This window comes from Cavia porcellus, unplaced genomic scaffold (assembly GCF_034190915.1).
Source record: "Cavia porcellus strain 051 isolate PalLab524CR breed Dunkin Hartley unplaced genomic scaffold, mCavPor4.1 scaffold_6, whole genome shotgun sequence".
NCBI lineage: Eukaryota > Metazoa > Chordata > Mammalia > Rodentia > Caviidae > Cavia > Cavia porcellus.
Window position 1 is genome coordinate 64,526,529 of NW_026947489.1, and position 970,272 is coordinate 65,496,800.

At 40.6% G+C, this 970,272-nt stretch overlaps 6 protein-coding genes, 3 long non-coding RNA genes, 4 other non-coding genes and 1 pseudogene across 29 annotated transcripts; 5 read left to right on the top strand and 9 right to left on the bottom strand.

Moving 5' to 3' along the window:
• Window positions 1-38,092: 38,092 nt before the first annotated feature.
• LOC100730080 (small ribosomal subunit protein eS1-like) lies at window positions 38,093-47,594 on the bottom strand (annotated as a pseudogene).
• Window positions 47,595-135,129: 87,535 nt separating this feature from the next.
• Window positions 135,130-165,293, bottom strand: Tbx4 (T-box transcription factor 4). 3 transcript variants are annotated; one of them, XM_063250883.1, is made up of 9 exons: window positions 165,069-165,293; window positions 161,223-161,411; window positions 160,381-160,475; window positions 152,360-152,479; window positions 150,998-151,145; window positions 140,832-140,984; window positions 139,881-139,969; window positions 139,543-139,778; window positions 135,130-137,261 (listed from the first exon to the last, which is right to left on the bottom strand). In XM_063250883.1, the coding sequence occupies exons 2-9, from the start codon at window positions 161,406-161,408 to the stop codon at window positions 136,642-136,644; spliced, it is 1,647 nt and encodes a 548-aa protein (XP_063106953.1). In that variant the 5' UTR covers window positions 161,409-161,411; window positions 165,069-165,293; the 3' UTR covers window positions 135,130-136,641. The 3 variants fall into 3 exon arrangements, with proteins under 3 accessions (XP_063106953.1, XP_063106954.1, XP_003469622.3); XM_063250884.1 differs by lacking the exon at window positions 165,069-165,293 and adding an exon at window positions 162,395-163,115; XM_003469574.4 differs by lacking the exon at window positions 165,069-165,293 and having other exon boundaries at window positions 135,130-137,258; window positions 161,223-163,113.
• A 10,368-nt stretch (window positions 165,294-175,661) lies between these two features.
• Window positions 175,662-175,768, top strand: LOC111756832 (U6 spliceosomal RNA). Its single transcript, XR_002791239.1, has one exon. It is a non-coding gene; the product is annotated as a U6 spliceosomal RNA (small nuclear RNA).
• A 22,066-nt stretch (window positions 175,769-197,834) lies between these two features.
• Window positions 197,835-206,937, bottom strand: Tbx2 (T-box transcription factor 2). Its single transcript, XM_003469575.5, has 7 exons — window positions 206,220-206,937; window positions 204,921-205,188; window positions 203,877-204,023; window positions 202,749-202,825; window positions 202,485-202,648; window positions 201,390-202,021; window positions 197,835-199,222 (listed from the first exon to the last, which is right to left on the bottom strand). The coding sequence occupies exons 1-7, from the start codon at window positions 206,612-206,614 to the stop codon at window positions 198,770-198,772; spliced, it is 2,136 nt and encodes a 711-aa protein (XP_003469623.2). The 5' UTR covers window positions 206,615-206,937; the 3' UTR covers window positions 197,835-198,769.
• Window positions 206,938-213,447: 6,510 nt separating this feature from the next.
• Bcas3 (BCAS3 microtubule associated cell migration factor) lies at window positions 213,448-739,851 on the bottom strand. Of its 11 annotated transcripts, XM_013152075.3 has the most exons (27): window positions 739,754-739,851; window positions 738,243-738,331; window positions 732,622-732,676; window positions 720,717-720,792; window positions 716,154-716,260; window positions 693,521-693,602; window positions 659,340-659,412; window positions 621,599-621,706; window positions 616,561-616,637; window positions 607,781-607,857; window positions 602,923-603,006; window positions 594,759-594,929; window positions 588,245-588,338; window positions 572,241-572,374; window positions 551,802-552,066; window positions 531,561-531,711; window positions 520,711-520,755; window positions 512,590-512,714; window positions 510,189-510,354; window positions 508,309-508,409; window positions 481,321-481,421; window positions 477,635-477,831; window positions 471,824-471,921; window positions 234,755-234,922; window positions 225,452-225,517; window positions 217,413-217,503; window positions 213,448-214,278 (listed from the first exon to the last, which is right to left on the bottom strand). In XM_013152075.3, the coding sequence occupies exons 2-27, from the start codon at window positions 738,323-738,325 to the stop codon at window positions 214,242-214,244; spliced, it is 2,832 nt and encodes a 943-aa protein (XP_013007529.1). In that variant the 5' UTR covers window positions 738,326-738,331; window positions 739,754-739,851; the 3' UTR covers window positions 213,448-214,241. The 11 variants fall into 11 exon arrangements, with proteins under 11 accessions (XP_013007529.1, XP_023420754.1, XP_013007532.1 ...); XM_023564986.2 differs by lacking the exon at window positions 520,711-520,755; XM_013152078.3 differs by lacking the exon at window positions 225,452-225,517.
• LOC134476472 (uncharacterized) lies at window positions 640,992-657,841 on the bottom strand. Its single transcript, XR_010048157.1, has 3 exons — window positions 651,988-657,841; window positions 650,751-650,907; window positions 640,992-643,966 (listed from the first exon to the last, which is right to left on the bottom strand). It is a non-coding gene; the product is annotated as an uncharacterized LOC134476472 (long non-coding RNA).
• A 15,488-nt stretch (window positions 739,852-755,339) lies between the features above and the next one.
• Ppm1d (protein phosphatase, Mg2+/Mn2+ dependent 1D) lies at window positions 755,340-800,066 on the bottom strand. 2 transcript variants are annotated; one of them, XM_013152350.3, is made up of 6 exons: window positions 799,438-800,066; window positions 784,350-784,575; window positions 778,407-778,531; window positions 760,091-760,281; window positions 758,893-759,135; window positions 755,340-756,898 (listed from the first exon to the last, which is right to left on the bottom strand). In XM_013152350.3, the coding sequence occupies exons 1-6, from the start codon at window positions 799,895-799,897 to the stop codon at window positions 756,341-756,343; spliced, it is 1,803 nt and encodes a 600-aa protein (XP_013007804.2). In that variant the 5' UTR covers window positions 799,898-800,066; the 3' UTR covers window positions 755,340-756,340. The 2 variants fall into 2 exon arrangements, with proteins under 2 accessions (XP_013007804.2, XP_003469626.2); XM_003469578.5 differs by having other exon boundaries at window positions 784,350-784,578; window positions 799,438-800,057.
• Window positions 800,067-867,243: 67,177 nt separating this feature from the next.
• On the top strand, window positions 867,244-867,362 carry LOC134476604 (5S ribosomal RNA). Its single transcript, XR_010048450.1, has one exon. It is a non-coding gene; the product is annotated as a 5S ribosomal RNA (ribosomal RNA).
• An 841-nt stretch (window positions 867,363-868,203) lies between these two features.
• LOC106027662 (uncharacterized) lies at window positions 868,204-872,808 on the bottom strand. Its single transcript, XR_001201231.3, has 2 exons — window positions 872,604-872,808; window positions 868,204-868,615 (listed from the first exon to the last, which is right to left on the bottom strand). It is a non-coding gene; the product is annotated as an uncharacterized LOC106027662 (long non-coding RNA).
• Window positions 868,757-868,893, bottom strand: LOC111756785 (small nucleolar RNA SNORA2/SNORA34 family). Its single transcript, XR_002791203.1, has one exon. It is a non-coding gene; the product is annotated as a small nucleolar RNA SNORA2/SNORA34 family (small nucleolar RNA).
• Window positions 872,809-872,863: 55 nt separating the features above from the next.
• Appbp2 (amyloid beta precursor protein binding protein 2) lies at window positions 872,864-933,403 on the top strand. Its single transcript, XM_003469579.5, has 13 exons — window positions 872,864-873,278; window positions 886,426-886,514; window positions 890,390-890,541; window positions 894,765-894,888; window positions 912,051-912,219; window positions 916,339-916,428; window positions 919,091-919,158; window positions 919,243-919,348; window positions 919,982-920,106; window positions 922,542-922,627; window positions 924,786-924,976; window positions 926,124-926,289; window positions 928,709-933,403. The coding sequence occupies exons 1-13, from the start codon at window positions 873,141-873,143 to the stop codon at window positions 928,960-928,962; spliced, it is 1,758 nt and encodes a 585-aa protein (XP_003469627.1). The 5' UTR covers window positions 872,864-873,140; the 3' UTR covers window positions 928,963-933,403.
• On the top strand, window positions 888,706-888,812 carry LOC111756828 (U6 spliceosomal RNA). The gene has a single exon (XR_002791237.1). It is a non-coding gene; the product is annotated as a U6 spliceosomal RNA (small nuclear RNA).
• Window positions 933,404-946,636: 13,233 nt separating the features above from the next.
• Window positions 946,637-965,342, bottom strand: Chct1 (CHD1 helical C-terminal domain containing 1). 4 transcript variants are annotated; one of them, XM_063250902.1, is made up of 6 exons: window positions 965,172-965,342; window positions 954,356-954,457; window positions 953,941-954,116; window positions 953,377-953,476; window positions 949,742-949,925; window positions 946,637-946,876 (listed from the first exon to the last, which is right to left on the bottom strand). In XM_063250902.1, the coding sequence occupies exons 1-6, from the start codon at window positions 965,340-965,342 to the stop codon at window positions 946,755-946,757; spliced, it is 855 nt and encodes a 284-aa protein (XP_063106972.1). In that variant the 3' UTR covers window positions 946,637-946,754. The 4 variants fall into 4 exon arrangements, with proteins under 4 accessions (XP_063106972.1, XP_063106969.1, XP_063106968.1 ...); XM_063250899.1 differs by having other exon boundaries at window positions 953,392-953,476; window positions 965,067-965,342; XM_063250898.1 differs by having other exon boundaries at window positions 965,067-965,342.
• Window positions 948,621-952,019, top strand: LOC134476473 (uncharacterized). The gene is made up of 2 exons (XR_010048158.1): window positions 948,621-948,757; window positions 949,601-952,019. It is a non-coding gene; the product is annotated as an uncharacterized LOC134476473 (long non-coding RNA).
• Window positions 965,343-970,272: the final 4,930 nt, after the last annotated feature.

Below are 970,272 nucleotides of genomic sequence, written 5' to 3' on the forward strand. Positions count from 1 at the left end.
TGTTTTAATTGAAGTAGAAATTAAGACAGTCTTACACAAGAGCAAAGAACGCATTACTAGCAAATCTCCCTTTTAAAAGTTGTGCTAGAGCCAGGCTTTGGGGCTGTAATGCCAGTTTGTCGGAGGCAGAAGCAGGAGGATTACTGCCAGTCTGAGGCCAGTCTGGCTTACATAGTGGCTCCAGTGCATCCTGAATTACGTAATGGGACCCTGTCTCAAAAGCAAACAAGACAATAATACTAAAAGTGGTCCTGCGGGCTGAAGTAAAAATATACCAGATGAAAACTAAATTCACATGAAGGAGTAAAGGTAACTACCGAAATAACATTAAAGACCACAGAGGTCTGCTTGTGTTCATAATCCCTTTTTCTATCTTTTTAGAAAGACAACTACATAAGTCAATAATTATCAACTCACGTTGATGAGTTTATATTAAAGAGCAATTTAAATGAATAGTACAGGGGAAGAGAGAATAAAAATATTAGAAAAGTTTGAATATATTATTGAAATTGGTATTAGTCTGAACTAGGTTATTAAAGTCAATATAATTATAATCTCTAGAGCAAATACCAAGAAAATAGAAACAAGAAAATTAACAGGGTACACTAGAAAATATCTGTCATGAAAGAAGATGATAACTGAAGAATGGATGATTAAAGAATGGAGGAGCAGGGGCTGGGGATTTAGCTCAGCAGCATAAGCGCCTGCCTTGCAAGCAGGCAGTCGTGAGTTCGATCCCCGGTACCGATAAAAAGGAAAAAGTCCAAAAAAAAAAAAAAAAGAATGGAGGAGCAAATGATACATAAGATACAGATAATTAGAAAATAGACAATAATTAGAAAAACTGCATGCAAAAATTCCTGTCTTGTCAGTAATTAAATTTAAATGGGATAAATATCAAAAACCACAGATATTGGAAGAATTCTCTCTCTCTCCTTTTTTTTTTCTTTCTTTCTTTCTCTCTTCTTTCTTTCTTGAGACAGGGTCTCAATATGCAGTTCAGACTGGCCTTGAACTCACATGTAACCCAGCCTGGTCCCAAACTTCAGGGAATCTTCCTGCCTCTGCCTCCTGAGTGTTGGAATTACAGGTGAGCACCACTGCCAAAAGGAAAATTGGTTTTTAAAAGCAAACATGATCTGTAAATTTGTACAAAAAGGCGGGGGGGAGGGGAGAATCAAGAGATGGGGGAAGGAAAGGTAAAGGCGATGAAAAAAGGAATTAAGACGTGTCACATACACATACCGACTCCACACAAGGAATTCCAACATGATGCACTACACACATTACTAATAAACTGAAATGAAAAAAACACGCTGTCTATATGCTTTCCACGAATGACTTAGTGTGGATTCAAACACACAGAATGAAAGTAAGATGGGCAAAGATAAGCCATGCGAACAGTAGTCTGAGACTTCTTTGAAAACTGAAACAAAATTGACATGAAGCTATCTTGATTTAAAAAAAGATAAAGTCAAATTCCTACTGACGTTAAAGAAGTAAAAATAGGGGCTGGGGATTTAGCTCAGCGGCATAAGCGCCTGCCTTGCAAGCAGGCAGTCGTGAGTTCCATCCCTGGTAACGATAAAAACGAAAAAGACAAAAAAAAAAAAAAAAAAAAAAAAAAAGAAAGAAAGAAAACTAGATATGGTATATTAGACAAAAGAGCTAAATAAATAACTCTATTACAAAGTTATTATGTTTGTGTAGCTAGGGATCATTGATACTTTTTGGTTGCTATACTTGTGTCTTAGTTACTTTTCTCATTGCTGAGACAAAATATCCGAAATCCAAAGTTAAAGGAGGAAAAGTTTATTTAGCTCACAGTCTGTAGAGGTTTCAGTCCATAATCGGCTGGCTCCAGGGCAGGATGGCTTTGCAGATGAGAACAGTTCATGCTGGGCAAAAGGCAGAAAAGGCCACAAGGGCCCTTAACAGCATCTTTCTGCCCCTCTTTTACTCTATCTGGGATACCAGCATTAGGTAGTCCAAAATCAGTCAGTGCACTGGTCACATACTTTTTTTTTGTTTTTTGTTTTTGAAAAGAATAAAACCAAACAAAATAAAACAGAACAAAGCCAGTCAAAACAAAACAGTGAATATGATATTGGATTTCAAAACAAGATAATTGAAAATCAATGATGGCTACCATAATGCCTTGTTATGTTCAAAGGATCTGCCTATACCATCAGACATAATAAAATCAAACAGAACAGAACAGAATAAAATCAATAAAAACAATGAAAGCAATACAGGGATTCAAAATAAGATAATAGGAAATCAACAAGGGCTACTATATATATCCTGATATCTTCAAAATAGCTCCCTGTCCCATCAGATATAATAAAATCAAACAAAACAGAACCATGAGAATGATACAGGGCTTCAAAACAAGATAATAAGAAATTAACAATGGCTACCACCTTCCCTTTTTAGACTTTTACAATATCTATTGTAAATTTTGGATCCCACTAACCCCTTCAGGTTTTTGTCATCCTGTTGTCTAGGGAAAAACCATGATGTTTACCCATGTGAGTCTGAACCATTTCACCCATGAGCATGACCTCCAGTTGCATCCATTTACCTAAAAGAGCCTTGAGGTTATCTTTCTCTATAGCTGAGTAGCTTTTGATGGTATAAAAATGCCACATCTTTCTTATCCATTCTGCAGTTGATGGGAAGCTAGCCCTGCTTTTTTCTGGTTCCCTATCACCTGGAGTAGTGTTTTCTCTCCTTTGACTTTCAGTCTATGAATTTCCTTTTGAGTTAAATGTTTCTTGTAAACTACATATTGATGGATCTTGTTTCTTGATCCACTCTGCCTGTGTTTCTTTTTATTGGTGAACTGAGGCCATCTACATTAATGGTTATGGCCAAATGCACTGGCTCAGCTCTGCCTTGCTACTTTCCTGCCATTGGCTCCCTACTTTTTCCCTCCATTCAGTTGTCTGCTCCACGTGGAATCCCCCTCTGGAGTCGTGGTCATTTTTATCTCTTTCTAGAATGTCCGTCAGTATTCTTTGTAGAGTTGTTTTGGTGGTCATGTATTCTTTCAGTCGTTTTTTGTCATGGAAATATCTCGTTTCTCCATTAATTTTGAAAGATAGTTTTGCAGGGTATAGTAATCTGGATTGGAAGATGTTTTCTTTCAGGACTTGAAATACTTCACTCCAAGCTCTTCTTGACTTGATGGTTTGTGTTGAGAAGTCTATTGTGATTCTGATGGGTTTTCCAAGTGAGCTATTTTTTTTCTCTAGTAGCTTCTAATATTTTGTTGTTGTGCTGAATTATTGGGATCATGATTATTATATGTCTGGGTATAGATTTATTTTGGTTAAGGCTGGTTGGAGTTCTATATGCCTCATTTATCTGCATGTCAGGTCCTTTTCCCATGCTTGGGAAGTTCTCTGCTATTGCTTCTGTAAGTAGTCTTTTTATGTCATTTGTATTGACCTCTGCTTTTTTTGCAGATATATATCATTCTTAAATTATTTTTCTTTGTATTGTCTTGCAGTCATTGAATGGTTATTCCCTAGTTCTTTGTCATTTTAAAGAGATCTTTCCTTTTGCAATCGCCAAATGCCAACCTGTTTCTTTTAAGCAGTTTCGCCAGCTTTCAATGGAGTTTTTCTTTTTCTTTTTTTTAAATTTTGCTTTAAAGAAAATAGAACCCAACAAAGCAAAACACAATAATGTTAATCAACTCAAAGCAATGAAGGTGATACAGAAATTTAAAATATGATGATAGGAAATCAATAATGACTACCATAATATCTTCTGCTATCTTCACAATAGTTCTCCATACCATTGGACATATCAAAATCAAACAAACAAAACAGAAAAAAACCAATCAAAATGTAACATCAAATAAAACAAAACAATAAATTGGAACAAAACAATACTGCCTATTGTTGTCTTTAAAATAGATGCTCAGGTTACCAGATGCAGGGATAAAACAAAACAGTAAAATGGAACAAAACATTGGATTCCGAAACAATATAGGAGGAAATCCCCACAGCTGAATCAATACACACTGCCCCCCCCCAAGTAGATGCCCAGACCCCAGCCCCAGGCCTGCAGAGCCGACCAAACAACACAAGCATCAAGCTATTCCCTTCCCCCAGCTGCTATCATCCCACCCCCAGTCCTCCAAACCAGTGTGTGTGGGGAATACCCTTCTGGTTTTTCAGCCTGTGCACTGGCTGGCTCACCGGAAGATGTGATTTCTCTTCTAGTTGAGGCTCCTACTAATCAGCACAGTGGGACTTGCTTCACGAGAATGTAGGGAGTCGTTGAAGCTGGAGACTGATCACATGTGTGGGGCTAAAGCAAGACTATCCCTGAAAACCCAGAGAGCCCAAAGCAAGCCACATAAACAAGCTTTCCCAGCCCCAAGAAGGCGAGGGGGCCAGGCCAGCCAAGCAAACAAGCTGGTAGGCAGCCCGGTTGAAACTGACATTCTTCTTTGGAATGTATAAATAAATGTGCTACAGTTGTTGAGCAGTTCCTTCTCTCCGGTCAGGAGAGTAAGGGCTCCCCCTGACCCATTTTGTCTCTTCTCTATGTTCTCATCCTCTCACTGTCCTTCCCCTGGGATCACCTAGAGCTGCAGGAGGCAGCAATGGGAAGGCATGGCTTCTTGTCTGCTGAGTCTGTCTGGCGGAGCCTGCTTCACAGGAAAGTGTGGTTTCTCTTCTGGCTGAGGCTCTTACCCATCAGCACGGCAGAGGCTTCAGTGCAGTTTTTAATTTCCTAGTTATATCTTTGAATCTGTTTCCCGCATTCTAAATCTTTCCTGTGTTGTTCATTCAAGGTTTCCATCACTGTCCTATGCGCCTCTATTTTTAAAATCCATGTCTTTAGATATGCTCAGAAGTTTTTCTTATGTTTTTTATTTCTTCTTTTACCTGAGATATTATTTCTGACCCGATTTCTTTTATAGCCTCATAAAATTGTTTCTTTACTTCAGATGTCAGTGCTTCAGAAACTTCAGGTGTGCAGCTTGCAGGCTCTTCCACGTCTACCTCTCCTCTGTGCAGACTGGAGGCCAGAGACTGCCTTTTTGTTCCTTTGTCTTGACATTTTCCTGGGTTCTACCAGACAAGCAGGTTGTGGCGTCCCAGTCACTTCCTATATTAGCCCCAATTTCTCAGAGGCATGACCGGCTTGCTCTCTGACCTATGCTGTCTGTGGGTACCTAATGGTGGCTGCGGGGTGTGCAGGGGCAGGGCTGGCTGCTGCTTCTCCCAGCCTGCACTGGTTACCCTGATCACACATTCTTAATCCCAGCATCGCACACTCCTGATTCAGCCACGTCTGAAAACAACCCTACAACCACATGAGGCTCTGAGGGGCCATCTAGACACAAGCCATAGCCACTTGGATATGTCAAGAGGCTAAAGTTTTCTCTCCTGTGCTTCTCTTTGGCTCTCCTCTCTTTAGATTTCCCTGTAGGCTTCCTTTTAAACAAGGTTGGAGGCATGTAATCCCACCACTTGTGTTTTCCAGTTATTGTGATTGGGTCTCACTCTGTTTATAAGCCTGTGTCCTGAGACGTGATTGTCACAAATGCTTTTTATTTGTATTCTGTTTTCCTTATAGAGTGAGCCAGGAAGGCCACAGGAAGCTACTTCATACAGCCCAAAATTTCCCTTTCCCCTGTGGAAGGGTTGGGTTGAATTTGGATATGTCCCCTCCCTGACATGGAAGACTAGGGTGGCCTGAGTTAGGTATTTTCTTTTCCACAAATCAGTTGGGCTCTAATAAAACCCCATTTGGTTGGGTTCTGACTTTTTTTTAGTGTATGTTTATATGTTTAATTCTCTGTGTCTGAAAAACTTCACTTAACATTATGGTCTCAATTTCTATCCAATTTTTTGCAAGTGACAAAACTTTATCTTAGGAAAGGTAAGATTAACATGATTGAATAGAATTCCATTGTGTAAATATGCAATATTGTTTGTCCATTCGTCTGGTGATGGGCATCTGGGCTGTTTCCAGAGCTTAGTTATTGTGAGTTGTACTGCTATAAACATGAATATGCATGTATCACCACAGCAGCTGTCTTTACCTCTGTCAGGAACATATCCAGGAGGGATATGGCTAAATCAAATGGAATATCTATTTTTAGAGGGTTTTTTTTTTTTTTTTTAGGAATTTCTATACTGGTTTCCATACTGTTCTTACTAGTTTGCATTCCTACCAACAGTATACAAGTGTCCCTTTCCCCCACAGATTGATCAATGTTTGTTGTTTTTTGTGTTGATGATACCCATTCTTTCTGGAGTTAGATGGAGTGTTTTGATTTGCATTTCTTCGGTATCTAAAGATGAATTTTTTTCATGTATTTATTATTCATTTGGGGTTTTTCCATTTAAGAAGTGTCTATTCTGTTCTTTATCCATGAAGAGAGAGAAAATGAACAGGAAAATAATTCAAAGAAATACTACCATTCTTCAAAAAATGATTGGGTCATTTGTTTTTTAAGTGTTAATTTTTTGAGTTCTTTATATACTCTAGGTGTTAATCCTCTATCAGAAGAGTGGCTGGTAAATATTTTTACCATTCTGTAAGTTGTCTCTTTGCTCTATTGATTGTTTTCTGGGCTGTACAGAAGCTTTTTAATTTGATGAAATTTCAACTTTTGATTCTTAGTATTGTTTTCTGCACTACTGGAATTCAAGGGGACTGAGGAAGTCTTTTCCTGTGGCTTCAATGGTTTCTTCTTTGTTATCTTCCAGTAATTTCACTGCTTTTATTTTAATATATAGGTCTTTGATGCATTTTGATTTGACTTTAGTACCAAATCAGAGAAATGGATCTAGCTTCAATCTTCTGCATGTGGATAACAAGTTTTCCCAGCACCATTTGTTAAGGAGACTATCTTTTTTCCAAAGTATTTTTTTGGCCCCTTTATAAAAAATCAGATGACTGGATGTGCATGGGGTTATTTCTACATCTTGGTTCTATTCTAATGGTCCACATGTTTCTTTTGGTTGCTAGTACCATGCTGTACTGGTTATTGTACTTTTGTAGTATAACTTGAAATCTGGGAATGTGATATACCCCACTTTGCTCTTTTTTGCTTAGGATTGCTTCAGCTATTCTGGGTCTCTTTTGCTTCTGTGTAAATTTTGAGCTTTTTCTCTCCTAGCTTAGTATAGATGTTGCTGATATTTTTTAAAAAGGGTTTGTGTTAAATCTATGGATTTCTTTTGATAATATGATCATTTTAACTATATTAATTCTGCCTTCCCAGGAAACAAAGATGTTTCCCCATTGTCTTACATCCTCTTCAATCTTCCTTCAGAGTTTTATAGTTTTCATCGTAAAGGTCTTGTTCTTCCTTAGGTTGATTAGTAGGTATGTAGTTTTTTTGAAGCTATCAGAAATAGAATTACTTTCCTAATTTCTCCCTCAGTAGGTTAATTAATGGTATACAGGAGTGTTATTGATGTTATTTTGAATCCTGTCTAGTCATTTTTATTTTTGCAATGTTATTTGCCTTTTTACCCTTGCGGATTGTAAGATCTTCTCTTTATCTCTAGTCTTCATAAGTTTGTCTATGATGTTTTTAGGTATGATTTTATTTTATTTTTGGGGGGGTCTTTTTTTCATTTTTATCAGTACCAGGGATCGAACTCACGACTGCCTGCTTGCAAGGCAGGTGCTTACGCTGCTGAGCTAAATCCCCAGCCCCTCTAGGTATGATTTTCTTTGCCCTTATCTTTTGTGGAGTTGGCTGAGCTTCTTAGGTCTTAAGGTATCTTTTGAATTAAATTTGGAACAGGTATCCTCCAATATTTCTTTGAATTGTTTTTCTGTTCATTTTTTCTCTCTTCACTTTTTGGTACTTTAGTTATGCCAGACCACTTGACTGTGTTGTACAGGACATTGAAGTTCTGCTCCTTGTTCCTCAGTGTTTGTGCTCCCTGCGTCTCAGCTGGGATAGTTTCCATTACTATGTTTCACACTCACTGACTTCAGTGTTTAATATGCTGTCAAGCTCATCCAGTAAGATTCTCACTTTATTAGTCAGTGTATTAAACTTTCTCTGTATGATTTATATGTATTATTCAGGTCTCTGAGTTCTACTTTTCCCCAGTTTTCAAATATCTTTTAAAATTCCCCATCTTTTTACCCATTATCTCCATCCTTTCCTGTGAAATCTTTAATACGTTTACGGTGCCATAGTTAATTTAAAGTTTTTGTCTGTCTTTTGCTTGTCCACATTTGCTTGTCTTAAGATCTCTTTTAATTGATTTTTTTGATTCAGGGTCTCACTATGTCATTCAGGCTGGACTTGAAATCACTTATGTAGCCTAAGCTGGCCTCCGTCTCACTGTGATTCTCCTGTCTCAGCCTCCCAAGTGCTGGGATCAAGGCGTGCACCACCACAACGTGTCAATTGATTTTTTGAAATTTTGAGTCTCATTTTCATGTTTGCTTGTTTTAATCTGATTTTTACTATATACTAAAAGACTCGGTCATCTTCCTCTGAAGAATGTTTACTTTATTCTGAAAGGCAGCTAAATTTATGCAGGATAACTAATCTGTGGCAGCTTGGTTCCCCACTTTGTTAGGATGCTCCTGGTTTGAGTTTCCTCTTCATCCTGTGATTTGGTCCTTATGTGTGAGAGGGATCCTTTCTGGGGTTTAAAAAAAAATGCCAGGTGTCTTTCCACTTTAGTGAGGCTTGAAGCCCAAACTGTTTTCCCAGCGTCAAGGGGCAACTGGACCTGTCCTAAGTCCACCTAGGACTTTCACAGAGCAGCTGGAGATACGTCTCAAGCATGCACAGTAGTTCAAGAGTCAGCCAAGGGTTTGAGCGATATTTGCCTATTTTGGGTATTTTCTCTCTTTTGTCATTTTCTGTTTTGTTTTTTTCTGAGACAGGGTCTCGCTATGGAGCTTATGCTGATCTTGAACTCACTCTGTAGTCCAGGCTGGCCTCAAACTCCCAGCAATCCTCCTGCCTCAGCCTCCTGAGTGCTGGGATTATGGGCGTGATCCACACTTGGCTTGATGCTCGATTTCTAAAGTCACTTACTCACTAAGGTTTACAAAGTAGTGATATTGTAATTCTATCACCCCGCATTCAATTACTAGACAGAGTTCTTTTAGAAGGAATGTCTCTATCTGCTATGAAATGTGTACACATGGGTGTATTTAAATCTCTATCGAATTTCTAAAATAGAATAAAATGTCAAATTTTATTTACTTACTGCTTAATATAACTTTATTCGAGAGACATTATGGCTTACCTTGGGACACAAAATAGGAGCCAAAAATAATATTCAAAAGGCCAATAAACTTGTAGGAACAAGTGCTCAACCTCAGTCATGAGGGAAATACAAATTAAAAGCACAATACAACACCACCAAATACTAAAGAGTCACCAGGGTGTAGAGAGCCGGAATGCTCACTGCGCTGCTAGTGGTAATGTAAATTGATATAGCCACGATGGAACACTGGGAACGCTAAAACTGGACACAGATAGCTCCTCTGCCCCAGCAGTATTCCTGGATATACATCGAACAGGAACACATTCACACTTCCTCAGGAGCTGTGCAAATTGTTTGTAGGTACACAATTCACAGTAGCTATAAAGCATAATCCACAGTCTAACATCCGCCCACCAGGTATATAGACGATTGTATATTTCACAAAGAAAATGAATAATTACGACACTGAAAACTTGGTGAATTTCACAGTATCGAGGAACAGGTGACGTTCATCAAGAGACAAGCTTGCAGGCAGGTTAGTGAGCTGGTGACTGGGTGGGCTTCAGGGGAGCATTTCTTGATGTTCTTTTTTGTCTGACTATGAGCTAATAGATACGCCCACTTTGTGAGACTCCATTGAGTTCTTAATTTATTACTAGCATACTTTTCTCAGTGTTGACTATATCTCGATAAAAAAAGTATTTAAAATACCGTATATAATGTTTTTGCCTTACTGCTTCCATACTTTATTAATCAGTGCTTGTTTTTATAAGGGCCAAAGGGCCGCTGGTAGAAAACCTTAAGGGACAGAGCTGCTAGACTGTGGCTCATTTTATCAAGCCCTCAGTGTTTGGAGATGAAATCAAATTAATTTGAGGCCACTGTAAAAATTAAATGCATGTAACCTATGAAAATGTTTGATTTGTTATTTTCATAACTGATCAGGCAAGCTAGCTGTTGAAAGGGAACCTTTGTAGCACAGGGATTTTGTTGAGTTTTTAGGTGGCTCCACGGTAACACGTTTGATAAACTTTTATCTTTAATGCGCCTTTCTGGAATACCAGTCTGACCTCAATCTGAACAAAGCCTCAGTTGTTGATGTTTGCAGGAGGTTAGCTTGTTCATTTTCCCAGCCTGTATGTTTATTATTGAATGTTAATCAGATTCATTATTAAAGATTTCATCTGCCACACAAATGCGTAATTGGCTATGTCTGGGTGGCTACCTTTTATCATGAGCAGATTGCTAAAACTGCTTTAAGCATCATTAGACCAAAATGGTGACCTTATTAAATTGTCCTTTGCTTGTTTTCCAAAAGATTAGGCCTTATTAGTATGCAAACACTATAAAGGATGCTCTCAGAGAAGGCTCATGAATTTCTCTTACAACAAATCTTATGCTGAAGGAAGTATGAAATAATTGTTAATTCATTTATGAAACTAGTTCCTTTTGTGCATATTGTAGCCGGCCATTCAGAAATTGGAAATTAAAAACAGTGCAAAACTGAGACACTTCTAAATTTGCACTGATCTATTTTATCATCTACTTTTATAGATGAAATAGCAGGAAGGGAAAGAAAGATTAAATATATTCCTTCAACATGAATGCTGATTTTCCTCTAAAAAGGCACCAGTAAGATATAGATAAACGGGAAAGAATCATGAAAGTATAATTTTAGTTGTTAAATCCACATTTTCACTCAACACATTTTTCTTAAAACCACACTTGATTGAGCTTCTTCACATATGACCCACAGAATTTTGTTTGTAAAGTATCCATCAATGGCTTAAACTTAGCAGAGGAATGATATATAATGTCACCTCTCTTATGCCATTTCTGTCATTGTGGTTAGGTAAGTTTGGAGGAGGAAAAGAAATGTGTGGAATTGGCTGTCATTTGCAATCTGACAATTTCAGCGTAATTGGTTTAAGTGGGACGTGCTTCCTACTGATCTCCGGGGTATCTTTGGTAATCTGTCTGCTCCTAAAGCTGAGACTTGGCCACAAATGAAGTTATTGCGGTCTTCGAAATGAAATCCTCATCCATTAAGGGTTCAGGTGGGCATAGCTTTGTAATCTGGTTTAGAAGTTTTGAGGAGGCAGATTTAGAAGGTTATCCTTCATCTTTCCTGACCTATGAGTTTTAGGGAAGGATATTTATGACTTTATATTTTATCTTGGAACTTAATCCTCTCAGATTTATTTATTATACATTACACGAGAGATAAGCTGTTGTTTGACTGGCATGGTGCTACTTTCCTTGAGATACAGTCTTTAGGAACACTCTGGAATGGACAGAGGGCGGATAAATGGATAACCCAAAGCACATCAATCAAAATGAATTGTATAGCCTCTTTGTTGTCCTCAACGTCTTTAAATTAGCCATGGCTGTAGCCACACCTGTCATTTCTGGTCCAGTTTTTTCTTCCTATTTGTTTTGTTTTGAGATAGGGCTTTACCATGTTGCCTGTGCTAGGTTTGAACTCTTGGGCTCAAGCCACTCTCCTGCCTCAGCCTCTGAAGTCACTGGGGCTACAGGCAAACAAAACTGTGTCTCGCTTCCACTTTTAGAAATTATTTTTCCTAAGCACAAACGCCCATCAGGTGTAGGTGGGGCTTGCATGCCCTGTGCACGAGTGTGGTCGCATCAATTTCAAGTGGAATTAGTGAGTTCTACTTCACCCTAGCTCAAGGATGTGGCAGAATATGCAGCATCAGTGTACTCTGTTTCAGTGTACCCTGAGTGTGTACGACTGTACATTTTCAAGCAGATATAAAATGTGTTCAAATTAAAGTGACTAAGCAGAGTTTGCCTATTAAAAAAAGAATTTCTTTGCAAAGCACTGACTTCTCTGACTTGTTAAAGTCAGCCAGTGGAGACTAACGCATGTTTATCTGAGGCATGAAGATTACAGGAAACGAAAATCTAGCAACACTACAAGGAAAAAGGAGAAACCTAATTATAGCAGCATCTAAGAGTTGAGTAACCGTGATGCATTTGAATATGATGACTACATAGAATCAGAAACTCTGGCCAGAATGTGGAAAGAAGTCAGTGAAGCTAAAGGGGGGACCTGTTGCTTAGCGTTAGCTATGTAAAATTGGCATAGTTCAGGGTTTTTTTTTTTAACGAATAGCAATTTTATATAGTTATGTCTAAGATCAATATGTTGATTTATATAGTAAGGTTCCATCAAGAGCTGCCTCTGTACTCCACCGAGGTGGAGATGCAGGTTAACACAGCCGAGACTGTGCTCAGAAACTGCAATCTCAGCACTCAGATGGCAGAGGCAGGGGGATCTCTGTGAGTTCAAGGTCACCCCGGGCTACATGGTGACACTTTTGCTTTCTTTTATCTTTAGAACCTATCAATGTGTTGCATTATTTTAATCATTAGTGCATCACATTATTCTTTACAACATCTTTTAAATCGTCTAGGACTTCGGTCGCCATACGTTAATATTCCTGTAGTAGCCATAGTTAATATTCCTGTTCAGCTTTAGAAAAAACCCTGGATGCGGGAGTTTAAAAACCAGGTGATCGCTTTGGATCTAACGCTGAGAACAGCTTGTGGAAGACTAATTCCATTACCCAAGGTTTCTGTGGCTCCAGAGGGTGGGGTGGGTATGTTCTCTTTTTAACAATAAATCCAAGCTCCACTTCTGCTGAACTTGTTCAGTTACCGATTACCCTTCCTTTACCTGTTCCCTGTCTTTTACTGTGCTGATCCCCGCTACAGCAGAGAACCTTGATCCTAAATAGTATTTTAAACGTAGGAGGGAAAAGGTGGGGGGGAGGGGGAAGGAGGGAAAAGAGAAGAAAGGAAAAATTTTAAAAGCCAAGTAAAAGAACCTTATTTTAAGGAATTCATGTACATATGGTTTGAAAAGAAGGACATTTAAATTGAAAGAATAGCTATTCTTTTTTAATTTTTATTTTAAAAAGATTAAGACAAAACAGGATATAACAACACAGATCAGAACAGAACAATGTAAGTAACACAGTATTTCACCACAAGACCACCCATAATTAACAGTAACTACCATAATGTCTCTTTATTTGAAATAGTTGACTGTAACTTCATATTCAATAGTATCAAACATAACAAAACAGTGTAAAACCATTCAAGAGAATGAAATCATTACAGGACTTTCAGAACCAAATAACAGAGAATGAACAATGGCTATTATATTTTCTCATTTTCCATAGAAAATTTGTTTATACTATCACACATAATAAAATCCAATAAGATGCAATATGATAGAACCAATGGAAACAGAAGAACAAAAGCATGGTAGGACTTCAAAGTAAGATGATACTAAATCAGCCCTGGCTATTATAATATCTTGTTTTCTTCAAAGTAGCTCTTCATATTATCACAGATAATAAAATCAAACAAACCGGGATATAACGATTCCAACTAGTGAATACAACCATTGTAAAGCTTCAAAGCAATGTAATGGAGAATCATCATTACCATAAACTCCTATGTTTTCTTATCATTTCTTACACGAGGGAGACTATACAGTATTCATACATGTGAGTTTGATTTATTTCACTTATGAATATGGTCTCAAGTAGTGTCCATTTATTTATAAATGTCTCAATGTGATCTTTCTTTATAGCTGAGTAGTACTCCATTGTATAAAAACACCGCATCTTTTTTATCCATTCCTCAGTTGATGGACACTTAAGCTGTTCGCAAGCCCTGGTTATTACAAATTGTACTGCTATAAACTGGGTGCACATATATCACTGTGGTATGATGTTTTCAGTTCTTCTGGGAATATGCCCAGAAGTGGAATAGCTGGGTCAAATGAGACTTCCAATCCCAGTTTTTTGAGAAATCTCCAGACTGACCTCCACAATGGTTGCACCAGTCTACACTCCCACCAGCAGTGCAGGAGAGTTCCTTTTTCCCCACAGCCTCTCCAGCATTTGTTGTTGGTGGTTTTCTTGATCCTGGCCAAAGAATAGACATTCTTTAAAGGTGCTTCACATACCCCAAAATTGCTAAGATTCCCTTCCCTTTTTCTTTCTTATCTTTTCTTCTACACTACCCTAATCACAAAATCCCTGCTTATTTCTAATATAGAACAGTTTAGCTGTCACTTGCTTCCTAGTGTCCAGCTACCCAATGTTCTCAAATCTCATTTTTTCCTTTTTGTTTTTTAACTTGGGATCAAACACAGGACCTCACATTTGCCAGGCAGGTGCTGTGCTGCTGAGGTAAATCCTTGGCCAGAATTTCACTTTTTATTCTCCAATGTCATATCAAAGTATTTCTTAAGCAAAAACAATTACCTCCCTAAAGGAAATTATTCTTTTAATAATAAAGACAATGATTTTGTCACTTTACTACAACAAAATTTGGGCAAATGTCTGAATTTCATTTTTTTCCTGTAAATTGGAGGTGTTCTATCTGGTTTGCCTGTGTCTCAAAATAGCATAAGGTTATATATGTACATATATGTGTATGTGACTGTACCCTAGCAGATTTAATAAATATATGAGATTGCGTCATGTAATACCTGAAGTTTTTTTTAAATTTTATTCAAAGAAAGACTAAACAAAACAGAAAATAGGTAGAAATAATACATATGTTCAGAGAAAAAAATAAACAATAATAAATCACTAGATGATGTTTACATATTGTTGTTTTACAAATAGTTGTTCAAGGTACAAGAGTGGAATATGTAAAGTGGGAATTCAAACAGCAAACAGTTCTGTTCAACTATCCATCAAAACTTAGTAACATGGTTGTCAATCCTATACACTTAAACATACATGCAGTTACCCATATCTTCACTTATGTTTAGATTCAACAGACTAAAGCAGGTTAAAATTATTCTGAACAAAGAATAATAGTATTGCTGGATTTCACATCATGACACTCCGTGATCAGCACTGGGTACGGTAGTGTCTTTTTTAAAAATTTAACTTAAAGAAAGACTAACCAAAACAGAAAATGGATAGAAATAATACATAATTTCAAAGAAAAAAAATAAACAGTAAGAAATCACTAGTTGATGATTACAGACTGTCTTCTTATAAATAGTTATTCAAGATACTAAAGTGGAGCATATAAAGTGGGGATTCAAACAGTGAGATTGCAACCAGTTCTGTTCAACTATCCAACAAAAACTTAGAAATATGGTTATCAATCCTATACACTTAAACATACATGCAGTTATCCACATCTTGAATTATGTTGAGATTGAATAAACCCAAGCAGGCTAATATCACTCTGAACAAAGAATAATACTATTGCTGGGTTTCACATTATGACACTCCAGGATCAGCACTCAGTATTTTAGTGTCTCTTTTTCTTCAAAGTATCTGTTCATTTCATCATGTGTCATAAGATCAATTCTCATAAACTGTTTATAGATTCTACACATGCATGAGTCTTAACATGTATTTCTATCCTTTCTATATTAGAGGGAGAAACAAAACAAAGCAAGGCAAAACAAAACATATTCCTATAAACACATGAAATGAAATAAACATATAAAACCATTGTACAAAGAGTTCTACCATGGTTCCTGTGTTGTCTCTTATTATCTCCAACAGAATTGGCTTTATCATCAGACATAGTATAACTGAATATGTCAGTGCATAAAAACACAACTTTGTATATAGTATAGAACTTCAAAAACCAGCAGTTATCAAACCAGAATGTGTATCGAAGTCATCTTCAGTGTAGTTGCCTATACTCTCAGACTTGATACTATCAATCATATCAGTTTTGAATAAAATTTTCTCTGCCTCATTTCTGTTATGCTCTTTTTTTGCCATCAGTGGTCTGCTTATCTTCTTCATTCTGTTTTCTGCTCCATGCAGTGAGGCCTCTCTGCCACTGTTCCTGGAATCCCATTACTTTTCTCTCTCTCTAGAATGCCTGGAGTATTCTCTGTAGAGTTGGATTGGGGTTGCGAATTTCCCAAGTTCCTCTTTGTCTTGGAAGCATCTTGTTTCTCCATTAATTTCTAGAGACAGTTTATCAGAGTATATCAATTTGGGATGGAGGTTATTTTCTTTCAGGGCTTGGAATATTTCACTCCAGGCTCTTCTTGACTTGATGGTTTGTGTCGAGAAGTCTGCCGTTATTCTGATGGGCCTTCCTCTGTAGGTTATCTGTTTCTTGTCTCTAACAGCTTTTAATATTCTGTTCTTATATTGAATTTCTGGGATTTTGATTATTATACGCCTGGGTGTAGCTCTGTTTTGTTTGTAGGTGCTGGAGTTCTGTATGCCTCATATATCAGAATATCATTTCCTTTTCCTATGTTTGGGAAGTTTTCCTGAATTATATCTATGAATAGCTTTTGTAGTTCCTTTGTTTGTACCCCTGCTTCTTCATTTACACTCTTTATTCTCAACTTGTAGATCCTCTTGTTGTCTTCTAGCCTTTGTATTGTTACTGTTTCTTTTGTTATTTTTAAAAAGCTTTTTCTTTCATAATCCCACATTGCAAAACTGTCCTCCAGTTTGGACAATCTATCCTTAGTTTCTTTCAAGCTGATTTGCCATCTTTCCATAGAGTTTTTAATTTCCTGGTGATCTCTTTGAATCTGCTCTTTGAATCTGTATTCTATATTTTTTTTATATTCTTCATCAAATGGTTCTCTCCTTTGTTTGAGTTCCTCCCTTCTGTCTGTGTCTGCTTGAGTGGTGCTTAATATCTCTTTTATTAATCTTCTTATATCTTGATTTATTTGGCTAAATATCTCACTTTTGAACTCATCTATGAGGTCCTGAATATATCTCTTTATGTCCACTGGCACCATGTCTGATATTGCATGTTTGCTGTTCTCATTCTCCTTTGTATTTACCTGTCCTGGGTCAATGTTCTCAGGGTTGGGTCCTGGGGACTTTTTGTTGTTGCTTCCTCTTCCCATCTTTTTTTGCTTCTTCCAAGAGGCCCCAGTTTCTTTCTTTGTTGGTTACAATTCTTCTGAAGCACGCTGGCTAGGTGACCCTTCACACTGCAGTGTGCTAGTCAGTTGCAGACAGGGACAGCCTATGCTGGACCCTCCCCTCCAGGCGGTGGCAACAGTGGCAGGGTCGATGGGGGCAGGGGCGGGCGCAGCCGGCGGGTGCCGAGTCACTGGGCTCCTCCAGCCTCCTGTGGGCCCATGGCAATGTCTTGCCAATAGCCCGGAGGCACTGGAGGTGGCAGCGTGGGGATCAGTCAAGTTGCTGTGGCCTGCACTGTCAGTCAAACTTCTCAATACCTGAAGTTTTATGTACATTTAAGAGCTTTAATGTGGGAAGGAATACAATATAAATAACTGCATTTCCATTGGGAAGGATGTGTGCTTCCTCTGTGCTTTATTTAACTTATTCCTCACAATGATCAGTTTCATCAAGAGATTTATGTGTGACAAAATGGAGACACTGAAATCCCAAGTGCCCAGTTCCAGATAATTATTAGGTGGGAGAACCCGGGCTTAAATCCAGTCTAACAGCCGCAAAGCCTGTGGATCTGTTTATTGGTTTGTTTTCCACTTAGCAAGACTCTGACTGAAAAACAAAATAATATAAAATAAAATAAGGCCTGAGAATATAGCTCAGTGCAAAGATTTTGAGTTCAATACCCACTACCACAAAAAACAAAACAAAACAAAACGAAAAGAAGTTTTTAAGAATCTACTGCAATATTTTAGAGAACCTTCTAATTTAAGTAACAATTCATTGAGAAGTCAGTGGAAACAAAGTGAAAGTAGATGCACATATTTAGGTGGGAAAATGTAGGATTCAAATGATATTCCGATTTTTGAGAGTAAAAAGTGCCGTACATACTTCTACTGACGACTCCAAAGAACGCCTTTGCAGACCTGCGGTCAGTGTCCCTGGAACAATGCAGGCACACGCTCTACACATCTCTTTCATGAGAAACAAATCATAAGAAATCAAAATACTGTGTAAGTTTAGTTAAGAAAGTCAGTTCTAGCCTATATGACAGAGTCCACACTGATTCAGCTCAGTGTCCTGAGTCATCTAAGGTCATTGTCTTGAGTCATCAGAAACTGTAAGTGACGCTAAGCCAGGTGTGATGGTGCTGGTAAGCCTGTGATCTCAGCCCTGGGAGGCTGAGGCGGGAGAACTGCGGTGCGTTTGAGGCCAGCCTAAGTTACACAGTGAGTTCAAGGCCAAAGGGGACTACATGGCGAGACCCCGGTGAGACGCTGTCTCAAAACACAACACAAAACAGAACAAAAGTAGATGTTAAGTGTGGTTAACTTACCAAGTCAGGAAAGTGTATCATAGGTATTTATATCAAAAATATTTAAGGCACAGATTTTAGAATATTTTAAAAACCAACTTTTATACTCTCAATTCTAGTTTTGATATCAACTACTTGGGAGGCTGAGGTAGCAGAACTGCAAGTCCAAGGCCAGTCTGTGTCCCCAAGTGACACCCCACCTCAAAATAAAGCAGAGAGAGGGCCGGAGTCATCGCTCAGTGATATTGCATTCTCGTGTCCAATCCACAGGACCACTAAAAAATAATCAATTTGTGCAGGGGCTACACCAGTCAGCTAAGTATTTTTCTTTATTTATTTTCTTTTGCAGATGGTTTATTTATTTATTTTTTTTGCCTTGTAAGAGACTTAGAGATTTAGAGTTTGTCCAAATTGAGAAAAGCATGTCTCTCATGATGTAGGTACTGACAACTGGTCAAAAAGATTAAAATTATTGATGTAGCAAGTTATTACAGTCCTTAATGTCTAAAAATGCACATTTTTCATTCTGTACATCAATCATTTTATCCACAAATTCTAGCAAGGTCTTTTAAACCCTAAATCAGTTTTGATTACATATAATCAAGTCTGGGGACTCTAGTTAACTAGGTGAATAGTAAATGAATTTTACAAACATGAATGTGCATGCAATTTTTTGATTTTTGTATTTTGACTAAAAAACACTACAAAAGAATATACATTTTTGTTAATGAATGATAGTTGTAATTTAAGGCCATCTGGCTTCAGTCTTTATAAATCCACTTATGAATGAAATTTCTATAAATTATACGATGAGAATAAAACTGATTAATTTTGCTATATATACTCTTAAGTTACTGTATAAGGTGACTTTTAAGGAAGAAAACTCATTTTGTTTTAAAAGCATCATGTGGAATTTGAAAGGTCATGTGTACCTTGCAACAAGTGTGCTTAAAGAATTGTCTGCATATTGTCATCTTATAAACTAATGCAGCTCTGCTTTCTAAGCTGAAACTTAAGGTTATGTAGTCTAAGCAAGAAATCAGGATCTATTTAAAATCTACAATAATAGTTAGTAAAATTAGCACTAAGGGTTAGACTGTGGCATATTCTAAAAGTCATTCCTGCGGGGTTGAATTTTGGGCGACTGTCTGGCGTCCCTCCTGTAGGAGTGACCAAACACTACTTTTTTGTTATTGGCATGCTATTTGACTTTGTAGGTGTGAATTCAACACATCAATAAACAACAACAAAAAGAAAGGATTGTTTGCAACATTATATAGCTTTTATAAATGCTGTAATTGTGTTGATTTTTCTATGATCTATTTTTAATTTTAAAATTTTATTTATTTATTTACTTATTTATTTATTGTGATTTTTTGAGACAGAGTTTCACTCTGCAGTTCAGGCTGGCCTTGAACTCACTTGTGGCCCAGGCTGGCCTTGAACTTCCATCCACCCTCCTGCCTCAGCCTCCCAATGCTGGGATTACAGGCATACGCCACCACGCCTGACAATTTTTTAAAAATTTTTGTCCAGTTATTTATTTCTCTTATTTGTTCCAAGGCTTGGGAGAGGGATCCAGAGAGCTTAAAAGCTGCCCAGTGGCTGGAGGAATGTGTGCTCTGGCAGAAGCCTTGGAGCTCGGAGATTCAGAAGAACCCAGCTGCGCTCCTGCAGCCTCCAGTGGTGCTTGCTGGGAGCCTCCTGAAGAGACCAGAACTCAGCGCAGCAGCCTGGGGACCGGCCAGCCTACGGATTTAGTCAGACAGTCACCGCATTCTGAATGAGTTTCACCTCTTCCTCTAGGAAGGCACAGAGGTAATAGTCTACACAGGCAGAACCCAGGAAGATGCAAAACAGCTTAGTTCAGCTTCGTCTTCTGGGTTGTAGCAGCTTCCGTGGCACACAGGGTTTGAGCCCCATGCATTTTTAAGAAGGCTTCTGCATGTTCTCAGGGAAGGTACAGTCACCACACTGGTTTTATGTCTTAAAAAGATAATGGACATCCTCACATTTCTCCCCATCCAACCCACGCTCCCTAGAGCTACATCACTGTGATGGAAATAGAAGCCCAAGGACAGGTACGCATGCATAGGAGCCCTACAGGTGCAAACTGACTAGGTGACTGATGGTGGTGTCCACTTTGGTGAACCACATAAAACTGTGCTGGCTGGCCCTGGAAGTAAAGCACGCGGAGTAGTGATCCCCGAGGAGCGTGGAAGGCAGCTGGAGGCTGGATGATAGTCTGTTCCAACACCACTGAAGTGAGACACAAATTCACAGAACCTCTGCGAGTGTTGCTCTATTTTGATTTTAACTGACTCATAATTTTGACTTGTGCTACCATAAAATGTCTCTAGACAGAAGAAATTAAGAATTGCTTTATGTATGTGAGGTGATGAATATGTTAATTAACTTCATTGGAGTAATCATTTTACAATGTATGTGCCGTAAACACTACAACATTGTGCTGTAAACCAGGCATGGTGGCGTGTACCTGTAATCCCAGCACTCAGGAGGCTGAGGCAGGAGGATTGCAGTGAGGTCAAGACCAGCCAGAGTTCTAGGTCAGCCTGAACAGCATAGCCAGACCCTGTCACAAAAAAACCAAAATAAAATAAAATAAAATAAGACATTATGCTGTATACCTCAAATGCATGTAATTTTATTTGTCAAATATACTCAGTAAAAAAGAAAAATTGACACAATAATAGATGTAGATCATCAGTTTTTCTTAAATATCAGGGAAATTAAATGAGGTTTTAAATGTTTAATGTTGCAAATAAATTTGTTCCAAGACTGTTAATTTCGTAGTATGGTAGAAAAACAAATAGCTTTTAACAAACAATTTGAAGGCTATACCAAGTAAAACTTAACTGTGTAATATATACTGATACGTTAGAGTTATAAAGGATTGTGGAACTTGCTTTTTAAAAAGTTAAATCATTTGACCAGGAGTTACGAGTGCCCTCTGTGCCGGGCACTGGAAACGAACAGGGCGCAAAGGCAGAAATCCAGGGACCTTCGTCTGGGAAGAGGGGCAGGCGGACTTGAAAATTATGCAAATCATGAGCTAAATAATGAGTAAGTGTAGCCAAAGAGATGACATATGTGCTTACTAAAGACTAAAACACTGATGAAAGAAATCAAAGACAACACAAGTAAATGGAAAGTTCCCATGTTCATGGATCAGAACAATTAACAGCAAAATTTCCATGCTACTAAAAGCAGTCTACACATTCAGTGCAACTCCTATAGAAATTCTGGTGACTGCTTTCACAGAAATAGGAAAAACAATTCTAAAATTTGTAGAAAACCATACACAGAAAAAAAAACCCCACCAAAAACAAAAACCAGGAATAGCCAACGCAGTTTTCAGGAGGGAAAACAAACACACAAACAAGCAAACAAACCAAAAGACCCCAAAACAAAAGCCAGCCTGGACACATCACACTTTCTGATTCAAAATGTATTATAAACGAAGCTGTGTGGTACTGGCATAAAACTGACACGGTAAGCAATGAGACAGGACATTTAGGGGCAACTGATTTTTGGCAAAAATGCTAGGAATGCACAACTGGGAGGAGCAGTCCTTTGACTAAACAACCTTTGGAAAATGAACATTCACATGAGTGGAATGAAATTAAATCCTCATCTCATAATTTTTCCAAAAGTCAATTCAAGAGCTGAAAATGTTGCATATTTGAAGTCCCGGGCCCTGGTTTTGTCTCTGACACACACGCACACAGTCACACAAATCAGTTTAAAATGGATAGAAGACTTCAGCCTAATACTGTAAAACTACTAGAAGCAAGCAGGAGGAAGTCCCATTCTGTCTGGGTAAGATTTTTTTGGATATGACTTCAAGGCACAGACAACTAAGGATAAAACAGATAAACGGAATTACATCAAACTAAAAAGTTTCTGCCTAGCAAAGGAAATAATCAATAGAGCAAGAACAGTGAAACAGTAACAAAACAACCTGATTTTAATATAGGCAAAAGTCTCAGATAGGTATTTCTCAAAAGGAACATGAAAATTGTTAACAGATGTTATGGTTTGCGTCTAGATGTGCCCCCAAAGCCTCATGCCGTTTTAGATGGGGCTTTTTCCAGGTAGCTGAATCTAGAATGTGGGACTGATTCATTGTGGATGCCGGGACTAAGGGTGTGAGCACTACACTTGCCCTAGGGGTCCTGTTCCCTCTCCCTCTTCCTCTCCCCTCCCCACTCCATCCCACCCCTCTCCCCTCACCTCTACAGTTGGGGCTTTTGCTCTCTTCCACCGCCATGAACTGTTTCCCTTCTGGGATACCCCTCTGCCAAGTCACTGGGCCTTGGATACAGCCAATTATGGACTGAAACCTCAGGCATGAGGGTCCCTCAGTCACCTTTGCTGGTGTGTCTTAAATGACCCGGAGACTTCCTGTTATGCTTGACCTCCTAAAAACTCCAAGCACCTCTCAAAAAGTTGGGGCAAAGTCTTTACTACAGGAATTTTTGTGGGCATTCCAGATTCAAACAATAGCAATACTGTGCCATGATTATTTGAGTGTCACCAATAGAAGAAACTGGGGCACACGGGATCTCTGTATATTAATTTTGTAATTTTCTTAAATCCAATTATTTTCTAAGTTTCAAAAATTCAAGAAAAAAGAAAAATCATGGTTTTATAGTAGGTACGGAAAAAATGTTTGGAAAATGCACCCCTCCATTTATTTTCCACAAACAAGCTGAGAAAGAACATCTGTGAAAAGCTACAGTCAACAACATGCTTAATTATAATAAAAAATTACATGCTTTCTCCTGATATCAGAAACAAAATACAGACATTTACTATCATCATTTCTATTCAACAATGTATTACAAATCCAGGGCAATGAGGAGAAAAAATTAAGACATATAAGTAAGCAGTAAGTAAAATTGTTTTCATTCAGACATGATTACTTATATAGAAAATCGTAATCTATCAGAAAAGTTATTAAAACTTATTGGTGTGTTTAACAAGGCTTTGGCAAATATCAATGTGTAAAAATAAATATTTTATGTAACAATATTTCTTTTAGTATTGGTCCTCTGGTAATGAGTTCTTTCTATGTTTAATTGTCAAAAAGTTCTTTCACATTCATTTTTGAAAGCTATTTTCAGTAAGTATAGAAGTCTAGGTTGAAGTTTCTTTAACAACTTTGAAAATAATCTCCTATCTCCTGACTTCCTTCTCTCTCTCTCTCTCTCTCTTTCTCTTGGTCTTTTTTGAGACCGGGTCTCACTATGCAGTCCAGCTGGCCTTGAGCTCACTTTGTAGCCCAGACTGGTCTCGAACTCACAATGATCCTCCCGCCTCAGCCTCCCGAGCGCTGAGATTACAGGTATGAGCTACCACGCCCAGCTACTTCCCTCATTTTCATTGAAATATCATGTGTCCTTTCTTCTGGTGAATTGTAAGCTTTTGCCTTGTTTTTCAGACTTTTTATCATGGTGTCCTAGTGTACTTTTCTTTTTATTTATTTTTCCTGGATATGTGGCCTTTTTTGAATATGTGACTTGACATTTTTTGTCAGCTTCAGAAAATTCTTAGGCATCATCTCTTCAAATACTGCTTCTGTATATTCACGTTCTCCTCTCCTTCTGGGACTCTAAAGTGAATCTCAAAATTTTGCACAACTTCTTTTATGTTCAATGGAAAAACTAACTCAACATATCCTTGTGTTTCTGCAGTTATATTTCTGGACTATTATGGCATCAGTGTGTTGCACACAAATAATTCCCACCAGACTCGGTGGTAACTGTCTGTATATGTCTCAGTCACTGCAAGTTCGATACCAGCAAGGGCAACTTGCAAGATCTTGTTTCAAAATAAAATTTTTAAGAAGAGATAGGGATGTAGTTTCCTGCCTAGAGCACTTGCTTAGCATGTGTGAGGTCCTGGGTTTGATCCCAGTACTGCAAATGAAAAAATAATTAAGTAAGAAAATAAATAAATAAGTAAACAAATAAATGCACTATAATTTCTAAACAGCTTTCAAAGAATAATATTTCATTTTTTAATTCTTACCATCTTATGTATTAAACTGATGCTTTTGCTTTAAAAAAAAGACAGCATCAATCTCAAACACTGCTTGGGTACTTTCACTGTATTTTATAAGCATTTACTTCTATTCGCCCACACTTATGGAAAAAGTCTGTATCCTTCATTTATTACTAACAGCCAGGGATATATGGTTGTGAATGCATATTTCTGTTTCAGCTTTTGTTTGAGCAGCTTCCAAAACATCATCCTATAGGTTTTTGGAATCTGTGCCAAGTTCAGCTCAGATTAAGTTTCTTTGTTAGGATTGCTTTTTAAAGCATCTGGATCAGAAATCATATACTTCTGCTGCATAGCAAAGAAACATTTGGAAATCATCAGAGACATCATAATAAAGGATGAATACTATTATATGATTTTCTTAGCATAGGTAAAGGCTACAGCAAAAAATAATTTTGTTAAGAATTTAAAAATGCTAGGCTGACATTGTTAAAACACTTTAAACAGGCAGTGGCTTACTTTGAAAATGATATTATTCTACATTTTGTAGTTCCTAAAGCTATCATAAAATATTTGAGTCAAACTAGAGATTTTTTCCTTTTACCTATTTACACACACACACACACTGGTTTAAAAGGCAGGCAAAATTAAAAACTTCTGGCTTAGCATCATCATTTTATTTTCACGTTGGCCTCAAATTTGAAGCAGAAACTTAAATGATTCTTCATAGCATTTAACAAATGACACTCATTTGAGTAGAAAGGTTGCCTTAAGTTTATCTTGGATGTCACTGGACAAAAACAAGCCATTGACTTTCTTAAAGAAAAATTTCCACTTTTTTAATCTCCAAAGAAAGCCTTTGTTTCTAATAGAAGACACTGTCACATTCGTAAGTGGACCAGAATTTCAATATGAGTCTTAGAACTTTTGTGCCTGTGGACCAAACCCACACCTATGGATTTCAGTCTTCTCAGTAGGCTCCAGAAGGCTGATGGGTTCTGAAGTGATCATCCGAGGTCCTGTACTTAGCCATGAGAAGGCACCTTTAGACCACAGTCCAGAATCTCAGTGGTTTGCAGGACAAGCTCTGAACTGTGGAACCAAAAGCAAATAATTCTTTTTCTGGGTGTCATTTTCCCTTCTGTTTTACAGTTAAATTTAGAAATAATTTTCTCCTTTGTGTTCTTTCCAAAAGGTTGGTGTAAGCCTATGAAATCAACCTAAATGTACCTTTTCATGGCCATAGAAGGGTAACTGAGTGACGTTTTCAAAATGCTGTCCATCATGAAATCATCCATTGATGTTTGGGTGCTAATTAAAATGCCTAGAAAGGTAGATTGTGTGTGTGTGTGTGTGTGTGTGTGTGTGTGTGTGTGTGAATCAAATCATTCATCGTGGTGGGACTCTTTTTCTAAAATTGCTGTTTATAAAACTAAAAACTAAACTAAAACTGCTACCTATTTTTCTTCATCTAACAAGGCAATCTTCAAAAAAAGAAAGGTGGAAAGACCCTTCAGGAAGAAGGAAATGTGCTTTTGCTCCTTTACAGCCTATCTTATCTCCACCTTAAAGAATAGCTGAAACGTGATGTCGGAGATATATGTAGCAATGAAGTTTTTATTGATTGATATAAATATGTATGGCTTTGTTCACTTGAGTACTGCTGGTAGGCGTTACTGGCGTATGTAATACATTATCTTATTACACTCATTTTATGGAAGCTGGTCCTGATGGGACAGTGGGAGGAGAGCTTACTCCAGCTCTCTGGAAAAGCAATTAATCCTGCTGCTTATGTAGCAGCCACGTCTTGGACCCTAGCGCTGCGCTGGCACCCTCCTCCTTTTATTAAAACAAAAATGCAGCTGCTGACCAGAAGTACAGCTCGACAAGTGGGCCTTTCATCATGTTGGGAAGAGATTCATATCCAGGGTTGACATCATTTCAGTTATGGCCTTTTCATTATTAAAGTTTGGAATTTCGAGTTTGTTTATTAAAGATTTAAAGCTACAGGTTAAATCACCAAATTGAAATCCACTTATTTTCCTATATGACCATAAGTGGATAAGGTGTGCTGGAAAATGTATTTTTCAGATTTTGCCACCAGATGAATTATTTTAATTGTGAAACGCATTTTATGGAAAGGACACTGATGTTTGTTTTTTTCCTTGAATCTTTAGAATTCTTCTTTGTCAGTAACTTTCACATCCCTCAGTTTTTAATACCTTCGTCTACAAAGTGTTTAGAGCCGTTGACTATTAAATGTGAGCAAAAGTAGTGATCAAGACTCTTAGTCCTCGTGGCAGCTTTACTGTATATTTCATCTGTTTTTCATAGGTCTCTAAAATTGGTAAGTTTTTAAAACACAGGGCATTCATCAGCATTTACAAAGATTTTTAACTCTCAGTATAGTCCTGTGTTCAGGGACTCTCTGTATTTATAATCCAATGTTTTTCATGATAGTGCATCATTGATTGCAAACACAAAAATTATCAGAATTCTTTTATATCTATGCTTTAATGTAAATTCTATTTTAAGTAGCAGAATTAACATTGTATATTTAATATAAACCTTTATAAGATATTAGCAGAATAAAAAGTTCATAGTGTAACCTTTCTAGGGTTTGGGACATTTTAGTTCTTGTTTTTCCATTAATCCGTAGTCTATCGGGCTTCACTTTTCACCTCCAGAAAGTTACTGTAATAAAGATCATTGAGTGTACACAGCGGCCTTTATTTTCATGGTCAGTGCATTCTCCAGATGTATTAGTAGGCAATAATTGAATTTTTATTAACAATTATTTTGTTATTAAAAGACGATGCCACTGGGTACTCTCCAATTTAATTCAGTTCAATTCTGATGTCGAGTAGACAGAGTTAGCCCCAGACTCCTGGGGTTCAGAGCAGAGTCCTTGGTTGCCCTCACTGGGCTCACCAGTCAGAAATTTGGGATGTTACCCCTCAACTACAAACTGGGGCTTTCCATAACTCCTTTATGCTCCATAGTTTGCCATGTGACTCACGGAACTCAGGAAAGCACTATATTTAAAGATGCTATTTTCTTATCAGTGTAGCAAGTGAGCAGTCAGATGAAGAGCTGTGTGTGACAAGGACAGGAAGGGCCCTGAGCACAGGAACTTTCATCGCTGTGTGGTCAGGATGTGCCATTGCTGGTCTGTATTCAGCACCCAGGAAGCTGAGCTTACGACCCTGAGTTCCGGTGCTGATAGTGGACATGACTGGATAAATCACTGGCCTGTTGACTGAACTCTCCAGCTCCCTCCCCTCCCTGAGCTTGGGCTGGTCCAGAACTTGAAGTCTGTAATCAAATGGTTAGTCTTTCTGGTGACCGGCCCTCCCGCTGAGCTGCAGAGGGACTTCTATCCCAAGAAATTCCGTGAAACTACCGTTGTCTCTGATGATGATTCTAGTTACAAATACCTGCTGTCATCTGGGGGGAGGGACAAACAAAGACTATTTAGACAGGTAATGTAGTGGGATTTTACATGCAGTGATAATCGGCAAATTAATGGTGGTTACACAGGAAAGTCGCTTGTCATTGTTGCAAATTTTTCTTTCTATATCTACATTTCAAGTAGAAAGGCCCATAATAACTACTTACTTCTTTTTAGGCAAAAATAATGTTCTGACTCCCAATTTATATTTTTAAAAATTGTAGACTTAAAGAAAATATCAAACACCATTTAGAATACTTGAAATGCAGCTTCTACTCATTGAAATGGGTATTTAGCATTTGCCATCTTGTGCTTCTGATGTCTGTGTCCCTGAAGTTTGCTCTCACAGAGGTCAGTGTATTTCTCAGCCACGTCTTGCTAGCGCTAGACTTAGGTAGGATCTGAATGGTCCCCAAAGCCCACGCCCTAAAGGCTTTGTCTCCAGGGCTGTGCGACCTGCAGGTGGAGGTACTTTTGAGAGAGCTGGTCCTAGTGGGAGGTCCTGAGGTCCTAGGCTGTGCTCCTCAGGGAGACTGTGGGCTCCGGCCCATCCCTTTTTGTTTGCCTCCTGGGTTGATATGAACAGTTTTAGCCCCTCACATTGTTCTGCCATGACACGAGCCCCACCTCAGGCCCAAAGGAAAAGGGCCAATCGATCATAGCCTGGAAACTCCAACACTGTGAGCCAAAATAACCCTTTCTCTTTATAGGTAGTTATCTCAGGTATTTTGTTACAGTGAAAGAAAGCTGACTAACAAAGCCAGCAATGCAAATCTAAATACTGATTTTCTACCAGTCCATGGTCAAAGTGTTGATCAATAATATAATTAAAATAGCAGAAATGTGGGGCTGGGGATGTAGCTCAGTGGTAAAGTTCTAGGTTAGTATGCCTGAGGCACTAGGTTCAGTCTCCAGCACCACACACACACACACACACACACACACACACACACACAAATTACAGAAATAAAAACTTCTTTAAACATTTTGATGTTCAAATTGTATGTGTCACATTTCCAGATTTTATTTCCTTTTTGTTAATGTTGCTCTAAGTAGCACAACAGATTTCCAAATTACTCAATAAAGGAGATTGTACAAATCGTATATACACAAAAATTAAGTAATCATATTATCCTTCATTACTAATCAACTAATAATATTGAAAAAAATTAAATAGAAAATGTGAACCTGTGAAATTATTGTTGTATTTTGAAATAATATGGACCAATATTTGAAGACAACCTATGATTATAGTGGGGGAAAATCAATTTAAGATAACTTAAAAATGTTAAATTTTCTAGGTATCTTTTTTTTGTTTTGTTTTGATACTGGGGATCAAACTCTTGACCTCATGCTTGCCAGGCAGGCACTTATTAGATATCTTTTAAAACAGTAAGAATCTTGGAACAAAACAGTTAACATTCATAGGATTAGATCAATTTGTTTGTTGATATCTGGTAATCTGAATATTTCTTTTGAAGATAACTATGCAAAATAACAACCTTACTTCTGTTCCTACCACCTTGTTTTGAAAGCCTATATTGTTGTTGTTATGGGGTCTTTGTTATTGTTATTTACTTGTCTCTTTCTTTGCTTGTTTTTCTCATAACTTGTTTTGTTTTTTTCCCCTCTAAACAGAAAGGTTACATGTACATGTACAGGCTTATACATGCCTAGAAATTCTCCTAAAGAGTTTACAAAAATTGATTACATGCAGTGGTATGAACAGCTACTTTGAAGGAAACAAGACATTATGGTAGCCATTGCTGATTTCTTATCATCTTGTTGCGAAGTTCAGTAATGCTTTTATTCTTTGTTTTGATTGGTTTTAGTCTGTTTTGTACTATTTAATTTCAATATGCATGAGGGTATGGACAACTATTTTGAAGAGAACAAGAGACAATATGGTAGCCGTTGTTGATTTTCCTATTGTCTGGCTTTTGAAGGCCTGTAATGCTTTTATTCTTTGTTTTGCATGGTTTTAAACTATTTGGTCTTGTTTGAATTCATAATGTGTGAAGATATGAACAATTATTTTCTCTCCTTTTTTTTTTTTTTTTGTACTGGGGATTAAACTTACAACCGCATACTTGCAAGGCAGGTACTTATGTCACTGAGCTAAATCCCTGGCCCTGGACAACTACTTTGAAGAAAACAAGAGCCACTATGGTAACCACTGTCAATTTCCTGTTGTCTTGTTTTGAAGTCCTGTGTTGATTGCGTTGTTTTGTTCTGATCTGATTTGTTCTGTTTTGTTTTATTCTTTAAACTATAAATTTAAAAAACAGAAAAATTATATTCATTATTTATATATAAAACTGCCAATCATAAATTATATAAAATTATATAACCTTAAAAATGCTATAACACCATACTTGGTGTTATGATTGTGTGTGTGTTTATATACATATGTACTTTGATATGTGTGTGTGTGTGTGTGTGTGTGTGAGTGTGTACTTAGGAGTAGAAAAGAAGGAAAAAAGAAGAATGAAGGAAAAATGTGATTTAGTCATAAGCAGCAAAACTGACTTACATAATAAATTGGATTTTGACAGTAAAAAGTTTTACGACATAAATATCACTAGAATTTTGCAATCAGTTATTTATTGACTACATACTATGTGCTTAGCATTATACCAATAAGGGAACATCAGCCTTGCTTTCAAAGAATGTAACATCCAGTAGTAGTGACCAAATACATAGGAAAGTAGAAAAATAAGTCACCTGGTATTGGTAGGAAATTAATTAAATTTTCAAAAGAGAGAGAATCTGCATAGGATAGCTCCCGAAATCGGTCTCCACTGTTTGCACTGGGAAGCTGCACCGTCTTTGCTAACACTGTAGTGTACCTCAGTACAGAGAAGCAGGTCTATCTAATGCTACAGCATCACACCGTTACACTTTTTTAGAATGCAACTTCTGAAGATGTAAGATTATATTGTGGAACCTTCCCTGGAGCTGCCTCAAGAACAGATAGCGGCGTGCTTTAATTCAGACCTTCCCATGAGGCCGGGCCGGCTCCTTTCCCTTCTTCTCTTGCCCCTTGTGCTTCAAAGAAAAAATATCAACAAAGATGCCTTATAGCACGTCTTAAATAATCAAGGAAGATAAATTTACAGGAAATAATTTTCTCATTTTATTCCTGTTTGATTAGATAACAGCAAATTTTGTTATGAAGACTAAAATAACATCTACTTGGTGAGTGGCGCCGTTCCTTAAAATTGTGTAGATCAAGATCGTTTTACAATAGAGAAGTCATTTGTGGTCAATACGGTATAAAATGTGGCTTTAGATGCCAAAGTGCAATGAAATTAAATTTATGTCACTCTCTTTTTGCTTTCTGTTCTATGAACTAATCATGAATCGACTATGTCACTCGAGTCTGCGTAACAGCCGGCGTTGCTGAAAAGACACTGGTCTTAATATATAGACAGGACGGAGATAATAAACCCAGGACAATATGCTGAAAATTTTTATGGTCAGTTCATAACATACATGCAAACTTGTCAAAAAAATCAATAGTTTAGTGGAGGATAAATTTGAGTTTTTATGAAGACAGTTTTTAGATTACTCCACCATTTGTTTTAGAAAAACAGCTATTTTTCAATCACATTTAGATTAGATTGATAAACAAATATAAAATTTATTACTAGGCATCTTTTCCATGGTTTGATAATGTTTAGATGTTTAAAAATGATGTGTGATGATATTAGTTTTCCGGTGACTAATGTTATACATGGCTAGATGACAGTCCACTTGTCAAATGAACGTCGAGACATCCCACGTGTTATTTTAATATGTTATGAGGACGAATGTGGCTTTAGATATGTTTTACATTTGCACTAAGTCATAGAAAGTACAATGTATTATGTGCCTGTGCCCTGAGGAAAGTTTTTAACGAAAATAATTGAAGGTAATAAATCTTTCTGCCTTTCCTGTGTCTTGGCCCTCCCGGGTTTACCTTCTCAGCTGAATCCTCTACCCTTAGCCAGCCTCCTAGTCGTGCTAAAGGGTGAGCACTATCTGTGCATTCTAGAAGGAAGCCCGCCGTCCCTGCCCAAATGTGCTTCACCCCGAAACGTTGACTTACTAAGCATTGTCTATGATCATTTTTATGGCGGTTTGATTCTCTTGCCTAAGGTTGGAGTGTGCTGTTGAATGATGCTGCTATTGAATGTAAGACAAGTGTGTCAAATAATTAGGAACATCTACAAGCTAATAAATCTCTCCTCCAGGTTTAATTTGATTGTATATTCGCTTAGCGTTTTGCTTCAGAGAGTGTAGAGGGGGTGTGTGATTTATAATGTGTTTGGGTTTTTGTTTAAATTGTCATAGGCAGCAATGATAAAATTTGGTGCAGAGAAATAGTGCAGTTCGTGTTTAATACATAACTTATTGTATTTAATTATGCCTTCAATAATTTGAAGATGATTTGCTCTGAGACACATTAACAACTGTGCTCCTTGCGGCGCTTTGTTTTGTGGGTAAACACACCTGAAGTTGCCTATTAGATAGTATCTGTTCAAACTGATTGCAAGGTTTTCTATTTTTTGTGTAACATTATCCAGAACATTTCCAAGTCTGTGTTTAAATGTGACAATATATTGTGAAAGTGAATTTTTAAACTACTTAAATGGAATACTTTTCAACAAGAAATGATGTGAATGTAAGCTAATCCGATATATATGAATATGGCCTGGGCTTGCAATATTGGTTTATCCATTAATTTTCTTAGCCCAGGTGTTTGTTTAGTGGGAAGTCATCTCGCAGAGTGATGACAGCTGTATTTTACTCAGAGCTGGTTATACAAGCCCAGGTCTTGTATTTTCCAGGCTCGAACTGCTGGGTTAGGAACTGTTGCCTGTAAAGCTTAAAAGTCACCATTCAAGGAAAATTATCCATGATCTTTCAGTGGACGAAATATTTTCTAAAGCTTTCAATGAACAAACTGGAACATTAAGAAATCTAGATAGAAAGGAATTTTATTATAAAATTCTTATAGAATAGTTTTAGACTAGACTTTTTTCTAAAATGGAAACCTTTTACTGACTTTTCACACTTAAAATTAAGACTTTTTCATAAAAATTTAAAAACTTCTTTATTTTATTTTTAAAAAATTTTTTATTTTGGCTTTTTTGAGACAGGGTCTCTCTATGCAGTTCAGGCTGGCCTTGAGCTCAGCTCACTTTTGTAGTCCAGGCTGGTCTCGAACTTGCAACCATCCTCCCACCTCAGCTTCCTGAGTGCTGGGATTATAGGCATGAGCCACCACACCTGGCTAGTCTTTTTTATTTTTGAAAAGTAAAACAGAAAAAGAATGCAAATAACACAGAATTTCAAGAAATAACAGTAAGAAAGCAACACTACAAAATCTAAGCATAAAAAATGGACAAACAATGAGAGCATAAACTATTCTTTTTGATAAACTAACAAAATTAGTAGTATGCTTATCTATCATGCATACATACATACAGTTATATGTGGTTACTTACAAGTTGTTCTTTCCTTTTGAGTACTTTCCCTTTCATTATTATAATATCTATTGTAAATTTTAGATCTTATTACTCCTTTAGTTCATTATTATTCTTTATTTTTACACTAGGGAGACACTACAACATTTACAAATGTGACTCTGTTTTATTCCATTTATGAGGATAGTCTCAAAGTGCCTCCATTTACCTATAAAAGCCTCAAGATCATCCTTTTTATAGCTGAGTAATATTCCATTATAGAAAAATACCACATCTTTTTCATCCACTCTGTGGTTGATGGGCATTTTGGTTTTTTCCAAGATTTAGCTATTACAAATTGTGCTGCTATAAACATGGGTGCAAATATATCACTGTGACATGACATTTTCAATTTTTCTGGGAATAAAGAACTCTTAAAAGTGGAAATTTCGACTACAATCCATCTTTCAGAGAAAAAAACATTGTCACTATCCTGTGTATCCTTTAAAGATTTTTTATGAAATACTTTTCACCTTTGATCATACTTAAGTGTGGTACTTTGCAAACCATCTTTTTTTGATTTGAGTATTTTTCTGTGTTTCCATGTCAACATATGAAGATCACAATAATTTTTAATGATGACATAATGTTCTGATCATAGTTAAGCCTTGTGATAGGTAACCATAATTTATTTTATTAATTGTTTATTAAATGTTTATCTCTATTGATGAACATTTAGGTCTTTTCAAATTTGGAATTATTACTTTTAAAACCTATTCTATTTGTTTAATGAATTTCTAAAAATTCAAACCACTGGATGTAAGTGTTCAACTATTTAAATTTTTTGTATGTCTTACCAAATTGCCCTTTGAGTTAATATGAGTCAACATACAAATTTACAGTGCCTTCCACAGTGTATGAGATACTTTATCCTGTATATATCTGTTTTACTCTTTCTGCAGTAGTTTAAAAATTACATTTCACTGGTTTAAATTGCAGATCTATTATTGATAGACTAACACATCTTAAATACATATTGATAATTTTAGCTTTTTTCATTTGTGAAATTACCAGGAAATGCATGCCTTTTTCCTATTTTTGTACTTAAGTATTTATAATTTTTCTTATTAATTTCTAAGAGCCCTTTTATATATTAAAATATTCAACTTCATGTATCATACTTTGAAGTTTACCTTTTTAATGTAGTTTATATTATATGGTTAATTTTTCTTTAATCGTTACCAGGGATCAAACTCATGACCGCCAGCTTGCAAGCAAGTGCTTATGCCACTAAGCTAAATCCTCAGCCCCTATATGGTTAATTTTAAATCAGTTATGCAGAACATTTTTGAGTCTGTTTATTGATAGTTTCTAGTTTTAGTGCATGCCAAGAAATGTCTTCCTCATGCAAAATTATGATAATAATATTATTTTGATCTACTGCTTTGATAATTTTCCTCTATTATTTCTTTTTATTTATTTTAACTGATACATAACATACAACAAATGGCACATATTTAAAGTATGTAATTGAACAGATTTTGACATATTTATGAACCTATGACAAAATCAAGATGTTAAACACATCTGTTACCGTAAAGTCATCTTGTGCCTCTTTGTAGCCCTCTGTCACAACTTCTTCCAAAATAACCTCCAATCATCCTGCTTTCACTGTAGATTAGTTTACATTTTCTAGACTTTTATATGAATAGAATAAGCAGTCTCACAGGAGGCTGAGACAGGAGAATTACAAGTGGAGCGCAGCGTGGCCAATTCAGCAAGACCGTCTTAGAAACATAATAAGATGGAGCAGGATGTATTTCAGCGCTCCCTGAGATCAGTTCCCAGTACTTCCAAGAAACAAAATGTATCCATATGTCTGTGGTCTATTTCTGAACTCTATATGTTGGTTTTGCTTTTATTAAAATACTACATGTTCACTACTGAGGCATTTTTAGTCTCGAGTTCAGAGTGTTCTTTATCAAAGTTGTACTGACCATTCTAAGTTCTTTATATTTCCTTATGGCTTTTAGGATCAGCATTTCTACTTGGACTTTAAAAAAGCATAAGGATTCTTATTAAGATCACACTGAGAAGAACTAACATTTTAAGTATATTGAGTTATCTAATATATGAACTCTCTCCATTGTTTGGGTATTTAATTTCTCATAACATTTTACTGTTTTCATTTTTCAGGCTTTGCACCATTTATCCCTAAATATTTCATATTTTTCACTGTTGTAAAATATGTTGATTTCACTTCAATTTCTCATTGTTTGTTATGGGTTGTATTAGTCAGCTTTCCCTCTGCTGAACACAACACCCAACACCTATAACTAAAGAGAGGCTTAATTTGGCTCACGTGTTAAGGGGGTTCAGTCCATGGTCAGCAGGCTCCAAAACAGAAATATCACAGTGGAAAGGCATGGAGAGCAGAGCTGCTTAGTTCATAGTGCCCAGGAAACAGAGCAAGGGAACAGTGCCAAAAAGAAAGGGGCAAAAAACCGGCCATACAGCCCAAGGCTACACCTCCATGACCCCACAGATACACCCAGAAGTGTGCTTCACCAATCCCCTGGGTAGATCTCTAAGCCAATCAAATTGACACTCTGTCCTATTTGCCACATTGGTATAAAGAAATACAATGGATTTTTATATATTGCTTTTGTGTCCTATAACCTTGAGAAACTACTTCACTTATTAGGTTTAATATGGCTGTGTATATTATGTTGGATGTGCTACATATGTGACCACGTCATTTGTGAATATTTATTTCTAACTGTATGCTTTTAAATTTCTTTGTGTTTTATTGCAACATCTAAAATCACCAGTACAATGTCGAATAAGCATGTTTAGAGGAAACACTCTTACTTTATTTTTGATCCAGACATAAATAATACAGTCCGTCATCATTATGATGTTAGATGTACATTTTCAGTAATCAACTTGACATTTTCTTCTATTCTTATTTTCTCAGATTTTTAAAATCAGAAGCATATGTTGGATTTTTGTTAGTTACTTTTTTCTGTCTATGAGATGATCATATAATTCTTTTTCAGTTTGTTAACATGATGATTCACACTGATTGTGTGTGTGCATGTGCATGTACGTGTGCATGTGTGTGTGATGTTAGGGATCAAACCCAGGGCTCTGTGAATGCAAGGAAAGAACTCTACCAACTGAGCCACATTCCCAACTCCCTAATTTATTTTTGAATGTTAAACCAACCTGAAATAAACAATTCTGGAATAAACTCAACTGATGTGATAGTCTTTCCACATGCTGTTGGATTTGATTTTTGTTTTGAAGTTTTACATCTATGTTCATGAGGAATATTGATTTATAATTTTCTTTTCTTATGATGTCTTTGATGGCACTGGTGCCAAGGCAACGCCGTTTTCATAGAAGAACTTGGAAATTACTCCTCTATACTTTTCTGAAAGAATGTATGTAAATTTGATATTATTTTTTTCTTCAAATGTTAGGTTGAATTCACAGGGCAGTTTGCACTGTCGGATTGTTTTTAACAGTTTTAATTTCATCTGTAGACACATGGATATTCAGGTTATCTTATTTCTTCTCTTTTTCCTCTTCCTCTCCTACATCTCCTGCTTCTTTCCCTGTTCTCTTCTTCCTCCTCCTCTTCCCCCTTGTTCTTCTTATAATACTGGAGGTTGAACACAAAACTTTTGCACTGAGTTACATCCCCCAGCCATTTTATTTTGTTTTACTTTCTATTTTGAGCCAAGGTCTTGCTAAGTTGCTAAATTACCCAGGCTTAGAATCTTCCTGCCTCACCCTCCCAGAGTGCTGGGATTACAGGTGTGCACTGCTACACCTGGATTTCTAGTTTCTTAAGGTACAAGTTGAGTCTTTCTTCTTTCCTAATACTGGCTATTAAAATGTAAAATGTCTTCCCAGCCAAAATACTTTCTAATTTTCTTCATGTTTTCTTCTTTGACCCATAGGTTATTTAGAAGTACATTGTTAGTTTCTAAATATCTGGAGATTTTAAAATATATCTTTCTTTTACTGATATCTAATTAAATTACACTATTGTCCAGAAAACATACTTTGAATGACAAATCACTTTGAATTTATCAAGACTTGTTTTTATAACTCAGAATGTGATCTATCTTGATAAACGGTCCATGAACATTCAAATGGAGCATGCATCCAGCTGATGTTAGCTGGCCCGTCCCAGGCTGGTTGATACGTTATTCAAGACTTATGTAATCATGCTGCTTTTCTGTCATTTTGTTATATTAGTTATTGAGAGAGGTCTTGAAATCTCTGTATAATTATGACTTATTTTCTACTTTCAGGTTCATCAGTTTTTACTTCACATAGTATGAGGCTGTTATTAGATGTGTAAACATTTAGGATTGCTACAGCCTCTTGGTGAACTGAAACAATTTGAACCTTGAAGAACAAAAAGTCAGATAAGCAGAAGAAAATCTGATCTCATTGCAATTAGGCTGGTTCAGCCAGACTTGCATTTTTTTATTTCATTCTAGAAAGACCTGAGGCTATACATTTATTTCGCATTCTTATGCTTAAGATACTAGAGTGGTGTTTTGAAAAAATCTTTACTGCAGTCTTATGACAAGAAGTCCATCGCACACAGGGACCTCATGCAAAGATTTATTTGCACATATTTTATATACTATATGTGTGTCTTTAAAAATTTCACACACGTAAAAATTACTCTATTATTTCCTCTTCCGTGTCATTTTTTTCACAAATAGAATTTTATTTATCACTATTAATAATCTGGATCTAAACAGACTGTCGGCCTGGTGCTTACACCCATCAGCTCGTTCAGCTTTAGCCCTGGTCTTATCTCCAGTAACTTTTTCAGCTACTGCCCTCTTCATGGGGCTCCATGAGTTTTCCCAATTCAAACTTGGGCTTTTCAGCACTTTTGCTTTTCAAAAAGGCATCATGAGAAGACAAATAGACTGGCGAGACTTTGCTATGTCTTTCCCAGTGCTGTCTGGGATCAGTTCATCGACCGCTTCTGTCAGGTCATGTAATGTATCTGCACCTCTCTGGTCGTGATCTCTGTCACCCCTTCTGGCTTTGGTGACCCGTTGGTGCTGATCGGCAAGAGATCTTCTGTGTTCTGTACCTGATTGTTGAGTTTTTCAGTAAAACCAACACAGAACAAACAGAGCAGACAACCATCAGCAGTCTTAACATCAACATGAGCTGCCAGTTTTTGAAATTGGAACACATTTTGTTTGATCTACGAGTCTCTTATTTCACATTTATTTTGGCATCGGGATGTGTGCCCCTCCTTCCCTCCCAGCTGCCTGTGTTTTTAGTTGATTTCCTCTGAGTAGCTCCAAGGTGGCTCCTCCTCTATTCAGCCACGTGGAATCTCCTCTGGAACACATTTTGTCACGGGTGAGAGCCATGCCGTGGTTAGTCAGGCAGTTTTTGTCTTGAATATCTTCAGTAAGTAGCCTAAATTTTCTAACGAAATGTCATTCTCCAGCTCACCAAGGCTCACTTTGAACACATAATCTTTGAGCCCATCAGATGCAATTTTTCGAATCCTGGTGCTTTGTGTTTTCCAGTTTTTTTTATATTGAACATATTGGGTGCCTTCGTGTCATACCAATCTTTCTTAGAAAATGGATCAACCACTTTCTTCTTGGCTTTGCTTTGCTGCCTTTCATAAGATGTTTGTTCTTATGAAAACTTGTGCCGTGGTGCTGCTCAGAGAGTCAAAAGGGCCGTTCATTTGTCATTTGTTTGTTTGTTTGAGGCAGGGTCTTGTTCTATACAGTGTCTTGTTCTGTAGCTCACGCTGGCTTTGAACTCACTCAGTAGCCCAGGCTGGCCTCAAATTGCTGACGACCTGTGTGCCTCAGCCTCCCGAGTGCCGGGATTACAGGTGTGCACCACAGGGTCTGGCTTCAGTGTCAGTTTTAAAGGAATACTAATCATAACCCCTTAAATTGATTTAGTGACCAAGTGATGGAGGGCAACTTCAGGCTGAAACAAGACCCTGCGAGGGTAATAGAAATGTGCATAGCGTGGTTATGTCTTAAAGGAGCTCACATTTAATAGTGGAGGCGAGCACATAAACAGAACCCAGTACACTGAGGACGCGGACACTGAAGGCAGTGGGGCCGGTAAAGGGAAAGGGAGCCACAGGTGTCGGAGCCAAGGAAAGCACAAGAGCTCGAAGTTAGAAGCAGAGAGTGGTGGGGAGACGAAGCTGGAGAGCCAGGAACCGAGTCGTTAGGGCTTTCCGGAGGAAGCTGTCTTCATCCTGCAGGCGATGAGAAGCCATCCAACAGATGAGCAGGTTGGTGTTTTGAAGAGATCCCTCTGGCTGCTGAATGAAAGATAGCTAAGAGTGGGACGAGACTGGGGGCAAAGTGTGGGGCAAGAACCCACAAAATCAGCAACGGTGATAACTTAGACATGCAGTGGAGGCGTTCGTGGTTGAGTCACTGGTTTGGGGTAGGAAAGAATAGGGAGGATGGGAGAGGAGCTTGCGAGGTGATCGCTCCATCTGTTCACTCAGCTTTCTGATTCAAAGCAAACTCCTAAGAAGACGCCAGGCCCTGGAGACCCAAAGATGGGCACGACAAGCAGCCGCCCTGACCTTCATGCTGCTGACTAGCTCGGGGACATCACTACACATTGTCATGTACAAGACGGATGTGAAGAATTCCACAAACACACACATAATACCATGCTAACTGCTGCAAAGGAAAGGAACAGAGTCCTCTGAATAGAGTCCCTAGTCTAGATTGTTTTGAGAACAATCTAGAGTAGCTCTCAGAAGATAACGAGAGGCATTCAGAGTTTAGCCCAGGATAAGGGGTGCCAGGCAGGCAGCTCATGGGGGAGGCTTAGGTGATGCAGGAGGAGTGGTGAGTTTGCCGTCTGAGATGTAGAGAGCTTAATGTGTCCAGAATGAAGAGGAAGCCAGAATCTCTGGAGCTCAATGACAAGTGGGGAAAGTGTGAGAAACGAGTTGGCAAGGCATCAGGACCAGATTGTGAAAGGTATTAAAGACCTGTCAGGATTTTTAACTTTCTTCTAAGAGCAATGGAGAGCAACTGAAGTGTTTTAAAGCAGAGGATCATTAAATTTGAACTTTAAAATAGCAATGTGGCTGCCATTTGGAGAACAGAGTAGATCGAAGGACAACCACAGTAGAGGTATGGGAGCACTTGCAATGGTTAAAAAACGAGATGAGTCCAGCATGATGGCTGTACTCTCAGGACTTTGGGAGGCTGAGGCAGGAGGATGGCAACTTCGAGTCCCAACTGGGCAACTTAGCAAAATTGTGTCTCAAAAAATAAAAAAGGATAGGGATGTAGCTTGGCATGAGAGCCCTGGATTCAACCCCAGGACCACAAAATATACACACACACATACATACATGGCCTGGGGGCTAGGGATGAAGGTCAGTGGTAGAGTGCTTAGCTGTGTCTGTGAGGCCTTAAGTTGAATCCCTAGTAACACGCATAAGAAAACAATAATAATTTTAAATAATAATAAACATTGGATTAGAAGTGATATTAGAATAGCTGTCTAGACGTGAATAAGGCCAATATCTGTTTGGGAAATAGAATTAACAGGACTTAATGGTGAATAAAATGTGTGGAAAAACTAGAAGAATTAGATTCTTTGGTTGCCAGATATAAAAGTCAAGTCTGTCTGACTTAAAAACATGAATTTAAAAATATGAATATACTCAAAAAATTGAAAGTTTAAATAGCAAGGCTTAGAAAAACGGGATCCAGGTCCCGTGGGACTGCCGATCTGGAACGGAGGGGAAGGGAGGGAGGATGCTCTGTAGGAGGGAGAGAAGTTTTCTAATGAGTCGATCGTGGAGGGCGGAGCATGGGAAATGCTGCCTAGACTTAACTGTCTAGGCTAAGGTAGTAGTTTTGGTGCTAGAAGAACCAGAGAGAGCACTTCAACTAGCTGAGTTTAAACCCTTTGGTTGGCTCTTAATATATCAAATTGTAAAAGTCCTGTACTATGGAAGGAGCTTGTATTTGCTCCTGGGAATGCCATCAACTTTCATAAAGACAGGGTAAGCTTGGCTTAGAGTCCTCAAGTGCACAAAATTTAGTTAAGGAAATTTCTTCCTTCCCCAAAGTTAAGGCAGTGTTAGGATGGGAGATTGAGTTTGCCCCCATCGGGCAAAGATTCCTCAGCCACACATTACACGGGAGGCCAGGGACCGCTCCCTTTCACAGACAACAGAGCCCTCACACTTGAAATCACAAATATTTGAGCCAGGAGCAGGGGCACACACCTATCATCGCAGCTTCTTGGGAAGCAGGAGGATCAGGAGATGAGGGCCAGCCTGGGCAATTTACCAAAACCCTGTCTCCAAATAAAAACTAAAAAGGGCCCCTGGGTGCAATCCCCAGAACAAGGAAAGAGGGCAAGTATTTGGTAACCTTCAAGAATTAAGAGGGTCTAAATGATGGAAACATTTGCTCAAGGACTTCTACTCCTTGAAGGCTTTCTAGTCTAAAAGCAATTAAATTGTCAGGGCACATTTTGGCACATGGAAAAGAAGTTCGTTCTTTCTTCTTCTTCTTCTTTTTTTTTTTTTTTTTTTTTTTTTTTGGTGCTGGGAACCAAACCCACACTTTGCACATGAGCCAAGTACTCTATCGCTGACTGATGTCCCCAGTCCCTGGGAGCCAAACACTTTTACACATTTGCGTTTACAGTTCTCTTTAACTCTCTTAAAATCTGAAAAACAGTGTCTTTAGCTCTCCTGCTATCAAAACCATGAGCTGCAGCTTCCAGTGACCTCTTAGTCCAGACAGTGTTTTTCTGTTCTCTGCTCCACCAAATTCAATATTAAACTTCTACGCAATTTCCTCTCTGTCTCTGTCTCTGTCTCTGTTTCTGTCTCTGGTTCTCTCTTTCTCTCTCTCTCTCTCTCTCTCTCTCTCTCTCTCTCTCTCTCTCTCTTCGCTTGCTCTCTTTCTCTCCCCTTCCTTCTCTGATTCCAGTAAGCAGTGCTGTGGAACCTGAGGTCTGAACCGTTTGGTACTTTCTGGGGATATTCTATTGTGAAAGGATGATTTTCACACCTGCCATCTGCAGTTAGAAATGTGTGAATCTGGTTATCGACTCAGTGATGGAGGAGGGGGACTGGCATTAGTGTTCAGGTCGATGATCCAGCTATTACAATTTCTAGAAAACAAATTCTGTGTGGGAAACTCTGTAGTCTTTAGGAAATTGGAATTTGTGTCTAATGAATTGATGACTATATCTTTGATTCTTTCTGAAGAAATAGCACTGCTCTCTGGCTACAGCTCCAGCAGGGACATTCATGCAGGAGATAAGTCTGGGTAAATGAAAGCCACTCTAATAAACTGAGATTGTTTAACAAACTTATCAGGGACAGAACCAGTGTAGAAATACGTACCCTTCTTGCTTACGAGATCATAATTTTTTTATCTTCCTATTTGCAGCCACCTATCAATGTGACACTTGGAAGCTACCTCAGTTGCTTTCTTAAGATTGCAGCTTCTCTTCCTATCTGCAGATGGACTCCAGCCGTACTCTGACCTGTCCTCTTTCCTTACTTACTGTGGATTCTTGTCCTTGACCACAGCTCAGAGGCCTGCTAGCGTAGACCGGAGCTCTACCGTTCATCCGGTTCCTGTGCTTGCTGTTTCTGTTGCTCTGGTCACTGTCCTTCGACCGTGCCGTTTGCATAATCTTACAGGAACCTCAGTTTGTCCACACCATAATGAAACTAACCTGGTGTCTATCAGCACTGGCGGCCGGCAGAAGAGCAAAGTCTACACTGGTTGATAACTTCCCACTGGTTTTGGAGGTTATGATTGCAATTGAACCAATGAATGCTTTGTAAAGGCTGTAATGCCTAAAAAATAAGGCAAACTCTGGGCCAGAAAGCAATGAGATGAAAAAATCTTGGTTCTGGCCTTCTGTGTAGTTTACTGTATAGGGAAGAGGAAATACGTATGATTAAATACAATACAAAGGAGTTGAACCTAAACAAGAGAATTGCAAGTTCGAGTCCAGCCTGAGTAATTCAGTGATTTATCAAGGCCTTGTTAGAAAATAAAAAAATAAAAAAAGAACCTGGAGATGCAGGACAATGTGAAGGGTTCAGTCCTCAGTACTGGACAACAACAACAAAAGCGAACATTCATATATTACTGTATATCAGGTGCTTTACCTTTAAAAATGTATCAGCAAAGCTTCCATCTGTAACTGTGAAGGTCAGAGCGTAAAGTCAAAGCACAAAAGCTTAACTTGTAAATTCTTTCGCACCTGTAAAAAGGAAAGCTTGAACTAACATTATCTCATTCCCAAAGTGACCAGAAAAAGATCTAAGCTACACTGATTGGAAAAGTGGGTCCTGCGACTTCGCGGAGGTGCCTATAGACACCGTCTTTGATGTGTATTCTCTGTGCTACGCATTTGTTCACAGTTATTTTACCTGCCTGCCTTTATCAGTCTATACTTGTATCTTTTTAAATCTCAACAAGTAATAAAAGACTTTCTCCCATTCAAAGAAGATCAGCATTTTGAAAGCAGGTTGCTGCAGGCACCAAGCGGAGGACAAAGGACAGGAAGTTGTTCTAGAATTCAGCTAATATATTGGGTCAGACGCAAACAGAATGATCCTGCATGTACATAAAGAAGCAAAAGGTAGAGTGTATGGCGCCATGAGTCTTGGTTACTTTCAAATTATTGTCTCCTGCCTATAACTGTAAGCAAACTGTCATTTTATGACCAAGGCTAACCTTCCATTTGCAGTGCTGTGAATCTCTGCGGTACATAAATTAAAGCCGGCCAGTTTGCAAAGATCTCTTTGGGACCACTTACATGAAATGACTAATAGGGTTAAATTTTAAAAAATTAAGTCCAAAGAATTTTCCCAGAAGTTATGTAGAAACCTTCATTAGGTACACTTTCCATTCCGAATTCTTGTGTTTGAGCCAGTCGCTTGGTGAAGCCAGCATCACATACGGTAATATTCGCAGTACTTAAAAGGTTGGTATTGGAATAATTCATATTTGTGCTGGGTATAAAGCAATATCTTTCAAGCCAAGTGAGGAGAATGAAAGAGAGAACGCTTTTGGAATTAAAGCCAACTTTAAGGAGATATTTGAATCAGGTGATGCTTTGACACCTATCTCTAATTTTTTTATTGCAGGTAAAGATTTATTTATCTTTAATGGATTTTTGAAAGTCTTCAGATCTAAGCAGAGAGACAATTTTTTTTTTTTTTTTTTTTTAGTCTTTTTCCTTTTTATCGGTATTGGGGATTGAACTCACGACTGCCTGCTTGCAAGGCAGGCGCTTATGCCGCTGAGCTAAACCCCCAGCCCCTAGAGAGACAATATTAACACACCCTGGGAACACTAACTGGAAAGCCGGTTTGGACAGGGTGGTTTGCATTAGAGCAAACAGAAGCCCGAGGCACATCTGCCCATTTGCTCTGCTTTTGCCATTCTGGGAAAGCAGTGCGTGTATGATGTCTTCGGAAGGGTGATGCACTGAGAAAAGCATTTTCTGGTAAAGTCCTGAATTTCAGTGTAATCATGCTGGGGCCCACTATCAGGAAAGACACTTAGTTCCTTAGGGTGGAGATCCAGGAGACCAGAGCAGAGAAAAGGCCGGATGCTTGTAGATGCCGGCTGCTTCTGTCCAGCCCCTGTTTACGTTCTCGCTCACTGGTTCCATTGAAGGGAAAATAAATCGACACCAGTGGAGAATAAAACCCTCAAAACCTCCATAAGTGTAGACCTTCTAAAACGAGGCAGCGATTTCAGAGCAGCGACAAGAGTTTTAATAAAGGAAAGCAGATCACCAAACCAGAAAATTTTAAATAGAAAAAAAATGCTCGGTGTTGACAAAAGTTATGGCTGTGGAGATTTAAGAGGCTGACTTCCCGAGGAGTCTCAGTCAGCTCTGCAGCACTCTCTCCCTGTGAATACTATTCGTTTTTTTCTTTTCCTGAAATACCTGGCCTAATTTCAGATTTGGCAATTGGGACTAATTATACTTTCTTGTTCACCGCAATTAGAAAACTTTGTTTCATTTTAAAACACAAAATTTATGTTTATTCAGAATTACTATATTCCTAGTAGGAGCCAATTTGCTGTCATTGGGTTTAAATCAAAATCTATGAGTCATATAATTTTAGTTTGAACACAAATTCCATGACTAAAGCTTAATTTCTCAAAAGATGGTGATGCCAATCAGTCTTCAGCTCCTAGAATTTAAGAAACAGAAAATTCACTAGATCTGGCTGCAGCTTGCTTGAAAACAGTTGAGAATTTCAATTCATTTTGTTTTACGTTTACATTTGTCCAGGTGACTATAACTTGAATGAAGAAAAGGAGAAACAGACAGATAAACACAAGTTCTCATCCAGAGTTTGTCACTTACTATTAGCCAAGTGGCACTGGGTAAATGATTTAACCTTACTAAGCCTCAATTATTGTTTGCTTGTTTGTTGTTTGGTGCGGGGTTGGAACCAGGTCCTGGCACAGGCTAAGCCCTGCTGTGCCGTGGAGCTACGTCCTCAGCCCCGGCCTCGGTTTCCAAGTTCGTATGACAGGGATGATTAGACCCGTGCCCTCTCCCTCATAGGCTAATGTGAACCCAAGGCAAATAAAGCCATGAATGTTCTGTGTGAGGAATAAACAGGAGCCCAGAGGCAAAGGATTTCTCGCAGGTACAGAAGTTTATTAAATAATTAGAGTCAGAATTTTAAAACATAAATGTGATAGTGCTGCTTTGCAATTTCTAGTGATTCTCTGTTGGCCGTTCAAACACTGTATCACGGCATTAAGGGACGAAACCAGTGAACTTTACCGTTCACCTTTCACCTCATCTGCCACCCCACACACCCATCAGCCACGCTGACCGCAGTGTGCTGCAGCCTGCAGATCACACGCTTTCTCATTGCCGACACTTGGCTCGTGACCGTCCCTGTTTGCCTGCGAGGTGTGTTCTCTTTACCCGTCCAGATTCAAAGGGAAGGTCAGAGACAGTAGTGTTTAAGGGTGGTTGGGAGCCAGGTCGGCGATGGATGCTTGTTATCCTAGAAAGATCTCAACTTAGAGGCCAGCCTGGCTGGTACAGGGAAACACTATCTCAAAAAAAAAAAAAAAAAAAAAAAAAGAGTGGTTGGAGTAAAACAGGTTAGTTTAATTATCGTGCTGTTTCTTGCTAGCTCATGTGGCACTTGCAAAGTGAATTTCTCTGTATTTCTGTCTTATGGGAAAAATGGGAAGCATAAGATTTAGCTCATAAGCTGTAAGAAAAAATAGATGCTCATGTCTGATATGCAGTGAGCAGTCTGAGAGGCAGCTATTCTTACTCCGTTTTAAGATATTTCCTTTTCTGGGAAAACCTTCCTGCTACCTCAGACCGAGTTGTTCCTTTAGGGTCACAGCACGTTTCCCCCACCCTAGCAGCTCTATGGGGACGCGCACGAGGGGTCTGAAAGGACCCATCTGTTCACTTTACTGGGTGCTTCTTTAGTGCACTGCATAGGGACTTTCGGGAAGCATGAAGCCAAACTAAACTAAGTTTAGTTTCACGTGACACCTTCATCGGAAACCCCTGCTGCTCCTCAAACACGGCACAGCTCAAAGTGCACTCAGCATCTCTTCCCCTCTGGGTGAGGACAGCACCTTTGCCTGTGTCCCCAGCTCAGCAGTGGTCTCTGTCACACCCCTAATGTCCAAACTAATGTGATCATCCTTCCTAAGGCTTCCCGGTTCTTTGTCCCTCACTTGTGGTAAACCTTCGGGTCCTGTGGCGTCTAGCTCCTGAGCACTTCTCAAATCCATGTTCACCTACCTAGAATTTTTTTTTGGTACCGGGGATCGAACTCACAACCTTGCACTCAACAGGCAAGCGCTTGAGCTGCTGAGCTAAATCCCACGCATGTTCCCCCATCTAAAAGACCATCATCGTCTCCTTGATTTTTGTAATGATTTTATTAACAGTCTCCCTATCTCCAGCCTCTTCTTCCTAATCCCTTCTGCAGCCAGAGCGGCATATCTCTTCATCAGCATTTGCACAACCGGGTGAGTCTGAATTCTTTAACACGACTTACTCCGCCTTCCATGGTCTGCCCGCTGCCAAGCTCCCACGTTCCCTAAACCCTGAGCCATACTGAACTTCATTCTGCTCCTGTTCCTTGTCCTGTTTCTGTAACATCCCTGTATTCATCTCTCAAATCTCAGCCTTAGAATAGATTCCTCAGCAATGTTTACCGTCATTGCTACACTAGCTCTCTGAACTGTGTCTCTATTACAGCCCTCTTCACTACAATTTCTTGTTTACTATTTGACTTCCTAACTGGATGAAGTTTCTCAGAAAGCCTGTCCCATTCAGTGTTAGATCCCCAGGTTAAAGCCTCTGAAGTAGGCGAGACTAACAAATACATAGAGCAAATGAGTGAAAAGAACAGGTGCACAGTAGTTCGCTCACAGTAGCTGTTGTGGGATGGACAGGCTCAAACACAACACATTACACCTAGAGGAGAGTTGCCCTTGGCAAGGTCTTTGCCAAGGGGGTGTTATTCCAGTGCTTGAAATTCTTTTGGGTCACCTGTGGAGCATGTCGTATGTTCTTCTAAATACCTCCGTCAGTGACCGACACATTTTGCATTTAGTTCTTAGTTTGGAAGCAGCGAAATCATTCAGAGCCAAGATGGGTGATCAAGTTGGTATTACTATCAGAGGTGAAAAATTATGTGTGGCTACAAATTAATAAGTCTGGCTTTTTTGTATGCCTCATAAACTGGGTCAGAGGGCAATCGCAATAGAGAAGTTCCAAAAACGCTCGGCCACGCTGTGATTGTTAGAATTGTATGCACAACTTCCCAAGGGATTTCTCCACGGAGGGCACCGGTCATTCAGATGTGTGCGGTCAGGAACTGCTTCAAAAATTCTTGTTTCATTTAGATGCACTTTCTACATAAATGTGAACTTCAAGAATAGCACAATGCAGCAGACAGAGCCCACAAGTTAGAAGTGTTATTATTTATTGTCATCAGTGTTAAAACGTAATGTGCAAACCATTTACAAATTCATTCCCATAATTTGGCTACACATCTCCACAAAGTTACGTTAGCCCACCTACTTCAAAACACCTTCCTAACCAAAAATGTCATGAAATATAGACTAATTCTTTAGCCTACCAAGATCGCCCTCCAGGGGCACCCACCACCACGAGGTTGAGTTGGCGCAGTTTATTGAAGTTAAGGAGCTAGTCCAAGGCTCCCTCCACAGATGCTACCTTCAGACTCTGGTCAGACACCTCAAAACATGCATTGTCAGTCACAAGGGAAATTACGGTCAAGAACAGAACTGCAGAAACAAATCTCTCTTCCCTAGTGAGAGTAACAATAGTAGATCTCATTCAGATGGCCTGCTATGTGCCAGAAACCATACTAAGCACAGCACTTCACAGGCAAATGTTCCTGCTCTATTCTGGACCAAAGCGAAGGGAACTTAACTGGTTGGCTAGTCACACAGCTAGCAATCGAGACTGAGAACTCACGGTCCACACGCTTTGACGTTCTTTCTGCTTCACTCATAGAGCTGGATGAGCCGGAGCTGAGCACCTGCATACTGTAAAAGTGGTAAACTTCGGATCCCACCGCTGTCACTGGTTCGTTTCCCAGCTCTTCCTCTCCACGGTGTCTCGGTCTTCCTGCAGCTTTGTCTTCTTCAAAATGAGCAGCAGAATTTCGTTACTGTTGAATGCTTTCTGGCTGCCTTCTAACCTCCCTTGAGACTGCCTCCTACATGCCTCAAAGGTGTCGCTGAGGCTCATCTCCCCCCTGGGCCGTGATGACCTGTCCTGTGGAGACTAATCAGTGTCTCTTGCAGAATTGCACCACACCAAGATTTCCTTATGGGGATTTTTTTTTCTTGCTGCTTGACAACCAAGCCTGAAATGGTGAAGGACGAGGTGGTGGCAGGGGTGTAGGAGAGGACTGACAGATATTTTCAGTTGCTAAGTCTGATATCTACACCTTGCCCAAGTATAGACTCCAATTAGGGTCAAGACCTTGCAGGAGACCATTAAATCCCAGAAAGGAGCCAGGCATTGAAGTGTGTTACCTGTAATGCCAGCTATTCAGGAGCCTGAGGCAGGAAGAATACAAATTTGAAGCCAGCCTGGGAAAATTAGCAATGTCCTGTCTCAGAATCAAAGGGACTGGGATGTGGATGTAGCTCGGGAATAGATCGCTTGCCTAGCATGTGGGAGCGTCTCACTTCAATCCCAAAATGAGAACAAAACAAAAAAACTCCCAGGGAATATACCCATCTCTCTGTCTGTTATGTGTGTGCATAAAATAAATAAAACTTACCTAGAGGAGCATTTTCAAGGATATAAGGATCAGAAAGAAAATATGTAATGAAGAGAATTAGTAGAAGTTTTAAACTGCAACTCTAGTTGATCGCCCTCCATCTATAATATTTATCCCATATCTCACTTAGAATAGAATATACAATATTATTAGTCTGCTAGTACTAATTTTCAAAGGGTTCTAGAAAGCAACTTAGCAGCAAGAAGTATTATTTCCATCCAACAAACTATGTAAATAACTTGTAACAGGACTTGTGCAATGATATTTAGATGTCTTGACTCCTAATTTGTTATTTACTAAAAATAAATAGGTCTCTAGGAAAGTTTGTTATCTGATACATATTTTTTTTCCTAAAACTTTAAGCATATAAAATAAACTTCAGGACATGACAATTAGTGATTTTAAAAAAAATTAAGAGTTACCAAAAAGGAAACCAAAAGAAGAGAAAATGCACAAAGTGTTGAAGATAATCAGTAATATTTATAATTGTATTACTCTTATGTCAGGACCTTTCAATCTTAATCATGGCTTTTAGTAAAAAGTACATCTTATCTGTAAGAGTTATCTGCATTGTATATAATGTACCCTTGATATTTTATGTGAGGGCCCAATAAATGGATCAAAATTCACAATTTGAAAATCTCTGCTGTAAATTGTTCACAGCTTAAAAAAGTATAAGTTAATGGTGACACAGGCTAGACCAAGCCAACTTTAGTGAGAGAGATAATGTAACACATCCTTTTTTCTCACTAACAAATATATACATTTTTTGTAAGAAATCTAATGTGCTTGGATTAATATTTTATTATAATTATAAAATACTCATCTGGGAATGTAGAACATTTTGTTTACCAGATGAATCATTTAAGAAGTATCTTTTCTGAATTTTATTTCCATTTTTAAACAAAGGCAGTGGTACAAATGGCATTGTAATTCCATTAAAAAAACTTTTTCAAAAGAAGGAAGTTACACGTGCTCAATATGTTAGGATGCCAAAGAGTGTTTATGCAGGTTCTTTCAGTGTAATAATATAAAACCAAAGATATATTTGTTGTTTGTTTTAAAATCAACTACTGTGAGTTTCAAACAGCAGATTTGCTTCTCAAATGAAGCATTCATATCAGTGTCATCTGATCTTTTTTACATGGTACATCACAAGTGGGCTGCAGCTGGCTGCTTCACAAACAAGTATTTGGATTCTATTAATGGCATCAGTGAAGGATTCTTCACCACCATCCAGGCTTAGTCCTTGTGCTACACGCTGAACGTGGTTTTAGAGCAATTACTTAAAGCTCTCTCAATTAGTAATTGCAAGATAGCTGTCATCAGACTTATGTACTGTGGACCTGCCAAGTATCTGGCAGAAATGGAATGTGCAGCAGATTAAATACAAACATTGTTTTCTCATCTTGAAGGAAACACATCGCTGTTATAGCTAATGGAAAAATCAGAAATGTTTTTGTGGCTTTAAAAACATACATGCAACACAGCAAAGCTCAAAGTAAAATACATGTTTTCAAAATATCCTATTTAGGGGCTGGGGATTTAGCTCAGCGGCATAAGCACCTGCCTTGCAAGCAGGCAGTCATGAGTTCAATCCCTGGTACCGATAAAAACCAAAAAAAAAAAAAAAACAAAAAAAACAAAAAAAACAAAAAAAACAAAAAACAAAATATCCTATTTAGGAGATGGATAAAATAGCTTTATTTTTATCAGAGCGAAATGTTAGCATTGGTTTTAAGACTTGAAATACAAAAATCACAAGGGACTGATAGCCTTTGAACAATAGCGTAGTTGGTAGGCATGATGAATTTTACTGTCTGGAAAGCCCATTTAAAATTCACTCTTCTTTTTAGCAATATTGTGTCATATATTAGAAAATGCACTTGGAGGTGTGGAAGACCTGGGATTTGGTTTTAGCTCAGCTGTTAACTGATAGTGTAACTTTAGGTGATTCTTTAACTTTTCTAGGCCTCAATTTCCTAATTTTAAAAATGAAGGTGTTGAACCACATGGTTTCTAAATCCCTAAATATCCTGGGAATAGTTTTAAAATAGTTATTTAGTACACAAAGGTTAACAAAGAAGAATTATCCACTCTCCTTTCCATATTAATTAGTGGGAATCTAGGGACAAACAAGTATAAGATAAACAATATCTTTGAATACCAGAAAGTTTTATAAACATTTAAAAAAAAATCTTCGGCTTTCTTAGAAACAAATGGAAAAAAGATTTTTAAAAGTCCTGTTTTCAGGGCTGGGGATTTAGCTCAGCGGCATAAGCCTTGCAAGCAGGCAGTCGTGAGTTCGATCCCTGGTACCGATAAAAAGTTAAAAAAAAAAAAGCCCTGTTATCTAGGAAAAGCTTGCAATCATTATTCTACAAGAATAAATCATGCAGCAGAACATATTAACGAAGACTGAAGAGAGTAATAAAATAGAACAGTGTGCTCATCTACCCCTATCGGTGAAAAAAGGCAATCTGCTTTGGTACAATTGAATTGAACAAAAATTATATTTACCTCTAAATACTGGAGCTACCAGAGGGAAGGAATGGTCACCATCTGGAGCTGAAAAGTTCCTTCTGTAATCACAAAGATGACATCACCCACAAGACGCAGACTGCCGTAAAGCACTTATCTTTCAGTCCACAAGGTGGTGTGTTTTATGTAGAAACTAGAAATTAGTTGGGGTAGTGATTGTATTCTGAATCTAATGATGTGCTTTCTAAATGCTTTTCTTATTTCTGCATTGTTTGTACACCCACTTTACCTCAGGATTTAACAAACTGTCCAGTGCTGATATATATATTCCCAAATTGGTAACACATACATACCAAGATTTTCTGTGTCACCCTCCCCAAAAGCACTTCTGGGTGTATTCTTGACCCTGGTCCCAAGGAAAACTCCAAATATGTTCCCTTTCAGCAAGACCAGATCCTTTTGGGGTTTCCCCGCTGTGATTATGGTTTGAAAATTTAAATAGACTTCAGAGAAATGATATCCCTTACCTAGCATAATATTTGCATGTGATATAGAACTGAATAAGGTCTGTGACAAAAATATGAGAAGTTATTTAAAACAGACTTGAAGAACAATTTGTAAAAATTCACTAGTTTTAACCTCCAAGATTTTACGTAGGACTTGCCAAGTAACTAGGATTCCGTTTTTTCTTCTCTTCTGTGTAACACATTCACTGAGCCCCCTCTCAAATAATTATTCTCAAATGCATTCCAAGATCAGTTTCAAAGAATCTCGGTTAATGGTGTTTGACTCCTAACTCTTTATGTTCCCCTATACGTTCCTTTTGGGTGCATCTGTAAGCTGAGCATCAGCGATGAAGCATATTGGCCATTCATTCCCACTCACTTGTCAAAGCTCTTATTGAACAGCTTTATTGTTAAGGCATCCTGTTAAGCACCAAGGATGCAAAAAGTGGAACATTCTGCCTCTCAAGAGGAATAATTTTATTATGCTTCTTGCAGTGCTGGGGATTGAACCCAGGACCTCATGCATGCTAGGCAAGTGCTCTGCCACTGAGCTGTACCTACAGCCCTGCTTCAGGGCCATAGTAGTGATAGTAACATAGTTCATGCACAGCACAGTAAATAAAATTAACTTTTTATTTAAAAATAATTTCTTTTTTTAAAATTTTATTTAAGGAGAAAAAGGAAAAAAAAAGCAGAAAAAGGGTACAAGTTATACAGAATTTCAGAAAAAATAAACAGTAGGAATCACCAGTTAGTAGATTACATATTGTCATCTTAGAAATAGTTGTTCAAGTTACAAAATTAAAGCATATAAAGTGGACAAACAGTGAGATTGCGAACAGTTCTGTTCAATGATCCAACAAAACTCACTAATATGGTCATCTATCTTATACACTTAAATATACATGCAGTTATATCCTTTAGAGCACTTTCTTTTGCTCTCTTTTGTACAATGACAATTACACATTTTGGGTTTTATTACTCCACAGTTCTTATTACTTTTTTTGAAGAGAATAAAACCAAATGTGGCATAACAAAACACAGTCAGTCAAATCAAAAGGATGGACATAATACACTGTAAAAACAAAATACAAGGTGATCAACGTTGGTTACCATAATGCCTCTTGCTATCTTAAATAGAACTGCCCATATCATCAGTATAATAAAATTGAACAAAACAGTAAAGAACAAAACCAATAAAACCAAAACACTGGCAACACTGCAGGACTTCAAAAGAAGATAATAGTCAAACAAGAATGGGTGTCATAATGAATCTTATTGTCTTCACAGTTATTAAAAATAATTTGTTTATTTAGAATTATTTTCTCTACTATTTCCTATTGTTGATTTGAAGTTATTGTTTCATTTATTTTCTGCTTTGCTATCTTCAGGTTTTTTCTTTTTTTTTTTTTTACCGGGGATTGAACTCACAACCATGCGCTTGCAAGGCAGGTGCTTATGCCGCTGAGCTGAATTTCTGGCCCACTATTTTCAATATAGTGGGGATTTTTGTTTTTTGGTACCAAAGATTGAACTGATGATCCCATGCCTACCAGGTAGGCACTCATGCCACTGAGCTAAACTCCTGGCTCTCTTCAATATAGTTTAAACTAGAAATTATTTATAATTTAAATACCACATCTTGACAGAAAAAAGTTCAGTAAGTACATTTAAGCATTTTACAAGTTTTTTTTTAATTTTAAAAAGCAAAACAGAAAAAAAGGATAGAAATGATGCAAAATTTCCCAAAAAGAGAGTAGAAAATTACCACTAGTTACATTTTACAAGTTTTAATTGTTATTTCATTCTAAGTTTTGCTTTAAAATAACTTTATGTTTTCCTTGTTTGCTTGGGTCCTAGAGTGCTAGTAAAATGCAAGAAAATGGTCTCTTGTCAGTAGGTCTTTGGGGGAACATTATTTATTTAGAGAGGATCATAATAAGATGACTCAGAGACCAGGGACAGTGCACACTGCAAAAGCAAATATAATTATGAGCAGGACACCTAATGGAGGGCTTAACTGGACATACAACAGAACCGAGAGCCCGGTTCCACTCCGGGAGGGCCTGCTGGTTTCTTAGCGGTCCTGTTGAAGCACAAAGCAAAAGCAGTGATAAATGCTTTCTTAATCTGGAGATTAGCTCAGGTGTTTACCTTTAACAGGCTTCCTACTCAGGACATAAAAATGGCACATTACCATGAAGAAAACCATTCTGCGTGCGGAGAGAAAATGGTATTGCTAAATGGAAAGGTAATTCTTATTCAAACTAAAAATCTCTCTCTCTTTCACTGAAATTGAGTCATCAAACTTTCATTATTATGCTTAAGCCAGTAAAAGGAAGAAAGAATACAATATTCAGAAGTAAAACATGTCCATACTTAGGAAGTTTCAAGTTGGAGATGGTTGGTTATCTTTTTTATAGACATATTTTTATTTTTTTATAGTTGATTAGTGTGCATTTGTGATACAAGTAGTTACATTTGATTTGGGGAACTGGTATATTTGTATATTTTTCTCTTTTCTTGATCATTTTTGATCTCTAATGCCGCTCTCCCCTCCCTTCCCTTTTCCTGCCCCTGTAATTATCTTATTACGCTGCTATTTACCACAATGTTTAGTACTTTAAATTTCTCAGTACTACAAAAATTAACACATTGACTTTAACTACACTTTTTATAGTTTGTTAGTGCTGTTCCTCAGGCTTCTAACACTGAGGAGAAATTTCAAATGATTACAAGGGGCTGGAGGGACTAAGATGTTCTAGCTAAGACATTCCTATTCTGTAGGCAAGGTACACACTTCTGAAACAAAAGGACTAGTTCAAGATTGACCAGGGTTATATCTCAAAATAGGTAATAGATGCTATAGATCAGAGCAGAGAGCAGATAGATAGGCAGTCTATCTTTGAGTAAAGGGATATTTTGCTACTTAAGGAATGGGAAGTGGCCTCTTTGGAGTTCAGTATAGAGGGTTCAGGCCCCACACACAAAGCAAAATAAAACAACACGGAATCCAAAGTGTTAACTGTGGTTTTGTATTACACCTATCTCAGCCATTCCAGGAAGGTAAAACAATTACTCTTCTTCTTCCACTGACTCTGAACACATAGTTAACACACTATGCTTGTGCTCAAAGGCAGTTACTTTAATAAATACACCAGGTGTGGGCTGTGGATATGGCTCAGGGGCACAGCACCTGCCTGGCAAGTGTGAGGTTGTGAGTTCAATTCCCAGTACCACGAAAAAAACAAAACACAGGGCACAACACTGTGTGCCATATTTTCTGCAAACAAGAGATTTTAAGAAACAAAGAAACCTTCCATTCCCCAGGGAAGGATCTTAAAACTTAGAGAAATGCCTGGAAGTTCTGTGGGCGTGTGTGTGGGTGGGGAGCTAGAGGAAAGAGCTCCGGAGCAGAGGCTGTGCAGATTTCTACAGAAAGGCCCCTCCCTTCAACGTCTTTTTTTTAAAAAACGAATTAACTCATTCATGAATTTCCAGTGCATTCTTTTGACATATGGTAAGGGTATAAACACACTGAATTTATTTAGTGAAGAAGTAACTGATTGATTCAAACACTACCTCAGAATTTATTCAGTAATGTCAAAAGTCACAACTTCTTTTTATCACTTTGGAATCACAAAATTGCGTCAGAAGATACACGCTTGCGGGTGATTGCTCCCAGACATGCATTTTTCTTCCATCAAGGATCTGAAATAATACTAAAAAGGAAGCTTGTATTCTTGTGGGTTTTAGTGGCAGCCTTCCAGGGTGATTTCCCAGCTGGAGATTACGCTGAACCTGTGAAGCACTACGAATCTAGCCCAATGCCAGTCTCCCTGTCTGGGGGCATCTGTCTCCCCGGCAGCTGAAACTCCAGTGCGGCTGCTGATGTAACAAGTGCAATCAGACAGTTCGGTGGCCTTTCCTGGGTGGGATGGGGGCGGCGAGTGGGCAATGATGGGGATGAAGCTGTGAAAAATCATCAGAACAGGGGAACCTGCTGAGTAACAGGGGAGTCCTAACACGGGAGAATGCTGTTCTGACACTTCAGAGTACATTTCACTGGGACGGAGTCCAGTCCTGCCAGACTGAGGTTTTCATTCCTTCTGGCTGGGACAGGTCCCCGTGTGCATGGGTGGCCGCGTGAGTGGGCAGCAGGACACTGTGTCTCTGTGCTTCCTGCCCAGCCTGAGAGGCCCGGGGATGAAATCAGAGATCATCTGCTTGGGAAGATGGGGAAAGAACCCGTTTCTAATGCACGGATTTAATGTGATGTTGATGGTAAGTGACATGATCACTGAAAACAGATGCCATCTGGAGTCGCCTTGATTGATGTGCAAATCTCTGACAGCAGAAACCCGGCTTGTCAGTTTGCCTTCATGGTTGTCTTACTGAGACCCAGTCAGGAAAGGATCCTCTTCATCTCAAATGTTGAAACGTGAATCACCCTGACAGAGGAATAAAGCGTTCTTCTAGCCGGCCTTATTGTTGCAATGTAAGCAACAGGGAGAGTTTCTCTAGAGGTGAGACTCAGGAATTTTGAAGTCCCCTTAACAAAGTCACTCCTCAAGTGAAGCACATTTTTTTCTGTTGTCCTCTTAGATGGTTGCTGTGACCTTCAAAGTACTGTTGTTCTTTCAGAGGTGTGTGACAACTTAGGTTAATTTGGGATTTTTGTGGAATGAGGGGTCGTGGTTCTGCACGCTCTTGTGTGAGTTTAGCTGCTGCCACAGTCCAAGGGAGACACACGCCTCTACCACATGCGCTCACAGAGGGACAGACTTAAGTCAAGAGACCCTTCAAGAAGCAGCCAAAGAAGTCCCAGCACCTGAACTAAGTTTGGAAGATTTGTGCAGTTTGGTTTTCATTGGTGTGATGTGATCAAGCAAATCAAAGGAATGAAGTATTTATAAACTCTACAGAGAGTGGTATTCCTTAGACTCTCAAAGGACCATATATTATGCTACATATTAATCATATAGGATTCTTTAAAGAAAAGCACTTGGCAACAACATGAGAATGGAGGGCGCTGGTTATGTGGGGTGACAGAAAGCCATCTGCATCCAAAGTCTGTATAGAATTCATCTCAATGGTGTGGTAGATTCTAATTATATCTTCTGGATTTGTTTTACATTGATTGGCTCATTTATATTTGTGTTAATAACATTTATTAGATATTTCCCTACTCTAAGAACCATATACATTTTCCGTTAATAATTTCAAAAATACAAGAAAAACTCTGCCAGTCAGGCATGATGGCACATGCCTGTAATCACAGCCACTCAGGAGGCTGAGACAGGAGGATCTTGAGTTCAAGGATAGACTGGGTAATATAACAAGACCTACTTAAAAAAAAAAAAAAGCAAAAGCAAAAAAAAAAAAAAACTACTCCTATTTTGGTGCATAGAGACAACCACTATATTTTTCTATGCAGAAATATTTTGTATATAAATATTTTATAAAATATGCCATGCATATAATTTTGCATTCTGCTTCTTAAACTTTACAGTATAATCACATAAAATACATTTTGCATTCTAAAATTTTTCTTAGCTATGATAATTATCATCACATTAACACACCGTGGTATTTTTTTGTTGTTGTTGGTACCAGGGATCAAACTCATGACCTCATACTTGCCAGGCAGTCACTTGTGTCATTGAGCTAACCCCAGCATCCACATGGTCTTCTTGACTGTTTCCTGACCAATGTTTACCACTTCTATCATAATAAATACCACGATGAACACTTCTCTGCAAAATTTTATATCTAAGTTGCAGTTTGTTGATCTAATTGACTCCCAGACATCGGATTTTTAGATTAAACTCTAAAAGACATTTAAAAGATCTGAGATAAAGCACATAAAACTGTTTTCCGGGAGGGTCGCTGCGGCTACACTTTCCAACGCGGTATGATAGGGATTACTTTACATCTCCTTTGCTTGGCTGAGTTTTGCAATTCTTGAGTTCTCATGAACACAGTGAACTTTGGGAGCAGATGAGGTTGCCAAGTGGCCCTTTCCTTAACCCCACCAACAATGCCACCCAGTCCAATTTCTCTGTTATAATATTAATTATAAAAAACTATGAAAAAAAGTAAAGGTAATGGAAAGTAATTAGTACCTAACAAATTTTTATTTTTCCCAAATGATAGTATAGCAGTGTAGATCCTGAGAGGGTGAAAAGCTTTGGTTAGGGAATCAGGAGACACCTTCCCTCCTGACTCTCTCACTGACTTGCTGTTTGACCTTGAGCAAATGACCTCACCTGTTTGGAGCTCTATTTCTTTGTCAAGGAGGTGCGCTGGATTAAACTAGATTATTTCTGAAGTGATTCTCACTCTAGGATTCTTTGATGCTATCAGAACCATATTTTCCAGAAAAGAATCACTCTTCTAACTACTTCTTTCAAAATCCAAGTGGTGAGTGCCTGCAATATTTATTTCCAAAAATTGTCAGTGAGTTCAACTCTACATTGCTGCGCTGGGGTAACGGTCATGTTTCTATTTGGAATTACTTGAAAGAAATAGCGTGATGAGAGCATGACCTTTACCTGATCCTTTTGTCAGCGAAACAAAAGCAGATGAAAGTTATAACAAGAAATCCTTTAAAACTATGAACGCACTGCAGAATATGTCAAATTATATCCTACGCTTTGAACTATAATGTTATTGGTTTCAGTGGGAATTTCATACAGATCTTTGAAATCAGAATTTGAGTCTTGTAATTACAGCATGAAAGTATCCTGCCCTAAACAGACAGGATTGCCTTTTGGTTTGTTTCCCTTTTGTATTATGCTCTTAAATGTGGTGCTAGCGAGGAAAAAGGCGTATGTTATTTGTAGGAGGATTTTCTTGTTGAATATTTAGTTAAATGTGTTTTGTAAAATGATAGCTTTCCTGAGCTGGAACTCACCTAACATGGAATTCACCCCTTTGTCATGTACAGTGGAGTGACTCTTATTAGAGCTGTATAACCATCAGCATGAGTGTAGTTTTAAAAGATAGAATGAAGATGTGTAGCCAGTACAACAAGTTCTTGCTTCCGTTTGTTGGATTTAGTTTTATGTGCAGGTATTTTTTTCCTATTCAGGATCTTGCTTGATTCTAAGAATTTAAACAGGGCTGGGAGTGAAGCCTGGTGGTAGCGCACGGGCCTAATAGGCACAAGGCTCTGGCTCAGTCTCCAGGACAACTTAAAAAGCAAAACAAAACAAAAACAAAAACATGTCCAGAGAAAAATATCTGAAGACGGCAGAGGGACAGGGATAGTAGCTGCGTTTTCTCCTTAAACTGAAAAAACAGAAACAAGCAAGATGGGCTTACATGTCAAGAAAGGATAAGTATGAGATATCCCCATGCTATCCTAAGTATTTTGTCAGATCAATAATGAAAGAAATCATTAGAATTTTTCTGCCTATGCCTTTGCTTTGTAATAGGATAAATAGCAGTTTTCTTTCTTGACTCCTATAAACAAGTTGAGTAATTCTATCCTGATCATCTTTCTAGTAATATATACTGCCACAAAAGCTATAAAAACATGCTGTTAGCATTTAAAATTAGGTAAGACTTTCCATTTTGCACAGTCAGTACATTTCCTAATGTGGCGTTTTTCCCTTCTCTAATCGTCTCATAGGAATTGGATGGCTGATTTTCACACCGTCCAGTCTGAGAAATTGTTATCCATTTTGCAGAGGAGAAATTTGAAGTAAATCTGCTAGAGAAAGAGAGGTCTTGTGTTCTTGTGAGGATCTCAGCACAGGGCCGAGTGACAAGAATCTCTATCACTTGAGGTGACCTTGACTGGACAATTTAACCCTTACATGCCTTATTTATTTTTCTCATCTGCCAAATGACAGTAAAGACGGTTTAGTTACATGGTTGCTTATAACAGCTAAAAGTATTTGTATAACACCAAATAATTGTGTTATGTTCTGTCACTCAGAAAGACATCAACAAACTTGTATTTTTAATATGACCACTAAATGTTCTCTCTTTCCACATGTGGAAAATTATTTGAACTCTTAATTTAAACTGTAAAGAAACATTAAGAAGGTACAGATCACTGAACTCAAACTGTGATATAAAGATTGAAAACATTGACTTTTATCATTTTGTTCAAGCATCTAGATACATGAGAAACAAATTTATCCTGAGGAAAATAAAATGACTCATAAGACGTAAGAGAAATTTTTGAGACATAAAGAGACATTTTTAAAAAATGAGACAGTAGCAGAGGTCAAACATTTAGCTGATAGAGAAAAAAATACCAAGTTAAACACTGGAAATGTTAGGCATGATTTTTACTTTTGTGAAACTGGTTGATCATCTCTGGAAATGTGTGTTTTATCAATGCAATGTATACGTTATTTGGATGCTAATTAAGCAGCCAACATCATCCTGTAGAAAACCACTTTCTATGGTCTTCTTATTTCCTTCCACCTGCTGCCAAGACAGGAGAGGCAGAGTGAGACCCAGGCAGAGTGGACAGGAGCCACTTGGCCACACCTGTTCTAGCACCAGTGTGGGCCAAGTCCCCTCTGGTCTGCGTAGCTGTCTCACAGCTTGCACCCAGTTTAACTCTGCAAGGAGTTCACATCCTCACTCGAGCACATAAACACGAGCCTTGGAAGACTTTTTCGTTTTGTCAGTACAGCTACTCTTTTAATGACCTGCTGAACGGCCAGCCGTTCGCACTGACGACCTGCCTGTTTCCCCCTCATCAGGGCGCACGGCGCCTGGGCTGCAGGCGGCAGCACCGCACCGAGGCATCCTCCTACGGCCTGCGCGGCTGATTGCTGGGAGACCTAACAGCCGTCTGCTGCCTGGAGGACCGATCACTGCAGGACAAAAGTGCGGCTTGTTGTTGTTGAGGATAAAATCTCTCCTTGGCTCTGCAGACAGCCCTCCCTGCAACCTACAGTCACGGCCATCAGACTTATCCCAAAGCTTTGCCGTGGTCCCCTCCTGAGAGGAGGCTTGGGGGACACAGGGAATGTGCATTTTATTAGAGCTTCTGAGAACACCAATTGTACGGCCTTTGAAAACACAGATTTGTCAGCATTTCACATTAATGGGCCTTTTATTTGTTTGTTTTTCTTCCTGATTTATAGACAGCACCCCATTATAGAGGCAATATATCTTCATTTAAATAACTTCCAAGTTATTTATGACTGGCAATGACTTTGTGGCTGGGGTATTTTGCTTTGTTTTATTTTTGTTAACAGGTTCATTCTGGTGCTAGTGACATCAGGGGAGCCTAAAATAAGAGCAGTTTAACTGAGTTCTTGGAGGGTTAAAATGATCTAGGTCAATTTTGCATGACAGATTCCAATTTTTCAGAAAAAGCCTCTTTTCATTTTCTAGCTATATTCTAATGCCAATTGATAAGAAAAGAAAATAATCCATAATCAATAAATGTTGAAAAGCTGTTTTACTTTATGTCTTATTTTATTTAATCCCTGCTACAACCCAGCCTTCCTACTTTGCTCCTGAAGAAGTGAGAACAGAGACATTCAGGGACTTCCTCAAGCCATCATGTTTAGCAGGAGTGGAAGCAGGGTGAGGCGCAGCGTTCTACAGCTGTGAGATGCTGTGAGATTCTTCAGGTTGGTGATAGCTGCTTCTCTGAGGAGACAGGCGAGTGGGCCAGTCAGGAATGCTGCCAGACTGGGACGGGTGACGTGCAAACATTCGGAATTATAAAATGTTTCTTCATTCAGTCGATATCGATTGTGTTTCCTGAATGTACGTAGTATGTTCTCTTTCCCTAAAATATCTGACAAGCTCCAACAAAACCCAACTCATCTTTCAAGGCCCAGTTTCAATGTTACCTTCCTCGGTGAACTCTTCCTCGGTCTCCTCCTTTGGTGAACTTCATATTTCCTTCCTTATACTCCCACAAAACCTTTCCTTCCTTTATTTATGCATTTATCATCTTTTAAAATGCCACGTGTGAGCTTTATTTAACAAAGGTTATAGGCAGATTGGCACTTAGGTGAGGAGAAAAAGTGACCAGAGAAACACTGTGCAAAGCACCTGACAACAACCTCCTTGAGTCCCATTTCACAGAGCTCTGCCTCAGTGAAGCTTGCAGTTCTTGCCCAGGATGGGTGAAGGTGTGTGTGTTTTTCAGGTACTCATTGGCCCCTGTATCATAATACACACATGCATTGATTTGATGCTCTCCAGGTGAACTTCATTTTTGTTGATCCTTGGAAGAAGACGTCTAAAGCGGAGACCATGTGAGTCGGCTCATAAGTCATGCAGTAAAGCCAGTCTAGACGCTAATGGGCGCCGGCCCTCCTCCACTCCTCTTCTGACATTTGATGGGCTTCCGGTACTCTGTTGGAAAGTTGTCTGGGTAACACGACATGCTGATACTATTCGTTTTGTCATTTCTGTCGAGGTGCTTGTCCAGCTAGTAGATCTGATGGTTGGGCCATTCCACCACATGCCAACAGCATAGGAAGAAGGTAAACTCTAAGAGCAGCAAACATCAGACTCCAGCTGGGGCCAGGGCTCCACTGAAAACGTCATTTTGTTTACTTATTTATTTTTAACTGTGTATATTTATGCTTGCTAAATTGAAAGTTTCTTCATTTTCATTTTAGGATATGAATGTTCCTAGCAGTTCCTTATGCAGCTCTGCTATCTGAATTTACACAGACATCAAAAATAATAAATTTGAGCCAGATGTAGCAGCACACACCTGTAGCCCCAGCACTTGGGAGGCTTAGGCAGGAGGATTGCAAGCTCAAGTCTAGCATGGGCAATCTTTTGAGACACTGTCTCAAAATTTTAAAAGGGCTGGAGATTTAACTCAAAAATGGAGGGAGGGTAAGGAGGAGTGAAATTACTAGTGGTGACAAGCATGGTGATTATAGTAAAAATGATAGTTCTCAGCAACAGAAGGTCAGAAAAGCATAAAACATAAACATCTAAAACACCGGCCTGGAATTATTTGCTATAGAGTCAAACATCCCATTTATTTTAGCAGACATTATGGCAGCACTGTTATTAATAAAACATTACAATTATACTAGGAGAAATGATCCTGTATTATTATGAAAAATTTACAGTTTGTTCTATATAACCTGTACATCATTATGCATAGTGGCATAAAGACAGACAGATAGATCAACTGTGTAGACTTGGGAGTCCAGAAGCAAACTTACGTGTTGGGAAAGCTAGATATCCACATGTGAAGGAATAAAATTAGGCCCCTACCTCACGCCGTATACAGAAATTACCTCAGCGGGATCAGAGACTTAAATGTGAGAATTAAAAGTAGAAAACTTAGGCACGAATCTATGATATTAGATGTATCGATAGATTCTTAGATATGACACAAAAAGTACAACAAAAGGAAAATACAGATAAATCAGTCTTTACCAAGTCAAGAAGTTTGTACATCAGACAATACTATTAAAAATATGGGAGAAAACTAAAGAAAGGGAGAAAATACTTGCAAACGATGTATCTGATAAGGGTCCAGTATCCAGAATATATAAAGAAATCTTACAACTCAACAACAAAAAGACAACCGAAGATAAAAATGGGCAAAGGGCTTGGACAGACAACGGTCAAAAAGAATGCAAAATGATGCCCAACATTAGTGCTCCAGGAAACGCAAAGACAAGCCATAATCAAAACAATAAATAAATAAAATTTTTAAAAATTTGAAACCACAGTGAGATCCTACAGATCCACTGGGATGCCTCTAGTATAAAAAGAATCAATCACAAGTGTTGGCAAGAGCATAAATACATTGAAACTCTTACAATTTTTCCTTGCAGGCAACATTGTTAGAGTGAAAACAATCTAAATTTTGCTCAGTGAGGGATTTAACAAGTGTTAAAATTTTTCTATTTTGGCTTTAGTTTTGCATCGCAAGAAGTAAAATATTCTAGGTACAAACGCAAAGCTCTTTTCTATACCTCCTGATTCCATGTCTTTCCCTTCTCTTCTCAGAGGCAGCCACTATCTTGAACTTGGTATATGTACATCTGCTTATTTATTTCATGTTTAAATCTATAAACAATATATGGTATTGTTTTGTGTGGTTTTAAAATGGTATATAGAAAATACCATACCTATGCTACTGCATTTTGCTTCTTCAGTCAGTATTTTAAGTGTCTTGTAAAATTTGTTATGTAATTTTAAGACATTAAAAGCCTCTCATAAATGTCTTCTAACTTGGTCTCTCTCCAGTTAGTATGTTACTCTCTTCTAGTGTAGCCTCATTTAACTATGTCAGCAGTGGAAAGCTGTAATAATCAAGACAATATATGACATAAAAGATAATTCTGTAGTTCAAAAGTGAAGTCCATCTTCTGTATATTTTTCTGTTACAGCTAGGACTGCAGAATTTAAACTACGAGACACAAAACATTCAAAGAAAATCGCAGTTTAAAGGAACAGGTTAAAAGGTACTCAAGAATCTTGGCTTAATTACATTTCAATTTCTGGAGAATATTGACCATTTGTGTAACCAAGCATTCAGAGTAACACTACTGAGAGATACAAGTACATTCAGACTGTTTAAACGGCGTGGGAATACAAGTAGGTAGCTAACTTCATTGCAGCTGTGTCATCAGGATCACAAGCATATCCGGTGTCTACACACGGCTGTGTACTTGTGCCTTCCGATCAGAACTTGCAACATTTGCATTCACAGAATAATCGCTAGCCTTACCAATATTTACTTGAGAAACTGTTTTTATGAGGAAGGTCAGTGTTTGATGATTTGTATGTTTGTTTGATCATTTTATACATTCTGTAAGTGCCCTATGCCCAATCCCAGCCTAGCTACTTTTTATGACCCGATGCTTAATGAAGGCAACCTCTCTTCTGACTCAAGATACGTGTTTGTTTTGACCTGATGTGTGATGCATATCTCTGATCCTCTTCTTCCCTCTCTTACTCTTTCTCTCTCTCTTTTTTTTTTTTTTATGCTCACCTTGTCAGCTACAGGGACTCAAAGAAAAGCATTTGGCTGGAGTAAGAATCCTCTGGCACCTGAGCCATTGCACTGGCAGTTCATTTGTGCGTCTTTCTGACTAAATGTTCTTTGTGATCTCACTCAATAACAGCATTTTCTTGGGTGGTATTTTTTTGTTGTTGATCTTATGCTTAAACGTGGGATCTTATTTTTCTCCGTGAATCACTAAATCAACATAGGTGTGGTTGGTTATTAGGTAAACACAGAGGATATAAAGAAGTTAAACCTGAACCTGTAGAAACAATTTATTTTCAGTGCTTCTCATAATGACTTGCACATTTGTAGCATCTCTTTGTTATTTCTTTTCATGGGGGGGGGGTTGAGACTAGAAAAACACACATATAAAAATATTGAAATACGTAAAGGTAGGTGGGGAATGCTTCTTACCAACAACTCAAGACATCAAAAATAAAAGTTTGCCTTTGAGAAACAAAAATGCACACAAAATACTCAAAAAGAAAACCAAGATACCTAGCAGGTCTCAGATAGAGTTAGTCACCATGACTTTGTGATACCTTACAAAATGTGCCTCTTCTTTGAACTTTTAATGGAAATCAAACCTGGGTTAATTAGCAGGCAGCTTCTTGTCAGACCAACACATTTAAAAATCTGGGTGGAGAAATTAATTTCAATATTAGTCTAGGGTGTTTGAAACATCTTTCAGCTTTAAAGAGGTCAAATACACCCAACCTCCCAGCTCTGGAAAAATAGCCATTTGTTAAGGAACTTTTTTGGCTTGTTTTCACTTGGTTTTCTTTGTCAATTTCACACAGATAATAGTTCCCAGAATAATTGTTTCCGTGAAAAGAACTTCAAGGGAATTGTATTTTTGAATAAGCTTAGTGTACAATTTATATAGAATGTATTACTATTCATTCTGTACTCTCTTACTCATAAGTAACATTGTTTGATCATTGTTAACATGTTAAGCACAAGATCAATGATTTTGCTGGGTAATACCTTGCACTTTCAACTGAATTCAGTGTTTGCTTTCTCATCAGGTTTTAATGTGGTAGAGTCATAATACATAAAAGAGAAGATTCTCCAGGCCCGTCTTTTGGGACACACCCAGTAACACAAAAGTTGTAATGTTTTCTAAAATGCCTTCATTTAATTACCAGTTATGCTGAACTTTTCACAAGTTGCATCAATAGTGAGTCACTTAAATAAAAACCCCGCAGCTGTACCATAGAACAAAGAGGGGAGAGAAAGAAGTTTCAGCCTGTAGGACAGATGGAGACTTTTCAAAAGAAGAGCTGTAAGAAAACACTACAGAGGTCAGTACCAATGTAGACGTCCACAGAAAACAAACATTTCAGCAGGTGTGTGTGTTGCTTTTCACATTGAACACAGTAGTCCTTTGATCACATCTCTGAAAAGGTTTGCTTTCTCAATGTGTTGCAGTAACTTTTCTTAAAGCACAGCTTCCTTTTCTGGAAATTAGTGATGCCCAAGAAAGAGAGAAAGACAGAGAGAGAGAGAGAGAGATTTCCATAAATGCAAATGCAATTTGGAAAGTAATTATTGACTGTGAGAATATTTATTTTGCTTTTAGAATTTTCCCTATTTAGATCTATTTACTAACTTCTATTATTAATCATCTCATAAACTACTATTAAGCTTTACTATCATCAAAGTTGTACTTTTGCTACAAGGTCATACTATATAAATGTAGCAATTAAGCATCTCTAATCAGCAAGTCGTAGTATGCCTACTATATGTCCAAGACTGGCCTAGCCGCTGTGTATCACTGTAAGGAAGGGTGCTGCTCACAGGAGCTCACAGTTTAGTTGAGTGTAGACAATAGTGTATATTAGTGTACTATTATAGGATTAAAGATACAGGTGACCCAATATAACAATAAATTGTCAAAACTGGAAATATAAAATTAAAAAACCCCAATTTATCAAATTGTAAGTATAACACTGTATTTTATTTTTGTCTTTTTGAGACAGGGTCTCACTATGCAGTTAGGCTGGCTTTCAGCCCACTTGGTAGTTCAGGCTGGTCTCGAACTCTCAATGACCCTCCTGCCTCAGCCTCCTAAGTGCTGGGATTACAGGCATGTGCCACCATGCCCAGCTTTAGTACCCTGTTTTGAAGGTACCCCCACTGCAAAATACGTTTGTTTTATTTGGCACTGGGGGTGGAACCCAGGGCCTCACATGTCCTAAGTATGTGGTTTGCCACTAAGCTACCCCACAGCCCCTAACAGGTTTTGACCAGTTTTGCCTTTTCTGGAAGAGCTGCCCTCTCCTGAAGACCTGCAGCTAGCTCCATTCAAAGCCGCTTCCCTCTTCCCTGTCCTCTGGCCTTGGCCCTCTCTGCCCTGCACTGAGAGCTCTGCCTGCGCCTCCTCTGCGAGTCCCCCTGGCTGCCTGAATAAAGCCCAAGCCCCTTCACAGAGCACCCACGGCCCTCGCTCCTCGGATCCTCAGCGCTCTCTGTCTAGAACTGCGGGCCCTACAATCCTGGGGTTTTCTTTACTCTTCCATGTGCACAACGCGCTGCTTCGTCCCTGTACCCTTGGCTCCCTTTCCCAGGCTTTTCCTTCCTTGAAATCTTTGCTTAGCTAATTCTTACCATCTTTTAGTCCATTCAGGACTCAGCTTCTCCTCAGGCCAAGGGTTGAACTTAAAAACCTTTTTCTCCACTACCCCTTAACAGCCTCTGCAAATCTCTACTCAGTACTCTTCATGATATTGAAGTCATTTGTGTATGTCTGGAGGACATATCTTTATATTTGTATCATTAGTGATGTGAACAGAATGCACACTTGCAGATTTGCTGTAGAAAACATAATAGTTTGATAGCTGGTTTCCCCTTCCTGTGTATAGCTTTACTGTCTTTTTTTTTTTTTTTTTCAAGTTAAAGGGCTCTTTGGCAAGTTTTTTTCAAAATAGAGGTAACAAGACTAGGTCACATTTTTAGGCACCTGCTATGTTAACAAGTATCATTCTAAGTACTTTCCATATGTTCATAACAATTCGAGGCAGGAAGGTATTGTTATCAATCATCCATATTGTACACGTAAGAAACTGGAGCATGAGAAAAAAATGTAACATTTCCCAGAATTGGTAGTTTTAACAGATTGGCTAAACTCAGATACAGTTGTGATCTCTACTAACAGTAAGACAATGAAGACAAGAAGACATTTGTACAGCAGAAGGTGGCTCAGCCTGGATCCAAACACAGCAGAAGAGCTTTGCAGACAGCACAGCTTTTTCCAGTATTACGTTTCATAAGCACGGTCACCAGACCCTTCCTAGAGGTGAATTTGTTCACAAAAGTCTTCCCATTTACACAGTGTCTGAAACATGGGCTTTAATCCAAGTGAGCTTATTTTACTTGGTATCCAGAAAAAAAAGTGTTATAGTGCAAAATACGCCTTTCACACGGGGAGGGACTTCCAGGACAGCCACCTCCAGGGACCTGCCTGCCTCTGCTATACACATCTGCTCTCATTGGACTTACACACGCACTGCTGTCAGCACAAGGAGCCAACGGGAAATTCAATTGTGAATTAGATGTCAAAATGATCTAGCCCATTACTTCTTAAATACTAAATACCAGAAGTGCACACTCTTTGGAAACATTGCAGAGTATGATACAGACAGAACTATTTTTTGAAATCCTAAAATAATGATCTCCTCATGAAGGGAAATGGGGAGATACACATTCCAAAGGTGCCACCTCAGAGGAGTTAGCTGAGAAAATGGGTGTCTTTATAGTGCTGGTTTTTAACGTTTAATTTCCTTTTATGAAAGTAGTGTGACCCGCATGGAACCTGGGAAATGTACAAGGACTGACAAAAATGTTGAAAACCAGGCTTCTCTCTCACCCTTCCAAAACTGTCTTCTCCAGAGGTCTTAGAAGCCACCTGTTTCAGTATTATTCAGCTTTCTTCAAGTGGACGGGGTTGAATCTTCTAAAAGCAAAAATGCTAAATAAAATGCCCTGCACGAGAGGCTCACAGTATGAGATTCTCCTTAACAGTTAGATACTTGGCTTAAGATGGCGTGTTTACCTAACAGCTTGCTCTGTGCTTAAAATGTGAAGTTTCTTTTCATGGATGTTTGTTTCTGTTAGATTGTATGTGTTAAAAATAATATAAGGTCAAATTCCATAGAAAAGCATGGTTCTGATTGAATTTCCAGGCCCCGAACCTGGAGCGAAGCCAGGGAGATCTGGGAATGTGGCAGGGATAGTATGCCTTACACTGCGGCTCTCCAAAGTGACTGCTTCAGTTGATTGACTAGTGGTGAGGATAGTTTGGAAAGGTATTTCAACCACACTAATTAGCAAGCAGTCAGATGTGACAGAAAAGTGGGTAAAATACATGCTACCTCTGGAAGGGAGCTAAAGGAAGACACGGGGAGAAGACGGAAATTGGTGGGCTGTGTGCTGGGACTCCAGTACATGGAGTCAGCGTCCCTGTATGTGTCATGCAGTTTAAAAATAGAAATAAGGGCTCTTAAACTGGTTTGAGTTTCAACTAAAAAAATCCAAACCTTAAATACATGGTTTTTTAGCTACGTGATCTTTTGTGCAATTTATTACAGACATACTGCCTTTAAGCCCATTTTAGAGTACAAATTAAGACATGAGAACTGTTTTTCTTTCTTTAAAAGTAACGAATGTCTGATGTTCCCAAATTGTATTAGTCTAAGCTCATGCTACAAAAGGATCAGTTTCCTATCTTTTAAATTTCCGTTGTAAAATACCCCAAAAACACATGCATTCATGCAGACCCTTTTGGAGTTAGGAATGCAGCTATATAAACAGTCTGCCTGAGAAGACCAACCTTGTCAAAGGGACTGTGACCCAGACAGTGATTAGGAAGAGGGTGACCCCTGTTACACGATTCGAACAGTTTCGATTTTAACCATTCAATTTTTGTCTGCAGGATTTTTGTCCTATTTCGGTCATCTGTCTGGAAAGTTTTTATTGACTTTTTTTAGCTTAACAAAATGGTATTTCTTACAAGGTACAGATTAAATATTATCTCCTTCATTCTCTACCCACCATCGGCCCCAAACTGAATTATTTCCACCACGCTGTGGCTCCCTAGGACCTACTGCTCTTCTGTTAATGTACTTAGCAAATCTATTGCCAATAGTATGCATTCGTTAGTCTCTCAAATTCATTGTAAGCTGCTTGAGGGCAGGAACTGTCTTTACTCCTGAACACCTACTCCCCATGCTCAAGAAATTAATACGGTTAGCTCTCGAATGTTCTTTGAAATCCACAGATCTTCAAATTAGAAATTTTTCTCTAGGGAGGTGGTGAAGCGGGGAAGCATCTTTCCAAATATTGTGCTTTGTTGAGGAACTGTCTGCCTACACTCTTCGCAAGGTGGGTGTGAGCCCCTCTGCCCCTTATGTCCGCAATCTGCTTATCCAGAAATCTGCTTATTCAGAAAATGTGGCTTAGTCCTGTCCTATGGCATTGCTGAAATTTTCATCAAATTAATTCATCATTTTTCTAAAATGCTGCTAAATAGTTATGTCTACTACTATCATCATTTTATAGCATTTAATAGATTCTAAAACATGTTCAAAGCCATCATTTCAATAACTTTTTCCAAAATACGTGAAATGGATGTCATCTTTTTATCCCAACTTCTGGGCCTTCCTTAGACTTCAGCTACCTCCTCTGAAGAATGTTTTGGCTTAGTGGTGTCGAGCAATAACATTTAAGAGGGCAAGGGGACAGTGTAGCTCATGAAGTCCCATCCCTTCCTCTGTTAGCTGAGTAACCAGGACGGTCTCATATTGCAGCTGACAAAAACTGTGATTCAGACAGATGAAGTGACTTCTCTGTCACATATGCTTCAAAAACAGTGGAGTCCACACTGGGATAGAATTTGCCTACTGAGCCCGAGTTTAAACTACAGTAGTGCTTCTACAACACAACGTTTGAGCACGTCACTCATTTTTGAGAATTTTATTTATTCATTCTTCAGAAGGTTCAGTTTTACAAAACTCTATTCCTGCCACAGTCATCTTCCTGATTTGCATTTTTTCTCTCCTTCTTTGTCTGTTTTCACCATGTAAAATGGAAACTGCCTGCCTACACCAAGTACAGCATAACATTTTTCTGTGCAATTTTGTCTCTCTGTGAGATTTTTATGTGTCTGGTTCATTAATTGCATTTTTAAAATGATTTCCTAATTGCTTAGCCTTCAAATTTTTGTTTTTAGTACTGAGAAAGTTAGTTTTATAACTTTTGCCAAAGGTCTGAGGACATCCTCGGTAATGTGATTGTGTGGGCTCCATTGGCCGTGCTCAGTCCGTGCCAGGACCTCAGAGCATGTTCAACTGGAATGAATTCCTAGAGATACCCGGTAGTTGCTTTGTTTTGCAGAGGAAAGTGAACTCCAGTGAAAAGCTGCTTGCCTAAAGTTATACAGCCTGGCTCCAAATCCAGGATGCCAATTATGGTTTTTCCTGCTGTACTGTGCCGCGTGTTGTCTGGAATCGGAGAATCAGAGAGCTGGGTCCTGGCTGAGTGGATCGAGGGGGAAGCCAGGGTGTAAGGGGATGGGGTCTCTGAATCGGATAATTCTAACTGGCTGAAATGGTTTAAAATTGAGAAAGCTGCAAAGTAAACCTTTTAGAAGTCTTCTGAAGATCCTGAAAAACCTTTCTATTCCAAGTTATCAAATTATTTACAAATGTAGAGGTGTTTTTCTTAAGGAGCATTCCTTTTATGTGACCGTTTTCTAGTGCTTTGTGCAATTGTAATGTTAAATTCAAGACCTATTATTCTTTTCTTGGCACATTCTAGAGAAATACTGATAGTCCTCAGCTGAAACTAGCTGAACTCAACATACCATGTGAACCCTTTGTAATTTTTTAACAAAATTTGAGCACAGAGCTTAATTTTTGTAAAATTTGGTTGTGCGAGACAGAGTCTTTGCCTTGATTTAGGATACCTAGCTTCAGACTGAAACTTTCCAGACTTGAGAGTGTTCACGTTTTCCTAGTTTAATTGTAAATCATCTTTCATTTAGAAGATTTAAAGACAGGCTAACGCCCTAAATCTTTTCAGTCACCTTCCTAACTAGGAAAAAGTCTCTCGATGAACCTTATTACGGTTTTTCCTAATGGATTAGAACAAACAGTTTGATAATGTTCAAATAGAACAAATACTAGCATAAGAAAAACAACATTTTCCTCCAAGAGTTAAATGTAAAATTAGATGTCATTACAGGGCATTTGGAAGACGTTTGAAAGCGTCTGGCCCAAGCAGGCCAAACCGCTCAACTGTAATGGGCAGCAAATCAAAACCAGAGTGGGAGGCTTGTTGTTCCCTTATTTGTTTTGCTTCATTCTGCTTGATTATTTTGGCAAAGCCAAGCTGAACCAGCAATGCTCTGAAGTTCTGTAAATTTAAGCTTTTAATTAGGTAAAAGACTCTTTTGCAGCTTTTGTCAAATGCTCATTTTGCACTTGGAATGCTTTATTCCGTACACTGGTATGTTTTGGAAAGAGCTGTGGTACTCCAGGCTGCTCCCCCACCCCCGTAGCCATGGAAACCCTCCGCGGACCTCTTCTGAGTTTTGTCTGCCTGGATGTGGCTCTGTGGTGGGTACTGGACGCCTCCAAACATCTCTGGGATTTTCTGTGCATGCATACTGCTAAGTGGTCACGCTGATAAAAAAAACTTTCTATTTAAAAATTCTTTGTAATTTTAAAAAGTTTTGAAATCAGCATTACCTGTACACAGTAGGTTTTTCTCAAAGGAGGATATTTCCTACTTTTTCATTAACATTTTCTCAATACGTTCATCTGATGTGCACAACTTTTTACACCTGTGGCTTTAACTAAAAAATGGAACAGAGGAGAAAAAAGTTATCAAATGATGGGACACAGACTGGGGCTCCAGCGTGTTTCAGAAGTTATGTGGTCTTTAAATAGATTTTTTTTGGTTGTTTGGCTAAAACAATCTCTAACTAATATTCTCATATATTAGGACTTGAGAAAGTTAAAATCATAAAGAATATAAGGCTTATGAAAGAAATCTTCATTAGAATCAAATGGATTGTGTGTGAACATAAATCACTTGTACGTTTGTTGTTATAAAAGCAAATCTTCAAGTCACCTTTCTTCTTAGAATCTGGTGTGCTTTTTACCTGGAATATAATATTTATCTACATTGTGTGAAATATGTGAATGGATCCATATATATATTCAAGTAGTAAACTACAGAAAATGATTGCCACTCGCAGACCATCTCACTGAGCTTATTCTTGGCAAACTGTTTGCTGAGCTGATTTGTGAGCTTTGGTGTTATCTTTGTCAGTTTTTAATTTCCTGCCACGCAGATGCACTTGGGCTATGAGATTTACGTGATTAAGTGTGTGAGATGACGAGGCAGTGATTGTCTGGCGCTCATCTTCCCTCTTTAGCCAACTAATCACCTTTGGATTCGGGCTCGGTCAGTGAGTCCCTTATACCAGTAAGCCGCATTTATCAATCTCAACATTTGACCTGCACAGGCCCACGTCAGAGATGAGGTTAAAGTAAAAAGCACAGTTCGGATGTAAGATCCCATTTTACAATCACAGGTTGCCAGCAGCTTTCCTTGGTTGACACCAGCACCTTTCCTTTGGCGTCGAGGCCACCGTCCAGCACGTGCTCTCCCAACAGTGTGGCCAAGATTTAAAGCCAAGGGAGGCAAGCCGGTCTGGACTGTATTTTGTTATGGCTACGAGGTGGCTTAGAATTCACAGTCTCTTATTCTTGGAAGCACAATGTCCACAGCACACAATGGAGGCCACTATAAAATCATCCCGACGCCAGAGCTGCAGTGTGTGTATCTTTTGCTTGCCTTGATGCACTGGAGGGATTTGAGGTGATTAATAGCCCAAGCTCTGCAAGGGGGTGCTGGCCCCTGCCCCGCCCCTGGCAGGTACGATCTTCGTATTAGTGGCAGTAATGACTGGGATTTACGTGACACTGTCTGAAAGAAGAGTCCAATGTGTTTTGTGCTTATTACCTCCCACCTCTGGGACACAAAGCAGAATTGTTATTTAGAGCACTCTCAGGGGGAAACTGAAGCCTTGCATTTAGAGAGCTTGTCCTGGGTCCAGCGGACACACAGTCCTTCAGTCAGAGAGCTGCCCCCTCTTCACTGTCCACAAGAGTAGGAGTCCTCAGCTTTCACCCTGCACTCGGGTATCCAACAGCACGACCTCCTGGCAGTGTGAAAATACACGTATGCATTAGCTTCAATTTGTAACAGAACATGCGGGTCTCAGTGTGGGGCTGGCCACGCCTTTTAAACAATAAAACAGCAACGTATCTGTAACAGGAAGACCGAACTGAGTCCTCGAAGGTGAGGCACAGGAGCTGTTGGACTTCTCATCCTGAGGGCCCTGAGAAACACACATGCTGTGAATGTTGAGGCACAAATCTCCTGTATATTTGGGGCTTCGGTTTGCTTGTTTTCAACCTTTGCATTCATCAACCCAAATTCAAAACCTCACAACTCACACACAATCGTAGGAGCTGACAAAGCTCCCGTGTAATTCCACAGAGCTCCTCACAGGACACGGATTTGCCTTTTGGTACTTGTGTATAGCTGAGCCTTCAGACACCCAATGCCTTTTATCAGCATCTGCACTAATTCGAGAGTCTGCCTTTGTTAAAACACAATGTGATGAAGACGTGAATTTGGTTTGACTCGCATTTGGCTTGAATATAGGTTGTTGATAAAGGACCCTGCATGAGCATTTTTTCAAAACACAAATATTTCTCATTTTGAATTGATTACTTAATGTTCTTTATAAAGAGAGAGGCAAAACAGATAATTCTGTGCCAGTCTCTGTCTCCCATGTTTTCACAAATCTCCCTAATTTAATCCTCACAAAACCTTTAAAATAAATATTATTTTTCTCCATTTGTATAGAGAAGAAAATCGAGAGTCATATCTATTAAGTAACTTGAGTAAGTCTCTTAGTAATAAACTAATAAATAGCAGGAACCAAATTCAAGTCCTAGTGTGTCTGATAGTTATTAGCCAAAATGGAGCTGAGTCCCGTCGGTGATCTAACTGCTGTTCACCAGTATCACGAAGACTAGATTTTAGTCTCCCGCGAGGAGCATGGCACTATGAAGGGACCTCGACCTCGCAGATTCTGACCTAAGCACAATATATGTCCCTTCCGACCCCGAAGCCCTGACACAGAGGAAGACCGCTCCTGGGCCTCGCCCTGAAGTAGCCTTACGGCTTTGACATTCAAGATAGCCGTGAGTGTGTGTCCTTAGCTGGGGGCATGGCTGAATCAAACAACTTTTGGACTCAGATTTTGTGGAGAGTAAATTGTAGGAGAATCTGGTGCTTTTAGTCAACATTTCAGGGTCTGGGTTAGGCTGAAAAAATTATCTGGAAAGGGAAATATTTCTATTGGCCATTTTACGTTTCTGACCACTAACCGCTTTAGAGGCAGTGATGAAAAGAGAAATACTCCCTTTTCCACAGAACTCGCAACATAGATGAGGGGATATTAAACAACAGATTACCTGCAATTCACCATCAGTGGACTGGACCCTGCAAGCATTCCATCGCTTTGCAGTTGTGTGTCAAAAACCCTCAGAAAAGCTGCAGTAAGCAGACTCAGATCACAGGACAGCTACAGGGCACTGGTCACCTGCAGGAGGCGAGAGGAGACCTCAGTTCCACCTTCCCGACGTTTCTGTGGGGCTCTGGGGACACAGCTACTCCCCGTGCTCTGAGAACGATGCTGAACTTCGGGAAGCCTGCATGCAGATCGCTTGTGTCTGCCTGGTGCTTTTGAGAGTTCAATCCTAACAATGGAGCCATTCATATTCTCACCGGTAGGGGTCCTCAGTGCCACAGTTCTTCAACTGAGAAGCTAAAAATTCTTCCACCCTTGACTCACTTGACATTGAAGGCCGCTTACGGATTTTAAGTCATTTTATGGGCACAATTGTCTCTTTTTAAGTCATTAATAAATGAAAAAAAGTTAGTCCTCATTGTCTGATCTTGGCCTAAAAAATCTCACAGTCGTTTGTAACAGCTGAAATAATGTGTCGAAAATGAGTTAACAGCGGAACATTTGAAAAAACATATAAACTATTCTCTTAAAATATAGGAATAAAAAGATCATGAGGAAACATTTAGAGAAGATATTAAAGTTTCTCATGATGGAGAAAAATATTGACTTGGGAGGAAGGAGGAGTCAGTTCTGGTTTTCTGAAAAGCGCCTGTGTGCTTATTGTTGATTGCACTAAAAACTACGAAGCTACAAGATACTTCATGGGGTTTTGTTTCATATTTACTGTCTTTTTCTTTTTTGAGACAGGGTCTCACTATGCAGTTCAGGCTGGCTTTGAGCTCACTATGTAGCCCAGGCTGATCTCAAACTGGATCCTCCTGCCTCAGCCTCCCGAGTGCTGGGATTATGGCTATGCATCACCATGGCTGCCTCTGTCCCAATAGTTTTAATTTAAATGTTTTGCCTAGAAACACAATTTACTATGAAAATCTCCATTTACTTTTTCACCAGAATTTGAGATTGAATTTAACTCCCTCCAATTTCTTACTTTTTTTTTTTTTTTTGTCTTTTTCCTTTTTATCGGTACCAGGGATCGAACTCACGACCGCCTGCTTGTAAGGCAGGCAAATTTCTTACTTTTTATATAAACAATCATCAGATTTTATCCATTCTACCTCCTGTCTGTTGTTTGTACCGTTCTTCAACACTAGCATCCACTACTAACACTGGCTCTTAACGTGGCTACTGTGACGTCTTCTAACCAGTCTTCCTGTCTAGGTGTGGTCTCCACCGATGGCTCTCATTGCAGGTTTACAGAAACCCCTGTCTAAAATGCCATTTCCCTGCCTAATAACACCACTTTCTTTGTCATTACAACTGAACGAAGCACAAACTTCTTAGCACAGTAGACTGTGTATTCCTTTACGATCTTGTCCTTGATTACTTTTCTAGCTTTATTGTTTTCTTCTGCTTTAACCATAGCCCTCAAATCTATGGTCCAACCAGACAGCAAACTATCAACGCATCAAACTACATCAGCCTCTCCTCTTGTTTTTCTCTGTAATATGGCTGTTCTGTTTCTCTCATTTCTTGTTTACCTGGAAACACCTGTTCTTTGAAGATACAGGCCGGGTGGCCAGGCATGGTGCCACAGCGCTGGAGCACCAGCAGCTCCTGGGCAGTGGGTAGCTGAGGTCAGGGGACTGCGACTTCAATTCCAGCCTGGGCAACTTAGCAAGAGTGTGTCTCAAAATTAAATAAAGAGGGCTGGGTATGTAGCTCAGTGGTCCCTGTGTTAAATCTCCACCACTAACAAAGAAAAAGATGTGTGTGTGTGTATGTGTCTGTGCAGGTCAGGTGTCATTTGCTCTGTGAAGCCTGTAACCCCAGTAAGGCTTAAGCATTGCTTTCTTTGTGCCGATACTATTTTGTATATATCCTTCCACTGTCATACTGCTTACATTTATACTAGTTATTTCTCCTATACTAAAAGTAAAAGAATGTATATGCAGGGGGAAATGAGAGCACAATTTTGCCATCTAGGGACTTATGGCAACGTTTGGTTATGTTTTTTTGTCACAGAGAAGGGGGTGTTATTATCATTTATTGGGGAAAGGACAGGCAGGCTGATAGTATACTATCAGACCCAAGACAATCTCCCCTAACAAGAAGTATCCTCTCAAACTGTCAGTAGCACTGAAATTAAGAAACTCTGGGCAAAATCGTAAACTTATGTCTTTCTTAAACCTATAAGGCTCTTTCTTGGATCCATAGCTGCCAGAATGATGTCAAGTAAAACTTAGGTGCCAAATATTGATTGAATGAGTGCGAAATTCCACAGGATTCTCTGAGGGGAATTTATCAAAAGATAGAAAAATAAGAGTGCATGGGAAAATAACCAGAAGTCAAATTCAACCACATTCAAATAGTAATTTGAAACTTATTTTAAAATTTCCTTAATAATGGATAGAGATTTTGGACTAAAACTGTGATCTAGTTATAAGCCTCCCAAATTTATAAAATGTCACAAAACATAACACCAACTACAATAAAAAGTTCATCAGATTAGATACTTTAAGAACTGGTCACGTGAAGAATATAGCTCAGTGGCACAAGTGCCTACCTGGCAAGTGCAAGGTCGTGAATTTGACTCCTAGTACCAAAAAACAAAACAAAAAAAAAACTGTTTAAAGAGAACACGAAGGATGGAGGGAAGAAATACTTAAAGAAATAATAAAAGAAAATTTCCCAAATCTAAAGGAAGGCAGAAGCCTTCATTTTCGAAGGACCCACATTGTGGGCTCACATCAGAGTACCAAGGATAAAGAGAGGAAAAAACATATAATGTACACATTAATTCATAACACATTGATATTATATGACTCATTACTAAGATTAGATACCAAAATTATATTGAGATGAAATAATGCCTCAGTGTAATGAGGAAAAGTTATTTTAAAGCTAAAATCTTATCCCCAGGAATGTAGCGAGACAAAGTTAAGACATTTTCAGATACATGAAGTTTATTATACATGAGGTTTGTCTTTAGAGAAATACTGAAAGATGTAACCCAACTCTTCCTCTCTACCCTGAAGGAATTTGCAGAAAGACAAGCGATAAGAAACAAATGAGCAGAGAAAAAAACCTAGAATTAGTGTAACTCTTTTCACAAATAATGAAAACTCCAGGAATTCAAATGCTGGATGATCTTTGGGAGGAGAGGAAGAGAACGGGAGTAGAAAGAAATGAATGCAAGCTGTCTACGTCTTTTGTGTTGACAGAGAAATGTATATATATATATATATATATATATATATATATATGCCAGAGAAAAGATAGAAAACTTTAAAAAATGAATGTTAAAAATGTAAGAGTAGGGCTGAAGGTATAGCTCAGTGGTAGGGAACTTGCCAAGGATTGATAAGGCCCCGGGTTCAACTGTTAGCACTGAAAAATAGTATAACAGTCACCATTAGAAAAACAGAACATGTTGTTTCCAAGACAGTAAATGAGAGGGGAAAGACATCTGAATTAACAATAGATGCTAATAAATGAAAAAGGAAGAAACAAATAAATAAATATAAAGTAAAAAGAAGACGGTGAGATCAAGCCTGAATGCAGTCGTAGTTACAATAGATGTCAGTGCGTATAGGTTAGATTCTCCAGTTAAAGCACAAAAACCCAACTGAGTTGTTTTCAAAATGTTTATCATATGCAGGACACATTTTTAATACAAAAGGATGAAGAAGTTTGAAGTGGAAAAATAGATCCCATGTAAATGCTTTTAAAAAGAGAGAAAGGAGAGCATACATAGTGGTGCTAATTTCAGACAAGGGGAGGAGCAATAGAAAGGACAAACAAGTATGTTTCATCTTGCTAGAAGATACAGTCCACTAAGAAGAAATAAGAATTTGGAAATTTATGAGCTCGAACATAGTTTTGAAATACATATTATATAATATATAATAAAAATGTATACAAATACAAAAATTGTTAAGTCCACAATTAAGAGCAGAAAATTTCTCCCTGAAATCAGATAACCAAGCACACACACACACACACACACACAAATATAGAAGATTTAAATTACCAATCAAGCAAACCTGATCTAAAAGATACACATAAAACCCTACACCCAACAAAGGTGGAAGGTATTTATTATCAGCCAGCCATGGACGATACTATGTATCAAGTCACAAGGGAAATTTTAAGTAATAAGCAAAAACAGAAGTTTTGTGTGACGTGAATATCTGACCACAGTGCAATAAAATTAGTGGCTAGTTGACAGTAAAAGCACAAAAACCTCTTTGCAAGGAAAATAATTAAACATACGTAATGCTATTATATAAAACTGCAAACTACTTGAAAGTGTAAACTAATAAAAGGAGCATATCAAACCCTAGTAGATGCAGACAAAGCGATTATTTGAAGCAAACTTTAGAATTTTATTAGAAAAAAAGATTTTAGAAAGATTAAAATTGAACTGATAAAGCATTTGACTGAGAGAACTAGAAAAAAAAAACACAATAATGTTTCAAAATGAAGAATTAACCAATCAAGATGAAATTTTAGAAAAGATGAAATCGAGATGAAGGCAGCGATTAATGGAAAAGCTAACAATTAGATCTAATCAATAAAACCAAAACTCAGGTTTTTAAAAAACACCAATATATTACACAAAGCTCCTGAAAATCTGATCAAGAAAAAAGAAAGGACAAATAAACAAATGAGAATGGATCAGCACGTGCATACAGCAATTTGAAGATAACAAGAGGCATTATAGTAGCCATTGTTGATTTCCTATTATCCTGTTTTGAAGTCTTATATCACTTTCACTGTTCTGTTTTGATCAGCAAGAATAAATAAATAAACAAACAAAATATAAACCTTAACAAAATCTATTCCACAAAATAAGCAACTTAGTATAAAAATAATAAAAGAAATTTAAGAGTGAGAAGAAATCTTTCTCTAAGAAGACACCAAGCCTAACTTTTTACAGATGAATTCGATACACTCTTGAAGAATAACTTTGTATTGAGAGAAAAATATACCAGATCATAAAGAGTAAATTAAAACTTTTTAATCCAGCATCATGGGCTGAAATCAAATTAGAGAATGACAACCTAGACTTAGATATAAATATTATTGACAAAAACGTTCAAAGTATTCACATATAATTTACAGTGTCCCTTAGCATGTAGCTCAGGGATAAGAGCCAGCTAGCATTCAAAAAGACCTAAATTCCATCCTTAGCAGCAGAAAAAAATTAAAGATTAAAAAATATAAATGGCAAATGTTACAAACCAAATTCAAGAGATGTACTAACAAATGCATTATATCCAACTGTGATATATGTCAGGAATACAAAGATATTCTGTAAATTATCAGATTACTGGAGAAAATATAAATTTAATAGTACCCACTTCTGAAAATAAAACTGAATAAAATTCAGCACCCATTCTTCATTAAACAAGCAAACAGAAACCAAACCATTTTCCATAAATTGTGAAAAGCAAGTTTCCGTAACTTGGGAAAGCATATTAGAAGCCTACAGCAAATGTGTACACATGCCCTTCAAACTCTGCAAGGAGAGGTGCCCGCTTCACTGCTCAGTGTTGTAATGAAAGTCAGTGCAATACAAAGAGGGAAAGAGATGAAGATAACGAATATTGGAAACAGGCACAAGTGTTATTGTTCACGCCATGTGATGGCATAATTATAAAAATCAATATCTCTAAGAACTAATAAGAGAATTTTGCAAGGGACTTGCGGTGGCTTTGGTCCCCAAAGTTCGTATGGTGGACACTCAGCCCCCAGTGCATCAGTGGGAGGTACTGGAGCAGGAGGATGCTGCCCCTACAAGTGGATTAGTGCCATTGTTGTAGGAGTGGGTTCTTTTTGAAAGATGGATTCGTCCTCAATTCCCCTCTCTCTTACCCGTAAGATGCCCCATTCAAGTTATGACTCAGCAAGAAGGGCTCCACCAGAACTGGCCTCTGATCTTGGACTTTCCTCCTCCAAGGACTCGAGTCAAATATGTATTTGTTCACTATAAATTATCTAATCTGTGGTAATCTACTCTCAGTAGTAGAAAACAGACCCCAAGTCAATGGCTAACTTTAAATCAATGCAGAAAAATCAATACATTTCTCATAACCTAGTGATTACATGAAATATATACATCTCTAGAAATACACCCAACAAGAAATGTGCGTTTCCTAAATGAAGTAAACTGCTGAACTTCAGCAGAAGTCGTAAAAGAAGAAGAGAAAAATGCCATGTTTTCATACTAGAAGACCCAACATTGTAAAGATATCAGTTTGCAAATTACTCCTAAGTCTAATGCAATCTCAAAGAAAATACCAGTATTTCCATGGATTTAAAAGTTGATTCTTAATCACTTAATGAAAAGACTGAACGAGAACATAAAAGAGTATTGTGATAAAGAGTATTGAGGGGAAATTGTCTTACCAGATCTAAAAACTTACCATAAAGCTATGATAATAAAAACATCAAATAAAAGAATAAAAATTTTATAATATCTACTCTCAGGGCACAACGGAATTAAACTAGAATCAGTAACAGAAAGATAGCTGGAAAACACCCAACTACTTGGAGATTAAACAACACATTTCTAAATAATAAAAAGTCAAAGAGGACATCTGAAGAGAAAGTTTAAAATATGTTTCACTAACTGCCCTGGGACAGTGGCAGACTGCTACCCCAGAGGCAGAGGCAGTAGGGTCACAAGTTCAAGTCAGCCCAGTAAACCAGCCAGTCTGAAAACAACAACAACAAAGGGCTTGGGTGTGCTCCAGGGGTAGAGTCCGTCTGGGTTGGAGAGAGACTGACAGACAGACAGACAGACAGACAGAAAAGATCAATAAAAATTGAAAGTAGGAAGGCAATGGAAGAAATCAATGAAATGAAAAGTAAATCTGGCCAGACTGACCAAGGAAAAAAAGAAAAGACACAGATTACTGGTATCAGGAATAAAACACAAATACAGACATTGTGGACATTACAAAGGAATACTATGAATACTTTTAAGATAATAGATTGGGTACCCTAGACAAAATTCTTTGAAAAACACAATTTGAAAAAGCTCATACAAGAAATGGACAATCCAAATAGACCTGTATCTATTAAAGAAACTGAATCAATGACTCTCCAAAATACAAAACAGTGAGGCTCAAAGGGGTTCATGGGTGAATTCTTCTAAACAGTCACTACATTGCTCAGATTTCCATTAGTGTAAAAAATACCCAAGGTAAACCACCTAAAAGAAGGAAAGAGTTATTTTGGTCCGCAAATCTGGAGCTTTCTGTCCACTGCCGGTTGGCCCATTGCTTCTGGGACTGTGGCTGGGCCGTAAGATAATCGTGGAAGTGTGTGGCAAAGGAAAACCTTTATCTCAAGACCAGGAATGAAAGACAGGAAGAGGAGGGAGCTGGAGTCTCCCACGAAGCTCCAGTGTTTAGAGATTCCACCAGCTCCCAACAACACTACCATGCTTGCTCACCCTTCTCTGGGGAGCACTTATCCAAAACCATAACATTTTCAGAAGGTAGCAGCGTAGGAGCTGTTTCCTGTGTGACTCCACGAGGCCAGTATATCCTAATATCAACACCTCAGCAGGACATTGCAAGGAAAGAAAAAAATACAGAGCAGTATCTCTTATGAACATGATGCAAAAGTCCTCAACAAAATATTAGCAAATTGAATCCAACAATGTATAAGAAAAATTATATACCATAATTAAGTGGGACTTATTCCAGGTATTCAAGGCCCAGAATCCACATGTGTATAATCTATCGCATCAATAAGCTATAGAAGAAAAATTACATGATCATCCATAGACTCAGGAAAAGCTTTTTTATTTTTATTTTTATTTTTTTAGGGTTAGGGTCAGCAGGCCTGGTTGGATGGGAGGAAAAACTTTTTTTTTTTTTTTTTTGTCTTTTTCCTTTTTATCGGTACTGGGGATCGAACTCACGACTGCCTGCTTGCAAGGCAGGCGCTTATGACACTGAGCTAAGTCCCCAGCCCCCGAGGAAAAACATTTTTTAAAAAAATATAATTTCTCTTCATTTCTCTCAGTAAATTAGGCATAATGGAAAATTTCTTCAACTAATAAAGAAATATACACAAAATTCTCCAGCTGACATTGTATTAAGAGGGAGAAATTCAGCTTTCCCACTAAGACTGGACTAAGAATGTCTTCTCTTCCCGCTGCTTTTCAGTACCAGACTGGAAGTCCTGGATGATGCAGTAAGGAAAGGAGAAAATGTATAAAGATTGAGAAGAAAAGCAACTATCTTTGTTCATAAAGAAAATTTATAGATGATAAATAAGCAATGATTCTCCCCGTAGAAAGTCTGAAAGAATCAACAAAAAAATCCAGGCCCTAACAAGAATTTACAGTAAGGTTGTAGATTTAAAGGTAGTATACAAAAGTTAATTGCTTTCCTGTATACTAGCAATGAACAAGAGGTATTTGAATTTACAATGCAATATCATTTGTAGTAGCATTCCTCAAAACTGAATACTTTTGCATATGCCTAACAAAAAGTATCAGATGTACAAAACTCTAATGAAAGAAGTCAAAGGACTGAAATGGAGAGATATTTTATGCTCATGGATAGGAGAGTCGTCTTGTCAAGATGTGGGTTCTCTGCACAGTCTGTACTTTTGGTGCAATACTGATTAGATTCCCAGCAAATTATTTTGTTCATATTTGCAAACTGACTCTGAAGTTTTTATTGAGGGGCGAGCCCACACACCATTGAAAGGGAAAAACAAAGTCAGGTGGCTGACACTGTTCGAGTTCAAGACATGTTATGAAGTTATATAATCAAGACAACGCAGTACTGACAAAGAATAGACAAATTGGAAAATGGATCAGAATGATCAGAAACAGACCCACACAGATACAGTCAACGGATCTTTGATGAAGGAGGAAAAGCAACAGAATGCAAAATGCATCTTTTCAACACATGGTGCAGAACAACTGGACAGAAACATCTTAATATAGGTGGAAATCTAGAGGATCTCGGGTTTAGCAATTTTTAAAATATGAAACTACAATGGAGTCTTACTCTGTCATACACAAAGATAAACTTAAAGCATTTGTAGGTAAATGGATGCAACTTGAAAATGTAATGTTAAGTAAATAATGTTAGATACCCCAGCTTTAAGTATCACATGGTTTCTCTAAATATCACTCTGTCTGTCTCGCTCTTGCAAAATGGAGGATAAATAGCGAGTAGAGAGAAGTTCAAATAACTCCTCAAATTACCTATTCTTCTGTTTAAAAATATTTTAATGTATATGTTAATTTGTTTCATTTATACTACTAGTTTCTCTTAGGTCATTGCAAAGAAAGTTCTTTTTGTTTTGTCTTTGGAAGAGAGAGTTTTTTTGAACTCTGAGTAAGCACTTTAAAGATGATACATAGTATACTGACTATTGCTGTTCTCTTAATTACTATTTTGTTGGGAAATTTTGTTTTAGTTTTCATAAAATAAAAATATTTTAAAATACAAAATTAAATGGTACTAAAAGCATCATCAATGGAAAAACAAGCTGGTTTTTGTTAAAATTAATTTCTGTTCTGTAAAATACACTGGCAAGAGAAAAAACTCAAGCCATAGAGAAAATACTTGCCAAAGACATATTGGATAAACGGCTTTAATCCAAAGTATATAAGAACTTTTAAAATTCAATATTAGTAAAATGAACAACACCATTTTAAAAATAATCCATAGACCTTAAAAGACACCTCATCAAAGAAGATATCCCGATGACAAATAAGCCTTGAAAAGATGTTTCATGTAGCACATCATCAAAAAAATGTAAACTAAACAGCAAGGAGGTAAGTTCCTCGCTGAAGACTAAAGTCCAGACGCTGAATAGCAGATGCTAGTGAACACGTAGAGACCCAGGAACTATTTTCACTGCTGGTAGGACCGCAGAGCAATACCTCCACTGTGAAGACACTTTGGTAGTTATTACAAAACTAAATGAATTCTGACCATGAGCTCTTTGATATTTGCTCAAATGAGTTGAAAACTTATGTCCGCACAAAATCTACATGTGGACATTTGTAACAGCTTTTTTTTCAATCTTGAAAGCAATCATGATATCCTTCAGGAGCTGAACAGCTAAACTGTTGCCTATCTATACCAGGAAATATTAATTGGTGCTTAAAAAAATAGTAAGCTGTCGATCCATGAATGGTCACAAGTAAATTGAAATGCAGGTTATTATGTGAAAGAAGCCAATCCGCCTCCAACTACATGACATTCTGGGAAAGACGAAACTGTAATTAATGGAGTGGGATAGGTCAAAAGGTTCAGGACAGGTGATTTTAGGACAATAAAACTACTCTGTTATGATTCTGTAATGGTCCCTATGCATTTGTCCAAAACTTACGGAATGTCCAGTACTGACAGTACAGTACCTTACAGCAGCTCACTGCAGGAACCTGTGGCCTGTGACAGTGACAGTGACAGAGCTGTGTCAGTGTAGGTTCATCAACTGGACAAAGGTAGCATGGTGTGTACGTGGGGTGTGTGTGACTTTGTACTTCAATCTATTTCTTCTGCTCCTTGAGATGCATTCTGGATAAATTCTTACACTTGTATGTGTTACTGTGCAACATTGCTTACTATACTGGTAGCAGAAGCTAGAGAAAATAGTACAAATATTTATGAAGCTAAGTCTACTAGGACTCTGGAGATTCATACAATGCAGTCCCACTTATGAGCAAAACTAATCAAGAAATATACATAGATGTAAGATAATTATGGAGAGAACTGGTCAGGGAGAATATACCAAACTACTAGTATAGTATACCATACTGAGAAGGGGACAGAACTGGGGATAGGGTCAGGGAAGGACTTTCAATATTTGTGCTACCTACTTAGGTATTTTTATTTTTACAATTTTGAAGATTATAATTCCTTTATACATGTTTGAAATATTCCCCTTATTATGAAAGCAGCACATATTATTTTGGAAAATCACAGAAGGAAAATAAGGAAATAAAAATAAGCCTTTAACCTAAAAATAGCCACATTAACATTCTGGTGCCTAGCTTACCATGTTTTACATGCATGCATTTTTAAAATAAAAATTAAATGGGATTATATATTGTGATCATCTTCTTCTCTCATATGAAAATATTCATGTGCAACATCCTTTGGAAAGGGTATGTAGGCCTGAGGGTGTAGCCCCATGGGAAAGCACTTCCCTAGCATGCCCTAAGTTTGATATAGGAATGCACACACGCGCGTGCACACGCGTGCATGCACACACACACACACAAAGAAAGGAAAGAGGAAAGAAATATATCTATTCATTTGTTTACTAAGTGCTAGGAATACAATTGAGAGTAAAAGTATAACATTTAACCAGTCTTGTTATTATACTTTTATGTACTTTCCACTATTTCTCTATTAGATGCAGTATAAAAATGCCTTTGTAACTAAATTCTTATTGTGATTATTTCCCTAGATTCTTAAATTGCTAGATTTGTTGTTTCTTCACCAGAGACAATGTGCATTTTTTAGACATTTGACATTTATTTCTAAAAGCCAAAAACTACTCCTTAATATCCATTACAGTGTGTGAGTACCAGTTTGACAATGCCCCGAGCAATATTGGATATTAAATTTTTTAAACTTGAATTTGATAAGTAAAATCTGGCACTTTCATTCACATTTATTAATTCTTTGATTATGCATGAAGTTTAAATTAGAAATATTAACACTTTGACAGTGAATGACAAATTCACATAAACTTTCCAGCCCTTAAAGTAGAAGCTTAGATTACATTTGACTATTTTAAGGATTATTGTTATATTAGTTGCTTAAACATGCTAATAAGCAGGTACCTGTACTATATATTTTGTGTGTGAATACGAAATATGTTGCTATATGCACCAAAAATAACATTAATATTTTGGCTTGGGATTTGCTCATGTATTTTCTTATAGAAAAATTAATTTATTTTCATTCAGTTAATGATGTTTAAAAAATTAAAATGTTCTCTGGAAAACCCCATTCTTTGAGAGAAAGCTTTCATTATGAGAGATTAAAATCTGTTTTAGAGTTTTACATGGATTAAGTTTTAAATTAACATAGAAGAATAACAATATGAATCAATTTGATCAAAGAAAAAGTGTCACTAATTATTTAAACAAGACACTTACAACAGGGATTTAAAGGCAAAGAAGCGGATTTCCCTTGCATGTGGATCAAATCAGAAGTATCCCATAATTGACTCTTTACAAGATCCTGCTTTAGTATAATGGACTAGATATTAAAGCTCTAAGTATTTAAAGCTAGTTTCCGTCTTTCTCTAAATGGAGGCCCGCACTAAGAGCTATTTTACAAGTCTGACACATTAGTTGCATTGCAGGGGAAATACACAGGCCTTGCTTCTAGGCTCCGGAATTTCAAGTGCTTTCAATAGTTAAATGGTGTGAAATGGGTTACATTGAACCTGTGAGAAGCAATGAGCGTCTTAAAAAATAAATTCCAGATGGGAAAGTTGATGGGAAGAGATATAGATACTGTAATGGCCCTTTTCAATAAATTAATTCCAAAAAGAGCTCATATGCCTTTTTTTATTTTTAGTCAATTTATTTGTGTGTGACTTTGAAAAAATGGACCTTTTCCCCCCCCTCCTGGTATTTGACATGGTTTGGGAACAAAGGAGGTTTTGTAAACTATTGCTGTCACATCAAACACAGGAATAGAATAAGAGGAGCCACATAAGGAGTATTTTATAACTTTCTTACAGCAGTAAAGTCAGAAGGGTCAAGTCAAGAGCGCAGATCTCCTTAGTGCTGGAGTAGACTGCATAAGCTCCTATTCAGCAGGCACGACACAGCAGGGGGTTCTGACGCCACCTCCCAGGTAATCATGAATCCTAGTGCACCCAAATGCTGTGATCTCATTTAGTAGTTCGCAGACAAAGCAACCCTGAAGAAGCATTACAGTGCAGTGAAAAGAGTTTGAATGTTTGGCAAGATGTTGCTTCACACCCAGATCTGCCCTCAGTACACGCGGAACCTGGATCAGGTTACTGAGCCTCTCGGGGCCTCTGTTTCCTCATCTGAGAGCTGACTTGTAAGCCTTCAGCAATCCTAGCTATCACTGGTCATGACACATCCTTGTGAAATGAAGTTTCTGGCCATTTCTCTTCCCGACAATCATATTTACTAAGCGGTATCCCCCCAAAAGAGGTCCTATTCTGATACCCCAAACCTAGCTGTTGCATGGAAGACAAAATACTGGAAAATATGTATCTGCGTCCACCCTCAACTAGAACAAAGAGCATGGAGCCGCGCACACCCTCGAGTGTGTGTGTGAAGTGGCACTGTCCTGTTACCGGCGGGCACCCAACCAACATCTCCAGTGGCAGGGAAAGCGCCCTGCACAGCCCCTGCTCCCTCTGGCAGGAGCTCCTCACAAGTGAAGGTGCTGAACAGTCCGGGGAGCAATCTGGCCCTGACTCCAGTTAAAATTCTGTGTTTTCATTACCAACTCCATTTTTACGGTTTAGGTCTTGGCTTCAGTAAACTCCAGGTTGAATAGACGCCTCAAATGTACATCTGAAACCAGCATTTAACCTTAAATAGCAGTCAAGTTGCCTGCAGATGCATTTTTTTGAAATAGGGTATAGAGAGAGTTTTTTTTTTTTTTTTTAATGTCAGGCGTCAAGCAGCCTCACAAATCATTTTTACGTGGCTTCCTGAACCTTTGTTTTTAGCAAATCCCTTAACGGGGGATTGACTCATTTGTGTATTTCTTCAAAGGAAGGGTTTTGCAGGTAGCTCTTCATGTGGCCTGCTGCCTTCTAGGATTTGGGAGAGAGTTTTAAAAGCATAGGTATGTTTATTTTGGGGAGGTCAGTGTTTGGTACCTGCAGCCATTAGCTCTGTAACTGCTGGCAATCTCAGGGGGAAAGTGTCTGTCTGTGTCGCCCTGTAAACCGAGCACTGCAGGTTTGGATGTCAGGACCGAGCTGCAGGCAACACTGTGACAGTTCAGGATCCCACAGCACTATTAATAAAGGGACTTGGCCCTGCATTAACCTAAGAACTAATTGTGTCCTACTTTACAAACAGGAATTCCACCATACAGCGTCTCCTTTGAAAGCAAAACCATTTAAACACCACGAGATTATTTTTTGTCCTTTCATGTTGTGCTTTTGGAATTAAAATATGTATGAAATTTAGATGGCATGTGCCTCGAAGTTAAAACATAAGCAAATCTACTTAGCCAAAAAACTAAATTTATTCTCATTTTATTAGGCAGGTGGTGTACATATTAGATGATTTCCCTCTCGGGTTTTACATTTATTTCATATGTTTTTCTCCAAAGAACAGGAGTTATTCTGTCAAAAGTGGGGAGGTGAACCCTTGGTTAAGGGAATACTGCAAATTCTACCCTTTCAGCAGAAGTAATTTATAGTTTCATAATATTCCAGAGTTTCTCTTTGTCTTTTATATGACAATTTATGGCCGAGGTATTTTCGTGTTTCCCTTACTCCTCGCTACAAGCCTGAACAAATAAACTGTGTGCGCAGAGGGTCTGCTATTTTCCAGCTATCCTTAGTTTTTTTCTTCCCTTGACCTCACGTGACATGAGTTGAATTTCTGCATTGCATTATTTTAATCCAGAAGGTGCACGGGAAACCAAACTGGTGAGAATGAGCTTTTGTGTTAGTTTGTCTGAAACTATGCCTTAAAGTAATCCAACTGCTAAAATCTAATACTTGAACTATAGAAAAAAATATTCGTGGCTGCTCAGAGAAAATGTATGTCTTTGGTGCACCTAAAGAACAACTTTGGTTTAGACATTTGCCCTTGAGTTTTAAAACATGCATTATGATACGCATGACACTGTTTTAAAAATAGTGTAGCCAACATTTCACCCACTGTGAAACTTGAAAAGTTAGTGCGGCATTAGTGGTGTAGAGGAGAGCATAGCTGCGATCCAAACTTAAAATGTTAAACATTAACAAGAAATTGAGGCCCCTCTCATCGTCCCCACAGTCGCTTTCTTTCTTCCCAATCTGCTGTTTATTATTTCCAGGGATTTGTGTATGTTTTATTATATCTATGTATATCCCTAAATAACGATGGTTTTCATAGCCATTTTCCAGACTGTATACAAATGTTATACCATGTGCATTGTTGGAAAACGTGCTCCCCCTATCCTGAATAGTTTGCGTCTGAGATTTGCTCACATTAATACTTGTAGCTCTGACTCATTAACTAATGGGTGAGCCACTACCTTCCTACATTTCCTGTGGGTGACCTTTAGATTGTCTACTACTTTTTGCTATTTTATCGTTGCCACTATGAAAGTTCTTGTGCCTGTCTCAGCACATGTACAAGAAGTGGAGCTGGTATGAGTTATATCATAAGTGCATATTCACTTTTTCTATTTATTGTCAATTTAGTCTCCAAGGTGGCTGAACTAAATTGCACACCACCCCCAAGTACTGCTTCCTTATCTCCACCAACACTTGGCATACAAAGCTCTCCAATTTTCGTTAACCTGATTGTTGTAAAATGCCCGTTTATGCAGGGAGGTTTAATATCTGTTTACCCATTGATCAGTACTATTTAATTTCCTATACAATAAAAGTTTGTATTTTTTGTGCCTTTAGAAGATTACGTTTTTCATATACAAATAGTTTTAGAAATTCTTGTATATCCAGCACTTTGCCTTTGTTAGTTTTCAAATGTTTTTCGGATTCCTTCCACCTTTTCTATGGTATGTCATGTGATAAACTTTCAAAATTATCAAGTTTATCCATCCTTTTATTTGTGATCTGTGCTTTAAATTTTTATTTTAAAGAGGAAAAATCAAGGAAAACAAAATAGAATAAAATCAATCAAAACAAACCAGTGTAAGTGATACAGGACTTCAAAATAATACAAGATCAACAATAGTTATCATAATGCTTCTTGTTGTCTTCAAAATAGCTGCAGATACTATCAGACATAGTAAAAATCAAACAGAACAAAACAGAATAGAATCAATAAAAACAAAATAATGAATGCAATAAAGGACTTCAAAACAAGACAATAGTAAATCCAAAATGGCTACCATAGAATATCTTACTATCTTTGAAATAGCTGCTCATGCTATCAGATATAATAAAATGAAACAAAACAAAATGGAACAAAACTCAACCCAACAAAACAATGAAGGCAATGATACAGAACTTCAAAACAAAACAATAGGGAATCAACAATGGCTATCACCCTCAGAAGGAAGTCCCCCTAGTTGCCACACTATGTGCCACTGAATAGATGTACTGTGTCCTCTGAACAGACGATCAGACCACTGGCCCTCGACCTGCAAGGTCAGTGAAACACCAAAACACCACAAGCATCAAATTGCCTTTCACCTCGATAGCTATCATTGCAGGTCAGGCGGTCACTTACAGGCGGCAGGGGTGGACTGGCTCTTTTCGTTTGCCAGCCCGTGCACTGGAAGGGGCTGGGTCTGGCTGTCCCTCTGCAGCAGTGGCTCACACATGGTGCTGACTTGCAGGGAGGGCTCGCTTCCTGGTGAATCTTTGTTCTCTAAATATTTGGTATCTTGAAATATAGTAGGCACTTAATGTAATCACCACTGCCACCCCCAGGTTTGACCATGATGCTATAGAAATAGTCTTAGGAGATTTGAGAAACTTTCCAGAAGTTGAAAGTTGAAGATTATATAACACTTAGGAGTAGAGAAGGGCCAAGGCACGTTCTAGGACAGGAACAGCGTGTGTCTGGGAACAGGGTCTAGGATACTCTACGCTGGATCAGTGACGAAACACACTTCTTGCAGGTTCTGCACTGCAGTGACGAGAAAGAACAGAGAGGCTGTCTTTCCTTCCTTGCTGATCTGACCTCAGCCCCCTGACCCTGCATGTCTCCCGCAGTTGTACCTCACCCCGTCACTGTGGGATTTCAACACGGGGAGCCTTGAGGTGCAGCCAACCCACAACTGCTCTGAGTTCTAGGTTCAGTCGGCCCCTCCCCAAAGTGGTGTCTGTCCAAGTACCCATTTCAGGGGACACAGGATGCCCTGGACTGGAGTCGCTCACCAGCTGTTGTAGCTAACAGCGTTTACTGGTCCATCCCACTGGTGCATTTCTCCCGGGAGGCCTCTGGAGTCACTTGCCCTCAGTGTCTCTCTGTAGATTTGATCCTGCCACGTGCCAGAGCTGGGGTGGGCTGCAGCTTGCCGCCTCCTTTCTCTGCACTGTGTTCTGTCTCTTCGGTTTCCTAGTGGGCTCCAATCTTCCCTTCAGATCCTTCCTGGGGCCCAGGGATTCACTTCCTCCTTTTCTTCCCAAGTTGTTATTCTGAATTTTGGACTCCAAATTTTGGAGATGTTAATTTGCTGTTGTTTACTGTTCTTTCATCTTCCTGGAAGCCCGGGGCTGTCTTTCTTACTGAGTTTTGGACTGGAATTTCTTGTTATATCCCAGTTGGTTGTGGGTGTCTAACATCGTAAGTAATATGAAGCAGTGAATCTCAAAGTATGGACCACCGACCCCTGAACATTTCCAAGTCCTTTCAGGGGGATCCCCAAACCCAAAGCTAGTTTCTTACTACTGTGAAAACACTTTATTGTTTGTTTGTTAGCCTCTCGCTTGACATTTGGGTTAATAGTTGAAAAGTAATGATAGGTAAAACTGCTGTCTCCAAACTGCATGAGAAGCCCCTGCATTCCACACCACAGACTCACAGGAAAAGCAAAAAGGAAACAACTAATAAAAACGGCCAATTGCACTGATGAATATCCTGGATGAAGAAGTAACAGTTATTTGTTTTATTAAATCTCAATCCTTAGTATGGGCTTTCTAATGGTCAGTGTCATCAAAGCGAGACATGCACTCACAGCATTTGCATTGTACACCAAAGTGCCATGCTGTCTCCGGGGGGAGCAGAGCGCAGGCCCTTGGGTTGTGAGCTGACCTGGCTGCTTGCTTGCTTCTTCCTTCTTTCCTTCTCTCTGTCTCTCTCTCTCTCTCTTTTTTAAATTGTTGGAGATCAAACCCAAGACCTGGTATACGGTAGGCAGACACCTCCCACTAAATTATACCTCAGACCTTCTTGTTTGCTTATTTGTTTAATTTTACTTTAAGACAAGACCTTGCCAAGTTGCACAAGTTGGCCTGGAATCCTCCTGCTTCAGGCTACTTAATGACTGTGATTACCAGCATATTCCACCATGCAGCCAACAGAGCAGTCTTCTTGACAGAACCTTATTTTTACTTGAAAAATGACTGACAACTGAGATTCTACTCAACCTGGAAAGAATGGCTATTGTCAAGAAACCAAGTAGTAATAAATGCTGGAGGAGCTGTGGGGGGAAAGGAACAACTGTTGTTGTGGGAGTGTAGACTAGTGCAGGCACTGTGGAAATCAGCACGGAGATTGCTCAAAAAACTAGGTCTAGAGGTTCCATTCGATCCAGCTATTCTTCTTCTGGGTATCTTCCCAAAAGAATTAAATGTGTCATACAACAATGATATATATGCACCCATGTTTATAGCAGCACAATTTGTAGATCTTGGAAACAATCTAAATGCCCATTGACTGAGGAACGGATAAAAAAAGTGTAATATTTTATACAATGGAGTACTACTCAGCCATAAAGAAGGATAAACTGGAGACTTTTATAAATAAATGGATGCAATTTGAGACCATACCCATAAGTGAAATAAATCAGACACACATGTATAAACACCATATTGTCTCACTAGTGTGAGAAGATGAGAGAAACAACATGTGTGTATGCATACATGTATGTATATATAAAATAGTTAAGATAATTATACTACTGATTTCTCTGAGTTCACTGAAGAGAAAGATCTGTGCTGGTGTTGTTCAGATAACTGAATGCAGATGTACTCTGGGAGAATGATTTGGGGGTGACAATGTGCAATGTATGTACCATCATTGCTCCCTAACTGATGTATTTCAAAGAAAAAAAGAAGGAAAACTAAAACTTAATTTCAAAACACGTCAATCAGGGGGCAACATATAACTAATATGTTATTTGTTTCCAATGATAAAATTGAACCTCCATGCAAAAATAGAATTTTGGAAACTTTAAGACATTTTTTTATCACATCAGTGGTAGTATTAACAAACATACAATGTTTTATATCATACACTAAAATGTGTCAACATTTGGAAGATCTGCATAAATTAGTGAATCCATATTTCAAATTACCAGTAAATGATGTCAAAAGAGATTCATGGGTAGATAATCTACTCAAAGATACATGAAAGACCAATAATTTTCATGTGAAAGAGAATAAAAGTTCATTAATTAGACCAGATTATACACTGCAACTTACCTTTAAGAAGACCTTTAAGAGATCGAACTCATGACCTTGCACTTGCCAATTTTCAGTGTGGAATTTTAAAAATAGCCATAAGTATCCAAAAAAAAAAAAAAAAAAACAGCAAAGAACCAAACAAACATCTCACAACAGATCTAATGCAAGAACAGATACAAAATTCTAGTAAGCCAAACATTAAGGAAATTTGCAAAACTAAATAATATCTGTTTCCACAAAACATTTTTGTTTTTTAAATATGGTTTTTAAATTTTTATTAGTGTGGAACATATTTGCAGCACATTATGGATACATTACTCATGGAGAGCTGGTGCACGTATGTAACACACTCAATTCTCTATCTGCTTCCTCTTCTTCCCTCTAAGGGTCCCTTTCTCATTTGAAGATCAATTTCCCTATTTCCTATAATATACCTTTTATTTTGATTTTTGTTTATATTTTGTTTCTCATGTAAGAGAAATCAAGCAAGTTTTAAGCTTATGTCTGATTTGTTTCACTTATTATGATCTCAAGGTGCATCCATTTCCCTACAAAGGACACAAGTTTATTCTCCTTTCTGGCAGAGTAGTACTCCACAGCACCTCAGTGCCGCATTTTCTGTATGTGTTCATCTGTTGGTGGACACACAGGCAGCTTCCAAGACAGCTATTGTGAACTGTGCTTCAGTAATCGATGTGCGTAGATTGCCATAAGGTGACATCTTTAACCCTTTCGGGAAGATGCATAGATAGCTGAATTGCATGGAATTTCTAGCTTTAGTTTTTTGGTTTTTGTTTGTTGTTTTTTTGTGTACCAGGGATCGAACTCATAACCTTGTGCTTGCCAAGGTCCCATGACCTTGCTTAAGCCACTGAGCTAAAAATCCTGGGCCCTAGCTTTAGTTTTTTAAAGATTCTCTATACCGATTTCCACCGTGGTTGTACTAATTTAAATAAATATGTGGAAGCTTACTGTTAGAGTTTGTTATTTTTAAATGACCAAGTATATGTTTAATTTCCTTCTCAATTTTAGTGTCCAGTATAGCAAACACTGAAAGACGCAATTCACGTACATGAGAACTCTTTGGAGCCCTTAATATTTTTTAAGAGTAAATTTCCTGAGACTAACACTTTTGCTAGTGCTGGTACGGAGGAAGAAGAAATTTTAGGATCTGAAGAAGAAAGTAATAGAATGAAGAACAGCGGGATTAGAATTAGACACAGGGGAAGACAGCGGACACCTGAGCTGTGAGTTACTGTGGTTGGCAGATTGCACTGAGTTACAGCGCGGCTGTGATGCTTTAAAAGGGAGCACAGTGCAGAGAAAAACCTGGCGTCAGACCTGATTTCTCCCTCTAATTCTATCATTAAGCCACAGTTACTTCAAGTCAAGTAACTAGAAGTCACTTCCTTTTAGAGTTGCCAGATTTAGCAAATAAAAATGTAGGACACCCATTAAATTTGAATTCCAGATAAACAACGCATTATTAGTTAGTATAGGTATGTCTCAAATATTGCATGGGATTCAAATTTAACTAGGTGTCCTGTATTTTATCTGGCAGCCTTACTTCCTTTTCTAAGTCTTAATTTTCTCTTAAGTAAAGTAAAGGTGTAGGCGAAACTCCTATATGTTTACCCCTGCTCTGCTGCTGGTTAGGAATGGTAACAGAGAGACATTAAGAAAACCCAGGGTGTTCGTGTGTGTGCGCGCTGACATAAAGTTGCAAATGGTCCATTTTAAGAAGGATTATCATTTACTTTGAGGTTACTCATCTACATCTTTGGCATAATATTCCTTCCTTCATGATGATGATAAGTCGTATTTTTCCGGTGCCTTTGAAAGCAAAATTCACAGTCAAGCCTTAAAATTGTTATGAAATTTTATTTGTGCATTAGATCCAAAAGACCAGGAACCGGTGCACCTGGTGGTATCCAGCTTGCGTCTCAGCTTTCAGTTCCCTTGCAGATCAGAAGACGTGAAGGGTATGCAGGCCCTCTCACCTGATGCTCTCTGGGACTCTAGCATGATTTTTTTTCGGCCGTTGACCCTCCATCTGTGACACAGAGAGAAAGCTCCTGCTCTCCGCTGCACTGCCAGTTACAAGGAGAGCAAATGAAGTCATGTCTGGAAAGTGCCTCCAGCTCTTTAGAGAAGGAGTTAGAGGAGGAAGGTGCAGTTGCCCTGATTTTCGGGTAACAGTTGTGATTTTAGGATGAACTGAAAAGCTGAAAGTATGTTTAAAGTATTGTTTCTGATTTGCACATCTTCAGCTTGATCCTTAACAACATGTGTGCTATGAGGCCAGGAATTTTGTGATCTGAGTTCAGTGTTGACATTTTACATCCTTCCCAGGACTCTAAGTACTCTTTAAGGAATGTGTGGTTAATGTAGTAGAGAGAAAAATCCAAAATTGCGCTGCATCCGAGCGCCAAAAAGTCCAGCCTTTTTTTTTTTTTTTTTTTTTTTTATGACCTTCCAGTACTGGCCTTAAATAAGCATGATTTGTTCTTCTGGAAACACCTGTCAATTTAAAACACACAAGCACAAAACCAGAGTCATCCATGTTGATCGAATAGCTCTGTCAGACATCATTTCTATTCTTCAAAAGATTGTAATTGTGCATTTATTTTTCCACAAAATTTCCTAGACCAACGTTTTACCAAAACTCAAAGCTAAATATGAGGCAGAGAAGTCTTGGTCCAAAGCCCCAAAGATTACCTGACTTGATTATTCCACATAGTCTATTCTCTACCAAAATAGACTTCTTTTTAAAGAGAATCCAATTTCCAATGGGTTTAATCTAGAAAAACAGCAAAACGCTAATAAAAGCTCGAAGGCTGGTCCAAGCAAAGCATTGTGGCTGCTACATGTTCGGAATCCTGGTCCAGTGGAGAGGTTTGGGACAGCTGCCAATTCCGCCAGTGAGTTTTCTGTTTTCTGGGCTGTGCGATGGGGCACCTGGTAGATTCCTCGTGGACTCTCAGCCAAGAATAAATTATCCATGACTGCTCTCCTGTATTGCCAAAACTTGGGCTGACTGAGATCCTGGAGTTGTCCAGCGTCTTTATCTTTGGAAAGAAATGGTGTGAATTCGGAGAAAACTTCTCCAGCTTCCTCTGGCTCACTCTTCTTCACCCCAGTTAGGCTTGGGTTCGTATTTTGTGGCACATCTGAGACAGTTGGAATGCTTGGCGCGGTGCCCGCCACTGCACCATTCATTCCCCACCGTAGTATCCGCAGTGTTTCATACCAGGGTTTCCGAGCAGCTTACCCAAGAGACACAACTGCCAGTCACCATTCAGTTGCTTCCGGTTGCTCAGGTGATTCTTCTGGTATCAAAAGCTGAGTATTTTATTTTATTTCTTAATGTTGCAGAGGATTAAACCTGTCACCTTGAACATGTTAAACTGTAATCCCTCTGCTTAAATCCTTTTGCCAGGTTTGGCCCTCATTTCTACATATGTTGTACAGTAGATTTTGAATCTTATTTATTTGTATATTGAATAACCTGATCGGGGATTTCTTCTTTCTTGCTTGCTGTGTTTCAAAATCCACCTCATTATCCTTCTGCTGAGCTACATTCACTAAATACAAGGAGTTCCTACAAAATTGGCTGTCAGAACAATTAAAATGAGAAAGGTTTTGAGGGGGCTGAATTTAGGGCCTGGTATGTCCCAGAACTTCATGGAGTACCAGGTTTCTTTGGTTGTTTCTCCACATTTTAGAAAAGCTGATTATATTACTGCTAGGTGAGAAGTTCCCCCTGGTAAGGGGTTATAAAGCCAACAATTACAAAGCATCGTGAACTGCAAGGAGCAAAATGGGTAGCAAGTGGGAAATAATAAATATCACTGGGTAAAAAGCTTCCCTGAGGCTCAGATCCACGCTATCGTGAGATGTCTCACTTCTAGTATGTCGTATGTGCAGGATCCCAAGATCAGTTAGGAGCTGTGGGAGCCAAGGGCCAACCCGGGAAGTTTTGCTTGATAAACTCAGTCTATTGGGTTATGGTGGTTCTGAATCACTCAAAAAACCCAAGCATTTCCAAACCCACTCTCAAACTGCTTCAGAGAACCTGCTTCTGCTGCCGCCTACATGAACTTACCAGAACTCTCCTGTGGACCACAGATCAAACCGGCAATCATCATCATTTAAAACCAGAAAAAGAAGAAAGCCAGGCTTGGTGGCCCAGACCTATGATCCAGGCTACTCAGGAGCCTGGACAGGAAGACCACAGGTTTGAGACCAGCTTCAACAATTTAGTGAGATCTAGTCTCAGAATAAAACTTAGAAAGGCCTGGGGATGTAGCTCAATATTCCCTGGGTTCAATCACTAGTACCTCAAACCAAACAAAACAACAAACATATTTCACATTTGCTGGGAGATACAGTGTGATGGTAATTATGTGTATGCTAGTCTATTATTTTTTTAAGTGGGTAAAATGCACCTTATTCATGATGGCCCTTTTCTTCCATTTTCCTAATCTCACAACACAGTTCAGTCCTTTCCTGTTCTGAATATCTGTGGCATCTCATTTGCTCTTCTCTGATGACATTTACTAGATCATGTTCTACAGCAACAAACACGGGCCATCACAGCCTGGCTGGACCTGCTAAACTGTAAACTCTTTGAAGGTACAGTTAGTGTTTGAACAAACTTCTTTCCTCCACCAAGTTTTGCAAGTTTGTTGAATGAGTAAATTAATGAATAAAAACAGACACAGGTAGAGTGATAGAAACACAACCAAACCAAAGTCTTGTTTGAAAAAGCATTGATTCCAAAAATTTGTCCTTGACCACCTGAAGAAATTTCATCACAATGCTTGAGACATTAGAGCGTGATAAAATTTGCTCATCATGGGATTATTCCTAAAGCAAGGCCGGAGATGAGCAGGAGATCACCCCTTCCTTATGCCGTTTTAGTGTGTTTGGCTCTGGGGAGAACGGGATGAAAAGGCAAAGCGTGGTTTGGGGATTGATAAGAGCTCACCCGCTGGGACTCCTCGCAGTTGGAAACTGAGTCAGTCCTGCCCAGACTCCTCGTTTTATAGATGGGGAAACTCAAAGTCAAGGGGCTGTCTGGGCCAAAACCACGGAGCCGAATGGTGGTGGAGCTCCCGGCCTGCAGGGCTGGCAAATAAAGCAGTAAATGAGATGATGTGTGAAAACCTTTCTGAAGAGAACTTGGGTTGGAATCCCAGCTCTCAGACCACTGGTGAGTCGGTGTCGCCTGGAGGAGATAAATGGAGGCTGCTAAACGCATCTACGACAAAGTCAGCACCAAAACAAAACAAACTCAGACCATTAGGCTGTGTTTTCTATTCTTTAAAAAGCTCTGCAAATTATTATATGTGTCTCTGTCTTAAAGATAAGGAAACTTATCTTCAGAGAAATTAAGGCACTTATTCAAGTTAATGAGAAAAGTTGGAGTGTAAAGTCAGTCCAACAGCCTTAGAAGTCTCCTAATCTAACTGGTTCTCTGTATACAAAGAGGGACACTGGATTCCAGGAAGGAAATAGACCTGCGAAGGCCACATTGTTAGCCGCGGAGAAGTTCAATCAGGATCCACTGGGATGGTGCTTTTTTTTCCCCCTTTCATATTGGCATTCTATATGATGCAAGGAATCTTAGCTACAACTAAAGAAAAAATGACCAAGATGGACTTTATGCTATACAACATCTCAGCAGGGGTAGGAGGGTGACAACAACACAAGCATGTTCTAGCACAACTTGAACGAAATTGTAACTCAATAATGCAAAGAAATTTAGGGAACTTACAAACATGAGGGGATTAAGGTACTGCTAAATAACCAGTGAACCGAAAAGAAAGAAAAAAAGAAACAAAAATGGAAGTTAGAAAATACCTTAAGTTGAATGAACATAAAGATACAATATACTAAATCCTATGGATTGTAGACAAAACAATTCTTAGAAATATACACTTATAAATGTCTATAATAAAAAAACTCAGAGTCATAACTAAACCTTTTACTGGAGAAATGAAGAGCAAACTAAATCTAAAGCAAGCAGAAGGAAATAAGGATTAGAATAAAATTCATAGTATAAATTGAAAAATAGAACTAAGGGGAAAAGTGGATTTTTAAAAAGTCCAATGAAATTAGCAAAATTGTAGCTAGATTGGCCAAGAAAAAGAGAGATAATTCAAATTACTAAGATCAGAAATGAGGTTATAAAAGGATACTATGGAGAACTGTATTAGATAATCTAAATGAATTTTAGATAGATAATCTAAATGAAATTAGATAATCTAAATGAAATTTAAAAATTCCTAGAAACACACAAGTTAGCAAAACTGACTCGAGGGCCTAGGGATTTAGCTCAGCGGCATAAGCGCCTGCCTTGCAAGCGCACGGTCGTGAGTTCAATCCCTGGAACCGATAAAAAAAAAAAAAAAAAAAAGCGGAAATTCCAAAACTGACTCAAGAAGAAATAGACAATCTAAATAAACCTTAGCAAACAAAGATTTAATTAGTAATCAAAACACTACCTAGAACCAGAGGTCTTCACTGGAGAATTGAAACCAACTATTCATCAATTTTTCTTGAAGAGAAGGAGGAGAAAGAGGATGAGGACAAGGAGGAGGAGGAGGAGAAGTGGACAGAAGTAAACCTGTCCCTCTAAGTTAATGACATGATCACTGTACAAAATTCTAAAACATGCGCTAAGAAATTTTTGGAACCAATAAATGAGTTCAGTAAGGTTTCACAATATACAACATGCAAAGTCAATTATACTTCCAAACACTTACAGTAAACAATTTGAACATAAAAGCATTTAGAAGTCCTATTTAAGATAAAAATTCACAGGGGCTGGAGGTGCAGCTCAGTGGTACAATGCTTTTCTAGCACAGATAGGGCTTGGTTTGATTCCTAGAATCACAAAAGAAGAAAAAGGAAGAGGGGGAGGGGAAGAAGAAGAGAAGAAAGGAGGAGGAGGAGGAGAAGGAGAAAGAGAAGAAGAAGAAGAAGAAGAAGAAGAAGAAGAAGAAGAAAGAAACAGTAATTCAAAAATGATGAAATATGTAGGAATGAATTTAACAAAAAAAATCATAAAACTTATACTCTGGAAGCTACAAAAGTATTGAAAGAAATTTAAAAGATCCAGATATGTGGAAAAATATGTCATGTTCGAGAACCAGAAGACATATTGTAATGCTGAGATAGCAACATACCCCAAAATTTGCCCCATCAGAATCCACAACGCAGTCCCTATCAGACTCTTATCTGGCTCCTTGGTAGAAATCAACAAATTGATTATAAATGCATGCCACAATTTGTTTGAATCTGAAATGGCCAAGATAATTGTGAAAAAGAAAAACAAAACTGAAGGACTCACACTTTCCAATTCTAAGACTTACTAAAAAAACACCATTAATCAACGCAGTGTGGCCCGGCATAGGGTAGACTTATAGACTAATGGAAGAGAATTGAAAGTCCAGAAATAAATTCTTATCAACTAAGTTTTGCCAGAGGTGGCAGGACCATTCAATGGAGAAAGAACTGTCCTTCAGCAAACGGAGATGAGACAGCTGGAGAGCCATACACAAAAAAATAAAGGTGGGCTTCTGTCGCCCCACACCATACACACAAATTAACTCAGTTTAGATCAAAACCAAAATGTAGGCTCTAAAGCTGTAGAACTCGCTGGGGATTTAGCTCAGTGGCATAAATGCTTGCCTGGCAGGCGCAAGGTCATGAGTTCAATCCCCAGCACCAAAAAAGAAAGAAAGAAAGAAAGAAAAAAGAAAGAAAGAAAGAAAGCTGTAGAACTTTTAGAAGAAAGCATAGAATAAGTTTTCATGGCCTCAGATCTGGCAATGGATTCTTAGCTATGACATCAAAAGCACACGCTACCAAAGGAAAAAATAGGTTACCGGACATCATCAAAACTAAAAGCTTTTGTGCTTCAAAGAATGCTGCCAAAAAGTGAAAAGATAACATACAGGGTGGGAGAGTATATTTGCAATCGTATTTCTGATAAGGGATTTGTATGTAGAATACATAAAGAATTCTAATAACTCGGTAATGAAAAGATAAATACCCAATTTTAAAGTGAGTAAATGATCTGAAGGGAGGTTTGACAAAGAAGATACACAAGTGGCCAACAAGCACACAAGATGTTCTTCAGCATCATTAGTCACCAGGGAAATGCAAATCAGATCGTGGCGAGATTCCACTTCATGCCCTACTAGATGGCTTGGCTCAAAAAAGCAGGAGGAAAGCAAGTGTTAGGCTGCTGTGGCTGTGGCTGAGTTGATGCGTTCGTTCGTACACTGCTGGTGGAAATGGGAAATGGTGCTGCCACCTGGGCAAACCGGGGGACCTTCAGTTACCCACCAGTTGCATTGTTAGGCACATACACAAGAGGAACAAAAGCCTGAGTCCACACACAATGCGTACTTGGCTGAGGAGAATGCTTGGTGAGAGAGTGCTTATTTTGCATGCACAAGGCCCTGAGTTCCATTTCCAGAACAAAAAAATTTAATTTTTAAAAAAATGTATAAAGTCATACTTGACTGTTTATAATATTCATCAGAGTTAAAATATAGAAACAACCCGGGGTCCATTAACTGATAAGTAGCTAAACAAAGGTAGTACATGCTTAGAACTGAATGTCATTTGACTATAAAAAGGATGAAGCACTAATTATGTATTGCAACATCAATGACCCTAGAAAACATATACTGAAGACTATGTATTATATGATTTCATTTCCATGAGATGCCCAGGTAGGCAAATTTATAGAAATAAGAAAGCAGATTCGTGGTCACCCATGGTTAGAAAGGAACAAGAGGGTGATAACCAAGGGGTAAGGGGCTTATTTCTGAGGTATCAAAATTTCTAAAACCATGAGGATTGCCGCATAGTTCTGTGAAGATCCTAAAAAGCATTGCTTTGTACATTTTAAATGGTGAGTTGTATGGCAGGTGAATTATATCTCAGTGACTCTGTTAGAAATACAGGTGACAGCCAGTGTTACAGCTAGAGCACCTAGGTATCACAAAGCCAGAACATAGAATATAAAAAGGAAGCAGTAGCAACAAAATATCTCCAAAGACAGAGACCCAGGGAAGGGAGAGATCGGGAGGAAAACAGGCAGGATAGGAGGAAGGAGGAAAAGAGGGAAGGAAGGAAGGGAGGGAGGGAGGAGGAGAGAAGAGGAAGGGCTGACTGACTGATTTAAATCTTGGGGGAGAAGCTGAGTGGCAAAGCCCCTGGATGGGCGGCTGGAATCACATCACCCACCTGAGGGTCCCACCCCCTGTTAAGGCCCTGTCTGTATCACAAGAACATCCTTCCTCAGTCTTCTATCCTGTGGTTTCTTCCTACTTCAATTAAAATGTGGGGATTTAGGTAGTGTTAAGGATGAGAGAAGAAAGCAAAGGCCTTCCTGGGGAGTGGAGGGTGGGTTATTTTGAGCCCAGGGTGTGCTTTTTGTGTCAGGCTCTGAAGAGAGAGCAAAGGTGAGTAAATGTCAACTGTCTTGCAAGGCATGGGGGGTCACAGACTCCAGAGAAACTTGGGTGAGCAGGTGAGCAATACATGGCTGGACAGATGAGGGGGAGAGATCGTCCAGGCCAGGGTCTCCTGCAAAGTTTCCATGTTTCACAAGGTTAAAAAATTGGAAAGCTCGAATCCAAAAGTTGCGTTCATTGCGTGGTGTGACTCCTCTTCCCTGTCGGTCTAAGCATCCATACGGGAGCCTGCCGACAAAGGCAGAGGTCTGCCCAGCCGCCCTGGCTTCTTCCTGCCTCCCCCCACTGTTTATCTTCGTCTTGTGTTGATCTCCCCACATCTAAATGGAGGCTCAGAGCAGAGTTCTTCCTGACCCTGATGCTATCTAGCCCTGTCTGCAAGCACAATCACAGGCCACCCCTTGGAGCCACAAATTGGCTACTTGTTGCATACAAGGTTTCTCCCCCACCCCTTCCGCCCCTTTTTTAATAGAGTCAGTAATGTTCTGGCTGACTCTGCGGTTAACTCTGGGCTGACCCTGAACCTCAGTAGTTTTATTAGCTGTATGTTTGGTTCTGGGATCCTCTCCCCAGCTATTGTCGTTATTAAGATTATTTGTGTCTCCAGTGAATCTCTTCCCAAATCCCCGCTGTTATCTGGCCTGGGTATGTGTGTCTACAAAGTGAGTACATTCTTGTCTGAAGTATGTCCCGACTGTCTCTGATAGTAGCCATTGCTGACCTAACTTTACTAGGTACTCAGATTGATATGATTAAGATTAATGAGGTCTACGCTCAGTCATGAACCTCCTCAAGGATAAACTTATAAATCCAATGAGTTCTGAAGATGACTAGTTATTACTTACCTTTCAGCCTTTATGGGATTTGAGGGATGATTTATAACTGCTTTCCCTTCCTACAATATCATTAGGAAGATTTCAGGAAAGATCATGTTTTTGCAACCCACAGATTATTATTCATAAAGGTATAATTATTCATGAGTGAGATTTATGTGTATGCTGAGGTTCTCCTAATGAACCCTGGGTCAGTAAAGGCATTAGCATGAAGACAAAGAATACGTACTCAGGTTAAAAATGCTGCCATTCTCTTGGTTACTATGAGAAAATCCTCCCAGTATTTTCTTCAGTGTCCACTAAGACGGTCCCTTAATAACACTGACAAGAAACAGAAAATTATACTAATGTAGGGATAAAGTTGGGAAAGGTTTGTAAGGGTTTGAGTTATTTAGCAGCAGCTCCCTACTATTTATCTGGTCATTCCAAATAGCCAAGTAAGTACATTTTCCCTACCAGTTTAATCAGTGCAATTTCCCTGGCTTCTTCAGCAGTGATAAGTTAGTCTTCTTTTAATGAGCCGGATCTATCACCATCAATAAGACGGCTGCACGACAGTAGAGAGAACACAGGTCCTGGAGTCAGCGGAACGGAGCATGATTCTGGCTCCTCCGCTGATAGTTTCGTGATCTTGAACAAATTTCTCCATTTTCAGAGCTCCAGTTTCTTATTTGTAAAACGGGCATGGTAGAGTCAAACTTAATGTGTTAGGGATTATGTGATACAATGCAGTTGTTTTTACAGTACTTTTCACCCCCAAATTCTTTTTACAATGCAATCTTTTGTACAGCCTCATCATGAACAAATAAAAGTGGAAATCTCGAGTTTTAAAAATCATTGTATCTAGCCCAGAGCCTGACATTTAGCAAATACTATTTAAATTATAGTAGCTATTTGTGCTGCTGTCTCATCGTGTGATGCTTTATTCCCTGTTGTTCTTATATCTGCTTTTTCTTTTCTTGGGAATTGAACCCAGGGCTTCCCACATGCTAGGCAAGTGCTCTGCCCTGAGGTGCATCTCAAAACTTTTGATTATTTTGAGATAGGATCTCAATAAGTTGCCCAGCCTGGCCACAAAACTGCAATTCTCCTGCTTCAGCCTCTTGAGTAGCTGGGATTACAAGCAAGCAGCACCAGGCCCAGATCTTACATTTACTTTTTAATGTGGTTTTTCTGTCTTACTACCAAACTGTCATCTGTTTCTCTTCAGTATAATCAGTGTCCTGGCTCACAAAAATCCTCCTATGTTTTAATTTGCTGTTTCTCTTTAATGCTCTCTGGGTTTAGAAAACAGACAACCATGATTTAGGATTATGTGTAAAATAAGAGCAAGCAAGTTCTATAAGAGTTTTACTCACTGTGTGAATAAAATAGTCAATTACAGTTTTTTAACTTTACAATGGTACAATACACTCTTACTAGAAACTCTGCTTCAAATGTGAACTTTGATCTTCTCCCCAAGCTGCTAATAAGCTCTGTGTTGCTGACTTGTGACCCGGGCTGTCGCTGTGGGCTACGAGTCTGTCAGCCACATAATCGTGAAGGGAGAGAAATGGTAATCTACAGAGTGATGGGTTGCCAGGGTTCTTAGGATCCAAGCAGTCAGTACATCACATGCGTATTCCACACTGTATTATAAAACAGGCTTTGTTAGATAATTCTGCCAAACCGTCAGCTAATGCGAATATTCCGAGTACTTTAAGGTCAGCTCGGTTAACTGTAATGTTCAGCAGGCTGGTATATTAAATGCATTTTCAACCTAAGATATTTTCAACTTATAGTGGGTTTATCGGGACATAACTTTGGTGTTAAGAAACATCTCTGCACCGTCACATAATTTGGACTCAGAATTTGGAGCACCACCATTTATTTGGAGATCCTTTTAGAAAGCAGCACAGTGCAGTGGAAGAATATAAATTTTGATATGAAACCTCTAAGCTGGGATCTTAACTCTCCTACTTGTTAACTTTGTGACATTGGGCAAGCTATCTAATGTGTCTGAACCCCGCATTCGTCATCTGTAAAAATGATAAAATAAATCTATATCATTGAATTACAGTGATTAAATGAAGAAATAAATATAAAAGATGTCACGAAATCTTAGGCACATAGCAGGTGACAGGAAGAAGCTGCAAAGCGTGGTCTTGTTCTGAGCTTTTCATTCTGTTCGACAATTTTTGACATCAAAATCTTGACTGTTGTTCTGAACCAGAGTCCGTTTGGTTCAAGAATCATGAGTTAAAAGAGTTTTGTCTGTTTGAACTCAAGCTGTCATAAAGACTTTTTAAAGGATCTGACTAATCCTTTTAATGGGGAGCTGAGATGTGCAATGATTAATTGTGTATTACAGAATAAACTATTTTATCAAACGGTTCACTTAAAGAAAGACATCTATAAACACAACTAGTATAATAAACAAAGCCGTTCTGATATTTGCTGCCCATCATTTGATGCTGAGGTACCGGCGGGACGTCTCTCTCCCCGCCCTGTTCAAGTCCTTCTCTTCTTGTTTGGCAGACACTGCTGACCTTCTGTGTCCCCCGCCATCTTACACTCCTCACTGGTCCTCTTTGTCCAAATGCTTTCCGCTAATCGCAGAAAACTGTCGGCTTCTCTGTTCACAGGCTCCAGGTTTCGCCTCCATTGACTGTCCTTTCAAACTGCATTTCCGTAGCGTGAGCCGCACTGCTGGCCACCACTCCTAAACCGGGCCATGCAGCTCTGAGCCACTCCAAGGCTCCCCCTGCCTCGGCCCTGCAGAGCGCAGGCTGCGGCTGCCCACAATCCATCTTGGACAGCTTTGATATCTCTTGCTCTCATCCACTTGTTTGTGTTCACTCCCTTTTGCTGATTATTTTTTTTTTTTAAGGCAAAGAATAATTTCTAGGTTGGAACAGCACGCACAAGTCTGCTCCGCTGTGCAGAAGAATGGTGGATGTTATGTCACACCACCTTCTTTTGAGACAATACAAATGAGTTTTACTGTTTAACTGTTTCACATCTAAGCGGGTTGTACCGAGTATGGAAGAGTGTTGCTTTGTTTGTTTTTATCTTGTTTTGTGCTGCTGTTTTCCCGTTAAATTCTGATCATGGACCCAGAAGTTTTATAAATAATGTCTGAGGAAAAAAAATACTAACGTTAAACTTGGACAAAGTATAAAAGAAAGAGAAATTAAGTAGAAATCTCAGTTTAATTCCATTTTCAGATCCGTGCTGCACAGGAGGTGTAGCTGTGTGGTACAGAGTTTGCATAGCTGGCACAGGGCCTGGGTTTGAGTCCCAGCACCGCAAAACAACACCAGTAGAGACAAAGTTCAAAATGTTCCTCCGAGCCTTGAACCAATACCAACCTACTTTTGGGGTTCACAGGGGTAATAAATAGTATATAATTCCTTACAATAATGAACCATTTTTTAAAAAGGTATCATAGCAGTCTTTGAGATTAAGAATTTATAAGATGAGAACTCCTCAATCACCAGTAGCCAGTTCTAGCACTGCAAATTCTATGAACCAGTGAAAAGACCATCAAACTTAGAATTTTAGGACATGGTTCAAGCCTTGACTTCAGCTATGACCTTGGCTAAAGCACATAACTAACGTCTCGGAGCTACATAGGGGAGCTGTGGTTAAATGATGGGAACATAAACTACAAAGCACGTTGTAAATAAAGTTTTATTTAGAAGTCATTAACGTCTCTTCTTCTCTCCCCTGAGTACCCTAGGATATGAGCCCGCAGAGCCGGCCCTCGGTGTTCCTGCCTCTCACTCCAAGCCGGCAGAGCACCACCATCACTTAACACTCATCTAGCAGGTTATCAAGCACTCCGAAATACTAACTCATTTTTTAAAATCCTGGAAGGATTTGATCCAGGCTGCCTGACCCAACATCTGTGCATCTGGGCGCTTTGAGCCACGTCAGTTAGAGGTAAGCAATCAATACTAGTCATTTTGCTGCCACAGAGGAAAAGGCTTTCAATGGGGCTGCTTAGGAGGATGCAAACTCAGCTCTAGTAGAAAACCATTCCCCAGCCCAAGTGAAACCCTGGATGCCTCCTCCCACGGGGTCCCTTTCTACAGTCACAGGGGTGGGGCTCAGAAGATAGTGGCTGGTCCTAGAAGCACTGTAGCTCCCTGCAGTGAGTGCATCTCAGGGCCACTTGGAAGCCTTGAGGTTCTTGGAGCCTGGAGATAGCCCAGGCATAGTGGAGCCAGGGCAGCACTAGAGAGCTCTGAACGCAGCCAGGCCTCAGCAGGTTGGCTTTGCAGCCAGTCCAGGCCCAACTCTGAATGTCTCCAGATGGGTCTGTGTCTGAGCTGCCTTTTCTAACCAAGGCAGATCAAGGCTTGGGGAGGTTGGAGAGGAGAACCAGAGGCCCCAAAGCAAAGAAAGCTGGACAGGAAGTTTCCTTGCACAGCAGGGGCCAGGAGCAGCAAACCGAAAGCACTACCCCCACCAGCACTTGACATTCTACGAAGTGCAAAGATTGTGTCAGCATTTCCATTTTAAACCCCTAATTTCATAGGTTTACAGCTCAGGTCATAAAAATTCACTCTGGGCTGAAGTTTGGCATCCAGTCTCTTAGTAGTTTTTAAGCTGCGCGCTCAAAAAATAGAAAGACGTTTCTAGTTTCAGATGTTTTTTGGAGACTTCCATTCCCAGCCCCCCAGCTCTGTTTGGTGTGATGGTGCAGCGCTTGCCTTTGCCTCAGTGAACTCTTGGAAAAGGTGTTTTGAAAAAACAATGTTGTTCCACCAGAAATATGGATCCCTTCTACTCTGAACGGGGGCAGGAAAAGGGAGCTGAATGTGATGTTACTGCGCATTCAGAGGGAGCAGCACACTCACGTGACCCTCCGTGCTCACCACCAGGGCCTGGAGCTACTCTCCTCCTAAAACACATCTGGATTTCCAACCAGAGGCAGCCTGGAGGGAGCCGCAGTCAGCAGCAGACTCGGGTTTTTACAGGTTATCTGACTTGGACCACTATGGACTTGAAGCTCCACTTCCTTTGTTTATAAAGAGGATAAGGAAACTTCTCTTGCAGGTTTGGTGTAAACAGAAAAAATCATCTATGGCAAGAGCGCCTGACATGCAATAGGCTGAACTTCTTTGGTAGCAACTTACAGGTATCTCAGAGGAGCAAAGGTATCTATGGAGCTTGTCAGTGGGGAAGTCTTGAAGATTCTTGCTCCTTCTGTATTTCTGTGGCCCACACAGACATTCACAAATCAGGTTGGTTGAAAGTAACTCCTGGGAGAAACTCCCAAAAGTGGTGTTACAATCCCAATGGATAAGAAATCAGACAAGTGACCTCAGGAGTGCTTGTCACTTGGCAGGGATCCCCGGGAGGCAGAAAGCCAGTGAGATGACTTTGCTCTGGTGACCATCCTTGGGAGACCCAGCGTCCTAACCTGGCCATCCTGGTCATGGTGAAGTTTGCAGAGTCTCAAGAACTGTAGTGTTAGGGCCTGGGGATTTAGCTCAGTGGCATAAGTGCCTGCCTTGCAAGCAGGCAGTCGTCAGTTCGATTCCCTGTACCGATAAAAAGGAAAAAGACAAAAAAAAAAAAAAAAAAAGAACCATAGTGTCAGCAACTCCAGGGAAAGAAGCAGTGGCCTTAACTCAGGCCCCTCATCACGCGGGGCCTTCCCATCCCCTGCAGGAGATGCCTCTGGTCCCCAGGCTAGGATACTTGGAGTGGGGGTGGGGTGGGGGGGTGTCAAGGCTGATCTCAGGGGAGGAAAGATTCATCTGCCTGGAATGCCTAGTTTGGGGTCAGGGAGGGAAATCTAGGGCTGCAAGCCCAACCTCAAGCCACCAACATGATTTCTATCCCTGGAGACTAGGATTGTCAGCAAAGGATTTTCAGAAACTTCTTCATTGACGGAGGTACCACTGAAATGCCCAAGGAACATTCAGAGTCCAGTCAAACCTGAACTTTAACTTCTGAAATGTCAACAGCAAACTGCAGATCTACCAGCAGTTCATTCCACCTACTGCTGTCTAATCCTTTCATCCACTGCAAATTCTATGCCAACGAGTCAATAAGGCGAAGTGAAAGTGTTTGATGGGTGCTTACTGATTAGGCAGGAAGTTAGGAAGGTTTCTATTAAAATTAGTGCCTTTCTAAACCCTTAGTACTATTTTTATTGATGTTTTAAAATCTTGCATTCAAAGAAATGCGTAAATGTATATGTTAGGTGAAAGACTAATAATATAAGACACCTTTATACTCAAAACATAAGCTAAGGATAAATATCACCCAGAGCCCTGTGCCTTAATCCTCATTCCAAATTCTCCTCTGCTTCTCCAGAGAGAACTCTATTCTGAACATCATGTTCATTATTCTTGTTCTTTAGCCTGTGGCTCCCCTGTGTGATTACCTATCCCTAACCTCTACTGCTCAGGCTTTTTGTGTGAGCTTCATTCAGATGGTTTGCTACGTGTACACTTCTACATTTTCCATCTTCCATTCAACGTGTTTATAATAATCAGTCACGTTGACATGCCCAGCTATAATTCATTCATTTTCATGGATACACATCCTCTTGTTTGACCATACTAAAATTTATTTAAACATTGTATTCTTGATAGATATTTGCATTCATTCTGGTCTTTTGTTATTGTAAACAATACTGCTTTGAATGTCACCCGTGTTCCCCTTCAGGGAGTATACAAAAATTTCTCTAGAGGTTTCTTTCTGCTGAATCATAGAGTTCAAACATCTTCATCCCCAGGTAATGCCAAATTTTTTCCCAAGTGATTATTTACAATCACTACCAGTATATGCTGTGTTTATTGTAGTTTTTCCATATCTCTTTTAATTCTTGAACTTGACACTTTGAATTCTGGCAATCTAATTAATATGAAATGGTAGCTATGATCTTGATTTGCATTTTCTTGATTTACAATGAGGTTGAACATTTTTTAAAAATATATATTTATCAGTAAATTCTGTTTGTTTTTTGTGAAGTACATTTTCAAGACTTTTGCCTGGTGGTTGGAGGTGTGTGTGTGTGCATGTTTTGTTTGTTTTGAACTAGAGATTAAACTCAGAGCTTTTGACTTGAGTTACATCCCAGTCCTTTTTAAAAGGTTTAATGAATTTATTTTTTAAGACAGTGTCTCACAGAGTTGCTTAATTGCATACAGTGGATTTGACCTTGCAATCCTCCTGCCTCAGCCTCCCAGAATGAATTTACCTCGTTTTTATATAACTGTGTTTTGTTAACTTGTGCAGTTCCTTATAAATGAATTATCTTTATCAGTGAATGAGTTACATTTATATTACTGACTTGCCTTTTCCCTTATTTATGCTGAATTTTGACAAGCAGGAGTCTTACTGTAGCTTGTTATTACTCTTTCCTTTCTTTTCTTACATAATTGTTTCACATCGGCAGAAAAACAAGGTCGGATTTACTTCACTCTTAGTAAGTGGCTCCCCTAGTCCCTCTCCAATAGTGTTAGCTGGGAGGAATCTGGAGTTGATTCAGTTTATTTTACACATATTTTTTTTCCAAAGCAGGAGGTCTCCAGAGGCCCCCCAAAAAGTCCAGGCTTTTGTTGATAACTTTCACCTGTTCTGGGGACTTCTGCTTAGTATCAACAGCCTTCAGAGTCTCAAAAAGACTTTTTGTTCCCAAGAGTCAGTAAAAATTGTGAAAAGGAATCCTTAGCCTTACTTAGGGGTTCACGGTCATGTGAAAACATGAAACTGAACAAAGCTGGCATCCAAACTAATCCCAATCCCGATCTGCTGTGCAAGTCCTCAGACCTTCAGTCTCTTTGTCCATTAAGTGAAAATAACTGCACCTGCTTTTCTCCTTCGTGAAAATCAGTCAGATGATGCAGGTGAGGTCCCACACGGCCACGGCTCTCGGCAAGTGTCTGTTCCCTTCTCCCTGAAAGGGGTCGTCCCTGTGCACAGTCAGGCAGTTGGGCCCCTGCTCTCTCTTGCCCCACCCCCACCTTACAGGTGTATGCTTGGCCTGTGCGAAGCCACAGACAGTGGAGGAGTAGTTTCTGGACAGGACTTATGATTCTTTTCCCTAAATCCTCAGAAGTTTACACACTATATGCTTAGTCATCCTAACTCAACTCATTCAACCTGTTCTGTATATTTGTCAAATGAAAAGCTAATGTTATGTGTTATTTGTTTTGGTTTTGGTATGTGGGAGTCAAACTCAGGACCTGACACTGGCCAGGCAGGTGCTGTGCTGCTGAGCTGGATCCCTGACCCCCAATACTATGTTTTACAAGCACACAGTCTTAAGGAGAACCACTTAGGACAAAATACAATTGGGCATTCTGATTTTCATGGTTGATCACAAAATTTCAGTCACAAATGCCACCTAGACACTCCCTCCTTCTCTCCCTAAGACAGCGTACAACAAACAAAACACCCTGATTGCGCAGGTGTTTGTTACTTAGCACGGTCTGATCCGAGGAGCCAGCTATGATCAGGATGAGGCAGGAGGCGTTTGAGTGGCGTTTTGCTTCAGAGCCCCCCACTCCATCCTCAGTGCTTTATTGCAGGTTTAAGATTTGAAGTACCTTTCTGCTTGGTCCTTCTTTCATCAATTGACCTCAAACTGTCTGGCTCTGGGATTCCTGCTCTTGACAAAGTAATTGACTCCCTGATTTCTATGCCACTCATTCTTTCTTTAGCCAAATTTACTTTTCAGTAAACATCCCAACTTAGAGATCTCAAATACTCCTTGTAAGCCATTCATTTCTTTCTTCCTTCCTTTCTTTCTTTCTTTCCTTCTTTCTTTCCTTGTACCAGGGATCGAACTCAGGACCTTGCACTTGCCAGGCAGGTGCTTAGGTTACTGAGCTAAATCCCTGGCCCCGCCATTCGTTTCTCTATAAGGAAAGATTCCTTATATTCCTTCCCACTTGATCGGTTACATGGGCTCATTTATCAGTTTCACACCCTGAATCACTTTTAACAAATTTTTCATTCATTCATTTAATCAGCAAATGTTGAATGCTAAGGTTTACTTTATAAAAGTACTCTTATTGGGCATCTGCCTAGCACGGGTGAGGTCTTGGGTTTGATCCCAGCACCACAAATGAAATGAAATGGTGTTCTTAAACTTGCTAGGCCTAAGTCGCTGTTGCAACTTCCGGTAACTCAGGGCGTGTTGATCTGTGTTCATGCTGGTGCGCACGGCGCTGGTATTTTATAGATGGATGGGTAGACAGATAATCAGATGAGTCTATCTCTTTCTACTTTCAGTCCTACCCTGCCTACACTGCCGACAATTATGATTTTACTTGTGTTCCCCTCCCTGAGGCTCTGCCTGTCGCCTTTCCAAGGTCACTTTGGAGGAAAGAGTGCCGTCTGGAGCTGTTCTTCTTCTGCTCTTGGCTGCTCCCAGCCACACTGGCCTCAGGGAGGGCAGGCACACTGCACTTTATTGCCTTCACCCTTCATTTCCTCTGTCACCATTCACACAAGGCAGTTATGGACAGTATACTTTTATGGGAGGCCTAGGAGGGCGAACTTCACAGCATGGCAAACAACACAGAATCAAATGTGACACATCACTGTTCTAAAGTCCCTAGGCCATCTGTGCATTACAGAGAATTTTCTCCCAGAAAGCAAGGCACTTTCCTCTGGTTCTGGCTGTCATCCTCCCTGGTCCCTTCTCTGATGGCCTGGCCCATCCATCTGGGGGACACCCATCTCTTTCACACCCAATGTCAGCACAAACTCAAGTCTTATGTGGCGCTTCACTGAGAAATCCAGCTGTCTGCCGTCCAGGTTGTCTTTCTCAGCCAAGAAGCTCCACCAGAGAATTTTCCTGAGCAATGTTATCCACCTTGAAAATCCACTTTCCAACTTCCCTATAATCGGAAGGCCTAAAATCAGCTTACTTTTGAACAGCATTTTTGCTCTTCTTACCAGTATACACGTGGGAACCATAGCTCATTTCATATCTTTCATAGTGACTTACACAGCAGAGGGTCTACTTTGCTTTTCCAGTCTTTTGGTCATAAGAAAAACTCTCGCACTTTGGGAGTATGCAGAAAGGAGGGGAAAGGGAAGGAAGGAGGCAGCAGACCACAAGGAGGTGAAATCATCAGGCCTGCCTGGAACACAGAAGAGGCGCCTTCCCTGACGGGAAAGGGTTGAGTTTGGAATGCATCAAGCTTGAGGTGTCCGCGGGACATCAGAAAGCGATGCCAGAAAATAACGGGAATGCAGATGTTGGGGCTTGAGAGAAAATCGTTTCTCTTGGAGTTGGGCATCGCCGGCGAGGCTGTAAGGCAAGCCCCGCAGACTGCGGCGGGAGAGACAAAAGCAATGGCGAGAGATGAGATGGTAGACGTGAGACCGAGTGTGCCTGGAGGTAACAGACCAAACGGGGACAGACGCAGCAATCAATGAATAAAACCCTAGACAGATTTCGGTAAAAGTCAGAGTCACCACAAGAAGGTCTATTATTACACTTATCGTTGTGGCTAAAGTTTTATTCAACCCGTAATAGAAAGTAACCAAATAACAAAGGGAAGGAGAAAGGACAGGTGTTCAGATACTATCGATATCTGCAAATGATAAAACTGTCTAACCAGAAAATCCAAGAGAACCAGATGAAAAGTTCTGGAGCCCAGAGGGTCAGAGTTGCCATTTACAAAATGAAAACTGTTTTGGTACTACACTCAGAAACAACCACTTTGAAAGCATAATGGAAATGTATGAAAATAAATACCACACACAATAAAGACACGAACAAGTAGGGAGGCGCTGAGCTTGGAGATGCCCGGGAAGGGACTGAAGGAAACTGCTTTCCCGTGGCCCACGGGCAGAGCGGGGCTGTATCACAGTTCCGCTGTGGCTACTGAGTTCCTCACTGACCAGTGAGCTTCTAGACTGCAGGACATTGTCTTCCCTCTGCCCCTCATGCAAAATCTACTGGACAGTGAAGTACATGGAAGAGGGCTGATAGGACCTCATTCTGTATTGTACACTTTTCTCAATTTGCCTAAAACGTAAGAGACTTAAACAAAGGAAACAATCCCTTTGTGAACTAATGAGAAAATATCCCTACGTGCAAATCTTAAATATAATGTTCTTCCCCCAGCCAGAGGCCTAACAGTTCTACAGCCAAGATCTGACTCGACTAAGCACACTTTTTTTTTTTTTATCGGTACCGGGGATTGAACTCACGGCTGCCTGCTTTCAAGGCAGGTGCTTATGTCACTGAGCTAAATCCCCAGCCTGACCAAGCACATTTTATAATCTCAGCACTTAGGAGGCTGAAGCAAGAAGACTGCTCTGAGTTTGAGGCCAGCCTGGGCTACATGGTGGGTTTCAGGCCAGCCTGAACTATACATGAGATTCTGTCTCAAAAACAAACACAAAGTCTATAAACATGAATCAAAAGAACCAAAATTCTGTGCTCCTTTGGCAGCGCATATATTAAAATTGGAATGATGCAGAATCAAATTCTTAGACTAGAGTCAAGGGCAAGAGAAAGCAAACTCCCTGTAACCAATTACTTCTCTCCTGTCGTATCTCTCTCTTTATCTTCTTCCTAGCAGAATAGAGAATATATGAGTACATGTCTGAATCCAAGGTGGTGTATAATCACTTGAATTTAATGCTAAGCTAAATCACCAGTGTCTTCTGCCTTAGGTTGACTCAGCCTGGATCCCTGTCTCGTTTAGAATAGAGGTATTTGAGAAGTAAAAGTGTGTAAGGAAACTCAAATAAACTGGGATATAGTAGAATGTGTGGTGGTGACAGTTTGCATTTCTCCGAGGACAATTAAAGTGAAGCACCTCTTCACAGAAGACCTCTAAGTGACAATATTCTGACTTCAGTAGGTCAAAACCTACTAAAATGAGTAAAATAAAGCAACTGTCTTTTAAATATGCAAAAGTGAGAGAAACTCTTAAAGACCAAAAGAACTACCTGGGATTAGAAAATTTGTATTATCAAGAGGCTGAAGCCAGGTGTGGTGGTGCATGGCTATAATCCCAGTCATTTGGGAAGCTGAAGCAGGAGGATCGAGAATTTGAGCCCAGCCTGAACAACTTAGCAATTTAGGAAGAATTTGTCTCAAAAAAAAAAAAAAATGTAAAAAGGCCTGGAGATGTAGCTTAGTAAGAAAGTCCTGAGTTCACAAAATTAATAAAGTTTGTCAAAATAGTATCCTTTTCAAAGTGTGGCATGCACATGACAATGTACTCAAATCATAGGAGTTTGGTTTGATGAATTTTCATAAAATTCACACCTCTGTTTCTCCTATACTCTCTCCACAAGCTTCTCTGCTGACCCATTCAGTCCCTTCCCCCACCTCCAAGGGAGTCCTGTCCCTCTATCCCAGCTTTAAAAAGTATCGTTATTTTTTGTGCAGCTAGAAACACAGGGTGTGCCCTTATTTATGTCTGCTTCTTTTATTAACATTCTGTTTGTAAGGTTAATCTATGCTTTTGCATTTAGTGGTAATTCATTCATTCATTCTCTTTGTTGTACAGCAAACCAGTGTGTGATTATACCACGGTTTTCCTATCCTTTCTATTGCAGGTGGACATTTGGGTTGTCCCCACTTTGGGGACTAAATAATGCTACCTTTTGTTGGCATATGTATGAATTTGGTAGTGGTGGTTATGTACCTTAGAGGCAAGTTGCCTGGACATAGGGCATGTTCCCATATTCCTATTAAATTGTAGTTGTAAAGAATGCACATTTTAATCAGCAGTATATGGAACTTTTTCCAAAATAGAACATATCTTATGCCATAGGGCATGCTTAAATAAATACAAAAACATTGAAATAATGCCCTACATACTGTTGGGTCATAGGAAATGAAGCTAGAAATGAACATCAAAGGAAGCCATGGAAACCACACAAACACATCCGTATTGCAGGATAATTACTGAATAATCAACAGATCACAGAAGAAACCAAAAGAGAAATTAAAATGTTCCTTGAATCAAATAGTGACAGCACAATGTAACAAAACTGATGAGACACAGTGAAGCATTTGTAAGAGGGAGGCTTCTGGTTGTGAATGCCCTCATAGAATGATGAGCGTGACCCTCAGTAATCAACCTTATGATGCATCTCAACGTCCAAAAACATCTGAAACTGGTAGAAGGAATGAAATTAGAAAGAATGGAGCAGAGATTAATACTGAAAAAAAGGATCCATGAATCAAAGAGTTGGTTCTCTGGAAGGACAGAAAGGGGACCCAGGAGTCGATGGAGAGGAGGGAGGGGAGGGATTGAGATGTGATGTGTGCATAGACCAGTCTTCCCACAGTGCATGTGTTTACTGTGCACCTCAAACTTATACTGGTAAAAAAGAGAAAAAATATTTATAGTTGTAAAATACTTACAATTTAGTTGATGCTGCCAGACAGTTTTCTGAAGTGGTTGATCCCAATTTGTATTTTTTGCAGGCTGTTGAAGTTGAGTGTCTTTTCATGTTTCTGACAAGTTAAGTATCCTCTGATGCAAACAGCCCATGGGAGTCATTTCCTCTGTTTTGTATTCAGTTGCCCACCGTTTTCTTTGTTTTTTTGAGACAGGATCTCACTAGCCTTGAACTCAATATGTAGTCCAGGATGGTCCTGAATTCATAGCAATTTTCCTGCCTCTGCTTCCCAAGCACTGGGATTGCAGGCAGGTGCCACCATACTCCACTCACATTTTTGAAATTAATTCATTCATTCTAGATTCAAGTCCGCACGTTACAAAAAACCACTAATATCTTCTGTTCTGTACTTGGCTTTTCATTATCTTATTGGTATTTCTTGATACATATAAGTTTATAATTCTTTAGAGACCAACATATCCATTTGCCTTAGTTACTTTTCTTGTTGCTAACACAAGATACCCTACAAGGTAAAGGAGGAAAGATTTATTCCAGCTGACAGTTTACAGAGGTTTCAGTCCACAGTTGGCTGACTCCAAGTCAGAGTGGCATCGCAGAGGGCAGCAGAGAGGAAAAACAGCTCATGGTGTAGCAGGCAGAAGGCGGTGGGCAGTGAGAAGGAAGCAGCCTGCTTGCCCCCGCCCTTTTTGAGGCAGGCTCTCACTATGTAGTTCAGGCTAGCTTTGAACTCACCATGTAACCCAAATAGACCTTGAACTCTTGGTGATCCTCCTGCCTCAGCCTCCTAAATGCCGGGATTATAGGTGTGTGCCACCATGACCAGCTCTGCCTTTCCCTTTTATCCCATCCAAACTATAAACTTTTGGGTGAGGCTAATTCTAATCAATGGACTAATTTAGTACTATACATGCTGAATCCCTAGATCCAGCCAGCTCTGGAAAGTGCCACTGATTAGCACATGAGGCTTTGGGGGTACACCTGGATATGAACCATACACCATTCCTTACATTATGCCTACTGTGTTTTGTGTCTCTGCTTAGCCCAAGGCCATGGAGAGACTCTTCCAAATTTTCTTCTAGACAGTCTATTGTTTTGTGTTTCTTATTTAAGTAACAGTCCATCTGGAATTTATCTTTGGATGTGGTGTGAGTCAGGCATCAAACTTCATGTGTGAACACTGACTGGCCTGGCACCGTCCTCTGCCCCTGAAGCACCACCTGGTACTTGGGAGTCCAGGTCTGCTCTCTGTTCTGCTCTCTGTTCTGCTCACCTACCCTGCACTAGTGCCACGCTGCTGAAGTTGCTATAGATCTACAATACGTCTTTTTGTGCAAATCCTCTAGTTTTATTCTTCTCTAGGATTGCCAGGGGCTTGAGTTTTAAGGAATTTACAAAGATAGGAAAGTAGAGGAGTTGAATCTGAGGTTCAGGAATGGCTGAAACTTATCCTCCCAAAACAAAAACCTCCTAGATAAAGACAAAAAAAACTTTGTCTTCTACTGGGTTTGTGGTCTAAATTTATACTTTTTAGATAGTCTAATCTCCAAGCTAAGAAAGTCACTATAAAAGCTGGGTATGGTGCCACATGCCTATTATTCCAGCACTCTGGGGGCCTCAGTCAAAAGGATTCAAATTTGAATCCTGCCTGGACAATTTAGTGATTTAGCAAGACTTGTCCCAAAATAGAAAGTGTGAAGGCCCTAGGTTCGGTTCTCAGGACCATGAAATAAATAAAAGAAAGCAAATAAGTAATATAAAGTTAATGTTTAAAGCAAATAAAACTGTTCTGAAGGAATCTAAAATGAGAGCTTCCAAAATTATAAAATAATAAAAACAAAAATCTGTCATGAATTCTATAAATGGAAGACTGTCACCCTCTCCCAAGAATCTCAGATAAAAGAAGTATCATCTAGAGATTATTTTAAAGTACATTTAAGGTAATTAAATCTGTAAAAAGAAAAAAATCATGAACATCAGAGAAAGTAATTTTTTTAAAGACTAAACCAACCTAAAAAGGAGTCAAATAGAATTGTAAGAATGAAATAATTGAAAGTAATCATTGATTCCATAAAAGTGGAAAGGCTTAGTTAAATAAATGGTGGGCTTTACCCCTAGAGGCACAACCCTAACCCTAATAGATGCTTGCTGGGGCCAGGGATGTAGCTTAAAGGTACAAGTGCCTGCCTGGCAAGTGCAAGGTCCTGAGTTTGATTCCTGGTACCAAAAAAAAAAAAAAAAAAAAAATTTAACCCGAGCTTCTGCAGCAGGTATCAAGCAACTGACTGTCTTTGGTTGTGGCATGCTTAGTACCAGCAGACATGAAATAAGCAGGCAATGTTTGATGGGCTGAACCTCCCCTCCAACAATTCTGTAGGATCTTTGTCTCCTAAAGGTTACAGGTCGCATTTTAGTTAAAAAGAAAAAATCCGCAGAACAGGTAATGCTCAAGAGTGACCCAGCAAAATAAAAATTCAGAGAGCTTCCTCATGACTAGGCATTTAGCATCAGAGAGGTTTCCAACGCCACCTATGCAAAAGGAGCCCCATCCTGCCTGGTTGGGGATTAGCTTACATTGCAGGCAACTGACATGATTCTCCATATTTAATTTTAGCACTTTTCCCCATCTGGTTCGTGGAATCAGCACAGGTTTTGGAGTCTGATCTGAGGTCACACTCCGGTTCTGTCACTTCCCACTGTGTCAGGCCCAGAATCGGCTCTCGGCCCAGAGCCTGGCTTCTCCTTCCACCTCCAGAACCCTCGCGGGGCTCTGACAGGAGACAGCTGTCCTTCTGCCCCTCCGAGCCTTGAGGCCCCTGTGAAAGAACGAACAAGGCCAGGCTCTGCACTAGACGCACCCCTGAGCTCTCAATAACCACCCTGAGGTAGCTACGCGTGTATAACTCACCCCAAAGTGAACAAACTGAGACTGTTTTTGTTTTCTGTTTTTGCCCAAGATCATACGCTAAGTTGTGCCAGAATTGAGATGTAAACTCCTATCTGTTCTCGGTTCTTTCCATTATGCCATTGCCTGCCCCATGATTTAGTAAGTATTTTTAAAGCTTATCTCTCTTTTGAAAAGAAAATTCATTTTTATAAAATTTCAGACACTGGCGAATGAAGCCAAGGGCTCAGCTGCCTTCCTTCTCAGTGGCTCTGTGGCCGTTGTGACAGCCGGGTTTCTGTGGCAGGTCCCGCTGCTCCCACAGGCTTGGTGGCTCTGGTGAGTTGCAGCCTGCTCTTCGCCGGGACAGGCATTATGGATGCTGCCTTCGAAGCCAAGGCGGCCATCCAAGAGGATGGAAGAAACCAGTAAAAGATGGAACTGAGGGGAGCCATCCCAGGTAGAGTTGTGTTTTTATGGACCTGCGCATTTGCGGAGTAAGCTGGGTGTGCTCCGAAGGGCAGTGACCAAGCACAAGTGAAGTTCAGTTCTTTGTGTAAACAAGGGAGACAGCGTGTGTCTGAATGTAATTCTGACTGCATCAAGGTCATTTCAGAGCTGGTGGAGCTCTATTTGTCTTAGGAAATCTCAAAAACTTTTATAGGGAATTCGGAAAATATTTTCGGCCAGCAGGAAAGATAAAATCCCTGCACACAAAGTACAGGCGTGGGCCCAGAGACTGAACAGACAGACTGCTGTAAAACCCCTGTTTAATAAGGCATTAAAATGCCATCGACCTGGACACATTTAAAAAAAAAAAAAGGAGCTATGAAAACAAATACCATTCAAATAATTAGGATCTTATGCCTGAGGCCAGCCTTGATGCCAAGCAGGGACTTCCCTGCAGGAATCAGAGCTGAGCCAGGTCCCAAAAGGAGGAATCAGCTAAGACAAAGGCAGCTCTGGGCTGGGGCTTTCCCTGGCCCCTGCTCCCCGTACCTCTCGGGGCTGTTGGCAGTGCATTTGAAATGTAACTCTCACCAATGTTTTCGGTCACTGCACTGTGCAGCGACTTGAGTGGGGGTTTGGGGCTCCAGAGGCGACTGGCCTGCCTGCTTCAGGAAGAACAGAGGGCACCGATTATAAGGGTGGGCACTTGTACAGTGCACAAGGAGGCATTTGAAAGCTTACTCTGCTGAGTAAATAGGTGCCGAATTGGGGTGAGGGTTGGAAAGTGAATATTTGTTTATGAACAGTTTCGAGGGGGAAAAAGGTGTCTTTTCACTAGCTGCTGCAAACACGGAAGCTGCTGCAGAGCCATTTCCTGCCACCGTAGCTTCTGAAGAGTGGAGCCAGGTGCACGGAGGCACATTTCTCCGCCTCTCTCGCCGCCCCAGGCTAGTTTCCAAAGGCTCAGCCCCAGAAGTTTGAAAAAGAAAGAACTTGTCCTCTTATTATTTCTGGAATGATAATTTGTGGCCACCAGTATTGTGCCTGGTGGTTGTTTAACAGGTCTAATTGATAGAGTTTTCATAGTGAATTTTAAGCCAGGTTGTATCTCAGGTGCAGTTTCAGAGGACCTTCTGTTTTTTGTTTTGAGAATTCTGTCTTTTTAAAATTTTCATATGAATTTGTGTCGGTGCTCAGGAACTTTCCTTAAGGAATCCTGTACAGAAAGGTGTGACTGTCTGAATGTATTTCTCATATCCCAATTCTGCTTCCTCTTGTGCACTTCCTTCTCTTCCAAGAGATCATACCAGCAAAATTTTTGAAATGAGACCGTAGAGAAAGACAGAAGGAGAATGAAAGAAGAGAAAAAAGAACGAGAAACATAATTAAAATCTATGCACTTTCAGGACTTAATGTGAATTGGACCAGTTGGTTTCATTTTGCAATACAAAAGAAAAATTCAGGCCGTAGGGCCTGAGACTTTCATTAAATTCAGCTGAGTTTAGTAGTACAGCGGTTTATTAAAAGCGTGAAAAATGTCATTGCCGAGGCCTTCCCCAAGCAGCAGCCTCACCTCTGGGCTGTGACTCACGCTTCCCCCATGGCTGCCTGGGCTGTAAAGTTGTGGGGAGGATATTTAAGGTCCAGTGAACAGGCTCCTTGAGGTTTTCTTGCCATTTGGCTGGGATCATGTCCCAATTAGCGGTCTTGCCGTACAGAGCAGTAGCTGGACAGCAAAAAGGAAAAGAGGGGCTGGGTGCTGAGGACTGTTGTAAATGATTAGTCCAGAGGAGTAGTGCGCAGCATAGAACTCAGTCCCCGGCAGGAGTCTGCCGGAGGAAATGAAAGGATCAACAGTGCAAGAGGAGCACTGTGGCCGATTGTTCCCAAGCTCAACCGCGGGCTTTTCTGTGTGCACCGGAAATTGACCTCCTCAAAAGCCAAGGATGCAGGCGGTGCGAGGATAATGATAAGGCAAGCGACGACGCTAAATCATCTGCTTCTCGGGGCTGCTGAGATTGGTCAGCACCTTGGCAACTGCTCCCCTCCTTCGCTTTAAGCACAAGGATGTTTTTCAGGAAAATGCAGACATGATCATGGACTGGTACTAACTGGACCGGAAGTTCAGTAGCTGTGATCCCTCTCATTTCTTACTGTATTTATTAAACATCAATTTGGGCCTCTGAACAAGCCTAGAAAACACAGGATTGTTTATACTCAGGAACCCTAGGCCAAAAAAGACTGAGGGAATTGCCCAAGGCCTCTGTCAAGATAGTGGCAAAACTGCACCTTTCTTTCAACAATAGGTTTAGTTCCAGGACCACTGGAGCTTGGGAGTGGACTTTGAATGAAAGAGCAAAGCCTCAAACTCACCCTTCCTCAAGCTGCTCCCTCTGTGTCTTTGAATATTGCCCTGTATCCTGGATGAGCCCCAAACCCCTAGAAATGTGAGGTTCAGGGACTGGACCGACCAAGCAGGAGTCTCCCCTGCGCAGTCCGCCTGCCGCCTGCAGTTGGCATTGTCCACACAACCGCGCTGATCCAGACTTTGGCATCTGGCGAAGGGGGCTTAACTGTGAGACAGGAGAAGCAATAAAGTCCTGAAAAGCAATAAATAGAATTTCTCAGGAAAAAGAAAGTCTCATATCTTTGAAGCATTGAAAATGAAGCCCGTGCAGGGTGGGATCCCACGGCGAGGGAGGGTGACAGCCTGAATTGAGCACACGTTTTATCTGCATTATTTCATTTCTGTAGGCTTGGGGGGGGGCAGTATTTTATGAGCCCTAATTAACATGCAGGGAGATGGAGGTCACCGAGGTTTGGTGGACGTCTCCATAGTGGTAGGTTCCCCAGCCTGTTCTCTGTCCACTACCTGACCAGGCCTCTCCACCCATCTTTGGCTGGGTGGAGCCAAGGACAGAGCCTGGTCCTTGCCTGCAAGTGGAACCCCTTGGTGACTTGTTTATCATTCATTCAGAGCCTCGCAGTTTTTTTAAATTTCAACTCCCTTTAGCAAAACACTTTAAAACATATACTACCAATATATTATTCAAAGTTTAACTATTAATTATTCATATGTACTACTGCACTAACATAGACATTAGCTATTGGAAAAGGATGAGATTAACATACAGAAAGAAATTCTAGTATTTCCCTCCCTTACTTTACTTGGAGAGTCCTGGAGCCTGTATTCAGACAGAGCCTCTTTATAGCTATGAAATTCACGGTTGCAGACATTATCATGCAATCAATCTCTGCAGTGCCCAGAGAGCTGTGAGGAGCTGTGTGGAGAAGGGCAAGGGAAGCTCCGAGGGAGGGCAGGTCACACAGCCAGCGTGTGGCAGCCCTGTGCCTGGCCGATAGCATTTTTCACCCAGCCCCAACTAGTTCCACTGTTCTACACTGATGCAACAGAAGCCAAACATTCATTTTCTTGGGCCAGAAAGTTACCTTTGGATCTCCAATGTGACAGCCAAGGCTTAATGTCCAAGCCCACCATGCTGTGTCTGGAGAGCACTCGCATCCATCCGCTGCCCTGAGGAGACCCCTACGACTTCTCAGTGCAGGCCACCGAGCCTACGGGCCAGGCCACCAGCACACCGGGGCTAGGAAAGAGGAAGGCTGTGCTGGGCTGCATTTAAACGCTATTAAAAGTGGCTCACATAGTTTCCATTGTCCCTAATACAGCCACATCACTTAGCACACCCAGCTCTTGCTTCAGGCATCCCAGCAAGGGACTGTGCATATTAGAGAACAGTGACTCCCAAACAAGGCTCTTCCAGGTCATTCCAAGAAAGCATGTGGTGGCCAGGAGTTGGAAACACAAGGAAAGTAAACCCTCCCTGTGCTACCCAAGCCGAGTGGGGCTTAGGCCCGCCCCAGCCGCACCCCCAAACAAAATAGTTGTTTAGAGGTACCTGAGTTCTTTACTGGCTTGGACCAATCTGCTTCACCCACATGGGGTGAGTGAGACCCAATACAATGGCATCCCCTCTTTTGACAGCCATCTCTGTGAAGCGCAGGGCAACAGATGGCCCAAGTTCATAGCTGCATGGGGGTGGCCGATTGGGGTTGCTGGGTATGACTGGAGTCATCACACTCTGGAAAGATAATGATCTTCTGCCGTTTTGTATCCTTCAAGTTATAAAATTACTTTATAAGCATGTTTGTTTTCTTTTTAATAAACAAAATCACTGAAACTACATACTTTTTGTGTCCAAGAAAAGGGAGCAAAGTGAGACAAATGACGGAATGTACAATGATGGCGATGGTGACGGCTTGGAGAGAGAGCAAATGCTTTGAATTAGAGGGAGCAGGGTAGGAAGCCCACTGTGACCCTTATCCTAGAGCCCAGAGCGAGGTCCCCTTGACCTCTGTCTCCTCCTCTGTCTGGTAATGGTGATAAACCACTCTCCTACCAAGTTAGGAGGACGAGAGATAATGCATTTTAGAGCACCAAGCCCAGAGCTCTATGACTTATTGTTAACAAAGTAGAAATTTTTCCTTTTCTCCTTTTTCAGATAAGAAAACTAAAATTCAGAGAGCTCAGATTCACCCTCAGTGCCTCTGAAATCTGAAGCGATACTCTTCCTTTAGAGGGGACTGTAAAAAGGGGAGCTAGCATTTACTGAGTGACTACTTGGCGTGAAAACATCAGGGGCAGAGACTGCACCAGACCCTGTCACACAGGTGAAATTTCCACCATCCCAGGAAGCAGATGCATCCAGCATTCTCCTTGCCAATTTAGTGCCACACACAGAACTGATGGCCAAAGAGAACAACCCAGACAGTGACAGGGCTCTGTTTTGGATGCAGAATTTCTGACTCAAGACCGGCAGATACTGAAACACTATGTCTGTGAGCCATAGTGTTTAGTGGTAAAGGTGTGTTATGATTTGTGTCTAGATGTCCCTCCAAAGCCTCATGCAGTTATGGGGGGCAGATTTTGTAAAGGTGGCTGAATCTGGAGTCTGGAATTGATTCACAGTCCAAAGCTGGTATTAAGGGTGTCAGTGTTTCACTCGCCCTGGACAGGGAGGCTGCATACAATATGAGGGACAGAAAGAGGCTTGCAGAGCCCTCCCTTGTTGCTTTGCTCCATTCTGTCCTCCCCTGCGGAGCCACCCTGCATTGGAGCTAACTGATTATCAACTAAAACCTCTACAAAGTATGAGCTAAATAAATCTTTCCTCCTTTCACTTAGGTGTTGGGTGTTTTGTCTCAGTAATAAGAAAAGTAACTAAGACGGTGTGCAAAAGCAGCAACCATTGTTGGTAGAAGGCTAGAAAAGACATAGAGCCAGGCGGAGTATCAGGCCTTAACTAAAAGGCAGAAAACAGGCTTAAAACAGCCCGAGGCCCCATTTTTCTAAGTCTAGGGATATTTGAAGCTTCACTGAAGCTCCCAAAGACCGTCTGGCATTTGAATCCTTGTTCTTGGTCAGTTCCAAGGAACCTTACTGGACTCTCAGCCTGGCCCCACAAAGGGAGACACAGCTCTACATCAGAGCTAGAAGGCCCCCGCCAGCTCTTCCTGTGCTGAGCCTTTCCCCCTGCTGGCTGTGTTTCTACACTGGAAAGTAAGCCTTCCGGACAAGGGGTGGAAAGGAGCCTTGCTGGTCCCCGTCATAAACAAGAGTAAGACTTTCCACCTTCCAAATTAGAGTGGCGCTCTTACTGTTGCAAACTTTCACTAGAGTTTGACTGGGACAGTCTGCTGATTTCTTGGATTCCAAGTGAAAAGTTTAGACGATGACACGCTGAGGAGCGTCTAGCTCGTACCTGTCTGCTGGTGTGGTGGCAAGTGACTGCTGCTGCTTTCCCCTGGGCACTGCTGGGAGAAAAGTCAGACAGGGAAGGAAGGAGGAACGAGGAGTGCTACGGTTTCCTGCGCACACGACCTCTGCCAGGCCCCGGGCCAGCTCCTGTACACAGGCAGCCTTTCACAACTTCTGTCTGGTCTGTCCGTAGGTTTGCGTTTACCTCATTCAGAGTGAGAAGAGGCCCGTCCCATGGGTGTGTAGGGTGAGTGTGGTCCTCATAGAAGGAGACCATTTGGGATCTCTGAGGGAGAGACAGGTATCAGGGCTTGGAAGGAAGATGCCAGAAAGAGCCCTGATCTTGAGCCCACTTGTCCCCAAGAAGCAACCGAATAAAAGAGAGATGCTAGTGTGGGTGTCACACTTTGAGTTCAAGCTTGTACAGCTGAGGGTGCCTGGAGAGCCAGTGCTGCTAGGGACAGCCCGGGACCCAGAAGCTGAGCTGTGGAAGAGACCTACTTCCTCACCACACCCATGGTGGCAGCCACAGTCACAGTGAAAGCAATACTCCTATCCTTCAGTAGCATCGTTTCTTCTGCTGGCAGGTGCCACATGTCTGAACCGCCATCACTCTGTGTGGGACATGCCAGTGATATTCACACAGCCCAAAGCTCCAACCAAAGGCAGTGGGCAGCGGAGTCCCACAGACTGGCTGCCATGGCAGACACCGCCAGGCCTGATGGAAGAGGGAAGCGCACAGATGGAAGACGGCTTTATCAGTGGGATCGGCATCATTTGATGAGTGCTTGGGCTGAGTTAGCAGAGAGTTTAAGGAGTTAGAACCAAGCCCAGCTTCCTGACTGGAGCAACTGGATGTAGGACAGTGACGCTATTTAACAAAAACAGAGGACAGGAAGGAGGCATAGAGGGAGACTCTGGGTTGGAGTTTGAACAGGGGGAGGGAGAGGGCCTAACATGGCTGAGTCAAAGTGTCCAGGAGGCGGCGTCAAGGGCAAGAAGTGAGATTGGAGTTGGCGTTCATGGGCCGGAGTTGGTGAGAAGAGCTTTGGGAGCAGATGGCGTCACAGGGAAAGCGCCGAGTGAGAGAAGGTGAGGGTCCGGCCATACCCAACAGCTGCACAGACGGTCTGGGCAGAAGAGGAGGTGCCTGGGAGGGCACTGGTGAGTCGGGAAGGAAATATACAGGACACAGAGGCCTGGCACCTGACCTCTGTCTATGTCAGCCCCCTGCAGCAGCACCAGCTGCCTCCTGCAGCTACTGCTGTCAACTTTGGGCACAGTTTCTTCTAGACTTTCTTCTTCTTTTTCTTTAGAGACTTCTAAAGTTATAATTTATTTTTCTTTTTGTTTAATAATATCTTTTAATTACAGAAGTAATACATACTTAGCCTAACAAAATAAACAAAACAAGTGTGTGAGGGAACAACCATAAATGGTTCCTTCTAAATCATCTTCCTCTAACACACACACACACACACACACACACACACACACACCTCACATATACACTGTACCATACACACCTAAACATGGCCTTTTGTTTTGTACTGTACACGAATGGAATATCATATTAAGACATTTTTTACATAAAATACATCATAGATACATATATATTATAATTGTTATTTAATTAATTTTTTTCCATTTCAAATGTTCTTGAAATGGCATTCTATATTATGGTTCTCTTTTTCACTTAATTTTAAATCAGCTCCCATGTCATTAAAGACTCTTCAAACATAATTTAAGTGACTGCATTGTATTCCAGACTATGAGTGTATCATAATTTATCAGTTTCTTTTCTGTCAATTTGGGATATCTCAACAGCAGAAAAGCTAATACAGAAAATTGGTACCAGGAGTTGGGTTGTTGCTGTGAACTGTATCTGACCAGGTAGTTTAGAAGCCTTTGGAACTGGTTTCCTGGAAGAATTTGAAAGATTTGGAGATGTGGGTTAGAGAAGCCTTAGAATTCTGTAAGCTGAGCCTATCTTGCCTCAGCCTCCTGAGTGCTGGGCTTATAGGTGTGCACCACCACACCTGGCCTACCACTAGTTTTAACTAGCTTTATAATGAGAATCAGGGGCAAAGAGCAGAGCAGAAAAATTTGAAAAACTTCAATTTTAACTCAGAGGGAAACACATATAAAGCTGAGACCAAAGGAAATATGACTACTAAAAAGATTAGTACCATTAAGAAGAAAACAAGTGAGCCAGGGATTTAGCTCAGCAGCCCAGCACCTGCCTGACAGGTGCGAGGTCATGAGTTCGATCCCCAGTACCAAATAAAATAAAATAAAAAACAAGTGTTTTTAATAGGGGCAAGAAAAAAAGATGACTTGACATCTCAGGAACCAGCAAGACCCACACATAGGCTAAAAGAAGAGAGTCCCTGGGACCTCTGCTTGAAAAGGGTATCCTAGGGATCTGTTTCACTACACTCAGCCATCCAGTACTCAGAAGCCACTGCAGGCTCAAAGGGACTCAAGGGGGCCTGGCTACTGCTTCCACTGACAACAAACCTTGACATGGTCCACATGCTGCTGCTTTTAATGGCATCCAGGAATCAAGAGACTTGTAAACACTGCAAAAAATTATTGAGACTTTGGGGAAGGGATTATATCCCAGTTGTACATAGGATAGTTATATTATGTCAGATGGAATTATGAACTTATTATTATGTTTATTTGGAGATAATTATGATTTAAGAAGATGCTTTAGGATGTGAAGTTGTCAAGGGATACACTGTGACCATTCTCCCTGAATGTAGGTTTAAGAAGAAACTAGCAGATTAGTAGAGCATACTGCTGGGTATGTCTGGGTGGCTCCTGGGGTGTGGCTCTGGGGACTGTACGTGGCCTCTCACCCATTCCTCTCCGGCATTCTTTCCCTGCTCTGCTTCCCGGTTGTCCTGACCTGAACGGCTATGCGCTGCCTTCCATCATAACCCTCCTACGCTGGAGCTGAACCAGGAACTGAATCTCCTGAAGTGTGAGCCAAATTATACCTTTTTTCCTTTAAGTTATGGGAATTGGGCATTGTGTCCCAACAAGAGGAAAGCTGACTCATGCAGAGCATTAAACTATGTCCATATTTCTGGTTATTTTCTTTGGGATATGAACACTTTTAAAGTCTTCGTCTATGTTACCAAATCACTTTTTCCGGAAAAGTTGATGCTCCCACCAGCCGTGACTGAGGGAGGATCCCACATCTTTTGTTCTTCCTCCACTAATCAGTTGGATAAATGTTGTATGTTCTCACTTTAATTTGCATTTGAGATTATCAGTGAGTTTAGTTTTGTGTGATTATGTTCTGGTTGATCATCCATTCCTACTTCCTCCTTTAAGAACTTCCTGGTCACATGTGTCACCTCTGTGCCCCGTCCCTCATCCCTGGTCCTTCAGGCTCAGTCCTCCACATCAGCGCTCACTCACCGCCAGCCAGCCTCTTCCTGCGCCCACCCACCCTGGGTGTTTATGCTCCATGCTTGGCTCCCGACTGGCCCCTTCCCTTGTGATTCTGCAGCCCCTGTCATTGCTTACAAGCCTCTTCCTTTCCCTTCACTTCCCTGACAGATCTCTCACGGCTTCTGTACCCTGGGAATCCCTTGCTCTGCCTCCCTGAAGCCCCCACACCAAAGGGCAGAATACCAAGTAGGAATCTAGAATTTTCTAGCAGGCTGCCAGAGGCTGTCATCTGTCTGTCCAGTGCTGACACTGGGTTGAGTGAAAATCGGGCGGCCACTGAGAGGACGTTATCTGCTGAGACTGCACGACCCTCTCATCTTCCCTTTCCCATTTTTCCTTTTCTCCCCATTATTTTAACTGGGGCTTTAATGATACAATTTGGTGGTTTGGGGTTTCTGCAGGAGAATTTCTGTGATCCTCTGAACCCAGAGGCCTGTTTGCCCTTGTTGGAGAAGAGGGACGCTGGATGCTCTGCAGGCCCTGTCAGGTTGTGGTAATAGGCAGGGGCTGTGTGAGCCGCACACTGCAAACCTGGTCCTCCTTAGTGAGATTTCACAGAAATCCCACTGGAGGTTTTTTAGCCCCTGCCCTGTCTACTTTCCTTCATAATGATGAATGGCTGAAAAGAAAACTATCTAATCTCCAAACTGCTAGCTGTTTTTTTTTTTTTTTTCCCTATTCTTTCTTCAAGGAGAGAAGGAAGAACACAGTCACATAAAACAGAGTCCTTCATCGCCTGCTTCTCAAGAGACGGTTCTTTCCCTTTTCATCCTAGGCCTGTTTCTGATCTGTGATGGGCTTGCACTGAAAGCTCCAACCCAGTCCCCTCTAATCAGCTGCGACAGACGCCGCAGTTGCTAGGGCTGCCCATCCGAATTGAATTGATTACCCGGCCCCTCTGCCATTTTGTTCTGTGCACAATTGCTTAATAGCTGTCACCTTGGCTTTCAGTCCTGGCTGGCTTGGGCTGACTGGTTCCCATTACTCAGGATGGCCAGTGCAAGTTCATCACCTTTACAGGATGTCCCTGATTAATTCCGTATGCCTTGGAGACCCACAGTACATTTGCATAGGGGCAGCCGGGCGGGCGTGGAACAGAAAGCTCGTGACTGGAGGACCCGCCAGGTTTTCCCACAGGGCCTGCCGTGTTTGAATCATTACCAGGAGTCTGGCCTCTGCTGACATAACTGCTAATGAATTTGTAAATTTGTTTAAAAATACAAAACAATCCGGGCTGCTCTAACCTTTCCTGTCGCCACCTGCCGCCTGGGTGGGAGCAGTGAGCAGAAACCGCACTTTTTCCAGCTTGAGTTTGTGCAGGTCTTTCAAAGACGGCCTCTCCCACCCTCACCCCCTTCCCAGGTCCCAGAAGCAGGGGAACCAGGCTTGGAGGGAGACATCTTTCAAGTGAAATCCTTTGCACTGGGAACTACTTCAATTAGACAGCAGGGGGAATGTTAACATGCCCTCCGGCCTTTTAAGTGGGGTTTAATTTTATGTTGTAAGATAAGACACTGCAGGGCTGGGCGGCTGCTCCTCCAGCAGGCTCCATTAGTGGGGCGAGCCGAGGCCTCTTGACCCTCTGAGGCCCAGCTGAGCCTGGAAGTTGGTTTGGTTTTTTAACAATTTGTCAGTCTGACCCAGCTTTGCTTCTCCTTCTCTTTTTGTTATTTCAGGCTCTTCTGTTGCTGCGGGCTGTTGGGCTGGGTAGCCGAGCTGCCCCGAGAGGCCTGTCCCTGAGCTGGGAGCAGAGCCCTGGAGACTGCCTGCCCATGGCTGTGCAGCTGAATGGTGTTCGGCTCTTTTCCTCTTCTCAGGCAGGGCACAGCAGCGGCAGACACTTGTCACGTGGCAGGCTTCTGGGCTGATGATGTATGACCTGCTGGTGCTACTGAATGGTGCCCTTTGTTCCAGGAGATCCCCTGTGCCCCCGTTTTATTAAGTTGTTCATTCAGAGGGGCAGGAAAGTTCCACAAATCCCACTGCAGGCCCAGCCCTCGCCATGCCCAGGTGGGGCAGCCCAGGGACCTCATGCTTTCCAGAAAGCTGGTGGGAAGCCCTGGGCTCCCTCGTGACATACCCTCCTTCAGGAGCAACTTGCTTTACCTTTGACTCAGCCAGCTATCTGGTGAGGGCCTGGAAAAAGACATCTAATCCTTTGCCTGAGTTCTAGAAGGTCTCCCAGACAGGACACTTAAGGTATGCAGTATCCCCGGCACGATACTTGCTGCAAAAACGAAGGACCAAGAAGCCCAAGGTGGGGAGCCAGAGGCTCAGTGAGGAAGGAGCTTGGCCTTCTGCAGGGCAAAAGCCAGCCAGAGAGCACCTTAGAGCCACATGGGAAGGACTCTGAAAACTGGAGAGCGGGTTGACTTCTTCGCCAGCAGGAAACTTCTGAGTCCTGCCAGGGCGAGGGTTGCCAGGGACCCCTCCTCTTCTTTGGTTGAACACTTGGGGAAGGAGCCCATGAGGACAACGGCAATAGGAAAAGGCTGTAAGCAAGGCGCACTGGCAGCCCCTGTCTCTACCTGCCGCTCTTCTAACCCAGCGGGGTGAATCCAGGCTGGATTTCACCTTGTTCTTTCTCTCTTCATCTTGTGCCCAAGCTTCAGGGACCTGGCAGCGGGGTGGATAGGAGGAGAGCTTTGCCAGGTCTTGACTCGTCCTCTCTGGCTTGGAGACAGCTGAGGAATTCTCATATCTAAGCGCTCCAGGAAGCCCCAACCCAGGAAGCTGGCTCTGGTTCTGACCTGCTCTTAAATTCCTTCTCCCTTGGTGGGCACAAATCCCACCAAGAATTCTCTACTTATGGGACTGCTTCCTCCCCAGAACTGCTGGGTTGTGTGTTGACTACTACAAGGTAACAGATTCTTATCACCTGTTCTGCCTTTCTTGGGCTTGCAGTCTGCCCTCATCACCTGGGCAGTACCCTCTTTCTCTGAAAATAAGACCTAGCCAGGAAATAATCAACTTTGAAACTAGAGATCAAAAACACCACCCCCATCAGCCTGTCTTTGCCTACCTGCCTTACGGAGTAGCCACTGAGCAAGCACAGGGACAGTAGCATGAGATCAAAGGTACCCGCTCTGCTGGTCCTAAATCGTTCTGAACTCAGCGGCTCCATGGCACAAATGTTCAGAGACACTGAGGGTCTCCCCAGCACTTGCAAAAAAATACAACCAACGGGTGAGAAGACACCATCGCTGGGCCAAGAAATGACAAGCCAGTAATAAAAAGCATCCACACACTTCACAGTTGTAAGGTGGCTTTATGTTCCAATATGTAAAATAAAATGTCCATGCTATATAACAAAACACTTGATGTTCCATATCACTTGTCAGCTAATGTGTTTTCTAATAAAGCTTTATTTCTTGTGTGTGTTAATATAATATATATATGCTTTATCTAAACCATTCTTAGTTTTTCATATCAAACATGTAATAAAAATTTAAATAGATGGCTTTCCAAATATCCCCACCAGTATTCATTTTTATTAAGTTTATTCATTTGTATAAAGCAAAGCTGAATTTGACATGTGGCCCGCATTTGTGAGATATATATATATTTACTCATTTATTTATTTATTTATTTATATAATATATAAATAGCTATTCAGCATGCAAAGAGTTTAGTGATTTCCCAAATTTAATTTAAGAGTTCACACCAGCCTCCCAGTCGGTCTGGTGATGTCCAGCGCTAAAGGACAGGGCTGAGAACTATGAGGTCACTCCCTAGAGAAAAGTTATCTTTGCTCCTCTGAGCACATGGGCAGAATTTACAGGAGGAAATTGATTTGTCTCAGTTTTGTTTTGCATGTCTCATACCAGAGGCATGAGATTTCTGAGGCAGAACAGGCCCAGGAGAAATGCTTGACATCAGCTCTGGCCGGGTTCTGAGGGTGCTACCAGCTAGGTGTCATCAGAACTGCTGCCTGTGGGAGGCAGAGGGTACCTGAAAGGCCAGTTGTATACCCCAGAGAGAAACTGCGTGTTGGGGATCTGGAGGGAAGAGCTCTATACTTTACCACAAACCCTGAAAAATGACTGAGATGCTACCGATTGGTTTTTCCCTACTTTTGAAGGAAAAACAAGAAAACATTTAAAAATACCCATGAGGTGGCATCTGGCACAGAACCCCCTTTGAAAATCACCCCTCAGACCTTAGAGCTCCAGGGATTGATCTCTAGGACACCAACTGAGCTGATAGTTTTACTCTGAAAGCACACCTGGAGGCTTCGGGCCTCTCCAGAAGCCAAAGGAAGGCCCTGTGCACCCCTTGAAGGTGGAAGGCCAGACCCCAAGGTATGTAGAAAGAAGCTCTCCCTGCAGCAGAGAGAGATCTCAGCTCCCAGCCCCTGGCTGACTCCAATTATATTATAGAAACCTCTAAAGAACTCAGACGAATCCTCCACTCCTGTCCCTCACCTAGGCAGGTCAAGGGATGGCAGGTAAGAGCGGTCGCAGATCCTGCAGCCCAAATCGCCTCTTAGATAACTGGGGTTTCTCTTCTCTTGTCCTGGCCTCAGCTATGGGTCAGAAGATAGATGCTCTCCCTACATATATGAAGCACACACACACACGCACACACATACACACACACATATGCATACACGCATACGCACACACATGCATTCGCACACATACACCCTCTGAAATACCTTCCTGGGTTTCTTGGTAGTGCGGGCCACCCACAGAGGTTAACACTGATTGACAGGGTCCTGGGGCTGTCCAGGACACAGGCAGTCATCCGTCAGTCCAGTTCTCCACAGTCCCCATTCCCGAATGGTACTGTAAGGAAGATTCCCGGGTCAAAGAGAAGCTCTGAGAGTAGAGAAATTCATTGGCAGCATTCAGGTGTGGCGAGGGTGGCTTTCTCTCACAGCCAGGGGGGAGGCCGCGCTCTCTTGGGAAGGATGCCGTGGGACCCCGCTCCCGGACCTGAGATTGTGACAGCTGATTGTAGACACTGAAGTGGGCGTTTCCTGGTGCCTGGGAGCTCTGAGCAGAGAGAGTGGGCAGCCGAGGCATCATAGTGGTGGCCGTGAAGTGTGTGGGGAAGGGCTGGTAGGGCACAGTCTCCATGGTCTGAACACTGTAGCTGGTATACGGTGACACCGATGTCCACATGTTACAGCTCAGCGGGGGCGGGGGCAAGTCGTCCACCCCAGACACCCCAGCAATCTCAGGCCCTGAACCTGAGTACATACAGGCTTCTCTGGGAGTCACCTCACTGCAGTAGGAAGGGCTCAGCATCTGTTGGTCATAGGGAGGGGGAGAACGGAAGTAGTGATCCTCTGCCACGGAAGAGGGCGCTTCCAGATAGGATCGCTTGCAGGGCAGCTCCAGGTGGCGGGCGCTGTCTGCTGGAAGACAGGAAATATTCAGGAAGAGTCATTTTCACAGCCCTGGGCCCAGAGCACCCCAAAGGACAGCCTGCCCTTGTCAGTCAGTGCCTGCCCCACCCTGTGCTGCCAGGTTGCTCCCAGAACCATTTTAATCAGCTACCACTTTTAGAGATGACAGCAGTGAAGAAGTGGTCACATTATGGACCCTACTCTCAGACCAGGGGGCACACCATATCACCAGATACCGAGTGATGTGCTGAGCCGGGCTGCACACAGCTCTGATCCTTTGTCAGCCTGACTTGGGGTGGTAAGAAGCCCCCCAGGAACACTGGATTCTCAGGCTAAGCTGGCTCTAGCCAATGAAAGTGTAGGCAATTTCCAGGCCCAGCCAGGCCAGGAAATCACAAGTGTCTGAAGCAGCCAGACTGTGAAAGCCATGATGTCTCTGCCTCAATCTTTGCTCCTGAGGAGCACTGAGATTAGCTGTTCGCAAGTTCTGTTGTTTTTGAAACAAGAAGTTAGCCCTACCATGCTCGAAGAAGACTCATCATATGGTTATTACACTGATTCCAACCCAACTGTGTCAAATAATTAGGAAACAGAGCTGAGTTGGACTGTAATCTCGGCACTCAGGACGCTCGGGCAGGACGATTATAGGTTTGAGGCCAGCCTGGGCAATTTAAAAGAGTCTGTTTTAAAAAGAGAAAGAAAAAAGGTTGTGGGGAGGCTAAGGATAGAGCTCAATATGAAGGCCCTGGGTTCAGTCCCCCCAGTATAGCAAAAAGAACAACAATAACAACAACAAAAGAAATGGAGCTGATACATGAAAAAGAGGGTGACGTCTATTTTTTTAGGCTAAGCTGACAGTCTGGGAAAGATGACATCAAATGCCACAAATCATGTCTGCATTTTTCAACATTCTCAATCATGAGGGCTTAACTCTGGAGTGACACACCCTCCCCTGGGATCCGGGATGGCTGGTCCTCCGGCTGGAGCAGTGGCCCATTCAACAAATTAAAGAACACTTCTCCGTGGCTTATCTTGGCCCCCTGCCTTCTGTTTCCCCCCGGATTCATTCTGAGAGCTGTGTGTACACAGGGCAGGGTAGCCCAGGGGAGACGAGGGCCAAGTTCAAAGCCTGTACTTGCAGCTGCCCCTTGGGTTCTGCAGGGCCTCTCACCTGCCTGGGGAACTGTGCCCTCCATCCCTCCCCTCCTCCCTGCAGTCCTTTCTCCAGCTCTCAGCTCTTGTGCTTGGCAGGTGACCTAGTCCCTCTAGGTCAGGAATGAGCAAAGGGCCAGAGAGTAAATATTTTAGGCTTTGCAGGCCACACAGTCTGTGTCACAGGTCCTCTGCTCTGCTGTGGGCCCAGGAAAGCAATATGTAAATAAATACATGACGTGCTTACGTTCCAATGAAACTTATTTATGGATGCTAACATTTGAAATTTCACATAGTGTTCACATATTGTCAGCTACTCTTGGTTTTTTCAGCTATTTAAAAATGGGAAAACCATTTTGATCAGGCAGCAGGCTGGCTTTGGTCCAAGGGCCACAGTGTGCTGCTCCCTGCTCAGGGTCACTGAGTTCTAATGGGGCTTGGAGGATACTTGGAGCTCTGCCCGTGCAGTTCCTAGGAACAGACTCAAAGAACATTCTGGATTACAAGGAAAGGTCTCCAGACTCGTTCCCAAGAGAACGTCAGTTAAAAGGTCTAGTGAGGCCTTCCGGCAGGGCAGCATTGATCATTCCCATTCCACCCAAGGAGAAAGCTGGGCTTTTGCTGCAGAGCATGGGTGTGACAGTTCCAGGGGGCCAGGGCTCTTCACCAAGCAGCCCAGCATGCAAGGTGCTGTTGCTCATCTTCCTGGCCCCCAGTCTGCTTCTTCAGTAGCTCACTGTGGCTTCCAAACATCCCATGCAGTTAGGCAAAGGTGGAGAGTGCTGTACACAGGCTACCTTGGTAAACAAAGCCCCAATCCAAGAGCCTGTGGCCCTGGAAGCCCCAGCTTCCTCCTGAGCTTCTAGGCGGAGCCTAGCTGGTTTTGTGTCTTCTTCCTGCCCCAAGGCAGCTCCCAAAGCAGTGCCTGCAAAGCAACACCTGGACCCCGTCAGGGAACCAGCATGGAGACAGGGGACACCAAGGCCCCAAGCTGTCTGTGCAGATCCCAAACACCACATAACGACCAGCATTCCTGCATGGGAGAAGGTGGCCCTGAGCCTGGCCATGGCCACCAACCCACAGACTGGCTCCCCTGTGGAGCCCCAGCCCTTGAGGGCTCCTGGACCAGGCATGCTACCTCGTCTCTTCAGGCAGTGGTAGAAGAGGCTGGAGTCCCGCTGGGGTGGGAAGGCGTTCAGACCCAGGTCCTGTGGCTCCGCAGCAGCGAACTGCATGTGGGCCCCATTTTCGTACTGATAGTGCTGCAGGGCCTGGTGGGCTCCGTGCAGGGGGCTGACGTCAGGCTTGGCCGAGAGTTGGCTGGAGACGAGCCTCTGCCTCATGATGCTTTTGGAAATCACAGGATACTCTTTGCTGGAGGGGTGAAGAGGACAGGTGCAGAGACAGGAAGAGAGTGAAGATGCCGTGAGAGTGACCCATGCTACCCACCCTACCCCTGGGCTGGGGCAGCCCCACCTCTGCAGCCGGGCCACACGTAGGTCACTGTCATCACTGCCCCGGAACCCCTTGGCAAAAGGATTGTTCTCGATTTTCAGCTGTGTGATCTGTTGGGAGAGGATACACAGTGGAGTCGCTGGAAAGAGAGAGGCCGGGCTGCCTTCGGACTCAGGAAAGGTCTGGGGAGGGGGCGCCCTAGGACAGCTGGCCCTCACTGGGTCCTCCTCCGCCTCTTCCCTTGCCTGGTTTGTTCCTGGCTGCCCCCCTTGTTATGTTCCTCCAGTCCCCTGAGTCTTCTTCCTGCACCCTGCATCTCTTCCTGCTGTGTCAGCCCATTTCTTGTGACTACCATCAAGTTGGGGGGGAATCTTTCAAATGCAAATTTGACTTTGTTACTCTTCGGCCTAAGATCTACCTAACCAGTCCCAAGGGGAATAATGTGTGAAGGCCCTGAGAAAGGGGGCAAGAGGGAGGTGGAGAGGCAGGAGAGCTCCTCAGGACCCCAAGGGGATGCCCGGGGCTGCAGAGGGGTGGACAGAGGGGTAGGGCTGGGTGGACAGAGGGGTAGGGCTGGGTGGACATCCAGGGGTGTCCCGGCTGACCATATCAGGGACTCCTCTCCTCCTTTACTGCCCCTCTCCAGGCCTGCACCTGCACCTGGAGGAAGCGTGCAGAAGAAAGGGGCCAAACCCTCAAACAACACGGCAGGCGGGCGCCATGCTCCTGGGGTTCACAGCTGCTGGCGGTGGGCTTTGGTCTTCCCTGGGCTTTGCAGTTCAGCTCCATGGCTCCAGGAACCAAGAACCGGCCTGCCTGCCTTCTGTGCCTTACCTACCCCCACACCCCAGACTGTTTCTGGCTCCCGTTTGTCACTTAGAGGGCCGCTGCTCTGGGTTTCGAAGCCCTACTATGTCCCTCTGGTAGTGGCAGGCACAACAGGTGGTTTCTGTGGTGGAGCCATGCTTATACCTTGTGATTCTGGTAGGAGGTCACAGAGATGAATGAGGTCTCTGGGAACACATGAGTGCAGAAGGCTGTGTTTTTGGAGCCAAAAGCATTGTTCTCATCAGCTTTAACGATGTGCAGCCGTGGCTGGTACTTGTGCATGGAGTTGAGGATGATCTGGAAAAGAAGGGTGTTGTTTTGCGCTCCAGGTCCCCACCCTCTGCTCCTTGACCAAGTGCAGCTGGCTCAGGGCTAGTTTTCTCCTAAAAGCTTAGGGCCCCGGCCTAACCACCAGGCTGGAACTCTGGAAAGGTCCTGAAGCTCCCAACCCAAGTGGAGAACCAGGCTCCTGGATCTCAACTCTGTCCCAACAATGCATTAAGCCTCCAGTGCTCCAGCACTGACACCCGGCCCCAGGGCCTAGGACCTCCCTGCTGTGACAGAGTTCACTGAGGCCATGGAGCCCTCAAGAAAAAGCCTTCGAAGCTTAAAAACCTGGTGAGTTCAGCATCACATAGCAGCAGGACTTCTGAGTTGCAGGCAGAAGTTCAGGATGCTGCTGATTCACTTTATGACCCTCTGTCAAGTCATTCAACCTCCTTGAGCCTCATTCTCAGGTAGTTAAAATGTGATCACACTTTGTAACTTACCTCCCTCAAGTGACGCCCTCCAGCCTGACTTGCCTTTCCTAGAAATGCCAGCCCCAGCACTGGGCTGCTTCCTCTCACATCTGTCAGCCAGGAAGGCAGCTTCAGAGCCCATGGCTTTGTGGGAGGGGGAGTGGACAAGCAGAGAGAAAGGTCCAGCCCCGTTTTCAGGGTGTCCCTCATTTGGACAAGCACTTCTCAGTCCTGGGTGCAAGGAAACCAGCTGCAGCTGCTCTGGGAGCAACCAAGCAGCTCCAGCCTGCAGGGAGGGTCGGCAGGGGTACACACAAAAGTGGGAGACCAATGAAGTGTTGAAAATAATGCCAGAGAAGGCTGGATGCCCTGGGCACCCCAGGGCCATGGGCTGGGGGAAGCACATAACCCCAGCTGGATAAAGTTTAGCAAAGCACCCAGGAGGTTCACTGGAGCCCTGGAAGTAACACATAGCAGTGTTGCTCCAAACCTGCTTGGTTTCTTTTGCTGTGCCCCACGGTAGCGGCTCCATCATGTGCCATTAAAATGTATTTTTTATCATTGACATTTACCAGACGCCCTCCCTTTTGGAGGCAGGACCAGGAATGTGGGGCATTTTATCAGCACTGCTGCATCTGTTAACCCTTTGGTTTCTGCCCTGGCCAGGCCTGCCCTTGCCCTTGGGTTCCTTGATCCTCCTCCCTGCCTGGGGGGGTGCCCCCTCCTTGGGTTGCCCCTATAGGCTCCCACTCTTCCTGGTTCCCAGGGGCCAGGCCCACTGCTACAGCCCAGGGAAAGATTGAACCCTTTGGTGACCAGAATGCAAGACAGCCCAGGGAGGTGCTGGTCTCCCTACATCCTGGGAGTTGGCTGTGGGCTCTGCCCTTCTGCAGGCTGCTCTGTTGGCTGAATGGCTCCAGCCAGCAACAGGCAGTCTCTGTCTTCTGCACTAGCCACCACCCCTCAGTGACGAGCTCTGAAGCAGATAAAGAGCTTCCCAATCCCCGGAGCCAGGTCCTGCATCGGAGGGCCACTCCCCACACTGGGGTCGCTCAGCAGAAACAGTGAGACAGAGTCCTATTCTGGAAGGTGTATATTTCCCAGAATCCAGGAACGGTCCCATGGAGAGAAGCTCATCTTGGGAAGCACCTCCTAACCTCACTAAGTCCTTGGTCACCCGGTAGGGTTCATCAAGCCACAGGAGCCCACAAAAACCTCAATTCCCTGAAGACCCAGCAATTACATACCCCAGAGGGCCCCAGATCTCGGCCTCCTTGCTTTGGCACGTGCTACTGTCCTGAGTTTCTTTCCCCATTCTCTCACCTTCCAGGCCCGTCCCCTCTTCCAGGAAGGCCCAGCCCCTCTGGGAAACTTTCCCAGGCCCAAGGGCCGGCTCGGAACTCTCAGTTCTGAAACTTCCTCCCTGGGCACTGTCTAGTTGGCTGTTTCTCATTTTGTCTTCTTCTTTTTTTGTTTTTTCAATTTTTTTCTTTCAATTCTTATTTTTTTAAATTAGTGCTCATTTGTGGTACATATATCGTATTCTCTGTGGGGAGCTGGTACATATACACAACCCATCCCAGCCCTTTTATTTCTCCTTTCCTTCAGTTAAACGATAAACTCCTCCGGAAAAAGCTCCTGACCTTTCATTCTTTTTGCAACTCCAGGCTCGATCACCCTGAGACAGGATCTACCAAGGGCAGGGGTGGGATGTGAGAGTCAGGACCACCAACCCTCTGTGGGAACCTCCATGAGCTCCTCCCCTCTGGTCTCTGCTTTCCTCACTAGAGACATGATAATCTCTGAGGCAGCTTTCAAACCAAAGACTGAGATTAAACACATCCGCAGGGAATCCTTCTGTGGTCACTCATGCTGCCCTTCTCTAATGCAGGATCAGCCCCTGGGCACTCTGGCTCTCCTAGAGTGGCAGCACAGAAGGAGGACAGAGCAGGGGGCTGACAGGACCTCAGGCCACAGGCACCGACACCCAGTAAGGTTGTGTAGGATCCTTGGGACTGATAGCAGCAGCTACCCTGCTTCTGTGACAGCTGGCCAGTCACAGCTAGTCCTAGTTTGGTCAAAGCACAGGGCGCCACTGCCAGCTCTCCTTCTCCTCACTGTCACCTGCCTCCCGGGACAGCCAGCAGCCATCCATCACTTTGTCTATGAACAAAAGCTCTGCATTCCCTCTGAGCATCTGGGTCCAGGTCCCCACCTCCAGCTACTCCTCCCTCAGGCTCACCTGCTGTACCTCCTATCAGGCCCTGCTTAGAACTTTTGGGGCACCCAGAAAATGGCACATGCCTTGAGAGCAGACCTTTGTCCTCTCCCCTCTTGCCCCCATGTCTTCCCATGCTGCCCCAACCACCAGTACTCAGTAAGTGCTTTATATTCAGAATGCCACCCTTAATGTTTTCCTCCAGCCCCTTGGCATAGGCCAAGAGCCCTTGAGGCAGAGTCAGTGATGACTGAGAGGGAAACTTGGGAAGGGAGAAATTGCCAGAAGGAACCATGAGGAGAGTGCAGGGTCAGGCACAGAGAAGGGAAGAAGAGTCCAGGGCCTCTGTGTATCTCTGTTCACCAGCTCCAAGCCCTGACCACACTCCTTGCCTCCAGCCACAGAGGTCCCCACTGTAAAATGGGGCCTCTGACTAAGCGATCCCTGCAGTGCGCCCAACCCCGAGAGTCAGGAGCCAGGACAGGTGTCTAGAAGAAAGTCTCGCCCGCTGAACCAGTGCAAATATAAACTTGAACATCAGTCCCATCAGTGCAGGAGAACATAAAACCAACCGGGCGACTGGCTTTTCTCCAAAGTTCCTCAGACGCCACAACCAACTGCTCTGCCAGAGCTTTGCATATATATTTGCTGCAGAGAATCCTGGGCCAAAGCGGCCCGCCACGTCAGCAACTCTGCTACATGACTGGTCCCGTCATCATCATTGTTGTACAGAAATGGGATTCATTATCTTCTGGCCACAATTCAGAAGCCTGTTCTATTTTAACAATCTAAATAGCACCAAATATCCAACTCCTCAAGTGCTCGCCATAGCGTGCTTAGCCACGGAGGCCAGGATTCATCTCCATTAGCAACACAGAACATTGGGGCACGGGAAGGCAGACCATAAAGACGCTGAGTCCAGCCCTTGACTTACAGATGCGGAGCAGAAGGCTTCGAGTGGGAATGTGACTTGCCCAAGGAGGCACAGCTGATGGGACATAGTCTGAGCGGAGTCCAGATGGCCTTTGCAAGGAGCAGGAGGGACTGTGTGGGGCGTGCACCCAACAGACCCTAAGGTCCTCCACAGAACACGGCCTATCCGGATGCCAGCCACATAACAGCAGGGCTGATGCCCCAAGTGGGCGAATGTGCATTTTGGTATATATGAAAACCAGATTTACCCTGCATCACAATTTTATATTCTAAAGACTCTCTATCATCGTTTTTAACCTTGCTACAAAGAGCTTTGGTCAGAGACAAGATCTGTAGCTTACAGAAAAAAGAAAAAAAAAAATGCTGAAACCCAGAGAGGTACAGCAATGGTCTAAGGAAAACCTAAACTACAATCGAGCCAGGGAACACTAGCCCACCCTGGGCCAGACAGGTCTTAGGTCCCATTCCCAGGGCAGCAACCCAGGGTTCTTCATGAGGCCGGAAACCTTCCTGGCTTTTCCCACAGCAAATGCAACACCAGTCAGGGTTCACTGAGTACATACTACGTGCCAGGCTCTGGGCTAGGTATTTTACATACATCATCGTAATTAATCTTTCTAACAACCTTACAAAGTAAGCGTCATTATTATCCTCATTTTAACAGACAAGGGACTGAACACCAGGAAGGAGACAGTGTTTGCTCAGTATCAGACAGAGGGTTTGAGGCTGGGCTAGAATCAGTACTAATTTCTAAGCCTGTGCTCTTCCCTTTACCTGGCTGGGAGAGCAGGCCTGATTTGGATTTCTGGAGCATCTGTAGCTCACCCCAAAACCAGCAAGGGCTTCAAGGGCTTAGCACATTGTCAGGGCCCAGCAAATGTGAAGGGAAAAAAAAGAGAGAAAAGCAGAAATACCCTGTCGTGAGCCACCCCGACAAGTCAGTAGCACAAGGCTTGGAGGAGCATCTGCCCCGGCAGAAAGAGGGCCACCCCCTGAGGCGGCTCATTTAGTCACTTGCTGTCCACCCGCATCCACTGGTTTTCAGACACGGTGCTGGCCATCATCCATGCTGCACCATCTAGTGAGGAAGGCCACAGTCATCCAGAAAATCAAGCAAAAAGAAGTGGTGAGAAAGCAGTTGGGAGAAAGACCACACTCACAAGGGCAATGCACAAGATGACGACTAGACAGGAAATAGGCAGGGCCTTAAGAAAGATGCCCGGATACACTCTGATGGACAAAAAGATGGCTGCAGCACAGAGGAGGGAGGTCCTCTCAGTCCTCCGAGGTAAATTGTAAAGGAAGTCTAATAAAAATACAAGTAAGTTTTTTTTTAAACACCATAAGCTGATTCTAAAGTTCATGTGAAAAGTAGACTAAATAGCCATGAAAAAACTGAGGAAGAAGAGCACATAGGATGAGGCCTGCCGAATGCTATCATAAAGTGTCCACGTGAGGGACAGGCACGTGAACAGACACAAGTTCACACGGGGTCATCTGTATAGAAATACGGGATCCTACGCCGGGATCAGACTCTTCAATTACTAGAGAGCTCTCTAGAAAAGAGAAAGGAGTTGACTTCCTATATCAAATGCCAGAGTGGTTTCCAAAAGGATCAATTATTTAAATATAAAAATAAATCCACAAAGTACTAGAAGAAAATTATCTTCTAGGAAAAGAACAGATACAGACTTTTGGTTATTCAGCATCAGAATGTAAGAAATGAGTAAATTCAGTCAGAAATTTCTGCATGGCAGCATCACTTAAAGTTAAACTGAATGATGAACCGGGAACACGCACAACTCTTACACATAAGGAGCCACATTTTCCTAGTTTATAAAAGCCTCCAAAGTTATGAGATCAAAACTCCAAGAGGAAAATGAGCAAAGCACAGCAGCAATTGGCAAAAGAGGAAATACACAGGAAAAGATGCTTAACCATGTTCGTGTTACAGGAAATACAACACTGATATCTACGTTTCCCTATCAAACTGCAAAAATCTACAGGTCCGCTCCCGTGCTCTGTGGTGAGTGCACAGCTTGCTGGGAATCAGTACATCAGTAAAACTGCTATTGGGGGACAATCTGGTGATGTTTTCAAATTCTCAAATCCAAATACATTTGAATAGCTATTGCACCAATAACCCTTGCATGGTGCAAAATGATATATCAAGTTTAATCAAAGGAGGAAAAAATTTAACAAAACACCTTATTCCTTTGATCAGAACTAGCTACATAATTTATAGAACAATTATGTGATATATTGTATGCAGCTATACAAAAGGGGCCAGACCCAGGTGTGAGCAGGGACTGTGGCCATCGTGGTGAAGTCAAGAACCACTTTGAGTCTTGTGGTATCATGCTGTCTATGAATGGAATGATCTCCAAGATATGGCAGGTTTGCAAAACAAGGTACAAAATGCATTTATATAATACTTTGTAAAAGAGGGAATTTGAGATTATGCATTCTGCCTTGTACATGCAAAAAAATGCTGAGAACTAACAGTGGTTACCTGTGGTGAGGGCTGCAGAGAAAACGGGTGGATGGGAATTGAGTAGAGAGAATGGTCACACTGAAGACAGTTTTTATTTATTCAATGATTTATTTTCAAGCCATGTGACTGTATTTCCTATTCAAAAATTAATTTTAGCTGGGCACAGAGGTGTACATCTATGATCTCAGCTACTTGTGAGGCTGAGGTAGGATTGTAAGTTCAAGACCAGTCTGGGCATCTTAGTGAGACATTGCCTCAAGCAAAATTTTTAAAAGTAGGCACGTGTGAGGGCTGGGGATACAGCTCAGCAGCACAAGCACCTGCCTGGCAAGTGCAAGGTCCTGAGTATTCCCAGTACAAGAAAGATAGAAAGAAGGAAGGAAGGAAGGAAGAAAGGAAGGAAGGAAGGAAGGAAAGAAGGAAGGAAGGAAGGAAGGAAGAAAGAAAGAAAGAAAGAAAGAAAGAAAGAAAGAAAGAAAGAAAGAAAGAAAGAAAGAAAAGCAGACTTGTGTCTGTGCGTGTGGTAAAGCACTTGCTTAGCATGCTTGAGGCCAAGGGTTCAATCCCAGTAAAACACACATACACACACACACACACACACACACACACACTCAGGAAGAAAAGTTAAGAAAAAAATTAAAGATACACACAAATAAGCATTGAATTACAACCTTGTAAAAGCACTGGGATGAGAAAGTGCATAGTTGCTGGGCACAGTGGCATATGTCTGTGATCCCAGCACTCGGGAGACCAAGGCGGGAAGATTGTTGTGAGTTCAAAGCCAGCCTGGGCTACAACGTGAGCTCAAGCCGGCCTGAACTACATAAGTGAACTGACCACAGTCCTGATTCACACCTGTCTCAAAAACACAAAGCAAAACAGAGAGAGAGAGAGAGAGAGAGAGAGAGCATATAGTACTCTGACAGCTAAGAATGGAGACCCTGCATTTTCTCCCTATGAAGTTGCATCTGAACTTGTAGCTGATCTCAGGAGTGATCACCCCAGACCTATGGGCAGGAGCAGTCTGGTGAGAACCCAGCCTGTCTGTTAGGAGCATATGGCTGCATGGTCTGAGGGGCTCCTGTTCTGGGGCTTCAGCTGCCACACAGGAGCAGCTGCCAGGGCCAGTCTTTGCCTGGACCCTGGTCAATGAAGAAAAGCAGCACCGTGAGGGAGGAAGTCTGGGAAGTTAGGGAAACTAGGAAAACCCTCACAACTCCTAACAGGCTGCTCTGGCCCTCCAACACCCGGGTTTTCTCCTGGAGGCTTTCTGTGCAGGTGAACATGTGGCTTCTAAGCTGGGAGGACATTGAGTCCAGCTGGTAAACCTCAGGATGATACCACAAGCACTCAAAGTGGTTCTTGACTTCACCACGATGGCCACAGTCCCTGCTCACACCTGGGTCTGGCCCCTTTCCCAAGAAGAGATCCCAGCCCTTTGGTGAGGGCAGAGTAGGCTGCCAAAGGGCGACAGGGAAGAGTCCAAAATCTGCCTGGCCACAGCAAGTTCCTTGTGAACAGGAAGCTTTTAGAGAAAATTGAAAATGAGGAAGGTGGGGGCTGGGGATTTAGCTCAGCGGCATAAGCACCTGCCTTGCAAGCAGGCGGTCCTGAGTTCGATCCCCGGTACCGATAAAAATGAAAAAGACAAAAAAAAAAAAAAAAAAAGAAAAGAAAATGAGGCAGGTGACTTCTTCCCCCTTTCCTATGGCCTCACCTTCCTCACTGGCACAATTTAAAATGCAAAACGCTAAGGTTTCAATGAGCTGCTTTGCCCTGGTTTGGCTAGGAAATCAGTTCACTCTCCAAAGCTCAGAAAGTAAGGAAGTGGGGCCACAAGAGTGCGTTGCTAAGAGACAGGAAACACAGGTTGGGTCAGGGCTGGAGCACCTGCTCCTCACTGTCAGCTCCTGAGACAGTCTCCTCCTCTCCCTGAACTCTGCAGCACAGCGGGTGTGACAGCCAATAAACTACAAGTGCTAAGAGAAGCAAGCCTCCTACATCTCATCCTCAGGGGAGGAAACTGAAATAGACAAAATCCCTGAGCCGAGGAGAGGTGAACCCAGGCAGGCAGGCAAGTGTAGCCTGGGGCATCCCCAGCCTCCTCAGCCTGTCAGGCAGTCCCACCGGCACAGATTGAAGACCACACGCAGGTTTATTACAAACCCCTCATAGAGCCACCAAAGAGGCACGGAAGCTGGGAAACCCTCCTGCAGGGCAGGGAAGCCCCGAGAGCTCCCCCATTTCCTAAAGAAAGCTCAGCCTTTCAACCCCTGGCCCTACCACTACCATTTCCACAAGGGTGGAGGTGACAGAGGAGTCCTCTGAGGTATCACTGTGGCTCAGAACCCTGACAACAAATCGAAGCATCCAGAAGCACTCAGAACCTTGATCTCTAGGTATTTCTGGCCACCCAAAGAGGCAGCTGCTGCTAACCTCCAGACTCAGCCCGCAGTCTGTCATGTGTGGTCTGTGGGTGTCTGATTTTAAGTGTATTTAGGTTTCCCACTGCCACCACAGAGGCCCTCCCTACACTTTCAAGACTGGGGCCACAGCATGGCCAAACAGAGAAAGTCCAGCAGGAGTCAATGGCGCACAGTCTTGGCCAAGTGGTACCTAGGAAGACCCAGGAGACCGCTCTCCTCTCAGGCCTTGGTGTGCTGCGGGGGGACCTGGCTCACCCTTCCCACTGTGCATCTGCTGCCCTGCATGGGAAACCCCATACAAGGACCTGCAAAATGTAAGGCCCTAGGTTTGATTGTCATCGTACACACACACACACACACACACACACACACACACACAGACACACACAGTAATTAATTAATTAATTAAATTTTTAAAAAATTTCAGAATAAGTCAGAAGTTAATTAGGTTGAATATCTCCTCAATGCTTATTTATACTTCAGCAGTGACTGACAGCTGACCACTATGAGAAATTAAAACCAGGGAGCTGCTGCTTACCAGTTACCTACCGATTAATTAGAAATGAAGCATTTTTTTCTGGCATTTTCTAAGAGGAACTATTGTTCCCAGAACCTCTCTTTGCACTTCTGCAGCTACTGGAAGCAGAACTGAAGGGGGACCTGCACACGCCCCGCCATCCACACCCTGAGCACGGTACGTGCAGCGGAGAGCAGCACCCAGCAGCCCTCACTGCCCCTTATTCCACTGCTCCCCTGACAGGGCTTCCACAGTCACCACCACCCCACAGGAGTCCAGAGAGGCAGGACTGGGTCCTGGCAAAAAAGAAAATACCAGCTCCCAGGCTTCTGTTTGCCATGCATTTGAACTAAAACTTTCCACATAAAAGCTGGGCCTGCCAAGGCCAGATGGAGAAGGAATGAGCTTGGGGCATCAGCAGCAGCATCCCGGGGCATTCAGAATCCCTTTCCTGAGAGCCAGATCCTGAGGATGGCCAGGCAGGGGCTGACCCAGGAGCCAGAGCAAGGCTCGGCCCCCAGAGGCTGTGCAGCTGTCAGGCCAGCAGCTGGTACACACCACAGAGGGGCTCCCCACACATTCTCAGGAAGCTTACTCTAGCAAGAACAAATTTTGGAAAACAAGCTGAGAGATTTGGTCCATCAAATCATAATAATCATTCTAGTTACCATTTATTTAGAGCCACCTATCTGTAAGGCGCTTCCTGAATAATCTCTCATTTAAGTCTTACTACCATGAAAATACTTATGGTCACTTCCTCACTCCAGATAATAAAGTGAAAGCTCAAAGGGACTGAGATGCCGGTGCCCAGGAGGTGGGAATGGAGGGTAACAGCTGTCTGTGGGATCAGGGCTGTGTTCTTCCACAACCTGGCCCCCAAGTGCCAAGACCTGTGGAGGGGCAACAAGAGTGGATCCTCCCATCTTGGTCCACCTGTTCCAGCCCTACCATCGCCCCAGAGCTTGCTTCCCCACATTCTTACGTGGCCAAAGGGGTCCAGGTGGTTGTTCGTCAACTTTAGCTTCTGGAAAGAGACCAGCTGTCGCATCCAGTGGGCCCCGGTGGCAGGAGAATCCGGATGGACATATAGCCTTCCTGGCATGGCCGGCTCGGCCTTTCCAGCCACCATCCTGCCAACAGAGCAAACAGAGCAGCAGCAGTTGATTACACTGGGGTCTGGGAAGCCCTAAATCTCTGTCTCCTCTAAGAGCAAATCCCAAATGACCAGGAGGACAAAAACAGCTGCTGCCCTCACACCTTCAATCCAGGACTCAGGGTAGGAAGGAGGACAGGGGACAGAGTCCTGGGGGAAGGCGGCAGTGCGGGACCTCTTCTACTGCACTGCAGGAGAAAAATGGGAGGTTATGGGAGAAACGTGAACGTTTATTTGAAGGACTATGGCTATTCACAGACACTGGGGGATTTGGGCACCCTTGTGTTTCATTGATTGATTGATGGGTTCTGGTAAAACCCAGGGCCTCATACATGCTAGGCAAGCACTCTACCACTGAGCTACATCCTTGGCCCATAAATTTCTAACTTTCTTTCTTTCTTTCTTTCTTTTTTTTTTATCGGTACCAGGGATCGAACTCATGACTCTGTGCTTGCAAGGCAGGCACTTATGCCACTGAGCTAAATCCCCAGCCCCAGATTTCTAACTTTCAAATGTTATAAATTGGGTTAGTTAGAAGGAGCTTCTCAAAGGACTTAGAACACTTGTAAACTGGTTGCCCCCAAAATGTAGTCTGAAATTAACTGGTAGCTGATCCCTCAGCCAGAGCCTGCTCTGAGTTCTAATTTGACTTAGAAGGAGAAGAAACAGAAACATGGATCTTGCCAGGGACCGACCACCAAATCCTGCCTCCTCAGCCCCATCTCTGAGCTGGGAGCTCTGGCCTGCTAGTCCTCTAGTCCGTGCTAGAGGGTTCTGTCACCACCACCCCTCAGAAGCAGCCTTATTTGGTCTGAAAATGGGCACACAGCCTGAGAGGGGTGCACTCTGCAGCCAGGTGAAGAGGACATGAGCCAGTAGACAAGAGAGCCACCACAGGTCCCGTATCAATCCAAGCTATGAAAGACCTCTCAGAGAACGCATCCTTTTCCCTAGTGAAGCACTCACAGAGCCCAAATCTGCCAGGCATTAGTGCTTTTTTCAGCATGTAATAGCATGGGCACCAAGTCTCAGCTGTCTAGCAGACTCTGGCCGCCCCTCTCCCTCTGCAGACCTGGCACAAGCAGTGGATCCGAGGCTGCGGATCTGGGCAGTCACTCAGGCTAGCTGGGGGTCCCTGCACTTAACTTGGGGGGGGGGCATTTGAGGAAAACCGGGTCCCAAGCCTCTTACCATTTATTGTCACAGAACTTGTACCGATGGTCATCTGCAGGGACGATGTCAATCAGCAGGATGTACTTAGTCTTGGGGTTCATGCCGGTGACTTTTACCTTGTAGCTGGGGAACATCCTCCTGGTGGAGCCAAGGGATTGGGCAGAGCATGGACAGCACCGGGAGAGATGGTACATAGTGAGCAAGGGACAGACAGTGGACTCTTAGCAAGAGATCCTGGTCTTCTTGGGAGCTGCGTGACTTTTCCCTTTGCACTGGCTGCCCTGCAGGGGGCTTGCCTAGCTACTTTCTCCAAGCCCTGCCATCATCAGTATGGAAAGACACTACCAAAAAATCTTCATCTGCTACCTGTGAAGCCTGGAGACCTTGGTCAGGATTTAGAGATGAGATCTCAACACCAACCTAGCGGCCTGAATTTCCCTCCTGCCCTTTGCTGGTCCATACACAGCTCAAACTCTAGGGTGCCATTATAGGATGCCAGAGCAGATGACTGGAAGCCCCCATCAGCTGCCTCCATAAACAGTGGGATGTCCCCTCTGGGTCAGGTCTGCTGGAAACCTTCAAGCTTAAACCAACATCAGGAGACAGGAGGGTGCTCTGAAAACCCTGACAGGTCTAGACTCTCCCAGTGTGAACAGCGGTCCTTCCCACCGTGAAGTTTGTGCGCCCAAACTGGGAATCAGGAGAGTTAGTGCAGGAGCTTCATGTACAACAGCATGGATTCTGAAGCCACCCTTCCATGAACCCAGCCCTGCCTACCACTGACGCCCCTGAGGCCTTAGGCAACTTGCTTGGGTCTCTTCACACCTTGGTTTCCTTATCTTAAAGTTAGGATAAAATTACTACCTATCTCCTTGATATCTGGGTGGACTACCCGAGTCAGTTTATGACTATTACCACCAAACCCTGTTCCATTTCACTTCCACAAGTATCGCCTACTTCTATGGAAATGGATTCACAGAAAACAAAGAAATGTTCTCCACTTTTTACAGCTTATACTGAGGCTGTCCAGGACCCTGAGGCTCAAGGAACATTCTAGAGAAGGACCTCCACAGAACCCCTCAGTGCACACACAGCAGCCCCTACACATGCTGCAGGGCCACGGCTCCCTCCCCTGGTCACCGGTCCCTGACACTGGGCTTCACCAGAACAGATCAGGCAGAACCTCCCCACATGGCCTCTCCAGGATCCCCGCTCCTTCCTCACATTCCACAGAAGTGATTCTCGGAGAGAAGCAGGATCCAAACCTAACTGAAGACACTTAGGAAACCACTGCCCAACCAGACCACTCCAGGGGTAGGTGGGTCCCCTGCCTCTCCAACCCAAGACAGAACGGGGAGCCTCCTGAGAAGCTGCCCTGGACATCTCCAACAGATTAGCATCCCCGCTTTGTAGACAAAGGGTACTAGCTTACCTGGTAGGGCAGGGTTTCCAGAAAGGATCAAGCCACCCCCCCAGGACCCTGAGCGGGAGGGCTGCATTCCACCCCAGCATTGCCCTGTCCAGCCTGTGCCCGGCTCCAGCTGCAGGGGAGGCGCAGCATACTGCTGGGACATGTGTGCCCGCCTGGGCGCATGTGCATGAGGGTGAGGTGCAAGTGCGCATGTGTGCATGTGTGTGCCTGCCGGGTGCGGGCAGTTCCAGCCGCAAGTCTAGGGACTTATAAACCGTATGGAAGAATTTGTCTCAGATGTCAACTGAAAGCATTTTCAAATGTCCACCCCACCCCCTCTTCAAGGATGGGGGAAGTGAGAGGGCTCAGGAACCCAATCCTGCCTACCTCACACCAGGCCCCTGCCCGGCCTAGGGGTACAGCTGGAGCTTGCACCACCCTCCATACTGGCCCTGCCTCTGACTTGGTGGATCTAAAGCTGACGGGCCAGGCAGCAGCTGCCTGTCTCCCTCCTTCCTCAGGGAAGGCCAAGAATCTTGCCCCCTCTTGGTCACCATTTTGTAACTGCTACAGAATCAGCTGCAAAATGGGGTTAGTATTGATTATGCTTTGGCTGGCTTGGCACCAGAGGCCTGCTTTTAGGCTAGTTCTCCTGTAATCACCCCAGAGAGCCACCTCCACAGCCACAGCAGAGAGCAGCCATTGCTTCCCTCCAGAGTCAGGACCTACACAAAAGGCCAGGAGGAAACGCCTGGCTGTCACCTCACCCATTTTAAAACCTGGCGAAGGAGGCTGAAGGCCTCTCTGCCCTTCTCCTTCCCCTCTCTATTGTACCTTGCCTCAGCAGCTCCGAGCATGGGCAGATGCTGACTGAGTGCTTTTTAGAAGCCCCTGAGGAGCCTGTGCTCTGGCTGGAGGAGGGTATCCAGGGATCTGGCCCTTCCTGGAAGCTGACCATGAACCAGATCGATGATGGATGACAGCCTCCGAGGGGCCCTGAGGCTAGGATGGCAGCTCCTGCCCTCTGCTCCTCTGCCCACCAATCCCCCTCTTCCTAAGGCAGCAGCTGGTATTTTATAAGGAAGGGTAGCTGGGTATCTGGTCTGAATGGCTAGCTCCAAAAGGCAAGCTAGGGTGGTATCCTGTAATCCCAGTACTCTGGAGGCTGAGACAGGAGGATCACTTCGAGTTTTAAACCAGTCTGGGCTACATGGCAAATTTAGAGCCAGCCTGAATTATACAGCCAGGAGCCTGTCTCAACAAAATAAAACAAAACAGCACACACACCCCTGCTGCAGGCTGACCTGGCTGGCTCGAGCTCCATTGCCTTCATGGACGCACATGAGCAGGTCTCTAGCAGGGTTCAGTTTGGGGACTGTTTCTGGACTGCATGGAACAACACCGGGGTGTGGCATGGGGAGACTAAGCACTATCATTTCCCCATCTAGATGGCTCCAGCAGGGTGAAGGGCCGGCCCAGGGTGGAGGAAAAGCAGTGTGTGAAGGCGAAGTGCATTTCCGTCCATGCCATGAACATCTGCCCTTGGTCACCCAGAGGGCCAAAAGCTTAGGTTGGGGATAGTCATCGGTCCACATGACTCTGGCCACCAAGACTGGGCTATGCTTGCTGGTTGTGACTTCCTCTGGGCTCTCCTGGCAACGTAAAGGTCTTCACTAATGAAACATATGAAACCATGGAATGAGCCCTAAGTTATGGCTCTGATTTATGACATAAAATGTACCTGAAAACCAACACCCTGTGTGGAAAGGACCGCCCCCCTGTGCTGGGGAGGGGGCTAAGAAGCCAGCGCACACCAGGCTGTCTCCCTCGCAGGCTGTCACTGGCCCGCACTGGCCCGGCTCTGTCCCCGGTCCCGCACTGCCCTGAGTCTCCCCAGCGCCTTCTCGCCGCCACGTGCCCAACCCCAGACAAATGGGAGCTCCCCCACAGCACCCCATCCACCAGGGGGATAAACAAGCTGCCTGAGCCGCGCCCCCCGGCAGCAGATGAAAGCCCGTGTCTCTGTGATCCTGAAACCGGCTCCCAAGGAGTGCGGGGGCCAAAGCCTTTATCAGCCTCAAATGCGGAAACGGTTTTAGAATGAATTGCTAAGCTTCCTCCGGGGTCAGAGCTCCCAGGGCTGGGGTGAGGGTTTAGGGGCATCCTGATGGGGGCCACAAATCTGCAAATGCAAATGCAAAGTTACAGCCCAGAGGAAACCAGCCGCCTGGGCTGGGCTGGAGAGCCACCGGCTCTGGGTGGAGGCCTCTGTCAAACTCAAGGTGCTGACCTTCTTGGCCCCCTGCCCAGGCCGGGGGAGCCGGCAGAGAGCAGCAGACGTAGGGGCTCCAACCCCAGCTCCATGAACCCCGATTTCCCTCAGAGCCTCCAGGAGCTGCTCCGTGTGCCTTCACCTAAATGAGGCACAAAACCAAAGGCTGAGGAGCCCCGAGAGTGGTTTCCAGACCATCAGCAGTCACGGTGGTGGGGAGGGCCCCCAGGAGGCCTTCTGGGGGCTCCCGAGGTTTTCTTCCTTTATCTGCATGTGTGTTCGTTTTGAAAAAAATCTACAGACTTCAGAAATATTCCACTTCAATAAAATCGGCATTAAAAATCACATATGCTTATACCCACATGTTTTGGAGCCCAGCATCTAAAGGAAAAATAAAAGTCCTGCAGGGAACATGCAGGGGTCTCCTGGAAACCCCACCCATCTTGGGTGACTAGGGGTCTTCCGGAGGCCAGAGCCAGGCACAAGGCTGAGGTTAGGGTGGGACTTGTGGGTGCTGCTTATCCTGGAGCCAGATGATTTCCGAGATTCCCGCTTCACACATGCAAGAGTCTTCTAATTCACCCGGAGCATTTTTAAGACATATTTTCCCTGAGGGGAGGGGCAGGCTGAGGGTGTGTGAAATGGATGTTGTTTGGGAAGGTCAGTTGCTTCTCTTAGATTTTTTAAAAGGCACTTCCTTCTGATGGACTTTTGCTTTCAGAAAATACTTTAAGACGAGATCAAAGCTCTCTCTCCCCAGCCCACTTTCCCAGTGTCTTCAGCCCTTATTTCTCTTATCATCCGCGCCACTGGGCTCTGACGCTCTGTATACAGATGGAGGGCAATTGGCTTTGAAGCCCCGGATCAAGCCAGGCCAAATCCTTGCCTCAGAATAACAAACAATACAGGTTCAACAGGAGTTCTCATCGGTAGTTCATTTTTCAAACGCAAATTCACTGTCACTAACACAAGCAACATTGAACTCAACAGGCTCTGAAGGCTGATAGCGGAGATTTATCTGGTGGCAGAGCCATGACCTGGGAGGAGGGCAGTCAGACAGTTAGGAAATTTTCATATTTGCGAGGTTTATATTTGAATTTTTGTGGCGCTCACTTTTATCTGTGTTTGGGAGAAAATGCACTTTCTCATATGCATCAAGCCTGGCAGGGATACACAAAGTCTGCTCTGGGTATGGAGGCCTGGGAGGCGGGGGAGGGGGGAGAGCCTGGCTGGGGAGGGGCTTGGCCCTGTTTCACGCCTGACATAGGGGGTCCTGAGTGGTTAGAAACTGGTATTTTGTCCTGTGGTTGGCATTTTATTCATCAGATGCAACTGATAATTTAATCACTGTCCAATAAAGGGCTGCTTCTGTCTTTAGCCTTCAGTCTTTCAAGGTTGCTGTGGGCATGGGCAGGAGGCTTCTTATAACCCAGGAACTCAAACTGGCTTGATAACATTCTAGGACCCCTTTCTGCAGAGCCCCATCCTCCTACAGCCAGACAGCAATAATCACATCCCCAACTACCCAGACAGGCAGGACAATAACTCCACATGAAACAGGGCCCTGTAAAAACTTAGGGTCTTGAGCTGGGTGTTGTGGCTCGTGCCTGTAATCCCAGCACTTGGGAGGCTGAGGCAGGAGGATTGCTACAAGTTTGAGCCCAGCCTGGGCTGCATAGCAAAACTTTGCCTAAAAAAGGGGGCTTTTGTTCTGGGGGTGAGGTGCATCATCTGCTTGGCTTGTGTGGACTTGGCAACTGCCTGACTTCCCTTCTCTGGGGTTTGGTTTATGTTCTCTTGGTTCCCTTCCAGTCCTTGTAGTCAAGGAATCTATGATTCAAGGTTCAGCGGAGAGGTTCAAGCTATCTGCTGAGAAATGAAAGTCTCCAAGGAGGAGAGAAGCCGGAAAGCGCTTAGATAGATGCTGAGGAGCCACAGGCCTACATAAAGCAAGCTGCAAAGCCCTCGCTCACTCACTCAGCGATCAGAATAATGAAAGTGGGTTCCAAAGACAGACACAGTAGTGTACACCTGTATGCTCAACTACACAGGAGGCTGAGGCTGGAGGACTGCAAATTCAAGGTCAGACTAAGGAATTTAGGAAGACTCTGTCTCCAAATAAACAAACAAGCAAACAAAGAATATGGCTAAGTGGTAGCTTGTTCCTGGGTTCACTATCCAGTACAGAAAAAGAAGAAAGTGGCCTGTAAAGGACAGAGAAGAACCAAAGTGGTGGTGCATGCTTGTAATCTCAGCATTTTTGGAGGCTGAGGCAGGAAAATTGCAAGTTAGAGCCCAGCTTGGACAATTTAGCCACTTAGGAATACCCTGATTAGAAATGAAAAGGCCTGGGAATGTACCTCAATGAGAAGGCTCTGGGTTCAATCCCCAGTGACACACACACACACACACACACACACACAGAGTAAGCAACTATGCAAGCGAACTACAAGGGTTTGGGATGGGATGAGGGTAGCAGCTCTAAGAACCAGACCTGTGTGAGGATAACTTCCTCCCAGAAAAATGAAAGAGCTGCACCTGGCCAGCACCATCACAGGAGGTTTTAAACTATGAACGTCACTAGCTGAGGCCCAGCTCTGAGCTTCCCCCAGGACCAGGCACAAGCATCCAGCCTGAAGCTGCCCTCCTCTGAAGTACAAGAGGATGCACTGGGAGTAAGGAGAAAAGAGGACCCACCAGGCAGAGGAAAACCCCCGGGGAGAGCCACAAATGCCTTTTGCTTAAAATGGACCAGCCAGCCACACCCAGAGAACCTAGGGACATTTATTTTCAAGAGACAAGGTTGTTTCTGCTGCCTAAAAATGGAAATGCTGGAATTTCTATTTCTTCTTTCCTCTTTCCATCTGACATAAAACAAGAAAAACAGTTGCCGCTATGCACCTGTAACCTACTTGACAATTTACGCAGCACCATTCACAGGATTCCCTGTTTTGAGTCTCACAATCACCAGGAAGGAAGGCGAGTGGCACATCCACACTCATCTGGTGCGGTGGAGTTAGAGTTACCAGCTTGCTGAGCGGACTCGGTCAGGACACCTGGACCTCTTCCTCAGCAGCTGCTCCTTGCTGACCCACTCACTGCCAAGCCCTGCTGCATCCTCCTTCCTCTTCCCCCAAACCAGCTTCTCAGCCCTGAAATCAACCTGCCTGCCGCCTCGATGGGGGCCGGGTGAATGACCTTACCGGCTCCCTGCCCAGACTCTTCCCTCCACAAATAGAGAAACTTTAGGGCTCACCCTGTGAGCACAGACAGGAAGAACCACACCACCCTTGAGGCATCCAGCAAACCACACCTTTTGCTTCTTTTTAATGGTGCTACGCTAAGCAGATGGAGTGGGGAGGAGGCAGAGACCTTTGTGTCCCTGGTCTGCAGGTCTCCGCACATGCAAGTAGCTGAGTTGGAATTGGAACACTGTCACTGTCCCCACTGCGGTCAGACCATGGAGAGTTCACCATCTTCCTCCCGGGAAACCTCAATTATGGACCCACAGCCAAGCAGAGGGACAATCTCACATCTCAGCTGTCCCCAGGGACCAAACTCAAGCGTGCGTATGTGGAAGGGGCACAGGCAGAGGGCAGATTCCTAAACCTGGACCTGCCATGTCTAAGGCAGCCTCCCTTCACCTGACAGCGGCCTCCTGGCTGTCCCTGCCCCACCCCGTGAATCTCTGTCAGCCCCGGCGGCCTCTTCCTCCTCTCTCCTCCCTATTCTCTCCCACAGACACCGGCACATTTTAAAGATGTTTCCACTTTATAAATCACTCCTCTCTGGCAGCCACCCCACGGCTGCTCCCCCAGCAACACGAACTTCATGCCCAACGGTACCTTCCCTTTGCAAGGAGCTGGAAACAGGAGCAGCACCTCAAGGAGAAATTTGGGGTTTGCCCTATTGAGGGAGGTAGGCTACTGGGAATAAAAAAAAGCATACTTGTATCCTTCCCTGTTTACCGTTTTCTGAGGACTATCTCCTAGTCCCCAACTCAAGCAATAGGAGAGCCCCCTCCTGCTCCCCACTACTTCCCTAAAGAGAGGACAAAGCAACCCTACAGGGGGCCAAAAGTGCTGGCTGCCATGCTACTGGGGGTCACATTTGTTTGCATATCATTTGCATATTACTTCCCCTCCCCTCGAGCGTCTGGGCTGCGACCCCCAGAGAAATACGCAGCTTCTTCGGGTTTTAGCAGCCCGATCCCGAGCCACTTCGAGGTGTGGATTTGAGACCCAAGTGGCAGATAAACTCCCGCAGGCCCCCCGGGTCCGAAACATAGAGGACTTCTCGGAGTCCCCGGGTCTGATCCACCTCGCTCTCCGCCCCCAAGTAATCTCCAGCGCTAACCTGCCCGCCTTGGTGATGATCATCTCCGTGCCCGCCTCGTGGAACTTCTTCCAGAGCTCCTTCTCGTGCAGCCCCACCTTGATGTTCTCGATGGTCTGGGGACAGGAGGGAGGGAGAGGGGCTCGCGGCTGACTGGCCGGCTCCGAGTGGAGCTTGCGGAGGAGAGCGCGGCCCGACCCGGAGAAGCGCGCAGACCCCGCAGCGCAGGACCCCGCGCCTCCTGATTTCGTTTCGCAAAATGATTTTGAACCAATGGTGACTTTTAAATTTTTAATCAGTGGTTCAAACTCCCTCCTTCGGGGTGCAGCTCAGGTGGGCCCGCAGAGGACCCACAGTGACCGCGCCATCGTGGACCGCACGCCCCTGCACAAACTTCGAGCCTCCGCTGGCCGTGGCCACAGGCCTGGGGCGACCCGCGGACGGGGGAGAGGCCAGGGCGAACCCCCCGACGGGCGCCGCTCGTCACGGGGATCGTCCGCGCGACAGGGTTGTCGCAGGAGGCCTCGCAGCCTGCGCCGCCCCTGCACGCACCGGCGAAGTGGCTCACCGCGAGGTTCCGGGCCGTCGCCTCTGCCCTCGGGGCCCTCGGAGCTGGTGCTTGGCTCCGCTGGCTCTGCGGCTGCAGGGTGTCCCGCCCGCCCGCCCGCCCGCGCCCCAGCAGCCCCGACGTGTCCAGGTGGAGAACGGCCCTGAGAGCAGGGGGCGCCAGCTGCGCCCCGCAGAGGGGCACAGGCAGCGCGTGGACGCAGCCGCCCCGGAACGCGGTGCAGCCTGCACAGCCGGTGACTCGCGCGGGCCGACAAACCGACGCCAGTGTGCACCGCGGGATGGTGCAGCCCTACCTGCTCGGCGGCGGCGGCGGCGGCGGCGTCGGTGCCCGGGCCCCGGGGGCTACCGAGCGCGGCTCCGCTGAGGCCGGGCGCTACCAGCGCGGGCTCCGGGGCGGTGGCGGCACTGCCCTCGCCGAGCGCTGGGCCGGGGGCCCGGAAGGCCTCCTCGCTCTCCGACAGGCCCTTGTCCTGCAGCATCTCCTGCGGGCACAGCACGCACACGTTACTCGCCCGGGTCCGCACTGGCCAGAGGCCCCACGGCCCTCCCGATCGGAGCTGAGGGCTTGGTGCGTGCGGGGTGTGGAGGCGCCCTGGGCACGTGGACCCCGCCCCCTTCTGAGTCTGGGGGTGGGGTGCTGCATGCGGGAGGGCAGGACCCTCACCTCCTCCCTACGGATTCTGGACCTGGGAGGGTCTGCCTGCCCCTGGGTGTGGGGCTGCGTGATGAGTGGGCCTGGGGGAAGGACCGCCCTGTTAGCACAGCCCCAGCTATACTCCCAGTCCCTCCCTCCTGCTGGGCTGCAGTGGCCTGGGTCTTCCTGGTCCTTCCGGGATAACTGGGCTTCAGGCCTCACTTTTGGCCCACAGCAGTGAGGACCCTTTGGGGCTGGAGCAGAGGAGAGGCAGGCACAGAGGGAGGGCCTGGGCTTTCGCAGTTGCACACCTACAGAGGGTGAGAGCTGGGGAGCCCCTGAGTCTCTGCTTACTCTGTGTCCTCCTCACCCATGGCCTCAGATGGCACCTCAGGTGGACACTTCCTGACCAAAGGCTTGGCTCCTACATTCCCACTGGGGTTCACATCCTCACAGGAGGACACAGCACCCCAAAGAGGCCACCTCCTCTTGGCCTCACCTAGAGCCCCTCTGGTCCAGGCCCTGAACCTTGCCAGGGCCTTCCCCAGCCTGTCGGCACATTCATACCCACTGGCTCACCCACTCACACTCTAGTACCAGGGGGCTCTGCTTGGGGCCAAAGGACCCAGACCCTTCCTAGCTGAGGACCAGGCGAGTAATATGGCTCCAGCTCATAGGCACAGCCTAGTGTAGGCCTATTTACCCACCCACCCTTGTAACTGCTCCTTGCCTGCAGCTGGTCCTGGGACACCAGGAGAAAAATCCAGCTTGCAAGGACCAGCATCCCCTAGGAGGGGTGCAACCCTGCACCATCTCTGCTGCTCTCCCTACCTCCCTGGTTGTCTACCGTCCGGATCTGGCCAAGTTCAGGTGGGCTTTCTGTGTGTCTGACTGCCTGTCTGCTTTGAGGCACAGTGTCTCTCTCTTCTCCTGCTGTTTCGGTTCTCCCCTGGATCTCCCAGCCTCCCCATCCTGAGTTTAGAGTCAGGCTCCCAGGGCCGGCAAAGTAAACAAGCCAAGTGCAACCAGGAGATAAAAAGGGGCCGGGGCCGCTGGGGCTGGGAAAAGCCCATAAAGATAAGCCTGACAGCCAGGCGTCCTCAGCCACTGCCAGCGGGAACGGGGCTCCCGCCGGGACAAGGCGGTCCCCTGACACCCACCTTAGGCCACATGCGGTTGCGGCCCAAGCCCGCAAACCAGGGCGGAGGGCGGAGGGGAGGGAGGCCAGGGACAGGGTGTTGCACGAAGAGGGTAGGGTAGCGCCCCTCACGCCAAAGCTCCCCCTCAATCTGGACCCTGGCCCGGATGGGCTCCCCCATGGGCGGCTCCTAGGCGCGGCGGTGCTCGGTGCGGGTCGGTCGGGAACCTGGCTACCAGTTCCTGTGCGGGGCACTTGCCACATCCAGAGCCGCACACCCTTAACCCCGCCGAGTGCAGGGCACAACCGCGGACCCGGGTCCCCTGCGCTGCGCTCTCCTTCCCTTCCTCGGGCTCACCTCCTCATTTTCGGGACTACCGAGCCACAGCTCACCCTCTCCGGAGCGCCCAGCCAGTGTCCTTCCCCCCACCCCTACCCCGAGCCGCGGTCTCCAAACTCCCCTGGACCCCGAGTCCTCCACCCCTCATAGGGCGCGTTCGGGTCCCCGCACCCCGTCGCGGTCTGCGGCCGGAGCCCAGCGCTTTGCCCTGCACGTCGGGCGCGGGCGCGGCCAGCCCTGCTCCCTCGGTGCCCGGTGCTCGGTGCCCGGTGCTCGGTGCCCGGTGCTCGGGCGTGTGGCCGTCGGCTGCCTGCTCTCCCGAGGACGACAGGCAGCACGTTTCTTTCCACTTTTAGTCCTATTTTTCTAACTAGGAAAAATGTTACTATTTTGTACTACTTTTAACATTTTAATTGTCCCAACTTTCAGAGTAATATGAGTTCAGTAACGTTAAGTGTATTTACCCTAGCATGTGAACTGTCGACACTTTTTAATAACGCGTGGTTAAAGCACCGGTTAGATTCATTAGTTTATCAGTATTACATACCTTGTCGTTGCTTTCCTGTCACGGTTTCAGCATTCCAGGGAACCCTCCCACATTAGTAATACTGTTGCCAATATCCAGGTAATTGGATTCCAATAGGTCATGTTAATCTCTCATTTAATTTTACTCTGTATCCCAAAATGTTTCCATTTCTAGCTCTTCATTTTGTTAGATTTTGTCATGCCTTTTGAATAACATTTTATTTCCACAATTTGCAATAACATTGTTCTCAATATTCATGTTAATTCTGTTAATCCTTAGAGTATTTCTCATTATCTAACCATAATTTGTTTTATTAGGATTGCTCCTACTATTCTAGGTAATATTCTTCATCACGCCGTTATGATTTCTTGTTACTTTGTCATTATTTGTAATGTTACAGATCTTAATTCGCTTGTTATTTTTCATCACATCATTACTTCTTGCTACTTTGTCATAACTTGTAATATTGCTGTAGTTCTTAGTACTCTGATTATTTTTCATCACGTTGTTATAATACTGCTTGTTACTCAACCATTATTTATAATGTTATTTATAATACCTTGATCATAAATTGTTATATTACTCCAGCAATTCTTATTATTGTGTATTTATATTGTTATTGCTCTTGAGATTTTGCTATTTATTTTGATATTTCACTATGGTGTCAATAATACATTATTCGATAGTATTCTATCAATGCTATTTCCCTCAACAGTAATTTTAATTGTTCATCTTTTCCTACAGTTTACTTCTTACAGTTACCTGTAGTTTAGTACTTTGTTACATCATTGTTACATATTATACAATTGCTATTGATTGTAATTCACTAGTTCTTACATTGTTTCTATATCTGGAGTTACTTTGCTTTTTAATCCTTATAAATTATGATTACTATTTTCACTTAATTTTTAAAGTAACTATTATTGCATTATTTTGAAGTGCAAATGTTGTATCAGGAAGGCAGTTTAACCTTGTTTCTTTGGTAATTGCTCACATTCTGATAATTTTTGATCGTCGATCATTTTTAAGCATAAAGTTCCTTGATTTAATTTTAACAAGTCTTTTGTGTCAAAGGCTCTGAAATCCAGTGCTCCGACCGCTCACACTTCTTCATCTTTTTTCACTGCCAGTGCCCCGGCCATTTTCCTTTTCTTATTCTGCAAATACCAATTTTAAGGACACCGCTGCTCCGGCCGCAGTTTAACCTTGTTTCTGTGGTGCTGGCTCTGTCCTCCCTGTACTCTGCAGTCCCTAGACCCAATTAGTCCGGTTAACGGAAAGGAGGACTCGCGCCTCAACCTCCGGGCGTCCCGCGCGGCTCCCGCGACCCGAGGGCTCTCGCGCCTGCCCTCCCGCAGCCTTGGCCGCGGGTGTCCTCACCCCGGTCGCTCGCAGCACTCGCCCCTTTGCAGCCCCTCTTCCTCAGCCCACCCTGCAACCCCGGAGTCCAGGTGCCCCAGCACCACCCCGCTCACCCCAGCCCACTGGAACCGGCACTCACCCTAACTGAGCTGCCACATGCAAAGACGCCTGCGGCCCGAGGTCCGCCGCGGCGCGGGCAGGAGAGCGCGGCTCCGACTCCGGCCGGGCTCAGGGTCTCTGTGGCCGCCGCGCCCTCGGGGCCCGGCGCATCCCCGCTCCGAGCGGGCCCTTGATCTCCGGGGCTGCACTTGGGGCCTCAGCTCCCTGCTCCTGCTCCCTCCTTCCCGCCCCCCCCTCTGACGTCGCCGCTGTCAATCAGCCCGCGCCCGCCGCCCCCCGGGGAGGGGGCTCCGGGGTCCCCGGGGCCCCAAACCCCGAGCGGGCCGCCAGGTCCTGCACCGCGCGGCCTGGTCCCCTCCCTGCGGCCCCGGCACCCCGCCGCCCGGGTAGGGGCCGGCTCATGGTTTAGATTAGGGAGGAGGCGAGGGCGCGTGGCCCGGCCGCCACCGGGGTGCACGGTGAGGACCGCTCCCGGCCGGGCCCGGCCCGCCGCGGACCCCGATCCGCCAACCGCTTGCTGCCCCAAGCACCGCGGATTCAGCCCATTTCCTCGGGGTCGCAGACGCACGAGCACCTCGCAGCCCCATGCGCCCCATCCTCCAGGCCCACCCCAGTCCTCACACCTGCAGGCTCGGCCACTGGGCACGGCCCCGCTGTCCCCTTCCCCTGCTTTTCCCAGCCCAGGGTGCGGACGCCGGCTCGGCCTGGCGCGCCTTGGAGCCGGCGGGCTGAGGTCACCGAGGAGGGCAGGGAGGAGGCCCGGTGGCCGGGCCTGGAGCAGCGGCGCCGGCGAGGTGCTGGGCCAGCCTCTGAGTCCAGGCCCAGGCCCGGCTTGAAGGCGGCTCGAAGGTGCCAGGCTTGGCAGAGCCTTTGGGGGAAACTGCATCGAGGGCCAGGACTCTGCCAGCAGGTCCGTGGTCCTGCGGAGCTGAAGAGAAGCCCAGGGCCTGCTACTGCAGTCCAGAAAGCTGAAAAGGAAGACGAGCCCTGCTTGGAGCCTGTGACCCCCGTCCCTCAGAAAAACAGCCCAGCTCAGTCGCCTGGATCTCTGTGCCCCAGCATGCTGCCCTCTGGTTCCACTTACCTCCACTACCTACTGCTTTGTCTGTCTGTCTGTACCACCCCACAGGCCCTGAGGATCCACAGGCAGGCAGATCCATGGTGACCTCCATGGTGCCTGGCCTCACAGCCTGTCAGATGCTCAGAGCACTGAGGCTGTGGCACACCTGCCCACCCATCCTCAAAGGCCCCTGAATCAACCTGGATTCCTAGATTGTCCCTCAGTTCTCAGCATGTGCTATATCCCTCCCTCCACTAGGGTCCCCAAGCTCCCAGTCAGCCACTTCTCCAGATTCCGATCACAAAATCAGATTGAAGGTGCGGGCAGAGGTCTGTACCTTTTCTAACACCAGGATCAAGGCAGCCGGCATCTACACCTCCCTCCCTGGTCTGCACCCAAAGGAGAAAGAAAAACAGAGGCTCAGAAAAGCCAGCTTCTGCCCTCAGGGGCCTGTGACCCAGCCCGTGGCTCCAGAATCTCTACCACCTCCAGCCACCAGATCTCTGGACCCCATCTTCCCTTCCCTGACTCTGCTGGCTCCCAGAGTGCAGAAGCTTAATCCTGCCCCAATCCTGCCTTCTCCTGGAATGGAGAAAGGAAGCCCCAGTGTTTCAGAAGATGACTTGGGAGTCGGGGCCTGTGTCAGGGAGAACTGGATGACAGGCCTCAGCTTCTTCTCCCTCGCCTCCTCCTGTGCCCTCCAACAGCTTGGAGGAAATTCCTGGAAACGAAAAGTGGATGGGCCAGCTACCAACTGCAGTGGAGAACTGGTGAGCAGCGAAGGCTGTAATCACCAGGTACTGGCGGAAGACTAGAGTGAGGCCAGACTCTGGAAAGAATTGGTTGACAGTCATTGGAGGAAGTTCATATGGGGACCATGCAACATCGCTCTTAAAAATAATACTAGACTAGAGCTTCTCTGTAAGTGCTAGTCTTCCTGGAGACCCGCAGGAGACAGTTTAAATCACTATCTACCGATTCATTATGATGTGGAGGAGAGAGATCTGGAGGGGCAGACAAAATTTTGGCAATGAAAAGGAAGTGGCAGAGCAGCCAGGAAGTAAAAGAGAGGATGAATACAGATTCTCCATCACGAGAGAGAAGGGAATACCTCGTCTTATTAACTCTGACACACTTCTCACATTTTGACATCGCTGAATTTTGTTTTTGTTTTTGAGACAGCGTCTCACTATATAGCTCAAGGTAGTTTTAAACTCACTATGTAGCCCAGGCTGGCCTCAAACTTGCAGTGATCCTCCTGCCTCAGCCTGCTGAGTGCTGGGATTACAGGCACGTGCCACCACACCCAGCTTCACCTCTGAAATTACAGTGCATTTTATAACCAACAGTTCAACTAGCAGTGTTTTCTTTTTAGTGGTCCTTATATAAAGCAATAGAGTAGCTTATCATTGGTGAAGTATAGTATTTCTGATACATGGCCAGTTTAGAAAAGTAAAAGATCCCACCCACAAAACTGCCTCAAGAAGTTTTAAATACAAAAACCACCTCAACTAGCTAAGCAAATAATGCAGTATCCCAGTGTCTAGCACAATGATTTGGGGTGGCTTAGGGGAAAGTCCTTAGGTTTGGCATCAGATTAACCTTGGTTTTGGAACCAGCCTTTGAATCCTGGATCACTGTTTAGCAGCTGTATGACCTTAGGCAAGTCCCTTAACATCTACATCAAATGAGGACAGTCCCATGAACCAGCTTTCCCGTACTGTGAGGACTGACTAAATGGCATGTAAATGCCTGGCATGTGCTGGGTAGTTAATGAAGGCATTAACCAAGCCCCAACTATATTTAATTTGATTTCCCTCCCTCCTAAAAAGGCTCGAGATGCTTCATAATGAAAGTAAGTTAATAATAATAGAAAAGCCAGAAAGACAAATTAGGTTCAGGGTAAAGGAGAAAGCATACATGCTATCACCAAGTGTCGACAACACTGCTATAATTGAGAGCAAATCTGGCCTGCCAGCAGCAGGGGAAATGGTGTTTCTCCATTTTGGAAATGTGGAAGCAGTAATTCTTTGGTGAAGGGTTGGGGAATAAACTTTCCCTGGCACTTAATTTGAAAGTAGTTTGTTGTGTAAATTTTTATTCTTATATCTATGTCTATGGTTTTTTCATGTACAAAGTAGTCTTGCAACTTCCATCTCATTTGATGCTGCATTAACTCTACTTTAGAATACCATGGACTTAGGATACTATGGATTTCTCATCCAAAGAAATATTTATCAAGTGCTTATTACATTCCAGACACATAAATAAGAGGAAAGACCAGGTAACCATTCTATTAGCCAACTGATTGGCTATCTGCAAATTCAATAACAAATAATCTTCGAGCTCAGTGATTGAGCACCTCAATAATGACTCCCGAGGGACCAGGGCTACAGGATTGAGGAAGCCCAGCCAGCTCAGCAAGGCGACTCACCCAGAGCCCAGCATGCATGTGACTAAGGATGCCACCTGAGCTGCCACCATAGCATAGTGAGAAGCAATTACAATATTTTTTAAAATAGAATTTTGGATCATTTAATAAGTGCCAATGCCAAACCCCAACCCAGATCAACTGAGTCAGAATCTCTAAGAGCAGAGCCAAGGTGGGGACCACTGTTCTGTGCCAAGCATGGAAATCCTGTGCTCTGCCCCTCCGGTCTCCCCACAGCCAGGGCTTCTCACGTGACCCAGTGCTGGCCAGTGATGCCTCAGTGGAACACCGCAGGGAGAAAGGCTGAGGGAACGATTCTGCTTTTTTTGATGAAGCAGAGGATGCAGGGTTCTGTCTTACTGAGGATGAAATCCTCAGAGGTATGCTAAGGACAGCAGAAAGAACCAAGATTCCTTGTGGCACCAGTGAGCCAGTGCTGGCTGTTTTTTTAGTGTGAGAAAATTCGGGGGTGGGTACTGGGGATTGAACTCATGACTGCGCTTTCAAGGCAGGTGCTTATGCCACTGAGCTAAATCCCCGGCCCCTAGTGTGAGAAAAATTAACCCTGTTCTTTTACATCCTTGTAGTCTGGATCTCTTGCTTACTGAAAAATACTCCTAAAACACACAGGCTTAGATGATCTTACTATGAGGATCTGTGTGTCCATCAAAAGAGGAAACAATTCCCCACCCCGACCTCTCCCCAGCTATCTTTATTCTGCGTGTGCTGTGTCTAAAGCCTGGCATCCTTGAGTCCCCAGAAAGGAAAGGATGGCTAAGGCTGCAGGGAATTCCCTATACCCTGTGGCTTTATTGTCACCCAGTAGCCCCACATCTTGATTCCGGATTCCCCAGCCCATATCCCATTGGGATTAGTGAGCTCAGGCATCTGGGGCTGGGGCTGGGGCTGCGGCTGGGCAGGACGGACTCCCAGCCACTCTGGGAGGGAGGCCGAGGCTGAAGCAAGGGTTGGTGGAGCTGCCGCAGCTGCTCCTGCAGGTACTTCCCCTCAGTCTGCAGAAGAGGGCCGCTCCCCTGACCTCTCCCCACAGCCTCCCCGGCCTTCTCCCACCAGAGAGAATTAGGAAAGTTCCATCTTGAAATCTCTGAGGACCAGGCTGCCCAGATGTCTGGACAAGATAGGCCGGACTGGGCCCTGTTGGGATTGAGGGCATGGTGACTCCAACGTTCCTCCAGCAAGAATCCGGAGAGGATTCTCAAACTGGGGTGTGCATATCTAGCCAGCCATGGAGATCTCCCCGTCCGGAGTCCTCTCCTAGAGGTGGGACAACCCGTTTACCCCCATTCTATGTGCTCTCAAACCCCCACTTCCTTCCATGTCCTCCAGAAAGCCATCTCTGAAACTCACGCTTGTCCTACCTGTTGGAGATGAGTTAGATGGACACACCTGTAATCCCAGCATGGAGGAGGCTGAGGCAGGAGGAGTGCAGATTTGAGTCATGCCTGAGCAACATGAGAGAGCTTGTCTCAGGAAAATGAAAGAATGATCGAATGAATAAATACATAGATAAATAAACAAACTGGGGATAGAGCCTGGTGGTAGAGTGTCCCTAGGTTCCATTCCCAGTACAGAGGGGAAAAAATCCTAAATGAGCAAAATTACTCAATTACCCAACTCCTCCTCTCTTTTTTTCCTCCTAGACATTCCTCCTAACCATGAATAATCCAAAATTGGTTTTTAATGTGGCTCCTCAGGGATATTCCTGGATGAGGGGCTGAAACAAATTAGAATCTGAGAACAAGAAAACATGAAGGCTCTAAGCCTTTGGGTTCAGATTTTGAAATCTGAATTGAGCCAGGTGTCATGGTTTTCATTTATTGTCTCAGCCTAGAAAAGGTAAGGTGGGAGGGTTGCTTGAGCTCAGGAGTTCAAGGCAAGCCAGGGTCATACATCGAGACCCCATCTCAAAAAAGAAAAAAAAATCAAGGTCTTACAGACAAACTTCAAGGCAAGAACAGTTTATGCCTGTTTCCTCATCTGTCAAGTGAAGTTAATCATGATACCACGTCACAGGGTAGCAGAAAGGATGACATTTCATAGACAGAAGTGCTTCAGGGGCTCACCAATAGCTATCATTATTGAGTAACTACAATGTACCTGGGAGGACTCTGTAAGAACCTTACTGCTTTATCCCATTTCAACTTCATCACCCTGTCAAGTGGGTACTACCATACACCCAATTTACAGATAAAGAAACTGAGGTCAGATAATTTTTCAAAGGTCACACAACCAGGAAATGTGTCAGGGTTTGAGCCCAATTTGTCTGGATCTTCAGCATCCATACTTTTAAATCTACTGCCTGGTGTTCAGATGACTTACATGGATTTTATTAAAGCCCACTCAAGAGTATAAGCAAGGATTGCTAGCTCAAAACCAGTCTGAGCAACACGCCAAGACTCTGTCTAAATAAATAAACAATGCTTGGTGTGGTGGTGCACACCTGTAATCCCAGCATTTGGGGAGGCTGAGGATCACAAATTTAGGCCCAGTCTCGACAATTTAGCAACCTAGCAAGATCCTGTCTCAAAATTAAAAAGGAATGGAAATGTAACTCAGTGTGAAAGCCCTGGGTTCAATTCCCAGAACCACAGAAAACCAAGAAAGATCAATAGATAAGTAAATAACAGTACCTCCTTCACAGCCTCGTTTTAAGAGTAATAGAGTGCCTAGCCAGTCACAGTGATACATGCCTGTAGTCCCTGCTACTCAGGAAGCTGAGGCAGGAAGATCACTTGAGCCTATGTTCTGGGCCCAGCCTGAACAGCATACTGAGACCATATCTTGAAAGAGAGACGTAACACAGTACCTGACACATGGTGATGCTGCAAGACTAGTATCATTATTACAAATAGGACTTGCTCATGGTCTCACAGTAAGAAAAGAGGTCATTAAACCCATAGGACTCTAGAGCCCCAGATTTTTAATCTACTGGCTACATTTTTAAAGTGCTATGGATCGAACTCAAGGCACAAAACATGCTAAATTTTTTTTAAGAGACAAATACAAAATATCTACACAGAGACCAAAGATTTAATGATCTCTGTCTTCAGATTCCCAAAAGACAGTCACCTCTAGCATCCTTCATCGTCTCCTGCTGCCTGGGCCCAGCCCCACTCGTTACCCGCGTCCCACGGGCTGCAGACAGGAGGGCAGCACTGCACACGCACTCCATTGCTGCAAGCGTTTCATGTGTAGTGATGGGACTGATGGCCTGTTCTAGCTGGGAACACAACCTGGGCCAAAAACTACAAATTCTCGACTGTACCAAATACAAATGAAGATGAAGCAAAATAAGCTTTCATCTGGAATAAGATCTTCTGTAACAGGCCACCAGCAAACAATCCACCACTTACTTTTGCTGCATAGCCCATACCCTTGGGCAAGGTTCCACTCACCTAGAGCAGGTTTCTTTGCCTCATTTGAGCTCGTTGCAACCCCTGACTCTAAGAGGCAAGTAGAGTGGAAAAGAGAAAGAGGTTTTACGTGGAATCAGTGGGAAGATTGGGAAGAAATTGGAGAAAGGGTCTTGCTCAGTGCTCAGTGCCCAAAAGCTTTCTGTAGCAGATTTCATTATGGAAAGATGCTGAACTGGCAGCCTGAGGCAAACTGTCCTTGCCTCCAAGATCCATAAACATTCACCATCTGGTAATGTTTGGAAAGTGCCTCCTAACATCCAGCTTCAAACCTGCTTGCTGCATTTGGTCCTCTCTCTAAGGATCAGAGCTTGCTAAGGGTCTCTTAACTTCACAGACCTCCACAGTAAGATCTTCCATCCCCTGATTCAGTCCCCCACATTGGGTAGATAAAGTTGTCCAAGGGTTGCTGTGCCCTGGAGCTAGGCCAACTCTGGCACGGTGAGGGGTGCCAGACCCAAGTCTGTGCATTCTTGGGAGGCAGGCCCAGGGCTGTGGCTTCTCCAGAAGAGTCAACAGTCCTAGTAAGAGCAAGCAGGAAGAAGTCCCTGGTCAAACTCCATCTCCTTGCATTTTCTGCAGTTTGTATTTTGAACACATTCCTATATTTACTAGGCCCCATTTAAACTCCGCCATGTCGTGGACCCATTTATTTGGTAACTGTTAGTCATACTGCTCTGGCATTAACCTCACAACCCTACTGATTTCCTTCAAGCTAATTGGTGGTTTTCCTGTCTTTTCTCCCGGGCTAGTGAAGGCTGATTTTCAATTTTGTTCTAAGGATTCCTTCTTCCCACCCTGTCAGCCAAAGATGGATTTGTAACCCTGCTTTTGATGGTTAAACGAGAGGTAAAATGGCTGAGCACCCGCCATACAACCAGGTGCGCCCTGAGTGGCTACTGGTGCTGTCTTTCAGTTCAAAGGAGCTACCCTCCACCAATCATAGCTCCGATCTACCTGGAACTCCGCCCCCTCCCCGCCATCTTCCATTTGGAGGGGGCAAGACCCCAAATCACTGATGGGGAAAGGGCTAGGCTCGGCCGAAACCACGTGGCCACCAGGCCAGCGCCTTCCCGCCACCTGCGCCTGGTAGCCTGGCCCCTGTCGAGCTGCAGCTGCAGCTTCCAGACACCACCCCTGCCCGTCGCCAGGGGATTAGTGTCCGTCTGTCGGTTGGGGCAGCCTCTGTGGGGGTTGTCCGACCCAGACAAGGGCTTCCACTTCATCTGTCCCCAGGACTCCCTCCCTTAGAGACCAGCATGGGCAGGGGGATTGTTTTGGGGGATCTGACTGCCTGGGGTGCTGATCTCTCCCAGAGCTGAGGTGTGGGGTGACCAGAATCCCCCTCCCTGCCAAGCCTGAGCCACATGTGCTGGGAAGTTCATTTCCCCTTGTTTTGCAGAACGGGCTCTAGGATTGACCCCAGGAGTGACCCCAGTGTCAGGAGGCATTAATGATCTCCATACGGGCAATAAACAGGCAGACCGGCTGGCTTGGTGTGGAGGTGCCCTGGAATGGGGCCGCCTTATTAGCCTCACGTTCACTCATGGGTAGAGGCTTAATTAGCAAGGACTCCCCCTCCCCCAAGCGTCCTTGAGCTCCAGGGAACATGACTGGAGGCTCCTGGCTGGTTCCTCTTCTCTTTGTGGGCTTCAAGAGGCAGCCTTTTCAGAAGGCAACTCAGCCGTTTGCCCACCTCTAATCCAATCCTGATAAAGTTTATCTTGTTTTTAAAGCCTCTGAAGGCCAAGTCCAGTAGCATTCTAAGTCAGCCCACCTTTTTTGTCTCTCAGACACAGGAGCAAGATGATCTTCCTGTTACTTAAGTTAAATCCCTCCTGACCATTCAGGTTTGAGCTGTTTGATCCCTGTTTTCCCAAAGAGCAGAGGAAGATAACTGGTTTCCACCATGTGCCCTCAAAACAGGCATTAGCAATTGCCTAGACTATTAAAGCACAGTCTGGTTTATCACAGCTCTTTCTCTAAACCCATTTCCTTTCAGAAAGGTACTCTCATTTTTAAGCACATGATTTGACCTTTTTATGGTTTCAGTTTCCTTATCTGTATGATTCATTTAGCCAAACAGTACTGCTAGGTACCGGTGCTAAGCACTAGGAGAAATCAGGTCCCACTTTAGGGGAGTTCTCAGACTAGTATAGGAGGCAGACTTGTAAACAAGTGCAGTAATAAAACATGCTCCAGGCTACAATGTAGGCCCATACTGAGTGTGATGAGAGTATAAAACAGGGTTTCACCAACTTATTCTGGCTTGTTGAGGAAGGTTCCACGAGCGATGTCTGAGTCTGTCTTTCAGAGATTAATATGCAGAAACTGTGGGAAACGCCTCTGTTATGGTTTACACGTAGAAGGCCTCCAAGAGCCTCATGACTCATGTGCAGGGTTTGGGGGAGCCCATAGCTGACATGCTGTTAGGAGGTGGGGTCTGGTAGCAGAGGACAGTACCTCAGGGTGTGACCTGGAAGGATTTCTCTCCCTTCCCAGCTCCTTCCTCTCGGTGCGTCCCGTTCGCCATGCCCTGAGCAGCCCTCCTCTGACTTGAGCCTCTGTCCTGTGGTGGAAACAGCTGACTATGGAATGAAAATGAGCTGAAATAAACCTTTCCTCCTTTAAGTCGTGGTTTCCAGTAGTACATCTCAGCCATGAGAAAAGAGATTAAGACAGCTTCCTAGGGAAAAGAAAGCATGAATAGAGAGACATATTGAGGAGCAGGGCACTGGAGTGGTAGAAAATGAAGCCCATGGAGAGAGAAGGTTTGGGAGGGGCCTTGTAAACAGTGCTAAGAATTTTAAGGGAACCGGGAGCCATCAGAGGTTTTTAGCCAGGGAGAAGAGGTTGGGACTGAACATATCCATATTTTAAAAGATAACGTGGCACAGTGGGTATATTTCTGGATGGTGACTATCAAGGAGGAATTATGAGGGCAGGGAAATTATCAGAAAGATAGTTAAAATGTGGAAAATATAGATATTTAGAACATGTGGAAAATATAGACATTTAGAATAGTTAAAATGTGGAAAATATAGATATTTAGAACAAGGCAGCAGTTAATGATGTTTTTGGATGGGAGTGTGCTGGATATTTGTAACTTTTCGCACAGCCAGAGTCCATTTCCCTTTTTCAGGTTCAGAACCCCAGTTTAGTTTTAGGGGAAAGGATCATTCCCAATGGATACAGTTTGGTGGGACCGTATGATAGTTAACTTTGAGTGTCAACTTGATTAGTTTGAAAAAAACCTAGCAAATTAATAAAGAACTCTTCTGGGAGTGTCTGTGTTTCCAGAGATGATTGGCATGTATGACAGCAAATTGATGGAGAAACCTGCCTTAACTGTGGGTGGCACCCTCGCACACAGTGGGGCCCCCAAATGGGACCAAAATAGAAGGAGGAAGCCAGCAGGCACAGGCAGTCACTCTGCTTCTGCGGCCCTGCACCAACCTTGTCCTGCCATGCCCTCTGCATTGGAGCCTGCTGGCCACGGATTGAAACCTCTGAAACCATGAGCCAATATAAAAAGTTCCCCCTTTAAATTATTATGCCACAGCAACAAACAGCTGCCTAACAGGCCATCAGTGAAGGAATTCTTCCACCCCAGTCACGGCTGTGTGACTAGTTAGTCTATTCAGATGTTCTCTTCCTAGAATTCTAATCTTGAAGACAATGACAAGAGTGCTCGCTTCGGCAGCACATATACTAAAAATTGGAACGATACAGAGAAGATTAGCATGGCCCCTGCGCAAGACAATGACAAGAAAAATGAAAAAGTCAAGTCTCTCAGCTTGCTTACCTGTGCAAACAGCTTAGGTAACAAACACTACTTGGGTGGTAGTGCTGCTGGAAAGACTGGATATCTAGAAAAAAGAATGGCCTTGGGCCACACGTGAAGGTGCACACCTGTAACCCCAGCTGCTTGGGAGGCTGATGCAGGGGAATCACATGTTAGTCCTAGAGGACATAATGTACGTGCAATAAGCCAGGCACAGAAAGATTCTCTATGATCTCATTTACTTGTAAAATCTAAACTGCTCGCATGCATAGAAACAGAGGGGAGAGGGACTGGGGATTTAGCTCAGCGGCATAAACGCCTGTCTTGCAAGCGTGTGATCGTGAGTTCAATCCCCGGTACCAAAAAAAAGAAACAGAGGGGGGAATAGCGGTTACCAGGAGCTGGAGGAGACAGAAAGTAGGGAGATGCAGCTTGAGGGGTTAGAAAGGCTCAGTTATGCAAAAACGAGTAAGTCCTAGAAATCAAGTGTAAAATAGGATTTTTACATTTTTACAAAGTAGGAACAGTACTCTGTCTGCACTGGGACTCTGCTAAGAAAGTAGATTCCAAGTATCTGTCACATGCACACAAAGTAACTGTGTAAAGTGATAATGCTAATTAGCTTTACTATGTGATATTTCACAACAATATATATAAAATCATCAAGTCATGTACCTTTAATATATTCAATTTAAAAAGAATAGGAAAACATAAAGAGAAAATAGGCCAGGCATGGTGGTGTACACTTGTAATCCAGCTATTCAAGAGACTGAGGCAGGAGGATTCCAAGTTCCAGGCCAGCCTCGGCAACATAGCAAGACTCTGTCTCAAAATAAGACCAGAGATGTAGCTCTGCATTTCCTAGGTTCCATCTCCAGTACCCAGTGAAATATACACATATATACGTACATACGTGAACTTTTACTCCTTCTGGACCCAACTGAGCACAATGTGCTATCACTGAAGTCGACAACATCTACAGGGACCAAAAGGTTAGGACAAGCAGGCAAGAGCCAGCTCATCGCTCTAAAGTTGCTGATCAAGCTGTACAGGTTTCTGGCCAGCAAACCGACTCTACCTTCAACCAGCTTATGCAGGAGGTTGCTTATGAGCTATGCAAACTGGCGGCCTCTCTTCCCTTCTGATGGTCCAGAAGATGGGCTTCCTTGCCAGCAAGGTCCTGGGGACCAGATGGCTCAGGTAGTGCCAGCCAGAGAAGTGTGTTATGTGTCCCGCGTCCTTTGTCCTGCTCTCTGGTCTCACAAGGCTGAGAGGTGACTGGCACTTTAGCAAAGTCTGAACCCCAGAGCACACATCAACCCCAATGCGTCCACCAGTCGGCAGTTGGAGTATACCAGAGGACACCAACCAGGAGCAGCTATAAAAATTAACCCTGGATTTGACCCTGGTATTAAAAGATTTTGGATGCTGGAAAAATAGTAAAACAAACTTGTAATTTTAGAATAAATGTATAGGAAATATGCAAAGATAGCACATAGATCCATATACTGACACCCCATTTCTCCTTCTCTTAACATCTTATATTAACATATATCATTATGACTCAGGTCCATATTTTTTTCAAACTTCCTGCATTTTTTGCTCCTTTTTTGCTCCAGGATCCCATCCGGTTACCACACCGTATTAAGTCCTCATGTCTCCTGAGTTTCTCTGCCTGTGACAGTTTCTTGGACTCTTGGGTTTGACGATCCTGACAGCGTTAAGCAGAGCTGGCTAGATATTTTGTAGAATGTCTGCCAGCTGGGTTGGCCTGATGCTTTCCTGGTGACTAAACTGGGGATTTGGGTTTAGGGGAACAAAGCCACAGAAGTGAAGCATCCTCCTCGCCACGTGGCATCAAAGGTCTGAGGTTAACCTTCATCACCTGACTGAGGTCGAGCTTGCCAGGTTTCCACCACAAAGTCATCCTCCTGCTCCTTTTGATTCTTCGGTAGGAGTTGGAAGGAAATCACTCTACACAGCTCACGTAGGAAAGGGAGTTGTTTTCCTCCTCCTGAGCACGGTGTCTGCATAAATGTTTGAAATTCTTTCTCACAGATTTGTCTCGTCTCCCCCATTAATTAGTGTATGTGTTTTGTCATTTATATCAGTATAACCTCATGCATGTTTATTTTATATTTTGAGTTAAAGCCAATATTATATTATTTATTTTGTTATTCAAATGGTTCCAACTTTGGGTTTTAAGAGCTCTTTCACCGGCTCCTGTCACTCTGATGTAATATTATCACCCACTGGCTACAGAAACAGGCAACACTGAAGGGAGATAAGTCAAATGACAACCCAAAGGTTAACCACTGCTAGCAAATGGAGTCTCTCTTTAACTCCTGGGCAGCAAATGTGACCACTGTACTCTACTACCTCCTCTTTTAAAAGTACACACACACACACACACACACATACACACACGTGCTATTATGGCCAAAGATCATAGATTAAAATAAATTAGACAGATTCTAAACTCCTAAGATCCTGAAAAAGTATGAGCATCTGATTTGTCGCACAGAGATTTCCTGTGTTCCAATAAATCCCTCATCGTTGAACACTTTGATGATTCCAAATTTTTGTTAGTTTGTATAATACAGAGAAGAATAATTAGCTACCAAAAAATTAGAAAATAATTGTATTTCAAACAGAGGGGCAGACATGCTTAAGGACACCCAAAATCGCTTTACAGGGAGCTACAAATACGAACACTTTCAAAACAGCAGCTGCAAATACTAATCTTCATCACTGCACAGTCCATGCTGGAACCGGACTGCTGGTGGCCAGGTGTAGGCGCCAAGCTGCAGCCCCTCTCCCTGCTCGGTGACCCCCTCCTACCCCTGCCACCTGGGAGCCACAAAACAAAGCAGCATCCCCTCTAGGCTCCGTGCAACACTCTGCTAGTCTCCCTGCTGTGCGCAGCTCCCTGGAGCTACAGCCTGAGCTCCACGTGTGACATACTCTGTTCTCACAGTTCAGAGTCCCTTTTCTCCCACTCCCAGCCTGCCCCAGGGGACTCCTGTGTCCACACACACATGACACTGCAATGGTGGGTGCTGCCTGACCTTCATAGCTTCTGTCCCTTATCCCAACCTCCATCTCCTCAGACGCCTACAATTACCTGTGAAGGAATCAAGGAACCTGTGCCCAATGCACAGGGAGGAAAACTGAGGCACAGAGGCTAAGTGAGCAACTTAGAAGCAGAGTTAGCTTCTCCCTCTAAACCCAGCACTTCTTCCTACACACTGGCTGCTTCTGGTCCCTGCTCTGCCCTCCTCCATGGAGTCACTCACTTGAGACCTCACCAGTCTCTCCAGGCTCAGTGTGTATGTGGAGCACTGCTTGGCTCTGCCAACAAAGAAGGAAGCACGAGAGAACTGAGAGGACCCAAGCTTCTCCCCTCTGACAGCAACATCAAGGCCAGGAGCAGAGCAGGTAGGGAGAAAAATCAGTGACTGATACTTGGGGCCCACAGTGACAGCCCGTGAGAGTGAAACGGTGGGCTTCTCAAGCTTGATGCCTTCCGGGCACTTTGGGGCGCAGATTCTGTGCTGTCAGGGCCATCCTGTGCCTTGTGGGATGTTCAGAGTATCCCTGGCCCTCTACCCCCACTAGATGCCACAAACAACCCCATCCCAACTTGTGAAGACCAGAAGTGTCTTGGAACCCTGCCACGTGTCTTTGGGGACCAAAATCACCCCTGTTAGAACCATTGCCAGGACAGTGTGCCTGCATCGTGCTCTTCTGCAGAAACCCAGGGTATTTACTATGCACGGTGTCTGCTCCGCTGTGTGTAAAAGACTTGAGCTTCTGTAGATTTTGCCATCCTTGGGGACCCTGGAACCGATTCCCGCGGATACCATCGGACAGCTCTGCATGGGTCAGATCTCCATTTTCTCATATACTGCAGTCAGGTCTAAATTCCTAATCCCTAACACAACATGCCATGCCAACTGTTGTTATACTGTGTTGGTTAGAGAATAATAAGGGGGAGTCTATTGATTTAACACAGATTCAATTTTTTTCCAAATATTTTTAATTTACTGTTAGTCCCATGGGTGAGAAACTCATGGATACAGATAACTCACTCAACCTGTGAAAAAATTCTTCATATGGATCAATTCACAAATGTTTTATGCAAAAAGAAAATGTTCAAGTAAGAAAGGCAACAAGGGAGGGGAGAGGGAGAAAGGAAGCGATGGAACAAGGAAAAAAGAGTAGAAGGAAAAAATGGATTCAAAGCTTTTGTAAATAAGGAAGGGAAGAGGGAGAAGAAAGGAATGGGAAAGAAAAGAAGCAAGATATTTCATGTAGAGGTACAAATTCCCTATGATGAATGTTATCATTATGTACATCTAAAATATACCAATAAAATGAATAATAAAAATATATGACCCCATGGCATATGCACAGAAAGGGAGGGGTTTTTTTCTAAAAGAAAAGACAGCAGCAAACGTCTGCCCTCTGCCGTCCTCCACCAGCCTTAGGAAGGAGTCCAACTGCTGTCACTGAGGTAGCAGGTGACCTCTGGCTGAGACACAATCTTCACACAGCCAGCCACATCTTCCTGGTGCCTGAGTTTGCCTATGAAAACAAAATGGCCACCTGCAGAGTAGCAGGTGCCATGCTGACCACATCTCCCTGGTTCCCCGGGAGCAGACACAGATTCTGCCCATTCGCCCTCACGGTCCCATACTCTGCCTGAGGAATGTGTCCACGAGGGTTTCTTGGTTAGCATTTCAAGGGTTTCAGGTCAGAAGGAGCGCAAAACGCAGGCTACTCAGAGGATTTGTATCTGTGCCCAAGTTACAGAACCCATAAGGCTTTGACAGATGGTGGGATGGGAAAAGAGGAAGCTGGTGTTCTCTTTGTCTCAGGATGAACTCAAGGTCAGAAACTTCTAAGAAGGAAAGGCTTCACTAGCCTGGACAACTTCTGGTAGCCAGCAATAGAGAGGAAGGAACTGGGGGAGCCTTACTGGCCGGAGCTGGTAGGTGGGAGGATGAACCATCACTCTCTGCTGTTCCGAGTCCCTCTTTGGCTGTGGATGGCGATTCTCACCCAAACCCGAGATGAGCATCCTGCCAAACACTTCCTGGTTCCGTAGGTCCAGAAGGGCCCAGCGAACACCGTGGGCGAGCTGTGAAACACCGAGGAGGCAAATTCATAGTCTTTGCCTTTGGCATAATCTTTTCATCCCAGTTGCCCGTCTCTTTGAGAATTTGGCAAATTCTGCTACAGCCCTGGGCCACCCGAGGGCACATCTGCATTAACATCCCACCCCCAGGGCCAACGTGTTCCGAATTGGTGCTCAATTCATATTTATTGACAAAGAAGTTTCCAGCGGACCCGGAGGCCATGCTGCCCTGAAGCTCAGTTCTCCTCCCTCAGCCTTCCAAGGACCCATTACAGGTGTGCGCCGTGTCGGCCTGCAAAACATTATTTTTAATCCTTTTAGAATTCATTCATGATTTAGAGCACTGGGTTTCATTTTGACATTTTCCTACATGTCAGTGAAAAACCTTTATTCTTTAGAGTAGTTTTAGGTTGATAGCAAATTGAGAGAAAGTTACAAAGATTTCTCTTAAACTTCCTGCCCCCGGCCAAAACCAAAGCCTCCAACTACCCATGTCTTCCACCAGAGCAATGCATTCATTCCACGGATACCCTGTACTTATTGAAGGATAGAATGGGCTATTTAGGCTTCACGGTTTTAGAAATTTTTCTTCTTTTTCATTAACTTTACATATCATTATTGGCATCCATTTATAGTATCGCTTGGAGGAGTCCTGACGAATGTCAGTGTAACCACAACCACAGTCAAGATGTGGACGGTTTCCATCACCCTCAAGTGTCCCCTCCAGTCCCACTGGAGCCAAGCTGCAGTCTCCAAAGCCCCAAGCAACTGCCACGGTGGACTAAGTTGCGTGTTCTACAATTACATGTAGGTGGAACCATGCACCATGTATTCTTCTGTGTTCAGCTTCTTGTTTTGTTTTGGTACTGGGAGTGGAACTCAGGACCTTGCACTTACCAGGGAGCTATATCCTCCACCCTGTGTCTGGCTTCTTTCAGTCAACATAAAGATTTTGAGATTTATTTATACTCTTAGGTAAACCAGTCCTCCTTACTGCTGAGTAATATTCCATTATGTGGATATACCATGGCAAATGTTCATTCACTTACCTGTCGGTGGGGATTTAGGTAATTTCCAGGTTTTGGCTACTGTGAATAAAGCCTCTATACACATTCATGTACAAGTCTCTGTGTGGTCATATGTTTTAATTTCTCACAGAATCATCTAGCACTGGGGTGGAGGTAGTCATGACTGGGGACATCAGAAAAACCCTTCCCTCATCTATCATGGCAATAAACATTTATTAGGACTACAGCCTGCCAGGCTTGCGCCGCTGGGCTGGCGGGGGAAAGCCAGAACAAAGAGGGCTGTCAGGCCCCAGCCTGGCCGAGGGTCCCAGCCAGCCAGGGTGGCTGCAAGGCCTCAGCAGCCTCAGCCTGTGCTTCACCACGCTGGCCTCCTTTCCACTGCAGGTGTGTGAGGGAAGCTTTTTAATGGCTCCAAGGGAAAGGCTTTTAAACTTAATTATCATATTTTTTCCACTTAACACCAAAGTAAATTTCCCTCAAAGTGGGAGTTTCCATTGGGAGGAGAAAGGAATGTGGGTCACAGACAAATCTTTTCAAGGAGGGAAGGCTGATCCAGCCTCCAACAAACAGGAAGAAAGGTGTATTCAGTTCCGAGGACTGCGGTAATGAGTTGTCACAAACTTGGTGACTTAGAACGAGAGAATGTGTTCTCACTGTGCTGCAGACTTGCAGTCCAGGTGCCAGCAGTGTCACATCTCTGAAGAATTTGGAGAAGAATTCTCCCTTGCCTGTGCAGCTTCTGGTGGTTCCAGGAGTTCTTTGCTTGCATCAGCGTATCGCTCATCTCTGCCTCAGTTTCCCCATGGCCTTCCTGGAGTGTGTATGTATCTTTTTTTTTGAGACAGGGCCTCGCTGAGTTGCCTGGGCTGGGCTTGAACTTGCTTCTGCTTCAGTCTCCCAGTAGCTGGGATCACAGATATGCATCACCACACCTGGCCATGTCATTTATTAAGGACACCACGTATTTTATGATGTCATCTTGAGGTCCTTAACCAATTGCCTGTACAAAGTCTCTATCTCCAAATAAGGTCTCATTCACAGGTGGCAGGAGACTCAGTTCAACCCACTGCAGAAGATAAATTACTATATGTGGGAAAACCCGGGCTGGAGGTTAACAAAATCCAATATTGGGGTTGGGGAGGTAGCTTAGCGGGAAAGTGTTGCCTAGCATGCAAAGGCTCTGGGACTCTCTCCCAGCACCATAAAAAAGTAGAGAGAGTCCACCTGAAGAGTTTGCTCTGTGCCAGGATCTGCCCTAAACACCAGACACAGATAGCCCATTTCACCTCTTAGCGGTTCTGAGGTCAGATTAACAAAGCCAGAAAGTGTGGCCCCAGAGCCCCATCCTGTGTCTTGTGGCCCAGCTGCTCTGCTGGGTGTGGTTGGATGTTGTTCATGAACTGGGGCTTGGACCCCACTAATGATGGGCTTGAGGCAGAGTGTGACTTTAAAAAAAAAAAAATACTAAGGGTTGAAACTCAGAGCCTTCACACTGAGCTACAATTTCAATATAGGGTCTCACTAAATTGCTAAATTGCCTAGATTGGGCTCGAACTTGTGATCCTCTTGTTTCAGCCTCACAGAGTGCTGTGAGCAGAATACTCACTAATTGTGTAGACTGTTTACAGACGTGGGATCAAGGGGAAGGTCCTTGGGCAGGGATTAAAGCATGTCTGGGAGATTCTGGTTAGTTCTCTGGGTAGTTACACAAACCTGAGTCCAGCCCACCCAGCCCCTTTCCAGCTTCCTGTTTGGAGGTGTGACCTGTCCCTTTTGGGTGTGCCCCTGCTGGCTGCACGGCCCTCACCAGAGCTGAGCCAGTGCCATGGCATGCCCTTGAACCTCCAAACCTGAGCTAAATAAATCTCCATTCTTTAGGAAGTGAGCCTACCTCAGGTATTTCATTACAGTCATAATAATATTATAAAAATTCATACACAGCCAACAAATACGAAGGCCAATGCCAAAACCATGCATTATTATTCCTGCTGCAGGTGTGGAAGAGAAGGGATCCTAGAGCAGATGTTAGCCCTAAATTACTCCTGAGCTCTCGGAGGCTTTGGATGACTTTCCAGGGGTGGGATGGAGCCCTCAGGGCCTAGGGCTTGGGCAGTCCTGAAGAAGAAGTTCTGGGGTACCAGCAGGGTCCAAGACAGTCTTGAGAAGCTGAGGCAACATCTCGAGTGCAGATACACTTCAGGAGGCCTGGCAGCTGAGGAACTGTGGGAAGGAGCAGCCCCCTCTGTCTGGGCCAAGCACCCATCTGACTGGCCGGAATCTTAAGGATGGGCTGTGCAAAGCACAGTTCTGACACCACCACAAAAGACCAATAAAAGGTCAAGAGGCTCAGTGCAGTGGCGCACACCTGTGATCCCAGCTGTTTGGGAGGCTGAGGCGGGAGCCTCAAATTAGGGCCTGGCTGGGGTGACTTAGCAAGACTCTGCTGCAAAATAAACTTGAAGAAAGGCCAGAGCCCTGTAATGCAGAGCTCCCTGGGTTCCATCCCAGTCCTACTACTGTACCTCCAAGAAAATAAAAGAAAGAAATGGTGGGAGAGGCCCCCCCACCCGTTTAGCTGGTCCTCCCTCCTCCTGCCTGAAGGATTTATCCTCTTCCTCCTGTTCTTAGTCAATCATTCATTCTCTCAGGGTAATCAGTGTTGAAGCCTATCCTTTAACCATGAATCCAAGAAAAGCTGAGGTCTGCACCTGTCTGGCCCCTTCTTCTCTATGGGTGGAGGATTTCAACTCAAGAGCAAGGGTGGTGGACTAAAAGGCATCGTTGTATCAGAAAGGACATTTGAGCTGTGGATGTGACACAGGGGACAGCAGTCCTAAGAAAGAGCCTGTACTGACTGATCACTTAAAGCTAGGCCCCAAGCTAAGTGGGATTTTTTTTTTTTAAAGGAGCTGCCTTTTAAATTTCAGCTGCTGTAGGTGGTGGGCTTATTATCTCTGTTTTGAAGTAAGGTCAAGGTCTATCTGCCTCTTATTTCCAACCCTCAGTCCTGAGGGGGGAAAAAAATTAAGTGAGGCCTAAGTCATACATTTTCACTTTGCAATAGGGAACGAAGGCTGGCAGGGGAAGTATATCTCTCTGGAACTCAGTACAGATCTTGGTCGTGTTCTATTGAAATCTCTGTAAATAATGTGGGAAACAGTCACCAAGAGAGAGCCCAGCACACGCCCCTCTGCAGCCTTTTCACTGTCCAAATGCACGTCAGGGCAAGAGACCAAGTAGGAACTGAAATTCAGCCTGTTCACCACACACTTTCACCCCATGGACTAGGAGCCTTTTAGAAATTCTCACTGATGGGCTGGGGATTTAGTTCAGTGGATTAAGTGCCTGCCTGGCAAGTGCAAGGTCATGTGTTCAAACCCCAATACAAAAAAAAAAAGAAATTCTCATGAATATATTTTATGAATTTTTATCAATGTCCTTCTATAACTTTTTAAAAATTGAAGAAAAATGCATATAACAAAATGTGTCACTAGCTGGGTGTGATGGCACACTCCTGTAATCCCAGCTGAGGCAGGAGGACCATGGCAAGTTCGAGACCAGCCTGGGCTACAAAGTGAGCCCAAGCTCAGCCTAAACTGTATAGTGAGATCTTGTCTCAAAATAAATAAATAAATAAATAAATAAATAAATAAATAAATATAAAATGCATCACTGTGACTATTTTTAAATGTGTACTATAGTGACATGAAGTACAGTCACTTTCTGTGCAAGCATCACACCAATGTGCTGTGATACCATCAGTGTATCTATGTGTCCCCCAAATCATCAGAAACAGGAACTCTGTGCCCACTACTTACTTCTAATCTACTTCCTGTCCAGTGTAAATATTTCCTATGAGGCAAATCCTGCAATAGTTGTTCCTTTATGCCTAGCTTATTTCATTTAGAATTCGGTGCCTGAGTTTTATTCCTATGGCGGCACGTTTCAGGTCTTCATGCCTTTGGGGTGAATCGTCCTCCACTGTGGGTGTGAACTACTTTTGATTCATTCACTCACCTGTTGAGGGGCCCTTGGAGTTACTGAGAGAAATGCTACAGTGAGTGCTAGTGTGCAGGGCTGGGGACATGTAGCTCATGGCAAAGCACGAGGTCATGAATTCAATCCCCCGTAACCCCCCGGGACCCCCCAAAAAGTGTCTGTTGAGGGAGTAAACAGACGAGTGGAATTTCTGGGTTACGTTGTAGCCTTTGAAGAACTGACAAACTATTTTCTGTGATTTTTACAGTTCTAACAGAATGTTTGGAAGCTCTAAGCTCTGTGTCCTTGCTAATATTAGCAGAGATTTTCCCTTTTATTAAAAATTGGAGCCACCTCAGTGGAATGAAGGGGCATCTTACTGTATGTAGTTTTGATTTGTGTTTCCTCAATTACTGATGATAGCAGATCATTCAAAATCTTTGCATAAGTGTCTTTTAAAGGTCCTTTTCCCATTTGTAGTGATCTTTCGCTATTGTGTTGTAAGAGCATTTCTAAAATATATTTTGGATATTAACCCTTCATCAGATATAGGATTTGAAAACTTTTCTGTTCTGTGGGCTTTTTATTAACAGTGTCTTTTGATGCACAGCAGAATTGGATTATTTGAAGTCCAATGTTTCTATTTTTTTCTTTTGTAACCCATGCTGTAGGTATCATAGTTAAGAAACCAATGCCAAATTCAAGGTGAGGCAGTTTCTTCTATCATTTCTTTAAGACATTTTAATAGCCTCAGTTCTGAAGTTTTGGCCTCTGACTCATTTTTGGTTAATTTTTTTATATCATCTGAGATAAGGGGCCAACTTCATCCATCCATCTTTCTTTCTTTCTTTCTTTCTTTCTTTCTTTCTTTCTTTCTTTCTCTTCTTCTGCTCCTCCTCCTGCTCCTGCTCCTCCTCCTCCATCTTCTTGCATTAGGAATTGAACTCAGGACCTTGTGTTTGCCAGACAGGTGCTTGTATCACTGAGCTATATCCTCAGCCCCCAACTTCATTTTTCTGCTTGCAGTTTTGCCAGTATCATTGAATGGCCTTAGAAATTGTTCAAAAGGAAAAAAAAAACTTGTTTGGATCATTGATTTAGTGTGGCAACTGGATAACTGCAGTAAATGGCTTCAAAGACTTTCGCCCGTGGAGAAGCTATAATAAAGGGTCTTGTCCAGCAGTACAGCCCCCCTCTCCTTCCAAGGTATCATCTAACAGCCTCTGCAAAGGATGCTGGGAAGATTATGATACGCAAAAGCAATCTACTTCCTCAAGTGATACTTGAATGAAAAACTTCAGGACGAGGCAGGGTGATGATCTGGGATGAGATGCTGGACCCAGGTCTGCATCCTACTCCTATCTCCAGCCCTATGGCCCTCGCAAATTAATTACCTTCTTTTTCTGAGCCATGGTTTACTAGTCTGTATGATGGGGAAGCCATGCCAGTTATAGCAGGCCATGTGCTATCTGTCTGTGCCATCCCTGTCCTAGCAGTTACGTACTGCAGCTCTGTCCCATCCTCTTGGCAAGGGTGGGCACAAGATCTGACCTGGGAATTCAGCTCTGGCTATATGACCTTCCGAGGGGCCGAGCAGTCCCCCAGGTCGTCTGCACTATGCATGCAGGCAGGCCTCTCTCTTCCCCTGGGATTCTGTTTGGACCTAAGATGCTTGGATTTTTTTCCTTATGTGTGGGGAAAAGTGTGTCTGAGAATTGAGCCAATATGAAAGGAATTCAGGTTAAGAGGTGGAGGTAACGAGAGGCATCCCAGATTTATTTAGTTCCCTGGATCTAGCTGTGCCTAAAGCCTACTCCTGCTTTCATCATCTACACAAAGAAATATGCTGCCTTTTCGGCTTAACCTAGTAGAGCTGGCCTTCTACTGTTAGGAACCCAGAGAACCCTGACCAGCATCTCTTTCCGCAGGGCAACTGTGTGCATTAAAAGATGTGCTGATACTTAGCAGCATTTCCAAAGGGTGGGTGGTGGCAGGCCGAAGGTGGGTGGGTGCATGAGGGAGGTGGACCTGTGACCCCAGGGGGCTGGTCAGAGTGTGACGGGTGGTCCCTGGGATTGCTCTAAGGAAAGCAGCAGAGACTCTCTGTCTCTCTGTCCTCTCTCTGTCTCTCTCTCTCTCTGTGTCTCTGTCTCTCTCTGTGTGTCTCTCTGTCTGTGTCTCTGTCTCTCTCTCTCTGTCTCTCTCCCTGCCTCTCTGTCTCTGTCTGTCTGTCTCTCTGTCTTTCTCTCTCTCTCTCTCTCTCTCTCCCTCTCCCTCTCTCCCTTTCTCTCTCTCTCTCCCTCTCCCTCTCTCCCTCTCTCTCCCCCCCTCCCCCCCTCTCCCCCCCTCTCCCCCCCTCTCTCCCTCTCTCTCCCTCTCTCCCTCTCTCTTTCTCTCTCTCTGCCCAGCCTGGTCCTGAACTACTGTGACCCTCCTCCCCGTCCCTGCAGTACCGGGATCACCGGCAGGGGGCGTCACCACGTCTGGCGTCTCCTTTCCTCTGGGCCGCTCAGCTGATTCTCTGTAACCCACGGCTGCCTGCAGCCAGGCCGCCTGTGCTATTTTGAGGCCCACCTGTGCTAGGAGAGCCTGGGAGAGAAGAAGAGAAGGAGGTAGCGCGCCAGCAGGGTGCGGGCTCTGGCCTGCTGGCCCCGCCGTCCTTCCCGGGCGCTGCGAGCCCGGGCGCTGCTCTCTGCTTCCTGTATTTTTCCTTTTCCCTCCTCTCCGCCCACCGCCGCCCCGCCTTTTTCCTCTTTATCCTCCCCCGCACCCCTCACCCGCATTCCAGGACTGAACCCAGAGCCTCCTTTCTCAGCTACACCCCCTGTGCTTTTTATTTTTTCTTGGACCGAGGTTCGCCCTAAGACGCGCCCTCCCGCAGTCACTAAATCGCCGGCTGCGCTCGGACTTCTCATCCTGCCTCATCCTGCCTCAGCCTCCCGGGGCGCCGGGACTGCAGGTGTGCATCGCCGTGCGCCGCTCGGAACCGCTCTTCTTGCTCGGCCCGAGCTGGACGTCTGTGGCCATCACCGGAGGACTCCCGTGTCCGTGTCCGGAGGCCGGCTGAGGTGGACCCGGCAAGGACCCTGGCCCAGCGCACGGCCGGAACAGTGTGGGGACCGGCCGGCGTCCCTTCCGGTGGAGCAGCTCCCACTCAGGTGTCTGCGGCAGCCTGAGGCTCGACAGGGGAGGACATTAGGGAGACGGGAGATGAGGGCAGAGGGGCATTGCCGCCGGTGCCCTCCCGCACCCGCTTTTGGAGGATGACTGCCCAAAGCCCGCCCTTCCTGCCTCGCTGAGGGCCCTTGGGTGCTGAGTAGTTTACCTGGGATGTGCAGGTGGGAGACGGGATCCGCCCGAGCTCGGTTCTCCAGTTCTCCACGAGAGATCAGAGGACCCAGGGCGCTGCCACACCCCCGCTTTGGGGGCCACCAGAGCTGTCCTATTTCTCCTTGCCCTCTGCAGACTGAGTAGACAGGAATCTACTCACAGATAAGCAAACATGCGGCTCCAGGGGACAAAGCCACAGAGCTAAGGTGCAGCTGGGATCTGAACCCAGGTCCCTGTGCTGCACAAAGTCCACGCTCGTGTTCATTTCCCTCAGCGTACAGCCAGGCAGCAGGACCCCAGCTCCGGAGGTTGCAGCCAAGGAGACGCGAACCCCTGGCCGCGGCCCCTGCGGCGAAAGGGAGCCGAGGCTCCAAGTCTGGACGACTCCAGAGCCCCACCTGGCGGTGGGAGGGAGCCACTGCCCACCTGGCTCCTTTAGCTCTCAGGCGACAGGATCCAACCAGGTCACCAGCAACCCCCTTCCAGCAGGACGCCGGGGTTTGGGCAGGGCTTCCTAGGACAGGGAGGGGGCTCACTCGCGCGTGTGCACTGACGTGCGGGGGCTTCGATTCCTCTGCAGCAGATGAGAGGCTCGGGGTTCACACAAACCTAGGCCAGGGGGACTTGGTAGCCTGTCATCCAAGAAGACAGTGTCCCAGTGGCCTCTGCCTGGCCCTAGGTCCTCAGCCTCAGGCTGCCTCGGCTCCTCCCAAGGGACCGGGGCTCCTCAGGAGGGACAAGACTAATGGGGAGCCGATACTGTCCCCTCCATTTTGAACAAGTGCTGGGTGGGAGCAGGGCAAAGTGACTTGTCCAGGGTCCCACAGTCATGACTGCTAACTGCAAAACAGTGTGTGTCTGCACTAGTTCACAAGGGAGTCCCCGCCAGGAGGAGCTTCCCGAAGGAGCCAGGGCGCTGCTTTTGAAGGAAGCCAGAAAAAGCCTCGTAGGGGAGGGAAGAGAGATCTGCGAGATTCTCCTGGCGCAGGACGGCGGGTGCAGCCTGGGCTGGGGGTCAGGTGTCCAGCATTTACCCGGGCCCACTCCCAGGCTAAGGAGGCTGGACTCCACCCTGCCACCATGGGGCACTTCTGGAGCGCTTTAAAAAAGGCAGCCTCGGTGTTCCAGTGGCACTTCAGGTGCCTGGCTGCAGGGAAGGCAGGAAGGCAGTCATTCCGGGAGGTGCCCAAGGTGCCCAACGGTGCCCTAAGCGAGGCTTATCCTGGTCTGGGGTGGAAGCAAAGGAGCTGCCAGAGGAGTGCAGATCCCTAGGGAGCAGAGCATCCTCCTTACACCGCTGGGGAGCAGGGTGGGTGGGCTGCACCCCTGGGCACGGGAGGACAGAAACTCTGGAAGCCTGAAAGAGACACACACTCCCTGAGCCTCTGGAGAGGAGGAGGGCCACCTGCTGGGACTAAGCCCCGCCCTCAGGAGCGCTATGCAGCCCACAGACTCCAAATGAACTAGGAGAGGAGCCTCTAGCTCAGAGCTTGGGCAGAGATTTCCCGGGAGGGAACAAGTGTGGACCCTGCTTCTGGAAGGTGCAGTTCATTCATTCAGTCAGTCAGTCAGTCAGCAAATACTTTCAGTATGCTGCCTTGTGTTAGGCAGTTTCAGGTCTGGGGACCCAGTAATGAGCAAAACAGACACCAGCTCCATCCCTACTCCATGAGGTAACTGGAGATCTTAAAGAAAACAGAGACATGAAATAAATACATCCTCTCCCAACAGGCACACTGCGGTACACAGGAGTGGAAAGGCAAAAATTCAGCCCCAGCATGCTAAGGGGGTGAGAGAGCCTCAGCCCCCAGAGGAGCCAGGAGCTGTAACTGGCTGGGTTTCTCCCTGGCACACACCTCTCCACCAGGCGTCTTCCTGCAGGCAAATCTCCATGAGCACACATCTCTATGTGTCTGGCTGTACACATATTCGTGTTTGCTTGTGGTTAGGCGTGTGCATCTCTGGCGGGTCTCTGCCTGCGTGCATGTTTGCGTGTCTGGCAGACAGCTGTTGGCATTCCCAAAGGCCCCCAAGGGGCATCTGTGGGGAAGCGTGAGGTGGGTAGGGTGACCTAGAGGGCCACCTCTTGCTTAGAATACAGGGTATCTGTGTTAAAAGCAGAACAGTCACAGGCAAACTGTGGGGCAGCTGTGGGAGAACCAAGCAAGGAAGGGTAGACACCCCAAGAAAGGACTAAGGTGCGGCAGGAAGAAGGAGCAGAGCAGCCAGGGACAGCTAGGCAGCACAGTGGTAGGGGCAGAGGCAGGGGAAGGGACTCAGCTGTAGAGCAGGAGCAGTTGGGACTCTGGGAGATCACAGGCTTGGGGCCAGCCAGATGTTGGTGTGACCCTGTGATCTGATTTTTTAAAAGTAATTTTATGCCAGGTGTGGTGGCCCAACCCTGTAATCCCAGCACTCAGGAGGCTGAGGCAGGAGGATCTTGTGAGTTCAGGGCCAGCCTGGGCTACAAAGTGAGTTCAAGGCCAGCCTGCACTGCATAGTGCGGCCCTGTTTCAAAAAGACAAATAAATAAATAAATTGTATTAGTACATATTTGCAATACAGAAGAAGGGCTTCCTTGACCAGGAGTCAAACCCGGGCATGGTAGTGAGGATGAAATCCCAACCATTAGACCACCAAGGAATTAATGTTGAATGGGCCCAAGTCTTGCTTTTCCTCCTCTGTGAAACAGAAATGACCATGCCAAGTGCCGAGGGCTGAGAATTACACCAGAAGATGAAATGCAGCTCAGTAGCAAGGTGCTTGCCCAGCATGCACCAGGCCCTGGGTTCCATCCACACACAGGGGGAAGAAGGAGGAAGAGAAGAGGGGCATGTCTGGCACACAGGGTGCTCCAGAGCTCCTCCGCAGCGGCATAGACATCATGGGGCCAGAGGACATCTTGTTCTTGATGCAGACATGATCAGAGACCAACCATGGGGATGGAGGACAGGCTGGCTCCTGGGCCCTCTGCCTGCTACAAATTAAAAGCACCATTTCTGTTTTCTCCTGGGATGGCAGGGTCTGAAAGCCAGTTTCCCTAAAAACCATGACTCTTTATCCCATCCTGTAATACAAATGTCACAAAGATACTAAAAGTATCTTGATCTTTATTTTTTATTTATTTTTTTGGTACTGGGGATCAAACTCACAATCTTGAGTTTGCCAGGTAGGCGCTTGTACCACTGAGCTAAACCCCCAGCATATCTTGATCTTAATGGTTTTCTCTGTGACTGTAAATCTCCCTCAGCTCCGGCGACTGAATATTTTGATCATTTAGGGAGTGCTCATCTAAAAGCTGGAAACACAAGCTTGTTACATCCTGTATCTACCAGATCAAGCCCCTTCCAGAGCAAGGTTAAGGGATTTCCAGGGACCTCCAACTACAGCCAGAAGTCTCAGTCATCCTCCTAGGCCTGTGAGCATCTGAATTCCAGGAAAAACAGAGCTCCCCAATGACTGGCATGACTGAAATCACAGTCATTATATGAGAATGGAACCGCCCTTAGGAGCCTGAGAATTCCAGGACTGTGAAACCAGGCCTGAGATAATGATCAGCTGGACCCAGGACCCAGCCCAGCAGCAAACCCTTAGGGAGCCAGTCTGACCCCCTCTGGGGATGTGCCCCTCTGGCTGCTCAAGCTGCAGCCCTCTCCTGCTTTTCTCACTCTCCTGTGTTAAGGGTCTGCCTAATCTTCCTTAGCCCCCCTAAAGAGAGCCATTCACTGGGAAACTAAGCCACCAGCCCCCACCCACCCCTTAAGCGGCTGAGCTGAGCTGAGGCATACTGCCGCTGCCCCAGGGCAAGAACCACCACTGACTCCTGAGATCTGTGCCATGTTGGAACTTAGGGCGCTGGGAAACCAAGCATTTTTAGAAACTTTCATGCACGTTGTAAAAGAAATTTGTCTATTTCTGTGGAGAAAAAAAGAGAACCATTTACTATTTTCTCTTACTTTCTAATGAAAGCTTTCTCCTGTAAATTTGTGATTTAGTTTTAATTCCCACTATTACAAAAGCAAGGGTCCACATTTCTGGAGAAAGAAATAATGTTGGGAACCTGGGCTGTGCCTGAGCTAAGCCTGAGCCTGTACTATCTCAGGGAATCTCCTGGCTGTCCACTGCTCCCAGAAGCCCTGGGCGGTCCCTTGAGGTTGCCCTCCCCCCTGGTCTCCTGGACCCAGTTCTGGTCTGCTGCTTCTCCCATGGACACAACTTCTGGCTACAGATGGCCCCACTCAGCCCCTTTGCCCTCTCCCCTCCGCAGGCCACACTGCCTCCCACCCAGCATCACTTCATCAGCTCTGGATGCCAAGGGCAGGACAGAGATGGTGAAAGCGCTCTGTCCTTTACTGACTGGCTGACCCTGGGCACCTCGATTCATCTGCCTGAGGCTCAGCATCTGTGAAATGGGGATCCTGATCTCTGCTGGCCCTAAGAGCCCACGGAAGAAAGTGCTTTGCAGGCTGCTCAGACAAGGACTTAGCCTACAGAATACCCCAGTTCTGGGGGCTACCCTTAAAGAGGGGAGCCTGGGCTCACTGGCCAGTCACCAGAGGGTGGGGTCTCTCCCAGGTGGAAGGCCAGCTGTAAGCAGCCACATCCCAAGGGAGCCAAGCAGTTCAGGATCTGGAATGCAGTTTCCTAATTGGGAGTTCATCCAGGCAACCAGCTCTGTCCCTATCTAAAGAATCTTAGGGACTACCAAGACCCCCAAGGTCTATGGTTTGGGCTCAGGCACCTCACTATTAAACAGGAGCATAGTCCTTATCTCCTGTCACAAGTAGTCGAGACTGAGGGTCACTGGAAACTAGATCCAGCCAACTGGTCATTAATAAATCAGTTTAATTTTAGTCCACACTACTTTTTTTTTCCAGAGGAGGATTCTGGGCCCAGAGAAGAAAGTCACATTTGTCCAAGGCCTCACAGCTAGAGGCAGAGTTTGACCTGCACTCATCTCCTGCCCAGTTTTCCTTCTAAGCAGCTTTTAAAGCACTAGACGGACATACAGATAAAAATTAAACTGAAGTTTTGGTCCGACCCTCTGTTACAGTGGAAGAGAGAAAATGCTGACAGCATAGTGCAAGGGAGACACCTGACTGGGGTCACACAAGCTGGTGTGTGTCCAGGAGGAAGTGACCCTAGTGTCAACCCGGCTGCTTTCTAGCTGAGTGTCCTTAGCAAATGCGTTGTAGAGTTCATTTCTGGGGTGGCAGAGCTCGTCAGGGCACTGCAAGGTCCTCTGGAATCCGCGTCCAAGCTCCGCCCTCCACTCCAACTCCAACTTTCATTCCCTCACAGCCCCACCCCAGGCCCCCAAAGGACTTGGAACCTTGGCAGTTTTAATTCAGAGATGTTCTCGGGCAGACCCTGAGACCCTTTCTTTCCCAGCACTTTCCGCGGCCTCCATCCTGAAGCCTCGAGTGTGGCTGGCGAGGGGATGGAGTGGGAGCAAGGCGGAGAAGCATAGGTGCAGCCTCGGCCTCTCAGCACGCCCCGAGCCGTTCGTCCGGCGCCCGCGGATCGCAGCCTGCAGCCGGCTCCCGAGAGACCAGGCCGGCGAGAAAGGAATCGCGAGCGCCCGGCCTCATCAGGCGCACGGAAGCGCCGTCTGCCGCCAGCCTCGCAGGCAGGGAGAACGCATTGCACCGCGGTCCCAAGGACAGGGCCCGTCCCGAGTCTCGGAGCGCCTGGTCCAGGGTCTGCAGCCTGGTGCGGTCTCTGGGTCTGGATCTCCGTCAGTCGCCGGCTAGCTCGGTGCTCATCTAGACTGTCCGGCGTCCACCGCCCCTCCGGCGGCATGGCCCTTGGTCTGGAGCGCCATCTCGCGGGCATGCGAGGAGTTACCGAAACCGGCCGAAACCGGAGCCCCGCGTGGGCAGGCCAGCAGCAGCCGGCCGCGAGCTGAGGGCGGCGCCAGAGGAGCGACAGAAAAGGCCTGTGGCCGGGAACCAGGCGCTTCGCGAGTAGGCTCGAGGGCCCGACCCCAACAAACGGGGTGGATTAGGGGGCCCAAGAGGAACCCGAGGGCAAAACGGCCTTAGCGCGCCCACCCCTGCCAGCCTGCTCTCCGAGGCAGGCCCCCGAGAGTGCCGACGGAACCCGAGCTCGGGCGCCCTTCCCTTTGCCCTTCTCCCCGTCGCTGCCCATTCCTTAAAGCACTGAGCTCTCGGGCCCTTGCCCTAACGGGCTGAGGCTCCGAACTTGAGGTTAAGGACCACGAAGGGGCTGGGGAAAGCGAAATTGGATTGGGGAGCCTCTCCCAAGACAGGCGCCGAGTCTAAACCTACCTCCCCCTCGGAGCTGCGCTGCACCTGGGAGGTCGGGGGGTCGTCGCCCCAGCGTGTTCTGCGCGGCTGTGCCTGGGCGGGGGCAGGGGCAGGCTGCGCCCTTGGCCAGGGCCGGGCCGGCGGCTGACGCTCGCTTCCTCCGCGAGCAAGGAGGAAACGAGGTTCCTTAGCTCTGGGATCCCAGCAGGTAAGCCCTAGGCGACTCAGCGCCCGCGCCCACACCCCAAGTCTTCGAGTGTCCCGAGGCACGTTCACAGGTGCGCACCGCCAGGCACCCTTCTGACCCCACGCTGCCAGCCTAGAGTCCCGGGGCGCCGTGTCAGGTCACCAGGGGGCCTCAGCGACCCTTGGGTCCCCACGGCGCTCACCACTTGGCGTCCAAGGGCCCTGAAGGGTTAAGAAGACCTCAGGGCACCGGAGGGAGCAGCGGGTAAGCGAGGCGTCCGGACTAATTGGCGACCCTAGGGACAAAGGGGGCTGGGAGGCCGGGCAGGCCGGTGGCTTAATTGGGCCTGGGAGTGGCCTGGCCTTTGTCTGCGAGCAGGCGCTGCCGCCGGCCACAGGCTCCCGAGTCGCGCTCAGGCAGCAGTTGGGGCCCCACGGAGCGCTGGTGCGCGACTCGGAGAGGGGACACGGGCGGTGGGAGGCAGAGGACACAGCCCCACTCGAGCTGCTGCAGCAACGACCCGAAAGCAGCTGCCACCGGACCGCGCCGCCAGCGGCGGCCCCGCCCCCGGTTTGCTGGCAGCTCTCCCCCACCCCGCGTCGGCGGCCACGCCCAGGCCACCGCGGACAAGCGGTCGGCTCCTGCGCCTCCCCGGTTCCGCGGAAAGTGAGAAGCCACAGGAAGCCGGCTCTACGAGTTCCGAGGCGCTTTAGCCCAAAGCGACCTCCAGTAATTACACACACTCGAGGGATTCTACAGGAGCTGAGAAGGGCTTCCCGGTCCCCGCCGGGCTCCCGGGCCACCTTTTCCTTGACCTTGTCGCAGGTCAGAGACTGGGAAGCCGGAACCCATCTTAGGGTTTAGGAAAGCCTCTTGAGCCCAGTCTGGGCCACCGGCCGATCCCCTCTCTGCTGCCACACACCTCGCCAAATTCACTGTGGCCTGGGGCAATTCCCTTCCCGGAAGAGGTGGTCGTGCTTGGGTCTCTTTCCTTGCAAGTGTGTCCTTGTCGGTCCACAAGGGAGGCCTCAACTGTCAATCCCACCTCCCACTTTCACTCTTATGGCACTAACCTCGATGTCCACGGGCGAGCAGGAAAGCAACGCCCTCCCACCCCCACCCCAGGTGGGTGCCCTGCTCGGCTAGGGCGTCAAGGATCCCTAAGGCTTAAAGAGGAAAGAACTGGAAGGAGATGGGGCATTAAGTGACAGGGAAGCCCAGGGGATGCAGAAGGAGTGACTGCATAGACCCCAACCCTCTCCACCTACTATCCCTAGGATTTCGGCTTTGCGACACCTGCCGGCTGGGAGAGGGGGAGAAGTGAAGATGCCGCTCGCCGGAGCTCACAGGATGGGGACGGGTTGTCTTTGCAGGACTGGGTCTCAGGGAATAATCAGCCTAATAAGGAGACTGACACAGCGGGACTCCGCACAGAGGAAACTGAGGCCGAAAGAGATAGTGTTGCTGCTGCAGGGTTGGAAATAGAACCCAGAGCCTCACTCATGACAGGCAAGCTCTGCACCACTGAGCTACATCCCCAAGGGAAAGGGTGTTGCCCCACACTGCTCACACTCTACGAGGAATTCAGATGTGTTACAAGGAAGACTTTGCCACTCCATTCAACCGCCTTGACACGGACAGTTTCCTTTTGAGATCCAGAAAGCAGAGAGGGGAACAGAGGGCCCAGAGACCAAGGAGCACCCATTTTCGCAGCTCACCCACCCAAAAGCGTTGAAAAGGGTGCATTTCTTCTATGGCGCCGCAGAACCGGAGTGGGAGTAAAGAGGGCCCCTTCGCACTTCGCCTGGCTCCAGCGCGAGAGTCCAGACGCCGAACGGCAGGAGCGGCGGCGAGTGGCCAGCAGGGGGCGCCGCGGCCCAGCCTGGACGCGGCTGGAGCTGGGGGCTCGAGGGGCGCGCGGGGCGTGGGACGCGGGGCGCTGGGCGTCTCGGCGCCTCCTGGGCCAACCTGCGCCCCGGGCCGGCGCTGTGGGGCCTTGCGGCCCCGCCCGTGGCTAGCGGAGCCCCATCCGCGGGACGCAGCTGCCGCCCCCAGAGGCGCCCAGCCTCCGTCCCTGCCTCTTGTCCCACCTCATGCGCGTGCCGCGCCCCAGCTCAGTACAACCCACAGAGCGCACGGCGCCGTTCACTTCGCATGGTAGCGTTTTATTGTTTTCTCGATTTTTTGTCGTTGCGTTCTCGCTTCGGAGCGAAAAGTGAAAACCTGAGGTGGAGCCCGCGGGCTGGGCCGAGGAGCCGGCAGGGTGGCTCCTCCTGGCGGGCTGGGGGTGGGAGCGACTCCCTCAGCCAAGGATGCCCACCCTCGCCCTGTACAATATAGATGCTCATGGAGAATGAAAAAAAATTAAATGCTATGAGTTGATCTCTAAATATATGTACACAGCAATGTACACCTTTGAATAAATTAATACCAATTTGCATATTCTGGGAACCTTAAAGCTTATTTACACAAATTACCATTTATTTCATAAATATCTTTTTCCCCTGGGGACTCAAGGCAGAAGTGCCACTCCCTCGCGGCCGGGAGCGGGAGAGGTGCCTGTCTGCGGGATGGACGAGGTGGGGGAGCTAAAAGCCCGGGGCCCTTCCCAGCTCCTGTCTCCACCGCTTTCTGTCCTCCTGGCTCCAGCACCCCACCCCGACCCCAATTTCTCACGAGGTCCGGATCCAGTGCTAGGTCCCGGACTCACTCTGAAGCTCCCACCTCTGGCCTGTGCACCTTCTGCCTTCTGAAAGGACCTGGGACCAGGGGTGAGGCCTTCCTGACAGAACTGGAAGACTAGAGACCCCACCGATGTCACCTTGACTGATGGCGGAGCAGATCTGGACCGAGTCCAGTGGCTCCAAAGCAACTGTGTTCCCTGGCGGCCTGGTTCCTGGTTGAGGCTCAGGGAGGCACCCCAGAGCCCGGCTTGCCAGATGAGGCTCTATTCTGGTTGCTGCAGCCCGCTGTTGTCCTTTATTTAAATAAATACCCATTCTGTGCTGTACACGTTCCAAGCAGTAGGGGCAGGCAGCCCTGGAGGCCTGCGTGGCAGCGCGAAGAACCGGGCAGCCCCTCACTTGGGTGACTCCCTGCCGGGCGAGAGGGCTCGCTGGCTCTCCAGCCCGCTCACCAGTCTCTGGATGTTCTGCAGTTCACTGGCCACCTCCTTGGCAGAGCCGCCAGGGGACAAGCCTCCTCGGGATGAACCCCCTACTTTTCGGAGAGCCAGCTCGGGCAGGGGGCTGGGTTCCCGGCTGTTGCCACCTGCAGCCTTGGAGCCCTCTGCTGCCAGCCCAGTAGTGAGGAGGCCAGTGCTAGGTGGGATGGCGACTGGAATCTGGTAGGGGCTGAAGCGCAGGCGGGGCCGGGCACTGCCCAGGAAGGGGCTCCGGGATAGGGAGCCTGCGGCGGCTGCGGCTGCAGCTGCAGCACTGGTGGCCGGCAAAGCTGAGGCGGCTGCGGCTGCTGCTGCCATGTAGGTGTAGGGGTAGGGGAAGAGGCCTCCGAAGGTGGGCATTGGGATTCCCTGGAAGGAACAGAGCAAACCGAGAGTTAGATATCCTGTTGGAAGTGTTCCTGAGGGTGGCCTGCAGGCTACAACTGATAAACCCTGTCCCACTGTTTCAAGATAAAAACCAGAACTTGCATAACTAAAACCACGGCAGCACAGGTAGACACGAGCCAGAGTGCCCACAGCCAAACCCAGTGAGGGCACACATCACCGAGGTCATGATGCAAAGGCTGGGTGCCATCAAGTTCTGTGCTGGCTGTCACATCAGGGGTGAAGGGAAGATGGCAGGTGTCTAAACTAGCTCAGGCAAAGGAGGAAGTCTGGTGGGCAAAATGCCAGGTGGCCAGCAGGCAGCTGCTGTCTTAGGAGGTGCTGGTCATTTGGAACTACTGCTCCCTAGGGCTGGGGGAGCTGGGTAAACTCTCCCGCCTGCTCACCTATCCATGAGTCTCTTGCTTGGGCAAGGACCAGGGCACAAGAGCCAGCAGGTTATAAGCTGGTCTGAATGTTCCACAAGTAACTGGCAGGTTAGGGGAAAATGCAAAGTCTTTGCCTGTGGACAGCAGAGCTGGCCAGGAAACCCTGGACAAACATCCCTGAACTCCGGAGGCCAGCCGACTTTTGGATGATCTGACCTTTGAGATAATGACTCACTCCCCAGAGTGTGCATGTGGGGGGTACCTGGGTCAGGAGGGGGAAAGCACCCTTCCTGAGAGGGTCAAGGCCCACAGGGCATTTTAGATCTGGCATCTCAAGTTGGGAGAAGGCTTCAGATCCCTAAGGATCTGCTCTGCCTGCTAGCCTCGGCCTGGAAACTTACCCACGGCCAGTTCTCCCAGTGGGTGCCTCCTGAGCTGGCTACTCTCACCCTGGCCTTGCACCTGTAGACTAGGCCCTGTGCAGGAGCCCTGACTTCCCTGTGACCTCTATAATGCCCATAAACAGCACCAGAAATTTGTTTATGAAGGAGGCATTTCCACGCATGAAGTCTAGGGTACAGATTAACCTTCCAGACCCGGGACCGACTCTCCAGGGACTTCCACAGGCTGTTGGTGCCTCAAATCCTCCACACACCCAGGTGCTGAGTGTTGAAAACTCATTTCAGAGCCCCGCCCCCACCCCCTTCAGAACCAAAGGAGCTTTCTCAGACCTGAACTCTTATTTTCCTTCCCCTCAGATAAGATCTCAAGGGTTCAATTTGCCAGAAACCTCAGAGGGAAGAAAATGAATGAAGAGATTCCAAATCTTTCCACAAGGAATATTCCACCCAAGTAACCAAAGAGGCTGCCCCCTCCGTCGGATCTCCTTATTGTGCCGCTGGCCACATTTTCATAAACTCTCCCCCGAGAGCTCAGCATATCAAGGGGGCCCTAGGGAACTGCGCCCCCTCCTTTTCATGAGATGTGGTTGGGAGTATTGGGGGGATTCATGGTAGGGGAAAGACTGGTCCCATCCTTTGTCAGGAGAGGGGACTCCCTAGAGAGCTTGAAATAGGCTAGAGATGTCCAGGAGATGGACCATATTTGTTGTTAAATATCCAGAAAATAATGCAAAATTTCCTTTTCTAGGACAAGCCTAGGCTACTCTTGCCTCTCAGAATGGTGAGACAAGAGGTCTTCTTTCCCAAGACAAATGTCCTGACGCCAGAAGCACAGATTATACAAAAGCCAGGGGCAACCCCCCAAATCCTCCCAACACACACACTTAGGGTTGAACCCTGGTCCCGATGGATGCTCTCTCACCGAGTCACATTGCTAGTCCTTTTTAATTTTTGTTTTGAGATAAGGTCATGCTAAGTCGTTAAAGTGCACAGGCTGGGCTCAAACTTATCCTCCTGCCTCCACCTCTGGAGTAGCTGAGCATGCAGGAGTGCACCACCTTTTCTGGCTTAATGGTCCCTCACTTTTTGCTGGGGTTATAGAGAGAGAAACAGGCCCAGAGAGGCTCAGGGACTTCGCCAAGGTCACCCGGTAGCTAGAACCTAGGCCCGTGGTTTTAATCTCTCAGAACCTAGCTGTCATAGTGAGTGACCAGATCAGGGTCCGTGGGTTAGCCCAGAACTGTGATCTGACCTCCTGGGGGGTACAAGTGCCTATGGCAGCCCTCAAGGCCTCCACCCACCTCAGCCCCCCGGAGGGGCTTTGCTTCCCTCTTGCCAGCTGCTGCCTGCTACGGATCTTACCTGAGATGCCAGCATGTGCTGGGAGAGGTGGAACGGGAAGGGTGCTGCAGTGCTTGCTGCGCTGGCCGCGGGACCCAGCCCGCCTGCGTCCAGCCCCGCGGCAGTTGCGGGCCCAGCGCCTCCTCCATTGCCGCCTCCTCCTGCCACCGAGGCCAGCAGGTGACCCATGCCCATGGCAGAGAAGGCGCCGGGACCCATAGCAAACTGTCCTGGGTGTAGGAAGAGCGGCTGGCCGGCTCCCAGGGGCCCAAAGAACTGCTGCCCGTGCAGGTGGCTGGAGAAGGCCAGGCCCGGCAGGTGTCCTGCGCCCAGCGGGGATGAACTGTCTGTCTGCACCACCAGCGGCGCCATGCCGTGCTCCTTGCCCTCGCCAGCCTCCTTGCGCCCTTCGTCCTTCCGCCGGGCTTCCGCGCGCTCCTTCTCCAGGCTCCGCAGGCCAAACGGACCGTCCCCGCCGCTCTCCCCGTGTTCCTTGCCTCTCTCTGGACTGCGCCGCTCCCGGGCGCGCTCGGGGTCGGTCAAGCGATGGGGGCTGGCGCTGTCCCGAGCCGGACTGCGACCGAGGGCCACCACGGCGCGCTCCTCGCCCAGCCGCTCAGGCTCAGGGTCGCTGTCTGCGGGGCACTTCTCCGCTGTAGGGAAAGGACGAATGCGGGGTTACAGGGGCCCAGACAGAGACAGATGAGAAACCCTCTCGGGGTGTCCGGGCCCAGTCGGCCGGGAAGACTTGAGAAAGGCCACTCTTGGGGAGGCCGAGTCCGACGTGTCTCTAGAATCCGGGGAGGGGCAGCTGCTGGTCAGCTAGTTCAAGGCCCGGTATTTACAGTGGAAGCAATTCAGAAAAACCGTGTTGCCAGCGAGAGGAAACCTAATTGCCAGAGTTGCGCTCTCCGCAAGCCTAGCTCGGAATCCAGATGCGCTGGTCACCAGGAATGGATCCCACAGCGAGGGCCCAAGTTGGAAGCCCTTCCCCAGACACCGGGTCACCCTTTAAAATTAGCCAGGTTGAGCAAAAGTCCAGTTTGGCGCCCTAAGGGGATGCTCCCGGGCACCCCTGCTCCCTCCCCTTAGCCCCACCAACAATCGGACCCTCACCGCGGGCCCGGTGCAGGCGCAGGGGACTGGGCGCTGCGCCGGGGGAAGGCGGCGGTTCCCGCGCAGGGGGAGGGTCGCAAGAGGAGGCGTCCGACTCAGCGCCGTCGCGCTCGGGCTTGCAGTGCTCCTCATACAAGCGCAGAGTGGGCAGTGTCAGCTGCTTCCTGGAAAGGAGCAGAGGGAGCCGGTCAGCAGAGAGCACACCCCTCCTCGGGCTTCCTGCAGCCCGCCACACCCGCCACAGGCCGTCTGGATTTCGCTCACCTTTTCTCCCGACGGCCGTTCCCCGTGTCCCGGAAGCCCTTGGCAAATGGGTTGTTGTCGATCTTCAGCTGTGTAATCTGCGGGGACCGAGCAGGGGGCACTAGGTCAGGACCTAGCTCTTCCAGCCGGCTGGGGGCACCCTGAGGTCAGCAGCTGCCGGCTGTAGCGTGGGGACCCGAGATTTGGTGACTGCCTGCTTAGTATGGGACGCCTTGAGGTGAGGCCAGCGGCAGGTACGGAGGAAAGTGACAGTTCAACCAATAATCCCTCAACACGCAGCCACAGGCCCAAAGCTGTGCACAGAGTCCAAATTGGCCCAACCAAGCAAACAAGCCTGTGTGGTCTGTCGCACAGGTTAAACCACTCCGTACCTAGAAGCATGCACGGATGCAGCAGTGCACACACCAGTTGGCAGGTACAGGCAAAGCCGAACCTCACACCCACGGGACACGCACACACACACAGAAAACACACACACAGAGAACCAGATGACTTCACAGGCTTCCACCCAGATCCAAGACACCCTAAAAGGAGCACGCCTGCCAGGAAACATCTTGGTTCGAAGAGACGAAGGACTCGCACAGACCCCTTTTCATGTGAGGACAGCAGTGCTCCGGGCCACAGAAGGCTTAGTGGGGAGGACGCACTGCTCCACTAGGAGACGGTAGAAAAGCAGCAAGTAGAAAAAGCCCTCGAAATGGAAGGAAAATTCTCCCAGCATCTCCCGTTGACCCAGAGTACTACTCAAGGGGTTCTTTGGGGGGCCAAGTACTCCGTCCCACCCTCTGGCTTCCTCCAGGGCTTTGAGTTCTTAGCAGTGGCAGAGCTTGGGCAGATTGCCTGGGCATCCTCTTTTCATTTAAATTCCCATCCCAGAATCAGGAAACTAACGAATAAAACGTAAAAATGTCAGCGCTGGTTGGAGTCCCTGCTAATTGCTAGGTAAACATCACAGAATTGTTCCAGTGCCCCAGGGAGAGTAGGTCCCCGTGAGCCCAAGAGAGTCTGGGGTTTTTCTGAGTGAAAGATCTGGAGCTCCAGACCAGACAGAGAGCACTCAGAGCTGCGGGCAGGGGTACACATATTGGGTCAAACCTTGGGCCATCTGGGGGTACTGAGCCCACACACCTTGTCATTCTGGTAGGCAGTGACAGCGATGAAGTCGGTCTCCGGGAACACATAGGTGCGGAAGGTGCTGTAGGGCAGCTTCAGAATGTCGTTGGCTCGCACGATGTGAAAGCGCGGCTGGTACTTGTGCATGGAGTTCAGGATGGTCTGTGGGGAGGAGGAGGTCAGCCAGTGGCCCCCAGCCCTCGATGGAGGTCAGATCAGGCCTGCCACCCCCCCACACCTTCTGTCTGTCTCAGTTCTGACTTTCTCTCCTCTTTTCTGGTTTTTCTCATTTGTATTTTTCTTTTATTTTCTCACACTTTTCTTTCTTATAGCTTCTCATTCTCCATTATAGTTTTCCCCAGTTGGAAACAGAAATTTAAAAAAGCAGAAAAAGAACTCAAGTCCACTCTTCACCTTGCTTCCTCTTGGCATTGCAAAGCCCCAGAAATCCGCGGAGAGGATATCAGAGGGAGGGCACCAACTGTCCTACTCAGACCTGGCAGCCCTCTTTACCCAATCCAACCCACCTCCTCCCATCATTTTCTGGGCCCTTGGCTCAGGCAGAAATAGAGAGACCCCCACATCTCCTCCCGGTTAGGCAGCTGCCTGTGAGGGGAGGGAAAGATCTCAGGGAGGCTGTAGGGGGTTAATTTCATTTTTAAATCCCCAAGCTTTGGGAAAGGGTAAGGGTCACAGTGGGTCATAGGCAGGTCTTTCAAGCTTAGCCCCCTCCAGGCCAATATAGGGGTGACTTCCCCAGGACCAATGTTGCCCAACCCAGTCCCCATCACACCTGCCTCCGGCTTGATTCTGGACAGAGGGGCATTCAAGACCTAACTGGAATTGAGATTGCTACCCGCCACCAGTCAGCCCTTCCCTAGACTGGCAGAGCAGAGCCTGGAGGCCCAGGCCCGGCCAACCCCGTGACCTGGGCAGAGTATCCTGGGGGTTTGGCTGTACTTCCAGGTGAACAAGGACTCCTGCCACTCCCCTGTATCCACCTAGCTGCAGAGTGACCGTTCAGCATCTTTACCCTCTCCCTACTATGCCCGCACTCACGAAGCCATGCTTGTCGGAGATGTTGTTGGTCAGCTTTAGCTTATGGAAGGCCACAGGCTTGGCCATCCACTGCTCCCCAGTGGCTGGGCTATCCGGGTGGATGTACATGCGTTTGGGCATCTCCGGGTCAGCCTTGCCTGCCACCATCCAGCGGGAGTTGTGGAATTTATAGCGGCAATCATCAGCGGCCACAATGTCCATCAGCAGGATGTACTTGGCCTTCTTGTCCAGGCCACTGACTCGCACCTTGAAGGGGGGGAACATCCGCCTCGGAGGGAGGGAAGCGGGAGATGCCATTGGGACCAGGCTCTTGGTTGTTGGAGGACCCCTGTTTCACTGACCTCTACCCCATCTGTAGATACAGCAGCCTGGAGGGTCTTTATTTTCCTTTCCTGCTGTCTGGCAGCTCTACCTTCCTCCCACTGCTCAGGAGACCCCAACCTACAGCTGCTACTCCAGGGAGATGCCATTTTTGCCTCTTGAATCCCTTCTTCTAAGGTCTCCCCTTGGCCTTGGGCTCAGACCTGGGGACTCACTTTCTGACCTGAGATGAAGACCCCTTTCAACAAAGAAATCTAGGCTTTCTAGAAATACATTGATTTCTACTAAATCTCCCTGAAATTCGTTGAGAGAAATTACACACCAGGTACAGAAACTACCAGAAATAAGTTTAGAAGGGACTGGCTTTGGGCACCAGGCTGCAGTCCCGGTCAGGGGCCCTGACCCTGCAGTTCGGGAGAAGAGGGTACGACTGAGGCCTGATTCTTAGCGGCTGAGGGGAAAGGTGGAAAGGCTGAGAACAAGGGCTTTTTTCTGGCTCCAAGGCCTGGGGCAACGAGTGGATACCTAGGGAGGAGCTCCCCGGCAGGACAAGACTCCCAGCCGGTCAGCCTGAGGCTTACTCCATGGCTGCTGGGATCGCGGCTTGGGCCTGAGGCTAGTGGACTCCCAACGTCGGGGCAGGGAGTCAAAACACGCTGCTCCCCTGGAGCTACGAGACGACCCGGAGGCAGAGAGGCCAGACCGCTGAGCTGAGCGACCGGCAGGCCGGGCCTCGGGCGCCTCTTTGGCTTTGAGTCCTAGAACGTCTGGAACTGTTCTTTAGGAATAGGTTTTCGTTTTATTTCACGGGGAAGGCGGAGTTGCGTTATTATTTTTTTCTTTCGAAGTTCACCCCAGTACCAAACAAGAAAAGCTACTTGGTTGTCTGGGGAGCGCCGCGTGGCGCAGGCTCGGCGGGTGAGTGCTGTCGGGTCCCCGGTTCAGCCGCCACCCCCGGCCCCGGCCCGGCCGCCCTACCTCCCGGACTTGGTGATGACCATCTCCGTGCCCAGTTTGTGGAACTGGTCCCACAGCTCCTTGGCCTCCAGCGTCACCTTGGGGTCGTCCTCCACCTCGTCCTCGGGCTCCAGACTCTTGAGCGAGCGCAGATGCGCGGCGGGCGGATGCGGGCCGAGCGCCGAGACGTGCAGCCCCGCCTCGGCCGCCGCTGCTGCAGCCGCCGCCGCGGCCGCTGCCCCCGCCAGGCTCGGGTCGGGCAGAGGCTTGGCCAGCGCGCCGGGCGGCAGAGCGAGCGCCGGGAAGAAGGAGGGCTGCGCCGCCGCCAGGAAGGCGGACATGGGGAAGTCGGCCGGCCGCGGCGCGTGGAACGGGTGGTAAGCCATGGCGCTGGCTGCCAGCGCCGGCTCTCTCATCGGGACATCCGGCCCAGGCGCCCGGGGGCCGGGGCCGGGGGCGCGCGGCTCGGACCCCCGGCCCGGGCGGCGGCGCGCGCGGAGGACGGACGGCCGGGCGGCTGGCGCGGCGGCGGCTCCTCCCGGCTCCCTGTCCGCGCTCCGCACCCGGCGCGGGGCTCCGGGCGCGGGGGAGGAGGGGGCTCTGCGCTGGGCTGGGCTGGGCAGGGCTGGCCGGCTCCGGCGCCGGGGACCACGCGCGACTGGTTAGATCTTGTCGTGATCTCTGGAAAACTGTGACTATCTCACATGCCCTGCCCTGCTCGGATCCCCTGCGCTAACGAGCCAGGCCCCCCTTGATTGCTGATTTTACGCTTTTTGGACCAATTGTGGGTCTCCGGGGGCGGGGTTTTGACAGCTCAGGCCAAGCTCCGGCCGGGAGGGGGGGCCGGGGAGAAGGTGTCGGAAGCCTCAGCAGTAAGAAAACATGTCAACGGAATAAAATATTAACCAATGACGGCCCGGCGGGCCCGAGACCCCTCCCCCTGGCCGGGCCCCCACCCCGCGCCCGCGCCCGCGGCTGCCTGCGCCAGGACCGGGAAGCGTGGAAGGCCGACCTGACCCGCCGAAAGGGCCGAGGCGGGGGGCAGCGGGCCGAAGGCCTCAGGGAAGGACCCCTAACCGCGTGCCGGCCCCAAGTGCAAAGCATTGACACGTCCCCGAGAGGAGAGGGGGCGCCCTCCTTCTCGCGCGTCCGGAAGCCCGGCCGCTCGGGCCAGCGCCCCAGCCTGGCCTCCGACTTGGCTCCTGGTTGCAGCCCGGGTCCCCGAGCTCCAAGGGAGGCTGCGGGCGCTGGAAAGCGAGGCCAGTGGGCGGGCGAGACGGGAGGCTCGGGCGGCCGAGGCCCCGGAGCGGAACCCAGGTGGCGGGAGCCGGTGAGTGGAGCCACAGCGCAGCTCTTATGGGGCCCGCGAGGGCGGGAGGGACGCGGCCTTTCGCCAGGCAAACGCGGGGTCCCCTGACCCTCGCCTCGCCACACAGGAAGACCCCGGAGGGATCTGGCCAGGTCGGTCCTTGTCAGCCCCCGGCGCCCGCAAAACGGGTGCTCCAGGCGGGGCCGGTGAGCGCACCTTTGCCTGTGCCCAGGGCGGCCCCGCGTGGGCTGACCCTACACTCCGGCCCTCCCCCGCGACCAAACGATTTTTCGCCGCATCCGGTACTGGGGTCTCAAGGTTTTCTTTTACTAAACTCTGGCATCCTGTCTCGGCTTCCAGTCACTTTTCTATAGTTTGTTTCCGTCTCTGAGGAGCGCAAGTCTCCCAAATTCGGGAGTGCGGGATTCGAGGCGTCTGAACACCTGTAGTTGAAACCCCCCCCCCCGCATCAGTGCGCTTTCCTTCTGTTTTCTAGGAGCCCCAGTACCCCGCCCCACGCCGCGGCTGAGCGTGTGTGTGTGTGTGTGTGTGTGTGTGTGTGTGTTTTGCGCCCAGTGTGGCGTCCTCTGTGCATAACGAAAGCCACAACTCCAGGTGTGTCCTGAGAGAATAAAGCCATCATACACCTGCCCCACATCGGTCTCGGACGGACTCTTGGGCAGACCCCTTGGGATCGTGTTCCGAAGGACCTTTCCAGCCCACACTGGCCACGGGTGACACTCCCACCCGCGCAGCCAATCCGTGCGTGCAGCTCCCCTGGGCCGGGAGCCTGCATAGTGGGCACACACTCCCACGTCCGGCGGTGACCCGCGCAGCCGACTGCGCTCTGCGCAGCTTGGTGTGGGGACCCAGTTTCTGGGCGCCCACTCTGGCGAGTAAAGGCCCATCGTTCCCAGCGGTGCGGGGTTGGAATCTGCAGGAGCTGATTGGCCTCTTCGACCTTTTTTTCTCCCTACTTTTCTTATCCAGTTCCAGAGTCCTCGTAATTCCTTACCGCCCCGTACCGTGGGCGCCAGCCCCGTGGGGTTGTCTTCGCTGCTTTTAGTACCTTGACTGCTCAGAGTGAATCTCCACTCCACGCAGCACAGTCTAGCAACCGGGAAGTGATCCGCTGTAGCTCTGCGTAGTCTCCACCTCAGACGAGATGTGGCCCCACAGGGAGGGAGGTGTGTGCCCACGCTTGCCCGGTCGGTGATACTCAGGGTAGCTTTCCTGAGCCTATATTCAGTTGTGGCCGGGCTGGGAGTGTGTGTGCATTTTACATTTTCTTGGGTAGAGTTCGTAGCTGGTCCTGGAGTCCGAGGACTCAGGTGTTAGAAATACGCAGAGCTGGGTTGTTTGCCCAAGAAACCTAGAGGCAACGGTGCGGTAGCTGCATTTGGGATCCACCACCCCACCTACAAAACCACGGCCCTGCCCAGCGGTGGTCACAAGCTGCGTCTCAGCCTGTGATCCCACCATCTATCCTGCCCCACCAAAATCACCCCAGGTCCCGCAGTGGCCGCTCTCAAGGTTCAGTACCCACATCCCGCAGCCCCCCATCTCCAGCTTGGAGATTCAAGGCAGCCCTGGAGTGGAGCCGTGAGGCTCCCAGCTCCCGCCCCGCCCCTCCCCCGCCTGAGTCCACCCCCACCTCCTTCCCAGGAATTGGCGCCCCTGGGGGAGTCCCTGGGGCCGAGTGTGCGTGTCTCTTTAAGAGGCCCCGGGGGGCGCCTCGCCGGCCGCCCGGGGCTAGAGGGGGAGGACACGGGCAGGGGCGGCTGGCGCCAGGCGGCCGAGGCTCCACAACAAAGCTCCGGCCCCTGTCACTTCGCATCGCCCGGGCCCCGCAGACGGGCGGGGGACGCGCGCAGCCGCCCCTCCCTCTCGAGGCGGCCGGGCCTGGGCGTCGGAGCGGCGCGGCCTGCGGCTCGGGCCCATTGCGCGTGGTCCTTGCGCGCCGCGTTTCCCGCAACCGCTAAGTCAGGCGCAGACGACCTGGGCGGATGGGGCTGCGGTCCTGAGCCTGCCCGTCGGTCCTTTGGCGCTGTAATCTCTTGCAGGGCCGAGGGACATGCTGGGACCTCCTCTGGGTTGATCTTCAGAGTGGCAGCGTCCGCGCCGGCGTCTTCGCATGTGACTGGCGTGGGTCCGCGTGGCGTGGATGGCGGTGCGCTCGGCGTGTGTGGCCTGCGGCCGACGTGCCTGCGAGTGACCTGGCGCCGGCCTGCGTCCGGCACTGAGGGAAACGAATGTGCGGGAGCTGAGCTCGGTGACTCTTGTGGCCCTGGGCGGGTGACCATCTGTGGATGCCACTGGGCGCGACTCAACGCGGGGGACACTCCCGCGACAGAGCTACTTCCCACCGGGCTTCTCTGCTGGACCCGCGTCTCCCAGATCCTTGGCGCCAGCCAGCCCTGTTCAGCAGCCCGGCTGGGCTCCCCTGCGGTCCAGGGTCTGGCCAGGGTGTGGGCCGCGGCCTCGGTGACCCCAGCCCGCAGTGGCCTAGCCTGTCCCGTCCACTTACACAAATTGCGGCTGACAGGCGCGCAGTCTCTCTGGAGCCGCCGCCCGCCGGTCGCCTCCCTCCCGCCCCAATTACCCCCGCGCAATGTCGGACCAATGGGCTGGGACGGGCGGGGGGACGCAGCAGAGCGGGCGGTCCGACCCCCTCCTGGCCGAGGTCTTGGTCCAAGACTGGCGGCCAGACGGCTTCCTCCACTTAGATCTGGCCGTTGTCTCCCAAGATGATGCGAAGGCGAGGTCCAGCTTAGTTGTGCTGGGCCAGGACAGACCTGGCTCTCAGGGGCGTCGCTCTGCTCCTGAGAGGTCCTGCGGTGGCCTATGAAACCAGGCTATGCCTGTCTGCCCGACTTTGGGCGACTTCCCAGAGTTTGGGGTCCCCGTAACCCTAGGACCTGCAGATTACTCACTGCTGCCAGCCATGGCTTCGCAGGTCGCAGTTGTCCGCTTGGGAGGCAGGGGTCGGTAAAAATGAGGTGCTAATCTTGAACCTGCGTGTGCATGGACATGCTAGCAGGAGATAGTGGTGCAGGTGTCTGGGGTGGCAGCACCATGAACTGGCATTCTGCTGAGTGGCTAGAAAGAGGGGGTAAAGCTCAGGAAAGACCCTTTAGCACCGGCCCACCTGCGACAGAGGGGCGGGGCTGGCCGGCCAGCTGCTCACTAGGAAGTTGATTTGCCTTGGGATTCTCTTGATCGGCTTTGGGGTGGGAGGTGTATGGTTTGGACGCCAGCTGAGCTGCCCCAGACACTCCCATGCTCCTGCCCAATGACCACCTGGCCCAGGCTTTCATCCTTGGCACCTCCCAAACACCTTTTGCTTTCCTGACCTGCAGCTTCCCCTTAGCCTAAACTGTTGTTCTGTCCCTGTTCCCTACTCCTCTCTTTTAGTGTCCTTTTTGTTTTTTTTGTATCATGGATCAAACTCATTACCTTGCACTTGCCAAGTAGGCGCTGTGCCACTGAGCTCTATTCTGCCCTACTCTGTTTTTACAGACGGGACTCTGAAGCCCCGCAGTCTATTCTTTCACCCAAGGTCACATGGCTACTGGTGACAAACCTGAAACTGGGCCTGGAACCTTGAAAGAGGCACAGCACACCCAGCTTCACTCCTTGGAAGGCGGTGATGCCATAGCTGCTGAGCTACAGAGCTAAGGAGGGAGGTGACATTCCAGAGCCTCCACACTTCTGCGGGCTCTTGCACTGAATAGAAGATACACCGGAAGCTCTCTTGCTTTGTTTCTAGGGCATACATGTGTTGCAAGAGGGGCTGCTTCCCAGATATAGGGCAACAGGGCAACAGCTTCAAAGTTAGCCAGGGACTTAGGCTGGGAGCTTGAGTCCTGTGGCGGCCCAGAAAGGACAGGTCAGCTTGGATCTAGGCCCCTCTGAGGGAACCTGTCCAGGCATGTGGAGCAGCAAGGGGTAGGCCGGGGCCAGCTGGCCGTGGTGCTCCATGACCTTGGGCGAGGCACTGCTGTGCTCTGGGATTCAGACTTATCACCTGCATACCAGCGACCCAGAGCATTCTTAGGTACCTTCAAGTTTTAGAAAGTCTCTGATCTTCCAAAATGAAAAACTAACCCAGAGAAACAGCCCCATCTGTGGCTGTTGGCCGGGCCTCTGCCTGCAGAAGCGCTGGCCCTGTGAGGTACTTGTGTGTCTAAACCTGCGTTGGAACGCAGGGCCTCTTTTCACATCAGGCACCAGACAGAGTGTCTCTCTTGAGTTGCCAGTCCAGCTTCCATCAGCCTCTCTGCAGATCATGAAGATACTTTTCCTCCCTCAGACTTGGGCAGGCCACAGTACTTTGCCCAGTGAGCAGGTAGTGCTTTGTGAACCAGGGAGGCCACGTGGCTTGCTCAAGGTTACCAGGGTTGGCCACAATTAGATTCATGTTCTGATACCCTTTAGGTAATGCTATCATGAGGTCTGCTTGGATTGTGGGGGGAGGTGGCTATTGTCCTGGATTTTATCTGTGGAGGACAGGAGGCTGGCTGCTCCAGAGCCGGTGGGCAGTGAGGTCTCCTGCCCTGGGGCCCAGCTCTCACTTCCAGCTGATTACAGGTTATGGCAGGGTCTATAACCTTCCCAATTAGCCCGGGGCCAGGCCCAGGGCCTTTCTGATAACCCAGTTCTAGTGGCAGCCGCCCTGGGGCCAGCTTATCTGGGCTCTCTGATCCTCACCCTTCCCCCACATACTCAAAGAAGTGCCCTGACTGCGAGCAGATGAATAACCAGATTGTCCTGCAAGCTCAGCCAGCAAGTCCAGCCCTACACCCACCACTTTCCCTGACTGGAGGAGGCCACAGCTGTTTTGCCCCCACTGGAGTGGAAAGCCAGGCCAGGGAGGACTCCTGACTCCAAGCTGCCGGTTGGTTCCCTGTGTGGGCGCAGAGGGGCCCATCCCCAGGAGCCAGACCCTGTACTAGAGGAGGGTGCAGCCTGGTGGCACCCTCCCCCTTGTCCCTTTTTGATTGAAATGTTGCTCTAGCTGCTGGTGGGAGTAGTGCCAGGCACAGTGTTTTCAATGCAGCAAAAATGGAGACAAACTGCTGCTCCTAAGGCCACTGTCACCAGCTGGTCCACCTTGTGTTTCCAGCACTCTCAGTGTGGCCTGGGGTTCTCAGCCTGCAAAGTGTAACTCGGGTCCCTTCGCCCCACATACCCACCCGACCTGGTGGAGAGGGCTGAAGATTAAATCTCTCCTGGGCGCCAGGAGTGGGAGGCAGTGTGTGAAGGGGCAGGGCCCAGCTGGACACTTGAGTGCAAGGCCTGCTCACCTGTGAACGCAAGCCCTCTTCTGCTGTCTCATTAAACTTCACCCCAAACCACAGCTTGCTAAGTGGGTTTCCTTCAATCCTCCACACCCCCTGGGGTATCTGGAGTATGGGTCAGAGAAGGGGAGACTAGGACCAGCATAACCTCCTTTCTGTTGAACACACCCATTAGCTGTCATTCACTTAGCTCCAGATGGAGAGGAGGGAGGAACAAAATCAGGAACTTGTTATGGGGCGCTGGCCAGGTTCCACGACAAACCCACCTTCACCTGACTGCCTACATGTCTTCAGACCTCAAAAAGAGGCAATTCCAAGGTGCCCTGAAGATGAGGCCCGGGCTTTGGTCAAGTTCTTTTCCCACAGCCACCCACCAAACGTCAGGGCTGGATTTGATGGCTCCCAGCAGGCAGAGTCCAAGCCCAGCACCTCCAGACTTCATCTGCTCTATCAGGCAAGCGCTTGGCAAATGGATTTAAATCAGGACACTCCCAAATTGGAGAGCAAAGATTCTCCTCCCCAGCAGGTCTCCCCTCAGGTGTCACACATGTTGGGGTGTGCTGGGAGCTAGGTCCCATGGTCAGGCCCACAGGACTTTGCTTGGTATTTGGAAAGGACCTTGACCCCAGCAACTCAGGGATGGACACCAATTGCAGCATGATTTATTGGACAAGACGTGCACTTTTCAACAGGGCCTCAGTAACCACAGTTTCCTTCACTGAACAGTACAGGACCGGAGTAAGAGGGTTTAAAGGTAAGAATGACACATTCTTCCCATGAGCCACTGGGGAAAGCAAGGAAGAAGGGGAGGATCCCTTTCCTCTTCTCTCCTTCCATGTTACTCTGGGCCTCAGTTCACCCCATGCTGGGTGGGGGCTGAGTAAGGGAAGCTGGGGGCAGTGTGTATCACAGCCTGGAGAGGGCTGGGCTGAGGCCCAGTCAGGGTCAAAACACCTGACCAGGCCATCCACCCTGTCCCCATCCAAGCTCTAAGATCTGGTCACTGTTCTGGGCCCCCTGTGGGTATGGTTAGAAAATACAAAAGCAGGTACGATGCTAGACATCATGTGCAAATGGAGAAGGGGACTGAGCTGCTGCAGTCTCTCTTGGCCACAGCCCCCAAGGACAGCAGCAGAGGTCAGGGTACATCGAGGTCAGGTGCTTTGGAGAAGGGCCTCTTCTCGATCCAGGTAGGATGGGTGGCTGTTGTCACTAAGCTTGGGGAGGGTGGTTGATGTAACAGGAGCAGACACTGAGGAGGGGGCTCCTCCCCCTCCACCCAGCAGGTGTGGGCCAGCCAGTCGGAAGCAGGCAGCTGGCACCTACGGGAAGCTGGTGGGGAAGAGGCTGAGGGGCTGGCTCTCGTTGGTGGGGAGCGGAGATCGGTAGCTGTCGAAGTTTCTTGGTATGCTGCCGCTGGTGGAGCCTGAGCTATTACTCAAAGTCTCGATGCTTCCCTCTCGCTGAAGTTCTGCAAGATAGAAGAGAGGGCCAGACCTGGTCAGAGAGGGCTGGAGGGTGGAGGTACACCCTGGGCCAGGCTGCTCGCTGTAAGACACCATTCTGGGTCCATTTACATCCTTCTGTGGGGGGCTCCCACCAGCTCCCCAGATTGGCCAGGTGGCAGCTCAGGTCAAAGGGCAACTCAAGAGGCCCCTGTGGCTGGCAGACTTGAGTGTTAGATGGTGGTCTTTCCCTCACTGTGTGGAAACCCTTCAACATGGAAGTACGGCCCCCTTGACAATCTGTCCGGAGACACAGATGTCATGGGGCACAGTGCCTACATACCTAGCATGTTCAGCCAGCAGGTTCCCCTAACTCCAGCGTCTGCTATTGAGGATCTATGGGTGAGGCAGATGGGGAGAAGCCAGGACAGGATAAGGCCAGGCCTCCCTGACCGACCAGCCTCCAGCCTCCTCTTCTGCCCCGTCTGGCCCTGGTGTAGCTACTCGCTCACTAGCTCACTCTCACCCATGCGATCAGTGTGCTGGCTGAGACCAGCTTACCCTTGGAATACTGGAAAGTATCTTCTGTTTTGTGTGGTGTCTACTCCAAAGGGAGAGGGTCCCTACTTGCCAGAGTGCTTCCTTTCTCCCTTCTTCTTTGCCCCCAAGTATCCTGGAGCCCCTCAGAATGGGCAAGTTTACACTCAACATGTAAGGCAAGCATGAAGCATCTCTCTCCTCTCCTTCCCTGGGCTGTGCACATCTGTACCGCCATTTTGGATATGGCCGCCGGACCCATCTTATTCAGCGATGGGTACCTTAACTGCCCAGTGTCTCTTTACTCAAGGCAGGAATGGGGCAGGGGGTTGGAACAGGATTCTCTGCCTGCTGAACAGAAGGAGGAAGGAAGTACTTCTTAGCTTTATGAAGGTGACCAGGTCCCATTCCTATCAGCCCCTCACTACGGCTCTGAGATGTAGATGCACATGTGCCTGGCAGTCTCGGCCCAAGCCAAGATGAGACCTGCAGTGTAGTCTTCCCTAAGGTATTTCTGTGACTCTGGCAGGGTAGTGGTGGGGCAGGGGGTGTCCCATCTTCCTTAAGAGTGCAGGACCTCAGAACTGTCACTTGAAACAGCTAGGTGTGTAACACTCGGCTGGTCTGGCTTGAGATGCTGATCTCCCGCTCACACCAGCCTCAGGCCCTGCTACCATACATATGCTGCCTAGCTGGCTTTGGTTACAGAAAAAATGGGTCATGGTCTTCACTCCTGGACTGGCTGTCACCAGCCAGCCAGGAACAAACCACTGACCCCTACACCCTGCAGGCCACCCCCCAAGCACTAAGGCTGTTTAGCAGCTGTGCCACATAATGGAGCAGGGCGAAAAGAAGGTGCCTGGGCCAGGTGTGAGGGGCCCTTGGGCTGGAATGGTCACATCCACAGATGGCTCAGGCTAGACAAGCATGCAGGGACACCAGAGGCTCAAAGCAGATAGCAGGCAGTGGGAAAAGGGACGCTGGACACAGGCTGAAGGCCTGGCTGTGGTCCCTGATCTCCAAGAGACTCTGGCTTCTCTGTGGGCATCAGTCCTGGGGAAATCAAGCGATCTAGGTATGCTCAGAAAACAGAGCAGGAGACTGCCGCCAGGGTTCTCTTCTTCCTGCTCATTCTTCAGTGTCACTCTAATTTGGGGGTGCAGCCATTGAGCTGTGAGAGAGAGAAGATGAGAAAGCAAAGAGTAGACCCTGGGTGTTCGGTATGGAAACTTCAGATGCTGGGAGAGCCTCCACCCCCTACCATACCCCCAACCAAGCACGCCAAGGAGTTTGGGGGAGAGCAGAGGCCCTTCCCTTCCTGCACAGCCGTCCTGGCACTAGGGGGCGCTGACAGTAGGGCGAGGAGGGCAGGAAAGGAGCACTGCAGAAGCTAGAAAAGCAGGGGCTTCTCAGGATCTGGACACCAGGCCTGAGTGAGAAAGCCCCGGATGGAGGAGCAGGAAGGGCCACCAGTACGGGGAAGGGTGACTGCTTTCCAGAGCAGAGGGTCAGTCCCAACAGTCTTGATGCAAAATGCGACACATCCACTCTGCCAAAGAAGCTGAGGAAACCAGAGCTGGAACCAAGCATGGCATCCCACTGCCCCTTGACACAGCCCCCAGCAAGACCCCCCAGCAGCCTCAGTGACCCTAGCACGCGACTCCGAGTGGACACCCCCATTTCAGCGCAGGGGATGCTTCGCAAGGGGGCTTACAGGGTGAATGTGCTGCTCCCGGGGCCAGCGCCATGCAGCCCGAGCTGCCTTGCTTCTGCTCTTCACTGGGTAGGCCTGCTAAGCTGGGAGGCTGGCAGGCTTCTCCTTGCCCCCAGCTCCCATGATTACCAAGGCCCTGCTGACTAGCCTCTCCATCTCCCACTGCCTGCTGGGCCTGCTGACCTCCAGTCCCCACCCTCCCTCCGTTCCCACCCCCAGCAGGACAGAACCCTCTTTCCACAGCACACACCTCATCTTGCTTTTCCTCTCCTTAAAGACTGTCAACGACTCCGCAGGCCCACAGATAAGGTCTAACAGCCCAGGCAGCAAACAGCCTTCCACAGCCTACCTCCCAGGCCTGAATCAGCAGTCCCTACCGCTCTGTCCCAGGAACCCACGTAAGGAACAGATGGCTTCCGGTTCTCGGCCCCAGAGTGCCGCTGACCGCGCGCAGTGTCTGTGCCTCCACAGCTCATCCTCTCCCCTTGCAGAGCCTGCCTGGCCCCACCAAGCTCATGCTGACGCCCCGCCAGGCCCTCGTAACTCCCCCGTGTGCCTCTTCCTCCACACCTGGAGAGGCCCTGATTCTTTCAGTGGGGGGCAATCTGCGCCTTATCTCTGTATCTCCAGTGGCAATCAGAGGTCCTGGAAATCAGCTGGTGCTCAGAACTCACTTCTGGAATGATGAATGAATGATGTGGGAAAGGATACCAAGTAATAGAAAAAGAGCCAGGAGCCCCCTTTTGTGTGTGCCTTCTGTGAAGCCCCTCCTCTCCTCTTCCCCCTAAAGATGAAGAGTGAGAATGTGTGGAAGTAGCCGTGGAGGAGGGGTGCACGCAGGATCCCCCCTCAAGTCCTCCCAGTGCCCAGCCCTAGGAGCAAGCGGCAAATGGAAATGTGTGGCCTTACCTTCCTCCATCCCGAACGCATGCTTTGTTACTGTTGGGTTGCTCACGGACGCTGGGCTGTTGGCATTGTTTTTTTTTTCCTTTTTTTTTCCCTTTTGGAAAGAAAAGCATTGAGGAATCTTTTTGGAAAAGGTATGGACAATGATTGAGAAGTATACTGATCTCTGCAAGCAGGTGGAGGGGTGTGAGGAGGCATTGGGGGTGTCGCACCGGGACGAGGGGGAGCTCGCAGCAGGACTCTGCAGTCCAGGAAGACGGTAACATGCATGTGTAGGTGGTTGGAGACTGATGGGTCTTGGGGGTCCCGGAAACAGAACCACTGATCCCCTTCAGTGGGGCTGGGGGAGGAAAAGTCACACACTGAACATGAGAACAGCTTTGGGAGGGGGACAGATGGGGACCTCTGGTCCATGCAGTGCAGATAGGGCCCCATGCAGGTGGGTGGCTGGGAGAGGAGACAGGCGACATGGTTTTCAGGGACACCTGGGACCTTCTGCCTCAGTGCCCCCGCTCTGGCTGCCATCCTCCTCCCCATCACTCCCAATCCCCCAGCTCTGAGAAGCTCTCCTGCAGTGGAGCTGGCCTTGTGGGGAAGGCCCACTGGGAGCCTACCAGAGTCTAGGAGGGAACCCCGCGGGCTCTGTCCCTGGAGAGGGTTCCCAGGAACCTCGCCTTAGAGGTCCCAAGATCCGGCAGTGGAGAAAAGTTAGCTCTAAGAGACCCTGTTCTTGGGGGCCACTGAGTGGGGCAGGGAATGAGGAGCTGGAAGTCCGAGAAGTGGCTGGACCTAGTCATGAGAAAATCTGATGTGACCCCACATTCTCCAGGGACTTGGTGCTCAAAGCCAACGATGAAGCAGCACGCTGGCCCTGGGTTCCACACCGCTGAAGGGGGAAGTGTGCTGGCACACGCCGCAAGATCCCAGCAACCCCGGCACCCTGAAGCCCGGCCCCGATGCCCACCACTGGCTGTGTCCACCTGCTCCCTCTGGCTCTGCCCTTCCATGCCAGAGGCTGTGCTGGGCAGGCCACAGGGCCTAGGGCAGCAGCCAAAGAGAGGAGCCTCTGCTTTTCTAAAATAAAAAGGATTAAAAGGTTTGATCCTCATGTTGTCTCCACTCAACCAGAGACAGGTGGCTGGCCTTGTCAGGGAGAAGTGACTCTGGGTACTTCACAGGCAGGGAGGGCTCTGTGTGAGGAGGCCAGGCATGACTGTCCACAGCACAGACCCTGCCCCTCATCCCATGGTAGTCACAGTGTGAGCAGCACAGACTGGCTCCTGGGAACTGACGAATGGAGTTGTGGTCGGGACACATGGACAGAGGCCTCTTTCCCACACCAGCCACTTTACTGAACAGACGTGGTCTCTGGTTCCCATTCCCTGGGGAGGGCGGTGTGAGCCCCTGAGGACACGGGGCCTGAGAATCGGGGCAAGTTGGGAAGTTCAAGTGGGTGGGTGACTCCAGCAGGGGACCGGAAGTGAAGCCCCCCCCTTGGGCTGGCTGTTCTTTGGGTCTGGCCAGTCTGGGACCTGAGGGGGCTCTTTTGGCTTCTGGTAGAGAACCCAAGGCTTGTGGAAAGCCCATCTCAGGGACCAAGGGGAGGCAGGTCTGTATCTGGGTCCCAGTAGAGTCAGTGAGGGCAGCACCTCGTATATTTGGGAAAAGGGTGCCTGGGGCACCAGCTCAGCCTCAGGGTGGCCCTGGCACTTCCGCCACCGCCACCACCTATGGAGCAGCATCTACTGCCTGGCCCCTCTGGTTTCCTCCAAGGCTCCAGCCAGCCTTGCTCTGTACAGGAGCGGCAAGATGCTGCTCATTAAAAGGATTAGCCCTCGCTTTTATTGGGCCCTGGTTACAGCCACACGCTCTAGTCCTAAGCAAACCACCCAAGCAGCCCTGTGGGAGTGGGATTAGATCTGGTGGGGGAGGGGTCTTCCTTTGCCCATGGCTCCACCCATTTCCGGGGGTGGGGGGAACTGCACCAGCCTCAGCCTGAGAAGGCAGGTGGGCAGCAGGCCTGTCCAGGTTGGAGGAGGCAGCCTCGGGAAGCAGCTGAGAGCACAAGCTTTGGCCACCTGCTTTCTGGAAGACTTTGGGCAAATTACTCAAATCTCTGTGCCTCAGGTTCCTGAATGTGACGATAACAGTGTCTGTTTCATAGCCTGGTTGTAAGAATGAAATTAAATAATGCATGTAGAGCGCATCACAAAGTGCTTAAAGCTTCCAGTCAGCAAATGCGAGTTACTATTATTGTTGCAATTGAATTAGTCATTGTGATCATCCACAGAACTTCTGGGTCCCTCCCCAGCCTCCCTCCCCAGCAGGTGCCTCGTCATCCGGACCCCTGCCAGCTCCACCTCCACTGGAACCTGAGATTCTTTTTTTAATCAAGAAATGGTTCAGGGAGGGAGATGGCAGATATGTGTTTACAGCTTTTCATTTCCCTCCTCGCCTGTTTGCTAACACCCTCTTCCAAGATGGAAAATAAATTTCCAGCCCTGTTGACATGCATCGATTTTTGCCTCCAGCACCCACCTCCTAGTTCTCCCACATTAGCAGGGGCTGTGGTTAGGACCCTTGCCTGGGGTGGGCTTGATGGAAGCCCAGGGAAGTAAATGGCCACACAGCACACAGCAGCCAGCCACACCGTCCTGCTTTGCCCAGCGCCTGGCTCAGAGGAGCTTTGCAACAAAAAGAACAGCTTTGGTTCCCTTCTGCTTGAGGGTGCCTGGGTGGGGAGACTGACCGGTGTGTGTTTGGTGTGTGTGGGGGTCCTCTCACTAAGAGGTTAGAATGTTTCGTATTTTCCCTTACTGGGATATGTGAAGAGATGACGGGATGGCAGGATTGTTACGAGTTCAATAAACGGGCTGAAATAGAGTCTGTCTCCGGCAAGTAATTTTGTCAGCAAGAGGCCTGCAAACAAGGCCAGGGAACAGCTATGCAGAATGGCATTTAGAGAGGCTAGCGGATGGGGAAGGCCGAAGGTGTCTCGTGGGGCTCAGGAGGGCTGGCAGCTTCCTGAGGTTGGAAGCTGGAGAGCTGGCCCAGATGCCAACTAGGAGGTGGCCTTGGCAGACATGGCCAGGGGCTACTTGTCTTACAAGTAGGCTGGAAACTGCTAACTCTCTTCCAGTGTGGCTGGGGAGGTGGGACCCATTCAGAGAGATGGAGCTGGCTGAGATTACAGCTGAAACCTGACAGCACTTTCAAGACCACACTCTGGGCAGGAGCCAACCTCAGCCCCCAGGGCACTTTTTAGGAGGTTAAAAGTGCAGCCGTTAAGGAAGGGAGCCTCCAGGAACGCTGGCTTCTCTCCACACTCAGCACACCCATCGCCTGCCGCCTGGCTCCCTACCCCTTCCCCGGCTGCCCTCTCTGGGTTCCCTGTCTGGCACCTCTCAGGCTCCACAGCTCACAGGGTTGCCAAGACCAGGGCTCCTTTTGCCCACCCCAGTGAGGTCCTGAGGCCGAGGCTGAGGCCAGTGGAGACAGGTATCACTTTTTTTCTCTTCCAGGAGCTCTTGTCCCTTTGCCAGGCATGCTTGAGGAAAGGGGAGTGGGGAGAAGCTTCTGGAAGCTGAGAGGCCGAGGATGAAAAGGTTCTTCCTATTTAGATCACAGGAATCCTGCTTTGGGCAGCTGGAGCCAGGCCACAGATGAGAGGCAAGGCTATCTCTGGCCTGCTCTTATCTCTGGGGCTTAACACCTATGTCTGAGTCCAGACCCCTGGCTGGCTGACGCCACAGACTCTGGTGTCTTACCACATACACAGACTGGTGCTCCCCAGCCCTCTGGCCTGGGGGCAGCAAGTAACTCCTTCCTGGCCAGTCTCTTTCAGCCCACAGGGCTCTCACATATTCTTTTTCTCCTCCTTGCCGAGGTTTTGTTCCTGACTCCCTCATGTACAGAGACCAGCATATCATAACAGAAGGAGGCCAAGCCCCCATGGCCCATCCTGTCTGCCCTGCCTCCACTCTCAGCTGCCAAAAGTGATGGTAAATCTTGGTGCTCTGATCAGGAAGCCTGGAACTGCTTCCCTTGGCCAAGGGGCCATGCACATTTGCCTAAGAGCCTCATCGGGGCTTTGAGGGGGACCTGAGCCTAGGAGAACCCAGATGCTCCCAGGTGTCCATAGCCCCTCAAAGGCAAAAGTGGTGACCAATACCTGGAAAGGACAATGGGCAAGCAGGAAGCCTCTGGTGCCTTCACTTCCAACCAGAGAAATGGGGCAAGAGGGGCCTTCCTTTCATCCCCTCTACCCCCTGGCAGCCAAAAGGGAAAGATTCGCAGGCCTCTGGGAGCCGCAGCCAAGGTGGCATCAACAACACGAGGCTGGCTAGCTGTCTGAATCCCTGGTGGGCCCAGTAGGGAAGAGGGGTGATGCCAGGAGTCGTGCATATTGGAATATAGGAGGATGAAGAGGCCTGAGGAGCGAGGAGGACACAGGCGGGTCCTCTCTCAAGAGTCGTATTCCCCATTCACCAGGCTTGTCCTTATGGCCTGCACCCCTACAACTCTGTGTGTGTGTGTGTGATGTAGTGGGGGGCAGGCTTACAGCACAGCCTAGATTCTCCTTTACAATCTAAAGAGCAGTGACAGTGAGTGGGGTCTGAGTCTGAGGGGGACACTGGCTTCGCTGGGAACTGGAGCCTTTTGCCAGGTCCCCACAGCAACAGCAGTAACAAACCCAGGCAGGAAGGGTTTGAACCCAAGGGCTGCTACATCTCACTTCCAGGAAACCCATGCCAGTCTCAAAGACGGCAGCAGGATTACCCACCCAAGCCACCTCGACTGGTAGCCCAAGCCCAGTGACCCTGTCAGTGTCCATCACGTGAGTATAACCCTAAATGCTGACCAAGGCAGAGTATCCTGTCACAGCACAGTAGATATGTGAGCGGAAAGGCTGACCTGACCAGTTTACTCTTTCTGATCTGAGGTATTTGATGAGTAGGCCTCAGTTCAGCCCTGTCAGAGCTTGCTGTAGACAGCCTGGAGGAAGAGGAGGAGGAGGAGGAGGAGGAGGAAGAGGAGGAGGAGGAGGAGGAGGGGGACTGTTGTGGACCTAGCCCAGTCACAGACGTGCTGAAGAACCTGGGTAAGTCACTTTGCTTTTCATCTGTTTTTTCAGAAGGGAAGTGTGTTTTCTAGAGACTTCACTGGGTATGTGAGATTGTCATGAGGGAAAAGAGCACCTAAGAAGCTGAACACCGGCCAGAGACCACCGCTGAAGACTCTGGTGTCCTCAGCTGGCTGAGGCCTGGGCAACACATGTTGAGAGAGTGGGAAGGGGTGGGGCTGAGGTGCCCTTTCTAGCTCCAGGTCCTTGACACAACCCTGGGGCCAGAGCCTCAGCAGATCTATTTACAGTCCACTTAGAGCTAAGAGGCATGGCAGACATGACTTGGGGTCAGAGAAGGCCTGGGCAGGAGGCGCAACATGACTTCTTCGTGTGTGGGTGCTACGACAAGCCAGAGGAGTCTCAGGCACTCGCACTGGTGTCCGTTTGGCATGGCTCTGCGGAGGAGACAGGGCTTGGAAACATGCCCTGGGAACCAGGTGCCGATAGCTGGCCTGGCCCGTCCCATCTCCTGAAGCCCAGCCACGAGGCTTGGAAGCCCCTGCCCCAGCTCACAGGCAGGGGACTTCCCGAGCTGGCCTCTAGCCCTATGAGATAACACAGGGCTGCAGACCACAGGACAGACGCTGTACTTTGAACACTGCTGGCCGGCGGGGCCAGAGCCACATCTGGTTCTCATTCAAATGTCCAAATGTAATTAAATTCTCTGCGACGCAGCGGAAGAGTTTGCTAAGATGTGGCACTCCCCCTGCTCCATCAAGGTTAAGAAATCACAGTCCCTCATTCCACCAGCAGGCTCACTCTTCCCTGCCACTGGTCTGTCCAGGTCTGGGAGGTAAATGCCTATGCTCTCATCTGTTTTCTACAGCTTTGAAGGCTGGGCCAGTGTGGGAGATGCAGCTCCCCACCCTGTCCCACTAACCCCACCCGAGAGGACTTGCACCTGAGGCCAAGCAAGTCAGTACCCTGGGGGCTGGGTGACCACTTCTCCTCCCCAGCACTGATGAGACAGCCATGGTGCCCAGGCTCACCTCAGATTTGTGTCCTAGTGCTGTGGCATGGGGTGTCCTGTAGTACCCTGCCAAAGATATCCCTTCCTTCCAGCTCCTCACAATATGAAGCAATTGAGAGTTGAATCTGGAAGCTTTGGGGCCAGAAGCCTCCACAGCCCTGGCCCTATAGCCAGGAGGTGAGGTGAGGAAATTCTCCCAAGTCTTCTCTCCCAGTGTGGCCCCAGAACCTCTGCACGGGGCTTCCTATTCCCTGTCCCCCCAATGGAGGACTCAGTGTAACAGACAAGGACAAGAGTGGCATCTGAGCCCTCGCAAGGACTCCCTCAGGACTTCTTGGAGTCTCCCAGGACTGCTCATCATCGTGACCTGCAAGGGCTCTACACAGGTTAAGGGACAGCAGGGCCCAGGGGGTGCCTGCTTAAGGCAGGGGACACGGGCTTACCTTACCGCAGGCTTCAGGGCCTCCCCCACTTGGCCTCCTGCTAAGACTTCCCTACAGTCCACATTCCAAAGATGGGCTGCTGTTCCCGGTTTCCCTTCCCACCTGAGTCTCTTCAGTTTATGGTTTCTTTTTACTTAGGGATTTATGACTTTCATGGTAATGGGTTCCATTCTATTTCCTCTATGTCTATTTTCCTAATCATTGTGGTACGGAGTTTATGAGAGTTTCTTAATAAGTGAGGGTATTTTTCCTTTTGAAATAAACCATTCTGTTTGTTAATGACTTAATGTGGGTGTAGATGCTACCCAGAGACAAATGGGGCTGGGGAGGAGCCAGCCAAGGGGGAGTGCGGGCAGAATATTCTAGACTTCACAAGGTTATACGGAAGTCCTTGTATAAGCTGTAAGACAGTTGGCGGGCTCCTGTGTTAAGGTCTCACTGCTCACAAACATCCCAACCAGAGAACGAGAGAGAGCGGGCGCACACACGAAGTTGGTATGAGCCAAGCAATCATACTACATCAATAAGCTTTTAAGGGAACTAAGCCAGCTCTTGGTCCAGTTGCCTTGAGCAGTTACAGCAAAGGGAACGGTATTGGGGTGAGGTCTCTGTGTGCCCCTGGAGGGTCCCCACCTGTGCTTCCGAGCCCAGTGCTGTGGTAGGGCGGGGATGGGATGGCAGTGTCGGTGAACTGCTGTGTGTCACTGTCCACATGAGACAGGAGGGGCTGCTGCGGCTGTGCGCAGACTAGCTGCTGGTGCCGGGCCGCTATTCATTATTCAATGCAGCCAGCTCAGACGAGCCTTTCCATTTGCTCCTCCAGGAGGAATAACAAATCTAGAAATGCAATTCTACTTTGGTGTATTAAGATATTGATTTGCCTGTCGAGGAGAAGTGCATTTGTTCTGTCAGCTCTCCCATGGGGAGGAAGGGGTTAACCAAATGTTTATCACAAGGCTGGCTTCAGAGTTGAAAGTAATGTGATCAGTAATGAATTTTGTGTTACATTAGGTTGTATAAATGGACAGACAAGCGCAGACAACAAGTGGCCAGGAGTCGGGGCTAATCTAATGATGTAAAAATAGAGACAGCACCAATTATACTAGGGGCCAGCTCCAGGCTCCTGCAGGGACTGCAAATGAATAGGTACAAATCAAATTACTCACTAATAGACGCACTACAAGAGGGGCAGTCAATGGTAAATGCATTAGAGCCTAGTGACCTCTCTGCTCTGCACAGCACAGTCCGAAAATTTGACTTCCATCTTCAGAGTGGGGGGCAGGGAGTGGCGTCCTGAAAGAAACTCTTGTTGGTGAAGGATGGCCACTGTTCCCCATCCCAAACCAGCGCCTGGCAGAAGGGACTTCCTGTCTGAGCTAACCTCTTGCCCTTACTCCATTGGCTCTTGTGGCCGGAGCACCACGGGGTAGGAGGGTACCCATTAAAGGGACAAAAAGAGCCCCGGGACGCAGCCTTCGGTGTAGGCAGACAGGAGGTTACATACCCAAGCCCTTCACAGCCATGTGTCTCTCAGGGGCGATGTGTTCTACTGCTACTTCAAGGGCTGTGTCTGCATTGAAAACAAAACATTTCTTTAAGGAGAATCACACAATGGACCTTTGAGTGCAGCAAGAACCGAGATCAAGCTCAGTAGGTATCAAAATCTGGTTTGACCGCTGAGTGCGTGGCAGGGGGTGATTCTGATCTGTTCCAAGGCACAGTTAGTTCATCTAGCTTGACAGACCTGCCACAGGGCTACCTGGTGTCATCCTCCCCTCTCCTACTCTTCCCCGTCGTTGACTGAGTTCTTGTGTTCCTGTCTGCAGCATGGGGCTATGGCAGGGAAGGATGTGGGGGAAAAGCCAGTCTTTTGGGGAGCCCCTCAGCATTTCTTCCTCCTCTTGGATTCAAAGCTGCTTGGCAGTGGGGCTGCGCTGCTTTGGGCAGGGTCATAAAGATGTGCTCAATGCACTAACTGTGCGTGCACAGGCAGCTCTTGGCGGCTTGCAAATGAATAAAGTATGAAACCAAGGACGCTCCAAACCTTCCAGGGACCAGCCCATGCTCCACAGAGGTGGGACCCAGCGGGGCCTGGCCCACACCCCCCCAATCCACCCTAAGGCCAGCACCAAGCTGTCCTAGACATCGAAGTGGAGATGGTGCATGGGTCTTGGCCAACTGGGCTTGGAGATGATGGGAACATGCCAGCACAATGAGCATGGAGGTGGGGACAGAGAATGGAAACAGCCTCCCGAGTAAGTGAAGCAACCGGATGGTGACTTTCCCCAAACCCAGTTAAGTACACAGAGCGCTGGGACTGCAAGCTATTGAGCTACACTAAAACATATGCTGGAGGAAAACGGGAAGGTCTGGTGCTGAGGGGTTCTGCCAGCAAACTCAAAACATCTTAGGGAGTGGGCTGCAGGTCCCTGGGGGTAAGGGGAGGGCACCCGAGGCGTGGGCCAGAAGAAATCTCCTAAAACCCTTCCAACATCCTAACAGGGATTGGGCAGCTGTTTCTGGTGTGGGCATTCATTCCCAAATGTCTCCTCCACTAAAAACAAACAGATCGGCATGGCTTGGCTTTCTTGCTCTCTTTGGTATCTAAGATCTAAGATTCTAGTTCCTAACTAGTCAGAGAGTCATTTCCAACTTCCTGTGTGTGTGTGTGTATGTGTGTTTCCCCTCCTTCCAAACACCACATCCAGAGCGGGTCTGCACACTTCTCACTGGCTTCTAAGAAGGCGAGGCACAGGGGAAAGGTGGGAATTTAACCACCCATGACTGGGCCCTATGCTGGTCAGGCCGCTCACCTCACAGAAGGGCCAGTGATTAAAGGTGAATTCTCTGGCAGAGGAGGAGGCACCCAGAACCATCCTCCCTTGGGTTAACCATTCACCTGTGGTAAAGCTCCCAGAGGACAGTGGGCCTGGCTGCAGGGTCCCACAGCCTCCCCCACCCTCCAGCCAAGCCTGTACACTTTCCACAGTTACTCTTACTCCCACTTTGGGGGACATCTGGAGAGGGACGCTGCAGGGTCCCAGGGCCAAGGAAGTCGCACTGGCATTTCCTCCTGGCTGATAAGATGGTTGCAGCTTGGCTACAGAGTTCAAAGTAGACCTTAGGCAACTAGAGTTTCTCAGGCTTAAACTCCCATTAGCGCTCTGCCTCTGTGGGGGTCTTCCAGAGGGGAGAAGCGGGGAGGGGGTGAGGTGAAAGAAAAAGCAATTTATCTAGAATCAGATCTGAGACCACCTGGCCCAAAACTAACAAATATGTCTTTTAAGCATAACAATGATTCTCGTTGCTTTGACTGGTTTTCATTTACTTTTCAGAGGTCACAAAAACCCCAATTAGTCATTCAACAAATGGCTCCAGTGGCAAGCTGGGGCTAGAAGTCCGAGAAGAGAGATGCACCATTCCAGAACCGCGGCTTGTCTGTTCTTCCCCAGCCTGGGGTGGGATGTGGCAGATGCCTACAGACAGCCTGGCACTATGCGACCAGGCAGAGTGCATGTGGCCACAGAGCAGGAAGTCATTGGGAGAAGACACGAAAGGCATTTTGTCAATGTTGTAGGAGAAAAAAATCCTGCCTCCATTTCCTGGCAGAAAAGCCTGGTCTTGAGGGGACAGGGGATATTTAAGGGGCAGGAGGCAAACAGGTAAGCCCAGAGTCTTTGACAAGAAAGCCAGCCCAAGCCAGAAACTCTGCCTTGCGAAAGTGAGAGTACAGTCAGATGAGCACCCTCTCCCATCTGCAGAGGAGGAAGCCTGAGAGGTGAGGCTTGGGAAACACAGTAAGACTAAAGCTGGGTCTCATGCATTGCATCATGGAGAAGAAAGAGAATTGCACTCAGCAGCTACAAGACAGCAACCTTTCTCAGGGTGCCTGGAGTGAACACACTGCAACTCAGCAAGGAGGGGGAAGAGAACATGAGAAGATGCCACAAACAGATCGGGGTGGCTTGGTGGCTGTACCTGCAGGTCTTGGAGCTATGTGTCACACGGCCCTGGGGAAGCAGCATCTTCGCCTGCGAGCTCTGGCTTTGCTTAGACAGGAGCAGTGTGACTGACCCAGTACCGAGTGGAGCCCACCTCTCACTTACGTAACCTCAGTGTTGGGACAGGGACTTCTGGCTGCCCCGAATGGGCCTTGCAAGGAAACACACCTCCAGATGCAAGTGGACAGGGCGAAGCGCTCTCCGGGTTGCAAACTTCTCATCTGTGAGATGGGAAACTGTAACGACTGTCGCAGCCCGGACATGTCTGTGAGTCCAAAGTGGCCAAAGAGCTCTGGGGTGGACACTGACAATGTGATCATCTGCTTTGAACGTGCGGACAGGCAGTGAGGAGAGATGGCCGAGACATCAGAGAATTAGCTCACCCCTGGGGGCCTGCAATCATGATCACCTGATTGTGTGGCACCTTGTGATGGGAGGAGGCTATATAGAACCTACTACAAATGCATGAAAATGTTTCTCGTCCTTAGCAGTGGGACAAGCAGTTCTGAGGCCCACTGAAGTTGCTACTAATCCTGGAGGTAAGGCAGGGTGGCCAGTACACTGAGTTATTTGGTTTAGGGTGCACATCTGATCAACTGCTGCTACAAAAGCTACTGAGATTTTAATCCCTGCAGTCCCAAAATGAAGGGTATTAGTAATGTGCACGCACGGAGAGTGCTGGAGGATCATCTTTTGCAAAAGCACCAACACTGAACAGGTAGTTGTTAACCTAACTTACTAAACCTTGTATAACCATTTCAAACTGTGTTTAATGCTCAAAATATGCTCTTCATGTTAAAAAGGGAAAAAAAGGCACAGTCCTTTCAATAAATAAAAGTAGTTTCTAATAGAAGTCTTTGGAAGAGCTTTAGTTGGAAACAACTGTAAAGCTATTTCAGCTGAGTAATTAACATACAGACAGGAAAACTCAGAGGATTTAACAGAATAAGCCAGAGCACTTGCTTTTAAACTACAGATCACAATTCATCAAAGTATTATAAAATCAATTTAGTGGGTCATGACCACATTTTTAAAAAATAAAATAGTATTAGAATGCTCTGCCTGGAATAGTTGGTAAAGGTCTGAATATCTGGGTGCGCTGAATTAGGAGCATGTATTTATGAGAGGAGAGGTGAAGATCGAGGCTGCAGTGTGGCAGCCAGGAAGAAGTGCCCTGGTCTAGGGCAGGGACTGGTAAGGACAGGGCGGGCAGGAAACGATGGGCCTTCCAAGCCTGGCCACCTTTAAAACCAACAGGGAGCAGGAAGGAGTGAGGCGGTCTGAGCCCAGGACGGCGGGGAGCAGCAGTGGCGGAAGACACAGCCCCTTGCCTCGAGAGCTGACTGCACAGACCCCGGCGGAGTCCAAAGCGGCCAGAGCAGCAGGCTGCCACTGAGATGTGTCCAGCATGCTGGGGCCAGGCGATCGGGACCGTGCGTGAGGCCTGGGCTTTTGATATGACATATTGGAGAAGCCAAAAAGGAGAGATAAGGTTTAATAAGTGATGGAAACAGTTAAAGTTTAGAGAAGATGTACTTAATGTGTACCCAGGTGTTTATCTGAAAACCTTTTTTTTTTGGTATTAAGTCCTTCTTTACCTAGACAGAAAACTGGAATGTCAATGTTTTGTTTATGTTTTAAAACTCCATTTTTCTAGGAGAAGTAATATTGAAAGGAATGTCTGCTAAGCAGGAATTAGTCAAGTTATTTTATGGGGGATGGTGGGGAGGGAGGGGCTGGGGAGACAGCATTCCAGGCCTAAGGAAAAGTGCACACAGAGAGACAGGCTGCAGGGACTCGGGGCCCGAGGGTCAGATAGGCTGGCGCTGGCAGGGAGCAGCGAGAGGTGGGCCCGGGGAGAGGACCTGGACTGTTTATGAAGGGCTCTGTATATACAGAAAGGAGAATTAAGGGTTAGAGGACTTCTCTTTTTGGAAATATGGACTTAACCAGTACGGAACTAGCTAGGTGATTTTGGAGATCAGGAGAGACGTAAACACGAAATTTACTGATTGATCAGTTGTCTTTTTGAGACAGGGTCTTGCTATGCAGTTCAGGCTGACCTTGGGCTTACTTTGTAGCCCTGGCTGGTTTCAAACTTGCAACAATCCTCCTGCCTCAGCCCCCTGATTTCCTGGGATTACAAGAGTGCGCCACCAAACCCAGCAATATGAAAATTATTTAGAAACCATGAGGTCAGGGATAGTAGTTGGAGCCAGTGGGTGGAGGCTGCTATATACTGAGAGAGAAGAGAAGAGGGTGAGATAGGATCTTGAGAAAGGATGACACAGAAGGGAAACCCAGGAAGGGGACTGAAAAGTAGCCAGAGGCAGAAGAAAACTCAGCAGGCGCCACAGGAAGAGCACTTCCAGACACAGGGAGGGGCTGACAGGGCCAGGGTGGAGGTGACCCAATGTCCAGTGACGACTCCGGGCAGAACAGCTGTGGCTGGATGAGCTGGGGCAGAGACTGCCCCTCCTCTGCCACAGGAGACCAGGGGACAGTTGACACAGGAACATTTAGAGTCTGAGTGGCCGGAAGCGGAGAGATTTCTCCAATGAGGACCACTGTCTCTCTCTGAGAGCAGGAGACGGGATAGTGGGTAAGTGAGGAGAATGGGGAAGTCTGGAATGCTGCCTGTGCAGAGAAAAGTGACCCGCTGTGGGATGAGGGGCCAAGCCAGGGGACATACTAAAACAGCAAAAGCAGAAAAAAAGTATCAAAAATAAGACATGCACTCCTGATGGACCAGAGATCGGGAGAATCCCTCCAAGAACGGAAATACAGTAGGCTGGATGACAGAGCAGTGAGCAGGAGCCTCGGCAGCACCGCCAGCCCCAGGTGGAGCTCAAGGAATGGTTGCCAGCATCTGCCATGGCTCCACTCTGTCCTAGGCACTGGTTTCTCTGCAAAGATGGGTGCAAAGTGAGGGCGGGAGAGGGAGTTCTGGGAAGCAGGCAGCAGGGCTCAGTGGCAGGCGGCCCCCTAGTCACAGAGGCACTAAACTCAACAATTTGTGATTTTTTTTTTTTTCCAGTAACCAGGTGTACGGCAGAGCTGGACTGACCTCAAACTGGAGTCCTGCTGAATGAGATGGTGGAAGCATGACAGGGCAAGGGGTGGAAGGACGTGAACGAGAAGCAGAGCTAGACTTGCAAAACACATATGTGAGCTCATCAGACTGCCTGTGCAGCAGCCATCACAGAGAACTAAACCAGCACCTGCTTTATAGGCTAAACAAGTTTTAAAATAGACCTCACATTTTATCAGGCATGGGGCAAGGTGTGGCTCAGTGGTGGAATGCTTGCCTAGCATGCCCAGGGTCCTGGGTTCATTCCCCAGCACAGAGAGACAGAAGAGAGAGAGAGAGAGAGAGAGAGAGAGAGAGAGAGAGAGAGAGAGAGAGAATGAATCAAAATCCTGATGCTGATAGTATAGGCCTTGATGGGCCTGAGACCTGAGACACTGAATTTTTCTCTCCTCTCTCTCTTGCTATGCTGGAGATGGAATCCAGGGTTTCACACAAGTCAAGCATATGGTCTACTACTGAGTTATCCCCCTAATCAATTCTGTATTTCTAATCACTTGAGTAATGATGGTGTTGCTGGTCTGCAGATTGCTATTAACAAATAAAGATTATATGCATTCATTGTGCACTACATGATGTTTTGAAGTATGCACACATTGTAGAATGGCTAAATTGGGCTAATTAACACATGAATTACCTCATATAGCTTTTTTTGTGGTGAGAACACTTATAATCTACTGGCTTAGCCATTTCCAAGACTATGATACATTGTCACTAACTACTGTCACTTTGCTATAGTGCAGAAGTTGAATCTATTCAACTTCTTTTATCTGATCTAAGCAACATCTTTCCCCCCCCTTCTCCTGTCTGGAAAGTAGGTTTTTAGAGATTTTTGCTTTTTACTTCGGGAGAGCTCATTTGCCCTATGGTATGGGTTACCAGTGAGGCCCCAGTAGACTGACAGCTACCATTTCAGGAACTCTGCTAGCTGCCTGGCATGTCCATAGCTTGAGACTGGCAATAATAGGACTTTTCACACTCCAGAAATCCACAAATCAGGGCTTTCCCACTTCCCTTCGGAGAGCTGCTTGTTAAACATTTAGCGACAGAGTACCTGCCAACCCTGTAGGACAGTGAGCCATGCATACAATGGACTTTGGTGGCAGGGGTTATGAAGCCAGTGTGTGCCAGCCTCACTTAGGTACAGTGACATCAGGCAGGCTGCTTTGTCACATGAGATGCCTGCCGGGAGACATTCGGAACTGACCCATCTCTGGCGCATCCGAATACCTGACAGCGGCAGACACTCTGCATCACTCTGCCTGTTTGTCTTGTGAGCCACCCAGAGAGACAGGATCGTGGGAAGAAAGACAGGGACAGAAGTTGGATGGGCAGAGGGTGACTTGCTGCCCCTCCCATCCTCATGGCCCTGAATTTCCCTGGCCATCCCTGGCAGGGCTGCCTTTGTCACAGGTGAGCTGTGCTGTGCCACCAGCCTGATGCTTTACCTCTGATTAGAAACAGGGAAACAGGGCCAGGGATTTAGCTCAGTGGCGTAAGTGCCTGCCTTGCAAGTGTGTGGTCGTGAGTTTGATTCCTGGTACCAAACAAAAAAAAAAAGAGAGAAAAGAAAAAAAGAAATGTGGAAAGTGATTCTCAGCAACAGAGAAGGAAACTGATTAACTTCTGTAACTGGTCTTTAAAGATGGAGGCAGATTTTTGGGGGAAGAAAAAACATTTAATATGGTCAAAGACCATATGAATCCCTTTTGGTGACAAAAAGTTTGAGGGAGGAAAATGAAATGCCTTTGCTGAAAAAAAGGGAGTCTACTATTTTCTGACCCCTTGGTTTTAATTTCTTTTTTTGATTCTTTTTAATTTCACAACCTCCTAAGGCCAACAAAGACTCTCCTGAGCCTCTTAGCTGTCTGGCAGATGAATGGCCGCCAGTTATGCTCAGGTTACTACTATCTGTGCCAGGCTGGAGCTCCACCACTTGACTGAATGCACTTTTAGAACTGCCTGCAGGACAATGCAGAGGTGACCCGGGGGCACCTGAGTAGGTGCTGCAGAGGAAGCCGATCCAGGGCCTCCCTGGCCTTTGGAAGAGGAAGGCCTGGGAGTGAGTCCAGCAATGCCAGGCTTCGATTCTTGGGAGCTGTGGCTGACCAGGGCCCCCACCATGCAGGGAAAGCTGTGCCACGGGCAAGGTTCAGAGAGGGAGAAGCTTCGGCCTTGGGTCAGCCCCTAAGGAGACTGGGCTCACAGTCAGGGAGGTGGCCTTGCTGCGCCTCATCTGTGCATCCTCATCTGTGCAGCAATGATTTGAAGATGTGTTATCCTCGACTTTGGCGGGGGCAGGGCTGGTGTGGTCCTGCCATCTATCCACGTGTGAGCACAGTGGTGTGGGACATAAGCTTCTTACCACTTCTGACACACACATCTTTCTTTCCAAGAAGAAGGGAATTTAGAAAGGGCCAGTTCTCAGTGACAGCCATCTCCACCCAGGGCCTGATAAAGTGCTGCCCTGTATCTAGCCAAACTCTTCTCTTCCTGCCTTCAATCCATCTATTCCACTCCGTCCATCTGCCGGTGACACACAGACACTCTGGGTAGGCCAAGCAGCCAACTGACAGCAGCATGGCCCGGGATGGGAAAGCGGAAGGGAAAGGCTGAGCGCTGGGCCTGAACACCTAAAACCTCCACGCATCCACACTCAGTGAGTTTAAGCCCAAACCCAAACGCTCTCACTCCAAATCTTACTGGTTCTGGTTAGGATCTGTTCCAGGGCTTTAAGTTCCTCCTTACTGGGCTCCTCTTTCCAAGCAGGCATGTAGGGCAGGGATGCAGCAATTCATAGCAAAGACTAAGTCTCAAAAGGACTCAGTCAAGCAAGAGAGGAAAGGCTGTTAGCCAAGGACTACTCGACACAATAAAAAGTTTCTATTGACCTCAGAGAGCTGGGACATGGCTTGTTGGGGCAGGCAGAAACACAGGGCTGAAGTAGTGAGCACCAGCACAGATGGAGGGTGCAGAAGTGTTTGAAGGGAGAGGCAGTCTGTATTACAATCATGTGGAGAGGGATGGATTCTAGTTTCTCCTGAGTGCAGTAGAGTGTGTGTGCCTGTGTTTTTGTTTGCTTGGCACAAGGCTCATTCCTCATCTAAGAATGCTTTCTGATTGTCCTAAGCACGCAAAGAGCCACTCCAGACCCCAGATGCTTGACTCTCTCAGGGGCAGGACTCTGGGGCAAAGTGCAGCACAGGAAAAAGGCACCTGGGGACTGAGCCAGCCCTGTCTGCTCCATCCCTGCTCTCTCGGAGGCTGGTGCGTGCACTGACACTTGCCCATTCGGAAAGCCTCGAGCAAGACTGAGGACTGTGTGCTGTCTTACACGTAGTGCCCAGCACTGCTGGAGAACCTTGATCCGCCTTCCCCTGGAGGTGTCCTTCTAGGAGAGACTTACACGACATAACCACATTTCTCACTGCATTTTTGTATGCACTGTTCCATGTGGGAGGGGATGGTTCCCCTGGGTTTCCCAATACTACACACTTCTAAAATGGACCACAATCAGAACACTAAGGAACAGATGCTAGAAGACACACCCGTGCACACACACACACACCCCTGTGCACGCATGCGCAAGCGTGTGCACGCGCATGTGCGCATGTGCACACACACACACATGCACATGCCTCTCACCCTGCCAAAGAAGCTGCAAACCAACAGGTGCCAGTCACAACCGAGTCAGGCTAGGAGTCCAGTGACATTTTACCTGTCCCTGATCCCACGACGTCCCGGCTTGGTGACTCAGCCATGGCGTCAGCAAGCCGCTCCCGGAGGCCCTCCTCTGTGTGCTCCAGTGAGGACATGTGTCGCAGCCCGAAGCCCTCAGGCCAGCTCCCACACACCTCCAGCAGGGTCACGCTCCGGTCAAAGGTACCTGTGGCACACACAGGAGAGCTGGCATTGAGTCCGCGCCTGTAGAGGGCAGGCTGTTCTGCCCACCACCGATGCCCTCCTGTGCACAGGGCACCAGGAAACAGGAATGTGCGGCGCAGAGCCGACCAGCACGTGCTGCCTGATGTGAGCATGCAGGCCTCTCAGAGTGACCCCAGGCCACCGAGGCAAGTGCACTGACAACTGCTTCTAGGAGTGATGGGTCTTTAGGGACTCCATCGAGAAATGGGCCGAGGGCCGGGGTGCAGTTCAGTGATACAAGCACCTGCCTGGCAAGCACAAGGTCTTGAGTTCAACTCCTGGTACTAACAAATAAAAAAGAAAAGAACTGGGGCGAGCGCTCACTTTGTCATTGCAACTACTAAAAAAGAACTAGGAGGAGGGAAGGGGACCCAAACCCGTCTACTTTCTCCTATTTAATACTATGGGTCTCACCTAAAATTTCATTTACAGAAGGGGTTTGTCGTATGGCTTAAATTTTAAAAACACAACTTTGAAACCACTGTATCCTATAGCCTATGCCTAATCTTCTCACTTTACAGATGAAACTCTAAGAGGTTACAGTTCAAGAATAAACAAGGTTTGCAGCAGACTTAGAGCAAGAACTCAGACCTGCTGCTACCTTTGTCTAACCCGTGTTGCCAGCTGCCCAGGGGCACAGGCACCATTTCGGGGACTCCAGCAATGCAGCTGGATAACTGCATCTCTAACAAGGACCCTTCCTTAGTCCAAAGCTGTGCCCCAATTCCAAAAGTACATGGTGCTCCGCTCAATGCAGATGTTAAATTTCACATTTGAGATCACTTCAAAGCTCAAAATTTAAATTATTCTACTTTATTCTATAGCAAGTCTGCTGTGGAAGCTTATTTCATCCACTCTCTCGGAAGGAGATTACAGTCATGCTCTGTTGCTTTAAGCACATACCATTTCCCCAGTGATTAGGTAACTGAATCCACTACATTTATTGGACTTGGTTCCTGCCAGCACCAGGAAGATGAGGAAAAAATGCAAATGCCAATGTTTCCCAAAGTTAAAAGTACACGAGACACACACTCTTTATCAGGCCTTGCTTCTCCTCTTTGATCAGCCGTCAGAAACTATCTTCCCTCAGCGGGCAGGACTGGAGAGTGTCAGCACACACTCTCTGCCACTGACAGGTGGTAATAGAGAGGGTGCGAGCCCCAGCCCCGGCAGGCGGCCCTGCCTCTGATAATGGCCAAAGCATCGCGGTGATGACCGTTAGTAAACACGCAGACAGCCAGTGCCTCCATACATCAGCAAAGTGGCCCAGATAATCCTAAACTCTCCTAACCAGACAAAGGCCCTCGGCCAGCCTGCTGGGATTTATATATGTAGCAAGGGTCGCTACCGGCTCCTGAATTTCATCAGGCAAGCTGGGCTTTGATTTATCCTTACCTAATTGTAGGCTAGGTTCCTGGCACTGGCAGATGGGCAGCATCCATAAGAGCATTTCCCTAAGAGAGTGTTCACCTTAGGTGTGCGTATTTGGGGACATGCTTGTCAGGGAGGACTCCAGCTCGGGGAGCTACCCGTCTCATCTTCTCTCTCCAATGAGGGTGAGGGTTGGGATGGGGGTCTGGGAGCAAGCTGCAGGGGATTGAGGCGGTGGGGGGGGGCCTAAGTGTTAGCTGATTGGACTGGAGCTCAGCTAGAGTCACACACTGAAAACGTAAAGCCCAGAGCCGACACTCAACCAACATTAGTGAAAAGTGCTGGGGGCCTGGCTCCCTGACGACACAGGCTGAGGGCAGAGCTTAGGCTTTCTGTTCTATGCCTAATCATACACAAGTCCTTCCATCTCCTTTTTCCATTTCCAAAGGGGAACAAACAACTCTTGTCCTGTCTCAAAGGAGCAAGAGACCGAGCAAGGTTTGCCAGCAGTCTGTGCTTCCAGCCGGTGTCCCCACAGTCAGACCTGACGAGACAGAGAGCTACAGCCTTGTGTTCCCCAAGGCTCTGCCTGGGACACACACAGCAACATCACAGAGAGGATGACAAGAACACAGGGGTCCCTCCTCTCCGTAAACTCAGCTTCCTTACACGCACTCAGGTTTCTGAGTCTGGAAAGCAGCGAGGGAGCGGGCGGCCTCTCCCTGCACCAGCAGGTCGCCTGCCTCTGAGCGGAGCCTGGCTGATGTTTCATGTGCCCTGGTTAGAGGTCAGGGCAGGCAGCTGGCAGCAGGGCAAAGAGAAGTACGGGAAACCAAATGAGGAAGAAAGGAGGAAGCTTTAGCAAATATTACCGCAGGTAGGATTCTGGTACACGGGCAGGCCCAGTCAATGACAGATGGTACAGGCCAGACAGTGTGTAATATTCTGGACAGAACAACAGTACAGAGGAGAAAAGGATTGTGAGCTGGTGTGATAGCTGAGAATGGAAACAGATCTGAGCTTAAAGATACTCTGACGTCTATTACCTGCCTGACTCGACACAGGAACTGAACATGGAGACACAGTGCAACCTCAGAGGGCTGCTGCACGGACCGCGTTAGATAAACATAAAAGCACCTACACGTGGTAAGTGCTGTGGACAGAAGAGCACGCACGTCCCACTTAATCATAACAAGTGGGCCCGTCTTTCCCTCACCTGAGACCACAGGCCACATCTGGACTCGCACGGTGAGCCCAAGTGGTGGTGCAGGTACCACCTAAGTTTAGCTCCTCTATCTTATTTATGGGGGAGGAGCTGGGATTTCAGGGAGATTAAGTGACAGGTTCAGAGTCTCTCAGTGACAGATCTGGAGCACAGGCTCCTGGTTCTTAGCTTGGAGTCCACTCTCTCAGCTCCCATACCATGTCCCTTAGGAGCACCCACGGTGAACTATTCCATGGAGAAATTGCCCCTTTCTTCCCTGACCTGTTCTGAGAACTCCTGTCACCTTCAACCAGTGCCTTTCAAACATCTCCCCTCTCTCACCCAGCCCAAGTCCTTTGCAGCACCATGGTCTCCATGACGAGGCATCCTGTCTCCTGAATGGTACACAGGAGAAAACATATTGATAGGTCTGGCCTCTCTGCACGGGCACGGCTAGGAGGTGGAAAAAAAACCAAAGGCGATCGATCAGCCAAGGGTAACTTGGCCATTTCTGTCCTGAGAAGCCACAGAGATGGGAGAGTCAGTGGTCCCATGGCCCATGGAGGCTCTGCACCACCCCCTTCCTGTCTTCCCTTCCACACATGACAGCCCTCAGAAAGGGAGAGCATGGCCTGCTGGGGTCTCCCCTGCTGCAGTGAGCGCAGGGCTGCAGGTGCACGTGGACCAGCAGGCACTTCGGCGAAGAGGCCAAGCCCTTGGGAGCTGAGGTCACCTCCGGGCTTTTAGGAAACTGCACATCTTGTCAGCGCTGACAGCACAGCCATCGTTCATTTGGCTGGGCCACAGAAGCCCCCGCAGATGGGGGACCCTTTGCATCCGCTGCAGGGGAAGAAGGTGCTCAGCTCCCACGAGCTGTTTGCAGAGCACAGGGTCCACACGCTTAGCAACAAGGATCTTTCGCTGCAGCAACACCGCTGTTTATAAAGCCTTCTCACGTTTACTGTTTCAGTTAACGCACACATTCATCAAATATTGATTAGTGTCCACTCTGATATGAGTCAAGCACTGTACTGAGGAATAGGGAAACTGAGGGAGAGAAGGGAAGGGGGAGGAGAGAAAGAGGAGGAAGGGGAAGGGGGGAGAGCCAGAGAGACAGACAGAGACAGAGACAGAGACAGAGAGAGATCCTGGGCTTTCACAAAACTCCAGGAAGACTTGAGGAGCAATTATCACCATTTACAGACTTGCACTTTATTGAGTTGAAGAGAGGAAGGGGCTGTTTCTCACTGTGGCAGTCTTTGCGTGAAACCTCCAGGAAATCCTTCCTTCAGGGCTGCCTCCGACATGCTGTTCTCTGAATACCGTTTTCCAAGAGCCGGTTCAAGTCTGACCTGCTCGGTGGAGCCTCGAGCTACCAACTACCCCGAGTGAGGCTGACACCGTGCCACCCTCTGACAGACAGCAGGCTCCTCACCTTCTGGAAGGAGGCTGGGGAAAGCTACGAATTTACCCACGAGAACGTGTGCTGTGCCCATACAAAATGACACAAATAATTTCAGGGTGCTTAGGGACACCCCTGAAGTCCACCTGTGGGTGCAGGTTAATCTGAGGACCCCTCAGGTCACCCTTATGGTCTCGCTCCCCATACCGCCTCACAGTGTTTCCATGACGCGCTTTCCCCACGAGCTGAAGGCTTGGATTTCTTCATAATGGCAAGAAGCATAGGACTCTCCACATCACAACTGCTCAAAGCAGATTTTTTTTTTATTCATCATGACTGTCTGAGAAAATAGACAGTCACTTTGGAGTCGACATAATTTTTGTGGGGTACCAGAGACTGGACATCCAGGGCCAGAGTAGGTAGAAAATGGAATTAAAATTAAATAAAAGGGACAAAGAAGATGGTAAGTGAGCAGGAAACAAATTCATAGTTTCACTCTGCTGCTGCCTGTGTATTTATTTTAGGTCTGAGATCCTGGGAGCCGGATAAAACAGCCTGCCTGGAATGGCACAGAGGGCTGGTCTGTCTCAGGTGAGCGTCCCGACCCCTGCTTCCCAGCTTGGCAGCTCCCCAGAGGAGGGATGGGTCAGGTTCTTGGGTTTCACAGCCCCATTAAAGGCATGCTGCGACAGCTGGTGAGCTGGCAGCTGCGGGGCAGGCATGGGGAGCACACGCTCTGCCTTTATGCAGTGTTGTCAGAGGGGCCAGGAAGCTGCGGGTGGCAGTGGGGTGGACAGGTGGGATGCTCCTCTGTGCTGATAGCGTCTAATCACACCTTTGCTAGGTCGGAGTCTGTGCCACAGCCCCTGCTTTGCGTCAATTACATCCCCACAGCATTTGGACCCTGCTTAGACCTGTTGATCAGATTTCCAGCCACCAAGGAGGCCGGATACTAAAGCAAAGGCTACAGTAAACTGTGCACTTCAAAACATAAGCTCTTCTAGGTGAGAGCTTGTTGTAATAACGATGTCAACGACAACTAAGTGAAGACTTCAGGCACCATAATGGCAGCCACTGGAGAACTTCCTTGCGTAGCTTACCCAACTATTAATACCAAACTGAGCTAAAGACTGGTGCCGTGGGAACATGGCCTTTCTCTACCGCAGGCTGGCTACAAGAGCAAGGCTGAGAACGTTAGCTTTACTGGAAGCGGTGGTCAGTTTTGTATGTTTACTTACTGGTTTAAGGGATGCCCAGATAGTTATCAAAACATTATTTCTGGATATGTCAGTAGGATGACTCTAGAGGAGATTACTACTTGAATTAGCAGACTGAGTAGAGATGATCTTCCCTCACTAATATCAGGGCCTGAACACAACAAAAAGGTGGGAGAAGGGAAAACTTGGTCTTTCTCTTTGATCTGGGACATTATCTCCTATGGCCTTGCTGCTTTGGGGTCTTAGGATTTTGGGCTCACATTGTGAATCTATTTAGCATCCCTGGTCCTCAGGCCTGTGGACTTGGACCAGGACTTCCTCTACCAGCAGCCCTGGTTACCTGGTTGTTAGACTCTAAGGGCTACAACAGTGGTTTTCCTGTTGCTCCAGCTTGTGGGTGGGAAGCAGAGGACTTTGCAGCTTCCATAATTAGGTGAGCCAATTCCCATAATCAATCAGTACATCTTTGTGTCTCTCTCGCCCTCCACTGCCGCATCTCCTATTGGTTCTGTTTCTCTGAAGAGCCCTGACTAATATGCGCCATCACTGGCTATGTCTGCAAGCAAATTTCATTACATCGACCTACACAATGTCATGATTAACAGACTGGGTCACAATCAGTTAGGAAAGCAGGTGAGGTGAGAGGATATGAGGACACCATCTTTTTCTCTCAATCTTTTAGGTTGGTTCCCAAAATAACTACAGGCATGGGCTGGGGAATGGTATTTTGGTGTGTGATGGACTGTATATGAGATGGTAGTCCCATGAAATTAAAATGGAGCTGAGAAATCTATCATCTGTGATATCAGCCACCATAACATCACAGTGCAGCTTACACAGTTGTGATGCAGGGTATAAACAAACCTATGGCACTGCCACTTGCACAAAAGTATAGCAATACATTTATGTATGATACATAATACTGATGAGACAAATGATTGCTATTGGCTTATGCAGTCATGCTTTATCATGTTAGGGTGTGCTCCTACTTTAAAAAAAGCATACTACAACACAGTATGTCATGCTGGGCACACAGTGGGCACACACAGTTCATGCTTACTGTGTCCACTGACTGACCCGTGCCATATAGGTTTGTGGAAGCACACTGACGTTCACACAACAAATTCCCCAACAATGTATTGCTCAGAATATTTTCCCATTGTAGTGACAACGGGAAAATACAATTCTGTGTTCGCTGTGTGGCAAAAGGTCAGGGACTCCAGTTTTCCAAACTTGTGTCAATCAGTAAACCACACGTGTCTCACGTGTCTCATATTCATCCATTTGGCTGTGAACTTACGTTTGGATACTGGCCTGTTTTGCAAGGTTAGTCTACTCCGGTTTGGAAGGGAACTAAGCAAAGAGAAGGGAAAAGGTACCAGCACAGAGCAAGGAAATGCCTTCGCCAATGCAGACATGCCAGGAGACGCCGATGCACCAGGTGTGGTGCTGGCATGCACATCTGTCCTCACAGGCCTCCACGGCCCTAGTGAGAAGGGGTGATCACTGGGCAGAGGCCTGCGAACAGGCTGCCACACGTGGCCGCCAAACCAAGTGGTCCTGAGCCAGGGAAGAGAAGTTTAAGAGTGACTGAAACACTAAGAATTTCTTTGCAATCTGACACAGTCACTTTGACAAGGAAGCCACTGTTAAAATTGTAATATAGGATCGTAATGCATGCTTTGAAGGTTAGCAAATAGACTGCAAATGAAGACACGAAATTATAACTGGAATCCTCCCTTAACTTTTCTTGGTTGTATGGGCCAATCACTAATCCCTTCTGGGCCTTCCACCTGGAAAATAAATGAATGACTCCCCTGGTTTCAATGTGATTAACAATAATACACTAACAGAGTAATGGCAAAATGATGTTTGAGGTATCCTAGGGTAAAAGCTACCAAATTTCATTTTCTATACACCAGATAACAAAATCAAGCTCTAATACCATAAGGGTCTTGTTTTTACCTAATTAAAGGCATATGATAAGCAGAAAACTGGGTTCAAATACCAATCCCTGTTATTTTCTCGTTGTACGACTTGGGGGGAGTCACATCCCTGCTCTAGATTGCAGTGGTTGAATGGTGTCCCCCTGCCAAATATGTCAACCTGTAGACTCCAAATGGGACCTTTTCTGAAACAGGGTCTTTGCAGGTATGATTAAGGATCCGGAGATGAGGCCATTCTGAATTTAATACAGGCCCTAGTTCCAATGACTGTGTTCTTATAAGAGAAAGAGGAAGGGTGAGCACTGACCAAAGATGGAAGGCTGTGTGAAGACAGAGACCACAGAGTGACACCAAGAGCCGCCAGGAGATAGAAGTGTTCTTTCCTCCCTCTGCAGGGATGTGACGCTGCTAACACTGTGCTCTTGAATTTTTAGCCTCTAGAAATATGAGAGAATACATTTCTTATTTTAAATCACCAACTTCATGGTATTTTGTTATAGCCACCCTTGGAAAAGTAAGAAACTTGTAAAACGGGGAAATGAATATTTGTCTTCTGGGGTTATTGAGTATCAGATTATATAGTATATGTGAGAGTATGTTAAATACAAATTGGAGGAGGCCATTGCTTTGGATTGAATTCTTGCATTAGGCCTCAAGAAATCTGACCAAATTAAAATGGAGTCCCTCATGCTAAATGTCACATAATCAAACCAAAATGTTAAGGAGGCAGGCAGATCTCATAACAGGAGATTTCAGTCTTCTGAGTCAGTTTGGTAAGGTAGCTCCTCTTCATGCCTTACAGAAAAGCAACTAGATATTAATCAATCAGTACCCCACCATTAGTTTCCTTGTTCCCACCTTACAATCTCACTGTTTGCTCTTTCCCAGTGGCGATTCTCAGTCTATTTTGTAGCCTGGAAACTGTCCCCCATTCATAAATTATAAATAAAAGGCAGTTACATCAAAATAAATTTGTTACAGTTTTGTGTATTGACAGTTGTCAAACACACAGGAGTACACCCTGGGCTCTGTCCGTAGTTCTTTGGGGTTGGGAAGTTCTATGAAAAGGTTTGAGTGATGAACAAAACATCGGACCAGAAAAAAAGCAGCCAGAGGAGCAAAGTTGGGGCAGGGAACAGCCACATCACCCCTGAGTGCCACTGAGATTGGCTGGTTACTGTCAACTGCACAACAAGCACCTTCAGCAGGAGTCAAAGCACCCTACTTCTCTAAGGATGTCTTCAGGGAGCCCTGTGGAGGAGGAATTACCTCTTACCTCTGATGAAGACCCTTACATCCTAATGCTTTTCCTGATTCTGAGCATGGGGAAAGGACTTTTTAGCTCCCTAAATTCTTTAACAGAGAAACAGGATCATATTCAACATGGAAAACCCAGAATGATAGAGACCACGGTTGACAAGAGTATCACTGATGTCCACCATCTGAAGGGCCATTTGGCAAATACATATTAAGAGTTAAAAATACACCCAACTAGCCAGGCATGGTGGTGCACGCCTGTGATCCCAGCACTCAGGAGCTGAGGCAGGAGGATCACTATGAGATTGAGACCAGCCTGGACTACACATGAGAACCTGTCTCAAAAAACCAAAAATAAACAAAACAAAAACACCTGACCACTGACATAAGAATGCCATTTCTAGAAATTTAGCTCAAGAAAATCATATAGGAAACCAAGAAACCTTCATGCATAAAGATGCTTAATGCTACTGAACATAGATAGCTTAAAAAAGGTACCTGTTAATTAAATTTTATGTCATGCCAGCAATAGAGTATTAGGTAGTCAGAAACAATGATGCTTACAAAAGAAGAACTTCTTTTATTGTTACCATTTTTTGGGGGTTTTAACCCTGGCCCTTGCATATGCTAAGCATTCAATCTACAGGGAAAATTCTTTACACAATGCTAAATTTTTAAAAAGACGAAAATATATAGTTAGTATTATTGAGTAATATAAAAATGCATAGAAAATCATTTTAATGATTCGTGAAAAAATGTTAACCATGGTTGCTTCTAGATAACTTGGTTACAGGGGACCCTTCTGTTACTCAGTACTTTTCTATACATTTCCTATAATGTCTATAATCAATAAAAAGAGAAGAGAAAGCAGCCAGACATGGTGGCACACGCCTGTAATCTCACTGCTCAGGAGGCTGAGGCAGGAGGATTGCCATGAGTTCAAGGCCAGCCTAGGATACATAGTGAGTTTAAGGTCAGCCTGAGCTACATAGTGAGACCTTGTCCAAAAAACAGAACAAAACAAAAATAAAATAAAAACCAAAAAGGTAAAAACAAAAAACAGAAAGTTGAGAAAGATGAAGGAAAGGTAAAGTTAAAGTTGCCCTTGAGAGTAACAGCATGCTGGGAGGAGGCTGGCAGGCGGCACGGGGTGGAGGCCCGGCCCGGCTGAGCGGCTGCCCCGTCCAGCCACGGGTGTGGCCTGACTCACAGGGGCAGGTGAGCCTACAGTTCTGTGGCCCGGGTCCTGCTTTTCTCCCCGTGGCCGGGGCTGGCTGCACGCCGCGTTGACTCGGCCCTGTGTACATGCGATATACCTCTCTCCAGTCTGCACTGAGAACGTGCACCAACTTGCATGTGAAAACGGCAGAAACAACAGCCTCTGTACAAATTTCATGCTTCATACCGAAAGTGCTAGAGGGACAGCTTTAGAGTTGATTTGTAAAGTCCTGTACTTGACTCTTTTGTCCCCCACTGCCTACTGTCCCTCGGATAATCAGGACACAGCTCCGTAGAAGGCTCCCTTTCCTGATGGTCGAGGAACGCCTGAGTCCTTCACACGCCATGAGGTCACTGAGCAGGGACCCAGCTGTCTGCCTCAGAGCGCAGACCTCAGTCACCACTGTCCCCCTGAAGGAGAACTGTGACACTACACGCTGGGACCCAGAGCAGTGTCAGAGGACGAGGGTGAGTCCCAGGATGGGCAGGCACTTGGGTTTCCCAGGCTCCATCACAGCACCCTTTATTTCTTTGTTCCGGAGCCCGCACAATGATGGTTTGGTTTCTATCCGTGTGAGCGGGAAGAGATCGTTCTGCAGTAGAAGGCCATGAAAACGTCCCCTTCAGGATGCGCCAACTTGCTTCCGAGGATGAAAGGAAAACATCAGACCACCACCACGTGGTCGCATTCCTGTAGCGAGGCTCACAATAAACTGCAGGAAAACCGTGTCTTCGGAAACCTAAGGGTTCCTTCAATGGAAAAACTTCATGGAATTCTATCTCTCAAGACAGCAAGCATACAAACCAGCCTCCCCAGGTCGGTGCTGACTCCTCCGCGTAATTAGGTCTGGGGTTAGATCAGATAGCAGGAAAGATAAAAGAGCCAGCATTTGCCGAGCATCAGTTGTGCTCCACGAGGCTGATGCTATCATTCCCAATTTACAGATCAAAAACACTGAGGCAGAGAGATGTAAAACATCTGCTCAAGATGACATCAAAGGCAGCCAGGATTCGGACTGTAGGTTCATCTGGTTCCAAAGTCTGTACATTCCCCACTAAAACTCATCCAAAAATTTGATTTTGAAGTATGGTGCAGGACCAGTGAGGAACTTGTCAGCCGTCTTCCTATGCCAGCATCCCACCCCAGCCCAGTGCTGGGATTGAACCCAGGGCCTTGGGCATGCCAGGCAAACAGCCTACCACAGAGCCACAGCCTGGCCCAGTTCCCAAGGGTAACGGGTTCTGGGAGAGGGAAGCAGCCGAACTAAAACCTTGTGACTCTCATGCTCCCCAAACAAGTCAAATACAACACTCTCAACTGAGGAGAACCTAGAAGTCTGAAACCTGGGGCCAAGAAGTCGTCTGCTCTTATTAATCAAAGATGTTTCAAAAGCATCAGACTGATCATGACTGGATTCAGATGTGAAACCCAGTCTATACACAGACACGAGTGGCTTGTCCTTTAGGATTATTTTTTGTCCTTTCTTCTCTTCTCTGAAAATCTGCACTTCCTCAGCGTGAGACTCTGCTTCCTGCAGGCTGAGGTGCTTGGGAGGAGTCGGTGTTATCTGCTCCTCTAAGATCCTGGGACAGCAGCTCTGGGAAAGGGCACAGAGGAACCAATCTTGCACCAAAGGAGACATCCCAGATGTGCCGAGGGGAGGTGCTACAGCAGGCTGGTTTGATGGCTGGCCCTTTCTCGGTTGTGTTAGACTACAGGCCAGCATTTCCGTTTGTCGTGTGGCCAGCCCTCCACATCCTCCTGCCATCTAAAGCTATCAGCTCTCACTCCGAGGGGTAAATCTGAACCAGATTTTCAGCAGCAGGGGGCCTTGTGATGAACAGCTGGGCCCGGCCTGCCATTGTGACACGGGAAGAGTGGGTAGCTTTCCAGGCCCTTCCACCAAAGCTGAGCAGCAAATATGAGATCTTGGGGTGGTGGAGGCAGCATGGTTTGGGCAGCGGAAAGAGTGCTCTCGGAGCCTCGGGTGGCTGAGACAGGGACAGTGTGACCACGTCCCCTCTCAGGTAGTGAGGAGACTCCACAGGAGTGGAGGCTGCTCAGAACATCTCACAAATTATTTTGTTTCAATGACAGGATCCCAGGGACTTTTATCACAGGTAGAACACATGCTGTCAATGCAGTTTTATAGACAAAGACACTGAGGTTATGGGGGGTGTCCAATAACCTGCCTTATTTTCTCACCTCATGGGAGTGTCGGAAGCACCCGTGAGGCCTCAGTGGACAAAATTACATGCTACAGAAAGGTACCATGGCGCCCGAGGGGGGCGCAGAGGTAGAATCACGGGGTGGCCTGGCGCTTGCCCAGATCCTTGTTTCACAGGGGCTCCCTTGATCTGCAGCCTCATTTCCTGGTCTCGCAGTTTGTGGGGATGGCGTGGGGCTCACCTCACTGTCACCTGGATTTATCACACCTCAGACAGCAGGGGCCTGGGAACTGTCATTTCCTGCCTTCACCTGTCAGAGCATTTTGGCTGGTCACACTGACTCAGCTACTCAGGCGTGGCAACCAGGAAGGACGGAGGGGGGGGAAGCTGAGAAGCTGCAGGAACACACAGCCCGGGTGGGTGACGAGGCGAGGCGTAGAAATCTTAACAATGACAATAAATGCTTCACCCTCTCCAGGGGCTTTCACAGGCATTTGCTCCCTTAAGTCTCACAACACCCTAGGGAGGGAGAAAAGGCAACTGTTACCAGTCCCCTGCCACAGCAGGGAAGTGAGGGGAGGGCAGAGCCCCTTTGGGGAACCAGTCTTGTGCTCTCCATCTCTGCTAATCAGATTGCATCAGAAACCAGCCGCAGGCCCGCCCAGCCCTGGAATCTGCAGTTCTTAGGATGCCCGGACCCCATGCACTCACTCAAGCTGGAGAATCATATACTGCATCTCCCCTACTTGGTCTGTCCCTTAAAATCTTTGTTAGCTGTCGGTCCCTTAGACATATCTGGCCCTATCTACTCTGGTTAAAAAAAGAAAAAAGGAAATGAAGGCCCCGGGAGGGGATGGGACTTGGCCTGTGACAGAAGCAGGAGCAGATAGCACCCTGGTCTTGCAAATCACTCTTGGGTCCATCAGCTCTGCTTATTTATCTAGGGGACATTCACCTGGCATCTCCCTTTGCTTCCTCCTTCCCCTCCACCAATTGAGTTCAAGTCTCAAGCTGCCCACAGCTGCCCTCACTTCCAGCCTTGTGCTAAGTGTTAATACAAGTTCCAGGCACAGAGTTAACACTCTGTTAAGGCAGATTTTTCTAGAGAAATTCATACATCTTCCTAATGATGTAGGAGTCAAGTGGGAGTGTGGGGGCACCCAGGGGCCTCTTCTGCACCGCTGCAGAAGGACAGGCCAAGGCCTTACTCCCTCAAGAGAGGGCTGGAGAATCCTAGCTCCTCTCTACAGGAGGCTCCACAGAGGGCTTGTAAAAAGCCCACTTCATTAGTAAGTGTGAAAACTGCCCCAGTAACTGGGTTAACCTGGTTATTATTTCCTTTCAGCTCACTGCTCTCGCTGTGTGCCAAGCATGGTGCCTGTGGGTAAGGAGATTCCTAGTCCATGGCTGGAGCTCGGGGCCAGCATCCCTCTCTTTCTCCTCACTCCTATTCCACGGAGGCCAGGATGTTATTCATTTCCCTGGCTAAGAAGCAAGTTCAGAAAGGCCAGCAGGGCCTCCTCTTAGGCTTTTTTTGTGTAAGAAATGCCAATTCTTCCCATGAGGAGGAAGCAACATATTTTGTTTCTGCTACACTCAGGCAAAGAGAGACTTACAGAGTTAAGTCCAGAATGCCTGTGTTTGCACATGCACAGAAACTTAGCTTTTTTTTGAGATGGGGTCTCATTGGGTGCTCTAGGCTGGTCATGAACTCATGATGATCCTCCTGCCTCAGGCTCCCAAGTGCTGGGATTATAGATGTGCACTACACACCCACCTATCTTTTTGTCTTTGGACATAAAACACATAATGGAAGGAAGAGAAAAAATGAATAAAAATCAAGACACCAAGGGGTCCCTAGAAGGGGACCTGGAGATCTCATGTCACTATATCAGAGAGACATAAACCTGTCATTTACATAAACCTGTCATTTAACCTTGAAGTAGGGCAATAGCTGAACAAAGGAATAAACTCACTCTGGTTCATTTGAGTTGTAGAAATGTCTTGCGAGTTGAAAAGCTACAAAAACAGCCTTCTCATATTCCTTAAACTTTTTTTTTTTAATAAAAAGTCAGTAAGTAAAAGCAGTGTGTGTTGTAGAAATAGCTACCAACCAGCTCAATGAGCTTACAAATTCACCAGAATGTTCCTAGGCAAGTCATTGTCCCCAGGAGGCTTCCCTTTAAAATGAAAGGGCCTGGAATCGAGATCTAGCATCCTCTGATATAGGAAGCAGCGTTCCTGGCTTCCAAATCCAGAACAGGCAACTTCACATTGCCAGTGGTAGCATCCTGAACCACGTGGACATTCACTCTGCCCCACAAAGCCAGCAGCCCGGGCCTAATTCACACATCTCCAAGGATCCGGACTCGAGGGTGAATGCACCAGCCCACCACACATCACATCACCCACCATGCCTGCCCTTTGTGGGTACCATCAGGGCCAGTAGTAGCTGCTGGTACCCTTTGACTCTACCTGTAATCCTTCTCCTTTGGTACCTTGTTATACCTTATTCTTTTTTATGGAGACAGTCTTACTATGTAGCCCTAGCTAGCCTATCTTACAAACCTCCTGCCTCTGACACTGAAAGATGGGTGAAGGCAGAGCCTCTGAAGCAATGAGTTGATCACAAGGCCACCGAGCCTTGTAACCTGATGGTAGCAGGAGCACTGGGTAAAAAGTAGCAATCAGTGCTGGTCCTAGCTCTGTGAGGATCTAGCCAGGCAACCTTGTGCAAATCACCTAATCTCATGGAATCTCTGTTTTCTCTTCTGTGTAAGAGGGATAGCAATGTGAGCTATTCAAGCAATAATGTGTATGGCAGAACCTTTAAGGTTATCTGTATAATCCCAGATTTCAAGTTATACTACAAAGCTACACTGATAAAAGCAGCATGGTACAGGCACAAAAACAGACATGAAGATCAATGGAACAGAATAGAAGATGAAAAAACAACCCCAAGCACATTAGTCATCTGGTCTTTGACAAGGGCCAAAAATAAACACCAGAGGAAAGACAGCCTCTTTAACAAAAGATGCTGGGAAAACTGGTTATACACATGCAGCAGATTGAATCCAGACCCATGTGCATCACCATGCACCAAAAAATTAAATCAAAGTAAGTCAAAGGCAGAAATATTAAAATGCTTCCATATAGCAAAAGAAACCTAATAGAGTGAATATAACACCTACAGAATGAGAAAAAGATTTTCCCAGCTACTCTTTAGACAGAGAACTAGTATCTAGAATTTACAAAGAACTAAAAAAATCAGATCTTCAAAATAAAAAACCTAATAAAAACTGGGCAGCCCCTTCGGAAGTACAAACGGCCAATAAATACATGGAAAAGTGCTCAGCATCTCTGGCCATCAGTACAAACAGTAACAAATGCTGGTGAGGCCGCAGGGGGAAGGCGCCCTTCTACATTATTGGTGGGAAAATGGACTGTGCAACCATTATGCAGATCCCTCCAGAACCTAAAACTACAAATTCCATCCAACTGTGCTATTTCCCTGGCTTCTTCGAAAAGAATTGAAGACATCATACCATAGAGATACATGCATACCCATGTTTATAGCAATTAAACTCATAATAACTAAAGTTTGGAAGTAGACTGTATATCCATCAACAGCTAAGTCGGTAAAGGAAACAAGGTATTTGTACATAATGGAATACTACACTGCTATAAAGCATGATAAGTTTGATCATTTGTAGGAAAATGGATACACCTTGTGATCAAAAGTTGCATGAAATAAATCGACACACAAGCTTACGTATTATATAACTTCTCTTATATGAGAAATCCAAAATATAAATAATTTCAAAAATTAAAGATAGATTGTAGGAAATTGACAGCTATCTCTTTGCAAATGAGAAGATGGAGAAGGAATAAAAAGAATTAAGATAGATTAAGTAATGTACCCAGGCCCTAAGAGGGATGTAAACTGTGTACTGCAAACATATACCACTAGAACAAGTTTTTAAAAATACTCTCTGTGTAACCCGAATGTAAAGGATTGGTTTTACTCCAATGAGCCAGGCAGCCTTTGGCTGGCGCATTCACCCTGGAGTCGGGATCCTTGGAGATGTGTGAGTTAGGCCCGGGCTGCTGGCTTTGTGGGGCAGAGTGAATGTCCACGTGGTTCAGGATGCTACCACACTGGGAATGTGAATTCGCCAGCTTTAACAACGGACAAGACACTCAATTCCTGTCCTTTTGAATCAGAGCGAGCTAACCCTGAAGTTATTCTGATGTCCCAAAGATATTTAAGGGCCAAGAACAGAAATGGCCACAACGCAGCTGTGCAGTAAGTGTTTACTGAGTGGATGAAACAGCCCTTCACTGTACAGCACGTTAATCAGAAGAGCTCGCGGGGCTAACAAGGAACTGGCAAGAGCATTTGTGAGCCACCCTCCTCCCTCCAGGCGGCAGTACCCTTAAACACCTTATTCTAAAGTGAGCCCAGCTCTCCTTTCTTCTCCTGTTTTGTTTGTTTGTTTGTTTGTTTTTGGTACCAGGGATTGAACTCACAACCTCGAGCCTGCCAGGCAGGTGCTGACGCCACTGGGCTAAAGCCCCGGCTCAGCTCTCCTTTCTTATGGCCACTTTACTACCTCTGTCTCACGGTTTATTTGTCCACCAACATAGTTTGTTTCCATATCTTGGGGCGACTGTGAACACCACTGCAATGGACATGGGAGTGTAGATACCACAAGATACGACGTTTTTATTTTGTTAGGATCTATCTTAATCTTAAATATACACAATAAGATTTCTTCTTCTTCTTTTTTTTTTTTTTTAATCAGTACCAGGGATCGAACTCACGACTGCCTGCTTGCGAGGCAGGCACTTATGCCGCTGAGCTAAATCTCCAGCCCAATAAGATTTATTCTTAAAACAAGATAAAACAACCCCTCAAAGAAGTTATATGCGGCCTAGGAGCACATTCTTGACTCGTCTGTCCAGTAGGTCCCTTCACTCTGACATCTTATTAATCTTTTTTTTTTTTCTGAGACCAGGTCTTGGTGTGTGGTTCAGGCTGGCCTTGAATTCACTATGCAGCCCAGGCTGGTCTCAACTCTCAGTGATCTTCCTGCCTTAGTCTCCTAAGTGCTGGGATTCCAAGGGCACATCATCATGCCTGGCTCCACTATGCAACTTTAAAGTATAACTTATTTTGCATTTAATCTTAAAAAGACTATGTCCAAACAACTAATTTAGGAAAGATCATTTATACTGACCACTATAAGTGCTAATACTTGAATTTCACAAAATCACCATTTCACACAATGGGAAACACCTTCTGAACCACTGCTCTGCCTAGGAAGTACTTTTAGTAGGGATAAAAGCCTTAAATACAAAGTTACTCCTGACAGGAGATGTATGAGCAGACTTTATTTCACTGACTGCTGGTACCCTCAGCAGTGTTAGGTCGTCAACATATAAGCAAGTTGAGTCAGTTCTTTCCATGGCAAAACTCCAAAAATCTCCTCTTTGTTGTCTACATGTAGGACCTCTCCCACACTTCTTCGGCAGTCAGCTTCTACAGTTTTTTGTTAAATGCTGAATTACATTCAGGTACCGTTCACAAAATGGTGAGGGCCATCAGACCGTCTATCCTGGCGGCGCCAGTCCAAATGCTTTCAGAGAATCAGAGCAGGACCGCACTGGTCTCCAGGCAGGGTCTCCACTGCATTCCCGTTACTCGGCTCTCAGAACTTGGGCCATCAGTTTAGCATTTCCATCCCAACACGTGAGGGACTCAGGCATGGCACAGCACCCGAGGACCTCAGGTTGGAAGTGTCTGTGTGTGGAGTGGGCAGTGGGACCCACGTGGATGCTGAGAACCCCAGGCCATTACAAAATGAGCTCTGGTCTGGGGCATCATTACCAGGCTTCCCAAAGGGAAGAGTCACTCAAGTTGCGTTTTGAACAAGTAAACCCTGGGGCCTTTTCCCGGGCAGTCCGAGGCAGTAGTTCTGATACAGTCAGATTCTTACTGAGGACTTTGGAGATCCCATCCTCTAGGGCAGCCAGTCATCAAATTCAGTCTTAAGAATCTCTGTCTGAGATTAGAAAAGCATGTGCCTGTCCCCTCAGGATCACAGCAGCTGAGGTATGAAAGCATGGTCCCTGTGAGCCACCCAGTGTTACAAAGGAAAGTTCCCAGCTGGGTGCGGTGCAGCACTCTTGTAATCCCAGCTGCCTGTGAGGCTGAGGCAGAAAGAGCACAAGCTCAAGGCCAATCTGGCAACTCCCTGAGACCCTGACTAATCTGACTAGCACGTACAAGGCCCTGGGGTCAACCACCAATACCTGCAGAAAAGAATTAAGAGAAAAGCTGATTTCACTGGGAAACTGCTGACTACTCCATCCTCCCTGTTTCCTAGTTCCCTCGGAGTCCTTCCTCTCCCCTTCTCTGACCATCCCAAGGCCTCACTGTTCTCCATCTATGCCAAATTTTGGTGCTTCCAAGGGCTCCACCCTTAGTCCTCTTCTCTTCTGCTCAGCACACTTTTCCTGGGTGAACTCATCTACTCCAGTAGGTACAAGTACCACGCCCAATGCGAATCACTTCCAAAACTGTATCTCTAATTCAGTTTCCTCCTGGGCTCCAAAAGCACTTGAGTACCTCTAAATGCCTTCACGGGGCTGTCCAACAGGCTCATCCAACTGAAGAGCTCCAACATAAACTCATTACCGTACTTCTCCAAAACTCATTACCTTCCTTCCCTGTTCCCTGCCTAGTGGCAGTAAGTCTTCTCCAGTTGGATCCTGCCATTCCTCCCCAGGACATCAGCTGATGAGTAAGGACAGTGGACTTTCACTTCCTAAACCCTCTTGAATCTGCCTCCTACTCTGCTTAGCCCCTGGGCTCAGACTCTCACCAGTTCTTGCTGGGATCATTCCAACAATCTCTACACTGGCTTTCCAGTCACTTAATAAACAGGTTCCCTGCAGTTCATTCCTCCCTCTGCCCCCAAACTGGCCTTTTCTACAATGCAAATCTGAAAACCATCCTCAGCCTCCTCAGAACGAAGCCCAGCCTTCCTCCAACTGTCTATCCCCTGACCCCTTCCAGCTCTCTCAAATCTGCCCCCCACGGGGGCCTTGCCACCCTCACTTTGCACATGCAAGGCTCCTCCCAGGCTGGGGCCTACTCACCCTTAAGGATGAGGTCACCTGGAGAAGTCTGCCACTGTGGGTCTGACCTGGGCCTTCAAACAGCCCTCAAGACCCTGGGCTCACCTTCCACTTTGAACCACAGTTTAATTGACTGGACAACAGATTCCTACACCGCTCCAGCCACTATACTGGCTGTTCGGGCTTTTGGTAAATGGAAAACCAGAGGAACAAGGGCAATAAAAGACTTCCTGGTCTATCCTTCCCATGTGATTGTGAGTTCCTGCTGCTTCTTCGTTTTTTAAATCTCTGTGTACTCAAAGTACAGTCCGTGCCTTACTTCCTGGTCCTCAGAAGGAAGACGTGAACGTTGTTTAATCTGGAGAAAAGAGTACGAGAACTATGATGCCTGCATTCAAATATTCAGAGTTATTTTATGGAAACTACGTGTGTGTGTGTGTGTGTGTGTGTGTGTGTGTGTGTGCGTGTGCATATGACTTTGAGGGACAAGACAAGACATGGCAGGAAAAGACAAGGAACTGGCATATTCCGGGCCAGTGTGAGAAGTGGCACCACGTGACCGACAAGCTGCCCACTGCCAACTTGGGACTCATCCCAAGCTCCAGCTCCACTGTGGGTCTTCCTGGGGCCTCTAGGAGTGTGTGTCCCAACTGCTCTGCCCACCCCACCATGGTGCCTGCACGCCCCTGCCCTGAACATGTACATACAGGTTTGTGGCATCTACACCACTGTCACCTACTCAACTACTCCTGCCAAATGCTAGGAAAGTGTGACCATCAGACATGACCGATCAGCATCATTGGCCTTCACACTCACTGCCCCTACACACACAGATGACCTTCACCTCTGCTCCAGCAGCCCACTGATCTGGATCTTGACAAGGTACAATTGGTATACCTAGTATTTTAAGCTTAGAAATTCCCAATTTTTACCATAAAACTTCTTATTAGTCTCACTTACTTATTCTTATCAATAATGTTCTATGTCCTCAATGAGCCTGCCAGCCCCTGGAGTCCTCTAGATCTACTGGATGCTTCTTCATGCCCACCCCAGAATTTGAGATGTTTACGTCCAATCAACCTCTTACTGATCGGCCATCCAGGAGCTTCCATCCAACTGTCTACCTCCTCTGCTTCTGCTCCTGGGATGCCAAGTTCTGCTGGAGAAAACCTTGCACTGGCATCAGCTGGCACTATGACAGATTTATCGGCCAGACCCCTCATGCTCCCCCAGCTTTGTTCCGTTCTGCTCTTTGTTGCTGTCAGTTCCCTCCTGTATTTCCCTCTTCTCCAGCTCCCCAAATCTGTCACTCCTCTTTCCTCATTCTTGGCAGGTGACCTGCCAACTCACCGCCCCTGGGATTTCTTTTCTGGTTCTCTCTTTTAAAGATTCAGAAGTCGATGCATCTTAAAAGTGACCCAGTGTAGGAGTGACAAGCACAGAACACAGCCCCTGAAGACTTGCCCAGCAGCCAGTGAGGCATAGCAGGATGGAGTCTGCGCTGAGGAGAAAGCAGGAGTGGCAGGGTGGCTGGGAACAAGAGAGCGGCTCTTCCCGTCTTTCATTTCCCACTGAACACATTCTGCAGTGTTTTTGATTTTGCCCTTGTCACTTCTGCTCTTCATCAGAGAGCTGGTGCTGTGTGAGGCCCAGTGACATCCTGAGATGGAAGGAGATGCAGTGGGCAAGCCCCCGCTCCAAGGCGGAAGGGTAATAAGCCACGTTACCCTGTGCTTCCTGCAAGTGGGGAGGGACACAGCAGCTATCATTCCCACTAACTCTGAGGTGTGTGTGTGTATGCTTCACAGCCACCCAGAGATCAGAAAATGCCAGCCTGCAGTGGCAAAGGGGGCTACAGTGACGCTGCAATCCTTTACCATGGCTGCCAAGCTCCTTGCTGACCCAAGCCCTGCCAGTTTCTCCTGTCTCATCTTCATTCTTGGCAAACCGTATCGATCCCTGTTCTGTTAGTCCAAAGTACTGTGCTCCTTCAACCTCTGGGCCTTCCCACAGCTTTGGCTTGCTTATCTGTGATCACAGCTTAAAGAGAATTTCTTCTGGGAAGCCATCTCTGACCTTCTCCTAGTTTGGGTTAGTGCCCCCGAACCTGCCCAGTTCAGCACATGGAACCCTCCACTGTTGCTGCTGGTGTGTCTGCTTCCTCTTCTAGGATATAAGTTCCTCGAGGGCAGACAGGTCATGTGCTCTGTTCTCTACGGCAGCCTCAAAACTTGGGACCCACTTTCTTTAAAGTCTACTTATTGATCCCAGAGAATGAAGGATATCTGAATGCTCAGATGGAAGAAGACCCAGAGACAATGCAGCTGGACCTAAGAGAGAATCCACCCTGGATCACCTGCCACAGGTTGGCAATGCGTGGCTCTAGCCCTTGGTACAGGTCCTTCTGTCGACAGGCCCATGTGTCTGGCAAAGGAGAAGCAACTGGCAAGAAGCTGTCACTAAAGGCCAAGGGACTTAATGTCAGGATGACTTGAGAAGCGCCCTCTAAACAAAGAGGGTTTGCATGCTGCAGCTCATTAAGGGTCCAGTGAGGTCCAGTAAGTGCCAGTCTGCCTGCATCCTCTCCCTGCTCCCCAGCCCCTGGTTCCAGTCCCCCTACTCTCTGACCTTCCCACTGACTCTGAGATGACTCCTGCCTGTCATTGTCCACCCAGAACTTTTTTTTTTTTTATTGGTACCCGAACTCACGCCCATGTGCTTGCAAGGCAGGCGCTTATGCCGCTAAGCTAAATCCCCAGCCCCTCACCCAGAACTTCTTGCCAGCTGCATTTCACCTGGCTGACATGCAAGCCCATATCCAGCCAGGCTGGACATCCAGGTACCACACTCAGTCCTGGGCTATGTGGGAGGAGGATGCAGGGGCGGGGAGGGCAGTAGAGGATGCCCACGGAGGCTGAATTGAGCACAGAGCACTGACATGGATTTGCTTTTCTCTTTCTAGGCAAAATGCCCAACTGGCACTGTTTTTAGAGAAATTAAGCTGCTTTCGACTTAGAGGATAATCACAAGTTCCTGGAGGATAATACTGAGGAGGGAATCCGTCAGGAGAGCATCTGATCATACTCAGACTTTGGAGGGGATGGCGTGGGACGTTAGTTATCTTGGCATCCAGTTGTTGGGCACAAAGCTTTGCTTATATGAGTGGAACCTCAGTTCACAAACTTAACTTGTCTTAGGATTTTATGGAACACGGCTGCATTTGCTTATAAGGGGAAGATGGCTGTGGCTGTGTTTGTCACCCAGTGTGGAATCTGTGAACAGAAGCAAAATTCTTTCAAATGCTTTTGTTTGAGAACCAAATTATTTGCCAACAGAAGCACTTGTGAACCGAGGTACCACTGTACCTCCTAGACCAGTGCTGCTGCTTTTTTATTTTAAATCGATACCAGGATCAAACTCACAACCGCAGGCTTACAAGGCAGACACTTATGCTACTGAGCTAAATCCCCAGCCTTTGCCAGTACATCACTTGGGAGCTTTTCAAATATATGGAGCTGTGGCACCTACTCTGGCCATGCTCAATCTCTGGGGCCTGGGTAGCTGGCTGTGCTCAGGAAGCATCGTGGCAGAGAGGCCTGCTTCAGGCATTTGGCATCAACCTTCCATGAACTGATCCTTTTTGATTTGGCCCAACACCCTAAATTCATGACTTCCATCATGGCCAACTGTGTACATATGTGGTTATTGTTTTTCTGTAAATTGTTGCTGTGACCTAAGCATATTCTTAGACCCATAAATTCCTTAAAGCCAAAATGTCAGCCAGGTGTGGTGGTACATGCTTGTAATATCAGCATGGGGAAGGAGAATCCTCAGAAATTTGAGGCCAGCCTGGGATATTCTGTCTCATAAACAAACGAAGAAAACAAAACTGCCATACTATTTCCATTTAAAACTTGCTATCAAAATCATCTCTGAAAAAGAATGTCCATTTATGTCCTATTACTAGTCACAAATATTAAGCTTCTTTGTAGAGTCACAAAAAATGACTTTATATCTAGATGGGTCTCAGAGGGCTGAGAATGGGTAAACAATCATCGCACCTCTAAACCTGTCCTGGGGAGCTGGGTCTCTTGTTTGGAGAGATCACAATGACCAGCTGTGACTCCGAGTCAAACACATTTGTCACTGCAACTCTGCAATAGTGTGCTTCACGGGTTCTAGGGAAGGGCGGCCGCGCCCCAGTGGAAGGCAGCGTGATGCTGTGGGCAAAGGACTGGACTTGGGCTCAGAAGACCTGAATCCATCATCAGCGAGCTGAGTGTCACTGCACAAATGCCCTGCCTCTTCAGAAGTGTCCTCCTGTGCAAAATGGGCAGAGTGGTATTGACCTCCCTTAAAAGGCTGTTCGGAAAACAAAATAAAATGCAAAGTGTAGATGCACTCAGTCTCTGTGTGAATTCTAGAGTGACGCACTTTTGAGAAATATGAGGTCCTCTCCCGAGGGCACTGCCTGCCCAGCAGAGGCCGACCTCTCTCCCTCACCCTCCAGGCCCTGCCGTGGAGTCAGTGCTCTTCTCGGTTCTCACAGAGGCAGGCTCTTCTTCTTTAGTTCTTAGAACCCCCAACTCTATCCCTTTTGTCCTAAGATCACAGTCCCACTACCCTCCCTGTTACGGTCCAGTTCCTATGCCTGCTCACACACCCTCAGCCCACCCTCACCCCATGTCTTAAAGACTTGAGGACCTGGTCACTGCCACTCTGTGATAGTGTCACGACACTAATCCTGCCAGAATCCCTATGAACGGCAGCCTGGCCTCTCCCTCCCTGAATCCCTCACTTCGCTGTTGTTCCCCGTTACCTAAAGCTCCACTCACCGCCACAGCCGTGTCCTTGATATTATTAACAGGACGGCCAACACCAAGTCTCAAGCACCCCACACTTGCTATCGCCTCTTGCCTTGCTGGTTCTCCACAGCATTCAACCTCACCAGCCTTGAAGGGATGAATAATCCACTGATCCTGCCCCCTCTCACTGGACCTTCCCCCTGCGTCCTCCCTTCCTACTTTACTCAAATGTAACCCTCAGTCCCTCCCACACACTCTCAACCCTTCTCTCTTTCCTCAGGCTATGCCTGTTGGTGAACCACACCCTTGATAAATCCAACTCTCCACCCGTGCCCTGTCCCTATGCGACACTCATGGCTGGTGGGAAAAAAGTACACTACGCTAACTGGTTTTACCTTAGAACTCATGAGCAATATCTCTAGGCCATTCTTAGGTGATTATTTCCCATTTTCTCCTCTATTCTCCAACTCCCAATAGCTTCTTCACCTTCTTCACTTTCAGCTAAGGGCTTAGAATATTGTACACTTTGCTAAGAAGAGGAAGCAGTCAGAAGGGGATTTAAAGTCCTCTTCACTCACATCTGAGTGCGGACGTTGATATTCTCCCTTCCTTCTGCGAAGGTCAATTCTCCATCTATGCTCTAGACTCTCTCTTGCTATCAACATGCTGATATTTTTTCCACTGATGAAAGAAAGAAAGAGGCAGGTATAATGGTGCATGTCTCTAATCCCAGTGCTCTGGGAGGTTGAGGCAGAAGGATTGTAAGTTTGAGCCCAGTCTGGCCAATTCAGTGAGAACCTATTTTAATACTAAAAAAAGGGGCTGGGGTGGGAATGTGGCTCAGTGCCAAGGCACTGGGTTCAATTCCCACTAGCGCTGAAAGAAAGAACCTTTTTGACCCATTTCTTCCTTCTGTTAACTACTATCCCATTTCTTCTCTCCACTTAATCAAAAATCCTTGAAAATGTTTGGATTTGTCAATTACCATTTCTTTCTTTAAATCCCTTCCAATCAGATTTCTGTCCTCACTCTCTTCTGAAACTGCTATTTTACCGTTGATGACCTCCTCATTATTACCCTCGCCCCAATTTCTCATTTATTGCCCGACTTGATCGTCAACAGATCATGCTTAGCTTCTAAGATCAGACAAGATCAAGCACATTTGGGGTGGTACGGCCATAGACTCAATCTGTAAATGCTGAGATTCTCAAGTTTCCATGCCAAGAATTAGTCTGGGCAAGTAAGAATTACACTGTCACGGCAAGGAAGGCACTTTGAGCTCCTTTAGCCTCCCTCCCATTTACATTTACCCCTGAATCCAAAGTGAGAAAGTGCCTGGTGTTCTCACTCACTGAACCAAAACTCTTCCTTCGCTGGCTTTTCAGGGGTCCCCTGGGCATGAGGGAGAGGCGGACTCAAGGGAGGAGGCAGTAAAACAGACCAAGGTCAAGGGCCAAATGCCACTGTCAGATCAGTATTCCAGCTGAGACCCGAGGAAGATGGCTTGCCTTCTGCCCCTGCCGCAGAGCGACCCTCCCAGGAGGTCACACATCACCAGTTATGTAACAGAGTCCAAGAAGAACCTGAGAAAATGGGAAAATCAGATGGGGTTTTGCAACTTTTTTTTGAAATGAAGATGTTAGGTTTTGTTTTACTGAGAAATGAAGTATGAAGAGGGATGTGCCTACCACGAAGAGAAAGAAGAGTTCTTTTTATTATTTTTACATTCTTTTTATTTTTGGTAAGGGCACCAGACAGACTTCTCATTTTGAGGATTGATAATATTTGTCTAGAGACGCTGAAAAAATAAGTCCTCAGTGTCACAGGGGAAAAATGTGTTCTTTCTGGGAAGCAGAAGGCTGAGGACAGCAGGAGCTGCTGCTGTCCTTCAGGCCTGACTTGCCAGGCCCGGACATGATGGTGACTCCTGCCCTGGGAAGGGCCTTCCTTCCAGGCTGGGCTTAGCCTGAGTCACAATAGCTCCCAAAGCTTCTACCTCGACTCTGCAAACAATGTCAGAAAACATCTGCTACCCCTAACCCTCCACTTCCCCAAAAGAAATGATTAAAAAGTTAAAGAAACACTTCCATATGGAAGAATCCAGTCCCAACAGGTCACCACAAAGATACTTCAAACACAATAAAACAGGAAGAGCTAAAAAAAGCAGAGAAGTTCACAGAACCCACACAATCTTTTTATATAAGGGGTAGGGGGGTTGAGAGAAAGAAAAAAGCCACCCCGGTTAACTTTACACAGCTCAGAACACCATTTGGCAGTTAAGTATGCCCTTAATCTGCTCAATTTGCTTATTACAGTAAAGGTTCAGAAGAATTTGAGACTGGTGGCCAAAAATACTGCAATAATCTCTTACTAAAGTGAACTTACAAAATGAATTAACTTCTTCAACCGAAATATTTCAAAGTTGAACTGAAAGTGTTTTCGTCCCCAGCCAGAGGCTGGCCGCAGGGAAGACATGGCCATTTACAATCAGAACCACCTGAGTGGATTTATGGTTATCTACCCAACAAACATTGAATGGGCACCTTCAATAATCTGGATCCAGTCCTAATCACAGAGATACAACATTAAAATCACCTTTGAGGTCTTTACAACATAGGATAAGGGTGGAAGGGTGACAACAATGTACTTCCCAGGTCAGAGGTCAGACCTAATATGGCAGGAGAGGCACACACTAATCCAGAAGCTTCAGATCCCAAAGCTTCAGTCTTAGATCTGCTGCTGGTGCGTGCTACTGGGCAAGGTACCTTACCTCACTCAGCCTCAGTTTCCTCAACTATAAGATGGGGCTAGGACTCGCTCCTTTGCTTGGTGTAAGGATTCATGGAAATATTTATAGGTGTGCCACAAATTGTTGGTCCCTAAGAGACTTTGTCTCTCAAGCACCATATAGCGCTATAAAGTTTTTAGCTATGAACCTTGAGATTTTAAGGACAAATGAGAGAGTGGACAAAAAAGGAGACCTGTACGGAGAGTAAAGGAAAAAGCAACACCAGCTAAAGTATTCCATTATTCAGTTTCAGTGTACTAGCAAGGGTCGTTTTCTTTGGAGAGCAACAAAAACAGAGGCGGCTCACATGGAGCCAGGCAAATGAAAGGCTGAGGAAGCCTGTCAGGCGCTTGGCAGATACATGACTGGGAGTACTTTGTTGCTCTAAGGGGGAAGCCCTGTGGGCATAGCTGAGCCTCCCGTCCAGGAGGCTGCAGGCTGACTCTCCAGCTACCTCCCTTGGGCCTTAAATTGCTTCCTGAGGCGAGGACCCCAGCTAATGGTTTATTTACAACAGGAAGAAGCAATTACCTTGGAGAACACTGAGTCATATACCCAAGCATTAGCCAGCATACCAGCACTCTCTACCAATAACCCCAAAATATATGAACCAGCAACTGCTTCATCTAAAGACGCTGCCATCGCTTCCTTCCCCGTCTCACTAAGGTGAGGGATTTGAAATAAACTATCAGAAGGTGAGGCCGGGCAGCCAGGCCGGGCAGCCAGGCTGGGCTTTGAGTTCAGTGAGTTTAACAAACTTGTCTTTGGTTCTGTGTGTGCAATTTGGGCAAGACCCTTGTCCTCTCTGAGCAAAACAACATGGTATATTCATACCCTCAAATCTAGCTTTCCCAAAAGAATGTTGTCGGTGACATGAATACACAAAAATGGACCCAGAAACCCTCTGGGGATGAATGAAACAGCGCTAGCACAGAGCACAAAGGACTGTGAGGGTGGGAAGGGGCACTCAGAATGAACCTGTGCACCTTCCCAAAGAGCAGGTCAGATGGCCTGCACATAAACATGTGAAGGCTGATGCCACGGTGGCTGGATTATGGTCAGAGGAGGCTTAGATGTCTGGAAAGATGCATGGCGAATAGGAGAAAAACTGGATGCTCCACAGGAGCAAGATGACAAAGACAATGAGAAAGAAGCCTAAGAAAATGCAGGCTGTCTGTTCTGATGCTTAATATCTAGCAACTAAAGGCAGAAGAGGTGCAAAAAGCTTAATAGTATTTGTAGTTCAAATTAGAGTGTTCAAAGTGCTGTTATAGAGCAGGGTAATGTATGCAATGACATCTGGGACTGTAATCAGCAAAGCACTTTCAAGAGCTGCCAAAGCAAACAGCCAAATAACAAATCCACTTTACAGATCATCAATCCGGTCCTGGACTTGCCAAGGTAAATAGTAAAAGGCTGAAGTTTGCTTTGCAAACCAGGGAGTTGGAGTTTAGCGAGGCCTTGATCTAGAGCAGCACCACTGGGGCAGGGCCTCTAGAGCATCGGGAGCGATCGATCGGGAAGCTGACAGGCCTGTATCTAGGCAGAAGCCCAGAGGGGGCCAGCAGTGAGGGCTCCCTGAGGTGGGGAGTCCTGGCAGCCGTGGGGTGGGGTTTGAAGACAGCCATCCATCATGCAAGCAGCCATAGCTATCAGCTAGGCGGGGCCCTGGCAGGTGCCTACCCACGAGCCCAGACTCTGGTACTTTGCCTTCTTGGCCAGACTGAAATTTGTGGATTTCTGAGAAGAAAATAAAACCCAAACTTGCTTTTTCTCCTTGCTTCCAGTCTCTGTGAAACGCAGTTCATCCTCCAGGCCGGAAAGGCATTCATCAGAGAAGGCAGTCAGCATCTTGAGGAGAAGATGCAGCCCTGGGGACTGGACGCTCTCCAGGAACATTAGCCTCACAAGGACTGACCCCCTGCTGCTTCTGAGTTTGTGGTTCCCCTGAAGGAGCAGCGGCCAAGAAGCCTCTACTGTCACTGCCGAGAGTCCTAGGACTGGTGAAAGAGTGTCAGATCCTTCGCTCGGATCTGGCAGTCAGCAAATGGTGCTTTGCACTGACAGAGGAGGAGGTAGTCTTGGGAGCTCAGGTGCCTTGGCTGAGGATGCCTGTGAATCAGCTGGCCAGAGTGGGATGTCCTGCTCCCCAGCCCTGTGAGGAATCACTGCTTTGACTTTGCAGAGCATACACAAGGCCTTAGGACAGCAACAGAAACGGACTTGACTCAAACAGGGCCCCCTAAAGGGAAGTTTGCATAGGTCAGCTTGGAGAGGAAAAGGAAAGGGCAGGAAAAGCTGCCATGCTCAAAGCAGGGCAGTGAGGGACAGACCATGAGGGACTTTCCCACCTGCTCCCACACCCAGTGCCCTCAGAGCTTTCCCGTTGGTGGCCGAGGTCCTGTGTTGGATGCAGGTCCAGGTTCGCTCCACCCCATGCTGGTTCTGAGGTTCTGCTAGCCCTGAAGGAGCAGTGGCCAAGAGGCACCCTAGGGTCACTGCTGAGAGTCCTAGGCCCAGAGAAAGGGTGTCAGACCCCTCACTCAGATCCAGCAGCCAGAAAATGGTGGCTTGTGATGACCGGAAGAGGCAGTCTTGGAGATCCGTTGCCACATAGATACCAGCGGCTGCTCACAGGGCCCAGTCTGCTGTGCAGTGCCCTGGGCTGGGGCCCTTAAATGGGGAAGGCATTTTCTGGGCACTAATACCTGCTAGCTTCCGTTACCATGAGCAGTGTCTGTGATACTTCATTTTTCCAAAAACTATAATTCACTACTTCATGTGGTTCCTTTGCTCTCTTGTGACTTACTGTGTCTGAGGTGGGGGCTCAGTGACTAAAATACAATAGAATACAATAGAATTCTGCATCACAGGTTTCTATTGGTCTATTTTAAAGATAGGGAAAGTGAGATTCAGAGAAGTCACGTAACTTGTCTGAAGTCATCCGGCTCACCCTTCTCCCTACAAGCTTGTGTGTTACCTCTGTGGAGTGACATATCCTTTTTCTCCCAATGGCTTTCAAGGGAGACAGTGTTGACGTGGGCTGGGAAGCTCTTTGTTGATGTTCCTACTGTACCATGATCCTCTGTTTACACATCTGACTCCCTCACTCCATTGTGAACATCTGGAGAGTGACACCCGTCCGCTTACCTTTTTAAATCTTTAGGGCTTCTACTGAAGGCTCACCAAATTGTATGTTGAATGAATATAAATGAATGAATGAACACATGAACTGATGTGTATGCAAGCTGACTCATCTCTCAATCAGGGAAATAAAGGACAGGAAAGGTCTAAGAACAGCAGACAAGCCAGATACTCATGGCGGCAGGAGGGGCTGGCATGCGCTGTGTACATACATAGTACACAGCTGGGATGCCAGGGTGTGGGCTGAGAGAGAGGTATCTATTGGTGACAATGAAGCCATGGCCTTCCTGCCTTACAAAACACCCCATTTTGCCCTGGACCTACCATGAGGTCACAGTCAGCTAGCTCCTGATGAAAATGGGCACCATCTGAAGATCACAGGTAGAGATCAGCCACTGGCCCCAAATCAGTCTGAAGGTGCATGTTTCCAAGGCCAACGACCACAGACACGGTGGCTGGCACGCCCTGAGGCTCAGCTGCTCCCTGGGGAGTAACTGCTCCGTTCCTGCCATGAGCTTCCCTTCTGTCCCTTATGCCATGAAGTCTCTGGAGGTAGGCATGAGGTGCCACTAGAGCCAGGGCTGGCTCCTGGAAGGGATCTATGGAAAAATGCTTGTGGAGCAATAGGGCGGCGGCTGTAACAACACTGGAGGGACAGGATTCTAGGAAGAGCACTGAGCTTGGGGTCAGGAAACAGGACACAACCCTGGTTCTGCCCCTTATATGCAGCAGGACTTCTCCTAGACTTTAGCATAAGCGTAGTAGTTTTTACTTCACAGAGATTAATAGAAGAATGAATTTGGAAGAACTTTGTAAAACTGTTTCTCCTTACATGAGATGTCTATCTGTTGTTGGGTTGTTTCTCTCAGTATGGAGCCATAAAACTCGCCGGTGAACTACTAGAACCTCACGAACATGGTGCGAGGGGCTCCTGTGGGGAAGCAAGGCATTCTCTAGGATGGGGAGGGGAGGAGAGAGGGTGCTGGTGTCAGAACAGGAAGTCACGGCCTAGAGGACTCTGTGTCTAGGAGCTGGACATACCTCAGGCCCACCGTCCTGGTGAGACTCTGTTCTAGGAGACTCACACACAGGATCTGCTCAAAGGCCGCCACCTTCTCTCACCCCACCAAGCCCCAAAGTGAACCCACCTGGGAGTTCGTCCACACGGCCTCCCCAAGACAGGAGGGTTACAGGGCAGCCTTCGCTTTTGGGGAGCAGCCCGTGGCTCAGCTCGAGAATCTGGTGGGCTGGGCCGCAACTGGGAGGCAGCCTCACCCTGCTCATGGGAGGTCAGGACCCACATGCCAAACCAGACACACATATGGCAAAGATTACTCCAAACACGCCAAAGAGACAGACCAGCACAGGGTGATACACGGAAAAGGCTGGCTTGATGCAAACCAAGGAAAACAAAAGGGCGCCACCCAAACCCATCACAGGTTCAGCAGAGGCAATGAAGCTCTCGCCAGCCCCGGTGATGGGCTGAGCATTCCGAAGGGCAGTCACTTCAGGCTGTGAAGCTCAAGTCATCCACCTGCCACATGGCCATACATCCACAGTGACGAGCCCGCTGCAGACTAAAATGACACTAGCACACGCCCTTTAAGAATTCATTTCACAAAAATTCTCTTGCTATTACCCTGAGGTGTGGAATGTATGAAAGACCTTTTACCTGAGGCTCATATTGCCCTAAGCCAGTCTGTGCTTACATCAGGTGACTTTTTCCTCTGTCGGGAGGACAGTCAGTGGATGCTAGCATAAAAGGACAAAACCTCTGCTTGCTTTCTAACACTCTCCAAATGCCCACGGAAATTCCATGAGCTCCTGTGCTCATTCCCTATTTGAAAGTGGTTCACAGAATGGGATATCCTGGCTGAAACAGGGCCTCAGGGCTGCCCTATGCCCTAAAAAAAAGGGTGAATTCTCTGAAGACTGGCAGGAACTCTTGGAACTGCCCAAACAAAAAGCCCACCTCTTAACTAGCCCTCAACCTCCCCCATCCACCCTGTGTGAAGGTGCTAGAGCTGCTACCATCTCCTGTATGTTGCTCTTGCCTTTTCAAGAAAATTGGAAGCTCTGAAGGCAGGAAAGGGCCTCCTATGCTTCTCTTGCCTCTACCCCATGCAGCCCCTGCAGCAGGTGTTCAACACAGAGTTGTATTTTGCCCAATAATCAACAGGTGCTAAACACAGGCTGTGGCTGGCTTTGTGCTAAGCGACTCTGTCAGGACTCAGAATGCAGCCCGAACCCAGCCAGGCCCTGAGGCTGCCCCTGACTCATCAGGGAAATGACAGAATTGTCTCACCATGATTATAGGAGGTCAAAGCTGACTGAGACTATATAGCACTGTCTTTTGATCTTGCAAAGGAGGAAACTGAGTCTCAGAAACAGAAAGAAAGTAACTCATCCCAGGCCAGACTATGAGTAGAGGAAGGTGCTGGGATTGAAACTCAGGCCTCCTTTCTCCCAGACCTATGCTGCCCAAACCCTCTGTGAGCTCCTGTGTGCTCTGCGGCGTTCACTGCTGAAGGATGGCCAGGCAGGCGGGAGGATGCTCACGGGCTTGAGGCTGTGCAGTCTACGATGCTGTCCAGTCTTGGGGGGAGTGGCCACAGATCACATATTGGTTTCCCCCACAAAACCTTCCTCTGGAACAACAGCTGGCTGCTCAGCAGATGTGCAGACTCTGGCCAATTCAGGAGTGAATACACAAAAAGAACGCAACCAGAGCCTTGTTCCCAGCCTGTGAAAAGAAACTAGAAATTTCAGGAACATGGGGCTGGGGATTTAGCTCAGTGGCATAAGCGCCTGCCTCAAAAGCAGGCAGTAGTGAGTTCGATCCTTGGTACCGGTAAAAAAAAAAAAAAAAAAAAAAAGCCAAAAAAAAGAAATTTCAGGAACATTGTTCACTGAATTAACAGCTTTTCTTTCAACTTGGAAGAGACCACAAGGCATCTGACTAAATTCTGTACTGCACTAATTTGTTTACATGGCAATTTTTCCCACTTAACTTAAAAATCAGGGATAACTTCCTGGAGAGTTAACAAGGGTCTCTTGGTCACAGAAGTGAGTGTGGAAAAGGAGGAGAGGCGTGTCCTCCTCCAAAGTGTCCAGAAGAACCAGTCCACAGTCAGTAGCTATTTCTGCCTCTTTTCTTTGGTTCCATTTCTGATTAGAAAAGTGACGTTAGGCCCTTGAATACTGATGTTTTAGTATTTGGTGGTGGAATCTTTGTAGTGACTGGGGTCGAGGGTGAATCCTCCTGATAGGGGTAGCACCCTTACAAGTGGAGAGCCTGCTTCCTCCTTCCTGCTCTCTGGGATGTGATGACACAGTACAAGTCACAGCCACCTGTAACCCAGGAAGCAGTTCCTCACCAGACCCCAGGGCTGCTGGCACCTTGATCTTGGCCCTCCAGCCTTCAGAATCATGAGAAGTAAATTGCTGTTGTTTTAAGTCACCCGCTCCATGAAGTTCTGTTACAATGGCTTCAATTGACTATGACAAGGGTAATTTTGTTGTTTTGTTGTTTTTGTTGTTTTTGGTACCAGGGATCAGACTCACGACCTCGCATTTACCAAGCAAGTGCTTGAGCTGCTGAGCTAAATCCCTGGAGCTTAACAAGGATAATTATAAAATATTTACTTGTTGTCAACTGAGTTTTGAGTTTTATGTTTATACTAGCATTCAGATTTTCTCCCCTGAGTGTCAAATCATAGACACTGCTTTTCTACTGTTTTTCCTAACCCTTAAAAATGTTCTTAAATGTAATTTTTAATAGTTACATGCTATTCCATAATATGTACATACCAAAGTTTATTGTTGTCCTTCCTCTAAAGATTGACAATTGGGTTCTTTCTTTCTTTTTCCCTTTTGTCATTGGAAGTAGAATGTCCTTTATCTGAAATGCTTGAGAAGTAAACTGTTTCAGATTTTAAAGCTTTCTGAATAGTGAAATATCTGCATTAGCTTCACCTATTGGGCACCCTTATCTACTAATCTGAAATCTGAAACTTTCAAAGCATCAGCAGATTTTGGAGCATTTCTGATTTCAGACTCATAGATTAGGGATGGACAATCTTCACAATACTGTTTTTATTTACCTTAATACTTTGATCTCTATTTCTGTGGAATAAATTCCTAGGGAATAAACTGGTGGGTCAAAAAGAATGAACTATTCATAAAAAATCGTTAGTACAAAATGCCTTCTAAAAATTGCATGCCAATTTATGCTCTCACCAGTAGTATCCCAACAAAAAAAAACAATAAAGTTTAAATAAAGTCACGTCTACTCCTGACATGCTGTGAAATGAATGTGTCCTTTGCAAGGATTCTTTGGTCAAATCTGCCTCATTTTATACCTACTCCACTAACCTCACCTCTAAATCATGCACATCTGTCTGTCATTTAACTTGCAAGACAATCTCATCAGATTTCTATGAAATCATGAAGGTGTATACTTAATACATACTTTTTCCTGTACTAGAAATTGAACCCAGGACCTTTGCACTGAGCTATGTTTCTGACCTTTTAAATTTTTTTTTGTTTTTGAGATAGGGTCTCCCGAGGTCAGTAAATTGCCCAGGCTGGTCTTAAACTCACAATCTTTCTGCTCAGCCTCTAATCTCAGCCCAAAGTGCTGCAATCACTGTAAGTGTAAGAGCCACCACACTTGGCTCTTAATATATTAATTTGTAAATGTTTCCTTAAATCTACAGTCCCCTTAAAGAGCACCTAATATTTTTAACATCCCCCCTTCATCCTACTCCACCTCGAGTACCATGGAAACACCTGGCCTAAACATCTTCCAGGTTGATCTACAGGATCAATGTCTTGACATCTCTACTGGAAACACAATGTGTGCACGCCTCTTTCTGCATACAACTGGCAACTTCCAGTGACTGAAATAAAATGAATACAGTGAGTCGGAAAACCGGGGACCATCTTTAACATCTCTAGCTGATCACAAAGCTCTACCGAATCCACCTCCTAATATCACTTCTCTCCGTCCACTTCTGTTTGGTACTGATACCGCCACCATGATCCATTGGATTTCTGAAACAGCCTCTTGTTGGTCACACTGTCACCAGAGTGACCTTTTTAAAACTCAGATACCATCCTTTGCAGAAAACATGCTCCCCCTGCTTTTGCTTGAGACTAAGATCCAGTGAGCAGTGAGGCGCCAGTCCCAGCCCAGTCGATTCCCCTTTGTGGTCCCAAGCTCCAGCCACACAAGCCTCTCTCAACTTCTTGACCACTTCTTTTACCTCCCTCACTCCTGTCCCCTTTGCTGACTTAACTCACCCATTAGGAACTCAGCTGACAGGTGACCTCTGTAGGGAAACTCCCCAAACAGCAACCCTTTTCAGATGCTCTCAGATCACACAGAATTTTTTCCTTCATAATCTTCACATAAAATGTAATTATGCTTATTGAAGTCTTTTCTCCTCCTTAGACCATAAACTCCACACACTCCACTGCATCCAAGCAGAGTGCATATATAGTATTCACAGTAGAATTTAATAGATGTTTGATGGACGCTGAACTCATGAATGCTGAGTGTTTAGGAATGCACAACAATATGATTTTCCTTCTTTTTTTCCCCCCAAGGCTTCTTTGGTGGACATTTTAGCCAGATTTAATCTGCATCCAGAGCTTCTGGTGGGAGAGGCATTCAGTGTGACCGGGTCGAGACGATAGTCCTAGGGACCACCCTATCCTGTTTATTCTGTCACAGGAGAAATGGAGACATGCTTTTCAAAAACACCTCCTTAAAAGAGGCCCTCCTTTGGGAAGCTGGCCCATCTTTCTCTTTCGAGTCATCGGCAGGCTTGTTACTCCTGGAATCCAGCCAATCATTCTTTGAAAAGGAACCCCTCTGTCACTTTAAGATTTGAGTCCTTGCTTGGGCTGTATATCAATGTTCCCTGCTGCAGGGGCAATGCTGCCTGCTGCTCAAATTTGTCCAATTAGACACAGCCCCATGGGGTGGAATTCAGGGTGAAATGTGCCTGCCACTGCCCTGGAGTGCACTGGTGTGGAAAGCCCCTAGGGAGAGCCATCACAGGTCTCCCTGAGAAGGCTCAGCACCCTCTGGCAGCACCTGTCCCCCTGAAGCACAAGGTCACCTGTGCAATTGCCTCAAGGCCTGAGAATGCTCAGGTTAGGGCACCAAGTGTGCATGGGATAGGCTGGAATTTGCAAGTCAGTCCCACAGATAGGTAAAAGTCAAGGTACTACTTGGATGGTGGATCCCTACAGCCATGTAAGTGCTTCCCAAATGTTGACTGTGATGCAGCCAGTGGCTTGTGCTGCGATTCACTGCGACAGTCAGACGTTCAGCAGCTGCCAGCCAGTAAACTCATTGGCAGTGTGGGTGGTAGAGGGGGCTTTGAAAGTACAGGCAAAGTTGGGACGTAGTGGAAATGGATTCTAAGATAGGCTGTTTTGGCATCTCTAACAAAAATTTTCCTTTGCAATAACTCTCTTACGCTTTAAATATTTTTTATTTCTCCTTGAGCAGCTCAAGGTTTCTTCCAGAAACTCTCGAAATTCTTGACTATCAGACTTCTGAACACAAAGAAACACAATCTATACTCTGACAGCCTACACTCTCATTTCAAACAAAGAGCAAAGGAGAAGAGATGGGGCCATGATTGGGTCAAGATCAAACAACAGGAACTGTCCGGGTTAGACTTCAAGGCTGGCTCTTGTCTTCCTTCTGGGGTCTTCTTCAGTTTGATTTCTTAACACACAGTCAACTCTGAGTCAAGACAGATAAGTACTCGGAGTCAGAATAATCTAGAACTGGGAGACAGATCTCTTTTCTAGTCTTGCCTGTGTGATCAATTCACATTTCAGCCATGGGCTTCAGCCTTGCCCCTGTGTACAATGAAGATGGGTTACTTCCATCTGTATCCATCATTGATTCAAACATTTATTGAGCATGTGTGCGGCACTGGGAATACACAGAAAAAGAAAGAATTTGTGCCCTAGCAGGGTTCTCAGTCTGGCAGGAGGGAGCCCATGTCACCCTGCATGCCGAGTGTTCCAGCAGAGGTCCCGAGAAGGCAGAGGAAGGCACAGCATGGAGAATTCCAGCTGGAAGTTAGGGTGCATGACCCCCCTCCCCCCCACCACCACCTCACAGACCCCAGCAGCTCCCATCCTGCCTCTTCCCGAACTTTTATGAGCCGTCATTTTCCCCCAGGAAGAATGTGTAAATAAGAAGGGAAAGAAGTCTGGGAAAGAGGAGAATCAACAAGCCAGAACGCCTCAAGAGGCCTGGAGCAAAGTGGGGGTTGCCCAGTCTGCTGGACAGCACGTGCCCGGAGCTCCTGTCAGGCCCCTGGATTCTTGGAGATCAGTGATGAAAAGTCTCCAGGCCCTTGCGGGAAGAGGGGCCCACTGAGGAAACGCAGACCCACATTTTGACTGAGAAGCCAGAGGGGGGACTGAGCTGGGGAGCCTGGTCACCAGTCCCCACTCCACTGCGTCACCTGTGCACACCTCCAAGGTTACACCTTTAAGAACATCTAAGCTACTTCTCAAAATAGTTTTTAGTTATCAACTAACTTTCTCTTTCAAACCAATCCTCCCCAGAACGAAGGATTAATGTTACTGCTTCATTTTACGAGGGAGAACAAAACCCTGGCAGGCCAGGGCCCCGCCTGGGACGGTGCGGCTCTCTAAGCAGGCTCAGCACTGAGACGGACCCTGGGCTCGAAGCCCTGCACGCCCATCGCCCACTGCACCGCTTAGCTCCGGTGTCGCTGAGTGTGCGGGTATAAATTCATATTTAACTACCAAGATTCAAGAGGAAAAGAATAATCAGAGCGGGTTATAAATGAGTCTTTCCCCCAGGGAGGTTCAGGCTCTAGACAAAAGTCTTCTCATTTTTAAAAGACTCCCCTTTGTGAAATGAACAATCTGGCCCATGGTCATCAGCTGTCTGAAAGACTGCGGGTTACAGTGAATTTCCCCATGTGATGCTGAGTCCATGTGACTATTATCCTTTCTCTTTCTTTTTTCGCTTTTTGTCAAAGCCGACTTGTTAGCAGCTCAATCAAATTAATTGTGGTGCTTTCAAAAGGCATCAAAATAGCCACAACTCTCCTTGAAAAGAAGGCAGGCGCCTTGTTTTCAGAAGAAAGATATAAAGTCCTCACCCTAGGGTCCTCAAACTGATATTCATTCCATGACAAATTCCCCCCTTTCTCTCAGAGCTGCCTTTAAAAGGGGGGGGGGGCTTAAAAATATCAATGACAATAACAATGAGACTATACTTGTAGCTTACTTCTGAGCAAATTTTATTTCAGTTTCAAGTAACTACAAGTTCTCTATGGTCAAGGAAAACAAAAAAACACCTCACAAAAACAAGAGGCTGGAAAAACCTCGTTAAAAAATCAGCTAACACAACTCAGTTGTTCAAAACGGAGTGAAGGCAGGAGAAAGGGACAAAAAGGGACAAAAAGGAAAGCAGAGTGGGAGGACAGCGAGGCCATGCAGCGCTCAGGGCACACCACGGCTGCGAAACGGTCTGGCTACAGTCTCACTGCAAGAGGACGGCCCGGGTTTGGTAAGACGGGCACAACCCGAGTAGGCAACGCTGCTCCTCACCAAGCGGATGAGAGGGAAGAATCTCGCCTGTGCAAACTGCTCAGTTTGGAGCTCCTCCAGAGTCTTCTCAACTAGCGCCTTCCACAAAGTGAGCAGCTCACACACGATCTCACCTCTGTTACTCACTGAGTAAGAAACCAAGAGAGAGCAAAAAACCTGCCTAAGGTCACAGACTGCCAGGTCTCTATTCCGGCCCTCCGGGGCCTCATGGCTTCTCCTCCTTGTCTCCCAGCCAAAGCATGGAGAGCGCTAGGCCAGGCTGATTCTCAGAATCTAGAGCCGCCACAGGACCAATATTCCTAGGGCTTGCTCCAGTGTGAAGAATCCCTGATGACCAAACGTCATCCTGAGTGACAGTCAAAAGAGCAAGGCTTCCTAAAGGTAAAGGAATGGAGCGTAAGATTCCTAGTGGCCTTCAGGGCTACCCGGATGGCCCACAGAAGGCAAGCGCTTCCAGGCTCCAGCCTCCTGTCCCCTAGGCTTAATGGCCTTTTTTCAGGGGTTGTCGGCCACCCATCACCCCTGCTTTTACTCACATCTTTCTTCCTGGCCCAGGACCACAACCAAACCCCATGGTCAGGAGTGCCCCCAAGAGTGCAGAGAGGATGAATGGCTCAAGAAGGTGAAGTGGGGGGCTGCGAGCCCACCTCTTAGGCACATATAACAGGGCACCTTTCTCCTGCCACCACCACGTCTTTCCTTGGATTAACAAGGTGCTGCTCTATTCACGCTGTGTCTATCTTAAACAAATGAGGAGCAGGGATGATGGCACATGCTTGGGATCCCAGCACGTGTGGGGGTGAGGCAGGAGGATCACCACGAGTTAGACATCAGCCTGGGCTACACAGTGAGAGTTCAAGGCCAACCTGGGCCACACGGGAGACTTTGCCTTAAATTAGAGAGCAAGTGAGTGAGCAAGGGAGAGACAGAAAGTTGGAGGCACATTTTAAATGATGTTTGTAATGTTCAGAATAAAAGGATGAGATGCAAAAGCAAAAGATTAAAGGTTCAAGAGGCATGACTTTTAGTCTCAGCTTTACTATTTATTAATTGCATGATATAAAAATGTAAATCTTCTAGCTCACATTTTTTTTAAAATCTGAAAAATGAACTAATAGTTATAACCCCTGCCTAAATCACAGAATGCTTTGAGGATCATCTGAGATAAGGTAAGGAAAGCCCTTTGTAAATGTTTCAGCATTATACATGTGTGATATATTATTATGACTGAAGAGCTGATTACATATGTTTCAAGCAGATTGAAGAAGCCCTTTTTGCCAACTAAGAAAACATATGAAACATCCAAAGCAAATATTAAACAAGTCTAATTGTACCCTCTGGGTCCAGCTACTAACGGAGGTAAATGTTCTGTAACTTAAAAAAAGCAGAAGAGAAATGTGCTGGAAAATTTTGTAGTTAAATAGACTTTTCGCCAATGTTCCCAGCTAAGAGGCAAGAGAACAAACAAGGAACTCATGTCTTTTTGGTTCATAGTAAAGCTGTCTAGGAACAGAAGGAAAAGCAGGAGTAAAGACCTGAGTTCAAATTCCATTGGAAACTTGCATAATAAGTGAATAGCAAAAAAATGAGTGTTCTCTGAAAAACTGAATTTATGAAGAAGTGGAACTTTGAAGTCCACCTTCAGGGATGAATAGTTTTTTCCCTTCTATTGTCATTGTAGCTATGTAGTCCGACTAAAGACTAAAAGAGATATAGCGCTGTACTAGAGAGGAAAAAGAGGTTACTCTGGCCAATGTCAAAATGATAAGCCATCAAGAAACTGCGGTTTATTCAGAAAAAAATCTCTTAAACAGACTTAGATGGCCTGGCAAACTTTTGAATTTAATCTTGTGATATACTCTAATAACAAAAGGCCTCTATAGCATATCAAGCAATTTATAAGAATGTGATCAATACATTTGACATATTATTTAATTATAATCTCTAGTGACACAGACAATATGAAAACCTAGCATCAACATTCTGACAGTAGAATAAATAAATAGATATAATTATTTCTTATACTAATCCCAGTAGAATTGTAAATTATCAAGGTAGACTACAGATCTGAATTCTATGATTTCCTTAATATGACAGTTTGATGTAATGGGTGTCATTTTTCGAATATCATGCCCTTTTATTTTATTAGAATATTTATTTATTAGAATATTAGCATATTTATTTATTAGAATAAAAAGCTCTCTGAGGATTTCAAGTTCAAACGTCCTGAATGACCCTGGGCTCTCCATCACTGGTATCCCCAAAGCCTGGCTTGATACTGGTACTTAGAGGCCTTGAGCCAAAGCCGAGGGAGAAGCGGAAGTGGGAAGAGTTGCACATCCTCTGAATCGTGGGGTCACAGACTTAGCTGTGGAAAGGCTTTAGATATCTAGTCCTTACCCAGCATTTTAGAGAGCAGGAAAATGTGGATCAGAGGAGAGAGGACATGCACAAGGTCACATGGCTTCCTGGCAGACACGGGTCAGACCCAAGTTTCGCGATGCTCAGTACAAAGCTCTTTCTGTGTCACTACGGGAGCGAGAGCAATTGCTGAGGTGGCCAGCTAGAATATAGCCAATATAACTGTAGCTATTATCATGCCAACAGGAAGGAATGCACTCTCCAGCAAAGGCCAAGAGAAATTATAGTTAACGTTTAACATTACGGGACGAACTTCAAAGACACTGCAGCTGGACTCTAACAGCGGGAGATGAAACTGCTAACACTAGCAGAAAGTTGCAGGTGGACAACTCTGGCTGGAAATAGCAGGAGGACTCTTCAGAAACCTCGGCACCAGGCTGACATCGCACCACAGGGTGGGGAGAAACGTGGAGATTAGCCTGCAGTCTGCCGCCCAACACATTAAACTGTACTGCCCTTGTTCACGCTGTAGAACACTTACAGAGGTCCAAACTCGCCATTTGGAGGAGGGTGTGGCTGCACACGACAATTGGGAAGATGGTACTGTTTGGGGGCTTCAGAAAAGCCTGATAATGGCAGGAAGATGTGGAACAGAGGCCTCTCTCTTCAAAGCCTAGCAACACAATGAATAAATCACTCAAATACAGGGAAAAACAGCTAAATGTAACAGGTATAATATGCAGTTGCCCCGCAGTATCCACGGGGTGTCAGTGCCAGATCCGCCTGCAGATAACAAAACCCACGATGCTCAAGGCCTTACATAAAACAGGACAGCACTCCATTACCCGATGCAATTCTCTCATATACTTTTAATCACCTCTAGCAATTTCTAGTACCCAACATAATGCGAATGCTATGTAAATAGTCATTAAAATGTATTGATTTGGGAATAACTAAAAGAAAAAGAATATAACCTCTACATGTTTTATACAGATGCCATTTTTCATCTATCTATCTACCTCTCTCTCTCTCTCACTCTCTCTCTCTCTCTCTATATATATATATATATATATATATTTTTTTTTTTTGGTACTGGGGATTGAACTCATGACCTCACATTTGCCAGGCAGGTGCTTATGCCACTGCACTAAATCCCCGGCCCCTTTCCTGTATATTTTTGATCTGCAGTTGAGTGAATCCATAGATGGGGAACCAGCTGATGCGGAAGGCCAACTGCACACACATATGAAACCTGGAGAAGACACTACTCTGTAGAAACCTAAACTTTTTAAGAAAACAAGCAGTGAAAGCCACACCTACCCCAGAACTGCACAGGCATTTCTCACACTCAACCGTGTCACCAGCGTCTGAAGTGAAAAGGGATTTCAGACCATACAGTGGCAGTTTCACAAATGGACTGGCAAAAGCTGGAGCACCTCTGACAAACTGATTGAACACATGAGGAATTCCTTAGAGAGAAAATAGTTAAACATAATTTAAGTTGAAACTGTTAATTTAATAGACCTAAATGGCAGAATTGCTGTACATCACTCACAGGAACCCGGCAGAGCAGGGTGCTGCCTGTCGGCCGGAGCGGACACCTCCTACGACGGGCCACACCATTCTGGCAGCGAGGCTTAGTCCTTCTTTCTCTTTATTTCTACCTCTTCCCTCTTACAAGTTCACATACAAATGTCACACAGTCTTATAAGCTGCTGAATGATGATTCTTTCTGCTGGTCTCAGAACAACATCTTCAAAATACAGCTCCTATTCAGAATAGCAAGTATTTACAGAGCCCGGGCTCTATATTAGACCTATTCTATAATGGAAACTTCTAGAAGAATCCCAGTGAAAGGGATAGCAGGTAGACAGGGAAGGTAGATTAGGTATTAGCCACGAGATCCTACCAAGGGGTGAAGAATGTGGTGCAAAGGTGACCCTACTTGAAGGAGAAGCTAGTAGCATCTGTCAGAGGGAGGGCAGAAGAGATGAGGTGAAGGGCACAGCTGGGGACATCTCAGGGACTAGTATAAGCAAAGGCACTGGGGCATAAAATAGGGGCCCAGTCAGACTCAGGGCCCAAGGTGGTTGGTCTGAAGGTTGAAACCGCTGTGTTTTCAAGGTCAGGGAGAAGGCTGCATGAACATCTGTTGGCCTGCAGTCCTGCTCTATCATTAGCCGGTGACACCACGCTGTCTTTTCCATAGGCTTTGCTCTCTGGGAAGCCACATCTTGAGATTAGGGCACGGCCTGAAACTGACAGTTCAACATGCTCCACACAGGGTATATACACTGAGCTCTGAGTGGTGGGGAGTGCAGAAGGGCAGCCACTGGAATGCTTGGGAGAGGATTAAAGGCGTCTTTTGAGCAAACCAATCTTCAGATGGGGGAAGAAGAGTTCCAACAACATTAGACAAATGCAGTTACTGCTAATAGCATTCAAATTTGGAATTCCCTCTGGTGACTCAAATCAGCATTTCTTACAAAGGAAACCTGGACAAGTATGATCTGCAAAGAGCATTATCCACTCCTTGTGTACAATTTATTGGCCCAGAATATCAGGTTAGCAAGCTAAAATAATTAAACATCAGGCCAGCTGTTTCAGGCAATTAGGTAACATTTTTTATGTAGGAGACCACACAACAGAGAGGAGAGAATAGGGAGATAAGACCTGTGTTTTGATTTACTAAGTCGCTGCTGCAGATAAAGCCCAGCTTTTTGGAACCCTTCAGGCAATTACTATTTCAGGCTTGGCAAGAACTCGAGTCCGAAAGTAACTATTGGGCTTGTCTTGGCAAGACTCAAAGTCACTGTAGTTGTGAGGTTGTCCCAGGCGGCGGTAAAGGGGAGAGTCAGTGGCAAGAGGAAGCCAGGCACTGCAGAGCCATTAGCTGCAGGCTTGGGCTCAAAAGAGACCAAATCTGTTCTTAGAGAGGGAGTGTGGTCAGATGGCGAAGGCCCAGGCCTGCTCGCCGGGATCCTGTGGTTCCTTTCCTGGCATCTGTTCTCCTCAGTCCTGTGGGGCCTGCTCACCCTCCCTGCCTTAACATCGCTTCCTGCAGAAAAAGGGGAGCAGAAGAAGAAAGTGATACTGGCAGGGGGCCACATGGTGTTGGCCTAGTGTAACAGTGGGATGGCGGAGGAGGACCTCAGAAGACGGTGACTTTAATCTCCTGCCTCTACATGACAAGACCTCTTGGCTCCAGTCACTCACCCTGAGTGGGCCTCAGTTTCCAGAGCATTAAACCCCAGTTGGACTAGACTGGAAGATCTCTAAGGACCCTTTCAGTTCTGATGGTCTCCTATTCTATGACACCAAACAGGGCAACGTTTTCTTTGACTGGGAAAGAGAACAAGCTGTGTGCTGTCAGCTGACTTCCTTCACACGATTCTGGAGCCAGCACTAAGTATGGGGCTGGGTGAGCGGGGGCCATGAAGGCGACAGTGGGCCCGCGTGTGGTCACGGGCTACCCTGTCTTGCAACTTCTCTTGCCTGAGCTCTTCCACTTAATTGGGAGCTTGCCTTCCCAGCTGTGTATTTTTATCCTGTGCTCTGGAACCCAAACCATAGGTTCGTAGCCAGAGCCCGCTTCTTGTTTTATCGTTAACTGCCTCAGTACTGGGGTACACTGCCCCAGCCGGCAGGAAGTCCTCACCCAGATGCAAGCGGGACTCCAGGGAGGACACCGAGCCGCACCATCCTCCAACTTTGGAAATAAATCCCACACATTGTCTGGCCCACACAAATCCCAGCTCAGGCAGGCCTCTCCTGTGGGGTTATTCTGGTAACAAAATGCTTGAGATCAGCAATTCTTTTCTACTCTTACCCACTCTCAGAAAGGAGCCAACTGGGCTATTCCTTAGGCTCCACTTTCGATGTCTGAAATGTGGTTGAAAACTAATATTCCAGATGTTTCCTCGTATTTTAAGCAGAACCGCAGATTAAGCTTCCTATAGGAAGACGGTAGGGCACCGTAGGAGGAGGACAGTCTCTGCAGTCAGAGGGGAGCTGAAGTTGACTCAGCCTCACCAGTCCTTAGGAAGAGTCCTTCGGCCTTGAGACAGCACTAATTGTTTTGGCTGACTTTTCTCTCCTAGCGAAATCACACATCCGCTTTTCTACCTGAAACCAGACTGTTTTGTTCGCCACTATGTAGTATAAGCCTAATACAGAGCAGGCTTCTGAATCAGTGCTACAGACTCACTGGTTATACAGCTCTCAGGATTTTAAGGTGAAAAAACAAAGCTACCATGAAATGTCTAACCTTGCATGTGGCACTTGCAAAGTGCTCATTCACTAGTCTGCAGTGCTTGGAGATATATTTTTTCTATCTGCTTGAAGTAGGTGCTCACAGAAAAAGATAAGTCCTTTGTTACGCCCATCTGAGTTAGGAAGAGGCCGCCTTGTGGGAGAAGATGGGCACTTGGAAGGCACTTTGATTTGGGGGTATTTTCTAAAATACTCAGTGCTAAGCCTGAAGCTATTACTAAGGCTCATTCTCTAGCAATGGAAAAAGGAGCTAATCAGACACAAAACCACGATGTCACTGGTGGTGGCAGGAGGTCCTTCAGTAATGCCAATGACTTCCTGGCCGGAGGGTCTTCCACACTCTGTCTCAGCCAAGAGGCCAACCAGTGATCTGAGAGTCTTCCAAAGACAGTCACAAAACTGGATGCGGGCACGGAAACCCGATTCTCGAGGGCCCCTGGTACACTAGACTATTGTTCCAGGACAGAAGCAACTCAGATCAAAATGGTGAGTGGGATTTTCCTTGCATTGGCCACAATACATATGTTTGTTCAAGAAAAAAAAGTTGGAGCAAGAAGGCATGAACGTCTGCTGCTAAAGAAAAGCCTGTTTGTGCCAGCCACAGTGGAGAGATTGTTCAAAGAGTTCATCCTCAAGTCCCATTACCCCAACAGCACGGCCAAGGTCAGTGTCAATTTGCGGTGTGCCAACTGCTCTGGCCACTTCAGTCCCAGATGTGCGCTACGCAGGGCATCACTCGTCTGGGAGAACTGGCACCCACTAGACTTGCTAGGCCTTCCGGACCAACACCACCTTTCTCCTTGCTCTCTCCCTCTTCCCTGGACAGACCTGTCTAACGGGCTCCTCCGCTGACTCCAATAACCACAACACACAGCTCCCGGACACACTTCATTGACAGCTGGCTTCTCTGTTACTTCTGGGGTGAACCAGGGAGAACAGTGTGATTTGGCGAGCGCGAGCACTTCTCAATGATGCCCCAGGAGGAAGAGATCACAAGGTTCCCTCCCCTGCTTTGTTTCTGACAGCACACCCACAAACCACAACAGCCAGCACAAGCTCCAACTTACCAGGCTGAGATGTAAAGTGACCTGTTTGCCTTACACTTGACTTAAAAATGTGTCTTTTAAACACAGGATATCAAATTCTCCCTGTCATACATTTTAGGAAGATTTAAAAGCAATAATTTATCCTACAAGTTCTTCAAGCAGCCTAGAAATTAGTACATATTATTTACTTCAAACAGTGAATAACGTCCTAACTTGGATTTTGAAAACAAGTATCTAAAAATTTAACAGACCAAACAGCTGGTATAGAGACTGCAATTTGGACTGCTGTTTTGTTTTATTTTTAAGACAGGGTCTTGTTATGTATTCAAGCTAACTTTGAACTCACTATGTAGCCCAGGCTGCCCTCTGGTTCACAGAGATTCTCCTGCCTCAGCCCCCCGAATGTTGGGATTACAGGTGCCCGTCACCATGCCTGGCTGCAATTCTGGACTGTGAAAGATGTAACTCTCTCAACTATAGCAGGATCCAGCCTTGGAGAGTTGCCACCATATACAATTTCTAATCTCTGTTGGGGTTATTACAATTTTCAGTAAAAGTTAATCTGTAGGGTAAATCTACATGTGCTCATATGAAAAGCAAGTTAAGCTCTCTGTATATTATGACTCCAAGGACAGTACAATTACATGCATTGATAAATATATGTGAAGATAATTCCTAATACTTATATAGTGTTTACTGCCAGCCACAATTTTTTATGAGGTGGGCAGGCAATATTTTAAGTGTTCTACACACATTAAGTCATTGAATTCTTACAACAACCCTTAGCTGAACTTACAGAGTTAAATAACTTGTCTAGGGTGACACAGCTATTAAGAGGCAGAGCTGGTGATGATCCAGACTATGTAAGTAACTCAAAACCTGAAAAGCAAAAATGAAAACAAAATGCAAATTATAAAAATGGGCTAATGATCTGAGTAGATGTGTCTCAAAAACATACAAATGACCAAAAAGTACATGAAAAATACTCACAATTGCTAATCATCAGGGAAATGCAAATCAAAACCACAAGGACATTATCAATCTTACCATAGTTTGAATGGCTATTCAAAAGATTTTTTTAAAATGCTGGTGAGGACACAAAAAAGAGAATGTCATACATGCTGTGGGGATGTAAATTAGTGCAGCCATTATGGAAAACAGTACGAAAGCCCCGCAGAAACCAAACCTCGGCAAACCTATGATCCAGCAATCCTATGACATGTAGCCGTAGGAAATGGAATCATTGTATCAAAGAGATATCTGCCCGCTCATGTTTACTGCAGTATTGTTCACAGTAACCAAGTTAAAGGGTTAACCAAGTTGTCCACTGCTGATGAATGGATAAAGAAAATGTGAGGTACATCCATAATAGAGAGAGGGAATAGAAAGGGGTTGAGAACAGATTACCACAATTAGGAAAAAGTAGTTCTAAGGTTCTATGGCACAAGAAGGCAGTAAGTCTATAACTCATGAAATGCCTCAGAATAACTAGGCCAAAGGCTCCCAATGGAAATTACAAATATTTCATGAGATGGGATTAACCTGGTTTGGTCATTACACATTGTATACATGTATCCAATTATCATATTTTACCCCATAAATATGAACAAATATTGTACATCAATTAAAAAAAAGGGGCAGAGCTAGCATTTTTTTCCCTTGGGGACAGGGTCTCACTATGTATTTCAGGCTGGCCTTGAATGCAAAGCAATCCTCCTGCTTCAGCCTCCCAAGGGCTGGGATTACAGGTCTGGCCCACTATGCCCGGTCAGAGTTAGGATTTAAAATCAAAGTGGGTTGCTGCGAGGTCCAGCTGTTATCCACTGAGTTAACCTATGAGTCGTGCCCTAGGAGACACAGGCCACTTAGAGCATAGCACTGCCCCTTCTACAGTCCACCCATCTCCCAGCTGCCTCTCCCCAGACACACAGGGTAATGGGCATGGCAGCCATTTCACAGACTTCTCCACCCTAGTGGTCTGTGAACATTCCAGTCTCTGCACCTGGACTGTGAGCTCCTGCTGGGCGAAGCATGCAGCCCTTTTCCTCCTCTAATTTTTGGCTCATATTAACACCTGGGCTCAGGGGGAAATATCAGGTCCTGAGAGGTGATTCACATGCAGGCCAGGGAGACTGAGAGTTCTTAGATGGTCTCATTCCAGTTTATTCAAAGAATCCTTCCAAAGAGGGTAGTGAAATGGAAACTCATAGGTATGACAGTCTAGTAGGGAAAAGAGATTGGAAAGGGTGGAAGAGATGTGATCTCCTTTGCTCCAACCACCTGGCAAAGCCATGCCAATTGCCGCTGATTCATGAAGCTCTAAAATCTTATATTCATTATTGATAAGATTATATCCAAAAGATGAGATGTATAAAACAAAAGAGGCCTTTATTCTGAGAAGGCGGAGAGAGAAAACCAAAACACCCCCTACCACTGGAGTCCGGCTTTCTCTCTGGCGGACACGTGGCGTGGGGGGGTATATAAGTAGCCTGGGTTTGGGGTGGAACCTAAGGGGAGGGATGCACGGGTAACCCATGGGTGCCATAGGTAAATTCCTAGGGGTGGGGGAGATAGAGCTCCTTGGTTCTGTCTCTAAGGCTTCACCAGCTACAGTGTCCTGTCTGGGCCAAAACTCTTTCAATTATTACTAACCACATGGAAGAAAGTGACTACTTCCTGATACATGGCTGGGATACAGCCTCCATATTAAAGAAACACAAAGTGATAACCTCAATGCTGTAGCTTTTAAAAGAAAAACTGTTTTAAGCATAAGCCTTCCCCTTAAGTGATGCCCTTAGCTCTAACCAATGAGCTCCTCCTTAGCTAATGTCAAGGCTTCCTTTACACATTGCGTGTGACTCCTCTTCTCGCAGAGATGTGTACATGCACCAGCAGCTCCTGGTCGCCATTTTGTCTGGAAATTCCTCCTCAACCCACAGACCTTCGAACAGAGCACCATTTTCCCAGTGTCTGCTTCATAGTCCCTAAGCAACCGGCATCACCGCTTCAGCTCAGGCCTTTAAGAGCACTTTACACATGCGTATTTTCTCCCAGGGCAAAAGGACACATTTTTGGGATGGAGGTAGTGCCTGTGTGTTCCTCAGAAAGGCAAAGGAATCAAAATGGTTCTTTCAGACATGACGATGCTGGGAAGCAGAAGGTAAGAGGAACAGGAAGGCCAGCGCGGTACTGTCAACAGTTTTTCCAGTTCCTGTGTCAAGCTCATAGTTCCGTCTCTCTGAGCGGTTCCCTGCCATCTTATCTACAAAGCCACAGTGGTACTCGGGCGCTCTCCTGTGCCTGTACTGTGCCTCCAAGCCATCTGCACTACCCCGGCCCCACCCCTCATTTTCTTGGAATGAATGGGAGGAAGGAGGAGATTCTGGGTATCTTCCACCTTGAAACTTTTGAGACATGTAGAAAATGATCTAATTCCCTTATAAACATCCTCACACAGTAGAGAGGTCCCACCCTCCACCAAACTCAAGGCTGAAAAAAGCATTACTCCTGTGACAGGGGTGGGGAGGGATTAGCTCTTGTTTTGACTCAAGAATCAGGAGCTCTAAAGGAAATAGGATTCCAGGCCGAAAATACATGGGGATGGGACAGACAGGTCCTCAGAGTCCGCCTGAGGCCACAGGGCTGGATGGAGGAGACAAACCTAATACTTTCCCAACCTACTTATACTTTGGTACATAAACTTTATAAGTATAATGTTGGCAAATTCCAGTGCATAAAAAAGTAGCTGAAAAAACTCAAACCATAAATAATGCCAAGTAATAAAGGAGGTGAATGTTTCTGTTATTAGATTCTTTCATTGTATAAATCTGTTTAATAAGCTGGCTCGGAATCACTGATAGAAAACAGACTTAGTATGGTGTTACAGACCAATCCGTTCTAAAGGGCCAGCATGGGAACTCGTGCCAAGTTATGTTTCTCTGTTCTTAACCAATGCAACTTAAAATGTAATTGTTGTTTCCTTGTTCAGAACTGGAAACTGTCTGAGGAGGCTGTTTGGAGAGAGAAAGCACACCCCTCTCACACAGCAGCCCCGCCCCCGCCCACTGCAAACTCACCCTTTCAAGGCACTTTACTGTATTTATAGATCATGGTGCCTTTTGTCTTACTCACCGAGAGGGGCTCGGGTTTGTTGGAGTGCTGTTTCTCAACATTTCTATGTGTGTGTTTAGAAAAATCCCTCCAAATATCCTCCTTTGACCCAAGACCCAAGGCCCGTAGCAACCACTTGGGTTAGATCAAGACGCATAGCAACCATTTGGCTACAGAAACTCACTCACGGGGTGGGGGTGGGGTGGGGGCGGGTGCAGCCAGGGGAGTGTGGTGGGATGGGGGGATGGTGAGGGTCTCTGGGGTCACATTCATTTTTCCAACACTATGGTTTCTAACGGCTTGTTGATGTTTGCCGGAGTTGGTTGCTAGCATCATGATGGGCTGTAAAATGAAATGCTATAAACGAGAGGAAGGCTTGAGTAGAAATATTTGCCAAATGGCATAAACAACAACACCAGGAGTCCCCACATTATCAGTCACACTTCCAGGCTTGTCCAGTTGTACCCACACTGTTGTTTACAGCACAGTGAAGCATGAACTCGCTCCACTTCCAGGCCAGTCTAGTTTCTGATCCAAATTCCCAGGTCCCTTTTTAGGAGGCCCACCCACGGCTCTCTTATAAGGGAAGGCTTGGTAAACAGATAAAAGGGAATTCGATGAAATAGCTTATTTATCTGCTCAACTTAATGCATGCTTGGAAAATTTAAAGCTCAACAATATAAAGGTACATTCTTTGGTGTGGCTCATATAACATTATTTGTTTCACATCTGTAAGTAAATACTAGATATTTTTCTATGCTATACATTTTATATTAACACATGAATTTACCTATAAAGAAGGTATTGCAAAAATTAGCTGAAAGCTTGAATTAAATATTTTTAATTTGGTCATTTCTGAGTTGGCTGTTACGTTCTTATTCAAGAATTCTTGGGAAAAAGTAATCTTGGAACATTTGGACTTGAAATTAGTTGGATGCCCCCCACTCCCCACTCAGACTCTCAGAATTAGTTTATTTCTACTAAATACATACTAATTTATTTTGGCAAAATAAGATTGAGGAAGATCATGATTATTTCTATTTTATACAAGTAGATGGATACCAAACATAGAAGATCAAGTTTAAAAGGAGTCGCTTACTTCTTAGTCGGGGCCTAAAGAGAGGTAACTCCACACTTACTAGACTTCCAGCTGTGGGAAAGCGGGAAGGAAGAAAGGAAGCCTTAGAGTCTGCTCTGAGACTACTCTTGAGGAACTTAAGTAAAATCCTAGTGAAAGTAGATGGAAAATGGGAATACTTGCAGACAGTGCTCTCTGTTTTCCAAAACAGTAAATGCAAAACTGGCAGCAACATTTCCTTCTGGGGGGTGGTCCCAGAGGAACCCCAGGGCTGAAGCAGAACCACAGGGACCCTCACTACTAACAGTACAAACATTCATTTGGTAGGTGCCAGCTCGAGCCTGGCACTGTGCTGGTGCTTACCTCCTTTCTAATTCACTGAGGTGTTGGGAGATGGAGACAAAAAGTACAGGATAATGACTCTGATTAATTCTGACAGATCTTTGACATAATCACAGAAGCCAGAGACACACTAGCATGTAGGCTCTCAGTGCAAACTGACCAAGAAATTCAGAGCTGTTCCTAGAAAGATCTGACTCCAGGAAAACCAGAATAATAATAATAGTGAAGATAAAAGTACCTCAGGGCTTATTTTTAAGGAAATAATAGAGCTTCTTGAATTATGCATTTTAAATTAATATTTGTTGATATTTAGTATGTCTTTTATTTTTTTTCTCTTGAGACTGGGTTTTGCTATGTTGCCCCAGGCTGGTCTTGAACTCTTGGTGATCCTCCTGCCTCAGTCTCCCAAGTGCTAGGATTACAGGCGTGCACCACCACACCTGGCTTATTCCACTTCCTTACATGAATTTTTATTTCATTTAAAAACAAAGTCTGCCATCCTCTAACAGCTGTATTTAAACCTAAAGTCTGGCTTAAAAATAGTTATAACTTAAGCCACTTCTATAGTGCTGAAGTACTTTAACTGTAAACAAGGTGTCCATAGGAGAGAATGAAGGATAAGCCTCAGTGCCAGATCGAGCCTGGAAGGATTAGCTTGTGTTTCACTGCATGATGATGTCCAACCAGAGGATCAAGACACGGACAAGAACAATAAATGCAGCCATCAGTAATTGGTGGCCTTCCTTGTGGCAGTGACTCTTCTAAGCAGTTGATAACATATACAACCTCCTTTAAACTTGTCCCTAATTCAGTGGATCAGACAGCATGCATATTCAACACATGAAGAGGAGCCCAAGAAACACGCTCAAGTTCACAGAGGAAAGTAGCAAAAAATGACTGAATTCAGATTTTCCAATCTTTCAAAGCCCCTGCCACAAAACCGGTAAGTGGAGGCCTTAGTGATGATAGGAAGACCAGATAATTGCAATAATGAGCCAATGAACCAGGGAGTGGTACTAGGTGAAAGAACAAATCTGAGAGGGGCTTGGAGGGAGAAAAATCAGAAAGGTGATGATTTACTCATACGGAAAAGTGATGGAGGAGGAAGCCGTGGTGGTGGTAGCAGTAGGATGGCTCCTACACTTCTAACTCTGTTGGCAGGTAGGCAGTGGTGTTACCAGTTTAAACAGGGATTCAGACCATAGTAACAAAGGACACTGCTGAGAGCAGGTGATGCTTAGAATGGGTTAGGCCAAAGGCCAGGCACAGAACGTGGTGCTGCGGGCACAGAGGAGAATTTTCAGCCTCTGCTTTCCAGGCGCTTTCAATCCGGAAGAAGGCCAGAGAGGTTAACAGAAAGCTACAGCACAGTGTGCTAAGTGCCCAACACACAGGGAACACCACTGCTGCCTGAAGCTGTGCAGAGCCCGAGACGGGCACGGAAGCAAGCGCACACTGACTTGTACCCGTGCCCTCTTCCTGTGGCTGGCCACTGCCCACTGTACCCACACCCCTAAAAGAAGTCAGGAGCAGTAATGAGAAATGACAGCAGGAGGAGAAAGCACCAAAGTCCAATTAACAACAGGTGGTAAGGCTGTCAGTTCAAATCACCGTCCTGCAGGCTGAGCAGAGATGGAGCCGGAGCTGGATCAGTACGCGGCCTCCACTCACCCACAGTGCTAATTGCTCCATGGAAGGCCCCATGTGTTCCTTCTCACCCGCTGGATGTTTCTTTGGCAGTTCAGATGCTCCAGACTGCTGCTATGTCCCCAAACACAGCCCTTGTTTACATTCTTCCCCCACTCTCTTACTTTAGGCAGCTCAGAAGATGCCCACAGACTTGGCCTCCTGCAGCTGCGTGCAGAGCTGGCTCCCCACCAACGCTCTTTTTGTCTCAGTAAGATGACATTCAAATATTATCTGAGGAATCAATACTCTCCCCAGCTCTGCTGTATCAGCAAGCTTCTCAGCGTACAGTGCAATGGCTGCTGTGTTTGCAGATCCATCTCAGAGGTCTCCGTGTCAGGTGCGCCTCTGCCTGCAAAGGCCCATCTGCAAGGCGGGCTGAGGGATGCACCACACGTTGGGCTAGTTCACTTCCTCTGCTTTGAATGGATGCTCCTAGAATCATGGGTGCTCAGATGATGCCAGACGGAGCCTTCCACACAGTCCTTTCTCTTGAAGTCCTTATTTCACAGAAGAGCAAATTAGGAAGTGATCTAGGCCCTGGATCCCTTAAGTCTGTGGCAAGGACAAATCCATTTCATTGCCTTTTTTTATAAATCTGGAACCACTATTGGATTCTCCTAAGGGAAAACACACACATGCACACACAGAGGTCATAGCTAATCCTACAAAAGAAGGATCAGATGGAGCAAGATGGTCTTTTCTCCAAAAAGTGGGGAAAAAAACCCCAAGAATTCTACAATCCTGCTATTTATCAAGCTAATATAAACTGTCTATATCTTAATTTTCTTAGCAACAAAGTGGGAATAATTATAAGAACCTTGCAGATGAAATGAGATCACTTAGGTTTCCAGATAAGGAGATTATATGCTACAGCCTGGATGCTGAATGTCCCCAAAGCCATGGTCCCCAGCGTAGTGCTACTTGGAGCCGACAGAGCCTTCCGGGGGAGGAAAGCACTGTAATTCTTCAGTCCTGGGAGCTTAACTGTGAAGAGCAGTGTGAACCTCAAGTTCCTTCTCTTCCCCTTCACTTCCTGGCCCCTGAGGTAATCAGTTTGCTCCACATGCATTCCCACCATGATGGGCTGCCGCGAATCCTAAGCAACACGGTTGACATGAGCATGGATTGGAAGGAAAGCTATACAACTGTGATTCAGAATAAATCTTTTCTCTGAATAAGTCAATTACCTCAGGTTTTGTTATAGTGATGGAGAGCTGACTAATGGTCTAAGATTATTGTAAAAATTTCTGTCTCTTAATTTCCAATTCTTGACTCATATTCTATTACTCAAGAGCCCAAAAATGACTAAAAAAGCAGAGAAATTTGCATTTCATTATTGGTATGGTGTGGTTAGCATGTTGAAGATTCTATTAGATGGTACTAATTTTCGCAGTAAGTGGACATGAGTTACTGCTGAGTACTGGAAGCTGTCTCTGGAGAATAAGACATCACAGCCACGTAAATGGCAAAGTCAGGTTCAGTGATGTGATGTTAAGCGAGAAGATGAAAACGTCAAGAGAGCACAGGAGGGGCCTGGGAATGGGGGAGGGAATTCTGGCTCTTTCTCCCAACAAACTAAAGGTGGGATGTGGCAATGGTAATGAGCTGGCTGAGAATCTGAAGTTTTGTTTTGTTTTGAGCACTGGCTTACAGAACCGGGCCTTCAGCCAGGTGTGGCGGTCCACACCTGTAATTCCAGCACTCTGGGAGGCTGAAGAAGGAGACACAATTTTGGTCCTAGCCTAAGCAACTTAGTGGCTTAGCAGGACCCTGGATCAACATAAAAAATAAAAGAGCTGGAGATGATACAGTGCAGTGCAAAGCCTCAGGTTCAACTGCTATATCAAAGAAAAAAAAAGGACTTTCTCTATCAAGACATGGGGTCTCTGCAAACGGAACAAGAGTCCAAAAGTGGCTCTGAGTCACCTAATTGAGGGATGATCTGACTTCTTTTTCATTTATTACCTAAAAATCCCTTACATTGAAGGCATGCATAAATTTGTTAAAAGGCTGGAAAGGGTGCAGATTTTTCTTCACACTGCAAAGAAATTATTTCCTTCTGCTGAAAGGGTCTTTAAATTGTAATCCCATTCAAAGGTTACTAACCTGGATTCCACAGGTCTCCAAGGGATGCATGAATAGAATTCAGGTGGTCTGTGGATTTGGATGGAAAACAAATCACACCTCTATTTCCACTAACTTCTATCTGAAATTTAGCATTTATATCAATAGTAAATATAGGAAAAAACCAGTAGCTAGCATCCTTTGTGACTGTTATCAGTAGAACCCTGTATGTTGATTGCAATCATTATTACAACTATTATTGCTGCAATTTAAACCAGTGATCATGAAGTTTTCTCATAAGGAGCCACATGGAAAGTATTTTAGACTGAGAGCCATAGGATCTCAAGCTAACTATTTACCCAGCTCTTGCAGTGTGAAAGCATTTATAGACAATATATAAATGAATAAGCATTGTTGTTTTCCAATAAAGCTTTATTTATAAAACCAGTCTGTGGGCTTTAGTTTGCTGATTCTTGGTGTACACACATTAGGACTTTGAAAGTATAGTAGTGACCAGTTCTGGTTATTAAATACATTAAAAATATGTATACAATTCCTATATTAAAATGTGTGGGTAATTAAAATATTTTAATAATTGTGTTCCTATACATTTTTTGTGTGTGTGTTTTTCATTTTTTATCGGTACCAGGGATCGAACTCACGACTGCCTGCTTGCAAGGCAGGCGCTTATGCCGCTGAGCTAAATCCCCAGCCCCGTTCCTATACATTTTATGTTACTCATTTCTAAGTATGAGAAATGGGTTTCGTGAGATTGCCAGTAGTTCAATGTACAAAGAAAAAGATATCTTGTTGTAGAAGTGTATTTGTTTATAAGTGACTTTTGGGCAGAGACTAGAAGTGATGAGGAAAAGGAAAGCTGAAGAAAAAAATCGAGTAGTAAAACATATTGTCCACTGAAGCTAATCAGATATAAAATAAAATTTTCTCTGGACTTTTTATGGCAGTTGGCAGAAAATGAAGTGGAAAAAAGTAAAGCAAAAAAGAAAACGAAGCCAAAAAAATTCTTTCCTCCATTTTCAGCAGCTTCATCAATGCAGCAAATTCTACATTTTGTACATTTGTTTTTTCATTTTTTAGATCAGCATTCAATTATCCTTATCTTGCTCTCCCGTGCCATCACTTCTTGGTGCCACATATTTTTCCAAAACGTTTACAATGAAACCTGTTACGTAAACATCATCAATATGCGTATACAGCCCATGTTACAAGTCGCCACACTGCGGACATCTGTCCCCAGCACTACCTGAATAATCCCCGCTGGGAGTGAGCGTGGAGGAAAAGTTCTCTCTTTGAAGGGGTAGAGAAGAGGTGCAGGGAAAGAGGGTGAGCATGGGGACCACAGCTTTTGTGTCCTCAGTCAAGGTCAAGGTGATAAAATATATCCTCAAGGAAGGTCTTGGAGAGTAAAACCAACTGGGACTCTGTGCAACAAATCACATCCTTTTCATTCATAGAAGACTGGCTGTTTTGTCCTCTAAGTATAGCTGTCTTTACTTCCAATACTGTAAAAGCAAAATATAATGTGAAGAGAAAAGCACTTCTGCCTAGTACTGTGCTAAACAGCTCTGGGTTACATTTACAATTTTAATAAACTGATTTGTCAAAACTGTCAGAATCAAGGGAGATCATCTGGATACCAGATGAACAAAAATATCCGTAATTATAAGTTGTCCATTTTCCCCTTTCATCTTCTATGTATGTATCTGTGAGCAGCCGCATATTTTCATGCACGTACATACACATAAATTTTAAAACACTTTAAAAAAACCTGTCATAGGAGAATTCAGGCAAGTAAAAATACAGTTCTCCTGAGATAGCAAGAGGGCTTGAAGGCTATGCCGCACTTCCCATCTTAGGACCGACAGCCCTTCCTCAACTACGCTGTCAGGGCTGAAGCATTTCAGTTTCATCACTACCTGTATTGTCCCTAAATCCTCGCTGACCTCGTGCTATGTGACCACAGGAAAATAACGCACCCTCTCTGGATCTTTTATGTCTATGTGCAAAATGAACCTTTTGATACATATTAAGTGCCTGACACATTTGACATATGTTAACTGCTATACATAAGTGGCAACTAATGAGATTGATGAATGTTATAGAACTGCCATTCGTTGTCATAAATTAATTCAAATACCTTATCCCACACTTACTCAGAATCTCATCTTTTACAATGTAAGCTTTCAATTACAACATGGGACTACTTTCAACTGGAAAGCAGCTCGCATTTGGGGGTACTGAACTCTGTTGCCAGAGACACAGTGAGAAGGACAGACGGAAAGTGCAGCCTGAGACGTAGAAACCTCACTGGTTAGTACCTGGGGAGGGGAGCTAGGGGAGCCTCTTTTGGAAGCACTTAAGAACTGCTGGCCTGGTCATCCATGATCATTTCCATCCTTCATAGGGTAGAAATTCTGAGCCACATAGTGACCACACACACAATGAAGATGCTGCAGATGACTGGTATTTGCACGGACACAAAGATTGTGGCATTTGGAACACTTTGCCCACACTGTTCATTTTATTTCCTATTTATCTTAAGACCAGTAAGAAATGGAGTCTCCAGATGAAGTTATCTAGGGAGCTGGCGGGGTGTGGCGTGTGTGAAAGAGGGATTGCTGATTCTAAACCCGATATTCTAAATGACCACTGCTGGGCTAAGGGCTGCAGTGAGTGTCTCTCTGGAAATGTTCCAGCCTTGCTGCATACCCAGGCATGATGGGTGCTGGGAAGCACCATTTACTCAAGTATTTTGCTGATGTCCAGGCCTGTGTCTTTGGTGAGAAGTATCTGCCATTCTAAGCCAGACTTGTGGCCTTTCCAAACCAGAAATGGACACAGATACAGAAGGAACAAGAAAGCTAATAGTGACCTTAGAAGCCTGCTAGAATCGGTCTTTTAACTTTCTTGAGAAGAAAGTTAAGGTCCAAAGAAGATGGTAACTTGTTCAAGCTGAGAGAGAGAGAACAAGAGAGCATGAGCTATGGGTAAGGCTGAAAGGGGAACCCAGTCAGCCTCTCAACTGCTGGTGCATTTCGCTCTGACAAAGTGTTCATCAATGATCCTTCTCTGATACTTACTATTCTCCCTAGATAACTGTGAAAGTCTTTAAAGGAAGAAATCCCTTAAAAGTAGAATGCACCTCTAAAATGGGTGGAATAAGAGTATTCTGAGAGCCTCGCCACGAGGCAGAAGTTATTCTCAGGGCAGACACAAGCATCTGCACTGTTTCTAGATCCTCTGTTCCACCCTCTCCCCCAGCCCGGGCTTGGCGTTAACTCTGCCCACACGCCCTGCTGACCACAGCACACCATGCGCCTCCTTTCTAGCAGGAACACCTGGGCTACACCCACTGGCTCTTAGCTTTTCCTCCTTTGCTAATCCCCACAGGGGCCCAGGTCTCTGCTGACTGCCGCTTTAATCATTTGCTAATTTACTTAAACATCTGGTCAAATTTTGGAAATAATCTCAATGGGAGGGGTTATGCTAAGGTTTTTTGAATGTTGAGAGTTCCCACATGCCCTTCTCTGTGCCACCTGCCTCCAAAAAAGAATCACTAGGAAATCTAAGTCAACAAAGAAAAAACCAGGAAGTATGACTTTGGCCTCTATTTCTTGCAGTTCTTTAAATTCCTTCAACTGACTGTATTCCAAAGTAAACACATCTTGTCTCTTCTATTCTACCTTATTTCTCTACAAATGATTCTGCTTTCCACTCAGCTGTCAAGCTAGAGCTTGCGGATAACCCCGGACTCCTAGTTGCATCATGCTCTGGATCCCATATGCTGACCCTCATGGAGCTGCAAGTTTGCTTTCATGCTTTTCTACCTCTCTGTATTTCCACTACCACCTTCGTACCTCGAGGACTTAGTACCTGATGGTTTTCCTGGACTCAGCCTTCCTTTATTCGGTCCACTTTCTACACTGTAGCCCAAGTGCTTTTTCTGAAACACGTATCTGTCATATTACTTTGATTAAAATTCCAAGAAGTCCTCCAAAGCCTTTGGACTCTACCACAACAGCTAAACTCCTCACGATCAGCCTATGATTTCTGCTGTCTCATCTCTTCCGACCCCACGCATGTACGCCCTGATCCACGGACTTCCTAAGCTAAATTAAGCTCCTATTAATGTCCTGTCCCCTCCTGTCCATGCATTTGTGCATGCTGTCTCCTCTTCATGGCTGCCTGGCTCTTCTAACTTGTTATTCAAGACTTGATTCAAGACATGGTTTCTCCAAGAAGCCTCCCTGGCATGTTCAGCACTCACTATATTTCTGCTGAATGAATAAACAACAGCAACAACAAAAAGGCAGACATACACTCTAGTAAATGCATCTCCTTTCCACAGACACAAAGTGACTACAGAAGAAAGGGAAAGAAGGCAGGCTGGGGAATGGAAACCTGGCCTGGATATGATGGACGTCAATGTCCTGGCTTCAGCACAGACACACTGTTTCACCAACACTGTCAGAATCATCTTTCTTCAAAAGAGGGGTAGGGTGCTGAAGGACAGTCTCTCCCTAGAGGACCTGATGCTTGGAACAGAAATTTTAAGTCACTACAGGGACCATCATTAGACCAATCTTGTGCCCTGAGTGTATTAGAAACAGTCTTTATCATAAAAGTGTAAAGAATTGGGCACAAGAGACTTCATCTGGAAGGTACCATCTCGGCTTATGGTGGCAGAAAGTTCTAGAAAGGACCTCTCTTCCAGAGAGATAGCTACTCGTCTGGTAGAACTCTCTCGACCTGCACTTTGCCTAGGGGATAATGCTGAGCATGGTTAGTCTCAGAGGCGGAGGTTCTCTGCCCATTCCTCCCCTCAGGAGCCAGATTGCTTTTTGGCAGAAGTCTCCATCACCAACACTTCCTTGCCACCATCCCCTGCTCCTTATAAACACATGGCTTTAGAATTCTAGGAGAGGAGAAAAGGGTAGCTGGTTATGTTGCTTAGAAATCTAGCACTGTCATTCCAGAGGTTGTGACCCACTGAAACACAGTTCCTTGTCTGGACTGCCCACCGCAGGCAGCTTATTAGGGAGCACAGTTTCCAAAGGTTTATAGGTAAGTCACAGGGGAAGCACATTTCCCAGCCAAGACTTCATCACCTGACAGGGGCTGTTTAGAAGGTGGAATTCTCAGCCCGTCTCTCCTGAAAAGCGACTCTAAGACCTTCCTGTCAGCCATTGTCTTGGGCAATGATGCCTCAAAGGCTTTGGTTATGTGGATGCAGGCAGTCTTTACAGTCTGATTTACTGACACAGCTGAGTGCTTAACTGGCCTGCCATCCTGTAGCACCAGAGCATCAGACAGTCCTGGCATAGGAGCAAAGGTCTCGAAACTCAGCAATGGACCGGGAATACCAAGAGATGTTTAGGAAAGACTGATCTTATTCCAAAGACGAGCTGCATCAAAGTAAACTAAAAAACTGAGACCAGAATTGGATGATGACCCCTATCTTACTGTGTGTCAATACTACTTTAAGAATCCTGAGAGATAAAGGAAATAGAACAGAACAGTGCTCAATGGAATCCGCCATTGGTGCCACCCAGAATGCACCCAGAATCATCCTGTTATTCAAGGCCTTTCAAAACCAGTTTGCCCACCAACACCTGAAGCAGTTCATTAAAACAGCACTAGACAAAAGCTCTCCTTCTTATCCCTCCTCAGGCTTCCTGAACCCAAAAGACCAGTGTGGAATTTTTTAATAACAAAAGGAATTCCAAATACCATGCTGTGGCTAGCATAACTCTGCTTGTGCCTTGTATGGCTTATTCAAATGTTTAAAGATATTTAGGATGGGTGAGTCTTGTCAGGCTGGTGGGAAGTTCCTTGGCCTTCTAATAAACAGTTAAAGGACTGAGAACATGGGGACATCACAGTACTATGACATATTCACAGGGCCAGAAAAAACATGTTCCATAATAGGTTTTCTTTTCAAATATGATGACCAACTATTATGAATTTAATAGGATTAGTTGGGACCGCTCTGTATACTTATTGTCTTTTAGAATAAGAACTTACTTTTGGTGACTGGGGAAGACACGACAGTGCAGTGCTCTAATGTGTCACTTAACTATGTTCACCCCAGACAGAACAAATTACTTTGAAGTAAAATGAGGTCCTACTTCTAGCAGGTCTCTTGGGTCCCGCTGTACATGGAGAACTGAATCAAGTGACCATACGCTGTCCCTCACCTCACCATCAGTGTCATTGTCTTTTCTCTTTGGACTTGACTGTTGTTGATTCTTATTCACACGCAACGGCACAAAAGTCGTATGTAACGTCTTAAAAATGCCTGTTTGCATATAGCTTCCAAGTGACAGAATGAGACCTTTTTCAGCCTTCCTCTGCAGGAGCTTTCTGGCCTCTAGTTTTCTCATCTTAACAATGAGCATGGAAGGTGAAATACACAATTCTTTTTTCCTCCCTCATTTCAACACATGTGAGAGATACACAGCAAAGAGACGGAATGATTTTTAAACTGAGGCCAGAGAGGTAAGAAATGAGAGAAGTTATCAAAATCTCCTGGCAGGGGCGGGGGCACCGGCAGAAGAGTTTCTTCAGGCTATAAACGTGATTTCCAACCTACAGGGTTTCTAATGTTCCTTTTAAAGACAAAACTACAACTTTCACCACACTCCTATCCTATCTTCCCCGTTTGCTCCCCAGTAAAGTTAGGGCCACGTCTCTTTCACGATTACATTAGTAATTTTTACTGACATGCTGCTGGTTTATGAGCTTGCTCGCAGAGTTCATAGAAACTTTTCCAGTTACCAATTTTCAGCAGTCACTGGCATTTATGCTTTGAGAAAAAATCTTATACACACATCAAATAATACATTTGTCAAGAATAGCTCCCCCACAAGTAACCTTTCTTTCGGCTTAATGAACACTGGTTGTTCCTTAAGTTTATGTGATTTAATTGGAGATTTTTAAAGTTGAAGGGTTCAACTTTCAAATGTTCTATGTGACTGATGAAAAACAGACATCCCAGGTAGATTTTGTAAAAATGAAATTCACATACTTTGTTACTTGTATGACATCATATAAAGGATAGTTTCCAAGCTATGGCAACTTGTTCATCAAGTACAAACACAGGATGGGGCAAGTCTGGGGACCCTCTGTGTTCTTCCAACCTGGTGTTACCTGCCCAGACACCTAGAATACATGACCCCTCACTTTTCTTCAAGTCAAACAAGGAGACTGTGCTCTCTTAATTCTTTGCAAACCCATCTGAAAAAGAGAAAAATACAAGAACTACTGTGAAAACATTTAGTGGCAAGGAAGGAAAATGGGGGTGGGATTGGAACTTACCTAAAGAAAACAGGGGTGATCCTAAAGTCCTATCCCTGCAGGAGTGGGTGGGTGCCAAGTTGTGCATTTCTCTAAAATGATCCCAGCAGCTGCAGCACGTTATATGTGGCAACTCCTCTAGGATCTCAAAGGGTTTTCAAAGTCACGCTGGCAGCTGCCTCCTGTCGCCTCACTCTATAATGATTGAACCGCTTGTTCCTTTTATAGAGTTGTTCTCTCCTAATAAAACACTAAATGCTGGTCTGAGCAACTGTTCCAGGATCACTAGATGCAATCTGCCTCCCTCTTACTCCTCGCTCTACATGCCTGATATTTTCTACCACAATGGACCCCTGTGTCACTGACTCTGTCACTGACACAGTGGCCCCGGCATGCGTACAGGCTTGAAAGTGTGCACACACATACACCACACACAAGTTCCACCAAGGCCCTTTTAACCAAACCTGAACTCCACATCCATTTCCAGCTATTTTAAGAGCTGCTACTTTAAAACTGGGCAACCGTCCTAAACACATGAAAGCATACACGAAGCACAAACTGCCATAAATGAAGAACCGCAATTCATTGTGTCAGGAGTCTGCAGAGGTGATACCTTCAAGCTGTTTGTCAGAATAAAAAGCTGTGACTTGTCAGCTTTTGGATGGGAAGCACTGCAAAACAAGCCATCTTTTCCTGGCAAATATGAACCACATTTGTAAGGTGTGAACTCTTTTCAAACTTCAAAATGCAGATGGAAATACCACACCACTGCAGGAATAGGCTCAAAAAGGGTTCCTAGCTTATCTCCAACCTCACCATCCTTTTCCAAGTCATAATCTGGGAGCTACAGCAAGAAAGCCAATGTCCTTTCCTCTATCAAGTACAGCAACACTGAAAAATGATCCTTATTTTTAAGAGTTCATGCTTAGTTTATGCCTAATCTATCTTCTTATAATGCCATTTAAGACTATAAGCGTCTCAAGAGTGGGGAGCTTGGGTTACTCAGCTTTTTTACTACTGGCAGTTAGTAAAGTGCCCGGTAGGCCAGTAGTTGCTGGTTAAATGTTTGCCAAATAAATAAATGGAACCCTATAAACAAAATGGACTTGGTTTGTGGGTACTTGGCTAAAACAGGCAAACTGGAAAAGGCCCTTAAACACATTTGTTCCTCAGATTTTGAAGGCTTTTTGCTGAGCTTTTCGTGAATCCAACTCTCTCAAAATAATTCTGTTTTTAGAAATTGCCATTTGACTGTGAAGAAAAAACACAGAAGTTTCAGACTCTAATGAATTAGGAGCACCAAAATTCTCTGCAGCATTTATCTGAAGATCATGCAGAAAGTATAAATTGATATACTATAATTGGTGATTTAGTATTTTAGCTCATATTATTTTTACGAGTGGTAAGCAGTTGTTTGAACTGATTTATTTTTCTATTATTAAATTTTAAAAACACATAAGCAGAAAGAAAATGGTATAAAGAACCCCACACACTCATCATTAGCTTCAATAATTATCAATTCATAGCCACTCTGATTTCAAGTATATAAACTCTTTTACGTTTACTGATAGACTCTTGCGTAGTGCTCCCCAATTAGCTTATAATTACTACCAACTTTTTAGTTTTGAGAAACCTCCCACTCAGAGGGTGGAAGTTTTGAGCCAAAATATGACACCTGACATGGATGCAGCTGCTTAAAATATGTCTTCATTAAAGTCAGATGAAGGAGATAACGCTCAGTCTCGGCCTCCAAAAGAACACAAAGTTTGCATTTTTCTTTTAAGCATAAGGGTAGAACTTTTTCAGTCACCACACTCCTCCTCTGCTCTCCACACACATGTGCACACACACACACACAACGCTCACACACACACATGCACCCACACAGAGGCAAGCAGAGTAAATAATTTCTGAAAAGTTTGATGAAGAGTATGTTCCCACTCCTTGGTCACTGGCACTCACATGGATTTCCCAGTTTCTCTGACATTTGAAAGCAAAGACAAGGGGCAAAATAAACACTCAAACAAATTGATTCTAAGGAACAGACCTTATACCTCTTTTTGTTTTTTTATGGCTTAAGGTGGTGCAAAAATGTTACTTACTCCCTAAACAGTTATTAGTCTCTGTAATGCAACATAGCAGATACTTTCTAAATCCTTTTAGCCTTCTCCCCCTTACTGGAAAGATCATCATTTTTTTTTTTTATTTCAAAGTGGATTTAATAAAGAAAAGGAGTGCTGTTAAAGTAATACGTGAGGCTTTGACATTAAGCAGTGCAACCCTGCGGAGTCGGCAAGAACAGGGTCTCTAATCTCCAGTGATTTATAGAGGCTCTTCCTTCATCTCTGTACTTGGGGAGGGCCAAAAAGTTTAGAGACAGCCTGGCGTCCTTCTTACTCCACACCACTAACTCCTGCTGGCCAGTCTGCCTGCTAAGACTTTTAACCCTGTCGCTGCCACTCAACAGCACACACATTAAAGCCCGTTTATTTGCTTTCCGAAGACAGAGTGGTTTCATATTGCGGTAATGCACGGGGAGGTAAACATCTATGTCTGCTGTCGAGACACTGTAAGCAAAGAGCAGAAAAAGGAAGCTAAACATCATACTGGGCTCAGTTGAAGACGTCTGGAAATGCTGGGAAGAGAAGCCCTTTTTCAGCAGTGAGCTTTTACGGGTTCGGCACCCCGCTGCACCCTCACTCCTTTGAGTGGGCCAGCTGAGTCACAGCAGTGCATTCTCTCCTGCTCGGAAATAGAAAGGAAGGTCAAAGTCAAAGCTGCACAATTGGATTAGAGGGATCAGACAACATGGAGAATCGGAAACAAGTTGTTCTAACAAGTGAACTAAGGGACAGGAAGGAAGATACACTTAGACTGGCCCTGCCAGGGAGGACATGTGCACAGTCAGGGCAGCTGGGCCTGCGTGGTCACTCTGGGACAGGAGGGACTAAAGGGCTGATGCCATGAAGCTGAGATTAGTCATTTTAAATATTTTTTGGTTGACAGATAAATATTATGAACATGTATCTCACATTTCACCTGTATCTTCCAAAATTACAATCTTCTTGGACAGGGCTCCCTTTAACACCAGTGTACTAGGGTCCAAACAAGATGTGATGGTTCCCTCAAAGCTGCGTACAATGCCTTTTGTGAGAGCTGGTCCTTGGAATCATAACTTTCTATGAGGCAGGTCTGTGTTAAACTCTGTTAGACCTGGTTTTCTGGTTGACTGTATTTTGTGGTTGCTGCAGACTTGGCTCCTGATCTGTTAGTCGTACAACGAAGGACCATCCTAAGCCACCTGAAATGCAAAACCTACCTCAGTTGAGGTCTTGGGCTGACCCATATCTTTTAAAAGATCAGAGCACCACGTCTGCCAACAATCTAATGTAGGATGTACATGTCTATCGAAGGCCAGGACAATCTGTACCAGAAATGGCCCTGGGAAAAAGTTCATATACTCCATAAACTTGGGCCTTGTTGCCCAGTCTGTTGCCAACAGAGGAAGATACAGAGTCCTTCTTTATGGACTTTCTGGGTTCAAGCACACAAATCCAGACAACTGACCAAGATTGATACTGTGTACCTTAGGCGGCACATGGCAAGCCAATGTCATAAAATTCACAGCTGATAAGTAACAATAGCAGGCAGGGTCTTTTTGGCTGTCCACAGCGCATGCAATTTTTTTACGAAGCTAGCTGAGTGCCTCATTTGATGATGGGCCTAGGAAGGAAACCAAGTCAGAGACAGAAAGCAACTTGCTCAAGATCCACAGCCAGCTGATGGAGTCCAGTCGGCCCCAGAGGCCAGAGCTGTGATTCAGGCCATTACTGCTGGATGAAGGATAACAGTGGTTACCAGGTAGGGCTGCAGGGATATCAGACTCAACTTCCCCCACACCTGTAAGATCTCTGCTGAAGCACTCAGTCTTTCTAAGCATCAGCTTACTACAGTACTTCTCTCAAAACAGGAGGAACAATTGTACTACCTAATGCTGTGAAGATTACATGGGAGACGAACAAAAGCACTAAGAACAGTACTGGACAGTGCAGAGTGAACACATGTTGGTATTTTATTGTTTTTATGACTCTCTTCTGCAGAGATTCATGTGCTGGTCCAAGTTGAGCGAAGGAACTAACACACAGCCCTCGAGCTGACTGAGCTGCTCTTGGTACTGCCTGGCAAAGTCCGCCCTGTGGCAGCCAGCACCATATGCTTCCTGATTTCTGCCCCGACGTACACCACACTTGCTTTGTAATTTATCTCTCCAGATATGTGCTCTTCCACAAGACAGAGCTCTTTAAGGCTCAAGACCAGAACACAGTCCTAGCTGCGTGTTGAGTGTCTGGCTCAGGAGGTGGCCCCTAAACACCCACTCAGTGAATAAGTGAATGAATGTAGTTTAAGGGCCCAGGCAGCATTCTTTGTCTTCACTGGCTGTGGCCAGGATCTGTAGCGTGACTTGTCTAAATATGTGCCTTCTCACTCTGGTAAGCCCAGGGAAGAGCTTAGAGACCAAACATATTTATAGTCTAACATTCTCTGAAGGCTACACACTCAGGGAGCCCTCTGGCTGCTCTGGGAGACATTTTCACAAGGATGTGCACTGAGTAGTTAACTCACTCTCCTCACAGCATTCCCCCACATCCTGGCACACTGTTAGCACTCTCTGTTGTGTGAAAATCCCTATTAAGTCATGTTGTTTTGTTCCACATCAGGCAGCAGCATGCCAATGTGAGAAAATCTGGAGAAACCCCATCTAGGTCCAATTATCAATGGCTTTCAGGGTCATAAACACTAAGTCACTTTGTTACCCTGCTGCCATTTTCCAGGTTCCATTACTAACAGGCCTTTCCATGAGTCAGCCTTCCCCAGTACAGGAAGTAGGCAGCACCAAGACGCGGACATACAGACAGACAGAGAGACATACAATATTGCTATTTCATCTGGTCACAGTGACTTTCAAGTGCAAATTTAGAGAATTTACAGGCAGGAGGAAATGGTCATACCCCCTCCTATGCAGGCCTACCAAGGGCTAATTACAAAGACTCATCCTCTGCATAGGAAAGCAAGCTGGGAGAAAGATGTGTGCGGAGTCCAAATGCTTTGCAACCGTTTGTAGATTCACACCATACACAGGGACTCCTCATTAGTTGTTTCCTTTCCGAAATGTTTCTGGTTATCAGTAACAAAGGTGTTAGGACACTCTACGCATCACAAGGCAAGACTCACTTAGTGTTTTTAATTTATTTTCAAGACCAGCTTTCCAAATTTCAATGTCAAAAAGCAATTGATGCAGGCCGAGGACTTACTGTAGTGAAGCAAATTCACTCTAAGAAGGAACCAGAAGTAGGTGGCGTGCCATCAGTGGCCACTTTTGCTGCAGGCTCTTTATGTTTAGGAACTGCAGAGACCAGCTCCTAACTCCTAGCCTCTTCTCTCCTGGATAAACAAGCCTTATCGGCCACCCACAGTACTTCAGTTAGTAAAAGGCTTAGGAATGTAAATCACACTGGAGTGAAGTGTGATCCTAATTTGCACTTAATCAAAGCCAATTAGAGGTACATTATTTACACAAAGCCCATGTATCTCAATTATGCCCAGCACAGCCCAAGACAGTTTTGAGTTCAGACCTTAATTCTGCTTAATTAGAGAAGTAAACATTTTCACTGAGTCAATCCTCTATGTAGTCTAGGCTAGAGCCTATGGGTAAACTGAACCAAACATGCAGAGCTTTTCACTTTAGGGCCAAGAAACTGTAACTGACACCTGTTGAAAATGTGCAGAAAACAAAGATAACTATTCAGACCTGGGGACTGCCCTTGGCTGGCCAATTAGCCAGCCCTCCTCTCTTTTATACACCCTTATTAGCACCTACTGTGTCATGCACCAAATTTTACTATTTATTCCTTCTTCCTTTTCTACATTTTAGCAAGCAGTAACAGCACAGTCTAGGAGGATGGACAAAACAAAGGACCCCAATTCAGCTCTCTCCTGCACTGGAATTTTAGGGTAGCTGGTGTGGATCACTAGGGGGCAGAAGAGGCTCTGAGTCACCTGTCTGTAGGTAGACCGAGAGACAGGAGCCAAATCCGAGTAGAGACGGAGGACAGGAATTTAGCACAAGAGGAGCCTAAGATGCCTGAGAACTTTACTTACCCATCCACTGAACATTAGGGGCCAGGAGTTAGCTAGGCTTCTGCAGTCCCTTCTGAGATGGCCTTGGGTCACTGTGTGATGCCCTGCCTGTCTGGGCAAATCCCACTTAGTGATGAGTGAGCGCTCTCCCAGCAGAGACCCCCACTGAGGATTCTTCCTTCCTATCTTTGCAACAACTAGCATGGCCTCAGACGAAGGGAGAAAAAAGGCCCTGGCTGATTGAAAGCCCAGTTGGAGTGAAGCCCAAACACTGCTAATTGCAGGGAGCCCTGAAGCAGCAGTAGAGGTCAACAAGTCTTCAGATCCTAATACCAAAGGTGCAATTAAAGCTGTCCAGGGAGTCAGTTCAAGTTCTCACTGCTTAAAACTCAATTTACTCTCCCAACCACATGGTGGGAAATGCCCTCTAAATTCACTTGGCCAGACCTTCGTCACCTCTGCCTCCTCTTAAGTAAGGACAGAGAGAGAGAATGAAAATATACAAACTTCCTGCCATGAGGTGGGTGCTTACGAGTCTGGTGAGTAACAATTCATGGGTACCTCACAGGTACCTGTGCAACATGAACGAAATTTATATTAAAACATAAACAAAATGGTAAAGAAGTAAGGAACTGACAGGACCATTGACTGGATATCTCACTGCCTGACAGCTTTCAAAACATAAAGGAACAAAATGGAGTCAAATAGCCTTTACCACTTCTGGTATTACAACATCACAGGATCTTAGTACAACCTAGATACAGAATGCCACGTGGTACTTTTAATTTTAACAAGGAAGAATAACATATATTTCTACTTGTTAAGTCATAGATCTGTGCATTTCACTATATGAAAAATTTACCTCAGTAAAAGTATCTAAAATGTATATTCTAGGTAAAGCAATGCCATAATTTGACCAACCCATTATACTAGGGCAGAAATTAACACTCTCCAATTTTCCCAAAGTAAGATCCAGAGTGCTCAGGAAGGGTTTGGCCCACTGCACCCCCTGTAGACAGCCTTCTTTTCTTCTCACCCAAGCTACCCTGATTTTACTATCACGACCAGTCCGAACGTAGCTGTGACTTGGGCATTCACCATTACCGTGGAGCCTCTAGGTCAAGCTAAGGACTTTCCCTCACTGACACAGGAAGTCACATCTGCTGAGGAGTAAACCAATTTCCTAAAAGACTCTGCCTTTCAACTCTTTCAGCACAATAAAAAATGAACCGGGGTCTCTGTCCACGAATCATATATTACCCAAATGTCCTGCACACTTTCCCAGACATCCAGCTCTTAAAAGCCGCTAGTCCAGACCTTTCAGGAGAATTCTTCGCTGGCCCAGTTTTCCCTCGTCCATCAGCTCCCGATCAAGGCTTAGGAAAGCCTTTTCACTGGCACAATATTCCCAAAGAAGCAATAAAAGAAATTTCACATTTATGAGGTTGGCTTTTTCCTACAGAAATTATCTAAACCCGAGACCAATAATGGAGAAAAATGACAAAACATGTATGAGTATATTTGCTAAAAAATGATCTCAAATTATTCCAACACTTAAAAAAGCACTTTTCTGTTTGTTTGCTTTATTTTTTGTACTGGGGATTGAACTCATGATTTCACATGTGCCAGGCAGGTGCTTGTGCCACTGAGCTAAACACCTGGCCCTGCTTTTTGTTCTTTTGAGATAGGGTCTTCCCATGCACTTTAGGCTGGCCTTGAACTTGCAATGATCCTCCTGTCTCAGTTTTTTGTTTAAAAACCACTTGTTCATGTATGAGTTAATTTGAGTTAGATATGAACAAAAATTCAAGAGGAAGGTACATAGCAACTAATGGATTTGAACAGGTTATGGTAGTCAATCAGATTGTCCAAACTAAAATTCTGTTTTCCATTCACTACATGAGACATCCCAAACTGAATTAGTTGAGGGAAAAAGTTTTTGTGCATTTATTATATGCACGACATTCTTGTAAAAAAGGAAGCAATAGAAAAGAAGGTAGAGGCATATTATGAAAATATTTTTAAGCAATAGAAAAGTGGAGAAAGCCAGTTTAAGTATTACATAAATCCCAGAAATCATTAAAATTACTGATAGATACAACATTCTAAAATACTATATGGCAAAAATACCACAAACATATTAGCAGATATTGACAAACTTGAAAAAATAAACCTATCAAATAAGGAGGAGGTTTCCCCAATTATAGAAAGCTCCTCAAAATCAATGAAGAAGACCAATAATCCAATAAAAAAAACAGGCAAAGGAACATAAACAGAGAATGGAATAAGTAAATGGAATAAATACAGCATTTAAGTGTCAACCTAAGAGAAATGCAAATTAAAACAACAATGAAATGAAACACTGAATTTATTGACTGGCAACAACCAAAAAATCTGATAGAACACTATACTGGCAAACTGTAGAGAAATAAGTACCGTAATAAATTGTTTATGTGAGTAAAATTTAGTGTAGCAACTGTGATGGGAAATCTGATAATATATAATGAAATTCTAACACTGAGGACACTTATCTTTTGACTTGGGGATGTTACTTCTAGAATTAATTGTACAATTGTATAATTGTGTTCAATTATGTTATTATAAAATTAAACAAATGTCCAAAGATGTAAAATATTTATTTTAGCACTGTTTATGACAACAAGAGATTAAAAATCATCCACATGCCTAGCAATAGGCAATTCCTAAGTAAATTTTGTGCCAGGGATTTAGCTCAGTGGCACAAGCACCTGCCTGGCAAACATAAAGTTATGAGTTTGATCCCTAATATTCCTCCCAAAAAATTTTTGTTTTAAATTTGGAAAAGTATACAATTTCTAAAAATACAAACAAAATTCTATAAACGTTAAAAACAGGAGAAATGTCCAAAAGACAACATATGGAAAGAACATGCATAGTAAGGTGTCCTTTTGAAGTAAAGAAAAAGGATGTACAAGATACTTGGAGAATGATATGCAGGAAACAATGACTGGGACAGAGATGGGGACGCAGGTGTCTTGTCACTATATGGCACTTTATGCCTGATTTTGTTTTTAAGAATATGGTATATAACATTATCCAAATGTCAAAAAGCTGAGACTCCACGGGAATATGGTAATCCTCGTTGAGGTTGCTTGATAAAAGCTCCAACATGTTAAAGGACCAGGTAAGGCCAACGGCTCCACCTCTGCTGCCCAAATGAGCAGGCATGGAGTAAATGTTAGCAGCTCTCAGCTCCGATGGTATCTGCTGAAGAACTAATCTCTCATGAGAATATACTTGAAAGGATTACTTTTTTCTGGGCACACACCTGCATACCAGTACTATTTTTGCATGTGAATATGCTTTTTGTTTCAAATAACAAGAAGTCTTATGCCCATAATTTTCATCAAAGCTGTGCAATCACATTCTAATGTAAGTGCCAGTATTCTTTCCTGTTACACAGATGTACACACCGAGGTTCAGAAAACTGAAGTTACTTACCCAAGACATAAAATCTTTATGTGACAGATTTGTGACTCAAATATAGACCGTGACTCCTAATTAGATATTTTTTCTACATGCTTCCCATTTCATTCCTTTTTAGAGACGAATCTGCTAATTCCTCTGCAAGCTGGATCCAGGGCACCCGAGAGCCCCTTGGTCTTAAAGAAAGTATACAACTATCTTTGAGATACACTATTGCCTATTCTCTGTGCACCTATGACACAGAAAATTTCAAGTGGTTGGAGCATGCTAAAAATCCCACTCTTTTTAATTCAATACATATCTTTCTCATTTAGAAATGGAAAGTGTGGTAGAGTGTATATTTAGCATTCCTGAAGCCTTGGGTTCAATCCCCAGGACCACATTAGAATAAGGTAAGATAAAATTAAACAAAGAGAAATCACTTACATATGTAGTGGTGGGGTGGTGGAAAGAGCATTGAACCAAAAATAGGGAAATAATGGTACTACTAACTTTGGCATAATATTTCCCCTCTTTGGATATCAGGGTCCTCAAGTGCAAAGTGTATGTGTGTTGGGGGTGGGATGTAGGACTATAAGGGCTTTGAGGTCGTTAACAACTCTAGTTTTTCTTCGTTTATCTATTTCTTTTCTTTTCTGAGACAGGGTCTTGCTATTGGCCTTGAACTCACAATATAGCCCAGGCTGGCCTCAAACTCATGCTGATCCCCTTGCCTCGGCCTCCAGAGTAGTAGAATCACAGGCATGTACTGCCACCCCAGGCCTTTTACTCTTTATTTAACAAGAGGGTTTCCTGTGTTTCGCATTCAGTGGGGAGCTAACGGAGGGATGAACATCTAACTGGAGGAAAGTACTCAGCTCTGGAGGCAAGCTTCATAAAGGGTTAATGTAGAGAGACACTGAGAGGGAGAAAGTGAGCCAAAGGAGGCTTAGCAAAGCTTGTACTGCCACAGTCATCAAGGGAGCCTGGGCAGCCAAGCCCGCTTGGCTTGTGGTTACCTGCCTGGCTTTTCGTTTTCACTCAAGGAGAGGGACCAGCGCCACCTCACCAAGGAGGCCCCATGGTTTGGCTGGCTATTTTAAACATGGTTTGTGGTCTGCACCAGGATGAGCTGAACAACTCTGTGTCCTCCAAGAGATTAAGACTGCATGTAACATATGCTTATCCCAATGGCATTGATGGGACCTAATGACCAGACACTGAGCCACATCAAAATTAGACCCACAGTTTTTCTAAAAATATTCCCTGCTAAGATCCCGGGGAAAAGTTTGCAAAACACAAAGTGGCTTGTGAACCTCTTTGCCACTAAGGCTAGGCAGAAGTGGCCGCTGGAAAAGAACTGGAATGGTAAGGAATGGAATGTAACTCCTGCCTGCTCACAAACCTTCCCACGAAGGCAACAAATCAATGAGGAAAAGCGAAGAAATAATCGAGTTCTTTTAGGTATGTCAATCTTAGGATGCCTTAATAAAACATCCACAGATTTATTGAACTGGTCTCTCATACATTTTACTCACTTAAAGGGAAATCCATTAGCTTTCAATGTATAACAGAACTGTGTAACCACCTATTTTAGAACATTTTGATTACTTTTTAAAAAGTATCCCTTAATTATCACTTCCCAAACTCCCTATACTAGTAGCCCCAGGCAGTCACTAATCTACTTTTTGTCTCTATAGACTTGCGCATTCTCAAATAAATGGCACCATCCAGTATGTGGCTCTTTCCGAATGGTTTGCAAAAAGTTTTGCCTATTCTATTGGCATATTTATTTTCTAGTTGCTGGGGTTTAAAATCCAAAAGTTTTCAATGTTGGTGATGCCCGGTTTATTTTGTTCTTTTTTGTTTGTGTTTTTGTCACACATAAGGGAATAGTCACAAAGATTTATACCTATATTTTCATGAGAGTTCTGTAGTTTTAGCTGTTACATTTAGGTCTTCAGTCAATTAATGTGTGTGTGTGTGTGTGTGTGTGTGCGCGTACATTGAGGATAGCACACACACATTAAGTATGCATTCTACCTAGGTTATGCACAAAGTTCTGCACTAATTTTTGTACATGGTGTGAGGTAGGATTAATCTTCATCCTTTTGTGAGTGGATATACACTTGCTCTATCACCATAGTTGAAAAGACAAGGGAAAGAGCAAACCAAAGCCCATGCAACCAAAATGGAATTCACGTGCATTTCTCAATGCCACAGCCTGGAGGTGATGCTGTGCAGCACAAAGTGGCACTGATTTTCATGGGTTCCAGTTTGTCTAGTTTTCCCCCAAATAATTGTCTTTAACCATGTTAAGGTCTTCAACTTTTCTCCTTTTCAAGATGTTCTGTTTATTCTGCATTCCTTAAATTCGCGTAAGAATTTTAGGATGCTGGGAAACCAAGCAAGCAGCTGGCCTCCCTGATAAGTGGCTGTGGTGTGGCAGGCTACGGCCTCTCCAGGGGGAGAACCACCAGTGACTCCTGAGATCCGCACCATATTGGAATTTAGGATGCTGGGAAACCAAGCAATCAGCCTGCCTCCCTGTTAAGCAATAGTGAGCCTACTGGTGCACGGGCTTAGAGTCAAACATTCCACTTCCCCTGCCCCCCTTTAGCAAATGGGAACCAGAGATCTGAGCATCTCTTGGGAGGTTGACCATATGCAATATATCAAATATTGAAGGCAAATATTTTTACTACTGTTTTGTTTTATTTTGATTAATGGTACTGTTCTATTCAATATTCTGTTTTGATAAGCTCTATAATGTTCTGTACTTCATTTTGTTTTGCTATACTTGATTCAAAGAACAACTATTGTGAAATAACGAGATATACTGTGATACCTATTGCTGCTATCCCAGTAACCTGCTGTGAAGTTCTGTACCAATTTCACTACACTGTCTCAATTGGCTTTGTTCTGGCTTGTTCTGTTGTATTTTACTACCTTCAAAATAATAGTAATGAAAGAATTTTAGGATGAATTTCCTAATTTTTTGCAACGAAGTCAGCTTGGACTTTGATAGGAATAATGCAGAAGGTGTAAATCAGTTTGGGGAGTACTGTCATTTTAACAAGTGTCTTCTGATTTGTGAACAGAGAATATCTTTCCATTTTATTAAGGTCTCTTACAATTTCTTCTGTTTTGTAGTCTTTCCCTTCCACCCCTTACTGCCATGCTTGGGATCAAACCCAGGGTCTTGCACATGCCAGGCAGGCACTCTATCACTGAATATATCCCTGCCCTTTTATTGTTGTTGTTTATTTTGACACAGGCCCTTGATAAATTGCCCAGGCTGGCCTTGACTTTGCAGTCCTTCTGTTTCGGTCTTACAAGTAACTGGGCTCACAGGCACATACCACTACACTGAGCTTGTTTTGTACTTTTAATGTTATTCTTAAGTATTTTATCCTTTTGATTCTATTGCAAATGGAACTTTCTCTTAGTTCAACTTTTTATTTGCTCATTGATACTGTATAGAAATACATGTGATTTTTGTAGAATACATATATACATGTATTATATCTTGCAACCTTGCAGAGTGAGTTCTTTTACAAAATAATCTACTTGAGGCTATGAAGAACAACTAAGTATTATGGTAGTTTTCTTTTCTTTTTTTTTTTTTTTTTTACTATGGTAGTTTTCTACAGTACCACCAACTGAGCTCAGAAGGAACTACATTTCTGAGAATTCTCTTCTCTGAATGATTATGATTTGGGGTTGGCAATAAGAAAATATGGTGTGAGATTTGGAAGACAGAGGTACAGCAGAAATGACTGTATTATGAAGGTTTAATGGAGTCCACACAGCTCTGTTGCAGCTTGTGCATACGATGCTGATGTGCTAGCTGACCTGTCTCGTCTGCAACTTTCTCTGGCTGTTACCAGAGAGCCTTTTTCAGTCTCTGAGTCCTGAACCAGGTGCATGTGCAACTCTGTAGTAAACAGCAGTCTGCTGCAGGTCTGTCTCCTATTTTATCAATGTTAATGGCATGGGAAATACAAGGGTTCTCATGAGTACCAGCCTGTCCTTTCCTTCTGCTTCACAGTGAACTTTCTTCCTATCTTTAGGCCTGATCTACATTAAGAACCAATGAAAGACTCAAAGGCAACAGATTTTTTTTTTCTTCAGCACTAGGGATTGAACCCAAGGACTCACACATGTAATGCTAACAGTCTCTGAATACATTTCAGCCCAAAGGAATTGATAGCTTCCACAATCACATAATGTCATGTATAGTTCTACTGCATACAATCAGTTGTTTATTCTATAAACACTGATAAAAGCCTAAGTTTTTATGGAATTGCTTTTTAAATTTCAACTTTAGATGTTGCTAGCATATTTTTACATACTGATTTCTTGTTCTCTTTACAGTAGGTTTTTTTTTTTTTTTTTTTTTGGTACCAGGAACTGAACTCAGGGCCTCACACTTAGCAGGTGGGTACTGTGCCGCTGAGCTACAGACCTGGCCCTTACAGTGTAAAGTAGATTTCACAACACATTCTTGAGTGCACAGTGCCTCAACAGTAAAATAAAACGGACCATCAATGTAGATTAACAATAGAGTACATGCCTAGCATGCACAGGGCCCTGGGTTTCATCCCCAGCACTGCAAAGTATTCAAACTGAAACAGGGTGAGAAATAAAACTTAGAAAAATAAGAACAGAGCCACAGTGAACTGGGAATAGTATTAGTGATCTAAAGCATGAAACTTGAGCCTTAGAGAAAATGTTAGGCATAACAAATATTTGAAAAAATGGCTATAAAAATTCAAATTTGATGAAAATTATAAACTTACAAACCCAAGAAGTTTAACAAGCTATAAAATAGGGTAGATATAAATAAGACCATTTCAAAGCACAGCATCATCCAAATGTTGAATAATAGATGAGAGAGATCTTAAAGGAAGTCACAGGTAAAAAGACATGTTACATATACATAAAAAATAACTGCTGACTTCTTGTCATAGTAAATACAAGCCAGAATGCCATCTGTAAACTGCTATACATTTTAAAAAGTGTTATATACTTTAAAATAAAGGCAAAATAGACATTTTTGTATATGAGGTGCCAAAGTGAGCACAAAATAGACATTTTGGGAGGCATAAAAGCTGACAGAACTCTCGCTAGCATACTGGCATTTCAAACAATATTAAAGGAAATCCTGAGGCAAAAGGAAAATTAGGAAAAGTTGAGACTCAGATGTATACAAAGGAATAAAGAACACTAGGAAGAAAGTTCCAGAAGCTTCCATAAGAGTGAGCCCAAAGGACTCCCTAGCATGATAATAAAGGGAAAAAATTGAAATTAATTAAATATTTTATGGATTGTAATGAATTCAGGGCCTTTTACTGAGTTACACTATATTCCATAAAAAAATTAAGTTTTGAGACAGGTTCTATAAGTCACTAAAATGTCCTGATTGGGCTCACATTTGCAGCCCTCCTGCCTCAGGCTCCCAGCGGGCGGCTTGGAATAGAGATATGTGTCACCATTCTTGATTGTGAAGGGAGATCTTTAATGATGGTTTGTTTTAGGTATATAAAAAAACCCCACCAAGTCTAGATTGGCACAGATATTAAGAGATACGGCAAAATTGATTCAAATCCTAATCACAACATTCTGAAAAATAGTATTTTTTTAAATTAACTTCCCAACAAGACTCTATAGTTATTTTTTCCTATATTTTTGGCTGTATGTTTACTGATTAACTTGGTATATAATATAAATCTCAAACTATAAAACTACTAGAAGAAAATATAGCAGAGAACCTTCATGACATTGGATTTAGGGATGATTTCTTAGTATGACATGAAAAGCAGTCAAAAAAGTAAAAATAGGGGCAGGGGGCAGAGCTCAGCAGCACAGAAGCCTGCTTGGTAAGTGCAAGGTCATGAGTTTGATTCCTAGTACAAAATAAAAGAATAAAATATACACATAGGTCTACATGGAAATAACAGTCAAAGGGTAACCTTTCACTACTAAAAGTATTTCAATGGGAGAAAGTACTTGTAAACTTTATATCTGGTAAGAAGCTAGCATCCAAAATATATAAAGAATTATTACTACTCAACAACAACCTAAAAACCAAATAAATTTATTTTAAAATAAATAAATAATCTGAATAGATACTTATGCAAATAACATAAGTAACTGGCCAACAGATATATGTAAAGGTGCTCATCATCACGAATTATCAAGAAAATGCAAGTCAAAGCCACAATTAATTCCTAATCATTAGGACAGCCAATACAGAAAGTGCTGTGCTAACAAGAATGCATAGAAGTAGTCATATTTGGGCACTGTTGCCAGGTAGTTAAAATGATGCAACTTTCATGGAAAACAATATGAGGACTTCCAAAAATTAAAAATAGAACTACTTATAATTCAGCAATCCCACTTTTGGATATATAGCCAAAAGAACTGAAAACAGAATTTTAAAGAGCTATTTACATATCCATTTCAGCATTAATTCACAACAGCCAAGATACAGAAACAACCTAAATGTCCACTCATGGATAAGTATCTTAAAAATATCATACATACACAAAGTGGAATAGCTTTATAAAAGAAAGAGATCTTGTCACAAGCTGCAGTATGGATGAACCTTGAGGACATCATGCTAATGATGAAATTAGCCAGCTGCAAAAAAGACAAATACAGCATCATCCCACTTATATATGGTATATGTAGTCAAGTTCATAGAAACTCAAAGTAGAACATGATTACCGGGGACTGGGGACGAGGGGAGAAGCCGAGAGCTGCTGTTCACTGATTATACAGTTTCAGTTTTATAAGATGAAAGCATTCTGGGGATGTGTCACACAACAGTATGTACACCTACTATTGTACATGTAAAAAGAGTTAAGATGGAAAATTTCGGTGAAAGTGGTTTTTAAGTTTTTTTTCTTTCATTTTTTGGTACCAGGGATTGAACTCATGATCTCATGTTTGCCTGGCAAGGTGCTTATGCCACTAAGCTAAATCTCCAGCTCTGGGAAATTATATATTATGTATTTTTATACAATAAAAATACTTTCCACCTGGTAAAGGGAAGGCAAAAGAAAGGTAAAAGTATGGTTGTGGCAGGAGCTGGTGATGATACAAATAAAGGAAGAGCAGAAACTATCCTTTACCATATAAATTTCTGCCTTTCCCACCAGATTGAGGGCTACACCTTAAGAATCTGTGTCATATTCATTTCCAAGTCTGAGTAGTCAAGAAAATCCCTGGGTCACAGCAAATACTGAAGGAGTAAACAAATAAGAAATGTGTAACAGAAGAAGCAGAGGTACAAAGATAGGAAGGGTGTTTAAGGTCAAATGCGACCATGGATGATGAACCTTCAGTGAATGACGGCCTATCTGTGGCCGGAATGACATCTACAAATGAGTCACAATTTCTCTCGAGGCATAAAATGTAGGACATGATATTAAATATTCAGGAGATACATGACCCAGTTTTTTTTTTAGGGGACAGGGTCAGGGTATGGATTTTCAGTTAGCTCTGACCACAGGCAGATCTAGATAGGACAGATTCTTCGACATTAGAGCACAGAGGAGAATAAAACAAAAGAGAGCCAAGTGTTTTTTTACCTGATGGTCATGTTTCAGGTCAGATGGTCCTTTCTCACATAGCCCTTCCTGGCTGTGTTCTGGAAAATTCCATGTATTGCCTCCTCGCCACCTTCCCAAGTCCTGAATAAGACCGTAACTGTGGGCACTCGTGCCTCTCGCCAAGGATCACACTTTTTGTCTACACAGCATTCATTTATCATTCATTCACCTAATTGTGGCTAATTAGAAATTAAAGGATAAATAAAATGGGGTCCAACACTGCAGTCATCAGTAAAGCATCTGAGTATTTTTGGGGATCAGACAATAACTTATTTCCAAAGCCCCTTAATTACCAATCACACTGGCAATGTGAAAATTAACTTTCTGATCCTCATAAAAATGGACAGAGGGAAGAACCTTGCACTTGGAATTCTGTAGGAAAACACAGAGGGTTCCCTCTTGGATGCATCTCTGGCTGGAGATAATTCCTCTTTGGCAGTGGATGAGTGTGCGTGTGTGCGGTCACTGTTTATTCCAGCCCTTGTGCAATTTACAAAATGAAACAAATAATAGTGGAGACATTTGCAACTATGGAAAAAGGGTGTTTACAAAGTGAGAGAAAATAGACTAAATAGGCTTAGCTTACAGAAAATTTCGACCACAGCATGGGATGGCCTACACAACAGAAGAAGGTGCAAAGGGCGATGAGTCAGCCTTACTGGAGCAATTAGATCTTTCTGAAGATTTCCTAACTATGTCAGCTTCAGAAAACAGCATCTACATGTAAGGTCAGCTTGGTAAGCCCTGAGGACAGGAGACAGGAAAGTTTTCCTAGGCCTCTTGTTTCATCTCTCCACTCCTAGATATAGCTTCTCAGATACCAAGTCTTAACTGGATGTTAAATCATTCAAGCCTGAGGTGCTTCTCACACTTTCCTTTGGAAAGTCACTCTCCTCTCCTGAATCTTTTCTTGGGTGAAACTGCTCAGGTGAGCTTTCTTGTGAGAAGTATGCTGGAAAGAAGATCACCCTGCAAATATCCACACATCAGGCATTTTCTCTGTCCACTCATGGGGTGTGTGTGTGGGGGGTCCTCTTTAAAGCCACCTGTCTCCTTTACCTACTGCACAGGCTTCTCTTCCTAACACAGAATGTCATATCTAACTCCCCAAGAATATAAAGGAGGTCAAATACTAAAACACAAGCCTGGATCTAACATGGTTGTTACGGAAGTATTTACACGAAAAGCACCACATGGCTTGTTAATGATCAAGACAGGTGTGCCTAGAATAAGTATCATTTTAATGAAAGTGTAGAAATGGATCTTGACTATAAGACTTATGAATGGGTTTCATATTTTTATGAAAACAATAATCAAATAGCCACTTTTGTTACTGATGAGGAAGTGAAAAATTTTAGCATCTGCAAAACATGACACTGGGCTTTTACAAGATAAAGACCCTTGTCTCTTTTTAGAGCGAAAAGAATATCCCCAACCTCATTTAGCAAGAGAAGGTGTACATGTACAAGTGTGTAATACAAAAAGGGTATAGTCAAAGATTTTTTCAGATAAAGGTAAAGACTGTGTTTGTTTAACTTTTCTTACACAGACGCCAGGACAACATCCCACATCCAAAAACTGACAAATATATTACTTGGTAGAAAAAAAAAGAAGGGTGGTTTTATATAGTGACAGCCTGAAGAAGTTTCTTCTTTGTCACGTGAGATACTTCATTAAGTTCAGGATGAACTGGCAATGTTTACCTAACGGCAACATGAACTGAAGCCAAGACTTACAGAAGCAGAAACTCGCTCTACAATATTTTCCAAGGGGAATGTTTATCAGTCTCTTTTCTTCCTTGTTCAAGAAATAAAGGAACAGAACAGTTATTGAACACCTGTTATGAACCAGGCAGTACGCTTAGTCATATAGAGGACTCATTTAATTCCTAAAATATCCTTGTGAAGTAACTAATGCTAAGTATCTTATATACAGTTATATAGCTGATAAAAATGAAAATAATACTGATACACAGTGCAAGTGAAGAACTGTCTGCTTCCAAAGACCATATTCTTCCTTTAACATGGCACTATCATGCTTCTAATATCCCCTTTATATTAAAAAAAAAAAAAGCCTGACTATGAATAACTACTTAGCTCTCTATTTGGTTCAGGTTTTTTTTTTTTTTTTTTGGTCTTTTTGAGACCAGGTCCCGCTATGTAGTTCAGGCTGGTCTTGAGCTCACTTTGTAGCCTAGGTTGGCCTTGAACTTGGAATGATCCTCCTGCCTCAGCCTCCTAGTGCTGGGATTACAGGCATGTGCTTTGGTTCAGATTTTTAAAAAAATGTTTTACATTTAAAAGCAATAAAGTATTACAGATCTAGCTGAAATAAGTATACCCTTCCCCAACTTGTGCTTCCTACTTTTCCAGCTTTATTTATCTGCAATCTGTTTTTCTCCTGATACGTTTTTAAGTGTTTAATCCATGCTTCTATATATAGGTCTAATTCATTCATTTTTACTGCTATACAATAAATATGATAATTTTAATCTATTTTTTGTCCTTCTGCCATGAATGTTATTAAATGAATTTTTTTATATATATAAGTCAAAATTTTCTCTGTACCTTTTGCCTAAAGATAAACCTGTACGACTCTGGAAATAACAACAATGACATTTAAATAATGCTTATTGTGCACCAACTTAGTTCTAAGCACTTTATGTACATTTACTAATTTAACCTTCTGAAGATTCCATTATTATCCTCATTTTTCAGATGGGGATAGTCTGGCTCTAAACCTATCGTACCCTTGTAAAGGATCGCACAATTCTACAGTTCTACAGAGTGCAAGTTTCCATATCCTTGTCAATCCTCAGGATCATTTGTTCTAGCATAACTCACGGAACTGTCCATCTTTTAGCGTTGCTTTGTAATGTACCCGTCATATGTCACCTTCCACACCTACGTGGATTTTGTTCCTGTCTTTCTTCCTAGCAATACCTTCCTGCCTTAATTAGTACAGCTTTATAATAAAACTCAGTAGAGAAAACCTGTGCTGGAGATGATCTCTTTTCAATTCTTATTCTTGTTCTTTGTTCCTATTTCATTGCCTTGGCTTGAACTTGTACAACGCTGAAGACAAAGTAATGTCAGCTTTTGCTTCATTAGGTTAAACTATCCTAAATTGCAAGATGCTGCTTCCCAGCTTCCTTTTGTTTAAATCTTTATATTCAAAATAAAGCGCAAGGGGGTTGCAGTAGCCACACACTGGTCACTTACTATTACGGGCCCTTGAGAGAGTGGAAAGGAGAAATCCTGACAGTCTCAGTCTGCAGTGAGACAGCCGTACGCAAGGGTTGATCCTGCGCTTGGATATAGTTAATTTAAATAGTAAAGTTCAACCAATTCCTGTGTATGCATTTCTAATTCATGCACTAGAAATCCTGAAGATGTTCACACCACACAGCACATGATTTACCGTTTTTGCTTTTTAAACATGCAGAAAATAAACAGTTTTTTAAACAATGAATGTAATAACAGAAGAGTATGAGGTTGGAAAACAGATGTGGACAAAGGGAAAGCTCACGCTATGGCGTGGCCCACACAATCTGGAAAGGAATGATAAAAAAAAAAAAACTTTACAAGCTGTTTTGAGGCTTGAATTAAGAGGAGTAATCAGGCCAGGCTGACTTATAAAGGTCAGGAGGTAGCATCCTACAGTAGAGAACAAGCAGAACTCCTTTTCCTGAGCCGTCCCCTGCCCAGCCAAGTCTGGGAAGAAAGATTTTTCTCGAGTAGAAGCTTTTCTGAACATCATCTCGATTCAGTGTTTAATAACTGCCATCCAACCTCCTTTCCCTGCCACCCGCTCTCCAGGGAGGTACTTCCCTAATGGTTGGTCCTTTTTAGTCTGGTTTTAGTCTGTGGCTCTTTATATTTTGACGGGGGCATCTCAGTCTATTTCTATGACTTCCAGGCAAAATGTGTCAAATTAGATAAATGTGTTCAGTGCTGGTTTGGGAGCACACTCAGTCTTTAAACGAATTCTTCCCACAGCCCCTTCACCATGTCTGCCTCCTAGAGTCTGCTAGAATGTGTATAAAATTCCAACTAAATCCCCACACCGAGCTGTTGCTGTTGTTGCTTAACTAACAGTACACATGTGGGAGAGCAACACAGAGACGTGAACGCAGCATATTGGTAAGCAGAAGATGAAGCCTGATCCTGTTTCCAAGAAGATTACTCAAAGATGATTTCCCTCTACTCCTAAGGGGCATTGTTATTAACGGTGCTTTATGGAGCACGGTCAGACACTCATCAGTTTACCAAACCATGTTAGTCTGCACACAGTGTCTCCCGAAGCAGCTCTGTGAGAAACCAGTGTGCCGCAGTTGTCCGACTCAGCCTCTGAAAGCTTTCAGCCTCAACTACTGAAGTCCAGCCAGCAGCTAATTTTACCCGTGAATTCTAGGAGAGAGTAAAGCTGGTGGGAAGATTACAGAGTTCCTTGAAGCTCTGACCTCCAACAGGAAGAGAGTTGTCAGCCTTCATGTCTCTCACCCTAAATCCCAAAGAAAACATCAGTGGCAGGGCGTTTTATAACACGTTCCCATTGTAAAATTGCACATTTCAGAAACATGATGCTGGCTCCCTCATTTTCCATAGTCCTCGTGTCAGTACAAACAGATGACCTTAAATTGAATATTTTTAAGCCTTTCAATTCCAATTTGTTTAATGTACTATGGTTTCTCAGGGTTTTCTTGTAAAATTGTAGCAATCTACTGTTTTCAAATTGGCCAATGCCTCTAACACATTGGCTGAATTAATGTCCTGGGAATCTCTGGTAATGTTCGTGTGAAATACCACAGTGATTTCAGAGCTCCTAGGGCATTCTGTGCTTTCTCTAAACAGGGAGAAAACAGAGCTTTGAAGTTAAGTTTTGGTTTTGATATTTGGTAGCTGTTTAAACCTTGAGCAAGTTAATTTCCCCAATACCTATCTGTAAAATGGGTGCAACAATTGTTATTTGAAAGAGCTGCTAGGAGGATTAATGCCAATCTATACTAAAAAACTGTACAGTGTTTAACTCTCACAGTCCATCAATAAGTCGTGGCCATTATTATTATTATCATCAAGCCAGCCCAAAGCAACAGAAAGCATATCTACTGTTAGATTCCACGAGTGATACTCCTGAGGCTAAGACCACCTCGGGTGCCATAAAGCACTAAGAAGATCAGCCAACAAAAACAGAAGTGGCTGTGCATGTCTGGTGTCTAGGGAGATCGCCACCATGTCCTGGGCCAGTAATGGACAACGGCCCACCCTAACGCCCTGGAGCCAGAACACAAAGCTCTTCTTGGAAGGAGCCTAATGGAGAAAGGGAGTGGAGTGTGGGCAAACGAACCAGCTCTCGGGGCTGGAAAATCTAAATGGTTTCCTTACAATGCTTATGTTAACCAACTTGCTTTCAGGAGTCACACAGCTCACATAGGTACCAACAAACCAAGAAAGGACCATGACATGGATAAAGTCAGCTTCTCCAGTAATAAAGAGGCCATCTGATGATGTTCCCAACCACTACAGATAGAATTACAGTGCTATCAAAGGGCTGAATTCTAATAAGAAAGAACAAAGCACAAACCATGTTAGAATATTGACCAGAACTTTGGGTCATTACTTGGCTGAATTTGAGTGTTTTCAAATTCCCTTGAGACGAAGAGAAATCAACACAGATTAGTTCTCTGAGATCTGTTTACTCTCCACAGACTCTTTCAAAATAATAAAGTAACTAATAGTAATGAGTGTACTCACGACTATTATCTAAGTATTTATGATGTACCGGTGCTACGGCAGAACTAGCCCCACTCTTCTGCGTCATACTAGAAGGAAATAATTTTCAAAGCGATCAGATACTGAAAAGCTCCTTCAGTAACCAATGGAGAATAACAAGTTTACTTCTGGCATCTGAACATTTTATAGAAAAGAGGGGTTGTATAGACTTAGACCCTTGGATTTAAGAAGCAAACTCATCTTTTAATCAGAAACAAAACAAGAATCCCCAAGAGCTCAAGGCTCATTGCAACATCTGTCAGTTTAGAATGGATTAATAAAATTAAGAGGGATGGGAGGATCTCATCTTGGGGGAATTACGAATACAAATCTATATGGTAGAATAGGGTGGGGAACAGTCAATTGTTAATATTTAGCTGGTGTTCTGTGCCTCTTCCCAGGTGACACCCGGCCTCCCAAATGTATTACAGAGGGTATATAGTCTAGACCCTATTGTGGGAGAAGAGCTTACAAGATTTCCTATCAGTAACTCTCCTGTTTAGAACATCACGGCACATGGAGTGCACATTATTCTACTTCTTTAGTCCATGTTGTATTAAGACTGAGAAAGTACACACCAGGATGCTGACAGAAGGCGGGCTCTTCAGAGGACGGGGATGTCGTGCACAAAAATAAAGGTGGATGTAGGGGGTAAAAAGCATGCTCAAGAAAGGAACAACTAAATTTGCTAGGTACCGAGTTCATCTAAGGAAGAAGGGGGAGAAAAGATAGAAAGGTCAGTTGGAACCAAAGTGAAGACGAGAAGAGAAACTTGTGTTTATTAGATTCCTATCGCGGCCAGGCACTGTGCTCGACCCATTTCATTTAACACCCGAAAGTAATTTGAGATGGTTTGTCATTCACGTGTGCACACATGAAGAAACAAGCTAAGCAAGGACAGCACATTTATTGTAGAAAAGTCGTATTTTAAATTATATTATTGATTCCAATACCACTACACAATGCTACCTTCTAGAAAATACTGAATAAATTTGGATTTCTGTTAACATTTTTGAGATCAACAATATTTTGGCATGATCAAGACTTTGGCTACTTTGGGATGATGACTCCTGAGGGCAACTGATATACTGCAGGTTAAAGAAAAACTCTTGGAGAAATGATTGAGGACATGGGTTGAATGTGAGAATTCTAATTTTTACTAGCAATTGATTTTTAGAGTTTCTCAAACCTTGTCAGTAAAACGGAGGCAACAATACCTATCTCACAAGATTAGATTTAAAAGAAAATAATGTGGACGAAAGTGCTCTGAAGTATAAAATAAAGCATAATGTAAAATAATAAATCTTTTTTTTTTTTTTTTGAGGTACTGGGGATTGAACTAGGCCTCTGTAACTAAGTTGTATCCATAATCCTTTGTAAGGCTTTTTGCTTGCTTTTTTTTTTTTTTTTTATTGGTACCGGAGATCGAACTCATGACCGCCTGCTTGTGAGGCAGGTGCTTATGCCACTGAGCTAAATCCCCAGCCCCTTTTTGCTTATTTTTTAACGTTCAGACAGGATCTTGCTAAGTCACAATATTGCCTCAGCCGATCCAAACTTGCAATCCTCTTCCTGCCTCAGCCTCCCAGAGTACTGAGATTACAGGCACATGCCACCACACTTGGCTTGAATCCAAAATATTTTGATTTTAGTAGAGCAAATATCTCACAGAGACCTGAATTCTCCTGTACTAATTTTAGTGATGCTCTCATGTACAGTGCTAAGGTCCCCCCTTCACTGGTAGGGTTCTTAGGTAACATCTGCAGGGCCTGGGCTTGAGCCTGTGATTACTTTACTTTAGGTTCTTGTGCCATGGACTACAAGTAGCCCCAAAGCCTCAGGTTCCATCCAAAATGATTAATTTTGTGTGCCCCTGTCCAGTTAACTTTCTGTACCCCACCCCTCCTCTAGCGCTGTGACACAGTTGTTTTAAAGGTAAGAAGCAAGCATCAGCCTCCAACATACAACACCCATGCGCAAGGGAATCTAACCAAACAAAAGGAAACTACCTCTTGGCTTAAACCTTTGTAGTGCAGTGCAGGTCAGGGTCACTTGGAGGGTACACAAGACACTTTGCAAGTCTCAGTTATATAAAACCACCACCCATTTACCCTATGACTTCCCACAGAAGCTGACAGTGAGGTTAGCAACATATATTCACTGTGAAGAGATTTGTAAAATGTCAGAAAGTAAACAGCATACGATTATGAGTTAGAATTTTGGAAAATAACTTCTGAGTTTTACCAAATTCAGTTTTCAGTGGAAAAAGGGATGGTGTGGTCTTTCCCATCCTTAAAATCCAGGAGTAAATTTACACGCAGTAGGTTGGCAAGGAAACCATCAAGGCCCCAAACCTCCTCAGAGTCAAACTCCATCCACTTAATAAAATAATAAGGTATCACTCACGGAACATCTAAACAAGCCCCAGGCTGCTACCACAAACAGCTCGGGGAAAAGACAGCCGCGGTGAGGTTCCCCACATGAGAAACCCTTCAGTCCCCACACCCTGCACGCTGGAAGGCTAAATGACAGGAGAACACCAAAAGCTTCCAAAGAATGCGTACTCCAAAGGAAAGGCTTCCGTCAACACAGACACAGCACTAAAGCCAGCTACCTAGACGGACGCAGGAGGCCATCTCTACTCCGATTTCAGGGCCCACGCGGACAGAAGGATACACACACTGTGGTTCCAAAGAAGGATGGAAAGACCTATGGGACGGAGCCAACTCAGAGGTCTGTGTCAGCTTCCTGGGATGCTTTTAAGACACGGTCAAATGAAGAAGATACTCAGGAAAGTGGAACGTGAAATGTAAAGATGGGGATCCTGTAGAGGTCCTGAAAGAGATTTGGGCACACTCATCCAGGCTCTCTTCTGACCTTATTAGTGACCCTGACAACAGCAGTTACAGCTTCAACCACGGTTCTGCTCTTCGGCAAATCAGGAATAAGATAAGCTGGAATGGTATTTTTGTCAAACCCCACAGAAGGGAAAACTTTGATATTTTCATCTGACTCAGGTGGAGATGAGGATGGAGAATCTGTTCCAATCTCTGGTAGCTCCAAAAAGAGGAACATATGAAACTTCAAAGAGTCATTGTGTTCTGTCTGTGACAATTAGCAGCTCTTTGAAATGTGCCTTGGTGCCTTCAGAACAAGTTGAGATTAATGAAACCAAAGACCCACAGAGGAAAGTACCAGGAAAAAGTAACCAAGATGACACAAAATAGGGCCACTTCAATATAACTAGGCAATATCAAAATTTAGTAACTCATGAGAAAAACAGCCAAAATCTCCTCATGGAGTTTTGTGAATTCAGAATTGACTTTTCTGCTTAAATAATGGATCTGTTGTTGTAGTACTGGTGTCAGTAAATATGAAAGACCTTTCCAGCAACTAAATACCAACCTTACTGCCTATTTAAAGCAATATAAATTTCCTTATCTGAAACTTGATCAAACACTTTAGAAAAACAAGAAAACTGGCTTGACTATAGGGCAAAGGAGAGGTAAGGGTTTAAAGGAACAACTGAGGTATTAGCTGAGACAATAATTTTAATTTCTAAATCAATGAGCCTTGTGAAAGAAATGTGCCTGTCATGGTAGCTTAGCAGCCAGAGTCGGTCTTCTTCAGAGGGGAGTGTTCTTGTGAGGCCTCCATGGACTGAGCCACACTGAGCCAGCAGCAGCCCTGCAGGGTTCAATCTCTTTCAAAGCTATAAATAAAAACCATCCACTTAACTTTTATAGGAATTGTTCTCCCGTAATACTCAAGGAGGGAGGCTGGCTTTCAGGTTTTTCCAACCAGGTTGTCTCCACCTTGAGTAAGGAACAAGGTCATAACTGAGGTCTGTAAATAGGATCCCAGTGGCCCGAGGTAGAAGGAAGGGGAAAGGATTTATACCCTAAGGGTTTTATCTTAAGGCTCTTTCCACTCCTTTGATACGTAAAGTAGACAAGAGCTTTACTTTAGGACCAAGCTATGTTGGCAAGGTAAACCAAGTCACCCTACCTTCTGAACCTTGGTCTTTGCACACAGTACCTGAGACCAACTATCTAATACACACTTATTCGATCATCTCTACAGTGTCATTCAACTAAAAATGCAAAACAAAATCAGAAAAGTAAAGCAAAACAGCAACAACACCACCTCTGAGCCTGTGCTCCTCAGCTGGCATCTGATGATAGGACTTGACAAAGCACTGGCCCAAGTCTTGGTGGCCCCCTCACCCTCCTCACCAGCCCCTCTTTTGGTAGCCTGACAGTCTACTAATGACAGACTTGCACCATATAGCCTAAGGCCAGATTCCTGAGGGCAGGTCCTCCAACTGTAGAAATAATAGGAGTAGGAATAATAGCCACAATGCAAATGTAGCATGATGCTAACGCTTTCATTATTGCTGGTAACAAATAACACTGTTGAGCCTTTATTACATGTCAGGTACAATTAAATAATCAGTCCTTATAACAGCCCTATGGAGGAGACAGAAACCTCCACTCTGCAGATGAAGCAACTAAGGCTGAGACAGGAGCAGTTAGTGAAGAGAAGCCAACTGCCCAGCAAGCTCACTGGCCGTCATGTGCAGGAAGGACGACCTCCCGGCTCCAAGCCCCGTGCAGCCCATCCCTACTGGCCGGAGAGGGCTCATTAGACACAAGGTTTCCCTAGGCCGGGTAGAAGCCAGTGGGCTTCGCAAACTGTTTGCTGAGAAACCCTGACTCCATGACTGGTTCTACCAGAACAGGAATAGGGACAGGTCCGTTTCCTTGTCAGTTAGACCAGGGCGAGCATGAGATAACCTTGAGGGCCTTCTTCACCCCAACACTCTATGTGAGGGATCATGTCCTGTAAGGATTCAGCAACTGTTTAATTCCCAGGCTTTTTTTTTTTTCCCTTCGTTTTTCTAAGTTCATTTCTATTTTAAAAAACTGCACGTTCCCGTGGCCCTGGAATGCCTGCCTCCGGCCCCTCTGGAGCCCTGGGTTATGTGAACGCAGCCGTGCCAAGCTGGTCCATGGGCGGGGCTGAGTCTTCCTGGCTGGCTTGTGACATGTTCCTGACGTACTGTGTGGTCAAGGAGCTGGAGCTGGGGGGGGGCTGAACAAGGGCCAAGCCTTGCACTTCAGCTTCCTGACCTGGCAGCCATTCAGAGAGACCCTGCTAAGTGCTATTTCCTAAATACACTCTCTTTTCATAACAATCTTACCACATTGCTTTCCTTTACAAGCGCTCTTAAAAAAGGGAACTGGACTCCTTCTGGTTAATCTACACAGACTACATTTGGAAACCATCAGAAACTGAACTCTAAACAAAACGTTATTAATGTGTTGTAATCTGCCCTCTATGTTGCAGATGAAAAGAAAATGTTTTATAGTTTCAGAGCATACATTTTAATTGCCTTTTAAGAGTGCATATACTTTTAGTACTTCATGTTATAAAACTGTAGTATCTGTTTTTTGATAACTGTTGAGTGATCTCAGCTATTTTTATTAGGTTTTTTTCCTTATCCTTTTCTCCCTTTCTCTCCTAAACTGCCACCCATGTAAAGTTGCTTTAGATCAACCTTGATATAAAGCTCACATATTTGGGAATCTTCAGTATAAATAGCTTCTTTACAACCTCCACCTCACAATAAAACACGTGTCCCTGAAAATGAGTTCTATAGACAAAGATGGAGTGGGTGGCTTTGTCTAATAACCCAGCATCGCTGGGAACCTAGAAGTCTAGCTTTTTCTCAGTTGCTATTGCTTTTTTATGGGGGCCAGATGACCTGCAGAGATCTGATGCTCTTGCTACTTTTCTCAACTGTGCAGCCCTGTCCCAAAGGACTCATATATCAGTCATCAACCAAGATGCTCAAGGGCAGCGTCTTGGATGCACCAGGATCCTGTATTTTTTTTCAGCAATGAATCCCAAATCCATTAGAATCAGGCCTAGAGTTAACAGACTCTCTACCAGCTTGTCCCTAGGCTGACACACCCCTGGAAGACCAGGTCACTAGAGAGATTCTGGAGAATTACAGCCTCCACTGTCCACCTTCTATGGACTAACAGTGCCCAGCTCTACACTGGCTCTGCATCACACTTACAACTTGTACTGCTGATCACCGACAGAAGCGCTTTAGTGATCTGAAAATGGGAGCCTGTCCTTTTAGTATTAGTTTCCTTTAGCGATAATCATCCTCCTTATCTCAAACACGAACTTGATGTTTCCTGTGGTGTCTTCTCCCTAATCCCTTCTCCACTCGCTGGGTGCTGTGCCTGGATGCAGCGTGGACGGGGCTCAGTTGCACCTTTGGTTTCCTAAGCATTGTTTGAGGAAAAGCCATCCTCCTAGTCCTTCTCATCCCAGACAACGTCCTGAGAAATTTTCCAGTGGCCTAGCAGGCCCCATTTTCACAACACATCAGAATTCAGTTTGTGTTAAAAAGCACTTTACACTTTGTATTTTAAGTTAGACTTTCTTCCCTCCCCTTTTATTTACCCTTTATTTCACGTATGTGCTGAGGCCTTACATTTGTCAAACCACATGCAGTCTTCAAAGCAAAGCGCTCTACTGTGCCCAGGGTCTGGACTTCCCCTAACTTCTCCCAGTGGCCCACGAAAAGGCCCTGGTGTCTTAGATCTTCCCTGTAGGAAAGCGCGAGGCCATTTAACCATCTTTCCTGGTTCTCTGATGGCTACTGTTATTTAGTATTTTGTTTTTGACCCTTTTCAAGCCTACCTCCTTCACTCTCTGATTCCCATAAACTTTGGGGCAGGTGACATTTTAATAGCCTAGAAAATCACCTCCTCAAAGGAAAGTTTTAAAGACTGCAGACATGATTGGGTCACCATATTTTTATTCTATGAGTTGATGGAGTAGATATAGAAATTCTTTCTCCTTTTTGTCAGATAATAGATTAAAGGTACTAATTATGAAAATAGTGGGTGGAGAGCAGCTATCTCAACATCCTTGGAAGTAATTTCTGCTGCCATCAATCTACAAACTGTTATACATAATTCTCTTCTGAGATTGCTAAAACAATGTAGAAAGAAGTTTTCTCTCAGACCAGTTAAGGGAAAACTCTCATCCCATAACTCTGGGACTAACTGTTTCTCCTACAACAGTTTCTTCAGCCAGCCACAAAACTCTACATTGGAAGCTTAGCATCTATCTCTGTGCTCTCTCTCTCATGATTTCAGCAATACAGTTTTTTGGGTGTGTTTCATGACCTTTTGTGCTAGAAAATAAGCCTTTGGAGGATTAAAATTAACTTTTCTCATCCTACTTTAAGAAGCGCTCTACTCTGGGAACACCCAAAACAAAAACAAAAACAAAAAACAAGGGACAGACTTGAGTCAAATAGTCTAGCACCGTTGATATTGCTTTGCAGATCCTTATTTTAAGAACAAAGTTTTACTGGATATTAGAGGAAGTGGGAAAATAATATATATCTATATACACAAGGTACACGATGATCAGAAAAGAATGAAGGTTTTTGAGAAAGGTCTTGCTGACCTTGAACTCACTACGTAGCCCAGGCTGGCCTCGAACTTGCTGCAATCCTGCTTCTGCCTTCAGAGTCCTGGGATTACAGGCCTGTATCACAAGATCAGCTAAAATGAAGTCTGATGTTCCCAGTATTTGCAGGTATACTACTTAAAGCTACCAGTAGTGGCCAGATGTGTTAAAAGTGAATGTATTGCTTCAAATTTTTTGACGTATAGATCTAGTCACTTGTCCTCTTTTAAATTCCTAAAATGAATCACACAGGATATTCCATGCAGTTCTGGTATCATATGTGTTAGGATTCTTAAAATCAGGCTATCAGGATTGGTCATCTGCCTGCCGCCAAGCTGGCCACTTAAATTCCCACAGTGACACACTTGGGGAAGGACCGTTCAGGACTAAGGTCACTGCTACTTCCTCCCTGCTGAGGAAGCACAAACCAGGAAAATTCTACCACACGACCTCTGCCCTCTGCTCTTATTTCTTACCCTGCCTTCCAAGGCCTGAGATTCTGTGGGAACACATGCCAGGCTGAGGCTTAGATCCTCAACCTCTACTATCTTCCTAAGCTGTTTTCTTTGAAAGATCCTGGGAAACAGGCTATGGTCATCATAGGAATAGTCCTTTAGAGCTCCTTTTTTTTTCTAATAAAGTATCAACTACAACTCAAAATGCAATCCTTTTACCCAGGGACAAGGAACACAGAGAGAAATTGTTACTCAGAAGCAAAATCAGGCCTTTAAGTGCCTACTTTTCAGTACTAACTACAAAAAGATGGATCAGAAGCATTTTTCTTCGAGGCCTTGATGGGGGAAAAGATTTGAGAAATGCCCAGAAAGGAAAAAAGCTCTCCAAAAGAAGCTAATTCAAAAGAGATTTCCAAGTCAACATCCAAACCAAAGAGATGTGGAAAAATTCAGGAAAGCATCCTAACAAAACATCCCAACAAAGTACCTAACTCCATTTTGTAAACCCACAGCTGGTAGGAGCAAAGTTCCAGTGTGACAGCCTTTTAAAGCGGCAAGCTGCAACCGCAAGTGTTGTTGCTCTTCCAAAATTATTTTCTTAGGGAAAATTACATGGGTGGGTAAGGAAGCAAACCCAAGAAGACTGCAGTTTACAAGTCTGGAAGCCTGGGAAACGAAATGCGTGGAACCTAAAGCAGGGTGTGATGGTGCACGCCTATAATCTCAGCACTTGGGAAGCTGAGGCAGGAGGACTGCCGTGAGTTCAGGGACAGCCTCGACTACATAGTGAGTTCAAGGGTGGCCTGAGCTAAACAGTAAGACCTGGTCTCTGGGGGAAAAAAAAGTGTATGGAACCTACCTAGAGGAGTACCTGGTGGAGAAAGGAGAAATCTAAACTTACTGCACAAAGTAGCTAAAATCAGCTACGCATCAGGTAGAGTATGTTGCTCCATATTTGTAAAACTGTTCAATAAAGTTTTACTGCCAAGGCAAAAGAGGAAACATCTGCTCTAGGCAAGAGCAGCTGTGGTCAGCAGGAAGGCAGCCGGCACACGGTCATCCTGCGCCTGCTGGTAGGTGGTATTGTGGTCACCAGTAATTACTTGGGAGAATTTCATGGAGTCAAGGGTAACTAAGTGGACAAAGAACATTTTATTTTACTTTCTATCTTTAGTTCTAAAGCAGGAATCACGACATGCACAGAAATCAGAAGCCCAATGCAGGCCATGTTTTTCACGGTAGAATTTTCCGCCTCAAACGCTAGAAATCCTTAATGTAATTCCTTCAAATAATACGTGTTTGAAAAACGACCTTCCTACTGATCACTTCTGATGGAACAGTTCCTGTAGACTGCATTTACTTTTAGATATTTTCTTTCTGAAAGATGTTATTATAGATGTTCTTTGTACTGTAAATAAAATATGAAAAGTATATTTAGCAAATCAATAAATGGTGCAAGTTTTAAAAACCTTTATCTTCAAATTTGCATGGTATCTTCAAGGTTAATTCTACAGTGTATGGGAACCAGTGTGTAAATAAAAATCTGCTTAACGTGTTCAATTGTGATTGTTTTCATGAAATGATGAATGCCAGAAAGTAGCAGTTAAATTAATATAGACCATACTTAAAAAATTAAACACTTGGGAAATAACCTTTTCAGCCACTGGAAATGACAGAGTCTGTAAGACATTTCAATCAAGTTAATTTCAGTATCAAAGCAATGCATTTGTCCCACCAGAAACAATACAGAAAAACAAATTAAACAAAATGGGTCTCCGAATGATGGGATAACATTAAGTTGAAGGAAAACTTCATGGCTGCTTGTCAATTAGGTTATTCCACGCACACATTCTTAAAGGCAAAACCAGCTACATTCATTTTAAATCATGCCAAGGCCGAATGAGATTAAAATGAAAGCACAGGCTAGGAGCAGAGCTCAGAGGCAGAAAGCTTGCCTGGCGTGGGAGGCTTGGGTCTGATCCCCAGCACCAAAAACAAAACAAAAGACAAATGTCATAAAGTGAAAGTGTGACCTGCATTTAAAAAAAAGAAAGGAAATTCTCTTTTTGTTTTGTTTTGAGACAGGATCTTGCTATGTTGTCCAGGCTGACCTTGAACTCCTGGGTTCAAGAGGTCCTGAATCTCCTGTCTAAGCCTCCTGGGAGCTGGAACTGTACCTGGCTTGGAAATTCTCCTAGCAACCAAGAGATTTAAGCTGCAGTGCCTCGTGACATTCAGGGACACAGGGTCTCACGAGACCATGCCAGACCAACATCCAAAATGATGTTGTCTGCTATCCCTAGCCTGCCCTGGCCAGCTGGGGCTTCTAGGACACTTCTGGGTAGCTCTGAAGTAGTGGAAGGAAAGAGCAGGGGAACAAGTCCAACCTTCCGCTGCAGCTGCTGTGGGGTTTTTTGTTCTTTTTTTTCATGCTATGCAAGTGCTCTACCACTAAGCTACATCTCTAACCCTCAATTCCATTTTGGGGCTGCGGATTTAGCTCAGTGGCATAAGTGCCTGCCTGGCAAGTGAGAGATCGTGAGCTTGATCCCTGGTACCAAAAAACAAAACAAAACAAACAAAAAATTCCAACCTGTTTTAAGCCCATTTCTGACTTGACTTCCTCTAGAAACCTTAGACAGATCAGTTCGTAGGCTCTCCCAGGACAGAGAGAAGTGCTTGTGAGCGGGTGAGGCAGGCCACCTCTGGGGACCGGGACACCATAATTCCCACCGCAGCGCTCCCTTCACTTGTGGAGCTGTGGGAAGGCACTCAAGCCCGCAGAACGTCAGTGTTTTCTCCTGTCAGAGGAGGTAAGAAGAGCTGCAGTCTCCTGTCGACTACACTTCCATAACAAAGAAAGAAGTACTAAGTTTAGGGATTCTCTTAGGAACCGCTTTGCTATGAGAGCCCGGCCTCTCACTATTGTTACATTAAAACCTACCATTTGAAACTACTGCCTGTTAGGCAGAGGATTTCCCGTAACTTTAACTTGTACATATAAAATTCACTACTGGAGAAAAAAATTTGATCAATGCCAGATTATTTGGGAACAGGTTTTTCACTTTTTAAGAAAATTTGAGCTGGGCATGATGGCAGGCACCTATAATTCCAGCACTCTGGAGGCTGAGGCAGGAAGAATCCAAATTTAAGGCCAGCCTGGGCCACAAGGGGAGTTTCTGGGCAGACTGACTGTACAGTGAGACCCTGTCTCAAAATAAGGAACAAAACCAGAGTAAAACAAACAATAAGAAATTTTATGCTGGTCGGTAGTATTTGATTAAATAATTCCTAAAATTACAGTCTATTTCACAGTACTTCCAAAGGCTAACAGTGAAATCACTTCCAATTATAGTAAATCTTAAAACCTGCTCTTTTTCTATATATATCCCATTTTTTATTACATAGAATAAATGGCACAAATGAGGGAGGCAATTTTAACACTAAATAAAATAAAGCTCTGAAGTTTACCTATTGCTATATTTTATGTTAAATATTTTTATCAACTTCTAGTCACCGTTTCTAAATACACACCTTTGCTCACGTTATTTCCTTAGACTACATGATAAATCATTATCATTATTACTATTATTATTTTCATCTATCAAAAACCCACTTCTTTGTCCTTTAAAGACAGCACCTTGTAAACGGTTGGTGAAGTTACTCTAGTGAGGGAACAGTGTGTGCCCACTAACAGTGACACTGTAAAACAGTGGCTACGTCTGTGTAGTGAGATTACGGTGGGCAATTTTCATTTCCTTCTTTCTGTCCTGGTATTTTTTTTAGTCCAATAATAAATATGTTACTTGCGTAAGAAAAAAAAATTTAAAAATGCTTAAACTAACACATGCTTTTTGAAAGTAATTTTCGAGTTACAGTTCATCCTGGCTATATGAAACAAGTTATTACTGTATTTTCCTTCATGTTTCTAGCAATGACTTCCTCCAAGATGTCAGGAAGAGGACAGTACTACGTGAAAGAACTTGGGGGGTGAAAACTGTGGAGGTCAGGATAATAGAACTTGCTCTAGATTCAACCAATCAGCATCCGTGTCTGAGTTTTCGTAAATTGTTTCTATGTTTCCCTAACACATAACTGTGGAAAAGTCCCATTAAATGTGATAAACTGAATCACAGCTAGAATTTATGGATCTCTGAATTTATATCTGGGTCCTCATTTCCTGGTGGTTTGTTTTGTTTGTGTGTTTGAATCAGGGTCTCTTTAAATTGCCCCGGCTGGTCTCACACTTGTAATGCTCCTGCCTCAGCCTTCCAAGTGCTAAGATTACAGGCATGCACTATTCTGTCCAGCAGGTATTTTTTCATGGAACAGGACTCTTTCTTTAAAGTAGTTTATCACCGATACTGTATAGCTTGGTGTGGTGGCCCACACGTGTAATCCCAGTTGGAAAGCTGCTGAGATAGATCAAGCTTACCCTTGGGCAACAGAGGAGATCCTGTCTCAAAATGAAAAGGGCTGGAGGCATGGCTCAATGGTAAATGTTCCTAGGTTCAATCCCTAGTACAGGCTTGGGTGGTGTTATGGATTAAGAACTGGTGGTCAATTTAACGCCAGCTGGATTACATCAGCATGGCATTGAGCGAAGACGTTCCACCTTTTTCTTGTGAAAGTTACCAGGATAAATAGGTGGAGAAGAAGAAGGCATTGAGATGTCGAAGGCATTGAGATGTGTTGTGCTGAGGCATTGTGGGTTCTCCCACGAGGTGCTGTTTGAGCCATTATATTCTCCTGGAGAAGCTCTGGTCCTTACATCAAGCATTGCTTCCTGGCTCCTGAGGGGAAGACATGTGCCACTTGGTCTCCAGGAATGAACTTGTCACACTGGCTTCTTGGCATGTACTGGACTGTGCTTGTCATCAGAGGAGCTCGGGGCCTCCGTCTCACTGAGGATGGCTGTGGTGCCTTTCAGGACAGTCCTGGTCTTTGTTGTGAACGTGACTTCTCGGCTCCAGCATAGAACCCTCATCCCACCAGCACGGCTCCTTCATCCTGCTGGCATGGACTTTCTGGCTTCCACCACTGACCTTTGGGCCTTCCCGGCACGGATCCATAAAAGAGACTGGCATGAGTCCTTCTTGTGGGCTCTGGATCTCCAGTTGAATTCGTGGGTGGCATTGTCATGAGCTCTGGGTTTTTATCTGGACTCATGTGGGACATTGCTGTGGGATTTAGGCTCTTGACTAAATAATGTCTATGTCTTTGGTGTTACGGATAGATTTCTTGCATTTTCTTGTGTTAATTCCCAGTGATCATTATAAAAATATTATAAACTCCATGTCCTGATTGTAACTGTCCTCTGCACAACCCCTGGCCACAACAGGTAGAGAATGCTGGTATTAGCAAATAACACAGGCAACAAAATGAAAAAGGACATAGAACAGGAGGAAATATTTACAAACCATTTACCTAAAAAATGTAAATATCCAAAATATGTTAAGAAACCCCTACAACCTAAGAGCACAAGAAAACTAAGACCATTTAAAATGAACAAAAGAGGGGCTGGGGATTTAGCTCCACAGGCATAAGCGCCTGCCTTGCAAGCAGGCAGTCGTGAGTTCGATCCCTGGTACTGATAAAAACGAAAAAGACAAAAAAAAAAAGAACAAAAGACCTAAATAGACTTTTTTTTTCCAAAGAAAACAAAAATGGCCAACAGGTAACAAAAAAAAAAAAAAAAAAGTCATCACTAATCATCAGGGAAATGCAAATCAAAACTAAAATGAGAAATCACCTGTTAGATAGCTATTATAAAGAAAAAAAATAACAAATGTTGGTGGGCCAGGGATTTAGCTCAGTGGCACAGTGTTTGCCTGGCAAGCATGAGGTTGTGAGTTCGATTACCGATACCAACAAACAAACAAACAAAACAAATGTTGGCAAGGACACGTAGAACAGTGAACTCTTGAATACTGTTAATGGGCATACAATTGGTGTAGGCTCTGTACTATATTTTCCATACCTAAAAAGTAAAAATAAAATGACCATATGATCCAGGATTCTCACTTCTGGGAATAGAGCCAAAAGGAACTGGGATCTGGATCCCATATCCACCCTAGCATTAGTCACACTTGTCAAGAAAAGGAAGCAAATTAAATGTCCATCGGTGGATGGGTGAATAAAGAAAGTGTGGTACACGGATACAAAGAAATGTTATTTAGCCTTGGAGAGAAAGAAAGCCTGCTATTTATGACAATGTGAATAAAGCAGATGGATGCTGTGCCATGTGAAGTGAGCCGGTTACAGCAAGGTAAAATACTATATGATACCAGGTATGCAGTAAGTTAAACCCAACTCCTGGATGGGGAAGTAGAACGGTGATTGCCAGAAGCTAGGGCAAGAGGAAATCAGGTGGTATTAACTAAAGACTATAAAACTATAAAACTGTGGTTATAAAAGATGAGCAAGTTCTATAGCTCCTAAAACATGGTGCCTTGGTTAATAATACTGTGTTATACGTTTAAAATAATTTTTTGTATTGTTTTTGAGATGGGATCTCACTGTGTAGTTCAGACAGGCCTTGAACTCACCCTAGAGTCGAGGCCCGCCTTGAACTCATGGCAATCCTCTTGCTTCAGCCTCCTGAGTGCTGGGATTACAGGTGTGTGCCACCACGTCCTGTTTATTCAAAATTTTTTGAGGAGGGTACATCTTGCAAATAGTTTCCTATCAAATGTATATAGTAAAGAGTGCAGGAAGAAACTTTTAGAAGTTGTAGGTAGATTTATAGCCTAGATTTTTGGTGATGGCTTCATGGATTTATCTACAAACTCATTAGATAGGTCAAACTTTATATGTACATCCAACATACCTTAATAGTGGTGAGGTTTGGTTTTGTTTTAAAGACTGTAAACTAGGTATTGTGGCACACGTCTGTAATGCCAGCACTCTGAGAGCTGATGCAGGAGGACTGCAAGTTTCAGCCCAGCCCAGCAGTGACTTTGTGAGACCCTGCCTCAAAATAAATATTAAAAAGAAGATTGGGGATGTAGCTTAGTTCAAAGGCGCTGGGTTCAATCCCCAGGACTGAAAAACAAAATTTTATGTGAAAAAACTGAGGTTAACTCACAAAGAAGGGAAGAAGATTATAATCTATACACAACTGTGACCACTATTCTTTCAAGTCAACATCGGCCCAGAAAAAGCAAAATAAATTTAACCAAAAAGCAGGCTGCCTGAAAGGGAGGAAACTCTGGATGTGAATTTTTCCGTAGCCTCTGAATTCCAGACTCTTTGTACCCCACAAGATTGTAACTACGTGGCCTGTCACAGCTTGATGCAAAATTGCACTCAGCGATGTCCTAACTGGAGGAAGGGTTCAGGAATCACAGGACCATCAGTGAGCAAGCTCTTATTATGTGACAACATCTAGTTTGATGAGAAGGCCAGTCTAAGCAATGCATACCACACCTGGGTTTGTTCCAAACCTTACTGGAAAGTTTCTAGAACATCATTATGCAAACCTTTATGTGTTTAAGATATGATTTGGCAAAGACTAACCAGGGCACATTTAAAGGTCTCCATTGAGTCAGATTCTGATTCTTACAGTCTTCCTTATGTTCCTGGCTTCTTTCGTTTGAATAAGAAGAGCCATTTCTGATCCTAACTACATTTATCACTAGGAACTATTCTCCTTCAATAAATGAACAAAAACCTGACTCTCATCCATTATTATAAAGGCTTTTAGGCCTCTCAGCAACTTAACGGTTTAATAAGCAAACTTTTTTTCTATGTGCTAAACACTGTTTAGTAGTGGAAAAGAATAGGTAAAAATTTTTAACTGGGTTTACCTCTGAGCTATTATTTTATTAGGCATATTTTACTTTAATGTCTCTTCCATTATTGGTATAAAAATTGGCTAAGCTGTTGTGGATATGCTTTAAATTATGAGATGAAACAAGACGATAGAACCATGAAGAGCCAAAAGGAGGTCCAGGTACTTGGTCATCAGACAAACTCGCTTCATGGCTTTGCCACTTGTTAAGCGACACACCAACCTCTACCTCAGTACGGTACCACATTCCTCAATGCCTTCTGGAGTCACGTACACATAGTCAAGTCTCCAGCCTTAAATATATTTGGTAAGATCCTCCTACGTCAAGAAAGTCTAATTGAGTCGTAACTGCTGCCTGAATTCTTTTGAAGGTGAGGAGAGGAGAGGAGACTGAGAACAAGGGAAGAAAAGGGAGGATTTCTCATGGCAAAATGCCTTTCATGCCCTAACAAAGGACAATTCCCAACGAAGAATGGCATACTGAAATCTAATCAAATGCCTAAACCATTTCTGCTTTTGACTTTCTCAAAATCATTTTAAAAATAACAATTCTAGCTACATTTTAAGAATGCTGAGTTTTTGGAGTAAAAGGTTTTACTTAAGATGTACTTGGCATGCTTGAAACGAACTTAAAAGAAATGGACTCTTTAGTTATAGGGTTCAATGACATATTTAAATGAATTTTAGTGAATAATATAAAATCTTTTTTGAACTTCCTAGGGTATATACACTAATGCAGATAAGTCTTTTTTTCCCCCTCTCTTTTTTTAAAAGACAGGATCTTTCTCTGTATTATGCAGGCTCTGTATTACCCTAAACTCCTGGCTCATGTGATCTTCCTGCCTCAGCTTCCCTAGTAGCTAAGAATACACGTGTGTATTGCTATGCTCAGATAAATCTGAATAAGATCAGCTCCAACTTGTTTCTTTGTACAATGTAGTGAAAAGAACATGGACTTAGGTCAGAGGAACCTGGCTTCAAAGCCTGCTCCTACCACTTATCTTCTGATAGGCTCAGCTTTTCATCTCTGAAAGAAAAATACTAATCTACTGAGCAGGAGTATTGTAAGGATAAGAACCTGCACATAAAAAGTACCTACAGGAAGGTCTCAGTGCTTCCTGCTGGGTTTGCTGCTGTCTGAGGCAACACGATTACAGATGCTGAACACCCAGGAGATGCCTTTACCTAAAACACAGTAACTGCCCCCACAAAGCATCCCTCTGAAATATTTTATACATGCATATTTAAAACTCAAGTACAGGACTTTTAGGGCTGTGAACTTCCAACACCAGAGTTACAGCTTCACATACCTGAATGTTCTTTAAAAAAAAAAATATTCACATTTGAAAGGTCAAGCTGTAAAGCCATTTGATTAAAATAGTTATAAAAGAGTAAACATTAACTTACAATTTCTCCTTTGGTCTTTAGTATTCCAAATGGTATCACCCCCAGAATAAGTTGCACCTTAAGATATTTTAGGATTATCTTGATTAAAATCTTTGAGTTCTTAATTTTAAGTAGGAAAAAGCTAATCTCTGAAAGCCAAGTTTAATACTTTTAGCATGATCTAGATCTTAACAGTTGCATGTTATCCTCCGCTACTCCTGAAACACTAACCTGAAACATGATCACCCCCAGAAAATGAAGCCTTTTTATATCTGAGAGCCCATTTGATACACTACAAATATTAACATCAGAAGGAACAAATGCTCATCACTAGACCACCATGTTTACAACAGCACTGTAAGTTACCAGAATTTTAACAGCCTCCCTAAAGTTTCAGAGCTGCATGCGAAAGGCTGTGCAAACTGAATAACCCCCACTCCGCAGAGCTGCCGTAAGTATTCTTGGGTAGACACCTGCTCTCAGGTACTGACACTGGAACTCAGATCTCTCCAAATTCAATATTCAATAGTCAGAGAATCTGTCTTAATCTAAGTTAATGATGTCGCTGCCAAGTAACTCTATCTACCTACTATTTTATTTTCATGCTTTTATACTGCAAAAACCAGGGAATACATCAGCACAGCGAACTGGAAACCCCAGCCCATCTCTGTACCGACAAGAAAACAGCACAAGGCTACGCTGTACCACTCCTACTGCTAAAAATAGCCACCAGTGAGCTTAAAAACCTTAAGTTTCCAAGCATTTGGGCTTCTTATTTGCTTGTCTGGACTATCTGCAATATCCATTTCGAGTTCTGCTATTTCTAGCCATGAAGCCATCACAGGAGGTTGGCCTCAGGGCCCTGAAAGGAAATCTGGCTTCCACCTCCGGGACACACGTTTCAGTGCTTATGTCTGACTGACCCTGCCAATCACCCCTCTCAGAAGCCACAAGCCTGGCTTACAATAACAGAGTCTATCAAAGAGGACAGGAAAGAAAACAAGACAGTGGCAAGGTCAACAGAGGATAAGAATACGGTGAAGATAGGCTGTGGAAGCCAGCGAAGGGACAGCCATACACTAAGAGAATCAAATGTGTTTCTCAGCAAAGCCAGTGCCACAAAGGCTCTCTCCACCACCATAAAATCACTGTCGGAAGTAACTATGAGAGCAGATTGTCTTGTTATAATGGAATTGGTTAAAAAGACATACTCTTGTTTGCGAGAACTTATTGCATGTTTAATCCAACCCAGAGTGGTGATCAGCCTGATAGCCTATCCAGTAGAGGAATCAACCATCTAACTCAGGAATGGTGGTGATCCATTACAGTCAAGCTCTCTGCTGCCATAGAAAAATACACTTAACACACTGCATTACAATCACAAAGTCAAGGAATTTAAAAGGAAGAAAGAGTAGTATAGAAAGCAGGAGTCTAGAGTCAGTCTGGGTTTCAAGCTTGATTCTACACTTAGGTGCTGTGTGAATTTAGGAAAGTTACATAGTTTCTCTGAGTCTTTTCTTAGAGACTTATTTTGAGGAGCAACTATCCCAACATACAGCACACTGTCAACCCACGTTAATGTATTAAAGATAGCTATGTAACAAAGAAGGATCACTTTCAAACCCAAGACCTCACACAGGCTAGCAAGTGCTTTACCAGTAAGCTATATCCCCAGTCCAAGAAAGGTAACGTTTAATTTCTTTTAATTTCTTGCTTCATCAAATACCACTCTTCCTAAGCTGGCAACCTAAGCCCTCTGAGTCTTAATCTACTTTTTCAGCCACCTCTTACTATTTCCCTGCACATCATTATCCAATTTTCCAGCCTTGGTCCCTCTGTTGGAATTGTTCCCCTACATAAAATCACCTTTAGACTCATTTAAAAAGAACCAATCCCTCCTTTCATCAAAGGCAGCTCAAATGACACTGTCTCCAAAAGCCCAGCTTTATCTTCTCTGCCATTCCACTAAATTACTCATAATATTTTGTTAGCTTTGCTTAATTGGCTATATTACACTATCTATTTGTGTACAAACAGCGTATCTAGCACGAGGTGGGGGGGCTTTCTCCATAGTAGCACTTAAGAAATGTAGTTAATGGAGTAAACAACAATTAGTCTCTCTCAGGATAAGGGGTAAGAAAAAGAGTGACTCGCCTCTGCCCTCCTCGTGCCCTACGGAACCTCGGGGAAGTGCCACCGCCTCGTTAACTCTGGCAGGGCAGGATGTAGATGCTGCCAGGAGTCTGAGCTTTGACAGTTGGCACTGTTTTCTTTGCACCCAAGGAGTTAAGTGAAGTCCTGGGGAGATGAAAATCTCTGGTTTTATTGTTCAGTGAAGCTGCCTGACAAACGAAGATCCAGCTGCAATTGGAACATTCCAAGCTCCTGAGGCGCCAAGTTTTAGTAACTATAATTTAACTGGTCCAACTGCTGCAGTCCAAATTCTTGTTTGGATAATCAGCCTTTGTTTGAATATGTTCACAAACAGCACAGGCTAGCATTAGCTTCTGGGTATGTCATGTGAGCTGATTACCCTGTGGCTCCCAGTAGCAGAAACTCGTACACAGAGGAGGATTATTTTCCTGGTATTACTGCTACGCTAACGTATAATCAGCCCCTCCCCCACTGCACATCTTGTCCACAGCCTCCCCCACCTTTCCCCCATCTTTCTTTTTTTCTTTACTTCTCTTTTTCCTTTCCTTCTCCTTTTTTTTTAAGAACTCAAAAGTCTTCTCTCCAGGTTCACACAAAGTTTAAAGGTGAAAAGGTCAAGAAAGTTTCAGGGCTGTGGGTGTTTAGAAAGAGGTAGGACTAGCTGGGGTCCTGAGCTCAGCATCCACTCAAGGCTCAAGAATCATATTTCACTGTACTTCTGCAGTGTACGGATGCCTTGACACAGTCGGTCTGGAATGAAATTAAGCCCCTGTTAATAAATTTTAACATAATAGGATACTAACTCCACCTGCCAAACAATCATATTTATGAATAGGCAACTCAAAGTGGTTTATTCATTTGTTGAAAACTCTAACTGCTCTAAACTAAACTGAAGGACAACCGTTTTGGATCTGCCCGCTTATATGCAAGTCTTTGGCTGTAACTAGCCGAGGATGATTCTAGAAATTCTGTACATATCCTGTTTTTCAGTCTTAAATGGTCAAAGAGGCAAAAAATGAGTTAAGACAGTGAGTGCTAAAAATAGAGCCAGGGTAGAAGAATCAGGCAGGAGAGTAGCTGCACTTTATTATTTTTGAAGACAGACACCTTGAGCCACAGGTATAGTTCTAGTAAGCAATGGAAAAGCTGCTGGCGGGGAAAGGGCATGGTTCAGGACAGCCAGAACGGTCAGCCGCAGGTTCGCAGCCAAGACAGGAGACAGAAGTGAGAGTCTACACTGCTCAGAAGCAGGGCACTGACCGGCTCCAGCTGCCCCTGCAGACCGCAGGGAGCCCACCAGAGGAAGGAACTCCTTTCCCTGGGAGTTATCAATTGTGCAATTGAAAACAGCGAAGGAACACATTTTGAAATTTCTCCTGGAGGTTCAGAATCTAACCTTACTGTTGTTATGTAAGGTTTCGCACTGAACCTGCAAGGTCGTAGCTGAGATGACAGGGAGAAATCAGACTACTTCAAACCTGGCTCCAGTCAGAGAGAGGGGGAAGGGGAGCAAGAGAAGCCCGTCTAGGTCAAAATTGAAACTGCTCAGCGGAAGTACAGGAATCCAGCTTTGGAGAAAGCAAGGAAGAAAAAAGAAGCGAGTGACAAGCAGTGCTCCCTGGGAAATGATGGGGAAGTGTGTCCAATGGCAGCAGGGCTTATGAGTCCCTTCCTTCCTGGCACTGCTGCTCCACTCGCTGTGGGACAGAAGAGTGTCCACTGGGAATCCTTCACTCCCACTGCTCGAGGCTTAGGTCTACACTTGCCTGTAACATTCATGACTGACACCTTTTCCTACCTTGTTGCAACTTAGGACCATTTTTTTCTTCCCTGATGTGGATAAAGTATGAAAAATGAAACCCAAACCCACTACTAATAATAGTCACTTCGCTTTAATTAGAATTATGGAATGTCACAGCTGGAAGAGCTCTTAAAGAAAGCTCAAATAAACTGGACCAGGAAAGTGCCCCAGGGGCCAGAACTGGAGCCAGAGAGAGATTTTCCCTGTATCCTCCAGTAACCAAAGAAGCCCCGCTTATATCTGTTTTAGATATTGGGGTCCTACATAAAATTTTATTAGACAGAAGGACCTGCTATTGGGAGAGGAGAAATTAGAAAGAAGGTATGGAAAACCACAGGGCTAGCCCAATCTTTTCATTTTAAAGTGAACGAAACATGAGACAGAAAGGACTTGTCCAAGGTCCCTCAGTGACATAGGAGGGGTTAAGGTAAGAATCCCTCTGCAGTCGTCTGGTTCAGTGTATGCCTCACCTCTACACCAAGCTGGCTTCTGCACCTTTTAGGGAAGCCCTCCATTCACTGTGTGCTCCTCAGAACACTGAAACTGAAATAGAAACACTTCCTAGAAATATTTAAGTAGCACAATAAGTCATATTAACAATCATTTTCAGATCTGGATGATGAACCAAGACAAGGCTGGTGGATGGCCATCTTTAGTTGTGAAACCGCTTCTGCAAAAGCCATTAGCCAGACAGTGTTCTGGGAAGCTCAGATTTTACTATGGAACTTGTAAAAGCCTGGGGTCAAAACTCTTTCCTGGGGCTCAAAGGTGTGAAGCTTCCGAAAGAAATTCAGGCATTTAGAGCCTCGCCCATCATCTTTGCCACCTCCTCTCCATTATCCCTCAAGAGTGTTGCTAGATAATATGAAGAGGGAAGGAAAAAGTATTTTTAGAGCCTTCTTAAGTGGTAACAAAGTTTATCACACTCCTACTCAAATTAGTCACACAGGTTAGTCCCAAAGGACAGCAGTCTGGCTACAGATCATTGCAAAGGAATGACTTCTTCAAGGCCTAAAACAAACACTTAAACATATGATTCCATCTGGAAATACAGTCAAATAGTAACAAATTCCATGAAATACCCAACCCATGTGGGGAACATCATTTTGTATCTTAGACTACCAGCTCACAGCTAGCTGTAGTGATCTGCTATATAGATTCATGACTCTAAAATAATAAAAGAATAGTAATTTTAATAACTAATAACACTAGCTTATATAATAATTATTATTAACAGCCATTACTTTTTCTTTTCTTTGCTTTTGGTTTTGTTTTTCAAGTCAGGGTTTCATTATGTAGTTCATTATGTAGTCTGGCCTTTAGCTCACTACGTAGCCCAGGTTGGCCTTAAGACTCACAACAATCTTCCTGCCTCAGCCTCCTGAGAGCTAGGATTACAGACATGTGCTACCACACATGGATAATAGCTAATTACTTCTAATATACATAATCACAGGGGTGATTTAGTCACAAGAGGTGATTAAAGCAGCAATGGGAAAGACAAATTGATAGTCAAATAGTACTTGCACATAATTTTCTACAATTTTGATTCTCTCCTCTTAAGAAAGAGAATATTGGTGTTGGATTCTTGGGATGAAATTTAGAGATTTACAATTTGTTCCTTTCAATGTTCTTTATGTACAAGGGTTTTCAGGGCAGGACTAGAACATGGACTGGAAAAACACTATATTTTAAGAAACTGCCAAACTGCCATAGATATGAGATTCCTACCTGAGACTTTGTTTCTCTGTATATGAAAGAAAAATAATACCACATCCTGCCAGACTGTAATTTTTCAGGAAAATTACCCCTAACCCTCTTCCTTAAAGTGTGCTGAATTATAAAACGTTACTGTCAGAAGCTACAGTTACACAGTAACACGTCTATCCAAAATTAATTGCTTTTAGACTAAATGGAGAAAAGAAACACCCTACATGAACAACTCATAGCTACTAACTTTTCAGAATGTTTTTAAATCCACCTTCTCATTTCTTTGAAGGTAGGAGGCCTTAATACCCGCATGGATTTGCAACATAGATTTGGAACTCAAGAAAGGCATGGGTCAGAAACAGCTTTGCCAGGTACACAACCTTGGGCAAATACCTGGGACTTACCAAACCTGTTTCTTATCTGTGAAACGAGGATTTAAAAAGTAACAAAAATATAATCTCTACCAATGTTTTTGTGTTCTTGAAGTGTTTCTGAGGGGCATTTAATAGTGGGACAGGAAGAGCTATTTTGCCTAAAACTTTTACAGAAAAAAGGTAACTAGATAGACAGATAGCTTATACATTAAAATAAATTATACATGTATGTATATATGAAGAAATAATATCAACACCAATTTAAGATACAACCTTAGCTCCAAGAATTAAGCTGGTAGAGACTAAGTTGTGGCCCTAGACCTGGGAACTGGGCCAAAGAAATGCAGTAAGCATTTCCCCTCTACTATTCGAGCTACCTACTGAAGACATTTTAGAAGAATTCAGAATTTGGACCGGGACTGCCTAGGAAGAAAATTATCACATTTAGACACAGAAACCTGGATGGTAACTTAAACAGTGATAGCTTTCCCTTAAAATAATCTGGGAAAATGGGGCTGGGGATTTAGCTCAGCGGCATAAGCACATGTCTTGCAAGCAGGCGGTCGTGAGTTCGATCCTCGGTACCAATAAAAAGGAAAAAGACAAAAAAAAAATAATAATAATCTGGGAAAATACTGCATTCATTGAACCCATTACTTTAGTACTTTTAAGTCCTTTAAAAATACATGATAAATTATGGTTTTCTATTAAGGCAGGATTTCTAGTTAAAAGATTTCAGTGTGTCTACAGTCTTCTCCCTAATTTCTCAACATAATTGGACTAAAAAAAAGTCTCAAAGCAAAATAATAGAGGATTTTCCTATCACTGAAAGAGTTCAAGGCTTCAATTAAGAGCCTGTGGACTGGTCCCCCAGAAAAGAGTCAGACTTGCCAAAGAATCAGGAAGGTCTTACTGCTGGTGTCCGTAAGATGCAAACCTCTGAGGGTTGGGAAGCTGAAAGGGTTGTCTCTAAGTTGAAAGAGAGTCTATGGCTACATCTGCAGCTAACCCTGTGACTCTACAGCCCTGAGGCTTCACTCTCTAATACTGTAACAGGAAAAGTGCTGCTAATGCCCCTGAATCACAATGACCTGCTTTTTCCTTTACAGAGGTGTAGATATTTGCAGACCCTCTTTCTATGCATGACTTGAGTGTCAATTTTACATAAAACTGAGGAGCCAGCAGAAGAAAATTATTACAGAAAGTGAAAACAGTACAGGAAAGCTGATTCCCAGGTATAGGTTTCCAACTCTACAAAGTGTCCTTCAGAGTATCAACAACAATTCTGAGCTCTGAGCAGTGTGTCCCAACCTGATCAGCTGGTAAAACTCTAGAGGGTCTGTGTCTGACTTCTGGAACAGATGGGGGACTGGCTCGAAAGGCCCACCTTATTTCAGGGTAAACACAAATTCCTCCCAAAGCCAGAGCCCTTTTCTGTTGATAAGGTTCTCTGTCTTTACTATCTGGTCTTAGGGGCATGTTTAACTTATAAAAGCATTAGTGATTAATATCTACCTGCAGAGGCCAAATGAATTACCCTAATCTCTCACTCCAGGAGAAGATTTCAGAGGCCTTCTCTGAAATGCAACATTGTATATGCATGGTTTTCTCTTTGCAGTGATGGGGATTGAACTCAGGGCCTGTTATATAAAGGCATGTTAGGCATGCACTTTATAACTAAGTTACATACACCTTCAGCTCTTTTTTTTTTTTTTTTTATATGGAGACAAGGTTTTACTAAGTTGGTCAAGTTGGCCTTGAACTTGCAATCTTCCTGCCTCAGCCTTCCAAACAACTGGGATTAGAAGGATGTCCACCCTCGGGGTGTCTGTACATTTTTCCTGAGTGGATTCATAAATTTCACTAGCTCCTCAAAGCTATCTGTGACCCCTCTGCAGGAGTCTGCAAGGACTCAAGTAGTTACTCGATTTCTAGATAAGAAAATGATCAATTCATCCCAGCTAACATTAGCTTAACAATGAAGTAACTAGAAGCTCTATGAAAGAGGCATAAAAAATAAACCCCATACACTTGGATCTAACTTGGCTCTTCTGTCTCAGTCCTCATTATGCTATCCACTGAGAGTCCAACCAGGAAGACCCAGCAAAACATGTTTTATTTTATATATAATCTAGTTACTTGAACTTCTGTTCCCCAGAACTAGAGGGGATAAACTAAAAAGAAAAGATACCAGATTTAGGTGAGGCAGTAAGAGCGGTAATTACAAATTTAATTTCACTAAGCCTCAGTTTCCCCATGTGTAAGTTGGATCGCATTTATCTCATACAGTTGCTGGGAGAATGAGGTATTTCCATGTAAAGCTAGGTCATTCAGCATATACCAGCTGGATAATAAAATGTTTCTTTCTCTATCTCTAAAAAATAAAAGCATTTTAGGAATCAGGCTATATTTCTGAACACAGAGCAACATAAATCTGAATTAGAATGACATGGTGCAGAAAGTTGAACCTAAATTTATAAAGGTAGGTGTAGCCACATATTCTATAGCTGAGAATGATACAGTTTGCCTCCATAATACCAGATGAATAGAAAACAGATTCTCTGAACAATCACTAGTAATCAGGCCCCAGTCTCCCTACCTTTGCTTATTCCCATTTAAAATAAAAACAAATATGCTCTTCACCACTGACTAGATCAAGCTAAGCTTTTAGGTAGAAAAAAAAAGCTGGGAGAATAAACTTGATTATGAAGGCATCAAATACGAGTGCACCTAAGTGTTTCTGGATTGTGGGGATAAGACGCTGCAGGCTTACTGCATCTTGATCCAGAGAGATTTAAGGATCTGTTTTCAATTAGATGTTTTAAGCTGGTAAAACTACATCCACAAGACACACTTACAGAAGAATTTAAAGCTAAGATAATTAAGATACTGAAGAAACTGATGAATTCCATTCCCTTCTCATCTCCTTTGTCCCCCATTTGCTACTGATTTCAAAGAGACAAAAGGTCTTATAATTTTATGAATTGACTAATGGCAACAAAATTTTAAAAGCTGATCTAGAGGGATCCTGACAAACTGGACACTGATACTGGGAATATTTAGGGAGGAAGTGTACAAGTTCATGACCTTTGACACAATAGCCACTGGCTAAAACTAACACAAGTGTAAAAGGTATACTTTAGAAGTAATTGAAATTAGACCAGTGCTGGGAATTCAGAAGGCCACTTACTAAATGAAAAAGAGAAACTATTTTGTTTAGTACATAATCTCTGTTCTTCTAAGGTTATCAGACCCAAATACAAAGGCAGGTATGGCCCAGAAACAAAAAAGGAGAGTGAGTTTTATTTCAATGAAAAAAAAAAAAAAAGCCAGACAAATCTCCCATCTCCACAAGGATGGAATTGCTACTGGTGATTACTTTATTTCTGTATAACCACTGACAAATCTCCTGTGGTCAACTGAAAACTAAATTCATTTACATTAACCTCTAGCATCTCTCTCTCTTTTTTTTTTTTTCTTTTTCCTTTTTATCGGTACCGGGGATCGAACTCAGGACTGCCTGCTTGCAAGGCAGGCACTTTTGCCGCTGAGCTAAATCCCCAGCTCCTACTTCTAGCATCTCAAAAACATCTATAAGTAGTAGCTATGCATGTAAACATGGAATGACTTTCAAATTTAATCTTAATGTTTTTCTCAATGACTTCATAAAATCAAAGGAAGAACAGTGAATGAGTTCTAAGTGTTCTACTATTATGTTGTTCATGATGGCAGTCACTAGTTACATGTAGCCACTGAACATTTGAAATATGGATTGTTTGAATGGAAATGTACTATAAATATAAAATATATAGCAGAGTTCAAAGACAGCATGAAAACAATGTAGAATGTTCCATTAATAACTTCTACATGGATTAAATCTTTACATGTCAACCTTTTAACTACAGTGCATTAAATAAAATATATTCTTAATTTTCATTTCACCTACTAGTTTTTTAAAATAAAGACACAAAGGTATGAAAGTGATCAGGAATATGCCCAGAGATAAAAAGTGGCGCAACCAAGATTCAAGTCCAAACTACCCAACTGATTTCAGAGATTTGAACACTGCAAAGTTTTCAAAGCTCTATGCTTGCCAGTCTAGCTTTTCAGACATCATCTTCTTGGTCCATGTCACTCACACCTTGTCCTATGTGCAAATCAAACACCTACATTTTCCGTATGCATATAGTATTTTCAGAGAACCGTTCTCCCTGCTTGGAATACCTCACTTTTCTTATTTCCCTATAACAAAACTCAAGTCAAATGGCATTTCTCCCATAAAGCCTTTCCAGAATTTCAAAAAGCAATTGATTCCCTTTCCTCTAAACATTCCCCACCACGTACTTCATAGTGTCACTTGTGGGAACTAGCGCAGCAGTGAACGTAATAGGTACTCAAAAAATTCTCTTATAAATGCATTTTTAAATTACAAGGACACAACATGAAAATAAAAGCTGCCTTCTATAATCAAGTAGAGGAGGGCATATGGACTAGCAAATGGATATGAAACAGATGCTTTTCTATTCAATGAGAAGCAGTTAAAAGGACCTGAAGAATGTCAGCTTCACCCTCACCCTCTTTCTCCTACTCAGACCCAGACACTGGACGATCCTAAGCCGATTTCCTTCAGTCATGATTATGCAGTTGGGTTGTAGCCACACCGGCTGAACTGATATCTGTAGGCACAACTACACACAACACAAGGAACTCAGGTTTAGGCAATCAGCTGCTTTGAAAACACATGAGCTGAAACTTTTAATTACTTGGCCCACTCACCAAAGGCCCTCAAAAATGCAAATATAAATCTTTCCATATGTTCTAAGAAAACAAGATACATCTCCTTTCAAGTATGTACTAGTTACTTCTATTTTACTTTGTTGTTTAACTTTATTTTATTTTATAGATAGGATTTCACTATGTAGCCCAGGTTGGCCTCAAAATCAAAATCATCAGCCTACCAGGTAGTTGTGATTAAAATTAGCTTAGCTCATTTTTAATTTGTAAAAACTTCATACCATGTAAAGACACTTCCCAGTACTGGTGCTCAGAAAACCCTATGAACAAATGTGCTTTGACAATCTGAACTGGAGAAGCAGCTGTAGAAACGAGGCCTGACTGATACATCCTGCCCCTTCTCTCCCAAGTGCAGAAGGGCTGTTCCTTTGAAGCTCCTTCATCTACCTACAGACCAAATCCACCAAAGGGGACCACAACTGTCTCCAATCTTATTGCCAAAACTTCATTAAACAAGAAAAATTAAATCCATAATATAGAGGAAGAGACTGAAAAATCAAACACGCCACAGACGGCACACAGGAACTTTGTCCCAGGACACAGTCTCTTCTCCAGGGCCGATTATTTCTCTGTCACTTATTACTGGTGTGCCTCTAAAACTGACCACTGCCTCCCCACTCCACTTTCCCTAGGACAAGTGTATGATCTCTTCATATCTTATAGGACTCCCATATATGCACGTGCCTGTTAATAAATGTGTATGCTTTTTTTCTCCTCTGGTAATCCACTCATTCCAGTTTAGTTCAGAAGATCAAAACAACAAATCTTCAGAAGGACCCTTTATATAAAGACCACAGCTAGAGACATCTTTTACTTGGACACTAGCAGGTCGTACATAAAACAGGGAAAAGGACTGGCACGATGAAAGAGCACCCACAGCAGACAGGTGAGTGACCAGGTCAGACAGATACCAAGCTCTCTAGGACCTGACTAGCGGTAGCTCTACTAACTCTTTAAATATTTTGATTGTTTATTAAAAACTAGCTCCCTGTCCTGTCACATATTGAAAGTAAGATTAGTATTGGCAGGAAACGCAGCCCAAGATTACAAAGGAAATGGGGAGATAAAACTGGTGTTCTTCAGACCCCCCACCTCACCTCCTATATGCCAGGCAAGCACTGTACCCCTGAGTTTGTCCTCTGTCCACTGTGTTCTTCAAGTGGAGGAAATTTTTGTTTTGTGTTGTGTTTTGAGACAGGGTCTCACTACGTTATGTAGTTCAGGTTGGCACTGAGCTCACTATGTAGCCTCGGGCTGGCCTCGAACTTGAGGTGATCCATTTGCCTCAGCCTCCCAAGTACCGAGACTGCAGGAAATGTGCCACCATACTCAGCTAAATGTAGAGAATTAGACCAGTAATTTGGGAAAGAACACTAGAAAAAGCAAAAAGTCCCACTGAGAGAAACACAGAGGGTCAGTCTCAATGCCACCGACACATATAATCGCCTTCTTTCAAAAACACAGTAAACATGAAAGCAGAGGCACTCCATACAAGGAAGCCAAATGGGGCAAAAGGAAACGTCAAACCAGGAAACCTTTAAAGCCCATCAGACACAGGAATCAGCCTGGAGTCACAGAGTAACCCTGGCCTGCCTGGGCCAAGGCCACTGGTCACTGGACAAAAATTTTTAAAAAATTCCTACACACACATGATAGGAATCACTCAATGAATAAAGTAACTACTGCTAAGCTGGAGAGACGTGGGGCAAGAGCTACTGGGGGATCAACAAAACATCTGCACCTTAGGCAAATACAGGCGAGCACCTGAAAGAAGAGAGTGCAAACCTCTCTTTTCTTCTTTAACATGCTTAGAGAATTCTGGACCAGAAGATGCCTGGCAGACCTTTTACTTCAATGTTCTCATTTCACAGAGAAAACTCACACAACGGAAGGGCCATCTCAAGACCAAGCTATGTAGCTCATCAAGCCAAAATTTCACTTTAGGCTGTAAAGAAATATTCTTAAAACTGAAATTTGTGGTTTGACAAACTATGAATGCTTTTTTCAAACAAAAATTTATGCTAAATTCTTATTCTTATCATTTCTTTATGGAGCCTCACTATTTGTTTGTGTTTTGAGTTATATATTCTATACTTTTATCTATGTCAGTAGGACCCCAACACATTCCCCAAAACTAAGCACTCTGAACCCATGGGAGAATTATATAGAGATATTTGCTGGGCACCTGGTGTGTATCTTAATAGTAACAGTAATACCAGGTTTTGTCAACCACGTACTTAGCTATTGTCAGGTACTGTGATATAATGCAGCATCTTAATCCTCGACAAACTTACAAGCTAAGTTATAATGAAGAACCTGAAGCAGAAAGCTATACTTTTCTCCATTGTAATCTCTTGTGGCTCATATTCCTGCAGCCTTCTTTATACAGAGCCCTGCAGAGGACCCAAAACACGGGCACAATCACAATCACATCATCCCAGGAACAGCAGCTTTAGCAAAGGTACAAAGTTCTAAAAAAGTGAAGGGCAAATAGGCTTGGGCCCTCCCAAGAATATGTTTCAGAATGTGTCCCAGAGGTGTACAGGCTCCTGCTCCCCCTAATCAGATTTATCTGTTAATAGCTAAAGTCATGCCTGTGCTGGTGACAAGAAGTTAAGAATCTTGAATCTCTGAAGGACAGATGATAACCCAGTACTATCAGCTCGGTTTAGGAAGAGGAGGTTGTGAAATGGCTTAAGTGTCTGATAGGAGATTTTTCTCAGGCAGCCTGAAAACACTGTGCAGAGTGATAATGATAAAGACCAATTCTAAGTAGGTAGAGCTTGAAGTGAAGGGATCTCTCTCTCTCTCTCTCTCTGTCTCTCTCTGTCTCTCTCTCTCTCTCTCTTTCTCTCTCTCACAGTAGAAGGAAGTATTCTTAGATCTCCTTTAAAAAGAACCAGGCAAACCACAGTTTCCATATCCCCAACAAGAGAAAATGATGGAGAGCAACAGTTCCAGCAGCTGAAGTCTGAAGTCTGTATGATCCTCCTGCACACTCAATTCGACTGCATTTTCTAGATGGAACAGATACGTCTCTCTTTCCAGAGGCCCCTCCTGATTAGCCCCAGCTTTGCGTTACACCAGTACCTTTGTCATTTGAGCCACCATTTTGTTCTTTCATTCTTACCACCGGTCTCTCTTTGGATGCCTTGCTGTTTCTGGGAACATTTTGTGCCACAGATACATTAGCATGGTGTCATTTTGTCCCCTCATTTCACTATCTCATTGTTTTAGTAAAGAGAATTCTAAGAAGAGTGGATATCCAGTCTCTTGCATCCTAAAATCTGAAGTTTTAAATTACTAGTTAGGAACTCATTTATTTTGTTGAACCTAAAGATAAGAGAATGGAATCAAAGCAGAAGTAGCATTAATTCACTTTGCTTTCGCTCTTGAAATATATTCCTTAAGATCAAGGAAAATTCTATTGTGCTGTGAGATATTTTAAAAAACTGTATTCACATTGGAAAGGTGATTTTCTTCTTCTGTGTGTCTACTAGCCACTAACTGAAAGTCTAAAATGGGGTCATCTAGAAAACTGGTGCTTGGCACATGACATTCCAAAACAGATTCCTGTGACTCCATCAAATAAGGAAACTTTAGTTTTAATAACACACTAGGATTTTTCCCTGCAAGGTTCTGGGAATGGCAGACTTATTCCCAGTTAGGCCCTCTTTCCTGCCCTATGCACACCTCCCCCCCAACCCGCCTTGTTTTTCTGCCCCCAACAGGATGAGAAGAAACCGTCCTTAAAAGACCTTTCTTTTTTTATATTACACAATCTCATCTCTGGAATTCAAGTCCTAGTACTGCTCAGCCCAAATAAGAAGTGCCTGTCACCAGGAAGGCGGCCATCTAAACAAGCAGCAGCTGGATGAGAAAAGAGGGCATGTCAGCCCAGAGCAGCAGAGAGGGTTTCTCACGGCAGCTATTTGCAACCCTCCAAGGAGCTACAGCGGCTGCCCATTAAAACCCTGTTAAAACACTTCTGATGTTGTCAGCAGCAGAAAGCTGAAATAGCACAGTGATCGCTGAGATGCTATCTGCCTCAAGCAATTCAGTGGTACTGTCAATACTATGAGCAAGAAGGTACAAGATAAGTAACAACCTAATTTCAACATCAAAATTTCATAAACTCCCTGAGCTGGCAGCACTAGTAACGTGGGGACAAACAGACCAAGTCAGTGGGCCACCATGGAGAGAAAAAGACCTTTATGTTGAGATCTTCCCCAAAAGCCCTGAACCTCCACACTGTGTGTGTGACCCCTAAGCTCTCAACGAAATATTCCTAGGAAGTGCTGGAATGTTTTTCTCCAGGCACTGTTGGACACCACTTGAGGCATGGCGTTTCTGAACAGGGATCTTTTCCAGAAACAGCATGTCAGAAGACAACCTGTTTGAGCCTCCTCTACCCACCTTGAGGCCCTAGAGGAGTCCAATCGTATTTACAGAATCTTCTTGAATGTGCACTTTATTACTGTTTGAAAATTCATACAAAATTTTTAACTACAGGGCTCAGAATCCTAATTTCAGAGAGATTTCCTTTGTTAGCAAAGAGAAAATGGAGGAAGACATCCTACAACTTTTAGATTCAAGAGACACTATATTTATATTGAAAACAATAGGATACATAGGCTAATTCTGATATTTCTGAAACACAGATCCTACTATCATTCCCTTTACAGCAGCAGCTCTTTCTTTTGGTTCCCGTGTCAATCATGGCCCAATAATTACAGTGACTATTATTCAAACTGGCACACTTTTGCAGGTAAAATGAGTTTCAACTGGCACACAAATGAAACCAGGAACTGTAGCGAACTGAGACCAAGGTAACCCTAGATAAGTCCCTGTCCTCAGCAAAGTAAGACCTGAAGAGTTATGTGACAATACAAGAAATGAATATATGACTACTTTGCCACAAAATAAATGGTTAGATGAAACGAAGATGTTCAGTCATAATACTACAAATACAAGGCTATTTGAACAGTGTGCAGCTGATCCAATGTTCAACCGAATCAGCCCTCACTCCTTAGGGAGAGAAAGGGAGCCGCTATCAAACTAATTATAACGTGGTTGCAGTTACTCATTGTATCATTACATACAGAACCCCAGACAGGAATACACTTCTATGAAATATAACTGACCCCAAGACCAGTCAAGTATTTTTCTCTTGGGCTGGGATGTAGCCAATGGTGGAGGACTTGCCAAGCAGCCATGAGGGCCTGGGCTTGATCTCTAGCCCAGCAAAAAATGTCCTTTTCTCTAGATCCAAGGACAGGAAGACGGAAGTTTTGGAATTTTCCACTTTTCTAGAAGTAAAGGTAATCCAAACAATTTAAGTGGAAACCCTCAGGTCTCCGTCTTTCAGAGAGCGCACTGCCTAATCTTCCTGATGCTACTAATCACTGTGATAATGAGCACATGGTGGTATAAAGATGGGACAACTGAGAGAATTTAGGAACGAGAAAGTCACAGCAACCAACTCCACAAAGAGCAAGTTATGAGGTGTTCACCTTCCATCTCTCAGACCCATCCGCCAGTATTTCTTCTTCTATCAGCTCAGCTCAGTTTATTCCCGGGGGGGTCAAGACTATGCTACTGTAACGGGACTGTAAACACAGCTATATTACATGGGGAGCTACTTGGAGAAGACTAGATATTCTCAAGAATTCTGGTGATCACTAGTTCACCTAAGTCCTGGTGACCAGTTATAGCAGTATTCATTCCAAAGCATCAAGGCCTCTCAGAGGAGCAACAGAGGCAGCCACCAAGGCAATTTTAGAGAAGCCTAACACTTTTCTTATACAGTTCATTTTGTGTTTAGCACTAGAACTTTTAAAATCATTTTGAGGAAGGGAGGGGGGAAAAACTTAAGGAATAGAGGCAAAGCAGTGTAAGATGCTACATGACCAAGAAAAATATTTCTGCAGCAAGTCAACAAGTCAGAGAATTTACCTAATGATGTGAGGTCTATCAAACCAAGTGGGATAAAAATGAGGAATTCTGGAGTGTGCCTAGGTCCTGGGAATATGCTCTTCATTTATTTGTCTGTTCTTTAAATAGCTCCAAGGAGGTGGGGAGGAGCATTTGCACTCTTGGTTCCTGTTTATCTTTTTCAAGAAAGGTTTCCAATAATTTACGTTATTGGAGAAAGCCAAACTAAGCCACAGTGATTTCTGGGCTACACTATTCCTACCAAATGCTTCCAAACCATTGGAAGGACTGGAAATCATCCAGGTGGAAAAACAATCTGTTCTTTTCAGGAATTTAGCTTTTCACTATCATAAAATGGAGGACACTGTTAAAACTAGAATTATCTCAAAATACACATGGGAGGCAAACAACTTTGCACTTATGACCTCAAATTTACATAATCCATAAGAAAACATATGGATTCATGCAAATTAACATTTAAAATCTGTATCTTAATGGAACAGTACTCTCGCTTATAAAATGAACAAAAATTGAATTGTCTAATTTTTAGATACAATGATACATACTATGAAGACCATGTGTTTAATTAGGTACCCCTTTTTGAGCTATACATCTTTATTTTTTATTTAAATTTTTGTTTTGGACAGAGGCAACTGATGGGAGAAAAATAAAATGCTTCCCCTTCCATATACTTAAGGAAAAATCTGACAAAATGGTGACGTAAATCCCAACAAGAGCTTCTACCGTTTTAAATAAACTCATGTCAATGTCACCTGAAACTCACGTGTCTTAGAAAATGCTCAGTTTCTAGCTACCTCAAACACACAAAGTATTCTCAAAGAGCAGAGCTGGGAAAACCAACATAAATATATGTTTTATGTTTTAGAAAAATGGACTTAAACATTACGTTCTAAAAAGTAGTATAAGATAAAAGAAAAGAAAAGGAAAAGGAAAAGGAATCGAAGTTCCACTAAGAGAAAAGCTTCCAAACCTAGCTACACACTGGAATCAGCTATGGAATTTAAAACTACTGCTGCCAAGGCTTTCACCTCGGCTCAGAGAGTAGGTTGGGTGGGGAATCTGTAAAGGTTTCTAAGGAATTCAAATGTGCAATCAAGGTTGAGCACCAATGCATTAAGAATCACTGTTCTGGACAAACCATGCGGGGCTCAGGAAGACAGAAGCCAGTTTGCCCTTCCTGTGCGCTGGCTGGTGCTGAGAATCAGGAAGCTCCCACCCCGACCCTCCTAAGCAACTGGCTGGTTCAGAGGACAGACTGAGTAGATAGCAACTGAGGTACAACAACTAAATGCTTTATTTTTTGACTGACTTTGCAGGTCTAAGGCCAGTAGTCTGAGCATCTCTTAGGATAACAGTACACAATATAGCAAATATGGGAAATTTCTTTCTGTCTTGTTTTTGAAATCCAGTACTGTTCTCACTACTGTGTTTTGTTCTAATTTACTGCTTTATTTAATATTTTTTATTGGCTTATTCTGTTTTGTTTTATTTGATTTTACTATGTCTGATGATACGGACAACTATTGTAAAGATAACAAGAGATATGATGGTAGCCATTGTTGATTTTCTATTATAATGTTTTGAAGTTCTGAGCCACTTTTACTGTTATGTTTTGATTGGCTTTATTGTTTTGTTTTGTTAGGTTTTACTCTCTTTAAAATAAATAAATAAGAATCTAGGGGCTGGGAATTTAGCTCAGTGGCCTCAGCGCCTTCCTGGCAAGCGAAAGGTTATGAGTTCAATCCTTGGTACCAAAAAAAAAAAGAATCTATGTTCATACTCAACAGTGCCTGGATATCATGAACTGAGGAGTTTACACAATATTGTAAGGAGGTAAGTATAAAATAAATGTGGCCAGGGATTTAGTTCAGTATCTTAAGTGTTTGCCTGGTAAGTGCGAGGTCATGAGTTTGATCTCTGGTACCAAAAATTAAAAAATAAAATATTTTAAAAAATAGATGGAAATTGGAAGAGATTAATTTTCCACAGTTTTTCTAACAATTTTAATCTGTGCTCAAGTAGCTGAAAAACATGTAAAGACAGATTCCTCTTGATCTTAAACAGTCAGCAGCACAGTAGTTGCTGGTTCTAATCTATAGATGTTTTTGCATGCAGGTGTTTACAAACTTGCATTTAGATGTTGTCTACTACATACAGATCCTAAAAGATTCAGATGTAGCAGAAAACATGAAATTAAAGAAGAGAGGGAGCTGGCAGCATGGCCTGCAGTCCCAGCTATTTTAGAGACCAAGGCCAGGTCACTTGAGTCTAGGAGTTGGAAACTCAGCCCAGGCAACTCAGCAAGACGCTGAGTCAAAATGATTAAATTTTGTAAAAAGGGAGACAGACAGACAGACAGACAGACAGAAAATTAAAACCTCAAATTTCCAATTCCTCCATTCAGACCCACAAGAAGCAACTGAGCAAGATGTTATTTTATTTTGCCCATCTGCTAGTGACTTCTAAAACTTTTCTCCAATCATTCGATTTCAAAAGAAATGTGCTTCTCTCTGAAAAGAGTTAAAGCATTAGACATAGATGATGTTGTTTGTTTGTTTGTTTGTTTGAGACAAGATCTTAATAGCTGTGCAGTCTGGCCTTGAACTCAGTGATCCTCCTCCCAAGTGCTGGGATTATGGGTATGCAAACCATGCTGGCTAGATGAGATGTAATCTTTTTCTTTTTTTAAAAATTTTTTGAGACAAAGTCTCTCTATATAGTTCAGGCTGGCCTTGAACTTGCAGCGATCCTCCTGCCTCAGTCTCCTGAGTGCTGGGATGACAGGTATGCACTGCTATTTCTGGGTGGATGAAATTTGTCCTCCATTCCCAAGCAGCTAGCTTTCTGAACTGAAAAGAATTAGATCAAGCCAACAAATAGATCAGGAAAAAACTATAGTAACAGACAAGGTGTGAAATTAACCCTAGTTAGTTATATTTCTGTTTATCTGTTCCAATTATCAAGAGATTCAGATCAGTTCCTTAAGTTGTGTCTGTCTATGGGTATAAGAGGTATTGTGAAGGTTGTACTATTCTTTCTTTAGGGTAGTCTGTGCCTTAAGTACACACAAGTGAGAAGTTTTCTGAGAAGAGTCCAACAGCTAACTTCTCATTACTAAACCATTAGTAAATTCTACTTACTCCCTGCATCGTACATTTTTAGCCGGCCACAACATATTCTGTCAATCAATATCTTTCAGGATTTTCCAGAAAGGACACTGGCTTGTGCCTCTGCTAATTCCAAAGAGCAATTCCATCGAAATATTCCTGTATTTGGAATGAGCTTTGACTTGAGCCCTGCAAGGACTCCCGTGAGGCTGCTGGGTAGGGTCTCTAGCTCACTGTGAGACTGAGCAATCGCTTGCAGCCACACACGGCTCCTTTTGCGTTTCACTTTAGAAAGCATCTGGCTGCCGAAATCCCTCACGCATCTTCACTTTGCAGTATCTTTCTACGGAGCTTACCTGTGACCCTATGATAAATACAAAAGGGCAGAAGGCAGAGGTATCTCACTCACCTCTGGTCACTTCTGGTCACCTGCTAGGAGCTGTGACTTGGTATACTCATGATACACTAAATCATACCCCAAATCCTAAGCCTGTGAGTGCTAATGAAGTCTCTGCCTTAAATGTGTATGTGGCCATCTGCCCACACATTGATCCTCCACCTTTTTCTCACTACTTTCAAATACAACTGCAAGGGGTTTGGGGACACACACACACATACACACGCACACACGTGCAAAAGTCAAGAAAGATGGGCTATGTGATGTCGGATGGTTATGGCATTATTTTGCTTTAAGTTTCCCAGCAACTAAACAAATAACTAACTTCTTTTCATGATTTACGTTAACCATACGGATAACAATTTAACAAGCAAAGAAAACACATATGCTTGTGTGCTAGCATCTAAAGAATACAGAAAAAGTAAGACATGGGTCTTACCTCAGTAAAGCTACCTATTCCATTTTGATCCCACTCAAAAACATAAAAGCACTTGTGCTAATGGTCAGGGAAGGATTTTGAAAGGAAGAACTTGAAGGATAGGCAGACAGAGGTGAATTTTCTGAAGGATGACCATAGAAACAAAGCTAAGCAAATGATACTCCCCAAGAATGGGATATTCACAATAACCACTATATTTTCTATCATGATTTAAAAGAGATGCTAAAAAGTACACAATTGAAAATTCGAGCCACTGAGTCTAATAACTAACCTGGTTATAGTTAAGGCTGACACCACCTCACTGCTTAAAGTCAGAAATGATAACCAAACTGACTAGACATATTTAAATGTTATATATACACTTACATAAAACCTTTACTCTTGCCTTTTGCTAATTTACCAGATACTAAGTAGGTGTCTTTTTCTTTTTTTTTTTTTGGTACCGGGGATTGAACTCACAACCTTGCGCTTACCAGGCAAGCACTTGAGGCACTTGAGGCCCCCAAATATATACCTTTTATACAAATAATTTATGGTTTATTAATATATAATCTTATTTTAAGACTATTTCAGCTTCCAAGAGGATATCTTTCCAATAGAACAGACTTTTTTCCACAGGTAAGCATTTGTATAATCTTTAAGTAGCTACCAGTTGAGGATATAAATCTGTCAAGTCTAGAATATTCCTATTGCGTTGTTACAAATGACACAAAACAATAGGGTACCAGTTCTTTTTAACATTAGCTGCTTTGTTCCTCCTCTCTTAGCCTTACAAAAAAAATTATTTGCAATTCTTCACATCCTTACAAAATATTCAGACTCTTCAATGAAATGAGTTTCCCACATTGTGGAAACACCCACGGAGTGAACTGTGGCAGTGAATGGACTGGATTATAATCATATCTTTGACGATATTAACTTCATGCTAAGGCCTGGCTCTGGTGGGCAGGTTTTTTCTCCAAATCTATGCCTGGACATTTTTACCCACTTAAATATACTGTGGATCTTCACATGTGCTATTCAGTAATTATTTGGAGTCAAAACATTTTATATGTGGGAACCGACTGGAGAAGCATGAGAATATTTTATAGACTGAAACTTTTTTTTTTTAATGGAGAAATGACCAGGATGCAAAGACAAGATCCTTAGGCTGCATAATTCCTACTAGACCAACACACATCTGCAAAACTGACCCCAGAAGAGCTTACTTGGCTTCTCTAGCCACTCTTCTGCTATGCACAGTGTTCCTTTCAGCCAGCAGCTCTAAGTTGGAGCCATACTCATTTAAGTCACCTTCCAAATAGCTACTCATTCACAGGAAGCCTGCTAAAAAGGGCTCACGTTGGGCACTAGAAAATCTGAAGCTGGCCACATGGCAAAGGCAGCAGTGGGAAGTAGAGAGGCAGGAAATCCAGGGGTGGCAGCACACACCTTTAATGCCAGACTTGGGAGGCTGAGGCAAGGAGGGTTGGTGAGTTCGAGGCCAGCCTGGGCTACACAGCAAGACCACCTCAAAAAACAAAACAAAACAAACCAAAAAAACACCAGAGAGAGAGACAGACAGAGAGAGATAGACAGAGCAAGAAAGAGAGGCAGGAAAGCCTCTGAACATTTAAAATTTCACTGGAAAGTCTTCTGAGTCACAAATGCAATCAGTGTAGAAGTGCGAGGCTAGGCCTGGGCGGCCAATTGGGTCATCATCTGAACTGGCTGGTTCCTTCCTGTCACTCCATTTCTTCTGAGTAAGCGAGAAGCCTCTGCCACTGCCTTTTCTCCTGTCCATCCACAGCTGGGACCTGGCTCAGGGAAAGCTGCGTGCAGTGATGGCTCTGGCTGGCTGCAGCATTGGCAGGTATACATTAAGTTTAGCCTGAAATAGTTGGAGAGAAAATCCTCTGGTTCCACTGAATGAGGTTTTCATACTCCTTGCTTTCCTCATGCCAACCTGTACCTACCTACAAAGAATACCAGGCCTGGGGAAAACCATGAGATGGCACAGAGTGTGCTAGTAGCTGAAAAGGTGTTTCCCTTGGTCCTGTCACTCACAGTTAGGGAAATACCTTGAGATCACATTTACCATGTAATTAACTCTAGGAAGCAGCCCACTGTCACCATAGAGGCTATGCCTCGTGATGGGTCAAATAGCAATTTCAGTGATGAGCCCCACATGAGAACTGTGTGAATCTCAGACTTTTGCTGACAATATCTTCCTCTTGGCTACTATCATGAGTTGAAGAAATTCAGAATACTTACTTCTTAATGCTGGCTCTCTCTTCTAGAATAGATCCTAATATCTATTCCCTTAGAAATTCTGGATATAATTTAGTAAATTATACGGTAAATTTCTTTACGGTTCCAAAGAGAGGCCTCAGCGTTTACAAATCACTCTATCAGAAACACTGCAAATGTCCTTATTACAAAACAGGATCAAGTCTAACAGATTTCTTCACTTCCCAGGAGTCTGTAGGATAGGGAAACATTAATTTCCACCACAGTGATGATGTGAGTACACATCACATCAGTAGGTACCAATAATTCTGATGGGAAAATTTTAATCTCCTATACTGTTGTAAAATATGATCATTTCCTCTGTAATGGATGGAACCAACACCAACCCTGTGAGTTTCTTGTCTGAGGAAGCGCTCTCTAGGGCTGTGTTGCATAGGCTGACGGCTGGATCACATTTAGCTGGGTTTTGGTTCAGCCTCTTTAAGAAGCAGTGGCAGCAGCTCTCCTACAAAATGGTCCAGGGAAGCCACCTAAAAGAGTGGGTGATCTTCGTAAATGGACAGGAAGCAGAAAAGATGAATATTGGGCGGATGACAGATCTCTTAACTGGACTTCAAGATACAGGCTGTTCTATTAAACATAGGGCCATTATGCTGGCCGGCCATCCACTTTAAACCCCAGAGTGATTAAAATGCTGGCAGGAAATGAAAGCTCTCTATTGAAGGTCCTTCCCTGAGGTCCTAATTTCAAACCAAATTTTACAGCACCGCACAGGAACAAAGGAAGCCCAGTCTTCCAAGTCTTCTTTTTGTCACTTTGGACAAAGACACCCCCTCATACTCCTCAAAGAACAATAGTCTCTGTAGAGCCATAGCCACGCCAAGAATGGGCACAAACCATACAGAAACACATTTTAAAAATACATTTTACACTGCCCTTGACATTTCAGATAAATAGAAACCACTACACTGAAATTCCAAATATTTCATCCTCTCCCTCCAGCCCTTGCCTTTATAATGAGAATTTTCCTATTTTCCCAATCTACTTGATCTTTGACATTCTGCCCTCTGTGAATGGAGGCCACAGTACTCAAACAAATTAATTATTCAGATAATTGCATTTTATTGAAATAATCACTGTAGCTGAGACAACCACCTTATTTTCACCGACAGAAGACAGCAAGGATGCCTCCGAATCTTTGTAAACTGAAGCAGCTCTAGAGGCATCCATACACCACAGCAGTCTAGAAAAGCCAGGGAAAACAGGCTATCAGAACAGGACTCCTTTCTTCACTCGCTGTTGTTTCAGGGTGGCCTTCCTCCTCCCCTTCTTTTTCTTCTTCTTTAGCAAAAACAGCTTTTATGTTTTTACTGAACCACTTCAGATTCACTCTTCCACACAGTGGATGTTTACTTGGATTTGGCAGGCTGAGAACAGCTGGTTGTTTCCTAACCAAGGCAACATGAGACCATATGTTTCCACATTTAAGCAATTCTGAACCAGAGGTATTATTCGGCAAGTCCTTTGTGAAACTGTGCATTAAATACCCAAAGGATCTGAGCTGTAAGACAGATACAGCTTTCCTTCTTCATCATTTTCTTAGCACTTTTCCCTCTGTCACAAAACCGCTCTGCACCACTGCCATCATAGACGTGCATGAATTTGCAGGCGTGCTGGATTGCCGACGATGCCTCTGCTTCATGGCAGCTATATTTTAAACAGGAAAAGACAGCAAAAGCAGTCTTTTTCCTTATAATTTTGTTTGGGAACAAAATGTATCTGAGACTTTCTCTGGGATGATCAACAACATGGATTCTTGCTCTTCCCAGAACAGCATGGACCCAAAATGTTGCTAAGAGGGCATCACAGATGCCAGCATTTAGGAATACCAGGCACTTTATTTTCCCCCCTCTTTGAATGCCCTCAAAGTAAGCTGGGCTACTGAGACTGAAGTTCAAGTCAAGCCGAAAATAAGAAGTGCCCAGAAGGGAAGAAAAATCCTCAGTCCTTTAATGAAATTGACTATCACATTTCTGTTATTTGGGGCTTTGATGGTAATTACTAGTAATGTTAGAAAATAAAACTACAGGTAGATTTAAAGTCAGGCTGAGTCAGGGCATCAGCAAGGTTCAGCTAAACATCAAGTGGAGAATTATCTGGACCCAGCGAGTAGAGTCCGACTTTGAAAAAGTAATGAAATACAGCAAACACACACACACACACACACACACACACACACACACACGCACGCACGCACGCATATACACGCACACACGCACACATTGGTAATACAATAACTGAAATCCCAAGCACAGGTAAGTGGAATAGGAAGTCACCAGCCTCTGGAAAGTTTATGATACTTTCTCATCCTAAATTTAAAGTTTAAAGGTAAGTTAAAGTCAATAAACTTTTATTGACTGAAAGATTAGATGAGTCATCTATTAAAATATAATAGGTAAGAAGTAGATTGTAATAAAAGTTATTTCTGCCTCAAGGAGAGGTTTTCTAGGTTTTCTTAAATCCCGCCCCCCCCCATCAAGACGGGGTCTTGCTAAGTTGCTAAATTGCCCAAGCTGGCCTTGAAATTGCATGCCTCAGCCTCCCAGAATGTTGGAGCACACGGCCAGTCCAATTTAACAGAAACATTTCTTTGGATTTCTTTTTGAGTTCCCAAATGTCCCAATCTTTTCTGCATATGCGGCTGGATATAATTTTCAAAGATTTTAAAAATAACTATTAGCATTACAGTACATCTTAACTTAAAAAGATGGATCAGTGTAACTTCCTAAATTTTTTTGTCTAGGTTTTTATATAAACATAAGACTAACAGTTCTTTTCCCCTTCTGATTCAGTTTAAATGCAAGGATAACACCAATAATTTTACAAGCTAGGTCTTAGCTATGTTACCAAAAATTATTTCTTCCAAACACTTCTCACCAAGAAAGGTACAAATATGATTTAAGTCTCTCAATTCTAAAACAAACAAACAAAAAGCCAAAAAAAACCCCATACAACTTTGAAAAATGAACTTTGCCTGCTACATTTCCTTGAGCCATGGGAAAGGCAGATTTTCACCTCCTCGGGTTCTGGAATAGCACAGGGATGGCTTGGGGCAAACGGGGCCATGGAGCAATTCTACCCATGCTTTTTTTTTTTTTGTCTTTTTCATTGGTACCGGGGATCGAACTCACGACTGCCTGCTTGCAAGGCAGGTGCTTTCTACCCATGCTTTTAAGATGTCAACCAGTGTGCAAGGAAATACATACTTGGATATATATATACTTTTGTTGGCAAAAGTGAAAAACTGTAAACGACATCCACGGGGAAGCCCCATAATGGACTACAACGGGCAGGAAGTCAGTGAGCAGGATCTGAGGCCTGCGAGCAAAGCAGGGCACCACTTAGTGTCTTTGGAACCTTGGACTGAACATTTATAATTCCTTAACTTAGTTTCCTCATCTATGAGAAAAGAATAACAGTACCTACACCTTAAAGCTACGGTGAAGATTAAATGAATTAATACACACCTGTGCCTATGTATGCTAACCGGTTTTTGTTTTTTGTTTTTTGTGGTTTTTTTGGTCTTTTTCCTTTTTATTGGTCCCAGGGATCGAACTCATGACCGCACACTTGCAAGGCAGGCGCTTATGCCGCTGAGCTAAACTCCCAGCCCCACTAACCGTTATTATTAAAGTACAGGCAGTAAAGAGAATGAGCCAGATCTATGAGTAGAGTAGGCACGACATGGACTGACGGTCATCGCTTATGCTGGCGAGAACAGCTGAGGTCAAACGATGAAGACAGAGAAGGAAAAATGGAATTTCTGTTCTTTATGTTGCAGGAAAAAGTTTACAGTCAATGAAAATCTAAGGAACACCTCTGCTATCCTGGGCATACTATAAGAGTTACATGCAGAAAACATGAAAAAGCACCAAGAACAAATATTAATACAAATAAAGAGCTACTGGAAATACATTTTTCTTTTGTAGTTTCCATGTCATTTGTTCCAGAATACTTCTTTCAAAATGAAATTCTTTTGGATTTATGCAGAATTCTTCATGTTAAAAAACAAAACAAAAACCAAACAAGTAAAACCTTACAGAATCAAAATAAACCCTGGTACACTCACACAAGGAAACTCTTCCTCACAATTTTCTGACATAAAAATGTAGTTTTTTGTTTGTTTGTTTTTGTCTTTTGTGAGACGGGGTCTCGCTATGCAGTTCAGGCTGGCCTTGCGCTCACTTTGTAGCCCAGGCTGGTCTTGAACTCGCAACAATCCTCCCACTTCAGCCTCCTGAGTGCTGAGATTACAGGTGTGAGCTACCATGCCCGACTCACAAAAATATAGTTTAAGTTAATATTAAAGTTAATTATACTGCCACAAAGAGAAAGTACACCATAATTTAGACATATGTGCAGAAATAGAAATATGGCCTGACCTACTATAAAACATACATCATGAAGTTATTCCTCACACTAGAGAAGAAGCAGCATCTGGGTTTTCTTGGCCATGATGCTGGGCACCTAATCTAGGCCCCTCATCCTAAGAAGCACCTCACAGCTCCAATGTGAGAGGTGGAAACACTACAGACATGATGAATAAAGGGTGCCCCAGGGCGCCCTGTCCACATGAGCTGTTTACATGGCCAGCTGTACTCCAGTTTGTGGCCCAGGGTTACTGTATCAATTTTAGGTTACATACCCAGTTAAGGCCCTGTTTCAAAGGCAATGATTTGACTGTGTTTAGTTAGGCTTTGGCCAATTATATGACTTAGCAAGCATATCTTGAATTTTGCAGGATTTATTCACTCGTTCATTCAACAAACATTTAGCAACAGTCTGTACCGAGGATGCTAGAAAGAGGGGACTTATGCAAACTGTCACTGCTGATGAATGAAAACCTACAGGAATAAAAGAGTGAGAATTCAGGAATATGCTAATTGCTTATCTCAGTAGACTCTTCAGGTGGGAAGAAAGTTCCTAGCCTACTGGCGTGGTGCTACGGTCAGCTAGAAGAGCTTTGAGAAAACGCAACACCTTCCTAACTGAGCACAAAGGCTGTCTTTTCACCTTATCCTCTGAACCTGAAACAGTTCATGCTCTAAGAACACAGACTATCCATTCAGGGCTTGAGGGTAAGTAGGTATACTCACAGCACCTACCAGGCGTAGGGAATTCTACATTAGCCATTTCAAGCGCAGGCAGAGTGGGAAAAGCATGCTGGCAAGGGTCTCAGGAACACGGAGTAAGCACATTCTCCACTGAGAAGCCCTTTCTCTTGCCCCTTCACTCTGGCGCAGGGCAGGATCGGGCTGCATTCTAGCATGTGGTAGTAATCACAAAGCCCAATTTGTTCTGAGTACGTCAAGGTCAATGACATTGCGGCTGAGGAGCCTGTCTTGAGCGCTGGGAGTCTGCAATAGTTCCTGGATGTCACACAGGATCACCTATGGTGTTTGTTTGCCATTTCCTTCATACTAGGCCTCTCCACAGCTATCTTTTCTTGTTGAATGAGAAGAATGCAGAAATGGAAACACCTCGTTCTGGTGGTCCTCTGTTGGTCAACAAATACAAGCTATTGATGTTGACAATGTGGGAGGCCCACCAGGATGTCCAGCTGGATTTGTTGAAATAAAGCAGTTTTTCCTTCCTAAAACACACTTTATCAGGAAACTGGTCTGTAGTCAAGTAAGCATATGCTCTGTTTGTCTGTTCTGGCTCTAGAAGACAGACGAGGAGGAGGGAAAATGATACTTTTTTTTTTTCCTTTTTCTTTCAGTGTCATTTTTTTTCTTCTTTTTTCCCTGACAAAAAGCAATACTGCTTGCATATCCCAGATAAATCAGCTCCAAACAAAGTTGCTTTTTTTTTTTTAATTTAAAGAGAACCTTGCAGCTCTGCTTCAAGGGTAGTCCAATTGCATTGTAATACTTATTAAACAATTTCTTCTAAGTGTGGAACGAATGGTAGCTTTGGATTTCAGATGGAATCAGAATCCCAAATTTTTTTTTGTCTTATCATTGTTTAACTAATTAATTAATGTTGATTGCACTGAAAATGAAACCAGGGCCTCCTGAGTGCTATGCAAGTACTCTACCACCAAGCTCTTTAATTCTTCCTAAATTTTTTCTAAATGTCTAGTAAGTTTCAAGTTACTTTTTCTTTTTTGTTTTCAGTCAGTGTAAAGACTAAGCAATATAATGGGAATTAGATATAAATTTTAAAAAAACACCTGGTACTGTGTTTTCAAAGGCAATTACATTCTAGAAATATTTAATGAAAGGACTATAAATTCTGTCTTTAAAGAAAGTAGCAACAACAAATTTTGTTATTTTTAACATGGGTATTTTAGTTTAAAAAGATTCCACTCAATGTTTCCCAAATTCAATTTTTCACATAATGCTCAGTCTAACATGAATGTGGGAAAAAAGGCAAATCCAAACATGGAATATTATTTTCAAAAAATAGTGATCTAAATGTAAAGGTCCCGTAAAATGTGATATCTAGATTTTTCTGAACTCGTTCACATGACCTTCATTCTATTTTTAGAAATGCAGCAATTCCCTTTTGAATATAGAGCAATACCTTGTAGGAGAGTTTGGTTTAGCACAAATAAACTTGAGGAAAGTGTTGACTTAAAAATAAAACACTGGAAGAGGAGGGAGGGTTTTTCTCCCTCTGTGAAAATTTCCGGAAAAATTGTAAACAAAGGCAGGTTTGGCTTAGGGGCCGAGTGACTCTGGTGAGCTGAGGAGGATGAAGAGTATATCAAACCTCCCAGAGTGAGGAAATGTTTGTAAAACAGTTAGTAAATCACAGACAGCTCGGGTCACCATGCAGAGCAACCCGAGGGACACGCTGCCAAAAGCCCAGCTGTGTGAGGGGCCAGGCGAGGCTGCACAGCTTGAACCCCATTTTGAGTGATTTGGTTCCATTCTCTGCTCTTGCCCCTTGGTCACTTCGGAGCTCGCGTGGTCGTGCAATGAATGAGCTGCGAGCCACAGGGCAGTGCTGACTGGCCCCCGCTGCGTGCCAAGGCGAGTGGAAAACACTCTTGGCGGCACACTGATGGAGCCTTCGGTCCTCGGGACAAGGCTGAGCGTTCCAGCTTGGGAAGAAAGAATCACACTCATCTCGAAAATTTATAAAGATAAGCAGAGGGTGAAATGTGTAGCTGTGAGTTGCCATGAATTTTAAATTATCTTTTAAAAATGCTATAGGAACACTATTTTCCCAACCTATTCTATAATATTTTAGTTACTTATTCTTTTCCTGATTTTACAGAAATGGCAATGTGGAAATTTTTTATGCCATACTTTGTTCCCCAGAAGTCAGGAAGATAAAAGTTTCTTTTAACTTTCTCTTTAGGTAGCAGGAATCGAACTCATGACCTCACTCTTGCCAGGCAGGCGCTGTGCCACTGAGCTATATCCCCGACCCCAATAAAAACGAAATAAAATTAAAAATAGTAATGAAGATCTGCCAGATAAGAGAAGACACACGTTGAGACTCCTTTCAGACATCCAGGAATGATGTTTCTCCAGACAAGACCAACATTAGTTGTCTTGTTTAATCTTCTTTACGCTCTAAAAGTGATTTAAAAAAAAAAGCTGCATTCTCTGTCTCTGCAATAAACTCAATTTGCCTGCACAAAGACTGTTAGCACTCCTCACTTAAACTAGGATAGGGGTGATGAACAATTCACATTCTTATGATGGGAAGAAGTATGGTGATAAATGAAAGTATATATTTAAAAATATTGAAAAACAAGAAAGTAGAGCAGACCGAAACATGTAATCCTTGACTATAACCAGCTGAGACAAAGATGGCTAAGACAGAGGAGGAAGAAATCACCTTGAAATTATGGAGAAAAAACACTCTTTTGGGTATAGAAGCTACCAAAACATTTTCTTTTGAAGAAAAGTGTAATAAACACAGGCACTGGCAAACTTCTCTACTAATCACACACAATTCAATTCACAGCACAGCACAACTGAAATCACACACAATTCAACTCACAACAGAGGGAAACCACTTTATCACAATGCACATACTGCAAATATAAACCTGTTTAGGAAAAGTCAGTGCCTCGATTGTCTGAAATAGGGTATGTACATAAGTGCTACCTTCACTGCTGGCGAGCTACTAACTCAGTAATGAGGTATACAGGCTGTTGCTTCTACTGCTAATGCACTATTTTTATTCCTTTTGAATATTTAGACCACCTAAGGGCAACAAGAGGAATTTTTTTAGTCCATTTTCCAGGTTGGCACTGAGGCAGATGGACGCTTACTTCCAACTCACACACCCCTGTGACACCGGCATGTTAGTGATGATGTTATACAATTCTGAGTTTTTCTTTGTAAAACAGTAACATGGTTCATCAGAGATCAAACAAGATTTTCAGACCCATGGCATCCTATTCTAAACAATGGCATAGTTACCCCCAGACAACTCCTACAAAAGAAAAACAAGAAAATTCGTAAGGGAAATAAATTTGTTAACTAAAAAACTTAAATTTTTTTAAAATTGAGGCATTAATGAAAGAAATTTTTGCTGTTGTTGAGAGTTCTAATCAATGCTTTGAATAATGTTTCAAGGCAGCTAAGAAAAGCATGGGTTTTGGAGCCAGAACTTGGATGAAATGCTGATTCTAACCTTATCAGTTGCAGATACCATCCGTTTTGTCACCTGTAAAAATGAAGATAAAGGCTAGCGTGATAGCACCCACCTGTAATCTCAGCACTCTGGAAGGCTGAGGCAGGAGGACTGCAAGCTTGAGCCTAGAATGAGTGACCTGGTGAGACTCTGACTCAAAGTAAAAACAGGACGGGGATGTTGCTCAGTGTAAAGCCGCAGGTTCAATCCTAGCACTGCAAAGGGGAGGGAGGCGGTAAACATCGCCACCTACTAGAACTGCTGACAGAACCAAACGCGATACTACCGAAAGGATGCAACATGGTGGCTGGCACGGGAAAAGTACTAACAATGTTAGCTCTCATCTTTTTATCTTTCCTCTCAGTGGAGAGCACAGAAAAAGTTTTCTTTAAATGCCGATAAGAGTTTTCAGTTGACTACGGGATGTACTTTGTGACAGGATCAACACACTCTCTGTCACCGGTGATTACAACCTAAGCAAACTCTCCAGAGTTTCAAGCGTGTCACCTCCTCTAGCACTACATCTGTTACAGCCTAAATCAAAGGGCTCCACGGAGCCTCAGAGAAGGCGGCCTACTCCCCGACATAAATGGACATGACTCAGACTTGGGTACTCAGTGATTTAAACATGGTGCTCGCAGCTCATGTTCCCAGTCCAGGAATGCCTCTTGGATCCCTTCTGCAGTGGCAGTGGATGGTTTCCACACCGCATTCTCTGCCTCTCTTCCAGCTGCAAGCCCAGCGAAATCAAAACACATTCAGAATACACGCACACACTTCGGGGCTCCTGTGAGGCAGAGGAGGGATTGACTAACACAGGATAGAAGAATGATTCCTGTTCACCGCCGCCTCACTCTGATATTGCTACTACTGGACACTTGTGAATGTCAGGTAGTCAGAGTTCCAGAAGAAATACTACTGTCCCTGCTTGATTTGAGATTTGGGTTTGAATTTATTTACTTAAATATTTAATGCAAGGTCTTGTAATTTTAATGGCACCAAAAGACAACTAAATAATGACCCATTATATATTTTTTTACCATTTGTCACTTTTTGTTCTGTCTAGTAGATGGGTAAACACTACTTTGCAAGTAAGGATTAAAGATAAGCATCTGCCCTCCTAAAAATGACTCAGAGCTCATAACTTGTCTTTATAATCCTATATAAGAGGTTTGTTAACCAGGCAGGGTGGCAATAACTGCAATCTCAGCACTCTGGAGGCTGAAGCAGGAGGATCACCACAACTTTGAGGCCAGCCTGGGCTGAGTCAGATAGGAAGACCCTGTCTAAAAAAAAAAAGGTTTGGGTTAGGGATGTGACTCAGTGGTAGAGCTCTTGCCTTGCATGCAAAAGACCCTGGGATCAATCCCCAGCATCACAAAAACAGGGGCTCATTTTTATTAATTTCTGATGGAGATTTTTGGGATGAGGCAAAAAAAGAAAAAAGTATTCCATCAAAAAAGTACATTTTCCAATTCTATTTGAAATTTATGTACTTGATTATTAGGCTCAGACATGTGAACTATATTTGCCTCTATGGGTATGACAAAGAAGGAAAACTTAAATAATGGTTGAAATAGAAACAAAATAATAGTGAAAAGACATTAACAGAAGAGTGCCATTTAGGTAACAACTGAGATCATCTTTCCCCCACTCTGGTTGAAAAAATCAAAAGCAAACTGCTTTTGTAAGTGTAAGAACCTCTCCACCAAGAACTTAGAAGTGCAAAGAAACAAGATAGATCTAGGACCTAATGGTTCACACTAGCTCTGCCATTGATTTACTACATGGTCTTGGACAAGCTGAGAACAGTTTTTGAAACTCAGGTTCCTCCATAATGAACTAAAGATAACAATGTCTCTTTCCCTTAGTTGCTACGACTGTAACATAATAAACATGATGATGTTCGGTCAGGAGTGAGGGCCACACTGACCGTAGTTGTTACTGTTATCAAACAGCATATTCTTCTGGCCAGTATGAAAGCACACAGGCTGACCACCTCCATTACTAACCTATCTCTCACTCACTCAGACCTCTCTGACTCCCTCCAATGTCTCCAGGAAGCTATCCTGGGAACTAAACAAAACTTTTATCACTAAATCAGCAGTGTAAGTTTTTGTTTATTTGCTTTTTTTAAAAGAGAGGATAAAAAATGAAGAGCTTCAACTTTAAACTGGCTTAGAATGCTGAAGTTAGTTTTGCTCAATTTTTGCCAAGCGTGTTTCTATTTAAAATCCTCTTTTTGTATTAATCTGGAAGAGAAGTTAACTTATCTCATCCAAAATTGGTGTTTCCAATTTCCTTATAAAACAAGGCTTGAATGTTAAGAAGGAAGTAGGCCAAAACTAAAAAACTAAGAAAGATCAAAAGGCAAGAGACCTATAACCTTGAAGGTCAGGAGGTTATGACCCTAGGGCCCTGAAGTAAGGTGGATGTCTAGAAAGATGTTTTCAGATAGTTTTAAGCAAACTAATTCTGTGGAGCTTTTTGAAAAGAGATAGATAGGATCTAATGCTTAGAGCATTACTGGCATGAATACACTTACAAAGATCTTAGGGATCTCACCAAAATTAAGTTGTCACTATTGTTTAAGAAGGGAAGTACAATATCAGTAATTCACTACCCTTTGAGTTCAGGAACACTGAAAGTATTTCTTTTGATTTGGTCTATCATGCTTATATTCCAGTTCTAAATCTTTTACAAGGTGTAGTCAGGCCAAAAATTAGAAAGAAAATTTATATTAGAATATAATGATGAATTACACACACCTAAAGAACAGCGTTGATCACATCTTAAATTTGGCTGGAGTAGTACTATTATTCACTTTTCAACTAAGACAGGGGGAACTGTAGTGGTTAAAACATCAAGTTGTCATTAATAGAAAACCACATGCTGGGTTCTTACATCTGTTTTTCCAATGTCTGACAGTGGAGCTGTTGGAGTTGTTGGAGCCCAGGCAGTGTGGCAAGGAAAGAGCAAAGCAGGCTGGCATCAAACACATTCTATATGAGAGCAGATAAAAGTGCACGCACTTTGTGGTTGTGCATGCTTTGCTCATAGCTAAATAGAAGGAGATGAGAGGGAAGGAAGAAACATCTTCCTAGTAAATCCCAGCAAGACCACAAGTGCATCACAGCCTGGGAAAGGCTAAGAAACACAAACACCCAAGGATAAGAGCTGCTGCAGCTAGGTTCAGAAGGACACATCTACTGAGTATCCTTTTCTCTCCCTCTATCGAGTCTAAGGCAGAGAAAATGTTTGCTTCAGCTTTTTCTATCTAGTGATCAGAGTGTGGTAAGATATAACAGAAGTTTTGGAGTTTGTAAATACATATTAAAGGCATTAGTCTTCAGGGAAGTACCAATGATTTCTAAGGCCCATTATCTTAAAAGCTTTAGAAACATGTACCTTTCAAACTTCCAATTATGTTAAACTAATCTGCATCAATCTAAGGAAACATTTAGACTCAGAATCAGGAAATTAAACCTAGTTGTTACATTCTGACTACACCTCTCAGCCCCTGTCTTATTTTTATACTTAAAGTTTGTAGATAAATTCAAAGAAAGCATTTGAGACAAACTGAACAATCTATTAAAATAAAGAGATTAATTAAAAGTAAATGCATAGAAATTACCAAAGGGTGGGCACAACTGATAGGAAAAAAAATGACAACTAGTTAAAAACAACTTTGTCTCCTCACACTAACCTGCAAAATTATGGATATACGATGTGAACTGAATAAGGAAAAGTGCTCCCACCTGAAAACCTTTGGACTATGGTGGCTGTAGCTGCTGTAGAAGAAATTATTTGAAGGTCAGCATTTCCTATACTTTATTTTAATTACACATCAGCAAGCATCCACAGGTACTTATGTTTACCAGACTCAGTGAATAGAAATATGAGTAGGACCTAGTTTCCTTGCTCCCTGAAAGATTAAAATCTAGAACTACACATATAAAGGATAGACTTAAAACCAACACCCAACACGCTTGCCCTGACCAAAACATAATCTAGAAGCCATCATAATTTCTAATACAATACTGATATTTAAGTAACAATGCTTTGATGCTATAGAACCCTAGAACAAAGTAAAGTGGGACGTGCATCTAATTTCATGGTATATCTGAGCACAGTCACCAGTTTGCTTCATTACTATTGGTCGTCAGTACACAGCAGGAAGGTGAATGCCTGATTTCAGGGCCATGTCATCTTCTGGCCATGCAGGTTACCTTTCGGATCTCCACTGCTTTAGCAGTACTATGAGAAGGGGTATCTGAAATGATCACTGCAGCTACTTCTAGTTTTGACTGGTAAAGATAAAACATTTATTTCAGCTAGATCATTACAAGAAAAAAAATGTACTATTTAACTTCTATGTCACAGAAGCACATTCTCTAAGACAACATCTCAATTTTGGTGTAAGATCCTAGTTTATGGCTCTTTAAGAATTCTGATATCATGAGCTCATCCTACACCTATAAGTGTATTCATTATGTAAGCTTTCTGTTAAGCAAATAGAAGCCTGCAGAGAAGGAAAGTACTGCTTGCCATTCAATTTGGCTTTGGCAGAAGTCTCCATTATTAGGAGGAGGCTGCCCATTTCCAGATAATGCAAACAAAGTTTTCGTCATCACTGTGGTGTCTTTTCTTTCACTGTGTCACTCTGGAAGAGTCTGAAAGTCCCTGACTGCCCACTCTGCTTCTTGTAGCAGCAATAGGTTATACAAATAATACTTTGCCTCATAGTATGCAACCTTCAGATGAACTCAAGAAAATGGTATTCGTTATTCTGTTGGATATATAGATGTGCAATAATGATGTATGATAAAGCAAATCAAATTACAAAAATGAACCCTATCCTTTGGATAAAATTCTGGGAGTGAGCCAATGCCACAATTATTATCTTCTCGAGCATTGAGTGTTCTACATAAGTGTTTGGAAGATGTAAACAGGACATAAATCTGAGATTGGTTCTTCAATCTGTCTACAAATAACCATGACATTATATATAAACTATACTTTGGAGCATATATGCTTTCTGTTTAAGCAGTTAAGAAGTGTAGTAGACACTATGATAAACAGAAAAAGCGGAGCGTGAATACCGATAAATGCAAGCCTTCCGTCTCGGAAAGTCTTCACTTATTTGATTAAGTTAGGTGAAAAACAGAGCAGTCATGCTTATAGCCTTTCTTCCTTTTCCCTTTCCTCTCTCCTTTTCATTTCTAATGCAAATCGGAAGTCTATGTGGAGCAGTCTGGCTAGCCCCAGTCTAACCTCCCCATCTGGAAAGGGACTAACCAGCCTTGGGGCTACTTCCAACCCTTCCCAGCTGTTGGGTTGGGGTTTTTTGTTTTTGTGGGCTTGAGAAAGCATATTTATATAAATGATTGCCATATCCTTTGCCAGCTGTTGACCCTGCTCTTGTCCCGGTTGGGGCATGGTTTTCATTTTTAGCGGCCACAGACTGGAACTGACCCTGATAGAGTTAGCACGCTATGCAAACAGCTTTACGCACTATTCCTGTGACAGTTCAGACAATGGATGCACAGTGCAGTCCCGGGGACTGGTGTTTCCCTTTGGGCAAATGTCACAGAATCCAGAGCTGGAAGTATCAGTTGAAAAAATAAATTCTGAGATTCACTGTGTTATGGAATAGCTGTTCTGCAGTAGTTCAGACTACATTCATTTCAGCTAGGGTCGGAGCAAGAATGTATTGGCAATAACAAATGCTGTACAAACCTGAAAAGATCCGAGGTAGACGTGTGGTTTCTATCGGTAGAAGAGAGGTAAAAATAAGTTATATTTTCAGCTTTAAAAGTACATATACATGCTTCTGATATGGGTGCCCATAAAGAAAAAAAATTACACTCTTATGCCCACAGGACAAAAGATAAATGTCAGCCTGGGTTTTTGAACACTACTGCAGCCTAGCCTATACCCATTCACTCCCACAGAAAGCCAGTGAGATCGCTCCTTATACTCATTACACAGAATAAGTCTATGCTTAATCCACGGAGAACTATATTAATAGAGAATGAGCAAATTTACAAACAGTTGTAGTTGGAGGAATCCATGATGATGGGAGAGATGAGCTTAACAAATATTCCATTAAGGGAGATTCATCCTCAACAACTTGTATGTTATTTGCAGTTGAATGGAAATAAGAGAATAAATAGCAAATTTTCACAACTTTCATAAATTGTTTCAGTTCCACTAGTATAAATGACAAGTGAGAATGAAAAAATGTAATGAAAAACAAATTGATTAATAATACTTAAAAGGGAGACACTACCTAAGCCAAGATTTGTAATATTTGACAACCTGTAAGACTTCTCAGGTACACGGGAGTCTAACTGTCAGAGGGAAGGCAGCCTGATGGCTTGTGGAAAGAAGGCCAGTTTAGGCTCTCTCCTTCCCTGTCGCCAAGCCTGCAGGCTGACCGGCTCTGGCAGACGGAGCTGCCACACATAACTGTAATTAAAATGTGAACCCCATCTCGGAGGTCAGAGCACAGCAGCTGACAAATAGGGGAGCTGCAAGATGGAAAGTGAAGATATTTCCTGACACAGGCATTTTCAATCTTTGAAAAACAATCCAAAAGGAAATTCAGCTTATGAATTTAAGAGTCGCATACCTAGTATGTCTTTAAAACTCCTTGCAAGCTTAAAGTCTGGAATTGCTTTAAAGACAGCTCAGAACTTCAGTCAGCTTTCATTTGAAATGAAATTTTCATCAAGGGGAATCGGCTGATGGGAATTTCGAGCCCTCTATAAACTCAGATTAACTAATGACAGAATATGTGAAGTGAGGTGGCAGTATTTTCTTTTTCTAATTCAATGTCTTTGTTCCTTACAGTAGAACCTAACTTAAAATTTCTTACCATTGAGAAAAGCTAATGGCACAATCTTCAGATTACTTTTCTTACAAGTAAAATATAAAAAATTTAACATAATAGCTGCTTAAATTTTTTTTTTTTGTACTGGAGATTGAACTCATGACCTCGTTGCTTGCCAGGCAGGCAATTATGCCACTGAGCTAAATCCCCTGCCCAATAGCTCCTTAAATGTGATTACTGATATACTGGGGCTCTTTTCTAGCTTCATATTTTTGTATGATCTTTTTGCTCTTTTATTGCACTTACAGTTTTCTCTAATAATTTTTTCTCTGTATGTTTGAAAGCTATAGTTTGTATTTCTATTAGTAGCTTTAAATTTTTAACATTTACTTGAACTATAATTCCATAGGTTATGGAGTATCTAAATATTTGTCCTAAACATGCTTTAGTTGCAACTGAATATCCCTGCACCATGATAAAATGAAAGATATTGCTATTTTATTAATAGTACTATACCATTTAAAGTTAATTACCAACATAATTCTGTACCTTACACGTCGCTCCTTCCATTCACATTCACATTTTCATGGTGAAGTACATCTTTAAAAGATTTTCACCTGAGTGTGAGGGTGTACCGCTGAGTCCCAGCTGCTCAAAGAGGCTGGGGTGGGAAACTGCCCTCACCTCCGAAGATGGAGACCAGCTTGCCCAGCATGGTGAGAACCAGTTCCAAGCACACACCCAATACATACATGCCCAACGTGCGTGTGCATGTGAAAAATAAAAAGAGATTCTCTCTTTCAATAAGGGTATAATAGCAGTAAGTTGTTTTTGTATTTTGTTTTGTTTTTGGTCTTTTTGAAACACGGTTTCACTATGCAGTTCAGGCTGACTTGCACTCACTTTGTAGCCTAGGTTGGCCTTGAACTCACATGATCTCAGGTTCCTGAGTGTAGGCATTATAGGCATGTGCCACATGCCCGGCTTAGTTTCAATTCTTGCTACTGTGTGAAAGTATTAATTGATAATTTTAGCTAGGTACAGAATTTTAAGAATTATTTTTGCTCATCATTTCAGTATCTGACATTCATTGCCATCAAAGAAAAATCTATCTTCATAGTAATTTTCATAGCTAGGTGGGTAATATGTCTTTTCTCTATGGTAACTTTAAAATAAATCAGTGGTCTTCAATTCTACTACGAACTGTACACATACAAATTTATTTTGTTTATTCTGTTCAATATATCATACTTTCAATATGAGGAATAAATCTCTTCAACTTTGGAAAAATCTTTATTTTATGACTGTCATCCCTTCTGTCTCCTTAGTCTGGAGCTATTATATTGATTGACATTTTAAACTCCATGTTTCTGAACTGCTCTCTTACATTTTTTTATGTCTGTGGGGTTTTTTTCCCTTACTGAACTACTGTTCAAACATACGGTCTAAAATGGCTTTAAGCTTTCAATGTTCAACAAGCACAATAAAAATTTCAATGTCCTTATTTAACCGCTAATATTTTGAAGTTCCTCATATTTACTTCTTTCATTTCGGTTGGCTTTATAAATTTTTGTAATTTCTTTGTTGTTTTGAGGATCTTAAATAGAAAGGTTTTCTTGGCTATGGCAGAATGATTTCAGCTTCAATTTGGTTACCTGGCAGTCTGCTTTCCCTGGAATTAATTTATTACTTTGTTATGTGGATGGTGACATTTGACTTGGAGCTCTTCTTAAGTGGGAGTTATGGTGAAGTCTTCGGTTTCTCCGCAAGTGCACCATTCTCTGTCTTGCAGTTAACAGTGACTTCCGTGGAAGCCCTGGACTCCATTCAAGAATGTGAACATATATTAGGGAGTTAGGGGATCTAATCCTAGTGACACTGGGGAAGGTTCAAAACAGAAAGGACGTCAGAGGCCACCTCAGCTCAGCTGTGCAAGCTGTCTGTCTTTCTCCTCTGACTTCTACAAGTGCAGTGTTCCATAACCACCGCAGCTCTTGGCAGCAACCAGCAGCAGCTTTTAATGCCCTAGTGAAGATCCTACTTGGCTCCAAATGGGCCACTTTGATTCCCCAAGTCCTGCAGAAGCCTAACTTCCCTCCACTTGCACTGGATTTCAGATACTAGGTCACACAGTTTCTACCTCTCAGCCCCTCTCGTTTCTGTTCCACTTTTAGTTCACGTAGACATTTACTCTATTTTTGAGCTTTTCTGTCTTCTAAATTTTTCTTTTCCCCCTCTTTTTATTTTTTGAATAGTTTATTGCTACTGTGAACTTGGCAAGGAGGTGGCCTCAAGCTAGGAACTTAAAAGACTGTCTTTACTGAATGAGTTCCCTGCAATGAAGTTTTTATTCCCATATGATTTTCCATGAAGCCAAAAGTGCCTAACTGTTGCTATATCACAGATACTTATATACAGAAGCCATGCTGAACATTTCTTATATTCAAATTCTCATAATTTTTAATTGTAATTACTTTATCACATGAAGTAATAAGTAAAAAATTCAAAATACTTCTCTCAAATGATCAAGACATGAAAATATCTGATACCAAAGAAAAACCATTTTACAGCAAAAGGTATCCACTTTTGCTTATTGGGTTGATGAACAAAAGAATGATAATACTCATGTTAGAGTACCGAAAAAATCATTCTCTTACATTATATATGGGAGTATAAGCCTAACAATCTTTTGGCAAGTCATTTGGAAATAGATATCAAAAGGCCTAATAAAATGCATGCCCACTGGTCAAGTAATTTTACTTCTAGAAATTTATATGGAGGAAGTAATAACATACATGGACCAAATGTACAGGAAATGTTTACAAAAGTAAAAAAAAGAACAAAACAATAACAAAAAAACAGACAAACAAAAAAACCCAGAAACACCAAACCAATGATAACAAAAACAAAAGCAAAGAAACAACAAAATATCCATTAATAAACGTCTGGTTAAATACATAATCATTTTAAAAGTATACACACACACATATATACACGTATACACATACACTAAAGAAGTGAAAGGTTATACCAAAATATTATCTCTGGAACTATCTTAACAGTGACACACATTTATTTTTATGGTATTAAATTTTTATTGGCAGAGGACTTTGTAAACCGTAAAACTTAAACAGAGGTAGGGAGAATAATACTTTTAAATGCATGGAAGGGAAGAGAAGGGAGATGACATGAGCTTGAAGCCTTTCAATACTTCATCTGACGTCTGGTAAACACCAAATACCTCCCCACTCAGCTTTAACTATTTCTCCCAGTCATACAGCGCTGAGTGCTGACGCCTTCATGTTAAGAGTCTCCTACTGCACGCTCAGTATCTCCCTCCATTGGGCGTCCAATCTCGTTTCCACTTCTGAAACTGAACTCAGGACCTTGCGCTTACCACAGGTGCTGAGCTGCCGAGCTACATTCCCAGACAATATATGTGCTCAAGTTTTTTAAATGAAAAAAATCTTTCTCTTGAAAATAACTGAGACATCCAATGCCTCTATTTTCACCTTGCTAGTCATTTCCGCTCACTTTATAATCTGTGGTAACACACTGTTTGCCTTTATGTCTATACTCAGTCTGCTCTTAATTAGGCCTCAGATGGCATGCTGGTTATCAAATCCAATGGCTAATCCTGTCATCACCTTCAGCCATTTCCAAATATGTATTTTAAGAGATGAGTCTCAATATATTGTACAGTAGGCCTTCAACTCCCGGGCTCAAACAATCTCCCTGAGTAGGTGCTATCACAGGTGCATGCCACTACACCCAGGATGCTCTTCTATTTTTAATGACACTTCTGATTGAAACTCAGGCCCTGAGGACTTCAGACAGTGTGTACACTTTGGCTTCAGTTCTTGCCTCATTGACAGTCCTTTTGGAACAAACTAGCCTATGTAGATCTGCAGTACTTAGCTGACTGTAAGGGTGTTGCTTTTGACTATTTTTCACTCTACATATGGTCACTTTCATCTTCCATAGCTATATGTTGATAACTGCTCGATTTTTATTTTGGACCAAGATAATCTGGCTTTAGTCATCTTATAGAAATATCAAAGTCGGGGCTGGGGCTTTAGCTCAGCAGCATAAGTGCCTGCCTTGCAAGTGTGCGGTTGTGAGTTCGATCCCTGGTACCGATAAAAAATATATATATATATCAAAGTCAACATTAATAAAATTAAGCTCCCCAGTAAACTGCTTCTTTGACTTTCTTCCACTTAACTAGCAAAGACAAAAACTTGGGATTTATATTAAACTCCTCCTCTTCCTCATGCCCAATACCCAAGCACCAATCCTGTTTACGGTACTGACACTTCTCACCTTTTACTCCTCTCCATTCTTCTCTTTTCAATTCCATTAACCCCTGCCCTAGGTCAGGTCAACACTTTAAGTGGTCTCCCTGACACCAGTCTTAACCTTTCTTCAAATCTGCTCTCCCTACAGCTACCAAGTTGCATTTAAAATGCAAGCCTATGTCACTACAGTTCTGCTTAAAATCTCTTCCTGTTCTTTACAGGCTGAAGTCCAAGCTCCTTAACTAACACCCAGGCTGCTCTAGAGCTGCCCTGCACCTCCCAAGTATGCCTTTATATAATGGCAAAGTCACCCCGCTCCATGAGTTCTCTGAATACATGGCGCCCTTTCTTGCCTCTGTACCTTCACTACTGGGATTGCTACTGACCTCATGATGGGTCTTAGAAAGCATTCTGTAAAGGTTCTCTACCTTCCTCAGCTCCAAGCACAGACTATACCCTAACGAATGTGTTATTCTTTTTATTTTAATGTAATTTTTTTTATTTTATGGGAGAGAAGTAAAATGAAATTTCATAACAAAATACCAGGAGAATAACAATTAATACATTGAACACTGTTATCTTTAAAGCAGTTAATCAGTACAAGATATAGGATTTAAAAATCCTCCAAATGATATTAGCACAAACCTTTCTTTTCAATGAGCTAGGAGAACCTAGTAGTATAACTATCTTGTATTTTGTTTTTTGGAATGTGTTATCCTTTACAGTATAATAGTACATGAAATGCAAGTAATTTTTAATCTAGAGCTTAGGTTCAGCATATTTAAACATTTCGGGGGTCCTGGGGATACACTTGAGGGTAGCATGCATCTGAGATCCTGGGTCTCATCCTCAGCCCCACACATCTGTCGACTCCCCTGCGGCCTAACTGTATACTTCACTTTCCTTCTAACTGAACTCAATACTGCACTCTCACAAATCTGTATTACTGACCTTTTTTACTTATCCTCTGCACCCATAGCGTACTCATTAAATGCTCATTCAAAAGTTAAAATCTACTGGTAAGATTTTGGATGAAAGAAAGAGAAGCACCAGTCACAATTTTTTTTTTTTTTGAGACAGGTTTTCACTCTATAGTTCAGGCCAGCCTTAAACTTGCAGCAATCCTCCTGCCTTAGCCTCCCAAGTGCCATTTTATTTTTTTCTAATGCAATACAAGAAATTGAACCAAAGGCCTTGACAATGTGCTACATCTCCAACCCCTTATTTCTATTTTCTATTTGACACAGAGTCTTAGTAAGCTAAGCTCCCGAGGTTGGGCTCAAACTTTTGATCCTCCTGCCTCAGCCTTCCAGAATGCTGGGATCATAGGTATGTGTCATCGTGCCTGACTTTTTTTTTTTTTTTTGGTCTTTTTTGAGACAGGGTCTCAATGCAGTTTGGGCAGGCCTTGAGCTCACTTTGTAGGCCAGGCTGGTCTCAAATTTGTAAGGATCCTCCTGCTTCAGCCTCCCAAGTGCTGGGATTTCTCGCGTGAGCCACCATGCATGGCTGACAATTTTTAAAGACACACAAAATCTACTTCTAGTAGTGAAATGAGCCAAGGTTTAAAGGAAAAACTTCAGTATAAAAAACTTAAACACTTAAATTTGTAGGCCTATTCCAGTATTTAAACTGAGACAGTACAGAAATTCTTTTGTGAGGAAATTACACACAGAATACTTATTATAAGAAATTCCTTTATATTTAGAAAATTGTCACTCATGAAGTGACATCATAAGAAGTGATACTTTTGCTGCAGAGTACAGACAGATTTCAGATATCAGGGAAGCAACTAGCAGATCCTTAAACATTGACAGCAAAAGTTGGAAACAGTTTGATAACAAAAACAGTAAGGAGAAACAGTACCGCAGGAGACAACAAACCACCAGAACCTGAAAGCTCTGTTTTGAGTTGGTTACCTGCTATGTGAACATTTGGGGAGAATCCCTAAAAGTGCAAAAGGACAAGAAATACCAGCTACATTTGTACACTGGGAGATGGATGTTAAAATCAGAAAGTTTTTTAAAGCTTAGAAAACGTTAATGCTTCATGGATTAGGATAGGGGATAGAAAGAGAGTTTGGTTTGGGTGGGTTTGGTTTGGTTTTTTTTCTTTTCCCAGTGCTGGAGACTGAACCCAGGGCCTTGGCACTGAATTATATCCCCAAGTCCTTGCCCTTTAAATTTTTTTTCATTTTAAATTTTGAAGTTTAAATATTCTAGAGTTTGCTAAATTGCCCACGTTGGGTTTGAACTTGGGATCCTCCTACCTCCACCTTCCAGATTGCTGGGAAAAAAATTATAATAATAAATTAAATAAATAAAATGCAGATCCAAAAGGAGAACTTTAAAAAAAAAATCTAGCAATATTAATTTGGCATTTTATATCAATAGGACAAAATCTATTTTAAAAAGACAAAAAGAAAACAATGGCAACAACAAAACCACAAACTTTGGCTGCTAATCTTGGGTTAATAGCGCACGATCCCATCTACTCCTAACCTCAAAGCCTGACCTCTTGACCCATACCCAGTGGCCCTGTTCAGAAACATGCTGCCACCAGAGTAAATAAAAAGAGAACATAATGTGCTGAAATTGTTACTGCTAATGGCAAGTGACATGCGCTTTATTCTACCAATGGACAGAATTATCAATAAATAATCCCAAACGTGTTTGCCAATAACTGTAGTTTCCTGCCCTGCTTTTCAAATTCTATGAATTTATTATGGGGGCAATTACTCTTTTCAGCTCTAGGTTTTCAAAGAGGAAAATATTTAAAGTATAGAGTATAAAACTAAGAGAAGAACAAGGACAACTATGTTGGTGACCAGTAACTCACATCAACGCTCACTTTTATTGCCTTGGCCACACTCGCGGACAAATGACAAGAGACGTTCACAGACATACCAGAAAGCTCGCACAGAACACGTGTCAGGACACCAAGTCCAGAGACAGGAAAAGCTAAATGGCTGGTATCAGAGTACTCTGAGTCTGTTCTTAAGGTCTCGTGTGAAGGGTCCATACTGACGTCCCTCGTAACAGGAAAATCTTAAGAGTTGGTTTGTATGGACAAACTGATTTTATAAAAATCAAAATGTAGGCATCAAAAGTACTTTAGTATTATTGAAAGTTTAAATAAACAAGGTTTTCTTCTTTTTCTCCCCACTCAAACATATATTGTATAAAATATTTCTGGAAAAATAGTTAAATGAGCAAACAATAAATTATGAGCATTAGTAAGACTGTAAAATGAGAAAGCTAAGAAAAACACTCAAGTATGAAAAGGTATAAATTGCAAACAGAAAGCAGACTCCAAAGGAAGCATATATGTACTAGTGAAAAAGGGTAAGACACAGTATAGGGATAGATAACTAATTTTAATTAAAAAAAAAACTTCTTAAGTTTTTTTTTTTAGCTGCTTTAAACAGCTAAAAAACAGTTTAAACAGTACATTTTACAGAATGTACATGAATCCATAAATAAGCTATAGTATATTAAACGTTAATTAAATACACTAACAAGAGGAAGGGCACTGTATTTTTTAAAGCACTTGGATATTAGGTCAAGAAATGAAAACTGTACTTTCCCTTCCATCTTAGTCTGTACCTGCCTCCAGGGAATACAACTCATAAATGACAAGATGAAACCAAACTGTGTATACAAAACGGAGAAGTGTGTATTTTCTTGTTGTTTGGTATTTCCAACTTGAAGATGCAATTAAAAACATGAAGAACTTTAAGCATAAAATTGTAATGTGGAGCCAAATAAAATAACAAAATAAAAATAAAATAATCCACAATTCTTAGCGATAACAAAATGTCCTTAAACTGTAAAAGCTTACCAACTGGTGACTCAAAACGTGTATTTTTACAAAATATTTCCTGTGCTAAAGTTGCTCAAGAGTAAATGATGCTTTGACGTGCTTTTAATTGATTCGTTTTACACTCAGAGGGAGGATAAGAGTGATTTGTGAAAGGATTTTTTTCTGTCTTGCACACATCTCTCATTTGTCTATCTTAATTCAATTAAAGGAAATAAGGACAGTTTGACCGATGAATGAACCATATTTTAACCGAGGACACTTCTGTTTAAACCAGAGTGCATCAACTGCTGTAATTGTCCGTTAGTTACTTCCGATCTCTAACTTTTGTTTTGCAAGGTCATAGCATGGTCATGGGTGAGAATGCAGTGGAATATTAGCAATTCAAAGGAAGAAAAATTTTAATTATTACTGCCTTATATGGAGACAGTCCGTATCTTTTGCTGAGGTAAAAGCTCATAAATGTAATTAAAATTAAACTTCAGTAAGTTGGAAAAGTGGGCACAAGTTTATGCGGGGCCTTGCAGCTCTTGACACTGCTGCTCTACTTAGTTTTGTAGTGGCCTTAACTTACCTTCATTGCAGCTCACCTAATTTAAGGGTTGGGTTAGCTGACTCTTAAATGAATATGGTATGAAATCATCACCACAAGATACAGACTATTCCTTTCACTCCGTAACGTTCTCTTACGCCCCTTTGAAGTTAATTTCTGTCTCAAGTTCTGGCTTCAGGGAATCGCTGATCTGCCCTGTACCTCTCCAGCACTGCTTGTTCTAGAATTCCATATAAATGAAATCACATATTTTATAGTCTTTTATCTTTTTTCACCCACTAAAATGCTTCTGAAATTAATCCATATTGCTGTGTATATCAGTAGTTCCTTCCTTTTACTGCTAAATAAGGATTATGACACAGTTTGCTTATCCCTTTAACTGATGAAAATCTGATTCTCAGTTTTGTTTTGTTTTTGGCTATTACAAATGAGGCCACAATGATCATTCATGTACAAGCATTTTGTAAATATAGAGGATTGTTTCTCCTGGGTAAATACCTAGAAGTGGAATGAATGGATTATATGACATATGTATTAGAAAGTACCCAACTGTTGGGGCTGGGGGATTTAGCTCAGCGGAATAAGCGCCTGCCTTGCAAGTGTGTGGTCGTGAGTTTGAGTTTGATCCCTGGTACTGACACAAAAGAAAAAAGTCAAAAAAAAAAAAAAAAAAAAAAAGAAAAAGAAAGTACCCAACTGTTTTAAAAAGGGAATACATCACTTTGTCTTCCTAACAATGTGTAAGAATTTCCTAGATTCTCTGTGTCCTCACCAACTCTTGATGCTGTCTTTCTAATTTCAGCCTTTCTAGTGGTACCTAGCTTCATTTCTCTAATGACTAATGATAAAGCATCACTTCATGTACTTTTTAACTTTTAAATCTTCTGTAAGACTCACTTTTTAATCAAGTTGCTTCTCAATATTGAGATATGATATCTTTCCATATTTTGCACAGATTCTTGTCAATTCTTATTATTTGAGGTACTTACATTATGCAAAGTCATACTGAATACTGAAATTTTCTATGGGAAAGTTGGGCTAGGATCCTCCAACACTCGGGCCACAACACTTTGGTCAACTAAAGCGCATTTATATTACATAGGTCCATTTCCAATGTGTCATCTGCACTGAACACAAGCCAATCAATAGCACTGAAAACCTGTTCTTCTATGTAACAGTTTCTTTGTAACCTTTAGCTGGTATTTTCAATTAGCAATAATCACACCTTGGATAAACCTTATTGGTTACAATACTGTTACTGTGCAAAGCTCCTCGAACTAGTATTTTAAAAATTCTTCCACATTTGTAGAAGTATCTTGCCTTCAAGTTTAACATTTTTCACGCCATATTGCCTTTTGAAAGGCACTGAGTACTAGTGGAGAAGAGTTTAGCATTTTCCTGATCCTGGGTAACATGACTAAAAATTTGTCATTTAGCCTCTACACAATACTGTCCACCAAACTGTTAATGAATCAGTTTTTATATATCTTTTCCACATTCATCAAATACCATACTTTGCCCTAACATTTTTCCCAAGCATCTTAATGTATAGAATGGTGAAAATTTTGTTGTTTTATTTACATTAAGTTAATAGCCAAGGGCCGGGGATTTAGCTCAGTGGTATAAATGCCGGCCTGGCAAGCACAAGGTTGCGAATTTGATCCCCAGTACAAAATAATAATAATAACAATAATAATAATAATAATAATAGCCAAACAGCAGGAGTGGTGACACACACCTGTAATCCCAGCACTCAGGAGGCCAAGGCAAGAGGATGGCCCTGAGTTGGAGGCCCCCTGGGCTACACAGTGAGTTCAAGCTCTGCCTGAAGTGCATAATGAGATTCTGTCTCAAAAAACCAAGAAACAAAGAAATAGCTAACCAAGAACACTACAATGCCTGTCCATAGAAAACTTGTATTAACACAGTAGTTTCCTCATAAAGCACATCCCAGCTTTCTCACACTCAGAACACTAAATAGCAACCAGTGCTAAGCTACTCAACTATGTAGGTCAGGCTGGCCTTGAACTCACTGTGGAGCCCAGGGTAGCCTCAAATTCATAGTGATCCTCCTGCCTCAGCCTCCCGAGTGCTGGGATTACAAGCACGTGCCATCATGATCAATTGCTGTTGGCTTATTTAAGCATCTTAGTAAAAGTCATGTAGAAAAATATAACAAACGTGTTTATGTGTCCACGGTACAATATTTACCTTGAAGCATAATATAAATTAAAACAGTATATTCAATTTAAAATTATATACGTTAAAATTATTAAATAAAAATATATTTATTTTGAACTACAGGGATAAGAGTCAATATTTTTAGTAATTTGAAACAATAGGCAGGCTTTTTTTTTTAAAGGGGCCTTTTTTGGTACCAAGAATTGAACTCAGGAGACAATAAACAGTTGAAAACACATTTGCCTAAAACACACTTATGACCAGACATAAGACTTTATTCCAATGAGCTCTTGAAAAATGAATTTTCTGGTAGTCAACAACTTAGAAACTAACATTAAACAGCAAATTTCAAAGTAATATTTTTCCATAAAAGCAAGAAACTACAAATTATAAAATGAAAGGGCATTTCTTCATGGAAAGCTATAATGGCAATTTTTGTGGGGTTTTTTTTGTACCAGGAATCAAACTCAGGGCCAGGCAGGTGCTTTATTGCTGAGCTAAACTCCAGCCCCTTATAATGGCAGTTTTTAAAAAATTATTTTCAGCATTGTAAGCCCTTTTAACTTCCCTTCCCCTCTCCTCTCTCCTGGGTCCCTCCCTCCTCAGATACCCTTTCCACCTCCTCTATTTCTCTGTCCATGTACAGCTACCAACTCCCCACAGGAAATGTATTGATTGTGTATTGTAAACATACACCAAAAAAGGGAAAAACGGTATTACAATACTCGGAAGTAACAGTAGGAGGACCTTGAAAGAGAGTTCTTCTATTAACAAAATGTCCTATTACCATTCCATGTGCATAAAATGTTTGGAAGCTGTCCAGAATGACAAATACAGAGACAAAATTAGCTTATGATTGGCCAGAGTTGAGGGGCAGGAGCAGGGATTCACTGTTGGGGGCAGGGGCGTATATAGGGAATGTAGGGTAATAGAGATGTTCTCAACTTCCGTTGTGTTTGTCTCACACAACGTCATGAATTTATTTTTTAACAGTTTAATTATATACTTACAATTAATGGATTGTATGGCACATACATCACTGTACCTAAATAAAGCTCCAAGGAGCCAGATTAGGGAGACAAGGATGAAATAGGCATGTTACTATATTGATGTGTTGAAGATGTAAGATAAACAATGGGGGGACTGGAGGTTTAGCTCAGCGGCATAAGTGCCTGCCTTGCAAGCAGTCAGTCGTGAGTTTGATCCCCGATACCGATAAAAAGGAAAAAGACAAAAAAAAAAAGATAAACAATGGGAATTATTATGCTACTATTTCTATATATGTAAAATGTTTCAAAATAGAAAGTTACAAAGTCAGGGGGTAGTCTCACAAACTCATAATCCATATCTCCCCCTAAAAAGATAAGCACAAAGGACAGCTATAACCTGCTTAGATGCCTCTCAGAATTTTTTAAAGTTTATTGGTACAATTTAAGATGCTTTAAAAACTTAAAAATGGGCCTTAGGAGAGAACATTCCAAATCTCAAAAACAAAGCAAGATTATAGACTTTTCTATATGAATGAATGAATGAATGAATTTCTATATGAATGTTATGAATGAATACTAAGCAACTACAAAGTTTCTGGCTTCTGTTTCATCTTGTGCACTTCCGATAATGAAGAACCTGCGTGTACTCTGACTTAGAGATGACTGCTGTTACCCAAGTGTCTCTCTGTGGATGAACAGAGTGGCAGAAGCAGAAGTCACAACATTAACGCCGGAAAACTCCTCCCAAAATCTATTCTTTATGTGCACTAACAGCTTGGGAGGATGCCATAAAGGAAAATGAAGGTGAATTTCCGTACATTCAACATAGGGAGGCTGCTTTCTGGAAGACAAATGGCTCACGAAAACACTAATGAGGTTTAACATTTTTAACATAACAAAAAACACTATTCTGAGTCCTGTGTCAAAGACCAATCCCCGAAGACACTTGCAACATATATGCTAATGTACTTACATTCTGGGTACTTATAAATCTAACAAATAAGAAAGAGACAATCTGCCAAATTAAAAAAATGAATAACAAATGTGAGCCAGGTGTAGCAGCATGTACCAGCAGTCTCAGCGAGCTGGGAAGCTGACGCAGAAGGATGGCATTAGCCCAAGAGTTCCAAACAAGCTTGGTCAGGATAGCAAGACCTCATGCTAAAGGCGGACTCAGACAAACAGCAATACAAACTTTTTGCCTAAGATTGGCAAATGTACAAAAACAAAAAAACACCAGATTTTGGTGGCAGTCATTAGGACAATAACAAAATATTGTTCAAGGCAATATAGACAACTTTCTTTCCGAAAGTTTGGAAATTTCCAAATTATCTATTGGCAATTCTATTTTTTGTTTTCTTTCTTTCTTTGTTTCTTTTTTGAGACAGAATTTTGCTATGTAATAGTTCAGCCTGGTGTTGAACTCACACTATGTAGCCTACACTGCCCTTGAACTCACGGCAATCGTCCTGTTTTAGCCTCCCAAGTGTTGGGATTATAGACATGTGCCACCATGTCTGGCAGCAATTCCGTTCCTTGCTCTGGTGTGTTTAAAATACTACATGTGGCCACTACAGATAGGCTTGTGAGTTTCACACCTTACCATATGTGTAAGCATGGATTTAGGAAAGGACCTAGCCACCTCTTATCACTTGATGGTCCCTGAATTGCTATTAATGAACTAAAAATCTTATCAAATTTATCATTATTTGCTGGGGATTCAATGACAAAAGATAATATCCTGTCCTCATAGAGCTCAAATTCTATCCTCTGGCTGGCTTTACACCGTCATCTTGTTTCCCTATCATTTCAAGAGCTACAGGCTAGCATAACTTTATTCTCTGCCTCAAGCACAAACCCACCTGCTGACAATGCCACGTGCTATCTGTGAGGTCGGCCGGCAGATTTCTGTCTCACTGTACAGACAGGGATCAGTGCTCTCTGATAGGGGCAGGAAGCTTTAGCCATTGCTTGCTGCCCAGTCCAGAGCTGTTGTCTCAGACTTGCAGGGCTGACCTGTCGATTAACTCTAAGGACCCGGAGGGCAGCTCTCACTGCTTCCCTCACATCCTCTGATTACGCTAAGTCAAAGTTTAAGCCACATTACTTCTGCCTAATGGCTCCCAATTTAAAATATATTGGCTCAATATTTACTTATTTATTGCAGTTTCTTGGCTAGATGGTTTAATCTCTTATCCATAGCCATACTCATTTTCTGGATTTGTTTACCTTCCAAGATTTTAAAAAATGAAATAATACACCATATTCTCAGACTCCTCATTAGAAAGAGAAAAGGGAATATTGGAAAGCTCTTGGGATTAACATAAAAATGTACAAGGGCTTCTCTGAGCTTTTAATCAGTCCTTCACAAGTCCCCTACACTAACGACTTAACAATGTTTGGCAAAAGAGACTCAATCTGGTCTCAGATTCTAGAATATCTCAGTACTGAGAATTAATTACATAGCAAATCTGTGTATGTGTCTTTAAAAAAAAAAAAAAACCCACAAACCTAGATAGCTACCATTTGAGGATATATTTTTTTGAAATATCACAGAGAATATAAGGAGTTCTTCATAACACGCCACTGAGGTTTAATTACGGTTTCTAAAGTGAATCCTTCCAGATGATGACGCCAACAGGCTGGCAACAAAGTGGGTTGCCAAAAAACAAACAAACAAAAACACAATCGACATTTCACCTTTAGAGTTCTAGTAAGAACAGACATCCCCTCCTGCCCTGAGGAGTCCATAAGGTTATTATTGTGTTAATGACCACACACAGCAGACAGATCGAATCTTTCTGCTTTTCTTTCTTGTAAAATAATTTCCCTAAAGCCAATGATGGGCAAAATGCCACTAATACCACCATAAAGCTCTACAGTGCTTGAAGGGAGAAACAAGAGATAGAGGGTTAGGAGGTAATCAAGCTTACAGATTAAGCTGCACTAAAACTACCAAGATGAGCACAGCTATTGGTGTTTATTAACTCTTCTAGCCCTGAATACTCCTCCCTCAGTCTAATGGCATGAGACACAGAGGTCTTTTCATCAATGGGCCTCACAATTCTTGCCTTTCCATAGAGAATTAAAATTCTCCACGCCTGCAGACAATGAAAATTTTCTACCTATGTGCTGACTGTGAGGGTGGGGTACCACAGGCAGTATATTCTAGATTAAAGGTGACAGAATCATTTTCTGTGACAATAGGTGTCTGAAAGAGAAACAGCAAAATAAAATTTAGAGGCAAAGAAAAGAAAGTTTATGAAAAGTCAATAACTGTGTCTAGCTGTACATTTTCAACTAATCTACCTGGGTAGACATTTTGGAAGGCTTGGTTTTTAAAAAATAATAAAATATGCTACGGTTTGGCCTACTGGCCCAATTTACCTAGTACTGGCATCTAAGTCAGGTAGTGCATCAAACAAAATCCAATGAACTCCCTCCTGTCACTTGAATGTACACACCTCAGAAAAACAATCACGTGATTTGCAAGACTACAACAACTGTAGGACTTCTGCAATAAACTGATGCTTATTGTTGGTTAAAGTTTCAGCCTGTCCTTGTAGGGGATCTGAGGTCATTCATTAGCTGTACTTTGGGCCAGGGAAGTAACTCAGTGGTACAGCATTTGCCTGCAAGCACAAGTTCAATTCCTGGTACACCCCGCCTCCCCCAAAAATAACCCAATCAAGCATTAGCTGTACTTTTTGACAATTTGCAGAGCTATGCCCAGTCTGCTAAAACTGGTGATAATAATTCCAGAGAGATGTTAAGATTTTAAGCCATGAAAAATGTTGTACCTTTGATAAATTGTATTCCTTTATCTCACAACTAATTTTAAAAATTATGTAAATTACCCAGATGAACAAAAACAATTTTGTATTGTAATAAATTTGTATTGTAACATTGTTAAATGAATTAGATAACAACAAATTAGATAACAATGACTACAGCTTCCCAATCATAGCTTGAGACAGATAAATCTGTACTTTATTGATAGCAGCAGCTGATAGCCCTAATCACTAAACGCCAGCATGGTCGGGCTGCTGTAGGATAATGACCCATCTCTACATTCATAACACAATCTCATTTATCATAATTCACATAAAAAAAAAAAAAAGAAAAGAACTCTAGTCAAGCTAATGGAGGAAACGTGTGAAAAGTGATTGGCTGGGTAAAACTCTGCATGCAGCTGAAGGGCCCTAATTGATTACATTGTGCTACAACTAAGCCTTCTGCCATGTACATCAGATCTTTATCTAACTACATTTCAATTGATTTTCACTGATAGTCTTCCCTTTTATGTCTCAGGCTTAAAGTACTAAACCAATAAAAGGATAAAAGATTTTGCAATACAGATTTCAAAATATAACATCCAAGCAAAACTTCCATGGAATAAAATAGTAGATTAGGGATGTGTAGCCCACCGAATCAGAAGCTGTGAATTCGGAATTGGTAAAAGCTGGATTTAAGTCTGTATCTGAAGAATCCTAAGTAAAATACCTACCCAAACATTCAAAGATAAAGTTCATTTTATGATAGAATGTAGAGACGCTGCACAAAAGATTAGCAGCTGTAACACATATGTTTAGATAACATACCCATTCTGTTTTTTTAGTCCACAATCAAAATTATGTGGCTTTAGTTCTCTCATTAAACAGAGCTGGGTTTAGAAACAAGTCAAATATAACAGCCAGTCACTAACTTCCAGCTGAAAAATCTACTGACTTCATTGATACACTAAGCCAAACATCTCAAAATAACAATGGTGAATAGAATTTAGAATGAAAGCAGAAACTACCAACCTTGAGAATGTAACAGTTTAGTTGACAGACAAGAAACCATATATATTGCAAGTGTATAATTTACAAGTTTTGACTTAGTGTCACAGGCAAAAATTTCTTTCTTTCTCTCTCTCTCTCTCTCTCTCTCTCTCTCTTTCTTTCTTTCTTTCTTGTCTTTTTCTTTTTTATCGGTACCGGGGATCAAACTCACAACTACACACTTGCAAGGCAGGTGCTTATGCCGCTGAGCTAAATCCCCAGGCCCAGCCAAAGATTTTATTAGGCCACTCGGTTATTCATTTTAGCTCTTTATAATGCCTCTACATCCAGGAAACTAGTCATTCTTTCTATTACAATAGATTAGTTAGCAGCTTCTAGAGCAATGGAATGATATTTCCTTAGTTATTTGAGACCCACCCATATGACTTTACTTACCAAAAATTCATTCCAGGGCTGAGGACATAGCTCAGTGGTGTAGTGTTTATCTACCAAAGGCACTGAGCTCAAGCATCAGTACAACAAAAAACAAAAAAATTCATTTCTTTTTATTGTTGTGTAATATTCCATTCAATCATTTATTTGCTGATAGAAATTTGGACTGCTTCTGTTTGTGGGGACTACAAATACAGGAAACATCAAACTTCCATATATAATTCCCTTTATGAACAAATACTTTTGTTTCTCTTGGTTAAATATTTAAGAGTATAATGGCTGGGTCACCTGACAGGTGAGTGCTTAACATTTTACGAACCTGCTGAAGCTGGGAGAATAGCTCAGAGGTAGAGCACAAGCTCATTAGCAGGTGTGAAGCCCTGGGTTCAGTCCAAAGCAACAACAAAACAGAAACAAGTAACAAAAAGTTTTTAAAAATCTGTCCAGCTGTATTTCAAAATGTACAATTCAATATTCCAGTAGCACTGTATGAGAGTTCCAGTTGCTGAATGTCCTTCACAAGACTTGAGAAACTTTTTTTTTCTTGCTTTTATTTTTCTTTGAGACAGGGTCTCACTGTGTAGCCCAGAATGGCATCGAACTCACAGTGATCCCTCCCATCTCAGTCTCCCCAGTGCTGGGATTACAGGCGTGAGCCATTATGCCCAGCTAGTAACTTTAATTTTAGTGACTCTCATAAATGTGTAGTGGTATCTCATCGTTTCAATATGCAATTCCCTAAAGATTAATGGTATAGTACATTTTTGCATGTACTTTTTTTCCCCCAAAATGAATCTCTGACAACATGGGAAAGTGAATTTGGCTTTTCAAGGACTGGATTTGTTTTTAACTTTTGCTATCATGAAATAAAACAAAAATTGTGCCATTGAGTGAAAATAAAAGAAAAACAAGGATACATCTAACACTGTTTGTCAATAGTTTTGCTCAGTTTATTTTTCCCCGCTTTACAGACTGTAAAAAACAGGAAAGTCATCAAGTCAGTTTAAATATACCTATATATGAAAATATATATAAAAGGAATATATAATTTATATATATATATATATATATATATATATATTCCTAGTCATTTGCAACAACATGGATGAACCTGGACGACATTATCCTAAGTGAAGTAAGCCAGGCCCAGAAGTATAAATATTACACGATCTCACTAACACATAATGGAATCGAAAACTCTCACGCTCACAGAGAAGTTGTGGACTGGCGGTTCCCACAGAGTGAGGGCTTAGGGGCAGGAGGAAATGCAGGTGAAAGGATGTGAAGTCCAACTGGATAGGTGGAATACAATTCCTGAGATCTATTACACAGCACGGTGACTGTGGTGTACAATGCACAGTCATGTCTCCGTACTCTACTGCTTTGAAATTAGTCACACTTGGCACTCAACATTTCGATGCAAAAGTTTTGTCCCAGTACTTGTTCCGTACTTGACGCATGAGCTAGAACTTGGTGCTGACTGCCTCGTGGCCTGCTGCCTTCCCAGGCACGATGATTTGTTTGGTACTTATCATTTTTTATTTTAAAAAGCGAAACAGAAAAAAGGTTAGAAATGATACAGAATTTCAAAAAAAAACCAGGAAATTAACACTAGTTAATATATTGCACATTGTTATCTTAGAAGTAGTTCAGGTTACAAGGTTCAGGTTACAAGATCTAGGCATAAAAAATGATCAAAAAACAGTGACAGCACGAATTTTTTGATGAACAGACTAGTAGCACAGTTACCTATCTTGCATACATATACATACATATAACCTTTTCCTTTTTTCTTTTTCTCCTTTCCCCTATTCTGCTCATCATTTTTGATACCTCTCCCACATCCTATAACTAATTAACAATAAGTACGAAGTTACCTCTTGGCAATCTTAAAACCACTAATAAATGTCAATTTTTCTTACTTTCACTGTAAATAGCATTTCATTTATAGTGTTGGATAATTAGAACTGACTTCTTTATCTTTTTTTGTCTTTTCAGACCAGGTTTCACTATGCATTTCAGGCTGGCCTCAAACCACAGCAACCCTCCTCCCTAAGTCTGCTGAGTGCTGGGATTATAGGCGCGTCTCACCACATCCAGCTGACATATTTGATTTTTATGAAAACGAGTATTTTTTTCTCCCTCTCTTTTTTTTTCTTTTCTTCGTCTTCCTCTGTTTCTCTCATTTTGTTACAGTGCTAGGGATCAAACCCAGGCCTTTTGCATGCTAGGCACAAAGTACTCTACCATTGACTTATACCAATAGGTAGGATTATCTCTTCAAAAATGACCACTGGAAGAAACTGAGGTTTCATTGATTTTCTCCAAATGATTTCTATTTTGATGTTTATTCTAGATTTTCTTTTTTTATGTGGCACTGGATATTTAATACTGGGCACCACACTGTAAATATGAGCTCCCTTAAAGAGCTATACTGCCTAGAATAATTCCTTATTCTAGTTTTAAGATGTGAGTTTGAGATTATTGAGACCTTTCATCTTTTCTAAAATAGGCACTTATGGCTGTAAAGGTTCCTCGAAGTACTGCTTTAGAGTATTCCATGAATTTTGATTATTTTGTCTTACCTTTCATGGGGTTAAAAAAAAATCATCCTACATATTCTCCTTTGAAGCTTGAGTTACTTAGAAGTGTTAGGTTCCAAATATTTGGAGATTTTTTGTAAGTATCTGTAGTTACTGATTTCTATTTTAATTCCATTTTTGTCAGAGGACATTGTGTATGATTTAAATCCTTTAACTATAGTGGTGTTTGCTTTATGGCTCAGGACATGAATTGCCATGAAATAGTTTGTGTGCACATGGAAGTGAGGTGGTTATGTTACTGGAAATGAAGTTTGTCACTGTCACTTTTTAAAAAAATTTTAGTTTAGAGAGAATAAAACCAAGCAAAATAAAACAGAATAAAGCCAACCAAAACAAGACAGTGTAAGTGGCACAGAATTGCAAAACAAGGTAATAGGAAATCAACAGTGGTTATCATGATGCCTCTTGTTATCCTCAAAATAGCTGCCCACACATTCAGACATAGTACAATCAAACAAAAGAGAACAGAATAGAACCAGTAAAAGCAAAACAATGAATGCAATAAAGGGCTTCAAAACAGGTTAACAGTAAATCCAAAATGGCTACCATAATATATCTTACTATCTTTGAAATAGCTGCCCATGCCATCAGATGCAAAAAAATCAAACAAGATAAAACAGAATAAAACCCAACCAAACAAAACAATGAGAATGATACAGGATTTCAAAATAAGGCAATAGGGAATTAACAATGGCCACGACCTTCAGGAGATCCCCCATATATGCTACACTGAGTACTGTCATGCTCTGAATAGATGATCAGACTCCTGGCTTCAGGCCTGCCTTGGCTCTTTTTGTCTCCCTGCCTGCACACCGGAAGGGGCTGGCATCTGGTGCTTTTTCATAAAAGCCAATCAGCATAGGCTGGTTCTCATATCTATATCTTTGTATTTCATAATACTTTGTGTAGCCTCTCAATTACAGAAAAAAGGGTGTTGAAATCTCCAACGATAATTGTGTTTACCTAACTCTGTGAGTACTATCAGTTTTGTTTCATATATTTTGAAGTTTTATAACCAGAAACATAAACATTTATGTTATCTTATTTAATTGACCCTGTTATCATTATGAAGTATCTATTTTGTGATAATATACTTTGTTTTAAAATTTACTTTGTCTTTAAACATAGCCATCACTGCTCTTTAAAAAAATGTTATTTTATTTTTGTCCTTTCATTTAAGTAGATTTCCTGTAGGAAGCATACAGTTGGCTATTGCTATTTTTATACAATGTGACAATTCCTGTCTTTTAGTTAGTTGGAGATTGACTGTTTGACTGACTGATTAACTGAGATGGGATATTACTATGCTGACCAGGATGGACTGGAATTTCTGGGCTCCAGTGATCCTCATAGTTCAACGTCCAAAGTTGTTCTTACCATAGGCATATACTACATCACTTGTTTTAATTTGGTATTGAGATCACTTGCATTTAATATCATTTTTAATATGGCTGCTTTTTTCTGTTTTCTAGTTGTCTATATGCACTTTGTTTCCAATTTCCTTTTATTGCTGTGCTTTTGTTGGGGAGGGGGGACAAAATTTTTTCTGTAGCAGGAATCTAACTCAGGACCCTATGCTTGCCAGGCAGGTGTTCATGACACTGCTATATCCCCAGCCCCCAAATGAGTATCTTTAGGATTCCATTTTATCTCACTGATTCACTTATTACCAAAATCTATTTATTTTAATAGTTGTTCTTAAATTTATAGACTATGTAACTTATCCAAGTATTCCCTTAGTACTACACTACATATACTGTAAGAACCTTACAACCTTTTTCTGTCATTAATTAAAAGCAATTTGATTATGATATGCTTTGATTCTTTTAAGTAGTATTAGAACTGGGCGAATTCAAAAGAAATCATGCTTCATTGTTGAGACAAAAAGCTTCTATCTGCTTGAAGGTAAATCATGAGAATTTTTTATTCTTGATGGGGGGCCAGACACTATCCTCAGACGGTGTGAGTTCCAGTGGTATGTTTCCTCTGGTCTTCTGAAGTGGTGCTTTCCTGGGCCTTGGGTAATTTCCCACATGCTGACTGGTGCTCAGTCAAAGGCTTGTAGTATGTTTTGCAGCTCTCTAGAGCACACTCACTATAAGCCTGCCTCTCTCTGTTTCTCTGTCTGTCATTCTGTCCCTCTGTCTCCCTCTCTGTCTTGCTTGCTCTTCCTCTGGCGTACCCTAAGCTTCATTTTGTCCATTCAAGGAGACAGCTGTACTCCACCTGGATTTCCACTTCCTAACTTATGTACTGGCTAAAAGCAGGGACAACTGTGTGCGTTTTGTTTCCTACGTCTCAGGGATCGGTATCCTTAATTACTTTGCAAATCATTATCAGGTAAGTATTCAGTTTATTTGTTTCAGGTGAAGGATAAGTGCCTTGCAAAATTCTACGTAAGGAGTATCCAATTCGTGCTTAATGAATATCAATTTATGTTCAGAAAATTCAAATTAATTTATGTGAATTGAAAGGAGCCAACACCCACCCCAACCCTGAGGTCTTCTCACTGACCTCCGTCCACAGTTTTGTTGGTGTTGTTGTACTGTCTGTTCAGCTAGGGTCTCCCTAAACTGTTTCACCTGGATTTGAACTCACACTCCTACCTCAGCCTCCCAGAGAGTGTACTGGGAGTATACTCTCAGCTGAAAAATCTATTTTAAATGAGGTAAGTAAAGACAACTTTTACTTATACTTTTAAAAAACGCTAGTTGGTGTCCTATCACCAACATCACTTGCTACTCAAGTGTACTTTAACAGATGTTTAACAAGTGAAAAAGCACACTGATTTTTTTGTTTTAGATTTTGTGTTTAGTAAGATTGGCATGAAAACCTTCTAAAGCACACCAAAGAATTCCTAAACAAATGAATTGTATCACTTAGCACAGTTACATTATCCACAAACCAAAAAAAAAATCCCAAATCAAGTTGTGATGTTTCTGTGTAAAGGGCTGAACACACAGATGTTATCTTCATGCTTCGTTTGACTGGACTAAACTACTAATTAGATATGAATTTCACGAACATTACTTATGTCAGTGGTAATGGTAGAGCTGGAGAGCACTTCACCTTCTGCAAGCTGCACAGCTAGAATCACCACCACAGCGCGGTGTAACACATGGCTTTTTCCAAGGTCCCAACTCTTGCAGCTTGCATGCAGATGTCAGCCCAGAGATTTGAGGGGAAGGGAACTGGCTTGATGATCCCCTGGGTGTCAGGATTACTTCTAGTGGCTTTATGGAATAGATCAATAATAATAACCTCAAAGAATCTGTACATGGAATCTTCACCAAACCAGTTAAGAATTCAGGATTTTCTAAGCCCGACACTGGTATCTAGCTAGCTCTACAGCTACAGCCCAAAGGCTTCAACTGAATGTCAGTTGGTTAATTCCATGCTGGACAGGCTTCCGTTAAGCTGCATCTTTGGGAACTGGGTGTTTGAGGGCACCATAGTGCACATGGATCCTCTATGTGGCCTAAGCTTGCATGGCCTTGTATCCCAGGCCACATGCTTTATCCTACCAGGCGGGGCAGAAAGTCCTACGGAGCGCTGGTGGGACAGTCAGCAGTAGACCCTCAGAAGGAACCGCATCACGTCTGACTGCTTCCCCTAGCTCCTGGATATATTGTGTGCACCCGTCTTGGCTCATCTGATGGCTGACGACAGTAAGGAAAAACCTTTCTATATTTGTTTTAAAAACTTTTAACCTTAAAATGACTTGCATTTTTTTTCAAGTAAAATAGTCTGTTTTTGTGTGTGCGTGCTGCTGTAGATCCAATCCAGTGCAGCATGCATGCTAGACAAGTGCCATACCCTTGAGCTCTAACCCCAGCCTCGGTGAAACACTGTAAAACTCATTGAAAAGTATGCTTTTTGGCATTTTATATGCAAAACAACACGTGGTGCTGTTAGTGCATAGGAACAAAATAGGTATTAGAATTGTTGATGAATCTTGTTTTGTGATCATGTAGTATTAACAATTATTATGAATTCCAATTTTAAATCATGTGTAGCTCAGTGCTCAGTGGGAATACTTGTATACTGCATCTCAAAACAGATGACTTTGGGTGATTAGCTTAGGAACAGAAATCCATCTAGCATCTTAGCATAGAGGACTGCATTTATCCACACTTGTATCTTGAGAGATATCATTTTTTTCACCTGTGGTCATTAAGTAACTATACAAAATGACTAGAAATCAGTATATGCTACTCTAGCACTTGAGCATCCTACATTAGTCTCAGACATGATTGAAATGAACATAAGCCATTCCACAACTGTACTACATTGTAATTGTAATATAAGATATAAGCAGTCATATTTACAATGACTATAAGCCCTCAGAAGTTAATGAACTGAGACTGACCTTGATCACTGACTCGGATCCTGCCGCACAGGGCAGTACCTGCTCCCTCTCCCACATTTGCCAACCTCTGCTACAATGGTAATCAATTTGCTGTCTTGATCTCTCAAGCATATCATACATTTTTTTGATCTACCATTAAGCCTCAAACTTGTGGCCTAATTAAATTACTGGAGAAAAAACACTGGAATTTTGGACTTTGGCAGGGGGTAAAATTAGAGATAAATATTTGAAAAGAGTGAGAAAATTAAGACCTAATCACTACACATTCAAAGTCACTGTTAAAAGAAATTAACTTCCATTTGATTGAATTTTTTTATATAAATGCAACCCATCCTGCAGCACAGTAATTAAATGCCAAATACAAAATGTAGGCGAAGGGAAAACAGAAAAAGCTCCAGGAATAAGACAGGTCCATACGATCAGTGTAAACAGACATAAAGTGGCTGCTGAAGAATCATCAAAAAAGATTGTCCAGTGGGAGGGAGTAACAGAGGAGAAAGGACAGGAAAAAGCCTTGAATTAGTGAAATGCAAAAGAGAATGACAGAGGGAGATAGACGGGAGGGGGATGGAGAAAAGAAAAGCCAAGCCTGACCTAGCAAATAAAATAAGCTAATACTGAATTCTGTTAGTTGGCCAAAAAAAACCAACAGAGAAATAAAGTCATTCCTATCATAAGAAGGTAGGCAGTACCATATTATATCAAAGAGGAAGAAAAATCAACATACAGCCACAGCAAATATTTATTTTATTTATTTATTTATTTTTAATCGGTACCAGGGATCGAACTCACAACCACACGCTTGCAAGGCAGGTGCTTATGCCGCTGAGCTAAATCCCCAGCCCCCACAGCAAATATTTAAAAGACTAAAGCAGCAAGGAAAGTATACAAGTGTCTATGATGGTAAGAAACAGGCAAGGAAGACAGGGTGTATAGCTCAGTGGCACAAGCACCTTCCTGGCAAACACAAAGTCCTGAGTTCAATTCATGGCACCAAAAAAAAAAAAAAAAAAAAAAAGACATGGGGAACAAAGATGAAACTAGAAAGAGTAAAGGAAAAACTATTAATCATGAAAGCATCAACAAACATAAAGTAAAGCACAGAACTTCCCTTTGCAAGGAATGTCCTTCTAAACACTGCCCCCTGTTCAAATACATTTCCTACAAGAAGCTCTCATCTTCATAAATGGGTTCTCCCCACCACCTCTGGGCTCTCACAGCATATTTATGTAAGGCTTTTGCTAATTTTGCCTTGTAGTTTCTATACAACTACAAACTATACAAAACTACAAACTGAGTGACTGAGGGGACTGTCTTTACAGTACCGTAAAGACAGTACTGGGCCTGCTGCCAGGGCATAGCAGGAGGCTGCATGGACACCTTACAGTCACCATATTGGAAGCGGAAGATACTAACAGTGGGATTTCTTTTAACTCTCAAAGATCTAAGTGTTTACAGGTCAGATAGAGAAAACAGGGCAACAGACTGATAGTCAAAAGCATCTAAACTTGAATTTTAGATCTGGCAATATCTTGGTGTATCTTTACATTTGCATGTTAATTTTCTGAGCATTACCTTCTCTACCCTAAGAAGGTACCCCCTAAGGTACCCCCCCATACACACACACACACACACACACACACACACACACACACACAAAGAAAGGAATTGTAACCCTGACAGTCCTTTTTGGAGAGGGTACTAGGGAATTAATACAGGGCTTTCACACTGTACTATATCGCCAGCCCATCTTAAATGTTTAAATATTTTCTATCCTTAGTTTTTTTTTTTTTTATTGTCAAGAAGCTCAAGTAGCAATTACTTACTTTAGCTGTAATCACTGCCATCCTAAGAATTATGAAGTGCCACACGGTAGAAAAACAGGATTTGGATTTACAAGCCCCAGTTTGATGCCCAGCTCTGTCACTTAACCACCATGCTAACTTCAGTTAACATCTCTACACCTCAGCTTCCTCACTGTAAAATATAATATTCCTAACTCTCTGAGTTCTTTCAAGTATTACTTGAGGTGATGTTAAATGAGTTCTTATAACTTACAGTATGTCAGAATAATATTGTTTTAAACTCATCAAACACCTTCATCTTGTAGGACACGACTGAACGTATGTGTGGTCAAGCTAAAGATAGATGGGCACTGGATCATTTGGTGGAGAGGATCTGGTTGTCTAGATAATTTGCTCTGATTTGTTTCGATCCCAAGCTCCCATTTCTTTGGGAGGAAAATGTCCCAAAGAATAGCAAATGAGTGAAGAAACTAAGGAGTAATAATCTAAGGGTAGAAACTTACTGCATGCATTTTCCCAGGCAATGTGGCCCAGCACTTTGCTTCTTTAATAGACACCATCATGACAGCCAACTAGGGATCATCACCTCACAATCTGAATGCCCACTGTGGGGAGGTTTGGTTCTCCACTTTCCCAGAATAGACCAGGAAAGCACTCTAACTAGTGGAGAATAGCTTGGGGTTAACAAAAAATTCCTAGCTTACTTTTCTTTCAATGAGATACTGGGGACTGAACCCAGGGCATCACACATGGGTAAGCAAGTGTTTAACCACTGAATTACAACCTCAGCTCCTTACTGATTCATTTTCTTAAAGGGTATCACTAAGTTTCCCACACTGGTCTTGAAGTTGCAGTCTTCCTGCTTCAGCCTTCCCAGTGGTTGGGATTATAAGTGTGTGCCACTACACCAAGCCCAGAACATTTTTATTAATGAAGAGGTACCTTACCTATCATATTTGGGTACTAACCTTGAAGGAACTAAAAATTACAATTGTGCTTAATTTAAATCTATGCTCAACATTACTTAATATTTCTTTAATGAGTGATAACACACTTCAACATCATGTCATTGTTTTAAAATCCCAATATACATGTTTCCATGATACTTTTATTGCCTTCTATTAAGCTTTATATATTTTTCAATATAGAGGTCTCTCTCTCCATCCTCTTAAAAAGTTACCATCACTGATTTCACTGCCTGACAGTAAGGCTTATTTGAAAGTTTTTGTTTGCTTGTTCTCTGACTCCTGGATACATAGAATACTACCATTTCTTAACTCACATTCCAGAAAGGACCTTTAAGTTAAGACTCCGGACAGCTCTGCATTGGAAACACATGGCTGTGATTGTAGCTTCAAACCTAAAAAAAGCAACATCTGCTCTGGTAAATCTATTCTAGGTACTACTATGTTATGCAAGAGGTGCCCAAAACTTACTAAATGAATGTAAATAAAATGTTGCCTTAATCTTTCCTGAAGTATGACTAAACTGAAGGAATTATTCACAAAGTTTGAAGAAAGTATTTAAGTGTGTATATAAGTTTTAAGGAAAAAATTCTAACATCTCATTGGTTCCCTTGAATGTCCCAAATAATAAGAAAAGGCAGAAACATTAAGAATGTAAACAATACCCTCTTGTTTCTCATATTCCATTAGGAGTGGTTCCTCAGGTTCCAGCCTTGGCAAGAGATCTTGCACCTCCCCAAGGAGGACACTGTGACACGGGGTCAGTTTCAGAAAGAGAAATATATCCCTGAGCTGGTTTACTTATTATTTGTGTTCCCAACAACAAAAAAGCTGAAAACTGCAAAAATGCTATCGGAGAAGTCTGCTAAAATAAATGCAGAGTCCAAAAAACTCAGTGAACCATGCCAATAAGATTTATGTCTGGGATCTTCCTGGCCTGTTGCTGTACAACAGACTGTAGTGTGGAAGTTCCAACAGGCTATCGCCAGATAAAAGCCAGCATGTGTAGGTCCCTTTTCTATTATCGATGAGAAAATTCCTTCGGTGGAGGTAAAACCATCTGAAACACACACTTACTGGGAATAAAAAGAAACCTGTCTGGCAAGAACATTTCTGTGATACTATTTGTCAGCTTTCCCTCCCTCCCTATATCCCACAGGGAATCACAACCTTGATGCGTTTCCCTCCCTCCAGGAACCATTCATACTCTTGTAAGAGCCAGGGCTCCACAGGCATTTCACTGTGTCTTTAACTTACCCAGGATATTTTACAGTACAGTTCTTCAATTTTTACCTAACAACAACAACAAAAATAGTACAGGACCAGAATATGTACTATACATTTAGGGAAGTAAAACCACTCACATATAGTTCAAACTACATTCTATCAACCAAATCTAGAGCCAGTTGCATATGTGTATCTGCTCTACATTATGCTGACTATGGAACACAAATTTAGGATTTCTTAGTAGAAAGAGTAAATTTAGTTATGGCATTAAATGTGTGCTTTTCTCCCGCTGAGAGAGTAATGTAATTTAATTCTGTCCATCACAGCAGATCACTGCTGTTCTTCTTTGTCTAGCAATTATGTTTGTAAAGGCCAGGAAAGGCAGTACTGATGGTTTTCAAGCACAAGCTACTAGTTAGGCATCAGCTGAGAAGGATGAGTTCAACCAACCAGACAGGCGTTCAAGCACCATGAACCGCACTTTTGGAGGTTGATGTGTGTGTTGGGGTGGGGGTGGCAGACATCACCCCTCAACCAGCAATCAGTCTTGCCCTCTGCTGACATCCCCTTTACCAGACAGATTCCACAGCTGCTGTTATACTAAAATGAGGATATTGTCTACCTTCTCATTCAGAATGTGTGTACTGGGACAAAATGAAAGGAAAAAAAGACACTGATATAATCACTGATCAATCAAATAATGCATAAGCCCACAGGCACATTTTGTGCCACTGTTTCTTTTAAAGAATAAATTGAAAAACACTATGCTCTATGGTAATGAAATAAGAACAACTGCTTTAAATTAAATGCAACAAGTGGACTTTGTAACATGATCAAAATCCACCCCAGGTCTTTTCTGAACTCCAAATGCAACTATAATTCCTCTTGAACAATATTTGATAAGAAATGTTTAACACTTTTCATATATTTCCTGTAATTATACATTTATAACAAAATGTGGATTTCCTTGAAAGCCAAACCAAAAAGTTTCAGAGTGCTCTTGGACTGCAACTCTTTCTGCTGAAATATGGTACACTAAAAATGAAATAACTTTTCCATTTTAATGTGGTTATGAGCTTCCTGCTAGGGAACAACCTAATTGAGACTTTTGATGTTAACTTTTTAAAGACCAGCTATCCTTCATCATCTTTAGGGTATTTTAACTACAGATTTCTTGCAGTCTTTTCAAAGTTGACACAGGGAAGGGGGGATGAGGTAGGAAGAGGAAGGACACTTTATCAAAGTCAGTGGAAATACAAGGTATTAATTATGCTAACTGAAGAAATATGGGCATTTGGTTACGTCTGTGGGTCAGAAATATTCTAATTTGTCGCTGCCGGCCAGCTGCGCTTCCCTGTCACTCCCACCCTCCATTTCCATCAGCTGCAGGACCATATCAAAGCTCCAAAGTGTGGAAAGCAGCCACCCAGTAAGATCTTCCCCACTAGAGCCCCCCTTCAAGGTCACACTTTACCTAGAGTGATCATACTCTTATCTACTACAATCAGTAATAAGACCATGCCCTTTTTATAGTTTGGAGGCGTAGTCAGTAGGAACACTGGTAAAAAGGGGTGGGCTAGTAAATGAAAAAGAAAACTTTAGTGATATTTGGAAAACAAAACAGTGCTCTCAGTTGCTCCCAGTCAAAGCAGAGTTACAGCACTCAGACACAGCTGACTGTTAAGCTTTGCTAAGGCTGCCAAACGTGCTACGCAAGAGCACGGTGACGGGAAGGAAACACACTTATCTACCATGATGCCCAAACAAGTTTTATTAAAGCAATGCATGGAGACTGAACATTAACCACTGGGGAAGCCGACAGCAATTGCTCACACGGGACACAGTCACTGCACAGCCAGTGCCGGGATTTTTACAAGGTCACACAGAAATTTTTAAAAATCTGTTCATAATATTTTTAAAGTGCTTTTTCTGGTGGAAGAATCAGATAATACGTCAAGAAGTCAGATCACTACAGCATGCAAGAATTCCACAAAAATATAATCACCTAGTTTTAGATGATAAAAAAAACCAACGTTTTAGTGAATGGTATTTCCCTGCACTTAATTTAAATCTTTTGATCTAATAGCTTACACACCTTTGGATGAATGTATTTGTAGATGATCCTATTTTCAAATTACATTTTTGTTTAAGTCAAAGATAACTAGCACATATTTCCCTTTACTTCAACTGCTGTAATTCTTAAGGGGGTTAATGTAACTTACGGGCACTACATTACAGAAACCAAATATAATACACAGGTAAGCAGGGCTCATCTGTTCAAGAACTGAGTTTGAGGCTTCTTCATGACAATTTTTTAACAGAAATTATTCAGAATGAAGTATAAATAAACCAGATCTATCTTGTGCATTACATTATATTTTATATAGAAAGGATCATCTTTTAGGCAAAAATGAAACAAAATATAAAGAACACAGGAGTCAAGTGAAAAGACAAAGGGCTTCCCCCTTCAGGCTCAGAAAAGACGCAGGATGAAGGGCTTTTCATGACTGCTGAGGCATTCCAACCTCATCAGAAGTCTGCGCGACCATTTAATTCTCCCTCTCCTCAAGGATGTTAAAAATGCACAAGAATCCTGTGCTACGGTGCTGCTCAGTTTTTACAGTCTTAGCAGTTCAATTAAACACACACACAACAGTGTTCAGTCATAATGAAAGGATTTGAAAACATGTTCACTTGAAATTGCCTCTTAATTTTACTCCTCATTTTGCATACTATGTACACACAATGTACGTTTCACTTTTGTTGACAGGTAATTTTTGTTAGAGGAAACACCAACTTGCACAAGGCATTTAAAACTAAACCAAACCAAACCTCTTAAAGCTAATACTTGGGTATAGTTTCTCTGCTATCAAATCATAGCAATATTTAATTTTGAAAATAAGCAGAGGTAAACATATTGATTTTCTGTTCCTATGTGTAATTCTTATTGAGTAATCAAAGGCTAAAAAATAATTCCTCACTGTGACAGTAAAGACTATAACTCTATTTTTGGGCTTTAAAGGATAAAATTTATGAATATATGTGAATTCATAAGTCTGGCTTGGAATTAGAAAAATTATGGTTACATATATTTTCATTTTTTAATGTTAAATGCTGTCAAGAAAATATACAAGCTGACATAATTTCCCTTTATATATACCCAAGAAAACAGATACACATCTGACAATAAAAAAAGACATGTGAACTTCATACAAATTGCTAAGCTTTTAGCACTTTTGTTATTGGCTAGCACTTGCATTTTAGTTTGTATTTAAAAATGTTTAAGACCCTCATTTTAAACAAATGTAGTCAGACTAGCCTGGCTTTTCTTCAGATATCTAAACAGAATTTCTTCATTAGAGTTGCCTTACTGCTTCATATATACCCCTCTCCCTCTTTAAACAAATATCAGTATCAGTTAACTGGCTCTTTGTGCAACTTAATTTTATTGTTAAGGCAGAAGAGTTGAAATTATTTAAAAGTCTGGATGAAGATAGCCTGATATCTGATGCAATATTAATGCAATCTGTCTAATCTCAAAGACTCACTACCAAAATTCCTAACAATTACAATATTACATGAATTCAGTAAAACACTTTGGGAAAAGGTACCGGCCATGTTAAGTCTAATTTGATTTTAAGAATGACTCAGAGATTTACTTTAACTACATTAAAACAGTCCTTGGTGGGTTAAAGTAAAAAACAAATACCAACCACAAAATGTCATGCACATATTCTAGCACTCTAGAACAAGACTAAAACACTTAAGAAAAATTTGGCGTAAAGGTACAAGCACTAACATCACAAGACATTTGATGGGTCATGTAAAGAATAAGAAATCATCTCCCAGATGTTTGTGAGACAAAAAAATAAATAAATCTTTTGTAAAAAGAAATAAATCAGAATATAAACAAAATATTTAGGACTACATAAAAGTTTAAGTGATTAAAAGTGACTAGCATTTTACAATATTAATGCTAATGGTTCATCAGAGTCTTATTTGCATGTTTAACAGCTCCCATTAAGAATGAAAAAAAGAGTTGCATGAAGGAAGGAGACGCAAAAGGAAAACTAAAGACATACATGGTAAAGAATAGAGAGATAGGAGACATAACACAGTCAGAAATATACAAGAGTGCTTCCAGTGTTGCCTAAGGAAATAAGGTAGTTAAAGAAAAGTTGCAATCTAAAGAGAAAACACTTTTAGGAAATGGCAAAATTAAAACAGAAGTAGATATGTAAAATAGATGAATGAAGACAAGGTCTTCCTGCACCAAGGGAGTTGTTTAGGAGAAACAGTGTCCGTTTGTGGCCAGCGATAATACTTTCCATTCAATAGTTTGCAGCTTGCTGATTCATATGATTGCAGGCTGGCGCCCTGCTGGCGAGCCTCTCCACTGAAATTAAATCCACTCTCTTCAGTTATAAATTATAATGCTCTATAAACAACACTCCCATTGGGAATGGGGGGAGAGAGAGAGAGAAAGAAAGGAAGAGGAGAGGGAAGAGTGCAAAAGGGAGGGAGGGAAGGAGGGAGGGAGAAAAGGAGCCGGAGAGGGAGAGCATTTCTGCATAGTCCACTCACTGTTTAATGTTCTGCTCTTCTGCACCAAGCAAGGGGAGTAAGTCCTGCAAAGATAGCATTCCTGCTGTAATTCATACACTGTTTGATGTAGAGCCCAGAAAAGAAAGTGGGATAGTAATGTGAGGCTAAGAGGAAAAGCACTTAGAAATCAATGAGTATGCAAGAAGAAGAAGAGAGAGAACAGATTTCATACAAGGATTTTTTCAAATATATTATTGAATATATCTTTGGAGTCTCCAGGGGGAATCAAAATGAAATAAAGTTCTTGAATTCTACTTGGATAAATTAGATCTACACATTGTACATCTCTGATGGCCAAATCAATCAGAGATGTTCCCCCTAAGAAGCCCTGGTAAAACAAAGAAACAGGAAAGCAAAGTTAAAAATAACCATTCCCACACGGCCTCAGATAGGGAGTCCAAAGCAAAGAGAAAGTTCACAGCACCCACAGATGAGCACATTTGTCATTTTTTATGAACACCTATTTTAAAATTCAATGCTAAATTTATAGTAGAGTGATGTCTCAGTTGTTTAAATGCTGTAGGATTTCTTTTTAAAGAAGATGGTCTTAGTGGTTATTTTATGCTCCCCACACAAGAGAGAAACAATTCTTATTATATGGCAATTAGTATCCCAGGGACTTGCACCCACAGGTTATTTATCAACTACCACAGGACAGTTCCGCATTAAAAAGGGTCTCTGAAACTTCTTTCCAGATGATGATCCTGAAAATAAAAATAAAAGGGGAGGTAGGGGCAGGGTTGGGGAAACAGTGAGAGAGAGAAACAACCTGTTCAAATTCAGGTGTGAATGTAGTTTAGGTAAAGTTAAGTAACAGATGCCAAACAAAATGCAAGGTGCAGGGCCAGGCAGGGAAATCAGGAAAAAGAATCCTTCACAAACCACACACTTTCATTTCTCTATCTGATCCTAAGTTTTCCCACAAAGAAGCAAGATAAAAGAAAAGTCACCTTTCTCCTGAAGTCACAGGACGAAGAGGGAATGGAAAGGTGATTGAGATTCCAGGTTTAGACTGGAAGTAATTTTACCAGGCTAAATTCCAAACCCTGAAAAAGAAGACTTTAAAATTAATACAGTCACCCAAACCTTAATCAGAGAATTAGGCTTAGTAACAACTCAGATTTTACTTTTCCCCCCACTTAATGTGTCTGGCTGGCCGTCTCTCAGCTTTTGGTTGTGGTGCATACCAAGTAAATTATTTGCTGATAGGTAAATCTCAGCAAATGCTTTTCTTCCTTTGAATGCCTGGTAAGCTTGTTGGGAAAAGTCATTTAAGTCACTTAAAACAATCCCATGAAAAGTAAAACTCAATTCTGAAATAAGAGTATAACTTAGAGCTTAAAAATAAATTAAATAAAGGAAACATTAAAAGATAAATGGAGCAGGATGCTCTGCGGCTGAGGTAATCTGAGTGGAGAGGGAAGAGGGAGGGTTACGTTAATAAATGATTAAAAGGCCTTAACAAGGGCCTATCAGGTTGACCAGGAAAGCATTCCTCTTCTCTGCTCCTCCCCGAGACCACCTTTTTTACATTTGTTCTCAATGCAGATCAATATGGTTTTCATTTGCTGATTTCCATAATGCCATATGTGATCTGCCAGCCTGACATAATGAAGCTAGAAAGAGCTGAAGTCATTTGAACATTCTCGCTTGCATGACTGTCGCCAGTTCGCCAAATGCCTGTTATCTGAGAGCCAATATCTTTCTCTTGCTTATTGACAAATACCAGAGAGGTTTACTCCTAGGCAGACATCAAAATTTGGTCTTGGGTGGCAAATTTAAGTCAAAATTCAAACTAAAAAGTTCTCTTTCTGTAGCACTCCCCCATCACTCTAGTTTGTAATTCAAGCCTGGCTAAATAACAAAATTTAAGTGTGACTATCCATTTTTGAGCACAAATGCTCTCCTTTGTTGATGCAGCAATAAATCACAAAGAATCAAGCACAAATACTTTATGATGGTATCAAAGCTGCAGGACATTTTATATACCCCATACAAGTTTTCCCATAATACATCATTTTAGTTAGACCACTATTATTTGTCTCTGATAACTTTCATGAAAATTCACATCACACTTCACATTTACTAATTTTTTTCTCCTTGCTAGGGTTTCTTTAATACATGCCATGGCATGGAGAAATTCACACACATATGAAAACTTCTGAATTTTTTTTTCATTGTACAGTAAAATGGGTTTGTTGAGTTTACCTCATGTAAGAATTTTCCATGATGCTCTAAATGGATCATTAAAAATTCACTATTGTGGGGCTAGAGGTTTAGCTCAGTGGCATAAGTGCCTGACTTGCAAGCAAGCAGTCGTGAGTTCAATCCCCGGTACCGATAAAAAGGAAAAAGACAAAAAAAAAAAAAAAATTTCACTATTGTTTAGTGATCACCTTTGCATACCAAAAAAAACTTCAAGAAAAAGTACAGAAGATAAATAAATACATTTCTGAAATGATTTCCTTTATTTTTTGCAAGCCAAAACCAAAAAACAACAAAAACAGGTGTACTGAATCAAAAGGGTTTTTCAGAGCTTTCTTTCTTTCTTTCTTTTTTATTTATTTATTTATTTATTTTTACTATTCTTTCTTTTTTGTTTTTGTGTTGAGACAGTCTAGCTAAGTTGCTCAGCTGCCCGGGCAGGCTGGGCTTGAACTTGGATCCTCCTGCCTCAGCATATGCTACACTCCCAGTTGCAACTTTGTATATAAAAAATAAAAAATATATTTAATTCCAGTGCTTTCATTTCCAATAAATTTTATTTCTTTTTACATTAGACACATTTAATAAATGTTCTATTGACTAAATGAAGTCATGTTGTACATCTCAAAAACATAAAAGCCTGTGGTCAAGGTTCTGTCGCAGAACTATGAAGACCCAGTTACAGAAATTTGCCCCCAAAATATCCCAGTGTTCTCTCCAAAAGGCAAATATGTCATGGTGGGATCAGTACACAATTTTCAAAAGTACATCTCCAAATACTGCATTTGCTAAAACTCTCAGATCTTGATCTTTGCATAATTAATGTTTTTCTCTTTTCTTCCCCTCGCTTCCCTTTCTTCTTCTGGTCTTCCACCCTCCCCTCTTTCCAGCTAAGGGCTCGCTGGTTCAAAACAAAACAAAAGTGTAGGAAGGCAGTGTAACAAATATCCAAGAAAGGCCCTAAAGAGAACAGAGTGGCATTAGGGAGGTGAGAAGCGGTGACCCTCTTCCATCCTTGCCTCCCCTCTCCACGTGAATGGACAGTTGTTTCACCAACAATGAAAGCAGACAAAGACAATGAGACATTTAGGCAGGCTGCTTTCAGAACACACATCGTCCAGTTTTGTAGTTTTGCTGTTGTTTAATTCTCTCAGAAATAATAGTAGCAGATTCTCCCCCCAAAATGGGAAAATAAAAAGTTCATGTATTACCATATCACTAAGAATTCTGGTTATGAGTTCTGATAAAGAAGTTGCTAATGAGGTCAACAGTGAAGTGTAAAAAATGAGATGGGGCAACACAACGGTTCTAAAGGTATAAAGTACAGAGAGTGTATTCTGGGACCTTTCTCGGGCTCAGATGTTTGGATTATGGTAAATCAACAAGCTAAATTAAGAAAACTGGAGATGTTACAGTATGTTGGGGTTTGGTGAGGCTGGAGAAACTATGCCGATAGCATTTTTTTTTTTTTTTTTTTTTTTTTTGGTCTTTTGTGTTTTTATCGGTACCAGGGATCGAACTCACGACTGCCTGCTTACAAGGCAGACGCTTATGCCACTGAGCTAAATCCCCAGCCCGCGCAGATAGCATTTTTAATAAGACACATTGATTCATGTTTTTCCCTCTGACAGTCAAGGTAAAAACAATTATTAAAATTGTAAGAAAACAGAAAAGGTAATCTTGCCAGATATGAACCAGGAAGCAGGTAGAAGAGATATTATCAGTCTGGTGGAACTAGTGGTAGACTACCCTATAGGCGACTTGGATAGTAATGTTTCTGCTTTACTTGACCCATAATCACCACACTGAAAGCCAACTTAGACTAACACTGTCCCACATTATCGCCCTATGGTAACAATAGGCTAGTTCAAGTAGTCGAAAAGACTATCATAAAATGTAGTATTGCAACATCAGAATAGACTTCTAACGTGAGGCAAAGAGGGATGAGTGCACTTCTTTGCAGAAGTTATCTGACGACAAAGAAGTTCCAGTGTGACTGCCTGGAAAGAAAGTGATGAAAGTTCTTTTGAGCGCTAATAAACTCAAGAGGACAAGAAAAACTGTTAGATTAGGGTGGCAGAAAGTGTGTTTCACATGACGTAGGAGAGGTATTATCTCCTGTGAAGTCCAGGCAATACAAAAATAACGATTCAACCCTAAGCATTTCCCTCACAGAATCACCTTAAACCTTTGGGAGGCTACAGTTCCATGGCCCCTGTGGGAGCGCTGACCCCATTGGAAGGAAAATAACAAAAGATCCACAGCATTTCTTTTCTTTTCTTTTTTTTTCTGGAAGATAAAGTCAAGAGTTTGTTGTCTTCACAACAAAACAAAAAGAGATTCCTTCCCCATTCTAATGCATGTGTCGCTCTGGCCAGTACCCTTAGATCTGAGCAGGGCTCCACGCCTTCTGCCCCAGCAGTACGTTCTTCATCATGTCCACCTCTTCTGGAAAATCACCTCGGTCAGCCTGCTCTGCACCGCTGCTTCCTCTTATTATGAATACTGCTTTTCCTGGGTGCAGGACAGGAGTCCTAGACCTACACTTCCCACAGCCAGTGCGAGTGAACTTTAGGAACATTGCTCAAACCTACAGCAGCACTGTGAGTGGGGAAAACCTGTGGTCTATCCCAGTGGTATCTGCATCTACAACAGCACTGGCGAGGGGACCTGCATATCATAGACATTCATCCACAAATGTGGAACACGGGCACCTCTGGACACAACAAGAGAATACACCAGGATCCTCAACAGTTTTTACAAGTTGGTAGGAATACGAGTGGAGAAGCAGGAGGAAGTAGTAGAACCCCCAGTAGAAGCCGTAGTTGTCTGTAGTGTTAAGTGACCCATTGGGACGAGTTGGAAGTGTAGGTGAGAGCCAGATGCCTAGATGTGGCTACACAGAAATTCTCAGCTCAGTCACAGAAATCTGCATTTGAGATTTACACACCTTGCACTGGGCTCCCCGAGAACTCTGAATCACTATAAAAGGTTTGAACAACAGTAGAAAACTAAGATCGTGAATATAGGAAGGATTTATAGTCATGTTTAGCAAGTGAGAAATGAAATGATGAGGTAAGAACCTTATTAGCAATGCTAAGGTCAAGACCAGGTCAGGATGGGTTAAGACAGAAGAGCCCTGTCACAAGCTCCAGAGGCATTCTGGTTGGTTTTAGACATTTTAAGTTTGGCCTCAGTTTCCTAACTCTACACATAGCAGCAACCACAGTTAATTAGAAGTTATATAAAAGCAAATCAAAATGTAATCTATCAGGGGGATTACTCAAGAGAGTTGTGAAACATCTGTTGAATAAAGATATACAGGACAGACTATTATTTCTTGATCTCTTATAGGATCACAGTAGTGGCAAATTTCTATTTCTAGAACACATACAGCTCTGTCACACATCTTGTGTGATTGTTCCCACTTTTCAGTCCACGTGGGTGGCGGTTATTATTTTTAATGTATCCCTACTTCCGTCACTCATAAATAAGCTTACCTATTCCAATGACCACAATAAATGATGAGAAATAGCACACTGACCCATAAGCAGCAAAGACCCAGAAGGCAACACTTAAAACATAAACTGCCAACAGTAACCTGATCAGGTTTCATAAATCAGGGCAGCAATGGCCCTAAAGAGTGGGAAGGAGAGCTTCAGTAATTGCAGCCTTCTGTCTGGGAGCATACTGTAAAAATAGCCATGGTAAGCAATCCTCCTGACCAATCAATAGACTCCTATTAACCTCCTGGCCAATTACAGGATGATTGGCTAAGCAAACAAAGAATTATTGGCTGTTTAGTCGGGACTTTATTCAGGTCCCACTCTTCCCCTGTTTCTCATTCTGTTCCGCCTCTCCTCCCCACCCCCTTTCCTGTTAGGAAAAACATCTGCAAACACCTGATATTCATCTAAGTCCCTGCAGTTGTACAGTCTTGTTAAATTGTTACCACCTTTTCCACAAGCAGTTTTGGCAATTAACCTCATGGCCAGAGACTTCAAAGAAAACAACTGTTGAGTTTAACCTCTCTGAGCTACCATAGATTCTTTTATGATTTTTCCTGAAACACTTTCATCTGCAGAGGAAAAATGCAGACTGATAAAATTAATGTTTATTTTAATATTTGCTTAATTTATTAAAAAGACAAACGCCTGAGACATTCACCATAACAGGGTATACTCCCTTCTCAAAGTCTCCACAAAGTGGGGTTTTACTTTAATTTACATTCCCAACACATGTGTGCTTCTCTGCTCTTCCACAAATCCTACATTTGCTGGAATCCAAGGATTTGATACATTTGACCCGTTTTTGCCCTTGTTCACAAATCTCTCATATGTTTCTCAAACTGTTTAAAAGTTCAAAATGAAAAATGCATGTAAAATTAATGCTAAGAACCAAAGTTGCCATTAAAAATCTATTTCTTTTTATACTTTTACCCTAGCAGATACACTTTTTACATTAAAAGCAGGGCTAATCCCCTACTCTCATGAGAATAAACTACTAGTAATAAAGATCAAAATATATGACTGAGCAAGCAATACAATTCTTCTCGAGTAATCTTGTGGCCTAAGTATTTCAGTGCAGTTCATGCTATGTCACCAGCTTTTTACAGCTGTGTATAATAATAATACTGGGCCTGACATTACCAGCTGAACGCAGGCTTTTGGAGGTGTGTTAACTCCTCAGGCCACGAAGTTCATTTAGAATTTTAATAAAAGTGATTAAATATTTAGTAGATCCTGAGCACTACTGATTTCTCCCCTCTCTGGCAAGATTGGGCCTTATAAAATTGCCACTAATACTTCTGCCACTCTTTGTGAAACCTGAAGAACTCTGCAAACTGAAGACTTATGGTATTTGTATAGCTTTTCTAGAAGTATCATGAGGTTGAAATAACGAATTTAGAACAAAGATAATGAAGCTTTTGTTTGCAGTTACAGCCATCAGTATCTTCATGTTATAATTAATTCCACAAAAGTTACCTTTTCTGGAAGATAACACTTAACAGTATAGGACTGTATCATTTGATGATTTTGTTGATGGCCTACTTAACCAAGTAACATAATTCAGACAATGGCATCAGCCCCACAAGTCTAGGAGACCAGGGAAGGAAGCATAGTTCCAACATATTTTGGAGTGAGAATGGGAGTAGGTCGCCACTGTTGTTCTTGTTAGCTGTATGGGTGAGTACAAATAATTTTACGTATTTTGTAGGGATCTTGTAAGGTTAAAATGGAATTGACTACATAATGCAAAAGGTTTAAACTGTTTTAGTTTGCCTGAGCTGTTTTAAAAATCAGGAAATATCTATAAAAATGTGAATTTCCTGTCTCTCTTGGCTAAATGGATCATCTGGCAAGGCCGAGCCCACGTTTCTGCTGCAGCACCGTGGGCTAGGGCAGCAGCAGCATTACACAGGTAATTTGCTAGAGCCCCGCCACCTAAACCTGAGCTGCACAGATCACAGGGACTGAACCCTCCGTGAAATGGCTTAACGTGGTATTTGGAACAGTATCTGGCATATAATGTTTGGGACATAATAAGTACTCAATAAAAGGCATTATAAGGACACCAAATGGAATCGGCTTATTCCAAATGTGAAGGAAGTACCATAAATGTATTAACTAAAAGTTTTATCAGGCAGAGAATATATCAAGCTCTGGAAATAACAGGAAAAAAAAATATATATGCAGTTTTGTAAACCTTCTGGGGGTTTCTAACTACCTAAAATTTCTATAGTACTTATTTTTTATAATGCTTCTTATGGAATTTAGCACATACTGTGCCCTGTATTGGTATTTTCATTCCTAAGTAATTTATAAACTGAAACATCCTGGAGAATATAAAAATGTTTGGCCATTCTGAAACATGGAAACAGGTAAGAAGGAATAATTGTTGATAAGGAGAAATTTAGTAGATCTGCTTTGATGTAAGAAACACCCTTCTTGAGGAAAACAATAAAATATATGTGGTTTGAAACATTTCCATTTTCTTCAGTAAGTGAAAGCTCTCCTCTGAAATACTGTGTTAAATTACAAATTTGCATAACAAACTATTGAACTCACACATAGTTCAAAGATGAGCTTTGAGGCTGGGGATGTAGCTCAGTGGCACAAGCCCCTGCCTGGCAAGCACAAGGTTGTTTGATCTCTACTATAAAAAAAAAAAAAATCAGCCTCAACTGAGCATAAAGCATATACTTTGCACTTATAGAACTCAAATTAGGGAACTGATTATATCATCACTTATAATCCCATCTTTTCACAATGTTTGTGAGGATTGTAAGGTAAGAAATCAAAGAACATCTTCAATGGAGAGAAATGTCTAGAATTCAGATCTGTCGCACTAGTGCAAGATGCTTTCATTTGTATCTTCATTGTGGCTCTTTTTTCAAAGCCAGAGTACCAATCTGATTAGGACATTTTACACACACACACACACACACACACACACACACACACAACCTGTGGGGTAATAAGCAGAAACACTCCGAAGAGGTCAGTGATTTTAAACAATATGAAGCTGAAAGCAAGTGTGAGAGCGATTCAAACTGGTACATAGTTGCCTTGCGCTAGTACTACACCAGTCACACAGAGTAGATACACAAAGGTAGACGAGTCCTCTAATGGGGAAAGGAAGATAGAGAAATAATAGCATGTCTCGTGTGTGATCCCACCACCCAGGAAGCTGAGACAGGAGGAACACCAGGAGTTTGATGCCAGTCTGGGCCACATAATGACTTCAAGGCCAGCCCTGACTATACAGTAAGACTCTGTTACACCCTCACCCTAGTCTGGCTCACCTCCACCCTCTCACTCTCATGCAAAAACAGCAACAATAACAAACAAGGGCGGGAGCATCCGCCATAAAGATAAAAGGTATTCTCAGATTCCAGGAGTATCTTGGAAGTAGTCAGGAAGATTTGGTGGATTCTGCAAACAAGTGTCTTGGGTTAAAATTTGTGGAGGAAGAAAAAAATGAAATGTGTACATGAAGTTCAAATCAAACCCAAACTCTATCCACTCCTGTTAAAAGAGATCTTTCATAATCAACACAACTCTCCAGAGACAGAAACGATTCCTGGTCATACTCAGTGTAAGATTTAAATTCTTTATCTCCTTTTTATTTTTATATTCCTGGTCAAGTTCAGTCAGAGGAGGAAGGATATTTGTGCTGAGCGTTTAAGCACAATTTTTAGAACTAACATTAAATGACACAAGGGCCTGGTGCTATGCTGTACAGTTCAATGAACTCCTGCACAGATCAGCAAGATGGCTGGAAATGCCTCTCTCCGTCTGTTTTTCATCTCCAAAGTCTGTGTACTCGGTAGAGTGTGAAGAGAGCCTCTTTTCTCCTCCCAACATTCTCCCCAATGGTCCGCCCCCAGCCCCCACTCTCTGGCCATAGCCCCTGCAGCAGAGAACAGGAACTAGAGCAAATGCTTTTGTGAATTAAGAGATCTTGTGAGCGTAAATTTGGTCAGGCTGCTCCTTTCTGCAGGCCAGACCCCGCTGCTGCCCCAGGATGTGAACTGTCAGTTTGCATAGCTGGTGATGAGTTGCAGAACCATCAGCAAAGGTGAAGACGGCAGAAACAAGAAAGATTCAAGACTGGTGGAAATCATTTCACAAGGAAAATTTCAGCCATCAGTGGGAGGAAGCTTTGAAAAATGCTGCCATTTCCGAGTCAGAATGAAGGAAAAATTAAATTACTGCCGGTGAGGCGAGCCAAAGTTGCATCTCCCTCCAGGGAGAGTTTTGATAATGGTAAACATTTGACAGCTGGCCTAGAGTTGTTATCTTGTTCTAACAGTTGTTATGGTCTAAATGAATATTTCTGATAAGGAAACAGAAAGAAAATTTAAAACACTTTTATATTTTTGTATTTTAAACCTCATGGGCGTGAGCCAAGCAGGTTTAGGGCAGTTTGTCACCGAGGACCTGCTCAGAATGGTATAATGATCCTGCTCTGGGAATCTTACCAGTATCATTATTTCAGTTAATCTATATGAAGAAATTCTTTGATGTAAATCAACTTACAAAGAAAATGTCTTTAACCTTTGGCTTCATCAGCCACTATAAAACCAACTCCAAACGCTGACTCAAGGAAGTCAGAGAAACAAAGGGTTAATGAAAGCAGTCTTAAATGATAGGCCCACGAACACACACAGAAATAATTGTGTTGTTTAGTTTTTTTTATTAAGCTATTGAGGGCCAACAATTATAAAATTCCAAACTTTCCCAGATTTTATTATTTTATAAAACTACTAGGCCAAATATTTCAGAAAGGCAACAGAGATCAAGTACCCAACATTTTAAACCTAATAAGGAGTGCTTACTGGGTGTCTGAGAGTTTTGCAACACCAGAAGATGTAGAATGCCTGAAGGGACGTTTCATTATAAAACACTTGCTCAATTCCTATATATAGCGTAAGAAAACAAGTCTGAGTTATTGTCTGAAACGTTCCAGGTCTTCACAGGCACTGGATCTGTCATAGTATCCAGACATACATGCAGAAGGCTCAGAACAGATGGGAGGGAGTCCCTGGCCTTATATGGATTTGCTGATTTTGTGTCTTCTCAGAGAGAAGTGAAGTCCTAAGAATACTGTAACCCTCTCAACCTACCTAAAAAAGAATATTGACACTCCTAAATTTACTCTGTCTCTTACATTCCGCTAGACAAGAGCTGTCCACTGGCAAAAGACAAGAGCAATGGCAAAGAGCAAGTAGGACAAAGGAAACAGGAAACAGTGCTCCTATGCAATGAAAAATAACTTCAAACTTAATTTTGGGGGGAAAAACCTTACCAAATTTGAGCATTACTTGCCTAAGATATAATTATCATAAAGCTACAGGAATTTACTATTCCATTCAGGAAAAAGCTTCACTGAACACCTACTTGGTGCTACCAATAGAGGATTCAGTCTCCACTGTGAACAGTAGTGGGATACAAGGCAACCAAATCGCCCATCTGGTCAGTCCTGCCCTTCTGTGACTTAATACTTTAGAATGCATTTGAAAGCATTATGCCCTATCCAAAGGCAAACTTAATCCAAAATCTTTCCCTCTAGTTTTCTTTAAAAAACAAAATCAGAAGACCTACCTTAATTCTGTTATTTGTGGGAAGTAAGAATTTCATTATTTTTTTCCCAAGGGATCCTGACCTGCCTTAATATGAGAGTATATAAATTGATATTAAAGTATGGTATTTTGAGAATGTTTCAAAGTAAGGTCAAACTGGTGTTAAAAAGCCCTACTAGTGAAGGCTAAAATAACAGTCTGGCTGAGCAGTCTTAAGTGCAGCTGACTCCAATTACTAAGTACATCTTAGTGATGTTTTTCACTAAAAAGAACAATGCAAGCAAGTCTTTGAGTTAAAAAATAAAGTCAAAAAGAACTTACTCATAAGCTAAGAAGCATACTTATCCCAGTACTATAGCTGTACAGGCAGGTAATGGTTAATTTCATCTTTACCAATGAAAAAGCTGATTTCTTTAACAAATGATAAGATAGAAAAATGAGGAAAATTCTAAAAGAGAACAAATGCTAGACAAAAATGCTTTTTTTTTACAAAAAATAAGAAAATTTCTATGCAATGTATGAGAATTTATATGTCATGTAAATACTACAAAATGATGGAAAAGTGCTCACAGAGAAATTTTAAAAAATATGTTATTGTGGAAAATTTCATACACCAAAATAGATCAACACAAATAAGGCATCCATCACAAACTCCAACAGCCATCAAATCTGGCCAACCTGGCATCTTCCACACCCCCTTCTCCCTTCTTCCTATATTTTGAAGCAAATCTCAAATGCTATCAAATCCACTCTGCCAACATAAAGCATAGATCTTCCAAGCTGTTAGGCCATATTGACTGCCTTCACCTGCATTCTCAAGTCAACTTTTTTTTCCAAATAACAGTGCAACCCGCCTCAGTGTTTTCACTAGAATTAACTTCTACTTTCATAGAACTAAACAAATCTAGTTAAATAGGAAGCACTTAACAGGTACATAGGGTTTTTATTTTGAGGGCTAATGACTTCTGTGTAACCTTCCACACTTTTATTCCTTTATACAAACATCTGCTCTGACAAGTGTCCCTCTATGACCAAAACTGAGGTCACATCAACTAACACCAAGGAAGGCAGCATACTATAGTAGGAAAGCCATCAGCTTCAATCATGTAGATCTGAATTTAAATCTGGCCCTGCCAATTACTAACTTTGCACCCTTGGTCAAACTGCTTAACCTTTCTGAGTCTCTGTCTCTTCGTCTTTAAAACTAAACATCACTATATCAAAGAATTGGTTTTTTGCACAGAATTGTTAAGAAGATTACATGTAATAATAATACAAAGTGCATACCCAAGGGCCTGAATAGGAAATGTAGCTCTCTTTTTAAAAATCAAGCAAGAATCTGACAAGTAAGCTATATCACTGATGAGAATATATATATTTATTTATTTATGCACCCAAATGTACATATTTTACACCAAATATATACATGGAAAAAAGAAATAAAGGACAGAGGTAAACACACTCTAATTAATCTTATCCACAACTAACTTGTAAGAGGTTGAATATCCATATGAAAATAAGAACTTTTATAAATGTATAATCTAAAATGTGGGTGACTCAACCTCTGTATAATTGTTTAAAATATATAAGCAACTCAGTGCCCCACACTAAAATGAAAAGGACTCTGGCTGAAGAATGTAATGTTTACACTGGGTATGGTGGTGTTTGCGTATAATCCTAGCACTCAGAAGTCTGAGGCAGGAGGATCTGATGTTTCAGGTCCGTCTGGGCAACATCATGAGTTCAAGGCTGACCTAGACTACATCGCAAGACCCGGTGTCAAAACAAACAAACAAGAATGTTGTATGTATTTATCAGGATAAGTAGTCAGTATGACAAAGAATGAATGCTCACTCTACATGAACCTGCCCTGTCAATCTGTACAGGTGAAAGAGGGTAAAGGGCCATGATGGTGCTGATAAGGCAAAACAACTGTGGTAATCTCTCTCTCTGGCTTCAGGCCTCCACCACTTCAGTATTATGTATAGTTCTGGAAAAAATCACTCACATGAACAAAGGGACAGGAAGGCATGCCTTTTGGTTTACTTAACATCTTGCATCTGTATAATGCAGATACACTTGTCAGGACACTTGCAGATCAGAATAACATGTATCTTAAATCATTCTCTGTCAAACCACGGCATTATAATCTACAGTACAATAGTGAGGGTAAGACTATTAGAGCTTTCAACGATAACAGCTGACTGCAACACATGAGCCACAGGTCTGTCACCCTCGATCTATAACGTGACAGTATCACATAGTCATTTCACAAGGAAACGAACTGACATGAAAGTTTTATGTCAGAATTGTCTACATATTAATTGAAAAAATCACAAACTAGAAATTGTTCAAAGGCTTTACAATGAAAGTGTACTTTTCTCTTGCATTCCAAGGTTATAGAAAGGCTATAGTATGGTGAATAGCCAAAGGGTGGAGAACTGATTCTCTAGTACAAAAAAATAAAATAAAATTAGAAAGCTTAGCAGCTTGTATGTGGCTTCCCAAACTGTGCCTCAGCTGTGGTGATTATTTGGTAAATGTCTGACTGTTACAAATTCTTAATGGAGTCACTCTTCTTTAGTCTTCCCACTTCTCTTCAACCCTGCTGCCACCAGAATCTTCCCTACCTCAAAACCTTCCATTTCCACCCACGTTTCAAGTTCTCCTCCAGCACTTGCCTTTCCCAGTCTGGTCCTAACTTCCCTTGACACTTGGATCTTCCACAACTCCCCCTCACATACCCGACGCTATATATTCAAAGCAGACTCCTGTTCCTTCCTAAATTAGTCCAGTATGTGCATGCCTTGGTGCTTTTGTTTCTTGCCAACAGGAGGCTTTTTTCTCAGTCTTCACCTTCCAGCATTCCACCTATTTCTCAAATTCTAGCTCAGATGGCATTTCCCCAGGAAACTCTCCGATCACCCATTAGGGTGACCATTCCCTCCTCCGTGTCCTGTGTCTCTGCGCCTTATTCTGTGCTCACAGGGTTATACTGGTATCAACTGAAGTCCAAGTTTCTGAGGATCAGAGGCCAGGGCTTCTTCAGCTTTTGAATATGAATGAACATATGAATGAAGAACATGGTACTTTAAATTATACTGAACTATGCTGCATCTACAGGAGATTTAGGAAACCATCAAAGACAGCACTTGCACATTTTCTGATAGTCCACACAAGGAATCCTTTGAAGGAAAGTTGGTAAGGAATTAGCCTTACCAACTCATGGCCACTATGATTTCTGCTACAGACAAAGCCTGCACTGAGTTCGTATGAGATGCGCACAGAATACAAAGAGAGCAGCCAACCTCTCTCGACAGAAAAAGAAACTGAAGGAGGAAGACACATGTGCAAGAGGAAACACCAAAACCACAAGTATGGAATAAGCCAAATCCCAGACATCTTTAACCTTCGCACACTACCTTTCAAGAGGAGCAAACCAGGAAATAGGGAAGGGAATACTGTTTTTATTCTTATCTTATTTTTTTGGTACCAGGAATTAAACTCAAGACTTTGCACTTGCCAGGCAGGCTACATCCCCAGTCCCTACCCTAATTCTTTTTAAAAGATCTCCCAATTCTTAGGTTAGATTAATTTATAACTCTAAGAAAAGACATGCAATCTTGAAACACTCAAACCATTTGCAATTAATAAAAGGTAAGTACAAGAGGAAATTAAAAAGATAATTATTATTGAAAACCTAAGAATCAGGGGCTGGGGATTTAGCTCAGTGGCATAAGCGCCTGCTTGCAAGCAGACAGTCGAGAGTTTGATCCCTGGTACCGATAAAAATGAAGAAGACAAAAAAAGAAAAGAAAACCTAAGAATCAAAAACTCATGTCTCCATTATACTTGAGGTCCTGTTTTGCTGGATCTAACAGGTATAATGAATGTATGTATGGTCAGTCCCCGGCTTATGAATATTCAGGTTGCAGACATTCACAGGTACCAACAGACCTCACATTACAAACATTCACAGATGCAAACAAATTGCAGAAGTAGCTCAGGTGTCTGCCAGACGTTGTCACAGCTGTGCTGCTGTGTGCTTACTGTACAGTGTGATAGTGTACAGTGGTACAGTGCTCAATCAGAGCCCAGGGTGTCCAGAAGCAGAAGGAAAACCAGTGACAATGTGGAGGGAACTGCTAGGAACCACAAAGCAACATATATTGTATATTCGTGTATGAGACTCTCTTTTTCAGACTTACAAATAAATCCAACTTATAAAAGTTTTCCCGAAAGAGAATGTGTTTGTAAGTCCAGGACTTATTATAAGCAAAAATATAAAGTAGGTTTAAATGTAACTTTTCAAAGATTACAGTTAACTTAGAATGATAGGTAATAAAATGATTTTCTCCTTTTTAAGAATGTATTGTTGCTGAAAGACTATCAACTTATAATTTTTATCTCCATAACTTAAATCTTATAGGAATGAACAGAATAGCCTAAGATGTGGAATCTTCAGAAAATGCTAGAAAAAATACCCCCAAAAGAAAAACTTTTACTATCCTGTTGAATGTCTAAGTGCCTAAGGACCAAGAGTCAGAAAATGTTACAGTAAAAAAAAAAAAAAAAGTAGGATTTCACTAAAGCAAAACTCTCTTATTTGAATAACATGTCTTAAACACCTAAAACAATCCTACTGGTTACATTATTTATTTACCCCACAGTGTCTCAACATTGCCTCCTAAATGGATCATTTTTTTAAATAAGTAACTCAACATAAGAATGGAAAACTGATTACCAAAAAATGCTCAAAAATGTTGAAGAAACTCTAAAACGTAAGTTTTCCACCAATAAATAGTTTGTCCATGTACAAGTCACATAATCAAGTAATTTTAAAATATGTACCAGATTGGGGGCTGGGGATTTAGCTCAGCGGCATAAGCGCCTGCCTGGCAAGCAGGCAGTTGTGAGTTCGATCCCTGGTACTGATAAAAACGAAAAAGACCAAAAAAAAAAGTACCAGATAAGCAGATAGCTCCACACTTTCAATATGTAGTCAGCACTGGTAATTTATTCAATCTGAAACTGGGGTCTCTGGTCCCTAAAATGATTTCTGGTTTTAAACTTCTTAGGTTTGTGGTTTTTGTCAAAGCTAAGATTAAAGCTGTGCTACCTAATATGATGTCCACTTGCTACATTTAGACTACACAAAATTAAATAAATTCAGTTGCCAAACTTCCAGTTACAAGACTATCATATTGGTCATTACAAACATAGCACATTTCCGTAACTACAGAAAATCATATTGGTCATTACAAACATAGCACATTTCCATAACTACAGAAAATTCAGTCATACGGTGCCTTTCCAAGGATTACCAGTCTCGTGTTTCGGTGTCACTGCTCCAAGTTTCTGTCTCTAATACATTTGTGTTATTACTTGTTTCTTTTTTGTGAGAATCTTTTTGGTTTATGTATTATACTCTGAGTAACTACTTCAAAGATAATGATACACAGTGTATTAACAAAAAGACAATGTATATCTGGCACCAACAAGTATAGTATATGATAGAATCAGTTGCACTAGCAACCACTGCAGAAAACAAAACCACCATAATAATGCCACTAACAACTGCTAATAGTAAACCAAGTTTTAAAAACAGCTTTATTGAGACCTATTTGAAGTGAATAACTCAATGTGTATTAAGTGTCTCAATGCTCAATACAACATTGAGACAGAGAGAGACAGTGACAGAAACACACAGAAGGTGTCACGTGCCACAAAAGGAAAGAGTAGGCCTAGACCTCATCGTCCACAAGTGTTTTCTGTAAGAGCCAAATAGTAAAAAGTCTCCAGGCCATATAGTCTCTGTTATGACTACCCAACCCTGTCATCAGAGTGAGGCAGCAGCGGCAGATAACACATGAATGAATGAGTGAATGAACCACCATGACTGTCATTAAACGTTAACATGTTATTCAAATGTATTGATGAGCACTAAAATTTGACTTTCAAAAATTTTTAGGTTCTACAAAATATTATTCATCTTTTTCTATCATTTAAAACTGTGAACATTCTTCTTAGTCTGTGGCTCCATAAAACAGGTGGTAGTAGTCACTGCCAAGCCCCGCTGCAGTGCAGAGGACCTCAAGGTGGCAAATTAGCACACGAGATAAAAAATGGAACAGAACACTTCCCTTTAGATCTCTGGAAATACTGACCATCTTCTAGCTATTTCTTGCTAAAGAACAAATACACACGGGCTTAAATTTTGTCATTAACTTGTTTGTAATACTTACACTGATGATGGTGTGCCAACTCAAAGGAATAAAAAAGATTATTTCAGGGCACTGTGGTGAAATGACATTTACCTAATGCTGATATAAATTTTGTGTTAATTAGTAAGCACTTGACACTGATGTAATCTGATTAGTGTGGCAAAATCAGCCTTACATGAGCTTCCCAGAACTGAGTATGTCCTTGAATTAAAAGAAATGGTGCTAAGTGACAAAAAGTACCAGCTATTAAGAAACCATTTATAATCATCTCTTCAACGTTACTATAAGAAGTACAAAGCACAGCATCTGACACATAGGTTAAGTGTTCTCAGTGTTCCTGACCATCCCAGTTTGATCCCAAGTTAGATTAGGAAGACTTCAGGCAGTGGTGAATTTAATTTGAAACTATTTTCAAGATAGGAGTCTGATAACTTGCCTGGGGTATGTAGTGAGTTCAAGGCCAGCCTGAATTGCATAGTGAGACTCTGTCTCAAAAAACCAAAGGAAATAAAAATAACAATAATAAAATGCCCCACCATGACAGTTCCCCAATGTAAGACATTTCTTTATCATTCTAGAACTAAAAGGTTCTAGAAATTGTACAGTCTGATACTCTCATTTTGTAAATGGATTAGAAGATGAATAAAGTTGTTATAAAAAGTGACAGCTGTGCCCACAAAGAGTTTGGGGAAGAGTAAAAGATAGTTAATTAGTACAGGACACAGCAGAACAGGAAGAATAGTGTCTCCAGTTCTGTAGCACAGTAGGATAACATGACTGACAATTACCCCAATCTGATTATCACACGTTACACATACATACTGAAATACTACACTGTATCCCACAAACATGCATCACCATATGTCAGTTTAAAATATATGTTGAGTAAGTGAGGGCTCTCCTTAAAGACTGAACTCTTCCAAAGTACAAAGGCAAAGTCAATTACTTCATGGATCTTGGGAATGCATATGTGAAAATTATATTCTAAGTATGCCTACAAGATACTTTGTTAAAAGACTACTTAGAAAGGAACTAAAGACAGTAATTATTCAGGATCCTAGGCTGTCACAGGCCAATGAGTGTCACAGAAATCACCCTTGCAATTCATTCTCATCAAGAGGTTAAGGAAATAACCTATTTCCTTTTCCTACATTCTATCTGGTTTTTCTGATCCAGTTCTGATCTGGTTCCCAGATCCTCAAAGAAAGATTCAGATATCCATGAAATCTTAAAATGCATGTTTGAAGCCAGGAAAAATAGAGAACAGAATGCTAGTATTTCACGCTGGGAAGTACTTGAGGGGGGATTTGGTTTAGTTTTAAAAATTACTACATCTTTTGTCCCCAGTTAACAGAGAAATAATCTTAACTGGCCAAATTTGCATGAAATTCTACTATCTTGGAGCATGCTTCTCAAGTAACTCTAGAAACCTGATGATTAGTCCAGTTCAGCATCTAAATCTTTGTATCTTAGCAGAGCAGCTACAGCGATCTTTGGCTTTTCCTACAGACCTTGTACTTAACATCATTTAGCCTAGACCCAGACCCCAAATGACCTGGCCTTCTCCTTGGGGATGAGTCTAATCTTTAGGAGATATTCCACCGCTACAGAAATGACAAGAGTGTGAAAGGTCTTACCCAGCATTCCTTTCAGTGTATGTTCCTTAGTCTTTAATGTCAGATGTTCATCAGAATGCAGTGACTTCTATTTGAAACTGAGAAACAATACTCATCATTTATTGTTGTTCAGTTTTGTTTTGCTTGAGATGGAAGTAGAAGTTCAAAAGATTAACTTGAAACACTTTCTTCCCAGTTTTTTTTTCTTTTTGAGACAGTGTCTCACTATGTAGCCCTTGAACTCAGGACCATCTTCCTGCCTCAGCTCTCAGCCTCCTGAGTGCTGGGATTATGGGCACAATAACATCACATCTGGCTTACTAAAGATTCTTTTCATCAGCTTGTCTATCCAACTGGATTTAAATTTTTCTATAGCACTGAATATCTGACAGGTTTTCTAAGTGCAGTGAAACTTCTTCCACAAAAAGGAATCCAGATGATTGGATCAGGATCTGCCCCCAGAATTCAAATCTTTTAGTACATGAGGTGATAAATCAGGGTAGTGGTGTTCTATGAACTTTGCTTGGATTCCCTGATATTTTGCTTTTAGTCCTTATATAGCTGGTAGAGAGCTTCTCATTTTTGGGGAGATGGAGAGGTGGCTTTTATTTATCTATCATGCCTTTCTTCATTTCTGTTTGCTTTCTTGGCATTTAACCAAGTATGTAGCACACAGAGTATACAGGTGTGTTCACAGCAGTCTTCTCTTCATCAGAATATTGTTAGCTTCCAAAGCACTTTATCCTTTCCTCAAGTATTCTAGATGTTTTATGTGCTTACGTTTATGTGTGTACTATGCAATGTGCTTGTGAGAGTCACTGCATAAACCACTCACAACTAATCTATACCTTTAGCATCTATTCCAACATTAGAGGCCATTCTGAGAGAATGACTTCTTATTAAGTTTGACGAGTGAGGGGGCTAGGGATTTAGCTCAGCGGCATAAGTGCCTGCCTTGCAAGCAGGCAGTCCTAAATTCGATCCCCAGTACCGGTAAAAAGGAAAAAGACAAAAAAAAAAAAAAGTTTGACGAGTGCAACACATAGTGGTTTACATACCCAAAGATGGAGAAACTACTGCATTGCGAGATGCCCAAAGGCTAAGTTCAAGTAATGATACCATACTCATCTGCAGTTCCCATGTATAATTCCAAAATAATGTCTTTAGTTATGGACATAAAATTAGATGTGAAACTTTGACCTACTCATGTTAAAAAATACCAAGTGAACAGGAATTTACTTTTTCCTCTGGCATTATCTTACAAAAATAAGAAGAGAAGGTGATTATAGGTACCTAACATCAAATTTAGTAAAAATCACTAGAAAAAAAACCAGAAGTGTAATTTAATGATCTGAGAAATTAGGCAAAATTTGTCAAGTCTGAAGAATTTAAAAATGGTTACAGGTCAAAGCATTAAAAACTTCTTTGGGGATGGAGTAACTATGAGGGAACACGGAGAGGCATCTGCCAGGGGTTAATTGCAACCCTGCATGAAAAGCAGTTAACAAGTGAGAATTAGAACACCCAGGAGGAAAAGAAAAATGTTTCCAGTGCCATGAGAAATAAACAACAAAGAAGAAATATTTCCTTTGGCTACCACGGCCTCCTTTTCAAAAGCTCAGAGGAGCTACAGGGAATGCCAAGGACTGGTTTTCTCTCAACTCCCTCTGAAACATTTGTCTTCATTACCACTCTTTTTAATCAGGGCTCCTTCATGAGTGTTTCTGCTCAGTCCCTTAGGGGCAGCTCTGGTCTGCGATAAATCAGCATCCACACCGCAAGTCACTAATCAGCACTCTCAGGGAAAGAAAAACAGAGAAATGCAGACCACTATAGGCTGAAAAGGCTTCGAGAAGAAAGGCCTTGATGGAGAAATAAGCACATGAAGGTGGACAGGAATTCCAATGTTGGAATTTACTTTATAATCTCAAACGCAAATTATTCACACTCAGGACATTATAATGCTGATTCAACAGTATACAATTATTAATTTGTTTATTAATTTGCATCCTCATCTTAAAAATGTTTATCCCTAATTCACTACTTAAACCCAGGGCAGAGAAACAGAAGACAAAATAATTCAAATCAACAAAGTTAGGAATTCCCTTCCTCAACTGCTGATAGCATTAGGAAACAGTGATAGCATTAGGAAACAGAACATTAGAGAGTAATCTACTATCTATAGAATGACTTACGTTTCCTAAGTAGAATTAGATTAATAAAATTATAAACATATAGCTTGTTGTTTCTTTTAGCATTTTTCTATGGTACAGGGGTTGAACCCAGGGCCTTCACACTGAGCTACATCCCCAGCTTGCTCCCCTCTTTAGTTTGAGTTGAGGATCTTGCTAAATTACTTAGGCTAGGCTCAAACTTGCAATTCTCCTGACTCCCATGAGCCAACATGCCTAGCTCACATCATATTTTTTTTTCCCATTAGAAAGCATCTCAGAAATAATCTGAGAAGGCCAAGTGGGGTGGTACACACCTGTAATCCCAGCACTTGGGAGGCTGATGTAGGAGGACTGCCAGGAGGTTGAGGTCAGCCTGGGCTATACAGCGAGCTCAATGCCAGCCTGAACTACAGAGAGAGACCTTGTTAGAAAGAAAGAAAGAAAGAAAGGAAGAAAGAAAGAAAGAAAGAAAGAAAGAAAGAAAGAAAGAAAGAGAGAAAAAAAGAAAGAAAGAAAGAACGAACCTGAAGAAACACTAAAAACATCTTAAAGGGTCAACATAGCTGGTTAGTAACCAGCTAGAACCAGTTCACGGTAGACCCTTGGATTCTACATATTTTATACAACTATAGATCTGATGTGTGAGTCAAATGTGTAAAAATATTATTTACAGACTTAGCAATGACGAGAACAGGACTTAATAAAACTGGCTGGCTGCTAGTCTTACTTTTTTAAATTTTTAATTTTTTATATTTATTTTATTTTATTTTTATTATTTCTATAACTAACTAACTTACCTAGGCTAAATCATTGAGGCTGACCCTCAATTTCTTTACCTGTAAAATAATTTACATATTTCATGTATATAGTATCAAGTTGCTAAAATTTTCCATAAATTCAAGATATTTTAAAATTATTATGAATAGTTTTTTGTTGTCATTGTTTTTCTTTTGTTTTTTGTTTGTTTGTTTTGTTTTGTTTTGTCTTTTTGAGACAGGGTCTCACTATGCAGTCCAGGCTGGCATTGAACTCACAGCAATCCTTCCATCTCAGTCTCCCAAGTGCTGAGATTACAGATGTGCACCACCATACCCAGCAGAACAGTTTTTCCTGAGGGAGTTAATGGGGTAAAGAGCTAAAAGGATTCATATAAAATAGAAAAAAATTAACTTTTCATAGGAAGAGAGACCACCAGATATGGCAAATACTTGTAGGACTCTTGAACATAAATTCTGACACAAAATTACCCAGAGATACAAAAGAGACCATAGGAAGCTATGCAAATGAACAAGCTAAGAAATGAGTCCATGACATTCAAAATGCCAGCTCTTTTAATGCAAAATTTAAAACCATATTTATATCTATTTGCCTATGAAAGAGTGTGTGTAGACTCCAAAAAGAAATCACAGGTAACGCTTAGCCAAATATATAATACTGTATGAAATCATCACACCCTGCCTAAGAGCCAAGAGCTACTGCTGTTCAGTTTCATTGGTCTATTATTGCTTTATGTTTGTGAAAGCTGGTGCCAATGCAAATGCCACCTTACCACACAGACTGTCTGCTACACCAAAGATCCCCACTCAAGGGCTGTCACACACAGTTAAGAAACACTCTAATAATATTAAAGATAAACATAAAATATAGCAAGGAACAAGCATTCTTCAGAGTGAGGAACATTTTCTGACTGTGGAATAAACAGTCCCCTGTCTCTCCTGTTTCAACCAGAGACTCTCACTGTCATGACTTTGGGATGAAAACTCTCAAGACATCAGTAGAAACATTTCTTGATACTGTCTTTGGAAGCTGGGATATAAACCACTTGGAGCCCAAAGGAACTACAAAGAAGGTCAGTTTTACCAGAGGGTGGGTACTGATGGAGGAGATGCAGAAGAAGCATGGCTTAAATCTTTTCAAAACATTTGAAGTCAGGACATGTGGCAACTACTTGTAATACGGGTACTTGGGAAACTCAGGCAGGGTGGCCAGCCCAGCCTACATAAAAGACCTTATCTCAAAAAAAAAAAAAAAAAAAAAAAAAATCTCTCTCCAAAACAACAGAACCCATGCTGTAAAGTAGGATATAATTATGAGAACAGGAGTGACATGATAATAGTATTTTAGGAGGAAGTTTTTATCAGCATCATGCAGATAAATTGGGGAAAGAGGCAGGTTTAGAGGGACTAATGGTTGTGAGTGGGTGTTTCTGTAGTGCTCTACACAAGAAATAATTAAAAATCAGTTTGTGGTTACTCTAACGAATGGAGTCCTTGGTTGTATTGATTGTTCTTTGGATATAAGACACTGAATTATGATAAGGAAATTGTACAGATCAGTTTATCTTAACTAACTGAAAATTTTGTTTGTCAGCTTTTAAGGAGCTCTGGGATTTAAAATTGAGAGAAATACTTGTGCAATTATAAAGTATTAATAAGCATTTGAAAGAACTTCACATAAAAACTGTTCTACAGTGAATTAAAATGTAGTCGCATAAACTCAGTAAAGGTGAATGTGGGTCTTTCAGCTGTCTCCCAAATAACGTGATTGCAACAACTAGACAGATGCCACTGGAGCATCACCCATATGCTCAATCTTGGAACTGCCAGCTGCGTGAGTCACAGGAACAGAGTGTGGGTGACGATGCTGTGGAGCACAGCGTTGCCTGTGCAAACCCAAACCAAACAAAACAAGAAGCATATGCTACAGAAAAGTATTTGATAAGGATTTGTTCATTTAAATCTTGCAATTAAGCCACACATGATTTAATGATCTTCTATGACAACGATTAAGTCTGCCTTCTGTGAAACTAGAAAGAGGTTCAATGAATGAAATACATCAAATTGCAGTTTTTTAAAAAAATAGATAAACAAAGACAAAGAAAAACAAAGGCCATATAACTGAGTACTGGCACCTCCCCAAACAGCATGGCCCAGGTCTCTTCTCCAACATTATGCCAGCCCCCTTCAGTAATGCCAAAGTCCTTTAAATACCACGAATGTCCTAGAAACTAAAAATCTGTAACAGCCTGTCTCCAAGATATTCTCATTCCTGACAAATACCGACCCACCGGTAGGGCTGGGAGACACATGGCGACCAGAACAAGTTGTCAAAAGTGATCATTATAAAATGTCCATCTTCCAAATGTACAACCTCTGCTCAGTGCCATGCTTTCCTTGGGGGAGCGCTCTTCGGAGAACTATAAAAAAGAATTGAGGAGGCAGCTCTTGTAGTCTATGGTAATGATCATGTTAAAAAAAACGTAAAGGTAAATAATGATTATAGACTGTTTTGCAAAAAACAACAAGAAAGTAACTCATCAATAATGCTCCTCTACTTCAAAGAAATTCTTAATACTTCTCACTGCTCTTTTGGGGGAAATTCTCTGGTCCTCCTCTTCTCTTTATTTCCTTTCCTATTCCATTCCCTCAGGTCCCTTGCCCCATGCACCATGGCCTAGGCTACATATGAGGTTCACAACTATTTGCCTGATCTCATGATCCTCTATCAAAACAACACTTTCAAAAGTGTTTCCTGTCTAGCTCTGCACTTGCGTGTTTCCTTGGCTGGATCAGCTGCCAAATTAAATCCCTTTGGTAGAAAACTGGAGAAAACTCAATATAGTCCTGTCCCTCTCTCCACCTTAGGCCTGACATCCGGAAGTGACTTAGGAAGTACTCTAATAGTTACCAAATTTTTGGGAACTGATTTAGCTTTTTTGGGCGAACCATGTGTTTACAAGAGACGGACTCACTAATCATCACTTGACCTTGTGACAGACCAAAAGTTGCTGATTTTTTTTCCTGAAAAATTTTTTTCTTACCAGCTAGCACAATGATGTAAATGCAAAATCATGTTATGAGACAACTGCAAACATGCTGGTTTCCAGATGTTTGACAAGACAGTGCAGAAAACAACACAGGGAGGACTAACCGTTTCTGTCACAAACTCTGCTGGGTTACTTGCTTTTGCTCTTCTCGCAGCACTTTTTGCAAGTGCTAGGTTATAAGGAGGTGTCAAATGATTTAGGACAGAGAAGAACTGAAGACACGTCTATCACCTGTCAAACTGTCTTTAAAAACACAGAAAATGTTCTCCATCTTTATTATTACTGTGCTCAGCACTAACTGCAGTGTGAAGTTAAATGTGCATTCATTGGTGCACTGCCCCTCCCTAAACATGCCTGTGCACCAATCAAACAAAGTTAGGAACCTGGATGGAGCCATACATGGAGCAGGCTATTCTACTAAATAGCCCTGCTGCATATCAGCCATAGATAAAATCTGATTTAACTCAAAACATGATATTGCTCAGGCTGTTCTTACTCCATATAGACTTTATTTTTATGTACTCATCCTTGACTTACACTATTACTGGTGGAAGTCTTCCAAAAGAAAACCAGATTTAGTTGTCAGATTTACAGTATCAAGGAATCTCTAAAATGAATGAGTTCTCTACAAGAAAAGCCAAACTTTGGGTAATTACATTCATATTCCCTAATCACATTTTCTGACCTCAGTGGGAATTGTGGTGTTTCTTTGTTGAATGTCTTCTCCAAAGCCACACAACTGTGGTACAGATCCTTCCTTCAAAGAGTTATCTAACAAAAGGACTTCCTCTTGGCAAAACACTATTTTCAAGTGTGTACTCCTTGTTTTTTTCAGGCACCTAGAAGCAGTGTGTGTGTGTGTGTGCGCATGGGGGTATTTTTATATCATTCTTCTCACTTTATAACCCCCTTTCTCTCACCTAAAAAAGGAAAAGGAAAAAAAAAAGAAAAACATCATCTAAGATATAATTTGTAAGCATTAGTTTTTTCTATTTGTTTGTTTGTTTTGAGACAAGGTCTTGCTATGCAGTTTAGGCTGGCCTTGAGTTTACTTGGTAGTCCAGGATGGTCTTGAACTTGTGAGGATCCTCCTACCTCAGCCTCTCAAGTGCTGGGATTAGGTATGTGCCACCACACCACATTCTGTAAGCATTATACAATGCTAAATATTACAATTTAAATATTCCTTATCTGAAATACTTGAAACGAGTTGTTTCAAGTTTTAGTTGTTTAGACTGCAAAATATTTGTATAGACCCTATTGATGGAACATCCTTATCAAGAATTCAAAATGTTCCAAAAACCAAACAATTTTGAATATCATGTTGGCAGATTTCAGACTTTCAGCCTAGGGATGTTCAACTTATTTTGCAGTTTGATAATTTTTATTTCTTTCTCACCTCTAGACACATAGGGAATTACACTTCCCAATCTCTTTAAAGTTCTGGTCCAAAATTCTCCAACAGAATGTTCTATGGTGATAGAAATATTCTATATCTTGCATTGCTCAATATGATAATGTAGCTAACTCAACTGAGGAAATGAGTTACAAGCTTAGATAGTAAAGGGCAGCTAGTGGCTCTTATATTTGGACAGCTGAATTCTAGCTCATGAGCTGTGAACAGAAATGACTACTGAGAAACCTTCAATGTCCCCTTTCACAGTCATCTGCAATAATTCAATGGTAAAGCCTTTGTCAACCAAGGTCCCCGAGTGGAGATAACACGGAGCAGATACCTTACAGCTTGTGGTGGAAAATATTTAGAAATAGTTTAGCCAGAAAAGTCACTAAAAGTACATGAAAGAAAATACAGCAAGTCTTGATCTTTGTGAAGACCCTATGGGTCAACTATTACCCATGAAAATGTCAAGAAGTTCCTATGACACGTGTACAGGCAGTAGAGGAATAAATAGAGAAGATGTAGCTGCTCAAGCAGACTGGAGCTATCCTCTAAAGGTGCATCATAACAGAAAACCTGAGTGGCTTGATAAAGGGGATACCTGGGTATTTTACTACTTGCTTGGAAAAATAACACAAAAAGAATTCTTAACATATTTTATATCCTTGTTAGCATGTAAGGAACACATGCCTGTCTTCAAAGTAGTAACAACACGTTTGTTTGTAGTGTTTCCCACAAAAAGAAAAATCTCCTAGCCATGAAAGAGTTAAGAGAGACCAAAATTAGACACAGTTCATGTTAAAGGTTAGAAGAATAATCAGTCACTTGAAAAACACTACATAAACATTTTTCCGGATGCAATTTTCAGTCCAAGGATACATTTCCCAGTAGAAATCAGCAGCTAAAAAGGAAATCATTTCGTCTCCATAAGTGCCAAATTGTATCCTGATTTTTCCTGGCCTGGCTCAACTTTCAAAACTAGTGGTTCGACTTCTGCAATCTTTCACCCAGTGACTATATAAACATATCTTTACAAGACAGACATAATCCTTGGGTGGGCCAATTTATGTTGGATTATGAAAATACTTAAAATACAAAATCGTATAATGACTGTTGTCCTTTGGTTTTTCACTAAAAGGAAAAGAAAAATCCATTTAATACAGACAGTGGTTCATGTGAAGATAACACGACACACACGTATTACTTTCTTTTTTTCCAATATCTTAGTACATAGGGCTGACAACTGACTAAACTGTTGCCTCATATTTTGGCAAGGTGATGTACAAATTAAGAATCTGCAAACAGACTTCTGATGTACCTACGTGCTACACAGTATAGCACACAATTGGAATGAATTAAATTGCTCACAACAGGCAGGGAAAAATTCTCACCCTTGGAAGTATTTTGGATCTTCTGAATTCGGTCAGAGGTTATAGAAACATTAGTTTTAAGGATAAAGTAATCTTAAATAAAAACCAAAAGATTCATTCAGAATTTATTACAGCCTCCAATTTATATATATATATCTTATCTTATTCAGAATTCCCCATAACATGAGTCAAGCAAAATCTCAATCCCATACATAGGAGAAATCATAAATTTTAAATCTTCAAGGAGAGATAAACTCTGTTTTTTCACTTTTTCCTTGAAATTCTAGAGCTTTTACAGTCGACTACAAAAAGCATCATGAAAAACCTATGTTTAGCATTTAGCATGTGAAGGGAAGAATTTTAACTTTTCCTCCAATGGATAAAGTTATGTAAAAGAAGACATTCTGTGAGTCTTTGGAGAGTGTACAATAAATCATAGCTGTAAGATCTGGAAAAGTTTGGCTGAGCGTTAAGAAATTTTCACATCTGTGTCTATACATTCCTGTCTTGGGAATAATGTATCTTAAAAACCATTCATGGAAAAAGACTATAAAGTACTTTATACTTCAGTAGGCAAAATTTAAAGTTGCATTTGCAAACATTTAATTTTCATCATATATTTTTGAGAATTATACCAAATATCCATAAAATTATACTGATAGAAATGACTTTTGCCAGTATAACTAGAGCAAAACAAAGATTTTTAAATACCTTAATAAACTTTTTACAACTTTATAGCATAGTTCTATGAATAATTTTCTGATCCCTAGAATACTTTGGCTTCTAAGGAAACAAACTGATGTTCTAAGACAGCCTGATGAATGTTACACTTCTCTAATTCACAACATTTTAACTGAGTACCAGGACATATTAGGAATGCATTTTCCTGTTCAGCTAAATAGCTCTGCCCAAACCAGCATGAAGTATTTAATTAAATATATTCATTTAAATGTACTGAATTTGAGGTTGGCCTGGGCAACACAGCGAAACATAATCTTACATGAAAAAAGAAAAATAATGGAAATAAAACTTTCAAAGGTGCTTGACAAAATCAGAAAATCTTTAGTTCTTCTGAAAAGAATATACATCTGCATATGTTGACACTCAAAACAAAAATTAAAGGTTGATTATTTAAATCTAGCTTTTTAGTTAAAATATTTTGCATTCCTTTCTGATTTAAAACACTCTCCTCTGAAAGCCACCGTTATTTATAAGTGAAGAAAGAAAAGGGAATTTGTCTTAGCTCTCCCACTCCTCACTCTGCCATTGTCACCTGTATCTGTTTCCAGGAAGCCAATATTCATTAGGGTTAATCTGCCTACTAAATGAATAAACAAAGGATTTCTCTGTCACTAAGAGGCCAGGTGAGCCGATAGCATCTTCTAACACAGAAAATCATCTGTACCATACTGTTCAGGAAATTACCTGCTGCAATCCCACACCTGGGATCATTTGGCAGGCAGATCTGTAATGCTGAATAATATATGGAAAATGGACTATAACCATTTTTTCAAAGGAGACCGAAAATCCCCCATATATTAGAACCAAAGAACATTTTTATGTAACTAACTTGAATAATTCACAAAGAAAAGTAGTGAAGAGAAAAAGCTAAGAGTGTTTCCCACACACTCCTCCCCCTCCTAAAAAATACCAAAAAAACTAACACAGAATATTTAAGAACTGATGCCAAAATACCAATATGCTGTGAGGTATGAAGAAGTAACACAAAAAGACCAATATACTCATGGACCTCCAAGATCTAGAAGAGAAGAGTTCACAACAGTTGGTAGAACAGACTGTAATAGTTTATTGGTAATAAACTAAGGAGGATGTATTATCGTGCTCTAAGCCTTATTTAGTGGACTGATAAACTCAGACCAAGTGAAGCTACACAATTGTGGTAGTTAAAGATGCCACAAAAAGATCTTGAGACCAATTATTTGTTAATATATTGAGACGATAGTAAGACAACCTGTTTCATCTTGTGCAGCAAAATCCTGAGTCACACTGCACTTAGATATGTTTTCTAGCCAAATAATTGAATAGAAGACGTCTAGTATTAGCTAAACAAATATAAAGTATTTAAAAAATGAGGTCAAAGATACCTGCCTCTCCAAATTGGGCAGAGGGATATATCTTAAATATTGCTTTAAACCACATTTGATAGACTAAAATGTATACTGTACAACAGAACTGGAAGACTGATTTGATTACACACGTGACAGTGTTACAGCAAAGCTCATTTACAAAACATGAGAGCAAACAGAGATTAGGGATTATTCCCTTCTGCCAATCATGTTCAGTTCTACAGGAGGTCCTGGCTGTTACAGAGAATGAAGTAAGACTAAATCTGTCCATCTGGATGCCAGTGAGAATCAATCAAAATGTTATCCATGATGCCATGAAGTTGCCAACACAGGTGTTAGTTCTCTATAATGTATCTAATAATGTGTTTACAGGAAAAAAGAGCCAAACTACTGGACAGATTACATAGCATTCTCTAGAGGGACTAGGAACTGGGAATGAAAAGACTTCTGAAAAAGGTTAGTCAACACTTAATGAGTACTTACTGTATGTCAAAGCCCCATATGAAAAGGACTGGGTTTGCTCAAGAGTGATAAAAAACAGACACCGTCTTCATATATAGTATATGTCATTATTATTGCTTTTGAAAGCAGAAGTTTTTAGCTTCATACGGGTTTCCTGGTTGTTTTTAGACTGAATATGCCAGATCTGTACCAGATACCAGAAAACTGCTGAGAGGTATGTCCATTTTAAGGAACCAGCATGACCAATTGGCCAGGACTGCAGATGAGGACAACCAGGTCACATGTGCACTGCACCTTAGGAAGCGCAGAGAAGGAAGATATAAAAAAGACTTACCTAAAATACAGGCCCTTTACATAGCCTTGGTTGGGCCAGGTTTTCTGAGATAAGCCACTTAAACATAAACTGAAGTAAATGCAAACTGTATGTGAATTCCAAAAGCCACCAACTTACATTGTTGGACTGGCAACACAGGCTAACTATACGAAGGTCCCATTTACATATTCTTAAATTTATTTTTGCTGAGCCAGTTTTTTGTTTGCAGGAAAATTCAGCTTGTCAGTTCAAGGAAACGCATATGATTTCTTTTAAGATCCTAAAAAAACAGATGAAAGCAAGATAACGTTTGTGCTGACCTGCCAAAATCCTGCGGAGATCCTCTCGAATCCACATCACATTCCTGAGCACTAATGCTCACACTGGGGCTTTTGCATTAGCAGATGTGTGAAAATGCGTGTACTCAGAGAACTCCCCACGGCTTCACGTCTAAAGGAGCTCCTCTGCAGCCTCGATTCTGGCCAAAAGCTAAATGGCATTTCCAAGTTAAGTGTACCTTCATATAAGCGAGTGTCTGGACAGAAAAATTTCAGCTGAAGTGTTTGTGACCTGGCTCAAAACCAAAAGGAGCCTGAGTGAGCGTCAGGCAGACTTTCTGTATTTACTTTTACTCTTTAAATCATGTAAGGGCTCTGGTTACTTTTTCATTACTCAGGTAACCATTTCTAGCAACTATTTAAACCACATCACCAGGAGAGTCACATGTAGTTCTCTATTTCACTGTTTTTAACTGCATCAAAGGATATATTGACAATATAAAAAGTAACCAAATTTCCATTACATGTTTTCAAAATTTCTTCTGTAAAAATGGTTCTGAGCCTTATAAAAATAATATGAACTCATTAAAGAATACTGGGACCACAGACTGGGGATTTAGCTCAGTGGCATAAGTGCCTGCCTGGCAAGCGCTAGGTTGTGAGTTTGATCCCTGGTACCAAAAAAAAGGAATACTGGGACCACATTTTTTTGTTTGTTTGTTTGTTTTGATACTGGGGATCAAACTCTTGACCTCGCACTTGCCAGGCAGGCGCTTATGCCACTGAGCTAAATTCCTGGCCCACTGGGACCAATTTTTAAAAATTAAAATTATGCATAATTTCATGCATTATTTCTTTTTAGTCTATTACCCTTGGAGATATATTTAAACACTAAGTAAACTTCCTTATACCTCTTTTTCTCCCTTTCCTCCTGACAGGGTCTTGCTATGTAGTACAAGCTGGCCGCAAATTTGTAATCCTGCCTCGGCCTCCTAAGTACCTGGATTAGAGTTGTATACCAGCACACAGCTCCTTGTAACAGTTAAGTGTCCCTCTAATCATGTGGTCACAGTCATTCTGCTCTAGTACTTGAGACTGAATCCAGGGTCTTGTGCATACTACCCAAACATCTTACCATTGAGTTACATCTCTAGCTCTGGTCACAATCCCAAATACAGAAAAACATTAAACAAGGAGGGGGAACAAGGAGGACACCTAGACATGCTGAAGGACCTAATAGTTATGAACACCTACACTTCCAATAAGATTAGCACTGAATAGCACAACTAGAGATATGTAAGGAAAAATAGAGACACATTAGTAGCATGAGCTTTACGTTTCATTTTAAGTCCATGACAAATTGTGTGTGCACCCACACACAGATTTTTTAAAAAATGATAATAATAAGAGCGTGTCTCTGCTCGTAGGTGGGCATGTATGTGTGCATGTGTGTGTATGTTTTTATTTGTGTGTGTGTGTGTGTATAGCCTGGTACTACAGATTGTGTGTGTGTGTGTGTGTGTGTGTGTGTAGCCTGGGTACTACAGATTGAAGCCAGCCCTCAACGCTTTTTTAAAATTTTGAAACTGGCTCTTGCCACATTTCCCAGGCTGGGTCAAACTTGTGATCCTCCAGTCTCAGTCTCCCTGGCTAGGATTAGAGATATGCACTACTATGACTGCAAGGTAAAATTCATTGTCTGTCTGTGTCTCTGTCTCTCTGTCTCTGTCTCTGTCTGTCTGTCTGTCTGTCTGTCTCTCTCTCTCTGGCTTTTTGAGACAGGGTCTCACTATGTAGTCAAACGCCTTGGGCTCACTTTGTAGCCCAGGCTTTCTCGAACTTGCAATGATTCTCTTGCCTCAGCCTCCAGACAGCTAGGATTACAGGTATGCACCACTATGCCCTGCTTTGAAGAGTTATTCTTTACTGAAAAGAAAGAAATGGGTCTGTAGTCAATGTCCATTTAAAAATAGACTTCATGTTACCTTAAGAATATTTTGAGTTTAGTCAAGTTATCTGCTAGGTATTTTCCCCAGAAGTGAATGGTTTTGTTGAATAAAATTCACTAATTTCATATAAAATTTAAAGAAAACAGACTCCATGAATCACTTGTTCTTATTCAAAGTTCTGCTTAGTATATAGTGATAACAGAAAATGTTAAGAATTTGTCTGGTGAGTGTTTAGATATTCACTGCACTTTATTTAAATTTTTTTTTCTGTAAGTTTGAAATTTTTTACAATAAAATAGTATAAAGTTCTTACTGTTGTTATCTTAGCACCTTTTGCCTACTTATACTTCCAGGTGCACTGAAGAATAATTTCTTCAAAATTATGAATTCATTTGTATTTTAATTGGTACTACACAAAAGTCCTGAAATAAATTTTAAATATTTGCAATTTTAAAATACCCAGTCTCCATATTCAGGGCACTATATATATATATATATATATATATATATATATATATATATATAATTTTTTTTTGTCTTTTTCTTTTTTATCGGTACCAGGGATCAAACTCATGACTGCCTGCTTGCAAGGCAGGTGCTTATGCTGCTGAGCTAAACCCCCAGCCCCATGATATAATAATATATGTAAATAGTATCAGCCTGTAGAGATTTAGTGTTGCTCACATAGGCTATATTATCTTTCTTAGAGTTTTCCCTATTTTAGATTTTCTAGTATTACTATGAATGAAAATTTCTGAAGATTAGACCTCTTAATTAGTTTTTACATGTTTATAGGAATAGTATGAATGTTCTGCATATTTATCAAATATTTTATCAATTAAGTTATTGAAAAGTTGATGCTCTTAAATTTTCTAAGTAAAATACTTGCACTGCCTATGAATTATGGTTTTCTAGTTATATATCATCTTTTTACTTACTATTACATTGTCTGGAATAAACAGAATAATTATATAATAATGGTTACAATATGACTGCCTATTCCTGATTTTGGGAAAAATCTGCAAAGTATTTCCCATTGAATAGGATGCTGGGTTTTTTGGGTTTAAGATAGCTTTTTGTTTTTTGAGACAGTCTCATTAAGCAGTTCAGGCTGGGGCTGGGGATTTAGCTCAGCAGCATAAGCACCTGCCTTGAAAGCAGGCAGTCGTGAGTTCGATCCCTGGTACCAGTAAAAACAAAAAAGCCAAAAAAAAAAAAAAAAAAAAAAAAAAGCAGTTCAGGCTGGCCTTGAACTTACTAGGTAGTCCAGGTTGGCCTCAAACTCACTTTGATCCTCCAGCCTCAGCCTCCAGGCACGTACCCCGCACCAGGAAGCTATTTTCTATTATATTAAAAATACAATTTTTTATTCCTAGTAGTCTCAGAATAATGCTCATGACAAATACTACATTTTATCAAGTGCTCTTTTAGCATTGAGATTGTTTTCTAACTGAACCAAAATTGTGTGTGTGTGTGTGTGTGTGTAGACTAATCTTATAGAATAAACCATATTTGGCCATGGCAATAATTCTTTTCTTATAACTTTCAATTTGGTTTAACGGTATTTTGTTTGGGGTTTCTGAATGTAAATTCATAAGTAGGATTGAACCCTAGAATAAATAAGAAAACAAGGAGAGATTCTTTGCAGAAGAGAAGGGAAACAAGCTGGAAAGAAGGGGTAGGGAATGAAAAATGAATTAAAATGTTGTGTACACCCACCAATGCCCCACTAGGAATGTAATCACTATGCACCACAAATGTGAACTAATACAAAAGGAGTGTAATAAAAAGATTGATGTGTGGCTCTTTTTTGTAGGTTATGTTAGAATTTACTCGTTCATTTTTAAAAGCCTTGCATAGTGCGTTTAAAAACAGTCCTCAATAGGTGTTAAAAAGTTCCTCAATGCTAATGCTATTTATTTATTATGTAATAGGAAAAGGCTGCAGCCCGCGAGCACAAAGGTGAGGTAATGGCTTCCACATCACTTAACCGTCAGCCTTGCTTAGTATGAAGTGTTGTGTCTAGAGACTCCAAGCACACATCATTTAAAAGTAGATACAATATTAAAGTCATAGACAACCAGGGGCAGTCAATATTTTGGAAGATAACTTCAATGCCACAATGACTGCTTGTGGTGTTAATATGAAACAACAAACAAGAAAAACTGGTTTTAAAATATGTATTTCAAATAGCAGCACCATCGTCCTCAGAAGCTAGTCCCTGTAACAGTTGAACATTTCCACACATCGAGCTCTGTCTATAGTTTACTGATCTGTAAAGCCAAGAGCAGAAAAGGGCAGTCTGGGAAGACAAACCCCCAACACCCAGGGGATGGGACAACCCCTGAGAACGGGATTTGGTGAGGTTAGATGGGAGCCAGGAGTTTTATCTTTGCCTGCTTGGTAACCAGAACCATCTCCCACCACATACACATGCAGTGCCAGTGCAGCCTCAAGCTGTGGAGAGAGCTGGGTGATAGAGCACTTGAGCAGCGCGCACAAAGCTCTGGGTTCAACCCCCAGTACTGTAAAAAAAAGAGAAAAAGGGAGCCTGGACTGCCACCTATAGGGGACAGTAAAGAGGCACCTTCTGCTCTTCTGAGCGCTAGTTGGAAAAGGCCTAGCTGAGAAACCCCTTTGAATTTGCCCACTTTATCCAGCAGTGATGATGACACCCCTAGGACACTGTCACTGAAAACCATATGGGGACAGAACACACATCTCTGCCAGGAATAACTGAATTTGAGGTATGATAGTGGTGTCAGGGAAAGATAGCTACAACCAAAAATTTTGTTTTCTTCTTTTTGAGACAGGCTCTTGTAGTTCAGGCTGGTCTTGAACTCACTATGTAGCCCAAGCTGGTCTCAAAATCAAGGCAATTCTCCTGCCTCAGCCTTCCTAATTGCTAGGTGTGCCCACCATACTGGCTTCAGAAAGCTTCTGAAAGATCCAAGTCATAGGAATGTGTCCCAGATTCCACTGCAAATGACCTGATATACCACAAACAAGAAAGCTATCAAACTCTGTGAAAATCAACAATCAATGGATATAAATAACAAAATGACAAAAATCCTAAAATTATCACACAAAGATTTAAAAATGGCCATGGTAAAAGGTACAATGAGTAATTGTGAAGATGATAGAAATACAAAACAAAATGAAAGAAATACAAATTAGGAACTTCAAGTGACAATGTGTTAATTTTCATTTCAATAGTTGCAACAAATGATTGATGCACTGAATAACTTGGGTGGCCTCAAGGGTATTACACAGTCAGTTAGAACAAGCCAACATAAAAAAAGTCAGTCACACACGGCATGGTTCCATTTATTTAACATTCTCAAAATGACAAAAGTGTAGAGATGGAGGCAGATCAGTGATCATCAAGGGCTAGAGATAGTGCTGGGAAGAGAACGGAGCATGGCTATAAAAGGGGGTGACAAAAGTATCTGTAGTGATAAAAATGCATCTCTTGGTGGTGGGGGTGGCTTCATGAATCTACACACCTGCTAGAAGGATGAAGAGGTCTATCTGTGCCTTAGCCCAATAGTGTTTTTCTGTTTTGTTTTGGGTGTATTTTGGAGGGCTTGGGTACCAGGAATCAAACTCGGCCTTGTGCTTGCCAGGCAGGGGCTGTGCCACTGAGTTGTATCCCCAACTCTACTGTTTTGTTTTGTTTTGTTTTTACTTTTGTAAAATGGGGATCCGCCCTGGAGCAGTGTCTGTTGAGGGAGTGTATTCTGCAAGGTGTGAGGTCTCCTTGATCATTTTTCTGTCTACTCTAATTAGAAAGAAGATTCAGCCTAACTAAGAACATGATGATTTCTTCATCCACAGGAGTAAAAGCTTCAGTTTTTCAGTGTAAATAGCCACTGTGGTGTCACAGAAACAGCCCAGCGGATACTGAGAATGTGAGTCACGGGGCTTTACGGCCTAAGCGTGCAGTACCCTGAAGGAAGGGATGGAGCATGGATCTCCCAAGGCCTTCCCTCTCTGTGGGAGAGTCAGGGGATCCCTGTCAGAAGGGAAACACTTTACTTCTTAGGGTCCTCCCAACTCGTGAGATATTACCTTTCCAGGAAGCCGACAGTGACTCCCGGAGGGCTGGGGGATACTCTCATAGTATCGCTGTCTCCTGTACTAAACTTCACCCAAGGCTAATTAATAAAATACAGGGCTGAGTATACAATTTATGGAATATACAAACAATGAGACAATGCAGACGTTAATGACTGGCATGGAGCAAAGGTTTACCTTGAGATGGTTTCAATTTCCTTTTTTTCCATTCTTTTTTACCTATTCTATTTTGACATATGTTTCCTGCATATTTATATGTACTGATTCTGAAGTAACTATAGCTTATCTGCAAAAACAAATACATAAATATAAAAGCTTAATATTCCCCATATATGAGATTTTAAGTCACTGAAAATAAGAAAACTCCAAAACATAACGGTTAATGGCAAATTAGTATTTCCTCTAATTCTAAACCTCAAGTCATTAAATACATAAATAAATACACAGTGATACCTCAGTTACCGAATGGCTCCAAGCTTTATCTTTCCATTATTTGAACAGCAAAGTTCAAAGTAAGTTTTCTGGATAGGCAAACCAAAAATCCAACTGAAAAACTCTCTGTAGGGGCAGAGTGAGTCAGGCATCAAAATCGCCATGGACACAAAGGGCTGATGTTTCCTTTGGTCTGAGCACTGCTCTCGCCCAGAAAGCATAGGGTGTAATTTTTGGGTCTTAGAACTTATTATTTGGTTTTCCAGTATTTCTTATGGAAAACATTTGGAACAAATTGAATTTGACGGCTGAGGTATCACTGAATATTAAAACTACTTTTCTCAAAACAAAATGCATGTATTTTGGATTATTTTGTTTGTGGAGCTCTACCTATCTATCTATGTCCATATCCATTTTAAAGAATTAGAAATTAGTAATATTAATGACTTCCCAATATTGTGCAACTGTCACCTTTATTCCCCAAGCTCTTTAACCACTTCAAACTCCATAACCATTGTGCATTCCATAGTCCTGATTTCCTAGAGCCCAGTAATTTCTAATTTATTTTTTGTCTCCACAAATTTCCCTACAACATATTTTTATAAAAATGGACTCCTACATGTTTGTCTTTTCCTTTCTGATTTGGGATAAGGTTTCCAAAGTTCATTTGTACTACAGCATGTATCAGAATCTCATTCTTTTCATGGCTGAATAATACTTTATTTATGGAGAGTGTCCGTTTTGTTTTTCCAGTAACCTGTTGATAGGTATTCAGACTATTTCCACATTTTGGCTGTTGTCATAATGCTGCATTGAACACAATCCTATAAGTCACTTCTCTCAATTATTGCACTTATTTAACTAAGAACTGAACTGTTGGTTCATGAATTTTGTATTTAGTTTTTCAGGAATCAGCAAAGTGATATACACAATAATACTTTTTTTTTTTTTTTTTTTTTGGTCTTTTTCCTTTTTATCGGTACCGGGGATTGAACTCATGACTGCCTGCTACACAATAATACTATTTTATGTGCCCACCAGAATGTAAGAGAGATATCTACTATTTTTATTCTCCCAAACTGAAATACTACCTTAAAAAATGCAAGGCTGACTAAGAGAAGAAAATAGGCAATGTTGAACTAAACTGAATGGAGCACAAGCTGGCCAGTTTGACTAAGGACAAACTGACAATATGTAAGTATGAAATAACTTCTGAGATATATATATATACCCTGTCCTAGGAATTTCACCTGATGGTGGTTTATCCTATACAAAAAATTGAAGATGACCACACAGAATTATATGGTTTTTTAAAAAAGGAAGAACCTAAAAAATTAATGGTAGAAGTCTAGACAAATAAATGATTCATCCACCATTAAAATATCTTTGTTTTCAAAATTATTAATGACTTAAAGGAAATGTACTGATAAATGAGATGAGTTTTGAAATATTAGTACACTGTTAAGATAATATTTTATAGATAGAAGTTGTATGACAAAATGTTATGGATAGTTATATTTGTGGAATTAAATTGATTATTCAATATTCTTTGTTGTGATTCTGTATTTTTCCAAAACTTCCAGAATGAATGGATGAACACATACATACACAAACACACACGTACATAAGCAGGACAATTTTTAAAACTAAAACCACAATAATGTGACAAACAATGCAAGCAAAGCAGCCTGCTTAGTTCCTTTTCCGAAGTGTCCCAGTACGGAAGGTCTCCCGGCCTCCGCCCGCGCTCCTCCGCCCCAGACCGAGAGGTATAAGAATCCTGCAGGTTTTTCCTCTAGTGTCAGCACAGTCACAGCTTTTCATGGGTTTGGTTTTCTAGCCACACTCCACTTAAATTTTATTGAAAACCTCACAAATAAAAAACGAGGCTCCTCCAAAGTTCCTCTATGATCATTGGCTTAAAAGAATTAAAAGTTAAAGAAAGCAAAGTCCAGGTTTTGGGCCAAACGACCTGGGTGGAAAAGTAGGCTGGGGCAAGGCAGTTTTCCAAAGGGCTCTACCCTGTGGCGGGGTAGTTTTCAGTAAGCCTAAGGAGAGAATATTTAAATAGCACCCAATTTACTTTTTATTTTCATAAAAGGAGGGAAATGAAAGAGATGGAGGTACAGATTTGGCTCCATTAAAAACCACAGCTGAGCCAACAGCAGTGAGCAAACCCATAGAGGTTACCTGAAATATGTATTATACATTTTCCCATGATAAAAAGCTTCACGATTTTTCCAGTTCTCAGCAATTGTTGGCTTTCTTACATGACCTGGTATAGCAACAGGGGACATTACTTCCTTCGACCAGGAAATTCTTACATTTTTTGTAGTTACGTGTGGACCCACGAGAAGCTTAAGGGTAGGGGTCCTACTTCCAGAATCCTCTGCACCAGGGCTAGGTGAAGTGATTCTGGTAACAAAACATAACATGCAAGTTTTAAGTACACTTTTCAATGGAAAGAAGAAATATTTTTCATTTCCTTCTTCCTTGAAATATCTTGTGAAAGCAAGGTATCTTGCTTGTAATAACTTGCTTATTATAAAGTGCTCTAACAAAGGAGAGTCGACGGGGGCACTGTAGAGAATCTCGAACAAACTAAAACTGAATTTGGAGCTCAAAGTACTAAAACAGGCCATACATAAATGAGATTACTAACTGAACTATCACATGATAAGTATGAGACTAGGTACAGATTTGAAAGGCACTCATCTCAATATCCCCAAGCCTGCCTCAGAGTCATTATCAATGACCAGCACTTGTTAGAAAGCACTTGTCCCATAGACTACACTGAAATAAATATTCTAAAGCTGCCTGGTGGCGTTGCCTTATTTTATTTCAACTGAAAATTTTTGTCAGTCACACGAGAAAAAGTTCTGGAGAGCTATAGTCTTTCCTAAATATTTAAGACAAAAGCAGAAGAGTATCTCCGTTACTCCTTGACCAACATCTCCCTTCCTAGAAACCTGGAACAGAGCTCTCGGCATCTCTGCGGACACGAATGTGTGGCTGGGGAGACAGAGCGGGAGAGAGGACATCAAGCCCACCCAACTCCTGGAATTTCTACAGAAAAGACAAAACTTTCCAAATGAAATAGTCATTTTGGTAAATGAAACCATTTGTAACTTCAGAGAAGTTTTTTTCTTTCATTCCAAAATATCAAAAGAAAATCCACACAGTGTTCTAGCAGGCTATAAAGCTTTGGTTTAGAGAAGGGTCAGCAAGACCTAAAACCACTAATGTCATATTTGAAGGAGAAGAGTAGAGGGCAGCTACACCTCAACACTTCCAGGGCTCCAGTGAAAGGTCTCGCCCAGGCTAAAAATGATCTGCCAAACTTACACGAAAAACAAAGAGAACATCTTTTGTGCATATGGTGCTGTTACGAAATACTGACTCTTTCACAGACATCAAACAGAATTATCAAAATAAGAAGACAGACAAACACTGGGTAGTTAGAGATAGAGACAAAAGACAAACTGAAAGGGCAAGAAGAAAAAAGACCTTTAAAAAAAGACAAAACAGAGACAGGAAAAAAGGACAAAGACCAAGACAAAACAAATATACACAGCCAGTGTGACATGATCAGGAGAGTGATCTGTTGTTCTGGTAAACCAATGGCCTCATTTCGTGACTTATTTTAGACTAGGAAAACCGTTCTTACATTAACAACAAAGAGTAAGTCAAACCCACTGGGGCAGAAGTATTTTGAGGCTCTTCTTTTAAGGAGAAAAAGAGGCTTGGGTGCTAATTCTTATTCCTTAGGGCAGACCAAAATCCAAAGTCAAATCACTATATCTTCCTAGAGTTAAAAAAACATTTAACATATTCCTTAGTAAACCACAATGATTTTCATATTGTAGATCTGAAATGTCCCCTGAAAGTCTCACCTGTTCAGAGGTAGGGCTTCAGAATATCATTAGTGGACCAACCCACTGATGAACTCATATTGAATTCAGTAGAGGCCACTGAAGGAGGCAGGTTGTTAGGAGTCTGCCATTAGAGGATCTCTCCCTCTGGCTCTTCCAGTTCTTTTGTTTTTCTAACTGCCACAGACTAAGCAGTTTTCCCCCTGCTAGGTCCTTCTGTCATACTGTTTCTGTCTCACAGCCAACTCTCCATAGACTGAACCATCAGAAACCAGAAGCCGAATAAACCTCACCCTGTTAAGTTGCAGGTGTCAGATATTTTGTCCCAGTGACAGGAGAACTGACTAATACAGTGAGTCTTTTCCCTTAAAGGATTGTCAAGTGCCTCAGATTATCCCACATGGACACAATGACATAAGATCAACATTTTTACAAGGGTGTGCTAACACTCTTACAACAGAATTACTACAGGAGGCATCAGGAGACTTACTGTCCCACTGGCATCCTCTAATAGTGGAAGAACTAGATGGTAGGGATGAGGGACGATGCTAATTTTAGGGATATAAGGTCTCAACTGAAATATCAGATTCTAACCTGCTGCTTTTACTACCTAATCTCATATCCAGTCACACAGAAGTGACAACACAGGCTCCAGAATAACGATGCCAGATTCATCCAAAGACCTACCACATCTGTTTTTCTCAACTCTAAAGAGGGACAAAAGTACAAGCGGCCTTCATAGGACAGTCATGAGAAAGAAACAACACAACAAATGAGACAAAAGCTTCAGGACATGGTAAAGGCAATCACTACTATGAACAGAAGAAGGAGAGAATATTTAGTACTTTCATGTTCTTGAACTGTGGTCAGAGTTGTACAAATGTTAACTCTATTAATTTTCACAACATGGAAGATCGGTTTTTTGCTTGTTTGTTTGTTTTTATTTTTGACACAGGTTTCTTTATGCAGTTCAGGCTGTCCTTGAACTCACTTTGTAGCCCAGGCTGGCCTCAAACTTGAACTCACAGTGATCTTCCTGCCTCAGCTTCCCAAGTGCTGGGATTATAGGCATGTGCCACCATGCCCGGATGAGATAGGTACATTTATATTCTTGTTATAGACAAAAATCAAAGTCACACATCTAGTCAGCTACAAAAATAGTAGGCAAACATATTTGATTACAAAGATCACATATTACATATCTGTCCATTCTAAAAATGCATTTATTAAAAATATTTGAAATAATGCTACAATAAATGATGCTATCAAGAAATTCAAAAGAAGCCAGGCATAGTGGCACACACCTGTAATCCCAGCACTTGGGAGGCTGAGGCAGGAGGATTGTTATGAGCTTGAGACCAGCCTGGGCTACAAAGTGAACTAAAGGTCATCCTGAACTGCATAGCAAGACCCTGTCTCAAAATGACATACACAAAAAAAAGAAAAGAAAGAAAATCTCAAAGTAAAGTTATTATACTAAATTTTTCTGAACTACAGCTTCATCTGAAAAACAGCAAGTATAACAATATATTAACTCTTGGGTTTTATGAGGAATGACACAGATAATGCATGTGAAATGCTTAGCAATGTAGTAAGCAATTAAATGTTACATAAACCACTATTAGTTCATTATATATGATTTAATATGTAGCTAAGGATTTAAGTAAGATATTATATATCCCATTTATTTACTTTTAATTCTATAACTTTCAGAGAATAAACCAGTCCAAATAGGCTCCCTCAGCAAGAGAACACATAATGAAAAAATGTATCTTTTTACATTACTTTTCATGGTAACAACCTGAAAATAATTTAATCTCAGCTAAGGAGATTAACTTGATATAGCTATTTTTGTAAATGTTAATGGTACTATATTCAGACGTTTCCATAATCTTTTCCCTTCCATTCTTGAAGCCATATATGTTAAAGCAAACTAGCAAGAAAATCACATGATGAATTATAGAAGCAGTAAAGTTATCACCACAGAGCCTTCTGACTTACTAGTATTTCTAGTATTTCACATCAACCAAATAGTTACCATTTTGTAGATGAAAAATGAAGGCATGAAATCAGCCAGTTATAGGTTTTATAGTCCTCAAACATTAATTTGCAAGAAATGAAATGCTAATACATATATATTTCAGACATACTTTCATATCTAAGCTCTTCCTAACATTTACTAAATATCAAGTATTATTATATGTCAGAAAAGTATTTCTAATTACACTATAAAACAAAGCAAAAGCAAGAGTAATTTTAAATCCTGAAAACACAATATGAGGAGGGGTCTGCACAGCTCTTGTAAGTTTCAAAGTGGGTAGGAGCTCTTAGATCTTTACAGTAATAAATATTGTAGTGTACAGCAGTCCACTGGGAACCCTCACTCATATGTTATTCCATGATTGAAGATCAAGGTGCCAACTCCATTTAGAATCAGTGCATGCCTTGCATTATTCTAAGCATTAACACGTATTTTTAAAAAGCAATAAATATTTCTAAGAGAAACAATCACTCTGCCCCTTGTTACCGCATCCCCTAGTCCCAGAATACAGAACGAATTCTGAGTTTCAGACACTGTTATTTCTGTAGTTTGCATCTCTGATGGAAAAGAAATGTGACCTTGGGCAATCACTATTCTTTAGAGGAAGGCTTTCCCAGCTGGAGAAGCCATTACTTGATTAATAGGGGCTTTAATAGCTGAAAATACCTGTGTAGTACTTAAGGGGTAGGTCTCTCTGTGACCTGCATGGAAGCTGCAGTAAGCCACAAAAAAGTAATAAAGAGTCTACAATCAACAAAATCTCATCTAAGAGGTTTTGCCCCTTGATATTTTATTTTTTGCAACATTGGAGACTGAAACTAGGGCCTCAAGGCATGGTATGCAACTGCTATACCACTGAGCTACATCCTTACCCTTTTCATTTTCATTTTGAGACAGGGTATCAATAAGCTACCCAGGGTGGCCTTCAACCTCTGATCCTGTTTCCTTATCCTCTAAAGTGGGATTACAGGTATGCTTTGCCATACTCAACTTGTCAATGGCATTTTAAAACTGAGATGCCATTCAAGGATGGAACTGATACACTTTGTGACTTCCATAATAAACATGGTATATGATATTAAGGATAAATATCTCAGGAGACTCAGGCAGGAGGACTGCTTGAGTCCAGAAGTTGGAGGCTTACCTGGGCAACATAATAATACTCTGTCCCTTAAAAAGAAAAGAAAAGGGGCTGGGGATTTAGCTCCGCAGCATAAGCGCCTGCCTTGCAAGCCGGCAGCTGTGAGTTCGATCCCCAGGACCGATAAAAAAGAAAAGAAAAGAAAAAAGGTAATTCCTAGGTCACATAAGCATACTGATGGTTACATGAGTAAAATCAAGTTAGACTGTTTTGGTTGTGATGATGATCAAAATTTCTTCTTTTCAATATACAAATTATGTAATATCCCTTGGCCTCACTTTCTTCAATTATTAAAAGTTCTGAAAAATCTGATATGTGTTAAAAATAGACTTTTATTTATGGTTTTTGCACAGATAATGTATTCATCTTTTAAAAGACTACAATGAAAAAAATGGTCTCCCTACTTCTGTTCCATAGTCTTTTAGTTCCTGGTGAGGAGGTAATTACTGTTTCCAGTCAAACACAAAACTTTGGTTTCAGTGTTTCTTGCTGAAATGCTGAATTCATTAACTTTTATTCCGTGCTTATAATGTGTCAGAACCATTTAGGGAGCAACAGGAATACAATGATGAGCTTGCAGAATGGAAAAAGATGCCCAACAAACTTTAATGTGAATGATAAAAATAACAGTAAATGTTCCACAATGGAGAAGAAAATAATTTAACCAAAGGAGAAAACTGAAATTAAGAATAGAAAAAAAAACTAGTTTCACTGCAAAGTGCAAGGCTCAGACATCACAGTCAGTTCTGTGGGTTAGGCCCTCAGATTCAGGAACTGGGCTACTCCTGTGGCAATAAAAGTTCTAGAGGTATTCACTCATGGCTGAGAATTTCTGACACAGGAAGAGTATCAAACGGTTTGCTGTGTCCTCCTCAGGCAGAGAAAAAAGTAGAAGAATTCACTTCCTCATGATGCAAAGATTCTTCCGTTGAAAACTACTTAAACTCATGTCAAGAAAAGATTATTTAGCCAGGCATGGTAGCATATGTCTGCAATTGCACGTACTTCAGGAAGCTGAGTCAGGAGGATCACAAGTCTGAGTCAGCAATTTAGGCAGACGTCAAATGTATACACAAATTTACATTTACATTCACATGTAAAGGGGTAGATGTAGCTCAGTATAAAGGCGCTGTATTCCCAGTACTCCTCAAAACCACCCCCAAGAAAGCATAAGTCCATAAACTATAATGACTTACTAATTTTGCCAAGTCTTCCAAAAAATCTTATTGGCTACATAGAACTTGGGTCAGATGTCTACATGTCAACATTCTGGGTCTAAGACTGGCTACTTAAAAAGACAGCCCAAAAATTCCTAAAATGGTATGACTGAAAATTATCCTAGCATGACCAGAAGAAAACAGCATGGTTACTTTTATTAGATGTCTGCCAGTGTTAACTGTAGATTCCAGAAAGCAGAAACCGGTTACACTGAATGTTGTACAAAGATAACTTTAAAGTTCTACACTCAGCCTATTAGTTCAAGGCACAATTAAGTTGAGAGCTATTAGTTCTTCTATTTTTATTGTGTGTCTAAAATAAAACTGATCAAGGATGAGAAACATTCTGTTTAAACATACGCAGCTTTAGAAGAATGACATAAAAGGTAATTTAAAACACTCCATAACATATTTTAATCACGCAGTTTAACATAGGCCCACACAAATGGATGGTGAATAAAAGATAGCACTACAGGTCCAGAAAGCATGATCCTCGCCAGGTGTGGTAGTGCACACCCATAATCCCAGCACTTGGGAAACTGAGGCAGAAGGATTTCTGTGCATTTGAGGCCAACCTGGGCTACACAGTGAGTTCAAGGCCAGCCTGAACTGCATAGTGAGATCCTGTCTCACAAAAAACCAACAAAAACAGAAAGCATTATACAACTTCAAGTAATACAGAGATAAAAATACAACTATCAACTTTGAATCACTTTATGGTACAAAGGTTTATGTTTTATCAGAAATCAGCAATATAACTAATACTAATTATTTGCTCTTGCCCTACAAAACCAGGCACAGGGAAATACAAAGGCCATGTAAGTTCTCAAAGACCTTTTATTACAAGGCATTACTCTCCCCTTTTCCCAGGCATCCTATGTAAAGAGTGCTCCAATACTGTAATGGATAACAGCGCCAGGTATCTTATGTCAGGGACAAAGAAGTCAGTATGTACAGCTACTGTCAGTACACTTTATGTTTCCACTCTTATGATAAACATGGCACAAAGTATTTCTAATATTAACAATGATAAAAACAGAAACATAAGAACTGCAGCCAGTGTCACCTCCTGGTACTCACTCCTAAACACGGGTCATGGATGTACAAAGTCTGCTTACCTGATTCACTCTTCAGCTTATCACTTAGCTCCAAGAATAGGTCAAGCTCAAATGTGTTATCATTTAAAGGCTCAGTTCAAACATAGTCATTTTTTATCCATTTCCGTAGTGTAGTGGTTATCACGTTTGCCTCACAAATATAGTCATTTTAGTCACTGAAAAAAATCTAGTTTGATATTAGAAGATCACAATCACATGCTGCAGAACATTATATAAAAAAGTGTGCAAGACACCATCATTCAGAAGTGGTATTTAAATTTTAGCACCCCAAACCCTAAAGATACAATGTTCTAGTCCTATAATACCACCCTGGTTCTGTGACTGTTATGAAATTCTCTTAAATATTATAAAGACTACAAAGAACAATGTCTCTATTTTTCTCCGCTCCATGCACAAATTAGCCCCACTGTCCTGGATATAAGCATTTTCTGTAACAACAAGCTACATTTATACTGTCCAAATAATTATAGGTTCAGGTCAAGAACTCCAAACCATATTGATTACATCTCTATGGAAGAAGGACCCTCCAGCGCTGTGTGTAGCCACTATAACAGGGATAGCTTTTAAGTATCCGTGACACTAAGAATTTTCTGTCCTATCAATGCCAGAAATGGAAAAGCCAATGACCAGTCAGGCCTGTCAGTTGTTGCCTGAAGCAGTAAGGACAAGCTGGGAATTCAACACACTGCACCTTCATCTGCCAGCTGCATTCACACATTTTCACCACCTGAATAGTTGATTCTCTTGAACTCCCACGTGGCTCATTTCAGCAGACAGTGTTTGGAAATGAATATTTGATCAGACAGGACAGAAAGAGATTTGGGCTTATCTGAGGTGTCACCATAATGCACTTTGGGTAATTCTAAGTATCAGGAGTGAGGTGTCCTAGGTCTTAGTCTTTCAGTATTTCTGAAATGGACCAGTGATCCTAATTAAATAAGATTAAATGAGATGCGACACATAAAAACACTTTGCACAGTGTTGGGGCTCTTGCTTTTCAAATACTGATTTCCAATAGATTTTCCCTCTCTGCACTGGCAAATATCCTGAAAATTTCTCATAGAGCTTTTAACTATTTTGACACAGGGACCTCATCCTGCCAAGCAAGGTTAAAAATCATCTGGTTACTTTTCCAATTTGTAGTTACCTCAATATGAATCTAAGAAAAAAAAAGCATCAGAAGCTTATTAAAATTGCTTTATGTCCAGATTCCAAAAGTCTGTGATACACTCATGTGTAGTTTTTTTTTTTTTATTTATTTTACTTGGAGCAAGTAAATTCTTAAGACATCTGAGTTGATGCCTTTCATTAATTCTGGAAAATTTTCAACTTTTCATACAATTATTTTGCCCATTTCTTCTGTTTTCTTCCATAAGCAACAAACAAGTAGACAGTTTCTATTGCCCCCACACACTCCTCAGCCTCAATTTTACGTAACTGTTTCTCTCTTTCAGCTGTTTTAACTAAATTTGTAGCTGTTTTGAGTCCCTGACCCTTTCCAGGATTCCATCTTAGTGGAGGCTCGATGGTGGTGAACCTCTTAGAGCTTTCAGCGATGCCAAACAGCTGGTTATGGCACATGTGCCATAAATTTACCACCACTGTAACTCATTCAATTCATCTGAACTGTAAGTTAGCTTCTTTTTCAGATTTTGTCCATATTTTCCTCATTACAATATTGGAAATTTCCTAAATATGATACAAAAGCCTACAACTAACATGATGCTTGATATTGAAGTAAAAGCTCTTCATCCCACGATTATAGGAAAGCAAAAATGCTCAAAATCACCATTTCTATTCAGTGCTTCTATGGAAATCTAGGCAAGTGTAATATGGGCAAACAAGAAATAGAAACTATAAAGTATGAAAAGAAAATCAATTTTATTTGTAGATGACTTAAGATATATAACAGGAAGTCTAAGGACTCTACTAGAATTGATAAATGAATTTAGGCTTTTGAATGCCAGTTCACTAAACAAAAAATATATTATTCAATATTCTATAAGAAAAAACTGAAAAAGGAAATAAAATATGGTATATATGTTAGCATAAAACGCCAAATAATAAAAACTAGTAATTTTTAAAAATATGGTTAAGATTTTTACAATGAAATTTACCAAATATTAGTAGAGCTACAACATATCTAAATAAATGGGCAGTTATAAAGGTTTATATATTGAGGATTTATTTTATTTTTTATTTTTGGTTTCTGTGTTTGTTTTCTTAACAGACACGATCTCATGATGTCTCCAGGCTTGCCTTTAACTTCTAGGCTCAACAGATCATCTCACCTCAGCCTCCCAGGTAGCAGGGATAAAGGTGTGTGCCACCACGCACAATTAGGTCCACATTTTAAAGATGTTACCTCTCCCAAACTTGATCTATTGATTCAATAAAATCCCAATCAAATGTCACCAGAATTTCCATGGAAATGCATAAACTGATTATTTAGCATGTAAGTGCATGTTGGTGTGAGCATATATGCATCAGTGATTCAATGCTTTTTAATTCAGGATCCTTTTGTAGAAAAAAAATTCAAGACCCCAAAGGTCTTTGGTTTACATGCATTTTATACACCAACATTTGACATTTATGTATTAACAAATGTTTTTTAAAAGTCTTTATATAGTAAAACAAATAGCACTTTTTAAAGTAAAAGAACATGTTTTAAACCAAAAGTAAAAGTAACTTGTTAACTGTTGGAGGGTGGGGCACCTCTAAAACAAACAAGAGCTGGACTTACAATCTGCCCAGGCATTCAATTTATTGTGATACATTGTTTAGTGGAAGAATCTGAAAGTTGACCTAAATCTGTTATACATAGTTATTAAAGAACAGAATATACTGATAGCATTTTTCTGGTCATATCTTTTTTGGCATGTTTGTTATACATAATGATAATATTCCTTGTGGGCACTTGGAACATGTTCAGAGCACATCTTGATTCTTTTTAATTCCCTTGTACACCCTCCCCACCCCACTCCCACCATCTTTGGCTCCCCTATCTCCCCACTTCATATTCTTTTATGTTGTACTTTATAATTTAGGTTTCTCATATATTAGAAATCATGTGATATTTATTTTTGTGTACCTGATTTATTCTACTTAAAATTATGGTCTCAAGGTACATTCATTTTCCTACAAATGACTCAAGTAATACCTGTTTATTACTCTATTGTGTAAATATATAACGTTTTCTTTTTTAAATTTTAAAGGGAATTAAACCATTCAAAACAATGAGAATGATACCGGACTGGACTTCGAAATTAAGACAGTAGGAAATCCAAAATAGTTACTATATTGCACATTGTTATTCCTAACTAGAGCTCAGACCGTAGTCTGCCAAGTCAATCAAAGGATACAGCATTAAGTTGTTTCTTTACTTCAGTTGCTATCATCTCAGCCTGTGTTCCTCTAAATCAGCTGGTTGCTTTGTGTGTGTGTGTGTGTGTGTGTGTGTGTGTGTGTGTGTGTGTGTGTGTCTTCTCTCCCTATCCATGCGCTGGCTGACTCATGGGGAGGGCACTGATTCTTGGTTCTCTCCCAGCTGGCTTAACCACGGCTGGTGCACTGGAGGGCAGTGCTTCCTGGTTCTCTCTCCAATATATGACATTTTTCATAACCATTCTCCGTTAATGGACATGTAGTCTGCTTCCAAGATTTAGATTTTATAGGTTGTGCTGCTATAATCATGGACACACATGTAATTACTGCAATATGACAATGTCTTTCACTATTTTCAGGCCACGCCTAGAAGAGAAATAATTTGGTCTAATGGGATTCCCATTTTTATTTTCCTGAGGAATTGCTATGCTGACTTCATAGTGGTTATATTAGTTTACATTCCCACCAACAATGGAGAAAGATTCTACAATGCCTTGCTGGCAGTAGTTATTATTTGATTTACTGATAACAGTGATTCTTTCTGAAGTAAGGTGAAATCTGTGTCATCATAATTTCTTTCTCTCATAGCCAATTATGTTGAACATATTTTCATGTATTTATTAGCCACTTGTATTCTTTTTTTTTTTTTTTTTCTGGTACCGGGAATCGAACTCATGACTGCCTGCTTGCAAGGCAGGTGCTTATGCCGCTGAGCTAAATCCCCAGCCCCACTTGTACTTCTTCTGAGAAGTGTCTATTCACTTCAATTGCCCGTTTTTAAAACTGTGTATTTTATTTTTGGAGGTCTAATTTTTCTGAATTATTTATTTATTATAGATATTAATCCTTTGTCCGAGGAGTAGCTGGCAAAACTTTTTTCCCATTCTGTGGGTTGTCTTTTTCACTTTGTTTCCTTTGCTGCACAGAAGCCTTTTAATTTATTATAGTCCCATTTGTTGATTCTTAATGTTACTTCTTATGTAACAGGTTCTGTTCAAAGAAGTCTTTACCTCCACCTGTGTCTTTAAATGTTTTACCTTTCCGTAGAGTAAGTGTTCCTGTCTTTTTGTGTGTGTGTGTGTGTTTTTCCTTTTTATCGGTACCAGGGATCAAACTCACGACCTCACCCTTGCAAGGCAGGCGCTTATGCCGCTGAGCCAAACCTCCATCCCCAGGGTTTGTTTTTTTTTGTTTTGTTTTGTTTTGTTTTTTTGTCTTAGTGTTCCTGTCTTAATATCCAGCTCTTTGATCCATTTTGGTTTTGGTTTACTATATAGATTCAGTCTTCTAAATGAGGATAACCAGCTTCAATCATTTGTTAAAAAGGCTACCTTTCCACCAATGTATGTTTTTGCTCCCTTTTCAAAGATCAGATGATGAAATGTTCCTGGAGTTGTTTCTGCATCTTCTACTCTGTTCCACTGATCCGTATGTCTGTTTTTACACCAGCATCATGCTGTTTATATCATATAGCTTTGTAAAGTAACTTTAAATTTGGGGTTGTGATACCTTCTGCCTTTGTAACTTAGGACTGCTTTTGTTGTTCTGGGTCTCTTCTGATTCCATATGATTTTAGTACTGCCCTTTAGTTCTGTGAAGAATGCTGCTGGTATTTAAACTGGGGTTGCATTAACTCTATATGAGTTTTGGAAGTACTGTATACCAGTATCATTTTGACTATATCGGCTCTGCCTATCCAGGAATAGGGGTATCTTTCCATCTTCTGATGTCTTCTTCAGTCTCCTTTTTCAGGGTACTGTCTTTATTTTTTATTATAGAGGTCTTTTCACACCCTTGGTTAGGTTAATAAGCAATTTTTCTTGAAGTCATTGTGAATGGTATTTTTTCTAATTTCTTTTTTGGTGAGTACGTTAGTGGGTTATAGGAACATTACTGATTTCGCTGATTTTGTATCCTGTTACATTGATCCTGATTATTAATTATAGTAATTTATTGGTGAAAATTTTGGGATTTTCTATGTAAAGGATCATGTCATCAGTGCATTACATTAATTTGACTACTTCCTTTCTTGTATTTACCCCTCATTTCTTTCTCTTTTGTGATTGCACTGGTCAAAATTCTGAGTAATATATTGAACAGAAGGAATGATAGTGGACATCCTTGTCTTTGTGTTCCTGATTTTAGAGGAAAGGCTTTCAGTTTTTCCCATTTAATATGATGTTGCCAGTAGGCTTGTCATAAGTGGTCTTCATCAGGTTAAGTTCCCTCTACACTGTACGTATTTCACTATTCCTATTTTCCTCAGTTTTTTTTTTTTAATGACAAATGGGTGTTGGGTTTGGTCATACATTTTCTGTGTCTATGGAGGTGCACATATGATTTTTGTGCTTGCTTCTGTATTATGTATTTTAACTTGCACAGGTTAAACTATCCTTCCACCCCCGGGATAAAATTTACTTGGTTAAGATGCACGATCTTTTAAATGATATGCTGCATTCTGTATTTCTGCATCTGTGTTTATTACAGAGATTGGTCTGCAGTTTTCACTAGTTGCTCTTTGGGTTTTCCTCAGTTGGGTCTTTAACAGCATCTTTAGTTGTACTGTTGTGGCTGCTTCAGTGTCCTGAATTTACTCAAAATGTTGATGTTTCATGGTCATTTTGACTTTGAGGAAGACCTAGAAGTTACATGGTGCCAAATAAAGTGAATAAAGAGGGAAAGCAATGTTTTTATCAAGTCTGTCTTTCTGCTGGAAGGCACTCAGCAGCAGCGTTCATTGCAATTTTTATTATCCCCTGTAACACGCACAGAAAGGACTCCAGAACTATCTCAGAAAGTGGCAAGAATAAGGGAATAAATGTGTTCAAAGTGACAGAGGGCACTGTGAGAGGAGTGGATGGCAATGTATTGTTTACTATAATACTTTTTAAAATTTAAGGGAGCTGGGGATTTAGCTCAGCGGCAAAAGCGCCTGCCTTGCAAGCAGGCAGTCCTGAGTTCGATCCCTGGTACCGAAAAAAACACACACACAAAAAAATTTAAGCATTCACTGTATATTTTGATCATACCACAGATAAATCAATAAAATAGAAAAGAACCAATAAATTTCTTTTTCTGGTGGCAGTTGGGACTGAATCTGGGCCTCATGCATGTTAAGCAAGTTTTCCACCACTGAGTCACATCCCCACCCCTTTTTTAATGTTGGGATAGGGTCCTGCTAAATTTCCCAGGCTAGTCTTGAACTTACGATCTAATCCTGCTGCCTCAGCCTCCTTCTCAAGTAGGTGTAGTTAGGTGTTTGCCAACAAAACTGATTTTAAAATATTTTTTAAAAAACAATGCATCAATGCAGTTCCTTGTGAGAAAAGAACATCTCTGTGATGCATAGTGCTAGAATAACTGAATAACTGGGTATCTGTATGGAACACCATGATCCCTGCCTTGTATCATAACAAAAATTAATTTCAAGGGGATCAGAGTCCTCTATGTAACAGCTAAAACTATAAATATACAATTTCTTGAAGAATTTCTTCAAGACGTGAAGAAAGGGAAATTTGTATGAGCATAAAACACAAAATATAAAAGCAGTAACAATGGAAATAAGTACTTCGCTGTTTTAAGAATTTCAAAAGGTCCCAAATGTGTAGCAAATTCTTGCAAAAAGACTCTATGTCAGAAAAAAAAAAAAAGCCAAAAACTAACTCCAAGAAACAAAAACTAAAACCTAGTACTCCTGTCCTAAAAAGAAACCATTACAATACTGCTGGGGTATTAGTAAGGTAGGAGTTTAGGATACAGCAAACTGCCAGGGGAAGTTGGCCTGCCCTGTTTACAGCAGAGAGTTCCAGGACACACACAAAACAGTTACCAAAGCCCTGCACTTGGAACCAATCAACGTGCAGTCTTCAGTTCCTCTACTGAGAACTCAAGCAGGTTGGCCATAGCACGGCCCAGACCTGATGTCAGCCTGCGGAGTGGGAAATACAAAAGATGGTGCCTCTTCCTCCTGGCCACTGTGCTCTCTCTTTTGCACTGATCCACTTTATCCTGCAGAGTGCATTTCTTTTCTATGTTTAATTGTCCCCACAAGCTCTGTAGAACACGCTTCTTTTCTTTTCCTATCTTCAGTAAATGAAAACCTTGCTACATTTTACCCTTGTCTCAAACAGTTTTTTGTTCAGGACAGAAAGAACCTAGAAATTACTTGTAGAAGGAGACTCCAGCATCCTAAAACTTTATAACACTAGTCAGACAGTGATCCTTCCATGTCCTTGGAAGGCGCTGGTCCTAGAACTATCATTTGGCTACCAAAATCTATACACACGCACGTCTCTTACATGACATGCTGTTGTATTTGCATAGAAACTATGCAAATCCTCCTGGGTATTTTGAACTATTATGTGTAATGCCATGTAAATATTTATTACTCTATATTATTTAAGAAATTATATATGTTCATTTCAAATGCAGAGATTTTTGATAATTTTTTTTCCTTGAGGTGGTGTGTTGCTATATAGTTCAGGCTGGCCTCAAACTCACAGCAATCTCTCTGCCTCAGCCTCCTATGTTCTGGGATTGCGAGCATGTGCCACCACTCCCAGCATCCAATCTGTTTTTAATGGTAGTGGGGACTAAACCCAGGGCCTTTGCACTGAACTATATCCCCAGCCCTGTTGGGTTTTCATTTTGAGACAGGGTCTTGCAAACCAGTTAAACTGGCCAGGTTAACCTCAAATTCTAGATCCTCCTTCCTCAGTTTCCCAAGTACTGGAATCACCGGTGTGCACTACCATACCTGGCAAGTTTCACCTCTTAATTTATCTCTGTCTCTCTCTCTCTGTCTCTGTCTCTCTCTCTCTCTCTCTCTTTGTTTCTGTGTCTGTCTGTCTGTCTGTCTGTCTGTCTCTCTCTTCTTTCTTTCTGATAGGGTCTTGCTGTGTAGCCCAGGATGGTCTTGAACTCACAATCCTTCTGCCTCAAACTTCCAAATGCTGAGACTACAAGCTTACATCATTGCATCTGCCACTTCCTATTCTCGGCCAACAATAAAGTCTTCTTCACTGCTGAACTGGCATTTAGTCTTGTTATTGGTTCCACAATTCCCAAAGGGAAAAAGGGCCCATGTGGGAGTCAGACGCTGGTAACAGATACAGACATGATACTTAAAGACGTGGTAGTTACAGTCAGAAACTGAGCTTTTCTCAGTCATAGTAGTACACACCTATAGTCCAGCCACAGGAGGGTCTACAGCAGAAGGATCTCCAGCAGAAGGATCCCTGGTGTCTGAGGTCAGCTTGGGCCACATAGTGAGTTCAAAGACAGCCTGGCTTACATAGTGAGACCCTATCTCCAAAAAAAGTTCTTGAATGAAAGAGTAAATAAGATCCAAAATGTATAATAGATACTGTGAAAGGGAAAAGGAAAGAAACTGTTCAAAAGGAAAGACAGGGGGAAAGGAGAAACTCCTGTGACTGATCAATTCCAGTCCTAGATATATGCCCCAAAAATGTGCGCATATGGTTAAAAAAAAAAAACAGAAAGACTTGTACCAGAATGTGTAAAGCAGTTTTATTCCTAGTACCAAAGCTAAAAATAGATATATAAATTATGGTCTATTTACCTAATGTTTACTGTACTGCAATATTAGATATTAACTGGTGGCACATGTAACAACTAAATTAATCTCTAAATCACTACGTTGAGGAAAAGAAGCAAGACATAAAAATGTGTGTGTGCAATCATTCCAATCACATGAAGCTCAACACAGGCAACGCCAATCTGTGGTGACAAAAGTTGTTAACCTATCTGTTAGAGATAGTGCTAACAAGAAGGAGTACAGAGAAAATTTCTGGGCTGATGAAAACACTGTGTTCTACATGTTAGCCTGGCAGTACTCACATGGACATGCTAACATATGGGCATTTTTCTCTACATACAATATTCTGTAATTATCTTCAAAATTGATTGCAAGTACAGATTCACCAATTTTTTTTTTCTTAGCTGAAGGGAATTGTAGAAATAACCTAGTTCAACTCCCTCATTTTAAGGAAAAATTAATTAGGGGTTACTTTTTGTTTGTTTGTTTGTTTGCTTGTTTGTTTTTTGTGAGGCAGTTCTTGCCATGTTGCCCAGACTAGTCTCAGGGCTCACGGAATCGTCCTACTTCAACTTCCCATGTAACTGGGAATTCAGGTCCTCACCAAAATGCACTAGATTTTGAGGCAATCCACCAAAAAGGGACTTACAGGCAGAGCAGAGACTAGAACCAATGATTCACGGTAGTCATGTTTATTCTTCCCATTAAATTGAGCCTCCAGAGCAAAGCTTTTCTCTGAAACAGTTATTTTCACTCTGATTATTTACTTTAGCTTTTCTGTGACAATTCTCAACTATATCCAAGAGAGTTTCGGGAGCTCTGCTTCTAACTAGGAATCCAGGTGAGGGTCAAGGCTGCTCTTTAATTGCTCTTCGGACTTATTATCCAATGGACTCTTGATTTGCTTCTAAGTTTACAGATGGCACCTATAAACATAAGCCCCTCAGGCTCTTGGACACAATTTAAAATAGTATGCCACTAACAGTTTGACACTTATGTCACTAAGACAAATGGAATTCCCGGCTCAGACGTAAACAACTTCTAATACTGCCCCCAACGCTGTCCACATATAATCACAGTCTCAACAACACACTATCTAAACAGTCCCGACTCATGTTAGGGATGTGGTAATAAAGGTTCAAAACAGAAAAACTTAGGGTCTTTTGGTCAAAAAATCCTGTGTAAATACATGGTACCCTAGCACAACAACAGTGGGTGGAATCCATCAATTCCTTTTTGAAGTTACTATCAAAGACCTAGACTCATGTCAGGGTCTTAGTACTTGCAATATAGAGTGCTTCCGCACGGTTTCAGTGGATGCAAGTTTATGCAGGAGCTACATCAAAAGAAACTCTCCCACCCGTTTCTCCTTGTTTGTCCCCTCTGCATCTTCATTTGGGACAATCCTTTTTTCTTCATTGTGCTGAGCTAAATTTTTCCTGATTGGTAACTTGACTTCATTTTTCTAACAGCCTATAAATATTAGAAAGAAGGATGATAAGAATATATAAATCAGAAGAGAGATATGACTGTATGTTCCTTTATAGGCAAGTCAAGTCTTTTTCCCTCTGCTCTTAATCTCTAAAATTTACTGCTGATTTTATATAGATAATAGGTGTTCAAAAGATTAGAGCTGATTTAATACACACACTTTTGTCATATCTAATAGGATCTTAACATCTGAGTTTGAATATGTTTCCCCTCTGAGGGATTGTTCACAGGTCAGCTCTGAGCCTTCTTTTAATTTCACCCTTTTCCTTAATCCTCTTACTGATCCCACACTGGCTTTGAATACCTACGGTACAAGCCTGGAGTTTTCATCACTTTATAATCACAAGGAATTTTTTTCCCATTTCTGAAACAGGGTTTTACTATATAGTGCAAGCGGTCATGAACTAGCCATGCAGCCCAGCCTGGCTTCAAATATGCACTCCTCCTGCCTCAGCTTCCTGAGTGCTTACAGGTGTGCACCCCATAAACAAAAAATAGCTTAAAAGCTATTAATTGAAAGCCACATCATTTATTCAAAGAAATGACTTTCTATTTTGAAATAACTTTATATGCTTGATAACTGAAAGTTATTTTATGAAATAACTTGAACACATCCTTTCCAAAAAAGATGAAATAGAATTTTGCAAATAAAACCTTAATTCTACTTATTGTTGCAGCGAGAAATGGTTAGAAAAAAAATGACTTGTTGAACAAGGTTTTGGCAAAAGTTCAAGACTACGATTTTAAATGCCATGGCTTTGTAATTTTTCTAGTTTTGGGATCACTGAGGTTACAGCCTCACCATGGTAAACCGAACGGTATCTCTTTACAAATCTCTTTACTTCCTACCACCAGCATCTCTGCATCTCTGATGGCTTTAAAATATGGTGGCTGAGTCTGTACAACTCAGGTTAGAATGGCAACCATGGATGCAGTGAAATAGAACCCTCAGGAATGCTCTTCCCTCAGGGCATCAGGAAAGCCTCCATAAGGTAAAAAGTAGCTCTTTAAGAAAGACTCTCCCACACAGAGCTGACTGCAAGATAACATGAAAACTGGTCAATTAATAACGTCCTGGCCACTCACCCAATCATTTCTCTCTAAAATGTATTATTTGCTTCGGGGGATAGAACCTAGGGTCCCATACGCACTAAGGATGAGCTCTACCCTTGGGCTACACCCACAATCCCAAATCAGTTTTGGCCTGATGTGCCAAGTGTAAAATAAAAAGCAGGCACCAAATGACCATATAAAATGAATCAAATAACATCAGTTTGGGATTTTAAGTTCACAATTTCTGCCAGAAAACTACTTTGATACTTGAAAAAAGCAAGGTGATTAAAAACTATACTAAACTGGATATTTTTTCATTTCTGATAATTATTTCAATTACACAACAAAAATATTAATTCTTGTATTAAGAACAACAAAAGTAACCAGGTTGGCAAATCTGTCTATATTTATTGAAATGCTTTTATATCAAGATCAGCTCTGAAGAATTCATTCTACTTATCTGTTCCAACCATCCTCCCGACTCTCATCTTCTTCCAGAATGTACAGAAACTCTGCTGTTACTACTTCTTATACCACTTATTTGCAAAATTTTTACTTCAATGGAAGTCACAAAGATGTCGCTTCTTCATGTAAACTAGTAATAAATTTGTCCTTTAAAGGAGACAGATCTGTTACAAAAGGGAAGAGGACCAATCAGAGGGAGGGAAAAGAGGGGAGAAGTGCTTTGTCCCTGTACCGACAAGGTGGACACGACCGTCAGGCACTGCAAATATGTGTGGGTAAAAATAAAAATTTAAGGAAGAAAACCAAATATGTCCCTCAGTCTCAATTGCTTTTCTTCTTTGTTGGTCAACTTTAATCCCCACAGTAAAATTACAAACCAGAACAAACGCAGGATAAACCAGATATTTACAGACTCTGATTTGATGACTCAACTACAAGTCAAAGTGCTATTAAGTTATCTAAAAGGTATATACTCCACACCTCTTGAGCAAAAATACCCATCATCAAGACACTGGAAGCTATCTTTCCACCCCTCTCCAACACCTACTCCAGGATATACTGAGAATTGAACCCAGAACCTTCACACTGAACATCTCTGTAACTTTGTAAAAAAAAAAAAATTTTTTTTTTAAAATTTTGAGACAGGGTCTCACTAAGTTGCTTTAAGTGCTCAGGTGGGATCAAACTCATAATGCTCTCACCTCAGCTTCCCGCTGTGCTGAGATTATGGGTGTGTACCACTGCATCTGGACTTGTTCTGCATTTTCTTTAGAAGTCCTATACCTTTAAAACATAAGGATATATGTTATAAGGTATAAAAATCAGGACATACTGTGGGCCAGGGATTTAGCTCAGAGGCATAAAGCGCTGGCAATCATGAGGTTGTGAGTTCGATCCCAGGTACAAAAAAAAAAAAAAGGACAAATGTTATAAGATATAATAAGAAGTTCTCAGATAAACAACAAAAAGAATGTTTGGTGTGAGGGGGAGGGGTTAAGAAATGAACCCAATGGTTTATCTAAAAATGTCATTTTGACTCAAAGATACCGTTTTTAATTAGTTAGATATGAAGTAATTGAGCAACTGCCTTAGGCCCATTTATTCTAGGTAACCTCTATCTTCACATAAAATCCTATTTTCATAATGGTCTTAGCCCAGAGAACATTTCATGATAACCCAACCCCTAAATTTTAAGTAGCACAGCATTTTTTGCACAATCAAAGTTAAGAGGAAACAGATGTTAATAATAACCAGATATAGCGGTGCACACCTATAATCCTAGCACTCAGGAGGCTGAGGCAGGAGGATGACTGAAGTTCAAGGACAGTCCAGGTTCAAAGCCAGCCTAAAATACATAGTGAGGCCCTGTGTTAAAAAAAAATAAGAACTAAAGCAAGAAGAAAAAATTCAGATGATACAGTTATAAGAATAATGAATAACATCTACTCCTCAAGCACATATAGAACTTCTGAAAAACTAAAATGAATATACTTAAATAGATAGTAAGGAGATAGACCATGTTACCTAAGACATAGAATTTACCCTGTGTTTAAATCACTGAAGTTAATAAATTAAAAGTGCATATTTTAGAGAATATGCTTCCATGTGAAAGTGAGGCAGAGATTACTAGGTGATTAAGAAATTCTGAAAAAAATTTTTTGTCAGAATAGTACAATTCCTGGGTAATCTCTTGGTTTAAACAGACCAATACTGACAGATTAACACATAGACACCTGAAATAGAAACTCTAGTCCCAACGTTTAAATAAAGTATTTTCGCTTGGAGAAATGTTCTATGAAAAGACGTAAGTGCATCACATTAAATTTTATCTATGTGCCTCTGAAAAGTAATTACATGAAAAATGATTATACCAGACACAAAACTGACAGGTGACACAAAAGAAGAGTTGTCCTTTATAGGGGCATCTATAATATATGCCATTGAACAATCTAAAACACAGGACATAAAGTTGTATGAAATGCTGGCGAGTAATACAAAATAATGAAGTCCAATAAAGGAGACACTAACGCTGGTGACCCTTTCTAAGCAACAGGCAACCAAAGCCTAAGCGCCTTTCTAGTATAGAGTAGACTCCAATGTATAATGCTAGAAACACTTCCCGGTTCAAGAGCAATTATAGTATTTAGATTCTAAGTCTAAAATAGAATTTTTCCCATCAACTTATTTCCATAAAGAACTCAAATCATTTTGGCTTGAATTGTTAAACATCAAAAGGGACACGCTTCTGGAAATAACAGTCATTCTGTTAGAAAACATATATGAAGGTCCCATAATAAAACACTATTCATTCAGAAAGTGTGCTGGAGAACATATTCTCCTCATTCAAAAGGGATCCAAACCATCTGAGAGGTACTTGAAGACAGAGTTATTCATAAAAGTCCAATTCCTCATCTATGAGGTATCCTTAGCTCAAAGCTTAAGAAAGCAGCACACACATTTTAGTTTCTGGCTGTTTCTCAGAAAAGAACCGTAGCTTTCTGGAAGGAAAATAGGCCTAGAAGAAATAATAATAGAGCTTACCCACCAAAAATTCCTTTCTCTACTCAAAAGATCAGCACTGTCGGGCAGAGGCCAAAGACCTCAGAGCAATATCCTAGAAACTCCAGGGATGTGTCGCTAATATAAATGTAAACAGACAGAGGGCAAAGGTCCAATTTACTACTCAAAAATTAACTTTAAAATTTTTTGCAGCAGAGATAAAGAAAACTATGGATGCAGCAGTTTACTAGAGTTTCTCCTTAACAACTCTAAAATGTTGTATAATAATATGGACTATTAATATGGACTTCAAAAAATAGTACTGAATATGCCAATTTTCAAAAACACGTGGTAACTGCTTTGGTAACATACATTCCAGGTGACTGGTCACTTGACAGTAAAACATTAGTAATATAGTAGTTTAAGAATGTTTTAAAAGTCATCAAGGACTACTCTTGTAATCTTGAATAAAAGACTTCAGGTCTTAAAATATGTAACATTTCCAGGAATATAAATGATAATTGCGGACCCGCACACTTCATTAGCACTCAGATTGAAACTATCAAAAGTTATCTACCCTTCTCAATATCCTACTCAATGTAAGGAAGCAAGGTTACACACTCCACATTTCTGAGTTTGTTTCTAGTCAACAACCATGTTTGCCAAGTTAAAGCAGAGAAATAAGAATGAGTCCACTAAAGAAATCATCTGTAGTAAAAATTAAGGTGCAGCCCTAGATATAGGCAGCTCAGAAAGACATGAGGCATAATCCCCTGACCAACAAATCAGAAAGCTAAGACAATGTAAGTTTTGAAACTTAAAAATACATAGAGAGACACAGTCAGAAACAACAGGTTTGGCCTTTTAAAAGTGACCTTTACAAATCAGTTCTGTGATGGTTCCCATTTTCTTTCACAGTTTAGCCTCAATCAAATCAGCAGTCTCCAGGGATTTTGAAATCGCCATGGATTAAAATCCTGTCTGACTCAACTGTTTGACTAATGCTGAGTATTTAATAATTCTACTTGTGACAGACTTTTTGGACAAAATCCTGCTGCATGCTATCTTCAGATGTTCTGCAGCTGTACCACGATGCAAGTCATCACTGTCCTTATTTTCTTTATCACTCATCTTAAAGACGAGAAAATGTATTATTACCAGCAGCTCTATTATGCAGCAGGCTTCACTGGAAACGTTTTTAAGACAGCAACCAGCATGTAAAAAGGTACAGGTTTCCTTCGAAGTACTAATGATACATATTCATAGTTCAATGCCAAGGATAGAAAATTAATAACTGTGATAGATAGACCCAAATTAACTTAATGAATTTCTGAACTTTATGCTTTCGATAATAAAACCATTCAAGCTAAAGCATTTGGACCTTCTCTACATCCATAGATCAGGCACTTTGATACTCAACAGGTTGAGTAAATTGAATCCATATATTGTATTTACGTTCTCTGTCAAAGTTGCTTCTCTACATTTCAGTGATCAAAGGAAAAACAGTCATCAACCCTGTAGCCTTCAATACTATACTCATTACATTTAATCAAGTGCCAACTCCACCGCATCATTCACCAGCCTTAAGAATGTTTAAATACATGGCACTGTCTAGTAACAAACACAGACATAGTACTACCTTAAAATACACAACCCCTGAACAAAACAATGAACTGAAAAGGAAGGTAAATGAATATCACTCTCTCAGTGTGCAAGAAAATAAATTTTAAAATGCACAGAAATGCTCAACAAACATTTGGGAGGAGGTTTTCTACCTGAGGCAGCATCAATCACTGTAGAAACTCCCCTTCGGTCAGAGACTGGACGCGATGACCCTGGCATGCTGACTGGGTCAGAGCGGACTGGCTGGATCCTGCAATGCAATTTAATTTAATTCACATATGTTACTGGCATGAAAACTACTGCTTGCTACAACAGACCTTAAATCAGGCATGTTGGAATACTCAATCCATTAAAGAACCATTCATTCTAAAACCAGACAAAAAAGGAACTGTAGTCCCTAATTCTTGCACACAGTTAAAGCACTACATTTTTTTCACTCCAGACTCCTTCTAGCTTATTTCTTAATGTTTTTCAATACATTTTTAAGTAAGGGCTTGAAAAGCTGACAATTTAAAGAGAAAAAATAAGTGGAGTGGGAAAGGAAACTATAATGAAGACCTTTGGAATTTACAAGGAACACATATGAAGGATTGTGAGATTTCAAATTAATAAATGGCATGATAGCCAGCAATGAAGTTGATAAAAGGCAGAAATGTATGATTCAACATTTTAAGAAATTTTCTTATACACACCAATGCAAGTTGGTTTATATATAACAGTAAGTATGGGAAAACAAAGCTGTGTTTTGGGTGTCAGGATTTACTGAGGATCACTAATGACTGGTTACCCCAATAAAACTACCAATTAGAATAAGACTCAGTTTAGACTTCAGCAAAACTGCCATTTATCATATACACGTAATTTCAAGTAGCTTACAAACAACATGTAGGTTGAGGATGTAGCTCAGTGGTAGAGTGTTTGCCTAGCAGGCACAAGGCCCTGAGTTCAATCCCAACACCATCAAAACAAACAAAACAAAAAGAAGAATTAACATACAAATGGATGGATTTCTTTCCAGCTGCAGTAGGATAAATACTGTACTACTAACATAAAAATATGTGTATGATTAAAATGTCTTGGCATCCAAGGCAATTTCCAGAAACAAAATCTTGTGAGAAATATGTATCACATGCATTTTGGGTAATTAATTCATATGATAAATGTTAACTGTATACCAACATTATTTTGTGAACAAGTAGAAACAAAAGATGAGATACAAGGTCCGTACAGAAACATATGACATAGCGCATAGGAATTCATGAACTGTTGCCTAAGAAAATTAAAGTTCAGAATGAGAAGATACTATAAAAATTAAGACCTCAGAACAAATGAGAGGATGCAGTCATACAGTGCATTAACTGTTTATGGGTCAACATTAGACTGGGGGACAGGTAAGATTATATTGCCTGGAGATGTAACCATCTTAGTTTGTGTGAGTATAAAACATGTGCTCACACAGTGACAAATTGGTCAAATGATTTCTCCTTAAGCATCACATGACTGTGTATTTATGGTCCACATTAGATAGAGAAGATCTTATGGACCTGGAACAGGAATTGTGTCTGTTATAGTACAGTTAGTCCTCCATACCTGTGATTTCAGATTCTGTGATGGAGCCAAAATTGGACCGAAAATATTAAAAAATAAGCAGTATCTCTTTTGAACATGAATAAACATTTTTCTTGTCATTATTCCCTAACCATCAAACATTTTACAAAACATTTACATTGTATTAGGTACTATAATCTTCTAGAGATGATTTCAAAAATGTTCAACAGCTATACACAAATATTACACCCGAATACGAGGACTAGCCCAATCCCCTGTGAGAGAAACCACTGTAATAGGATCCATATAGATGATGAAGAAGAGCAAGAAGTGTCCTTTAGGTACAGGCTTAGTATAAGCAAAGTCAGGTTTGGGACTGGGTAGGGAGGCCTAAAAGCAATGATTTGGCTGAAGTACACAGTGTGTACACACTACTGGTGGGGGAAAAGATTTCGGTAACAAATGTGAAAGAGAATGTACAACTCTAAAATGCCAAATACTATTTGCAGATTTTGAATATATATATTTTTTTGTGGGGGAAAGAAATGAAAGCAAGGAAAAGGATGATGCCCTTCACCTATATGTCAAAAGTACTGATATACAAATATTAATCATAACTATAGATAGTATGCAATATTCTCCTTCAGTTTGCTTTGCTAAAGTAGCTTGACAAGCCCATCATAGTGTAGCAATGGTTCCTTAGTTCTAGGATAGGCGAGCCTAAGCAAACGTGATCAGTAAAAAAATGTAGCCTTAGCTTCTGGAAAACAAGTGTTTTGTTCTTCAGAATAAGAAGCTAGTCTGTTAATTACATTCATCAAAAGTAAATCTCCCTTCTGATTTAAACTGGTTATGTAGGCTAATATATTTCCCACTTAACTTATACTGGGTTTCTGAACTATCCAGAGTTGGAATAGGGATAAAGATTGGCCATGAGTTGATGTGTTGAAGATGGTCAGACAACAAACATGGGGTTTTTCCCTATTATTCATTTTAATTGTGGGAGAGGAATGGGAGGGCAAAGAGAAATATAGAGTTAAATGTGTTACAAACATGTACTAGCTCCCCACATGAATGTAATCAATATACACTGCAAACTTGTACTAATACAAACTTTAAAAATAAAATTCTTTGGTAATTAAAAATTGAACTGGTGGAAACGATGGAACTATCCTAGAATTAGTAGGGATGGATGTAATTCTGGAAATATACTAAAGCCAGTACACTGTCAGCCCCTCCCTCTTTCTGCTGGGATCAAGCCAAGACCTCAACCACTGAGGCACGCACCCAAATCCTATATGGTAACACTTTAACATTGGTGAGTTTTATGTTATCTGAATTATATATCCGTTAAAATAAACAAAATACATTGCTACCAACTTTTGAAGAGCAGAGAGGAATATATAGTCAGATTCTTTTACACTGCACATTTTCACTGAATTGTACATTTTTATATTCACTGAATTGTATATATTGTATTTCATTAATTTTTTTTCTTTTTTGAGACAAGGTCTCCTATATCGTTCAGGCTGGCCTTGAACTCACTGCATAGCCCAGTGGGCCTTGAACTTGTGGTGATCCTCTCTGCCTTGGCCTCCTGAGTGCTGGCATTACAGGTATGAGCCACCACATGCAGCTTCACTGCACTTTTTTTTTTTAACATTTTAAATCACTGCTCTACATGAAGAACTGTCACGAGGCAGTTCCTATACAGAGGACAGTCAATTCAATATGAGCCTATTCCCACTTGTAGTTACGTATACTATGATGCACGGTATATTTTCAGGGATATTTTATGGGCACAGGCCAGTAACTACTGATCAGTTTAGATAAAAGCTGAAAGAAGAACCTGACAGTTAAAAGAGAGTAAGGTCAGTGTCCTGCCATAGACTTGAAGGAATGAGCATATTTTACAGAAGAGAAACTGGAATTGAGTGATAGCAAACTGCAGAATTTAAATAATTGGATTTCTAATTGGATGCTGACTGGGAAATGATACTACACAGGGCAATTAAAATTGATGTGAGTCACAACCTAATTTCTCATAACTGTGTTATTATGGATTATAATCTTAACCAAGATTCTAACCAAGTCAAATTTTGATATATAAATTACAAAAGCAATCAAAATAAATTTATAAACATTGACCAATGTAGTTGTTTGTAACATCCAATGAATAGGACAATATTTTAATCAAACATAAATAAATTAGTCATATAAATGAAACAATACTAGTTCTGAAATCCCTGAGGAAGTTCTGAAGAATGTTGGAAATATAGCTGCACCTAAAGAGGCACATTAGCTGAAGCAGGCCACAAAACACACAGTCAAAGCCGTATGTATACACAGAAGCTGGAGATATCTTTCAAAGAAAAAAGATCAGGTCTTAGAAGAGCAGCTGATGGCAGCCACCAGGAAGAACGTGGCAAGGTCTCAGGCATTTACCAGCAAAGCAAACAAATAGGTTACGTAGCTGTAAAAACAAACATGGGCTACCGACTTCATAAGCTTTATTATCAGCATTTAACTCACCAACTGACTGCTGCACACATGAATGACTACATAGTGAATTACTAAGTTAAAAAGGGCTGCCCAGATGAAACTCCCTGGGAAGGGCTTGACTACCTAATCTAGACCATACTTTATAAATAATAGCACTGAAAATTGGTGTAGCACCCACGGTGCTGTCATTGTTGTCTGACATCCTGGGAGAAAAGTGCTATTTCTAGAAAGCTGAAAATAATATGTTTGTACAAAAAAAGCAAAAATACAGAGAACAACAAAAACACAAAACAAACTAAAACTATACCGCAAAATGGACTCTAAATAAGAATGTAAGGCAAGTTCCTCTTTAGGAATGATTATTTAAGAAGATATATTGGTTGGGAGAGATGTAAAAGGGGAGATAAATTAGGAGCATAGTGATGAGGTATAGTTTCTAGGGTGTCAGCAGTGGGACTAGGGGCACATTTTGAATATATTTTGGAGTTGAAATGACCTAACTTGAAGAATGAAGTATGACTAGTAAAAAAAAGAAATCAATAATAACCCCTAGATTCCAGCTTGAGGGCCAAGGGATTTGAGGAATCAACTAAAGTGATGGGAAAGGACAGAGGAACAATAGGATTACAGGGTGAGAGAAAGAGCTGCAACCCAGACGTGTTAAGACAGCAGAGGACCTGGACAGCACCAAGAAGGAAAATAAGCGGCTGGCTACACTCACAGTATAACCCCTAGCACTTACTTGAGTACCTGGAGGTCGTCAGCAATAAAAAGAGAACAAAAAACCAAAATAAAACAAACAAGCAAAAGAAACAGGCCTTGCAACAACTTTGGTTTTATTATGAAATTTTCTTATTACTGTTGACAAAGGGATACATAAAAACATACTTCTCAAATGTGGTTGGAATATATACTTGCCTATTATTTTAAATACATGAAAGCAGGAGGTAAAATGGTTGGTTTATATTTCATATGTAGATACTTGGGAGGTGGTGCAGGGGCTCAAACTCAGGTCCTTGAGTATATTATACAAATACTATACCGAGGAGTTACATCCTCTGCCCTGGAATATTTTTTAAGAGACGATAAGGAAAAGTAGATTATACTGCGTTAGACTGAGGCCTTCATCACTGCCTGCACATTAAGTTGTTGGTGTAACAAATGAAAGTGCTAACCAAACATGAGACTGCAAAAGTAAAAAAAAAAAAAAAAAAAAAAAAAACTCCTTAATTGCATTATGATTCTGGCAAGTAAGGCGTATCAGAGTATACATACATTATGAAAATATAAACAACAAATTATAAATGAATGAATAATAACACTTTCTCATACAAACCTTTTCTTTTTAGTAATTTAAGAGAAGGAGTAAGCAGGATTATATGAAAATCACAGATGAAATTTAACTATAAGGTAATATTAACTTCAAAAAGATCAGGAAAAGAAGATATAATCAGATTTCAAGCATTTAGAATCTAAAATCAAAAACACCATAAACTGAGATGGCTTTCAAAATTGTATTAGATTTATGGCAGATCTCTATCATCACAGATCTCTAGAAGACCGAGGCAGAGGACTCAAAGTTCAAGCCCTGCCTGGGAAATTATTTTTTTATTTTTATTTTTTGAGACAAGGTCTCACTATGTAGTTCAGGCTGTCCTTGAGCTCACTTTGTAGCTCAAGATGGCCTCAAATTGACAGTGATCTTCCTGCCTCAGCCTCCCGAGTGCTAGGATTACAGGTATGTACCACCACACTCAGCTCAGCCTGGGCAATTTAGAGGCAATGAATTACATACAGTAACATGTAATTGGCAACACAATGAAACGTAAATATGGCATGTGAAGTTCATTTCATATATATATATATATATATATATCTGTCATTCAAATAACTCTCCCATTTGTGTTTCTTACCTGAGACTGTTGAGATCAAGGTCATCTGTATCAAAATCCAAAAGAGGCTGTGGAGTGTCACTTGGCCCATGAGACTGCAACACAGATGAACTGGATGATATGACTGTGGTTTGGCCAGAAGGGTGGATGATTTTAAACTGAAACTGTGGGCCCATCCACAGACGTCTGTGGGGTCCAGTGTGTGTTACAATTTCGACCTGGAAGAGTTAGAATCATGATTTAAATATTATGACCTCCTTTTGAGAACTTTCATAATTCCTCATCCCATCTTTAGCACTCATATTCTCCAAGAAGTATGTAGTAATGAAATGTGAAAGGGTCAAAACACCCACAATCAAAGGTGTTCATAATCACAGACTATACAGATAATCACTGTTTCTCTTATGTAAGTATACATAAATAGATGCCACATGCACATGAAGTATACAACACACGTGAAAATAAAAGGACTGGATGCCTGCCTCATATCACTACATCTGCTCCCGAGGTACTACTCTTTTATTTAAGACAGTACTTACCACACTGTGAGCATACACTTAATACTACACCTATTAATTCACAAATTTAAAGTAATTATTTCAGTAAGGATCAAGCTCATGAAAAAAATCAATTTCTTCTAGAGATATTCAAGGAAAGAAAACATCTAAAACTAACCTTCATATTTGTTATGAATTAAAAACTGGTGGTCAACCTAACACTAGCTGAATTAAATCAGTGTGGTTGGTTCTGAGTGTAGATGGCCCACCTGAAGAAAGTTGCCAGCATAAATAGAGATGTGGAGAAAAACTAGGTGCCGTGGGTTCTCCTAAGTGTTGCTGTTTTGAGCTGTTGGTTCTGCTGGAAGAGTTTGTCATGACTACCTTCTCCAATATGAGTTTGGCCATTATCATCAGAGGAGCTCGGGACCTTGTTGGTGACAGTGGCTGTGGTTTACTTTGGGGGAGCTCTGCTCCTTACATTGAGCATCACTTCCTAGCTCCAGAGGGGAAGATGTGTGCTGTTTAATCTCCAGGAGAAGTGTCACGCTGACTTCCTGGCATGTACTCAACTGTTCTCATCACTGCAGGAGCTCGGGACCTCCTTGTCACTGAGGATGGCTATAGTACTTTTCAGGGCAGCCCTGGTCCTTATCTTGAGCATGACTTCTCAGCTCTAGTGTAGAACCCTCACTCTACTGGCACAGCTCTTTCACCCCACTGGCATAGATTTTCTAGCTTCCACCATTGACCTTTGGGCAGATCCGTAAAACAGACTGGCGGGAGTCCTTGTTGTGGGCTCTAGACCTACAGATGGACTTATGGGAGGCATTGTCATGGGCTCTAGGTCTTTATCTGGACTCATGCAGGACATAGCTGCGGAATCCAGGCCCTTGGCCGAATATTCTGGGTCTATAGTGTTGTTTTTTTTGGTCTTTTTCGTTTTTATTGGTACCAGGGATCGAACTCACGACTGCCTGCTTGCAAGGCAGGCGCTTATGCCGCTGAGCTAAATCCCCAGCCCCCGGTCTATAGTGTTATGGATAGATTTCCTGTACTTTCTTATGTTTAACTCTGGGCAACCATCATAAAATAATATTATACATCCCGTGTTCTGATTGTAATTGTTCTCCTCACAACTCCTCACTACAATATTCAAAGTCAGTTTCTTTCTACAATTCAATATTACAATAGTTGCATTGTATTCAATATCTCCAAAAATCTGCTTTTGAAGGAAGAAATTATTTTTTCTCAAACTAGATGTTTTTCTTCTCAAAATACTGTTGAGTATTTTTACAATGGGTACAAACTTTGACACAGCATTTTATGTCTAGCAAAGCAACACTACAAAACTGCTTTAAAAATTTTATGCTCTATGGAAGGGGTTGGGAGTGTTCCCAATATCATATTAAACATTGTAAAAAAATGGAGATAGTAGAGGAATATAGGGTAAAATCTGAAAATGGACACATCTCATGATTTTACAAATAATCAACTAGAATAGGAGACAAAATATACAAGCCTTTGGTGGAAAACTACTATATTTCTTAGAAATTAGTCTTTGCTATAGCTTTGTCTGTGCATTTTATGGAATTGACCTCCCATGTGCCTTGAGTCTTTGCTCTGATTCTTTTATATTTAATCTCATTTCTCTGATGGCAGCGATTAATTCTTAACAAAACATAACTGAAATGGTTCACAGAGTGTAGTTCTGTGTTTCTAAGTCTGAAAGGGCAAAAGCATCATGGTCTTGGAACAGTATTCACATTCCCACTAATTACAGGGAGAAAAACACTCAGATTGAGGACAGTGATTTCTGATTCAAGTGGTTGTATTCAGCAATGTAAATTAGGCCACAGATAAAGTGTTCTGTGTATTTTAAGCTCAAAACCATCAGTGTCACAGAGCCGAGAGGTAAACAGATGCCTGTGCAATTTCACTGAGGCAATGGCCAGATGTTTCTGTATTCACTCTCCTGTTATGTGCAGGACAAACACACCGTATATACTTTCACACTGACAGCACACATTATTTTTTCTTCTAATTGAAAAATTGAAGTGAAGGACAGTAGAATCTTTGCCAGCATACTTGGGCAAAATTTTAATTTTGAAAAAAGTATAAGAAAGGATGAACCTCCATCTGACAGGATCTGAAGCTTTACTGAAGAGCTTCCCAGGAGTATTTGTGTTGTGATAAAATAAAAACATGCTACCTAGAAAATATTTAATTCTCCAATTTCCAGATCTACTTCATTTTCTCAGGCAAGTCCCCCTAAGAAGGCAATGAAACGAAAAAGGGGCTCCACTTTTTCTGAGGCACCTGTCTGAGATAAACTGCCAGCTCGGTAACCTGAGACAGGTCATTAACTTCATCAAATGATGTCAGACTTGCGGCAGACATAACAGCACTGGTAATGAAGTCATTTTTAATCTCACTGCTTTGAAATGTGCCCAAGTATCTTTTATTACACAGCTCTTCGGATGAAGACGGCTTCACCTGACAAGGTGAGGACCAGTCAGTTAAAGCTGTTATGGGACTGCCTAAAGACCGCTCAGTCAGGGGAGGAACTCAGTCATGCGCCACCAGAACTTGTGCCCAGTACAGTGCTGACTTTGCACAGCAAAAGTATGAGCCCATCTTCAGAAACTGGTGGTTCCAAGAACAAATTCCAGTATTGCTGAATGGCAACAATGTTTTAAAAAAGGGAAAATCTTGCTTTAAAACTGAAGTAAATGTATTTTTAAAAGAGTCTGCTGTCTAAAATCCAACATCTCAAGGACTTTAAATGGGTTGTTTCAAAGAGATGCATTTTATGCCCATTATATTATAACTAGTATAATAGATGTGTGAATAAAAGTATTTAAATAATATATGTATGTGTAAAATACACGTGTATATTTGCAACATTTCCAAGAAAGTCTTAATATAGATATAGATAACTGATTAATCTTTTTGTTGTTGTTGTTGTTGTTGTTGTTGTTGTTTTGAGACAGGGTCTCGCTATGCAGTTTAGGCTGGCCTTGAGCTCACTTTGTAGTCCAAGCTGATCTCAAACTCACAATGATCCTCCTACCTCAGCCTCCCAATTAATCTTTACTTAACAAAAAGTTACCAGTTCCTCCCTATTCTCCTCTAAGAAAAAGAATAAAAATGAATAAGGAGTTTCTGTTTACTTTTCTATTAATATCGCAAATATATTAGAATTATTACCTGCGAAAGCCATTCTTCATCTTCCTGTCCACTATGGTCAGAGGCTAAGCTGTCATAGGACCCATGTCGAGTAATGGGCCCAGGACTTCCAGGGGGTGCCACTAAAAGGAAAATAAAATAGATTTAAACCATTTTAATTAATGCAGTAAACAAGTGGATGTGAACACCTCAAATACCGTGGTGATCTATAAGACAAAATGTGACACTAAAGAACAGAGACCATTCAGACAATTAATAAAGAAATATGACTAAAGTCCTTATGAGCATAAGAAAGATCCCCAATTAAAAGCATCCTTTAAATACTACCTCCAAGGCTAGCCAGGAGTGGCAGTACATTCCTAGAGCCACAGCTATTTGGAAAGATAAGGTACCAGCATCACTTGTGTCTAGGAGCTGGAGACCATCCTAGACAAAGCAATAAGACTGTTATTTCAAAACCAAACAAAAAAAAAAAAAACTGACAGGACTTTGGTAAAGACATCTTATCACTACAAAAGAAATAAACGACTGCATGTTAACACCAAAAGTACATGAAGAAACAGCTGACAAATTCACTGGGGGATTAAAAGACTATCCAATATTTTCACGTGAATGATAGGCATAAAATATTTAACTGAAAAACATTGTCAGTTGCTAAAAATTTTCCATTTATCAAAAAAAAAAAAAAAGCCAGTTCTTGGGTATATCAGTACTGTTCCTGATTCTTAAGGGGTATGATACAAACATTCTACTTTCACATACAAATATTAGCCAAATATTATGTCTTCAAAATCTTAGCATCCTCTTTGGATGTATACACTATCTATATATCTACCACCTGCCTACCTATCTCTGAGTAATATTTTATTTTCTATAGCAGTATTATGTTCACAACAGAACTCAATATACTCTTCATATACTATTTCCTATTTTTACACTCAGAAGAAATCAAGCAGTAGAGTAACATGGGAATACAGAAAAGGAAAAAAAAGCCAAATGAGGAAGAAGAGGAAACAAAAAGAAATGGGTGGAAAAGAGAAGAATGAGAAAAAGAAAACAACATAATTTCCACAGTGGTGAGATAATTGTATATATATTTACATTCAAATTTTCTTACACTAGGTTCCTAAAATGAAAGAGGATGTGAACATTCAAAACAACTGTAATACACATTCCCAGAAAGAGCTGGCTGTACACATGCATGAGCAGAACAGGAGAATGCCCACCTTACTGCATTCTTGTCAGAACAAGGTATTTAGAAGAACTGTATCTTAGTGAAACAGACCCAAATGAAATAGAGAATGGCCTATGGGAAAATCTGAAAAGCATACACTTACAAAAAAGGTTATCTTCATTTGCTACAGGAAGAGAAACGGGACCTAATGAATGCAATTGCTCAACAGAAATGTATATATAAAGCATAGGAGTGTAAGATCTGTAGTGATTAAAACTGCTAGCCACAAGTTCCTCAAAGCCATAGTTCTGGAGATCAAAAGCATGCTGGTATTGGTACAAAAAACTAATGAACACAAAGGCATGCACCTAAATTTTGTTGCTGGTGTGTTCATAAAGAATACCATAGTGTGTTGGAGCCACTGAAGCTGAATACACGTGCAGGGCTGTGGCATGGCCTGGGCATGGCTGAACTGATAATGAGAAGAGGCCTCAGGGGGCAAGACAGGCCACAGCTGACCCCTGCAGGACCCCTGCAGACTTTCTCCTAGGATCGTTCTCCTCAATTAGCATCGTCTGTTGCTTGGAGGGGTCTCTGAACCCCTCCCAAGGTGCTACTCAGGTTTCCTGCCTTTTCCACTTTAATTCCTTCCTTATTTGAATACTAAATAAATATGGTGTGCCCAGTGACACTGTCTGTCTCAGCCACCAGAGTTAAGAACTCTGCAGAGGATTTCAGTCCTCTTGGATCCCTAAAGATCATACCACTTGTCTCATTCATTTGGGCCTTCACGATGCACTCATTTGGGAGATTGGGGATCTAGGCACAGATCGCAATGGCTGGCGCTCAAACAGAGGCTCAACGTGGAGACATCTGCTGTGGAGGGTGGCTTCCTTCGCTGTGTTCCTGGGGTCGAACAAGGCCCTCGATGCATGTCTACTTCATTTTCTGCAAAAAAATCCCTGGGCAAGTCATGGGGAATTCCCTGTCTGAAGCGCAGCAGAAAATAGGATAGAGCTGCTTTTCTTAAGAAGGTGGGCCGTGTTACCCTAAGCTTATTCTCAAATGGCTCAAATTGCTTTAAAAGCTTGGAAAAGAATCCCTGATGCAACTGACATTCAAGGTTTTGTTAGTACTATTAAATAGGAGGCCACTGAATCTTTCCTTACCTTTTAGATACATCAAATAAACTATTAGCTGAACCTATCCATTTGGAAATGCCTGTTACTGTCTGTAAGATTCCTACTGCTTTTCATGGTCCTTTACCTCCTGGGACAACTGGCCTAGTTCTTCCCCACTCACATGAAACAAAAAGAGGAATTTTTGTGATTCCCAGCCTTACTGATGCTGATTATTCTGGAATATTGTTGCTTCAACTGTGGTCTCTCTTGCCCATTCAACTAAATCTATGGCTCCACTGATTGCCTTGCCTTATGTCTCCTCTAAAGCTCGTGACGTTGCTCATGGAAATCAAGGGTTTGGCTCTATTGTGGTGGCTACTGCTGAACACCCAGGCCTCCCTTTAAGTATTGACAACATTTCCTTGTCAGGTTTGCTAGACACTGGAGCTGATGTTTCTGTTTTTCCTCAGTTACACCAGCCTTCTCATTTTTCACTGGTTCATCCCTTGTGGGGCATCAAAGGCTCTTCCCACAGTGTGTTCCACAGTGACACCCCTGTTGCTTGTACTCACAATGGACAAAAGAAGCCTTCATTCACCCATATATTATAGACATTCCTTTTGTGATATGGGGCTGTCATGTTCTTTCTCAACTCCACGCTTATGTGGAAACAAATTTATCCTAAGGGCCTCCACTGTTCCTCATGCTCAACTTCTCAAATGGAAAAATGATCATCGGGTTTGGGTCAAACAATGGCCTTTACCTAAACATACACTGTCCACGGCGGAGGCCTTAATTCAAGAACAATTGGCTGCAGGTTATATTGACCCCTTGCTAGCCCCTAAAATATGCCTATCTTCACTACACAACAGAAATCAGGCAAATGGAAGTCATTGCATGATCTCTGGGAAATCAGTAAGTATCAGTCCCTAAAGGGCCCCTTGCAATGTGGTCTTCCTAATCCTCACTTTATTCCTTATGAATCTCAACTTTTTATTGTTGATTTAAGACTGTTTCTTCACTACTCCCTCGTTTTGCATTCATTGTTCCAGTCTATAACAATCATAAGCCTATACACAGGTACCACTGGTGTACGCTACCTCAAGGGATGATAAATAGTCCATCCCTCTGGCAATACTTTGTTGATACTGTCTGCTTACCTTTAGAAAAGGCTTCCCTAATTTACAAGTCTATCATTACATGGATGACATTCTTGTGGCTGAATCCCTCCATTCTCCATGATCTCTCCTCCTATTTAGCCGAATTTGGGCTTCATATCGTCCCAGAAAAAGTTCAGTGCTCTGAACCATTTTCTTTTTCCTTTTTTTTTTTTTTTTTAATCAGTACCGGGGATTGAACTCACGACTGCCTGCTTACAAGGCAGGCGCTTATGCCGCTGAGCTAAATCCCCAGCCCCATGAACCATTTTCTTATTTAGGTCATTCACTTCTTTGCTTGTCTTCGATGCCTGCCTTACCTATCTTGTGCTTCTGCTTTACACTTTCTAAACCACAACAACTTCTAGGCCACCTTAATTGGGCAAGGCCCTATTTTCCATTGACCAGCCAACGATTAGCTCCTCTGTACGATGCCTTACGGGGTCACACAGATCCTGCTGATGTAATGATCTCTGACTCCTTCTTTACAGCAGGCCCTTCAGAGCATCGCTCACACACTCACTACAGTTATGGTGGATCAAGTCCCGAAGGACTGCCCTCTTTCCTTACTCATTTTTCACTTAGCCCCTTTGCCCAGTGAGGTTCTTATTGTCATCTAGAGCAACAAGGTATTTATTGTTGAATGGTTACATTTGCCTCACTCACCTGGCAGCACCGTATTTCCCATTACCCAATGTCTTTACCTTCCTAACAGTAAATTCTAAATTTGTAAGAGAAGAGATCTCTGCTAATTGACCTACAACAATTCTGACTAGTCAATTTATAGTTATAAATTCTAAATTTCTAAGAAATTAATGTAGGGCCAGGGATTTAGCTCAGCGTCATAAGTGCCTGCCTTGCAAGCACATGGTCGTGAGCTCAATCCCTGGTACCAGTAAAAAAAAAAAAAAAAGAAATTACTGTAATTCAATTTGGTTAAAAATATTTGAGTGCACTCTGATTTTGTAAGATGTTTGTCAGTCTGTCCATGTATCTGTTGTCTGTCTGTCCAGTCTGTTTGTAAGCAGTTGTTGAGAGTTGCTGAGCTAGTGATCATTCACACATGTGGAGCAGAAAGCACAAGTGCCCTACAAGAGTACCCAGACGGCACAGAGCACCTGGGTGCTGGAGGTGAACAGGTGCTCCAGCACGGATAGCATGGGGTGTAGGAGGTGAGCTAGTCCAGCAAAGGGACGCGGTACCAGTACATAAATGGCCCCTGGGGAACTTCAGAGTTCCCATAGACTCCAACAGGCTGTGTACTTGTTTCTATGTCTGTTTGAATCTGTACAGATTGTCTGTCCGTGTTTGTCCACTTGTCCACTCTAAGAATAGCTGTGTTCCTTTTATTTTGAGATCAATAATTTTTCTCTTTTTTCATTTTTCTTTTACATTTTTGGATCATTTTGATTGAAGACTTGAGTTTGGATTTACAAAGATTTACCTCACTCACCTGGCAGCACTTTATTTCCCATTGGTTTCCAGCTGGTCTAAATGATGGAAATACTGGGTATATAAGTGTAACATATTGTTGTTTATTATGGATTTGAGAGTCTCATTGTTATTACTGGGCTTTTCGTTACTCATTTTACAAAAGAGTATTTTAGTAAGATGAGTAAACAAAATCCCTTGGGGTTGGGATTGTTGGACAGGACTCCAACTGATAAATAAGAAAGCAGCTCCCTGGTAACATTTTTAATCAGTTCTTGTATATTGATTGGAGGCTCCAATGATCTCTATAGCCTTACGGGAGACATCCCAACTAAAGTTACAAAATATATTATTGTTATATGTTCACTGTGGTCATCATCAAAAGAAATACATTAAGTTTTATTATTTAAAGATGCTCTGATACAAAGGTTTCATACAAATTATTTTTACAGCCTCATGATATATTAAGGAATTCATGCTTCAAGATATACTGGTTTTCCAAATTGTGAAATGGGAATAATTTATGGTAACAGACTTTCATTTCATATTCAGACCTCTGCTGACACCACAGACTTGTGAGATTCACATAGAAACTTCTTATGTATTAAATAGAGATGACTGACTAAAAGGAGTATTTTATGTCAAAATAGAAATTCAGATTGTTGCCAAAATGTCACACTTGTCATGATATGTATGAGTTGGGTTCCTGATTTACTGTGTAAAATATATAACTGTTAACACTCTGTTAAGATAGCCATGGGTAGTAGAAAATGTTCCATTTAAAGTTCTAAGGTATTTTACATTTAGATAAGATGGTAATGCTGAGTTTACTGCCTCTAACATACTGTACTATTATCAATCTTTTCTTCGGGATGTTCAACAACTGAGGTTTAGAGACCAAAAATTAGAGAGTCAGCTGGGCTGAAAGAATAGCCAATATTTTGGCGCCAGCCCTTCAAGGTCAATAAGGACCCAGAACATAAAAGAACCTTGGCTTGCACAGGTGAGTCCCTGGTCTTCTGATCAAGAAGGTTATGAGACCACAGAGGTGATTTCGATGTATGGTGTGCCTAAGGAGAATCACCAGGAGAAAATCCCCCAAGCTTTCTTGGAAAGAAACTTGATCAAGCAATGGTGTGACTCGTCCTGACGGCTGACACTGACTGAAGAGCAAAGAGGTGCTATGCGTGGTTCTAAGGCAATTCCTGAGGAGACTTAACTGACCTTGAGAGACAGTAAGGAACTGATTGACACAGGTCTCATCTTAATTTGTCTTGAACCTTTTACAGAAAAGTATAACTTCAGAAAGTGTGGTACAGTGCCATACTGAAACGTTGGCTGGAAAAGAAGCTCAGATCACTATCATCTTCTGACAATTGCTGACTGCACTGGTAACTGACTTTGTTATAGACTGATGGACTGTACAGGGTTTAAATTGTGGGAGTTCTCCTAAAACAGCTTCTCCAGCTTCATCTGGCCACCCGTGCCATGCAAGGACAAGAACTATCAATTACTATTTAAGAATTCTTTTGGAAATAATGTTAAGTCAACTGATGTTTTAAAAAAGGTAAGTTGTCTACAAACTATTCATCAACTGTATAATAAATATATCTGATGTCAAATTCTTAATACCAACAGAAGAGGATCCCTCAGGTCCCCACATAGTAATAAAAAAACGCATATAGACAGAAACCTAGAAGTTAGGGTATGCTTTGCAAAGTGGACAAAGGCAGAGATGATTTTAAAGAAGTGAGGGAGTAAGTTATGAAGATATATGAGGGAAAAATCTTATGAAGGGAAGATTAAGTACAAAGACTTTGAGATGAAGTAAAAAAAGAAAGTTTCATTAAGAGCCTGGAGGCCACAGGAGTAGGGATGGGTAAGCAGGCTTGTGAGAAGATGACAGGGAAGGAAGAAGAACTAGCAGCCTCTAAAGGACTTTTGACAGTGGGGCAGGAGGCAGGAAGCTACAGCAATACAACACTGAAAAGCTCTGAGTAGATGTAAGAAACCATGCCCTTGTGTAAGTAACTATTATCCAATGTCGATGTCCGTAAGTGAATGTTATGTACTGCAAATGCTAAGCCTAGTCTAGTACTTGTCACAGAAAAAGCACCCAGTAAGGAGTGAGTGGATGGATGGAGTTTTGCATTTGGAATTAAGTAATAATACCAGAATGGAGGGGTACTTATTTATCCATCATCAAAATGTGTATAATATGATGTCTGGAAATCACTTCAAAATAACTCAAAGGAAGAGATGATGTTAGAGAGCAGAATTACAGACAGAACAAGAATAGTCATGCATTGATCTTTGTTGAAATTGGCTGGTAGGTAAATGGAAGTTTATTACACCATTGTTACATGGTTTTGTGTATGTCTGGAATTTCCCACAATGAAAAAGGAGGAAAAAGGAGGGTTAAGGGGAAGGATCCTTTCTGTCCTCATCTGTTTTCCAAAGGAAGCAGTAAACATACCAAATATACATCTAAGAAACAGTGCCATAAATCTGAACCTCAAACTCCTAGAGAGTGTAAGAAGGGATTCCATGCCTTCTATTCATGAGTTTTCTAATTAAGAATGCTTTGAAGTCACTGGAAGATGAATGCTGTAAAACTGTCTAGAGGTAAAATATTTTTCAACAATAAAAAAGTCTTTTCTTCTCCCCTACATTTATTTATATTTAAAAGTTCACCCAACCCATGTAGAAAAAACACTCTTTGTGCACCCTTGAAAAGATAAGTGAAAAGTTTGAATCTGGGATAAAAAAAAATCAGTGAAGGCACGGACAGCTACTGTGAAGGAAACCAGAGACATCAGAGCAGCCATTGCTGGCTTCCTATTGTCTTGTTTTGAAGTCCCGTAATGCTTTCATTCTGTTGTTTTGACTGGTATTACACTTTTGTTTTATTTTAATTTATTGTGTGTGGTATTGGTTTTAAAACTCTTATTTACTCACTGTTCGCATCATCTGCTTCCTAGTTGTCCATATTAACAGTATGGACAACTATTTCGAAGAAAAACAAGAGCCATTACGGTAACCATTGTTGTTTTCCTGTTGTCTTGTTTTGAAGTCCTGTGTTGCTTGTATTGTTCTGTTCTGATCTGGTTTGTTCTGTTCTGTTCTTTTGTTTTATTCTCTTTAAAATAAAATTTTTTTTAAAAATCAAAGGAAAAGTAAAACAGCAGAGCTTACATGCTCCCTAACTACCTAATTAGTAGCAGTGGCACAGAGAGATGGTAGAGAAGGTCTCCAGAAAGGCAGAAGGGGGATCCGGGAAGTGCCACGTGACACCGCACAGGAGGTGAGTACACACTGGGTCTCACAGCCCAGTTGTGACAATGCTGGTGAGAAGATGTGTACAACAGTAACAGAGAGCCCAGCAAAGTGACAGGATTTGAAGCAGAAACAAGACTACATGATCCTCTCACCAACAATCTGATTGGGAATTGGGATGCCTCACTAGTGACCTGAGGAAAAAATGTCCCCAGCTCTTTCTGTCACAGTTGTATGTTCTGCTAAGAAACTACACAAGGGGTTATACTGATAGAGATGAATTCTCCCACACTTTTAATGTTATAGCTATAAACGTGAACATGTGTTAAGAATCTGTTAAAGAAGAATAAAAGTTCTATATCTTGCAAATCCAAATACAATGGGCCAAGATACATACTAGCTACATAAGGAAAAATGTTCAGTAGCTTTATGAATGTGTATCAACTATGTTTAGATAATTAATAAATGTCCACAATAAAAGGATATGAATTTTTTATATAAATCTTGCCATATTCTATTTCTACCTTTAGTAATTTAAATTACCATAGATCCACATAGCTAACAAAAGTGTAATATCAATTGGCTTTAGAATATAACTTCAAAATTTATTGTTAAATTGAGTACAGTGTTGCATACTTAGAGTTTCCGAATTCCGAGGCTGAAGCAGGAAAATCCTAAGTTCAAACCCAACTTGAACAACTCAGTGGCTTATCAAGATGCTGTCTCAAAATAAAAAAGGGGCTACAGCTCAGTAGGAAGGCCCTGGCTTCAAACTCCATTAGAGGGGATTGGAAAAAACCCTCTCCAACAGACATTTGATAATTATAGACCAACAGGCAGGGGCAGGATGAGTAGATCAGTATGAGCTCACTCTGACCCAGACTGTTTATATTGTGTTCTCAGGAAAGCAGATGATGCTAACAGTGAGTAAATAAGAGTTTTAAAAATTGCTAAGTGTATTATGCTGTCTTACGGTGATATATGGGTGTATGTATGTGTTTGTGTTTCTATGTGTATATTTTTGTATGTGTTTATGTGTAAAGAAAACAAAACAAATCTCCTTCAGACCTCTCCTTCTGACCTCTGCAAAGAATCTTGTCAATATAAGATGAAAATAACTTCCAAAATCAGTACATCTAACATTCTGAAAAAAAGTAAATGATCATGATAATATCCCTACATCTGAATTTCATGTAATAAAAATTTCAATATTCTTAAAGTTAATCCAAATATAACTTTACAAATCTATTAAAAACTAATGAAGATTTCATTTCTGTTTTTGTTTTTGTACTAGGAATTAAACTAGGACCATCACAGTGAATTATATCCTGGCCATTTTTGAAAAATTTATTTTGTTTTATACATGTGTATAGTATACCACCATTTCTTCTTAGGAATAGGATTTGGTTTTTTTTTTTTTTTTTTTTTAACTTGAAGATGTTTCCCATAACAGAAGGATTAATGCATACAAAAGTTTTAAAATATTATCCACAGAATATATACTACTTATTCATTTAAATGAAAAATTTTGTTTTACATGCTATTAAATTATAGGTGCTGAATATTATGCTATGCAAATAATAAATACTAAATTAAAGAGTCACAAACATTGTATTAACAGATGTCAAAACTGACACACCTAACTTTTAAAAAGTTCTTTTTTAACCACTTTAATACTGGCTAGTGTAGGTTTGGATATGTGATTTTGAACCAAATTCCCAAGAAAGAATTATTACTCATCCTAGAGAAATTTGAACTTCTTGCCATATCAATTTTTTCTACAGAAAATGAGAATATAACCTCAATTTCATGTATCAAATTCTTTCTAAAATACCTTCAAAGAAACAGCTAGTTCTCAAAAATTTAGTACATTTCCAATAAATTCAGACTTCTATATTGAAGACAAGGATAAATTTTTATCACTAATATAGTGAATATACCTTATATTGGTGCAGAATTACTCTTCTTACTGGATTAGGCATGGTTTTTAGCTATTCTGTAAAACAATCAGATGTCCCAAAAAAGACCAATATGATATAGGCTTTGGTTTTTTTTGTCTTTTTTTTTTTTTTTCATTTTTATCGGTACCAGGGATTGAACTCACGACCGCCTGCTTGCAAGGCAGGTGCTTATGCCGCTGAGCTAAATTCCCAGCCCCTAGGCTTTGTTTTTAAATGAAAAAAACTGAAAAGAAAAATTATTTCTATGTATCACTGATTTAAAGCAATGAAAAAAAGAATTTCCAATGCATATAAAGTTAAAAGACTGATCACATGCAGGTTATAAGCATCCTCTGTACATATACTAACACACAGCAAAATGCTCAACACTTAGTAGTGTTTACTTACAAAACAAACAGACGGAAAACCTATTTGGTGCCATTATGTTCCTGTTCTATTTGTCTAGCTAAAAATCATCTTCACCGTCGCTCTGGAAGTACTAGAGGACATAACTCATCAACTACATTTAGCACTTTTGGACTGCAGATGTTTCAAAGGTGTCCTACTGTCTGCAATTACTTGCAATGTTCCTGGTTTTAGGAAAGTCTGCTTCTTAAACAAGGTTTAAAAAGCTGACCTAAATGGTACCTAGTTTTTATGTTACAGAGTGCCCTGGCTATCTACTTGAAGCTTATGTTGAAAACCTAAAATATGTTCATAGGTTTGCATAAAAGGTTAAAGTCATTTATAAATTATGATTTTAAATTCATACTTCTCTTGGCAATGAAGGATTGAGATGGACACGAAGACTCTTCTGTGGAGAGTATAAACAGGGTCACAGAGTGGCAGTTTTACTTTGTTTTGTTTTTCCATACTCTCTACCACGTCCCCACCCTTCCTCTGCAAACAATAAAACTGCTACCATGCTAAAATCTTTAGTGGAGACCAGAGAGGTGAACAGTGTTACGCCAACATTTTTCAGGCCTTTAGGTTATTTAAGGGAACAATACTCCTTTTTCTAGTAATAGTGAAATTTGTGAGTTAAATGACATCATGCGGGCTCAGAGTTCACCCAAAGGCCAACAGTGATAAACTTTCATTCAAGGACAAACTTCAATGTAGTTTTGGTTCTTATTAAAAACAGCATTTATATAGCAGCCATACAATGAGAGAGGGCTCCTTACCAAACTCTCTTTCTGAGCAGAAAGCCTCAGGATGTAACAGTGAAATTCTGCTGGGGAATGTAGTTTCTTATACAGAAACTAAAATTAGCCTCTTACAAAGAAAGACTAAAAGCAAATAATCCAAAAGCAAATGATCAAAGCAGTGGCCAGTGAATAAGCAATTCACAAAAGAGGAAATACAGCAAGTATATTCAAACATGAATAATCACAGATTTACAAATTTAAGCAAGTTATTATTTCATACCTAAGTGACAAAAATGAAACTTCAGAGACAAAAAAAAAAAAAAAAAAAAAAAAAGGAAAAGGCTTCAAGTTAAAAACAACACACATAAGCACCCTATTAAATTCACACCCTGGTTATAAACATTGTAATTTAAATGTTAAGGAATTCACTGAATTTCACAGAGTAGTTACTGCAGTTATTAGCAGCCATTCTAATTCCAGTGCAACAACCATTGTAAAGTGTTAAAATACATAAAAGGGAACAAGATTTACCTACGTTATATATGAAACGGATCGATGATCTTCCTTGCACCCTGACCCTGTAGTACCATAGATGTTCTCTAATTAATTATTAAAGTTTTCTAACAGTCAGTCACTGTACATCTCTGCTTTCACATTCCTCTTATTCCGCATTCCCAGAAGAACAGTCATAGGCAATAATTAGAAAAATGGCGTATCTTCATTGTCTATGAGAGAATAGACTTCCCCGAATAACTGACAACTCCGGGTACCTCTTATCTCCTCTCCCGTCATCTTTGCTGAATTCCCAAAGTACTACAATATTCCCACCAGAGATATAAACTGAGGAGCTCTCAGGTATTATTCCTAGTGCCTAACAGATCATTTGACATTTAATATCTAGACAAGTTATACCTAGAGGTGGCCTGGTAGGGCTCACCGTGTAGTTTTATTTGCAGTATGACTATTCATATCCCATAAAACAAAAGAATACAGCACAATGGGTTTGTATTGTGACCAATAATTACATTGAGCAAAAAATTTCAGACTGTACCAAAACACTTCCAAGGACTGAACAGACTATGATAATCCCTTCAAAACATTTGCAGCTAAGGTCATGGTAGAGCTTATTTCCCTAGACAGATGTTACAATGCTATTTAACACGTACTTCTGCAATTCAGTTGACTGTACAACTAACTACAATATATATAAATTAAATCAACAACTATAAGAGAACTAGAAAAGTCAGTTTATCCTACTTTTTTGTATCAATTCATAGATAATAACTTTGTCTTATCATAGTTTATATAATCTGCCCAGATATTTAAATCTAAATAACAACAAAACCCTTCTGATCAGAGCTCACCTTTATAGAACACAATCTGTCAGTTATACCAACTACCTTTGAGAAGGGATGAGCCTGGCTAGGAGACAGAAAGGACTTACCTTCCACTGACCAGTCTTGATATCTTTACAACTGTGTATATGGTATCATGTGTCTATTTACAAATTTACTTTAAATAAAAAGCTGTGGAATGAGAACACTATAGCTGATACAGTTAGCATGGTCAGTTTAGCAAAGGCAGAAGAATGAAAATAAGCAAATCAAATGGCTATCAAGGGATGACTGGAACTCATGCACAAAAGAGAAGCTGACCTTGCTGCACATTCAGCCACGCCCTGCACTGTAGGAATTCATTGTACTAAATGTTTTTTAGAAGATGCTTATACAACTCTACCATTTATATCCACTCGTTACTTCCATACTTACATTAGCATCAAATGTAAGATCAGCTTTATCTGAGTTGCTCAGACACAGCAATGACTGCCTGCTGGAAGTGAGAAGCATCCAAGTCTAAGCTTTGCTGAGTGCCGCGGACTGTAATCCTTCAGCAGTGGGGCTGGAATTGTCACAGCCAGTTAACCAACCCTGCACGTTAAATGCTCCGCTCTAAATTCAAAGAACACTCTAAAGTTCAGTCTTCTTTAGAAAAGACAAAGATAAACAAAGGCAGGCACATAGAAACTTTTGTGAATTGGTATCATAAAGGAAAAAAATCAGTTTTTGTCATTAATCAGTGGTGAATCATCAAGATATGTTACAATAACCATTGATACAAACAAGTAAGTAAAAATACATGTCAGGGTGTTGTTTGTAAATGTAAAAATCATTTTTTTTTTTGCAAAGAGCTAATGCAGCTTGATCCATGCTTCACTTATATATCGTATATACCATACAAAAAGTTCAGATCATTACACAATAGGAAGAATTACAGATTTTCTCTTGCCTAAGCAAAGAGGAAAAGTTGTCTTGCCATGGAGAAATAAAAGTTTTAAGACCTGGAAGACATTAACACTTTCAGCCTTTACATAAAAACATATATATAGGAATGCTTCCCAATCAATGAGGACCCATGATAGTTTTTTTTTAAACTTAAAATAAAACAGAAAATTCACAGACCAAGAGGCTAGGGATGAAACCAGAACACCTACTAACAAGCACAGTAGGCTGCTCTCTGTTTTTCCAAAAACAAGAGAACATTTTCCAAGATTTGATCCTTCTTTCTTGCCCTACAATGGCAAATGACTAAGAAGAATTATCTCCACAAATGGCTGCCACTGCCTCATCTATGTATTATGATATCTACATCTTACAATATTTACACTTTCTTTAAAAAGATCATTATCAAAAGATTCATACCAAAGTACCTGGTTTCCTTTGGCACACTGTAACCTCACACACCAAAAAAAGGTTTTAAGAAAGTAGAAGGAAAAAAAAGGGTAGAGTTTTATGAATTGAGGCTACATCACATAACTATTACCAATTATGTAACTATACAATTTACTGTTTTGTGTATGTTTGAACATTTCTATAATAAAGAAATAATGCTTCTATAATATTTTAACAAGTTTTATGAATGTTTGAGAAAACTAAATTATTTCATGATCTGTAGGCTGACACAATTATCTTGAGTATATTTCGGCTAAGATATGATGTGCAAAGTATTTAGGACTATTTAGTGAGCCCCAACTGAAATGAAGCATACTAATATTTTTCTAAAATAATATTTCCTTTATACAACAGTATTATGTGCCATCCATATTAACATCATTAATTTTATTTTTGTGTGTCATTTGATTTCCATTCTCTGTACTACATTAAAAGTCTTTCTTCCACTCTCCTCATTTTGTCTTTCTTTTCTCTTTTCTCTTCCCCTTTCACATTTTCTCATTCATTTCTTCCTTCATGCCTTTTAAAAATGTTTTTTTAAAAAAGGGGCTGGAGATTTAGCTCAGTGGCATAAGCACCTGCCTTGCAAGCAAGCGGTCGTGAGTTCGATCCCCGGTACCGATAAAAAAAAAAAAAAAATTAACCATTAGGGGGTGGGGGATTTAGATCAGCAGCATAAGTGCCTGCCTTGCAGGTGTGTGGTCGTGAGTTCGAACCCTGCTACCGATAAAAAAGAAAACCCTCCCAAAAATTAACCATTAATGTAATATGGATACATGTTAATCATGAACTTCAAAGTGTATGGAGTAAATAGTAAAAGCCAATTTTCATTCTTATTCAATAAAATAGTGTTTGCAATAAGAATCTTATGAAATTATGTATTCTTTTAGCATTGCAGATGTTTTAATGTTAAGAAATATAGGCTTTTAAGGATAAGTTTTAGAGACTTAAGGCCACTGTCAAAACAGAACAAAATAAAACAAGACCACTTGTAGAAGGTAGCCTTTCAGGATAAACTGGACACAAGAAAAAAAAATTTCGCTCCTTATAAAATTTCTAGGAGAACAAAGACATTCAAAGCCAAAAGGTCTCAAAGAATTTTTTAATTGACATTGATAAATGAGAATGGCACGTAAAATTTCTTTTTAATAGTTTTGTAAATGCACTGAAAAGTACAAGGCCATTCCTGTGCACATGACCTATTACAATCAGAAGAGATGTGACCTAATGTACATGCTTTCTTTTCCCTGTTGTAGGTTCACAACAAAGCATCTTTGGCTCAGCTACCTGGTAGAAACTTTCATAAGGACTTGGAAATACAAGACGAAAGGAAGACTTTTCAAAGGGAGACAAGCATTTATTACTATTTACAAGCAATAGCTATCTTTAGCCAGCTTTTTCCATCCACCTATTGGATAAAGCTTGTTGTATTAATACTCTCATTTGCTCTAACAATGATCCTGTAAGATGAGTGTTATTATCATTCTAAAGACCAGAGAGAAAAGTTCAGAGAGCTTAAGTTATTTGCCCTTAGTCATGCGGTTAGTAACAAATACAGAACTCAAATTCAAGACTTAAAACTCCATAGAAAATATAACTTTTACTTAACTTTACTGAATTTTACTTAACCTTAAGTAAAATTGGCTTAATTCATCACTATACTACCAAGTCTAATCTTCTCTTATTTTAATACTCCTCTAAACATCCTGACCAGAGATACTACATATTGTGATCAAACAATGGAGAAAAGGAACACTGACTAGAAGCACAGCACAAGAAGGATATAGCCAAAGAAATTTCGCCTGTACTAAAAGCAAAAAAGAGTTTGGCCTACAACTTTACATTCTCTATAATATCCTCAAGCAATTAAAATATTTCAGTTTAGAAAATTCTGCTTTGTGGAATTCATAGTTAAAGGTATGCATCTCATAACCACAGATGGACTAGGAGCCTGGGAAGATTCCAGAAAGATAGCAGAGCACCAAGAGGAGCAACAGGAGCCGCCAAACTTCCCTACAAAATCTCAGTTCAGAGGCCAGGATACATACCACAAGGGGATGGCTCTGGACACTAAATGTGGTAATAAAATATCAAAAAAGCATAAAAAGAAAAGCAAGAAGCTGATGGGATAAAGTCAAAGAAGGTAAAATACTATTTATCGTCTCTACATCTCGCTCTATGAAACACAGGGCTTCCCACGCATTGTCTGCACTCTACCACAGAGCAACACTGGCAGCCCCAACGCTTTAACTTGAAGGAAGAAAGAACTTCTAATAGGTACCTAAAAAAATATTTCTTAAAAATGCTTAGAGAACATACTTCTTCCATAAGGAATAGCACAGTTTCCTTATAATATTATGTTTCCATTATAATATTATGATCAAAAATTACTAGAAAACTATGAAAAATCCTTCAAAAATACAAAGAAATAAGAGGGAAAAAAAACTTTGTGAATTCAAAGATGCTTCTTGAACATGCCTTGATTCTGAATATTCATAAATCTCAGGATAATTATGAGACTCTGGAGGCAAGAAACACCCAAAATCTGAAAGATGAAAATGATTTTTAATACCTTAATTATAAAAATAAGGAAACAGAGCTTTAGCAAGTAATGATTCATTCAAGAAAACCCATTCATGTCTAGATATTCTGTTTGCTAAGTAAAGACCCTGCCCACATACATACATACATACATCTACCGAAGCAATCACTTTATCTACCTACTTACTTCCCACCTATCTATCTAGAGAGAAAGAGAGATCACAGGCCAGTCATATATTCCTACATGTGTCTGAGAAATAATAAAAGATGGAGAAATACAAATGAGAACAGGGCAGAACAGCTTCACGAGACACTGTACGGGAGGACTTAAAAAACTACTGTGCAATCAGAAAAGCTTCAAACAGTTTTTATATAGCAAAACAATTTTAAATTATTTAAAGTACAACAACTAAGAGCAGCTGTTCTATTAAGGGCAAAGAAGTATACGTACACATATAACCAACACTATTATGAAGAAAAGATTTTGCTTTAGCAAAATTCATATTTATATGATTACATTTCCTATAGTTGAGAGTAGCTATAATTAATGGATTTTCCTCCTTCTCTTAATGCAACCATTTGTCAATTCAAATACAGAACGCCCAATCAATTTTGATGTATTTAGTAAGCAATTTGTCAAACAGTGCTATAATCCAGTTAATATATTAATTCTTGTTATGGAGAGGGTACTAACAACTACAGTATTGGGTTTTCCATAACTGGTGTGAGTCAAATATGTGCTTTGACTCACTGGTCACTGCAGTGGGCATAACACCTTTGTGTCCCACACCTGAGCGCATGCAGTACTTCATCATGCAACAGGAAAAAATTCCTTTGCTGTAACAAAACACCTGGCTGAAATGGACAAGACAGTTGCTAATTTATTATAATAACCTACATATATTAAAATTCTTATCTTACATAGTTTTAATAAAATAAGCATAACAGTATAGGTGACAATAAATACAAAAAAGTAAGCTTCTAAGGGAAGAACAAAGTTTATTAACGTGAAGCATATATTATAAACTTTTAAAAATACACTTTGTAGCCAGGCATGGAGCCATCTGTAATTCCAGCACTGGGGAGGCTGAGGCAGAAGGATCATTGCAAATTTGACACCAGCCTGGGCTACAAAGTGAACTCAAGGCCAGTCTGAACTACATAATGAGAACCTGTCTCAAAAATACAAAAAAAAATTGTTTTGGGCAGTATTGGAAATTGAACCCAGGGCTTTTACACTAAGCTACATTCCCATCCTCCATCCATTTTAAATTTTGTGACAAAGACTCCCTGCATTGCCAAGTTGCTCATGCTGGGCTCAGACATGCTGGGCTCAAACTTACAATCCTCCTGCCTTAGCCTGTCAGACTGCTAGGACTACAGGTATGGGCCAACAACGGAAGGTTAAAAAATAATTCATAGGGGCTGGGGATTTAGCTCAGCAGCATAAGCACCTGCCTTGCAAGCAGGCGGTTGTGAGTTCGATCCCCGGTACCGATAAAAATGAAAAATAATTCATGAAAAAAAAATTTCATAAAATAAACCTTACACTGCATCAAAGAATTTCAATGCTTTAAAAGAACATGTACATTAAAAGTTTAACTTATACTTGCAAATCTGGGGCTGCGAATTTAGCTCTGTGGCTCAAGCGCTTGCCTGGTAAGCACTAGGTTGTGAGTTCAATCCCTGGCACCAAAAAACAAAACAAAACCAAAAAGCCAAAATTTTACCTTTCGCTGAGTTCTCAATCTTTTTTGTTTCCTATCTCAATATACCTCTGATAAATTACTGATTCTCATCAGTACTAACACAGATCCAGTATGTACTAAGGCCACACGATTAGTTACTAATCATCAAGATCCCAACTTGTAGGCTGCCTTTCACCGACCCCATGTAAGACTGTCAGTACAATAGTTTTCTTACTATTTACATTTATATTTCAGCTATTAATCACAATCTGTCTTCATCTTTTCCCATGCCTACTTATACACTAAGCTGGAAATAGAACCACATGCAGAGCCTTTTTGCAAGGAGTCCAAATTTATATCACAAATCTGGACTCTAATGTCAAAGGAAGGATCCAATTCCTTTTCAAACTCCTCAGTGGTAAATCGGGTCATTAGAAATTGGGGCAAAATAGAGGTCTGGAAGACAAGACCTTAACATGTAACAAATAACCTTGAAAGCTATCCTAAGTATATCTGAGAAATACTTTCCAAAGATGATGAGGTCTCTCTATTCGCTACACTGTTTTTAAGATTTTCTATAGTTTTCTATCAGGAAATCCAAAATCAGAGATGGAGACAATCCATTTCTGGAAAATAAGGTTGAAAATCATTGAGGCCAATTTTGTTGAATTGGAACAATGAGAAAGAATGAACAGAAATGGAATATTACATTCATTTTCCAGACATGAGTCTCCCCTTGGCCCATTTATGAACCATGTAAGAGCATGGAAAAAATAATTTGCCAGGCTGATTTGGCATAAGGCTGTGTTAAAGAACCTGCTGTGTATACCATCCTCCAGACTCCCGGACATCCCATTGTTTCATGCCTGCTGAGAAAGGTGCCCTATGTGTCAGAAAAGAACGCTGAATATTTTCAATGACCCAGAGGGCAGAGGTCACTTATTATAAATGGATAATGAGACCTAATGCAGTGCTCTGAGTATGGACAAAGAAAGGGTCTATCCATAGCCCCTGGTGGATTGGTCATTCAGGCTTTTATTTCCTCTGCACACTTAATGGAGTCAAACAATTGACAGAAATTCTATAGAGAAGGCTGAAACTGAGAGAAACAACTGTATTCTAACTCAGATAGACAGACACAAATAGTGACCCTGAAATGGCGCCAGAATTCCTGTTACCACTGATATAACAGACAGCTGCAGTATTCCCCCTAAATTCCCCTTTAGTCATTTATTAGCAATTAACCTTCCTGATGGAAGTGACGGCACATTAAACCACAAGCTTCTGCCAGTATCAACCCATTACATTACTGCAGGTAAGCAGACAGACCATTCTATTTCAGCTCCTTATTTTTGGAAATAAAGACAGATATCCCTGTCCACTAAATCCCTGTTCCACAATGGACATTCAGTGATGGAGGCATCTGTGTGTATGAAACAAAGTCAGATGAAATACAGCAATTAACATCAGGTCACCAGAAGCAGAGACACTGGTGATCTATAAACTTTTAACCAGTAGGTTATTTTTCTTTAATTTATCAGAATCAATGTCTTATACCAGTAAAACCTGCCAGTCTGCTGCAGTAAGTATATCTGCAGCAATGGAAGAAAAATGGCTACTCGGAAAGGTAACAGCAGCTAAGAAAGCACTCTGAAGCAACATGAAGATGCATGCAGAATTTTTAACAGAAGGTAAGAGGAGGAAAAGGAAGGAAGGGAAAGAGGAAGAGCAGTAGCTCTTTTTAGGAATCTTCCTTGCTTCATTTCAATTTTAGGAACAATTGTAACAGGAAGGAGCCATTGAAGAGGCCCTTCGGAATAAGGTACAGGTCAGCAGGTTTTTAACAGAAAGGACCTTTGATGCTGAGACATCTGGATATCAAAAATGACCTCCCCAGACAAATCCCTCATGAAGTACTCTATAGGTTTGAAGATTATATAAACACATGTAAGTAAGTAAGACGAATCCCATATGCAGAAAAGATAATCTAATTCAAAACTTCAAATAAAGCACTTATAAAGTTTACAGATTGTCATTACTACTTCCATTTATGTCATATTGTTCACAGAATAAGAAACTTCAGTTTCAAAATGTTCTCAAATTATATAATACATGTAGCTGTACATCATACAGGGGTCTCAAAATTGTAGTTTATGACACTAAAAAAACTATGGTAAGATATATGTCAATTGATAAGTATAAATAAGTGAAATAACAAAATATAATTCAATTCCAAGTGATTTCTTCACTAGCTTGGGAAGTCAAACATGGATAGAACAGTATGACACACCCTATGGCCAACAATGGACTATAAATACTCTAAGTCCTACATTACAAGTTTCCTCTACAAGAGAAAAACATTTCTTTTTCCCCTTCCACCTCTGCCCAATCTCGGACAAATATTTATTATGGACAATGCAAGGAAATATTGTTGAGTGCCACCACCATATTTGGTACATACCACAATAGCAATGCAAGCCAGGATGTTAGGTTAAATCTAACGTGACATTTGAAAGAGAGCAGCTCAGAAGAAAATTGCTGCATATTTAATTGCTTTTCCATAGCCCTGACAATGCCCATCAGAAAGAAGAGCAATGTGTTTCAAAATGTGTGTATCAGTTTTCTTTTCAGTAGGGAGGAGGTTCTGTCACTTGGTAACCGCCACAAGCACTAAGCACATCATTGCTGGACTACAAAACCAGTGAAACAGTAACAGAATTGTAAAATACTCTAAAAATGACTTCAATCTATACTCAAATATGTGACTTAGTGTTAGAATAAAGAAAGCAACGATTTCTAGTTTCATGATCGTGTTTGGTAAAGCAGCAGCACAAAATTTAACTGGAAGTCAAGTTACTTAGAGTACTTAAAACATCAGCTTTATCTACTTCACTGTACTTACGAATAAAATAAAAACACAGTGGCTTTCAAGGATGAGGGCAGTAATAACATTTTTGAAGAGCAGTCAAATCAACAAGCAGCCCAACTATGAAAAAAAAAAACCCACCCAAGAGACGTAACCCTTGTAATCCCCCATTCTGGGTTCTGAACCCAAAGCCTCTGCACAGAGGAATGGCCCCAAGACCTTTTATTCACTTTGAGACACAGTCTTGCCAAATTGCTAAACTGTCCAAAATGGGTTCAACTTTGGGATCTTCCTGCCTCAATCTCTGAGTGCTGGGATTACAGGTGTGTACCACCAATCTAGGCTCTTAGCACTTTTTAATATAAAAACACAATGGCAAATGGAGACAATCTGAGACTATCCTCATTAGTGAAATAAATCAGAATCATACTTATAAATATCACATTGTGTTTCTATGTAAAAAGTAATAAGAACTGTAGGAGTAATAAAACTCAAAATGTGTAATTGCTATTGTAAAAACAAGAGGAAAAGAAAGTGCTCTAAAGGCTGTACCTGCATGTATGTTTAAGTGTGTAGGATTGTTAACCGTATTACTATGTTTTTGTTGGATCATTGAACAGAACTGTTTGAATGTCCACTTTTTATGCTTTACTTTTGTAACTTGAACAACTATTTATTTGTAAGAGGATGATATGTAATTATCAACTAGTGATTTCTTACTGCTTATTTTTTGAAATTATCTATTATTTCTACCCTTTTTGTTTTTTTAAATAAAAAAAAAAGAAAAAGAATCCTATTCATGCTCCTGACACCACTCTCTGTAATCATTTCTTCTAAACCAATTGCTTTTACTTTTTTATCTGCTACTTTCTAACATGCCATGCTTGCTAAGAATGCGTATCTCACATGTCAAACACGTACATAATGAGAAAGGAAATGGAAGTTATTAAAAAGGACCCAAATAGAACTTCTGGAGACAAAATAGCTGACTTTGGAAAAAGATGATGTGAATGAAGCAAGTAAGAATTAGTATATTTAAAAATAAAGAATTAGGGCTGGGCACGGTGGCGCATGCCTGTAATCCCAGAGCATTGCTGGGATTTGAGGCCAGCCTGGGCCACATAGCAAGATCTTGTCTCAAAAAAAAAAAAATTAAAAATGACACAAAAATAGAAGAAAATAAGACTAAGAGAAAAGGAACATTAATTCAGTGAGCAAGACAATTATCCAGTGGTCAACATAACTGGAGTCAAAAGACGGAAAGAAACGGAAGAAATATTTAAAAGTAGAACTTGATGGAAATTGTCAAATTTGAAGAAAACTATAAACCCACGACCCACAAATGTCACAAACCCCAGTTAGGAAAAAACCACACTATACCTTGAATGATTTTTTGTATTGTTTTTATATTTCTAATTTAATCAATTTGCATTCTGATCTTTATCATTTATTTTCCTTATTTTGCTTTAATTTATTTTACTTTTCCTTGATTCTCAGTGTGAAAGCTGAGGTCAGGAATTTCAGATCCTTCTCTTACCTAAAAAGGTTAGTGAGTTCTAGAAATAGCTATTGAGTCCTACTGTAATGTCATTCCGCAATTTTTATTCTTTAAATTTTTATTTGGAGGTGAATACTGAGGCATAAGCATCTGTGAAACAGTGCAGTGGTATTTGGTATACCCATTACCTTTTGAAGAACTAGGAAATTGTCACTGACATAATTCAAAAACTTTACTCAGATGACTATTTTTATATACATAGCTTTATAAACAAATCCATTCGTGTGAGGGAGCTGATTCTGTTTTATCACATGTATAAATGTGTGTAACCCGCACCAGAGTCAGGCTATGAAACTGCTCCTTCGCCACAAAGTTCTGCCTTGAAAGGGCACATCCTCCCTCTCTTCCCCATCCTGCACCTAAATCCCTGGTCACCACTGATCTGTTCCCATAATTTTGTGACAGCATTTGCCACAATTTCCTTGAGAGTCAAAGTGCTGCATGTATGAACAGCTAAACCTACTGTTTAAAATTGTGTAACATTCTAATATTCATACGGTATGAACTTTACTCAATTCAAAATAATGTCTAACCTCCCTTATGATTTCTTCTGTGAACCACAGATTCACATGGGATCTCATATCTAGTGATTATTTTGGACAAAATCCAAAGTCCAACACTCACTCCCCTAAAAACAGTCAATGTAAGCAATTTAAAAACACTACTCTGGCCAAATTACCTGAAAGAAAAGGAAGAAAGACAGTATATTCTTTTTCTAAATAAAGTTTCTCCAAATCAACTCAGTTAAGTTCTGCTTTTAATTTATAATTTGGAAGATCAAGAGTAGACTAAAGAAAAATTATTATCCACTTTGGGTTCACATTCAAAACTGATTGATATTTATTAGTCCATTAAAAGGTTTAGCTTTGTTTTTGGCAATGGAGTACACTACAGTAAAGTGACTTTATTACAAAAGGTAATTATAGTATGTAACCTTTATTTTCTAAGTAAAATATAGTGTTAACATTAAAAACCAGGAATTTTTTTTAACAATTCCACTAAAAATTTATATCCAAGGGAAACTTGGAGTACAGATTCTTGACTTTTATCTTTACTGTGTTAAACAGATACATTAGATTGCCATCCGTGCATTCAGTTTTCATATATAAACTATCTAGCCAACTAGTCAATTACAAATACTAGACTTTTCATCTAATTAATAATAGCAATTTTGGCCAGAGATTTAGCTCAGTGACACAAGCACCTGCCTGGCAAGGTCAAGGTCATGAGTTCAATTCCTAGTACCAAAAAAAAAAAAAAAAAAAAAAAAAAAAAGGCAATTTTGTATCATTCAACAGAACAACAAGGAAATCATCTCTGCTTCAGTTATGAGTTCTTTCTTTCATCATTTTTTTTTTCCTTTTTGAGACAGTTTCTGCAGTTCAGCCTGGCCCAGGCTGGCCTCAAATTTATAGTGACCCTCTTGCTTCAGACTCCCGAGTGCTGGGATTACAGGCATATGCCACCAGGCCCAGCCATTGTGATTTCTGTATGGGCTATTCCACCATCATCTCATTTAACAAAAATCTACTGAATAAATACCAGCATTTCTCACTTTTGTTCATTCTATTCAAGTATCATACAAAGAAACAGTTAGCTGCTACAGGTAGGAATACAGAATTTTGAAGTTGTTTTTTTTTTTTTTTTAACTGATTTCGCTTTAAAAGTGGGTAGGAAGTCTTTGATGTTTGGGGTACCTTTCCCTTTCTTTCTCCCACCAGTCATCCTTCTGCCTCATATGCAGAACTCTGTTTATCCACTAATAGTGTATTTACTATGATTATAGGACTAGAATGGGAGTAGGGGATTCCTTGTTAAACATCCTGCTCTCCTACTCTTTTCTCCCCCAGACAAAAATCTCTTTCCTATTTCCATTTACATTATTCTTTGTCTACTATTATTATAATTTCCGGAGTTTGTAGAAGTTGGCTTTACTTGATCCAACATCCAAATACAAGAACCAAAAATGCATGCAACATTTGTAAAGCTTGCATCACAGTTCTAGAACATAAAAGTAATTTTAAAAAGGTATTTATGAAGGTCTTCAAGTTGAGAATTAATAGGTGACCGATTTTTCTTTCTTCCTTCCTTTCTTTCTTCTCTGTTTTATTTGTTTGCTTCTTTGTTCTGGATAATACTGGAGATTGAACCCAGCGTTTTGCACATGCTAGGCAAGCACCCTACCAGTGAGTGACATTCTTAGTCAAGAGATAAATTTTAATATGGATGAGTAAAAAAAAGAAAAAGAGAGAGAGAGAAAGTTTTGGTATAGGTTTAGTATGCTTCTTTTTAAGAAGTAGAATACCTTTCCAAATGAATACTTTTCAATGAAGGGATGAGAAAAGAAAGCTAGACAATAATAAAGGCTTCCAACTGACACCAGAGCTTGCAGATCTGCAGGTGAAGTACTGCTTTAACCAATGGTATTCCAGGCAAGTATTCTTTTGACCCAAATCTCCGTATCTGCATTACTTAATAGCTTCAGTTATCTAATACACTGGCATAGTCAGGACCCTCAATCCAATTCCTTCTCTTAATTAAAGCTTTCTTCTTGTTCTCGAATCACCTAGCTTCCACTCCCTCCCTCTGATCTTCCTGCTGCAAGGCTGCCCCAAGAGTTGTCTTTCTAAAATACAATGCTATGGGGTCAGGAATGCAGAATACTTAGCATGTGGAATGCCTTGGCCCTGGCTTCCAGTACCCTGCACCTCCAAATTACTTAATGAAAGCCAATAAAATCTTATTCTGTAGTGAAAATATCTGATGGCTTAATACTACAGACAGCAGAGGTTCTTAAAGGATGTACCTAAGGCATCCTAGACTAAAGCTACCTAAAATCAAGTAATATGAACCACTTTAACCGGTAGAAAAACTTAAGACATACAGAGCTTTTTACGGCTTAATATCTTTTTAAATAGTTCAAACTTACTGTTTTTCTACTAAACAGAGAGAGAAGGTATCAAACCAACGATAACCATATATATAATGAGTCAACTATGCTTAATTTAACAATTAGTTATTTTTGTCACCTTTGAAAGGTAACTGAGAATGTACCCATGATTTTTTAATATCATGTATTGATGTCATGGTTTTCTCAGTTTATATGTAAGTTAACTGTATCTTTGAAAACCTAGAAAATAAGAATTTTTATATACTTATGTACTCTGCTTCTTAAATTCAGACGAGATCCGGGGTGGCATGGCTGTAGACTTCTTGGACAAATTTAAAAAGCACTGACATTGTACCCCTCAGTGAGGCCTTTGGCAAGTCAGAGCACTGCGTCTATAGTTTCCTACACATATTCATTAAAGGTCTATCTCCCAAATTTGAAGGTGAGTAGCAGCAATGTATTACTCGCCTTAAATTTCAAGTGCCTGACACACAGTAGGCACTTGACGAACATGTACTATAAAAAGCATTAGGTTACGCACTGTACCAAACTGCCAACTACTTATTATAGGAGTGGAATTTCATAACTGTAGACCAAAGTTGGTAATATCTTTCAGATTCTAGCACAATATGTAACACATTATAAAAATGAAGTAAAATGTTTCTAGTTCTATTTTAATTCATTCTTTATAATATACTAGGCAACATAATAATTTGAATATAAGAAAACTCTATTAAAAACATGTCAATGTTGATTTCTGGGAAGATTCTTAATGACATGCAGTACTCAAGAGCCATCAAGTTAAATTAGGATTCAGTCCATTCTAAAAAATTGAAATATAATTGTAAAGAATTTTTAATTCTATGAACACAAACTGGATAATAAATATTAAATTGTCTTTTCATGCCTCCCACGAAAAAAAGGGCGGGGTTAGGGGGCTATCTATATACCAAGCCTGATGAATCCTGTTCTGTCTTTACAGATGTTAGAGTTCAGACACAAAAGTAAGTAAACAAAAGAGCAGCTCAGTCATAGACCATTTGCTAGTGTGCTGAGGCCCAGCACAGAGGGGCAATGGAGTTGAAATCATTACTCCATTATTGCAAGTAAAATTTTACAAAAAGAAAAATCTGCTGACAGTTTTCACAACGAAAAGTGTTTAATTTTTTTTTTTTTTTTTGCCTCTGAGAGACAGATTCAAAGCTTTATGAAATGGCTTATTATATCCCAGTAGTTCTGAGTTGTCAGGTTTTTTTTTCTAAAGCCACCAAATATTCCCCATCAACTTACCTGCTGCCATTAGAGACACACTTCACATGCCCTAAGGCATGGAGTATAGTTTTATTAAATATCTTAACTTGCCTCAGTCAGATTATCCAAGGACTATGGCCTATAAACCAATGGTAATATGCACATATGCTTAAAAGTCAGCACTTGAAGACAAAATCAGAAAAGCCCATACAGAAGAAGAAACAACCAGAATAACTCACCACCAGCAAGCAGGAACTGATAATACTGCACTGCATCTGCAGCGAGGAGAAGAGGGTGGTTTGCATTAAATGGTGGTTGCAATTCGTTCCATTGAGGCGTTCTATGAAATCAGCAGAAGAATGTTAATATTTAAAGTTTAATAGATGGGATGTAAATCACCACAACTGTCATCACTTATAGACACTGATAAAAACTCACACTATTTTTCTGTTCATTAAAATGAACTTGTAATCATTAAAATGAATGTGCTGAAACACAAGATCATCTATTTTTAAAAAAACAATAAAAAATGGCCACGTGTTGTTTGATGAACACACATGGAGTCAATATTACCTTAATAGGAATAACCTCCTATTAGATAGACAAGATGTTGAAAAGACAGAATAGAAAGTATAGAATTCAATGCCATAGCTAAGTAGTTCTACTTATGTAATTTTTAAACCAGTATTAGACTTCTCCATTCAAAGAATAGGTGTACATTTTAAAATGAGATGAGGCAGGTAAAAATGATAAAAATAAAACACAGCTGTGAAAATGGATGATATATTATACATCTAATTAGCATCTGATTTCCAAAATAAGCTACTATTTCCACAGTGATACTGCAGTAATTTTAATTAGATCTGCCCAGTTCTATGTAAGCTTGATAAATCAGATATTGATCAGATCTGTCCATTATTTACTACTTACTAAAGTAGTAGTAAAGAACGCTGGAGCCTCCAAAAATCAATACAAGAATATTTTAAAATGTCAGAAGGAGAAGGATCATTTTCATATCCATTTTTGTCTTTTTCCTTCCATACATGTCAGAAGCAATTTTTGTCTCCTGGACAATGCACTATATTGAGCAGGTTTTATTTCAGGGTTCATTTCTCCCTGTCTGTGATATGTTACAAAGATTCTAATCATTATGTACTTTTTTGAGATAGCCTTTGATTCTTAATAAACATTTATACAGTGCTTAACCATTGTATCCTGGAGAATCATTTTAAAGGAAACCTTCAAATCTATTTATATTAGTTTCTACTCCCCTTAATGGAAATCTCAACGCTACTCACTATACTCAGTGAGCATGAAACTATAAATGGGGAAAGCACAAGTCCAAGAAAAGACCACACCAACATGCAAAGAGACAGTGGAATTCTGGAAGAATTCTGTAACATATATACAAAAGGCCAAATTCCATACACAAAAGTCTGTAACATTATTGATGAGAGTTAAAAAGTGGAAATGTCCACCAACTAATAAATGGATAAACAAAACGTGGTATATCCATATCAAGGAGTACCGCTTGGTTATGAAAAGTAATTATGTTCTGATTCATGGCACCAACACAGATGGTCCTTCTGAAAGCATGTGGAGTGAAAAAAGCCAGATACCAAAGGCGGCATTTCTGTTACTATGTAATTACTAGAGCAGGTAACTCTAGAGACAGAATGCAAACTGGTGGATGATTACAGGTGAAGAGTTAGGGGAAGATGGAGAGTGACTGGCACAGGATTTCATCTGGTGATGAACGCTGCTGGAGTAATGGGTACCCTCCCATGAAAAGTCACTTCCAGTGGTTGGGTGTCATTGCATCTAAATTATATGTCAAATGATGAAGTAATAAACTACATTGTTTTGCTAGATGAAAGAAGTCAGACAAAAAAGTACATATATATGATTCCATTTGTACATAATTCTACGACAAAGAGGGGCTAAAAAGGAGATTACAATGTGGCAAACACACATTTAAAAAAGATAACTGCATTTATCATATTAACTGTGATAACTTTAGAGCTGCAAGTACTTGCCAAAACTTTCAGATGGAACATTTATAATCATTCAGACATCAATAAAGCTGTTTTTAAAAAGAAAGAAAAAAAGAAGGCATTACCTAACCAGCGTCCAGCTGGCTCTAGGGGATGTCACCATTTCCAGTGGGGTGTCATCACTAATCTTGGGGGCAGTGCTGAGGGGTCGGGGCTCCATCATGTGCTCCACCAAGGTTCCATAGCAACTGATAATGTAGAGAGACTCAACGACAACCTGCTTGGACTGATCTACAAACAGAGAAACAAGACCTGGATGTGTGGTGACGGCACAGAAAACAACACAATAAGCAAGGCATTTTCTTTCTTTCCTTTTCTTTTCTTCTTTTTCTTTTTTTACAAATTATTGACCATCATTCTGCTCTTCAGCATGAAATGAAAAGATGGGAACTTTGTCACATTGTGCCTAATCCTTGCCTAAAGGTTGCTTCCTATTAAGTGATGCTAATTAATGTGACAATCTCTATGCTATCACAGTATTTTCAAATGATAAGCAATTATTTAAAGAATTACATAAACATGCTCAAAGTTTTAATATGGTTGACAATATTTTACACTATTTTCTGTTTGTCTACCACGTAATTTGTCCCCATTATGGAAATGAATGGTATCAGAGGGAACAAGGAGGGACTATCTGAAAAGGGGCGACCCATACACTGGATAAACAATCCGAACTACATGAGGCCTACATCAGGCAAACACCTCAGCTACTTTTTCTCAAAAAACTAAGTTTAAAGCCTCAATTACTGAATGAAAACAAAAATACATGCTGTGTCAATACAGGCTCATCACTTGAAACAAATCTACCACTCTGATGGGGATGTTAATAATGAAGGAAGTTATACACGTGCTGGTACAGGAGGGAGACAGAAATTCTCTGCACATTTGTCTCAATTTTGCTGTGAACCTGAAAGTGCTGGAAGAGACAAAGTGTTTTAAAAACATACATACACATACATCGTCCTCACTCAAGCTTCTTTTCTCTCAACCGGAGCACTGGCTACCAGAGTAAATGGAGGTCAGCTATACTTTGAGAAGTCAGGTAATAAATATGAATCTAATCAAATGACTTTATAAGAAATACACATGTACTCACTAGCAAAACAGGTTTAGTGCTCAATATCAGGTTTTACAGTAAACCAAGGAACATTTAAAAAAAAACCACTCCTGAATGCTGGGTGGGTCATCTTATCTCCGTGTCAGGAGAATCAATTACAGCTGATTTGAGAAAATGGCTAATGACCAGTGAGTGGAACATAAAAGAGTAGCAAGTTAAAAGGGTAATTAGAACAGAAGAGAGAAGCACTGAAATTGAGCTTCACAGAAGGTTTTAACGAGTAACAAAAGTCCCTTCGATAGCATCACTAAACCTAAGGAGGTAACAAAAAAATAAAGATGGGATAAGGACATGGAAGGCTGACATACTTTACAGTGTTCTATCCCACTTAGGTAAGAGCCTGTTGTTCCTGAGATCCTGTTACTAGAAAAAGGGTCACTGAATGGCAATGACATGGGAAAGGCTGTGTCTGGCAGTACTGAGCGTAAAGGAGAGCCATTTTGCCAAGAACAACACAGACTCTGGAACTCACCAAAAGTACCCTCTAGTGGCAACTCAATCTGTGACCTAATTCAATAATACTAAAATAGTAATGAGAAATCCTAACATTCAGAATTACATACTTTGTTAATGAATGTAGTCATTCTCTTCCATACATAGACATAAGGAATCATATACTAAAACATTAATTATACAAACATTGTAGGTATTGGCTAGAGTGATCAAGAATTAAAAACTTAATAACTTTATCAATTCAAAGGAGCAACAGTAACAATGAAAGTTCACTTAATTCTCAGTGACAGGCTTTTCCATCATGTTTAAAAAAACACACAGCACAAGGCTGGGGATTTAGCTCAGCAGCTCAAGCGCTTGTCTGGTAAGCACGAGGTCGTGAGTTTGATCCTCAGTACCAAAAAACAAACAAACAAAAAAGCAGCACAGTTGTTACTGCTTTGTTTTAAGATTTAACATGAGAAAATATAGCTTCAAACTAATTTCATCACCTACAATACTCAACTGACTTTTTAGCCAAGCTATTTACAATGGTCTCAAATTTTTTATCTCTAAAGTAGGCATAACAAGGATTTTCCTCTCCATACTTTCAAGGACATTGGTATGAAATTAGCTTGTAAAAATGTAAAAGTTATAGAATGAATATTACAGCGTTAATAGGACTGAGATCACCTGTTCACTATCACCAACAAAACAAAATAAAATCAGTCAGTGGGGAATTCACATTTATGTGAGATGATAATTTTTCTTCTTGACTAGGTTTGAGTAGTTGAGGAGAGACACGCTAATTGATTTTTTTCTATTAGTAAAAACTAAAAAGACTATTTGGTACAAGATTTTCATTAAGAAGGAATAATTACAAATGGCAAATTTGAGCTTCAGAAAAAAATACATACCTTTTTCCCTTTTCAGACCTGCATTATTTGCAAACCATGACCTGGATGTCCCAAATGTAGCAGCCACACAAAATTCTCCGCCTACTGATTTGCTGGGTGAAATTTGTGGTGGTGGTTTAACTTTGCTTAAAAAAAAATAAAAGGACAGTTAAAAAAATTACCCGGATGAAATGGCAGTCCTCTAGAGAATGGTTTTCCTTTCAGTTCCACCTCATGTTTAAATGCTACAAAAGGACATGCATTGTATGGCATACATGGTGGTGTGAGACTTGTTCTGCAGCAAAACTGACATTACTCACAGTTCCAACATCTGGACCAGAGAGCTTATATAAGACCAATAAAAACAAAATTCTTAGCTAGGTACCGAGGGGTGCATCAATAGTTGCAGCTACTCAGGAGGCTGAGGAAGCGTAATAAACATCACTGAGTATGTGATCCCAGGATTTCAAGCCACCCTCGTCAATATAACAAGACCCCTTCTCAAAACAAAACAAAAACACTTTTTGAAGAATTTATTGGTGAAATCAAAGTTACGTCTTTTCATGTGGATAACATTTCCCTGCAGATTTTTAAATGGAGCAAAACTATCAGTATTAAACATCTTCCAATAATAAATGGGCTATCATTTCATTTTGATATATAAGACACAGGGATAACAATACAACAAATGGAGATAGCACGTATGAAAATGAAATGATATAGAAAGAAACTTTGAAAATACCCTCAGTACAGTGCTATCTCGAGTTAGACAATCTAGAAAAGATCTAATAACCTACTGAATTATATTCAATAGCCTTCCAGTCCTTTTTCTTCTTGGATTTGTGACAATAATGTATTTCTGTTTGGGGAAAGAGCCAAGGCAGATACCAAAACTGATAGCCTCTCTAACATAAATCTCTTCTGTTTTTTCCACGTTTGAGGACACATTTAGAACTGTTGATATTTCAAATGTCTTTCATTAAAAAGGACTTGCTTTCCTATTTATTCTCCACCAAAAATTTTTCAAAACCTCAAATACTAGTATTTCATCTCCTTTCAAATCCTATTATTTCTGATCTTTTTAGACTTTTAAATTTTATTCTATTTTGGTTTGGTTTTTTTGACACAGAGTCTTGCTACATAGTTGATCTTACTATGTAGCCTGGGGTGGCCCTGAACTCATAACAATGCTCCTGATTTAGCCCCCCAAGTGCTGAGATTGTAGGCATGCACCATCATGCCTGACTCAGTCGCAGCAATTTTTACTCACCACCTCAGATAAATTACTTGCTGGAATTCAGAGACCAGAAAAACAGGCTTAATGTGCAGTGGTAAGGATCACAGCTTTAATGGGACACAATGAATGCTACAACTCCGATGTTCCAGCTCTGCAGGAAAGTCTCCAACGTAAAAACATGATTTTTAGCATGTATGTGCGTGCGTGGTTTCAGAACAAATCGAGGGCCGCACACATACTAGGCAAGCACTTTACTACTGAATCACATTTCTAGTCCTCTTTATTTTGATACAGAACCTTCCTAAGTTGCTGCGCTGGGCTCCAATTTGCAATATTTGCAATACTTCTGCCTCAGCCTCCTAAGCAGATAGGGTTATAGGTGAGCACCATCACATGCTGATTTCTATCTTCTTATGCTCTCTTGACTTTATCCCTTTATCTTTTAATAGAATATGCTGAGATAGAAAGAGATTTCTAGAATCAGGAAGAAACCTCAATTTGAGCCCCAAGGCTGCCATTTATTAGGTGTATGATTTTTTTGTTAACTTGTTTAACCTCTCAAATCTCAGATTACTAATATATAAAATACAAATAACAATGCCTACCTTATAGTTATCTTAAAGATTATGTGTTTCTAAATTTTTATCCCTAACTAGTAATAATTCTTAGTAACTTCTGAAATTTACAGGCAAATAAATACTGGCCAGGTCCCATCACATTTGGGGTTTGAAGCCCATCAAAGTATTTTTTAACAAACCCTCTAGGAGATTCTTAAGTTAGAAGACAACTATATGACATAAAGAAAGTAAAGCTCCCAGGGAGGTAGTTTCCTACATCACTGTACTCAACAAATATCACTGCTTGTCTATAAAGCTGACAGCCTTCACCTAACTTTTAGAAAATCAGATTTTGCCTTGGTAACCTAGCTCCCATTTCCTATGAAGATTCAAATAGTCTTTCACGTGGCTTCATTCTGAAGGCTTCTGCTTTGACACCTTTCCTCTAAAAAGAACTAAAAGTCTGGATCAGATGCTACATGATTGGTTCCAACTGGTCTCCCTCTTTGAACAAAATCCTTGGCAATGCACATTTCTATGTATGAAAAAGCATCTCCTTTCCAGAACTTCACCTCATTTCCCAAACAAATCACATGCAGGCCTAAAAAACAGTCACAGGAAGACTTCCAGTGAAAAGAGGAAAAAGTTAATAGTCCTTTTCCTCTTTTACATTTCTGTGAAGAAACGAACGTGGCCCTCCAGGTTCCCTTTTCACAGTTTCATCTGCCACAACCTCACCCGCTACCTCCAGAAAAGAGGCCCCTCCACCCTGTGCCTCAACAAGAGCACAAGTTCTCCTGGTACCTGGGTCACTGGAATCAGAACTGTGTTACGCTACTTTACAGTGTATGCTTTCTTGAAAAAAATTTTTATCACTTCGCTGTGATTTTACTGAGTAGAAAAGTTCCTGTAACTAGCATCTGTGGTACCAGTTTGGTCATTTTTAATCTTTGGGGTTTTCAGAGGCTGAGGAGGAACCAGAAAGAAGAAACCATGAAAAAATTTTTGAAAGGTGTTTGCAATTGTGTGAGAATGTGCTTTTCCTAAAATTACCATCTAGGAACAATGATACTACAATGTAGAAATAAGCTTCACAGAGACAAGTTCAAAGATCTTTGCAAATTACTAGATGTGATTTTTGCTGTTGTTTTTAAATCAAGTGGTAAAAAGTGAATATGCCATTTCTTGAGAAAAAATACGGTTCCTCTAAAGTATTCCTATAAGAAGATATTAAAACAACTGGTACCTGGCTAGCTGTTCATCATGTAACCACAGAGAACAGAAAAATGGTAAGACCTCAGTAAGTGTTTGGACACTATATATGCTTATTAGCTTATAGTCTAATAACCCTGTGTCAAAAGCTAAAATATGTTAAACTTCTATAAATTACACATAATTTAATTTTGAAACACAGAAATGAAAAACATCAACACAGAGCCATTTTATATAAGCTCACTATCTTCTGCAGAGAATACATAGGTATTGATAAAAATATGCTTAATTTATGGAAAGAACTGTCAGTTTTATTCTTACATTTCATCATTTCTTTTTTTCACTGACAGAGCCTTAATGTCCTCAGTAGAAAATCAGGTTTAATAAGGAGTCAAGAGTTTACATTCCTCAAAATAACTTGCTATCCACCACAAGTCACAGTTTCTGTATTACAGGGGTGTGGCATATTGGATAAATACATTCATATCAAGTTATTTCTGTCCTCAGTCTACATCCGGAATGATTTGGATATTTAGGCAAAATAGAAACAAGACTACGTGCATGCATAATATAAGACTTACAGAGGAATAAAAAGGAAAAATAACCAAATGAAAAGAATGTCATTAACAAGATTTTTCTCCATGATCTATCCAAAGTTGGAAATTTGAAGTGTGGCTCAGTTTGTCCTTTATCTTGTTATAAAAAGACAGTGTCTGGGAATGTCTGGGTGAAGCAGAACGGCTTTTCTATTAATATAAGTGGCACACCATGTATGAGCCTTTCCAGCATGATACAGAATATTTCTATTGCAAAGCATCGTTTTTTTGATAGAGATAAAACTGAAAAACGAGATACATGTGAATGGAAGAGAAAAGGGGTATCCTTGTAAATCACGCAAATTTACAGGTTGGTGACACAACTCTTCTAGGAAAGCACTCTAATGTTAACTTTTCCTTTCGTGCTCTCATCTCTCCTTCTGTGAAAAAGTTTGCAACAAATCCTATTAAAGAACATAGACTCAGAATTCCTTTGAGTATTTCAAGGTCCTTTCTTTTTATTCATTTGTTAAACTGATAATATAATGGTATAAAAGTAATTATTTTAATTTATACTGGTGCCAAGAAGTTTAATTGGATTATGTGGATTCACTCATTTTTTTAAATGGTCACAGATGAAAAAAATTTCTAATAATTCTGATAGACTCTCCTGCTTGTTTGCTCTCTTTCATGTTTTATAAATAACCTTATACTCAATTTTCTTTGCAAATTTAGTTTCACTTTGGGCAAAACCTTAAAAAAAATGGACTGAATCCTACATTCACTATACCAAGAAAAATAATGATGATCATAAAAACAACAGATTTACTAAGTCAAATACAAAACTTAATATGATAAAATAGGAATAAAAATAAACAAAAATAAACAAATAAGGTGTTAAATTAAAAATCAAGAGTTAAACTGTCATTTTTTGAAAAAAGGCTTAATATTCAACAGAATTTGAATTACTGCCAAAATAAGTGTAGAGATATACACATCCCTGGGATTTCAAAAATATCTATATAGGTTATTGAAGCTCCCTTCTTTCTCCATTTAGCTTTTATTGCATTACGTTATTCAGTCAGGTCAACATACTGAATTTCTTGCCTGTTTTTTCTTCACATTCAACTGCAGATGGAAAGAAGAACCCTGATACCTTCTTAAAACATACAAGACAATGATCTCCACCTGGACATTTTACTACGTACCCCAGGATAGCACGTATGCGGTGTACATGTGGGTGACATGATGGCAGTAATGTCGCCTGGTGCTGTGGTGAGGAGGACACAAGCATGGAAGAACTAACATGAGATAGACGCACCAATTCATTCCTTTTCAGAAACACTGGTGAACAGTCAATGTGTCAGTTTAAAAGTAGCACACAACATTAACTTAAGAATTATAGGCTGTGTAACGGTTTTCAGTCAAATTATTCCCTTTATATTCTTTCCCTATGATTAAACTTTCAAAAGAAATTTATAAGGTTTCTCTCACTCTCAATTTTATTTTCTAAAATAAGGCCTTGGAGAGAGAACTGGAAATACTTTATGTTAAATAATGACAAACATTACTAATCCACATAAGTTTACTCTGTTTTGTCACAAACTATTCTTAAAGGTCTAACCTATTTACATAAAATAATAAGAAATTGACTCTCCATATAAATCTTGCCATTAAAAAACTAAAATTTTAAAACAGTCTCCCAAAGACCAAATGAACTATTTATATTACCATCAAGCACTTTAGGGAGTGCTATTTAAAACTTTAAATATAATTTGATATTATAAATTATAACCTCTTTAAATTTAATCTTTAATAATATAACAATGAAGTATGAAATATACTTTCATATGAACTATTTCCTATCTACCCCTTATGTGTAAACATGTATTTTTCAAAATCAATTTACATAATACTACATATACATTGGTAATGCTGAAATCAAAACTTTTACAAATTCACACTAGTTCGTTTCTCTTAAACTTCCATGGTTACATAAGTATGTTCACATGCAAACCTTTCACATTTCATGAAGTCCTTCAAAATCAAAGGGTAACCTAGGGTGGTGAAGGGGACAGCCAGCTGTGGCACCCGTGCCACAGATTCGCCACCACTGATCTAGATGATGCCGAACACTACATCTAAACTGACTACAGGATCCAGGACAGCCTGCACAGTTCACTTTCCAACAAACTCTTCTGATATCAAAGAGAAAGACACTGTTTTAAAACTGTCTCCTCTGAGACGGCATGAATTTACAGAACCAAACCCCATTAGTGAAGAATAAAGAATGAATAGAAACTGTGACATACCAAAAGCAAACTCTTAACTAAATACAAATGCTGCAACTTGAAACTTATAAAAAAAAGAAATTTATACTTTAAGGGAAATTACAAATTGCATTTGTATCCAAAATACATATATTAACCTACAACTGAAGTGCTATAAATGTTTATTTAGCATAACTTTTTATTTCAGAACAGTAAATAAAAACATTCTCAACTTGAATAGAAAAATATCAAAAACTATTAAAACAAAGGAGCTCTTACAAACAACATGGAAGAAGTTGTCAAATTTATATTCATTTTGCTGCCTTAATTTGAGGTTTCATTAAGAGCTAATGGGAAAAACATGCACCCCTGGAAACGTAACATATTTTAAAGGAGGATCTTTTAGTCTAGTATAAGTGACTAAAAACGAGTTTCTTGTGAGCTAACGATGGCATCAAACAAACCACAAAGCCGTCTTCTAAAAGACAGGCAATGATTTAAAAGTCTACTATATTTCATATATCCCTCTCTTTAATCTGGCTCTTTTAATCTTGTTTCAACCTCAAATCATTTCTGGTTGACAAGTGCTTTTGCTTAAACGTGAGGAGCACATAAGCTGTTGGGGAATGGACCTTTCTTATTTAACATACAACATTTGTTACAGCATCTTTAGTCCTATGTGAAAACTTCAATTTTTATTAACATACTAAAGTTCTTTTCTTTGTACTCAGAATGAGGAATTTCTCCTAACGTGGAATTTAATTGTAAATTCAGTATACAAAGAAACTCTGTCATATGTTGAATGTAGCATTTAAAATTCACTACTCACTATAAGTTTATAAAAGTAAGGTCCATATATCTTACTTGTTTTTAGAAGAAATCTGTTTAACAAAAAGAATAAAGATAGACTTTCAGAAGATTTACACTCCTGAGTGCACTGGAACTGCTAAGCACAGTTTTGCACGCTCTGGTCTAGTTATGCTGCTGCATTTCAAGGAGTACGTTACAGCTATTTACATCACCTATTCTTATATGATAATGAGAATTCCAGAATTTCTGCTGGCATTTGAACACTGAAAATATACTGGGCAAAATAATAATCAATTTTAAAGAAGTATTTAAATTTCTCTTTGTTCATGAGAGAAAATATAATATTGTTTCCAGTATAAGATGCCACAAAGAACAATTCCTACTCACTGTTATGAGAACCACTGTGCAGGAGTCTTTTAGATTTCCTAATTTAGAAAAAATTATATACCCTACATGTCTTACAAGTTCCTTTTGGTTTATATGTTCCTAAAAGCAAGTAATACATTTTAATTTTAAAAGCATGTTTCCAAACATGGTATTTACTCCTCAAACTCGGCAAGAGGCACTACTAGTAGCAGCTACCATTTATTGAGGTTCCTATTTGTAGTCAGGGTTATTATATTCTGAAATGTGAATGTATATCAATTCATTGAATCCTAACAATGACCAACAAGGTAGATGTTTCTACCAATTTCATTTAATAAACAAGAAAAGCAAGAAACAAAAAGTTTTTTAAAGTTATCCAAGATCATGTAACTTTGGAATTTAAGGCACAGGTAGTCTGATTCTGGAGTCCTGATTCCTAACCATTAAAACACTTTATATCATTATTAATGGATTATAATTCACATATTAAATGAAAGTATGAAATACATTCAACTTACTTCCAAATGGTCAGTATGCCTAAGACTGACCATGCCACATTCTATGTACTTCTATGAAAGAAATTACTAAATAATTGAATTATGGTCAGTAGGGGCACAATAAATCATTTATGAGTTTTGATATGAAACACTGTATATATTTCCTCATCACGTAATTCCATAAGTAAGCTGTTCAAAACAGAACTCAGTGTTGTCCCTTTAGCACTAATAAAATGCAGTAAAACTAAATAGGATATTTTTGTTTTATACTATGTATGTTTACATTTCAAAATGAATTAACTCCTCTACATTAAGCATGATATGTAAGGAATTCCTATCACTGCAGTATTTAAAGCTCTGAACACAGGTGTCAGTCTTGTCTGCGCCATCAGCATTATGACAGAAGTAATCTTCTACTTTCCTTTTTCAAAACACATTTTGGTTTTTAAAAATTTTACAAGGAATGAAGTAAAATCAAAAAAACTACTTTTTTCCAAAGCTTAAATATCAACATTCACGTTTTATCTACAATTACCCAATAATTTGGTGCATCTATCTGTGATTAGGCCATGCAACTGAAAACAAAACTACAGAACAGAGTTACTTTTTGAGAGTACAGCAAATGAATTAGGCATGCGGGACTGAACGGGAACTCACCATGGAGCTTTTATGGAAAAACACCCCGCTCCAAAGAGATAAGGCCTTCATGGAAAAGGGGGAAAATGCACAAAAAATTAGAGGAAAACTCATTTAACATTAACAAATACATGTATGTCATACTGTTATAGAGTATGTATAAAAATAACTACAGTTAGTCTCATTTGCAGTTAGCAATCATAGGTAACCAATAAACAGAATGGTGTATAGTATAAGGCCCTTAATTTACACAGTTAAGAATTTAAATTTTTTCTATTTCTCCCCCTTTTCTGGAACACCCCTGTAATGCTTCTAACTTAAAAGAAAACTTACTGCTTCAGCCTTTAAAAACAAAGTAAAATTTAAATGCAATAATCAGATGAAGAAGGGTACCCAATATGTGGTTGTGGAGCAAAAAATGTTTCAAACTAGCTAAAGCCTGAATAAAAGTTCTGATATGACAGTTTGCTGTTCACTGGTGCAGTCTCGCAGCCTTACAGAATAAGCACGTATTTTTCAAGCTGCTTTCCAGTAAGCTGAGCTGCATATTGTAGACGACAAGTACAAACACTAAGTGCATGTAGTAGGATTTTTCTCTATTTGTGATCATATCCAGGAGGTTGATATGTCAGTGGTACCAGAGCTTTGCCTCCTCTCCCTGACCTGTACTGAGCTGGGTTGCCTACAGTAAACTAAAGCTACAATTATATGCCTTAAATACAACTGGGAACTTCAATGGCACATACATGTTTACTCAAAATTCTATTCCCAGTATTTAAAACACACTCTGCATACTTATACACAAATAAGACTGAGTAACTTAAGTATACCCAAAACAAAATTTTCCTATAACAGCTGACATTTGGAAGACAACAAACAAAGTAGGGAAGCGTTTTGGTAAAACTTTGGTATTTCCTCCTTTCAATTTGAAAGAACATTTTAAGAAAAGTTCTGCTAATTAATGTTAACTTCTCCAGTAAATTGAGCCTATTTGACTACAAATTAAGATTTGAACAGAATGTTTTAACACAATGAATACAATTCTAAGCTTGAAATAGAGGAATACAGAGAAGGTACACAAATATATAAAAAATAACTACAAGAAAGCAACAGGGCCAGGGATTTAGCTCAATGGCATGAGCGCCTGCCTGGCAAGTGCTAGGCTGTGAGTTCGATCCCTGATACAAAAAAAAAAAAAAAAAGGCAAGCAAGATAGAAGGAAAAGTGAGATACTGCAAAGAATACTCTAAAGACGATATCAAAGCAAAGCAAGCACCGCTCTCTCACAGTTAATGGTCACAGCACAACCAGGGGCTGAGGATGTACATCAGTGGTACAGCACCTGCCTAGCATGTATAAGGCTCTGAGTTCAAGCTCCGAAACTACGTGTGTGCATGCAGACACACACACACGCACACACACACTTGCTCTTAAATAAAAATACAACCACAAATACGACACCATTGTTCATACTTAAAATAGTGGATTTAAAATTTGACTGTCACTCATAGAAAAACATTTTAAGGTTTAAGCTGGTATGTACATGAATACACACAAGGCTAAAACAAAAATGTTGGTAAATGAACAATGAATGCTTTTTATATGTAATAAACTTTATTACATTCTATTTCCATGTTATACTTTTGTTACAGTGCAGATAAATGAATACTCTAATAGAGCAAATTCTGTATTTCCAAAAGGCAATGCCAGCGCTGCTGCTCTGGAGAACCAGTCACAGAACTGCATTTCATTCTGTCCTATTTCATTAAAGAAAAAAGCATTGGTCACAATCTATATGATTTTAAAACTTACTAATCATACTGCATAAAAAGTGTTGCTACGGCCCACCCTGTGCTTTGAAAAATACAGATTTAAATAATGAGGACTACTTAAGGTGTCCAATTTCCCAGTAGCACAATGAGCCCATGCAGAAATAATCAAAAAAAAAAAAAAAAAAAAAAAAAAAAGGTTCAAGTCATTTCTAAGTCCCCAGAAATATCTCCAACCTGAAGAGTTTTCTGTTGGTACACAGTAGCCAACTTCTTTGATTTTTCTTTAATAAGAAAGACATACAGTATAAGTGATTCAGAAAGAAATGTATGCAATCTGGAACACGCAGGCCTCCACTGCTCTTTAGTGTATAATGTACGAAGGTACATTATATCAGAACACAGCACATTTTCTGTCAAGAACTTGAAAATGTTAAGCCAGCTAGTAATACTGCATGTCTGAAATCCCAGCACTCTGGAAGCTGAGGCAAGACAGCACCTGCCTGAACTATCTGGTATTGTGTACACCCAAAAAATGACACAAAGAAAAGAAACAGCTAGATTCTCCTTTATGGGCAGTAACAACATGGTACCAATAAGGAGAGATCTCCTGTCATTTCCTTGCCCTACAATTCAAAAATAAAAATATAAATCTCCAGACACTGGAGTAAAGAAGCCTGTGGTAAATAAGAGTACCGTCAGTTTTAAACACAAAAAGGCTCACTACTCACACTAGAACACATTTATGTTAGCTAAGTTACCCGACTTCAAAGAAGGATCCACTGGCTAATACAGTTCAAGAAAAAGGACTGAGCTGGGCTGACAGGGTTTAGTGTACACATTTGGCATATATCCAACCTATATTCACCCACTTCTTGCCTGCCCTACAAACTGGCCCTCTGCCATATACGTGTGAAAGAAAATCTACCAACTCCAAAGAATTATAGTGACTGACGTAATTACTGACTTTGTAAAGTCAGTGTCAGCTGTTCTTTTGAAATAAGCTTATTTAATCTTTCCTCAGTAGCAAAAGAATGAAAATATGAAGTCACAAAGTACAAGTCCATGATCCAGCTGTCTTCACCTATGACTTTCCTCTCCCCCTCTGAAAGTCCGCAGCTGTACTTTTGTACTTGGCATAAGATGGGGAGAACAGAAGAGAGCTTGAGTCCGCGTGTATGTTGAATTAAAGATAATATTAACATATGCAACTCAAAGTACTATATTTGGATGTAAAGATTTTATGTTTTCCAATTACTATTCAATTTTAGCAAGCTTAACAATCTTGCCACATTAAATTTTTTTCAGTATGTCATAATATGTTCATTTTGAGCTAAATTCTATTTGAAAACTCTTAGGAAAAACTAGTCAAGAAATTAAAAAGCCAGTAACATGTATTAGACAGTAATAGTTGTAAGGCACTTTTAAATGGCCTAGCCATTAGTGTTCAAAGAAATTCTAATGGAACTTGTAAGAAAATAGGAATGAATTATGTTTTCAACTATGTAAGTCATTAAGCTCTGTCATATTGAACACCACATAACAGCACAAAGATTTGGGTTCTACTTGTAGAAAGCACAACAGACATAAAGTTTTTTAATGTGAAAAAGTAGGACCTCATCTCATTTGAACATTAAGCCTTTATCTCTATACCTTGTGCCTTGTGATGAAAGATTAATAATGTTTCTATTAATATAATCATCTTCAGAGGTAAAGAAATAACTGCGGTCTGAGACAAACTATAAACACATCCTATAAATCCTATTTTTCCAACTGATGCCATTCTGTGAGCAGGTATCATTACAAAGCAGAAAGTGCCAACACAAATAATAAGAACAAAAGCTAAGCAACATTATGTGTAAAATACTGAAGTGAAGCTATATTGCCTTCAAACTAAATTCTAGGAACCCTCATACCTTCTATATTCTGTCTTCTCTTAAGCAGTAACTGAAGCAAACTAACATTATTCACCTGCATATGAGCACGTTAATCCTCGTGTCATTTTTAAGTTTTAATGTTTTCATTAATTAAATTTCAATTGCTCCCTATCAGAGTAATCTGTACTGGTTCTGAATCTACTGATCTGTAGGGCAAACAAGCTGAAACAGACAACTGTCTAATTTGAGACATATTTGACATGACAGTTTAAATTACAAACTCAAGATGTAAAAGATTTTCATTAGAAAATATTAAATAATATTTGAATTCTGTCATATGCAGCAGAGAAGAGACTAGCATAGCACAAATACTGTCAAACTTCTGCAGGACATGATGCTTGCTCTAATATGGTGTATAACAGATTTCACTTTTAAAAAAATCCCCAGCCTCCCAGTAAAATGCAATAAACTAAGGTATGGCTTAAGTACTCTAGCAGTGCAAAACTTGAAAACTAAACTATTGTCATTATATCACAAACATATATGTATGTAAATTTTTTTCTTTAGCTGTTTTTATTTTTTAATTTTAAAGAGGATAAAAAGCAAAACAGAAAAAGGGGAGTAGTAATACAGAATTTCAAAAAAATAAACAGTAAGAACTCACTAGTTGATCAATTACATGCTGTCATCTTAGAAACAGTTGTTCAAGTGACAAAGTTAAAGCATACAAAGTGGACATTCAAACAGTGAGACTATGAACAGTTCTGCTCAATGATCCAGCAAAAACTTAGTAATATGGTTATCAATCCTACACACTTAAACATACATGCAGTTACATCCTTTAGAGCACTTTCCTTTCCTCTCTTTTTTACAAGAGCAATTATACATTTTGGGTTTTATTATTCCTACAGTTCTTACTACTTTTTACACTACAGACACAATGTGATATTTATAAATATGATTCTTATTTATTTCACTTATGAGGATAGTCTCAAGTTATCTCTATTTACCTATGAAGGCCTCAAGATCATCCTTTTTATAGCTGAGTAATATTCCATTGTATAAAAATACTATATCTTTTTCATCCACTCTGCAGTTAATGGGCATTTTTGTTGTTTCCAAGATTTAGCTATTACAAATTGCGCTGCTATGAACATGGGTGCAAATATATCACTGTGACATGACCTTTTCAGGTTTTCTGGGAAAATACCAAGAGGGGAACAGCTGGGTTGCATGGAACTTCCAATCCTAGTCTTCTGAGAAATCTCCATAGTGATTTCCATAGTGGCTGTACCAGTCTCCAATAGTAGAGCAGGGTTCCTTTTTCCCCGCAGCCTCACCAACATTTGTTATCGGTTGTTTTCTTGATGACAGCTATTCTTTCCAGAGTGAGATGAAATCTCAATGCTGTTTTAATTTGCATTTCTCGAATGACCAGTGATGGTGAACGTTTCTTCATGTATTTATTTGACATTTGTGTATCTTCATCTGAGAACTGTGTGTTCATCTCCGATGCCCTTTTTTTGGAGAGGGCCTTTGAATTTGGGGGGCTTGATGTTTTTGAGTTCTTTATATGTTCTGGATATAAGTCCTTTGTCTCAGGGGTTGCTGGCTATAATCCTTTCCCATTCTGTGGGTTTTCTTTTCACTCTGTTGGTGATTTCTTTTGAAGTACAGAAACTTTTCAATAATATGAGATCCCCGTTGTTGATTCTTTGAAGTGTTTCCCGTGCAGTTTGCGTTTTGTTTATGAATTCTCTGCTACCCCTATGTCTTCAAGATGTCTACCTACCTTGTCTTCCCATAGATTTACTGTTTCTGTTTTAATATTTAGATCTTTGATCCATTTAGACTTTAGTTTTGTCTAGTATACATGGGTCTAGTTTCAGTCTTTGGCATGTGGAAAGTCAATTTTTCCAACACCATTTATTAAAGAAGCTATCCTTCTTCCAGTGAACATGTTTAGCACTTTTGTCAAATATTAAGTGGCTGAGTGTCTTTGTAGTTGTGTTTGCAACTTCTAACCTGTTCCACTGATCCTCAGATCTATTTCCTTCCCAGTACCATACTGATTTTATCACTATGGCTTTGTAATATAGTTTCAAGTCAGGAACTGAGATGCCTCCTGTCTTGCCTTTGTTGCTCGGAATTTCCTTTGCTATTCTAGTATATATTTTAATGAAAATACATCATCCATTATTTTATATCTAGAAAAAAAATCCAGAAGTTAGCTATCAAAAACTAGCAGTTACATAAGACACAGATGAGAGATGCAGGATTATATCATTTCTGGTCTATCTGGTGGGTGTTTGTTGTTGTTGTTTGTTTTGTTTTGTTTTGTTTTTGTACCAGAAATCAAACTCATAACTTCACACTTGCCAGACAGGTGCTTATGCTGCTGAGCTAAATCCCTGACCCTGGTGGTTCTGTCTTTAAATCTTTCTCACTTAATTCTCAGAACTTTGTCTATAAGGATTAGGACTCAGGCTTATCTTTTAAATAACACAAAATGAACCTAACTAAACTAAAATAAAGAATGAACCTTCTAAAAGGCTACTGTGTGCCAAGGTCATTTACTTATACAGCAAGATCTGACAGAAGACTTGCTTGTAAATATCAACTGGAAACATTCAAATAAATACTATTAATTTTCTCCATTTCTAAAGACAAAGCAAGTATCTATGTCTTCTAACTGGGGCTTGTGCTCCACAATAGCTCAGAGTTGCTCAACAATGAGTGAGGCTTAGAAATGAGATCACAGAACTGGTGAGGACTCATATACACTAAGGCCAGTTGGATGGATGGATGGACAGATGGATGGGTGGATATACAGAAGACAGACAGACAGACAGACAGACAGGTAATTTCAGGTGAAGAAATTTACATAAGACACAATGATCATAGGAGGCAGAATTCAGAAGTAAGGTGAGGTCTTTTCCTTAATTCATTATTTTTCTACTATACTGTCTGCTATATTTCTACAGAGTGGGGAGCAAGGTTTCTAACCTCTACTCCTAATTACTCATAAAGAAATGAATTAATATAAAAGGGAGGAGAGAAATAGGGAGTGGAAAAATACATATATTTGAGGAAACAAAGACCTATGGAAGTATAAATCATAGCATGCTTACTTCCAAAAATGTTCAACTAGTTAAGAGTAAGGAAGTAACTTAAATACTGAATTTTTTATAGTTTCTATTTCAATGAAACACTCCAAACTCTTTCTGACATTTACTGTTGTCTGCTTGTGCCCAAAAAACAACAGATCCAGTATATAACAGCCAAGCACCGCTCAGCCACAAGGAAAGATAAAACTGAGTCACTTGTAGGAAAGTGAATGGGTCTTAAAACCATAATGCTAAGTGAACAAATCTGATGTGAAGCTTAAATATAAAAAGTTTCTATTGTATGAGAAATGCAAAATATAAATAACTTAAAAAGGAAAGAAAGGAGATGGTAGAAAACAGGGAGGCAGACTTTTTGGAGACAGAGTAGGAGATTTGGAAGAGGGAGAGGGCAGTGAATACAGAAAAGGGGATTATAAACATCACGACGCAGTATGCACAGGTGCCAAAGCCACAAAATGAATGTGCTGAAAAGGTACACTATTTTTAAAAACTAATGTGCATATAAAATTAATTTTAGATCTAGAATGGTAAAACATCACACTGAAGAAAAGTTTTGTTTTGTACTTTATCATATCAAAAGCATTTTTAAAAACTTTATCTTCTTTGATTCATTAAGTATCTACAAAATATTGCTTAAAACCCCTACCACAAAAACCGAAAGTCCAAGCCATGGGGTGATCCTTTAGTACTAAGTTTCTCTTATACAGATAAGAGCTATTCTTGTTTTTGTATGTAAAAAACATGATAATGTGGTTAGTTGGGCTTTCCAACCCAACTGTCTCTGACAGATACTAGATTCTATTTGAATGGGTAATTGTTGAAGCCAAATAATTTCTAACACTTCCTTAGCCCTCACCCATGTGCATCACCAGGAGTAAGCAGCAGCTGCTGCCAGCGCAGGCCTTCTTTCCTCCCAGAGCTGCTCCGAGGTACTGAGCAAGAAGGTGTAAGCACATCTGCCTTTTGCCATTTGTAGTTTCACTGGCTTCATGTATGTCTTGAAGTGAGACAGATGGTCCCTGACACTGCACAGGCTTTCAGGGTTATATATTTGCAAAAATAAGAGGACAGATGTTACTACACATTTGTCCCCTGAAGGTTTAAGTTGAGGCTTCTTTCTCAATTTGGATATCTGACTACTGAATCCTAGGCAATTCTTGGATATCTCTGCTACAGAAGTACAACATTACAGTTATGAAAAAAGAAATTAAATTGTAAGATAAACCAAAAATTATATTCTGAAAATTCTTCGTGGAACTATAAGGAAAGTCAAGTATCGACTTGAAACACTTCAGCAAGCAGCATAAAATGTACAAAGTCTTGTAATCCAGCAGTAGTCAAAATCCATTATAATCACTATCATCAAATAACTCATCAGTCATTGTATTCTGTACTATTAGGAAGGGATAAAAACAGGGAGAAAAAGAAAAAAGAACAGGAGGTTGCATAATTTGTGGTACACTTTGTAACATTTGTAACAGATAACAATTAGCTTTAATGTAAAAATCAACTAATCATACTCACTTTAAGAGCTCTCATAACTGTCGTTATGTAAGAGAATAACCTTGCCTCGGATATCATACATTAAAAGATGCAGGGAAAAGGGGATAATAAGTTTGCAACATATACAAAAGAAAGTAGGGAAGGTATGTTAACACATGCACACAGTGAGAGAAACGGAGTAACGAAGCAATTAAGTTAAAATTGCTAAGACATGGGATACAGAAATTCTTCTTACTGTCTTGCAATAACTTTATGAGCCTAAAATTATTTCAAAAAACTTAAAGCCAAGTAGAACAAGATAAATTATTGTCTCTGAACACTAGAATACAGGACATCAGAAAAGGAATTTTAAAACTTAGCAGAAATAAAATAATTTGAAAACTGAGATACAACGCATACAATATGTTAAAAATATATTAATTCTAATATCAAAGCACTTAAATTCATAGCATTTCATTCATTATGAATTATTAAATTATCTATGTGGGAACACTATGTATTCTCCAAAAATCTAAGAATTTCTAGCAAGTTTCTTAGAAAGAAAAGGAAATAGAATTTATCTATATTCATAAATCCTAGCAACACAGGAAAACAACAGATGACTATCAGTTCTATCCATAGTGCAGAAAAACAGAGGATAGCAAGGGAGGGAAAAACTAGGAGACATTTTCTCTTTCTGATTAAAAATCTCAAATATACTCAATGACAAATATACTTCCCAAACCTCCCCACAGGTTTTATGTTAAATTCTAACATCATATAATTTTAGGCATAAAACTATAATCATATTCTCACTTTGGAGAAAATTACTAGAGAAAGACAGTTAAATCTTTGCATCAAGACAGCATCGCTCAGGCCTGGGATGTAGCTCAATGGCACAAAAGCCTGCCTGGCAAGCACAAGGTCCTGAGTTCAATTCCCAATACAAAAAAAAAAAGACAGCATACCTCTTTTGCTTAAAATAGTAACAACAACAAATAAACACACACCAGAAACAAATGTTAGAATATACTTTCATGCTTCAGGAAACTTCTGAACTACTGTGTTATAGACCCCTTATTCTGGAGAATTAAATACTTTGAAAATGCTTTCAGTTAGGCTCAGGAAAGACATGCAAAAATTCATAAGCATTTTGTAGAACTGTGCAATCTGAGGTGAATTGAGAAGAACTAATTATGTACTGGCTGACTTCGTCAAGTAAAAAAAAAAAAGAACCTTAAAGTTATGATTTACTATTTAGTCCTATTTGTGTTTGATTCTACATCCAGAAAATCCATATGATAACCTGAAAAGATAAGATGACTACAAAAATAAGAACATCACTTTTTGATTATTCATACTCACTATGGTTAACTTATTTTAAAATCAAAAATGAACAGAAGAAATGTCAAAATTCTATTTAGAAACATATATCCACTGAACATAAAGAGTTAAAAGCTATGCAAAAAAATTCTTACAAAGCTATGCAGAACAAATGAACCAAACTTTCCTTTAGTTTCCCTTCATATGTCAGGAACACAATTTTATTTTTGCACACAGCAATATGACCAATTTTTGCTAACATCATCACTATTCCTAGTATGAGGAGAGTTAATTTCTGTTACAGTGATGCTGTCTGCACCTCAAAGGACTCATTCCCGTGAATACAGGAGTTCTCACAGAAATGACTTCTCCAAACAGTTTAACACCAGCAAAACAGTATCAAAAAATACTGATGTAGCAGCAAAATAATTTAATCTATTCTCTTCACTGGAAACACCCTGAGGTCTCTTTGAGGGTAATAACAGTTTTCTTCTTACTATTTTAATATAGAATTTTAATATGAAATTTTTTTCCATTTCAAGTTGATTAATCTTCAGAGTTTCTCACTGAGGACAACTAATAGTTTTCCTACTTTAAAGTACCAAATGCATTTTTAATGTTACTATGCAGTTAAATCCCTGATGATATCACAGATATACGAGTTTATTTTCAGAAGCCCTAAGAAATAATTTGACATTGTTAGCAGGTACAAACATTTAAAAAGCTAAAATAAGCACAAAGTATTTCCAGATACTAAAGAGGACTCTTGCAGGGAAAAAAGGCCCAAATCTTAGAATATTATAGCTTGTGAAAACTGTTATCTTCACCCTATTCTGACATGGAAAGATTACATGTAAATTAAACTTCAATGTATGTAATTTTCAAAATATGCTACAAACACCGATGGGTGTGCTCTCCTTACTAGAAACGTTAAAAATTGAGAATCATTTTAAATCTCAGTCATGTCTGCAAAAAAGAAAATCAAGTGATATGAGGCAATGCCATAAGGCAGCATGCAGGGGACTGCGTAGATGGTCTGGTTTTTATTAGCCAAGCCTCGTTTTCACAACTGGTCGCCACTTTGTTTTTCCCATGGCTGTGTGTGTACAGGGCTTGTGTGTGAGGATGTTTGTGCACGTCCTATCCTTTGTACTTAATCTGCTGCCATGACATCTCATATGGGCTGGGAACGAAGAACATAATCAAAACCACACAAAGAAAAAGTATGCTTTATTCTTATTCTTTCAACCTTCTGAAACAGCTATGAAATAGCATTGAGTCAGGTGCCTTACCCTGTCCGTTTGGTGATGGTCCCCAATGTCATTGGCTGCTTGATCTGTGCCAGCGGCATCACGACCATCAAGCTGGGGAGAGGAGAGAGGCGGGGGTTGCCAGGGTTGTTGTTTGTAAAATTATTGTAAGAGTCTTGGCTGTTCAGTTTCCCTACAATGAGAACACAAAGAAAAGCATCACTCAAAGAAACTTCCTAACCTCTGATAGGGCTTTCACTGAATGCAGTAAATAAGTGAAGAAGGGTATCAAAAACAGGATTCATAAAGAGAAAGTTACATGGGTGGGAAAAAATCAAAGTGCAAAGACTGCAGTCTCACAGGATGACAAATGAATCCCCTGTCTTTCTGTGAGCAGTCAGTGAGACGTGTTACCCTTCTGAGGTCACTGCACTCAACAAAATGTAATCCTTTTGCCTACACTTCACCAATTTCTAGGCGACAAAGCTTTGGGTGGGGAATAAGTTGAATCTGTAGATCAATTTAGGGAGTACAATCAGACCTCCATATCTATAGATTCCACATCTATGCATTCAATCAACTGCAGATTGAGAATATTTTTGAGGGAAAAAATAAAGGAAGTTCCAGGAAGAAAATCTTGAATTTGCCATACATGGAGCACTACTCTGAATCTACGCGAAGTGATGTGGAGGCATAGCCTGTCAGCTTCTCTCCAGCATTGTTTGACTATTGCCAGGCCTCTGCTTTATTCATTGGTTTATAGTGCGTGCGCCTATATTGAACACCCTTGTTCTTACCATTATTCCCTAAATTATAAAGTATAAGAACTACTTGTATACTAGCATTTATATTGTATTAGATCTTCCAAGAAATCTAGAAATGAGCTAAAGTTTATGAGACGATATGCACAGATTATATGAAAATCCTACAGTGCTTTTTTTTTTTTTTGTATCTGGGATGGAACTCACTCAACCTAGCACTTGCCAGACAGGTGCTTATGCCACTAAGCTAAACCCCCAGGCCCTCACATTACTCTGTTTAAGGGACTGGGGCACTGTTCTGGGGTTCGCTTGGGTCCTGGAACTAATCACAGTCAACTATTGTACTACTATAATCTTAACTATATTGTCTTCTCATTTTATAGGGGTACATGCAAACCCACGTTTATAGCAGCACAATGTAAAACACCTAACACTTGGAAATGGCCCATATGTTCATCACTAGATGAATGGATAAAGAAAATATATTTATACATGATGGAGTACTATTATGCTATAAAGAAAGATAAACTTCAGTTATTCCAAGGTAAATGGCTGCAACTTGAGACCACAGTATGAGGTTATATAGGTCTGACATACAAACTTAGACATCACATGGTTTTTCTTATATGAGAAAAAAATGTGTGTGCATATATACATTACATACATAATATACACATGGGGGAGTGCAAAATAGAAGACAAACAGGAAGTGGGGCAATTGTTTTCAAATAGATGAGGAATAAGACAGGGAGAGAGGGAAGAGAGAGGGGAGCAGAAAAAGACTGAAGGGGAAAAATGACAAAAAACAGATCTTGCAAGACTTGGAAGAGGAAGGGAGGCTGGAGGATGAAAAAAGCAAAGGAGAAAAAAAGAATTAAATGTGTTATATGCCTGGACTACTCTCCATGATAATTGTAAACATTATGTACTATAAACATCTACTAATAAAAGTAATACTGTCCTCTACTCCAAGATTCTGGCATGCCTTTCCAGTTTCTTAGATATTCTGTAATACGATTCAGTGTTGTTTTGTATTTTTCAGGTCACAAATTTTGAACTTCTTTTTCATAAGCTACAAAGTCTTCTGTTGCCCAGACTGGCGATGAACTCCTGGACTGAAGCAATCCCCTGCCTCAGCCTCCTACGTGTCTCAGACTAGGGGCTTGCATCACCATACTCAACTTCTTTGGTTAATTTTTTACTAAGAATCTTATACTTTTTAATGCAATGTAGAAATAAAATTATTTTCTTAAATTCATATTGTTAACCACTGGGGTTTGGAAATACAGATAGATTTTGTAAATTGATATTACAGCCTATAAATTTGCTTTACTTGTGTCTTGGTGCTACTAATTTCTGATGGTTCCACAGAATTTTTGATATAAGAGATTATGTCACCTTCAAAAAAGAGATAGCATTACTTCTTCCTTTTCAATATGATTGACTTCTATTTCTTTCATCGCCTTATTGCTAGAAATTTCAACACACTTTTGAAGAGGGAAGAATAATGGTCATTTATTTTTACTTTGTTTTTGCATATGTGATGATTGGCTGAGATTCATACTGTTTGCTATTTTGAATATACATACACAATTTTCCTTTTTTATTTTTAGGTGCCCAATTTTTCTATCACCACTTTTAGTTGTCATTCTGAACTAATATTACATTTCTTTATCCAAAAGACATTTTCTGGATTCCATTGATTTGTATCTATTCTTTCACCAAATACTGTTTTCTTGAATTCTTTAGCTTCTTAACAAATCTTAATAATTCAGTGACTCACAGAGAAACATTATAAAATGTAATCATTGTTATATTACAAAATGAGTCCAATATTTATAATCCAATAGTATTTTCATACAAAAAACAACTTATTAACCTGTTAATTTCAAATAACTATTCTTGAGTTTTGATAAAAATCAGCTACCCCATATTATTATCAATGAACATAGTATTTTTTACATATGCAGAGTAAACATACAGATTTTTGAACTAACTTGAAGTAAAGCAATAAATTTAAATGGGGATCCGGGAATGGAGGTACAAACCTGTAATCCCAGCACTTGGGAAGCTGAGGCAGGAGGACTGCTGTCAGTTTGAAACCAGACTGGGCTACATAATAAGTTCAAGGCCAATCTTCACTAAATGGCAAGGTCTTATCTCAAAAGAAAAACACAGTCTATGTGGGAACCAAATGAGATCATAAATGGTGTCTTACTCCTGAAAGACATTCACTTTTAACACAGCATGGCTCCACCAAACAATATCAATGGTATTTCTAGAGACAATGAAAGGCAAGAGTCCCATTTTTTAAAAATGCCTACTATGATGACGGTGGCTATAGAAGAAGGATGACTGAACCAAATGTTACTCCTGCCATGGACACAAATCTATCTTCTTTTGATACTCAATGGGATAAATAAATTAAACATGGATAAGTATCTCTAGCAAAATAAGAGGAATGTGAGAAATTCATGCAATAAAATCAAGTTTTACATCTCTTAATTACCAACTTCCAATACAAAGTACACACTAAAGTTAACAGAAATGATTTAAACCTATTGCTACTATTAAAATAGACCAAATTCATAATGTAAACAACATGCCTTATGCTGTTTAATAAATTAGATGGTATTACAACTATATATGCAGAGTCTTGTATAAAAGGTGAATGGGAATCCCATTGAAATATTTTTGTGGAGGAAAAACAAAAACCTTTTTATCATTAAGTCATTCAAAGTTGTTTATTACCACTCTCAAGGCCAATGTAAATGAAAATGGTTACAATATTCACTTTTAGACAACTACGTTAATATTGCTTTGTAACTGAAATAAGACTCCAATGGTAAATAGGTCATAAACTAATAAAATTCAAGAACTGTGCAGATACATTTCACAGCTAGTAAACATGAATTTGTTGAGTGCTGCAGCCTTAGATAACATGCGTGAGGAACTATATTCCTACTTATCATGAAGCCTACAGTCTAACATGCGTGAAACGGGAATGATTAAGTGCTAATTGTCTAGAACTAAAGATAAATACATGTGGGAACAATTATTTGGAAACAGTCTCAAAGACCACATGGGGAACGACCTAGTTAGACAGAAAAGCGGAGGCATATTTAAGGCATGAAGGGTAACGTGAAGGAAAGGAAGTAAAGGGAAGCCATCAGTGAGGAGAAGTGAGGATTAGGACACAAAGCAGTGGGGGACAGTATCACTGCAGTTCCCAGAGGACTTTTCAGTTGGGTCAGAGGAGCAGAACGACAGTCAGTGCTTCAGCAGGGGAGCGGTACAAATGCTGATGCTGGTGGACCTTATAAATAACATCAGTGGGGCTCCGGCCGGGCGTGTCTTATTGGTAAAACACCTGCCTAACATGGTCAAGGTCCCGGGTTCAACCCCAGTGCAGAACAGAAAAGAGTAAAATAAAATAATCAGAGGAAATGAGAAACCTGAAGTGTTACGGCTTAGCTAGCCATGATGAAAAGGCCTTGCTGTCTTACTAGGATACAAGACAAACTCAGAAGAGCATACGATGTTCTTGAGACCGAGCCTTCTCGACTGCTTTAGTGTTCTCAAGCATCACACGAGTGTGCTCAGTCTTCTGTTCTTGTAGTCTGTAGATACGATGTAGTTTGTCTAGAACCCAAAACATTTCATTGTAAAGTAAGTTGTGCAGAGTTTACATTCATGCGTAGGTATATAGGGGTAATTTTTCTCTTCTACTTCACTATATTGAACAAGCAGTTTATAAACATAACTTTAATGAAAGAATGTGTCCTAGAAAAAAAATCTGTAGCTTTCTATCCAAATTATCTCAACTAGAAATCAAGAAAGCAATCTTATTTATAATATCTACCAAAAATTTATTCCTCCAGGAATAAATTTAACTAAAGACGGAAAGCTTCTAACCTTAAAATTATAAAACACTGAAAAGAGAACACACAAAGGTCAGCCGTGGTAGTGAAAGGCCAGATGTAGTAACACACTTGGGAAGTTGAGGCAGGAGAATCCCCAGGTGTGAGCCCTGCTTGAGCAAATGAGTGAGACCCTATCTCATACTAAAAAAATTTTTTGGCAAGCATGAGGTCCTGAGTTCAATTCCTGATACCAAGAAAAAAAAAAAAAAAAAAACAGTGCTGGAAGGCAGCTCAGTACAAAAGCCCCAAGTTCAACCACCATTACCCCATTACCATTACAAAGCAAAACGTCCCACAAAAATGGAAAGTCATCCCATGTTCATGGACTGAAATACTGTCAAAATTCCCATACACTCTAAAATGATCTACAAATTCAATACAATCTCTGTAAAAATACCAATGACATTCTTCATACAACTAGAAAAAGCAATCTTAATACTTAATAGGAATACAAAAACTATCCCCTCAAATAGCTAAAGCCATCTTGAACAAGAAGAGTAAAGCAGAAGAATAACACTGGTGAGAATGTACAGGAAAGGAACCTGCCCACTGCTGGTGGGAATCTAGACTAGTGTAACCATTATGAACAACAGTACAGAGGTTTTTCAAAAAATTTAAAATGTTACAAACACGAACCAAAAAGAAAAAACAAAAAAGCAAATGGGGAAAGGTAGTCCAGAGATGGAGGGAGGCTTGAAGAAGGGAGGGAGGGAAGAGGTAGGGGAGGGAAGGGGGATGAAAAGAATCAAGGTAAGTCCTCATCGCTGCTCCATGAAATGAATGTAAACGGTTTGTACTACAAACATGTACTGGCAAAATCTTTTTTAAAAATTAAAAATGGAATCATTACATGACCCAGCAATCAATCCCACTGCTGGGTATACATCCAAAGAAAATGAAATCAGTATGTCAAGGAAACATCTCCGCTCCCATGTTTATTGCTGCAGAATTTACAATGGCCATAAATGGAAACAATCTGAGCGTCCATTAACTGATGAATGGATAAAGAAAATACAGTATATCACACAATGGAATATAATTTAGCTATAAAAAGAATAAAATCCTGTCAGTTGCAACAACTTGGATGTAACTGGAGATCATTACAGTAAGTGAAATAAGCCAGGCACAGAACATTAGTAGTCCCATGATCTCATTCCCGTGTGGAATCTACAAGTTGAGCTGGTGGAAGTGGCAAGCAGAATGGTGGTTACTAAACACCGAGGAGAGTAAAGGACAGGAAGAATGGGAAGAGTTTGCCAAGTGGGTACTCAGGTATAATTAAACGAGTAAAAAGCCCTGGTGTGCTCCTGGACAACTGCATGACTACAGAAAACAGTAACGAACTGCATATGTCAATAAGCTGGAGGAAATAATTTGACCATTTTCACTGTAAAGAAATGATACCCATTTGAGTAGATATGTGCAACCTGATTTGCACATTAAATAATTCATATTTGTATCAAAATATCTGAAAAATGTCTCAGGAACAAAGAAGGAGTCACTTATTGTTTCAAAGGACAACTTTAAAAGTACATAAATTTTGAACATAAGGGAATTTATTTTGCTTTCCTAATAGAACATGGAGGGCAAGACAAGAGAAATGTATGAATAATACCAGCAGTTAGTAAAATAGGAAACCAGCTTACATAGAAACAGCTCAATCCTAACATATTATGAGCAACCGTTCAACAAATGCTTTATGAATGAAGGGAGGAAATATATTTTTCTGACACCCAGAAGATAGAAAAAGATAACCTTCTGAATGATATAAAAAATATTTTTGGAGGGAACCAAAATACTTCAAAAGATGGTCAAAAGCCTTGGGTCCACAGCTTTCACTAGCCTGAGTGTCTCAAGTTGATTAGGCTGAGGACTTGGTATCTTTAAGAACAGGTTAAACCAAGCCTAAATTTCCATGTCAGGATGTTTCAATCTACTTCAACGTCACAGAATAATGAGCTTCAGCAGAAAGAAACCTGTAGTGTCCATCCTGGGTCTGGATTACGTCTTTCCTTATTCTTTCTGTTTGTGCTGCCTCTAAGGAATATATTTGGCAATAATAATACAGTGAAAAATGTCTGAGGTCTATGCAGAAAATCATTATACAACTGTCACCTTCACTAACCCTTCTATCTATACTGCTCTTTTTCATTACCATCAGAGCACGATGAAAAGAACAAAGGTCGTTTAATTGCCTTTTTAGTAGTGTGCTTCATGAAGCCTTAAGATACATAAAATATTTCACAGAACATTATACTTCCAAATTCCAGTTGGGACAAGACCTGTAAGTGACAAATACCATGAGAATGGATATTCTCACAGTGTTTCTGGCACAACCAGACAGAGGAAGTCTCAAAAATCTCATGAGAAAATAAGCTCTTCTAAGACTTTCATCCCATTTTTGGGGGCTTACTGTATATAGATAAATTTGCAGAAGCCTTCAGGCTTGGAGTTTTCATCCAAATCCACTAGAGCTTTGATCCCTTGAAGGGTTACCGGTCCCACTATAGACAGGCTCCTCCAGGGGCAAAAATCTCAAGTTCTAATAAGATGGTTTCTCAATAAATTAAAACAGAAATCCTACTTGAGAGTAGAAAATCATAGAAAAATAATTTTGAAAACAGCCCTTCATGTTTTAATCTATGATCACTTTTGTTTTTGCTCTGCTTTCAGCTGTGTGTTTACTGTTGTTACTGTTTTCAATGTTACAATACAAAGTACTAAGCGGGACAGTTCACTTTGAGGTTTAGCCACTGACTACGTTTACTGTGCACGAGTCTGCATCAATGTAAAGAGAATTAAGGACGCAACCCCATTTACTCTTCTTTCACTCCCTGCCACCTGTGGGATAAGGAACAACTGACTGCAGGTTCCTTGTACTCTGTGGAATCAGAACTCTCCATCTGCGTGTGTATCACTGTCTGCATATGTGAGACTGACAGGGTATGATTTGTTTACTAAAAGTTTTGTTAACTTCAAAATGCCACCTAATTTATACATTGTACAAAATTATGTTTTCCTAGACAATTTATACTATAAAAACACAGAGGAAAAATGAGTGAGGATAAAAGGGAACAGAGAAGCTAACAATGGGCTTTGTTGCCGTACCAGAGGAGCAGCTTGCCAGGTCAGCTTTGCAGAGCAGCATATTCCCAAACCGCTCATCATTAACAGACTCACTTCCACAGGAAAAAAAAGAAAAGAAAAAAAGACAGAGTCTGAAAACTCCGGACAAAAGAAATCCCTGCAGACAAAGTAAAAACAAATTAAAAGACCCATTATAAAACACAGATGCTACAAGGAAAATAAACTTTCCAAGATTTACTGGGCTTTGACAAAGTTGGACATTTGTGGAAAAGACATCAGCAGCAACTCCCAGGTAATGTGGCTGGAAAGCTAGACTCCTTTCTTTTTTATCTTTACCCTCTGTGCAGGAGCTGCCAGGTTGGTATTCTTAGCTTCTGAATGCAGTGATGTGAGAACATGTGAATGTGGCAAATTGCCAACTGCAAGACATTTCTAAAGTAAGCAAGACCCAGAAATTGTTGAACATTTCAGATTATGCTAAATCTTAAAGTTAGTATCTGTGTACTGTGTATATGTATGCATGTAATTTTGATCAATGCAAACAAGACCAAAAAAAGGAAGGATAAAATTACATGCTTCCTTTCAAGCTATAAAATATTACACTAGTTTATATTGTGAACCAAAGGGAATATTACCTCTTCAAAACATGTTAAGTATTCAAAAGATAACAGTTATAGATCAGAAAGTATAAGAAAAATTTTTACAGCCTTCTAGAAGCACAAGTTTCAGACTGTCACCAGTGAAGATCAAAGGAAGTTTTTTATAGCAAGGAAAGTGAAAAACTAAGAACTCTAATGTAATAATGTCAACCAAATGAAGCACTTGGAGGATAAAGCAGCACTGAGCTTTGGTGTCATTTGGGACTTAGAGATAAACAGGTACTGATACATTTGGTAAAGAGCAAAAGGGAAAGAGACTATTACTGGTGCCCCACGGGCGAGGGTTACTATCAGGTCATCCTCACCTGACTTTATCCATTCTTGTCGCAGACTCAAACGCAGGCACATGAATTTTTAGGTTTACCACAGAAATTTTCATGTAACTCAGTATACTAGAATCCTTTGAATTGTATCAAACTCTGACCTCCTCACCTCTCCACACACTTCCCCAAAAGTCCACTACAGTTCTAGGATATAAAACTCCCAGTCAGTGTCTCTGGTCTGTTTTGAACTCTTGAAGTAGAAAGTCACACCAAAACCTGTTATCTATTTGGAATCCTGTCACTCTAGAAAAGACAAATCTACAGCACGGCCCTATTCTCAAAAAGTTTGGGCTGGGGATTTAGCTCAGCAGCAGAAGCACCTGCCTGGCAAGCAGAAGGTCATGAGTTTGATCCCCAGTACCAAAAAAAAAAATTATATATATAATCACTGTCCTCATTCCAATGCTTTCCCTACTCTAAAATGTCCTAAAAATGTTCTGTTCCCCACATCGTACCCTTCCTAAAGAAAAATCTGAGTAAAGAATTATGCACTTTGCATTCCACTGAAGACCAAAACATTCAGTCTGTTTTTAATAACCTGCTGTGGAACTGAGCGGAACAAAAATCCAAAATTTACCAAGGTGTTTACATTAATTCTGTGGTTGAAAAGTCCACTTCTTGACTCTTTCAAAAGAAGTACAATGGAAGCCTGTTCTGAAACAATCACTGAAAATGTGGACCCTGAAAAGTTAAAAGCACTGCTTAGTCCTTGCTTCCCATCTAATTTAACATTAAAACGCTTTTCAATCTAATTCTCAATAATTATTTAATCACAGTCAAAATCTTTTCAGAATGTACCAAAAGTCTCCTTTGCAAAAGGAATTTTGTGCACGTCGCTTCTGGTTGGGAATGGGAGCCTCTCTCCCGCTTTCCCTTCCCCTTTCCTAGATGGGAATGACAAGCTTCCCAGCCGCAGTTTCAGGACTTTCACCCTCCTTTTTGACCTTTTCTCAGGCATGTTCCAGTATAATCTGTAATCTACTGAAGTAGGAAAAGGAAACAGCAGCGCCCTGGTGAGAAACAGTGCCTTCTGACCCACATACCAAGCTGGGCGGAAGCAACGCGCGTTCATGAGAGCCAAGCCGAACAGAACACACAGTCAAGAGAAAATGAATTTTATATATATATTTATACACACACACACACACACACACACACAACAACAACAACAGTTTAGATAATATAATCAAAGACAAAATGTTCAAGGATAATTCTGACATTATTTTTCTTACAACTTTTTTTGGAGGCCACAAATGATAATGTAAAAACACTGCAAATTTTTATGCATTTTATTTCAAGGAAAAACACTTGTTGCTTTTTCCAAGTAAGCAGTTCAAGTCACCATACATACCACTACTGGTACTTTGGACAAGAGTGAGAGGTAGAAAAGTTAAAGAAACTTCCCCAAAACAGACTTAAAAACAAGAATCCAATTTGCTTTTCTAGATAAAGATCGCGGTTACTAATATTATAATTAATTCTCACAACAACAAAGTAGCCTACATAATGCTTTGTACTAGTGTTTATTAAATGTAATTAGAATTAAAATTGTACTTTGAAGAGAATGATATTGTACTAATTACTAATTACTCATAGCTATATTTACTTTAAATATAAATAATTCAGTGAATCATTTGCTGCAAGGTTTTCTTTTTCTAGTCTTAAAACATTCTTACCTGTTCATTATTATGCTTAATGTAGATGTTATAATAATATGTAATTTTAAGTATTTTCCTTTCTTTAAAGCTAAAATAAATTCAAAAAATTTAGAAGATTTACATATAAAATTAAAATTCATAAAGAAATAATTACTACTGCTAAAATTGTTAAGTAGAGTAAGTTTAGTATACACAACTCCATCTAGCACTGATGTACTAGAACAAGAAATGTCAAATTGTGATGTGGAAAAAACTGAGAAAAGTAAATGAAGTGATATCGAGTCAGAGAAAATATTCCAAAGACTGAAAATACAAAGGAAGAAAAGTAAGAGTAGCTAAAAGGACTTCTATTGAAATACAAAAATCTGCCTAAAAGATATTATAACTTAACCTGAGTTAGAGTCAGCCCAATTTATAAACTGAATGAATAAAATGTCCAAACAAGTGGGAAGTTCATTATTTTATTATTCTTAGAGTACTCCAAGGTTCTAGAATGAATAAAATGTATTAGGAGCTGGTGTTCTTGATATTTAAGAAGTTTTAGCAATTATAAACATTAAGATTATAGTTTTATACACTTTCAACAATGAAAAATAAAAACTATAAACAATCCTTACATAAACAAATATATATGAATAGACGGCAGATAGGCAGTGAGTCATTTAACACGAGAAGGGGACGGGGCTGGGGATTTAGCTCAGCAGCATAAGTGCCTGCCTTGCAAGCAGGCAGTCGTGAGTTCGATCCCTGGTACCGATAAAAGGGAAAAAGACCCAAAAAAAAAAAAAAAAAAAAAAAACCACACAACATTAGAAGGGGACAAAGCAAATTGTATACATAGAAAATAATAAAAAGACAGTGGGCTTTTCATCTTAAGATTTAAACTACTATCAAATTAAAGCACACATTTCCAACTCCTCTGAAAGAAGCTCAAATATAGAAGAGGAACTAACAGAAGATTTTAATCCTACTGAAAAAATTCAGAATTAAAAGACGATAGTCTAATAGCCCTTAAACCAAATATGGGATAACATGGGCTGCCCAAGTATAATTTCTCATGAAAATTATTTTTAACAGTATTCTATACACAACTTTCTGATGTTTATCTCATAATAAATTTGTATCATATCAGCAGACCTAACAGAACCATTCCATTGCTGAAAGAAAAAAATACAGGATTCTATGTGCATGGTTCAACAAATAAACCTTTGTCACTTAAGAGAACATGTAAAAACATGGAAAGCAGGTTCAGAAATTTTTAAAAACTCTGTAATGAGATGAAGCATGTAATTAATTGCAATATATAAAGTGTGTTTTCTTAGGACATAGAGAACTCGAAAACGAGCTAACATTTTCAGAACTTGTCTTTTTCAATTACATTGAACACTGCACACTTTAGAAATGATTAAATATTAAAAACCAATGTATTTTCTGCTGAAGAACAAATATACCAGTAAACTACAAGCAACTTTCCTAATAAGCAAAAAGATATAAACCAAAATAGCAAAGCCGGTCGCCCCCCACGGCCGCCGGCCCCTCCCGTCGTCCTCTCCTCCCTCCCCAGCGGAACCCTTCCTTCTTCTTACCCATGACTGTTAAGAATATTTTTTGGCTCTGTTTCAGCATCATGACTCAGGTCATGAGAAGTGTCAAAGATGCATTTCCTTCAGATGGGAAAAAGCAACAGAATTTAACAACCATACAAAGATGGGAGTACAGTGCAAAAGGGCCAGATCAGCATTTTTGACAACAGGAAAGATAAACCTTTTTATATTCACATGTATTTTATTTTCAGCTTCAAAATGGTCATGTCTTTCTGTCAAAATATGCTTATATATCCTTCCCAGGAAAAAATAAGAAACAAATACTCAATCGTGGTGCCGAAATTATTAAAGATTTGCAAAAAAAATTGACAACAATAAAGAATTTAAACTTGCTCCCAATAATTAGTTCAAGTTCTCGTCTTCTAAGTTTACTTTTCCAGAAGCATACCTGTAAATTTACCTATGTACACAAAAATTTCTTTTATGGAAAGGCTCTTATTGTAAAACCCACAAAGACGTGTGATACCATTAAAAAAAAGACTTCTCTTTCCCTGTGAGTCTCGCTAGCTCTATTTCATATTTTCCCCATTCATGATTTTATCAAGTGTACACACACTGCAGTTCCCTTCAAAACTTGGGTGGAATGTCATGTTATTGGACATTTACTAAGTATTCTTTCCCAGAAATTGTTCTTCACATTAAAAATCGAATAGCCTATCTCTTCTGAAGATTCCAATAATTAATGGCCAGAGGACATTCTGTCCATTCTGAAATGCTTTTCCTCCAGTGCCTCATTAGAACTTCAATATTTTCACCTGCAAAAACAAATCACTTAATGTGAATAACTCTTTCAATGAACCTGAAATCCTTTTCCCTTTCTCATCCTCCTCCAAATTCAAAATGCCATTTACCCTATTATTGTAGGAATCATCACAGTTTCTATTTCTCAGCAGACATAAACCTGGCACTGTGCTGATATGTCTTTTTAACATTTGATAGATAACTATCAACAGCAAATTTATAACTCTTGCTCAGATTTTAAACTTTCAAAATCATTTATGTCTGATATACTTGAGTGATAATTTCTAAATTTATTTATATCCATCATCAAGACATTGGTTACCCTCTTGCTTCTCCCCTTCTCATTTTTGCAAAACCTAATATTAAAAAACATTTCAGATCTCCTTTTGATAAGTACATAAAGGTAAACAGTCAGCCCTTACTCCAACATTACTCATTAATACATAGGTTTTTACTTTTTTTTCTCTAGTAACTAAAAGTTCCATTTCCAGATTTTCATAGAAACATTCCTATTTCAATGGCATGAGCCATAATTCTTAACTATCCTCCTTCCTGTAAAGGTAACAGTAACATGCAAGTAGATTATTCTAATCACTGGACTAAACTAATGTAACTCCTTCAACTCCCTGCAAACCAACTTTTTAAGTTTATGGCCAGAAAGCCTGCACTACTCCAACATCACTCTAAACAGAAAGAGAAAGATTCCTTTATTGGAAAGTTGATGGCTCTAAAGGGAAAAGATACGATCTATTACATGCATAGTCCCAGCTGGTGGGCCACTGGGCCCTGTATGTATGCCCATCCCACATTTAAAGGGCTCCCAATCAACTTCTTACTACTGAGTTGTTGATTAGCTGAATAAAAATGAATAATAAAATTAAAATAAGAATAATCAGTCAAGAATTCCCAGACACTGATGTCAGTATTATAGCTTAATCAGGCTGATGAAGTTTTATCAATTTATTTAGTTTGAGCACAAATGTAAAATCAGGGTCAAGAACCACTTTCTAACATGAAACAAAAAGATCAAGCAAACTGAAAGAAAGGAATCTAGAGCAAAGAAAGAAAACAAGGAGAAAAAGTACACAAAAAGACTCTCAAAGAACTAAACAATATGCCATATATAAAATTTTAAAGAAAGAGTCCCGCATGGTGGTACACACCTATAATCCCAGCACTCCTGCAGGATGAGCAGGAAAAGTACAAACTGGTGCCCAATCTGGGCAATTCAGAAGTTCAACAAGAATCTGTATGAAAATAAGAAATTTTAAAAATGCAAGAGTTGCAGTTAAGTGGAAAGGCCCCAGGTTTAATCCCCACTATGTAAAATAAATAGATATGCAGACAGACAATTAAGTAAAGGAAGCAATATTAAAAGAAACATTCAAATAAAAGCATATAAAAATGCTCCAGAAAAAAAATTCAACAAGATTGGAAATTACAAGCTAGAGATATTCTCATAAAATAAATTTTTTTTTAAAAAAGTTAGAAGCCCAATGTAGTAGATTCATTTTATTTTGTACCAGGAATCAAACTCAGGACTTCACACTTGCCAGGCAGGCACTGTGCCACTGAGCTAAATCCCTGCCTTAGACCCATTACTGAACTAACAGTATTTCCAGAAAGTGAGAGGAAAAAAAATCAGCTAAAAAATTTTATGAAGAGTTGGAAGAAGAGACCTGTGGGAAGTGACAATGTAGAGAAGGAGAGGAGGGCTGCCCATTATGCAGTTATGGTATTTGATTTTTATAATGAATGTATGTTTATTTGATAAAAATAAAATTTGCATTAGAAAGTAAACCACAATAATCACTGCCACACAGTGTTAATAGAAAAGGGAAATTATGGGCCGTAATAATGATTCAGTGCCTCAATATGGAATTCTGTCACTCTGCAGCATAACATACAGATTTAAAAACACTTGAAAGTTAATAGATAGATAAACAAACAAATAAATTTTAGAATACATTGAAACTACTTATCCTAATGATAGAACTAAAAGATTTGCTTCTATTCATTCAACTGTCTCAATACATTCCTAAGAAGTAGGTACTTAGGTGGAATACACAAAGATGGTATTAACTGATAGTAATATATTACCAAAGTCCAATTCTTTAAGAAGACTTTATGAAATACATCATAGAAAACATAATAAAAGAGGAATTACTATAAACCTAATAAGACATCAACATCCCCAGTATCCCCCACATTCATACCAGCTTGTCTTTACTACAATTATAGAAAAGCTGAGAAAATATTGCCCTCTAGAGGCTTGTCTCATTAACCATTTAAAACTAAAACTTTTGAAACAATGTGCATAAATTTACCAATGCAAAAAAATGCACAGAGAAGTAAAAATATTCCATAAGTAGCAAAAATCAAAATACAAAACAATATTCCAGATTAGCTTCAAGTGCTAAGTACATTTCTTCTAAAGTCAGACTTACAGAGAAAAAATATGGCATTCCCAAAAGTAAATAACCACAAAAAATAAAACATCTGAATAGTTACTTATTAAAGCATTTGTAGAACTAAGTTTAAAAATATACTTTAGAATATTGTAATTTTAAAGTGTAACTTATAGGTATTATAATAGCTGGAGTTTTAAAAAGATTATCTAATGTTCTCCCAGAACGATGGTAACTATACTATCAATTTTGCTAAGAAACCGAAGCTTTCCTAAACATCAATATCTATTTAAAAACAATGGTTACACTATCTTTTTTAATAGATAGCTTCTCCAATTAGTCATTCCTAACAAAGAAATCTTATTTTCAGAAAGGCCACTCTTTTCCTTACACTTTCTGTTGCTTCTATAGAACTCTTCTATTTCCAAGAAACTACAGCAAATGTCATGAAAGATATTTAAAAATACGTAAGACCATGGCGTTTACTAAATGTCAGAACTTTTAAAAAGATAACAGAAAGTATAAGAAGAAAATAGATTCACCAAGAAAATTTTAAAACGTTTTAAAACAACAGATTGGAAATAAGACTGCATCTGAGCTAAAACAATGAAATCCATAGAATCAGCAAAATCCTAGGTACTAAAAACTATCCTAAAAGAAGATTTCCCCCCATTTAACATGTATACACTATTTATATATTCTATGTCATATGAGGCATAAAATTTAAAGCAGAGCTACAGTGCATATGATTGATTTTCCTTGGCAAAAATTAAAACATACTCATGGAAACTTCAGTCCACAAGTAAACAATGATGTGAAAAGAGAAGTCAAGAAGCATCACATTATTACTGATTCTCTTAAGTAGGTGAAATCATGTAAGGCTGCAGTGCGCGGCTGCTTTGTATTTACAATTACAATGTGGTCTATTTGTAGAAAACTCCCGATCAACAAAAATAAATAATTACTATAAACCATCAAATGAAGGCTATAAACAGTCTCAGACGGGGAAAGCGTATACCTCAGCCAATTCCCTTTCCTATTAAAATCCTCTCAAATGATGCCTCCTCTACTCCACCCAAACTGTTATAAATAAAAGTCCTATGTCTCCGCGAAAAATTTAATGCTGTCATTCTCTTACTTCTTGCCTTCACTGACCTGTAAGTATAACTTAACACATTCATTATTCCCTTCTCCCCACACCCCTGCAAAAAAGCTATTTCATCCCTAAGACTTCTTATGTATGCTTTTTACATCACTGGCTACTTGGAGAGCCCCAGGGCTCAGTTCTGGGACACCTCTCGTTTATAATCATTCATCAGATCATCTATGCCTTCCAAACATTTATTTCCACATAAATGAATGCTTTCCAGTGAACCTCAGGCACAGATAACCAACACCGGTAGAGGCCAAAGATACAACTTACACTTAACAAGTCACAAAGTAATTATCCTGTCCCGATCCACGAATCTGATTTACTCACAGGATTCTTTATTTCAGCTCATGGCAACCCTACTCTTTCAGTTACTCAGGCAAAAAAAGCCTTGCTACTCACCCTGACTCATCTGTCTTGATCATAAAACAAACAAGAAACACTGGTGGTCCTACCATAAAAAGGAAATCAAGAATCCAGTAACTTCAGACAAATTCACTATAAATAACCTGCTCTGAACTAATCTTCTACTTGTGCAATACTCTACTAAGTAGTTTCACTACTCTCCTTTTCTTCATAGGGCACAGGAACAAGGACATTTCCCACTTTTGTTCACTTCTGTTCAATTTCTAGAGCTCAAAACAGTCCCTAAACATAATAAACAGTAATTCATCGTGGCTAACCGAATGACTATACCTTACATGTATTAAACTAAAAAGCAGAGTCAACATGATTGAAAATTTCTTCATTCTGGCAAATAATGATTTAAATCCCACTTGCTTTTCTTAAAACAACATCTAAAGATGGTTAAAGGCTTAGAATCTACATTTTATCAACTAATATGTAAGGTGCCAAGATAAATACCAAGATAAGTCTCTGTCGTTATGGAGGTCAATATAATAGGAGGTGCAGACATGAATAATTCTCGTATTACCGTAAGATAAAAGTATATACAAGATACCAATACCAAGTTTACACATTATACAACATTATGAGAAGACTTAAGGGATTAAGTGATATTTTAGCTAGCTGAGTAGGCATTCAAAAGCCTAAAAATTATTTCCAGAAAAGTTTACACACAAGAAAGAAAAAAAAAGAACACATGTAGCATATTCATAGCAAGGTACAGACATCTAGGTACAGTGGAGCAAAATGGAAGTAAGATGAGACATTCTCTAATGTCCTAGCAGTACCGTGAGACACAATGATTTTAAGTACAAAACTAGTATATCCTAAGGTTAACAGGAAATGTTTGTGGCATGATAGGAAAACTTCATCATCACAGATTCACAATCATTGTTGCATCATGAGCTACTTGGACAGTGAAGTTCGTAAATTCCTTTTCTGAATAACAGTTATAAATGCATGAAATATAATATGCATAATTAAAATGGAAATGATTATATTAAAATAGCTAAAATGTGGCATAGTGATATACATAACAAATTCAGCTTAATATTACAATCATATGTAATAATTTCAAGGCAATGATGGGCATAATACTTGAAGAAATATTCAATAATTCAAGACATATATTATTACATATATAGTGTGATCTGAAAACATCTGTGTTTTCCATTGGTAACAATGTCACAAGTACTACTAATATTATTAGCATATGTTTTCTATACTCATAATGAAAAGTAATGCTTACTTTTGGTTAAACGGTAGTGGATATACAGACTGAATTTTCTTTCCTATCCCTGTCCATGAATTTCAATTTAAGAACTCCTCATCTACAATAAGGTCATGGCAACAAGCTAGGAAATGAAAGAGATATTTAGAAAGAATGTATTTCGAATAAATAAACATCCTCTGGAAAAAAGGCAGATAGATAAAATAATCCTAACCTAAACTGGACTGCCTCCAAAAAGTAAAAAGGAAATATCCCTATGTCAATTGTTATTTAACAGTTTCCTTTACTTTGCTAAAAAGAGCACAGACAACAACAGTATTACCGACAAAGCATGATTAATTTTCAAGATGACTCCCTCCCTGTTCAAAGGGTTACATTGTTTTTACCAGCATCAAACTGTTTACTCACATAAACTTGTAAATATGTCATTTTTAGAACTAACCAACAACAATGCTCATTTTGTTATGACATGTAAGACACAAAAAGAATTCAAAGAAAAATGACTGTCACTCTATTGTTTGTGCTTCCAAAATGAGAAAATCTGTACACACGATGGTAAAATTCTCAGAGTAAAAATTCCTGCTTTACAAAACAAAATTTTGAGTACTGTTAAAGAGTGTGGAATGCCTTTTTTGAAATTTCTATAAAATTATGAAAGCAATGAAACCAACAAAGCTGGCAGAGAAGATTATTCTTTGATTTAGAAAGCTAGCATTATTCTTTAACTTCTGTCCTTTTGCAAATGATACAGTCCATCACTGGTTGGTATTCTGCAACCTTTATCAAAACATACTAAAAGGTACTTGTGTATGCTTATTTAATGTCTGTCTTTCTCTTGGAGTAGAAGAATGATGAGGGCAGGAATGACTTCAACTTTTGGTGCACACTGTGCCCAAAGCCTAGGGCCAAAGCTGTTACGGGGTTTGCTTATGAAAAAGGAAGAATGGGGGGAAAAAGGCACGGGAGAGAATTTCTCTGACGATACACCAATGGGAAGCTAAACGTCCTTCTTAATTTATCAGTGTCTCTCTTTATGTTTTGAGGTAAAGGCTTAATAAATTACCCATGCTGGTCTTGAACTTGCCAGCCTTCCACCTTAGCCACCTAAAGGAGATGGGATGACAGTGTGTGCCACAATGCCTGGGAACAACGCCTCAGTCTTGAAAACTTACCTAACATGGTTAGCATGAAAAGGAATATGTAATACTCAGAAAAAAGGGCAACCCAATGCCCACATTTTAAGGCATTTCGCTAGAAATGAAACGGTATAACCACTCTGGTGCTATTTATAAAGGTTAAGATTAACAAATATAATGACTCAGAATTTTCACTCAAAAATAAGTAAATATTTCTACCAAGAAATAGTAAAAAAAATTTAATTGAAAATCATTAGAAAAACTTCAAACCAGAAAGCATACAAATGTACATGAACAATATTAGGATAAATGAATAGAAGAAGATGTGCACAAAAGAATAAGAAATTGTAAACACTGCCTCAAAAAACAAAATAGGTCAGAGGCACCTCAAATGGTTTTCAGTATTGACTAAACTAATTTTTCTCCACATAGAACATTTATGTAAACAACAAATGGGCTAAATCTACCTGTAACAACATGAATAAAAATGTACCAGGATATAAATATTCTACAATTCCATTTACATAAATTTTAAAATAACATTTAAGATACTTCCTCAGAAATAGAACTATTTATAAAAACTTAGGAAGTAGATATCATAAAACTCTGAATCATGGTTTCATTACAATTAAAGAGTAGGGGTACGGAAAAGAGACTTCAATAAGGCTCTATTTACAGACCGCCATAAGGGTTACGTAACTGCCCTAGGATAAATTTCTGAGATACCCCTTTACTTCTCTTTCCACATACTGGCATAAATCTCAAAGAGTGTACTTTAAAATAAAATATAACGAATGCTCTATCTAAAGAATACATGACTATTGACTGTTTTTTTTTTTTTTTTGCAACAATGAATATTTCTTAATGAACTATAGTACTGGCCCATTACAGAAAGTTCTGAAGACAGATGTGGAAATGCAGATTAGTTCTGTAAAGTTAAGGAAGTAGATTCAAATTATATAAATATGATGCCAAATGCCCCTTATTTCCCTAGTTAGGGAGCATGGTAAAGATCATCATTATTATACTGGCTGAAGTTCTTTAATGATTTAATAAATAAGAATGTTTTAAATGAGTTGAAGATCATGTTACTCTATGAACAGACTACAAAATTTTTATTGTACCTTAGCTCCCTAAAATTAAAAACACAGTCAAGGCAGATTGAAGGGAGCAGTGGAGAGACAGAAATTATGTTTACCATGCAGGGGTGAGCCAGAAGGGCTGCTGGAGAGACCTGGAACAGGGCTACAGCGACCTCCTTGCTTAGACGTCAGTTCTTGTTCAATCTCTTCCAGCCCAGCACTTTTCTGGAAACGGCTCATGCGATTCACTACTCGTGGTGACATGTGAGTACGAACACAAGGCTGGCCACCATAAGGGTTGATGGGGAAAACATGGGAAGTACCTCGGAGGGTACTGACCACAACCCAGCGACAGTCATGGCTGAAGCAGATGTCCTGAACCTAGGGACGAGATAAGATACAAAAACAGCTGAAATTATGTGGATTTCGCTAAGAGAATCACATATCACCAAATACTAATAGAAATGATGTCTCAATTCTGTAATTTACATAATAATAGGTAGTAAATCACAAAAAATTTGTTTTACACCTAGGGCTTCCACAATGAAAGGTGATCAAAACTCCACATCACAGGGATCTACAAAATTTAGAGAAGGGACTTTTGTTCCTTACATGAAATCCCAAGTTAGAAAACAGGATCTATGCATCTGACACCTTACAGAGTTATAACAAAAAATTACGAGTCAGGCTTATTTCCTAAAAGGCTTTCTAAGAAGCATAGAATGATTAAAAACTTAAAAGTTATACAATATAGTGAAAGTTTTATTAATTCAATCATTTACTTAAATACTAATTACACACCATGCAAAATACTTGGAACACAAAATAAAAAAAAAGAAATCCATGTGACTTCAGCTTAATAGAAAGCTAAGACGTAAGAAATTTATTATAATATATATTGTATTATAGAGGATGTGAAATAACTTTGAAGTATACAGCCACAGTTGCAACAACAAAGAAAGGAAATAACAAACTGCCTCACTAGGAGATAGTGACCTAGAGCATAAAGAATAATTACACAAAAAACATTCTTAGAATACCCCTGGACTGAGAAATTTACATGTGCTTTTTGTCAGTTTATTTCCTTTGAGTTTTGTTCTGCTTTGCTTTCACTTTGAGATAGTCTCAGTGAGTTGTCCTGCCTGGCCATGATCTCGTGAGCCTCCTGCCTCGGCCTCCAGAGTTGATGTTACTGAGATGTGCCACTGCACTCAGCCTGGAATTTGGTTTTAAGTATGATACTCAAGCCACTCTAATTTGGACCTACTTAGATATTCCATTTTATGTACTAATACAAGTTCTTCAGGATGTCAGAAGCTCCATAGAAGCCAGCAAAAAGCCGGCAGTGTTTGGATTTTACGTAAAAAATACTGGAATGAGATTTCAACTTTGGAAAAATGATTCTGCAAGTACAACATGGAGGAGCAGAATGGTGGTCGGGATGTGGGTAGGTCTAGGAAAGTTAGGAACTGACTTAAACATTCAGGGATAAACACCCTGAAAAGTGATGAGATGCAGAAGAAAGAAGGTACTAAAACACTCTCAACACATGCTCCCAAACATCAACTAGCATGACGACAAAGATGACATTCACATTTTGGCAGAGTTCAGCAACTCTTTCGATAGGTGCCCCTGGGCTGTGCATGATATATTATCTCTACTGTCTATTGTGCCCATGCAGCTCTGCCCTTGCACTGCCACTACAAACAGAAACTAAAAAAATGAATGAATACAGTCACATTACGAGGTCTAGGAGACTTTACAAAAGCAACCGGCTGCTCACAGATTTGATCTAGGGAAAAATCAACCACTAATTAGTTTTACATTTATACACTGAATTAAGTTCTCTGGTATCTGAAGTAGCAATTTTAATTTACTATCTCTACCATTATATCAGTCTAAAGGTAAACACTTGAGCAAAAATAACTTCATTTACTTTTTTCATAAAATGAAAGTCAAGTAACATTGGTTGTTGCTCTAAGGAGGGGTGCATGTGCTGGGAACCCGACCAACGTTCCATGCATACTTGGCATGCACTCTACCACCAGCTATATCCATCGGCCCATCCTATGTATCGCACACATAGCTTTCAATGGATGGGGGCCACAAACACTTAGAAGGTTTCCTAAACTGACTTACATTAATTTTCTATCACAACTGTCAAATAAAGAAGTTTAAGGAAGAAGTAAAGGGGAATCCAGACAAGGAAAATCATAGTAGTATAAGGATATCTGGGACTGGAATTTAACATGAAAACTATGTATCCATGTGGATACACATATATGCCGGTGATGTATATTAACTTTCATTATAACAACTTGAATTAAGTAAAATTTCTCAAGCCGTTAGGGAAAAACATTCAGTATATCAGATCTTCAAATAAGTCTATATTCATTAAAATCTTAATTAGTATCTCATATATTTACTGCAAACAAAAGCTGTATGTAATCATCAAAGCACAAGTATAGAAAGGAGTCTGAAACCTCTTGAAAAAATGTATCATACAGTAAGACAAGATAACTTCACTGTGATTCTACAGCTATGAAAAACATTAGCAATGGATAAACCAAAAGTTCAGCCACACGCTTCTAGGTTACTGTCACATATCAAAATGATACAACAATGTTCAAATGAAAGGCTAGAGGAAAGCTGACAAATTTAACTCCCAACAATTATAGCATCTCAGAAAAAAAACTGTTCCACATTGCTTTAACCTCTACAGTCTGCTTATAATAATATTCAGCTTAACCGACTTTTCTAAATGGATTAAAGAGCCTATTTAAAAAAGAGCAAAAATGGTAGTAGAGAGAGGTGCAAATGAAAAATATGAGCAACAGAAACTTCAAGATATACAGTAACAGAAAATCATAATATCAAATGTAATTCTACCTGAGAGAATCAAATAAAGAAAAACATCATTATGCTTATTTAGTAATTTATAATCCATCCACAATGTTTTCCAAAATCATTTTTAAAACATTTATATAAATGAAAACATGTATATCAATGAAAGTCTTTCATTTTAAGACTACGTGTGATACGAGGTGGCATTAACAAGAAGATAGAATTCCGCCTAATGCTGCTTAGAAAACTATTAAAAAAGGGATTCCACTGCATGACCTTGAAGACATGTCAGTACACATGAACAAATAGAGAAGGGGTGCTAAATACGAGCTGTCAGCGAACTAGCGAAACTAAATCCTCGAAATAACATTACAGAGGATAGCATCTCCCCACAGGATGACAGTGGTTGGTACTAATCAGCTAGCTGGGTGGTTTCCCATACACTATTAAAAGTCATGGCATTTGTAACATGTTCTCATTTAAAAAAAACAGCAGAAGTCTATGAAAGTATCTCACAACGTTGTACAGTGGTAGTAAATATAATGGCAAATAACATTTATCATGTATAGAGTAGGCATTTAGATACACAGGAGATAAACACCTATATGTTCTTCTCACTCTCCAAAATCATGCTCTCAACATTAGGAAACAAATATATTTCTATAACCTATTTTTAAAAACACTATGTACTCTGTAACTCAGCTGTTTGGGGTAGCAAAGGATACAGTATCTGTGAGCCACCTTTTAAAATGCTACTAAACTGAAGCAATGCTGTCTGTGGGCACAAGACCAGTGTGGATTTCTTTAAGGACTGGGACTGGCAAATTTGAACTGAGGGTGGTAAACTTTTCCTACAGTTAGGCAGATTAAAACTTTAGGCTTTTCAGGCAAGAAAGCCCCAAAGCTAAAGGTATCATATGTAAATACAATGAAAAGAGAAAAATTATATGAAAATTTTTACTGATACAATTCAAAAATATAACAAATTCACTATAATATTTTTGTAACACATAACTTAGTAACAACAATGAGATTAATTGTGGGATGATAATATTTTGATTAACTGAGGTCCAAAATTAGTGTCATTACATGGCAAAATCCATCTATAAGAATATTTCAGGTAGACAGTACTGTATATAACAAATAGCCAAAGGCCAATAGACTATAGTTTGCTGACTCACATTATACCATCTACATTGTAGTAAAAAAAACTCCAAGTAGAAAAAGCCTCATAAATCTAACATCAAAATCAACAAAGAGTAAAGGTTAAAAATTAGTGTTGCTATGGTTTAGAAGATTCAACATAGTACAAAGAAAAAAAAAATATGTCCTTGCTAAAAGAAGAATCCACACGTGACAAGAATTAGGAACACGAGATCAACACAATGAAAGTAATTTAAAAATTTGACTGCAGACATTGGTTTCATTTGGTATTCAAAGTGAATACAGTTAAATTCAACATGGTAACACATAATTATTTCAGAAATTATCTAAGTGTGCAAAAGTACATGCACATAAATCCAAACTACACAGAGACAACTGTTTCTCAATATCTTCAAATATATTTTCCTAAGCATCTCTAAACACATAAATGGGTTTATAACATCCATTTAAACATATAATAAAAACACAAGTAAATGTGCATGGACACATAACTTTATAACAGATTACATTAAAATAGTTAATTTGATATGCGAAGCAGTCTAACAAAGAATGTTAGTATAAAGGCAGTGAAAACCTAAGGAAATAGTGCTATAAATACAATGCCCTACACATTACGTATGCTTTCCTTTGAGGTGGAATCTGCTAGTAAGTATGTCTATACTTAGTTGCCTACACGCTCATGAGAAAGTAAGTTAATAACTCTGAGAGCTTTTCATTCACAAAAATAAAGGCCATAATAAATTTCACAGGGTTGTTAGTTCTAATGAATTAATATGTAGAAGACTTGAAAACAATGCCTAGCACTTAATAAGCAATATATATAGTTGTCATTTTATCATAAAAATATATTCCAACTGTTCACATATTTCTGTTTTCACTTCTACTAACAAGGACTAAACCACTACCATCTGTCTACCAGATTACTCCATTAATATACACCTAACATAGTCCATGCACCTAAAAGCAACACAAGACAGAGAAGATAAATTATACTACAACATTAAAAACTTTTGTGCATCAAAATTACTACCAAGAAAGTAAAAAAGTTAAACCACAAAAATTTGTAAGACATATGATAAAGATCTAGTATCTAATAATTTACAATTCAACAATATAAAGAACTCAAAAGTAAACAAAAAATCATTGGCATTAGGAAAATATAAATCAAAACCATAGAAATACCACTTCTTACCCCTAACAATGGTGAAAAAAAAACACAAGCAAGTGCCGATAAGGAGGTATACAAATTAGAAATCTATATATTTCTTGGGAGATACATACATGGAACAACCACTTTGAAAATGTTTCGAAACGTTAATTATTCCCAGCAGTCCAGCGGGCTGAGGCAGGAGGATCACAAGTTCACACCCAACCTGGGTAACAAAACAAGAACCTGCCTCAAAATTTTAAAAAAGGGAGGGCTGGCAACGTAGCTCAGTGTAAAGACCCTGGGTTCAATCCCCAATACCAACACCAACAAAAAAAATCACAGAATTACCATGTAACCCTGCAGTTTCACTTCTAGTTGCCAACAAGGGAAATAAATCTGTTCACATGAAAATCCATAATATTAACAGTCAATGCCCTATTCTTAAGAGCCCAAATCTGAAAGCAGCCCGAATGTCCATCAACTAAGAAATGACCAGCAAAGTCTGCTACATTCACACAATGGAATATTATTCAACCATGAAAAGAAATGAAGTTCTGATGCATGCCTAAGGGTAGACTGAAGTGGAGATATTATGCATAATAAAAAATACCACAGACATAAGTCTAAATATCATATGATTCTGTTTATATGGTATGCACACAATAAGCAAGTCTACGGATAGAAAACATTGATTAGCAACTGTCAAGCGCCAGCAGAAGTGAATGATGGGTGTTTGCTACGAGGGACCAGGTTTATTTTGGAGTGATGAGAATGTTCTTGAATGAGGTAGTTGTGGTAAGGGTACAATGTAGAGAATATGCTAAAATTAACTAAATTGTACACTGTAAGATGATGAACTTTATGTATATGAATTGTGTCTCAATAAAGCTGGATTTTTAAAAAGGAACACAAACTAGATATTGTGCTGAAAGTGAAATCCAATAGTCTCTCTTCACAGTTCCAGTCTTCTTCTAATAGTCCTGAATTCCTAGAGATGCCTCTGCTATCCTATGACCAAAGAAAGGTAAGCAGCAGTCAGGAGGGCTACACTAGCACTGCGCCTGGGCCTGTTTTGGCTTCCGTCACATCTGGGGTTAAGTTAAGCAAGACCTAAATACCATATGGGTAAACGATACAACCAGGTTCTTACTGTTCCCCTCCACTGAGCTTAAAAGTGTGGCAGAAAAAGGAGAAACCAAGCAAAAGCTCATTAGAATTCATCATTTGGAGTGTTTAAAATAAAGATCTACCATATACAAATTAAAAATTAGAGTATTTAATTAAATGTTTTGAAAATTTATATTATGTGGTATTTAAATGTTTCCTGTATTATTTATCATAGTTACAACATCTTACATTCATTTCTCATTGTAACGATGTATAAGGGATGATCAAAAACCAATTAGGTTCCAGAAAGCTAATGCATTTGCTTCTTACATTTACAACATTCAGCCTGGCAAAGTGGTACATTTTGGGAGGCGGAGGCAGGAGTACTGTTGTGAGTTCAAGACCAGCCTGAGCTACAAAGTGAGTTTAAAGCCAGCTCAAACAGCAGAGTGAGACCTTGTCTCAAAAGAAAAATTATAACATTCATACAATTTTCATTTATATAACTTTTTGGGCAACATGAATTTTAAAAATATTTCACTGATTTTAGAATTAAATTTAGTCAAGAAATATCTAATATAGCAGGTATATATCCATATGAAACATAAAATTCTAACCTTTATCAAAACTTAAAACCTATCTACTGAATTCACAAGAGGATGAGTTCAAAATGCATAAGAAACAAGAGAAATGGAGTAACAGCACTGTCTCTTACTACTTTTCAGCATCTGAGATGTAGTAATGACCATCTCATAAATTTTCAAATGAATGCTGCAGATGCACCCCCAAACCTCAATTAATAATAGCAATAAAGTCGTGGGTTATTCTAGCACCCTCCACTCGGCAGTTTGATTCTCAGACTTCAGTGTGATAAGATGAACTAAAGCAGGGCATCAGCACGCTGGGCAGCTGAGGCGGGAGGAATGCAAGCCGGAGCGTGGCTGGGCAGCCCGGTGACTTAGGGAGACCCCAATGCCTAAAAGAAAGTGGGGGAGTCGGCTAGATTAATTGTAAGAAACACAGATCCTGTGACGCCCATCTTTAGAACTGTGATTCAGCAAATGAAGAGGGTAGACTGAACCAGGAAGATTATTTCAGAACACTCAGATTATTACCTTAATCTTGACCCAAACACTGCTGTATTATGGTTAAAATACAGTGACCGGCAGTGGCATTCCTTCCAACTTCACACCAAACCTTAGAAAGTGTGGAAAAAGTATGTAAAAAAATAAATAAGGTGACAGCAAATGGTACCCTAACACAAAAGTAGGACAAAACGCAACAGGGGGAGATTTCCTAATGTAAGGAGAATATTGTTTGGTACACATCGTGTAATGCTGAAATCAGGTCAAACACTGCTCCATATGTCTACTACGACACAGATGTAATTACTGACAGAATATTCAGTACCCATCTCTAATGCTCATTCCCTCACCTAACATCGCTCCTTCACAGAACCTCTGCACACATGCTTAAAATGTGCTTGCCATTTTCTCTTACAATGAGCACCAACAGCGTGGTGATCAGTCTGACAAACGCAAGCAGAGGCTGGCAGATTCTGGAAAAGCAGCAGCTTTCCTGAAAAAGCAACCAGCACTGATGGTACCTTCTTTCCCCATCCTACTACCTTGAATTCTGAAACAACGCCCAAAAAAGTGGCATTTTAAAGTAGGCTTGAGGAAGGGGCAAAATAATCGGAGGCATCGTCAAGCAATTGTATCAAAACCAGCAGCAGACTTCCTGTATCGTGACAAAAATAAAAGCTGATTTTTAAAACTCATTGTTACATGCAGTTTTTTACTCCAAAACTATGCACATAATGATTCAAATAACACCTCCCTCTTGAACCCTAATAAAAAAGAAAACATGAAAGCAGACAGTGCTTGAATAAAAAAATCTCAAACCAAGAGCTTTTAGATACTTAAAGAAATAGCAACTAATGACAACTGCCACCTAGCAACTATACTGCCAAAGTCAAAGCCATCAAATGAGGTTCCAATGAACAAAAACACACAGAAATAGAAAAATGGAATATGTATGTGTACAAGAATTAAATATGAGATTTGGAGACAACCCTGCCACATACTTCAAGGCTTTCAAAATCACTAAAACCACTTTCATTAAAATGTTGGGTCTCAACTGGGCATGGTGGTGCACACCTGTAATCCCCGCAGGAGAATCGTCATGAGTTCAAGGCCAGCCAGGGCTACACAGAGAGACCCTGTCTCCAACAAACAAACAGACAAATAAATAAGCAAGGGGAGGGGAGGGAAGCTGGACAAATGGGCATTTTAGGAATGACACTCTGACATTTCTTGTCCTTGCCCTTTTTTTCAAAGGAATAACAAAGAATGAAATTTTAAATTTTAGTTTCTAACATAATCCACCAACCCTAAAATATTAGTAATCACCTAATAGGAATGTGCTGGTGATAAAGGAGTTAATATATGCAAAGCAAATAAAACAGTACCTGGCCTACCTTAAATGATGCAATTGTTAGCTAGTAGTGCCCAGTGAAACAGGGATACCACTACATAAGACAGAGTTCAAAATACTCTTCACAATAAAGAACAGCAAAGTTAAAACGAAAAACAAAAACAAACAGCAATGTGTCCTCTCAAATTCACAGAGGGTCATATTTTTAACTTATACTAGAAATGTAAGGGAGATTTTAACCTTAGGTGTTTTTCTCCTGAACAAACTTTCCACCAGAGCTTAAAACAATCTAGTTTTGTAAATTGCTTTCTCCGTCCCTATAATGAATGTAACCTGGGTATTCCAACAGTGGAAAGGCAGGGTAAAAAGAAATAATGATTAGTATCTAATAGCTAATAACTCAAAACTCTCACACTTCAGATGAGTCTGAAGTTGGAGATACAAATACCTTAGCCTACAAGAATGTCTTCAGGTCTAAATAAAATATTTGCAGGTAACCTATTTTTTTAGAAAAAACAATCATCAAAGGTAGTAATAAAGAGAGTTCCTCTTACTCCCTTCAATAAACTTTTCCTTAAAGAAACAAAATCATACAGAGTATGTGTTCCTTTACAATGTTGTATTTACAAAAGTCAAAAACAGAAAAATGACAGGGAAAATTTCTAAGTGTAAGTGGTAATTAAACAACACATTACATAATCCAAGAGTCAAAGAAAAATGCTTAATGAGAATTAAAAGTAAACAACAAAGTGAAAATTAAAATTTATCAAAATGTGAGATGACATTAATAGAGTACTGATGAAAAAGTATTATTCTAGATGTTTAAATATAAAAGAAAGGAATTAAATAAATTAATTTAATTAATTCAATTTTCTACTCCCAAGAAATCTGAACAAAAACTTCAAGGAGTACGAGAAAGTTAAAATAGCAACAAAGCAAAAGAAAGAAAATAATAAAGACTAGAAATTAATGAAAGATAGGAGAACAAGAGAAAAACCTATAAAACAAAAATATTCTCCAAAAAAATCTAAAATACGTAAGTCATTTGTTATCAAGAGGGACACAAGAGTAAGCAGTAGCTATTAAGCAGATAATAAATAAGGCAATAGTATGAATAACTGCACTTAAGTAAACTTAACAACTTAGAAAAAATAGACCAATTCTTCAGAAGCCAAAAAAGTTAAGGGTCATTCAACTAAGGGTCATCTGAAGAGCCCCTGCAGCTAATGACTTTCTCTTTCATTAATTTAAAAAAAAAGAGAGAAGACTTCATAATTGCTTTTATGGGGCCACTATACCTTGATAATATAAAACTATAAAACCTAGAAAAATACAGAGGGGATAAACATTCAGAATTCAGGGACAGGTAAACAGTTCTTTAGCTTTATTAAGCATGATCCATTTAAAAATTTGATAGATTGGGGGCTGGGGATTTAGCTCAGCGGCATAAGCGCCTGCCTTGTAAGCAGGCAGTCGTGAGTTCGATCCCTGGTACCGATAAAAATGAAAAAGACAAAAAAAAAAATTTGATAGATTGGACCTCATTAAACTAAAAAAAATCTTAGTGATTTAAGTCCATGTCAGGTAGAGAAAAGGGCTGTATCTGGCAGAAAAACACTGCAAACCATTTATATTACAAAGAAGTAGTACTTACAAAAGGTTCTAATCAAAATTAAAGACATTCTCTCTATATAAATTCTTATAAAACTAAGCATATAATTATATGCTGGGTACCTAGGCCAGAAAAATGATCAGCATTCATATATTTCTGACAGACACTAAAAACATGGAGACATCCTTTAACAGGTGAATGTACTAAGCCAGTAAGAGGTTGGTCTGGTTATAAAGGGCACCGTGAAGAACTGTACAGAACATAATGCAAATGCATACACCTCCACACAAATGAGGCTATACAGAGTTGGTGTGATCCAGAAAATAGCAGTGGGTCCACCAAGGTCAATATCCTAGTTTAAAATATATGCAGGATCTTTAAGTGTAATTTCAATTTCTTCTCCTTCTCCTTCTCCTTCTCCTTCTCCTTCTCCTTCTCCTTCCCCTTCCCCTTCCCCTTCCTCTTCCTCCTTCTCCTCTTCTTCCTCTTCTTCCTCTTCTTCTTCTTCCTCTTCCTCTTCCTCTTCTTCTTCTTCTTCTTCTTCTGTTTCTTCTTTCTCTTTTTTTTTTTTTTTTTGGTACCAGGAATTGAACTCACAACCTTGCACTTACTAGGCACACGTTTTATGCCACTGAGATAAATCCCCAGCCCTTTAAGTGCAATTTCTTGCAATATGAGTGAAACAATATCATCTCCATTTTTAAAAATTTAAAAAGAAGGCAAAGACAGTGAAACCTTGCTAACAGCACAGATCAGAAGTCCGTGCGGGCCTGACTCCTGCTGCAGTCTCCCTGAAGTTCACTGGAGATGAGAGTGAGAGGTGGTCAGAAATGACAAAGACCACGGCATTATCTTTGTGGCCATGTTGGGGAAGGGTGGGGGCAGATAGAATGAACGTCCTGCGACGCCTGGATGCTCTCTGGAAGTTGGGAAGTAACACACTGCTCATAGAGGAGAAGTGGTACCCACACAAGTGCATCAATCCTGGTGAGAAAAAAGGCCAAAATTCCAGGCTGACCCTACCACATGCACAAATCTGACTTCCACGCAACCTAGACAGGGAAGAATGTTGACTGGCCAGCTGTTACAAAAACAAATGACAATGCTCACACTGAAAACATCACTTCATATTTTCACAGGAGGAAGTACATGCTGGATTGGGGCACAAAAGTTCAATTTATGTACTTCTGTAACTTGTGTTAATGTACACATAAGAGTATTAACTGCTTACCTGTTTGTACTTAAAATTCAAATGCTTGTGTCAGAGGTATCATTGGCCATCTATACCGAGATGACAGTGGGACAAGTTCACAACAGATCACCTACCAAGCTGCGTCAAGCACCAGAATTAACTCAGAATCCCAGCAGGAAATCTTAGGTAAGACTGAAAGCTGCTTAAGTACTAAGAGGTATTATCCAAGTGCAATATCGCCACCTACCTGATGAAGCAACCAAGTACACTCCCTTTTGTAGAGGGCAGCTCCTAACCTGTTATGTTTCTGATCATAACTGAACAACCGTCCCATGGAGGTCTCTGACTTTCCAGATCCACTTTGGGGTGGCTCTATGTGAATATGAGAATGAACAGGTGGTAAAGGCCCAACAAGAAAGGAGTGGAACTGGCATACTCCTAAGCGCAGCCTGCCTGGCATCTCAGAGTTTACTGGCCGGACGTTATCGCCTGCTCCACTGCCTGAGGCAATGCCACGGCTCAACAGGCCCTCTATTCACAGAGCTCTCATTAAATACCTGGGCCGCTTCACTGGCAGCTCAGATAAGAGGAAACATAATGCCGTCCACTGGGCTGTGGCAGCTTACTAACCCCAACAACAGAGGCCTGATTGAAGTAAGGAGCAAGCGGCACAGAATAATGGAAAGCTATCAGTTCCACTTTATCCTGGATAGGCAAACAAAGCCACTGAGTCACTATGCCAATCCATTTCTGTACTATATGTAGATGCGTTTGTTAAATAAAATGGACAAATGAGTCTAAGGAGACACATGCAGTCACAAAGGGCCGAGTCATGTGTAAAGACAAAGGTGGGGAGCACTACAGGCCAAGAAAATGGAGTTACAGTCCAAGTGGGCAGAGTCTCAGGCCACAAATGAAAATCAAAACTTGAAACTTATTGGCATTCACCCTGCTGGATTGTGAACTTGTCTGGCATCAGTGACTCCTGTATTTTTTCCCATTTCTCCCTTTTATAGCATCTGTCTTATGCATGTTCTATTATTATATTATATAGCAGATAATATTGTATGTCCTAATACTATATAGCAGGTAAACTTGGTTGTAACTTCACAAGTTCACAGATGGAAACAAAGTTTGCTTGAGGTTGGTGCAATCATACTTGACTTGGACGATTTAGACAATGAGACTGAAGATTTTGAGGTGGTATTTTCAACGTATTTTGAAGTTGTGCTGTGACTTGCTCAGACTTTCAGCTATTGGTAAGGGTAAAAGTATTTCCCCCAAGGAAAGGACATGCATTCTGGGGAAGATGAAGTAAAGGGAATCGTCATCCCTAAAAAAGACATGCTACATCCTCACAGAACTGGCTCTTTGGCAAATGCTCCCATGTAGTACATTCAGAGATAAGGAACACATACTGGATGCTCTGGGTTGAAATTAAAAGTAATCATACACACCCATACTAAAATCATGGAAGAAGAAGCACACAATGTGACACAAAGAGAGATTGAGTAATGTGGCTACAAGTCCAGGAATGGTGACAGCCATCAGAGGTTGGAAAAAGAAGGTTTATCCATAGAACCTCCAAAGGGACCAGTCCAAGAAAAGAACAGACAAAAGAAAGGGAGGCCAAACAGATGACAGCCTTGTTTAGAGCTTGCCTTTGAACTCCTTTGAACCTGTGGCCATACCACCCTGAACGTGCCCGATCCCATGAGAACTGCTTTGAGAGTAAATTTCTAATATTTTAAGTCACAAAGTTCATGACAATTTGTTATAGCAACCACAGGAAAAAAATATCAAGCAATTTTGGACACATTTCAAATAATGTAAGTTTTAAATTTGTGAGTATTCAGTTTGATGCTTGTGGTGGTCTATGCTTCAGTGACCTTGCAGATCTCGGACCAGGTCTGATCATCTATCAGAGGATAACAATACACAGAGGATAACAATACACAACGAAGCATCTGAGGGTGGTGGCCATTGTTAATTCCCTATGATCTTGTTTTGAGGTCCTGTATCATTTTCATTGTTTTGTTGGGTTGGGTTTTATTCTGCTTTGCTTTGTTTGATTTTGTTACATCTGATGGCATGGGCAGCTATTTCAAAGATAGCAAGATACATTATAGTAGCCATTTTGGATTTATTACTGTCTTGTTTTGAAGTCCTTTATTGCATTCATTGCAGATCAATTTAAAGAGAACTGACGTCATTATGCAGTATGCAATTGCATTATGATGTCACAAGAAAACAGCTCAACTTCCCCACTGATTTATTTTTGGGCACTATGTTCTAGTTTTTAGTGTATGGGTCCTGCATATAATAATGTGAGTATTTGATATTTTTTAAATCTTATTTTGGTACCAGAAATTGAACTCAGGACCTCGTACTTGCCAGGCAGGCACTATTTCACTAAGCTATCTCCCCAGCCCTTAAAAACTTTCGAAAAATTAATTGTTATTATTATTTAGAAGTTTAGTTGAGTGTTACATATTGATCTATGTCCTGGTGTGTTAAATTATTCATTACTTCTATTTCTTATAAAATCATGTAGATTTTCCACATAATCCTATCAACTTTGAATAAAGATGGTTTTATCTTTTCCTTTCTGTCCTGATGGTGGTTCCTTCCATGTTCTCAGGCATCTTATACAGCCTGTCTAGGATTCTCTAACCTTGCTCTCTTGGGACTTAACATCATCTCATTAACTTGGGGACATTACAAGGCTCTCCGTGGGCTACTGCTTCCTGTATCACAGACTGAAAACTCTTTCAAGGCACTAAATTGGGGTAATCATGGTCCTTTTGTTGCTTCCCATCTCTCAAGCACAGCCATCCTTCAAAGTTGTTATGTGGTGTCTAGAACAACCACTATTTAATGGTTAGCTGTTTCGGAGAGGAAAGTAAATAAATTTCCTCTTACTCTATACTGGAGAAAAGCATAGGTAATGACACTGCTCCTTTGTTTGGCACTCACTGTGGTAGAGGATTTGCTAAACATTTTATACCTAATACTTATGATCAATACACTCTATAAACCAAGTATAGGCTCTTTTATAGAGATGAGTAACTTAGAAAAAGAAATTAGCTTTCCTTTGGTTACATAATCATTAATCAGTATCAAGTACATGGGGCAACTGGAAAAATAGGATTCAGAACTGACTGTAAATGGATGAGGGGTTCCCTTTAAGGGTTACCAATACTTTGTGAAATTAAGATACTATTGATGGTTTGCTTCACTCTGAGAAAGATATTGAAAGCTGAGTTGTACATTTAAAAATGAATATTAAGACAAGCTATGATGGTGCACACCTGTTATTCCGGCACTCTAGAAGCTGAGGCAGGAGGTTAGCCATGAGTTTGAGGCCAGACTGGGCTATATAATGAGTGCAAGGCCACCCTGAACTACATAGTGAGATCCTTTCACAAAAAAAAGTACACTACCAATTATATCAATAAAAATAATAACTTTGAAAAACACTAAAAACTCACATGACTACAAGCCTCACAAAAGGTTGTTAGGTTTTATAAATAAAAAGTCCAGTTAAATTTGAATATAAATATAAGCGTAACTACTCAGTATTTGCAACCTATTCACACTAAAATTTCTGGTTTTATCTCAAATGACCATCATATAGTGACAATTAAAATACTAAGCAAACAGAGTCCTCTAACCTTGACAATTAAAAACATATCATACTATTTTGCAAGACTATTCTCAAATGGTCAAGTATGACTATCTGCTATAGAGATGTTTCAAAATTGTTTTTGCTATTTATAAAAATGAGTGTGTTAAATACAAAAATGAAAAGTCTACCTGAGTAAAACACCTACTAGATTTTTACGTACTGGCCAGGCTGGGTGCTGTACACTTGTAACCCCAGTACTCTCAAATTCAAACCCAGTCTGGGCAATTTATAGAGTCTCTGTCTCAAAGTTATAAAATAAAAGGGGGAGGGACACAGCTCAGTGTGATAGCACAGGGTTCAATCCCTAGTACTGCAGAAAAAAAAAGATTTATATGTTCTCTTAAAAAAGGGCTAGTTTTCTTACTACATATGTGCTTCATGAAGAAAATTACTGTCAGATGCAGAGGATATCCCAAGTCAAATACCACAAAACAACTTAATTCAACATAATTAAATCCACATACTTTTCCTTCTGCCTGATTAAAGTACCCTCAGAGTTCTTGGAAGAATTCAAATAATATGATTTTGAAGAATTCGAAGATGGTTAGATGATCATATGCCACACATATTTAATGATTAGTGTTAAATTTTATCACATCAAAGTAATTTTAGATAGACTTTTATAAAAAGTAATTTTATGGTCGCAAATGAAGTGCTTAGACCTTAATACTTGCCGTTTAAAAATTCCAAATTACAATGTGTGTCCCAGAGTGAAATTATTTTAATACATTCTATCTGTTTTGCTTACCTGTTAAATATGAATACTACGTACTGTTCTAAAGATTAGAGGCATCAAGAAAGTCAAGCAGGACTTCTATTTCCAGAATGAACTTGCAGATAAATGAAACAGTACATAATGCTAACAAAAACCAGACATCAAAAGCAGGTCTTAAGTGTTTAAAATAGTCAAAACAACCGGGCGTGGTGGCACAATCCTATCATCCCAGCACATGGGAGGCTGAAGCAGGACAGCAATGAGTTCAAGGCCAGCCTGGGCTACATAATGAGTTCAAGGTCAACCTGAACTACATAGCAAGACCTTGTCTCAAAAATCAATAAATTATATTAGATACTCAAACATTTAAAGGTTATAGATGAGGTAGAGTACACTGACAAAGGACTAGAACAGGACAAGGTTTAATAAAGAACAAAAGAAATGAAATATTTAATCTTTACCTAAAATGCTCATTTCATTTAAAACTTCCATAAAAGAAACAAAAATGAACTACATATTCAGCAACTTAGTTGTGACTTAAAGTAAGGAATGGTTTAAAAATGATTGAAATATGTCAAAAGATATAGATGCCCACTTAATTGGTTCCCACTAGTCAGATTTGGAACTTTTTCTTTTTTTTTTTTTTAAGACAAAGTCTTGCTGTGTAGTCCAGGCCTCAAACTCATGCAAATCCTCCTGACTCAGCCTCCCAAGTGAGGGGATTACATGTGTGCACCACCACGTCTGGTAGATTTGGGATGTTCTGAAGAATAAAACTAAAGATGATTAAAGAAGTAACACTTTTTTGTTTGTTTGTTTGTTTGTTTGTTTTTGAGACAGGGTCTTGCCATGTGGTTCAGCTAGGCCTTGAACTCACTAGGTAGCCCAAGTTGGCCTCAAACTCACAGCAATTCTCCTACTTCAGCTTCCCAAGTGCTGGGATTACAGGGGTACACTACCATACCCAGCCTGAACACATTTTATAAAACAGAAATCTATGGGCTGAAAATTATATTATGAGATAAATGAAAATCATAGGCGATTTAATGGGATCCAAAGAGAACAATAACACCTCTCTGACATTCTTGGCAAATATCCTAACTCTAGGGGGCTGGGGATTTAGCTCAGCAGCATAAGCGCCTGCCTTGCAAGCAGGCAGTCGTGAGTTCGATCCCTGGTACCGATAAAAACAAAAAAGACAAAAAAAAAAAAAAAAATCCTAACTCTAGTCATGAGAAAATTACCAGACAAAAATACTGAGGCATAGGCTACAATTTTTAAAATTACTGAAATCATAAATAGTAAATAAATAATGATGAACTACTCCACAATGAAACATATGACAATAAAGTTTCCTAAAACCAGACCCCTTTGTTCATTATTAGGACAACTGGTGAAACTTAAATGGGGTGTGAGTATCAGGTGGCATAAATTTATGGATCTGTATTTTGGTGTTTATCTTATGGTTGCAAAGAGTTTTATCATTAGTAGTAAATATATGTTCAAACACTGAGTATAATGATTTTGACAGTCAATTTTTAAACGACTCAGGTAAAAGGCCTAGATCTGTGAAAGAGCTTAAGAACACAAGAATCCAAGGTAGATTTTATTTTTTAAAATGAACCCGGTGCTGCATGTCTGCAATCCCAGCACTTGGGAGGGATGAGACATGAGGATCACTCAAGTTTGAGGCCAGCATGGGCTACAAAATGAGTCTAAGGCCATCCTGAACAGCACAGTAAAACGCTGTCTCAAAAAAGATTATTTATATAACACAAAATTAGTTATAGAACTCAAGAAAGTTAACCTAAAGATAATAGGGAAAGCTAAAAAATGAACAGTAAATCATGTTATAAAGCTAAAATAAACAAAACAGCATATGCTGTTAAAGGGTTTTATTTTTACATTCTTTTAGAGACTTTCCATACATAAACGAAATGTTAAAAAGCACCACATTATATGGACATCACCAATCTTCAGTACTTATTAACACATTACAAATCTTATGAATCTATGTCATTTCTTTATCTTGACAGAAAATTTTAACACAAATTAGCAGTATCATATGATTTGACCTGTTAATACTTCAGGTTGTATGCCTGACATAAAAAGATTTTCTTAATGTAACTACAATATAAATTACACACACAGCAAGTTAATAATACTTAATAAATATCATGTAAGATCCAGATCCGGGGTAATACTGTCTCAAAAAAGTCTCTTCCTTTTCTTTTTAACTTAGGGACAAAGTTCACACATTCCATCACATGATGTGTTTCATGTATCTCCTGTAATCAACAGAACCCTCCCTGCTTTTTCCTGTGCTGTTGTTGTATCACCTCCTCAAACCTGTTTTACTGCTAGATCACTTTGCTTTAAGTTCTAGATTATTTTTGTATCTCTTACAATACTGTCTTGCTAAATGTTAAGGACTTTAAATTCTTTATTTAATAAGTCAAAAATAAAAACCTCTCTCAGCACTGTAAGGAAGCTGAGACAGGAAGATCAACTTCAAGCCCAGCCTGAGAATTTAGCAAAACTCTGTCTCAAAATAAAAATTATAACTTCTAAGATTACAATATGCAATATATTAACTACTGTTAATTTCCTAGTTTTTTTGAAACTCTATCATTTCTATTCTTTTTTTTCTGTTCTGGTTTCTAAAATAAAATAAGTGTTGGGAATGTAGCTCAATGCTCTGGGTTCATTCCCCACTACAAAATGAATAAATAACTATTTATATGAAAAAATATCTTTTAACCTGGGTTTCTATAAGAGGCTTCAAAGAAATCCACACTTTGCACTTAGATGACATTCTTCAATATTTCCTTTAATCTGTAACAGTATTTCCCCCACTGCAAACCAACTTTTATTTTCCCATTACAATTACTTGTTTAAAAAGTTAGGTCACTTTTTAGGGGGCAAGGCTTGAGATAGATTGTCACATAGTTTAGGCTGGCTCTGGACTTACAATGTAGCCCAGAAAGGCTTTGAATTCATGGCCCATTTTCCTGCATCAGCCTCCCAAAGGCTGGGATTACAAATGGAATGAGCCACCACTTAAATGACATTTACTTTCTGCATTTTAGAACCAGCTATTCGCATTCTGAGGGTGTTGTCACTCATTTACGTATTTTCTGTAGAGTGCTAAACATATTCAGAAGCTAAATTAGATACAGGTTTAATTTAAAGGGTGGGGCAAGAGTAATTCATTAATGATGTGCATAGCCTATTACTTCATTTTGGTAAGCACACAATATATGATTGAGTAATGCTAAGATTCATCAGCTAAAACAGCTAACAGCTAACACAGATGATTACTGAGTAGGCCCATAATTGAAAAGAATTATTTTCTATTACTTATTATATTATGTTGGAATTCAACAGAAAGCCATTCTCTCATTAACTATGTGGTTGACAGAAGCAAGGCAGGATAAATGTTGGATACTTTATCAATATTCAGAATAGTTAGTAATAAGCTACCCGACTTTTTTGTTATGTGTCATTTTGAATTCCTCCATTCCTATATACAGTACTTAAGATGTTTCATCATTTGCTTTGGTGAGAATTGAAGAGAAACAGTACTTTATAGACTGTTGAGAAAAAAAGGACTATCCACCAAACAGCACAGGTCAACAGGCTGTAACCTAGAGTGACACACATATGGTGGTATAAATACATCAACAACAGCTCTGTGAAACAAAAGGCTATTTGGGATTTTAGGTTTTTAAGGTAATATACAGTCCCTACACACAGCAGTATTAAAAATATTAAGTATACGTTTAAACAAAAAATACACTTAAATCATTTAACTTGGTATACAATACCCTACCCAGTGAATTATGAATGTGTGTGTGTATGACCATGCATGTTTATGTAGTTGTATGTACAAGCATTTAAAAACTGGTTCTCTGGAGAAAAAGTAGCCCCTCAATGACTTGCAGTGTTTGTCCATTTTCTTCATCAAATATAACATCCCACCACCACAGTGACAGCACCAACTGATGCTGGGTAGGGGGAGAGATACAGTTTCAATAGCCACTGTGGACCGCTAATGTCTACTCATCTCCCATACTTATGAAAGTGAATTATTTTTGTGTATTTGTGAGATGCGTATGTGTGTGTGTGTGTGTATATATATATATATGATATATATACATATATGTATTGATACATACATATATATTGATATATATACATATATATCGATATATATATGAATATGTGTGTATGTATGCATGTGCGTACAAATGTGTGTAAAATCAAACTGCTAATTTTGGAGAAATAGTTGAATGAGAGAAGTTTTCTCTGGAGGAAGAAATGGCATTAGTTTGGGAAATGCAGTACAAAATGACTTACTTTTTTTGTTTTTTGTGGATTTTTTTTTAATTTAAAAAAACAAGACAGGATAGCAATGAGACAGAATTCCAAAAAAATTATTCACTGAATTTTTAATTATAAGGTGTTAATCTATTGCTTATGTATTTACCGGGTCAAACAGGATATTTTTAAAATTTAATCTAACCTACTCTCTCAGAGAACAATAGTTTCGCACAAACATTGAGTTCCAATGTGATATAAATAACCAACCAGATTAGATATCATATTACACAAAGAAATCAACCTTCTGAAAAATTAACAACTTACTTTGGCTTCAGTTTCACCCCTGTGAAGAGTGTACAGATGGTGGACAGCACTTTGTGAGGAGGACCAAGGATGTGTCAGAATTTGGAAGACATGAAAGTCATGGCCAAGTGTATCTGTTGTCACTAACAGCATTCCTGGAAGACCAAAAAAAAAAAAAAAAAAAGTTAAAAATACAAATGACTATAAACGTGGGAAAAATACTTTTTAAAACTATACATATTTTAAAATATTATTAATCAAAAAATTACTAAGGGAATAAAAATTCTCAAAAAGTTAAATCAAAATATATTTTTCTTGTGAATACCAGTTTAGTGCCCCAGCATTAAAGCAACAAAATATAAATAACAGTAAAACATTATGCTGTCTTCCTACAACTTGCTGAGAGATGTTATATGCCTTAGATTACAGAAGTCATCATTACATAATTTTTTTTTTGAGACAAGGTCTTGCTACGTAGTTCAGACTGGCCTTGAACTCACTATGTAGCTCAGGCTGGCATGACTCACATAATGTTTTTTGAATGGTTGTGAAAATGATATTGCTCCACAGAACTAAAACTGACCCTCACTTCTTGTAATTTCTCCCAACTTGAATTCTAAGTGACAGAATATTAACTGGTCAAATTACTAATCTCCCGTACTTATTTCACCAGCTTAAAACTTCTCTCTACCAAGGTGGGTGTGGCACCGCACATTGCTAAGCTCAGTTACTCAGGAGGTGAAGACACTCAAACTCTCAAGTTCTGTCTAGCCTCAACAACACAGTTGAAACTTGATTCAAAAACTTAAATGAAATTTGTCTCAGTGCTGCCATGATATCTATTGAAACTGCCAATAGGGTGCCTTTCCCAGACTTGATTCTTCATTTTTATTCATTTTTTTTTCTTTTTCCTTTTTATCAGTACTGGGGATTGAACTCACGACTGCCTGCTTGCAAGGCAGGCGCTTATGCCACAGAGCTAAAACCCCAGCCCCTTGATTCTTCATTTTGATGTCATCCAAGGTCATTAAGATTTACAGTTTTTTCTAAAAGTTTTATGATGTTGCTTTTGGTTTTTGTTTTCAAATCACAGTTCTTAAACCAGTGACAGACAGCACATCTTTTAAAGACCGAATGCTCAAATTGCAACTTAAAACCCACTTACTTCTCTATCACCAAGTGCCAACACTAAATTAAACCTGAATACCAAGGTTTCAGTTTAGAAAAAACAACTCATAGGTTAAAAACACAGCAACAGAGTTTTCAGTGATATAAACAGCCTGCTGCTGCACGCCTGCATGGTTTGCCACCACTGTCACACTCTGACCCAGAAAATAATACACTCATCAAATTTCTATACCCAATGAACACAAGTTATAAAGGACCGTATTTCTGCAAATGAGATTTGGAGATTTGGAGATTTAAAACTGCATCTGGAGAGGGCTGATTCAGGATGAGAGGAGACCTGAACTCAATCTCCAGGACCAAAAGTAAACTATACAATACAAACTAACAAAGCTGCATCCATTTTTCATTAGTTAATTTATTAAATACATTTTAAGTGATACATAGATATAGAAAGTTTATACATTAATGCCAAAACATGATGGTTTAACACATGTATGTGCTATATAAAGTTTGAATCCACTTGAACACACCTATTTCCTCAAACATTTATTATTTCTCTATGGTGAAAACTTGCAAGATCTAGCTTTGTGAAGAACACATTATTGTTATCAAAAATATGATCAGTACTTACTTTTTTAAAATGTACTAAAAGTGCATCTTTACTTTTAGCCATTTATCCCCTTGAAAATACTCCTCCTCCTTTCAAACACACTCATCCCATCATTCTAGCCATTTTATGAAACAAATCTGGAAGTCCAGTCTCATTAGCATGTTTAGTTGTACTGTCCTGGCTGCCTTGATGTCCTGAGTCAGTTTAAAATCTTTTCCTTTCACGCTCATTTTGACTTTGGAGAGAAGCCAGAAGTTGCAGTGTCAGAGCCAGTGAATAAAGTGGATGAAGACACAGCACAGAAATGTCCATAGCAGACATTATCATAAGACACTAAAACCCAATTCTCAGGTCATTTTCTATGTACAGTTTCTTAAATACTGTAGTAAGCTCTGACAATATTTAGAGCTCTCTGTAGTCTTCCTAAGTATCAATCGAGCTCCCATAATTCCATCAAGGTCAAAAAACACAATCAATATCACCTTAATGTTGCATCTTGAATGATGTACTTTTTTCATATGAGCACTCGCTGTCATTCATTGGGAAGCTTGGTCTCACAATAAAATCTAAATCACACAAATCTAAGTTTCATCTCTCATGACGACATTTCTTAAAAAGCTGAAATCTAAAGCAGCACTATCTCACAACTCCAATTAAAATGACAAAATTACATGTTAATATGTTGGGATCTGTAATTTATGGCACACTGTGAAACACACTTTCTCTCAAAAGTAGCTCACAATCAACTGCATCAAACACACGGAAACTTGTTACACATCTGGTACTAAAGCTCAGGGCTCTGCTTCTCCTGCTGAAGGTCCCTGCCTTTTCACTGGCTGGCACATGCCCCAGAGTTGACAGTATTTTGCATCAGCCCTCACAGAGCCAGCATACTGAATGACAGCCAGCCAGCCAGAGTCCTGTTCCTAAGTGTAACTTAGGGTACTACTCACTAAGCAAACTTTCCCCAGCCGTCTCTCCTCACAACGCTCCAAGCCTCTATTAATTATCACTCTACTCTCAACTTAAGCTGCTATGCATAAATGAGATCACATGGTACTTGTGTTTCTGAGCCTTATTTCAAACAATCTCCAACTGTATTCTTGCTAGTGCAAATGACAAGCCTTCACTGTTGTTTTTTATTTTTTTGTACTGGGGATCAAACTCATGACCAGACACTTGCAAGGCAGGCACTTATGCCTTTAAGCTAAATCCCCAGCCAGCTTCACTGTTTTTATGGCTAAATAGTATTCTACTATGCATATGTACCTCATTTACTTAATACGGGTTTTGGGGGTTTTGGTTTTTTAGGGTTTTTTTCCAAGATAGGGTTTCACGGGGTAGTTCAGGGTGGCCTTAAAGTTATGTTGATCCTCCTGCCTCAGCCTCCCAAGTGCTGGGATTACAGGTGTGCACCACCATGCCCACCCTAGTATGGCATTTTTAGCAATATGATCAAATACTGAAAAAACTTTATAAATTCCTGGGATAATACTATATGCTACTAGATGATCTCTCTGAATGGTGTAGTATCTCTACAGAGATAGGTAAAGTGTAAAGTTCTGACCATGTATACCTTGCATAGTGATCAACTCAGAGTATTTAGTACCCCACGCCCCAACAACATGCTGTTCTGGTATTGTTATAGGGAAAATTCTCAAAGAATGAACTGGAAAATGTCCTTATTCTGCCACTTTCTACTACAAAAATAACAAAAAAATTATAATTTTTATAATTCTTCTTTAAATATTTGAAAATAAAACTTTTACAGACTCTCTTTGAAGGTTTTAAATTACAGTTTTGAGCATCTAATATACTTGAAACCAAAAGGATTTTGGATTTCAGATATTTTCAGAATATTTGATATATATAATGAGATATTAAGGGACAGGACTCATATCTAAACAAAAAATTCATTTATGTTTCACAAACACTTTATACACATAGATGGCACTTTATCCACTTATTTAGTTTTGTGTTTATGGCACTAATAAGGATTGAAGACAGGGCTCCATCCCAGGCTAGGCAAGCTCTTTACTACTGAGCTACATCCCCAACCTTACTCTGCTTACATTGTGACTGCAACCTGTTACAGGGGTTTTTTTGTGGGGTGAGACAGGGTCTCCCTATGTAGTGCAGGCTGCCTTGAACTTGCTTATGCTTAAGCTAGCCTAGACGCAGGGCAATGATCCTCCTGCTTCAGCTTTCCCCGTGCTTGGATTACAGGCATGTGCCTTCATGCCCTGCTGTTATGCAATTTTCAACCCATGGTGTCATATTGATGCTCAAAAACTTTTATATTTTAAATAACTTCAAATCTAAAATTTTTACATGAGAGATGCTCCGCTTACACTACTAAATTTTCTTATTCCCCTGGTGAATTACCTTCTGTTATTTCAGGAATTGATCCATTTTAGGGTTTTAATGATGTCCATTTTTTCCTTTAGGATACCATTTATGGATTTTCCCTCACTCTGAAGTCTACTTTGTCTAATATTAACAAAACAATTCCAAATTTGTTTTGATCGGTGTATACATGGTATACATTTGGCCTTTTTTTATTCCATATCTATCAATATGATTTGGGTCTTTTTTTAACATGACTTTTAATTGGTGTCTTTAGTACATTAATATTTAGTATACTTGTAGTAGTAAATGATTTATGTCCATTATTTTATCATTTTTATGCTTATCTGCTTGCATTTGTTTATTTTTTGCATTTTGTTTACTTATTGGGGTTATATCCCTGTTACACATTAGTTGTTTCAGGGATTATAAAACACACACCTAACTTTGTGTTCCTTTGCACTTTTTTTTTTTTTTTTTTTTTTTTTTTTTTGGTACCAGGAATCAAACCCATAACCTTGAGCTTGCCAGGCAGGCACTGTGCTGCTGAGCTATATCCCTGGACCTTCCTTTGCATTTTGTGCAAATTTTGTAATTGTTTTCTAAAAAGCAATCGCATGTGGAATCACATTAACTAACTGTTGATAAATTTTTCCTTTTTATAGCATTCAGCTTTTTACTGTTGGTACAAAATACTTGATATGCTCAGAAGACAAGTCCATTTGGGCTCACAGTTTCAGAGATTTCAGCCCACAGCAGGCTGCCCCATGACTGAGAAATCATGTCACAAGTGTGTGGCAGAGAAAACTTACAACCCATTGCAGCAAGGAAGCACAGCACAGGGGAATAAGAGCCAGGCAAGTGACATCCAGTACCTTTCAAAGTCATACCTCCCGTGAGCTATTTCCTTCAACCAGGCCACATCTGCTAATGGCACACAGAATTATAAATTCATCAATGGATTAGCCCATGATGAACTTGGTGCTCCACGATCTAATCATCACCCTAAACCCTGCCTCTGAGCACGTGAACCCTTTGGGGACTATTTTAGATGAAACTGTAGCACTCGTTGAGATAAAGGTATGAAAGAATATTAAGCATCTATGTAGAGATAAGATAGTCATTTCATGAAAAGATGAAACATTATTTTGAAATTGATTTCCTTGTTGAGATATGGTTCTAGTTACCACATTAAACTATCAGATGCCAGTATTCTTGTTATTTCAAACAAAACTCAGTTTAGATGATGAACATGGGCATTTATTATAAACAGTTTAACAAATTGATTCTTATTATGCACCTACTAATAGTTATTTCATCACTGACACACTATAAATTCTTTCCTTATTAGTATTCCAGCAATAAATCCCTGAAATTGGTGATAAATACCTTTCATGTTTCTGGACAGTATTTTTCTACTACCCTCTCCCCACCTTTTCTTTAGGGTTAACAGCTTTATTTACCTTATACACCATCCACTTTCCATCTCAATTAATTTTGCCATTAAAGTGCTAGAAATTATCTCAATCATGACATTTGTTAAAAGAAACCAGAACTATTTATCAAGAACATGGTGGTCATGAACAAAATGCTTCTTTTACAAAACAAAGAATGGAAGTCCCTCTGTCAACCTGCAAACAGATTCTAGTTATCTGACACCAAGCCGGCTGGGACTGCCACCCTGCCACCCTGCCACCTTGCCATCCAGGGAAAAGCTATGCAAAAAGAGCTTCGCAAACACCAGTGGCTGCCAGCTGTTCAGGGCCACAATGGCCACTGTCGTTTGCACAGATCCAATCCTTGGGGCTATGGAAACCCAGGCCCCTCTGCTGCTTTTGTGCTATCCTTCTTATCAACAAAAAGTCACTCAAAAAAAAGTGGGCTTCCACTACTCCAACACTAATAATGTTCAGTACAAATGAAGATAATAAACACAAGAGCTTGCTTAGTAAACAAGAGCTCACAGTGTTCAATACCAAAAAACAAAACAACAACAACCAAAAAAAAAAAAAACAAACCCTCAAATCTTATAGCAAATACTGTTGTCTCTGCCCACAGGCTGGATAAACCAACTCTGCAGAACCAAAGTCCAGGAGCCTGGAGGCGGTTGGCTTTCAGCACCTGCCACCATCCTCCACTTTTCTGCTGACTTATAGTGAATTAGAAGTAATCATAATACCACTACTGTCTCTTGACTCCGCCTCCTCACAAAAATGTGATTCTCTATACTTGTCAAATTGTTTAATGGAAAGATCCATCAGACAGTTAATAAAATGAACTGTCATTTATAACACATTTATATTTCTCATATGCTATGAGTAAACTTCACAATATTGCTTTCAAAATTGTATCAACATTAATTCAGAGTAAGCATTCTAATAAAAGGTTGCATTTGCAAAGTAATTGTTTTGCATATGAATGATAATTAGATGAATACACATCAGTGTGACTTTTCAAACTGGCATTAATCTCTGTGTAGTTGTCATCATATAAAAGAAATTCAAATTTTTAGCCAAACAATCCACTGAAAACTTGTCTCTATTATCATCTGTGTATCATATCTCAAATGTTTTCTTTTTCTACCTTGTCATGCAAATCAGGCTTCTATAATCCATTAATAGGTTTACGATTTTCCACAAAATGTTCAAAATAATATTCAAAAATCTCAACAAGCCAAGAGAAAAGGAGGGAAAAATAGAGAGGGAAGAGGTGAGGATGAAAATGAACTAAGACACATTACACATACCAATTCCCCATGCTGAATGTAATCATTACATACTGCAAACATGTACGATAAAAATTTTAAAAAGAAAAAAAAAGGGTGAAACAGATAATCATGTACTTTCTTTTAATTTACAATTTCCTCTTATGTAACATTCTACCGAGGAAACAGTAAGCTGCCTTTCCCTCAGAAAAGGAGTTTAAAGCACATATACATAAAAGGAAAAATTCATAAAGAGTAGACAGTGTCTTGAGAACTATTTATGCATCATCAGAAGACTAAACCAGACTCCAGCCTGGCCATAAACTAAACCCACGCCCCAAATGAGGTGCCAAACCACAAAAAGCATTTGCGTCATCTGGGAATACAAGGAAAAGAAGGACTTCTAATTATAGGGCCTGGAAGCGGAAGCCCAGAGTGATTAGCTGTTTAGGCGCTGCTGTATGTTTATCTGGAAGCTTCCTCTCCTTCACTCTCAGCCCCAAGTTTGATAGATGAGTGTTAGTGTTCAAGGGTGGAGACTAAAGCTGCTGATGGTACGTGGTGTTCCCCAAAATCTGAGGTAGCTGGAGAATGAACATTAAGGTTTCTGTGGGCTCATAAGAACATAAGTCTTTTCAACTGGGCGTCAGCTGGTTAGACCGAAAAGCAAAATTAAAGAGTAGCAAAGTTGCAGTGGGCCTAAAATCTTGGAAACATCAGGAGGTTTGTCTTTTTCCCATATCCTATTTATAACACCTATCTAATTGTACGGTTCTTTATCATGTGCCTACATGTGAATTGGAAGACAAATTACCAGCTATTCACACTCTTCCAAAAAGAGGCATAAATACTGAAATTCTGGGTCAAATATTTATGGGAATTTATATTATACCACGCCTAGAAAAATTTTACATTTCAGATTTCATTCTTACAGTGTAATGCTTTCCAATCACAGATGAAAACATACAAACTATCTATAAAAGTTTATAGTCAAATTCATAAACACAAAAACCAAGAAAGAAAATCTCACTATTGACAGAAATCTTTAACCTATTCAAGTTACACAAAATCCATGATAGCCTACTTATGTCTGAATAATATAACCCACAAGCAGAATACAAGTACTTAAAAACAGACTCCAAGCTCTGCTGACTTCTTAAGTAGCTTGAACTGCTTTAAGGTACTGATAGTCCTAGTCATCAATATATTTTTTCACCTGAGGAGCCCAGGAGGTAGTAAATCTTAAGCAACTATAGTTTACTTTATATTTTTATGCTGCTGGAAATTAAAGCAAAGGTCAGCACACTACCACTAAGTAAAACCCTCATCCTCCAGAATATAAGGTTTGATCAAGTAAATCTTTATCAAACCTGCCGCATAGTATTCTGTTAAAGGGCCTGAAGTAAACATGTGAAATAATGCAAAGGTGGTGATTTATTCGATCACTTCCTAAGTTGCATATATCCACAACCAACAAAAAATAAGACAAAATAAATATACATTCTCCACAGCAAATTCTAAAAAGTTGATTACTTTCCGAACTGAAAAATTTATATCCATCCTCCTGTATTTTTTGGCAGCTTCAAGTGACTTAATACCATTTACTTTTTTTATTTCTCTTAAGTCATGAAATTTTAAGGTTAGGAAGACATCTTTGGCCATATCCAATGGGCTTTAATATTAATTTAATAATAAACATTTAATGTAAAGATTAATATCTATTCTAGGGGGGCACTGGGAATCGAACTCAAAACCTTGCACTTGCCAGGCAGGAACTGTATTGCTGAGTTACACCCCCAGCCCCAGTATCTTTGTTTTCAATAGATTTCTATATAAAACAGATATTTGGGAAAGTGCTGTGTGTTTATGTATGCTCTTATTTTTCCAAGTAGAGTGTATTTCTGGTTATATGTAAGAATGCTTTTTAAAACTTTCTCAATATTCCTAAAGTATAATTTACATACTATAAACGCATTGTCAACCTTCACTTTGATGAGCCCAGTTTGATGAAGGGTTCCTCAGAAACCCTTCCCTGGTGTCAATTTGTAGTACATTCCCTCCTGATTTACTTGTCACAGCCACTGACGGGCTTTCTGTCACAGAGATTCACACTGCCCACTTTAGAATTTAACAAGTATTTTGTGACTCTTATGTGCTTCAAAGAACATTATCTCTGAGGTTTATTTGTATCAATGGATATTACTCCATTGTGCAGATAGTACCATAATTTATATTCCATTGCTTGATTTGTTCTATTTTTTTAATATTGTGACTCAAACTGCTAGGAATATTTAATTACTAGTCTTTGTGTGAATCTATTTTTATATCTAGCCAGTGATTATTTAGAAGTGGGATAACTGGGTCATATATTGTTTAATTTTATAAGAAACTGCCAAAAATACTTTTCAAAGTGGCTGTACCACCTTACATTTCACAAGTTTTGAAAGCTCACCAACACTTAGCATTGTCTATCTTTTTACATTTCAATAATTTCAGTGGGTATTTTGTGACTGCTCATGGTTTTAATTTGCCATGGTCCTTGGTGATCAGTGACATTTGTCCTAACACGTCATTCTCTATTGCACAGTCAAAATTTAACTTTTACGTTAGATGAAGCATCCATTTTGAGTTAATTTTCTGTATGATAAATATAAGTTCACTTTTTTCCAAAAAGAATATAACAATTGTCCCAGCACAATACTTGCTCTATTGAATTGCTAGAAATTTTTCTAACAAATCAATTGACTATTTTTAGATTCTAGTCCACTCCATTCATCTATGTCTATATTTAAGCTCCAAAAATTATTGATTACTGAAACTGTAGACTAAATAAAAAATATGCAGTATAAATCTTCAAAAATTTACTCATCTTTTTAGGGATCAATGCAGTGATTTTAGCACCACTGAATTCCCATATAAATTTTGAGTTAATGTGAGTTGACTTTTTATTTAAACATTCCTTTTAAGTATGCTTAACTATCAGTAAACAGTAATAATAAAACTACGTAGCAAGGCATAAGAGTAATGAAACATTTTATGAAAATATGCTTTGGTATCATAATTGATTTTTCATTTGTTAATTTTCTAACATAACATGAAAATTCCTTGCAGGAGCAAATGTTAGATTTCTTAGATTTCTTAGATAAATAAAGGAGAATGTGAAGAATAAGGAAGCATGTTTACAAAGATTAACCTGATTCATAACTTTATCCAGGAAAACAGTGATATAATTCTCAGTTTTATATCTTAAAGGGATCTTTGAAACAACATGCTTGATTTCAATCAAGATATAGTAACCATGGGGCTGGGGATTTAGCTCAGCGGCATAAGCACCTGCCTTGCAAGCAGGCAGTCGTGAGTTCGATCCCCGGTATCAATAAAAACGAAAAAGACAAAAAAAAAAAAAAAAAGATATAGTAACTGAAACCCAAAGACAATAGGAAATACACATTTTTAGTCTAAGGATAAAAGCACTTACATTACCTATCAACAAGTACCAACATATACTATGTAGGTCCTCAGGCTTATATTTCTAAAACTTTAAGGTTATACTTATTCACTCTGATCAATAATAAATATGCATGACTTCCACTATTTAAGCATTCTAAATATCATCCTTTCTTAGGCTTCAGACACATGGAAAAATTAATCACACTTTCCATTTCACCCACAGTAAGAAGCCCATATAAGAGCCTGCTCTTACTGTTTTTATATTTTCTCTCTGATCCTTCATTCCTTACCCCCTTGCTAGTTCCTACCTAGTTACTTATCTTGTTCTAAACAACAGATTTCCTTTGAAATGAATGTATCCTTAAGAAGTACTTGTTTTCAGAGTAATGTTCAAAATATTTAATGTATGGCCAAAAAGAAAGAAAAAAAGACCAGTCTGAATGAGAACAGTGAAACATGTCCCAGGCTAGAAGAGTGACAGAGAATTATGTAAAGAAGCAAGTAAAAATGGACAAGAATAAAATGTCTCAACAGTAGACCGTGAGCCCTAGACTTTGCACCTGCCATAACCAATGTAAATGATCCCTGCACGTTTCCCTTAATTCTCCAACAATTACAGGGCCCAATCCACAGAACAACCAAAAAACCTAATTATTCAGGAGTAATCCTGAATAATGCACAAAGTACACCTTCTAGAAGATGAAACTAATACAGACTCGTAATGGAAATACTTCTAAGGAAAAAGGTAAATCCTCAAGCTGCCTTTATATTGTTAATAATACAGTTTTGGTAATTAGTAGTGACAAGCAGAGCTACACCATTAAAAAATCTCCCAAATTATTCTGTAAAGCTGTGAGGCATTACAGATGTCAATAAAAATCAAGACAAAATTTTTCTGATGCCTTGCTGTGATAAACTGCAACTTCTGTGCCAAAAAATTCCAATTTAGCTGGACATGGTGTGGTACTTCCGTAATTCCAGCACTCAGGAGGCTGAGGCAGGAAGATAGCCATGGGTCCGAGGCTACCCTTGGCTACAGAGTGAGTTTAAGACCAACCTGAATTACAGAGCAAGACCCTATTGCAAAAAGAAAAGGAGAAAAAAATTCCAATTTAAACTTCTTTAACGATTAACCCCAAACCACCATCACCTTTCAACATACAACATTTAAGTAACCAGAAGAATTTCAATTCTGTTAAAGATGCAGTCAAGCATCCAAAGGGGTACATGTTTAATCTGTTTTTACTAGCAACCCAACATTCATTTTCTTCTTATTAATGGATGGAAAAGCAATTTCCCTGCCAAGGAGGGGTAACTATTAGAAATGTAGATGTGTTGTAATTCACAGCTCCAAGCGACTCAGCTGGCAGGAGTAATGCCTCTAGAAGGCAGATCAATTATTTACTGAATTAAAAACATCAGGTCTTTTTTTAAAATATCACACACATTACAAGGTGAGGATAACCTCTTCCTGACTGATTTCTACTGCAATGAAAATACTTATCCTTTTTTGATGTTTGAGACAATATAGTTAATAATATGCCCACCTATTAGTTTATCTAATAAAATGTGCTCACAGAATATTTTAATTAATATTTCAATCATAATTAACTGAAATATGTATCTGCTCTTTGTATAATCTGCCATCAAAGGTTGGAGATATAGCTCAGCTGGCATAGCGCCTGCCTGACAAGGGGAAGGTTGTGTGTTTGATCCCTGGTACAAATAAAGAAAGAAAAGCTTCATTTTGGGCCAGGGATTTAGCTCAGTGGCTCAAGCACTTGCCTAAGTTTGATCCTCAGTACCAAAAATATAAAAAATAAAATAAAATAAAGGTATCAAATTGTTTTTTCAAGTCTGAGAGTCACAAAATACTTCTCAATTTCACTGTGAAGGACTGAATTTGTATGCCCTCTAAATTCACATGTTGGAGACTTCTCTCTGAGGGTGTAATTGTGGTTACATGAGGTCACAGGGTTGGAGCCCAGATATCACTGGCTCCCTATCTCTCCACCCACACCCCAAGTACACACAGAGAAAAGGTCACATAAGGACACAGAAAGAAGGTAGCTGTCTAGCAAGGCAGGAACACATACTCCCCAGAACCCAGTCATCTAGAACACTGATCTTAGAATGATGAGGGGCAAAATTTCTGCTATTTAAGCCACCTGATCTAACACAGGCTTTTTGTCTAAATCTACTGTTCACATTCTGTCGGGCACGGTGGTGCACACCTGTAATCCCAGCACTCAGGACACTGAGGCAGGAGGATCGCTCCAAGTTCAAGGCCAGCCTGGGCTATAGAGTGAGTTCAAAGGTAGCCTGAACTACATAGGAAAGCCCTGTCTCAAAACAAACAAATAAGAAAACAAAGCAAAACAAAAAAGCTCTACCACATTCTACAAGTACAAAAAATGATCAGTGAGGAACATTGTAGACTGAATTTGTAGAATCGCAAGAGGCTAGGGTTCTTGCTCCCTGAAGAAAACGAATTGGAAAAACAACAGAATCATAAATTTTTAAAAATGTACTGGAAAGTTTAATACAAAAGTAAAAAAGCATTCAGTAAAAGTAGCTGACCCACCTCTGCCTAGTAAGGAAAACTCAGTAAATTTTTTTAAATGTGCACTGGCCCCAATAATCTGATACCACAAAAAGTACAGTTCTCAAAATGGTATGTCTCTGTACGCAACCAACCGCTAGGTTCATGATTCATGATACCAGTCTTTTTTTTTTATTTTAAAGAGAAAAAACAATGATACAAAATTTCAAAACAAGATAGTAAGAGGGTAACAATGGCCAATACTACTAATTTCTATAGGTTCACTAAAAAGAAAGATTTGATTTCCTGTATCTTGAAATATAACACCAAAATCTTAACAGAAGAACTGGCAGTTGTTGAAAGAAAAAAAAATTGTCATAAATATCATAGTCAATATATACTTCAAATTATAGAGCGGATTTTTTTTTTGGTAGGGTATTACTGCTGTTGTGCTTGTTTGTTTGGGGTTATGCTTTGTTTTGTGTTGAGACAGGGTCTCACTGTATAGTTCAGACTGACTTGAACTCACTATTTAGCCCAAACTGGCCTGGAACTCTATACGATCCTCCCCATTTTTGGGTTTTCTGTTTCTTTTTTAAGTAAAGTTCCCTAAGTTTGTAAAAAGTATCCTAATAAATACTATTGTTATTATCATACTACATTCATCATTGCACCATGAAAATGCCATTTATGAAGTATAGAGATTTATTAGAGGGTTAATACAGTTAAAATTTCTTGACATAAATAAACTTAGAAATGTGTATGAACACATGAACTGGTAAAGAAAAACTGAAGTATTATTTGAGGATCTCTAAGTTAAACACAGAAAAATTTACATTAAAAACTCCCGTACTACATTAAGGTCTATTAAATTTATACCCTTTTACAAGATACCCATTAACAGAAGTTGAGAACCTAACAAGTAGATTATAAGCAGTGAAGAAAAAAGATCAGAGATAAATACCATCTGATGCCTGACTGGAAGGAACAGAGGCTCACAACAGAAAGAAACATTTACACAAATGATTGTCACAAGCCAAATTACATCATGCTTATAAACATATAAATATTGATATTTTAAATTTTATCAAATAAACACAAATGTAGAAGGTCAAACATATCAAATAGCAAAATGTAGATCAAAAATGAAACTATTTTTAAGAAAAAACATTGCTAGCAATGACAGAGATGACTAAGACAATGTTTACATTATTTACTATGTAGTTTCCATTACAAGAAGCACTCTAACTGCAGCTAAATGAAATGCACACTATTACGATCTGACATAACAATGGGATATAAAAATGAGCCATACTAGCTACACCAAGTAATGCGCTACAAGTGATATAAATTTCAGGGTTCTTCAAATTTAAATTAATTCCCACAACATTTAAGAAGTTTCAATGAATCTATTAATTAACTTGATTCTACAGATCACTAGAAAAATCTCCCCCTTCATCAAAAATGACTAAACTATTAGAAGGGAAATTGTTCAAAGTGCTCTATTTTATTCTCTTGCCATCATTCTTATTTTTAAAAATGAACAAAAAGGGAAAAAGACAGCTCTTTCCATCAGTTTTAAGTCATACAATCATTTCTGATTAACAAGATAAAAATGACAGGTTCCTCAGATACATCAACTAAATGGATAAAATATGAAAAGACTAGAAATTTATAAAGACTATCAGTTTTATTTTTCAGTTAGAGACAAATTATTTTAAAAATAATTCATTTTCCACCACTGGATGTACTCTAACCAGCACTTACTAAGAAAATTGATAAGTAATGAAAAAGTAAATATTAAGCATTTATCCTAACTATTGCAATACATAGAACTGTAGTTCATTTCTAGTTAAGAGAACACTTTATAAAAAACTAGATTTAGTAAATGTAGGTAATATAACAAAACTAGAAAAATTATCTTTCTGCAACATTCAATTAAATTAAAAATTTTCAGAACTGAGGTCAAAATGACACTTCACAAAACATTTGCTAATCTATACAAGAAATTCCTATCTCAAAGATTTAGACATTTGATGTTCAATACCTTATCCATATTACCAAAGACAGTATCATAAACAGGGACACAATATGAAAAAATATGTTTCCTTTGTGATACAATAATGGACAGGGCAACACCTATCAACTTTAAAAATAAAGAAAAGCTCCTTAGTCTGAAGGGTTCTGAGCATTTCTGGATCTAACCTACAATTAATGAAAAATTCAGGGGAATACAGAAATCAATATAATGAAAAATTTGACAAATATAGATGAGGCAATTATTCAGGACACTGCAAAAAGAAAATAGAAAGGTGGTTTCTGTCCTTTTTTCTGTTTTGCTTTTTAAGATAAAAAAAGAAAGGAAAAAGTTACATGCTATACTAAATGGAATTTAAAGATATATACAGAATGTAAAGAATGACTCTTGATTATACTTTGGTTTAAAATAGTTACAGAACACATTTTTAGAAAAGTTTAAATTATGGATTGGATATTAAAAAATATAAAATGCTGATTTTCTGAGGCATTATATAATATTTGGTTATATACAAGAAGTCATACTCTAAGAAAATACATGGTTACTTAGAAATGTATGAAATGCTGTATGGTATATAAAATAATCAAATGTTTCAGGCAAACACACATAATTAGTGCACAGAGACCAATGTAAGTGTGAACACATGTTTAGGTGGTGTGGTAATACATAGATGTCTATTACACTACCTCTTTAGGCTTAATTTTGTGTTTGAAACTTCTCATAATAAGACGTTTAGTGAAGATATGACACTCTACATTGCTGGAACGTTAGTCCTTCTAAAGTGCCTTAAAAACAATTAGAAAAACTGACATCAAAAGATGAGGAAAAACAAAAGTGAGCACAGAGGATGCTGTAAGTTACAAAAAACCTTCAAGTTCAAAGAAAATGCCATTCATATATATTCCTATTCTAGTTTGGAACATTAAAAAGTTCTTGAAATAATTATAACCCAAAAATTAATCCCACACAACAGCACCGCATACCTACTGCTTCTATTCAATGACCACGTCACTAAGAGTGACGCGAGGGGTTCTGAGTTGCATTATGAATTCATTCATTCAATATCATTTGCTAAGCACAACCAACATTTCTGACATCGTGGTTACATGAAGAAAAAAAGTCAGATTCTACATTTCGTATTTTGGATTTCAAAATACATTGCTGGAAACCCATAAAATAAATAGCAAAGCAAAAGCAGAAGCCTTACCACTTGTATTAAAAGCCATACAGCACACTGGCTTCTCATGAGCAGGGAAGTGAGCCACAATGCCATCACCATCAGAGTCTTCACTCACAATCACCTGCAGAAAAGGATTAAAGACGAGAGGTAAGGACTGTGCATAGCTATACTGTAATGCCACTGACCAAAGAACATGCTTCACCTGTACTACAAGATTATTCTCGTTGATGTAAGGATGTAAGGTGAGCATCTCACCTGAGCAAGGAGGAGGATGTGCCCTTAACAGAAAATCATGTGAATTCTAACTATAGTCCGTTGACTTGGCTGTAAATGACACAGACAATTACTTATTCAATTACAGGTTAAGGGAGAAAAATCAACTACTTCTCATCCTTTGTAAAATATAATCAAATACTGCTTTATTCAAAGACAATTTTACTATCTGACTGGAAGAACCTCAAATTTCTGCCCATTGCTGAAACAGAACATGAACATAGGAGAAAATATAATTTAAGTTAAACAGAATTAAATACAAAAATTGTGAGACACCGTCTAGTTTATAGATGGGCAAAGGAGTTCTTTGAAAATATTGCAATACCCAGGTTATAAAAGCAAAACAATTGTGGAAGAGGTAGATTTGTATCTCCAATGGAATTTCTTTTATTTACTTGCCTTAATCTTATAAGTATATTGAAATATGTTACATTTCATAAAATTTGACCATCATTACTGTACCAGGCAACCATTTCTTTAAAATGTTTTTACTTATCTAATGGTCAATAAAAATCTGCTATGATATTGGATCATGATATTCAGATATCAAGACCACTTTCCTTTCCTAAAATAAGCACTGAAAGCTGTACATTTTGCTGTATATACCGTATTTGTACTCTATGAATTTTGATATATTCTGTTTTCAATAAACTCAAAATATTTTCTAGGAAATGGAATGGTGGACACAGAAAAAAACACAAAACTAGAGCCACTGATTCTGGCCAATGGTGTCAAAAGTATACACTTAAGGAAATGGTGCTCTTCAACAAATGGTGCTGGGAAAATTGAATATATATATATATATATATATATATATATATATATATATTCTTAATTCTCCTTAATTCTCTCCCTGGATAAAATCAACTCTAAATTAATCAAAGACCTAAGTATATGACATGAAATTTTTAAACTCCTAGAAGAATACATGACAAGCAACTGAAGTCATAGGCACAAAAACTTCTTTAGTAGGATTCCAATAGCACAAGAAATAATAGCAAGAATTAACAAATAAAACAACATCAAATTTAAAGTATCTTCTGCATAGCAAAGGAAACAATCAACAGAGGGAATGAAAAAAAATCTTTACCACTCACTCTTTTGACAGAGAGTTACTGTCTACAACATAAAAAATAATCAAAAAACTTAACACTAAAAATTAGTTCCATCAACAAATGAGCAAGTTGAAGGGACACTGTTCAAAAGGCATATAAATGGCCAATAAACACACAGAAAAAATGTTGGAACTCTAGTCATCAGAGAGGTGCAAGTCCACACACCCCAATTTAAAATAGCTATCATCAAGAATACAAAACACAGCCTACCATGGTGGCACACACCTGTAATCCCACCATTTGGGAGGCTGAAGCGGGAAGACTGCTTCAAGTTCAAGGCCAGCCTATACTATATAGAGAATTTAAGGACAGCCTGAATTATACAGTGAGTTCCTGTCTTCAGAGGGCGAACAAAAAAGAATTTTAAAAAATTAAGTACTAATGAGGATACAGGGGAAAAAGGAACCTTTCTACATTGTTGATGAGAATGTAAAATAGTACAGCCATTATGGAAATCACAGTGGAGGGTCCTCAAGAAACAAAAAACAGAACTATATTTGATCCAGCTATATCACTCCTCAGTCTATACCCTAAAGAATCAAATTCAGCATATTATAGAGACATCTGCATTTCCGTGTTTATGCAACACAATTCACAATAGGTTAGCAAGGGAAATAGGCAGGATGCCCACGAAAAGATGAATGGATAAAGGAAATGTGACATATGTACATGATGAGACGTTATTCAGCCATTAAGAAGAACAAAATATGTCATTTGCACAAAAAAAAAAAAGGTACTGGAGACTACTGTGTTAAATGAAGTAAGCCCAGATTCAGAAAGTCAAATAGTACATTATTTTCTGTCATTTGAGAAAACTAATGAAAGGGGAGAACAGGAGAGCTGAAAGGAGGAGAGAGAGGGAGATATGACACACAGATAGGAAGAGTGAAGGGAAAGGGTTCAGAAAGTGAGGAAGAAAGGAGACAGGAAAGAAGGGGGAAAACCAAAGTAGGCTTCATGTGTGTACAAATATGCCAAAATACAATGGTGCTTCTTTATTTGATGGCAATAATGAAGATAGAAGTCATCCAGGAAAAAAAAAGCACACTCATCTTGGCCCACAGCAAAGCTTCATGCTATGCATCTTCTTTTTATGCAACTGATAAAACATCTTACAGAAGGATCCTCTTAACTGAATCACAACCTTGCCCAAAGCATTAAACCATTAACTGAACTATTAATACAGAAATATGCCAATTCAGGTTTCCCAAGATACATAATCTTCAGTTACCATTTGTCTAGGCAGGGTAAACCTCTAATTATGTATTAACAACTTCACTAAATTAATTAAAGCAAATACCATACTTTATTTGATAAAATGTAAGCCTTCCTTGTAAGAATAAAACATCTCAGCAGTCACTAAAGTATTATAAATAACTCTAGTTCTTAAGAAAAAAACAGCTCAGGTTTATGTTATCACTCTGAAGTATTTTGATTACTGTTTTTGCCACATTGCCAACTTCAATTATATATAAGTGCATAAAAGGCAAATCATCAAACCACTTAACTTATCTTTGTCAAGAAATGCTTTTAAATAAAGCCTGAAAGCAGCACACATAAAAATGGACACAAAGTCAATCAAATCCACTTCTCTTTAATGCAGTTCCAAAGATCCCATCACCATAAAATCAAATTAATCAATACACCAACAGAAAGATGGTTAATCACACATTATATGCTATGATAGTGAACATGAAAATATCTTTTAAAGTAAGAAAATCTATTGAGGAAAAGGAATGAGGCATAGGAATACCTCCTGAGAAACAGGAGGGGTCCTGAATAGGTGGCCTGAAAATCTCTCTTTCAAAGGTGCACTGTGTTTAAACAGGAAAAACCAATGCGATACTTACGTTAGCTCCTGGAATTATTATGGAAAAAAAAATATTACAGCTAAGGTTAAACATCAATGAAAGAGGGTAAAAATGATAAATCTATGACACAGACTATTATAGTCTTTTGTAAACAATATAGTATAACCTAAAAATAGTTTTGTACATGTTATGGTTTGTGTCTGAATCCCCTCCCCCTCCAAAGCCTCATTCAGTCACGTTGAGTGGGTTATTCAGAGGTGGCTGAATCTAGAGTTTGTGACTGATTCATGGTCCTGTGCTGGGATTAAGGGTGTGAGGGCTACATTCTCCCCAGGGCACATAGCCTGCCTATAATACAAGGAACAGAGTCTTTTCTCTTTCATGTTGGTTTTGCTGTCTTCTACCACTGCCATGAACTGTTGTCATGTGCCAACCTGACTTGGAGCCAGCGGATGATGGAGTGAAACCTCTACAAACTGTAAGCTAAAAAAACCTTTCCCCATTTAATGTTGGGTGTCAGGTATTTTGTCTTAGCAACAAGAAAGGTACACCAATTGAACTTTTTATCAGACACAATGATGTCTTATTGGTGAAAGAGAGATTCGCATTAACAAAAGCAGCAGTAGTATATTTCACAAAACTTATTGTTTTAAGAACTATGATTCTACAATTTACATAGCAACTTACTTTTATTGAAAATCTCTTTCCTATCTTATACTAGAATTTTTAAATCAAGTTAAAAAACAGAAAAGACAAAATTTTTTATGTTGAGCATTTGAGGTTTTTTAATTTTTAAAAAGCTAACATTTCTGTTACTCTTCCCTCATAAATATCTTTGTCCAAGTGTTTTCTATGCATTTACACACCAAAGAAATGAATTTCTGAAATTCCATAAGCTATAATCCATTTCTAGATGCTGGGTGTCATTTGCCTTCCAGGCTAGCTCTCAACACCAAGGCCCAAGCAATGATCCTGTCTCAGCCCCTGTGCAGCTGGGGCTACCAACATGTACCTCCATGCCCAGCCATTTGTTTGTTTGTTTATGTTTGTTTGTACTTAATTCTAGTGATTAAGTTCAGGACTTCAGCCATGGTAGGTAGATTTTCTACCACTGAGTCACTTCTCCAGCACAACATTTCCTTGTTTTCATTTTAAAAAGTAATGAAGAACATAAACAGAAAAACCTGAACCACATTGAAAACATAAGGTTTCAGGCATCTTTTAAATATGTTAATTACTTCTTTTTATACATTCCTATCCTTCAATATGGTAAATGTGAGTTATACTTCTATTTAATAAAAAATATTCATATAACATGTTCTATTTTCAAATGACCATCAATCTGTCAACAATATTAGATGTGCAACAGTCCCAGTCAATGTTGAGTAATAAATGCAGGTGACCTTGTAGGTGAATTAATTAAAAATCAAAAACCAACACATAACACTATAAGTTTATATATTTAAATCCACATTTAAAGAAGAACATCTGTATGTATCTACCTGCATCAGCTAAAACACACAAATCAACCAAAAAGTTTACTAACACTTCATTAAAAAAATACCAGCTTGCAATGTATTTGGTTAAACATAAAGTTAAATGAAAGAGACACAATTTACTAATATTTACTAAAGCATAACAGTCATATCTAGAAACCTAGAATTTCAAACAATTTCTGTTTTAATTACAATGAAATTCACTGCTTTGTTTTGTTTTGTTTTGCTTTTTTTTGTTTTCTCAACATGTCAAATGATCTTACTACAAGAAGTAGCATGTGAGTAGCTGCCACGTAATATTTCATCAAGATGCTGAACCATATCTAGTAGATTTTCTCAAAAGAACATTCAGTATTAAAGGTTAATACTTAAAGATGCATAGTTTCTACACATTTTGTTCTGATACAGAATGACATAAAACTATTCAATAAGTCCTACTCTATCCCTTAGTCTTGATTTTGAATTATATTTTATAGTGACAATCACAAAGTATCATATTTTTAAAATGCTTTTCAGAAATACATTTGAAAAATGAACGCTATTATCCACAAGAAAACAATGTTTATAACGTCTTAGGGATGAGGAGTGGAGAAGGACATATCTTGCCCAAAATATCTTACAAACAAGATTAAAGTATAAGCATAAAATAATTTCCTAGTCATCTCTTCTAAATGTTTCTGAATCTATATTTAAAATACAACTGTTTCATCTAAAGATATAGTTTTATTACAAGTTACTGCCACATGTTTTATGATATGCTACTATAAAATTACTGTATTATTATTTTTATATTCATAAGAAATTGCTACAAAAGTCAATATTATGCACTATATTATGTCACTTTCAGTCATCCTAATTCATTTTTTAAACAATGGCCCCGAGTATGTAAGGTCTTGGTTATTCCCATGTACAAGCCTCTGCCTTTAAAAATACATTTACACCGGGCATGATGGTGGATGCCTGTAATTCTAGCACCTTGAGAGGCTGAGGCAAGAGGACCACAACTCTGAGGCAACCTGGACAACTGAGAACTTGTCTCAAAAAATGTAAAAAGGACTTGGAATGTAGTCTAGTTAGAAAGCCCTGGTATAGTCCCTATAACTGCAAATAAATACATACGTAAGCAAGCACAACTAAATCTTAGGCATTAGATTACACCATGGTGTTATAAAAAAAGAATATTATGAACCAAACAGTAAAGAGTTATAAATTTATGGAAAAATGTCCATGGAAGACGGAAGCAAAATATCACTGTGACTCTGAGGCCAGCTTGGGCCACATGGTACATTTAAGGCCAACCTGAACTACATAGCAAGACCCCGTCTCAGAAAGAATGAGAGGGAGAGAGGAGAGAAGAAAGAGAAGAAAGGAGAGGAGAAAGAAAAGAAAAGAAAAGAAGAAAGCTAGGCATAGTAGCACATTCCTGCAATCCCAGCACTGGGGGCTGAGGCAAAAGGATCCTTGCAAGTTCCAGACCAGCCTGGGCTACAGAGTGAGCCCCAGGCCAGCTTAAACTGCATAGAGAGACCTTGTCTCAAAAAGGCCAAAAAAAAAAAAAAAAGATTTAGATAAACATATAAAACTTTACATTTAGGTTTGATGCCTTAAAACTTTTTGAAATAACAGGTTTAACATGATACTAATTATTTCTTGAAAAAATCTGACCTAAAACAGTATCAATTTCTATAATTCCAAATTACTAATCTTCTAAACCAGTGATGGCAAACTTTGCAAAACTTGGAAAGCTGCAAACAGGCCACTGAGGAACGTGTACCACCACTACCCTAAACCATTGCTCTTAAGTCATCCCTGCAGGAAACACGAATTTCATGCACAAAGGTCTTACCTGGCCCAATCCAACTGTCTCAGTGTCAATAACTGTGATGATGCCAGGGACCAGAGGACTCCGCCGAGAGTTACTATGGATAGTAACATCATCTTCTGTCACACCTGAGGGCACCGTGCCTGTCAGCTGAGTCACCACCTTCCCAACCATTGTCAGGCCACTTTTCAATGTCTGCACAATGAAAGATAAAATACATGACTGCACATCAAACATATGGCATCTAGATGGATATACACATTTTATTAATTATCATAAATTCTTTATTCTTTTATAATCTTTTATATAGCAGTTGTCATAAATATTCAGCTTAACTTTTAACATCTTAACTTTTCATTAGAAAATTAATATTATTTAAGGGAATAGTATCAATGAAGCTACAAAGCAATGTGGCAATAAAGCCGTAATTAAATGATCCTAATTATAATTAAAGATCTCTAATTCACAAAGGGGAGCAATTATATTTTTATAAAAAGTATTTTATTCCTTCCTCTTAATGTTTTTTAAATACATGGCATAAGGAGTAGAAATTATGTAATATTCTTCCCTTTTAAGATGTTATAAATATAATTTTATATCTATTTTTTAGCATGAAAAGGATGGAGATACTGGTAGAATATCCTTGTGGAAAAAGCCTACACTTCTAAAATAAATTTATAATATACTATTCTATAATATTATAAACTATGATTATATAAAATATAATCTCTCCAAGATTCTAGTTACTAAATGAAGTATCATATAAAATTAGCTGAGAGTTCTTTTCCACTTGCTAGCAGTAAACAAATGTAGTGTTTATAAATATTACTTTAATTAAAAGTAAATTAGGACTGAGTGTGATAATGCACACCTATAATTCCAGCACATGGGAGGCTAAACAGGAGGATCGCTGAGAGTTTGAGGCCAGCCTGGGCTACAAAATGAGTTCAAGGCCAGCCTGAACTGCTTGGTGAAACTTTGTCTAAAAAAGACAAAAAATAAAATTAAAAGGAAAAATAAAAGTAAATTAGGATCTTTTATAATTACATTTTAATTGCATTCCTTTAAAGCAAACAGGTAAAACTCAAGTATTTTTCTTGTAAGTAAATTGTCTGATTATCCTCATATTGTAAATAAAAACATTTTTAAGGTAACATGGTTACTTTTTACCAGAAAGAAAGTTGAAAACTTTTTTGAGCCGGGCATGGTGGCTCATGCCTGTAATCCCAGCACTCGGGAGGCTGAAGCAGGAGGATCATTGTGAGTTTGAGACCAGCCCTGGGCTACAAAGAGAGCTCAAGGTCAGCCTGAACTGCATAGCAAGATCCTATCTCAAAAAGACCAAAAAAAAAGAAAAAAAAAAAAACTTTTTTGAAAGCTTTTGTCATTTGATTTAGAATAGGCAGCTATATAAGAAAGGTATAATAAAAATAGGTTATTAAATAATATATGCATATTTTTCAATTCTCATGTTAAGAGAAAATTTACTAAATTATTTTACATTAATCTTAAATAAGGTGACTTCTAAAATAATTACAGAGAAAACATCCTCACCTACATTCTGGCATATGCGATAGCTAAATTTATAAAAGTAAATTGTATATACACAGCATTTCAAATTATAATGTATAAATGGTAAACAAAAAGGCTGTGAAAGCAAAAATGTATTTTAGGCAACAATTATACAGAAATTTTAAAAAGGAAGTTTTCCAATAAGATAGTAGTAATACATGCATTATTTTACCATAATTATGTTTCAGAGCTCTTGCTCAAGGATCTTACCATAACTACCTCATAAATTTCCTCAATTTTATAAAAAATGAAAATTGAAACCAGGGATTTAAGTAAACTGCACCTTAAGTATCTAAGCAATGACAGCCAAAATTCAAGCTGGAACTGTCTGTCACCAGAAGTTGATTTTCCACCAGTATTTTATCCTATACCACCCTGTAATCTGTCCTTAAAATCTGCTTGGTGGTCTCACATTGTTGAATAAAAAATATAGATGCCTTATGGGAGGGGAGTGACACAAGAAAAACCTAGAACCATAAAAATGTATCCTAATAAATACTTAAAATGACCAAGAAAGCCATCTACTAAGTTCAAGCAAAGATACAACTTAGAGCAGACAGAAAAGAAAAAAAAACACAAATTGTAACTGTTTTGTTTAGTGCTAAAAACTCAAACTGCAGTGATTATAAAACACATTAGTGTCCTCAATTAGCAGCCAAACATTTGTTTCAATAATTCACAAGAAATGACTTACACTAACTCTGCGACAGTGGTGTCAAGTAAGCCTTTGAAAGACAGGAGAACCAGGCGCCACGGCGTATTGATGTCAAGAGCTGGCCAGGAAGCCTGATTAACCTCTGAGATGCCTCAGCTGATGTACACCCTCCATTAATGCTAATGGAGATGCTCCCACTTAGAAGTAGCAATCCCTCTATCAAAGGAATGCCTTTTAGTTTTAAAGTCTTTGGTTGTATATCTTCTACATTTGCCCCTGAGCCTATTAGTTCATGCTCTTATACCAATGAATAGGAATAAAACTAAAAGAACTGGAGCACATAAAAAGTGGAAACTAATGTACCACGTCAAACCACAAAGTAACCATAAACATTACTTTTACAGAAAACAAAGGAAAAGCTCCACAAAGGGGAAAACAATAGTATAATTCATAGTCAGAGGTTCACATTATAAACAGCTTTTGACATCTTAGGAAAACTGATAAATTAATTGAATGAATATTGATGTATCTGTCCTACTGGTGAATAAAACTCTAAGACCAAAATCTAGGTCACCAAACATGCATGTATGAATGTGCCAAATGAAGCCCATGTACTGCACAAAAGGAGGCACAAGTGATTTTTAAACAGTAAAGCAAAAAGTCTGCAATTTGTAAGCTAGTATGACTTTTAGCTAATTAACAATGGGGTAGAACTAAGCAATAGGAAGAGTGTCAAAAGCTTCCAGCATTAATAAAGATCACTGATTTCAGGATGAATTTGCTGCCATATTAGAACCAAACACATCCTGGCCACTAGTGTCCACAAGTAATCTGTATCGTGTTGTCTTCAACAGTTCTCACATCTCGTACTTAGAAATCTGAACTACTTCACAAGAATTTGTCTTCTCACTTGACTTCAGGTTTGTATGTACCTGATAATTTTCTCAAATATATACAAAACACAATATCAAGTATAGGTTAGGAAAAGAGAAATATAACTGGACAAATGGAGATGAGAAATTAGACTGAGTTTCCTCACAATCTGAAGGACCTAAATTTACAAGTTCATTAAGTCACTTATTGATGTTTACTAGAGTACCCAAGAACAAAACTGTAGCTACAAGACAGTTCAACACCAGACCATAACAAAGTCGTGAAAAAATCCATTATGACCTAGAAGTCGAACAAGCATCAGACATACTCTATTCATTATAAGCAAATTTGTCTAAGGGTCACTAGTCGTCTTTCACCTTCTCTGTGTCACATCAGTTGTCCTCACTATCCATTAGTGCTAATGGTGCTGCTCTCATAAAACTGTTAGTTGTCATTAAGAAGTTATCAGATAACAAGAACAAACATGGACATTTTTATTAAATCAATTGACCACACTGGGGTTAAATGCATTAAGACAGTTATGAAAGAACTGGGAAATAAGGACCAAAATTTTAGAAATATATCAAAATAATCTCATTTGAAGAATTACAACATTAAACTTTGTCCTTTACTGCTACCATGGACAATCCATCACTTGTATACTCTTGGAAAACAAAGTCAAATCAACCGTTATGGAAATCAAAGAAAAATCTAAGTCTAAAGACTAATTTTAAGTGTGATTTGGAAACTGAGAAAATGTAAAAGATTATTCCCTCTAAGGAGCTCCCAGTGCATATGCAATTAATATGTTTATCCTCACAATTGTATGGTGAGACAAAAAATTAATAATTAATCCCTGTATGTAACAAAGTAGGTAAATAAATAACTTCTCTGTAGACACAGAGGAAGCTGTCATCAGAAAGAAAAAAAGTACTGCTTACTCTTTCAAGTAACATGATTAAACAAAGAAGTTCACATCGTGTCTCAAACAATATTGTATTACTTGAAATAATAAAAATGATGAAATAATTAGAAAAATATATTTTCTATTTTCTATAATGACTCTGAAAACAGGAGAGAATATTTTTGTAATTGCTGCTTGAAGGTACTAAACAAGATAGGGCAGAGTTACCACATTACCCTGCAGTTCCATTTCTAGTACTGCGGGGGGAAAAACAAAATCAAACCCAAGGGAAAGCCAGATGCTCCAGCTGTGTATTCAGACTTGGAAGTGTTCTTGGTTCTCTAGAGGGATGCAAAGAGACTAAGTGATACCTTTGATAGATTTCTGCAACCAGGTCTTGTACCAGAATCAACAGTTTTGAAGGGGATCTGCCTGATAGAATTCCCACTATGCTTTAAATTAGTACCTAAAAACATAGACAATAGAAGATTGAACCTCTTCTAATGTGCAGTGAGCACAGCTATGACAGGTGATGTTCATTTAAGTAACTTAAATAACCTCAATTCCCAAAATTGAATTAGGATGAGCCAAGATTGATGGAGTCTAGAAGGCCAATATTGTCACAAAATCAAGCTGCTTCTCAAAATTCTGGCAAGACATTAAAAATAAAAACCAACAGAAAAAAACACAGAAAGACATCCAACAGGAAACCAGACACTGCAGTTATCAGGAACAGACTTTAATACAATCAGTTTAATGGGTCAGATACGATTGTTTGAGAAAAATAGAAGTAGAGAACCAGAATACATACGGTGAAATTTCCCCACATTTTTGTTCATCTATTGAGATTATCATATAAGTTTGTGCTGTTCAGTGTGCCGAATGATACTCATTCCTTTTAATTGGTCAATTAGCCTTATCCTATAGAATTGCCGCAAGTGGTTTGTAATACATTGTATTTCCTACATGCTTCATTTTTTTCTGTTAATATTTTTTTTCTTTTGAAGAGACTAAGATGAAGCAAAGTACAACAGAATAAAGCCAATCAAAACAAAACAATAAAAGCAATACAGGACTTCAAAACAAAATAATAGGGGGCTAGGGATTTGGCTCAATGGCTTAAGTGCTTGCCTGGTAGGTATGAGGTCATGAGTTCAATCTCCAGGACCAAAAAAAAAAAAAAAAAGACAATAGAAAATCAACAATGGCTGCCATAATATACCTTGCTATCTTCAAAATAGCTGCCAATACCATCAGACATAATAAAATCAAACAAAACAAAACAATAAAATCAAAACAATGTAAATGATATAGGACTTCTAAACAAGATAATAGAAAATTAACAATGACTACCATAATGTCTCTTGTTATGCTCTAAATAGTTGCTGAGACTATCAGCTTCAGACTTGCGAAGTCAATCAACCAATACAAGCATAAGTTGTTTCTTTACTTTAGTTGCTATTATCTCAGCCTGTGTTCCTCCAAATCAGTTGGCTGCTTACTGAGGGTGGGGGCTGGCTCTTTTTCTCTCCTGGCCCCTACACTGATTGGTTCATAGGGTGAGGGGTTTCCTAGATCTGCTCCAGCCACCACAACTTCTGCTGGCTTAGCAAGGGGGTTGGACTTCTGGTTCTCCCCTAGCCGGCACCACTTCTGTTGGCTCATGGGGGACTTGGGTTTCTGGTCCTCCCCCAGCTAGCGTTACTGCTGCTGACTCACGTGGGAGAGGGTGGCTTTCAGGTTTTCCTCTGGTCAACATAACTTCTCCTGGCTCATGGTGGGGCTTGGGTTCCTGGTTCTCCCGACAGGTGCAACTTCTGCTGGCTCACAGAGGGTTGGGTTTGTTGGTACTGTTTTAACAATTTTTCACATCTGTATTCATAAGTTAGACAGGACCAACTTGGGTTTCCTTTTGATAACACTTATCAATTTTCATTATCAAGGTAATCTGGCATCATAAAAAAGACCAGGGATAACTTGACTTTATATTCTCTGAGGGAGTCTGTAATACTGCCATTGTTTATTCTTCAATTTTAGATTAAATTCTCTACAAAAGGTCTTTAGGCCTAAAGATGTCTTTGGGAGATTTTTTAAAATGAAACTTATACTCCCTGAAACAGAAAACTAGTGATTTTGTTTACAACATGATGACTTTTTACAACACACTAACAGGAGTATAACCTGCAATGTAATAGCAATAAACAAAGTATACATTTCAAATTATAAAAATTAAAGAAACAACTTTAGTTAGCATGCAAAACTAGAAATATTCTATTCCCTAGAAGGCCACTTTTTCAATGAAAAAATGTTTTCAAAGATATTTAATGATATTTGAGGTAAGTACAATAATAACTTACCTGGTATGGCTAGAATACAGGATTGGAAGAGTTTCTAAAAGTTAAGTTGCCCATTTACACAAACAGGCTATCAAGAAGTGGGAACTTTAATGTACATTGCTCGTTGTAGGTGTACATCCATAAATATGTATTAACATTGAAATTGGGGGAGGGCGTGGCACGTTTCTGTAATCCCAGCACTTTGAGAGTCTGCGTCAGCAGTTCAGTGCCAGCTTGGGCTACAGAGTGAGATCCTGTCAAACCACTGGCAGCTGGGTATGGTGGCACACACCTCTAATCCCAACACTCTGGGAAATGGAGGCAGACATATCACAATTTCAAATCTTCCTGGGCAACTTAGTGATTCAGTAAAACCCTGTCTCAAAATTTTAAAATATGTGCTGGGGAAGTCATTTAGTGTGAAAGCTTTGGATTTACTCCTCACAACAAAAATTTAAAAACAAACACAAATATTTTAAAAGGCCCAGGGATATAGCTCAGTGCAAAGGCCCTGCATTCAATCTCAAATATCATAAAATTTTTTAAAAATATTATCTACTTTATTCAAAAGCAAATAGATTTTTTATATGTTGCCAAAGCTAATAATGAATTATAATCACTCATTTGGTGAGCAGTGGTCTTTGAGAAATTGATTAGATTAAGGTGTTGTATTAAACATAATTTCTTAAAAGAGTGTGAATGTAAAGACTTCAGGATATGTCCCACAGTTCCCAATATTGAGACATGGAAACACAGGAAGTTCAGATTTGTTATTTTCAAGTCATATTAATTTTAGCCTCATTTCCAAACATTTCCACATTGAAACACTTACTGAATGAAGCTATCACTTTCTTTTTATATAAGCACAACAAACACGTAATACCACGTAAGAATCAAAAGTTACCCTCCCCTATGAAACTGAAAATTACTTAAAAATGTTGAGCTACACTGACTCATGTGAGAGAAATCTAAAACAAATCTAATGCATAAAACCCCTCTGTTACAAGTCACAGATAAACTAACAGAATACCACTGAAAATTCTGCCTCATTATTCCTAGATTACTCTTTGTTGTAATAATCGTCTTTATTTTTGCATACACAATGGAGAAAAGCAAACATTCTTTATAAAAGTTTCTGAAATATATAGTGCTTATACAAGTACAGACATTATTTTCCTTTTGAGTGAAAAGTGTGTGATTCTTCTCTCATCAAACCAAGGAACACATTCTAAGCACATCATGTAACCATTTGTGATCAACCTTGAAGTATTCTTGTGTTTGTTTTACATAAAGCACTGTGACCTTTGATTCCCTCTCTGTGGTTTACTTTAAACTGTTGTTCTTTTCTGAATAGTTGTGCTTTCTATTACATGCTGTCATTTACATTCACTCTGCAATTCTTACTATTAGAATTGTTTTGTTGTATACTTCACAATTCAAAAGGATAGTAGTTACAAGAATACCTTATAATCAGCATAAAGTTTACCAGGCTTCATCAAAATTAACCCTCAGTCACAAAAAAGAACTCCCTTGCCAAACAAGAAGGGAGGCAGCCCTTCAGAATCTTTGACTATGCCAGGGGACTGACTTGGTTTTTCATAAAGAATGACAGGGGGGTTTTAATGTCAAGAAAACTCCAAAATACTCAAAGATGCGCAGGAATATCAGATAGAATGATACAAACTGCAGAATACCAAATCAATCACCAATTCTCATCAGTGACAAAAATGTACTATAAAGACTGTTATACAACTATGAATGAAAATGGAAGGAAAATTCAGTGCAGTTCAGGAAGGGAAATTTCAATATGACACAAGCACAGCTCCCAGAGATTACTGAAGTACTCACTTTAGCAGCACTAATCACTGTGGCAGTGTAGGACTGGATGTTGTCTCCACAGGCTCCACCACGGGACTGATGACATCGAATCAGCTAGAGGAAGAAGACGAGACAACGAAAAAGTCATTTTCTATTTGCTGTTTAACTCTCAGGCTATTAGAAGGAGCTTATTTACCATGCATGATGGCTGTGGATGGGAATGTTTGCATGAGTGTCTTTCAGACAAAACAGCTCAAAACCCTCCTGAGACACTTTTGCTTCTTTTTTATAATCTACTGGTGCCATTCAGGCAGTTGCATGCTCAACTACGTTTCTAATTACAAGATGAAAAGTTTTTAAGAATTCATAAACTCTGAAATGGTAAGGATTTGGGATCTGGCAGTTGTTCTACAAATAAATTTTAAAAACATAATCAAAGGACTTAGAAATGACTTCCTAACATTAAATATCTGACATGCTAGCAAATTGCATGTTTTGTCTTCTTAATTCCTCTACAAAGATTATAAAAGGAAACATAAAAAAAAAGATTTTGCTGTATTTGCATTTTCAATTGTGTTAGTGGAAAAGTGGCACAAATTACACATAAATCAACTATGACATATATACTAGCTGTCCACTTCAGAGAGCTTACTGCTTATGCCATTAGGAATAAAAAGCATGGGTTGCAAGCTAAGTGTGGTGGTACACCCACATAATCCCACCACTCCAGGCTAAAGCAGGTGGACAGCCAGTTAGAGCCCAGCCCAGGCAGATCAGCAAGATACCATTTCAAAGTAAAAGACCGAAAAAGTGCTGGGGACACAGCTTAGGGTGACAGTCCTGGGTTCAAACCCTAGTCCCACAAAAAATATGGGGGTGGGAGTTGGAATCAGTGACAGAGCACTTGCCTAGCATGTGTGATGCCCTAGATTTGATTCCTAATAAAAAAAAAAGAAAGAAAAAACTTTAAAAGGAAACAAAAAGAGTAAAAGAAAAACAAATGAAACTAAAGACACGTCCTTATTCACATCTCATGTAAATATATCAACCTGTCAATTTTCAAAGTGAATCAATACTTTGATATGCATGATTCTTTCAAGTGTGAAGCAATAAACTTAGATTCAAACCTTCACTGATTCTACACTGATCACACCATTTACATGTGGATAAAATTCTTTTAAATTTAAAAATATGACTTTTCCAAAGTCTCAGGAGTTCACAACAAAATCCACTTGCAAAAGTGCTTTATGTAACCTAAAACTAGGTTTTTTTGATGTAATCCTCTTATTTTAAATTCAAAAATTTTTTATTGTTCACATTGTTTTTTAAAATCCTGCAAAACAGTATTAATAAACTAGAAAGGAAGACTTTTAAAAAGATCTGATAAGTAACATCAACCTTTTTTTAGGCAAACTCTCCTCTCTCACACTGAATAATCAAAGTTAGTGATTAATCACCATAGTTTATTATAGAGTAAAATAAGGAATTTGAAAAGCGATGAGTTTAGTTAACAAAAAGAATCTCATTTATTCACCCACAAATACACATTTGGAGAATTATGATAATTATCCCTCTGCTGCCTCCTGCTGCACAAGCAAGGAAAGACGGTATTTTGGAAAAGCTATTCCAAGCCTGAGGTAACTAAAATATTCACAAACATATGAAAACTTTTACCTTTTCAATTTGACTACAATTGAGTCAACATTTCTATGTTAAAATTTTGGCCTTGAGAACATAGAGTGACATGGAAATTAATTATATCTTGGCTCAATAAAACTAAAGATGTGGAGAACTGTGTCACATGTACTCATTTGAAGGAATTGTTAACCAAAAAAGTAACATATCAGAGTATACATACTACTACTGTATGACCTCTAATGAAAGAAAAGGAGAACATAAACGAATATGTAACATATACTAAGTTATATAGCCATAAATAAAATATAAGTATTGGAAGAAATGCACCCAATTCCAAAATTAGGGGAGGAAGAAAGGGAAGAATGAAAAACAAACTAAAGAAAATAACCTATGATGATAGCACTTGATTGTCACAGCAATAACATAGCATAGCAATGACAGCAGTACGACCAAAATCATGTCTGATGCCTTTACTTGACTTTTGTAGTAGTATGGACAAACAATTCTGCAATCGATTTTTTGTATTACAGGATAAAATGAATGAATAGATGTGCTGATGTCAGGACATCACTATGCTAAAAGAGACATGAATATGAAATGGGGAAGACAAAAAAAGTATCCTTTGGAAGCATCAGTGTGAATTCATGATTTCCAACACATATATATGTATACATGTATAGGTGCACAAGTATATGCATGTATTTGCCCATTTGACCATGTGTGCAAGTACTATGTACTTCCTAGCACTGTCCATTGAAAGACTTGAGCTCACCTGTGATCCCAGCACTTGAGAGGCTAAGCCAGGAGCATTGCAGATTCAAAGCTAGTGCTGGCTACATACTGAGTTCAAGGCAGCCTGAATTATATAGAAAACTCTGTCTTAGAAAGGAAGGAAAGAAGGAAGGAAGGGAGAGAGAGAGAGAGAGAGAGAGAGAGAGAGAGAGAGAGAGAGAGAAAGAAAGATATAGATAGATAGATAGATAGATAGATAGATAGATAGATAGATAGATAGATTGGGCATGGTGGTGCACACTCCTAGTTCCAGATATTACAGGATTAACTGACATAACTGGAATATGGATAGTAAAGTATTTTATCAATATTAAATTGGCTGATCAAGTTAGGGAGTATAGCTCAGGAGGAAAGTCCTTGCCTAACATGCATAACATCCTGGGTCCAACTGCCAAAGCAACAGAACAAACACGTAACAAAAACTAAGTTTTAAACCAAGTATGGTGATGCAGGCCTTTACTCAAAGCACTTGGGAGGCACAGTTGGGAGATCTCTGTAAGTTTGAGGCCACACTGGGCTACAGTATCTCCCCAAAAATAAAACCTAACTGGAAAATAAACTCGAACGTGATTTTTCAGGATGCTCAAAATATAAGCCCAATGAAGATCATCAGCCAAATAGATGCACAACTGTTGCAACACACAACATACTGAATTAAAGTAATAGAAATAATTAAATATAAATATCAGTGACATTTATAATTAAATAATAAATTATAACTAAATATTCATAAATACCTGACCAAGCACATTTTGGACAAGAGGTAAACGTTTATGTAAACAGATGAACTTAAGACTTACTGCTGAATGACCCAATGGAGTAGAAACACAACACATGAATAACATGCATATTTGATAACAAACAGATGTGGTCACGTCAAATAAAAATCTCATAATTTAATACATTATGTGTTGTGATGGATGTACTTAATGCACTTGTATGAAATAAAAAATGTTTTCTGAATTTTGGTGCCTGCAATTTTTTGCTGCTTTTGTATGGGCATCGTTCTTTTTTTTTTTTTTTTTTTTTTTGTCTTTTTCCTTTTTATCGGTACCGGGGATCGAACTGACGACTGCCTGCTTTCAAGGCAGGCGCTTATGCCGCTGAGCTAAATCCCCAGCCCCATGGGCATCATTCTTAACTGCCATTATTTTTGTTGCAATGCCTGTCTTGTCTGTCTCCAGTTAACACTTGATTTAATGGGAACTTTGTAAAGCCCAGCCTGTGGCTGTGACTTGGGTGAAGAATTCCTAAGGTAACATCACTGACGCTGTGCTGCCAATGCACTATCAGCAGGCTACGCAGACAAGATGTGCTCACTGAAGGAGGGCTCTGTTGCTGGACTGAGAAAATGTCTGGATAAGACATTCAGGAATTCACCTAGAAAAATGACTTTCCTTAGTCATTTCTTTTATTTTGCACATTTCATAGACTAAGAGATTTAGTAGTTCTGTGGCTTCACAAAATGTTTAACTTCCCACATCCAGATTTTGTCAAAAACTATTTCATACTATTTTATAACAGCCCCATGATACAAGAATAATCTTGCAATTGATAAAAATGATATAAAATAATTAGGCATCTTTAAAGTCTGTGCTTTTTCTTTCTCTTTTTTCTTTCTCTCCCTCCCTTTACAGTACTGTGGATTGAACCCAGGGCCTTTTCGCTGAGCTATATCCCCAGCCATTTTTTATTTCACCACTGAATCTTGCTAAGTTGCCCAGGTGGAGCTTAGCATTTGAGATCCTCATGCATCACTTATTTTTTAGATTTTATTCTACATTCACATGGAGAAAGCTAACTGACATAAAAATTACTTTATGCTTTCTTACATAAAATTTAAATTTATTTTGTGCTGAACTATGCATAAGTAATCTCTTAGTATATAAACATTATATCTTCACTTATTATGAAACCCTTGAAATTGCAATTTCATGGGATTGCATGGGATTGCAATTTGATAAATAACTAGAGAATAAGGAAAAGAAAGTGAGGATCTGTAACTTAATTATTAAAGCAAATAGCTGCACCTTTTTGTAGATATTTGCTGGCATACACAGCCAAAAACAGTTTTACAGCCCAAGTTTCCAGTCTACTAATGCAGATAGAAGTTACTCCTGTCTCCTGATTTCTGCCTCCACAGAAACTGCTCTTTTCAATGCTGCTGCTACTGTAATCTAAGTGTTGTACTTAAATATTACTGGACTAAAGTTCTTGACACAGAAGAAAGCCAAAAAAAAAAAAATTGGTTCTATTGAGTCTTGGTTTAAGGACAACTATCAAACATTTTAAAAATTCTTAAAAGAATCCAAATATTGATTGCACAATGAAAATCAAAGCAAACTGGTAAGGTAAACATTCATTATTGATAATCATCAATAGAATAAACATATTTCCTATGGGAAAATCCTTAAACACTTGTCCATTACAAGTAACCCCAAAATGGGTTACCCCTTACCTTATTTTCTGCATAAGCAAGCCAACGGCTCCCAAGAGCAATAGGATTCATGTTGGGCCCAGGACAAGGATAACAACCTGAAAATTTCAAATAGTAGTACTGAGAAATTCCTTAACAATTTTTGTTCAAGCATGCATCAAATATTGACGTCAGAAAAAAATGAAGTCAAATGCATATTATTTTTTCATATGAAATCCCCATACTACTAATCATTTTAATAGTCAAATCAGGTACATTTTTTTCCTCTACACTATTTCTTTTTAGTATTTGCTCCGCCCCATTAATGAAAGAAATCTGGAAAGAGCCAGGAATGACTTTTTTAATAACTGGTCATCACCTACTGCTATGCCCAAAAAAGAGAATGAAGTTAATACAGGCCACTTTAAGTTCTAAACCCTGAGCATACACAAAAAAGGAATTTTAGAAGAAGCCATAGAAAGGATATGACAGACTTAGGAAGTTAAGGACAAAAGATAAATAAGACTATCAAAGATACACCTAAAAGGAAATGACTATACTATGCTGGTAGGAAAAAAAACACACAGTAAGGTGTGGGGCCAGTGAGAACAAGCAGTCCCCAAAGGTCCTCGCTAAAAGATGTGGAGGAACTACACAATACAACGCGTTTACAGTGGCACAACATGTCTGTCTTCTTCCCTGAGTCAGCCAATAACGTCAGATTGCTCTATGATATGTGATTCACTTTCTATCCCTCTGCAACTTAACTAGAAGGTTATGTATAGTCCTCTTGTATTGTGGAATTGTGTCCCCTTGTTCACCTCTGAATCTCCACTACCCTGAGCAATGTCCGACACACAGCAGTACTCAATATGTTTAATCCAGGTGCAGCGCTGCCTGGCTGTAATTCCCACACTCAAGAAGCTGAGGCAGAGAATCTCCATGAGTTTTAGGCCAGCCTGGGCTTAACAGTGAGTTCAAGGCCAGTCCCAACTACGAAATGATACTCTTAAAAACAACAACAAAAAGCAACTAAATATATTTGAAAAAGTTAAGACAACACACTGACACTAACCAAAGCATATTCGTGACATGTTATGTACATGTACCAACTCCCCATGATGAAAGTAATCATTATGCATTGTAATCATGTATTAACAAAATCTTTCATAAACACGAAAAAAAAACCTGACAAAACACAGTGCCTTACAAATTTTTTTTTCAAATAGCAAAGGTCAGCTAAGTCTAGTTCCCTCAATATAAAGTCATTTTACAATAGAAATTTTTCTTCAGTTCTCTGAATTCAGAAATCATGTTCAGTGATTATCACTATATGTAATGTTGCTATACTCACAACCACTAAAGATGCACACAATGCTACTGCTTGTACTACAGATCAATTTTCAGCTGAGTTGCCTAAATTTCCACCTATTTTCAGTTTTTTTGTTTGTCTGTTTGTTTGGTTTTTGTATTTGTTTTGTACCAGGAATCAAACTCAGGACCTTGAGCTTGCCAAGGAGGTGCTTATGCAGCTAAGCTGTATCCCTGGCACTCAAATTTTATTTTGAAAGGAAAATAATGAACTAACAGGACTTGAAAACAAAACAAAATTTCTCTCACTTTCTTGCTCATTTTAAAAAAAAAACAACTATTTCTCTATGGTTTGAAAAGGTGTGCTCATGTTACTCTGAGTAATTTTGACATTACTATGTCCACTGAAGGAATATTATAGGGGCATCTATAAGAAAAAGACACACTAAAAATGTATGCATGAAGAATACACCCTAACATACGCTAATATATATCATATAGTACTTACATAATAGACTCCTATTGAGTAAATTAATATTATTCAGAGATGGAGAAATGAATGTTTATATGATCTACAAAAAAGTTTTTCCCATTTAAAATCTGTAAAAAAGAACAGAACCAAATATCTGTGAGCACTAGCAACACAGTAGAGTTTCTAATCTTTTAATTAACTTTAAATGTCAATATAATCTCTCAATTCTGATAACTACCTCAACCAATATTAGAGACTATTAAGTATAGAAGAAAAAATGTAGTTTATAATATTTAATTTCGCTAGTTGAGTTCATGATTGTAGAAACTCAGAGGACCTCAAGAATTTTAGTATATTAGAATGGATAAAAGTTGCTCTCTGTTCACCAACACAGTATTTTATAGCTGGCACGAGCAGAATATCTACCACTCAGCACTATCCCAAGCTTATAAGCTGACTCCTTTACAGCTGTACCTTTGCCTCCATCTAACCATGAAAAACAAATGGAGGGGAGAGAACAGGGAACCTCTGCACTGCTAGGATGAATTCTAGCATGTTTACAATGTCACTGAAAGTAAAGGAGAGAATTGAGTATTAAAAGAACTCAGGTTTCTCCATTTAAATGAAGGTAAAATTCATGAACAACACACTAAATGGATAAATAAGTAATTAAGATGATATGTGAGAATTTTATATCGCTTCTTCCCAGAATTTGGGTCATAAAGTTTCTGAGACAAAACTCTGAGACACTGACTTATTTTTCCTTACAAAGACAAATTTAGGACATTTTTTAAAAAGCAAGTACCTACATTTATGTCAATTAATCTCCAACAAAGGAACCAAAACATGTCAATAGCACAAGAATATTCAATTCAACAATCGTAGTGTAAATAAATATCTACATAATGAAGAAATTGAAGCCCTGCATCATACTACACAAAAATTACCCTGAAATATATGAAAGAATTAAAATGAAAAGCTAAACTGATTTAACTCTTAGAAAAAAATTTTCATGATCTTGAGTAAGCAAGAGTTGTTCATGACACCAAAAGTACAAGTGACAATAGAAAACATTAAGTTTGACTTCAGGAACACTAAAAATTTTGAAAGCTGGGTGAGGTGGTGTATGCCTACAAACCCAGCAGTTTGGATACTGAGGCAGGAGGATTCCAAGTTCAAGGCCAGTCTGGGTTATACAAAAAAACACAAAACTGGCCTAGAGTCACACAGTGAGATCCTGTGTCAAAAGTATAGCTAATTAATTAAACCTCGAAATTTTATACTCCAAAGAAACAGAAATAAAAGGACAACCTACAGAATGGTGGGAAATGTCTGCAAACCATGTATCTGACTAAAATATGAAAAGAATTACTAAACCTCAATACTGAAAAGACAAATAAGGTATATATACAAATCATACTGCTCAGTGTCATTAGCCATCAATGTACACATCAAATGCACATAATTACAAAGATGTATAAACAAATGTTCAAGAACTGTTTGCAGTCTCACTGTTGGAATGTCCACTTTATAAGCTTTAATTTTGTAACTTGAACAATTATTTCTAAGATGACAAAATGTAATCCATTAACTAGTGATTTCCTACTGTTTATTTTTTTCTGTAAATCTGTATAACTTGTACCCTTTCTCTGCTTTTTTTTTTCTTTTTCTCCTTAAATAAAATTTAAAAAAATTTTTTTTAAAAAATGTTCAAGCTGAAAACCTATGTCTGCATATAAGCTTGTGTTCTAGTATTCAGGTAAGCATTACCTATAATAGTCCAAAAGTATAAACAAAGCAAGTATCTGTGAATGTATTATGGACAGCTAAGCTGGGCAAAAATAGTATAAGCAGTCAGATAGGGACAGGCCCTCAAGACAGCCAGGACAAAGGTGAAACACATCTCAACTGTGGCTGGAGACACTTACATTAGAGACAAGGCCTCGAGATAAAAGTAAGATGACTGGACCTGCTTACTTCCTTGAAGGACAAACAGGCCTAATGAAGCTTAGATAGACATCAGTCACCCAAGGCCTCCAGACCAATCATTCCTAAAAAGAGTCTTTGTTCTTTCTATGCATCCTTGCTGAGTGACCTATTTCCCCATTAGGTCACTATTACCTAAGCAATTAGACTCATATCCTTATTGGTTAATCACAACTGTAACCCACATTGTACCCAAGTGAGTACTGCTCTATAAAATTTCCCTGTACAGTGGAGTCCCCAGGTTATTCATTGAGGACCCTTCCTGTTCCTCTGTAACTTCCTACTCTTAACCTCCTAGAATCCATTCTTTGATTTCTAGAGAACACAAACTCAGTGTATCAGACATCTAAAAGGTTGGGAGTTATAATATTTTCCTTATATCATATTTGGAGATTCTGATATCATCCCTGTAACAAACAGATGAACAGATAAAATGCAATAAATCCATACAATGTAATATTCAAAAATAAAGAGAAACGAACTGAAAGAGACCACAAAAATGGACGAATGCTGATTATATCTAAGATTAGTGAAAGACATCAGTCCCGGTTGGAAGTACTACAAACCTACTCCACGAGAAACACAGGAAATGCTGAATATCACTGAGTCTTTCTTAACCACCATACAGCTAATTAGTGACCTTTTTTTAAAGATTTCATGGGCTTTGAGACAACTTGTTTTATTTTTATTTTTCATATGTATGAAACACAAGAATTGTGGAGCGTTGCTACTGTAAGGCTCAACAGGTAGGAATTATATGCAAAGAAAGGAAAAGTCAAACACAAAAAGTTCACTCCACACACATTTACTGTGTGTTCACTAAGTATTGACCACCTGCTCAGTCCCTAAAAATATCACTGAGGCTGCATGATCTGATGCAGAACCCAAACCATCAGGGTTAATTTTAACTTTAACTCACACTGGATATAGGTCACAATGTCTACTTGTGAATGTTTACAAATGGGTTTCTTAGCATAGAAAAAAAAGTTTCTCACTGTAAAACTTAAAAAGAAAAAAACTCCACATTTGAAAGCCTTTTAAATTCATTTCCATTTGTTACATTTGTTATTCATCATCACAAATGAAGAACACATACACTAATGCCATTAAGATTGTAAGAAATAATTTTTCTTCCTCAAAGTAAAACCAGAGACCAAGGGAAAGAGACTGCTTACTGGACACTCTTTGGTCTCCCCGGAGACTTCATATCTACCTTTCAATTTAAAGACCCTTAAAATGACTACTAATGACATCTATCAGTCTTTGTCTTTTGTTTTCCTAATCATACCTGGGTTTTGGGTTTCCACATCAGACAGCTGCTCAAAGCCAACTTTTCTGTACACCAAATACAAAGGTGTCTCCTTTCTCATCATATTGGATGTGTTCTGTTAACAGTTCTCTATCGGCTCTCTTTACCTGTTCCATCCACCCTTTGGCACAAATTCCCATGATGCGTGCTCTGATGGACACAGCTGTCTCTACTTATTTTACAGTGCCTTCATTGTATTCATACACAACTAAGGCATTCAACTAAGCGCCTTTCAGACTATTTTAGAAGTTAAATGCTTGCATGATCAAAACAACATCCTCATTAACTGAAGATCTTTTCACTCTACACGGGATGTGAGCTCAGTACTAATCACTAGGAGAAAAGCTGTGTGGCAGACGCAAATGAGCTACCACAAAAGCTGTCTCAGTATACTCAGCCCCACCAGCTCTCTGTCCGAATCCCTGCGTGTGGCTAACAGGTAGCAAGAGTTACACTTATGTGATAACACAAACCTAAACTATATGAAGTTTCAGACTGGCTAAAGGAATGGGGGTTGCGAGGATACGATATGATTGCTCTCAGCAACATAAAAGTGTACGCATACATCCGATCCTTAAGGTTTTTAAATTCTGTAGAATTACTTTAAAAAAAGAATGACATACTTCCTAATGGAACTGTGAGAGGAAAGTGATGACTATTATTGCTAAGGGAATTTGATAACGATGTTAGGACTGAAGTGAAATGTCACAATAAATACTATTCAAAGCAGGAAAAAAAATCACAAACTTTTGTTGTTGTTGCTCTTTTCTGAACTCCTTTTTATATAAAGTACATCTTGAGCATATTCTTAAGTAATATACTCTTCAGTTTTTATGCAGTCTAGTCAGTAAGAGATTGCAAGGCATCGCAATCCGCAAGAGCCACTATACAAACAGCACTAAGAGAATGAGACTCCTCATGGATCAGGAAATACTAAAAATTCATTACTGCAGACCACAAAACTGCAAGAGTAGGAATTAGTTATAAGCTGCATGTCACCTGTAAATACTTGAGTACACTACCACAAACACTGTTGATTCTTCCAGATCTTTTTTTCCTATCTTTAAGAGTTCACAAACTTAAGAGACTAATAATACCTGTTTGAACTATTTAGCAGGCAAAGTAAAGCAAAGATGTCCTGAAAAGGGATTAAGAAAAAGAGAAAGAAGATAAAGAATTAAGACAAAAATGCTAATGATACTGAAATATTAGTAGAAACAAATGTCACTGGTATGTACAGAATAGTTAGAAGTTATCAGCTCTACCTATATCCTTGCATCTAAAATGCTTCAGGGCAATCATTTTGATCAATAAACAAAAGTATGATGAAAAGGATCTTTTAATCCCAATGTACCAAGATTAATAGAAATCTTTGTGTCTTTCAAACTGAACTTAAGACTGATACAAAAATCAGCTTCTTTTCACATTTTTTATTCCTAGTAAGGCTAATCATGACTTTTAAAGTTTGAAATTACACATTAAAAGAATTTTTGGAAATACATGTTTTTATATCTACCAAAAAAAAACTACTATATAAATATGCCCTAAAAGATGTCACCATCACTAACTTACTAATTTCTTGTCTGTTGCTTCTACAACTGACTTTGTTTGTTTTTATTACAAAAAAAAAAAAAAACACACACTCATTCCAGCAGAACCTAATATTTAAACAAAGCTAAAATTTCAAAATGTACTTTACCAATTAATTGAACTAGTTTAATAAGTAATTATTTTGGATTTTCTCTGCAATTTACCACTCAAGTGAGGCAGCACAATATCTTCATTTCTCTCGCACGCCTCCCTCTCTTTTTTTTCCTTTTATTTGTTTTGAGGCAGGATCTCATACAGTTTAGACTGACCTTCAACTCATTATACACCCCAGGCTGGTCTTGAACTCACAGCAATCCTCCTGCCTCAGCCCCATAAGTGCTGACATGATAAGCATGTACCACAACACCCAGCAATATCTATCTTTTAAAAACTTAAAAAAAAAAAAAAAAGCAAAAGATAGTTCTATGCTCCTGACCTGACAGTAATATTCACTATCATGAAATACAGACTACAAGTATAAAATTAAAATAGAGACACAACAGAAGTGTCAAACAGTGCAGAAGCCTTGAAGCAAGTGTTTCTGATGAGTAATATACACCATAAAACTACTGAAAAAAAGGATAAAAGCAATTCAGGAAAATCTGACACCTGCATCTGGCTGAAATATCTGTACACTCTTCTCATTCATTTTCTATACCCTATCCAACTGGCGTAAACGGATAAAACCATTATGTGGTTCTATTTTCTAATCATTTAATTAGAAATATAACAAATATAGTATCCAGCATGGTGGCACATGTCTGTAATCCCAGTACTTGGGAGGCTGAGGCAGAAGGCTCACCATGAGTTCAAGGCCAACATGCACTACATAAACAAGTTCAAGCCCAGCCTGCACTAAATAACTAGACTTTGTCTCAAAAAAAATAAATAAATAAAAATAAATTTTTAAAAATATATATAGTAACTATACATCTCAGGGAGAAAAAGATTATAAACATAAAAGCATGCACTTGTGTTATTTTTCTTCATGGTCTACAAAATGTCAAACAATGTACTATAATGAATTGTGGTGCATGATGTATATAATTATATCCAACCTATACTTTAGTAATTGTATCAAAGAAAACAATTTTATACATAAAAATAGATACCACCAGGTGCTTGGTACACAGTAGATACTCTATATATATTTGTGTAAACAGATACAGTATTTCAAGAGCTCCAACAAATACAATTAAGATTCCCTGCTCATTTCAAAATTGAAAGCAATCATTTATTCAGAATCCTGGAAAACTCAACTAAAGCTTCCATGGTCAGTTGCAGAAGCTGAAAAAGCAAATATGTACTATAAAAAAATATTTAAACAAAATTCTGTCCTGAGACAGCCTTAAGACTACAAAGTGCACTCTTGGGACGCTGCAAATTCGAGACCAGCCTGGGTGCAAAGGGAGCCCAAGGCCTGCTTGAATCACACAGCGAGACCCTGTCTCAAAAAAAACAAAAAAGAAAAGAAAAAAGAAAAAAGGCAGGCAACGTGTAATTGGTTTCTGCTGAAATTTTCACCCTGACAACTTAATACGAAATACTACTTGCAAACAATTCCATAAGCAAATAAGTATCTTAATCAACTGGATCCTCTCTTTGCCTTCCTCACCACCACCCCCACTTCACCTTCTGCTCTAGATAAAATTTCAAACATGTAATTTCATACTGTATCAAATATATTAATTCCATGTGCTTGAACACATAATTTGGGTCTAAATTCTATGCTTAGTTTTGAATTTTGGGTCAGTAGTAAAATTTACTACAGTGGAACAAAGATAGAGGAAGAAAAAGACAGGAAATATTTCTTTTGAGTTTCAAAACTCCCAGATAGGAGAATCCAGATACTTCCTCAAGCATGGAAGATAAACAAGCAATTTAACAAGTGCTTTCAAAAAATAAAACATATACGATATTAATCACAATTATGCAAAGAGAATATGTAAGAAGAAACTGAGGCAATATAGAATATGTATGATGGTATGTTGGCAAGATGAAATTATATATCACACGATTACTGAGCAAGAACATCTACAAAAATCGTAAGATCATCATAATTCAAATGTAATAGCAATGATATGATTATAAATTGCTGACTCTATCAAGTAAAACTCAAAAGCATAACAGCTTATAAAATGATTTGATACATACTTGTAACAAAAAATTTCCTTGCAAAAGTACAGCTATCAAAGGCAGCAATTTTCTCCTGTAACACTATGACGAGGATCCTAAGATTGAAGGGAAAAAACGAAACAAAATGAAAATAAAACTCTATGAATCCTTGAATCATAAATACGTTAAACCACCTGAATTTAAAAACAAAACATTTCTTATTCTATTTAAGTTGAGAATTATCTAACTCTTAAAGACGAAAACACAAGCAAGCAAATCTTTTATATAAGTAGGACAGAAATGACTAGAAAATGTTACTGAAGGAAAGCTATTACCTCAAAAAACATTCTTTTCTTAATAAAATTTCATTCCTTCATTTTAAATATATAACCTTAAGCATAAATAACATCAACAGAGCTTACTGTTCACTATGTTTCAGAGTCATGGAATTAAACAAAATGGATTTAGATAATACATCATCTTAAAACGCTGAATTTCCTAACACACACACACACACACACACACACACACATACACAAAGAAATCTAAGACAAACGCAACTCAGTGTAAATAAGTCATTTGTGATTCACTCAATTTATTAAAATTTAGCTAGAATCTTAATACAAATTGTCGTTTAAAAATTATTGCCAAAAATCTAGTAAAAAATTATAATTGCAAAAAAATACTTCTTATATTATTTTTTTCCAAAGTTCATACAAGTAAATATTAAAACACATACTAATAGTTACTGGGGAAAACAAAAATTTAGTATTTAAAATTCAAGCTTTATTAATTTGTTAAAAGTTATATTTGCTGATACAAAAACCTTATGAGCCAGGGATATAGCTCAGCAGCACAGTGCTTGCCTGGCAAGCATAAGGTTGTGAGTTCAGTTCCCAATACAAAAAACAAACAAACAAAAACCTTTTAATGAATAATTATTTTTACATCTTTGTGATTATTTCCCCCAGCTGGGTTTGTTACAGAGTTCTGTTTTTACTGTTGTTACTACTTAAAAACACTCTATTCTAAACTTCAACTGTGTTCTGTAACTATAATACCCTAAGCCATCTCACACACTGCACCTTGATAGAAAAAAGCATTTCCATGTGTAATTATTATTTACCAAGGCCTGTACTGTTCTTTTACACAAACTGAATCATCTTTTAAAAAAAATCAAAAGATCCAGGTGTGGTGCACACCTGTAATTCCAGTATCCAGGAGGCTGGAGGAAGCAGGAAGATCACTGTGAGTTTGAGAACAGCCTGGGCTACAGAGGAAGTTCAAGGTTAGCCTGAACTGTGAGGTGAGATCCCACCTCAAAACAAAACACAGAGAACAGAAAGACAACAACAAAACAAAAACCCCACAGCCACCCAGTAGTATTAAAATACATGTCAATATTAGCTTGAGTTTGTAATATAACATATGGGTCTGGGCATGGGGCTGGCCATATCCTTTTAACAATAAAACACCAACTTATTTGTAACAGGAAGACCTAACTCTGAGTCCCCTAAGGTGAGGCACAGGAGCTTTGGACTTTCTTCATCCTGAGGGCCCCAAGGAACACACTTGCTGTGAATGTTAAAGCACAAATGGCCCTGGTATGTCAGGCTGCATTCATCAACCCAAATGCAAAACCTCACAACTCACATAGATCCCGTGTAAAAGCTCCCGTGTAATTCCACAGAGCTCCTTACAGGACACGGATTTGCCTTTGGTACTTGTGTATAGCTGAGCCTTCAAACACCCAATTCCTTTTATCAGCATCTACACTAATTCAAGAGTCTGCCTTTGTTAAAAACACAATGTGATGAAGATGTGAATTTGGCTTTTGATTCTGTCTCAAAAACTAAAACAAAACAAAAGTTTTGTCACTGACAAACACACGGGGCTGAAATTCAGGCCTGGTATAGGTAGAAAATTAACAAATATTTGATTTGTGAATCCTAAATACAGCTCAGTAAAACAAGATTTGCAAACTGACTGGTATATAGTAATAGGAATTTCAAAACCAGTGCAGCCATGGAGAGAACACTGTATGATCAGTGGTAGGAACATAAAACTTTTAATTTAAGAAAACTGGGATGAGTACATGGAGGGAATGTACACGCAGGATGAAAAGACCCGGATGGATGCACAGGATCTAACACAGGTACACATGTAGATGCGTAGTTCATCCTATAGGGAGAGCCGCGGAGGTAACACAAGGGAATATTTCTTCTGAGAGCTCTCAATTCTGCAAGCTCCAGGTAAGTCCAGCATTCATCTAATTTTTGGTTCCACACATGTAAGTGCCTTATTTTACCTACAGGTTTTAAGTTATCTTTAATTTTCCTATGGTGTTATGTTATGTTATGTTATTACAATATACCTAGGAATAGTTTTCTTGTGGTGTTTCTGGGGACCATGAATATATAAATTTATGTTCTCTGTAAAATTTGTGTAATTTTTAAAATTTATCTTTTCAAGTAATGTTTTCTCAGTTATCATCTTAAATATTTTAAGGCTCTGGTATATTTTTCAACTTATATCTACTCTTAAAATTGTATAATTTCTACTGACCTATTTTTGTTTTGTTTTGTTTGAGGGTTTGGGAAAGGTTGAGTTTGTTGTTTGTTTGTTTAGAGACAGGGTCTTGCTATGTAGTTCAGGCTGGCCTTGAACTCACTAGGTATCCCAGGCAAATGCCTTGAACTCATGGCAATCCTCCCGCCTCAACCCCCTTGAGTCATGGGAGTGTATGCTCTACTGATCTGTTTTGAAGATCCTATTTCTGTTGAGATTTTTTTTTTTTTTTTGTCTTTTTCCTTTTTATTGGTACCAGGGATCGAACTCACGACTGCCTGCTTACAAGGCAGGTGCTTATGCCGCTGAGCTAAATCCCCAACCCCTTCTCTGTTGAGATTTTCACTCAACACAATCATGAAAATGTGCTTGGTATACACAGCTAATTATCAGTATGTCTGGACATCAGACAAATTAATTCTTTGGCTTATTTACTGAGTCTATTTGAAAATATTTTGTTATGGGTGATTTAAATTCACTTATATTAACTAATATGGCTCATATGTAAGGTCTCAGCTCCCCTTTGCAATGTGGAATGTTTTGCCTTTATGCTGGGTGGGGGAGATCTCAAACCCTTTCCCTAATTTCCTTTCTTGGGCTATTTTAATTCTTTACCTGAACACCTATTACCACCTTACTTCCGTCTACAGTACTTTGTATTCCCCTTTTTTTCTATTCCTAATTTGAATTGTGCCTATATCAGAGTATCTGATATTTATAAACTATTCTCTTATTATACTCATCTTCTTAGATCTATACCTTAATCTCTTGCTTCAAAATTGCTTTCCACAATTTCTGCTACATTCTAGTCTTTTTAAACAAGCTATTAAAGCTCAACCTACATTGAAACTTGGGAAAATTAAACCCTGGAAATTAAATTCTTTGAAAGAAATATCAAAATAATCTAAAAATATATCTATACTACCATAATTGCTTCATACAATTTTAAATTAATCAATTATTGATATTCCTCCAACATTCACATTTTCCCTTCCTCTCTCTCAAATCCCCTCAAAACCTTATTACCTTATAGCAAAGGCACAGTCTCAGCACCTACATCAGATCCAAGTACAGATGAGGATCCTTTTGTGTAATTCCTTAAATAAAGTTCCTCAAGAACAGCTACTCTCAAGCTGCATATCATTAATTAAGATGATAAGTTAGCTGCCTAAACAACAAAACAGATCCAAATATGCAATGATGGGACAGGCCCAGAAAAACTGCTACTTTGATTTATTTAATGGCTTAAAGAACAAGAGAGACCAAACTTCCAGTCAAGTTGCTACCTTGTTTCAGTAAGGGCTATTTCACACCTATATTTTCTTTCATTTATTTGGTGTCAACTTTCCCCTTAAAATTGTCAAAAACTGTAAGGACTTGGAAAGTTTGTTTCTATTTTCTGTTTTCTAGCATAGTTATATATTAATAAAACAAGTAACACAAGGGTGCCCTAAAAATCTCTGTACATGTGTTCAGGTTTCTTTTTTGCTAAATAACATGTAATCTAATTTTCCACAGGGCAAAGAAAGGTTTTCTGGGTTAAATGAATTACTTATGAGATCAAATCATTCAACAATACGGTTTACCACTCCTGTGTGATTCTGGCTAACCTGGTGTGCTACCCCACTACTACTACGCTGTTTCTTTTATTTTCTTTAACTTTCGTATTTTAAACTTACATTCAAATACTCCTAACAATAGTGATAATCCTCGTTTTCTTTCCTTTGCATTTGTTGGTATTTTTTTGAAGAAGTCCTTTAAAATCTAACTAGAGAATATCTTGTTTCCCTTGAATTTATTGAAATGGCAGAAAATATTTCATTGTTACGTTTCATGTGTTGCTTTCAGATGGGCGCAGACTTATTCCTTATACTCAAGCCTGTTGATCAAAGCATTCATCATCAGAGGACTTCAGTCTTCAAATGTAAAATGAAGTGATTGTGTGATAAAAGAATTCAAAAATTCCTTTCCTTTCCTAATTCTGTAGTTAATTTGTCTTTATCACTAGGAGTCACAGAATAGTTCAGTCTAGATGTGAATAGTACCCCATAATTTTAAAGGAGGAAAACAAACCCAGTGCCTGTTTTAGCTGCATTATAAAGCATAAAACATTTTTAAAAGTTAAAGAATATTTCATTTAGAAACACACTTTTTAAAAGTTTTAGAGAGTCCTCCTACCAAAATCACAGTTCACATTATAGACCAATAAATATACAACTATACATAAGCATTACTAGGAAAATTAAGCTTTCTATGTTTTCTTGGATACTTTCCAGTTCTGTCTTCATTTTGTTTTTAAAGTTTTTATTTTATCCACTACATGAATTCACAATTTCCCAGGATGTCAAGCCTAGAAGTCTGAACAAATTTATCAAAACTCACAGCAGCTTTTTCAATAGACAAAATTTGGAAGAATTTTCCTTAAGAGTATTTTTTAATAAATGTAAATCATGAAATTACTAGATTACTAAATTACAATATGCAGGAGGTATATTACCTAAATGCTTACCGCTTGTTGCAGTGAAGATCATAAATAGGTGTTTTAAACTGAATAGACTTGACCATCTCCCCAGTACGAAGTGAATACAGATCCACACAGCAGTAAGATGGACTTGTGCTAAAAGAAGAAAAAGGCATTACTTTAAATAGGAAGGACAGGTTATAGCTCAGTGGTAGAGTGCTGGCCCTCCGTGTGATCCCAACACCACGGAGGTGGGATGGATGTAACTCCAATAAACTATGCCTTTTTCTAACACAGTACTAAAATCCCTTATTAACATGACATTAGCAAACTGATTCAGAAACATGATCATAATATATACACATTCCATTTAATGTAGAAACCAAAATTAATAGAATGGAAAAATACATATATATTCAGAAAATAATACTGTGCAGAAAAAACTGCCTGCATGATTATCACAACATATTCATAAAAATATTTAATAAATTTTGAAACACATTCATGACAGAAATTCCTTAATCTGATAAAGAGTACTAGACATAAAACTAACAAAATTAGCAAAAAAATACATAATACTGAAAGATTTTTTTAAAATACATAATACTGAAATATTTTACCCTCAAAAAAAAGACTTACTTTAACATCATGATTGAACACAGTAGGACATGTTCTGTACATAAATCAAGAAAAGTAAAAATTACAAGAAAAAAACTACAGCCACTATTATTTGCTGAAAATCTGATTATACAAAGCCCAATAATACATATCTTTAAATAAAACATATATACAGATAACCACACTCAATAAACCAACTGTATAGTTGATTAATCACAATCACTAAATTCTAGGTTAATATATAAATATTACTTGTGTTTCTGAAAAATAACAAAATTAAAAAGTGAAATTTTAATATACACAATGGCATTAAAAACCAAAAGCTTTGACTATCCTGAATTAAATGCAAAGACACATATTAATATATTTATTCAAAACAGAATAAAACAGTCCAGGTATTCAAGAAGTGGAGCCAGAAGGATCAAAAGTTAAGTGTTCATCCTGAGCTAGACCCTATCTCAAAATAAACAATAGCAAAAGTTTTTAAAATCTAAATACAAGCCGGGGATTTAGCTCAGTGGCATAAGCACCTGCTTGGCAAGTGCGAGGTCATGAGTTCGATCCCCATACCAAAAAACAATCTAAATACAGCGTGATAGATATAAGTGGTGTCCTGTAATCCAGCACTTGGGAGGCTGAGGCAGACTATCACTGCAAGTTCAAAGCCAACCTGGGCTACAAAGTGAGTTCAAGGCCAGCCTGAGCTGAATAATGAGACCTGTCTCAAAAAGGTAAAAATAAATAAATAAATACTAAATAAAATATCATAGCCTAAAAGTTTCTCTAAAGAGATTTTAAAGCTCATCAAAAGTCTACCTGATGAGAACTAAATTTAAAGATTACTAGAAATAAGAGACAGACCTCAGCCTCTCCCCATGACTCAGTACCATCTGCACACTGGGGTGAAAGAGAACAAGGCCACACCAGGAAGCAAGCCCAGTCTGGAAACCAGTGCTACGCACAGGGTGTCGCCGGACTGCGAACAGACAGACCCCAGCCCCTTCCTGTGCCTGGAAGACAAGAAGTACCAATCCTCACACCCCATCTGCAATAAGCAACCTCCTTATCCAGAGAAACAGGCAGTGATAACAGCTATCAAGGTGAAATGCAACTGGACGCCTGTGGTGCTTTGGTGCTTCACTAACATTGCAGGTCTAGGGCCAGTGGTCTGATCATAGGTTCAGAGCATAGCTGTACTCAATGTGGAATCTAGGGGGATCTCCTTCTGAGGGTTGCAGCCATTGTTGATTCCTTATGGTCTTGCTCTGAAGTTCTATATCATGTCCATTGTTTTGCTGGGTTGGGTTTTAGTCTCTTTTGTTTTAATTTTGTTTGATTATGTTAAATCCCATGGCAAGAGCAGCTACTTCAAGATAGCAAGATATATTATGATAGCAATTTTGGATTTGTTATTGACTTGTTTTGAAGTCCTTTATTGCATTCATTGTTTTGTTTTTATTGTTTCTATTCTGTTCTGTTCTGTTTTTTTACTATAACCAATTGCAGCTATTTTGAAAATGTCAAGGGGCATTATGGGAACTATTTTTGGTTTTGTAATGTTGTGAAGTCCTGTATCTGTTACATTGATTTGTTTTGATTGGTTTTATTGTTTTATCCTCTTTAAAATAAAAATATAAAAAATAATAAAAAGATTATTGGAAATGAAAAATACATGTGGAATCACATTTTACATGATATGAATTATTGCAAAGCTATAAAAATTAATACAATGTGCTCTTTACATAAGGACAGATTAACAATTCAATATATCCATCTGCAGTAGGAAAATGACTGAAATATAAGTCATGCAACTAAAAACACAGGAAAAAAAATAAACTATTGTAATGAACAAGGATTTTACAGACAAGATATCAAAAGCAAAAATTGCATAAATAGGATTACATAAAACCAAAAGGCTTTTGCTTTTATACAGCAAAGCACAGGAAACAATCCATGGAACAAAAAGACAACCAACAAAATAAGAGTAAAAAAACTGTAAACCTTGGAGCTGATACATAGAATATACAAGGAGCTCAAAAAATTCAGTAGAAAAAAACACAATTTAAAAATATAAGCACTAGAACCAAAGATATTTCCCAAAAGATACACGGAAGGCCAAGAAGTATTTTTTTAAATGTTCAACATCACTAACTGACAGAGAAATGAAAATTGAAACAATGTGAAATAACCTCATTCTACTTAAGAATGGTTATTATTAAAAAGACTATACTCCCCCCAAAAGACTACATAAAACAAGTAATGGTGAGAATATAAAGAAAAGAAAATTTTTGTACCCTGTTGGTAGGAATCTAAATTAACATGTCTATTCTAGAAAAAAGTATGGAGGCTAATTTTTTTAAAATTTTAAAGGTAAATCAAATTAAACTTCTTTTTAAAAAAATTAACTCCAGATGAGAATGCAGCCTTGCCAATACCTTAACGTGGCCTTTTAAAAATTCCCGAGAAGAGAATTCAGCTGACCCATGCCTGTCTCCCAACTCACAGAAACTGTGTGGCAATAAGTGTGTGCCGTTTGACTAAAAATAAAAAACTTAAAAATAGATCTATCACATGATCTACAAATTCTTGACTGGGTGTATATCTAAAGAAAATGAATTGAGCATGTGGGAGCAACATCTGCACTCCCATGTTTTTTGTAGCACTAGTCACACAACTACAAAAGTGTCCATCAACTGATGAATGAATAAAAAAATTTGGCATATCTACACAATGAAATCCTGTCACTAGCAACAAACCAGATGGAACTGGTGGCTTCTTGTTAAGTGAAATAAGCCAAACAAGAAAGATAAGCACTCCCATGATCTCACTCATATGTGAAAATCAAAAAAGTTAATCTCATAAACACTGAAAGTAGAATGGTGTCTACAAAAAAAGCTGGAATCGCAGAAGGGAGGGAGGGATAAAGAAAGCTGGTTAATGGGTATTAAACTGCTGTTACATAGTAGCAGGTTCTGGTGTGATACTGCACAATAGGGTAACTTCAATAAAGGTTTAGATCTTTTAAATATTGATTACAGTTAAAAACGCATTACTGTTAATCCCCCTTAGAATTCTCCCCCTCCTCAAATGCACTTATCCCATCTTTCTTGCCACTTTCAGCAACAGTTCTGGAAATTCTCTTCTGTCTTTACAAGAGTAATCAAAAATATAATGAATGCTACCACGTGCCATCCAACAGATATGCAGGCTCATAAAAACATCACAGCGAGTCCTCATCCACCGTATTTACCAGATCTGGCACCATGAGACTTCCAGCTCTTTTGCAAAGTCAAAATGGGCAGCAAAAGTAAAAAACGATCCTGGATAGTGAGGCAACCACGATGGATAACTAAGCCAATCATGAAAGAAGCTTCCAGAGCTGCTTCAGAGAGGGACAGGAGGCAGGGTGCTGGAGTAAGTGTGTTCACAGTGTGAGGGACTATTGTGAGATGGAGGATGAAGATGTGTCTTTCACTGTAATACTCACCATAGTTTTTATCAGAATTTTTGAACAGAATTCAAATTGTATACTTTTACTTTGTAATAAAGAAATAATGTAAAAACAAACCCTATATTGTGAAGGAAATGACAAAACGTGTAATAGAGAAATAATGAAAAGTTCATGTAACTCAAATAATGACACAGTCCTTTAAAAATGTTCATATATTTAAAAATATACTTCCTCAAAGAAGATGTGGAGATAGTAACTAAGCACATGAAATATTAAATATATTGAGAATACAAAGTGAAACCAATATGGTATATCACTACATCACTTATACCTGAAAAGTTTTAAAAGCAGGTAATATAAACTATAGGAAAAAATGGAGAATAATTTAAACTCTCATGATCACTGCTGGGAATGAAAAATTACTTTGAAAAATGGATTACCAGTTTCTTTAAAAAGTAAACATATCCTTGCCATGTGATTATCTACTTTATTATTAATAATAAACACTAAAAATAAATAATCATCAACCGAGAATGCATAGTGAAATACTGATTCAATGGAATAATACCAGCAATTCAAAAGAACAATTTATCCATAAAACAATCTAACTGTCAAACCCATGCTGCAGTAGTCAGGGAAGTCCATTCATACGTAAAAGTGTATATACTGCATGATTCCTTTTCTGTAATAAGGCTAATACTGGTAAACCTATAATAATAGCAAACAGACTGGTAGTCAGTGGAGGGTAGGAATGGAAGACATAGAATATAAAGTGGCGTAAGAAACTTCTCAGGGTGCTGAGAATGTTGCTATGTCATCATCATGGCAGAAATACAAAACTATAAAAATAGAGATAAGAAGCAAATTTGTGAAAGCCTGAACTCTAGTCACTAAAATAAAAAACCTCAAAACTTACTTTCCAAGTGTTCTCCTAAAAATTAATTATCCAGTCCACTGCTGATAAAGAAATGAGTTAATAATGAATGCTAAGATTTTGCTTAAACAGAGAGGGGAAAATGGCTTGTCATCTTCAATTAGGTACTCATTAGGGCTACGACACACTGGATCCTGAAATTCTGATCACTCCACTGCCATCTATCATCTATAGAATGTCACAACTGTGATTATTCCTTCAAAACTACTTTCATAGGCAAAAAAATGTTATGAAGGTTCAGTTTATCACTAACTGAACAAGATTTGGCAATATGAATATTCTATTTATATATCAAGAAACATCTTCTCATTCAATGAACAATAGGAAAAGATAACCCACAAATTCACACATTCACAAAGCAGTCAGCACACTTCCTGCCAATAACACAGTTGTGTGCATGCCCGACATATCCTTTTGTTCTTTTTTTCTCTCCTGAAAAGCCTTGCCCATTTCCACGGGGTTGTAAGACACTCTTAATTTTCCTCATGGCCAGACTGATGAGAAAGCTTTCCATCAAATAATCAGTATGCATGTCTTGTAATGTGTTTTACTAAAATATACAGATATAAAACAGGCTTTTAGTTTTGATTTTATTATACACCACACAAATGGTGTAGAAGAGTGTCACAACATAGTTGTATAATGCAGTCTTCATGGATTTCTAAATAGCTCGAGTGAATTAACATTTTTAGGTCTGTTGGCAGTATGTCATAAATGGTTTTTATCAAATTAAACGAAGGTCACACTATTTTCTTCAGGGTTTTTATCATGAATGGATGTTGGATTTTGTCAAATACTTGTTTTTCATCTATTGAGATACTCATATAGTTTTTGTCCTTGTTTCTCTTTGTGTTACATTCACGGATTTACATATGTTTAACCATCCTTGCATCCTAAAGATTAAGTCAAATTGGTCACAATATATGATGTTTTTGACAATTTGTTGTGTTCTGTTAGCAGTATCTTGTGAGGATTTTAGCATCTACATTCATTAAAAAGATCGATCTGTTTTCTTTTTTAAGTCCTTGTTTGGTTAGGGTTAGGGTTGTTGGGTTTTGGTATCAGATTAATGCTAGCTTCCAGAAATAAGTTTGGCAATAGTCCTTTCCTTTCCATTTCATTGCAGTTTGAGGAATATTGGTATTAGTACTTCCCTAATGTTCTGGCAGAATTCAGCATCATGGGCTGGGGGGGTGGCTCAATGGTAGAGTGCTTGCCTACCATACACAAGGTCCTGGGTTTGATTCTCAATACTGAGGATTAAAAAAAAAAAAAAAAAAAAAAGGAAGGGGCCCGGGGATATAGCTCAGCAGCACAGCACTGCCTGGCAAGGGCAAGATTGTGAGTTTGAGTCCAGGTACCAAAAGAAAAAAAAAAAGGAAAGGAAAATGAATTCAATGATAAGTTCATCAGGTCCTGGCACTTTCTTATTTAGTAGGATTTTTATTACTGCCTCAATTTCACTGCTGATACTAGATTGTTCAAAATTTTTATATCTTCTTGGTCCATCTTGGTAATTCATAATGTGTCTGGAATTCTGTCCATTGATTCTGGATTCTACAGTTTACTGGACTACAGATTTTTGAAGTACTTATTTATAATCTTCTAGATTTCAAGGCTGTTCTTTGTGGTTTTCACTCTTTTCATTTTTAATTGCATTCAAATGGGTTTTTTTCTTTCTTGCTTTTGATAAATTTGGTTCAGGGTTTGTGTAATTTGTTTATTCTTTTAAAGAATCAGCTCTAAAATACATTTATTTGGGCCAGGGATTTGGCTCAGCAGTATAAATGCCTGCCAGGCAAGTGTGAGGTCATGAGTTCAATCCCTGGTACCACAAAAAACAAACAAAACACGTTTACTCTTTGTAATGTATTTTAATCTCACTTCTGTTAATTTCCACTCTAATCTTTATAATTTCCTCCTTACACTAGTTTTAGCTTTGCGTTACTCTTGTTTTTCTACAGTCTTGAGGTACATCATTGGCTTTTGGGGCTTACTCTATTTTTCTGGTATGCGCATTCACACTAACAGCCTTCCTTTGTCCACTGCTTTCACCGTGTCCCACGGGTTCTGTATTGGCATTCCTGTTTTGATTCTAGGATGTATTTCTTCTGCAATCCATTGATTAGTAAAGAATGTATTGTTTAAGCTCCACATTTTTAATTTCCATGGGTTGTCTTGCCATTAACTCTAATTTCATTGCATTATGATCTGATAATATGGATGGTACTGATTATCAGTTTGATTCTTTTGTATTAATTTAGGTATACATTATGGTCTAGTACATGGTCTATTGTGGAGAAAGTTCCATGTGCAGCTGAGAAAAATGTGTATTCTGTTGTTGTTCAGTGGAACACTCTGTAGATCTCTACAATGTCCGTGTGTTCACATTCTGATTTTTTTGATGAAGTTTTATCTAGTTGATCTATTTTGAAAGTGGGGTGTCAATGTCCCCCACCATGACTTTATGTTTATCTAATCTTTTATGTCCACTAGTATTTATGAAATCAGGTACACCAGAATTGGATGCATACATATTTACAACCGTTAGCTCTTCTCACTGAATTGTTCCTGTAGTGAACTGGTAACTGGCAGCCAACTTAAACATCAGCTGAACTCAATCAGCATAGTGCTGAGCGTGGGTGGCCCACCTGGGGACTACTGCCAGCATAAAAAGGAGATCTGGCAAAGAAGAATAGTGTTGTGGGTTCTCCTAAGTGTTGTTGCTGTTTGAAGCCTTCGGTTCTCCTGGAGGAGCTTCTCATGCTGGCTTCCCTGATATGAACTGTGCTGTTACCATCGGAGGAACTCAGGACCTTGGGTGCTGAGAAGAGCTGTGGCTCACTTTGGGGGAGCTCTGGTCCTTACTCTGAGCATTGCTTCGTGCCTATAGAGGGGAAGAGGTATGCTGTTTAATCTTCAGGAGGTTTGTCACACTGGCTTTCTGGATATGTGCTTGGCTGTACTCGTTGGAGGAGCTCGGGACCTCACTGTCGGTGAGGGTGGCTATGGCAATTTTGCGGGGAGTCCTGGTCCTTATTTTGAGCATCGCTTCTTGGCACCACTGCAGAACCCTCAACTTACTGGCACAGATCCTTCACCCCACTGGCATAGATTTTCCAGCTTTCATTGCTGACCTTTGGGCCTTCCCAGTGCAGATCCGTGAAACAGACTTGCATGAGTCATTGTCATGGGCTCTAGGCTTTCAGCTGAACTCAGGCAGGTTAATGCCCTGGGATCCAGGCCCTGAGCTAGATTTTCTAGGTCTTTAGTGTTGTAGACAGATTTCCTGCACTTTCTTTGTATTTAACTCAAGTGACCATTATCAATAATACTATAAATTATGTGTCCTGTATGTAATTGTTCCCCTGACTGTAACAGTTCCCTTTACCAGTATGTAATGACTTTCTTTGTCTCTTCTGACTAGTTTTGGCTTCACCTGAAAATAAGACACCTACTCCTGCTTGTCTTCAGGTTCATCTGCATGGAAAAATTGTCTTCTACCCTTTGTTTTAACCTATGGGCCTCTTTGAAGATCACATGTATTTCTTGTAACTAGCATACTGTTGATCCATTCTGCCAACCTGTGTCTCATGATTAGGGAGTTCAGTCCATTTACATTGACAGCAATTACTGAAAAGTACTGACTTACTTCCGTCATTGCATTTTTTCTGTTTCTGATTCCTGAATTTTTTCCTTTCACTTACCTATGTACCCAGCTTACTGTACTGAATTCAGTAGGCCTTTGGCATTGATGCCTTTATTGTTTCTGTCTAAGATATCCTTAAGCATTTGGTTGTAGTGCTGGTCTGGGAGTCATAAATTTCTTAAGGTGCTCTTTGTCATGGGAAGTCCTCAATTCTCCATGAATTTTGAAGACAGTTTTGCAGGATATATTACTCTGGATTTAAATTTGTTTTCTTGAGAACCTGCTAAGTTCTCTGCAACTTTTGACCCTCTGTTAGACTTCTGGGATTTTGACTAGGACACATCATGAAGGAGTTCTTTTATGTAGAGGCTATTCAGGATTCTGCATGCCTCATTTACTTGTACATGGAATATTTTCCCCATACTTGGAAAGGGTCTGCTATGATTTCTGTAAACAGAGGTATTTTGCCATTTGTGCAGTCTTTTTAATCACTTTCTAATTCTAATCACACTTAGGTTAGTCTTTAGACCATCTAGCTGCTGTTGGTCCATTTCTAGTATCTCTTGTTTTCAATGCATCTATGAGTACATGGTCTGCTGCCTCAGTCCTATCTTCTAGCTCAGCCACTCTCCTCTCACACTGTTTGCTTCTGCTGCCAACACACGAAACCTGTAACCTAAAGGAAAAAACATTTATTTTAGCTCACAGTTTCAGTTCATGGCTGGCAGGCATGGGCAGCTATTTCAAAAATAACAAGCTATAGATATTATAGGAGCCATTTTGGATTTACTCTTATCTTGTTTTGAAGTCTTTTATTGCATTCATTGTTTTGTTTTTATTAGTTCTGTTCTGTTTTGTTTGATTTTTAGTATGTCTGAAATTAGGGGCAGCTATTGTGAAGACAATGAGAGGCATTATGGTAACCATTTTGATTCCTTGTTATCTTGTTTTGAAGTCCTATATCACACTGTCTTGTTTTGATTGGCTTTATTCTGTTTTATTTTGCTTGGTTTTATTCTCTTTAAAATGAAAATTACAAAAAAAGAAAAAGAAAGAAAGACAGAAAGGCATGCCTGGTGAAAACAACCTGAGGGGGTAGCTGCTCACCCATGGCAACCAGGAAGCAGAGAGAGATACACCCTTCCAGGTAACACCTTGACTGAACCACCATGCCCCACCTCCTAAAGGTGACTAAATTCATCAATGGAAAAATCCACTACTGAATACAGCAACCTCATAATCCAATTACTCTCCAAACACATGAGGCTTTGAGAGCACTTTTTTTAAAATCTAAACTGTAACAGGATCTTTGATGAATGTTCATATTGTACATTAAGAGGAAAAGTCAGTGACGCATTTTAAGCCAATTTTTTAAAGAACATACACCATGCTAGGGATTCAGATCAGTGGTACAGCCTGTAGTTTTAGCATGTGCAAGGCCCTGGGTTCAATTCAAAGCACCAATCAAACAAACAAGGCAAAAAATAAAATAAAAAACTATCAAATAAAACAACACAATAACAACAACGACAACAACAAAGCTCTGCTCAAAGAACGCAAAACTCAAATTATTAGGAGGAAAACACTGTGTTTTGAAAGAAGCCAGGCAAGAAATACAGAGGAATTTATTTTCAGTACAATGACACAATCCAAGGATATAAAATAAAGAACTTATGAAAATAACACCGGAGTAGAGCTATGAGGTGCTAAAGAGAGAAATTAAATGAGCTTAGGGTGATGAGAATACAGAGAAATAAATACCACAGACTATATGAACTACTGCAAAGCAGAGGAAAAGGACTAATCACTAGTTACACTCAGAGTTCTAAACAGGAAATTGAAAAAAATGTTCTAGCACGTTTTCAATTTTCTAGCCCAATACAAACAAATAGTATCTTGTTGCAAAAAGTCAACCTCAGAGTAGTAGGGATTCACGCCACTGATAGATTATGAAATAGTATCTTTACCTTACTAATGATTACAAATGTACTAGTTATTTTGAGAAACACAGTATAGATGTCTAACCAAAAAACATAAAACTGAAATTCCACTGAAATAAATGACCTCTTATTTTACCTCATTTTACTTTATTTTTCTGTGGCATTGGGGATCTAATCCAGGACCTTACACATGTGGGGCAAGTGCTCTACCACTGACCAAATCTGTATCCACCGCGCAATTCTGTTACTGAATCATACTCATCGACAAATTAGCTGCAATGTAAAAATGTATTCATAAATACAAGAAGCCATTGGCAATTATTCATAGAAACAGGTGTTAAAACTATTTTTAGAAAACTTTAAAATAAAACACACAAATCTGAATTGTACACCTTAGTGAATTTTAATGAAGTGAGTATACTCCTAAAAATTTATATACAGAGCAAAATAAATTTCCAGAGCCTTGGAAGCCCACATCATGGTACATTCCTTTCACTAGTTCTTGTGGTCCCCAAAAGGCCACCACTAGAGACTGTCTCTACTAACCTGGTTATGGAAGCAGCCCTGTGACAAGCCTAATGCTGATCAAAAGCAGAAATTGGAAGAAATCTCTTGGCTACAGCCAGTGAGTTACCAAGGCCCTCCATACAATCCTAAGAAAAGCAACCAGATTTAGGCTAAAAGTGAAAAGTCATGTGTCTTCGATCCCCAGTCCCTAAAAAACAAAACAAACAAACAAAAAACCCTGAGAAGTCATGTGTTACGGTACACACCTGTAATCCCAGCATTCAGGCTGAGTCAGGAGGATTGCCATGAGTTCAAGGCCAGCCCGAGGTACGTGAGATGCTGTCTCAAAACAAAATCAAAAATGGAATCTCCCTGACCAATGGAAACTGTAAGATAATAAATGTCTACTTATTATGTTAAATTTGACCTAATTTGTCAAGCGGTAATAGATAACCTACCTGAAAGGATTTTGCCCTAAAATAAGTTACAGCCACCAGAGAGCGGTAGAGCAAAAAGGGTCCCAATCAGCTGCTGGCGCATCAGCAATGCCCACCGTAAGAGCCACCTGGGTCAGAGGTTCTATGTATGTCCCATGCCCCATGTTCCGGCAGAGAGGCCAGGCCCCGGCGGTGCTGGGCTGCTCTCCACCTCCTCAGAATAAAGGCTATTCTTTATGTGTTCTTTATAAATTGATATATTCTTTATATGTTCTCTTTCATCGTACCAGAAACTCTTTCACTACCCATTCTCTTTCTTTTATATAATATAATGACCTTTCAATTCACTACCATCCCAGCTGGGGACCCAGAACAGCTTTTTAAGGACATACAGTAACAGGTACTCCTGCCATTACACTATTTCAGATGACATAAAGATGCTTTTTCAACAACTGTATTTGGAAAGAAAACTAAGTTTCAGCAGTGTAACTAAAGTTTTAATTTTATTTTTACCTGCTACATTATTCTTCAATTAACTACTTAAAGCAGCATATGAAAATTAAACATTTAAACAAATAGTTTTAAACTTAGTAATATAGATCAGAGCCACCCCCCCACCCCCCACCCCCACACACAACACCCGCACTGTGAGCCAGCCCATGGCAACCCACCCCCATAGGCACCCTGCGGATTTGGAGGAACTGTACTGTTTGACTTTGCCAGCCTACAGCCAGTATTCTGAGCAACTATATAGCGGATTAAAATATGAACTATATATAGTAACTATTGCAGATTTCCTAATGTCTCATCACTGTTTTGTTTCATTTTATTCCCTTTTAAATAAACTTAGCAGTGTTAATTTATTCTGAAACAAACCTCTTCATAGGGCTTATTCAAGTTCTTTGATGAAATGATAAACTTTCTGGCATCCTACTTAACTTTCATAGATAAGAGATGGTTTCCAAAATAAAACAATGGACAGGCTACCGAGCATTAAGCAATCGTATTTTTTTTTCTTTTGAGAAAGGTATCTCAATGTAGTTCGGGATGACTTTGCAGGCCTCAAACTCAAAATACTCTTCCTGTCTCAACCTCTTGAATACTGGGGCGGCAGGTATATGCTACAACGCACAATTCCCTATTTTACATCTTAATAACTTATTTATTCACACTGTGATGCTGTGGGTCAAACTTAGGGCTACCAGCATGCCAGGCAAGCACAAAGTACACTCCCGGCTAGCATTAAGCAGTTTTCAAAGAAAAACTGCTTATTTAATTGTTCATAAATTATATCAACAATTTGTTCTTAATGAACTGAGGTTAGCCAGTTTAAAAGATTTGATCAAATGTATGCAACCACATTATTTGGTTGAGTGATCATGAGATTAACAACTTTAGAATCTTTCTATATACAAATATGTGCTATCATACATCCTGTCAACATGGAGAAATATTCCAGTTGTTTGTTTCACATTCAACAATTACTGCTTCAAGAAAAAGTCAAGAATGCTGTAAGACCTAAGCAAGGGACCACTACAAGGACACAATGTGAATAGCTCAAAAGATAAGCATTTTAAAAGATTTTTAGTTATGTACACGTAAGTATTCATTTGTAACTGTATCTTTCTATACAGAAGGACCAGAATCCATTTTCTATGTCAAAAAAGAATATACAACAAGGTAGGTACCTAGCTTTTTCTAAAAACTAAGTATAATGCTAAATATTTTGATACTTTATTTACTATAATGACTTACACTGTCTGTGAAATTTAAATATCTCCTGAAAAGGAGTATTAGATATATGCAAAAAGATCTTTTATGCTTAATTAAAAACAAGAATTTAAAATAACATTAAATTTAATTCCTAAGCTCAACAAAATATGTATATTTTGTTTTTCACTATTTTTCATTTCATAGAACAGCATTTTCCCTACACTCATGTATTTTATTAGAATCATAGCTGTTTCTTAACCTGGACGATGTTTTCAGAAAGTTTTGGTTTAAAAAAAAAAAATACCGTAAATATTTAAAAAGTGATGAATACCATCACTTTAAAGCAATGTGAAATATGGCTTTTATGATTTCCAAATTATAAACATTAATATTTTCCGCTACAAAGACTTTTATTATTTTCATTCATGATACTTAACAGATTGAAACAAAATTAGGAAAAGCGGAACAAAGTACTAGAAAGTGACATTTTCCAAGAATGTGAGTGTGTAAGTGAAACACAAAATAGCAAAGACATTTAAAATCTACCCCAAATTATAAGAAGCATGGAAACACTTATTTTTAAATGAGAAAAAGCTGCACAACCTTCAACATGTGTTGCTAAATCTAATCCTTTAAATATAAGAGGAAAAATTTTGATAGTATTACATTATTTGTATTCTTATTCAGCTCCTAAAGAACCAAAACCAGTTGGTCTCTCTTTTTTTATTAACTAGTTAAATGGAAAAAGAAAATGGAAACTTGACCATACTAAAGGCTAAATTTACTATTACTCCAGTTAATAACATTTTATTCTGCATTTTCCTACTGAACAATTTTTCAAAAAAAGGAAACAGAGATAGGTCTTTTCACAAAAGGGAAGCGGACAAAGATGGAGAAAAGAGGAAGAAAAGTAAAAAGAATTAAGATGTATTGTATCCATGTGCCAACTTCCCACTACAAATGTAATCATTATACACTACGAACAGGTACTTATAAAAATGTCTTAAATGTTTAAAAACTGTTTGCTACAGATGTCACTAAGCCAGGTGCAAAATTAAGTTTCCTAATTTCATCAAAAATTTATTTTCTTCTTTCTACCCCTTCTTATACATCATATCTCTCCTACAATCTGAACAAGTTTCCAGAGTTCTTATATTTCTTTGTGTGGCCTTCCGTAACAGATAATACAAACCTTAATGTTTTAAGTTTCATTTCTAAAATTTAAAACTGCAAAATACTAGCTTACACTTTTCAATTAACTGCTCCCTAGCAGTTAGTCAAGTAATTTTCCTTATCACTGAGCCAGCCTCTCCATTTCACATCAATTGATATAAAGCCATTTTTTTAATGTGTGTGATGACATGTCAGAACTCATATTGTTAAATGAAAATTAATGTCTTGGGGCTGGGAATTTAGCTCAGTGGCATAAGCGCCTGCATGACAAGTGCGAGATCATGAGTTCAATCCCTGTTACTAAAAAGAAAAGCAAATTACTGTTTCCCACTTTCATTAGTTACGCTGTTTCTTCTGTTTTCCCCTAGTCATTATGTGTGTGTGGTGACAGGGGTGGTACCAGGGAGGCCCTGGGTTGGGCCTCCATATTGAGCTACTCCCAGGCCCATTTCTAATTTTTTACATTTTGAGACAAGGTCTTGCCAAATTGCTGAACTATGAACTTGTCATCCTCCTACCTGGAATTACAGAAATACACCACCTAATTCATTATCTCTTATTGACCATAAAATCAGTAGTTAGGGTCCTTCTATTCCAAATCTTAGTGATTTGTATCTTGTTTTTCTTTATCAGTCTTATTAAAATGACAATTTCAAATGTTTTCAAAGAACTCATTTTGTTCTTTAGCTGAAACAATTTGAAGAAATGTCTAAAAATTTGATTAAATTTATAATGAAGTAGGAGGTAAGGTAACCTGGTGAATATGAAAGGACAAACATAGCTACAAATGTGTAGAATAGCTAATTTACTATCTTTTGTTAAATCTATTTATAAATATACATAATGTCAATATAAACTTTACTGTCCAAATATAAACTTTCCACCAGATATAAGGATAGCATATATCTGGGCACTGGGGTGCACTCCTGTAATCCCAGCACTCAGGAGGCTGAGGCAGGAGGATTATTGTGAGTTTGAGATCAGCCTGGGCTACAAAGTCAGCCCAAGGTCAACCTGAACTGCATAGCGAGACCTCGTCTCAAAAAGACCAAAAAAAAAAGCATACAATCATTGGCAATATAACAAAACTTCCAAGTCTCCAAAAATTATCAGGGTTCATTTCCTGATAACACAAATTACCAGTGTGTCAGTCTTTCAAGAATCATCTCCCCAACTTAATATACATGACCAGCCTTCACCAAATAAAAAATGGTCAAGAAGAATTAGAACATTTTTAAATCTTTCGATTAATTTTTTTAGTTTTGTTGTTGTCGTTGTTGTTGTTGTTGTTTGAGACAGGGTCTCACTTTCTAGTGTAAACTGGCCTTAAACTCACAGCCTCTCGAGTACTGGTATTAATGATATGTGCCAGCATGCTTGGCTCAATTTATTTTAAAAAGAATAGTGAGGTGTGAGTAAAACACACTCTAATTACTAATTATACATACCATGACGTACCATGAAGAACAGTAATATAAAACTGTGATTTGATTATTATAACTAAGACCCTACTACACAGAAAACATTTTTTCTGTTCAATCCAAATCTATTTATAGGACATGACAATTCCATCTAAAAGCATTATATAAGCAATTATAGTATACATGTGAATGTTTATGACACTGATAACCAATATTAAAGAAAAATTCCCAGTATTTCCAAAGCAAAGACAATAAAGTTCAAACAACGCAATAAGTTTGTTCCAGCAAATAGCTTCCATTCGTTAATCCTACCACAATGGTTTCCATGTTTCTATTTCTTATACAGGGATACTAAAAATTCTTACTGTTGGATTTCCAAGAAAATAGTGGAGTGGTGAGGAGAAAAAGCCTCTTCAAGATTTGGTGTGCAGATACTGGAATACAGCAACATGAGAAAGAGGAGAGAATTGGGTCCCTGGGACCGAGGAAGGATCTGAAGCAAGAATTGAGGCTCACAGGCACAGCAAAGAGAGAGATTTCAACAAAGAACTAGGAGGTGGCAGGTGGTGCCTTCTCCCTGAGCCCAGACTGCGTGCAAAGGTCAGCTCAAACCTACAGACACATGGTGACTACTTGTGACCCCAGAAGCCTCCACGTAGAAAGGTATCAGTGGACTGCAAAAGTGGACACATCAGACTGCAGTGGACTGGTAAGTTATTCGGATGACTGGCCAGTAGCCACCTTAGAGAGGGGCCAACTGAGCTCAGAACTCAGAAAAGCTGCAGACTGGCTTCAACCAGTGACAAGGTCAAGCAGCTGAGTTCAAGTTGGCAGGAGATCAAGGAGCCAAATTCAAGTCAGCAGGAGGAACACAGACTGCTGCAGGATGAACAAATCTGGATCCAGCCTCACAGCCAAAAATCAGACTGAACTTCAGTGGAACCAAAGATGAAGGTTTGCTGGGATTAACCACTACCCTGTGATAAAACTACAGCTGGCTTGCTGGGATTAATCAACCTGGATCAGGACTCTGTCTACCCACCTTGTCTGCTAGTGACAGCAGAGATGCGCCTTGATACGGACATTTTTTTCCCTTCTTTTTTCTCTCTCTCTTCTTGTGTGTGTTTTCTTGTTTGTTCTTTTTTTGATGGGGAGACTTTTGAGACAGAGCTCACTATGCAGTTCAAGTTGGCTCTGAGCTCACTTTGTTAGTCCAGGCTGGTCTTGAACTTGCAACAATCCTCAGCCTTCTTCTGAGACATGTACCGACATGCCTGGCTAAACCATCCTGTTTTTATCACAGTAGCTTTATAGTATAATTTCAACACGGGGATTATGATCCCCCCACCTTGCCACTGTTGCCCAGAATTGTCTTTGTTCTTTTTTTTTTACATAAATGTGAATGAACATGGTTTCTAGTTTTTTTGTTGTTCTGATTTTATTATTTCTTCCTTCTGCCCTCCTGTTTTCTTCCCAGTTTCCCAAAGTTTGCATGATCTCCTTTGTCCTCCAGCCCTGCCTCTTATCTCTTCCTCTTCTGTTTCTCTATTCTTCCCCTTCACTCCTTTTAAACTTTCTCCCCTGGGGCTAAAATCATATATTGAGAGCTTACTTACCACATACAATTTTCTGGTTTGTTTTGAATTTTGTTATGTAACGACAAATCTAGTTCACATAGTTAAAGGTGGCAAATTAATAGTTATTTCAATTTTTCATTTTCTAGGCTATGTTTGATGGTATTGTTGTTGCTGACTGTACCACTTCAGCCAAAGAGATGTAATTATTCTAACCAGTTGTTCTTCCTGGTATACCAAGACTGAGATTGCCTAAGAGTCATAAAAAATACTACAGGCCAATGGCAAAGAATCGGAGGCCTAGCTAAGTATGCAGCAACTTCTCATCCCAGTAAATTGAAGAGGGGGATCTTGTAACAGACTCAAAACATTCTTAATGTTGAAATGGCCTAAGCAATGCTTATGCAGTGATATTAAAATACTCTTAATGGTAAAATGGACTAATAAGCAAACTTAAGTGTAATGCACCTGTACATTTCTCAAATTTATAAATCCTTTCAATAAAAGTACTCCCAAAGGGCAGAAACTAAGTCTTAGTAACTATTACATGCTGAACACAGTAGTAATTATTAAAAGAAATAACAATATAAAAGGAATTAAATGAATGGAATAATGTTAAGTACTTCTTAAAAGAATTAACTAACATTATTCTGGTAGTTACATGCCACGACACATTTGTCCAAACCTATAGATATAAACCAACCAGTCTGAGTTCTACTGTGAACAAACTGCAAACTCTGAGGCAATAAAGATACATCAATATAAGTTCATTAGTTTTAACCAGTTTACCACGCTAACAGAGAATATTCATTCTTGTAGAATATTGATAAAACATGCTTGGAGACAGGAGCTACCTAAGAAATCTCTGTAACTTCCACTTAATTTTGTCCTAATACTGATTTTTAAAAATTTTAACTCTATTTAAAAGTCCATGTAAAAAAGGAATTGATGAACAGATTGATTGAAAATACTGAGGAAAATTCCTTTTCCAAAACAAATATCCTACAAAGTCTGACATTCATTTTTCCTTTTTTGATTCTTGCTTCTCCAACAAGACCTGCTATTTATACTTTTACCAAGAGGATCACAAATATTGTGCACTTGATAAAAAACTAGACACTGATATAATAGCTTTTATATATATATGTATTATCTTATTTAACACATTAACCCCATAATGTAGGTTACATTTTATACAGAAGAGGATCTGAATTTGATTCATTTTTCAACGTAAGACAAGAAAGACTACACTCTTTAATATTTAGCAATAAAATACTGGGGAAAATATTTCTACCAATTGGAAATATTTTACTTGCTAAATATATAATATTTAAATTTCTGATATTCATTTGCAGTTACTTATGGATCGATAAGAGATCTTGCTTAGAAGATTAAAGTTTCAACCTTGACCTAGCATCTAGTTTCCAAATAACCAAAGAGAAAGCTAACTCATTTGACTTTAGCATTCTAATAGTAGATATTCTAAGATTCATAATTAAAATGTAAATGGCATAGAATATTGTTTGGAACTTTAAAATCTGGGGTATTAAAAGCTTACTTTATGAACTTCTATGGAAAAGAAAAGGAATTTATATTGATAATAGCAGGAAGTTTCTGATAACAAAAAAAGGAAAACCACTGGCAGACAGGTACAAAACAGAGGCAAAGTAGACTAGCTCAAAATTAACATTAAATGATTAAGAAATGTCATAGCTGCTGCTGATGTAACTCAGCGGTAGAGCCCTATTCTACCACGTGCAGGTCCTGTTTTCAATTCCCATCACTGCAATAAGAATAAAGACATTGGAAAGTTCCCTTTAAAATCACGTGCAGAGCGAGGAATGTAGCTCAGTGGTGAAGTGCTTACCAAGTATGGGAGATCCTCAACACCACACACGCAAAAACAATTAACTAAAACATTGTATTGTTAATTTTGAACCATATTATAAAGAAACATATAATTAAATATGTGAAGGAATACATCAATTGAATATGGTATAAAACATAAAGCCAACACATCAAAGTAAAATCTTGATTAGATTTATTTCCCTAATAGTTTATCACTTATGATGATAAAACAGAATTGTATATATAACCATAGTTAATTAGAAAACACCAGAGTTGAAATGAGAATACTGAAATCTTGCTCAATTTACAAAAGACATTAATTACACCAACTTCTGCCAAGCAAGGACAAAGAAGCCAAATATATTCCACTGTGGAATGCCATGGCTGCTTTTATTATTCTAGTGTCATCTTAAAATTTATAATCTACAGCATGCCTGCTTAAATAACCCTACTGTCTCTTAAAATTCAGAATTTATCAACATGCTTGATGTTTGAGTAGATGTAAAAAAGAATCAAACATGAGACATGAAATGAAATGAAGCTAAAATTAATTAAATGAAGCTGAAATTAATAAATCATTCTTTAAATCTACTTTTCAAAGTCAATAAATAACTAGCTATAACACCAAAATAATTTTTAGAAAAGAATACATACAAAAATAGTTTACTTATCTATTAATTTCTCCGTTAAATGCTTAAAACCTAAATTCTGGTTATCTCCTACATGGTGATTATAATTATTAAAGATGTATATTTCAAAATGGCTAAGAGAAGTTTTAAATATATTTGTTGTTCTTCCAACATAATAAATGGTAAATATTTTAGATGAGGGACATCTTAGTTAGCCTAAGTAGATAATTCTACCATGTATCACTTTGTATCTTCAAAAACATGTATTATTATTTGTCAATTAAAAATGAAATAAAACAAAAATACTTTATATAATAATCAAAAAGATATTTATTATTTATAAATAATAGGTATTTATTATTTTAGTGAACAAGGAAACACCCCATAAATAACAAAGATATTTCTTATTTTAGTGAACAAGGAAAACTCCATTATAAATTAATACTTCTAATTTTACTTTTTTTAAAAAAATCATTATTTTTTTATTTTGTTATTTCTTTTAAAAAAAAATCATTATTCTTATACCATGAAGAACATTTACTTAAAAATTACAGGGACCATTTACAAGCAGTATACCTACGTAATTTTACATTGTATAATTTAGGACACAGCTATATCAATGTAATTCTCCTTTGGTATAATGTCATTATAAGGACAAAAAGTGGAATAGATTTTAAATATTTCTCAGAATACATATCTTATAGTGAAATATAAATTAAACTATCAAAATGCTTGAAGATATAAATAAGATATAAAAATTAGTAGTTTTAAGTTTTAACAGTATTATTACAATAAAGGGTTACTTTTCATAGCTAATATCTATCCTCCTGAAGAGTACTTGAGGCAGGAGGCAGAATTGAGGCAAAAATCATTCAAATGACACAGCAAAATGATGTCAAATACATGTTACTTGTAGACCAAAGGATCACAATTTTGGAACAGTACATTAAATGTGAAAATATATCAGTGCCTTACCACTGAATAAAACATGAAAAATTTATTTGTAACATAAGTTTGAAACTTGGTAATTGAAGGAAACAAACCTACTCACAAAATTATATTACTCACAGTGTATACTGATGCAATACAAACGTGTAAGTACACAAAATACAAAGGTTATATTGCAGCAATTAATGACCACAACGTAATCACAGCAAGATGTGAATTTCTCAAACAACCTTGAAAGAAATTTTGTACTTCATTATGAAGAATAAAAATTCTCTTTATGGTCTAAGATAAAAAAGACTCAGTCCTACCTTTAATAATGAATGATTGCCAAAATAAATATCTACCCACAAGAAATCATGATCTTACTTGCATTACAACACAACAATGCTATTAGTATTTTTCAAGAATTATCTAAAAAGTACTCCAAGCAGAGCAGTAAAGGACTAGAACTGGAGATGCGATTTAGCATGGGCACAAGCAGTGCAAGGGCAGACGACTGAAAGCTGAGTTCTCTTAGAACACAGCCTGAATGACTAATGCACGCAGCCTGAATGAGTACAGAATCACTGCTTTTAACAACAGGATGAAAAACAGGTGGGTTACACAGAATGACTTTTTATTTCAAAAATGTGTACAAGAGGCCAGAAATTTTATGACAGATAAATAGCATGATGTACAGTCTCAGAGGAATTAAAAGCAGGTATCTTAGACTGTAGCCCCAGTCCAAGAGCTAACGGTAAAACTGGAAATCTGCATTTCTACTTCCAGGATAAGCAATTTAACAGTTATTAATACAGATACTATACAAGTCATTAAATTCATTTTAAAATTTCTCCGCTTTAAGATCTGAATTTGCCTTTAAAAATGAGTAGAATGGTTATTCTTAATTATAAAGAATAAGTTGTTCACATTTTGAACCTAAATTTTAAATCAGAGGAGAAACTTAAAAAAAAAAAACCCTACTTCAGGCAGGCCTCAGTTCACTGGATCTATGTCACATTGATTTATAACAGTTATTTCTTAGGAGGAAAAAAGAACACACAGATGCAAACAATTACTCTATTTTTGTAGGCAACAAGTGAGGTGGGTGGTAACTGAGAAATTTTTTTAAAATCCTGTCACAATATTCTGCTTTTTCTTAAGAAACCCTCCTCACACAACAAACGTTTGCCACATCAGAGAATTTCCAGGGCCTGAAGCAGCACTTTGATTCCAGACCGCTGCAGGCATTAGCAGGAGGTAATTAGGGTAAAAAGTTCAGCCACGGTTCCATGTCTAGAGTCCTGCCAGAAATAAATTTCCTCTCTGTTCACTGGTTTCTACTGTACCCTCTCCACGAGTCGTATTGAAAACACATTTATCTTTGTAGAGTTTGTTCCTCTTCTAATTAACTTTATGGCATTTACAGCATTTAATAATTTAAAATCGTCCGAATCGCCGCAGTTTTATCTTTAATAGAGAAGGGGTGGATTAGCATTCTTCCCAAGCGCTGCTTCGGCTGAGAAGTGACGGAGATGCATGGGCGCAGCTGTTTCATCCTGCTCTCCGGCCATCATAAACGTACACTTAATTTCCTTGTTTGAGAGGGGAAATAAAGTTGACAAACAAATGTATTCAGAAGGTGTTTTTCCACATTTTTCAAGAGAAAAAATGAGTTAGAAAATAAAGTTTTTATTAGGAAATAATTGCTTGACATAAATTGTTAGTTTTCATTTTGCCACATAAACTGTTAAATCTAAGAAATTGGTGAAAATGTAACTATACCAGAAGTTTGAATGTTTATCAGTTTTTTTTAAAAAACTACAAAAGGCACCTAAAATATTAACCTTTGTCCTGCATCCCTCACCCCACGACAGCGTTCACCCCATCTATACAGGGAGGCCCCATATGCCAGTTAGCTCACTGTTTTAACCTTCTCCATAACAGTTTGCAAAACATAATGTTAATAAAATTATTAACAGATAACAATTATTTCTACAGTAATTGTTTTCTAATAGGAATAAAAAACAAGTACAATGAAATAAAAATAACAGTCAAATGGCTTTTCTTAAAAAAAAAGTTTAAGGAAAAGTAAATCTTGCTTCTAGTTATGACAGCCATTATTTGGAGCTCATAAAGTTTATTCTGAAATAATAACTTGTCTATAAACATAAAACACTATTATAAATGGTTCACAATTTTTTATTTTTCAGCAAAGTAAAAATAAAAGTTTTGCACTTCTTTTCAAATTCTCTTCTAGTATTTGGCAGGCAGTAGCCTAAAGTACAACCAAGAGCTTCATATTAGAACTAAACAAGTAAATATGGCCTCAAACCACCCTGCCAGAGTACCCCAGGAACCTCTAGCAGTACACAAACTTCTTCTGCCACCTCACTTTCATGCCATCTCCCTACAAGGTGAGTAAGGAGGACTTCCTACTGGGCCTTCTCCCCTCCTGGTCCGACCGACATCAAGGATTTGTGCTGCCTTCTAGGGAATTTTCAAGTGGAGTATGTATTGAAATCATGTTTCATACTATTACAACTGGATTTATGTTTCTCAAACAGCAAAAAAATACTATTTTACAGGGTATAATAACTGAAATACTAAGAAATAAATAAAAATTTATATATGCAAATAACTTCAAAACACACAAAAAATACACCTATGATTTCAAAGTCCAATTTTTTAGTCAACTGTATAGATATCAACATAGAAAAAGATACACATTTAAATTACACTTTTCTAATTAAAATGCCATATACTGATGATAAACAAATATTCACAGAATAATAGAAAGTACTTGGAATTAGCTGACCCACATTGTCTATGAACAAAACTAAAATGAACATCAAACAACCTGACAGAAATGTTCACATCCACATGTCCATACCTGAAAAACACTCGTGCTCTGTGCAGCATTTCCTAATAACCTTGGCTACTTTTTTTTTTAATTTTTTTTTTTTGTCTTTTCAGTTTTTATCCGTACCAGGGATCAAACTCACAACTGCACACTTGCAAGGCAGGCACTTATGCTGCTGAGCTAAATCCCCAGCTCTTGGCTACTATTTTTACATAAAACTTATCATCATACTATGCTTTCCTTATTCACTGTTACCCTCTACATGTTAGAACACCAACTCCACCAGTACGCAGATTTCTTTCTTCACTGGTCAGTTCTTCGGCCTTGCCCCTGCTGACCCTGTGGACGCAGTAGTTCTCTGCTGGGAAGGGCTAATCTGCTCATGGCAGGATGCTCAGCAGCTCCTCACTCCATGTTGTAACCACCAAAATTGTCCCCAGACGCTGCCAAATGTCCGCTGGGAACATCTATCTTTTCTTTCCTTCAACCACGCATGGTAGCACAGGCTTACAATCCTAGAAATTTGGAAGCTTGAGCCAAGAGAACAAGTTCAAAGCAAGCCTAGACAACCTAGAGAGACTGTATCAAAATAAAATTAAAAAGATGCAGGTGTAGCGCAGTGGCCAAGTGCCTGCCTAACATGTGGGGGGCCATGAGGTTAAGCTCCAGGATGGGATGGAGGAGTAAGCCTTTGATTACTACTATAAGATAAACTGACACAAAGTAAGTATCTATAAGCATGTCTTCTTAGAGCCAGGCTGGGTGGCATACACCTGAGTGCCAGCATTCTGGGGGGCTGACGCAGAAGGGTCTCAAACTCAAGACCACCTGAGAACTCAGTAGCTTAGGGAGATCTTGTCTCAAAATTAAAAAAAATAAAAAGGTTTAAGGATGTAACTCAGAGCCAAGGCCCTGGGTTCAATCCCCAGTAGCACATATATGAATGAATGAAGTCCCTTCTTAGAATGAAGGTGGGGAAAACATTTTAGCCAGCAGTTCTTTGCAATTCCTAAGTGGCAGGCTAAGTGATCTATGGCAAACATTTTAAAATCATACACATGCTTAGCTTAGTAGCAGACAAGGATTCTTTACATTTTACTGTAACTGTGCTGTATCTACTGAGTAAATTACCCCCATATAGTCTTTGATAATAACATTTTTAAAGTTTAATGCTAATTACATTTCTCAAATACCAATACTCTGACACAAGAAAGCCATCCAGGAACAGAATAGTGAGGGTTACTAAGCTCTTGTTCTACTTGGAATTGAACTCAGGACCTTGTGCTTGCCTAGCAGGCGCTGTACCACTGAGCTACACTCCCGGCACCTTAAGCTCTTATTCTAGATAAATACCATGTAGCTTTATGAACAAAAGCTCTCTCGCGGTCTGGCAGCACAGCCCTGCAGTACAGTTCTTCACAAAGTCAAGAGGAGGAGATCAGTGAGATGTCAACAAGGACAACCACAACCACCAAAAGATCTTTTTTAAAATGGCTAACATATAAGTTACTCGGAAACTGTCATGGTTCTCCATAATGAATTACTTAATTGTTCACTTCAGTTTTGTCTTTACGATAATCAAAACACAGCAGTGATCTCTTTCCGGCTTATTCTCAGCGCACATCCCCTGTTCCATGAGAAGCAGAGTGAGCACGCCTGTGTGGAATTCCACAAAGTCACAATCTATGCAGATGTTCTTTCCCTTTTGGTTTTCCTTTAATTTGCAAATCGTGTAATCTAAGCCTGAAGTTGAGTGAACCAATATTTAAACCAGTATAGCAGTATCAGCCAAAAACCCAATCTGTTTTCTATTTATATGTCAAGACTGCATCCTCTTTGGTGGCTGAAAAAAACTGTTGTTTTGAAATGATTACACAGTGAAATTGCAAACCTTTTTGAGTACTTTTATGAACTGGTTTTAGAAGAAGGAAAGCACTACTTTTATTATAAGTCTTTCCTTTAAACTGTACAGCAAAAGAAAAAACAACTCTGAACTACTGACTTTTATATTTGTAACTATTACTTGTCACTTTAAACTATATGTTAGCAAGATATCTCCAAAAAAACTTTATTACAAAATGAAGATTTCTGCACTGTTCAGAGACTCGGTACACAGAACCGTGCTTCTGCTGAGGGAGGGTCACAGAGGATGCATTATGACCAGGCCTGAAAAAACCCCAGCAGGGTGATGGAAGCGCTCATTTTCCTGACTGGGGTGATGGTTTCATGGCTATACACAGATGTCAACAGCCATCAAATGGTACACGGTGGATGCGCAGTTAATCAGGTTTCAGTTTAGACTTCAATAAAGATATGTGTGTGTTGCATGGGAATGTATAACCTTATATAAGAGCTTTTTTAGGGAAGATAAGCAAATTACAACTTTCTCATGAAAGTAAACAAACCTAGATATAGCACTCGGTTAGGGCATGAGGAATGACAAACCTGTAGCACAAGCCCCAGGTGGACACAGCCACATGTCTCAAGTACTCTTAGATTCACACACTCCCAAATAAATATCTACATAAATATACACGAAAAGAATTCTGTTGGTGTTCCTTGGCTATGCATCATATCTTTCTGATTCCAATAAAATAATATGAGATGCACCTAATATGTACCAGACTCTAGTAGAAACTTGGAAACATTTCCTCATTTCATACTCATAAAAAAGAATCACAGTAATTGCGTGTTAGGCCCACTTTTCTAATAACAAAGCTGAGCCTAAGAACTGTCAAATAATTTAATTTATATACTTAGTAATTTGCAGTTAGGTCTGCGTAACTTCAACTCCATTGTTCTTTCATTATTCTGTATTTCCACCCGTGGATTCAAGAACAACAATAAATATTTCAGAGTATCAAACTGAGGTTAAACCTATATATGAACATAACTATAGAACATGAAATCAAATCCTGATTTCTTGAACATACTGTTCTAGGTGGAGTTTCTGTGAGATTAACACTACAAAAGCTGCTACAGAAAGGCCAATATCATCCATGATTTCAATCACTGCACCAAGATTTCATTTTGAGCCAGGGTCTCACTGTGTAGTTCAGGCCAGCTTTGAACTTGTGGTGCTCCTCCTGTCTCAGTTACCCTGCGTGCTAGGATTATAGGCTTGCACCACAAGATCTGTTTCATAGGCATTTTTCCTCAAATATATAATAATGAATGTGCTCCTGGTAATCTTTATGATATTTAGGAGCTCTTAAAAATTTTCCAGACTCATCTCTTAGAAGAGACAAGAACCAAGAATCAGAGGCAACTCTCAGAATATATACTTCTCCATAACACTGCAAAACAAAACACATATTACAGTAAAATGGCTAACAAAATGCTTCCATTTTAAGAAATTTGTGACTGATTTGTTCTTAACAAATGTACTTTTTTTTCTGAAACAGGGTTTTGCTAGGCAGTTCAACCTGGCCTTGAACTTGAAGCAATCCTCCCACCTCAGCCTCCCAAGTGCTAGGATTACAGGCGCGCACCACCAGACCAAGCTCTTAACAAATTCAGACCACAAGTACTGTGCGTACCTTACCAAGGATGATGGTCTGAATGTGTCTCAAAAACTTTTTATGTTGAACTTAATCACACTAATATGACAGGTGTGGTCTTCACAGGGTAATCAAATCATCTAAGCAGGGCTCTTCCAAATGGGATCACAAACTTACCATGAAAGTCAAAGAAAACATTCTAGGCCCCTCCTGTCCTTCTGTCACACGAGGACAAAGTTCAAGATGGAATCTGGAAGCAGATACGACACCAGACCCTCACCCTATGCTATCACCTTTATCTTGGAATTCCCAACCTATAGAACTGTAAGAAATATACTACCCAGTTTGCAGTATTTTGTTATAGGAGCAGGAACAACTAAAACATAAACATTTTCTGGAAAAAAAGAAAAAACCTTTCAGAGCTAAACATGAGACGCTGAGATCTAGTGACAGCAAACCACAGCCTATCCTAAGCTTTAAACTCTTTCCAATTAGGATCAGTCTAAAAACACAAGTTAGGTATGGTGGCATGTGCCATCGTCTCAGCTCCTCAGAAGGCTGCAATGGAGGATGACTTAAAGTCTTGTAGTCCAAGACTTGAGTCTAATATCCACATGGATAACACAGCAAGGTCCTTTCTCAAAAAACAGAGCACAGTGGAGAATAGGTATGTATCATGAGGTAGCACCAATATTCACTGAATATTAAATGAAATGGTGTCACAATTTATTAATAAGAGAAAAGCAAACAAGGTACAACGAAGTACAAACTACACACAAATTTCTACAGATGTGCTTCTGAATGTGAATACAGCCACTTAAGTACCTTCCAGAAACAAAACATACCAAAAACAGAAGTAAATTAAATCACCCCTAAATACTAATATAGCACAATTACAAAAGATCAAAGAAGAACTTTACCACTTATTGAGCTGGACAGGGGTAGGATAATAAATATTCAAAATGGATCAGCCCCACTTGTGAACTAAGGGAGACTACTTAGTAAATGGAGAGTGGGATGGCCCCACTAAGAGCAGAGCAGAGAATGCATTACCTAGGATCTACTCTCTGAAGAAAAAGGTCTCACCCAGCCCAGAAGAATGCTGAAAGCAGGCCCAACATCTATAAAACCTGAGATACTACCGAATCAGAAGAAAGGGGACAAGAACTTGTGCAGGAGCAGACATATAAACCAAAAGGAAGCACACCAACCAGAAATGGGATGTGTCCTTTGGTAGCTTAGTAACAGAGAAAGAAGAAAGCAACTACAGGCAAGGACCTTACAGAAAGTCCAAGAGCAACTGAAGCCAGTGCCCTACATTATCTTTTTTTGAATATTCTAAAATTCAATATACATTAAGAAAAAGACACATTCCCACTAGAAAACTAGATAAAACACCCACATCCCTTCAACCGTGTCTTTTACCACTATAAAACCAATTCATAATGCTGTTTCAAAAAAGTCACACAGAATTTACCATGAATTGGCCGGGCATGGTGGCTCCTGCCTGTAATCCCAGCACTCTGGAGGCTGAGGCAGGAGGATCATTGCAAGTTCGAGACCAGCCTGGGCTACAAAGTGAGCTCAAGGCCAGCCTGAACTGCACAGTGAGACCCGGTCTCAAAAAGACCAAAAAAAAAAAAAAAAAAAAAAAAAAAAGAATTTACCATGAATAAAGGAATAACAATATTCACACACAGAAAAAAACTGGATTCATTCAAAATGAGAATTTACCCCTAAAATTACACAAAATTAAAAAACTATAACACAATTCTACCTAATTTTGTTTGCTTTTAGTGACTAGAATTTATTCCTGAGAACTCACTAAGATTTTAAGTGAAAAATTATTTCCATTACCTTTCATGAGTATTGTAATGAGTTGTAGCCCAAATCATCTTTTCTCAGAGAGAAAAAATGATATTAGCTGAATATTTTTAAAGAGTTTGTACAATAAACATTAATTTAAAAGTAAATATGCATTATACTTAATTTATAAATAAATGAAGTTTATCATACTAGTCAAAGTAGGAAAGCTTCTGATTGTTGGTAGGTGACAGAAGAGTGCAAGGGTGTCGCTGTCACTGCTGGGAGGTGCTAAGTCAGGTGACCTACTTTCACGTAGACACTCAAAATCAGAATCAGCATGCCGGAGACAGTTTCATCTTCCTGGACCCTAGTATTAACACACAGCACACATATGCCATGAAGGGAAAAGTTCTGCATCAAAAGAGCACTAGTTAGCAGATGGCTCTCTTACCGCAGGACAGCAGTAATGCATCGTTTGTTCATTCTCCAGTTAGTATACTACATACATTTACATTTCTCAACCACCATGATCACTTTTTAAGACACAATTTTCGAGCGGGGAGAGTGGCACATGCCTGTAATCCCAGTCTGGGCTACAGTGAGTTCAAGGCCAGCCTGAACTGCATAGTGAAACTTTGTCTCAAAAAGACAAAAAACAAACAGACTCACAATTTTCTAGAACATACAGTTAAGTAGAGACAGTCATCTCTGCAAATTCACTTCTCTTTCTCTGTCAGTTTTCAATCTACTATGTAAGTTTACCTTTAGCTTAATAATTAAGATTTATTTATTTTTCCTTTACTAATACTATTTTCCTGACCATTTTTCCATTCTTTTCTGGGTCTCATTATTCCCTTGATTTCCAACCACCTCAAGTTTAAAACGAAATTAAAGATAAATTCAGGAGTACTCCAAAACATGTGGAAGCAGTGACTGAAAACAACAGGTTAGAAAGTGACAGTGCTTCCACTTCAATCTACTAGCTAGGCAACCGGAAGCAAAGGAGACATTTCTATCTTTCTATCTTTATATAAACGTGCTACATAAATTTATAAGAGTATCTTATAATATTCAAGCAAAAAGTCCTGCCCAGAGTCTGGACCCCACAGCAATGTTCCCGCACAAGTCCAGCCAAAGGCCTAAAGCCCACGGCAATGTCCTCCATGAGTCCAGCTGGAGGTCTAGAACCCTTGACAATGTCCCATGCAAGTCTGCATCAAGGATCTGCCATGGGAAGGCCCACAGGTCAGTGGTGGAAGCCAGAAAATCTGCACCAGCAGGCTGAGGGATCGGCACAGGAGCCAGGAAGCGCCGCTCAAGGTAAGGACCAGAGCTTCCCCACAGCCACCCTCAGGGTCAGTGAGGACCAAGCTACAATGATGACAACCACCACCACCACACTGACCACAACCTCAACCACAATGACTAAGACCAGGACAACCACTACCAGAACAGAGTTCACATCACAGACATGAGCCGTGGCAAGCTTTTCCAGGAGAATCTACAGCACCATCTTCCCCTCCGATTCTCCTTTTATGCTGCTGGCAACAATCCTCAGGTGGGCCTCCCACACCCAGCTCCACGATGACTCAATTCAGCTGGGGTTACAAGTGGACTCTTAGTTAATCCACCATAATTGGCTACAGTATTTTTGCTTGAAACAACCCACAGAAACAGCAATTCTTAATTTATATATTTAATTGTATTTTATGCAAAAAAATATTATGCCAAAAAGGGGTATAAGAAGTAGTAAAGCTTTTCACAAGCTAACACCTAAGGTTACTAAATACGTAATTATAGATAGTCTACTATTGCAGGAACACTATTATGAATCAGAATTTCACACTCAGAATGGCCTAATAATAGGAATATATGAAGAGTTAACTAAAATAAAGATTTTAAAAATGTAAAAAGTGCAAATTAAAACTATAATGAGGCCTGGGGTGTAGTTCAGTTGTAAAGTTCTTGTCTAGCGTGCATGAGTCCCTGGATTTGATCCCAAGCAATGCAACAACAACAAAAGCCCTTAACAAAACACCGCTACACATTTATTACAGCAGCAATAAAAGTGCCTCTGAGAAAGTAGGGGAAATGGAAATTGCACATACTAGGGGTCAGAAATGTACAAAATCAACAGTCACAGAAAATATCACTGGTTATCTGAGGGGAAAGAGCTGAGAGAGGCCAGAGCGGGGAAAAAAAAACAAAAAGGGACATGAGGAAACGTTCGGGGGACAGGAATATATAACTACCTTGTTTGGGTGAGGGTTTTATTCGTACATGTCAAACATATTAATCACATATTTAAATATTTACGATCACTATATGTCAATTATGTATCAAAGCAGTTAAAAGTGTGTACACGATACTTCACAGTCTTTGTTGTTACAAGGATTCTGAATTGGGAATGATTTCAGTACATGAAGAAAGTTGCATTCGTAGGTAAAATTCACAGAGTTTAGTCTTTGGTGCTACAACTTGCAGCAACTAAATACCAAGTCCACTCGTTCCATAACGTGGAGAAGCCAAAAGGAACCACGCTCTCTGTGGCTCAGTTTGACATTTTCAGGCCTAAGTGTGTGTCGCCCTGGTCTTTGTCCATTTTGCACCTTTCTCTACACTGCTCGCCTTTTCTTTCATCCCCATTCCATCAAAGTACCTGAGATGTACTCAAAAAGGGTCAGGTCATTTCATGTGTGACCCGGAAAGGTGTTCCTGCCACGTCGTCTGTCTCTGCCTGCCCACCTCCCTGCCTACTGCGCTCGCGCTCTCTCTCGCTCTCTCTCTCTCTCTCTCTCTCTCTCTCTCTCTCTCTCTCTCTCTCTCTCTCTCTCTCTCTCGCTCTCTCTCTCTCTCTCTCTCTCCTTTCACCTCCCCAACCCTTCCCCACACACACCTCTCGATCCCTCTTCTCTGGCTGCTATGACATGACAGCTTTTCTCCAGCAGGCCCCTCTGCCACGATGTTTCTGCCTTAGAACAAGACAACTATGGACTGAACCTCAGACCAGGGTCCAAAATAAACTTAAAATTGCTGCCATTCAATATTTTGTCCCAGCAACAGAAAAGCTGACAAATGCAGTACTTCTGTTTAACACTTTATTTATTAGTATTTTTACTAGCACTAATATTTCTTCTTAAATGCTTTCATTTCAGCCAGGCATGGTGGCACAAACCTACCATCTCAGTACTTGAGAGGCTGAGGCTGCAGGATTGCTGCCAGCCTGAGGCCACCCTGGACTACACAGTGAGTTCAAGGTCTGCCTGAATGACAGAGCAAACCCCATCTCAATCAATCAATCAATCAAGCTTTAATTTTAGATTGTTATTGTTCTGATTACAAGATTACAAAAATAATTCACCAAGCCTATGTCTCAGTTTTGTCATACAATTTAGCAAAATAAAATTACGCTCCCATTCCAAATATATGCTGCATTCTCTACATCCTACCCCTGCTTGAAAGAATCACTCATATCATATAGCCTGTGTCCACTGTCTCTCTGAACCTTTAAAATCCAGTCCTGGCTTCTGGCTGTGTTTGCCTCATGGAAGATGTGGAGACAGGAAAATATGCTGGAACAACACTGGATAATGAAGCCTGAGGTGAATCTCTCTATCAGAGGGAGGAGTCGCTGTCTTAACCTTAATAAGGCTTCTCCACAGTTCAACTAATGCTCTCTCTTACTTAGAATTTCAACTCCCACACATTTCATTTTATTTAAACTCTCCTCACATTACCAAAATTGAGTGCATTATCTGATTCTAGTCATGATGATGGCTGCCCAGAGTTTTAGGGATACACATATCACAAAACAGTAGGGAATTTTCTTTAAAAAATTAAAGCAACATAGATAGGCCTTTTGAGCCTAGCACTTAGGCGTGTGCAATTCAAAAACTGTCTTTTTTAGAGCCAGATATGGCAGTGGGGCAGCACTCAAAAGGCTAGGGCAGGAGGATCACCACCAAGTTCAAGGCCAGACCTAAATCATATATAGTGGGATTGTGTCTCCAAAAAAAAGCCAACTTTTTAAATAATTAAATGCACAGGCATATTTCCTATGGTTACAATTTTACATAATAGTGTATGTATCAGTTTACAGTAATAGACCACTCTTGCCTCCTACTGAGATTTGTCCAGAGTATGTTTTTAAATTGTATTTAGTGTAAGTCAAGTATGTAATGTGCTGGCTCCCTGCCTTACTCCAACATAAAAACTAAAACTTTGCCTTAAGTGATCATGTGAACTTGGGTCATGATAAACACTGGATACTTTTTTTCTTGTTTATTAAAGGCAGTGTTACCATTTTAACATTTATAAAGAATATCCCTAAGACATGAGAAAACATTATTAAAAAATAACAGTACTATCATCTCATTTAGTTACATCCATAATCAGAAGAACAGAGAACATACCTAAAATGCACTAATACATTGGTAGTTCTAAGATAATAAAGATTGTGTCTTCTCCAAAACGCTTAATATTGGAAGTGCTTCCGATTCAGCATTTTCCAGATTTTAGAATATTTCCATAGGCTTTACAATGAACATCCCCATCCCATCCCTAAGCCAAAAACCTGAAACTGAAAATTCTACAAGTCTGATTCTCTTTTTTCCCCAGAACTCAGAATTGAATGCAGTGTCTTCACACTGAGCTACACACCCAAATCTTTTGTTTTGTTTTTTCACACAGGGTCTCCTTAAGTTGCTATGTTCTCCAGGGTGAGCTCAAACTTGCAATTTTCCTGTTTCAACCTCTCAGAATGCCAGGACTACAGGCATCCACCACCAGGCCCAGGTCAAAGTCTGAAAATTTTGAACAACTTACCAGTGCTCAAAAACTTTTAAGTTAGAGATGCTCAATTTGTACTAAATCAAGCAACCCACAAACCATCTGCATTACTGAATTCCCTAACATTATGACTCCATTAAAACCTATATGCATAAATGCTATACAAAGGATGTACAAGCCTTCAAACAGTAAAAAGAGCTACAAAGCCATGCCGGAGAGGTAGAACAAAAGCCAGAATGCCACAGTATGCCTGAAAAATACCAAAGGAAAGGACAAGTAAAAGACTTGGTGCTAGAATTTCATGCACCATGAACCAAAGGAAAAGCCCTTGTCTATCAGCAGCAAAAACTGGTAAAATGTCATTTACCTTATTTTGGTGCCTGTAAAGTAATACTGATCTACCTGTGATTCCCTTGAGTCTCACAAACACAACAGGATACAAATCAATCAAAATCGAAAATGCCAGGTGCAAAGGCACACATCTGTAATCCCAAACTGTTTTAAGAGGATGACACAGGAGAATTCTAAATTTGAGGCCAGCACTGCATCTTTTCAGGACTCTGTCTCAAAATTAAATTTTAAAAAGGGCTGGGAGTATAGTTCAGTGCTACGGTGCTTGACAAGCATGCACAAACCTGGGTTCAATCCCAAACAATGAAGAGAAAGAAAGGAAAAAAGGGAAGGAAGGAGGGAGGGCAGGAAAGTGAGAAGAAAGGAAAAGAGAGAAAAGCAGAGTAAGGGAAGTGTGGGGGTCAAGGGAGGGGCGGAAAGGGACGGGACTATGTACAAGGGCTCCAGGACTTTTCAGGACAAAAAGACACTTAGGTGTTATCCCAAAAGCTCCTTCTACTTCTGCATAATATCACCACCACTTTACACAAAGTCAAACAGTGCTGCAGTGCCACTTCCAAAGCATGACACCACTTAACCAACCATAGCTCTAGTAACAAACCGGAGCTTTAGGGCCGTGACAGTGAAGCTTCAGAGCGCTCAGTGGTAACAATCTTCCCACTGGAGCACGCATGTCATCGTTTCACCACCTCTGCCTAAGGGTATCTCACTCTAATACGTATTACGGATATTTATTTACTTATGCTGAGGCTTGATCCGAGGACCTACGAATGTCAGGCAAGCACTCCATCCTGAGGTAGTTTTCCCAACACAAGAGGACATTTTTGGCACTTGTAACAGAATGAAAAAATTATTAACATGATGAATTAATTGTATTCTATTTAATGAACAGTCCTTAAGTTTGGAATTAAGTCCTCATTGTTACTGAATTATTACAGTGAGTTTGCTTTTCTCAAGGTAAATGTATAGTGATAACAGTCTTTATGTTTTCTTAATGAGTCCTTGCTTAGCAAATTTTTTTTCATTCTTCTGATTCTTAAAATCCAAACACTACAGTACCAACAGAAATGTCATTTTAATGACTTCCGTAAATACTACGTTTTACTATTTATTCATTTGTTCTATTCATTTCATTCATTTATTTGTTCATTCATTTTGAGACAGATTCTTTCCTAGGTTGTCCTGGAACTTGATCGCCTCCTGCCTCTGCCTCCAGAGTAGCTGGATCGGAGGAATGCATTGCCACGCCCAGCTTCATTCCCACTGCTATTATGCAAAGCCTAGCAACTGCTCAAGCCTCAGTATTTTTCAGATGCGCGCCTTTGCTAAGTTCCAGAGCAATCATGAACACTGATTATTCTTAGGTGTACTCTAGTTTCTGGTGAAATATTACTTTATAACTGACTGCAAGCCCTTTTTATGACTCTTTATTTACTGCAATACTTTGCATTCATTAAGATCCAGCCTATACTGCCTCTTCTGCTATTACTCCATGCACACTTAGCTCTCTCTTCCCTGAATTCCTACTGCACATCATTATTTCACAATTGGTTTTGCATATGCTGTGCTTTTCCTTTTCAGTTACATCTTACACCCTTGGAGAAAGCAATTGTATTATCATGGTTTTACATCCTTATCTCATACCTGGCACAGTACTTGGTACACAGGCAATTCTCAAAGGCCTGCTTCCACCCAAAAACTTGAAAATATTTGCCTCGTAACACCTGAATAACCTTAGAGGTGTGACAGTTCATTGTGTGTCAACTTGAATAAGTAAGGTCTAGGGCACTAGTGTAGTACAGTTCTGGTGTGTGTGGATGACTGACTTACTAAAAACAGAAGACCCACCCTAGCTGTGGGTGGCACCAACTAATAGGCTTATGGTCTAGCTGGAATCAAAGGGGAAGAAGAAGGAAGTCCCGTTTTCTGTGCCTCTGGAGGAGCTCCAGGCTTCAGCATCACCTGTGGACATCTATCTCCAGGCTTCTAGCGCTGACTCTTCAATCTTCCAACACAGACGCTTCTGCTTCCTGACAGACTCGCTCAAGGCTCTGCAGTGAGTTCCGGGCCTTCAATCTCTGACTGGATTCTGTGGCACTCCAGCACGCAGACGGTCCTTTTGGCATTCTTATACCCCTGACTCTGCAGGCAGTCATTGTAAATCTACCTTTTTTTTAAAAATTTGTTCCTCCAGTGAACTTGAACAGATACAGTCGTTGTAAGTCTACCTTTTTTAAAAACTGTTCCTCCAGTGAACCTTAACAAACACAAAAGGCTACAATCAAAACTCTGTGATGCTAGGTGTGGTGACACATGCCTATAATACTAGAATTCAAGAGATTGAGGCAGAAGGATCACTACGAGTTCAAGGCCAGCCTGAACTACATAGCAAGACCTTGTCTCAAAAAAAATAAACAAAAAAGCCCTCCATGATCTAAACATGTTATATCATTGAACATTCTTCCCTTACCGACACACAATGACACACGCCTGCAATCCCAACTGCTAGGAAGGCTGAGGGCAAGAGCATCACAAGTGTGTGACCAGCCTGAGCAATTTAACAAAACTATTCCCCCCCAAAAATTTTTAAGGGCAGGGGATGTAGCACAGTACTACCAGAATTCAGTGATCAGTATGGGGAGGCGGGCGGAAGTTTGCCTCATCCAAAGCTCAGCAATCTACAGCATACATCATGAGCTGCAAGACTCTTGGTTGCCAACCTAACATTCATTCTGATAATCCTCCATACCAACTTTCCTTGCAACTAAATCTAGATGACATAATAACTGAAAAAGTGGTAGCCATTTGTGCTCATTAGGAAAAGCATTTGTACTAAAAGGATGTCCGAACTGGAGAACGTGGGTAACTGGTGAATCACTAGCCCTGAAATGCCTGTCCACATGCTCCTCATTCTGTGACTTATGGGAGATACTGTAATGTTACCAGCAGCTAACACAACTCTTAACACAAATAAGGGGGTTGGGAGGCTCACTAAAATCTGATAACTAATTCATCATAAGATACCAGGAAGAATGGTATTGTTATCTAATACATGAAAAAAATAAAGACAACAAAGCACTTCATGACAAATACTGTTCGTCCTCTAGTCCAAAGACCCTTCATTGTTACAGATGTAGCTCACATGTAATTCAGAGCATGACTGCTTATGTTTGAATCTAAAGCTCACCGTCATGTGGATTTAACACCTCCATTTTTCTAAACTGTAAAGAAGGAATGAAGCCAGGTGTGGCAGCACATGCCTGTAATCCCAGCACTCAGGAGGCTGAGACAGGAGTATCACCATGAGTTCAAGACCAGACTGGACAATACAGTGCATTTAAGGCCAGCCTGAACTACGTATGACAGTAAGAATCTGTCTCAAAAGAAAGAAAAAAAAAAAAAAACACAAATTCAAAAACATTTTTCTCAAGTGCAGTAAAGACAAAGAGAGTCTTTAAATAAATGCTGTCACAAAGTATATAAAAGCAATAGTGTGCAGGATGAAAACTCAAAGTACATTTTACTGTCTTTTTTTTTTTTTTCTCTCTTATGGAAGTTTGTCTTATGGTTACAAAGATTTCAGAACATCAAAGTTTCTCCTGTAGAATAATACTACAAACTTAGGACAGGCAATTCTTTCAATTTTTAAAATTTCCTTACCTTGAAGATCCAGTGCTCTTACAAATTCCAAGAAGGGGTCTTTTTTCAGCAAAGTTATCACACTTTTGAGCACCTATTAGGGAGCACAAAACAGAATTTAAATTGAAAAATACTGTTAAGTATCTCTCATTATTTCATGTTTTTATAATATTTGCAATGGGATACTAGGGTATTGATCAGTAGCATGTGCAAAGCCCTGGGCTTAATTCCCAGCACTGCCCAAAAGTACATTTTTTCATGCACACAATATTTAAAATGGAGATGACAGAAAAAAAACTCACTGAAGAGGGGCTGGGGATTTAGCTCAGCGGCATAAGCACCGTGCCTTGCAAGCAGGCAGTCGTGAGTTCAATCCCTGGTACCGATAAAAACCGAAAAAGACAAAAAAAAAAACCTCACTGAAGAATGAAAGGAATCTATTATAAACAGTAAAGATGCTGAACTAGCACTTAATCTCTTTTTAATAGTACTAGAGATTGAGCCCAGAGCCTTGCACATGCTAGGCAAGTGCTCTTTCACTGAGCTAAATCTCTAGGCCTTTTTATTTTATTTGGATACAAGGACTTTCTAAGTTGCCAGGCTTTCCTGGAACTTGTGATCCTTTGCCTCAACCTCCAAAGGGGGAAAACACTTATAAGTTGCCCCAGTTTCTATCTTATCTATATTTCCATCAACTAAAAGAAAATACCTTACCCTGACAACTTAATTACCTAAAACTGGAATGATCTTGATACCCAAACTAATAATAACTCAGAACAGGAAAATTATAAGCCAATTTCATTTGTACACATAAATACAAAAATTCCAACAATGTATTAGTAAATTAAATGAAAATGTAATAGAAAAAATACAATCTCATAACAAAACTAGGCTTTGCCAAGTACCAGAAGCAGGTTCACAGAAAGCCTGGGGATGGAGCTCAGAGGACAGACACCCCAGCCCTGGGGGAAGCAAACACTCTACTGATGTAATCCATCATACTGATGTTTCAGTGAGCACAAAAAAGCATTCTAATAAATCTTATACCTAATCTTTTTAAGAAAACAAAACTATACAGTCTACAGCACATACCAGGTAAAGATTCAAACAACCCCCTTTCTAATCAATATTGACCCCAACAATACACAGTGTTGTTGCTCCCATTTAACCTGATGCCAGAAGTCCCAATCAAAATAATAAGGATGATGATGATGATGATAAATGAACTCAACAATATTACTAAATATAAAATCAATATAAACATAAAACTGTTGAAAAAAATAAAGTGATAAAACACAAATGGTTCTAAATCATAAAAAAGTTCAATCTCATACATAAGAAATTCCTTAAAACTGTATTAATAAAGCTACTAGAGGAGTTCAGTATATGCTACTCCATAATGTGACCTTGACACATTGATTTTTTTCAAGCTAAATGCGCTTGAAAAGCAGGCAAGAAAGAAACAGGGACCAATCTGCCTTCTCAAGGAAACTCCCACGTGAAGGATTTCCTCCACAAACCAGGAGAAGAGGAACATTCTCATCACAGGAGATGGAGAGTCAGAGATGGGCAAAAGCTGTCCAATCAAAGTTTTAAACCAGTTCTTATGTTTCTAGACACTATTCTGCCTAGTGTTAAGAACTTAGGCCTTCATTTTCCTGTAAGGACTCCAATACACACAGAAAACTTTTTTATATACAACACGCGTGCTTTTATCCTGTTAATCTGTTTCACAGTATTTTAATTCTTATGCCCAACCAGAGACTGTGTGTTATGGCTTGTGTCTAGATGTGCCCCCAAAAGCCGCATGGGGGCAGAGGCGGAACTTTTCAGAAGTGGCTGCATCTGCAGTATGTGACACCGAAACTGACTCATGGTGCAAAGCTAGGCTCAAAGGCACCAAAATTAAAGGTGTGAGTCCTACCCCTCCTAAGTAGTCTGAAGAAGATAAAAGGGGAAGAAAGGTGCTGTTAAGGTCCCTTAATGCTTTTGCTACCTTTCGCCTGCCATGAATGATTGCCCCTCTGCCATGTGCCAGTCTGCCTTGGAACCAGCCAGTTATGGACTGAAACTCTACAAACTGTGAGCCAAATAAACTTTTTCTCCTTTAACTTTGAGTGTCAGTTATCTTGTCTCAACAACAAAACAGAAACTAAGGGGCTGGAGATTTAGCTCAGCGGCATAAGCGCCTGCCTTGCAAGCAGGCAGTCGTGAGTTCGATCCCTGGTACCGATAAAAATGAAAAAAAAACAAAAAAAAAATGGAAAAAAAAAAGAAACTAAGACATCCTACATCCTATAATTCTATTTTTAAGATGTCTTATATTTTTAGTAATAAAAAATATTAACCAAGAAACCATTATATTATCCAGGACATGGCTCAAAATAATTTGCAGAAAGGGGAATGGGCACTAATAAAACAAAATGAGCCACGATCATTCTACTATTCATACTTCTGGATAAGTTTGAGTTTTTCAGTTAAAAATCTAACTATAGTGACATACATTTCAATTACTCTAAGAGCATCTTTAAAAATCCAAAGTTTGATGGAACTCTTTCATCATGAGCAAGACATGTTGGCATATCATGCTACTTAAAATTATGAATTCAGATACCCTGTAATCAAAAAAAAATCACTGCTAGGGTTTTATCTTACACATGTATTCAGCATGACAGAAACAAAAGAGCACCGCTCTACAGAACTGTTTGTAGAAAAAGCTGCAGATATATAACACAGTATCTCCCACAACTCCAAAAAACAATGAAGAGGTCCATGTAAACATGGAATGAGACATGGGAAAAACAATAGAAATATCACATTAGTATCTCATATACACAAGAAAAAATGATTTACATATATACAATACACATACTCATCTACAAACTCTCCAAGGACACTTAACAAATCCAATGCATACTTAAATTGGCAGGCTGGAGACATTTGTCTCATTTTATCCCTTCTAAATAATCTAGGAAGCTTACATTTCATTAAACAGGGCTTAAAATATATGCAATAGCCTCAAATTTTGGAAACAGACAAGTGATGACTACTACAGCAGCCCTAAGTAAAAGTCTGGGGCAGTGGTGGAGGGGAAAGCCCTGATACTCACGCTACTTTGTACCACAGAACTTTTAACAGGTACAGCAGTGAAAAGTCGAAAGTCTCAGGTTCACTTGGGATTGGATGTGAAAGGGATGAAGCTAAAATAAAGAGGGCGGGTTGTTCCAGGCTATTTGAAAACGCTGAGACCTAAGATCTTTACCTCTTAGACAACTCACTTTCCCCATTCCCAGCAGAAGACTGAAAGGCTTTTCTCTAGAGAGTAAGACAGAACACTGAGCGCAGGTGAATAGAAAACAAAGAAACCAAGAGGATTAAATGACAACATTAATACTGAAGCAGCCCTTCCCTCTCCTCTACGTCTCTTTCCCACTGTGCTTCCACAAAACTCGCATCCGAACTTTATCCTTTAAGCAGGAGCTGGAAGTCTTCTCTGGGGAACTACATGGGCCGACAAGGTGAGATTAAAATATACTATCAGGTGGAGGACTCGGAAAACAGCACAACCAAAGCATCCCACAGTCCGTGGTAAACCGTCTTTCAACTCTCAAATAGCTTTTATTTCCAACTGACAATCCTATGCAAACAGCCAAGGATTAACAGTCATCAAGGGAAGTGTTGATCCAGGAGGAACAAAAGGGAAAATATTTTCATGATGAGACATTGTTATAGGAATGGAACAACATAAGAACGTGATAAAAAATGATTATTAAAATGAGTATACAATAAAATGGAACTTTTTTCTTTTTTTAAATTTATTTAAAGAAAGACTAAACAAAACAGAAAATGGGTAGAAATAATACATACATTCAGAGAAAAAATAAACAGTAAGAAATCACTAGTTGATTTTTACATACTGTCCTTTTACAAATAGTTGTTCAAAATACAAAAGTGGAACATATGAAGTGGGAATTCAAACAGCGAGACTGCAAACAGTTCTGTTCAACTATCCAACAAAAATTTAGTAATATGGTTGTCAATTCTATACACTTAACATACATGCAGTTTTTTCAATAGACATTATTTAAAAAATTGAACGTAAGTACCAAGGTAAAATAAGGAAACTTCCCAACAGAAGAGCAAAAGTATAAAAGAAAGGAAAAGAACATTATTATATACAAGCAAGAAATCTTACAAGATTAAAGGACAGACTCAAAGATCCAATATATAAATAACAGGAGTTCCCAAAAGAGACACAAAGAAAATGGTGACAAAAAAAATCATCCAAGAAATATTCTCTACAATTTCCTTCAAACAAAAAGGTATGCAGTCAAGAGCACTTTCAGATTCCAGCACAATATATTAAACAGATCCGAGTCAAAGAACATAACTTCAGGCAGTAGAAATAGAGGCTTTAGCAAGCCTCAGAGGAAAAGCAGGTCTCTATAGGATCAAGAATTCAAAGAGTCACTCTAAGTATAAAATGATACAAAGTAACATCATAAAAACTGATACCTAACATTATAAAGACCAATTATGGATTAGCCCTAAACACACAAAAATGGATGTTTAAAATAACATTTCTCCTTGCCCAAAAGAAAGTTGAAAACTCAACAGTAAATCTAACAAAGCATGTTTAGGACTTACATAAAGAAAACTACAAAATACTGGTGAAAAAAATAAAAGACATCTAAACTGATGACGATATAGCACTGATTTAAGCATACACAGGTTCCACAACCATCAATCTGACCAATTAAGAGTGAATATATTTTTTAAAGGTATACAGGAGAGGGCTGGGGATGTAGCTCAGTGGTAGAGCACTTGCCTAGCATGCTCAAGGCCCAGTGTTCAATCCTAAGTACTGAAAACGAAAAGTCCAGAAGAATACAAGGCTATATGCAAATATTATGCTATTTCATAAGAATAACTTGAGTATCCCTGGATTTTAATATCCATGGAGAAAAGGGGGACGTGGGACCATCCTGCAGAGAACAAAAAGGACAACATTGTAACAGTAAATATAATTTCTACCAACATCCCACCAAAATTTTCCATAAACACGGACATAAATATTCTAAAATACATATGGGCTAGGGGTGTAGCTCAGTGATGGAAGGCTTGCCACAGGCACTGGATTCCAACCCCACTATGAAAATAGGAAATAGAAAAAATTTAATGGAGTTAGAATAGCTAAAGCAATTTAAAAAAAAAAAGAAAATGGAACAATCACGCTAACATAATTTAGGGTTACTATACAGCTCCAGTAGTTAAGACTGACCGTAGGGCATGAAGGCACATGCTTATAATCCCAGCACTCGGGAGGCTGAGGCAGGAGGATCACCAAGAGTTCACTGCCAGCCTGAGCTACATAGCAAGACCCTGTCTCAAAAACAACGACAACAACAAAAGACTGCATGGTACTGACAGAGAAACAGAGAAAGCAAACAGAAAAAAGTGTAGGAAAAAATCATAAAAGCAACAGAATAGAAAAATAAAAATCAACAGAAATCCATAAGAAAACATAACTTCAATATAAACTTCATATTTACCTGAATTTAACCCAAAATTTACCACAGAAATTAAACGTCTGTAAACTATGCTTCTTTGAGGGGGAAACTTGTATGATATAAAGTTTATAAATGAGGCATTGAAATTGTGCCAAAAAGTATGATCTTTAAGAGGAAAAATTTCATAAGCTGAACTTCAGTAAAATTAAAAAGAATCGCTGGGCCAGGCATGGTGACAATTGTCTGTAATCCCAGCAATGGGCAGGCTGAAGCAGGAGGATCACTGAGAGTTCGAGGCCAGCCTGGGCTACAAAGTGAGTTCAAGGCCTGCAATGCAAAACCAGTGAGCTGGACCTGTAATGCAAAACCCTGTCTCAAAAAGAAAGGAGAAAAAAAGAAAAAGAATTGCTTAGGCTGCAAATATTGGAAGAAGGTTTGGAAGAAGGCAATACAAGAGGCCTTGGGTTTGATCCCCAGCATGGAAAATGACACCAACAAAAAAAAGTAAGAAGTTTGCTCTGTGAAAGATACTGTTAAGTCATTGAAAACACAAACAATACCCATATTTTTTTTTAAGGTAGAAATAGTACATACATTCAGAGAAAAAAAACAGTAAGCAATCACTAGTTGATGTTGTCGTTTTACAAACAGTTGTTCAAGGTACAAAAATGGAACATGTAAAGTGGGAATTCAAACAGAGAGACTGCAAAAAGTTCTAATCAACTGTCCAACAATAGCTTAGTAACATGGTTGTCAATCCTATACATTTAAACATACATGCAGTTATCCATATCTTCATTTATGTTTAGATTAAACAAACTAAAGCAGGTTAAAATTATTCTGAACAAAGAATAACAGTATTGTTGGACTTCACATCATGACACTCCGTGATCAGCACTGGGTACTGTAGTGTCTTCTTTCTAAAACTGAATTTAAAGAAAGACTAAAAAAACAGAAAACGGGTAGAAATAATACATAATTTCAAAGAAAAAATAAATGGTAAGAAATCACTAGTTGATGATTACAGATTGTCTTCTTACAAATAGTTATTCAAGATACTAAACTGGAGCATATAAAGTGGGGATTCAAACAGTGAGATTGCAACCAGTTCTGTTCAACTATCCAACAAAAACTTAGAAATATGGTTATCAATCCTATACACTTAAACATATATGCAGTCATCCATATCTTCAACTATGTTAAATATGAATAAACCCAAGCAGATTAATATCACTCTGAACAAAGAATAACACTATTGCTGGGTTTCACATTAAGACACTCCAGGATCAGCACTAGCTATTTTAGTGTCTCCTTTTCTTCAAAGTATCTGTTCATTTCATCAATTGTCATAAGATCAATTCTCATAAACTGTTTATAGATTCTACACATGCATGAGTCTTAACATGTATTTTTTTTTAATGTTGAAAGGAGTAAAAATGCAACAGCACAAGACAGAACAAAGCCAATCCAGACAATGCAGTGAAATTGGTACAGGATTTCACAGTAGGATACTGGGATAGTAGAAATAAGTACTATGGTATATCACTTTAACTTAACAATAGCTGTCCAGTCAATTACGTATTGTAAAATCAAACCAAAAATAGAACATTGTAAAACCAATCGAGAATACTGAATAGAGCAAAAGAAACATAACAGTGAAAACAACCTTTGCCTTCAAAGAGAAGATAGAAGGAAATCCCCCATATTTGCTATACTGCCTATGGTCATCCTCCCAAGAGATGCTGAGACATCTATCCCCAGTAGCTAAGCGGGGAGGGGGTAGGTGGGAGAAGGGTGCTTGATTTTCAGCTCGCGTGGCAGTAGGCTCACAGGTAATGGTTCTTCTCCAGGCCCAAGCTGCAGGTGCTTACCAAGAGGGAGGTGAATAAGCTGCCTGAGTCCCTCCATGGCCGGATCTCTGGAGCTCTGTTCTCCTCCTGGCCCGCATTGCAGACGCTAACCAAGAGGGCAGGCGAATAAGCTGCCTGAGTCCCTCCATGAAAACCCGTATTTTTAAAAATATTTTTGAAATAGTATATCTGATAGAGTACTCAGATATAAAATAACCTCAAAACTCAACAGTAAAAAATAATTCAGTAGGGGTTGGAGATTTAGCTCAGCAGCGTAAGTGCCTGCCTTGCAAGTGTGTGGTCATGAGTTCGATCCCAGGTACCGATTTAAAAAAAAAAGAAAAAAAGACAAATGAAGAAAAAATAATTCAGTAGGAAACAGGCAAAAAACATGAAGAGATATTTCACTTTTTTTCACTTTTTAAAAAATATGAAAATAGCATATGAAAAGATGCTCAACCATGTGTGGTGGTGTACAACTATAATCCCAGCATTTGGGAGGCAGAGGCAGGAGACCACTGCCAGGTTCAAAGCCAGCCTAGGGCTACATAGTGAATTCAAGGCCAGCCTGAACTACATGGCAAGACCCAGGATTTTGTCTCAAAAAGTAAGTTCAAGGACAGCTTACCAAATCCCGGTGTATAAATAAAATAATAAGGAAGCCAGGTGTGCTGGTATATGCCTACAATCCCAGCATTTGGGAGGCTGTGGCAGGAGGATCATTCTGAGTTTAAGACCAGCCTGGGCCACATAGGAAGACCAAAACAGGACAGTAATAATAAGGGCTCAGAATGTAGTTTCATGTCCGTAGGATTAATCCCCAATCCCAGAAAGAAAAAGTCTAATAAAATATCATGGTATACCTACCAGAAGAGCAGAAGCTCAGTGGCATAAGTGCCTGCTTGGCAAACATGAGGTTATGAGTTCAATACCCAGTGCCAAAAAAAAAAAAAGAAGAGCAGAAAAAAAGTCATGACGACAACGAATGCTGGCAAGGACACAAGCTGTGATGGTGTGCTCCTGCAGGCCCTGCTGGGAACAGGTGGCTGCTGCTAGAGCACAGCTCAATTCCAGCCTAGGAACACACTGAAGCTCTGTGTGAAAAATAATAATTGAAAAATAATCCAGCTATCATACTGCATATGTGTAACACCAACTGGTCAGGAGGCTGAGGCAAGAAGAGTGAGCGGGAGATCAGCTGGGCAACACTGGCAGGGTCACAGCTCAGGTAACACTTAACAGTAACAACAATAACACTGACAAGGATGGACAGAAACTAGATCCCTCAGACACTGCTGGTGGAAACCTAAAGCAGGACAATGCTTTTGGAAGCGCTTAGGAGCTTAGTAAATTAAAAAAAAAAAAAAAAAAAAAAAAACTAAACTAATTATCCCAACCATCACATTCCTAGGAATTGTCCCTGAAAAGTAAGTGGACTGGAGGATGGTGCTGGGAAGTGACATTAGAGCCTTCGCAGAGTTGCATCCCAGCCCCTTTTTTAATTTTTTTGTTTTGTACTATTTTGTTTTGAGCCAGGTCTTACAAAGTCACTAAACTGCCGAGGGTGGGCTGGAACTTGGGGTCCTCTGCCTAAACTCCCAGAATGCTGGGACTACAGGGGACAGGTGGCTGCTCCACCACACCTGGCTCAAAATTATTTTAGAAAAAAATTTTTAAATGGAAGATGGGACAACCCCCTTCTAGGATTGATTTTAAAATGTCTTTGTGTAATATTAAATAATTTATGTTTCAGCATTTTTAAAAATACAATGTCAAAAAATGAGACAGTCAAGGTCTGGGAGAAAAATCTCATAAAAAGATTGTTAGTTAAAACAGACAAAGAACCCTTAAAAATCAACAAAAAGAAAACAACCTAGTCTAAAAATGGGCAAAATGCCTAAACATTTCAAAAACTACCTAAGTAAATAAATACCTAAACAGTCATCTCACTAAAGAATACATATGGCATGACAAATTGGCATATGAAAAGATGTTCACATCACACGTCATTATGAAACTGAAATTAAAGTAATGAGATACAACTGCACAGCTATCACAATGGTCAACTTGGTGAACATGCAGGATGACATAACTCTCCCTCGTCCATGGTAGAAATGTAAAATGGTGACAGCTATCACAGAAGACAGTCTGGTGGGTCATTACAAAACTAAACATGCTCTCGCCATAATGCTGAAATCAGTCTCGCAGTTTTCCATATGAGTTGAAGATTTGTGTCCATGCACAGATATTTATAGGAGCTTTATTTAAAAGTGTCACAACACAACTATAACAAAGATGTCTTCCTGTGTATGAATGGATAAACTGATACACAGAAGAGATTATTATTGCACCCTAAAAAGAAATGAGCTACCAAACAATGAAAAGACACAGAGGAAAGCATAGTACTCAATGAAAGAAACCAATCTGACAGGCTGTAAGACATTCTGGTGAAGACAAAACTATGGATATAGTAAAAATACCAGGATTTTAGGCAGGGAAAATGTTCCATTTGACACACTAATGATGGGTACATATCACAAAACATTTGTTAAAAAACATACAATTCACAAGTATGACTCAATGTAAATTATAAACTGGAAAATGTGTCAGTGAACGATCATGAATTGTAACAAATGTACAGTGCAAGATGTGAGGAGTACAGAGGCTGTACCTTTGTGGGATCTCAAAAACAAAAACCAAGAGCCTGGTGTAGTGACGCACACTGGTAATCCCAATCACTTGGGAAACTGAAATAGGAATAAGAATTAAGAAGCTGAAGCCCTGTCTCAAAAAAAATGAAAAGTGCTAGGTATGTACCTCAGTACTAGAGAACTATCATAGCATGCTTAAAGCTCTGGATTCACCTGGATTCAATACCCTGTGTAGATATGCGTATGCCCGCCCACACACACACACACACACACACACACACACACACACACACACACACAAGAGAAATCCTGACAGATGTAACAAGATGGATGAACCATAAGAACATTATGCTAAGTGAAATAAGCTAATACTGTATTATTCCACTTACATAAGTTATCTAAAGTAGTTAAGATCATTGAAAAAGAAAGTGGGATAATGATCTCCACAGGATTGACATAAGACAGAATGGGTATAGAGTATCAGTTATGCAAGATTAAAGTGTTCAAGGATCTGTGACAAAACAATGTAATTATACACATCAATATATGATGAACGGTATACTTCAAAAGGATGAAGGTAGATGAATTTTGTTTTGTATTATTTTTATTACAATGTCTAAAAAATTTTGAGGCATATATAGAGTGTGTGTGTGTATGTGCATGCACACATGTGTACATAGGTGGACACATTTTAATGTGCATAAAATACCAAATGCATAAATATGCAACAAAGCACCTGTAATCCCAGCACCTGAAAGGCTAGGGCAAAAGAATCACCATGAGTTTGGGGCTGGGGATTTAGCTCAGCAGCATAATAAGTACCCGCCTTGCAAGCAGGCAGTCGTGAGTTCAATCCCTGGTACCGATAAAAAGGAAAAAGACAAATAATAATAATAATAATAATAATAATAATAATAATGCAACAAAGACAAACACTAATTTCAAGACAGGGATATATGTACCTCTAAATATTTAGATAAGGGATAAGATTTAGGAAATATAGCCTGAGGACCTCAGGACTCTTCATTTCCTTTCTTCAGCTGGGTAGTAAAAGGTATTAGTAAAATTAGCAATTCATGTTAACAAATCCCTCCAAAAGTAATGAGGTGTTTTTTGTTTTTTTTTTTTTTTTTTTCATTTTTATTGGTACCAGGGATCGAACTCACGACCACCTGCTTGCAAGGCAGGTGCTTACGCTGCTGAGCTAAATCCCCAGCCCCTAAAAGTAATGAGGTTAATCCAAAGGAGGAAGGTTAATGGCTATGTTTAGATTGTAACTTGATGTGATGTACTTTTTAACTGTGATTAAAATTAAGGCTAAAAATTAAGACAAGTTTTCTTATTCCTTAGACAGCAATCTATATTATCAACACCAGAAGGATAAAGATCAAAACAGAAAACACAATCTATGATCACTGAGTTCACATTTAGTATCAAAACATCTATTTTTCTACTTATGTATCAGTTAAAATAAATCTGAATAAAATAAAAAGAATATTCAAACACAATTTATTATGGACTACATGTTGCTATCATTGTGATGAATCTGATTTTACAATTAATAATATGACTTGATCTAAGCACAAGTTAAAAATTAACAAGGCCAAAACCCACAATATGTTCCAGATTAATTATAACCAAACTTCATCTACACAGTGCCAATTATTCATTCCTATGCATTTTACTTTCACCTCTAACAATATTCATTTTCTATTTGCTGCTCTTTCCAACGTCTTAGATTTGCACCTGTGTTGTAAATACCTAGCTCATATTTTGATAAATGAAACATCAAATTTTGAAAATGCAAATAATATAGACAAGAATGATTTACTTTGATCTTGTAAAAATCTGAACTTAAGAACTCAATTAGTTTCCACTGACCTCTTTGGGTTTATCAGTCCAGCAGACTCTCTTGCATTTTAGCCACAGCACACTTACCAAAGATTTTTATTGTATCAGAGAAGCAAAAGTCATAAAAAGCAAGACAGAACCCCTAACTTAAGAACAGTATTACTCCTAAAGCGCCTACTACAAAATTCATTCAAGTCTAAAAGACTAGAGTCTACAATAATCAAGTACTGTAAAACCTTTCCATGTAGAAGGGCACGCCCTCACAATGAAAAATATTGTAACTTCAGGGTTGCAATGTAACAAAATTTTAACTTAAATAATGTTAGTGTAGCCTGAATAAATGCAATTCTTAATGTGTTAGCATAAAAAATCTACAATCTCCTAAACATTGTAGCTATTGTCTTTTTGTATGTCGTATAAATAGTAGCATGTACTCTTCTTGATGCCGAATGGAGGCATCACCCTCCCATAATGTAATCCTCCAAATTGCAGCGGATTAACTTTTTATATATAAAATTCTGTGTTTATTTGCATGTACAATAGAGAGAATGACGTTATACACACCTGTTCTACAGCATTTAACAGAATGCACTATGATTGAAATGAAAAGCGGCTAGCCAAATCCATCAAATATAAAAACTATTGCAATCCTGTTGCAAAGTCCTTTTGTTAAACTCCTTTTATTCTAAATCCTTTTAATTCTGTCCTATAACACTAAAACATTTATAAAAAGCTTAAAATCCTAATAAATCACACAATTAAAGTAATGAAAATGGGCTTGCCCATCAAGTCACCAACTCCTGCACCACTCAACAAAATTCAAAACAGTTTGCTTGTCAGAAAATGTTAAATAATATCCCTCACCACATACACCATTGTAAACTCATTTAAACCAAAGAGTTTTAGCTCATAAATCAGCCTTAAAGATTTCAAGACATCAAATAGAAACAGCTTCTACCTGGGTCCAAAGGCAGGCCTAGAGTCAAATAAAAATCCAACTGATAATGAAATATTCCAATTCTACTCTTTGATGTTAAGGATGATGTCTTGACTATAAAGACTTTACACAAAATACATTCATATCATAAATGATATGGCAAAATCTTTTCCAGAGGATTTCACTAAACAACTAAATTTTTAAAAATATTCAAACAGTTCCAAAGTTTCATATTTCATTTTTATTACCCTGAAATTACTACTCCCAGAATAGATTTAATACTATCCGTTTGTCCTTTGGGAGTCTGGCTTACAGTCTCTCAGTGTAGCCAAAGTTTACCCCCAATGTTTGACTCCATCATCAGTAAAATTAGCACATACATTTTCAGATTGTTGGCAAGCTATAAAATTCTATTTTCTTACCAGAGTTCTATACATAATCTTCATTATGAATAATTCAGTTCTATTTCTTATCTCAACAGGAAAAAACTAGTACATGCCTATAATCTCAGCCACTCAGGAAGCTGAGGCAGGAGGACTATAAATTCATGATCAGTCTGGGCACCTCAGCAAGACTTAGCTCAAAATAAGATAAAAAGGGCTGACACATTGCTCAGTGCTTACACAGCCTGTCTAGCATGCACAGGCCTTGATTGTGAACCCCCAATTCAGAGGCTGCAGAGCTCATGAACCAATTATTTAAAAAAAAAAAAAGGAAACAGAACATAAACCTTACTATGCTGAACTAGTTAACCTAAATATGATCACAAAATAATCTCTGCCATTTGCCTCAAATCCCCAAAATGTATGTATACATTCTAGTTTATTTTTCTGATAAAGGATCTCACTATGTCAAATTTAGGCTGGCCTGAACTCACCATGTAGCTCGGAATGGACTGAAGCTACAGTGATCCTCCTGCCTCAGCCTCCCAAGTGCTATGATTTACACATGTGCACCATCACACCCAGCTCTATGTACACATTTTGGCCTGGACAGTCACTTCAAATACTTTATTAAAGTAGATAAAAGGCTGCTTCTTGCTGGTGTAGGGGATTAAACCCAACGTCTCCAGCCTGCCAGCACAAGCTGTCGACCACTGCGTTACACCCCAGACCAACACATTAGGTCTTTTAACATTACTGTGCATGAGGTATCTGGTATCTGCAGTCACCTTGATGACTGGGATACTGTCACAGATCAACCAGCAGGGCTTGATCATACAATCATACAATCTTCCACGCCAGCTTCAGAGGGATAATCTGATCCTAAGAAGTTTAAAAACTTGTCCAAATTCTTGAGGTACTAAATGCCATGTCTTTACCTTAAGCCAGCCCATAATTCTTTCCTGTTATCCTTGCTCACTGGAAATGCTACTGTCAGAAAATAAATTTATATGATCAACTCCTCTGCTGAAAATCATAAACAAAATTGTTAATGAAAGATAATGTGCTCAATTTCTCACTATTTTACTCCTCTCCTCTCTAAAACAGGCATGAATATATCACAAAATTATTGTGATAAGTAAAGATAATACATGCAAAGGAACACAGTGCTGAAACAGATCAGAAAATGCAAACTTCATGCAATTATCATTATTTCTTGGAACTCCTATATGGTGAAACCATTCACCTACTTTGATAGTTTAAAAAAAAAATGCTGCTCACACTGCTGGCACCTGCCTTCCTCTTTTTATCCTGGCACCTTATGTCTTTGGTATCTATACACTGCACCTACACCGGAGCTGCCAAGCTGGCTCCTGCTCTGGCCACACTGCACTTCATATTCTATAGGTACGGTTGCTTATCTCCTAGAATCTGTGCACTTTCTTACGCCTCCAGTAAAACATCTCCTAACTAGAAAGGCTCTTCTGCATCTGTCCCACTCTATCTCCCTGAATGATCTCGTCATAACACCTATCTGAACTCTATGCTATATACATGAAATTGTGGATCTACTTGTACGCTCAGTATCCTCAAATCTTAACTAACTCCTTGATACAAAGAATTGTGTGAGAAGGTTCATAAAAGATTTATTCATAATACCTCAAAAACATGCTCAAACCAATGTCACCGAAGTATAACTGTAGTACTCAATGGAATACTACTCAACAAAATAGAAAATAGGGAAGAATTTGTATACGTCCCCAAATTACATGTCCCACAGTTTTAAAAATATTCCAATATATGCTAATTTGTTTCACTTAAAATAATAGTTTATCTTGTTTTCTTAAAAAGAAAATTAATGTTTTATCTGTTTCTTTTGTGTAAGAACCTTTTAGATTGAGACTTCTGGGAGAACATGGTGGATAGATAACAGCAGCTATGGAGGCTCTCTGAGATAGATAGCTTAGAATCCAGGAATGGCATGGTGTGAGGATTCCTAAGCAAGGGGAGATACACCCGACTAACCCAGGAACAAACTAAGCTGAGAGAAACCAACTGGAAATGCAATCCCAGTGCTATAACTGGAACAGATAAAATCTCAGCGTGGAAGCTGGAACTCGTGCCTCTGGAAACCGCGATTTGAATTTCCTGCCGCCGCCGCCGCTGCGTCTGAATTGGCACAACAGGGACAAAACGCGAAAGCTCTGAGAGCGAGAATCGGCAAACGGAGTTGAGAACGGGACTGGTGGGGAGCCCTGCATCGACCTGCAGTGAGTGAGAGGAATGGGGACCTTTACATAGACTATCAGGCTCCAACAGAGGACATTCTGGAACCGGGTAGACTAGTCAGAACAGGACGCAGCAGTGACTTCAGTCACATATTCCCCTCTTAAGCGGGACTGGTGGGGAGCGCTTGGTCTGGGGACCCAGTAGGCTAACCCAAACCAGGTCCCAGCACCTGTCGGTGCACCTTAGCAGTGAAGCCTTCAGTAGGCTGACCTGGAGGGGCGGGCCCAGCAGAGGCTACCCAGGTCTGTGTCTCCCTAGTACACTGCAGTGGGCGGGAACACCTAGCCAGCGGATTCAAACAAACTATAACCAACAAAGAAAGAAATTGGGCCTCCTATATACACTTGTATGGAAGAAAAAAGTATGGCAAGAGGGAGCAACAAGAAAGGGTCCTCAGTCCCCAATCCTGAGAACACTGATCCAGGAAAGGTTAATACAAACGAGAATGAAGACAGAAAACATGCAATATCAAACACGGCACCAATAGACATAAAGCAATATCTTCAGGACCTCATAGACGAGTTCAAAAGTGAAGTATTTAACCAAGTAAAGCAAGATATAAATGGAATAATTAAAGAAATGCTAAGCACCTCCCAAGAAAAAACAGATGGTGGAATGGAAGAACAGAAAAAAAGGGGAGAATTGTTTGAAGGAGAAAATAGAGAAAACATAGAATACGTGAAGCAGGTTCAAAGAGATTTACCAGGAAACTAAAAACTCTATTGAAAGCTGGCATAAAAGCTTGAAAGAAACTAAGGATAGATTATCAGAACTGGAGGACAGATTTGTAATGTGGGAGCATGAAATGAAAAACTTCTTAAAAATAACAAGGAAACAAACAGCAATAATACAAAGACTAGAAGATGATAAGAAGATCTATAACTTAAGAATTAAAAATGTAAAAGAAGTAGGGACACAAACAAATGGACTACAAAAGCTATTCACAGAAATAATCCAAGAGAATTTCCCTAATTTAGCAAAAGGTAAAGATACTCAGATGTATGAGGCATACAGGACCCCAGCCACCTACAACCCAAACAGAGCTACACCCAGGCATATAATAATCAAAATTCCAGAAATCCAATACAAGAACAGAATATTAAAAGCCGTCAGAGACCAGAAACAGATCAATTATAAGGGAACACCCATCAGAATTATAGCAGACTTCTCAGCACAAACCATCAAATCATGAAGAGTGTGGAGGGAAATAATTCAAGCCTTGAAAGATAATAACCTCCAGCCAAGATTGATATATCCTGCACAACTGTCCCTAGAAATTGATGGAAAAACAAGGTGCTTCCAGGATAAAGAGGAACTACGGGAATTTTCAACCACCAATTCAACTCTACAGAGAATACTGTAGGACATTCTAGAAACAGTGGCAGAGAGACCACAATGAATGGGGCAGAAAGCAAAATGAAGAAGATAAACTGACAACTAACAACAGAAAAAGAGCTCAACAGAAATGAGGCAGAGAAATGAGGTTGGATGGTAGGAACAGCTATTTTGGAGAAAACAAGACATCATAATAGCTAGTGCTGATTTAATATCATCTTGTTTTGAAGTCCCATCAAGCTTTTGTTCTTCTGTCTCCATCGGTCTTAACATGTTGTGTCTTATTGGATTTTATTATATGTGATAATATAAACAAAAACTTTTATAGACAAGGAGATTATACAGAAACCATTGTTCATTTTCTGTCAGTTGATTCTACATACCCTGTAATATTGTGATTCTCCTGAATGGTTTTACATTGTCTTGATATGTTTGATGCTACAGTATACGAAGTTATACTCAAAGATTTCCAGGAAAGCGACACTGTGGTAACCACTTTTATGTCAGGATATTTTGTGGTGAAACACTATTTTGCTTACGTGGTTATGTTTTGACCTGCGCTGTTTTGTTGTTATGCCCTCATTTATCTCAATCTTTTTTTTATTTTTTACTTTTTTATTTTTATCTTAAGGGAAAAATAAATAAAAAATAGCAGGATATATTATAGTAACCCACTTTGATTTCCTATTAACTTGATTTGAAACCCTGTATTGCTCTCACCATCTTGTTTTGACTGCTTTTCCTCTATTCTGTCTTGCTTGATACTACCAAGTTCGAGTATAGGCAACAACTGTGAAGACAATAAATAAGATTCATTATGACGCCCATTCTGGTTGACTATTATCTTCTTTTGAAGTCCTGTAATGTCTCCAATGTTTTGGTTTTATTGATTTTGTTCTTTACTGTTTTGTTCAATTTTATTATAACTGATGATATAGGCAATTCTTTTTAAGATCATTGTTGATCACCTTGTATTCTGTTTTTACATTATGTATTATGTCCATCCTTTTAATTTGACTGACTCTGTTTTGTTATGTCACATTTTGTTTTATTCTCTTCAAAAAAAGTAGTAAGAACTGTGGGAGTAATAACACCCAAAATGTGTAATTGTCATTGTACAAAAGAAAGGAAAAGAAAGTGCTCTAAAGGATATAACTGCATGTATATTTAAGTGTATAAGATAGATAACCTTATTACTGAGTTTTGTTCGATCATTGAACAGAACTGTTTGCAGTCTCACTGTTTGAATGTCCACTTTATATTCTTTAATTTTGTAACCTGAACAACTATTTCTAAGATGACAATATGTAATCTATTAACTAGTGATTTCCTACTGTTTATTTTTTCTGAAATTCTGTATAACTTGTACCTTTTTTCTGTTTTTTCTTTTTCTCCTTAAATAGAATTTTAAAAAAGAATCTTGTAGATTTATGTCTTTTATCGAATAATTTGAAGATAATGATACACAGTATAACTATCACTATTCTGTTTTAAAAAGAATATTACTCAGCAATAAAAAGGAAAAGTATATTGATGGATGTAACAACATCAAAATTGGAGAAAAGCCAGTTAAAGAGATAAGGGTGAATGAAAAACAATATTACAGAGCTTCCTGGAGTAGTTGATATGCTACCTTCAGGAGATAGAAGGAGATAGATATAAATTACAAAGGTACATGCATTTGTCAAAACTCAAACTGTATGGCAGGCATGGTAGCACATGCCTGTGACCCCAGCACTTGGGAGGCAGAGTCAAGAATATCATTGTGAGTTTGGGGCCAGCCTGGGTTACATAGTGAGCTCAAGGCCAGTCTGAACTCCACAGAGAGACCCTGTCTCAAAAAAACAAAATCATTGTCATACATAAACCTGTATATTCACATACTATAAATTAAGGTTGCACTAAAAATTTTAAACTGGTAAGAAATATGTGGGAGGGTGAGGTAAGAGGATCACAAGTTCAACTCCTACTTATTTTCAGACTGTTTCAAGGGCTGGGATTTAGTTCAACCACCAGTGCTGGGAAAACAAAAATATGCTCAGTGGTAAAAGATTTATTGTATATGACAGTAAACAGTAATAAAACAAAAAGGTTTTTTTTTCCCCAGTCTTGCAGAATAAACCCAAAGCCTTGGCCCTGAGCTACATCACCACCTTTTTCCTTTTTTTTTTTTTTTTTTTTCTTATTTTTAATATGAAAGGTAACAAAAAGTAATCTAGGTGGGAGATATACAAGTTGGGTTTTTTATGGGGTTTTGTTGTTTTGTTTTATTTTGTTTTTTAAACCTATTCTTTCTATCTTTATGGAGTTTTGACGATTTGAAAAATTAAAAGTTAGCAAGCCAGGCATAGTGGCTTATCCTCAGGTACTAAAAAACCGAGGCAGACAGATTACAAATTCAAGGCAAGACTGGGCAAAGGGCTGGGATGTAGCTTCATACTCCTCAGGTTCAATCTCTAGCAACAACAGAAAAAGGAGAAGGGGAGGAGAGGAAAAGCAGAAAAGAAAATAAGGAAAAATAAACTGGGCTGGGGGCATAGCTCAGTGGTAGAGTATTTGTCTAACACATGCAAGGCCCAGGGCTTGACTCCCAGCATCAAAAGCAAATTAAAATTTTACATTAGAAGGTCTATTTTCTACACCAACAAACCTCTACGTGTAAAAGTTATCTAAAAGCCAGGCATGGCGGTGCGTACTGGTAATCCAAGCACTCCAGGAAGCTGAGGCAGGTGGGTAGCAAGTTCAAGTGTAGCCTGGACAACTTGGTAAGATCACATCTCAAAAAAGGTGTTGCCAGCATAGCTCAGTGAAGAGGCCTTGGACTCACTCCCCAGTATAAAAGAAAAAGTTACCTAAAGTACCGACATGACAAAATTTCAAACATTTGAATTGCTACTGTTTTTGTTGGAATTTTTATTTTATTTGTTCATTTATTTATTTGGGAGTGCTTGGGACTGAACCCAGGGCCTCGCACATGCTTAACGCACGTTGTACCATTGAGCTGCGCTCCCCATCACACAGACGTTTTTCTGAAAATAGTGAAACATATGCCATGCACCATAACCATAACCATATCAGAGCCTTGTCTAGTCTCTCATTTTGCAAGGCAGAATCATTAACAAGAGTATTTTTCAAACAGAACCATGCCATTCTAGTAATGTCAGGGTCAGAATCAAGGTGCTCAGAGAACGGAGCGAGGAGGCTACAGCTGGCTCCTGCTGTCCTGCCCACTGCAACAAACTGAGAGCTTCGAGAAACAGCCCAGGCACCAAGGGAGAGCTGGAAGGGCACCAGCAGCAGACTCTGTACTTCACAGAGGAGAGAACTAAACATGAGTAAAGAGACTAAGAGGTTTAAGAACAACATGTCATCCTTTGCAGGCTTTGTGCAAAAGGGCTGACAGGAGCCTGAGGCATACCAGAAAAATCCAGCCAGGTTCTCAGACCATTTTAAAACATGTACAAGATCATACCCGCTAATAAGAAACAAAAATCTGAAGACATGGCAAAGGAAAACTAGGACTGCCCCCCCCCAAAAAAAACATGCCTATGCCTCTAAGCAGAAAAAAAAAAGCATTTCAGGAATCCCAACGTCCCTAAAAGGATCCCTTAGACTTTTTCTTGTTCTATTCTGTGCATGGCCCCATAATCAACGGAGAACACCTACAACTATGCATCGCTGATGGCACTAGGCACTAACAATCTGGGGGACACAGAAGAATGCTGCTGAGGACAAGCAGACTCAGGAGGTGGATGCTGCTAGCAGAGGGAAAACACAGAAAGGACGGCTGGAACTGAGCCGAAGGAAAGCCTGACTGGGGGAGGGGGCCACCAAGGTTGGAAAAAAGCCAGAGAAACAAGGAAGACGATCACAAATAAGAGGGCTCTATCAAATGTTCTTCAGAGAGTCTGGGCCTGGTGGTACTCTCAGTAGTCACTAACTTACCTGGTGCAGTGTGAGGATATAAACTGGCACACAGTGGATCCTTACTGTGCACAGCTCAGAGTATATTTGGAGGAGTGATTTCATCTTTCATTGTCTCTGATTAGCAGTTTTTTAAACAAAAAAAAGACTGCACTAGGAATACTAAAATTACATTTTAAAGTATATTACAAAAAATTTTCTTTAATATCTGCCTAAAAACTTACCAAAAAATATAAATTTCATAATAGTAATATATATATATAACCCATGCCTTTATCTTCCCACACAACTGTATATGCTACTTAGAATACGTACCAAACACATGTGCATAAACCACTCAACTCTAGCCAAAAGAAAAGCACTGACTGGCCTTTTTTAATTATATCCTCTTATAAAGAAATGTTAAAAGCATTTATGCAACCCACTTATGAACTACACATATTACTAAATTTTGGGAATCTGTCTAGGTCCTTTAAAGATTTACAGAATGTAGGGAAATAAATCTTGCTAGTAAGCAGCAATTTCCCAAGCATAAGAACATCTAACAATAAATATGAACGTATCAGTGTTGGCTGGGCATAGTGGTGCACATCTATAACCCCAGAACTCAGGAGGCTGAGGCAGGATGATCACTATAAGTTCACTGCCAGCCTAAGCTACATAGTGAATTCAAGGCCAGCTTTAATCTCATAGCAAGAACCTGTCTCAAAAAACAACAAAAAAGAAAGTGTCAATGTAAATGTGTTTACCATTTTATGATAAATTACTCCTGGGGAACCAATCTTGTTCCCACTTACATTTCAAAACAAAGCTTAATTATGGAAAGCAATTTTACTAAAGCTTGTGGGGCCAGGGATATAGATTAATGACACAGCATCTGCCCGCCAAGTGCAAGATCCTGAGTTTGATTCTTGGTACCCAAAAAAACCAAAACGTTCTGCTCCACCACACAAAGAAACAAGCATAGGAATGAATTCTGTAAAACAACACTCATTCTAACAGCTTTCTATCAAATTAACTAGAAGCATAATCTGTTCAGTGGAGTGAAATGAATGTGAGGAGCAAAGGAAGAGATATACGGGAAAAATTAGAAACTCAATGTAAGAAACGTAGAAGCACTGGGTCGTGACCTCACTGAGCTCTAAAACGGCACCAAAGGCACAACTGATAAAAGAAAAAATGATACACTGAACTTCAGGAAGACAGAGGATGAAAGAACAAGACATAGAAAATTTTTCTTTTTTCTGTGTGTGTGTGTGTGTGTGTGTGTGTGTGTGTGTGTGGATACATACACGCATATGTGTGCACAGTTCTGGGGTTGAAACCAGCCTTTGAATATGCTAAGCACACATTCTACCACTGAGCTTTATCCCTCAGCCCCCAGAATGGAAATATTTGAAATAATATATTCAAGAAATTATTTGTATTTACGTTTTTAAAAACTGAGCTCAGTAATTGCTGACAAACAAATGAAATCTCACCAAAGATATGAACATAATATGAAAGCCACGACATAAATATGTAATCTTCAGAAACTGAAGTAACTAGAACTACTTCAAGTGAAAGGGAAGGAGAAACATTCCAAAAGGGATTGCGGATACTGGGGGGTTTCCCAGGGGACAGTGCCTTGCAAGGGGACACAATCAAAAGACTTCAGGATTTAGAACAGAGGGTAGAGAGGGTGGGAAAAAGGTTTAAAAACGACCGCCCTGTGGAGAGCAGATAAGGGTGAGAGATGGCTTTTGTGGGGTTTGGGCTCCTCGTGATGATTTCCGTAAGCGAGGATAAAGACCTGAGAAAGCTGGTGGCCGGGGTCTGGCAATGCTTTCCTGAGCAGGAGGAAGAGTGGGAGGAGGAAAGTGGTGCTGAGAGAGACGCCCGCCCGCTGGGAGTAATGGAGCGGCTTCCTCCCTTCTGGCAGACTGGGGGGCGGGCTCCCTTCTTGACACTTACTGAACTTATCAGTTTCGTGAGTGAAAATTTCAAGATAATATTAATGATGATGTAGTAGTTTACTTCATTGGTCCTCATGACACTTATATAAGGTAGGTTAAGAAAGACATTATTTAGATCTGAGAAAGTAACATACTGTAAAGTATGTTAATGACTAATCTGAAATCGTACTACAGAGTATTCTCAAAACTGACGAAAACATCAAGAGCAGACATTAACTCCATTTATGCAGTCATTCTGCTCACAGAAAACATGCACACAGAGAGACAAAGAGAGAGACAGAGAATTTTTACAACTAAAAACTAGCCTGAGGACTTAGTTCACTGGTAGAGCACTTGCCTAGGAACCCCTAAGTTCTACTCGCAAAACCACAAAATTAAACAAATAAATAATACATACATGAGGCATACAAGAGTTACTGCTATCAAATTTATAATACTAGGGTCTGACATTTAACTTCTCCAAAGATATATTAAATTTTTTAAGCTATATAACAAATAAAACCCAATTTCAAATTTATTTAACTTACTAAAACTTACAGAGCTTTCACTGTGTACTTAACCAGCTGCTGTCCTAACCAATCTCAAGACAAATAATCCAAAAACATGAATAAATCAAAAATTTCAACATCTGCATCCAGTCATAATGGTGTAACAAGGAGCAGATTTGCCTTCCTGCCAGAAAAATTTATGAAACAGATAAAAGGTCTGAAAAAGTAGTTTTCAGACGCACAACAGCAGACAACCCACGATAGTGACTGCTGAACCCAGGAAAGCAAGTGGCTATCCACTCACTTAAGTTCTTCAATGATTACTTTTACCCAACGACAGACATGAATAGTGCTTACAAATGTTACATAACCCAAAATCTTACATATTTATTATCCAACCCTTTCAGAAAATATCTGGTGTCCGATGCTCTGTAAGAACAACTATTCAAGGCATATCTAACAAAGAGGAAAACAAGGGGCTGGGGATATGGCTCAGTAGCACAGCGCCTCCCCGGCAAATGCAAAATCCTGAGTTTGATTCCCAGTACCACCAAAAAAAAAAAAAGAAGAAGAAGAAATGAAAAGAAAGGTGCTAAAAGAATCAAATTATTGCCCAGAAATTTAACTGTACCAAGATAAAGTCTAAATGTTTTTCTTTTTTTCTTTTTTTTTAAGTACTGGGATTGAATCTAGCACCTTTACATTAAATTACATACCCAGCCCTTTTATACTTTTTATTTTGAGGAAAGGTTTCCTTAAGTCACTAAATTACCCAAATTAGGCCCTAACTTGTGATTCTCTTGCCTCATCCTATCAGACTTCTGCAATTATAGATATGGACCACCACGCCTGGCTTTAAAAATATTCAAAAGAGGGCTGGAGATTTAGCTCAGCGGCATAAGCGCCTGCCTTGCAAGCAGGTAGTCGTGAGTTCGATCCCTGGTACTGATAAAAAAAAAAAAGACAAAAAAAATATTCAAAAGAAGGCCAGTATAAGCAGCATAAGCATCTGCCTGGCAAGTGCAAAATCATGAGTTTGATTCCCAGTACCCCACCACCACCACAAAAACAAAAGAAAACAAATTAAAAGCACAGAGCATCATAACACACACAATGACTGGCATTAAAATAACACATGCAAGGTACTCCTCCAAAATCCAAGGTATACAAAGCAGGAAAATAGGACTCATAATAAAGATAAAAATCAATCAAAGGAATTAAAATAGCAACAACAACAAAAAAAATAGATAGCAACATGAAAATTATGATGATGAACAAGTCCTCTCATTCACAAAAGTAACAGAAAGTTTGTTCATGTTACAGATGCATGAAAGACAGCCTTATTTCTCTATATATACAAGTAATAAATGAAGAAGGCATTGAGATGAAAAATAACCTAGTACAGTGGGGCATGCACGTGGGATAGTTACTGGAGAGGCTGAGGCATGAGGATCGCAAATTCAAGACCAGTGTAGGCCACTCAGCAAGACCTTGTTTCAAAATTTAAAAAAGGGGTGGTGGGTAGAGATGCAGTTTAGTGCTACAGAGTTTGCCTAGCATGTGTAACCATATACAAACACACACACAGACACCCCAGATAGATTAAAACCATTAGACACGTCAAGAAAATATCAGAAAATGTGAAATAGTAGCAATACAAATTAATAAAAGCACTAAGAGGAAAAAAGACTATAAATGAACAGACCATCCAGTGAACTATAAAACATCCAGAGAGCTAAACTATATACAGAAGAAGGACATTTCAAATTGGCTCTGTAAAAGACACAATAAAAAGCATAAGAAGACAAGCTACACATTAAAAAAAAAAAAAGACATTAGTTGAAAACTGTTATAAGACTCCGATTCAAAATACACAGAAAACTCTGTTGCTGCTGTTTGGATTGGTGCTGGAGACTGAACTGGGGGTTTTGTGCATGTTAAGCATATGCTCTACCCTGAGCCATATCCTCAGCCCAAAAACAACTGTAAAACTCAATGATAAGAAAACCACCCAGTTTTAAAACAGGCATAAAAAAACACCAACAGTCACCTCCCCAAATAATAATTATCAAGTAAACATATGAAAATGACTCTCAGAAACCACCATAAGGAGGGATGACCAAGTCCTAGGCCCTTAATCTGTTGCTCATTAAAAATGTGATTTATATTTTGTTCTGAAGCAGCTGAGGGAACTGAAAAGCCATTTTTGTTAAACAACAGTGATTCTCCATTTTATAAAACTTTAATTCAAATACATTTCGGCTCTGCAGAGGCATGTTAGTCATTTAGAGAGGGTCTATCTAAAAGGTGGCAAAACAAACTCAATTAGCCCTGAATTTATGTAACCTGTCTCAATCCGATTCATGACTAAGGCCACCAAGATGAGAGATTTACAGGGATTTTCAGCTATGCCTAGAAGTCTCCACTGCCCTAAACTGGTCACTCTGGATTCCAGAAAAGCGTCACAAGACTGAGACTGCCCGAAGCAGAAAACAATAGCACATGAAGACCAAGTGCCCCTGCACCAAAAGGACCTCATTCAGAGCCACTTTCCAAAGCTGAACTGACTTAATGATCAAACTGCCTCTCATCCACCCCAACAAAAGTATATAAGCTGGCCTGGTTCTTTTTTGAACAGGCCCATCTGAACCAAAGTGTGCCCCCTCCAGCTACTCAAGCTGGTGTGGTTTTCATTTCCTCTTACTTTCTAACTCTGCCTAATAAATCTGCCTCAGCCTCATACTGACTCAGTCAAAAATGCTTTTCTCATGACGTGAGTCAAGAACCTACTCAGTGAGTGAGCTGAGGTTCCCATCTCCTTTTCTGGGGACCGCCTCAGATCCCACCCAGTAATAAAAAATGTTCCGTATCATATGTTATGACACTGCAAATTAGAAAAGTGGGATACCACTACACAGCTACTAGAAGAGCCATATACCAGAACACAGATCCCACCAAATGCCTGGAGAAGATGTACAGCAACACAATTGCATTTAGAAATTAGTAAGAGGAATGTACCAGGAAAATCTCCCAAAAAAACTGATAATAAAATAATGTCCTCCTACGTAAGTCATGGCTCAATACAATAATCACAAGGAAACCAAAGAAATGTGTGGAACTGAGTGAAAATAAAAACACAAACTATAAAAGAAAATAAAAGCCTCAGACCCTCATCAAAATTAAAAACTTTTGCTCTTCAAAACTCTCTTAAAGGTGGCCATAAGAAGGTCCAAATATTCGTAAAAATTTTACATATGTCTGACAAAGAACATGCCTCTAGAATTTACACTTTACTGGTCAGCTTTTAACTATGGGAAGAAATGCCTCACATATACAACTTAAAGGAAAAAATACTTATTTTTGGCTCAAGGCTTCAGAGGTTTCAGTCCATGGTCAGCTAGCTCCAAGACAGAATCAACATGGCAGATAAACGTGGCACAGAAAAGGTGCCTACCTCATGGCAAACAAGAAGCATAGAATGGGGGAATGGGGTAGCAACCAGACATATTCCCCAGTCACATCCTCATGACTATCCAGACAGCAGAAACATACTTCACACATTGCCTAGGCAGCCCTTAAGGCAATCAAGTTGACAATCAAGATTAAGCATCACCTCTTCAAAACTCTCACAATTCAAACAGGAAGGAAGCTATGCAATTCTCCACCCTGCCATGCACCAGCAGTGGTCCTGCCAGTTGGGGAGAACCAGGAAGGTAGGTAGGTCTGCAGCCCCCCACGCACCAGTCAAGGGCTGAGAGAGAACTCACCACCATGAGAACCGGCTGATTCAGAGGAACACAGGCTGAGATGATAACAACTGAAGTAAAGGAACAACCTATGGCTTGTATTGTTTGACTTTGCAAACCTAAAACAGGTAGCAACCATTCAGATGAAAACAACATGCAATATAGTAACTATTGTGGATTTCCTACTGTCTTGTCATTGTTTTGTTTTGTTTCATTTTATTGTTGTATTATTCCCTTTAAAATAAAAAAAGTTAAAAACTCTTAATTCAATAAACCAAAACATTGTATTAAACATGAGTAAAAGATTTCAAAAGACTCTTCTACATATAGAAATGGAAAACAAGTATACAAAAAGATGATAAACATCATTACTCACTAGAGAAACTGAACATTGCTTGTGCACATACAAAATGCTGGGGTGATACTCAAATGCAATCTACCAGTATCTCATAAAGTTGAACACACACAAGATTTGGCAATCCTACTTCTAATTACTGATCCAAGAGAAATAAATACATCTAGTATTTGAAGCAGTTTAAACAGAAAATAATCCAACTGATTACTCCTTGATAAAAGGAATTATATTATCCCAAATAATTTCTGACTACTAAGAAATTTTTTTAAAAAATGAATTCAAAAAAAATGAATTCAAAGCTGTTATATATATAATTAAAAAGCTAAACATAGATACTCTCAAAAGCATGATGAGAAGTTTTTTAACTCTAGGCATGCTATAGCCAGGATGAGGGCACAAATCTGTAATTCCAGAACTCTGGGAGGCTGAGGCAGGAGAATCCCAAGTTTGAACCCAGATTCTGCAACACAGCAATTTAGCAAAACCCTATCTCAAGATAAAAATAATATTTAAAAAGCCGGAAGTATACCTCAGTGTGAAGACACTCAGTTCTATTCCCTGTATGGCCAAAAAAATGGTATATATACATTTATTTTTAATTCTAGAAAGAAATAATAATCTTTCTGTTTCTGCAGATTTGTATATTCTAAATATTTCAAGTAAAGGGAATAAATACTATGTGGTAGAATAAATACTATGTGGTGTTTTATGTCTGGCTTCTTCCCCTTAACACATCATTTTAAGGGTTCACATTGTACCATGTATCAGAATTTTGCTTCTGTTTATGGTCAAATAATATTTCATTGTATGGATATACTATAGTTTATCACTGTTAGATACCTGAGTTATTTCTTTTTTACTGTTGTATATAAGGCTTCTATAAAAATTCTCATATAGGAGAGTTTTTGTATGTTTTTGAATGAACATACGTTTTCATTTCTCTTCATTTCAAACCTAGAAACAGAATGTTTAACATTTTAGAGAGCATCCAAGATTGTATTCAAGGGACTACACTAATTTTACATTTCCACGGACATGTATAAGGTTTCCAACTTTTCCTCACCCTCCCAACATTTGTTTTATTTCTCTTGACTATTGTAACCATCTTGGTAGATAGAGTTGACAAGCAGATTTTTGTTCAGTACACTGGAAAGGCTCTGATTTTTTTTTTGTTCCTTTGACTGGAGTGCCTGGGATAAACCCAGGGCCTCGAACATGCCACATACAATGCTATACTACTGAGCTGTGCCTCGAGCACAGGCTTTATATTTTAATCATATCAATGGTTACACAATTGTATTCATCTGTCAACTCATCAAATAGTATATTTAAAATTCAAGAATTACGGGCAGGTATTTGGCTCTGCTGCCTAAGTGCCTGCTTAGTAAATGGAAGTCATGTTTGTCCCTGGAACCAAAAAAAAAATCAAGAATTGTGGCTGAGCATGGTTATACACAACTGTAATCCCAGTACTCTGATAAGGTTCAAGAAGTGTGAGTGAGGGTGTGAGTATGAGTGTGGATAGCCTGGACAACTCAGCAAATTCTTATTGAGACCGTGGCTCAAAATAAAAAACAAAAGGCTGGGAATGCAGTCAGAGAAAAGGCCCTGGGTTCAATACCCCGTGTTGTGAAAGAACAGGAAGGTAGGATGGAAGGGAGGAAGGGAAGAAAGCAGGAAGGAAGGGAAAGAGAGAAAGAGAAGACAGAACTTTATGCAAATTATTTCTCAATAAAGCTGATTTTTAAAAATTGCTTATTTTAAATTATGTGTTACTTTACAAATTTGCATTTGCACTTTCACATCTAAGAATCTGTTATAAATAAATGTAGACTTCCAAGACACAAACTTTTCCATTCGCTAAGACACTTGTATTCCTCTCCACAGTTCTACAGTAAAAGTATTTAAGCTACAATGATAATAATCAGCATCTGCATTACAAGTCTGTTTATTTGGGTCAGAATCATTAAGTTCACATGCATTTAGTTGCTTCATGTTACACCTTTTTTTGTAAGTCTGATTTGAGATATCTTATGTACTTTCATTAGTTTAACCAAATCACACAAAGGGGAATCCAACAAAGTTGATTTAATTACAAACAAACAAAATTTAGATGGACTACTACCTTTATTTCAACAACTTAAATTTTAAATGTCATAGTACAGAAAATGGTTTTTCTATATATTGGTCCTGAGTTAATTATCACTGTCCTTTAAACAACCAAGATCTCCACATAGAATACCACATAGAATACAATTAAGACACTGAGATAACTAAAAGTCCAAAATGAAAAAAAAAATTTTTTTAAACTAATTTTTACATAGTCTAATACACAAGTGTGTATAAGAAATACAGCTTAGAAATACCTGAGTTTGGCAAAAGTGTTCCCTGTAGTTACGGAAAAATCCTATTCATGGGGTACTTCAAGACCAAGGAGAAGTGAGATTTACAGAACAAACTTTAGCTCCAACACTTAGCAACTGTGTGTCAGTCACATAATCTCTTTGATTCTCAAGTCTCCTCACTTGTAAGCAGAATAATGGTACCTGACTTCCACAAGTGTGATGACAATGTATATTATATAATCAACTGAGAATGTCATCTGAAAAGTATCGAACATTACAGTTCACATAAGTTATGCATTTCCTTCCTCTTATTTCTGTCCAATATACTTCCTTTTGGTAGCCCACATAGGAAAAGTCTCTAATTATGGGGTTCAGACACATAATTTCCGAAAGTCTATGTCATGACAGCACCAAAAACTGAAAAACCAATGCCTCCAAAGCAAACACTAGAAATACATCCTCTGATCAATAACAACAAATTTCAGGATAAACAGAACATATATGTCCAAGTCACAATTTATCTAAATTACTATACTTGGTAAAATATAAAAATCTAATCACTAGCAAAAAGGCTTCAATGATACAGACTAAGTATTATGAAAGAAATACACCATACATGATGGAAACTGAGAGGAATTAGAGCAGAAAACATTAAAGAAGCCCTAAATGTTATAGTGTAGCTATTTAAAAGGTCAATAAGCCTGTTTTCTCTTCTTTGTGATACACTGGTGAAGACAGTAAACAAATGTCAGTTGGCCTACTTTCTTTTCAAAGTTTGCTGCTGTTTGGGCTGAACAGACTTGTGTGTGTGTGTGTGCGCGCGCGCACACGTTCGTCTGTTTTTGTGTTTTATAGGGTTCAAAAAATTACAGCAAATACTTCTAGAGAACTTTGTCATAAATCCTAACTTCACAGAAAGTCAAGTATTTCTCTGAATGTGGTTAAAAAAAAAAACCACACATTTAAGTTGTCTGAAGAATGAAACACATACTTGTATCTTTAAGAATGCTGGACATCAACATATAAAAAGTGTAGCGTAAGAATCCCCCCCATTCACAAATCCAGGCGTGTTGCGGCACTCCTGTAATCCCAGCACTCCAGAGGCTCAGGCAGGAGGCTGCTTGCAAGTTCAAGACCAGCCTGGGCTGCAAAGTGAGCCCAAGGCCAGCCTGAACTGCATAGCGAGACTCTGTCTCAAAAAGACAAAAAAAAGAATTTTTACCCTAAAAAAAGCAAATAATGAATAAACTAAAACTCTGAATTTGTTTTGTCATGTTTGTTTCAAGTAAAGTAACTAGGCCCATATCAAAAAAAAGAAAAGAAATTAGTCATTCATATTTTAAAAAAAAGAAAGGACCAGCAACACTACTTTTTCTGTCTGCACAGGCAGACTGTACCAAACGACAAGCAGCAGAAAACAGTTGCCACTGGCATCCCACAGCTGGAAGAAAGGGAAATCGAAAGGGTTGTTTTTTTTTTTAACTTTTTAATATTTTTTCCTGTACCTCTGTTTGCCTCCCGCCGTATTTTTTTTCCTTAACATTTTAACATGTTAAATTGTGAATTCTCTGTATAGCACAGCTGAAAATAATAGCAACTTTCAAGCAGTAAGTAACATTGACACAATCAAGAGAAAATAAACCAAGTTGTTGCTCAGTATTTTAAGATGAGTTCCAGAAATCTGGGCCATAAATACTTCACAAATCACATCTTCGAGACTCCTTCCATGGTCAGAATGAAAGCAACTTACTCCCATGAATCTGTATGTACTTTCCATTGAACCAGGCAGCAATTCTGCTAAATTCACTTATTATTGCTAACAGTTTATAGACTCTGTTATGTTTTCTAAACTCGTCATCATATGACCAATGACTAAAGATAATTTTTCAATATTCTAATATTTATATATTTTATTTCTTTTTCTTGCCTTATTTAAATGTCCAGGATCTGCACTAAACACAGGTGACAGAAGCCATCCTGAATTCATTAGAAAACATTACATGCATCACCACTGACTATGATGTTGTCCACATATTGTTTTAATGGATAATCTCTATCATATTCAGTAAACTTCTCCCTATCTGGTTCACTAAAACTTTTTTCTAAGTGGCTATAAAACTTTATCAAAGATGTTTTCTACTTAAATTGAGATGGTCATATAAACTTTCTTCATTCTAATATGATAAATTACACTGACTTTCAAATGTTAACCATCCTTACTTCTATGGAATAGATTTCACTCAAAATAATGAGTAATTCATTTTATATGCATTGATTTCTAACTGCTCACATTTATATGTAAGTTGTACTAATAAATAAAAGAGGAGGAGGGGAGAGAGTGTAAAGGGGGGCAAAGGTGTTAGATATGAGAAACTGAGGATAAAAAAATTGATAGGCAAAAAGAATTATTTAACAGAAGAGGAACACGGAGACAATCTCCCAAAGGGAACAATAAGTTGTTTTGTTTTTGTTTTTAATTAACTAGTAAAAGTGTAACACTCAAGTAACAGGAGTTACAGAAAGATAAAGAAAACCTAGGGGAAAACTTCATAAATAACATCAACTGAAAACACTTTCTCACAACCATTTAATTTGCATTTCCACTTTGAAGGGGCCGGGGACAACACATAAATCAAGACACAACGCTGCAAAATTTCAGAACATGAAGAACAAAGGCGACATTCTGTGAGTTCCCAGAAAGCATAACAAGCTACATACAAGGAAAAAGATGTCAGAATGGCTTCAGACTCTCCCACATAATGCCTTCCAAACTGTGAATGAAAATCATTAAAAACAAGCAGTTGTTAGTGCAGGCCAAATTATCAATCAAGAGTTAAGGGAGAATGCCATCCTCAGACAGGCAAGATCTCCCACAGGCTTTTTCAGAACTTCTTCCACCAAAAAGAAGAAATAAAGCACAGTGGGAGAAAGAGCAGTGGGATATTACTGTTCTCTATTATAAATTTTATGGGATCAGTTTTATTTACTACATTTAATAAAAATAAATCTAAAAAATTTACCAAACATGATAAAAGCTACATACAATTAATGTTTAAATCATAACAACATATGCCCATGTAAAATGAAACTTTAAACAATTTTATGTAAGTATATTATATGTAGGAGTCTTTTAATAAATAGCAAAGTAAATTAAAGATACTTTTATATAAAATTACACTAGCAATATTAACTTTTCATACTTTGATACTTTCATGGAACATTTTTGCCACAAGTAAAAGAAAGGCTGAGCATTAATAAAAAGGTAAAAATCTGCCTCTATGAACTACATACCAAAAAAAGCACAGTCCTTGATGCCTGTCCTCCAAAAATAAAGCTCATTACTATGAAAATTTTATCAGAAGGTCTAGAACCTTTTTGTCAAAATTTTTCACCGAATTCCAAATATGACTGAAATCAGGTGATAGAGAAAGAGCTCAAACAAAGGGCCGTACCTGGGAGGGTGGAGGGGAAGGCAGAGCAAGAGGGTGCCTGTGAGGGACATGCCAGCTACGGAGCTGATCTGTGTGTGTCAAACAGCTGAACAGAGAGACAGGAGACACACTAGACTGCAGGACACTGCTGCCCTGTTACCCCTACCCTTCCCTTTCATTTAAACTGATTTAATCACTAAATTAATCCTAAAATTGCTTATGCACAATCACATAGTCCTAAGTTTTAGTAAATATCGTTCTCACCAATTTAGAGAATTAACTGCTGTAAATCTTAGATGATTTTCCACATTAGGATAATCTTCTGAAATATAACAGAATTAAAATATTTTAATATCTTTTCTGAAAGATTTTAAAGTACTCAAATGTGATTAATATGATTATCATATTTTTGGTGCATATGCAAAGAATATTTCTGAGTAAACACATGCAAATTAGTGAGAAAACACAACCTTTCCAAAGTTCAAAGTACAGCGTTATTTAGACATCAAATGGCAGATTTAACATAAACATACGTTTGGACTTTTCTATACAAACATAAAGCACATATACTATTTAAACACAACATTAAGAAGTATTTGCTATTAAAGCAGATTTGTAAGGTTAACAGCCCAAAATTCACTTCTGCCATTGCTGAAGACACAGACAGCAGTCACCTGCAAACCAAGATAACAGTGAAAAGCAAGCTCTCTGAGTGAGCAAGTATCACTGAAACGAAGGGCAAAGCATGTATGTGAACAGAGTCTTGGGAATACCCACAGAAGAAAGCAAGCCAGAAGCATAACAAAGGCAGCACAGGCAGCAAAGAAGGGATCTTGGAAGAACGATGCCATGAAAACCAAGAGAGAAGAGGGCTTCGAGAAAGAGCTAGCAAAAGCAGAGGCTAAACTGAGATCAAAGAGGATGGAGATAAATCAAAACCACAGCAGAAAGTGAATAGCCATATTGAATTGGTTAAGATTACCTATTTCCATCTCAACTGACAGAATAGAGTTCATCTTGGGGGGAGGAGAGTGGGGAATAGACACTTGGAGGAAAACAGACTTTAGTTTCCTTCTTACTGTCTGTAGTCCAAGACAACAAAAGAAACTCTGAATGATCTGGTTTTTTTTCTTCAGGGCTTTCTTTACTCACCAAACTGTGGAGTAGGTAAGATTCTAGCTGCTCGAATTGGGCCATGTCGAACAGAGAAGAGCTCCTGTGCTTCCCCACTAATCTGCATACAACAAGACAGAAAAAAATTCATTAAAGTAGAATGTAGGTCACAACATTATTAGAGGAACACGAGATCACCTAAATTTCACCATAATTTACCTTAAAAATGCATGCAGACACACAAGCACCCACATTCACTTTAGCTTATCATACATATCAAGTATATTCATAGCTTAAATTATCAAGTATTTATAGAAAAATATAAGCCCATATTCTATTTGAACTGGAAAAATGCATATTGCCCACAGAAGTCTACTAATTCTCATTTTAAAAAACATAGAAATCTGTACAATTCCTGCATGACTGCTTTCAACTTTAGAGTAAAGCAACTAGGATACTACTCTGGAAATCACAACCTAACTACTATAGCAACTTTCATCAGTTCCTAAAACCGGTTATGTTTCTAGAATGATGTTTTGGCTTTAAGTAAACCATTTAACTCAATAAGCCTATAATCTTTTTCAATTATAACATAAGGAAAACCTGGTAAAACAATCTCTAAGATACCTTTAATTTCAATATTCTGTGAATAAAAAGTTCTATGTAAGGAAATTCAAAGGTCATCTTTTAGTGCACACAAAGATCAAATGCTGTATGAATGTTCTTTTTCAGTGATATCAGATTTCTCAGATATAAAGAGTATATTACTTTGTTAATCCAAATGGTAAAAGGGGTACGGCTAATATATATTGTGTGAAAACACTGCTTTTCAACTAATGACTGGTATTTTGAGCAGATTATATTAAAGAACACTCTTACAGGCATATTGTAAGTAGTCATTTGGTGCTCAATACATTGTCATAATTATCTAGCATTTTATAGAGTATATAATATCACACAAAATAACATTATCAAACTAGTTCCAAATACCCAAGGACTTGTAATAAATATAATAAACATAAAAGTTCAATACAAGAAACAAACTTTGGTATTTTAATAGGCCTGTCCAAAAAGTGGCTTAAAACACCAAAAATAAAACATTATTAAAAGTCTATAAATCTTCCAATATTAAACTATACATCTGCAGAGGTACCTTTTAAAGTAACTACTTTTTAAGATTTTTCAGCTTTTCTTCTATCTCAATTTAAAAGCTTCAAAAGGTAAAATTTTTTCTCTCCTATAAATGTTCATTTTGCCTATGATAATTATTACAAATTACTGCCTGGACCAGCAAATCCAAGTACAGCACATGGGATGCAGAGCATGTGTGGCCTGCAAAGATCAAGCATGCAGCAACAGCACCACCTATCACCAGTGAAGCCTGCGAGAGCTGCAAGCTCAGTGTAAACAACTAGGTGAGCTTACCTACTCTAAAACTCCCAGTGACCTTTCATTTTCAAACTTAAGCTCACTGCCAACGGATACTGCAGCCCTTAAGTTTACCTTTTATTACAACAAAATAGAATCTGAAAACAAGACCTTATTAAGTGGTTATTTTCCACTTCGTGTATTACCTGAAATTTACACTGTCGCTGATTTTTAAGCATATACATGGTGTAGTCCACTGATGTGTTTCTGGCTAGTCCCACATTTCCCATTCTTGAAAATTTGTCAATACACAAAAAAGTGGCATGATGACTAAAAGTCATTTGTATTCTAATAATTAATTGTTTGCTGAGGAAGAAACAAGTAATAATCTTAATTGCACACACACTATTTCTATTAATACGAAAATAAAAACTAAGTTACAAAACATTGTAGAGTTTATGTTAAACTGTAATTCCAGGTAATGAAAAACACTTCTCACTTATGCAACAAATTAGAGTATTCTAACATAAAATCTACTGTTCTATACTATTATTTCCATGTGTCAGGGGTTGAGTATTTAATTTTGAGTTCTATCAAATAAAGTCAATGCTAAAAAAAAAAGGTTAATTATGTTTAACAGAGCCTCTGTACTCAAATATACTAAACAGTAACTTTTAAAAACCAAATCTGCCTTGGCACCCTCACAATATGACAGAAGTTTATCATCACTGTATTTAATACACAAGAGCTTAGCTTGACAGAAAATCATTTTGAAATTTTAAACATGATATAGGAAAAAAAAAGTGTTCAGAACAAACCTAAATGCCCCATTCTAGCCTTTTATTAGAAATCCTTCTTTATAGATAAAGTGGAAAAAATCTGATGCAGTGAAAGGAAAAAAAATTGGAATTGTTTATAAAATTTATCTACACACTCACTGCCCACTTTTTTTTTCTGGTACTGGGGTTCAAACTCACAACCTTGCGCTTGCCAGGTAGGTAGGCACTTATGCCACTGAGCTAAATCTCCAGCCTCTACTGTCCACTTTTTTAATTCCTCAAAGTTAAGTTCCTTGAACTTTTATGACCTAAGAAAGAGAAGCAGGAAGAAAGCATTGTGTCCTATTTACAGATATCTGTGAACAAAGTCATGGCTGTATACCATACTGAAATTAGAAGTGTGATCCTAAACCTTCCTACATGAGTTATAAACACCAACCTTCCCAGGAAAAGCAACTTTTCAAATAGTATGTGAACATTTTACATTAGCACACAACTTCAAAACAGAAACATAAAGACAGGATTAGTTTGTTTTTGTTTTTGTTTTTGTTTTTGGTGCCGAGGATAAAACTCAAAACCTTGCATTTGCCAAGCAGGCACTTATACCGCTGAGCTAAACCCCCAGCCCAGGATTACATTTGAGAAAAGACACACACAACATTCTGCGAGGCTGAAGCAAGAGGATCACAAGTTTGAGTTCAGCCTAAGCAACTCAGAGACACAGTGAGACCCTGTCTAAAAGTAAAAAATAAGGCTGTAACTCAGTGTAAGGGCCCTGAGTTCACTACCTAGTACAAAAAAAAAGAAAAGAAGGAGGAGAAGGCAGAAAGACACACACAGGTTGCGTTAGCTAGCTTTCTAAAGTATCTCCAACAATCTCATCCAGTATCTTCACTGGGAATACTGCTTTCACAGAAAAGGCTGTCAAACGTGACTTTTAAGTTTCTTAAAAACAGTTCAGATTTTATAAGTCCTGAAAATTACACAGAGCCATAAGTTCACTTTTAAATCCACAATAACAATAAATAGGAGAATAGAACTTCAAGGAAGACATGTACTAAGCAGTGCTCCAATTTCCTGGCAACTGCAGTAACTCGGGGAGAGGAGTAAACAGGGGCTCCAAGAGCTCCTGGTGGTGTCTGCCTTTGTTCTTGCTGGCATTTTAATTTCTGATGACAGACTTTTGTTGTTTGGGGCATAAACCGGACGTACCAGCTTGGAGGCACAATAAGGAGAACAAAGAATGATTTGTTCACACTGTAGGAAAAATATCTTTTCCAACCATAGAAAATAGCTTTCGCATGGTGAAAATATGCAAATTACATACCAAACCAAAAAAGTGGTGGAGAAACACAAGTTTAGAATCTCACAACTTAATCTAAGGCGAAAGGAAATTACAGCAGCCCAGACAATAATACACACAGAGAAAAGGCTATAAAAATTCTGGGAGAGCTAAGTGCTTACCTCTAGAGACTTCTAAAAGAAAATGAAGAAACAAACTTGTTTCTGAAGTCTTAACGTCTGACCAACAGCAAAATGGAAAATTCAATCAAATACCAAGGATAAAGAATAATGCTTTACAATGCCATGAAATTAGGACAACAGTACACATTCATAACACCATCTTCCCCCTAAAGACAGTAAGACTGGGGATATAGTTAAGCAGCACAGTGCCTGCGTTGCAAGTGCAAGAAGCTGAGTTCAATGCCCAGTATCAAAAAAAAGACACTGGTAAAATGGAGGACTGTAACTGGCAAACCTTACTGAAAGACAGTAAGCATCCCAAGATGCAGAGATAGCGGTTGAGAGTGTGGCTCAATAGTAAGTAAAACATTTGCCTAGCATGTGTAAGGCCCTAAATTCAATCCTCAGCACCACAAAAAAAAAAAAAAGCACAAGTTATTAGTTGTAAGTTTAGTTCTGGGAATCTTTAGTAGTAAGGCACCTGTTTTACCAGCATACACATAACATAAAAAAAAAAAAAACTCAGAAAGTCCTTCCTGAAAGGATTTTGCCCCAGTTGGGACACTGTAGCTGGTAAAGAGCTTGGAGGCGGGATCAAGCGGCTCTATCTTCCCCACCCATAGGAATTTACCTGTGGTGGGAAATGAATTCCAATGGGCTACCTGTGCATCACTAATGCCCCTTAGGCACCACCCCAAACCTAAGCTATATGTATGCCCCCACTCCACGTGTCTGACCAAGAGAATCCCAGCTCCCAGAGACAATGCCAGACCCTGGAAGGTCAGGGGGTCCCTCCCCACATTCTTAAAATAAAGGTCATTTATATTTCAGACTTCTTATATTTTCAGCCGCGCCAAAATCTTATCACTTCCCAGTTTAAAAAAAAAAAAAAATGAAAAAAATCCCTATTTAAAAGTAGCACCAAAGCACTGACTTCTGATACTTTACATAAGTTTTACTTCTAGAAGCCAAACATGGTGGCTTCAATATGGTGGCTGAGCCAAGACAATCGCAAGTTCAAGCCCACTCTGGGCAACTTGGTGATTTGCAAGACCTTTTCTGAAAATAAAAAAGAGCTGGGTATGTAGCTCTGTGGGGCGGCCCTGGGTTAAATCACCAGCACCACCAAAAATAAGCACCTTTACCTGAAATATGATCATACAGTACAAACTGTGACAGTAGTTTCTTGTGAATGGTACTATGCCAATAAAATTAATTTATGTTGTTGTATGGGACCATAGAGGGTTTTTTTAAACTTCATTCTACTATTGTTGAGTCTCTGAGTTATTTCTAGGTTTTAGTTAAGATATCAAGAAAAACTGTGAGAGGAAGTTGATAGAATTTTCGGTATGGCTAAAAAGATAAGAAATGTGAAATAACAGTGGCCTCTATTTTAAGAATGTGGAGACAGACTCCATGACCTCCGGATCTGGCATTCTCTCTGCCCGACACATGGTGTGGGGCATACATATAGCTTAGGGCTGGGGTGGTGCCTAAGGGGCATTACTGATGCACAGGTAGCCCACTGGAATTCATTTCGCGCCACAGATAAATTGCCTAGTAGCAGGAAGATGACCTCAAGATAGAGCCCCTTGGTTCCACCTCCCAGCCTCCCACCTCTGCAGCTTCCCATTCAGGGCAAAACCCTTTCAGAAGTCAGCCTGCCTTTCCTGTGAGCCAGCTGGTGCATGGGCTGGGAGACAAGTGGAGCTGCACCACCAGCACCATGCAAGCAACCGGCTGATTCAGAGGAACACATGCTGGGATGACAGCAACTGAAGTACAAAAACAACTTAATGCTTGGATTGATTAATTGACTTTGCAGGCCTGGGGTTGGCAGTCTGAGCATCTGTTTAAAGAATAACAATATGCAATACAGCAACTACGGAAGATTTCCTTCTGTCTTGTTTTTGAAATTCTACATTGTTTTCACTGTTTTGTTCTGTTCCATTTAATTGTTTTGTTTTATCCCTTTCAAAATAAAAAATAAAAATAAAAATTCCCCCCAAAAATCGTGAAATATTTTGAAATGGGAAAAAGATTACTGTGTTCGCTTTAATGGATTAATAAGAGTTCTCTAGAGGGTCCCTGGAAGTTATCTGATTCCGGAGGGATCTGCATTTTTCTTTGACTGAGATACTTCACAACGCTCTGAGCTATAGAAAACTGACAGTGGTACAATTCATTCTTGAACATGAATGCAAAGAGTTTTTTCCTGGTAGAAATACAACTGAATTTCATTCCATAGAAAAGATGACCCCAATCTTGAAGACCAAAAAAGCCTTCATCATCTTGTAATGATTTGATTAGTTCTATAATGTTCAGTATATATTCAATGTGTGTGAAGATGGGGACAACTATTTGGAAGAAAACTAGAGAAAATTAGATAAACAGTGAAGATCTCCAGTGGACTTGCTTTGAAATCTGTGTTTCTTTACATTGTTTCCTTATAAACTGTTTTGTTATGTTTAATTTTACCCTCTTTAAGGTAAAAAAACAAGTGTGTAGGACTGATAACCATATTACTAAGTTCTTGTTGGATCATTGAGCAAAACTGTTTGCGGTGTCATTATTTGAATATCACTTTGTATGCTTTAATTTTGTAACTTGAGCAACTATTTCTAAGATGACAGTATGTAACTTATTGACTGGTGATTTCTTACTGTTTATTTCTCTGAAATTCTGTATTGTTTCTATCCTTTTTTTCCTTCCTTCTCTTTAAATAAAAAATTTTTTAAAAAAAAGAAAGAAAGAAAGAAAAGATGACCCCAAGCCAGGAACAGTGGCACATGCCTCTAGTTCCAGCTCCTCAAGAGGCTGAGGCAAAAGGATGCATGTTAAAAGTAAGCCTGGGCAACTCAGCAAGATTCTATATCAAAAATTAAGAGGTCTGGGGATGTAGTTCAGTGTTGCTTGCCGAGCACATGTGAACTACTTGCCAAGCATCTGCAAAGCCCTGTGTTCAATCCCCAGTATTGCAAATTAAGGGGGTGGGGCTAGGGCAGAGACCCTTGTGGGAGATGATTCCTAACACTTTTGGTTTGTTTGCTTGCTTTTTGGCAGTGCTGGGGGTTGAACCCAGCTAGTAAAGGCAAGCATTCTACCACTGAGCTACATCTCCAACCCATGCAGTATATTTAATGCCAAAAAGATATTTAGGAAGTTTGTATCTGTTTTGGTTTTTCTCCCCAAAGCCTCATGCGGTCACAGGGTTTTTTCAGAAGTGGTTGAATATAGAGTGTGGCGTGTGATTGATTCGTGGCGCAATGCTGGGATTAAAGGTGGGTAACTGCTGGATCAGTCCACTGACTGGACTTTGGGTGTCGGGTATTTTGTCTCAGCAATGAGAACAGTAATCCACACAAATCTATTACATAGCTCATTGCAGCATTGCTAATTGCCTACATCTTTCTTCGCCTTCTCTTTGAACTACCTATATCAACTTCCCAACTTACTCATTAATGAGTGAGTTAAATAACACACAGGTCACTTGTCCATTTTATAATTGTATAAGAATCTTATTTTACCCTTTTAAAGCTATATCATGAAAATTATTCCTATGAATACATGGCACTAATGAATATGTATTTCTTTGGGGCATGAATCTAGCAGTGTAAGTGTTTCTATTTGAAGGATAGTAGGATAATCAATGATGAATGGATAAAGATGTGGGTTTTTTATACAATGAAATACTACTCTGCCATACAGAACGATAAGGTTGAGCCATTGCTAGCTAAATGGATGCACCTTGAGGCCATATTCTTAAGTGAAATAAATCGGACACACGTGTAAATACCACATTGTTTCTCTGTGTGAGACACTGAAAGTGTAAATAAGATCAAAACGTATGTGGACATTGTGAAGCAGGAAGTAAATACTCAAATGGGAAGGAAAACTAGAGAGGCGGGAGAGGGAAAGCAAGGAAGGGAAAAGGAAAAAAATGAGAAAAAAGCAACAAAGCTTTTGTAAATGAGGAGAAGAGGGACTGAAGGATGGGTAGGAGAATGGGGGAAAATAGAGTTATATCATATACAGGTATAAATTCCCTATGATGAATGTGATCATTATGTATAACTAAAATATGCCAATAAACTTAAATTTTTAAAAATCCCAACTGCAAAAAAAAAAAAAAAAAAACTGTGTCAAGATAGGCGTAGGTGCGCCTTATATAGATTTTAACGAGATTGCTTTCCAAATTGATAGTATCAATTTATGCTTCCACAAGCAATGTATGAAGGAAGGCTCTACCTATTCCAGAATCCTAGTCAGAAATCAACATCAGCCATTCTGGTGGGTATGCAGAAATAATAGATCTAACCTATTATTTTTAGCTGGGACAGTGGCGTATTCCTGAAATCCTAGCACTTGGGAGGCTGAGGCAGGAGGATAGCTACAAGCTGGAAGCCAGCCCAGTATACTCAGTGAGTTCAAGGCCAGTCTCAACAACATCGTGAGATCCTGCCTCAAAAAATTAAAAAGTTAATTAATTAAATATTTTAATCTATTTTTTTACAGTGAACGAAATGCATAAATTGGTCTTTCCTGGTTATGTAATACTGCCTCAAACTAAACACAGAAAGTCTCTATTACACTGAAGTTCTGTTTCCAATGGTAGATATAAAGATACAAAAGATGAATGAGATTCAAGGATTCACTTCAGCAATTCTAAAAGAAGGTAGAGCTTTTTGTGTCTAACCAATTTCATACTGTAAATCCAAACATAGTAATAACCAATCCTTCTCTCAATCTAAAATACAATAACTGGCTATAGCAACACAACCTCCCTTGGGAAAAATCTGTAAAAATTCAGGTGTCCATCTAGAAAATACACCTTAACAAATATAAAAGAATATTAATCCTACAATAGCTGTGATCAAATTAGTAAAAGGCAGACAGCTGAAAATGCACAAAATACTTGAAGATTAAGCCACACAATTCTAAATAAAACACAGGTCAAACAAGAAACATTCAGAAGAATATTATAATATTTAACTAAATGAAAATTAAAATTCAACTTCTTCAGGGGTGCAGGGAAAGCACACAAGGAAACCGAAGCACTGAATGCAAAAGAATGATCTAAAACTTCAAATCCACTGAACAGGACAAGCAGACTGAACTTAAAGTAAGCAGAACCAAATAAATACAGAGAAGCAATCGATAAAATTGGAAACAGGAAATCAGTAGAGAAAAATCAATGAAAAAAAGCTGGTTCTTTGTAAAGATCAATAAAAATCATTAAAACTCCAGTCAGGTTAAGAAAAAAAGAAACTACAAAAATAAATGAAAGAAGATACTACAAATACTGTGCCTGTGAAAAGAGTAATGAACAAGGGGCTGGGGATTTAGCTCAGCGGCATAAGCACCTGCCTTGCAAGCAGGCAGTCGTGAGTTCGATCCCCGGTACTGATAAAATGCAAAAAGACAAAAAAAAAAAGAAAAAGTAATGAACACATTTATGTCCTCATTTGATAACCTAATGAAACAAACAATCTCCCTGAAAGACAAATGCTGCCAAAATTCGTGTAACAAGAATCAGTCTTTCATTTGTAACTTGCGCTGGTGCAAAGACTGAACCCTCATCCCAAGCTACACTCTCACTGCTGCTGGGAATCTTAACAAGCCTGTAAGCACTAATGACACTCAAGCAGTAACTGATAACCTTCCAAACAGCGCATTCTGAGCCCAGATGAATCCACTGGTAAATTCTTCCAAACATTTACGAAACAAATAACACAAATTCTCTACAATCTCTTCCAAAAAAAATAGCTGAATTTTTCCTAATTCATCCTATAGGCCCTGCAAAGGCTCCCCCCCGCCAAAAAAGCTATTATATGAAAACTATAGCCAGAGATGGAGGCTGGGAATATAGCTCAATGCAAAGACCACAGATTCAAACAGAAACAAGGAAAAATGGAAAAGAGGGAGGGAAGGAGAAACTTAAAAGCTTTCACCATAAACTCAAAAATAAAGAAATGACATTCCTTCTCATTACTGCTTTCTAAAATTATCCTATCTTGCCAGGCATGATGGCTCATTCCTGTAATCCCAGCACTCAGTAGTCAAGGGCAACAGGATTGCCTCAAATTTGATGCCAGCCTGGGCAACAGAGTGAGCTCAAGACCAGCTTGGAGTACACAGGGAAGTCCTGGCTCAAAAAGTTTTTAAAAAAGAAAAGTTAAAGGAAAAAGAAAGAAACACACATAGAACCTCTAGAATCCAAAAATCCAAAATCTGAAACTTTTTGAATTCCCATACGATACCACAAGTCTGACGTCTCCATGTACCACTGAGAAAACAAAACAAAACCTACAAAGAAACCTCCTCTAGCAGCAGCACATAAGCAGCTATAAAAATATAAAACAATCAAGTATTGTAGAGCACATATATAATTCTAGCACTCTGGCAGGAGGATCATGGATTTGAGCCCTGCCTGAGCTGCAGAGCAAGATCCTATGGGGGGGGGGGGCAGGGGGAACCTACAAAGCAGGATCTCTCCCTCCTTGGATGTCAATTTAATGATATACAGTGGCCCCTCCATGTCCAAGGGGCCCTAATCCTGGAATTCAACTAACTATGGCTTCAACCAACAACAGATCAAAAATACTGAGGAAAAAGAGGGGTATCGTGGCTCATGCCTGTAACCCCAGCCCTTGAGAGGCTAAGGCAGGAAGATCACAAGCTTGAGGCCAGTCTGAACTGCATTGCAAGACCCTGTTTCAAAAACATTTCTTCTTCAGAAAAAAAATCACATCTGTACTGAATACGTAATCCTTTTTTCCTTGTCATTATTCCCTAAATAATACATATAATAACTATTTACATAGTACTTATACTGCATTAGGTATTATAAGTAATCCAGAGATGAAAGTATTTATGTGTGGGTGATAGGCAAACACTATACGATACTGGAGACAAGCGACTTAAGTATCTAGAGATCTAGGTTTATGCTGAGGGTGGGGTTAGTGTAGTATCTAGAACTCAAACCTTCATTGATAGTGAAAGATGGTTTTACTTTGATTTTAACACAAGGAAAAAAACGTGTCAAAAATGCTGTAGTCTCAAATACTTTCAGAATCTCTTACTACACTACTTAACAGCTCTTAAACTGCCGCATTTTCTCTACCAACTCACTGCCAATGTTTTAATTCTTATATATTTTATGTCTCAACAATTTCAAAATCCCAAGACAGCATAGTTTGAGGAATGTATTTCTAATGGAAAAGAAAAGTCAGTCTTTTAGAAAGCCCTTCAGAATTAGGGAGAAGAAGGGAACAAGTTTTGTTTTATTTTTGCCTGCTTAGCCACAAATGGTTCCGTTAATGCCACAGTGTCAGTATCTTTGTAGCCTAACTCTGCATCATCAAGAAAAATATGCAAACCACAAAAACCACCTAAAATGCATATTTGTGAGGACTGACAACTTATAGAACAGATATTTGCTAACCACATAAAGCAGACTGCAACCCAGTCTGTATTTTGGTCTTGACACTAAATACAAAATACAAAACTTAAGGCAAGAAGGAAGTGAGTTTCAAGAACAATATGAAAACCACAAAACACAAATAATGAATGTAACTTGTAACCATATTTTCATACTTCCAAATTTTCGCACACATACAAAGAAGTATCTTGAAGCAACTTTAACCTTTTCCCTTCAGCCTGATTTTCTAAAGGAAGATCAAAGAAAAGCAGCTTGAACTCACACATTCCTTCAGCTATGCAATGCTGATTTAGACATTACACTTCAAAACCCCAGCCATGACTTCAGCGCCCACCAGTCCAAATATCATTCCAGTCCTTTGAAGCTACTCTAATGGTATCTTCCATTTGCAACTAACACTTCTGTAGTCAAAGGATCTTCCTTGGGGTAGATGTTATTGTGAAAAGCACTCAGACTGTACTGACACACACATCTGGAGGCAGACTGGAAGGTGTTCAGAAGTCAATGCGACACCATTATGGAGAGTGTTGGTGTAGCAGCTGTCATAAACACTTCATAATCACTGAGACATACAGATGGGATTGCCTTTAATTCATTATTTTATTACACGGTGAATAGGGTGAATCTAAAATATATATTAGGCAAAAGAAGACAGACAAAAGATGACATACTATTGCGTCAGTTTATATTTATGTCTAATACACAAAAAACTAATGTCAGAGTGACAACTACTTTTCACTGTGGAAAGTAGAAACACTGGAGAACTCACTTGTAAAGAAATAAAACCTGACATTTTTTTTGCCAGTGGTGGTTTCATTTATTTGTATGTATATACATACATATATATATATTACACAAATGCACAAGGAAAATAATTAAATTCTACACACTATTTGTGCATGTTATAGTATATGTCTTTAATTTTTAAATATGTATCATAAATAAACTGTGGTACTCCATATAATGGAATATTCTCTAATGCTAAAAGGCTATAAACAATCAATCCATGAAAGACAATTCCCAGTACTACACACACACACACACACACACACACACACAGATTCCCAGGAAACACTGTAATTCCAAAGCCATGAGACATAAGTAAAAAATTTTCCACTTAGAAACACACCAGATAAAGCCCAGGCGTGGGGAAGAAAGATGGCCCTGTAAGAGAGGGGAGCCTGAAGTCACTCAAATGCTCCCCAAAGACTGTCTGCTGACCACCTCCGCGAGACAGCAAGTGAGCTCTGTCCACAGATAATACGTTTCTGTTGTTTTGGTCCAAAAAGAAAAAAGTTATCCAATTCATTCCCTTTCTATGCCTAAAATTCAAAACATTAAAATGAGCATCAGCAAAATTTAGAAAACAAAAACGCTAGTCAAATTCCTTTGTATAATGCCATGAAAACTAGTACTTCCAATACTCCTATTATTAATAAAAAGGATGATCACAATGAACCTGAAATATTGTGCAGAAGAATAGGTTTATAATGTATTATACTGTCTCATTTTAGTATTTAGAAATTCCAAAGATATCTTAATTTTATTTTAGAACAGTGCTTACTAATGTACTTAGATCCCAATATATACTGTCAATCCCAACTGTTCACACCATTCTTTTCCCATTAAAAAAAAAAAAAAAAAAATATATATATATATATATATATATATATATATATATTCCACAGAATTTCTTTACAGCAATAGCACTCAGCCTGGGAAGATTTACAACCATGGGGACACTTGGTAATGTCTGGAGTCATTCTGACCATTAGCCCTGGGGTGCTGTCTGTCTTATCTAGTAGATAAGAGGCTACCAGAGCTGCGGTGTAGCTCAGAGGTAGAGCACTCGCCTAATACACAGAGGCTGCAGGTGCTCTAACTACTTCTGTGTCTGCGTCCTCCAATGTGCACACAGCTTCTAATAAAAAGAATCATCTGGTTGAAAGCATCAATCATGCTAATGTTAACTCGCAAACATACATTAATTTGCATTTATCTATTTTCGTGCCTTCTAATTTCAGAAAACGTTCCTGCTTAAAATATCAACCCCTCCAGGCTTGGTGGCACACACCTACAATTCCAGCACTCTGGGAGGTTGAGATAGGGGGATCACTAGTTTGAGCCAGACTTGGTAACATAGTACCTTAGCAAAACCATATTTCCAAATTTAAAAAATACCAGAGGCTGAGGATATAGTTCAGTGGCAGAGCACACTTGGTTCAATCCCTAGAACTGCTAAAAAAAAAAAAAAAGAAAAGAAAAGAAAACTCTCTGGAGTTGGAAGGCAGAACTGTGGTTATCTGGAGATAGAAAGACAATAAGAGTCCTAGAGAAGTGGTGAGAGCTGTGAAGTACCTAACTATTTGATGCTAGTGTTATATACAGATATACAACATTACTGGATGTTATGTTCAATACAAGTGACCAAAAAATAAAACCCTAAAATGCATAGACTCACAACTTAGTATGTTCCAAATAACATATTAAAGAAAAAATTCTATTTTGTAAACTGGGCACAGTGGCTCACACCTGTAATCCCAGCACTCAGGAGGCTGAGGCAGAAAGATCGTTTTAAGTTCAAGACCAGCCTGGGCTACAAAGTGAGCTCGAGGTCTGCCTGAACTGCACAGCAAGACCCTGTCTCAAAAAGAAAAAAAGGGCGGGGGGGGGTCTAACTCAGTGGTACAAGCATCTGCCTGGCAAGTACAAGGTCATGAGCTCAATCTCCGGCACCAAAAAAAAAAAAAAAAAAGATTGTTTTGTTTTTCTTTTTTCACTATGTAATACAGATGGCCTTGAACTTGCTATGTAGCCCAGGCCAGCCTCAAACTCATGTAATATCTACTGCCTATGCCAACTCAATAAAAAACATATAATGCAGCTGTCAGAATAAAAGATAGAAGAATAAAGCAGGAGAGTCCCAAGTTCTGCCCAGGCAAATTACCTATAGAGCAAAACCATCTCAAAATAAAAAACTGGGCTGAAGACATAGCTCAGTGGAAGGGTCCTGGGTTCAGCCCAGTACCACAAAAAAGAAAAAACGGGCCACTAATCTAGGCAGATTCTAGACGTTATTTCAACATTGTGCTTCACTTCTGCTTTTATTCATTCCATGACACAACAATGCTTCCACTAGAGATGACTAAAGACTTATCCATGTCTTATTTTTCCAGTAAAAAGAGAATGGAACAAACAAAATACGTAAGTATTCTTAACAAAAGTAATTTTTGATTAGGCTCCAAATGTTTTCTGCTTACCAGAGAGTCAAATCCCTAACATTGTATTATTTCCAAATGAAACCTATAAAAATTGTTTCCTGTAAAAAAAATTCTTAACATGGCAAGATCTACTGGCACCCAACTTCTAATAAATAATAGGCTGATTGGTATTTACCTCAAATATGCCCTTGCATGTTTGTTCTAAAGCTTTTAGTGAGTAAAAGTTACACTAAAAGCTTTAGGGCAAAAATTTCCTAACAGCAGCACTTTTCACAGACCGATGTGTTAGCGACACCTAGTGGCACATAACTGAAATACATATATACACAGCTCTTACAAAAGCGCAAATTTTAATGGTCCTTCCTCCTCCTCCCATATTGGAGACTGAACCCAGCTCCCTCCCTTTGATCTACAACCCCAGGCCTTTTTTTCTTCCTTTATCTCTCGCTCTGTCTCTCTGTCTCTCTGTCTGTCTCTCACTCCTTCCCTCCCTCCCTCTTCTCTTTCTTTCTTTCTTAATATAGAGTCTTGCTATGTTGCCTAGGCTGGCCTTAAACTCACTATGTAACCTAAACTGGCTCTGAACTTGTGGCAGTTCTCTTGCCTCAGCCTCACAGTTGTTCAGGGGGGGGGGGCTATTTTTTTCTTCTTTTCTGAGATGGGGGTCTCACTAACTTGCTAAAATTCCCAGGATGATAAAATCTTCTTGCCTCAGCCTCTCAACTAGCTAGAATTACAGGCATGTAGCAGCGTACCTGGCTACAAACAGTAATTTTTGAAGCTAAAATATACTGTGTCATACAATGGCCATCTTCCAAGTACTTTGATGAATATATCTTCGTGATTTCACTTAAAATTTTAGCCAGGCATAGTGGCAAAAGCCTGTAGGCCCAGCAGTCAGGAAACGTAGGCAAGAGGATCATGAGTTCCAGGGCCAGCCTGGACCGTAACAGTGAGACACTGTCAAACAAATAAATAATTCAGTACTCACATACTTTCTCAAAAGTAGAAATAAAACCTATACAGCCATTTATTTGTATTTATTTTTATTTGGGGGGGTCCAGGCAGGCACTGTGCTGCTGAGCTAGATCCCTGGCCCAGTCATTTTACAGGTATCAAAGTGTATAAAAACTCAGTTGTACAAATGCTCTATCTTGAATATTAAATGAGAACCTTTTATTATCTATAAGAAAACACTATAGAGTGCCATTTTGGCTTCACATAAAGATAAGTAAGCTAAATAACCAAATTCTATTTCTTCTAAAATGCTGCCATCTCACCTACCAAGCAACACCAGCCCTCAGTTCAAAACCTTCAATCTTTTTGATAACTCCTTCCTTTCTAACCGTCCTATCACTCATCAGGCTTTCTTGTAATCCTCTTACAACAAGCTTACTTTAGGCTCTCAACATCTAACATTCAGATAATAATGGACCCAAGCATGGGAGCACACACCTGTCACCCCAGCACACTGAGAAGCTGAGGCAGAAGAACTGCAGGCTACAGTCCACCTGGGAAACTTAGCAAGACCCTGTCTCAAAATAATAAAACATGAGCTGGGGATGTAGCTCAGTGCAAAGGCCCTGGGTTCAATCCCTGATATAAAAAATAAAATAGAAATTAGACAACAGTGAAACTGTCTCTTGGCTAGCTCATAATGATTCAATTTCTCTTTATTTTCTAATCATAACACTGGAAATCAATGTTTATTAAAGACAGTTTTTAGAATCCATCTGTTACAGACTTGGGGTATAGCTAATGACAGAGCATTTGTCTAAGGCCCTGGTTCAGTCAGCAGCATCGCAAAAAGAAAAGAAAAATCTGTTACGAAAAGATCTTCAAAGAGCTCTTTATAGTTAAAAGATTAGGGCAAAAAAATAAATTAAGGTGAATTTCTCATCCTACAACTGACATCTCCTCCCTGAAAATTCAAGATCCTAAGGTCAGAGGGACCTCAAAGGTAGTGCCATTTTTAGCATGTACATGACCCTGGGGTCAATTTCTAGCACCCACTGAAAGTAATAATGACAAGAAATTATTGTATATTTAAAATATACTCACTGTCATAAATAACTCCTACTCCAACTGGATGTCCTTTCCAAACCATTTTTTAATAAAGAACTAACTACTTTTTTAAAAAAAATTTTTTTGAGACAAAGGTCTCACTCTGTAGTTTAGGCTGGCCTCACATTTGCGGCATCCTCCCACCTCCGCCTCATGAGTGCTGGGATTATGGGTGTGCACCACCACACTCAGCGTTTTAAAATTATTTAATTTCAATCTAGTCCACATATTTCTACAAACTACAAAAACCTATTTACATGATCTCCAGTGGCAAATGACAACAGGCTTCCAAAAGAATACGTTTTCTGTACTTCGTTGCAACCAGTAACAGCTCGTTTTAAAAATCAAACTCACTATCCTGCCGAGTCTGCTCCTCCCGTACCTTTCTCATCCACCGGTTCCTCACTATGCGACTAGCAGTTCACTGGTTTCTGGAGCCACCGTGGGAACCAAAACTGGCAAGCACCAAACAAACTGCTTTGTCCGGAGAATCGACATCAAGTTCTAGCCTGTACACTGAGTGCAGAATAATCTGGCAGTCCTGGGCAAAATTTTCGCATCAAAATGCAAGGAGTACTAAGTTCAACATGTCTCAAAGCAGTCGAATACCCAGGTATGACTGTAGCTAGAAGCCAAATCACTATCTGTATTTATAGTTCTGCTGTGGCTTTTAAAATTCAGTTTGGGGGATAGAGAAGGAAAAGGGAAGGATATTTAAAAAAGAAAAAGAAAGAAGCTGTATTATGCACTTGTGCCCACTACCCAAGATGACTGCAAACTGCTTACATGGAAAACAAGTACTAATAAAACTTCTAAAAGTTAAAAATAAATAAAACTCAATTTTTGCAGTGGTTGGGATGCAACTCCATGTTTGTTTTTTCTTTTTGCAGGGGTAGGATGTTGGGTTGGTGTGGCATTTTCTTTGGTTTTGTTTTGTCTTGTTTCATTTTGTTTTGTTTTGTAAGAGGTTCTCTTTACATAACCCAGGCTGGTCTCAAAATTCCAATCCAACTGTCTAACCGTGCCAAGTACAAAATTCAAGGGGTTTGGTTTTTGGTTTGGTTTTAGTTTTACTTTGTTTGCTGAGGCTGATTCCAATTTGTAATCCACTTGCCTCAGCCTCCCAGATTATATCTGGTTGAATTTTTTTGTTGTTGTTGTTTTTTTATTCTGGTGCCGGGGATCAAACTCATGACCACATGCTTGCAAGGCAGGCGCTTATGATGTTGAGCTAAATCTCCAGCGTGGTTGAATTTTTTTAATAGATAAAAAAAACTGTACAGATAATAGCCATGTGTAGTGAGGAACACCTGTAATCTCAGCACTCAGGAGGCTGAGGCAGGAGGATCATAAGGAGTTCAAGACCAGCCTGAACCACATCACAAGATGCTGTCTCAAAACAAAACAACTACACATATTTGGCAAAAGAAACACAAGCATGAGAAAGAATATTTTTAAGTATCGGGCAAACACTAAAGCTAATTAAATCCTCAATGTATCACTCACTAGATGACTATCATTTCAGACAGACATTAAATGTAGGTGAAGACGTAGAACAATTTATATATTGTTGGGGGGAACTGTAAAATAGTACAATCAATTTGAAAAAAGGTTTAGGAATTTGTTATAAATAATACATGCTTGAAATCCCAGCACTCAGAAACTGAGGCAGGAAAAACACTTCAATTTGAAGCCAGCCTGAGCTATACAGTGAGTTTAAGGCCACCCTAACTACATAATGAGAACTTGTCTCAAAATAAAATCTTTCCCACTTTGTGAGTTGTTCCTTCACTGTTGAATTTTTTTTCTTCTGTGCAAAAGCTTTTAATAAGGTGAGAGCCCACTTGTTAATTCTTTGTAATATTTCCCATGTGACTGGGGTTTTGCCTGCACCTATTCCTTTAAGAGTTCAATTCTCTTTTAGCAGATTTTTTGGTTTTTTTTTTTTCTTTTAAGACAGGATCTCGCTGTGTAGTTCAGCTGTGTTTGTTTTTATACTGCAATCTTTGATCTATTTCAATTTTAGTTTAGTGTATGGTGAGAGACACAGGTCTTGATTTAATCTGTGACATGTGGAAAGCTAGTGTTTCCAACATCATTTATTAAAGAGGCTGTCTTTCTTCCGGTGAAGGTGTTTGGCTCCTTCGTCAAAGATAAATGTCTGAGTGTATCTGAAGTAGTTTCTGAATCTTCTAATTGTTCCACAGGTCCTTGGGTCTGCTGTTTGTTTTTTGTTTTCTTATTTGGATTTTTTTTTTTTTTTTTTTTTTTTTTTTGGTACCAGGAATTGAGCTGAGGACCTACCACCTGCAAGGGGGTCTGGTTTTTTGGTTTGTTTTGTTTTTGCCAGTACCATGCTGTTTTTATCACAGTAGCTTTGTAGAATAATTTCAAGTCTGGGATTGTGTTGTCCCCGACCTTGTCTTTGTTGCCCAGAATTGCTTTTGCTATTATAGGTCTCTTCTAGTTCCAAATGAATTTTTGGATTGGGTTCTCTAATTCTGTGAGATGTGCTATTGGTATTTAGATAGAGACTGTATTAAATCTATATTAACTTTTGGAAGTATGGCTATTTTCATTAAATTGTGTCTTATTTATTTATTTATTTATTTATTTATTTTTGTCTTTTTCCTTTTTACCGGTACCAGGGATCGAACTCACGACTGCCTGCTTGCAAGGCAGGCGCTTATGCCGCTGAGCTAAATCCCCAGTCCCAAATTGTGTCTTCTTATCCAAGAGCAAGGGATGTCTTTCCATTTTCTGATATCCACTTCAATCTTTTCCAAGTACTATAGTTTTCTCTATAAAGATCTTTTATTTCCTTTGTGAGACTGATTCCTAAGTATTTTGTGTTTTTTGATGTTACTGTGAAAGGTACAGTTTCCCTTATTTTTCTCTCAGTGAGCTTATTATTTGTGTATAGGAATGCTATTGATTTTTGAGTGCTGATTTTGTATCCCCCCAGCTACACAGCTTAACTTTTTCCACAGTTGGTGGGACTGTAGACTGGTACAACCACTGTGGAAATCAGTGTGGAGATTCCTCAAAACACTAAAGAAGTTCCATTTGACCCAGCTATTCCCCTCCTGGGTATCTTCCCAAAAGAATTAAAAGCATCATCCTTGGCGATACATGCACACTCATGTCTATAATAGCTAAATCTTGGAAACCGTGCAAAGGCCCATCAACCAAGGAATGGGTCAAGAAGATATGTGTTTTTTATATTGTAGAGGCTATTTTAAATATAAAGGAAATTTTAAAACTTACATTTCTAATACTAGTATATTTCTAACACTATTCAAGGATGAGATTAGGAAGCACAGCCTGTTCCCAAAATTAGAAAGCTACAAAACTTAAGGAGCCATGACATGCCATTTCCAAGTGCAAGATAAGCATAGTTCAGCCAGGCAAGGATGTTTTTCTTGCTTGCAAATTCCCAGAAACTTATCATCTCAAGGACAATTCAGCTGAGTCTTAGAATGTAACTGAGTCTTCCTGCTTCGTATATGACAGTCACCCCAATTACGCTATGGGCATAAATTCTGTCTAGCAATATGTGACAGCATGTGTAACTAATTATGAAATATCATGGTAATCTGCCTTTTGTACCTCCTCCTGTAACCTTGTATAAGTAAATGTTTTCCCCAAAAACAGGACTGATTATTTGGACCTCATTGTTCCCCACCCCATCCTGCTAACATAATAAAGCTGTCTGCCTTCCAAAGTGCCTCTGGTGTTGTGTCTTGTCTGTCTGATTCTGCATTCTCACATTAATACAATGGAGTATGACTTGGCCATAAAGAATGATACGCTTGAGGCATTTCTAGCTAAATAGATGCACCTTGAAATCATACTCAAGTAAAATAAATTGAACACAAACATGTACACACCCACTGTTTCTCTAGTGTGAGAAATCAAATGTGTAAATAAGGACCAAAATGTGTAATAGTATTGTGAAATAAGAAAAAAAATGTTCAAATGGGAAGGGGAACCAGGGAGGGAAGGCAGTGGGGAAGAAGGAATTGAGAAGAAGAGAACAGGAGGAAAAATGGAAACAAAACTTTTGGAAATAAGGAGGGAAACGAGTTGAAGGGAAGGTAGAGGAATGGAAGAAAAAACAATCAAGATAAATCATGTAGAGGTACAAACTCCTTATGATGAATGCAATCATTATGTATATCTCTAATGTACCAATGAACTTAATTTAAAAAAAGACTAACCACATTCCAACCTCATGAATCACCAACTCCATTTATAGGTATTTATCTAAAAGAAAGCAATACATACACTTACAAAAAGAGTTACACACAGAAGCCATATTCATAGTAGCCAAAGGATAGAAATCAGTAACGTATTCACACACTGAAAAACTATTCAGCAATTAAAAGGACAAGAACATGAATCATTCTCAGATAAGTTACACTGAGCAAAAACGCCTTACAACAAAAGAAAACATACTGTATATAAAGTTGTGGAGCAATTTCTAGAACAGGTGAAACTCGCTGGCAACAGCAAAAACACCCACGTGGACAGTGAGCACCTCTGGACCAGGTGGAAGCACAATCAGCTGGCAGAGTCCTTTAAGTCACACTCGAGTTCAATGTCTCAACACAGACTGGGTTATTTAGGTATGCACAACTGTCAAAACTAAGAAAACTGCCAGATGTGGCGGCACACACCTGTAATCCCAGCACTGGAAGGCTGAGGCAGGAGGGCCGCCATGAGTTCAAGGCCACGCTGGGTGACACACTGAGACCCTGTCTCTAAATTAATAAGCAATACAATCAAGGGGCAAGGAAAAATAAAGGCCTTAAAATTACCCAGAGATAAATTCAACGTAACTTTAAACTATTAATAATAATACTTGTACTTCTAACCAGAACTAGTAGGCAGCACTCAAGCCACCTGAAAGCCACCAAAGGAAATGTGCTCAGTACAATCAATTCCCCAATCACAGGACACAACCTTGTTAAGCTAGAGCTTCCTCTTTGCCTTCAATTCTGTCAACGAACAACCAGATAAAGAATAGACTCTGTCGATCCCCCGGTACCAATAAAAAGGAAAAAGACCAAAAAAAAAAAAAAAGAATAGACTCTGTAAGAATGTTACAGCAACACCTGATCTAACAACAGAAAGAAAATGAACAGCCCTCCACCTCCACGCACCCAAGAGTCTGAGTAGGAAGGTCACCATTGAGCTCACGGGCAGCCTGAGCTACAGAGTGTGATCTTGTCTCAACAGCCACCCATCCCTCCAGAATGGAAATAAAAATTTTACATGTACAAATTTTTTTTCCTCTAACCCCAAACTAGAAATAGAAATACTTATCTTTATAGGCTAATAAAAAAAAAAAACACTGCCTGGATCTTAAATCCTTTGTCTCTGCCTGTGGCTATATATAGTTCAGTAACAAACAGCATTGCAGAGCTTTGAAAAATACCTAGGAAATACCAAGGAAAGGCAAAAGAAAGGGCTGGGTAGAGCATCCTTAGGTTCAATCTACAATACCCCAGAAATAAATAATAAATAATTGTGGGGAGGGGCTGGGGGAGTTGTTTGTCTTTTTGAGACAGGGTCTCACTATGCACTTCAGGCTGGTCTCAAATGACCTCGAAGGCCCCTCTTGCATCTGCCTGCCAAGTGCTGGGATTACAGGCACGTACCACCATGCCCAGCTGATAATAAATAATTTTTTTTTTTTTTATCGGTACCAGGGATCGAACTCACAACCGCACACTTGCAAGGAAGGCGCTTATGCCGCTGAGCTAAATCCCCAGCCCCGATAATAAATAATTTTAGAAACAAAGTGTTTTCATCAATAGAGAACCAGTCACCAAATAAATGCAATAAGATTACACAGTTACCAGTCAGTGAAGCAGGGCATGATGGCACATACCTGTGATTTCAGCAACTCCAGGAGGCTGAGGCAAGAGAACCACATATCAAGTCCAGCCTTCTCACTTGAAGGCACACCTCTCCATCTGCTTTACAATAAACGCTACCTATACTTCTTCACGGGGCATCGACTGTACATATCTCGACTAAAATCCTTCATCAAGGGCACAAACAAAGCAGGACCAAGAAGCAAGGGGCTGGTCCCTCATGGGTATATGATGTGCACAATTTCTGACCCACTTTGCTACTTAGTAAGAGTATCTTTGATTTGCCATTTATCCCCTTTCCCCATGCCTTGCATAATGTTGTACAATAGCAGTTTCTTAAGAACCATTTGTAAAATTAGGAGACAAGACCACAGGGGCATGGAAGTCTCTCCAGACTCCACATAAGCCACTATACGGAAGTATTTTTTAGGGGTACGATCCATTTGTACTTACAGGGATGCTCCAGACCTGCATTCCATCACTGTAGCCAATCATTACCAGCAATGGTGGTTCATTCCCAGTGCTGTGTATTTCATGAAATTCCAGATTTCTTGATGTATCTGTGTTAGAATTAAATTACAAAGAGAACTGTGAAATATATAATATTAATCAAAAAAACAACTGTGCTGCCAGGCATGGTGGTACATGGCTATAATCCTATCCAGTTGGGAGATTGAGGCAAAAAGATCATAAATTCAAGCCCAGCCTGGTCAATCAGTGACTTAATGAGACTCTGTCTCAAAGTAAAATATTAAATAATAAAAAAATAGGCTGAAGATGGGAGTTTGGTCCAAAGACTCTGGTTCAATCCCTAGTACCACCAGGGGGGAAAACCCATGGCTGGGCACAGTGGGTTGTGGCTTTAATCCCAAATCAAAGCCAGCCTGGCCAGTTTAGTGAGACACTATCTCAAAATAAAAAGGGCAGGGGATTGCTCATCACTCCCTAGGCTCGGTGGAACAGTATACAACACAGGCCAGAGACGCAGCTCAGTGCTACTGCCCTTGCCAAGCACATACGAGGCCCCTGGTGCCACTAAATAAACAAGTATCAATATGAGAAAGACATCAAGTTATGAAAATTATGGAAGATACCCATGAAAGACTTTTATTAAGAAATATATATATTTTTTTGTTTTTTTGTTTTTTTTTTTTGTCTTTTTTGTTTTTATCGGTACCAGGGATCGAACTCACGACTGCCTGCTTGCAAGGCAGGCGCTTATGCCGCTGAGCTAAATCCCCAGCCCCAAGAAATATATTTCAAAGGATAAACAGGAAACACATTTCTACATCACCTGTCATCAAAGAGATGCTAATTAAAACCACTGACAGATGTGCCTTAGAAGTTGTTTATTCAGCTGAATGTGGTGGTGTGTGCCTGTAACTCAGCACTCCGGGAGGCAGAGGCAGGAGGATAGAAAATTCAAGACCATCCTGGTCAACTCAGTGACTTAGTGAGACCCTGACTCAAAATAAAATATCAAAAAGGCTGGGGATGTAGCTCAGTGTGAAGATCATGATATTCTTGCATGGTATCTTGCACAACACATGTACAATCCTTAGTACCAAACACAAAATAAAATAAAAATGAGGAAAAAGAAAGGAGGAGGAGAGAAGGAGCAGCAGCAGCTTATCACTGCTGAATGTAAATCAGGAGGACCACTTAAAAATTTAGGGCCAGGTGTGGTGGCACAAGACTACAATCTGCACATCGCAGGCTGAAGCAGGAGGATCTCAAATTCAAAGTCAGCCTGGAATACACAAGGAGATTCTGTCTCAAAGACACAAAAAAGAAAACAAAAAAAGGTTTAGTAATATGCACTCAGGTTAAAGATGCATATACATTTTCATTGTAGGTGGATACTCATTAGAAATCTGAGCACATATACACCAAGAGATATGCACAAAAATATTTATGGCAGAATTATTTATGAACAGTCAAAAGATATAAATAACCCAAGTGTCCACCAACAGGAGAATGGTCAAACAAGATTACCATACAGTGATACAATGAAATATTATTCAGCACAGAAAAAGAATGGGTTACTTTTCAACATTATAACACAGATGAATTTCACAGACATAATACAAAGCCAAACACAAAAAACTACTATATTAAATCATTTTCTTTTTTAAGACAGGATTTCACTGAATCAGCCAGGCTGGCCTCAAACTTACAATCCCTCCACCTCAGCCTCCCAAATCGCAAGGTTGCAGGCTTGCAATCACCATACTCAGCTATACTGAAAAATTCTATTTACATAAAATGCAAAACCAACTAGGTAGCAATTTTCTATTTTTTAGGTGATAATTATACAGGCATTTGATTTATAAAACCTCATTCACTGATCTGTGTTTCTACTTTATGTAATTTACCATGATACTCTTGCACAATACCTGTTTCTACACTACATAAATCAACCGCTCCGCATCCTGCCCCCGCAGCCTCAGCACTCTCCTCTCTCCCAGTAGCCCAGTTTCTTGAGTACTCTGTACTGCTGTGCCATTTTCGTCTCCCATTCACCTTGGACTCATTTTCTAATGGTCTCTGTCACAGCCTTCCTCTCATGTGACTTCTACTCTGGTCACCAATAATCTCTAAATTATTAAGCCCAACTGCTACTTTTCAAGCACTTCTTACTAAATTACTCAGCAGCACAGCAGCAGACAGATGCATGCTGACTAAGCACCTACCCCTGAGCTACACCACTCTCCCTTGATTTTCCAGGACTAAGCCAATCCTAGTATCCGATCCCTCTAGTCACTCCTCCCCTCTTTTCTCTGCCAGCCACTTGCCTGCCTAGCTTCGAAATGCTGTTTGCTTTGCAGCGTGTAACATCTGAACTCAGGGCCTCACTGTGCATGCTGGGCAGCCGCTCTGCCACTGAACTACACCTGAGCTCTGATGTTGGAGTTATTCACAACTAACTCTCTTTGTGTCACCATACACACCATCTCATCCACCCCGTGCTTTAATGTCTGTCTGCTGATGACTTCCTCAACACAGGTTTTAAATGGCTCAAGAGTTCAAATTACACTCCACAATGATTTCCTCCCCACGCCTGGTGCTCCTGCAGAGCTCCTTCCTTTGGTGAACTGCACCACTTCTAGGCCGTCGCCAGCGTCAGGGAGCACGTTCCTCCTCCACTGAACACTGAGCCATACCAACCCCTGTCCCCATGAGCAGCTTTCTTCCTTCGTCTTACACCACCACCACCCTTACTGGCCAAATCAATCCCAGAAGCCCAAATGGCCTCCTGCACTACTCCTCATGCCAGACTGCAAGCACGGCCAAAGTGCTCTGTTTGTTTAAATTGATTATTCTGGTGCCAGGAATTGAATTCACGGCCTCCTGCCTGTTGACCAAGCATCTACCACTGAGCTACTCTTAGTCACATTTTGCACTGCTAAAATTATTTTTTGGGAGGGTTAGGGGATTTAAAAAAAGAATTAAGAGTATTATGTGCATGTACCATCTCTTCACAATGAATGTAATCATTATGTACTGCAAACGTATTAATTTTTTAAAAAGACAAGAAAACTTTTTATGTGGTCCTAGGGACTCACAGGCTCTGCACTGGACTATCTCCACCACATCCTGCACAAAGTTTATTTTTAACTTCTGATCAGAATTCATGGTTTTCAAAATCATTTTTCAACATCTTTATGTGCTGTTTTATCTAGAAGACACTTTTTATTTATTGGACAATTTAGCAAGACTCTTTCAAAAAGCTAAACTAAAATAAAACAAAATAAAATAAAATGTCTAGGGATACAGTTGAGAGCAAAAGCCTTGGGTACAATCCCCAGCACCACAAAAAAAGTAAAAGAAAAAGAAAATCCCCCACAAAGCAAGCACCAAACATTTATTTCCAAAAAGAAGCTTTATAGACTAAATCAAGACAAGCAACACTTCATTATCACTAAATAAAAATACAGTCAGTCATCATTTTGGATCAAGCTCCTACACTGGACCCAATATATCTGACTAGAAACCAAAATGGTATCACTCATAGAAAGTTTCACAATACCAGAACAAACTTGTTATCTAATCTCAAAAACAGGAGAGGTGACAATTTCCCCAAACAAGCCAGTTTCAAAGGGAATCTTAATAAAGTTCCCTTACTTTAATTCTTAACAACAAAAATTTAATCTAAAGTAACCTAACATTAACCAATTCTGACTGCAATCAACTGTTTTTCTTTCTTGTTCCCTTCCTTTTTTTTGAAACAGTACTCAAGGCTGACATTGAACTTATGTAACCCAGGCAGGCCTTGAACTTGCAGCAATCCTCTTGACTCAGCCTCCTGGCTCAACTGTTCTTGTATTATCTGTTTCCTTATTCCCACTTAACCAGGAAGGTAATTTTAAAGTGACCAATTTCTTTTTGTTGCTTGTTCTTTCTTTAGCTCTTTTTTGTCTATAAAGTTAAGTTCTTCTGCTAAGCTCAAAGAAATACTTGTTCTATTTTATGGAATGACATATTGTCTTACTTTAGTATACAAAGTAAAGCCAAATAAAATCTTTCAATTGTTGTAGCCTGTCAAGGTGTATATACTGTCTTGAGGCTGAAGCAGGAGGACCACAACAAGCTCAAGCACAGCCTGAGCTACCTAACAATTTAGTGAGACCCTGTCTCAAAATTTTAAAATAAACACATAAAAGGTCTGAGAATATAACTCAGACCAAAAGTCCTGAGTTCAAGCCACAGTGCTGAAGAAAAAAGAAAAAAAAAAAAAAAAAAAGGTTGAGGGGATAAGAGGAAGGGAAAATTTTAACTCACTAAGTTTAAGGTTTACACACTGTTATACTTACTTTCAAACTTATGCAATATTAGTTACAAAGAGATTCCTGTAGTTGGTTACATCACCTTTTAATGAAAAATGAATTTATTTTGAAAATTAAAAATAATCTGGGTTGTCTTTCTGGATTCAAGTCGAGCCCAAACAAACATTTATTTCACATGTTCAAAAACATTAAAAGATCTGATTAAAGAAAATAAATGTTAAAGGCATACCATTTAAATCTGCATTTTCAAATCTGACCCAAACAATTTTCTCCTTTTCTTCAGTTAGAGGTGTTCCACTGTAAGCCTGCATAACAAACAGAAATGTTTGGATAAAATAATTTACAGCTCCATTATTACTAGCTCAAAACAGAGTGACTTCAACTAAGCCAATTCTATTCCTCTCCAACTTCACCAATCCAAAATCTTGGTAAACAGCACTGCGGGGGAGGGGGGGGGGGTGTCAAACTTACAACCTCACACTTGCCAGGTAGGCACTTACATGTACTGCTGAGCTAAATCCCTACCCCAACAGCACATTTTGGAACATTATTTCTCCCCAAGAATGTTCATCTGGAATCTGACCACTTCTGTTTTAAAAGTTTTTAAACTATTAAAAAATTGCAGAAATTCAAAATACAATGATTAAATTCTACTATAAAGAATAATTTCAAAGGCACACCAAAAAACTAAATTACCACCCATATTACTAAACAAATAAGGCTTAAGAAAAAACAAAATTACCACCTTAAGTTCTTAAGTGCTTCTAATCAGGCAATTACACAATACCTACACTTCTCAAGAGTACTACTTTGGTAATGTTATCTGTCTCCTACAAGCCTACAAGGGTCACAGAGATAAGTATAAAGGCTTACAAGACCCCTCAATATTCAAAGAGTCATCTTTCCATAAAGTACTTTTTTTAATTTAAAAAATTTCAAAGACTGAATGAGCCAGGATCCCTGGTGTACACTTGGAGCCACAGCGATTTGGTAGGCTAAGGCAGGAGGATCAGATGAGCCTGGAAGTTCAAAGCCAGTCTGAACAACACAGAAAAACAAACAAATAAAGGAATGTATATACTGCACTTAAAGGCAATTAGAGCTGGGATGGTGGCTCATGCCTCAATTCCCAGCATCAGGAGGCTGAGGCAAGAGGATTGTTACAAATTAGACCAGCCTGGGTTATAAAGTGAGCTTCAAGGCCAACCTGAACTGCACAGCAAGACCCTATTTCAAAAAAACAAAAAGTCAGCCAGCCAGCAATTAGAAGACTAACAAAACAGCTGCAATTTCTTCTCTAATTATAAAATGATATTCAGTTTATGTTAATATAAATTGTATCAAAAATAAGCTGGCATGGACCTGTAACCCCAGAACACCAGGAAACTGATGCAGCAAGATCACAAGTTCGAGCCCAGCCTGGACAACTCAGTGAGTCTGTCTTAAAATAAATAAAGGTTTGGGGCTGGGGATTTAGCTCAGCAGCATAAGCACCTGTCTTGCAAGCAGGCGGTTGTGAGTTCGATCCCCCGGTACCGATAAAAATGAAAAAGACCAAAAAAAAAAAAATTAAATAAATAAATAAAGGCTAGAGGGCCAGGGATTAAGCTCAGCAGCATAAGCACCTGCCTGGCAAGCGCAAGGTTGTAAATTCAATCCCCAGTACCGATAAAAATAAATAAATAAAAATTAGGGAGAGTTCATTGCAAAGGTCTTGGGACCAACACCTAATACCCAAAAAATAAAATAAAATATTTGAAACTATAGTCAGATATAATTTGGGGGAGAATGGGGAATAAGACAGGGTCTCACTATATAGCCCAGGATTGCCTAGAACTCATAGTGATCCTCCTGCCTCAGCCTCCTGAGGGCTGGGATTATATACATGCATCACCACACCCAGAAATCTCATATAACATAAATTTTCAGGCCAATTTAAATAATCACACTGCACTAGATTAATGGAGATCAAAAATACCACTAAGACAGGCTTACCTGGATAGGTTTATTGTCCAAAATATTTTATACATCCATTTTTATTTCAACTATTTTTTAAATAAGAAGCCAAAGATACAGCTCCATTGCAGAGCAAAGGTTTAATCTTCAGCACCAAAAAATAAAAGCAAGTGAGATATGTATACAGCAGTTAATTTCTTTGCAGAAGAGGAAAACCTACATGCACTGGACCAACTGTATATCCTCAGTGACCTCATCCTCACCTCCCTAAGTCTTGTTCTTTTCATTCTCAAAAACTCTTTTTTAAAAGTTAATGTTATTTGGGTGTCGGGGATATAGCTCAGTGATGCAGCCCCTTCCTGGCAAGTGTGAGGTCCTGAGATAGATTCCCAGCACCAAAACAACATCTCATTTGGCCAAGGTAATGGTCGCACCTGGAATCCCAGTGCTCAGGAGGCTGAGGCAGGCCAGCAGGACTACACAATGAGTTCAAGTAGCCTGAACTACACGGGGAGACCCTTCTCAATAAACAAAATACAGTAAGTAAATAAACATGAATAAACTCATTTGGGGGCTGGATCTATAGCTAAAAGGTAGAGTACTTGCCTGCCTTTTATGAGGCCCTGGTTTTAACAGTGAGCACCACAAAAAAGATTTAATAAATATATTTTGAAATAATTTTATATTAAGTATAGCTCCTCATCTAGTACTATCTGTTTTATGTACGTATTTATGCTATGTTACATGTAATTAGTAATTCCTTAACGTTGGTTATCTAATCAAACCTCCCTTACCATACTCTGCTAGCATTACTATTATTTAAACCACAGAGCTTAAGTGAATTTCAGGTTTTCCACCAATGTGCAACCCAAGCTACCACAATGCATTTAGGACAACTGCTTTTGTTCCTTCATCAGGCTTCTCTTTAATGGAACAAAGCAGGAACATTTTCAGATGTTTCTTCGGCTTAGTAGGCTAAGAGATGTTACGATTTTCAGGGTTACTCAACATTCTTAAAACTCCCTTGCAGCCAGTTCAGGATTTCTGGGTGATAGGCAGAAAAAAACAAGGCCAAAAGAGGCCTTGTAGGTTCTGAAACTTTCAAAGCTCTCTAACTTATCCTCGGGAGGGAAACAAAGTTTTCACACACAAAGTTTTTTTTTTTTTTTTTTTTTTTTTTTTTTTTTTTTTAATTTTATTTAAGGAGAAAAGAAAAAAAAAAGCAGGGAAAGGGTACAAGTTATACAGATTTACAGAAAAAAAAATGAACAGTAGGAAATCACTAGTTAATGGATTACATATTGTCATCTTAGAAATAATTGTTCAAGTCACAAAATTAAAGCTTGTAAAGTGGACATTCCATCAATGATACTGCAAACAGTTCTGTTCATTGATCCAATAAAACTCTGTGATATCATTTTCTATCTTATACACTTAAATATACATGCAGTTATATAGTTTGGAGCACTTTCTTTTCCTCTCTTTTGTACAATGACTATTACACATTTTGGGTTTCATTGCTCCCACGGTTCTTATTACTTTTTTGGAAGAGAGTAAAACCAAATGTGACATAACAGAACAGAATCGGTCAAGTCAAAAGGGTGGACATAATAGATAATATAAAAACATAATACAAGGTGATCAACAATGGTTACCATAATGCCTCCCGCTATCTCTAATAGAATTGCCTATATCGTTAGTTATAATACAATTGAACAAAACAGTAAAGAATAAAACCGACAAAACCAAAACATTGGAGACATTGTAGGTCTTCAAAAGTAGATAAAAGTCAACAAGAATGGGCGTCATAATGAATCTCATTATCTTCACAGCTGATGCCTAAACTTTCGAACCTGATACTATCCAGCAAAACAGAATAGGGGAACATCAGTTAAAAACCAGATGGTGAGAGTAATACAGGGCTTTAAATCAAGGTAATGAAAAGTCAAAGTGGGTTACTATAATATATCCTGCTATTTTTTCCCTTTAATTAAAAGGATAAAGATAAAAAAGTAAATAATGGAGTGGAGATTGAGATAAAAGAGGGCATAACAACGAAACAGCGCAGATCAAAACATAACCATTTAAGCAGAATAGTGTTTCACCACCAGATAATCCTAACCTAAAAGTAGTTACCATATTGTCTCTTTCTTTGAAATCCTTGAGTACAACTTCGTATACTGTAGCATTAAGTATATCAAAACAATGTAAAACCATTCAAGAGAATGACAGCATTACAGAGTATTTAGAATCGACTAACAGAAAATGAATAATGGTTTCTGTATAATCTCCTTGTCTTTACAAGGTTTTTGCTTATACTATCATACATAATAAAATCCAGTAAGATACAACCTATTTAGACCATTGGAGACAGAAGGACAAAAGCTAGATGAGACTTCAAAACAAGATGATACGAAATCAGTATTACCTATTAAGATGTCATTTTCTCCAAAATAGCTGTTCCTATCATCCAATCTTCTCTGCCTCATTTCTGTTAAGCTCTTTTTCTGTCAGTAGCTGTCAGTTTGTCTTCTTCATTTTGTTCTCTGCTCCATTTGTTGTGGCCTCCCCGCCACTATTTCTGGGTTCTTTGTATTTTTCTTTTTTTAGAATATCCTGCAATACTTTCTGTAGAGTTGAATTGGTGGTTGCAAATTCCCCCAGTTCCTCTTTATCCTGGAAGCACCTTGTTTTTCCATCAATTTCCAGGGACAGTTGTGCAGGATATCTCAATCTTGGCTGGAGATTATTATCTTTCAATGCTTGAATTATTTCCCCCCACGCTCTTCGTGATTTGATGGTTTGTGCCGAGAAATCTGCTGTAATTCTGATGGGTGTTCCCTTGTAAGTGGTCTGTTTCTTGTCTCTTACAGCTTTTAATATTCTGTTCTTGTATTGAATTTCTGGAATTTTGATTATTATATGCCTGGGTGTTGCTCTGTTTGGGTTGTAGGTAGCTGGGGTCCTGTATGCCTCATACATCTGAGTATCTTTACCTTTTGCTAAATTAGGAAAATTCTCCTGGATTATTTCTGTGAGTAGCTTTTGTAGTTCACTTGTTTGTGTCCCTACTTCTTCTTTTATGTTCTTAATCCTTAAGTTATGGCTCCTCTTATCATCTTCTTGTCTTTGTATTATTGCTGTTTGTTTCTTTGTTATTTTTAAGAAGTTTTTCATTTCATTCTCCCATATTACAAGTCTGCCCTCCAGTTCAGATAGTCTGTCCTTAGTTTCTTTCAAGCTGTTATGCCAGTCTTCTATAGACTTCTTAGTATCTTGGTAATCCCTTTGAACATGCTTCACGTATTCTATGCTTTCTCTGTTTTCTCCATCAAACAATTCTCCCCTTTTTTTCTGTTCTTCCATTCCACCGCCTGTTTTTTCTTGGGTGGTACTTAGCATTTCTCTAACTATTCTGCATACTTCTAGCTTCAGGTCGTTGATAACTTCATTCCTGAATTGGTCTATGAGGCTCTCTATATGGTGCCTTATGTATATTGGTGCGGTGTCTGCTATTGCCTGTTTCTCAGAATTGGGGGCTGAGGAGCCTTTCTTGTTGCTGCCTCTTCCCATGCTGCCTCTTCTTCTCTGTTCCTTATATATGCAAGCTTATATAAGAGGCCCAGCTTCTCTCCCAGTCAGCTACAGCCTGATCGAATTGCGCCAGTTAGGTGTTCCCGCTCACCGCTGCGCACCAGGGAGTTACGGACCAGGCAGCCTACGCGTCTCCCCTCCCGGCCACCGTCAGGCTCTGGGATCTGGGTTGGGACAGTCTATCAGGCCCGCCGGCAGCGTCATGCAGGCCAGGCACTTTTCACCAATCCCGCCCGAGAGGGGGATGTGTGGCTGGAGTCGCCACCGCGCCCTGCTCCCGCAGGACTGCCCGAGCCCAGAAAGTCCTCCGCTGGAGTCAAACTGTGGTAGAGTGTCAGCTTCTCTCACTCACCTCATCACAAGTCAGTGCACGCCTCCCTGCCGTTCACAGATTGCCGTTCTCAGAGCTTCTGCGTGTCTCTCTCCTTGCCGAGCCGCTGTAGAGGCAGCCAGCCGCTGCGCGGCAGGAAACCCAAATCGCGGCTTACAATGGCGCGGTTCCAGCCTCCACACCGAGGCTTTTCTGTTCCTGTTTTAGCACCAGGAATGCATTCCAAGTTGGTTTCTCTCAGCCCAGTTCATTTCTGAGTCAGCAGAGCATATCTCCACCTGCTTATGTCTCCTTAGTCCGCACCATTCCTGGCTTCTGAGCCGAGTCTTTCAGAGAGCCTCCGGTAGTTGCTGTTATCTGTCCGCCATGTTCTCCCGGAAGTTTTACACACACAAAGTTTTTACTTTGTTGTCAAATTTTCCTGTGCTTTAGCAGACGCTGCTCTTTTTATCAACGATTTCTGAGGAGATTTCTGCTGCAATGACTGAAGCACCTACCTGCCAGCTGCTTGCTGGGTGCCTTCCTACGGTTCGCACAGGGGCAAGAGAGATTACCACTGAGCCACCCAGCTCCTCACGGCCTCTGCTGGCACATGTTTAGATTCACCTCAGTGTGGTACCGGGTTACTCGGTGCCCAGCTTGCTTCTGCTTGCTCTTTTCCTCTCAGTGCTGAGGCTCGAACCCCAGGCCTCCTACATAGGGTTCCCATGCTCTACCACTGAGCTACACACCCAGCCCTCACCTGCTGTCCTCATGGGGGTCACTATGTTACCACCCAAAATCACTTTTATTCCCCCATTACTGATTATACAGGCCCTCCTTATTCAAACATGCTGCAGTGGCTCTGGCCTGTCTAGTTTTGTGATTGTGGCAATAGATCCAGGGCCTCAAGCATGTGAAGCACACATACTACCCCTAATCTACATCTCCAGCCCTTAAGCCCTCTCTTATTTAGGGTCAAACATTTCATTCCAGCCAGGAAAGGGGGTACATGCTTATAATGCCAGTACACTGGGAGGCTAAGGCAGGAAACTATCAAACTAAACCCAGACCTTGCATCAAAAGGAAAAAAAAGTGGGAGGCCACTGGGAGTAGAGGCTTACACCTGTAGTATCAGAACTCTGGGAGTCTGAGACATGATGATGGTGCGTTTGAACCCAGCCTGGGCAACTTAATGACTTAGGGACACCCTGCCTCAAAACTAAAAAAGAAAAAAAAGAGACCTGGGCATAGTGGTACACAACAGTAACCTGCATTAGGGAGGCTGAGGCAAAAGGATCAACATGAGTTCAAGGTCAACCTGGGCTACACAGTGAGGTCATGGCCAGAACTACATAGCGAGATCCTGTCTCAAAAAATATAAATAAAACCAGGCATGGTGGCATATGCCTTAGGAGAACTCAGCACCAGGAGGCTAAGCAGAAGGATCACTGAGTTTGAGGCTAGGCTGCATTACACAGTGAGTTTAAAACCAGCCTGAATTAACTAACAGAGCAAGACCTTGTCTCAAAAAAAAAGGTTAGAGACAGAACTCAGTGAAAAGACGATGGGTTTGTGACTGGGGATTTAGCTCAGCAGCATAAGCACATGCCTTGCAAGTGTGTGGTCATGAGTTTGATCCCCAGTACCAATTTAAAAAAATAAAAGAAAAAGACCAAAAAAAAAAAAAATATGCTGGGTTCAATTTCCACTATAGAAAAAAAGAAAAAAACATTTCATGCCAGTGGCTGGAGATATAAATCAGTAGGAAGGCACTTAAATGCTGCCCTCCGCATTTAAGACCCTGTGTTCAATCCTTAGCAACACAAAATAATGATACTCCATTTCAAAATTTTAATGACAAGATTTAGGCCTCTTTTTTCACTGAAGTCAGTATTTAATACACATATATCAGCACGAAAGTTACTTTTTAATTTTATAAAGCATAGCTACAATCACTGTACATACTCTATATATTGCCTTGTTTTAATTTTTTGCTTGAGAAAAAAATAACCTCTGTGGTATGCAAATTTTAAAAGGTTTTATTTTTTCATTTCTGAGACAGGGTCTTGCTATATACTCCACACCAGCATTGAAGTCCAATCTTCTTGCCTCATTCTCTCAAGTTATGAACTAACAGGTATACACCACTATGCCCAGCAAGTATTATTTCTAATGAGAGCAAATTACTCTATGGTGACCATATTTGACTATTACTGACAATGGGCTGATTTTCCACTGAAAAAGTGAAAATCTCACACACACTGAAAAGCTCTAAGCTTCATCATTTTCTTTGTTGAATTACATTTTTAAAATAGATTTCAAGTGGATTTATTAGACCAAAGGGCACAGCTAAGGTTTCCCACTAGTTATCAATTCTATCAGTTAAACAAAAGCAGAATTAATTGCATAGCTAATTACAGAAATTGCTACCTATTTCAATGAAATCTTTTCTCTTTTTAGGGGGATGTTGCAGATCCAGAGAATAATTTCTACGCTCCATGAATTTGACGATTCTGAGAACAGAGCAGGAACTGGATTTAACGAGAACACAAAATACTTTTTTCATATGGCTGATTACAAAGCACCAATGCAGGATTCTACACTAAACACGGAAAAAATGATTTAACTCTAACCGAAATGAAAATGTCTATTTCAAAAGTGACTCTTATTACTGCTTTCCTATGGAAAATACTGTCGGTAGCTCCTGAAGTCAGTACACCTCACTCTTCATTAGTAATTTATATTTTTTCAGCGTATGAGTATTTCAACAAGTGATTCTGAACCTTAAATCTACAGCTCTACCCTTGGATCCCTAGCCTCTTCTGCTTCCTCCAAGTGAGATTACTTATTCATGTTTTGGATTTTATTTGTTTTTGTTTTTCTGGTACCAGGAATCAAACACATGACCTTGCCAAGCAGGTGCTGTGCTGCTGAGCTACATCTCTGGCCCTATGTTTTGGATTTTAGTTTTTGGTTTTTGTCTGTTCTGTTCTTTGAGATCAGATCTCATCATGCAGTCTAAGTCATATTTGAATATCTCTATATCTCAGAATAGCTTTGAACTTGCAATCCTTCTGCCCTCGCTTCTCAAGGGCTGGGATTACAGTTATGCACTTTATTTTATGAACTATATATATAGCATTTTTAAGCCTCAACACAAATCCATGATGAATAAAATAATCAATCCCATCTTACAAATTAGGACCCTGATGTTTAGAAAAAGGTTCACTAATTTGTCCAGAGCTAGTACAAAGAAAAGAGATGAAATGAAAAGCCAGATATAATGTCAGCATTTGCAGTCTTAGCCCATAAACTAACTCAAACCCTCAAAATGCTGCTGTAACTTCTCTGCAAAACAAAAATACACAACCAGAGATGCTGGCATACAACTGTAATCCAGAACCTGGGAGGACAGGACACAAAGACTGTGAGTTTGAGGCCAACCTGGACTATGCCGCAAGACCTGCCACAAAAAAATAAAACATAAATGAGGCAGTACCAACTCTGATCTTTTGTCCCTATCACACTTCCAATCAACTAATCAAGGGTGGATGTGTGTGTGCTGTGTGTGAGTGTGTATACTGGGAACTGACCCTACATCTTCAGTCCTTTACGTTTTTATTGTGAGATGGGGTTGCAACAAATTTCCAAGGCCTTGAACTGGGAAATTAAGCTCGAGATCTTCCTGCTTCAGGCTCCTGCAGAGTACTGAGGGAACCTGAGGCAGAAGGATCAAGAGTCTGAACAGACTGGGCAACTTACAAAAAAAAAAAAAGTTGGGATGTAAGCCAGTGCAAAGGCTCTAGATTCAATCCACAGTACCACAGAAAAGAGGGAGAGAGAAAAGGGAGGAAGGAACAGGGAGGAGAGAGGAAAGGAGGGAAGGGCAAAGAAAGGGAGGGGAGGGGAAGGGAGGGAAAGGAGCGGAGGGGAGAGCAAGGCAAGGAAGGGAACTGGGTGGCTTCTCAACCTAGCACAGGGCCACACCAACAGTGAGTCCTCAAGTAAACGTTTGATGCATGAACTTTACTTTGTACAGTAACTAAAATAATTACTTGCATGAAAGGGACAAACAACATAAACTTGTTGAATAAATACTCTAATTCTCAGATCCATACCTACAATTTTACTTCCACAGTTCCAGTCTGATCCATTCTTTACAGCCAATACATAGATTAACCTATTACCTCCCCTATAATGTACTATGTCCATAAAAATTCACCTTTAATTTGCAGTATTTTTAACCCATCAGTTTTAGCAGCTCCTCTATTCTCCATGTTACAGAAATTATTCAATCTGATAGTCTGCCCCACTAGCAAACTCTCCAACTGTTCCCTCTAAGCTTCTGACCACCATCTTTCTCCTCCAGCCAAACTGCTCACGTGGTTCCTAGTGACACAAAAAGCTTCTTTGTGAAAATTTGATAAACCCACTATTTATTCAGCTAGCCAGTTTCCTTCACAAACACCCAACCTTTCTCTTCACTTCAATTAATGCTACTTCAGACATCTCTTGGAACTTCATTTCTTTCTCTGGGTTCTCTCACCAATTAAATATGTGGCTTGCTATATGTGCAACACTTACTGACTTGTTGCTATTAATAATCTGTGGTTTAAACTGGGCGTGGTGGCACACACCTGTAACCTCAGCATTCAGGAGGCTGAGAGAGAAAGATCATTGCAAGTTCCAGGCCAGCCTGGGCTCAAAGTGAGCTCAAGACCAGCCTGAATTGTGCAGTGGGACCGTCTCAAAAACACACACATACATACATAAAATAATAAAATAATCTGTCATTACTTCGAGCAATTTGATTTGCCAACCAACTACCCCGAGAAAGGAGAGCATTTCTTTTTACTTATACATACCACAGATCTTGCTGTTGTGGCCTACTTTCACTATTTTTTTTAATTGGTACCGGGGAGTGAACTCATGACCACCTGCTTGCAAGGCAGGTGCTTATGCTGCTGAGCTAAATCCCCAGGCCCCTTTATTTACTTTCATTATTGACTGAACATAATAAAGGAATAATAAAACATAAGGCAACATTCCTTATTATTTCCCTTACCTCATGCATACATTGCTTAATACAACAAAATTCAGACTTTATTTTCTAGGACCCTCTCATAAAACTAAAGTACTGGCAAAAAACAAAAAAACAAAAGTAGTGGCTTGGCATGGTGGTGCATGCCTCAAATCTTCGCACTCTGGGGGTCTAAGGCAGGAGGACTACAAGTCACAGCCCACTCTGGGAAACTTTGATGAGAAAATAATAAATGAAAAGAGACTGCGGCTGTGGCTCAGTGTGGCGGCCTTGGGTTTGTATCCTAGTACTGAAAAAAAACTACACTACTTATGAATGTCCTTTTAGAGCAGCACAGTTAAAAACACCATGACAGGGCTGGGGATTTAACTCAGCAGCATAAGTGCCTGCCTTGCAGGCAGGCAGTCCCAGCACTTGGGAGGCTGACCCAGGACAATTCCCATCAGTTAAAGGCCAACATAGGCTACAGAGTGAGTTCAAGACCAGCCTGAACTACATAGTAAGATGCTGCCTCAAAAAAAATATCACTATGGTAGAACTGGGTATGGTGGCACATGCCTATAATCACACTAGAGACTAAGGTAAGAGGATCACTGCTGGTTCAACCCCGATCTGGGAAGAATACCCAGTGAGTATGGAGAGTTCAAGACCAGCCTGAACTACATAGTGAGATCCTGCCTCTTTAAAAACAATAAAAATAAAAACACCATGACAGTCTGAAGACTGTCAAGGAGAAAATAATAAATACCTAACATTTGTACTGTAAGTACAAGTTACTAGATACCATGTTGAATTCACAGCCTCAGACTAGAGGGGAGAGAAATGTGGACATTGTTATTATTTTTAGAAACATGCTAAGTGATAGTTTATATTAAATTTCAGATAAAGCTATACTTCATTCTCATATGTCTCTTAATTTAAGACCAAAAAAGACAGAGACAAGCCCAGCTAGAGTCCCATATCCCAATTCTCAATTAGCAATTCACCTTTGTTATTAATAGGAGAGTAAGTCCTAAGCAGTCATACTTACCGAAGCAGCCACCATTACCGAAAAACTGTGACTAATCTACATAGTAATGCGTGTAGTTCCACCCTGCCCAGGCTCAGGATGCTAAAATATTAGAAAATTTTCTGGAGTTGTTCACACTAGTGTGAAATTCCAGAAACAGAACATTTCAGAGCTTTCCTAGTCAGAGTTAAACTATTTCACAAAAACACGTAGACACTTACCTGTGGCACAACGTCCTGCAGAAAAGTCACAACACTTTCCATGTAGGACTGCTCTCTGGAAAAGGGTAAAATGGGTAAAATTTGTCATCACAACTCATGACCTGGGAAAGATCTACTGATGAGTCCTAAAAAGGCCATTCATAATGTAACAAAAAAAAAGGGCCAAATCTTATCACCTGATAATTCTGCCTGTGCACTTTCTAAGCTTTCAGCATTTTTAAATATTATCTTTTGTTTTGTTTTTTTTGGTACCAGGGATCACCACCTCATACTCGCCAGGCAGATGCTTATGCCACTGAGCTAAATGCCCGGCCCTATTATCTGGTTGTTTTTTTGCTATTTTCTTTGTACCAGGGATTGAACTCACAACTGCGCGCTTGCAAGGCAGGTGCTTATGCCTCTTGGCTAAATCCCCAGCCCCCCCATTATCTGTTTTTAAAAAGTCATGCTTAGCCAGATGTGGTAGTGCACAAATCCCAGCATTCAGGAGGCTGAGACAGGAAGATGGCTGTGAATTTGAGGCCAACCTAAGCTACATCATAAGTTCAAGGCCAGTCTAAACCGCATAGCAAAACCTTGTATCAAAAAAGTTATGCTTTCCTAATTTGCTAGAGATAATATCCACCTAATATTTGAAGGTGTGAATACAGTACTCCTGGCTAAGGCAACATCTTCCTCTTAAGCCAGAGCAGAACAACACCCTATGGGAGCAAGAAAAACTGTGGTTAATGACCCAGTGTTTAGTAATCTTCCCTTTAAACTGTTTGGGAACTAAGTCCCTGATCTACAACTAGTATGTTGCAAAATCAGTCTGCATTTTTGCTGCAGAAGAAAGCATACAACAAAAATTTTAAAAGTACTTACAGAACTTTCAGCACATACAAGGCACAGGTAAACATTAAAATTCATGAAAGTGTAGAAAGTTAGCATTGTTAAGGACACTAAATGAAGTTTGTTTGGGTTCTTTTTAGTACTGGAAATTGAACCCAGGGTTTCACACATGCTAGGCAAGAACTCTACCATTCTGAGACATAAATATACATATAGATGGTTTCAAGACAGTCTCCCTGGGTAGTCCTGGGTGACCTTTAATTTACTATGGCCCTACTGGGCCTCAAACTTGCCATTCTCCTGTCTCAGCCTCCCAAATCCTGGGATCTCAGTCATGTGATAACATGACCACCTCTGGAGATACTGCAAATGTAGTGGCACACATCTATAATCCCAGCTATTTGGGAGGATGATGCAGAAAGAGTGTAATTTTTCAGGCCAGTCTGGGCAGCATGGACCCTGTTTCAAAAAAAAAAAAGGCTGGGGAGGCTGGGGATTTAGTTGAGTGGCATAAGAGCCTGCCTGGCAAGCATGAGATAGTGAGTTCAATCCCTGGTACCAAAATAAAAAAAGCCTGAGGATGTAGCTCACTGGTAAATGGACCATGGGTTCAGTCTCCAGTACTGCACTAGACATACACAGATCAGAGAGACAAGAAAACAGACAGAGACAGACACAGAATGAGAATGTAGGTCAGTAGTAGCATGACCACAGATTGGGGCTGGGGAGGTATTTTAAATGGGAAGTATATGGGTATCATCAAGTGGAGAAAAACAATTCCTTCAAAACACTAAATCAGCTGGGCATGATGGCACATGCCTCTAATCCCAGAACTCTGCAAGCCTCAGGAAGTAGGATCATGAATTCAAGCCCAGCTCGGTCAACATAGCAACTTAAGCAGATTATCTCAAAATAAAAAATAAAAAGGAGCTAAGGATATAACTCAGTGAGCAAACAATAAATAAAACATACTAAATCAAATATATTTCATGAAAGAGATGATAAAATTATACTTTTAAAAAATAATGAATTATCCTAAATCTTAGAATGAACAATATACCTTTGAGACTGAAGACATTTGGTTAAGAATAAAAACAAACAGGGGCTGAGGATTTAGCTCAGCGGCATAAGCACCTGCCTGGCAAGTGAGAGGTCGTGAGTTTGATCCCCGGTACCGCAAAAAAAAAAAAAAAAAAAAAAAAAATGTCTATTCTGGGGACCAGGGATAACTGAAGCAGAGCACATGTTTTAGCATGTGTGAATCCCTGGGTTCAATAACAGGCAACAGAAACAAAAGAAGAGAAAAAGAGAGAGAGCAATTAGAATCTGTCTGACCTGCAATTTTTTTTTTTTTTTGCCATTCCTCTAACTTACTCTTCTTCACCTTTACACAACCTGAATTCCTAGAATACATCAAGTTCTTCTTTGTATCCAGACCTTTACACCATCCTTCTGCTAAATACCTCTCCATATACTTTCCTTCAAAGTGATGGCCCTTAGTCGGGTGTGGTGGTGCACACCTGTAAGAGACTGAGGCAAGAGAATCACAGTAAAGCTTCAAAGTGAGGCCAGGACCAGCCTGAACTATGCATAAGATGCTGTCACAAACACACAAACAAACAAGGAAATAAATAAACGGTAGTGTCTCCAGGTTAACTACTGGAGAGACCATTCCTGACAATCTGACACACTGTCACCTTCATTCTCCATCACGGCACACCGGGCAGAGATGACACCCTATAACTACTAATTTACTTGTTTACTATTTCACTCCATTAGAACGTAAGTTCTAACACAGAAAGCAATCCTCTCTCATATATATCTTTTACCTCCACAACCAGTTAGCCAGTGCTTAGGCATATAGTAAATGCTCAAGCCTTACTAAAAGAATGAAAGATTAAAAAAGCAACCTAAGCCAGGTGTAAAGGCACACACCTATTCTCCCAGTTACTCAGGAAGCTGACGCAGAACTATAAATTCCCAAGTTTAAGGCCAGCCTAGGCAACTTAGCAAAAACCTGTCTCAAAATAAAATGAAAAATAAATAAATAAAAATGGAAAAGATAGCCAGGCATGGTGGCACATGCCTATAATCTCAGCATTCAGGAGGCTATGGCAGAAGGATCGCTGTGAGTTCGAGGTCATCCTGGACTACACAGTGAGCTCAAGCCCAGCCTGTACTACGGAGTGAAACCTTGTCTCAAAAAAATAAATAAAACTTTAAAAAAATAAAATGAAAAAGAAAAAAAACTGAACAAGAACTGAGTTTAGGGCTCAGCATTCTCTGGGCTTAATTACTAGTGCAAAAAAAAAAAGTAAGAGCATGTGTTACATTACAAGAAAACTAATACACCTTGAACATCATATGGTGAGGCAGCACAGAACACTAAACAGGGTGCCTTCGCTGGATCTAGCTCCCCTTCGTCACTGTTACCTAGCACAGCTTAACTTCAGCCTTGGTTTCCTCACCTGTAAAATGCAGATCAAAAATAGCACTTAACTCACAGCTAATAACATGTTTAACTTGTTGCCATGGTCCATAATGAATAAATATTGTGCTGGGAAGTGAACATGAAAAAATTCCTATGGTAAAATATCACACTACACATATACTTTTATTAGTATGAGAGGACAATCATTTTGTAACATGCTAAACTTCCAAAGGAAATAATCCAAATTACTACAATTTCCACTAAAAGTACTTTATATACTTGTTTGTTTATGGTATAGAAAAGTGAACCCAGGGCCTTCACACTGAGCTACATCTCTAAGTCTTTTTTATTTTTTGAGACAGGGTCTTCTTAAATCACTAAATTACCTAGGCTGGCCTTGAATTTAAGAATTTGTATTCCTCTTGCCTCAGTGCCCCAGAGTGCTGGGATTATAGGCTTGCACCACCATACCCAGTTCACTAAGAACATTTTTAAAAGCTTAAAACAAGGCTGGCATGCTATATAGTGAGTTCAAAACCAGTCTGAACTACATAACAAGACCCTATCTCAAAAAGGGTGGGGTGGGCCCTAAAACAACTTTCACTTCCTTAACCAGGTACTAAATAGTCTTAATTGTCCACCAAAACCTACTTTAAATAGTTCAACTTCTCTATACCAGATGTAAATTTCATTTATAAATAATAGCTTAGCTTTCCTATATTTGCTCAGTTTCCCTTACCTAAAATGCACCTTTGATTCTAAAAGTCCAAATTCTACTTGGCTTTTAAAGACATACTCTAAAGTATTACCTTAAACCTCTTCTGACCACACTACTAAAATACTCCCTCTAAATTTTCATGTTTGGCTGGAATCTTTTCTTTCTTATTACACTAGCCAGGCACAGTACCACATGTCTATAATCCCAGCCCTTGGGAGGCTGAAACAGGAGAATCACTACAAATTTGAGGCCAGCCTAAGGTTTACAGTGAGTTCAAGACCAGCTTGAAATGCACTGTCTCAAAAAAAAAAAAAAAAAATTACAAGGGGCTGGGGATTTAGCTCAGCGGCATAAGCACCCTGCCTTGCAAGCAGGCAGTCGTGAGTTCAATCCCTGGTACCGATAAAAAAGAAAAAGACAAAAAAAAATTACATTAATTTCAAGCATACATTCCTTTAACCCACGTTGGCTTACAGACTCCTAGAAAATATAATATCTTTTGTCAAAGAACGCCTAAAATATAAAGCAGGCATGGTTGCACATGCCTATAATCCCATCAGTCTGGAAGACAGAGGCAGGAAGACTGCAAGCTCTAGTCCACTCTGGGCAATTTAAAGCTGAGAATGGAGTTCAGTGGGTTCAATCTCCAGTACCAAAATAATACAAAATTCTGACTAAAACCTAGAGTGAAGGGGCTGGGGATTTAGCTCAGCTGCATAAGCACCTGCCTTGCAAGCAGGCAGTCATGAGCTCCATCCCCGGTACCAATAAAAAGTTTAAAAAAAAACCTAGAGTGAAGTATACATTTTTAAGTATACATGTTAAATTACAATCTAGTGATCATACATACACACATGAGTGTAACTTTGTGTATAACTTTGTGCAGATCACAAAACAATGCCAACTGAACTAGCTGCACTTTCTAGCCATATATCACAGTGCTGGTAGTGCTAAGTATCAAACACAGGGCCTCAAGCACACTAAGTACCCTGCCACATTCTATTTTTTAATATACTGATCTTGACCAACTAATTGGATGTACTATACTACTAGTTTTCTTTCTTTGCAGGGGAAGGGCTGGACATTGAACCCAGGGCCTTTGCAGTGAGCTACATCCCCAACCCTTGAGGGAACAGTCTCTCTAAATTTGTGATCTCACTGCCTCAGCCTCCTACCCCTATGGGACTACAGGTATGTGCCACCACCCTGGGAAAAACCACTAATTTCTAAGACCTGGAGTTTGAAAGAAACACAGCTCTTCAAAATTTGACACCATGGGCCAAGTGTGGTGGCACATCCCTGTTCTCCTAACACTCAGGAGGCTGAGGCAGGAGGATAACCACGAGGTCAAGGCCCATGTGGACTACATAGTGAGTTCAAGACCATCCTGGCCTACATAGCAAGACTGTCTTTAAAAAAATACATAAATTTGATGCTGTATGCTTCAGTTACTTTTAAATATACTGTATACATCAACCTAACCCTCCAATTCTTCCTTTTATTTGGCCCTCACAAGGATATCAGCTGTAAAGCCAAAATTAGATTTTTTATAAACTAAGTACTATTCAAAAAGAAAATGTGAATGTTATTGTTCTAAGCAATGATTTCATCAGCTATTGGGCTTATCTGAAACATACTTACGTGACAGCCTGGGGGCGAACCACAACTCCACCAGTACATCGACTGGGTCTTCTAGGTGAATCCGTAGCCATAGTTTCACTCATAAAAACCTGTTTCCAGAACAAAAACACAGAAGTGGTTGCTCAATGTAGATCACTTGAGGAAACATTCCCAGAGATTTCTTTTTTTTTTAATTCCCAGAGATTTCTACTACACTAGAAAATCAAAGAAATAAGTAGATTTTTTTTTTTGTCTTTTTCCTTTTTATCGGTACCAGGAATCGAACTCATGACTGCCTGCTTTACAAGGCAGGCGCTTATGCCGCTGAGCTAAATCCCCAGCCCCAAGAACTAGATTTTTAAAATTCCAAATTATTATCTGTGCATGTGGCATGCTCCTGTAACCCCTGCACTCAAAAAGCTGAGGCAGGAGGACTGCTACAAGTTCAAGGCCACAACATAGTCAATTCACAGCCAACCTGAACTACAAAAGAAGACTATTGTCTACAAAAAATTTTTTTTTCTTTTCAAATTATCACGAGAGTTTTTTCTTATCTATACCTTGAAACCACAAAACCAGTTAAGATTTGTTGGGCCTTTTTGTTCTAACAAAAACTACAAAGAGAACAATATCATAACAGGGAAGTGTAACATGGTATCAGAAAAATAAACGTGCTTCCTTTGTGAGCCAAATTTTTGAAATTTATTTAAGTTTCGGTTCAGCTACTAAAATTACATATGATATATCAAAACCAATGTAACAAGGACATGCTATCACTCTGTCTTATTAAACCTGTTGAGAACCTATGAATAAAACTGCATGGCCACAATTAAAACTGTATTGTTCATCTTTGGCTATTATTTAGACAAACATGTAATATAAACTTATAAGATGTGAGAAGCCCCTTGTCCTCTCCCATGCCATCCCTGAATCCTGACCCCGAAGTGTACCCCTGAATCATAGCGTCTACCGGTGAGGGTTAAAAGAAGACCAACAGCAATATTAAAGATCTCTACAGGACTCAGGAAAGCCCACAGCCTGGACCCAACCTGAAAGCATCACTTCTAAGCAGAGAGCACTCATCACCTTGTACGAAAACTCCCAAAGTGGTGAGCCCCACTTCCTACAAACCAAAACACCTATTGCCCAATAGCCCAGCCATCCCTTCCTTAAGGGGTACCCTTTTACCTACAGCCCCCCCAACCCTCTCATTTCCATTCCACCCTTTCTCTTCCGAACCACTCTGCCAACCCCTGTCCTTTAAGGGATCTGTCACCTGAAGGCGACCCTCAGCAGCCTCTCTGGCCACGCTTCCCCGAAAGACGCCGCCGCGACGCTGCCCACTCAACCTCCAACGCGGAGGCACCGCTGCCCCCGGCCGCCCTCTGGCCCCTTGCCCTTCTCCCCTCCCCCTCCAGTTTCCACGCCCCTACCCAGTCGAGCTACTGCCGGCCAAGCCCTGTCACCTCACGCTGCCTGCCCCTCGCCTTCCCCAAGGTTCTCCAAAACCAAAGACCCGCCAGCCCTCTCACCGGCCGCTCCGCCGGTAAACGCTGTTCTCCAGCTCTAGGCTCACTGTTTGGAGTCTCCCTCGTGATTGACAGCTATTACTTCCTACCACGCCTCAGCGGAACCACAATGCTGGCCAATCCCAAAGGCGAACTGGCCAGGGCCGGGCACCGCCCTTGGAGGTCATTTTAGCCAACCAGAAAATAGAAAAGAGGCGGACCCGCCTACTGGATTTACCCAATCCGCTGGGGCTGGAGGGAAAACACAACAGTATGTAAATTCGGGTGAGCTGATTGTCAGGTTCGGTTGCGAACGCAGGGAAGTGGAGACGAATTACAAATAGGTCTGTTTTATGTACAAGCAAAACCTTCGTAGCTTTGTTTTGAAGCAACACGCCCCAGGCTTCTGTCGACCTCACCCAAGCGTCTCAGATTGGGACCAGAGGACAGGGAGTCTTGATCTGTTTACATGGAATTCTCGCGACAGCAGGTTCGAAGCTCAAAGCACGTGGACGTGGCAGCTGCCAATCACTTGTAGCCGGCCACTCGCGTGTCTCGAGCCCGCCTTCTGCCACGCCCTTCGCTAGGTGTTTACCTTCCGGAGCCGCACTGGCCAGCAGCTGTGGTCAGCGGCGGAGCCGAGCAGGTGGTGACTAAGAGGCGGGGCAGTAATCTTGTCTGTTGAGCGTCTTTGTAGAAGCACGCCTGACTTCTTACCTAGTTTTCCATCTCCCTTATGTTAATCGAGACCTCACCATTGTCATTTTTTCAGTAACATTTCTTTTTTTTTAAAGAGTCTGGCTGTGTAGTATAGACTAACCTTGAAGTCACTATGTAATCCAGGGCGGACTCGAACTCACAGAGGTCCTCCTGCCTCAGCCTCCCGCATGCTGAGATTACTGGCATATGCTACCACGCCCGGTTCCTCCATTACTTTTGTTTGTTTTGTTTTGTTTTGTTTTTCTTTTTGAGACAAGGTCTCACTACGCAGTTCAGGCTGGCCTAGAGCTCACTTTGTAGCCCAGGCTGGTCCCAAACTCGCAAGGATCCTCCTGCCTCAGCCTCCTGAGTGGTGAGATTACAGGTGTGCGTCACCACGCCGGGCCCTCAGTTACATTTATAGATATTAATTCATTGGTCCTCATTTACTTTAGCACCTTATATGTATTAGCAAATGTAATGCTAACGATAATCCCTGACATGTCTTTTGTGAAGACTGGCTGATACAATAGTATTGTTAACGTTTTAGAACAAAGAAGAGGAAAATTTAGTGGAAAAAAATACCTCCCTAAAAATACGCAATTGGAACAGAGCTGTACATAGAAGTATGCAGTATTTATAGATGTAGATTGAGAGAGTACACATTCAAATAACTGTAGCCAAAAAAATCACCCCTTTGCTTTGGGCACTCAATCAGTGCCAATAAACAGAATAGTCAACGTGCGCCATTTATCAGACTAATATTTGAATTTAAGCTAACCAAAAATGTGGAATATTGGTGATGAACGCCTATAATCTCAATACTCAAAGACTGAGGCCTTTTCAAGGCCAGCCTGGGAAATTTAACAAGATCCTGTTTGAAAATAAAAAGGGCTAAGAATGTAACTCAATGGCGGAAAATTCCTGGGTTGGTTCTAGTACACAAAATTAATTAACTAATTATAAAAGAAGAGAAAGGAAAGGAAAAAGTTCCATTTTTCTTTCCTGAGGCTATAGATGGATTGTGGCAGACTGCATCTTTAGCATGCATGAGGCCCTAGTTTTAAATAACTAACACCACCAGAATAAAAGACATGCTTCTTACATTAAACTCACCAAAGAAAGAATCTTTTCAGTATTTGAAATTCCTTTGGCTTGTGTTGCTATGCATCACTAATTTATTGTCTCAAGTGTGGTTTTAGTTTTGGTTTTTGTGGTTGTTATGGTTGATACATTGTGTCAATTTGAGAAGTTTAGAAATTTAACTAAGAGACTCAGCAGAGAGCCAGGGTTCTTACTTTGTAAATATCCTCATCCTGTGCCAAAGGAGCGCAAGGAGATTTTGTGAGTGCTACACTTGCCCTGGAGCAGGGAGGGCCAATGTACAATAAAAGGAAGAGAAGAGATTTGCTTTCATCCTCCCCTTTGCTCCGGCTGCTTTTGATGGCTGCTGCCTTGAAGTGTTGCCCCAGTGCCATGCCACTCTGCCTTGGAGCCAGCTGGTTATGGACTGAAACCTCCAAGAACTGTAAGCTAGAAGAATCGGACATGCAGGGACTGAGAGGAGCCAGCCAACAGGCCCACTAGCCAGCCTTTCTAGGCGCACAAGCTAGGTGGTGGCCCGGGAAGAGAAAAATCAGCGCTTCCCGTGAGCTAAGGATCACCAACTCCCCTCCACACCTATAAACAACTGGCTGGTCCTGAGAACCGGCTAAGTGATAGCAGCTGAGGTACACAAGGTAACTGAATGCTTGTGTGATTTGGCTGACTTTGCAGGTGCGGCCGGGGGTCTGAGCATCTATAGGGAGGATAACAGTAAACAGTATGCAATATAGAAAATATGGTGGATTTCCTACATTTTGCTTTTGAAATCCAGTGTGGCTCTCTGTTTTGTTTTGGTCCAAGTAGCTGTTTTTCTTTATTCAATATTCTGTTTTGATTGGTTTTATTCTGTTTTGTTTTGGTTTCGTTCTGCTATATCTGATGGAATGAACAACTACTGTGACGATAACTGAGATGGGCCAGGGGAGCCACTGTTTTCCTGTTGTCCTGCTTTGAAATTCTTTACCAGTTTCACTGCTTTGTTTTGACTAGATTTACTGTTTTGTGTGTTGAGCTTTCTTTAAAATAAAATTTAAAAGAATAAAAAACTGTAAACAAAATAAAACTTTCCTTCTTTTATTTTGGCTAGTGGTGTTTTGTCCAAGCGACAAAAAAATTTGTGCTGAGGTCCATCCCAAGCTCTTGTTTCCATTTTTATTTTGAATCAGGCTTTTGTTCAATCGCTAAATTGCTCAGCCTGACCTTTGAAAGGTTCTTGCCCAAGTATAAATTACTGTACAATTATGGCGGTGGCCTAATGTGGTGGAAGGCCAAAGCAAGAACACCACCACTTCCTGCTTCTTCCTCAGCCCTAATTGCAACTCCCCTCCCTGTTTGCACACACAGAGAACTCCAATCAGTTCCTCAAGCATCATCAATGCCCGCCCTAAACCAAACCACCACCAGTCAAAGGTTACATATGTCCCATACCCCATATTCCTGTCAAAGGAGACGGCCCAGCCGCCATGGGTCATGTGCTCCTTCCCTCGTCCCCAACTCAATAAACCTGTTCATTTTGTACTTTTGCTTCTGTATTACGCCAGAATAATCTAGCAACCTTCAACTTCCCACCCTTGTGCCTTAGCCTCCCAAAGGGCTGGCGTGTCAGGCAGGCACCAGCACCTCACGCTCAGGGAATGCAATTTATGGAAAAAGCAAGTAAGCCAATATTACTTAAGTAAAATGAACTAAATTGAGAGTTACCACAAACTCGTTTGGAGGTAGAGTCACCAGATGTAATGTGTCTTTCACAGAATTATGAAGTGTTTCATGTTTATTCTAGAGTAGACACTTACTGAAAGAATTTCCGCTTGAGGTGTCACAGTAATGTTTACTTGGGGAGCTGGTGCTGGTGCTGGGGTTTGAACCCAGAGCTTCACCCATACTAGGCAAGCACTCTACCACTGAGCTATCGCCCCAGCCCAATATTTATATTTAAAAGCTTTGGGGGGGGGGGGACGGGGATATAGCTCAAGGTACAGCATCTGCCTGGCAAGCAAGAGGTCCCAAATTCAATTTCCAGTACAGAAAAAACAAAAAAACAGGTGTAGTGGTACAAGCCTGTAATCCCAGAACTAGAGAGGCTGAAGCAGGAGAATCATTGTGAGTTCGAGACCAGCCTGGCCTCAAAGTGAGCTCAGGGCCAGCCTGAACTGCATAGTGAAACCCTAGGGGTCTCATAAAGACAAAGAAAAAAAGATTTTTTCTGTCTACTTTAGAGAGACTAAAGTAGTGAGGAAGTAACAAATGGAAACAGTGGATCAAATGGGAAAACTTTCAGTAGCCAGTGGGTGATGAGAGCTAGAATTGAACATCAGAACTGAATTGAACATCAGAACTAGAATTGAACATCAGAACTAGGATGATGTAAGTGGCCAGTACGGCGGCAAACAATCGTCTATAATCCCAGCCCTTAGGAGGCCAAGGCTGAAAGATCACCTCGAGTTTGAGACACCTGGGCTGTATGGTGAGTTCAAGGCCACAATTACATAGCGAGACCCTATCTCAAAAAGAAACAAAGAGATGGTGAAAGGTATTGATTTTGAAATACATATATATATATATAATTTCAGAACATGTATTTTAAGACAAAGTTGAAAGAATGTTAATTGTTGAAGGAAAAGAATCAAAGATAATTCTTCTCTTTGGGGGTTGATCAACTGATTGATACTACTTTTTAAAAAATTTATCTTTGGGGCTAGGGATTTAGCTCAGTGGCATTATTGTGAGTTTGATCCCCAGCACAAAAAAAAAAAAAATTATCAAAATTATCTTTGGACCTGGGATTTAGCTCAGCTGCATAAGTAGCTGCCTTGCAAGCACGGGGTCATGAGTTTGATCCCTGGTACCAAAAAATAAAAATTTTTTTAAAAATTTATCTTTTATTTTTTGTTGTTGTTTTGTTTTTGAGACAGAGTTATTATATAGCCCAGGTTGGCCTTGAACCCATTATCCACCCCAGACTAGCCTTAAACTTGTACTCCCCCAGCCACAGTATTCCCAGTATTGGGATTAAACACATGTGACACCACATCTGGCTTTTTTTTTGACTTTTTAAAATTATTTATCAGCCAGGTGTGGTGATGCATGTGTGCAGTCTGTGCTAGTATATAATCTCATCACTCAGGAAACTAAGGCATGACAAGTTGTAGGCCAACTGGGGCTACATAGTAAGACCCTATCTCGAAAAATCAAAAACAGGAAAGAAATTTTGATACCACTTAACTGTGTACCCTGCCTTATTTTATTTAATTCTGAGGCAGGATCTCTCTAAATTGCTAAGGAAGACACAATTTGGCTGTCATAATCAGCCTCATAGAGAGCTGGGATTATAGATGGTACCACCAGGCCAGTGGGTGACTGGGATTGAACTAGTGACCTTGTACTTGCCAGGCAGGCACTTACACCACTGAGCTAAACCCCTGGCCCCTGCTTGTTTTTCTTACAGTGGAGGTCATGTACTCCCTTTAGCTTTCTATGTATAACACTATAGCTGTAATGGTCACAGTGGTAACAGTGTTATTATCTAAGCAGTTTTTCATGAACGCAGAGGTAGCCCAAATAGGTTGAAACCACAGACTCTTGGCTTGAAACTCCACGAATGTCCAGTGAGTGACCATTTAACATCACAAGGCCAAACACTACATCCTCAAAGGATGCAGATACATTCGGTTTCCAGACATGGTTGTTTTGTTTTGTTTTGTTTTGTTTTGTTTTGGCAGTACCAGCAATTGAGCCCAAGGCCTTCACACTAAGTGACATCCCCAGCCCTTTTCTTATATTTTTTATTTTGAGATAAGCTCTTACTTAGTGTTGAATTCCCCAGATTGGGGTTGAGGTTGAAATCCTCCTGCCTCAGCTAGGCTTACAAGGCTACACCATCATATGTAGCTTGAATATGTTTTACAGAGCTCCATGATGATCTGCTTACACTGTGCAGGCCACTTGTTACTTCTAATCATCTCTTACTAGACCTTAGATCACCCTGGTTTTCTTATTTAATCTCATATGTAACCCTAAAGGGGCTGGGGATTTAGTTCAGCGGCATAAGCACCTGCCTTACAATGTGTAGTCGTGAGTTTGATCCCCGGTACCGATAAAAAAGAAAAAGACAAAAAAAAAAAAAAAGAGTTTGGGAACCCTAAACCCTATCTTCAGGAAGGCTTGTTTGGTAGTTGAATTTCCTATTGCCTCGAATTGGACCACTTTATAAGAAAACTCTTGCAAAATCAGTGAGTGACATAAAGCAAGGTAGGCAAACTAGGCCTTGTTCAATAACGCTACCATGTTTTGTGTTTTGTCTGTTTTCTTTTCAGTAATGGTAATTCACCTTCACACTGAACTATGTCACCAGTCCTTCTCAAATTGCACTGCATTCCTAAAATGCCCAAACTGGGATCCAATCTGTGATTCTCTGGGTCAGCCTTTGTGATGCTGGAATTACAGGTGTGCCCTAGCGCGCCGTTTACCAACCAGTTCTAGTCAGTAGATTTCCTTTGCCACAGAGACATTATGAGGTTCTCCCGTAACATTTTAAATAAAGACAAACCTGTGCTTGTTGGCCTGGTGTTTGTTGTTTTTTGTTGTTGTTGTCTGGGGGGGAGGTGTTTGGTTTTGTTTTTTGGTACTAGAGATTAAATGCAATCTTCCAACCAAGGTATGTCTGCAGCCCTTTATTTTTTATTTTGAGACATTGTCTTTTAAATTCCTAAATTACCAAAGTAGGACTCAAACTTGTGATTCTCCGGCCTCATATTCTCAGAATGCTGGGATTGCAAGCTTGAGCTACACGGCCCACCTTGTCTTTCTGTTATTTTTTTTTTCAAGTCAAGATCTGGCTATGCACTCCAGACTGGCCTTGAACTCCCTGAGTAGCCAGGGCTGGTCTCAAATTTGTCATCCTACTGAGACTGGCTGTAATATTGAAGGGAAGTAACTTGTGGATGTTTAGTGTCACTAGATGGAATCTGAAGAGTTCCTACTGCTCAGGCTGTGGAGTGGATTCTTTACTCCCAGAACAAGAATGTGTTGGTGAGGTGTGAAAAGATTTCTTTATATGAAATTAAAGACAACACACTCAGAGAAAACAGTGTGGGCCCACAAGAGAGATGCTCCTTTGCCTGAGATTGATGATATATATGTGTTCTTGGAGGTATCCTCCAAAGTGACCTAAGATGTTTTGCCTAAAAATATTCCTTAAACACTTTATTTATTTAGGTTTTGGGTTTTTGAGAGAGGGCCTCACTATGTGGTTTCTGTTGGCCTTGATCTCACTGTGTAGCCCGGTCTGGCCTCAAGTTCATAGCACTCCTCCTGCCTCAGCTTCCTGAGTGCTCTTGTATTTCAGCTGTGCACTGCCCTACCCAGCTTCACTTGATAACCCCTGAATCACTCCAAAGTACTGAGACATGAAGAAACTCTTCAAGAAACTACTTTTTTCTTGGCATTGAGCAAGCCCTGCTAGGAAATTAACTTCAGTAGAAAACAGCAACTTCAGGTTAAAATTTCTCCCATGAATCATTACAATAAATCACCTCTGCCTGTGGTCTACAGATCAAAAATCAAAAGTCAAAAATAAACTCTCCAACCAAATTTCAGCTTCCATGTATAGTTTGCTTTTGTTTTGTTTTTGTTGTTGTTGTTTGTTTTATTTTGATAGAAGGTCCAGAGTGACCTTGAATTTGCTGTTACCCAGATTGACCTCCAACTCCTGATCCTACTGCCTCACGGCTCTAAGTGCTGGGAGCTCGGGCCTGCATCACCAAACCTGATTTCCATGTGTACTTGGTTGTGTTTTTTGTTGTTCTTTGGGTGGTCCTGGGGATTAAACCTAATGCCTTCAAACTGAACTACATCCTCAGTCTTTCCTTTTTTTAATTTTTATTTTGAGATGGAGCCTCACTAAGTCACTAAATGGTCCAGGCTGGGCTTGAACTTGTAATCCTTGTGCCTCAGACTCCCAGTGTGCTGGAATCACAGGTGTGTGCCACCATGTTAGACCCTTTCTTTCAGCAAGATATCTTCTTTAAGCAAGACATTGCTTCACTTCCCTTCCCCACCAAAAACACCTAGATTTCAACAATTCCAGAGTCATTTATTTTCACTCTAAGTATAGTAATTTTTAGTGAAGTAAAAGAAAAACAGGCTGACTACACACCTGTGGATCCAGCTCCCTAGGAGGCTATGGCATGAAGATCACACGAACCTTGGAGTCCTATATGACCTTGGGCAAGAGAAAGAAAATAACCTCAAAGAAAGAGAGGATATAAGAAGAAACACACTAAAAACTTAGAACTAAAAAATGTGACATAATCCTAATAAAAAGAAAAAGAACTAAAAGGAAAGAGAATAATGTGGTACTGCCTTGGAATAAAGTTTAATAGTGGCTAAAAAACTCTTTTTTTTTTTTTTTGTCTTTTTGAGACAGGGTCTCGCTATACAGTTCAGAATGGCCTTGGGCTCACTTTGTAGCCCAGGCTGGTCTCGAACCCGCAACAATTCTCTTGCCTCAGCCTCTCAAGTGCTGGGATTACAGGCATGAGCCACCACGCCTGGCTGCTAAAAAACTCTTAAACTTGGTGAAACACAAAAACCTACAGGCACAGTCTCAGCAGACTGTGAACCAGAAGAAAAAAAAAATTCACACTTAGACACATCATAGCCAAATTTTGAAATACTAAAGAAAAATCTTGAAAGCAGGCACAGGAAAAAAAAATAATGCATTCTGTGATGATCTATTTGAGAATGAATTAGATGATCACAGAATTCTCCTCCAAAGTCATAGAAACCATAAAGATTGTTTCTTTTTGGTTTATATTTTGTTTGTTTTGGGAGGGGGGATGTTTTGTTTTGTTTTGTTTCGTTTTGTTTTGTTTTGGTTTGGTTTGGTTTGGTTTGGTTTGGTTTGGTTTGGTTTGGTTTTGAGACAAGATCTTGCTATGTAGTTCAGGTTGCCATAAACTCATTATGTGACCCAGCCTGGCCTCGAACTCTCTCTCAGAGATCCACCTGCCTCAGCCTCCCAAGTGCTGCCATTAGACGTGTGCACCACCACACTTGGAAGAAGGATATTTTTCAAAAATTTAAAAGAAACAATATCAGAAGGGAACTTTGACTATCAGGAACAAAGAACAGAAATTTAAATGGCTGAATCAACCAAATAGATCCTTTGGAAATCGGCATGGGAGGTACACACCTGTAACCCCAGTACTAGGCAGGCAGTGCAGAATTTACAGGTGAGGACAGCCTGGGCTGCAGAGCAAATTCAAGACCAGTGTGCAGTGTGGCCTACATAGTGAGACAAAAATCAAAGCAAGCTAACTGTAGAGGCTAATTCCGGGACGCCAAGCCAGGAGGTGCACGAGTTCAAGCCCTACCTCAAATAACAAAGAAAACATTTATAAAGGACTGAGTGCATGGCTGAGTGCAAAAGCCCTCAATTCAATCCCCAGTATCACAAAAAAACAAAGATTCTTGAGTTTTTTTGGTTTTAGGGGTTCCTTTTGTTTTTGAGTCAGGATCTCACTATGTAGTAGAAGCTGTCCTTGACTGTGTAGCCCAGCTGGCCTCAAACTCATAGAAATCCTCCAACCTTAGCCTCCCACGTGCTGGGATTACAGTCATGTGCTACCATGCCCTGCTTTGGAGTTTTTAAAATTGTTATCCAGGCATGGTGGCACATGCTTATAATCCCAGCACCTGAGAGGCTGAGGCAGGAGAATCATTGCCAAGTTCAAGATCAGCCTGGACTACAAAGTGAGCCCAAGGCCAGCCTGAACTACCTAGCAAGCTGTCTCCAAAAGACAAAAGAATAAAATAAAATAAATTTTTTTCACTGCTAACAAAAATTCTAACTCTACCTAACCAGGTTACATATACACAGATACACATACACATACACATGCTAATATAAAATAATATAACAAAATAGTATAGTATAGTATGGGGGAGCACTGGAAATTGAATCTGGCAAGTTCTGAGCCACATCTCCAACCCATCTGAAGTTGCTGAGTATTTTAGGGTCTTTATTTTTTCATATATATATATATATATATATATATATATGTACATATATATAATTGGTTTTTATTTTAAAGTGAATAAAACATAACAGTAAAATGAAACAAAACAAAACAGTGACAGGCCAGTAGGAAATCCACAATCGTTACTATACTACATATTGTTATCCTCTAGGTGCTTAGATCCCAGGCTTGTTAAGTCAGTCAAACAGCACAAATGTCAGGGTGCTCCCCTACTTCAGTTACTATTATCTCAGCTTAGGTCACATCCGGGTGCTCATGGGGGTGGGAGCAGAGGCGGCTTCTTTGCTGCTTCTCCCCCGCTGGCAGGGCCACCACCAGGGCACAGAGGCCTCATGGCTTCCTTGCTGCTTCTCCTCATCCAGCCAGGCCACCGCCCCTGGTTTTCTTATTTTTGCTAGATTCCTGAATTATCTCTCTTCATGGGCCTCAAGTCTCAGTTCAGAGCCTTCCTATGTCCACAGGACCCATCTCTCTCCTCCTTCTCTTCCTCATGTTGCTGTATTTCAGGGTCTGGATGCCAAAACTTGGAGAGGTTCTTACTCTACTGCTCATCATGCTGCCATTTTCCCAGATGTTCTTCTATATACACTATATTTTATTAATACATTCCTTGTGTGGAGCTGGTACATGTACATAACACACTTTAATTCTTTCTTTCATCCTCTCCCCTTTACCCTTCTTTATAGTGGAGTCATACTCCACTGTGTATAAATACATTTTCTTTTTCTTTTTTTTTCTTGGTATCAGGGATCGAACTCACAACCTCGCTCTTGCCAAGCAGGCACTTATGCTGCTGAGCTAAATCCCTAGCTAAATACATTTTCCTTATCCATTCATCTGTTGATGAACATGTAGGCTGCTTCCAAGATTTAGCTACTTTGAATTGTGCTGCAGTAAACATGGGTGTGCATGTATTATTGTAACATGACATATTTAACACTTTCAAGAGGATACCTAGAAGGGGAATGGCTGAGTTGAGTAGAATTTCTAGTTTTAAATTTTAAAGGAATCTCCATACTGATATCACAGCTGATGTACTAGTTTATTATCGGGTCTTGACCTAGATCTCTGATCTCCCAAACGAGTGTATAGCAGAAGTTTAAATAAAAAAGAGACAAATTGTATGGTTTTAGGGCTCCAAGAGGGTCAAAATCCTTAAGTTGAGCTTAAGACTCCGAGGGCTAAGATAGACTTCTCTGGACCAGCCTACTTTTATTAGGACCAAGGACAAAAGGCAGGGAAACTGAGGAAAGCACAGGCAATGAGTGGGAACTTTGGAGTCACTTTAAGGACGTCTCCAAGTAATGAATCATGTCAATTCAGTAGAACTGTCTTATCATGAAGACATGGTAGAAGTGAGCATAATTCCTGCAGCTGCAGTCTCTATCTTGTTAATTGGGGTTGGAGCCAAGTGTCTGAAGCTGTGACTTTATGTTGCCCTTTGAGGTATCTCTGACCTCACAGGTCTCTGTCAGAACCAGTGATTCATAGAGTTCACTTACTATGAACCAGCTCTCGTCACCAGGCAAGGAGCTGAGGCCTAGAACAGACCTCAGATAAACATAGAAAGCCAATTAATTTTAAATCCTGCTCAGATCCACTTTGTAGTGGTCTCCAACAGTTTACATTCCCACCAACAATGTAGAAGAGTTCCTTTACCCCCTACACCCTCATTATTTGACTCCTTGATGAGAGCCATTCTCTCAGGAATAAGATGGAATCTCAATGTTGTTTTGATCTACATTTCTCTAGTGGCCAAGATACTGAACATTTTTTCATGTATTCATTGTATCTTCTGAGTAGTGTCTATTCATTTCAGTTGCCCATCTTTTTAATTGGGTCTTTTACTTTAGGCGAGTTCTTTTTTTTTTTTTTTTTCCTTTTTTTTTTCATTTTGAAGGCAGTAAAATACAACAGAACAAGACGGAACAAAGCCAATTGAGAAAATGTGGTGAAATTGGTACAGAACTTCAGGGCAGGATACCAAGAATAACAGTAATAGCTACCATAGTATATCTTGCTGTCTTCACAATAGTTGTCTATTCAATCAGATATAGCAAAATCAAACCAAAACCAGAATATTATAAAACCTATCAAAACAGAATATTGAATAGAGCAAAACAATTAATCAGAACAAAGCATAACAGTGAAACAATATTTGCCTTCAAAGATAGAAGAAAATCTCCCTTATTTGATGCATTGCATATGGATATCCTCCCAAGAGATGCTCTGGCTCCCAGTTGCAAATGGGGGTGGGGGCAGATGGGATGTTGATTCTCAGCCCGCACACTGGTAGGCCCACAGGAGATGCTGACTGGTTCTCTTCCTGGCACGCTTGCTGATTGCTTGAGCCACGGCTGCTTACCAGGAAGGCAGGCAGGTTGTTTTTGTTTTGTTTTTCTTAATCTAGGTCAGTGTGTTCTAGGTCTTAATCTTTTATCAAAGGAATAATATGCAAAAATTGTTTCCCATTCTGTAAGTTGTCTCTTCCCTCTGGGAGCTGTTTTGCTATGCAGAAGCTTTTTAATGGCTCATTAAAAAGCTCATTTGTTGATTCTTAGTATTTTTTGTGCAACTGGGGTTCTATTCAGAAAGTCCTTGCCTATGCCTATGTCTTTTAAGAGTTATAACTATTTTATCTTCTGGCAGATTTTTAAAAAATTTCTGCTTCTATCATTTCCAATAATTCAGCTCTATGGCTTTTAATGCCCCCTCAATACCCTACTGATCAGTTTGGAGGGGGCTGGGAGTCCTGGGATGCACTTTGTTGCCTTGTCATGTTTCTGGGACATGTGTGTGTGTGTGAGTGTGTGTGTTGGTTTTCAGGATGATTATACTGGACTGTTTTGCTAGAATGAAGACCCTTTTAGTGTCTGCTTTTCAGTGATGTACTCTGGGCTGGCTAACTATAAGCGTCTGTCTCTGTCCTGGGATCCAACAATGTCCGTTAATTTAGGAGGGGAGGCTACAGAATAACTGACCCAGCACCTAGCTCTCAGGAATAGGCTGCAGTACTATTTATGATGCAAAGGCAATCCAGATGTTGGCATACAGAGAAAAATAATACGACAACTATGCCACCCCAGCAGTAAAAGCAGTAACAGTATAAAAGACAAACAGGATATAGATGTACCTTAAGAACCAGAAGGTTTCTACCCTTTAGAAAAGAGATCTATAAACACTAAGACAAACCAAATATTGATATACAGTTTCATGTTTATACTAATAAAGATAGAGGGAATAGGTAACAGGACAATGACAGAAGATTTGAAGAGTTAATCGATGGAAAATAAGAGTGAGAATTAAGTTAAAGTAGTTTATTAAGGATTAAAAGGAAATAATAGAAAAGAACAAGCCAAAAAAAAAAAAAAAAAAAAAGCAACTAAAGGCAAAAATTAAAAAGAGGAAAACATAACACCCTCCAAGAAACAAGGAATTAAAAAAAAAAAAAGAATCTAAACGGAGCTTGGTGGTGCACTCCTATATCCCAGCACTTGGGAGGCTGAGACAGGAGAATCATTTGCAAGTTTGAGACTAGTCTGGGCTACAAAGTGAGCCCAAAGCCAGCCTGAACTGCATAGCAAGACCCTGTGTCAAAAAGACAATAATAATAATAATAATAATAATAATAAATCTAAGAACACATTCCTCTGTTTTCAAATGAATGTCCTCTCCTCCCAGGATCTGCAGTCTTGAAATACAGAAAGCAAGTTTGCTCCACCTCACTTTACAGCCTGTGGGTTTGAGAGGTACCTCCCAACACAAACACCCAAAGCCCTTCTGTCCACACACCCTCAGCTGTGGCAATTGTCCAGTCCTGGGTACGTCCTTGCTCACACTGGTAGCAAAAGCAATAGAACCATGAATCTCCACTGGGTGTAGGTAGCAGGGCTGGTGTTCATGCAGATAGGTGGACCTCATGTCAGCATTTGCAGATCGTGACTTCTGAAAACCACACTGGCTGGCCCTAAGTTCTCACTTAGACGGCAGGGCCCACATCCTTCCTTTCCTAACTTGAGCTCTTCAGGGGCTCTAGCCTATGCCTTCCGTGTGACTGTTTCACCTCATCATTCTGTAGGGTAACCCTGGAGACCCAGAAATGAAATTGTTCTGAGACCGTCTTTTAACAATTAACCTCTTCCCAAAATGGCTTCTGACTAAACCTTCTCCAATATGGTGGAGACTGCACTGGATTTGTTCTCCAACTCTGGCCTTCCGTGGAGTCACTTCTGGAAAAACCCCATGCTGTTCTTGTAGTTTACAACAGCCTTGGCTTTTCTTGGGGCTAGCACTGCCCGCTTGGTGTGTTATTTTTCCCTAGAGGTGCTAACCCTATTACTTTCTTTCTGGGGCGCTGGCTTCATCCATGATCAGGAAGGTCAGATGGCTGGTCCTCCGCTGCCCTGTACCACGAGAAAGCAGAGTGGGCTTGGAGCTGGTGAGTGACCATAGGTGGGACATGAACTCCGTGGGCACACAGTTGAGGGTGAATGTGCAGCTTCCATTCATGTGCAGGTGCGGATTCCATCTCTCTTGAGGGCTGTTTCTTATGGGCATATGGGGTGGGGTTTTTTTTAGGAATGTTTTTGCTCTCGGGAATTTAGTTTAGCGGCGTAAGCACCTGCCTGGCAAGCACAAGGTTGACAGTTTGAGCCCTACTACCAAAAAAAGAAAAAAGGAAAAAAAAAAAGTCTTGCTTTGTTGCTCAGGATGAGATCAAATTTGCAACTCCTGCTCAGCTTCCCAAGTAGCTGGGATTATGGGTACTTGCCACTACAACCAACTATGAGTTAACTCTAATTTTTTCATGTTTAAAAAAAATTGTTCTTATTTTTAGTACATTTGCAGTACACAATGGTTACATGCCTCATGGGGAGGTACATGTACAAATTAACTCTTTAGTCTCTCAATGAGATTTCATACTTGAAATAAATTTAAAATTTTTCTCCTTACAGAATAATTTACCACAGCAAAGTTTTATATTGTTGTCCTATATTACTAAGACAGGTGTGCACTCTGAATTTTTGACTTAAACATAGAATATCAAAACCAAGCCAAATATCCAATATGATTAAATCAGTTATGATTTGTTTTGGGAAATTTTGTAACAATAAAAGGTGAAAAGGGCCAGACATGGTGGTGCACACCTGTAATCCCAGCACCTGGGAAGCTGAGGCAGGAGGCCAAGTGTGAGCCTACCCTGGGCAATTCAGCAACTCAGTGAAATCTTTGTCTCAAAAAACAAAAGTAGTAACTTAAAAGGGGCTGGAGATGTGTGAAGGCCCTTTTTCAATTCCCAGTACCACCACCCACTACCATAGGAGGGAGAAAAAAGAGGGAAGATCAAAATATGCTGCATCCATTGTACTACCAAAGTGTGTGTGTGTATATTTAGACATATATCTCTTTTTGTTTGTTTGAGACAGCGTCTTGCTATGTAGTACTTTCGGCTGGCTTTAAACTATAGAGCCCAGATTGGCCTCAAACTCCTGGCACTCCTCCTGCCTCAGCCTCCCAAGTGCTAGAATTACAATTTTATTCATTTTTAATTGCTACATATTTTACCAAATATTTGTAAGACATACTGACTTAATCATATTCTTGGATATTTGGCATGTTTTTTGTGTATTCTATATTGAAATTAAAAATTCAAAGTGGAAGATTGTTAGGTATTTTAAATTATTACTCTAAAGCACACTCCTAGCATAACTTAACTATATACCATTAAAGTGAACCAACACCACCACCAAAAATCCAGCAACGTGAAGAATTATTCACTGATTTATTAGATGAACATACTCATAACTGATGAAAACCATACAATATAAAATAATTTAAGAAATGTTGGGAATTAGCAGCACCATGTTATTGAAATAGCAAGAAAAACTTCACATATTTTAAGCGAACACTGGAAGGAGGTTACTATTTTACAACCTAATAATGCCATTGGTCTGGGATGACTGAGACGGGTATTGTTTTAGGCAAACACACCTTCTATGCCAAAGATTCAGTGAGCATCAGTGGCTAATGTTTTAGAAAATGCTACTGAAGAGACACTGCATAGTATTTTAACTGGGACACGGAGACTAACACCCAGCTACCTTAGCATGGTCCAACACTTCTATGAAAAATGCAGCTTTGAATTATGCAATTAGAAATAAAAAATAACTTTTAAAAGACCCTATTATTAGTCTCTAGGAAACATTAAGTGGGACACCGGTCACTATGAAAATACATCACTTTTCCAGTTTGCTTAATAATTTACTTTAAAAAGGTGTGTTTTCATCATGTGTGACATACAAAAATGTTAATAAGCATTTTAGAAAGTTTAAATGTATTTCTAAAATCTAATATTCTTCCATTTCTTTTAACCATGTAGCCCTGTTGTCACGATTATTGTATATCAAGTATGAGACTGAGCTGTGTGAAAGATACAAATTTACACACATTTTACAGCAACTTAAACCCTAACATCTACAAAATTCACATTCATCATACAAGCAAGTACAAGGCCAGGATAAAACTGTTAAATTCTAAAATGTTAAATTGTACACTCTTTATTTTGTCCCCTTTAAAAAAGTTCAACTCTGCACCAAATTCATTTATTTTTTATTTTACGTTTGAAACAGGGTCTTGAACTCTCGCAATCCCCCTGCCTCAATCTCCCAAGTGCCAGGATTAAAAGCATGTGCCACCATGCCCAGGGATGGCACCAAATTTAAAAAGCCCTCATATTCTGAATTTGGAAAACCCCACTTCCGGACACATTTCAGCACACACAAACAGTTTTCCTGTGCTGATGTAGCAAAGGGTTGCCAATCTTCTTCTGGCCCCTCAGTCTGCGTCGCATGGTGAGTTTAACAGAGTTCTTCCGCTGTGAGGTGGCAGGGAGGCTTGCAGGCTGAGCACCGCTACTTCGACTTAAGCCATTGCGTCTGTGCTTTTTCATAAGTGGGCCAGAGTTGGATTCTTCCAAAGTCCTTTTAAAGTTTGCTGGAGGAGTTCTTTCAACTTCTTGGGCCTTCATTTGACCAGGAGTGGATACCTTTAAATTTTTTTGGTCCAACATGGTATTTGTTGAATTTGTAGGCACAAGGCCAACTGACAGAGTATTGTTCAAAGAATCATGTATCCTTAAAGTTAGGGTTTTAGTGCAATTTTCCTCAAGTGGCTCTGGGTCTTTTGAGGGTATGATTATAGCCTGGACACTCCCTCGAGTTATCTCAGTTGGGATCTCTAAAAGATTCTCTGAGAAGGCATTACTGCGAACGAGGGTAGGTATATGGTCTTTAGAGTTCAGCCTGGGCCATGGATCCTCTTCCAGGGACTAAAAAACAAGAAGCAAAACAAATTATTCCTAGGCTCCTTAAAAAGGAATTGAAATGTCAAAAATATTATATGCATTCACCCATTTTTTAAATCTGAATTTTTGCAAGGATATATGGGAGTAACCTGAGTGAGAGAAAAGTAATATAAAGGTAACAATGCCACTGAACTCTGCATTCAGGGTAATAAATGAAATAAAAAAAATTATCCAAAATCAGTTAAAATTCATGCGATCACAAACATTTCCTGTCTACTGATATGTAAGCAAAAATAAAGATACAAGAGTAGATCAAATATATGGTGTAAGCCAGGAATTTAGATCAGTGGCGTAAGTACTTGCCTGCTAAGTACGAGGTCATGAGTTCAATCCCTGGCACCAAAAGTATATATATATATGGTGTGTTGAAGAGCTGGGTGTGGTGACTCACATCTGTAATCCCAGCACTTGGGAGGCTGAGGCAGGAGGATCATTTTGAGTTCTAGACCAGCCTGGGCTGTGAAGTGAGCTCAAGGCCAGCCTGAACTGCATAGCAAGACCCTGTCTCAAAATTTTTTGACAAAAACAAAACAAAAATATGATGTTTAAATAAAAACACATAGTAAAAGAATACAAAATATCTTCCCACATACCCCAATTCCAGCTTACTTATCCCATCATTCTTGGGGGATGGTCTGAAACAGGATCTAGGTATGTAGTTCAGGCTGGCCTTGAAATGGCAGTCCTCCTGCCTCAGTCCCTCAAATGCTGGATGACAGACATGGGCCACTTTCTGAAGCAGCTCTCAAGTGCTCTTTCATGAGTGTCTTTATGAGATATGATAAAAAATGTAGTGAATGCTGCTGCCTGGTGCTACCCAGCAGAAAGGTAGGTTTGTGAAAAATTTTACGGTATGTCTTCATTCACCTTATTCCCTGTACTTGGCACTGTGCAAAATCCGACCCTTCCTTGAAGTCAAAAGACCAAGAAAGGTAAACATTTTGAATCAATTCAGGGTACTGAAGCAGCCACACTATGTACAACTAGAGATATCAAAGAGGACTTTCATAACTGCTTCAGCAGGCATGCAATTCCAGACTTGGAAAGCTGAGGCAGGAGGATCACTGAAGTTTGAAGCCAGCCTGAACTACAAAGTAAGAGAACTGCTTCAGAAAGTGGCAAGAATGATAGGGAAAGTGTTCAAAGTAAGAGTATTTTGAGGGGAGTTAGTAAGTCTTACTGTTAAAAAAGATTTTCTGTTAGACATGGTGGCACATGCCTTTACCCAACCAGGCAGAAGGCTGAGCTTGAGGCTAGCCAGAACTGCACAGTGAGACTCTGTCTCCAAATTTTAAAAAAAGCACAGTTATCATTATTATTTTTGGTAGGAAAATATATGAAAGACAATAAAAGCAAATATTTGAGTTTTTTTAAAAATCAGAAAAAGGAAAATGTGGTATCCATTTAAATTCGCTTTTCTGCCTATTAAACTTATTCACACTAAAATGGATAATAAATTGGAACAAAGTTTCTTATCCATGTTAATAAATAAGTAGGTCTAAGGTGTATGTTACATTATATAGAGTCCAATACTGATTTTGTTGGACCTTGTTTAGACTGATTAACCTCTTAGCACTAATATTCATAAAATGGAATCGTAATATCAACACTATTAGAGTTATGAGGTCCAAATGAAATATTACAAATAAGGTGCTTCACAAACTTTTAAGTTTTTTATACATGTCTAGAGTATCAGAAGTGGACTGATAAATTCCTAACACTAGTATTCCACAGAGGCCACAATCACTTTTCTATTAGATGCTACACACACACACACACACACACACACACACACACACACACACGAGAGAGAGACATTCAGATTAGTACTTTTACTTTCTTGAACCTAGTTCAAAACCAATATTCTGTTTTATCAAAATCTATAAAGTATTTTTCAGCAACACTAACCAAAGAAATTCTGGCTATTAGACATCACTTGAAAAGGTAAGACTCTATACCTTGACTGGAGGTGTAGAACATGGGGAAGGATTGATTACACAGGTGTCTTGACTATTGTAGGAAGGGCTATCGGTCAGATTCAGGAAGAGCTCATCTTCATTGGTGAAGTCTCCCTGATTGTCCACTCCTGGCGAGATGGAGATTACTATAGCACTGGTGTTATCTGCTCGAAGCATACGCTGCCTCCAGCGGCCTAGTGCTCTATTCACAAGCATTTTGGCACAGGACTGGCCATGTTCACCCTGTATTTAAAAAACAGGACATTAATTCACAGGTTTTATGGTTAAATTTCACTCATGCATCTTTACTTTTTTTAAATCAAGAAACTTGGTACTCATTATTATTTTACAATGCCTGGCATGTTTGTAAATGTCTGTAATCTCAGCACTCTGAAGGTACAATAGCAAGTTCAGGCCCAGCGTGGGTAGTCCCCAGCTCAAAAAAACCCTCAAAATACAAAGGATGGGGGGGTTTAGGGGTATTGCTCAATGCAAATGTCTTGGGTTCAATCTCTAGCATGAGGCAAAATGAATGAATGAACATAATTAACAAATAAGATTCTCAGGAATGTAGAGAAACTCATTGCAGAGTGTTAATTTTCTCCTAATAATGCAACTTCTGATGTAATTTCAGTTATTTGGGAGGCTGAAGCAGAATGTTCACAACTTCTAGGGCAGCCTGAGCAACTGAGTAACTTAGGGAGACATCCCAAAAGGAAAGAGCTGGGGATGTAGCTCAATGCAAAGCTGTATCCTTGCTGGGGCACAGGTCCTGCCTGACCAAGCACAATGTCCTGAGTTTGATTCCCAATACACACACACACACACACACACAATCCTGGAAAGCTATATCCTGAGGTCAATCCTCAGCACAGGAGAGAAATAAAGGGGTGGGAGGACCCGAGAGAACAGGTATGGTGACGTATACGTTTAGTACCTGAGAAGTTAAGGCAGAAGAATTTAAAGCTTGAGGCAAGCTCTAGTAATGGAGCAAGACCCAGTCTCAAAATAAAAACTGAAAAAGGCTGAGGTTATAGCTCAGTGACATGAGTACTCCTACGTTCAATCTGGTTTGGAGGGGCATGAAAAGGAGAGGAGGGGGGGAAATGTGGAGCGCTGGAAATGTAGCTCAGTCATAAAGCACCCCTGGGTTCCAAGCCCAATATTTTTAAAAAAACCTGATTGAGTCACTGCTCACCGTCAAGTATTTTTTTTCCTCTTGATCCTGGCACATTGAAACAGCATCTTGAGGTGGAATCATGTTCCAAAGCCCGTCACTCCCCAAGATAATATACTTGTGCTTCTGAGGATCGAGTGTGTGGACACTCGTGTCTGGCTCTGGTGATACCACAAACTCACCACTGAAGAAATCATAGCTCCACAGATCACCTGGGAAGCAAGAACATAAGCAGAAAGTATAACTTGCAAGCTAACAGTATCACAACACACTAAAAAAGAAAATCTGCATGTTAATTTCCATAGAGGCAGCAAAGCATTCAAGAATATTTTTCAATCTTTATTTTTATTGGCATAGTACATGTTTGCAGTGCCTAGTGATTACATTCCTTGTGGGGAGCTGGTACATGTACATAACACATTTTAATTCTTTTTTCACCCCCTTCACCTCTCCCTCCATCTCTTGGTCCCCTTCCTTTTTGCAAAAGATCTATTTTGTATTAGTTATCTTTTATTTTGCTCTGTATTATTTTGGGTTTCTCATATAAGAGAAAATGAGCAACGATGGTGAATGTCTATAAACCTAGCACTTAGGAAGCTGATGCAGGAAGATCACTGCAATTTTGAGACCTAGTAAAACAAAACAAAACAGAAAATAGAAAATATATATTTAAGCTCATGTGTCTGATTTATGTCACTTAACATTATGGTCTCAAGGTGTATCCATTTTCCTATAAATGACTCAAGTTTATCCGTCTTTATGACACAGTAGTATACTATTTTATATAAATACCACTTTCCTTATCCATTTGTTTGTTGATGGACAGACATACAGGCCACTTCCAAAATTTAGCTATTTTGAATTGTGGTGGAATAAACATGGGTATGGAGGTATCCCTGTAATATAATGCCTTTAATGAACTCTTTTGAGAAGATACCTAGAAGGAGATAACTAGAATTTTTATTTTTGGTGTTATATTTGAAAATATTAAAATTTATTCATGATTTTAAAAAAAATCTCAGAAAACTAAGACTAAAACCAAACTAAGACTAAGACTAGGGGCTGGGGATTTAGCTCAGCGGCACAACCGCCTGCCTTATAAGCAGGCAGTCGTGAGTTCGATCCCCAGTACCAATTTAAAAAAAAAGACTAAGACTAAAACTTTATTTGGTTTAGTTACAAGTTTAGTTTAGTTTAGTTTAGAGATCTTGTCTCACTTTGTAATTCAGGCTGGCCTTACACTTGAGGCCATCCTCCAGCCTCAGAATCCTCAGGGCTCGGATTATAGTAGGTGTCACCATGCCTGGCAGGAAACTAACCTGATGAAAAGCATACACTGGAAATCTGTAGCAGGGAGTGGGGGCATGATTCAGTGGTAGATTGCTTGGCTGTTCCATTTGAGTTCCCAGCAAAAATCACAAACACAGGCAAGTGAACAAGTTTAGCCACACACGCGCTCCTGCGCACACACACACACAGAGGATTCTGTAGCAAACAACTAACTTAACTTAAAAGTAGAGGTTAAGGACTTCCGGGAGAACATGGCGGACAGACAGCAGCAGCTAACAGAGGCTCTCTGAAAGACCCAGCTTAGAATTCAGGAGTGGTGCGGAGTGAGGAATCCTAAACAAGAGAGGAGATATGCCCCGCTGACCCAAGAACGAACTGGACTGAGAGAAACCAACTGGGAATGCAATCCTGGTGCTATAACAGGAACAGATAAAGCCTCAGCGTGGAAGCTGGAGCCCACGCCATTGGAAGCTGTGATTTGGGTTTCCTGCCGCCATGGCTGCATCTGAATCAGCTCGGCAGGGAGAGAGACGCGCGAAAGCTCTGAGAACGGGAATTGGTGAACAGAGTTGAAAGCAGGACGGGCAGGGAGCTGTGTATCGACCTGTGGTGAATGAGAGAAACCGGGACTCTTCCACGATCTAGGAGGCTCCAACAGAGGACATTCTGGGACCAGGCAGACTTGCCAGAACAGGGCGCTGTAGTAACTTCAGTCATATATCCCCCTCTTAAGCGGGACTGGTGAGCAGTGCCTAGCCTACGTGACGCTGCTGGCTGAGTTCCAGGAGGCTAGCACAGCCCAGGTCCCAGCACCTGAAGGTGACCTGGAGGGGTTGGCCCCGCATAGGCTGCCTGGTCCGTAACTCCCTGGTGCCCTGCGGTGGGCGGGAACACCTAGCCAGCGCAATTCAGTCAGACTGTGGCCAACAGGGAAGGAAGCTGGGCCTCCTATATACACTTGCATATATAAGGAACAAAGAATATGGGAAGAGGGAGCAACAAGAAAGGATCCTCCGCCCCCAATCCTGAGAAACAGGCAATAGCGGCCACCGCACCAATAGACATAAAGCGCTATCTCCAGAGCCTCATAGACGAGTTCAGGAATGAAGTTATTAATGACCTGAAGCTAGACATAAGCAGAATAGTTAGAGAAATGCTAAGCACCACCCAAGAAAAAACAGATGGTAGAATGGAAGAAAAGAAAAAGAGGGGAGAATTATTTGATGGAGAAAATAGAGAAAGCATAGAATACGTGAAGCAGGTTCAAAGAGATTATTACCAGGAAACTAAAAAGTCTATCGAAAACTGGCATAACAGCTTGAAAGAAACTAAGGACAGATTATCTGAACTGGAGGCCAGATTTGTAATATGGGAGCATGAAATGAAAAACTTCTTAAAAATAACAAAGAAACAAACAGCAATAATACAAAGACTAGAAGATGATAAGAAGATCTATAACTTAAGAATTAAGAACATAAAAGAAGTAGGGACACAAACAAATGAACTACAAAAGCTACTCGCAGAAATAATCCAGGAGAAGTTTCCTAATTTAGCAAAAGGTAAAAATACTCAGATGTATGAAGCATTCAGGATCCCAGCCACCTACAACCCAAACAGAGCTACACCCAGACATACAATAATCAAAATACCAGAAATCCAATACAAGAACAGAATATTAAAAGCCGTTAGAGACAAGAAACAGATCACTTACAAGGGAACACACATCAGAATTACAGCAGACTTTTCGGCGCAAACCATCAAATCATGAAGAGCGTGGGGGGAAATAATTCAAGCTTTGAAAGATAATAATCTCCAGCCAAGATTGATATATCCTGCACAACTATCCCTGGAAATCGATGGAAAAACAAGGTGCTTCCAGGATAAAGAGGAACTAGGGGAATATGCAACCACCAATTCAACTCTACAGAGAATACTGCAGGTTATTCTAAAAAAGAAAAATACAAAGAATCCAGAAATAGTGGCAGTGAGGCCATAATGAATGGAGCAGAAAACAAAATGAAGGAGACAAACTGACAACTAATGACAGAAAAAGAGCTCAACAGAAATGAGGCAGAGAAGACTGGATGATAGGAACAGCTATTTTGGAGAAAATGATGTCATAATAGGTAATGCTGATTTAGTATCATCTTGTTTTGAAGTCTCATCAAGCTTTTGCTTTTCTGTCTCCATTGGTCTTAGCATGTTGTTGGATTTTATTGGAATCTTACTGGATTTTATTATATGTGATAGTATAAACAAAAACTTTTATAGACAAAGAGATTATACAGAAACCATTGTTCATTTTCTGTTAGTTGATTCTAAATATCCTGTAATACTGTCATTCTCTTGAATGGTTTTACATTGTTTTGATATATTTGATGCAACAGTATACGAAGTCATACTCAAAGATTTCAAGGAAAGAGACAATATGGTAACTACTTTTATGTTGGGATTATCTTGTGGTAAAACACTATTTTGCTTAAATGGTTATTTTTTTCTGCGCTGTTTTGTTGTTATGCCCTCTTTTATCTCAATCTTCATTTTATTATTTACTTTTGTATTTTTTGTAATACTGTCATTCTCTTGAATGGTTTTACATTGTTTTCATATATTTGATGCTACAGTATATGAAGTTATACTCAAAGATTTCAAGGAAAGAGACAATATGGTAACTACTTTTATGTCGGGATTATCTTGTGGTAAAACTATTTTGCTTAAATGGTTATGTTTTTTTCTGCGCTGTTTTGTTGTTATGCCCTCTTTTATCTCAATCTCCATTTTATTATTTACTTTTTATTTTTATCCTTTTAATTAAGGGAAAAATAAATAAAAAAAATAGCAGGATATATTATAGTAACCCACTTTGATTTACTATTAACTTGATTTGAAGCCCTGTATTGCTCTCACCATCTTGTTTTGACTGATGTTCCTCTATTCTGTTTTGCTTGATAGTACCAGGTTCGAAAGTATAGGCAACAGCTGTGAAGATAGTGGGATTCATTATGATGCCCATTCTGGTTGACTATTATGTACTTTTAAAGACCTGTAATGTCTCCAATGTTTTGGTTTTTTTGGTTTCGTTCTTTACTGTTTTGTTCAATTTTATTATAACTGATGATATAGGCAATTCTATTAGAGACAGCAGGAGGCATTATGGTAACCATTGTTGATCACCTTGTATTATTGTTTTTACATTGTCTATTATGTCTACTCTTTTGTTATGTCTATTTGTCTACTCTGTTCTGTTATGTCACATTTGGTTTTACTCTCTTCCAAAAAAAGTAATAAGAACTGTGGGAGCAATAAAATCCAAAATGTGTAATAGTCATTGTACAAAAGAGAGGAAAAGAAAGTGCTCTAAACGATATAACTGCATGTATATTTAAGTGTATAAGATAGACAATGATATTACTGAGTTTTGTTGGATCATTGAACAGAACTGTTTGGTCTCACTGTTTGAATGTCCACTATATAAGCTTTAATTTTGTAACTTGAACAAATATTTCTAAGATGACAATATGTAATCCATTAACTAGTGATTTCCTACTGTTTATTTTTTTTTCTGAAATTCTGTATAACTTGTACCCTTTTTCTGCTTGTTTTTCTTTTTCTCCTTAAATAAAATTTAAAAAAAAAAAGTAGAGGTTAAAAGTATTTCCCTTAAAAATAAAAGGAATAAGAAAGCTATGCCTTGTATCATTATTTCTCTATGAATACTGGGCTGGAGATATTTCCTAACACAGTAAGATGATAAAAAGAAACAGAGCTGCTATCATTATTTGTAGTTTTCTTTCTTTTTTTTGTGGAGGGCAGTAGTTAGGATTGGATCCAGGGCTGCCCACACGCTAGCAAGCACTCAACAACTAAGCTACATCTCCACTCTTTTTTGAAATTTAATTTTGAGACAAGGTCTCACAAAATTGCCCTGGCTGGTCTCAAACTTTCAATACTCCTATCTCAGCTGCCCTGGAGGTGGGATTATGATCTGTCACCATACTTGATTTCATCTAATTTCATTGGTACATGGAAAAAGCAAAGAAAAATTAGGAAAGTTTAACAAGATTATTAAATACAAACCTAGTATATAGAAGTCAACTGTATCTCTTTATACTTACAAAATATGGAAAATATAAAAGTTTAGAACAGTGAACCATATATAAGGTAGTAAGTTCAACAAGAGTGATACAAAACTTCTGTGGAGAGATTATAGAAATAATAATCTAGCACATTAAAAGGATTACTTAAGTAACTGTGAAAATAAACCCATTCACAGAGGATGACTTTAAATATTACAAAGGTGCTAATTCTTCCCTAAATAACTTTAAAGTCAAAGTAAATGTCATCCCAACCAAAACCCCAAAAGAACTTTTGGAGAATTTGATAAACTGAGTCTAAAATAAATCAAGGTGACTTTTTAAGGTTTTTTGAGATGCCTCACTATGCTATGCTGTCTAGGATGGCTTTAAACTTTTTTTGTGAATCAAAGGAAGCTTCTTTTCCTTAACTTCCCTACTGGCTCCCATCAGAAATACTCGCCAACTGAAACACGCTCAAAGTGCAATAGAAGAGTAACTCAAACTGATTACTTCTCCCTAAAACAGCAAAATTCACTTTCATCTCGCTCTCTTCAAAAAGGCAATTCACTGTCAGAGCAGCCAAACAACACATGTGATGTCTAAAAACCAATTTCAATCCATGCAAGTTTACAAAGTTATTTACCTCTTTAGACCACTAAAAAAATATTAAGGTAACAATTATACAGTTCATAAATAATAGCCGAAATTTTTTTTTGTCTTTTTCATTTGTCTTTTTCGTTTTTATCTGTACCAGGGATCGAACTCACGACTGCCTGCTTGCAAGGCAGGCGCTTATGCCGCTGAGCTAAATCCCCAGGCCCTACCGAAATTTTTTCAAAAGCACTTTTCCTCTAATTTTTGGACAATATTGTTATTCTAAATAAGAACAATTTCCACAGAAGCAAAGTCCCTGATATGTGTAAACTATTATAAAAATTAAACTGAAAATATTCAACTTTATTTATTTTTTTAAATTTTTTGTTTTGCTGAGACAGGGTCTCACTGTGTAGCTCAGGCTGGCCTTGAATTTACGGTGATGCTCCTGCCTCAGCCTCCCAAGTGCTGAGGTTACAGGCATGTGCCATCAGGCCTGTGTCTTCCGTTTACATTTGAAACTCCTTCCTCTGTTCTTGAAATCAAAACTCTCACCACCCCAAATTAGTGCTCATTTTCTTAAAAGGCTATGTTGTGTTGTTTATTCGATTCCCTCTACCAGAAATGTCGTGCGTGTCACTGACTTGTTTTATCTGAGAATTCCAATTTATTGAGAGTTCCTTTCTTTCCTTTCTGTTTCCCTTTTGTCCAAAATTCCAGTAAGGTCAGAGTCAAATATCATACCCATCAATTAAATAAACTGCCCTGGCTAATGGTGTAGCTGCATCTTAATTTTACTGATGCTGATTTCTACTCCTATTTTGATTTTTGCTTGGTTTTTGTTTACCTTGTTTTGTTTTTTGCAGTGCTAGAAATCAGACTCAGCACCCTAAACATGCTAGGCAAACACTCTACCACTGAGTAACATGCCCACTCCTTGTTTCTTTAATAAATTATTTCTAAAAATAAAAAATGGTATATCTCTGTTAGTCTCTGGGCATGGTATCACATGCCTGTGATGGCAGTACTCTGGAGACTGAGGGAGGATCTCCAGAGTTTAAGTGGGAATTCAAACAGCGAGACTGAAAACAGTTCTGTTCAACTGTCCAACAAAAACTTAGTAATATGGTTAACAATCCTATACACTTAAACATATATGCAGTTATCCATATCTTCATTTAAGCTTAGATTAAACAAATTAAAGCAGGTTAAAATCATTATTTTAACAAAGAATAATAGTATTGCTGGATTTCACATCATGACACTCCATGATCAGCACTGAGTACTGTAGTGTCTTTTTTAAAATTTAATTTAAAGAAAGACTAAACAAAACAGAAAATGGGTAGAAATAATACATAATTTCAAAGAAAAAGTAAACAGAAATCACTAGTTGATGACTACGGATTGTCTTCTTACAAATAGTTATTCAAGACACTAAAGTGGAGTACATAAAGTGGGGATTCAAACAGTGAGACTCTTCATTCACATTCTTTATTCTCAAGTTATAGATTCTCTTGTTGTCTTCTAGCCTTTGTATTGTTACTGCTTGTTTCCTTGTTATTTTTAAAAAGTTTTCCCTTTCATACTCCCACACTGCAAAATTGTCCTCCATTTTGGATAATCTATCCTTAGTTTCTTTCAAGCTGATTTGCCATCTTTCCATAGAGTTTGGTGATCTCTTTGAATCTGCTTCATGTATTCTACATTTTTTTTATATTCTTCATCAAATGGTTCTCTCCTTTGTTTGAGTTCCTCCCTTCTTCCATCTGTGTCTGCTTGAGGGGTGCTTAGTATCTCTTTAATTAATTTTCTTATATCTTGTTGTATTTGGCTAAATATTTTGAACTCATCTATGAGGTCCCAAATATATCTCTTTATGTCCACTGGTGCTGTGTCTGACACTGCATGTTTGCTGTGTTCATTCTCCTTTGTATTTACCTGTCCTGGGTCAATGTTCTCAGGGTTGGGACCTGGGGACTTTTTGTTGTTGCTTCCTCTTCCCATCTTTTTTGCTTCTTCCAGGAGGCCCCAGTTTCTTTCTTTCTTTGTTACAATTCCTCTGAAGTACATTGGCTAGGTGACCTTTCCCACTGCAGTGTGCTAGTGAGTTGCAGACAGGGACAGTGTATGCTGGCCTTTCCCCTCAGGATCAGTCAAGCACTGTGGCCTGCACTGTATTACTTTGCCTCACCTCCTCTCCAGGTGCCAGCAGCTGGAGCATGGCAGCAGCAGTGGCGGTGGTGGCGGACTTTGCGCACCACCTCCCCTCTGGGTCAGCGGCGGCCGTGGCGGGGTCAGAGGTGGGGGCAGCTGGTGGGCACCCAGTCACTCCCAGCCCGTGGGGACAGGTCTCAGCCCAGAGGTGCTACAGATGGCGGCTAGAGTGCAGCAGTGTGGGGATCAGTCAAGTTGCTGTGACGTGCACTGCATTTGTTTGTACTGCCTCCTGGTCAGTCAAGTTGCTATGGCCTGCACTGTCAGTCAAAATTCTGAGATTTCACTGGGTTAGTGTGCGCCACCACTGTAGGGACTTGATTTCGGATAACCTATTGGGTCTCAGCCAGGTCACGTGATCCAGGCCTAACTCACTCCACCAATCCTGTTCAGGAAGGGAGCAACTGACTAAAGTCACTGCTGCCCCTTGTACTTGCCAGTCCTGCCCAGTCCCAGAATGTTGTCTGCCAGAGACCCCTATTTATGGAATGGCTCCACTCCCATCACTCACCACAGGTCGATGTAGGCACCCTGCCAACTCAGCTCTACCTTTGGCTCGCTGGCCCCTGAATTCAATGTTGAAGCAGCAGGACCTTGGACAGCTCAGCAAGCCACATTGGGACCTCGGCAAGCTGCAGCAGGATTGTGGTGGGACCTTGGATGGTCAGCAAGTCACCTTAATTTCTTCTTGGGATGAGAGAATTCACCTCCCTCTGTTTGGAGCTCCCCACTCTGTATTATGTTGAATTCTAAATTCTGTATTATGTTGAATTCGAAAATATTCAATTTTCAGCCAGGCGTCGTGGCTCATGCCTGTAAATCCCTGCACTCAGGAGGCTGAGGTGAGAGGATCGCTGTGAGTTCAAGACCAGCCTGGGCTACAAAGTAAGCTCGAGGCCAGCCTGAACTACATAGCGAGACCCCATCTCAAAAAAAGAAAATATTCAATTTTCAATCTAAGGCAGATTAGATGACCTTAAAAGAAGGGTCATAATTTCTTACACTTAAATTAACATTCATATCTTTGTGAGGGAGGTATCGAGAGGACTGAACCCAGGGCCTTGCACTGAGTTATATATTCAGTCCTTTTTATGTATTTATCCATTGACACAGGATCTTGCTAAACTGCCCAGGCTGGCATTGAACTTGAAATCCTCCTATCACTGTGTCCCATGTATTTTGGGAATACAGGAAGTCTCCAACTTACAAATACTCAAGTCATGAATTTTCACAGGTGTACTGTATAGGACTCACTTTGTTGGCTTTTGAACTAGTCTGACTTATGAATAATTTTCTCAGAATGGTACTTGTTTGTAAGTCTTCAGCCTTCCATACAGGCTTGTACCACTGCTCCCAGCTCATTAGTATCTTTTTAAATCTCAATATTTTTAAGTAAATTGCATATTTGGACAGGTAATATTTATACTTGTACAAATCCAAAAGGTATGAAAGGTATTCAATGAAAACTCCCCTTCCATCCTTGTCCCTCCCAGTTCTCCACAGAGACAGTATTACTCTTACCCTTCGAAGATGTCCATGCATACATAAGTATTTATGTATATCGCTTTTGTTTAACCATTTGTTCAAGCTTGCAATAAATACTCTTAAGACAACTCTCAAATCACTACTCTCCAATATCTTACCAATCTGCAATGCTTTTCTTCCTCCCTAAAACCTCAAAACATTTCCAGAAAGAAAGGCTTTTACCTGTCTTGGCACTGGGCACTTCTTTTCTTTTCCTTTTTTTTAAAAGACAAGTTAGTGCAGGCTGGCACTGAACTCACTATGTGACCCAACCTGGTCTTGAACTCATGATCCTCTTACCTCAGCCTAAGTGCTAGAATTACAAAATGTATGCCACCACACCTGGCTTTATTCAGTATACTTTACCTAGTTTCTATTATAATTTGTTTTGAGGCTCAAATTGCTTTTATTTGCTATTTAAAAGTTCCTAGAGGCTGGTTGTGTTGGAACACACCTATAATCCCGGAATCTGGGAGACTGAAGCAGAAAGATTGACATGAGTTTGAGACCAACGTGGGCTACATACTGAGTTCAAGACTAGCCTGGGCTACAAAGTGAGATCTCTAAAAAACTAAAAATAAACAAATAAATAATAATAAAAATTCCTAGAATCAACTTTCAACATACTCATCATATTCATAGCCAGCTCCCTTATTTTGCCAAATGAAGTAGTCTATGGGGCTTTATCGAAGATCAAATATCAGAATTAGGTCTAGGTTAAGTGTAGTGTTTGCTCACCAAAACAGGATCACAAACATTTCTGTGGGTTCTGAAGGAGGAGAGTGTCTCACATGGTAGGTTGCCTGTCAATGGCCATTTTTCCTCTTTCCTGTAGAGGGCGTTGAAGTGACACTAGAGAAGAGGGACCCTTTTCTAAGATTCCAGCACATGGTGGTACCTGGTAGCCAACAATTCACAGGACACCCCAAAAATTTCAGCATCTACTCTACTTTGTATGAGCCTTCCTATGAAGTTCTCCAACAACTTTTCCTTCCTCTAATTAATTCTAATCAATTCTCAAGTCCACAAACAAGATAATCTGTTTGAAACACAAATGTAGCATGGATAATGGTGATGACCTAACAAATGGGTAAACAAATTTTGTATCACTGAACTACATACATACTTCACTGGCTATGCAGCCCAGGTTAGCCTCAAACCCACAGCAATCCTTCCTCAGCCTCTTGAGTGCAGGGATTACAGGTGTGTACCACTATGCCCAGCTATAGTTATTTTCTTTTGAGGTAGGGTCTTGCTATGTTGCCAAGGCTAGCCAAAAACCCAGGGCTCAGTTCCCCAGTACTATAAAGAAAGGAAAGAACAAATGAAAGGGGGTGGGGGAGAAAGGAAAAAAAACAGCACTCTTAGAAATATTGCTAACAGGGGCTGGGGATTTAGCTCAGCGGCATAAGTGCCTGCCTTGTAAGCAGGCAGTCGTGAGTTCGATCCCTGGTTCTGATAAAAAAAAAAAAGGAAAAAGACAAAAAAAAAAAAAAAAAAAAAAAAGCCAAGACTACCCCAAGAATATTTGGCCGGGCGTGATGGCTCATGCCTGTAATCCCAGCACTCAGGAGGCTGAGGCAGGAGGATTGTTGCGAGTTCGAGACCAGCCTGGGCTACAAAGTGAGCTCAAGGCCAGCCTGAACTGCATAGGGAGACCCTGTCTCAAAAAGACAAAAAAAAAAAAAAAAAAAAAGAAATATTGCTAACATTCTGAACTTAAACCTGGTAACTTATATGCCTATTAAGTTTCTTATTATTGGTGTCAGTCTATCACTTTTATTTTAGGAAAGATTTATGTTTATTAAAGGTAGCTGGGCATGGTGGTGAATGCTTGTAATCCCAGCAATAGGAAAGCTGAGGCAGGATGATCATTGTGAGTTTGAGACTAGCCTGGGTTACACAGAGACTCTGTCAAAAGAAGGAAGGAAAAAAGAAAGAAAGCATCTGAGCTTATTAGCCAACAATGCAATATGACTACTAAAAGCTAATCATAGAATGCCAGGATGCATAGCAGGAAATAATACAGAATGACTATCATTTATTCAAAATGTTTGCAGCCAAATGTGTTTCAATTTTGAATTTTGAAATACATGCATATACATAGTGGCTTACCTTGAGGTTGGGACTCCAGGCTAAACACAAAATTTGTTTCACACACAGCCTAAAAGTAATTTTATACAACAGTGTTTGCCTATATCCTGACTGTGACTCATTAAAATGGATCAAATGTGGAATTTGCCACTTATGCCATACTCTGTTGGTATTCAAAAAGGTTCAAATTTTGGAGCACTTCAGATGTTGAATTTTTGGATTAGGGATACCAAGCCACATTTTATTGAGGAATCATGTATATGGACATGACAAAAATAGCCATGCGTCACTAACAACGTATTAGTCAATGACAAATCACCTACATGGCAATGGTCTCAAAAGATTATAATGGAGGTGAAAATTCCTATCACCTAATGACACAATAACCATCTGTCACAGCACAATGCATTATTCACAAGTCAATGGTCATGCTGGTGTAAACAAACCTAATGAGCTGCCAGTCATTCTGAAGTATCGCACATACACATGCCATTAAGCCTCGTATAAAGCAATAAATGACTATGCTACTAGTTTATGTGTTTACTATAATTTTTTATCATTACCTAAGAGTGTACTCATTTTTTTTTTTTTAAAAAAAAGTGTACTGTAAGCCTGCCATGTTGCTCCAGCAGCAGCCCCACACTTCTTGTTTACCATGTCTCTTGATTCCATCCAGGAGCTACATCAAGCGGCTGAGCTGAACCATCTAGTTATGTGCTACACTCTCTGACTCGCACAACAATTTAAGGATACACGCTGCAGAACACAGTCACATCTTTAAGCAACACATAACCATATAATAAAGGACCTAAAAATCAGAACTCTATTCTACAAGAAAGACCAGAGAGACATGTTAACCAATTGTTAATTTTCATATAATACACAAGTAAATACATTGCCCAATTTTTGTTGAGAAAACAAAACAAAGGCCAATATCTGAAATATATAAAGTAACATGGAGGCAAACTTTTAACTCACAATAAAAGACAATTAGAACTATTTAACTTTTAATCTTCAGGAGAAACTTGTAAAAAAAAAAAAAAGAACTATTTAACTATTTATGTAAGAGTTTGAAATATTAAGTAAAGATTACTTAAAGATATTCAAATAGAGATTTAATTATTTTTCTGGACTGCTCTAGACTGAAAAAATCACTTGATCTGAGTAAAATTATCTGAACTAGAAAAATTTTTCTGCTATGTCTCTCCTAGTCCTCTTTTATTTACCTCGAAACTCACTTAAGAGTTTCCGGCAAGCACAAGGTCATGAGCTCAATCCCCACTATGTCCCTCCCCCCAAAAAGTTTCAAAACTTACTTGAAATACTTGATACATACACTGACATAAACAAAATAAAACTTCTGTCTACTTTTCTAAATTTAAGGCCTGCCTTACTTTTGAATCTAGAGTAAAATCTTACCTGAAATTCAATGAGTTCTCCATTTAAAACACCAACAACAAAAACAACACCCTTTTAATATCAATTCCTGGGGCTGGGGATTTAGCTCAGCGGCATAAGCGCCTGCCTTGCAAGCAGGCAGTCATGAGGTTTGATCCCCGGTACCAATAAAAAAGAAAAATAGACACACACACACACACACACAAAAAAAAAAAAATCAATTCCTTCCCTCTCATGACCCCTTTCTATGCTCACCAGTGTTATAAACGTTTATAATGTCATAAACACTCAGCTGTAGTCAATCTGAAATTTATCCACTACCTGAAATGTAAGCTGCTGCAGCAACAGCTTACTATTAACCTTTCCATCTTTTTTTTATTGCTAACAAGTAGATCAACTGTGTTACATGCTATATTATAAATAATTTGGGTAACTTACACAACTTTCTAGTTCCACAATAACAAATCTATAAAATAAGTCAAATGCCTAGAATCTTACAACAAGCTTCTAAATGATATCACTACCTCGGCACACTGCACATGTATGGCACTAAGATTGAAATCAGGGCCTTAATACTGAACAATATCCTTAATTCTATTAGGAGTTTTTTTTCTTTTGTTTCCAAACAGGTGTAATGGTTGATACATTGTGTCAACTTGAGAAGTTTAAAAGCTTAACTAAAGCACCTGGCTGGCAAGCACTAGTGATCCGTAAGGCCCACCCCCTGCAAAAGCTTAATTAGGGGACTCCTCACTTTGTAAACATCCTGAGTCTTGCACAAGCAGAGAGGCAGGAGATGGTGCCAGTGCCACCAAGTAACCTGCATACAATATAAGAGAGGAAAAGAGGCAAAGTTTTCCCTCTTTTTTCCTCTTGTTGCTTTTCTGTCTTCCACCACCATAAATAGGCATTGTCTCTCAGCCATGCCATCCTGCATTGGAGTCAGCTGATTTTGGACTGAAACCTCAACAAACTAAATAAACCTTTACTCCTTTAACTCTGGGTACTGGGCATTTAGTCCCAGCAACAAGAGTAAACTATGACACCAGGGTTCTGCTAAGATGCCCACCCTAGGCTCATATTTGTGATTCTCATCCCTCAGCCTCCCAGAGTACTGGGAGAGGGAGAATGCCCAGCTTTGCCTTCAATTTTATTTCTCTATACTCTTTGGCTATATAGCAGATAAGATGAGCCTTCAAAACAAACTGGATCATGTCACTGCCCTACATCAATCAATAAGTATCAGTAACAGTAACAGCTAACATTTACACGGCACTCACTATGTGCCAGGCATAATTTTAAACACTTTGCATGTATCAAGTAATCCAATAATCAAAACTCTATGAGACAGATACGTGCTATGGTTAGAATGCTTGTCCTCTTCATCTTCAAACTCATGTTGAAATTTAACTGCCACTACGACAGAATTAAGCAGTAGAACCTTTAAAAGGTGATTAGGAGTCTGTAATCTCAGTACTCAAGAAAGCTGATGCAAGAAGATTACAAATTTGAGTCCTGCCTGAGCAATTTAGTTAGAGCATATTACAGAATAAAAAGGGCTAAGGATGTAACACACTGTGGAGGCTTTGAGTTCAATCCCTTAGTACTGGTGGACAGGAAGAGAGGAAGAGGTGATTGTCATGAAGGCTCCATCCTCAGGGGTAGAATTGGTGTTTTTTCTCCCTCTACTCTTCAGTACTGGGAATTGAATAATGTTCCCGTAAACCTTTTGTTCATCAACATAGTGAAAAAGAAGTCTCACTATGTTGCCCAGGCTGGTCTGCATACTCAGGCAATTCTGTCACCTAGGCCTCTCAAGCAGCTGGAGCTATAGGCATGTGCCACAGACACAACTGGCTCCAAAAGCTTTTTTTTTTTTCTTTTTTTCTTTTTTCTTTTTCTTTATGAGACAGGGTCTTGTTATGTAGTTCAAACTGGACTTGAACTTCCTATATAGCCCAGGTTGGCCTCTAACTTGCAGCAATCCTCCTATCCCCGCCTCAAGAGTGGAATTACAGGTGTGCACCACCATGCACAGCTGTCCAAAACATTTTGTTTCGTTTTACCATAGCCCAAAGAAGGCCTTGCCAGGCCTGGTGGCACATGCTTGTAACCTAAGCACTTGGGAGGCTGAGGTAGGAGGATCTTTGAGTTTGAGGCCAGCCGGACTTACATGGCAAGATCTTATTAAAAAAAAAAAGGAAAAGAAAGAGAGACAGAGAGAGACAGACAGACAGACAGACCTGATAGGATTTAGTTCCTAGTAAGCTAGGTTTTCACCATATACCTCACCTTGAACTATATAGTCCTTCTCCTTCTGGTAAGTATCTTTATCTCTACTCACACTTTTTTTTTTTTTTTTTTTTTTTTTTTTGGGTCTTTTTGAGACAGGGTCTCGCTGTGCAGTTCAGGCTGGCCTTGAGCTCACTTTGTAGCCCAGGCTCGTCCTGAACTCACAACGATCCTGCTGCCTCAGCCTCCTGAGTGTTGGGATTACAGGTGTGAGCCACCATGCCCGGCTCTCTACCCTCACTTTTCAACTTCACCTTTTCTCACTGTGGTTCTGCTACTAAGATTTGCGCTACAATTTCCAACCATGTTAATTTAGGCCAAAAAGGCTACTTAAAAGAAAATCAAGTTGCTCATAGAAATAAGCAGGCTAGAGAACCAGGTATTGAAACAGGGGACTTCCAGACAACCAAGAAAATCCAACTATATCAACAGGGCCGTGTCAAAGGACACAATGTCACTAGGATAAAGTAACTATCGTTCTTTAGTTGTGAAGCTCAAGCCTAAGGCCCCATGGATGCTACACAAGTGCCTCCCCCCTGCACCACACTCTCAACACCACTCCCCTTGATTTTGAGGTAGGGCTTTGTCTCGCTATACATTTCAGGCTGCCCTTGAATTCACTATGTAGGCCAGGCTAGCCCGGAATTCACCATGATCTTCCTGCATCAGCTTCCCAAGCTGGGATATTCACATGTGTTACCATACCTGGTTTCTCAGCCTTTAATTTTCAAATAAAGTTTTGTTCTCACTCGATTAAAATTCTAGTTTAGAGGATCCGATTGCCATAATGGCACCATATGCCTAGTCTTTCTTTGTTTTCTAAACACATTTTGACTAGAAATTTGTTTATAGTAGGACAGCACACAGTGCAGAAGATGGAATTCCTCAAAAGAAAATCAGTGCTATTCAGTAGAAACACAGAATATATATTCTGCCCTCCCCCAACCCAACAAATATACTACCCACCTGCTTTTATTAATTGCTTAGGCTGGCTCAAATTTGCAATTCTTCTGCCCTAAAAGTACTGAGATTATAGGCATGCATTATCCCACCCAGCTTCATAAAGTAGTTCTCCCTGCTACCCAACTATCCCTTCTACCAAGTACGGGCACACCATCTATTTTAATTCTTTATGGCACTTTTAGAGTAACTTTAATTATCTGTTACCCCTCGCCAGTTAGACTTCATTTAGATTAGGCCTATGAGCATCTGACCATAAAAAACAAGAGTGAGTACATGGTACGCAGCATACTCTTTTTAAAAGGCAAATCACCTGCCATTCCTTAGCTGAATATCCTATAATGCTACCCATGACAATTAGATCACAACATCAATATCTACAACAGCATGGCCTGTATCTATCTTACTGACTGGAGCCTTTTATGTTTGTTTTTGCTGCTTTTGATTTTTGAGGCAGAGGTTTCACCATGCTGGCCAGATGGCTTGGACCTTAAGATTTTCTTGTCTCTGCCTTCAGAATAGTGGGAATATACAGGCATGAGCACTAACCCACCTTAACTCTAGCCAGCCCTTTGACAGTTCTTAGTACATGTTAAGCTCTCCCACTCGACTCCATGGCTAGAGTATTCTTCCACATGCTCTTCACAAGACTAGCTCCTTCTCAGCCTTCAAATCACAGCTAAAATAACATGCTTCCTAAAAGTAGCATTTTCATCACACCATCTAAAATAGTTTTTCACTTCTCAATTCATTCTCTCCCTCTCTCCCTATCTCTCTCCTCTCCCTCTCTCCTCTTTTTTTCTTCTTGCTTTCTATTTCAAGATCTCACTATGTAGCCCAGGCTGGCTGCAAATTCTTAGCAATCCTCCTGCTTCAGCCTCTGGAATAGCTGGAATTATAGGTATGTGTAGGGAGCCGAGTGACAGGCATTGTTGCCTCGATGTCTCTCTCTCTCTCTCCTATGGGCACTGCGTCTGCCTACATTAACTATAATCCTCTTCTGCTTATGTCACTTATCCGGATGTGATGGTAACCCTGTTGTATTCATCTGTTTAACCTCTTCCTGTCCCAGCTCCCGCCCTTAGCCTATAAAAGGTGTGATTATTTTCTCAATAAACCAGAGGCTTGATTGGGTTAACATCAACTTGCCTTCGTCTCTTTTTGTCTCCCCCATGTCTTTTGTTTAATCCCCGTTTCTCCTCCAGGAGTTCTAAACTTGTTGATCTGCAGGCCAGATCAGGTATGTACCACCACAGCCAGGCAAATCTACTTATTTCTTGCCTATATTCCCAATTTCAAAGCTTTATCTCATGAAACTGAAAGTAATCTGCATTATAAACAGGGTATTTAAAAGTAATTTCAGTCAGCTTGGTGGCATAGGCCTATAATCCCATAACTTGGGAGATTGAGGCAGAAGGACTGCTACAAGTTTGAGGCCAGCCTGAGCTACATACAAGATGCTGTCTCAAAAAACCCAAAATAAATAAATAAAAATATAATTTCCAGAGTAATAGTAATCCTGGTCATAGATGTCTGTCTCTGCATAAGTAAAAGCTAGAAAGACACTGAACTTAATTTAGGACCAAAGAGCATTAAGCAAAGAAACATATACTTTAACTTTCTCCTCAATTAGTTTTTTTTAATTTGTTTTATATTGGTTTGGCTTTGGTACTGGGGATCAAACTCAACCTCGCACTTGCCAGGCAAGCACTGTGTCACTGAGCTATATCCCTGGCCTCAACTAGGTTTTTAAAAAATAAAAATAAGACACAGTATTATCATATCATTACCATAACCGTGTACCAATTAATCATTTAGGACTCTGTCCCCTTTTATTTTATATCATACATTGCAGAACACTTAACATGATTTCATCATAATCAAGTCCTACTTACCAAGTGCTCTGGCTACTGCCAGGAAAGGAATCTGGTCAATAACTGTGCTCCTTCTAACAGGTCCACTATGAGTGAGCCGAGGCCTTTTCCAAACTACACGGTTCACTCCGGACTTGTTCATCACACTAAAAAATAAACAGGGTTCAAGTAAATACTCTAAATGACTAAACGTAACAAATAAAATATTTCAGTGTGTTCAGTAACTAGTAAAATAAGATTACATCATCATAAAATGACTTAGCTACAAGGATACACAAGCCAAAGTTCTGTTCAGAGAGGAAAAATAAAACAGAGTAAGATTAACCAAAATATAGTGGCATATACCTGTAATACCAGCACTCTATGAGGCTGAACCAGGAGGATGTTAAATTCAAGCCCAGCCTGAGAAACTCAACAGGACTCTGTCTCAAAATTTAAAAAGGGAGCCAGGTATGGTGGTGCACCCCTGTAATCCTAGCACTTGGAAGGCTGAAGCAGGAGGATCGTTTCAAGTTTGAGACCAACTACAAAGTGAGCCCATGACCAGCCTGAACCACATAGTGACACCCTATCTCAAAAAGGCAAAATAAACAAGTAAAATAAAATAAAAAAATAAAAAGAAGTAGGGGTTTCTGGGGATGTAGCTCAGTACAAATACCCTGGGTTCCATACTTAGTACCACTACCACTAAAAAAACAGTAACTTAGCTGAGAATTTGGAAATAGTCAACCAAGGTCAGAAAGACAAAATTCAATAGAAACAATGTAAAGAAAATTGAGCAGACATCATGTCAAAGGAAAAAGCAAAATGCCTCAAAGAACTACGGAAAGAAAGAGTATCAAAGAGGTTTTTTGTTTTTGTTTTTTGATACTGGGAATCAAACTCTGTACCTTGCACTTTGTAAGCAGGTACTATGTCCCTGAGCTGTATTCCCAGCCCCAAATCAAGGAGTGTTAAGTAGCAATAAAAGAAATTAAAAAGGAAGAATTAAAGCTAGGCATGGTGACAAATTCTTGCATATCTAGCACTCTGGGAGGCTGAGGCAGGAGAATCACCAAGTTTGAGCCCAGCCTACACAACTTACCAAAACCTTATCTCCAAAAAATAGAAGTATTTCTGAACATTTCTTTGGGGAAGGAGTAAAAACTTAATAGTATTTTTGTTCTAAACAACCAATAAAATATAACACAAGAGAAACATCTATATACATATTTAAGTATTTCTGTAATTGTTTCCTAGACTTTAAGAAATATATCCATTATAAGCTCTACAGAGATATATCTGAGAATTAGAGTAAGAAAATCTTCCTAAAAATTTGCAATATGAGTAACAGAAATTTGTAATTAGTACACACCCCAAGTTTCCTAATACTTGAAAATATGATTAATTCTTTGGGGGAAAAAACTCTCAAAATATAAGAGAGATGGTTTCCTGGCATGACTGAAATGAGACCAGTACAAAAAAAAGTAATTCCTATGTCAATATAGTCCCAATTTCTGTTTTTCTTTTCCTAATGTCAACACAAGGGTAGCATTCCTGGAAGACTAGAAAAGATGTGAGAAAGAGAAGTGAAGAGCATTTCTAAGAAACAATATTAGTCTACCTTACATTAGGCCTAGTTGACAAAACTTAAGACAGACGCTGATTCCTAATACTATCAAAGACAGAGCCCATTAAAGTATCTAATTAAACCTGTTATGATGACAGGGCTGGGGATTTAGCTCAACGGCATAAGCGCTTGCCTTGCAAGTATGTGGCTGAGTTCCCTGGTACCAAAAAAAAAAAAAAAAAAAAAGACTTGTTATGATGGCCCAGGCCTATAACTCAACACTCTGGGAGACTGAAGTAGGAGGATGACAAGTTTGAGCCCAGTTTGGGCAATTTAATGACTTGGTAAGACTGTCTAAAAACAAAAAAAGGCTGAAGATTTAGCTCAGTGTGAAGGTCCTGGGTTCCATGGGGGGGGGGGGACGACATGGTAGGCCAAGAGCTGCATCGCAGGTACACACACACACACACACACACACACACACACACACCAGAGGCCAAGAGCTGGCCATGCAAGAGCTGCATCACAGGTACACACACACACACACACACACACACACACACACACCCCAGAGGCCAAGAGCTGGCCAAGCAGCGAGGCACACAAAAAAGAGAGAAGGGGATGGAAGAGGGGAGAAGGGAAAGGGCAAGGGGAAGGGGAAGGGAGGGAATGGGGCAAAGGGAAGGGGAGAGAGGGGAAGGGGAGAGAGGGGAAGGGAGGCAAGAGGAGGCAAGGGGAGGGAAAACAGGACCAATCCAGAGATTTGAGCTGCAAGGTCTCATGAGACTTCCTGTAATGAAGGGAATGTTAACTCTGCAATGTGCAACAGAATAGCCACTGGCTAGATACAGGTGGCTAGGGAATATTGAAGCTGGAGCCAGGTCAAATGAGAAATTGATTTTATACATTTAATTTTTATTTAAATGTAGAGTCTCGTGTGGCCAGTGGTTACACTATAGGACAGTCCAGTCAGATCTGTCTCTGCATACATACACACATACATATACACATGTACACATAGATACACACATACATGGGGCTGGGGATATAGCTCAGTTCAAAGCGTCTAGTTTCAAAACTCAGTACCAAAAAAAAGTTAATTACAAAAGATGCTGCTTTTCCTGCACTCCCTGCTGTTGTCCTGTAGGATTAAAAAACATATAAAAAGGAACATCCTGACATGAAGAAAGCTGACTGAGCAGCAACAGAAGGCTACAACAACAGAGTGCTGGCCAAATGCCTAGGTTGAGACAGAGGGAGGTGAGGAAATAACTTATCATAAAATGGCTCAATTTTTGCAAAAGGACACCTGCTTCCAAATGGCAAAGAGCATCTGTCCAACTGTCCAGATGGTACTTTAGTGATAATGCCAAAGACACGAACCTTTAATTATTAAGGAGCTATTAAAATCAAGGAAACTATAACTTTAAATTTTAAGTTGAAAAATAAGTAATAGCCAAAAGTTATTTTTTTAAAAAGATCAACGAGAGCTGATCCTGCCTATCAATATTTTAAAAGTATGATAAATGGCGCTAGGGATGTAGTTTAGTGGCAGAGCTTGCCTGGAATGCCTCCCAAGTCCTGGGTTCAATTTCTAGCACTGCCAAAAAGAGAAAAAATCGTAACAGAAAGTCTTAAGTTTTTAAAATTATTGTACTAGTAAATGACAGAAGAAAAATAACAGAAAAAGACCCAAGCATATGCAAGAATTCTATTTATGATTATAAAGGCCATTTTGCACAGCTCCCAGTATAGGTCTCACATAGACCATCACACTCACAGGACTAAGTAGGCTACAACCTGAAAGCAGACTCTCAACACTGCAGGATATAGAATAGGAAGTACAGTATGCCAACATGGTTGCTTCAGGAACACTGTCTTCATTGGGGCCAATCTGTGCTACACAGTTGAGTTCAAGCCCTTGTCTCAAAAAAAAAAAAAAAAAAAAAAACAAAAAAAAAACGGAATTCTCTTCAGAAGCGATCCTTAAGATATCTGGGAGCAATTTACTAGCCCTCCAATGACACCTCAGGTGTAACTAAATAAGGCCACATGGTCTAAAAGCAAGTAAGTTTTCACATGCCATAGGAATCAGTCCACAGCTGTAGCTGCCTGGTCCCTATACAAGTCAAACTTCATGCACAGAAGGAAATCAAGGTCTTTGCTTCCAAACAGAAATTTATACACTATGAAAGTCTTCCCTAATTGCAAAGAAACAGTTCATTCAAGGTTCATTCTACAATAAGCAATGATGCCCTACTACAGAGCTGACATTCTCTGTGTCTCTGTGACTCAAAGAACAGTGCAAGAACAGGGCAAACTGAAGACCTTCTTTCCATTAAAGGTGTTATGTCAAGTCAGCATTTTAATCAGGAAGGAAAAGATGTATAACTGTTCAAGCAGCTATTTGTAGCAGTCTAAGAAAAAAAAATTGTATGCCTACTGCACAACTTAAGATTTTCAAAGAACTGGAGATAAGATGAAACCATGCAAGTATTAGAAAGTGGTTCTCAAAATGTGGTTTAGAAGCTAGGCACAGTGGCATATACCTGTAATAACATGTAGTTCAGTGGAATGATGCCTGCCTAGTCTGCCTAAGGCCCTAGACAGACAGACACACACACACACTTAGGGATTGGGTCCCCCAAGACCTTTTTAGGGGTGTTCAAGCTTAACTTTTTATTCATCCAATATTAAGGTCAGCAGAGATTTTAAGAGACCGAATGATTGGACATAATAATGTGTGTCCATATTTAAGAGATTTGCATAACTTGGTGAACCAGTATTTTCCAAATGATAAATGTGTATGTTGCACAATCAAATATAAGGCTTCCAACCATGATGTTAGAAAAGCCCAAACAACGGAGATAGTAAAAACATCAATGCTTGCCGGGAAGGATGAAATGGGCAGACACAGATGACTTTTAGACAATGGAACTACTCTGCAGGATACTATAATGCTGCAGACATGTCTTAATGTATTTTTCTTTCTTTTTTTGGTACAGGGGATTGAACTCACAACCTTTGCTTGCCTGGTAGGTGCTTATGCCACTGAGCTAAATCCCTGCCCTCAATGTATTTTTCTGTAAGTATACTCAGAATGAACCTTAATGTGAACTATGGAAATTGGGTATAACATTATCAATTATTACAAATGTAAAACTCTAGTACAGGATACTGATATTGGGGAAGGCTGTGCACGGAGGAGGAAGAATGGGACCAGTCTGTGCAACACAGCAAGATATTATCTCAAAATAAGACATAAAGAGGGTTGGGGATATAGCTCAGTGCTAAAACCTTGGTTCAATCTCAGTACTGCACAAATTAAAAGGATCTATTAATTTTATACATTTTATTAGTGTCTTAATTTTACAAAATATTGGATCTATCTTTTTAAAATGGTAAGTGGTCATGTGCAATGGCAAATATTTGTAAGCTCAGTCACTCAGGAAGGTAAGGCAGGATGATTACATATTCAAGAGAACCTGGATAACTTACCAAGACCTGTCTCAAAAATTTTAAAAAGGCTGGAATTGTAGCTCAATGGCAGAGCATGCCCAGCACAAAGAAAGCCCCAATGCTACAAATAAACACAAGCCACTGGTTCAATTATTTTTTTAAAATCCATGCATAATTTTTTGGGGGGAGAGGGAAATGGGCAGTGCTGGAGATTGAACATAGACTTTCACAGCATGATAGGTAAGTGCCTTACCAGTGAGCTACATCCCCAGCAATTTTTAAAAAGAAATTTTAAAGGAGACAGGGTCATGCTATGTAGTACAGGCTGGCCTTGAACTCACGACCATCCTCCGGCCTCAGTCTCCCAAGTGTTAGGATTACAGCTGTATGCCACCACATCTGGCACTTTTTAAAACTGTGTTTTGAGACTGGATTACTAAATTGCCCATGCTGGCATCAAAATTTTAATCCCTTTGCCTTCACCTTCCAATATGCTCCAATTTTAGGAATGGTTTTCAATTAAATTCTGTATGAGCTTGCACCTGGTGATACATGCCTGTAATTCTAGCACTCTGGAAGCTGAGGCAAGATTACAAATTCTAGCCCAGTGTGGGCAACTTAACAATTTAGCAACACCCTACCTCAAAATTTTTAAAAATGAAAAGAATAAAGGGCTAAGGATATGGTTTACTGGAAAGACCCTGGATTCACTCCCCAATACAGGAAAAAAAAAAAAAATCTTGTATGTACTGTTAGCTGACTTGATATATTACTTTCCTTTTGGAAGTATTATCAAAAATATAAAATAAAATAAAAATCAATTTAAAATGAGATAAATGAGTGCATTGGGGTTTTGCATCAGGCAAACTGAAAACCCATTTTACAAAAAAATCAACTATATTAAAAGGGAGAAGCAATTAAACTGAACCAGAAGAGAAAGACAAGCAAATCATTACCTCCCACCAAGTCCTTCAATTCGTTCTCTTTCCTTGGGAAGTTCTGGCTTATGGTCCTGTGTCACCTCCACAGCTCTGACAAAATCATCCTTCGGGTCATCCTGAATTCCAAGGACCACCCCTGAATCACCTACATGAGCTACATACATCTTCATGCCCCGTATGATGACCACACTGGCAGTTGTCCCTGATGTGCTGGGCAGACCTGTCATTGTCTTTGGCCATTCTGCTGCAAAGAGAAACAAAATATTTTATTCTTCTAGGTATAAACATTAATACATTATCAGGATACAAATAGCAATTAGCCTGAATTAGCATATTAAAATATTTTAAATATATTTTGGAAAACAGGGATTTGTGCTTATCTATTACATTTTTTATTTTATTTATTTATTTATTTATTTATTGGAGACAGGGTCTTGCTATGTAGTCCAAGGCTGACCTTGAACTCACTATGTAGCCCACACTGGCCCGAAATTCACAGCAATCCTTCTGCCTCAGCCTCCTGTGCCACCACACCCAGCTGTTGATCTATTAATACATTAATAAATTTTATAAACAATTCAACTATAATAAAACTGCCAAATCAGTCAAAGAGAAATATATTACAAGACACATTATTTCCACGTAGCTCTTAGTCTTAACTACATTTAAAGACATCAGTTTTGTTTTAGACTTTTTATAGTACGAAATGGACACAGGGCTCTGCCACTTAACTACATTCCTGATTTAGTTAGATAAGTTTTGATACTATGTAGTCAACCATTTAGCATGTTTATTAATCTCTGAAGATTTTCCAAAAATGTACTTGTTTTTGAAATAACTATTTTTGAATAGACAAAATCTAAAAATAACATTTACTGAGCTCTATGTATGATGTTCTATACTAAGAGCTTTATATGTATTATCTCAATATTTGTAACAAACCTATGAAACAAAAATTATTCCCATTATCTTCACTTTGCAGATGAGGGATCAATACTTTGTAGGTTCTTTTGTTGTTGTTTTGTTTGGATCAGACAGTAGGAAATCCAGAATTGTTACTATATTGCATATTGTTATCCTCTAAATAGTTGCTCAAACTACTGGCCTCTGGCTGGCAAAGTCAAACAACATAAATGTCAGGTTGGTTCCTTACTTCAGTTATTATCATCTCAGCCTGTGCCATGCTCAGTCGGCTAAGCAGGGGAGGGATCAGGCAGAGGCAGCTTCCTTGTTGCTTCTCCCAGTGCTCCCTCCACCAGCACACAGGGAGGCTGGACAGCTTCCCTGCTGCTTCTTCCCAGCCTGCCAGCAGGGCCTCTGCCCCACAAGGTGGGGAGGGGCCACATGGCTTCCTGCTTCTCTTTGTCTTGGAGGGCTGCCACCCCTGGTTTTCGTATTTTTTGCTGGACTCCTGAATTATCTTTCTTCAGGGGCTTTAAGTCAAGTTCTGATCCTTCCTGTGTCCATGGGACCCACTTCTCTCTTCCTTCTATTCCTCACGTTGCTCTATTCCAGTGTCTACACCAAAACTTGGAGAAGTACTTTCTCTGCTGCTCACCCCTCCAGCATGAACAGTATTGAATGAATCAATACTACAAACTTTTTTTTCAAATTCCTTTAATTTCAAAGAGAAAAAAAAGCTTCTGCCTGGTATGGTGGTACACACCTGTAATCCTAGCATTCCAGGAAACTGAGGAAGAGGGTAACAAGTCTGAGCCTCGCATGGGCAACTTAGCAAAAATCTGTCCCAAAATGAGAATCAAAAAAAGTGGCTAGGGGTATCTTATTTCAGTGAAGGGCCTGGGTTTTATCCCTTCGAACACATAAACACAGACTGAGCCAGAGAAGTTAAGAAACAATTACGGAAGAAGCATGAAGTTCAGTGCAAAGATTCTGGGTTCAAACTTCAGTACAACATTTTCAAGGCCAGCCAAGATCACAGACTGAATTCGAGGCCAGCCTAAACAACACACCAAGACTCTGTTTCAAAAAACCAAAATGCCACCAGGGATTTGGCTCAGCAGCATAAGTGCCTGCCTGACAAGCACAAGGTTGTGAGTTTTGATCCTTGGTACAAAACAAAAACAAAAACAAAAACAAAACAAAACACCAAAGGATCTCAAAAGACATTTTTGCCAAAGACATACAAATGACCAATAAGTAAATGAATGATGGTCAGCATCACTAACAAGGGAAATCTGAATCAAATCTACAATGAGTCAATACCTCGCTCCTGTTAAGATAGCTACTCTCAAAGACAAATGGTGCCCAGGTGTGGTGGCTCACACCTGTAATCCCAGCACTGAGGTGGCTAACAGAGGAAGATCACAAATTCAAGGCCAAGCTGGGCTACAGAAAGTGGTAAAGACTCGCCTGAGTTACACAACAAGACTCTATCCCAAAAAAAAGGGAGGGTAAGGCTGAAGACAAAAGGCCAAAAAGACTTATTCTCCAAAAAACAAAAACAAAAAATGTCTTCAAATAAAAAACATGCAAAGGCATTTGATATCTTTAATTACTGGGAAAATACTAATTAAAAGCCACAACTTAATACATGATTATCAGATTGTACAAATTACAGTATGACAATACCAATTGTGGTTAATATGAAACAATGTATATTATCACCAGCCACTGTGAGAATATAAACTGGTAATATTTCAGAAACATTCAGGTATTAACTTAAGAAAGGTGAAGATGGGCTGGGGATTTAGCTCAGTAGCATAAGCACCTGCCTTGCAAGCGCATGGTCTCAAGTCTGATCCCCATACCGATTAAAAAAAAAAAAAAAAAAGAAAGGCGAATCTACAATAAGGCGAATCTACAATAAGTCAATACCTCACTCCTGTTAAGACAGCTACTCTCAAAAGACAAATGGTGTCCAGGTGTGGTGGCACCATTTGATTCAGAAAAAAGAAAGGTGCATAGTCTCAGACTATCCTTTAGATATACACCATATATTAATGTACATATTTAAAAAGATATAAGAATGTTCATGAGGCTAAAAATGAGCACCCACTCAAATATCCTTCAACATGGAAAATGGATATATACTATATGTAATGTGTAAGAATCTCATAAGAACTACGAAACAGCTAGGCATGGTAGCACCATGCCTATAATCTCAGCACTTGGAAGGCTGAGGCAGGAGGATTGCTGAGACTTAGAGGCCAGCCCGGGCTACAAATGATTTCAAGACCAGCCTGAACTACAGTGAGACCCTGTCTCAAAAACAAAATAACAACAAAAAACTATGAAATAAAGGAATATATACAGTAAGAGTTTCTTCAAAAACAAGATATAGGGCCAAAGACTTAGCTCAGTGGTATACCAAGTGAAAAGTCCCGAGTTCAATTTCTGGTACCCTTCCCCTCCCCAAAAAAGACACAATTAAACTACCGATTAAATTACTCAGAAAAATAAGCAAATCACTATAGAACCATCATCATAAAAGTTGGGCTAGTGTTTATTGGATTTATAAAAGCAGGAAGGGCATATAGGTAATTCTGAAGTATAGACAATGTTCCTTTTCCTAACTGGACAGTGTTTACTTTACACTTATTCATTAAAATGTATATGGATGAATATTTTATGACTTATAGTATAACATACTTTGCATTTTTTAAATTAAAAAATAATTAAAGCACATTATATATATGTCCCAACTTCCCACAAGCTATGTGATCATTTTATACTACACAAACATGTACCAATAAAAAAAATTTCTTAGAGGGCAACAGGGCCAGGCATGCTAGTGCATGCTTGTAATCCCAGCACTTGGGAGGCTGAGGCAAGAGGATTGCTGGGAGTTCGAGGTCAGCCTGGAGTATATAGTGAACTGACAGGCAACCTGAACTGCAGTGAGATCCTGCCTTAAAGAAAAAAACAAAAACAGGCAGCAGGCATCGATTTTGTTGGCACAGAGTAGACTAGAGAAAGCTCCTTAGCCCTTCCAGTTCTCCAGTGTGTTTCAGAAGTCATTCCTACAAGCTCAGCCTAGAGTATGCTGTTCATTTCTGTAACTCAATTATTTTATGACTTTACTATCAATAAAATCCTTTCTTTTGAATCAGATAGTTTTCTGCAGCTAAGAATCTAAAAAAAGGAAAAACACTGATTATCATAATAAATGTAAATGAGGTGAAATCCATAAAGTTTTCTTGAGCACATTCAGAAAATGAAAATTTCCCTGCAGTATTCAAGTAGTTTAAGTCATTTTAAAAAAATTAAATTACAATCTAGAAAATATAAAGAACTCAAAATATCAGACCCCAATCCAAAATTGGGCATCTAAAATAAAAAAAGTTTCAGATGAAGTAGAAACAGCAAGTAAATATATGAAAAAATGTTCAACATCATTGGTCATTCAACAGATGCAAATTAAAACAATGCTGAGATTCCATCTCACTCCAGAAAGAAAATCAATAACAAATGCTGGGGGCCAGGGATTTAGCTCAGCAACCTAAGCACCTGCCTAGCAAGCATAAGGTCATGAGTTCGATCCTTAGTACCAAAAAACAAAAAAACAAATGCTGGCAGGGCTGTTGGAGAAAAGAACCCTTCTCCACTGTTGATGGGAATATAGAGTGGTGCCACCACGGTGGAAATCAGAGTGAAGATTCCTGAAAAAATGAGGACGAGAGATTCCATTCGACCCAGCTATCCCCCTTCTTGGTATCTTTCTGAAAGAATTAAAAGCATCATATCACAGTGATACATGCACACCCAAGTATAAAGTGGCAGTTTGAAAACAGAACAGCTCAAATGCTCATCAACCTATGAATATGTAAAAGATGTTCTTTTCTTAAATACAATGGAATACAACTCTGCCACAGAGAAGGATAAGCTTAAGACATTTCTAACTAAAGGAATTCATCTTGAGACCATGCTTTTAAATGAAATAAATCAGATACATGTAAATACCACATTGTTCCTCTGGTGTGAAATACCAAAGTATAAATAAGGACCAAAATGTATAATAAATATCATGAAACAGGAAGAAAACGTTCAAATGAGAAGGGGAACTAAGGAGGAAGGAAGGAGAAGGGAAGAAAGGGACAAGGAAAAAATAGAAAAAATGAAAGCAAAGCTTTGGTAAAGAAGGATAGAAAGAGAGGCTGAAGGGAGAGCAGGGGAATGGGGAAAAAAAAAAAGCAAGACTTATTATGTACAGGTGCAAATTCCTGCAATACACGTATCATTACAATGTATCAATTTTTTTAAAAAAGGTTAAATTCTCTTTTTTAGTACTGGGGATGGAACTCATGACCTCAGGCTTGCCAGGCAGGTTCTTACACTGCTGAGCTAAATCCCAAACCTAAAGAAGTTTTTTTTTTTTTTTTTTTTTTTTTGGGGGGGGGTCTTTTTAAGACAGGGTCTCCCTATGCAGTTCAAGCTGGCTTTGAGCTCACTTTGCAGCCCAAGCTGGTCTTGAACTTGCAATAATCCTTCTGCCTCAGCCTCCTAAGTGCTGAGATTACAGGTGTGTGCCACCACATCCAGCTAAAAAAAAGTATTTTAAAAATAACCTAAAAGGGGAGTTGAAAGGAGGGAAGGGAAATAGGGGAGTAGAAAAAGGGAAAAAAAAAAAAAAACAAGTTATATTATGTACAGTGACAAATTCTCTATGATGAATGTGATCATTATGTATATCTAATATGTAACAATAAAATCTAATGTAAAAAGAAATATGACCTAAAACCAAACTGTAAGGAAAAAAACAAACAAAAAACTCCAAAGAAAAAGGACAATATTTTTAGTCAAAAGCACAGGTAATCTATACAGATATTTTTGCAATAGCCTAAAAATAATGAAACTCATTTGAAATGTAACCTTGGTTGTTACAATTTGTCGCAGGAGCAGTTTTGAATAAGTCACCCTACTAAAGTATTGTAATTATTTTTAGTAAATGAGACCTTAAATATCCCTCAATTACTCTTTTTTAAAAAACATACTCCTAGGGGCTGGGGATTTAGCTCAGCGGCATAAGCGCCTGCCTTGCAAGCAGGCAATCCTGGGTTCGATCTCTGGTACCGATAAAAAGGAAAAAGACCAAAAAAAAAAAAAATTTTTTTTTAAATTAAAAAAAAAAAAACAAAACATACTCCTGGGCCGGGACTTTAGCTCAATGGCATAAGCGCCTACCTGGCAAACTGAGGTTGTGAATTCGATTCTGATTACCAAAAAAAAAAAAGCAAATAAACAAAGACATGCTCTTAATTTTTGCCAAAGAAGCGAGGCATGGTGTCGCACACCTATAATCCCAGCACTTGGGAGATTGAGGCAGAAAGATTCCTTCGAGTTCAAGGCCAGCCTGAACCTGCCCTGTATCAAAAAAAAAGCCAATGAACTGATTCTGAATAGCACTAAATGTACATATATTAAGGAGCTATTAACAGTATAATATTGTCTTTCTTAATTTCAGAATACTTATATTCTATTTTAAACATTTATTTATATTTGGTCATTGAACCCAGGATCTTTCCACAGGGCTGGATCACCAGCTCTTTCTTTACTTTTCGTTTTGAGACAGGGAATTGCTAAGTTACCCAGGCTGGGTTTGAAGTTGCCATCCTCCAGTCTTAGGCACCCTGAGGGCTGGGATTACATGTATGTGGCACCATGTCCTGCTAATCTTTATTTTGTTAAATGATTAAACATCAGTAGCGGGATCAAACCTATCAATAGCCACTGCACTCCACTTTGTACAACACAGCAGTACCCCATCTCGAAATTTCTGAATAATCTAGATATAACTAAGTATGGAGGGTGTGTGTGTTATACATTCATTGTTTTCTTTTTTTCTTGACACTCACTAGGGAGTCCAAGCTGGCTGTGAACCCAAGGTCATTGTCGAAGCCTCTCAAGCACTGGGATAACAGGCTTGCATTACTGTATCAAATAAAATTCAATACTTCCATATTACCATTATCTGTATTTTGTTGCTTTTTGCTGTGTGGCAGAGGGCTGAGGAGTGGGGTCACTCAAGGCCTTGCACAAAAAAAAGGCAAATGCCTGACCACTGAGCCATGCCACAGCCCACTCAAAGAAATTCTTTTTCTTACGCCAATCGCAACTCAAACACCAACAAGGTATTCCATCATTCCCAAATATTTATAGTATCCACTGCCTACAAACAAAGGGATTTTCCTTCAAAAGTAACCACCGTCTTAGGTCATTTTCTGTTACTGTAACAGAGTATCTAAGATGAGTTATTTATAAAGAACAGATGTTTGCTTTGAATCCTGACTCTGAAAGCTAGGAAGCCCAAGAGGGGAGGACAGTATCTGCAAGTTTCTGGTAAAAGCCATGTGTTCCTTCCATTTAAGACAGAAAGCAGAAGGGCAAAACAGGGGTATGGCAAAACAGGGGTGGTGGGAACTGAATTCCCACCACAGGTAAGTCATTCTCCCATGAAAAGCATTAATAAATTCACAAGGGCTCCACCCACATAACAGAAGACCTTCCATTGGGCCCCACTTCCTAATATTGCTGCACTGAGAATCTAAGGTTTCAACACAAAATTTCTAGAAGACGCACTCAAATCATGCCAAACATCAATATCAGGAAGTTAACATTGATGGTGGCCACCTCACCTCCAGGCCTTGTTTGAATTCCACTAATTTTCTTAATAATATGCTTTTGCTATAACAAAGATAGAACTCAGAATCTCTTATTATATAAGTTTATCATGCTCTTTTTTCTTCCTTAGTATTAGTGACCAAACCTATTGCCTTATGCATTCTAGGTAAGTGCTATACCATGAAGCTACATCTCCAGCCTTTGCTTTTATTTACTTTATTATTGGCTTTTTGGAACAGATTCTCATTGGATAATCCAGGTGGCCTTGAACTCACTAGGTTGGCCAAGCTGGTCTTGAACTGCACTCCTACCACAGCCTCCTAACCAGCTGAGATTACAGGATTACATCATGTCTCTTTAGCCTCTTCAATCTAGAACAATTTCTCAGTGTTTCCCTGGTGTGCATTTTTTTGGCTGGGGTGGGGGAATGTTGAGAAATAATCTTATTAAGTAATTTAGGCTAGCCTCACCTGGAACTTACTATGTAGTCCAAGCTGGACCTCAATTCATAGTGATCCCCTGCCTCAGTCTCCCGAGTGCTGGGATCACATACCCACCTAGCCTCCTCAGTGGTTTTAAAGAAACTGTCAGTCACTTCAACAAGTGATGTTGTTGAATGATGATGTTTTATGATGTTTAGGATACTATGCATTTTGGAAAAGAATATTACAAAAGTATTAACTATGATCTCATTACAGGCAAAATAGAATAATTTTCCCCCATTAGAATGACTGCAGATTTTGATAACTTGATCAAACAGGGCCTATCAGATTTCTTGACTGTAAAATTAATCATTTTCTTTTAGTTAAATATTCAATGAGGAGATATTCTGAGACAATGTAAATATCATTCTACTAAGCTGAACATTCTACTAAGTCCTCACCTCCAAATGAAAAAATAGATCCACCCAAAACCTATGAATGTGACCTTTTGTTTTTTGTTTTTTTTTTTTTTTGGTCTTTTTCCTTTTTATCGGTACCAGGGATCGAACTCACGACCGCCTGCTTGCAAGGCAGGTGCTTATGCCACTGAGCTAAATCCCCAGCCCCCGAATGTGACCTTTTTGGAAAAAATGGGTACGCAGATATAATTAGGTTAAGAATCTTAAAAAGAGATCATCCTAGATTAGAGAGTGGGCACTAATTCCAAAGACAAGTATCTTTCCAAAGACAAATATCTTTAAAAAAAAAAAAAAATAGAAGAAGGGGGAAGATACAGGGGAGGTGATACAAGTAACGATTTTCATTTAACAATATGGCTTGCAACTCCTTTGTTATGGTTTTGAGACAGAGTATTACTATATAGTCCAGACTGGTGTTGAATTTCTATGTAGCCTTGTTTGATGTAGAGCTCTCAATCCTCTTGCCTCAGTTTGTAGAGTGCTGAGAAGGCAAGTATGGACTACTTACACCCCGCCGATATAAACTTCCTGAAAAAAATGTCATAATGAGGTTAAAATCCTTCACATGAAAAGATGGAAGCAAAAGAAAAGATGGAAGCTTGAAATTCTCCAATTCAAGAGATTTCTTCAAATTCAACTGCAACCTTATGTTAATCTCTATTGTAAATTAATCAAACTGCCAAACCTAGAACCAACAATTTAACACTACCCTCTTTGTAATTCCTTTGGACATATTCTTTTAAAATAAATGCTCTATCTTTGGTTCAAGTAAACAAACTAGCAAGTATTTCATCTTTTTTGTGTGTGTGTGGGTGATGGTGGTGGTGGTGGTACTAGGAGGTTGAACCCAGGGCCTCTGCTCTGAGCTATATCCTTTAGAAAGAGTCTTGTCAAATGGCTAGATTTCCCAGACTGGGCTAGAACTTGTGATTCTTTCCTCAGCCTCCCAGAATTACAAGTATTACCACTATGCCCAATTCCACACAATCTTTAAAACATTTTTAGGGGGCTGGGGGTTTAGCTCAGAGGCATAAGCACCTGCCTTGCAAGCAGGCGGTCGTGAGTTTGATCCCCGGTACCGATAAAAATGAAAAAGACAAAAAAAAAAAAAAAACATTTTTAGAAGGCAAGAATAAAATAGTAGTAAACTAATACATGTGAATACATCTCAATTAGGCATATACTATAATGTACAATAAGGTAATAAAAATTTTTTGTAAAAAAGATATATTCATATACTCTCTCATTCTATGGTATACAGGGGTACCTTGGTTCACAAACTTGATTCTTTCCACTATTCCACCAAATCAAAATGTTGACCAGATGGGAAAATTTGATTTAATTCTCATTTAATTCAGTTTGCAATCAGAATGATGAAGAGAATTGAGGGGTGAGGATACAGCTTAGTGGTTCAACACCTGCCTGGTAGGTACAAGGTCCTGAGTTTAACACCCAGTTCAAAAACAAAAAAAAAAAAAAAAAAAAAAAAAAGAGACAGAGACGGACAGAGAGAGACAGACAGAGACAGAGAGACAGAGAGACAGAAAGAGAGACAGAGAGAGAGAGAGAGAGACAGAGACAGAGACAGAGACAGAGAGAGACAGAGACCGAGACAGATAGAATTGAGTTCCTGAATCAAGGGACCACTGTATTCAGCAACTCCACCAATTTTGAGATTAAAAATAAGTCATTTTTAAAAACTTTTGTCAATTTTGGAGATGTGCACAAGCACTAAAGAGGTCAAACTCAGTATTAATATTCAATAAGTTATGAAAGGTTTAGAAAGACAGAAGGTAGGTTTGGTTTTGTTTTTCTTAAGAGAGGGTCTCTTATAGTTCAGGCTGACTTCTAACTCACAGTGATCTTCCTACCTCAGTCTCCTAAGTACTGGGATCATAGGTTTGTACCACCATGTTAGGTAAGAAGGTGTTTTTTGTTTATTTGATTTCTGTTTCCCTTCTTTTGATTATTTGAGACAGTGTCTCACCATGTACTCCAGGCCTTGAATTAGCTAGGAGGCTAGGGTAGCCTCAAACTTACAATCCTTCTACATCAACCTCCCAAGAGCTAGAATTACCTGTGTATACTACCATGCCCATCCAGAAGACAAGGTCTTGCCTAGCTCAGAAGGTGATATTTTAAAATATAAGAATGCTGGGTGTGTGGTATATGCCTGTAATCTCAGGACTCTGGGAGGCTGACACAGGAGGATTGCTGTTTCAAGCCACCCTGGGCTACAGGGTGAGCTTAAAGCCATCTGAAACTGCATAGTTAAACCTTGTCTCAAAAATAGAATAGAACAGAATAGAATAGGAAAATCTCTCATATGCAATAAGAAGGCTATTGCTTTTTAAAAAGGAAAATAAGTGTAAGCAAGGGCATAGGGAAAATAAAACCCTCACATACTTGGTGGTAGAAAGGTAACCTGCTACAGCTGCTGTGGGCACATTATAGCAATTCCTCAAAAATTTAAACACACACAAAAAAATTTAAACACAAAACTACCATAATAGTCAATAATTCCACTTCTACCTTTATAACCAAAAGAACTAAAGATAAGGATACAAACATCTGAACACCAATCTTTACAGTGGCATTATTCACAACAGTCAAAAATTAGGGGAAAAAAACCCACAAATGTCTATCAATAAATGAGTAAATAAATGTCTGTACATAACACCAAATAGCCTTAAAGAAAGGAAAAGAGAGCCAGTGATATACATCTGTGGCATAAGCACCTGCCTGACAAGCACAAGGTCTTGAATTCGATTCTCCATACACACAAATCAAAAAAAAAAAAAAGGACAAGAGCCAGGCATGATAATATACTCCCCAGTCCCAGACACTTGGGAGGCTGAGGCAAGAGGACTGCATGACCCTGGAAACTGCAGGTCATCTGGACAACATAGCAAGACCCTAGCTGAAAAAGGAAAAGAGGTATGGGCGAGATTCTAATATATACAACATGTATGAACCCCGAAGACACAAAAAGGGGCAAATATTGTATGAATCCACTTATGAGGTACTGAGTTAAATTTATAGGGTCCAAAAGTAGCAGTTCCTGGGAAGGGGAAAGGAAGAAACAGAGGTGGGGCTTAATGAACACTAACTAATGAGTTCAAAGTTCTGGTTTGGGAGGATGAACAGTTTTGAATGTTTCTGAATGCCACTGAACTTTACACTCAGAGGTGGGTTAAAGTGGTAATTTTTTTTTTCTTTTTCATTTTTATCGGTACTGGGGATCGAACTCACGACCGCCTGTTGCAAGGCAGGTACTTATGCCACTGAGCTAAATCCCCAGCCCCTAACGTGGTAAATTTTGAGCCAGGCATGATGGCACACCACTTCAATCCTAGCACCTCGGAGGCCAGGGTAGAAGAGCACAATCTCAAAGCCAGCCAGAGCTACATAGAGACACTTTGTCTCAAAAAACTAAACAAAAAGGTAATTTCTTGTTAGTGTACTTTACTATCATTTTTAAAAGAAAAAATTTAATTTAAAAAATGTAAAGAAGCCAATTTATTTCATCTTCACACTCAACAAAAAAATTCAACTAAACTGAAGTGGTTGCTGAGTAGCTACTTTGGGCAAAGTATTACATAGTCAATCCTAAAGGAATTAATTGTCTGGTGATATACTCAGTTATATGGCATTTGCTTAGCAAATACAGGCCCCAGCACAATAAGTAAGTAAGTAAGTAAATAAATAAATAAATAATAAAGCTAAGCATGATGACACACACCTATAATCCCAGCATTCAAGAAATTGAGGCAGGATTGCTGTGAATTCAAAGCCAGCCTTAACTACATAGTGAAAGACTTTGTCTCCAAAAAAAAAAAAAACTTTAAAAAATACAAATCTCAATATTTGCTGTTTTGGAAAAGATTTTTGTGAAAAAAATGTATCACATGAGTGTACTGTCTTGAAATAGACTTTTAAAATTTCTTACAGTATATATATCACATATATGTCTGTGTGATATATGTATGTGTATTACCCCCCTTGGAGGGGGGGTTACTGGAGATTGAATTCAGGATTTCGACCATACCAGACAAGTTGCTTCTGAACTACGTCTCTAAGTTCCAAGAACTTTTCTAAAATCTTTTGAAGCAAGGTCTCATTAAATTGCTCAAGCTGCCTCAAATTTTCAGCCCTGTTTCAGTCTCTCTGGTATGCTCACAGGCATGCACCACCTCACCTAGCTTCACTCATAAACAGCGATAGGTGTAGCCCATATAAAACAAAAACTCTCCTGGGATACCTGTAACAATTTAAGGGCACAAAGGTAGTGGGGCTCGGTGGTAAAGCACAGGCCTAGCATGTGCCAGGCCCTGAGTTCCATCCCCAATCATATAAAAGGAGCATAAGCTAGGTGTAGTGGTACTTGTGACTCAGCCAGTCAGAAGGTCCAGTCAGGAACAAGTCCAGAACAAGTCAAGGCAACTCAGTGAATCCTATTTCTAAAGAAACTAAAAGGGCTCGCGATGCAGCTCAGCACTCTCTGGGTTCAATATTCAGTACTGGGGCGGGGCGAAGGAAGTACAAAAGGCTTTGAGAGCAGAAGTTTGAGAGCTGCTGATCACCTAATGAACATTACAGAAATACAACCCAGGAGGCTCAATTCCAAAAGAAACTGAAGTCTTGGGGTCAGGGATATAGCTAAATGGCATTGCACCTGCCTGGCAAGCACAAGGTCCTGAGTTAGATTCCTGACACCAAGAAAAAAAAAAAAGCTGAAATCTTCATAGAAGAAACACTAACAGAGTCTATATAAGGAATAAATTACAAAAATATACACTGTATATATAATTTAAGGGTGTATGCATATATATATTTAAGGGTGTTTTTTGAGGGGAGCAGGGCAGGAATCCAAGAAAATGGAATTATTTCAATGTGCCTTGGAAAAATGTGAATAGTTACAGGATTACAAACATAAGTAACAAGCCAGGCATGACAGCACATGACTGTAATAACAGCACTGAGGAGACAGAGGCAGGAGGACCAGAGGTTTGAGATCAGCCTGGGTTACACAGAAAAAACCCTATGTCTTGGAAAGGAGAAAGGAAAGAGGAAAGGAAATGAAAGGAGAAAAGTCAAGTCAGTCAAGGGGTTGAGTTTAGTTCAGCATATGAGAGGACCTAAATTCAATGGGTGGGGGGCAAATCAAATCATTTAGGTTTTAAAAATCTTTAATATTCGAGCATATGGCAAATTCATGTTGCTCCAAATGTACTGCAAAACAGGGCTCTAAATAGCTCTTTTGTCTAATCTCCTCCACCTTGTTGCCTTGCTGTCCACTTCCAGTTCCCCGGCAGTCAATGATGTGTTTCTAGAACATACTACAGTGCTTTCAGCTCTGTGCTGCCCACACAAAAACAAAATAAATCCATAATAGGGACCCCTGGGATTGGAAAGGAACCGCCCCCAAAAGCCTAGTGGTTGGTCTCTGAGTCAATCAAATATTTCTTGGAAGAAAGCCAAGCAAATGGAAAACAGACGTTGAAACAAGCCAGTCTACAACTCTGACAATACCATTCTAAAAATGTTCTATATTTTACAAATCTGTAACACTCCTTTCTCTATTTCTCTGTCCCTTTGCTGAAAATAAAGCAACTTTACAATGCTACCATAAAGGGATTTTTTAATGACCAAAAAGTATCATTTCCTTTTTGCTTTGCAAAGATATATGCCAATTATTCACAGTAATAAACAACTATAATCCCTCATGATAAGCTATGTGCAGATATACCGGCTGCCTTACAAAATACTGAAAAGTTGAAAACTACTACGCTCAATTCTTAGGTAAGTTCTCTAAAATCATTTTAGCATACAGTTGACTCCTTACTTTTGCTACTGTGATAGATTTACAATTTCTCAGTACTCTTAATGAGGCACTGTTGAGAATTTCCTATCTGTATGCAATTAGCTAAAGCATTTTAACACACACACACTGACACACACCTTAGCCAAAGCCCACACACACACCTTTAACATGAGGCCAGTTTAAGAAGAAACATGTTCTGTATTTTTATTTCTCAGAAGCAGGACAAGCTTACGATTCTAAAACACCATGACGACAGAATTCCCTCCAAGGCTTTAGTTGTCAAATGATCACATTTCAGCCCTTCTAAATTAGCTCACACCACTCCAATGAGCCTCCCGGGTCCGTTTGGAGAACTGACACCACCAGTAGGAGGCAACCGAGAGAGCTAAGCCCATTGGGAGCAAAATGTTGACAGTTTCTAAGGAAAACTTCCAATTTTCGCGATTTCCCGCTTCCTCCATCTGACCCAAGAAACAACTTATACTGGAGGTAAAATCTAGCGCTGGCTTTCAAATACTTCTCCGCTGGCTGCCACCAAAGCGAGTCATCCAGGGGACAGCACTGATTCCCCAGCTCTTTGGAGGGTGGAACCAAAGCTAGGAGCAGCTGCGAGGAGGGCGCCAGCCAGTCGATCCACTTTGTGTACGCGGACCTCCACCCCGCAAAGCGCGGCTCGCCCGAGCAGCCCGCGCTTGCATCACTTTCCTCTGCAGGCGCCCGGCGAGTCGGGGCCCCCGCGGCGCCGAAGCTGTAAACACCCCCGAGACACTGCCTGAAAAACAAGCTGGGGAACTTACCCAGTTTCTTCCACATGGCGAGGTGACAAGCGAGGAAGCCCTTGCGGATAGCGGCACAGACCTTCGCCGGCTCGGACGAGGTGAAACCCTTCTGCTTCTTGATAAAACCCCATAAGTGCTCGCGGGCGAACTGTGCCGCCTCCCGCCCGCCGTGTCCGTCACACACGGCAAAGAAAGCTACGGAGGAGCGGCGGCGGCAGCAGCGGCCGCCCGGCGAGGCCCCGGCGTCCGGCGCAGGATCGCGGGCATCCCGGGCTCGGCCTGTCCCCGAGACTTCGCCGCCAGGAAAGGCGGACGGCGACGGTTGTGAAGGCGACGGCTGCGACAGCGATCGCCGGGGCGACGGCTTTTCTTCAGCTGTCGGCTCGGGCTCCACCACGATCTGAGTAACGTCCTCCATGTACTTCCTCCCGCCCTGGTCTGAGAAGACGCTCACTCCGAGCGAGTACAGCCCCGCCATCGCCGGCTGGCCGGGATCCCGCCGGTCTCACGCAGCCCGCCGAATCCGGCGGCGGGAGACACACACCCGCCGCTCGCCGGCCAACTATTGTTTATCTTCGACGTCGCTGAGTGGGAGGAGGGGGCGGTCCCGGAGGGGGGGCGCGCGAAGTCGAGACTTGTCCGCGAGAGCTGGGCCAGAGCGCCAGGCTCTAGCAGTCCAGCAGCTGCGCCTGCGCACTGCGTTCCCCCCGCCTGCCCGCGCCCACCACACAAATCAGGCGTTCTCCCTAGCTGGCGTCACTCGGCCTCTGGAGTCGACCAATCAGGAGTCCAGAGAAGCGCTCCCGCCCTCCGCCCCCAGCCTTGGCTCTTCGCCGCCGCCACCGCCGCCGCTGCGCTCCCTCCTCCCGCCTTAGGGTCTGGGCCCGCGCTCTACCCTTTTAGTTTCCTGCTTGCCGCGGGCTTCTGTGCCCTCCGGGTTTTTCTCAGTTACCAAACAGTCATCGAGCGCCGTGGGTCTGTCCCCTTTTTGCTCGGTTGCTAGGGTCGTAGGACTGTCTTCTGACCCTGTCGTCTCGCAGTCCGCTTTGCTGGGAAAGCGATGTGGGTGCGGGCCTCCCGCGAGGGTAGGAAATGTGGCGCGCGAGGCGGGTTTTTGACCTTCCACTCTTTGAACTGAAATGGCGCGAAACTCCCCTTCGAAGGCCATTTGCGAACAGGCTGGAAACTGTAGCTCCGGGAATTGGATTTAGGTTGGACACATTCGACTGGGAATCCAGCAGGGGGGCCGGCCAATTTAGTTTTAGCAAAACTTAGGAAATTTCCACCTTCTGCAGGAAAACGTGGGAAATTTCCAGGTTCAGCTGCGCAGTCGCGTCTCACATAGCCAGGGTATCGGATTTAGGAAAGCTGTACTTAATCCTTCACGGATCTCAGCTTTGTTAGGCGTTGCGCTTTCCCGATTAATCCCCGCTGCAGTTTTTTATTCCTGTAATATCACTGCAAGTTGCCCCTTAAAAATATGAGAAAACTCCGACACGATCTGGTTATTGTCCTCCCTCCACCAGGTGGGTTACACTGCCTGGGTATCCCCAGAGTTATCAGCAAGTGGGCGAATGAGAGTGTTCTCAGCAATAGAGTGTTAATGAATCCATTTAAAATTCACTTTTCCCATATTTTGACCACTTGGTCACTAACTGTTCTATATGTCCCTTCCCTGTGCAGCCTGAGACTTTCGACTGGAACCGACTGGAACCATACGAAGTGGGGAAAATTAAATAAAAATGAAAATGTAAAAAAAAGGAAAAGAAAAATTACTAGAACAGATTGTTCCAGGATGCTAAAATGCCAGGGTAGGAAAGGAAATCCCAGCTTGTTTGTTTTGATAATCATAACCCTATAATCAAAATCTAAAAGTTGTAACACTGGAAGGAGACCTACATACCACGTTTTATAATTGAATAAAAATATACTAAATGAAATGTTAACAATTGTAATCCAGGAACCTCCAAACAACAAGACCTGTAAGAGATAACAGGTTAGCTAGCAGCCTTGTATTATTCAGTTTAAACAGTTTGCCCACCTTTGAAGATTGCTCAAAGGTGGTTCCATCAGGCTTTATAACCCTTTCTCCTGGACCATGAGCAGCACCTCCCGGTGGTCCATCTGTGCTCATCCTGCATGCTGCCCTCAGTTACACTGTTTCCATAGCTCGCCAAGCATCCTGACCATTTCAACATTTCACCAGTCATTTCCCCGTTATTCTTGGATTCTTCCCTAAATGTTTCCATCAACTTCCTGTTCCAACTGAATCCTGTATTAGAGGCTGTTTTTTTCCTTGAATGAGGATTAAATCCAGGACCTCTGCAGTGAGCTACTTTCTCAGCTTTTTTTTTTCTTTTCTTGATTTTGAAACAAGGTCACTAAGCATGGCTAATAAGTCACTAAATTGCTCAAACATAAGAACCTTCTGCCACAGTCTTCCAAATGGCTGGCATTACAGTGATGTCATCCTGCCTGGCAAGAATTTGAATTTTTGAGGAAGGAAGAAAGGGAAGTGACCTGGTGGAAACAAGAGGAGCAGGCCATACATTATAATACTAGTTACTGAGTAGAGAGGATTGCAAGTTCAAACCCAGCCCAGGCAATTTAGTAAGACACTAAATAAAAATTTAAACAACAAAAAGTAAAAGGACTGGGCTATAGCTCATAGCTCTCTGAATTCAACCCCTAGTACTAAAAAAAAAAAAAAAAAAAAAAAAAAGAGGGGCCGGGGATTTAGCACAGTGGCATGAGCGCCTGCATTGTAAGCAGGCAGTCGTGAGTTCGATCCCTGGTACCGATAAAAACGAAAAAGACCAAAAAAAAAAAAAAAAAAAAAAAAAAAAAAAAAAAAAGATAAAAAAAAAATTTTAAATGGGGGGAGGGAGGGAAAATTTAATGAATGTAGCCAGGCATGGTGGTGCATGCCTGTAATCCCAGCATACAGGAGGCAGAGGCAGGAGGATCACCAGGAGTTTGAGTCCAGCCTGGGCTACATAGTGACACCCTGTCTCAAAAAAACGTGGAAGCAGGCTGGCAAGGTGGTGCATGCTTGTAATGCTAGCAATCAGGAGGCTGAGGCAGGAGGATCACTGAGAGTTCAAGACCAGCCTGGGCTACAAAGTGAGCTCAAGGCCATTCTGAACTGTATAGTATGATCCTGTTTCAAAAAGACAAAAATAAATAAATAAATAAATAAATAAATAAAATGTTAATTACTTCTCCAGGATCCTGTCACCTTCAGATCCCTGATCACTCTCATTTATGGCTTATTGTGGTTTGTTTTTTGTTGGCTGCTACTGTTGTTTTGATGGTGGTGGTGGTAATGGGTATTTGAATCCAAGGCCTTCAGTCTAACCTCAGCTTTTCAAAATGTTTTATTCTGAGACAGGCTCTCACTGAATTGCTCAAGCAGGGCTCCAACTTGTAGTCCTCCTGCCTCATCCTCCCAGAGTACTGGGATTAGGGGCATGCGCCACCCACTTCCACTATTCTTGTCACCTCTCAGCCATTTTATTTTTTAAACTGTTATCCACATTTTGCATCTGATAGCTTTGCTTCACAGTTCCTCATCCTTCTCTTCACGATGATATAGCCCTGCTACTATGAAATCCAACTCTTTCATTTGTGGTCTAGATACTTTCTCCTCTTTGCATCAACAATTGGTCTTTCTCCATTTGTGTTCAAACATCACCTAGTTTCCGTCTTACACACACTACTTTAACTCTTTATAATACCCCATTTTGGGGGCTGGGGACTTAGCTCAGCGGCATAAGTGCCTGCCTTGCAAGCAGTCAGTCGTGAGTTCGATCCCCAGTACCGATTAAAAAAAAAAAAAAAAAAAAAAAAGACAAAAAAATACCCCATTTTCCTGTCACAGTAAAAAGTTTTGGAAAACTAAATAGCTATTATCTCCAGTTCCTACTTTACAGGTTTTGAGATAGGGTCTTGCTGGCCTTGGATCACTATGTACCACAGACTGGTCTTGAACCTGCAGTGATCCTCCTGCCTCAGCCTTCTGAGTGCTATGTACCACCTCTCCCGGCCCTAAAGTTTCTTGTAAACCCATTTCAATCAGGAAACCAACTTCATTGAACCCTAAAACTGCTTTTATGATAGAGCCAGACCTGCTTCCAAAGCCAAGGATAACTATTCTGTTACTAACTTCTGTTCTAAGTTGTGCAGCAAGTGGAACCACTTCTTCCTTCTTGAAATTTAGTAGTATATCCAGTCATTGTCTCCTTGAAACTTCTCCTAGTTTTGTTTTGTGTTTTGTTACCGCAGATGAATCTGGGGCATTTTCAGTGAGGTACTTCCCCAGTCTTTGATTTTTTATTTTGAGACTGGAGCTCAGTCACTGAATTGCCCAGATTGCACTCACACAGCCCCACCCTATCTCCCAGAGTACAGGGATCATAGGTGTGTGTCATCATGCCCAGCTTCTTTTAGCTTCTAAGAGATCATACTTTTCTGGTTTTCTTCTTGCCTTATTGACTGGACACCTCTCTCATCTTACTTCTCTGATTTCTTCCTGGCTAGACCTCAGATAATCGGGAGTATGGGGATCATGGCCCTGAAAATTACCTGCTGTAGACTCCCAAATTGATGTTCTGCTCCTGAACTTTACCCTGAACCCCGACTCTGTAAACAGCTACGTACTTCACAGTTCCAAAGGGTTGTCCAATATGCATTTCATCTCAACATGGCTAAACCACTTGATTTCTTCCCTCTACCCACTCTTTCCCACATCAGTAAATGATATTCCCATCCACCACACTATTTAAGCTGAAAAGCATGGGAGTTAGTCTTTATTCCCCTCATTCCTCCACTCTTTCTGAGAAATAGCCAAACTTTTAATTGATCGGCAAATGCTTGTGATTCAAATTTTTTTTTGTATTTTTTTTTTTAATATCAGTACCAGGGATCAAACTCACAACTGCCTACTTGCAAGGCAGGCACTTATGCCACTGAGCTAAATCCCCAGCCTTGTGATTCAATTTTCAAAACCAATTCTAAACCCACTGCTTGTCACCGCCTCCCCACCCCTACCTAGGCCAAGCCCTGTGATCTTTGACCTGGACTACCGTGTACTTCCCCGTCTCACAAGTTTGCTTCTGTCTCTGTTGGTCCTCCTTAATCCTGTCTTGTGCTAGCTACTGCAGTGATTTTTGCAAAACCACAAATTAGATTAGGTCATTAATTCCTTCAAAACCCTCCACGACTTCCTGTTACATTTAAAGTAACTCAGGGGCAGGGTGTTTGCCTAACACGTTGGAGGCCCTGGGTTTGCTCCCAGCACCTCCAGAAGTAACCGGCAAGTTTCCCAGGAAAACCTTCGTCTATTTTGCCTCTAACCATTTGGGGAACACAATTGCATCACACTTTCCCCTTCAGCCACTCTTATCTTCCTTCTGTCCCTGAATATTTAAAGCTGTTCTGAGTCTTGGCTTTTTGCATAAACTGCTCTCCTTCGAAAGAGCTTCCTAGCCCCAGGTGCTTTACAGCACTACATTCTTTTCATATTCAGGTTTAGATGTTAAGATACTTTCCTAACTTCTGTCCAAAGTAGCTGCAATAAATTTCTATCATTACTTCCTGCAGAGGACTTCTTACTATCTGATCTTTTCAATTTATTTATTCCCCAATTTGAAATATGAACTCCATGAAAACAAGGAATTTGCCTTCTTCATTAAACCTAGGACAAAACTAAAAGATTACTTAGCAAGAAATGTGTAAAGCTGGTATGAGGACTATAACTATAAAACTATAAAACTTTATTGATGAAAAATAGCTCTCAATAATTGGAAAAACAGGCCATGTTCCTAGGTAAGGGGAACTTTAATTTGTCTCAAATTAATCTACAAATATATTAGAATTTAAATCAAAATTCAAACTGGATTATTTTTAATTTGATAAATTTATTCTAGAATCTATCTGGAAGAGATATCCAGGTATTGTGGTACACATTTGTAATCCCAGCACTCTGGAGACTGAGGCATAGGATTGCCCAAAATTTGAGGCCAGTCTGGGCCACACAGTGAGTTGAAGGCCAGGCTGAACTACAAAGTAAGGCCCCAACAAAAAGAGAGAAAACAAAATAGCCACGATGCTTTTGAAAAAGAAGAGAGTTCACTGCCCTACAGCTATCAGAATGTTACATAGACAGCGTTGACAGAAAATGACCAAATGATCAACAGAATAGAACAGATAGGCCAGAAATGGAACTACGTATATATGTGAAGATATATATATATATAAAATCTGGCATTTCAAATAATTGGAAAAATTAAGGATCAATCACTAATTGATGTTGGTGAACTGGCTATCCATTTGTTGGGGAATATCCTTAAGAGGGAGAAATATATCAAATCCTTAACTCATAATGCATTTAAAATAAAATGCCACATGGATTAAAGAACTAAAATTAAGGGGGGTGGACTGGGGATATAGCTCAGCAGCGTAAGTGCCTACCTGGGAAGCACAATGTCCTGAGTATTAAAAAATAAATAAAATTAAGGGGGGAAAATGTAACAGTACACCAAGAAACAATGAAATGGGGGCTGGGGATTTAGCTCAGCAGGCATAAGTTCCTGCCTTGTAAAGCAGGCAGTCCTAAGTTTGATCCCTGGTACCGATAAAAAGGAAAAAGACAAAAAAAGAAAAAGAAAAAGAAAAAAACAATGAAATGTTCTTCTTTTACTAGATTGGCAGAAAAACAAAAAAACAAAACAAAAAAACCCCACTCTGTTAAGTTGTTTTTTCTTTTTTTTTACTCTGTTAAGTTTGATAATATGCAGACTAGGAAAACTGTAGTACACAAGTACTCTCATTGGTGAAAATTTTGTTATCTCTATTTCAGCCTATGTCCATTAAAACTTCAACTGTATGTATATCCTTTGACCTAGAAATTCCATTGCTAGAAATTTGACCATACAGGCATCTTTGCAAAAAGTGCACAGCAGTATATACAAAGACTTTCACAATGGCAATGTTTACAATAGTAAATATTTTTAAAGCACTAGAAGAAAATAAGGGGTAAAATATATTTTAAAACTACTTAGGAGCCTAGGGATGGTAGTGCATGCCTGAGATATCAGCACTCTCAGAGGCCAAGCAGAATTGAGGCCAGCATGGGCTATACAGTGAGTTTAAAAGGGTACAGTTAGACCCTACCTGGAAAAATCATAGAAAAACCAGAGGAGAAGGCACCAGAGGTATGTGTCTGTCATCCCAGAATTTGGGATGCAAGGGAGGCAGATTCCAAGTACCAACTGGACAACCTAGTGTGACCTTATCTCAAAATAAATAAATTGGGCATGTAGGTAGGTGTGAAGGCCCTGAGTTCAGTTGCTAATTGGAGAGACAGAGACAGAGAGAGACAAAGTAACAGACCTCTTGAAGTAGAAGTGTAGCTCAGTGTAGAGCACTTATCTTTTGATCCCTAGCACTGCAAAAAAAAAGAAAGAAGAAAACAATAATCTCTTGAGATTTCCTTTGTTTTATTTCCAGGGATTTTACATCTAAAATGATCTTTTCTGAGATCAGTTAAATATGACTAAAATATTATGTTTTATTCTAACTTTTTTTTTTTTTTTTTGGTACTGGGGATTGAACTCATGACTACATGCTTGCCAGGCAGGTGGGCTGCTGAGCTAAATCCCCAGCAATTCTAACATTTTTATGCTTAAATGTATTCTTGTGTTCAGGAATATGTAGAATTACTTTGGTGTGCAGCGAATTTGAATTTCTTTCAAATAGATGTGTTTCCCAATGTCTTTTGTAAAAATGTTCATTTTTACAAATTGGTCAGTGATACTCCTGTTGTTGTTGTTGCTATTATTATTATTATTTGTACTGGTAGGCACTTAAGCCATTGAGCTAAATCCTCAGCCCCACCCCCCCCGCCCCTTTTGTCTGTTTGTTTGTTTGTTTGAGACAGGGTCTCACTTTGTAACCCAGGCTGGCCTCAAACTTGTAGTGATCTTCCTGACTCTGCCTCCCAAGTGCTGGGTTTAAAGATATTCAGGCTCACACTCAGTTTACTCCCTTTATTAAAGTCTTTTTTTCTATACTTTTGGACCAATTTTAATTATTCTCATCCATTGATTTCTTGATTTGGGAGTCAAGTATTGCTTTTAACCCGCTTTTAATAATATTTTATCTTATTATGTTCTTTTATGCTTTTATTAGTATTAAAAAATTCAAATAGTCACTCTAAGATTTAATTTTAGAAGCAAAAATATGAATATAATTAATTTTTCTATTGTTTCTTCCCCTAGCTAAAAAATATCAGTGACATCTGCTAAGTAGTAGTCCATTGTTTATCTGTTAGAGCCACTAGTGTATTATAAGTGCGAGACAATGCATCTCAAGAGGTTAAATGGTGTAAACCTGCCATTACTTGACCCTGCTGTTTTTGCAGTTCAGTATTTAACAAAATAATAAGTCTGATCTGACTATCACTGTCACACTCATTGTGTGAGAATGTAAATTGGTGGGAAGACACAAAATTAGAGCTACTGCTGCCAGAGTCCCAAAGGTATCAAAACTGTGTGTAGTCTTAATTAGCCGTGGAAATTCAATCTGTCATGTTTTCTGCAGATAACTGGCTTTTGAGTCATTAATGTGCAGAGAATATTCATCCCTTTTATCTTTGGGTAGCTCTATTTGCACACTTAGCTTTTTTTTCTAAAGAGATCTGACTACTCTTAAATTTATTGTTCTTTCTTAATGAAAAGTTTCTTTTTTCTCATTCTCTAAAAAGTTAAACAAAAGTTATTTACTTAAATAAATTGAAAAAAACCTTTTCCCTTGAATTAATTACTATGTGTTTCAGATTTGCTCAACAATACTATATATTATAATTCATGAGACAGGGTCTCACGTTCCCATATCTTTGAACTCACTATGTAGCCCAAGTTGACCTCAGACCACTGAGGTCCTACTGCCTCAGCCTCCCAGCATGCTGGGATTATAGATGTGTGCCACCACACTTGGTTTATTTGTTATCCTTGTGAAGAAGGTTCTAAGCCCCACACAGTGTACCCTTCAGATTTTAAAACAAAATCAGAGATCACCTTTAAAAGGGAAACCAGTAGAATGCAAACATTGATTTATATTTAGATTTTGGCAAGATAATTCTGGTTTCTGAATTAGCAAAGGAACAGATTATTGTAGGATGTTCACTGCCTTTCTGTGCTGAGCTGTAAGGCATGTTTCCCAATTTGGGACACTTAAATGAAATTTGTAAAATTTTGGGTAGTGATAGTACTGGGGATTGAACCCAGGATCTTCACACTTAACTATGTCCCCAGATCTTTATTTTTTATTTTTGGGGGTTTGTTAGTTTGTTTTTGAGACAAGGTCTTGCTCTGTATTTCAGGCTGGCCTTGGCTAAATTCACTATGTAGCCCAAACTGGCTTTGGATTTGTGACAGTCCTCCTGCCTCAGTCTCCCAAATGCTGAGATTACAGGCATGTGCTATCACCCCTGGCTTTATTTTACAGACAAATTCTTGGTAAATTGCTAAACTCTCTAGGGCTATGCTCAAACTTTTACTCCTTCTGCCTCATCTGGAGTCCTGGGATTGCAGGCGTGTCCCCAACGCCCGGCTACCAATCTTTTGATGCAGGGCCAAATCCTTTACTCGGGATGAGTCTACTGCTTGAGTTCAGCCTCCCTTTTATCTTCCATAAACCACAAACCATGCACTGCATCATTTGCTTCAGTTTTGATTTCTTTGAAGAGGGACAAGAATTTTAAAACAAATTGCTCTCTATACAGAATCCTCTGGGTTTTATGATTATTCCACTTCCCTAATGAACAGCGATTTTTAAGGAAATTACTTCGCATTGTTGAGTGTTGCAAACTATCCATTTTAGTTTTTATAGAAGTCAGTTTTCCTTCATAGTCCATCGTGTTATGTAACATTTAATTAAATGTGTAATTAAATAAGAACTGGAACAAACAGGTTGTGAACAAGCATTGACTCACCATGTGGGAGGGATAGTGTGTGGATGAAACAGAGTTACAGTTTATTACCAAGAGTTCACTGAGTTTCAGCATCTTTCTTAGAGGCAAAGGAGAGTATTATTTATTCATATATATATGTGTGTATATATATATATATATATATATATATATATATCTTTTTTTTTCTTTTTCTTTTTTTTTATCGGTACCAGGGATCAAACTCACGACTGCACACTTGCAAGGCAGGTGCTTATGCCGCTGAGCTAAATCCCCAGCCCCTATGTATTTTTTTTTCAACATACCCAGAGCCTTTATGCTGAGCTACATTCCAAACTCTTATTTTATATTTTACAGTAATTATCCTGCCTTACCCTCCCACGTGCTGGGATTACAGCATGTGCCACCATGGCTGGCCCCTTTTTAAAAATTTTTGAGACAGATTTGCTAAGTCACTAAATTGCCCAGGCTAGGCTTAAACTTCACTTCTCCTGCCTTAGTCTCCCAGTGTTGGGATTACAGGCATGCACCACCATGCCCAACTCAGGTATATCATTCAACTGGTATGTCATTATATGTTATTTTTTTCTATTGAATTGCTCTTAGATGGCCTTTTGTGAAGCATGAAGTCCCAGGATGTAGAGATAATGACTGAGACAATCTTTGTGAAGAAAACAATATAGATAATTCTGCCTACTTACATACAATTGACTAAAAATTACCAAAAGTATGTTTGGATATTCTAGTGAAAGTTTCTCTCTCTCTCTCTCTCTCTCTCTCTCTCTCTCTCTCTCTCTCTCTCTCTTTTCCTTTCTTTTTCCTGTCTGGCATCCATGGGTTCTTCCTTTAAGCCAAGAGATTGGGTAGAACTGGTCACAGCCCAGTTTGGATGAGAACTGAGACTGGGTTAGGCCAATCAACATACTGTATTCCATCTCCATGGCTATAGTGAGAGGTTCCTTAATGAACTCATCACCTAATTATGAGGTCTGAGAACACAAGCTGGGGCTTCTGGGAGAGGCAGCCCTATTAGAAGAGAAACTTTCTCAGGACTCCATGTTCTCTGAATGTGAAATATGAAATTGAGACTGTGGCAGCCATTCTATTGCCAAAGGAAACCAGCATGAAGATGAAGCTAAGGCTCAGAGATAAAAGCTGAGACCGCTAAGTCCTGGTCACATTATTTGAGCTTTGAATGAAGTCATGACCAGGACAATCCTGGACTTACCAAAAGGCTTTTCAATTTCTCTTTCTAATGAAACCATTTTGCCTCCCCACCCCCCGACCTATAACAAAGAATCTTCATCCACACAGATAAAAATCTGTCCCTCCTCCTCAAGGGACTAGAGATGGTCTAAAACTAGTAGAGTAGGGTCTTGTTCGGTTGGTTTCAGAAATATCTTGCATTCTTCCGTGTTGCCACATTGCTTGTATCCTGTGTGGTCTGAGGTTTCTGTTTCTTTGTGTTCTCCTCTGATACATCCTCATTTTTACTTACTAACTTAGCACCCAGTTTTTATACGTTGAGAGTTTATTTATTGATTTTTTTTTTTGTGGCAGGAAATTATTCTTATGTGTTCACTGATTTTCCACACCCTGAAAATCTGATCATGGCCTTCTCTCAAAAACAGTTGAGTTCAGGCATCAGGAAAGTAGTATTAGAAGGGCTGGGGCGGGGAGAGGACGTTAAATATTCAGCTTGTTTATTTTTAATTTTTTTTGGTTTTGGTATGCAAAAATAAAATTCACCACAGCCAATTTTCTTTTTCTTTCTGGTTTGTGTTCAATGAAGGTGAGGTGATAAAGATTTTACCTTCCATAAAAAAACATATGCATGGTTGTTCACTATACATAATTTGAAGTATCAAAAAATGGAAAGATCTACATAATGGAATAGATGTTAAAAAGCTACATTCAGCCAGGCATGGTGGTGCACACCTGTAGTACTTGGGAGACTGAGACAGGAGGATTGCTTCGAGATCGAGGCCAGCCTGGGCTACACCATGAGTTTAAGGTCAGTGTGGACTATATAGTGAGACCATGTCTAAGAAAAAAAAAAAAAAAAACTGTTACATTCATATAAATGTGATAGCAGTTAGAAAGCATGTACATTCAGGAACAGTGTATCAGACCCTGGCTGACTAACCGTTTCTAACGCCTTTCTCCATTTGCCACCCTCCTTATGGAGGCTGAAGGCTTAGTCCCTCTACTAAATTCCACTGCACAGGGGCCATCAGAAAGTAATGATAAGGAATATAAATGGATGTTGATGGTGGATTCTAGAGATAAAAGCACTGCCTTTCCCCCTACCAAACACCATGAAAGAAAAGCCAGAAATGCCAGGGACATAGCTCAGTGGCATAAGCACCTGCTCGACAAGTGCAAGGTCATGAGTTTGATCCTTGGTACCAAAAAAAAGACCAGAAAAAGTACAGAGATGCTTGTCAGGCTGGAGATTTAGCTCAGTGGCATAAGTGCCTGCCTCACAAGTGTATGGTCGTGAGTTTGATCCCTGGTACCGTTAAAGACAAACAAAGTATAGAGATGCTGGCCCCAACATTACTGGGCCATGGAGAAAATGTCACCAGCAGTTTACCACTAGAGTATTTGTTATGTGAGAAAGGAGAGGGGCTTCTTACTTGTTTAAATCACTCCTGATTTTTATATTATGCTCAACCAGAAGCATTATCTAACTTGTACACTGTACTGGCATGGAAATATCTCAAAAACATTACCAGATATTGAATGAAAAATGTTAAATGTGGCAGCTGAGGGTTTAGCTCAATGGTAGAACGTGTATTATTTAACTTGTGCAAATCCCTGGTGCAATCTGAAAGAGAGGAAGAAAGGAAGGACGGACAGATGGGAGGGTGGGAGGAACAGGAAGGTAGGGAAAAAGAAGAAAATAATAAATGAAAACATAAATTGATATAGCATAGTGTATTATTTTTATAAATCTACACACTCAATGCTTTTTTATTTTTTAAGGCAATGCTTCATATTGATAATGTAATTAGTATAACTTGCATACGATATGACTTAATGTGTAAACAATTTAAAATTTGGGGCTGGAGGTTTAGCTCAGCGGCATAAGCGCCTGCCTTGCAAGCAGGCAGTCGTGAGTTCGATCCCCAGTACCGATAAAAAGGCAAAAAAAAAAAAAAATTTAAAAATTTATATTGGAATTTTTTAAGTTTAAAATATGGCAAAGAAAAATAACAGAATGTTAGCTTCAATTCTCAGTAATGACATACTTTTTTTATTCTTATATTTTCTGTATTTAAAAAAAAAGTCCTCAAAGAAAAAACCTGATGACTCTGCAGGCTGTATGGAGACAAGAACTAGAAGAAAAATTAAAAGATTATGGAATAACATTACTATGTGACATCCAACCTCCAACAGTAGCTTGGCCTGCATCTGGCCCCCTGTGCAAGACAGGCCTGGCAGAGTCCACTGAGTCCCTCAGATGTGTTGAGGCTCAGGGGGTGCAAAGAATGTGCTTTGTTTTCTTGGGCCAGTCTGAGGGGATAGGCACCAGCCTTGAAGTCTGCTCTGTATGGTGAAGCAACAGAAAAGTGGCAACTGTTCTTCTGGGATGTGGGAAATGCACTCAAAGAACCTTAGAGTCCCCATGGAGCCAGAGTGTCAGGAGAACTACAGGAAAACCACCTCATCAGATGCCAGAGCAGAGGAATGAGAACTTCCTTTATTTGTCAATTTTTTTTTTTAAACTTTTTTTTTTTTTAGTTTTAAAGAGAATAGGCCAAGGATTTAGTTCAGCAGCACAAGCACCTGCCGGGCAAGCACAAGGTCATGCGTTTGAGCCATGGTACCAAAAAAAAGAAAAAAGAGAGAGAGAGAGAGAGAGAGAGAGAGAGAGAGAGAGAGAGAGAGAGAATAAAACCCAACAAAATAAAACAGAACAAAGCCAATCAAAACAAAACAGTGACAGTGATATGGGACTTCAAAGCAGGATAATAGGAAATCAACAATGGCTACCATAATGCCTCTTGTTATCTTCAAAATTGCTGCCCATACCATCAGACATAACAAAATCAAACAAGGCAACAGAATAAAACCAGTCAAAACAGAAAATTAAATAAAACAAAACAAAATGGAAAAAAAAACCAGTGAGAACCATATTGGATTTCAAAATTAAGACAGAAGGAAATCCCCTATATTTCTATATTGTATATTGCTATCCTCTTAATAGATGTTCAGACTACCAGGCTTAGGTCTACAAAGTCAATCAAACAATATAAGCATTAAGTTGTTTTTGTATTTCAGTTGTTATTAACTCAGCCTGTCCTCCAAATCAGTTGGCTGCTTGGCACTGGGGGTGTTCTTGTCTCTCAGCCCACATGCCAGTTGGTTCATGGGAAGGGTGAACTGGCTTCTTTGAGTGAGACTTTCTGAATGTTTGTTGCTTTCCTGATCAAGTAAAGTGCCACATAGGCAGCCTTGATGGGACTCTGCTTAGCTACATTATTTGAAAGAACATTCAACTTCTTAAGACTGATTTTTCATTAACTTGATAAAATGGGGGCATTAAATATAAACATATTTCTCACATAAATAAATTTTGTGTACTTATTACATGCAGTATTTAAACCTACCCAGAGTATTTATTTAATTTTTTTGGTATTGGGAGTCAAACTCAGGACCTCATGCTTGCCAGGTATCCAGCATATTTTAAAAAGGAATTAGATGAAAACTATGTGATGTCTCCTGTAGATCTTTATTTCCTTTATTTTTTATTTTCATTTCTTCTTCTCTCTTCCCTTCTCTTTTTTTTCTCTCCCAAATCCTAAGTATTCTTGAGGGTGTTTTGTTTTGTTTTGTTTTGAGACAGGGTCTCACTGTGTAGCTCAGACTGACCTTGGGCCCATTACATAGCCCAGGCATGGTAATCCTGCTACCTCATTACAGATGGGAACCACCATGACCGGCTCCTGGAGAGGAATTAAATGATCCTCAGAGTTGCAGGGTGGAATGCAATGATTGCTAAAAAAATAAGATGTCCTTCCTAGAGGAGTATAGTACTTTGCCAAACATGAGTTCTTTTTTTTTTTTTTTTCTTTTTCCTTTTTATCGGTACTGGGGATTGAACTCTCGACCGCTTGCAAGGCAGGTACTTATGCCGCTGAGCTAAATCCCCAGCCCCTAAACATGAATTCTGTAACAGCAGTTCAGGTAGATCTGTCATGTCATCAGCAAGAGGTCTAGAAACACATACTCTTTTTTTTTTTTTTTTTGTCTTTTTCCTTTTTATCGGTAGCAGGGATCGAACTCATGACTGCCCGCTTGCAAGGCAGGCGCTTATGCCGCTGAGCTAAATCCCCAGCCACCTTCATTACCCATTTTTAATTATAGGCATGGTGCTTTGTCTCTGTGGTTGGTGGGCAATGGATCTGGGTACCCTTGAGATGTAGCATCCTCTTGAGAACCATAGGTGGTGAGAAACACTTCTGGGCACATACGAGGCGGGCAGAACACAAAACCTGTGGGGGAATTTATAGGAGTCTCAGCAGAATATACAAGTCCCCAAGCGCTCCTGATCTTATGGAGCGCTGAGGTTGGGCCAGGCACAGCCAGTCATTGTAGGTGGATTCATACCTAAGGTTTGTGCCCATACTTCAGGAAAGGAATGGGTCCCTGAGCTGCTCTATGTGTGAGACAGAAACTGAGAGGAACGTGGAAAACCAGTTACTCGGTGGGAGCACTGCCCATGAATACAAGAACAACCGCTATGTGTGGTAGTACATGACTCTAATCCCAGAATTTAGGAGGCTGTGGCAGGAGGATTGTCAAGAGTTTGAGGACATCTTGGGTGCACATACTGAGACCTTGTCTCAGAAAACCAACGGTGAGGGAAAGAAGGACTCTATGGGGATAGTTATCTCAAAGAATGTAAATGTCAGTGCTATTCTCTGCTAGCGATGTGTATCCCTTCCTGCTAAATTACCTCCCTGCTGAACATCTGGGGGTAGGGGAGGGAACTGCCTTAACAGTCCACCATGTGACAGACTTGTCTGTCTTCATTTCTGGTTTTTTGTTTGTTTGTTTCTTTTGGTACAGGGCTCCAACTCACAACCTTGAGCTTGCCAGGCAGGCACTTGTGTTGCTGAGCTAAACTCCTGGCCCTATTCCTCATTTCTAAAGGGGAGTTTCATTTTGTTTTGTGCTGGTGGTTGAAACCAGGACCTCATACACGTGAGGTATTTGCTCTACCAGGAACTGCACTCGCACCCTCAAAGGGGGAACTGAAATTGAAGGGAATGATTGGAAGGGAAAGAGGACCTTGAACCAGGACTTGTCAGAAACCAAGGAAGTTGTTCTTTTTATGTTTCTGGACCATAAAGGATCTCATCTATGCCTTTCTGCACAGACCAGACTCTGTCTCATTCATTAGTGCACATTTACCTAGCAAATATTAGTGTGTACTGTTCTAGGCACAGAAAATTGTGGGGGTTGGGGCCTCAGACAAACAAAAACATATTTCCAAGACCCTCACACCTGCATATTCTTTCAATTTCAAAGACTCATCATGCTTGGATTTCCTGTTTCTATTTTTCAACTCAGTTCAAATTCAATAGGAAAATGCTTTTGTTTTGTTTTGTTTTGTGTGGGTTTTTTCTTCTTTGTTTGTTTTTTGAGACCGGATCTCCACCACATTATAGTCCTGGCCAACTGGAATTCACTATCCTGTTCTTTTGCCTCAGTCTCCCTAGTGCTAGGATAGAAAGCAGAAGTCTTTAAAAAATTCTTCAAGTTTCAAGGTAGTGGGCTGAGGATGTAGCTCAGCAGTAGAGCATTTGCTTCACTCGTGTGAGACCCGGGGTTTGATTGCCGGTACTGCCAAGATCCAAGCTGGGGCAGTCCTGCCCCCTCACCTAGCACTGCATATGCAGTGGAAGGCAAACTGAACTTCAGGCACAGTGACATTTCTTTGTGTGCGTGTGTGTGTGTGCGTGTATGTGCCTGCAGTATTGGAGACTGAACCCAGGGACTTTTCAATGAATTATATCCTCATTCCTTTTTAATTTTTTATTTTGCAACAGAGTCTGGCTAAATTTCCCAAGCAGGATTCAAACTTGCAATCCTCCTGCTTCTGCCTCCCAGAGTGCTGGGATTACAGATGTGTACCACCCAGCAAGAGAGATGTTTTCAAGATTCCTGGTTTAGGTCAGGGATCTGGGTGTCACTGTGACAGTGGTGATAATGTATGTCAACCATGGAGAAAGAAAGTAAAAATATCCACTGAGACAAATAAAATAGAAAACTAACACTGCAAGCAAGATGTCAGTCTGAAGAGAGCAGACTGGGAGACCAACAGTAAGTACGAAGAAGCGAGACGTGTAAGCAAGTGTGGAAGATGTGTTAGCACTAAATCCAGAGAAGAGCAGTCATCTATTTGGACTGGTTCATGCAGTAATTCTGGGCTGTCTTTGGAACCCACCTTTTCATCCAGACCTACTCTAGTAATTAACATAACATGGGGGGCTGGGGATTTAGCTCAGTGCCATAAGCACCTGCTTTGCAAGTAGGTGGTCGTGAGTTTGATCCCCGGTACCGATAAAAAGTTAAAGTTAAACAAACAAACAAACATGTTTTCCCATGTGAAGGCAAAGAAAGAATAGCATCCTCTACCTCTTTCTCAAGGGAAAACATCCTTAGAAGTTTTCAGCAAATCTCGCCTAGTGACTGGCAGACCTGAGTTATACTGTGTTAGTGTGTGCGTGTGTGGGGGGTCAGGGATAGAATCCAGGGTCTCCTGCCTTCTAGGTAAACACAACTGGGCTGATATGTGGCCAGCCCATATCAGATTACTTTCAGACTGGTAGTTTTCAACCATGGGCAATTTTCCCCAAAAAAAGACATTTGGTAATGTCTGGAGTCATTTTTTTTTTTTTTGTCTTTTTCCTTTTTATCGGTACCAGCGATCAAACTCATGACTGCCTGCTTGCAAGGCAGGTGCTTATGCCACTGAGCTAAATCCCCAGCCCCTGGAGTCATTTTTGTTTGTCACAACTGGAAGAGAGGGGTTGTTTGTAGCACCTAGTGGATGTAGTGTTTGTAGCACCTACAAGATGCTATTACTCATCCTGGAACAGATAGGACTGCTCTCCCATCAAATGGAAGGCATCCTATTTCAGACAATCAGGTCCACTCCCCTGGAGTACCCAGTAGAAGTATGGGACATGTGGATACCAGAGGATGATGCCCAGGGGTGTCAGAGCGATAGAGACAGATTCCTTCAAAAGTCAAAGATTTTAAGCAATCATGGTCACTTGCAAGCAGGCAGTCGTGAGTTCAATCCCTGGTACCGGTAAAAAAAACGAAAAAGACCAAAAAAAAAAAAAAGAAGCAATCATGGTCAGTAGTGCCAAATGGTACTGAGAGGCCGAGTAAAATCATCCACTGGATTTATCCACAAAGGGCTTATGGATTACCTTTGCCCAGGAAGTTCCAATAAGGTAGAAAGGACAAGTTAGGCTGACAGGACTGAGGTGTGAATGAGGTGAGGGCAGAGAGACTAAGATTGTAGTACAGTCAGTCCTTCAAGAAGTTTGCCTGTGATAAGAGGGAGCAAAGTGGTTAAAAGATGAAAATAAATTTTTTTAATGTTAAGGAGACATAATTGTCTTTTTAAATGGTGACAGGAAAAATTCCAAGGAGAGGAAACAATAAGAGAGTGAGAAATGGGGCGTGGTGGCAGATGCCAGGAGGCACTCTGGGAGGCTGAGGCAAGAGGAGCAGGCCCAAATGGGCAAATTAGAGACTTAGTGAGACCTATCTTCAAGTAAAGCAGGGTTGGGACATAGCTCAGGCGAAGGCCTGGGGTTCAGCCCTCAGTGGGGTGGAGGAGGCTGTGCTTCTCACAGTTGCATCAGGAGGAATCCTCTGGGGACTTCGCAATCCCTGGGGGAGCCTGTGGGCCTAACTCATTAGTTCTAGTTTCTGAGAGCAACGCCAGGGCTACCACTGTTGGAACAGGCCCAGTCTGCACAGTGAAGACTCGTGGCTAGTGATTTCCATGGCTCCCAGAGTCCCCAGTGTGCATCAGTCACAGTGGGCTGGGGGAAGCAGACTGCTGGGCCCCACTCAGCCAACTTCTGATTCAGGAAGTCTGAGATGGGGCTTGAGAACGTTCATTTCTAACAGTCTCCGGTGGAGGCTGATGCTGGTAGCCCTGGGATCACACTGAGATCCACCGACTTTGAGCCTAGCTGGAAAAAGTCACCTTAGAAGAGAACTCCATTCCTGAGAAGCTACTGAAAGAGAAAGGACTAACAGAGTTGCAGAGAAGCTTGTGGGTTCAGTGGGAGGAAGAATGTTCAGCCTTTCGGTCTGCATCTTCTCTGTGAAAGAGGAGTGAAATCATCAGAGAGAGCAAGTGCAGGGGTGCTGGAATGGGAAAGCAGAAACATTCCGAAAAGGCTTGCTGCCATTTAATTAGCTCTCGTATGTCCACACAGCAAGGGTGGGGTCTCGATATGGAGTCCAGGTTGGCCTTAAACTCTCTAGATAGCCTAGGCTGGCCTCGAATTCACAGTGACCCTGTTGCCTCAGCCTCTTGATTACAGGTATCCCAGGTGTGCCATCACATCTCCCTTGATTTGTTATGTATTTAAAAAATGTGCTTTGCAATTAATCATGCAGATAAATTGGCCAGGAAGTTATGTGACATAGTGAAGAATTATGGAGATTTTCTTTTGGATGGTAACTAGTAATTCCTGTTTGGAAATTTCCAACTTTTGGGGCTGGGGATTTAGCTCAGCGGCATAAGTGCCTGCCTTGCAAATGTGTGGTCATGAGTTCAATCCCCGGTACCGATAAAAAAGAAAAAAACACAAAAAAAGGAAATTTCCAACTTTCCATCTTGTTGACAATTCCTTTTGATAGATATTTGAGAGTTCAATTGATTTTTTTCTTTTTTTTCAGCTCTGGGAATTGATACCAGGGTCTGGCATATGCCAGGTAACTGCTTTACCACTCAGCTATATTCCTGGGGATTATTGAGCCATTTGTGTGTGCATGATATTACTTTAAGCATTTTGCATGTATGAATTTTGTTGATTTTCACAGTATCTCCACAAGTTGGATGCTATCATTACTCTCATTTTGTAGATGAGTGCAATAGATGATTGTGTCAATTTGAGAAGTTTAAAAGTTTGACTAAGTCGACTCTGCAATTCTACACCAAAGGGTGTAGAGAACCCACCCTGGGACTGCTCATTGCCTGGACGGGGTGTAAGGGTTATGAGGAAGGACAGATCTTATTCTGTTCTTTTTTTTTAAATTTTATTTAAGGAGAAAAAGAAAACAAAGGAGAGAAAGGCTACAAGTTATACAGATTTACAGAAAAAAATAAACAGTAGGAAATCACTAGTTAACGGATTATATTTTGTCATCTTAGAAATAATTGTTCAAGTTAAAAAATTAAAGCTTATAAAGTGGACATTCCAACAGTGAGACTGCAAACAGTTCTGTTCAATGATCCAACAAAACTCAGTAATATCATTATCTATCTTATACACTTAAATATACATGCAGTTATATCGTTTAGAGCACTTTCTTTTCCTCTCTTTTGTACAATGACAATTACACATTTTGGGTTTTGTTGCTCCCACAGTTCTTATTACTTTTTTGGAAGAGAGTAGAACCAAATGTGACATAACAGAACAGTCAGTCAAATCAAAAGGGTGGACGTAATAGATAATGTAAAAGCATAATACTAGGTGATAAACAATGGTTACCATAATGCCTCCCGCTATCTCTAATAGAATTGCCTATATCATTAGTTATAATAAAATTGAAAAAAACAGTAAAGAACAAAACCAACAAAACCAAAACATTGGAGACATTATAGGTCTTCAAAAGTAAATAATAGTCAACCAGAATGGGCGTCATAATGAATCCCACTATCTTCACAGCTGTTGCCTAAACTTTCGAACCTGGTACTATCAAGCAAAACAGAATAGAGGAACATCAGTCAAAACAAGATGGTGAGAGCAATACAGGGCTTTAAATCAAGATAATGGAAAGTCAAAGTGGGTTACTATAATATATCCTGCTATTATTTAATTTATTTTTCCCTTAATTAAAAGGATAAAAAAGTAAATAATAAAATGGAGATTGAGATAAAAGAGGGCATAACAGCAAATCAGCACAGATCAAAACATAACCATTTAAGCAAAATAGTGTTTCACCACAAGATTATCCTGACATAAAAGTAGTTACCATATTGTCTCTTTCCTTGAAATCTTTGAGTATAACTTTGTATACTGTAGCATCAAATATATCAAAACAATGTAAAGCCATTAAAGCGAATGACAGCATTACAGGGTATTTAGAATCAACTAACAGAAAATGAACAATGGTTTCTGTATAATCTCCTTGTCTTTAAAAGTTTTTGCTTACACTATCGTACATAATAAAATCCAATAAGATACAACTTGTTTAGACCATTGGAGACAGAAGAACAAAAGCTTGATGAGACTTCAAAACAAGATGATACTAAATCAGTATTACCTCTTAAGATGTCATTTTCTCCAAAATAGCTGTTCCTATCATCCAATCTTCTCTGCCTCATTTCTGTTGAACTCTTTTTCTGTCATTAGTTGTCAGTTTGTCTCCTTCATTTTGTTTTCTGCTCCATTCATTGTGGCCTCTCTGCCACTGCTTCTGGATTCTTCGTATTTTTCTTTTTTAGAATATCTTGCAGTATTCTCTGTAGAGTTGAATTGGTGGTTGCATATTCCCCTAGTTCCTCTTTATCCTGGAAGCACCTTGTTTTTCCATCAACTTCCAGGGATAGTTGTGCAGGATATATCAATCTTGGCTGGAGGTTATTATCTTTCAAAGCTTGAATTATTTCCTCCCACACTCTTCGTGATTTGATGGTTTGTGCCGAGAAGTCTGCTGTAATTCTGATGGGTGTTCCCTTGTAAGTGATCTGTTTCTTGTCTCTGACAGCTTTTAGTATTCTGTTCTTATATTGGATTTCTGGAATTTTAATTATTATATGCCTGGGTGTTGCTCTGTTTGGGTTGTAGGTGGCTGGGGTCCTGAATGCTTCATACATCTGAGTATCTTTACCTTTTGCTAAATTAGGAAAATTCTCCTGGATTATTTCTGCGAGTAGCTTTTGTAGTTCATTTGTTTGTGTCCCTACTTCTTCTTTTATGTTCTTAATTCTTAAGTTATAGACCCTCTTATCATCTTCTAGTCTTTGTATTATTGCTGTTTGTTTCTTTGTTATTTTTAAGAAGTTTTTCATTTCATGCTCCCATATTACAAATCTGGCCTCCAGTTCAGATAATCTGTCCTTAGTTTCTTTCAAGCTGTTATGCCAGTTTTCGATAGACTTTTTAGTTTCCTGGTAATCTCTTTGAACCTGCTTCACGTATTCTATGTTTTCTCTATTTTCTCCATCAAACAATTCTCCCCTCTTTTTCTGTTCTTCCATTCCACCATCTGTTTTTTTCTTGGGTGGTGCTTAGCATTTCTCTAACTATTCTGCTTATGTCTAGCTTCAGGTCATTAATAACTTCATTCCTGAACTTGTCTATGAGGCTCTCGAGATAGCGCTTTATATCTATTGGTGCTGTGTCTGTTGTTGCCTTTTTCTCAGGATTGGGGGCCGAGGACCCTTTCTTCTTGCTGTCTCTTCCCATATTCTTTGTTCCTTATATATGCAAGCGTATATAGGAGGCCCAGATTCCTTCCCTGTCAGCCACAGTCTGATTGAATTGCGCCAGCTAGCTGTTCCCGCCCACCGCAGCACACCAGGAAGTTGCAGACCAGGCAGCCTATGCGGGCCTGCTCCTCCAGGTCAATCTACCTTCAGGAGCTGGGACCTGGGCTGTGCTAACCTACTGGGTCTCAGCCAGCAGCGTCAGGTGGGCTAGGCACTGCTCACCAATCCCCCTTGAGAGGGGGATACATGACTGAAGTCACTGCAGCGCCCTGTTCCCGCAAGTCTGCCCGGTCCCAGAATGTCTTCTGTTGGAGTCTCCTAGACCGTGGCAGAGTCCCAGTTTTCCCTCACTCACCGGAGGTGGATGCACAGCTCCCCACCCGTCCCGCTCTCAACTCCATTCACCGATTCCCGTTGTCAGAGCTTCCACGCCTCTCTCCCTGCCTAGCCGTTGCAGACGCAGCGGCGGCGGCGGGAAACCCAAATCACAGCTTCCAATGGCGTGGGCTCTAGCTTCATCGCTGAGGCTTTATCTGTTCCTGTTATAGCACCAGGATTGCATTCCCAGTTGGTTTCTCTCAGCCCAGTTCGTTCTTGGGTCACCGGGGCATATCTCCTCTTGCTTATGATTCCTTACTCAGCACCATTCCTGAATTCTAAGCTGGGTGTTTCAGAGAGCCTCCGTAGCTGCTGCTATCTGTCTGCCATGTTCTCCCGGAAGTCCTTATTCTGTTCTTTGGAGGAGCTCCATTCTCTGCCTTCAGTTTGGACATCATCTCCTGGCTTCTAGCACAGATGCTTCCTGGCTTCCACCTCAGATCTTTCACCCATCTGTCCCAGACTCATTGGTCTCCTGATATAGATTTGCACCGGACACTGAAGTGAGCTCCAGACCTTGGGCTGAAACCTTTGGTTTCCAGTGTGCAGACGTCATCTGCATGCTTCTTCATCCAACTCTGGCTGACCATCACAAACCAATCTTGTAATGTTTTATAATTTTCATTATCTTGCATTATATCTGTTTCTCTAGTAAACCACTGACTTATACAATAAGAAAATTTGCTCTTGAAGAAGATAATTTGTTCAATGTTACACAGAAAGTGAACAGTAGAGTTTGAAGAGAAACACTGTAACTCCAGGGTTATGCTCTCAAGCATGTTAGGTTCTTTGGGGCTGGGTATAGTGAATTAGCTTCCTAGCATGTGTTGAATAAATTGACCCACTGAGGTTAACAGTCATTTGTGTAAACAAATCTTAGGAGTCCAGGTCCTAGTATTTGGTTTCAGGAAAAGTTCTTTCTGTTCTTGCTCAGATTCCAAGAAGAGGACCATGTGGTGACTATGTGGAATGGGCACCTATTGATCAGAGTTTACAGCACTTTCAATATTCCTTTTTCGAGAACCAAGCAATTACTCTTATTTAACTGGACTATTATACTAGTTAAATAGACGAGCATGTGGACTAAAAATTATAATAAGGATCACTAGTTGTCAAATGGCTATTATGTCCCAGCTATATATACCTGATATACAGTAGCTTTAATATAACAGCTCTTCAGTATTTGGGTGTGGTGGCATATACCTGTAATTCCAACACTTGGGAGGCTGAGGCAGGAGAATTTCTGTAAATTCAAGGCCAGCCTGGGCTAAATAGTAAGTCCAAAAGCAGCCTGAACTACATAGTGAGAGCTTGTCGCAATACAAACAAACAAACAAACACAAAAGCTCTGCAAAGGTGACTACTACTACCTCCATTTAACAAGTATCTGAAGTTAAAAATTTGTTGAAGGGGCCAGGTACAGTACCACATTCTTCTAAACCCATCTACTTAGGAGGAGGAACATTTGAAGGTGAGGTTCAAGGCTAACCTGGGCAACATAGCAAGACACTGCCTCAAAAGAAAAAAAAAAAAAAAAAACAAAGTTATTGGCAGTCGAGAAAGTTTTCCTAGTGCCGAAATTATTTATCTATTTATTTATTTATTTACTTATTTATGCAGTGTTAGGGACTAAGCCCAAGACCAGGCAAGAGCTCTCCCACTTGGCAATACCCCAGCCTCTCCAACTATAGAATGAAGTAATTATCTCTAATAAGGAAAGAAAGTCAGGCATGGAGGCAGAATGCCTGTAATTACAGCACCCTGAGAGGCTGAGACAGGATAGCAAGTTTAAGCCCAATGTGGGCAATTTAGTGATTTAGTAAGACCCTATCTCAAACATAGTCATTAGTGAGATAAATAAGACACACATGTAAACATAGCATTATTTCATTCGTGTGAGAAGCTGAAAGAAAAAACATGTATATGTGTATGTATGAGTATATAAAAATAATATTTAAGATAGTTATACAACTAATTTCTCTGAGTTCATTGAAGAGAAAGGTTTGCTCTGATGCTGTTCAGACAATTGAATGCAGATATCTTGTGCTCTGGGTAACTGATTTGGGGACGGCAATGTGCAATGTATGTACCATTGTTCTCCTCTGATGTGTTTTGAAATGTTGTTGTAGTTTTTTTCTTTTCTTTTTCTTCTGCTTTTTTAATCCGTGAAATCAGATGGATTTGGAAAAAAAAATAAAGAATACATATCCTTTTTTAAAAAAAAAGTACCATATCGGGGCTAGGGATTTAGCTCAGCGGCATAAGCGCCTGCCTTGCAAGCAGGCAGTCATGAGTTCGATCCCTGGTACTGATAAAAAGGAAAAAGAAAAAAAAAATCAGGAAAAAAAATAAAAAGAAATTATTTTATTCATTATTTCTAGCTATTTCTCCTTTTCTTCTTGGTAAGTCAAAGAGAGTGTCACAAAACCATTAAAGAATTATTATCCACTTAGTGAGTAGCCTGTTCCACTAGGAGAGCCCTGAACATTGACTGGGATGGCTTGAGTTCTCCCTTTCTTCCATTAGCACATGTTCATAGTCCACAAGGATTACATTCCTTTTAGGGAGCTGGTACATGTGCATAGCATATCTTAATTCTTTTTTCATCTTCCCTTCTCACTTTTCCTTTCCTTCAGTTCTTGATCCCTTTATCATTTGAGAAAGAGCTCTCCCCATGCTTCCTTTTATTTTGCTTTTTATTTATGGTTTGGGCGTCTCATATAAAAGAAATAATGGAATATTTAAGTATCTGATTTATTTCACTTAATATTACGGTCTCAAGGTCCATTTTCCTACAAATGACTAAAGTTTATTCTTCGTGATGACAGACTGGCATTCCATTGGGTGTAAATACCACATTTTCTTTATCCATTCATCTATAGATGGATATGCAGGCTGCTTCCAAGATTTAACTCTGATGAATTGTGTGGGTATGCATGTGTCACCGTAACATAATGTCTTTAATTCTTTGGGAAGACACCTAGAAAGAGAATAGCTGGATCAAATGGAATTTCTAGCTTCAGCGTTTTTTTTTTTTAATTAATCTCAATACTGATTTCCATAGTGGTTGTACCAGTGAACATTCCCGCCACCCATGTAGAAGGGTTTCTTTTACTTCATGCCTTTGCCAGATTTGTTGTTAGTTGATTTCTTGATAGTGACCATTTTTTCAGTATAGTTTTAATTTACATTTCTCTAATGGCCAGCAGTGTTGAACATCTCTTTGTGTATTTATTGACCATTTGTGCTTCTTATTCTGAGAAATGTCTATTCATTTTAGTTGCCTGATTTTTTGATTCCGTCTTTTGTTTGGGGGAATCTAATTTTTTGAGTTCTTTATAATATTCTAGATATCAGTTCTTTGAGGAATAACTGGCAAACATTTTCCCCATTCTGTAGATTGTCTCACTGCTCGGTTGGTTGTTTCCTTTACCATTCAGAAACTTTTTAATTTGACATGGTCCCATTTATTAATTCTAGCTACTATTTCCTGTGCAACTGGGCTTTCTGTTCAGAAAGTCTTCACTTATGCCTATAACTTCAAGACTTTTACCTATTTTATCTTCTAGTGATTGCTTCTGTTTTAACATTTAGATCTTTAATTGACTCTGATTATAGTTTAGCACATGATGAGATGTGAGTCTAGATTCAATCTTCTGCAATTGGACAGGCAGTTTTCCTAGTGCCATTTATTAGAGAGACTAGCTTTCCTCTTGTGTATGTTTTTGGCCCCTTTGTCAAAGATCAAATAGTTAAAGGTGCTTGGGCTTCTTTGCATCCTCTATTCTCATGTGTCAGTTTTCATGCAAATGTTCTTATCACTAAAGCTTTGCAATATAACTTCAAGCCTGGGACTGTGATCCCTCCCACTTTGTTCATGATGTCCAGGATTGCTTTTGTTACTCTAGGTCTCTTGTGGTTCCATAAGAATTTTAGGTTTGTTTTGGGCAGTTTTGTGAAGATGGATGCTGGTATTTTGATTAGGACTGCATTAAACCCGTATATCAGTGTTTGTATATCATTTTTGGAAGTATGGCTATTTTGACTATATTGTTTCTGTCTATCTAGGAACAGGGGATACCTTTCCATTTTATGATGACCTCTTTGATCATCTTTTTCAGGATACTGTGGTTTAATTACACAGGTCTTTCACTTCCGTGGTTAAGTTAATCCCTAAGTATTTAATCTTTCTTGGTGCTATTATGAATGGTATTGTTTTTTCTAATTTCTTCCTCAGTGAGTTCATTATTGGTGTTCAGGAATGCTATGCATTTTGTGTGTTGATTTCATATCTGATACATTGAATTTGGGAGCTGAGCAGCACTTGGGAGGCTGAGGCAGGAGGATCGTTGTGAGTTCGAGACCAGCCTGGGCTACAAAGTGAGCTCAAGGCCAGCCTGAACTGCATAGTGAGACCCTGTCTCAAAAAGAGAAAAAAAATCTTTTGGTGGGGTTTTTTGGGTTTTATATGTAGATCATGTCATCTGCAAATAATAATTTGACTTCTTCCTTTCCTATACATATCCTTCTTAGTTTTTTTCTTGCCTGATTGTTCTTGCTAATATTTTGAGTACTATTTTGAAGACCTAGCAATTTCTGTCTTTCATCTTTCTTTTTATATCTCCCTTCCCCTAGTTTTCACCACTACTACTTTCAGGTCACACAGACTTACACTCCTTAATCCTTCTCTGTTTTTCCAGTTTATGAAACGGGCAGCCCCTCTGGTCTGACCAGCTTCTGCTTTCTCTTTCAACTCTGACCTCCCAGTTTATCACCTCAGTGGCTGTCTTGAGAGCACTTTCACCTCCATTTCACCACTTTGATCTTCTATCAACCTGGACATCAAAATGCCATTCCCAAAACAAATCCTGTGCTGTCTTGTCTGCCCCTATGCCAAGAATGATAAGGAATGCTACAAGGGTAAGTAGAAGAAAGAGACCATGTTGCTCCCCCTTTTCATCTGCCTCATCCTGAGATATTACTTAATCCTGTTTTACTAAATTGACTTTCAACTGCATTTCTGTTTTGAACCAAAATCACCTAACTAATCTGGCTTGGTAGTACACATCGGTAGTCCCAGCCATGCACCAGGCTGAGACAGGACAATGGCTTGAGCCCAGGAGTTTAAACCCAGCCTGAGCAATAGTGAGATCCCATCGCTAAAGAGAAGGGAGGGGGATTAACTAACATACCTCTTATTGTGCAGTTTATATTTTTCTTTTATGTTTCAAAATAGAATTAGAGTCAGTTTTCCCCCTCATTATTCACATTTCAGCAAGAAGGGCTCTAGATCAGAGTTCAGCAAACTCTATCTACCCCATGAATAGTATCTGGTCAGCCATTTGGATTTTTACAATCCCCAAGCTAAGAACACTCTTTATAATTAAAAAAAATTTTAAGATAGGATCTCACTGTGCAGTTCAGACTGGCTTTGAATTCATTGTATAGCCCAGGCTGGCCTGGAACTTGCTGTGATCTTTCTGCTTCAGCCTGCTGCACAATTTTTGTATTTTTAAATGACTATCTTTTAATAAGAAAAGCTTTGTTGGGGGGAGCAGTTCTGAGGATCAAACTCAGGGCCTCACACATGCTTGGCAAGCATTCTAACATTGGGCTACATACCCGGCCCAAGGATCTCTGGTTTGTTTCTATCCTCCCTGGTCCCTTTTCTCCCTGCTTTTCTTCACAGCCTGAACAGAACATAAGGTAGAGATAGACTCAAAAAAAAAAAAAAAGACAGACAGAAAAAGAGCACATATTTTAAGAGTACAGCTGAATACATTTTAACAAATATATACAGTATGATTCCATTAATATAACTATTGAAACTAAAATCTAAGCAACATTTTTTGGAATTTATAAAACTTACAGGAAAGTTGGGAGAGTAGGATAATAAGTACTCATATCCTTCATTTAGATTCACCAGTGGTTTTTTTGTTTATTTGTTTGTTTGTTTGTTGGATTTATTTTGAGTCAGGGTGTCACCAGGTAGTTCAGCATGGCCTCAAATTTACTATGTAGCCCACAATGGCCTCAAATTCACTGTGCTCCTCCTGCCTCAGCATCCTGAGGTGCAGGAATTACAGGAACATGCTACCACACACAGATCCACCAGGTATTAATGTCTTGCCCTACCTATATATATATATATATTTTTTTTTTTTCTGTATGACTTGAGTAATATTTTTTTTCTCCAGAGTTGTTGATAAGTTACAGACATGTTTGTTATACCTTTGGTCTCTATTTTTGCATATTTTATGAGTTTTATTTCTATTCAATACTTAGTATGCACAAAACCCTGGGTTCAATACATAGCACTACATTAAAAAAAAAGTATGAACAGTAATGTACAAAATAATGTCCATGTATTTAAATATATGTAAGGAAAAATATCAAGGCCAAGACTTCAATTCTGTTTTTATTTTTGTTTTGTTTGTTGTTTTTGTCTTTTTGAGATAGGGTTTCACTATGTAGTTCAGGCTGGCCTTGAACTCATGGTATTCAGGCTTCAACCCCCAAAGGCTGGGATCCTGTACTACCACACCCGGCAAAGGTCTAAATTCTGGTTGTGGTTTTGAAGATCTTTGAGATTATCCAGTAGTAGTATTTCCTCTTTTGTTAACTTTATAAATAGAATGAGTTTATTTATGTAACTATATACATGTATTTTGTTTGTTTGTTTATTTGTTTTGTTTTGTTTTTAAAACTGTGTCATTAATGAATTCAGGCTGGCCCTGAACTCCCTAGGCTACTCTCAAACTCTGAGATCCTCCCTCAGTCTCCAGAGTACTGCCATCACAGGCATGTGATACCATGCCCAGAGACTAACAGAGATATACCATTTTTATTTTTAGAGATAATTTATTAAAGAAACAAGGAGTGGGCATGTTGCTTACTGGTAGAGTGTTTGCTTAGCATGTTCAGGGTGCTGAGTCTGATTTCCAGCACTGCAAAAAACAAAACAAGGTAAACAAAAACCAAGCAAAAATCAAAATAGGAGTAGAAATCAGCATCAGTAAAATTAAGATGCAGCTACACCATTATCCAGGGCAATTTATTTAATTGATGGATATGATGTTTGACTCTGACCTTACTGGAATTTTGGACAAAAGAGAAACAGAAAGGAAAGAAAGGATCTCTCAATAAATTGGAATTCACAGATAAAACAAGTCAATGACATGCACGACATTTCTGGTAGAGGGAATCGAATAAACAACACAACATTTAAGAAAATGAGCACTAATTTGGGTGGTGAGAGTTTTGATTTCAAGAACAGAGGAAGGAGTTTCAAATGTAAACGGAAGACACAGGCCTGATGGCACGTGCCTGTAACCTCAGCACTTGGGAGGCTGAGGCAGGAGCATCACCGTAAATTCAAGGCCAGCCTGAGCTACACAGTGAGACTCTGTCTCAGAAAACAAAACAAAAAAGTAGGCTGGAACCAAATTGTCTCAGGGGTAGAACTGAATCCCCGATGCTAAACTGAGGTCTCAACTTTCATATCCTTAGGGGGGAAAACAGATTATGCAGTTTTATTATTTTATTTCCATTTAATTAAGTTGATTGGTATGATTTAGGTGTACACAATCTTCATGTTCACTGTGGGGAATCTGCACCTGTGATGATAAATCTTGATTCCTCTTTCTCCCTATTTCCTTTCCCTCCCTCAACCCTCTTTCCCCCTATTCACAAAGCTGTTTTCATTTTTCCTTCTTTTTTCATTGTTTCTTTCCCTTCCCTTCCTCTCTTTCTTCCCCAGTTTTCTTTTCCTTTTGAACAATTTCTTCCTACTTCACAATAGATACTGTATATTTTGGTTCTTATTTATACTTTCAGTTTCTCACATCAGAGAGATAATACAATATTTACACGTTTGTCTAATTTTTTTCACTTATGATTATGGTCTTGAGGTCCATTCATTTAGTTATAAATGTCTCAACTTTATCCTTCTTTGTGGCTGAGTAATACTCTGTCATATAAATCCCCCAGAAGATCCCCCACATCTCCTTTATCCATTCATCAGTTGATGAGCCTTTGCACTGTTTCCAAGATTTAGCTTTTACAAACCACCTCTATAAACATGAGTGTGAATATATCACTGGGGATGATGCTTTTATATTTGTTTTTTTTTTTTTTTATTGGTACCGGGGATTGAACTTACGACCACCTGCTTGCGAGACAGGTGTTTATGCCACTGAGCTAAATCCCCAGCCCCTGGATGATGCTTTTAATACTTTCACAAAGATACCAAGAAGGGGAATAGCGAGGTCAAATGGGACATCTAGACCTTAGTTTTCCAAGGAATCGCCACACTGATTTCCATAGAGGCTACACAATTCTACACTCCTATGAACAGTGGAAAAGGGTTCCTTACCTCACAGCCGCAATAGCATTTGTTATTGGTTGGTTTCTTGATAATAGCCATTCTCTCTGGAGTGAGGTGGAATATTAGGGTTGTTTTAATTTGCATCTCTCAAATGATCAGTGATGTTGAACATTTTTTCATATATTTATTTGTCATTTGTACTTCTTCCAAGAAGAGTGTATTCATCTCAAATGCCCATTTTTGATTGGGTCTTTGAATCTGAAGTTTCTTTATATGTTCTAGATATTGGTCCTTTGTCTGAAGCACAACTGGCTAAGATTTCTTTTCTACACTGTGAGTTGTCTCTGCACTATTACTGGTTTCTTTTGCTGTGCAAATGCTTCTTAATTAGGGCCTGGGGATTTAGCTCAGCGCATAAGCGCCTGCCTTGCAAGCAGGCAGTTGTGAGTTCGATCCCTGGTATAAAACAAAACAAAATGCTTTTTAATTAATTAATTCATTCATTTACCAGGGATTGAACTCACAACCTTGCACTTGCCAGGCAGGTGTTTGTGCCATTGAGCTAAATCCCTGGTCCCATACATATATATTTTTATCTTAGTGAGACAGAGTCTCACTATGCAGTTCAGGCTGGTCTTGAGCTCACTTTGTAGCCAGGCTGATCTGGAATTTTGCAACCAGCCTCCTGCTTCAGCCTCCTGAGTGCTAATTATAAGCATGTTGCACCACACCTGGCTTTTTGACTGCGCTAGTATTTTTTAATAAGATGAGATCTCAGTTGTTGATTCTTTGTGATAGTTCCTGTCTGATTAAAGTTTTATTCATAAAATCTTTGACTATACCTATATCTTTAAGAGTTCTACTTATTCTCTCTTCTAACAGATTCAGTGTTTCTGTTTTAATACTTATATCTTTGATCCATTTTGATTTTAGTTTAGTGCATGGTGGCAGACATGTATGTGGTGGCACACACTTGTAATCCCAGCACTCAGCGGGATGAGGCAGAAGTGAGTTTGAGGCCAGCTTGGGCTACATAGTAAGATCCTGTCTCAAAAAACCAAAACCAACCAACCAAACAAAATAAGATTACAGGGCTGGGGATTTAGCTCAGTGGTGTAAGCACCTGCCTGGTAAGTGCAAGGTTGTTTGATCCCCGGTACCACAAAATTAAATAAATAAATAAGATTACAGGGTTTTAGGAGAGAAATTAATCCTTCCCAGTCATAGTCAACTCTTTGTCAAATGAAGCACAGAGACTAGATTTCCCCTTGGCTTTTAAATACTCCTACCCAGCCTATAAACAGCCCTCTCCCTGTGCAGCACCTGACATCAAGTCCTCACAGCTAGCCAGGCATCTGAGTTCTTCATGCCAGGGGACACCTTTCCATCAAAACACAGTGAGTCTTGGCTTGGCAGACTGGCCTTAGTCCCCTCGCTCCTTAAATTCCTGTCCTTAATTGTAGGATGTGCCAAGATGGTCAGCACTGTCGCAATAGCTCCACTGCATTAGCCGCCCAGGACATAATCTATTTTTTCTCTTTCTCCATCAATACTGTTATGAACTCAATGTCCTCACTACCTGAGTTAAGGCAGAATTCATACTTGGACATTTTCTACTTTGTTCACGAACCATGCTGACATCAATAGTTGATCCAGGTTCCATGTCTGCATACAAAGGTCACTTTGGCTTGGATCGTCCTTCCAAGTGCTCTACCTCACACCTGCCCTTTGATAAATGGCTGGTTATCCACAGACCCAGGCTGCTGGGGCATCGTCTGTTACAGATTGTATTAATTTGAAGCATGAGTCCAAGAAAAGATTGTCAATCCTTTACTGGCAATGGGATATGTGACTTAGCAAATATACAGTACGTTAAGCCCACTTGCACTTGGATCTTGGGTTGTAACTGAAGAGGAAATAGATGATAAGTGAACAAATCATCCAGATAAATCATATGTACTGGGGCTGGGGATTTAGCTCAGCGGCATAAGCACCTGCCTTGTAAGCAGGCAGTCGTGAGTTCGATCCCCGGTACCAATAAAAATGAAAAAGACAAAAAAAAAATCGTATGTACTATGAGGATGATAAATAAGTCAAGGTGATCAGGGGGTGTGTATGATGGCTACTCTCAGTGGTCAAGGAGTTCTCTGAGGAACTGGCAGATGAACTGAGATCTGAATGACAAGAAGGTGCCTGTATAGGACTGAAGTCAGAGAAGGAAGGTTTCTTGCAGAGGGAAGGGCTACTGCAAATGCCCGAAGGCACAAGGAATTGAACTCAGGGCCTTGTGCTTGTCAGGCATGTGCTGTGCTGTGGTCTATACCCCTTTTTACCCATCTCTTTTTTTTCAATTTTGAGACTGAGTCTCACTACATAGCTTATTGCCCAGGCTGGGCTCAAACTTGGAATCCTCTTGCCTCAGTTTCCCAAAGTTCTGGGATTATAAATGTGTGCTTGTTTTTAAATTACTAAGAGAATAAATGAATCTTAAAATACTTGGATTCTTACTTGGCTACTAAGGAATACAGATTGGGTTCACTTGAAAGCAGAGGCTGAGACAAGGAATGGAGGAAAATTATTACCAGGGGGTGTTTATGAGAGAAGCCAAAAAGAGAGAAATAGGCAAAGAGTAAAAGATCACACAAACATCATAGCCTAGGTTGTTGCTATGGGAAATGGGGGGGGGCTCCTGAGAAACTATGAAAGCAGTGCTTCCTGGAAAGGTCCCTCTGAAGGACAGGAGGCTGAAGCATCTCCCACTCCCATAGACCTTGGAATGAAATTTGCCTGGTACCGTTCTTGCCTTGTCTGTAGCAGACTTGCTGAAGAGCATATTTGGGCAGAATACGTGTGTGTGTGTGTGTGTGTGTGTGTGTGTTTCTGTGTGCTGAACCCACAGCTTCTGGCATGCTGTGAATGTTCTCTGCCACTGGGCCATACTTCCAAGCCCACCTCGTAACTTCTGATGGATATATATTTGAGTTATTTTCAAAATGCTGAAATGCAAACATGTTTCTGGTTGGCAGATGGGGGGGGATATATGCTTCCACCAAACCAAGGGTAAAGCAACACAAGACATAGAAAAAGGCTGCGAGAAATGGTGGCAGACTCCATGAAGGGGGAGACACAGATACTGTGAAGCTTCAATTACTTGCATGAATTTCAGGTAATTTTTTTGTTTAAATTCATAAATTGGATTCAGTTTTGTCCTGCCATTTCTCACAGAAATTTCAAGGATCTTGTTAGTTAAGTGTTCTATATCTCAGGTTTCTAAGTTTTGTTTGAAAGATTTGCAGAATTTTTAATCACCATCTCCTTTTCTGGACAGGAAGTTGGGTTTATTGGAGAACATGATTAAGCAGGGGACACCACCACGGATGCTTTCCTGTGCACAGGACCCACTCACTTGCCCAGGGAACAGTGAGTGGGGAGGTATCTGACGACACAGCCATCAGGAATGGGTTCTTCTCAGCCACAGTGTCTTCAAATTTATCTGCATCAAACAGGTTCAGGCCCCACGTCTTTAAGATACGGATTTCTTACGGATGTAACTTGAACTTGTACTGTTTAGGCCGCATGCTCCTTTCTGCAGCGAGGTATGAACCGACATGAGGCTTGGCCAATATGAGCCCTGGCTTCTGTGCCCTAGGGCTTCCCAAAGTCACCCCGCATACTCTCTAGAGACTAGACTGGTAGCAACTACAGATAGGACAGGAAACACTGAAAGGCTACCCATGCCAGCACTGCTGCTACACTACATTGCACACAGCGCCCTCATGAGGAAAAGAAACTCTGCAGACTTAATTGGCTGCAGATAATCATCACCGCCCGGGTTAGGGGGAAAGCCGTGTGTGTGTGTGTGTGTGTGTGTGTGTGTGTGTGTGTGTGTGTGTGTGTGTGTTTGTGCGCGCACACACTGTTCCCAATAATAAGGCAACTACTTTAATTCTCGTATGATGTATGGGATTTTGATTTAGTGATTTTTCTGCTGGGGGTTAAAGATTCTATGCGAATGAATAAGAAGCACACTAATTAGTAACTTCGCATCCCTGTCTAGCATCAAAACCATTGTTTCACATATTTTTTCCAAATATTTTGCCATTAAGGAAGCTTTGGACAGCATGGTAAGATGAATTGGAACAAAGAACATTTTCCTCTTGATGAATGTATTATGATTAATTTAGAGTTAGGGAAGCAAAAAAGACAACAGCGAGGGTGGTGGAATCATCACATTTTGCCTGGTTTCCATAATTGAGGGGGTCCAATTGGAAAGTGTTAACTTCGGGTTAACTCCCTTTTAGCAATCATCTGGTGACCGCTGTAACTTCTCTTTACAATGTAATGGTACTAGTTCTGGCCACCAGGGGGCGTTTCCAAAATAGAATGCACAAAATTAGGTTGCAAAACGTGCTCTCGCATAATCAAGGAATGATCCAAAGTTAGAAGGCTGATATCTAGCTTCAGAGAGGGGTGTCTTTTATGAGGAAACCACCCTCTTTAAAACACTGTTAGTAGAAAAGCAAAATGCGATATATTGTCAGAATGTAAAAGATTTCTGTTGTCCCCCCTCAGCTACAGATTCATCTGGGCTCACGATGGAAGTTTATTTATTTATGGGTACCGGAGATCAAACTCACGACCTCGCACTTGCCAGGCAGGTGCTGTGCCACTGAGCTATAACCTCAGCTCATCATGGAATCTTAAATGTAGAGGGCGGCAAAAAAACAAACAACAACAACAACAACAACAACAACAAAAAAACCTTGGCTGGAGATTTAACCCAGTGGCATAAGCGCCTTCCTTGCAAGCAGGCAGTCGTGAGTTCGATCCCTGGTACCGATAAAAAGGAAAAAGACAAAAAAAAAAAAAAAAAAAAAAAAGTAGAGGGCCGACAAGAGATTCTAGAATGTGAGGAAGGGGATGTCATAAGTAAAATGGACAGATGACATAACAGTCTTGAGAAACAGGCTGTCTGGAACCTAAATGACATTTGACAAAGTAGGATGAGCATTTTATTTTTTCTTTTGGAACCTGGAATCAAACTTAGGACCTCACACTTGCCAAGCAGGCACCATGCCACTGAGCTATATCCCTCACCCTTGACAAAGTGGGAGTCAAGTAGCTTGAATATGAAGTAGCTGGAAATTTCCTAGAGAAGGCCAAAGTTCAGCCAAATGTTAAAAGATGCCCCCTGAGAGCACCAGGAATGAAGAGCAGGGCTGGACCTAAGGAAAGGTGAGTGAGGCATTCATGTGCATAGGCAGTGCTCCTTCAGGGTCCCACACAGGCAGGTTTGTATAAAGTGTAACTTTTTTTTTTTTTGAGACAGCCTCTCACTTTGTAGTTCAGGCTGGCCTTAAACCCACAGTGATCCTCCTTCGGTTAGCCTCCTGAGTGCTGGATTACAGCCCTTTGCCACCACACCTGGTTTAAAATATATTACAATTCCTTTTTTTTCTCCTTCAGTTTTAGCAGTTGAACCCTGAGCCTTGTTATTACCAGACAAACATTTTCTACCACTGAGCTACCCCCGAAATGCTTATATACTTTCTTTTTTTTTTTTTAAATTTTATTTAAAAGGAAAAAGAGAAAAAACAAAACAAAACAAAGGGGTGTAAGGGTACAAGTAATACAGAACTACAAAAAAAAAAAAAAACTAAGAAATCACCAGTTAATAATTACATATTATCATCTTAGAGATAGTTGCTCAAGTCACAATATCAAAGCATACAAAGTGGACATTCAAACAGTGAGAATGCAAACAGTTGTGTTCAATGATCCAACCAAAAACATTAATATGGTCATCTACTTAACACCCCTAAACACACTTGCAGTTGTATCCTGTAGAGCACTTTTTTTCCTCTTTTTTACAACAAAATTTACACATTTTGGGTTTTATTACTCCCACAGTTCTTAATACTTTTTTTGAAGAGAGTATGGGGGCTGGGGATTTAGCTCAGCGGCATAAGTGCCTGCCTTGCAAGCAGGCAGTCGTGAGTTCGATCCCTGGTACCGATAAAAACGAAAAAGACCAAAAAAAAAAAAAAAAAAAATGAAGAGAGTAAAACCAAATGTGATAGAACAGAGTCAGTCAAATCAGAAGGATGAACATAATAGATAATGTAAAAACAAAATACTAGGTGATCAACAATGGTTATCATACTGCCTCTTGCTATCTTAAAAAGAATTGCCTATATCATCAGTTATAATAAAATTGAACAAAACAGTAAAGAATAAAACCAAAACATTGGAGACATTACAGGGCTTTAAAAGAAGATAATAGTCAACTGGAATGGGCATCATAATGAATCTTATTGTCTTTACAGTTGTTGCCTATACTTTCAAACTTGGAACTATCAAGCAAAGCAAAACAGAGGAAAATCAGTCAAAGCAAGATGGTGAGAGCAATACAGGGTTTCAAATCAAGTTAATAGGAAATCAAAGTGGGTTACTATAATGTATCCTGCTATTTTTTTATTTTTTCCTTAATTAAAAAGAAAAATAGAAAAGTAAATAATTAAAAAAAAAAGAGACTGAGATAAAAGAGGGCATAACAACAAAACAGCGCAGGTCAAAGCATAACCATTTAAGCAAAATAGTGTTTCACCACAAGACATCCCGACATAAAAGTAGTTACCAAAATGTCTCTTTCCTTGAAATCTTTGAGTATAACTTCGTATACTGTAGCAACAAACATATCAAGACAATGTAAAACCACCCAAGAGAGTGACAGCATTACAGGGTATTTAGAACCAACTATCAGAAAATGAACAATGGTTTCTGTATAATCTCCTTGTCTATAAAAGTTTTTGCTTATATTATCACATATAATAAAATCCAATCAGATACAACCTGTTAAGACCGATGGAGACAGAAGAATAAAAGCTTGATGGGACTTGAAAGATGATACCAAATCAGCACTAGCTATTATGATGTCTTGTTTTCTCCAAAACAGCTGTTCCTACCATCCAATCTTCTCTGCCTCATTTCTGTTGAGCTCTTTTTCTGTCATTTGTTGTCAGTTTGTCTTCTTCATTTCGCTTTCTGCTCCATTCATTGTGGCCACTCTGCCACTATTTCTGAAGTCTTGGTATTTTCCTTTTTTAGAATATCCTGCAGTATTCTCTGTAGAGTTGAACTGGTGGTTGCAAATTTCCCTAGTTCCTCTTTATCCTGGAAACACCCTGTTTTTCCATCAATTTCCAGGGACAGCTGCATAGGATATATCAATCTTGGCTGGAGGTTGTTATCTTTCAAAGCTTGAATTATTTCCCCCCCCCACTCTTCATGATTTGATGGTTTGTGCTGAGAAGTCTGCTGTAATGCTGATGGGTGTTCCCTTGTAAGTGATCTGTTTCTTGTCTCTGACAGCTTTTAGTATTCTGTTCTTATATTGGATTTCTGAAATTTTGATTATTATATGCCTGGGTATAGCTCTGTTTTGGTTGTAGGTGGCTGGGGTCCTGTACACCTCATACATCTGAGTATCTTTACCTTTTGCTAAATTAGGGAAATTCTCTTGGATTATTTCTGTGAATAGCTTTTGTAGTCCATTTGTTTGTGTCCCTACTTCTTCTTTTATGTTCTTAATTATTAGGTTATAGATCTTCTTATCATCTTCTAGCCTTTGTATTATTGCTGTTTGTTTTCTTGTTATTTTTAAGTTTTTCATTTCATGCTCCCATATTACAAGTCTGCCCTCCAATTCAGATAATCTATCCTTAGTTTCTCTCAAGCTGTTATGCCAGTTTTCGATAGAGTTTTTAGTTTCCTGGTAATAATCTCTTTGAACGTGCTTCACGTATTCTATGCTTTCTCTATTTTCTCCATCAAACAATTCTCCCCTTTTTTTCTGTTCTTCCATTCCACCATCTGTTTTTTCTTGGGCGGTGTTTAGCATTTCTCTAACTATTCTACATATATCTTGCTTTATTTTGTTAAATACTTCATTTTTAAACTCGTCTATAAGGTTCTGGAGATATCGCTTTATGTCTATTGGTGCCGTGTCTGATATTGCATGTTTTCTGTGTTTTGTGTTTCCCTTTCCTGGATCAGTGTTCTCAGGATTGGGGATTGAGGACCCTTTCTTGTTGCTTCCTCTTCCCATACTTTTTGTTCCTTCCATACAAGCGAATGTGGGAGGCCCAATTTTTTTTTCTCTTTTTCAGTTACAGTTTGTTTGAATTGCGCCAGCTAGGTGTTCCCGCCCACTGCAGTGTACTAGGGAGACAGACCTGGGTAGCCTCTGCTGGACCCACCCCTCCAGGTCAACCTACCGAAGGCTTCACTGCTAGGGTGCACCTCCAGGCGCTGGGACCTGGTTTGGGCTAGCCTACTGGGTCTTAGTCACCATTGTCACGCAGGCCAGGCACTCCCCACCAATCCTGCTTGAGAGGGGAATATGTGACTGAAGTCACTGCAGCACCATTTTCCAGCAAGTCTGCCCGATCCCAGTATGTCCTTTGCTGGAGCCTCCTACTCTATGAAAGGGTCCCTGTTCTGCTCACTCACTGCAATTTGCTGTAGGGCTCCCTGCTAGTCCCGCTCCCAACTCCGTTCGCAGATTCCCACTCTCAGAGCTTTTGCGCGTCTCTCTCCCTGCCCTGCAGATTTGGATGCAGCAGCAGCAGGAAATTCAAATCGCGGCTTCCAGTGGCGTGGGTTCTAGCTTCCGCGCTGAGATCTTTTCTGTTCCTGTTTTAGCACCAGGATTGGATTTCCAGTTGGTTTCTCTTAGCTTAGTTCATTCCTGGGTCGGTAGGGTATATCTCCTCTTTCTTAGGACTCCTCTTACCACAGCATTCCTGGATTCTAAGCTGGGTATCTCAGAAAGCCTTGGTAGCTGCTGCTATCTATTTGACATGTTCTTCCGCTCTTAATATTTTTCCCTTTACAATTCACAAAAGTTTTTAAGCTTAAGGATCAGAATTTTCCAGTCTTCATTTCTGACATTCCACAATAATATCCCCACCCTCCACCTTTTTTCCCAAAGCAACAAGGGAGTCGGAGCTAATCCTAAATTGAGGAAAAGCTCTTCTGGGAAAAAGAATAACAATCGGATGATGATTTGGAGGATGGGGAAATATACTTTAGTATTTAAAATTGTACATCCCACCTCCACAAACAAAGATAGGGTAATCGCAGCATGCCTCAGGTGTTTACAGGCATCTGAGAGAAGCAGCAGACATTGCGGTCCATGAAACGAAAACCAGGGCCGGGGATTTAGCTCAGCGGTGTAAGCGCCTGCCTGGCAAGTGCAAGGTTGTGAGTTGAATCTCTGGTATCAAAAACAAAAGCAAAAAAACTGAAATGAAAACCAGAAAGCACCACAAAAACTCGCATGTGATGTGAGTCTGGGAGCCAGCCTCATGGTGGAAAGTTCATCTCCCAAGAACACCGAGGAGGTGCTGACTCACAGGATGTTTTTCAGACCTCAAACTCATTGACTTCATATTGCATAGAAAATCCAGGGCAAGAATTGGAAGAGCACATTATGAAAATAATTCTAAGTGCTGGTATTAGTATCCTAGGCTCTGTAGCAAATTATCACAAGGTTCTTTAAAAAACAGAAACAGAACCTCTTACATTTCTGGAGATTGGAAGTCAACAACTGAGGTGTCAACAGGGCCATGCCCTCTGAAGGCAGAAAAGTATCTTTCCTGTCCTTTCCTTCCCCTCCCCTGTCTGCTTTCTTCTTGGAGGCTGGGATGTCAGACATCAGGCACTGAGGTTGTGTCTGGTGAGGGCTTATTGGAGCCGCTTTCAACAGAGAGCTGAGATGGGGGCTTCCTTGCCTTTTCCCATCTTCTGGTGGTTGCTGGGAATCTGGGACTCCTTGACTCACAGACACGTGACTCTGATCTCAGCTTCTGTTGTCCCATGGTGTTCTTGCTAGGTCTATGTCTAAATTTCTTTTCTGACTGCAACAACAGCCTGTAGGATAAGGGCCTAGGACAGCCCCACCTTGATTTGATTACATTTGGTTCCCATTAACATTTTGGATACTGGGAGATAGGATTGCAACATATCTTTTGGGGAGGAACAATTCAAACTTGACAGTCCTTAGAAGTAGACAAAAAGTGTAACAGCTCAGTGTTAAAGTGAATAACTTCATTAATATTACGTAAATAGTGATGACCCAAGAAAGGAGACAGCTAGCCTGAACTTGGGAGTTTCTGGTGGGATCTCCTGGAGTGACTCCAAAAGAGTCCCAGTCCAGTTTATTGAGCTGGAGCTTTTATGAATGGACCAGAGGTGGCACAAAGGGAGGTTGTGAGATTGGGGGAGTGAGAGTGGCTGGGAAAGGGCATAGCGACAGAGGCCGTGACCTAGCAGGCAGTCCAGTGGCCAAGCCGGCACTATTCCCAGGCTCAGGCAGGGGCTGCTGGATATAGGAACAGGCTGTGATTATGCTCTCAGCGCAGGAACTTGGATGGCTCAGGAGGAGCAGATAGGGGTCAGACCAACCACACTACATTTACACACTATAAAATGCACAAGCTTAAGGGGACAGCTGAATGTATTTTAACAAATGTATGCATCCTGGTGACCTTAGCCTTATTCTCCTGTGCAGTCAGTCCCCCCACTCCCAACCCCAGGGACCTATTAATCTGTTTTTTGTTGTTAACACTTTATGTTGGACTTTTCTGTAGTTTTACACACGTACAAGTTCTTTGTGTCTGATTTCTTTATTGTATTTGTATTCATGTTTTTTTCTTTTTCTTTTTTTTCCAGATGGGCGATTGAACAGAGGGCCTCTGCACTGAGGTATACAACCTAGCCCTTTATTTTTTGATATATGGTCTCAAATTGCTAAGCTTCCCAGGTTGGGCTGGAACTTGGGGTCTTCCTGCTCACCTTCCCAGAGTGCTGGAATGATAGTTGTGCACCACCATATTCATCTTTAACAACACTTTGTTGTACTTGATTTCCTTGTAGTATTCTATTATATGTATACACAATTTTCTTCCACTTGGACATTCAGGGTATTTCCAAGTTTGGCTATTTTTAATAAAACTGCTATGAATATTTGAGTACTACACTTTGTGTGGACATTTACTTTGTCTTTGACGCTTAGGAAGAAATGGCTAGGTTGGATAATGTCTTAGTTACTTTCTCATTGTGGGCACAAAAATACCCAACACTCACAAGTTAAAGAAGAAAGGTTTATTTTAGCTCACAGTTTGCAGTGGTTTCAGTTCATAGTTGACTGGCTGCAAGGAAGGGTGGCATGGCAGAGGGCACGAGGGACAGACACAGTTCATGACATGGCAGGCAGGAAGCAGAGGAACTTCCCTCTTTCCCTTTTCATTCCATCCAGGGTGTACGCCTATGGTTGATACCACCCACACCAAGGTGGGTCTTCCTTTTTCAGCAAATTCATTACTCATACCCAGAACTATGCTACACCAATCAGTGGGCTAATCCAGTTACTATGCACCGTGATCCAGCATCACATTACGCATCATCCAGTCACCTCCACAAAGCCCCACCTTTGAGCGCATAAGCTTTTGGGGGAAGATAAAGACCAAAATAGAAGGCAAGTATAGAGATACCTTTAGAAAAAATAGCCACACTGTTTTCTAAAGTGGCTGCACCATTTTACATTCCTACCAGTTGTATATGTGAGTTCTAGTTGCCCTGTATCTTGTCAACACTTGGTATTATCAATTTTTCAAATTGAGCCATTTCTTTTTTTTTTTTTTTTTACTTTTTAAAAAATTTTATTTAAGGAGAAAAAGAAAGAAAAACAGAAAAAGGGTACAAATTATACAGAATCTCAGAAAGAACAAACAGGAAATCACTAGCTAACAGATTACATATTGTCATCTTAGAAATAGCTGTTCAAGTTACAAAATCAAGGCATACAAAGTGGACATTCAAACACTGAGACTGCAAACAGTTCTGTCCAATGATCCAACAAAACTCAGTAATATGGTTATCTATCTTATACACTTAAGCCATTTCAATAGGTATGCAGTTGTATGTCATTTTAGTTTCATTTGGATCTCATGGATGACTATTGACATTAAACCTCTTTTCATGGTTTTTTAAAATTTTATTTGGGGCATCAGGGTCTCACTATGTAATTCAGGCTGGCCTTGAAGTTATTGTATAACTCAGACTGACCTTGAACTCACAACAATCTTCTTGCCTCAGCTTCCTAAGCACTGGGATTACAGGTGTGTGCCACCAGGCCCAGTTTGTTATTTTAATTAATGCTTATAAATATACTAGTGTAGCCAGGCTTAGTGGTGCACACCTGTATCCCCAGCACTGTGGGAGCTAAGGCAGGAGGATCAAAGTTCCAGGTCAGCCTGGACAACTCATGACTGTGAAACTCTGTCTCCAAAAACAACAAAATAAATGAAAAAAACAAGTTGGGGACATAACTCAATGTGAAGCTTTGTTCAATCCTCAGTACTGCAAACAAACAGAAACAAATAGCAGCTTACCTAAGGAGGGGCTGGCAACTTCAGGAGTAATCCTATCGAGAAGTTATTGGAATCCCAGCAAATTAATTCCAATCTACCACCCCCAGTGCAACCCACAGCAGGAGTAAAGACACCAAGACATATTCCAAGTTAAGGGCAGCCAAGGGATCCTAAATCCAATCCCTGTGAGGATGTGCAGAGAAAGGCCCTGATCCTAGGCCTCTCCCAGAATTTATTATCTTGCAAAGAAGGGGGCTGGCTCAGGGATGAGTGACAGTGAGGACTGCAGGGAATTACATGAGTAATTTAAGAGAGAAAAGCATCTCTGCAAATTGTAAATAAGAGATAATGGTATGCACAAGGATCAATTCACATAATCCAATTAAGGTAGCAACTGAATCGTTTGGGGGGGGGGCTGTGGCTTTTGTTTCTGATATGCAATCTCTTGTGCCCTGGGGAATCATAGCCTCTTTACCTTGAGGCTCTCACCCAGTTGACATACCCAGAGCCAACTGGCTCTAACATCACCCACTACTCTGTAAATAACCCCTGATCAACTGGGTCACTCACCAAGCCACTCTTTAGATTGTCAAGACCCTCGTATTTAAAGGTGGACATCTCCTCTATGTGTCTCTGGGAAATTCACAGGACATCTGAATGAAATTCTTTTTAGGTACACACACATGAATATTTTCTTGTGTCTCTCCTTGCCTTGCCTTGCCCTCTTCCTTGAGCAATGGGGACTGAACCCAGGACCATCACACTGTGCTACATCTAGCTAAGTTATCCAGACTGGCCTTTAATCTGTAACCTTCCTACCTAGCCTCACAGAGTGCTGGGGTCACAGGTGTTCACCACCACATCTGTTGTGGGTTTGTATTCATTTTCTCTCTCTCCCCCTCTCCCTCCCTTTAAATGAGTTCATTAGGGGTTACTACAGAGTGGTGGATGACTTAGAGGCAGAATTAGCAAAGTTGTCAACTGCTGCTTAGGTCACCTAGTATTGTTATTTCCAGGTTGCCATGCTGGGGATCCAGTGTGCTCGGTAAATGCTCAATCGATCACTGAGCAGCGCCCTAGCCCTTTCAGTTTCGTTCATAGTGTCTTTCAAAGAGCAGATATTTTTTTGGATCTAAAGGTCTTGGAAAAAAAAAAAAAAAGAGCAGATATTTTTCACCCTTTTTTTTTTAAAAGATGGGCTCTTGCTGTGTGGTCTAACAATCCTCCTACCTCAGCATCCTAAGTGCAGGGACCACAGGCTTTGGCCCCCATGCCCAGCTAGAAGTTTTAAATTGTGAAGTTCTGTTTATCTATCATCTACGTGGTGCTAGGGTTGATCCAGGGCCTTACACATACTAAGCAGGTGCTCTACCACTGTGCTACCTTCCCAGCCCCCATATTTTCTTTTAAAACTTGTGACAGCTCTTTCAACAATAAATAAATTGGGAAGAATTTTTTAGCCTGTCCAGGAATGCAAACAAAAGATGAGGTTCACCTGGAAAACAGGAAATACAAGTCTAAGGAACTGGGGAACCAGATGTAGCAGGAGAGGCAGCGGCTGTGGCCCACACAGCAAAACTCAAAACTCAAAACACAAAACTCAGACTGTGCTTGGAGCGATGCCTATAATAAATCTGTGGAATCAAATCCACAGTCAGTATGGAGGCCACATCCTTTGATGTCTTCAGTCCTGGGGGGCCAGGAAATAGAAGCCAAAGACTAAATGGAAATTAAAAGTTTTAACACATGGCATATACACCAAGTGACAGTAAGATAAGGAAAAGATATCATGATCCCTTTGTTGCTGACTTTGGCTGCCTAGCATCAGGACTTCTTTGGGTGTCTCAGTCTGTTTATTCTTGGTAGACCTGGGCCCAGAAAATGGAGGCCAGGACAGTGCAGGCCTGAGCAGCAGGCCTGACCACAGCTGTCTCATCAGGAGGTGTTCACTGTTCCTCCTGTGGCAACACACTGCCACCGTGAATTTCAACTGTCACTTCATCCTCTCATGGTCTGCGCAGTACTCAAAGTTTGGAATAGGAGCATTTGTTTGGTATGGTGTTCTGGCGGCTGAGAAGGAGACAAGAAAGAGATGAGAAAGAGGAGAGAGAGAGAGGGAGAGAGAGGGAGAGAGATCAGCGGGTGGGCCGTGGGGAGAGGGAAGAAAAGAGAGAAAGAAATGGATAGATTTTCCCCTTTGGCTTCTGAGTTTCTGTAGTCAGAGGTGAACTATCACCTCTTACCATAAAAGAGGTTGGAAGGTGGAAGGTTGAATAACAAATCACAAAACAAAACAAGCTGGGGAGGAAGCTCAGCACAGAGTCCTTACTTAGCACTGTGAGGCCCTGATTCAATCCCTGATCCCCTGAGAAAGTTTTAGGAATAATCATTGCTCATTTACACTCCTTTCTCTCTTTTCTGCCAAAGACATGAAACAATGTAGCTGCTATTTTCTGGGGGAAATGAAAAGTTTATATGAAGGGTAAAGTTTTCTCTCAGGCCATGTGTCATACTTCTTCTTTTCTGGAGGGAGGGACTGGGGATCAAACTCGTGACTTCATGCTCACCAGGCAAGTGTTTGAGCCATTGAGCTAAATCTCGTGTCATACTTTTTATGGTCTTTCTCCCACTTGAATTTTCACTTCACACGTGGTGAGCTCCGAATATCTGGACTGGGCTGATAAACAAGTTCTTTCTCTTCATCTCTTTTCCCTAGTCCCAGAACTGTAGTTTCTTTAGCAGTCAGTGGTTAGCACTCAATGTCTGGCTTTAGATTGCTAAAGCATTATGGAAATCACAATTTGATGGAAAATGGAATTTTGGGGGGCTGGGGATTTAGCTCAGCGGCATAAGCGCCTGCCTTGCAAGCAGGCAGTCGTGAGTTCGATCCCTGGTACCGATAAAAACGAAAAAGACAAAAAAAAAAAAAAAAAAAAAGAAAATGGAATTTTGTGGAAAAGAAGATTTTGCTGGGACATTTTCTTGGGTCTTTCCACAACTCAGGAACATTTCAAAATTGGGCTGAAACATCATGCAAAGAGCTAAAAAGAAAAGAAAAAAAAAAGACTAATTTCCAGCAGAAGATGGCTAGAGGTATGGTTGTCCCAGGAAGAAAACATGAGCCCTCTCCAGCTACCTCCTATAAAAGAATTGGGAAAGTGGAAGGTTAGGGATTTTCATGCCTTTGAGGGAGAAAACAGGAAGGGATAATCATTTTTGGAACATCAATTTCTCTTAAAACACCAAAGAAGTCTTCTGCTAAATTTCAAATACCACTTTTAAAAATAAATGGTATAGTATTATTTGGGTGGTATCATCTAGTAAATGAAACTTAAATGTAGGTGAGTGTAGTATAAATAAGCCGCGATTCCCACATTGTGTGTAACGTGGTGATGAATGAGAAGTGAGCATTCTGACTTGACCCATTTCTAAGGCTTCAGAGGCCAGCATCAAAGAGGCATTCATGCAGGCCGAGCAGCCAGACCACTTGTCACACTTGCCCCAGACCAGCGAATGGGAGGCCGGCCCAGGAGGGTGGAGGGCTGGTCTGACATTACCTTAGTTCCTTCCCCTGGGACAGCAGAGGCGTCCACTGTGTTCTGATAGAAAGTGGTCGGCACAAGATAAATTGTAAAAGACTTGACTACTGGATTTCAAGTCTGAGAAGATAATGGAAAATATTAAAAACAAACAAACAAAAATACATGTAAAATTTAAAGCTACTTTTTAGGAAAAAAAAATAAATGAAGACAAACTCAAAGGATGATCCAGGAAAACTATTTCACACCATCTAAGAAAAATTACTATTTTTTTTTTTTTTTTTTGGTGGTACTGGGGATTGAACTCAAAACCTCACGCTTGCCAGGCAGGCGCTTATGCCACTGAGCTAACTCCCCAGCCAAAATTAGTATTCTTAATATATATTAGAAGCAAACAGTATGTATTTAGAAGCCAGCAACTTCCTAAGAGGGGGAAAAGGAAGAAATATAAATAAGATGCTAACAAAAAATAACAAACAGCTAATAACATGGACAGTTTTTCAACTTCACCAATAATTTTAAAATGTAATGAATACAGCAGTAAAAAAGCTTTTCACCCACCAGAGGAGCAGGACTATAAAAGACCAATACTACCCTGCAATTTTCTAGGTGATAGAAATGGGGCAATCACGTCCAGATGGTGAAAATACAAATCACTGTAGCTTGTTTGCAGGGTTATATGCAGTGGCTATCAATATTTTCTGTGTTTAGTCCTAGAGCTTGTTAGTGGGTAAATGGATTAAAAATGTATGAGTAGGGGCTGGAGGTTTAGCTCAGTGGCATAAGTACCTGCCTTGCAAGCAGGCAGTCATGAGTTCGATCCCTGGTACCGATAAAAAGGAAAAAGACAAAAAAAAAAAGTATGAGTATAATTCAGTCAGAAGGAAGAATCATGTCATTTGTAGAAAAGTAAATAGAATTAAGAGATCATCATGTTAAGTGAAATAACCCAGAATTAGAAAAACAAGTATCACGTTTTCTCTCATATGTGGAATTGAAAGAAAGAAAGATATGAACATGGCAAGAGCAGACATGGTCATGCATACCTGTAATCCCAGTATTTGGGAGGCTGAGGCAGGAGGATTACTTCAAGTTCAAGGCTGACCTGGGCTACATAGTGAATTTATGATTGGCCTAAACAGAATAATGAAACCCTGCCTCACAAACAAATACATAAGTAAATAAACATTAGATGATCCTACCACCGAGTGATAGCATGCTTTCTTAGTTTGTGTATAATCTTTGATCTTCATAGTAACACAATCACCTAGTGATGCATTTCTCATCATGTATCCCATTCATAAAGTGATGCATGACTGAATGCATACAATGAAAGGAAATATATGTAAAAATTGATCAGTGCAGCAATAGGAATGAAGACCCATGTTCAATGCAAATGTTGTTCAATCAAGAGGGAGATGGTTACACAAATTTTTAAAAATTCATCCAATCCAAGACTGTAGGTATTAAAATAATGAGATCAATACCCTTTTACTGCATCTGTGTGCAGTTCGATAAATTATCACAAACCAGTTACACCTGTAACAGCTCAATGCCCCATCACCCGCCTCCTGTCACAATCAGTCCTTCAGAGGTTCTACCGTCATAGGTGGGTCCTTCCTCTTATGAGCTTATAGAAATGAATCATAAAGTGGTTTCTGTGGTTATTCTTGCTTGTTAAATATATTCCTGTTGAATATACCACACTTTCTCTACTCCACAACTGAGTTTTTTCTAGTTTAGAGCTACTATGAATAATGCTTCTGTGAACATTTCTATTTTGCAGTACTAGAAACTCAACCCAGGGATTTGAGTATGCTAGGCAAGTACTCTACTACTGCGCTGCCAGGCAGGATCACAATACTTCATGAATGTTTAAATTAAAGACAAATCATTACAATAAAAGGCACATTGCACTCTGCTAATAAACTATATCCCCAGCCCTATTTGTCATTTTATTTTATTTCATTTTATTTTAGAGACAAAAATCTCACTATCTAGTTCAGGCTGGCCTTGAACTCATTATATAGCCTAGGCTGGCTTCTAATCAGATAGTCCTCCTGCCTCAGCTTCCTAATTTCTGGCATTACAGGTGTACACCACCAGACCCACATTTGTCATTTTTAAAAACACTACCAATTCTCAATCTCAATCCCTGTCTGTCTGTCTGTCTGTCTCTCCTCGAGATGGGGATTTGCTGTTACCTAGATGGCCTTAAACTTCTAGAGTCAAGCAGTCCCTCACCTTAGCCTCTCAAGTAGCTCGGATGATACCAGGCTAAGTGGTATTTTAAACAAACAAAAAACAGTAACATTTTAAAAATGGTAATGGTGCTGCAGACCTCTGATCCCAGCACCCTGGGAGGCTAAGACTGGAGGACTGCAAGTTTGAGTCCAGCCTGGACAATTTAGTGATGTAGTGAGACCTTATCTTGAAATACAAGATTAAAAATTCAGTACAAAAAGTCTTAAGATTCGTTCCCCAGTATCCCTACTCCCAACTAATATTTTTAGCTCTTTTCTGTGTTCCCTTGATTTATAATTTTAAAAAAGAAAATCCTCACCAGCTTCTTGGTGAGAAGGGTAAGGTAGGAAGATAAGATTGAGACCAGTCTGGGCAATTTAACAGGACATTGTCTCAAAATAAACAAAGAGGGGCAGAAGATTTAGTGCAGGGGCACAAGTGCTTGCCTGGCAAGTGCAAGGTCACAAGTTCCATCCCCAGTACTGAAAAAAAACAATAAAGAGTTGGGGATGTAGCTCAATGGTAGAATGGTTGCCTAGCAGGCACTGAGGACTTGAATACAACCCTGCCTACATCACCACCAAAAAAGACACTGGTAGAGGGGAGAGTGGAATGGGAATAAGATGCAGTTGAAACATAGGTTTGGATTAGATTATAAAGGACAAAGAACCATATTAAAAATGTAGATTTTGGGGCTGGGGATTTAGCTCAGCGGCATAAGCGCCTGCCTTGCAAGCGCGTGGTCGTGAGTTCGATCCCTGATACCAGTAAAAATACAAAAATACAAAAAAAAAATGTAGATTTTATAAGCTGGGCAATGATGAATCAGCAGAAGTCTTTAATGAGGGAGGTAAAATAGTAGATTGAATATCAGGATTGAATATCATGTAAAAGTAAACCAGCAGCGTGGCTTTCCAGCTGACAGCTTAAAGAATGTTGATGGATTGCCGGGCATGGTGGCTCACGCCTGTAATCCCAGCACTCGGGAGGTTGAGGCAGAAGGATCTTTGCAAGTTCGAGACAAGCCTAGGCTACAAAGTGGAGCTCAAGGCCCGCCTGAACTGCACAGCAAGACCCTGTCTCAAAAAGACCAAAAACAAAAACAAAAAACCACGTCTCTGGTTTATTTATCTTAGAATAGGAGACAGACACAGAGAGGCAGATGGACAGACAGGCAAAGAGGCAGAGAGGCAGAGAGAGGGATAGAGACATGGCAGAAAGCTACACTGGATGAGTGGAGTGTGCAAAAGTGAGTAACTGGCCGGGCTTGGAAGCTCGTTGTGTGAGCTCAGCACTGAAGAGGCTGAGGCAGGAGGAAGACTGCTGCAAGTTCAAGGCTAGCCTAAAGTACATAATGAGGCCTTGTCTCCAAATCAAAACAAAACCCAAAAGAAAAAAAAAAGGGAGGAAAAAAAAGGAATGCTGATGGATATAGCCATCCACAGCAAGAACTGGCCTCAACTTTCCCATCTGTCCAGTGGGTGAGCAAGCCAACTAACAGAGAAGCCTTTCCAGCCGTTGTTCAACACTTTGAATCAGGTTGTGAGCTGCGGAAGCCAGAGCTCTTCTTTAGCAAGAGGAATCCTTCTGAAGTGCCCTGTCTGCTCTGTCCTGAATCCCAGGGCACTATCCCATGGAAAGTCTCCCCCATCAGCCACAAGATCTTGGTTACTGTTGTTGGCAGCCACACCCATCAAGTGCAACAGAAATTGCTTGCATCTCCCAAACCAACCAGAATGTGACATTCGACAACTGGCTTACTGTTTTCCAGTGGATGTTATATTTGCTAACAGAGCACAAGTTGACCAGTGCTGGAACTTTAAAGAGGAACAAGGCAGAAATTCCAAGTGAAATGTTGCAATTTCAAAACAGATGTAGATTTCAGAAAAATTTACACTGGTCTTGTATATGGCAAAGGGAACAAACTGGTACCGTGGATGTCAACATCGCACCATGATGGAGATACTGATAGGGAAACCTCGAAAAATGGAATTGTGACGTGGAAACTTTCTACAACAAAACCAAAGGTGGAGTAGATGTTGTTGATGAGTTATGCAGCAACTGTGTCACTTGAAACACAAAGTGTTGGCCGATAGTTTTGTTTTACTTGATCCTAAGCATGAGTGGCATAGTTTGGTAGTTTACAAATAAAATAACAAGCGCAAAATACCACAGAGAAATTTTTTTTAGAGGATTAGGCCTAGAACTCTTAAGAGATATGTTCTAGCAGAGAAAAAACAAAATGTTTCTGCCCAGGTGACTATGCAAAAAAACTGTGGAACACATTGGTGAGCTCACAAGGAAAGAAACAGGTGCAGCACAACAAAGACTTACTAAGACAACAGGAAAGCCAGGTGTCAGCTGTGCCCTACAAGAAAACAAAACATATATGCTACCAGTATTAGTGATACTTGGGTATGGAACATGCAACTTTTATGTGTAAAGACTGCTTTGGGTGTGACAATAGAAGCAAGTGTTATTTTTGTTGTAGAGTTCTACTGGTGTTTTCATTGTAGTTCACATAGGTTTTTACTTCTGCTGTTATGTTTTAGGTTTTGTAGGCAAGTAAACAACTGATATAAAGGTGATGATGTCTAGCCTATGCATTCATTACACACTTGATATTTTATTGATATCTTATTTCCCTGCTAAGTGCATGGTATACAACATGAGTAGGAAGCTCCTGACAAAACCGGAAGAGGGGCAATAAGAATGGCCTGCCACATGGGACAGGAAAGTTAAGCACATGTGCTGTTAGTGTGAGTGTGACATGTGCCTGTAACATGCAGTTGTCATGTGTGAAGACTGCCTTGGCTGTGACCGTTGAAGCAAAGATTCTTTCTGTAGTAGGGTTTTGTGTTTACACTGTAGTTCACCTAGGTTTTTATTTCTGCCATTATTGCTTAGGTTCTATAAGCAAGCACACAGCTGATGTGGAAATGTAGATGGCTATACTAAGCACTTGTTACACGTTTGATATTTTACTGACATCCTATTTTCTTATAATTTAGGTGTGATAACTGAACTAAAGATTTTTGTGTAGAGTGCTATTGGTATTTTCATTGTAGTTCATATTGGAATTTATGTCTGATACTATCTTTTAGGCTTTAGTAAGCAAGTATACAGCTGATAAGAAAATGTTGTTTATTCTAAATATACAATAAATATTAAGAATGTAACACTTGACTTTGATATTTTGTTTCTGTTAACTATACATTGCATAACATACTAAGAACCTCCTGCCAAAACATCAAGATCAGCCACATGTCAAGTATGTCCTACAAAAAGGTCAGGAGAAGAGTCAGGGACATAGCTCAGTGGCGTAGCACCTGCCTGGCAAGTGTGAGGCCCTGAGTTCAATTCCTGTCCCCAAATAAATAAGGTCAGAGAAAGAAAACATTTGTCTATCAGTGTAAGCAACATGTGTGTACAGAGCATGCTGTTGTCATGTGTGAAGACTGCCTTAGGTGTGATAACTGAAGGTTTTTATGTGGTATTTTTTGGTATTTTCATTGCAGTTTATATAGGAATTTATTTATTTATTTATTTATTTTTTTGTCTTTTTCATTTTTATCGGTACCGGGGATCGAACTCACGACCGCCTGCTTGCAAGGTAAGTGCTTATGCCGCTGAGCTAAATCCCCAGCCCCTATTTCTGTTTTTTAAACTTTGCACACCAAAAACCAGTTGATGCTGAAAGGTTTTTTTTTTTTTTTTGTCTTTTTCCTTTTTATGGGTACCGGGGATTGAACTCACGACTGCCTGCTTGAAGGCAGGCGCTTATGCCGCTGAGCTAAATCTCCAGCCCCCGATGTTGAAAGTTTTGATGCTTTTTATAAACATTTACTAAATATTAAAAATACAACACTTTATTTTTGTGATTTTTTTCTTGTTAAGCACACAGGGAAGTTTCCGAGAAGAACATGGGAATGGTCCTATTTGCATCATATAATTCTTTATTCTATGGTTTTTTTTTTTTTTTTTTGGTCTTTTTCCTTTTTATCGGTACCGGGGATTGAACTCACGACTGCCTGCTTGCAAGGGAGACGCTTATGCCGCTGAGCTAAATCCCCAGCCCCTGTTTGTGTGTTTAATAACATGTATTTGTCTAGATTGAGGATGTCGCTCAGTGGGTGAGCACTTACCTTGCATTTGTAAGATTCTGGGTTCCATCCTTAGCACCACAAAAACAAACAAAAAAACCAAGTACATAATGTATATTTAATTAAAGAAAATATGTTACTTGTGGGAGACAACTCCAGTTTCTCCACTTAAATGCAAACCAATTACTGCAACTTTGATTATGTGGAGACTGATTTCCTTATACTGACATGTAGAGAGCTGGCTATAGTATTTCCTTCTCTCTTCCACTGGCTCTAAGTATTGCAAATAAGGCCAGCCCAGGTGCTGGTGTGTAATCACTAAAGCCAACAGACAGTCTTGTTTCCTCACATAGTGTTCTCCCTACAGGACATGAGCACAGTAGGATGTTAGAGCCAGTTGACTCTGGGTATGTCAACTGGGTAAGAGCCTCAAGGTAAAGAGGCTATGATTCCCCAGGGCACAAGAGTTTGCATATCAGAAACCAAAGCTGGGGCTGGGGATTTAGCTCAGCGGAGTAAGCAAGTGCTTGCCTTGCAAGCCTGTGGCTGTGAGTTCAATCCCTGGTACCGGTAAACATACAAAAAAAAAAAAAAAAAAAAAAAAAAAAGAAAGAAAGAAAGAAAAAACAAAAAAAAAAACCAAAGCCACAGCCCTCAAAAACAATTCAGTTGCTACCTTAATTGGATTATGTAAATTGATCCTTGTGCATACCATTATCTCTTATTTACAATTTGCTGAGATGTTTTTTTCCCTTAAGTTACTCATGTAATTCCCCGCTGTCCTCACTGTCACTCATCCCTGAGCCAGCCCCCTTCTTTGCAAGATAATAAATTCTGGGAGAGGCCTAGGATCAGGGCCTTTCTCTGCACATCCTCACAGGGATTGGATTTAGGACCCTTTGGCTACCCTTAACTTGGAATATGTCTTGGTGTCTTTACTCCTGCTGTGGGTTGCACTGGGGGTGGTAGATTGGAATTAATTTGCTGGGATTCCAATAACTTCTCGATAGGATTACAAATACAACTTTTTGGATTGTAAAGAAAACTGGAAAAGGGATTACAATACTTGGACAATTGAACTCAATATTTGGGATTACAATATTACTAAAAATAATTTCACATCTTTTTTCTTGCTATTAGAAAACTTCATATTCTACAATGTACCCCAGTCAGCTGATGAAAAAAGCTCTTAGAAAAAAAAAAGGAGGAAAAAGAAAAATTCAAATTATGGCTGGCATTGGAATTTATTGCTAGCAAACATTTCCCTAATATTTAACTTAATCATCTATTCCTTTAACAAGTAGATACTGAAATTGTAGAAGAATATTAGTCAGCTTGTTTAGTGATTCTGACTTAATTTTTATAGTGCCCTGAATAGAATTATGTACTTTGTTATTAGTGTTTTTTTCTCAGTGAATCTATTTCTATTAGCACATGCTTGCAGTATGTGATGATTACATTCATTGTGGGGAGTTGGTACATGTTCATAACACATCTTAATTCTTTACTTCCCCTCCTCCTCCCACTCCCCTCTGCTGTTAGTACTGCATTTAATGTTACACATCCACATACTTTAAAGAGTAAAATAGCTCTGTAACTTCTTGTGACTGTTAACTGCGATTTGTCAACTTGACTGGATTAAGAAACAACTAGCAGATTAGTAAAGTGCGATTCTTGTGTGCCGGGATGACTGCAGTGTAGGCCAGGAACCCCAGCCTGGAAGGCTCACCCTGCTTATGGGTGGCACCAATCAGGCTTGTAGCCTGGATGCAATAAAAAGGGGAAAGCAGGAGGACTTTTTTCCCGTGTCGGAGCACCCCAGCCTGATAGAAGGGGTGCGTCTTTTGCTGCTGTTGCCTTTGGATGTCAGCCTCCAGCTGATTCAGCCTTCTACCGCAGATGCACAGTGACTGTTCGGCGAGCTTCCAGGCCTTTGATCTTGGCCTGGTCTGCATCCTTAATCCCTCTTGCTCTGTGGGTTCCACCTTCTTGGGCTGAGCAGCTTCTGATCCTGGAACTTTAGGCTCTCCATCTCTGCTCCTGTAAGCTTACCTAATACATGCCCTTGCATAAGGATAATGTACTTTTTCTCTAGAGAATCCTTGCTAATACAATTGTATTGTGTAAGATAGCAGTCAGACTCTCCATTTTCTTTTCTTTTTCTTTTTTGTCTTTTTCCTTTTTATCGGTACCGGGGATCGAACTCATGACTGCCTGCTTGCAAGGCAGGCGCTTATGCCGTTGAGCTAAATCCCCAGCCCCAGACTCTCCATTTTCTATTCCCAAACTATTTTAGATTGGACATTTTTTTCCTTAGGGGTTAGTGAAGAGTTTCCCAACAATGTTTCTGTTGAGGAATTTCATGCCTTTATAATTTTACACCTCAAATGAAATACTTTCCCAAGAGGCAACCAGTTTCTACCAGTTTAGGTGGTTCTTTTGCAATGTTCCTCCATATCTAAAGTAACATATAGCTGGGAATGGTGTTGGATGCCTGTAATCCCACCATTTGGAAAGTAGAGGCAGGAGGATTACTGTGAGTTTGAGGCTTCACAGTGACTTCAAGGCTGATCTGAACTATACAGGAAGACCCTCTCAAAAAACAAACAAACAAAAACAAACAAAGAAGCAAATAAACAAACAAAACCAAAGCTGTGTATTTTTCAAATTCAGGTACTATCTATTGTCTTTTTTTAAAGGAAGATGAATGGGATATAAAAGAATTAAGATGTGTTAGCAGTGTGTCAATGCTCCAGAATAAATGTAATCGTTATGTACTGCAAACATGTACAAATACAGACAAAAATCTGAAAAGATGTGGTTGTAACTTGTGCCATCTCCTACCATGTCACATATGCACCTTCCCAGTCCCTCCCCTTATATTTAGAGTATAATTTCAGTAGAGCAGCCAGGGGTGGTGATGCACCCCTACAATCTAGCATTCTGAAAGGCTGATGCAGGAAACTGCAAGTGGTGCCTAGCCTAGGCAATTTAGCAAGAAACAACAAAACCAAGTTTCAGTGGAGCATTTCACATTTGCCTTATTATGATTATGCGAACCATATTCTTATCAAAGCTAATATTATTATGGCTAATTTTCCTCTCACATATTGTCTTGTGGGGTTATTATCCTATCTGCTCATTTATTTGGCTTCTAATTTTTAAATTATTGATTCAACCCCAAACTTGCTCCAGTTGTACAAGTCTATTCTCAATACATTAAAAAAGTTAGTATTCTATGGGGATGAGAATGAGTACTAAGCACGTATGAGGTCCTGGGTTCAATTTCTGACACCAACAGAGATCACTGTTATTTCTTGTTTTTCAAGGAATTGGTTCATTTCATCCAGGTTATCAAGTGTGGGCTTTAAAAAGTGTTTTTAAAAAAGGTAAAGCTGGTGGCATGGCCCATGGCTGTAATTTCAAGCCTTGGGAAGCTGAGGCAGGAGGATTATAAGTTCAAGGTTGGACAATTTACTGATTTAGCAAGATCTTGTCTCAAAAAACAAACAAACAAACAAATAAAGGAATATAGTTTAATGGTAATGTCCTGGGTTGTTCCCAGTACAAAAGGGAAAAAAACATCAGTCGTCTAGGAATATAGTCTCTAAATTTATGGTCAGAAATTTCTTCCAGGGCCCTTTGGTTGCTCTGTCCACAGCAGCCCCTCTGTTTGCTGCTCTCTCCATTATAGCCATCCTGGTGGGTTACTTTACCTCTTTCATAATTTTTCTTTCTACTTGGTTTACTTCCTTGTTTTGGTGTAGGTCCCCCCCCACCCCGCCATAGCTTTCTGAAAAAGAATACACAAGAAGCAACTCTACTTCTTTTCAAAAGATATTCTGTGCCTAAAAACACTTTTACTTTACCTTTGCAACTAGTTGATAATTGGGCTGAGTATGGAACTGTAACATGGAAATAATTTTCTCTCAAAGGAATATCCTGAAATTATACTGACAAATATTTCCACAACAGTGTTGCTATTGTGAAGCTTGATGTCATTTTTATTTATTTATTTATTTTTAATTTTTTTTTTTTTGGTACTGGGCATTGAACTCACAACCTTGCGTTTGCCAAGCAGGCACTTATGCTGCTGAGCTAAACCCCTGGCCCCCTTGATGTCATTTTAAAAAGAAATATTTTTTGTCATTAGTGCACTAATTCTCTACAGTGATGAGAAATATTTTCATTACCATACTAATATTTTACTGTGATGAGAAGTATTTTCATCCATTTTGCTTGGTTCTTGGTGGGTTCTTTTTGTCTGGATTTTCATACAGCTATGTCCTGGTTTGAGGAAAATATCCCTCCATTATTTTGTTTTTTTCCTCTTTTCACTATTATCTTTCCTGGAGCTTACAATATTTTAAAACATTTTTCTTCCCAGCCTACCACATTTCTCACTTTTTAGATAGGATTTCACTGTACAGTTCAGGCTGGCCTCAAACTCACAACAATCCTCCTGCCTCAGCCTCTGGAGTCCTGGAATTACAGGTGTGCACCACCATGCCTACCACCCATCTTTTAAAGTTTTTCTTCACTCTTCTGGGAAATATCCTCAACTTTGTATTTTTGTACTCCAAAACCCTACTGAGATTTTAATATCTGTGATCAGTGTGTGTGTACGCATGTGTGTGTGTGTGTGTGTGTGTGTGTGTGTGTGTGTGTGTAGGTGCTAGAGATTGACCTCTGACACTCACTGAGCTACACCCCAGGTCCCATGATCATATTTTTAATTTCCGAGAGCTCTTTTGTTCTGTAATACAATGTAAATCTCTCCTCTTTAAACTTTGCATCTTATTCTTATTTAATAGATGAAACAGCTCTGAAGACATGAGTAATATTTTGGTTGGTTTTTTCTCCCTATCATACAGGTTTCTTCTAAGTTACTTTCCTTCTGTTTGCTTTGGCTACCCAACTTTTTATGACCTGCTTTCACCTGCTGTCTGGTGATGCTCACAGGGGCCACGTGTGGGTGCAGCCTGTTCACTGTGGTCTTCTCCATAGGGGAACCCGGGCGGGCAGGGGCCAGCTTTGCTGAGGAAGCCTTGAGGGTTCCTCCTTTAGCTCTCTTGGGCAGTCCGGACTTCCACAAGGCCTCTTCTGCTGAAAGGTACAGATCTGGTTGTCAGCTTTTCAGGAGCTGAGGCAGGAAGAAGGCTGGGCTGAGCAGAGCATCTCAGCATATATGTGTTTGGAAACATTGCAGGTGGTATACTGTTTTTGTTCTGGGAACCCTACTGCTGAACTCCAGTTTGAACTGGACTCCTTGACCTCCTGCTGACTTGAACTTGGTTCCTCCCAGACCAGACCAGACCAGACTAGAAGCTATGCTTTGCTTTCTCTAAAGAACAAATTTCTATTCCTCTGCTAGGTTACCTGACAGGATGTGGTCAGGTGGGCACAAGGTAACCTGTTATTTCCTAATCAAATCTGCAGCCTTCGCTTCTATTTTTAGCCCTACTCAAATTCCAGAAATCCTACACACCACTAGTTCTTGAGTCCTTTATGAGTTCTGAGAAACAGATCAGATTGAGCCTCTGCTTGCTCCACTGATGGAGTCTGTGTTTTCCTAAGTTTAGTAACTCAGTTAACCATTCATCCACATTTCAATTGCCAATATTTTGTTGTCTTCATGCTTTTTTTTTAAATCCTCACTGATTTATGTCATATTTTTTCCTTTTTTTTTTTTTTTTTTTATCGGTACCGGGGATCAAACTCACGACCATGCGCTTGCAAAGCTGGCACTTATGCCGCTGAGCTAAATCCCCAGCCCCTATGTCATATTTTTAAAATACCTCTTTTTGTTATAATGAAGTTTTGGCAAAGAGGGAAGTTTTTGGCAGGAAAAACTATTGTTTAAGCCAGCAACTTTTACTAGAAGTCAAGAATACCTTAAATATTGTTTTATTAAAACAAAAATACGGGGCTGGAGATATAGCTTAGTGGCACAGGACCTGCCTAGCAAATGAGAGGTTCTGAGTTCAGTTCCCAGAACTAAAAAAAATACTAACTTATCCTAAAAAAAAAAATCCAACATCTTAAATTAACCAAGGTGAATACATCAAACCTGTTCTATTTCTTCTCTAACTCATTGATGAAATCATTCAGATCTTAACAGTGTTTGGCATAGTGGCACACATTTGTAATCCCAACTACTGAGGAGGCTGAGGCAGGAGGATTACAGCTTTGTGGCCTCTGGAGGCAGCTTTAAGGAGATGGTGTGTCAACATAAAAAACAAAAAAGGGCTGGGATATGTCTCAGTGGTAGACAACTTGTTTACTGTGTGTAAGCCCTGTGCAAAGTACTAGATTCATTTCCTAGTACCATGATGAGAAAGAAAAAGATAAAGAGAAAGAAAGAAACAAAGAAACAAAGAGTGGGAGAGATAGGTAGACTTGTAAAACAGAAGATTGTTTTGTCCCCTCAAACTAGTGAAGGACTCCTCTTACACCTGTCTTCAAGTAATTTCCATGAAGTTCAATCACATGAAAGGCAAAAGGTTTCAGCTGGCACAGTGACACATTTTCAATGCCTGCCCTATGAGGCAGGAGGAGGATCATAAGTTTAAGGCTACCCTGGACTATGTAGTGACACCCTGTCTCAAACGAAAAATAAAATAAACATAATGAGACCAGTTATACCAACAATTTCTTTCCTTTTTTTTTTTTGTCTTTTTCCTTTTTATCGGTACCAGGGATCGAACTCATAACTGCCTGCTTACAAGGTAGGTGCTTATGCCGCTGAGCTAAACCTCCAGTCCCCCAACAATCTCTTAAAATTTGGGCTTTCACTTTGTCCTTGGAAAATACATTGAGAATTTTCCAAGATTATCTCTATTTTGGAAAAATATAAACTGATATTATCTATATTTTAGGTTATTACAAGAGGAACCAGTAATCTACACAGTATCAGTAAACCTCATATTTGATTATATTATGTGTGATGAAATGAACAGCTACTTTGAAGAAAAAGAGGCACTATGGTATCCATTGCTGATTCCGTATTGTCATACTGTGAAATCCAGTAATGCTATTATTCTTTGTTCAGAGTGGTTTTAGTCTGTTTTGTATTGTTTAATTTCACCATACATGAAGGTAGGGACAGCTATCTTGAAGAGAAGAAGAGACATTACTGTAGCCATTATTGATTTTCCTGTTGTCTGGTTTTGAAGGCCCGTAATGCCTTCATTACTCTGTTTTATCAGTTTTATACTATTTTGTTTTCTATGAATTCATTGTGTGTGAAGATATAGACAACTATTCAGAAGAAAACAAGAGACATTATGGTAGCCACTGTTAATCTCCTGTTGTCTTGCTTTGAAATCTGTGTCACTTACATTGTTTTCTTCTGATCTGCTTTGTTCCATCTTGTTATGTTTAGTTTTACCCTTTTTAAAATTAAATAAAAATTAGTAAGGTTAAAAAAAAAAAGACTAATGGGTGGGAAAGGCCAGGCATGGTGGCACATGCCAGTAATTCCAGCACTCAGAAGGCTGAAGCAGGAGGACTATTCTTGAGTTTGAGGCCAACCTGTGCTACATAGTGAGATCTTTGTCACACACACACACACACACACACACACACACACACAAGTATAATGGGTTGCAGGTCTGCTTGTAATGCTACTTAAGGTGGTCAGAAAAGCCATCATTTGAGCAAGACCTGAGGAAGGTGATAAAGTAAATAGTTAATGTATCTGGGATGAGAGTGCTCAAGGCAGAGTCCACAGAAGAGCCAGGTGACCACTGGGGCTAGAGCACAGTGGAGGAGAGTACTAGGAAGTGAGCTTACAGAGGCGAGGTGGGGTGGGAATTTCAGACTGTGTGGTGCCCTGTCGGTCCCTTGAAGGACTTTTGTGTTTATTGAGTAAAATGGGGAAGCCATTGCAATACTTTAAACAGAGGAAGGAAAGGATGAATGCAGTGAGACCACTTTACGAGGCAATTCCAGTTGTCCTGAGAGAGACAGTGGTGGCCTGGACCAAAGTGGTACCAACAGAGGCAACAGGAAGTGTGGCTCGTACACGTTCACATAGGTAACACATCCATCATCTATGCGTATTTTGACGGTAAAGCCAACAAGATGTACTGGTCAATAGAATGTTGAGTGTGAGAAAGACTGGAATTGAAGATGATATCATATGAATTCTGATAGCTTTTCCATATCCCAAAGGTAAAAAGAAACCTAGAGCTTTCCATGTTTTCTCTTCCCCAACAGGAGGTGTAAAATGACAATGGGTCCGTGTTTCTGTCCTGAGGGAAAAGGATGGTGATCCTACAGTGTTACACCTGGCTCTCTGGAAAGCTGATTTACTGGTCAATGAGATTTGCTGGCTGAGCACTAACTGATTTTAGTCAACCACAACAAACAAGGGGAGAAATGAAGTAAAAAGTAGCAATAAACTGGTGTTGTGGTGCAGGAATGTAATCCCAGCTATCTGGGAGGCGAGGGAGGACAGCAAATTCAAGCCCAGCCTGAGCTATACAGCAAGACCCTAAGGAGGTAGCTGCATGGATTCAGTCCCCAGTACTGCATATGTAAACAGTAAGGTCAGGTGTCAGGCTGCATCAGTGTAAACCCTTAAGCTCCAAGCACCTCCCTTCCTTTCCTGTTTTGATGGGGTTTTAGCTTGCAGGTCTGCCCCACATCTACCCACCACAATGCGGGCAAAGCTGGTTAGCAGAATGCTGCAGCCTTGAGATGGGAGATCTAAGTGTAGGGGAAATGGAACAGCTCAGTTTTTGTATATTCTTAGAGCTGGGGATTAAACCTAGGCAGGCTAGGCACACACACTATCACTGAGCCACACCTCCACCCCTCAAGAGTTTTGAGGAAATGCAAATCAGCTATCAACAGAGACTTCTTTTTCTCCTTGAGGAAGTTCTGTAGCAAAATGAATTACTATAAAAAGCTAATATATATATATAAAAGAAACAGTGGTGGGCAAGGAAATGGGCAACAGTTACAATTGCATAAATAGCTGTCCATAGTGATTTTAAAGTTTCAGCAAAGAGCCTTAATATAGAAGAGACATAATAAGAAAAGTTAACGATCTTGAACTAAATCACAACACAAATGGAAGAGAAGTATAAAGCAAGGAAAAAAGAAAATCTCACTAAAAATATTCTCTGGAATAAAATTATAGATTATTTTCCTGAATTCTAGAGTTTGAACCCAGGGGACCCATACCATGGAGCTATACCCCCAGCCCTTTTTAAAATTTTTGAGACAGTCTTGCTAAATTTCTTATGCTGGCCTTGCGGTTACAGTTCTCAGTTGGGTATAGCTATACCTGTAATCTTAGCATTGGGAAGCTGAGGCAGGAGGACTGCCGAGGGTTCGAGGTCAATCTGGGCTACATGTTGAGCTCAAGCCTGCCTGAACAACATATTGAGACCCTGTCTCAAAAACAACAACAACAACAAACAAACAAGACCCCTTATACTTCTCTCTGACCTCAGTCTCCTAGGTATTATTTTTTAATGGCCATTAAAAAATACTGGTTTAGGCAGGTGTGGTGGTGCATACCTGTAACCTCAGAGCTTGGGAGGCTGAGGCAGGAGGATCACTGTGAGTTTGAGACCAGCCTGAGCTACAAAGTGAGCTCAAGATCAGCCTGAACTGCATAGTGAGACCCTGTCTCAAAAAGACAAATAAATAAATAAATAAAATAAAAATACTGGCTCACAGAAAAAGCATAAGTGTGTTAACGTTCACCACTCCTATTCAATACTGTACTTCAAACTTTAGCCAGTGCAAACAGGCAAGAGAAAAAAAAGGGATACGTGTAGGAAAGGAAGAAGTTAAAAGTATTCTTCGTCACAGATGACATGATCCTTTACCTAAAAGACCTTCAAAACTGTACCAAAGACTCTTCGAACTAATAAACAAATTCAGTAAAATAACAGGATTCAAAAATATCACATAAAAATCAATGATATCCCCATAAACCAACAATAAGACCACTGAGAGAAAAATTAGGAAAACAATCCTATTCAACATAACTTCAAAAAATTAAATACTTCAAAATTAACCTAACCAAGGAAGCAAAAGACTTCTATCACAAAAATTATAGTACTCTGAAAAAGCAGATCAAAGAGAACAGCAGAAAATGAAAAGACATCACCTGTTCCTGCATAGGCAGAAGCAACACTGTCAAAATGACCATTTATTACCAAAATGAATATATAAATTTAATGTAATCTCAATCAAAATATGAATAGCATTCTTCACAGAACTAGAAAAAATTATCCTAAATTTATTCAGAATCAGAAGAGATCCAGAATAACAAAAGGAATCCTGGGCAACAAGAGCAAAGCAAGCAGCATTGTAATCCTGGCCTTCAAGTTATATTACAAAGCTATAGTAATAAAAATAATGTGATACTGGAATAAAAACCACACAGGTAGATGAATGGAACGGAATAGAGGAGGCTAAGACAACAGAGGATGAGAGCACACTCCTCCATCTGGTCTTGACAGGGGCCAAAAACAAGCGGAAGAAAAAAATAGCCTGCTTAACAATGGTGCTGGTTATCCACATGCAGAAGACTGAATCTAGGCCCATCTCTCTCATACTGTACTACAATAAAATCCAAATGGCCAAAGACCTAGATTAGTAAAGCATAAACAATGTGCTTGGATACATAGAAAACATTCTGTGTTCTGAGCAACTCTTGGGTTGCTTGTATTAGTCACCTTTCCATTGATAGGACAAAATACCTGACACCCACAGCTTAAAGGAGGAGAAGTTTGTTTGGTGCATAGTTTCAGGCCATGGCTGGCTGGCTGGCTGCAAGGCACAAACATCAGGGTGGAAGTGCGCAGTGGAAGACAATGGCTCACTTCATGGCAGCTAGGAAGCAGAGGGAAAGAGCCAGAGAGGAAACGGCCAGGCAACTGATGTGGTTGCAAAAGCCACACACAGGTCCCATTCCTGCAGCGAGGCCTGCCTTCTGATGGCCATTCAGCTCTGAACTCATCAGGGGTTAACCCACTGGGGAGGCTGGTGCCCTCACAATCCAGTCACCCCTCCAAGAGTCTCTTACAAGCTGACAGTCAAGATTAACCAGCACAGTTGCTCAAGGCAATTCAGAGGTGCTGGTTGCCCCCAGATAGTGAAGGGAGGCATTCCACTACTCCCACACACCCACTGCAGGCCCTCTGAGGTTGCTCATCGCCCAGATCCTGGGGTGGGGGGTAGTGGGGAACCTGTGATGCCTGAGGCTCATTAGCAGGGAGGAGCAGACAGCTGCTTCCATTTCAGCTTCTCACTGCCTTTCTGGGCTCTTCCTATCAAAGTAGCACTGACATCTTCAGCTTCCGTAAATACTTTCCCCTCTACCCTTACTCTGAGGTCCGTGGAGGTGGAAGTGCTGAGGACAAGCATGAAGGGCGCCTCCTCCATAATCAGATTCCTACCTTTCCTTTCCACGGAGAATAGCACATCTACAGAGCAGGGAAGCTCTGGGCACCAAGTGGGTCCCAGATCTACTCTGTTGTCTGTGCATATGAGCTCGCTCTTCTTCCCTTCAGAGCTGACTTTTAAAATGCAGAAACAAAGAAAAGCCTCCTTGTTTCTCTTTTTCTCTCACTTTCAACAAATGACCATGGAACCACATGAGCTCTTGCCTCTATGGGTGGAGGAAGGGCTGCAGATTAATACCAGTTCACACTTCAAAACCAGCATCTCACCACATAAGCGAGCTGTGGAAATATTCTATGTATGTTTACTTGAGCATGGGAGGAAACAACTATAATTCAGTAGGAATCTGCATGTTTTAAAGCATTAAAATGTTTACCTAAAGATTTTTCCAACATATGAGACTTGTAAATTTTTTATATTTAGTATAATTTTCTTATTGGACTAGCTCATCACTCTACCGTGAATTTTTGTGATATAAAAATATTTTAATACCACTTTATTCCCATCAGGATGGCTACTACATTTTTATATTAATGTGAGGGGATAGCATATATATATATATATATATGTTTGTTGAGCCATAATCTTGCTATTTAATTAAATTTAGGCTGACCTGGAACTCATTATATAGCCCAGGCTGGCCTCAAACTTGAAACAATACTCCTGCTTCAGCCTCCTGAGTGCTAGGACTAGAAGAGTATGCCACCACGCCTAGCAACTATATTTCTATTTTTAAAATTAATTTTATTGGTACTTTTTTTTTTTGTACTGGGGATCGAACTCACGACTTTGTGCTTGCCAGGTAGGTAGGTGCTTATGCCGCTGAGCTAAATCCCTGGCCCCTAACTGGTACTTTTAATATACATGATCACATTCATCATAGGGAATTTGTACCTATACAGATCTTCTTTTTCCATATATAGTTTTTTTTTCCCTGTTTTGTCTTTTTTTGGGGGGGGTATCAGGGATTAAATCTACAACCTTGCACTTGTCAGACAGGTGCTTATGCTGCTGAGCTAAACCCCCAACCCTCTGTCTTTTTGAGACAGAATTTCACTATGTAGTTCGGCTACCTCTAAACTCACTTTGTAGCCCAGACTGACCTGGGACCCTAAGTGATCCTCTTGTCTCAGCCTCCTGAGTGCTGGTGTTACAAGCGTGTGTCAACACACCCAGATCCCTTTGTATTTTTAAAAGTGGAAAATAACAAGCATCAGCCAGAACATGGAGAAACTGGAACTTACATTGTGGGAATGTAAATGGGGCAGATGCTATGGAAAATAGTTTGGCAGTTGCTCAAAAAGTTAAACATAGAATTACCATATGGTACAGCAATTTTAATTCTGGGTATATTCCCAAAAGAATTGAACATAGGGATGCAGAGATATTATACACTTAAGGTTAAGTTATTCACATTTGCTAAAAAGTAAGAACAGCCCAGATGTTCACCAACAGATGAAGGGATAAACAAAATGTGGTATGTACATATACTGGAATATTATTAGGCCTTAAAAAGGAATGCAAGTCACATGCTATATGGATGAATCCTGAAATAAAAGTAAGCCAGACACTAAAGGACAAATATTATATTTATTCTACAATATTATTTACCTAGTTCAGGCATAATCCAAGCAGCCAGGGCCTGGGCGTGGATAGGAGAATGGATTACTGTTTGTTTTGAGACAGGGTCTCTCTATGTAGTTCAGGCTCGCCTTAAACTCACTGGGTAGCCTAGGCTGTCCCTACTCGTGACAGTTCTGTCCCAGCCTCCCAAGTAGATCACACGTTTGCCATTCCTAGAGGGGAGTTACTACTTAGTAGGCACAGATTTTTTTGAGGGTGAAAACTTTCGGAAATGGATATTTATGGCTGTACAGCATTGCGTACTTAATAGCAACAAACTGTACATTTAAAAATGTTTTACATAGGAGTGGGGAGGGTAGTTCAATGACAGAGCATGTATAAGGCCCTGGGTTTGATCTCTAGCACTGGGGAGGAAAAAAAGTAAAATTTATATTACAGATACCATAATTTTTTTATAAAAGAAAATATAGGCTGAACATGGTGGCACACTCCTGTAATCCCAGCACTCAGGAGGCTGAGGCAGGAGACTCATTGTGAATTTGAGGCCAGCTTGGGCTACATAGTGAGTTCAAGGTTAGCCTGGACTACATAGGAAGACTTTATCTCAAAAAAATAAAGTCAGTCAGCTGGGCGTGGTGGCTCATGCCTGTAATCCCAGCACTCGGAAGGCTGAGGCAGGAGGATTGTTGTGAGTTCCAGACCAGCCTGGGCTACAAAGTGAGCTCAAGGCCAATCTGAACTGCATAGCAAGACCCTGGCTCAAAAAAAAAAAAGTCAGTCATGGTGACACATGCTTGTAATCCCAGCACATGGGAGGCTGAGATAAGAGGACTGTTCTGAGTTTGGGGCCAGCCTTGTCTCGGAAAAAAAAAAAATTAAAATGTTTTTCCCGGGACTGGGGATTTAACTCAGTGGTATAAGCACCTGCCTGGCAAGTGTGAGGTTGCAAGTTTGATCCCCGGTACCAAAAAAAAATTTTTTTCCCTAAATATGTTTATAAAACTTTTCAGTGTGTGTGTACAAAAGTGGGGACTGAAGTAGCACCTTTGCACTGAACTACATTTCTACCTTATTTTTTGAGATAGTCTTGCTAAAGTGCTAAAAAGCATAGACTTGGTCTACGGCCATACCACCCTGAACGCGCCCGATCTCGTCTGATCTCGGAAGCTAAGCAGGGTCGGGCCTGGTTAGTACTTGGATGGGAGACCGCCTGGGAATACCGGGTGCTGTAGGCTTTAAAAAAAAAAAAAAAAAAGCATAGACTTGGCTCAAACTTGTAATTCTCTGCCTCAGTTGTTGGTTTTTGGTACAGTTCAGAAACAGAGATAAGAAAAGCCTTTATTGCTGCGAGAACCCTTAAATGAGAAAGCCAGGGAGTGGCTTTTAACGGGACTGGAATGGGGTAGAGACTATGTGAGTAGATAGCTTACCGTGTCAGGAAAAGATTAGAGGACCTTTGGTGAGCCCGTGAAAGGCCAGAGGGACCAGAAGAACATGGAAGTTTATGTAGGAGAGATATATTATTTTTGGGAAGTTCAGCACCACGCTGGGCAGGCACTATATTGAGCCTGGCAGATTCCCATCCGAGTGAAACCCATCATCAGCCTCCTCCAGTATTGGGCCAGCAGGCATCCAGATTAAAACTTTTGGCTTTAAAGGAGGTAGATACTTTGCGATGCAGAAAACAGTGTGATTTATCTCCTTTGAAGTAAGACAGGAGCAGTTTTTTTCTTCTTCTCAGAATTGGGGTTTGAACCCAGGGCCTGTGGATTAAGCCACCACCCCAGTCTTTAATTTTTATCTTGAGACACTAGATATTTTTATTTTGGGCCTGAGTTGCTAAATTGCACAGGATAGGTTTGATATTATGATCCTCCAGCCGCAGGCTTCTACAGTGGTGGGATTACAAACCTGTGCCACCAGGTTTAACCATCTTTTAAGTTAAAAACCTGTATTATTTAAATAAAATGTTTAGCAGGGGGTTGGAGGATAAGGATAATGGTATTCCATTTAGATGGTGCAACAGTTATGATTATTAAATACTATATTGCATTGCTTAGAATAACCTCATTCCAATTTTCTATTGTTTTGAAAATGTTGTAACTCTTTTATTATTTTAAAGAAAGTAAGATAAAATGAAACAAAACAATGGGAACAACATTGGATTTCAAAAACAAGACCAGGAAATCAAGCATAATTGTTGTAATGCACATTGTTATCCTCTAGATGCTCAGACCACCACACACTGATACACAGTCAATCAAATGGCACAGTAAACCATATTAGTACTAAATTGTCTTTTCACTTCAGTTGCCATCATTTCTGAGATTTCAGGTGTGTGACTTCTAATTGCTTTTGTGTCTGTCTTCTGGACTTGTTCTGGGTGGGCTGGAGGTCTGAGATTGTACTTTGCTTCTTCGTCTTGACATTTTCCTGTGTACCTCCGAATCAGCCGGTTGCTGGGTCCTGAGTGTTTCCTGCATCTGTCCTGCACAGTGCAGAGGATTAGCATAAGCACCTAGGCTCCTCTAATCTGAGTTCCTGGAGTGGCAGAGGGTAAGAAGGGGGGGTGGGACCACAGGGGTGTGGCTTTGTAGCCCAGCCTGAGATGGATGGCTACTACTAGGCATGCTGTTTCTTTCTAATGAATTAACTCTTACATTTCTAAAGTTCTGAAGTGGCCAACAGACCACAGAAAGATACCACTGTAAGGTCCTGCTTGAAACCAACAGCTTTAGAAAACTGCTAGCCTTGATTCAGGGCCATTGTAATTCTTCCTTGTCAGAAATAAAGCGCTACAAATTTGATTCACAACTTTCAATGTTATATATATTTCAGTAAGTAACAAATTTTCCCTAAAATTTCACTAGTTATGAGGAAAAGGTGAAAATGAAAATGAATCCACTTGTAATTCTTCAAATAAATGTGTTCCCGTGTTAGTTTCTGGTGAACTTCACTGCAAGTAAAAATATTTTGGGAACTGACCTATATTGGAACTGCAAACCAAGTCTTTTATCTTTTCCTTGGTAATCAAATGCAATATTTTATGCAAGCCTTATCATGTTTCTTGCATTGAATTGTTACTATTGATTACACGTTTATCTTTCAAAAAAACCCAAGTTCTTTTTTTGGTCTTTTTGGTCTATGCAGTTCAGGCTTTAAGCTCACTTTGTAGCCCAGGCTGGTCTTGAACTCGCAACAATCGTCTTGCCTCAGCCTCCCAAGTGCTGGGATTACAGGTGTGAGCCACCACGCCAGGCTAAAACCCAAATTCTTAATCCTTTATTCCACACACTGGATCAGCAAGGACATCACAAATTAAAAGTACTCTGTCCTTTTATACTAATTACTTCATATTGTTAGGTAAGTAGAATGTTCCAAACAGGCAGGGAAAATTCCAAGTGGGCTTCCTCAAAATAAAGATGGCCAAAGATAGGCTACCATTCCTTAGGGGAAAATGGGAGTGGTGTATATGTCAATGAAGAGAATAGTGGTCCTGACAGAAAGCACCTAGCAGGCAGCTATCTTAACAGGATGTGATGTCTAAGACAGTAACTATATACTTGAGGGAGAAATCTCTTTTGAGCTTTTTGCAGATGTAAATGATCAGAGATGAGAATTAGGTCATATTTCCTATTTGCATTGTTTCACCAGGTGACCAGGACTTGTTGACAAATATTTTCTTTGACTTTTGGTGGCAGCAAGTTCTATGGGTCATTATCAAATTACCCAGTCATTTTGCGTATGTGATATTCAGTGTGGTAGGTATTCCTTGAAGGCCTCATTTATGAGAACACATATTATCTAAATGGCTGCAGTGTGTAGTTGATGGGAGTTAAATACGGTCTGCAGATTTAGGCTTGAAAGGCTCTGAAAAAGGCTTTGTATTTATAATGGGACAAAAATCATTGTCTCCAGTTTGATAATCTGGCTAGTTTTTGTTGTTGTTACTGGGTTGTGTGTGTGTCTCTGTGTGTGTGGGTGTGTATGTGTGGAATTCAGGGCCTTTACATTGAGGTACATCTCCCATCTCTACCCCATTTTTAAAAATTTTGAGGGTCTTGCTAAAGTGCTAAATGGCCCAGATTGGGCTCAGAGTTGCAGTCTTTCTGCTACATCCTTCCAGAGTGCAAAAATTACAGGGGTAGAGCAGCTCTCCCTGCTCATTCTTATAAACAGTGTAATGGAGCCACTGGTAGAAAGTTAGGAGAAGTCCAGCACAGCCCATGAATTGTGTCATTTTCTTAAACGAAGTCACATGTTTAACAACACAGAACCTTGAGAAAGAGCTGCATTGTGGAATAAATTGCAGCTGTCTTGGTGTGTCCTTTTCTTGGTCAGAGGCAATGACACTTTCCAGTCACTCATCATGTATTACTAAATTTGTTCATACCTTTAATATAGGAAATTGGAGATCTTGGCCAGGTCCCCAATAGCCTGACACAATTTCACCTGTTTAAAGCACTGGAATCAAGGTCCTGATTCTGCACAAGTGTCTGAAAACATCCGTACTTAAATTTAGGGGATTCGCAGATTCCTGAAATATGGTTGCCAGATCAAATATGGGTGTCCCTTTAAAAATAATCTCATTGAGCATAGTGGCACATGCCTAGAACCTCAGCACTTGGGAAACTGAGGAAGGATGGCAATAAGTTCAAGGCCAGCTGGGCAAGATAAGGAATCCAAGGCCGGCATGAATTACATGGTAAGACTGATGGAAACCACTATGAAGTAGCTCTGAGCAGGATTTACAATTAACCAACTGGTTTTGTGTGTTTACTTGTGAGTCTGTCCAAAGCCTAGACCCCCTGTCTAGAGATGGGCAGCAGACTCATAGCACGTGAAACTCTATGGGTCACTGGTTCCAGCTGAGACCTGTCGAGGCCTCTGATGGCATGACGCCTCAAAGGACAGGATAAGCTCACCTGCCTGACTCCCACCCTAATTAACTAAACACTGTAGGTGCAGGCATCTACTTCCTGTAGTTAAAATCAATCTAGGGGCTGGAGATTTAGCTCAGCGGCATGAGTGCCTGCCTTGCAAGCAGGCAGTCGTGAGTTCGATCCCCGGTACTGATAAAAAAGAAGAAGACAAAAAAAAAAAAAAAAAAAAGAAAGAAAATCAAATAAGTATGAGCTGCCCAGATAAGTTCCTTGTCTAAGTCCACAGAGAATCTCAAGTTCTGCTAGAGGGTTTGATCCTGCTGGAGCCCTAAAATCATATCACTTGTCTCATTTATATAAGCCTTCACCATCCACTTGTTTGGGACATTGCGGGCCTGATCAGTCCATGATATGAAACCCTATCTCCAAAAACAAAACAAAAACCCCCTAAATTTCAGGTAAACCATTGTTTTTTTATGGAGGGCTGGGGATTTAGCTCAGTGGCACAAGTGCTTGCCTGGCAAGTGTGGGGTCGTAAATCCAATCCCCAGTTAAAAAAAAAAAATACAGATTACTTTTTATGGTACTACCCAGAGGTGCACTCAGGTGGTGGTGCACTACTGTATTTCTATCACTCTGGGCAATTTAGTAAGACCTTGTCTTCAAGTAAAAGATAAAAAGGTCTGGGGATGTACTCAGTAATAGAACATCCCTAGGCTTGATCCCCAGTACCCCCACAAATAAGCAAATAAGTTATTGTTTATCTGAAAACATAATCAGGTATTCTTGCTGAATATGTTTTCTTGCTAAATTCAGCAACCCCATGTCTAGATCAACCACGAGTTTTCTAGGTTTATGGATTACACAGTAAGAACTGAAGACAAGGTGTATTTCTTTTTCCTTTTTTAAAGAGTTATTCAACCAATTAACAATGAAATACCAAGGCAAAAGGCAAACTGAAAGAACTCCTTCCAATTCCCTAAATTGGAACATCAATTTAAACATCAGGATATTATTGTTGTTGTCTTCGAGACTTACATTGCAATAGAGTGACTACGAGATTGACATGTCACGGTCAATTACGACTGTAATTTCCTTGTCAGATTCCTAGAACTATGTTGCACTAAGTTCTTGAAAACACACTTAGAAAATTTAGCCACCTAAATCATATTAGTTCAGACTGATGAAGACAAGAGCTGAAACAAGTACTGTACTCCCAACTATTCCACAAACCCTTGAAGCTGGGACTGTAGCCATGGGAGAAAACTGAAATCTTCATTTCTACCGTTAAATCCTAATACAGCCGCATTTACTGTTTGTAACTTTACCCCTAGTGTTTGTAATCAGGCTAAACTGTCTATCGAATTTCTTCTTAGAGCAAATATGTTTCTTCTTTAGGCAAATAAAATTTGCCTCTAAATTGCAACAGTGCAAAGAAAAAGCAAGTTTTCCTTCCATTGTGGCCTCTAATTCCTGGACTGCGGGCCACCGAGTCTACAAAAGGATTCCCAGAGTTACACTAACCCCCTGACTGCACTTTTTAGCGTGTGGTTAACTGTGCACTTCTGTCGGGGGGAGGATCCAAAGTTTTACCTGAAGCTCAAGAATCGTTATGAAATCCCATCGCAGGACGTACAGAAGAACTCCAGTAACTCAGAATCGAGGGCCGAAACCCTGTAATAACTTCACCCAAGACCCGGGCGCAGTACAGAAAAGTACGACCCGAGTGGGAGGAATCGTGGTGCTGCTTCCCAAATTTTCCGCCTGCCGCATTCCTTCCCTCCAACGCGTCGGCGTGCGTTGACGTCATGACGCCACACACGCAGCCCCGCCCCTGCAGAGCTTGGTGCTGGGACGGAACTTGGGCTCCTCTCAAACCCGGAATGTGAGGCTTTGGCTCAGCTAGCCGCTTCTGCCTGCTACTCCCTGTCCCCCTGTTGACCCCGGCCTGCGTCCACCGTCCCCCGGCCTCGTCCCCGGAAAGCCAGGGCGGTCGTGCCCTCCGCCGTGGACCCGCGTGGCTGCCGCCGCCCCTCCGAATCCTCCGGGGCCGCAGAGGAGTTCGCTACGGAGGGAGGAGGGGGCCTTCGGGAGGCGGAGGAGGAGGAGGCGGAGGAGGAGGGAAGGAAGATGGCGGCCGTGGAGCTAGAGTGGATCCCAGAGACTCTCTACAACACCGCCATCTCCGCTGTCGTGGACAACTACATCCGCTCCCGCCGAGACATCCGCTCCTTGCCCGAGAACATCCAGTTCGATGTTTACTACAAGGTATAGACCGTAGCCTGCTCGCCGCTCTTCTGCCGCAACCCTAGGGGCCGCACCCCCTTCCACGTCTGCGAACCCCGCGTTTAACCCCTCACCCCTTGTAGTAGGCTCGCCTTTGCGATGTCTGGCGCGGCGTCCTTGTTACCAGTACAGCACCACCAGATTGCCACATCCTCTGTCTCCCAGGCTTTGGGGCCTGATGGTCTTCCTGATCAGTCTTGCTCTTTTTTGGTGTTCCTTTCTGCAGTGGCCCCTTGGCTAGGCCTTTTGCGTGGACTTCCTCTATTGCGTTCCTGTCCCACCCGGTCTGTCCCTTCAGTATCTTTGGGATATTTTCCGCCCTCTTCTCCCAATTAGGGGTCAGCATCAGCTAGACTTTTTGCTCTTCTCGTCCCCCCACCCCTTCCTACTTTCTCATCTGGTTGCCCTCTTTACTGTTTTAGTTTTAATATATCTTTGTTTCCTTCGTTGCTCCTTTCTGTTCTCAATCTGAAGGGAGTTAGGGATTATTGGAAGTGATCTGTGTGCTTTATTAGCAAATCTTTAAAGCTTTGTGGTCTTTTTTTGTTGTTGTTCACACTTGGTGTCGAATTGGGGATTTCATTAATGTGAGAATGTTGACCCACTCTTTCAAAAGGAAAAGATGACATTTCCTGGAAAAAAAAACTCGAAATTTAAATCATGTCCATGTATTTGAAAGTTGCAATCTTGCAGCATTCCTAAATCGCTGCCCCTCAAAAAATCTGAACAAAAGTCTTCTACTCGCTCCTTGGAGTTTCAAGGGTAAGTGACCTTAGAGAGGGACAATTTTTGCAGTATTCTTGAGAGGGGGGAGAGCTTTAAGGACTGAATTGGGAGTCTCCCTGTTTCTCTCCCCTTCTACATTTGCATGTGAATATTGGATTTATTATTTTGCCCTTCTTGTATCTGCGTGGATAACCCTTCTCTCCAGTAGCCACCCTTGCAAAATGTGACCAAGAGGAGGATTTGTATCTTTTAGATCTTAAAATATTTCCTCTTGATTTGCAAGTTGGCTGAAACGGTGTAAACTGATATTTAACAGATGTGTATATTCTAATATATATGTGGTTTTTATGGCACTTGTTTTGTTAGGAAGATTGTCTGCTTTCTTCCCCCTCTGAATATCTTCAGAATTAGCAGCTGGCATTACTGCATTTTATTAAATCCAGCTGCTTTGCACCAATTCTAACAGTTACAATATTTTTCCTCTACATATTTGAGGAAGATTCATTTTCAATATGTATATTTTTATTATGATTCTTGAATTTAGAGAAAAACTTCTCTCTATTCCAAATCCCACTGATAAGAGTTTTCTGTGTAGCTAAGGAAAGTTTTTTGGTTTTTTTTTTTTTTTTCTTTTCTTTTTTTTTTGGTACCTAGGATCGAATGGAAACTTTGTGTATTTAAAACAAATTAAATTTGTCTTTTTTAACCTGGGAAACCACAATTTTGTGTGTGCTATCTCTTGTTCATTTTATGAAAATGTATGTAATCTGATAGGCTTTTTAGAGGGAATCGCTGAGAATTTCATCTATCAAAGTACTTTTACTGCTTGAATTCCCTCAAAATATTTGGCTGTCTTCTAGTAACTTTCACTTCTATTTGAATCTTTTCCTTTGAAGATTATAAGTGAGTATGAACAGATGGTACTTTTGTCACACTTTCTGTCTCACAGTTCACAAAATTTTAATATTTCTTCATTTTGGTGCATTTTTACTCCTTAATATCAGCACTGTGCTAAGATGAACAAAGAGTGTTTGATATATGCCTAGAACTGTCTTAAGTGTTTTTACTTATATTATCTTGTGTAAGCCTCACAGTTAAACTGTGGAGTGTAGCCCTGTTCTATATGTGATAATGTCAAGTAATGTAGTCAAAGTTCCAAACCTATTACTTAGTTCCTGAGTATCTTGGGGGTTTTTTGCTTAGAAAGATTTTGTATCTTGAGGTAGTAGATTATTTTATTTATTTGTTAAGGTAAGATCTCACTATTAGTGCAGGCTGGCCTTGAACTCACTTATGTAGCTCAGGGTGGCCACAAACGATCCCCCTGTCTCAACCTCCTGAATGCTGGAATCACCACACTCAGCTGTAGGGTGTGTGTGTGTAAGCGATAGTAGATTATTTTAATGAAAGACATTATACAACTAATTTTTTTTATTATCTCCTATAGTAGATAGAGTGAAAATCAATCCTAGAACTACTTTCTTAATGCAAGGAGAATGTAAGCACTATACCAGCACATTTTATTAGATGTATTGGGGCTGGGCATGATGGTACCCACCTATAATACCAGCTACTCGTAAGTCTGAGGCAGAAGATCACAAGTTCAAGCCCAGTGTGGGCAATTTAACAAGACCCTTTTTCAAAAGTAAAAAAGACCTGGGATATAGGAAGATCCTAGGTTCAATCTCCACTACCACAAAAACAAACCAAACCCTTTTTAAGCACTTTGAATCCCCATAGTAGTATACTAATTCCGTGCCCAACTTTTAAAGATTTTTGGAGGCACAGTACTTACAATTTCTAGTTTACTCCACTTCAGAGCCAAGGAGAAACTCATTATCAGCTCTTTTCTACAGTCCTGGTTTCCAGAGTTAGGCATAGTTTTAGACAAAAGTGTAATATTTGTCTCCCCATTCTTCTTGATTGATGTGGTTCAATGGCTGGTTAGTTTTGGTTAGTAACATCAGCTGGAGGCATAGTCATACATAAAGCATTGAGAGAGGAGAGTATGGAATGAATTGAGGTGAAAGAGTAAGATCGTTGACTGCTTCTTAAGAAAAGATGAGAGGGATAGGTTAAATAGAAAGAGCAAAGTATGAAATTATTTTTTTTCCTTAAAGACTGGAAACCAGGCTGGGCGTGGTGGCACATGCCTGTAATTCCAGCACTACAGAGGCTGAGGCAGGAGGATTGTAATTGCATGGGTTACATAGTGAGTTTACAACTATCCTGAACTATCCTGAGATCATGTCTCAAATAAACAAAAGACTGGAAGCCATTAGAATATATATTTGGCAGAATGGGAGAAATCAAACCACAGTGGAAGATTAAATGTGCCAGTTCAGCAGTAAAGAAGTTATGGAGCACAGTCCCTGAGCAGAAACATTAATTAATGAGTTTTGTCCCTTTTTGGTCTTTTCCTCCTTCACCACATACAAATTAAGGCACATATTTGATTTACGATGGAAATAGGGAAAGAATACCGTCTCTGAGATGAAAAGGAAATCTAAGTTATCTAGATAATTTGCAAAGAATGACTGTCTTGATTTAGGAGGTGAAATCATCTGAGGGTAGCAGTAGAAACGGTAGTTCGATATAGAAGGAACAGTTGGTCTTGGAAATGGTTACTGAGAGTATGGGAAGGGAAGCTGAGTGAAAAATATGTAAAAGAATTAATAGGCAGTAGCTTGACAGTTCACCAGTAATCCGTAGCCTACAAAATGATGGCTTTTGTTCCTGAATATTTTTTCTTTAAAATCCTGAACCCTGTTAGCTAAGGTGAATTGAAAGAAATGTGCAACTGTATATATAGTAAAAAGAAATACATTTAATACATTTATTTAATGTATTTATTTAAATAACTCTATTCTTTAAAGAATAAAGTTTATATGATCTTTTAATTTTAACTGCTAAATTGTCTATTTTGTGTCCTGTCCAAAATGCAGTTTGAGTAGTTACATTTTTTTTTTTTTTTGAGTAGTTACATTTTGGCTAAGGGAAGTGTTTTAGCAATGTATTCTATTTGTTTTCACAGTCTTATTTTTGTTTTTTTAGAAGAGTGTCTCGCTGCGTTTTTCAAACTGGCCTTGAACTGGGTTCAGGTCCCAGAGCAGCAGGGACTATACAGGCACTTACCACCTTGCTTGACTTAACAGTCTTTGGTTTCATTTGGGGTTTGTTGTTGTTGTTTTAATTGTATGTCTCATGCTGAAAATCCTGCTAATAAATGCTTGATTTAAGTTTAGAGTTGTATAACTATATACAGCCTCAACTAATACCGTGGTAATCTTTTTAAGATTTGTTGACAGTAAATTGGAAAAAATTTGCAACAACGGTATTTAACAACCAGAGTTAATATTCTTTTCATACAGAAAGCTTAATAAGATGAGAACTCAAACGTAATGGAAGAAGGAATTTCAAAAAACATAAAAAGCTGCTCATACCATGTATCTGCATGAAGGTAGTATGTTATAAACACATGTGGTCATCTCAGTTTAAGCTGTAAGTTTATCACAATTTGAATTAGAATCTCAGAGTTTTACTTGGTATAGGAAACTGATTAAATATTAAGATTAAATAGAGGAATTAGATAGAGGAATTAATTACCTAAGAAAAATGAACCAAGGAAATTATAAAGCACAATGCTGAGAAGAGATGTCCATTTTAAGATAGTCAATTTTAAGGCTGAGGCAGGAGAATTGTAAATTCGAGTCCAGTTTAGGTAACTTTGTGATTTAATGTAATGTCTCAAAATAGAAAAGGGCTGGGAATCTAGGTCAGTGTAATGGCCCTGGCTTCAGTCCCCAGTACTGACCCCAAAAAAGAAATTCACCTCTGTTAGAAGACAACATACTAAAACAGTATATCATTGACACAAGAACAACAAAAAGAAATAGATTTATTAAGTGTAGTAGTCCAGAAGAAACCAAAGCATATTTAAGAACTCACTATATGGTTAGATTTCAAATCAGTGGAGAAATTTTAACAAATGAATGGTTAATTGGTTTAATTTGAGACACAGACCTTTATACCACACCATATACCAAAATGAATTTCACATGAATTAAAGATTTAAGTCCGGTATTGAAATCCTGAAAGTATTAAAATAAATTGTTGGGTCATTATCTTCCAGTGGGAAATGACTGAAATTTCTTCTTTAAAGAGGTTATTTTTGGGCCAGGGATATAGTTCACTGGCACAGCGCCTGCCTGTCAAGTGCAAGGCCCAGGTTTTGGGAGGCTGAGGCTGACAGATGGCAAGTTTGACCCCAGCCTGGGCAATTTAATGAGAACCTATCTCAAAATAAAGATTGGAGTGTAGCTCAGTGCAAAGACTCCCAAAACAAAGACAAAAATGTAATTTACAAATTATAGTCTAGTTAGCTTCAGGTAAACCTCATACACTGTTACATACACTGCTACTGTGGAAACCTTATGGATTACAAAAATATTTAAAAGGTGGAAACCTCTGTTATTTATCTTGCCAACTGGGTAATGCTATCAACACTGTAATGCTATCTTGGCATGGAGAAAGGTTTTCTAAGTATGAAATCAAAACCCTGGAGGAAAAAGGAAGTTAATACTTTTAAATACATTAAAATAGGAAAAAATTAAACAGTTTAAAAAGGCCGCAAATGTTATTTGACTGATAAAAGGCAAGGTTTCTAGCCACGTGTGGTAGTGCAGTTTTATAATCCCAGGTCTTGAGAGGTTGTAGCAGGAGGATTGCCATGATTTTAATATGGCTCAATTTATCCAAGTTTCTTTACATTTAGCTGATTTTGTATCCTGTTTAATCAATCTTTGTTGACACAATGAAAAAATTTTTTTTAAATTTTTAAAATTTTTTTGTCTTTTTCTTTTTTATCGGTACCAGGGATCGAACTCACAACCACAAACTTGCAAGGCAGGTGCTTATGCCGCTGAGCTAAATCCCCAGCATGAAAAAAAATTTTAAGAAACTATTTTAATCCAAGCATGGTGGTACAAACCATGATTGAATAAACAGTATCCTGAATGTCTGTTCATCAAAAGATATCAGTAGGAGTGAATATCTTAAGTTACAGAATGGGTGAAGATATTTGGAGTGAATATATCTAATAGAGGACCAGTCCTGCATCTGACAAACTACAAATTAGTAGCAAAGAAAAATAATTTATTTTTGTTTGTTTCATGGTTAAAGAACATTAGCAGGTATCCAAAAGAATTTATTTAGAGCCAAGCACTTAGAAAGTAACTCAACCTCATTTTGTCTTGAGGAAATACTTTTTCACTGTACAGCCATTGGAATGTCTGTGTGACAAAGAAAATAATGTTAGCAAGCATAATAGAAAAATGGAAATTTATGGTGTACAATGTTAGTGGAAGCCTAAATTGGTAACACTAATTTGGAAAATTAACATTACCTACTAAAACTGAAAAAATATCTCTATCTACAGACACACATAGTCTGCCAGAAAAAGGCATGCACACTCCAAGAAAGGAAAAACTTGTATAAATATACAATTTTAATAATTGTATTTTAATAATTTTTATAATAATAAACGTATCGAGACATCATGAGATTAATACAAGTTACTTTTGGCCTCTACAATTCCAGAATGGTAACCATTAGCTTCCAGACAGTTATTAGTACTGCGAACTGCTGCTTGAGTAACCTTGGTCATTGAGATTGCTGCACATGAGTTTTCAGTTTCTTCTCTAAGAGCCTGCAGTGTCATGGTGTGTGTGTGTGTGGTGTGTGACATCTTCTAGGATCCCAGTAACACCATCTATTGAAAAACATTGTATGATTTTTCTTCTCCTGAAGTGTGTATACAGTCTGTCTCTTGTTACTGTCTGTGTCTGTCTCCCTCTACCCTTCCTCCGTCCTCCCTCTTCCCCCGCCTCCTCCCTCTATATATCTCCTAAAACCCATGAGTTCCATTGTATAACATATACTCATCAATTCTTATAGCATTATTCGTAATATTTAAAAAGTGGAAATTGTCTAAATGTCCATCAATAGAAAATTAATAAATTGTGGTACAGTGATATGCTGGAATGTTAATACAGTGAAAATAAGTGATTGGAAATTGATGGATGAATTTTACAAATGATGCTAAGTAAAATAAACCAGTTGTCCTCCTTTATCTAAGATTTTTACAATTCCTGTTTTAAATCCTGTGCTGTACTGAGTAGTGTGATGAAATCTCTCCACATCCAGCCCAGGCCAGCCCAATCTGTTAAGTATTGAGTCACTTTGTTATCAGATTGACTGTCAGTCAGTCTTGCATTCAGCTAACCCTTACTCCTAACCAAACACAGGCGTAGGAACAAGAGGAGGCTCCAGGGTGTTAATGTGTGGAGGGACAGATTAATTCATAGTGTCTGTCGGTGCTGCAAAACATGAGAAAAGAAAAAATGGCTATCTGGTGTGGTACTGTCTGCAATTTCAGGCATCCACTGGAGTCTTGTAACATCCCCTGTGGATACGAGGGAGATTCCATATATACCTGAAACTCAGTACTTTCTTCACACTGGGTCATGGCACTTTCATGGCCTAATGAAATACCTAATGATTCTGTTCATTAAATAGTTAGGCTCAAGCAGTTTAATATTTACATTCTAACAACTTAAGGTCTGTTTAAAAATACACAAAAATTAGAAAGATAGTACTCTATTTCATTTTTAACCACAATCAGTAAAGGGATGTTTGTGATTGTTGGCATAGTACATTTCAACTCCTGGAATTAAATCAAACACTGCTACTTTCATTTCCTGTTCCATATTCATATTTATGTCTTACTTTGGGAGGAGGGGTTGGTACTGGGGACTGAGCCCACACCTTCATACTTAGCCACATCCTTAGTCCTTTTTTGTTTTGAGACAGGGTCTTGCCCAGGCTGGGCTCATACTTGTGGTCCTCCTGCCTTAGCTTTTGAGAATGCTACAGTTAATGGAAATTGTACATTACGTACTTTTTATTCCAGGAAGCATTGAAAACACAGCTTTGTAGCTATATCATTGACAGTAGAACAACAGTTCAGAGATGGTACAATGTAATGCAGGTGTTGAATATTTCTCTCAAAAATATCCTGCACTAAAAAAAAAAAAATATCCTGCACTGTCTGGTGTCACATTGGCTCACAATTTGGAAATCATGGGTATATAATTTATGTATATAAATTTTTTCTTTCAAATGAGTTACTTGTTTTTATTAGAGGCAGGGTCTCACTTTGTAGTGCAGATTGGCCTCAAACTCCAAGTGTTCTTCCTGCCTCAGCCTCCTGCGTGCTGTGATTACAGACTTGAGCCTGGCTGTATATATATAAGCTTAAAAGCAGACACAATTAAGGTGTTTCAAATTAAAAGTTATCCTTCGATTGTAGTCACTATGCAGATCTATGAAAGGAGGCTTCTGGTTCTGGGATTGTGATAATATAATACTCTTTCATGATCTGGGTGATGGTTACTTTATAAAAAATCTAACAAATTTTACATTTAAAATATGAATTGTATACTCTTAGGTGGGTTACATTTCAAGAAGTTTTAGGGGATTTAGCTCCGTGGCACAAGTGCTTGCCTGGCAAGTGCATGATCATAAGTTTGATCCCCAGGACCAAAAGAAAGAAAGAGAACTTTGCCAGGCATGATGGCACACTCCGGTGATCCCAGCACATGAGAGGCTGAGGCAGGGAGGATCGTTGCAAGATCAAGACCAGCCTATGCTATAAAGTGAGCTCAAGGCCAGCCTGAACTACATAGCAAGACCCTGTCTCAAAAAGACACACACACACACACAAAATTTTAGAAGTGACATCTGATCTTCACCTATCAGATTGTGAAGATTTTAAAAATTCAGATTATTCACGCCCACTAAACTACCATGCCATTTAAAGAATTTTCCTACAGTTTGTTGAGGATGCAGAAAATTCTACTGAAGTTTGTTCAGTACACTACAATGGCAAAAATTGAAAGCAACTGCATGCTAATCAGTTAGGAATGAGATGTCATGTTACAGTTACAAAGAATGAGAATTCTATACATACTGGAGTAAACATACCCTAGAACAGAGCAGCTGTTGTGATGAGTGGCAGAATGCAGTGTGTGTGTTTTAAGTTGGGAAATACATATTTCTGTGTAGGAATTAAAAACCTAGAGGAGTACAACAAAATTTTAATGGTGTTTAGTCAAGGATTAACATTGGAGTCATTTTGTACATACATCTGTGTGTTTGTCTAACACAGATTTTATGGCCATGTATTACTTTCGTAAGCAGAAAAACTACTGAAAAATAGTAAGACAAAAATTTTAAAAGAAAGATAATCTTGAGGTTGGTAGTACAGCTCAGTGGCAGAGTGGCAGTCTAGCCTCACAAGCCCCTGTGGTACTGGAAAAAATAAAAATGAATGAGGTATGTGAAACACAAGGTTTACTAAAAAGGGGACTAGCCTAAATCAGTGGTGGCAAACCTTTTAGAGACCCAGTGCAAACTGTAACCCAAAACCCAATTACTTATCACAAAGTGCCAGCACTACAATTAAAGCTGAATACTTTAGCTTTTAATTTAGAAAAAAAAACTCATACATTAATATCTTTTTTATTAAAAGAAAAATAACACGCATGCCATAGGTTTGCTACCATTGGCCTGAAAACTGGCAACTCTTAAATTAAAAGAACATTTTTTTTGTCAGTGAGAATAAAAAGGCCAGTAGTTGTTTAAAATGAAAAATACTAGTTAGTTCACCAGCTAACCAGATCCAGAAATATAGCAAAAGCTCAGCTTCTCAAAATTAGAGAAAAAAATAACATGAGTATGATGAAAGGTGAAAAATAGCTTGTATAATGCTATGTGAATCAATCTGACACTGTTTCAGGAAAATTTTTATTTATTGAAATTATGTTTCTAGGAAAACACAGATGCTTAAGAGAAAATTTCCAGATTGGAGCAGAATGAATTTTACTCTGGGCCTCATGGCACATGCCTGTAATCCCAGCACTCGAAGGCAGGAGGATGGAAAGTTTGAGCCCAACCTTGGCAATTTAGTGACTTAGTGAGACCCTCTATGTCAAAATAAAAAAGGCTAGAAATATAGTTGAGTGGGAAGACCCTGGGTTCAGTTCACAGTACCACAAAAATCAGTCTTTTTTTGTTTGTTTTTGTTTTTGAGGCTGTATAGTTCATGCTGGCCTTGAACTCACTATGTGTAGTGTAAATTGGGTGATCTGCCTGCTTCAGCTTCCCTGAGTACTGGGATTACAAGTATGTACCACCATCCTGGCAGTTTGTTTTGTAACTGAAGATAGGACATATATTTATTAAGATAAAATGTTTATTTGTATCTTAGAGGTAAAGGATACATTTGTAAGGTGTTTTAACAGCTGGTTTTTTTTTTTTTTTTTTTTTTTTTTGGGTAACAGGGATCGAACTCATGACCTCATGCTTACTAGGCAGGTGCTTAAGCTACTGAATTAAATCCTCCCCAGCCCTTAAGAGCCTTTTATAAAAAATAAATGCACAAAAACAGAATGACATAGTGAATCCCAACATCCACAGTTTTTCTTTGTTTTTGTTTTTTGGTACCAGGGATCGAACTCATGATGTTACACTTGCCGGCAGGCATTTATGCCACTGAGCTAAAACCCTGGTTCTACAGTTTTGTTTTATTTTTTTGGTCTGTATGAGACAAGGTTTTGCTTTGCAGTTCAGGCTGGCCTTGGGCTCACTTTGTAGCCCAGGTTGATCTGGAACTCACGGTGATCCTCTTGCATCAGCCATCTGAGTGCTAGGATTACAGGCATCTGCCATAATGCCCAGCTTACCTTTTATTTTCTTACAAGATTTTAACTTTAGTTGCTAGAAACTTTGGCTTCTTAAAACATCACCAGACAGGCAATGTATCTTTTTCTTAGACCCATTTGTGTATTAGATACTAATTCATGCACGTGTAGGTTTATTAATATTTACTGTTGTATTTTAAAACTTTGCTTATAGTGTTTTATATTCATGAACATTTAATCCCTTTTTGTTTTGTTTTGTTTTTGTGAGACAAGGTTTCACTATGTAGTTCAGGCTGGCCTTGAACTCAATATGTAGCCGAGATGGGCCTTAAATCTGCAGTGATCCTCCAGCATCGGCCTCCAGAGTGCTGGAATTACAGGCATGTGCCACCATGCCTGGTCATCCTTACATTTTTAAGTAATCATGTCGTTCTTGATTTTTATCCATGATACAATTCTTAGGCAATGTTAAGTGATAAAGATGTCGCTCAGTGGTAGAGTAATTGACTCACACGAGGCCTTAGTTTTAATCTTGAACATGTACACCCAGGCATGCACACAGAGGTGGTGTTACAAAGCAGCTTTTAATTGCTATAATTTAATTTAACATTTAAAATTTTAGTAAGTTTGAAATATATTTTATCAGATAGGCATCTCTTGCCAGTTTTTAAATGGATTCTTTATTAGCTAATTTTTTTCTTCCATGGTGATTTGAAAATGATTCTTTTGTCATATATATATTAAGGCCCATATACTGTTGTTATATATAAGGTCCATTTTAATTGTTTTTATATGTGATGGGAGATAATTTGATTTTACTTATTTTCTTTGAGATACTAACAGCTAAAAGTAGTCTATAGTCCATTAAAAGTTTCACTACTCTAGTTAAAGAACACAAACATTGAACTAAAATATCTGAAAAATAAAATATGAGAATCATTACAGAACCTAGGACCTCAATCAATTTCCTCTTTAACTTCTATTTCTTAAGATGTATAGTTTTAAAAAAATTAATGTTTAGCTGTTATTTTTTATGAAAAGGTGGGGGTTTTTGTTTATTTGTTTTTGCACCAGCGATGGAACTCATGACTGTGAAAGGGTTTTGGCCCAGGCCAGATACTGTAGCCAGTAAAGCCAAGGAGCTCCTATCTCCCCCACCCTTAGGAATTACCTCTGGCGCCAAACTAAGACCAATGGGCTACCTGTGCATCCCTAATGCCCCCTTAGGTTCCACCCCAGGCCGAGGCTACTTCTGTGCCTCACTCCACATGTTCCACGGAGAGATCTCCGGCCAGGGGTGGAGATGCCACACCCCAGGGGGTCGAGGGTGTCTCTCCCCCCATTCTCAAAATAAAGGTTATTTATATGTCATACTTCTTATCTTTTCAGCCGCCACCGGTCCTCCCCCACAGTTCTATCACTTTCCTAAAGACTATTTTCAAATCTTACTTAGTATGATACACAGTTTTTAGTTATTAAAAGGATACTTTACATTATAGAACACATAAAATTGAAGTCAGTTTTTAATCAGCTATTGAGCACAGGCAAAATTGTTATGTAACTTGTTTTCATTTCTTCTACCTTACAAAAGAGGCTTGAGTTTGGCAATGATGAGTCATTTATTTGGTAAGAAGCTAAATTTTTATCTTAAGTGTTTTTGGCACATGTATATATATATATATATATATATATATATATATATATATATATTTTATCTTGATAACTGTATGATTTTGCTCCAGACTGAAAGTTTATCATATTGTTTATCTTACAAACAGGAATTTGGTTATAAATTCTCAATCTTATTTTCCCTGAGTTATTCTGTATTTGATTAATAGACAAGTGAATATGACAGTGATTAATAGTAATGAATTTTACTGTGAACATTCCCAGAAGCTCTTATTTTTCTGTAGCTGAAAAACAGACATTTCCAAAAATAGCAAACCTTTCCTTTTGGAGGCTTTAATGTTAACATGCAACCATCACATAAAAATAACATTTCTACCTCCCTTTTCTGAGCCTGTAGTAATTTCTGTCCCTTCTCTTCTCCAGCAGTCTTCAGGGACTTTTTTCAGCAGCCTTTATGGATTTGCATTAATATATGCATCTTAATTGATCCAGCCTCTGTTATGACTAAAGATTTATGCCCAAGAATGTGGTGAATTTGCAGAATTTTCCATGAACAAAGTTGACTGAATCATTTGGAGAATGCACTCTAGACCCTGACCACTTTTGAAACCCCTGTTTCTTATCTGAGCTAAATGTTAAGTATCTAGATCGTAAAGTGAATTAATATAGTAGTGTATCAGAATTCCTCCTAAGGTACTATATTATGTATATAGCATATGTAAATTTAAAACACTGTGTTATTTATGGCATATGTAAATTCAGAAGTGTTGAAATTGAGGCAGAGGAGAAAAGAGCAGTAGTGTTTGTCTCATTATAACCAGGTGCATGTGTTTGAGATAAATGTTTAGTACATTTGCAATACTAAAATATTCTTCTAAATAATAATTCTAAAAGGTAAGAATCTACAAATGAATATGTCATAATTAGAAATCTTGCCATCTTTTATTACTATAGTTGTATTGTTTCAAAGGAAGATTATAAATTTAAAAATAAATTTTCATTTTTTATTTCAGCTTTACCAGCAGGGACGATTATGTCAATTGGGTAGTGAATTTTGTGAATTGGAAGTTTTTGCTAAAGTATTGAGAGCTTTGGATAAAAGGTAAGTTCTTTTTAAAAACTCTGGTAAAATATATACAGCAGTCAACTACTTTTAAATGTGCAATCCAGTGACATTAAATACATTTGCCTTGTTATGCAACAATAAAAACACTATCTACTTACAGAATGTTTTTATTATCCCAAACAAAAACTGTGCCCATTAAATGATAACTCCCAATTTTCTCCTCCCGATCCCTACAACCACTGTTCTGCTTTGTCTGTATGCATTTGAATACTCTAGATGTACCCATATAAGTAGTACCCAATAATAGTTTCTATATGGGTTGGTTTTATTTATTTCACTTAATATAATGTTTTTAATGCTTATCAAAGTGATAACTTTTTTTTTGTTCCATGTTGGAAGTTAAATTCAAGGCCTTGTGCATGTTAGACAAGGTCTCTACCACTGAACTCATAATAACCCCCTCCTATTAAAGTTAGATAATCTACTGTATATATACGCTACATTTTGGTTACCCCATCTGTCAGTGGGTATTTGAGACATTTCCATCATTTTGCTAATGTAAATAATATTTGTATCAGCATAAATATGCAAGTAACTCTTTGAATCACTGCTTTTGTTTTCTTTTTTCGATTATATATCCCAAATAGCTTGGTTATATGTTGTCAGTTTTTTAAGTGTTAGAAACATTGCTGTCCTGATTTCCATAAATTCATTTTAAAGAAGCATTTATATTTTACTATTTCATTTTACTTGTTTTACATAATTAGGCTTATATACTGTATACTCTTTTTAGGCACTACTTCCCCTCCTAACTAGGTTCATTATACTTGTTTTAGATGGATTCATATGGTATATGCCCTTTTATGTATGGGTTTTTGGTTTGTTTGGTTAGTATTATAACAGTCACCTTCATTGTTCATTGTTCATTTTCATCATAGTGCATATATACAGTGCTCCGTTCCACATCATTGTTCATCCTATTAATGTTGAACACTTGAATTATTTCATTTTTAACTATTATAAATAGTGCTAGCGATAGCCATGGTGGCACATGCCTGTAATCCTGGCTCATAGGAGGCTGAGGCAGGATGACTGTAAGTTGGAGGCCAGCGTGGATTGCATTAAGACTCTTGCCTCCAAAAAAACAGAAAACAATAAATAAGTAAATAATGCTATTATTATCCTTATACATGTCTTTTGGTGAATACACATAGGTGTATTTATTAGATATACCTAGAATTACAGTTTGAAAACAGTTTTGAGAGTTATCAGCTAAAATGATAGGTAGAGAGTATAGTAATGGTATTGTCACAGTAATTATGCAATCCAAGAAAGAAGCTTGGTGACAGAAAGGATAGAATTTGTTACCCAGCTCCATCTCTTTTAGAAAGTTAATATTGTGGGAGATTAGCTTTGAATTCAAGAGGGGGAAACAATTCACTTCACCTTCCCCAGTGTAAGTGCTATGAAGTAGGAGTCACAGAGAAATGATCTTAAAGATTCTACTCACTGTCCTCGTTTACATTCTTTCCTAAATTTGCTTTCACTGCCATCTCTTTTTCCTAAGCCATATTTCTAAAGAAATAAGAATATGCTTTCATAAAATACTGCTGATCTCTAATATGATTCTTGTCAAGTTGTTTCATTTGTTCAACAAATTAAATAAATACTTGTTGAATGCTTACTACTGTACATGCTAGGTACCTAAATGCCAAGAATACAGCAGTGGGTATGAACTTTAAGGTTTCTTCTTCATGGAGTCTTTTTTTTTTTTTTGTACTGGGGATCGAACTCATGACCTCATGTTTGCCAGGCAGGTCCTTATGCAGCTGAGCTAAATCCCCGGCCCCATGGAGTCCATTTTTAGAGAGGGAGAAGAAGATAAATAGATGAGTAAATAAATAAAATGAATTAACATTACTGAAATGTGGCCTGTATACTAAGACTATAGAAAAACCTCTTGATTACTTAATTAAAATTAGTCTATATTGATGAGTGTGGTAACGTACACTCATAATCCCAACACTCATAGAGGCTGAGGCAGGAGGATCACTGTTTTGGAAGTCAACCTGGGCTGCAATAATGAGTTCAAGGCCAGTCTGTATTGCATAGCAAGACCCTGTCTCAAAAAACCCAAAAGTATATAAGTAAGTCTATTAAAAAATAGGTGAGAAAAATCTCAATTTGGCAAAGGAAGACTGTAGAAAAACTTTGAAGAAAAAGTTTGGTGCTTGCTTTGGCAGCACACATACTAAAATTGGAACGATACAGAAAAGATTAGCATGGCCCTTGTGCAAGGATGACATGCAAATTCATGAAGTGTTCCATTAAAAAAAAAAGTTTGCTTTCTATGATTCAAATGACTACAGTTCTGAATATAGCTATTGTAATAGGTTTTAGTGGAATACTTACCCCTTTCATCTCTTAGGTTATCTTTCACCAAGTCCAAGTCTTTGGTGTTATTTGTGAGACTAAAAGCAAATACTTTCACTTTTTTCCTCCTTTATCCAAAGCAGTGCTTCTGTTATTTGAAGTTTTGTTTTTTAAAGATTTTTTTGAGTTACAATTTATATATCATAAAATTTGCCATCTTAAATTGTAACACCTAGGCCAGGCACAGTGGCGCACTCTTCTAATCACAACACGTGGGAGGCTGAGCAGGAGAACCATTTGCAAGTTAGAGACCAGCCTGGGCTACAAAGTGAGCCCAAGAACAGCCTGACTGCATAGTGAGTTCTCTCTCAAAAAGACCCCCCTCCAAAAAAATTGTAACACTTAGTAGCTTTTAGTATATTCACAAGATTTTACAACCATCACTATCTTAATTCCAAAATAAGTCTATGGATTTATTTTCTATGTATTTAGTGTACATGCAGTCATACAATATATGATCTTTTTATTGAGTCTTTCACTAAGTAACATTTTTAAAGATGTTATGTTGACATTACTTTCTTTTTTATGGTTGAATAATTTTCCATTATAATGATAATTGTGTTTTATTAATCCAGTCATCTGTTAATGAATATTTGGGTGGTTTCTACCTTTTTTCCACTCTGGGGGTTGAACACAGGGCCTCAGTGTATCCTCAGCCTTTTTTATTTTTGGGACAGTCATGCTAAATTGTCCAGTCTGGCCTCAATGTTAGGATACGCCTATCTCAGCTTCCTAATTGGCTGAATTTAAAGGCATATATCAGCCTGTCCAGTTTATCAACACTTTGTAATTGTAATAAGTTATTATAGTCATTCTATTGGGTATGAAGTAGTACTTTACTATGGTTTGGATTTGCATTTCCCTGATTGCTAATGATATTAAACATGTTATCTTGTGTTTATTGCTTGTTGATGTATCATCTTTTGATATTCCTGCCTCAGCTTCCAGAGTAGCTGAGATTACCGGCTTGCCCCACGGAACCTAACTGCCTGTTTTAACTGGGTTGTCTTTTTGTAGTTGAATTATAATTGATTTTTCAGAGCTGATTTTAAAAGTTAGCTTCATCTTTTTGTTGCTGTCATGTTACATACTGTGTACTTTCTTTCCTTGAGTGTTATCACTCAATGATGAACTGAGTAAAGATAGCAGGCTGTCTTTTTCTTTTTGCTACTGGTATTGAACTTGGGACCTCTGCATTGAGCTATGTTCCATTCATTTTTTTATTTGGTGACAGGGTCTTGCTGAGCTCAAATTTAGGGTCCTCCTTCCTCAGAGTCCCAAAGTGCTGGGATTACAGATGTGCAGCACTGTACAATCTCAAGATGATTTTTGAATTACTATACTTCATAATTTATAGGACAAAGACTATTTCATTTCATCTTGGAGAATAATGATGGTATTCTTTTACAAAGAAATCAGCTGTCTAAAAGGACAAAAATAAGATTGCCCTGTCAAATAATCTTTTCCTTTTCTTTCAGACATTTGCTTCATCATTGTTTTCAGGCTTTGATGGATCATGGTGTTAAAGTTGCTTCAGTCCTGGCCTACTCATTCAGTAGAAGGTGCTCTTATATAGCAGAATCAGATGCGGCAGTAAAGGAAAAAGCAATTCAGGTTGGCTTTGTTCTAGGTATGTGATGGTAAAATACAGGAGGGTTTTATCTCGTGCAGACTCAGAACTTAAATCTGCTAATAAGCCAGACATGGTGCTGCATGCCAGAATCCCAGCACTTTGGAGGCTAGGGCAGGAAGAGTACCATGAGTTCGAAGTCTACTTGGGCTACACAGTAATAACAAGACCAGCCTGAACTACATGGCAAGACCCTGTCTCAAAAACAAAACAACCTAACAATAAAGGATGCTTCCAGGAGTTTCACAAAGTCTACATAAGGAGGTTATGAGAAAAATACCAAAAGAAGATGTGTGATATATTGAAATTTAAGTCTGTGCCAACCACTACAGTAGGTATTTAAATGGTATCTTTCTAAATCCTCCTGACATTCCAGTGAACTGGTAGTATGTCATTTCACATATGAGGAAATGTACTCAGAAAAGTTGAGTAGCTAGATCGAACACATAGTAGTGAGCTGGGTTTAAAATCTTGTGTCTGTATGAGTGCAAAGCACATATCTTCTTACCATGTCATGCTACAATCAGCCTCTTTCACCTGCTGACTGTATGCTGTGACATGGTACTGAATCCTTTTGGGGATTCAGTTTTTCATCTCAGATGTGAGGGTTATTCTGAATTTCTTCATGGGAATGTTATGAGGATAGTGAAAACATGAATGTTTTATATGCTATACATACAGAGAAGTATAGTGACAGCTTTAACAAATTTTATAAACATATATAGAAAACTGTTTCAGGCCATATATTTATTGTTTATTTGTTTCAGGCCTCTTATTTTTAGCATTCTTGCTAACTTAATTTATTGATTTACTTATTTTATTTTTATTTTTTGGTACCAAGGATCAAATTCAGGACCTTATATACTTGCCAGGCAGGCACTGTCTCACTTAAGCTATGTCCTTGACCCAGCTTCTTGAGTTTTAAAAAACTTTTTAATGTTGAAATTGTTGTCGAGTCACAGGGAGTTGTAAAAAGAGTTACCTAGAGTCCTTTGAAACATTCCTCCAGCTTTCTCCATTAGTGATGTATTACTACTGTAGGACAATATAAAAACCAGGAAATGGGTATTGAGATTATACTGCTAGACCATAGACCTTATTGGTTATAACCTGTTTTTATATGCATTCATTTGTTTTCTTTTTTCTTTTTTTTATCGGTACCAGGGATCGAACTCAAGACTGCGTGCTTGCAAGGCAGGCGCTTATGCCGCTGAGCTAAATCCCCAGCCCCTATATGCATTCATTTGTGTGTGTGTATTTCTATGTAGTTGGTTTCGTGTATTCATAACCTGCTTCACTATGGGATAAAGTATTATTCTTTTTGGACTCTCACATTAATGTGTTCATGTGCACATTTCTCTCTTACATGTGCAAATGTTTTACAGGCAGATTTTCATGATCATTTCCTTCAGTCTTAGAACAGTGTTTTGTAGCAGTTTCTTACTTGCTGTCAGAACTTTAGAACGTGTGCGCGCATGTGCATGTGTATGACTGTGAATCAATCCCAGAAATACTCTACCACTGACCTACATCTCTAGCTGTTTTTTTATCGTCTCACTAAATTGCCCACATAGGACTTGAACTTGTGGGCCTCCTGCCTGAGCCTCATAGACTGCTGCATGTGCCAAAACATCCAACTCTTTTAAGAACTTCTTTTTTATAATGTCAGGGATCAAATGCAGGACCTTGTGTTTGCCAAGCAGACTCTGTGACACTGAGTTATATCCCCAACCCTCTTTTTCTGGAAAGACTTCTTAGTCTTTATCCTTTAATAGCCTCACAGATTATATATTACAACACAGAATTGCCTAAAGAATGTCTCTGAAAATAGTGTCTATGAACTTGGTTAATAGTAAGTTAAACAACAGAAGCTGGGCATGGTGGCGCCCATATATCATTCCAGCACTTGGAAGGCTGAGACAGGAGGATTGCAGCAAATCCAAGGCCAGCCTGACCTCCATAGCAAGACCCTGTCTTTAAAAGAAAGAAAAGAATGGCATCCCTGTGGCTGTAGATGCTCGTAAAAATCTGTGTGGGGAAAATTCAGTATCAAGGCAGACAAGAGATAGGAAAGCTAGTGTTCCTTGAGATTTTCTGTCACCTTCAGATATATTAGCCTGGCTACTGTAATGAGACAGAAATCTCAGAAATAGATCTCAGTGAACTCATAGTTATATCATCAGTTATATCATTCATTCTAGAAATTTTTCATTCATAATTTTTAAGGTAATAATCTTATTGAGATAGAACTCATATATTGTACAATTAACCCATATAAAGTATACATTTCAGTGGTTTTTAATAAGTTCACAGAATTTCTCAAATATTACCATAGTGAAGCTTTAAGAGCATTGTCATCACCTTCAAAAGAAACTCACACTTATTAGCAATCGTTCCTCATTTCCCTCTTACCCTAAGCAACTATCAGTTTGCTGTTTCTATAGATTTTGTATGTTGGAGACATTTCCATGAATAGATTGAGAAAATGTATAAATTTTGTGACTAGCTTGTTCCATCTTACATCAAGTCTTCAAGGTCTATCTGTTTCATATTGTGGAAGCGGAGTTTAGTATAATGTTTTTATCTGAGTATAGAGAACCAAAAAGGCAAAAAGGGGAAACTAGGGTATTATAAACAGTACTACCTCTGAAGTGGTGGTGCTGGGTTGGTACCACTGCCTTTGAGCTCTGAAAAGGGGGCCCATTGTAGAGGGCCTAGGAGTTAGTGATGGAATAGCTATTCTGACATGGATGACAAGGTGCTGTGAAATTGCAGCTGGAATTGATTATTGCTTACCAAAATAAAGTGCTACTGCCAAACTAGAGAGACATACCCTGGGGTGTTCCTGTCCCCAGTAGGAAGAACTGTTCCTTGCTCTTCTTGTCTTGCAGTCCTTCTCTTCAGTGTGCAGCCTAGAAGACAGCCAGCTGGCTAAGGAGAAATGTGGTTTACAGAAATGGCCTCAGCATCAAAGAACAGTCAAGAGGGGTAGATTTGAAGTCAAGAGGCAGCCTGATGGCCAGCACATCATGCAGTGTGTCCTTAGTCCAAATAACATTATTCTCATCTTTTTGCAAGGGCCCTAGCAAAATTCTCTCCAGTTAATAAAATATTTGTTTGATTACTTGTAGCTTTAATTAAGCACAGAACATAAGTCTAAGCAAAATGCAGTATTTTGTTGACTCAGACATTACTTGAGAGGGGAGAGTGCTGAGACACAGCCTCTCTATGTGGTTCAGCCTGGCCTTGAACTGACTGTGGCCCAGGCTGCCCTTGAACTCACAGCAGTCCTGCCTCAGCTGAGTGCTGGGATTACAGGCGTGTGGCACCATGTACGGCTGACTTTGACATTAAGACACACCAAACTTCATGTGCTATCAAGAAAAAAATGCTGCCAATTAATAGAAAATAGCATGTTTTGTGACCTCATAAATTTTCAGAGTTTTTATTTTATTTGGTTTGGGGATTGAACTCAAAACCACGTGTTTGCAAGGCAGGTACTTATGCTGCTGAGCTAAATCTCTGGCCTTAGGGATTTTAAAATAGGAAAGGAACATGCTTTAGGATAAAGAAACATGTTATATTACTTTTAGTCTGTTCCTTTTTTTTTTTTTTTTTTTTTTCGGGTATTGGACTCAGGATTTTGCACTTGCCAGGTAAGTGCTTATGCTGCAGAGCTATATCCCCAGCCTCATAAACTGTTCTTAGAGGATCAGAACTCTTTTTCTTTCTTTTTTTTTTTTTGTCTTTCTCTTTTTTTATCGGTACTGGGGATCGAACTCACGACTGCCTGCTTGCAAGGCAGGCGCTTATGCCGCTGAGCTAAATCCCCAATCCCCGAAGGTCAGAACTCTTAATTCTTTATTTAATGTCTCATCGGAATTTTTCCAACTTGAAACTTTTTAATAAAAATCTCAAAATTAGTATCTTTTAAATTTTCATGTGTTTTTGGTGCTAGAATTTGAACCCATGCTTTCACTTGTGCTTTGCCTCTGAAGCGAAATTTCCAACTTCAGTCTCTATTTCAGGCTAAGCACAAGACTAATTATTTAGAGAATATTCACTATAAATATGGCATTTTAGGACTGGGGGTTTAGCTTAGCTGCACAAGCACCTGTCTGGCAAGTGCAAAGTCCTGAGTTCAATTCCTGGTACCAAAAAACAAAAAATTTAGTTTTTGGCAGTTCACTAAATAAAAGTTAATTGTTCTTCTTGTTCTTCAGGTGGCTTCCTTTCAGATGCAGGCTGGTACAGCGATGCTGAGAAAGTTTTTCTGTCTTGCCTACAGTTGTGTACTCTACATGATGAGATGCTTCATTGGTTTCGTGCAGTAGAGTGCTGTGTGAGGTAAGTTGGAACAGAGCTTATAATTATGTACTTTCTAGCTTTTGTAGTTTTAGCTCATCTACTTGTACTCCAACATTTGAATAACTCACAGTGATAATACCTATATGTCATAGTTCTGTAGGCTAGCCTCTTCCTCCCGCCTCCAAAATATAGTTCAGGGCCAGGGATTTAGCTCAGCAGCATAAGCACTGGACTGACAAGCATACGGTAATGAGTTTGATCCCTAGTACAAAAATATAGTTGAATCTTTATGCTTTCCATAGAATCTGTGTGTTCATTTGTTCCATAGATGTTTAGTGAATACTTACTTGCTAGTAACTGTGAGGCAGTATATGCTAAAAACATTCAAGAAATGTACTTTTTTCTTGAATTTACTCTATTTACATTCCCATTCTGCATGTTTAGTATTTTACATATATATGTTTCATATAAATGTTTTCCCTGATTATTTATTTGGTAAGTGTTCTTAAAGGAAAGACAAGCAGATCTAGAAATAGCTCAACTTTGTGGGTTTTTGTTTGTTAGTCTGTTTTTTGTTTTGTTTTTTTCAGGCCAGGTTTTGCCAACACAGTTCAGCCAGGCCTTGAACTCACTGTGTGGTCTAGGCTGGCCTCTAACTCACGGTGATCTTTATGCCTTAACCTCCTGAGTGTTGGCAGTATAAAGGTGTGCCGCCATGCCTGGCCTAGTTCAGGTTTGGCTGTGCGAAATTTTCCTGCATCTGTGACATGTAACTGTGGCTGATACAGGGTTTCTCTCTCCTCCCCATTTCACTCGGGCAGTCTTCCTTTGTGCCTGCCTGCCTTTGTTTCTTGGGAGGCAGCCTCACTGCTTTGCCTCTTTCACTCAGGCTGCTCTCAGAATTCCCCTGTCTGTGCTCCTGAGGTGTATACCTCTGCACCCTAATGATTCGTCGGCGTTACTTTTTGTTCTTTTGATTTTATTTTGTTTTGTTTTGTAAGACAGTGTCTCTCACTATAGCTATTTGACCTCGAACTCACTTTGTTACCTGGGCTGGCCTCAAACTTGCTGTAATCATCTTGCCTCAGCCTCTCAAGTACTGGGATTACAATTGTGTGCCACCATGCCTGGCAAATATTTTAGAGGTGATTTAGTCAAATGCAAACCATTTCAGAGATAGGATATAGATTTCTCTATAAAATCCTTTTGACCTAATCTAAAGTCAGGTAAAGCTGTCTTCTATATTTCAGACTTTTGAGGATTTCACTTGCCCTTTTCTTATGCAAGGCTTATCTGAAACATTCATATCCTAAATATAACTTTGTAATGTACAAACTTAATTATAAACAATTTCTCAGATATTTTAGAAATATTGTATGATGAATTGTAGGATTGTGTACAGAAAAAAGGTTGAGTATCTGGCCCTATAAATTGTTATGCTGATGAAAATGATCTGTCATCTTTCTTTTGCTTACCAGAGTTTTTTTTTTTTTTTTTAAACTTGGGATTGAACTCAGAGCCTTTCACTGAGATACATCCCTACACTTTTCTTCTTCCTTTTCCTTTCCATTTTCTTTTTCTTTCTTTTTTTTAGTTTAGTGTGGGGGTGGGGGTGGGGGAGTGTGTGTGTATGGAGTATACTAGCAATCAAATTCAGGGCCTCACACTTTCCAGGCAGATACTGTACCACTGAGCTAAATTCTCAGCCCCTTCCCACTTTTCCTTTTCCTTTTTTTTTTTTTTTTTTTCTTTTTTTGTACCAGGGACCAAACTTGCAACTTCTCATTTGCCAAGCAGGCGCTTATGCCGCTGAGCTAAATCCCTGGCCCCCCTTTTCCTTTTTATTTTTCTTTTTGAGTCATGGTCTCGAGAAGTTGCTAAATTACCTAGGCTAAGGGGCTGGGGATTTAGCTCAGCGGCATAAGTGCCTACCTTGCAAGCAGGCAGTCGTGAATTCGATCCCTGGTACTGATAAAAAGGAAAAAGACAAAAAAAAAAAAAAAAAAAAAAAAATTACCTAGGCTGGGATCCTCCTACCTCAACCTCCCAGAGTGCTGGATTTACAAGTATGTGCTGCTACACCTGCCTTAGACTGTCTTATATGGGATTTTTGAGAGGTAAACTATTTCTTTGTAAATTAACTAGTTTTTTTTGGAACAGAAAAGCCACTAGCATTTTCTTTTTGGGGCAGGTAATTAGGAATCGAACTCGAGACCTCACACTTGCCAGTCAGGCGCTGCACCACTAAGCTGAATCGCTGATCCAGCATTTTCTTTTCATATGTGTTTGATTTTTATTCACCAAATCAGATGATTTATTTTGCCTAGTTATTTGTTTTTCTGTCTAATTTTAAGGCTGCTATATAAATTTTGCTTTAGCCTAACCCAGAGGGTTAGTTTTCTTATGGGACCAGGGCCCTTTTTCTCTATCCTAGTTTGTCTTCTTTAATAGTATACTATTACTTTGTTCACAAACTTTCTCCCACAATTCTGGTTACAACCAAATTGCAAGTGTATGCTCATATCACTGTAGCTCATCCTGTTAGGTTTGCAATTGTGCTGACAGAATTAGGGAAGGTCAAAAGGCTCATGGCAGCTGAGTCTGCATTTTCTTCTTCTTTTCTTGTTTTTTTCTTTTTTTTCTTTTTTGGTACCAAGAATTGAACTCAGGACCTTGCGTTTGCTAGGCATTGTGCTGCTGAGCTATATCTCTGGCCCTCTTCTTTTTTAAAACTACGAAAAAACAGCTTTCTTAGGAACCTAATCCTGTTTTTTATATCATAACACATTCTGTATATTGTTCAATCCACATAAGATGTTCTAGGCAACAGAATTTTTAAAACTGTGCATACAGTATTGCTGCCTTGAATGAACTCAGAGGTCTACATTAAGAAATGGAAGGGAATATTGAGACTACAGTAAATAATAATCTGGCTATCTTTGGGATTGCACGAGTATACTTGCCAAATTCTGGTCATTAGGGATGTATTTAGTATAACTTATGTGTAATTTTGTCACCTACTTAGTTTTTTGTTTGTTTTTTGAGACAGAGTCTCGTTATGTAGTGCAGGCTGGTCTTGTATAGCCCAGGCTGGCCTCAAACTCACAGCGATCCTCCTGCTTCATCCTCCTGAGTGCTGGGATTGTAGGTGTGTGCCACCATGCCCAACCTCTTGTTTAATATTATTTGAAAAATAGAGGGGCTGGAGATTTAGCTCAGTGGCGTAAGTGCCTGCCTTGCAAGCAGGCAGTCATGAGTTCAATCCCTGGTACCGATAAAAAGGAAAAAGACAAAAAAAAAAAAGAAAAAGAAAAATGGTTAAAATTTTCAGTTTAGCTTTTTTTAGGCAGAAGTAAATTTGAGGTATTAATTGATCATATGTTTATTTGAGCCTGATGCAAGAATAAGAGAGTATTCTTCAATTGACTGTTATAAACACAATTTCTAGTCTCAGGCCAGCACTGAAAGAGAGGAAAGATCAGGGAGCTTTCTTGGCCCCCTGTGGTTAACCCTGGCACCATTTTTTATTCCTTGCAGAGTCAGACTGTTTCCCTTTATTCACTTTTTGTTTAATAGTTTTGTTTCTTCTGCTTATAGATAATATGTTGCCAAACATATTAAATTAAGAAAACACAAAAAACCACGAAGAGGAAAATAATATCGTGCATAACCTCTTGTCTAGAAATAACCACTATTACTATTTAGTGTATTTGTCCCTCAGTATCCATGAATGAATGATTCTAGTATGCCCTTAGACAATAAAACCAGTAGGTGATTAAGCCCTTCATATAAGAACAACTGAAAAGCTCCTGTTTAGCCCCGTTTGCAGCAGCTTCTTTGGGATTAATCAATCCATGTAAGTGAGATTTGTCTCACATCACCTCAGAGAGCAGAGATTGCCTTTGGGTTTCTGAGGATGGGACAGAACAAACTTATTTTAAATCCTTTTCCAGCTGGCTGTAGTAGCACACACCTGTGATCCCAGGGTTCAACAGCTAAATTGGAGCCCAGCCTGGCAGTTGAGTGAGTTAGTGAGGCCCTGTCCCCAAAATATAAAAACAGGTTGGGGATGTAGCTCAGTGTGAGGGCCCTGGGTTCAGTCACCATTACTGCCAAACAAAAGAAAAAGTCCTTTTCTGTTATTTAGTTGTAAATCATGGACATGGATTACCTCAAAACCTTTTTTTGTTACAGTTTTGAAAGGTAAAAAAGAATTCCATTAAAGACCTGAATCTGAATTGAAAGAGAACCCCTAGTCCTAAATGGTTTTAATTTTCTGAAATTCCAAGATAAATAGAAGACTACAGGAATATCTCAGTTGCTGAAAGAAAATACTTAACCTCCCCAGCTCCCCCCCCCCCCACCGTGGTACCAGGGATTGAATTCATGATCTTGCGCTTGCCAGGCAGGCGCTTATGCTGCTGAGCTAGATCCCCAGCCCTACCTCACCAACTTTTAAAACAAAACAAAGATCTTCCAGTTTTATCAAGTCTTGATGTACCTCGATGTATTTTATCTGAGGAAAACAGTCAAAGGGTTTCTCTAAATAAAAGTTTAATAAGTCTCAAGAAAGAAGAGATGATATAAAAATAAGTAGTAAACAGCGAATACAGTAATATATGCCTTACATGTAAGTGGAGCAACAAGAGAGTGAAGAACTAAATGGAAGTTTTTAATAAATGTTAAGAATGTTTTCAAACCAGAGATAAAAGAGAATTTTTACAAATAACGTAAAACTGAAATTCTCCAGAACTGCATGTTCTTAAACATTAAAGTTGGAATTTTTTCTCTTCTCTGAAAACCATTGCTTAGTCAAGAGAGTTACTTTGCAAGTTGTCACATTTTATGTGATGTTCATTCGGGTTTATTATTTTAAACAACAGAGGACTATTTGAGAAAGAAATGTTTACCTGAAACTTAGGTCAATGCTAATATAAAGAAGCTCATAGAGGCCACATGGCAGAAGTTTTATTTCAAAAATGAAATGGGGGCTAGATGTAGTTACAAAGCATTAGGACTGTTACACTTTTCAAAAAAAAAATGTACTGCAGTTTGATTTGGAATTACCTTTTTTTTTTTTTTTCTTTTTCCTTTTTATCGGTACTGGGGATCGAACTCATGACTGCCTGCTTGCAAGGCAGGTGCTTATGCCGCTGAGCTAAATCCCCAGCCCCCTGGAATTATCTAACATGACTTTATTAATGTTGGATAGCTTTACTTTTTTCTTTTTTGAAACATCTCCCTATGTAGTTCAGACTGGACTTAAACTCACTATATAAATCATGCTGCTTTCAAACTCACAGAGATTCTCCTGGCTTAGCCTTCTGAATGTGGGATCACAGGTGTGCTTTTTCTTCTTTTCAATTTTTTTTTTTTTTTTTTGGTCTTTTTCTTTTTTATCGGTCCTGGGGATTGAACTCATGATCACACACTTGCAAGGCAGGTGCTTATGCCACTGAGCTAAATCCCCAGCCCCACAGTTGTGCTTTTTCAAGATTACTTCAAAAAGTGGTCCTGTGAGGGCTAGGCGTGGTAGAGACACATGTACTCTTAGCACTCTGGGAGACTGAGAGTATTGCAAGTAACTTAACAACTGAGACCCTATCTCAAAGATTTAAAAAAAAAAAGGTAATCCAAGGGCTGGGAGTGGAGGGTTATAGCTCAGCAGCATGATGCCTGCCTGGCAAGCATGAGGTCCTGAGTTTAATTCCCAGTTCCAAAAAAAAATGTGATTCAATCAGTGGTTCATTTGTAGAGATCATGGTTATATCTGCTTGTCGTAAAGCAATGAAAAAGCCTAATAATTCTAACACTGCAGGTAGTTGCTAGTAGCTTTGGAGATGTTTTTGTTTTTTGCAGTACTGGGTATCAAATCCAGAACTTCATGTGTGCTAAGCAAACGCTGTACCTCTGTACTACATCCCTAGCCCTTTAAAATTTTTATTTTAGTTTGCAATAGGATCTCACTGAGTTGCCCAGGCTAAGTACAAACTTCATATCCTCCTGGAACTTCATCCCCTCTAGAAGCTGGTGTTACAAGTGTGTGCCATGTCCCTTTTTAGCAGAGAAAATTTTTGTTGATGTCATCCACAGGATCAAAATTGATTTTTCAGAAAGTAAAAGTTTCTGAAAGTTTTATCCAAAACTAACTTGAGATGACTCTAGAGTAGTTACAATGATGTATAAGAAGCATATCAGTAGTTTGAAGAAAATTGTTTTTATAAATTGTGAAGAGAAAAGGTTGTTTCCAAAAATGTAATTTAGGTATTAAAGGACTGAAATATTATAACCTTTAAAGTGTTACCATGTATATTCCTAAAATTTGATAAATTTTCATTCAGTTGGCAAAATATTTTAGGTGGAAAGTGGAGACTCATGTTGTTATATTCAAATTATTTGTATTAGCCATATGTGATAGCCTACTTTTAAAATATTAACAGTATTATAAAGGTCTCATCTGGGTGAGTGAGTAGGAATGAGATCATTAATGATCAAACATCATCAGTGCTAGGGGTGAGTGTATAATAACTTGAATAATGGAAAATTCCAAACTTCCAAATTTGAATGGTGGGAGTAGGGGTAAGAAGGAGGAGAAAGGAACTTCCTCAATATGATAAAGAGCTTTTATGAAAAACCTATAGTTGGGGCTGGGGATTTAGCTCAGCGGCACAAGCGCCTGCCTTGCAAGCAGGCATTCGTGAGTTTGAGCCCCTGTACCGATAAAAAAAAAAAAAAAAAAAAAAGGAAAAAGACAAAAAAAACCCTACAGTTTAGTCAATGGTAATAGACTCATATGATAAGAACAAGATACAGATGCTTGCTCCCATTGATGATATTTAACCTTAAATTGGAAGTTTTAGCCAAAGTAATTAAACAAAAGGAACAAGCATCCATATTGGAAAAAACAAAAAAACCCCACCTGTCTCTATTCATCAAAATCAGAAACTTTCAGATCAAAGGATTTGTTAAGAAAGTGAAACAGACAACCTATGGAGGTGGGGAAGAATTGCAAATCATTGGTTAGGTAAGGGTCTGATATCTAGAATGTATCAGGAACTACTATACAGTAAACAACCCACTTGTTTTGTATTGTTTGTTTGTTTTTGAGTCTTACTGTATAGCCCAGGCAGGCCTTGAATTCATGATGATCCTCCTGTCTAGCCTCCTGAATGCTATGATTACAGACGTGTACGACCACATCAAACAGTCCAGTTTTAAAAGAGTGAGGAATTTGAATAGACATTTTCCTGAGAATATACATAAATGACCAATAAGTGTATGTACTATCATTCATTAGGAAAATGTAAGCCAAACAATGAGATACCACTTCACATGTACCAGGATTCTTACAATAAAATATTGGGGCTGGTGATACAGTTTGGGGTAGTTTATCTGGCTAGCATGTGCAGTATCCTTGGTTTGATACCCAGCATAACAGAAAACAAGTATTAACAAAGATTGGAGAAGTTGGAAATCTTATATGCTGTGGGTGTGAATGTAAAATGAAAGAGCTGCTGAGAAATAGGTCAAAAAGCTAAAGCTTACATAGGACCCAATAGTTTCATTCCAATAGGCCTGAAAAAAATTGAATGCAGACACTTGAGGATGTATATGCCAGTGTTTCTTTAAAAACCAGCAAGTAGAAACAGGACAAGTATCTGTCAGCAGGTAAATACATTAATCAATTTGGGGTGTGTGTGTGTGTGTGTGTGTGTGTGTAAAATTACTCATCTAGTTCTAATATACACTGCAACGTGGATGAACTTTGAAAATTTTATCCAGTGTAACCCATTCAGGACCTCTCCTGTCCCTTAAGAGCTGTTCCTTTTTCCCAATAAATTTTCCCATTCTTAATCTCTGTAAAGAAAAGAGAAGAAAATTTTATCCAAAATGAAATTAAAGATACATAAAAGGATAAATATGATATGAGTCCACTTACGACATGTCTAGGCAAATTCAGAGAGAAAGTATATTAAAGGTTACCAGGAAGTATGGAAGAATGGTTAGTTTCTTGGTATGGTGAAGAAATTTTGGAAATGGATGGTGGCAGTGGTTATATAACATGATGAATTAATTATAATGTTACTGAATTTTACACTTAAAAATGATGCATAGGGGCTGGGGATTTAGCTCAGTGGCGTAAGTGCCTGCCTTGCAAGCGTGTGGTTGTGAGTTTGATCCCTGGTACCAGTAAAAAAAAAAAAGATGCATATGAGCTGAGCATAGTGGTGCATTCCTGTAATCCCAGCACTTGGGAGAGTGAGGCGGGAGGTTGCTGTGAATCAAAGCCAGCCTTGTCTGTGTAGTGAGTTCAAGGCCAGCCTAAATTGCATAGCAAGACCCTGTCTCAAAAAACCATGTGGTAAACGTTACATATATTTCACCACGGTAGAAAGAAAACATTAGACTCGTACATGTTTCTTTTCATTATTCAGTCCTCATCTTTCCATCATTTAGTTCCAAAATTTTTAGTTTGCTTTATACTAGGGATTGAATCCAGGGTCTCACATGTTTTAAGTATTTGTACCACTGAGTATACCATAAACTATTTATTTTCAAAAATTTTAACAGAAAGACTTGCAAAAAGGAAAAAGATTATTTTCCTTTAGCTTTGTTTTTGTACATTTATTCTTGGCAGCTATTTGATAGGGATCTAACTAGACATCTTGCTTATAGGAAATATATTCATAGTGTTCTTGAAATCTAAATTTGTATATTTTCTATTTCAAATGATGAAATTAACTAATTAAGTGGTAATTATTGTTTATAGTAGCTGTTGATCAGGTAAATGTGTTACCATAAAAATAAAATACTATGCTTCCATAGTAGCACTATAGAAGAACCTTGACAATATGCCTTTTTCTTAAGCTAAATGTTGAGACAAAGTTAGACTACCAGTTGGATCAAAAATTCCTTTGACCTTGCATCCTGCTTAGTGTCAGCCCAGATGGACACATTTTTTGTTTATTTTATAGTAGGGACCCTACAGGGAACCATATGTTTAATTTGCTCTTTTGTTTCAGACAACCATCAGGGACTTGAGAAAATATCATTCTGTGCCTTTCTGGCATAAAATGTTTAGTTACTTCATCGTATGCCAATTACTAAATACTTTCTAGAAATTGTTATTTTAAGGGAGTATTTGTGAGGAGGGGCACTGGTAATAAAATTCTTGGCATTGGGCTGGGGATTTAGCTCAGCAGCATAAGCGCCTGCCTTGCAAGCAGGCAGTCATGAGTTCGATCCCCGGTACCAATAAAAAGGAAAAAGACAAAAATAAAATGAAATAAAATAAAATCTTGGCATTGTGCAAATGAGAAGTAGGCCTTAGTCTTTTATTCTTTAAGTTTACAACTTTGCCTTCTATTTTTTCTCATTCATACCTATATTTCTAATAGTAATCCTTTTTATCTCAAGGATTATTTTTTCCTGGATTTTCAGAATATCTTCTGTCCTAGTTGTTCTGCTAATGCTCTTGGCTTTGCTATGATCTGTTCTCCATCTTGCAGACAGACCAATCTTTACTTAAGGTTGCATCCTCATGTATGGTGTCCTTTAACCACATGTGACTAATTTTAAAGTAATTAAAGTTAAATTAATTAAAATTTAAAATTCAGTCTTCAGTCACCCTACAGTCCTAATGCTCAATAGCCACATTTTGGAGTGCGGGGAGCAACACTTTTTTTGTGTGTGAGACAAAGTTTCACTATGTAGCCCTGGCTGGCCTCAAAACTCACACCAGCCCTCCCAAGTGCTAAGATTACAGGTGTGTGCCATTGCACCTGGGTAGAACATTTCTAACATCTCAGGAAACTCTGTTAAGATAGCATTGTTCTAGATTTCAAATCAAAATTCTACATTTATTGTTGTAACAATCTATGACCTTTGTTATTTTCCTTTATATAATGCTTTATTCAGAATATGTTATGTGCATTGGCTACCTTTCGGAATTTTTGGGGGGTTTTTTTGGTTTTGTGTTTTTTGTACTTCCATATACTTTACCCTCTCTCTCAGCATTCGCTGCTCTGTCTGGAACAACGCTGCTGTCACATAGCTTTACCATCTTCGTAACAGTCTTAGCAGGAAGCCTTATTTTTATGTTTGCCTGCTTACTCTGCTATCCTTCTTCCTACTAGAATGTGTCTTATGGTCACAGATTTCTCTCTCTTTTTTTAACACTTTACTCTCGTATCTAGAAGTCTGACCAGAATATAATAGATAACAGTTAATATTTGACTATGACAGTCTCTCAACAGATCATTTGAACTACCTTTTTGTTTTTTTAGAACTGATTTCTCCTAGATTTTGTTTTTGTTTTCCTGTGGTTGGTCTTCCTTTGTTTGAGGGTAAAGGAGTGTTTAAGACAGAGTCTAGGGGCTGGGGATTTAGCTCAGCGGCATAAGCGCTGCCTTTGCAAGCAGGCAGTCGTGAGTTCGATCCCTGGTACTGATTAAAAAAAAAAAAAAAGGAAAAAGACAAAAAAAAAAAAAAAAAGACAGAGTCTAGCTATGCATTCAGGAATTTACGGTGGCCTCGAATTCCAGTGATCCTCCTGCTTCTATCTCCCAAGTAGTGGGCTTATAAGGCATATACCATCACCTCTGGCAGATTTCCATTTTGACAGAGATCATTGTGCAGTACTACGTGGTCCTCTAATTGAACTAGCAATTTGACAGGAAACTGAAATTACCTCTTTATCAGTATACTTGACAGCTTGAAAAGTTATCTGTATACTAAAACAATTTTTTGCCTCTTCATATCTGCTTTGAAATACAAATCCAAGCTGGGAGTGGTGTTGTACATCAGTAATCCCAACTATTTGGTAGGCTGAGGCAAGAGTATCCTAAATTCAAAGCCAGCCTGGGCAGCATAGTGAAACCTTATCTAAAAAACAAAAGGGTCTGGAGTTGTAGCTTGATGCAGAGGCTCTTGGTTCAATCTCTAGTACCAAAGAACAAACAAATAAATGTAAATCCAGTCCCCCACCATTTTATAGCAATCTGATCAATTACTAAATATATCTAGACTTTAATTAGATTTTATATTATGATTTTCCAGAATGTTGGATTAAAGTTAATATATTGTTTTGTTTGGGGATAATATTCTTTTGGGGTTTGGAGGATTTTTGGAGACAAGGTTTCACTATACAGTTCAGGCTGGCCTTGAGCTCACTTTGTAGCCTGTGGTGGGCTTGAACTCACAGTAATCCTCCTGCCTCAGCCTCTGAGTGCTAAATTACAGGTGTATGCTATCATATCCTGCCAGATTTTATTCTTTTCTAAAAGCAGATAGCTATGATGGATATTGGAGAAGGATATACACTGGAATTGTATTGTATTCATTACCTTTATTAACTGCTCCTTTCTAATCCATAGTCTTTAGTTTCTTTTGAAGTTACTCTGTTTTCCCTGACTATAAAAGGGGAATAATAGTGATTGTTCTCATTTTCAGTTGTTGACTTAGTATTTTTGTTGTGGCTAGAAAAATTTTAAGTTTCTGTTAAGATTTTATAGTCCTAAATAATGTTTCCCAGCCACTCCTTACTTTGTGTATGTGTGTTCACGGATTGAACCCAAGACCTTGTGCATGTCAGGCAAGCATTCTACCACTGAGCCAGCCATACCACATGCCAACTCAATTCTTAGTATTATTAGTATTAGTATTAGTATTAGTATTATAAAAATGACTGACATTACTATCATGTACTTCATAGGCAAGACTGTAAAATAAGGTTTGCTGTTATTAGACATTGCTGACTGGTTACAGAAGGATTAGTTGGGTGCACACACTGTTCTTCCTCTTTCATATCATGCCACATGGATGACCATCAACTACTAATCCATGTGAACAGAATAATGTCTCCTCTCAAACCTAAAAGTAATTCATTCCTGAAGGAATTAGATTTCCAAAGGAAACTGAAAAACCATCTGAATCCCTGTCCAGCATAGCCCTGTCACTGTTTAGTAGATGATCTATATTTGGGGGTGTCTGACTCCTCTAATGTGATCAACATCCTGTTTTCCCCATGAATCTGAGGATGTTACATACTTCCCTGTCACTGTACAGAAGTGGAGTGTGGGAAAGAAAGGTAAGACACATGCAAAAAAGATAAGTAGTGAGGCAGCTGATCTCCCTTCCTTACCCCTTCATGCCTGTGCTCAGCTTCCTTGAACCTGCAGTCATGGCTGAGGTGATGGCAATCCATGGTGAATGATGGTGGAAGGAAATCTTGTGCTTGAAAGCCTGGATGTTCATGGCTGACTAAGATCACAACAGCCCTAGTTTTCTTCTTTGGTTTATGGCTACAAATCAAGGGCAGCATTATGCCTCTTCCTAGTTTATTGTAGTAATCATAGTTATAATGCTGGCATGTTATGTTGGCATTGTGCCTAAGACTACTTTGTTTGGTTTCTTAATACTTAATCCTGTTTTATATTTACTTTCTGATGGCTTAAAATCAACCTGATTTTAATTACTAATGCAGGAGAAGCCAAGCTGGCCATGGGCTAGCAAGCAACTTGGTTTTATCTTTCATACTTCTCTCTCAAGCTAGGCATTTTCAGAAAATTGTATTGACTTGGTATATAAACATAATATTCAAACCAAAATTACGGTAATTATTTGTCTAGTCCTAATACCATTCTCCTTTATTTAATATACTTTTTATTAATATATATGGATTCTACAAATTAATGGGCTTCATTTGTTATATTTATGTATGTAAATGCCATACTTGGATTTTTCTTATTACTCTTCCTGCTCTGCCCTCCCCGTACTTTCACATTTTGAGGGGATGTAACAGTCTTGAGACTTCGGGGAGAACATGGTGGACAAATACCAGCAGCCACGGAGGCTCTCTGAGATTACCAGCTTAGAATCAGGAGCGGTGCCGTGTGAGGAGTCCCACACAAGGGGAGATGTACCTTGCCGACCCAGGAACAAAGTAAGCTGAGAGAAACCAACTGGAAATGCAATCCTGATGCTATAACAGGAACAGATAAAATCTCAGTGCGGAAGCTGGATCCCGCGCCATTGGAAGCCGCAATTTGAATGTCCTGCTGCCGATACTGCGTCCCAATCTGCACGGCAGGGAGAGAGATGTGCCCAAGCTCTGGGAGCGGGAATTGGCCCAAACGACCTTGAGAGCGGGACTGGCTCGACCTGCAGTGAGTGAAATGGGGACCCTTTCATAGACTAGGAGGCTCCAACAGAGGACATTCTGGGAACAGGCAGACTAGCCGGAACACAGCCCTGGAGTGACTTTAGTCGCATATTCCCCTCTCTAGCGGGAGTGGTGGGGAGCGCTTGGCCTGGTGATGCCGCGGACTAAGATCCAGTAGGCTAGCCCAAACCAGGTCCCTGCACCTGGCGATGCACTCTAGCAGTGACCTTCACTAGGTTAATCTGGAGGGGCAGGCCCAGCAGAGGCTGCCCGGGTCTGTGTCTCCCTAGTACACTGCAGTGGGCAGGAACATCTAGCCCGCGGATTCAAACAAACTGCCACAAAGAGAAAAAAAAAAAAAAACTGAGCCTCCTACATATGCTTGTATGGAAGGAACAAAAAGTATGGGAAAAGGGAGCAACAAGAAAGGCTCCTCAGTCCCCAATCCTGAGAACACTGATCAAGGAAAGGTAAAAGCAAAAGAGAATGAAGACAGAAAACATGCAATATCAGACACGGCACCTATAGATATAAAACGGTATCTCCGGAGCCTCATAGACGAATTCAAAAATGAAGTATTTAATGAAATAAAGCAAGAAATAAGTAGAATAGTTAGAGAAATGCTAAGCACCACCCAAGAAAAAACAGATGGTGGAATGGAAGAACAGAAAAAAAGGGGAGAATTGTTTGATGGAGAAAATAGAGAAAACATAGAATACGTGAAGCAGGTTCACAGAGATTACAAGGAAACTAAAAACTCTATTGAAAGCTGGCATAACAGCTTGAAAGAAACTAAGGATAGATTATCAGAACTGGAGGACAGATTTGTAAGGTGGGAACATGAAATGAAAAACTTCTTAAAAATAACAAGAAGACAAACAGCAATAATACAAAGACTAGAAGATGACAAGAGGATCTATAACTTAAGAATTAGGAACATAAAAGAAGAAGTAGGGACTCAAACAAATGAACTACAAAAGCTATTCACAGAAATAATCCAGGAGAATTTCCCTAATTTAACAAAAGGCAAAGATACTCAGATGTATGAGGCATACAGGACCCCAGCCACCTACAACCCAAACAGAGCTACACCCAGGCATATAATAATCAAAATTCCAGAAATCCAATATAAGAACAGAATATTAAAAGCTGTCAGAGACAAGAAACAGATCACTTACAAGGGTACACCCATCAGAATTACAGCAGACTTCTTGGCACAAACCATCAAATCACGAAGAGCGTGGGGGAAATAATTCAAGCTTTGAAAGATAATAACCTCCAGCCAAGATTGATATATCCTGCACAACTGTCCCTAGAAATTGATGGAAAAACAAGGTGCTTCCAGGATAAAGAGGAACTAGGGGAATTTGCAACCACCAATTCAACTCTACAGAGATTACTGCAGGATATTCTAAAAATGAAAAATACCAAGATTCCAGAAACAGTGGCAGAGTGGCCACAATGAATGGAGCAGAAAGCGAAATGAAGAGGACAAACTGACAACTAATGACAGAAAAAGAGCTCAACAGAAATGAGGCAGAGAAGGTTGGATGGTAGGAACAGCCATTTTGGAGAAAACAAGACATCATAATAGGTAGTGCTGATTTAATATCCTCTTATATTGAAGTCTCATCAAGCTTTTGTTCTTCTGCCTCCATCGGTTTTCTTTTTTTTTTTTTTTTTTTTTTTGGCTTTTTCGTTTTTACCGGTACCAGGGATCGAACTCATGACTGCCTGCTTGCAAGGCAGGCGCTTATGCCACTGAGCTAAATCCCCAGCCCCCTCTCCATCGGTTTTAATGTGTTGTGTATCTTACTGGATTTTATTATATGTGATAATATAAACAAAAACTTTTATAGACAAGGAGATTATACATTGTTCATTTTCTGTTAGTTGATTCTAAATAACCTGTAATACTGTCATTCTCTTGAATGGTTTTACATTGTCTTGATATGTTTGATGCTACAGTATACGAAGTTATACCCAAAGATTTTAATGGAAGAGACACAATGGTAACTACTATTATGTTGAGATTATCTTGTGGTGAAACACTATTTTGCTTAAATGGCTGTGTTTTGACCTGCACTGTTTTGTTGTTATGCCCTCTTTTTTATCTCAATTTCCTTTTTATTATCTACTTTTTCATTTTTATCCTTTTAATTAAGGGAAAAATAAATAAAAAATAGCAGGATATATTATAGTAACCCACTTTGATTTCCTATTAACTTGATTTGAAATTCTGTATTGCTCTCACCATCTTGTTTTGACTAATTTTCCTCTATTCTGTTATGCTAGATAGTACCAAGTTTGAAAGTCTAGGCAACAACTATGAAGACAATAAGATCCATTGTGACGCCCATTCTGGCTGACTTATTATCTTCTTTTGAAGTCCTCTAATGTCTCCAATGTTTTGGTTTTATTGGTCTTATTCTTTACTGTTTTGTTCAATTTTATTATAACTGATGATATAGGCAATTCTTTTTAAGATAACGAGACATTATGGTAACCATTGTTGATCACCTTGTGTTTTGTTTTTACATTATGTATTATGTCCATCCTTTTCATTTGACTGACTCTGTCCTGATATGTCACATTTGGTTTTACTTTCTTCAAAAAAAAAGTAATAACTGTGGGAGTAATAAAACCCAAAATGTGTAATTGTCATTGTACAAAAGAAAGGAAAAGAAAGTTCTCTAAAAGATATAACTGCATATACATTTAAGTGTATAAGATAGATAACCATATTACTGAGTTTTGTTGGATTATTGAACAAAACTTTGCAGTCTCACTGTTTGAAAGTCCCCTCTATATGCTTTAATTTTGTAACTTCAACAACTGTTTCTAAGATGACAATATGCAATTAACTAGTGATTTCCTACTGTTTATTTTTTCTGAAATTCTGTATAACTTGTACCCTTTTTCTGTTTTTTTTTCTTTTTTCTCCTTAAATAAAATTTAAAAAAAAAAATTTTGAGGGGGTGGATTTCAGTGCTTATATAGTCTATTCTCCTGCCCCTTCTTTCCTTCCTGCTCTCTTGAATAGTCTGTATAGATGCCATCTCCTGCTGTCTAGGTTTTAGTCTGATCATAAATATCATGAAATTATTAGTATGGTTGTACAATTATTTTTCGTGAAGAACTGTTTTTTTTTCTGCCCAGAAAATAAAAGTTTTAAGAGAAATAATAACAGCTATTTTCAATGAATGTACCTTACTGGAAAAATCAGCCAAAAGAAGTATTTATGAAGCATCATAAAACTAGTGGTAGCATGGTGTGGTGCCATTTATCTGTAATCCTAGAGAGGCAGGAGGATCACAAGTTCAAGGAAGTGACATAGTAAGACCCTGTATAAAAAACAGAAATAAGGGGCTGGGGATTTAGCTCAGCAGCATAAGTGCCTGTCTTGCAAGCAGGCAGTCGTGAGTTCAATCCCTGGTACCAATAAAAACGAAAAAGACAAAAAACAAACAAACAAAAAAACAGAAACAAGAATCCAAGGAAAATAAAAATAGAAGATAATGGTGGTAATAGTGTTTAAGGTTGATTTTTTTTTTTCCCTCATTGTTTTCCTGGCTTCTCGCACTGCAGTTGTGTTGTTTTGGGGTTTGGAACAAAAAGAGTCATTATGTTCTTAGATATAGCACATGCTTAGTACACAAAGGATATAGAATATTTTCAGATAAGGGATTAAAACTGGATGATATCAATCATGAGATCCAGGGGGCTGGGGATTTAGCTCAGCGGCATAAACGCCTGCCTTGCAAGCAGGCAGTCGTGAGTTTGATCCCTGGTACCGAAAAAGACCAAAATACAAAACAAAACAAAACAAAAAACATCATGAGATCCTTTCTCAGAAGAGTATGTTCTATACTTCCTTATGGGCATTCACCAGTGCATTTGGGCCAGACAATTTTTTCTGATGCTACCTCATTTCGTACGTTTATGTTATCATTTAGTGCTACATAGTGTTTTTCAGGGTTTATATGCTCCACCATGCTTGAACTATCAGTAATAGAGGATTGTTTGTTGTGTTTTGTAGGTTACTTCATGTAAGAAATGGAAACTGCAAATATCATTTGGGTGAAGAAACATTTAAGTTAGCGCAGACATATATGGATAAACTGTCAAAACATGGCCAGCAAGCAAACAAAGCTGCACTCTATGGAGAATTGTGTGCCCTCCTGTTTGCAAAAAGTCACTATGATGAGGTAAGTGTTTTAAGCCACTTTCCCTTATGTTCACCAAGTACCTGTAAAACTGGATAAACTGAGTGCAGTAGTACTTGTCTGTTATCTGAGCACTCAGGTAGCAAAACAGAGACAGTAGAATCACCATGAGTTCTATGCCAAACCGAGCTATAATAGTGAGTTCAAGGCCAGCCTGAACAATAGAGAGATCCTGTCTTAGAAAAAACAAACAAAACAGCCAGGCATGGTGATGCACAACTGTAATTCCAGCACTTGGGAGGCTGAAGCAGAAGTTTAAGGCAGTCTGGCCTACATAGTGAATCCAAGGCCAGCTTGGACTCTAGCGAGACTCTGTCTCAAGAACACCAAAATGAATGAATGAATGAATAAGAGCAAGAAAGAAAAAAGCAGGATAAATCAAATAGTCTTCTATATATTTCTTATAAATCTCATTTGCACATAGTGCGTTTACTGAAAGCTATACAGATTTGAGGCCAGGCATGATACACTCCTGTGATCCCAGCACTTGAGAGCCTGAGACAGGAGGATTGCTGTAAGTTTTCAGCTAGCCTGGGCTACATAGTGAACTCAGGGCCATCTTGAACTACACAACAAAACCAAAAAAAGTGTACACATTTGTAATGGAATGCTTAAATTCAGACCAAAGGAGTATTTGGGAGATGGATTTTAAATACGTATGTATATACTAGAGGTTTTGTTTTGTTTTGCTTTGAGACAAGGTCTCACTGTGTAGCCCAGGATGGCCTCACATTCACATCAGCTCTCCTTCAGCTTCCTGGGTGCCGAGTTTACAGGTGTACACCACCACACTCTACTCTTGAACCAGCTGTGTTTCTGCCTAAATTGTTTCGGTGGCTGTACTCTGCTAGTTTGTGTGTGTGTGTGTGTGTGTGTGTGTGTGTGTGTGTGTGTGTGTGTATGTGACCATTTCTGGTTTTTTAAATTGAAAAGTGATCTGTATGTGCTTAACTCTTTTTCTTGGTTGCTTTATTGTGGAAGAATATCATCATTTCATGCTATTAGATAGCTATCACTTAGCTTTTGTTTTGTTTTTTTTCTGTTAGTTGGTTTTTTTGGTACTGGGGATCAAATTCATGATCTTGTGCTTGCCAGGCCCTAGCTTTTATTTTTTAAAATTATTCCTATCTAGATTTTTTCCTCCGTTCTATTCCTAATATATTTCCGTACTTAATGGAAAATTGCAACTAGAGTGAAAACAGAAAATTGTATAATAGTTGCAAGGTGTTTGTGCTAGAATCATCCTACTTTTCATAGCTATATGAGGACATGGCAAGCCAGCGTGTAAATGTCTATTATTTATCAGCCTGCCTACATTTTTTTAAGGAAGTTTATATTGTACTTATTTTTGATTTTGAGTTTCTATGTTTCTATCTTGTCCCATTGGTAAATTGTTTTGCTGGCCCTTATGTGTAGTTGTTTATCATTTAAAATTAAGTAACACTTGATTTAGTATTAAGTAATACAAGTTCTCCAGATGCTTGCCTTTTTTTTTTTTTTTCTTTTTCTGTCTCTAAATAGGAACTAATCTCTGGGTCTTTTCATTTCTTCTTTTCTGGTTTTTTATTTATTTATTTTTTTTTTTGGTGGGGGGCGGTACTAGGAATCAAACTGGGATCCTGCGCTTGCCAGGCAGGCACTTGTGCCGCTGAGTTACATCTCTGGCCCTATTTCTTCAAGTCTTTCATTTCTTTTCAACTCTTCTACAGTCCCTAGGATTTTTGTTATTACATAGAGTAGTTGATATCTTGTCACTTTTTTTTAGAGTGATACTGTGGACTGAACTCAGGGCCTTCACACTGAGCTACAGCTCACCACTTTTTTATATTTTACTTTGAGACAGGGTCTCACTAAGTTGTCCAGGCTGAGCTGGAACTTGCAGTCCCCCTGCCTTAGTCTCTCAGAGCACTGGTTCTGGCCATTCTCTTCTCAGGTGACTTTCACTTATGAGTTTCTATTTTTCTTTAGCTAGTCTGCTAACAACTTAGCAGAAAGTTCTCTTCATAAATCTATGTTTAACACTTTATACTGTGCCTCACTTATGGTCTTTACAACTGTCAGCACATTCATGAAGAATTTTTAAGTCTTTTGATGTTTCTTGGATAATTTTAACAGTTTAGTCTTTGAAATATAAATCAACTTTTTATTGATATCTGTAGGAAACTACATATATCTTGATAGAGTGTGCAGGATTATCACTAAGTTATTACTAGTCAGGATGGTATATACTGAAGCAGTATGAGTCCCAAAGTAGCAGTGTCTTAGAACACTAAAAATTTCTTACTTATGATTGGGATAGCTGTAGTTACACTTAACATTGCCTGTGCACTTTGATGATGACCCACTGTCACTTAGCACATTACCAGGGTCATTATAAACCTTGGAATAAGGGCAGAAACATCATGAGAAACACAGCTAGCTTTTTTGGACTTTTCTCTTAGGAATGACCCATTGTATTCCTGCTCATGCTATAGCTGACTAAAGGAAATCATGTGGCTACACATAGTTGGAGGAGTTGGGGGGATGCTAGGGCTTGAATCAGGCAAGCCATCAGCTTCTGACCTGAGAGCTGCACCACTGCCCTCACACTTGTCTTTAATTGGAAGAAAAGCGTATCTTCCCAAAATGAGAATGGGGAAAGACAATCGGCGTTTTAAACCAGTATTACGGTGTACCCAATTCTAAAGACTGCATCTGATTACTTGGAAACAAAATAAGCTTATTTAGTGTCTTGTAAAGATAGATCTAAATTTCAGTGTGATTATAGCTTTTATTTCATTTTTATACCATAGTTACTTCCAAATAGCTATCTCTTAAATGAAATGGAAGAAGAAACTTACACAAGAGAACAAATGATTATTTGCTTTTTTTTTTTTTTTTTCATTTTTTCCTTTTTTCTCTTTTTTTCTGGTACCGGGGATCAAACTTACGACCACCTGCTTGCAAGGCAGGTGCTTATGCCACTGAGCTAAATCCCACAGCCCCCAAATGATTATTTTCTAATGTGTTTTCTCCTTTTGTAATCCCTTCACAAAATTGTTTTCTTTGTGGCAGTGATCACGACCCAAAATAATTCACCTTTTCTTTTTTCTCTCATGCTAATTCGTGGTATAGAAGTGTTTTGGTTTGGTTTGGTTTTTGAGACAGGATCTTGCTTAGTTTCCCCAGGCAGGTCTCAAAGTTGCATTGGTCTCGCTTCAGTCTCCTGGGTAGTTGTGGTTACAAGTGTGTCTACTGCACCCACACTAGTTTTCATTTGTTTCCCATTGTGTAGCTAGATGCTACTTCATTGCTTGCCACTTCTCTGCACCTCATGGAACTGTTTTAGTTAACATGTAAATGCAGATAAAGAGCTTAGAACAATAGCCAGCACAAAATGAGCACTCAGAAGGCAATTAAAGTATAAAATATTATTAAGTGTTTACAATAGGGGAAGCAAAATACAGGAAACCTACTTGGGCTGAAACCTGAACAAGTTAGGCAACTTAGAAGGGTGGAAGAAAAGGGCATGCATTCTAAGGCAGAAGTAAAGACTTGTGCAAAGGCTTCTGGGACAACCTAGGTGTGGTAGCTGTAATCCTAGCACTTGGGAGGCTGAGGCAGGAGGATTGCTATGAGTTGGAGGCTAGCTGGTTCTACACAGTGAGTTCAAGGCCAGTCTGCATTACATAGTGAATCCCTGTCTCAAAAAAAGAAAGGCTTCTAGGACAAATAAGAATGTGTTAAACACCTGCAAATGGTGATTCTGAAACGTTTCAGGTATTAAGAGTAAAATAAGAGTTGGGCAAGGTGGTGTGTGCCTTTAATTCCAATACTCAGGAGCCTGAAGGATTGCTGCAAGTTTGAGGCTGGCCTGGGCTACATAGGGAATTCAGGCGCAGCCTGAACTGTATAATGAGCCCCTGTTCCAAAAAAAAAAAAAAGTAATTTGACAGATAAATATTATCAAAAAGATTTAGCCTCAGAAAATTTTATGTATAAGTATTTTGTGCATGTTTGTGTTTAGGTAAAAACCCATTCATTTCATTCATGAGAATTTCGCATTCATTTTGTCAGTGCTATCAATTTGATTCATAACCATTTGTTCTTAAATTTTTTTAGGCATACAAATGGTGCATTGAAGCAATGAAAGAAATTACAGCTGGCTTACCAGTTAAAGTTGTGGTGGATGTTCTAAGGCAAGCTTCTAAGGTGAGTACAATGTTAAAAGTATTAAGTACAGTATGGGATTCACTAGGCCTCCCCTTTGTTGTAACCTAGTTAATGTATATGGCATGCACAACAAGTTCTGCTTTCTGTTGTGCTCAATTTTAGAAGCGTGATTTCTCTAGCCCAAAGTATCTGACCTAAGTAATTAATTTCAATTTTGCTTCACCAAAATAACCGGTAAAATACTTCATTTTGATAATTGATTTAGATCACTGAAACACAGATCAAAGTAGTATTTTGTTACTATTCAGGCACAAGGTTTTGTTTTTCTTAAAGTTTGTACAGTAATGTGAATTCCTTAGGCCAAAGCTGCACAGGCTGTGGTAGCTTCTCTGAAAGACTGGCCTAGTATTGACAATATGGCAGTCTCTGAGCATGGCAGCATGCTGTACCTGACCTACTGGGCAATCTTTAATTTTTTTTCTGATTCTTATTCTTTAAATAAATGCAGAGGGGCCAGGGATTTAGCTCAGCAGCACAAAGCACCTGCCTGGCAAGCTTGAGGTTGTGACTTTGGTCCCCAATACCCTCCCAAAAAATATGTATGTATGTAAATATGTGTGTGTGTGTGTGTGTGTGTAATAAAATTTAAAAATAAATAAATGCAGTAGGTCTTTGAAGCCATTTAATAGCATTTAAAAATTACTACTTTGGCTCAACATGGTAGTATATGCCCATAATCCCAGTACACCAGTACATGTTTAGGAGGCTGAGGCAAGAGGATCACTAGTTGTGAGGCCAGGCTAAAACACATAATAAGACCCTATCTCAAAAAAAAAAAAAAAAAAAAAAAAAATAGCTTTGGTTAAATAAACAAACAAATAAATATAGCTTTAGTATACTAAAGCTTAAAAACATTAATGTATTTTCCACATCTACTCTTTATGTATACTTAAGTTTCTCAAATTTGGCTGGTCCAAAGGTAGTGAGTTATCTCAACTGATTGTTCACAGTCAGTACAGATTGAACTCCTTGTTCTACTCTTTCCCCCCTTCTCACTATTGCACTTGACTAGTCTTAAAAAAAAAAGTTTCTCAAATTTGAGTATTCCCTTTTGGTTGGTTTTACTGGTGGAAATTCAGTTGAAAAAAATATTATAAAATTGTAGATTTAGGGGCTGGGGATTTAGCTCAGCGGCATAAGCACCTGCCTTGCAAGCAGGCAGTCGTGAGTTCAATCCCGGTACCAATAAAAACGAAAAAGGCCAAAAAAAAAAAAAAATTGTAGATTTAGAAGATTGCTATATTTACATAAAATACTAAATCAGTCATTTTAGAACAGGTAAGCAGAGGCAAGGGATATTGCTGTGTTGTTTTTAACTCAGAACATTTAATATGAAGACAGCATAATATACAAGAGGCACATTTCTAAATTCAAATGCTATGTAGAATTTATAAACTTGGCTATCTTCATGGTTTAAAATATTGTAAAATATAATATGAAAACTTAAAATTCTGGGATTTTTTTTGGGTGGTGGTTTAACACAGAGTCTCACTATATAGTTCAGGCCAACCTTGAACTCACTATGTAGCAGTCTGGCCTCAAACTTTCAGTGGTCTCCTACCTCAGCCTCCCAGCGTCTAAGCTTTTTTTTTTTTTTTTTTTTTGGTACTGGGGATGGAACTTATGACTGTGCACTTGTAAGGCAGGTCCTTAATGCTGCTGAGCTAAATAACCAGCCCCATCTGAGCATTTTAAAATTACTGGTTGAGGCTGGGGATATAGCTCAGTGGCAGTGTCTTCCTGGTAAGCACAAGGTCATGAATTCAATTCCCAGTACTGTAAAAAGAAAAAAAAATTACTAGTTGAAACCAGGCATGGTGGTATAAGCCTACCATCCTAGCGCTTGGGGAACTGAGGCAGAAAGATTGCCAAGAGTTGAGGCCAGCCTGGCCTACATAGTAAGACTGTCTCAGAATACCAGACAAAGCTGGGCATGGGATGTGGCACATACCCGTATTCCTAGCACTTAGCAAATTACTAGTTGAATAGATGGACAACCAGCCTAAACATGCCCAGTCTTGGTTGATCTCATGAACTGAGCAGATTTGGTCCTGGTTGTTACTTGGATTGGAAACTATCCAATATCAGACACTGTAGGCTTAGAAAAAAAAATTTTATTAATGAAGAAAACTGAAAAAAAAAATCATTGTAAGTCACTCCAGAACCAGAGTAACTACCTTAGAAAATACTGTGGAAGCTGGGTCCAATGGTGCACTCTTGTAATCTAACACTTGGGAGGATGAGGAAGGAGGATCGCTGTGAGTTTGAGGCCAGCCTGGCCTACAATGGTGAAACCCTGCCTCAAAAAGAAAAAAGAAATTAAAAAACCAACTGTGATTAATCCTTCCCCAACCATTTTATTTTACAAACATGGGAGAGTACACTAGCTTTCTAAAGTAATTTTATTATAATAGGTTTATTCTGAGAGTGTCAAAATTTTACTTTATAATTTTCCTAGGTTGTATAACAGTGTTTATAGAATTTTCAGGTATTTGAAAGGGAAAAAAATTGTAAGTGAAACTTATGTTTGAAAATATTTTTCTTACTAACTATATTATAGTCAGATACATACACTGTACTTATTGCAGCACACTGAGGACTGTTTGAGAGTTTTTTAACAATTTTTTTACTTTATCTACAGGCTTGTGTAGTAAAACGTGAATTTAAGAAGGCAGAACAGTTAATTAAACATGCAGTGTATTTAGCACGGTAGGTAATTATTACTAAAAATCTCATTTTCAATTGTTGCTCTGCTTCATATTCTAATAGTTCTGTGTCTTTTTTTTATTTTAGAGATCATTTTGGACCCAAACACCCCAAATACTCTGATACATTGCTAGATTATGGCTTCTACTTACTCAATGTAGATAATATCTGTCAGTCTGTTGCAATTTATCAGGTATGTTAATGATTGCCTTTTTTTTCTTTCAGTCTAAATTGATTTGTTGACCTGTATTTGTTTGTGATATATAAACCACTATCTAAAAATAACTTTTTTGAACCCTTCCTGGTCTGATGGAGCCATCACTTCACTGAGTATTACTTAAAAGGCTGAAAAAATAATGCTTCAGAGATTAAAGAGAATCAGTCAAGAAAGGAATTATGGGTTGTGGGCCCATATTTAAGTTTTCACTCTTTCATTTGTCTAGGTTATGGCTTGGTTTAACAAATATCAATATAGCTGCCTTCTTAGCAACCAGTGCTGATAGCAATAATTTCAGGCCTCATCATAGTCATTCTTAGGTAAATGATGAATGTACCGTAGCCACAGACAAAGTAGCCTTGACCTTGATGTTCACTTTTGGAGAGAGACCTAGAGAAACCACTGATGTGATTCTAAAGAGGGAGGAATGATTATTAGTAAGCCATTGCCTTTTTAAGTCTGTGTGGTCTTCACAAAATTCCTCAGCAGGACTTTTTTGCTTGAAAACTTACTGATTTGGGTATATGTGTCATTAGAATATTTAATTTAAATGAAGTGATACTCTCTAAATGTTGACAGTATTATTAAATGCCTTTATGATTCTTTCAGGCAGCCCTTGACATTCGACAGTCAGTGTTTGGTGGCAAAAATATCCATGTAGCAACAGCTCATGAAGACTTGGCTTACTCTTCTTACGTTCACCAGTACAGCTCTGGGAAATTTGACAATGCACTGTAAGCGTCATGTTCTTGTTCAGTGTAGGATTAAACACTATTTTTTTGTTTGTTTGTTTGGTTGGTTGTCTTCCCTATTACAATAGTATGTAATATTCTTTATATGTCAAATTTGTCTTTTTAGAGCTTTAAGAGGATACCTAAACATAATCATACTAATTTATAAGCTTTTCACTTAGACATCATGTAGTTTAATATTGAGACTTAAAAACATATATCTGTCTGGAATATAACTCATTGAGTAATTTTTCTTTGAGTAATGCAGTAAGTTCTGGCTAAATAGCAGACTTAAACATCTAAAAATAGCTGAGAGTGGAAGTGTATGTCTGTAATCTTAATACTATAAGGAGACTGAAGCAGGAAGATCTCAAGTGTAAACCCAGCCTGGACAACTGCACAAGACCCTGTCTGAAGATCAAAAAAGGCTGGAGAAAGTGCAGTCCTTGGGTTTAATTCCCACTACTGTTAAACATGAAAACCTAAAAAGTTCTTGTTCAAAACACATGAAAATGTAAACCATTATGTCTCTTACATGTAGTAAGCTTTTTAGAGTATGGAGAAATCCCTATAAACTAATAATAGGCTACTGGGCATAGTGATGCATGCCTGTAATCCCAGTACTGGGGAAGCTGAGGCAGGAGAATCCTTCCAAGTTTGAGACCAGCTTGGGCTACAAAGTGAGCTAAAGGCCAGCCTGAACTGCATAGTAAGACCTTTTCTCAAAAAGACAAAAACAAAAAATCACTAATAATGACATTGAAATCCAAAGGGAGGAACTGTAGTATAACTAGTTTGAGATGGAAGGAAAGCTTAGATGTTTTATAACTTCAATTGTACAGTAATAATACTGGGTTTATGAAACATTTAGCCTTTGGGGACTAGTTAGAACTCTCACATGAAGTCAAGAACAAGGCAGTGGCCTTAGGGAGCGAGGTATGGAGAAGTGTCCATTGGCAGAGATGACAAGGAAACTTGTTCATTTGAATGTGGGCTCAAATTAACAACAGAAAAGGGCCTTAAACAACAATGAATAACTATAGAACTCTGCTCCTCTGGACTCCGATGATCATGTCTGCAGGAACCCACAAACAGAATTTTTTTTTGAGACAGGATTTCGACATGTAGTTCATGCTGGCCTTGAGCTCACTTTGTAGCCTCAGCTGGCCTTGAACTCAGCAGTCCTCCTGCCTCAACCTCCCAAGTACTGGGATTACGGGCATATACCTCCACACCTGGTTAAACTGAGGACAATTTTAACCTGAGAAACTAATTGCTAGTACACCTAGAATGCCTCTGCAAGAAAATACAAAACTCTTGGAAATAATTAGCCATCAACTCAAACCATAGGCAGCTCACAGATATAATGCGACCTAAAATTACCTAACCCTCAGAAATTACAAAACATATAAGGAAGCATTTCTTTGATGATGAAGAGCAGATTTGATGAATAGGATTGGAGCCCTAAGAATTTGAGTTAGCTCAATTTATTGACAGTGTTACAAAGAATATATTATTGATTAAAGATATAAAATGAATTGACAAGCTATGGTCTGCAGTAAAATCAAAATGTACTGGAACAAAGTCATGCTCATTCATTCATGTCTTTTTGTGGCTGCTTTTATACTACAACTGCACTATCATTCTACCACTGAGCCACTGCTGTAGTCCTTTTTAAATTTTTATTTGAAAGAGTCTTCCCAAAATCCTGAGGCTGAATTCAAACTTGTGATCATTCTGCCTCTACTTTGTGTGTATAGACCTGGCTTGCTGATTGACTGACTGACCGATTGGCTGAGATGGGGCCTTGCTGTCTTGTCCAACCTGGCCTTGAATTCCTGGGCACAAGAGATCCTCATGTAGCAGTCTCCAAAAGGCTAGGACTCCATGTGTGCCACTGTATCTAGATTAAATTTTAAAACTGAATTACATATGCTGCAGCATGATTGAACACTGGAAAACTTGGTCCTGAGTTGTATGAGTTGTCCAGACTAGATAAGTTCATAGAAGCAAAAACTAAATAGATATTACTTAGGCTGGTAACTTAGAGGAGGGAAATGGGGTATGATGGCTAATAGGCCTCGGTTTATTTTGTTTTGTTTCAGTTTTTGGTCTTTTTGCAACATGGTTTCATTGTGCAATTCAGGTTGGCATTGAACTCACTTTGTAGCCCAGGCTGGCCTTACACTCAGGACAATCCTGCCTCAGCCTCCTCCTAAATGCTGAAATTACAGGAGTGTGCCACTGTGCCCAGCCTTGGTTTCTTTTGAAGAAAAGAAAATATGAAATTGATTTGTAGTCGTGGCTGTATAGCTGAATGTACTAAAAGTCATTAAGTTCTATACTTTTGATAGTATTATACAATAGACTGATTTTTTAAAATGCTTAATGGCATATAACTAGGAAAAAATGCCAGACTGTATCTATCTGTGTTGCAGATTTCATGCTGAAAGAGCTATTGGTATCATCACCCACATCCTACCTGAAGATCATCTTCTTTTGGCTTCTTCAAAGAGGGTGAAAGGTACCCTTTAGATGATTTGAAGTTAATGATAGATAGCAGAAAATAGGAGTATTTATTTTCTCAGACATGGTAGGATTTAACTGTATCCATTACTTTTAAGTAACCAGTCCTCTCAATTCCACTTAAGATTTCCAATGGTTCTTAATGAGAGATTGCTTACCAATTTTCCTATATTGTTGTTAATATGCCTTGCTTTTTTCTTTTGTCTTTTATTCGTTCATGCTTGCATTAATTTCTTCTAAGACATGGAGGAATTAACACAAGTAATTCCATAATAACATGGGTAGAAACTTTAAGATGCACTTCTAGGTTTAGGTTTATAGCACAGAATTCTTAAATTGAGCTTTAGGTGACCCTGTGTGTTTTAAGACTTGATAAATACTTTTTTTTATAATGGCCACCAGTGCTCTTTGATTTGATGCGTTTTTTCACATGATTGGTTACCCTTGTGATAGTTTCCTGTATGTTGGTAAGCTATACCTTAATTCTGGATGGAGTTGTTTCTCCTTTTATGTTGACAGTTAAGTTACCCAGGTTACACTTGATTAGTTTCCAAAAAAAATATTACATAGAAAAAAGAAAGTTACCTAAACTTCGACCAGTCTTGAATCAGTATTTTGGTGAATATTATTTTAGACTTTTTTTTTTTTTTAATTGGCACCAGGGATCAAACTCACGACTGCCTGCTTGCAAGGCAGGTGCTTATGCTGCTGAGCTAAATCCCCAGCCCCTATTTTAGACCTTTTTAACATAAGATAATTAATGAGTAATTTATGTTTTTTAAACTTTTTTTTAGCGATTGTGAATATTTTTTCATTTCAATGCATGACGATAATTAACCTTTTTTTCTAATGTATTTAACCTAATCTCTATTATTGGACCTTTGTATTGTTTTCTAACCTTTAAAAAAATACTTAATGCTGTTTGTTTGTTTGTTTGTTTGTTTGTTTAGTTAGTTAGTTATGTATTTATTCTAGTTCCGGGAATCAAACTCAGGACCTTGTGCTTGCCAAGCAGGCACTTGGGCCACTGAGCTGTGTTCCTGGCCCCTTAATGCTTTTTAATTCTCTAAAACTACCACGATGGGGGCTGGGGATTTAGCTCAGTGGCATAAGCACCTGCCTTGCAAGGAGGCAGTCGTGGGTTCGATCCCCGGTACCAATAAAAAGGAAAAAGACAAAAAAAAAAAAAAAAAAAAAAAAAACAACCACAATGATATAAATCTCTTCTATTTACCTTTGTGCACAATGACAGTTTTCCAGGAAATGAAATTGCCTAGTAAAAAGTGTTTTTCTTTTTGTGGCTGGGGATCAAACCCAGGACCTTGTACATGCAAGGTGGGAACTCTACCACTGAGCCACATCCCCAGCCCCAGAATATGTACGTTCTTAAAAACTTAGATGAAGTATGAAAGTCTCGAATGTCACTTTGAAATTAAAACATCTTCTAACCTGATTTTGTGGATGAAGTGAGTAAGAAGAAACTGGTTCTTTTAGTTATGTTTGGTTAAAGGTTATGTTTTATAAAAGATGGTTTCAAAAATTTTTTAGAAGTACTTATTCCTTGACACAGTTTCATAACTAGAAAAATTTCACCTGTTCCTGACATTCACTTTTAAAAAACATTCTCTTCAGCAAAGCACAGGAATCTAATAAAGTAGAAGCTTACATTTTGCAAAACAATTTGATATATATCATTTTTCTTAAATTTAAATTCATTATGCTGTACGAAATACAATGATTTCCCCAAAAGTATACTGTTTAGGACCAGGGATTTAGCTCAGTGGCATAAGCACCTGCCTGGCAAAGCACACAATCGTGAGTTCAATCCCCGGTACAAAAAAAAAAAAAGTATACTGTTTATTATTAAAGTAGACTATTTTGATGGGTATGATGGTGCACACTTGTAATCCCAGCGCTTGAGAAGCTGAGGCAGGAGAATTGCTGCAAGTTCGAGGCCAAGCCTCGGCTATATAGTGAGTTTAAGGCTAGTGTAAACTGTACCAAGACTCTCAAAAACCAAAAATAAATAAAGTAGAATATTTGGATCTTGACCATTTCTAAACCATAGTCACATATATTTGATAAGTATATTTAATTTTCAACTAGATGTTCAGATTGGCTTAAAGGTGCACTAATTTGTTTCTTTCCTTATTCAGCACTTATTTTAGAGGAGATTGCAATTGATTGTCATAATAAGGAAACAGAACAGAGGCTGCTTCAAGAAGCTCATGATTTGCACCTGTCTTCACTCCAGCTAGCTAAAAAGGCTTTTGGGGAATTTAATGTACAGACTGCAAAACACTATGGTAACCTTGGAAGACTTTATCAGTCAATGAGAAAATTCAAGGTAAAAACATGTTTTATATTTTTCTCTTTCTAAATAAATCGCAAATCGTAAATTTTTAGTAATTTTAACAATAATATGCATTCATACCTATTCCATAAAGGAAGTAAGAAAACAGCTAGTATAAAGCAGCATAAAATAAAATCTATACAAATAATATACATAAAATTAGAGAATTAAGACCATGAAAAAGATGTGAAAATACCAAATCAGTAAGGCTAATATTATTGTTATGTTTAGATTACAAACAGTTCTTAGCTAAGTATAAACAGCTGGCTCCTGGCAGAATACTTAGTACATGGTAGGTATGAAAGAAATATCAGATATTAATAGTTGGTAGGTATGAAAGAAATATCAGATATTAATAATAAGAATTAATTTTAGACTGATTAGTAAAGTATTACTAATTGTAGCAATAAAATTATTTACATTAAATCTTAAGAATTTGGGTTATAAAATCTTACTGTTTTCAATTTGGAAATCTAATAAGGGAAAATGAGAATCTGCTCAAAATGTTCATTTTGTCCCTCTGTCTGAATGTATTTTGTTAGTATAAGAGTTATCTGTAGAAAGGGGCTGGGGATTTAGCTCAGCGGCATAAGCGCCTGCCTTGCAAACAGGCAGTTGTGAGTTTGATCCCCGGTACCGATAAAAAAAAAAAGACAAAAAAAAAAAAAAAAAAACCCAAAAATAGTTATCTGAAAATAGAGTGTATGTCTATAGAAATTAATACCTTAATAATATCCAGTTAAAGTTTTAGAATATGGCTGGGGATTTAGCTCAGCAGCATAAGCGCCTGCCTGGCAAGCAAGAGGTCATGAGTTCAACCCCCAGTACCAAAAAACAAAAAAAACAAAGCTTTGGAATATGTTATTGAAAAGAAATAATTTGTATTTTAGGATTCTTAATTTCTTCTAACAATTTTAATCTTTTCCTGTTAATTTCTAGCAGTTTTTTATTACTTAAGTTTTCACATTGCTTTTGGTCATAGGCACTATTACTATCATCAGCTTGTGATAGTAAGTTCTTCACCTGTTACCTGTGGCATTCATAAGCTCTCTTTTGACATTTCAAAGACTCTTACTCATTGAGTAAAAACTGTTGATGTAGAAAAATTACTATCTAATGATTGATGTGGTATATTTTTCAGGAAGCTGAAGAAATGCACATCAAAGCAATTCAAATTAAAGAGCAACTTCTTGGTCAAGAAGATTATGAAGTAGCCCTTTCAGTGGGACATCTGGCTTCTTTGTATAATTACGATATGAATCAGTATGAAAATGCTGAGAAACTTTATTTGCGATCTATAGCAATTGGTATGTTTTCTTTACATTTTCTTAGTCAGTTGATTGACTATATGTTGTATAAGGGAAGGGCTCAAATGAGACATAAATGAGTTTAGATTTACACAGGACACCTAGAAACCATCCAAAAATCATCATCTGGAAGAGTCTTACTAAAGGTGTTTTTTTGCTGTTGAGATCAGTAATAAGGTACAGCACTAGGTGTCAAGCATAGGTAGAAGTAGTTATTTTCAGCTATTTGTGCAGTTGCTATCTCTGCCCTCCCCTCCTTCCTCCTGTTTACGTGACTTTGGGGGGAGGCACAGTACTGCAGAATGAACCCAGACCTTCACGGCAACATACATTCCTTGCTCTGGGCCAAGTGTCCCCATGCTTTAGTTTTGTGGCAGACTCTCAGCAAGTTGCCCAGGCTTGCTTCTAGTCCTACTATCTCAGCTGCACAGGATGCTGGGTTTACAGGGGTTCACTACTACCCCTGGCCTGTGTTGACTTTTTTTTAGTGAATTTTAATTGTAAAATACATTTGCTGTGTTAACATATCACTGGCACTTGTGAATTTCCAGTACTCTGTAATATTTATTGCATTCATGTGTCATCTATTCCACTGTAAATGGATACAGGGAACATTTCAGTTATTTCCATTTCAAGGTATTATAAGTTACTGCGGCCATCATCTTACAGAGTATGTGTTAAACCTTGCATGTTTTTATAGGGAGTGACTTTATCATTTGTTTAATGATTTATGGAAATTCTTTATGTACTATAGACGTGATAAGCCCTTTGTTAGTTACATGTGTTGCAGATACCTTCTCATTCATGTCTTTGAAACTCAAATGCAGGGTCTCGCTATGCAGTTCAGGCTGGTCTTGAGCTCACTTCATAGCCTAGGCTTGTCTCAAACTCTCAACAGTACTCCTGCCTCAGCCTCTCAAGTGCTGGGATGAAGTGCTGGGATTGCAGGCATGTGCCAAGGCTGGCTTAATAGTGTCTTTTTTAAGGAAGAGGAGTGCTTGGTTTTAATGTAATTAAATGTATCAATTTTTTTCTTTTGTGGTTATCACTTTTCATACTCATTTTTGAGAATCTTTTTCTACCCCAGACATGAGGTTGTAAATTCAACCCCCAGTACCAAAAAAAAGAAAGCAATTTTATCTTTTGGGAACTTTGTTTAACCATATACATTTAGAACTACAGTCCTAAAATTGACTTTAGTTTATGGTATAAGGACTTACATTTCATTCTTTCACATATAAATACACAGTTGACTCAGGGCCGTTTTTTTTCAGAAGACCGTCCTTTTCCCTTTCTTGTGTTTTATCGTAAATCATATATCCATTTATATGTGGGTGTCTCCCATTAGCCATAATATACTGACCTACTGGGGCTGGGGATTTAGCTCAGCGGCATAAGCGCCTTCCTTGCAAGTGTGTGGTCGTGAGTTCGATCCCTGGCACCGATAAAAAGGAAAAAGACAAAAAAAGAAAAAAGAAAAAAAAATGTACTGACCTACTTTGAAGAGTCCAGTGTTTGTTTATAGTAATCTTTGTCTTTAGCCTGCAAGTTGTACGTATCCAGAACATGTTGTCCAAAAGTACCACAGTTGAAATTATCTCCCTGCCGCCTCCTCCTTCGATGTGGTTATGTTACTCACAGGAGAAGCAGTCAGATTCATTTATTGTATTTTGCTCCCTCCATCTTTTTTTGGAGGGAGGAGTGGGGGGGACAGGGTCTTGCTGTACAGTTCAGGCTGGCCTTGAATTCCCTGTTCCCAGGCTGGCCTCAGACTCACAGTGACCCTCCTGCTTCAGCTTCCTGAGTACTCAAATTAAAGATGTCCTGCCAGCACATGCAGTTGTTAATTGTTTTTTGAGTATCCAAAATACTGATATTTTCAGATTCCCAGTTGGAGCCGGGCATAGTGGCATCTACCTGCAATCCTGCATATACCTGTAATCCAAGCACTTGATAGACAAAAGGGTTGTGGAGAATTTGAGGCCAACCTGGGATATATAGTGAGTTCAAAGCCAGCCTGAACTACAGTCATAACTTCCCTTAAAACCATGAAATTTTATGATTCTATTTTAGTAAAGCTCAAATTTAAAGTCACAAATGGGTTGAAAGGTGCTGACAAAAGAATCTGTTCTATTACGGAGTATGAAACCAAGCCAGCCTGTTTAAAAGTTACACTTGTGTTTGTATGGAAAAAATACTGCTTGTAGCTGGTGTGATGTTACACACCTGTAGTCCCAGCACTCAAGAGGCAGGAAAATCACCGAGAGTTCGAAGCCTGCCTAGGCTGCATTGTAAGCTCACGGCCAGACTGAACCACGTAGTGAGACCCCCGTCTTAGTGACAACAGCAACAATAAAACAAGAAGTACGGCTTGCTGTTTCCTCATTTGAACTTTCTTTCTTCCTTTGATTATTTTCAGGGAAGAAACTTTTTGGTGAAGGCTACAGTGGACTAGAATATGATTACCGAGGTCTCATTAAACTTTACAACTCCATTGGAAATTACGAGAAAGTGTTTGAATATCACAATGTTCTGTCTAACTGGAACCGGTTGCGAGATCGGCAGTATTCAGTGACCGATGCCCTTGAGGATGTCAACACCAGCCCCCAGTCCACTGAAGAAGTGGTGCAGTCCTTCCTAGTTTCTCAGAATGTCGAGGGACCAAGCTGCTGAGGGACCACCTCAGTTAACCAATTACCTTTTCCCAGATTCCAGGGAATTAATTCATACTGTGAAATCAAAACCATGTTGTTTTTGAGGGCTGGAATTTGCATTGAAACACTGGTCCAGTCCATTGAAGACCCTATTTTGGGTAATGCCTATGTTGCAGAGTGTCCGTAGAATAAGCATATATTCAGTTATACTCCGCATGTACCGCATGTATAAGTAGTCTGGCCCACATTTTCAACCTAGTAGAACAAACAACAGGAGAATCTTTTTCTTTTTCTTTTTTTTTTTTTTTTCTTCTTTTTAAAAAAATAATTCATTTTGCAGTAAGCCTGAAAGAAAAAAAAAAGAACCCCTAAATAAAACTATTTAAGAGTTTAAAAGAGTTGCATTCTTATTATGTAAGGATGATTTTAACAACTTTTTAACATATACTTCTTCCATGTGAAGGTATTCAATACTGTCTTGTAAAGAAATTTTATGGGGAAAATCTTTATATGCAGTATAGAAAAGTTGACACAAGCACTAATAAAAATGAGACATCCTAACTTGTGTTTGGCCGCCTTACCTAGAGAAGTGTACATAACCACTCCAGAGCTTTGTAATGCGGGAAGGGCTGTCAGTCATCTGTACTGGACCAGTGTTGATCTGTAAGTAACAGAAATCTGTTCTGTTTTTGGTACAGCAGTGCAAGATGCTCTAATTGTGTTTGCTAACAGGACCAGAAAAACTTTTAAAAGGACCAGCCTATTGTAGAAGGCGGTTATTTGGACCAGAGGCTTTAGACGATTATTTTAGTCCCTGAATATATCTTTATCAATAGAACGAGTCATTTAGCTGTATAATGGAAAGTGATAGTGCAGAGAATTACAGTCATATAATAGATGCCACGCTAGGGAAGTGTGGCGGTGCCAGTGGCATTTCTTTAGTCATGGTGCACAGATGGCAATGCCGTCTGGAAATACCTGCTGCGGCTACCACCCGCATTTTCAATGTTCCCCTAACTATAAATGCCATTAATAGGTGTGTTGGCTAGAGTTGTAAAATAGTTCATGCTCAGATGGGAATTTTAGATCACTACATGGTTTTTGGGATTATGGAAAATAAATGCCCAAAAATAAAATCTTAGAAAATTCTTCATTTTTATAATAAATAATAGTAAAACTGAAGTTATTGTATTTGAAGTCCAGGGATCAAATGGGAAGATCCCCTAATGATATGTCTGTTTCACTAATTTGTTTATTTTGTTTTGATTTCTTTTTTTAAGCCAGTGGTGGGTTATTTAATTGAGGTAATTTTCAAATTGGGTAAGTTGTGACATGTAGCAAACCAAGAAACAAAAAGGTCTTTTGCTGTTACCTCAATTCTTAAGATAGTGGCCCGTCTGGTGCCTCTAGAGTTAAGAATCTGAGTTTCTCCCCTATTTTCAGGGGTTCATGATTGGCTGTTAGAGATACTGCTCTTGGCTAATGCTTGGAGTACTTTGTGGGTGAGTGGATGAGTGTTGAATTTAGTTTTCTTCTAACATGAATATGGGTTGAAAGGGGAAAAGAGATCTAACCTGTCTGTTATAGGGTACAGAAGAGTCAATGGAGATTGCAAATTTTAAATACTTGTTGAACTTCCCAACTTTAACCCTGTTTGGATTTGCTGTTTGCAGTCTTGTGAAGAGTTAGTGCTTTTCGGTCCTCAGAAGGTGATTTATTGGGGACTATACCGAAAGAAATGAAGCTGGCCCACACTCTAGGATGATAACTGTGGTTTTTGAAACCTGGGTGTATTCCTCAGATTGAACTATTTTCTTGTTAATTTCAGGAAAGAATAATTTGACACACCTGTAGTTGAAGTTTGTCCCTCTCAGTTAATTATAGCCTAATGCCAAGAGTCACCCTTTATTATTTACCAAATAGTAATCTGTGTGACCAGGGACTAACATTTTTAAGTCACTCAACTCTGTCCTCATGGGCCTATATATTTAATACCTCCAAAGATATTTTCAGGATAGACTTTGTATCCTTTTGGTTAGAGTCCTGTGGTATGTTTGTGGTATAGGAATGTCATGGTAAATTGTTTTTCAATAAATATTTTGAAACTTATGTTTCCATATGAAGTTTTTTATTTTTTTATTTTTTGGTTCTGTACACATACACCATTTCCTAGAATAAAATAAACAAATGACTTAGGGCCTCATCCTCCTTAGCTCAGCTTAGCTCACACTCTAATAAAGTAACATGCTATTTAGAAGCCTAGGATCTGGGATGATGTCAGGTGACAGACACTTGTTCCTTTTCTTTGGTTTTCAGATATTACTGACATTTCTCCTTTAACCACTGCTTTAGTGTAATTCCTAATACCTATAAATGTTGATATAATGCCTGCCCTTTAGCTAAGGAAACAGAAGTCTTTTAAAACAAAACGGAACATTGCTGTGTTATATTAGGCTGTGACTTGTAGCATCATTATTTCTGAATCTAATTTTTAAAAATACCCTAACTTAAGTACAGGGCTTATTCTTTTAATAAAGATATTTGGAGTGAGATGAATGCCATATGACTTACAACTTTAAAAAAAAAAACCTAAGGATGAAATTTGCCTCACAATAACCAGTAGCTTGTACAGGTTTTTTTTTTTTTCCGTACGTGTGTTAGGATGCCCTGGCCAGCCGAAAAAGATGTTTCTGGAGGTTTAGTGAAGTAATGTTAGACGCAGGCCTTTGGCCTCATCCTTCCTGACTCGTCATTTACCCAGTCTTATTCCTAAATTGTGGTGCTACTCCAGCTGGGGGCATCAGGGAGCCGTCAGGCGTGCCACAGTGCAGTCAGTCACTGGGATTCTGTGTGAGTTCTTCACAGCGTAATCGTTACAGGCCCCCCAGAACTGACTTTGCCTAGAGGGTTAGAACCCTTCTTCCCATCACCTCTCTTCTTTGGTTAAAAATGAATTCACTTTTACTTTGTAGTAACCCTTGTCCACGTATTCTTGCACTGTAATGAAAACCTTTGTTCCTAGTCTGTTAGGAAGAGTTCATAATCTTATAAAAATTAAGTATAGAAAGCTGAGCACAATGGCACACATCTATAGTATCAGCCACTCAGGAGGCTGAGGCAAGAGGATCACTTGAGCCCATAAATTCCAGACCAACCTGGGCAACGTAGCAAGACCCCCATCAAGAAAGTTAAGTACAGGAAATGCAGTCTTATAAGAATAAAAGTGCCATGTGGCTGCTCGTTATAGTGCAGACAGAAAGCTGAGCAGTAAACACATGCCCAAAGCATGTTTGCAACTTTCAGTTAAAATTACAAACTGATAGAATGATTTACTAAATGACAGGAATCATTAACTGCCACTTTTTTCCCCTCCTCTGCATTCCTATCCTTGCTCCAAACTTCTTTTTCTGTATAGCAAAGTTACTACTGGAAAAATAGAAGTACTAATCTTTGGAAGAGTTCTATTTTTGCTTTTTAAAAAATGGAGTGCATATCGGGGCTGGGGATTTAGCTCAGCGGCATAAGCACCTGCCTTGCAAGCAGGCAGTCGTGAGTTCGATCCCTGGTACCGATAAAAAAAGGAAAAAGACAAAAAAAAAAAAAAAAAAAATGGAGTGCATATTATATTCCACCTCAAGTTACCAGGAATTTTTTAAAAATACGACATGCAGATTAATCTCCAGCTTGAACACTAGTAGTAGTCCACAAATCTCAGGAAAGTTTTAGGCAGAAAACTGGTTTTACCCTGTTGATGATTTGAAGGAGTGTGCTTTTGGAGTTATTAAATAATACTATTCTTACTTGCAATCCTAGGTATCTAGCATGAGTGGCCTTAGTGAGTTTGTTGACGTGCACATGTTTTTCAAAAGTAAAATTTACGATTAAATATATATGCTATATATAGATATCTAGAAAACTTGGTTTGTGGTGCACAGTTAAGTGTTGGATCACTAAATAATCATTGCAGGTACCATTTGTGTAACATTACTCATTTCTGTATATTCCTTTTGTGGGAAGACATGTTGCCATGGTAACTAAAAACCTTTTCAATTTGGTTCTACTTTTATGATGTGAATGAAATGCTACATTTTATTAAATATTACCAGGTCAGTACTATTTTTCTACTTTACTAAGCAACAGGGGATTTTAATTTAATAGGCTCAAAATAAAAAGCTCTTAATGGAATAATTAAAAATAAGTCACTAACATTCTTTACAGGAAAATCCCCACTACTAGTGCCACAGTAATTTCTATAGAAATATCTAAGGTCATTAATAGATTTTTGAAGACAGCTCATTGTGTCAAATGACCTTTCATACCATTCTCACTGACTTGTAGTGGCCACCGTTATTTGTAACTATTACACCATACTAAGTATGTTTGTAACCAGCATTGTGATATATTCTGTACTTGTATTGCTAAAAATGAATTATTGATCTAATAAATATAGTGTTCCTGCATTCGTAGTGTATCTGTTTCCAATTTATTTGCATTTGCTTTGGGTCAAGACTCTGGGTTAAATTTTGCGGACTTCTTATTAGGGAGCAGCGTGAGAGGAACTGTTGGAACCAGAACAAATGTGCGCTTGCTTAGGAAAATGAGATGTGTGGAGGCGGCTCACCAGGTGACAGCATCCAGGAGGGTGCTGTGGCCACTGCATTGTAAACTGCACAGGAGGTGTTTTCACTCAAGAAAGCACAGGTAAGGCGCTGTCCGCGAGTCTGCCTGCTCTCCAGGCTGAATACGTAGTGAGTGAGACGCGGTAGCTTCTGCGGGAACAGGGGAGAGATGCTAGATCCGGGTTTCAGGTCCAGCACTGCCTCTAACCTGCAGGTTACATAATTATCGCCCTCTGCATGTATCATTTCTTTCTGTCGGGGTGGGGGAAGTCTTTTAAACACCTATACCATGGGGTTGGGGGTTTAGCTCAGTGGCACAAGCACCTACCTGGCAAGCATGACGTTTTGAGTTCAATTCCCAGTACCAAAACAAACACAAAACAGCATAAACCTTAAACTTTAGCTGAGCACAGTGGCGCACTCCTGTAAATGCCAGCACTTGGGAGGCTGAGGCAGGAGGATCATTGCAAGTTGGAGACCAGCCTGGGTTACAAACAGCTCAAAGCTAGCCAGAACTGTAGCAAGACCTTGTCTCAGAAAGACAGAAAAAAGTTGGGGCTGGAGATTTAGCTCAGCGGCATAAGCGCCTGCCTTGCAAGCAGGCAGTTGTGAGTTCCATCCCAGGTACCGATAAAAAGGAAAAAGAAAAAAAAAACAGAAAAAAGTCTTAGACATTCAAAAGACATCTACAGGAAACGAAGCCACCTTTTAAAAAAATTATAAAGAACATAAGCCAAATGTCACTTGCATCTACTTCATTGTCTGCATCTTCAGAAATACTAAAATTGCAAAGTTTTTATATCTCCAGGACTTCGACCTTTTGAACATTCCCCTCTCACGTTGAATGCTATTTCCTGTGGAGTCTTAAAGAGAAGGCCAAAGCAAGCCTTTAAAGCTTAAATTTCCACTTGTTGGTACTGACGTGGCATTTTATTCAGAGCTTTGGTAAAACAGTTCCCATAGTCATATAGTTTATAGTATTGAGACATCTAACACTAGGATATAGCTCAGTGGTAGACTAAATACCTTGTGCATGTGTTTGTCCTGGGTTTGATTCCCTAGCATTTACTAAGAAAAGAAAAAAAAAACCTTCCATCTTAAAAGACTGATAGGCCATTGATTTAACAAACAGATTCTGTTTTAAGGTGTCAGCTTCCAGGCCTGGTGGCGTTTGCTTTTAGTCCCAGTGACTTGGGAGGCTAAGCCAGGAGTATGGAAAGTTTGAGGCCAGCCCAGACAACACAATGAGACCTGTTTTAAAAAAAAAAAAAAAAAAATGTTTTTAAACAAACGACACCTAGGTACTGTAAACATTCATTCCTATAGTTACAAAGTTTAAGATAGGGCTGAGCATATTCCCTGCTAACAAAGCATATGGCCCTTGTTCAATCCTCAGACCCCTCAAAAATACAAAAGCCATGTATTAGAATGACTTGTCCAGGCCTGGGTGTAGCTTAATATTGTAGTAGAGCACTAGGATGCAAAGGGCCCTTTTTCTGACAGCCAAAAATGGTCAGAAAGAAACGTTGGCCAGGGTGCAGGGAAATGGGAGCCCCTCCACTGTTGGTAGGAATGTGTAACTGTGTGTCTGTATGGAAAAGAGTATGGAGGATCTTAAAAAACTTAAAATTATATGATGGAGCAATTCCAGGTATGCCCCAAAATTGATAGGGCTTTATGTAGTCCCAGCACTCTGGGAGTCTGAGGCAGGAGGATCACAAATTTGAGCCCAATCTGGGTGACTGACAATTTTGCAAGACCGTGTCTAAAAAAGGAAAAATGGCTGTGGTTGTAGCTCAGTGCAGAGGCCCTGGGTTCAATCCCTAGTAACACACACATACACAATTTAAAAGTTCAAACTGATCCCTACATACCCACTCTCATAGCATTATTCACAATAGCCAAAGGCAGAGATAGCCCAAAGTCCATCAGATAAAATGTAGCAGATAATAAGAATGAACTACTACTGCACCTTACAGACATTAGCTTCCAACCACGGGTGAACCTTGACGACATCCTCTGCATGTGGATAGTCAGGGGTTTTTTGTTTTGTTTTGTTTTGTCTTTTTCCTTTTTATCGGTACCAGGAATTGAACTCATGACTGCCTGCTTGTAAGGCAGGTGCTTATTCCGCTGAGCTAAATCCCCAGCCCCTGGATAGTCAGTTTTCCCAGCACCGTTTATTAAAGAGGCTGTCTTTTCACCAGTGTATATTTTCGGCCCATTTGTCAAAAATCAAATAGTTGAATGTGCGTGGGGTTGCTTCTATATCCTCCTTCTGTCCCGCTGAGCTACATGGCTGTTCTTTGCCGGCACCATGCCGTTTTATCAGTTTTGTAATATACCTTCAAGTTTGGGATGGTGGTGTCTCCCACTTCGTTCTTGTTACCCAGGATTGCTTTTGCTCTTCTGGGTCTCTTCTTGTTCCATGTGAGTTTCAGGATTATTTGGCCCAGTTCTGTGAAGAATTCTGTTGGTATTTTTATTGGCATTCCATTAGATCTGTATATCAATTTTGGAAGTAAGGCCATTTTAATTATACAGGTTTTGCCCCTCCAGGAAAAGAGGATAGCTTTCCACTTTCTGATGTCCTCTTTGGCTTCCTTTTTCAAAATGCTGTAGTTGGGGCTGGGGATTTAGCTCAGCCGCATAAGCACCTGCCTTGCAAGCAGGTAGTCATGAGTTCGATCCCTGGTACCGAAAAAGACAAAAAACAAAACAAAAAACCCAAAATGCGGTATTTTTTTTTCCAAATCCATTGTATTTCAAGGAAAAAAACCCTGAAACTATTTCAAAGCATGCAATTGCAACAATGGTGCATACACTGTACATACATTATCACCTCCAAATCATTCACCCAGAGCACAGGACATCTGCATTCAACTGTCTGGACAATACCAACACAGATCCTTTTCTTCAGTGAACTCAGAGAAATCAGTAGTGTATCTATCTTCACAGTTTTTTATATACATACATACACATATGCATATGTTGTTTCAGCTTCTTACACTAGTGAGACAACATGATGTTTACACATATGTGTCTTTTTACTTCACTTATAAACATGGTTTCAAGTTGCATCCATTTACCTTATGGCTGAGTTGTACTCCATTGTACAAAAATATCACAGCTATTTTATCCATTCCTCAGTCGATGGGCATTTAGGTTGTATTCAAGATCTGGCTATTACAAATTCTGCTGTTATAAACATGGGTGCACATATATTGCTTTGGTGTAATGTTTTTAATTCTTTTTGGAAGATACCCAGGGGAATAGCTGACTCAAATGGGACCTGTGGACCTAGTTTTTTGAGGAATCTCCACACTAATGTCCAGGGTGGTTGCACCAGTCTACACTCCTCCCAACAGTGAAGAGTGTTCCTTTTCCCCCACAGTCCCTCCAGCATTTGTTATGGGTTGATATCTTGATAATAGCCATTCTTTCTGGGGTGAGGTAGAATCTCAATATTTTAATTTGCATTTCTTGAATGACTGGTGATGTTGAACAGTTTTTCATATATTTATTTGCTGTTTGGATTCCTCCATCTGAGAAGTGTGTCTGAAAATGCTGTAGTTCTAATTGGTCTTTTACTTCCTTAATCAAGTTAATTCTTCAGCACAGTTTCACAAATTTAATTCTTGCCATCATTCTGGTCGCAAACTGAAATAAATGGGAACCGAATCAAATTCAATGGTTGGGTTTAATGTTGACCTTATGGGGAAATTTGTTTTGGTTTGGGTCTAACTTGGTTTGCAACTAAAATTGTGGAAAGAATTAAGTTTGTGGACCAAGGTACCGTTGTATTTAATCTTTCTTGGTGCTATCATGAATGATATTTTTTTCTTAATGATATCTTTTTCTTTCTCAGTGGGTTATTGTAGTGGGTTATTATTATTAGAGAGGAATGCTATTGATTTTTGTGTGCTGATTTTGTATCATGCTGTATAGAAATTTGGTTATTAATTCCAAGTCTTTAGGTAGAATTTTTGCAGAGGATCATGTCAACTGCAAATAATGATAACTTGATTTTTTCCTTTTCTATACATATCCCTTTCATTTTTTACTACTCTAATTGTTCTTGCAAATGTTTTGAGTACTATATTGAACAGGCATAATGATAGTAGGCATCCTGTCTTGTTCCTGATTTTAAATAACTATAGAAAAGATTGGACTTCCCCATATGATACAGCCTATACATATACTCCAATTCATAAGTACAGTTTAACCTTCATATTTGTGAAGGTTATATATGTGTGTGTATATATATATATATATATATATATACACACACACACATATTTTACATATAGTATTGCTATAATGTAAGTAAATTTCAGATAATGATTCAAACCTAAGTACTGAAACCTGAGAAATGCTAGAAGGGAACATAAGAGACCTTTTTTGTTGTTTTTTTCCCGGTACCGAGGATCAAACTCAAGGCAAGTGCTTGTACCACTGAGCTAAATCCTCGGCCCTACATAAGAGAATTTTAAATATTCTTTGAATGAAAAAGGCCTATCAAGGTCAGAAAAAGTCATAAAAGGAGAGATAGAAGCCAGGTATGATGGTGCATGTCTGTCATCCCAGCATTCTCACGGGCTGGGCTGAGGCAGAAAGATTGTAAGTTTGAGCCCCACCCAGGCAATTTAGGCTTTAGGGAGATCCTGTCTCAAAAATAAGAAGGGCTGAAAAAAAAAAAAAAAAAAAAGAAGGGCTGGAGATGTTCAGTATGAGGGGGACTGATGATTTAACAATGTAAAGATAGAAAGTACAAGGGCTGGGGATTTAGCTCAGCGGCATAAGTGCCTGAAGGTTGTGAGTTCAGTCCCGGGTACCCCCAAAAAAATGCACATGCATGCGCGTGCACACATACGCGCGCGCACACACGGAAGAGGAGGAAGGAGGAAGAAAAAATCATAAAATTTAAAGTACAAGTAGGCGGTACATTTCTGTAATCCCAGTGTAGGGACAGGGGAGATGGAGAAATGAGGGATGAGGCCTCAGTAAACCTTCTGGCGGATTCTGACTAGAAACAGTGAAATCTTTGCTGAGGAGCAGCTGGGCGTGAGCTGGTAAACAAAGCTGGAGTTAGCTGCCCTCCCCACCTCAGGGAGAGTGCCCAGGAGACCAAAAAGGGCGGGAGCTACAGAGAGGCCAGCTCAGTACCTAAAACAAACAGGCCCAGGCACACACAGACTCACTGGCGTGTACCATTCATCTCCATTCTAGGCCGCTATACTAGCACTCGAGTCCCTTTACCTAATTGCTAACTGGATCTTGCAGGTCAGGCCCTTTTTAACAAACCCATAAATTCCAGACATAAGGCCAAAACCAAAGGAAGCTCGCTGCTTAGGGATTTGTGCACGACGGAGGGCATAAACAGTTAAGGGTCCTGGGCCCTGGCTCCCTCTGTGACAGTCTAGGGAGCCAATCAGATAGAGACAAATCCAAGACAAATCCACCCCCCCCCCCAGCAGCGGGAAACAAAGGCCCAGATGCTCCATCTTTCTGGACCCCATTCTGATCTCCTCCTTTCCCCCCCCCCCCTCCAATAAACTATCCAGTAAAATATCTTCCTTTCCTTAAACTTTGTATCTTTAACTGTTTACTGCTGGGGACTTTCCGAGCTCGGTGACCAGCTCGGATGTAGAGAAGAGCACCATGGGGACCGCAGTGCACACCCCTGCACAAGGCCTCGGGGAGACTGCAAATCTGAGGCAGCCTGGGCAATTTAGGGGGACACTTTCTCAAAATAAAATATTAAAAGGCAGGGGCTTACGGAAGTAACCCAGTGCAAAGGTTCTAGAGGTTTCATTCCCCAGTACCAAAATCAGAAAGAGAGCAAGACAAAGAAAGACAAACAGACAGATGCTGTGGAGTCCCCAGGCCTGGGTGACCCAGCCTGCGTCCTCCTGTTGCAAAGCAGGCCTCTGAGTTTCCAGCGGCAGTGGCACGTTGTCATGGAGACCGTGCCTGACCCACGGGGACGGGGTGGGCGTGGCAAAGACAGTGCTCAGTCACACTGGTAGCCAAGAGCTTATTCAGTTTAAAACGTCCAGGGCCAGGCAAGACAGCGCCGGTGGGGTGGGCAGTGGGGAGAGAAAGAGACACAGATACAGACAGCGAATGAGAGCGACCAGGTCCTTGTGTGCAAGCGTCGCTCCACGGTAAAAGATTCAGGCAATGGGAGAGGAGTGGTCTCCCAGCCACAACTGTGCTACCTGTACTAGTCCCAGTGACTCAGGATGCTGAGGCAGGAGGGTGCTGCTTGAGCCCAGGAGTCTGAGGTCAGCCAGGAAAATGCAGAGATTGTGTCTCAAAAAACAAACAACCCATTAAATACAGGAAGCCTTATTCTCTAAGAGAGACACCTTCCTTGAAAGCTACCTGGCCTGGCCATGACTGAGGCCTGTTGTCTAGGGTGTGTTACCCCAAGGCAGCACAGGCCAAGGTGTGATTTAAGAATTTCGACCAATGGGCTGAGGATTTAGCTCAGGGGCATAAGCACCTGCCTTGCAAGCACACAGTCATGAGTTTGATCCCCCGGTACCAAAAAAAAGGAATTCCACCAAGGCTCCCCATTTCCAGGTAGTCTCCCCAGCCACCTGTTTCTGGAATCCCCAACTCCATCATTGGAGAGTTATAATTGGGTAGAGATATCTTAACTTCCTTGTTTGTTTTTTGTTTTCTGAGACAGACTCTCACTATATAGTTCAGGCAGGCATTGAACTCACTACATAACCCAGACCAGCCTAGAACTCGTGGTGATCCTCCTGCCTCAGCCTCCTGAGTGCTGGGATTGTAGGTTTTTGCGACCACATCTGGCTGAGTTATTTTAACCACTTACCAGTCCAATTATTTAAATATGGGATGACCAAATATTGCATACTTTTTTATTCATTTGTATAACAGGAAATAGAAAATGACAACTTATTACATTTATTCAATAATTTTTCTACATATGGTTTTAATACACAACACAACTATGCTCTGGGTGGTAGTACCTAGTATCTTTCCAAATTTTTCTTTGCATATTGTCTTTGAAAAACACTTTACAGAGTCATGTTGGCCCTTCCTTTTTTTTCCTGTGAGTGGTATAGTTTCAGCAAAGGTCTCCCCGCTAAACCTAATGGTGAACACTTCCATGATGGCACCCTGCCTGGCATTTTGCTATCCCATATTTTTCAAGTATTTGGTCCTCTAGACCTGATCTAAATTGTAAATAACTTTTCAAATCTCCTTGTTTTGAATAAATAACAAATGAGTTCCAAATTGTTTAGTCCAAAAGATGCATAAACATTTGACGATAAGATTTTCCCCCACTTTCTGTTTACAGGGTGGCTTGTTAGATGTTGGTCAACTCTGCCAACACTGCCCATAGAATTATCATAATCCTTGCCTATGACTGGAAATCTTAGGCTCGCTTCTCCTCTCATTTGTGTATTATGAACAGTTGAGAATAAGGAGACAGCGTTTTTGTCTTTTCCTTTCATACCTTTCCCTGTCTGTTATGCTAATATTTCTCCCCTGTTCAGTTTTGTCTTTTGCAGGTCTTTTGGTGCTTCCTCCTGGTTCAGTCTCAGTCCATTTTGTATTGTAAAAGAATATTGCTGAGTTCTGGAGAAGTGGAAAAACCATATCTAGGGCAGCGTTGCAGCACCTGAGGTCCTGAGTTCCTTCCCGATACCAAAACCAAAACAAACAAAAAAACTGTACCTAATATACTTAAGAATTTTATAGATTGGGGCTGAGGATTTAGCTCAGCGGCATAAGTACCTGCTTTGCAAGCACATGGTCGTGAATTTGATCCCCGGTACCAATAAAAAAAAAAAAAAAAGAATTTTGTAGATTGTAACACAAAATTGTAGGTTGTATTTTCCTTTTTTTTTTTTTGATACAGGATTTCACTATGCGGTTCAGGCTGGCCTTGAACTCACTTTGTAGCCCCGTCTGGCCTCGAGCTCAAAGCAATCCTCTTGCCTTAGCCTCCCAAATGCTGGGATTACAAACATGTGCGGTTACACCTGGCCCTATAAATTGTTCTCCCATAAATAAAATAAACCTGAATTAGTAAAAGAAAATAACCAGAACCCATATTAGATTTCACCAGAAACGAACATCAAAGGTGAATACAATATTCCAAATAAAGAAAGTATGTAGTTGGGCATGGTGGTGCACCAAGAGCTGATGTAATCCCAGCACTTGGGAGGCTGAGGCACTAGCATGGATTCAAGTTCCAGGCTGGCCTGAGGTACAAAGTGAGCTCAAAGGGGCCAGGGATTTAGCTCAGTGGCATAAGCACCTGCCTGTCAAGTGCTAGGTAATGAGTTTGATCCCTGGTACAAAAAACAAACAAAAAGTGAGCTTCAGGCCAGCCCAAACTGCACAGCCAGACCCTGTCTCAAAAAAAAAAAAAAAAAAAAAAAAAAAAAAGGTGGAAGGGAGACTGGGGTGTAGCTCAGTGAGAAGACCTTGGTTTCCACCCCCACTACCATACCAAAAAAAAATGCAAAATTTTTATATCAATGTTTATATAAAACAGACACACAAGCAAGCATATTTCGTGCCAAAAAGAACTGAGTGGTGGAAATGACACCTGCTGGAGTGACATCTGGGATCATCACTGCCCAGCCATGCTTGGGGAAAACGGTTGAGTGGTTAGCTAGGAAAATACAAGTCATCCTAGAAGTAACCCGTTTGGTCTTGGAGGTTATTTACAGTCTATGCAAGATGAATGTGTTAGCTGCCAGTAGGCAGAACACTTGCCATCCACGTGTGGGAAGTGTGCTGACCTGAGGTCACCAGGACAGAGTCCTGGTCCTGGATCTGCTCTTGACAACCTGCAGGACGTGGGAGACGTCACCTTTCTTCTTGGTCCTGTTTTTCCCTCTGACTAGAAGAGTGGTTTGTTACCGCTAGGTACTGGCTACTGTTGGAATTGCTCTGGACACAGCGATGTACAAAACAGACAAGTCTCAGCCCTTGCTGGCTGCACCGATGCAAACCTGTAATCCCAGTACCCAAGTTGAAGCCCATTTTGGGCAGTTGAAATGCACTCAGCGAGATCCTGCTTCAGAATGAAAAAAAAAAAAAAAAAAGTAATAAAATAAAATAAAGTGTGATAAAACAAAAAGCAGAAAAAATTAAATAAGGGCTGGGGAGCCGGGCGTGGTGGCTCACGCCTGTAATCCCAACACTCTTGAGAGGATGAGGCAGGAGGATCCTTGTGAGTTCTAGACCAGCCTGGGCTACAAAATGAGTTCAAAGCCAGTCTGAGGGGCTGGGGATTTAGCTCATCGTTAGACGCCTACCTTGCAAGCAGGCAGTCGTGAATTCGATCCCCAGTAAAAAGGAAAAAGACCAAAAAAAAAAAAAAAAAAAAAAAGCCAGCCTGAACTGCAGAGAGACCCTGTCTCAAAAAGACCAAAAAAAAAAAAAAAAAAAAAAAAAAAAAAAAAAAAAAAAAATTTTTTTTTTAAAAAGGGCTGGAGATTTAGAGCAGCCGCTTAAAGGCCTCCCTGGCAAATGCAAATTCTTGAGTTTGATCCCCAGTACTAATAAAATAAAATAAACTACGATGGCAATCTTTCTGCCTCAGCCACTGAGTATCTGGCTAGTGCAGGTGTTTGACCCAGTGACAAAAAGCTGATTAACACAGGAAATGGGCATGATAAATGTGTGAAAAGCAAGGGTAAGCACAGAGCATAGCAAATGGACAGCAGAGAGGATCTCAGAGGACCTCAGAAGCCCTCGCAATGGCTTCAACTTTTGCTTTGGGCCCAGTGAGAAGCTGTTGGAAGGTTTTAAGCTGGGTAAAGACAAGTGACCTGCTTTGGAGATTCTCAGATCGAATTCGTGGAAAGAGGCAAGAGGGCCCTCACACCAGTCTCGCCTGCTCCCCAAGGCGCCTGCGAGGCAGGTCGGAAGCCCCCAGCCCCCGAGGCGCCAGCGTTTTGCACGCGCCCCACCCCGGCTTCAAGAATGCTGTTGCCCCACAGTTCCTCTAGGTGGCAGTGCTGCCCCGCGCGCAGGGGCCGGCGCTCTGTGTATTTTGGTTTATTCTCAAAGCTGCTGGTCCTTTCTGAATAGAGAAAAGCCGGCAACCAGCAGTCCTCACCCTGTCCTGCCTGCCCCGCTCCCCCAAGACCTCCCGCTTTGCAAAGGAGCCTGGGGGCAGCCAGGCTAGCGAGGCCGACCCCGCCCGTGCTGGCCACTTCCAGGAACTGCGGAAGGGAGAGAGGAAGATGGAGCTGTGTCATCCTTCCTGTGCGCACCTGGACGAGACTGACGCGTCTGCTTGTTTGGTCTCTAATGATAGTCACTTTACACACAAATTAAGGGAGGCGAAAGCCTCACACACATTCGATGGCCCCGTGCTGCAGGCTCCAGGACGATGTCCTGAGTACTTAGGAATCTGTCCCCTGTGTTTCTGGGAAATGTGGCAATGTAGCTTTCGGTTTGGTTTAGGGGTTTGTTTTGTTTGCGACAGGATGTCACCGTGTAGTTCAGTTCAGGCTGATCTTGAACTCACTATGCAGCCCAGGCTGGCCTGAAACTTGCTGTGATTCTCCTGCCTCAGCCTCCCGAGTGCTGGGATTACAGGGAGGGACCACCACGTCTGGTTTCTGGGAAATAAACCGGCTTCCTTCCCTGTGCTCACTGCGGTCTATCTGGGCTCTGGCTGGAAACAAGGTACCATCTTCATTTCTCCTCCCCTTCTCCCTTGCCACATCTATTAAAATTGGGTTAAGCAGGGCTCTGCAGCGCATGCCCGAGATCTCCGCTACTCAGGTGGTTGAGACAGAAGGATCAAAGGTTCAAGGGCACCCTGAACAACTTGTGGAGACTTCGTCTTAAATTTTAAAATAAAGGAAGGTGGTGGTGTAGTGAAGTAATACAGTGCCCCAGTTCAAGCCTCACAAAAAGAAAAACAATCGTGTGTTAAAGGTGCAGCTCCCTGCCCAGCCTGGGGCAGCCCTGGCTTCAGTCTGCCTGGAGGGGGCAGGTGTACTAAGGCCCAGATAGTCCATGGCTGTGTGTGGCGGTGCACACTTATCTCAGCATTTGGCAGGCTGAAGCGGGACACTGCAAACTTGAGCAAGACTCTTGTCTCAAAAAAAAAGAAAGAAAGCCAGAGTGCAAGGCAACAGGAAGGAGACTGTGGCAAACCACAGTTTATTGAGGAACCTCACAGCTACTGCACAGTCCCAACAACTGTCACATGGGGACGCAGGCCAATGTGGGCAAGAACCAGAAATCTGATGTCATTTTGGTTTTATGAGTAGCAGGCTTTGGTATGTTTCCCATTCTGTTTTCTTTTTTTTTTTTTTTTTTTCTTTTTTCTTGAGCCTCACTATATAGTTCGGGCTGGCCGTGAATTTGTTTATGTAGCCTACGCTGGCCTCAAACTCCGAGACTCTCCTGTCTCAGGCTCCTGAGTGCTGGTGTATTGCCACCATATCAGACACTGATGCTGGTCTTAAATTTGCAGTTTAACAGCCTCAATCTCCTGTGCAGCTTTGTAGGCATGACTCACCATCCCCTGCTTGATCCCCCTCCCACCTGGGGATTGCCCCGGGGACCTTCACACCAAGCTACAACCCCCACCCCGCCTCATTTTGAGACAGGGTCATAGTCACTAAGCTGCCTGGGCTGGGCTCAAATTTGTGATCTTGCCTCAGAAAGTAATTTCAGAATGCTAGGATTATAGCTGAGTGCCACCACACCCAGGTATTGATATATTTCTGTTTTTGTTTTTTTGGTGCGCACCTGAGAATCATGACCTTGTGGCTGGCCAGGCAGACACTGCCGCTGAGCTATATCCCTGACCCCCTGATATGTTTTTTTTTTTTTTTTGTCTTTTTCCTTTTTATTGGTACCAGGGATCGAACTCACGACTGCCAGCTTTCAAGGCAGGCGCTTATGCCGGTGAGCTAAATCCCCAGGCCCTGACCCCCTGATATGTTTTTAATGTGAATAATTAAAATAAATAATTTTAATATTGGCTACTTTTTTTGAAAAATATCTTAAACAGGCTGGAGATGTAACAACATAACTAGTGAATGTGAAACCCCGGGTTTGATTCCCAGCACCATATGAGAGAGAGAGAGACTGAGAGAGAGAGACAGAGAGAGAGAGACAGAGAGAGACAGAGAGAGACAGAGAGAGCCAGAGAGAGAGAGAGAGAGAGAGAAGGAGAGAGGAAAGAAGGAAGGAAGGAAGGAAGGAAGGAAGGAAGGAAGGAAGGAAGGAAGGGAAGACCAAGTACTAAGTAGACCACAGCCAGGAAATGCGACATGTGGATGGACAGCTTTTAGCACGCCACATCCCAGTCTGACCACAGGCTTCAACACCAACAGCCACATTATAGCCACATTATAGCCGCCTCCTCTTTGGTCTCCCAATCAGCCTTGCACATTTCTGTGCACCCGCGCAGTCATCGCGCGGGTCCCAGTGCGCATGTCACGCCAGCTCATTCCAGGGTTACCTGCAAAGTGACGTCCAGATGGTTCATGCCGGCTGCGGCACTGGTCGCTGTGACTTCAGCGCACCCCATGAAGGGCTGTCCCACAGCAGACACCCCGCAGCTCCTGTTACCTCCCCAGAGCCCGTGCTTGGCACACACCCACTGTAAGGTCTACCCAGAGGTCTGTATCCCCACTACACCCGCTGGACCCTGGCACAGGTTCTACTCATCTGTGCACTGGTGAGGCATCTACCACCTAGAAGGCGGCTGGAGAAATGTCATGAACAGACAAAAACAAGCGCTGAACACACCTGTAATCCCAGCTACTGAGGAGGCTGAGGCAGGAGGATCGCTGCCAGTTTGGTGCCAGCCTGGGCCATGCCACAGTGAATTCAAGGCCTGCCTGAACTACATAGTGAGACCCTGTCTCAAAAATAATAAATAAATATTAAAATTTTAAAAAGGGTTGGTGCTATAACTCAATGTGAGTGTCCTGGGATGAATCCTCAGTACTCCCCTGAAAAGGGGTGCCAAGGATGTACCTCTGTGGTAGTGTCCTAGGTTCAACCCCTAGTATGGGGTGGGGAGATTGAATGGTGACAGCTCAGTAAAGTAGAACCATCCGAAGGGTGTTTATTTCCCACTCTGTTGTAATTGACACCTGAGCGCCCTTCTGATTTTCTTCTTTCCCTGCATAGGGACTGAGATTTGAAGCTGCCCAAGTGCTCAGAGTGCCCAGGAGAGCTGGTCTCTGTCTCCGTGGGAGCTCCTAGGGGCAGGTCTCTGGGCTTCCTGGACTTCCTTAATCCTTTTGAATTTTAATTTTTGCGGCAGTTTCCTTAAAGAACCTGAAAGAGAGGTCAGAGAAAGTCCTGATGAATTACAAACAGTAAAAGCATCTCAGAAGTAAGGGGAGGGTATGAAGCCAGCTGTGGGGCCCCACGCCTATAAACCCCATTCGGAAGACTGAGGCAGGAAAATTGCCATGAGTTCAGGGCCAGCCTGAAATACACGGGGAGACCCTATCTCAAAAAGAAAAAGAAAAGCATGTGGAAGACATGGTGAGAGCAGAGAAGGAAAATAAAATCTTCTTTATGACGTTGTCCCTTCCTGTCTTCTTGCTGAAATCCTGGGTTGGGGGGGGCATCACCCGTGATCTCCAGACGGGGACCCCAGAGCTGGCACAGACTAAGGAAGTGAAACCCCGGAGCCTCTCGGTGAGTAAGGGGCACAGTCAGGACCAGACCCCGGTTTTCCTGACTTCTGGCTTTGTGCTGATTCCTCCCAATTCCCTTCTGTGGCTCATGGCCCGATTCCTGGTGCTTTGCTGCTGTTCAAAAACACCACAGCCAAGCTTCAGCCTAGAGCCGATGTGTGGCCGGGTGTGATGGCACAGGTTTGTGATCATAGCCCTGGGAGGCTGAGGCAGCAGGATCGTGAATTCGAGGCCAGCATACTGAGACCTTGCCTCAAATAAAACCAAAAAGCAAAACAAAACTAAAAAAAGACTTGCAAACTGTTCTTATGACCACAAAGACATTATGCAAGTTACTCAATTGCAGGGTGACTTGGGGAATAATCTTAACCCACTCATTGTGGGTTTCCCAGGAATTAAGTGCTTTCTCACATGACAGAGGAAGAAGACAACCTCATCTCTCACCCCCTCTCTGAGCTTAATTCCTCCAAGGTTTTCAAAGCCTGTTTGTAGGTTGAGAAACAAGCAAAAGGTGCCAAAAGGAAGCAACCAGAAACAATCAGGAGGTGAAACAGCCTGGAAGACTAAGACTAAGAACCCCCCTTAGTCTTCTTTCATAAGATTGAAAAGACATAACCAGGTAGAATGCATGGTTTGGGAACAGCTATCTGTGAAATTTGAATATGGACTATTTAATCCAATTATTATATGCAAGGAAAATTTTGATCTGGAAAAGCTGATACCACTAACTCCAAAAGCAAGTCAGATCAAAATCACATATGCAACATAGTCAGTCTCGTTTTTGTTAAAAGACATATAATGCAGCCAGTAATCCCAGCACTTGGGAGGCTGAAGGGGAAGGATCACTGCAAGTTCAAGACCAGCCTACATAGGGCCACATAGTGAGACCCTGTCTTAAAAAAAAAAAAAAAAAAAAGGTCGAGGCTATAGCTCATCAGCACATGGGCCTGCCTGGCAAGTGCAAGGTCTTGAGTTTGATCTCCGGTACAAAAAAAATACCCAAAAAACAAAATACCATAAAGTACATTTGAAAAAAAAACGTGGGCAGTGTTAACAATGGTGATGACAATGTGTTGTTGGTATTTTCTTATTTTTGCTTATCCGTGTTTAACATTCTATGTATATAATAGTGAAAATGTTTACTGCGAAACCCAAACCTCTCAGCCACAGACCAAGGCTCTTTCTCCTTCTACCCCTGCTCTGTATCTCTCCTTCTCTCACTGCGGGGGTGGGGCATTCAGCCGGTGGCCCCGCCCCCTGGCACACCCCTCCCCCACTCTGCCCTCCTCCATCTGCCTCCTTATCCTTTCAGTAGATCTGTCCCTAACCCAGCCTGTCCCGATTCCCACACCCTGAGCCCTGTGGCCTTGAGGGCTCACAGAAGCAATGGAGACTACTTTTTCCAGATGCTGCAAGGCCTATGTGAAATGAAGATGCCCAGGCCTGGCAGAAGCCAGCTGTGGTGGTACACCCCTGGAATCCCAGAAATCCGAGATGCTGAGGTGGCCGGATGGTAAGTTTGAGCCCAGCCTGGGCAATTTAGGAAGATCCTGTCTTAAGAAATAAGGGCTGAGAAGGTAGCTCAGGGAGAAGGCTGGGGTTCAATCCTAGTATGATGGTGGGGGGACCCTCTGGCACCTGGCAGAGAAAAAGTCTGGCCCAGAACTCATCTGATTCATGGACTACTGGCCATGCAAGTCTCTTCTTTCTTATGGTTTGGTTGGAGGGACTGGGGATTGAAGCCAGGATGTGCTGAGCTACATCCTCAGCTCCTTTTAAGTTCATTTTGAGATGGCATCTCATCAAGGTATCCAGGCTGGCCTCAGCCTCCTGCCTCAGCCTCCTGAGTAGCATGCACCACTCGTCCTAGTTCCGCACAGGCTTTCCTGGCCCGGAATCCATTGTACCTCTGACTTCCTCCATTTAAACTGTGGGCACAGGGCTCAACAGGCCCCATCCATGCCATCTGCAACTGATGGTTTTCTCTCCTGCTTGCCTGTGAGCCTGAGGGAACAGCTGGCCCGAGGCCACCTGAGTCGGGTTGCCCTAGAGTCACCCTAGCCAGGCAGGGCTTGAGAGGAACTGCAGGGTCCACTCCAGAATACCCCCAGGGACCTTGGGCCAACTGCTTACCTTTCCCTTCCACAGCAGTTAGCGCTGGAGACAGGTGGAGAAGTGCAAAATCTCTCCCTGTCTCAGGGCGGGAGGGTTCACCCCAGGCTGCACCTTGGCTGGGGCCCTCACCCCACCTCTGCCCTGCACCTCACCCCAACCTGGGGGAGAGGGGCTCCTGCTGGGGCAGCGCAGATCCACCCTCCCAATCAGCTTACACTTACCTACCTCTCCTTGCTTCTAGTCCTGGAATGGGCAGAGGAAAAATGAAGAATGAAGAGCAGGTGGAAAAGAGGGACAGGACCCTGTCAGGCCCAGGCGGAGCCCCTGGAAGGCACAGCTCCGCCCAGCCCACCTGAGCGCTGGTCCAGCCAGGGGGCCTTACCTGACTGGCACCCTGGCTCCCGTGGCAGGGAGACCTCCCAGCCAGATGCCTGCATCTTGGACAGCCTCTCCTGCATGCCCCGGAGGTTGCCGTTCAGCCCCCAGGCGTTGCACAGCTTGGGCAGGCTGTCCTCTTGCTGGGCCAGCAATGTGCTCTTCTGCGGGTCCTCTTCCCGGAACACCGCCTGCAACCAACAGCAGGTGCGGGCCAGTCAGGAAGGCCGGGCCTGCACCCTCAGCTTAGCTCAACACCTGCTATGGAGCTGCAGGCTGCACCTCACATTCCTCTCCCAGAAAGCAAGGGTGAGAATCACAGAGGAGAAAAGACCTGAAGGACACGGAGGCCCCATGCCTGGTGTCTCTTCCTGTATTGCAGGATTATCCTTTATGTTTTATTTAATTATTATTTTTGCATGCTGGGAATTGAACACAGTGCTTAATGCATGATAGGCAAGTGCTCTGCCACAGAGCTACACCCCATCTGGGTTTCTTTTCAGTTTGTTTGTTTGTTGTTGCTGTTTTTGAGACAAGATTTTGGTGGCCTAGAACTCAGTTCCCTCCTGCCTCAGCCTCCCAAGGGCTGGGATTACAGCCACGTATCACCACATTTGGCTTGAAGTTCTGTTTTATTTTAAGATCATGCTTTCCATCTCTTTTGGAGATAATAACATCTGCTTTGTTTGTGATGAAACAATGGTACTTGTCTTAAGACTCTAATTTAGCAAAATTTGAATTAAAGCTGGGTATGGTGGCCCATCCTAGTAGTGTCAGCACTCTGGGAGGCTTAGGCAGAAGCATCATACATCTGTTCATTCAAACCCAACCCGGGCAATTTATCAACATAACAAGACCCTGTCTCAAAATACGAATAAATAAATAGGGCTGTGGATTTAGCTCAGCAGCACAAGTGCCTGCCTAGCAAATGTGAGGTCATGAGTTTAATCCCTGGCACCAAAAGTAAACAAACAAACAAATGAATAAATAAATCAGGCTGAGGATGTAACTCAGTGCAAAGATCCTGGTTCAACTTCTGACATAAATAAATAGCTTGGAGCAATTTTGAAATGTTTTATGTCCAATGAATTTCAGAAATCCAACAATCACGAAAATGGAAACTTTTCCTATTTGCAAATGCAGTCACTAGAGCCAGGACCAAGGTGCGTGCCATGGAACCACCTAAGCGGGTTATTGCTGGAGCCGAAGTGGTTGGGGCCCTCGTGGGCCACCTAGTGAGAGCCCAACCAGGCGAGGCAGAGCAAGCCTTTGGAAAGGCTGAGGCTGAAAAGAGGATTGTCATGAATCTGAGGCCATCTTGGGCTACAGAGTGAGTTCAAGGCCAGCTGAACTACATCTCAAGACCCTGTCTCAAAAAAAAAAAAAAGAAAGAAAAAGAGAAAAGATGGGCTTGAAGGCATGGCTCAGTGTAGAGTGCTTGCCTAGCATGTGTGGGGCCCTAGGCTCAATCCGCAGTGCTGGAAAATGAATGACAACAAAAGGAATCACAGAAATGATCCGACCTTCCTGTGCAGAGGAAGAAGCGGAGAGGCAGAGAGGGCAGGGGAGCCCGCTGGAGGAGGGCTTTCATCCCAGGCAAATGGGATTTGAACTGGGCTTTTTTCCCTTTCACTTGCTGTGTGGCTGGGACCAAGTCACTTTACCTCCCTGCATGCGGGACCTTCATTTACAAACCAAGAATAGCGCTTAGGGCTGCTTTTGAAGATTCCTCGAAGAAACAAAGTGCCTGACACACAGAAGGCCTTCACACCTCTTCCTAGGGTTATTGCCAGCAGTTCTCAAGTATGTTTTGCAAACCCTTGGGAGCCCCCTGGATAACAGCATGCATCTAAGGTGCAGAAGACAAGGCTGCTAGATTCTAACGCAAGTGGCATGAAGAGCTCATCCACTTGAGTCTGAAAAGGGCATGGAATTTGTCCGGTTCCATCTATGTGACATTCTGGGAAGGCAGAACTGAGGAGACAGCAACAAGATTAGCACTGGCCAGAGGAGAAAGAGGGATCTAGGTGGAGCCCAGGGTCCCATAATGTTTGGGTCCCTGCCATCCAACCTTTGTCGAAAGACAACAGACCCGCACAAGACCGAACCTACTGTTCACTAAGGGCTTTAGCTAAGCATGATGTATCCACATTGGTGCATCAGTGGTGGTAAATGTACCACTCCAGGCAAGTTGCCAATAGCTGGGGAAGCACCGGTTGGAGGGAGCGGAGGGGAGCCCTGTATATCCCACTCGGTTTTCCTATAAACTGCACACGGATTTTTCATTTTGCTTTATTTTTGTTTGAGATATGGTCTGACTATGTAGCTCAGACTGGGCTCAAGCTCAGGATCCTTTTTCCTCAGTCTTTGATTACTGGGATCATAGATACGTGCTTCCATATCTGGCAGCCTATAACTTCTTTTATAAAAGTCTATTTAATCCCAGCTCCCTGAGAGGTTGAAGCAGGAGGATCTCAAATTCAAGCACAGCCTTGGCAACTCAACTATTTAGCAAAAGCTTGTTTCCAAATAAAAAGCCAGATATGGTGTTGCATGCCTATAATCCTAGCACTCAGGAGGCAGAGGCAGGAGGATCACCCTGAGTTATAGGCCAGCCTGGGCCAGCCATAGTGAGTTAAAGGTCAACCTGAACTATGTAGTGAGACCCCATCTCAAAAGAAACCAAAAAACAAAGACAAAGCAAGGGGTCGAGTGGGAAAGGTAGCTCAGAATGAAGGCCCTGGGTTCAAATCCCCATACAAAACAAAATGAGATATAAAAAAAAATCTACCATTTGTTAAACTTTGGTATGTTATCAAAGAAAAATATTCACAGTTATCTAGAAACACTAATAAAATACTCTTTTTCTGAGCGTGTATCTGGATGAAGTTGGGTTTTCTTGATGTACTTCATCCAAGAGACTATTCCAGAAGAGACACAGATGCTGCTGAGAATCTAGCTGCCTTCGATTAAGCTGGCACTAAAGAGATTTGCAAAAATGTAAAATGCTGCTACTCTGCTAATTTTTATTTATTTGGTATTTTTGAGATAGGATTCTGTTATGTAGTTCAGGCTGGACTTGAGCTCACTTTGTAGCCCAGGCCGGTTTTGAACTTGCAACGATCCTCCTGCCTCAGCCTCCCAAGAGCTAGGATTACAGGCATATGCCCAGCTACTCTACTGTTTTCTTTCTTTCTGTCTTAAAAATACAGTTTTTTTTTTCATAAAACCTGTTAAGCTGGGTTCCTTATTTTTTTTAAAAAAACAAATTAATAAATAAAATTGCTTTTCTTCAGCTTTCATTCTGACGAGGATCATATGAATAGATATAACCCGCCTAAACAAATGTCTTTGGTGTTCTTAATGATGCTGAAGAGGACACATGTGTCCTGAGACCAAAATGTATGACAGCCACCATTTCAGGGGCACAGCCCAGCCAGACTCTGTTGACAGAACCCAGAGATCCCCAGGCTGGGTGGCTCTAACATGGCTCCTAGGGTCTCCTGTCCCCATTAGAGTCAGGTGGTGGTGTGGACAGTGAGCAAACAGCAGGGTCCTGAGGCTGAGCCCACCCTGCCAGGCCAGGCCAGCCCCTGGTGCACCATCTTGGAACCCACCACCAGCCAGCACCCGGAAGCTCACCAGCAGCTTGGTCACCTGGTTGCTCTTGCTGTACTTGTAGAGCTGACGAAGCTGCTTCGCTTCTAGTTCTGAGAAGAGGGAGATGAATCGCCAGAGCATCCTGCAGGGACAGACCTGCAGCTAAGGGATCTGGGACACTGTCCCTTTCCCCCCTCGCCTTTGTCCTGTGGAGTGTCGTGGTCAGGGAGAAATGGGCCATGTGCTCCTTCCTTGATCTAGGGTGGAGGGGACAGGAGGTAGAGATGAGCACCTGCTCATGCAGAGGTCCCTCTTCCCAGGAGCAGGGGAGGTTTGTGTCCACTGTGTGGCATCTTCTGTGCTCCCCTGGGTGATGAGAGTGATTCAGCTCTCTCCTCACCCTGTCCCACCCAGGATCCATGATTTCACTATGCTGCCCAGGCTGGACTCAAACTTGCCGTCCTCCTGTCTCAGCCTCCCAGGATACTGGGATGGTGGGCATGTGCCACTATGGCCAGTTGGGTGATCTTGCCTAAGGTGTAACCTCTGTTGGAGATGGGGTGGCCCAGAATGAAGGGTAGGGAAAAGACAAGGAGGCCACCCCACTTCTTCCAGTGCTTGATTTCCCAGGTGCGGCAGCAGTGCTGCAGAAAGGTATTGATGTGGTCCCCCAGGACCACAAGGCTGTGCTTCATGTGCTTCAACCTCTTCTTCTGTGGGAGGTCCTTGGGCAGGTGCAGCTTTCGCAGGAACTTCTTCAGTGGCCTGAGATATTCTTTACACTGAGGAGGCAACAGGCAAGGTGAGAGCTTTGGGGGAAAAGAAGAGGCAGACAGGCTGGGCTTCGTGGTGACAGTCTGGCATGGCTGCAGCCTCAGTAGTCCAGGAGGTGCCATGTGTGCCCAGCAAGGAGACTCCCCTTCTCCATAGGGTGTGGCAAAGGGGCAATGACTATGGGCCTGACGCCTGCCCATTCGTCACAGGGGAGGAAGACACAGGCTTCCAGGATGCCCATACTCACAATTTTGAAGGTGTCCGTGTCCAAGCCCTCTGCATGGCAGATGAGTGAGCCTCTGGTAGGGATGGTAGCAGAGCTCTTCCCTATGTGGGGCACACTGGTCACCTGGGGAGGCAGATGGTCAGCTGGAGCTCGCGGTCACAAAGGAGCAATGCTGGGCAAGCTCAGCCCTCTGTGTTCTGCTCACCTCTTTCTCAGCCCAGAACTGATGTGTGCCAAGAGACCCACTCTGAGACCCTCCACATAGGCTATCGTGGGAAAACCAGGGTTGAATCAGATGGAAGACATGCAGACATAAGGTGTTGGAAGGTAACTGTCTATTACCCCAGAGGGTGGGGGAAACTCAGTTCCAGATCATCAGCCCTGCCTTGGGGCTAAGCAGACATTTATATATGTTTAGGCAGGAAGTACGAAAGGCTTCTAGCAGGTTATTTCATAGTTGGTTGCTATGATGGGCTGACAACTGCTGGTCCCACTTGTAACACTGGCTGAACTGAGTCAGCATGGTGCTGGGTGTGGGAGGCCCACCTGAGGGTTGTTGCCAGCAGATTAAAAAGAATTTAAGAGGAAGAGGAAGTGTTGTCGGTTGTGCTGTTGCTGTTGGTTCTACTGTGGGTTCTTGACAAGAAGCTTGTTGAGCTTCTTTCCTGATATGAAGTTGGCTGTTCTCACTCTCAGAGGAGCTCAGGACCTTGTTGTCACTGAGAATTGTGGGGAACCACCCAGATGACTCTTCTTGGAAAGAAGAACAGCTGTCTCAATTTTGGATAAACTTGGCCCTATCTCCATGTATTGATATGTACAGAGCTGGCCAGGCTATTTCTTTACCCTTTAACTGGCTTTAAACAATGTAAGTTGGGCTGGCTGAGAGCTGATATGTAATCTCTGAAGCAAAGCGACTGATCAGTGTTACCCCACCCAGTGACTCCCCAAATATGTGGTTGAGCCAGACAGAGAGCTAGACAGACGGAGAGCTGAGCTCCACACTATCGGCTGGGACCGAGCCTCGGGAAACAGGCTATGACTTCCCAAGCAAAAACAATTGTCCATCAGAGCTGAAGCACCGACCCCAAATTATTAGATACTACCTCAGCTGTATTACGCAGATTATTCTCTCTTCATTTCTTGCCCTCTGCATATTGCAGAGGTGATCTCAGACCTCCTACCTTGGCCAGCTTCACAGCAGTCATGGCAGTCACGCCACTCCTTTCATGGAGAATTAATAAAGCACAGGTTGGGCTCTGGGCCATGGCCTTTGTTCCAGTGACCACTGTCTTGGCTGGGCGTAGGACCCTTGGCTCCCTGTAATGGTATGTGTGTCCTAGTGTCTTTATTCTTGCCTTGGGTTGCAATGGAGGTGGTAGATTGCAATTAACTCACAGGAATTCCAATGACTTCTCCTGGGGATTACAAATAGAAACCTTCCTGGACCATGATGAGGATGGGAAGTTTCACTATACGGAATGACCCTGGGTCACTGTGGGGGAGCTCTGATCCTTACTTTGAGCATCGATTCCTGGCTCTGGAGAGGAATGTGGTGCGCTGCTCAGTCTCCAGGAGAAGCTTGTCATGCTGGAAGCTTGTCATTCCTGGTTTGAACTCAGCCGTTCTCATCAGAAGAGCTCTGGACCTCACTGTTGCTGAGGATGGCTGAGGTTCTTTTGCGGGGAGACCTGGTCTTTACTCTGAGCATCACTTCCTGGATCATTGCAGATCCCTAGGCCTGCTAGCACAAATCTTTCATCCTGCTGGCACAGACTTTCATCCTGCTGACCTTTGGGCCTTCCCAGTGAGGATCCTTGATACAGACTTCCATGAGACATTGTCATGGGCTCTAGGTCTCCAGTTGGACTGGTGACAGGCATTGTCATGGGCTCTAGGGCTTCAGCTGGATTCATCTAGGACATTGCCATGGGGTCCAGACCATCAGCTGGATTCTTTGTGTCTTAGAGTGTGGACAGATTTCCTGTACTTTCTTGTGTATTTAACTCTTTGGGTGACTATTATAAAATAATCCTGGGCTAGCGGTTTAGCTCAGTGTTCTAAGCTCCTGCCTGGCAAGCACGAGATCATGAGTTCGATCCCCGGTACCTAAAAAATAATCCTGTAAATTTTGTGTCCTGTATTGAATCATTTTCCATGCAAACCCTGACTACAATGGTTACATAGGCTGGGTCATATGTTGGAAGGAAGACTTGTGCTGGGATGAAGGGGATTTCTTTTCATACAGCAGGAAGCCCAGGGCTTGGGTGAGTGAATAGAACCAATCATTTGTCTTTAACTTGAAGCAAGTTAGCACAACAGGATGTACTTTTTGGGGGTTGAGGGTTTAGCTCAGTGGCATAACATCTGCCTGGGAAGCAAGAGGATCTGAGTTCAATTCCTGATACCAAAAAAAAAAAAAAAAAGGAGAATCTGGGTGGGTTACAGAAAGTGGGGATATACTGGGGCTGGAGATATGGCTTAGTGGCATAGCACTTGCTTGGCAAGTGCAAGTGCTGAATTCAATTTGCAGTACCAAACCAAATAAAACAAAATAAAAAACCCTGCACTTTCTGGCTGAGTTATGTCTATCTTACAAGTTGCAGCTAGCACGTTAGACTCAAGGTTAGCTGAGTCTAACTGGGCTTTTCCGGTCTTTCCACCAGGTTATAAGTTTTAAATTTTCCTTTACATTCTCTCCTGCTTTTTACAGGGATGATTCTTCTTCCTCAGCTTTAAGAAGTTGATAGGAAGAGGTGGTTTTTTAAAAAGCAGATGGTGGTGTATGGCCTCATACCATGAAGATAGAAAGTGGGTCAAAATCTGAATCACACAAGGGCTAACAGAAGTATTGACAGAAGGAGCATTATTGGCCCAAGCAAGACTCCTGCCAATGAAAGGAGAAAATCCAGGGATCCCCACCACAGAGAAACATTTATCCCATTTCTGGCAGGATCTGTTGTAAACCAGAGGGTCCCAGTCACCAGGATGGACATTCAGGTCCAGGGCCAGGAAAGCACACTGAGCACCACAGAGGCTCATGTTCTGGTGAGAAAACACACAGTAGACCCCATCGTACCACAGAAAAAGGTTTCAGCGTTTGCCTGGAGTTAGGTACTGGGTCTGGCCACAGAGGCACAGTGAGCTGACACATCTGGGAGTCCCCATATCCCAGCAAGCATGTGGCGTTTCCCATTATCTGGGTTGGAGAGGCACGGAGCAGACCGCTAAGGATTAACATTGAACCTGAATGCATCTGGAGTCTGTCCCAAAGTCCAACAGACAGGGCTGGAAGCAGCATACAGAATCAGCAGTCTTTGCCTAAGATGGGATCAACCTGCTGGAGGACTGCATGAGTCCCATCAACCAATTTAACAGGTCTGGAACCATTGAGATAGAGCTCTTGGTGTGTGAGAGCCTACAGTCAGTGAAAATCTTGGAAGCAGGCATACTTATTGTTGGCTTGGCAAGTCCGTTCCCAGCTCAGGTCACCACAGTCTGTGTAATCATCAGTGCTCCTTTGCCCTTTGGTCAGGGCGTGCATCAAAGTATAGAGTCACAGTAGGCTGGTGAAGGTCCCATCCACTGTGGTTGAGGAGATCTTGTGTGTCCCCCCAAGGAGACTTGGAACCCCCAATATCCTCCCCTCTGAGCAAGGGTGCAATGGAGTATCCCCAGGATACACATCCAAGGGCCAGGAATGGCTGCCATGTCACAGTTTCAATAGACAGTTGAGGGTACTCAGTCCAACAATCACAACCACATAGAAAAGAACACAGGGAACTTTTTCTGGAACTCCCCCAATCTTTTAGGGACACAGTCCAAAGCCCCAACAGCAAATACCAAGATGAATGGGAAGAAAAAGACTAGGAATGCAACAGAATAACAGTATATTAGGGGCACAGGTATTCCAGTATACAACGTCTGTTCAGTCTTCAGTCCTGAGCTACTTGTCAGCTTCCAGGGGTGACAAGAGCAGGGCTTAGGGTGCATTGTCCCCCAGGGTCGTCACCAAGGGGGCGGACTCATCAGGGCAGGCCTGCTAACATTCTTCAGGATGAGCCTTCTTGACCCTAGAGTGGTGACTCCAGGGCTGGATCTCTGTCATTTTAATTTCAGGATGACTGTGGGTAGCAGATCTATCCATGGTGTCTGAGTCTCTTAGTGATGTTTAATCAGTATTTTCTTTTTCTTTTTTTTGGTACCAGCGATCGAACTCATGACCTCACGCTTGCAAGGCAGGCGCTTATGCCGCTTAGCTAAATCCCCAGCCCAATCAGTATTTTCTTTAGGATTTGATTAATTTGTTTCACTTTGCCAGAACTTTGGGACCTATAGGCAGTGTGAAGATTTCATTTAGTTTTTAATTCTTTGGTCAGTTTCTGGATCATTTGTGCTACAAATGATGGTCCACTGTCATTGCCTACAGTTAGGGCAGCCCATATCTAGGAATAATTGCCCTTAATACCATTCTGCGTACTTTAGAAGAGTTTTCAGTTCTCGTGGGGAATGCTACTGGCCACAAGAATAAGTCCTAACAAGGACCAACAAGTACGTGTATCTTCGACATGGTTTAACTTTAGTAAAGTCTACTTGAAGGTTCTCAAAAAGAGAGCGTCCCATATGCTGAATTCCAGCTGGTGGCCCATTGAGGCCTCAGTCTTTGCATAAGTTTGGCTACACAAATCAATGTCAATTGTAGGGATATATATGTACAGTCTTTTTGAAACAGGGTCTATTTATGCAATTCAGGTGGCTTTGGGCTCACTTTGTAGCCCAGGCTGGTCTCGAATTTTTTTTTTTTTTTTTTGTCTTTTTCCTTTTTATCGGTACCAGGGATCGAACTCACGACTGCCTGCTTGCAAGGCAGGCACTTATGCCGCTGAGCTAAATCTCCAGCCCTGTCTCAAATTCATAATAATGCTCCTGCTTCAGCCTCTTGAGTGCTGGGATTACAGGCATGGGCCACTATACCCAGATTTCTGGGTAAAATAGTAGCAGTTCAGAAGCACGGCTAGAGCAGTCATACCTCTGTGGATAACATCACGATGACGTTTACCCAGGAGTACGCTAACTCCTTTGGTGTGATCATTTGATCATGTGACAGAGCCCAAGCTCCATCCGGACCTATGCTTACTCCTTCCTGTTGAGCCTATTTCCTTTCTTTTTTAGTATAATGCAGGGGACCTTGGTGCAGGCTGAGAAGAGTCTTTGGTGGCATCTCATGTTGTGCCTCTGAGTTTTGAACCAAATTATTGTCTCCCCATGTCGAGCCTTCAGCAACCATCTTGGAAGCCTTATCGCCTTCTGATTTTCAAGGGTGATGGTGTCTTTTACTTCTTGATATCCCTTGCAATGTATGACAGTGACTTTTTGGGTTTCCATATAGTAGCCAGAGGCTGTGGGATTATATCATTATTCTCAATTTGCTTTCTTTATTTGTTTTCTTTCAGTTGTCAAAAGGCCATGCTCCTTGTATAGCACCCAGTGAACATGGTAGCAAAAGCCTATCTGGCATCTGCATATATGTTTATCTTTTGCCCATTTGCGGACGAGTGCCCAGAGTTTGGCTTGCTGAGCAGACCAATTTCGGGGAAGAGGCCCTGCTAGAAAGCACTTCTTTGGTAGGTACAATGGCATAGTCAGCCCTGTGTTGTTCATTTTTAACAGAGCTACTTCCATCGGTGAACAGGGTACACTCAGCATCTGTTAAAGGCTCCATCTGAGCTCACAAAGAGCTCATCCCTCCATATAGGGCAATTGTGGTCTGGCTGTCCGAGCTCTGTGGGCAAATGGGTGGCTGGGTTCAGAGCTCTGACTGGCTGGAAAGTGAGTGAAGGATTTCCGACAAGCAGTCCCCAGTGCTGGGTGCTGTGGCCGTTCAAGAGCCAGCGGTGTCCCTGACTGTTGAGAGGCTGGCTCACAGCGTGAGGCATCTCCACAGTCAGGTTCTGGCCCAAAGTACATTTGTTTGCCTCCTGAACCAAGAGGGAGGTAGCAGCAAGTGGCTGCAAACAGGGAGGCCGTCCTTTCCCTTTCGGTACTGAGGGTCCACTGTTTAAATTAAGACTCCTGAAGCAACATGATGTCTTTTATCAACAAACAGTTTGAAGGGGCAGTCACGTCTGGGATTCCTAGGGCCACAGCTTCCTTCCAAAGTGCAGTTAATTACCTTTCTTTTTCTTTTCTTTTTTTTTTTTTTTTTTTGTCTTTTTCCTTTTTATCGGTACTGGGGATCGAACTCACAACCACCTGCTTGCAAGGCAGGTGCTTAAGCCGCTGAGCTAAATCCCCAGCCCCAATTACCTTTCTTTTTGTTGTGGCTTTCTTTTTTTTTTTTTTGGTTGGTACCAGGGATTGAACTCATGACCTCGCACTTGCCAGGTCAGTGCTTATGCTGCTGAGCTAAATCCCCAGGCCCATGCATGCTGTAGGCTTCTTTAGCATATAATAGAGTGGCCTTGCTTTTTTAGTAAACTCAGGAATTAGTATCCTACATCTGACCGCCCAAGGAATTCTCTAAATTCCCTTTCGCAATCAGGCCACAGAATGGAGTAGATGATTTCTTGCCCTTCTGAGCCCAAGTTTCAGAGCCCTTGTTTTAAACCAAATCCTAAATATCTGACTTTTTGTTTACAGATTTGAGCCTTAACTCCATCTAATCAATAAGCTGTTATACATACGTACTTAACCACTTTTGTAAGCTTTCCCGATGTACATAAGCTTTTTATCTATTTATTTATTTTTACATAAACTTTTCAGTCTTTTTTTTTTTCTCTTTTTATCTCTTTAGCAGAACAAGAGTTTTATCATACAGAATCCTCTCATATCAAAAGTATATCTCTTACATTTATGGCCTTCTTAATATCTTTTTTCTTCTTACTATAAACCTTTTACAATGGACTTGGCTGTAGCTGCTTGAATTTTTTTAAATTTTATTTTTAAGGTAGTAAAATACAACAGAATAAGACAGAACAAAGCCAATCAAGACAATGCAGTGAGACTAGTACAGAACCTCAGGGCAGGATACCAGGATAACAGTAATAGCTACCATAGTATATCTCGTTATCTTCACAATAGTTGTCCTTTCAATTAGGTGTAGCGAAATCAAACCAAAAATAGAACATTATAAAACCAATTGAAAGAGAATGTTGAGTAGAGCAAAACAATTTATCAGAACAAAGCACAACAGTGAAAACAACATTTGCCTTCTAACAGAAAATAGAAGGAAATCCCTCATATTTGCCACACTGCACATGGTCATCCTCCCGAAAGATGCCCCCAGGCCGGGGGTGGGGTGGGATGTTTGATTCTCAGCCTACCGGCTGGTAGGCTCACAACAGACACAGACTGGCCCTCTTCCCGGCCTGTGCCAGAGGCACCCACCAGGAAGGGAGGCAAACTGTGCTCTTGCTCTAGCTGCTTGAATTTTAAAATGTCTTTTTTTTTTTCCAGATAGTAAACTTGAGTGATCACTAACAGAACTCTGAGTAATCTTGAATTAGTATTTTTATTTTTAATTTATTTATTTACTTATTTGGTCTTTTTGAAACAGGGTCTTGCTATGTAGTGCAGGCTGGCCTTGAACTTACTTTATAGACCAGGCTGGTCTCCAATTTACAATGATCTTCCTGCCTTAGCCTCCCAAGTGCTAGGATTACAGGCATGCACCACCATGCTCCAGCTGCTTTTAAAAGAACAGAGCCCAGAGCAAGTTAACCCTATAATTTCCATTTACCCCAGGAGGGAGCTGTCTCAGGTTCCAGACATTTGCAGGCAGCACCAGGCTGAGTAAGAGCTGGCCTTGGGGTTCCAGGAACTGGGGGAGACCCTGGGCCCTGTCTCATTTTGCATTGTCTTTGAAATGGAAAGTGACCCTTGTCTTGTTTAATCTCCAATCTTAGCAGTCCACTGGGTCAGCTGGCTGCTCAGTCATTTTACGATTAGCCTGCCTGTAGTGCCCACCTGTACATTCTGGTACACTAAAGTTAGGCAGCTTTTTATGTCTTTATTACACTGCAGGTCATTTTTTTTTAAATGAAGACCAAGTGGAAATTGTGGGTGGGTATGGAGTGGCATCTGCAGATGAGATGAGTGGAGGCAATGACTGGCCAGATTAGGTTCTGGTGAGCTAGACAGGGTGCAAAGTGGTGGATGTCATGTGACCAGCATAGGCATGCAAGGGCAGAGGTACAGCAGAGGGCTCCACTGGGTGGGGGCGTACATGACAGATCACAGACAATGACTGACTGAATTCTTTGGAGTCGAGGGTGGACAGACAGGCCAGCATGGTATCAGACAAACAGGTGGAGGCTGGCAGCAGAAGGACTGGTAGCTGGAACTAGTTCAATTGGCTGGGAGTAGTCAGGAGCAGGAGGGGGAAGGCTGGTGGATAAAGGATGATACATTCGTTGAGGAGAAATCCTCAGGAAGAATGGGATTTGTTGAACAGTTTTGTTTAAGAACAGAGCCAGTTTGGTTTCATTTTAACTTTGTAATCACCAGAAAAGGCCTTTTTAAAAAATAATTCCTTACGATATACTCCACAAGGATTTAGCTCAGTGGCATAAGTGCCTGCCTGACAAGTGCAATATCCTGAGTTCAATCCCCAGTTAAAAAAAAGAAGAGGAATTGGGGATTTAGCTCAGCGGCATAAGCGCCTGCCTTGCAAGCACGCAGTCGTGAGTTTGATCCCCGGTACCGATAAAAAGGAAAAAGACAAAAAAAAAAAAAAAAAAAAAAAGAAGAAGAAGAAGAAGAAGAAAGAAAGAAAAAAATATATATTCCATCCTGTCTCTCTGCAGCATATGTAATATGCCCTTGCATGGTGGTGTGGAGATTCAGGTTACGGCTCAGTCAGACTCTGCAGCTCTAAACTGGAGGGCGGATGCTTTCACTGTGGAGCACAAACGTAACTACCTATTGCTACCTCTTCTGTTACAAACACTCACACAATTATTCAGCTGGCATGCAGAGGATGTTGCCCCTAAACCCTGGGGCAAAGTCTAACTGAATCCAAGACCGAAGCTAATTGTCCTAATACCGGTTGCTAGCACAGGCTTTGAGGAGGTCTTCATTTCATCCACAAAGGAGATGGAGCCAACAAGCTGAAACTGACCAGCTGAGGGACACCTGCAGGCAACCCTACCTCACCTGAGGCCTAGACCACGTTGCATTCAACATCCTTAGGGTCCAGTGAGGTCACTGCTATCGCACAGGGGCCCCCACTCCTGGATCAAGGAGACTCCAGGAAAAGGACTGGAGGGCACACCTTCTTATCTGCAGACTGCAGGGTGAGTCCCTGTCGCAGTCAGCAGGCTTCCACCAGTGACCCAAATGTGTCAGCACAATGTCTTCCCAGCCAAACATTTGCACCAAGAAATGGGGAAGAAACAGGACCAAATCAGGTGGAAAACATGTAGGCACCAGAGTTGGAACGCAACTCTCTGTTACACTATCGGGCCAAGGGAAACTGAGTTCCAAATCCTCAGCCCTGCCTTGGGGTTAAACAGACATTTATATATGTTTTACACAAGAAATATGACAGGATGATAGCAGGTTATTTATAATTGGTTACTTTGTTATCACAAGCATAGCACATTATATGAGATATCGAGGCAAGGTCTTGATGAACATTTTGTTATTATCCCTGGTCACAGATGAGCACACTGACCACGACTCTTTGGGGAATAAGCAGTGGGTTTGGAGAGTGTTTCTGTTTTCATTTTTCACTTAGCAAACATTTATTATTATTTTTTTTTTTATTTTTGTTTTTTGTGTTTTTTTTTTTTTTTTTTTTTTTTTGTCTTTTTCATTTTTATCGGTACCAGGGATTGAACTCATGACCGCCTGCTTGCAAGGCAGGTGCTTATGCCGCTGAGCTAAATCCCCAGCCCCTTTTGTTTTTTGTTTTTTTGTGTTTTTTTTTTTTAGCAAACATTTATTATTTACATCTCTGACCTCAGCATCATGCCCTGCATCTAAGGGCACTCAGTAAAAAAGGGTGATGCTGATGACAAAAATCTTTTAACAACAGAAGGAGGGCCAGGAGAGCTGGAGATGAGAGGAAACAAAGCGATGGTGACAACTACAATGAGCCAGCATACAAGATCCTACTGATGTGCCTACATCGGCACCCCCTCCTTCCAAGCCCCCCAAGAAAGTGCACATCAGTTGCCAACTGTGTTCAGAGGGAACAAGAAGACCAGTGCTATGGCCACTCTGAAGGGCAGCAGGGAAAAGCTGAGGTATACGGAGGAGGGATGGGCCAGGCAAACTCTGTATGCACTCTGACACATACACACACAGCTATAACGTGTATTCACACACGAGTGTGTATACATGACCCTGAATCTTCAAAACAAAACAGAAAAGGATCAGGATCCTAACACCTCACCAGGCTTTGATAAACATCCTTTGCCATCCCTTTCTTTTTAAATTTTTATTTAGTTAGTGTTTTGCTTGTATTTTTTTTTTGAGTCAAGCTCTCATGACGTAGCCCAGGCTGGCCTCAAATTCACCGAGATCCTCCTGCCTCAGCCTTCCCAGTACCAGAACCACAAGTGTGTGCCGCCCTTCCCTGTGTTTAATTTTTATTTTCATCAGTATCTGTTGCAGTATACGATTACATTAATCACGAGAGATGGGGCTTGCTAGCTGTACGCCTAGCTTATCTGTGCGAATGAACGACCTTATCTTTTCCTTTGGGCCCCTTGCTAACTCAGATACCCACCTTTTTTCCTTCTGCTCTACTCCCTTGAATTTCGGACTCTCTGCTTTCCAGAACCAGCCTCTCAGGACCACCCTCGCCTCTGCCGTGGCCCCCAGTCTGCTTCACCTTCTCTTGCGACCTGTAGCTTTCGCCCCTTTGGCCAGCTGAAGCCTCCATCGCAAGCAGGTACGCTCCAGCCTGGCTCCTTGAGATCTCTCTGGTTTCCGACCTACTGTTCCTGAGACCTGAGCAGCCCCTGGGTGGGTAGCTTGGCTCCAGAACTCTGAGCAAAACCATGGCAACGGACAACACAGAGCACAGTCCCCCTACTCCCGGATCCCCGTGCCCGCATTCCTAGGCCACGTGCTGGCCTGGACACTGATCAAGGGAACGGAGCGCTCGGACCTCACAGCTTCCCGGAAGAGGGTGGCTCTTCTTTCAAGGGGCTGGTCCGTGGCTGCTGACTGTAAATCTCCGCGAGGCATCTGAAGTACTTTTCCTGCTTGTGTACTAGTCCTGTCTCTTCGGTTCCACCAGGGGGCACCCCGGCTGCAACATTCAGCGGCCCGGAAGCGTGAAATCCAGTGACCCTCCGGAGCCGCGCCTCTTCGATCCCCTGTGACGGCCACGCAGTTAAAACTGTGTGTGCGCGCGTGTGCGTGGGGTCCAGGGTTGTTTTTAAGGGCGGCGCGCGGGAATACTGGCCGGTATGCTTCAGTGCCCCGGGTCGGTCCCGGCTTGGAAGCCTTTCCCAGAGGAGCGGCCGCAGGAGCCCTGTCCTCTGCCTTAGATCGGGGGCGGGGGCGGGGGTTCCGTGAGATTCCGGCCGATCGGGAGGGACAGCGGTGGCGGCGTCCGGGGCCCCGGCTGGCTCCCACGCTCCCAGCTGCCTCGCCGGGGCGCGCGTCTGCAGCAGTGCGCGCCGCGGGCCGCCTTCCCACGACCGTTACAGCCTCGGTTTCCCCACGTAAGCCACATCTCCTTTCCTGGAGCCCCGGGTCGCGGCGCCAGCACTTTTTCAGGGTCCTCACGGGCTGCGGCGCAGTTTTCCTTCCCAGGAGACCCCGCTCCCGCCCTGCCTCCACTGGAGCCTTGCAGGCGGCCGACCCCGCCCCCTCTCGCCACCTAGCGGCCGTCTCGGGACAGGACGCGGGCTCGCCGCCCTGGCGGGGACGGGGCCTGGGGGGGGATTTGGACGAGATCCGTTGTGTCCCAAGACTCATTTTAATCTGTCCTCTGTCACATCGTGTTTAGGAAATATCTTCTTCTTTTTTGCGGGGAGGAGGTGGGGATAAAATTACCATCTTCAAACTAGAAGGTTTGTTCTCTGAGCACTGATTCAGGATTATCCTGGTGCAATCAAAGATAATTATGTTGGTAAGAGCAAGGGATAAGAAGTCCTTGCTGTGGTTTTATTGGGAGCTATAGTTGGTAAGCAGTGTACCCCACTCCCAAAAAAATTTTTTTTGCACCGAGGATGGAACTCATGACTTCACACTTGCCAGGCAGGCGCTTGTGCCAATGAGATAAATCCCCAGCCCCACGGTCTTGAAATATTAAAAGCACATTGTCTTTGACCCGCCTGTTCTCCTTGTAGGTATTAATGCTAAAGAGAGATGATGAGGACTGCTGCAATAGTGACATATTAAGCCGGGCTTGGTGGCACACACCTGCAATCCCACAGGTTTGAGGCCAGGCTACTCCAAGTGAGGCCCTGTCTCACAAAACAAACAAAAATAAAAAAAACACCCCGATATATTTATTTGCTTCTGAGACAGGGTCTTGCTTTATAGCCCAAATTGACCTCAAATTCGCACTGATCCTCCTGCCTCAGCCTCCCGAGTGCTGGGATTAGAGGCATGCACCACTACACCTGACTAACAGTGATTATTTCAGAAGCAATTGAAATGTGATATTTCTATAAAGGCATTAAAATCTACTTTATACTTACTCACATAGAAATAGCCAGTAAATCAGCATGCAGTGGTGTTAAGGTTTGGATCTATGATGTGCCAAAAGCTCTTGTGTGGAGAGATGAGGCTCTTGGAAGCGATTCCATGGTTAATACTCTAACCAGTGAACCCGTTAAACGAGAACGCTATGGTGGGGAGGCAGTGGAAATGGGAGGCTGGGCCTAGTAAGGCACAGGCTGTGGGGCTGTGACCCTGGCTGCCACAGCTAAGTGGCTTTCCCCACTGCACTCTTCTGCCTGATGATCTGCCTCATCTTGGTCCCACAGCAATGGGGCTGTCACTACATCCTGATGTCCCACTTTTGATTACACCCTATATGCATTGAAACGAGGCTTTTTTTTTTTTTTTTGAGTTGTGCAAAGTTTTATTATGCAGTTCAAACTGGCCTTCAACTCACAAGAGTCCTCCCGCCTCAGTCTCCCAAGTGCTGGGATTACAGGTGTGCTCCATCATGCCCAATTGAAACAAGTCTTGAAGGATACACTTCAAAATATTAAGGGTGCTTTTTCACTGTCTTTGTGTATTGTCTGCATTTTAAGACAATGATGAATATGCTTTACTTTTATAGCCCAAAAAGAATGTTTTTAAAAGCTACTCATAAGACTAAATATCATTTAAAATGTTATATATAACACTGCTTTAAAAATACGACACAGGGCCAGGGATTTAGCTCAGTGGGATAAGTGCCTGACTGGCAAGTGTGAGATGAGGTAAGTGCTATCCCCAGCACCAAAACAAAACAAAAACAGTACAAAATCAAGTGTGGTGGTACACATCTACAATTCCAGCTACTGAGGAGGCTGAGGCAGGAGCATCACAAATTTGATGACAAGTCAAGTGTGGTGGCACATGTCTGTAATCCTAATCTTTGGGAGGCTGAGACAGGAGGATTACTGTGAGTTCAAGGCCAGCCTGGGCTACATATAGTGAATTCAAGGGCAGTCTGAATTACATAGTGGGACCTTATCTTAAAGAAAAGAAAGAAAGAAGAAAAATTAGCTTCCCATGAGCCGGACTCCACCAGGGGGATGAGAAAGAGACTCAACAGGAAGACTATCTTCCCACTTCCCAAGCAACTGGCTTATTTGGAGGAGTCGATAACAATTGAGGTGAAGGGAATAGCTTGATAGCCTGATGCTTGTGTTGTTTGACTGACTTTACAGGCCTGGGGTTGGTGGTCTGGCTTTTTTTTGTCTTTGAGACAGGTTCTCGCCATGAGGCGGGCTCACTTTGTAGCCCAGACTGGCCTGGAACTTGCAAGATCCTCCTGCCTTAGCCTTCTGAGTGCTAGGATTACAGGAGTGTGCCACTACGCCCAGCTCTGGGCATCTATTTGGAGGATGGCAATGCACATTGTGGCGACTGTGGTAGATTTCCTTCTCTCTTGTTTTTGAAATCCAATGTTTTGGCTGGTCCGATGGCAGTGGGTTATCAGAACTTATTAACATTACTGTCACTAAAGTTGGTATACCACCCCCCACACACACTGCTAAATTTGACTGGCTTTAAAAAAAAAAAATAGGGGCTGGGGATTTAGCTCAGCGGCATAAGTGCCTGCCTTGAAAGCAGGCAGTTGTGAGTTCGATCCCTGGAACCGATGAAAATGAAAAAGCCAAAAAAAAAAAAAAAAAAAAAGAAATCCAATGTTTTGCTCCATTTTACTGTTTTGTTTTATTTCTGTATCTGGTAACCTGGGAAGCTTCTTTGGAGATAATAATATGTAGTCTAACAACCATTATAAAATTCCTGTCATCTTGTTTTGAAAACTTGTATAGAGCTATTGTTGTTGTCATTGCTTTGCTTTGGTTGGTTTTTAGGTTTGTTTGCTGCTTCATTTTTTGTTTTTTCTTTAAAACAAAATAAATAAGTTAAAACAAAACACCCAAAAAGAACCAGTCAGATGATAGCCTTGGTAATTTAGTGAGACCCTGTCTCAAGATTAAAACCTACATTCTAGCTTATGCTCCTTCAAAATTGGGTCATGCATTAGTGCTAGATTCTAGAAATTTTCACTTCTCTTTCCACTCATCAGAGAAACAGACATTAAAAACAGAAATACAAGAAAGTAAACCTTTTACCCTGCACCTTTTTTTTTTTTTTTTTTTTGGTGCCAGGAATCAAACTCATGACCTCACATTTGCCAAGCAGGCACTTACACTGCTGAGCTAAATCCCCAGCCCCTACCTTGCACCTTTCTAACAGGGGACAACTATCTTGCCAAAGCTTTTTTGCCCTTTTCTCTGTTTCTCCCCACTCAGTCTCCATGCCAGTGTGACCATGTTTTTCTTCCCTGTGATGCTAACAGTTGAAGACCTTAGTCCGAAGGCACTTAGCCAATCAGAACACCATGTCTGTTAGGGGAGATAACCTGGCTAACAGTGTATCTACAGGGAGCCTCTGCTGGAAGAAGGGGCCCACATCCTGCTGCCTCCGGTCTGCTTTCTGGTCCTGTATCTATTAATGTGTCATAGGAATAACAGGTAAGGGCTCCATCTCTGTCAAGCCATGTAACAGGACACTGGAAAATGTCTGGCATCAGAGGGAGCGTGTGGAGAGCAACTTGGGAGGAAAAAGCTTATTTTGTATTAAATAATTTTTAATGGATGCAATATTAATCCTTACAGATGAGCAATAATCATTAAAGTCAATTAAAATTTAGTGATAAGACCAAAAAAAACCTCCTAGCATTTGGGAGAGTGAGACAAGAGGATTGCCCTAATTTCAAGACCAGCCTGGATTACATAGTCAGAGCTTGTGATGTCCCAACAAACTGGAAAAAAAAAAGCCGAGTATGTAATTCATTGTTCTCTGGGCTTAACCCTCTGGTAACCGCAAGAAAACAAAAGCAAACCCAAACAAGCCCAGCACGCGGAGGCTATGTACGACTCAACGTGGATGTGAATATAGACCAAGACTGGAAGAAAATAATGAAAAAGTGCGAGGAAGAGCTGAATATGTACACAAATCTATGCATGTGTGGCATAGTATATGTTCAAATACCAAATGCCTACTCCTCAAAGAGGGGCTGGGCCCCCAGCTGAGCCGTCCCTGTCTGTTCCTTCACCCCACCGCCCCCTCCAATCCCAGAGCCTACTCTGGATCGCTTCCCTGATCCTATAAAGGTTTCTTTATCAGCTTCAGAACGCAGCAGCCAGCAGCCGGAGGAGACAATTGAACCTCACAGCCCAGGAATAATGACTCAAACACAGCAAAACAAAACCCCATTGCCTGAGGGACGCATTCTTCACAGTGCA

Excerpts from the sequence above, each read along its gene's own strand:
- Tbx4 (XM_063250883.1), bottom strand. The coding sequence starts at position 161,408 with ATGCTGCAGGACAAGGGCCTGTCGGAGAGCGAGGAGGCCTTCCGGGCC. Across the intron at positions 160,476-161,222 it reads CCGCCGCCGCCGCCGAGCAG|ACCATCGAGAACATCAAGGT; the intron begins GTAGGGCTGCAC and ends TCCTGTCCCCAG. Across the intron at positions 137,262-139,542 it reads CCACTGCCTGAAGAGACGAG|CAGACAGCGCCCGCCACCTG; the intron begins GTAGCATGCCTG and ends CCTGTCTTCCAG.
- Tbx2 (XM_003469575.5), bottom strand. The coding sequence starts at position 206,614 with ATGAGAGAGCCGGCGCTGGCAGCCAGCGCCATGGCTTACCACCCGTTC. Across the intron at positions 202,826-203,876 it reads CTGCCTACCAGAATGACAAG|ATTACACAGCTGAAGATCGA; the intron begins GTGTGTGGGCTC and ends CGGTCCCCGCAG. Across the intron at positions 202,649-202,748 it reads AACGGCCGTCGGGAGAAAAG|GAAGCAGCTGACACTGCCCA; the intron begins GTGAGCGAAATC and ends GCTCCTTTCCAG.
- Bcas3 (XM_013152074.3), bottom strand. The coding sequence starts at position 738,325 with ATGAGTGAAACTATGGCTACGGATTCACCTAGAAGACCCAGTCGATGT. Across the intron at positions 616,638-621,598 it reads GATCTTCACTGCAACAAGCG|GATCCTCGTCATAGTGTTAC; the intron begins GTAAGCATTTAG and ends CTTCAATCTTAG. Across the intron at positions 481,422-508,308 it reads TCAGTTCCTGCTTGCTGGTG|TGGCACCCCCTGGAAGTCCT; the intron begins GTGAGTTATTCT and ends TTTTCCTTTTAG.
- Ppm1d (XM_003469578.5), bottom strand. The coding sequence starts at position 799,897 with ATGGCGGGGCTGTACTCGCTCGGAGTGAGCGTCTTCTCAGACCAGGGC. Across the intron at positions 784,579-799,437 it reads CGCCATGTGGAAGAAACTGG|CAGAATGGCCAAAGACAATG; the intron begins GTAAGTTCCCCA and ends TTCTCTTTGCAG. Across the intron at positions 760,282-778,406 it reads GGCAGTAGCCAGAGCACTTG|GTGATCTGTGGAGCTATGAT; the intron begins GTAAGTAGGACT and ends CTTGCTTCCCAG.
- Appbp2 (XM_003469579.5), top strand. The coding sequence starts at position 873,141 with ATGGCGGCCGTGGAGCTAGAGTGGATCCCAGAGACTCTCTACAACACC. Across the intron at positions 920,107-922,541 it reads GGGAAATTTGACAATGCACT|ATTTCATGCTGAAAGAGCTA; the intron begins GTAAGCGTCATG and ends TCTGTGTTGCAG. Across the intron at positions 926,290-928,708 it reads TTTGCGATCTATAGCAATTG|GGAAGAAACTTTTTGGTGAA; the intron begins GTATGTTTTCTT and ends GATTATTTTCAG.
- Chct1 (XM_063250898.1), bottom strand. The coding sequence starts at position 965,342 with ATGGTTTTGCTCAGAGTTCTGGAGCCAAGCTACCCACCCAGGGGCTGC. Across the intron at positions 953,477-953,940 it reads GAAATCAAGCACTGGAAGAA|GATGCTCTGGCGATTCATCT; the intron begins GTGGGGTGGCCT and ends CTGTCCCTGCAG. Across the intron at positions 946,877-949,741 it reads GGAGCCAGGGTGCCAGTCAG|GTTCTTTAAGGAAACTGCCG; the intron begins GTAAGGCCCCCT and ends CCTCTCTTTCAG.